Here is a 1,104,575-nt window from a genome sequence, read left to right as displayed (position 1 = left end):
TCCTTACTTTTTCTCATGTTCCACATCTAATCCACCAGAAAATCCTGTTGGTTCTATGAAATATACCCAGAATCTGGTTCTGACCCCTCATATCCAGCACTACTCCCCCAGCCAGACCACTACCTCCCTGAGGTAGCCTCCACAAGAGGCTCCTATCTGGTCTCCCTGCTTTTCCTCTCGTCTCTTTATTCAACACCATGGCAGCTAGAGTGATCTTTTTAAGACCTAAGTCAGATCGTATCACTGTTCTGCTCAAAATCTTCAGTGGCTCCCCACCTCCTTCACTATAAGGTCCTAAGGTCCTACCTAGTCTTGCCCCCAGTCAACCATCTGGCCCCACTGCCCACCACTCTTCCCTGGCTCACTTGGTGCCAGCTACATTGGCTCTTGCTGTACTTAGACCCACTTCCAAATCAACCTTTCCAAGGCTATTCCTTTGGGTTGGAATGGATCTTCCTCCACATCCCCATACAACCTGCTACATCACTTGATTTGGGTCCCTGCTCAAATGCACCCATCTGAGAAAGACAGTCTCTGGCTAACCTATCTAAAATAGCACCACCCACCCATCCCTTCCACCTGCTTTAGTTTTCTTCCTAGCATTTGTCATCACCTGAGAGCCTGTCTCTATCCACTCAGCTATAGGTTTAAGGATAGTAGAAACTTTGTTTCCTGCTGTATCCCCCAGCTTCTAGAACAGTGTCTAGCATATAATCAACATTCAGGAAATAACCATGAAAAATGTTTTAAAATTTTTAAAAATTAAAAAAAAAAAAAAAAGAATCATGAATTCAGAGTCTGGTTAGACTACCAAAAAGTTACCCCTGAACCAGGTCCCTGTCCACTGCATTAGTCCCAATCCGCGTTAGTCCCAATGAATCCCTCCAGAATTTAGCTGTCCTACAGCAGGGCATCAGGACCCCAGTGCCCAATTTACACTAGGGGCTTCTAGTACCTCTACCATACAGGGTTCTAGATCCCCACTGCTTCTCATCCACTTACACTAGGGACTTTAGTACATCTACGATACAGGGTTCTTTTTTTTTACTATTTTTTATTTATTTTTTTTAAGATTTTATTTATTTATTTGATGGAGATTACAAGTAGACAGAGAGGCAGGCAGAGAGGCAGGCAGAGAGAGAGGAGGAAGCAGGCTTCCGTCTGAGCAGAGAGCCCGATGCGGGGCTAGATCCCAGGACCCTGGGATCATGACCCGAGCCAAAGGCAGAGGCTTAACCCACTGAGCCACCCAGGCGCCCCTACGATACAGGGTTCTGAGCACAGCTTGCCTATCACAACCTCAGACCAGGCTATGGGTTCAAATGAAAAGGATAATACTACTAATTCTGCATTTGTAACATACTTTATGCTTTTCTTTTAAATGAGAAAAAGCATAATATATCCCAGTGGGTAAAAACAGGCCCAGCACCTATTTTTAAAATTTTCATTCAAAAAGGCACAAGCTCAGAAACTCCAAAGAGAAAGTAGCTTTTGCGTGTGCCTGAGGCAAGTAGTGTCTTCTCTCTGATCTACTCATCAGTAAGGCTTTCCTGGAGAAGGCGGGCTTTGCATTTCATTAAAGAGAAAGGACTGATAGGTTGCAAGCAGGTTGTTCAAAACTTAAGGGCATCCCAGGAGGAGTTTGCTCAGATTTGCATAGCCACACTTTCTCTGCGAACACGTCCTCACACGTGTGAAGATAGCCCTGCAGATACACCCGCAGCATAAACACCCAGATCCGTGCCTACTTCCCCCCAGCTCTAAAACTCTGTGAATATGAGCAAGAGTACATAATCAGAAGGGGGGAAAATGAGCTAGCTAGCCTTGGGAACAAGGACCATAAAGCCCTATGACTCTGGGTATGAAAGAATGTGTAAGCCCAGGCCAGCTCTCTGTGCACATCTGGTTTTTCCTTTCATGCTTCTGTGATTTCTATGACACAGGAAATCCATTCTGGAACAACCCTGTCTGCTTTCTAGTGAGTGCATTAAAAATGGGGATTAAAAGTATGTTTATCTCACTGTTCAGAGCAGGAAGATAAAATCCAGAACAGCACCATTTCGAGGGTGGACCAACTCCAGCTTCGTCCTCCGCTGTGTCCCTGGGGAAGTGCTAGCAACTGAGACCAGAGGCAGGCAAGTCCAAGGATAAAAGTTTCTGAACAGGCTAAGACTATCTAGACATGGCTCTCACTGTGAAGCATACCAGGTACAGGAAAATACCACCCGGTGAAAACACCCATTCCGTTCAACTCAACGAATACTATTAAACACTAAATCCTGACAGAGTCCTTCTCTGCCAGGCTTCCGCACTATAACCTCTGTAATAATAGCCTTTTCAGAGAAAGTCCTTAAAATGGGCTGAAGCAGCCAGCTTTTCCCACCCATAGGAGAGATAACAGAGGTATTTAAGAGATAAACAACATTAGATAAGGTGGGAAAGGATGGAGACCTTAGACTTTGAAAGTCAAGAGGACCAGGTTATACCTTGGGGTTGAGGGAGACTGAAGTCACCTCGACCCCTAGATTACAAATGTTACTAGAAAAACAGATTGGGGACAGTCGAAAGAGAAAGAGGACAGATCAACCAAAGGCAAGACCACCGGTCAGAAACCAAGAACTACAGGAAAGGTATACACTGTGAAGGCCCATCTATGCCATCCTCTATTTCATTTTCTTGGGTTCCAATCAACAACAATAATTACTTTCCTGCCCCAGGAAAGTAATTGTCATGTAACTTTGCCCTTAAGGCTTCTATTCTTAGCTATCCTGTCATGGCAGTAGAAGGGGCTGCTGGCCTTTTCTCTAGCGAACTTACCAGAGTTTTCATTTTAGTCAAGCTGTTAAAACTTCATCCCCTCAAATATATTCCATTTTGTTCACTAGCCTCACATAAGGATTCTGCCATTCTTCCTTATTTTTCTATAGGACCAAACTCCCACCCAAGGCAGATGTGCCTGCCACAATCCAAACCAGCCAGATCATCAAGAATGGCTCAGAGCCTGTTTAAACTCCCACATGAAGGAGTGATCATGCATGAGTACCATAGTGCTTTTTTTTTTTTTTAAAGATTTTATTTATTTATTGGACAGAGAGAGACACAGCAAGAGAGGGAACACAAGCAGAGAGAGAGAGGGAAGCAGGCTCCCCGCCAAGCAGGGAGCCCCATGCAGGGCTTGATCCCAGGACCCTGAGAGCATGACCTGAGCTGAAGGCAGACACTTAACCACCCAGCACCCCCAGGCGCCCCAGGCATACCATAGTTCTTGACAAGTGAAACACATTGGGTGCAGGATGATTTGCACCCACTCTATATACCATGGAACGGTAGCACCATAAACCTTGGGAAATACTAACAATTTCCACAAGGCCAAACCATTGATGAGCTAACTAACCACTTCCCAGGATCTGGGGTTATCAACTGAAGGACTTTCTTTTTAAAAAGATTTTATTTATTTATTTGATAGTGTGAGAGAGCACAAGCAGGGGGAACATCAGAGGGAGAGGGAGAAGCAGACTCCGCACTGAGCAGAGAGCCCAATGAGAGGCTCAATCCCAGGACCCTGAGATCGTGATCTGAACCAAAGGCAGATGCTTCACTGACAGAGCCACCCAGGTAACCCCCTAAATGACTTTTTGATAAAACAAACAAACAAACATTTTTTAAAAACTCCATAAACCCAGGGCACCTGGGTGGCTCAGTGGGTTAAAGCCTCTGACTTCAGCTTGGGTCATGGTCCCAGGGTCTTGGGATCAAGCCCGCATTGGCCTCCCTGCTCGGCGGGGAGCCTGCTTCCTCCTCTCTCTCCCTCTCTCTCTCTCTCTCTCTCTGCCTGCCTCTGTGCCTACTTATGATCTCTGTTTGTCAAATAAATAAATAAATAAAATCTAAGGAAAAAAAAAAACAACTCCATAAACCCATAAGCCAATCAGACAAAAGCCCCAAAAGCATGTTTCTAAAGGCATTTTAAATGCTGCCGATTACAATTAAGTTATGACAATTTCTGGCTCTTGCGAATTGAACATCAGGCACTCTTCTCTGTTTGTACCAAACACCTCCTTGTATTTGCAGTCATCACAATTTCTTAGATTTTTCATAGGTTGGCCTCCATCAACATCCAGTGGGAAATTCAATTTCATAAAACCAGTTTGTAAGACACTAGAAGCAAAGAGGGATTGATACCCATCATTGGAGTCCCTCTCATGTTTCAGTATAGATAGCAAGGTCTAAAACTTAGTCTCCTTCAACTTTAATTTTTCCAAGTTCAGATCATTTACTGACGAAATTTTCTCTTTCCATAGACCAGCCTAAATTAATTTAGATGAAAAGAATGGGGCTTCCTGATCTTTGGTTTTCTGGAGAAAATCAACGAAACCCTTGCTCATAATCTTACTTTTTTTTTTTTTTAAAGATTTTATTTATTTGTCAGAGAGAGAGGAGAGCGAGCGAGCACAGGTAGACAGAATGGCAGGCAGAGGCAGAGGGAGAAGCAGGCTCCCCGCCAAGCAAGGAGCCCGATGTGGGACTCGATCCCAGGATGCTGGGATCATGACCTGAGCCGAAGGCAGCTGCTCAACCAACTGAGCCACCCAGGGGTCCCTCATAATCTTACTTTGATCATACACCCAGTTCCACCCAGATTTTCTTAAACTACCATTCAGCTAGCTTTAGGCCACATCCTGCGTTAATAATCTGTATTAATACATTGGAGTAGAAATCATGTGGATTAATAAAACCCTGTTCAATTACCTTTTTGCATTATCCACCTGGTAACATGCCAGTTTTCTCATCCTTGTTTTATTCTCTTTAAAATAATTCACTTATTGGGGCGCCTGAGTGGCTCAGTGGGTTAAAGCCTCTGCCTTCGGCTTAGGTCATAGTCCCAGGGTCCTGAGATCTAGCCCCGCATAGGGCTCTCCGCTCAGTGGGGAGCCTGCTTCCCTTCCTCTCTCTCTCTGCCTGCCTCTGCCTACTTGTGATCTCTGTCTGTCAAATAAAAAAAAAATAATAATAATAATTCACTTATTTATTTATTTGAGAGATAGCGTGGGGGAGGGGCAGAGGGAGAGGGAATCTCAAGCAGACTCTGCACTGAGCACGGAGCCTGGTACAGGGCTCAATCCCATCATCCAGAGATCACAGCCTGAGCTGAAACCATGAGTGGGACACTCAACTGACCAAGCCACCCAGGCTTTTAGATGGGACTAGTCTCATAATCCTCTCATAAACTGTTGAATCACCAAATCTCTAACTTCTCCTTCTGACAGTATAACTGATTGCATCTCTGATGACCTCAGCAATCTTACAATGATTCCTGAGGGCAAGAGGGTTTTCAGTCACTTACCAACTGGGTTTTCAGTCATTTGGCACTCAAACATGCAGGTAAAATCTGCCATATGTAAAAACCAGATTTCTATCCACGCCCAGACTGTTCTGGGTTGTTATTTCGAGGATATTTCTACCCCTCCTTTATGGCTTATCTCCCGATCTACACTAATCAAGATAATCTCTGAAATAACACTAGCCAGTAATTTGCCAGGCTTCTCTGACATGACTACTGAGAACCCAAAAATGGCTGGAACTCATTACAATCATGCTCTTTAGCAACCACTGGCACCACTGCCAGGACACTAACCCATGGCCTGATAAATGGAAGTTACTACTGTCACTCTGTTTTCTTCTGTGTCTCAGGAGAAGGTGCAGGAGGTGAGATGCTCTAGCACCTTCAGGTGGCTGGAGGAGTCATAAAATGCTGATGGCAGACCTGTGAAATGGGGTGACAGTCCCAGGAGAAAAACAAATTCAATTCAAAAATGCCTTGAAAATAATGCAAGTCTGCCTTGAGCTTCTCTTGAGGCAGAATCCAAGGAAGAATGTCATCTCACCTCACATAACAAAGCTTCGAGAAATCCTCTTCTCGAATTTCTGTCCCCTGCCTCCCACCAACAGCTATTTCTCTCCCCTTCTCTTCCTCTCTTCCACTCTTCTCACTTTGTTCTCTTTGCTACCACTTCTACTCTCTCTCTCCTCCCTCCTCAAGTGGTGAAATCAGCCTGCTCCTGACTTCTGTGTCTTAACTTTGTCAAAGACCTAGCAGCTGACTGAGCCAGCCAAGAGCCCTTCCCCTGGAAGTCAAGGAATGGCAAGTGATCAGTATAGTACACGTTTAAATTTTAATTTTTTTTCTTTTTCTTTTTTTTTCCTCTGACAGCAGTATTGGACCAGATCCAGTCTCCCTGCTGAGTTCCCAAGGAACACACACAGGGCCTCTACAGTTTTATCCCAGACCATTAGAATAGTTGACAAAGGATGGAAGGACCATTCCTTCCGGTGTCTCCTTGGACTGACTGACTAGCTTTTGCTTGGTGACCTAGCTAGCTATCCAACACCAGAAATGTTCCAGAGGAAGAAGAACCATCTGTCAGGGACTCCTTCTGTCTCCAAGATTCTGTGATTCTAAATGCCCCGGTTCCTTGCCGTTCAATGTCCTGTCCTCATTACCTCTTTAAAACTGACTGCTCACCTACCTATCCTTCACTTTAACCAACAGAGGACAGTTGACACTTGAACAACACAGGTTGGAATTGCACGGGTCTACTCCTGAGCAGATTTTCCCCCACAAATATATGCATTTTCCCTTCCTTATGATTTTCTTAATAACATTTTCTCTTCTCCGGCTTGATTGTCAGAATATACTCTATAATACATATAACATACAAAATATGTGTTAATCAACTGTTTATGTTATCGGTAAGGCTTCCTAGGCCTTTAGTTTTCAGGAATTCAAAAGTTATACACGGATTTTTTATTTTGAGGGGTACCAGGTGGGGGTGGGGAGGGAGGCCGCCACCCTTTACCCTCATGTTATTCCGAGTCAACTGTAGTTGTTATTGGTCCCTTTTTATTTACCATTTCACTAAAAGCCTTGTAATAATCTCATCTCAAAAATCTGTCTTATCCTCTCCATGACCCAGATCGTCACAGTATCCGAAAGTTAAATGTTATCTGTCCAACATCTAATTTGCGTTGAATTGTGTTCTGTTTATCATACAATAATATTGAGGAAGAATTCTATTTTCTTCTGTCTACCCACATCCATGGGACTCACACTTGGTATGACTCATGGGAACTAGAATACTTAAGAAGTGATAGTTGTGGCAAGCACCCAACCTCCATTATTTTCTGAGGAATAAATAAATAATACTGTGCCAAACTTATTAGACAGGCCTCTCTTTGGAGACAAGTGACAGGAACTCAATTCATGCTAGCTTAAGCAAAAAAATGAATTTGTTGGCTCACTTAACTGGGAAATCCAGGAGTTTATACTGGCCACAGTCACAGCTAGGCCCCAAATTGAAACGACATTGTTAGGGTTTGCGCTCTAAACCTCTCATTTGTGCTTGCCCCTTCTTATTAGTCCCAGTCTTTCTTATTTCAAAAGAGCTCCCCACAGCATCCACTCTCCCCCCAAAAAGAGCTTCTTTCATAGGCTTGGGAAGATGGTTGCCGGCAGCTACCAACTATGACATCCTAAATTAGCAACACCAGCAAAGGCAAAATTTCTCCCTTGGTATTCACATACTAGTTCCAGGGAAAGACTGATTCTTAGTTAAAATGCCCATCCTTTGGACCCTGTTGCCAGAGGAATAGGATACTACGGTTTTGAGCCTAAATAAAACCACAGGAAATAGAGGACTTATGTCCCAAAGGAATGAATGCTGGACAGAGAAAAAAGACATCTGTCCACTACGGGAATGGAGAGGGAAGGACACCATCCGGGAGTCAAAGGATTTGTGTTCTAGTGCTCTTTTTTACTAGTTGTGTGATTGCTGACAAGCCACTTCATCTTTTTAAGCCTCAATTCCTCACGTATAAAATGGCTCCATGGCACTTACCCGTACAATATTAAATTACATGTTACAGTGTCTGATACCGGTACCAACTGCATTTCCAGATAATGAAAAACTGAGTGAGTGGAAAAAGGCATTGCAAGAGGGGCCCCCTCTCTATTTTTATGCGACTACATTTATGGAGCGCTTTACATTTTACGAAAAGCTCTTTCATCTACCACACAAATTGGTAGGAGCCCAAGAAGCTGGAATGCTTAAAATACGGACTAAAATTAATTTATTTGTGTAACTCTAGCCACACGCAGACACGCAAAATGTATGACGCTACTGCAACTGAATCATTTCCTGGATTAAGAAAAGTATCCGAGACTCAGGGACAAGGCGCGCGCAGGCATGCACCTCATGAGGCTGGGCTCCCTGCGAGCACGTAGGCACAGCCCTCTCCTCTGGGCAGCCCACTCTAGGGTTAAGGCATTGCAGAGCCAAAGGACTGCAGGCGAGCTCTCTTTCCAACTTGTGTGTGCGAGAGAGACAGAGACAGACAGAGAAGGGTGGAGGCGGAAGGTGGGAAGAGGAGGGAGCACTGATCAGGCTAGGAAATTTCAAAAACACACCAAAAACAGGCAAAAACCGTCCAGCGCCTCTGCTGCTGGACCCTTCCAGGAACGCAGCGGCCTCAGCACCTTCTCGGCGGTTCCCTCCTTCCGCCCACTCCTACTCCAGCCGCTCGAAGATCCGGCTCCGGGTTTTCCCTCTCTCCCTCCCGCCCTTTGGGTTAAAGCTCCCCCGCCAGGAGTAAACAAGCAGCCCAAACAGGCAGCCGGTAGGACCGGCCCCTTCTCCCCGTTTCCTGCGCCAGACCCAGCAACAGGCCCCGCCCTTCACGACAGGCCCCGCCCCCGAGCCTCCCGCTTTCCCCTTCGCCGGGGCCGCTGGCCCCGGCCGTGTCCCGGCTCTATGCCGACTCTTGGGCCGGGTGCCCAGTCCCCGGGCCCGCCCCCGGAGCTTCCTCCCTCGGGACCCCGCGGGCCTGCATGCCCGCCCGCGCGCCCCCTGCCCGCGCCGAGGGAGGGTGCGTGGCGCACACGTGATTTGTGTTGTGGGCGGAGCCTGCGCGGGCTGAGCCGCCGGCTGCCGCCCGGGAGAGGGCAGGCGCGGGCCTCGGCTCGCTCCCTCCCCGGAGCCCGCGCAGGCTCTGGGCCCGCCAGCCCCGTCCCTCCTCCGGCCCGGTTGGGGCCCACGCCTGGCCCCTCGCCCGGCGAGCGCTGCACTAGGCCTCCGTCGGTTTTGCCGCTGTTGCGGCTCCTCCTCACGCACCCGCCACGCGCGGCCCGACTTCAGGGCTTGCTCTCAACTCCTCTCCCCCACGTCCCCTGCCGGCGGAGCCTCTGTGCTTAACTTTCAAGCCTGGGTCCGCAGACCCTGCATATTCATACCCACCCCCCCACACACACACAGCCTCCCGGCTGCATAAACACATCCCCTTCCTGCCTCCTCCCACAGAGGCGTCCTTCTGCACACACAGACCTCTGTTGTACGCTCTTCCCACCCCTCTCCATTCCACTCCCCAACCCGAACGGCGCGGGGACCGAGAGCTCACCTGGCGCCACTCTTTTAAAATTGGGAAACGTGAGAGTTCAGAAAGGTCGAAATGTTGTCTCCATCAGAACCAAGACCAGAACTCTTACCTCCTTTTGCCGGGGCCTTCTCTGTAGCCTGATCCTTTCCTGCAATTCGGGGGCCGACCGACGACCCTGAAACCGGTAACCCCAGTCTTGGTTGTTCAGTTTACACCTTCCAGATCTCCCACCACACACCAGGGAAAATGCACCTGCCTGTTACCTTCCGTCCGACTCAGGGTAGCTCCAGGAAATAACCACAGCTGACAGAAAAGAAAACCTTTCCCGAGGACTGTTAGGAGAGGCGAGGTTGGGAGAGCAGCGGGCTAGGTGAGCCAGGCAGCCTCTATTTCAGCCCTAGCTTCTCCCCCTACTAGCTATCTGGGCAGTTTACTTGCCTTCCCTCTGCCTTGGGTTCCTCATCTGTAAATCGAAGATAATGATAGTAACTACCTTACAGAAATGTTGTGAGGATTGAATGAGTTAATATAGGTAAAGTGTTGAGGACAGCGCTTGGCATGTTAACAATATCATCCAACAAATCACTCCAGGCTGCCCAGCGTGCTAGGTTTCTTAAATGTTCTTCCTGATGCCCGATGTGCTTCCTCGTCCCTGCAGCCTCCCACTCTGTATTGCAGCCAGATTAATCAGGTCAGGCCCAGCTTTAGAGGACTGCCTTCCGATTCCAGCAGATAGTTCTGGAAGGGCAGAGGGCAGGTTAGCCATGTTGACTGGGAGCATCCCCAAGTGGAAAGCAGCACAGCGGACTTGGAAGCCAAGAGGAGCAGGATGGGTGGCATAGTGAGGACAGAAGTAGGGTGCTTCTGAGCTCTGCTTCTGTAAGGTGAGCATGGTGGGGTGCTGAATGGGAAGAAACATGGGATTCAGAGAATGAGATCAGCCAGGGAGGCAAACAGTGGAGAGGACAGACAGAGGCAACTACCAGGCATAGTGTCAGACAGACGATCAACCAGTTCCTGACCTTTTAGCTCCTGACCCTCACTCAGTAAATTCCTCAAGTGACTATGTGCATCTAGTCCTCCCTTGTAAGTTCCTTGAGAGCTAACCCTTTATTGTTCACTTCCTATTCATCCTTTAGCCAGTGCTTTGGGAATAAGTGATCAACAAATGTTCGAGTGTTTTTTTGAATGAAATTATATATTCATGTCACTGAGCTGGGCCCTGTGGAGAGGGTCCTAATTTTAGAAAAGGAATCTTAGAGTTTCCCTATCCAACCCCCTTACTTCTGAGTTAGAGGAAGCTGTTTGCCTGGGGTTGTACAGTGAGTTAGAAACAGAAGCCAAGTCTCTGTTTCAATCTGATGTTATTTCCATGACACTGCATTGAACTTACAATGTAATTGGAAGGAAAAACAAATTCCCTAAAAGCTGTAGAACAAAATCAGGCAGTGTGCAGTTAAGATCTGAATACACAGCACAAATGGGAGGAGCAGTAAGAGTTGTTGGGTCTGGAATCCCCAAGGGCTGGGACCTGTCAGAAATTACTGCAAGAGACAGAATTGGTCCTGAAAGATGGGTAGGATTCAGGACTGTGGAAGGGAGAGAATTCCTGGTAGGGGAAGTGGCTTGCTGCTGAGGCCATGGTGGATCTTGAAGGGTCGCTGGGGAAGCCAGTTGGGTTAGAAGAGGGGTTTGGGTTGGATCACGGTGGGAGAAAATGTTAGGTAAAGTTGAGGCCAGACTTTGGAAATTTTCAGACACCAGAATAAGGAGATTTGACCTTAGTCTGTGGATAACAGGGAACCCCTGAAAGTAGACACTGAGCTAGGCACTGAACCAGGACAAGACACCAGGCAAGTATCTGCCAACTTGGTCTGATTTGCATCTTTTGTAGACAGTTACTTGCCATATATGTGCATTTACTTAATTTACCCACACATGAAGGAAATTCTGCCATTTAGCTTATGTGTATTTATTTTGTCTCCAAATACATATGATATCTGTGTGGGAGCAGAGGAAGGAGTGGGAGATTAACAGAGTTTGTGTGCCTGCTGTAGCCACTTTCATTTGCGATAGCTCATTTAATCCTCACAATCTGGTCGGGTGTGGGTACTGCTGCTCCAGTAACACCCAGAGATGGTAAGTAACCTTCCCAGATCACAGAGCTTGGAAGCCATAGGGCCAGAGTTCAAACTCAGCTTTGACACCAAAGCCCTTCCAATCCCCTGTCACAACTGTCCAATGAGAGGATACAGGAATTGTGTTCCCACTCTCAGCTTCCTTCTTGGGAAGAAGGGGCTGTCAAGTGTGGAGATTAACCCAGCTAAGCTTACATTTCTAGGAGTATTTTCACATCCCTGGTTTTCTATTCTTATCTTGAGGGAAAGAAAATTCCTATTTTGTGTCTTTAGAGGCAGATAAAGTGGAGTTTGAATTCCATTTCCACCACTTCCCAGCTGGCGGCCGAGTGGGCTGGCTGTGAAGCCAACAAACCTTAAGCTTTAGGACCCTTCACTTGCATAGTTCCCCGGCAAGCTCTCTACCCAAATTTGAAATAAATTGTGCATGATTGTTCTTAAAGAGGACAAGTGTAAAGCTTCAACAATTGTATAAATCTCAGGCCCATAAAGCCTGGATCTGGGGGCTTCTGGCTGGCTCAGTTGGTGAACGGGCTTACTCCTGATTTTGGCTTGGGTGGCTTGGATGGCTTCGGTTATGGTGTCAGAGTCCTGAGATCAAGCTCTGAAGCAGTGCAGGGAACTCTGCGAGCTGTGCAGGGTGTCTACTTGAGATTCTTCCCCTGTCCCTTTGCCCCTCCCCCTGCTCATGCACTGGCTTTCTTTCTCTCTCAAATAAATAAATCTTCAAACAAACAGACAAAAACACTGGATCTGCCCTACCTGATGTTCTTCATCAATTTACTTTCTGAGACTTAGTTACCTCATCTGAGTAAAATCATCCTAAACTCTGGGTCTACCAGCTGACCATCCAGTTGGCACACAGTACTAAAGAAGTTAACTTAAAGAAGCTGATCTCACCCAGCCTTACGCCTAAGGCAAAGGTCCACTGAGACTCTAGGCCAATGGAAATACCTACCAAATGGATCTGTTTATCCAGTAGTTGGTCCAAACAATTTAGTGGTTGTTTGCAAAAATTATACACCTAAATGGAAAGAAGTAGATATTTTTATTTTATTCTTAAATAACTACAATTACTGGGGCACCTGCGTGGCTCAGTGGGTTAAGCCTCTGCCTTCGGCTCAGGTCATGATCTCAGGTTCCTGGGATCAAGTCCCCCATTGGGCTCTCTGCTCAGCGGGGAGCCTGCTTTCCCCTCTGCCCCTGCCTGCCTCTCTGCCTCCTTGAGATCCCTCTCTCTGTATGTCAAATAAATAAATAAAATCTTTTTTTTTAAGATTTTATTTATTTATTTGACAGACAGAGATCACAAGTAGGCCGAGAGGCAGGCAGAGAGAGAGGAAGGTAAGCAGGCCTCCAGCTGAGCAGAGAGCCTGATGTGGGGCTTGATCCCAGGACCCTGGGATCATGACCTGAGCCGAAGGCAGAGGCTTTAACCCACTGAGCCACCCAGGCGCCCCAATAAATAAAATCTTTAAAAAAAAATATCTACAATTACTTTCTAAGGAAATTCATGCATCTGCGGAGCACTGTACCACTTCTCAAACCCTGGAATCGGCTTGCACACAACTGTCCCCATTTCTTTTTCCCCCACAATTTTCTTTTTAACACAGCATCCACCAAAACAAAAACAAAAACCAAAAACCTCCATAAAGGTAGGATGTCGTGCAAAAAATGTATGCAGTCTAATGTTGAAACTGTGGGTTTCCTCTAAGTAATAGTTTATGCAGTTTGTGACAGATGTCAGGTATCACCCTGTTTCCTTCAGAAATGTAAAATATACCGAGGCACCCCTGTGAATTTTCTGAGTCACCGATGCCTAGGCTCACAATTTGAGTGGTGTGGGATTCAGGACCCCGTTAGCCACCAGGGGGCAGCAGAGTCCTCTCTGGCAAAATGAAAGAGGGGGACCCATGCTGTGGGCCACAGTGTTATTACTCAGTTCTCCATAGGAAATCTTCCCAGAGTATCTCTTCTGGGTACCTCTCTACTCTCAGTGGTGGCTATTTACATAATATTAACAAGGCAAGAAAAGATGTGGGGAGGCCTCAACTCCAGTTCCTGATTTTTCCCTTGAGAGGCCTTGACCAGAAACCCTTTCCAAAGACTCTTGAAGCTTTAACTATGTATGAATCTACGAATCCACCCTCAAGTTTTCTCCTACAAGGCCATAGTTCTTTTTTTTTAAGATTTTATTTATTTACTTGATAGAAATCACAAGTAGGCAGAGAGGCAGGCGGGGGGCGGTGGGGGAGCAGGCTCACTGCTGAGCAGAGAGCCCGATGCAGGGCTAGATCCCACGACCCTGAGATCATGACCTGAGCTGAAGGCAGAGGCCTAACCCACTGAGCCACCCAGGCTCCCCAATGCCAGAGTTCTTAATGAACTTGACTTTAAGTTGGCCTCCTAAGAGTAGGAAGGAAAGAAATATTTCTTCTTTTGTACACATTCTCCAGGCTAGGAAGCTGGGAAACGTGCCATCTTTAAATCAAATAAAAATCAATTTGCACATCAGGCAAATTTCTGAAAGAAGAGAAAGAACAATGAAAACTCTGTACAGGAGGGCTTCTGGGATGACAGGAATGTTGTTTTTTGATCTGAATGCAAGTAACAGTGTGCTCAGTTTGGGAAAATTTGTTACTTTTGATATCTGCCTTTCTCTGTATGCGTTTAAAGAGGGAGGAAAGCAAATTACAGAATTGAAACAATGTATCGATTACATAAAAGTACAACACCAACAGTACTATTTTTAAAATCTGACAATGAATTGTAAAGGTGTACATATACTGCATGTTTGTGGTAATGTTTTCAAATAAACTTTAAATCATTTGAAAAACAAAATAAAGCTCTGTCTTGCTTTAAGGAAGCTTTAAGAGTTGGGCCAGGAGGAGGGAACAATATCTGTAGGATATAGCAGGATTTTTGAAAGGTTTTCCTTTATACCTGCTCTTCTGCCTGTTACACTACTGAGGGTCAGAAGCTTAGCTGAGGCAGACCCATAAAAAACAGTTTATCCGGATGTTTTGCAGAGTTAACATTGGCAAAATCCACATTGCTCAATAGCTCAGGATTGGCTAAGCAACCAGGCTGAGTAGCCAAGAGATAGAGGTCTCTTTTCTATCTAAGGGCACTGGTGGGTTGCCTGCTCTTATCTGTGATGCTGGAAACAGCCAGTGACCCGAGACTGCAGGAAAGAGCACTGGACACCTGTGATCTGAGCACCTCCTCTGTAAAATGATAACTAGACAATGGAGAAAGTCCCTTCTAGATGGAAAATTCAACCATTTTGCAATTTAGTGATACTAGGAGAATGGTTAATAGTCTTCAGGAAAGCTGAAAGTAGAAGTAAACAACACGCCCACCCTGGAAAGAAGCCTTAAAGCCATCTTCAAGAATATCACAAGGCCAGCGGCCCAGATGGGACATGCCAGACAAACACATGAACAGTACTGACTTCAAAGATAAGGGTAAAACAGGAGGCTCTGGGTGCAGCCCCTGAGCAAGCTGAATTTATGGGGCTGGGGAAGCAGGCCAGCTTAATGGATAGATATGGTAAAACCATGTGATGATAAATTTGCAGCCAAATAGAAGTAAACATGAAAAGTGGTTGCTGCTGCTATGTTTTGATCCCATCAGGGCTGTGCTATGATTGTGTGGGCATACTACACAAGGGTTTAAAATATAAGCGTAGGTCTTACTCAGGTTATGTTCTCTCTCTGCAGGTGCAAAGGCGGCGGGGTGGGGTGGTGAGTGCAGGGGGGGGGCAAGAAACAACATGTGTTATAACATGTGTTATTAGTTACAGGGTATCAAGGAATCAGACAAACCACTCTGAGCTGCTGTTTCCTCATCTATAAAATGAGCCACCGTCCCTCACTGGGTGGCCATGACCTGTTAGAACACTCAGCGTAAGCTAGGGCTCAACAGAGTGGTTATTATTATTCATTCTTCTAATGCAATACCAAAGCTCCAGAAAGCTTCACAGTCCCTTTGGCCAACTGATTTGGGGAATAAATCTTCCTGGATCATGACTTGCCAAAGCACCCTGAGCAAGAAGGCAGTCAGGTTTCCAAGGGATTCTTCCCCCTTCCCCCTTAGCATTTTGCATTTACCTTTATTACAGCACTTGCCCATTTAAATTTTATTTTTTTGTGGGATAAGGCTGAATGAGGTCATTTGTATGCAGAATATTTCTTCTTTATTCTCCAGTTTATTTTATTCTCTAAGGTCCAAGCTATATGGGACTTTTTTTGTATTGAAATATATTTGACATATAATGTTGTTTAAGTTTAAAGTGTACATGTTGATTTGATACATCTGTATATTATAATATGATAACTATTGTAGAATTTTCTAGCCCCTCTATCATGCCACCAAATGATCATTTCTTTTTTGTGGTAGGAATCATTAAGATCTAGTTTCTCAGCAAGTTTGAGGTCTATAATATAGTATTATTATCTATAATCACTATGTTGAGCATTAGATCTCTGGGACTTATGTATCTACTAGTTTGAACTCCTTTTTTTTTAAGATTTATTTATTTATTTGAGAGAGACTGCAAGTGTGTGGGTTGGGTGTGGAGTGACTTAGAGGGAGAAAGAAAGAGAGTCCCAAGCCGACTTCACACTGAGCCTGAAACCTGACGCAGGGCTCAATCCCATGACCCAGACATCACAACCTGAGCAGAGACCAAGAGTCTCTCAACCACTGCACCACCCAGGCACCCCTCTACTAGTTTGTACTCCTAAACAACATCTCTCCTTACTCCTCTAGCCCCATCCCAGCCCTTGGCAAATGCCATTTCACTCCCTGCCCCCCTCTTTTTATGAGTTTGGCTTTTATTAGATTCACATGTAAGTGATACATACAATATTTGTCTTTCTCTGTCTGACTTAACCTCATTTAGTTTAATGTCCTCAAGGTCCATCCATTGTTTCAAATAGCAGGATTTCCTTCTTTCTCATGGCCAAATAATATTCCGTGTGTGTGTGTGTGTGTGTGTGTGTGTGTGTGTGTGTGTATACACATATACCACATCTACTTTCCCCATTTATCCTTGATGGAGTTAGATTGTTTCTCCAGGGAATTCTTATCTTTTTTCTTTTCTTTCTTTCTTTTTTTTTTTTTTTTTCAGAGAGAAAAAGAGAGAGAGAGGGAGAGGGAGAGAGAATCTTAAGCAGGCTCCATGCCCTGCACAGAGCCTGATTCAGAACTCCATTTAATTACCCTGAGATTATGACCTGAGCTGAAATCAAGAGTCAGAAGCTTAACTGATGAGCCACCCAGGGACCCCTCCAGGGGATTCTTAATAGAAATAATTATTTAACACCTAAGCTTTGGCTTATTGACCTGACCCCATGGGAACCACTACATCTATTAGCCGGTTGAAAATCCTGAGGAAACACAGAAGGAAGGAGCCTCACCTGGATGCGGGGGTGGGGGCTGGGGTACTGGGGTTCTAGAAGAGATAATTCTGATTCCTCTTCCATTGCTAAGACACTGAGTGCATGGTATTATTCATAAGCTTTAGGGGAATAGAAAATGATGGGGAAACTGAAAAACAAGAACTGGCCAAAGTCTGCAGTAGTTTGCATGTCTGAATCCCAAAGGCTCTGAATTCGTCTTTTATCTTTTTTAACGGAAGGAAGAAGATAGAGCAGAGATTTCATGCCCAGAAGGAGAGATGGGATATCTATCTATTCAAGGCCTGGTGTCTTTCTGATTGGTATTCATGGGTATAGTAAGACTGGCCATTCCTTCGGTGAGATGGGAAACATAAATTAGTACAGACATTGTGGAGGAAAATTTAATATGAAGAATCAAGAATTTTAAAAAGTATTTGTGTCCTTTGGACCTTTAAAAACAGAAAATGGGGGGTGCCTGGCTGCTTCAGTGGGTTAAAGCCTCTGCCTTCGGCTCAGGTCATGATCCCAGAGTCCTGGGATTGAGCCCCCCATCAGGCTCTCTGCTCAGCGGGGTGCCTGCTTCCTCCTCTTTCTCTGCCTACTTGTGATCTCTGTCAAGTAAATAAATAAGTAAATCTTAAATTAAAAAAAAAAACAGAAAATGGTTACATTTCGGTACAGCTATACAATGTTAGCATAGAAGCATTAAAAAAAAAAAAACGATTTGCTCAAGCAAGAAATGTTTGTACTAAACATGAAGATACCAAGTAACTTGCACAGAATTAGCAGTCATGTAACAATATATCTACACAGCAACATGTGAAGAACTATTCCAATTAGTACAGTGTTTGCTTGTGGGCGGTGGAATTGTGGGTGTTTTGGGTTTTGGGGTTGTTTTTTTTTTTTTTTTGTCTAATTATTTACACTTTTCTGTATTTGCCACAGTTTGGACAGTAAGCACATACTACTTCGACTCTACCGTGGCAGACGTGGCAGTCGGTTTCAACCGACCTCAAATCTCCTCAGTTTCTTTCCCAATTCTTTCAATCAGGTTGATTTCCTCCAACCCCCTCTTAAAAGTTCTGAAGGCTACGCAGGGCCTCGGGAGGAGCGGAGGAGCGCGGGGCTGCCTGCAGGAAGATTCGAGAGGCCGAGGCCGAAGGGGCTGGGGAGGGTCTCGTCTGGCTCGGGCGGGTTTCCGCAAGCCCCCACGCCCACCGCGAGTGCAGACAGGCTGCTCCGACCCCTCCACCCGCCCAGGAGCCGAGCACCGGACACCTCCCGGCCGCACCCGGCGCTTCGTGGAGAGGCTGCCTGGGGGCTCCGCGCCCTCCACCCCGCGCGCGCTCCGCCCGGCCCCGCCCGGGAGCTGAGGCCACGCGCGCCCCCAGCGCCGTCCTCTCCTCGGGGCCCAGCGCCTCACCCTGGCTGCGGCCTGCGGAAGCCGGGGAGCGAGAGCAAGGCCCCTCCCCGCCAACTCAGCCTGCTGGGGCGCGAGGCCCGGAGGGCGGTGTCGCGGACGTGCCCGGGCCCACGGAGGCCTCCCGGCGCCAGCCCCCGGCGCGCGGCCTGCGGGCGGGGAGGGCGGCCGGCCCACTTATGCCGGCCCCAGCCCAGGGCTGGGGGAGGAGCAGCAGGAGGAGGAGGCCGGGCCCGGCCCGCCGCCCTGATGCACGGCCTTGGCTGCTCGTCCAGCGGCTTTGTGGCGGAGTGGTGTTGGGTCCGCGTTTGCGAATCGCGTCCCGAGCCGCACGCGCGCATTAGCGCTGGTGCGGGCTGGCCCGGGAGGCTGCCCCGCGGCGCCCCTCGGCTCCCCGCGCGCCTTGCTGTCGAGCGGTGCAGGCTCGCCAGCAGTACAGGCCGAGGTTCCGCGTTGGCGCCTGGCTTGTGCTCAGCTTACTGGCGCACCTTCCTCGCCTGGGCCGTCGTTCTACCACTTAGTTTCCCTCCAGTTCCGCTGCCTTTCCAAGGCTGGTCTGTCGCACCAAGGGCTTGGAACCTGTCTTTCTCCTCTTCTGTAAATCCACCTTCCCTCACCGGCTGGGTCGTCTTACTACCATCCACTACCCTCTCCATCCTCTGCCCTCTGGCAACACGCATGCCCAAGGCTAAATGAAATTTTTAGCTCTGCTCTGCCTTGGAGGGACAAGATACTGCCCTCTCACTGTCATCAGCAAATATTCCCAAAGGAAAAAGTAGTTTACGCTTGCTGCCTCACCCAGGACCAGCTCTGAGATTTGCAGAGGCTGGGGCAAAATGAGAATGCAGGACTTCTTGCTCCAATATTAAGAGCTTCAAGAGCATTAAACCAAGCCTGGCACTATTCTTGATGCCTGATAGTACACCCAGGAAGCCGGCCTTGCCACCACCATTTCTATCCTCAAGCCTATGCCCTAACCTAGAGCCGCCAATGTCCGTCATGAAAAGGACAAATGAATAATCTCTTCATCGTGGCAAGGTACTAGAACTGGGGATCTTTTCTCTTGGTCAGTCATCTCCTTTAACTTCTTCACAGCACTGACATGGCTGACTACTTTTTTCCTTATAAACCGCCCCCCCCCCCCTTGCCTTTGGTTTCTGTAACTCGGCACTATGCGTTTTCCTCACTCTCCAGTCCATTCCTCCAAGTCCTTTGCTGGCTTTCCTTTCTCTGAGTCTGCCTCTGTGTGTGTTCCCAAACACACATTTTCGTTCTGATGCCCTTGGAGAGATTGTCCTCTCCGTGGTAGTCACCCCCTTTGTGTTCGTAAAGCTCCAGGCATTATCTCCCACCCAGATTTCCCTCCCAAGCCCCAGTCTGGCTTTTCAGGGGTCCAGGCAACTCCAATGGAACAAGTCAAAATTTGAAAGTATGCTTGTTTGCTCTTTCCTTCCTTCCTTCCTTCTCTTTGGGAACTGAGCAAAAAAATAACCCAAGCCTGGGACCCTTCTAAGTGCAGGACCTAGTACAACAATGCAGGTGGTACCCCATGAAGCCATCCTGGTCACCACCTCACAAAATATCTTAGCAATCAGATAGGGATGTGGCAAGTAACTTTACCACAGAGAAAATTGTCAGGTACCATCTTAATCAAGTCATGGAAGTTAACACCACAAGTCTTGAGGTAAATCGGTAGGGCGTGATGATGCAACGAGCCCTTGGTCACTTCTGTGGTATTTCCAGTTGAAGATGCACAATCTGGTCTAATTATGAGGAAACACTGGACAAACCCAAACTGAGGGACAGCCTACAAAATGGGCTGTAATATTCAAAAGTATCAAGCCATGAAAGGAAAGGGAAGTCAAGGAACTTCTCTAAAATGAAGGAGGTTTGAAAGGACGATTCTGTGTTGGATCCTTCTGCTATAAAGGATGTTATTGAGATGACAGACAAAAGCTGAATGAGTCTCTGAGCAAAAGGAATATAATACTTATTTTGTACTATTCCTTTAGTATAACTTTTCTCAAAGTTTGAAATTATTTTGGGGCACCTGGCTGGCTCAGTCGGAAGAGCGTGCGACTCTAGATCTCGGGGACGGGGGCTCAAATTCCATGTTGGATATAGAGATTAGTTACATAATTACATTTTTTTAAAGTCTGAAATTATTTCAAAAGAAAAAGGAAAAACTCCCCTCCCCTCCAAATTAGCTTTTCCTCTAGGCTTCTGTTAATAACATTCTCCCCACTTGTCCAAGCTCAAAAACTTTGGGATCATCTTTGATTCCTGTCACCCCCCACCCCCCAACTCCTTTCCCGTCACTCTACCACTCACTAAGTCCTGCCAATCATTATTTAAAGATCTCTCCCATAGACACCTTTTAAATGAAACTTCCAGGTTGTTTTATTTTTGTTTTGTTTTGTTTTGTTTTTAAATGATACTTCCTACCTCACCTAATCATTTTAAGGAGTGTTTGTGAAAAGAATTTGTATAACAAAATACCATGGAAACTTAAAGTCCTATCACTCCATCTCAAGCCTGGATTACTGCTGCTTGATGCTAGAATTTTCTTTCTTTCTTTTTTTTTTTTTTTTTTTTTATGCTAGAATTTTCTAACCGGTCTTCCTGTATTTGGTTGTTCCCTGCAACAACCCATCCCATATACAGTTACCAGAGTAATCTGCCTAAAAGCACACATTCATCCTTTCCGGGGCCTTGCTTCCCATGGTGCACAGTGGGGCCTAATCCATACTTCCTGGGAAGATTGATGTTGTGAGCTGCACCAAGGTGGTCTGACCTCATATCAAATAACCATGACTTTTGCCCAATTCAGAGAGAAAAGGAAATTTAATGGCTAGAATGTCTTCAACTTGTGAGGTTTTTTTTACCCCTATATATTTTTTTCCATAGGTGTAAGGATCCCAATCTCTCCTTCTAACTCACTATGTTACATGGAAAATGCATGGGAAAGAACACAATGATGTGTGGCAGTGTTCTTCAAACACCGAAGGCATTAGAAACACCTGGCAATGTTTTTAAAATGCAGAGGTTTTGGTGTGTTCCCATGAGAACATTTTAAGTTCCATTCTCTTAGCAAATTTGTTTTATACAATACAGCGTTCTCAACTATAATCCAATGGTTTATATTAGATTCTCAGAACTTTTTCATCTTACAGCGGAAAGTTTGCATCTTTTTACCAACCTGCCCTTATTTTCCCTACCCCGCAGCCCCTGGCAACCACTTTTCTACTCTCTGTTTCTAGGAGTTGGGAAAAGGGAGGGGCAGAGGGAGAAGCCAACTCCCCACTGAGCTGGGAGTTGTTTGTTAGACCTTGGTTGTTTTTTTTGTTTGTTGGTTTGTTTTTAAGAGCCCACATTTAGGGCGCCTGGGTGGCTCAGTGGGTTAAGCCGCTGCCTTCGGCGCAGGTCATGATCTCAGGGTCCTGGGATCGAGTCCCACATTGGGCTCTCTGCTCGGCAGGGAGCCTGCTTCCCTCTTTCTCTCTCTGCCTGCCTCTCTGTCTACTTGTGATCTCTCTCTGTCAAATAAATAAGTAAATAAAATCTTTAAAAAAAAAAAAGAGCCCACATATAAAGTGATACCATGCAGCATTTGTCTTTGTTTTCCTTATTTCACTTAGCATAATGCCTTCAAGTTCCATCCATGTACTCGTACTCACAAATGTCAGGATTTCCTTCTTTCTTTCTTTCTTTCCTTTTTTTCCAAAAGATTTTATTTATTTATTTGACAGAGAGAGAGATCACAAGTAGGCAGAGAGGCAGGCAGAGAGAGAGGAGGATGCAGGCTCCCCGCTGAGCAGAGAGCCTGATGCGGGCCTCCATCCCAGGACCCTGGGATCATGACCTGAGCTGAAGGCAGAGGCTTTAACCCACTGAGCCACCCAGGCGCCCCTTGATAATATCTTCTTTATCTGTTCTAATATCTGTTGATGGACACTTAGTTTGTATCCAACATGTTGGCTATTGGGAATAATGCTGCAACTAACATGGGAGTGCAGATGTCTCTTATGTATCCTGTTTCATTTTCTTTCAATGTGGGATTCCTGGATTATAGGGTAGTTTTATTTTTAATTTTCTGAGGAAGCTCCATACTGTTTTCCACAGTGGCTGCACCAGTGTGCATTCCCACCAACAGTGCACAAGGGCGCCCTTTTCTCCACATATTGCCAGCACTTGTTACTGCTTGTCTTTTTGAGGATAGCTGGGTGTAAGGTGGTATCTCATTGTGGTTTTGATTTGCATTTCCCTGATGATCATGATGTTGAGTACCTTTTCATGGACCTATTGGCCATGGAGGAAGAATGGAAGAATGTCTCTTCAGTTCTTCTGCCCAATTTAAATTCAGGCTGGTTTTTTTTGCTTTTGAGTTGTAGGAGTTCTTTGTCTAGTTTGGATTTTAACCCTTTATCAGACAGATGATTTGTAAATATTTTCTCTATTCTGGAAGTTGCTTTCTCATTTTGTTGATGGTTTTCTTTGCTGAGCAGAAGCTTTTTAGCTTGGCATAGTCCCAGTTTGTTTATTTTTGCTTTTGTTACCTTTGTTTTTGGTGTCAAATCTAAAACATCATTCTCAAGACCCAAGGCCAAGGGACCCCTACATTTTCTTTTAGGGGTTTTATGGCTCCAGGTCTTACATTCAAGCTTTTAATCCATTTTGAGGTGGTTTTTGTGCATGGTAGAACACAAAGGTCCAGTTTTGTTTGCTTGCATCTGGCTGTCCGGTTTTCCCAACACCATTTATTGAAGAGACTATCCTTTTTCCATTTTTTATATATTTTTAGCTCCTCTGTCATAAATTAATTTACCACATACGCATGGGTTTATGTTTGGATTCTATTCTACTTCATGAATATCTTTGTTTTATGCCAATACCATACTGTTTTCATTACTATAGCTTTATAATATATAATATAATTGAAATCAGAAAGCATAATGTCCCCATCTTTGTTCTTTCTCAGGATTGCTTCAGCTATTTGGGGTCTTGTGTTGTTCTATGGAAATTTTAGGATTGGGGTCCCTGGGTGGCTCAGTCAGCTAAGCATCTGCCTTCAACTCAGGTCATGATCCCAGGGTGCTGAGGTCGAGCCCTGCATTAGGCTCTCTGCTCACTGGGGAGTTGGCTTCTCCCTCTGCCTCTCCCACCAACTTCTGCACGCATGCATGCACTCTTTCTCTCTCTCTCACTGTTTGATATACATAAATAAAATCTTTAAAATAAATAAAATCTTTTTTTAAAAAGAAACTTTAGGTTTGTTCTTTCTCTGTGAAAAGTGCTGTTGGAATTTTGATAGGGATTGCACTGAATCTGTAAATTGCTTTGGGTATTATGGACATTTCAGCAATATTAATTCTTACTACCCATGAACACAGAGTACCTTCCCATTTGTTTGTGTCTCCTTTAATTTCTTTCATTAGTGTCCTGTAGTTTTCAGTGTACAGATCTTTCGCCTCCTTATTCCTAAGTATTTTATTCTTTTTGACGTGATTGTTAATGGGGTTTTCTTTACTTTCTCTTCCTGATGGTTTATGAGTATATAGAAACACAACAGATTTTTGTAGGTTGGTTTTTTTATCCTCAAAATTACTGATTTCATTTATTATTTCTAATGATTTTTTTGGTGGAGTTTTTAAGGTTTTCTATATGTAATATCATGTCATCTGCAAATAGAGATGGCTTTACTTCTTCCTTTCTGATTTGGATGCCTTTTATTTCCTTTTCGTGTCCACTTGCGCTGGCCAGGACCTCCGATACTGTATTGAGTGAAAGTGGCAAGAGTAGGTCATCCTTCTCTTCCTTCTGGTCTTGGCGAAGTTTTCAACTTTTCACCACCGAATGTGATGTTATCTGAGGGCTCAGCATATATTATTATGACAAGGTACATCCCCTCTGTACCTAGTTCATTGAGTTTTTATCATGAATGAATTTTGTTAAAAATTATCATGAATGAATTGAATTTTGTTAAATGGCTTTTCTTCACCTACTGACACGATCATATGATTTTTCATTTTGTTAATGCGGTGTATCACATTGATCGATCTTTGGATACTGAGAAAGTCCTATCATTTTAATCTGCCCATTTCTTTTTATTATTATTTTTAAAAAATTTTATTTATTTGACAGAGAGAGAGATCACAAGCAGGCAGAGAGAGGGGGGAAGCAGGACCCTCTGCTCAGCAGAGAGCCCAATGTGGGGCTCAATCCCAGGACCCCAAGATCATGACCTGAGCTGAAGGCAGAGGCTTAACCCACTGAGCCACCCAGGAACTCTATCCATTTCTTTTAATCCTTAGGGCCACTCTCCTTACTCCCGACCATCATCATCTCACATCTGAATTTTTGCTGTGGGGGGGTCAACTCACCTACCTATTGTCTTTTACCTCTCAAATCTATCTTCTTTCTCACCAATCTTCCGCAAATGCTTTCATCATATTATTTCTCTATGTAACAACCCACAAAATTCCTTACTACCTCCTGCTTAGATGTTGCCTGCCCTTAGCCTTGCCCTCTCCACCTGCCCTTCTTGCTCATCCCTCACAGGACACAGGACAAGACTTGACTTCTCCCTTAGCAGCAAACTCTTCCCTACACTGTCTTCTCCCTCCTCCTGTTACCTCCCTGTCTCGTCTCTGTCTCGCCAAGCCTCACCCTTCCTCCAGGGCTTGGGTCACCTTCGCAACTGCTTTTCCAATCACCCTCGCCCCCACCAACTTTGTTCTTTGCGCTGTAACTATGCTCAACATCTTTAGAATGCAACTGTTTCTTGTCTGTAAGACACACCTTCCTGCAGTTTCCTTGATTGCCTGGATTGTATCTCGGCTGCAGAATTTTGTAAGGGGCCTGGAAAAGAAACAACTTTTTCTTTGGAGTACAAAGGATGGTATCTTTGTTAAATAAGCTGATTACCAAGTGGATGCGGGCTGAGTTACTTAGTTTTAACGATATTAACGAGGGGATTTTTACTGACACAAGAAGTATTTACTGATTCGGGCTTTTTTGTAAGATTGCCTCGTTACAGAGCTGTGATTCTCAGTTTAGCTCTCTTGAGTATGTACTCCCTCAGCATCACCACCGCAGAGAGCTACTAGTATTAATTACTAATTACTAATAGGAGAGTCCTTTCCCTCAGGTGTACTAGGGTTGAGAGCCCACCAAGAGAGAAAACTGAAACTGTTTTGGTGGTATTTATTAAACTAAGATTATTTCAGGGCACCTGGCTGGCTCAGTAAAGCATGTGACTCATGATCTCAGGGTCGTGAGTTGGAGACCCACATTGGGCATGGAGCCTCCTTAAAGTAAAAATTTCTTTCACCTTCCTATCACAGTGGGTCAGAATTGGACCTTTCTTAGAGCATTTATCAGTTCTTAGTTCTTTGAGCATTAATGAGTACTCTTACTCATTATTTACTTATTACTTTATTAACTTACATTACTCATTACATTAAAACTTATTACCCCACTTGGGCAAGCAAGTCTGCTTGACCAGGTGGGGTAGGATATGCCATGTGCAAGAATTACATGCATTTCTGCTGGGGGGGGGGGGGCCAGACTGAGAACTCATCTACCTGCCGGAACCTCCCGAGGATTACCTTTAGTTCCACTTGTTGGGGATGGTACGCCGTGAGGAGGCAGCAGTCACAACATGGGGACAGACTTCTCAAAAGAAAAGAATACCCATCTAGATCAATGCTACATAGGTCCCGGAGGACAAAGGGAGAAATGGCCATCTGATTTGACAATTAGAAGGGTCCTGGAAACCTGTGTGCTGTGGTATGAATGTTTGTGTCCCCCGAAAATTCATATGTTGAAATCCTAACCCCCCAGGTGATGGTATTAGGAAGCGGGGCCCTTAGGAGATTAGGTCACAAGGATGGAGGCCCCATTAATGGGATTAGCGTCCTTATAACAGAGACCCCCGGAGCACTCCTTTACTACTTCTGTTATGTGAAGACATGGGGAGAGTGATGTGGCCTATAAACCAGAGAGCAGGGCCCTTGCCAGACACCAAATGTATCAGCAATTTGATCTTGGACTTCCCAGTCTCCAGAACTGTGAGAAATAAATTTCTGTTGTTTATAAGCCACCAGATCTATGATATTTTGTTTTAGCAGTGCAAACAGACTAAGACATTGTGAGAAGGCAATTGCTATGAGGTTAAGGCTGAGACCAGATTTCCTGATACAAGGAGAGTAGATACTGAACCGAGGAAAATATATGTGTAACTTGCTGAAGAGTGTTCAATGAAATGTAGGAGAGCAACAAGGCTGGGTCAAATCATGACTTTTTTTAAATAAAGGATTTTATTTATTAGAATGCAAGCAGGGGCCAGGGGTGGAGGAGGAGAAGCAGACTCCCCACTGAGCAGGGACCCCCATGATCTTGACCTCAGCTGAAGGCAGGCACCCCAAGGTGATTTATTTCTGATACAAGTAGAAAGCAGGAAGAAGTTGGGATATTTATCAGCTGGGATGCTAAGAGTGGTGAGGGTGTGAGATGTGAGGAGGACGTGCAGAAATGCAACACGAGGAGAGAGAATGAAGCCTACTGATTGGAAAGCCATAGGAAGAGCAGCCAAGGTCAGGGTGGGGCTGCTGATAGTAGTTGACCCCAATGTGGATGCAGATAACAGGGGAGGCCACATGGTATTTAGAACCAATGACAGGGAAAGGAAGTACAAATCTAGTTCCTGACTGGCTCTGTATTAACTCGAACACCTTGGCCAGGACCGTTACCATTGGTGAATGTTGGGATCTTCATCTTTATACTGGTGATAGTAGTGTCTTCCATGTTTGTCTCAGGAGATTGTTTAAAGGGTCAACTGTGTTAATAGTGTAGGAGAAAGGGCACTGTAATCTATCACGTACTATTAAAAAAAAAATCTGGATTCTGATAAAACCAGGGCAGGGGATAGAGAACCTAAATCATGGGAAATAAACAAAATACAGAAAAAAAGAATAAGTTGCTTTTTTTTTTTTTTTTAAAGATTTTATTTATTTGACAGAGAGGCAGCAAGAGAGGGAACACAGGCAGGGAGAGCGGGAGAAGGAGAAGCAGGCTCTCAGCTAAGCAGGGAGCCCGACGTGGGACTTGATCCCAGGACCCCAGGATCATGACCTGAGCCAGAGGCCATGCCTAACAACTGAGCCACCCTGGCACCCCAAAAAGAATGAGCTTGGGGAGAAAGGGTGTAGGAGAGACAATTGTAGCCTAAAAACTTAGGGCATCAAGAAGAGCCTAAGAACTTAACCTTGCTTTATCCACTATACCTTTAAGACCCAAATCACTGTTACTTACCCCTGATGATAATTTTTCCCAGCCTGTCTCCCATGTAGCAGTGGCTCCATCTTCATATTTGCCTCTATGATAACTATACATTTTGGGTTTTTCCCCCTTTATTCGTTTTGGTATGGTAAAATATACATAAGATTTACTATTTTAACCACTTTTTTTTTCAATTTTGACCACTTTAGTTTTTTTAAGATTTTATTTATTTGGCAGAGAGAGAGATCACAAGTATGCAGAGAGGGAGGCAGAGAGAGAGGGAAGCAGGCTCCCTGCTGAGAAGAGAGTCCATTGTGGGGCTCAATCCCAGGACCTGGAGATCATGACCTGAGGCGAAGGCAGAAGCTTAACCTACTGAGGCACCCAGGTGCCCCTAGTTTTAACCATTTTTAAAAATATTTTTATTTTCTTTGTCAGAGAGGGGGAACATAAGCAGGGGGAGCAGCAGGCAGGGAGAGAAGCAAACTCCCTGCTGACGACATGGGGCTCAATCCCAGGACCCTGAAATCATGACCTGAGCCGAAGGCAGGCTCTTAACTGAGCTACCCAGGCATCTCCAATTTTAACCACCTGTAAGTGTAAAATTCAGCGGCATTAAGTACATTCACACTGTTATGCAAACATCACCATCACCCATCTTCCTAAATGGAAAGGAAACTGCATACCCACTAAGTACTAACTCCACATTTCCCCCCCTTCCACAGCCTCTGTAAACCTTTATTCTATCTCTTTGAATTTGACTACTTGAGGTACCTCATATAAGTGGAATCATGCAGTATTTATCCTTTGAGACTGGCCTCTTTTTTTTTTTTTTTTAAGATTTTATTTATTTATTTTTTTAAAGTAATCTCCACACCCAACCTGGGGTTCAAACTCACAACCCCAAGATCAAGAGATCCATGCTCTGCTGACTGAGCCAGCCAGGCTGGCTTCTTTCCTTTAGCATCATGTCCTCAAGGTTCATCCATGTTGTAGCCTGTGTCAGAATTTCCTTCCTTTCTAAGGCGGAAGAATATTCCAGTAGATATAAACCACACTTTGTTTATCCATTCATCTGTCCAAGGAGACTTGTGTTGCTTCTACCTTTTGGCTATTATAAATAATACTGCTGTGAACATGCATAGACCAATATCTCGTGGAGGCCCTGTTCTTCTGTTTACACCTGAATTGCTGGGTCATAAGGTTGCCAACACTTGTTATCCATGCTTTGACAATAGCCATCCTAATGGGTGTAAAGTAGTAGGTTACTTTTTATTTTTTTTAGGTTACTTTTTATTTTTTTTTAAAGATTTTATTTATTCACTTGACAGAGAGAGATCACAAGGCAGCGAGAGGCAGGCAGAGAGAGGAGGAAGCAGGCTCCCCGCTGAGCAGAGAGCCTGATGTGGGGCTCGATCCCAGGACCCCGGGATCATGACCCAAGCCGAAGGCAGAGGCTTTAACCCACTGAGCCACCCAGGTGCCCCTAGGTTACTTTTTAAAACACATGTTTCTTCCTTAGACTTTAAGTTCTTCAAAAACTGACATTGTGGGTATCTGTTTGATTCAAATGAAATCAAAGACCTGAGCTGAATACATATTTCCTTAAGGGTGTCTGTGTAAATGTTCAGAATTGCCCCAAACCTCTCCCCAATAGTAGTAAAAATATGTTTTCATTGATGTCAGTCCTGTCTGAATTTTATTCAAGGGACTGAAACGGGCAGAAAAGGAGCAGCTCCCTGGACTGCGCTAGAGGGGAAGGAGCGCCCTCTTGTGTCCACTCTCTGTCAGTGTCAGTGGATAAAGAAGCTGGCTGAGAAATGAACATTTCAGACCTTTTTTTTTCTTTTTTTTTTCATTTCAGACCTTCTGATGACATGCCAGTGACAGCAAACTCCAGTTATGCCCCTCCTGCATAAAAGAAAATGTGGAAGTACAGAGTGAGTGAAACTGGGATCCTCTGAAGAATTCCCAGTCTAGAAGGTGGGTGGGGGTGGGAGTTGGGGAGAGTAAAGTATGTTCAGAAATAACAATAGAAGACTAGAAGCAAAATGGATAGATTATTACGTGAATACAGAAAGGTTAAAATCTCGCAGGAGATAAGCCAAGATTCATATCAGAATGTATGCATCGCTGGCTAAGAAGGAGCTGAGGTTGGCACTGGAGTTTCTCTTAAGGCTCCAGGTACGGGGTGTCCCTGGACTGGGAGGACAGACCCCATGTAGGGGCCATAGGGTTCCGGCTGTTAGGTCTGCAGAGGCCCTGTGAGGTTTAGACAAACTCACCTATCTTTTGGAGGGAGGCCCTGGAAAGTCATCACGGGTTCCTTTCTTCCTTTTTGTGTCTTTCCCCTAGTTCCCTACCTCTTGACTTCCATCTCTGGACACTTCCTTTTTCCCTAAATTGGCTGTTGACTGGGACACTGTCTTCATAGCTCCCCCTGGCCCTGATGCTCACAAAGATAATTACCGTAGGTCCTCTGGCTCTAGGGTTTTTGCATGTATAACAAGTTCGGGGACCAGTTATGAAGGATTAAGAAGCTCTCTCGCCATCCTTGCTCCTGGAAGCAACCTTCAGCTGGCTTCTTAGAGTGGAGAGGTTCCTTCTCCTGGTCTTCATCCTTCAACGCTGAATGGGGATGGAATCAAGGCAGGGCAAAAGATGTGCGAAATATCCAATCAGGTAGAAACTCGTGTTCATTAGGGAAATTAGCGTGGCATAAAAAAGAACAGTTCTTTATGCTCAAACACATCTGGGTTTAAAGCCCACCTTTGCCCGCTTGTAGCTGTGGCCCCTGGTGCCACCTTGGTGCCTGGTGCCTACTTTGCCCCCAATTCTGCATCTGTGAAATGAGGATAACAACCTGCCCACCTTGAAGGATTCTTGCAAAAATTGAATACGGTAGAGGACATAAATCGCTTAGAAATATCAAGTGTAATTAATGCCCATATTCTTCCTTCTCTCACCCCTAGCCTCCTTCTGTTCCTGTAAGTCTAGTGGCTATGGCTGAGACTTCTGGGTCAGTGGAACAATAACTCAGAATTTCTAGGTCAACAGGAGATGTATGGGAGGCAGAAGAGCTGCTTTGTGGTATTCTTGTGTAGGGTGGCGTGGGGAAGGCTTTCCAAACCATCCGAATTCCTTGCCAATACTTTTTGCAGCTGCCCAAGCCAGATACCGGGGAGTCATTCTTGAATTCTGGTCTCTCAGCCCCCCTTGTCTATATTTCCAGGTTCTGTTACTTCTTAACCTAGTCCAAATCCTAGGGTTCTCTCCATCTCCCCTCATTATTTTATTTTATTTTATTTTATTTTATTTTATTTTATTTTATTGTTTTTAAAGATTTTATCTATATATTTGACAGAGATCACAAGTAGGCAGAGAGGCAGGCAGAGAGAGGAAGGGAAGCAGGCTCCCTGCTGAGCAGAAAGCCCGATGCGGATGCAGGGCTTGATCCCAGGATGCTGAGATCATGACCTGAGCTGAAGGCAGATGCTTTAACCCACTGAGCCACCTAGGCGCCCCTCCCCGCATTATTTTAAATCACCACAGTCTCGTCCCTGGAAGTCCGCCAGGGCTTCTTGACAGGACTGCAGAACTGTTCCTCTTCTTAATTATCCAGCAGATAGAGCTCTTTTTACATCTAAGTCTTAGCCAGCCACTCCTATGGGTAAGATCACTTACTGATTGCTCAGCTTCTCGCAAGATAAAGTCTAAATTCCTTAGTGTATCTTGGTTCTTGTTTGGAATCCTGCCTACGTTTTCAGCTTTCTTTCTCACCAGCCCTGCTGCCCGCCCCCCCCACCCCCCCAGGTATGCTGGCTGCATTGAACTCTCTCCGTGGATAAAGTGAAGTGACTGAACGGTTCTTGATGTGGGACTTTAGTGCTAAGAGCGGGCCAGCCCTGGGCAAACCAGGATGGCGGTCACCCTAGTTTTGCCTTGGGTCTCCACATGGTCTATTGCTTTCTCCTGAATGCTTCCCCTCACCTGTCCTGCCTCGTATTTACTCCTCAGTACCACGCATCCTCTGTTTCTGCTTGGACATCCCCAGTGCAGCTCCGAATGAAGAGCTTTATTCATCCCCTCCCAAAGCTGCCACATGTCACAGCCTGTGCTCCTTGCAGCTCCTGCCCCATTTTAATGGCCGCTTTGTCTCCCCCATGGTTATAGACCCATTAAGGGCAGGAAGTTTATTTTTCTCCTACCTGTATTCCCAGAGCCTAGCAGAGAGTCTGGCACTAGGTTGGAGTTCGATAAATTAAAGTTTTCTTGAATTAAGGAATATCAATATAAATTTATATTTCTCAGTTGTCATCTAATTCATATCATTGTGGGGGATGTTACAGATCGAATGCTGGTGTCCCCACGCAAATTCATATGTTGAACCCCTAGAGAACCTGTATATGGAGATGAGGCCACTAAGGAAGGAAGAAATATAGGAAAGAAGGAAGGTAGATTGGTTAAATTAGGCCATAAGGGTGGTCTCCTGATCAGATAGGATCTGTCCAGGGAAACCTCATTCTCTCTCTCTCTCTCTCTCTCTGCACAGATACCAAGGAAAGGCCATGTGAACACACAGAGAAAGGGCAACCCCAAAAGAGAGATCTCACCAGATGCCAACCCTGCCAACACCTTGATCTTGGACTTCCAGCCTCCAGAGCTGTGAGAAAATAAATGTCTGCTGTTTAAGCCCCCCAGCCTGTGGTGTTTGTTACAGCAGGCTGAGCAGGCTAAGACAGAGGCTCAGCCTAGTTCATGTAACTACACTGTGACCAGTGATGGGTAAGGGTCACCTAGGGAACCATCCTGAGGCAGACAGTCTATTCCCAAATGGGCCCAATTATATTTCCCATCCCACGCGTTCTTCCAGAACCTCGCAGCTCTCCCACGTCTGTGCCTGCTCTGCTTAAAACTGGATAAGCCTCTGTGGTCACCAGGGGATAATGGAGTGACACTGTAAGACTTGCAAGGCGAGGACAAAAGAGGTGATTCAGAGTCCATCTGTCTCTCTCGGGATGCTCATCCTTCGAACCCAGTCCCCATGCTACAAGAACCGCAGCCCCAAAGAAGAGGAACAGGGGGCCCTGTCCTCAGCCCTGGCTGAACACCCAGTGAAAGGCTCACATGCACTTCCCAGCCATGTCCCTACACCATCTTGGAACTGGATCTCCCAGCCCTCTGTCGGGAGGACCCAGAGGATGTTGTGTGGATCAGAGACAAGCTCTTCCCCAGGCCCCTCCCAAAATGCACATTTATGAGGGGAATAACAGACTGTTGTTGTAAGTAGCCAAGTTTTGGGGTGGTTTGTTTTATAGGAATAGATAACCCAAATACAGCTTAAGATAAGAGAGAGCCATCTGTACTAGACAAGCCCTTCTTTCTCTTGATAGGTCCTTACCCCAAAAGATTCTGGTTTATTTCAGAAGAGATGGGGACATACTCCAGGCTGGCCCATTCCAACAGAGGCCCATGATGTGACTGGCTCCTGACATCACCCAGGGGGTTCACTGGGACAAAGCAGCGCAGAATCCTAGAGCTGTAGGCCACCCCAGCGGCACAGCTGCCCCTGGCTCTGAGGGCTGAGCATGAGGCCTCCGCCTTCTGGAAGAAGAAATCTTAACTGAGAGTCATCTGCTCTGACCATGGGAAGAACACCAGGTCTCATCTGGGTGTGGGCTTTTTTTTCTTCTCTGCTTCAGAGTCATGTGTTAGTATCACTTTGGGTGGTACAAACTAATCAATTATAAGTTGGTTGTGTTTTGTCCTATACCAATCATTTGGGCATCCAAATCTCTGTATCCTGCGCCATCTTTCCAGGCCACCATTTTGAACCACTCAAAAACAAGAGTGTGTGTGTGTGATGTATATAATATATATGTAACATCTACATATATATTACATGTTACAGTATGGAACACAAGAACATGAATGTTCAACATTATGTGATAGACAAACATTTGGTGTTCTATCATTCTGCTTTACTTAGGTAAATAAGTATCCTAGAATGGTAACTTCTGAACCTTGAAATGGTTACATGAATAGGTGGTTTAGTTTAGAAGATCTGACTAATATTTTTGCAGCCAAGTAACATTTTCTGCTTTCCAATGACTCTTTGAGGCCCATTTACATTGCTTGAACATTAATTCTAATTCCTTCTTTGGAAATTTTTACATTGCCCCCATTGTGCTGCTTATTCCTCACAGTCTCACTCATGTAATACACCTCCCACCCACTCCTGGCCACACTTCTTCCCAGGCTCCTTTGTTCTTGGACTTCTGGATGGGTTTGACCAAAGCCAAGTGCTATTAGGAGTATAGAGGGGTGGGGAGAGAGAGGGCTTGGGTCTTCGCCCTCTTCCTTCCCTGCTAGGCCTCATTATCCACAGTGACTGTGTTCCTCCACCACAGAGCATACAGCCTGTTGGGCGGCCCCTCACCTGTGGCTACAGCTCTCACTGGGTTCTGGGAACAACAGGCCCTTTCCTCTCTGCCTCTTCAGGCCACAGGCTGACAAAGGCTTCCACTGTCACCAGTTCCTAGGTGGTTCACCATCTCATCTTGATTCTCTTAACTTGATTCTCAGTGTTGTTTGTAGGCTGAATTGTGTCCCACTCCCCCCAACCTCCCACCCAAATTCCTATATTGAAGTCTTAACCCCCAGGACCTCGGAACCAGACTGTCTTTGGAGCTAGGGTCTTCAAAGAGGTAATTAAGGTTAAATGAGGTCATATGGGCAGGCCCTAATCTGATCTGACATGTATCCTTGTAGTAAGAGGAGATGAGGACACAGACCACCCAGAACAAAGACCATATGAAGACAGAAGGAGAGGGTGGCCACCCACAAGCCAAGGAGAGAGGCCTCAGAAGTAACCAACCCTGCCAACATCTTGATCTTAAAGTTCCTGGCCTCCAGAGCTGTGAGAAAATAAATGTCTGTTGTTTGTAATCCACCCATCTACGGTATTTTCGTTATAGCAGCTGGACCAGATGAAGGCAGGGGTACTGGGTGATGGCAGCTCCAGCCAATGAGACACCATGGTAAACAGCCCCCCCATTAAACAGCTCAACTAGCCTTGGGAGTCGGCTGTCTGCACTTTTCTGGGACCCGGCCCCGTACACCCAATATTACCACTGTTGCTATCCTGGTCCCTTTATCAACCCCATGGTACCTATCCTCACATTTGTATCTAAGTTTGTAACCATGTCAGCACTTCTGCCATGAACACCTTTTACTGAAATACTGTAGGACTCCCTTTCCCAAGCAGGTACCTAAGCTGAAAGTTTCTACTAGAGGACCCAAGTAACATCTCTCCAATGTGTAGAGCACCTTGTCATGTCTACCACAATCCTTTCACGTTTTTAAATTGACTTCAGCTCTGGAGCCCGGCTGGGTAATGCCTGAAGCCCAGGGTGCCTCTGAAGAGGTTGCATGAGGACCTTTGTGTCCGCTTCGTTGGCCTGGAGCCCTGCCCACCGGTGAGGAGACCAGGCAAGATGAGCAGGAACTCGGAGAGTGGTGCTGGGTTCTGCACTTAGGGATATCTAGGGAGGAAAAAGAGATCATTCCAGCGACAGCCCCAAAAACAGCAGACAGGAAGCTATATAACTAAACTTATTTTAATGATGCAAGACAGCTTTCTCAAATCATAGGGCTGGATGGGATTTACTGAGACCTCCCAACGTCACCAACCCCTAACCCCCATGCAATCTTCACCTTGAGCTAAGAATCAGTCTGTTAGCCTCCAAAGTGCTCTCACAACCGTAATTTCATGTGAGCCTCAAGGAAATTCCACCAGGCAAGTAGGGAAGTATTAGCATCTCTGTTTTACAAATCAACGAAACTGGAGAGCAGGCCAGGCCAGTTTACTTGCCAGCCTGAGTTCACAGAGCAGAAAGGCGTCAGAGCCATGCCTGGAGACACAGGCTCTCTCAGACCAGGCGAGCTCTGGGAGAGCTCCTGTGTTTTACACTCACTACTAATCTGTGCATGCACACATTTGCTCTAAAAAGGCAAATGTCACAGGTTGACATTCCAACCAAAACTCACAGTGAGAAAGGATTTCTCCGGGACATCTGGCGTGAGCAGGCAAGGGAAGAGGGGGAGGAGGGGAGAACAAGAGAAAGCAAGAACACGAGCTGAGCCTGCTGGGAGCACGAGCGACGGACCCTCACGAGGTCCCTCTTATGTTGGCCCCTACTGTGCAGAGAGTCAGAAGGAGACAGGGCACATGTACAGAACTTGTCACCCGCCCTGAACACAATCCCCGCACCACGACTCCACATCCAGCCGGCTTGTCCTGGCCGTCAGAACACTTGTCACATCTCTCTCATGCTCTGCTGGGTACATTTGCCACACACAGGGTTTCTGTTAATCTGGGAAATCCTACCTGAGACATTCACTGAATCAGAAACTGCTTCAGCCAATGACTGCTGTCTCCTGTCCTCTCGGCCAGGGAACAGGGTCCCTCGTTAGTCCACAACGGTGCCCCACAATCTTGCCTCACATACTCTATTCCTTCTCTAAATCTAACCTGTCCTTCGAGATCTTCCTTCTCCAAGAAGCTGGAGTGTCTTGGGGCGCCTGGGTGACTCAGTGGTTAAGCCGCTGCCTTCGGCTCAGGTCATGATCTCAGGGTCCTGGGATGGAGCCCCGCATCGGGCTCTCTGCTCTGTGGGGAGCCTGCTTCCTCCCCTCTCTCTGCCTGTTTGTGATCTCTCTCTCTCTGTCAAATAAATAAATAAAATCTTAAAAAAAAAAAAAAGAAGCTGGAGTGTCTTGACCATCAGGGATTTCTTTCTTTTTTTCTTCCTTTTTTTATTTTTAAAAGAATTTATTTATTTATTTATTTATTTATTTATTTATTTATTTGAGAGAGAGATTGCAAGCCGGGGAAGAGGCAGAGAGACAGAGGGAGAAGCAGACTCCCCGCTGAGCAGGGAGCCCCTGTGAGACTCAGTCGCAGGACTCTGGGATCAGGACCTGAGCCAAAGGCAGACACTTCACTGACTGAGCCACCCAGGTGCCGAACCCTCCGGGATTTCTGCCTCAGCTGGATTCTTGCAGCCATTATTAGCGAGACCTCTGACTTCCCATTCCCATGTTCTTGGACATTTGTATTCACTCCTGGCCATAATTATCTGTCCCCGAACAAGACTGCAAACTCCCTGTAAGCAAAGCTGGCCTCTGACACTTCAGTGAATCTACGGGTGTCTGCCTATACATGCTCGCTGATGATTTTTCTGGGGAAAAGGTAGACAAAGCTGGGATTAAATGTAGCAAGTTGTTAGAACTGGAGAGGAAAAAGGGCAGGAAATGGGAGCAAATAATCTTCCCTCCTTTGAAGCTTCCAGTGTAAGTTTTAAGACTAACTAGGGTAAGCATTTTCGGTGTTGTTCTAAGATCAACATAAGGTAAGAGAACAAATAGAGGTGTTCCTTTGTGCTATTTTAGTAACAATGAAAACAGAATAATACCTGCTGCATGAAGAAAAGGCCTAGCTCTCTGGGATACAAGAATGGGCTAGTCACACCTCACCCGTAACAGTTTTGAATTTAATCCTATTACTCTGCAAAGCTGATTTATCACTGCATTTGAGGAACCCCTTTCTCCTAGTCCCCCTGGGTGGTGGGGGGAAGTTCACATGCTGAGGCAGGCTCCTCTCAAGCTCTCCTTTTTTTAGCCAAGGCAGGTTGCAGGGATTGGCCCCCAAGCCCCAGCACCCCCCCACCTGCTTCCACCCTCCCCACCCCTCCTCCCACCCCCGGTAACTGTCACCACCTATTGAGACTGTTGGGTTTTTCTTCCCTCCAAGATCGGCTCTGGGAACATGGTCTCCTTACAACCACCCTTTCTTTCTGTCTCTGAAAACAAGTGCACAGATCCTCTTTATTTTAAGACTTTAATGTCCATCATCACAAGACAAAAAATAAGATTTAAGGGGAAAATATGCGGAAGTTACCTAAAGGATATAAATCTGACAGTCTTGGATCTTGATCTAAAGTATCTGATGATCTGGTTGAAATAACTGGGAATTTCTTTTATACCAACACTGAGTATGAGATAATAGAAAAGCATATATTGGTCTCGGTCCCATGTTCCTGGCACAGAGCTCAAACCCTTGTAATTTCCTGAGTGATAAGAGCACTTAGGAGCATCTCTTGTCCTGTTGAGGTGACTATGGACGGGCTCCTAGATGGCGGCTGGTTACCAGAAAGACCAAGTCCTGATTAGAAGGTTAGAATTTTCAGCCCCACTCACTGTCCTCCGGAGGGGGTAGGAGGGGCTAGAAATGGATTTAATAATTGATCATGCCTCCATGAGGGAGCCTCTGCATACAGCCCCATAGGATGGAGTCGCTCTTACAGTGTTGTTATAAATTATCTCTATTTCTGTGCAGGTCCACCTGCTATAGCTTTTCCTCACCCTGTTCCCATGAAGAGAGATGGAATCAGCTACAGATCTTTCTCAACTTATGAGGGGGTTATGTCCAGATGAAGACATCATGAGTGGAAAATACTGTAAGTCAAAAAAAGCATTAAAACACCTATTCTGCTGACCGTTCTGGCGCAGCCTGGCCTACCTTAGACACGCTCAGAACACTCGCACTGGCATCGAACCCAAAGCCTGTTTTGTTTGTCTGTTTTTAATAAAGATTTTATTTATTTATTTGACAGAAATCACAAGTAGGCAGAGAGGCAGGCGGGGTGGGGGGTGGAGAGCAGACTCCCCAATGAGCAGAGAGCCCGATTTGGGGCTTGATCCCAGAACCCTGGGATCATGACCTGAGCTGAAGGCACAGGCTTAACCCACTGAGCCACCCAGGCGCCCCCTCAAAGCCCGTTTTATGATAAGTGTGGCATAGCTCCTGTAATGTACTGAATACTGCACTGAAAGTGAGATGGTTGCTAAGTGTTTCAGTTGCTTATCCTGGTAACTGCGGGGCTGACTGCCGGCCCTGACCTGCACCACAAGAGTGTCACACTGCATGTCGCTAGCCTGGGAGAAGCTCAAAGTCCAAAACTCATTGTATGGTTGCTAACGAATGTATATTGCTTTTGCTCCACCACAAAGCTGAAAAAATCATAAGTCAAACCGTTGGAAGCCAGGGACCATCTATAATTTCAATATATTTTTCTCAGGGTGCCTGGGTGGCTCAGTCGGTTAAGCATCTGACTGGATTTCAGCTCAGGTCATGATCTCAGGGTTGTGGGATGGAGCCCTGTGTTGGGCTCCACGGTCAGCACAGAGTCTATTTGAGAGTCTTTCTCTGCTCCCCCACCCCCCGCCGCCCCTCACCCTGCTCATGTGCTCTCTAAACAAAATAAATAAAATCTTAAAAATAAATATATTTTTCTCACTGATTGAACTTACTGTTTTTTTTTTCTTTTAAAGATTTTATTTTTAAGTAATCTTTACACCCAACGTGGGGCTTGAACCTACAACCCCGAGGTCAAGAGTCGCCGTGTGCTCTACCAACTGAGCCAGCCAGGGGCCCTCTTACTGTTCTTTTTCTAGATATTTACCCAATAATATCTCCAAGTCTTATCAGCATGTCTTTAAATGGAAGGACGTAGAAGAGAAATAGAAGGCCATCCTTTATACAACAGAATTCTTCAGGGTTCAGTTCTTGGCCCACCTCCTAGGCAATCAGTGCCCACGTCTTCAGTTGCTGGATTCTATCTCTCACCCCACTGTCCCTCCTGAGCTCTTGGCTCATAAACTTAGCTCTCTTCCGAATGCATCTACTTGTGGTTCACAGGTACCTCACACTTAGCATGTCCTGCCTCATTTCCAGTCTCAGTGGTGGGTGGTGTGAGTGTGAACACGATTGTCCAACCCAGATACCCAGGAGTTACCGTTCCTTGACTGGAAGCTGCCCCCCTCCAGCCTGTAAGCACGCGGGAGGCAGGGACTGTATCTTGTTATGGTTGTATCCCTAGCATCCACTCTTGCACCGTAAAATACTTGTGGGCTAGATGAATAAACATGCCAGTAATTCCTCCTCTTTCATTTTAGGGCAGCGGCTGAAACCACTTTGCAAGTGGATATTGAATCGGGGATAGAAAACTCCTATCTTCAGGCTGGATGGTCATTTTATCGGGCACAGAGGAGTGAGAATGGGGAGAGGCTATTGAGGCTGAGTGTCCCAAGAAAGAGTAGGACCCTGCAGGAGGCGAAGGAAGACCCCAAGAAGGGCTGTCACCCAGGAACAACATATGGATACCAGCTTGAATATATCCCTGTGTCTGTCACTCCCCAACTGAATTTTATTTTTTGGTTCTCCATGCACATTACTTGCAAAAATTTGCAAGCGATCACTGACACAAACAACACCATTGGATAAACCCAGGGATCACAAAAGAGAATCAATTAGGTAAAGGAATATGTGGATATGGAAAGCAGAGAAATATAGTAACAATAATGATAGCCCCTATAGGGGCACCTGGGTGGCTCAGTGGGTTGGGCCACTGCCTTCAGCTCTGGTCATGATATCAGAGTCCTGGGATTGAGTCCTGTGTCTGGCTCTCTGCCCAGTGGGGAGCCTGCTTCCCCCTCTCTCTTTGCCTGCCTCTCTGCCTACTTGTTATCTCTTTCTCTGTCAAATAAATAAATAAAAATATTTTTAAAATATATAAAAAAAAATGATAGCCCCTGTAGTGTGCCAATCACTCTTCTAGAAATATCACCCCCACCACCACTTGCAAATACCTGGCTACTGGGCATTGTGCTAAGTGTCATACATTTATTATTTCTTAAAAACATTTTAAATTAATTAATTCATTTTTATTTATAGGCTCCATGTCCAGTGTGGAGCCCAACGCAGGGCTTGAACTTATGACCAAGATCAAGACCTGAACGGAGATCGAGTCGGATGCTTAGCCAATTGAGCCACTCGGGTGATATTTATTATTTCATGTAATTGTCTCGAGCCTGTGATATGGTAAAGAATAGTAAAGAAGGTGATAATCTGGGACACCTGTGTGGCTCAGTTGGTTTGGCGGCTGCCTTCGGCTCAGGTCATGATCCCAGCGTCCTGGGATCGAGTCCCATATCGGGCTCCTTGCTCGGCAGGGAACCTGCTTCTCCCTCTGCCTCTGCCTGCCTCTCGGCCTACTTGTGATCTCTCTCTCATTCTCTCTCTCTCTGACAAACAAATAAATAAAATCTTTAAAAAAAAAAAAGAAGAAGAAGAAGGTGATAATCTTTACTCTGTAGGAGATCTTACCCACCTCCCCCCTTTTAAAAATTCACCCTCAACACTTCATGACACTCAGTTCAAGAATAACATGGTAATACTATGTATAAATATGGAATACTGTGTTTGAAAATCGTAAGATCAGAAGTGTTTGTTTGGGCGCCTGGGTGGCTCAGTTGGTTAACTGTCTGCCTTCAGCTCAGGTCATGATCCCAGAGTCCTGGATTGAGCCCCATATCGGGCTCCCTGCTCAGCGGGGAGCCTGTTTCTCCCTCTCCCTCTGCGGGTCCCCCTGCTTGTTCTCTCTGTCAAAAAAAAAAAAGAAGATGTGTTTGTTTTAGTCATATAAACACAACTTCAACTCATTCCTATAAATTGCCTCAGCCTAGGATGGGGACTGAGCCATAAGTAAGGGTCATTGGTGGAGATGAAGGCTCAGAGGATAGAAAAGGTGGCTGAGGAGTGCCCACCTAGAGGGGTTTCCTTCTGGGAAGAAAATCTGCAAGGGATGACTGCTCATCCTGGCTTCCACTCAGTGTTTGCTTAACCTCTAGGATGGAGATGCTGCCTGGATTTTTCCATCTAGGATTCTGTGAGGAGGATCCCTGCTGTCCTCTTGTCTGCTTGGGATTCCAGATTGCTGCACACACCCATGGGGTCCACACTGCTTTGGTCAACACTGTGGAGGGGGTGTTCCCCTGCTCACTCCCTGCTCACTCTGCTTCCATGAGACACAGAGGGAAGCTGTTAGGGAGAAATCATCAACAGAATTTTAAAGAAGACACAGGCCTGTCTTTGCGGTTGGTTTATCTTTTAAGTTACCTCGGGGTCAAGCTGTGAGCTGTGGAGGAAGGCTAAGCAACCCCAGGCAGGGTTTGGAAATTTCAATCCAAGACTGTATGACGGCACCCTTCGGCCTCCCAAGTGAAGTAAAATGTACACAGGCCATAGAGTTCCAATGGTTATTTGTCAGCAATGATGGTGAACTTGAATTGCAAAACAGCCATGTCTTAGAGAACTGGCTTCTACTGTAGTTTGTGGTGAAAAACTATATTGTTAAATGTTATATACACACCCATTTACTTATTTATATGTATTTATTTAGCAAGCCCTAGGCCCAAAGCAGGGCTTGAACTCACAACCCTGAGATCAAGAATCCCATGCTCTACATACTGAGCCAGCTAGGCAGCCCACATACATATATTTTTAAAACCCCAGTAGTAGCAGTGATTAAATCTCTGTCATAACTAATATGTAGATAACTAATAATACTCCAGAACTCACAAACACGGTTCCTCTCTTCTGGCTGATCCCAAAGAGAAGCCAATTTGTGTCAGATATTTTGTATGTAACTCTTAAGAGCAGGTAGGCATTATGTTGCCATCTAAACATTCAGCGAAAGAGAAGCAGGTCGAGTCACTCCTGTTGGAAATGCCAGGGTAATTTATTACACATAGCATCATATAACAAGAGATAACAAGACAGAACAAGAAAACTATGCTCTCTTAGAGGTAAAGGATAAATGCAATGACTCTAAATAGTGGTCCTGCCTGAGAGTTCACTCTGCCCCCAGGATTCTCAGCCGGCAGGCCCTTTCTTCTCTTAGGTATCAAAAAGTAACAGCAACCAATATTGTAATTAGCAAGCGATGGAGTACTGGAGGCAAGGAATTGGCAGCATGGAGTTCAACACACACTCGCTGTCCAGGCAAGCATGGGATTGTAAAACCTAACAAGGATGAGGAGTGAATGCATGAACTATGGGCAGGCGTAAGAGTGTACTGAGACCAAGCAGGAAAAAAAAATATGTGGCTCACACTTCAATATACAGCTATGGATGTAACCATTTTTCATACCATGGAAAGCACGAAAGAAAGAAAAGACAGAGAAAGATAAAGAAAACTGAGGGGAAGCAAGAGTAAAAGCAAGAAAGAGAAGCTTAGGGGTGCCTGGGTGGCTCAGTGGGTTAAGCCGCTGCCTTCGGCTCAGGTCATGATCTCAGGGTCCTGGGATGGAGCCCAGCATCGGGCTCTCTGCTCAGCAGGGAGCCTGCTTCCTCCTCTCTCTCTCTGCCTGCCTCCCTGCCTACTTGTGATCTCTGTCTGTCAAATAAATAAATAAAATCTTTTTTTTTAAGATTTTATTTATTTATTTGACAGAGAGAAATCACAAGTAAGCAGAGAGGCAGGCAGAGAGAGAGGAGGAAGCAGGCTCCCTGCTGAGCAGAAAGCCCGATGTGGGGCTCGAACCCAGGACCTGGGATCATGACCTGAGCCGAAGGCAGCGGCTTAACCCACTGAGCCACCCAGGCACCCCTAAATAAATAAAATCTTAAAAAAAAAAGAAAGAGAAAGAAAGAAAGGAAGAAAGAAACAAAGAAACAAAGAAAAGCTTATTCCATAGGCTGGAGCCTCCTGCCAAGCCTCCCCACCCCACCCCCGCCCCCCACCAACCCCTACCCTGGCTGCCTGCAGCTTCTTACCTCCTCTCTCTCCTGTTGCCTCAGGTGCTGATCTCGTGGGATTTTGATCTAGCCTAATTGGGATTTTGATCTAGCCCAATGTTATTACCCCCCATACTAGCTATGATTTACTGAATGCTTCTTTGAGCCTGGCACTAACCTAAATGCTTTACAGCCCTCCTCCCAACCCTGTGAGGTTAGTATCATTCCTAACTCCCTTTTATAGATGAGGAGACAGAACCTCCCAGGGGTTAATAAATGGCCCAAATCACAATCCTGCAAGGGAGTTATCATTAGTCCCATTTCACAGATGAAGAAATGGAGGCTCTAAAAGGTTTAGTAACTTATCCCAAGTCACACCATTTAGTTAAAAGAGGGCAAGTCTGTCCGATGGCAAAGCCCACGTTCTTTCTTACTCTGCATTCCAGATGGAATTCTTGGGAATTTCACTGCCTGAGCTAAATGATGAAAAATCTCTCCTATAGACATTTCTAGTTCTGCACATCCAAACCAAATAGATGTTATAAAACAAATACCTGGGGAAGTCATCAGAATTTGAAAGAAATCTACTAAAGATTGCCCACAGGAAACCAAGCGTACATTTGTTTCATAAATAATCTTGTTAGAATGGACTGTATTTTCTAAAGCTCCAAGAAAAAGATAGACAGAAACCAGTTTTGATTGATTGATCATCAGAACTCATAAGTATGATGGATTCTTTCTGGCATTCTATGTAAAGTCACATTAACCACAGCTGTGTCCCTCGGGTATCAGAAGAGATCAGGGAGAGGACGGGTAAGGGACTGTGGGGTCCCACAAATCCAAACTGTAGCCTGAAATGGACTTTTAAGATATTGTAATCCCAACTCTCATTTCTTTCTTCTTCGTCTTCTTCTTCTTCTTTTTTAAAGAGAGAGACACAGAGAGAGAGAGAGAACACAAGCAGGGAGAGTGGGAGAAGGAGAAGCAGGCTTCCCCTTTGAGCAGGAAGCCCAATGTGTGGGGCTTGATCCCAGGAACCTGGGATCATGACCTGAGCCAAAGGCAGTCACTTAACCAACTGCACCACCCAGGTGCCCCGCAACTCTCACTTCATAAATGGGAAAATGAAGAATTATAGGTGGATTGACTGCTAGTTAATTGTAGAGCAGAGGCCAGAACTCTGGGTTGCCCGATTCTCAAACCAAGTTCTTCCCATGACAAAAATCAGGTATCACTTTGGGGCACATTCTTTTTTCCTCCTCTTCTGACTCAGAGAGGGGAAAAAAGAAAAAGGTGAGAAAGCTTGCAGAAGCAATTAAAAAACCAGCGCACTAAGAATCAAGTTACCTTGGAAGGTGTTGAAGAAGGTTAAGTGCAGAGGCTGGAATTCACAGAGCACAGAAAAAGGTAAGGTCTTATCAAAAGAAGTTAGAGCAGGGGCACCTGGGTGGCTCAGTGGGTTAAGCCTCTGCCTTTGGCTCAGGTCATGATCTCAGGGTCCTGGGAGGGAGCGCCTCTCTGCCTACTCATTCATGATCTCTGTCTATCAAATAAATAAAATCTTAAAAATAAAAAAAAGCAGTTAGAGTAAACAGGCAATCTGAGACTTTTGTTACTTGTATTTAGGTAGATGCTGTGAAAAGGCAAGTTTTTTGACATCCGAGGCCAAATCAGAACCTAGAAAGTGACGACTTCTCCTCTCCAAGTAACAACTGAATGTGAGATAAAGGGATTTCAGGTTGGGGTGCTTGGGTGGCTCAGTGGGTTAAAGCCTCTGCCTTCAGCTCAGGTCATGATCCCAGGGTCCTGGGATCAAGCCCCGCATCGGGCTTTCTGCTAGGTGGGGAGTCTGCTTCCTCCTCTCTCTCTCTCTGCCTGCCTCTCTGCCTACTTGTGATCTCTGTCAAATAAATAAATAAAATCTTAAAAAAAAAAAGGGATTTCAGGTTTTATACTTAATTTGGTAGGAAGAAGAAAAAGGGAAAAATTATATCGGGCTTTTCTGCTCGGTGGGGAGCCTGCTTCCTCCTCTCTCTCTCTCTCTGCCTGCCTCTCTGCCTACTTGTGATCTCTGTCAAATAGATAAATAAACTCTTTTTAAAAAAAAGGGATTTCAGGTTTTATACTTAACTTGGTAGAAAGAAGAGAAAAGGAAAAATTATAGGAAACAAGATGTCGGCTAGGGTCCTTGTTATGTACCTTCACGGCCCAGGAAGTCCAAAGCCCACCCGTGGGTTTTTATGAATGGTCCTGGGGAGTTTTGTTTTTCTGGACTTCAAGACTTTTGAGATCTTGCTTTCATGTGGAAATTGAGAATTTACTGTAGAGATGGAAGGCAGGGTTGACACCCCAGCAACAGCAAATAAATTCAATCGGAATGGATCCTGGCCCTGCTCCCCTACCTCCCTGAGCTTCTCTCCTGGCTGGCTCTCTCTCTGCAGTGCCCCCCACCCCCTTCCCTTGCGGGAGCAGAAACAACAAACTTCTCTAATCTCCTGCAGAGCAGGTTTTCACGCCCCTCTGAAGTCCAGGTGTCTGTAGCATCCAAGCCCTCAAGGTGGCATCCCTCCCCACAAGCTCATCAAGGAGGCTTTTCCCCCAAGGAGACAGCTCAATCCTTCCCCTTCCCAAACAGGCACTGCGGGTCTGGCTGTTAAGATTAAAAAAAAAAAAAACAAAAAACAAAACAAAAAAACCCCCCATGTCTTTATACATGACAGGAAAATTTCTTAAGTTTAATTACGATAGCAGTACTCACTATACTGTGGTAGTGTTGCTATTTTTTGTTTTGTTCGGTATGGAATTTTATTATCATAACTAATTGTAATGGACATTTCTTTTTTTTTTTTTAAGATTTTATTTATTTGACAGAGAGATCACAAGCAGGCAGAGAGGCAGGCAGAGAGAGAGGAGGAAGCAGGCTCCCTGCTGAGCAGAGAGCCCGATGTGGGGCTCGATCCCAGGACTCTGAGATCATGACCTGAGCCGAAGGCAGCGGCTTAACCCACTGAGCCACCCAGGCGCCCCTGGACATTTCTTAATATTTATCTAATTTTTAATAATCAGTCTTCAAAATCAGAAAGCATTAGTAATCAGATCTAGGCTTTCTTTGCATCTTCTATCAGTGATTCCCATAAAAGGTGGGTAAATGAAGCAGCTGTAAAGAGGCAGCTTTAGAATTGAAGGCCTTGGGGCACCTGGGTGGCTCAGTGGGTTAAAGCGTCTGCCTTTGGCTCGGGTCATGGTCCCAGGGTCCTGGGATCAAGCCCCACATTGGGCTCTATGTTCGGTGGGGAGCCTGCTTCCTCCTCTCTCTCTGTCTACTTGTGATCTCTCTCTCTGTCAAATAAATAAATTAAGAAAAAAAAAAAAAGAATTGAAAGCCTTAAGAGGAAACCAGGTGCCCTTTGGGTCTTGAAAACTCAAGGCCATTAAATAATAGAAAACATCACAAGCTCGCTGTTTGGGTTCAAAATTGTTTCCCTAAGCAGGTTTTTCTTTTCGGAGGCGTCACTCATATTTGAAAGCTGTAAGTCATGGTAGGCAAAAAGTGAATTAGGTGGGTCTCACTAGCCTGATAGCCACAGTCCTGGAGAGATGGCTCAAGGGATAGTCTCTGTACTCTTAACTCTCCTGTGCTTTTTTTCTGTTCCAATCCTTCCACTTTATGAAGCTCTACCTTCTCCAAGCTCCCAAATATTTTCTCCTTACAGGGGCAAGGAATACTCAGTGTTCAGGCCTCAGGGACCTTCGGGGCAGCTTTGTCTGTCTGTCCTTTTTATCCTTACCTCAATCATGTGTTCGCCTGAGTGCTGCCTGCTCACCGGTTTCCCTAGTTCCTCCTGAAACCTTCAGGCACATGCATTTCTAAATGATGTGAGAACTTTCCATCAAACGAACACAGGGTTCTCTCTGTTGCAACTGTACGGGCTGTGTCCACCACCCTCTCTCTCTACAGTGGCAATTCTCAAGAGTTTTACTCCCTTCTCTCCTTCTGTCCCCTAACTGCCTTTCCTCAAAGCCCATTTCTTCCTCTCTCAGGTCCCCACATCCAGCATTCCCGAATTTTCACCACCACCTTGTATCACTGAGGAGGTTGCTTATTTCCTCTGAGTTGGGTGGCCCACAGTGAGGGCAAACTGCCACCACGTGAAGCCTGGGCCTGAGCCACTCGTGGCCCAACACGGTCAGGCTTGTCACAAGGCAGCATTACCAACAGAAGGATCCTAGCACACTTCTGGAGGCTTCAATTATGCTATATGCTCCTGATCCAAACCGCTAAGCATAAATAGTGATGATAATTAGTATATTTACATAAACAACCCCAGTAGATCAATCCAAGTGCACACTTCATTTTATTAATGGGTTCATTGTTCTCCATCATTGTTTAATTTGCCCCAGTTTCCCTTCCAGCCTTACTGAGCACAACTTTTAAAGTTTAGAAATATAAAGAATTTTTTTTCACTTAAGCAAGCCCTTCTAAGTGTGTGACAGATGGTTAATGTCAAAAGCCCCTGGGGAAGGCTTCTGTTTAGCCTTTGATTTTGTTTTGTGTTCTCAGCCAGAGAAATGTTTGACTATGCTGATAATTTGTAAGCATACATCAACCATCAACTTTTATCGTCCTTTAAATTCCCAGCTCTCCCCCGGATTTCTCTGCTACTCCTGGCCTAGTAGGGGCCAGGAAATCAGGCAGAAGCATGCCTAAATGGCGCGTGTGATAAGCCTCATAAAGTTATTCTGCTCAATTAATGGTTTTCACTGACAATTTTACTGCTCTGTTTTAAGCGGCTCCATTCCCTTGGGCATCTGTACATATGTCTATGATAAGCCTCATCCAGTCCAACAAAATTGGCCCCTCAGAATACAGACTGCTCTATTTTTAAAAAAGCTCATTTTTAAAAAAGCTCTCTTTTTTTTGAAACATAACACTTGAAAATACATTTAAACAGAAAGTAATAGAGCTTTAAAGCTGAGCTATAAAAGTGATTTATTCATGAGTACATACTTCTTCCTCTCCCAACTGACATCTATTTTATATTAATTTTCCTTGAGTGTGTATCCTCAGCTTCTTTCTAGATCTTCACTGAGGAAATTACCTCTTTATTCCACCCTGATTCCCGTCTACTTTGCTCCAAAGACTCCCCTATGGGCTGAGAGGGAGCCCCCTGCAGGTACAGAATCACAATCCGGAAAACTCCGCCATGAAATAATAATGCTCCCTAGTCACCGACTTTATTAGGTAGTCAGTAAGCTTTTTTTTTTTTTTAAATTAGGGTAAATAAAACAAGTTTCTGCAGTGACTTGAAATGCGCTTTTACAGTCATGCTCCACTGGTAGCAGGACAGAGAAGGAAGGTACACCTTTTCTCAGGTAAGTGGAACCTGCACTCTAGAGGTAAGTTTTGTTTTTTTTTTTAAGATTTTATTTATTTTTTTGAGAGAGAGAGAGAATGAGTGAGAGAGAGAGCATGAGCAGGGGGAGGGAGAGGGAGAAGCAGACTCCCCGCTGAGCAGGGAGCCCAATACAGGGATGCAGGACTCTATCTGAGGACCCCAGGAACGTGACCTGAGCTGAAGACAGGCACTTAACCCACTGAGACACCCAGGTGTCCCTATAGGTAAGTAATTTATATAAAGAAATTTCTTTTTTTTTTTTTTTTTATTTGACAGAGAGAGATCACAAGTAGATGGAGAGGCAGGCAGAGAGAGAGAGAGAGAGAGGGAAGCAGGCTTCTCGCTGAGCAGAGAGCCCGATGCGGGACTCGATCCCAGGACCCTGAGATCATGACCTGAGCCGAAAGCAGCGGCTTAACCCACTGAGCCACCCAGGCACCCTATAAAGAAATTTCTATAGCGCATCCTTCCCCCCAACCCCTAAAGACTCTTAGCAGAAGAAAAAACCAATGATAACAATGTTCCCATTATATTGTCTACTTTTCAGAGCAGATTCATACACTTCAGTTCATCCAGTTTTTGTTTTTGTTTTTTTAACAGATAAGAGAAATAGAGGCTTAGAGTCTCATGGGAATAAAAGGGAGCGCATAAGGAATATAGTCACTGATATTATGATAGTGTTGTGTGGTGACAGATGGTAGCTACACCTGAGACCAATGTAACACTGTGTGTCAACTATACTGAAATAAAAAATTTTTAAAAAATAGAGGCTTAGAGGGGTGCCTGGGTGGCTCAGTGGGTAAAGCCTCTGCCTTCTGCTTGGGTCATGATCTCAGGATCCTGGGATCGAGCCCTGCATCGGGCTCTCTGCTCAGCAGGGAGCCTGCTTCCCTTCCTCTCTCTCTGCCTGCCTCTCTGCCTACTTGTGATCTCTCTCTCCCTCTGTCAAATAAATACATAAAATCTTTTAAAAAAATTAAAAATAGAGACTTAGAGAAATTAAGTAAAGGATGCCTTCAAGGTCACACAGCTTGTCAGTCAAAGACCAGAATTTAAAACCACCACTTGATGATTCTGGTTTAAAAAAAAACAACAACAAATTTTATTTCAAAACTAGGATTAGCAATCCAGCAATTTTCATAAACGTTACGGTTTATGAAACCGTACTTTTACATCAGTTACGGTGTGGAAGCTTTTATAAGCAATACTTACCAGTGACTGTGCTTTTCTTAGCTTAGATCTGTCCTGCAATTTATTTTTCTTATCATGTGATTGTCGGCTGAAATCTGGATTCATTTCATGTCTTTTCCTCCTGTAAATCAGAAATCATTGGAACATTAGAATCATTTTAAATTTGCACAGCTATTTGTCTGTTGGACTTTGTTGTTCCTGTGATTTAAATGATTGTTTTCACTCAACTGGAAATGAGCCAAATGTAGAGCACTAAAGAACTGGCTGAATCAACTCTCACCCATCCACACAATGGAGAACTTTGAGCTATAAAAAGGAAAGCTGGGTATTTCTATATCCAACCATGGGGTGATATATGGTTATATCCAGGATATATTGTTGTATATGACATATATATATAATAATAACATATCCAGGATATATTGTTATATGAAAAAAAGGTGAATAAAATGGTATATGTTTTGTACCACCATTTATTCTAGAAACATATGTGTTTATTTGCTTAAAATTTTGTTAAATAGAAGGACTATACCATAATATCTTAAAAAATGGTTACCTATAAGTAGGCTTCCCATGTGATCCAATCAAGAACAAAGAACAATATGGAGGGGTAGGAACAGAAGCTAGACTCTCCAAATATACTTTGTTTTATATATTTGACTTTAGAACATTCTTAATGTTTCTCAAAATCATAAAATAAGACAAAGGAAGGAAATCCCTAAAATCTAAGAACAAAATGAAAGAAATAATCTTGTTTCTGGAGTTGGTAGCATTACTACACATGGAGGAATTACTTCATGAGACTTGAAACAGAGTATTTGTCTGAATAGTCTTAGTAGAATATGTCCTAAGGTCAAAAACACAGGCAAAGAAATCTTAAACTGTTTTTAGTAATCCTATTGTTTGAATTAATATTAATATTGGTTTTCTAAAACTATCATATATATTTGGATAAGGTAGGAATCAGCAGACTAGAACCCAGAGGCCAACTTGGCCCAATGCCTGTTTTTGTAAATAAAGCTAAATTGGAACATCATCATGCTTATTGTTTGCATATTGTTTTGGCTATTTTCAGGCTACAATCGCAGAGTTGAGCAGTTGTGACAGAGACATGTCCCATAAAGCCTAACGTATTTTTGTCTGGCGCTCTCTAAAAAAGTTTGCCTGTAGTAATGGATCTAGGCCATGGTCTTCAATAGCCACTAACATCACAAAAAAGGGAGACAACCAGAAATAATGTGCCTTATGATGGAAGTACGTGATCTTATATACTCAAGCCTCTAGATCTGACCATGCGTATGGCCAAGTACAGGAGACAGAGAACATGTTAGGCTGCATGTTGGGAGTACAGTCAGCAAAATTCAGAATGTGAAAAGCTCTATAGGATACATGACCTGATTTCTGTAATAAACAAATTGCAAGGGGGAAAAAAAAAAGAGGTAGGCCTACAGATCCAAAAAAGTTTTTTTTTTTTTTTTAAGATTTTATTTATTTATTTGATAGAGAGCACAAGCAGGAGGGAAAGGGAGAAGCAGATTCCCCACTGAGCAGGGAGCCTGGTGTGGGACTACATCCTAGGACCCTGAGATCAGGACCTGAGCTGAATGCAGATGAGTAACTGACTGAGCTACCCAGATGACCCAGCAGATTTGTTTTAATAATGAAATGAGTTAGCAGTTTTGAAATTATTTTCAGAATTTGTAAGTAAATATATAGTGTTTGTGTATATGTGTATACTTTATAATATATGTATATATTATGTATATTATGTATATACATATTACATATACAAATGTATATTATACATATACATATATATATAATTCATATGCAAGTTATATATGTACATATCTATTTTGATTATATATTATATGTACATATATAATTTGTATAAATAAACATGAGAGCCAAGGTTCTCCTTGACAGAGAAGGGAGGTGAAAATATGAAAAAAGACCAGAATGAACTCTATGGGGCTAGACTGAAATCTGAAGTACTAACTATTAAAAGGAGCTGTAATATTAAATCATTATAGCTAAAAATGCAAACAGATCCTGATGAACAGGGTAAGTTTATCAATAATGGTTCCTTTACCTTCCAATGATGTTTTGCTTCTATGTATTGCTTTTATGTATTTCACAGGAAATTCTATTTTCCTCTTTTCATATACCTAAGTACCAGCAAGTTGTTTCCAATGGCAAGTAAATAGAGAAAAGCACAGAGCTTCTCACCCTTGCCAGATTTGCTCACTGGGGTCACAGTTGTCCAGGTAATTGAAGCGAATGATATCAGTTGGATGCTTGTCAGATGATCTCCAGGGTGGGAGCTCTTTCTCCCTTGGGTGGGTTTTCTTTCTCAAAGAGGAAGACGACCTGAAAGCTGACGCAGGGGACTGCTTTTCCTCTGCAGGACTGCTTGTAACTGACTGAACGTCGGCAACGGCAACCCATCTTTTGGAGGTGTCTAGAAGAAGAAAATCAATTATTTCTGTTCTTAAAACAACGTAATAATTATAATAAAAAAATCATCATATCATCATCATTATATCTTCATCATCATCTTCGCTGCGACTGCAATGATAATGGTGACAATAATTACAGCAGCCACCAACCCAGGAGTCCTTGTCAGTGCCAGGTACTATCTCAGGAAGTCGTCATACATTATTTTATTGAACCTTCATTATAACTGTAAAAGGGAATACTTACTACTCCCATTTTACAGAAGAGGAAACTGAAGACGGGAAAAGCCAATGAACTCACCTACTACTACATTAAATGGTAAGACAGAGGGTCAGAATGTGAATCTAGGACTGTCTTACTTCAAGTCCTAGCTCTAACCCTCTCTATCCTGGACTGCCACCTTGTCTACCGCATCATTGTATAAGTTTTCCACAATTGCAGTCAATTAACTCAATAAAACATACACATTCCAAAAAATAGTACTCCATGCTTAATTATCTGTAGAACGTAGGGACAACTTTGACTTATACACAGGTAGACTGTAGATTTTATCAGTTATCAAAATCTTAACTGCTCTCAAAGAATACTTTGGCTTTAATTTCCCAAATGGAAAGTCTATTTTCGTGTGTGAAATTCATAAGGTTTTTATGTGGTTGTAACCTAAGGGAAGCGGTAATGGTATGTAGAGAAGCCATTAAAGGCTTAATTTTTGTTCTTTAAGAGATTAGGGAAGCTTTGCGTGGTAAATTGGTTTGCTTGAATTGTTTGTGACAATTAAGAAATTCCCCAAACCCTTCAAGCAGAATCAGTTTCTTATCCTTGTTTCAACTGTTCTTTGTATATATTTCTGTTACAGAATAGCACTTAGTACTCAGTGCTGTAATTATGTATTTGTCTATGTCTAAGGCCACTAGACTCCGCTTCTTGAAAGCAGGGTTAGGATCATTATACTCAGTACCTAGCACATAACCATATTTAATAAATATTTACTAATTTAATGGATGATTGTAGTTTAGTAACTAATTAAGACATTTTCTTTATATAATTGATAGCTCATTATTGGTTTGGTATTCAAAATTTTGTTCAGGTCTCATTTAGAATGGACATTCATTCCAATTCTGAGCTTAGATTGAACAAAGACTTTGCTGAAGAAGGTCTAGTTTAATACTACTGGGAATAAATAGTACATGATAATAAAAAATTTCAGGGGGAAAATTTTAGGTATACATGCTAGTAATTACATATAAATAAACATTATTTAGTCTGAAAAGTAACAAAATGTTTGACACTTTAACAAAACAGGATATAATGAAAACTGATGACTTTTCTGTATTAAACAAAATTTTTTTTCACTTCGCCCAAAGTCTTTGAGAATTTTTAGAATTGTGAATGATGTCGAACTTTTGTTAAATGCTTTTTTCTGCATATTCTGAAATTATCATACATCTTTTCTTTTTTATTCTGTGAATTACACTGGTTAATTTTTTAATATTATGCCAACCTTACTCTCCATGGATACTTCCCACTTGGTCATCATGTATTATTCTTTCTTTGTATAGAACTTGATTTAATATGCTAATATTTTTAAAAGAGTTTTATGTCTGTGTTCATGAGGGATATTAATCTGGGGTTTTGTTTTGTTTTCTTATAAAGGGTCTATCTGGTTTTGGTATAAAGGTAATGAGTTGGGAAGTGTTCCCTCATCTTCCATATTATGAAAGAGTTTATGTATAATTGATATTTCTTCCTTACGTGTGTGACAGAATTCGCTAATGAAGCTATTTGGGGGTGCCTGGGTGGCTCAGTGGGTTAAAGCCTCTGCCTTCGGCTCAGGTCACGATCCCAGGGTCCTGGCATCAAGCCCCACATCGGGCTCTCTGCTCAGCAGGGAGCCTGCTTCCTCCTCTCTCTCTCTCTCTCTCTCCCTGCCTCTCTGCTTGCTTGTGATCTCTGTCAAATAAATAAATAAAATATTTTTTAAAAAATGAAGCTATCTGGGTCTGGAGTTTTGTGGAAAATTATGAATTTGATTTTTATTTTATTTCTTTAAGATTTTATTTATTTATTTGAGAGAGAGAGAATGAGAGAGGAGAAGGTCAGGGGCAGAAACAGACTCCCCATGGAGCTGGGAGCCCGATGTGGGACTCGATCCTGGGACTCCGGGATCATGACCCTAGCCGAAGGCAGTTGCTTAAAGAACTGAGCCACCCAGGCAGCCGTGAATTTGATTTTTTTTTTTGAAAGATTTTTATTTATTTGACAGACCACAAGCAGGCAGAGAGGCAGGCAGAGAGAGAGGGAGGAGGAGGCAGGCTCCCTGCTGAGCAGAGAGCCCGATGTGAGGCTCGATTCCAGGACCCTGAGATCATGACCCGAGCCAAAGGCAGAGGCTTTAACCACTGAGCCACCCAGGCGCCCATGATTTTTAAATTGATAAAGATTTATTCATGTTTTCTATTTTCTAGTGAAACTGTTTTCCTAATCTGCATTTTTCGAGAATTGTCCATTTCATCTAGGTATTTGAATTTAGTGACATAGACTTGTTCATAATACTCTCTCATTATTCTTCTTATGTTTACAGGATCTGCAGTGATGCCCCCTCTTTCATTCCTGTCACTAGTAATTAATGTTTTCTCTCTTTTTTCCTTCATCCCCCTATCTAGCAACTTAGGAATTTTATTTAAGTTTTCAAAGAAGGAGCTTTGGTTTCACTGATTCTCTCTATTATTTGTCTGTTCAAATTTCATTGACTTTAGCTCTTTATTATTCTTTCTATCTACTTTGGGTTCAACTTCCTCTTCTTTCTGTAGATGAAGTCTTTTTGAAATTATGCTGTTTGGAGTAGATATAGTATAGCCTGATAGATAGTTATAAAGATCATTCTTGTCCAGTCCTCTCATTTTAAGGTTGGGGAAACTAATATTAACCACAACCATTTGCTCATAAAATGCTTTCAAAAGCTCTGCTGGAGCATATGCCAGCTACAGGGTATTGAGGGAAAGGTTGCTAGAGAAGGTGCTTGAGTAAAGGTAAATTATGCTTTAATCCAGGGGCTGCCTACGTTCACCATCACTGGAGCAATCTCACAGGGAATTACCCAAATTACTCAAGTATGTATAGTGCTGACAGTTGACTTTTTAACCTTAGTCACCTGACTTTTATTAACCTTAGTCACATGACTCTTTAGTCTTTCTGACTTAGGTCTATTTTTTTTTATTTTTAAAGATTTTATTTATTTCTTTGACACAGAGAGAGACAGTGAGAGAGGGAACACAAGCCAGGGGAAAGGGAGAAGGAGAAGCAGGCTTGCCGCTGAGCAGGGAGCCCAATGCGGGGCTTGATCCCAGGACTCTGGGGTGATGACCTGAGCTGAAGGCAGACGCCCAATGACCGAGCCACCTAGGCACCCCAGGTCCTTTTTTAAAATAGAAAAACTAACATTTAATATAACACAGTGTTCTCTAAAGAAATTTAATACTAAGCAAAGAGATGGCAATTTTCTTGGATCAGAACGATTCATTTTTAAATATAGTTATGCACATTTTATAGAAAAGAAGTACAGCTGAAGACAAAGCTTTCAAGTCAGTTTTATAAATACTCAAACCTCTTTTTCTTCTACAAGTTAGTTAATTACTTTTCTCTTCTCTGCCCCAGAATGGCCCAAGCTTCAGCTCTGAATGCCATTCCCTGCCCCAACTGAAAATGAGAGTCAAGAAAAGCCTTATCAAATTTTGCAAAGAAATCATAGCCATGGTAATTTTTAAAATAACTTTTTCCATCACTGCAGTTTATGTTTTTCTTTTTAAAAGAAATCCTGTGGAGCACACCAATTACTGAAATCGGAAAGGCTAGTTTTACCATTGCAATTGTAACATTAATTATGCATAGTTTACTACTGTACTAAATGTAGATGGGTTCTACTTTAAAACAATAAAACTCAACCCAAATGAAGAAGCTAGGAGTTGACTATTCATCTTTCAAAAAGATTCTTCAATTTTAAAAGGATTCACTGCCATTTTTTTCATAGAAAATGATACCCCTGTGGTTTTAAAAATCATTAAAAAAATTTAATTTACACATAATTTTTCAGGAATTCATCTATCATACAAAACGATGCACAGCTCTGCATGTGTATAGATCACACCATAAAGAAAAGGCTCATAAAAATTTCCCATGAGTTATCTAATTAACTGTGACTATAAGAAGGAACATAAACATTGGTTATAATGCAGAGAAAACAACTAGAAAAATTATTCTTGCATTATTTACTTTTTATCATTATATGTAAATGCTTTACATTGCTTAGTTTCTAGATTAAAAAGGACTTTAGTATACTCATTATTCCCTTCCAAAATTACAGATTTATTGGAAAACTTTTCTTTATAAATGATATAAAAATAACCTTTAACTCACCTGGTAGAATCAGAAAATTCGAATTAATAAAGTAGAATTGGATGACCCATTGATAGCAAATACTACACAATACCCATGGAGTCCCAAGTCAGAACCGCCTGGCGTGGGAGTCAGAGATACGGAAATCCAGGAATCTGAACAGAGTGAGGAGCTCCATAGTCCTAACCTCCTGGGGAACTGCTGGTTTAGGAGAGTCTGATGAGGGTTCTTGACTAACATGGATGTCTCGGAAAGGGCTATCGATTTCTCAGAAAAGGAGAATTTTGAAGTAATAGTGTATTTCCTTTGCTTACATTGCTTAGTTTCTAGATTAAAAAGAACTTTAGTACACTCATTATTCCACTCCCCAACTTTTAAGTTTTTTAGTCTTAGTTCTAGAATTTCTTTTTTTTTAAGTTTTTATTTAAACTCCAGTTAGCATACAGTATGATATTGATTTCAGGCGTACAATTTAGTGATTCAACACTTCCATAGAAACCTGGTGCTCATCACAAGTGCTCTCCTTAATCCCCTATCTCCTGTTTAACCCATTCTCGGCATGGGGGGGGCACCCCCGCCCTCGTACTCCTAAATAGCTGATACAAGTATGTTTGTTCCTTTTTGCCCCAAATTTACCTTTGGCCTGGTAACATGAAGTTCTTTTACCATCTGAATGTAGTGCTTCTTCCATATACCCTGCTCAAAGGGAGTTGGAGAGAAATTGATGTACCAGTTAAATCGTAAACATTTGAGCATCCAGAGCTGATCCAGCTCAGTTAAGTTCTTCCAGTGCCAGCTCACCTGGAAAAACAACAATTGGAAAGAAAAGAGAAACCCTACTCAGTCTTCGTGCCCATTTTCTCTAGGTCTTCAGCTGTCACCCTGGACCTGAGATAACTTTTTTGTTCTTTTCCTCCAAATCAAAGCTTAAAAAGTTACCTATCTGAAGTGTTCCCTACCCAGGCAGAAGGATTTTCTTTAAATGTGAAATCACAGGGGCACCTGGGTGGCTCAGTGGGTTAAGCCGCTGCCTTCGGCTCAGGTCATGATCCCAGGTCCTGGGTTCGAGCCCCGCGTCGGGCTTTCTGCTCAGCAGGGAGCCTGCTTCCTCCTCTCTCTCTGCCTGCCTCTCTGCTTACTTGTGATTTCTCTCTGTCAAATAAATAAATAAAATCTTTAAAAAAAAAAAAAAAAAAAAAAAAAAAAAAAAAAAATAAATGTGAAATCACAGTTAGATTCAGAGTCAACTAATATTTACTGAGTACCTATTAACTAACCATCCCCCCTAAGGAGACAGGTGTTATTATTACTCTCATGTTGCAAATGAGAGGATTGTGGCTCAGAGAGACTTTGGAATTTCCTAGATGCTCATATGAGAGTTATATGAAGGTCACAGAAACTCAGATCTGCATATTCTTTACTCGTTTTTTGGTATGTTTCCATTTTCCCTCCATTCTTACAATTTAACTAAATAGAAATTTTATAAATAGAAAGTCAAGTACTGGTATCATATGGTGTGTCCTCTATAGCCTTTAAGATTCCATAGAGCATAGATTATTTGCTCTGTACATTCCTTTCCCACAGTATTATGGTCATTCTCACAATCCAGATGGAGGTGACCCTATTATGTGCAGCAGTGTTTACAATAACTTACTCCAGATTTTGAACAAGTCTTGCCGAAAACTAGGGTCAAGTTCATATACAAAGTTCAGATGAGGGGTTCTGTGTCTTGGCTCTAAGAATTGCAAAGATGACATCCAACTTTCCAATGCAAATTTCATCCTTGGAAAACTGGTTTCTTTTCAACATTAAGTAGATCATTAGTAATTTTTGAGCATAAAAAAAATGAAAGAAAGAGGGGCACCTGGGTGGCTCAGTGGGTTAAGCCTCTGCCTTCGGCTCAGGTCGTGGTCTCGGGGTCCTGGGATCAAGCCCTGCATCGGGCTCTCTGCTCGGTGAGGAGCCTGCTTTCCCCTCTCTCTCTGCCTGCCTCTCTGCCTACTTGTGATCTCTCTCTCTCTGTCAAATAAATAAATAAAATCTTTAAAAAAAAAGAAAAAAATGCAAGAAAGAAAGAAGGAAGGGCAGAAACTGTGATATACATCCATTTACCTGGCCCTCCCATTCTCCCTCCTTCCAGCTACCAAGTACAGAGTTCCATTATGTTTAGCCTTGTTTTCTGTGCTGAGGAGGAGACATACAGGAGAGGGGAGGGCACAATTACAAGAAATAACAGGTTCAGGAACTGGAAGGACGAAAAAGGGTAGAGAATCTGACAGAGCCCCGCAGGCAGGAAGAGAAATCACATCTACTTTGTTTAGCGCAGAAATGCAACAACATTGACCTTAATCCCCATATGGTTAATTAACTTAGAATTCAGTGGAGAGGCAAGGTTTCACAGGGAGGGGATGAGGAGAAATTTCTCCATTTTCACTCTTTTTCTCATTTTCCTTACATCTTGTTGTGACATGGCTATTAAATTGTTTTGATTTCCCCCGGAGTAGTAGGTTTTTGTATGTTATGTTTTTGCTTTTTGGTGTTTTTTGTTTGTTTTAAGTAGATAGGAATGAGGAGGGTTGGAGGGTAGGTAGGAGCTTTCAAAATTATCAGCCTCCCCCCATATTTTTAAACTGTTCAAAGCTCATTTTAGTGCAATGATATGTTTAAATCTAGCTAAAGAACAATCGCCTGTGTCTTCCTCACAGGCAGGACTGGGAACAAATGTAATGCTGACATCTTGCAAGACTGACATATGATACACATATATGATAGGATTAGTGATTTCAAATAACATTTCCCTCCAGTGATAACATTCTCATTGTGCGAAACTTGGAAAATTCCAAGAAGTTTCAAGAAAAACAATACCCATACCCGCACCAATAAGATATGACTTTTATTAACCACCTGACATGGTACTTTTCTGTCTTTTTTCTAAGCATGTATGAAAGCAAATTGGGAAATTCTATATATCCAATTTTAGATAGTGCTTTCTTCATTTCACATATTATAAGCATCTTTGGTCTTAGAAAACATGTTTTCTAATGGCCACACAATAATTCATCATATGGTTATATGATAGTCTTTTACTGTTGGACATTTAGAATGCTATGTTCTTTTAAGGAATGTTTCATTTTTGGAATAAGTAATACATGTACATTAATACTAAATTTAAAGATCCAAAGGGACATGCAGTAGAAGAAAGTCTCTCTCTTATCCCCATCCTCTGGTCACTTCTTCCCCTCACTGGATGTTACCTTTGCTACAGCTTCTGTGTGTCATTCCAGGAACATTCCAGGCCTATATTAATAAATATGTATATATTCTTTTTTTCTTTCAAAAGTGGTAGAACAGTTCTACACCTTTGCTCTTTTCACTGGTGATAGATCTTAAAGATTATTGCAATTTATTTAACCAGTCCCCTAATGGTGGACCTTTCCATTGTTCCCAAACTTTAGCTATTACAAATAACGCTGCAATATTCTTATATAGATACTTTTTGCATATTGAGGCACTCTAAGAAGTAGAGCTGTTGGATCAAAGGGAATCTTCCTTTTTCCCTTTTTAAAAAAAGATTTTATTTATTTATTTGCGAGAAAGAGAGAGAGCACAAGTAGGGGGACAGGAAGAGGGAGAAGCAGACTCCCTGCTGAGCAGGGAGCAAGACCGGTGACTTGATCCCAGGACCCTGGGATCATGACCTGGGCTGAAGGCAGGCGCTTAACCAACTAAGCCACCCAGTTGGCCCTAAATTGTATTTTCTTTTAAGTCTTCAGGGTGTTAAAGAATACTCACAAAGGCCTCCTTCCCTATGTTTTCTTTGAGTACTTTATTGGTTTCCTTTGATTTCATACCAATCTTTTCTCCTACTAGAATTTTTTTCAGACAGCTGTCCAATTGTTCTAACACCATTTATTGAGTAACTCCTCTTTCCTACTGCATTCATTTTCTTAATTTTAATTAAGACTAAAATTATGTTACACATCTGTGCAAGGCTGACATGTGATACATATGATCTGTGTAACGGGTAACAAGTAATTTCCAGTGTTACCAGACTCTAGGAAAATTCTCAAAAAAATGGCTACCCATTTTATCTTAAAAGCAATTAAAGTACACTTTAACAGACTGTGGCCTTAACTTGTAGGAAAACAATATAGTCAGCCCCTTTTCCAAGGCCAATGGAAGTGAGTCTACTTACTCTGAACTCTTTTAGTCTTTTTTTTTTTAAAGATTTTATTTATTTATTTATTTATTTATTTGAGAGATGGAGTGAGTGAGAGAGCGAGCGAGCATACAAACAGGGGTAGAGGGAGAAGGAGAGGGAGGCTAGACTGCAGGGCTTGATCCCAGGACTCTGGGACCATGACCTGAGCCAAAGACAGACACTTAACCAACTGTGCCCTTGTACTCTTTGTACCTTATTTTGAGTTTTTCTGTTTATGAATAGCCTGCACTATACAATTTGCAATAGTTTTCTAGTTATATGCTTTATAATATAAGACTATTCTGCTCATGAACCATTTCATATGTATGTTTGTCTCTTCAACCAGCAAATACTATTCTGTGGACACTAATGATGTCTTACATCATTTAACATCTACTTTTGAGCAGTAAATACAGAGGCACAAATAAGACAGGGGTTAATTCAAACTATATAGACTACACATACTGACAATCTCATCTATTTCTTGGTTTTGCATGTGTGCTTCCCCCGCCCCATTTTAGAATTTTCTAGGCTATCACTACAAAACATGTATACAGATTCTTTGCCTTTTTACCTGTGCACAACGACAAAGGCTTCGTGGGTCCAGGAAAGAAAAGATGTATAGAGATAACACCCTTGGAAGCTTGGTAGTAAAATCCAGAGCTTCAGCTGGAATTTTTTCTTGAAGTTTTCGACAGCAGAACTTTTGCTGTGACAGGGAGCAACGTTCTAACAGGCCTGTCAAGATTCTTCTCCGTTGAGAGTCTGTCCATTTGTCAAACTGGAAAAAAGAAAGATTAAAAAAAACCTGCAGGTTCAGTTTGATACCAGAGATTCATTAGAGGAATGGATAAGAATGGTATAGGATTGAGTTTAATTATTTTATTCCTAATGAATAGCATGTATCTCTTCCCCTAATTAACAAATGTGATGTTTTGTTACTTACCTATTCTTCCTCACATATATACATGTGAGCATGTGCAAAAGTGTGTGCACTTGACCTCAGAACTTGTAGTTACATAAGGAAAGTAAGTTGGGAGCTGGCCATATTCAAAAACTGAGAAAATATATACTTAAAAATATAATTTCAGGGACACCTGGGTGGCTCAGTCAGTTGGGCATCTGCCTTCTGCTCAGGTCATGATCCCAGGGTCCTAGGATTGAGCCTCACAGGGGAGCTTCCCTCTCCCCCTCCTTTGCAGCTCCCCCTGCTTGTGCTCTCATGCTCTCTCTGTCAAATACATAAATATAACTTTCAAAAATGTATATATATATTTATATATACAAAATTTCAAGAGAAGACACCTGGGCAGCTCCTCTCTGGCCAGACTTTCTGTACTGGCTCATAAGTGCCAAACTCCAGGACCAGAAACAAAGCTTTGCATTCACCATTGGAGATAAGGTATACTATCTAAATATCCCTGAGAAGGGTTAAAGTCCCACTAATGTGTTAATGATTGATTGGAGAGAAAATGTCAATAGGAAGACATGGTGGGTAGGGATGGGGAGTGTCAGAGACAGGCAGGAGATGCCAGAGTAATCTGAGGGAGGGCAAACAAGAGCTTTGGTTACTTCACTATTTTCCCTACAGATAACCCTAAACAGTCCCAACATCAATGACTGATCGAAGATAAGAATCTGAGAGCTGGCCAAAACCAAAAGAAAGACTTTTCTGGGAACACCTACCAACTGAACAAGCCACTTTACTGGAGGTCTAAACCTCTCTTTTTTTTTTAGCCCATTTTAGAGACGAGAGATAGGAAAGTTTGGGGCGGCCTATATTTTGTATACTATTGCATTTCACATATAGATATTTTCTATGGTTGCCTCAAGCTAGTGAGAATTTTATAAGAAATTTTAGTTGTAATCATAAAATACACTACCTAAAAAGGCATATAAAGCATGACAAGTCAACTTCATTATAGTCTTATGAAGTATTTTTTTTTAAAGATTTTATTTATTTACTTAGAGAGGGCAAGAGGGAGAGAGAGAAAGTGCGTGAGCCAGGGGAGGGGCAGAGAAGCAGACTCCCCGATGAGTAGGGAGCCCGACACTGGACTCGATCCCAGGACTTGGGGATCATGACCTGAGCCAAAGGTAGACGCTTAACCGCTGAGCCACCCAGGCACCCATGATGTATTTTTTTAATTGGCAAGAATACTTCTTGATAAAAACTATTCACTATTATATATATCTATTTCATGACCCAAGAATCTCAGTTTGCAAACTATAATTCAAGCGGGAAGAAGGATGTAGAGAGCAAGATGGAGTCACTCATGTCAAGCAGTGATATAACTAGCCAAGGATGTTGTACCTGAGACCAGATATCACCAAAAACAACAGAGACTGGCAGTACTAAGGACTGATAATCATCAAGGCCCCAGGAACCTGAAGGAACCAAGAGCTGATAATCACTAGAAGGCCTGCAAAGGCTCAAGACTGATTAAACTCCTTTAAACAGAAGATTTCTGCAGCGAACTGTCAAAATCTGCAGACACTGACCCTTCCACTTCTGACCTTACAGACCGACGGCCTTACCTGATTGATCTCAAACATCATAGGGATTCTCCACTGCTTGAACATCACAGCAGTATGATCTGAGAGCTGACCTAGACTGGACCGAGACCTCACCTCAACTGCGTGCTCAGGGACTGACCTCGCATTTGGTTCATTGCCCCTTGTATAGCTTCTCTGTTCTGTGACTTTGTATGGTACTTTGTTTTGTGTGACGTGTATGAAGCCACGTTAAATACGCAATGATAGGTCATTGTTTGGAATCCTGACATTGTGGAAAGATACAACTCGTGTAGAGGCCTTGACAATGGGCTTGCAGCAGGGGAGAAAAAACCCAAAACCTCAACTTACAAATAAATGAATAAAATCTATTCATGTGTGAGTGTTCCCTGATTTCTCCTCTCCCTATTTCTGCACAACTCATATTTCCAGCTCTCCCAATGGGGGATTTCTTTCCTTTTGGGATGGACTATTAGAATAAAGAGAGAAGGCAGACCAGAATGACTGGGGCCAGGGGAAGAACTGTGCCAGAGAAACCACACTGATCTACAAAATAGCCAAGGGGAAAGTGTGAAAAGAGAGAAAAGCAGTTAGGTTTTTGGCTTGTTGGGAGTTTAGGGGTTCAGAATCTCATTGCCTCGACAGCAATTAGAGACTGTGAGAGAAATGAGGAATGAAGGAAGTATTAAAAAGAAAACCACAGTACAAAATGGAGTCACTTATGTTAAGGGTCCCATGTCAGCAAAGCAAGATTTAATACTAACCTAATTGTAATATTATATATCCCCCAGGAATATAATCTTTAACTAATCAACCTGGAATTTCCTGGTCAGCACTAGGAAATTTACCAACAGATCCCTTCCATTCCCCTTAGGAAAGCAATGTTACCTAAAACAATGTGTTCTTTGCTAATAATTTCCGTTGTTAGGCTCCCTCTCTACCTTTCAAAACCTTTCCTTTTCTGTAGCTCAATGCTACCTAATTCACAAATTGCTCAATATAGTCAATTTGATCTTTTAAATTACTCAAGTTGAATTTCTGTTGTTTAATAAAGGAAGACCTGAGAAGTACTGTCGAGTTTTAAACTGGTTCTGCTGTGATTTTTTTTTCTTTGAAACACGAAGTGAAAATTAGAATTCATTTTAAAATTGCTTTTAGGCAGCATTCTGTGGTTCTGTAGAAACTGAGCTACATGGGACCCAGGATGATTATGTTTACAAAAAAAATTTATATTATAATATTATAATATTTATATTATATTATAATCACTGCAGCAAAGCAGAATAACCAAAAATGCCTAACCATAGGGGATCAGCTATGTAAACTGTAATATCTCAACATGATAAGAGGAAGTATGGCATTACAGATTGATGGTGGGTTTGGGAATGAAGCCATGGGAAATCTCACTTACAGTATTCTATTATTTTTAATACTTTTTAGAAATAAATCACTAAATCCCAGCTCTACCACTACCAACCTCTCAATTTCCTCTTTTATACATTAAGAATAATTATATCTAAATTGTAGGGTTGTTGTGAGGATTAAAAAATAATATATGTATAAAATTCTTAATAAGGCAACACGCCTCATTATAGACATGGTAGCTATCATTATAAAATATCAAAGTGATGTTAAGAATAATAAGTATGTGGGTTAAATCAGTGTGAAAAGAATATATATGCAAACAATTAAATTAAAAAGCATAAGATTATCATATCTGCAAATTGGCAAGGCTGGGAAGTACATTTAGAATGACTGAGGTTAGCTCATCTACTTTCACTGCTGCCCACAAAAAGAGAATGAGCTCAGGTTGAAGAACAGTGATTTAAAAGCAATATAAAAGAACCCTAGGATTATAAAATGCTGAAGAAATCTATAAAAGAAAACATTAAAACATTTCCCTCTAGAGATTAAAAAGATAATTACATTGGTTTCTCATTTATTTCCCTGATTACCATGGTCAAAAGGTAATTTATATCTGGTTTTGATAGGTGTTCTTTGCCTCGAGGGATTTTTCCATTCTAATTGTGTTTGTTTAGGCTAATAGAAAATGAATTTGCATTCCTTGAACTCCTTCCAAATGAAGGTGGGTTGATGACTCAGAAGAATGCTTCATAGTTGGGGAAAATCCCTTTGGAATTTAAAAGGTGCTAGGAATAATCCAAAGAGTAAATAATCCGTGGAAGAGTTAACTGTCCAGGAATTTGATAATCTCCTACATCCCTCCCATCACCTTTCAAGTAAAGATACCCATAACATAGTAGAAATCCAAGATGTGAGATTTCCGGAGTAGCTAGGAACATTCTTCCATCCTGGTATCACCTACAGTACCTCGCTTTACAGTTAGTTCCCTTTTTAAAATATTATTTATATCAATTGTATTATGCTATGTTATATTGTATCACAATTACGATATGCTTATATTTTATAATTATTTTAATGCCTTTTTATAGAATTGTAAAAATCCTGTGTTTGGAGTAGTTGCTCCAAGGATTTTACTGCAGTTGCAGGAAGTGAGGGCAGTTGCTAGAGCCTTCGGGTTCCACTCCTCTCACACCGAATGGCAAGGAAAAGTTCACAGTGCGTAAGGCACAAGATAAAGAGGAAGGCCTGTTATTGTTTGCTTATTGGTTATTTATCTCAATCTGGTGGACTTTTTTTTTTTAATGTTTTATTTATTTATTTGAGAGAGAGAGAGAGCAAGAAAGAGAGAGAAAGAAAGATTGAGAGAACCAGTTGGGGAGGGGCAGAGGGAGAAACAGGCTCCCTGCTGAGTAGCCCTACGCAGAGGGATGCCCCGGTGGCTCAGTTGGTTAAGTGTCTGCCTTTGGCTTAGGTCATGATCCCAAAACCCTGGGATCATGACCTAAGCCAAAGGCAGACACTTAACCAACTGAGCCACCGGGGCATCCCTCTGGTTGAATTTCTGAGTCCTATTATCAAAAACTGACTTTCACATTAAAGCAAGAACACATTATTATTTAAAAGTTTCAAAAAGGTACATATACAATTAAACATGAAAATCCTCTGTAACTGCTCTTCGTCATCCAATCTCATTCTATCTTCCTAGATGGACACTATGCACAATTTGAAGTTATCCATTTCTATGCATTAGCATACACATACAGCCATCAATAAGGAAACAATTAAATAAATTAGAGTATAACCACCCTGTAGGATACTGTGCAGCAGTTTAAAAACACAAGAAAATATAGCCAGAAATGACCTGACATGTAGTAAACCCAGAGCCTATTGTTCTCTCATTCTTTCATGGCATATTCATTTTCTCATTCATTCCTTCATCATGGCTATACCACAATCTATTTACTCAATTTATTACTGACACCATTTACAGTACAAAAAAAAAAAAAAGAAAGAAAAAGAAAAAAAAACCCAACTTCAATATTCTGAAACATGCCTTTTCATGTCCTGTGTGAGTATTTCTCTAGTGCGGATAAACAGAAGTGGAATTACAGGTTCAAAGGACATTTGCACTTAAAACTTCAATCAATCCCATCAAATTGTCTTTTAAGTCTTTACCACTTTACAGTCCCTCCAACTGTGTTTATGCATATCCTCCTACTCTCCAATAAATCCTTACTTACATTGGATATTATCTAGCTCCTCAATTTTTGTCATATAGGCAAAAGGAGAGGTTGGGAATCTCACCACCCAGGTGCCCTGTCCAGATTATTTAATACTAGATTTACTTCTAATACTAGATTGAGCTTTAAACTGATACTTGATCCCTACAATGAATAGCCCAAGTAATGCTAAGTGAAAAAAGAAAAAGAAAAAAAAAGTTGTATACTTATTTTTCCCTTCTTTTCTTGGAAATGTATTTCTTATGTTATCAACCTCTTATGGTATTCCTGAAAATAAACAAAAAAACTAAAATGTGGGGGTTCCTGGGTGGTTCAGTCAGCTGAGCATCTGCCTTAGCTTGGGTCATGATCCTGGGGTCCTGGGATCCAGCCCCTTCTCCCTCTGCTCAGCAGGGAGACTGCTTCTTCCTCTCCCTCTGCCAGCCACTTCCCCCCCCACCCCTGCTTGTGCTTGTGCTCTGTCAAATGAATCAATAAAATCATAAAAAAATTAAAAAATAATAAAAACTAAAATGGAGAGAGAAAATTAAATAAGGCAAATTGTAAATATGCCCCTCAAACAATTTACGTGGCATTTGTGCAGGTATATGGACTACCACACGATATAGTGACTTTAAAGTATAAATTTGTTGTGGGACAAAAGAGAAAACCCAGTAAGTATCACTTATTCATTTAGAAAGCATTTATTAAATGCCTGGTAGTGTCAAGGAATATGTAAAGGACAAGATATAAAACCATGTCTTCCCCCTGTAAATGAGTCTGTTGGAGAAGAGAGATCTTTGCAAATGTATTTCTATTTGCTATGATAAAAGAAAAGAAAAGCAAGATCTTTTAAAAAATATAAAGACCTTGAATTTTTTACAGAATGGTATCAAAAATATTTAACAACTGGTAATGCCACCAACTAATGAAAAGCTGGTCACATCAAATACTGGCTGAACACTGGCCTTGGTTACATTAATTAGGGGTTTCCACTGATAGTATGTGGAATGACAGTATAAAAAAACACTTATTCTAAATAAGTCTCTTTTTAAGTTGTTGGTAACAGACATAAAGCTAGTTTAGAAATATAAATAGGATATCAGAAAAACTTAGCTAGATTTTAAATTTTTGATATTTTTAATTTCTTAATTTTTATCATATTTACAAGATATTGTTATTATTTTGAATAGGTAATACAGTCACATAATTTAAAAAAATCAAAAGGTCCAAAATGTTCTTCAGCTAAAGGAGTCCCTTCCACCCTGTTCCAGATTTACAGTTCTCCCTGTGGGAAACAAATGTTGTTGCCTTTTTTCTTGCGTATCCTTCCAGATATACTATGCAAATAATTTTTAAAAATTTACTTAAGTTGGGGCGCCTGGGTGGCTCAGTGGGTTAAGCCGCTGCCTTCGGCTCAGGTCATGATCTCAGGGTCCTGGGATCGAGCCCCGCGTCGGGCTCTCTGCTCAGCAGGGAGCCTGCTTCCTCCTCTCTCTCTGCCTGCCTCTCTGCCTGCTTGTGATCTCTCTCCGTCAAATAAATAAATAAAATCTTTAAAAAAAAAAATTTACTTAAGTTAACAAATATCCTAGACTGAAGTTTGTAGATCAACACAAAAAAGAACCAGTGACCAACTAAGACAATCAAGAACATTAAGAAACAGTATTTTTTGTTAATCTAGTGCAATGGACTAAATGTTTGTATTCCCCCCCCCACTCCCAACATACACACAAATTCATACATTGAAACCTAACCCACAAGGTGGTGGTACTAGAAGGGGGTTGCTTTGGGAGGGAATTAGGTCACAAGGGTGAAGCCCTTATGAATGAGATTAGTATCCTTATAAGAGACCCCAGAGAGCTCCCTCCCTCCTCCTGCCATGTGAGGTTAGAGTGAAACAATGACCATCTATGAACCAGAAAGTGGTGTCCCCAGACACCAAATCTGCCCATGCCTTGATCTTGGACTTCCCAGCCTCTACAACTATGAAAAATAAATTTCTGTGGCTTATAAGCTACCCACTTACCTATCTACTTCGGTTTCTTAATTCTTGTTACGTGTAATCAACTTGAAACATCCCACCTTTAAAGCATACAGTCAATGCTTTTTCTTTAAGGGAACATCTCTGACCTGGATTATAACAGTGGACAAGATGCCCTCTCCAATGAGTTTCAGTAACGAAGTGTCTAGAGAAGTTTGGGATGCTATAACAAAATACATAGACTGGTTAGCTAGCTGTCGTCTCAGATCCAACTCACCTTTATAAACCCTACTCTGTGAGTATAGAACCCTAACTGATATGTACAGAGAGTACCAGTCGAATTTCTCAGTCAATGAGTGATCACTTATTACCTTATGTTCAAACTGAATTCTTTGTGCTCTATGATAATGTGACATAACATAATAGAGAAGTAACTATATTTTAAATGGTTACCCATTTTCCAAGCAGAGCTCTTCTTTCTTCAAATATCTACAATAAATAAAAAGAATGGCATGATTTTGTATTTCATGGTTCAAAATACCCATTATAAGAAAGATTATCAATAAATCATTTCAATAAATCATTTCAATAAAATTGAAAGAGTATCAATAAATAAAAACTGACAGTCTTTTCATTATACCAATGAATATAAAAAGACAGACTTCACTCCTGAGAGGGTACTTTCCTTATTTTTAACTTGGAGACAGTATAGTTTTTCTCAATTTCTCCATGTGGAATAACTCATCTTAAAGAAAAAGCAATGCTTTTTTTGTTAAGGGAAAGACATAAGAATGGAACTGTAAGGTGAAATCAGTTTTAGAATTTGAAAGGATATGAAAAAATGGACAAAAGAAAGAGAAAAATGGAGATCCTCTCTCAAATATCAATCATATGAGAACACGTGAAATTTATGAGTGAGCAGCTCTGCTTTTTATATTTTGTCATGTACACATATCGTGGGTATACATGCACTGATATGTTTCCAGGATTAGAAATTTGTGTATGTGTACCTCTGGGCTCACAACTCGGTGTTCACCTGGATAGGCTTGTTATGATATACTCGTTAGCACAGACACCATGCCATTTTTACATCTCTACTGTAGAGTACATAGCATATTATAGGTACTCCTGTTTGCTGGATTGAATGAATTGGTTGTGGTAAGTAATGTTCTTATGGATGTAGCAGTACAATGTGGGTGGATTTATATATTAGTGTGGAGGTGTTTTCCTGAGCACCAGTCATATGTGTATTTGAATGAATGAGGAAAGGAGAATGGCAGAGGAGGGAGTTATGGAGAGAGGAAGCAAGGGAGAGTCACGAACAGATGTGAATGTCTCTCCCCCACACTCAGGCCCTCTGTCAGCTTTCAAAATTGGGATTGATGTTTTCCTCTTACTTTTAGCACTGCCTAAATTCTCTAGTGCTGTAAGAATGTTCCCACTTGGAGACTAACTAAGGCCCATTTCTTTCCTTTTTGTGGAGGAGGATGATGATCTGGTTTTATGCTTCTAACAGATAATGCTTTCCTTCCTTTTTTAGATTCTCAAACTCTAGTTTGAAAGGGCACACAAAAGGGGGGTTAAAATAATTGGTTCAAAACAACCTCAAGGTCAGTGAAATGTCAGTTTTGCTCCTGGCCAGAGAATCTCCTTCATTACAGGTAGACATTTTTCTCATATTAGAGAAGAAGAAAAAGAAGGCCCTTCTCCCCTGCCCCTTATTAACCCTCACCTGGGCTATTAGGACCCTCAAATAATGGCAACAGATAAACATGGGATTTCTGGATGAAAATAGAAGAGAACCCATAGAATACAGAAGATTTTAAAATGTGGCTTCAGATATTTCCTGAACTCTTCATTTTATCTAACCAAAGTCTACCAGTCATCTGTTGTTGGATCCAAGTCACCAGCTCCAGTACTTCTCAGAGGCCCAAGGGATCGAACTCCTCCCAACTAATTTCCAGTTATAACCCATGCTCCACGTGGACTTTATAGAGTTTGCTATGGCTCTCATTGTCTCTGGTCATTTTATCTTCCCATGTGGATTACAACCACTTTCTCTATAATCTGTCAAAGTTGCAAGGCAGGCCCTCAAACACCTGCTGATTGAACAACAACAAAAATGTTTCAAAAGTCATAGCATTTTATTTTGTTTTATTTTTTAAAGATTTTTATTTATTTATTTATTTATTTGACAGAGAGAGAGATCACAAGTAGGCAGAGAGGCAGGCAGAGGGAGAGGGAGAAGCAGGCTCCCTGCTGAGCAGAGAGCCCGATGCGGGGCTCGATCCCAGGACCCCGAGATCATGACCTGAGCTGAAGGCAGAGGCTTTAACCCACTGAGCCACCCAGGTGCCCCCAAAGTCATAGCATTTTAGAGCTAAAAGGAACCCCTAAGATCTTTTGAATTTCCTTATTTTAGAGAGGACAAGCAGAGGCCCAAAGGCTTACATTTATAAATTTTTACAAATCACTGGTTCTAAGCTGTCTGTTCAGCTCAACTCTGTACTGGTTCCTCACTAGAACTGTGGTCTTCCTCATCCTGACATCCAGCCCTACATTTGCAATAACTGTTGGGGGAAGGAGAAAATATTAAGTTTTAAGATCATAACCTCTTTTCGAAAGGAGGATGAGGTGACCATCATGGTGCCCAGTGACAATATGGGGCATTGGAAACGAAGGGGCATTGACTTGGAGGGGGAAGGATAGTTAGTGAGAAGGTAGCAGGAAAGGAATGGAGGGGGAAGTGGGAGTGTACTCAGGCTAAAACAGTGAGTTTTGTTGTGTTGTTGTTGTTGTTGTTGTTGTTTTAGAGGGTGGGGAGGGATAGAAGCAGAGGGAGAGAGAGAATCTGAACCAGGCTCCACACCCAGTGCAGAGCCCAACTCAGGTCTCGATCTCACAGACCTGAGACCATGACTGAGCCGAAATCAAGAGTCGAATGCTTAACTGTCCCTAAAGCAATAGTCTTTGGAGGGTCAATGACCAAGTCTAAGGAGGTCCATGCAAATCCAGTTCTTACAAAGGCATCTAGACCCAGGTAGAGACCAATGGGAGAAAGGAAAACCACTAGACAAGCTCAGATCTGGGTCTGACTCTACTCTTGCAAGAAAGAGAATTTGGGACACATTATTTGTCAGGCCTCGGGTTTGGAGCAAGTCTTCATTTCAAAGACTTGCAATCAAGTTTGGCATCTTAAAGAGCTAGAAAACAAAGTATTGATTCAAAACAGAAATATTAAAATGGATCTGCTCTCCTCGCAGAGCACTGCAGTTTGTTTATATCACAGTTTACTTGGAGCCTGCTGTTAAGTCAAAATCCTACGGTTGTTATTTTAGTCTGTTGACAGCGCAGTTACATATTTCTCCATGTGACGTCATTACAGTGTAGGAGTGAGACATTTAGGGGCTCCAAAATTATGATTGGTTAATGGCAACAAGGTACTTTTTCTCAGAACACCTTTTAACATGTACTGTACTACATCTCGAAAAAGAAATGTTGGTTACTTTCAATTAAAGCACCGGATGGCAGGGGCGCCTGCTTCTCCCTCTGCCTCTGTCTGCTCCTCCCCCAGCTTATGCCCATTCTCTCTCTCTGACAAATAAATAAAATCTTAAAAAAAAAATTAAAACATTAGATGGCTAGGTGGCAAAGAAATGCCCACTTTTAAAACACTCTTCCTCTCAAAATTCGTAGTGCTCAAGTTATTTTGAAATCTGTTACATTTGCTCCTGCTGATCATGCTGTCTTTGAAGGCATCTGAATTTGAATTCAATCTCTCTGCTTTTTTTTTTTTTTTTAAGATTTTATTTATTTATTTGACAGAGATCACAAGCAGGCAGAGAAGCAGGTGGGGGCAGCGGGGGGAAGCAGGCTCCCTGCTGAGCAGAGAGCCCGATGCAGGGCTCGATCCCAGGACCCCGAGACCATGACCTGAGCTGAAGGCAGAGGCTTTAACCCACTGAGCCACCCAGGTGCCCCTCAATCTCTCTGCATTAAGTCTGCTGTGAAGTTCAATTCCTGTACCCCGATGAGCATTGAGTGTTGTATGGAGGTGTTGAATCACGACATTGTACACCTGAAACTAATATGACACTGTATGTTAACTAACTGGAATTTAAGTAAAAAAATTTTAAATCCTGTGACCCTTTTTAAGGCTGAAATAGTTACACATTTTACATCTTACTACAGAATCAAAGACAGACAAAAATAAAACAAAAATAAAAACAACAAGGACCTCAAAATTACATTGATCATTGGTGACACATGCCCTATTTAGAAGTATAGAAAAATCCTTACAATTATTGTATGGACACCTTCTGCCAAGCTGTGTCTGTGGTGTCTATTTTTAATACCCTTTATATAGTCAGAATGTTAGATCTGGAAACAACCTCTGAGGTAATCTCATCCAACTCACTTATTTTATAAGGAGGATGGTAAAGCCCAGAGAAAGTAGGTTACTTACTCAAGTCAGACAGGAAAGTATCAGTGATCTGGAACCAGAATTTTCAATTCCCAGAGTTATTGTTTTCTCTTTACTTTTATTTACATCATTTTGAGATTATTTTCAAATTTGGAATTTTAGAAATTTTGTTATACTATGTAAAGTAAAAAATGAAAGCTTTCTTCCTACAGGACCACCTCCCCTGGAAACCACTATTAATAGTTTGGGATTGCGGCGGCCAGCTGGCTCAGTCACTGGAACAAGTGATTCTTGATCTTGGGGTTGTAAGTTCAAGCCTCACACTGGGTATAGAGATTACTTTAAAAAAATAGTTTGGTATACCTGGATACAAATTTAATATGGGTCTATATATATTTCTACATATACATATGTGTATATATACATGCACAGATTTTAAAAAATAATTTTAGTACAAACTGGAACTTAACCACAAAATAACTCCTTGATAAAAAAATAAGAGCTAGGAACACCTGGGTGGCTTAGTTGGTTAAACGTCCAACTCCTGACCTCAGCTCAGGTCATGATCTTGGGGTTGTGGAATCATGCCCTGGGTGGGGCTCCTTGCTCAACAGGGACTCTGCTTAAAATTCCTTCTCTCCCTCTCTCTCTGCATCCCCCTCAAACAAATAAATCTTTTTTTTAAAAAATGAGAGGTCTAGGGGCACCTGGGTGGCTCAGTGGGTTAAGGCTCTGCTCAGCAGGGAGCCTGTTTCCCACCTTTCTCTCTGCCTTCTGCTCTGCCTACTTCTTATCTCTCTCTCTCTCTGTCAAATAAATAAATAAAATCTTTAAAAGTAAAAGAGAGGTCTATGGGATGCTTGGGTAGCTCAGTTGGTTGAGCATCTGCCTTTGGCTCAGGTCATGATCCCAGAGTCCTGGGATTGAGCCCTGCCTGCATCAGGCTCCCTGCTCGACGGGAAGCCTGCTTCTCCCTCTTCCTCTGCTGCTCCCCCTGCTTGTGCTCTCTGTCAAATAAATAAATAAAATCTTAAAAAAAAAATTAAAAATTAAAAAATAAAAATGAGAGGTCTAAAGAACAAAATAAATATTATCTCTAGAAATTATCATTTTGAGACAAAAGCTATTAAAAATTCAAGATAAGATGAGGGCTGTGATTCACTGCCTGGGGTTTATTCACCCACCTATCGGAAGTGCTGTTGGCTCTCAGCCATGAACTTGAGAGCTCTGCTTTATTCAAAGTCAGGCCCTTCCAGGGGCAGGTAGCCCCTACTAGATGGTCAGTGTAGAAGTATATTTTTTATTATTTATTTATTTATTTATTTAGGCAAACTCTACACCCAATGTGGGTCTCAAATGAACCCTGATATTGAGAGTTGGATGCTCTACCAACTATGCCAGCCAGGTGCCCCACTGTGGAACTATAAAGGCTGGTGGCTACAGGGCCAGGCTTCAAACATGTGGCCTTTGTCCCTTCCCCTCTACATCTCCCCTCACCCACCTCCCCTCCTTTCCCCTCCCTTCCCTGGTGCTGATCCAGAGAGCCCTCCACAGTCGAAGCCCTACATGCCAATCTCAGAGTCTACTTCTCTAGTAAACCAACCTGCAACAGGCAGTCAGGCAATTAAGGCTTTTTTTCAATGGGGCGCCTGTGTGGCTCAGTTGGTTAAGCAGCTGTCTTTGGCCTAGGTCCTGATCCCAGGGTCCTGGGATGAAGCCCCCCCCCTTGCTCAGCAAGAGCCTGCTTTTCCCTCTCCCTCTGCGTCCCCTCTCCCCCTGCTTGTTCTCTCTCTGTCACATAAAAGAATAACATATGAAAAGAAAAAGATACTTTCTCCCTGGCTGCTAAATTGATCGACTCCTAATTTTTCAAAGAAAATCTCTGAAATCAAGGCATCCAACAAATACATATTTCAATTCAAGTCACTTTTCCATGTATGTGTAAAGCCTTCACTATTCTGGGAGAAAACAGATTTCAAAACTAAACACCGAAGTTTTTTAGGGGATAGCAGAGAAGCCGTTATATAAACTGTTGGAGCGCCAAGAATGTTTACACACAGGTGCTCAGTAAGCAGTTGCTGAGCTGAATATAAAGGGCTTTCCATAGACTTGCTTGTGTTCAGGGCCAGATAAAGGCCGGATTTCGGTCTCTCATTCTCTGTCTTTCCTTTTGTTTCTCCTGGTCCCTCCTCTTATTCTATGTCTCATTCTTCTTTCCTCACTTCTTTTATCTTTTTCCTTTTCAATCTCTCTCCCTTTTATTTCTCACTACTCCCATCACTACACTGGCTGCTCTCTCTCTCGCCAGATTGCTCGCGTTTCACATCAGAGGAGTAGAACAGGAAAGTACTGAACAGGAGGGGTCAGACTGATGCTCGTGTTTTCCCAGGGTAGTTAGCATATCTGTTCAGTGTAGAGGCAAAGGGTCAAATCCAGACTAAGGAAGGAGGGATTTAGGGACAGGAAGGGGAGCATCCGTGAAGGAGGTCCCGGGGAAGATGGCTGAACTTTGACTCCATCTTTTGTGCCTCAGGAACTATGTCAGGCACTGGAAATACAGAGAGAAAAGACACAATCTCAACTCTTAACACATTACAGCTGACTGGGAAAGTGGGCAAACAGTGATGAGAGCAAAGAGAAGCAAATAGGAGGAGGCCTTCCGGAGAAAATGACATTCAAGTTGCTCGTAGGGGAGGCAACAAGGAGAGCGAAGGAGTGGAGGTGTGAGAGGGCCTGGCTCATCTAGAGGCTACTTTGTTGGTCTGGGCCTAGGATGGGAGGAGGCAGTGGCAGGGCTTGGAACTGACAGGTTGGCTGAGGTCGACCTAAGAAAAGTCCCCACTGCTAGGCATAGGGGTTTGGAATTTACTCTTTGGAGCAGGGCCTGTTACCAGTTTCACACAAAATGATGACCTTGGTATTTTATTTTAGCTTTTAATTCTATTTTTTTTTCTTGTTTTAGTTTGATATTTTAGGAAATACCAAATTTTGGGTATTTAGGAAATACCAAATACCACTCTGGGACCAGAGTAGAAGATGGATTGGTCGGGAGAGAGGCGATGAAACCCGTTAGGGGTTACAGCGGTGCATCGGGCAAAGGGTGAGGGTGATGAGGGTGTGAATTGACAATGGGAAGTTGGAGGCAAATGGATGAATGAAGGAGAGGGACCCAGATGAAGAGGAAGACTTCTAGAACTTGAAAATGAATTGCGTGTGGAAGTGAGGGGGTGCTGGTAGACATATCTCCCTGGGCCTCCATATCACTCTCCTAAATGTCTTTGAATACCAAGAGGGCCAGGTCTCCATTGCTCTTTCCTTGGGCCATTTTTCCAAGGTACATTTGGAGCAAGGCAACCTTGAGTAATGAGGTACTATCTCCCTCGGGGACCAAGGGCAGACTGTTATTGCTTACTATAAAAGCAAAGGACTCCCTGGGCTCACTGTTCCTCAGTTGTCAGGCAAACCCATGGTGTGTGTAGTATTTTTCCATGCCTTCTGGAGCACTCCTGTTGGACAAGGTGGGTGAAGAGAACCAATGCCACATGTTGCTCCTGCCACTTGCTTCACGGTGAGTAAAAAAGATTTTTGTCTCTGATCCAAGAATCTTGTGTTTTCCTATGAAATGGTAGTGTCTTCTATGCCATAAGTAATGGGCTAAGTTATTAGTTTGTAGATTGGGAGAAACCAACCCAGAGCTGGCAGGGAGGAGGATGATTTCTGGCTTGAGTGACTTGGTGTAAAGTGATGCCTTTTACCAGGAGGAGGAACTGGGGTGTAGAAGCAAGATAATGAGGTCAGTCTTATTGATGTTGATTGTATTTTACTGACAATTAGGTGTGGTCCTTATAACAGGGATTGATAATAGGAGTTCACTGATCTATTGGTAAATTCTGCCTCCAACTGAAGCAGGAATGGAAATCCCCAGAGGCTGGCCAGTGACACCCCAGCATGATACTCGGTTTCCCACCTCTGCAATCCTCTGGTGTATTATTCTGAGTGCTTCCCCAGAAAGCAGGTAGGAAATAAACTTCTTAGGAGAAGCTGAGTAAGGTGAGTCATCAGTTGAGACTTACTCATTTTATTTGGTTAAATGTGCAGCATTATTCAGTAACTGCAATTCTAGCAAGAAAATCTTTTTCTGGGAACTCCTCACAGACTACCCTCACAGATATAAAATAGCTCTGGGCACTTACCCGGTCATTCAAAAGCTGATGGTTTAGAGGTGTCCAGGTACTCATCTTTGTCTGCATTTTGGGGGCATCTGTGCTTTTTGGAGGTGCAAATGCCATCATGAAATAACAGAATATTCTTCCATAAGAAAAACCATACCTATCAGAAGAAATGAAACATAGGATCTTCAGAATACTAAAAATACTAAGACCATACCATCTTTTAGTACACTGAGAGAGAGAACTGGGGAGGGAGAAGAACATGTACTGGGAACATTTTATAGGTCAGGCACTTTATTTGCATGCTTAATTAAAGCTCATAACAATCTGAGGAGGTGGTGGGTTTTAGCTCATTTTATAGATGAAGAAAATGAGGCTCACTGACATCACACACCCTGCCTAAGTTTATACAGACAGACAGTAGATTGTGGAACTAGAAATCAGATCAGGTCTGCTTAAATTACTTCTAGTTAAGAACATACCCACCTGGCCAGAAAGAAGTATTTAATTTATAAAATCATAGTGCAATATAAATCACTCCATCCTGATCCCTTGTCTTCTTCCTCCCCTCTCTGTGATACCTAAGTAACAAGGGTTCTAGCTTGATACCATATTTAAGAAGTAGAATGGTGTAGTGGACAAATCTGAGCCTTTAGAGATGGATATATTTGGATTTACTGGGGGAAATGTGCTGTTTTTAGGCACCCAGTCTAGGTCTTTGTTCATTTGATTAAAACACTTTAATTTCCATGAAGAATTACTTGCCCCTTATTGTTTAGAATCTGCTGGGTTGGTTAATCAAGGTCGCCTCTCCTTTCCCAGCCAAGACCTGGTCATGAGACCAACCTACACCAGTGGGACTGACGCTGGCTCCTCCTAACTTGACAGCTGAGGTGGTTGTTAACAATAGCATCAGTGCCCTGTTAAGTTGCTCCTGCTGCCTTACCCCTCAGAAGCCCCTTGTCCTTTCTTGCCCATTTTTTGTAAGCTATCTGATTATCCTTGCAATGAATTTCTTCTTTCTGCTTATTTACTTACATTGTAAATATTATATTTGCTTACATTAAAAAAATACAAAACTTTTTATTTTATACAGGTTTGATCCTGGCTCTAAAACTTACTAGCTGTATAACATTTTGCAACTTATTCAGTCTATCTGAGCTTTTAATCTATCTGCATCTACCTTCAACCACTGTTTCAAAGATTGTAGAAAATGGGTCCAACAGAGTGCCTGACAGATGGGCAGTCTCAGTAACTAGTAACTTTCCTGCAACCTTTCTTAGAATTTGACAGAGTGCCTCAAACCCCGTCAGAGGGGGGTGACTGGGTGGCTCAGTCAGTTGAGCAACTGCCTTAGGCTCAGGTCATGATCTCAGGGTCCTGGGATCAAGGCCTACATCAGGCTCCCTGCTCCGTGGGGAGTCTGCTTCTCCTTCTCCCTCTACCCCTCTCTCCACTCATGCTCTCTGTCTGTCTCTCTCTCTCAAATAAATAAATAAAATCCTAAAAACAAAAACAAAAACAAAACAAAACTATTGGAGGGCCATAGCAAACAAAAATTTTTTTTAAAGATTTTATTTATTTATTTTACAGAGAGAGATAGTGAGAGAGGAAACACAAGCAGGGGCAGTAGGAGAGGGAGAAGTAGGCTTCCCGTAGAGCAGGGAGCCCGACTCAGGGCTCGAACCCAGGACCCTGGGATCATGACCAGAGCTGGAGGCAAATGCCTAATGACTGAGCTACCTGGGCACCCTGATAGTTTCAATATTATATCCTCAGAGTTTCTACTTGCTACTGCCTTCCTTCCTCTCTGAAGGTGGGTTTCATATTAAAGCCAAAGCTTGCCTCCCTGATCTATGGGCTCCAAAAATTACTATACAGCAGCAAAGATTGGGCAATTTAAAAAGAAAACATTACTTTTTGGCTGATATGGGATTCCCCCAAAAGCTAGATCTGAAATCTCTGAGGCTCTCCCTTGACAGGTAATATTCTCTCTCAGGTTTGAGTTCTAGCTGAAGATAAAGCCAATGTTTGAAAACTACAAGGGCATCATTACCCAATTGCTTCTTCACAGTTGCCTACTGCCACCAAACCACTGGTATAAAGAGGACTCACATCAGCACTCACATTCTTCCCAACCTCTAACACCTAATTACCTGAGTCACACATGGTTAGCCAAATTGCAAAATGTATAAGAAATTATTTCATTACAGTATTATTAATTGGCAGCTATAAAAGTATGTGTGAGCGGGCAAATTATAGATACAAAGTGTGGTCTCTGAGCCTAGATCTATCTGCTCAGTTAAAAATCACATATATTGGGGCGCCTGGGTGGCTCAGTGGGTTGAGCCGCTGCCTTTGGCTCAGGTCATGATCCCAGGTCCTGGGTTCGAGCCCCGCATCGGGCTTTCTGCTCAGCGGGGAGCCTGCTTCCTCCTCTCTCTCTCTGCCTGCCTCTCTGCCTACTTGTGATCTCTCTCTGTCAAATAAATAAATAAAAATCTTTAAAAAAAAATCACATATATTTTTTTTGGTTTGTTTTGTATCGTTATTTATGTTTGATTTTTCTTCTCTTTAAACCAGTGTTGTTTTTAATCCCTTTTTTTTTTAAGGGCCATAAAACTCTTCAAAAACATGATGAAAGCTATGAATCCCTTCCCTAGAAAAATGCTCATGAACATAAAATTTTGCTCACCCCAGGTGAAAAACTCCTCCTGTAAGCTGAGAACTTTCCAGTTTGTGGAAGAAACAAGCTAGGCACAATTTCTGAATTAAGACAAAGTAGCTTCTCTTGGGCTTCCCTAAGGCCCAGCACTGGCTGTTTTCTTTTTCCCTGGTACCTAACAGTTAGAAATTATTTGAACTAGCCTTTTTTCAATCATCATGGTTTTTAGGACATACAGCCTCTTGGTAATACAGTTCTGCTGAAGCATTCAAATGGGGTTGTCCTGCTCTTGCTTTGTCATTATCCTTTTGTGTTTTCTTCCACTCCAGAAGATGAGTAGTGTACATTCCTGCATGCACACACATGTTCACGGCATTAACACTCAGGACTATTACAAAGACAGACATTTTTATATAACATACAGAAGAAGTAACTGTCCCCACTCTGTCAGCAAGACAAAGCAAGTTGTCTTCCTCTCCTCCCACATTTAAGCTTGCTGTTGTTTTTTGTGTGACTCTTTCCACCTTAATGGCTGTCTTTGAATGTTGGTCCTTAACGTTTCCTTGAATGAATAGGAAGAAAGGGGCGCCTGGGTGGCTCAGTGGGTTAAGCCTCTGCCTTCAGCTCAGGTCATGATCTCAGGGATTGATCCCAGGATCGAGTCCTGCGCCGGGCTGTCTGTTCAGCAGGGAGCCTGCTTCTCCCTCTGTCTACCTGCCTCTCTGCCTACTTGTGATCTCTGTCTGTCAAATAAATAAATAAAACCTTAAGAAAAATAAAAAAGACCAGTCGACGGGCACCTGGGTGGCTCAGTAGGTTAAGCCTCTGCCTTTGGCTGATCCTAGGATCCTGGATCCTGGGATGGATCCCCATGTTGGACTCTCTGTTCAGTGGGGAGCCTGCTGCTTCTTCTCCCTCTGCCTGCCATTCCCCATGCCTGCTCTCTTTGTCTCTGTCAAATAAATAAATAAAATCTTAAAAAAAAAAAAAAAGACCAGTTGATTATATCACTTTTCAGTTCAAAAACCTTCAGAGACTCTCTGATGGCTACAGCATAACCAGACTCCTTATCATGGAAGTCTATGTCCACTATGAGTTTACCTTTTCAACCTCATTCCCACCCCCCTCCCCATGCACTATCTACCCAGACACACTGAACTTTGGTACAAAACAACTAGTACAGAACTCTGATGCCTTTTTCCTCATGTGGTTTTCTTACATTGCTCACGTGAATCCTAATCCCAGTGCTACATGATTGGTGCTCAAATATTTGTCAAATCAACTGAGTGCATGAATACAATAGTGGAGAAGAAGCAGTTTAAAGATTAAAACTAATAGAAATGTAGGATAAAACTCAGAACATTATGACTTGAGCACTGGAATTAAACTCAGGATTATTGGGTTTTTACTTGGAATTTACAGAGCAGAATAGGATTGAATTTCTCTGCCAACACACATTGTGCATTGCAGTATCATTAGAGAAGAAAATTATATTATCAGGAAATTATCAGGAAATAAGGTACGATTAGATTTAAATACGAATTGATCTTATATCCAACTAGTTAGACACAAAGCAAAAACTACACTAAAGATAAAGGGCTAGTGTTTGATAGGCACAGAAATAATGAACTGTTGTTAATTTCCTAAGCATGAAGCACCTGGCATTTTAACTGCAGTTGAAACGAAGCAAAATATTATCCCCAGGAACACTAACAAGGTTTGTGAGAGGCCCATGAGGATCTCAGAGTGGAGATCTGAAAAGAGTCTCCATCCTTTTCATGCACAGCCCACGGCTCTCACCTCTTTCAGCTCACCTCCCTCTTCAAGCCTCAAGCGCTGGTGTTTCCATGGCAGCCTTTTCTTTGACTCCGTCCAGCCCCCGCCCTTCCTTCCAGGAATCCAATCACCTCCTATAAATCCTTTTGCTGGCATCCGGGGTCTCTTAGGCAACAATGAGTGGTCTCTTGATTGGTCAAGAGATTCGGGAAGGCTGGCTCCAAAATTGGGCACACGGATAAAATTTAAAAATACCGAGCGCCAAGAGGGTGGGAGGAGCTGCAATCTCCCCATATAAAGCTGGGAGACTGATGTGTCCAATCCCGACACAAGCAGCATCGACAAGCACTCAAGACATATTAGTGTTCCAACTGAAGGCAACCTACTGAGCATGCCCAGTTATATTTCTCTGGTCATTCCAGGGCTTCGAAATGGAAACTCCACTTTTCCGGGTTTTAAGAGTGGCCAACAGGTAAAAGAGGGTAGGAGGAAAAAGAACTCGCTGCTGGTTCCGTAAAAGAAAAGCACCTGCCACAGGAAGTGGAAGGACGTGGGAAAATTGCCCAACACACAAACTCACAAATGCTTCAGCATGAATTTCAACAGAAATTCAGGCTGACTGACAGATACACCAGGGAACCAGCAGATGGCATGGCTTAATAAGAATAACCCAAAGTTGGAAAATTTTACGGTCCGGTCTAATTTAATTAAATTTCCTGAGCACCCACCATGTAACACAAGAACTAAAACACAAGAACACACGAATGAAAAAGATCTTATGAGAAAGATTGGAAAATGCAACGTGTAAATAACCAATATAAAGCCCACATTGATAACTTTTGTGATAGAACTATAAACACGTGCTGGAGAACAACCAAAAATTCAAAATTCCAGACGGAGCTGCTTTGGTAAATATAAAGCAGTTTCTATGGATAGCAGGTAACAACAACAAAAAGACAAAACAAAAAAACCTACCAAACTCCCACCATCTATGCTTCCTAAAATAGATAAAATATGCTCTCCTCCAACTTAAACAAATGTAAACCTATGCTTATATTGTTTTGTAGTTTTGAAGTAGGCAGAGTTTGTGTATCTCCAACTTGAAAGAGAAGAGTGAAGCTCATAGAGATTGTTGCTTTCCTTGAGTTAACAAATAATCTGTAAGTGGCCAAACTGAAATTAGAACCTAGGTTGTCTGAATTCCAGCCTAGTGGTTTTTCCACATGATCAGGTTGTATGTAAATGAATAAACAAAGCCTTTGGTGGGGGGGAGGGTCTGGGGAAGGTAGTCGATGCAATACTAAATTACCATGTACAGTATTACCAGTTAACATTTACGGTTTCAAAACGGGTTCATCCAGAAAAAGACCAGTTTTAACAACATGCTATGTCTCTCTGTGAAGTTCCCACTCATTACAGACTTTCTACTGGTGGTTACAACATGGAATGAAAGAGAGATGGGATAAAAGAAACCACCTCACTTTAACCCTGTTGAAAATAAGCTTCCTGTCGATTGTCCTCTCAACCAGCACCCTCCCGGCGTCCGCTTGTGTAGCATCTCATCCGTCCAACTGCTGATGCTCCTTTCCCCTCTGACCTGAATGACACCAGTCAGGCTGTGTTCATAGTGAGCACATCAGGTCACTGAAGTTGGAAATACGTCAACATTCCCTCAAACATAAAGACAAATTTAAAGACTACATAAGAAACACCCTAGTATCCCCACCAAAATTTTTAAAAACATTAACATTTTTGCTTCATGTGTGTGATTAACAGTCGAAGCCCCTTTTGTGTACTTTACAGATCTCATTCCTCTCTCTGCCTGTGTAGAGGTAATCACTATCTATGCAACTGGTGTGTAGCCTACTTGTCCATTTTTTCTGTTTTTTATATATAAGCATTCACAATATGGCTAAGTGTTTTTAAAAAGACACCATAATTTACATATCTTGTAGTTCACTTTTTTCAGTGTTTTATTTCTGAGATTTAATCATGTCGATACATGCAGTGATAATTTATCAATCACTCCCACCTTCTCATGTGAGCTATGATATGTCCTATACCTGACAGTTTTCATGGGATGGTGTGCAAATTTCATAAAAATACACTAGCTGCACACCTCCAGAGGTTCTGTGGGTAGGGTACAAGAAATCTGGAAATACATAAAGCAAGCACACACAAATTTTCATATACACTATTTGCCTCCTCACTCACCCTCAGAAAAGACAGTGTTGGCTCAACAGGACACACTGACTTGCTTAGAATCAGCTGAAGGATCAGTATTACTTAAAACAAACAAACTGTTACTGCTCAAGTGTTTATTAAGAAAATTGAAATGTCTGGGGCGCCTGGGTGGCTCAGTGGGTTAAGCCTCTGCCTTCAGCTCAGGTCATGATCTCAAGGTCCTGGGATTGAGTCCCACATCGGGCTCTCTGCTTGGCAGGGAGCCTGCTTCCTCCTCTCTCTCTGCCTGCCTCTCTGCCTACTTGTGATCTCGCTCTGTCAAATAAATAAATAAAATCTTAGAAAAAGAAAAAAAGAAAATTGAAATGTCACTTCAGATCTCATTTATTATGCTTTTTCCCACAGCTCACCATCTGATGTTAAACTGTATTTGTGACTGTCTAAGCTCAATACTCATTATTTATTTAACACTTATTGAGCACCTTTTAAAAATTGTGGTAAAATACACTTAACATAAAATTTACCAATTTAACCATTGTTTAAGTGTACAGTTGAGTAGTGGCAAGTATATTCACGTTGTTGGGCAACAGGATCAGTATTACTTGAGACCATGGGCTATCAACAGAACAAAATGATGCCTATGATGTCTAGCTTGCAAAGGGAGGAAAAGGAAGAGAAAGAAAGGTAGGTACAATGTAGTAAAAGAACAGCGTTGGCTTTGAATGAATCCAGACTCCCCTTAAAAAGCTGTGTGACTGTGGAAAAGTCACTCAACCTTTCTGAGCGTTCTTTTTCCTCAACTGAAAAATGAGATTGGGTTTCGATGATCTTTAAGAATTCTTTCTGAAATGGTTTATGTAGAAGAAAGGGGAAACATTTTCTACGGAGAAAAAGATGGGGGAATGCTAGCAACAACCACAAAGTCCACCTGTGCACTTAAGGTGTTGGCCACGCGGGTATAAACCGTTCCCAGGAAGGTCTCCAGTCTGCTCTGTTGTTTAAGCGTGAAGTTCTGCAACAGGCCAGATACCCAGTCCCATCTACACCCAGTGCCACCCTCAACATCTGTAACCCTACTCCTGACACCTCCAATCCCCGAGTTCCTAGGTCAGCACACTCGTTCTCAGAACAGGTTTTGGTCGTCTTGCGATGATAGAAAGCATCCCGGGCTCGAGTGATGAGAGTCGCCGCGCTTTCTCAGCAGGGCAGGGAGGGTTTTGCAAAGAGGACTGAGCGCATTTAAGAGAAACCATTCCAGAGTTCGAAAGACCGCCGCCAGAGCATGACAGCGCAAGGCGTCACCCGACGGCGCAGAGAACAAACCGGTGCAGGGTTGTTCAGCGGGACCTCTCAGCGGGGCCCAAAATGGGAGCGTTCAGCCGAGGGTGCGCAGCGCGCCTGCGTCGTGCGTGCGCGCGCGCGCGCGCTCGCTCACACCCCCGGCCGCGCGCCCTGGCGCTCCCGAAAGCTCGCGTTCGCTCTGAGGCGGCGCGCGCTGTTGGTCCTCGCTGGCTCCGTTTACCTTAGGGACCCGCGGCCGCCCTGGGCCGGCGCTGCAGCCCCCTTGGAGCCCGACCCCGAGGTGTGAGGTGAGCGACGAGGCGTGCGGCTGCCCGGCCGGCTGGCTGGGAAAGGGCGCGGGCAGTGTGGGGAATGAGGAGGTGCCGCCGCGGCTGCCCGCTCCTCTGCCTAACCCTGTGCTGAGGAGCCACCAGCAGCTCCTGCTCCTCCTCCTTAGGGATCGTTATTCTCGTCGCGGCCAAAACAAAAGCCTTCGGCGCCAGGCTGTGGCGGGGGTCGGAGGGGCTCCTCGGGACCCACGGCGCGCCGAAGGGGTGCGGAGGAGCCGACTTTGGGGTGCGGGCTGAGATGGGCAGATGCCCGGGAGATTATTAACCCTCTGCATCCTAAGCCAGCGCTGGGCAACCTGTGCGAGTGTGGACCGCGGCTCCCCTCGGCCACCCTCCGCCCAAATCCTGGGCGGAGGAGGGTGTCTGGGCTGGGCGCCCACTCCCTGGGTCGGCGCCGCGGGGGCGCGTGGCGCTCGCGGGAGAGTGGGTGGAGGACGCGGCGGCCGAGGGGGGTGGGGGGAGGAGGACAATACATCTAGGGCTCGGGCGCCCCGGGTGCTTGGGGCCGGCCCGAGACCCACGTTAGAATTGCCCCTTGCCTGGATGTTGTTTCACCATTTGGCCGATCTCCTATTTCCAGTGCCTGAAAGTTGTCCCCTCCATCCCATCAGTTTCCAAAGTCTGCACTGCCTCTCAGATGCCTCCCCCGCTGCCCTCTTTTATGCTAATGTGTATTTGCCGTGAGGGTACTGCTGGGTAATTAATAGACGGCCTCTCAAATGAAGGTGCTGTAAAAGCATTTCAGGACATTTTAACATCTTCCCAGAAGCTCGTTAAATCTCAGGAGTCTTGGAGTTAGGTGCTCCTCTGTAGGAGAAAGAGGGCTTCCCCCTCCCCCTTTTCTCTCTCTCTCTTTCTTTCTTTCTTTCTTTTTTTTTTTTATTAAAGAACAAAAGCGCGTGCCATTAATTTAGGCGTGGGATAGATGTGAAGTTGAAAAGTACCAATAAAAGAGGTCCAATTTTTTGCCCAGAATTAAAATGACATTTTGCATTTTGGTTTTCTTCTGAATTTGGGCAGATGCAGCAGCAGACCAGACCCAACACCTATAAAAATGACTGCTATATAAAAGTATCCAAACAAAATCTTATTTTATAAAAGTGGTTTTGATAGACTGTAATGTTTATTTACAGGAATTGGGTTACTTTGCAAAGCCAATACTGCAAGAGCAAGGAAACAAAGACCTGACTGACATGAGGGATGTTACCTCCCTCTTCAGCCTTTTAGTCTTCAGTGGTGTGCTGACAGTGTGAGGAATAGATAAATTCTTAGTTCTGTTATTAAGAAGCAAGATACTGCTTCACATCCATACTTTTAAGCAAATCGATACTATCTTCTTGGGGGGGGGGGACGAGGTCATTTACATGAACTACCAAGCCACAGCTAAGGGTAAAAAGATTCAGAGTTAGGGAAAGTAGGAAAGAGGCGTGAAAGCTTAATGAGTGGGCTTGAAGGGATGGAGTTGAAGATAAAATATAATTTCCTCTCTAGCTGTCTCTCTCTGTCAATTAAATAAAATCTTAAAAAAAAAAGATGCACCCGTTCTCTTACCCTCTTGCCTTTTATTTAGTAAAATAACGTGTTCCTCCTCTACCCACCAAATGTTTTGAAACTATCAAGAGAATAAAACCTACCATCCTACCTTCTCTGTCTTAATATATTTTTTTAATCTCATCCACTTACTAATATTCTCTACCTTTTCACCTCTCCTAAAATCTATAACAGCGTCCCATTAACAGTAGAATGAATGACTGTTGGGCTCTTTCATTCTTTTCCTCATCTTAGCTACGATATTCTTTTGAGCTTTATTTTGTGCTTTGAATATTTAGGTAGATTTTTCTTGGGAGTTCCATGATTGAGATATTTGAAGTAGGGAAGGTTGAGAGGAATTTAATAAAGTGCACATTCTTCCTTTGTATAGTACAGTGTGGAAGGCTTTGTCATTGGGAAAGGAAAAATAGTAAGTCATAGTAAGTCCTCTGTTTCCCATTTCTGGAAAAACTCTACCTGTCTTAAATTTCATATTAGTTTGTTAGTAAAACTATAAGATTGTATACGCAAAAGTAATTCTGAGCATATTAGTTTGTTGATTTTAGGCTTCTCTTACTCTATTTTCTTTAGGAAACGTGGTAGGAAACAGTTCTTACGTCTTTACCTTTCACAGAAGAGCGTGATGGTTGGCCTCATGGTTGTTTTGTTTTTTTTTTTAACTCCTAAAACTCTACAACTATGGCTGCTTAAAGCTGTAGCTTCCCATGGAAAGACCAATAATGCAAATAAAAAGAGTGATTTGGTAAATGTCTGTTGAAATTATTCAATGAAGATTTGAGGAAAGAGTAAGAACTCTTCACTGGCTAGGGAGGAGTTTTAACTGATGATTGCATCAAAGTGCTTTTCACTTCATTTTGCTAAGAACTATTGACACTTTTGGTGGATCCAAGGCATGAAGTCTATAACTAGGCTAGTGAGCCCAAAACAACAACAGCAGCAAAATCCTGATTTCCAGATTTTATCTCTCTGAAATAATTTTACAGTCAAAGCGTACAAACCAAACAAACCTTGCTAAGGGAAAAAGTCAGCCTTGATGTTAGGGGATTTTCTGATGAGTAGATCTTAATTGGAAAGGGAAAACTGGGCTGGAATTTCAATCCAATTTTTTTTTTTTTTTTTAAGTTCAGAATCTGGCCATCCTTGAACTTTCCATTTTGGTGTTTTGAAGATTTTGTTTTTTAAAGTAATCCCTACACCCAGTGTGGGGCTCAAACTCACAACACCCAGCACAAATTAAGAGTCACGTGCTCCACCCACTGAGCCACTCAGTTAACCAATTAACTTTCCATTTTTGTTTTCAGGTTAGTTTTAAAAGATCTTCTGGTTTCTTTAGTCTTAAAAGTAATTTTTAATTTGTAAAATGAGATGGATTTTGATGCCTATCATTCATTTTAATTTGACCCTAGATGTTTGTTTTTCCTTTTTTTTTTTTTTTATAAGCCTTATTATCACTCAGCACATTGGATGATTAGGTTATTTGTGGTAATAGGTAGATGCTGAGATGGACTTTAAAATTTAGACAGATGACATAGAGCAGAAAGAGATCCTCATTCAGAGATTAATAGGAATCTAGGCCCTATGAATTAAATATGAAGCTATATAAACTTAGCAACCAGGAAACAAAATTTTTTTTTTTAAAGATTATATTTATTTATTTGACAGAGAGAGATCACAAGCAGGCAGAGAGGCAGGCAGAGAGAGAGGAGGAAGCAGGCTCCCCGCTGAGCAGAGAGCCCGATGCGGGGCTCGATCCCAGGACCCCGAGATCATGACCTGAGCCGAAGGCAGCGGCTTAACCCACTGAGCCACCCAGGTGCCCCAGGAAACAAAATTTTGAGAATAAATTCATTTTTATGTAATAAGATGTGGAAAACAAAAGGCCAGAGAACACGTGGATTTTAGGAAAAGGAAAGTAACACTTAGAACAGTGACTATGCTCTGAGTGTATATTTTGTTTCTCTTACAATACAGTATTTTCCCTTAGAGGAGAAACTTCATTATTTAGAGGTAGTCATTGCTAGTCCTTGCGGTGCATTCTTGGAAATCTGAAAGAAGACAATATCGCCCCTGTTCCAACTGTAGCCATTGTGTGTGAAGCAGCCTTCGGATTGTATTTCTGAATTTGAAATGCAAAATGTTGTTTATAAGGTGTCGAGAAAATTAAATCTAAACCAAGAATGATGAAATGGATCATTTTGTGTACAAAAAGTATGAATTGGAATAGAATTACTGAACCTAATCTTTTGCAGGACCCTCTTGACAGCCCCAGGACCTACTTTGTCAGTCTTTCTTCAGGATTCAGCCTGCTTTCCTCTTCACAGTTGCCATCTCTTGCTTTTCCCACCTAAGTGCTTTGGGTCTGGTTTTGCATCTAGCCTGGAAAAACAGTCTTCCGAGAATGAATCTCCTACCCCTTTATTGCTGTATTTCGGGACAAATACTCAGCTTATTTTATTTTAAGGGCTTTTACAATTTAACTGGTAATTAGGGAGTATCAGATTCCTAATATTATACATTTATAAAAATTAGATGTATCTAGTCCTTTTGTTTTCTGATGGAATGATAATCAGGCAACTTAGTTTTCCATGTATCTTACATTGCTGTATGGAGAAGTGAGTGTGCCTCTCCTCCCACGAGTAGGGCATGAATAGCTGTTGCCATGTCACTCACTTTTTGATGGCCCCTGGCCCCTGAAGCTGTTTGCTCCAGTTGTGTTCACTCAGCAGGTCCCTTTATTTATCTGAGATGCTGCAGATTCTACTGGTAAACAGTATAATATCAGTAAGAATGCCAAAATTACTGTTAATCTTTGTTTAATGAGTTGGTATATTTTGGCAGGACCTCATTGGGTCCAGGATTTTCTCTATTTCCTGCAGATCTGGAACTTCAACTTACAGCTTTTCCATAGATGACTCTACCTTAGGAAAAATGACTTTTTGCTACCCACACAGTCCTGTTTAGAAGCAGTATCTCATTGTTATTGAAGAGTGATTTGGAATGCATATCAAAAGTTCTTTTAAAATGTGCATACTGTTTGATTCAGCTGATCAGTGATCTGATTTTTTTCAGTACTGAAAACCAGTTTTTACTCAAACTAAATTGATCATCACTTTTTTGCTTTCCTTACTACCTGCAGTAGGGCATTAGAGTGTCCCTTTGCTTGTTCCTTAATTAGCAGTCAATAAATCAGTGATTCAACTAGTATTTATTCTTGTTAGCTAGTCAGCACACATTGGGAGGTTTAGCCGAGTTAATTATTCCATATACAGAATAATGTTCCATAGTTTCTTTTATTAAACCTCAGAGCATTTATAATATATTTAAGCAGTTGAAATGGTTTTATTCTGTGTATATATTTTTTGACTGAAATAGGACATGTATGCTGTTTAGAAAATTGTTTTAATTTTATTTTTTACTTAGTGTATTGTTACTGACTATATAATATTCCACCATGTGGTTATACCATAGTGTGTGCTTTTTTTTTAAATTATTTTTATTAACATATAATGTATTATTAGCCCCAGGGGTACAGGTCTGTGAATCATCAGGCTTACACATTTCACAGCACTCACCATAGCACATCCCCTTCCCAGTGTCCATAACCCAACCACCCTCTCCCTAGCCTCCCACCCCCCAGCAACCCTCAGTTTGTTTTGCGAGATTAAGAATCTCTTATAGTTTGTCTCCCTCCCAATTCTATCTTGTTTCATTATTTCCTTCCCTACTTTTTTTTTTTTTTTAATGAATCCCTTATTGGTAGACTTAGGTTATTTCTAGTTTTTTATTCTATAAAGTGTTACTCTCATTTTGATTATGCATCATGTGTCCTTGTGTGTTTATGTAGAATAAATTATAGATTTGTTGCATCAAATTGTGCACATTTTAAGGGCTTTTGAGATAAGTAGCCATTTTTAAAATACCAGCTGTAAACCAGTTATTGGAATGTTGAAAATGTTCTCTTTTCTGCATCCTCTCCCATACTGTGTTCTTTCATTTGTTATTTCTGCCTGTCTGATTGGCAAAAGTGTTCTCTCATATTTGCATTTTTTTCATTATTAGTAAAGTCGAATATTTTTGTGTGTTTGTTGGTTATTTGTCATTCATTTGTAAATTTATGTCCTTTTCCCATTTTTCTATTAAAGTGTTATTCTTTATCTGCTTTTATTTTTTAAATTTGTTTTAGGTATTACTTTTGCTAAGCATATAATATTTAAATATACCTATTCTCTTTAAATTACTTGGTTTAAGGGTAGAATTTCTCAAAACGTGACTTACAGACCATTTGTTACAGTACCTGAGGTGACTGTTAGAATGTAGTCCGTTCTCCAGAGATTGAAATTTCTTAGACTTCTAAGGGGATCCATGAATCTACCACTACACATTAAAATTAGAGAGCCTCTCATTTGGAGGAAACATATTGTTTTAAGATTTTTACTGCCTTATTTTCTTTTTGTCTTACTGAATTCACTTTTTTTTTAAAGATTTTATTTATTTATTTGACAGACAGAAATCACAAGTAGGCGGAGAGGCAGGCAGAGAGAGAGAGAGGAGGAAGCAGGCTCCCCCTGAGCAGAGAGCCCGGTGTGGGGCTCGATCCCAGGACCCTGGGACCATGACCTGAGCTGAAGGCAGAGGCTTTAACCCACTGAGCCACCCAGGCGCCCCCCTGAATTCACTTTTTATTTCAATAATCATAAACTACAGTCTTAAAGTACTAAGATTTTCATCCTACACCAGCCAAAAATAGATTTTCCAGAAGTGTTTTGATATATGGTAATTTGGGTGTTGTAGTACATAAAGGAAACTTTTTTAAGACAGTGGGAATCTTCATTTGTATAGGAGGAAAAGGACTAATTTAAAGTAAAGTAGGGAGAAGTATAAGGGGGTGTCATCTAGTTTTAAAAACCCAATGAGATATTTCTCATTCCTTCTTTTATATGGTAGTCTTCTTTGAACCATAAATTTGAAACACCTGTTTGAAAAATTAGTCTAATGGCACCTGAGTAGCTCAGTCAGTTAAGCAAGCATGTGCCTTCGGCTCAGGACATGATCTCAGGGTCCTGGGATCAAGCCCCGCATTGGGCTCCCTGTTCAGCAGGGAGCCTGCTTCTCCCTCTCCCACGCCCCCTGCTTGTGCACTCTCTCTGTCAAATAGATAAATCAAATCTTAAAAAAAAAAAAAAAATTAGTCTAAATGAAATTTGAAAGATTGTTGGTATTATTATGTATATATTAAAAAAAGGAGCAATGTTCTCTTTAGTTTTTTTTTTTTTAAGTTGCAGGCAGATGAACATGCTGCCTAAGCAATAAACTACAAAGACTGAACTTACATGGATTTTTTGATACTGTAACCAAGTAAAGCTTTCAGTAGTTATTTGACACATATTTAATGATATGCATAATTGTTACTGTGTTGCACATAATTAAGCTTAAATATAAACGACTGTGTTTACTACCAGTTTTCTGTAACCAGACCTCACATTTCTGGGGCCAGCTTGAAGGAGGAAAAAAATATGGCAGGCCAAAAAGCTGTCGCAAAGATCTCTGACTTAGAGATTTTGCATAGAGAATATTCATTTGGGGCAGGGATTGCTCATAACTTTAGTGTTTCTAATTCTATTTTTTAGTATTCCCAATTCCTAGACTTTCCTTTTCCCTTCCACCACTCAATACCATATACTAGAGGAAGAAATTGGAAAGATTCAGCAACTGCTTTATTTTCTCCAAATAGTTTTTTCTGCTTAGTAACTAAAGTTTGGGATGCAGCAGTCCCAAGCATTGATAGTGAACAAAGAACAGTTTCTTTCCCTGCTTCACTCAAAGGAGTCCAGGTCTCAAAGTCTAAGCTGTCATGGGCTTTAGTATTTAAGTTGTCATATTAACTTGGGTCTCTGAGAGTTTGTGAATCTGAACTCATGTGTTTTGAGCATAGGCTCTTCACAACAAACACAGAAATAACCAATGTATATAAAACAAAATGAAATTTAATCATTTTAATGATTTAATAATTAAATCATTATTAAGCCAAATGAAAGTATCATAACTTAGTAAATGCTTTTTCCTACCAGACCTACCTTTCATTCTGCCCACACCTTCTCAGCCCCAAATAAGATAGGTATTCTTGCCCCTGGAAAATTAGGGGCAAGTCAGAAGAATCTAAAGCTTAGTGAAAACTGTAACTGAGAATCATTCCTATTCTTGCTGTGATTTTTTCGGGGTGGCGGGGGGGAATGTTTTTTATTCTCTGCAGCCTAGCTATACAATGAAACATTTGTTAGTCAAATATTTCTACATCTATGATACTGCTTTTGCACTATCTAAAAAGGTGATATAATGTTGGAAAAGTTCTTGAAAGTACTTTTAGAACCTTCTGTTTGCCAGTTCAATATTGGTTGATGGAGATCGCCCTTGTGTAAGTGTAATTTAGTAATAAAATTACCTAATGTTTGGTGCTACTTTACCATTTTATAAAGTATTTTTACATATATTATCTCATAATTCACTCACATATCATCCTTATCAGAGAGAGAGTTTTTTCAGGAAGAAAAATTCTGAGTTCAGAGAAGTTAAATGATATGTTTATACTTACACAGCTAGTAAGGGACTTGAATTCATATCTTTCAATTTATGTATATTTCACTGTTTTCGCAGATACCTTCTGCTGCATCAGTTAATGTAAAAATGCACTATTAATGATTAAAACAGATATAATTTTTAAATTCAGTAATTTTGGTTATAAATATGGCAGATATTTAAATATTTTATTTATTTGTCTAAGTATGGCAGATATTTAAATTTATGACAACAGCATAAACTTTTCAAAATGGATCAATTATAGCTTGTGACAAAGGAAAAACTGCCATTCTAGATAAGAAATCAAACTATAGGGACGCCTGGGTGGCTCAGTTGGTTGGACGACTGCCTGCGGCTCAGGTCATGATCCTGGAGTCCTGGGATCGAGTCCCACATCGGGCTCCCAGCTCCATGGGGAGTCTGCTTCTCCCTCTGACCTTCTCCTTGCTCATGCTCTCTCTCACTGTCTCTCTCTCAAATAAATAAATAAAAATCTTTAAAAAAAAAAAAGAAATCAAACTATATGTTATATTAACAATTGAAGGAAGAAATTTTGCCTTTAAATTCTGGTTAAGGATTGTTTTAGTATATCTATAGCATAAATGATAAAGTAGAAAAACTATACCATGTCTCTGAAATACCCATGTATTTTATCTGTGAGCTCAGTGTGATTGATATCTCTCATCAAAGATTGTTTTCTTTATTTCTCTCTCTCATAGTTCCTTGTTGGTGTACGGAAACACAACTGACTTTTGTGTATTGATTTTGTATCCTGCAACTTTACTGAACTCATCGAAGACTTTAATATCAAGTCTACAATATTTTGAGAGGAAATTACTAATATCTCTCATTTAAAAAAATACTTCTCAGATATTTCAATCAAAGGAAGAAATAGCTCTTCTCCTAAGATGGAATCTGTTGTTTGGGAATGTGGTTGATCAACTTGATATGTTGGCCAAATGTGCCCTATGTAATAAAATGAAAAGAAGAGACAAGATGATGTCATTTTCCCGTATTGTGAAACCAAAAACAAATGCCTTTTGTGAGACCAAGCTAACAAACCTCTGACGGTGCAAAGAGTATTTAACTGTTTGAAGAACTTAACATAACATATAGAAGAAATACTTTCAAGCTGAGACCTGCAGGTATATAAAGATCTAAAATCCTTATTGAGTAGGCCTGATCAACCAAATCTCATTCAGATCCAGGAAGGATGGCTATGAGTCGGATCGTCTTCTACTTTTGGCCCTTGACTATGTTTGTGGGACATATAGGTGGGCACAGTTTGTTTTCTTGTGAACCCATTACCTTGAGGATGTGCCAAGATTTGCCTTATAATACTACCTTCATGCCTAATCTTCTGAATCACTATGACCAACAGACAGCAGCTTTAGCAATGGAGGTAAGACTTGATCTATTATTTGACATATCTTAGTGATTCTTATATAGTCTTATTAACTAATGAATGTGTCTGACAAAAAAACCCAGAAGAATGTTATTTTAAACTATATCTTCTACATTAAGAAGTTACATATTTAGATTCAACTCTAATAGATTGAGGAATTCATGTTTGGGGAATGTTACTCTTGACCTATTTTTTGATATGCTTTTATAAAGAAATATGAAACCCTGGAACATGGGAGATAATAGCCATTCAGAAGTTTAAAACTGTCCAGTTATGATATGATTACATTTTTTCTGTTTGGCTGATAATAAAACCTCAGATAAAGAGTAGAATATAATAATAGTCACAGTTCAGCCCTTACTTATTGATGGTAATGTGATCTTGTAAAGTAAGTTCTTTGTTCAGCCTTTAGGCTGGGGGTTTATGGTATTTGAATACTCTTAAAATTAAAAAAAATTTTTTTGGCTTTACCATCACATCAATTTAAGAATTATAACTCCTGGTGAACAAAAAAGGTTTGGTGGTATAAATTTCTGCCCTTGACCTCTCCCAACTTTGCAAAAATGTGTTGCCTTGCCTGAATTTTTCTAATGGTAATTTTTCAGGTAACTTTTTAATTATTTTACTTTAGAAACTATGACAAATTAATGGCTATAGTGAACAATAGGTTTAAGTAAGTATGCATGCATTTCTATAGAGGTTTTAGAATTGTGAACAAGGATAATATGTTTACCAGATAGGAGCTAGGAGGCAGCAGGTGGTAGCAATAGGAAGCATAGGCTTTGGAGTTACACAAACACAAAATGGGTTTGAATTCTATCTTTACCACTTTCTAGCTTTATTACTTTAGGCAAGTTATGTGAACTTTCTTACCATAGTTTCTTTGCTTGTAAAGTGGAGCTAATAATTATACAGATAATGTTTTGTAGTTTAGTCTGTAATCTATTGTTACAGTGCTTTCAGCACATTGAAGCCTACATGTTTTAGAATGCTTCATTTATGGCAAAACCCAAAGATTCATTACTTCCAAGTAAACTAACATAAATGTGTCTGGGAAAATTTGTAGAAAGATGATTATTTATAGATTTTGAAATGTGAAAGGTATCTTATATATTCCAGACCACTATAGCGGTTGAACAAAACATTTTCTGCTCTTCTAACTATATAAGGTCTAACTGGTAAAGAGAGATTTGGTATAGATTATCAGATTAGGATACAGAAATGGGTATTGGTTTAATACATTAATTTGGTTCTGGACATAGTAGTCCTTACTGTGTATTAAACCCATCAATTCTCTTACAAAGCAATTGAAGTAGGAATACCTTTGTTTTTAGTATCATTATGTCAGTATAACTCCTTTAGAAAGCAAATAGGGTACTAAGAAGCAAGTTACCAAGATATTTGAACTGATTTGGGTTCTTTTATCTCTGCTTTGTAGTAGCTTTGAACTTTGAGCAAGTCACTTAACAAGTTCCTTAGCCTTGGTTTCATTTGTGAAAAGGCAGTAAATAACAAAAAACCTCTAAGGCCTGTTAGGATTAAACTTATAAAGTAACTAGCAAAGTGTATGGCACACAGTAGGTTAACTTCAGATGATTCTATTCCAAATACCATTTCTAAATGATCCTAAAGAGAAAGTACTAGAAAGATAATGTATTTGTTGCAAGTGAACTTGCATTCCTAGGTGTATGCTCTTGGGACATTCAAAATAATGGCATAGTAAGCTATCACTACCCTCCTCTCAGAGTTGCATGTGTAGTCTAGATCTTTTATTGGCAATAAGGTTGCTTCTGTTTAAATTCCAAACATTAGGAGAGAGCACCTAGGTGGGCAATATTTTCTGAGAGAAAGCTCTAGTTCTTTGAAGCAAACAATGCTGCAGATAGTTGTTTGTTGCATGGTTGTCATATCAAGACACTGATGCCACTGACAGAATTGTCAGACAGTTTGAGTATAAAGTTTCTGTAATAGCAAGGGCATGGAAACTTAGTAGTTTCCATCCTTCCAGATAGAAGTAAGGAACAAGGACATGGAAACTCAGCAGTTTCCATCCTTCCAGATGGAAGTGAGGATTCTTGGGTCCTTACAAGGACTTGAATCTGCTGATGACACCTCTGTCTCTGATCTTAGAGTGTATCTGTCAGCTTTTACCAGGAGCAAGTAGTTGGAGCAAACAATTGAAGAACACTTTTGAGTGTTCACTGTGGGACAGGGTGAGTTGAAAGATAGTTTCTTAGGGCTAGCATCGTTCTGCTTTCCCATGTTTCAAGTCTGCTTTGGGTTCATTCCTGTACTGATCTGGTGAATCATAATGAGTGCCCGGAAGAGAATAGTACATGATAGTGAGCTAGGATACCACAGATGAGAGAAAATACAAAATCTGGGTTATTTCAAATATGATTATTCACAGTCAGTCAATTGGCTGTTCTTTCATTGTAGGTGTAAGATTCTTTGTACTTTCATTGAAATTGGGACATGTTTAAATAAATGGGGTAAGTTTCAAGTCATTAAGTTGGAAAAGAAAAGATCTTTTCTAATATGTTTATTATTTCTCTATTTCTCCCTTCGAAAACATACTCATCTATACACAAACATACACACTAAATTTTTATGAGTTCTTAACTTAGTATCTTTTCCCCTGCCAATGGTTTTTGATAGGGAAAAAAACAAAACAAAACAAAACAAAACTTCTCATTCCTGAGTTTCCTAAACCATTTTGAGCTATCCAAATTTCTAAGTAAATTTTTGGGAGCTGTCCACATGGACAACAAATTGTCAACAAATTATTAGTAACTATCTTTACCAACCACACATTATCAGGTATTTATGACTGCAGTGGTAATGAAAGAGATCTGAACTGTCTTTCCCCGTATACTGGATAATTAAATACAGTTGAATAGGAAGGACACTTTCACAGTTTAGTGAAAAAAGCATTGAAATGGGGATAGGAAATTTTGTATTTTGCTGCTAACTAGTTTTGTAACTTCTTTATTTTGGTTTCCTCTAGGAAGTGAATGTCTTTTCCTGTCCATTTTATAAGGTTGTTAAGATCAAATGATGTGGGATGCCTGGGTGGCTCAGTTGATTAAGTATCTGCCTTTGGCTCAGGTCATGATCCCAGGGTCTTGGGATTGAGTCCCATATCGGGCTCCTTGTTCAACGGGGAGCCGCCTTCTCCCTCTGCTTCTCCCTCCCTCTTCTCCTTCTGCCTACCATTCCCCCTGCTTGTGCTCTCTCTCTCTGTCTCTGATAAATAAATAAATAAAATATTTTTTTAAAAAGGTCAAATAATGTAAGTGGTATGTATACGTAAAAACTGAAAAGTTAAAGTGCTGTATGAATGCAAAGCAGTAGTCCTTATTGCCTGTCACCCTGTTTAACTTCAGTTAGTGTGTGGAACAAGCATTCATCTCTTTACAGTGTTGATCACTTGTCTACTCTTTTTTTTTTTTTTTAAGAATGAGAGAGAGGGAACCCACACACTCAAGTCAGATGTGGGGGTGGGCAAAGGGAGAGAGAGAGAATCTTAAGCAGACTCCATGCCCAGTGTAGTCCCTGATTCGGAGCTTGATCCCATTACCCTGAGATCATGACCTGAGCTGAAATCAAGAGTAAGACACTTAGGGAATGCAAGCTGGTTTAACCACTCTGGAAAACAGTGTGGAGGTTCCTCAAAAAACTGAAAATAGAGCTACCCTATGACCCAGAGATTGCACTACTGGGTATATATCCTAAAGATACAAATGTGGTGCTCTGAAGGGGCACGTGCACCCAAATGTTTATAGCAGCAATGTCCGCAATAGCCAAACTATGGAAAGAACCTAGATGTCCATCAACAAATGAATGGATAAAGAAGACGTGGTATTGGGGCGCCTGGGTGGCTCAGTGGGTTAAGCCGCTGCCTTCGGCTCAGGTCATGATCTCAGGGTCCTGGGATCGAGCCCCGCATCGGGCTCTCTGCTCAGCGGGGAGCCTGCTTCCTCCTCTCTCTCTGCCTGCCTCTGTCTGCTTGTGATCTCTCTCTGTCAAATAAATAAATAAAATCTTAAAAAAAAAAACAAAAAAGAAGATGTGGTATGTATATACAATGGAATACTATGCAGCCATCAAAAGAAATGAAATCTTGCCATTTGTGACAACATGGATGGAACTGGAGGGTATTATGCTTAGCAAAATAAGTCAGTCAGAGAAAGACAACTATCATATGATCTCCCTAATATGAGGAAGTGGAGATGCAATGTGGGGGGTTTGGGGGGTAGGAAAAGAAAAAAATGAAAGAAGATGGGATCAGGAGGGAGATAAACCATAAGACTCGATCTCAAAAAACAGACTGAGGGTTGCTGGCGGGGAGGGGGGATGGGAGAGGGTGGTGGGGATATGGACATTGGGGAGGGTATGTGCTATGATGAGTGCTGTGAAATGTGTAAACCTGGCAATTCACAGACCTGTACTCCTGGGGATAAAAATACATTATATGTTTGTTAAAAATTTTTTTAATTAAAAAAAAAAAAAAAGAGTAAGACACTTAACTGACTGAGCCACTCAGGCTTCCCTACTCTTTTTTTTTTTTTTTTTAAACCAGACCGCTAAAGAATAATCAAGAAAAAACTCTTGGGATTGTTTGTGTTTGCCTCCATTTCTTGATTCCTTTTGTCATCCTCATTAAAGATTTTCTGTTGTATGGAAAGCTGGCAGTGAGATACATCCTACAAGGAACACAGAACCTAAAAGCTCAAAATCCTGGTATCTTTTATGATTCATTAAGAACAAAGCATGTTTGAACCAGTCTTCATGTTATCCAAACTCAAACTATGACTTAAAAAAAAAAACTTTTATTATAGATAATTTCAGTTTTATAGAAATATAGATAAGATAGTATAATGGATACCATATACCAATTACCCATCATCCAGCTTCAAAAATTATCAATTCACAGCTAGTTTTGTTTCATTTATGACTGCACATCCAACTGGGTTACTTTGAAGCAAATCTCAAACACCATAATTTCATCTATAAATATTTCTGTATATATCTCTAAAAAGTAAAAACTCTTTCAAAATATATAAGCACCATATCTTTATCACTTCCTCCATATCATCAACTCTCTAGTAAATTCAAATTACTCTGATTATTTCACAGTTTTTTAATAGTGGCTTTTCAAATCAGGATTCATATATTGCATTCAACTGATATGTCTCTAAGTTTCTTTTATTATATAATTTCTTCTTCCCTTTCCTCTCTCCTTTTTCTCTTACAATATGTTTGCCCTATAGAGTTTCCCATAATCTTTATTTTGCTGATTGCATCCCTGTGGTTTTGTTTACCAAGTTCCTCTGTCTCCTTTTTTGATTTTTTTTTTTAAGATTTTATTTATTTATTTGACAGTCAGAGATCACAAGCAGGCAGAGAGGCAGGCAGAGAGAGGAAGGGAAGCAGGCTCCCTGCTGAGCAGAGAGCCCGATGCGGGGCTCAATCCCAGGACCCTGAGACCATGACCTGAGCCGAAGGCAGAGGCTTAACCCACTGAGCCACCCAGGCGCCCTCCTTTTTTGATTTTTTTAAAGAAAACTTCTTAGGCACATAATATCTGGTTGTCACTCTTTATAATTTTGGCAGCCGTTTATGATCCTCTCCTAGATTGTTAATTTCATTAAAATTTTGCAAAATGGTGATACTCTAATTCTGTCATTCTTCACTTCTCAGCTGGGCTGGAATGCTTTATAAACAGAAACTTCTTCTTATTGACTATTAGGCTACAAAGTTACTCTCATGTACAGTTTATATAAGAAAGGAAAAATACTTGATCATTCTCCAGTATTTATTAGTTTTTAAGATAATGAGTTGATTCCCAGGCATGCTTCAAAGGTGACCAATGAAGTCTTTTTTTTTTCATAGTATCATTATAAACTCATGGATTTAACATATTTGATGTGTTTCAATCCATTGCAGTTACTGTTCTTCCTACTGGCGCTCCAACAGCATTGTCTTTGGTAGTGGGAGCCTCTTCAAGGTAGCTCCTGGTTTTTGACACTACCCTAGTAGTCTGTCCTGGCTTCTTTGCTTTCTGGTATTATCCAAAGAAACTCTTTTCTTAAAATTCAGTCTTAAAGTTTGAATCAGAGATTTCTTTAGAGTGCACTGGTTCCTTTTAGTTGGAAATGATATGTAGAGACCACTATCTGGGTTCTAAGCCTATTGATACTAGGTTAGTCATTTTTAGGCCTATTTGTGGACAAAGCTAGGAAAAACTTTTTTTTTTTTTAAGAAAGTACATCATGAGTTTCTACTGATACTTTCAATTCAAATAATAGTGCAAAGTTTTTTATTTAACATTTAAAAATCTTGTTTCTCTTTTTTCTTATACAAAAGCTTTATGTACATACACATTATAGAATTTAAGAATATTAGCATTATTACTAACAATATGATTACTGAAAGGAGTTTCATTTTTTTTATACTTCTTTTGGTCCTTAGGGGTGTAACTCACCACAGACATATAGTAAAATTACTGTATTTTATTTTATTTTATTTTTAAGATTTTATTTATTTATTTGAGAGAGAGACAGAGAGAGAGCATGAGCGAGGAGAAGGTCAGAGGGAGAAGCAGACTCCCCATGGAGCTGGGAGCCCGATGTGGGACTCAATCCCGGGACCCCGAGATCATGACCTGAGCTGAAGGCAGTCGTCCAACCAACTGAGCCACCCAGGCGTCCCTAAAATTACTGTATTTTATTTTATTTATTTTTTTTAAAGATTTTATTTATTTATTTCACAGAGAGAGATCACAAGTAGGCAGAGAGGCAGGCCGAGAGAGAGAGAGAGAGAGAGAGAGAGAGAGAGAGAGGAGGAAGCAGGTTCTCCACTGAGCAGAGAGCCCGATGCGGGACTCGATCCCAGGACCCTGAGATCATGACCTGAGCCGAAGGCAGCGGCTTAACCCACTGAGCCACCCAGGCGCCCAAATTACTGTATTTTAAAGTTAAATACTTCTCTGTGTGGTTAAACTCAATACATATTTAGATTCATATGTTTCATTTTTTGATAAATGACTTTAAAAAATTTTTTTGATTAAAAAAATTTTTTTTGGTTTAAGTTTCTTTCTAATTTATTGTTTTGAAACTTTATACATAGAACAAGATACGTTCAGAGAAGTCTAGTTTCTGGCCCTTTCCCTTCTACCTTTTTCTTTCCTTCCTCTTAAACATAGTCATATAAAGGTTTTTGTTTATTCTTCCATTAAAAAGTTGTAAATGCAATATAATATTTATATAAAATGTTTATGTAATATCTGTCCATGTATATTTTTTCAACTTTCATTGGTATAGTGTCATAGTATTTGTTTTTTCTGTGTTCCTTTAACATTTTATCATGGATATTCCATAGTATTTATAGATATTGCTCATTAAAAAAATTTTTTAGAAATGGCAAAATACATATAAACTTCACCATTCCAACCCTTTTAGGTTCAATGGCATTAAGTATATTTATCTCGTTATGCAATCATCACCACTATTCATCTCTAGCACTTTTTTTTTTTTTTTTAAAGATTTTATTTATTTATTTGACAGAGAGAAATCACAAGTAGGCAGAGAGGCAGGCAGAGAGAGAGAAGTAAGCAGGCTTCCTGCTGAGCAGAAAGCCCGATGTGGGGCTCGAACCCAGGACCTGGGATCATGACCTGAGCCGAAGGCAGCGGCTTAACCCACTGAGCCACCCAGGCGCCCCAATCTCTAGCACTTTTTAATCTAACAAAATTAAAACTCTACCAAGTAAACAGTAACTCCCCATACTACCTTCCTTCAAGCCCCTGGCAACCACATTCTTCCTTCTCTCTGAATTTAACTATTCTTGGTACCTAATATAAAAGGTATCATGATATTTGTCCTTTTGTGATTAGCTTATTTCACTTAATATCTTGTCTTCAAGGGGCGCCTGGGTGGCTCAGTCGTTAAGCGCCTTCCGCTCAGGTCATGATCCCAGGGTTTTGGGATTGAGTCCCACATGCGGCTCCCTGCTTAGCAGGAAGCCTGTTTCTCCTTCTACCACTCCCCCTGCTTGTGTTCCTGCTCTGGCTCTCTCTCTCTGTCAAATAAATAAATAAAATCTTAAAAAAAACCACAAAAAACATAATGTTTTCAGGGTTTATCCTTGTAGCATATGCCAGAATTTCCTTCCTGTTTAAATCCAAATAATATTCCATTCTATGTGTATACCACACTTTGTTTATCCACTCATCCATCAAATACTTGTGTTGCTCCTACCTTTTGGCTATTATGAATAATGCTGCTATGAACATGGGTGTTTGAGTTCCTGCTTTCAATTTTGGGGGATATATATACCCAGAAGTGGAATTGCTGGGACATAACGATAATTCTGTGTTTAATTTTTTGAGGAACCGCCTTACTGTTTGCCATAGCAACTGCTCCATTTTATATTCCCATCTGCAGTGCCACAAATGTTCCAATTTCTCCACATCCTCGTCAACACTTGTTATTTTCTGGGTTTGTTTTTCTTTTCTTTTTTTTTTTTTAATAGTCATCCTAGTGGGTGTTAAATTGCCCTTACTTTTTTTTTTTTTTTTTTTTTACTCAATTCCTATTGATGGACTTTTGGGTTGTTTTCAGTCTTCCTTTTTTTTTTTTTTTTTTAAAGATTTTATTTATTTATTTGACAGAGAGAGATCACAAGTAGACGGAGAGGCAGGCAGAGAGAGAGAGAGAGGGGAGCAGGCTCCCTGCTGAGCAGAGAGCCCGATGCGGGCCTCAATCCCAGGACCCTGAGATCATGACCTGAGCCGAAGGCAGCGGCTTAACCCACTGAGCCACCCAGGCGCCCTCAGTCTTCCTTTTGAAATCAAGGCTTGTCCTTATTCATTTTTGTATGCCCAAAATCCAACAAGTGCCTCACACATAGGAACTGCTAAATAAACTGCTAGAAAATAAAAATGTTTGTATTAATTAACAAACTTAAGTCCCTTAAGAGGTTAGAGTAGTCTTGGTCATGTTTATATTATACCTAAGCACTTAATTTCTTTCGGTTGTAAATAGAAGTGTGCTTGATGGGGATGGTAATCCCAATTCCAAGGGTACCATATAACTCTGAACACTGGTATTTTACTTTGCCTTTTGAGGGTTGGGGAGTAAATCAAAGTGACTCAGAGCTTTAGGCAGGCATCATGTGTTTGTACTTTTAAATGTTGTAATTAAGCAAAAGAACAGAGCAACCTGTCTTTCCCATCTCTAGGGCTCTAATGTTCCTTCTGCATTAAATAGTCTCTTCTTGATCTTTGTCAAAATTCTAACGGCTATACTTGATACATTATTAAATAGGGGAAAAAAGGAGTGGATAACTTTATATACGGTATCACCCTGTTTTTGTTAAAAAATATATGTGTGTGTGTTTATGCGGAATAAGGGATCTGGAAGGATTTTCACCAAGGCCAACAGTGGTTTGGTTTTCCTGAATTAGCACAATTTATGTTTCCTGTGTCTTATTTAATATTTTTAAATTTTTCTATAAGAAACACATGCAGTTAAATGGTTAGTGCAGAAACTTGATTTTTAATAATCCCAACCATTCTTTTTGTTTAGTTCTCAGTTACAGTACCCAAGAGTTAGTATTTATTAAATATATTTTGGTTCAATGACTGAAACACAAGGAAGAACTTGGTAAATGCCACAAGAAGGGATTCAAAAGAGAGAAGGATCTTCTGCGAAAGGGATCAATTGTAGACAGTATTTGAATGGGCCTTGAAAGTTTTTTGTTGTTGTTGTCTTTTGTAAGAGAATAGTGTAATATACTCCTATGTAGTAATAATTATTAACATTTTCTTGGTAGGCTTTTTAGAAAATGAAATTTGATTGCAATTTATGGTTTGTATCATCAGGATACATGCCTTATCAGATTTACTTCTCTTATTGTCTTTTGTTTGGGTTTACTATTAATGTGGTTTTATCAAAGCAATCAACAATCTAGTGAAGTAGCTTGAGAAGTCTATTGTGTGACAGGGAAACCAGTCCGGAATTAAGAATCTTCTAAATTGAAAAATGTACATACAAGCAGTGGGGCATTAATAGCATTTAGTTATTTCTGACTTGAAAAAAAAAACTTTTACATTTTTTCTTTCATTTTCTTATGTGACAAATCACTTTAAAGGAATACCTTTAAAGTACTTATTTTCAATTAAATTATGAAGTGTGGTAGAATTTTGTTTGTAAGGTTTTATCTTTTGAGAGAGATCATAGTTCAGAACTGTTGATGATATTTGAAAAATATTAAAACTTCCTTAAAAGTCAAGTTTTATCGCTTCTCTGGGAATTCCCCTTTGACTTAAGAAGATAAACATGTTCATCTCATAATGGCAAATTTCTGTAAACCAACTTACTGAAATATTGTTGGAAAGTGTTTAGTACCCTATCTCAAGACATTTTTTAAAATTAAGATTTGTAGAAGAAAAATCTGTAGGATTAAAGGTGTTTTTCAAACATAGAATTTTTAAATACAAAATAATTCTTAAAGTTTTAGAAGTTACTGAGAATTTATTTTTACAGAAAAGGAGTTTTTTAAGGATCTTATTTTAAATCACTTGGAATTATTCTAAAAAGTTGTTTTTGAATAACTTCTTATTCTGTTTTGGATCTGAAATATAATGAATACCATTTTTTGAATTTCCAAGGCCATTCTACATTTGGTTTCACGTTTAGTGAATTTAGTCATAATATTCCCAAACGCAGTAGGATACAGTTTCTATGGTTACCAGACCCTTTGTAGAGTGACAAAGATTGGAATTCTGATTCTCATGAGTCAAATTTTGGCCTTTGACTCTGTCCCCTTTTCATACCCCTTGCTAAGCTTGGGCTGTTGCTATGCTTGAAGGCTTGTCAGCTAGCAGGTTCCTATGGTAACAGGAATGGAAATTTGAAAGAAGAAAGAGAATGGGAGCACAAAGGCTTGGTTGATTTGAATTTGAACAAAGAATGGAAGGTTCCATGTAGTGCACCTTTGTTGTAGAAACCAGAAATTTAATTTTAGAAAGTTACTTTTCAGTTTGTAAACTTCCTATACCCTGGTCCTGATTTAGTGAACAAAAAGCATTACTGCTTTAGGAGGTACGCAGTAGGAATCTTCAAAAAATGTATCAGTTAAATTATTTTTCTATTTGATAGAGCTTTAATAGTATTATCCAATATATTCTCAACTTTACAGTATTCAGGCTACTTCTTTTTTTTTTTTTTTTTTTTAAAGATTTTATTTATTTGTCAGAGAGAGAGGAGAGCAAGCGAGCACAGGCGGACAGAATGGCAGGCAGAGGCAGAGGGAGAAGCAGGCTCCCCGCCAAGCAAGGAGCCGGATGTGGGACTCGATCCCAGGACGCTGGGATCATGACCTGAGCCGAAGGCAGCTGCTTAACCAACTGAGCCACCCAGGCGTCCCTCAGGCTACTTCTTTTAATTTTGATTTTGCTGAGGTTAACTCCAATGAGTTAAAACCAAGGTGATTTGCTCATTTGAAAAATATTAATATTAATATTTCTGTTTTTATATAACTGATTTATTGAGGTAATTAGTGTGCAAACTTGGACCCATTTAAAATGTTTGGTGTTTTGATACATGTGTATGCTGTGAAACCATCAACACAAAATATAGAACATTTCCATTACCTCAAAAGCTTTCTTGTGTGCCTTTGTAGTCTACCCCCCTCTTCACGCCCTGCTCCAAGCAACTACTGATCTGTTTTCTGTCACTGTGGATTAGTTTTCATTTTCTAGAGTTTTATATAAATGTAATCATACAATATCTACTTTTTTATGTCTGGTTTCCTTCACCCAGCATAATGTGCATCCATGCTTTCCTTTGCTTTTTAATAACATCATTCCAGTTGACTTTCAGTTGTTGAGAACAGGGCATTCAAATTCAGCAGGGTTCTTTAGGCCCACCATATAGGATTGCTATAGCTCTGTTAACTTGCAACTCTTCCCTGATCGCCTTTTAAGCTTTTACTGGGTCCTGTATGCTAACTATTTCATATACTATTATTTATATGTTATTAAGACCATTTTACAGAGGAGAGAACTGAAGTTTAGAGAGGTTATGTGGAATAAATTGGTTAAGTTCAAGGGCTCTAGATAGGAATGCCAGGGTCTTGACTCTTGGATCTGTCTTTGTATCTCTGTGATCTTGGGCAAGTTACTTAATTTTAATGTCTCATTTTCTTCATATGTATTATAAAATGTGATTAATAATTACAGGAGGATTAAATGAGATAATGTGTATAAGGCACTTAGCTGCCTATCCCTTTAGTGCCAGTGAATGCTAGCTGAGATACACAGTACAGGGTACTTACAGCTAATAATAGTGGCAGGAGCATAAACTTGTAGCTTTAGGCTCATTGATGACTGCACAAAATAATCACTCAAATCAATTTTATAATTCATCTATAATTCACAGATGAAGGTTTTACTAACATAGTAACATAACAATATCATATTGGTTGATATTTTATGTGTTCCTAAGTACCAAGCAAGTTTTGAGACTTAAGGCATACATGAAAATAAAGACATACATATGCACATAGGTATGATGCATGTTCACGTCATCAATATGTGAATGTAATAACGTTTTTAACTTTTAATTTTAAAGTAATGATAGACTCATGGGAAATTGGAAAAAGAGTACAAAGAAATTCTGTGTACCCTACCTAGTCCCTGCACCCTCCCAACCCCAGTCTTTGTACATTATATAACTGTCATACAGCATAAAAACTAGAATTTAACCTTGGTGCTATCTATAGACCTTATGACATTTCACCAGCTTTTATTTTTTTTATTTTTTTATTTTTTTAAAACATTTTATTTATTTATTATTTGAGAGAGAGAGAGACAGTGAGAGAGAGCATGAGCGAGGAGAAGGTCAGAGGGAGAAGCAGACTCCCCGTGGAGCTGGGAGCCTGATGCGGGACTCGATCCCGGGACTCCAGGATCATGACCTGAGCCGAAGGCAGTCGCTTAACCAACTGAGCCACCCAGGCGCCCATTTCACCAGCTTTTAAATGTACTCATTTTTGTGTGTGTATATGCATGTGACCATGTATGTAGTCTTTGCAGTTTTTTGTTTTTGTTTTTAAATAAGCTCTATGCCCAATGTAGGGCTTCAGCTCACAACACCTAGATCAAGAGGCGCATGCTCTGTGGTCTGAGCCAACCATGTGCTCCTAGTCTTTGCAATTTTACCACATATGTAGATGTGTGTAGTCACTGCTACAGTTAAAGAACTGTTTTCAGGGGCGCCTGGGTGGCTCAGTGGGTTAAGCCTCTGCCTTCAGCTCAGGTCATGATCTCAGGGTCCTGGGATCGAGCCCCACATCGGGCTCTCTGCTCAGCGGTGAGCCTGCTTCCCCCTCTCTCTGCCTGCCTCTCTGCCTACTTGTGATCTCTCTCTCTCTGTCAAATAAATAAATAAAATCTTAAAAAAAAAAAAAGAACTGTTTTCAAAGGAAACACGAAGGAACCACTAAGGAACTCCCTTATGTTTCCTTTCTCCCTCCACCCTTTTCCAAATCCTGAGCAGCCACTACTTTGTTCTCTTATCTGTAATTTTATCATTTCCCAGAATGTTATATAAATGGAATCATACAGTGTGTAATCTTTGGAGATTTTTTCATTTAGCATAATAATCATTTGAGATCCATACAAGTTCTGTGTGTCAATAGTTATTATTTTTAATTTTTGAATATTTTGTTATCCAGCTATACCACAATTTGTTTAATCAACCACCCATTGAAGAACATTTGGGTTGTTTCAGATCTTTGCTATTATAAATAAAGCTGTTATGACCATTCGTGTACAGGTTTTTGTGCAGACATAAATTTTTATTTTGGGGGAATAAATGCCCAGGAGTATGATTGCTGGATCATATGAGAAGCATATGTTTGGAATTTTAAGAAACTGCTGAACTATTTTCCATGGTGGTTGCACCATTTTATATTCTCACCAGCAACACATGAGAGATTTACTTTTCCTATATTCTCACTACCATTTGGTATTGTCATAATTTTTTATTTCAATTTTTCTAAAATGTGTATAGTGGTACTTCATGCAGTTTTTTTTTTTTTTTTTTAAGATTTTATTTATCCGGGCGCCTGGGTGGCTCAGTGGGTTAAGCCACTGCCTTCGGCTCAGGTCATGATCTCGGGGTCCTGGGATCGAGTCCCGCATCGGGTTCTCTGCTCGGCAGGGAGCCTGCTTCCCTCTCTCTCTCTCTGCCTGCCTCTCTGCCTGCTTGTGATCTCTCTCTGTCAAATAAATAAATAAAATCTTTAAAAAAAAAAAAAGATTTTATTTATCCATTTGACAGAGAGAGATCACAAGTAGATGGAGCGGCAGGCAGAGAGAGAGAGAGGGAAGCAGGCTCCCTGCCGAGCAGAGAACCCGATGCGGGACTCGATCCCAGGACCCCGAGATCATGACCTGAGCCGAAGGCAGCGGCCCAACCCACCGAGCCACCCAGGCGCCCCATGCTGTTTTAATTTACATTTCCCTCATGGTTAATGATAATGAATGTCTTTTCATGTACTCAATTTGCCATTCATATATCCTTTTTGGTAAAATTTCTGTTTATGTCTTTTGTTTATATTGCATGCATTCTTATTTTTGAGTTTTGAGACTTCTACATATATTCTAGATATAAATCTGTTGTTAGATATATGGTTTACAAATAGTTTATCCTAGTCTGTAGTATGTTTTTACATCCTTTTAATAAGGTCTTTAAGAGAAGAGAAGTTTTAAATTTTAATTAAGTCCAGTTTACTTTTTTTTTTTTTTTTTTAATCTTTTATGGATTGTCCTTTTGGTGTAAGAATTCTTCACCTAACTCTTGGTCTGGAAGATTTTTTTTCTTTTTTCTTTTTTTTTTTTTTTTAAGATTTTATTTATTTATTTGACAGAGAGATTACAAGCAGGCAGAGAGGCAGGCAGAGAGAGAGGAGGAAGCAGGCTCCCTGCTGAGCAGAGAGCCTGATGTGGGGCTCGATCCCAGGACTCTGAGATCATGACCTGAGCCGAAGGCAGCGGCTTAACCCACTGAGCCACCCAGGCGCCCCTGGAAGATTTTTTTCTTTGTTTTAAGTTTTATAGCTTTTATGTTTTGCATTTAAATCCATGCATCCCTTTTGAGTTAATCTGTATAAGGTATGGTTCATTTTCTTGTCTATAAATATCTACTATCTCCAGCACCATTTGTTGAAAAAACTGTCCTTTCACCATTGAATTGCTTTTGCTCCTTTCTCAAAAATTAATTGTCCATCCTTGTGTGGGTTTAATTCTGGGTTCTCTCTTATGTTCTTTTTTTTTTTTCTCTTTTAAAGATTTAATTTATTTATTTGACAGAGATAGACCAAGCAGGGGGTGAGGGGGAGAAGCAGCTCCCCACTGAGCAGGGAGCCCAATGTGGGGCTCAATCCCAGGACTCTGGGATCATGACCTGAGCTGAAGACAGATGCTTAACCAAATGAAGGCAGATGCTTAACCAAACCAAGGGCCGCCCAGGTGCCCCTTCTTTATTATGTTCTGTTATTTTTTGTATCTGTCTCTCCACTGATACCACACTGTCTTGATTACTGTTAGCTATATCGTAAGTCTTAAAATTGGCTGGCATGATTCTTCCCAATTTTTTTTCGAAATCTATTTTGTTTTTAAATATAATTTAGAATAAACTCATCTTTATCTACTAAAAGTCATGCTGCATTTTGTTGTGTTTTATGTTATGTTAGTCACGATATAGTACATCATTAGTTTTTTTTTTTTTTAAGATTTTATTTATTTGTTTGACAGAGAGAGATCACAAATAGGCAGAGAGGCAGGCAGAGAGAGAGGGAGAAACAGGCTCCCTGCTGAGCGGAGATCCTGATGTGGGGCTCCATCCCAGGACCCTGAGATCATGACCTGAGCCGAAGGCAGAGGCTTAACCCACTGAGCCACCCAGGCACCCTACATCATTAGTTTTTGATGTAGTGTTCCGTGATTCATTGTTTGCATATAACACCCAGCGTTCCATGCAGTACCTGCCCTCCTCAGTACTCATCACGGGGCTAATGCATTCCCCCACCACTCTCCCCTCTAAAACCCTTGGTTTGTTTCTCAGAGTCCATAGCCTCTCATGGTTCGTCTCCCCCTCCCCTACCCCCCTCATTTCCCCCTTCGTTCTCCTAATGTCCTCCATGCTATTTCTTATGTTTCACAAGTAAGTGAAACCATACGATAATGGACTTTCTCTGCTTGACTTATTTCACTCAGCATAATCTCCTCCAGTCCCATCCATGTTGATGCAAAAGTTGGGTATTCAACCTTTCTGAAGGCTGGTAATATTCCATTATATATATGAACCACATCTTCTTCATCCATTCATCTGTCAAAGGCCATCTTGGCTCTTTCCACAGTTTGGCTATTGTGGACATTGCTGCTATGAACATTGGGGTGCGTATGGCCCTTCTTTTCGCTACACCTATATCTTTGTGGGTAAATACCCAGTAGTGCAATTGCTGGGTCATAGAGTAGTTTTATTTTTAATTTTTTGAGAAACGTCCACAGTGTTTTCCAAAGTGGCTATACCAACTTGCACTCCTACCAACAGTAAAAGGGTTCTCCTTTCCCCACAACCTCTCCAACATTTGTTGTTTCTTGCCTTGTCAATATTTGCTGTTCTAAGTGGTGTTAGGTGGTATCTCAGTGGTTTGAATTTCCCTGATGGCTAATGATGATGAACAGTTTTTCATTATCTGTTAGCTATTTGTATCCATTCTTTGGAGAAGTGTCTGTTCATGTCTTCTGCCCATTTTTTTACTTGATAATTTGTTTTTTGAGTGTTGAGTTTGAGAAGTGCTTTATAGATCTTGGATATCAGCGCTTTGTAGTGTCACCTGCAAATATCTTCTTCCATTCTGTGTGTTGCCTCTTTGTTTTGTTGACTGTTCCCTTTGCTGTGCAGAAGCTTTTTATCTTGAGGAAGTCCCAAAAGTTCATTTTTGCTTTTGTTTCCCATTTTGCTTTTGTTTTGTTTTATCTTGATGAAGTCCCAAAACTTCATTTTTGCTTTTGTGTCTTGCAAGAAGTCGAAGATGTTACTGCCTATGTTCTCCTCTAAGGTTTTGATGGATTCCTGTCTCACATTGAGGTCTTTTTATCCATTTTGAGTTTGTCTTTGTGTATGGTGTGAGAGAGTGGTCGAGTTTCATTCTTCTGGTTCCATACACATTTTAGACTTGTTTGTTCTAGCAGTTTGAAAAATGCCATTGGTATTTTGATGGGAATGGTGTTGAAAGTGTGGATTGCTCTGGGCAGCATAGACATTTTAACAATGTTTATTCTTAACAATCCATAAGCATGGCATGTTTTTCCATCTTTTTATGTCTTCTTCAATTTCTTTCATGAGTGTTCTGTAGTACCTAGAGTAAAGATCTTTTACCTCTTTGGTTAGGTTTATTCCAAGGTATCTTACAACTTTTGGTGCTATTGTAAATGGAATCGATTCTCTTAATTTCTCTTTCTACAGTTACATTGTTAGTGTAAAAGAAAGCAACTGATTTCTGTTATCTTGCCACATTACTGAATTGCTATATGAGTTCTAGTAATTTGAGGTTGGAGTCTTTTGGGTTTTTCACATAAATTATCATGTCATCTGTGAAGAGGGAGAGTTTGACTTCTTTGCCAGTTTGAATATCTTTTATTTCTTTTTTGTTGTCTGATTGCTAGTACTGTGTTGCTAGTACTATGTTGAACAATAATGGCGAGAGTAGGCATCTGTATCGTGTTCCCGATCTTAAGGGAAAGGCTCTCAGCTTTTCCTCATTAAGAATGATATTTGCTGTGGGTTTTTCATAGATTGATTTTATGAAATTGAGGAATGTTCCTTCTATCCCTATACTCTGAAGAGTTTTAATCAGAGAAGGATGCTGTATTTTGTCTAATGCTTTTTCTGCATCAGTTGAGAGGACCATGTGGTTCTTGCCTTTCTCGTATTTACGTGTTCTGTCACATTGATTGATTTGCAAAAGTCGAACCCCCCTTTCATCCCAGGGAGAAATCCCACCTGGCTGTGGTGGATATGCTGCTTTTTGTTAGAAATTTCATTAAATCTGGAAATCATCTGGGGAAGAATTGGCATCTTTCATGTTGAATCTTCAACCCATTCAGTAAATTTGGTTGCCTTGAATTGAGTCCTCCTAAAATGTCTGTGTTGGAGTTCTAACACCCAGTACCTCAAAATGTGACCTTATTTGGAAATAAGATCATTTCAAATGTAATTAGTTAAGATAAGGTTATACTGAAGTAGGGAGGGGCCCTAATGACTGAATTCCCTTAGAAAAGGGAAATTTAGACACAGACAGATACACAGTAGAAGGAAGATGTGAACAGGTATAGAGAGGATGCAGTGAAGATCAGATTTATGCTGTCACAATCCAAGGAACTACCAGAAGCTAGGAGAGAGAGCAGGAGCAGATCCTTCTCTTGCACCTTCTGAGAAACATGGTTCTGCCAACATCTTGATCTCAGATTTCTAGCTTCCAGAAATGTGAGGCAGGGAATTTCTGTTGGTTAAGCCACTCAGTTTATGGTACTTTGTTATAGCAACCCTAGCAAACTAAAACAGTCTGTATCTGTTAATTTATTTATATTCCTTGATTTATTCTGTCATCATTTATAGTTTTCTGCATTTGAGTCCTATACATGTTTTGTTGAATTTACACCCAGGTATTTCTTTTTTCTTTCTATTTTTCAGTGGTTCTAAGGATATTGTTCTAGTTTTCATGTGCTCTTTATAAATAGAACACAGTTTTATATAGTAGAGTTAGGCTGTAGCACCTGGATGGCTCAGTTATTTGAACATCTGACTTCAGCTCAGACTGTGATTTCAGGGTCCTGAGATTGAGCCCTGCATGGAGCTCTGTGCTCAGTGGGGAGTCTGCTTCTCCCCTTCCTTCTGACCCTCCTCCTGCTCTCTCTGTTTCTTTCACAATAAATAAATAAATAGATTGATTAATTAATTAATATATTTTGGGGGGGAAGAAATAGAGTTGGGGTGCCTGTGTGCCTCAGTTAAACATCTGGCTCTTGATTTTTGCTCGAGTGATGATCTCTGGGTTATGGGATTGAGTTCTGCAACTGACGCTGCACTCAGCAGGAAGTCTGCTTGGGATTCTTTCCCTCTGTGCCTCCCCCTATCTTATGCATGCTTTTTTCCCCCTCTTTCTTTCAAAATGGACAAATCTTTTTATTTATTTTTCAAAGAAATAGAGTTGGGGTTTTTTGGTATGTTTTTCTTATATCCTGCCGTTTTCTGAACTCACTAATTCAAGGAGGTGTTCTTTGTAGATGTTTTGGGATTTTCTATGTAGACAGTAGTGTTAACTGCAGATAGGAACAGTTTTATTTCTTTTTTTTTAAGATTCTATTAGTTTATTTGACAGAGATCACAAGTAGGCAGAGAGGCAGGCAGAGAGAGAGAGAAGGAAGCAGGCTCCCTGCTGAGCGGAGAGCCCAATGGGAGGCTTGATCCCAGGACCCTGGGATCATGACCTGAGCCAAAGGCAGAGGCTTTAATCCACTGAGCCACCCAGGCACCGCAGGAATAGTTTTATTTCTTTTTCCAGTGTACACCTTTTATTTATTTTCTTGCTTTATTGTGTTGGCAGGATTTCCAGTACCATGTTGAATAAGAGTGGTAAAAGCAGACACCCTTCCCTTATTTCCAATCTTAGGGGTAAGCATCCATGTTTCACCATTAATTATGATGGCTGTAGGGTATTTGTAGATGCTCTTTATCAAATTGAGGAAGTTACCCTCTATTTCTAGTTCATCGAAAACATAAAATCATAAGTGCTTTCTCTGCATCATTTGGTATGATAATGTGATTTTTCTGTTAGCCTGGTAATACGGGATTACATTAATTCACTTTTGAATATTGAACCAGCCTGGAATTTCTGAAGCAAACCCTAATAGGTTGTGGTATATAATGCTTTTAATATATATTTGGATTTGCTTTGTTACTATTTTGTTAAAGACTTTACATTTATGTTCATGAGGAATATTGGTCTGTAGTTTTCTTCTTCTGTATTATTTTTGTTTGGTTTTAATACTTCATAGAATTAGTTGGGATGTGTTCCTTTCTTTGCTATTTTCTTGAAAAGATTGTTTAGAATGGATGTTAATTATTCTTTAAATGTTAGATTTTATCTATGAAACCATCTGACCTGGACATTTCTTTTTCTGGAGATTTTTAAACCCAAATTCAAATTCTTTAGTAGTTACAGGACTATTCAGATTATCAGTTTCATCTTGGGCAAGTTTAGGTAGTCTGCCTTTGAGGAATTGGTCTACTTTATCTAAGATGGCTAGTTTATGTGCATAGAGTTGTTTGTAATATTTGTTTATTGTCTTTTTAATGCCTACAGTACCTCAGTGACCTCTTCTATTCTTGATATTGGTAATTTGTGTTTTTCCTTTTTCTTTAATAGTCTTGGCCAGAAACTTACAATTTTATTGGTAGTTTCAAAGAACCAGCCCTTATATGAGAATTTTTCTCTATTTCTTTTCTGTTTTAATTTCATTGATTTTTTCTTCTTTTATTTCCTTCCTTTGCTTTATTTTACTCTGTGGGCTATTATGAACAATGCTATCTTGCTGTGAAAATTTATATACAAGTTTTGCCTTGAACATCATTCTTGATTCTTTTGGCACATACCTAGGAGTAGAACTGCTAATCATATGATAATCTATGTTTAACATCTTAAGGAATTGCAAATTGTTTTCTGTCATGGTTGCATCATTTTACATTCCCACAGCAACACATGAGGGTTCTGATTTCTCTGCATCCTTGTCAACACTTATTGTTTTCTGTTTTTTAGATTAGCTATATTAGTGGGTATAATGTAGTATCCCATTGTGGTTTTGATTTGCATTTCCTTAATGACTGATGACATTGAACATCTTTTCATGTGTTTATTGGCCATTGCTTAACTTCTTTGGAGAAATGTCTATTTATGTTTTTTGCCCACTCAATAAACTTGATTGTCTTTTTGTTGAGTTGTGGGGGTTCTTTTTATATTCTATATACCAGACCCTTACCACCCTTACCAGATATGCTTTATAAATATTTTTTTCCATTTTGTGGGTTGTCTGGTTCCTCTCCTGATAATGTCCTTAGGTATGTGAAAGCATTCTATTTTGACAAAGTCTAATATATCTATTTTTTTTCCTTGTGCTTGTGCTGTTGTTGTCCAATCTAAGAAAACATTGCCACACCCAAGGTTATGAACATTTACCTCTGTTTTCTTCTATAAGTTGTATAGATTTAGCTCTTATGTGTAGGCCTTTGATCCATTTGTAAGTAAATTTTGTATGTAGTATAATGCAAGGGTCTCCAGCTTTATTCTTTTGCCTGTTTAGATTTACACTAATACCACATGTTTTGATTACTGTAGCTTTGTATTAAGTTTTGAAATTGGAAACTATGAGTACTCTGACTTTGTTCCTCCCCCCACCCAAGGTTGTTCTGATCTGTTCAGACTCTCTTGCAATTCTATATGAGTTTTGGGATCAACTTTCCCATTTTTGCAAAAAAAGGCCATTGGGATTTTTAGATTGAATTTATAGATCACGTTAGTGAATATCACCATCTTAATAACATTGTTATTTAATCCATGAATATGAATGTCTATTTATTAGGTCTTCTTCAATTTCTTTCAGTAATACTCTATAGTTTTCAGTCTTGCACCACACTGGTAACTTTATTCCTAAGTATAGGATGCTATGCTTTCTTTTGATGCTCTTAAAAATGGAATTTTTTCTTAGTTTCCTTTTCTATTGGTGATATTTTAAAATTTCATTTTAATATATTCCTGGAATGTAGAAATACAGATAACTTTTATCTTAATTGATTTTTTATCCAGTGTTAGTAAATTCATTTATTTTAATGGTTTATAGATTATCTTGGATTTTCTTTGTAACAGATTTTATTAGCCTGGTTCTATCAGAAGACAGAAGCACTCAATGATTTAAACAAGGAAAGTGTAATATAAAGAATTAATAAGCTAGTATAAGAGAGTATTTACAAGATGGCTCAACAGGGTTCTCTAGGGCAGAGGGACAATCTTGGAAGGGACAACCACACATAAAGGCTCAGACCTTAATTATAGATGTAGTTGCAGCTCAATGGATGGCAGAGAAATTCACCAGGTTGGCTGGGCCAGAGTTGGTCGATAGTTGCTGGGCAAGAAGTAAGCAAGTCTTCAAGGCTTGGGCAGGTCTTAGCTGGTGACTAAGCAAAAGGAGGGAGTCAGGGCACTGTTGCAGGTGGGAGGCCTCGACCATGCATTATCCATATCGGAAGGGCTGCGAGAAGGGGGTCACCAAGCTATGCTGTGATTATGAGGCTACTAAGAGACCTTTCTGCACATGGTGGGATAGAGAATCATAGATTTCTTAACATTTGCACTGCTGCATCACTGTGCAGCAACCACAACCAACAAAGAAGCCCTTTTGTCCTGCAGTGTTTCTCCAACACTCTTTATTGATAAAGTTTAAATTTATGCTTACTGTAAAGGAGAAATGATTATCATAGAGCAGGTATTGAGGGGTGAGTTTGGAACTGAGGGATAAAGTTTGACAACTGGAACACAAGTCATCTATGAATAATGATGCTATCTTTCTTTCTGACCCATGTACCCCTAATTCTTATATTTCTTTCCTTCTAATTCTTTCACCTTTTATTTCTTTTTCTTTTCTTACTGCCCTGCTGAGGACTTTCAATACAGTGTTAAATAAGATGGTAATGACAGGTACTTTTGCCTCATCCTCGATTTTGGGAAGCTTTCTCCAATTTACCACCAAGTATGAGGTTTGCTGTGGTTTGATGTATCTACTTCCCAGAAGATTTGAGGAGATTTCTTCTTACTCTGCAAGTAGTTTTCATAATAAATGTGTGTTGAATTTCATTTAATACTTTTACTACATCTCTATTATTAGTGGATCATGTGATTTTTTTCCCCCTTTTTCTATTAATGCTATTAATTACATTAACTGGTTTTTCAGATGTTAATCAGTGTTCTGTCCTTAGGAAAAAAGTTCATGTGGTATATTACTCCTTTTGTACATATTCTGGATTAATTTACTGATATAATTTTTATATCTATGATCATGAGGACTAATTTTCCTTCTTAGATAGTTCCTGTTGGGTTGTATTATAAAAATTAGGCTGATTTCATTAGACGAATTGGGTAAAGTTCCTTTTTCCCCCCTTTTAGGAAGAGTTTTTGTGTGATTATTGCAACTTCTTCATTTGATGTTTGACATATTTTTCTAGTAAAGCCATCTTAGTCTAGAGTTCTCTTTGGGGGGAATAATTTCTAATAATGGATTAAATTTCTTTGTAGATAGAAGATAAACTTTTATGAGTTTTGGTAAATTGTGATTTTTTTTTCCCAAGGCATTTGTTCATTTCATCATGTCAATATTATTACTTTTGGTATCTACATTATAAATCTAGTAATATAAATCTAGTAAATTTATTATTTATGGTATCTACGTTATTTTTCTACATTCATTTTCTTCATTCCTGATAGTGATAATTGAAATTGCTTATTTTCTTGTTACTGCTTTCCTTATACATTCCTTAAGTTTAGCCATTCTTTTTCTAGCTTTTTTTTTTTTTTAAGATTTTATTTATTTATTTGACAGAGAGAGATCACAGGTAGGCAGAGAGGCAGACAGAGAGAGAAAGGGAGAAGCAGGCTCCCCGCCGAGCAGAGAGCCCGATGCGGGGCTCAATCCCAGGACCCTGAGATCATCACCTGAGCCGAAGGCAGAGGCTTAACCCACTGAGCCACCCAGGCGCCCCCTTTTTCTAGCTTCTTGAGATGGAGCTTAGGTCATTGATTGTTTTCAGGCTTTCTTATTATCTGTTATGTGTATATCAGATTGTAGATTTTCTCTGAGTACAGCTTTTGCTGATATTGTCTTTATTTACTTTTATATATAGATTATATAATCTATATAATTATGTATACAACTTACATCTCTGTTATGATTCCCTTTGTTGATTATGGGTTATTTAGAAGTTTGTTGTCTAATTTCCAGATTTTCAAGCAGTTGGGTTTGGGCATTTTCTGTAATTGGTTTATACCTTAATTACATTTTAGTCTTAAAACCTTCTATGAATGATTTTAATTCTCTGAAGGTTGCTGTGGCATGCTTTAGGATCTAGAATATGGCTAATTTTAATAAAGATTTCGTGTTCCTGTTAAATAGGATCCAGTTATTATTGGATATCATGAGTATAAATGTTATTTATTTATTTATTTTTTAAAAATTTTATTTATTTATTTGACAGAGAGAGCGAGAGACACAAGCAGGCAGAGCAGCAGAAGGAGAGTGAGAGACAGGCTCCTCACTGAGCAGGGAGCCCAATGTGGGGCTCAATTCCCGGACCCTGGGATCATGACCTGAGCCAAAAGCAGTCACTTAACCAAGTCACCCAAGTGCCCCATAAATATGTTACTTAGATGAAATTTATAATTGGCTTGTTTAGATTTTCTGTATTCTTACAGAATTTTTGTCCTCTTCTGTCACTTATTGAGATACACACACACACACACCCGGTATTTTGTATGTATTTTAAGACATTATTACTTTTTATTGGTACAGGGAGTATTCATTTATATTTTCCCACATTTTCACCCCTTTTGTTGATTTTAAGTACTTTTGAGTTTTCATCTTTGATCATCTTTCTTCCGTCTGAAAAGCTCTTGAGTATTCCTTATAGTGCAGGTTTGCTGGTGACTGATTTTCTCTCATTTTTTTGTCTGTCTGAAAATGTCTTTACTTTGCCTTCATTTATGAAGGATATTTTTGCTGGCTGTAGACTTAGAAGTTTGCAGTTATTTTTCCTTAGCTCTTTAAAAGTCATTCTGTTGTTTTATGGTTTTCCAAAGTCAGCTCTGAGGGTTAACTGTTGCTCTGTTAAAGGTAAGTTGTCTTTTCCTCCTTCCACTTCCATTGGCTCCTTTTCAGATATTTTTCTTCAGTTTTCAACAATTTAACATTTGCCTCACTGTGATTTTCTTATTTTTATCCTTTGTGGGGTTTATAGAAGATTTTGAATCTGTAGATTGTTGTCTTCAATTAGTTTTAGAAAATTCTCAGGCATCATCTTTTTATATAATGCCTCTGCCCATTTTCTTTCTCCCCACATTTTAAGATTCTAGTTATGCATATCTTAGGCTTTTCCATGTTTTACATGTCTCTTATTTTTTTAATGTATTTTTCAGTATTTTTTGGTCTGTGTGCTTCTGTGTGCTTCTGTTTGGATATTTTGTATTGTCTTGTTTTCTTTTTTGCCATTTCTGTCTTTTGATAAATCTAATGAGTTCTTAATTTCAGATTGTATATCTCAGTTATAAAATTTCCACTTGATTCCTTTCATAATAGATTTCAGTTTCTGGTGAGATTCTTCATTTTTATTTTCTTGAACATATTTGACATAATTATATACAGTCTTATATATTAAGTTCAATAGCTTGACCACCAAAATGTAATTTTTTTCTTGGTTTTAATCATATGGTTCTGTCTCCTCTCTCTCTCTTTTTTAAAAAATATTTTATTTACTTATTTGATAGAGGGGGGAGAGAGAGACTGCACATGAACAGGGTGGGCAGGGGCAGAGGAGAGGGACAAAGAGACTCCCTGCTGAGCAGAGGGCCTGATGGGGGGCTGGATCCCAGGACTCTGAGATCATCACCTGAGCCAAAGGCTTAACCAGCTGAGCCACCCAGACACCCCATATAGTCCTGTCTCTTGAAACACCTAGTAATTTTTTTTGAGTGTTAGACATTACAAAATGTTGGTGAGGTTCCAGATAATGTTCTGTTACTCCAGAGAAGGCTCACCCTTTCTTCTAATTAGCAGATAAATGGTGGATCACCTTAATTCCATTAGGGACTGAGCTGAGTTGAGGCTGGTAGGTCTCTGCCTTCCTTTGTTGTCACTGCAACAAGAATGTAGCTATTCAGAGGCTTCCACCTGGGAGAGTTTGGTATGTTCAGTTCCTCTGTCAGAACTTGAACTCTAATCCATGTTTCCTTAGTACAATAAAACTCCAAAATCTCCACTCTGCTTTTCAAAGAGGCTTTCTGCTTAGCTTCTTAGCTCCTTCCTCCTGCAGCTTCAGAATTTTCTGATTTCTTGAAGGGAAAATTGGCTCTATGTCAGACTCAGCCCTTGGCACTTCCCCTTCTCGAAACCTATGTCTTATTCCTTTCATTTTGAATTTTATCTATAGCCTTGTAAGACCACCAAAACTGCACTGGTTTCTAGCACCAGCCTAGTCAAAGCTTGATTCTCAGCCTCTCACCTTATGACTTAACAAACTGCCTTCAACTTCAAGATTCAACAAATGCCTTCTTAGAAAAGCAGCTCTGCATATCAGGCCACATATCCATGTTTCCTGTTCTCTGTATTCTTGGTCCCTCTAGTTTTTTTTGCTTCAGCAGTTCTTCAGTAGCTTTAAATAGATGTTTTAAAACTGTTTTTCTGTATTTTAAAATTGTTCTTGATGGAAACATTGGTTTAATACAGCCTATTCCTTCATCCTTGGGAATGATGGTCACACAGAATTTATTGTTATATGTTGGGTACCATGTCCATTATACAGTTAACTCTTGAGTTTCTTTAAGTGACTCTTGGTTTTCTGACTGCATCTTGTATAGGAGGCCTTTGGAAAATATTATGTGTCAATGTAAAAGCTGATTGATTCTTTTTTTTTTTAAGATTTTATTTATTTATTTGACAGACAGAGATCACAGTAGGCAGAGAAGCAAGCAGAGAGAGAGGAAGGGAAGCAGGCTCCCTGCTGAGCAGAGAGCCCCATGCAGGGTTTGATCCCAGCACCCTGGGATCATGACCTGAGCCGAAGGCAGAGGCTTTAACCCACTGAGCCACCCAGGCGCCCCAAAAGCTGATTGATTCTTAATAGAAAGGCTTAGTGGTGAGAATATCTGTTACCAGATCAAAATCAGCAATGACTCTGAAACCATTATATGAATAAGTGAAAAGAATATTTGATAATGAAAAACTTAGATGAATATTTATTGGGATGTTTGATCTATTCCTGTGGTTTTAATGATTATTTAAGCATGGTTTTACATCTAGAGCCTCTATTTTTCCTTTTGTTTCCTTAATATCAGCTTACAGTGTTAGTTCTGTTTACATCATATGATACCCATTTAAAAAATTTTTTTTAATGTAAAAGAACAAGAAAATATGAGACAAATGTGAGAGATCTTTCCCTCTCCCACACTCCCAAAATAACTACTGCTATGTATAACTGCTTCTCTTCCTCCACTCCCACTCCCTTTCCTCTTTTAGCATTTGTCTGCTCTTTCTTGTTGATACTTGTTAGTTGAATAAAATTGAAATTCATAAAAAGAAGAAAATTAAAATCTCTTAGATTCCTGTCACCAAGCAGTAATCACTTTTTTGAACATTTGGCATATATCTTTTATTGTTTTTTTTTCTATGTAATGTGTATCATATTGTGATTCTCAGCCCTGCCTCTTCATTAATATCACCTCTAACAATTAAAATATACATATAAATTCTGAAACACATCTCAGTCTCAACCAATTCAGAATCCTTAGGGATATAGCAAAGAGGATTTTATTTCAAAAACCAAAACTTTCCTTCAGAAATTTTAGTAGCCTTCAGAAATTTTTAAAATGAAAAAAAAAAAAAAAACAAAAAAACAAAGAATATTGTAATATTCTAAATAGGAAGTTTTAAGTTGTATACAATTCTTTCTCTAATTGTTCAATTTTAACTTTTTCCTAGCCATTCCACCCAATGGTGAATCTGGATTGTTCTCGGGATTTTCGGCCATTTCTTTGTGCACTCTATGCTCCTATTTGTATGGAATATGGACGTGTCACTCTTCCGTGTCGTAGGCTGTGTCAGCGGGCTTACAGTGAGTGTTCGGAGCTCATGGAGATGTTTGGTGTTCCGTGGCCTGAAGATATGGAATGCAGTAGGTGCGAAAACCATAGATTTTCATGGATCATTACTTAATGCTATAGTATGTTCAAAATTACTTGTCTTCTAGTTCATCAGTTTTAAAAAACTTTCTTGAAGTACATATTAATCTTAATTTTAACAGCCGTTTCATGGCCTCAGAATTGTTCATTTCCTTAAGAATTTCAAGTCACTGGATGAAAAGGTAGAAAAGGAAAAAAACATTTCAATGAAGAGATTTTTAAGAGAATTAAGAAAAACAGTCAAGATGTAAAGTTGATTTTTCTTCCTTCACAAAATTTCTGGCTATACAAGTAATGCTACTAGTAAGTAATGCAATTAGAAAATATAGAGAAGAAAATAATCATTCATTACCTCACCATTAAATGTCTTTAATGATGACATAGTGGAAATTAAATATTTGTATGATTTTAAATGTGTTAATGACTAAAGTAGTTCTGTCAACCCTTTTTTGTCATTAATTAACAAACCAGAATTAGGAAATGTCAGATACTTTTCAGATTACTTCCAAAATATAGATTATAAGCATTTCCTAAAGCTTTGACAACGTTCACGAGACGGTCTTGTAGATTTATATGAGAGAATGTTATTGTTAGTAATAATGTATAGAGTATTTCTTATATAATTTGTGCCTTTTTGTATTGTGAAATATTTCAGAAATAAGGAATAATAAGATAAATGCATATGTACTATTGTTGTCTAACTTTATCCAGTCTTAACAGTTTGTGATTCTTGGTTTAGTCACTTTTTTTTTTTTTTAAAGAAATAATACAAGTAGAGTTGAAAGTTCCTTCCTTGGTACACATCTTGATTTCATTCCCTTCTTTCCTCCCCAGAGATGAAGTAATAATTATGTTGATGTGTTGTTAATCATTTCTATATTTGCTTTTATACTCTTATTACATATATACACATCTATAAACAACATTAAAATTTTTTAAATGTATCTGTATATCTCTAGGTTTGGTTCATTCCTTTCAATTGCTACATAATGGACTACTATGTTAATATTCCATAGTTATTTAGCCACTTTCTGTTGCTAGTCATTTATTTCTGGGTGTTTGCTGTTATCAGTAGTGCTGCAGTGAACATTCTTTTCTCCTTTATGTTAAAATTATTTCTGTCATCTAAAAGTAGTCCGTGGAGGTGGGTAAAAAGCAGGTGTTGTTACCCTCATTTGGCATTTGGAAAAACTTCAGAAATAAAACATACCAGTTTCTTATGGTCAGTTCACTGACATTTTGCTTTCTCATATTTGTCTACTCTGTTTCCCACCTGTTTAACCTGTTTTCTTATCTAGTCCCATGTAACCATTCATCCACTTTCTCCCCAAACATGTGGTAGCGTTTACAGTCCCTCTTTTAGAAGTCTTTTACTTTCTTGTTATTTATAACAACAGTTATGATTTGCTTGGGCAACACTCTGTTTTACGTTTCTTGTAGCTAACTCCCATTATTTAGTGGTCTTTTTATATTAATAGTTTATATACTAGTATAGAAATCTCATTATCATCCTTATTTTGATGGGATTAGATCTGTTTTATGTCCTCACTATTGCATGGCATTGACTAACTGTGAAACCTCAAATTCTGGCAAACTCATCTTTCATAACAACCTTTCATTCTTCCACATCTCTCCTATTCTTGTTCCTACTGCTCTTGAACTTCTTGGACACTCCCAGACTTTGTTTTTTTTTTTTTTCCCCCTCTCCTAGTATCCCTCTTCCTAATCTCATTTATTTCCTTACTTAATCTTCGTGGTCTATCACTTGAAATGATACCTTGCTAGCAATTTCAACATTGAAGCAATCTTGAAGCAATTCCTTCTACTGAACTTGTTTGTCAGATTTCCAACTGGATTGAGTCAACCCATTTCTATATGCTGTATGTTTAATGATGCCAACCATAGCAGTTCTGTTTGCTGTCTGTCTTTGGCAAATTTCCAGTTTGGTCAACAGAATAATTTCTGTTTTTTCCTCTCAGCACCTCTGTCAAATCTGTATCACTCACTTCAAACCTGTATTTCAGCTTTATTCTGTATTTCATCCTAATTCCCCTCAACCTCAGCTTGCCCTCTTTTCATGAAAATCATTTACGCCATTACATGTGAACTATTCTGGTCTGCTATTTCTCAGACCAATTATTCTTAATTTCTTTTTTTGGATCCTCTTCCTCATTTTGCCCCTTGAGTATTGGTGCTTTCCAGAGTTCTGTTCCTGTTCTTTTTGATTCTACGTGCTTTCCAGGATGATCTCATCTCACTCACTTTAACTCTTCCTCATCTGCTGCTGACTCCTACACCTAAATCTATAGCTTTGACATCTTGCTGAGTTCCAAATCTGCATATCTAGCAGCTATTGGAAATCCTAGCCTGCATTTGTCTCAAATACCTCAATTTCAACATGTCTAAAATTGATTTTCCTTTGCTCATTTTTTAATTCTCTATAAGTCATCTTCTGTTCCTCCTTCATTTGCCTTAGCTCCCATATCTAATCAATTATAAACTGTATTGCTTTTATCTAACTAATTTCATATATGTCTCATTCCCACTGCCTTATCTGTTTTATTTTATTTCTTTTTAGGATTTAAAAATAATTTTTAAGTAATCTCTATGCCCAACATGGGGCTTGAACTTAGAACCTGGAGATCAAGAGTCACATGTTCTACCAGCTCAGCCAACCAGGTGCCCCTGACTTTACCTGGTTTTAGTCCTGATGTTATTTGAATCAACTAATATCTCTGCCTCCATTTTTGCCCAAGTCTATCTTCCACACTGTTCCTAGTCATCTTTCTAATTACCTGGGTTAGGTCTATATGAATATGTTTATTCAGTAATCATTAACAAATATTAGTTGGGTGTGTCCTGTGTGCTAGCCACTAGTCTAGATGCTGAAGATAAGTAGTGAACAAAATACAGTCTTGGTTCTTATGGAACTAAAATTCTAATAGTGATGGCAGTGGTGGGAGATAACAAATAAATAGATAATATCAGATGGTAATGAATGCTAATACGAAAAAGAATAGGGTTGGGTGGTAATAATAAAATATGGGGAAGCAGAAGGACTCTCTTCTACAGACGTATTGGAGAATGCCTTTTTGATAAAGAGGCATTAGAATAAGGACCCAAACGATAGGAGAGAACAAATAACCTAGATGTCTAGGGAAGAAAAACCTAGGCATAGGAAACAGCAGTTAGTGTACCTGCTCTGAAATGGAAGCATGCTTGGATTAGCCAAAGAACAAGGGAACCAGAGAATCTGGAGTCAAGTAATTTAGGAAGAATGGAAGGATATCAGATTAGAAAAATACTGGTCGTAGGGTCTTTGTAGCTCTGATATGGACTTTGGATTTGACTCTTAGTGAGGTGGGAGAGCACTAGAGGACTTTGAGCAGAAGAGACATGATCATGAGCACAGGAGTGGCATGTCTATAAAGGACACTGACTGCTGTGTGGAAATGGAGATCAATTGGAAGATACTCCAGAAGTCCGGGGAAGAGGTATTAATGGCTTAAACTGCACAGAGCCAGTGGAGGAAATGAGAAGATACATCATAAGGTACGGTGATAGAAATTGGTGGCAGATTGTGAGATATGTATTAGAGGAAAGGATTTCAAAGATGACCCCAAGGTTTTTGGGCTGAGTAACTAGAAGAATGTGATTACCACTTATGGAAACGGGGGAAACTTAAGGAGTAGAAATCAAGAGTTTGGTTTTTGGAAAGATTATAGAGTGAAGTGTATATATATTGAATGGCAGATAAGTAAACAAAGATAGCCATAAAAACATAAAGTTTCAAACCTTATATCACTGTTCTCTCTCTTCTGCAACATGCTTATCTCTCCAACCTGATCTCCTGTCACAAGTCATGCACACTTCATGCTCCAGCAATATTAAACTATCCTGTTCAAATCTCTTTGCCTTTGCTTGCATTTCTTGCTAGAATATTGATTGGCATACTACCAGAACTGTCAAATACTGAGTCAAAATCCTGTACTGAGGGTCTTATTTTATGAAGTCTTTCATAATCTTGCCCCTGGGAAGAATTAATCTTTTGTATTATTTTTATACATTATATAGAGTTTGTTTGCTTCATATATCCCACTGCTGAATTTTGTATTTACAATTTGTACCTCCTTTTCGACTGCAGGATAGAAAGTCTGGTTTTTTTGTCTTTTCATGTTTAATCCCTGACATATTGCAGGATATAAGCAAATGCTTAGATGCCAAAAGTTTCTCTCATTTGGATTTACAATTCCAAGTCCAGAGAAGAAAATGGATTGTATTAGAAAATAAAAGATTAATCAGCTACAGCATAAGGTTATACATGTTTTTGTCAAACTTAATATCAACCACAGCTTCTTGGAAACTATTTGATGTATATAAACTATTAAACATCTAGTTATTAGGAGTCTGAAGGCTTAGAGACTGATACAGGCAAGAAAATTGAAGATGCAGAAGTTCATGAGAATGGTACCCTTACTCACGTCTGCACCACAAACCTGTTTTATTTCTCAAGTCTGCAGATCTCGTACCTTTGGAAACTTGCTAAAATGCAAATTTCTGGGCCCTAACACAGGTATATTGTAATATGATTTGTGGTGGTGGGAACCAAGAATTTTCTTATTTATTTATTTATTTTAAAGATTTTATTTCTTTATTAGACCAAGAGAGAGAGCACAAGCAAGGGCAGAGGAAGAGGGAGAAGCAGGTTCCCTGCTGAGTGGTACCCTAGGATCGTGACCTGAGCCTAATGTAGATGCTTAACTGACTGAGCCCCCCAGGTGCCCCAAGAAGTTTTATTTTTAGAAAGATTTTATTCATTTATTTGAATGAGGGAGGGAGAGGGAGAGCACAAGTCGGGGGAGGAGCAGAGGGAGAGGGAGAAGCAGACTCCCTGTTGAGCAGGGAGCCCAGCTTGGGGCTTGATCCCAGGACTGCTGATTGTGACCTGAGCTGAAGGCAGGCATTTAACTGACTGAGCCACCCAGGTGGCACTGAACTTTTATTTTTAAAACAATATTTTTTCTTACGTACACCAAAGTTTGAGAATAACTGAGTTAGAGAATGTAATGGATTGGATAGAAATTAGGGATGATAAGAAAGAAGTAGTTGATATTAGAGACTTTAGAAGGACTGTAATTAACCAATATGCTAAGCAGGGGACAAATATAAAATGGGAACGAAAGGTCTAAAAACTACGCCACTTATAATGATTTTTAATGCTAATATAATTCAGAACACCTTGGACTGTGCATTTGGGAAAAATCTTTTAACATTTCTGCTTAAGGAAGTTCCATTGAATCTGGTGTAACTGTAGTTAAAGATTGGGGAAAAGCTACTATTTTGTTAGAGATATGTATTTATTTCTTTTATAATAATGTATAGTTTGAAATCTTATTTTAAAGTGTGTGTCTTAAATAAATGCTCCCTATATACAGTGTTACTTATTGATGGCTAAGTTAGGCTATTTTAATTAAAAGAAGACTCTTTGGGTTGCCTGGCTGCCTCAGTCAGAAGAGTATGCAACTCTTGTTCTCAGGAGTTGTGAGTTCAGGCCCTATGTTGGGGGTAGAAATTATTGGAAAAAAAAAAACAAAACTTAAAAAAAGTACTGTTTTTGAAACCAAAACAAAATTAAGTATAAAGCCAGGGCGCCTGAGTGGCTCAGTCAGTTGAGCGTCTGCCTTCGGCTCAGGTCATGATTCTGGTGTGCTGGAATCAGGCCCCAAATTGGGCTCCCTCTTGACAGGGGGCCTGCTTCTCCCTCTCCCACTCCCCCTGCTTGTGTTCCCTCTGTAACTGTGTCTTTCTCCGTCAAATAAATAAAATCTTTAAAAAAAAATCAGATATAAAACCATATTACTTTTTGATCAACAATGGACAGTCTGATTGTATGGCCCATGAACAAGAATCAATATTTACTTTATTCCTACTTAATATAATTGTACGCCAAGGATATTAGAATGAAGAAGGTCATGAGTGCTAAATTTGGAAACCCAAATTGTTAGGTATCAATAGATTTCCCAATAAGTGAAAATGGTTCTTATCTTGTATTTTTTTAGGTTCCCAGATTGTGATGAGCCATATCCTCGACTTGTGGATCTGAATTTAGCTGGTGATCCTACTGAAGGAGCTCCAGTGGCAGTGCAGAGGGACTATGGTTTTTGGTGTCCTCGAGAGTTGAAAATTGATCCTGATCTTGGTTATTCTTTTTTACACGTGCGTGATTGTTCACCTCCTTGTCCAAATATGTACTTTAGGAGAGAAGAACTTTCATTTGCTCGATACTTCATAGGATTAATTTCAATCATTTGCCTCTCTGCCACGTTGTTTACTTTTTTAACTTTTTTGATTGATGTCACAAGATTCCGTTATCCTGAAAGACCTATCATATTTTATGCAGTCTGCTACATGATGGTATCACTAATTTTCTTCATTGGGTTTTTGCTTGAGGACCGAGTAGCCTGCAATGCATCTAGCCCTGCACAGTATAAGGCTTCCACAGTGACACAAGGATCTCATAATAAAGCTTGTACCATGCTTTTTATGGTACTCTATTTTTTTACTATGGCTGGCAGTGTCTGGTGGGTAATTCTTACCATCACATGGTTCTTGGCAGCTGTGCCAAAGTGGGGTAGTGAAGCTATTGAGAAGAAAGCATTGCTATTTCACGCCAGTGCATGGGGCATCCCTGGAACTCTAACTATCATCCTTTTAGCGATGAATAAAATTGAAGGTGACAATATCAGTGGCGTGTGTTTTGTTGGCCTCTACGATGTTGATGCATTGAGATATTTTGTTCTTGCTCCCCTCTGCCTATATGTGGTAGTTGGAGTTTCTCTCCTCTTAGCTGGCATTATATCCCTAAACAGAGTTCGAATTGAAATTCCATTAGAAAAGGAGAACCAAGATAAGTTGGTGAAGTTTATGATCCGGATCGGTGTTTTCAGCATTCTTTATCTCGTACCACTCTTGGTTGTAATTGGATGCTACTTCTATGAGCAAGCTTACCGTGGCATCTGGGAAACAACATGGATACAAGAACGCTGCAGAGAATATCACATTCCATGTCCTTATCAGGTAAGGGAAACCTTGTTCTAAATTTCAGAATGTGTAATAGTGAAAAGAAGGCATATTACTCTAAAGATCTAATCTTAGCTAGTTTAAAAAAAAACTGTTTATGAACCTGTACATTAAAATTTTAAAGATAATGAGCAAATATTTTATAGAAAGAATGTAATATATGTGTTTCTATAAACCTCTTCCATTTAAAAGATGACTTTTACAAGTCTAAGCTATGGGCTTTTAAGCAGTTTACTTCTGTTGTCACAAAACAGTTTGCTTGGTGATTGTTTAGAAGTGTACAGGTTTGAGGGTGAGAAGCACTTTACCAGCTGATAAAAAGGCACTGTCTTTTGTGAAAATTTTACTGATGGTTAAAAGAGGAATTGTTTTAACAGTTTTGCAAAAGTAATAGAATGCAGTTGTACAACTAGTTCATCTCTTAATTGGTCTTGGTTTTTCTTTTTTGCATACTGAATATTTTATGATTTACCTTTGAATTTAAAGAGCTCAGATAATCAGCCACAGAATCATAGAATTTTAGGTCTAGAAAGAACTTTAGAGGTCTTTTATTTTAGTTTCCTCATAATTTAGAGTTCTTAAACATCTATCTCATTTGAGGCTTAGAAATGTTAAGTGACTTAGTTATATTCAAACTGGGATTTAGTGTTAGGAGAGGAATGTAGCAAGGAAACTACTCCAGAATAATTGATGCTAAGTATTTCTCTTATCTTAAAACCTTCTCTAGAACCTATGACCCTAGCTATCATTCTCTCTTCCTTTTAAGACAAGTTTTCTTGAAAGAGCAGTCTCCATTGCTGTCTCCTGTTCACATTCCAGGTTAGCTGTTAGAAGTGCACCAAGCCACCCTTTCATCTCCCTTCACCCTTAAGGTTTAATTACGTTTTTTAAAGTACTAACATATTATAGATAATTTTTGTCTCTTTCCCCTGCTAGACAGTGAATTCTTTGAAAGCAAGAACTTCTTTTTCATATTTTTATATTTTTTGAATACATATTCTGTAGGTTAGTAGATGATAACATCAACAATGTGGCTGTATATATGGAGAAAAGACATTTTTAAGAAATGGGGGGTGTGTGTGCCTGGTGGCTCAGCTTTGGCTTGGGTCATGAACTCAGGATTGACACTGAACTCCCTGTGGGCTCTGCACTCAGCAGGGAGTCTATTTGAGATTCTCTCCCTTTCCATCCTACTCCTGCCCCTGCCCCATACCTCTCCCCCACCCTTCACTCTCTCTCTATCTCTCCCTAAAAATATATAAATAAATAAATCATTTAAAAAAAAAAAAAAAAAGGAAGACAGAAATGCTGACAGTGGTACCAGGAGCAAGGAGTGTATGATTAGCACATAATCAATGCTGATAAATATTTAATGACTGAGAATGTCAATTTATTATTGTATAAATATTAGCTATGGGCTTTTTAAAAACAACTTATATTGAGAAACCAGAAAAAAGGAATGATTGAAATTGAATTTCTTGGCAGAATGACTTATTAAAAACTCTTAATATGAGTTTTCAGACCTGAAGCTAAGTTATGGAATTTTGCCTCAAATGAGAGAGAAAGAGATGGTTCAGTTACATCATTGGCTTCTTTATATAAGCTATCTAAGTTTCCAGATATATAGTATGTTAGACTATTGAAAAAATAATGTTTGATTATAAAATAATGACCTAAAAAATACCAAATCTGAAATATATAAATTGATAAATTAGTTGGGATGCCACTATTTTCAGGACATTCCTAGAATTCTTTGAGCATTTGAGCATTTGAGCATTTTATTTATTTATTTTTTAATTGAGCATTTGAGCATCTTTAGAACTAGTGTGAGCTGCACAGAAATCTGTGTGGTCATAGATTAAAATGTTTTTTTCATTTCCAATATAGCAAAATAACATTGGAAATGAATTATTGACAATATAGTGAAAGGAATAGAGAATGACATTATAACAATAACATGGTTATTAAGGTGTAAACTCTGGAGCACAAATCCTGGCTTCGTATCTTATTTTCAGTATTTGCTAGCTTTATAATCTTAGGCCAACTTCACCTCTCTCTGCTTTAGTTACTCATCTGTAAAATGAGTAATAGAATCAAATTGTAATAAATTAATAATAGTATTAGAAACAAGCAGAATCTACTTCCTCAGGTTGTTCTTAGGAGTATACATGCACGCGTTCAGAAGAGTGCCTACTACATAATAAGTGCTCAGATATTAGCTTTCATTCATTTTCTTCATTTGTTATTGTTTCTGCTGTTATTTACATACATATATATAAATACGGGATTTTAAAAACCATCCAGTACCAAGCTTTACCAGATGCCATATTTGCTTCAGATTTTCTTTTATTTTAAAATTTTAAGTAAGCTCTACACCCATCGTGGGGCTTGAACTCACTACCCTGAGATCAAGAGTCTCACACTCTAATGACTGAGCCAGCCAGGTGCCCCTTGCTTCAGGCTTTTAAAAGAAATCTTTACGGATTTGGCTGAAGCTTCCTATGTTCCCTTCCCCAATCCTGTTCCTCTTAGTCCCTGTCTAGAGACAACCATCATCCTGAATTTGGAGTATACCATTCCCATTAAAGTCTGTACAACTATATGTATACATATATACAATATGTATATAGCTGTGGAACAGCTGTTTTACAGAAATATGTTATACAGTGATACTATACTATACATATTTCTGTAACTTGATTTTTTTAACTTAACATTTAGTTTTTGAGATGTATTTATATTAATGCTGTGGCTTTAGTTCATTTTTATTTATTTTTAAGATTTTATTTGAGAGACACAGAGAGAGCCAAGCAGTCTTGGGGGGCAGAGGGAGGAATAGACTTCATGCTGATCAGGGAGCTCCATGCAGGCATGACCTGAGCCAAAGGCAGACAGTTAACTGACTGAGCCACCTAGGTGCCCCTCTAGTTCAGTTTTTAAAATGTGTTTCCTTTTAAGGAAGTTTATATTACAAAATGTTTCAAATATGTGGGAGTATAGTAAATAACGTAGCAAACACGTGTGTACTCATATCCAAACTGCCTTGAAATCTTAACATTATATTATATTATATCTATCTGGCTGGCTGGCTGGTTAGCTATCATTGAAGACACAGTTGATGCCTGCCTGTGTTCCCTTAGGTGTTCCCATTCTTTTTCCTGTCCCTCCCCACAGGGAACCCTTCTCGTAAAGGTGGTGCTTATCATTCTTCCCAATATTTTTATATTGTGGCTGAGTATTTGCAGATCTATAAAACTTGCGGTTTGTAAGTTTTAAAAATCCATTAAGTGAAATCATTCTATAGCTTGCTTTTTTTCATTTGGTTTTATGTATGTACTACTAATCTGTTCATTTTAACTGTCTTAATCTAATATATATATACTGCAATCTATTCACTCATTCTTTTTTTTTTAAGATTTTATTTATTTATTTGACAGAGATCACAAGTAGGCAAAGAGGCAGGCAGAGAGAGAGGAAGGGAAGCAGGCTCCCTGCTGAGCAGAAAGCCGGATGTGGGGCTCGATCCCAGGACCCTGGGATCATGACCTGGGCCCAAGGCAGGGGCTTTAACCCACTGAGCCACCCAGGTGCCCCTATTCACTCATTCTTTTAAGGACATGTAGTTTCCAATTTTTTTGCTGTTATAAGCCATTTTTGCAATGAACGTTCTTTTAATACCTCTCTTCCTTGCACATGTCCCAGGAATTTCTAGGATGTATATACCAGAAAGTGAAATTGTTGCATTGTAAGATACATCATCAAACGAAATGGTTATTTTAATTTACACTCACAGTTAAGTATGAATTTCCCATTTTCCCCATCATGGTGTTCTCAGGCTTTTTAGTTTTTGCCAACCTTTAAAACAGTATCTCAATCCTATAGTAATTTTTATTCCCCTTGTAAGGTTGAACATGTTTTCATAGGTTTATTGGCCATTTGGGGTTTCTCTTCTGTGATTTTGCTCATTTCCTGCTTTGTCCATTGCTCTGTTAGGTTATTTGCTTTATTTTATTTTATTTTACTTTAAAATTTCCTTTTATTTGAGAGAGTGCATGGCCATGAGCAGGGGGAGGGGCAGAGGGAGATAGAGAATCTGAAGCAGATTCTGTGCTGAGTGAGGAGCCCAATGTGGGGCTCCATTCCAAGATGCTGAGGTCATAACCCAAGCCAGAATCAAGAGTGAGACGCTTAACCAACTGGCCATCCAGGTGCCCACGGCAATTTTTAAAATTTGATTTTTTGACTCCTATCTCTAATCTCTTGAAATGTATTTTTTCTACATTACGAAGAAGATAATTTTATTTTTCATACAAGTAAGCACTATGCCTTTTGCACCATTTATCAAATAGCCCATCTAAATTGTAATGCAACCTCTGTCACACTCAAATTTCATTTTTAGGTTCTCTCTTTTGTTCCATTGGTCTATTTCTATAGCTTTGCATTAATCCCATGTTTCCCCTACCTTGCTCTTCAGAATTATGTTAACCGTTCTTGCCACTTCTGTATATGAATTTTAGAATCAGTTTATCCCTGAAAAACATTTGGCATTTTGATTGAAATTATTTTTTATTTTAAGTGAACTTGGGGGAAATTGCCATCATTGTAATACTAAGTTTTAATATTTTTTTGTTTATTTATGTTTTCATTTATTTGTTCCCGGTACCTTATATTTTTCTTGCAATTGTGAATGGGATCTTTTCTCTATTACGTTTTCAAATTGATTATTGCTGGTATACAAGAATGCCATTAATTGAATTTGTGTATTGATCTTATATTGAGCATCCCTGCTAAAGTTTTTTATTAATTCTAATTATGTAAATTACTTTAGATATTCTTTGTAGAAGTACTGTTGTCTGCAGATAAGGACAGATTTGTCTCTTCATTGCTTTCCAGTTCTTATGTTTTAAGATTTTTGCTTCTATATGCATATGTAAAATGGATTGTGATAAGTTTTTCTTTTCTTGTATTGTCCTTGTCCAGTTTGGGTATCAAGGTTATAACAGCTTCATAAAGTGAGGTTTTTTTTAATTCTCAGTTTTTACAGTGAGTAGAGAGGCTGTTTGCTCTTTGAAAGAGTTGATATAGCCTCTTAAAAACTCTGTCCTGGGATCTTTTTTTTTTTTTAAGATTTTACTTATTTATTTGACAGAGACAAATAGCGGGAAGGGAACACAAGCAGGGGGAGTGGGAGAGGGAGAAGCAGGCTTCCCGCTGAGCAGGCAACCCAGTATGGGGCTCAGTCCCAGGACCCTGGGATCATGACCTGAGCCAAAGGCAGATACTCAATGACTGAGCCACCCAGGCGCCTCTGTCCTGGGATCTTTAAAGTAGGGAGGGAGAAGTTGTGAAAGACACTAGGTTTTTTAAACTATTATTTGAATTTCTTAAATAGTAATTGTTTTATTCAGGTGTTTTATTTCTCATAAAGGCATTCATTTTATTTTTTTAAAGATTATTTTATCTAATTTTTCAAATATATTAGTATCAAGTTATTCATGTATTTTTTGTTTTGTAAATTTTTACCATTTTTTTTGTAGTGTATGTTCTCTTTATTCCACTTTGATCAGTCTTGCTAGATGATTATCTTTTCAATTCAGTTATTTCTGTTCTTATTTTCTTACTAATGCCTCTCTTAAAATTACTTTGTTTTTCTAAATTCTTAAAAGGTTAACTCATGCATTTTCAGTATTTCTAAATTTTTAAAGTGTGTTTAATAGTCATTTTAGCTTTAACCAAAAACTATTCTTGACCATGTTGGTTGTTCATTCATTTTGTTTCCCATACTTGTCTTCAAGTATCTCTGTGATTTATTTATTTTTTTTTGAGAACCCTTTATTCAAATTAGGGAATCTCTTGACTTTTTTATTCTCATTAAAGTTTTCCTAAACCTGATGAAAGAACTGTTTTTCACACTAACACTTCATGAATTAATAATACTCATATACAGGGGTGCCTGGGTGGCTCAGTGGGTTAAAGCCTCCGGCTTCGGCTCAGGTCATGATCCTGGGATTGAGTCCCGCATCGGGCTCTCTGCTCAGCGGGGAGCCTGCTTTCCCTCTCTCTCTGCCTGCTTCTCTGCCTATTTGTGATCTCTCTCGCTCTGTCAAATAAATAAAGAAAATCTTTTTTAAAAAAATACTCATATACAGACATTTTTTAAAAATTTCCTGCAGTATGTATTTTTCCCCCCTGAATTAATATTAGCCTTTTTCTTCAGCACAGTAGTTCAGAGACTGTTCTGGGAGATAGTGCAGGTATGATTAAAGCTTTATTGTGTGTGTGATCCCATTAATTCCCTTGTGACTCCTAGTTTCAGTCTTGCTTAAGTAATAGATGTTGAATTAAACCTGGCTGTTTAAGAGTCACCTGGATAGCTCAGTTGGTTAACTGTCTCCCTTTGGCTCAGGTCATGGTCCCAGATGGAGCCCCATGTTGGGCTCCCTGCTCGGTGAAAAGCCTATTTCTCAACCTCCCTCTGCCCCTCTCCCACTCTCATGCTTTCTCTCACTTGCTTTCTCACTCTTTCTCAATTAAATACAAATAAAATCTTTAAATCTGGCTTGTTCAAAAAAAAAAGAAAATGCTGTAGGGGCACCTGGGTGGTGGCTTAGTCAGTTGAGTGTCCTCTGACCCTTGATTTCAGCTCAGGTCATGATCTCTGGGTCGTAGGATGGAGCCCTGCACCAGACTCCACACTAGGTATAGAGTCTGCTTAAGATTCTCTTTCTCTCTCTCCCTCTACCCCTCCCCCACCTTAAAAAAAAAGGAAGAAGAAAGTGCTATAAACATCAACTCTTAATTATATAGACTTCATTGTGGCTAAAATCTATTACTTGATATCTGCAGCATTTTATGAAATAGATAGTATGCCTTCATTTCTGCCACTTTCATGAGAGGAAGTTTACGCAGTAAGAGATCATATGGCTACACAGAGTCACGTTAACAAAGTGTATCAGTGGTCAGCAATCTATAGCCCACTGACAAACAATAGGGCCAGCCACCTAGGTTGGGTTTTTTCTTTTTTAATTATGGTAAAGTATTCCCATTAAATGATAACATAAGATTCACCATTTTAACCATTTTTAAGTGTATTGTTCTGTGTCATTAAGTACATTAACATTGTTGTGCAGCCATCTCCATCTCCAGGAACTTTTTTATCTTCTTAAACTAAAACTCTGTACCCATCAATCAGTAATTCCCATTCTTCTCTGCCTCCCAGCCTCTGGCAGCCATCATTCTACTTTATGTCTATGAATTTGGCTAGTCTAGGTACTTCATAGAAGTGAATCATTATAATATTTGTCCTACTTTATGATTTTTTAATATTCAAATATTAGAATTTTTGTATTTTAATTCAGAATTTTACTTTAGAGAAATCTTCTACAGACTTGTGAATTGAGCACCAGAGATACTATCTTCCTATTTGAAGTCATGTGCACACATAATTGAACAAGATTAGCTAACAAGAGAATACCTAAAAGAATACCTAGCGGGCTCTGAATAATTCCTAATGAGAAGTTTTTTAAGTATATTAAGCAATGATGTTATCCTTGGAGTAGCCTCCTCAGGTGACTTAAAGAGCATAATATTTTTATATGTTTGCTTTAAAATTGGTAAGGTTACTTAATAGTCAGTTTGCATAATACTGAAGATTTCAAATATTTAAAAAATGGGTTTGTGAAGTAGTAGATCACATTGTTTCGGAGTACTAATTGGATTTAATGCAAATTGCATGTTTTTAATTAATTTGAAGAAAAATGGCTGATATAGTCTTCTAAAATATTTAAAATACTTCATACCAACTATTTATTTAGCAAGAACGCTTTTTAAAAATGTATTAAGTAATACTTGAGAAAGTAATATTTAATGCCTGAATCCAGAATTAATTATAAAATATGGCCTGAGTTGTCAGAATAATGCATATTTTACAGCTTATAATCAGTAGGGTTTATTTCTAGAATATGTTTCCATCTTATGTATTATTTAAAGATCACAGTAGTTTTCCAGATACTTGGGGAGTTTTTTTGTTTTTCTTTTTTTCCTTTAAAAATAATTCCCAGGACCCCTGGGTGGCTCAGTGGCTTAAGCCTCTACCTTCGGCTCAGGTCATGATCTCAGTGCCCTGGGATCGATCCCCGCATTGGGCTTTCTGCTCAGCGGGGAGCCTGCTTCCCCCTTTCTGTGCCTGCTGCTTTGCCTACTTGTGATCTCTCTCTCTGTGTCAAATAAATAAATAAAATCTTAAAAATAAAAATTCCCTATATTTATTTAGTGCCTCTTAAGAAACTTAAAGCATTTTATAGGAGAGTTTAAGTCTCAGATTGTTAGTATTTCTAGAAAACTATTTGACTATAGCATATTGGTTTTAAAATGGGCTTTGATGTCATAGACTGGGTTTACGTCCTGCCTCTAATAATCTGAGCCTCAATTCCTTACATGAAACACAAGAAATAATAGGTTAAATACAGTATATCTACCTCATGGGTGGCTGTGAAGATTAAATGCGATACTTGTACTAGAGTGCCTTGCACAAAGACAATTCTCAATATGCTATTGTTGGAAATACATAACTACTGAGGTTCGAAGGAGGATTATTCCTATCCTTCACTTTTTTCTTCTAAACATTGATTTTCAAAAGAAAACGTTTCCTTTTCTAAAGTGCGTCTTCATTTTTTTCATCTCTTCCATCCATCTAATTCAGTGCTCTATATCCCAAGGATTTGATTCTAGAACCTGTGTTTTGGTAATAGAAATATGTTACCATAATACAAGCAGCTTAGCTGAGACTGTCACATTCACATTAGAGCCATTTGTAGAATTCTGAGAAAAAACATTTTTATAGAAAACAAACAAAAAATATTATTTGTATTCTTTCAGTCACACAAGGGAACCCATCTGTTATTTATCTAGTCTTGATCCAGAAAAATTCAAAAATAGCAGAATAATGTCAAATCTAACTTGATATGATTTTAGCTTCATTTTCTGGTAAGAGTGCTTCCCTTTACCAGGCAGTCCAAAAGGGATCAGTAATGTGTATGAAAAGGACCATGAGAGAAATGGGTATGTTTTACACTTCCCACATTAGCAACAGTGAGTAGTTCTGTGTAAATATATAGTACTACTAATCTTTTTTATTTTTGGCTCCTAATTTTTAAGGTGGTAAATATGTTGCCTGTGACTTCCTAGCACCAAATTGATTTTTCCCCAAATTTGTTCAGTGTCAATAATACAAGAGTGAGAATTCCCTGAAAAAAAAAAAAATTCTAAATCAGGGGCGCCTTGATGGCACAGTAAGTTAAGCATCCGACTCTTACTTTGAGCTCAGGTCATGACCTCAGGGTTGCGAGATCAAGCCCTGCATCAGGCTCCGTGCTCATTGTGGAGTCTGATTAAGACTCTCTCTTCCAAAAAAAAAAAAAAAAAAAAGACTCTCTCTTCCTCTCCCTCTGCCCCTCCCTGCCAAAGTAAATAAATAAATCTTTAAAATATATGTGTGTGTGTGTTTGTGTGTGTGTGTATTCTAAATCTCTTTTAAGAAGGTATAAAATATATAAATAGAACATTAACGAGTATTAATGATAAAATATTAATACTATTATGTACAGGTTGTAAAATGCTGTCATATGGCACTTTTGGATAAATATATTAAAACCTACAAGTTGCCATTATTCTGGCTTCTTGTTACACAGAATAACTTAAGCCATGAGTTCAGTGTGTTATTTGTAGATATATCTGGTGTCCAAATTGTTAACACCTTTTTAGGGAAAATTTAATACACTTGCCACAGTCTACAGCAGGGCATAGCAAACTTTCTATAAAAGGTCAAATAGTAAGTATTTTAGGCTTTGCTAGATATATAGATATCTATATATCTATATATCTATCTATATATCTATATATATATATATAACTTTTTTTTTAAAATTACACAACTCTGCTGATGTAATACAAAAGCAGCCATGGACAGTATATAAACAAAGTTCTAGTAAAGCTTTATTTACAAAAACAGAATTGTGGCAAATTTGGTCTGCAAGCTGTAGTTTGCCAACCCCTGACCTATAGCAAGCATTATTCTTTATCACCTTTGATAACTTTTATAACAGCAAATGGTAGCCTGTGGTGTTTTTCTGTCCCATGTAAATTGTCTCGGTTTCATTCTCATTACTGCTTTTGAGAATAATTATTTTACTGAACTGCAAAATAGCATTAAAAATATTCAATACAGGGGCACTTGGCTGGCTCAGTTGGTAAAGCATGTGACTTTTTTTTTTTTAAGATTTTATTTATTTATTTGACAGAGAGAGGAAGATTATAAGCAGGGGGAGAGGCAGGCAGAGAGAGAGGGAAAAGCAGGGAGCTTAGCAGGGAGCCCGACTCGGGGCTCGATCCCAGGACCCTGAGGTCATGATCTCAGTGAGCCAAAGTTAGACACTCAACCAGCTGAGCCACCCAGACGCTCTGAGCACGTGACCTTGATCTCAGGGTTGTGTGTTTGTGCCCCATGCTGTGTGTAGTTTACTTAAAAAAAATTCAATGTAATCTAGTTCTATTTTGTCACTGTAATAGATACAAATAAATTCTAGTATGCCACTATAATGAAGACATGCCAATAAATCTTATTTCCAGTAGTCTTTAAAGGCATCACCATACCAATTTAAGGAAATAATTTCAGTAGTTTATGGGAATAGTAAAATAAAAGCAATATAATGTAATAATCATAGAAGTTTCTAGTTTATTAAGTATACTGTGCACCAGGTCCTGTATTCAGCAATTTTTTTTTAAAGATTCTATCTATTTACTTGATAGATCACAAGTAGGCAGAGTGGGGGTGGGGTGGGGGGGCAGGGAGCAGACTCCCCACTGAGCAGAGAGCCTGACGCGGGGCTCGATCCCAGGACCCTGAGATCATGACCTGAACCTAAGGCAGAAGCCTTAAACCCACTGAACCACCCAGGCACCCCTTCAGCAAATTTATACACATATCTCATTTAATCTTCAGAATAGCCCAGTAAGTTAGATTGTAGTCAATTTTACAAATGCGGAAATTGAGTCTCATGTAGTTACACAATTTACCCAAATTCATAAAGTGATAGAGCTGGGATGTGAATCGTCTTTCTAATTCCAAAGCCCACAGTTTTACATCACTTGACACCTCTTCTTATTAAAAATCAAAAACAAAAATATAAAACCACTTATATGAATGAGCATTTGGGAGACATTCTAGTTCTGGCTGTATCTCTGATTAACTTTGTGTCTTTAGACCACTCAGTTTATAATTTCTCATCTCAAAAGTTAGGAGATCAGATTGAATAATCTTTAATGTTCTTACCAATCTAGTATTAAATGAATCTAGAAACTTTTCTCCTACAAGCCACAGTTTCTTTTTTCCCTTCCTATATAAAACTCATTAATGCAACAACCATTTATTACATATATCTAACATTCGGGCATATTGATAGTTGCTGAGGAAGCAACAGTGCAAAAATACAGCTTTTACCCCAAAGAAATTCATTAGCCCAGTAGGAGAAAATCAATATGGAAATCAGATAATTCTGTAACTAAGAGTTCTTACTCTTTTGTTCCTTTAAAAAATATGGAGAACTCTAGCGAAAACATCTTAAATATGATATGGATTATTTTATAGCTAAAAATACAAGTTGTTTATTAAGTATACAAAGGTTAATTTAGAAGAGTACATTTATTTTTCCAGCATGTCCAATGGAAATATTTCATAGCCAAGTTATTATGTCTCTTTATGAGTTGAGTAGGGAAATGCTTCCTGAGGTCCTAAAGTTTAAAAGTGACAAGATAATCACTTTAACAGTTTCTTAGATAAATGTTTTATCATCTTAACCCTCAAATAAAATATAGCACTTCAATCTCAAAGGGTAACTGTGGAAAAAATTAAGATAAGTGATGTCTTAACTTTACCACCAAATACAAGCACTATGCATGCAAATACATGTTCTTATCTCAACATTGCGGTATATTTTGCATAGCTGATAGAGAATGTTGGCTATAATTCGAAAGGCCAAATTTTTGACTAGCTGCTTACAGTGATGTTTTTTGCAAAGGAATGTGTGTGTGTGTCCATTTATCTATCTAGAGGATTTCCTCTTGCCCTTTTTAACAAAAGAAAGGCCAAAAGAACTGCCTTATAAATTTTGCCCAAAGTTGACTTCTGGTCTTCCGAGGTTTACCACTTGTACCATAATTGGAGAAAGTGAGCAAAGATCTGAAAATGATAACTCTTCTACTTAACGCCTAAAGCTGAGCCTTCATAAACTACCTTCTCTATGTTTATTTTCTTCCAGATCCCTTCCTAATTCTAATAGCCCTTCCAATGGAAGGGACGCATCAGCAAGGGAAAAAAGAGAAAGAGGATTATTAGAATTTTCACCCAAACCTTTTCAGTTATTTTCCTTCTCCTACAAAATGTTCATCTGTTGGTACAGTGACATATTTGTCCTCTCTGAGGATTCCATTTTGTTCTTGGCCCATATCAAACACCTTTCTGTAGAAGCAGAACCAGGAAGTGAGACTTGAGCTCCCTCAAAGATTAAAAACTGCCATGTACAGATACCAGTTGTGCCAAAAATAACTGACTTCAGATTAGCTGGCTTGCTAGGTTAGAGGTTATTTTCCAACCCTGCTATAAGATAAACTGATGACCTGTGCATGTTGGATGCATCTCCTGGAAGACTATTTTTTGGAATACCTGCAAACTTCTCTTCCTTACCAGTAGTTATGTGTTAATGGTGTTTATTTTCCCTATTCTAAATTCCTTATGTTTATCTAGAACCTGTTTATGTTAAGTAGTATGTGTTACTTCAGTATGGAATTGAATTAAATATTAGGTAAAACAGTGAAGAATGGATTGGAAAAGAAAGCATTTTCTTTTTTCTTTTTTTTTTTTTTTTTAGGATTATTTTATAGAGAGAGATATAGGGTGATTGGGGGAGGGAGAGGAAGAGAGAATCCTTAAGCAGATACCCTACTGGATGGGAAACCCAATGCAGGACTCCATCCCAGGACCCTGCATGACCTGAGCTGAAATCAGCAGTAGGACACTTAACCAACTGAGCCACCCAGGCACCCCAAGAAAGCATTATTTTCATGAAAATAAGTTGATTGCTTTAGAAAGAATTGATGGGTGGTTCAGTGGGTTAAGCCTCTGCCTTCCGCTTAGGTCATGATCTCACAGTCCTTGGATAGAGCCCCGCATCGGGCTCTCTGTTGAGCAGGGAGCTTGCTTCCCACTCTCTCGGCCTACTTGTGATCTCTCTCTGTGTGTCAAATAAATAAAATTTAAAAAAAAATATTGATGAAGTCAAGTTGTTTTTTAAAAAGATTATTATTGAAGTTAATATAGGCAAGATGAACTGTTAAAGATCTTTGAGGAGATTGTAAAAATCTAGGATTTGTACATAGATTGCTTTATGAGTATTTGAATGCTCTGTTCACTTTGAAGAAATAGGAAGTAGAAATCATGGATGGTGATAAGCTTGTAGCATGTAAGAAAAATCTGAAATATTAGTAGATGAGCAATTAAAAAGCCTCAACCTTACATCAGATGTTTATTTTAAGTTCAAATAAATACTTTGTGTGTGAAAATAAAGAGGATAATTAGAGTCCTCCTTGATCTGTGGATCCACATGTTAGCAGTTTTGGAAAAATTTGCAGCCATTATCTCCCTAAATATTATCTCTTCTTCATTATCTCGTCTAGGAACTCACTCCTAGGACTCTAATCATCCTCTTTTTAGGACCTTTCATTCTGTCCTCCATTTCTCTTAACATCACTTTCATATTTCCCTTGTCTCTCTTGCTGCATTCTGGATAACTTTATTTTCATCTACATATAATAGTTCATTAAATTTCTCTTCAAATAGCAGTCTAAACTGTAGTTTTGCATTTCAGAAATCTAAATGTTTCTATTTCAAAACTTAGGTTTCTAGACATCTAATTTTTAGAAAAACTTATTTATTCCAAGTAGTTTCATGTAGATAGGTAATCTTTGTGACTGTATCTGTTATTTCCATAAATATTACATACTTATCCAGTATCTCACAGTTTCATCCAGGCCTTCTTAGCCCCTCCAACTATTCCTAGTTTCAGGCTGTCCCAGGAAGAGCATGAAGTTAGATAAGGCAACTCTCTGCAGCTGAAGGGTGTCTGCTAACCCACTTCCTGCAACTAAACAGCAAGTCTTTCTTTGAAGGGGATCTGGCAGTGCATCTCCATGTTTACAAGTTTCACAAAGTACAAAATTCTGGTTGAAATTATTTTCTCTCCACACTTTAAAGATAATATTATACTGTATTTTAACTTTCATAGTTGTTGAGTTGGTTTCATTGTTCTGTTGGTTGCTAGCCCGAGCAGGATAAATAAAAAGAAATCAACACTTCTGTGAAATTTTGGGAGAGAAACAGAGACAAAAATCCTGAAAATAGAAAATATCATCAAAAACAGCAACAATAACAAAAAAGACCTTTTGAAGGCCATTGTTTGCTCCAGGGCTCCCTACCAGTTTGTGGAGACTTGTCTGAGAATTAATGGCAGGAATGTCAGTTCTTCCTTTGCCCAGTCTTGCTTCCACTACTTTCCTTCACAGATCTCTTCCTTATAAACATCTTGTACCCCAAAATTCATCTCTGCATCTTCCGGAGAATTCAACATGTTCTCAAGAACAAAGATGAAATGAAGCTATTTCCATATAAACAAAAACTAAGAATCTAAGACTTGTACTAATGGCAATTCTAAAGGTTTCAAGATTCTTCTTGAAAATGATCTCTGGAAGATATTAGGAGGTGAAAGAAAGAATGATGAAATAAAATTGTATGTATATAAAACCAAACAAATACTGTTACTGTAAAATATTAACAATGCATAATTTGGGGCTTTAAAAGATATACCTAAGGGGCACCTTACTGACACAGTTCGTTAAACAACTGCCTTCGGCTCTGATGATGATCCTGGGGTCCTGGGGTCGAGTCCTGCATCGGGCTCCCTGCTCAGCGGGGAGTCTGCTTCTCCCTTTGACCCCCCACCATGTTCTCTCTCTCTAAAATTAATAAATAACATATTTTAAAATAAAATAAAATATTACCTAAAATCCAGTAGAAAAAAGGACAAATGTATACTATATATAGACCAGAATTGGATTAATGCTTCAATCAATGAATTGCATCAGAAATCAATTAACGGAGGCACCTAAGTGGCTCAGTCCTTTAAGCAGCCTACTCTTGATTTTGGCTCAGGCCATGATCTCAGGGTCATGAGATAAAGCCCACAATGTGCTCTGTGCTGGGTATGGAGCCTGCTTACGATTCTCTCTTTCTCTCTCCCTTTACCCCTCCCCAACCCCCCCTGCATGGTCCCTCTCTTTAAAAAAAAAAAAAAAATCAATGGTGATCTAGAATCCCTGCTAAAATGCCCTCCTCCCTCCACCCATTTTTTACTTTCTCCCCATCAGAGGCCTCTTGTTCTTCAGGGTTTGTTTTTTTTCCTGATTATGTTTTTTAATTTAATTTTTTGAATAGATGATGTCTAAGCATGATTTATCATGTTAAAAATATATAGTGAAAAGCATTATTTCTACTTACATTCCTCATATTCTCAATTTTTACCCCCTTTGTATAGTTTCTTATATATATTTCCAGAATTTCTTTTTTCATGAGACTGTTTTGAGAAATAAAAATCCTCAGATACTTAAAAGCTCAGCACACAATAAGAAGTCAACTAAATTTAATTCCCTTCTTTCCTTAACCATTTTATGACCTTAAGAACCAGAAAGCATAATTAACCGTGTATTTTGCTGCTAGATGTCATAACTTGCTTTATACCTGTAAATGTAAATGATAACAATAAAACTGTATTACATGCATGTCATAGTCTTAATGGAAACTTCAAAGAGCTTTTCTAGCTTTGGCCTAAAACTAATTGAAATGGAGAAAATATTTTTTAAAGTGAATATGTTTACTAGAAACTCATATGCTTTCTGGAAAGTTATTCTGGAGTTTCAGAATATATTCATGAAATTAAAATTTGGTCGTGCATATTTTTCCCAAAAGGAATTACTTTATTGTATTATTGTATTATTTTAAGTATTATACAAATGTGAAATCAGGACACCTCAGTTAGTGGAGTCCACAACTCTTGATCCTGGGTTTGTGGGTTCGAGCCCCACAATGGATGTAGAGATTACTTTAAAAAAAAACCCTTAAAAATATGCGAGATTTTATTTAAAAATTTTCAATTTTTTTTAATTGAGGTATAATTGACATACTAGTTTCAGGTGTATAGCATAATGATACAGTGTTTGTATGCATTGTGAAAGGATCACAGTAAGTCTAGTTAACATTTATCATCATACATAATTATAAAAAATGTTTTTTGTGAGGAGAATTAAGATTTCCTCTCTTAGCTTCCAAATACGTGATGCCATATTATTAACTATACTTACCATTGCTATATATTACATCCCCATGACATTTTTATTTTGTAACTGGAAGTTTGTACCTTTTGAACCTCTTCACTTGTTTCCTAACTACCAGTCTTGTTTTTTGTATCTGTGAGCTTGGTTTTGTTGTTGTTTGGATTCCACATATAAGTGAGATCATATATTATGTGTCTTCCTCTGTTTGACTTTTTTTATTTAACATAATGCTATCAAGGTTCATCCATACTCTAACAAATGGCAGGATTTTGTCCTTTTTAATGGCTGACTAATATTTGTGTGTGTGTACACACACCACAGTTTTCTTTATCCATTCATCCATCAGTGAACACAGATTGTTTCTATATCTTGATATTATAAATAATGCTGCAGTGAACATGGGGGTGCATGTATTTTTTCAGTTAGTGTTTTCATATTCTTTTGAGAAATACTCAGAAGTGGAATTGCTGGATCATAGGGTAGTTCTAATTTAAGTTTTTGAGGAACTTCCATACTGTTGTCCCTTGTGCCTACATCACTTTACATTCCTACAAGCAGTGAACAGGGTTTCCATTTCTCCCATCCTTGCAGATACATTCTTACCTTTTTGATAATAATCCAACAGGTGTGAGGTGGTATTGTTATTTTGATTTTTATTTCCCTGATAGCAGTGATGTTGAGCATCTTTTCATGTACCTGTTGGCCATTTGTAGGTCTTCTTTAGGAAACTGTCTATTCAGATCTATTTTTTTTTTTGTTTTATCAGATCTATTTTTAAATTAGACTGATTGTTTTGCTTTTAAGTCATATGAGTTATTTATGTATTTTAAATGTTAATACCTTATCAGCTCTATGATTTGCAAATATTTTCTGCCATTCAGTAGGTTGCTTTTTCCTTTTTTGGATGGTTTTCTTTACATTACAGAAGCTTTTTAGTTTGACGTACAACTTAATTTTCTTTTGTTAACTTTTGGTTTTGATGTCCAATCCCCAAATTCATCGCCAAGATCAATGTTAGGGAGTTTACTGCCTGTATTTTCTCCTAGGAGTTAAATGCTGTCAGATCTTACGTTTGAGTCTTTAATCCATTTTGAGCTAGTTTAGTGTATGGTTTAAGATAGTAGTCTAGTTTCATTCTTAGGCATGTGATTGTCTAATTTTCCTGACACTATTTATTGAAGAGACTGTCCTTTCCCTATTGTGTATTCTTAACTCCTTTGTTGTAAGTTAATTGGCGATGTATGCATGGGTTTATTTCTAGTGTCTCTTCTTTGTTCCCTTGATCTGTCTGATTTTATGTCGAAACCATACTGTTTGGATTGCTATGGCTTTGTAACATGGTTTGAAATAGTGAACATGATGCCTCCAGCTTTGTTCTCCTTTCTCAAGATTGCTTTGGCTATTCAGGGTATTTTGTGGTTCCAAACAAATTTTAGGATTATTTGTTCTATTTCTGTGAAAAATGCCATTGGAATTTTGATAGGGATTGAAAGTCTATAGATTTCTTTGGACAATATGGACATTTTGACAATATTAATTTTCTAGTACATGAGCACAAAATACCCTAGGTATTTATTTATGTCTTGTATTTCATTCATTGATGTCTTATTTTCTTAATCTGTAAATTATGAGATGGCACAACAATTTTGACAAGTTTCAAAGAACTCATTTCTGAATATGGCCTATCTCTTAAACAGTTTTTTAAGGCTGAGGAAGTCGATTTGCTGTGGTAATGCTTGGCAAAGCCTAAACTGTGTTTTCTGTTTCATTATTTTATACTTAATAACAAACTAATTTATTTTCTTCAGTTCATATTTGAAAGAGAGAATGAAACTTTTCAGAATGATTTAAAACCCTTTATTTTTTTGGGGGGGGGAAGACTAGTTTATTTTTTTTTTTTAATCTAAAAAAGAATTATGCTTTTCACAAGATGAATGAGCATCATTTATATTGTAAATGAAGGGGCGCCTGAGTGGCTCAGTGGATTAAAGCCTCTGCCTTCGGCTCAGGTCATGATCCCAGGGTCCTGGGATCGAGCCCCACATCAGGCTCTCTGCTCAGCAGGGAGCCTGCTTCCTCCTCTCGCTCTCTCTGCCTGCCTCTCTGCCTACTTGTGATCTCTATCTATCAAATAAATAAATAAAATCTCCAAAAAAAATACTTTATATTGTAAATGAAGATTAGAATTCTTTATCTGCATCAAGATTAAGTAGAAGTTCTACAAAATTTTTAAATATTTGTTTCCCAGTTATTATTGCAAACATATTGTAAAGTATATGTATATGTATAAAAGTATATGTACTTTTCCATTTTCTAGTTATTTCTAATTTGTAAGACTAAAGTAACATCAGAGTGGTAATTTTTTTTTTCCCCTCAATTATAATTTGGGTGAAAGTCAAGGTGGTTACATCCCTTGTAATCAAATATAACTTCTAAAGCAGTGAAATTTTCTATTTCATAATGCCATCAAAACAAAGAATTAATAGAATATAATGAGATAACTATTTTTTTAAAAAGATTTTATTTATCGGGCGCCTGGGTGGCTCAGTGGGTTGAGCCTCTGCCTTCGGCTCAGGTCATGATCTCAGGGTCCTGGGATCGAGCTTCGCATTGGCCTCTCTGCTCAGCAAGGAGCCTGCTTCTCCCTCCCTCTCTCTCTGCCTGCCTCTCTGCCTACCTGTGATCTCTCTCTCCCTGTCAAATAAATAAAATCTTTTTTAAAAAAAGATTAAAATATTAAAATTTTAAAATATTTTATTTATTTATTTGACACACAGAGAGAGAGATCACAGGTAGGCAGAGAGGCAGGCAGAGAGAGAGGGAAGCAGGCTCCCCATTGAGCAGAGAGCCTGATGCGGGACTCCATCCCAGGACACCGAGATCATGACTTGAGCTGAAAGGAGAGGCTTAAGCCACTGAGCCACCCAGGTGCCCCAAGATAACTATTATTTTTGTTTTCATTTTAAGTTCTTGAATAAATTTTGGCTTTAAGCCTTTTCTTCATTTGTGTGGGTCTATAGAGTTAAATAATGGCTGTAATAAATCCAGATGTCATGATTTTTGAGATAAAAATATTCTGTGGTTACTTTTCCAAGTACTTACCAGTTAATTCCTTCCTTATCAGCTCACTGTATTTATTTTTCACAGGATTAGAAATAAATTGATAGGCCTAGAATGTGAGAAGATAAAGTTGGAAAGTGGAAGGAAGATATATAGATACAAATCTAGTGAAAAAGTGAATTACTAACTAAGTCTCTATTTATCCTACGTAGTATAATTTTAAAACTATTTTCTCCCTGAGAGGAACAAAGTATCATAATTATAGGATCCTTAACTTCCTTTTTTTGTCTTTTCTTTTTAAAAGATATTACAGGGGTGCCTGGGTGGCTCAGTGGGTTAAAGCCTCTGCCTTTGGCTCAGGTCATGATCTCAGGGTCTTGGGATAGAGCCCCACATCCGGCTCTCTGCTCAGCAGAGAGCCTGCTTCCTCCTCTCTCTGAGCCTACCTCTCTGCCTACTTGTGATCTCTGTCTGTCAAATAAATAAATCTGTTTAAAAATAAATAAATAAATAAAAGATATTACAAATGTGTCTGACATACAAATATGTATAAAGAATAATACATCAAATATTGGTAGATTTGCCAACCACTTAATAAATAAAACACTAACAAAACCCTTAGGTCTCCCTGATTGACCTAAACTATCATTATTTAGAACTTGGTGTTTTTGTGTTTTTACTTATATATTTACTCACATGTATTTTTTCCTAAATTATATATAGTATTAGTTTGTTTTAAAACTTTATAGTGTCGAAACTGTAAGCATTTTTTGCAGCTTTTGTCGTATATGTGTGTGAGAAATGGTAATATGTGTTTATTTGCTTTCTCTGCTGTTCAATATTTTATTGTATAAATACATCACATTAGTTTATTTTACTCAGTGAGTATTTAGATTATATCTTGTTTTTCCTCTATTGTAAATAATGCTGCCATGAATATTCTTGTTCATCCATTTGAGTTTCTCTAGAATATATACCTAAAAATGGAATTGTTGGGTCATAAGACGTGATTCTTCAGCTTTACTACGATGTTGCCAAATTGCTTTCCATAATGGTTGTACCAATTTAGAACTCCACATGAAAGTACAGAGAGTTCCCATTGCTCTACATCCTTACCATCACTTGGTGTCATCACACTTTTTAATTTTTGCCAGTCTTATTGGCAATCATTATTGCTATTTTAGTTTGTATTTCCCTGATGTGGGAGTTTCCCAAATTCCCTAATTTGTATTGCTAGTGAGATTGAACTTCTTTAAGTTTATTAGCTAATGATATTTCCTCTTCTGTGAATTGCATTTTTTACAGACATATACAAATATGCACACATATATTCTGGATTATACTTTTTTATGTCAGTGTATGCATTACAAATATCTAACTTGGCTTTTTACTTTTTTAATAGTGTCTTTTGTTGAGCTGAAGTTTAAAAATTTAATGTTTATATTACTCATTTTTTTCTTGTTTTTTAATGTATTTTAAGAAATCTCTATTGGGGCACCTGGGTGGCTCAGTGGGTTAAGCCTCTGCCTTCGGCTCAGGTCGTGATCTCGGGGTCCTGGGATTGAGCCCTACATTGGGATCTCTGCTAAGCAGGGAGCCTGCTTCCCCCTCTCTCTCTGCCTGCCTCTCTGCCTACTTGTGATCACTCTCTCTCTCTGTCGAATAAATAAGTAAAACCTTTAAAAAAAAAAAAAAAGAAATCTCTATTGAGGGGCGCCTGAGTGGCTCAGTGGGTTAAAGCCTCTGCCTTCTGCTCAGGGCATGATCCCAGGGTCCTAGGATCAAGTCCTGCATGGGGCTCTCTGCTCAGCAGGAAGCCTGCTTCCCTCACTCTCTCTGCCTGCCTTTCTGCCTACTTGTGATCTCTCTCTCTCTCTCTCTGTCAAATAAATAAATAAAATCTTTTAAAAAAATCTATTGAAAGTCATAAAAAATATTCATCTGTGTTTTCGTCCAGCAGTTTAAAGTTCTGCTTTCCAGATTTGGATTTTTAAACTATAGCACTTATTTTTATATCTGGTGTGCTGGGGAAATACCATTTTTAAATATATAGGTATCTGATTAGTGCTATTTCTTTTTTTTTTTTTTTAAGATTTTATTTATTTATTTGACAGAGAGAGATCACAAGTAGAGAGGCAGGCAGAGAGAAAGGGGGAAGCAGGCTCCCTCCTGAGCAGAGAGAACCCGATGTGGGGCTCGATCCCAGGACCCTGAGACCATGCCCTGAGCCGAAGGCTTTAACCCACTGAGCCACCCAGGTGCCCCAGTGCTATTTCTTGACTAGTCTTTTATCTATTGATCTGTAATGCTGCCTCTGCTGTATGTCAAGTTCCCATGTGTGAAACTTATTTCACTATTCTGTGGTTTTCTATACTTTTCTTAATTTTCTGTTATCTTAATTACCATAGCATTACCATAAGTCTTTATATCTGATGGGGCAAGTAGGTGACTTTTCAAGGCAGACTAAAAGGCAGATAAAGCAGTGTAGTGTAATAAGTGCGCAAAATTTGGAATCAGACCTCCATTCTAAAACTGTTGTCACTTAACAACATGAGATTCTGCATGAGCCTGATCAACAGTTCATTTTTACATGGGTTTTAGGGGACCACAGGCTTTAGAATAAACCAACATTGGTAATGAATCTTTTTTTTTTTTTTTTTTTTTTGACAGACAGATCACAAGTAGGCAGAGAGGCAGGCAGAGAGAGACAGGAGGAGGAGGCAGGCTCCCTGCTGAGCAGAGAGCCCGATGCGGGACTCGATCCTAGGACCCTGAGATCATGACCTGAGCCGAAGGCAGAGGCTTTAACCACTGAGCCACCCAGGCGCCCCGGTAATGAATCTTTTTTAAAATGAAAGCAAACCAGAGAGAAAATAACGTAAAAGAAGGTTATATAAGATGACATTAAGTAAGTAATAAATAAAATGAAAGCAAACCTAATGTGTATCCATTAGTATAGATTCCTTTTGATAGGGAAAGTGGCCAAGGACTCTGAAACCTGATTCAGAGCCAAACTCTCAGAAACAATAATTGAATTTAGGTTACTACAACAGCCAAAAGTACACCCTTGGTTTTTTTGGTTTTTTTTTTCTTTGCAAGGCTTTTTTCTCCCTTAGCCTGAATATTTTTTTCTTTATAATTAAAAAGAATTTAAGCCCCAGGGTGGATTTTGGATCTAATTTTGAAAAAACAAAATATGGAAAAAATCTTCCATATTATGGTTGAATAAACTCATATTGCAAAGTTCTGTAGATTAAAATTAGAGTGGCATTAGAGGAGATTAGTTATTCAGAAGTGAATGTAGGCTTTTAACAAAAATTACAGTAATCAAGATATAGGGCTTAGAGAAGATGTTGATTGTTTCCCTTCTCCTCCTGGGCTTCCCCTTTAGTTCACAGTAAATAGACCAAAGAAATATATCAGGTGAGTGTTTTTTTGCATTTTAAGGTGATTTATTTAGCATCAATAGGAATATAGAATTTTAAAAGACAAATATAAATGAGAGAATGAAGTTTCTCCTTTGTTCCTTTTAACTATAGAACGAACTGAGATATATGGTGGGTTTTTTCCTCAAAAGAAAAAAAAATCCATAAGCATTCAGCTCATTATAGGGCTATTTTTATTTATTTTTTAAAGATTATTTATTTTAGAGGGAGAGCATGAGCAGGGAGGGGCAAAGGGAGAGGGAGATAATCTCAAGTCAACCCCATGCTGAGCAGAGAGCCCAACATGGGCCTGGATCTCACAATCCTGAGATCATGACCTGAGCCAAAATCAAGAGTCAGACACTTAACAGTTTGACCCACCAAGGCATTATAGGGCTATTTTTAAATAAAAACTGAACATTGTATTTCTTTTCCTTTATTTAAATATTTTTCTTTAATGAGCTTTGCCCTTCTAGCTATCACAGATCCTGTTTTAAATGCTAACTGCCTATTTTTTTTGTGATTTACAGCTTGATAATAATGCATTTTCCTTCCCCTTTCTTTTTCCTTATTTATAAGGGAAAAATGCTTTCCTTACAGCAATAGCTTGGCCATTCTTTCCTAGTGTCTTAGCCTTCTGGCGCCAACACCCTTTGCATATGACACGTTCACAAAGCAGGTGTTACCTGAGTTGCTTTCTCACTGTATCCTTACCATGGACAGGTGCTGATTTGTCTTCCCTGGAATTTTGGTTTTAACCAGAACCTTATAATACAAAATATTCTGTGTTACATCTCTCTGTCCTCCAGTTCTCCTCTGTATTATCATGCCTAATTGAAGATTTTGGTTGTTGCTATTTTTACTAATTTGTTGTTGCTGTTGTCATTACTGATTTTTGTTTTTAACACTCTTTCCCTTTAATTAAAGCATTTCTGTTATGTGGACAATATATCTAATTTATGAAAGACAATACAGTGCAGTTTAAAACACTAAAGAAGGTGTAAGATATGGTTTCTCACTTAGAAAAGGGGAGGGGGACTTTTCTAGATAGTCTTTTTGTAGATAAACCTTTTATCTAGGTAGTCTTGCCCTTTTCTAGATAGTCTTTTCTAGATAGTCTTGCCTTTTTCTAGATAGTCTTGCCCAGTCCCATGTTTTAGGCTGTATAGCCCAACTTCATTTCTGAGCTCCAGACACACACACACACACACACACACACACACACACACACACACACACACACACACACATATGACATTTCCATTTAGAAGTCTGCAAGGCATTTCTGACTTAACATGTCTAAAATAGAACTTAGTTTTTCTTCTTCTTCCTACATCCCATCCCCAGTTCTTCCCCATTTAGTAAATGGTGTCATCATCCACAGGTTGCTCTTTCCCAAATTAAGAGCCATTTTGAGCCCTCTTTTTCTCACATACCTCATCATACCAGATGAATCAACTGCTTACCACCTTCACTTCTACCTTAGTCCAAGCTTTTTGATGGCCACAGTGGTCTTTCAATTCATCTTCTATTCTTGTTCCTTACAGTTTATTTCAGTTTATTACAGTTTATTACAGTTTATAGTAGCCAGGGTAAACTTTTGAAAACATAAGTGAGATCATGGTGTGCCTTCAAACAAAACCACCAATGACTTCCTATTACCCTTAGAATAAAATTTATCATTTTTACCATTTCCTACAGGGCCTTATATAATGTGGTTTCAGCCTATTTCTTTGACTTACTACCTACCATTCTCCTTGCTTGCTCAGCTCTAGCCACACTGGTCTCCTTGTTATTGTTCTTGAGAGACAACAGATTTGTTCTCAGCATTATTGTCATTGCTGTCCCTTCTGTTTGAAATACTTTTACTGCAGAGTAAACTCCAAATCCCTGTTTGAATGTGTTTTAGGATATGCCTTTCCTCACAATTTTGATGTAAACTATGTGGCGCACGTACTCTACCACCTCACAAACCTTGTTCCCTACTCTGCTTTAGTTCTGAGTTAATAACTACCTGATAATGTAAGATTTTTTTATTTCCTTCTTGACAGCACTCCACCCTCACCCTGCCACCACCTCTCTCTAGAATTTAAGCTCAGTGGGGCAGAGAATTTTCTGACTCATTTACTGTTTTATCTCTTGTACCAGGATACAATAGGCAATCAGTATTTAAGCGACTGAATTAATTAGATACATGACCTTGAGCAAATCAGCTCAATTCCCTAGGCTTTGATTCCACATATATATGAAAAAAGGGATTAGACTATATAAGATCTCTGAAGAAGAGTATTTTAGATTGCAGATGACCAGTCATCTGGAATTGAAGGCAACTTCAAAGTCATTGAGTTCAAGCCTGCCATTTTTTTTAAAATTTTATTTATTTATTTATTTATTTATTTATTTGACAGAGCGAGATATCACAAGTAGGCGGAGAGGCAGGCAGAGAGAGAGAGAGAGGAAGAAGCAGGCTCCCCGCTGAGCAGAGAGCCCGATGTGGGGCTCGATCCCAGGACCCTGGGATCATGACCTGAGCTGAAGGCAGAGGCTTTAACCCACTGAGCCACCCAGGCGCCCCAAGCCTGCCATTTTTTAAATGATTTGACCAAGGTCATATTGCTCAGGCCAGTGCTCTTTTCATATTACATAATACCTCTGATTCTCTGCTCAACTCTGATTAGATCTCATTCCAGACTTCTTTAATTATGGTTTGACTAGTTTTAATTTTTAGGTTCTTGGCCGCCTTCCTTACATTTACAAATAATTGTTTTTCTTCAGTCAGTCATTGTTTTCTCACTATTCACTGAATATAAGCCGACATGATTTGAAGCATTCTTCTCAGTGCTCTCATTCTTCCCCTTATCTCCCTCCACTTCTATAGGAACTTACTTTCTCCTTTTTGTGAGTCAGAAGTGTATATAATTACAGTTAAAATGTGTGTGTTAACTAGTACGATTTTTAAGTAATGGAAAATAACTTTGGGGGCAAAATTAAGCATAATAAAAAATAGAGACTGGTTTCTAGTTCACTTTGAAAAATTTTCAAGATTAATAGGGTTATAGGTTATTAGGAAAAACTTAGAATTTACCTATTCTAACCTGTCAGTTTTCAGGTGGGGAAATTTAAGTATATATAATAGCATTAGAAACACTGGAATAAATGAAGATAAACAATTGCTTACTTCAGGACTTCTCAAAGCCTTTAATATCTGAATGTGCATGTGACTCTCCAAGGAGAGATTTTAATATCCAAATTTTATTTTACCACAGAATATCTTATGGACCTTTTTAATATCTTCTGAGACAATGGTGCCCCATGTACCACATGTTTGAACATTTATTAGGTGTCAGGTACAGTTCTAAGTACTTTACATGTTTCTACTCATTTTATATACTACCTATATTAATTTGTTCTTATTACTATGTGAAAACCTGTGTTTAAGAAATAACGTGTCATGGTGGAGAATGCAAGGAAGTCACAAGAAGGGGTGTGTGTGTGTGTGTGTGTAAATACAGAATAGAAATCCTGGGCATTGATTCATTTACAATTCATCATGTTTTCTATCTAGTTGATCATTGGTCTGTTTATATATCTTACTCTAGATATTTATGATATTCACTATATACTTTATTTAATATGAATATAATTTTTCATATTTTCTTAGAGCAATTCATTTGTAGAACATTACTGATATATACCATAATCCAGATTTACATTGTATCACATGAGCTTTTTGCATTCCATTAATATAATGAAAGTTTTCCTGGTTAATATGTTAGTTATGTTAATATATAAATGTTGATTATATACATATGGTTTTTCCTCTTTAAAAAATTTCAGAATATCAGGAAAAAATTATTATAAAACATGCTTAGAAGAAAAGCATACCTCCCCATCAGTATGACCAGTATTTACATTTTTCTGTATATTTTTCTAATATTTTGATAGCTACTCTAGAGATAAACACTCTGTTGCCTCCAGCCAGTGAATCATACTTTTTGCTCTTATGTAGTTCTTTTCCTTGAATTGGGCTGGCTTTGTGACTTGCTTTTGATTAGTAGAATGCAGCAGAAGTGATTCTGCATGCCCCTGAGGCTAAGTCATAAGAAGCCTTGCCATTATTTTCAAGTTTTCTTAAAATGCTTGCTGTGGGAGGAACCAGCCTCTAATAAGAAGTCAGCCTGCTCGGGGTGCCTGGGTGGCTCAGTGGGTTAAGCCTCTGCCTTCGGCTTAGGTCATGATCCCAGGGTCCTGGGATCGAGCCCTGCATCGGGCTCTCTGCTCCGAGGAGAGCCTGCTTCCTCCTCTCTCTCTGCCTGCCTCTCTGCCTACTTGTGCTCTGTCAAATAAATAAATAAAATTTTAAAAAAAAAAGTCAGCCTGCTCTGAAACCACAAAATGTGTGGAATTCCAAACTGGTCATAAACTGTATGGTAAGGCTGTATGAACAGAGGAAGGCAAGGAGATTGGGAGAGAGATCCCAGCCAGCTCCCAACTTTTCCAGAAATCCTAGCTGAGATTCTAGGTATTTGAGTGAAGAAGTCATCTTATATATATGTCCATCTCAATACTACACTCAGATGATCCAGTCCCATCTGTCATCCAACTGCAACAAAGTGAGAACCCAGGTGAGAGTCACCCAACTGACCCAACTGACTTCTGTGAGCTGACCTATCATTAATATTATAAATATGAATATATATAAAATTTTAAAATATAAATGTGGTCATATTTGACATATTCATCTATACCCAGTAGAGTACGAGAGCTGGCTCACACAGACTGACAAGAGTCAGTATTTGAATCTCTTCATGATTGCACAGTGAGTGATATCACACTGGTAACTTGAAAGTGGCATGGTTGAAGTATTTACACTACAAAATTTGTAGATACTACAAAACAGAGCTCACCTCCATCAAGAAAGCCAGTTAAACATTTCAAGCACATCACTGTATCTTCCTTTTTTCACTTTATGTTACCATTATTGAATAGCTACTTATTTTGTTATTTGGATGTACCTTAATTTATTTGAACAATCTCCTATTGACATACTCTTTCTTTAGAATTTATTTCTTAAAACAGAATTTGTGGCTCAAATGTTGTACACATCTCGGTTTTTATTAAGTATTATGAGAGTGTCCATCAGAAATATTATAGCAATTTATTTTATTTTATTTTATTTATTTATTTTTAAGATTTTATTTATTTATTTGACAGACAGAGATCACAAGTAGGCAGAGAGGAAGGCAGAGAGAGAGGAGGAAGCAGGCTCCCTGCCGAGCAGAGAGCCCGATGCAGGGCTTGATCCCAGGACCGTGGGATCATGACCTGAGCCGAAGGCAGAGGCCCTAACCCACTGAGCCACCCAGGCGCCCCTTATTTTATTTTTTTAAAGATTTTATTTATTTATCTGACAGAGATCACAAGTAGGCAGAGAGGCAGGCAGAGAGAAAAGGGGAGGCAGGCTCCCTGCTGAGCAGAGAGCCCGATGCGGGGCTCGATCCCAGGACCCTGAGATCATGACCCGAGCCGAAGGCAGCGGCTTAACCCACTGAGCCACCCAGGCGCCCCATATTATAGCAATTTAGATACTGCCCCCCAATGGGGATATTTCCTCATAGACCACCCAACTCTTATTTTTATATTTGGAATGCTCAGACTTAGAAAAATGAAGCTCTATTTTTTATTCTTAATAGTGTTACATAGATACTGTATTCACATGGTTCAAAACCTTGAAGTTAGAAGAGTATATGGGAAAAGGTCTCCCATTTGTGCTTGTTGTCTCCCATCTTCCTAGTGCCCTTCCCAAGGTGACTTGAATGTTACCAGGAATTTGTATATACTTTAAGAGATGTTTACGGATGTACAACCAAGTATATTCCTTTTTCTTTTTTACTTGAATGGTAGCTACTATACATACTTCATCTTGCTTTTGTCATTTAACAGTATATCTTGGAGACTAATACCTAAAGTGAAAAGGCTCCCTCAGTATTTTTTCTGACCGCATAATATACCATGCACATTGTCTGTAATATTTTACTATTGCAAACAGTTTTGTATATCATTTCACATACGTGAATAGATCAGTAGCATAAATTTTTAAAAGAATTGCTTGATCAGAGGTCATGGCATATTCTTTAAATATGAGCATGAGAGGGGAGAGGTCAGAGGGAGAAGCAGACCCTGCGGAGCTGGGAGCCCAACGCGAGACTTGATCATGGGACTCCAGAATCATGACCTGAGCCAAAGGCAGTCGCTTAACCAACTGAACTACCCAGGCGCCCTATAATCAGTTTTGTTTCTATTTTACTATCATTTGCTTCTATCAGTTTCCAAGTTTATTTGAATAGGATTGAGCAAAGTAATTTCTTAAAGCCATTTTAGTTTTGTTCTCTTTATAGCTGTGTGTATGCTTCTATGTGTGCATATTTGCTGTTTTCTTCCCTTTGTTTCTTCCATTTTTAATTCAGTTTCTGCTCCTTAATTTGCTTTATTAATAGATAATATAGTTAATATTTCTAGTTAGTCATTAGTGTATTGATTTGAATTATAGTTTCTTGTTCTGCAGAAGTTTTGAGCTTTTGTTAGTCAAAACTGTCAGTCTTTTCCTTTTATGGCTTTTTTGTTTCATGTTACTTTTTTTTAAAAAGGCCTATGCATTTCCACTATAAAAATATTCTTCATTCTTTTCATACTTTTATGATTTATTGTTATCTGTCTAGAATTTATTTTTCTTTCATTGTGTGGGGTGGCATCTAAATTACTTTGTTTCCAAGTGGGTTGCCAACCCTCCCAACATCACTTATTTTTTTTTTTAAAGATTTTATTTATTTATTTGACAGAGAGAGATCACAAGTAGGCAGAGAGGCAGGCAGAGAGAGAGGAAGGGAAGCAGGCTTCCTGCTGAGCAGCGAGCCCGATGCGGGACTCGATCCCAGGACTCTGGGATCATGACCTGAGCCGAAGGCAGCAGCTTAACCCACTGAGCCACCCAGGCGCCCCCAACATCACTTATTAAACAATCTATGATCTTTTCCCCATTTATTTGAAATACTTTTATCATATACTTAACTTTTAACATTCTGTGAAAAATCCTTTTGCTCTTTTTGGATTGTACCAAGTTTACAGGATTAATTTGGGGAATAACTGATTTGATATCTTTAAAACATTGAGTCTTTGCATGTAGAAACATGGACTTGTTTATGTATTTCAATTTTTTTCTGTGTCCTTTGATAGTGTTTTATCATTTTCTTTGTATTTCTTGCTAGTTGCTAGGTTTATTCCTAGATATTTTTTGGTTTTGTTGTTGTTATAAATGAAATTGTTTTCATTATGTTTCTTCTCTGGTTATTGACAGCATATAAGAAAACGTTTGATTTTTTTTATATTAATCTTCCCCAACTTGCTAACTCTTTGATTGTTTCTGTTTGTCCATTGATTCTCTTGGATTTTCTGGTTAGTCTTTTTGTCTCTTTGTTCCCAATACTTACACCATTTTTTAAAGTTTTCCTTCTCGCAGGGTATCTTATTGACTTGACTAGGACTTTTGGAATGGTAGCCTTACTCTTGACAGCACCAGAGGACAAAACTAGGACAAGTGGGCAGAATAGCTAGAGCTGTTCTGGCTATTTGAATGTGGAAGAGGCAAACTTGTATTTTATCAATACCACCATACTAATTTATATTCACAGAACAACTAGATTGAAAGCAAATTAATTTGCTAGGTAAAGAATATGACTAGATGACTTCTAAGTTTAAATGTTTAGTTGAGAGTATAAAGAGAGAATTGAGGAATGACTTTAAGAACTCTTTTATTTTATTTTTTCAGTGTTCCAAGATTCATTGTTTATGCACCACACCCAATGCTCCATGCACTACATGCCCTTCTTAATATCCACCACCAGGCTCACCCATCCCCCCAACTCCTCTCCTCTCTAAAACCTTCAGTTTGTTTCTCAGAGTCCATATCTCTCATGGTTCGTCTCCACCTCTGATTTCCCCCAATTCACTTTTCCTAATGTCTTCCATGTTATTCCTCATGCTCCACATGAGGAATAATCCATATGGAATAATCTGTATGATTATTGACTCTCTATGCTTGACTTATTTCACTCAGCATAATCTCCTCCAGTCTTATCCATGTTGTTATAAAAGTTGGGTATTCATCATTTCTGATGGAGGCATAATATTCCATTGTATATATGGACCATATATTCTTTATCCATTCTTCTGTTGAAGGGCATCTGGGCTCTCCTACAGTTTGGCGATCGTGGACATTGCTGCTCTGAACATTGGGGTGCATATGGCCCTTCTTTTCACTATATCTGTATCTTTGGGGTAAATACCCAGTAGTGCAATTTCACGGTCATAGGGTAGCTATATGAAGTAGCTCCACACTGACTTTAAGAACTCTTATATAGGGGCACCTGCGTGGCTCAGTTGTTAAGTGACTGCCTTCGGACTCAGGTCATGATCCCAGAGTCCTGGGATCAAGCCCCACATCAGGCTCTCTGCTCAACAGGAAGCCTGCTTCTCCCTCTCCCACTCCCCCTGCTTGTATTCTTTCTCTCCCTATGTCTCTCTCTGTCAAATAATAAATAAAATCTTTTTTTGACAGACAGAGATCACAAGTAGTCAGAGAGGTAGGTGGGGGGGGGCAGGGGAGCAGGCTCCCTGCTGAGCAGAGAGCCCGATGGGGGGCTTGATCCCAGGACCCCAGGATCATGACCTGAGCCGAAAGCAGAGGCTTTAACCCACTGAGCCACCCAGGCGCCCCAAATAAAATCTTTAACACACACACACACACAAAAGAACTCTTATATAGGGGCACCTGGGTGGTTCAGTCAGTCAAGCACTGTCTTCCGCTTAGGTCATGATCCTGGAGTCCTGGATTGAGCCCAGCATCAGGCTTCCAGCTCAGTGGGGCAGTCTGCTTCTTCCTCTGCCCCTCAACTTGCTTGTTCTCTCTCTCTCTTTCTCTCTCTTGCTCTTTCTCTCAAGTAAATAAAATCTTTAAAAAAAAAAAAAAAAGAACTCTTGTATAGAGGGTAGTGGGGGAGCAAATGGTAAAAGAGCAGGAGTAGGAAGTCAAGAAGAAAGTAATGAAAGTAAGAAAGTAATGTCTCATTAGGAGAATAATCATGACTATGCAGTATTATAGAAGTCAAGGGAGATAAAGGTTTTGTAAAGTATGAGATAATCATCAATAAGTGATGCTATATAGGAATATTTTTAAAAAATGAAACCGGCTGGCTCAGTTGGTAGAGCATGTGACTCTTGATTTTGGGGTTGTGAGTTTGAGCCCCATGTTGGGTATAGAGATTACCTAAAGATAAAATCTTAAAAAAAAAAAGAAATGGAACAACAGGAAGCCATTGTATTTTTTAATGATAAGGTTATTTGTGATCTGCTTTTGTGTCTCTTCATCTGCTTCTTTTAATTATAGTTCTTAACTATTCAATGGTTTCTTTAATTTGTATTTTCATTTAGATTATCATCTTGGGAACATTAATCATACCTTACATCTGTTTTATAAGCCTCATGGGGCTTTAAACAGAATTATTTAGAGTAGTGGATGATCTATAAATATTTGCTTTTTGATTTTTTGATTTTTAAATTCTAAAGGAATTACACCTTAATTCTAGGTTATGATTGTAATTTAAGTTCCATGTTTTGAGCTTACCAGGCTAACTGTAATCATGTGTCATTATAGATGAAACATAAACATAAAATCAGTTATAGATAAAACATAATAAAAATGTTTGAATGTGATCAGTCTAAAAGACAAAATAAACTTATTTATATAACAGATATGCACATTGATAACTAGTGATAAAAAACATGGGGCCTGCTGAACTCCAGGTATGATGTAGCTAGAGGTGAGTGGGTATCCAGTTTCTGGGGTGTATTGGAAGCGTAAGTGTCACATGGAAGTCAGAGGACCAGAACTAGTCTCACTGGTTAAAAGCAGGAATTGGAAATGAGGCTCCCCTGCTCTTGAAAGGAAGTCCATGTAAAAGGTAATACCAACTGTTCCCTGAGGCCATAGTTAATATAAAAATACTTATCTAGAAATGTGGGAAGACACCAGCACAGCCTTAAGACCAATATTTAAGCCAAACTGCCAGGACTTAGTACCCGAATCTCCAGTAATCAGTAACATCTATAGTTCACAATCACCAGTATAAAACCTGGTTTTTGACAAGATCCCTTTGGGCACTGGTGAGGACAAAAAGTCATGAGACAGGGTGAGATAAATGGAGGGAGGGAAAAAGGGAGAGAGAGGGGAAGAGAAAGGGAAAGTTCTAACTCAAGACATGCAAATTAAAATTCCAAAACACGATTCAAAAAAGGAAAAAGCCAAACCTAGAAAGCATCCAACAAAATCAACAATCTAAAGATAGATTTGCTCCCAGATGAAATGAAAGTAGTAAACCAAGTTTATAAAGAGTTATTTTTTAAAAAGTATGTTTAGGATTCCCTAAAAGATAAACAATAAAAACCACTTTAAAAGAATAAAAGATTGTAAATTAGTAGAAATGAAATAAGAATAGGCAAATATAAGAACTAATTAGACATCTTAGAATTGAAGTTATGGAAATAAAATCAGTAGATAACATGAACCCTAACATAGACATGGTTGAAGAGGGAATTAGTGAAGTAAAAAAATTGTTCTAAAGAGTTCACCCAGAATACAGAATATAGAGAGCCATACAATACTAAAAACTACTATGTAGTTAAAAGACATAAAAAATAAGGATTGAGGAACTGCAGTACACATCTAATGGGAGTTGTAGAATAAGAAGCCATAAGAATGACTAAAAAGCAATAACCAAAAACCTAATGTTTGAGAATTTTCCAGAACTGAAAACATAGGTCCTTAGATTAAAAGTACACTCTGCACACTAAGCAGGAAAAATAAAAATCAATCACCATGAGAAACATTCAATGCAACTATAAAGGGAAAAGGATATAGAAAAATTTAAAAGCTACCAGAGAGAGGAAGTAAATCTCCAAAAGATTATCAATTAGACTTCTTAACAAGTAAATAAATAAAATATTTTAAAAAGTTAATACAGGTAAAATTGAGAATATAAAAAATTTGAATGACAAAGCTAATAAAGTAGATCTAATACATATAGAAGATTTTGTACCCAACAGAGAGTATGGGCTATTTTAAAGTTCACAAGGAATATTTACATAAATTGACAGCGTCCTAAATCAAAAGGAATTCTCCAAAATTTAAGGTAACCAGAATAATATAGACAAATTCTCTGACCACAATAATTAAACTTGAAACTAAATATAAAAAGCAATTTTTAAAAACTCATCTGACCAGAAACTAGGAAATGTACCTAGAAATAACTCATAGGTTAAAGAGGAAGCTTGAAAACAGCCAGCAGAGTAAGATGAAGTAGGTAGAAGGATGATCTATAAAAGATAAGCACAGAAATTAATGAAATGGGGGGAAAGACTAATACTTTCCTAATTTTATATTGTAATGACCAATGATAGGACTAACAGAATTGGCCAAGAAGAATATAGGTATTATTTATTTGAGCCTCTATTCCTATTCATGGCTTATTTTCTACATTAATAATCTTCTTCCTTAGAAGATACCATTATGAGCTAATAAGAAAAATATAGGACTCAAAATATAAAATAGAAACTTACTGTCAAATTATCAGGAGTGTATATCTTTTTTGTATAACAAGAAATTTAACTATAGAACTGTAAAAGTGAAAATACCAAGTTTATAGAATTACTTAACTATTGTTTATTTTAAAGATTTATAATGGCCTTTGATAGAAGGTTTTATCTTTTTATATATTTAAGGTATTTTTCTTTCCCTTCTTGTAGGTTACTCAAATGAGTCGTCCAGACCTGATTCTCTTTCTGATGAAATACCTGATGGCTCTCATTGTTGGTATTCCCTCCATCTTTTGGGTTGGAAGCAAAAAGACATGCTTTGAATGGGCCAGTTTTTTTCATGGTCGTAGGAAAAAAGAGTAAGTTGAAATTATCACAATGTTCACAAACCTCACATTCACATAAAATTTTTGTATTGCTTATGTTAAAACACTTTGGATTTGGTGGATATGTTTCAATGTGATTGTAATCTTAGCTACAACCAATTGTGATTAGCACAGTAGCATGTATTAATTAGAAGCTAAAACTTGATTCTGAGAAGATAGCCAAGTAGAACCAGGCGGGCTTAAGGTCTATACCTTACTAATTGAGAGTATTTGAGGGAAAGCTGATCTTACTTTCAGAAATTTAAATTATAATTTTCTTAAAAATAAGAACAAATTAATGCTTTTATATATCTATGTTATTACTTGATCTTCTTGATATTCCTGTGGGGGCTGGTATGTTTTATTTCTGTGTTATAGATGAGAAAACTGAGCACAGAGAGATTAAATGCTTTGGCCAAAATCACACAGGTATTAGCCTTCCCTTTCCAATTGTCCATTGTTCATCTAAGTGTACCAGAAATTATATAGATAAAGTGTTATTCCATTATGATAAAGTACACATTAAAGCCAAAATAGAAAAATGATATTAAATATATTATATAATGATAATGAAATGCATTAAAGAAATAAGCCAGGACTGTGCCCTGGGCTAGAGTGGCAGCCCCTTATTCTGGAGCTCAAGAACGAGAGCATCCCATAGCTATATCTAGCATTTATGTGCTTTAGCCTTTGAAAAACAACTATAAAGTAATTGTAGTAACAGTTGCCAATTAATTGAGCACATTTAATACTCCAAGCACAGTTCTGAGCATTTTATATATTATTAAAACTTTTAATCCTTCAAACAGCCTTGTAAGAGAGATCATCATTTTACGGTAAGGAATCAAGGTTTCATAGTCATTGCTAGAATTGAGATTCAGACCCAAGCGGTCTGATTCTAGACTCTTGTTTTTGCTTATATACTGTGCTACAAAGAGACTAGTTTCTAAAATTGTGCTAATCAAATTAGTGTTTTGCCCCTGAGTGAAGCCACATTTAACATTGTGCTTATACTAGTAATTCTGACACTGATTGAAATATTTTTAGAAATCTTCTTTTGGAATTATATAAATCATATCACTTAATTTCTCTGTTTTCTTATCTGTAAAGTGAGGGGACAAATGTTTACCATTTGAAGATGGATTAAATTTTTGGCATGACCAGAAGTCAGTTTGAATCAAGTTTTAAAAATAAGTTTAGAAAATAAAGTCAGCAAGTAAGGCTGATTTGCGATATATGAATATATGATTAGGGCCATTGATGACAGAGAAACAGATATTGTTTGTTTCTTTGTTTGTTTTAACTGTTTTTGACTTGTTCATTCTTCTGTCCAGTTTTTGATACTTTGATCTGAGGAAATGTATGTGTGTGTGTGTGTGTCTATGTACACACATGTTATATATACATATATGTATATATAATATTTTATCGTTACAAATATTTTATCATTATTTTGGCTTTTAAGCCATTTGTTAAGAGTGAACACGAGAGTGTGGGGGAGGGGCAGAGGAATGGAAGACAGAATCTCAGCCAGGCTCCACACCCAGCATAGAGCCCAGTGTGGGGCTGGAATTCACAGCCCTGAGATCATGACCTGAGTCGAAATCAAGATCTGAACCCTGAACTGACTGAGCCACCTACGCTTCCCTAAGCCATTTAAACTTAAGTTTGATCCCTGACTGTTGGTTTTGGTGTATGACTTTGAAAAGTTCTTTAATCCTTTAAACCTCAGTTTTTTCATCTACGAAATGGAGATCACAGTATTTATTCTTGATAGATATCTATTCACAATAGATACATAATATCCTCTTAACAGATACCCTCTTAGGACATTGATCTCCATAATAAAAACATTATTAAGAAGGATCAAAGGAGAGTGAATGTGAAATACCTGGCATAATGTGGGTACTCAACAAGTATTAGCCTGCCTTTAGCCCTCCTACCTCACCACTAAAAACAATAGTAGTAAGGAGGATCCTTTTGTAATCTGAAAAGTTAGAATATATACACTGTCTCATTGTATGGTCCAATCCATATATGCTGGAGCTTTATTTTTTCACGAAATTATTTATCTTATTTTAACTTTAACCTCTGATTCTCCTAGTCATTTATATAAACTGAGACTCTGATCTTTGTGACTATTTAACTGGCTCTTTGATCAATTTAATTGCTGCTTTGTTCATTATAGTAAACATCTGCTTTTAACCATTCTCTAGCAGTTAAAAACTTTTGTTCTTGACAATAATTCTTCTTAAGTTTTTTTCCTTAAGCCATTTTTTTTTAAGATTTTATTTATTTATTTGAGAGCGAGACAGTGAGAGAGAGCATGAGGGAGGGGAAGGTCAAAGGGAGAAGCAGACTCCCCATGGAGCTGGGAGCCCGATGTGGGACTCGGTACCGGGACCCCGGGATCATGACCTGAGCCGAAGGCAGTCGTCCAACCAACTGAGCCACCCAGGAGTCCCTCCTTAAGCCTTTAAGATGTCTAGTAATTAATTTTATCTTAGCTTAAATTAATTTTTCATTAATTTTGTTCTAATTTTGACCACTCATGCTTATTCTAGCACTGAACAGCTGTTTCACCATAAGACCAACTTGTAGCCTTAAAACAACTGTTCTTCATATCAGAGAGATCATATAATTGTCTTTCTCTGATTGACTTATTTCACTCAGCATAAGGAATTTGAGAGGCAGGGTGAGGGTTTGGGAGGTAGGGAAGGAAAAAATGAAACAAGATGGGATCAGGAGGGAGACAAACCATGAGAGACTCTTACTAATCTCACAAAACAAACTGAGGGTTGCTGGGGGCGGGGGTGTAGGTAGAGGGTGGTTGGGTTATGGACATTAGGGAGGGTACATGCTACAGTGAGTGCTGTGAAATGTGTAAGCCTGATGATTCACAGACCTGTGTGCTTGGGGCAAATAATACATTATATGTTAGTAAAAATAATTTAAAAGAAAACTGTTCTTACAGGTTGAAAAATATACCTATTGGGGCACCTGGGTAGCTCAGTCATTTGGGCATCCAACTCTTGATTTCAGCTCGGGTCATGATCTCAGGTCATCTCAGGTCCCCACACTCAGTGGGGAGTCTGCTTGAGATTCTCTCTCTCTCTCTCTCTGCCTCCCCCTGCATGTGTGTGTGTGCTCCCTCTCTCTGTCTCTAAAATAAATAAATTAATTTAAAAAAAAAATATATATATATATGTATTTATCTGTGCTACAGTGAGGCCTCCAATACATCCATAAGCCATGCAAGAAAAAAATTTCTCTATTGTAATATCTTTGTAATATTTTAGTGTACTTGAGAATCATAAATTTCTTTAATTGAAAGGGACTTTTAGAAATGATGAAATCATATAGCTTCATCTTATAGATGAGGAAAATGAAGAAAAGGGGATAATGACTTGCTTACGGTCATGTATTTATTGAACTAAAATCCAGATTTCCTTATTCTTTCCATCATATCACCTTAAAGTACAGATTGACATAATCTTTGTTAAATTCTTTCCTCTGTCAACAATGTTACCTTATATCTCTCCTAAAGACATTATTGAGAGAGCAATTAATTTCAAGAATAATGTCAGCGTGTCACATTTACTGGTCTATGGGGATGTTAGTCTGTATCTTAAATTTAGTATTTTGTTTTCTAGGATAGTGAATGAGAGCCGACAGGTGCTACAGGAACCTGATTTTGCTCAGTCTCTTTTGAGGGATCCAAATACTCCTATTATAAGAAAATCAAGAGGAACTTCCACTCAAGGAACATCCACACATGCTTCTTCAACTCAGCTTGCTATGGTGGATGATCAGAGAAGCAAGGCAGGGAGCGTCCACAGCAAAGTAAGCAGCTACCACGGCAGTCTCCACAGATCCCGTGATGGCAGGTGAGTTTTGTTGGTAGCTTAGTTTATTTCACATTTTGAATTAGAGTCACACAGCTATGAAGGAAGGGTAGCCAGTTCTGAAATAGAAGTTGGACATTATTTGTATCTAAAACAATGTTTTTAATTGAAGTATAATTAACATACAGTGTCACATTACTTTCAGGTGTTATCATTATTCAACAATTCTGTACATTACTCAGTGCTCATCATAATTATACTCTTAATCTCCTTTTTGTTTCACCCATCCCTCTATCCACCTCCCCTCTGGCAACCACCAGTTTGTTCGTCATTTTTTGTTGTTGGTCTCTCTTTTTTCTTTGTTCATTTATTTTGCTTCTTAAATTCCACATGTGAGTGAAATCATACGGCATTTGTCTTTTTTCATCTGACTTATTTCATTTAGCATTTTGCCTTCTAGGTTTATCCATATTTTCGCCAATGGCAAGATCTCATTCTTTTTATGGCTGAGTAATTTCTCATTTTTTAATGTATACCCCATCTTCTTTATCCATTCATGTATGGATGGACACTTTGATCACTTCCATAGATAATGCCACTGTAAACATAGGAATGTATATGTCTTTTCAAACTAGTATTTTTGTTTTCTTTGGGTAAATACCCAGTAGCAGAATTACCAGACCATGTGGTAATTCTGTTTTTAATTTTTTGAAGACCCTCCATACTGTTTTCCACAGAGGCTGTACCTGTTTGCATTCCTACCAATAATGCACTAGGATTCCTTTTTCTCCATATCTTCACCAACATTTGTTATTTCTTGTCTATTTTATTTTACCCACTCTGACAGGTATATGGTGCTATCTCATTGTGATTTTGATTTGTATTTCCCTGATTAGTGATGTCGAGCATCTTTCCATGTGTCTATTGGCCATCTGTATATCTCCTTTGGAAAAATGTCTGATCAGGTGCTCTGCTCATCTTTTAATGGGATTCTTTGTTTTTCTAAGGTTGAGTTGTGTAAGTTCTTTATATATTTTTGGATATTAACTCCTTATTGGATATATCATTTGCAATTATCTTCTCCCATTCAGCAGGTTCCCTTGTTGTTTATTAACAGTTTCCTTCACTGTGCAAAACCCTTTTATTTTGGTGTAATCCCAGTAGTTTAATTTTTGTTTCCCTTGCCTGAGGAGAAAAATGTTTCTATGGCCAATGTCAGAGAGATTACTGCCTATGTTCAAAGGCATCCAAATTGGTACTGAAGAAGTAAAACTTTCACTATTTGCAGATGGCATGATACTATATATAGAAAACTCTAATGACTCCACCAGAAAAGCATTAGTGCTGATAAATGAATTCAGTAAAGTCACAGGATACAAAATTAATATACAGAAATCTGTTGCATTTCTGTACACTAGTAATGAAGCAGCAGAAAAAGAAATTCAGGAAACAATCTCATTTACAACTGCACTAAAAATAATAAAATACCTGGGGCGCCTGGTGGCTCAGTCATTAAGCATCTGCCTTGGGCTCAGGTCATGGTCCCAGGGTCCTGGGATCAAGCCTCACGTCGGGTTGCTTGCTTGGCAGGAAGCCTGCTTCTCCCTCTCCCACTTCCCCTGCTTGTGTCCCTTCTCTCTCTCTCTCCATCTCTTTCTCTCTCTGTTAATTGATTAATTAAAGTCTTTAAAAAATAGTAATAATAATAATAAATTCCTAAGAATAAACTTAACCAAAAAGGCAAAAGACCTATACTCCAAAAACTATAAATCACTGTTGAAATAAATTGAAGATGACACAACAAATGGAAAGATAGTCCATGCTTAAGGATTAGAAGAACCGATATTGTTTAAAATATCTGTACCGCCCAAAACAATCTACAGATTTAATGTAATCTCTGTCAAAATACCAACAATAGTTTTCACAGAACTAGAACAAATAATCCTAAAATTTGTATGGAACTACAAAAGACCCTGAATAGACAAAGCAATCTTGAGAAAGAAGAACAAAGTTGGAGGTATCATAATCCCAGATTTCAAGGTATACTACAAACATGTACTAATCAAAACAGGATGGTATTAGTACAAAAATAGACACATAAATCAGTGGAACATAATAGAGAGTCCAAAAATAAACCCACACGTAATATGGACAAAGGAGGTAAGAATATACAATGGGTAAAAGACAGTCTCTTCAACAAATGGTGTTTGGAAAACTGGACAGTAACATGCAGAAGAATGAAACCAGACCACTTTCCTGTACCATACACAAAAATAAATTCAAAATGGGTTAAAGACCTAAATGTGAGACCCAAAACCATAAAACTTCTAGAAAAAGTTGGACATAATTAAGCTTTTTGAACTTTGCTAGGTACAGTTTCCCTGGATTATGGCCAGACTTAAAGCCAGTTAGAGTTTAGAGGTTTAGACCCGATGCAGTCAGCAAATATGGAGGCATCGAAAGGTATTAAGGCAAAGAGAAGGCCAGGGTGAAAGTGAATATGTTAGTTGGATTAATTTAGCAAATAATTATGGAAAGCACACTATGTCAAGCACTATGCTAGGCTCTGGGAATAAGATGATTTAGGCATGATCTGTGTTCTTAACAAACTCAAGAAAGAGAATATAGTCAGTATTAGTGTTGCAGTAAAAAACATGGGACCTTAGGGCGCCTGGGTGGCTCAGTGGGTTAAAGCCTCTCCCTTCGGCTCAGGTCATGATCCCAGAGTCCTGGGATCGAGCCCCACATTGGGCTCTCTGCTCAGCAGGAAGCCTGCTTCCTCCTCTCTCTCTGCCTGCCTCTCTGCCTACTTGTGATCTCTGTCTGTCAAATAAATAAATAAAATCTTAAAAAAACAAAAACACATAAAACATGGGGCCTGGAATGGAAATCCTCAGTTCTTCATCTGTAAAAGGGAAATAGGAATACCTGCCTCTTTAGGAATGTTGTAAAGGGGCACCTGGGCAGCTCAGTCGGTTAAGCATCTGCTTTTGGTTCAGGTCATGATTTCCAGGTCCTGGGATTGAGCTCCATGTTAGGCTTCCTGCTCAGCGGGAAGTCTGCTTCCCTTCCTCTGTCCTTCCCCTGCTCCTGGTCACTCTTATATACTCTCTGTCTCAAATAAACAGATAAAATCTTTTTAAAAAAGGAATGTTGTAAAGAGTAAATGAGATAATATGTGTAATTGCTTGGAACAATGCTTATCTCAGTAAGAACCTGATGTCAACTTGTAGTGTCTCCATTGTCAAATTTAAAGAAAACACACCCAGGCTTCTCAAACATTCTCCATGAAGCTTTCTCTGACCCTGTCCTGACCAGATTCACTCCCTCCTCCACACTACTACTGCTCCTACAAAACAAGGGCTGGCAAACTCTGGCTCACTGGCCAACTCTAGCCCCTTCCTCTTTTTTTTTTTTAATTTTTTTTTTTTTTATTTGACAGAGAGAGATCACAAGCAGGCAGAGAGGCAGGCAGAGAGAGAGGAGGAAGCAGGCTCCCTGCTGAGCAGAGAGCCCGATGCGGGGCTCGATCCCAGGACCCTGAGATCATGACCTGAGCCGAAGGCAGCGGCCCAATCCACTGAGCCACCCAGCCGCCCCAACCCCTCTTTTTATAAATAAAGTTAAATTGGAAAAGCCATTCCCATTCTGATCGTACATATTTATGGCTGTTTTCATACTACAACGGCAGAAATGAATCGTTAAAACAGAGACCATATGATCCACAAAGCCTAAAATATTTACTATATGGCTTTTCATAGAAAAAGTTTGCCAACTTCTAGACTCTACAATGTGATACTTACATTTTACTTTATTTGTTTACTTAGAATAATAATAGAAGTTATTATTAACTTATTATTATTATTAGAAACTTCTTAGGAGCTTTGCAGTAATTCATTGAATTGATGAAGGCTTATTACGTAGGAGAGTAGTGGCAGGAAGAGAGAACTGATTTGAAAGATATGTACAAAGAAGAAATGATAGTTGGTTATAGATTAATAACAGCTGGGTAGAAGGAATGTGCCAAAGTTTTTTTGTTTGGTTGGTTTTTTTTTGTTTGTTTGTTTGTTTTTTTTAAGATTTCTAGTTTGGGAAACTAAAAGAATGAAAATTTTAATGCCTGAAATGGAAAGAGTTCCATGCCCACTTTAAAACATCTGTTTCAACAACTGCCCTATATTCTTCCAGTCTCTTTCCAGCCTCTCTCTCTGTCTTCTCTATCCTCTGAATGTAGGATACAATTTCTACACTTACTCTTTAAGCCTTCTGGTTTTTTCTCTCAAAGTGCTTTCTTTTGCCTTCTAACTTGGTCAGCTATCTGTGTTTTTTAAAAAATTAGCAGTCTTTCTTTGTGATATTTTTTCTGTCTTTTATTCATTTCTTTTTTGCAGATTTTTGAAATGAGTATGTTGAATATTTTCTTTCTACCTATAACATCCTTCATATATATCCCTTTTTTGTTTTCTTACCCACCTAAACTGTACTTTCTAATATTACCAATGACCTGGTTTTTATTTATTTTTTATTTTTTTATTTTTTTAAAGATTTTATTTATTTTTTAGCAGAAAGACACACAGCGAGAGACGGGACATAAGCAAGAGGAGTGGGAGAGGGAGGAGCAGGCCTCCGGCCAAGCAGGGAGCCCATTGCAGGGGCTTGATCCCAGAACCCCAGGATCACAACCTGAGCCAAAGGCAGACGTTCAACCAACTGAGCCACCCAGGCGCCCCGACCTGTTTTTTAACCACATTCAAAGATACTTTCATTTTTTTTGCCATTGTCCTTCCATTAAACACTCCTATATGAGAAGCACTCTTCTAAGTGTTAGGGACACAGAGATGGAAGACAAAGAGTACAGTTGTAATACACTCTAATGGGTATAATAAAATCATATACAAAATGCTTTGAGATCCCAGAGAAGAGAGCCATTTAAGTTATTATTGAAAGTCATAGAAAGCTCCACAGGCAGGATTTTCACTTTGAATAGGATGCAGTGGAGGCAGTTGAAATTAAAAACAAAGAAACAGCATATGCGGAAGCAAGGAGGACAAACAGGCAGTTAGGTACCAGAGGAGAGCTAGAGCACAGTATATATGCTTGGGCAGATGAAACATCCTGAGGAGTTTGGATTTTTTTCCTGACAGTAATAAGCAACTATTAAAGGACTTGAAGCCTTGGGGTAATAAAATCAGATTTGTGTTTTGTAAAGATCACTTTGGCAACAGCATAGAAGAAAAGATTGTAAGTAATCCCAGTTGGGAAGTTTCTGCAGTAATAAGTAAATTGAGATACTTATAAGGAGGGAGGGATTTGAGAGTCTTAGCATATGTTTTGTCAATACCACCCTCTGTGAACTCAGCATTATTGGGCATTTGACGTTGTTAGCCTCATCCTTTTCAATAGGGAATGAACAATTATTTATAATACACCTCCTGTGCATATGGCATTCTGTGTATAGTTATATAGAAGAAAGCTTAGGTATAATTTCTACATTGTAGGAGCATAGTCTTTTTTTTTTTTTTAAGATTTTACCAATTTATATGACAAAGAGAGAGAGCACAAGCAGAGGCAGCAACAGGGGGAAAGGGAGAAGTAGGCTCCCTGTTGAGCAGGGAACCTGACATGGGACTCGTTCCCAGGACCCCAGGACCGCGGGATCATGACCTCAGCCAAAGACAGATGCTCAACTGACTGAGCCACCGAGGCACCCCTAGGAGCATAATCTTATAGGAACGATAAGGCATAGTTACCTAAGAGCCAATTACACAATAGTGCAAGTCATGTATAATTAAAACAGTGAGTGTTAGAGATGATTGATGTTATAGAACTTTATAAGGGAAAGATCAAATTGGCCCATGAAAATATCTGAGGAAATACATAGGGTGAGTGAATAGTAATAGAGATAAATCCATATTGAGTAGAAAATTTCTGAAGGCGATGAAATATAGAGTATTTCAGCCTCTGTAATCTGAATGGAACTGGAGCTTAGATAAGAAAGTTTTTAATCACTAATATAAGGTAATTGATAATTAAAATTATGAGATGGAATTACTTGAAACATAATAAAAAAAGAACAGACCAGGGGCGCCTGGGTGGCTCAGTGGTTAAGCCTCTGCCTTCGGCTCAGGTCATGGTCTCAGGGTCCTGGGATTGAGCCCCGGGGCTCTCTGCTCAGCAGGGAGCCTTCTTCCCTTCCTCCCTCTGCCTGGCTCTCTGCCTACTTGTGATCTCTGTCTGTCAAATAAATAAATAAAATCTTAAAAAAAAAAAAAAAAAAAGAACAGACCAAGAATAAGACCTTGGTTTGAATACCTACAGTTAAAATAAATAAATAAACAAATAAATAAATACTTGCAGTAATAATAACACAGGAAGAATAGCCAGATGTGATTCAAAGAAAGTATTTATTGATATATGAAGGAATCTATAAAAGTATAGTACTATGAAAACCAGAGGGTAGATTATGACTTCCTATAATGGCCTTTCCTACCTCTCTGTTTAATCAAAATCATACCCATCTTTTAAGGCCTGCTTAATTCCCATATCCATGGCAGTTAATTGCTTTTTAATTATTTTGGGGGGGTATGACCTATTTTTCATACAGCTGTCTTTTCTCAGCTAAGTTTGTAACTTCTGGAGAATTGAAAACTAGGTGACAGACATCTCTGTATTTCCCCACAATATCTAGCACAGTGTTAGGCATATATCTCTATCTGTGTATCTGTCTGTATTGTCTGTGTGTCTATCTATTGAGAGATAAATCTGTCCAATAACTAATGACTTTAGAAATAATGTGGACATTTAGGGGTGCCTGGCTGGCTCAGTCAGTAGAGCATGCAACTCTTGATCTTGGGTTTATGAGTTTGAGCCCCACGTTGGGTGTAGAGATTATAAAAGAAAGAAAGAGAGAGAGAGAGAGAAAGAAAAAGGGAGAGAGAAAGAGAGAGAGAGGGGAAGGAAAGGAGGAAGGAAGGGAGGATGAGAAAGAAGGAAGAATAGATGTGGGCATTTCCCAGGAATTCAGGGCCCAGAACTAAAATGACAGTCTACTAAGGGTGTTATGTCTGGTACACGAATATGCATACTGTACGGTCCTCTGCCTTAGCCGGAACATAAGAGCAGATCTGAAAGAGTCTGAGACCATGTTGAACCTAAAAGTCTAAATAGGGGTTTTCATAATTCCAGAAACCATCTCATGGAGATTTCTTTCTTTTCTGTCAGTTTTTGAGTTTACATGTTAGCACTGTCTTTTGGCCGTTGTTTTCTCATCATCTCATGGTATCTGATTATGAAATCACACACATGCACACATGCACGCACCTGCTTCTCAATACTCACTTTAGTCCAGACTCTTTGATGGGTAATTATTCATCTCAGTGCTCCATGAAATAAAACAGACAAAGGCAAATACACCTACACATGTATGTCAACTTCAAAGAATAAGTAATTATTAGATAGACTTGGGGATGGGTAGAAAGGGAAGTGGATGAGTAGGTAGGTGGAGGTTTGGAAATGAGTGATTAGGTGATAAGTAGGTGACATGACAAGGGAAAACTAGGGAATGAATATAATGAGATACTGGTTAAACCAAAATGAATTCAAATATTTATATTAATGGCAGCAACTAATATAGAGAATCAAAAAGGTTAAATCATCTTAAGTTTCTTTCATTTTGACTTTGGAATACACCATATTATCTTTTCAGCATCGTAACCATTCCTATCATTTTGCCTAAGCTTATATTAAATTTAATGTACATTTTTATATTGTATATTAGAGTAGATATGTAGTAGTGTAGATGGTAGAGTAGGTGTTAAATATTTATTTATTAATTTTGAGAGAGAAAGAGTGGGGTGGGGGCAGACGGAGGAAGAGGGCAAGAGAGTCTTAAGCAGAGACCATGCTGATTGTGGAGGCCAATGTGGGGCTCGACCTCACAGCTCTTGAAATTATGACCTGAGCCAAAACCAATAGTTGGATGTATGTTTTGAAGTTTATTGGTTAAAATAAAAGATTTAGGTTTTATTTTAGAAAATACCCAATTCATATTTTTAAATAATGATTTGTTTTTATTTTTTAATTACTATGATATCATTCATTAAACTGTATCATACTTTGCTTTTTTCATTTGTCGTATTTATTCGAAATAAATGCTGATGAAGTCATTGAGAGGTGAAAGATCTCCAATTACCTGGCAAATTATAATTGGAAAAATCTTTCACTCAATTTAGGACAATAATCATGATATAAAATAATAATTATTAACTAGAACAATAAACTCATTCTGAAATATTTTCATTTGCAAGCTATAATTATTTTACCAAAATATACAAATCAAATTTAAAGCTATTTGTCCTGAATATGAAATATCTTTTAATAGAAAAGAATTAAATGCCCTTTTACCTATTAACATAAATTTTTTAAATACTTAAAATGGATTCTTTCATTCTTAAATTATTTTTTGCTTTATTCGGACTGGAAACAAAAGACATGCTTTCTTCTTATCATTTTTTTAAAAAGATTTTATTTATTTATTTGACAGAGACACAGCAAGAGAAGGAATACAAGCAGGAACAGTGGGAGAGGGAGAAGCAGGCTCTCACTGAGCAGGGACCCCAATGTGGGGCTCGATGTGGGGTTTAATCCCATGACCCTGAGATCATGACCTGAGCTGAAGGCAGACACTTAATGACCAAGCCACCCAGGTGCCCCTCTTTTTATCATTTTAAAAGGACTTCTGGGGCACCCTGCTATCTCAGTTGGTGGAGCACACAACTCTTGTTCTCAGGGTTTGTGAGTTCAGGGTAAAGATTATTTAAAACTAAAATCTTTTTAATAAAAAGGGGCATCTGGGTGGCTCCATCGGTTGGGCATCCAACTCTTGGTTTTGGCTCAGGTCATGATCTTCGGTTCATGGGATCAAGCCATGTGGGAACTCCACACTCAGCAGGGAGTCTGCTTCTCTCCCTTTGCCTCTTCCCCCACTTGTGTGCTCTCTCACTCTTTCTCTCTAAAATAAATGGATACATCTTTTAATAAAAATAATAAAAATAGAAGGACTTCCCAATTTAAATTATTTATTTATTTATTTATTTATTTATTTGGCAGAGAAAGAGAGATCATGAGCTGGGAGGAACGGCAGAGGGAGAAGGAGAAGCAGGCTCCCCACTGAGCAGGGAGCCTGTAGCTGGGCCAGATTCCAGAACCCTGGGATCATGACCTGAGCTGAAGGCAGACACTTAATGCAATGAGCCACCCAGGTGCCCCAGGGCTTCTCAATTTTTAGATTCTGTGATCTGATGAAAACATTTGACAAGCACTTTTATAAAACTAGATCACCTAAGTAGTGTATGAATCAGTCTTTAAAATCTTTAAATTTTATAAATGATTCATATTGAGTCATGAAATTTATAATTATTATGAAAAAATGATGAATGATTTTGACAACCAATAGGTCTTTAGCTGCTTATGATTCATTCTTTTGATGACCATTTTTAAAAATTTATTTTTTTTTTAGAAAGAGAATAAGTGCACATGTGAGCAGGGGATAGGCAGAGGGAGAGAGAGAGAATCTTAAGCAGAAGCCCCACACAGGGCTGATCTCACGACCCTGAGATCACAATCTGAGCTGAAACCAAGAGTCAGACGCTCAACCAGCTGAGCCGCACAGGCATCCCTGATGACTATTTAAAAAGGAATGGCCTGCTATATCCTTTTTAATTTTAGCAACACTAAAGTAAAATTTAGTATATATCAATTAAAGTTATAAATTATATTCAGTTTCATTTTCTTTGAGCTTTGTTGTCCTAAATTACTTTTTTACAAAAGAGGTGTAAGTGTATGTTTTCTTAACTCTGACGCTCCCACTCTTGTCTTTCAAGATAAGCACAGTCATGGGGAGAAGACTGCCTGCCTGCAATACGCAGTGTAGCCCAGTTCACAAAAGCTGGGTCTTGGCTAGGGGTAAGGAGAGAATTTGCTTTATCTGGAATATAGGTTACAAATGTTATGAGGATGTTACTAGAATATTTAAGTAGATGTAGCTTTTATGAAATAGCATCTTCACAGCCTCAAGCCCTAATCGAAAATAAGACATTTACAGGTAGTTGTTCAGCTGTTAACTGGGGCTATCTAGAAAGAAGCTGTCGGCACATGGTGTCATCATTGCTAGACAATTCGTTCACTTTTTTTTTTTGGTTAAATTAATTTCTCCTCTAATTTCACGTGCTCCCTCTTTCAACCCTCGTCTTTCAGTAAATTTGAGTTTGTTGTACTACTAATTATAACCAGCCAGCCTTCTAGACTCCCTGAGACAATGCCGTATTTCTTCTGTTATTGTTCCTCCTCTGCCAGAACCCATCTCGTAACCGAAAATTCACTGGAATGAGGAAAGTGTCCATACTTAGCATATCAGCTCTATTTAACCTTAGCTTCTGTCCCTTTGCAAGGAATAAGACCTTCATTCTGAATTTAATGGGATGGCCATCCCCCTTTCTGGTCAACGATGTGAATACCTCTACTCTTTGAAATTACTATAGACCATCAAAAGTTGGTTATTACTTTTTCACTTACAGGTTTCCTAACCATTTTACATAATGAGGCATTTTCATGACAATTCTTAGTTTTCTAGTGCGTTCTGTTACCTACTTCAAAATAAACTCTTGTATGTTAGGTACACTCCGTGCAGTTATAGAGGAATGGAAGAGAGACTACCTCATGGCAGCATGTCACGACTGACGGATCACTCCAGGCACAGTAGTTCTCATCGGCTCAACGAACAGTCAAGACATAGCAGTATCAGAGACCTCAGTAATAATCCTATGACTCACATCACACATGGTACCAGCATGAATCGGGTCATTGAAGAAGATGGAACCAGTGCTTAAATTGTCCGAAGGTGGAAAACTTGTGCTATCTAAAAAGCAGATTTTATTCTTTGCCTTTGCATGACTGATTGCTGTAACTCACTGTTATCATGCTTTCAGTCAGAAGCAGATTGTGTCCATTGGAAAGTAAATTTCGCCTTTTATATTGCATCAAACTTGGAACATCAAGGCATCAAAAATGCTAATAATTATATCATCACATAAATAATTCTTATTTCTAGGTTATTGAAGAGATAATTATTTGTCTGGTAAGCATTTTTATAAACCCACTTATTTTATATTTAGAAAACCCTAAATGTGTGGTGACTGCTTTGTAGTGAACTTTCATATGATATCAACTAGTTGTGAGATAACATTCTGGTAGTTGTATTAATAAAACAAAAATTTCAGAATTAAGAAAATTTTCTATGCAAGGTTTATTTCTCAGAAGAACAGTTGGACTTTGTAGTTTTCTTTCCACTAAGTGAAAAAGAACTATGTTTTTAAACGGTAGGAGAATTTGATAAATCAGCAAGGGTATTTTAGCTAATAGGATATAAGGTCAGAAGAGGAATCTGAATAGTCTACTGAAGGCTCTTTAAAAATTCTATTGAAATAATCTTCATCCAGAAACATACAGGATTAAGATTAACAATGAATAAAAGGCAGAGATGGACATTTTTTCTCTATAATTGTGCTGTCTTTATTACTTTTGTAAATATTACTTTTACTGGCTGTGTTTTTATAACTTAACCATATGCATGGTGAGAGAAGTTTAATTTGTAGCCGCCTTTACCCATATAGTAGTATTGATTCACATAGAACTTCATGTTCAGATCTGTTCCATGGAGGCATGTAACAAGCATCACACATTATAAACTCTTTTGTGGGAACCACAGTTACAAAATGGCAAAACATTTTCTCTATATTCATTGTTGTATTTTTCTACAGTGAGATGTGATCTTGCCAAAGCCACCAGATCTTGGTACCCAGGCCCGTCCTATCAGTGACCTGATTGTCTGTATTTGCATTGTATGGTAGCCACTAGGCTACAGCTTTTGCCCCACATTCCTGTTTCGAGATTCTGGATCATTTTTTTTTTTTGAAATATATAACCTAAGTCCAAAGTGGTGATTGAGGTATTTGAAAATCATTGTAACTAAATGAAGCATGAGTAGTCTTGCTGTGAAGTATAATCTTTTAGTCTTACCAATATCAATTCAAAAATGTTTGACATTTTGTCGTGTACTGTTTAAATAATTTACAATAAAAACTGCAAACTTTATTAGGCATGAAATTGATCAGAAGGGAAAGAAAAATTGTGGAAAATGCTGGATGTGTTTTATAGTAAAGCGTATTTAAGCAAGTAGTCCTCAGCCCTGACTATAGATAAGAATCACTTGTGGAACCTCTGATGCTCAACACCCTCCTCTCATTCAGAGGAGAATTTATATATATATATAAATATATATACATTTTTTTTAAGCTTTCTAGGTGATTCTAATCTGCAGACTGTTTTGATCTAACTTGCCCCCTGAAAATGAGCTGATGGCATCATATTATATCACATAAATACCTAGCTGGACTCAATGTTGTACTTTTCTATACATTTGTTCTTCACTTTATTGTTCGTTATAAATGTGGAATTTGGGGCACTCCTAAAGATTCTTTCTTACTAACTAAGTCAAAGGTGGTAGGGCTTTTAAAGTCTGTATTTCTGAAAATACTACAGGTGATTCTTAATGCAGATAATCCAAGAATCACACTTCGGAAAATATTCCAAGACTCTAGAGAGGTCTGGCTTTGCTATATGCCAATTTTGTCATCTTTAACAAGTAAACTTCTCTGAGCCTCAGTTCCTTTGTTTATAAATGAAGATAGAAGATAAGTACCTACCTCACAAAGTTGTCAAATGGGGATCACGTGAAAAATCATATGAAAACTCTTTGAAAACTGTAAAACATTGTGGAATATAAGGGATTAAGATTATTAAGGATTTAGGAGATTTATTTGAGGGCTACTGTAGTATATTCCTTGACATGTGTTTAAGGCTTTCATCAAGTACAGAAATCGGTTTACTGACAATAATTTGTACATCATGTTTTTTCAAAGTACATATATTTTATTATTTATGATTAACTCTTTATAGAACATATTTGAACAGTTAGCCCCAAAGCATTTTTCTTTTTCCTCTATCTTCATTGTCTTTCTCCTTGGAACTGGAGTTAGTGCTGGATAGGCAGAATCTGAATTCCCTCATAACTGACAATTAGTAAGCCTTTCCTCTGAAGGCCAGACTTACAACAACTCATTTATACAATAACTCAGTAATTCATAAGGCTTTTTTCCTGAGAATCTCTCCTGAGAACAGCATGAGAGGACCAAAACAAACATTGAGAAACAAAAATAAGAAGTTAAAATAGAAGGTACCAGTTTGAGCTCAAAGATGTTGTCATCCACCGCCATCTGCATTATATTATCAATTGCCAAAATGTTAACTGATTTTCTTGTACAAGTAGGCCAAGTGTAGACGGTTAAGTGCACATCCCTGTGAAAATCTTAACTTTGTGCTCCTTTGTTTTTTATATATTCATTTTATCTTCTTTGTTAAACTCACTGTTGGCATATATGTAAATGCTATGTTGACCTTTCAATTACTTTCAGTATCTTAATTTTGTTCCACAGAATTTACCTAATATCATCAATGCATTGTTTTAGATAACTATATTTAGTTTGGGTCATGTTGTTTATCAAACTGGTGCTTTAAATTAAGAATTCTTTTTTAAGAAACTGTTAAAGAACTATGGCAAACCAGCAATTTCAAAGTCTCAGTTCCCTTAATCCAAATTGAACAAGTTGAGACAGCTTTCTTACCATATGTTTAACTTTAATTTGTGTTTTGATTGGCATGTGATAATGTTTAGCATTTTATTTGGATAGCTGACAACTGAGAAAATAGTTCTCTTGAAAATGTTAATATATAATCAAGAGACTTTCAAAAAGTACTTCGATTTCACCAATACTGTTTAATTTATTCAGTAATTAAAGCAAAAGATAATATTAAGCTCAAAACAGTAATTGGTTTCAAAGAATAACTGATTAATAACAACTAGCAAAGGGCTTAGTACATAGTAGGTTTTTCAATTAATATTTATGAATGAACAACTCATGTCATAAAACTCACTTTAAGCCTTAGTAGTGAGAATCTCACCTCAAAGGAATTTGGAGGATCTAAACTTAAATTGAGTGAAATTAAGTTTCTGCTTTACAAAAATAACATGTGGCAAATAAATAAATAATAAATAAATAAATAAATAAATAAATAAACCGTTAACATAACTTGCACAAGAAATATATACACAAACTTGTACCAATACTTTATTAATTTTAAAAGGTGAATAGCAATTCTTAGAAGTATTTAAGCTCTTGTTGGTTTTATGTGAAGTTAGATCTTTGTATACTAGTTGGTAAATGAATATTCAAGCAAACCTTTATTAGTAATGATTTTCTGCTTAGAGCAGATATATGAAAATTCTAAGAATCTCTTTAAATTAGAAAAATTTACTACATTTTAGCCTACCTCATTAGTTTCTTTGTGATAAGAGCTGGATATAACAAGTTGTAACTATCTTGGTTGAGGCTCTATCCCTGTGATTTAAAAGGAACTACTTAAAAAATTTTATTAGTGGATCATTGGCCAGAGCTTAGAAAACAATAACATGCCAAAATTTCATTATAATGATATTTATACTGCTTTTGACATGCCAAAGGTATATTTGCATATTATCACTTGGATGACTTACATAGCCTTGTGCAGTGAAAATTCTATTAGGCTTAGAATTCGAAGACCCATAATTATGATGTGAGCAGGATAGGTCATTTAGTCTCCCGTTTCTTCAGTATAAAATGAGGATAAGGTAACTTTTGGTCCCAAAACCTACCTCACTGGACTTTGGTTGTAAGGATCAAATGAGATGACATGAATTATCGTGCTCTGTAACCTATAAATTGCTCTACGGATATTATCTGTTTTGTTAGAACTTAGGGTTATAGAAAACAAGGATATGGTCTTCAGTAGTATTTAGCAGCAAAAACAAAAAGGCAATTAGACCAGTATTCATTTGGTATAATCTTTGAATCAGCAATCCAATTAACCTTTTAAAAATGAGGTTCTTTTTCAAGAGTAGCTATACCCTTAAACTGTGTTAGCTTTTTAATATATGCATACCAGGGTACACTCTCGGATTTATAGAGTTAAATTTGTAGGTCACTCTCAACAGGAATTTGGGGATCTCCATTATATTTTTCTTTTGATATGGAATTATATAAACTGACTGAAAGTTGTAAGAAAAATATTAAGAGGAGTATAGGCCCTTTAACTTTTTTTTCTTTGAGGACTTTCATGTCCTAATTCTTTCTGATTAAGGACAAATTTTAAAAAGTTAATAACCATAACTTGATATCCATCTTGTCAAAACTTTAAATTTTAAGTTGTAACATTATCCTAATTGTTTGTATGTTTGTATATATAATTTTTAAAACCTACATAAAGTAAGGATTTCTCCATTCTTTTCCACACATCAATACACAGAAGAGAATTTTATGGAGCCTAGATTTACAAAGGAACTCATGATTCTTCTAAAATTCTTTTATACCTTTTCTGATTAAAATAAGAAAAAGTGTTTGCATTCAATTCATTTGTTTCCCAGTAGCTGCATTTTTACATTCTTCTTCTATTTTTTTTTTAAGATTTTATTTATTTATTTGACAGAGAGACAGTGAGAGAGGGAACACAAGCAAGGGGAGTAGGAGAGGGAGAAGCAGGCCTCCCAGTGAGCAGGGAGCCCAAAACGGGGTTCATTCCCAGGACCCTGAGATTATGACCTGAGCCAAAGGCAGACTCTTAACTGACTGAGCCACCCAGGTGCCCCTTTATACATTATTCTTATGTCATTTCTATTTTATATGAGAAAAAATACATTGACATCTCTTTAAAATTTGGGGTTTTTTTGTTGTTGTTCCAGTGATATGAGGGGGTAAAGAATAAGAGGACTAAGCAGCCCTTACCCTGCATCTAACTGGACGCAGTCTCCTGGGATGTTTTTCTGGTTTAATTTTAATCCTATACTTCTTTAATAATCAAAACGATACAGGATTATAATTGTCTTCCAAGATCCAAAATCTTCTAGAAAAGAAAATGTTATGGTCTACCTAAAAGCATCCATTTCTTGGACATTCCTATTTGGTTGATTTGCAGAGATTTAATATAATAAGTTAATAAACATAGCTCCTATTCTGTGATCTCTTGTTAGAAAGTAAAATTTTGTTGCCATAAAGATGAAAGAAAGTAAAGTGTCACTTATATGTTAGTCAAATCCCACACCAGTACATTACTTCTTACAAAAGAGAATAGTTCAGTCATTTTAAATGCGTTACAGTTCCCTTCAGATTTTTTTTTTTTAATGATCATTTATCTCAGGAAAATATTGTGTCCTTTCTTGGACATTTTCATTGGTATGCTAGCATTGATCTTAATTTATTCTCATTTTATTGGCTACTGTCACCAGTTTTCCCTGATAAATAAGTTTTTTACTTTGTAATAATTCAGAATTTGAAGAGTCACTGTTCCATTATTGTAGTAATTACCATTTACTAATAACTTTGGTATTTATAAGACAGTGATATTTTTAAGTTTGTTATTTTATCATGTTTCCTGAAGTAGGTTGAACTACTTTATTATTGTTGTTGTAGCAGCCCTGAAGTTTTTGTTAATATAAAAACTTGTTTATCTTACTAACTTGCAAATATTTCTTTAATTGTGTTGTGCTTATTGACTTAAAAGAAAAACTTTAGAGCTTCATAATTTCTTTTTTCTGAATTGGATTTCTTTCCCTAATGCTTAGTAAAAATGCATTATATTATTTTTTTTAATACCACAGAATTTAGAATCAGGAGACCTGATTTCTAGTATTACCTGTTTTCAATGAGCTTTGTAACTTTGAAATTTTACTTCTTAGGACCTCAGGTTTTTTCGTCTGTAAATGAAAGAAACAAGGGAATTAGATTAGATAGTGTTTCAAATTCTACCTGCCTGTAATTTGATTGTCCCTTGACCATTTCGTAATCATTATTCTGGCTTACTTTTATTCTTGTTATTCTTCCAGTGAACTATATTTACTAGGTCAGCCTGTTCTGTTAATGCAATCTGTACTTAAATTGTTGGGATTCGGATACATTATTAAGTTTGTTTTCCAGTTATGATTTTGAGTAATTTTAAGGAGAAACTTATATTACATATAATAAAAGTTTAAAGAAATAAAAGGGAAAGAAACATTACAAATAATTGACATGACTTTTTTTTTTTTCCCATAGGAAAAGTCTCCTAAAACACCAGTATTAGCACCTTAGTACTGATATACAAGGGAAAAATGGCATAAAACTTTGTGGTCTTTGTTCTCTTAAATTTGAATATAGCTAGTTAGCCTAAACTTTAAACAAAATGTATTCATGATGGAATTAGTGAACAAAGCAGTGATAGTGCTGGCCCATATAGCTAATTAAAAAGCTCTCAGGTTTCAACCAACATTAAAATTATTATAAAATGTAAAAGTAATTTCAAAGGAGTGGATTGAAATTTTCTTGTTCAATAATTATTCTTAAAATGTTCTTAGATTCATTGAATAAGTATCATTTCCAGATTGCCATGAGAAATGTCCTGCTCTAAAATATTAGAGATAAATGTGGTTATTTTAAATTTTTTTTCTAACTATGCAGAAGATGTTTTCCTAAAGCCTCCTTAACTATCTAATAAAATGTAGAGATTCCATTAGTACAATCTCTCAGCAGAGTTCTCTTGTAGATTTAATTGTGTTCTCTGAGAACCAGGCCAAGGAGGTTCCTGTTACTTTTAAAGATCGTCTTTCTCTAATTGTCTGCATTAGCTCATATCAATCTGTTGAACACATTGGTCTATAGATTTATAATCTAGGTATTGGATTTGGTGTCTGATGGGTAGGGAAGAATAATGGAAAGTTTTTGATGTAGGAAAATGTACTGATTTCTGGTGTGTTTTTTGTCTATACTTGATTCCTTGTCTTTGGTCAGTTCATTGTATTAGACAACCTTCCTTTCTTCTAGAATTTAAATGAGATGACCAGCTTCTCTCATTCAGACATAGCTATAGTACAATATTATTTTGTTTGCCTGTAAAGAAAAAAAAAAAACAACTTTTATTTTCAGTTCTCTGGCTCTGCATGTTTTGTTACTACATTTGTTAAACTTGAATCTGAGGTCCGAACATTTCATTGAAGATTTTCTAGGTTTTGATAATGGGATATTCTGTAAGATGAAGCAGATAATCTTAGCGTGATTTAAGTTACATTTATCCATCCACCATTTTTCTATTTCTCTAACTACTTCTCCCCTCCCCAGTTCTGAAAAGAACATTTATTATTGTCTTCCTTTACTCCCTTAGCCCTGCCTCAGATGATTTTTCCCTGAACTACTCCTGTCAGCAGAAACATTTAATAGGAAATAATTCTATGTTTCTGGGATAAGATCAACACAGAAGTTCTTTACATTGAACTGAGATGAATATGTACTTGAAAATACTGTATTTTCTTTATATGTGAACTTAAAATTATTTTTTTAATCATAAAAAGGAGTTTCTCACTTGAAAATATTAGTCTAGAAGTTATTTTGTCATCAGGTGCTATTTCAGACTTTACTGTGAGTTATCAGAATAAATCTGAATTCTTTATCATTTTTTAAAAAATTTTACTTCTCTAGAATTATTCCATTTCACATATCTTTAACACCAACTTCAACTTTTCTGCTTTTGTTTTCAAATACAAATTTTATTTTTGAGAGTTTTATTTTTTCATTGAAGTTTCAAAGTATTGCATATTGTGAAGGAATGACTGCAGTTTAGACATTTACTTTGGTATAATGCAGATATTACCACCACCATTGTTCTTCCCCAACCCCAAAAAGAAAAGTTCATTTGACACTCAAAAGCTATTAATTTGTCTTATTTTTGTTATTTGAAAGAGCTTTGGAAACTGTTTCTTCTAATTTAAAATTGTTTAATTTAGAAAATACTTTGCTGTATTTTAATCTGATAGTGAATTTAAGGGATTATTTATATAAATATTTGTACCTATAATTAACAATAGCTATTAGTGATTTCACTTTCTATAATATGTGATATCTGAAGCTCACATTTATTTAATGTGAGCTTTTATGTGTGTGTGTGTGAGCCTTTGTTTTGTCTTGTTTTCTTGGTGTATATTAGATTATCATGGTCATCTCTGCAGAAAACCCTTTGTAGATGGCCTGATTCTCAGAAAAAAACAGTTTAAGAAGATTTATACTGTGTCATCATAGTTGAATAGTATTATTCTGAACTCTGTAAAATTGCTGGTTTTGTCAGAAGGGATCAAATGTTTGCAATTTCATAATACATATTCAAGAGAGAAGTAAAAAACGTCTTTTAGAACAGGTATATTGACTTCCCATTCCAACTTCTCTTATCAATCTATCAGTGACTTTATGAAGGAGATTCAAACCATAGATAACCACAGGCCTATCAGGAACATTCTGCTTTGTTTTGTAGTGAAATTGCTTAGTTTTAAAGATATTTTTTAAAAATGATCATAGTAATTGAAGCAAATACCCTTTGGGAATACGTAAGTTACATAAAAACTTTCAGAACCCAAGATATTATCATATATCAATTGATTAGTCTGTAAATATCATTTAGAAGCAAAATAAGTACCCATTCCACACACGTTGTGTACAATGAACTCAAATTTTGCTAGCCATAGAATTTTACCTTCTTGGTAGGCATTCTAAAATAATGAATACTATTGAATATACTAAAAGTATATGAGTTTAAAAATGCATGTAAAATATATGAAGCTCCTACACAGGAAATCCAGAATTTTAGAAGAGCTATTATCTAAGAGGTAGATTGGATTGTTCTAAGTTCACACTATATTCTTCATATAAATATTATTATTATGAATAGTAAGGGCATATTAGCCAACAAGAGCTGATCTAGTGTACTCCATATTAATCTAGATGTCTCAGTCTTAGATATACTTAAAAGTGAAGAAAGTTGACTCGGATCTCTCAGTAACTGCTTGGTACACTTCTTTCTAGTGATACCCTGAGCAGCCCAGGTACATACTCTCCATCTGGCCTATTCCTCAAATGCTACATTCCTTAAGACCTTCCTATCTGCCTTCTTGCCCTAGTCTTCCTTATCAGTACTTGGAAGTATAATCTATTTTCAGGTGTTAAGAAGAAGGAAATTTGCTTTAATTCCTCTTCACGTGACTATAGCCCTTTTATTTGTCTTAAAGATAAATCTGCAGTAAAGACAAACTCATTGCTATTAGCACAAATTACTATCAGTTAGAATATTGAGCTTTTGAGGCAAGGAATACCATTAAGTGACCTAACTTGGGAATCTTTTTCTCTTTCCCGGAACCTATGTGATGTCTGAAACTGCTGTGTGTTTTCAGTGACCTTGAGGAGGGGAGCTAGTCCCTTGGATCTTTGGGTCATTGAAGTCAGGGCCTTGCTGATCCTCTGTTTTTCGGCTCACGAGCTACATCAGGAGCATTTTAGATATCCATCACCCATACTCTTAAGACTTTGTATTTCAGTCTCAGTTTTTTCTACTGTCCAGCTAGGCCTATCTCTCTTCCATCTCTGCTCATTCAGTGTAGGAAAATATCTTTTCTCACTGTACTGTTATAGATGTGACTACCACCTTCTCCTCTTTTCAAGAGATACAAAGGTAGAAACAATATTCCTTTCTCATTATTTAAAAAAAAAAAAAACTACTATTTTTAAACACCTGGCACTTGGCAATTTAGTTTTCAAATGGTACTGTGAATTAAATTGACAAGGTGATTCTAAAATCGATTCTAAAATCTTAATCTTGCTTTTCTCATGTAAGCATCTAGTTAGAAAGTGTTTATGCTGAAAACTTGTATTTTGTGGCATTAGCTCTTCATGTTTCTTTTTTATGTACTTAAAATTGTTCATTCATTTCCGAGTGAGTGGGAAAGTTACTGTTGTTGAGGTACGTGTAGGGCAAGTGCACTTGATTAGAGCATGAACTGTATTTTCACATTAGCTGGATGTGCTTTGCACTCTGCTCTTGTAGATCTATTTTGTTTACAGTAGACTGATGTCAGTTTTTGTAAATGTTTTTACTTAGCACTTTAACTGTGAGTGTACAAACTGATTTTAAATGTAGTGGTTGTATATTTTGGTTATAAATTGGAAATTTTTAATAAAATTAAATAATTTGTTCTCTATTTTGTCATGAGTACCTGATTGCCTTTAATTTCCTTACGTCATCTTCTAAACTATTTAACATATTACACTGCTGTTTTTTAATTAGGTTTCATATTTTATATTCTAATATTACTAACATTTTTCATTTATAATAACAGAATTCATATTATTCTTTAATACAGAAATATATAAACAAAAACTATCCAGTGTCCTATCTCTTTCTTTCATACTTATTTTGTCAAAACAGATAAGACCCATCTCTATTTATTGTTCTATCCTCCTTATGTAACACTACTGGGCACATAATAGGGATTCGATAAATATCTGTTGATAAAAATGTGAAGTATCCATATTGATTTTCCAGTAGGAAAGCCTACCCACATAAACAAATCAGTTCATTTTTTTCATGCATAAGAAAGCAGACCAAGATTTAAAATATTAGAGTTTCTTGCCTGGATCATACAGCCTTTAGTTGGAAGGGACCTTAGAAATCATAAGGTCCAACTTCCAACCCAGTAAAATATCCTTCAAAACCATCTTTTGTAAGCCTCTGCTTCAGTGATTTCAGTAACAGGAAGCTCACTACTCTGTAGGGCTTTCCATTCCATTTTGAGGCCACTCGAATTGTTATAAAAGGCTTTGCATCTATTAAGTGGAAAATGCATTTCTTTGTTACCTTCATATATCGGTACTGCTCTACAGATATACAATAATTCTTTCACAGGACTATTTTCTAGACATCTGAGAAAAGGTATGTTTTCTCCAAATCTTGTTTGTAAGCAAAATATGTCTAATTCTCAGGACACCTGGATGGCTCAGTCAGTTAAGTGTCTGACTTGGGCTCAGGGTCCTGGGATCGAACCGCACTTCAGGCTCCCCACTCAGCAGGGAGTCTGCTTTTCTCTCTCTCCCTCTGCCCCTCCCCCCCACTCATGCTCTCTTTCTCTCTCAAAGTCTTCAAAAAAAAAAAAATGTCCAATTCTCCAATTTGTGTCCTATTTTCCAGTTTTTCCATGACTTCCTGTCAGACCCTAGTTGTTCCCTTCCAAAAGACTTCAGCTATGAATATCCCTCTTAAAATTGCCATAGTGCTGAACATGTAATAGTGTAAAACCACTGAAGAATCCAATGTGCACTATATTCAGTACACTATTACTTCTATTAAGGTTTTCACAGAAGAATGGGGTAGCTCTTACTAATCTCCTGATAGTTTATTTCTAAGGTGAACCAAACATTTAATAAAGATGGGAAAAATTTTTTTTTAAAGATGGGAAAATATCCTAAATTATGGTTTTATGGCTGCTAAATTAGGGGGAAGTTTTTTTGAGTGTTTTATGTTGGTCGTTAGCTAACGACACAAATTTTGATCATGAGCAGTTTGAGTACTAATCATAGTGTATGTGGCAGGGTATCTTGATGCACATGCATATACTCTCTTCATCTGTAAAATGAACCTGTTGGACCAAGTCCCTGGTTTTTAGCCTTGGGATCCTTTTGTCAAACAGTACATGTAGTCTCAGTACATAGAACAGATGAAAGCAGACTTTGGTTTAAAGAGAAAGTGCCTGAAATCTTAATTATTTGACCTAGCCCTTTTATCTCTCTCTTCAGCGCAGCATCCTTGAATCACCTAGATGCAACTCTTAAGAGCTCAAAGAACCCACGTTGTAAATTGCAAAACCATTCTTTATCTTGACTATTGTTGTGGTCACACAAATTTACAAATGTGATAAAATTGCATAGAACTATACACACACACAAGTGAGTGCTTCTAAAACTGGTGAAATCCATATATATGTCAATTTCTTGATTTTGATATGTACTGTATTTACAAAGAATGCTACCATTGGGGAAAACTGGGTGTGGATATAATTTCTTAAAACTGCACATAAAGGGACACCTGGGTGGCTCAGTGGGTTAAAGCCTCTGCCCTCAGCTCAGGTCATGGTCCCAGGGTCCTGGGATCAAGTCCCGCACTGGGCTCATCGCTCAGCCGGGAGCCTACTTCCTCATCCTCTGCCTACTTGTGATCGCTGTCTGTCAATAAATAAATAAATCTATTTAAAAAAAACACCTGCACATAAATCCATAATTATCTCAAAAAGTTGTTTAAAATTTGTTTAAAATTAGTGAATTAAGTGATCTGTAGGTACCTTCTAAAATTCTACCATTAATGCTCCCATTCATTTCCTAGCTGTCTTTTTCCTTCTGTTAATTCTAAAGAACATGTTAGAATCCATTTTGAGGAGACTCTTGGTGAATGAATGTGACTTACCCAGGAATCCTTCAGTTTTTGTTTGGCTCTCCTAATTTAATGTTCTCACATGAAAACAAAACATACATTTTTCCTGTTCCCATTCCCCTTCTTCCTCTAAGGTTCCCAGGAGCAACAATCAGAAATCAAACTGATCAGCACCCCATACTTTTGAGTGTGGTGAGCAGAATAATGGCCCCCCAAAATTTCTACTCCCTAATTCCCGGAAACTGTGAATATGTTATTTTCATGATAAAAGAGATTCGGCACATGTGTTTAAGGTTATAGATCTTGAGATGGAGAGATTATCCTGGATTATCCATGTGGGCCCAATCTAATCACGAGTCCTTAGAAGCAGAGAATTCTCCAGCTGTGATTAGGGAAGTAAAAAGGGATGAAGAGTAAGAGCGATGCAACACAAGAAGGACTTAACCCAACATTGCTGGCTTTAAAAATGGGGGACGGAAGCCATGAGTGAGGAAATGTGGGTGGCCTCTCGTTGTTGGGAATGGCTTTCAGCTGACAGCCAACAAGAAAACATAGATCTCAGTGCCACAATAGCAGGGGACTAAATTCTGCCAACAAATAGAATGAGCAAGGAAATTAATATTCCTCTGATGTCTCTAGAAACTACTGACATCTTCATTTTAGCAGCATGAGACCCATGTCAGACTTCTGACCTACAGAGATCATAAATTTGTGTTGCTTAAGCCCCCAAATTTAGGGTAATTTGTTAAAGCGGGATTCAAAAACTAATAAACTGAGCCTCATACCCCCACATCTGCAGCGTGTAGGCAGTGAACAATTGAGTAATGGAAAATGGCCCAAGGAGTCCATTAGGAATAAGAAGCATTTCAGGGAGCTGGCAGGTTGCCTGAAACAGATTGTTGTGGGTGGAGACAGGTTGGAGGTATTGAGTAATAAGAGAAATCAGTCCCTGGTGCCTCTCTTCCTATTTTATCTCTTTTCTTCATTTTTGTCACCATTAATTTTTCAGTTTTCATTTATTCCCATTCCTGCTCTTATCCTCTCTTCCATCTGTTCCTCTTTACAACTCTGCTCTTAACTTTTCTCTGTTAATCAAATATATATTATTATCAACTCCACATTCCCACCCATTTGTCAGAAGGAGATAAGAAGAATATGCCTTGGGAAAACTGCAAGATTTTCAAGTGTGCCAAGTAGTCAAAAAGTTAAGAAACATAGCTTTATTACCTGGTTTCTGGGTACCCTAGAGCAACACACATATACCAAAAAGGATTATATACAAGTTAATTTATTCTAAACAAAACAAAAGACTAAGCAGGTACTCACAAATAATTGAAAACAACAAAAGCTTTTTGCTAGGGTACTCTCTTCTATTCTGCAGCTGAAGAATGATGCTGAGTGCTTTTCATTTCTCTCTGTAGATAGCTCAATACTAAGGACCGTAAGGGGCTTATAGAAAGTTCAGCAACTTCAAGCAATATTAGATGAGCTAACGAACAATAATTAATACAATAGAAGCATTTAAACTAACATCACATAAGGTGAATCAACGAAGCATGTATATTTTTAAGAATTTTTTGGCACCAGATTTGTTAGAAAGTGTTGCTGAAGGGGTCTCTGGGTGGCTCAGTTGGTTAAGCGTCAAACTCTTGACTTTAGCTCAGGTCGTGACCTCAGGGTCGTGAGATCAAGCCCTGCCTTGAGCCCCATATGGGGTCCCACATCAAGGTCTATGCCCAGCAGGGAGTCTGCTGGAGATTCTCTCTCTCTGTCTCTCTCTCTCTGCCCTTCCCCTCCTTGCTCTCTCAAATAAATCTTAAAATGATGTTTCACATTTCTGGGAGGATTCAATAGTATGCACTAATTGATTCATTTATTCAGTAAATACTCATTTGTTTACTACTCCTTACCAGGTAGTGAGTAAGACCCAGGAATTCAAAGATGAAAGTTACACTGTTTATACGCTTGCAAAGTTCACACTCTAGTGAGAAGATGTACTTTTAAACACCTGAGTATTGATGTGTCCAAAGTGCTATTATGCAAGCACAAATGCGGAGCATGTTTCTTCTGCCATGAAGACTGGGCATAAAGGAAACTTGATGGAATATGAAGGATTTAATTGATAGGTATTTATTGGTCACATAAAATTGCTAAGGTTATGGTAGGAAACAAACAGGCAGTTGTTCTGTTGCAGTTCTGTAATCAGAATGTTGAGTATAAAAGGAGGTGGACAATAAATAAGAAATTAACAGATTAAGATAATAGGTGCTATAACTACCCTATAGGGAGGGGCTTAAAGGTCTTGGTAAAGATTATGGATTTTGTTCAAAATGCAAAACAGTGCATTGAAGTATTTTAATTAAGGGATTAACATCACATAATTTTCTCTTAAAAATTATTCTGGCAGATATATGAAAATGGATTATGAGGATTGAGAATGCACACAGGGAAACCAATAAAAAACCAGCTGAGTTAGTATAGGTTAGAGATAAATAGTGACTTGCATGCAGATGGTATAGTAGAGATGGACAAAAAAGGGAAGCTTCAGGATGTCTTTTGAAGATAGAGTCATTAAGACCAAGATACTGGGGGCACCTGGGTGGCTCAGTCAGTTAAGTGGCAGACTCCTGATTTTGGCTCAGGTCATGATCTCAGGGTCCTGAGATCGAACCTGGCACTGGGCTCGCGCTGGGCATGGAGCCTGTTTAAGATTCTCCCTGAGGGTGGTGGGGATATGGACATTGGGGAGGGTATGTGCTATGATGAGTGCTGTGAAATGTGTAAACCTGGCGATTCACAGACCTGTACCCCTGGGGATAAAAATACATTATATGTTTATTTTAAAAAATAAATAAATTTAAAAAAAAAGATTCTTTCTCCCTCTGCCCATCCTCTCCTCATTCTCTTAAAAAACAAAAGCAAAACAAAACAAAAAGATATACTGGATGTTTAGGTGAAGAAAAGGGGATGAATTAAAGATAATTCTTAGTTTTTTAGTCAAAGCAGCTAGGTGGATATTATGGTGTCACTGATATGGAAAAGACCAGAGGAATAATAAACATTAGAGGAATAAATTGAGAGCTCTGTTTTGGACAGATTGAGTTTAAGTCACTCTCAGTGATCCAAGTGGAGATGCCAGGTGAGCAGCTAGATATGAGTCTGGATTTCCAGTGGAGATTTTGGCCTGCGATAGAAATTTAAGACTCATCAAGATGGAGAATCAGGCTATATGAGATCACCTTGGAGAAAAGTGGGTAGAGAAGAGAAGTTGTGTAGAGGACAGAAAGTCAAGAAAGGAGACCAAGAAGGAGAGGCCAGTGAGATAAGAAAATCAAGGGATATGTTAGGGAAGCCAGGAGAGAAAAGTGTGCTAAAAAGAGAGTATAGCTCAACTGGTTGAGTGATGGGTAAAGATCAAATAAGATGATGACTGAGAGAGGCCATGTGATTTTACAACATAGAGGTTATTGAAAGGTGGGAGAGAAGCCAGTGTGGAGTGGATTGGAGAGTAAATAGTGAAGTTGCATTCCCAGCAGCTGGAAGGCTTTGTACATATTTTGAATGACCCTCCCAATGAAAGCAGTCAAAATGCTGGATTGTATAAAAACCATACTAAAGGAAGTCCACTAGGCAGAAAGGAAATGACACCAGCTAGTAACTCAAATATACAGAAAGAAATGGATAAATGGTAAATGTGTGGGTTAATATGTTTTTTAAGATTCCCAAATCCATTTCCAACAGGGTTGGGGAGTAGGGGTGAAGTGGGGATGCTATTTCCCACATACACCACCAAGTAACAATTCAACTCATTTCTGACACTGTCTACCCAGAGATAGCATCAGATTCCATAGGTTAAGGGTTCAGTCCTATAGAACTGGCCCCACCCCATCACACTTCAGATGCCAGTGACAAGCCCCAGGCAGTTACCTGTGCTTCTGACATACCAGTTACACATTGGAGACTCCAAGGACCTCCATCTTAGGTTTGATAAATTTGGTAGTGCAGCTCACAGAACTCTGGGAACCACTTTCTTAGGTTTACCAGTTTACTGAAAGATATGATAAAGAATACAAAACAGCGTCTTCTAGATGAAGAGATGCATAGGCCAAGATCTCAAACAAGGGGGCTTCTGTCCTCAGAAGGGGCTCAGCTCGGTGGCACATGGAAGTGTTCTGGTTCCACAAGCATAGAAGCTCTCTGAAAAGAGCCAAAAAAGCTGTCCTTTTGGGTTTTTAATGGAGGCTTTATTACAGTCATGACTGACTAAGTCATTGGACATTGGCTGATTCAACCTCCAGTCCCTCTTCCTTCCCCAGAGGTTAGAAGGGTGGGACTGAATGTTCCAACCCTCTATTCACATGATTGATCCTCCTGACAACCAGCCCCCCCCTTGGGTGTGGTCCAAAAGTCACCTTCATTACAAGACACCCATTTCACCCTATGGCTCTGAAGCAATTCAGGAACTATGGATGAAGACGAATTATATCTGAGAAATATATTTTTGATCATCTGAATACCAAATATATATTTCTTACAAATAATCATATTGCATCATGAAAGATCACACAGATATTTTTTCTCTTATTTAAAAGAGTAAAAATATATTTATATTATATAAAACAATAATAAAAACTTACTATTGAATTTATAATGTATATATTATAGATATATATATATGTGACACTATGACAGCATATATGACAAATACAAAGGAGGGGGAAGGGAATGGAGCTATGTTGGACCAAATATTCTATATTAGTATTAAATTAGTATTAATTTGAGGTAGTTTTCATAATCATAGTATAATCCCTAAAGTAAGAAAATCCATATAGTAAGAGGGTAATGGTAAAAACATAGAGCAAAAAGGTTAAAATAGACATTAGCATGTTCTACTAAAATTTTTTTTTATTTAACACGAAGGAAGTAAAGGAGGAATAGTAGAACAAGAAGGACAAGAGACATACAAGTAGCAAAGTAGCAAATGTAACTCTAACCATATCAATACTTACATTTAGCATGATAATACCCCCTCAAAAGCTAGCAATCAACAACCTAAATAAAAAACCAATGTCATAGTATATACTATTCAAGAGGTACACCTTAGATTCAAAGACAAAATGGGTTGAAAGTACAAAGATGAAAAAAGATATGCCATGCAAGCATTAACCATAAGGGAGCTGTAGAGGCTATGCTAATATTAATATAAATGTTAATCAGAGAGGATCATTTATATGTCAATACATCCAGAAAATGTAACAATTATATACATACCTGAGAACAGATCCTCAAAACACAGGGAATCAAACCTTACGGAAACAAAAGGGGAAATAGACAATTCAACAGTAATAGTTTGGGTTTCTCTTTAGTAATTGGTAGAACAGCTAGACACAAACTCAGTGAGGATATAGAAAACAATCAACCACTCAGCCTAACTGACCTACATGGAATATGTGATCTAAATATTGCAGTACACATTCTTTTCAAGGGCACCTGGAACATTCTATTGAATAGACCATATGCTGTGGGCAAGGATTGGCAAACATTTCCTATAAAGGACCAGAGAATAGTTTTGTTTTGTTTTTTTCTTTGTGGACCAGAGAGTCTCTGCTGCAGCTGTGCAACTTTATTCTTGTAGCAGTAGAACAGTGAGAGATAATGCATAAATAAGTAGGCATGGCTGTGTTCCAATAAAATTTTATTTATTAAGCAGGTGGCAGGCCAGATTTGACTTGCGTGCAGATCATGGTTTGCCAACCTCTGTGCTATGACATAAAACAAGTCTCAATTAGTGTAAAAGGATTGAAATAATACAATGTATTTTCTTCGAACAAAGCAGAATTAAATGAGAAATCAATAACAAAGAAATCTTGAATAACTCCAAATATTTATATATTGAGCACACTTCTATATAACTCATGAGTCAAAAAGAAATGACCAGGGAAATCAGAAAATATTTTGTAATGGGACACCTGGGTAAGCTAATCGCAACTGCCTTCAGCTCAGGCCGTGATCTCAGGTTCATCAAGCGCTGAGTCAGGCTCCAAGCTCAGCAAGGAATCTGCTTCTCCCTCTCCCTCCGCCCCTCTCCCTGCTCATGTTCTCTCTCTCTTTCTCAAATAAATAAAATCTTTTAAAAAATAAAATATTGGGGCACCTGGGTGGCTCAGTGGGTTAAAGCCTCTGCCTTTGGATCAGGTCATGATCCCAGGGTCCTGGGATCGAGCCCCGCATTGGGCTCTCTGCTCAGTGGGGAGCCTGCTTCCTCCTCTCTCTCTGCCTGCCTCTCTGCCTATTTGTGATCTCTGTCTGTCAAATAAATAAAATATTAAAAAATAAAATAAAATAAAATAAAATAAAATATTAATAAACCTACCAACGTAGTGTGAAACTTGTACCCCGAACACTACAAAACATTGCTAAAAGACGCTAAAGAAGATCTTAAAAAGATGAAGAGCTAAATCCATCTTCATGGTTTGGAAGACTCAATATTATTAAAATTCTTTTCAAACTGATCTATAAATTTAATGTAATCCTTGCCAAAATTTCAGCAGGGGTTTTATAAAACTTGACAAGCTGCTCCTAAAATTTATATGGAAATATAATGGATCTAGCTAGAATAAGCAAAAACAATTTAGAAAAGAATGAAGTTGGAGGTCTTGCACTACTGAATTTCAAAAGTTATAAAGCCACAAGAAACAAGACCATGTGGTATTGGTACAAAATAGGTAAATAGCAATGGAACAGAATTGAGAGTCTTTTAAAAAAATCTTTAATTTATGGTTGATAAATTCTCAACAATGATTCTAAGAAAATTTAAGAGAAGAGGGGCACCTGTGTGGCTCAGTGAATTAAAGCCTCTGCCTTCAGCTCAGGTCATGATCTCAGGGTCCCGGGATCGAGCCCTGCATTGGGCTCTCTGCTCAATGGGGAGCCTGCTTCCCCCTCACCCCCGCCTGCTTCTCTGCCTACTTGTGATCTCTGTCTATCAAATAAATAAAATATTTCTTTTAAAAAATCCTATTAAGAGAAGAAAAGGTAGTTTTTTTCAATAAATTATGTTGGAACAAGTAGATATCCATATGCAATAAATAAATAAATAAATAAACTTAGACCCTAAACTCATACTATACACAAATGTTCAGCTAAAATACAGTGCTAACCAACATGTAAGAACAAAACTAAAAAGCTTCTAGAAGAAAACATAGGTATAAATCTTCATGACCTTAGGTTGGGCAAAAAGTTCTTAGACCTAAACCTCAATCTATAGAATAAAAATTGATAAATTGGGCTTGCTGCAATTAAAAACTTTGGTGTTTCAAAAGACACTACTAACAACATTAGAAGAAAAGCCACGGAGTGGGAGAAAATATTTGAAAATCAGATAAAGATCTTGTATCAAGAACATATAAAAAGCTCTCACAATTCAGTAATGAGAAACAAACCAATTTTTTAAAGGGCAAAAGATTTAAGTAGACATTTCCCCAAAGAAGATATATACATGGCTAATAAGCACATAAAAATATGCCTAATCTCATTAGTTACTAGAAAAATTCCAGTTAAACTACAAATTAAACCCTACCCTAGCAAAATGGCTATTCTCAAAAAGACAGATAATATCAAGTGTTGATGAAGCTGTGGAGAAACAGGAAATGTCATATGTTGCTGGTGAGAACATAAAATGATATATATACCTTGGAGAAGATCTGGGATGTTCCTTAAAAAGTTAAACAAAGGGGCGCCTGGGTGGCTCAGTGGGTTAAGCCACTGCCTTCGGCTCAGGTCATGATCTCAGGGTCCTGGGATGGAGCCCCGCATCGGGCTCTCTGCTCAGCAGGGAGCCTGCTTCCTCCCCTCTCTCTGCCTGCCTCTCTGCCTGCTTGTGATCTCTCTCTGTCAAATAAATAAATAAAATCTTTAAAAAAAAAAAAGAAAGCACCTGAGCTTTTAAAAAAAAAAAAAAGTTAAACAAAAATTTACCATACAACCCAGCAATTCCACTCCTAAGTGTTTGCCCATGAAAAATTAAAACATATGTCCACACAAAGACTTACCTGCAAATGTTCATGGCAGCATTATTCATAATAGCCCCCAAAATGGAAACCATCTAAACGCTCATTAACTGGTGAATAGGTCAACAAAATGTGGCAAATCCATACAATGAGATTCTATTCAGCAATGAAAAGGAAGGAACTACTGCTATATATTGCAATGTAAATGAACCTCAGACATTATGTTAAGTGAAAGAAGCAAAATGCAAGGGGTTACATTTTGTATGATTCCACTTATATGAAATGTCCAGAAATGACAAATCTATAGAGATAGAAAATAGATTAATGGAAATGGGCATGAGAGATTTTAGCTATGATGCGAATGCTCTCTAAGATTTTATTGTGATGGTTGTACAACTTTGTATAACTTTAAATCATTGAATTACAATATTAAACAGGTGACTTTCTGAGGTAAATGTTACTTCAATAAAGCTAAGGGAAAAAAAAACCAGATTGAGTTTAATTATGGAGCCAATACCTACAAAGTCATTACTGAAAACGTGATTCATTACTCATTAAAAATAAACTGATGGAAATTCTGGGATATAATGGACAGAATGGTGACTATTGTTAAGAGAGTAAATCTTGAAAGTTCTCATCACAAGAAAAACATTTCTAACTACATGAGGTGATGGATGTTGACTAAATTTATTGTGGTAAAAAAATAAAAAAATAAATTTATTGTGGTAATCATTTCACTATATAAAGTCTTTTGTTCCTGATCACCAATTCCACATGACACCTGCTAGGTGTCAACTCAATTCCGACACTATGTAACCGAAGATAGCAGGGAGAGGTTCACCAGAACACTGAGACCTTCGGAAGGTGGGAAGATAAGAGGAAACCAGCAAGAGGGATCAAGGAGTGGTAAACAACGTGTCATCCTGGAAAGCAAGAGAAGGAAGTTTTTCCAGGGGGGCTGTATGCTCAGCTCTCCTGTTGAAAAGTGCTGCTAAGTCAAAGAAGAGGATTGAGAAATGGCCATTGATTTTGCAACTGGAAGTCAGTTTCAAACGAATGTTTTTGGTGAAGAAATGAGGCGGAAAGCCTATTTGGGGTGGGACAAAGAATGGAGGTAAGACATGTAGGTGTGTCTATGAGAGTAAGTTGCCAAGGGGGAGCCCTGGAGATGGTTATTGGGCATGAGGTAACTGAGGCTTATTAATAAGTTGGAGTCTAACAATTAGATAACACAGAGATGCAGTTAAAATGTCCTTTTTCTCCTTGAGAGTGGGCTTCTTCGTTCATTAGCTCATCAGCATGGCTTCACTGGATTCATTTATAGATGGACACTTTATTTCTGATGAGATGTGCTGCAGATAAGAAATTCTATAAGGTAGAAGGAAATATAGTCATTTGGCCTGGGAATATAAGCCCTGTGTTGAGAAAATGCTTTCAATGAGGACCGGCCAAAGGCCATAGGCACCCAAACCAGCTTCATCTATCTCACGGTTTTAGAATTTGACAGTTTAAAACTAGGGAACAAACAAACGGAGGCAGGAACCCCTGCCTTCTCCGGAATCGCCCTTTTGTTTGTCTTTTCTTTGATACTGATCACCTAGTTTTCAGTCTCCAAGATTGTCTTCTTCTTTCACCTTTTCCCTCACTTTCCCCCAGCATGCCTAAAATAAAAGAAATTATTGATACAGGAACAATATAAATATGTCCGTGGAGGAGGCGAATAACTCTCTTTTAAAGACTGTCAGGGTCAGAAAAGGCCTTTGAAATCATCTAACTTAAGGAGAGGCAGACTTTGGAAAGGGCCAGACAGTAGGTATTTTAGGATCTCAAACTGCGATCACCCACATCACAACCACTCAGCTCTGCTGTTGTGGTACAAAAGCGGCCAGAGACAACACGCAAACAGGTTCCAATAAAACTTTATTTATAAAACCAGGCAGAGGGCCAGATTTGGACCAAGGGTCCACGTTTGCTGACTCCTGATCCAACTCAAGAGGTGATAAAACCGAGACCTGGAGAGCATGAAGGAAAGCCAGGACTAGGAATCTGCTTTTCCTGAGTCTCAGAGAAGAGCTCATCTTCTTAGAACAGATTCTCAAATTTTTCTTTGCTCAAAAGTCACTTGGGGAGAGAAGGATGAAATTACGAAAAAGCAGATTCTCAGGCATACTCCTCAGGGGTTTAGATTCAGCTGGTCTGAGGTACAACCTGGGTATCTGAATTTATCTTCTTAAAAAAAAAAAAAGATTAGTGAGAGAGAGAGAGAGAGAGAGAGCGTGCGCGAGCAAGCACATGCGCACAAGAGCACAAGCCGTCAGTGTGGCGAGGGCGCGGAGGGGGAGGGAGAATCCCAAGCCCACTCTGGGATGAACGTGAAGCCCCTCGCGGGCTGGATCCCACCACCATGAGCCAAAATCAAGAGTTCACCACTGAACGGATTGAGCCCTCCCAGGCGCGCCCCCCCCCCCACCCCGCCAATCTGAATTTAAAGGCACACAGGATCCTGATGCCTATGGCCCCTGAGTCACACCTTGAAAGAAAAAAAAAAACCCTCTTCTTACTCTTGAATCCCCTAGGCAACGAGTCAGTCTTCCCAATCACAGATGGACAAATAAGCCGGGGGATGAGGAGTGGTTTTGAATACTTCTTTAGAAGATTTACCCCCCTTCCCCTTCACTCCAGAATCCCTTGGTCTGCAGCAGCTTGCCAGGGCCGTGGGGCGGGCCTGCGGGAGGTATGTCCACACCTGCCAGCTGGTGGGTGAAGTACAGCGGGAGCGAGGTGACAGGGCGGTTTCGAGCCAGCTTTCCTAATGAGCATCCCTGTTGACTGACTAGAGGGGAGGAACTAGTTACTCACTTTTGGCCTGGAGCCCTCTCTTGTAGGATTGCAAATGAAAGGATGCCATAGGACTTCCTTGTTCACCTCAGTGGGAAAAAGTGGAAAAATCATCAAAGCAACAATTTAGTTCACACTTCTCATTGAAAAGGGTCAGATGGGCTGGAAGGAAGCTTGTGGAGGTTGTTTGGCACAGAATTTTCACACTTGATCTGTTCCTTTCTTCCTCAATCCATTACCCCTGCCCAGTCCACCTTGATCTCTTGAATGGGGATATTGTCTGCTCCAAATCATCCAAAACAAAGCCTCTGTTCTTTTGAGTAATTCCTGCCCCCCAAGCCCGCAGATGCTTAGGAAATATAACCCCTAAGAAAACAACACAAGGTTAAGAATATTATGTCAGGAGTCCCTATTCCTGTAAAGAGGCTGGCCTAATCCAGAAACTTCATTTCCTATATTATCCCTACTTCCAATCCCCTACAGCAACTTTGCCTCATAGCTCTTGGTAAGAAGTCTAGAGCCAGGCGTATAAAATGGAATTAAAAGATAAGTTGTAAGATAAGATGGAATTTACGGAGTTCAATTTCAAATTCTTTCCTGGGCCATCCCCAGCCAACTCTCCAAGGAAAAGGAAGAGGCCTAGGGCAAAGGTCAGATTTAGATCCTTTAGGCTGATGCTTTCAATATACGTCACCACTTTCTTTAACCCTAAGACCATACTGTACAGAAGTGCGTAAAGGGAGGTTCCTCCCTCCCACCAAAAGGGTGTTCTCCTTCATTCCTGTCTCCGTTTCTGTAGCCCACAGGTGCTGGAAGGCAGAGAAGCCTTAGCTCATCTCTCTGGCAGCCTTTGCACCTGCTGTCTCTCCACGACACCTAAGACTCCTACTGACCCACCCCGGGACAGCTTCTGAGCTGACACAGTGATGATTTTAAGATGTCCATTTTCATCTCCGTGAATCCCTTCATTGTGCCCATAAGAGAGGGAAAGGACTGGCAGAGATAACTCTGAGTTATCTCAGAGTTGGCAGAGTGTGGCCTCCTTTGTGATGTGAAATTCTAGAAGAACTCGTGTTAGTAAGTTCTAAGACCATAGTGGTCCCTTGTAATAAGGGAAGAATGTCTGCAGGGGAGAGAAAGGATGGAGAGATCCAACAGCACTGAGGAAGGCCCAGCTTCAAAGGTAATCTCAGCGCCTGTCCAGGTGTGAGAGAGGAGGCAGAAACTAGGGCCCACCCTTTTCCATGAGGCTCTTCCTATTGCCTCTCTGTCTTTCTGCCTCTACTTGTTTCTCTTGGCTCTGCCTTCTCCGGAGCCCTGTTTAGATCAGGAGTTCTTAACCCGTGGCTCGTGGTGCTCTGGAATAGATAAACATATGTGTATTTTATGGGAAAGGCCTATTGTTTCTTATAACCTCAGAGTGGACTACAATGAGAAAAAGTTAAGAACCATTATCCTAGACTTTCCCTCCCTTTCCTCCTCTCTGGGCTCCCTCTGCCTCATTAGGATTCTGACGGTTGTACTCTTTTCACCCCCTTCCCTCAGCTCCTGTCTCCCTGTCCCTTTTCTTTCTTTTCTTTTTTTTCTTTTTTTATGATTTTATTTATTTATTTGTCAGAGAGAGAGAGAGAGCACAGGCAGACAGAGTGGCAGGCAGAGGCAGAGGGAGAAGCAGGCTCCCCACAGAACAAGGAGCCCGATGCGGGACTCGATCCCAGGATGCTGGGATCATGACCTGAGCCGAAGGCAGCTGCTTAACCAACTGAGCCACCCAGGCGTCCCTCCCTGTCCCTTTTCTCTCATGATTTCTCTCTTTCTCCTTCTATCTTTGGCTTCCTGCCCCATGCTGTCTCTCTTGTTCCTTCTGAAATCTGCCCATAATACAAACCTGAACACTAATAATTGTCATGTGTTGAAATGTTCAGTAACTAAATGTGTAAGGCCCCTAATTATGTTCCTAATTTTAAAAGTGACTGAGACGGACATTCTCTATTTTTCTGCCAAAAAAAAGAAGGAAGAGGAGGAGGAGGGGGGGGGAGGAGGAGAAGGTGGGGGGAGAAGAATTATTTTATGAAGGGTGGTGGTTGGTTACTTTTTAGCTTATCTGTGACAGTTCATTTTGCCCCTGTGAACCCACACCTGTGAAAGAGAGCACAGCTTCCTGACCTTGGCCTAGTTAGACAACTAGAGCACGGTTGCTCCCCCTACTGTCACATTTTTAGGCTGCGTATTACATGGAGGAGGAGGAGAGGGAAGCCAAAGGGCAAGAAACCTAATGGGATTTTAGTCCATGAGCGGGAATTGTTTCCAGAAGCTTGCTGGGCTGTCGGGACAGGGGACTGCAGAGAAACAGAGGGAAAAGGCAGAGGAATCGAGGAAGGGTCTGACATCTGAGCAATATGAGATTCTCCTCGATTTACCTCAACAGTTAGAGCAGCTCTTTGACATTCAAGTATATTGATGCAATCTTACTTTTCGGTGTTTCAGTGATGTGATATATTAATATTCCAGTATCTTTGTTTGCATGATGCTGCCATCATGGTATTTTTAAAATTGGATGGGGTGTCTGGGTGGTTCAGTCAGTTGAGCGTCTGACTAGTGATTTCTGGTCAGGTCATGAGCTCATGGATGAGGGATCCAGCACTGCAATGGGCTCTGCTCTCCGTGGGGAGACTGCGTGAGGATTCTCTGCCTCCCTCTCTTCTGCCCCTCCCCCTGCTCGAGTGTGCCCACACTCTCTCTCTCTCAAATCAGTATTTGAAAGAAATAAAAACTAAAATTGGAAACATGTATATCCTGAGATGTAGTCAGAAAATTAGACACTACATTAATTTTTAAATGGAGTAAACGTGTACTCCTCTGGGAAGAATGCCTCTGTGCCTCTATAGTGTTCCAGAAAAGGAAGAAAAATAATTGACAAAAAGTTTTTGGCAAGAATGAGTCTTTGTTTTCAAAGACTTTTAAACAAGCAGAACATGAACATGACAGTATGGAAATTGATACAGATGACTCTGTGTTAGATTCTTATGTGACAAGAGCAAAAAAGGTTAAAGAAATCCAGACAGAAACTTAAACAATAAAATAACTGCTGTCCCTGGGTAGGGAGAAAAGCGTGAAGTGGTACTAAAAAGCTTTTTTCAAAGTTATAAAGCATAACACAAAGTATATATCCTTTGAAAATGGATTCAGAGGAAAATATTTGGAAATAGCTTGTAACTATTATTTTCTAACTCCCTTCCCCCCGCCCCCGGGGTTTGAGTTAAAAAATACTTTCTCAGCTATGGGGAAAATTTGCACAAAATATAATCATAAGCAAACAATGATACTCTTGGAGCATTTTGGGTTTTTTTAATTTTTAACTTTCTTTAAAAAGATATTTATTTATTTATTTATGTAAGGGGGACAGAGGGAGAGAGAGAATCTTTCTTTTTTAAAACATACAATGTATTATTTGCTTCAGGGGTACAGGTCTGTGAATCATCAGGCTTACACATTTCACAGCACTCACCATAGCACGTACTCTCCCCAGTGTCCATCACCCAGCCACCCTATCCCTACCCCCCACCCCCAGCAACCCTCAGTTTGTTTCCTGAGATTAAGAGTCTCTTATGGTTTGTCTCCCTCCCAATCCCATCTTGTTTCTTTTTTCCCCTCCCTACCCCCCATGACCCCCTCCCTGCCTCTCAAATTCCTCCTGTCAGAGAGATCATATGATAATTGTATTTCCCTGATTGGCTTATTTCGCTCAGCATAATACCCTCTAGTTCCATCCACATTATTCCAAATGGCAAGATTTCAGGTTTTTTGATGGTATTCCATTGTGTATATATACCATAGTATATAGTATTCCATTATGTATATATATTATAGTGTCATAGTATAATTATATTATCTTAATACATACATATTAATGATTATAAATATATTTAATTTTATAATTATATATTGATATATATATGATATTGATATATATATTGATATATATGATATATATTATATAATATGTATAATATAGTAATATATAATATATAATAATCATAGTATTCCATTGTGTATATATACCACATCTTCTTTATCCATTCATCTGTTGATGGACATCTAGGTTCTTTCCACAGTTTGGCTATTGTGGACATTGCTGCTATAAACATTCAGGTGCACGTGCCCCTTCAGATCACTACATTTGTATCTTTGGGGTAAATACTGAGTAGTGAGATTGCTGGGTCGTAGGGTAGCTCCATTTTCAACTCTTTGAGGAAACTCCATGCTGTTTTCCAGAGTGGCTGCATGCTTGCACTCCCACTAACAGTGTAGGAGGGCTCCCCTTGGGAGAGAGAGAATCTTAAGCAGACTCCATGCCCAGTATGTGAGCCCCATGCAAGGCTCCATCTCATAACCTTGAGATCATGACCTGAGCTGAAACCAAGAGTCGGATGCTTAACCAACTGAGCTACCCAGGTGCTCCTCATTTTTCACTTTTTTTAAGAGCTAAAATTGTATTTCATGTTCAATATTTCATGATTATTTTCATTTTTATCATTTTAATATAATCAGATACCATTTATAAATATACATATCCTACTTGGTGATTTTATGTGTTTATAATTTTTTAAACCTGAAACGTATTCGTTTTGTTCCACTGATATTTAATATAATAAATTATAAACTTAAAAAAAAAACAAAATGTGCAACCTGCACTGAGCACTGTTCTACAAGCCTTGCATGTATTGACTCATTTAATACTCAACAATTCTATTATTGTCTCCATTTCACAGAAGGCGAAAGTAGAGGAAGATTAAGTCAATTTCCCAAGGTTGCACAGCCAGTATTAGTGGGGCTAGGATTTGAACTATGCAATCTGGCTCCAAAAGCTATGTTCTGAAACACTACGTCATACCGCCTCTCCAAAAACGGAAGCATTAGTATTTCGGTATTACATGAAATAAATATCTGTATTTTGCTCTGGTACCAGGATGATAATTGGCAATTCAAGAGACATATATTCCAAAAGCTTCACAAATTTATTTGAGGTGTGGTTTACAGATCATCAGTTCAACATTTAAGAGATTTGCTTCCACATTTTGCAGACAAGTAAAAAGGGACGCACAGAGTAACAGCAATTTAGTACTCCTCACAGCTACCCTTTGATGAAAGGATTATCACCCCGTCAAAAATGATCACTCACAGAGTCAACGGTGTTATGTCTGAGAAAGGCACTTGGGTAATGTCGATGTGAACCTGATAATCGCCTGCACAACCAACACCTGTGTCTCGCCTTATCACTGTGTTCTGCAGCTCCTGGAGAAGGAGCAGCTGCGCCTGCGCGTAGGGCATGGTCTCCAGTAAAACATTTCCCCCAGCTTACGGTTAGCCACTAGCAAAATGGTACTTGATATTCAGCAATTGGGAGGTACCCCAAGCTGTCTGCCTCTTTTTTTGTCTAAGGACAACTTTTCTGGCATAGATAGGTTTTCAAAGTATACCAAGTTTCCCTGCAATTCTCTGCCCCAAAACGCTCTCCCTTTTCACCCACCCTAAGTCACATGCCTCCTTCCTTACTTTCTCTTCACCTCCATGTCTTCCCTGTCTCTCTCCCACACGCTCTAGTCCATATACTCTTCACCCCTCCTCCATTTTCATCCAGTCGCAGCTTCAACGCCTCACTCTGTTTCCCAGGTAAGAGCCCCTGCGTCTCTTGACCATTCCACTTTCCTTCACCTCTCACGGCCTCTCACGGCAGGGCCCTCCTCACTTGCCTTTTTCCTCTGCCATTCCCACACATCTTCTCTGACAGAGATTCTGTCTGAGGTACGAAACTGCTCTTGAGAACTTGGGATTTGGGGTGTGCAGTCTAAAAATCCTGCATAACCCTGCCATTAAGATCCAAGAAAGACTGGCTCGATTGCCCTCACAGAGGTGTCCAGAACTTTGTCCTCATTTCTGTTATTCCCTGATGCTGGACCCTGCCTTCCCACTAGTGTAGCATGTGGGTCTCATGCTCACCCAGTAAGAACACTGTAGCCACCCGGCAAGGAGATTCAGACTCTCATCTGTTTCTACCCCAAACCTACTTCCAGGAGGCATTTGTGTGAGGAACGGGCCTAACTGAATGTTCAAGAAGAGGGGGCCGCAATGCTTCAAGGCGAACAGCTTCAAAATGGGTGTCAGAAATGTCTGTCGTTGAGAGAGGCTGATGGTTGCCAGGGGCTGGGGACAAGGGAAGAAGATGGCTGAGGTCGTCAAAGGGTACCAGCTTCCACTGATAAGATGAATAATGGACAGCTCAGTGACTACAGCTAAGAGTAGTGTATTGGGTCTTTGAAAGTTGCTAAGAGAGTGGATCTTAAAAATTCTAACCACAAACACACACAAAAGATAACCATTTGAGGTAAAGGGTCTGTTAACAAACCTTATTGTGGTCGTCATTTCACAACATGTACGTATATTAGATCATCACAATGGATACCCTAATTATATCAATAAGTCTGGAGAGGGGGAAAAAAAAGAAATTTCTATTTTTAAAGGTCCATCAGCCAGGTTGTTGGCTCTTTGTCATCTTAACCCCCTTATCACTCTGTCTTAACCTCATCTTCTAGCTCTTCTCTTTCTTCATTTTCCTGTCCCTCTTCCTCACATGATTCTTCCCAGTTATCCTTGGGAACTACCGATTTATTTTTCTCTATTTTACAGGGTAATTCAGCATCCTCACCCACTGTTTTTCAATCTGTGTCGTAATCCATTAGTGCATAGTAGAATCAATTTAGAGAGTCACAGAGATTTTCTTTTAAATAAAATAGAAAGGAGGAGTGTGTGCATAGTCAGAATAAGTATTGTTTTGTGAAATGTGTTTTGATCATACTGTATGAATAATAAGAGCTATGGTTTAAAAAAAAAAAAAACAGTCTGTAAGACACTTTCTGGCTCTAATGGGTGATCTTAACTCCAGGCCCTCCTTCACTTAGCCATAACTATCAAAGAGCTCAGCAGAATAGAAAGACCTGCCTCTGAGCATGACCCATTTTTCTTGAAGGCAGTTTGTAAGATAATTTTAAAATGCACCCTAACACAAGTCCCATTTTTCTGAAGCGGTTCACCACTTTGCCAGCTTCTGAATGTGAATGCAATAAAACAGAACACTTTGGTCCCTACCTATTTTTGACCTGTTGTTGCTGTTGGACTTAGGGACTTGGTCGCATCCGTCAACAGTGTCCAGCTGTAAAATTGTTGTTTGTTTGTCTGTTTGTTTTCTTACTAAGTAATGTGCTGGGCTGACAGCCAGCTGGGTACTGGGAGATGGAGGTCGTCAATGCGAGTCTCAGGGAACAAAGGAGGATAACTGCTTCTCACATTATGGGTGATGTTTCTTTAGGTAGAAAAACAATGATGGCATTTTAGGCCATATTAAAATGCTCCTGCGTCAGAACAGCTGCAGAAAGCTGTCACAAACCTAATAGAGTAGGAGAGGCTGCGATGCCAGAAAGAAGCTGGTTCTGTCTACATGGGGGCAATATGTCTTGATTGCAGGCCAAGCAGTGTGGGGGAAATAAACTTACCAACTCATATTTTTAAGGGACAGGGGATGGAATGGAGTGGGATGGGAGTGGGAAGGAACCTTTATTGAGCACCTGGCCCTGTATCTCATTTAGCTCTCAAGACACCCCTAGGGGTAAGTGTTACTATTCCTAGTTTGGAACATTTGGGAACTGAGAATCAGGTTAAATGGTAGGGTTCTTCCCTATCCTACTGTGGACATTCTAAAAGGTCCCACAATAGCTCTCTGCAGAGCTGAATCAAAGATGGGGCGAACTGTAGTGGCCTAGACATCATCCTCTAAAGAGTGCTGACACCTACTGGCCATGTGGAGAAGTGCAGAATGCTTTATTTCCAGTACTGCTTTTGGGGGAAGCTGAGGAAACAGCTGTAACAAATAGTTGGTGGGCTGCTGGCGGTAAGGTGCAGTTAATCCCTGGCTGCCAGAGGACCTTCTGGAGTGTCGGGGAGGGTCTGACTAAAGCACATTCTGGTTTGCTGGGTTGCTGTGCTGGGTTAAATGTAGAGCTCGCTTCTTCGGGACAGTAGAGGAAAATCTGAGCAGCTGCCGCCAGAGGTCGCCCGTCCCTCTCCCCTCCTCCGGACCCCTCCGCACCTGGCCGCCCTTCGCCCTCCTTCCCGGTATTGAACGGAAAAACACCGCGGGTTTGAAGGCCAGGTAAATCGTTGGCCTCCTGAGGCAACTGCAGTCCATCCTTGGCTCCATCTGTGTCTCACCTGCCTAGTCTCCACGCAGTCTCTGCAGTCTGGCCCTCCCCCCAGGGAAGCCTCTCTCCTCCCCTCCACATCCCCTCCCACTCCTCTCCCTGTGGGTCATAAAGTAGAAACGAAACAAATCTCCCATAACTGCTTTTCTACCACTAGGCATTTTGTAAGTTAATGTGTATATAAATTGAGGTCATTTAGAAATTTTATGTGACTTTCACTCTGAGTAAATCTTTTTAGTACTTAATAACAGTGTTGCTGGAAATTGTTTTCCTAAGGAGAAAACAGCAAGCCCACCATACCACAACTCCAAGAGGCTTTATTTTTCTAACTCCAGAGTGACAGCTATGCGGTTTAAAAATCAAGTGTCCACGTAATAATGTAGATCAGTCTAAATGAACAGGAAGGGCGTTTTATAAAACAAAGTCTAGATTTTCCCAAATTCCTTCTTTTAACCTAATTCATTCAGAATGCTGTAGAAAATTGTTACATCTTCCATACTGTAGAGGAAAGAAAGGAATGAGAAGATTGGGGACAGAAAAAGCAGTAGGAAGATAAAGAGGGATATAGTGGGAGAAGTTGTGAGCAAGAGGCTGAGAGATGAAGGGGAAGGAGGAGGAAGAGAGGCATGCTGGGTCCTGCACCACATGCCATGGTGGGTTAAATGGTGGAAAGTAGAACATGGGTGTTGGCGCTTTGAGAGAGAGTTTTTCTTGGGGAGCCTGGGTGTCTCAGCTGGTTAAGCATCCAGCTCTTGGTTTTGGCTCAGGTCATGATCTCGGGGTGTGAGACTGGGTTCCCCATGGAACCCACAGAAGCTCAGCGGGGAGTCTGCTGGAGATTCTTCCTCCCTCTGCTCCTCCCCAGCTCGTGCAGTCTCTCTCTCTTTCTCTCTCTCTCAAATAAATAAATAAATAAATAAATAAATAAATAAATAAAAAGAGAGTTTTCCTTGACTATGGGGTAGAGTGTGAGGGTGAAATCAGAGGAAAAGTAAGGGGGGCAGTAATTATAGAGAAAGTCCCTATTCCAGCATCTTCCTCAGGGAATATGCTCCTCTTCTATACCCACAGCTGAAGAAATTGCAAAAGGAAGGTCCAGATCCATTCCTCTCACAAGGTGAGCATGCCTCCATCTGCCACGATGTCTGCTTGCTTTGCGCATTTTCCCCACGTCATATGCTAACAGCACCCATCTTTTGCTAACCTGGCACAAATACAAAAGAAGGACATGAAATTAGAATGTGGGGGAGAGGGATAGAGCACAGCTTGTTTTCTGTTTTAGAAGTTGTGGTAATCCATGGGTTACTTTATTTTTCAAAATCTGAATGTATTTTCGGGGCCCCTGGGTGGCTTAGTCAGTTAAGCATCTGCCTTCGGCTCAGGTCATGATCCCAGGGTCCTGGGATGGAGTCCTGCATCAGGCTCCTTGCTCAGTGGGAAATCTGCTTCTCCTTCTGCCCCTCCCGCCGCTTGAGCACTTTCTCTTTCTCTCAAATAAATAATTAAAATCTTTTTTTTTTTAAGAGGGAAAATTTCATAGGTTGCCATACCTCCTCACTTTCCCTCTTTACTTTTTTAAAATTTTTAAAGAAGATTTTATTTATTTATTTGACACAGAGAGAGAGAGATCACAAGCAGGCAGAGCGGCAGGCAGAGAGAGAGGGGGAAGCAGGCCTCCCGCCAAGCAGAAAGCCCGACCCGGGACTCGATCCCAGGACTCTGAGATCATGACCCGAGCCGAAGGCAGAGCTCAACCCACTGAGCCACCCAGGCGCCCCTAAAATCTTTTTTAAAAATTTTAATGTAAAAAAAAAATAATAAAAAAAATAAATAAAAATTTTAATGTATTTTCTTTTTAACTGATGTGTAACTTATGTAAAGTACCCTAATCATGATAGCTTTTTACATGTGTATTAGTACCCTGTAACCACCACAAACTAGATTAAGATACATGATGTTTCTGGACTCTTGATAGGATCCCTTAGGCCCCCTCCCAGTCAGGATCTCCCCAGAGGTCACCTCATTTGCCAGTCTCTTTCCCTACAAATTGGCTTTGCCTGTTAGATTTATGCATATGTGGGGAGTGGTGAAGAGATTTGGGTATTTGGGCTTCTTTTTCTTATCATTGTCTTCGAGATTCATCCATGTATGGTGTTGTATATGGTGGTAATTCATTCTTTTTCTTTGGTGTGTAGCATTCCATTGTGTGAATTTATTCATACTTTATCCATCCTGTTGTTGATGGACATTTGGTTGTTTCTGGCTTTGAGTTATTGTGAACAAAGCTGCTGTGAACATTCTTGTACTTGTGTTTGGTGGACATAGACACTCATTTCTCTACCATATATACCCAGGAGTAGAATTACTGAGTCAGAAGGCATAGGCATGTTTAGCTTTAGGAGGTAATGAACCCCTGGTTACTTTAATCTGAAGTACCTCGGAGAGAGAAGAATTCTCCCTAGAGATTCTTATCTGTGCTTTTGTAGAAGACTCAGTAAATTATCAGAGGATGGGAAATAGTGAGGGACAGAAGGAGTAAACCAAATGGGAGACTGTAAAAGAAAAGAAACAGAGAAAGAAAGGAAGCAGAAGAAGGAGACTGGGCTCTGGCACATGGATTGAGGATTCGGCTGTAGGATGTTGAGGTCAAGGCAAGGGAAGGTGGTAGAGAGGACATTGGCTGTTTTTGCATGACTCTGAAGAGTATTGAATATTCTCTTGCTGATCACAAAAGGAAAAAAAAGAGAGAGAAGACAAGCCTTTTGTAAGAGGAGAAAATCATTCAGAACTATGTCATTTGCCTTTTTAAATGACTAAATTCATTTCCCTGAAGACAAAAACAAAAATAATGACCCCTGGAAATCCTGTTATATGGCCATCCTGGGGTGCTGATGGTGAGGCCTTATTGTAGATCAAAATTTAATGTCCCCAACGTGAATTTTGCAGTCTCATTTACCTAAAAATATGTTTATTAAAACAGTTTAACTTAATTATTTTAGAGACCACATCCTAGGACAACTTTGTAAGGAAGTACTAAAGTAAAGTTAGACATGTTCTTCATTAAAATTTTCACGTATAGATAGACAGATCCTATCTTACCATTTAATCTTTCAGCTTTCAGGATGACTGGACATCATGTGCCTTTGACACCTGTTAGGGGAAGTCTGTTCCTCTTGTCTGGGTTAACTGAGAAAATCACAACAAGGCTTCGGTTCATCTTTTCAGACTCCCAGTGCTAAGAGGAAAGAAGGTAACATGAGTGTGTGTAAATGCTGTCAGGAGTTTAAGATCCCCGCTCTTTCTCTTGTTCTCAGTCCTAAATTGGTGGTTAGCCACCCACCTTAGTAGGAATAACACTTTTTTCTCTAATTCCTTTGTTTAGTTTACTAACACTCACTGAACATCTCCTCTGTATAAATAACTATGATAGTTGCTAGGAGGAGATAAAAAAAGAATGACATGATTCTTCCCTCAAGGAACTTATAATCTTAGAGATAATGCTAGGTATATAAAAGTAATTATAATATAAGGCAAATAAAAGAAGTAATATAACGGATTTATATACAAAAGGGTAATGGAATATGGGAAAGCCCTGACTTTTCAAAGAGTTTCTCAGAAGCTGTAGCATTATGAAGAAATAGGAATTTCAGTAGGTGGAGAATGGAGGTGGGGCGAGAAAGAGCCTAAATACAGGCAAAGGTATGAAAGTATGTGGCATGTAGTGACAGTAGGAAAAGTTCAGATTTGCTTTAGATAACTGATCTTTCTTAACACCTGCTGAACTCTGGCTCGAGAGAGACCATTGCATTTGGAATTACCTCATTCAAGAGAGACCAGAGCATTTATATAACAGAGCATTTGGAATACAATTTAACTGTCTTTTGGGGGCGGGTCGCAAAGGAGAGAGGAAAAAGAGAAAATCTTAAGCAGGCTCCACACCCAGGATGGAGCCTGACTGGGGCGGGGGGGGGGGCTCAGTCTCCCATCCCGAGATCATGACCTGAGCTAAAGTCAAGAGTCAGATGCTTAACCAACTGAGCCACCCAGGCGCCCCCAATTTAACTGTCTTTAAACAGTTATTTGATTTGGTCCCATTACAGAAACATACAGAGAACTACATTTCCAGGGGTCTCCTGGTAGATATGCCTCTGGATGTCCCGCCGATTGAGATCCTTTAGAAGATGATTCTACTTCTGCACTTGCTACTCTCTTCTCATTCCTGTCCTGCTGCCTGGTTGACCTGGTGAGTTTCTGAATGTTGGCAGCTTTTTGTGAGATAGTCTTGGGGTTCAGTTAAAATGAACATTCCTTGGAAACAAGGCTCTTTAGTTCCCTTTTGGTGGTTTGGAGTTCATTCCTTTGATTTGATTCAATCAACAAGTATTTGCTGAGTGCTTATCATGTGCCAGCACAGGGTCTGAACACTAAGGTATAGTAAATAAGGTAGATTGTCATCTAGAGCTTCCCTTCTAGTACAGCGAGATAGACAGTAACTAAATAAATAAAATTATCAACAACCGATAAGAGCACACAGAGCATGAAAATAAAGTGACGTAATAATGAATGGGTGGCTTCTTCTATGGGTCATCAGAGATGGTGACATTAAACTGAGTTCTGAAGAAGCCCTCCATGCCAAGATATGAGGGAAATGCATTCAAGGCAGAGCCCCAGCTAGGGCAGATGCCCTAAGGCAAGGCCAAGATTGGCGTATTAGAGGAACAGACACAAGGCGAATTTGTCTAGAGCACAGTGAGCAAACTGGGAGTGGGTATGAGATCTTAGAAAGACAGCCTGGGGCCAGGTCACTGAGGACTTTGTGACTCAGGGGAAGGAATTTGGAATTTTTCCTAAGTGCAGCGTGCAATCATTGGAAAGCTTGAAGCAGAGGGATCATTGGATCTGGTGTACGTTTTTAAAAGGTCACTTTGGCGGGTTTGTGAAGAGGGGACAAGACTGGAATCAGGGAGGCCAGCTGGATTGATACCATAGTGGGAAAATGAAAACTAATGGTGGCCTGGGCTTGGGTGGCAAATGGAGTTGTACTGGTAGAGATGGAGAGAAGAGAAAGGACTGCGTGCCTTGTGGACATAGATCCTACAAGCAATAAAGAAGACGAAAGAAAGAGACCAAGGAAAATTTCTAGATCTTGGGCATAAGCAACTGAGTGGATCATGGTCCCTTTTTCTGACACAGGGCTGCCTGGAAGAGGAGGAGATTTGGATGGGGAGAGGATAGACACAAGAGATCTCTCTGGGTAGAGGTCAAGGCTGAAAATACAGATCTGAGCAGCCATAAGACAATAGGGTGAATATTGCCCTATCTTCCTCTGCCAATGCGCTCTTCTTATCAAACCCCTAAACCCCCCTCTCTCAAGCTCAGGAATCCATCTTCTCTCTACAAATACGAGGACCCAAGCGGACCAAAGTCCTTACTGACCCTAATCATTTTTTCCATTTTGAGTAGGACCACCTCCCCATCCATTCCCAATACCCACTTCCCCATCCCAGTCTGAGAAACCTCTGTGCACGCACATACAAACATACACGCTCCTCATTCTTGCAGCAAATGTAGACATAAATATAGATTAAGGAAAGTTCACTGAACTTAACAGCTGGGAATGCTTCCAAATGCCAGATAATATAAATTTTTAATGATCTTTGTAATGTTTCTCAGATGGAAACATTGAACTGTAGGTGGTTCTAGGTTCTCATGCATAGCTTACCGGTGGCAGAGACAGATGCTAAATCGGGCTGAGCGTCTCATGTGGAAGACAGCCAAACCATAGAACCACTGTAGCCTCCTCCATTGCCAGCTGGACCTAATACCTGCATGTGGATGGGAGGGAGGAAAGAACTGTGTATCCAGAGCCCAGGTACCAAGTACTGGCTCTGACCCTGGAAACCTAAAGAAAGGGAAATAGTGATTGAGGACTTTGATGTAGCAAGAACTATGCTAGGTGCTTTGCGGGTTTCCCATCTTAGTTTTATACCCACCCTGTGCAATGACTTCACAGATGAAGAAGCAGGGACTTGGACTTGTGAAACGATTCTTCAAGTTTGGGAATCAAACCAAGATCTGTTTGCTTGTATCATCTTCTCTTGCCTCTCCTTGTCGTGTGTCCTCCAGCCAAGCCAGTCTTTTAACCTCTCTGGGCTGGGATTTTCTTGTTTATTAAGTGAGACGTGGGGGGACAAAATCCATTTTTATGGCTTCGTCTAGCTCAATAGTCTAGATTCCAAATGCCTTTAAGTGTGTTTAATTTGTCAGTTTTCTGAGTGAGAGTTTTGAACCATACTGTGACAAATGCTTTAACCCAGAGCACGGTTTCCACCCCTTTGTGGCAGAAGAGGATAATGACCTTGAATTTGGAGCATCTGGCACAAGGGGTTTGTTATTCTGATCCCCAGAAGTAAAAAGCTACTGAGAAATACAAAGGATACTGTCATAGCTTCTTTGTGCCCCTTGTTTATAGCTCTTGAGTTCTTTTCTTTCTTTATCATTGGAAAAATCCTTCTCATTTTCTAAATCCTTCTGTTTCGAAGACCCAGTTGGCCAGGGGAATGTCAAAGGAGGCACAGGGTTAAATACAGAAGTGATTTTGTTCACTTCTAGCCGCAGAAGCTTGCCACCGTCACCCCCAGACTTCGTCGGTCCTCTTGCCTTCATCATGAGGACGCAGGCTTGACGTTCCGGGGTCATCATTCCCTTTAGATTCTGCCATCACCAAAGGGCAAATAGCTCTTTCTTAATTGATATTTGCCTGCCTGGGGCCAGATGGCAGAAAGGAAGAGCAAGACGTTTTGGTCACAACCTGTCTTCAGGGCCAAAGTTATCTTAGGGTTTGAATAAGTGGTTGTCCATTTATAACATGTTTAAAAACTCTAGAAAGGCAAATCTTTTCTCTCTGAGTAGTCTTTATTCAGGTTAAATTTATTATCTATTTATTAATTTTTGTGAATAGACTTTATTTATCCATTTGACAGAGATCACAAGTAGGCAGAGAGGCAGGTGGGGGTGGGGGAGCAGGCTCCCTGTTGAGCAGAGACCCTGATGCAGGGCTCTATCCCAGGACCCTGGGATCATGACCTGACCTGAAGGCGGAGGCTTTAACCCACTGAGCCACCCAGATGCCCCTATTTGTTAATTTTTTTTTAAAGATTTTATTTATTTATTTAACCCAAATTTTTAATATTTATTTAAATATTATTTATTTATTTAACCCACTGAGCCACCCAGGCGCCCCCTGGTTTGGTATTAGGATAATGCCCCCTTCAGAATGAATTAGGAAGCATGCCGTTTGCCTCTGTTTTCTGGAAGAGGTGGTAGATAATTGATATGATTTCTTCCTTTAATGTTTGTTGGCAGTCATCAGAGAAACCATCTGGGCCTAGTGCTTTCAGGTTTGAAAAGTTGTTAATTATTGATTCCATTTCTTTCTTAGATAAAGGCTTCTTCAGATTGTATAATTCTCCTCGTGTAAATTTTGGTAGCAATTATTTTGGTAGAAACACTTGTGTCTTTTAAGGAATTGGCCCATTTCATCTAAGTTATCAAATTTGTGAGCATAGAATTATTTATAATATTCCTTTATCACCCTTTTAATATCCATAGGGTCAGTATTTATGGTTTTTTTTCTTTTTTAAATGTTTTATTTCTCTATTTGACAGAGAGAGAGAGAGAGAGAGAGAGAGAGAGACCGTGAGAGAGGGAACACAAGTTCTGAGGCAGTAAAGAGGTTGGTGTAGTTAAGGAACTACTTTTGAGTGAAGTAGTTTGTAGATATCAGTGTAGCTAAATGTGAGGAAGGAAGTGGACCAGTGATAGCAAATGAGATTAGGTGGTGATCAGGATCTAGTTATGAAGAGCCGGGCAGTACAGTGGGAACCCACTGAAAAAAATTTTTTCTTGGGGTGCCTGGGTGGCTCAGTGGGTTAAAGCCTCTGCTTTCGGCTCAGGTCATGATCCCAGGGTCCTGGGATCGAGCCCCGCATCGGGCTCCCTGCTCAGCGGGGAGCCTGCTTCCTCCTCTCTCTCTGCCTGCCTCTCTGCCTACTTGTGATCTCTGTCTGTCAAATAAATAAAAAATCTTAAAAAAAATTTTTTTTTCTTTAAATTTTTATTATTTATTTATTTATTTGACACAGAGAGAGAGAGACAGTGAGAGAGGGAACACAAGCAGAGGGAGTGGGAGAAGCAGGCTTCCCACCGAGCAGGGAGACCAATGTGGGGCTTGATCCCAGGACCCTGGGATCATGACCTGAGCTGAAGGCAGATGCTTAATGACTGAGCCACCCAGACACCCCAGTATTTATGGTTTTTAATTATGTATTTACATAATTATTTATTAATGTACACTAATTAATGTTCGTTTCTGGTATTAGTAATTTGTATCTTCTCTCTGTTTTGCTTGGTTAGTCTGGCCACAGGTTTATCCATTTTATTGATCTTTTAGAAGAATCCACTTTTAGTTTTGTTCAATTTCTTTATGGATTTCTGTTTTCAACTTCATTGATTTCTACTCTAATTTTTTTAGTTCTTTTCTTGTGCTTACTTTGGATTTAATTTGATCTTTAGGGTCTTCATTTTTTTTTTTTTTTAAGTAGGCTCCATGCTGGGCATGGAGCCCAACACAGGGTTTAAACTCATGACCCTGAGATAAAGAGTCAGATTTTTGTTTTGTATTGTTTTGTTTTGAAAGATTTTATTTATTTATTTGACACAGAGAGAGAGAGAGAGATCAGAAGTAGGCAGAGAGGCAGACAGAGAGAGGGAGGAGGAAGCAGGCTCCCTGCTGAGCAGAGAGCCCAAATGCAGGGCTCCATCCTAGGACCCTGAGACCATGACTTGAGCCAAACGCAGAGGCTTAACCCTCTGAGCCACCCAGGCGCCCCTCAAGAGTCAGATGTTTAACGGGCTGAGCCACCCAGGAGCCCCAATTTGCTCTTTTCTTTGAGTTCCCTAAGGTGGAAGCTTAGATGATTGGTTTTAGGTCTTCCTTATTTTCTAATATATGCACTCAGTGCTCTAAGTGTCCCTTTATGCACTGCTTTCACTACATCCTACAATTTTGATAAGTTGTATTTTCATTTAGTTCAAAATATTATAAAATTTCTCTGGAGACTTCTTGGACCCATGTGTTAATTAGATATGTGTTGTTCAGGGCGCCCAGGTGGCTCAGGTCATGGTCTCAGGGTCCTGGGATCAAGCACTGCATCGGGTATTCTGCTCAACTTCCCCCTACCCACCCCGCACCGCCTGCCTCTTTGCCTACTTGTGATCTCTGTCTGTCAAATAAATAAATAAATAATCTTTTTAAAAAATGTGTTGTTTATTCTTTAAATATTTTAGAATATCTTTATGCTATTGATTTCCAGTTTAACTCGGTTATGCTTTGAGAGCATACTTTGAGTAGTTGCTATTTTTTTCATTTATTAAGATGTATTTATAGCCCAGAATGTGGTCTGTCTTGGTGAATATTCCTTGTGACCTTGAGAGGAATATGTTTTCTGTTTTGTTTTTGTTTTTTTTAAAGATTTTTATTTATTTATTTGACACAGAGAGATCACAAGTAGACAGAGAGGCAGGCAGAGAGAGAGAGAGAGGGAAGCAGGCTCCCTGCTGAGCAGAGAGCCCGATGCGGGACTCGATCCCAGGACCCTGAGATCATGACCTGAGCCGAAGGCAGCAGCTTTAACCCACTGAGCCACCCAGGCGCCCGTGTTTTCTGTTGTTTTTGAGTGAAGTAGTTTGTAGATGTCAATTATGTCCAGTTGATTGGTGATACTGAGTTCGACTTTGTCCTTACTGATTTTCTGCTCTGGACCTGTCTGTTTCTGACAGACAGCCGTTGAAGTGTCCAACTAGAATAGTGGGTTCATCTATTTCTCCTTGCAGTTCTATCCATTTTAGTCTCACGTATTTTGACACTGTTGCTAGGCACATACACGCTAAGGATAATTATGTCTTCTTGAAAAACTTACTACTTTAGCATTATGTAATACCCCTCTTTATCCCTGATAATTTTCCTTGCTCTGAGGTCTGCTTTGTGTGACAGTGGTATAACTACTCTAGCTTCCTTTTCATTAGTGTTAGCATGATATATCTTTTTCCATCTCTTGGATTTTTAAAAAAATATTACATGAAATCTATCACTGGTAAAATTATTACTTTGGGAAATATAACAACTCTTGCAGTATACTAAGCTATTTTCAGTCATTCGTACTTTAGCATGAATAAGTATCAAAGATCCTTTTAAAGGTAAATATAATTTTACATGGAAGGAAATGGGGAAATTGTAAGATATTAAGAGTCTGTAACTGAGATAGGAAAATGGGAGCTCCATAGAGAGAAAGGAGAGTAGTTCGAGAGATAGATAGATGTAAAAGTCAAATCTTGAGCTCTTTGAGATTTATGCCCAAGACTGATATAGCCTGAATGCTTTAGAGCTTTCCTTTCCAAGCGACTTTGTTAGCAGTTCTGCACTGAGTGTAGACTTGGGTCTAGAGAGTCTACACTCTCCAGGAATGCACAAGGGCTCCAAGGAATGACCTGGTGACACCTAGTGGCTCCTCATAGGTCTATCTTAGAATTTGCTGTGGTTTCTCTCCCTAAGCTTGGGAAATTGAGGGAAAGACAAAATTGATTCCCAGGCTTACTCCCAAGGTTTCCTTTTGCTTCCTTCTTTTAGCCACATCCTCTTTTACCATCCTAAACCCTTTTGACTCAGACCGCTTCAAGATAGTATCAGTAGGTCTAGCTATGCTCAACTCCAAGAAGCAGGACATTCTTTCAAAGCCCACTTCCTGTCAGTGTCTCAGGCTTGAGAGGATCTGTCCAGGCAGGACTGGCCTTTCAGCCAGGCTGAGGGTGAGTTGTATCTTGATTGTGTCATCTGAGGAGTGCCAGCAAGGTTGCCACATCTCCAAAATTTATTTTCTACTCATGCCTAAGATTCCACCCTTAATGATTCAGACCTGTTAACACCTGGTGCCTGGAAGAAAAGACACAGAAAGAAGATCCTGGCTGTTTACTTTCAGTTTTACTTCACGAATACCCATGACTAGTGTTCTAAAGGGACTTTTTTTTTCAAGGTTTTATATTTAGGTAATCTCTCTACCCTGTGTGGGGCTCAGACTCACAATCTCAGGATTAAGAGTCACATGCTCTACCAACTGAGCCAGTCAGGTACCCCTAAAAAGACCTCGGAGTACACAGATTGGAATGTCCTACCACTTCGCGGTAAATGCCAGCAATATTCAATACAAGGCCTCAATCAAGGCTTCGGGGTAGGAGAGAGAGAATCAAAGAGGCTTTCAGTGATGGCTTTTCAGGGGGAAGTGTAACAGCAATGAGCTGAGTTTGAGCAAATTCAGACTAGATCATGCCACTTAATATACGGTCAATTAACTCTCCTTGTTTGTATTTAGTATGCTCTATTACTTATATGCATGTAAAAGCAGATGAAATAAAGTTGCATGCTGGCATCCCACTACCTACTTTGTCTTTATTGGACCATATTTATTGTTACCCTATGATCTGGCAGCTTGATTAAAGTTCCACTGAGTATTCCCATGACCGCTTACTCTAATCTCTCTTCTTCCCATCTGTTTCCCATTTTTTTCCTACTCTTCTCCTGTCTAGCAGTTCATGTAGAGATATCCCCACAGTGATCCACACATATCATCTCCTATGAAAATGGCTGCCTGTGGATGTTTGTGAGGATCAAATGCTGACCATTTTTGCCACCCTTGGCCCAGGCTCTAAATCCTATGTCTGGAGCCTCCTAACCAGCCCTCTTGGGATCTGCTGCCTGCAATCCTCCCTCATGCATTTTGATAACCCATCTAGGGAAGCCTGTCGTTCAGCGGAGCAAAGTGGAAATACCCCTGGTCACAGTCAGGGGGATTGGGTTTGGCCTGCTGTTCCACAATTTTCTATGCATAAAGGATTCTCTGACATAAATAGAAATTAACCAGGTCTACAAGGGAAAGAAGATCTTACCACGTAGAGGGAAAAACATGGGAAGAATATGCCAGCGTTCAAAGCAGCATTATTCACAACAGACCAAAGTTGGAAGCAACCCAAGTGTCTATCAACATTTGAATGGATAAACAAAATGTAGTACATTTATACAATGGAATATTATTCAACCATGGAAAAGAGATGGAATTCTGACATATGCTGCAACACGAATGAACCTTGAAAATATTATGCTAAGTGAACCAGACACAATAGGGACAAAATATTGTATGATTCCGTTTATATTGAGTATCTAGAATAGGCAAATTCACAGAGATAGAAAGTAGATTAGATGTTAGCAGAGTTTCGATGAATGGGATGTGGAGAATTATTGTTTAAGAGGCACAGAGAGTCCCTATTTAGGGTGATGAAAAATTATGGAAATAGTGGTGATGGTTGCACAATATTGTGAATGATGTAATTAATGGCACTAAACTTCTCACTTAAAAATGGTCATTCAAGGGGCGCCTGGGTGGCTCAGTGGGTTAAGCCGCTGCCTTCAGCTCAGGTCGTGATCTCGGGGTCCTGGGATCGAGCCCCGCATCGGGCTCTCTGCTCAGCAGAGAGCCTGCTTCCTCCTCTCTCTCTGCCTGCCTCTCTGCCTGCTTGATCTCTCTCTGTCAAATAAATAAATAAATAAATCTTTTTTAAAAAAATGGTCATTCAAAAAAAAAAGATTTATTTATTTTAGAGAGAGATGGGGCGGGGGAGGGGAGATGCAGAAACTCTTAAGCAGATTCTGTGCTGAATGTGGAGCCTGAGGTGGGCTCGATCCCCCAACCCCGAGATCATGACCTGAAACCAAGAGTTAGACTCTTAACTGGCTGTGCCACCCAGGCATCCCTAAAAATGATAAGTTTTATGTTATGTACATTTTTGCCACAATAAAAAGCTAGTAAAAAAAAAACCAAACTCCTAGGAATTTAATAATAAAACTAGAGATGTGACTTAAGATGCATGACATGGGCATAGACTGACAGAGCTGGGAAAAGAGTAAAAACTTAGCAGAAACACAAACATGAAGGCCTGGAATCAAGAAAACATTGCTTGTTTGGGAATGGCAACCTAGATAAATGGAAGTTATCAGGAGCAGAGCAGCAGGTAAAGCTGGATGGGGGAGAAGATGTCAGGTCAGGAAAAGCCTGTGTGCTGAGTGAGAGTGAACTTGACCCAGGAGAGGGTTCTTAAGTAGGAGGAACGTGTGTCTGATCAGGTTTGCCCATGAAACAGAGCACTCCAGCAAGTATGGGGCACAGAGTGTACAAGAATAATATTGAAAGCAGAGTGATGAGCATGAACACTGCTGGGTTAGGCTAGGGAAGAAATAATAAGTTTGGCCCAGGTGTGCCATTCATCTGCACCATATACAAGGCCCCCGAGGTCCAGTTTAAGTATTAGGAGAACCAGCAGCTTGTCTTGGTTTTCTGACCTCCTTCACACAAGCTTTGCTCTCTGTTCTAGCAGGGAGGAAGTCCATCTGGGATTTAGCTCCGTTGACAAGAATGATCTGTGTGAGCCCTGGAAGCTCTAAGCTAAATGTCTCTCTTCCTGGCAAGGTTCTACCAGGAAAAGGCCCTAATAAGGGACATAAAGGAGGGGTGTTTCCCTCCAGTCTGAGAAAATTCTGATTGCCTCACCCATGCCCTGAAGCTGCCTGTCCTCCTACCCAGACTGGGTGAGCCTCAGCTCTGAAAGAATGCACTTCCTCTCTTCTGCCTGCTGTGTTTGGTCTTCCTGCCGATTTCCCATGCCCACTGCCCTGGAGGCTGTGTGTGGACCCCCTTCTTATGGAGCCACCCTAGTGCCCATGGCTTGCCACTCACTGGCCCTACTGCCCTGTTGGAGCCTCTGCTCTTAACCCACAAGGGCTGCCCCTTCCATCTGCCTTTCACTGGGGTGCTTCCAGCTAGGCTCTGTGCCAGCAGGCTCCCAGCCTCGAGACTCTGTTAAACCAATTCCCTGGGGCCTGGGAATGTGCTGGAGCTCCAACTCTGTGTTCCGTGACCTTGTGTTGTAGTCTGAGATCAGCCCCGGTGGGAGTGTTTACACCACAGAAATCCCTAAACATCACACATCAGAGCTTTTCTTCCTGGAGGTCCTTTTAATCGGTACCCCACTGAACTGGCTTCTGGTGCTTTCAGAATTTAAACCAACAAACAAATTGATCCAGACATGTTAGACAGGACTTTATTTATCTCAGAGATCTTCTGGGTCCTCATCACCTCAGAAGACAGGAGGCAGGGCACAGTGAAAATTTGCTGCTTCTCATCCCACCCATGTGGTAAGGGCGATTGGAAGAGACTGGCTCCATTCAGAGAGACCACGATCCACCCTTGGGGGATATCATCCCCAAGCTGCAAGGGCTCTCCTCAGCCTCTTGCACTAAAGCTGACTTCTTCAGCAGGATGGTATTTGTGTGTGCCCTCCACGGACGATGGTCCTGATTCCTGGAATTCTCAACCCATATTCTTTCTGCCCATGTTCCTGAGGTTCAAATGCAAGGGGTGTTGCCCTCCTCCCAGGCGTTTGGACCACATATTCAAGCCCTTCCCACAGGAGGCTAAGCACATCAGATATACTATTTATGAAGCCTCTAGGCTATTTTATCTCATTAACATCCTTGGTTTCAATTAAAAAGGGCTGGTGGTGTCAAAGGATGGAAGAAAGCTGTCATCAATTTGGCTTGACTGGGTTTAAGTTGTTTGGGTTTTGATACATGTGAGATGGGATACATTATATGATTGCTTTTGCCATTGGGTGGGTGCCATTTTCACAAGATTACACTTGAATCCTGTGACGGTTGAATTGTGTCCTCTCTCTGCTCCCCTAAATTAAATTAATGGATTAAAGTCCTCATCATCAGTACCTCAGATTATGACCTTACTTGGAAATATGGTTGTTGTGGATGTAGTTAGAGAAGATGGAGTCATACTGGAGTAAGATGGGCCCCTAATCCGATATGACTGCTGTCCTTATGAAAGGGGACCATTTGGACATAGGCACACATATAGGGAGAATGAATGGGAATGTGAAGATGGCCATCTACAAACTAAGGGAGTGGCCTGGAACAGATTTTTTTTTTTTCCTCAGAGCTTTCAGAAAGAATCAACCCTGCTGACACTATGATCTCTGCCTTCCAGCTTCTAGAACTGTGAGAAAATCCATTTCTGTTTAAGCCACACGGTTCTGCGGTACTTGGTTAAGGCAGTCCTAGCAGAGTGATACACAACCCACCCTACCTTCTTTCCCTCGCAGTAAATTTATTTCCTTTCCAGGGTTTGCAGACAAGTAAAATTATCATGGTTCACGACAGCCTGAGAATTTCTTCTTTTTAGACAACTTTTTTTTTTTAATTACTTAGAGTGAGCTGAAACTATTGCAATGCCGTCCAAAATTAGAACTAGTCCCAACAATTTAGCACAATTTAGCAATGTTTAAAAAGTTAGTTAATGAAAATAAAGGAATCTTAAGACATATTAAACTCTACACACTATTTACATTACTCCAAAGTTTCTTTATATTTGTGAACACATACATTCTCACATGGTTGGAATCATTGGCCAAGTGTTTCCTTTTTTCTTCTTCCTTTTAAGTAGGGTCCAACACAGCACAGAGGCCAAAGCCGGGCCTGAATTCGGTACCTAAGGAGCTGACCAAGAGTCAAGTGCTTAATCCAATGAGCCCCTCAGGGGCCTCAATCTTGTGGTTTGTTGTGTTCTATGTTTTTTTGGTTAATGTTATTTTATTGCTCACAATGATACCATGCATAGTCTTTTTTTTTTTTTTTTTTTTTACGATTCTATTTATTTATTTACAGAGAGAGAGAGAGAGGTCACAAGTAGGCAGAGAGGCAGGCAGGAGGGGTGGAGGGAAGCAGGCTCCCTGCTGAGCAGAGAGGCCAATGCCGGGGCTTGATCCCAGGGCCGGGATATCATGACCTGAACTGAAGGCAGAGCCTAAGGCAGAGGCTTAATCCGCTGAGCCACCCAAACTCCCCATAGTCTTATTTAAAGAGCTGCATATTGTTTTTGTGCCTTTCACGTATTATTATTATTTTTTAAGATTTTATTTATTTATTTGTTAGAGAGAGAGAGAGAGCATGAGCACAGGCAGACAGAGTGGTAGGCAGAGGCAGAGGGAGAAGCAGGCTCCCCGCCGAGCAAGGAGCCCGATGTGGGACTCGGTCCCTGGACGCTGGGATCATGACCTGAGCCGAAGGCAGCCGCTTAACCAACTGAGCCTCCCAGGCGTCCCCCTTTCACGTATTATTAATCATTAGTTATTTTCTAATTTTTAGTATGAATACTTTTGTGTAAGTTCCTTTTTTTTTTTTTTTAAACTCCTTTGAACTATTTCCTTGAGGTGTACGCTCAGAAGAGAAAGCCCTGGATTCCAGTTTCCTAGTTCCTGTAACATTTTTTCCCCAAATTCTGTAGACAGTTGAGCCCATCTGTTGGTTTTACCAGAAATAAAAATTAAGTGCAGATTTCTCCATGATCTTGATGTCATTTAGTCTTACAATTAAAAAGTATTTTCCCTAGTTTAGAAAGGTTTCCTTAGTCTCCAAGTTCCTTTAGTTTTGACTTCTGTCACTACTAGGGAGGCGTGGGGGGGGCTGTCCTCGGGGACTTTTAAAGCATCTGGGTTTATTCTGATATTTTACTGAGATAAGAGCGATATGCAACGGACACCAGCTCGCGTGGGTGGCCCTGGGTGGTCGGCCTTCCCTCCAGGCTGCAACTTCCCCCCCGCAGCTGCGAGCGCGCCCAACCCGAGCCCCGGGGCTCCTTTGGAACGGCGCCCACCAGGGGTCAGCGTCCGCCCAGCTTTGGGCTCTAGCTTCCCACAATGCACCGGGCTCTGTAGTGCGCGCTCCGGGAGGTGACCGAGCTGCGGCCGCAGCTGCGGAGCGGGGAGGGTTTGCGGGGCGCGGGCCGGGCGTCCGGGGGGCGGGGCGTCCGGGGGGCGGGGCGGGGCGGGGCCAGAGGCCGCCGTCTCCGCGGTTGGCAGCAGCTGGGTGGCTGTTGCTGGCAGCCGCCGGGGCTTAGGTCGCACCATTCTCAGCCTCGGAGACCTGTCCACCCGGAGCTGTGACAAGGTAGGGGGGCTCCTCAGAACCATCGTTTTTTTTGGGGGGAGCGGTGGGTGTAGAGTCTTGTCTTATTCAAACTGGAGAAGACTTACGCGGCCAACGTTTCGCCAGGGAGCAATCAGGTCGGCTCGCAGAGGTCTGTTTTAAAAACTCTTTTGTCTGGGTCCCTTTCTCGGTTCCCTCCACCCTGCGGGGCTGTGGGAAGCCTGATTTGGGGAGTCTGTGCCTGGGTAATTTCAAGCTCTCGGTTCACCGTTTTGCCTTGTGTGTGGATGCAAACTCCCGGGTGGGGTTAGACTGTGGGAGAACTTGTGTGGGTGTGGGCTGGTTTCTTCGGATGCGTGCATGTGTGAGAACTCAGGAAAATTTAGATGTCGGTTGGGGTCTGTTTCACGGTGTGGGTGGGGACCCTGAGCCCCCGCGGTTTCAGGTACTTGGGGAGCGGTGTCTGTCACGTGTGCCGCCTGCGCCACCCTATCCGGAGGTGGCTGTCCTGTGATCTAAAGCCAGTGGGTGTCCTCAAGTTCTAACAGACCCAGACACATTGTACCCCAGGACGGCTGCCTAGGACACCACTTCCCGGCAGTCCCTGCTGCCACAGCCAGAGCCCCCTCACATCACAGCTCACCCTAGTTTGGAGAGCCTACAATTTGAGCTTTCCAAAAAATAAAGTTTGGCAGACGGCATGCCCTGGGATAGGGGGGCACCTGTGATAGCTTAAAGCTTGTTGGTGTCCGTCCTCCTCAGCCTGTTTCTGGGTCAACACCGCAAGGCTCCATTCATTCAGTCTCACTTCCTGGTAATAATGCCAACCCAAAATAATCCCAACCTGGAAAACGCCAGGCTGCGATTCTAAAATGAAGTCCTTCTGTCCACATCTAAAGGCTCAGAAAAGCTCTTTAGTCGTCTGATCCTTATCCCCAGTTTTAAGTAAATTATATTTTTAAAGGTATATATATTTAAAAAACCCTCACCCTGTGTTACAGCCATTCCAGTAATTATCAATTGATTGATTTTACTTGTGAAATCCAAGCAGTTTCATTTATTATTTTGTAATAAAGATTTTAAAAACTTAAAGATAGGGCTGCCTGGGTGGCTCAGTGGGTTAGGCCTCTGCCTTCGGCTCAGGTCATGATCTCAGGGTCATAGGATTGAGTCCCGCATCGGGCTCTCTGCTAGGCAGGGAGCCTGCCTCCTCCTCTCTCTCTCTTTCTCTCTCTCTCTACTTGTGATCTCTCTCTGTCAAATAAATAAAATCTTAAAAAAAAAAACAAAACAAAAAACTTAAAGATACATTCTTCAGATGAACATGATCCTAAGTAGCAACTTAGCTCATCATAAAAGGCAGAAGATGGGAAGTCCAACAAGCTTGATTCTAGAACATTTCTGCCTCTAAGAAGAGAACATTGGATGATTAAATTTTCTTTATTCCTTCCAAATGCAAAATGCTACAAATGAACACAGATTCCTTTTTTGCTAAATACAGCTCCTGACTGGAGATAACAAAAAAAGGGAAAGTCTTTCAAACCGTTATCACCTTTTTATTTTTATTTTTATTTTATTTTTAAAAATGATTTTATTTATTTATTTGACAGAGAGGGAGAGATCACAAGTAGGCAGAGAGGCAGGCAGAGAGAAAGGGGGAAGCAGGCTCCCTGCTGAGTAGAGAGCCCAATGCGGGCTCCATCCCAGGACCCTGAGATCATGACCTGAGCCGAAGGCAGAGGCTTAACCCACTGAGCCACCCAGGTGCCCCTGTTATCACCTTTTAAAAAATATTTATTTATTTTAGAGAGAGAGAGAGAGAGAAACTGCGTGAGCATGTCCAAGAGGGTGGGGCAGAGGGAGAAGGAGAGAGAGAGAATCTGAAGCAGATTCTGCCCTGAGCTCAGAGCCACCAAGGGTCTCGATCTGGCTACCCTGAGATCAGGGTCTGAGCCAAAAATCAAGAGTCAGACTCTCTCTCTCTCTTTTTTTTTTTAAGATTTATTTATTTATTTGACAGAGAGAGAGATCACAAGTAGGCAGAGAGGCAGGTAGAGGAGAAGGAGGAAGCAGGCTTCCTACTGAGCAGAGAGCCCGATGTGGGGCTCGATCCCAGCACCCTGAGATCATGACCAGAGCTGAAGGCAGAGGCTTAACCACTGAGTCACTCAGGCACCCAAGAGTCAGACTCTTAACTGACTGCACTGTTCAGGCGCCCCTCCAACTGTTATCACCTTATCTATGTCCAAGGAAAGAGGGTAAGTCTAGAAATTGTTAGGATTCTAAATTTTTGTTAAGCAGAAATTCTTTTTTTTTTTTTTAATTTATTTATTTGACAGAGATCACAAGTAAGCAGAGAGGCAGGCAGAGGGAGAGAGAGGAGAAAGCAGGCTCCCTGCTGAGCAGAGAGCCCGATGCGGGACTCGATCCCAGGACCCTGAGATCATGACCTGAGCCGAAGGCAGCGGCTTAACCCACTGAGCCACCCAGGCGCCCCTAAGCAGAAATTCTTAATGGTCCTTAATTGTCCTGTCTCTGGGTACTTTGGTCCAGAGTGTTAGTTCTCTATCACAATGTGAAATTATGAATTGCTCATTATGTATAAAATTCTTTTTGGAAAAGATTTGTATTCCCCACATTTAACATTAATAATTAAAAAAAAATTTTAATTAATAATTTTTAAAGATTTTACTTAGTTTGAGGAAGAGAGACAGTAAGCAAGAGAGAGAGAGAGAGAGGAGCAGGGGGAATGGCAGAGGGAGAGGGAGAAGCACACTCCCCATTGAGCAGGGATCTTGAGGCGGGGCTTGATCCTGAGACTCTGGGATTGTGAGACTCTGGGATCATGACCTGAGCTGAAGGCAGACGCTTAACTGACTGAGCCACCTAGACACCCCAACATTAATATTTATTTTAAAGCTCTGCATATGGATGAGTAAAAAGATACAAATCTTTAAAAGACTAAAAACAAGAAAAAAATTGTGTTAGTATACATTAGTGCTTCCCATCACAAGATCCTTAGTTAGTGGCAATAAACCCAAAACATAAAACCAAAATCTAGTTAAGTCATTAACAGTCACCAACACCCATAAGAGTTAGAGGACACTGTTTGAGGCTTAAAAGGAACAGTTTAAGGAGATGTTAAAGATAACTCTGTGCAGTAGGTTATAAGCATCGGTGAGTCCATAGCCTCAAGAGAGTCCTATGGAAAGACACTGACACCCACGGAAAGAAACTTAAATACAAATTCATGGGCTCACTAAAAATAAGCAGATCAAATGTTTCCCACACCAACCGTACATCTGTGCAATTTAGGTTAACTTAAACAGTTAGCCCATTACTTTTACAATCTTTCAATGTCCTTATTGCTTCAAAAACAACACAGCTGACACAGTTCCTACTTCTGAAGGAGGTGAATTTAAAAATTGACCCTTAGCCACAGGCTGGAGTTTACAGGACCTAGCACAAATTGTGAGCAACTCATGATTTACTCTTTTCTTGAGCAGACATCTATCAAGTATCTACTAGATGCAAGACTGGACTCCCTGCTTTAGTCACTCCTAGTGAAAAATGGCTGTAGGGGGATCTCTTATTGGGGGCTGTGTCTTCAGGACCATATAATTAGGGGCCAGGCTATTTCTCGATCACTAAGGAAGCAAAAGCATTTTTTAGAAGAACTGTGAAGACCAGAGGACCTCAATTTAAAAACACACCATTTATTTTGGAAGGAGAAAGGGATAGAGATAGTACCTTTAAATAGTTCCCCTTTGGCTTCTATTCCTTGTGGTACCCATTAACAACAACAACAACAAACAAACAAACAAGAAACCCTTTTCATTATATAGTGTGATACTAGAATTATTCTAATAGTAGAGTCATGTAATAGGACTTTGTAATAATCCCAACATTGTAATAATAAAAACACCACCCTATTTATTCATATCCATATATTTAACATCCTAACAATGTGCTAACACTGGAAATGCAGAGAATAATCTAACTGCTGACTTTAAGAAGCTGATCTAGGGGGCGCCTGGGTGGCTCAGTTGGTTAAGTGTCTGCCTTCAGCTCAGGTCCTGATCCTAGGTTTCTCTGCTCAGCAGGGAGCCTGCTTCTCCCTCTCTCCGTCTGCCTGCCTCTCTGCCTACTTGTGATCTCTGTCAAATAAATAAATAAAATCTTTTTTAAAAAATGCTGATTTAGTTGAGGAAATCACCCTACAGATAATTATAAGACAGTGTGTGCTTGATATGGTAATATCTGCTCCCACTGCTGTGGGCTCCTCTCCTGGTCTGGTGGGGTCAGAAAAGGCCTTCTGGAAAAGTCAGTGCCTGAAATTCATATTAAAGGATGACTTTTAGCCAGGAATGGCAGAGGGGTTTTCCAGGGAGAGGGGACAAGTATGAACAAAATCATGGGGGTAAAGTGGCAAGATAGGAGGCCTGGAAAAATTAGAAATAAGGCTGAAGAGAGAGGTAGGGGTCAGATGAGAGGAGGCTTGGTAAGGGTGAGGGGAGCCACTGGAATCTTTAGTGGGAGAACAATGGGATCTTATGTGCTTTAGACAGTCCCTCCAAAGCCTGAGTGAAGGTTAGACCTAGGAGGCCAGGAGGCAGATGGATGGAATAGTGATTAGAAAAGCACTGATGAGGGGCACCTGGGTGGCTCAGTCAGTAAAGCATCTGCCTTTGGCTCAGGTCATGAGCCCCGGGTCCTGGGATCAAGCCCCACTTCGGGCTCCCTGCTCAGCAGAGAGCCTGCTTCTGCCTCTGCCTCTTTCCTCTGCTCATGCTCTCTCTCTCTCTCTCAAATAAATAAATAAATCTTTTTTTTTAAAGATTTTATTTATTTATTTGACAGAGAGAGATCACAAGTAGACAGAGAGGCAGGCAGAGAGAGAGAGAGAGAGAGAGGGAAGCAGGCTCCCTGCTGAGCAGAGAGCCCGATGAGGGACTCGATCCCAGGACCCTGAGATCATGACCTGAGACGAAGGCAGCGGCTTAACCCACTGAGCCACCCAGGCGCCCTCAAATAAATAAATAAATCTTAAAAAAAAATAGAAAAGCAATGATGAGGGCTTAGCATCTGTAGAATGAATTATATGTTATTTCATTTGGGTTTTAGAACCACTCTTTGCAATCAGTAGGATAAGATTCATATCTTCATTTTGTAAGTGCTTACCTCAGTGCTTTGTGCAACATCATCCTCGACCCTTATGAAAACTCAGCAAATTCTGTATTATTAGGTCACTTTACAGAAGCTGATACTGAGACCCGGTCGAGTGTCTAGTGTGGGATTCATTCTGAACAGCAAGTGGATACTGCTTCTATCAAGAATGAGGGAAGACGACCCTTCTCAGCAAATCTGTACCCTAGAAACACCTCTCAGGGGTCAGCATGGTCATGAGCCTTCAATGCCCAGCTTCTTAAGCAGTTCTGTCTTTGCATTTCCAAGTCCCATTGAACAAAGCAGTGTGGCAGTTCCTCAGAATAGCAAACAGAATTACCATATGACCCAGCAATTCCAGTTCCCGGTGTTCGCCCAAAAGAAGTGAAAGCGGGGTCTCCAATAGATATTCTAAGGCCTGTGTTGATAGCAGCATTCTTCACAATAGTCAAAAGGTGGAACGACTCAGGTGTCCACCAGTGGATGAATGGATAAACACAATGTGGTCCATCCGCGCAATGAAATATTATTCAGCCTTAAGAAGGAAGGAAATTGGGGGGCGCCTAGGTGGCTCAGCGGGTTAAACCTCTGCCTTTGACTCAGGTCATGATCTCAGTCCTGGGATTGAGCCCCACATCGGGCTCTCTGCTCAGCGGGGAACCTGCTTCCCCCTCTCTCTCTGCCTGTCTCTCTGCCTACTTGTGATCTCTCTCTGTCAAATAAGTAAATAAAATCTTAAAACAAAAAAAAAAGAAGGAAGGAAATTCTCACATGTGTTTCAACATGGCTGAGCCTTGGGGACATCATCTGAGTGAAGCAAGCCAGTCATGAACAAACACATGATTCCATGTGTGATAGAGATGGAAAGGAGGCTGATGATTGCCAGGCACGGGGGAGGAGGTGGGTGGGAAACTGCCGTTTAATGGGTAGAGTTTCAGTTTTAAGCTGAAAAGAGTTCTGTAGATGAGCAGTGGTAATAGCGGTCCAGCAGTGTGAATGTGCTTAATGACACTGACCTAGACACTGAAAAATGGCTGAAGTGATCAATTGTACTTTACCGCATACACACACACACGCATACACACACAGGTCCTACTGAGCATCACATTATGGTCAAATGACCAAAGTCCAGAAACTTAATAAATTTGTGGTAAGAAGACTAGGAAGTGCGAGTCAAAAATTAAAGCAGACATCTCGAAAAACCCAGCCCAAGAAAAGAATGCTGGCTGGATTCCCAGAGGACAGATCACGGAAGTATAAAGTTAGAAGGTTCCAGAAGCACCCACTGTTTAGTTCAACCTCCACTTTTCACAGTCAGAGCACAGTGAGGCCCAGAGTCATTGAGTGACTTCTCCAGGGTCACAGAGCAAGTTCAGGCAAAGGGAGAATTCAAAGCCAAAACCTGGCCTCTGCCAGGCAGTTGTGCCTGCTACTGACAAGGAATCTCTTTGAGCTGACAGAGGTTTGCTCTGGCCTGCTTGCTTGCTTGCTTGCTTTCTGTTTTTGTTTTGTTTTGTTTTAAGATTTACTTATTTATTTGAGAGGTGGGAGGGGAGAGGGCCAGAGGGAAAGGGACAGAGAGAATGTCAGTCAGACTCCCCGTGGAACCCCACATGGGGCTCCATTTCACAACCCTGAGATCATGACCTGAGCTAAAATGAAGAATTGGTCTCTTAACCAACTGAGCCACCCAGGTGCCCCCCCACCCCTGTTTTTTAAAATCTGGCTTTCTTTTTAAGTAGAGAGAGAAACCAAGCTTTCCATTTTGATCAGTCTTACTGTAGTCAATTCATAGGATTATAATTACTGAAGAAATCTGTGTGCTTAGAATTGGTGTTTGGTTGCTCGCTTTGTCTGGGTAGCAAGGTGGAAAAGTGGCGATGAGTTAGAGTTCCTGCATTCATTCATTCATTCATTCATTATCAAATATTTGAGGGCCTATGTCATGCCAGATATCTTCTCCAGTTTCCAATTTTTTCATCAGTAACAGCTGTCTGCTAGGTTTATTCTGGATGCTGCCCTGAGAGTTGCCCTTGGACATATACTCTAAGTTAGATTAACCTTCACTGACTTATAGAAAGGTCAGTAGGGGAGCAGATGTAATTGGAGAGCAAGTGACATGAGGGGAAGTAGGAGGATGGCAGATGCCCAAGAGAGTTGTGATTCCAGCAAGGAAGCCACAACAAGCTAAAGGAGTCTCAGTGGGATATGTGTCTGGGGGCTGTGGATGTAGCAGGATAAGAGTCGGGCTCATGTAACTCGCCCCTGGCTCAGACTGGACTGCCTAAAGTTCTTAGTGCCTACATGGAGGATCAGTGATGCCCACAGTGGGAACTCCAGAAGATAAACAAAATGAGTGGTACATGGAGACAAGTAGAGGTAGAAAGAGAGAGGTGTGGCAGACAGTGCAACCCAGAAAAGCCCTTATGGTCATAGTATGACACTCCTTTCAGGTGGCCTGTAAAGATAAAGCCAGGTTGGCTCTTCACAACTATATCCATAAAGGCAAACGGAGCCTTGTTTCTTTTAAATCCAATATTTGGACCTGCCTGCTTTCAAGAGATCTTAGATATAGGATATGAAGTAAAACAGAACTTTAAAAATAAGGCACAAGGGATGCCTGGGTGGCTTAGTTGCTCAAGTGTCTGCCTTTGGCTCAGGTCATGATCTGGGGTCCTGGGGTCAGGCCCTGAGTTAGGCTCCCTGCTTCTCCCTCACCTCCCTGCTCGTGCTGTCTCTTGCTATCTCTGTCACACTCTCTCTCTCTCTCTCTGTCTCTCAAATAAATAAATAAAATCTTTAAAAAATTAAGGCCCTAGGGTAGTTTAGTAAAATAAGCACAAGATTTGAAACCACCTAAGAAGGAAAGGCACATTAGGAAAGTCACAGTGCCTGGCATAGAGGAGACACAGGGTATATGCTAACTAGATTTAAAATTGTAAAACATTAAAGTGGCCATAGCAGTGAAGCAGAAATAGATTCTACTAGGCACCTGGGATGAGACACTTTGGCATGGAATTTGGCTTTATGTTTCTTAGAAGCCATGATATAAAAGGAAACAGGTTGGGTTACATCATATTCTTATTCTGGCAAGATAAAATATACAGATTCAACTATAGAGAAGACTTTTTTTTCCCCTGGCACTAAATTAAAGGAAGGATTTATCACATGAGCTCCCTTGAATATAATTTTGAAGCTGTGGACAGTATCTTCAATACCATTTTATGGTCAACTCTGAAAACGTCATGCAGATGGATGGTTTTTATGCAACAACACTTTTAGCTTTGTGTAGACACTATCTGGAGTTATCCCTGGAAGTGTAAAGTATTTTTCTGTTAGAATGCTGTCACTAGGGGCGCCTGGGTGGCTCAGTGGGTTAAGCCGCTGCCTTCGGCTCAGGTCATGATCTCAGGGTCCTGGGATCGAGTCCCGCATCGGGCTCTCGGCTCAGCAGGGAGCCTGCTTCCCTCTCTCTCTCTCTCTCTGCCTGCCTCTTGTCTACTTGTGATCTCTCTCTGTCAAATAAATAAATAAAATCTTTAAAAAAAAAAAAAAGAAAATTCTAAAAAAAAAAAAAAAAGAATGCTGTCACTATAGGATCCGATCCCTAGGGAGACAGTTTTAGGAAGTTACCTAAGGATGAGTCATCAGAAGAACCTAGGAAAGTGGGCAGAATCAGGCACATGGCCAGGAAAAGACTTAGCTGTCCATTGAGCTTAGTTATCTTTACCTGTTAGAAAGAAGAGTATCCCTTGAAAGAAGACAAGAGCTAAGAGGTCCAATAGGCATTTAAGCTTTGAAGTAAGAATAGAGTAAGCACTGTGCTACTCTTGACGCAAGATGGCAGGCTTCAGGGATGATAATGGCTGCTGCTCTTGGATAGACCAGCAATTAACAAGCAACCAATGAATTTACTTCATGGACACTAAACAGGAGGTTTTGAGGTCCTGGAAAGGCCACGGACTTTGGAGTCAGATAAATCAGGTTCAAATCCTAGCTCTGCTACTTACTATGTGATTTCACAAATTACTTGATTTTTCTTATCCCCCATTGGATTTTAGTATCATCCTTTTATGAGTCATTTTGGTGATCAGAGATAAGATGTATAAACCAAAATAATAATAGTAGCTAACAATTATTGATGCTTACCTCAGATGAACCATGATGTTAAAAGCCTTTTGTCCATTATTTTGTTTATTCTTCAAAGCAGTTCTCTGTGGTACATACTACCTGGCACCTAGGTGCTCAACACATGGCATGTATTAGTATTATTAGTATGAGTTATAATAATAGACTGGTTAGATAACAGTGAAAGAGGCCATCTTTATCCCGGGAATTAGTGCCTGGAATAGGGCTCGGCAACTTTCGTCCACAGGCCAAATCAAACCCATATTGGTTTTTGTACAGCTAGTGAGCTAAGAATGGTTTTTATATATTTAAATGGTTTAAAAAAAAAAAGAGAAGATTTTATGACACAAGAAAATTATATAAAATACAAATTTCAGTGCCCATAAATAAAGTTTTATCGAAACACAGCCATGTCCTTTTGTTTACATATATCTATTCATGGTACAACAGCAGAGTTAAGTAGTTGTGACAGAAATACCTATGGCCCACTGTGCGTACAATATTTACTAACGAGCCTTTTACAGAAAGTGTTTGCTGATCCGAGATCTAAAATAAGACCTCTAGGTGCCAAGGAAGCTACAGGTTAGAAACTCAAGTCAATCTCAGTGTAAACAGGACTGCCAAGAGTGAATACTAAGAGATTGGCTCTAGAAGGAGCAAAACTTCTATTGGCCTCATGTTTGGGGTAGTGGACAAGAGGCGCAGTAGGCTATTCCAGTGCCAACTTAGATGGGTTGAGGAGAGAAAGGTTGGGGTGGACCATCTGTCTATGAGAAATATGAGCAAAGCTGATCTGTGACTGCAGTCTGGGACCTGTGAGCTGTTCATTTTTATGCTTTTGTACGTTTGCTTTGTGTTTTTATATTTGTTTGCTTTTCCCTTTGTGTTTCAGCAAAACCTCTCTTTTAAAAATTCAAATCTTATCCAATGTAAGCCAATGGAAAAAAATACCGATTCACACCTGGGCTAGGATAAAGTCCAAACTCTTAACTACTCTTAAGCCCTGTAGTGTCTGGTCTGGTCCCTTCTCACCTGTTAAACTTGTTTTCTGTCTTCTCCCTACACTCTGTGCTCCATTCATGCTTTGCAACTTACAGGTCCCGAAGTAAGCCTGTTCCGCATGCCATGTTTTTTTTATTCTCTGCTGTTCTGCTTTCCATGCTTCCTCCTCACCTTCCCTTCCTGGAGAAATTCTCATCCTTTAAGACTCTGCTAAAATGTCACTTCCTCTGTGAAGACTTCCTGACTCTTTCTGTCCATACTGGAAGAGGTGATCACTCTCACCTTTTTGCCCCTCTACCTACTTTCACAGTACCTGTCTAGCTATATTTACTTAGTTTACGAATCTGTAATCACTTGCTTCTGGGACTTGGTAACCTCAGTGTGTGAAGCCTGAGAAGGAGAGTCAGAGTACTCTAAAGGAGGAATGAACTTTCCAGCTCAAGAACCTGGAAAGATAGATAAGAAATGAGGCAGATAGGGCGCCTGGGTGGCTCAGTGGGTTAAGCCGCTGCCTTCGGCTCAGGTCATGATCTCAGGGTCCTGGGATCGAGTCCCGAGTCGGGCTCTCTGCTCATCAGGGAGCCTGCTTCCCTTCCTCTCTCTCTGCCTGCCTCTCTGCCTACTTGTGATCTCTGTCTGTCAAATAAATAAATAAAATCTTTAAAAAAAAAAAAAAAAAGAAATGAGGCAGATAAATGAAAATCCAGGCAAGGAGGGCCTAGGATGGCAAAGTTCCTGGCAGGGTTTCTGTGGTTTTTTGGGTTTTTTTTTGTTTTTGTTTTTGTTTTTTTTTAAGATTTTATTTATTTGACAGACAGAGATCACAAGCAGGGAGGGAGGCAGGCAGAGAGAGGGGGGGAAGCAGGCTCCCTGCTGAGCAGAGAGCCCAATTCGGGGCTCAATCCCAGGACCCTGGGATCATGACCTGAGCTGAAGGCAGAGGCTTTAACCCACTGAGCCTCCCAGGCGCCCCTGGGTTTCTGTTTTTGTTGTTGTTGTTGTTGTTTGTTTTGTCCTTTGTGAAGAACATTGAATAATTCTATTTAGGAGATACCCTCAATCCTAAAAGCAAAAAACGCTATTCAGAATATTGGTATCATAGCTTCCTGAAGATAGATACCACAAGATGACATTGTAATTCAGAGAAGACATTTCAGGAAGGGCTGAGATAATATGGTTCCCACACCACATGATGAGAATACAGTGGGTTAAATGGGTAGAACTTGAACACATAGACAGCTAATTGGCTGGGAGAGGCCATCTTTTGATGTAGATGTCTCATGTGAGCTCTTATCACTCTCAACTGGAACTTAAAGAGTCTTGACACTGCAAAAGGACCTTATATATAGATTCTTGGTATTTGGCATTTGGTCAACCCAAGGGTTGTGTCTGCTCTTAAGAGAACTGTTGCTGGTAACTTGGATCCCTTCACTGGGCTGTCACAAAGATCTCAAAACCTTTATTTTATAAGCACAGTTTGAGTTTGATTTGTTTTGTAAACCCAGATTCCTTGTCCTGTTCCAGCTTGCTGAATCTTAGCAGCCACTTTGGGCCCGGTCACACCATTTTGTGAGATCTTCCTGTGGTTTATCTCCAACATGTTGGCAGTTACCGATGAAGAAAGGCTGATTGTCATATCAGCAAACTTAACAGTTCCTCTTTTAGATTAGTAATGAAAAATATTCCAGTACTAACTTTTTTTTTAAAATTTATAAGAGACTCTTTTATAAAGGTCTTTTCATAAATCAACTGTCTCATTGTAAGCAGACATTTACTTTCATATTCCATTCTTTCTTTGACTACCAGATTTGGGTAAAACCAGGGAATGGTCTCTCTCAACAAGTGGGCCCTTGTAGCTTTCAGTCAGCTCTTTTTTTTTTTTTTTTTTTTTTTTACCCTAGTCTCTCTCCTGTTTCCCACAGCAAGTTTCCAAACAGATTCATTCTCCTTAAACCTCCCACGCTCCATTTTTCTGCAAAGGACCATGCCCGCTACTTTGGGAGAAGATGGAGGCTATCCAGCAGTAACTCCTTGGGTTCCTGCTGCCATGTGAACTCATCTGGTTAATTCCATGTGCGTCCTCTGCTCTGTCTATAAAATCCCCACTCAAGAGGTGTCCTTCCCCTTGAGTAGGGCCAACCTTTAAGTCTGTGCCTCAGCCAGTGCTCTGAACCCTCTCCCTCCTCCTTCTCAGGGATCTCTCTCAGTGTTTGCTGAGTCCTTCTCATTAGCCTTTATTTATGGTCCCATCACATCCATCTGAAAACCTCTCCCTAAGGCAGCCCTCCTCTTCACAACTTAGCGTCTTAATTTAGAATTGTTTCAATTCTACTTCCTCATCCCAGCATCTCAGCTCCTTTCAGTCTGGCTTGTATTTCCATCAATCCTCTGAAACTGTCCTCATAAAGGCCACCAACTACTGCCTTGTTCCTAACCCCAGTGCATTTGTCTTGTCTCTCAAAAGCATTGGACTTTGCTGACCATGTGCTTTTTTTTGAATAATTATCTTAATCTGGCGCTCTATTTTCCTGGGTTCCTTTTTCCTCTTGCTTTCTTCTTGGGCTCATCTTCCAGTGTTATCTCTTCAATGACAATTCTACGCTGGGCTATGTGCTCCCACTGTCCCCACTTTTCCCAAGGCTTTTTTGATTCCAAGTAGTAAGACCCCAACTCAAATTTAACTAAACCATCTATCAACCAAACCACCATCACCACCAAAAACCACAACCAAGGAAATACATTGATTCATGTGCCTGCAAAGTCCAGCAGTAAAGCTGGGATGGTGGGTCCAGAGACATAAAATAAGGACATCACAAAGAATCTCACTCTCTCTGTCTCTTAACTTTGTTTTCTTCTCCGTTGGCTCCATGTTCTTTCCAAATGATGGCAAACTGCCTGTCAGCAACTCCCGGCTTATATCCAATTTTCTTAACAAACAATGGAAAAACTTCTACCCGATTTCTTAATCTGGAATTCTAGGAATCATTTTTGGAACCCTCTTCCCCCATTGCTCAATCACCGAGTCCCATCCCAACTTCTAAATCTCTCTCCCTCCCTGCTGCCAGTATTTTAGTTCAGCTCACCATTTTTTGTCTAGATTCTTGCAACAGCCTCGCAGTGATTTTTCTCGATCTTTTCTTTCACATCACCCAGGGTCATCTTTTTTTTTTAAGGTTTTTATTTATTTATTTGAGAGTGATGAGTGAGAGAGAGAGAACATAGACAGGAGGATCGGCAGGCAGAGGGAGAAGCAGACTCCCAGCTGAGCAAGGAGCGCTAAGTGCGTCTCCATCCCAGGAACCTGGGACTGTGACCTGAGCTGAAGGTAGCTATTTAACCGACTGAGCCACCCAGGCACCCCCAGGGTAATCTTTTGAAAATGTTAATCTGATCCTATCACTTGCCCGGACAAACTTTGATGACCCCCTGCATTGGCAGGAAGTTAAAGGGGAAACTCCTTATTATATTCTGTAAGTACTTGAGTGCTAGCGTTACTGCTTACTGTACTTTTTAAAAAAAATTATTTATTTATTTATTATTTTTTAAAGGTTTTTTTTTTTAATTGATTTGACAGAGAGAGATCACAAGTAGGCAGAGAGGCAGGCAGAGAGAGAGAGAGAGAGAGAGAGAGAGAGAGAGAGAGGAGGAAGCAGGCTCCCCGCCTAGCAGAGAGCCGGATGCGGGACTCGATCTCAGGACTCTGGGATCATGACCTGAGCTGAAGGCAGAGGCTTAACCCACTGAGCCACCCAGGTGCCCCTACTTATTTTTTTTATAAATATATAATGTATGCCCCAGGGGTACAGGTCTGTGAAGCGCCAGGTTTACACACTTCACAGCACTCACCATCGCACATACCCTCCCCAACGTCCATAACCTCACCACCCTCTCTCTACCTCCCCTCCCCCCAGCCACCCTCAGTTTGTTTTGTGAGATTAAGAGTCTCTTAGGTTTGTCTCCCTCCCGATCCCATCTTGTTTCATTTATTCTTTTCCTACCCTCCAAACCCCCCACATTGCATCACCACTTCCTCATATCAGGGAGATCATATGATAGTGGTCTTTCTCCGATTGACTTATTTCGCTAAGAATAATACCCTCTAGTTCCATCCACGTCGTTGCAAATGGCAAGATTTCATTTCTTTTGATGGCTGCATAGTATTCCATTGTATATATATACCACATCTTCTTTATCCATTCATCTGTTGATGGACATCTAGGTTCTTTCCAGAGTTTGGCTATTGTAGACGTTGCTGCTATAAACATTCCAGGTGCACGTGCCCCTTCGGATCACTACGTTTGTATCTTTAGGGTAAATACCCAGTAGTGTGATTGCTGGGTCGTAGGGTAGCTCTATTTTCAACTTTTTGAGGAACCTCCATGCTGTTTTCCAGAGTGGTTGCATCAGCTGGCATTCCCACCAACAGTGTAGGAGGTTCCCCTTTGTCCACATCCTCCCCAGCATCTGTCATTTCCTGACTCGTTAATTTTAGCCATTCTGACTGGTGTGGGGTGGTATCTCATTGTGCTTTTGATTTGTATTTCCCTGATGCCGAGTGATGTGGAGCACTTTTTCATGTGTCTGTTGGCCATCTGGATGTCTTCTTTGCAGAAATGTCTGTTCATGTCCTCTGCCCATTTCTTGATTGGATTATTTGTTCTTTGGGTGTTGTTACTGCACTTTTTACTTCATCGTTTGTTCCAGACAGTTTGGCCATAGATGCCAGATTAGCCATCTGTCTCCAGCTATAATCCTCTTTACATACTGCTCCCTCCATCTGGACCATTTCCCTCTTGAGTGCCCTCCTTGTGCACCTCTATTTATCCTTTCAGGTCTCCCATTAGGTATGACTGTACTGAGAAGAGCCGTCCAAACTGTATGATGTACATATTTCTTCCTGTTAGAACATTCTAGTTTTCCCATCTTAGCAGTGATCATACTCTACTGTAAATGTTAAGTCATCTGTATCCCTCAGCAGACCGTGAAGTCCATGAAGGCAGATATTTCCCTTATTTGGTGAAATAATCCCCAGCATCAGAGTGAGACACCCAATAAATATTTGATTGAATTGTGAGAGAAAATGAGGTATTAATTATTGTATGAGGCGATTTTCCAATTTCCTTCTAGGTTTTAGAATCTGGAGTGATTCAGTAAACTACTGGAAAATCTAGAATACAATGTCTACTGCCTTTTTTTTTTTTTAAGATTTTATTTATTTGAGAGGGAGAGAGAGAGAACATGTGAGCACAGAGGGAGAGTGAGAAGGAGAAGCAGACTCTCCCACAAACAGAGAGCCAGAGGTGGGACTCAATCCCAGGACCCTGAGATCAAGAAGGCTTAACAGACTGAGTCACCCAGGTGCCCTTGTCTACTGCCTTTTTTTTTTTTAAGATTTTATTTATTTATTTGACAGAGAGAGAGAGAGAGAGAGAGAGATCGATCACAAGTAGGCAGAGAGGCAGGCAGAAACTGAGAGGGAAGCAGGCTCTCCACTGAGCAGAGAGCCTGAAGCAGGGCTCCCTCCCAGGACCCTGAGATCATGACCTGAGCCAAAGGCAGAGGCTTAACCCACTAAGCCACCCTGGTGCCCCTGTCTACTGCCTTTTTAAAAATGTGCTTATTGTTCCTCCATAAAGAATAGTAGAGTTTAAAACTGAAGAGAACCCTAGTCATCATCTAGCACTAGTTCACTTTGGTAGTTGAGGAAGAGGGAGCTCAGAGGGCCTGTAACTTGTACAAGCCACACCTAATTGGACTTGAACTCAGAGCTCATAATTTTCAGTCCAGGGTGGCTTCTTTTTCCATAATATCATGATATGAGCACTTTTAACAGACTAGTGTGGTATGATTTTTATACTAATTGAAAGAACTAATTATTGCCTCTAGCCTCACATGTTCTACTTTTTATTTATTTATTTATTTAAAGATTTTATTTATTTATTTGACAGAGATCTCAAGTAGGCAGAGAGGCAGACGGCGGGCGGGCGGGAAGAAGGCTCCCTGCTGAGCAGAGAGCCCGAAGTGGGGCTAGATCCCAGGACCCTGGGATCATGACCTGAGCCGAAGGGAGGCTTTAACCCACTGAGCCACCCAGGCACCCCACATGGTCCACTTTTAAAAATGTACTTGCTGGTTCTGTATGTCTTAATAGATTCCAACTGTTTCTCAGGATGAAAAAAACACTCCCTGGTCTGTAGAGGCCCAAGTGTCTTCTGGAGCCCCACCTCCCAGGTAGGGTTGGTAGCGTATCCCATTGGCTCTCTGACGCACTGCCCACAAAACACTGGAAGTTACACTTCAGATTTGGTGGCTTTCCTGTTTGTCTCAGAAGGGTAATTACTGAGTAGATACCATCTGGATTTGATCTGAGGAACACGCATATGTGTAAAGGAAGTAACAGACTTCTGTTTAGCTTGTGTGAACTCTGTTCTCCATTGCCTCTCTGAGGCTCACTGACTGATGTCCATTATGAAATAGGAGTTGGAAAGGGAATTGCTTCTATAAAAACCAAGCTGAGGTGTGGAAAGGACTGGATAAGAGTAACTTACTAAGGATAATTATAGTAGAACTCGATATAGATGAGAAAACAAATATGAGGGAGAATTGTTAGTGAATTAAAAATTTTTTTATTTAAAAATTTAATTTACTAACAACTTTTTAAAAAATTGAGGGAAACCAAAAGTAGAACCACTTTACTAAAGCGTTATGATGCTCTAGTTAATGGACTTATTCCAAAAGAAATTCCTTGATGATTCATTCGGAGATTGTGCATAAATGTTTTTCAAGCATTAATTTGGAATAAAATGTACAACATATCTTTTCATTATGATGCCCTGCTTCTCAAGGGGTAGAACCTGCCCTATATATTTCATTTCTTCTAAATTTTACTGTGCCTAATACAACATCCTGCATATGCTTCTAATGATGGAATTTGATTTCCCTAGGTATTAGTGGGGCCTGCTCCTTTCTTCCTTCCTTCCTCCCTTCCTTCCTTCCTTCCTCCCTCCTTCCTTTCCTACTTTCTTTCTTTGATTGGCCATGCCCTTTTCTTTCTTTTTTTTTTTTTTTAAAGATTTTATTTATTTATTTGACACAAAGAGAGAGAGAGGTCACAAGTAGGCAGAGAGGCAGGCAGAGATGCAGGGGAGGGGGGAAGCAGGCTCCCCGCTGAGCAGAGAGCCCAGTGGGGGGCTCGATCCAGAACCCTCAGAAGTGACCTGAGCGGAAGGCAGAGGCTTAATCCACTGAGCCATCCAGGCACCCCTATTGTTTTGTTTTCATCTTTATTTCCTTCTTTTTAACTTGCAGACGGTTTTTTCCAAAAAGAAGAGAGAGAAATGGAATAAGGAGATGTTCAGTCAACCAGTCTCTATCGGGGCCTTCACCTGTATTTGTATTTCTTGATTCTAAAAAAGAAACTAAAAATGAAGTGAAAGACAAGTTAAGATATATTTGAAACAGATGTTCGTGCTTGAATTAAAAAATTCCAAATGCAGCCCTTTGACCCAGCAAGTCTACTTCTGGAAATCTATCCTAGAGAAATAATTAAACACATGTAAAAAGATTTAGCTCTAATATGTTCAGCTCAGGCTTGTTTATAATGGAGGAAAATTAGAAACAATTTGAATTTTGAGCCATGGGGAGTTAATATATAAATACAAGGAGATTCCTCAGTTAAAAATAATGTATTTACTGACATATAAGGATAGTTATACTTTATTAATTGAAAAATGAAAGCTATAAAGTGGGTAGAGTTTCATCCCATTTTTGTAGAAGAAAAATTTGCAAAAATGACTAGGAAGATAAACCAAGATTATATGGTGGTAATGAAATTAATTTTTATCTGTGTTTTAAACTTTTCTACAATAAACTTCCATAAAGTTATTTTATATGACCTTTTTCTTGAGAAGTAATTGGTTATAGATAAATATGGAAATATTTGAGGTCTTATGAAAAGGAAAGGGTTTATTTTACTTTCTTGCCTTGATACCGTTTTTTCCTAGACGCAGTGGATTCCAGCCTAGATTTAAATCCTGGCTCTTCCCTTTAACTCTGCGAGCTTGGGGAATCAAGTTAATTTCTCTGAGCCTCAGCTTCCTCATTTATAAAACAAATAATACATTGTCATTGTAGAGATTAAAGGAGATACAAAATATGTAATGCCAGACACAGAATAAGCTCTCAATAAATAGTAACTATTAAGTGCCTAATATGTGCCAAATCCTGAGATTCACATTCATTCATTCAACAAACATTCATTATTTAGTATGGGCCAGAGTTCTAGGTGATTGTGTCACATCAGTGAGCAAAAGAGACAAAACAGACTTTCCTATTATTGTGGAGTTTACATTCTAGCAAATGCAAAGATTAAATACAATGTAGTCCAACCCGTGGTTATTGATAATAAGAATTTTTGTTATTAATATGTCATGTTCCAGCCATTGTGTAAGTGGTTTTGTTTAAGATTTATTTATTTATTTATTTGACAGAGCATAATCAGGCAGAGCGGCAGGTAGAGGGAGAGGAAGAAGCAGACTCCCCACTGAGCAGAGAGCCCAACTTGGGGCTCCATCCCAGGACCCTGGGATCATGACCTGAGCCGAAGGCAGATGCTTACCCGACTGAGCCACCCAGACACCTCGTGTAAGTGGTTTTTATATATAATCTTATTTTCTCATTAACCATGTGAGGTAGGAATTATTGTTGTTATTTGATGGTGTAGAAACTGAGCTTCAGAGATATAATCAATTAAGTCAGCAAATAAGTAGAGGAATTGGTATGCAAACCCACTTGACCACCACACCTTCCTACCTCCACTTGTTGAGTCTTTCATTGGTCGTTGTTATTTTTGCTTATGGTTCTTTTCTTTACATTCTTGCCAACACTTTTTGCATTGCAGTAGGAGCTGCAAGGGAACAACGTTTGAGTTTCCCTTATTTTGTATTAAAATACTTAATTATCTCTGCAGGAAATGCTGAGAATGAATAAATGACTCTCCTCTATGTGTAGAAAAGGGCTTATAATTAGTGTGAGAGAGAAGTTCGAGATAAAGCCTTGAGAGAGACGTGTGGATAGGATCTGGGGGAGTTCTCAGGAGAATTCCCTTGATGCTGATCATTGTACCAGGAGGAAAACAGAGTTTATGTCTCCAGTTTGTATCTCATGGTGTTGCTTCATCTACATTTCCTGGATCCTCCAGCTCTAAATATCTCTCCTCCTCTGCTATTGCCCAACTATCTGGAATGTCCATGTCGTCAAAGTCATGCTGGATAACTACTGCTAGAATTTCAAAAATTATTATTATGAAATATTTCAAGGATCTAGAGAAGTGTAGAGAACATCATGTACCCAAAATTGTTTGGTCAAATCTTAACATTTTGCCTTTTTGTTCGAGTTCTGTTTTTTAGATTAAAGATATGAATGGGGGCGCCTGGGTGGCTCAGTGGGTTAAAGCCTCTGCCTTCGGCTCAGGTCATGATCCCAGCATCCTGGGATCGAGCCCCACATCGGGCTCTCTGCTCCGCAGGGAGCCCGCTTCCTCTTCTCTCTCTCTCTCTGCCTGCCTCTCTGCCTACTTGTGATCTCTGTCAAATAAATAAATAAAATCTTTAAAAAAAAAAAAGAGAGAGATGAATGTATTTGAAACCCCCTGTGTACCTTTCTCCAATTCTCTCTCCCCCTCCCTCCCTTTCAGAGGCCACCACTGTTCAGAATTACCATTACGGTGTGTGCTTTTGTCCTGTCACTTGCTACGTATAAATGCATGGATAAACATACTTATATCTGATGCTCTGAGACACAGTTTTGTAGCTGTGTCCTTACCCATGTGGGTGGGAGTTTCTCTAGCATGTTTGGCTGGAGCTGCAATGCTGGGTTCTAGTGAATGCACACGGATATGGCCAAATTTCCCTCCACAATGGTTGTACCAGTTGATGGCGTGTGTGACAGCTTCTGAGCTGCCTTAGTTGTGCTTACTCTTGTCTAATTTTAAAAATATTTTTGCCAGTTGGATGCATGTGAAATGATCTCTCATGATGGTTTGTATTTTCCTTATACTGAGGCTGACCAATTTTTCATGTGGTTCTTGGCCACTCATGTCTCCTCTTGGTTGAATTATTTGTTCATATTCTTGGCTTTTTTGTCTGTCCTGTAGTTCTTTTTTTTTTTTTCTTTAAGATTTTATTTTATTTATTTGACAGAGAGAAATCACAAGTAGGCAGAGAGGCAGGCAGAGAGAGAGGAGGAAGCAGGCTCCCTGCTGAGCAGAAAGCCCGATGTGGGGCTTGAACCCAGGACCTGGGATCATGACCTGAGCCGAAGGCAGCGGCTTAACCCACTGAGCCACCCAGGCGCCCCTGTCCTGTAGTTCTTTTTCTTGTTGGTGGAAGTAGTTCACTGTATATTCTGGTTACTAATCTTTTTCCAGTCATATCTTGTGCAGGGATCTCGTCTCTTGCTTGTCTTTTGCTTTGTTTATAGGGTATTTCGGTATACAGTCAAGTTTAATTTGAAGGTAGTCGATGATTTCACTGTCTTTATTGGGTTTTCAAGTATTATCTAAAAAGTTTTATTCCCACTCCAAAATCATATGTGTATTTTTTTCCAAAATTTTTTTTCAAGTTTTGATGTTCGCATTAATCATGTAATCCAAATAGCATTTATTTTATGGTTGGCATCAGCTGGGGATCCATTTTTCTTTTTGTTCCATATAGATCATCAGTTGGTCCAGCACCTTTACTTATAGTCTGTTTTTTTCCCACTGATCTGTTATGTCTACCTGAACCAAGTTTCCATGCAGTTGGGTTCATCCGGGGGTGGGGGAGTCTTTGCTTGATTGATCTAGTTGTCTATTCCCGGGCTAATATCACACTGCCTACATACTGTAACGTCTTTTACATCTTGATATCTCAGAGGGAGAGGGGGCCTACATTGTTTTCACTTTGTTCAAAAATTTTTTTTGTTATTCTTAGTTCTTCATTCTTCTATTGGATTTTAGGATCAGCTTATCTAGTACCAGAAAGGTACATGTGTTACAGTCAGTGAACTTGTATCAGTGCCTCATTACCATCCAACGTTTAGAGTTTACATCAGAGGTCATGAGCTTTGATCAATGTATAATGACACATATCCACCATTATAGTAGTGTCTAGAATAATTTCATTGCCCCGAAATCCTCTGTGTCCCACCTATTTATCCCTCTCACTTCTACCCGTCCCTTTGCCCATTTTAAAACTGGGTTGTTTGTTTTGTCTTGTTGAATTTTAGGAGTTCTTTATTCTGAATATTAAACTTGTGTTGGATGTATGATTTGCAAATAGTCTCTCCTATTCTGTGGGTTTTCTTTTCACTCTCTTGATAGTGTCTTTTGATGCCTAGAAGTTTTAAATTTTCGTGAAGTCCAGTTTATCTATTTTTTTCTTGTGTTTGTGCTCTTGGTATCATATTTAAGAAACCATTGCCTAATCCAAGTCATACAAATTTGCCACTATGTTTTCTTCTAAAAGTTTTTATAGTATTAGCTCTTAAATTTAGGTCTTTGATTCATTTTGACTTAATTTTTGTAAATATGTATTAAGTAAGGGCCAACTTCGTTCTTTTGCCTGTGGAATCTGGTTTTCCCAGCATCATTAAAAAAAATTTATTTATTTATTTATTTATTTGACACAGAGAGAGACAGAGAGAGAAGGAACACAAGCAGGGGGAGTGGGAGAGGGAGAAGCAGAATCCCTGCTGAGCAGGGAGCCTGATGTGGGGCTCAATCCCAGGATCATGATCTGAGTTGAAGGCAGGTGCTTAACTACTAAGCCACCCAGGCGCCCTCCCCAACATCTTTTTTCTTTAATTTTTAATTTTTTATTAACATATAAAGTATTATTAACCCTAGGGTTACACGTCTGTGAATTGCCAGGTTTTACACTTCACATACTTCACAGCACTCACCATAGCACATACCTTCCCCAATGTCCATAACCCAACCACCCTCTCCCTACCCGCCTCCCCCAGGCAACCCTCTGTTTGTTTTGTGAAATTAAGAGTCTTATGGTTTGTCTCCCTCCCGATCCCATCTTGTTTCATTTATTCTTTTCCTACCCCCCCAACCCCCACTTTGCCTCTCAACTTCCTCATATCAGGGAGATCATATGATTATTGTCTTTCTCTGATTGATTTATTTCGCTCAGCATAATACCTTCTATTATTGGGTTGTTCTTTTGATGGATGCATAGTATTCATTACATTGTATATATACACCACCTCTTCTTTATCCATTCATCTGTTGATGGACATCTAGGTTTTTTCCATAGTTTGGCTATTGTGGACATGGCTCCAGCATTGTTTTTTGAAGAGACTGTTCTTTCTCTTTTGAGAGGTCTTGGCATCCTTATCAGCATAAACTGACCATCCATCTGGAGGTTTATTGCTAGGCTCTATATTTTATTCCATTGGTCTATATGTCTATTCTTATTCCAACACTATAGTTTTGATTACTGTGGTTTTATAAATTTTGAAATCAAGTGGCATGAATCTTCCAAAGTTGTTGTTCTTTTTCAAGTTATATTGACTATTCTGGGTCCCTTGAAGCTCTATACGAGTTTTTAGGATGGGTTTTTCCATTTTAAATCAAAGATCCTTGGGATTTTGATAAACACCACATTGAATTTATGTGTTGCTTTGTGTAGTGTTATCCTCTTAACAACATTAAATCTTCTAATCCATGAACATGGGGTGTTTTTCTATTTATGAAGATCTTTACATTCTTTCTAGAGTGTTTTACATTTTCTTTTCACAGATTACTTATGTTGGTTGTTTGCTGATACTTGCTAGGAAGATAGTAACAAATCTCTGTAATACAACAGAAAAGGATTTTCCTGAGATGTAAAGTCTTATAAATGTTACCTAACATGGGAGAAAGCGACATAGTATTACTTTTAGCACCAGAATCGGTTTCCCTAGTGATGATCTTTTAGGATTCTTGAATAAGGAGAAAGAGATAAAAATTTCTCTGGCTTACAGATTCTCGGGAGATTTTGTTGACCTCCTTATCCTCAGTAGGTCACAAGAGATTAGTTTCCTCTATGTTGAATTTGATTAAAACAACAAAAAATTATTTTCAGGAAGATTTGTTGAATCCATGTTCAGTACTGCAGAATCCTCGCTAATTCCATCTTCTGTCATCATATTCCCATAGCAATCTCTATCATATAATAGTATAGGACAAAATACTCCAGGTGTTTGTTCCGGAGCCCTATTTTCTGTCTCATACTCCAAGTTAGTCGTAATCCTTCAAACATTTAAATTTACTGGCACATGCCACACACCCCTCCTACCCTATCATTAAGTTCACAATATGCTGTGAAAATTACTCAAGTTACTCAAACTTTACTAAAGCATTCAGGGAATTAGTTTTCCCAAACTTTTCTGTCTCCTTAAATGCAGAGTCTGGCTATATGCAATCTGAAGAGTGACTCCAAACGTTTTTCCTTGATAACTGTGCTGCATCAAAGCAGTGTTAAACAAGGAAAACCAAGAGCTAGTATTTAGTCAGACCCTTGAGGCTTAGAGGGAAAAAATGGCTGTTCTTTGTTTGTGAGCCACAGCAAGATGGGAGGAGGGGAACAGATTTAGTTTCTGGCCCCCTGTATTCTCTTTGGTTTTGCTTATTGACCTTTGTAAGGTCTTCTACTGTCAGAAGCAAGTACGAAATTTTCCCTTAATATTTGGGGCAATTTGAAATCTGTCACCTATTTTAATTTTTACAGTAAGTCTGCAAGGCAAATATTATTATGCCAATTTTATAAGAAAATCAGCCTCCAAGGGATTGAATAACTGGCAATGGTCATGCAGAGAGTAAATGACAGGGCTGGGTTCAGAACAGAGCTATCTCGTTCCAACACCCATGCTTTTGTCATTTTCCTAGTCTTGGCTTCATTATTCTTAAACTTTGGCACTAAAAGTCATTTATTCTTCAATAGGTATTTGGCTAACAAGAGTCCAGGCACCCTATTTTTCTTTCTACTATTTATAGAATGATTCAACCTGGTTATAATGTCCTGAAGCAGGACAGTGGAAGAACAAGGGGAAGGGACTAAAGGGAGGGTTGCTATTGACGTAGAAACAATAGGAATTAGTTGGTGATCGAGTGGGCGGGAAGGAGCAGGTGGTGTCAAGATGAGTCAGAATATACAGGCTCATTGAGAACCATTCTTCCTTTTTATATAATCTATTCATTTCAGAGAAGCACCTGCCATTAAAAATGCTTTTTTTTTTTTCTCTGAGGCATTCTAGACCCTTGTTATTTATAATTTACCACCTGTGAACAATCAGAAGTCCATGGCACAAAGTGGTTTGCATTGAGCTAAGGTGGACTGATCTTGAATTGTGTGTGCTGTGAGGCTGGTATACGGGAGGGAGGCTCTTTGCTTCTGAGAGTACCCAGACAAAGGCCTAGCCTCTTTATCTCACTGCAGCTTTGCTGCATAAAAAATAAAAAAGGACTCCCATAAAGATTGAAATGTCATTTACATTTTTGAGTTTTGGAATATTATTCTATACTGCAGTGTAGTAGCCCTCTGGTTTTGTTGTTTGTTGGTTTTGGTCTGTCTAGCACCTTCTGAGTACTGAGATCAGGTGTTCTTCCCTTCAACCACATGAGTCTAGAAGGAGCTGCCATGCTTTTATAGCTCATTGGTCCATGGTGGACACCTGACCATTGCAGGTCAATCAAAGACTCTTCTCATGATATTTGAACTTAAAACCAGAAAAAATTTGAGCAATTCCTTGCCAGTGGTGATACTTAAGCAGCCTTTCAATGGCCATATTTCCTACCATGTGGAGCAGGTGGTGAAGAAGGCTTGCGCGGAGAAGCATAAGTGGGAGATGGACAGAGTCTTGCTGGTGTATGTTTCCCTGGGCCCTGTTCTTGCGGTCACCTACTGCACCCCTGTCTTTTAGATTTTGTTGTCTAGCCGTTCCTTGAAATCTGTCCCCCAAGGGCACTCTCATTTTGGTCATTTGTGTGCCTATCATTTATAAGAAAAAAACTAATAAAGGGGGAAGTTCTGTGCGATAGTTCAGTTCTCATATTTGGGATTTAGGAAGGTTTTAGGATAGACCCCTTCACCAAGGTCCAGTCTATTTTTTTTTTTCCCAAGTATTGAGGGTCTTGACGTTCCATCTAATTCCACTGACTTTTCTTTAAATAGAACTGTTTTTTAAATGGTGAGAAACTTTGTTAGCCTCAACTATGCCCAAACCTACCCAAGTAATTTGAATATTAGCTTATGTTTCCCACGATTACTAAGGAGGTGAGAGAAAAACTGGCCAATTTTCAAAATGTGTTTGTTAAGGTTCTGAGATGAATAGGACCATCACCATCATTTGGGTTCACAGTGCTAGATACTGAGTTTCGAACCCAGTGAGAGGAAGACAAAGGGGTCCCTGGCTATGGCCTGGAGAGCTAGGACTGATGCAGCCACCTATTAAATGATTGCCCTTTCCTGCCCTGGAACCATGGACAGTTCCACTCTGCTCAGCCTGACCAGGCAGGTCGCACCTACATCCAGTCAGGTAACATCTTCAGCATTATAGGAAGATTTTTAAAAATATGGTATTTTTTTTTAAATTATTATTATGTTACATTAGTCACCATACAGTACATCATTAGTTTTTGATGCAGTGTTCCGTGATTCATTGTTTGAGTTTAACACCCAGTGCTCCGTGCAATACGTGCCCTCCATAATACCCATCACTGGGCTCACCCATCCCTCCACTCCTCTCCTCTCTGAAACCCTTAGTTTGTTTCCCAGAATCCATAGTCTCTCATGTTTTTCTCCCCCTCAGATTTCCCCCTCTTTATTTTCCCCTTCCTTCTCCTAATGTCCTCTATGCTATCCCTTTCATGTTCCACAAAATATGGGATTCTTATTTTTATTGTTTCCAGCTGTAAAATTCTTTTTTAAATTGTATTTTATTTTATTATTCTTTTTTTTTAAAGATTTTATTTATTTATTTGACAGACAGAGATCACAAGTAGGCAGAGAGGCAGGCAGAGAGAGAGGTGGAGGCAGGCTCCCTGCGGAGCAGAGAGCCCGATGCGGGGCTCGATCCCAGGACCCTGGGACCATGACCCGAGCCGAAGGCAGTGGCCTAACTCACTGAGCCACCCAGGCGCCCTTATTATTCATTTTTTTAAAGTAAGTTCTGTGCCCAACATGGGGCTTGAACTCATGAACCCAAGATTAAGAGTCATATTCTCTACGGACTGAGTCAGCCAGGTGCCCCTACAGCTTTGAAATTCTTTTTTTTTTTTTTTTTTTTTTTTTTTTTTCTTAAAGATTTTATTTATTTATTTGACAGAGAGAAATCACAAGTAGGCAGAGAGGCAGGCAGAGAGAGAGGAGGAAGCAGGCTCCCTGCTGAGCAGAAAGCCCGATGTGGGGCTTGAACCCAGGACCTGGGATCATGACCTGAGCCGAAGGCAGCGGCTTAACCCACTGAGCCATCCAGGCGCCCCCAGCTTTGAAATTCTTATGCTGCCCATGTGAGTGCCTTTCTTTATCTCCCAAAGTTTCTAAACTATGTAATAACAGTGGTTTGGTTTTTTAATGTATACATCTTTCACGTTGTGTGCAATTTTTTTTATTTATTTATTTATTTGACAGACAGATCACAAGTAGGCAGAGAGGCAGGCAGAGAGAGACAGGAGGAGGAGGCAGGCTCCCCGCCGAGCAGAGAGCCCGACGTGGGACTCAATCCCAGGACCCCGGGATCACGACCTGAGCCGAAGGCAGAGGCCCTAACCACTGAGCCACCCAGGCGCCCCTATTTTTTGTTTTTTTTTAAGTGTAATCTGTGCTCCATTTGAAAATAAAACTGGAGGGGCACCTGGTTGGCTCAGTTGGTTAAGCATCTGCCTTTGCTCAGATCATGATCCTGGAGTCTCAGGATTGAGCCCTGCATCAGGCTCTCTGCTCAGCAGGGAGTCTGCTTCTCCCTCTGCTCCTCCCCCTTCTAGTGCTCTCTCCCTCTCTCTCTCGATCTCCTTCTCTCAAATAAATAAAGAAAATATTTAAACAATTAAAATAAAAATAAAATTGGAAAGCACATCACCCATGATTACACGACTTGAAGCCAGCAGCATTCACGTTTGGGCAGATTTCTCTGGTATCTTTAGGGAGTATTTTCTAAGCTTGGCTTGGCAGCCAGCCAGGCATCTGTCCCAGACTCTTTGACCTCCTGCACTTTACTCTTCCCTTAATAGAAATTTACTTAATCGACCCTGCCCTCCCCCTCCTACTCTCCCATAGTAAAGATTAAAGCCAGCTGCTTGAGGATTCTGGTAACTGGTGTGGATGGCTGGGCACGAGCATCTTGGCAACAAGGAGGGCAGGGAGGAATGGGATCCAGGCTCTGGTGAGGGGGAGACACCAGCAGGGGAAGGATTTCAGCTGCGCAGTGGCTCAGAGGCCTTCAGACATGATGGCACCGGTAGAAACAGCCCCGTGCTGCTGTGCAGAAACTCTGTGCTCTTGCTCCCTTTCTTTCCCTTCTGTTCACAGAGCTGCCCAATGCTCAAGTCCAAGCCCTACACAGGGCGAGGAGGAGTCCCACGAAAACCATATTCATCCTCATTCTGCTGGGCTTCCTTGAGGCTGTCTTTACATTATTCTCTTCTTAGTTGTTTTGAATGGGAAGACCCTCACGTGATTCAAAATAGATCTATGCCCTTTATGCAGCAAAAGTCTCCCTCCTTCCCTTCCCCATCACTCTCTTTTCACCCTCCCTCAACTCACTGCTGGTCTCAGTTTTTCATTTTTGTGTGTATTCATCTAGAGTTTACATATGAATATTAAAGCAAATACAAATATATTCTGCATTCTTGTTTTCCCCTCGTAAACAAAAGGATGCCTCGTATATACATTTTCTGCAACCTGCTGGGCTTGTATTTTTTTTCTCCCACCTAATAGACTTTGGAGACTTTAAAAAAATATCTGTGCATTGAAAGCTTCCTCGTGCATGTTTATCCCTTCAAAATATTCCATTGTGCAGATGTAGCATAATTTATTTAACCAGTCCTCTATTCAAGGGTATTTGAGTCCTTTATAGCTTTTTGTTATTTTGAATAATGCTACAATGAGAAACTTTGTATATATGTTATTTCTTAAGTATGACCGAAAGGATACATTCCTAGAGGTTAAATTACTGCGTCAAAGGGGACACTTAGTTGTAATTTTGATCTATGTGCCCAAATTCCTTCCACAGGGGATTTTACCAAATCATACTGCCACTGGGAAAGTATGAGAGTAGTGGTTTCTCCTGTGGGATTATTACATCTTCTTATATATGGCTTTGAATTGTTCTTCAGTTGTTTTAACTTGGTTGTTGTCCTCCTGGTTAGATGCAAGTTTACTGAGAGCACGGGCCCAGTGTTTACCGCTTTTGAATCATCTGCATTTATAAAATACTATTTATATGGCACCCTAGGAGCACAATAAATTTGTTTGCAGTGCGATTTGGAAAAAGAATTTAGTTATATCTTAATGATAAAGATTTCTCTTTTTTTAAGATTTTATTTATTTATTTGACAGAGAGAGAGAGAGAGATCACAAGTAGACAGAGAGACAGGCAGAGAGAGAGGGGAAGCAGGCTCCCTGCTGAGCAGAAAGCCCCACGCGGGACTCAATCCCAGAACCCTGAGATCATGACCGGAGCTGAAGGCAGAGGCGTAACCCACTGAGCCACCCAGGCGCCCCATGATAAACATTTCTGAACTTGATAGGAGTTCAGCAGAGCTGACCTCTCTCCCCGCACCCCGAAGTAATTATTAGGCTTGTTTCATGCGGTTATGGATTGAGTCCTGAGATGAGGTTCTGTGACCTGGGCTTACGGTGGGACCATGCGTGTGTGTGGGCTTCTATCCTGGAACCCAGGGTCATTCTACCAGATTTGGTCTGGTGGTGTCTCAGCATCAGCAAGTCTAATTGCTTGCCAGTCCAGTCATCTCTTTTCCTTCATATGTGCTGGTGCCTGCCCCACAGTAAGCAGAACAAAGAGCTCCTTTTAAAATTTTGCGTCTACTGCATATGTAAACATTATGTCATTGTAATCAAGCTTTCCTGTATCCTAGTAGCAAAAATGTGACTGTTTCTTTGTTCTCTCGTGTCTACCGTGTTGGTTTCAACCATATGTATTGTCCCGTCTTGGTACCCAGGAGTCTTTAGATTTTTTGGCTTACACATCCTCCAGAGGGATTCTGGAAAATTACATGCCTCCTCACACCTTTATAGTCTGTATCTAAAATTTTAGGTTTAAATAGTTGTGAAGGATATATTTTATAGTTTATTGTCAATATTGACTTTAAAAAATTACTAAATATACATGTACCTGCATATGTGTGTGCTAAGCCATTTTATACACACTCACACGAGATACTTATTTACCAGTCATACCAAGGAAATATCCTCTTTCTATTTTTTGCTATTTTTTCTATTCGCATCTTAATGGGGAGGCTTTGCTTCTCTTTGTTTTGTTTACATACAATCTGGCAACTTTAAGTGTACAGTTTGATAAATTTTGGTAATTGCATGTAATTACATATTTTGCCACAAAGAATATTCATGTTGAGGCTTTCGTGTCTGTGTGTGTGTGTGTGCGCGCGTGCATAATACATTTCTGTATTTATAGTGTGAAGCCTTAGCATAAATATAAATGTGTATATATGTATGCATGCGTATGTGTGTGTTTATTAAAATAGACACACCTAAATGTAAAGTCTTAACATGAATAGATGCAGATAGAGCTATGTATATAGTATGTTGGATAAATGTAGACACACATATATGTATGGTATATTTGTTATAGTGCATATATAGGAATGTGTGTGTATATATGTATATATACACACACACATTTATATATCCCCATTGAAGATATAAATTATATAAAAATATATTTATATTTTGTGTACATATATAAATAATATATATAATACAATATAAAATATAAATATACTTATATAAACTACAGATGATAAAATATAGAGCATTAACACAAATATATAGATAGGTCGATTGATCCAGATGTATGTGTATATATATGTGTGTGTGTATGACTCACACACCCACTCAAAACTGTGACATTATTCTTTTATATGTATGCGGAGGAATCTAATAGTGATTGATACCCACCATCATCCATTAGAACACTATAGGAACAAGCTCTCCTTTAAACCTCAGAAATTTTACATCATCCTTTTTTTCCCCTGAGTTTGAATTTCCATTCCACTTCCTATATGGACTTTTCTCATGTATATTTTTATGCTTGAAAATCTTTCCATGGTCACCCTATTGTACTGCAATAAATACATATAAAATAGATTTTAATATTTTTATTTCCTGTGACTGTATCTCCTATGACCATTGAGTACTGTCTTCTGTTGGAGTTATCATTATAATTATCAGCAATATACGTGGTCAGAACAACAATGTATACTTCAAATTAGTAAGTAATTACTAAATGTAAAGTTATATCCTAGTGGAAATATATCCTTTAATGAGAGAGATGGGATTTTTATCACAGTGAGGTTGTGTATCTGGGTTTGGTTATTTTCACTGCTAGAGTGGGTCAAGGTTCAGTAACAATTGTGTTTCTCAGTGGAAATGTTGAGGAATCTCGTTCATATGAAAAGAAGATAGGAATGGAAAGAATTGTGTTGTAGCACCCTCAGTTAATTCTTTGAGCTCATTCTGAGCCCCAAATCCTCTGTTGACCTATTGTCAAAAGTCATTTTGAATGCTAAGTCTGCGACTCTCTTAGGCCTCCTTTAGCTTTGTTGAACCCAAAGCGTCGGAAACTCCCCCGCTTTGTACGTGCTACTCAGTCTTGTTACTTCCACACCAACACTAGTGTTCCCGTTTCTCTTTCTGTTTGGTGCCCAAGGGGGTGCACCATGGTAAGACTGGCACAGGTGAGAGGTGTTCTCATCCTTTGTAGAGTGGAACGAAGACTGTTGGGGAAAGGAAGAATCTGCTTGTGCCACACAGGCAAGAGCTCAGGCAGGGAAATTGTTGAATTTATGTTGCATATCTGGATACTGATTCCCTAAGCTGCTGGTGTCTCATCCTGTATAGAAGGTGTTCACAGCCCCCTACTTGAAGACCACCATTTGTCGGAACCCCTGGTTTCTTCCACTTCACAAGGTCTCCTTTAAGCCTCCCAGCAGTGGGACATGCTTCAGATAGAGGCTATGGTTATCTCTTTTTTTCCCGCAAAACTGCTTGTCCAGGCTGGTCACAGAACTGCCGACACTTGATCTCTTGATTCTCTCTAAGCTTAAAAAGGCAGACGTCGGAATTTGGCTGCTCCAGCAGACAGGAATTATGAAGAGACTCTTGGGAAAAGAAGAAAATAAATTAGAAAATATCACTGTCTCCTTATCCCTTCAAAGTACAAGTGGGGCCTGACCTGGGGTTAGCTCAGTCTTCTATCTTAGCACTGTCAACAGAGTGAATGTGCTCACTTGTCCATTTAAATGGATTTTCAAGGCTGAAATGCAATGAAAAGTAAAATTACATTTTCATTTCTAGCATTTGTATACTTGTTTAGCCATGGATATTTTCAGAAGAGTGAGTTTGATATTTAAAATCATGATAGAGGACACCTGGGTGGCTCAGTTGGTTAAACGTCTGCCTTGGGCTCAGGTCATGATCCCAGGGTTCTGGGATTGAGCCCCTGGTATTGGGCTCCCTGCTCAGTGGCAGGTCTGCTTCTCCCTCAGCTGCTCCCCCTGCTTTTTCAAATAACAAATAAAAAAATAAAATCATGATAGATATACACCTAAAACTAATATAATTTTAATGTCAATTATATCTCAATTAAGATAATAAAATAAAATTATGATAGATGTTCTGTTGAGTGATGGAAAAACAGTTACCTCACCACAAAGCTAAAAAACAGTTTGGTGAAATTGAGAAGAAATAGAGTTGCTGGAGGAGGGGAAGGAAGAAAAAGTTAATCCCATAACTCTTTTATGAATTTATGAATATGGGCTCTTTTAGGAATGCTTGCAAAAGAGGTGGAAGCACAGTAAGTAAGCTAATACTAAAATATGAATGTTTATTTTGTAGAAAGCTATTCACTTCAGATAGTCAACATCATCTTTATCTGTGACAGATAAAAATGCACTTGACAAACAACTCATTCGAGATGAGCAGAGAGAAATGAAACAAATGGGATTTGGCTGAGTGTCTGAGTCTGGGCTTCTGTAAGAGAACATGATAGACTGGGTGGCTTAGGAAGAGCAAGCATTTATTCCTCAGTTCTGGAGGCTGGAAAGTCCAAGATTGAGGCAATGGTAGATTCACTGTCTGGTAAGAGTCTGCTTCCTCATGGATGCTGTAACCTCACAGCAGAAGGGGGGTCAGGGATCTTTCTCAGATCTTTTTATAAGGGCCCTAACCCACCGCTCATGGAGGGCTTCACCCATCAAAAGTTTCCACCTCCTCATACCATCCCACTGGGGATGAGGTTTCAATGCGTGAATCCGGAGGAACACAAATATTCGGGCAGTAGTGGTCTGCTTAGGTGGCTTCAACAACAGAAAATCTATTTTTTCGTAATTCTGGAGGCTGGAAGTCCGAGATCAAGGTGCCAGCATGGTTCGGTTCCAGTAAGAGCTGTCCTCCAGGCTTGCAGGCGCCCCCTTCACCTTGTGGGTTTATCTGGCCGTTCCTCAGTGTGTGTGTATGTGGAGAGAGAGATTGAGATCTTTTTTCCTCTTCCTGTAAGGCCACCGGTCCTATCTGATAAGGATCCCACTTTTTTTTTTTAAGATTTTATTTCTTAAAAAAAAAAAAATGATTTCTTTATTTCCTTACTTGAGAGAGAGAGAGGTAGTGGGAGAGGGAGAATCTCAAGCATATTCCATGCTGAGCACAGAGCAGGTCACGGGGCTCAATCCCAAAACCCATGAGATTGTAACCTGAGCTGAAACCAAGAGTCGGATGTTCAACCAGCTGAGCCACCCAGGCACCCTGAGGAGTCCACTTTTATGACTTCGTTTAACCTAAATGACCTCCTAGAAGCCCTATGTCCAACTATAGTCACTTTGGGGGTTAGAGTTTCAACAGGTACATTTGGTGGTGTGTGGGGGCTGGTGGTGGTGGCAAACTTCAATCCATAACACCAGGAGTCAGAAGAGGAGGGTTCTCACCCAGAATCTGCCATTAAGTGGCTATGGGCCTGGCGGGCATGTCACTTGATTGTTTTTCTGGGTTTTAGGGCAAACGTTTTGATTCTGGGGAATGGTGACCTGTTCAATTTGTAATATATGATCCTGAATTGAGGAACAAGTAGCGTTTTGTTCACTGTGTGTTTACTTTGGCAAACGAGAGGACAGATACATTCAAAACTATTTTTAAAATTTACTCACACTGAAAGAGAACCAGAATTTTTAAGGCATTAGCAAGAAAAGTTCAATTTTCCAGAGAGTCCTCTGATAATTAGGATTTTATAGTATGCCAGCACCAAAAGTATGACAAAAAGAGGGGAGAATCTGTATAGGGTTGAACTGATTAAAGAGTAAGGCCAAAGTCCAAGTTTGAGTTTGGCAACTAATCTCTCAGCGAGCACCAGGGTGGAAAGAAAAAACAAATGACCCACAGAAGAATACGGCTAAAATCGCCTGCTGTGATTTCATTCTGAAACCCATGTCACCCTCTCTCTCAGATTTGTTTCGTTTTGTGTGAGTAAGCACCTGAAGTAATTTTTTCAGATACGATGAGTGTTGTAAACTGTCTGAGTGTTTACAGATCTGAATGTATTTTGAATGATTTTTTAACCACAGAATTCAGAGCTCCAAGTAGTCTTTCTCTCAGGAGTTTGAAGATATTCTTCCATTATCTTCTGGCAACTCATATTGTTGATGAAGTTTGCTAGTTGAATTCTCTTTCCTCTTCGTGTACGTTTTTCCCCCTCATTGGAAAATTTTGAAATTTCTTTTTTTTAAATATTTTTTTATTTACTTGAGAGAGAGAACACAATTTTTTAATATTTTTTTTATTTATTTGAGAGAGAGAACACAAGCAGGGGGAATGGGAGAGGGAGAAGCAGACTTCCTGCTGAGCAGGGAGCCTGACACGGACTTGACCCTAGGACCTTGGGATCATGACCTGAGCTGAAGGCAGACGCTCAACTGACCAAGCCACCCAGGCGTCCCTTAAAATTTCTTGAAGTTTGAACTTTCCTAGCAAGGTCACTAAGTTGAGTATTTGTTCATTCACTTTGCACAGTGCTCATTGGGCTTTTAATCTGAAGACTTGGGTCTGTCTTCAGCTCAGAGATATTTTCTCTAATATCTTTGATGACCTCCTTCCCTTTCCTTATTTCTTTTTCTCCATTTGGAATTCCTATTGAAGGAATATTGGGCTACCTGAATCTGTCATCCATGAGCCTTATCTTTGGTCTCTTATTTCCACAATTTGGTTTATTTGCTCTTTAATCTGAAAGTTCTCTCTTACATCCAGTTCACAGATTGAGTCCTTGCCTGTGTGCATTCTAATAAATTCATTCCTTCTATTGGATTTCCTACCCCCTGTAATTATACTTTAATTACCAAGCGCTCTTTTTTTTGTTTTTTTCTTGATCTGTTTTCCATGTGTAGCTGGAAGGCAAAAGCTAAATTTGTTTAGGTGGAGAACACCGGAATTCCCAGCTTCCCCAGTGGCTCCGAATGCTGCTTGCTAACAAATTATCCTAATGATTGTCTGTGGGGCACTTCTGTACTTTGGGTTGCCACCCAGTTTAAAGCTTCTGTGGAACTTCTTCTCAAGACCTGTGGTCCCCTGAGGTGTTTCACCTGTCTTTGTTAACCCCATTCTGATGCTCTCTATGCCCTATATGTTCTCTATGCTTCTATGTTCTCAGGCTTTCTGGTCCTCTGATGGCTTCCTTTCTTATTTTTGTACTTCTGTTATTCATTCTTTCTCAAAAAATCTTTCTGGCAAAACATCTTTCAGTGGGATTTTGGATGGGAGAGGAGAGGGTTCCTGTACCCAGTTCTTGGTTTAGACTGGAAGTCTCATTTCTTCCTTAAGCCTGGTACTCTCCTCCCTTTCTTCCCACTTTTTGGCTTATCTTCTTAGCTTGCAGGAAGGTTCTCACAGCCAAGAATTCTGGACGATTCTCTAGGCAGGCTGGACTTGGGAGGTTTGTCGAATATTCTGTGTTTGCAAGGATGAGGGAATATGATTGTACTCACAGCTCCTCCTTTGCCCTGTCAAAGGAAAATTGTATCAGACAAATTTAAATCAGCAAGAAAGACTTAATTCAGTACTAATGCATTAGTGGTCAAGACTTAGGATAGGGGTGAGAGATGGATTCAACTCTGAATACACAGGAGTAGTGTGGGTTGGGGGGTGTTATAGCCAACAGGAAGGATGAGAGGCATCAATGGATGGAAAATTCCTAAGAGGAACTTGGGCAGATACTAAGGGTTGGGGGATTCTTGCTAAACTGGCTTAGCAGGATTGTGTGGAACTGGTTATAAGCAGGCTGAGGACTGGGACACAGCCTGGTCAAGATGAGAGCTCAGAAGAGCCTGACCAAAGTGTGGTCAAAAAAAGGGATCCTCGTCAGCCCCTTCCTCATTCTGTGTATAGGTACTGAGAATATTTCTATTTAGTACTGGGATTCTTGGCCTCCTGACCAAGTGGCTATCACCCTAAGTAGATAAATAGCCTAGATGTAATGTGATACCTCATTCTCATTTATTTATGTATATTTGATTGGTGACATTTCCTTAAAGATTAGTCATTCCTCTGGAAGGCAGAAATGAATCATGGTTAAGCGAACATGCTTTGAGGGGGGACCTGGGTGGCTTAGTCTTTTAACTGGCTGCCTTCAGCTTAGGTCATGATCCCAGGGTCCTGGGTTCAAGCCCCATGTCTGGCTCCCTGCTCAGCAGGGAGTCTGCCTCTCCTTACCCCTACCTCCTACCCCCACTCTTGTTCTCTCTCTCTCTCAAATAAATAAATAAAATCGTTTTAAAAAAAGGAACACACTTTGGAATTAGAAGCACTTAGGGTCAGATCTTTGCTACTTATTAGCTGTATGAATTTGAGCAGGTCACTTAAAAATACCTTCTTAGAGTTAACCATTAATGTAATTATCACTGTTCATTAAGTGGAAACTACCATTAATTTTTTTTTTAGTTTTTATTTTTTTTAAAGATTTTATTTATTTATTTGACACAGAGAGACAGAGATCACAAGTAGGCAGAGAGGCAAGCAGAGAGACAGAGGGGAAGCAGGCTCCCTGCTGAGCAGAGAGCCCGATGTGGGGCTCCATCCCAGGACCCTGAGATCACGACTTGAGCTGAAGTCAGAGGCTCAACCCATTGAGCCACCCAGGTGCCCCATGTTTGTTTGTTTGTTTGTTTTAAAGATTTATTTATTTGACAGAGAGAGATCACAAATAGGCAGAATGGCAGGCAGAGAGAGAGGAGGAAGCAGGCTCCCCGCGGAGCAGAGAGCCCCACATGGGGCTCGATCCCAGGACCCTGGGATCATGACCCGAGCTGAAGGCAGAGGCTTAACCCACTGAGCCACCCAGGCGCCCCTGTTTGTTTTTTTAAGAGAGGGACAGGAAGAGGGACAGAAAGAAAGGAAGAGAGAGAATCTTAGGCAGGCTTCACATCCAGCATGGAGCCCGATGAGGGGCTCGATCTCACGACCAGACACCCAGGTACCCCAATATTAGTATTATTTGACCCAAAATAATACTACTCACATCATCTGGATATCCTCAAGCAGCCCCAACAATATTCCCTATATCATGACTAATATACAAATTTTCCTAGGCCTGGCAGATTGGTGAATATCTACTAGATACCAGTAACCTATAGAGTAGCCCTGTTTGCTCTGAAATGCTGAATGGAACCACTTTTTTAAAAAAAGATTTTATTTATTTATTTGACAGAACAAGAGAGCACAAGTAGAAGTAGAGGGAAAAGCGGGCTCCCTGCCAAGCAGGGAGCCTGATGTAGGCTTGATCCAAGGTCCGTGGGGACCATGACCTGAGCCGAAGGCAGACACTTAACCATCTGAGCCACTTAGGTGCCCCTCAGTGGAAGCAGTCTTAATCTGAGTGGTATTCTAGGGTTCCTTCAGCTTGCACGGTGGTAGCCGTAAGGAAAGCATCCTAACTTTATTCCAACAGTATTGCACACCAAGGCCATTGGAACATTCTTGTTTATGGCATAATTACTATGTCAGTACCTAGAGTGGAGTGTTAATGTAGCTTATCTGCTCTTTCATGCCTATCCAATGCTTCTCTTCAAGTTGCCATCTCCAGCAAAATGCTGGTACTCTTTTTAATGAATTGATTTGTCCTCCATGGCTTCTTTACTTTGAAAAGTACAAGTAAAAGCTTTCAGAAGTTTGAAAAGGAGAGTGTGTGTGTGTGTGTGTGTGCGTGTGCGTGCGTGTGTGCACATGCACGTGCATCCACAGAAATGGAACAGGATCCTTGCAAATGATTGCGACTGAAAATATTATTTCTGCCTTTGACATCGCTTCTCTAATTTCTCTACTCTCTGATAGTAACAAAGGAAACTACACTAGCCAGGTTCTTCCAGTGGGTATCTTAAATGAGCCCATGTTCCCCTTTCAGTAGGTCCCAACCTTGATGTCACTTCCAGGGCTGACAGCACAACAGGGCTGAGATCACCAGTGAGTCACTGAAGCAGAATCACCTCTATGGAAATGTCAAGTTGCAGACATCCTTTATAAAGGGACTTTGGTAGAGGTTGCTGGGAATGGCGCTGATTTTTAGTGAACTAGAAATTAAAGCGGAAAACAGGTGATTTAGAAAGACATTTTTGTCCAGTGCTGTATTAGTCAGGGTTCTTTGGAGAAAAAAAAACTCAACAGGAAGTGTGTGTTTGTGTGTGTGTGATATATTTATATATATATATATAGAGAGAGAGAGAGAGAAAGAGAGAGAGAGAGAGAGAGATTTATTGTAAGGCGTGGGCTCATGCAGTAATGGGGGCTGACAAGTCCTAAGATCTTCAGGCAGCAAGCCAAAGACCCAGGAGACCTGATGGTGTTAAGTTCTAGTCCAGAAGCCATCAGGCTTGAGACCCAAAAGAGCCAATGTTTCAGTTTGAGTCTGAGGGCAGGAAAAAGACCCAGGTCCCAGCTCAAGGCAGTCAGGAAGGAAGAGGTCTTTCTTAACTCACCCTTTTTGTTCTGTTCAGGCCTTCAGCTGAGGCTCACCCACATTGGGGAGGGCAGGCTGTTTGACTCAGTCTACTGACTCAAATGTTAATTTCCTCCAAAAAGACCATCAGAGAGACACCCGGAATCATGTTCAGACATCTGGACCCTACCCCTTACCCCCCGCCAACTTCCCCCCCAACCCCGGCCCAGTCAAAGTGACACATAAAATTAACCATCACAAATGCCTCCTCCTCTTTATTACATTGGCATTTTGGATAGTCCCTTCAACTTTTGGAAACATAAAGGAGTGAATAGTGTGACAGCAAATCCTTAATTCTTTTCCTGAGAGCACCATGGCACCTGTTTTTTAATTTTTATTTTTTATTTTATTTTATTTATTTGACAGAGAGAGAGATCACAAGTAGGCAGAGAGGCAGGCAGAGAGAGGAGGAAGCAGGCTCACTGCTGAGCAGAGAGCCCGATGCGGGGCTCGATCCCAGAACCCTGAGATCATGACCTGAGCCGAAGGCAGAGGCTTAACCCACTGAGCCACCCAGGTGCCCCAGCACCTGTTTTAAATGTTAGTTGGACCCTTTGCTTAAACTCACCTGATGTTAACACATCAGTCACTAAATGAGGATAAAAGGAGTAGTTACCAAAATTCTTCTTTCCACTAGCACCACTCCATGAGAAGAAGGAAACCTCAGGAGAATGGGAGCCTCTGGGAGTGATTTCTTTATTATACGGGTATTCTGCCTTTGCTGTCATTGTTTTTTGGAAGAGAATAGAATTGGGAGTGTTGGAACCTCTGTTCCTCTTGCCTTTCCAACACTTAGCTTTGCCAATACCAGATGATGTTTTCCTCCCTTAGGTAGCATGGAGGAGGCAGAGGCTGTTAAAATGTCTAATCGTAGGGACACCTGGGTAGCTCAGTCGGTTAAGTGTCTGCCTTCGGGTCAGGCCATGATCCCAGGGTCATGAGATCAAGTCCCTTGTTGGGCTCCCTGCTCAGCAGGGATCTTCTCCCTCTGCACCCCTCCTCATGTTGCACTTTCTCCCTCTGAAGTAAATAAATAAAATCATTAAAAAATGTATAATTGTAGTGATTATTTGCTTTTCTTACAGTACGGTTTTCTTGAGGCATATCAGATTCATCTGTCTTAGTGGTGGTAAAGATTGTCGGGTATAGCTGACAGTTATACCCTTGACTTTACTGGTTCTTGAAGTGTAGTCCCAGGGTCCGCAGCAGCAGGAGCATCACCTGGGAGTTTTTGGGAACTAGAAAATCTTTGGTCCCACCCCCTGAGTCAGAAGCTCTAGGGATGGGACCCAAAAGTTTGCATTTTAATAAGCCTCCTGGGTGATTCTGATGCATGCTCAGATTTGAGAACTGCTGATCTAGAATGTTGGCAATTAATGCTTGGTGGTGATGTGTATATCTTGAATTTGAGCAAAAAGTTAGAAAGGCAACCATAACCATTAGCCAGTTATGTAAACCATCACTCTAAAGAATTCCATAACTATACAGAAAACATTTTTCTCATTAAAAAAAAAGATTTTATTTATTTATTTGACAGAGAGAGACAGCGAGAGCAGGAAGACAAGCAGGGGGAGTGGAAGAGGGAGAAACAGGCTTCCCCCACTGAGCTGGGAGCCTGATGCAGGGCTTGATCTCAGGACCCTGGAGTCATGACCTGAACCGAAGGCAGACGCTTAACTAACTGAGCCACCCAGCCTCCCACGAAGCAGATATTGTCATGACTATATGGTGAATATAAGCCTTGCTCAGTTTATTTATATGTTCTTTCATATGTTTTTATTGGCTGTCAGTTTGAAGAAGGCAGGATCACCCACAAATAGAATTTGTTATAGCTTGATGTCCTTTAGTCACGAAACACAGGTTACACTTCCTGTGGCTCAAATGGTGGGAAATGGATGAGGGAGAAGAGACATACGCAGGCGGATTTGTTGTTGACATTATGCCTTTTTAGCATCGTCTTACCTCTCTGCCGGCTGACAGAGCTTCTGAAGGTTAGGTTCAAGAAGCTCATGAAACCGTGAGGGCTGGGGGGTGGATAGTAATGGGACACACAGTGCCAGTCAACCACCAGAGGTCTTCCTGCTTCCTCAGTCCTATTTGAAAGAAAAGCTGTTGAGGGGTTCTCGTTCACCTGCATGGCAGCCGCCAAGGAGAAAATCATGTGGAGAGTTATTTTCACATCTTCCCTCTTCAGACTTAAGCAGAAGGAGGGAGATCTACTCAAGAAGGACAAATATGTCTGTTATTGGCAGGAACATTAACAATTTGATATTGTGATATTCTTTTAAAAATATATATGATCATTTTTCCTTGCAGATCTGAAGACTGCCTGTATTACCAAGGGCACAATAAGATTACCTCAAGACTAATTTAGGTGTCATCCCACATAACTCCCTAAGCTTATCCCTCATGTGTAGCACTGAGTACACTGTTAAAATTATTGGCTTACTTGTTAGCTTCCTTACTGGATGATAAATTCTTAGAGGGCCTAGAGTTTTTGTCTTGCCCATTGTATCTATGGTGCTCCTTGAATGATATATGTTCAGTGGATTTTTGTTGGGTGAATGAATCAACCTAAGGGAGAAAAAAAATGTTTTTTAAAACACTCTCGATATTAGAGCATGAGCTTGGTGCTATTTATACAAAGGCAAATAAGACAGGCTTCCAGCCATCAAGGTGATCTAGTCTTATTGAGGGGACACACATTAGTAAGTACTCTATATATAGAGTAAGGAAGACTTCACAGAGGATTTGACCTTGGAGTGGGGTTTTAGGGGTTGAATAGGAGTTTGCCAGGAAGATCAGGTGAGGTGGAAAGACATACAGAAGGAAGGGCATATCAGAATCAGGTACCAGTAGGTGCCAAGACACAAGCTTGTGAAGCAGCACAGGCCATTCCAAAAGCAAGGGGTCATTTGCTATTACTGAAATACTTGTGTGTCGATGAAGGGGAGAATGGATGGGATGTATGTTTGGAGATGAGGCCAGGTTAAGTGGCTTAGAAGTTATCAGGTAAACAGTCGGGATTCATGAAAGGGATTTAAGTGAGGAGGTGATGGGTTGGCGGCATGAAGGACGGACTGATTCGTGAAGATGGGCATTGACAGGGTGCACACTGGGGAAGTGGTGGGTGTGGAACTGTGCTTGGAGACTGGCCAGGGGTGGGTGAAAGGAAGCAGGCTGCCGAGGAGTTCAAGGGGACTACGTGGGTGGTAGTGCTACCCTACAACCCAGTGTGTTAAAACAGATGCAGAGTGGGTGTAGGAGGAGATACTGGGTTTGTTTTAGACAGACCAAGTTTAGAAAACTGTGCTGCATTTTGGTAGAAAGGTCCAGAAGACAGCTGCACATGCTGGAGGCTCAGAGACGAGGCCAGGGATGGAGTAATTCTCAAATTTATGCACACCTGTGTTCAAATAACTAAATCAGTCTTCAGGTGGCTGAGATCACTTAGAGAAAGGACATAATTCAAGAAAAGAAGAGGCCAGGACAGAACCTTGGAGAAAAACTTTGAAGGGACAGAAGAAGGCGTCCCCAAATGGCGAGGAAGCAGAGCCATGGCAGACTGGCAGCAAGCACTTCGCAAACTCAGGTGTGCCTCAGAATCACCTGGAGAGCCTCAACGTAAGGCACAAAATCTTGCACCCGCACCTGTGGGGATTCTGAGTCACTGGGTCTGGGGTGGGCCTGAGGATCGCACCTCGAATGTCCTCCCATGCATTGTTGATGCTGCTGGCCACAAGCCACGCTTTGTGGGGGGCACTAGAATGCACAATGAGGAGGCAAGAGAGTGGTTGTTGGAGGGTATTGAAGCTTCTGGGGATATAAGAACCTTGGGCACATTTACAAGTTGAGGCGAAGGAGATGGGAGAAGTTGGACATCCTGGAGAGAAAAGCAGTGATTCGTGGCTGAGATCAGGGCAGTGGACCCAAAAGAAGATGGAGGTACCAGAGATGGTCCCAGTAAGCATATTAAAGGACTGTGGTGTCCACTTTAAAAACCAAAGCCCCCTTCAAGTAAGACGACTTTCTTGTGGCTTCTCCTTCCTCTGTTGTGTTTCCATCACCTGCCTCCTCGAGCTGCTGTTTACTTTTACCTTTCTGGCTCCCCCACCGTGCCTAGGAGCCTTTATCTTTCTGTCAAAATCCTCCCCGCACTGTCACTTCCATGCACGGATACATAAAGAGATGAGTTGCTACAGATGAATGATCAGTAATGAATAGACTTTCAGCAACACAAGGCGTTTCAAGGATAAAGGAAAATTTCAAAACCTGTTTGATCATTATTGCTAAAATTGGGTTTCTACCACCTTCTTGCTAGAATTGCCATCAAGAGCTGCTTGACAGCTCCCCTGGGCTATCACGGCCCGGTACTGCAATCACAGTGAAGCAGAGAGACGCAGCTGTCTCTCTTCTACTGACGAAGGCCTGCTTCCTTATAGCCTCCGAGCCCTCAAACTGGAAAAGCTTCAAAAACCACTTTGTACGATGAAAAAACATAACCTCCACCACAAGGATAGCTGTGAGCAGTCATATGCCTGCGTGAGTGTCACATTGTCTGAGTTCTAGACAACAACGATTTATTGAGGGCTTCTCATAAAACAAGCCACCACTGAGATCCAAAGATTAGTAAAATACTGTGGGGATTTGGAGAGGACCCTCATGCCCCTTTCTTTTCTAAGTGCTATATCGACCAAAACGATACAGTTAGAAGAAACAGACTTGGACTGAAATACCATCTTTCATGTTGGATAAAGCTGGTCTGGACAATGTGGCTTGCACCCGAGGCCAACACTGGCTTCTTGTTTCTTCCTCCAGGAACTGAACTGTCCCCCTGGACATAGGCAAGGTCACTGGAACCGGCTTTACCTGCCACTGCATGAGGAGAGAAGAACACATGGCCCTTGAGTAGTGCGTGCATTATGACCCTGTACACAGTCTCATCATATCATAGAAATAATTTGTGTCTTTTCTTGAGCAAGTAAGGGAAGTGGGCAGAGAGAAGGATAGAAGCTTTCCTCTTAGTACTATGGAGAAAGAAAGTTTCCTATATTCTTGATCAAAGCAAGCACTGGGGAGATGGGAGGAGCATGGTTTCCCCTCTCCAATAGTTTGATCCTCTGATGCATGGGTTTTAAAATTAGCCCCATGGCCAGGCAAGGATGGGGCTGCTCTCTTGTCACACACGTGTTGGAAGTGGTAAGACAGATATATGGGCGGGCGTGTTGCAGGTATCAGGGGCAATTTGGCTCCACTTTCATGGGACTCTCCCTCAAGCATAGAGCACCCTTGTGTATCTGCCTGGGACCAGAGGCTGCCCAGCTCAGCCAGCAGAAGTCTCCATAAAGGGACTTATGTTGTAGATGAACTCCAGCACTTTCCTATGCTCTGTTCTGGTTCTCCACTCAGGAATGTCCAGCCGTGTTTGGCCCTGAGCCCTAAATGTAGTGTCAGAGTACTCTACTAATACCATGCCAGCAAATAAAATGGCCCTGAATTAGAATACTTCTGCCATTATTAATTTCCAAAAGGCAATTTTAGTTCCTGCCCCAAGAAGCTCTCAATCTAATGGAATAAGCCAAATGCTTATATAAATAATTACAACCAATCTGAGCATTTTCTAGTCAAAATTAAAACATTTATAGCAGCTTAGAGGAGGCAGCATCAATTCTATCTGGGAGAGGGGGAAAAGATTTTAAATAAGCGATAGCTTTTTAAAAAACTGTTTATTTTGAAAAAAAATTCAAACATGGAAAAGTTGCAAGAAAGTGAACATTAACTCAAATTCACCAGTTGTTAACATTTTGCTATACTCTTTCAATACATGCATTTTAGTTGTTACTATGAATTTTGCTGAAACAAAATAAAGTTGCAGACATTACCATAAGTTGTCCCTAAATCCCTCAGGATATATCTCTTAAGAACAAGAACATTCTCTTACATACTCATACAGTGCTATTCTATAATAAACAGTCCATTTTCAAGTTTCACACCTGTTTCTATAATGTGTTTTTTAGCAACTTTTTTCCAATTTAACATCCAACCCGGGGTTACACATTGCATTTAGTTGTCATGTTTCTTTAGCCTCCTTTGATCTCTGGCATTTCCTCAGCCCAGCCCCCACCTCCCTCCTTCCCTCTTGGCGTCCTCTCTTTTTTCATGACATTGACATTTTTAGAATCTAGGCCAGTTGTTTGGTAAAATGTTCCTCAACTTGGGTTTGTTTGATTGTTACCGCCTGGTTAGATTGCTTCATGATTTCTTCTTTTTCTCTTTTGAAATAATTTCAAACTTACATAAAAGCCAGAATTATATAGAGTTTTGCAACTTTTTTGTAAGTTCCAAATGATTCTTTTTTTTTTTTTTCCTAAGATTTTATTTATTTATTTGACAGAGAGAGACACAGCGAGAGAGGGAACACAAGCAGGGGGAGTGGAAGAGGGAGAAGCAGGCTTCCAGCTGAGCAGGGAACCTGGTGTGGGGCTTGATCCCAGGACTGTGGGATCATGACCTGAGCCAAAGGCAGATGCCCAACTACTGAGCCATCCAGGCACCCTGTTCCAAATAATTCTTACCCAGATTCACCAATTTTTGATATGTGCTACATCCACATTATCATTCTTTCTTCCTCTCTCCTTCTCCCTTTTTGTGTGTTTGGTGTGTGTGTGTGTGTTGTGTGTACAGAATAGTTTTGTTTTTTTTTTAAAGTAAGCTCTACACCCAATATGGGGCTAACTCACAATCCCAAGATCAAGAGTCACATGCTCCACCAACTGAGCCAGCCACCCACCCCCTAGAATAGTTGTGTTTGTTGTTGTTTTTTTTTTTTAAATTCTGAACCAATAAAGAAAAAGTGTCACCCTTTTAATGACCGTTTAGATTAAAAAACTTACACATTTAAGGTATATAACATGATCTTGTATGTATATTCATAGTGAAAGGATTATTGCAGTCAGGCTAATTAACAAATCCACTTCTTCACCTGAAAAGAGTTACCATTTTTTTCTTTTTTGTGGTGACCGCGCCTCAAATCTAACCTGTTAGCAAAGTTCCAGTATTCACATCCAGTATTACTGACTATAGTCATTATGCTGTACATTACATCTGTACACTTATTCCCCTTGTATAACTGCAACTTTGTAGCCTTTGACCAACATCTCTCCACTTCCCCTACCCCTAGCACCCCTGGCAGCCACCATTCTACTCACTGCTTCTATGTATTTGACTTGTTTAGATTCTACATATAAGTAAGGTCATGCAGTGTTTTTCTTTCTGCATCTGGCTTATTTCACTCAGTTTAATGTCCTTCAGGTTCATCCGGGTTGTCACAAATGGCAGGATTTCTTTCCTTTTTTTTTTTTTTTTTTTGGATTTCTTTCTTTTTTAAGGCTGAATAATATTTTATTGTTTGTGCGTGTCTGTGTGTGTGTGTGCACATAGACACAGATATAATACAACTGTGGCATATATGTACATCTCTACTTTTTAATGCATTTGTTCATGGATGGATAATTAAGGTTTTTCCCCTATCTTGGCTATTGTGAATAATGCTGCTGTGAGCATGGGAGTGCAGATACCTCTTCTAGGTACCTGCACTTCAGTTCTTTTGGATATATACCCAGACTAGGCATTGCTGGATCCTGCGGTAGTTCTGATTTTTTTAATTTAATTTGATTTTTTGATTCAATTTAACTGAATAATTTCTTTAAAGTAGGCTCCACACCCAGCATGGAGCCCAACACAGGGCTTAAACTCACAACCTTGAGATCAAGACCTGAGCTGAGATCAAGAGTTGGACACTTAACCGACTGAGCCACCCAGGCTTCCCGGTAGTTTTGTTTCTAAGGAATAGTTCTTTTGAGTGGGGAATGGCGACCTCCATACTGCTTTCCAAAATGTCTGTACCAAAATTATATTCCCACCAACAGTGTACAAAGGTTCCCTTTTCTCTACACCTTGCCAACACTTGTTATCTCTTATCTTTTTGATAATAGTCATCCTAACAAGTATGAGGTGATATCTCATTACGGTTTTCATAAGCATTTTCCTGATGATTAGTGATGCTGAGCACCTTTTTTGTACTTGTTGACCATTTGTATATCATCTTTGGAAAAATGTCTGTTCAGGATTTTTCTCAGTTTTTAATTGGGTTGTTTTGTTTTGTTTTGCTTTTCCCCCACTGAGTTGCAGGCGTTCTTTATATATTTTAGATATTAACACTTATCAGTTATATGGTTTGCAAATATTTTCTCCTAACCTGTAGATTGCCTTTTCATTTTATTGATTGTTTTCCTTGCTGTGTAGAAACTTCTGTCTTTGGTGACTGAGCTTTTGTTGTCATATAATTGACAGCTTTTCGGGGAGGTCTTGAGGGGGGTGAAGAAGCTTGCCTGTTGGACAGAAGAACTTGGGCATGGGAAGGGAATTATAGCCAGAGGGCTCCGAATGTGCAGAGATGTAAACCAGTATGTACATGAAATACTTGGTGACTAGCCAATATTTTAGAGTAACTGGTCTGGAGAAGGGACAAGAAAGCCAGTTGGAACTTAACCATGTTAAGGAATTTGGACTTTGTTCCATAAGAAAAAAGAAAATGTTGAAGATTTTTAAGCAAAGAGATAGTAGTATCACATTTATTTTCTTTAGGAAGATTAACTCTAGGGCACTGTGGAGGAGGAAGGGGCAAGAGAAACCAAATAGGTGGGTAATGCACTGAAGTAGCTGGTGAAGAGACCCGAAGGAAGGGGTGGAAGGGAATGTTTGCTGAATTCCTACTATGCGCTGGCCATTTTGCATGTGATATCTCATTTCACTATCACAAAAACCAGAGGTCAGAGAGGTTAAGTAATTTGGCCCAGAACTATTGTAGTTAATACTTGGACCCAGGCCCATGTGACTCTAAGGCTCACTTGGAACTACAGTGAGATCATGAGGAATGGAGACAAGAAGGATCCCAGCTGGTGTTAGTCATGAAAATGACTACTAGGGAAGGGAAAAAACTGGGGAGGTCAGAGAAAATGGTGATTGTGTTAACAGTAGCTATAAACGTGGTTTGGGTGGCTGGGTATATGAAATACTTAGGGAAGATACTTAGTGGGCAGTTTGGCTCAAGAGCTTGGAAGGATCTTGATTAGGGTAGAAATGTGGCTGCTTAAGTCATGAATGCATATAGCCAGGAGAGTGCTGAATGCAAACAGAAGATGGTGAAGGGCAGAATTCTTGGTACACCTTCATTTAAAGGTGGTGGGGAAAGAAGAATCAGTGGGAGAAAAGAGAAAGTGTGGTGAGAGAGTGATGTGATGAGAAGCCAGGATTGGACCATTTTAAGAAGCTGGGTGATGAGAACTACCAAGTACTGAAGAGGAATTGTAAAGGGAGGCCTAAAAAGATTCATTGGTATTTACTCAATGAGGAAGTATTTGGTTACCATAATGAGAGCAATTTTAGTAGTTTGGTGGAAGCCAGCCTTCTAGATGTTACAGAGTGAGTGGTAGGAGAGGAGTGGGCATAGAGCAGAGATGACTCTTGAGAATTCTGGTGAATGATGATGATGACAGCAGTTAAGTAAGAGTGCTTACTATTGGCCAGGCACTGGGCTGATAATTTACGCTCATTAACCAAGTTAACCCATAACCTCTATGAGGTATATGCTATTATTATTTTGTCATTTTGTCACGAGGAAATTGTAGCCAAGAGAATTTATAGAGGTTAAGTAATAAGCCCAAGGTTTATACTACTAACAGTAGATCAAGGATTCAAAATCTAAATCTTTCAGAGTTCAAATCTGGGGTTGCAAGATGGTGGTAGTTGAGGCCGGAGCTTGTGTATAAGCAGTGGGGGAAATCCTGGGAACGAGGAGAATATTGACTATATGTATAAAGGGAATGATTGATGGAGCAAGGTCACAGAAAGGAGGACTATCAGATCATGTTAAAAAACAGAGTGCCCACTTTTGGACATCTCTTTTTTGTCAAAGGCCAGAACAGATGAGAGAAGAATCCATGAATATGGACCGGATGTCAGCTAAGGTAGATTTTTTTTTGAGATTTGAGTAAAAATTGGCTTACTTAAAAAAGTTCCCATTCCACTTTGGGACTTCATTCGAAAGGTCAGTGTCTTCTCCAAGATTTTTGTTAATTTCTGGAAGTTCATCATGTGGTTTCTTTGGCTTTTGAGATTCTGCTTCCACTAAATTCTTCATCTCACTTGTAATTCAGTTTCCTTGTTTCTATTCCTTGGTTCCAGGCTGACCCAGCTGTAGAACTCAGACCTGTCCCCTCTGCATCTTCTTTCCTTGATTTCCCCCAAATCACTCACAAAAGGCATTTGTGCATGTGTCAGATATTACTGAAGGCTTCAGGGATTTTATATCCTTAGCAACACAAAACAATGTGAAGTCCAGTAATAGAAGATTCTATTTTAAACATGATTTCCACTCCCCCTTCCCTGGAACTCTCTCCCCAAGCTTCAAGCTCCCACGCCATTATTTAAGCACCAGCTCTCCTTTCACTCCTCCCATTTCCTCTCCCCTTTGCCCTGTTCCAGACTTCATAGTCTTCCTCTTTTTTAAAATGCAGATCTGTTTAGCAATCTCTTTGTTTCACAGTTTTATTACAAGCCAAGCTTTCTTCTTCCATACTCCAAGTGTAATATTGAGGTAGTTTCCTCTATAAGGCATTGTCTATCCCTGAGAGGAACTTTGCATCAGCTGCTAAAACAATAATCTTTTCACTCAGTACTTACAGATGGTTTAAATGTGGGAGAAGAGAACTTAAAAGGCTATATCTGTTGCTTCTATTTTCTCAGTGAATATGAGATGTACTTTTCTGTTGAGGTAGGAATGGGTCTAGGAGAGATCTGACAGCTAAGGTGAGGGATTCTGACAAAGAAATTTACCAGGTTTCTAAACTATGATAAAATACCATATTTACATAGAATGATTCCTTAACCTAAGACTACAAACGAGTAGAATTGATTCTCTGGCTGGAGATGAATTATTCAGTTTACTGAGTGCTCTGGTCAATATGAGAAAAGTAGAAAAAGCAACAGAGAAGGGAAAAGTCAGTGTAAGTAAACTAAAGTCAGGATAATGGAGATCACAGTCCTTGCTAATCCTTTTTATCCCCCCAGCACAGGCATGAATACATACATGCTCAGCAGTTTCAGCATTGCTCTGGGCCTAGATAGCTGTTCATCTTGCAGCTGAAAAAGGACAAAGGAATCGCATTAGTTGTTTGTTGTCCCCTAACAAATGACCTCAAATGTAGTAATTTAAAACACAACTAGTGGGGTGCCTGGGTGGCTCAGTTGGTTGGGTGGCTGCCTTTGGCTTGGATTGTGATTCCAGGGGCCTGGGATGGAGCCCCACATAGGGCTCCCTGGTCAGCAGAGAGCCTGCTTCTCTCTCTCCCTCTGCTTGCCTCTCTGCTTACTTGTGCTTTCTTTCTCTCTCTCTCTGTCAAACAATAAATAAAATCTTAAACACACACACACAACTAGTTATTATCTCTCAGTTTCTGTAGGTCAAGAATTCGGGAGCAACTCAGCTGGCTGGTTCTGGCTCAGGATCTTTCATGGGCTGCATCATTTGAAGGCCAGACTGGGGCTGGAGGATCTGCTCCCAATCCCATTCACATGGTTGCTGGCAGGAACTTTCAGTTCCTTACCACATGGGTCTCTCTACAGTGTTGCTCGTGACATGGTCTCTAGCTTCTTTCAGAGCGAGTGATCGAAGAAATAAACCCACCACAGTGAAAGTTGAAGTACCTTATATAACTTAATCTCAGGAGTGACATACCATCATTTCTGCAGTGTTCTGTTTGTCAGAGATCATCTGTGGTACAGTGTGGACAGGGACTACATGAGGCTGTGAATACTAGGGCTAGAGATCGCTGGGGATGTTTTGGAGGCTGGTTACCACAGAAGTCTTTCCAAAAACGTTTAGTGTGTGTGTGTGTGTGTGTGTATCTCTGTGTGGGCTGACACCTTAAAATGCCAGGAAGAGGGTATAGTTAGATAGTTAGCCGACTTCTGGATTTAATATTAGAACTGGTAAAATAACAAATAATTAGTGGCAGGGGGGCACCAAAATAAGTATGTCTCAGGATTTTGTCATGTAGGGAATATTTTTTAAAAGCTGCCATTTACCATCACTTTTATTTTCTAAAAAGGAATTTTAACATAAGAAAGGGGAAGATTTCATTTCTTTTGATGGCTGCATAGTATTCCATTGTGTATATATACCACATCTTCTTTATCCATTCGTCTGTAGATGGACATCTAGGTTCTTTCCATAGTTTGGCTATTGTAGACATTGCTGCTATAAACATTCGGGTGCATGTGCCCCTTCGGATCACTATGTTTGTATCTTTAGGGTAAATACCCAGCAGTGCAATTGCAGGGTCATAGGGTAGTTCTATTTTCAACATTTTGAGGAACCTCCATGCTGTTTTCCAGAGTGGTTGCACCAGCTTGCATTCCCACCAACAGTGTAGGAGGGTTCCCCTTTCTCCGCATCCTCGCCAGCATCTGTCATTTCCTGACTTGTTATTAATTTTAGCCATTCTGACTGGTGTGAGGAAGATGTGGTATATATACACAATGGAATACTATGCAGCCATCAAAAGAAATGAAATCTTGCCATTTGCGACGACGTGGATGGAACTAGAGGGTATCATGCTTAGCGAAATAAGTCAATCGGAGAAAGACAACTATCATATGATCTCCCTGATATGAGGGAGAGGAGATGCAACATGGGGGGTCGAGGGGGTAGGAGAAGAGTAAATGAAACAAGATGGGATTGGGAGGGAGACAAACCATAAGTGACTCTTAATCTCACAAAACAAACTGAGGGTTGATGGGGGGAGGGGGTTGGGAGATGGGGTGGGGTTATGGATATCGGGGAGGGTATGTGCTATGGTGAGTGTTGTGAAGTGTGTAAACCTGGCGATTCGCAGACCTGTACCCCTGGGGATAAAAATATATGTTTATAAAGCTGAAAAAAAAAAAAAAAAAAAAGAAAGAAAGGATGAATCCCCAAGTTTTGTAGCAACATGGACGGGACTGGAAGAGATTATGCTGAGTGAAATAAGTCAAGCAGAGAGAGTCAATTATCATATGGTTTCACTTATTTGTGGAGCATAACAAATAGCATGGAGGACAAAGGGAGATGGAGAGGAGAAGGGAGTTGAGGGAAATTGGAAGGGGAGGTGAACCATGAGAGACTATGGACTCTGAAAAACGATCTGAGAATTTTGAAGGGGTGGGGGGTGGGAGGTTGGGGGCACCAGGTGGTGGGTATTGTAGAGGGCACGGATTGCATGGAGCACTGGGTGTGGTGCAAAAATAATGAATACTGTTATGCTGAAAAAAATAAAAAATTTAATAAAATTCTTAAAAAAAAAAAAAAAAGAAAGGGGAAGAGACATAATCTCAAAATAAAGGACAATCTTTAAATTGAGTAAATTTGTTTACTAAAAGTAAAAAATTTATTAAAATTTATTAAAAGCTCAATAACTTGTCTTTGCTTTTCTCATTGAACTGTGGACTGACAAAAATTTTATCTAATCTTGGTCCACAGACTGTCATTCAGGGACCACTGAGAACAGACATGGAATGTTCTAGTACCTTTAGAGATGAGAATGAACACAACAAAGCAAAAACAAGTTGTTGAAATGGCTGATACATAAAGATAGAAATTTTATAAAATTATGCTCGTAGGCTGGAAGCCACAGAACTGACAAATATTTATCAGTTTCTATGTTTTTTGCTATTAATTTGTATTCCTACCGATATTTAGATGTTTATTATTTAAGCTAATTAAAGAGGAAATATATAAAAAGTGAACATCATTGCAGCATATTTAAATGTACATAAAAGTAACAGAAATGCATGGTGCTGTTTGAACTTTTATTTTCATATTTAGTATATTTTACATATAATTAATGTATTTTTGGATTACTTGCATCGTTTATCTCATTTACCCTTTTTTCTAAATAACCACCTCTTCATTTTATAGGTGTATATTTCTTTATAATATTATAATCATAACAGTTATAACAAAGTTATTATATGTGTCCCTTATTACAGAAGATGAACTATCCGGGGGTGCTGAGTGGCTCAGTTGGCACAGCACATGACTCTTGATCTGGAGGTTGTAGGTTCAAGCCCATGTTGGGTGTAGAGATTACTTAAAAGAGATGACATATCTGACACTATCCATTAGAGGTGAGCTTTGGATTGTTAATTGTGGCCCCCAGAATTGATAGATTTGTAGAAATGTCACATTTTCATTTGGTTTAATTTTTTTTTAAGATTTCATTTATTTATTTGACAGAGAGAGAGAGATCACAAGTAGGCAGACAGGGAGGGGGAGGCAGGCTCCCCGCTGAGCAGAGAGCCTGATGCAGGACTCCATCCCAGGACCCTGAGATCATGACCTGAGCTGAAGGCAGAGGCTTAACCCACTAAGCCACCCAGGCACCCCTCAATTTTGATTTTATAATCAAATTGGTTAACTAAGAAATTAATTGATGTTCTATAAGTACTTCTTTGACATTTTGCCAATTTTCAATTGGAATGCTTTGTTTACTTGAGGTATTTTTAAATGAAAGCATAGCAAGCGTTTGATTTTTTTGAATCTATGGGTAGCTTTTTTGGTGTAAGGACATTCCTGAAGTAATAGAGCTGCATATAGTGTGACATTGGAACCCAGCTGTCAATGCTCTCCCTAATTTTTCTTCTTTTTTTCTGGTTACAGCTCTCATTGTGTGAAATTCTGCAAACACTCAGACATGCTATGTTGAGGCATGCTGTGTCTAGCTGAGCACATTTTTGCACTCACTAGCATAATTTAGAGTAAATGTTAGGAACCTGTATTTTTGCGGTGGGGGATATATGTATTATTACTTGGAACTTCCAGGAACAAGCTTAGGAAATTCTGATGGCATTTTAATACCTACTGATCATCAAACATGACTGCCCCTGCAAAGCTATGCTGACATGGTAGGGAGAGAATAAGAAGTCACAGAAGAGACAGCACTTGAAGGAAGAAGGGACCTTACAGGCAGATACATTATATTTTTAGGGATGACAGCTAATTTTTTAAATGTTAACTGGTCATTACAGATTACACTTCTTATGTAGATAACCGGTTTGAACCAGGCTAAGCATCCTAATGAATGCGAAACTAGTATAAAATTTCTTTTTCACAGCCACATACAAGGTAGTGAGTACTATGACATGAGGCAAGGAGTTAACAAATCCTTTTTTTTTTTTTAAAGATTTTATTTATTTGAAAGAGAGAGAGAGAGCATGAATGGGGGGGGGGGTGGAGAGGGAGAATCAGGTTCCCTGTGGAGCAGGGAAGCAGGGAGCCACACCTGGGGCTCAATCCCAGGACCCCAGGATCATGCCTGGAGCCAAAGGCAGACACTTAACTGACTGAGCCACCCAAGTGCCCCAACAAATCCTCTTTTGACAGTAATGTGTGCTCTGTTTTAGAGATGATGTTAACTCAGTATTCTTACTACAAATTATTTGCAAACCGTCCAAACTATTCAGGTTTTGCCAGATAAAAAAGAGCCCCTTTTAAAAGATAACATCAAAGCCAGAACTTTCAGAGTGAGCCACTTAGCAGGCTAGTGAGTGCCATCCATGGAGCCTCAGAAGATGACCTTTCGTCTTTTTGGCATTGATGGACCAAAGAAAAGAGTAACCTTGGAACTTTAATCTAGGAATTGTCATGCATTGTTCTAATTATAAGCCACAAAACTGCTCAATCATTTATATATAGAAAGGATCTTGAATAGTGGCTGTCAGCACTTTCCTTTAAAATCAAAGCACTACAGATAGAACGAGTTCTTATCTGACTTAAACTCACCGATAATTCCTGAATCATACCTTTTGAAGGTTGCTGGGGGTCACCAGTGGCTTGCTGGTGATTGATCTGGAAGCCTTGCTGAGTGTATTGTGGGTCTGGCAGCCATCATCATGGAAAGTGACCACCGGTGCCTCTCTCCCTCTACGACTTGAAGTTAACTTTTATCGATTTCTCCTTCTATAGGAGTAAAGCCCCTTTCTCCTGGATGTTAACATTTTGGGAAAAACAGGTCATCAGTGAGGATCTTCGAAGGGAGTTCTTTCCTGAAATCTATAAAATAAATTTCCTGATGTAACAACACAGTCTCATTAGTATAATCTGTCACACTCCATGCATTTTCTATTTCTCTAACATCTATGACTCAAAGTATAATTCCCTTGTGAAAGAAATAAATACCAAATTCTTAAGCAGCCAATCTTTCAATCTTTTGTACCATTTGAACTCATTTAACAGAATCGGATGCCTCCGTTTGTTCAATCCATTAATGCAACATACAATTCACATTGCCATCTCCAGCATTTCTCTTGCAATGCGGTGTAATATGGTTGTTAAGATTTCAGCCTCTGGAGTCAAGAGTACTTGGGTCCAGATCCTGGAACCACCACTGACCAGCTGTGTGATTTGGGCGAGTTACATAACCTCTCTGGGCTTCAGTTTTCTCAGTTGTGAAATGGGAAATGTGACGGTACTTACTATGTAGTGTTGTTAGGACTAAATGAGATAATACATTCCACAAACAGAAACGCTAGCTTAAATAAGTAAGGCTTTTCTGCCTTCCTTCCTTCCTTTCTTTCTGTTTCTCAATAGCAAGGCTACATGAGCAATCCCAAGGATACCCAGTGACACCTGGGATATATGCGACCAGAGCTGGAAGAGTGCGCAACCTCTGAGGCTTCTCCATCTCCCACAGGCCTGTTTGCTTCCCTCTGTGTGTTGGCTCTATTTTCTGCAGACCAGCGTTCTTGGCTTATCACTGTGCCCATGTCCAGAAATCCTTTCCTCCAAATCCATACAATTTATTAGATGAGGCACTCTTATCACCTGACTCCTGCTCCCAAGTTTCCAGATGAGAAGTCCGATCAGCTGGGGCTAGAAAGGATAAAGCCTTGAGATAAGAATGGTGGCTATTTCCAAAGGATTTCTAAGGAGGCGGTGTGATGGTGGGGGTGGGGTGGCAGTATTGGCAACGCTGGGATATTCATAGTGACAAAGTTCCAAGGTGCTTAAAGGCTTCGTGTTGTGGGCTGAATGACTCACTTGAAAAATCTTTTTATTACTTGAAAAATCTATACATATAGAAAAGGACACTAACATAAGTGTACAACTTGATGAATTTTGACAAACTGATAACAGGTGTAAGCAGCGTGCAGCTTAAGAAACAGAGCGTGGCCAGCACACACGTAGCTCCTTTCACTCTCTTCTGGTCACTGCTCCTTGGGGTAGATTAGTTTTGCCTGTGTTGATACTCTGCATAAATGGAATCACAGCCCAGGTACTTACCTCCTGTCTGGCTTCTTTTGCTTAATGTTGTTTGCGAGCTTCCCCAGTATCATATATATTTGCAGGGCATTCTCATTGCTGTAAAGTATTCATTTGGGTGAGTACACTACACTTTGTTGATCTAGTCTATCCCTGATGGACACGAGGTTGTTTTCTGTGTCTGTCTATTCCTTGTGGTGCTGTTGTGAATTTATTTTGTTGACTGTGCACACATTACTCCTGATTACTTTTACCACCACAGGCTCATGCAGGGTGTGCTGAATTATTTTCCATCATATATAATTGAATTGAGGGTCTCTTACGGGTGAATATTGTTGTGCTTTTTATCTGGTGATTTCTTATCTTTTTATGTTATGAGTTTCATGGTGTGAGGGAAGGGTTATGTTTTAAACATTTTGCATACGTGCATAAAACCCTGCATATATTTGGAGAGAATGCTCAACTATTTGTTGATGGAATGAATGAATAAACAAACAGTGGTGTATGCCTTTTCCTTTTCTGGGAACATGCCGTATTTATAGGAGAGGCTCTCATTGCTGTATTTAGACAAGGCTGACCTGCTGCTTAGCCAAAGCTGATTGATGAAGGGGTCAGCACAGGACCCAAGACAGGACAATCATGTCTCTTTTCCAGGAATTTAAAATCTGGAACAAAAAGAGTCAGACTGGGCACTGTAGAGTCCCTATGACTGTGCTCTAGAGAGAAGACCCACAGGCTCCTGCTTTGGTACCAAAGGCACACTGGGTTCCTTGAAGCGTATAAAGATCTGCATATATGACAGTTAAATAACAAAGCAAAACTATTTGATTGAGTTCCAAAATGCAAAGTAGAGACAATAAATGTTGTAAAAGGTCACAATATGGAGAGATCAGTAAACTAGTTTCATTGCATATCCTACTGTCTTGGCTTTCTTTCTTGAGGACAGTTACTGTGAATGTGATTGTATTTTCCAAGCCAGAAACTGCAGAGTTAAGGCAACAGCCCAAGAGAGGAATAATGGGACTGCAGAGAAGAGGTGGTAGAGATCCTATACATGAAATTGTTAGGTCTTAGAAATTGATTTAATGTGAGGGTGAAGAGAAAAATGAAGATGGTGCCAGGTTTTGAGTTTCTATGTTAGGAAAGATAATGGTAACACCATTATAAACAGGGACATTTGAGGAGAGCAAAGGGGGAGGAGGTAAAGATAAGTTCAGAGCTGGATATAGTAAGTTTAAAGTCCTGGCAAGACAGTCATATTGTTCTGGTCAAGAATACTGTCTTTGGAGTTCAGGGGACTTGGAGTTCCTGTTGTACTTTGCACCCCACTCTGTGATCTTGGGCACTGTACTTATTTGGCTTCTTCAAGTCTCTGTTCCCCACTGATAGCTCCCTCTAAGGGTAAAAATGACACAATGACTACAAAGGGTTTAGCTTATTGCTTGGCAATTAAGTATTCATAAAACATGTATTGATAGGATGATGATGATGGTGTGCTTATGTCTGGAGTGCAGCTCCAAGACAGGGACTCAAAGACAGGAATCTGCTTAGAGGAGCATGCATGCGATGCAAGGGAGCTGTTGACATTGGCAACGAAGAGGCTGTGGAGAGGAATCAGAAAGTGACCCGTCATTACTTTTCAGGGAACAACGTCTCTTAGGAGACAGGAGAAGGAACAGGAGCCAGAGGGAGAGACTGAATATGGAACTGTTTGAGAGGAAGAAGAAAAAGCGAGAGAGAGAGGACTGGCTCAAAAGATCCAAAGGAAGAGGATGGTTAGCACCCAGAGCTCTACTGAAGTTGAGACACCAAATTTCTGTTGGGTGCCCTTTTTCTTCTTAAAGTTTATCTTCAGCATCAAGGAAATCAACCATAGGGACAACCATGTGGTAAGTCACTTGGATGTGCAAGGAGACATTTAGGCTGAGTCCTCTAGGTAGCAGCTATCTGCAGGCCCTCTCTTGTCAGTGTGGAGATGAACCAATACCTGGTAATACTTACCATGGCTTCTGGGCTTCTGTGTGTCTCCTCCCACACTGCCAGACTTCTGCCTGCTGCCACAGAGCTCTGGAGGAGAGCCAAGAAGATGAGCTGTTTAAAAAAAAAAGAGAGGAAAAAAAGACAACCTTAGATTATTCAGGGTTATTTGGGCAAGTCTTCCTCATTTTCATTTCCTGGAGTGCTTCTGATTTTTAAAAATTTGCTCCCCCCCTTTCCTGAACACACTGGTTAAAAGTTAGAAAGGTTGTTGTACATACATGATAGTGGTAGGACTTTGAATATTTGTTCATAGTGATAAACTATTAGCATAGAGTAATAAAGGTGAGGAAAATGGTGAGGTAGGAGGAGAAAGGGAAATAGGGGTGAGTAAGGAGGTGTCAGGAAAGAAGAAAAAGGAGGATCAGAAGGAGGAATGAAGGGTGTGTTCTGGAAAACAGTTTGCTGGGTTTCTTAAAGTTTTTTTGGAGGGGGGTGGAATCCTCAGCTTAAACTGTCCCCTGTGGGAAACTAATCAATCTTCAGTGTTTTCTCGGCCTCCTAACTAGAGCGTGGGCCTGGGCTCCACCAGGAAGGGTGTATGGGTGGGATATGGCAGCTGTGGAGCTGTCTCTGGGGGTGCAGCTCGGCTAGAGTGCCAGACCACCCACGCACAGGGATAGGAGCCTGCCGCTGGCCCTCCCCAGCTATTCTCGGTTCTGGTGTGTTCTGGGTTCCCTGCTCAGGAAACCTTGGAGCAGAAGCCCTGCCCATTTGGGGGATTAAAAACATGTTAAGAAAATATTGAATCCATTTGTAGATTTTAAATAATGTTTAAACTCCTTCTTGAGTTAACAATAATGATCAGGTGTGTCTTTTCGGACTGGTAGAGTTGCTTCGCCCACCCTCATTGTTTCAGTTCGCCGAAAAGTCTTGTGCTGACTTTGCAGGTGTGAGGGTCTCTTAGGACTGTAGGATAGGGGCCCTTGCAGGTTCACAGGGCTTGGCTCTTCAGTATTCCAAACGGTATTGCTTTTTCCTCCTAGTTTTGGTTGATCTTGCTACAGGATTGGATTAAGCTATTGTTTTTGTAAAGCCCCAGGGGTTTTTGTTGTTTGTTTTGTTAAGCATCCAAGCTGCCGCGCCTTTTCTTTGTTGTTACATTCAAAGTGTTTCGAAACTCCAGACCATTGCTGGGGACGGTCCGTTTTTTTAGGAAGGCCTTTTCTACCGGTTTGGGTTTATTTTTGGACTTGGATTTCGCCGAGCCTGCTCGAAGCGGCTGAGCTTCTCGGAGTCGGAACCCGTTCCAGAGCTGTCGGAGGCATTCTCTCCGCACTCCCTAGGTAGGTTCTTCTAAGGGGCGAGGGGCATCTGTAGGACGCCGGTCTGAGGGCCCAGCGGAGCCCGCCGCGTCCTTCCTTCGCGCTCCTCCGGCTGGCCGCCCTCGCCCTCGCTTTCGCCGCGCGTTTCCCACAATCCCCGGCGCGGCCACCGCCGCTGCTCCCGGACTCAGGCGAGCCCGGCGGCGGAGCCCGAGGCCTCAGCGGCACTTCGGACGCAGTCCGGAAAGTGGCGACCGCCCCCCGCCTCCCGGGCTCCCGAGCGCCCAGGTTCGGCCATTTCCGGCCCCGCGCACTTTGGCAAGTTCCGCAGTCGCTTGTCGGAAATGGCTGCCCGCCGGCAGGGGGAGCGGAGGATCCGGCGCGGCCTGGAAGGCGGACAGCAGGCAGCGAGAGCGGCTTTGGGGTACCCGAGTTTCGCTCAGGCGGCGGCGGCTCGTCCCTGAACTGGAAGCCGGTCGGACTCCTGGCGGCGGCGGCGGCGGCTGGACCTCCGAGCAGCCGGGGGCGGCGGCCCGGAAGCGCTCGTGGTAGGGATGGGGGGGGGCGGGCTGGCCCCGAGCGCTGGGCACCGGGCGGGCCGGCGGGCGGGCGGGAGGGACCGAGTCCGGCAGTGCCGGGGCCGCGGGAGCCGCGGGGAGGCTGCCGCCCTGCGCGGCGGGGGCGTGCAGCCTCGGAGTAGGCCTTCCCAGCCTTTTCGAGGGTCTGGGGAGGGAGGACCTCCAGGGCCTTAGCAACCAGCGAGGAGGGGTAACCGGGCTCCGGGGGCTCTCAACACGACCCTCCCACCTCTCCGGCGTCCCTTGTAGCCCGTTGGGGTTGCCGCGTATCCACCTCTACCCCTTTTTCTGGAAGCTCGTCTTCAGCTGTGCAGCGTCTTCTGCATAAGCCCTCCTCCCTTCCTTTGCCCCCTGTGTTTGTCCAGCTGCTTGGGTAAGAGCATCTTCTGTGGACGAAGGGGCAGCCCGGGTCTGCCCCCCCTTCCTTGTTCCCTGTGCACACACTCCCACCATCAGCTTTGCGCCGCGTTCACACACAGTCGCCTGCAGCTGCTCCTGCTTTGGTTCTTTTCAGGGGTTCACCTCCTTTGATCATAAACCCGCAGTCGGAATAGCCACTTCCTGCCCGAGGGTCCAGGGGCCGCTGTTCTCTGCATCTGGGACTTGCGCCCAGGCCCAGCTCTGTAGCGATGGGCCTAGTGCTGCCTGGGCAGGAGAGGGACTGCGGAGTGCATGTCCACACTACTGAAATCTTAGCCGGTGACCCGACCCGCGCGCTGCAGGGGACAGGACAAATCCTGAGCGCTTTGAAGATCAGGCGGGGCTGCCAGACGGCAGATAGTGTGTATATCTTTTCTCCACTTTGAGCCAGTGGTTCAGTTCCTCTTTGTTATCTGTAGCTCTCAAAAGACTTGAATTTGTTGGCCTGGACTTCTTTTCTTTCCTTTTAAAAAATTCTTAAAGGGCTTCTACGAGTCCTCTTAGTTCGACTCCAGTGGAGGAGGAGGAGGAAATCAGAACAGCGTATGACCTTTTTTTCCCCCATTATGTGATTTACTTAAGAGGTGTCTTTAGCGGTTCTTCCCCTCGCTTTGTCCTGTTTCGCTCTAATTTAGGTAGCTTCAGTTTTGAAGGCTGGGCTCTTCATGTTTCCTTGTTTTTAAAAGATCTTTGTGTGTTGCCATCATCGAGACTATCAGCATTTTACCCTGTTTTGCTCAAGATTAGTTTTGCGCTCTATCCAGTTATTATAGGGCATATCTGGAGTGCCTGGGATAGTAACCTGTGGGGTCTTGATAGTCTTTAGTAAAGCTAAACATTCTCAACAACTTATTTAACAGGGGGACTTAAATATTTCCTCATCTAAAACTGTTATTTGGTGAGTTAAAAGTACCTTATCCTGTGGGAATTTCCTGATCTTCCACCTCTGCAGGGGCTGAGGAATTGTAAGTACTCATAAGTATGTGGGAAACTCGCTTAAATGCTTTCTGGAGGAGAATTAGAATTGGGGATCATTGGAATCTTGAAATATTTATTTAATACCTGAAGATGTGGTCTGTGGTCTCAGGGGGCATGCCTGTTAACCAAATGATTGTCAAGAGTGTGTCTTCATTCCTTCATATTTCTCTTCATTTTCTAGGGGAAAAAAAACTGGCATTAAATGTTTGGCATATAGTTGGAACCTCTTAATGATTAGGTCTCCGAGTTTTAACCTACGAGTAAAAAGACTTTAAATGAGCAGGTTAGAGAGAAATAAGGCATGGAGTAAGCCTGAGTAGTGGACTTACATAGTGGAAGGTTCAAAGGATGGTTGGAAGCTGTAAGAAGAATGTGGGGATTCGATAAGGACTTGCCCTTTCCCTCTGGGCACTAGGCTATCTGTTGAGTGAAAAGTCTCGGTGCAGGAGAGAATGGTGGAAGGGCTGTGTGTGTGTGTGTGTGTGTGTTCCCTATCTGAGGTGAGACTGGCAAGTAATGCCCTGGAGGAGGGCTGGAAATATTGCCGGAAATAGAGGTAGAGTCAGGTATTAGGAAAATGAAGATCTGTTTCAATCTACCGTTGGTAGAGATTTGAGCGACTTTGCATGTGATAAGTTCAGAATGAGCCAAAGAATATGAATCTTCCATGAAGTCCCAAAACTGCACTTATTTCTGCTGGATATTAAGCTTATATCAGAAAACTTCTGTTAGCGTATTTATTTCCATTTTATTTTTATTCCCTCTTAATTTTTGGTAACTCCTTTGAAAACCTGTAATGATAGGATAACCAAAAGAAGATTTTTCATGCATTTGTATGTTCCATGCAAATAGTGGAGCTCAGACATATGGGAGTTTGAGAACTTAAGAGGGATGGAGGTAGGTTTACCTGTAAGCATGATCTTTTCCTGCCTGAATCAGTCCCACACTCCTTGTACACTGGGAATTTTTCACATCTTTTTGGTGATGTTACTAGGTGGAAGAGAGATAGTATTAAAAATTTTGTAATCGTGAGTGTGTAGAGGAATATGGAGTCTCCATTTAGCGCACATTTACCTCCCCTATACTCAGGCTGTAATGTTTAGTTTGGGATTTTGCTCACATGCATCGAAACGACCCAGTAAAATCCTAGGAATGGAGCCACAGGAAGATGAGCTATCTCATCATTCAGCCACCTGTGTGGTTTGCAACCTAAGAGTACTTTTATAGAAAAGTAGGTAAATTTTTCTGTAAAGGACCAAATAATAACTATTTTAGGTTTTGCAGCTCTTCAGCTCTGCTGCTGTAGAGCGAAAGCAGCATATACATAATACGTATATATAATAAATACATACAGTAGTACAAACATGTAATCCATAACTGAATGAGCAAGTCTGTGTTCCAGTGTAACTTTATTTACAAAAGAGGCAGCTGGCTGTAGTTTACCACTGTCTGCCCTAGTGCATCAGCCCCTCATACATACGTCCTTACTTTTGTGTGTTCCTTACTTTTGTGTGTTCCTTCGGTTATGTGCAGTTCCTTTTAGACTAGTCAGTGATGTTAATGATTAACATCCTGGATGTTTGCTTTGGTGACTGTTTTCTCTGTTATCCTATCTTCTTATATTGTTATCATTTTAACCTTGTTCTCTCAACATTTAGCATTTTTAAAACATTTTAAACATTTTTTCAACAAATGTTTGATATTCTGTGGCAGGAAATGAATTAGATTGGGAGTATACCCTTAGCTTGTATAATAAAAGAAATAGATAAATACCTTACGATGGCAGGTTATGATAATGTCATAATTACTATTTTTCTTTGCCATCATACAGTACTTTCATGTATTTCTTTTTTTGTTACATGGGTTTTGATTTTTACAGTAACTCTGAGAGATAGACGGCTGAATGTTAATACTGTTTCTTCTTTTGAGGGGAAGGGAAGGTAAGAAAGAAAACTGAAATGTGGGGAGGTTTAGTTATTTGACCAAGGCCAGTGGTAATAAGTGCAGAATTCTTGACCCAACCAATACTACTTATTGACCTGTCTCCATTTGAATATGTCCCATTGGTATTTGTAGACTAGTTTTCTTTTCCCTTGTTGACATGCAGTTGGCCTCTCTGTAATTGTCACCTTTTAGGGCAGTGTAAAACATGTCTCTGCCTCTTCTTTGTGACAGTTTTTCAGATGTTGGAAGGTAGCCATCATGTTTTCCCAGGACACAAATTGCAAACTGGTGTGCCTTGTCAAAAGAGGCCTGCATACATATCATTTGGCTGCCCAGATTATGCAAAAACTTAAATTAGGAGTGGACTTTTAGAAATGGGGAGATTTCAGATAAAAATTTCTGGCTTTTCTTGAGGAAAGAAAATTAGAGGATTCATTGATACAGAGCTTGCATTTCTAACTGTGGTAATCTCCCTTTCATGGTAATATACTGTTCATTTTGCTAAAGTCTCTACCTACTGACTTCATTCTTTTGCCTCACTTTGAGGGCTTCTGTAGTTACTGCTCCTTTTCCTAGCTCTTCTATTGCACAGGCTAAATATTCCCATTTCCTCCAGATGTTTCTTATTTGACAGTTTCAAATCCCTTCATCAGCTTCTTAGTCCTCTGCCCTCCATTTACTTTGTTAATGTCCCTTTTAAAGTGGACTCAGCACAGCTTACAGTAGTCAACATACAGTGTTACCTTACAGAGCAGAGAGTAACCATTACTGCTTTCCATTTTGACACTAGGTTTAAAAAAAAAGAAAAAGGCAGAAAAACAAGATGGTAAGGTCTGTCTTTCCCTAAGCAGTCCTATATTCTTGACTTCCTGAAATTTTCGTCAACTGAAATCACAGCTCTGTGTTTATGTCTATGCTACTGTTAAACCATGTCATTTCCATGTAGTTTTAAGATACAGTGCTGAACTTTGCCTTTATCTCTATTAAATTTCATCTGTTTGGATAGTCCAGACATAAAATCTTTTTGTATCCTGAAGTTTTTCCCAGCCTTGACTTACTTTTCAAGGTGAGGTCTTTAACTCTGAAGTGGAGCTGTAAAATATAGAAGCACTATGGCTTAGAAAGTAATTGATGGGCACCCTGTTATTAATGGGATCAGTGGGAAATTAAGGGGGGCCTTCAAAGAAAGCATTATGCTTAAAATCTTGGAGGTGAAACAAAAGGAGGTCTTGGGAAGAGCCTTGCTGCCCTAAGTTGACATGTGAGTAATATTTTACTCCACAGTAAAATAGGTATGTATGTGCTTTTTGTGTGCCAGTTGGTTGTAAATCAGTGGGGTCCAAGAATCTAAAAGGGCCTTTGAGGTCATTTAGTTCAGTCCTTTAATTTATGAATTAAAAAAGGATAAGGAGTATATGAGTCCAGAAGGACAAGAAATTGTGAAGTTAGGGGGACCCAGTGAACCAGGGGGTAATGAGAGAGGGGCAGGAAAATTGTGGAGTCTCAATTTGAATTCACCCATGAAGGTTGCAGTTGGATGCCTGAGTCATAAAGCTGATTTATGTATGACTTCGCACACTTTTACTTCAGTTCTCTGTCTCATTCATAGTGTAAAATAAAAATCATGTTTTCTTGAGACATAAAAACCTTGGAGAAATTAGTTTATACTCCAGGCACTTGTATGTCAAAGTGAATGCTCCAGGAAGACACTTTATTATTTATTTATTTATTTAAGATTTTAGTTATTTGTTTGACAGAGAGAGATCACAAGTAGGCAGAGAGGCAGGCAGAGAGAGAAGGGGAAGCAGGCTCCCCACTGAGCGGAGAGGCCGATGTGGGGCTCGATCCCAGGGATCTGAGATCATGACCTGAGCTGAAGGCAGAGGCTTAACCCACTGAGCCACCCAGGCGCCCCTGAAGATCTTAATTTTGAAAACTTGTTTTTCTTCCCCCTCTCTTCAGTATAGTGGAATCTGTATTTTTCCACTTTTCATTGTATTGTGAACATTTTGCAATTTTATATAAAATGATTGAAAAGCTTATTGACAGCTTGATAATCATTTTAATGACATGGATTTTATCATACTTAATACTTAACCATGCTTCTCATTTTGAACATTTAATTTAAACTTTCCTTTTTCTGTATGCTGTTAAAAAGAAAGCTGTGTTCACATGGAATATATTCCTAGAAAGTGAAATTGCTGAGCACTTTAAAGACTTCTGTTACAAGTGGCAAATTACTTTTCTGTTTACCTTCCTACTAATACAAGCAAGAGTTCCTGCCACAGTGTGTAGCTGCCAGTGTAGTGCAGGGATGTACAGTACTGTTAAGTGGTATACTTTCTAATGTTGTAGTGTGAATATTCTTGAAGTTAAATCCTTTGTCTCATTTGTGATTCTTACCTAGTAATAATTTCTGGAAGTGGAATTGTGGGGTTAGAGTGGAGGCACAGTTTCAGGGCATTTATCACTTCCTGCCAAATTGTGTTCTGGAAGGACTGCCAATTTTCACTCCCAGCAGCAGAGTGTGGAGATGTTATCCTTGATCCTGGTTAGCACCATATATTCTAATTTTACAACCCTCTGTTTATTTGTATGTGGAAAATGTCATTGTATCTTGTTTATCTGAACATTTCTATGATTGCCAGGATAATTAATCATTTAAAACTATTTATTATTTGGGCCCCTTCTTTTTGTATGCCGGCACACCTCAGAGACATTGCAGGTTTGGCTCTAGATCACTGCAATAAAATGAATACCACAATAAAGCAAGTCAGATGAAATTTTTTTTTTGTTTTCCTGTGCATATAAAGGTTATGTTTACACTGCAGCATAGTCTGTTAAAATAGTGTATGATGGCATTATGTCTAAAAAGTGTACAAGCCTTAATTAAAAAATACTTTATTGCTAAAATATGCTGTCATCTGAGTTTTCAGCAGGTCAGTCTTTTTGCTAGTGAAGGGTCTTGCCTCAGTGCTGACAGATGCTGATGGATCAGAGTGGTGGTCCTACAGGCTGGGGTGGTTGTGGCAGTTTCTTAAAATAAGACAGCAGTGAAGTTTGCCACATCAGTTGATTCTTCTTTCACAAACAATTTCTCTGTAGCATGTGATGCTGTCTGTTTGCAGTTTATGCACAGTAGAACTTCTTTCAAATCTGGAGTCAGTCCTCTCAGACCCTACTACTATGTTATCATCTAAGTTTCTGTAATATTCTGACCCATTTGTTGTCATTTCTATAGTCTTCACAGGGTCTTCACCAAGAGTAGTTTCTATCTCAGGAAACTACTTTCTTTGCTCATCTCTAAGAAGCAATTCCTCGTCCATTGATGTTTCATCATAAGATTGCTGCAGTTCACTCCCATCTTCAGGCTCCACATCTAATTATAGTTCTCTGTTTCCGCCACATCTGCAGTTATTCCAGCACTGAAGTCTTGAAACCCCTCTCCCCAGAGTCCTCCATGAAGATTGCAATTAGATTCTTCCAGACTTGCTCTTGTTGATATTTTGACCTCTGCCCATGAATCAACAAGTGTGCTTCATGGCACCTAGAATGGTGAATCCTTTCCTGAAGGTTTTCAGTTTACTTTGCCCGGAATCTGTCAGAGAAATCACTATCTCTGGTAGCTATTTAATGTACTATTTAAGAATAATCTGGCTTGAGAATTGAAATGACTTCTTGATCTGTGGGCTGCAGAATGGATGTTGTGTTAGCAGGCATGAAAACGACATGAATCTTACCGTCTCCATCAGGGCTCTTGGTCATGAGTGACCAGGTAACGTGGTCAGTGAGCAGTAATATTTTGAAAGGAGTCTTTTGTTCAGAGCAGTAGGTCTCAACAGTGTGCTTAGAATAATCGGTAAACTGTTTTGGAAAAGGTGTGCTGTCATCCAGGCCTTTTTCCCATTATAGAGCACAGGCAGAGTAAATCTAGCACAATTCTTAAGGGCCCTACGATTTTCACAACGATCATTGAGCATTGGCTTCAGCCTAGCTGCATTGGCTTCTGACAAGAGAGTCTGTCCTTTGAGGCTTTGAAGGCAGGCATTGACTTCTCTAGTTATGGAAGGCCTAGGTGACATACTTCAATAGGCTGCTATTTCATCTACGTTAATAATCTATTGTTTAGCTTAGCCGTCTTCATTAATTATCTGAGCTAGATCTTCTGGATAACTTGCTGCAGCTTCTACAGCAGCACTTGCTGTTTTACCTTGCACTTTGATGTTATAGGGATGGCTTATTTCTCTAAACCTCCTGAACCAGCCTCTGCTAGTTTCAGACTTTTCTTCTGCAGCTTCCTTGCCTCTCTCAGCCTTCACAGAATTGTAGACTGTTAGGGCCTTGCTCTGGATTAGGCTTTGGTTTAACAGAATGTTACATGGCTGGTTTGATCTTCCATCCACACCACTTGCTCCATCTGTATCAGCAATAAGGCTATTTTGCTTTCTTATTATTTGTGTGAAGATTTTTAATTTCCTTTAAGAATTCTTCCTTTGCATTTACAGCTTGGTCGTTTGGCACAGGGGACCTTGCTTTTGACCTGTCTCAACTTTCAGCATGTCTTCCTTGGCTTTCAGTATGCCTTCCTTACTAAGCTAATCATTCCTGGGTTTTGATTTAAAGTGAAAGATGTGTGACTCTCCCTATCACTTGAACACTTATGGGCCACCGTAGGGTTATTAACTGGCGTATTTTCAGTATTGTTGTATCTCGGAATAGGGAGGCCTGAGGAGAGGGAAAGACAAGGGAACACATAGGTGGAGCATAGGTGGAGGAGTCAGAACACACACACATTTGTCTATTAATTTTGCCGTTCTGGCTGGACACAGTTTGTTGGTGCCCCAGAGTAATTACAGTAGTAACATCAACTGATCACAGATCACCTTAACAACTAAAATAATGATGAAAATGTTCGAAATAATTTTGAGAATTACCAAATGTGACATAGACACATGAAGTGAGCAAATGTTGGAAAAATGACAGATAGACTTGTTCAACTCAGGTTGCAGCAAACCTTCCCCTTGTAAAAACATAGTACATGTGAAATGCAATTAAATGAAGCAAAATAAAATGAAGTATGTGTGGTAATTTCCTGTTTATTTCCTTTGATCACTGTTGTATTGCTTTTACTTCTCTTAAAGTGAAGTCATGTTGCAGATGCTTCTCCCAGTCTTTTTAGTGAATCTAAACCTTTTTAAAAAATACATAGAAGCCTTTGATTTGTATGTAGTCACATCTGTGGAACTTCTACAGATTGTTTTTCTTTGATTTCTTATAGAAGTGGCTGTACTTAACTTTGAGATGATACTACACGTTTTCTTTTTGTTCTTTTTATGGTTTCACTTACTACAGTTACCTCTAGAATCCATTGGGATTTATTTTTGGATTTGGTTTGTCATGCGGGAATCTGACTTTATTTTTTCCAAAAAGCTGATTGTCACATTATTTATTGAAAAATCTAGTGTGGTGTACTTTGAAGCGACTGCAGTGAGATAATATTTTTCTTTATAAAACTAGTACATGCTTGTTTTTAAATGAATGAAGGCAAAATGAATGTTGAGTAAACAAAGAGTAAACATGTAAGTAGTAGTAGGCTATAGGTCAGATAGACCTGGGTTTGTACCTGGGCTCCTCAACTTGCATTCTATATGGCCTTGAACAAGTTGCCTAACTTCAATGGTTCCCACTTCTTTATCTGTAAAGGATAAATAACAATCTCCAACCCCAGATGGTTGATGTGAGGATGAAATGAGATAATATGTGTAAAGTATGTTATCTAGAGTATGCTGTAAATATAAATAAATATAATTTATAACAAATGAAAGTCTCCCATACTGTCTATGTCTTCCAAAGGTGTATGATGTAGTCTGTAGAATTCTTACATGAATAAGGTGTGGTGTTGTTTGTCTTCCTTAGTTATCTATAATTACATTGAGTCAGATGTCATTTATCAGGATGGAGGTTGTCATTAATTCTTTGTTAGTCCAGTGTTTTGAGTTAGAGTTGAGTACCCTGTTTTAAAATCACTTGGGAGTTCTGTCAAAGTATAGGAGCCTGGGCCCCATGCTTTGAAGTTCTGATTCAGTTAATGTAGGCTGAGTCTGGGTCTGTCATTTGAAAGAAATTCTTGAGTGAGTCGTGAATCTGGTTTGTAACCTTAGTTAAAAACTGACTGGTGAGACCATATGCTTTTGGTTTGTGGGATGTTATCAAACTGGTAGTAAGGGAAATAGATAATAGGAAATGGGATAATTTTCAAATTGAAGACTTACCAAGGTATTGAGACTTCAGGTTTCAGGTTTATCACAGACTAAACAGGTGACCTGGGTTAATCAAGAATCTTTGTTTACTTGTTAATACCTTGATTTGTCTGTGAGTGGTATTTGTGGAACATCTTTGGCCTTAGAAATCTGCTCTTGAGCCCAAAGAATACCTGTTTTTCTCTTTCTAAAAGCTCTGTAATAAGGGTGGCTTACTGATGGTGTTCTCTGGATCTTTACCTTAACTCTCAACTCAGTAGATCAGAGTACAATCAGTTTTTCTTACCTCATTTTGGTTTTTAATTGGTGACAACTTTCTGTTTCCCTTCTTTTATATCCAAATTGAGTTTGTCCAGTAAATAAGCTATTGTGGTTGTTGTATTGTGAAAAACACACATCCCCAAAACCTGCTAGAACTGATAATGCATTCAGTAAAGTCGCAGGATACAAGATCAATGTACAGAAATGTGTTTCATTTCTATACATCAATAATGAAGTAGCACAAAGAGAAATTAAGGAATCAGTCCCATATACAGTTGCATCAAAACCAATAAGATACCCAGGAATAAACCTAACCAAAGAGGTGAAAGACCTATACTTGGGAAACTATAAAACACTGATAAAAGAAATTGAAGACGACACAAAGAAATGGGAAAATATTCCATGCTTATGGATTAGAAAAATATTGCTAAATGTCTATTCTACCCAAAGCAATCTGCACATTTAATGCAATCCCTATCAGAATACCATCAGCATTTTTCACAGAGCTAGAACAAATAATCCTAAAATTTGAATGGAACCACAAAAGACCCTGAATAGCCAAAGGAACCTTGAAAAAGAAAAGCAAAGCTGGAGGCATCATAATTCTGGACTTCAATATATATTATAAAGCTGTAGTGAAGAAAACACTATGATACTGGCACAAACTAGACACAGATCAATGGAACAGAACAGAATAGAAATAGAGCAGAATAGAAAACTCAGAAATGAATCCACAACTATATAGTGAATTAATCTTCAACAGAGCAAAAAAGAATATTCAGTGGGAAAAAAATAGTCTCTTTGAACAAATGGTGTTGGGAAAACTGGAGAGCTACATGCAAAAGAGTGAAACTGGACCACTGGCTTACACCAAACACAAAAAACCCTCGAAGTGGATTAAAGACCTAAATGTGAGACCTGAAATCATAAAAAATCCTAGAGGAGAACACAGGCTATAACCTCTTTGACAGCTGTAGCAACATTTTTCTAGATCTGTCTCCTGAGGCAAGGGAAACAAAAGCAAAGATAAGCTGTTGAGACTACATCAAAATAAAAAGCTTCTGCACAGCAAAAGAAACAATCAACAAAACTAAAAGGCAACCTGTGGAACGGGAGAAGATATTTGACATATCTAATACAGGGTTAGTATCCAAAATCTGTAAAGAACTTAACCAAACTCAACACCTAAAAATCAATCCAGTTAAGAAATGGGCAGAAAACATGAATTCACATTTTTCCAAAGAAGACATACAGTTGGCTAACACACATGAAAAGATGCCCAACATCACTCATCATCAGGGAAATACAAATCAAGACTACAATAAGATAATCACCTCACACCTGTCAGAATGGCTAAAATTAACACTGGAAACAACAGATGTTGGCGGGGATGTAGAAAGAGGAACCCTCTTGTAGTGTTGGTGGGAATGCAAGCTGGTACAGTCACTCTGGAAAACAGTATGGAGGTTCCTGAAAAAAATTAAAAGTAGAACTGCCCTACAGTCCAGCAATTGCACTACTAGGTATTTACCCAAAAAATACAAAAACACTAATTCAAAGGGATACATGCATGCCAGTGTTTATAGGTAGCAGCATTATCTGTAATAGCCAAATTATAAACCCAAGTGTCAGCCAAGTGTCCATCGACTGATGAATAGATAAAAAAGACGTGGTGTGTGTGTGTATGTGTACACACACAATGGAATATTGCTTAGCAATAAAAGAATGAAATCTTGCCATTTTGTAGTGACATGAATGGAGCAAGAGAGTATTAACGCTAAGTGAACTAAGAGAAAAAGAAATACGATGCATATGATTTCACTCACATATGAAATTTAAGAAACAAAACAAGTAAAGGGGAAAAAAAAGAGAGGCAAACTGAGAAACAGATTCTTTTTTTTTTTTTTTTAAATTTTATTTTATTTATTTATTTGACAGAGAGAGATCATAAGTAGGCAGAGAGGCAGGCAGAGAGAGAGGGAAGCAGGCTCCCTGTTGAGCAGAGAGCCCGATGCGGGGCTCCATCCCAGGACCCTGGGATCATGACCTGAGCTGAAGGCAGAGGATGAACCCACCGAGCCACCCAGGTGCCCCGAGAAACAGATTCTTAAGTGTAGAGAACAAACTGATGGTTCCCAGAGGGGAGGTGGGTGGGGGGATGGGTGAAATAGGTGATGGGGATTAAGGAGTGCACTTGGTGTGATGAGTACTGGGTGTTGTATGCAAGTGTTGAAACACGATGTTGTATACATGAAACTAATGTTACACTATATGTTAACTGGAATTTAAATAAAAGCTTAAAAAATAATCCTGGAAGAAAAAAAAACAACAACACATGGCCACTATCTCCTTTCCCTTGTGAAGTGCCTACATGCAGTTCTTACCAGTCATGCTTTATCTATAGTTAGCTTCTCTGAAAAGTGCCTTTTGTTATTTTGAACAATAAAAGAGAGTAGTCAGGGGACGCCTGGGTGGCTCAGTGGGTTAAGCTGCTGCCTTCGGCTCAGGTCATGATCCCAGGGTCCTGGGATCGAGTCCCGCATCGGGCTCCTCGCTCAGCAGGGAGCCTGCCTCTCTCTCCGCCTCTGCCTGCCTCTCTGCCTGCTTGTGTGCTTTCTCTCTCTCTCTTTCTGACAAATAAATGAATAAAAATCTTAAAAAAAAAAAATTTAAAAAAAAAAAAAAAAAAAAGAGAGTAGTCAGACTCTTAACAGTAGTGCTAGTATTTGACAATTGTTTTAATAATTATTAACATACTTCCTGATTTTTGAACTAGGTGCTACCTTGCTGTAACAGGCTATTTGTCATGCCTGTGTTTGGTAGGAAATCAGGAAATGATGTTCTTTTGGGTTGTTAGTATTTAAAAACAAAGCCTCTGAAATATTGCTTTCAGCAACCTTGCTAAAGTGATTTCCTGTACAGAACTATGTTTACCTAATTTGAAGGGCTTGTGGCAGTAACAGCAACAACGTACAAACAAATCTGTAGAACCTGCACCTGGGTTGTAACGAAATTCTGCTTTGTTGATGGGCCAGTTTGTCTTAGATGAAAAAAAAAATAGTACTACATGCACCAGATACACAGGTAAATCATAGGTACACTGGCAAAGATATTTTCTTCTGAGTATTTATTGTCTCTCTCTGTTTTTTTAAAGCAGATATATACTTTTTTCCTTTTTTAAAAAATTTTCATTTAAATTCAATTTAGTTATACAGTGTATTATTAGTTTCTGGGATAGAGCAGTTAAATATTTTAAATATGAATGTAGTGTTAGCTCTAAGTTCTGAAGTAATATTACTGTGTTGTAATTATAATTATTATCCACGATTACAGTGAAGCAATAGTAATATGGATAATTTAAAAATAATTTATGCATGATATGCATGTTCCTTATGTGTGTTCCTTGAGTTAATATCACAGGCAGTTCACCGTAATGGTTAAGGGATTAAGAGTGTGGGCAACTCTAAAATCAACCCTCACATCAAAGCAGGTCTAAGAGTTTGATTTGAAGCCAAGTTTTATTTAGTATGGGTGATCTTAGGCAAATTACCTAACCTCTGTGCTTTGGTTTCCTCATGTGAGAAAATCTGGAAAGTGTTGAGTTTTTTCTGTTTCTTGCCCCATTCTCTCTTCATACCTTTCAGATATGATCTATGATGCCAGCCCAAATGGAACCTGCCATTCCCTTCTTTCCTCCCTTCTGCTTTTTTTTTTTTTAATCTTCCATTGAGTGTTTTAGTTTATTTTTGCTGATTTTTTTCTGGCATGAAGAAAATTATACAAGTTTATTGAAAGTCATAAAAGAAGACCTGAATAAGCGGAGATATCCCAGGTCCATGACAGGGAGTTTCAATATCAGAGTGTTCTGGTTTTAAAAGAAGAAAAGTCCAGTCAGTAGTTGGTAGGATGGTTTTGTGTCATCAAACTCTTGAAAGCCGAGTCCTGATCACAGGTAATGTTCCAGCTGATAGTTTGGCAGTTGTGATAAGGAGTGTTAGAAGGCCACTGCAAAGAAAAAGCAGTAATAGAGGGCATTGGTATATTGAGTTATAGTCGTGAGAAGATGAGAGGGGAATACAAATGCATGCAGAATTCTAAATTAGAACTGAACCCCAACTTCTCAGCTTACCTTTTGGACTTTGATTTCTTTTGTTGTTGTTGTTGTTTTGTTTTTTAAAGATATTTATTTTAGAGAGAGAGAGAGAGCATGAGCAGGGGGAGGGCCAGAGAGAGAGACTCTTCAAGCAGACTCCCTGCTGAGTGTGGAGCCTGATTCCCAGAACCCTGAGATCATGACCTGAGCTGTGATTAAGAGATGGATGCTTAACTGACTGAGCCACCCAGGCGCCCTACCTCTTGGGACTTTTGAATTGAGTTATTTACCACTTCTGCTTTCCAGGAACATAGTTTGTTTCAAGCCTTGGAGTGAGTGGCTAACAGATGAAGAATTCTACTTTGCAGTTACCAGCAGAATTTTTTGAGGAGGGAAATAGTAGAAAGTAGGGCATCAGCCATGATCTGCATGGTAAATCTCTATGTACAAGTAGTTAGAATTTTTTTTTCTCTCTCTTTGCTGGGAGAAGAAACTTGGTACTGTAACCTCCTTGTAATCATAGATGTACTCTTACTGCCATTGGAACATTAAGGTATGGATGTCTCTGTTGCTGACCACGTGAAAGAGATATCAGGAGGAGGTCAAGTTTAGAGAGGTAAATTTGAGTCATCCAGTTATCCAGTTAGGAGAGCTAATTGAAGCTAATTGGCTAGGTCTAGTAAGTGAAGACTGAAAGAAGAGGACAAAGGAGGAACTGGTGAAGAACCACTGTCTTTAAAAGTGGTGAAGGAGGGGCGCCTGGGTGGCTCAGTGGGTTAAGCCGCTGCCTTTGGCTCAGGTCATGATCTCAGGGTCCTGGGATCGAGCCCCACATCCGGCTCTCTGCTCAGCAGGGAGCCTGCTTCCTCCTCTCTCTCTACCTGCCTCTCTGCCTGCTTGTGATCTCTCTCTGTCAAATAAATAGGTAAAATCTTTAAAAAAAAAAAAAAAAAGTGGTGAAGGAGGTGCACCTGGGTGACTCAGTCGGTTAAGCAGCTGCCTTCGGCTCGGGTCATGATCCCAGGGTCCTGGGATTGAGCCCTGCATTGGGCTTCCAGCTCAGCAGAGAGCCCGCTTCTCCCTCTCCCTCTGCTTGCTGCTCTACTTGGGCTCTCTCTGTATCTCTCTGCCAAATAAATAAATAAAATTAAAAAAAAAAAGTTGTGAAGGAGTCAGAGAAAAAGCTATTGGGGTGAAGAACCAAGAGAACAGATGATTTAAAAACATAAAATAAAAATTAACTAGAATGAGGTAGTGTGTGTGTGTGTGAATGACAGAACATTTTGATAGGAGAAATCAAGGAAGGTGTGAATAAATGGAGAGGATTTTCATTATTCTGGGTAAGATTAGCTATATGAAAATAATACTTCCTACTTAAATGCAACACAATTTAGTTTTTTTTAATATATTATGAATTTTGTTCACTAATGTTTTATTAAGTAGTTTTGTGCCTATATTCATGAGAACTATTTGTAGCTTTCTTTTTTTGGTGCTGTTTTTGTCTGGTTTTGGTATTAGGGAAATGCTAGGTTTATAAAATGAACTAGAAAGTGTTCCCTGTGGTAGAGATTGTGTTATCTGGGGCTAGAGATTGCTCTTTGGGGAGTTTTAGAATTATAAAGTTAATTTATTTAATAATTATAAAATTAATTATTTAATATTGGGTAAGTTGTGGTAGTTTGTGTTTTTTAAGGAATTGTTCCATTTCATCTAAGTCAAATTTATGTGTGTAGAATTTTTTCATTCTTCCCTTATTACATTTTTGATGTCTACAGGCACTGTAGTGATATTCCCTATTTCGTTCTTGACATTGGTAATTTGTGTCTTTTTCTTCTTAGTCTTTTTTTTTTTTTTAAGATTTTATTTATTTGAGAGTGAGAGAGAGAGAGCAGGAGCAGAGGGGAGGAGCAGAGGGAAAAGCAGACTCCCTACTGAGCAGGGAGCCCAATGTGGCACTTGATAACAGGACCCTGGGATCATGACCTGAGCTGAAGGCAGATGCTTAACCAACTGAGCCATCCAAGTGCCCCCTTTTTTTTCCTGTCAGTCTTGAAAGTTTGTCAAAACTCTTGACAAACCTCTTTGTTCTATTGATATTTCATTTTTGGTTTTTATTGATTTTTGCTCTTTATTTCTTTCCTTCTGCTTTGTGTTTATCTTGTTCTTTTTCTAGGTTTTTTTTTTTTTTTAAAGATTTTATTTATTTATTTGACAGAGAGAAATCACAAGTAAGCAGAGAGGCAGGCAGAGAGAGAGGAGGAAGCAGGCTCCCTGCTGAGCAGAAAGCCCGATGTGGGGCTCGAACCCAGGACCTGGGATCATGACCTGAGCCGAAGGCAGCGGCTTAACCCACTGAGCCACCCAGGCGCCCCTTTTTCTAGGTTCTTGAAGTAGGAGCCTAGGTTATTGATTTGAGACTTTCCCTCTTTTCTAATGTAGGCTCTCCATGCATAAATATTCTTTTCACCACTGTTTTAGCTGTGTCCCACAAATATTTTTCATGTATGTTATTGAATCCTCTGGAGGTAGGTAGGGATTTTCAGCATCACTTTAAGGAGGAAATTATGTAACAGTCCTAAATTATGGAAGTGTGTGGATTCCTGAGCAAGTCCAGGTGGCCTTCAAGCCTCCTGCTGGCTGTGAAATTCCCTTATTTTACAATATTTTATTTTCCTTGAACCAAGACTATCTAGACTGTAAATCTTAAACTTGAAGGAGAGTGAATATGTAAATTACGACTTAGAGCTAGTATCATCCATTTATTGAGCAGTGATCAGGTACCTGAACTTTGTAGTGTTTAGTAGAGGGGATTTCAAAAGTGGTGAGAAAAATAGTTTCTTTCTTTTTTTTTTTTTTAAAGATTTTATTTATTTATTTGACAGAGAGAGATCACAAGTAGACGGAGAGGCAGGCAGAGAGAGAGAGAGAGAGGGAAGCAGGCTCCCTGCTGAGCAGAGAGCCCGATGTGGGCCTCGATCCCAGGACCCTGAGATCATGACCTGAGACGAAGGCAGCGGCTTAACCCACTGAGCCACCCAGGCGCCCACATAGTTTCTTTCTATAAGGAGATTTAATCCAGCTGGTGAGAAATAAATTACTTAAATAAAACTAATGAACAGTTGATTAAGTTCTGAATTCTCTGATACTGAATACAGTGTGTGTTTAGAGAGTTGAGTAATCTAGTGTAGTTGGAGAAACCTTTATGAAAGAGGTAAGTCTTTAAAAATGGCCCCCAGGGTGCCTGGGTGGCTCATTTGGTTAAGTAACTGCCTTCAGCTCAGGTCATGATCCCAGAGTCCTGGGATCGAGTCCCACATCAGGCTCCCTTCTCCTTGGAGAGTCTGCTTCTCCCTCTGACTTTCTCCCCTCTCATGCTCTCTCTCACTGTCTCTCTCTCAAATAAATAAATAAAAAATCTTAAAAAAAAAAAAAACCATGACTTTAAAAAAAAAAATAAAAATAAAAATGGCCCCCAAAAATTAGTGCGTAGGGGCACCTGTGTGGCTCATTGGGTTGAAGCCTCTGCCTTTGGCTTGGGTAATGATCCGCAGGGTTCTGGGATCAAGCCCCGAATCAGGCTCTCTGCCTCTCCCTCTCTCTGCTTGCCTCTTTGCCTACTTGTGATCTCTGTCTGTCAAATAAACAAATAAAATCTTAAAAAAAAATTAGTGCATAAATGGAAAAGACAAAGAATACCAATCCAAGTGTCTTTTGGCATGGTTGTTGGGGAGGAGAGATGAAGATTGGAAAAGAGCACAGCTTGAGCCAGCTCATTCTTTGTATTGGGACAGCGCTTAAAAGAGTCACGATTTGAAACATTTTGTATGTTTTTGTAAGCATGTCTATTCATGCATAGAGAAAAGACTGGAAGAGGTTTCTGGTTTTGGCAAAATAGCAGGCTAGATAAGTAGAAATCCCCGCTGCTACCAAATGCATATTTTGCTCTCAAGGAAAAAAAAAAAAAGTAAAAGTATGGTGGGAGCAGGGAGGGTTGGGATTGAAAAAGCATATGGTGTGCAGTTTGATTTTATAGCCCCCTTAGAGTGTTTGTTTGCTAATCTTGGTAACTTGCATTTTAGTTTTCATAGAGATAAGAGAAAAACCCTTAGGCCTGTGAGTGTTAGAATTGAGACACCACATAAGACTATAGATATTCAAAGGGCTGAACATTCACTGAAGGAGTAGGTAGATTAAGTTGAGGGACATTGGAAGGGGAGATGAACCATGAGACTATGGACTCTGAAAAACAATCTGAGGGTTTTGAAGGGGCGGGGGGTGGGAGGTTGGGGGAGCCAGGTGGTAGGTATTATAGAGGGCATGGAGCACTGGGTGTGGTGCATAAACGATGAATTCTGTTACGCTGAAAAGAAAAACAAAAACAAAAAAAATTATATATCTGCCTGTGAGCACAGAGATGTTTCTGTTAGCCTGAATCCTGGATTCATTGGGGAAGGGAATATCTGCAGAGAGCTCGAGACCATGACTTTCCTTCATATGGTTATTATGTTCAAATTTGCAATACCTGTGGGATCTGGTAGAATCTCCCATTGAAAATTGATATTAAAAAAGTGGTTTAAGGGCGCCTGGGTGGCTCAGTGGTTAAGGCCTCTGCCTTCGGCTCAGGTCGTGATCTCAGGGTCCTGGGATCGAGTCCCGCATCGGGCTCTCTGCTCAGCAGGGAGCCTGCCTCCTCCTCCTGTCTCTCTCTCTGCCTGCCTCTCTGCCTACTTGTGATCTGTCAAAAAAAAAAAAAAGTGGTTTAAGCCTGTTAATACGACAGAGGTTCTGGAAAACAGAACTCGTTCTAGAGGCACATATCCTCAACCCAGAACATGTGTGTTTCCTAGAATAAAGCACTACCAAAAATGAACTCAATATAGAATTATACAGCATGTGAGTAAACAATCCATTATTTGTCTTTAAGCAAGAATTAGCAGATAGAACAAACTAAACACATGAAGGAAAGGTACAGGAAACGTGAGAAAGAATAGGTGCTATCGTAAACAGCAGCATATTAGAAAACAAAGGAGCCAGTAGAACTTCTGGAAACATAAAATAGTCATTGAAATTAAAACCCAGGGGGTAGGAAAAAAACAAAATCCAGTGGGTAGGATAAACAGCTGCTTAGATACAGAAGAGAGAATTAATGAACTAGATCTGGATTTAACGAACTATGGCTCATTGGGTGAATCTGGGTTTTGGCTTGTTTCTGTAAAGCCTGCATGGTAAGAATGGTGTTTTCATTCTTAGAGGATTGTTTTTTTAAAAAAAGGAGACAAAAGAAAATATTCTTTTTTAAATTTTTTTAAGATTTTGTCAGAGAGAGAGAGCACATGAGCGCACAACCAGGGAGAGCTGTAGGTGGAGGGAGAAGCAGGCTCCTTCTAAGCAAGAACTCAAATCCAGGACTTAAGAGTCATGACTTGAGCCAAAGGCAGACGCTTAACTGACTGAGCCATCCAGGCATCCTAACAAAAGAAAATATTCTCTCTACATAGACTGTATGTGGCTCCCAAAGTCTAATATACTTAGTTTGTGGCTCTTTACCAAAAAAATTTCCCGACTCCTAAACGGGATAGATCTGAGGAAGTTTCCAGAAGGTAGCACAAAGGACAAAGAAAATTTTTTTTAATTTTATTTTTTTTTATAAACATATAATATATTTTTATCGCCAGGGGTACAGGTCTGTGAATCGCCAGGTTTACACACTTCACAGCACTCACCATAGCACATACCCTCCCCAATATCCATAACCCCACCCCCCTCTCCCAGCCCCCCTCCCCCCATCAACCCTCAGTTTGTTTTGTGAGATTAAGAGTCACTTATGGTTTGTCTCCCTCCCAATCCCGTCTTGTTTCATTTACTCTTCTCCTATCCCCTTAACCCCCCATGTTGCATCTCCTCTCCCTCATATCAGGGAGATCATATGATAGTTGTCTTTCTCCGATTGACTTATTTCGCTAAGCATGATACCCTCTAGTTCCATCCACGTTGTCGCAAATGGCAAGATTTCATTTCTTTTGATGACTGCATAGTATTCCATTGTGTGTATATACCACATCTTCTTTATCCATTCATCTGTTGATGGACATCTAGGTTCTTTCCATAGTTTGGCTATTGTGGACATTGCTGCTATAAACATTCGGGTGCACGTGCCCCTTCGGATCACTACGTTTGTATCTTTAGGGTGAATACCCAGTAGTGCAATTGCTGGGTCATAGGGTAGTTCTATTTTCAACATTTTGAGGAACCTCCATGCTGTTTTCCAGAGTGGTTGCACCAGCTTGCATTCCCACCAACAGTGTAGGAGGGTTCCCCTTTCTCCGCATCCTTGCCAGCATCTGTCATTTCCTGACTTGTTAATTTTAGCCATTCTGACTGGTGTGAGGTGATATCTCATTGTGGTTTTGATTTGTATTTCCCTGATGCCGAGTGATATGGAGCACTTTTTCATGTGCCTGTTGGCTATCTGGATGTCTTCTTTGTAGAAATGTCTGTTCATGTCTTCTGCCCATTTCTTGATTGGATTATTTGTTCTTTGGGTGTTGAGTTTGCTAAGTTCTTTATAGATTTTGGACACTAGCCCTTTATCTGATATGTCATTTGCAAATATCTTCTCCCATTCTGTCAGTTGTCTTTTGGTTTTGTTCACTGTTTCCTTTGCTGTGCAAAAGCTTTTGATCTTGATAAAATCCCAATAGTTCATTTTTGCCCTTGCTTCCCTTGCCTTTGGCAATGTTCCTAGGAAGATGTTGCTGTGGCTGAGGTCGAAGAGGTTGCTGCCTATGTTCCCCTCAAGGATTTTGATGGATTCCTTTCTCAGATTGAGGTCCTTCATCCACTTTGAGTCCATTTTCATGTGTGGTGTAAGGAAATGATCCAATTTCATTTTTCTGCATGTGGCTGTCCAATTTTCCCAACACCATTTATTGAAGAGGCTGTCTTTTTTCCATTGGACATTCTTTCCTGCTTTGTCAAAGATTAGTTGACCATACAGTTGAGGGTCTATTTCTGGGCTCTCTATTCTGTTCCATTGATCTATGTGTCTGTTTTTATGCCAGTACCATGCTGTCTTGATGATGACAGCTTTGTAATAGAGCTTGAAGTCCGGAATTGTGATGCCACCGACTTTGGCTTTCTTTTTCAATATTCCTTTGGCTATTCGAGGTCTTTCCTGGTTCCATATAAATTTTAGGATTATTTGTTCCATTTCTTTGAAAAAAATGGATGGTATTTTGATAGGAATTGCATTAAATGTGTAGATTGCTTTAGGTAGCATAGACATTTTCACAATATTTGTTCTTCTAATCCAGGAGCATGGAACATTTTTCCATTTCTTTGTGTCTTCCTCAGTTTCTTTCATGAGTACTTTATAGTTTTCTGCGTATAGATTCTTAGCCTCTTTGGTTAGGTTTATTCCTAGGTATCTTATAGTTTTGGGTGCAATTGTAAATGGGATTGACTCCTTAATTTCTCTTTCTTCTGTCTTGTTGTTGGTGTAGAGAAATGCAACTGATTTCTGTGCATTGGTTTTATATCCTGACACTTTACTGAATTCCTGTACAAGTTCTAGCAGTTTTGGAGGGAGTCTTTTGGGTTTTCCACATATAGTATCCTATCATCTGTGAAGAGTGATAGTTTGACTTCTTCTTTGCTGATTTGGATGCCTTTAATTTCCTTTTGTTGTCTGATTGCTGAGGCTAGGACTTCTAGTACTATGTTGAATAGCAGTGGAGATAATGGACATCCCTGCCGTGTTCCTGACCTTAGCGGAAAAGCTTTCAGTTTTTCTCCATTGAGAATGATATTTGCGGTGGGTTTTTCATAGATGGCTTTGATAATATTGAGGTATGTGCCCTCTATCTCTACACTTTGAAGAGTTTTGATCAGGAAGGGATGCTGATGCATCTATTGAGAGTATCATATGGTTCTTGTTATTTCTTTTATTAATGTATTGTATCACATTGATTGATTTGTGGATGTTGAACCAACCTTGCAGCCCTGGAATAAATTCCACTTGGTCGTGGTGAATAATCCTTTTAATGTACTGTTGAATCCTATTGGCTAGTATTTTGGTGAGAATTTTTGCATCTGTGTTCATCAAGGATATTGGTCTGTAGTTCTCTTTTTTGATGGGATCCTTGTCTGGTTTTGGGATCAAGGTGATGCTGGCCTCATAAAATGAGTTTGGAAGTTTTCCTTCCATTTCTGTTTTTTGGAACAGTTTCAGGAGAATAGGAATTAGTTCTTCTTTAAACATTTGGTAGAATTCCCCCGGGAAGCCGTGTGGGGCTCGATCCCAGGACCCTGAGATCAGGACCTGAGCTGAAGGCAGCGGCTTAACCCACTGAGCCACCCAGGCACCCTTCATTCATGATTTTATTTATTTGGGTCCTTTCTCTTTTCTTTTTGAGAAGTCTGGCCAGGGGTTTATCAATCTTATTAATTCTTTCAAAGAACCAGCTCCTAGTTTTGTTGATTTGTTCTATTTTTTTTTTTTTTTTTTTTTTTTTGGTTTCTATTTCATTGATTTCTGCTCTGATCTTTATGATTTCTCTTCTCCTGCTGGGTTTAGGGTTTCTTTCTTGTTCTTTCTCCAGCTCCTTTAGGTGTAGGGTTAGGTTGTGTACCTGAGACCTTTCTTGTTTCTTGAGAAAGACTTGTACCGCTATATATTTTCCTCTCAGGACTGCCTTTGTTGTGTCCCACAGATTTTGAACTGTTGTGTTTTCATTATCGTTTGTTTCCATGAATTTTTCCAATTCTTCTTTAATTTCCTGGTTGACCCATTCATTCTTTAGAAGGATGCTGTTTAGTCTCCATGTATTTGGGTTCTTTCCAAATTTCCTCTTGTGATTGAGTTCTAGCTTCAGAGCATTGTGGTCTGAAAATATGCAGGGAATGATCCCAATCTTTTGATACCTGTTGAGACCTGATTTAGGACCGAGGATGTGATTTATTCTGGAGAATGTTCCATGTGCACTAGAGAAGAATGTGTATTCTGTTGCTTTGGGATGAAATGTTCTGAATATATCTGTGATGTCCCATCTGGTCCAGTGTGTCATTTAAGGCCTTTATTTCCTTGTTGATCTTTTGCTTGGATGATCTGTCCATTTCAGTGAGGGGAGTGTTAAAGTCCCCTACTATTATTGTGTGATTGTTGATGTGTTTCTTTGATTTTGTCATTAATTGGTTTATATAGTTGGCTGCTCCCACATTAGGGGCATAGATATTTAAAATTGTTAGATCTTCTTGTTGGACAGATCCTTTGAGTATGATATAGTGTCCTTCCTCATCTCTTATTATAGTCTGTGGCTTAAAATCTAATTGATCTGATATAAGGATTGCCACTCCTGCTTTCTTCTGATGTCCATTAGCATGGTAAATTCTTTTCCACCCCCTCACTTTAAATCTGGAGGTGTCTTCGGGTTTAAAATGAGTTTCTTGTAGGCAACATATAGATGGGTTTTGTTTTTTTATCCATTCTGATACCCTGTGTCTTTTGATTGGGGCGTTTAGCCCATTAACATTCAGGGTAACTATTGAGAGATATGAATTTAGTGCCATTGTATTGCCTGTAAGGTGACTGTTATTGTATATTGTCTCTGTTTCTTTCTGATCTACTACTTTTAGGGTCTCTCTTTGCTTAGAGGACCCCTTTCAATATTTCCTGTAGAGCTGGTTTGGTGTTTGCAAATTCTTTCAGTTTTTGTTTGTCCTGGAAGCTTTTAATCTCTCCTTCTATTTTCAATGATAGTCTAGCTGGATATAGTATTCTTGGCTGCATGTTTTTCTCGTTTAGTGCTCTGAATATATCATGCCAGCTCTTTCTGGCCTGCCAGGTCTCTGTGGATAAGTCTGCTGCCAATCTAATATTTTTACCATTGTATGTTACAGACTTCTTTTCCCGGGCTGCTTTCTGGATTTTCTCTTTGTCACTAAGACTTGTAAATTTTACTATTAGGTGACGGGGTGTGGACCTATTCTTATTGATTTTGAGTGGGTGGGTTCTCTGAACTTCCTGGATTTTGATGCTTGTTCCCTTTGCCATATTGGGGAAATTCTCTCCAATAATTCTCTCCAATATACCTTCTGCTCCCCTCTCTCTTTCTTCTTCTTCTGGAATCCCAGTTATTCTAGTGTTGTTTCGTCTTATGGTGTCCCTTATCTCTCGAATTCTCCCCTCGTGGTCCAGTAGCTGTTTGTCCCTCTTTTGCTCAGCTTCTTTATTCTCTGTAATTTGGTCCTTTAAATCGCTAATTCTTTCTTCTGCCTCATTTATCCTAGCAGTGAGAGCCTCCATTTTTGATTGCACCTCATTAATAGGTTTTTTGATTTCAACTTGGTTAGATTTTAGTTCTTTTATTTCTCCAGAAAGGGCTTTTATATCTCCCGAGAGGGTTTCTCTAATATCTTCCATGCCTTTTTCGAGCCCGGCTAGAACCTTGAGAATCGTCATTCTGAACTCTAGATCTGACATATTACCAATGTCTGTATTGATTAGGTCCCTAGCCTTTGGTACTGCCTCTTGTTCTTTTTTTTGTGGTGAATTTTTCCGCCTTGTCATTTTGTCCAGATAAGAGTATATGAAGGAGCAAGTAAAATACTAAAAGGGTGGCAACAACCCCAGGAAAATACGCTTTAACCAAATCAGAAGAGGTCCCAAATCGTGAGGGGGGAGAAAGGGGATAAAAAGAGGTTCAGAAAGAAAAAAAAAAAAAGGAAACAATTAAAAATAAAGAAAATAAATAAAAAATATAAAAAAGAAAAAAATATATATATTAGATAAACTAGTTAAAAAACGTTAAAAAAGAAAAGGGTAAAAGTTAAAAAAATTTGGCAGAAGAAGAGAGAAAAAAAATATTCAAAAAGAAAAAAAAAATTAACTGCAAGGCTAAAGAATCATGGGGAGAAAGCCATGAGTTCCGTGCTTTGCTTTCTCCTCCTCTGGAATTCCACTGCTCTCCTTGGTATTGAAACTTTACTCCTTGGTAAGTGAACTTGGTCCTGGCTGGATTTCTTGTTGATCTTCTGGGGGAGGGGCCTGTTGTAGTGAGTCTCAAGTGTCTTTGCCCCAGGCACCGCCCTTACCAGGGGCCGGTAATCCGCTCGGGTTTGCTTTCGGGAGCTTTTGTTCCCTGAACGCTTTCCATAGAGTTCCGGAGGATGGGAATGAAGATGGCGGCCTCCCAGTCTCCGGCCCGGAGGAGCCGAGAGCCTGGGGCCCCACTCCTCAGTGTGCCCTCAGAGAACAGCGCCCAATTATTCCTGTCACCCTGGCCTCTAGCTGCGCTCTGAGCTGACAGCCTGCGACCGGTTCAAGGTAACCCCGAGCTTAGAGCTCACTCCTCGGTTCTGTCTCTGTAGCCTGCTTCCCCGTTCTAATACCTGTAAGCTCTGCGGCACTCAGACACCCCTGATCCTTCTCTGACCCTGCGGTACCTGAGGCCACGCTGACCCTGCGTGGGCTTCATCCCGGTTAAACCTCTGGAGCGATGTCCCTCAGCGGAACAGACTTTTAAAAGTCCTGATTTTGTGCTCCATTGCTCTGCCGCTTCCCGGGAGCCGGCCCCTCCCCCCATGGTCTATCTTCCCGTCGCTTTGGATTCACTTCTCTTTGGATTCACTTCTCCGCCAGTCCTACCTTTCAGAAAGTGGTTGATTTTCTGTTTCTAGAATTGCTGTTCTTCTTCTCTTTGATCTCCCGTTGGATTTGTAGGTGTTTGCAATCTTTAGATAAGCTGTCTAGCTGATCTCCCGCTACCTGAAGTAGTCTCAGCCTGCTACTTCTCCACCATCTTGACTCCTCCCCCCGACAAAGAAAATTTTTTAAAGAGAGACTTAAGGATATGGAGAATGAATGAAAAAGTCTAAGTTGTATCTAGTCATTTAATGGGAGTTCAAGAAGGAGAGAATGAGGGAATATCCAAAATTCAAAGAGATGATGGCGGAGAATTTTCTAGATTAATGAAAGACATAAATCTTAAGAATTAATGTTTAATGAATGCTGATTGTCCCTCCCCCTATTGCCCCCATTGTATATGTAGATATATACAGAACTCCATAGGTGAAAGGATCTTAAATACAACCAGAATGAAAAGTCAGATTTTAAGGTACATCCATTAGATTGACATTTCACTTCTCACAACAGTGACGAAATCCAGAGGATTCTTCACTTTTGGTGGGAAAGAATTGTGAGCCAAGAATTGTATATCCAGCTAGATCGTTGTCATGATTTAGGTAAAATAAAGTGTTTTCACATAAAACAGTTTACCACCAACAGTCTGTCACTGAGAAGAACTACCTAAGGAAAAAGAAAACCAGAGGGAAGGAATGATGCAAAAAGGAATGGAATTTTGAGTAAGGAAACCAGTAAATATATGAGTGAATCTAAACATGTGTGAATTCTAGTAATAATAAAGGCAAAAAACAATAAAATGTTAGCAAGTGATGATGAAAAAATCAGGAGGTAGGGGCGCCTGGGTGGCTCAGTGGGTTAAGCCGCTGCCTTCGGCTCGGGTCATGATCTCAGGGTCCTGGGATCGAGCCCCGCATTGGGCTCTCTGCTCAGCAGGGAGCCTGCTTCCTCCTCTCTCTCTGCCTGCCTCTCTGCCTGCTTGTGATCTCTCTCTGTCAAATAAGTAAATAAAATCTTAAAAAAAAAATCAGGAGGTAGATCAGCATAGGTGAAGACGATCTTTAATTGAGAAGAGGGAGGAAACATTAGAGATATGGTAAGCTTTTGACTTAAGTCAGGGATGCATGTTACATTTTAAGGGTAACCTCTAAAGAAGATAAATTTGAAAGTATAACTTAGAGATTGGTGGAGGGGTTTAAAAAGAAGAAAAAACCTTGATAACTAACAAGACAGGATAGCAGTGAGGAGCATTGACAAACATAACACAGATTAAGATTGTTATAAGTAAATCTTAATGTATCACAATAAGCAAAAGTGGACCAAACACTAGTTTAGAGACAAAGATTGTTATATTGGAATATTATTTAAAAAGTGAAATCTCATTCTCAAATATTTGTAAGAGGTACCTAAAACACATGGATATAGAATGTTTGCTAGAAAAAGAATGGAAAAAGTTAAACTAGGCCAGTATTAACTAATACCTCAGTATCTGAAAAGATGGAAACAACCTAAGTGTCCATCAACAGATGAATGGATGAACAAAATGGATGTATATACATACAGTGGAATATTGTTCAGCCATAAAAAGGAATGAAGTTCTGAGACATGCTATTATGTAGACGAACCTTGAAACATTATGCTAAGTAACATAAGCTAGGCACATAAGGACAGATATTGTATGATTCTACTTAGATGAATATTTAGAATAGGCAAGTTGATGGAGACAGTAAATTAGAGGTTACCAGGGACTGGGAGGAGAGGGAAAGAGAGAGTTACTGCTTGATAGTTACAAGAATTTCTGTTCAGGGTCATGAAAAAGATTTGGAAATACATAGTGGTGATGGTTGTACAACATTGTGAATGTAATTAATGCTGCTGAGTGGCACACTTAAAAATGATTTAGGGACGTCTGGGTGGCTCAGTTGGTTGAGCCGCTGCCTTCGGCTCGGGTCATGATCCCCGCGTCCTGGGATCGAGTCCCACATCGGGCTCCTTGTTCTGTGGGGAGCCTGCTTCTCCCTCTGCCTCTGCCTGCCACTCTGTCTGCCTGTGCTCGCTCTCTCTCTCTGACAAATAAATAAATAAAATCTTAAAAAAAATGATTTAATTGGCACACTTTATGTGCCATATATTTTACCACATAATAAGAAATTCTAAGATTGCAAAGAAACAAATAAATACGGCCCTTGATTAAGAGAGGAAAAATAGTCAATTAGAATGAAATCTGTAGGGGTTCCTGGGTGGCTCAGTCAGCTAAGCATCTGCCTTCAGCTCAGGTTATGATCCTGGGGTGCTGAAATTGAGCCTTGTGTTGGGCTCCCTGCTCATTGGGGAGTCTGCTTCTCTGTCTTCCTCTGCCCCTCACCCCACTGGTGCTCACTCTCTCTCAAATAAATAAAATCTTTTAAAAAAGACTTTACTGAATGAAATGAATGATAGATTATACATAACAGAAGAATGGTTTGGTGAATTCAAAGGTCAATTGAAATTATTCAAGCTGAAGCACTATCAGATGAAATAAAAAATATTCAGTTAGAGTGATGTAGTGTGGTTTCTTATGGTCCTTGAGATTCTCTCTCCCTCTGCCCCTCCCACTAGTGCTCTCTCTCTTATTTTTTTCTCTCTCTCAAATCTTTAAAAAAAATAAAAATAATTCTAAGACTTGTGGCTGGTAAATAGCCTACTATATGTCAGATACTGTGCAGGTTAATTTTTATTTACTATTTCTAATTTTCACAACAATCCTGAGCATCACTGTTACCATTTTAGTGATGAAAAACTGTGGCTCAGAATGGTTAAGTGATGATCTAATAGCTTATAAAGCTGGGATTTGATCCAGGTCTGGTGAGCCCTGAGGTCTATACTCCTACCTATATATCACACTGTTTCTAGTTGGTAAGACTGGAAGAATGTGGTATTATGGGCAGAACTGCAGGTTTCTGTAGAGATGAGATATTGGGAGTCATGACTGTGATATATATCCTAGGAGAGGTATCCTTTAGGGCGTTGGAAATGTTGGTCTACTAGTGTAGAGCAGAAAGGGTGGGGTTGGAGTAATAGGTCTGGGGGTTGACGCCATTTAAGTGGATGGATTCATTATCAGGTATGTTGAAAACCTTTGGGGATCATTTTTCTTATGAGGTAGGAGGAATAGTGGGTGCCAACAAAGCAGAAAGAAAGAACAAGTCAGGGAAATAGGTAGAATACCAGGAAGTATGGTTTCCTGGGAAATCAAGTAGAATGAGAAGATGATGGGTGATATAGTTCATTTATTTAACAGGTATTTATAGAGCACTTATAGTGTGCCAGACACTCTGCTGGGTACTGGTGATACAGCAGTGAGCCAAGCAAATGAGATTCCTGTCCTCAAGAATTAAATGAATTAAATGAAAGATGTTACAAAAGAAATCAGTAGATCAATGCCAGAAAGTGTCAGGGGGTAAGAAACTGCTTTAAACAGAAATAGCAAGAAAATTAAAAACTGAAGGATGAGAGTTGGCCAGAGAAACCCTGGGGAAGAGCCTTTGAGACTAAAAGAGTGATAGGTGTAAAAGTTCTGAGAGGCAGTAAAGAGCTTGGTGTAGTTAAGGAACTGAAGGGAGGCCAGTGTAGCTAAAGTTGAGGAAGGAAGTGGAACAGTGATAGCAAATGAGATTAGGTCGGTGATCAGTGATCAGGATCTAGTTATGAATAGCCTGGTAGTACAGTGGGAAGCCACTGAAAAAAAAAAGTTTTTTTTTTTTTTTTTAAATTTTTATTATTTATTTATTTATTTGACAGAAAGAGAGCGAGAGAGGGAACACAAGCAGAGGGAGTGGACGAAGCAGGCTTCCCACTGAACGGGGAGACCAATATGGGGCTAAATCCCAGGACCCTGGGATTATGACCTGAGCTGAAGGCAGATGCTTAATGATTGAGCCACCCAGGTGCCCTGCCCCTGAAAATTTTTAAGGAGGGGAGAGACATCGTCTAATTCATATTTATTTGTTTAATTGATATGTAAATGACATAATATCCTATTAGTTTTGGGAGTACATCACAGTGATTTGATATTTTTATACATTGTGGAATGATTCCTGAAATGAATCAGATGACAATACATCTGATTATATCTGTCATATTACCAAGTTATTACAATATTATTGATTATATTCCCTAAATTGTACTTTATAACCCCATGACTTATTTATTTTGTAGCTGGAAATTTATACATCTTAACCCCCTTTACCTATTTTGCCCACCCCTATCCCACCAAGGCCTCCTCTTACAATTAACAGTTTGTTTCTTGTATTTGAGTCCATTTCTCTTTTGTTTATTTTGCTTTTTAGATTACATACATATGAAATCATACAGTATTTGTTTTTCTGTGTCTGACTTATATCACTTAGCATTATATCCTAGGTTTTTTATGTTGTCTCAGGTGGTAACATTTCATTCTTTCTTATGGCTGAGTGATACTCCATTGTATATATATATATACACCACATCTTTATCCATTTATCTGTTGATGAGCACTTTGATTGCTTCCATATTCTTGGCTATTGTGAAAATGTTACAGTGAACATGGAGGTGTATATATCTCTTCAAACTTCTGTTTATGTTTTCTTTGCATAAATACAAAAAAGTGGAATTGCCGGACGGTATGTTCTAGTTTAAATTTTTTGAGGAACTTCCATACCGTCGTCCATTGTAGCTATACCAGTTTACCTTCTCATGATGTACTTTTTTTCACATCCTCACCAACACTTGTAATTTTTGTCTTTTTTGATAATACCCAGTCTGATTGGTATGAAGTGATATATCATTGTGGTTTTGATTTGCATTTCCCTGATGATTAATGGTGTTGAGCATCTTTTCATGTCCCTTTTGGGCATTTGTATGTCTTCTCTGGAAAAATGGCTATTCAAGTCCTCTGCCCATTTTTTAATCAGGTTGTTTGGTTCTTTGATATTAAATTTTATAAGTTCTTGATGTATTTTTGGAATTAACTCCTTATTAGATGTATGATTTGCAAATATCTTCTCCCATTCTCTAGTTGCCTTTTCATTTTGTTGATGGTTTCCTTTGCTGTGCAAAAGCTTTTTGGTTGGATATAATCTCATTTGTGTATTTTCATTTTTCTTGCCCCTGCCAAGGAGACTGGTCCAAAAAATATTGCTGGAACTGATGTGAGATAGCTTACTACCTATATTTCCTTCTAGGAGTTTTATGGTCTCAGATCTTGCATTCAAGTCTTCAGTCCATTTTGAATTTATTTTTCTGTATGGTGTAAGATAAGGACCTAGTTCATTTCATTCTTTTGTATGTGGCTGCCCAGTTTTTCCAGCACCATTTATTGAAGAGAATATCCTTTCCCCATTGTATATTTTTGGTGCTTCCATTGTAAATTGACCATATATGCATGGGTTTACTTCTGGGCTCTCTATTCCATTGATTTTATTGTGTTTTTGTGGCTGTATCATACTGTTTTGATTACTCTATCTTTGTGGTGTAGTTTGAAATCAGGGAGCATAATACCTCCAGCTTTTTCTTTCTCAAGATTGCTTTAGGGGCTCTTGGGAGGCTCAGTCGATAAGCATCTGCCTTCAGCCCAGGTCATAATCGCAGGGTCCTGGGATTGAGTTCTGCATGGGGATCCCTGCTCAATGGGAAGCCTGCTTCTCCCTCTCCCGCTCCCCCTGATTGTGTTCCCTCTCTTGCTCTCTCTCAATCTCTGTGTCAAATAAATAAATAAATAAAATCTTAAAAAAAAAAAAAGATTGCTTTAGCTATTTGAAGGTGGGTTTTTTTTTAATTTTAGAATTGTTCATTCTTTTTGTGAAAAATGCCATTGGTATTTTGATGAGGACTGCATCAAATCTGCAGATTGCTTCAGGTAGTATGGAGATTTTAACAACACTTACTCTTCCAGTCCATGAGCAAGACCATCTTTCTGTTTGTTTATGTTGTCTTCAGTTTCTTTTATCAGTATCCTGTAGTTTACAGAGTACACATCTTTTACCTCCTTGGTGAAATTTATTTCTAAGTATTTTATTCTTTCTTTTTTTCCAAGAAGCTTACTGAAATATTTTTTCAGTAGTCCCACTGTTTTAAATGTATATTTATGGACTGTCCAAAAGCAATAGTTTTAGTACCACTCAGACTTCTGGAAGTTTTAAATGATCCAAGAAGCTCTTGTGAAGATCAAGTTTTCAAATTTTTTACCAGGGACATCCTCCGGTCACCTTTCGTGTGCCCAGAAAGCATTCATTTAGCAGGAGTCTGTGTTTCAAGCATGCATCTTTCACCTGCATAATTGATGATATTCATTTGATTTTTGCAGAGTTTTATAACTTGAAGCAGTTATCAAGATCTAAAACCTTAAATGCACTTTACTTGAATGTTGACTTGATTTCACGCTGTGATAGGGCAGGCATACATGCAGTTATACAGTGAGGCCTCTCTTTCACACGGAAGAAAGCTCTGCTTATATTAAAAACTCCGTGGCATACAGTTGATGACCAGTAATCTAAAATGCATTCAAATCAATCTCCTCCTATCCTGGCATGGGATCTCAGACCAGGGGCCTGTTGGGGACCTCTTAGTGTTCCATTAACAATGTGGCCTAGGCCAGGCTGCTGCCCTCCACACATTCAGGTCAAGGGATCCTCAGACCCATCCCAGCTACAGCCATGCACCCCTGCCTTGGTGCCCTGCCTGGTGCTCAAGAGGCTGTGTATCCTGAACCACTTAACCATTCTGGAACCCCAGCATAGCACATCAGCAGAGAGCAGAGGCAAGGATAAAAGTGACATTTTATTCTTTTTTTTTTTTTTTTTTTTTAAGATTTTATTATTTGACAGAGACACAGCGAGTGAGGGAACACAAGCAGGGGGAGTGGGAGAGGGAGAAGCAGGCTTCCCAATGAGCAGGGAGCTCGATATGGGGCTCGATCCCAGGACCCTGGAATCATGACCTGAGTGGAAGACAGAGGCTTAACGACTGAGCCCCAGGTGCCCTGACATTTTATTCTTTTTGTTGCAGTTGTAAATGTGGTTTTCTTTATGTCTCTTTCTAATCACTCGTTATTAGTGTATAGAAATGCTACTGATTTTTGTATGTTAATTTTGTATCCTGCCACTTCACCCAGTGGTCATTATATCATGTGCCCTCCTTAATACCCCTCACCTAGATACCCATCCTCCCAACTCTCTCCCCTTCAGCAACCCTCAGTCTGTTTCCTATAGTTGAGTCTCTTATTGTTTGTCTCCCTCTCTGATTTTGTCTTATTTTTTTTTTTAAAGATTTTATTTATTTGTTTGACAGAGATCACATGTAGGCAGAGAGGCAGGCAGAGTGAGGGGGAAGCAGGCTCCCTGCTGAGCAGAGAGCTCGACTTGGGCTCAATCCCAGGACCCTGGGATCATGACCTGAACCGAAGGCAGAGGCTTTAACCCACTGAGCCACCCAGGCACCCCACTGATTTTGTCTTATTTTATATTTCCCTCCCTTCCCCCATGATCGTCTTTTGTTTCTTAAATTCCACATATGAGTGAAACGATATGGTAATTGTCTTTCTCTGATTGATTTATTTCTTAGCATAAAATATTCTCTAGTTTCATCTGTGTTGTTGCAAACAGTAAGATTGCATTTTTTGATGGCTAATTAATATTCTACTGTATATATATATTAGCACATCTTCTTTACTCATCTATTGATAGACATCTGGGCTCTTTCCGTAGTTTGGCTGTTGTGGACATTGCTGCTATAAACATTCAGGTGCACATGCCCCTTTCGGATCACTACATTTGTATTCTTTGGGTAAATACCTAGTGGTGCAATTGCCAGGTCATACGATAGCTGTTTAAAACTTTTTGAGGAACCTCCATACTACTTTCCAGAACGGCTGTACCAGCTTACATTCCCACCAGCAGTGTAAGAGGGTTCCCCTTTCTCTGCATCCTTGCCAACATTTGTTGTTTCCTTACTTGTTAATTTTAGCCTTTCTGACTGAATGAGGTGGTACCTCATTGTGGTTTTGCATTTCCCTGATGCCAGGTGATGCTGAGTATTTTCATGTATCTGTTGACCATTTGTATGTCTTTGGAGAAATGTCTATTCATGTCTTCTGCCCATTTCTTGTCTGGATTATTTCTTTTTGGGTATTGAGTTTGGTAAATTATTTATAGATTTTGGATACAAGCCCTTTATCTGATAAAACATTTGCAGATATCTTCTCCCATTCTGTAGGTTGTCTTTTGGTTTTGTTGACTGTTTCCTTTGTTGTGCAAAAGCTTTTTATCTTGATGAAGTCCCAGTAGTTCATTTTTGCTTTTTTCCCCTTGCCTTTGGAGACATGTCTAGTAAAAAGTTGCTGTGGCTGAGATTGAAGAAGTTGCTGCCTGTGGTGTTCTCCTTCAGAGTTTTGATGAATTCCTGTCTCACATTGAGGTCTTTCATCCATTTTGAGTCTGTTTTTGTGTGTGGTGTAAGAAAATGGTCCAGTTTCATTTTTGCATGTGGCTGTCCAATTTTCCCAACACCATTTGTTGAAGAGACTGTCTTTTTTCCATTGGATATTCTTTCCTGCTTTGTTGAAGGTTAGTTGACCATCGAGCTGAAGGTCCATTTCTGGGTTCTCTGTTCTGTTCCATTGATCTTTGTGTCTGTTTTGCGTCAGTACCATACTGTCTTGATGATTACAGCTTTGTAATAGAGCTTGAAATCTGGAATTGTGATGCCATCGGCTTTGGTTTTCTTTTTCAGCATTCCTTTGGCTATTTGGGGGTCTTTTCTGGTACTGTACAAATTTTAGGATTATTTGTTCCAGCTCTGTAAAAATGTTATGGTATTCTGATAGGGATTGCATTGAATGTGTAGTTTGTTCTAAGTCGCATAGACATTTTAACAATATTTGTTCCTCCAGTCCATGAGCATGGAATGTTTTTCCATTTCTTTGTGTCTTCCTCCATTTCTTTCATGAGTGTTTATAGTTCTCAAAGAATGGATTCTTTGCCTCTTTGGTTGGATTTATTCCTAGGTATCTTAGAGTTTTTGGTACAATTGTAAATGGGACTGATTTCTTAATTTCTCTTTCTTCTGTCTCATTGTTAGTGTAGAAGAATGCAACTGATTTCTGTGCATTGCTTTTATATCCTGGCACTTTGCTGAATTCCTGTATGACTTCTAGCAATTTTGGAATGGAGTCTTTCAGGTTTTCCACATAGAGTTTTATGTCATCTGTGAAGAGTGAGGGTATGATTTCTTCTTCACCCATCTGGATGCCTTTTATTTCTTTTTGTTGTCTGATTGCTGAGGCTAGGACTTCTAGTGCTATGTTGAATAACAACAGTGATAGTGGACACCTCTGCTGTGTTCCCGACCTTAGGGTGAAGCTCTCAGTTTTTTCCAATTGAGAATGACATTTGCTGGGAGCTTTTCATATATGGCTTTTATGATATTTAGGTATGTTCCCTCTGTTCCTACACTGTAGAGAGTTTTCATTAAGAAAGGATGCTATGTCAAATGCTTTTTCTGTATCTGTATCTGTATCTGTTGAGAGGATCATATGGTTCTTGTTATTTCTTTTATTAATATGCTGTATCACACTGATTGATTTGCAGATGTTGAACTACCCTTGCAGCCCAGGAATAAATCCCACTTGGTTGTGCGAATAATCCTTTTAATGTACTGTTGGATCCCATTGGCTAGTATCTTGATGAGAATTTTTGCATCTGTGTTCATCAGGGATAGTGATCTGTAATTCTCCTTTTTGGTGGGGTCCTTGTTTGATTTTGGGATCAAGGTAATGCTGATCTCATAAAATGAGTTTGGAAGTTTTCCTTCCATTTGTATTTTTTGGAAACAGCTTCTGAAGAATAGGTATTAATTCTTCTTTAAATGTTTGGTGAAGTCCCCCGGGAAACCCATCTGGCCCTGGACTCTTGTTTGTTGGAGATTTTTGATTACTGCTTCAATTTGCTTGCTAATTATGGGTATGTTCAGGTTTTCTATTTCTTCCTGTTTCGGTTTTGGTAGTTAATGTTTCTTGGTATGCATCCATTTCTTCTAGATTGCCTAATTTGTTGGCATATTGTTGATCATAATATGATCATATAATTGTATTTCTTCAGTGTTGATTGTGATCTCTCCTCTTTCATTCATGATTTTATTTATTTGGGTCCTTTCTCTATTTGATAAGTCTAGCCAGGTGTTTATCAATTTTACTAATACTTTGAAAGAACCAGCTCCTAGTTTTGTTAATCGTTCTACTGTTCTTTTTGTTTCTATTTCATTGATTTTTGCTCTACTCTTTATTATTTCTCTTCTCCTGCTGGGTTTAGGCTTTATTTGCTATTCTTTCTCCAGCTCCTTTAGGTGTAAGTTCAGGTTGTGTATTTGAGACCTTTCTTATTTCTTGAGAAAGGTTGTATCGCTATATACTTCCCTCTTAGGACCATCTTTGTTGCATTCCAAAGATTTTGAACAATTGTGTTTTCGTTTTCTTTTGTTTCCGTGAATTTTTTGAACTCTTTAATTTCCTGGTTGATCCATTCATTTTTCAGTAGAATGCTCTTTATCCTCCATGTGTTTGTGTTCCTTCCAAATTTTCTCTTGTAATTGAGTTCGGTTTTGTTTTGTTTTGTTTTGTTTTTTAAATTAGAGAAAGCACAAAGCGGCGTGGTGGAGGGTGAGAGAGGAAGGGGAGAAGCAGACTTCCCACCAAGCAGGGAACCCAGTGAGGGGCTCAGTCCCAGGACTCCGGGATCATGACCTGAGGCAAAGGCAGCCACTTATCCAACTGAACCTCCCAGGTGCCCCTGAGCTCAATTTTTAAAGCATTGTTGTCTGAAAATATGCAGGGAATAATCCCAGTCATTTAGTACTGGTTGAGACCTGATTTGTGACCCAGTATGTGATCTATTCTGGAGAATGTTCCACGTGCACTTGAGAAGAATGTGTATTCTGTTGCTTTAAGATGAAATGCTCTGAATATACCTGTGATGTCCGTCTGGTCCAGTGTGTCATTCAAAGCCCTTGTTTCCTTGTTGATCTTCTGCTAAGATGATTTGTCCATTGCAGTGAGTGGGGTATTAAAGTCCCCTACTATTATTGTATTATTATCAATGTGTTTTTTTTATTGATTAGTTTATGTAACTGGCTGCTCCTAAGTTAGGGGCTTAAATATTTACAATTGTTAGATCTTGTTGGATAGACCCTTTAATTATAATACAGTATACTTCTTCATCTCCTATTATAGTTTTTGGTAATAAATTAATAAATCTACTTTGTCTGATAGAAGAATTGCTACCTCAGCTTTCTTTTGATTGTTCATTAGTATGATAAATGGTTCTCCACCCCCTTACTTTCAATCTGGGGTGTCTGGTTCTAAAATGAGTCTCTTGCAGACAGTGCATCAATGGGTCTTGTTTTTTCAATCCATTCTGATATCCTGTGTCTTTTGATTGGAGCATTTATCCCATTTACATTCAGGTAACTAGTGAAAGATAGGAATTTAGTGCCATTGTATTACCTGTGAAGTCACTCTTTCTGGGCTTTTGTCTTTTTTTTTTTTTTTTTTTTTTTTTCCTGGCCTGTGTTACTTTTGGATTCTTTCTTCACTTAAAGGATCCCCTTTAGTATTTCTTGCAGGGTTGGTTTAGTGATCAGAAATTCTTTTAGTTTCTGTTTGTCCTGGAAGTTCTTTCTCTTCTGTTCTGAATGTCACCTTGCTGGATAAAGTATTCTTGGCTGCATGTTTTTCTCATTTAGCACCCTGAATACGTCATGCCTGGCCTGCTGGGTCTTTGTGGATAGGTCTGCTGCCAGCCTTATGTTTTACCCTTGTAGGTAATGGGCCTCTTGTCCCCGAGCTGCTTTTAGAATTTTCTCTTTGTTTTTGAGATTTGCAAATTTCACTATTATATGTCAAGGTGTTGACCTATTTTTATTGATTTTGAGGGGGGTTCTCTGTGTCTCCTGGACTTGAATGCTTGTTTCCTTCCTCAGATTAGGGAAGTTCTCAGGTATAATTTGCTCAAATAAACCTTCTAACCCCACCCCTTCCTCTTCCTCTGGGATCCCAATTATTCTAATATTGTCTCACTTTATACTATCACTGATCTCTCGAATTCTCCCCTCATGATCTAGTTGTTGTTTATCTTCTTTTCTCAGCTTGTTTATTCTCCATCATTTTGTCTTCTATAGCACTGACTCTTCTGCTTCGTTTATCTTAGAAGTTAGGACCTCCATTTTTTATTGCATCTCAGCAATAGCCTTTTTGATACCAACCTGTTTAGATTTTAGTTTTTTTTCCTCCAGTAAGGGATTCTCTAGTGTCTTCTGTGTTTTTTTCCAAGCCCCGCTAGTATCTTTATAATTATTGTTTTGAATTCTTAGTTCTGACGTCTTACTTATATCCATATTGATTAAATCCCTGTCAGTGAGTACTGCCTCTTGTTCTCTTTATTTTGACAGTGAGTTCTTCCATCTTGTCATTATGTCCAGAGAAGAATAGGTGAGAGAGAAAAAAAAAATAAAAAAATAGCAACAGTGACACCAGAAAAATATATACTAAACAAATCTGAAGAGATGAGAAAGCAAAAAAGAAAGAATAGAGAATAAAATCAAACAGAGGTGAACAGAACAGAATATTAAAGTAGGTCCTGGGCGTATTTTGGTTTGAATATTCAAAACTAGGAACTAGATCCCAAAATTGTAAAATAAAAGCTTATATACCTATACAAAAATAAAATTGAATGCAATGAAAGGAAGCTAAAAATGAAATATATATATATGTATATGTATATATATATATATAAAGCATAAATGTAAAAATGGAAATTAAAAAAGTTGACAAAATAGGGAATTGGCTGAAAAGGAAAAAACTTAAAACTGAAAGGCTAAAGAATTATGAGAAAAAAAACCCACAAATTCTGATTTCCCCCGGAGTTTTGCAGTTCAGTAAACTTGGTATTATCTGGAAGTTCCTGCTGGTTTTCTGGGGAAGGGGCCTGTTGGGCTGCTTCTTGGGTGTCTTTGCCTGAGTGGAATTGTATCCCCCTTACCAGGGGCCAAGCTCAGTGTAAGCAACCCCAGATTGCTCTGTGTGGCTTTTGTTCTCTAAAATCTAAATTGGTTGATTTCAGCACCAATTTGGGGTATGAAAACTGCAGCTTCCCAATATCCAGCCCTGGAGCTGAAAGTTTGCACCCCTGACTCTTCAGTGTGCCCTCAGAGAAAAGCAGTCACTCTTGTCTCCCTGGTTTCTGTCTGCATTCAGTGTTCAAGCAGCCTATGATCAAGCATTTTGTTTTGTTTTGTTTTGTTTTTTAAGATTTTATTTATTTTTTTGTCAGAGAGCACAAGTAGGCAGAGTGGCAGGCAAAGGCAGAGAGAGAAGCAGGCTTCCTGCTGAGCAAGGAGCCGGATGTAGGACTCAATCCCAGGACCCCAGGATCATGACCCAAGCTGAAGGCAGCCGATTAACCGACTGAGCCACCGAGGCGTCCCATGATCAAGTGTTTTTATCTCAGGCATGTGACCCCGTTTTAAGTCTCCAAACTTTATGGACTCCAGTGGTGCAAGCCAGTCCTGGTTCTCCTGGGGGAGGGAGTGGGGTCTTGCCATGGTCTTGCTCTTGCTGGGCTCCTGCTTGCAGAGTAGTCACACGACTGGGCCTCGTTTTGCAGTTTATGCCAACATTGAGCACAAAGTTCAAACCTGTGCTTACTACTTGCACCTGGCTTCCCTGCTCTGATACTTGGAAACTCTGCCAAACTCAGGTACCCCCGTTTTTTTGTGACCCCAGGTATCCTGAGATCACACTGTCGCACCTGGGATTCTGCTCCACTTTGCCACCTGAGCGCCCTTCAGGCAGGGGCATCCCCTAATGGAGCAGACTTCTAAAAGTTCTGCTTTTGTTCTCCACTGCTTATATCACTTTTTGAGGCTTATAGAGGCTTCCTCCCCCTACAGTTTATCTTCTGATGATATATTGCCTCAGATTCACTTTTTCATACCTCCTACCTTGCAAAAAGTGATTGCTTTTCTATTTGTAGAATTGCAGCAATTCTTTTCTCAGATTGCTGGTTGAGTTCACAGGTGTTCAGAATGATTTGATAGCAATCTAGCTGAATTCCAGGAACCAGATAAAATGAGTCTCCCCTACTCCTTCACCATCTTACCTCTCTCCCCAGTTTGCTAATATCTTGTTGAATTTTTTTGCATCTGTATTCATCAAGGATATTGACCTGTAACTTACTCCTTTTTTTTTTTTGTGGTGGTGGTTCAGGCCAGTGTTTACTTACGGATTTTCTGTTTGGATGATCTATGCATTGATATAATTGGGAGTATAATTTTCCCTACGTTATTGTATTATTGTCCATTTCTCTCTTTATATCCATTAATATTTGTTTTTAATATTAAAACAACTCCTATGTTAGGTATATAAATATGCATGTTATATCCTCTTATCAGATTGACTCCTTTATCATTATGTAATGCCCTTCTGTGTGTGTGTGCGTGTGTGTGTTTAAGATTTTATTTATTTGTCAGAGAGAGAGAGCACACATAAGTGGGGGAGTGGCAGGCAGAGGGAAAGGGAGAAGTAGGCTTCTTGCTGAGCAGGGAACCTGATGACTTGGGGCTCGATCCTAAGACCTTGGCATCATGAGCTGAACTGGAGGCAGACGCCTAATTGACTGAGGCACCTAGGCGCCCTCCTTCTTTGTGTTTTGTTACAGTTTTTGTTTTATAGTCTGTTTTGTCTGATACAAGTATTGCTACTTCAGCTTTCTTTTCATTTACATTTGTGTGGAGTATCTTTTTCTATCCCTTTACTCTCAGCCTTTGTGTGTCTTGAGATCTGGAGTCTTTTATAGGCAGCATATAGATGGATCTTTTTTTTTTTTTTAATTTGTTCACCCTATATCTTTTTTTTTTTTTTAAGATTTTATTTATTTATTTGACAGAGATTACAAGTAGGCAGAGGCAGGCATAGAGAGGGGGAAGCAGGCTTCCTGCTGAGCAGAGAGCCTGATGTGGGGCTCGATCCCAGGACTGTGGGATCATGACCTGAGCTGAAGGCAGAGACTTTAACCCACTGAGCCACCCAGGCACCCCCACCCTTATATCTTTTGACTGGAGCATTTAGTCTCTTTACGTTAAATTAATTATTGATAGATACGTGCTTATTGACATTTTGTTAATTGTTTTCTGGTTGTTTTTGTAGCTCTTTTTGTCCCTTTCTTCTCTTTGTCCCTTTTCTTGTGGTTTGATGGTTTTCTTTAGTGTTATGTTTGGGTTCCTTTGTCATTATTTTTTGTGTATCTTCTGTAGGTTTTGGTTTGTGGTTACTGTGAGGTTTATATATATTGATCTTTATATGTAGCTGATAGTCACTTAAGTTCAGACACATTATAAATCCTAAAAACGCTATGTTTTTACCCTTTACCCTGTTTTATGTCTTTGACTTCATACTTTATATGTTCATTTTTTTATCCCTTAACTATTTATTGTAGTTATGGTTGATTTTCTTATTTCTAGTTATGGCCTTTTCTTTTCCACTTAAAGACTCCTTAACATTTCTTGTAAGGCCAGCTGGAGTGGGCATAGGCCAAGTGAGCCTGTAGCATGTTGCACAGGAGCTGCCCTGGTGGGACACATGGAGCTGGGGTGGGTTGGGGTCTGGAGTGTGCTGGGAGGCCTTAGCACACCAGCTAGAACATGTATACCTTGCTCCTGTTCATGCTATCAAGGTGGAGAGGCTTGCTAATGCCTCTGACCCCACAGAATTTGAGCAATTTTCCTCCTGTTTCGTGTATGCCCAAGAGTTAGTAAATGAATTTCTTTCACTTGTGGTGTAGTTGCCCTTGAAATCACTGTTTTCTCGATGTGCCCTGGGATACATGAATCAGTCACAGTCCCCTCAGTAATATAGCTCCCCACTGCAGGATGGTGTTTTGGGATGGGATTCCTGTTACAGTGTTTCTGTCTCCTTCCTTTTTCTAAGTGTGTTCCCTCTTTTTTTTTGGTGCAGAAACTCTTCAGTGAGCCCTCAGTTCTTCTTCAGGAGGAATTGCTTTATATGTAGGTATAAATTCAGTGTGACCTTGGTAGGAGGTGAGTTCAGTGTCTTCTTACACTGCGCTCTTGAACCACCAAAATTCTAATTCATGTTTTAAGATGATGATTCTGGTTGCTATGTATAGAATGCTTTGTAGGGGCAGGCTGACAAGCTAGGTGTTCACTGCTGGGCAGATGACAGAGAATAAGGCAGGTTATATTGTATTTGGAGTAAAGAAAATCTCTGGAGATTTTTCCTTATCAGTGTTTCAGTGACATTTATTTCTATATCCTAAGAACTTCATTGTCATTTTACAGAGAATGAAAGAAGAGATTCATTTTTTTTTTCTTTTTACAGAAGAGATTCTGAGGGTTTTCTTTTTTTTTTGTGCTTGAAATTTAATTGTCTGTTTAGGAGAGAAAGTTCATGCTCTTGGACACTGATAGTAGTTTTGCTTTATTCTAATAAAAGGGATGGAACTTGGGCGCCTGGGTGGCTCAGTGGGTTAAGCCGCTGCCTTCGGCTCAGGTCATGATCTCAGGGTCCTGGGATCGAGTCCCACATCGGGCTCTCTACTCAGCAGGGAGCCTGCTTCCCTCTCTCTCTCTGCCTGCCTCTCTGTCTACTTGTGATCTCTGTCTGTCAAATAAATAAATAAAATCTTTAAAAAAAAAAAAAGGGATGGAACTTGATGGGAAAATTCTTTTGAATTATTGATTCCCATTTGTTTCTGTTTCCACCTGTGTTCATGTAAGTTGGTAGCACTAACAATATCAGATTTAGTATAGTCAGTCAGCAAATGACTTTAAAAATATCTTTGTTTAGACTCTGTTTAATACATTTTAGAGTTTTAAATATGAAAAATTTCAAACATATGTAAATATAGACTACAGTATAATAAACTTCCATATATCCTCATCATGCAGTGTCAACAATAGTTAGCTCATGGTTAATCTTGTTTCATCTGTACCTCCAAACACACTTTACCACCCTCACTCATCCTGTTTATTTTTAAGCAAATTCTGGATAAATTGTTTTCTCTGTAAAAATCTTCCGTATAGTGGCGCCTGGGGTGGCTCTGTTGTTAAGCATCTGCCTTCTGCTCAGGTCATGATCCTAGGGTCCTGGGGTAGAGCCTTGTGTCGGGCACCCTGCTCGGTGGGTAGCCTGCTTCTCCCTCTCCTTCAGCTGCTCCCCCTGCTTATGTTTCCTCTGTTGGTGTGTCTGTCAGATAAATAAATAAAATCTTAAAAAAAAATAAAAATCTCAGTATATACTTCTAATAGGTAGGGATTTTTTTAAAAAAATAATTCAGTGTTTTAGTTTATTCCCTCTTTGAGCACATAAACAGGTAACTGTATATGTGGATGGTTTGTCTTCAAATGTCAATTTATATGCTTCTTGTTCCAGTATAATTATCAAATATCACCCCTTTTCACTTAAGAGTGTCTCTGTTTGAATATTAAATTCTGTGGTCACCTAATATATATAAGGGAAGGCTTTTCATAGTTGTCAGTAAATACATTAATTTTATTTTTTATTTTATCTCATTTTATTTTAATTCCAGTATAGTTGCATAAAGTGTTATATTAGTTTTTGGTATATAATAGCGTTTCGCCAATTCCATACATGACCCAGTGTTCATCACAAAGAATGTACTCCTTAATCCCCATCACTTATTTCACCTACCCCCACCAGCCACTGATAACCATCAGTTTGTTCTCAATAGTTAAGGGTCTGTTTCTTGGCTTATCTCTTTCTTTTTTCTTTGTTTTGTTTCTTAAATTCCACATCTGAGTGAAATCTTTATGGTATATGGTATTTGTCTTTCTCTGACTGGCTTATTTCACCTAGTATTATGCTCTTTAGCTCCATCCATGTCATTGCAAGTGGCAAGATTTCATTCTTTTTTATGGCCAAATAATATTCCATTATATAGATATACATACACACCACATCATCTTTATCCATTCATCTATTGATGGGCACTTGGGCTGCTTCCATAATTTGGCTGTTGTAAATAATGCTGCTATAAACATATGGCTTCATGTATCCCTTTGAATCAGAATTTTTGTATTTTTTTTGGTTAATACCTGATATCATAATTAATGGATTGTAAGATAGTTCTATTTTTAACTTTCTGAGGAACCTCAATACTGTTTTCTACACTGGTTGGACCAGTTTGTATTCCCACCAGCCGTGCAGGACGTTCCTTTTTCTCTACATCCTAGTCAACATTTGTTGTTTCTTGTGTTTTTGATTGTTACCATTGTGACTGGTGTAAGGTGATATTATAGTTTCAATTTGCATTTCCTTGATGATGAGTGATGTTGAGCATCTTTTCATGTTGTTAGCTATCTGTATGTCTTCTTTGGAAAAATGTCTGTTCATTTCTTCTGCCCATTTTTAATTGGATTATCTGTTTTGGGGTGTTGATTTGTATAAGTTTTTTATATATTTTGGATACTAACCCTGTATCATATATGTCATTTGCAGATAACCTCTCCTATTCCATAGGTTGCCTTTTAGTTTTGTGGATTGTTTCACTTGGCTGTGCAGAAGCGTTTTATTTTTATAAAGTCCCAATAGTTTATTTTTGCTTTTGTTTCCCTTGTCTCAGGATATATATCTAGAAAAATGTTGCAACAGTTGACGGTCAGAGACCTTACTGCCTGTACTCTCTTCTAAGATTTTTATGGTTCCAGGGTCTCACATTTGGATTAGGTCTTTAATCAATTTTGAGTTTATTTTTGTGGATGGTGTAAATAAGTGGTCCAGTTTCATTCTTTTGCGTGTTGCTGTCCAGTTTTCCCAACAACATTTGTTCAAGAGTTTGTCTTCTTCCCATTGGATATTCTTTCCTGCTTTGTTGAAGATTAATTGACCATACAGTTGTGGGTTCATTTCTGGGTTTTTATGTTCTGTTCCATTGATCTGTGTGTCTTGTTTTTGTGCCAGTTCCATACTGTTTTTAATGTTACAGCTTTGTAATATAACTTGAAGTCCGAAATTGTGATACTTCCAGCTTTGTTTCTTTTTTTTTTTTTTTCCCTCAAAATTGCTTTGGCAATTCAGGGTCTTTTATGGTTCCACATAAATTTTAGGATTTTATTTTTTGGTCTAGTTCGTGAAAAATACTGTTGGTATTTTGGTAGAGATTGCATTAAATGTGTAGATTGTGTTAGGGTAGCATAAACATTTTAATAATATTTGTTCTTCCATTCCATGACCATGGAATATCTTTCCATTGCTTTATGTCATTTACATTTCTTTCATCAGTGTTTTATAGTTTTCAGAGTACAGGTCTTTCACCTCTTTGATTAGCTTTATTCCTAGGTATCTTATTATTTTTGATGCAGTGATAAATGAAATTGTTTCTTAATTTGTCTTTCTGCTGCTTCATTATTGGTGTATAGAAATGCAACAGATTTCTCTACATTTGTTTTGTATCTTGCAACTTTACTGAATTCATTTATCTGTTCTTGTAGTTTTTTGGTATAGTCTATAGGTTTTCTGTGTAGAATAACATGTCATCTGCAAATAGTGAAAGTTCTACTTCTTCCTTACCAATTTGGGTACCTTTTGTTTTTTGTCTGATTGCTGAGGCTAGAACTTCCAGTACTCTGTTGATAAGAGTGGACATCCTTGTCTTATTCCTGACCTTAGAGGAAAAGCTCTTGGTTTTTTGCCATTGACTATGATGTGCACTGTGAGTTTTTCATATATGCCTTTATTATGTGAGGTATGTTCCCTCTAAACCTACTTTGTTGAGGACTTTTATCATAAATAGATGCTGTACTTTGTCAGATTTTTTTCTGCGTCTTTTGAGTTGATCATGTGGTTTTTGTGTTTTCTCTTATTGTTGTGATGTATGATATTGATTGATTTGTGGATATTGAACCACCATTGCATACCAGGATTAAATCCTACTTGATTGTGGTGAATGATTTTTTTAATGTATTGTTGGATTCTGTTTATTAATATTTTGTGAGGATTTTTGCATTGATGTTCATCAAAGATATGGCCTGTAGTTCTCTCTCTCTCTTTCCCTCTCTCTCCCTCCTTTTTTTTTTTTTTTTTTTTTTTTTTTGCTATCTTTATCTGGTTTTGGTATCAGGGTAATGCTGGCCTCATACAATGAATTTGGAGGTTTTCTTTCCTCTTCTACTTTTTGGAATAGTTTGAGAAGAATCAGTATTAAATCTTCTTCTTCTTTTTTTTTTTTTTAAAGATTTTATTTATTTATTTGACAGACAAAGATCACAAGTAGGCAGAGAGGCAGGCAGAGTGAGAGGAGGAAGCAGGCTCCCTGCCAAGCACAGAGCCCAATGTGGGGCTCGATCCCAGGACCCTGGGACCATGACCTGAGCTGAAGGCAGAGGCTTTAACCCATTGAGCCACCCAGGCAACACTTAACTCTTCTTTAAATGTTTGGTAGAATTTGCCTGTGAAGCTGTCTGGTCATGGACTTTCATTCTTTGGGAGTTAATTTATTTATTTTTGATAACTGATTCAATCTCCTTGCTGGTAATTGATCTATTCAAATTTTCTGTTTCTTCCTATTGAGTTTTGGTAGGCTATATATTCTAGGAATATATCCATTTCCTCTAGACTGTCCAATTCGTTGGTAGTAGTATTTCATAATATTCTTTTAAAATTGTTTGCATTTCTTTGATGTTGGTTTTTTTCTCCTCTTTCATTTGTAATTTTATTTGAATCATTTCTTTCTTTTTTTTTTTTCTTTTTCTTTTTAGTAATTTATTTTAGAGAGAGAGTAAGGGGAGGGGCAAAGGGAGAGGGAGAGAGAGAATTTTGGAGCAGATTCTACATTGAGCACAGAGCCTGATGCGGGGCTTGAGCTCACAACACTGAGATCATGATCTGAGTTGAAATCAAGAACCAGATGCTTAACCAGATGAGCTATACAGGCAACCCCCTCTTTGTTTTTTGAAGAGTCTGGGTAGAGGTTTATGAATTTTGTTGATCCTTTCAAAGAACCAGTTGCTGGTTTATGTATCTATTCTACTGGGGGGGGGGGTTGTTTGTTTCTGTATCATTTATTTCTACTCTGATCTTAATTATTTCCTTCCATCTGCTGGGTTTGGGTTTTGTTTATTCTTTTTCTAGCTCCTTTAGATGTAAGTTTAGGTTGTTCATTTGAGATTTTTCTTCATGAGGTAGGTCTGTATTGTTGTAAACTGCCTGCCTTTTTGCTTTTGCTGCATTCCAAAGGTTTTGGACCCCATGTTTTTTCATTTTCATTTGTTCCCTTGTACTTTTTGATTTCTCCTTTGTGTTCTTGGTTGACCCTTTCATTGTTTAGTAACATGTTATTTAACCTCCATGTATTTGTGGTCTTTCCATATTTTTGTTGTGGTTGATTTCTAGTTGTGTAGTGTTGTGGTCAGAAAAGATGCATGGTATGATTTCAGTCCTTTTCAGTTTGTTGAGACTTGTTTTTTGGCCTCATATATGGTCTCTTCTGGAGAATGTTCCATGTACACTTGAAAAGAATGTGTATTCTATGTTTTAGGGTGTAATGTTCTAAATATATCTGTTAAATCCCCTTGATCTGGTGTCATTCAAAGCCATTTTTCCTTGTTGATTTTCTGATTGGATGATCTGTCAGTTGATGTAAGTGAGGTGTTAAAGTCCTCTACTATTATTGGGGCACTGGCTGGCTCAGTTGGTAGAACATGTGACTCTTGATCTCAGTGTTGTGTGTTCAAGCCCCATGTTGGGTGTAGAGCTTGCCGAAAAATAAATAAGTAAATAAATAAGCAAGTAAGTAAATTTCCCTGCTATTATTACATTAGTATTGATTAAGTTTTTTGTTTGTTATTAACTGTTTATACATTTGGGTACTCTCATATTGGGTAGATAAATATTTACAATTGTTGTATCTTCTTGCATTGTCCCCTTTATTATTATATAGTGCCCCCCCTTTTGGGATGAAAGTAACTTTTTTTTTTTTAATTTCTTTTCAGTGTAACAGAATTCATTGTTTATGCTCCACACCCAGTGCTCTCTATGCAATACGTGCCCTCTATAATACCCACCACCTGGCTCCCCCGACCTCCCACCCCCCGCCCCTTCAAAGCCCTCAGATTGTTTTTCATAGTCCATAGTCTCTCATGGTTCATCTCCCCTTCCAGTTTCCTCAACTTCCTTCTCCTCTCCATCTCCCCATGTCCTCCTTGTTATTTGTTATGCTCCACAAATAAATGAAACCATATGATAATTGACTCTCTCTGCTTGACTTATTTCACTCAGCATAATCTCTTCCAGTCCTGTCCATGTTGCTACAAAAGTTGGGTATTCATCCTTTCTGATGGAGGCATAATACTCCATAGTGTATATGGACCACATCTTCCTTATCCATTTGTCCGTTGAAGGACGTCTTGGTTCTTTCCACAGTTTGGCAACTGTGGTATAGTGCCCTTTTTTGTCTGTTATTATAGTCTTTGTTTTAAAATCTGTTTTGTCTGATGTGGGTATTGCTACTCCAGCTTTCTTTTGATATCATTTCCATGATAAATGCTTCTCCATTCCTTCACTTTCAGTCTGCGGGTGTTTTTAGGTCTTAAATGAGTCTCCTGTAAGCAGCATATAGGTGGGTCTTATTTTTTTACTCACTCTGTCACTGTATGTCTTTTGATTGGAGCAGTTAGTTAACTTACAGTCAAAGTAATTATTGATAGGGACACCTGGGGGCTCAGTTGGCTACGTGTCCAACTCTTGATTTCCCGCTCAGGTCATGATGTCAACCCCATGTTGGGCTCAGTGCACAGTGAGGAGCTGGCTTAAGGATTTTTCTCATCCCCCTCTGCCCCTACCCCAGCACCCTTGTGTCTACACTTGCGCACTCTCTCCCCCTCTCTCTAAAATAAATCTTTTTTTTTTAAAGTAATTATTGACAGATGTGCATTTATTACTGTTTTAGTCCTTGTTTTGTGATTGTTTCTGAAGTTTTTCTCTGAGCTTTTTCTTTCTCTTTCATGGCTCACTAGTTTACCTTAGTGTTATATTTAGATTCCTTTCTCTATTCTTTGCATATCTGTTAGTAGTTTTTGATTTGTGGTTACCATTAGGTTTATTTATTTATACTTAAAAAAAGATTTTTATTTATTGATAGAGCACAAGCAGGGGGAGCGGCAGGCAGAGGGAGAAGCAGGCTCTCTGCTGAGCAGGGAGCCCAATGTGGGACTTGATCTCAGGACACTGGGATCATGACCTGAGCTGAAGGCAGACACTTAACCAACTGAGCCACCCCGGCATCCTTACCATTAGGTTTATCGATAACATCTTTTGCATATGTCAGTCTGTATTAAGTTGATCATTTAAATTGGAACCATTCTTTACTCCTCTCCTCCCCACATTTTAGGTATATGGTGTATACTCTGAATCCTTTTATTTTGTGAGTTCCTTAACTGAATTTTTACAGAAATACTCATTTTTGTACCGCTTTTATGTTTCTTACAATCATACTGTCATTTTTGGTCTTTCCTTTCTTCTCAAGGAATCCTCTTTAATATTTCTAGCAGGGCTGGTTTAGTGGTCATGAACTCATTTACTTTTTGTTTCTCTGAGAAGCTCTTTATCTCCCCTTGTATTCTGGATGATAGCCTTGCTGTTTAGAGGATTCATGGCTGGATAGAGTATTCTTGGCTGGAGGTTTTTCCCATTTAGTACTTAGAATATATCATGCCACTCCATCTGGCTTTCAAAGTTCTGAAAAATCCAATGACAGCTTTATGGGGTTTCCCTTCTGTTTCTGTTTTCTTTTGTCTTGCTGCTTTAAAATTTTTTTCTTTATCACTGCATTTTGCCATTTTAATTATAGTATCTCTTGGTGTGGATTCTCTTGACTTTGTTGGGGGTTCTCTGTACTTAGTGGATCTGGATATCTTTGCTTCTCCAGATGAGGAAAGTTTTCAGCTCTTATTTATTCAAATAAATTTTTTGTCCCCTTTTCTGTCTCTTCTTTTGGGACCCCTGTGATACAAGTGTGATTTTGTTTGATGGAGTCACTAAGTTCCCTAAATCTGTTTGCATTTTCATAGTTATTTTTTCTCTCTTTTGTTCAGCTTGATTACTTTCCATTATTCTGCCTTCTGTGTCATTCATTTGTTCCTTTGCTTCTTACAGCCTGCTGTTCATTCCATCAAGGGTGTTTCTTGTTTCTTTTATTGAGCCCCTTACCTCTACTATGGTATTCCTTATCTCTGTGTTAATCCTCCTGGTGATGCTTTCCACTCTTCTCAAGTTCAGTGACTATTTTTATGATCATTACTTTAAATTCTCTATCAGGCATCTTACTTATATCTGTTTCACTTATATCTCATATCTGGCTATGGCCTTGTCCTGTTCTTTCCTCTAGGACACATACCTCTGTCATCTTATTTTTTCTAGATTCCTGTGCCTATTTCTCTGTGTTAGGAAGATAGTTTTAAGTCTTCTGTTCTTGACAGTAATGGCCTTATGAAGAAATTGGTCTAGTACTGCCCTACAGTGCAGTGTCCCCTGTTCCCCAGGGTCTGGCACTTCAGGGACTGTCTCCATTGTGTGCTGCCTGCTCTCTCCTGTTGTGTTCTGGTTACTTTATCCTTTAGGCCAGTCATTTGCAGAGGCTGTCTTTGCCTGTTGTGAGCAATGTTTGGTCCCTGGCCTGAATGTGATGAGTTTTTACTAAATGTGCTCTCATCTGCTTGTGAAATAAGACCTGTTGCCACTGTTGCCTGAACTGCGGCCCTACAAAACTCCTGGGTTGGGGGATGTGGTGTGGGCAGGAGGTTGTGCCAGTCTTTAGGGGCAGGGAGCCCACTGTGCTGGGATTGAGGCAAGCCTGAAGGGAGCGCCAGTCTACTAGCTCAGTGGGTGCAGTGGGGCTTGCTATAAGCGAGTCAAGCAGTGAGGGGTGCGCTGGTTCCGCAGGTGACCTGGTGCTCATGCTGAGTGGGCAGGGGCCGGGGGTGGTGGTGCAGGCCAGTTCCTTCATTCATGGAGAGGTCTCTCTGCAAACACTGCCATTTAGATGAGCACATAATCTCCCCACTGTGTGCCCCAGGTGCTCTTCAGATTGTTGTTTCCACGGGCTCTTCACCCTGCCTTCTCTCCAAGAACAGTCCCAGTGCCCACTAGGCTCTCCTTGAGCCAAGCCTGCAGACTTTTAGAACTCCAGGCTTTAAGCTCCACTGTTAGCAAGAACTTAGGAAATTTGACCTCTCTTGGTTTCCAAGCCATTGCTATGGGAATTTGTGTTCCACATGTGGGTGCCAGTCTGTCTCTTACCCTCCTTTGCCACAGTGGCTCACTGCTCACTGCAGGGGCCAGGATCCACTTCTCTCCCAAACCGTGTCTCTGCACTTCATACCTTCTTTGTATGGGTTCTTCTCTACTTTTAGTTGTGGAGTTTGTTCTGCCAGTCTTCAGGTCAATTTCTGATTTCTGGGGTATTGGGATGAATTGGTAGTTATCTAGTTGTGTTCATGGGACCATGAGGCAAGCCTAGGGTTTTTCTACTCCCACAGCATCTTCCCCCTTTAGTAAATACACTGTGTAATAGCACCTTTAGTTTATGAGTATTTTTCTTTCTTTCTTTCGTTCTTTGATTTTATTTACTTATTTGACAGAGAAGGCACAACTAGGCAGAGCGGCCACCAAAGGGAGAGGGAGAAGGAGGCTCTCGGCTGAGCAGAAAGCCCAACACGGGGCTTAATCACAGGACCCTGGGATCATGACTTGTGCCAAAGGCATAAGCTTAACTGTCTGAGCCACCCAGGCTGCCCAGTATTGAGTGTTTTTCTAATGGCATGTCACTTTTCTATTTTCTGTCAGGAGAGCAAGCCCTGGGACCTGGAGTTCACTATTTCAAGAAACTGTATACTGAAGTAAAATGCTGCATGAGTTAGAAAAAGAAAGGATCCAGAAACAAATGGTAAGGAGGGAATGAATCAACTGAATTTTCTTGATTATGCATTCCTTTATTTCCTCCACTTCTACTTTCTTTGTTACAATCCGATTTTAAGGTGCAGAAAGTATTCTTTTGGGAACAGATTTTTTAACATTTGAATTAGAAAGATAGTGCTTTAGAAATACTGATTTAACATTCTCTGGGATATTTGCTTAGTTGTTAATTATCCAGGGTTTGATCCACCAAATTTAATCACAAATTTTTTGTGATCAATAGTTTGGTTTTCTGTTGTCTGTATCTCTTGTTCTACTTATGCAAGCCTTTTATTAATATTGGCAACTTTTTTTATTTAAAGGAGAGAAAACTGTATCCAGACTTTAATAATTTTGTACCAAACATGGAAGCTAGAGAGAGGATTGTGAAATGAGACCTGTTGGTGGGTTATGTACATTATCCTACCTTGTAGTAATACCCTTGCTGTTCGTTTACATCTTGTATTTCAGGTTAAAGGAGGTTCCCTCGGGGCGCCTGGGTGGCTCAGTGGGTTAAAGCCTCTGCCTTTGGCTCAGGTCATGATCTCAGGGTCCTGAGATCGAGCCCCGCATCAGGCCCTCTGCTCAGCGGAGAGCCTGCTTCCCTCTCTCTCTCTCTCTGCCTGCCTCTCTGCCTACTTGTGATCTCTGTCTGTCAAATAAATAAATAAAATCTTAATAAATAAATAAATAAATAAATAAATAAATAAATAAATAAATAAATAAATAAATAAAGGAGGTTCCCTCAAAGATTATTTTGCATTCTACCTTCTCCCAGCTATACTGAACATGTCTCAGACATGTCAAAAGTATGATAAATACTTTTTGGAGGAAATGAATGGAAGACATTGGGATTTTTCTTTGGCACAGAATATTAGGAGTTCAGTTCTACATAGGTTAAGTTTGAGATGAAAGAAGTGAAAAGCTTTTGTAGCTGTAAAGTTGGTAAATGAACAGGAGTGGGAAGGTTGTTTCAAGATTTATTAGCTGAAAATATCCTAACATCCTCTGTCCTTTCTTGTGATAGCAACACAATATATTGTTTCTGTCTCAGTACACTTCTCTCCATTTTGGGAGATTAGGAAACTGAGGTATAAAGTTTGATAGCAAATCTGTCTCCAAAGGAGAAGAAATAACGACCCTCATTTCTAAGTATAGTAGTCTTTCTAAAAGACCAAGTTACTATTTATATTTTAAGAAGGAGCACATGATGTCTCCTAGCAGAAGATAAATGAGAAGGAACCTGGGAAATACATTTTGTCTCTGGATTAATGCACCTACTACTGGGTAAAGATCAAAAGAATTCTCTTCAACTCGTTTCAACTCTGAATATAAAACACTGAGCTTCTCAGAGTCTTTTTTTTTTTCTAAGTAATTCAAAAAGAGACTCATCTTAGGAGTAGAACTGGCTTTCAAGGCTGGATAGGGTGGTGTTTCTCCATCTAAAGATGCTGCTTCAGTCTTGAATAAAAATTGTTGCAGACATCTTTGCACTCTGTTGAATGTGGTTGATCTTCATTTTATAGAGCTCTAATTCTGCGCTATATCCAGTTAAATAGGAGGAAGGGGTATGTATATCTGTGTGTATAAAATCTGAGGCTGTTTTTGGACACTTCTCCTTACCCATTTCTTATTAACCACAAAGAAAATATCCATACCGAAGGCAACCTAAACTGAACTTAAAATGTCCTATGAGACACATGCCCAATGTTCCAGCTGTTCCTTTATCTTTTAAGATAGAAGCATTTTCTAGAAACATGAGGGAAGGTGGGGTTGTTGGACATAATCTTTTCAAGACTGACATGGTTCTCTTTCTTTTGCAGGCCTGATTGTTGGCAATGACATCGATAAGAGGCTGGCATTTCTTTCTGTTCTAACCAGCTACTTTATAACTGTGAATAGTAACTATGTGTATTTGTTGGTCAGCAAAATCGAGGAACAAGAGCTATGGCAGTTGAAAAAGCCTGTCTGATTCCAGGTTATTTTTCCTGGGTTTCATCATCAGGGACCTTCTCCTTTTCATCTCATCAACAATGTGGTACCTTTTACCATTCGATAAAGAGTAAGGACATGTCCACTGGTCAGCAATCAGAACTTAAAATCTGCTGGAATAAGGTCAGAGACTATTTCAATTACAGCTGAGGAAAATGAAATTTCCATTTTATTCCGTGCCTTGTACAGGGAGCACACTAACTCTTAACAGAAAGGTGTGAGTGAAAAGAGATTGAGTTTGTTTACTAGAAACTCATGGTTATGGCGAGTGATCCAACGTGACTAGAGGGGGCAAAAGCCACACAGGAACTCATGACGGGCTATACCATGTTGCGGAATGGGGGAGTGGGGAATGGAGGTCAAACCTGTATGTTACGGTGGTCCAACCGGATCCGACTCACATGGCTCAGTTTTACGCTCTTCATTATTCTGGTTTTCTTCCCCCTCATTGCTCACTATTATCTCACCACTCTGGATGAGGCTGATGAGGCCGGCAAGCGGATTTTTGGCCCAAGGGCTGGTAACGAACTCTGCGAGGTAAAGCATGTGCTGGATCTTTGCCGGATTCGTGAGTCTGTGAGTGAGGAGCTCTTGCAGCTGGAAGCCAAGCGGCAAGAGCTGAACAGTGAAATTGCCAAGCTGAATCTGAAGATTGAAGCCTGTAAGAAGAGTATTGAGAATGCCAAGCAGGACCTGCTTCAGCTCAAGAATGTCATTAGCCAGACTGAGCACTCTTACAAAGAGCTGATGGCTCAGAATCAGCCCAAACTTTCTCTGCCTATCCGGCTGCTTCCAGAGAAGGACGATGCTGGTCTTCCTCCCCCAAAGGTCATACGGGGATGCCGGCTTCACAATTGTTTTGATTATTCTCGTTGTCCTCTCACCTCCGGTTTTCCAGTCTATGTATATGACAGTGACCAGTTTGCCTTTGGCAGCTACCTGGATCCCTTAGTCAAGCAGGCTTTTCAAGCTACAGCACGAGCCAATGTATATGTTACAGAAAATGCAGACATTGCCTGCCTTTATGTGATATTAGTGGGAGAAATACAGGAGCCAGTAGTGCTTCGGCCTGCTGAACTTGAGAAGCAGCTCTATTCCCTACCACATTGGCGGACAGATGGACACAACCATGTCATCATCAATCTGTCGCGGAAGTCGGATACACAGAACTTACTATATAATGTTAGTACAGGCCGTGCCATGCTGGCTCAGTCTACTTTCTATGCTTCCCAATACAGACCTGGCTTTGATTTGGTAGTGTCGCCACTAGTCCATGCCATGTCGGAGCCCAACTTCATGGAAATCCCACCACAGGTGCCAGTTAAACGGAAATATCTTTTCACCTTCCAGGGTGAGAAGATTGAATCACTGAGATCCAGCCTTCAGGAGGCCCGCTCCTTTGAAGAAGAAATGGAAGGTGACCCCCCAGCTGACTATGATGATCGAATCATTGCCACCTTAAAGGCTGTACAGGACAGCAGGCTAGATCAGGTCCTGGTAGAATTTACTTGCAAAAACCAGCCGAAGCCCAGTCTGCCTACTGAGTGGGCACTGTGTGGTGAGCGTGAGGACCGCTTGGAATTGCTGAAGCTTTCTACCTTCGCCCTCATTATCACTCCTGGGGACCCTCACTTGGTTATTTCGTCTGGGTGTGCAACACGGCTCTTTGAAGCCCTGGAAGTCGGTGCTGTCCCAGTTGTGCTGGGGGAGCAGGTACAGCTTCCTTACCAGGACATGCTGCAGTGGAATGAGGCCGCCCTGGTGGTACCCAAGCCACGCGTTACTGAGGTTCATTTTCTGTTACGAAGCCTCTCGGATAGTGATCTGCTGGCTATGCGGCGGCAAGGCCGCTTTCTCTGGGAGACTTACTTCTCAACCGCTGACAGTATTTTTAATACCGTGCTGGCTATGATTAGGACTCGCATACAGATCCCAGCTGCTCCCATCCGGGAAGAGGCAGCCGCTGAGATCCCCCATCGGTCAGGCAAGGCGGCTGGAACTGACCCTAACATGGCCGACAATGGGGACCTGGACCTGGGGCCAGTGGAGACGGAGCCGCCTTATGCCTCACCCAAATACCTCCGAAACTTTACATTGACTGTCACTGATTTTTACCGCAGCTGGAACTCTGCTCCAGGGCCTTTCCATCTGTTCCCCCACACACCCTTTGACCCCGTGTTGCCCTCAGAAGCCAAATTCTTGGGCTCAGGGACTGGATTTCGGCCTATTGGTGGTGGAGCTGGGGGTTCTGGCAAGGAGTTTCAGGCAGCACTTGGAGGCAATGTTCCACGAGAGCAGTTCACAGTGGTGATGTTGACCTATGAGCGGGAGGAAGTGCTTATGAACTCTCTAGAGAGACTGAATGGCCTCCCTTACCTGAACAAGGTAGTGGTGGTATGGAATTCGCCCAAGCTACCGTCAGAGGACCTTCTGTGGCCTGACATTGGCGTCCCTATCATGGTAATAAAAAAATGCACAGTTTGTTTTACTGCATGAGATAGTGTTTCACTTATAATCCCTTTTCCAAATATATATAATGTAAGTCTTTGTAGATACAATTTTTTTTTAAACTATACAGATTTCCTTTCCCTGTGGAATTTGTGCTTGCTTCTTTTTCAGTCCTTTCAGGCCTTGCCAGTTCCATCTCTGCTACTCACTTCCTAAATCTCCTAAGACTCTCCAAAACTGAAATCAATATTGGCCCCATGAAGATTTACAAAAGCCCTTCGGTTGACCTGTTGATGTCTTCCATGTCATAACAAAGATGTTCATGCAGATGATGATGACACAGCTAATGCTTAGGAAGTGCGCGTGACCCAGGCAGTGTAGTTTAGGATTTACAAACTTACATTGTTATTATGGTTTCTTCTCTTTATATCTATGGAAGCTGAGGCTTCAAGAGGTTAACTCTTTTGCCCAAGGTCATAATCATGACAAGTAATGGACAAACTGAGCTTCAATGTTGTCCGATTCCAGAAGCTGCAGCTTTAATCACCTTCCAGACTTAGCAAGAAGACTATTTATCAGAATATTGTAGAGGTTTTTTGGAAGATTGGAGTTGGGGTTTGAAATATTTGGGAGTTGGAGGTCCTGGTCTCTCACAGGTTCTTTCTATTCTTTATCTGTCATGATTTGGATGCCATATTTTACAGGAAAGATAATAGCAGGTTAGGGCTTTAGTTCTGAGGACTTTGTTGTTTATCTACCTTTTGGCATAAATTTAGCAATCTAGAAGATTACCTATTTATCTTAAATGTGAGGTCTTAGAGCAAGTCATAAGCAAACAAACTGCCCCTATTTATCCTGTGGCACTTTTCAGAAAAAGGTAGCAAGGACAGCAAAAGTTCCCATGGGCCCTGCAATACTAGAAGGTTGCTAAAGAAAATTAGTGTAGTTTTTAGGAAGAATCCGTTTAGAAGGGGAATATTTGTGCTAGACTGGTTTTTAAAATTGTATCAGCAAGAAACTGATTCATGTGAAATATTTCCTGAGCAGCAGCATGGTATAATAGGGCAGTATGAGTTTTGGAGTAATAGAGACCTGGGATTAAGTAGTCAGTTTTGTGATCTTTGATGAGTTAACTTATTTGACTTAAGGCTTAGAGAGGAAAATAAAATAATACAAGTAAGGAATCTAGAAAGGTACCCAGTAACTGTTTGACTCCTACTTATCCCTTTATGTCCAAGAAGATGGAAGGCAGTATGAATATGCTGCCTGTGTTATGGACAACTTTAATTCACTTCACTGGTAAAGGCCTTGTCTGTCCTCTGCATAATTTCCCTTTGTGTTGTAGCTGTTACCATTTACCTTCTCCTGTACAAATCTTTGTTTTAAATTTTCTACCACTGCTAGTCTTTTTTAAAATTTTAATTGAATTTATAATCTGAGGCTCTTCAAACTATGTGGGGTTCTAAAAACTTTTGATCCCAGAATTTATCTTGTATATTAAGAAAAGTGTTGTGAATGGGAAAATTTCTTTATAGATTTCTTTCTGAATAAATTTCACTTTTTTCTTTCTCCGTTACAACTTTTTAAGTGTCACTGAAATTTGAAAAAAGAAAGCATTTGTTCCTTGAAAGGTGGATGCTGCTCAAACACAATAATAAAGCAGCTTTTGTTTGCCATTTTTCCTGAGTTTTCTTTGAATTTGGTATGGATGTAGAGAAGCCGACACCACCTTGTTAACAGTGACTGAAATTTGTTAGAGAACTTACCAGAACTAATCCTTTCTTTTAACTCTGGTGGGAAATAAGTAGTCCTCTTTGATTACTCGGTAGCTCATTGCAATAATACAATGCCTAGTTGGAAAATGCCAGAAATTTTCTAAATAGGAGGCCATTCTGAATGGCTTACTCATATTAGCGGTACCGGTGTTTTTTAGTTCTTCTGAAAAAGAGGAAACAGTTTCAAGCTGGAGAAAACACTGTATTCTCTAAATATTTTGACTCCCATTTTCTATTTAAGAGAGGCAGGTTTTTTGCGGGGGGGTGGTGGCAGTGGTTGAATTGCTGGCCTCTTGGGCATGGAGCCAACATTACCAGGTATCGAGACTAGGAGGGACTGGCAGCTCTCTCCCCTCTGGAGAAATGGCACTATAATGAGATGTTGTGGAGAAATGGCACTATAATGAGATGTTGTGGAGTTTTGCTATCTGGGATGCAGATGTACCTTATCCATTATGTTATAATTAACAGGTACTTATAAAGTTAGCAGTAGGGTGATTCCCAGGCAATCTCTCAGATTCCAGTCCTTCAGAGAAAATGATTTGAAATCATTTTTTAATCAACCCAGGAACCCCACATACCATTTCGGAAAACGATGGACAATTTGTGCTTCTCTTGTGCTCAGGTTCTTATCTAAGCATTAGGCATAAATGCTAAATATCTGTGGGCTATGAAATCTATTGAGCCCTAGGTTTTTGGTAGAGAGGGATTGTCTTAGGGGTGCCTGCTGGTATTTGTATATTAAAATTCCTCATTCTTGTGTATTATTTAGATAACAAGGGAAACTGAATTAGATATGGCTTAGAGTATATGTGACCTTTACTGCTACCATCCTTGGATACTCTTGCCCCAGTTGCTTTAATTCTCATCAGTTCAAATAGGATAGGGCCTGGGCAAGCTGATTGGACTCCACCCAGAGAGATGGGAGAAGTGCCATTAGTTGAAGTAGCTGTCAGAATGGTGTGGGGCTGCTGAACAGATGTGGTGATGGTAGGTGACCGCTTTGTCTCTTGCCTATTTTGTAAACAGTTGAATCAGGTTCCTTAGCTCTGGGAGCATAACAACAAAGACTATCTAATGGAAGTCAAATAGAGAGAAGTAGTATGCCAAGGGATTTGAAAGCTGGTCCTTCCAAAAACTCCTTACTGGGTCGGGTACGACCACTTTCATTGCATCTTAAGGCTGTTTCACTGTTTTCAGGTCTCCCTTGTTTCTGATGGTATGTCAGTGGTTTCCAAATTTTTGTTTCCCCATATGGAATATACTCTTTTCTCTGGGTGCTTTCAAGACTTTTTTTTTTACATTTTTTTTTTCAGTAGTTTGAGTATGATATGTCTTGGCATGGTTTTCTTTGATTTGTGTTCTGACTGGGATTCACTAAGCTGCTTAAATCTGTCAAATTTTTTTTTTTCAGCATATACTGGGAAATTTTTACTTCATTATTTATTCTGATGTTTTTTTCTGTTCCATTCTTTCCTCACCTTTGGGGGCTCCATTATATGTATATTAGACATTTTGATTGTATCCCACAGTTCTCAGTGTCTGTTCATTTTTGTTAAATTTTTTTTTCCTATTCTGCAGTTTTGATCATTTCTCTTGATTGATAAGTTCACAGACTTTTGCGTCATCTCTACAATTAAGCTCGTCCAATTTTAAATTGCAAATATTATATTTTTCAATTCCAGGCTATCCATGTTTTTAAAATAATAGTTTGGGTTTCTCTGCTGAGATCTCCTCTTTTTTCCATTCTGAGTATGCTTTTTACTTCATTGAACATAATTATAATAACTACTTCAACATCTTTGTCTCCCGATTCCAACATATAGGTCACTTGGTGGATTTAGCTGAAATGCTTTTTTCTTGAGAGTCATGTTTTTCTGGTTCTTGGTATATCACATAGTTTTGTACAGTGTGAATATTATACTGTGAAGACTGTGGGTTTTGTTTTATTTCTCTGAAAAGTATTGATGTTTTAGTTTTTGCAAGCAATTTCTTCAGTTGAACTAGACTGCAAGTTCTTTCTCTTGAGCGGCAACTCAAATGTGAGTTTGATCCTTTTATCTTTTGTTGGTCTGCTTACAGATAGCACCAGGCATGCACATGTGGCTTAGAGGGGGCCAGAGACTGGGTAGTTTATACATAGAACTTGGAGTTCCCTCTACCTGGCTCTCTCTTTTCTGGAATCTCCTTTCTTTCTGAGGGCTGTTTTTGACTCCCACTCTTCCCTCTTGTTCTTCAGGCCAGAAAAGACTTGGATGTTGTGTATGAGTTTAGCTGTTCTATATGCTGCTGACTCTGGCCTACTGTCAGGATAAAAGCAATGGTGATTCTACTCATGTTGGTAATTCCTTCCTAAATTTCAGCTCCTCTCTGGAATTTGCCACCTTCTGTTCACTGTCCAGTACCTTCAGGTAATTGCTTTCTTGGTATTTTTGTCCAGAGTTTACAGTTACCATCTGCAGGAGGTTTGGGTCTGTTAGGAGCTTCTTCAGCCATCCTGAAAACAGAAACCTCCAAGTAATCCTTTTGATACATAGCCCACGCCAAATTTTGGTTTGAGTTATTACTTCATTCTGATTAGTTAACACATCTTCCTCACTCTGCTTTGTATTCTGGATAATAGTAATAAATAGGGTGGCCTTGTTTGGAGCTTTCTGTGGAAATAAGAACATCAAAATCTGTCCTTTTTGAGTTTGAAAACTTGGGTTGTTATGAAGGAGGACATGTTTCAGTAATTAATGGTGTGGTCTTGCTCGCTCAAAACCCCACTCATCTTCACACTGCATACTTACTCATTTCTCAGACAGTCTTGTGGGCAGCCAGTTCCCCAATTCTTAGTTTTTAATTCTCTTCTCCATTGAAGTGTACAGTCAGTTTACATAATGTGCCTGGGAAGGCCTCCTTGAAGAGGTGACATGTGAGCAGAAGCCTGAGTGAAGTGAGGGAATGGGCTATGTAAATTCTGGAGGAATATATAGAGAATAGCAAATGCGAGGAGCTTGTCATGTTCGAGACATGGCAAGATTGCCCTGTGTTAATCTGAGGTGGAGTGAGCAAGGGGAGCATTTGAAAGCAGGTTGGAGAGAGTAGAAGTCAGCACATGTAGGACCATGTAGGTCATGGTAGGGATTGGAGATTTTTTTTTTTTTAAAGATTTTATTTATTTGACAGAGAGAGATCACAAGTAGAGAGAGAGAGAGAGAGAGGAGGAAGCAGGCTCCCTGCCTAGCAGAGAGCCTGATGTGGGACTCGATCCCAGGACCCTGAGATCATGACCTGAGCTGAAGGCAGAGGCTTAACCCACTGAGCCACCCAGGCAGCCTGGGATTGGAGATTTTATTCTAGGTATGTTAGGATGCCATTGGAGGGTTTTGAGTGAGGAGTAATATGATGTGTGTTGGACTACGGAGAAAAGAGCAGAATAAACAGTTCAAAGGCTATTTATTATTGCAGGAGCCTAGGTGAGGGGTATGGGCAGCTTGGACCAGGGCAGTGGTGGTGGAGAGGGTGACTTAAGCATATAACACCTCCCTTGTAGACTTCAAGGTCTCTGTGGAAGTGGTAAGGCCAAAATGCGCTCATTGTTCCAAATGGCAGCTATATATAGAGATAGGAGAGTATTTTTCGCTGCCTTTCCCCCTCCTTCTCAGCCCTTGATATTAGAATTGGAAAAGGAGAATTCTGTTTTGGGAACCTGATGTCATGCCAAGGTGGTTATTGTCCTGTCAGTCATCATGCCAGTAGTCAACTAAGGGAAGAAGAAGGAAGACTAGAAGAGTCATTAATATTCAGGCCTGGGTCTCTGCCAGTCAGGCTGTTAAAGGCTTTGCTTCTGGCTAGACCTCAGGCAACAGTACAGGTAATTCCAAGGGCTACTCCTTAGAAAGTTGATACACTTTATTTTTATCTGTGCCCACTCACCTTTTAAAAATATTACTTGAGTATATCAGATGATAATTTCCTAAAATTGTGATTTTGAAGCACAACCAATAGGAAGAACCCTGCCCAGCTTTTCTAGGTCCAAGATTATACAAAGTCTGGTAGACTTCATTAGGTGTTGGTGTATCTGGTTTTTTTTTGGGGGGGGGGTAGACATCATTTTACTTAACTTGGTAAATATAGCTGTGGCTCTTCTTTTTTTTTCTGTTTGAGGAGGGGGCTGCATGGCTGCGAAGGAGAATTGTGTAAGACAAAGCTACCAGAAATCAGAAATTGATAGCAAGAATCATAAATGTATAACATAAAGGAATTGCAGAAAAGTCATGTTGCATAAATGATTTCCTAATTTCTACAAATCAGTTCTTTAGGTAGAATCTTCCCCTCTTAGTCTATATGTACTCTTTTTATTAATTCAAAGTAAGGAATCTAAGACTGAGAATTTTATTTAGATCACTCAGCTAATTAATATTGAAATTAGAACTTAGGACTTCTGAACCATGGTCAGTGCATATTTTTACCAAATTTGAATTTTTTGAAAAGGCACAGTATGTGTATGTATGTATATGTGTGTGTGTGTGTGTGTGTGTGTGTGTGTGTGTGTGTGTGTGTGTGTGTGTATAAAATGTTCACAAAATAAAACAGGAAGAGATTGTGTTAATCTTGTGTAATAATAAGTGCTAAAAAGTTTTGAGCATTTTCTGGGTGCTGGTTCAGCACTGTGTTGTGAAGACCACTGTGTTGTGGTTTTGCTATGCATTCTCTGATTTGATAGCAGACCTCCAACCTATGCTGCCCACAGTTCTTTACCTACAGTTTCATAGGGAGCATGTGTAACTTCTCTTATGTGAGTTAAAACAGACTTATAACCTAAAACATAAAATTTTTTAATACTGCAATTGACCCCAATTTAAAGTAAGTTGTAAATAGAAAACCAGTTCAGTGTGTTACCTTCTTATTCTTTTTTCTTCCTTCTGTGCACTTCCTAACTTTTTGTCCCCACCACTTGGTGTTTATTGAATGAATTCCTTGAAAAACTAATGTATCTTAATGCTCCTTGGCCTTTATCTGTTGATCACCATCCCCTCAAGCTGTTTCACGTGAGTCCTCACAGGTAGGTAAACGTGACCATGTGCTTCCTTTTGGACCTCATTTTCTTGATTCCTGAGCTCTGTGATGGGTTACTTTTTTAAGTTGGAGGAAAGGGAAGGATGGAGGACAAAAGTTAGATGATGTTTACTTAACTGTCTGTACGATGCCTTGACACATAAGGTTCATTTTCAGAAATGTATTCATTACAGAAGTGCATTAAACATGTGTATGTATTGAGGCTGAAAATTGCTAGCTTTGGCTGAACAAAATTTGATCTTAAAGAGAAAAAGGGGCACCCCAGTGACTCAATTGCTTGTGTCCCAACTCTTGATTTCTGCTCAGGTCATGATCTCAGGGTTGTGAGATGGAGCCGCACCACTGGCCTCTGCGCTGGGCATGCAGCTTCCTTAGGAGTCTCTCTCTCCCTCTCTATAAAAAAAAAAGAAAAGGAGAGAAAGGATAATGTTATAAGGGTATTTAAATTGCTGAGTTTAGTAGTTGGCATTATGTATTTGCATGATCACTTTATATTTTCCACCTACATTTTCTTTTCTGTTTCTTTGCAAGATTTATTTATTTGAGAGTGGGTGAGCGCACATGCATGTATATGTACGTGTGAGCCAGGGGAGGGGTATAGGGAGAGGGAGAGAGTGAGTCTCAAGCAGACTCCCTGCTCAACATGGAGCCTGACACAGGACTCCCATCTCGTGACCTTGAGATTATCACCTGCATTGAGATCAAGAGCGACCACCTAACCAACTGAGCTACCCAGGAGCCCCTCCACATACGTTTTCTAATTTTGTTACTTCTTAGGTATGTCTTACCTTTTTGTGCTCTCTGTTCTTGGTCTGCTTTATGACTTGTGTTAATTCACATAATCTCTTCAAGCCCTATTTTTCTAGCTTACCAACGTCAAAGACCTACCTCTGGCCGGTCATGAGCTGCTTTTATAAAAGATTCCATATTTAAGTATTTATTCTATTTGAATCCAAATTTATCCTGCTACATTTAAGCAACTATCAATAATTGTTGACATGTGCTGTTGTTCCTTGTTAACAGCAGTAACTACTTATATTTCCACCCCTTACATATTAAGAGATATTTGCTAACTATTAATTGGACATCACATTTATTATAACTAATTAAGTATTTATGATATAAATTGATACTTTCCTACTTCATGTGGGTTTGCTGATTCTGTCTGGATTTAGAAGCCAAATGCCTAGTTAGCATACTAGAAGAAAGGATCCTATTAGAATAGTAGCTCTTTATCATTCATAAATTCCCGAATTCCTCAAGAACCAATTTGAATGTTACCTGAGGTTACTAAAATTGTTTTTTGATCATACATACACTTGCATACATTTGCATATGGTAGGGCTCCAGGCTATGATTGCTGTACTGTTCCATTGTGACAGAGTTGCAGTGAGAGAAAGTCAAGGCTTTTATGAATGATGGTAAACAGGAGAACTAGTGAAGCATCCCCAGGAAGCACTGTATGTGAAGCAAGAAAAATGAATGTTACTGAGCATTGCTCCTGACTTGATAGTTGTAGGTTGATGGATTGTTTTGCTGTGGAAAACTAGGTTAAATACAAGGAGGTTTCAGTATATAGAATGTTAAAGTTTTGATATATAAATTTATCGTCTTTATTCCGTATTCTGAAAATGGAATGGACAGGCTAAATTAGGTCTTATTTCCGAGTCAATTGTTCATTCATTCATTTATAAAATGTTTGTTGAACACTTATTGGATTCCAGGGACCATAGTCTATACATTCTGGTCAGTGTTGTAACCAGTAATTCACTCAGTAACGTGAAGGTCAGTATTCATGTTCACAGGTTACTAACGTATAATCATAAGGCATGAAAAAAATAGCCAATTGGGGAAGGAGTTTTTTAATTTGAAAAACAAAACAAAGAATGTCACAAAAATGAGAATATTTTGTAAACACGACTTACTACTCTGGATGACTCATTTCTTTCATGTATGATCTGTCATTTCTCAGACTCTTAGAGGCCAAGCTCATCTGCAGGTCTGCATTACAAATATTTAATAAGTTTTTTTGTCCTTATGATTTTGGTGCCAGAAGGGATAACGGTTGGTTTGCTGATTACAGACATTAAGCGCTGTAGCTTGGAGGCAGAACTGTTAGAAGAAAGCTTTTACTCTTTTCCCCTCCTTAATTTTAGTTAGTATGTGCAGTGTTTATAAGTGCAGAAATCTTTTTGGTTAGGAAGAAAAGTTGATTGTTTTTAAATAACAAACTACATTTATTCTTTGCAGTTTGGTGTACTGTCTTCTGATCGTTGACTCTAAATCAGGGTGTTTCAGCAGTAGCCCTAATGGTATTAGGGTCGGATGAGTCTTTGTTGTGGGGCTTGTCCGGTGCTTTGTACGATTTACCAACACCCCTGGCCTCTGCTCGCTAGACACGAGTAGCTTACCCCTTTCCCCCGCCAGTTGTGACAACCACAAATGTCCAAAGACATTGTTTTAAATGTTTCATGGTGGGCAAAATCACTCAGAATTGAGAATCCCTGCTATAAATTCTGAAAGCAGACTTACTGACCACAGTCATTTGTGAGCTAACCAGAAATAAGCTGCTGCAACTCATGATGTTGTGTTTCTATGAATCCTTAAATTTTTTCTTTTATTCTGATGACTATTGCATCAGTTCCCTATTCCTGAAAATCTTGCTGCCATTCAGCCCATTGGAGTTGTGCCAGGATGAGCAGAAGTAGTATGTGTACTCTATTTCTGGAATCCATAGTAGTAGTTTTTTTTTTTTTTTAAGATTTTATTTATTTGAGAGAGAGCACTCATCAGTGGAGGCAGAGGGAGAAGGGGAAGCAGAAGCAGGCTCCCCGCTGTTTAGGGAGCCCGATGTGGGGCTTGATCCCAGGACCCAAGGATCATGACCTGAGCCGAAGGCAGATGCTTAACAGACTGAGCCACCCAGGCGCCCCCATAGTAATTGTTCTTAATGGACTTGCCTCTTAATGGACTTTAATAAACTTGATAAAACCGTGGATGTGAAATCTAGGCTAAAACACATTTGGTATTAGATCTTCAATTCCAAGTCTTCCAGTGAACAAGTAGGTCCTCTTGATTTGATTTACTTTATAAATTGGATAAAAATTTTGGATATGATCTAGGCATCAGATCATGACTATTTTAGTTTTTGTTGTTGCTTTCTGTTTTTAGAGTGAATTAGGTTGTTTTTAAGATTGTCAAGTTTGGCTGATAAGCAAGTTCCATTTCTGCATACAACATGGTGCTGTATCCATTTAGCAGAGAGGCTGCTTCCTTACCTTCACACAACAAGTAAGTAGTGGAGTTGGAATTTGAACTCCGGCTTTTCTGATTGACTCCAAAGCCGCCTTTTTCCTCTACGGGCCCTCTCAAAATAGGAATCACCTGGGGATTTTGCAGGTTCTGACTTGGTAGGTTTGGGGTAGGCCTGCATTTCTAAGAGAGTCCTCAGGAGGACAGCGAGGCCCCTGTTGCTGATCTTTGGGTCCACTCTGAGTACTAAAGCTCTGTGCTATGTTCCTGGATTACTAATTTTGCTATAGATAATACTCCTGGTGTCTGACCTGCAAAACTGATAATCTACAGTTGAATAGTCAAGAAATGGATTTTTCAATTATTTCTTCTTCATTTTAAACTATGTGCATTGTTGCTGGAGTTGAGGGGGCAGCTTTGTTCCCCTGAACTGGCAGAATTGCGGTTCTATATTAACTGAATGCTATGCATGCTCAGAAAGTAAAATGAAGGACCAGGGGTAGTTTGTTGGATGTGATTGAGCAGACAGATGCCATAGCCCATTGATTGTAAGGTGGACATTATTAACATTTAACATCTCTGAAATTGGGTGCATTGTAGGATAGATGGCATTTTATGGTTGCTAAGGTTGGGGTTTGGCTTCTACTACTTCTGGCCACTTTCCTGCTCCTTGGGGATGGAGCCTGGCAGCTTCTATGGTGAGTACTTGATTATCTCCCCCTCCTTGATATCCGCCCCCCCCCCCCCCCCCCCCCCCCCCCCCCCCGACCCAGAGCCCAGGGCTTTGTTCTCTAACTGCTGAATCTGAGCTTGGGAGACGAGGGATTTTTACACTGGTCAAACATGCTTCAGGGCAGAATCTGTGTCTATTGCTTGGCTCTGACCTCTGTTTTCTGTAGTAGCAAATCTGTTACATATCCTCTCTTGTCTTGACTTGGGAGGAGCTCCTCTGGGGGTGAGGCAGTCTTAAAAAGCTCTTTAATAGAGTAAACATCCTAAGTGATAAAACTATTTCACATGCTTTCTTATTTGGCAGCATTTTTCTTCCTCAGTGGTACACAGTTAATAATGCATTTTCCATAGGGCTTTGATTTGATGAGAGTTCTTAATTTAATAGGAGTTTAGCAGAAAAAGACTGCTTTGGAGTTAGAAGGCACAAGTTAGCGTCTGGCTCTGCTATTTGTCGTTTGTATACAGGATGAGAATTGGACCATATGATCTCCAAGGCCCTTTGAGCTCTGAACTAATTGTATTCTGGGTGTCTTAGAATGACTTAATTGAAGTATGCGGACTGTGCTCTAAGAACATAGAAGTGATTAATTTTGAAAAGGGAGGAAGTGACAGGAGGTGTGAGAGCTCAGTCTCTAGGGAGAGAATAATTTCGGTCGAAGAATAGGAGTAAAAGTATTTTAAACTGAAGAGACCATATTTGTGAGGTCATAGGAGGACCTTTGAAACCATTCATAGACTTCTAGACCCTGCATATAATTCCATTGATCAAGCTAGGTAGAGCTTATTCTCAGTTTAAGCTTCTGTTGTAAGTAAGGCGACTCAGGACACCTGGGTGGCTCTGTCGTTAGGCGTCTGCCTTGGGCTCAGGTCGTGCATGGTCCCAGGGTCCTGGGAATGAGGCCTACATCAGGCTCCCTGCTTGGCAGGAAGTCTGCTTCTCCCTCTCCCACTCCCCCTGCTTGTGTTCCCTCTCTAGCTGAGTCACTCTCTGTCAAATAAATAAATAAAATCTTAACAACAACAACAAAAAAAGGTGACTCTTCCAGTCTTTCTAAAAAGATGATTCCTCAGGAAGTTCTTGGTTTCTGTCTTTTTGAAATAAAATAATAGTTCCTCATCAGTTGGATTAATTAGATATAGATACCATAAAAATAAAATGAGCTATTAAAGTGCTGAGTATGGTCATCCTCATTTGAGTATTGGGCAAGGTGATTAGTAAAACTACTGCCTGCATTGTAATAAATATGCTCATCTAAGGTAACGTCTAAGTTAAAAATAGTTTTTTTTTTAATAATGTAGTTCTGTTTGGGCACTAATTTTTGTTTTATGAAGAAAATACTGCTTTGCATATATGGGTCACTTTGGGTAGAGATTCTCTGAATAGGGATTTGCTGCGGACACAGCTGTTAACTTTTCTGAATTAGGTACCCCCTGAAAGAAAGTTTTTTATGTGTAATCAGTGCCACAGGTGGAAATTGCAAGTTGCAAAGGGTTAGGTAATTAACCTCTACTGGGTGGGCTCTCCTTTTTTTTTTTTCCTAAAATACCAGATAAAAGACCTTAAAATTAGGCATCAGAAATGACACAGACTGAGGTGATTTCTGAATTGGGTTTTAAAATTCATGAGCAGGCCTGGGGATTTCAGAGCTGGGAATTATAATCTCAGTTCTACTCTGCCACCTTGTGTTCTCTTGGGAAAGTTATTTTTTATTTCCCTAGACTGTGTTTATTGCTTATGTAAAATAATCCTCAGCTTTAACTGCTTTCACAAGAAAACTAGTTAGCAAATGAATAAAGCTACAATGTGAAATCCTTACACATTTGCTGAGTTATAAGGCAGTTTCTATTCCTGAAAGGCATATGCTAGGGTTTACAAGCAGTAGGCAACCAGGCAAGATTATTTAGTAAATTTACCTTTGACCTAAAGGCAGTTTGGGTTTCGTATTCTGTAATGCAGCACTGACCATTAGTGTTTTTACTTCCTCCTTACAGGTGGTCCGTACTGAGAAGAACAGTTTGAACAATCGATTCTTGCCCTGGAATGAAATTGAGACAGAGGCCATCCTCTCTATTGATGATGATGCTCACCTCCGCCATGATGAAATCATGTTTGGGTTTCGGTGAGCAGCTGATTTTCAATCAGGAGACACTTGTTTGCAAGTGACAGAAAAGCAACTCAAACTTGGATTAGGCAGCAAAATGAATTTCTTGGCTGTCAGTAACAGAAATCCTCAGAGGTAGTAATGGCTGACTTAGGACATAGCTGGATTTTAGGTCATAGGTGATGTTGGAGAACTCCATTTCTCTTCATCTCGAGGTTCTGCTTTCCTCTTTGTTGCCTTTGATTTCGCAAAGGCTCTTCCTCTGAGGCCAGGGAGATGGCTTCTGTGATTGGCTAGACCAGGCTTATCTGCCTGGCCCTGGAGCTGCACGTACATCATCTTCCAACCACAAACCACATGGACTGAGTGGAAGCAAAGGGTAGTTTCCTGAAAGAAATGGGAGCTTTTTGTGTTTACAGGAATGGGGAATAGCTCCCAGTCAGGCAGAAGCAACATGTTGCTGTGTGTTAGGGCAATGCAACAGTGCCAGAGTCCTGGGGCTTAAAAGACATAGGGAAGGATGGGGTTAGATGTAAAGATCCAGAGGAAAAGAGGGGGAGGAGATGGTGGAGGTGGTTCTGATAATGACAGTGCCTGATACTGGTGAGCCCAGGCTGTGTGCCAGAGACTGGCTGAGCACTCTACGATTTATCTCATTAACACCCCCAAAACTTGGTGATACAAGTTGTACTCATCTCCATTTAAATAGGAGTCAATTGAGATCCAGGAGAACCAAACCATGACTCTAGACAGTAAGTGGCAGAGCTGAAATTCAAGTGTAAGTTTGTCTGACTCCGGAACTTGTAGTACCCACTGACTTAACTATTTTGTTTTCTTGACTCTTAGTAGTTCTTACTGGGGCTTATATATCCCAGTTGAGGGAGCATTACAGGTTAGAGAACGGAGTAGATCAGGACTGTTCAAAGTGTATCATGGACTAGAATGCAGGCCATGGACAGTTTATCATCTGTCCACAGTGAGGTAAGTACAAAAATTGAGGGTAGGCCTTAGAGACTTAATTTTAAAGCAGTTTGACATTTACTGTGACATCCAGGTTTGGGATCATTTCCTCACAATTTCGTTTTGGGTAACATTTATTAAATATAATTCATATGTCATACAATTCACTCATTTATGTCTCATTCAGTGGTTTTTAGTGTACTTACAGCATTATGCAACTGTCACCTTGATCTTTTTAGAAATCTTCATTACGGCCAAAAGAAATCCTGTGTACCGATAACTCATCACTTCCCACTTCCCTCCAACTGCTGTAAGCCCTAGGCAACCATTAATCTACCTGTGCCTCCATAAATTGCTTTTTGTGGACACTTTGACTGTTAACGGTACCATATAATGTGTGCTGATGTGTAACCTGTGCCTTTTACTTAACCTAGTGTTTAAAAGGTTCATTCATCTCATAGCACATGTTGATACTTATTTTGTATAGATACACACATTTTGCTGGTCGATTTATCTGTTGATGAATATTTGGGTTATTTCTACTTCTTGGTTATTGAATAATGCTGTTATGAAAATTCATGTGCGAGTGTTTGTGTTCATGTTTCTTTTCTCTCGGATATATATGTTGGGTGGGATCACTCTTTGACATTTTGAGGAACTACTGTATTGGTTTCCACAGAGGCTGCACCATTGTATTGCCATCATCAGTGTATAAGGGTTCCAATTTTTCCATGTCCTTGACAGTATTTGCTATTTTTTGTTTTTTGTTTATAGCCATCCTACTGTGTGTGAAGTGGTATTTCAGTATAGTTTTGATTTGCATTTCTCTAATGACTAATGATGTGGAATAGCTTTTCATGTGCGGTAACCATTTGTGTATCTTCTTTGAAGAAGTGTCTTTTCCGATCCTTTGCCCATTGTTATTTGGATTATTTGTCTTTTTATTATTGAGTTGTAAGAATTTCTTACCAATCATTGGAAATTTGTGGTTTAGCCTCCGGTATGGAACTGGAGAATTATTTCTGATGGTACCACCCAATCTTTCATCACCTTGACTCATTTATTTGCACATCCTTTGATCTAAAAGCTTTTTCTTTCTCTCTTTTTAAAGATTTTATTTATTTATTTGACAGAGAGAGAGACAAGAGAGGGAACACAAGCAGGGGGAGCGTGAGAGGGAGAAGCAGTCTTCCCTCTGAGCAGAGAGCCTGATGTGGGGCTGTATCCCAGAACCCTGGGACCACCCAATCGCCCCTAAAAGCTTTTTCTTTTCTTTCCAGTTTGCTTATTTCATCTGAATGGGAGTGGAACAGACCTAGGTTCAAAAGGGAAGAAGCAGGTATAACAAAAACTACCTCCTCAGGCAAAGGATAATAGGGGTTTGGCTAATTTCAACTTACATAGCAAAGAAAAAGGCAGATAGGTTCTTAATGGACAGGTAAAACAACGGGGATCCAAGAGAATTGAAAACGTATGCCCATACAGAAGCAGTACATGAATGTTCATAGTAGTATTATTTATAATAGTGAACAAGTATAAGCAACACAGAAGGGTAAAGATCATACGATTCTATTTATATGTCAGATCCACAGTGACAGTCGAAAGGTGGTTGCCAGGGTGCTAGAGGAAGGCAGGAATGCGGAGTTAAGTGTTTAATAGTTTAAGAGTTTCAGGTTGAGAAGATGAAAAACTTCTGGAGATGGATGGAGGTGATGGTTGTACAGTGTGAATGTATTTAATGCCATTGAACTGTGCTCATAAACATGATTAAAATGGTAAATGTATGTTGCATGTATTTTGCCACATACACAAAAATTAGTTGTTAAAAAAAAATAAAAGAAGTGTAAACAACCCAGACATCCATCAGCGAATGAATGGATTAAAAAAAAAAGTGATATATCCATACAGCGGAATACTATTTAGCAATAGAAAGGAGTGAAGTACTGATAGGAGCTACCATATGAATCTTGAAACCAGGCTAAGTGACAGAAGCCAGGTATGAAAGGCCACCTGCTCTCTGACTTAGTTTATGTGAAATGTCCACAGTAGGCCAGTCAGTGGAGTCAGATAGTAGATGAGTGGTTGCCACGGCTGGGGACAGAGGGAGATGGGGAGCGACTGCTTATGGGTATGGGGTTTGTTTTTGGAGTGATGAAAACAATCTCAAATTAGATAGTGGTGATGGTTGCACAGCTTTGTGAATATACTAAAACCCAAAGTCAAACACTTTTACATGAGTAAATTTTATGGTATATGATTTATACCTCAGTAAACTTTATTGGGAAAAAGAAAGAAAGAAAAGACTACACAAGCTTAAGAGAAGGTATGGGATTCTGGAGGTAGGTTTCTCCTCCTAGGCCCCGGTGTCTCTTGTTTTGGAGCAGGACGTTGATCTTTTTCTCTGTATTTCATGGCTCTGCTTTATGGGTTTTCTTTTCCAAAGGGAACTAACCAAAACCTTTTCCTTTGCCATGATTTGCCTCAGTATTTTGTTTTGGAGAGGAGGAAAAGGCTTATATACTATCATAATATAAGAAACAATGGGATTTGGAAAAGAAATTCTTGTTTCTTAAGTAGGAAGCAAAATCTCACCTTACTTTTTTTTTAACACGTTTTTGGATTATTAGTTAATTTTACAATTTATTTTCTTACGGCATTTCAAATTGATTCTTAATGAACAAAAAGGAAAAACATGGAAGTGTAACCAACAAGATTAAGAATGTGTCTTTGTATAATAAAGTCCATATTAGTTTAATATGGACTTTAAGGTACTAAATATACATTAAATGTAGTACTTTACCTTTATGTACCTTATTATTACATTTACATTAAATGTAAATATACTTTAATATACTGTAATAAATATTTACTGATCTTTATTCAAAACTGTTATGCCTAAGTTTCAAAGATCATAAAATCAGCTTTCATTTAAAAATTAACAGTAATGGGGCACATGGGTGGCTCAGTCAGTTAAGCATCCAACTCTTTTTTTTTTTTTTAAAGAATTTATTTATTTATTTGACAGAGATCACAAGTAGGCAGAGAAGCAGGCAGAGAGAGAGGAGGAAGCAGGCTCCCCGCAGAGTAGAGAGCCCGACGTGGGGCTCGATCCCAGGACCCTGAGATCATGACCTGAGCTGAAGGCAGAGGCTTTAACCCACTGAGCCACCCAGGCGCCCCTAAGCATCCAACTCTTGATTTTGGCTTAGGTCATGATCTCAGGGTGGTGGGATAGAGACCTGCATCAGGCAGGCTCTGTGCTCAGCTGGGAGTCTGTTTGTCCCTCTCCTTCTGTTCCTCCCCATCTCCGTTCCCATGCTCACTTGCTCTCTCAAATTAATCTTTTAAAAAAATTAATTGCAAGGGGTCCCTGGGTGGATCAGTCAGTCAGTTAAGCGTCTGCCTTCAGTTCAGATTATGATCCCGGAGTCCTGGGATCAAGCCCCACATCGGGCTTCCTGCTCACTGGGGAATCTGCTGCTCCATCTGCCCCTCACCCTGCTTGTGCTTTCTCTCTCAACGAAATAAATAAAATCTTAAAAAAAAAAAAAATTATCAGTAGGGATGCGTGGGTGACTCATTCAGTTAAGCATCTGCCTTCGGCTCTGGTCATGATCCCAGGGTCCTGGGATCAAGTTCCGCATCAGGCTCCTTGCTTAGCGGGTAGCCTGCTTCTCTCTCTGCCTCTGCCTGCTTGTGTGCTCTCTCTCTCTCTCTTTCTCTGGCAAATAGATAAATAAAATCTTAAAAAGTTAACAGTAACATCTTCTGCTTCATTCAGGTAACTCATTAAAAATTATTTAGATTTTGCATACTTGCTTAAAAATATGTCTTTATTTAAAATATGTAGTGTTTAGGGGCACCTGGGTGGCTCAGTGGGTTAAGCCTCTGCCTTCGGCTCAGGTCATGATCTCAGGGTCCTGGGATCGGGCCCCGCATCGGGCTCTCTGCTCGGCAGTGAGCCTGCTTCCTCCTCTCTCTGCCTGCCTCTCTGCCTACTTGTGATCTCTCTCTCTCTCGCTCTGTCAAATAAATAAATTTAAAAAAAATATGTAGTGTTTTAACTGTTAACAGTTTTTTGTTTTTATTGAACTGACTGTACTAATTTGGAAATGATGTGTGGTAAATGATGTGTCAAACTTCATACCACAAAAAGGTTGAATTGGTGCACTTATTTCCAAGATGATAGTATTTAAGTTTGAAATGTAAATAGAAGACTATTACTCATGATTCAGATTCTTCAGTGGAATTCTGTCTTGATTTCATTATTTCTAAGATTTTCCTTAGTTTTTTTTTTGAGTTTTCATTTATCTAGCGAATTTTTTATTTTGAAGTTTGAGCTATAAATTACCTTTGAAACTTTTTTCACGTTATAGTATGTTGCGGGGGGCCCTGGGTGGTGCAGTTGGTTGAGCGCTGGACTCTTGATTTCCCCTCCGGTCATGATCTCAGGGTCCTGGGATTGAGCCATAGGTTAGTTGTGAGCCAGGAGTCTGCTGGAGTTTTTTCTCTCCCTGTCCCTCTGCCTCTCCCTGTACTCTCTCTCTAAAGCGAATAAATAAATATTTAACAAAAGTATATAGTGTCTTGGTAACTAGAACATTAACACATTTAAAGAACAATTCATTAAAGGTAAAGTATACCAAAGCCTGATCTATAATATAGCACATACGTTAAAAATATTTGTTGCAGTGCAAGTTTGAGTATAATGTTAAGGAACTGATTATGTGCAACAATTTTGTGTAAATTGGTAGCATTGTTTATTTTTGATATTTTTTTTTTTTAAAGATTTATTTATTTTGAAACCCAGGCACGCGAGTGGGGGAGGAGCAGAGGGAGAGAAAGAGAGGCAAACTCCTGCTTAGTGTGAAGCTGGATTCATTTAGATCTTACAACCCTGGTGAGATGATGGCCTGAGCCAAAATCAAGAGTCAGATGCTTAACCATCTGAGCCACTCAGATGTCCCTAATTGTCAATCTTTTAAAATGCCTAACTTTCAGGGGCGCCTGGGTGGCTCAGTGGGTTAAAGCCGCTGCCTTCGGCTCAGGTCATGATCCCAGGGTCCTGGGATCGAGCCTCACATCCGGCTCTCTGCTCAGCGGGGAGCCTGCTTCCCTTCCTTTCTCTCTGCCTGCCTCTCTGCCTACTTGTGATCTGTCAAATAAATAAATAAAATCTTAAAAAAAAAAAATGCCTAACTTTCAAATATCCACTGAGACCATACTATCTAAAACTACTGATGTGTTGTCCCAGGAATTTAATTAAGCTGTTCCCTGTGTTTATCTTCTACAATTCCTTCCATATTGGTTTTCCCCCTTATTATTTAATAAATAATTAACACCCAGTTGACTGTATCATGGTTGACAGCCCTTAACAAATTAGATGGTATCTTTTGATATCATGTGTGTAGCCCAATAGATTCTGCTTTATTAAGAATTTATTACATTATATTTATTTAAATCAACCAAGTCAGATGACTGAAATATTCAGTTTCCTATTCTGCTAGCCTAGTAGTACTAGTAAGAGCAATAAGCATTTGAAGACATCAGTATTTTTAGGAATATTGATGATAACATTTAGATATCTCAGTGGTATTTATTGGCAGTTCTTACATTCAAATATATAATGAAAACATCTTAAAGCTTTTTAGGTTAGTAATTTGGAGTTGTTCTTAGGAAATAAATTAGGACTGAGGTAGGACTTGGGTAGGAGATGGCAGAAGGCCCATCTAGAAGACTGTTAAATTGTGATAGAAGTCGTGGTTTCTCATCTATCCTACTAGATTAATTGCTTTCAAACCTAATAGGAGGGGAACTCTTTGGAATAAACGCTTTCGTTTTTTAGGAATTGAAGTTCCATGTAAGTGATGAGAGAGTTTTTCAAGCAGTTTATATTTTGTTTGGGAGTGAGGTGGAGTGGGAATGTAGTGGTTCATTGTTTATAGGACTCCTGAAGCCCTTCTACAGGGCTGTAGGGTTTTGTAGTGCATAAGTACTTACAGCTTTCTGATTTTAGCCTGTGAAATTGGGGAACTAGTTTTATTTGTTCTACCTTATCAATAAATTTGGGGATTAATATAAAAGTTTATCCTGGAAATATACTGAATCTTCAGTTTATTATTTTTTAAAGATTTTATTTATTTATTTGAGACAGAGTGCATGCATGCACGAGCTGGAGGAGGGGCAGAAGGAGAGGGACAAGCAGTCTTGCCTTTGAGCAGGGATCCCAAAATGGGTGGGGCTTGAACCCAGGACCCTGAGATCATGACCTGAGCCGAAGGCAGATGCTTAACTGATTGAGTCACCCAGGCACCCCTCAGTTTATTATTTCTTGCATTTATGAGTCTTTCAATTGTATGGTCCTATAGATCACTTCTTTTGATGATGTACATACCCCATTTTGGAGACTCTGAACTTCAGTTACCTCCTTAGCATGTTATTCCAGCTTGTTCTTTCTGTAAAGGGTAGAGAAGTCCTGGCTGCAGAAGTTAGAAGAGCAATAAGTGGGTGCTTATTAAAGAAGCTACATGTAGCACTGTTTGCTTGTTCTTATCCTGTTTAGCCTGTGATTAATTTTGTTTAAAAAATTTTTTAAAAGATTTTGTTTATTCATTTGACGGACAGAGATCACAGGTAGGCAGAGAGGCAGGCAGAGAGAGAGGGGGAAGCAGGCACCCCGCTGAGCAGAGAGCCTAATGTGGGGCTTGATCCCAGGACCCTGGGATCATGACCTGAGCCGAAGGCAGAGGCTTTAACCCAATGAGCCACCCAGGCGCCCCCGTTTAAAAATTTTTAAGAGGAAAAAAGAATAGCCCAAGGGCCAGAGTCTGCAAGATAGAGCAATAATTTTAAATGTTTCTGATAATCTTAGAGCTTTGTACTGAGGTATGTGCATATACTTGTGTTTTCTGAGGGTGTGGAGAGAAGCACGGGATCGCATTGTGGGTTTCCCTGGCCGTTACCATGCATGGGACATTCCTCATCAGTCCTGGCTCTATAACTCCAACTACTCCTGTGAGCTGTCCATGGTGCTGACAGGTGCTGCCTTCTTTCATAAGGTAAGAAAAAGCTTGGTAAGATTGGTGTGAGGTTGGTTAAGAGTTGAGCCTTTGTGTGGTAATGAAATGCTGACCTAAAGTTAGGCCTTCTTATGTTTCTTATATGTCCCTTGCATGCTAGATGTAAGTTATTTCTGTTTTTATTTTTTTTATTTTTTTATTTTTATTTTTATTTTTTAAAGATTTTATTTATTTATTTGACAGAGAGATCACAAGCAGGCAGAGAGGCAGGCAGAGAGGCAGGCAGAGAGAGAGGAGGAAGCAGGCTCCCCGCCAAGCAGAGAGCCTGATGCGGGGCTCGATCCCAGGACCCTGAGATCATGACCTGAGCTGAAGGCAGCGGCCCAACCCACTGAGCCACCCAGGCGCCCCAGTTATTTCTGTTTTTAAAGACTGTGTTCAAGATGCTTAGAACAACTCCGGAATAAAAAGTCAGGGTGAGAAGGCTCCCTACACAATTGTATGTAGGCTATTAGGAAAATTAGTTTGTTCTTTCTGGGCATAGGCTCTCCTTCTGTAAAATTGAGAGCTTTGAGCTAAAATACTGTTGTTTTGCCATTGCCATCCCAGACATGGCCTGCCCAGCAGAAGGCTGGTTCTCTTCTCACTCGGGTTAACCCACTACTATCTCAGGCTTCACCACGAGCCTCTGTTACAGTTATGCAAGTTTTGTTTATTCCTTAGAGCTTTCACCATGGCACACATCCCAATTTTTATTGGATATCTAAATGCAAACCCCTCTAGTCATTACTTCTCTCCTGTATTGTTATTGCTAAGTTCTTTTGGCTCCTGACTTATCTTTCATCTGTACCTTTTCTGTCCTGTAAAGTAGCCGCTGGCCACACATGGCTATTGAGCACTTGAAATCCAGCTGGCCAGTATTGAGATGAGCTGTAAGTTTAAAGTGCACACCAGATTTTGATGTGTTAAAATGCAATTATTTTGGTTACACTGGGTTAAATAAAATGTATTCTAATTAATTTTATTGTTTCTCTTTTTAAGAATGTGGCCTCTAGGGATGCCTGGGTGGCTCAGTCAGTTAAGCGTCTAACTTTGGCTCAGGTCATGATTTCAGGGTCCTGGGATCAAGCCCTGTGTCAGGCTCTGTGCTCTGTGGGAGGTCTGCTTATCCCTCTCCCTTGCTTGTGCTCTCTGTGTCTGTTTCACAAATGAATTAAGAAAATCTTTTTTTTTAATGTGGCCACTAGAGAAGTGGCAGATGCAACTCACATATCTTAGATAGTGTTGCTGTATACCTTCTCTCCCAAGTACTACTTCTGGGCTCCGAAGAATCCCTCTTCTGAGGTCAAGGTGCCTGCACACCCCACTTCACAGGTTGTCTCCTCTATCTCTTGACCTGATTAAAACCTGACTTTTCTCTGAGGACAGCGCTTCCCCTTTACCTTGTTCCTGTATTTCTTCCAGGGACAGTGATTGAGTGTACTCATTTCACCAGATATGTACTTTGGAGCAGGGAAGATATAAAGAACCATTATTGCTTACTGATGACACTTCCAGACGATTCTCAGCTATCATATAAAATTTCATTTGAGGCTCACAGTGTCTGTCTTGTTGCTGCCATCTAGCACCTCCTAGCCATTTCTTCCTGGTCATTGAAAACATGGCACATGGCCCATTCTCTTGATCTGCAATGCCCTCTCTCATTCTGGGCAAGTTCATTGCCCTCATGGAAGACCCATCTACCATACTGTTTTCCCCATAAATGTTGAAGTATCTTAGTCTTCTAGCTTCTATATCTAGTGGTCTTCTTACTTTGGTCTTCCCTAGACATTCTCTCATATCTCAAGGTCTTGGGGCTGAATACTGACAGGCTGGTCATTTTCTGTGCCTGTATTCCAACCTTGGCTGTTCCCTGAAGCCTATACTCATATACCTAATTGTTTTCAGGGCACCACTCCCCTGTATGTCCCTCTGGTACTTCAAACTGACATCCCAACACTCCCCAGGCTTTGTCCCTCATATATTTCATATTTCAGATGGTGGGATCTTGTGACCCACCTCAAACAGAATCTTGAAAGTCATCTTGCTAGGGACATTTTGAACCAGCCTAAGAAATCATTACATTGTTAGCTTTTTTTTTTTCTTTTTTACAACTTAATGTGTGAAGCTGATATGCTTTTCCCATTCTTGAACCTTACCCTTGTGCTTATTTTCCAAACACAGGTGGGTTTTGGTTGGGATGGGGATGCCAGTAGGATTAGGAAGTTTCTGACTGAGAAACCATACCAAACTAGGAGTCCTTTATTTTCACACTGGTCATCTGAGAAAGAGCCACTAATTTCAGCATTGTCTCTTCATACCTTGAGAATTTACTTGTCTTCTGAGAAATCTGCCTCTTCTCAAATTCTGATTGCTCTTTAAAAGTTACAGAGCAAGATCCCTTTATTTTCAAGTAATGAATCATTTACTTAATATGCCTTATAGTTTTTATTTTCTATTTGAAATCTAGAGCAAGGGTTATAAAGTAGTAGCCCTCAAGCCTGTGGTTTACAGAAATGTTTTTTTAGTCCCCCAGTACTATCCCATATGCTGCCAGGCTTTTTCAGTACCAGAGAATTTTACAGAAAGATCTGGACCTCAGTAACCATGAAGATCAGGTGACATTGGGCATTGTTCTTGTTAGGCACGAATTGGCTGGAGCTACATAGCTACTGTTCCCTGTAGATGGACATGTATGTGTTTATTTGCCCCATGATTCTTTGTTTTTCTTTCATCAGTTTCTTTAAAATGGCACTTACTGGGGCACCTGGGTGGCTTAGTTGGTTGAGCATTTGACTCTTGGTCTTGGTTCAGGGTCATGGGGTTGAGCCCTGTTGCGCGCTCTGCGCTTGGCAGGGAGTCTGCTTGGGATTCTTTCCCTTTCCTTTCCCATCCCCTCTACTTCTCCCCCACTGTTCACGCTTGCTCGCTCTCAAATGAATGAATAAGATCTTAAAAAAAAAAAGTCATTTATTTACCTTACTTGTTTGGTCCTTGAAAACAGTGAAGTTGGTCATCCCTAATTCTGAAAGATGAAGTTTTTAAATTATAAATACTGATCAATTAAAAATTTTAAACCTGTACCACACAGATGTGTATATTTATTTATACATTAAATTTATATATGTACTGCTGTACTTACAGAAATTTTTATAATGTTGAGATAAAATGAAATAAAGTTTCAAAATAATATTCTCAGTGAATTCTTAAATTTTAGTGAGAGCAATATGATTGAATGTGCTTCATTTATTTTAAGGTTGTTTTTTTTTTTAAGATTTACTTATTTATTAGAGAGAGTGTGTGTGTGTGCAGCAGGGAGGAACAGAGGGTGGGGGAGAGAGAGAATCCCAGCAGGCTGTCACCCAGCATGGATCCTGACATGGGGCTCAATCTTTCAACCCTGAAGTCATGACCTGAGCCAAAACCAAGAGTTGGATGCTTAACCAACTGTGCCACTACTCTTTGTTTTAATTCCAATTAGTTATATTAGATTATTCCAGTGTTATATTAGATTCAGTGTATTATTTTTTAAAATCTTGATTTGACACTGTGTTATGGCAAATCAGAGCTCTATTTCTAAATTAAACATGTTTTTGATACTATGTTTTAGTTATTGTCCCTGTAAGAAATATCATATTGTTGTGCTTATTAAGTCACGATACTCATCCACTAAATTGTGTTCAAATTGGTCTAGAATTTTCATCTTCTGTAATGCCATTTGATTTATTTTTTTTATTTTTTATTTTTTAGTAAACTAATGAGAAAGTGTTACTTTTTCTTACAGTAGGTTCTAAAGCCATTGAAACTTCATTTAAAATATTTTTAAACAGGGGTGCCTGAGTAGCTCAGTTGTTAAGTGTCTGCCTTTGGCTCGGGTCATGATCTCACCATCCTGGAATCAAGCCCCATGTCAGTCTTCCTGCTGAAAGGGGAGCCTGCTTTTCCCTCTCCAGCTCCTGTGTGCTTGTGTTCCCTTTCTTGCTATCTCTCTCTGTCATAAATAAAGAAAATCTTTAAAAAAATCAATAAAAATAAAAGTTAAAAAGATAAAATATTTTTAAATAGGTTACAAAGTTTTTATATATTTTAAAATATACAGATATCAAAGTATTTATTGATTTATGGCATTAGTCACAATCTCATAATGGTGGAAATACTTCTAAACATTTGTTTTCATAATGCTTTCTCTATTTTTCTAGAAAGGCAGTTCTTGTTGAGGATATAAATTGTGTTCAGTAAATATATTCTCATTAGCATACTCATGACAGCCACTGGACATTTAAAGTGTCAACAAATTTCAATCATCTGTCTTTTTATAAAAGAAATATGTGTAATTCACCTTATTTATTTATTTATTTATTTGACAGAGCTCACAAGTAGGCAGAGAGGCAGGCAGAGAGAGAGAGCGGAGTAAAGCAGGATCCCCACTGAGAAGAGAGCCCGATGTGGGACTTGATCCCAGGACCATGGGATCATGACCCGAGCTGAAGGCAGAGGCTTTAACTCACTGAGCCACCCAGGCATCCCTGTAATTCACCTTTTAAGTTCACCATTTTTTAAGTACTTTGCCACAAGATAATCAGCAAACCAGTGGGTAGTACAAAAATTTTATGATCATTATTTCATTACATAGATTCTAACTATTTAAATCAGTTTTAATTCTAACATATAAATCAGTTTTATTGGGCATCTCACCTATTCATTCAGCAGCCGCAACATTGCAACATATCATAGTTAATATGTGCTGTGTTTATGGCATTTGTCCATTTCTGTGGTATAAATATTTTTAGCATGGCTCATTTCAAGTTATGGACATGAGTCACTGAATTTGGAGATGGGAAGGGATGGGCACAGTTCTATAATATTTTCACCATATAGATATGATAGACATAAATTAAGACAATAGTAAAATGTAATAAACAATAGTGAAATGAAGCTAATTAAGAAGTGATGTGCTTTAGGTTTTTATTGGTTTTTAATATAGCTTATTTAATTTTAAGTTTATGTAATTATATTTTTGAATAATGGCTATTTTTCATAATAATCTCACAAAATTCTAAATGGCCTCACAAAATTCCTGAAAATTTTGCAATTGACATTCATTAGCAGGTGTGAGCCAGCTTTAGCACACCATTTTGTGGGCCTTTAGGACATTTTAAGAACATAGGCCTTTACTCTAAGCGAGATGAAAAGCCATTGAGGGGTTTGGAGTGACATGTTCAGTTGAGCTTACATTTGAACATGATCACTCTGGTGTGCATAGAATGGATTGGAGGAAAGAAAATATGGGAGCAGAGAAACTGTTTAGGAGACTGTATGAATAATCCAGGCAAGAGATGTTTATAACTTGGAGTAGGGAGTAGCCAGGGGCAAGAGTTCAGAAGTGATCGATTCTAGAATCCTTAAGTGGAGGAACTGAGGGATTGGATGTCTTATGGCTCTATCGCCAGGTTTTCCCCTCACTTACCCCTTATTGCCATTGTCACACATAGGGTGCTGATCATCTAAACCACCGTCTGACCTACTTTGATGAATCTTCATATTGTTATAAAGTCACCGAGGAACCAAGGACTTAAAAAGGGGGGTGATAATGGCAGTTTGGATGGGATCATTCTTTATTACAGATATCTGCCTTGTAGGATGTTTAGCATCCCTGGCCCCAACTCCCTACATGGAGTGGTGATTCCATGACTGATCATCACATCCAACCTTCTCCCCACCCTACACTTCCCAACAGCCCCTGGATCCATGTATATTTTGGCTGAGAGCCAGAGAACTGTGGACTCTTAACAGATTATGTGATTCTTTTTCTAACCCTGACAGTATTATGCCTACCTGTATTCTTACGTGATGCCCCAGGCCATCCGAGATATGGTGGATGAATACATCAACTGTGAGGACATTGCCATGAACTTCCTTGTCTCCCACATCACTCGGAAACCCCCCATCAAGGTGAGGGTCCCAGTACTTAAGGGACTGGGGGTGCATGCTTACTTAATTCACTTATTTTGTGGTAGTGCAGTATGAAACTCACCGTACCTCAGAGTCCTCATCTGTAATTGTCTTTGGGTTAAATGAATTGAAAATAAAGGGACTCTTAACTACTAAGGTTAAATGGACAGAAGTCAGAGCGTTTGGAACTTGGATGGGAAAAATGTAACATCTTTAATTTTTGCTAATCTGTAACTGGGATTTAGCATTTTCATCAGTTAGGAAACACGTGACCATTCTAAGAGTATTTGCAGCAACTGTGATTGTCACCAATAGAACTCACAGGTATTTTCATATCACGTTACTTTTGTTGTTACATCTTGAAGTATTATTTATGTCCATCAAGACTTTAAAATTATTACGTTTTCCATAGACCCTTGGCACAAGAAATTTAAGGTTTCTGCGTTAATATATGTAAAGTTCTAAAAATAGTACCAGGCATATAAGTAATACTATGAAAGACAATTTATTCAAAAACAAAACCACAAGTACCCTCAGAATTCTAGAAATTTGAGTTCTTTGTCTTCGAGTTAGTGAATATATTTGACCAGAATATAATAATTTCATATTCAATGCACAGAAGGGCCAGTTACATCACCTTCTGTGTCATCATTGCAGGTGCAGACAAGTGAAAGCTCTTCTGGTAGGGATTAGCGTAGGCCTGGTAAGGACCTTGCAGCAGTTAATACTTGAGAATCTGTCAGTTCAAAGTAATAGTATCTATGACCATGGTCTATCAGTATTTATGTGATGGATTCATACCTGATCTCCTCAGGATTAATAAGCTGAGTCAGATCTTAATGTCATTATTATTAAAAAGACATATTATTTAATTTTACAAAATAACAAGTTCACCTCCATGTATATCATTATACATGGAGGTAAATGTATACCTCCATATACATTGGAGTATGTATATAAGGAGTATGAATATAAGAAGAATAAAATACACTTTCATGTGTATCTATCGGTATTTCATTCTTTTTCTATTTTGAAGGTAAGTTATAGATTAAGTAATCATCAACCTATGCTAATGATATCTTTAGTGGTGGTAGAGTAGTAAACAAAGGACATTGGGTTCATAAAAAAAAAAAGCATTAAAAGAGAGAAAAACAGTTGCGGGCCTTATGTATTCATTTATACCTAATCATACCTTTTCCCAAGTATAGCTCAGCATTAGAACTTAATTCCTGATTACCCCATAGTTTTTTTCTATTCCTGGGCTGTCTGCTAAAATCTCACAAAAGAAAAACAATTAGCAAAATAATATTTCAATTTTTAAAAAATGGAATAATTGTTATAATTATTTTAATAAAAGTGTAGTGTGTTTCTCAGGTGCAGTGATAGATATTGAAATAAATAAATATTAAATGAAAATATTTCTTTTCATTCTGTGTGATGTTAAATGAAAAGACACACTTCCTTATAAACTTTAAGATAGGGAAATAGGGGTCTTAGAAAGAAATTAATGATCGGTGAAATGTTCTTTTCTTTCTTTATCCTTTCTTATGTGGCCAGGGACTAAACTTCATCCAAGATGTATGCTTCTATTTATACTTTGCTAGTAGATCAGAAGACATTATCCATGAAAATTTAAAGTATCTGAGTGATTAGGTGCCTAATAATAGCATCAGTCACCTGAAGCACTCACAGACATGATGAAATTTTTGTCCTTATTAAAGCGTGTTTGTCTACTATATTATTAGGCCAGTGTTTCATTAGCCAAAACCATCTCTTCAGTGTAGAGAATGACACAGAAATAATTTGCACATGGTATACATGATCCTTACCAAGTGAAATCTTGAAAAATGAGTATTCTTTGAGAATTTTCTCAATCTTATGGGAATATAATAAGAGTTCAACTGAAGATTAGGATGACTTTTTAAAAATCAAAATCTCAGTAGGGGCCCCTGGGTGGCTCAGTTGGTGAAGCATCCAACTCTTGATCTCGGCTCAGGTCTTGATCTCAGGGTCGTGAGTTCAAGCCCTGTGTTAGGCTCCATGCTGGGTGTGGAGTCTACTTGAAAAAAACTAAAATTTAAAAGACCTTAAAATATTACAAATAGAGTAGATGTCTTATATCACCCTCCCTCCATCCATTCCTCTCCTGTGAGGTCATGGGGTACGTGTACCTTTAATTATACTTGATAGTACCAAACTTTCTTGGAAATAGATGTACCAGTGTATATTCTTACCAGCATTGTATAATAGTTGCAGTTTCTCCACATCCTTACTAACATTCAGTACTGCCACACCTCCATTATTGCCTATCTGATGGGTATAAACTGTATCCTGCTATTTTCATTCATGTTTGCCTGGTTATTATGGAGGCTGAGTGTCTTCCCTGCAGGCCAGGGAGCTCGGCTGGCGGAATGACAGCCAGTCAAGGTCTTTTTTTTCTCTTGCAGGATCGGTTTTGCCTCTTTTTGAACTTTATCTAAATGGAATCCTACAATATCTCCTCTCCATGTCTCTCAATCATTCTTTCCTTTTTTTTAAAGCTTTTAGTCAATATTTTCTATTCTGGGTAGTTATTTTAGTATACTTTTCCTCACTAATTTTCTTTTCACACCCATCCATTGTCTGATTTAATTCGGTATGCTTTTCATTCTTGTTCTCTTTGGTTCTTTTTCATATCTATTAGGACTTTTTTGAGAGTCCCGGCTTGCTTTCTCAGACCTTAAGTAGTCTTTCAAAATTTCAGGGCACGTATACATTTCTCATCACCATCTGAGAATCCTGGATACTGCAGGGTTTGGGGGTCTGATTCTGTTGTTGGTTTCTGCAGATTCTCCCTCATGTGGTTCATTACCTTTTTTGTGAATTTGATTGTGAAATTGTATTCTTTAGGATTTCACTTATGGCATTTCTGGGAGGCCTGACTTTATACCCGAGAGGGTTTGCACTTGATTCTTCTGCGTACCCTGGGTCAAGACCTAGTTGAGACCTATTTAAGCTAAATTAGCATCTTGGGGCTTTTCAGAACACAGGTGACATAAATCCCAGCCCCAAGTGGGTGAGGGCCAGTGTGTGGCTTTCCATTCTCACAGGTGATAGTTCCTCTTCCACTTAGAGCAGAGGCTGGGAAGACAGCTTTCTGTGGAGCTGCCTCCAACCCATGCAGCCTTCCGTTGGGTCCGGGTATTCTGAAAAATCTCCAGTAGTTTTGTGGCTCTTGCCTCCCCAGCCTGTTTAAAACCAAAGCTCTGGCTAGTTCATTGAATTCAGGCTTTTTCATTATTTTGGCCTCTGATGATTTAATTTCTTTCCTTTTATTTCCATTCCTTTGATTACAGGTTTTCTTTCATTACTATCTCTAAAGAGTTTGTTTATATAGTTCGTCCTGCATTTTCAGGTATTCTCTGCTAAGGGAGTTTTAGGTTACTTGGTCTGCCACATTGCTGGAAGTGAAGCTGTAATACTATTCTTTATTCTGTTCTAACTGCTTGAAATTTCCTCAGCATCATCCTAACTACTGCTACGATCATATAACAACTTTCCCATGTCTTCAGATAGAGTTTTCCTAAATACCTTTTCTAGTGGATGGGTAGTATTTAATAATTATCTAACTGGTCCCCGTTTGATGGGTACTTTTCCAGTTTTTGCTACTAAAAATGTTGATGGAATGAACACCTTTATAGCTACGTCTTGCCGTGTGACCCAGATAAGTACTAGAGGTTGAGTTATTGAGACAAGTAATACTAAACCTTGTAAGGCTTTTGATATCTACAGTTTAGGTCATTTGGAAAGAGCACTCTTTCCAGCGATACAGCTACGTATGTGGCAAGGAGTCAAGGCTCTGGCTCCTGACGCCCTCTGTGGGTGAACATGGCCACCTGCGGTCAGTGTCTTCCCTGGGAAAATGGAAGTGTCAGATTGGTTAGGCGGCAGGATTTCTGTCCGTCCTGGTCCCTCCGATTCTCACTGTGCTCTTTCTTCCCGATTCCCAGGTGACCTCTCGGTGGACCTTCCGATGCCCAGGATGCCCTCAGGCCCTGTCACACGACGATTCCCACTTCCATGAGCGGCACAAATGTATCAACTTCTTTGTCAAGGTGTATGGCTATATGCCCCTACTTTACACTCAGTTCAGGGTGGACTCTGTGCTCTTCAAGACCCGCCTGCCCCACGACAAGACCAAGTGCTTCAAGTTCATCTAGGGACACTGCAAGTGCTGGGAAGAGGATGAGCAGAGTTGGGGAGATGGCTTCTACGGTTCCTGATGTTGAAGGACCCCAGGGACATCCGCTGGGTGGGTGACCCAAACCCTCTACTGGGAAAGGAGGCGGGAAGAGTGGAAAGGAAGTAGCCTTCTTACTCTTAAAGTCGGCCACACTGGGCCTGGAACCCTGGTCAGAGGACTCGGGGGTTCCCTACACAGGGCACTGACTGATAGCTTACACTGAGGACAATGGGGACTCCGGGGAGTCGCTCACGCAGTTCATAAGTCCAGGACAGCTGGTTTGTGGTTTTTAAATTCAGTAACAACTATTATTATTATTTAAAAGGAGAAAGTTTGAGATTTGCCATTCGAGGCTTATTTATATATAAGTGTGTATATATATATATGTATGTATATATGCACACATACTCTCTCACATACATATCCATATATAGAGAGAGATATAGATAGATTTGGGGGAAGTTTGAGAGTTCTGCCTGTTTCACAAAGTGAGGGACCCACTAAGTTTTCTGATGTTCTGGACATTAGTGGAGATGGATCCTGGCCTTATGGTATCTGGCTCATCCTTAAAGATCATCTCCGTATTCCCCAGAGCATCTGTGTGCAGAAACAAAAAAGGGCCAGGCTTGGCTCTCCTAGGGAGCTCTTGGACGAGATAAGCCCTCTTGGTTTGTTCTTTCCTCCATCTGTGCCAACTGGTAATCTGGAGCTTAAGTCCTCCTGTTGCTTGAGTATGTTGGGAGGACCTGCACATTTGGGAACAGCAAGGCTTCCCTGTGCTGGGTTCAGTGCTATTTGAGGATTCATTGCTAGGTTGAGCTGTCCCAGCTCCCATTCTCTCCTGTCTGAAACAGAAGAATGAGGAAGGAGTGAGACCTGAAGATGGTGCTCCCAGATGACTCTTCTCGTTAGGCCCTCCTTTTGAAACGCACATTGTGCTTTGGCTTCAGGCTTTCCTGAAAGTTCTCTCTTGTTAAGAGAACAGAGAATTGGCAGGCCGCACCTCCAGCTGTGATCTGAAGTGGTCTGCAGGTTGGCCTGCTCTCTCTGGTGTAGAATGAGCGAGCATCCTTTGCGGACCCCCACCCGGCTGGCCGGGAAGTCTTATAGCAAGGCACCTGCCTTGGGATAAATACCTTGGTGAAATTCACCTTCCTTCAACCTTTGTCTGGACCTATACCCTATGTTACCTGTAGTTTTTAGATCCCTCATGCCAGGTTGTTCCAGAACCCCTTGAGATTTGTTATGTGCCAGAACGATAAGAAGACATCATTTATTATGTTAGGCTCCAGTCCGGCCTGAGATTTCGTAGGCATTCATACCCATGTTACCACTTTCCACTCTGGGTTTACATTTCTGTTCCCTGGCTGAAATGGAAATAAGCTAATTTTCTTTTTTTTTTTTGTTTTTTTGTTTTTGTTTTTGTTTTGGTGGTGTGGTGGTGGCAGTAGGGGACCCGAAGAGGCTGTTAGTGGCATCTGGCAGGGATTTAACCCATGACTTCTACCATTTTCCTGGACCCCACTTTCTTGCAGTGGAGTTGAATACAGGTGGTTTCCCACAGCTGGACAAAAGCTCAGGTCTGTCCTGGTCATGTACATGCCTTAAGCCAGTTCTGTCTTCCCCAGACCTTGACACCCTGTGTTTCTCTTTCCTGGGGGCACATTCTCCTCTGACCTGTCTCAGTGGGTCTCTTCAAGTATCATTCTGAAGCCAGATTCTATCTTGTAGATCCCACCCAGGTAGAGGGCTAGCTGAATTAAAGGACCTCTCCTTATTGGCAGGCAAGACCAGGGCTGCTCCCAGGACTTGTGGCCTCCAGAGATTCCCACTGGCATCTTCTTGTTGCTCTCCTATAGAGGCAGCTACCCAGGAAATTCAGCCCTGCTTCTCAGCAGCCCAACAGAGGGGTCCAGACTCCCAGCACCCTAACTTTCTAACTCCCCTTTCCTGACTCCTAAGTAGTGGTAGCCTTCTTCCCTCCAGGGAGCCAAAGAGTGTGGTGTTTTGAGCTCTATACGTGGCTGCTATTTTTATCTTGTTTATTTTCATGTAAGGAACTCATAAACTGGCTTTCAGGGGGACCCCGCGAGAAAAGAGCAGTCTGTTAGGACCTCCTGTCGCGGAGCCAGGCTGGTGGGTCCCCGAATGCTGTTGGGAGATCCAGGAGTAGCCGAGTGGTCTGAGATTCTGGATGACATTGAAGTCTACTGCAGGAAGGCTTATGCTGTCAGAGCCTCAAGGCGAGCACTACTTGGACCTAACAGGACACTAACCGGAGGGACTCCAAACAGCACGCTCTGGTGGGCACTGGCCATGTTCCTAAGTGATGCTCCTCAGGAGCAAGAGGCTGCGCAGTCAGACCTTTTACGTTACTCTGTTAGGTGCTCCTGGAGAATGGATGCTGCTTTTTGCAAGGTGGTTGGGGGAGGCCCAGCTCCATGCTTCAAATGCCCTTGATGCTGATCTGTCCCATTGGGAAACACAGATGTCATCTAAACCACGTGACTGGGACTCACTTAGAACAGGAAAACAGCTCTGCGGCTTACATGGATTTCCCCCGCCCTCCACAGGTCACACCTTTTCGCCTGGTCTTTGCTGCCAGGGCTCAGGATGTGTTTGTCCGTGGCTAGCCAGTTTGCTCTTAACCCTGAGGGGCATTCACCAATGTGAGAGCCTCCCGAAGGTGCTCATCAGGCCGCTCTGAGCTTTTGTGCCCCTGGCAGTGGTTTTCCGTGTGTTGTGGACTGCTCCTCAAGCCCAGGCCTGCGCACCGTCGGGGAGGCCCTGTCTGGGTGGGTGGGGGTCGTCTCTTCAGTCGCTGCCTGTGTGTGTGCTCAGGGAGCTCCTGGTTTGAAATGATGATATTTTGCAGGGGGAAGCTCTTTGATGTCCATGCTATGTCCATCCACCTCGTCCCCCTTTTCCAGTCATGAGCACAATAGTCTTATGTTGGATTTTTGTAAGAATAAAATAAATGGAGACTTTAACTCAAGCAGTGTGGAGGTCCTGTGTGCTTTTCCTCCACAGGGCCAGAAGAGTGACCTGAGAGAAGGGGCCTGCCTGATTGCAGGGAGCCGCCAGCTGGGCCCTCTCCCTGCACAAGCCTGTGGGCTGCATGATTGGTCTTGGAGCAGCCCTCGCACTTGAACCTGTGTGATGCTGTCAGCATGCGTGGACGTGGGCCGCCTTGCTGGGGCTTGTTCCTGAGATCCGTGGTTCAGTGGCACAGGGAGGAATTCAGGTGTCCTGTAACTGATGGCTGTGGGATCTAGGATGGCAAGTGCCAGCTTCTTTCTCCCTTCTTCCTTTTTTCATGGTCATTTAAAAAATGTGTGTGTGGTGTGGTGCTGGGGAGCTGGCAGTGTGTTTAGATCTCAGAGGTGGAAGTTAACATAATTTGAGGCATCCGCCATTTGGCCCACAGTAGAAATGCTGCTCACTGGGGTGACGTACTGAGAATTTCTCAGCGGCTCGCTCTGCATTCCACGTGTCTTAACGCTGGCTTGTTGGGGGAGATTCTGGACGCCCTGGAAGCCACCGCTTGCCCTATCTCCTGTCCCATTGGATGAATGAATGACTTGACAAAATACCCAAAGAGGGTCACACAGGAATCCCAGCGGGCAACAAGCTGAATTGGTAGCCAGACCTGTAGTGCTGATGTGTTACCAGAGAGTTAAAGGATCCTGCCGCACTCTGGCGGAGAAGTCTTATTTTTATTTTTTAAATCTTCATTGACAAAGGAAGACAAGAAAGCATGCCAAGGAGAATGAAAGACACAGATTGGATCCCAGAAGACACCATCAAAGTAGGGCAGGAAGCCCAATCATAGGGCTGAGTCTGTCTGTCATTAAATTTCCCATTTCTTGGTTTGTTGGTTGGTTTACTTTTCAAGTTTTAATTTAAATTCCAGTTGGTAAACTCTTGACTTGTTTTAATTCAGCAAATGGTTTTCTCTTTCTCAATTTGTCTTCGTATTTGGGAAAGTACAAATTCTGGTCATATCGCAGGGTTGTCATGTTAGGGCTTAAACTATTTAGATTCTATTTAAACTATTGGTCCCAATATTTCACCATGAAAAATTAAGTATATTATTTATAGTATAAACCCGTATACTTACCAACCATTTTACTGTATACTTGGTTTATCGCTGTCTGTGTATCCATCCCCCTATCCATCTGTTCGTCTTCTTCATCCTTTTATCCATCCTATTTTTGGGCACATTTCTAAGTGAATTAGTGACATTAATATACTTCCTTCCAAATACATAAGCACACATACCATTAGCTGGAGGTCAGTATTAGTTTCTATGTGTTTAATATAAAATTTAAATATAAAATTTATACCCTGCGGTGCACAAATCTTAAGTGTACACTCTTGAGTTTTGACAAATGCATCTACCTGTGTAATCCTACCCCTGTCAAGACAGAGAACATTACAGGGTGGCCTGGGTGGCTAAGTCAGCTAAGCATCTATGCCTTGGGCTCAGGTTGTGATCCCAGGGTCCTGGAGTCGAGCATGTTGTGCTCCCTGCTCAATGGGGAGTCTGCTTTTCTCTCTCCTTCTGCCTCTCCCCACTGCTTGTGTGCGCTCTCTCTGGCTCTCTCTCTCTCAAATAAATAAAATCTTAAAAAAAAAAAAAAAGAAAACATTACTTTATGTTAAACCCAGAAATTTCCCTTATGTTCATTCCTGGTCATTCTCTGCCTCCACCCCCTCAAGAAGACCAATGATTTGATTTTGTTTCTTTTTCACATTGGATTTGTTTTCCGTTTTCTAGAATTTCATATAAATGGTGTCATGCAATTTTTACTCTTTTGTGCCAGGCTTCTAGAAACTCAGCATATTTTTGAGATCTACCCAATGTTGTGTTTATTAGTGATTTGTTCCTTTTATTGCTGAGTAGTATGGCCTCACATGGTAACATTCATCCATTCTGTTGCTAGCACTTGGGCTATTTCCATTTTGGGTTATCAGTAATAAAACTGCTATGACCATTCATGCGCAAGTCTTCTTGTGGATTTATCATTTTCTCTCAGGAGTGAAATTGTGTGACAGATAAGGTAGGTATAATACACATTTAGTTTTATTAAAAAAAAAAAAAAAACAACTGCTGGACCTTTCCCCTAAGTGTTTGTACCCATTCTCTACAATAACCAAAAATGTTCAGAGTTCCAGTTACTTACATCCTCACAAGGCTATGCTGTTGTCAGTCTCTTTAGCCATTCTGGTGGGTTAGTAATGGTATCTCCTACTTTTCCATGTGTATTTCCCTGAAGTCTAATGACATTAAGCACCTTTCTGCATGCTTACACCATTTATATGTATTTTCTTTGTAAAATATCTGGACAATGCCTATTTTAAAAATTGGTCTTTTTTTGTATTGCTTAAAAAATACATTTTTAACAGATTTTTTTTTTTTTTTTTTGGTTACTGAAAAATTGAGTAGTAGAGTAATTTCTGCTCTGTCTTGCCCTCAGTATTATCTTGCATTAGTGGGGCACATGTGTTACAATTGATAAGCCAGTGTTGAAATATTAACTAAAGTCCTAGCTTATGTTAGGGTTCATTCTTTGTGTGGTATATTTATTGGGTTTTGACAGAAGTATGATGACCTGTACCCACTATTATAATATTCTACGGAAGTTTCGCTGTCCTCAGAATCCTCTTTGCTCTACCAGCTCTTTCCTTCTGACACCTGGCAGCCACTGATCTTTTTACTGTCTCCATAGTTTTGCCTTTTCCAGAATGTCCTAGGATTGAAATTGTATAGTATGGAGCCTTCACATATGGGCCTCTCATTCAGGTATGTGAATGCTTGTTTCCTCCATCTTTTTCGTGGTTTGATAGCCCATTTCTTTTCATTGCTGGATAGTATTCCATTGTATGGGTATGTTGTCTTTTTATTGTTGATACTCCCCCAATTTGTGGCTTGCCTATCCATTTTCTTGATCTCTTCAGATGAGCAGAAGCTTGTAATTTTGATATGGTTTAACTATCTCTTAGTTATTGCTTTCTGTGACTCAAGAAAGCCATGCCACAAGGTCTTTTTTTTCTTTTTTTTAAGATTTTATTTATTTGACAGAGATCACGAGTAGGCAGAGAGGGAGGGGGAAGCAGGCCCCCCGCTGAGCAGAGAGCCCGAGGTGGGGCTTAATCCCGGGACCCTGAGATCATGACCTGAGCAGAAGGCAGAGGCTTAACCTACTGAGCCACCCAGGTGCCCCCATGCCACAAGTTCTAAAGATATTCTTTTACGTTTTCCACTAAGAGCTTTATGGTGTAGCTTTTACATTTCAGTCAAGGATTTATTTTTTTTAATGTTTCCTGAACTTTTTTATTCATGGGACTCTTTTTTCTTAGGGAACATCTGATGGCACTGTTCTGTTCCCTGGATCCCACTTCTCTCCTAGATGATAAACTCCTAGAAGGCAAGGGACTGTGGTTAGTATGTCTTCATTGTCTCAAGTAATCGGTTTGTTGACTGATTTTAAGGTGATCTTAGAGCAGGAGTAGGACATTTAATGTGAGTGTTAGTTCTTCTATGTCAGCGTTTTATAAAAGATAGGTTTTGTGGGTGTTTATAAACACAGAAACCAGCATTTTTTTCTGTTGTTGTTTTTTAAAAAAAGAACAGGTTAAAATAAATTCTATGTAAGATCTTGGAACATTAATTTGGCATCTGTACCAGGACTGAATGGAAAGTGCCTTCTTCAACAGATCATTTTTGGAGGAATAGAAAGTCACCTTTATTTAGCAGATTTTATATGCTGGATCTAAACATCTGTCCAAAAAACAAAACTCCCATTGGAATGTTATCAGCCAGATTTTCAAATGTTACTCTACTTTATTCACTGACTTAAAAAAAAAAAAAACAATTAAAATGGGACACCTGGGTGGCGCAGTTGGTTGAGTGTCCAACTCTTGGTTTCAGCTCAGGTCGTGATCTCAGGGTCATGAGATCGAGCCCCACATCAGGCTCCATGCCTCAGTATGGAGTCTGCTTAGACCCTCTCTCCCTGTCTCTCTACCCCTTCCCAACTCCTAAAAAAAAATCTTCAAAAGAATCAGGTTAGCATTCAGGATATAATTGTCCTTTTTTTCTTTCTTAAGATTTTATTATTTGACAGAGAGAGGGAGCACAAACAGGGGAAGCGGCAGGCAAAGGGAGAAGGAGAAACAGACTCCCCAGTAAGCAAGGAGCGCAATGCGGGACCAGGTCCCAGGATCCCGGGATCATGACCCAAGCCAAAGGCAGACGCTGAATGGACTGAGCCACCCAGGTGCCCCTAGAATTATCTTTCTTACATAATCAAGGGAAAAAGTGCACCTCCCTTTTGGTGAGGTGGTTGTTTCTCCTGGGGGAGTTAGCCAGGAAGGCCACTGTAGGAATGTGTATTGGGGCAGACTTAAAGTGATAGTACTGTACCTCTCATTTGCTTCTTACACTCAGTAATAAGAAGAGGAGCTCCTGGGTGGCTCTGTCGGTTGAGTGTCTGAATCTTGATCTCAGCCCAGGTCTCAGGGTCATGAGTTCAGGCTGTGCACTGGGCTTCATGCTGGCCATGGAGCCTACTTAAAAAGGAGAAGAAGAAGAAACACTATCCCTTTTCGTCTTTGCAAAAGCCATGATGCACAGGTATGTCTGAAAGGTCATAGACAGCCTTACCCCGATTTTACTGTAATGATATGCTGGCATTTAATGCTGCAAAATAAACATTCTTGCCTTGAAAAATCTGTAGTTTCTTATTTAAATAACCAAAGGGACGACTCTTTGACATGAAATAATTTTGCCAGTCAAGGCCCAGCGACACAACAAAAAACACACTAGTTATTTTAACAAAGAGAATATAATTAGAGATTTAGAAGAAAACAAAGTATTTTGTCCCAGATCAAGACATGTGGAAAGAAGTTCCATGATCTGAACAACTGAAGTTCAGCACAAAGACGTGGTTTATTCTCAGAGCAAAAGAGTAGCAATTTATCTAGTTGTAACCTGGGACAAAGTTGAGTGAGTAAGGTTTTTCACTGTCAGCACTGTTGATATTTGGACTGGATGATTCATTACTGTGGGGAGTAGGGGTGCGGGGGACCTGTGCAGTATTGGTGGCCTTGACCCACTAGATTCCTCTAGGGCCCCTTCCATCCCACGCCAGTCATCTCCAGACACTGTCAAATGTCCCATGGGGAGCAAAATTACCCCTGGTTGAGAACAACTGGTTTAGGTCATATGACCTTTAAATTTACAATAAAAGGAAAGGAACCAAGTTCACAACCAGCTTTACGGATCACTACGCATAAAAATATATTCTAGCGCAAGCAACTCTGCTCACACAAAACACAACCACAAATCCTATTTTAGATAAAATTACTACAGGGCACCTACAATGGTATTGACATGTGCAGTTAGTATGATCGTCACAAGCCTGGTATCAGTATTGAGCTCAGTATTGAGCACTTGAAACATGGCCAGTATGAACTGAGATGTGCTGTTTAAGTGTAAAATTCACTCTGGGGTACAAAGATGAAGTCCCAAGAATGTAATACTCTTTTGCATTGATTATATGCTAAAATAATATAACTTTGAATATAACGAGTTGCTTAAAATATATTGGTAAAATTATACTTATTTCTTTTTGCTTTTTTTGTAATTTTATGTATATAAAATTACACACATGGCTTGCATTTGTAGCTTGCACTGTGTCTCTACTGGACAGTGCTGGGCCTAGAATCATGGGTACCACTATTCATCCTTACTACAACTGCTGAGAAACTGTACATCACATTCAACAGGTGTGTATCTTCTTGGAAGACAAGTTACCACCACTGCCAACTCAGGCGTACATGAAGTTCATGACTGTTAACAACGTGTCTGTTCAAGGTAGATTTTTTTTTTTTTTAAGGTTTTATTCATTTAGGGGCACCTGGGTGGCTCCATGGGTTAAGCCTCTGACTTTGGCTCAGGTCATGACCTTAGGCTGACTTTGGCTCAGGTCATGACCTTAGGGTCCTGGGATAAAACCTTGCATCAGGCTCCCTGCTCAACAGGGAGCCTGCTTCCCCCTCTCTCTCTGCCTGCCTCTCTGCCTACTTGTGACCTCTGTCTGTCAAATAAATAAAACATATAAAAAAAGATTTTATGTATTTATTTGACAGTGAGTGAATGAGCACAAGCAGGCAGAGCGGGAGGCAGAGGGAGAAGCAGGCTCCCTGCCGAGCAGACAGCCTGATATGGGACTCGACCCCAGGACCCTAAAATCATGACCTGAGCCGAAGGCAGACGCTTAACAACTGAGCCACCCTGGCGCCCCTAGAATTAAAATATTTTCGTTCTGGTAGAATTTACATAACTTAAAAATGACCTTTTAACCTATTTTTAAGTGCACAGTTCTGTGGCATTAAGCACACTCACGGTGTATGACCGTCACCACCAGCAATTCCCAGGCTTTCTCATCTTCCCCACAGGAAATCTGTGCCCATTAAACAGCAGCTCCCTATTCCTCACTCCCGTCAGCCCCTGACAACCTCAGTGTTGTCTCCATGAATTTGTCTTTTTTGGACATTCATATAAACAAACTCATACAATAGCGAGTCTTTTCTGTCTGGTTTATTTTACTCAGCATGTTTTTAATGTTCATCATGCTGTAGTATGTGTCAGAACTTCCTTTTTTCTTTAATTTTTAAGTAGGCTCCACGCCCAGCATGGAGCCCAATGCAGGGCCTGAACTTACAACCCTGAGATCAAGACCTGAGCTGAGATCAAGAGTCAGATGCTTCACCACCTGAGCCACTCCAGGGCCCCCAGAACTTCCTGTTTATGGCTGGTAATATTCCATATTACACACACACACACACACACACACACACACACGGTCCTGGAAATTTGTTCCTCTGTACTTCATGAGAAATTTAGGAGAAACTCCAGTTTTTATCTGTTATTCTTGCAAGCTAAAATCAAAGGAGCACAATGCACAGATTATAACAGGTGCCTAAAAAATGTTCATTGATGATTGGAAGGGCCTACTGATGACTGGAAAAAACTTTATAACATCAAAATTCACTATTTTCAAAATACCGTGAGTATTATAACTAGTTACTAGATGAAACATTTATATTAGCTCATCTCAAAAATGTCAGCAAACTTTTAGTTGATCAAGTTTTTAGTAATCCAAAATTTGTATATTCAAGTTAAAGTTACTTTTTATTTGTGATTGATTTCCTAGCTGGATGTCAGGAAGACTCATAAATGGGTTAGGAATTATTACCATGGCTTGTCGTAGAGAGGGGTAAAAGATAAACCCTGCTAGCACAAGAATTATTGTGCACAGGGTGCCCTCCGTTTTTTACTGTGGTCTCACATAACAATATAAGAAAACAAGAAGTAGCCTGTATGTCTAATGACAAGTTGTGGGCAAAATGCTCTTGACAACCTGTGGTACCATGACTCAAAAAGTGCTTAAGTTTAATACATGTAAAATAATGTTTCACCAGCTTTATTGCTATTATTGACATACATACCATGCCAGTTTAAGGTGCTGATTTGGTACACGTACATGCTGAGAAATGATTACCATGCTAAAATTAGCTAACAGCTCCATCTCCTCACATAATGATCATTTTTGTGGTGATATCTTTTAAGATCCATTCTTCTAACTTTCAAGTACATTTTTTTATAGTATTGTTAATTGGTCACCATGCTATACATCTATCAGGGCCCCAGAACTTACTCATCTTATAGCTGAAGTTTGTACCCTTAGACCAACATCTCCCAATGCCCTCACCTCCCAGCTCTGGCAAGCACTATTCTACTATTTGAGTTTGCATTTTTTAGATTCCACATAGAGTGAGAACAGACGGGAATACCTTGGAGATACTGCGGGTTCAGTTCCAGGCCACTGCAGTAAGGAGAATATTGCAACAGCGAGTCAAATCAGGTGTTTGGTTTCCTAGGGCATATCAAAGTTATGCCTATAGTGTCATCTATTAAGTGCACAAGAAAATACATACCTTAATTTAAAAATACCTCCCTGATAAAAAGTGCTGACCATCATCTGAGCTTTTAGCTAGGTGTAATCGTTTAGCTGCTGGAGGGTCTTGTCTTGATGCCGGTGGCTGCTGATGATCAGGATGCGGGTGTCGAAAGCTGGGTTGGCCGCAGCAATTTCTCAAAGTAAGACAACAGTGAGGTTCGCCACATTGGCTGACTCTTCCTCTCATGACTTCTCTGCAGCTCGTGATGCGGTTTGATAGCATTTTACCCACAGAACTTTTCAAAACTGGAATCACTCCTCTCACACCCTCCTGCTGCTTTATCAACCAAGTGTCTGTAATATGCTCAATTCCTTGCTGTCATTTCAACAGTTTTCCCTGCATCCTCACCAGTAGGTTCCATCTTAAGAAACCACTTAGCTCATGTGTGAGAAGCAACTCCTCACCTGTTCAAGTTTGATCATGAGCTTGCGGCAGCCCAGTCCCATCTTCAGGCTCCACTTCTAAGTCTAGTTCTCTTGCTGTTGCCACCATGTCTGCAGTCACTTCCTCCACTCAAGTCTGGAAACTTCAGCTTGTCCAAACAGCAGTATCTGCGAAGCGCAACATGAGGTGTGGCTGGACAGTGTTTGTCTTTCTTGGACTTATTTCACATACAGCCCTCAGGGTCCATCCATGTTGTTGTAAAAGGCAGAATTTCTGTGTGTGTGTGTGTGTGTGTTTAATGGCTGAATAATATCCCGTATTGTGTGTGTGTGTCCATTTTCTTTATCCATTCATCCATCAGTGGGCACTCAGGCTGCCCGTATCTGAATGACTTCATTTCCTTGGTCTCTATGTCTAGAAGTGGAATGCCGGATCACACTGTATTTTCAGTTTTTTGAGGTACTTCATACTGTTTTTCCACAGTGGTGGCACCAGTTTACATTTGTGCCAGCAGTGCATGAGGGTTCCCCTTTCTCCACATCCTCGCCGATACTTATTTCTTGTCTTTCTGAGGATAGCTGTTCTGACAGGTGTGAGGTGGTGTCTCATTGTAGTTTTGAACGTTTACATTTTCCTGACAATGAGTGATGTTGAGCACCCTGTCATGCACCTGATGGCCATTTCTATGTCTCCTCTGGAAAAATGTCTATTCAAGTCCTTTGCCCATTTTTAAATCAAATTGGTTTTGTTTGTTTTGCTGTTGAGTTGTACGAGTCCTTTATATATTTTGGGTATTAATTACTTATCATATAGATGGTTTGCAAGTATTTTCTTCCATTCAGTAGGCTGCCTTTACTTTTGTTGAGTCTCCTTTGCTGTGCAGAACTCTTTTCAGTTTGATGTAGTTCTACTTGATGTTTGCTTTTGTTGCTTGTGCTTGATGTCCTATCCGAAAAATTATTGCCAAGGCCAGTGTCAAGCAGCTTACTTCCTACGTTTTCTTCTAGTAATTTCGGGCCTCAAATTTAAAGCTTTAATACTTTTCAAGTTAATTATTGAGTGGTGTAAGATAGCAGCTCAATTTCATTCTTCTGTATGTGGTTATAGTTTCCCATTTATTAAAAAGACTACTCTTTTCCCAAGGAGTATTCTTGGCTCCCTTATCAAATATTAGTTGACTGTTTAAGTGTGGGTTTATTTCTGGGCTCTCTGTACCATTGGTTTATGTGTCTGTTTTTATGCCAGGACCATACTGTCTTGATTACAATAGCTTTGTAATAAAGCTTGACATCAGGAACTATGATGCCTCCAGCTTTGTTCTTTTTTGAGATTACTTTGGCTGAATATTCAGGGTCTTTTGTGGTTCCACACAAATTTTAGGTGTTTGTTTTTTTTTTTTTCTATTTCTGTGAAAAATGTCATTGGAATTTTGCTAAGGATTTCATTGCATCTATAGATGGGAAAATACTGTTTTTATGATGCAACTAAAACCTATAAGGCACTGCCAAGCAGCAGCAGAGACTGTGGTATTTAATCTTTAGTAAATACACTCATGATTGATGTTGGCTCTAGCCTCTGGTGAGATTAGACATTTTCGGCCAAGTTCTACAGGGCCCGTCTCTAGGTTTTATTTGCCACTTCCTCTGGAGTTGTAGTTGGTTATTTCTAACATCATTCTGGGTTTAAAGAAGAGGATTATTGTTTACCCATAGTTCCACTGCAGTGAATTTGAGAACATCATATGCTTCCTACCTACCCACAATGTGGCATGAAATGAGACAATATTCAACTCTCCTTATGGCCGCAGCGGAAAACTGGACTCGGGGCCAGAGAGAAGTGTCACCTTTTCGTATCCACCTGTTTGCTTGCTCACAGGAATGTTCTCATCAGACAGCTTTGGAGGCTTCTTCACTCTTGTTTCTGTTACTACTTCACGGTAGTTTGGAAGAGCCAACTCCTGCCTGTGTAGGACTGCTGTGAAGTCCACAAGCTTTCAAGCTCCCAAGGGATTAGAAGAGCAGTAGCTGTTACCTTTACTTGAAAAGAAGTGGACTAACAGGGATGCCCCTTCTTCCAGGCCTGCTCCTGCTCCTGATACCAACATGTGACATTATGGTAAGGCAGATACCACCTATTGGCTAGGTTCCGGGGAAAGCTGCTTAATCTCTGTACCTCAGTTTCCCCATCCAACATCTTATTTGTAGCCCTGTGGAGAGACAACCCTGAGGGAGGAGCGTCCAGCCAGGCCACACCAGATTCCTGACCCACAGAAATGGTGAGATGAATGTTGCTTTAAGCCACTGAGTTTTGGAGTAATTTGTTACACAATAATAAACACACCACTTCTTAGATTTAAAGAAATAATAAAAATAGGTTCCTTTTCACTAGTAATGGTTTTTCAATGACTATTTCATCATTAGGATTTTGTTGGGCTTGAGTAGAAATTGTTCTACATGTCCAACTCTTCACCAGGTCATTGTCAATAGTCAGTGCACTATTTCCAATAGAGCCCCCGTCAGTATAATCATGGCGTGGGAAGGCAGGTTCTGTTGTTCCTTGTGGATCTTCTACTAACCAACCTAGTTTAATATCCAAATCTCTGCACTCTAAGCAGTTATTCGCAACTGCTCCAGCTCTAGATTTTCTCTCCGCTCTAACAAATGATTCTTTGCTTCTTCCTGCCTCTCTGGCTTCTGCCACTCAGTAGGTGGTGGCGACTTGATTACAGTTTTCAGAATTTTTTTTTTTTTTTTTTTTTTTTTTTTTTTTTGTCAGAGAGAGAGGGAGAGAGAGCAAGCACAGGCGGACAGAATGGCAGGCAGAGGCAGAGAGAGAAGCAGGCTCCCCGCCAAGCAAGGAGCCCGATGTGGGACTCGATCCCAGAATGCTGGGATCATGACCTGAGCCGAAGGCAGCTGCTTAACCAACTGAGCCACCCAGGCGTCCCCAGTTTTCAGAATTTCTAAGTTATTACTGGCTTGTCAGTTTACAGACTGATTTGCACTTATATACTGTTTGTTATCACCTCTCAAGGGATCAATGCCTTGGGCTCTCTGAGCAAGCCCTTTAATAGAAATCAAACTTGAACAAATCCAAGTAAAATAAGCATTTTCATTTTCTTGAGTTTATACTGCTTTCACATTTTAAAAAGATCCTTGAAATTTGATTTCTCACAAAAGTTTTGTCAGGAGGTCTTCTACATGTGCTGCATATTTACAGTCTCCTCCTACAAACATAGGTAAGCTTTCATAGCAACCAATCTCCTGTAATGTCAGTCCCCATCCAAGGCTATAGGTCCCCCTAAGATGCATCTTAGGCCCCTGATTGGTTGGAATGACCCGTACCATAGACAACAGAGGCCTGTCAAAGCTGAGCATTCCTGTGCCCGTGCCTATCAAGGGAAGCTGCTTATTTTCCTCCTCATGAAGGATTCCTCCATTGGCAGGGTCACTCCAGAGAAAGAACGGATAGTCTGTCAACTCTCTCTAAAACCTGAGCCAGTAACAGAACTGTACGTGGTTCTTGGCTCACTAAATCCCTTAGTGATGCACAGCTGCTGGACAAGTTGGAGGACTGATTACTGAGTAAATTTCAACCAGTCTAGAGAGATCGTAGGAGCAGGTTAAACTGGGCCTACTTCTACAGTTGACCAATTCTAAGACCTGTGCTCTTTATCCCCCTTCTTCCAATGATAATACTTGCAAAATCGGCACATGCGTTACAACTGATGCTATCCTAGATGAGGTAAACATCTGTGTTAAGCAGTTAAGCAGCAGCATTATTGTAAATGTAGTAGCTTACTATTATTATAAGGGTCTATGGGTATCTGAGTTTAATGCCCTGCTTAATGCAGAGAATCCTGATCCTCTGTGGCAAGGGCTGCGGTGAGCATGGATTAACTAATGGAGCCTGGGCTGTGTGTTCTGGATCTTTCCCCCAAAGGTTAAGGCTGCTGTGACCAATCTGTGCTGGTGGTTTTTTTTTTTTTTTTTTAAACATTTTATGTATATGTTTATTTGAGAGCGCACAAGCAGGGATGGGGTGGGGGAAGGGAGAGGGACACACAGACTCTGTGCTGAGCATGGAACCCCGACAAAGGGCTACATCTCAGGGTGCTGAGATCATGACCTGAGCCAAAATCAAGCACTGGATGCCTAAGAGACTGAGCCACCCAAGTGCCCCTGTGTTGTTTTTTAATACAGACACAGCTCAGATAAAGTTAGGCAACTTGTCATACAATTTAAGAAACATATATCTGAGTTTTCTAAATCATGGGTTATATGCTTGCACACACCAAACTAAAATTTGCTATGGTATTTTTTTTATTTATTTGACAGAGACACATCGAGAGAGGGAACATAAGCAGGGGGCCCGATGTGGGGCTTGATCCCAGGACCCTGGGACCATGACCTGAGCCAAAGGCAGACGCTTAACCATTGAGCCATCCAGGTGCCCCATGCTATGTTATTTTTTTAAGTAGATTCCACGCCCAGCATGGAGCCCTACATGGGGCTTGAACTCACGACCATGAGATCAAGAGTCAGACGCTTAACCAACTGAGCCACCCAGATGCTCTATTATGGTCATTTTCTCAATTTATGCTGTTCTGTATAGTTATTTTTTCGGATACTAAATCAATGTGTACATTCTAGTTTCAACAGAGCACATGTACTTCTATAAAAAATAAGTTTTATTAACAAAATGGGCTCACAGTATAAAATACATATAGATGGTTCATTATACCAAAAATTTTTTAAATCATCTTTCTTCAAAGGTGTAGCACTGTAGACAAATAAAACACAAGCAAAGATTTGTTCCTTCTGCCCAAGGCCTATGAAACCATGAAAAATGAAGACTGCTAAGTCAGTCATTTTTTACCTCCCCTTCCACCATTAACCTCTTGGAAACTGCATCTGTTCCACTTACGTTATTTTTTAGCTTGCTGCCTTACCATCCTGGCCACCCAAGAAAGGCAAAATTGGGAAGAGAATGAGTTCAAGTTTAAAGCAAAAGTTCTTGCCCAAAACAGAGTGGAAATCCAGCACAGGAGCTTCTAGCTGTAACTGCTGACAATCAGGTCCCTCAAGGTCTACTTCTTTATTCCTTAAGCCAGAGAACACCACCAAGTCACGGCCAACCTTTCATGCTCTTCCTCAGTTTGTGCCGGCAGCCCCGGCAGAGGACTGCAGGGTTTCGGTGAAGTAGAAATGGCTTAGATGTTCCTCTTAGAACTTCTGTAGGAATTTGAGAACGAGGTCCCGTAGTCGTACCCTGAGCATCTCATCATTATCACAAATGATATGAGTCGAATCTTCCTCAATCTGGATGAGTGTCTCGGCTTCCTGGAGCAGGACAATATGGCCCTTTGCTGTGTCTTCCACCTTAATATCGCTGAAGCCATGCTGCTCCAAAAGAAGAAGAGAAAGCAGATGATGGATACTCTGAAAGCAAGAGGCTGACTGAAAGACAGAGGATATTGCAGCAACTGGTGGTTTTAAGAAAGGATACTTCCTAGGCTTGGCCAAACTGAACATTCTAGAAACTGTCATTTCTGATGCTCCCCAATACAATTCTTCAGACTTGTCACAACAGAATTAAAAAACAGCTTCGTACACTTTAAATGAAGCCTTCAAACATGCCAATTCTCATGCAAAACACAACAAAATTTCTGTAACCTGCTTAAGCTTTTGAGTTATCTGAGGAGCACATCCAAGCGCCTGGGTTCAGGAGTCTGGGTGCTGGGCTATCCATCACCAGCCAAAGGTTCCTGATTAAAAAAAAGCTTCACCCCATCCCAGAAAAATACCATTCCTAAAAGCAAGATATCAATGGCCTTGTGATCTGGCAAATCCTTCTCAAGGGAGAATGAGACAAGGCAGGACAGCAAATCCTTCTTTAACTACCTTAATGTGAGTTATACAATTTTCTTACATATCACACAAAGTTGAGAAGAGGAAAAGGAGAAATAACACTGATTCGCCTGAAAGGGACACAGGATAGGTAAAGAATATGGGCTAGGGAGAATCTCTCCCCTTAGTTCCAGAAAGCTCATGTGCAGGTTGGGGCAGATCCTAAGGGTCAAGTTCTACACGAGCCAGGCAGAACTAAGTGAAGGTGCTTCTGGGAAAGGAAGCTGTTTCAAGCTTTTAAAAAAACAGGTCAAGCGGAGTCCTACTAATAGGGGCCGGAGGAGCACAAGGTCGGGAGGAAGCAGTTACTGCTGTGTTCACTGCATCATACAGGGACACTCCCAGGCTCATTTCCACGCAGTGCCCCCACCCCTCAGGGGCTAGCAGGGCTGCACAACTTGGCCACGGTCTTCCCTTCAGGGAAAAAATTAAACCACTGATGGCTGGCTGCTGATTCGGGGAAGGGCCAGGGTCCTCCCGAGGACCGCTGACTTCTTCCCTCTCTTCCCGCCCATTTGGGAGTTGCTGGCCCTGCTTCTCCCTCTCCCGGGGACCTGGACACATGGGTGCCTCTGCCCTCACTGCCCCCCAGTATGAGCCTCTCGTCTCTTGTGACACGGCCAGCATCCATGCTGGCGCTCTGATCAGCAAGGGGCTTCTTGAAAAGTAAGTCTCTAAGGAGCAGACTTACAAAGTTTCCTTTATCTGGCCTTCCCCACCTCACCCATCCGTCGCATCTAAGTTTCTGAAGGGCTCCCTTGGTCTAGTTCCCACAAGAAACGGAGTGTGGTGAGGTAGTCTTCTTGTGGCCTGAGTCTGACAGGAAGGGGCTGGCAGAGAAGAAATGGGGGGACCTACAGGGAAGAAGAGCATGGTCTTCTCCCAACTCTCTGGCACCCTCCCCCGGTTCTGTTTTCTGCCCTGACCCTGACTCAAGCAGATGCTACAGGGACAGCTGCTCAGAATGTGTAGCTGGAGAAAAAAGAAGCGAAGAGCGGGGAGGCCGCAGTGCTGCGGCCGGGGCGGCGCTCACCTTCTCCAGCGTCTGCACAAACTGCTCCACGGGGATTGAGCCGCTCAGCAGGGGCTTCAGCACTTTGCAGTCCGGGATGTCCTCACTCACCCGCTTTCTCTTCTTACCGCCGCTGGGCTGGGCCGGCCTGGGCGGGGGCTAGAGCGGGACGCGGGGCGGGTCTCGTCAAGCACCAGTGTGGGGCCACAGCACGAGCCTGTCCGTCCCACCCAGGGCTCCGCGCCAGCCCGGGCTCTCCCAACAGAAGCTAACGCCAAGTATCCACACAGCACTGGGACTTTTTTGGCAGAGATCTTCCTTTGATCAAGACTCATTTTTAAGTTTTAAAGGATTCACTTCAGTATTTTTCAAGTAAATTCTTCAAATGAGAAGCTGTGCTGGCAGCTGATGGGGTAGCAGTAGCGCGGTGGCCCGGGCCACCCGCCATGGGGTATTAACCCAGACTGATGGGGTAAAAGGTCAGAGAAACTGCCTACAGAGTGGCGGTAACTGAGTCTGGCGAGGATGATGTGGGAAGGTGAGAAATGCTCACGGCAAGGAGCTCGCATGTTTTATGTGGCAGCACGGTCCAAGTCTGAAAGGAGTCTTTCTCGAGAAGGGGGGTGAGGACAAGGGCTCACAGAGCCATGCCGTGAGGCAGTAAACATACGGTGAACTGGGGCACGAGGTGCCGGGGACAAGGCGCTGCGGCCCGTGGCTCACAGGTGCCCAGCCGCTGCCCGCTTCTGCAGGTGTGTTCTGGGGCACGAGGTGCCGGGGACAAGGCGCTGCGGCCCGTGGCTCACAGGTGCCCAGCCGCTGCCCGCTTCTGCAGGTGTGTTCTGGGGCACGAGGTGACGGGGACAAGGCGCTGCGGCCCGTGGCTCACAGGTGCCCAGCCGCTGCCCGCTTCTGCAGGTGTGTTCTGGGGCACGAGGTGACGGGGACAAGGCGCTGCGGCCCGTGGCTCACAGGTGCCCAGCCGCTGCCCGCTTCTGCAGGTGTGTTCTGTAGGGAGGCCTCCCCTGGGGGTGGGTTTCCCTGCTGCTCTGGGGGCTCCCCCCGCCCGCACTCCACACTGCAGGTCTAGCAAAGGCGCCCGCAGGCGCGCTGAGGGACGCCAGTCCTTGGGAGCCGGGAAAGGCACTTAGGATGCGGTGCGGCCCCAGCTCCATGAATAATAGCTGCTCTTCCCGCTTCTCTCTCTGAGGCATGTGGCCAGAGAGATAAGTAGGGAAGAATTTATATCAATGTCCTCTCTGTTTCAATCCAATCCATTAAGAGTCTGGTCTCTGACTTGTGCTGGTGGGAGTGCTAGGACCACTGATGGGGGCGGCCTGGGGGGTTCCTCATCTTCACAGGCCCCAGTGGTAACTCGGGGGTGCAAGCCCAGCCCACCTGCCCCCATACCTGAAGGACGTGCTTGTTATCTTTCGTGTGCAGCACAGCCGAGACGGTCGCCAAGGAAATGCCAGGTTTAATCTCCATGGGCACCAGCGCATCTGCGAGCTGGAAGCAAACGGGTGTCAGCTGGGCTCCCCTACATGTGAGGGACGAGGTGCTGCAGCTGCGCCATCCCAAGTCAGGACCAGGAGGCCACACTGAGCTCACGGATGGCCGGTGACGGTCACGGCCAGCTTTCCACAGCCACCAGCTCGCTCGCAGCGCCGCACCCCTGCCGGCCTGGAGGGAAAGGTGCGGCGTATGGCGCAGGGAAGCTGAGTCTTTGTGACCGCCATTCCTCACTTTTTTTTCCCCCTCACTTTATCTTTTGTTTATATCATTGCAGTCTAAAATAACACATAATTTTAAGGAAGTAAGGTAAAAAAACTTAAAAATACCTTCAATCAAAAATATATCACATATACAAATATATACATCGATCACAAGAAAGAATGGAGATAAGAGAAACAGAGAGAAGGGGGTGGCGGTGGCGGGTAAACTGGGCTGAGAAGAGGAGGAGAATGAGCCCGAGCCTGTCTGGGGCGCTCTTCCTGGCGGTGGCCCACAACTCTCAGCAGGTACCTCGTGTAAGCCTGTGCCGTCACACACTGGGACCCTAGGGTGCTGACCCTTCTGCTTTGCCCTTTTGTTAGTCAACCCCCAAATTATGCACCGCCAACATCCTGCCACGGGCTCATCACCTGAACCGCCACAACCCGCCTTTTAAGTGGCTTCCAGACCACTCCTGACACTTGTGTAGGATCTCTTGGAAACTGCTAAGGGCTTCTTCTTACTCAGAATACCTAACAGGTGCTGACTTTCCACGCTGGCCTCTGCCTCTGTCCTCATAACCACTAGGTGACTAGTCAGGCAGGAAGGACAGGGACAGCAGCATTTGGACTGAGTGAGCTAATTCCTGGAAATCTGACTTCTCCCAAAGTGGAACACCCAGCCTTTACCTCGGGGGCCATCTCTTTCCCTACCATCTGAGTCTGACGCTCTGGAGCTCCCCGACTCCACTACCGGCAGTGGTGTGTGATCCTGTGAGAAGCCCTCGCTCCCGGGTTTAGTTGACTATTGCTCTGACACATGTAGACCCTGGGCTGTCCAAGTCTCCTTTGTGTAAAAACAAAAGTGAATAAATATGCAAAATGCCATTTACGTAAATATGAAGATCAATATCCCATGGACAAAGGAAGTCACTTAGGATATTTAAAAGGAATGAGAACTGCTTCATGAAATAAGGAAACACACACGGCACGAGTGTGAAATGCTCCCCCTGGGGAGACCCATGTCTTCTCAGGGTTCCTGACAATGCCCGTCCGTACACAGCCTTTTCCTTCCTACACCGCACTTACTCCCCCAAAAGGTCAGGCTGCCTGGTGGCACTTGTCTGGGAGGTTTGGGGATGGCATCGTGGGAACTGTGGCAGCCCCGTGAGCAAAATCTAAGACTCTGTTGTGCCATGAGGGAAGTCTACCCGGAGCCCACAACAACCACCACTCAGTTCACACATGTCTGCGAGCTGGAGACGTGTCATTTGCCGCCAAAGACCAGAGTTTTCCCACCAGAATGCATCCACCAGGGCTGGCACATCAGGTCTCCCATCCTGCACTTACAGGGACGAAGGAGGAGGATTAGGAGGAAGCTGCAGAGGACACACTCTCATTTGGGGTGGAAATAAGCATCCTTTAGTAGTAGCGGAACCTGAAGAATGGTGACAGACTTTTAACCCCTGCATCTCATGCAGGCCTCTCCCGGCGAAACTCAATGATGCTTTTAGCTCTCTATATTCCACACATGGACAAAGATTTCTGTAAACGGATGGTTCTGATTTATACTACATGCCTGTACTGCGTGTACTATAGCATGATTTATACTACAGAAAGGGCAGAAATCACAAGTGCCTATCCCTGAAGGCACAGTTATGATGCACTTGTGATGTAAATAGCAGTTACTTCACTACCCAAAAAATGAGAAGGCTCTGAAGATCCCAGAGATCCCTGGGAAGGCTCCGTTCCCAGGTTCTCACTTAAGGATCTGCATTCTTTGGCCAGAAAACAGCCACTTCTGGGACAGTCCTCTTTCTGAGACTCACGTGAAAAGCTTGGGTTTGACCGTGAGAGAGAGAATAGCTCACCTCTGGCATGATTTCGATCTTCTCGTAGCGACGCTTGAAAGGCAAGGCGAGGACCTCGGCCCGCCGGTACGACATGGGGGGCGGCTGGCAGTCGATCATCAGGTCCATCCGGTGGGACTGCGCGGGTGGTGGCTGCGTGTACTGCTCGGGGCACACCACGTGGAGCGGCTGGAACCCAGGGGACGGGGTGGGGTGAGGCCTCGAGCACGCACGCTCAGCCTCACCACTTTTGGGCCATCTGACCTCTCTCTCCTCCTCTCAAACCCGAGTAATGAGAAGCAGGAGAGGTGAGTGCAGTGTGGGGAAAGAATAAAAATTTCAAGGCAAAGCCCTCAACTGCTAGCCAAGTGGACTAGTGGGGATCCACTGCCTCTATCTGCATTTGTTTTTGATTCTTTTTAAGTCACTTCGACAGTGACTTCCAGGAGTCTGCTCTCAGCTGGTCCTTAAGCCCTGGAGGGCATAGTCTTCTCATCACACCTACCATCACTGACTGGTGAGGACAGCTGGAGGCCAGTGGGCAGGAACTCCTGACTGTCGTGCTAGTCTGGTGTTCTGGGGTTGGGCTTTTTTCCAGTATCGGCAGGTCTGCTCGTTTTTGGCAGTGGGCACTGCTCAGGTCACATTCTCAATTGTGTAGGACAGACTGACTCAGAGCTTGTTTATAAAATGTCCCTCTTTGTTATTTTGAGAGACAGAAGTAGTAAACCAGCGTCTACTTGGGACAAACACCACACAACTGAAAACTGATCCCAGGGGCCCTGAGTTATTGTACTGCCACTGCTTTTACTGAAGAGCCTGGAGCTCACCGCTCACCTCCAGTTCCTGGAGGGAGGCCTTCCAGCAAGCCCACCAGATGCATTCAAACGAGCGCTTGTTCTGTTGGGCTCAGACTTGTCCTCTTCCTGACCTGGGTGGTATCCTGTAACTCCTCTCAGAGTCACCTGACTGCGAGGTCCCAGCCTGAGGCCTCTAGCTGGCTTTCCCCCTCCCATAGGGGAGATCACGTGGCCTCCTGTCCCCACTGTCCTGTGCTGCCAGGACTCCATGAGCACAGAGCACAGCACTGCTGTAGGGAAGAGTTAGTGATGAAAACAACAGACTCTTAACCATGTCTGCCCATATGCCGATACGTAGAAGGTGGGGGAGCGAATCGCCCAACCCACCCCAGCTCATCTACTGCTGAAATCATGTCTAGAGAAAGCCCATCTTCCCTCCTGTGGGGCCAGCAAGTGAGCCATCACCGTCAGCCATGTTCTCTGCATTCCTGAGGCGCCTGAGTTTCCCATTCCTCACTAGTGTTCCTCAGAGTTCTGTGTTACTGCCTCCCATCCCGAGGTCAAAAACTTTCGGAGGAGAAAAACACACTTCTGACCTGAGATGTGCCAGGGCCCCATGGTGCTCATTTGAGCTCCCAAAGCAATGGGGAATGAAAACTCTTTCTCTGGCCTCGCTCCCAGGCTATTCCCAAGCAGCCTCCCCCTGCCCACTGTCAGACGTGCTGCCCAGTGGGGTGACTTCTATGCCCCACTCTCCCTCTCCATTCTCCCGCTGTGCAGATGGCCTTCCTTTCACCCACCCCTTTACCCAACTACTTCTGGCTTTCTCCTATGGCAGAAAGTGCAAAAGGAAAAAAACAAATGCAACAAAAACCAAACCAAAAGAAACCTCTCATTAAAAAAGCAGAATAACTGTGTGTGTGCTGCTCATCCACATGTGCCCCAGGGCCCAGCCCAGGTTTCAGCCAAACTGTCTTTTGGCTCAATGAGTAGGTTTCCAGAATAACTTTTCTGGTGGGAGAGGGGACAATTTGCTTTTAACCATTAACAATTAACTTTTAACTATCATCAAAAATAATAGACTGTTTATGCTTTCATTTCCTTCCACTTTTGATTTCTTTAGAACGGAAAGGACTTACCAGGTGTAAAGCTCAGTACTGTGAAGGGTAACTAAGGCGCATGCGTCAGCATGCTGTGGACACATGGGAAGTGAGCGAGGCGGAAAATGCAGCCCGCCCTCTGCCCGCAGCCCGCGAACTCCCCAGCGGTGACAGGGCTGCGGAGACACTGCTCTTCCCTTCCTTACCTGGACTTTTTTTTTTTTTTTTAATTTATTTATTTATTTGACAGAGACCACAAGTATGCAGAGAGGCAGGCAGAGAGAGAGAGGAGGAAGCAGGCTCCCTGCTGAGCAGAGAGCCCGATGCGGGGCTCGATCCCAGGACCCTGAGATCACGACCTGAGCTGAAGGCAGAGGCTTAACCCACTGAGCCACCCAGGCGCCCCTTTACCTGGACTTCTTTAAGCAGCTTGGACACCTGGATGAAGTTCAGCCGTGTATCAATGGGGCAGTAAATGCATTTCATGGCCAAGGGCTGGTAGGGAGCCAGTGCTTCCAGGTAGGAGAAATCGGGTTCTAATGAGAGCACAAGAACCAAAATTTGAGATGCATGCAACGGAGCTGCTGCTGTGAGCAGCATGTGAGGAGGTGGCTGGTGTGGTCAAGGGTGGGCGGATGGCTGCACCGGTGGGAGGGTGAGGCAGTGTATGTGTCGGAGGCTGGGGGGACCAGACTCCTTATCACTGGGGAGGAGGAATCTACAAATAAGGGCAAGGAGAGGCCGGAGTGAATAGTACAGAGTAGATGTGGAATTGGAGGTATGGGTGTGAGCTCAAGGCTTTCAACACGGAGAGAGACTGAGGAGATAAACAAGGGTTAAATAAGTAAATGGGGGAGGAAGAAAACCTCTTTACGACAGAATGCCAAATAAATGTAACGGAAATAGTGAAGGTAAAAAAAAAATCATCATTTGGCAACCATCACAGCAATAATTTTTTTCTGACTAGGATCATCAATAGATGCTAAAAAAATTAGAGAAAAGTTTGGGGAAGTCCCTCCCCCAGCTCCCCAAGATAATTATTACATATAAAACAGTAACCTCACAGTGGGGAAATCTGGTGCAGGCCACTCGAATCGAGTGCTCAGAGTTAACACGCAGGTATGAGAAAAACCACACCACACCTACTTGAGAGGATGCCGCAAGAGGAAAAGAAAAGGACCCTGGCTCCACGTCACCAGATGCTTCTGCTGCCGCTGCTGTGCTCCCATCAGCAAAGCTAGTGACAGCATGACTGGGAACCACATCTGCCCTAATGGCCCATCTGTTCCCTCCAGCAGCATTCCCTGCAGGCTGCTTGGAAGGACGGTCTACCCACTCAAGGAGGCCGACCACCCTGAGCCAGAAGAACTGGCACATTTCTGGTGTGAAAAATAATACTTAGATTCCCAACAGCCTGTGGCTCCACGAGGACATCCCTTCTTAGAGCCTTCAGGCTTTCACTCACCTGTCCCACTAACTTATACAGTGCATTTGGGAAAACTGATGGAACTTCCAGATTTTTAAATTACTCCCCCTCCAGTGGCTCCTTTTTCCCCAAGAAGAATACCCCCAAAGGAGGCAAGCATCTGGGATGACAGACTCCTTTTTGACGTGGACTAAGTAAGCTTCAACTGTGCCATAGCTGTAATATGACCCGAAATAGTGGTCTGAGATGCTTCTCTGACACTACCTAACCTCACAAATGACCTAACTGACGTTCTGAAAGCCCCTCAAAACCTGCTGGGATTTAAATTCATTATCCAGGATGGTTATGGACATCACACAGACCCTGATTTCTTCCCAACTGGCTAAAGGAAAACATCTACCATAGACATTGTAGATGTCTACCAAACATCTACAATCCTCTAACTGCGCCTATGTAAACATTGTACCAACTACTGCATCAGGGTCAACAACTCTTCAAAAAGAATCGGAGACATCACCTTTGGTCCTACCACAGACAATGCTCTCCAGATCACCTCCTGCTTAGCAAAACTTGGCAACAGTGAGGTTCTGGGTACCGTGAATCAAGTCTTGTGGCCTTACTTCCTCTTGGCCAAAGGGGGCCTGGGAAAGAGAGAAGCAGCCCCAGCTCTCTGGGCACTTTCTACTAGGCCTGGGTGTTAGCCAGAGCCAGCCTGTCACTCATGGGTAGGCCACGGTGCTCTCCTGTTGGACACACACAATTTCACAGAACACTAACACCAGACATGGCCACTCGGTGAGCACAATGGATCAAGACAAAAACAAGAACCCCTCTGTAATCATGCCTGAACACAAAACCACAACACTATTCAAACCACAAAATGAGCAAACATTATCCTCTCCTAGCTCCATTCTTCTTGCCTTCTAGATAAGAATTATTAAGATACTCAGTAATATAACCACTCCTGTTTCCTGACAACAGCTAATCCAGTGCAATGCCCCACAGCCGTGAACCCACCTCAAAATCACCCAACATAAGCCCAAATGCATTAAGTTCAACATACTCTGAGATGCCTTGCACTTCCCCATGGTTTGCATCCCTACCACTTGCAATCGAGTCATTAAGCCAACTCTGTCTGACTAGTGATGTGGTGGAGGCCTCTGACACTCTCACCAACAGGCTGAACACAGGGAAGAGCCTGGAGTCCTTGATCCTGAGGCCTTGGGGATGGAGTAGATTCTCTTCCATCATTCAAGTCTTAAAAGCAATGAGAAAGAAGTCAACTGATAACTTTCTCAAAAGCTTTTATGTGCCAGGTACTGTATGAAGTGTCTTTTTTAACATTATACTAAATGCACAGAGATACTCAAGGAAGGAGCCAGCAATAATCCCATTTGACAACGAAGAAGAATGAGGCTCAGAGACATGGGGGTAACTTGGCTTAAGTTACAGTCCTTCGGACCAGATTTGGATCAAGGTTTTTTACTTCACTGCCCATAAGATTTCTGACTGAAGACCTAAAATCGATAAGATAACGTAGTGATTAAGGTAAAACCCCGGCCTGCCCTCATGAAAAGATCTGCTCTACTCTGAGGGGTTTGTCTCCAGAAGGAAAACTGTAAGCCAGAGAAAACTATAGAGGTGAAAGACCCAATTCAGGGAATAATTCCTAAAGGGTAAAAAAAAGAGTGGTTCCTAGAATTCTTGCCATTCTTGAAACAGCACACAAAATCACTGCAAAAGCAGTTCATGAGGAATCTGCCTCCGGGCAAAAATCTCTCAAAACTGCTATGAAAGCTTTGCCTGGTAGTTTCCTCACAGTCCATCTTGCTCTATTCTTACTCTTTCCCCGTGGTTTCTTCACCCTTTGGTATTTACAACAGATGCGTTGTTCATATTTCGGTCTGACTGTAAAATTCGTCCCTTGGTCTCTACCTGGTTGGTGCGTTGAGTGACGGTCTCAGTGGAAAGGGCAAGGTTTTGTTTACCTGTAAATATGACAGTGTTGAGACTAGATTTCCCCCAGAGCTCCATGAAGTGGACTACGTCCCCAAACCGGAGGGAGGGGTGCCCAGTGAACACCACGCACGGCTGGCGGAAATCACTGCTGAAGTCTCCGTGGAGGCTGGGGTAGTGCTTCAACTTGTTGGTCTGAATGAGCTGCAAGATGCACAGAGAAGCACACGAAGAGACATTAGCCTGTGCAGCCGGAGGGAAGAACCACACAGCATGCGAGAGGGAGAAGGAAATTTAAAATACACATGAATCTGGTTAATATTTGCCGAAAACGGAGATTTTCTATCTACAAGGTGACTTTCTGGACAGATGAAACTTTCTAGTTCATATTACCATACTCAGGGGATACTTTTGTTCAGGCTGTTAAGGCCTGATGTAGTCTAAGTCTTCCTTTAGAGCTTCCTGACACCCCGAGCCCTGGCCCCAGAAGTTCCCAATATGAGTTATTTGAAGTACAAATAACTTTCCCAAAACATGTGGATCGCCAAGTTCTGTCAACAATAAACATCTCATACAAGAAAAATTATTTACCCACCAAGGACCACCTCTTGAGAAGTTACAGCTGTAAAGTAACTACAGCAACTTAATAAAGACAAAGGCCAAATTGGCTTTCAGAAATTTAGGAGATATGACATGCTCACGACACAGAGAGCTGTGGTAAGTGGGCCATGCGCAGCCTCAAACTTGTCTTAAAAGTGTCTGTTTTGAACCAAAAAAATCTCCCTTCCAGCACAATACCTGGCACTATTCTCCCAAAGTCATGCCCAACCCAAGGCAACACCACAGACCGTTACAGCCACAGATGGCATCTTGTGACATGGCTCAGAAGCTCTTCCTGCTGCCCCAGCCCTGCCCCCACGCCCCCCATTCTGGCAATGAAAGGCCAGATGGCAAACATTCAGACTTCAGAGGCCCTAAATACCACCTAGGGCGAAGGGAGTATTGCTCTGAGATATTGTCTGATGGATAATGAAATGGTCTGTAACACAACTTAATCCTGAAGTAAGCCACAAAGAGGGGAGCCCAGTCAAGAACCCCAACTCCATCTGAAGTCATCCCAATACTGACGGGTGGCCGCAATGGGACAATCCCCAAACGGAAGCCAAACTCTCTTCACGTTAAAGATTTAACCTTTAATTCAGAGAGACTGCTTTTACTAGTGGCACTGCAACACTACCCCAGAGATCCTAATCAGGCATCCAAGGTTGGATAGGTTATACATAGCAAAGATGGAGCAAATGCTGAATTCCCACCTTCCTTCCAAGTTGTATGTGAGTAAACTGACATTCTTTTTATAACCGATTTGTAGCCAAAATTATTCCCTGTCCCAGTTAAATAAGGGTAAGCGCTGTCTAAAAGACTAAGCCTACTGTATCCATGGCTGTCAAGGAGATGAATGGGATTCTAAGAATAGCAGTGGGTCTTGGCACATAACTTAAATCATTTTGTAGTCATTACCTACAGTTCCTGAAGTTCTTTCTTCTGATCAATGCATAGGAACTAAGATAAATTCATCTCTCTCTCTCTCTCTCTTTTTTTTCTTTTTTGCCAACTGGATCTACCTTTCCAGCTGACCTGCTACATTTGACCATCCAGAACTACCTCTGCACTTCTTTAATGTCTAAACCATACAGGCGACGAAGCCGCAGGGGAGGAATTCTGTAATTTTTTTTTCATCAGTACTAAGGGCGGCACTGCACGGGGGCATGGGCATTGGTCACAGTACCCAGAGTCAACTCCATCACGCCCTAATGTTGGCAAGTGCACTTCAGGAACCCTGTTCACGCCACTATGGTCTTTTCATTTTCATAACTGTAAATGGGACAAAGATCATCTGTGACATATGTGGGTATGAATGTATAGCAACACTCTTAGAAAACAAAGAAAGGCTAATTGTTGACAGGAGGGGAGAAAAACAGACTTTCAGTGGGAAAGTCTGCCACAAAATATGTCTTGCCACACTTAATTTTCTGACATTACATCTTTCTAGCCTGAATTTCACTGTGGTAAGGGCAGAGCCTGCAGATACCTTGGCTCCTATAACAGAGTGTGTGGACTGAGAAAAGAATTTTTCAGAATTTTCCATGTAAGATTCTGGTTCGTTAAAGTCCTCTGGAGTGGGAATAAGTAAGAATAGTACAAGTTGTTAAGTTTAAAATAGCTAGCAGGATATTCATTGCAATTTTTTCAGAAATCCTCCTTTGTCCTTTTCCAATTACTACCTACCTCCAGGGTAACCACTGTGCTGGCTTCTGATACCACAGATGAGTTTTGTGTGTTTTTGAACTTAAATATAAAGAAAATCACATGGTGTCTACTCTCTTATGTCTGACTTACTTCACTCCATGTCTGTGAACTTTGTATACATGACTGTGTGTAATGGGAGTTTGTTCATTCTTATTGGGATAAGACAGTAGACTGTGGGAACATGCCACAAAATCCACCAGACTGCTGAGGGCACTTGGGTCTATTTCTGAACTACTCCTAAGAGAGCTCTCAAGACCTCTGTGCATCTTCTAGCGACACACCTACGTATTTCTGTTTGGTTTATACATTAGGAATGAAACTGCTGAGGCAGAGAGTACATTATGTGTTCAGCTTTAGCAGATAACTGCCAGTTTCCTAAAGTGGTTATACCAATTTAAACAACCTTTTAAAAAACAGAACAAAAAACTGGGCGTAACTCTTCTGTCAGACGGTTAGAGAATGGTTAAGTGTATGACAGAATGCCCAGATGATGCGCTCTGGGATACGAGGCAGCAATAATTATGACGTGAGGCACACAGAAAATGTCCATGATAGACTATTTGGTGAATGAAAACATAATGAAAACAAAACTGGGTATAAACTTATATAAAAACACTCATCTGTTCTGTGAGAAAGGTATAATTTTTCCATTTTTAAGAAACTGAGGTATAACCGACATATAATGTTGTATTAGTTTCAGCTGTACAGCATTTGCTCTATCGTGAAAAAATCACCACAGTAAGCCTAGTTAAAGTCCATCACCATGTGTGGTTACAAACTTCTTTTCCTGTGATGAGACCTTCGAATATCTGCTCCCTTAGCAACATTTAGACACGACCGCAGTACTGCTCGCTGCAGTCACACTATATGCTACATCCTGTGGCTTATAAGTGGAAATTTGTTCCTTCTGACCCTTTATTTTCCAAAAACTTAAAATATTATTTTCATCATTAAAGCATCACATCTACGATCAACATAACTAACTGGAAAGAAGACTGACAATATATAAATCTGTCATTATGCAAAAAGGTTAACAGTAGATGTTAGATCAAATCCCTCACCCGGACCAAAGAACAGAGGTAAGTTATGAACTGCAGACGCATACTGGTGCTATAATGTGTTAACGAGAAGAGAAAGTAGCGAATCTTGAGTTAGAGTACTTCTCTGTCGTCTTAAATGGGAAACAAAGGGCTAGAAGAGTTTCTGTTAAGGATTTTTAAATTTTTTATTTTGAGATATATATAAAAAGAGGGAGACAGAGGGGAAGAGAGAGAGGGAGAGAGAGAATCTTAAGCACGCTTCATGCCCAGCATGGAACCCAAAGAGAGGTCTCATGACCCTGAGATCATGACCTGAACTGAAATTAAGAGTCAGACAATTAATTGACTGAGCCACCCAGGTGCCCCAGAATTTTTTAAAACCTCTTAACCTCCTATCTCCATCTCGAACTATTTATCTACAATTTTTCTTGCTCTGACCCAATAATGCCATTTCTTACCTCTGCATGAGGAAAAGGTGGTTCCGGGAGATACACCTTAGTCTGTTTGTTGTGACAAAGCCTTTTAAAGAGGAAAAGCAAAAGAGCCTGTTAGGTAGGGCGCCCAGGGCATCTGTTGCCACCTAGTGGTAGCAGTGCAAACACTAAATACTAAAGGTTATTTAAAATCTTCCTGCTTGCCAGTCTCACTGTGACTAAAAGTCAGCATTTACAGAGTATTCAGAACATAAATGTCTTGTGTGCATTTTTAAAATTTTTAAAAAGATTTTATTTATTTATTTAACAGACTCAGATCACAAGTAGGCAGAGAGGCAGGCAGAGAGAGAGAGGAGGAAGCAGGGTCCCTGCTGAGCAGAGAGCCCGATGCAGGGCTCGATCGTAGGACCCTGGGATCATGACCTGAGCTGAAGGCAGAGGCTTTAACCTACTGAGCCACTCAGGTGCCCCTTGTGTGCATTTTTTAACTGTTAAAATTCCTTAACACATTTTTGCCTTAAAAAGTAAGCTTGTCATTTTGGAATAGTTTTAGATTTACACAGAAAAGTTGCAAAGACAGTCCAGACTTCCCTTGTGCCCTATACATAGTGTTCCCTTCATGTTAACATCTTACATAACCAAGTGGGGAATGAAGAAATTAATATTAGTGTATTACAACCAACTACATTCCAATTTCGTCTGGATTTTACCAGTTTTCCCACTAATGTCCTTTTCCCGTTCCAGGATCCAATTCAAAGATTCCTATTGCATTTGTTGTGATCGCTTTTGAGGACAAAGTGACAGACTTTTTTTCAGACATACAACTTGCCGTTTTGCACACCCACTAAGCAGCACTGGTAACTCAAACTGGAGAGCAATGCAGTATCCTAGCTCTGAAGACACTGTGAATGTTTTAGGTACTATGCTCTTTCTCGGCCAGATCTGACATTTAAAATATGGAAATGCCTGAAAAAAGCAACTGTGGCAAAAATTAACAACTGATAACTTAAGAGCCATGGGTGTTTTGGCATTTTTAAATGTTCCAAAAAAATATATGTAGTGATGTATGTTTGTTAGTGCCCATTTGTGAGAATTCTACTAAAATAGTAGTATTAAAACATTTCAACAGTTCTAACAGATACGACTTTTAGGGAGTAGTTTAGGACTTCAAGGTTTGGGTTTTATATTAACTTCATTAGTACAATTTATTATTTAATTTTTCCTACACTTCCCTTTCTTTAATGTCGATTAAAAAAATCACTTTATATCTTTTTTGGAGGAAGATACTTGTGGAGGGTTACTTTATATTATATAGTTCTAAGCAGGAAGATAAAACTCTTAAACTCAGGAAGAGAGACAATTATAAGATCTTCATTTAAGGTTTCGTAGATTGTTGCAATGGATATTATGCTGCATTAGTTAGCATCAATATAGAAAACCAAAGTATTTCTGTCAAAAACAAAAAAGAAATGAATCAAAAACAGATACCTTGTGGTATTCTGGACTAGATCCTGGGACAGAAAACAGACATTAGTGGAAAAACTGGTACAATCTGAATAAAGACTAGAGTTCACCTAATAATAATATGCTAATGTCCACTTCTTAGGTTTTTTTTTTTTTTAAGATTTTATTTATTTATTTGACAGACAGAGATCACAAGTAGGCAGAGAGGCAGGCAGAGAGAGAGGAGGAAGCAGGCTCCTCGCCAGGCAGAGAGCCTGATGTGGGGCTCGATCCCAGGACCCTGGGATCATGACCTGAGTCGAAGGCAGAGGCTTTAACTCACTGAGCCACCCAGGTGCCCCCACTTCTTAGTGTTGGCATGTGTAATGGCTCCGTAAGATGTTAACATTAGCAGAAGCTAAATAGAAGGTATACAGGAGTTCTCTGCATTCTCTCTGCAACTTTTCTGTAACCCCAAAATATTTCAAAGTCATAACTTTATTATTTAAAAAACAAAGACCTTAAAATCCAAAGTGCCAAGATGGGGAAAAAAATATCTGCAGAAATATAACAAAAGAGTAGAGTTTAGATAAACTGGTAAGAGAAGTATAACACCTCTAAATATGTAAAAAAAGGGACAATTTACAGAAGCCAAAAAACTTTCTGGAAAGCAATTTAGATCTGTATAACGAACATTAAAACATATTTATAATCATTGTTCCAGTAATTTCACATTTGGTAACTGACTTAAGCAGAAGATGCAGTCATTTATACATAAAAATGATATTAATTGAAGATTTATTCCTAAAAGGAAAAAACTGGGCAAAGCCTGTCTGTCCAACAGTAAGACAACAGTTAAGAAAATTATACAATATACAAATAAGGTACAAATGATATAATAATTCAGTCATGTAAAAACTATGTTTTTGAACATTTTATTTATTTTTTATTTTTTATTTTATTTATTTTTAAGCTTTTAATTTTTTTATTTGACAGAGATCACAAGGAGGTGGAGAGGCAGGCAGAGAGAGAGAGAGAGGAGGAAGCAGGCTCCCCGCTGAGCAAAGAGCCCGATGTGGGGCTTGATTCCAGGACCCTGGGATCATGACCTGAGCTGAAGGCAGAGGCTTAACCCACTGAGCCCCCCAGGTGCCCCTCGAACATTTTATAATGCTCAAATATCATATTGAAATTTTTAAAAGCAGGATCCAAAATTAAATAATCAGCACGATGCCCGTACAGAAAGAAAAAAAATCCATCCAACTGCCAACAGTAATATTACTTCTGGAGTGGGCTTATGGGTTCAGTTTTTTTCCTCTGTAACCCATATTGTTTTCTTTTTTTTTTTTTTTAAGATTTTTTTTTTTTAAAGATTTTATTTATTTATTTGACAGAGAGAGAGATCACAAGCAGGCAGAGAGGCAGGCAGAGAGAGGAGGAAGCAGGCTCCCCGCCGAGCAGAGAGCCCGATGCGGGGCTCGATCCCAGGACCCTGAGATCATGACCTGAGCCGAAGGCAGCAGCCCAACCCACTGAGCCACCCAGGCGCCCCACCCATATTGTTTTCTATAGTAAATGTGTTTACACATGTATTAGAAATGAACAAATAAAAAGACCCAGAAACACAAAATGACCTATATTCTCATGGTCCTGCCTTCTCTCCCATTAGATATTCTGACAAGAACAGCACGCAGTGGGGGAGGGGAAGCCTAGGGGAGCACACCAGCCCCTGGGCCTCGCAGGGCTGGCCCTGGAGTTTTTTATTAAAGATCTGGATGAGGAAATTCAGTATATGCTGACTAACTGCACAAGTGATACTTAGGGTGGACTGCTAATTATTCAAGATTAACTTCCTATGTTGGGGGAGAAAAGGATAAAATTCCATAGGTACCAATAAAAATGACAGTCCTAAGGACAAACATGAATAACACACACAGGGAATAGAGAAGCTTGTCCTAATCGAGTGAAAGAAAAAAGGACCCTGACTACAATTAAAAGGGGAGGGGAAAAAAATGCCCTTTTAAAAGGTGGAGGGGGGGGAGGCAGTACATGGAACAAGTTATGACAGAATGACATACAAATTCCTTTTTCATGAGGAACTCAGTAGAATACTGTGTCTATTAGGCTCCCACACAACAATGGATTAAATACACCGGAGTATGTGTCATACTCCCATCTAGAAACTCCACTCTAAGGTACTGTTCGGTAGACTGTAAAAGTTAATGTATTTTCCCCATCCCTCCTTTTTTTTGGCCAGGCGAGTTAGATTCAGACGTGCATCTAAATAATTCAAATAGGGTTCACTGATTTCATCCTGTACAATCATTTACCCACATTAGGACTAAATCAAATAATTTCCTACTGTAATAAAATTTAATTTTGTCAAATATCATGCTATTGAAATGAAAAAAAAAAAAAATCCAGCCTTTCTTATAAGATTTGGTGTTGTAAATTCCAGACAACATGAGCTTGGGCTTTTTTTGAGCTTCTAGAATGTGTCACTTAACTTTGTAAAAGGCAGAGGGTAGCGTGTGAGAAGATAAATGCATAATATTTTTGTCACTGATTTTGAAAGAGCTGGCTGAGTTTAATCTTTGTCTTTCATCCTTCTCTCCTTGATAACTATTCTTCTACATCCTAGCAATATAACAGACTTGGCTTTCATTAATACAATTTTCACATCTCAGACATAGAAAGATAACAAAACGGAAGTCTCATAATAATGTGAGGAAAAAAAACTATTTCTATTCTTTTTCTAATTAAAAAAACTTTTTACATTTTCATTCTTATTATTCTTGTACTGAGTCATGGAGAAGAACACAGACATACCATTCAGCAAAAATCTGAGAAAACTCAAGTGAACTGTTGGCCACAGGGGAGATGAAGTAGAAAGGGATATTGGAGAGGCCGGCTGAGTCAATGTACTGATACAGACATTCCAGGAGGTCATAGATCACGCCAGAAGGGTAGCAGGGCACCAGCACGTTTCCTCCATTCCGGACTGTCAGTGCTAGAAAAGTTGAAGCCAGAGAGGAAACAAAGGCATTAGAAGAATAGTTTTATAAAGGTAGAAGGAAACTTTAAAAATGTTATTTGGATTTCTTTCATTTTCCTACTTCTGTTCATATAATTCATTTCCCATGGATAATGATCTGCTTCTTTTGAGAAACAGCAAGCGGGTGGGAGAATACAGAGGCTAACCATCAGCTGGGTTTTTACTGGATATCTCAGTCCCTGGGAACAGGATGTGCAGTGAAGGGTTTGGGTTTTAAAGGTTACCAATGGCAGCCAAGCTTCAGGAGAGACCCTCCAAGCTCCTTCTCTTTTTAGCTCCTGCTCAAAACTTTGCTGGATTTGTCTCTGTTCAGTCTGACCACTGCTGAATGACCTATAAGGAAATAGGCCAAGTTTTTCCATTTGACTCATTTTAGTGGCATTTTCTTTCATTAATGTGTTATCTGTAAGAAAATCCTTCATACTTTAAATACTTAAAACAAGTTATCCAATAGGGGAATTGCAACTTATGGGAATAATCATATTAGAAGTTATACCTGGCTAAAAAAGAAAAAAAATCAAAGTTCTAAGTTTGTTTTTTGTTTGGTTTCCAAAACAAACTGGTATATTGGATCCTCCTCCGTTCCCATGTTTGACACACACACTCTCCCAAACACTGTAGCCTGAGCACTGGTTGACTTGCCATTACAAGAGTATGGTAGCGTGGAGAGAGAAAGTGGTCAGGGCTCCAGAGGCCTGGCTCTACTCCCGCCTTTGTTATAAGCTATAGCATCTCACGTAAGCCACTGACACCTGGTTGGGCCTGTTTCCTGATTGGTTATGAGAGGACTGAACTAGACCAGAGGTCTTTAAGCTTTAGTGTACATGAATACTGCCAGGGAACATGTTGAAAATGCAGCTTTTCTTCTGAGTCTTTCCTCTCCCCAGAGAATCTGATCTAGAATCTAGAATTACTACATCTGTGGCAGGGCCTCCAAATGGCATCTTTAATTAGTGGCCTCACTGATCTTGAGGCAAGTAGTTAGTGTGGGCTTTGAAAAACAGTAGATTAGCTTAAGGTTCCTTTCAGATCTAAAGTTCTTTGAGTCTAGGATTCCAGATTATAAACAAACAAACATACAGATCAAAGATGCTATTGGAGACAAGTCCAATAATTTTTTCAAGGAATAATAAACTGTGTCTGGTTTACTATCAGCAAACAACAACAAACTATGATGATTGGCATGGGCAAGTGAAATGTCAAAGGATACTGCCTTTCACGTAAATGTAAGATGATGACCATTTCTTTTCCCCAGAGCAGAGGTGACAGCACTTACAGTTGCTAGGGGTGGTCGGTCTGAGCTCAGTAACCCCTCTTTGGTAACTGTCATGGACTGAAGGTCTGTGTCCCCCTAAAATTCATATAGTGAAGCCATAACTCCCAATGTGATGGTACTGGGGGGTGGGTGCTTTGAGAGGTAACTGGGTTTAGATGAGGCCATGAGGGGACAGCTTCTAAAGATGGGACTGGTTCCCTTACAAGAACAGGAAGCGACACGAGAGTTGCTTTCCTCTGCCAACCGAGTTCTTGTAGGCATCCACAAGCCAGGAGGATGGCCCTCACCAGAGCCTGAACATGCTGGCAACCTGATCTCAGACTTCTGGCCTCCAGAACTATGAGAAATAAATGTTGTTCAAGGCACCCAGCCTATGGTGTTTTGTTACAGCAGCCCAAGCTAAGACAGTAAGCAACCTATACTTTTCTATAAAGAAAGGCAGGATTTTTAGATTTTACTAACAATTATATCCAAAGAAGCAAGTATTTCTTCTAGGTAGCAAATACCCCACAGGTCTCTCCCCCAAATTCAGTCTTCTGTCAAAGAAAAAAATAAGACCAACCAAATATTGGTGGAAAAAAATGATCTTTTCAGTGTCTCGCTGTTATGAATGCAAAGCATTTACGGTCTTTTCTGTGCTATTATTTGCAAAGCAAAGATGCAATTCTTCCCTTTTTTGACATCTGCTACCTTGTATGAATGCCAGTCCCGCCCCCAAATCCCACCACAAAGCAAGAAGAATAAGAATTTTCAACGTAAGTCAAGTGGGAGAACGTTGAGTATCCGTTGCATAAAGCACTTGAACTGACTCTTAGGACAGTCATTCTGACATTCTTCAGATTTATGTTGCTTAAGAATTGCTTCTGCTGACAACAGCAAGCTTTGAAGGACAGGCAAGACGGGTGAAGCAGATGGGGAGCAAAGCTTTGAATGGGGTTGGGGGGGCATCGGTGGGTGGGACTGTGAAGGGAAGGACCACATACTACTGAAGCAAGGTATCAAAAAAGTAAACCTAGAACACCTCATCCCATTCACGGTGCGAGCCGGCCACGTACCCAGATTGCTGCAGAACTCTCCCACCATGCCATCCGGGTTCGCGGTGGGGATCTGGGTCAGGCCTGTCAGAATGAGAACGTCGCTGTTTTTGAGAGAAGCTTGATCCATGGGCTGAAAAAACAGAGAGAACTCTGCTTAGTAATTCAAAAAGAAATGGCAAGTATAAGTAGTAAAGGGAAAAGAGAATATAGTCATTGCTCTGTGATCAAATCATTGTCATGTCCTCTTACTTCCTCTAATGAAGTCTGTTCAGTGAACAGTAGTTGCCCAGTGGGGATGAGAACAGACCACGGAGGGACGAGGGAACTTTACAGAAGGATAAAAGAGTTCCATGTCTCGACTGGTGTGATGATCACATAATGTGAAAATTCACAGAACTGTATGTTTAAGATCTTTGGGTTTCACCACATATAAATTTTACCTCAACTAACTTAAAAAAACAAAACAAAACAAAAAACAAAAAACAACTGGGTAGCTCAGTTGGTTAAACGTCTGCCTTCAGCTCAGGTCATGATTCCAGAGTCCCAGGATAGAGCCCTCCTCAGTGGGAAGTCTGCTTCTACCTCTGCCCCTCACCCTGCTCTCATGCTCTCTCTCACTCTCTCTTCAATAAATTAAATCTTAAAAAAGGGGGCGCCTGGGTGGCTCAGTGGGTTAAGCCGCTGCCTTCGGCTCAGGTCATGATCTCAGGGTCCTGGGATCGAGCCCTGCATCAGGCTCTCTGCTCAGCAAGGAGCCTGCTTCCTCCTCTCTCTCTGCCCGCCTCTCTGCCTGCTTGTGATCTCTGTCTGTCAAATAAATAAATAAAATCTTTAAAAAAAAAAAAAAAAGGGAAAAAAAAAGGAAAAAAAAAAGAGCTTCTCATCTCAAATTTCTAGAATGCTTTGTTCTTTTCAAACTGCTATCTCACACATTATCAGTGGTGGGTCTCCAACTTGACTGTGTGCTAGAATCACCTGGAGGGTCTGCCGAAACATGGATTGCTGGGTGTCAAACCCAGAGTTTCTGACTCAGGTTTGAGGTGGGCCTATGAATTTGCATTTCTAATGAGCTCCCAAGAGATGCTCCTGGTGCTAGTCTAGGTATTGTGCTTTGAGAACCACTGCACCGTATAATCTGATTCTCAACACAACTCTGCAAAATGAAAACAAGTGTAAAAACTTGAAATAAACACACGAAATAAGTTTACATTATGACAATGCAAGCTGGGACTCAGAGAGCCAAGGCGATTTTCCCAAGTCTCCATGGCAGAGGAGCCAGGAAGAATGCTGAATTAGGAACTAGAAATATAAAGGCTCACTCCCATCCCCTAGTAAAGCTATGGGACCTCAGCTACGGCTCTGAGCTGGGCATATAGATCACACATGGGCATATTTGTTGACCCATCTTCCTTCCCTGATTTCTAATAGTCTCAAGAACTAATATACACAGTCTTCTTGTAAACTGTGAAGTCCCACGGGGCACTATTATGGGATACTTAGGATGTCATATTTTTATTTTTACTTGGCACAATTTGAATTTAATTTTGATTGTCTCCAAAGCACTTAAAAAAAAAAAAAAACCATTAACTATCTTTTCCAAGGAAATCAGGATTCAAACTGAAACTAAAATGCAGACCCATGGATTGAGATGCTAGAGCTATTTTGTAACCCATCTTCTCCTCATTGTTATTTCACATACTCACTGGAATGTAAGAAGAAAAAAGCCAGAAACCCAGTTTAGTAAGAAGCCTCATACCTCCTTTCTCTGTTCCACCCAGATTTTCAAATAAAGAAAACTCCAAACGGTAGCACAGCAAAGACCCATCACCTGCAATGTTACCTGAACATACGTGCCTTTTGATGTACGTTCTTTTAGCACTCTATATAAACCCGGATATAGGGGCTCATTATTTTTAAATAACAGGATTATAGTTATATAAGTTGCTTTATAACCTGAGAAACATTTCTTTAATAGGAAGGCTGAAAAGTATGGTTGTGACAGCTATACGGAATAGATTCTAATTCCTACTTGCATGGATGTACTACACTAATGCATACAAGAGCTTTTCCACTGCTTGGGCAGAACTGATCTACCTGCAGTTCTCTCAAAAACACATATACATTCACTGTTTCCAGAGAAGGAAGAAGTACAGGACGGTGGTTTATAGTAGATGTGCAGTGAGCCTGGAGAAGTGTGCATATGTCAAACAGAAGGAACCGGAAAAGTGACAAAAGGGATCAAACTTTGTTAGACGGCCTATTTAGAAAAGACAATCATTTTGTAAGAACCTTATTAGAACAAGCCAACAATGATCCACAGGGCTGATAGTGAATTCAGAGGGTCTAGGAACCCCCTAAATAGTATATACAATCTTTGTGTGCCTATGGACACTTTCTCACACATTTGATTGGGTTGTCATATGGGGCTGAAATGAAAACATATAATGGAGAACAAATGTGCCCCTGAAAACATTACCTCTGAACCTCAGCCATCAATGCTGCCTTCCTTTGAAAATTAAATGCCCATAGTAAAAGTCAAAAGCAGTACTACAATATGAATACTATGGAGTTGGAAATTATGAGAACTAGTTCATGATCAGGTCAGACTATGTGTTTGTTATTTTAGCCCTATACTTGGGACACCCTTGTTGTTGATTCCCAAGGCTACTATAAAGAATCAGCTTTAAAAGCTTTTTAGAGACACTCTCAAAACCAAGCTGACACCGCCAACATCTCCACTTCACTACCAAAGGGCAAATGTACATACTATTGGTGTCAATGGCAACTCACTGAGCGCTTCGAGTGGGAACATTTTGTTCCAACACACACAACAGAAAATTCCACTGTGTCCAAGATTCAAATAAAAATACCCTACAAAATTGACAGTCACAACCAAGCTTACAGAATAAAATTTTGAAAAACCCTAGGCCCAAGAAGGCTGTGGTCACTGTGTCCTCTGCTGGTGAATTTACATTGGACACTTTGCACAGAGTATGAGAGAAAGGAGACTCAGGCTCTAGGTCCTTGAAAGAAGTTTATAATCCAGTTGAAGAAAAAAAAAATGTACCGTCAAAAAAGGGGATTTTGGGGGCGCCTAGGTGGTGCAGTTGGTTGAGCGTCTGACTCTTGGCTTTGGCTCAGGTCCAACCTTAGGGTCGTGTGATTGAACCCTATGTCAAGCTCCACACTCAGCATGGCGTCTGCTTGGTTCTCTCTCTTCCCTCTGAACCCCCTCGCCAGTTCTTTCGCTCTCTCAAATGAATAAATCTTTTTTTTTTTTTTAAGGAGGATTATTCAAAAAGCCATAGAAAACCTAATGTGAATTTTAAGAATTTACACTGCATCCATGAAGGCCAAGAGGAATGCAGAGTAGAGGGCCCCACCAGGCCAGGTGGGACCACTTATACAAGGCTTTCTGGCACATAAAGTTTTGCTTCCGGTTTTCTTTCTTTTTTTGGCTAAGGAACTTAAGTCTCCATTTAAGACAGCCTTTGGAATGCCTGCATGACACCCCTTCTTTCCCACAGCAAGATGTCCCTTCTACATATGCCCCTGTGGCCTCTAAGACTTTCTCTACCAGCACTAATCAAACAGCATCGTGACTGCCTATTTACTTGTCTGTGTCCCCAACAGGCCTATGGAGCTCTCTGAGGGCAAGGATTTGGCATCCCTAATTCCTAGCAAAATGCCTGGCACACAAAAAATAGTAAACAAATATTTGCTGAATAAGTGAATGCACAAAAAACATGGTCTGGTAGGAAATGTGAGAGCATTCTATAATGGGAAATAGTTCACTAGAAGTCAGCAAAGATGAGAATCAGCAAGTCGACTTGGGCAGGAGGGCTGGAGACGGGCTGGGCAGAAGGCAGAGAAAGATAACCTGTAGGTGTCAAGTGAATTTATTTGGCTGGAATGGAAAGTTTACTTTAGGGCTGAGAAAGAGATTAGTAAAAATGAGGGAAAGTGTAACTAGTAAAGAACCAAAAAGGTCAGAATCATGAAAACTGACAGAGTGGGTAGGAATAAATCAACAGTCTGAAGCAGAAGAGTGACCTTTTGGCAACAATAATTATAGGTGACAGCTGAGGAGGGGGTAAGACAAAAAAGAGGGACAATACTCAGAAGTCCTCTATAGCAGCCTGGACATAAAGGGGGAAAAACTATAACTTTATAGAACTTGAGGAAACAGAAGGGGCAGATCCAGCAACATCACAGAAAACCGTTAATAGACAGGTGGGAATGGACCAGATATACTGGACAATGAACAAAGTGAGACCTTGTCAGAAATGCAGACAAAGGGAAATCTGGACACAACGATTTAAAAGAATAAGGAGGCAATAATAAGTCTAGTGTTGGACTGCTGCAAATATTTGGGGGATAACAAAATGGATTATGAAAATAAAAGATAAAACAAAGGTACATGATAGATATGGAGATTTGCTAGGTACCTTTATCAAAGTATTTAACAAAAATGCCAGTTTGCTGGAGTGAGGAAAGTAGAGTGTGTCTAGGACCATGGCTGTGGGACCCCTTAAGGTAAATGGGGATGGAAGCAAGTAAATAACAAGCACACAATGCAGTGCAGAGCTTCTCTGCCTGTAAAAATTGGCGGTTCGGGAAAGACAGCTTTTTGGTGCTTACACCCTAGAATATGACAAAAGATCAAGCAGAGTAAGAAAATAGCAAGACTGCCTCAGAAGCCTAGATGAAAAAGAATTTTAGCAAGCGAATGATGAACACTGTCAAATGCAGCTGTGAGATGCTGGGGAAAACGGAAAAGAGTAAATTTGGCTGGAGGCTGATAGCTGTTGGGCCATAGAAGTGAAACAGATCTAGGAGGTAAAAGAGGGAGAAAGCCAGGTGCACAAGACTGAGCTGAGCAAGACGACAGGAGAAATCTCATCATGGGTAAGAAAGAATCCGGTGGTGAAGCAAGGAGAGAGTCCACTGAAAGCCTTTTTCCATATTAAAACTCTACAAGTTTACTTAAAGGCAGAAAAGGAGGAATGAGTGAATGATCCAACGACCTACACTTCTTTGATGACAGAAAGGAAGACATAAACTTGAGATCATGAAGGACATCATCTCCAGCTTTCTAAGACCAAATCAAAGCCCGCTCTCCTATGACATCTCACCAATCCCCCCAGGAAGGGGGAGAATCCCATGGCTCTTCCCAGTGGATTCCTAATCTGACAGGACTAACCACCTGCACCCTGAAGAAAAAAAGTCTTGCAGGTCCCCATCTTATTCCCCTAGTGTAACATCTATAAATGTAAAACCTACCCATCTTTGTTCCCCTTCCAGCCTAGTATATTCTACTGCCCAAAGTACAGTTTTAAGACATGCCATGGACTAAGTGATCACTAAGTAGTGATTGAACAAATAAGTCAGTAGCATACGTTATTTCTGAGAGAAGGAAACAGAGTTGGCCGTTGAACAACATGGGGTGGGGAAACCCGCCTGTTAACTTCTGACCATCGGTGCAAGGAAAGCTTCAACCAGCTGTGTTAAAGTCAGGGTTCTGTGGAAGCAGGAAAATGTCTTTCTTTTGACACTACATCCCCAGCTCTGCCTTGTGCTTAAGGCTGACCATGTGGCTTTAATTCCACAGTTCCATATCGGAGAAAGACAAACACTCCCAGAAACTTCGCAAGGACTAAACCTGATTGTGAGAGCCCTGTAAGGCCAGGCCTAGAGGGAGAAGCAGCGGCCTACAGATATCTCCCAGGGATATCTAGAAGGAAATTAATTTTACATCAGAAGACAAAGGAATGGCTGAAAATGCTGAACATGTACATCCACATGAAGATTTGGAACAAGTCACATATTTATTACAACAAAATAAAATACATTAAAAAATCCAAAACCAAACTGTAGAGCATCCAGATCAAAGCTCTGCATAAATAACAACAAAACACTTGGGGAATTCAGAGGGAAGAGAGAGAATATGAAAAACAAAACAGCGCAAAACAAACAAGCCTACCCAAGAAACTGCCTTAGTTCTAGAAACCTGATTCAAGGAGTCCAAATTTAAGATAATTTCTTTAGATAAAGAGAATATACATTTATTACTGCCAAAGTCTTTAAGACCTCGGGAAAACAAATCAACAGCTCATCCTGAACTCCCAAGGGAGAAGGATGAGGAAGGAGAGGCAGAGTGAATGCTAGAAGTGTGTGCCTCAAAGGAGACTATGATTTCATAGGCCAGCTACCAACCTTTTCCAGCGCTGACAACAAGAAGGAATTCCCATTGTGAACATCATAGGCTTCAGGGAATTGACTGAGTAGAAATTACCAATTAATTTTTTTAAAGATTTGATTTACTTATTTGAGAGAGAGTACAAGGTAGGGAGGCAGAAGGAGAAGGAGAAACAGACTCCCCTCTGAGCAGGGAGCCCAACATGGGGCTCAGTTCCATGACCTGAGCTGAAGGCAGATGCTTAACTGAATAACCCAGCCGCCCCACCAGTTAATAAATTAATTAATTTTTAAAAAGGATTTTATTTATTTATTTGACAGAGAGCGAAAGAGGGAACACAAGCAGGGGGACAGGGAAAAGCAGGCTTCCCGCTGAGCAGGGAGCCTGATGTGGGGCTTAATTCCAGGACCCAGAGGTCATGATCTGAGCTGAAGGCAGACACTTAACCCACTGAGCCACCCATGCCCCATCCCCACCAGTTAATTTTTTAATTTTATTTCTTAAAAAAAATTATTTCCAAGTTCTAACTCAAAAGAGATTCTCAGTCTGATACATAACAACCTGATACATAACAATGGGCTTCTGAGGGCTCTATAAATGTACAGTTGCCAAAGAAATGCAAAACATTGTGCAGGTGTGCGCATATATATATAGTCATTCTTTTTTCTTTTTTTAAAATTTTATTTAGTTTAGAGAGAAAGCATGTGAGCAGGGGGAGAAGCAAAGGGAGAATGAATCTTAAGCAGACTCAGCACTGAGTGTGGAGCCTGACGTAGGACCCAATTTCATGACCCTGGGGATCATGACCTAAGCTGAAACCAAGGGTCAAAGGCTTAACTAACAGCCACCCCAGGTGACCCTATTTTAATCATTCTTGCCAGATTTTCACCATCAGGCTTTTGGGTCCCTGGCCCACAAAATGTTAAGAACCACTGCCCTAAGGCATAAGTTCCCATCCACAGCCCTTACTTTCCCAAGCCATCTCTCTTCTCATTGTCCCTCACAGCTACCACCCACCTTGCAAAGGAGAGAACTACTTGTCTTGGCCTCAAGGCCAAAGGTCAAATGGGAAGGAAACAGCGTGGTGACTGGAAGACCTTGGTCTCCTAAGTTTGTTGCCAGTCCCAAGAGTGTGGGGGAGTCCTCAAGGCCAGGAGCGCTGAAGCAGTGGGACAGAAAACTTTCTGGGTCTCTTTTAACAGTCAGAAGAAGGATGGGAAAAAAAGAAAAACAATAAAAAAACCAAACTCAAACCTATTATCAATAGTAACAACAACAGCAACAAAATGTCTACCACACAATATAATTTCTAGTATTTCAAATCTCAGCCTTAAATAGAAATCCAAGTCCTGTTCTAGATTAGTTTCTAAAACTAACCCAAAATCCTGTAGCTCCCCATGTCCAGGTATATGTAGTTTTGTTCTATTATGCCGGTGATTTTCACATCTAAACTCAATCCTACTCCTGAAGTGAGGCAGCATAGCTAGGAAGCTATTGAAATAATGTGTACCACGTTGCTTTTTCAAACCATCATAATAGAAAAGTTGGTGTGCAAATGTAAGTTCACAATCCACAAGCAAATCCATTAATTTGACTCCTAAGGCCAAGAAGGCTTGGGCTCTAATATTAACCAAAAGCGTGCACTAGTTACTGCTAACACATTTATGGGATCTACCCACAGCCACCATCTGTTTTGTTCTATTAGTTACCATCTTTAAACTGTGTCTTGTGCCTTCTTTTTGGGCAGAATGCACATCTATTTGGAGTAGGTATTTTTCAGGAAAAAAAAATTTTTTTAACTTAAAATAACTTAAATGTCTAACTGTGAGAAAACAGATACCTTCTTGCATATCCGTATGATGGAATACGATGCAGATATCAAACATGTATGGAATACTAATGAACTGAGGAGTGCTCATTACATAGTTAATGGAAAAAAGCAGAAAACCAGGCTGCAAAGAGTTCTCTCTTGATGGTAGGATTATCACAATTTTTATTGCTTTCTCTGAGATTTTTGTACTTTCCATAACTACTACAATAAATACAAATTAATCTTCTAATCAGAAATATAAGGAATAATATTTTAAAACAAAACAACAATTCCACTAGAGTTCCCAACAAGACAGAGTCAACACAAGCTGCTGGCTCTCTTCTAGAATCTAAGCTGAGAGAAAGCAAAGAAATAAGGGCATCTGACAATTTTGAGAAACTAAACCACCATCATGAATTCCTGAGGAAACCATGGGTGCTGGAATGGGGACGAAATGGCAAGCAAGAGCCAAACAGGGCTGGGCACTGCAGGAAAAATACAGGCTGGCAAGGAACTCTTTGTTCTTTTCTCTCTCCTCCATACTACCATTGGCAGACTGTGGCGGGTTCCAACCCACTGTGAGGCAGAAAATACCAGAACAGTGGGGTAAGTGTTTAAAAAAGGGATAGGTAGCCCTACCAGCCCTTCCTTGCTCCCTCATACTATGAGGCTAAGTGATACAAGACTCAGTGGTAACAAGCAAAGAAGACAAATTTTGGGGAAAAAAGCAGTGCCTAGAGCAGAGGTACAAAAGATTTCCCTGAAGTCGAGGTAGTAAGAGCTGACAGGGAAATAAAACAAGACCACTAAGGAAAGCAACACCTACTAAATACAATAAGCTAAAAACTGACCCCACATGGAGAATTAATAAACCAGATGGGACAGTAGAATATGCATTAAAAAAGTCCACATACAAATAAAAATTAGTAAAATAAAAATGATTAAGTATAAAGAAAAACATTCGAAAATACTGCCTAAAAGTACAATCATTGACATAAAGAATTCAACACATAGGTTAAAGAACAGTATGTATAGAGCCAAAGAATGAATTCATGAGCTGGAAGATCAAGTTGAGGAGTCCTTTCAGGAGGCTTTAAGAAGGAGATGGCAGGGGGAAAAGAGAGCAAGGTGGAAAACACAGTGTCAATACCTCTATACTAGAGGTTTCATAAAGAGGGAAAAGAAATTAACCAGAAGGAATAAATAGCGGCACCTGGTGGCTCAGTAGGTTAAGCCTCTGCTTTCGGCTCAGGTCATGATCTCAGGTCCTGGGATCGAGCCCCACACTGCTTCCTCCTCTCTCTGCCTGCCTCTCTGCCTACTTGTGATCTCTCTCTTTATATTAAATAAATACATAAAATCTTAAAAAAAAAGGAATAAATAATTTTAACAATGATTAAGATTCTTTCTGTGTTAAAGGAAACTGCAAGATTTCTCAAAGTATTATACTGATAGAAAAAAAGTACACATTTAAGATACATCATAGTAAAAATTAAGAATACTGAAGACAAAGTGAAAATTCTAAAAGCAGATCGCATAAAGGAACACACATCTAAAGGTCTTCGCAGGTTTTTTTTTTGTTGTTGTTTTTTAAGATTTACATTATTTTTTGAGAGAGAGGGAGCAAGCAGGGGGAGGGGCAGAGGGAGAGAGAGAATCCTCAGACTCCGTGCTGAGCTCAGAGCTCAACCCAGGGCTCAATCCCCAGCCCCTGAGATGGCAGAAGCCAGAATCAAGAGTTGGTTGCTTAAATGAGAGAGCCACCCAGGTGCCCCAGGGCTTTGCAGTTCTTAACTGCAACAAGGGTACAAGTGGAAAATGAAGAAATACCTTCAAAACTTTATAGTTCCAAAGTTCTTTTCCTTGAATTTTATATCTATCCAAGCTATCATTTACATGTGAGGAAATACTAAAGATGTTCTCATACTTTAAGACCTCATAAGGGTTACCATTTTAGGACTCTCTTGGTGAACATTCCTCAAGTATTCCTGGAAGAAGGAAAGTAAATCTAGAAGGACTATGAGACGTACGGGACGTAAGGTTGGGAAAAAAACCCCAAAACTCAGTAAGGTTCACTGTTGTCTATAATAATATATTCAGTACTCTACGTGCATTCTAAATAACCCAGAATTAAAATTCCAGACAGTATGAACAAGGTGGGAGGGTGGTGGGGTGGGGAGGAAGAAGAAAAAGATGGCAGAGACAAGAGGAAGACGTGGCTCTGGAGGGAAAGGAAAAGATTGATAAGCTCAGGATACTCAAAGGAAAAATAAATTAAGGAAAAACCCAGAAGAATAATAATCAAATACATGTGTTCAAACTTACAGAAAGAAATTTGGCCATCTAAAAGAAGGGAAGAAAGGATAGGGCAAAGAATAAACTAAAAATACCAGGAAATAAGATTGCAAAAATAAGCCCTCGATACAACAGTAAGTAATTACAGGAAATATAAATCGTTTCATTGGGGCACCTGGGGGGCTCAGTTGGCAGAGCGTCTGCCTTTGGCTCAGGTCATCATCCCAGGGTCCTGGGATGGAGCCCTGCATTGGGCTCCCTGCTTCCACGGGAGTCTGTTTCTCCCTCTCCCTCTGCCCCTCCCCCTGCTCATGCTTATGCTCTCTTTCTCTAAAATAAATAAATAAAATCTTAAAAACAAACAAATAGTTTTAATAATCAAAAGACCCTCGTGGTTAAAAAAGAAAAAAGAATCAAGGCACCTGGGTGGCTCAGGTGGTTGAACGTCTGACTCTTGGTTTTGGCTCAGGTCATGATCTTGGGAGCCCTGGGACTGAGTCCTGCCTTAGGCTCCGCACTCAGTGGGGAGTCTGCTGGAGGATTCTTTCTTCTCCCACTTGGATGAGGGTTCTCTCTAAAATAAATAAATCTATCTAAAAAAAAAAAAGAAAAGAAAAGAAAAGAAAAAAAATCCCTTACTATACTGTCTACAAGGGATTCACTAGAAAAGGATACAGAAGGAATGAAAAGAAAGGGATGGAGAAGAATACCAGGCAAATATGCAGTGGGGAGAAAGTCTTTCGGCTTTTAATTCAATTTTGAAAGAAAAAAAATAAGCAACCTGATAAAACATAATGATCATGAACATATATACCTCTGACTACACAGCTTAAAAATAGAAGAAATAAAAACTGGTGAAAGTACACGGAGAAACTAATCAACAAACAACACATCCTTTCAGAAACTGGAAGCTAAACAAAGATATGAAAGACCAGAATAACACAATAAACTCAAATGAGTAAATACATATAGAAAAATTTTCATTCAACAGTGAATATAGTCTTTTCCAACATACGCAGGACACTTAAAAAACAGTGTTTCAATGTAACTTCAATGAATTAGTAAACTCTTATCCAAATGCAGGCAAGAAGGAAGGAAGGAGGGAAGGGAGAGGGAATTAAGAAAAGGAAAGGAAAGGGAGAAAGAAATTCAGAAACATTTAAGTATGACTTGAAAAATGTCTCTCATCTAACCCTAAGTCTAATCATATTTGATAGACTAGAAACAAAGAGACAAGCACTATAAAACAAACTTTGGCTACTTAAATTGTGAACATTATGAAGGAAATTATGATATACTTAGAGATGAATGACAGAGCACCATGTATCAACAATTTAACAGAGTTAAATGATACTAAGAGAGAAACTGATAGCTTTAAGTACACTTACTGAAAAGCACAGAAGGATGGAAACAAATAAGGTAAGTATTAAAAGAAAAGCAACAGAGTAAACCCAAAGATGGGAGGAAGGAAATAATAAAGGAGAGAAGAGAGAATAAAAATACAACGATTAAAAGCAAAAACTTATTCTTTGAAGAAAATCACTAATGCAGACATACTTACCAATTTATTCCAGGAGTGTTTTAAAAAGAATACATTGAGATCAAATACGGCTTATCCCAAGACTACAACGACAGTTAAATATAAGAGAAGCTAATATTGTAATTCACTACATTACCAGTCTAAAGGAAAAATATCACATGATCATCTTACAGACTCAAAAAAAGCATTTGGTAAAGTACAACATCTACATTTGATCTTTAAAAATCAGAAAACTGGGAATAGAGGAGAAACTCCTTACCTTGCTAGCTAAAACAAGGAGTAAGCCAGCTATCTAATGAAGAAGCTACAAAAGCATTCCCTTTAAAATCTAGTACAGACAAGGCTGTCACAATCAACACTTCTACTTGGGACTACAGTCTGTAGTTGGTAAGACAGGAACAAAGAAAGAAAAGAAAATAGGATTGGAAGAAAAGTGACAAAACTGTTACTTCTTTGCAGATAATATCATCATCAATAGATAAATATTAGAATATAAGAATTCAGTATGTTGTTGAATATCAGATAAATCAGAAAAATTAATACTGAGATGTTCTGCTCAGTAAAAGCTACCTCTCTCCTTCCATTTGGGATACTATATTTTTGTGGGCGTCAATTCTCTAACTCTTCATTCCTTTTCTTTTTTTTTTTTTTAAGATTTTATTTATTTGACAGGGAGAGACAATGAGAGAGGGAACACAAGCAGGGGAGTGACGGGGGGAGAAGCAGGTCTCCTACTGAGCAGGGAGCCTGATGTGGGGCTCAATCCCAGAACCCTGGGATCATGACCCCAGCCGAAGGCAGCTGCTTAAGTACTGAGCCACCCAGGCACTCTCTAACTCTCCATTCTTATTCAAGATAATTTTTTTGGGGGGGCCCGGGTGGCTCAGTGGGTTAAGCCTCCACAGATCGAGCCCCGCATTGGGCTCTCTGCTCAGCAGGGAGCCTGCTTCCTCCTCTCTCTGCCTGCCTCTCTGCCTACTTGTGATCTCTGTCAAATAAATAAATCAAATCTTTAAAAAAAAAAAAAAGATCATTTTTCTTACTTCCACTTTCTATGGGTAATGTTCCTGCAACTCAGTCTTTCCCCTTCAGCTCTTTACAGACTTTAAAAAATCTGATGCTCCTCTAATTTGTCTCCAGGTTTGCCATCACATCCAAGTTCCAGTTCTCTATTACCATCTGTCGCCAGTGTCCACTCAAATTCCTATTCATCATACCCACTACCCGCTCCTGAAATCAGAACCCCCGCTGCCAACTCCACATCGACTGGATTAGTGTCATCATCACCATTCTCAGTATCATCTAAGCATGAAATCTCTGGCCTGTATTTTTCCTTCCATGAAGACAGAAAGCATTCAATAAGCATTTGTTGAATTAAAGACCTGCCGATGTCTTCTCTGTCACTCCATTCTTCCCATGTCATGCTTAATCCAAAGCGCCACTCGCCTCTACTTATTAGCTTATGAGATCACAACAGCAGCCTATTCTTCCCAGCTGGGGAGATTCCACTCAAGTAGGTCAGCGGCTGGCCTTTCCTGTAAAGTTTAACTCTAAAGCACAATTTTGCTATTACACTGTGCAAGCGGCCATACCCAATCCATTACTAAATGCATGTGGTTCTACTGCAATAAGACATTATTTACAGATACAGGTGGCAAGCCAAACTTGGCCCACAGGCCATAGTCTGCTGACCTACAAAGCGGACTATTAAGTTTTTCCAAACCTAAACTTTTCTTATCCCTGCTAATTCAATATAGAATCCAATTATCTGGGTAAAAGAAAATCTAATTCATTATTTTTTTTACATACAACCCTGGTTACCAGCTAGAAATTAAAATTAATTACTTAGGTATGTTGCTCACTTTCAAGACCTTATTTTTCCTTTAAATTTACGAACCTTGGAAGAATAATTTACTGGAAATTACATCAGTAGTACTGTAAAGGCTTTGATCTAAGCAGGACAAATCGGAAGAGTTGGCAGCCAAGTAATCTTTCTGTCTTTTATGGAAGAATATATCAAGAATGATAGAAGCTGCCAATAAAGTATTTTGATTCAATGAAGCGGATTAAGATGACATTGATGGGCTTCTGATTTCAATAAGCGGGAAAGGCCTAGAATTCTGCTAGCTATAGGAAAAAATAGCAACTTGTCTCCTCTAGACCTTGAGACGAAACTTGATTTTTAAAAGAAGGTATGAAAAAAGCCAATACAAAGTGGTAGCTCAGATGTATCCTTTGTGCTAGACCTACAGCAGTCATTTTTCCCCTTCATATTAAAATAGGATGTGGAAAAAGAAAAGTATTTTAGCCTTTGCTATGTTGGAGGTAGATTCAAACAAATTGTGTGCTTTCTGTTTGTCACAATAAATCTGTGTGAAGGCCAAAAAAAAAAAAAAAAAAAGGATATGGACTTTCCCAAGTTATCTACGTATGTACCCATCCATCAGCTGACATCTAATCTCTGCCCCTCCTTTACAAACATGGAAAGAATCAGGATTTATGAAATGAACAATAATACCTGAAAAGGAATAAAGAATACATTTGTAACAATGGTTATGTACTTAGCTACTTGCCAAATAAGACTGTTAACGAACAACCAACTTAAAATCTTCTAATAGCTTCCCTCTACATGTTAAAATAAAACCCAGGGGCACTTGGGTGGTGCAGTCAGTTGGACAGCTGACTCTTGGTTTCAGCTCAGGTCATGATATCCGGGTTGTGAGATCAAGCTCTGTGCTTAGTATGGAGTCTGCTTGAGATTCTTTCTCCTTCTCCCTCTGCCCTCACACTCATGCTCTCTAAAATAAATAAATAAATCTTTAAAAATAAAATAAAGTTCAAATTTCTCATAATGTTCGACAAAGTTCCACATGATCTGGCTTTGCGAATCTCATGGACATCCCTACTGACTGAACATGGCACGGTGCAGTCACAACGGCCTCTCAGCTCTTCTGAACATGGATTCATGAACTGGGACTGCGGCTGTGGGTCAGATGAGTGCTTGATACAGAGGAGACCCTCATAAAGAAAAAATTAATATTTGCTCAGTAAACGAGTGACCATTTCTGTTCTGTATCAGGCTATGGTAACTGCAAGTTGTGGAAAATCTCAGAATCCTGGAGATGAACCTAAAGACAGCAGGGTCTTACAGAGGAACTTGCAATCCTAAATACTAGAATGTGAAAAGTCTAACTTTCATGAAGAGGGTCTACAGAATACAAAGCTTCAGTTAAGCAAGACAAGCTCTAGAGATCTGCTATTTAAAACTGTACCTAGAGTCAATATAGTATAGTACAAAAATTATCAAAAGGATGGATCTCATGTTTAGCATTCTTACCCTAACAACAACAACAACAACAACAACAACAACAAAGGATACATGTAGAAACCAAAGTTAGTAAGATTTAAAAACAACTGATGAAGAAACACAATTATCATATGATCTCCCTGATGTGAGGAAGTTGAGAGGCAAAGTGGGGGATTCGGGGGGTAGGGAAGGAAAAAATGAAACAAGATGGGATCAGGAGGGAGACAAACCATAAGAGACTCTTAATCTCACAAAACAAACAGGGTTGCCGGGGGAAGGGGGTAGGGGGGGTAGGGTAGGGCTGGGTTATGGACACTGGGGAAGGTATGTGCTATGACGAGTGCTGTGAAGTGTGTAAACCTGGCGATTCACAGACCTGTATCCCTGGGGCTAATAATACATTATATGTTAATAAAAAATTGAAAAAAAAAAAAAACCCCAACTGATGATACTCTGGATACATTATAAGAATTTGGGTTAAATAACCAAAACTTGAGTGTTAAAAGAGAATTAGAATTACCTGGGGATGTGTGGTAAGCAAGGAGGATCCGGAAACATACGATACTTTCTCATAATGGGACTGGATAATCCAGTTGGAGCTTCCAAGGGCATAGCCTGAGCTTAGCGGAGTCACCTGGACTGCACCAAAAAGCTCCTAGAAAAGAGCCACGGTAAGAATGTGTGATGAGCTTTTAGCAGTGCAGTCACACCAGGTAACTCTTTGCAGGGAAAAAAACCCAGAAATATCCTTGTTCACTTAGATAAAGAAAATTTAAAGTAAAACAGAAAATATAAAGTAAAGTAAAAAACAAAACAAAACAATGCCATATAGGTAGACCCAGAAAGCAATCCTACAATCTTGACTTGCCTCCTCTCTGAGTTTCAGCCTAGCCACATACACCAGGCACCCAGTCTTTACTCATCAAAAGAGAGAGACAACAGATTAGCAGAAAGACCAAAGAGAGAAATACTTGGGTTTTCTTTCTTTTTTTTTTTTTTTTAGGCTAGGCATTAATCTCTTGGTCATTCTATACTGAGTGGCTCTGGGCACAAGTTAACAAAAATGGGAATCCTTAACTATCCGGTCAGAGTTCAAAAGTTTTACTTGCCAAACTGCTTCTTGATCTGTCTTATACTCTCTATTTCCTATTTCACTTGTCCAAAACCTATAAAGTTGCGGGACACCTGGGTGGCTCAGCCAGTTACGTGTCTGCCTTCTGCTCAGGTCATGATCCCAGGGTTCTGGGATCAAGTCCCACATCGGGCTCTCTGCTCAGCAGGGAGACTGCTTCCTCCTCTCTCTCTACTGCCTCTCGGCCTACTTGGGATCTCTGTCTGTCAAATAAATAAATAATATATTTAAAAAAACCCAAAAACCTATAAAGTTGCACCCACTGTTCTGAAGCGAATAGGGTGAGATGTCGTCCTCCCAAAGGGTAACAATACAAATTGAAAGCATTCATGTATCACTTAAAATCATTTAACACTCACAATTTTCTGAGAATATCCCACCAGCTGGATTTTGCTAAGGGCAGAGTTCACCTCTTGCATTGTATAGCATCTTCTCCAGGTTGATACTTCCACTGCGTCCTTGAGTGGAGAAGGCAACAGCCTGTAAATGCATCACAATGCCAACTTTTTATGTTATTGCGGATTCCTTTCAAGTAATCTGTCCATCTCATCTAAACTGTCCAACTTACTGGCATAGAATTGTGTATAGGATTCTTCTGTAATCATTTTTATTTCTGTAAGGTTGGTAGTACCGTCCCCCTCTCATTTCTGATTCTAGCAGTTTGAGTATTCTCTTTTTTTCTTTGTCAATCTAGCTAGAGGTTTGCTAGTTTTGTTGATCTTAAAAAAAAAAAAACAAAAAACAACTTTTCTCTATTCTTTTTATATTTTTTATTCTGTTTATCCAGCATATAGCTAGATATTGTGTGTGTTTTATTTTTTAATCTAGACTGGTCATCTCTGCCATTTGGACTATTTAATCTACTCACATTTCTTATTGATACAGCTGGATTATGTTTACCAATTTTTGTTTTCTCTATGTCTCACGTCTTTTTTGTTCCTTTGTTCCTCCTTTTCTACTTACCCTTTGATACTAAGTAAGTATTTTCTGATGCAGCCTTTTAATTTCCTTCATGGTTTTTCACTATATTTCTCTGAGTTATTTCCTTAGTGGTTGTTCTAGGGCTTATCATTTATGTCTTAACACAGAACATTTCTACATGACATTTCAAATTCTATTTTCTGTTCATGAATGATAAATGAAATACACTTCATTCATGGGCCTGCAAAGCTATAGAAAAGGACTGAGTTAAACATAGTTGAGGCCTGGCATAAAGGAGGAGAATAAAACACAATTTATGACTTTTCAGATCAGCAGCAGGAATATCCCTTAAAACAAGCAAACAAAACTTTGTCATTAGAAAAACACTGCGTCATTTGTTCTAACAGAATTGGGAACAGACCTGGATAAGAGAGATTCTCTGTTTAAATAGATCAAGGAACTTCTGGTCAACTGAAAAGTGTGCATTAGCTTTGCTCTCTCTCCTGAAATACCACTGAACATAGTAAAGAGCTTTACACACACACACACACACACACACACACACACACACACACACACACACACCCCTTCAAGACAAAGAGAATAAGAGGCAACAGCAAAAGCATTTTAGAAAGTGGAAAGTAAAAAGACAACTAACTTAGCAGATACAGGAAAATTTAATTCATATTAATTTATACTGCAGAACCCACAAAAAGCTCAGCAATCTGAAACAGTAGGCACGTGTGGAAGTGAGGTTGAAGGTGAGCCTAAAAACAAGAGGATCTGTTGAAAAAAAAAATACTGATAAGAAATAGCACCTTCCAGTTCTCTTCACCTAGTGCAGATAGCTCAGCGACTGCCTCTTCCCTTCCCACACATGTTGCTAGAAGTTGTTCTCTGGAGAAATTAAAAATGAAAGTCTAGACTAGGGGAAACCATCAATATCTAGAGGCAGCTTTGTTAATAGGCAAAAGTTTATATACCAAGAGTAACAATTTTCTTCTCATAAGGCTCTCAGAACACTATTAGTCAGGCTTATATCCTCCAGGGTAGCTGACCAGAAGAAACTTCTCTGAAGAATTTGATCGGCAGCAAAGAAAAAAATCAACTAAAAAATACTGACACTGGAGGTTTCATGATAAAATGGCCCAACCCGCTTACAGTATGGTAAAGTCTAGAGTTCAACAAGTCCTAACTCATGGCACAGACTTTCTAATCAGTTTTTTACAGTCCAACTCCTAAACATGGCCAATAACCAAGGATCACCATATGCTTGAAGAAAGTCTCCAAAATGATAAAGGCCAAAACAAATGAAGGGAGGAAAAGAGGAAGTAAATTAGGCTAGTAGCATAAAACTTTATTTATTTTTTAAAAAAAGATTTGTTTATTTATTTATTTGAGAGAGAGAGAGAGAGAGAGAGAGATCACAAGTAGGCAGAGAGGCAGGCAGAGAGAGAGGAGAAAGCAGGCTCCCCGCTGAGCAGAGAGCCTGATGCGGGGCTCGATCCCAGGACCCTGGGATCATGACCTGAGCTGAAGGCAGAGGCTTTAACCCACTGAGCCACCTAAGTGCCCATCATAAAACTTTAAAAGATACTATCATTACTATCCTTAGAGAGATGAATAAGATAGACTAAGAAATGAGAAGTGACTTCTATTAAAAAAAAAAAGAGGAGCTTTAAGAGAATAAAAAAGCTCTTGGACATAAACATATGACAGTATACAGACAATGAAAGCATACCAACAAAACCTACCAAAATTTCAAATAAGAAGAAAAAAAATACACAAGACACAAAAGAGCCGCATAAAAGAAAAATCAGAAAAGCTTCAAAACAAGGTGACAGAACTTAATAAAGAGTTAGAAATTTAAAAAATTTTTTCAACAATGAAGACTAAATTAATAGAAATATAAGAGCAGATAAACACACAACAGGTAAGAAGAACACAGGAAGAAAAGATTAAATGCTAAAAAGAAATGAAGTGATAAAAAGACTTTGAAAGGAAGTAGCAAATAATGAAGACAGACAAGGAAGAAGCAAAATACAGAGAAAAGGAGTCCCTAACAGAAATCCAAACAAGGGAACAGAACAAATACTAAAAGCTCTAATTGCTAAAATAAAAAGAAGCTTGGAGTTAAATACTGAAGGGACACACTGCATACCTGAGAATACTGACCCAGAAGAAGTAACACCAGATATATTCTGGGAAAATATTTACACTTTAAATAAACTTTAGGACAGCTAGGCAAAAAGAGTGAATGCCTTACAAGGGAAAAATACAATACTAGAGTTTCAACAGCAGTGCTATTTTACTCAAAGAAAAAACAGTAAAATATAGAAGACATTCAAAGAAAAAAAATGCAAGCCAAAGATTATACATTAACAAAACGGACTCTCAAGTTTACAGAGCACAGATAAACAATTATTAACCTGCAAGAACTCAGGGAATATTGTTTTCATGATCCCATCCTGCGGTATCTTGTGAAGAATGAGTTTCAGACAACCTAAATGACTATAGAAACATCGATACATAAGCTGGTACTGAGTATTAAATATATAGTCATGTAGAAGTAAGACCAAATAAAGATTAAAAGAGCGAGAAGATAGTATGTAATGGCTGTAATATATCTGATAATGTAATATGAGCATGGAAAAAAAAAAGGGAAGGAAAATACACATACTCTTTCCTCCAAATGATGACTTAGAAACAACAACAAATGCAGGAGTAATAACCATTGTTAGCAACCAGATCAGGAGCTGACAATTCCATTTCCCACTAAAAGAATACAGAGTTTTTTAGAGAAATGGGTGACTCCAGATGTAGGGCAAGGAATGTACAAGAGGAGTCCTAAACATCTTGCTAAAGTACATAGCAAGGAAACAATCAAAGGGTACAAAGGTCACAATAAAAGGACACAGTGGACAGCACAGAGAGGCTCACGGTCCAAAGCTGGGATAATCTGAGCTGCAAAAAAGACAGTGTTGCAATGGGTTGAAATCCATGATATATGTGTCAGAGTGGGCTGTAAGTAGATTGGGGCACAGAGAGGGGCTTCTGAGTTAGTGGAAATACTTACTTTAGACCTGGGTAGCATTTATAAGGATGGCTGCTTTATAAAAATTTATTAACTATGTATTGTTTTTGGTTTTTTTTTGTTTATAATAAAAAGGTTAATTTAAAAAATAAAATTATGCCAAAGTAAGAAATTATGATAGCAGAAGTGAAAAATTCATGGTTCAGTTGGGAGGTAAACAAAATTTTTCAGGCAAAAGAGCAAACATAAACAAAGAGAGGGAAGAGAGGGCAGAAAAACAGATCTGAGTTCCAGTCCAGGTGGTTCAAAATCTAAGTAGTGAGAGTTCTGGAAAGAGGGAAACACAAAACATGACAGAGAAAATTTTAAAAACAAACAAAATTTTGGGGTTTTTTGGCCAAAACTGAAGTTCTTGTTTTTTTAGACTGGCGGCGACAGGGGTGGGGGGGGGGGTGTCAGCAAACTTGTTTTGTAAAAAGCCACAGATATTTTAAGCTCTGTAGACCACAGTCTGTCACATCATTCAACTTAGCTGTGTAATGCCCCAGACAGTAGGTATATGCCTGAGTGTGGCTCTGTGCCAATCAAACTTTACCTGTAACAACTGTGGCAGGCCAGATTTGGCCCATTAAACAGGGGCTTGGCCACAGCTGGAACCTCTGTTCTGGATGGTAAGGGCCCACTAAGTACTCAGCACATGAGTGAAAACTGTCCTTCATTAAGACACATCATCACAAATTTAAGGAACAAGAAAATTCTTAAAGTTTCCACAAAGGAGTAAGTGGGATACATACCAAAGATATAGACTCAGAATAGTACTGGACTTTTCAGTGGCATTTCCGGAAGCTAAAGAAAATTGTTACCACATCTAGATTTCTACCCACTGGAAGGTAAGGGTAGAACTAAGGCATTTTAGACAGGCAGGGGCTCAGAAAATTGACCTTCTGTGCGTTCTTTCTCAGGATGTCCCCAGCAAAATGAAGGCATGAAGAAAGACCCAGGAAATAGAGCTTCCAACAGAAGAAAGAGCTGAAGATATCTTCAGGATAATGGTGAAGGAAATCCTAAACTGGGAGCCATGCAGCAAGTCCAAGAGCAGCTGGGATCAGACTGGGGAAAGACAGAAGGCTCTGGGAGAGGATTTCCAAGAAGATAAAATTGTTACAACACCCAGCGAGTTTGAACATCCTAAGGAGAGACCTATACAAATGGCAGAGAGGTTGGAGATATATCAGTAAGAAGTATGTAGGAAACTAAGCAAATAAGCAAACAAGAGCCCTATTAACTCAAGGAAAAACAAAAAGTCGTGCAAGAAAGAAAAAATAATCCTAACAATGTTATGTGGCCGGTGAGTTTAGCTAACCCAGCATATAGATCACATTGTTCCAATACTCTTCACCTTTGTTTCTCCAGCAACAAAATACTAATAATTCTTCCCTTTACCTTCTGCATAAACAGACACAAGATTTTATTTCATTTATCTATCCTATGTACACCGGATTGCTTTAGGTTTTATAATATTTATTCAATAAATATTTAGCCCTGACTACGGCCATAGCATTGAAGTACTATAAGAGATATTAACAGGAACAACAGAAAGGCCTCTGGCTCATAAGGAGCTTAAGTCCAGAAAATTTCTACAATGGTACAAGGCAATAAAGAGATGTCAAAAGCCATGAGTCATCCCTGCCTGCAGACTTGCCTTTCCTCACCAAAGGGTCTAAATGATACATTAAAAATGCAAATCTACACACACACACACACACACACACACACACACACACACACACGCACAGACCCACCCCTCCTCTCCTTCACTTTAATGGCTTTCCATTAAATTCAGGATAAAATCCAAGGCTCTTAGCATGACTTTATAAGGCCCTTCTTTATCTGGGTCCTGCCTCAGCCTTTGTTCTATAAACTGAGCTATAAACAGCTCTCTCAGTGCCAGGCTCCCTCAAGCCTGTAACCCACCACACTGTCGTCTTCTGATTTCGCGTGGACAACACTTACTCCTTTAAAATCTAGACCATTTGTCACTTTTTCTCAGGTGTTGTGACAGAGGTCAAGGCCAGGTGCACATCTCACCTGCTCTTTGGGAACATGGCCTGACTCTGTATCAGAGACAGGGAAGTGGCACAGAAGGCCCCTCTGGACGGCTCCCGGTGGGGGCTGCTGCCACCGCTTCTCTTCTCCTTCCACATTCCTGCTGACTCTCTGCCAACCCCTCAGAGGAAGGAGAGGTTTCTCTCCCAGGCACAGGATGGAAAAAAACAGGATTTACAGACTTGTCTGCGTATAAATTCCAGTGTTACCTCTGAGCCTCTGTTTACTCATTTGTGAAATAGGGAGAGCAGCACCTTTCTTTCAGAGTTGTTCTGTGAGGGTTAAATGACATAATGTATGGGAGTCTCTGATACAGAACAGATGCTGAACACAGATGGTCTCTAATTGCCCCCTACCCCCAGATGCAGCCACCACAGCTCAGGAGTATATGCGGTTTCCCACAATACCATGGTAAATAAACTTCAGCCTGGGGTGAATTAGTTCAATGAGCAGCAATGACTCTGAACTTGAGTGGCCTAAGCACTGCTCTACATGGTCTCAAGGAAAAATCTAAGTTACTCTCCTGCTTTAGCTCCTCCTTTAAATTCCTCAGGATCAGGGAGCACCAGGGCTTGGGCCCCCTAGAGCTGACCTTCATTAAAAATAAAGACTTATTTTGGGTTGGGTAGGAGCAGAAAGGTTTCTTAACTTTATGCCAGAGCAGGAAGGCTATTATGGGAGTGGCCTGAGAGGGTGGGGCGGATGATAAATAACGTCTGCAGCCCAACGGCATCTTTCCACCTAGGTGAATTTGCTTTACACTGCTCTGAGCTTTGCCAGGCTGCTGCAACTGAGTCACCTCCATTTAGAGGGTGGGCAAAAAGTCATACACAAGACTAGATTAGACCCTTTCTTCCTTCCTTCTTTCTTTCTTCCTACTTTCCTCCCTCCCCTTCTTAAGTTCTTTATTTAAATTCAATTTAGTTAACATATATTGTATTGTTAGTTTCAGGGGTAGAATTTAGTGATTCATCGGTTGCATATAACACCCAGTTTCATTATATCAAGTGCCCTCCTTAATGTCCATCACCCGATTACCCCTTCCCCCAACCCACCTCCCCTCCAGCAACCCTGTTTCTTAGAGTTCAGCATCTCTTATGGTTTGCTTCTTTCCCTAGTTTCATCTTATTTTATTTTTCCTTCCCTTCCCCTATGTTCAACCGTTTTGTTTCTTAAATTCCATATACGAGTGAAATCACAAGGTATTTGTCATTCTCTGACTTATTTCACTTAGCATAATACTCTCTGGTTCCATCCATGTTGTTGAAAAGGGCAAGATTTTATTCTTTTTGATGGCCGAGTATTATTCCATTCTATATATTAGACCCTCTTTCTTTACTATGCATCTCCTTTTCCCATCCCTTGACAATCAGCACTGCCATTCTGCAAACAACATCTGGGCTTTACTTTCTTCCCTGGATGTCCCTTCCCAGCATACTCTCCCCCCTTCCCACCTAGGATAAGGTCCTACAAAAATTAAGCAGATTAAAATCTGGAGTAGTCTTTCTCCAAATGAGGCATTTGGCTAGTGTTTCCACTCTCTGTTAGAGATTAAACAGTCATATATTCAAACTCCAGATTAAGCCAGCAAATGCTCTGAACCCTCGGTAAGGGAAAAAGGGAAGACTTAAGATGTGAAACATTTACTACTTCTGTCTTTAACAGTTCAGAACCTACTTCTAGAGAAATTACTGGAGTGTTTCAGGTAGGGAAACGATTTCCTTAAGCCAAACAAAGGACGTGTGAAAAATTCAGATATATTTCAACTCGGATCTTTTCTCATCTTCTCTTCAGAGTAGATGGCATAGCAATAATAAATTTATGTTCCAAAGAACTAAAGAAATCATCTGTTTATAGAGAAACCTTCATGATGATTTTTATCAACCAGTTTACTACAGCATTGTTGGAGAGAACAGCCTTGTTACATACAACAACAAAAACAGCATATGTTTTTATTCCATCATATCATATTACTCACATAGTAGTGTCTTTTTGCATTTTCATATCCTCAGCACTGAGTGGTACCCAACACAAAAGACAAAACACCTGTTCATTTGTTGCCCCAGGAAAGGTAGGAACCAGTGAGCCAATTATTAACAAGTTCTGTCTGCAGTGTACCAGTAAATTTGGCAAGAGGTTGAGCACTATGACAGTTTGTGAAATATCCAGAGGTTTCCTTTTTCATATATGTTTGGTGACAAAATTTTCATAATTTGGTGAATTTCCTATCAGCTAGAGAAAAGACTTAAACTAGGAATTAGTCAAATATACTGCTGACTTTTTCAAAAGACCAAAGCTTCAATATTCTTTTATATAATGTTAATTTCCAATTCTTTTCTCTCCTTCCTGGTGTGCACTGGCTGATTTTAACTAATTCAGCCACTTCGCCATCATCATGCCATGTTGCCATGTTTTTGCCCATACCTTTCCCTTATTTTAGAATCTTCTCTTCCCTCTTTGAAACACTACTTAACCTGCCAAGCCCAGGCTAAGTCTTGCCACTTAGTACATAATCTTTGCTTGATAAGCTCCTTGGGTACAGGGACTATGTCTTGAACTTTTTTGGGCACTTTCCTGCAAACTTACCATGATGCCAGGCACTTGGCAGTTAATCAACAAATAATTCATCTGAATTCCGTATTTACACACACAAATTCTTTTGGTTAACAGCCTTTTCTTACTCCTTTGAGATATTTAGTCACCTTTTCACTATTTCCTTCTATCCCCTAACATTCTAACCCAGCTTTCCCTAAAATTCTGCTTATGCTTTCTTGAGGCCATAATTACAGAGTGGCATTTTTAGAGCCATTTGAAGCCATTAAGATTATTAGCTGATTCAGGATAAGCTGCATAAGGAAATCCAGTGGGAACTAGTTCTAATTTTTATGGCTTCCTAACTTATCAAAGTCAAGTTCTCAAAGTCTAAATGTTTAATAAGTACTTTCTAAAAGAGTTCATTGTTTTGTTTTTTCTTATCATATTGAGTGCTTAATAAACTTTCCCCAGTGCTCTAACATCATGCCAGAGCTCTGCTGTCTCTTCTTCATCTTACCAGAATCCAACAAGCAGCAAAGACCAGGTGTTTGTGTTAAAGATTAAGACTTTAAAGTCCACAAGGACCACTTAAAAGCTTGTAGATAAAACACTGGTTGGGTGTTTTCTAAGTGTGTGATGAATGAAGGACTCTGCAAAATGAATATTAAGAGCAGAACACAAAGAATATAAGAAGCAGAAGTCTTCTTCCTCTCATACAGCAAAGTGTGCTTAAAACACACATGGATGGGGTGGAGTGGAAATGTGTTAGCAGAGTGGTGATTTTTGTTTACTGAAGTGAAGCCTGATAATCAAGCATTTCTCAATACTAATCTGAAACTATATAGAGCCTGATTTTTGTTTTAGACCAACTTATCTCTAAAAAGGACAAAGGCAATCGCTTAGGCTACGAAAGCACTATAGAAACAATTCTCCAAAATACCTAAACTACCTCTGCTTTGATTCTATTCTTATCAAAAAAACCCTCCTCTTATCTAAACTTAATCTCTTAAGTGAACCTGCTGACCAGACCAGAGTGTCCTAAACTTTTTAGTTCTGGAGTCAGGCAGATGTCTCAGCATAAAGTAATTAAATGGGATTTTTGTTTGTCAATCAATATCCTGGCAGTTTAGTTAGTCCGAATCAGTCCCTCAGAGGCTAATCAAATTTGAGTGAAATGAAATGATTAAGTTTCTGGAACTGCAAAGCTCAAGGACAAGTGCTGATGACATCATCGAAGTACTTGCCACTCAATGAACGCCGGCTGAAGGAGCCTCTCTCCCTTGGACATCTTTAAAAACTATAACCTAAGTGAACTCAGAGATACTTGAATTCAGTTTCCTTGTTTTACAAAAAAGGAGAATGAGTCCCAGTATCTGGATGACAGGGCTAACAGGAGGCAAGAGTGGGATTAGAAAAAACGGTTTCCTTCTTATACTACCTTGCTTTCATCAGGAAAGGTGGCGTCTCAAGATAAATAAGCCCGTGGAAGGCAAAGGTGTGCTGATTACTCAAAGGGTGTTATGTCAGCCAAGTGTATCATTAAAGGGGAAAAGGATGCTGGTGTTTACAGAGCACCTACTATGTGCCTGGCACTGTTTTAAGGACTCTCATGCTGATCTGGTCCTCCCAGCAGCCCTGCAAAGTTGCTAATATTATTCTTATTTTATAAAATTTTTATAAATGAGGAAACAGAGCCTAGAAAAAATAAACTGCTACAGCTACTAAGAAGCAGATATGAAATTTAAACACTGGTCTATTTGATCTCCAAGCCCATAGCTTTAATTTTTTCCCTACCATATAGTTAGACCCGATAAATTCCTCTATAAATGCCCAGGGAGCATCAGAGCAGAGGAACTTCAACTGTGTTTTCTTTCATGTCTTTGGTAAGGTATGAACCCACATTTTAAGCTATGACTACTGAAAACGGCCATAACATTTTAGCAAGGAATATATCGGTGCACAATTCCTTAATGCTTGCAAGAGGGTTATGACAATATCCTGTAATGATTTCTCCTTAATTATAACTAGATTTCTAGCTGGTTTAGTTTCTTAAGTGGAATATTCCACTTTAAATTTTCCTATTGCAAACCCTAAACTTCTAGTGTGGGTATGAGAAAGTCAGAGACTCAAAAATTACACTGTAAGGGAGTCTCCATTTCCTACCCTTCAAAATCTCTTTTTCAAGAAGAGTAAACTGCAGCATCAAAATGAGGAAGAAAGATGGCTAACTTCTAAATAAATCTCAGGAGGAGTGTCAACCAAGGCAGGGAGTCACATAGCTGCCCAAAAGCAAGAGTAATAGCTTCTTTTGATGGACATACTAATACTAAATCAAAAGCTAACTCAAACTAACTTCAAATGATTTAAGAGAGTTTGTCAGGTCCCTTTGACCAATGAGTCTGAAAGATTTTAATTTATTAGTTTCTTTAGTTCACAGTCTTATTAAATAACTTAAGCTACTAAAATGCATCAATTCCAGGCACTTAACCAAGAGACAGCCTGTGTAAAGTTTAAGTCAAAAACCGGGGGCTTGAGTCTCCAATCCAACTCAGAGGTGTTTTGCTTGGATCATACAGGATTTTATTTTAACGTGTGAGCCAACATCTTAAAAAGATGAAAAAAACCTCACATTTAAAACATCCAGATTTTGAGTTTAACTTAAGAAAAGAAAAAAAAGGGGGGGGGGGATTTGGCAGCAATGGGCTCACGTTTCCATCTGGCCATAATCTGCTGAAGCTGTGTTTTAGCTGCCCCTTTAGACGGGTGTGGCCACTGGTCCACCTTACTCCTGTATCTACCTTCCCCATCCCTGGAGACAGCAGAGTCTGTGATCCCTACCTGAGGCCTCTCTTGACAAGATGAGTACAGGAATTAAAAAGGCGGGGGGAGGGAATGAAAAAATAAGACACAGCTCATAGCGCTTGGGAAAAATATCTACTGTAATGGACAGCAAAAAACCAGTGTTTCTCAATTTAGTTTCGCCACAGTACTTTGGGACACTGGACAGAAACTGGTACGTGACAGAGAGAAATTATAAAGTGATGTAAATCCTTTGGCATAAACGTTATTCAAATGAAACACTTTTAGTATTCTGGCCCAAGGTTAAATTCTAGGTGAATATTTCAAAAGAACTCTTTGTCTGATGTTAATTAAAAAACAGCTCTTCAAACTCCTCTTACTACTTGTAATATTTATGGTGATTTTATTCAGGGGAAAAAGAGGACACAGTTTGCTTGGTTTGGTTCTCTAACACTGTAGGATATTCTTTCCAATAATCAGACTCTTCCCTTTCTCTGTCAGTAACTGTGGCTCATCTCGTGCTCAAAAGCCAAAGCAAAATACTTGCCCAGAATCAGAAATATGGTTATGATATATGAAATAAAGAAATACAGTCTTCTCCAATAGTGCAAGTTATTCTCCTTGCTTCTCTACCAAGTTAGTGTTCAACAATTTCAGACTTTTGCCCACCAGGTGGCGAGATAGCAAGTTCAGGTTTTATCTCAAGGAGCATCCTTTTTTAAAAGGGAACCCCACCCTCCTCACCCTCTGCTCCTTCTAGTTCAACCCCTTCTCCCTAATAAATGATGGCATTTTTTTGCAAGCCATTTATCTTGCTGTATTTCACAAAGAAAGGGAGGCAAAGGAAAAATGCCAAGGACTCTGCTCAAGGTCACAGTAGAAAAGGCAAATTAAGGACGTGGGACTTCCTAAGACTTGGCCCAGGGTTCGGGAGCCAGGAAACAGTGACCTTTGAACATCACCTCTGGTGTGCCAAAATTATTTATGGCAGAATATTATAAAGGGTACAAATTTAAAAGGAGGAAGTAAGGGAAGCCAAGGCATACATGTTCCACAGGGAAAGAAAACAAAGTCCTAAAATTTCTAAGGAGGGAAATGTAGACAACTAGGTCTGATGTGGCCCAGCGGGTACACAGGAGAGACAAAGAAAGGGGAAGGAGGGACAGCAATGGTCAGAAGGAAAGGCAGCTGAGAATAAGAATGCAAAATGAGAAGGGGAAGGGACCTTGTCATAAGTAGGTGTGTGGTTAGATCAAGGAAGTCACTCACATACACACAGAAGACTCAGACGTGTATGTGTCTAGAAAACATTTTCTACCACGAAGACATACAGACATGATATCCATAATCAAGTTAATAGAGATACAAAGAAGATCCATCAAACAGAAGAGAAAACGTGCATAGTTACACATACTTCCCCTCACATGAAGGGGCTCACATGCACTTGAGAAGAGACACGTGTGCCCAAGAGGCAGCCCAGCATAATGGTTAAAGCACAAACTCTGGAACTAGATTAGACTTCCTGCCTGGGTTTGAATTAAAATCCTACTGCTCACTAGTTGGCTGACCTTGAGCAAGTTACTTAACCTGTCTGTGGCTGTTTTCTCTTCTGGAGGATGATGTTAAAGAATTACATGAATTAAGTAAAACACTGAGAATAATGTCTGGCACACAGCAAGTGCTATTTAAGTTAAATAAAACAAATAACACATACACAAAGGAATGCACAGAGAACACACAGATGCTCAGACTCTGAAACAGTTACAGTATAAAAACAAAGCATATTTTCTTAGCTACACATACATGTTCTTTTTTTAAAAACAAGATTTATTAGAGAGTAAGAGAGAGCGAGTGAGAGAGAGCACAGGAGGGCAAGGGAGAAGGAGAAGGAGACTTCCCGCAGGGCCCTGAGATCATGACATGAGCCAAAGTCAAGAGTAGGAAGCTTGATTGGTTGAGCCACCCAGGTGCCCCTATACATACATATTCTCTTAGAAACAACATTCACAAAAATTAAGACATTCCAAAGTTCAGATAACTAGAGAGCTAACAAGTTACTGACCTAGAGGAAAAGAGAAGTCAGTGGCAAGGTGGCTGGAAAACAGTGGACCTAGGTAGGCACATATGGGATACCCACTACCTAAAAAGTCAATGACAGGTTTTTACTCCAGACCCTGGATGTGAGGCCTGGAAGGCGGGACCACTGTGGGGCCAGGAGGTAGGGCAGCAGCTGGGAGGCTCAGAGAAACTGCAGTAAGCTAAAGACTGGCTGTTGTCCAATGAAATATGAGAACCTGGAAGTAGAATCAAGTTGCCTCCTTCCCTCCGCCATTGTATTTCTACTTCTGTCACCTCTTAAAATCTGGTTTGGTTTCCTACTCAAATAAAATGAATCTCTCTAGGATTTCCTAACCAAGGGTCTCATCTTCATTTTACAGGATATTTCTGCAGCATCTAATACCACTGACAAGCCCAGGTTTGGGGAAACTTCTTTTCTCCCTTGGCTTCCACTCAGCTCTCCTCTTATCTTCCTAAGGCTGACTTTATAGCCTCTTTTACAGTTCTTACCAATTGATTTCAATTGTGTCTTAGAAATGTCTTTTAAGTCAGACTCTTCATGCTCACTGCTACTGCCTCAGTTCAGGTTTTTATTCTTGCCTGGGTTTCTGACAGTCCGACCCCTGGTCTTCTGCTCCTGTCTCTGCACCCCCATCCATCCCCCACGCTGCTTCCAGAGTTACTTTCCCCCAAACAAATATGTGATCACATCACTCTCCTTATAAGCCACAGAAGGACTCCCCACTCTCCATCTTATAAAACTCAAACTTTACATATCAGATTCTTCATTATCTTGTTCCAATGTACCTCTCTAGTTTCAACTCTCACCTCTTCTCTCGGCCTTCCCACTCTAATCTATGCTGTACTTCTCCCTGGTCCCCCAATACACTATATACCATCATGCTGTGTCTGAACGCACTTCCCCATCTTTTCTATCCTGAAGAGTCCTCTTCTTCCTCCAAGACCCACTTTCACTGTCATCTCCTAAGGAATGTCCTCCTCAGCTTCCATACACAGAAAGTTCTTCATTTTCTGATGGTCTACAGCACCATGAAAAGCACCTCTTACAATATATGCCACCGAAGACTGCAATTTAACTGTTAATGATCTGATTTCCCATCAACCCCTGAGCACCTCAAAGACAGTGCCAATTGTTTTACTAATTTTTAAAAACTCAGACACAGCACAGTACCTTGGACAAGGCATGGTTGCCTCCCACTGTGTGCTGGTTGAATCAAACACAGCCCTTCCCTAAAATAAGGAAAAGAGAATCTCTAGTTCTAACAGTATAAATGTTAAAGCGTAACATAAGAAAACAAAAGAGACTGTTTTGCAAAACCTAGGGTCTACTGTCCAGAGGAACATACAGGTCTATTGCTCACCGCTGAATATCCTTGTTCTTCCACAAGGAGGCAGACTGAGCCTTGGGCACTCTCTCAATGAAATTCACCAGCTCTTCCATGAGAAGCCTGAATTAAAGAGAAAAGTGGTGAACGTCATAAAAGGAGAAGAAAAACACTATACTCTTAATATTGCAGTCAAGACAAATGGGCTGGCATGCCTTCCCTCCACCCCAATCATCTTTCTCTCTGTTGCATATAAACTTGGAAACTCTTCTACATAAACCTGAACCAAACCCCAACCATCTCATTGAACTTCCATGTTAAACATTTCGAACATAAATGATTTAATTCACCTTTAAAACAAGCCTCACATGCATCTTATCTTTGAACACTGAAATATACAAGCCTGTGGTTTAACTGTCTCTCTTAAGATCTCTGCCTTTATATAACTAAAAATATAAAAGGGGAAAAAGTCAAATGACTGTGAAGTACCTGATTGTGGTGGTAGCAGGGTGGGGCAGGATTTTTTTTTTTTGATGACAATATTAATTGGACATTTTAAACTGGAAAAGTACGTTTTCTTGACATGTATTTTGGGGACTTACAAAATTCCATGTGGAAAAGTACTCTAAGGATTACTCCTAAAAGGCTAACTCAAGCACCTGCAAAGGGAGAGGTTGTGTGTGCAGACCACAAGGTGGATTACAATGGAATCACAACTGAGGGAACTGAAGAAATGCCTCACTCGAGAGGATCCATGATACATGTGCTCTGAGGACGACATGGCACAGAGACAGTTAGACTCCTGCAAGGCTACAGAATGATCGAAAAGCGAGAAACAGATTTTTAATCTCTTGAATCCCCTTTCAGAATCCAGTACAGATGATCCATATTAGCTTAAATCCTCTCCCAATGAACACAGAGACATGAAAAGCCATCAATTTACTAGCATTTGAATATTGAACAACTTCCATTTCATTTTCATCAGATTTATTTATTCCTAATCCCATCTCCTCCTTTCATCTTGAAGGAGCAGCCCTAGTTCCAGCATTCAAAGATCTGGGATCTAGGCGCATTATTGTTCTGGCTGTAGCTCTCTGGAGTCTGGTGTGTCCTTCCTCATGCTGTAACTTTTTCAGACTGGAATCTCATGTTTTCAGCTTATCCTTTCCCTGCAACTGATCTGTCGTCTCTGTTTTACTTCCTTGTACTGTCTCTTCCTCGGATTCCCTGATGTTTCTCTGTACACATTACATGCTCTTTAATGGGAGCTGACATAAAAACCAAGGCATATTTGGTTTCATCTCTGGTTAATTTCACCTTCTTGCACTTTTGCAAGACACTGGTACCCAAAGCTAAGAGTCCGTATCAACACCTTGATCCTCCCTTTTGAGTCTTGATATCTTTACCTTTCACCATACTTGTTAGTTGCTTCAATGCTTTTTTCTGGGGTAGGTAATTTTCTTTTTAAAAGGATTTTATTAATTTATTTGACAGAGAGAAAGAGTGCACAAGTAGGGGGAGCAGGAAAGGGGGAAGCAGACTTCCTACTGAGCAGGGAGCCCAATGCGGGGCTCAATCCCAGGATCCTGGGATCGTGACCTGAGCTGAAGGCAATTGCATAACCAACTAAGCCACCCAGATGTATTGGTGATTTTCTTCACATAACGTTTCTCTCATTGAATGATGCTAGGGCTACTTGAAGCAACCACCTGTGTCATGAAGGCTTGGGAGGGGAAGAGGGACGGATGGCAGAGTGTTCTCAGAGTCAAAGGAAGGCTCCTTTTGCTCCTTAGAGTTCTGAGTTGCACTCTGTCAAAAGCAGTCAACTCAACCATCTAATTACTTACCCTGTTTTCTGCAAGCTGTCTCCATTTATAGTCTGCGCTAAATCATAAAGGAGGGAAATTCTCAAAGAAAAGTAATAAAATTTCTTCTTTTTTAAAATGTGTTATGCTGCTTTCTCCTGAAGCTCTTCGCCTTGCAACTCTGTGGTGTCTTACTCAACATTACCTCTCCTAATTAGTATCACTTGCACAGAGGAGCTGTCTCCGCCAACACCTTCCTCCCCAACACCTTCCTCCAGTCTTTGTTTCAAAAACAACAACAACAAAAAAGACCAAGAGTACTCGCTGCATTAACCTCAAGGCGATTCCGGTGAGCACTTGTTTTATTTAGAGAGTCATCTATTCATGCTAATTCTTTGGGTTAGCTACTCAGGAGGAAACAGCAATCACTCGTGGCACGACACTATTACACGCTCCCCAGGGAAGGAAGGAGTGCTTCAGCCACTTTCTCCTGGGGTAAGAATAACGGCTCTCACCTGCCGATCTGAACGGTGGGCTCTGTGGCGTACACCGTGCCTGTGAAACCAGTGTGTTCGGTGATGTAGGGCAGCGCCATCATGCAGTGGTAGTTAGAGATGAGGATCACATCTACCGTAGACAGATCTATTAGCTCAGTCTGCAAAGGAAGGGGAGGGAATGATACATTTCTGTTCAGGGCACACAGATCAGCAAGATGTGACTGAAAAATGATGCTGTCAGAATGCAGAGAAGTTGTTTTTGTACTACAGAATAATGACGCCTTTCCCGCAACACTTCTGTTCTCTTATTTTAGGGTATTTCCTAATATTGACATTAAGTAGCAGGGCAGGATGGCTAACGAGAAGGCAGGAGTGCTCTGGCAGCACTCTGATTTTACTAAAATAGAGCTCTGAGTTTGACATACGAGGGTAAACGTCAATAGGACACTCTAGCAGCTGCTGCCTAGCAAGTGCAACCAGTTACCATGAAGCAGAGAGTGCACAACAGAAGCTGTGAGGGGAACGAGAACATAAGGCACGACCACCATGGATTTACTGGTATCAGAGGGAGAAGCAGGCCGAAACCAGCTCTTCACGAGTCAAAGGCGGAAACTTTTTTTCCTTTTTTGAGATAACCTTTGACCACTGGTGCTGGACACAGAACAATAACAACAAAAATTTTGTGGCAGAATTACAAAAGATAACTATACTCTCATATTCTGCCCTAGCCTTCAATACAAATTTACCTTTTACTCCCTTATTAAGGTCCCATGAAAAGGGAAAATGCCAGTCATGGTTAGTAAATTTTATAAAAACTCTTTGCATAGAAGAGATTGTTTTCCCATATAGTTAAGTCCTTTCTGTCTTTTAAGGCTCAATTCTCTTTTTCCATTAAGCCTTCCTGATTTGCCAAGGTGAGGAAAAAAAAACCAAACAAAAAAACCCAACATCTCTTCCTCGGAACTGCTAATGCACTTTATGGACGTCCCTCTCACAACAGTTTCCTTTCTACACAACAGCTCCTCAAAGTACTGCTCTGTCCCTCCAGCACTAAATGTCTCTAAGGTTAAGGATCCTGTGTGACTCATCTCTGTCCCCTCCCAGCTGTGGAAGCCAGTGCAAAGCAAGGCTTGGTGCCCTGTCACTGGAGCGATACAGCATTTTAACTGCACCTTCTGTGGGAAAACGTGTCACTCTGGCTCACAGACATCATCTTGATCACTGAAGTTCCCTCTGAGAAACTGCATGGTGCACTAAGGACAGCATGGGGTAAGCCACGGAAGTGTTTTAGCTCGGAGAGTGGGTTACTGAGCTAATATGTCTCCCACAGAGAGGTAGTAACAAAGATATCTGTGCCGTCTTTGCAAATAATAGAGATGGTGTGCCATTCGGGCTGTGGGTATTTTCTAGTTCAATGGCTTCACATATGAAATAAGTTAATTTAATAAAGCCACCAAGACAAAATAAGCTCTTGAGGACAGCATGTAGATCAGAGGTCAGAAGCTACTCATTGCTAGGGCAATGGCAATCTGTGTGAATAAAATGCCTAATGACAGTAATAGCCAATTTACACCCTTAAGTCCATGGTACACGGCACTTCCAAGACAGTACCCTCATAATGAAGGGTCATGTAACATTCCACTAGTTCTGTTCCCTACGACCTCTCTAGAACCATTTTTAGACAAATAAGAAAATTAAGATATAATCACAGGGTGACAGATCCAGAAGAAAACAAGGGAACAACAGCTGAAGCAACAAGAAAGCTCAAAAGCTCTCCACTTTCCTTCTTCTGTATAGAAACTGGGTGAGTTTGAAATTTCTTTATAATATGTAAGAATCAGTCCATAGAGTCTAGAATCATGAGAAATCTGGTGAGGACAGCTGGAAGGGGGGGGGATATCTATATCTATATCTATATCTATATCTATCAAGAGTGCCTACACAAACATTTTTCCTCTGAGAAATAAATTTAATATCCAATCCATGTTTATATACCCACATTTATATATTTGCTTACATTCTTTCACTTGATGAAATCCAATGAGGATTATTTTAATTTTCAACTTGTATACACTTGGGTTCTACAGACCATGAACTGGGTCAAAGGCTCATAATTTACTGGCTGCTTACTATACTGCCCTAGACCTCATACTCAGTCTACAGTGTGGACTTTGGGGGATACAAAAATATTTCAGGTAGTTGCACTAGATTATAAATTCAGTGAAGACTGGGAGTAGGTCTGCCTGGCTCACCTACAAGGCTGCGAAGACTGGACTGGAGTAAGTACCTCTCTCCTGATCCTGTGACTCTATTTTTTCTCCCAGTCATAAATACCCTACCTCTACCTTAAAATAGTGACTATTATTAATTTGATACCAACTACAAGACAATACAAGTTGAAAAACCTTACGCAACAGCTCTAGAAGCCTAAATATATTGATAATCCTTTAGCACAATGAAAGATGAACTGTGAAATGGTTATTGTTTAATTCCAATTTCTGATTATTTAGTGCTCTATGGAGCAGGTCAGAAAGTCTTTAGAGAACAATTCATAAATTCTATGCTGTTGTCCATAAACTGAAGGTTGCACCAGTCAGTGCCATATGTAGAAAACTGAAAATAAATGTAGCACTTGGGATTAGGAATCTTTGAACAGATGGGGACCTGCCCCACCAATTCCTAAATGACAAATGAATGTGACAAAAGATTTGAATAGCAGTTAGAAGAGCTCAGGACTCTTGGTAACGCTTTACCTTCACCCTTACTCTTACGACTTTATCTCAAACTTGTTCCCTTAACTGCCACCTTCAATTACTGTATCTTTCTTCTCTTTCATTCCACTATCCCAAAAGGGCACATAAACATACTTTGAAGAAAAAAAGTTTATCTACAGAGAGTGTTGAAATGGAAAGAGAGGCAGGAAGAGAGTACAAAAATAGGGGAAAAAGTACTCCAAATTTTCTTTTGGCATTGAACTGTGAAAGCATCTCCTACAAGCACTGTAATCCACTGGGTGCATGGAAAAAACAGGATGGTAGCTTCTCTCGTGGATTTCCTCAGGAACCTGGCCTCCCTAGACGTTATCTGTCTGTTGAGAATGCCATCTACGCTGCTCTAGAGATGAGGACTGTTAGCTGGGATTAAATGCCTTTAACATGAATGGAAACTGATCTTCATTTCCTCTAAAATGATAAAACTGGCCCCAGACTCTTATAACAAGTCTCACTGTGATAATAATATGTAAGCAATAGGTAGCCATGGCTCAATTCAGAATCTGTGAATTTTAAGCAATATTTGATATGATATTTCAAGTCAGCAAGCATTTTTACAGTTTACTATATTGGCTGAATAACAGCAATTCCCAATTACCCACTGTAAGTAAGACTACAAAAAGTACGGCTAATCTAAGGCACAGGCATATAATTATAAAACTGAAAGACTTGAATTATTTCTGTAACTTGCTCAAAACTATGCCCTGGTACAAAGTGTCAGTGGGGTTGTAGAAGGAGCAAGGAATACAAAAAGGAGAGTTAAATTTCTTACAGATAATATAAAAAGCTCCTAAATGATTACATTTTAGCTACATAATACTGTGCCAGAATAACAGATTCATTTCAATTTGAAAATAGAAAGCTAATAAGCCCCTTAAAATTATTTCTCGATTTCATTTTGAGAGAGATGCTTTGTTTCTCTTTTTTTTTTTTTTTTTAAGATTTTATTTATTTATTTATTTGACAGACAGAGATCACAAGCAGAGAGACAGGCAGAAAGAGAGGAGGAAGGAGGAAGCAGGCTTCCTGCTGAGCAGAGAGCCCGATGTGGGGCTCGATCCCAGGACCCTGAGATCATGACCTGAGCCGAAGGCAGCGGCTTAACCCACTGAGCCACCCAGGCGCCCCGAGATGCTTTGTTTCTACAATAAGAATCACTTTCATCTTACCTCTGGCAGGCAGAATTCAGGCACGGAATCCACAAATACATGACCTGAGCATTCTTTTAGTTCCTAAAAGGTACAAAAAGGAAAAACTTTTAGGAAGAGATATCCAACAGACACAGCACCAAAGAAACTTCATTCCCAAATCAAACTTTCCATGAAGAATCACAGACTTCCAGAGAGTTGGAGGGCAGCCGGAAGGTTACTCAGATCAACTGTTTTCCTGTTTAGGCTCAGGGAGGCTAAGTGCCTTAAAACGCTGGTTGGTGGCTAACTCAGAATTTGAATGTACATTCTCTAAATGTACATGCCTCTTTAAGGCATGTATGGACATATGCTGCTTTCTAACTCATGATGCAGTGCTGGAAAGCACTGCATCATGAGTTTCCAGCACAGTTATGCAGTTCATACTAGCAATACCAGAATAATCTGGGAACTCGGATGGAAATAAACATTCCTGGGTCCCATCTGAGACCCAAGGGAACAGAAATCTGGGGATGAGGCCAAGTACCTCTAAGTGACGTTGTTATGTAATCACCTCGGAGTCTTGGCCCCAGACAAATGACTTACAGCCTTTTCCTCCTCCTACCAAGGTTTGAGGGGCAAGGGGCAAACAAGGAGGGAGATTAAGAGTAGAGGGTAGGGATTAAACAACCATGATCACCATCACCTCTGTGAATATAATCTTTGTCCTTGCAGAGCATATAATTTATTTGGGATTGTAAACCAAATGTATTCATTCAAAAGAAAAAAGTATACTTATATAGAAAGAGATATACTACAATTCCCACTCTGCTCATGACCTATGACATTTAATATGCCTTAGTTTGGATTCCCTCACTAACAGATCTCAAGAAAAGGGTGAGTATAAGCTAACAGGGAAGTGCTGAGAAAGAGCTGGAGGACAGGCAAGTGATAAGGGGAAAGGAAGAGGGGTGACAATGGTATGTTACTGAGCTACATACCACTGCACACAGCTGGGACTTATTCCCATTGGGAACTCGAAGAAATGGTATAAAACATACATCTTGGAGTCACCATTCTCAGAGGCAAGTGATAAGGGATATTTACATGGCAGCTCCTACATTTCATGCGGCTTCAGGGGGAAAATCTCTCTGGCAGACTCATACAGGTATTGGCATCTGAAATTATGACAGAGCAATGCAGAGAACAGGCATGAGAGGGCCACCAACAGGGGCTGCTACAGTGCTTCCCGAAGGCCACTAGAGTTGTTGTCTTCCCTCACTCATACTTTACACTGAAATCTGTGGAGGATTTTTTTGGATCATTAAGGTTAAAGTTTTCTAAGACATTATAAGGAAACCAGTAAAAGTCAGTGTTTGGTTGACAGTTTGCTCTTTCCAGAAAATGAAAAATACTGTTAGAATTTTGTTCCATCGTGTTTTCATTAATCAATGAACATGTATGTCTATATATGTGTCTTTATATTTTTAGAGTCTGTATGGTTCTACTCTCAATCTTTATCTGAAATTAGGGTATTAACTATGTGTGATTTTCCTTTTGAATTTTACAAGTCTTTTATCAGAACCCTGACAGAAGACTTCCTCCTCTTGCCTTCCACTATAATAAACAGATTCCTCTTATAGGACTACCATTTAAACAGTGAAAGACTGAGCCAAAAACGGACTGAAAACAGTTCTTAATTACAATGTACCTGCTAGCAAAAAACAAAAGAGCAATTATGTTTAATGGGAAAAGACTCCCAACTCCCTCAGGATGAGGCTAAATATGATTAAAGACAAATCATGGAAATTTCAAAGTCCTGCCTGGTCTTAAATTGCCCATGTAATCTTCTTCCCCATAATGCTACACATCAGGGCATGTCCACCTCACGTGACAAGCCTCCTCTGAGGCGCTCATCCTTCCTGGCCTGGAGAAGCATATTTGCCATTCCACGCACTTACGGTGTCTTTGTATTTTATTCACCACTCCCTTCTAATGAAATGCTCCCACATACACATGCAAGTCATTTTCGCTCACAATGCACCGGTAATGGGATGCTTCTGAGTCTTTCTCAGCGAACAATGATTTATAGCCAGCAGGAGAGTTAGGCTGAAATCAGGTGCACAGGTTCTTGAATGTCACATAATTTTACAGTTAGCTAGGAGGGAAATCTGGCTTCAAATTATGCATTTGCCCTACACTGGAGGTTGGGGTGCGGTTACAGAAATTAATTCTGTAAGAAGAGCAACTCTTTATTTAACAATACCTGTTGTTAGAAGGAAATGCCTTACATGGATGATTCTTTTTAAGGATCTTTAAATTTCTTCGGTCTTTCAATTGTGAAATTTGAGACAAAAAGAATGATTTAGAGGACGAAGAACGGCATGGATGAGCTTTACAGTTTTTAACCTTCTTTTACCTCTGATCTTTTTAGTAGAAAATACAACTAGATGATCGTTTTAACATTTTTTTATACCTCTGGTCTCTCTTTTTAAATTAACTGCCTAAAAACTGATCTGAAGAAGGAATTACTATGAAGACAATCTAATATCAAAAATTTAACAGCCTCGAAGAAAAAAGTTATTTAAGTCATTTACTGTAGGCCTAGTCAGTGACTCATCACAATAAAATCCCAAATCCTAGATTCCTAGAACTATGCTCTTTTTTCATGACCTATATAAGGCTGTCCATTCTAGGCTACTGGGAAAGGTTGGAACGAGAAGATGATAGCTCATAGTTTAGAAGGCCCTCTACCTAAATTTACCCAAGAACATGTTTCCCTTCCTACTCTCCCAAGAACACATTGCCTGGAAAGTTAACACAGGCTTTGCAGTCTGTTCTCCAATGGCAGCCAGAGTGATCTGATCAGATGATGACACTGCCCTCCTTCCATGGCCTCTCTTCACCCAGAGTGAGAACCAAACTTTTCTCAAAGCCCTACCTTACCTAACTGCTGACGGAAGCAGTTTAAAACTCACATTCTTGAGGATTTTAAAGTTGTTTTTTAAAAAAAGTTTTACTCCTTCCTGTCATGGAGTCAGTAACAGTCTGAAAATAGAACGAACTGGATGGAAGTCTCTATAGGCATTACCTTTGAAACTCTCATCGCAATTCTAAAAATAATAGTTTTCTTTCTGTGGTGATAAAATGTATTTGCAGCAGAAGTTCTTAGATTTTTACACACGAGCAAATTGGACCTGAATCTGAACACTGAGATTCCCTAAAAGGCTCTTAAAAATAATCACCAAGTACTGAAGACCCTACATGGATCTTGGGAATTTTCAGAGAATACAAAGGAAAAAAAAAATGAGCCCATCCATTACATTACTATTGGGTGGCTCTGGTATGACAAGATGGCTTCCACTGGGTGTAGATATGCCTCAGTTAATATTACCTTGTCCAAGAAAGCATTTCCATCCTTTAGGGACCAGCCAGGAAGATTAGACAGCCTGGGACTGCAAAACAAAAGATTAAATTATCCTAAATAGATTATAGTCCTCAGTGATTTCATGGTGACTGTATCATCTCCATAAAGTTAAAAAGAGTTTGAATTGCTGGCAGCAATGTCCACCCAAAATACTAATTGAAAAGATGAAAAATAACCATGTTGTAACAAGCTTAAGAATTATGCAGCAATGGAACATTAAAATGACAAGTAGTTTAGCACTAAATTGGGAAAATTAAAAGACTCCTATGCAGAATAATAAAGAGAAAAAAGAAAGATGAGACACTAGAACATTTTATCATTTCCCAGTGACTGCCCCTGACTGCACCTTGCTTGCGCTTGACAACAAGCCTGAGGGGAGGGCTGAACGGGATCATCATATTGTGGATGAGAAAACAGATGCTGCCAGGATCAGGTGCTCTGACAAGAATACTTCGCTGCTTATCAGCCTGAATTCAAGGCAAATAAAAATACCTGAATTTCAGTCAAGTCCACATTCTGGATTAACTGCTTATAAAAGATATTAGTTACTTCTCACCTGTGGCTTGGGTTTCTAATTCCAGAAAATAAACCTAGTTCTCCAAGTATTACAAAATGACAGCATACGTTGGTAGAATAATTTCTAGAAGATGAGGCTAATTTCACATATACGTTACATTAAAAAAGTCCAGATTCAGAAATCATTCATTTCTGGCAATCTCAGGATTTGAGTGTATGCTATTAGTTGACTAGAATTATGCTAAAGGCTGAAAATGCAAATAACTTAGGGGAAAAAATGCTGATAAAAAGAAAAACTTAATGACCAAGGTGTTATGTGAAGAAAGGCACATCAGAAGTACAAGCTGGATGGCAAGAGGATGTTAGCACTTCATCCCAAAATTAGTTTGTAAAGTGAAAATAAGGGCAAAGTAATGGCGTGAGACTAAAAGACTCCATATCAGAAATTAAGTTAGTATACAGTCCCTCATCCTCTTGCCAAAATAGTTTTTTTTTTTTTTTTAATCAAGTTTTGACTTTGTAGTTAGGTGAAAGGGTACGAAAGTCAAATAGAAATATAAATATTGGGGTGCCTGGGTGGCTCAGTCGGTTAAGTGCCTGCCTTGGGCTCAGGCCAAGCTCCATGTTGGGCTCCCTGCTTAGTGGGGAGTCTGTTTCTCCTCTCCCTCTCTGCCTGCTACTCTGCCTGCTTGTGCTCGCTCGCTCGCTCGCTCTCTCAAATAAATAAATGAAATCTTAAAAAAAAACATAAATATTATGACTATTTTCCAATCTTCAAGGAAGGTTAAAAACTTGCATAAAATACATATTCATCTAATTTTAGGAAAAAAAATAGGAATTCGGGGGATAACTTTTAAGTTTGACATAACTCCAAACTTACAGAAAAGTACGAATTTAAGGATAATGAAGTCCCACAGGTCTCTTGCATCTATTCTCTATTTACATTTTGCTTTTTATTTATCAAAAAGTGAGAATTTTGGATTTCATACTTGGGAATGAAAACTACCAGTAGCAGAATAAATTTGGTTTGTATAAGTTGTCCCCGATAAATTTGTTTTTTAAACTCTGGGAGCTTTCTGCTCTAGCCTCTCAGAAAAATATTCTATCATCAGCTGTTTAATTCCCATCTCATTTCATAGTTACATGTATGTCTTCACTTCCAGACTTGTTGAAAAATATATTTACTGTCAGATCAAATAAAAAAACCAAGCACTCAAATGAAAGTATAATGACAAAACAATGTGAATACTGTTCTCATTTCATGCACACTAATTCTCTAAAGGAAGGCTGTAAATATCCACTTCCCTTTATAAAGAGAACTGGATCACAGGACATGTATTCTGTCTGTTCCCTATCATACACTCACAAATCAGCCTTCAAATTACAGATGACTGATTCAGTTAGCTGTCTACCAACAAATGATTAGAATGCTACACTGCTCATCAGACAATAAGTTTTTAAAAAGCAAAATTTTCAGATGCTGTAGGTTTGTTTTGTTTTTAAAGATTTTATTTTTAAGTAATCTCTACAGCCAACGTGGGGCTGTTAACTTACAACCCTAAGGTGAGAGTCACATGCTCCTCCAACTGAACCAGCCAGGAGCCCCTCAGATACTGTAGTTTTAGTTCTTGTTAAGCGCTTTTTAAAATAACATCAAAGCCTTCTACAAAACACCTGTAGTTATTCTGGATTTGAGAGACTGCCAGTTGATGGGACTGATTGCTCAAAGAAGAGCAATGACCATGTTGTAACAATAGTGCCACAAATGAAGTGCCACAGAAACATGTCATCAATGACAAAGGGATGCTAACAACAGAGATAAAAATATTTGGTGACTGAGTTCTATTCAGTTAATGACTACATCATAGCGTCTGTATACTTTAAGCTACCAAAGGGGAAGGGATTTATTACATTGCTCTTAGTATTACAGAATGTGACTGTGTACTTTTTTTTTTAAGAGAGCGAGTGTGCAAGCATGCATGTGCACATGGGGGCTGAAGGGGGCAAAAGGAGGGGGAGAGAATCTTAAGCAGCCTCCACACCCAGTGTGGAGCTGATATGGGGATTGATCTCATGACTCTGAAATCATGATGTGAGCTGAAACCAAGAGTTGGATGCTTAGCTTATGGCACCACCCAGGGGCCTTCAACTATGTGAATTTTTTAAAATTAGGAGACAGAAGTCTCCACAGAAATCTACTTAAATAAAAAATGGGAGGTGAAGATATTAGAAAAATTATGATTATAGATGATTCATCTTTCCATCTCCTAGTGGACTCCGAGAAATGGGCTGAGGGTATTAGAGGGGAAGGGAATGAGGGGATGGGTGAGCCCGCTGATAGGTATTAAGGAGGGCACGTGCTGCATGGAGCACTGGGTGTTATATGCAAACAATGAATCTTGGAACACTGCATCAAAAACTAGTGATGTACTATATGGTGACTAACATAACACAATAAAAAAAATAAAATAAAATTTGGAAGGTGAATATATTAGAAAAATTATGATTATGGATAAAACATCTTTCCATCTCTTATTAACAATAATTTCTTAGGGAAAAGTGCCATTAAAAATGTTATAGTCAAAAACCCATGTATACAAGATCTGCTATTTATACTATTAAAGTACAGTTGACATACAGCAATAGTTTTAGGTATACAACATAGTGATTCAACAATTCTATACATTACTAAATGCTCACTACGATAACTGTAGTCACTGGATATCACCATACATTATTACAATATTAATGACCATATTCCTTATGCAGTACTATTCATCTCCATGACTTATATCTATACTACTAAATCCCCTTTCCCACTTACTTATTTATTTTTTAAATTTTATTTATTTATTTGACAGAAAGAGATCACAAGTAGGCAGAGAGGCAGGCAGAGAGAGTGAGAGGGAAGCAGGCTCCCTGCTGAGCAGAGAGCCCGATGCAGGACTCGATCCCAGGACCCTGAGATCATGACCCGAGCCGAAGGCAGCGGCTTAACCCACTGAGCCACCCAGGCGCCCCCCCTCCACTTATTTTTTTAAAAAATAGATAAAATATTCCCATAAGTAAATAAATAACCTAAGGCATTTAAAAGTAATCTATAGCCTAAAAAAAATAATGGAAGGTAGAACAAACATGATACGCAACTCATTTTCTCTTTTAACTTTTCATTTTTCCAGCTTCTTACTTTGAAATGCATTACTTTTATAATCAGAAAAGAATGTAAGAGGCATGACTACATTTATTCATTCAAAAAATATTTGTAAAAGCTTACTCTGAACAATGTATACAAAGTGCAAGGATATGACAGTACGTAAAATAATCCTTGAGTTTCAGGAGTGTGCACTTTAGTACAGGGAGATGGTAAAAAGCAATCACAACAGAATAAAATAAAAGCTATGACGGGGTAAGCAGAAATGTTATGGGTTCATACAGAAAGGGCACCTTTGATGGCATGGGGTGCTGTGGGAAAACTGGGAATAGGAATTAGGAGGTGAGGGTGGAGGAGGTTTTCCATAAAGAAGGAACAGGGAGGCAATAGCCTCAACATGTGGTAGTAATAGTACTGCAGGAGAATGAGGTGTTCACTTTCACTCATTCAATAATGAATCTTTCTTTATGTGTCAGGCATGTAGGTACTGGTGATGTGACCATGAACACAACATACCTGTCCTCCTGAGTAATCACACAAAAAGAACACCAGATGTTAAAAATGATGATGCAGTCTAGTCCAAAGTTCCCTAAAGAGGGACTGGTCAAGGCAGCATCAAAAGACTTCTCTGGGTCTATGATGATTGAGATCTGGACTGTTCTAGATTAAAGGGGAAACTAAGTCAAAGGGCAGGGTTTGGCGGGAAGAGAGAAAGACAGCTACAAGGCCCATACTTTCCTCCAAGTCATTCTGACCAACCTTTGTCCTGGACATCTTACATAAAAGGTTATTCAAATGAAGTTTCAAGAAGAGGCCCATTTACGGTGCCTGGGTGGCTCAGTCCTTAAATATCTCCCTTCCGGGGCACCTGCGTGGCTCAGTGGGTTAAGCCGCTGCCTTCAGCTCAGGTCATGATCTCAGAGTCCTGGGATCGAGTCCTACATCGGGCTCTCTGCTCAGCAGGAAGCCTGCTTCTCTCTCTCTCTCTCTCTCTCTCTCTGCCTGCCTCTCCATCTACTTGTAATCTCTGTCAAATAAAATCTTAAAAAAAAAAAAAAATCTCCCTTCCACTCAGGTCATGATCTCAGAGCCTGCTTCTTCCTTTCCCACTCCCCCTGCTTGTGTTCCTTCTCTCACTGTCTCTCTGCCAAATTAAAAAGTAAAATCTTTGAAAAAAAAAAAAAAAAAGAAGAGGCCTATTTACCCTCTCTCACCACATCCGACCAGACGCTATCTCTAGATCCTTCCTATATAGAAACTGGAGGCATAAAGACTCTTGCTAAGTAGTCTAAGTTAAGGGAAGGGGGGTTGCAGGAGGGGGAAAAGAGCCTTTATGGCTGAAGGAAAAATTTGCGTGACTGCTCCCGAGCAGGAGATAGGATTTCTCTGAAACTGAAAGGAAATAAAAAGTGAGATACTACAGGGGTAAGCATAAACCACAATATGCCAAGATGAACTTGGTATTTATCCCGAGAGCAATGAAAACCACTGAAAGGTTTTAAACAGGTGAGAGACAAGATTAGATTTCTATTTCTAAAAATTGATTCTGAAGAAAATGGACATCATGTACAATCTGATAATATATATGAGTATTTGTGCAGTATTCTTATCAAAATAACCCCAACCTAAACATGAGGAGACATCAGACAAACCCAAACTGAAAGACATTATATAAAATAATTAACCCATACTCCTAAAAATGACAAGGTTATAAAGAGACTGCGAAACTCTTCCAGATTAATGGAGACTAAAGACAGGACAACTAAATGCAATCTGTGACCTGGACTGGATCCTGGACCAGTACTGCTATTCTTTTTTTGCTATAAAAGGCATTATAGTGAGGGGCGCCTGGTGGCTCAGTGGGTTAAAGCCTCTGCCTTTGGCTCAGGTCATGATCTCAGGGTCCTGGGATCGAGCCCCACATGGGGCTCTCTGCTCTGTGGAGAGCCTGCTTCCTCCTCTCTCTCTCTGCCTGCCTCTCTGCCTACTTGTAATCTCTGTCTGTCAAATACATAAATAAAAAATCTTTAAAAAAAAAAGGCATTATAGTGAAATAAGAACTGGTCTAACTTGGGAAATATGAAAAAGGTATACAGCTTAGATACTAGCACAGTGTCAGTGCAAGTTATTTTGATTCACTGATTTTGATTAGTGTACTGTGGTAATGTAAAATAATTTCCTTTTTCTTAGCAAATAGGCCCTCAAGTATTTAGGCAGTAAAGGTAAATCTTTCAAATGAGTCAGAAAAATTGTATGCATGCATACATATCAAGAGAAAGTGATAAAGTACATGTGATAAAATATTAACCTGGGTAATTGGGAGTTGTTTGTACTATTCTTGCAACTTCTCTGTAAATCTGAAATGATTTCAAATAAAAAAGTTACACAAAAATGGCTCTGGATTCAGACAAGGGCAGGTTCAGAATTTAAGAAACTGACTAGGAGGCCTTGACAGTAATGCCTATAAAGATGGTCATGCCTACAGCAGGACTAAAGAGAAATGACTGGATTCCAGGGTCTTTGAGAAGGTAAAAATAACAAGAGTTCATATAGGATTGGATATGGACAACGAGAAAGAGTGGCATATCCAAGTTACCTCCCAGTTTTCTCGCTTTCATATCAGCATGCCAGTCACTAAGATAGGGTACACTGTGGAGGAAACCTAGGTCTGGGAGGGTTTTCTCTCCTCTTCTGAATGAAGTCTACTCATGGGCTCAGTTTGGGGTATGCTGAGTTTTGAAGAACCTTCAAAGCCACATCCAAGGAGAGAAAGAAACTCAGCAGGCATTTTGGATACATGAATCTGGAACTCAGAAGAGCATTATTAACTAAAGATACACATTTGTAGGTTATTGTTTAGATGATTATCAAAGCCCTAAGCACTTAGGAAATTCCCTTGATGGAGAATCTGATGCCCAAGCACTGGATATGGAAGAATTCTGATATGTGACTATTGTAAGAGAAAGGTCAATCTCCAAAGCAGATAGAAAAGAAGAGTCAGAAAAGAGGAAAAGCAGAAATGCATGACGATGGAGGACAGTTCTGCCAAAGGGCCAAGTGGGATGAGAATTGTGTCACTGCATCTAGTGACATAGAAGTCACTGCTGACTCTAGAGAGCAGTGTTCTGATAGGTGATATGGGCAAACCACAGACTGGAGAGGAGTTAGTAATGCTGAAGGGGAAAGTGGAGTCAAGAGAAGGTTAAAATTTTTTTTTAAAATACTGTTAGAGGGGCGCCTGTGTGGCTCAGTGGGTTAAAGCCTCTGCCTTTGGCTCAGGTCATGATCCCAGAGTCCTGGGATCGAGCCCCACATCGGGCTCTCTGCTCAGAAGGGAGCCTGCTTCCTCCTCTCTCTCTCTGCCTGCCTCTCTGCCTACTTGTGATCTCTGTCTAATAAATAAATAAAATCTTAAAAAAAAAATACTAGGTTAGAAATAACCGAGCATAATTAAATGGGAAGAACTGAATCAAGATGAAAAGGTTCAAGATAAAGAAAAGATTACAATTAAGAGTGAAACTGCTATCAAGAAGGGTTGGAATCTGGAGAAGATAAAAGGATTCATTCATATGACATATCTTAACTGAGTAGCTACTACATGCCAAGAACTATTTTAGGCACTGGGGATTCAGTGAAGGGAACAGAAAAAATCCCTGCCCTTAGGGATTTTTAAAATCTTCTAGTGGAGAAAATAAAGAATATATAAAGTAAATGCATATATATAATGTAATGGTAAGTACTAGGAAGAAAAATAAAGCAGGACAAGGGGTTAGGGAGGGACTGGGGGTACTATTTTAGCTAAGAGTATCTCCAAAGTTTCTGGCCTCAACAACAGAAAATACTTTTTGTAAGGAACATATATATGGGCTGCCAATCATCCCACTAGCGTAACTTCCCTCTGACAGAAGAACAATGATAAGGGGAAGCGAGTGGAAGTGCATTCCAATGCTGAGTCAGTGAGAATAAAGAATTAGGTAAAGACAAGAATGAACAGGAAAGGGAAAATATGCAGCTAGAACTGTCTGCCCAGTTCAGGACTGGAGCAGCAAGATAACTCATGACCTTGCAGAGTGTGCAGGCCCCCTTTTGGAAACTCTCGTAATACCTTATTTAAAATTTTTTTTTAGTAATTATCACAAGCATGTGAAACAAGTGTAATGAAGTCTTTGGCTGTGGAATACTTCCTTCCCAACAGAATAAAAGCTCCATGAGGAAAGGAAAGTTGTCTTATTCACGTCTGTATCCTCTGGTCCAGCACAGTGCAGATTCTTAATAAACACAAAATAAATTAAAACTGTAATCTCTGGGGGGAACCAGACAATAATATCAGACTATTTCAGTAAGAAATAACCTGTCAGTCATTTTTTACAGAAATATGATACCTATAGTTTCTGAAGCAACTGTAATTATATATATATAGACAGATAATATCTGTGGATAATAAATGTATTTCTAAGTGTTGTGTGATAACTGAATTTTATCAGCTTTGCATAAAATGTAATCTGGAATTATCTCTGAATTCTTTCTGTCCCCTTCACCTTATTGTGTCCCTTATCTCAGAAAAAAAATCAAAGGTTGAGTTTTAATTATACTTTCTCTAGAAGATTATCATTATGAATAATCATTGCACACAGTGATGTCTTCAGAAATGAATGAGATATATTAGATGGTTTGCCCAGGTTGCTATGCTTTTAAGCTCTTAAATCTGCTTTATTTTTTTATTTTATTTTATTTTTTTAAAGATTTTATTTATTTATTTGACAGAGAGAAATCACAAGTAGGCAGAGAGAGAGGAGGAAGCAGGCTCCCCGCTGAGCAGAAAGCCCGATGTGGGGCTCGAACCCAGGACCTGGGATCATGACCTGAGCCGAAGGCAGCAGCTTAACCCACTGAGCCACCCAGGCGCCCCTTAAATCTGCTTTAGATAGGGGCGCCTGGGTGGCTCAGTGGGTTGGGCCGCTGCCTTCGGCTCAGGTCATGATCCCCGGTCCTGGGTTCGAGTCCCGCATCGGGCTTTCTGCTCAGCAGGGAGCCTGCTTCCTCCTCTCTCTGTGCCTGCCTCTCTGCTTACTTGTGATTTCTCTCTGTCAAATAAATAAATAAAATCTTTAAAAAAAAAAAAAAAAAATCTGCTTTAGATAGCTTTTCTGTCTCTCCTATGTGAAAATACTTTTTGTTACTGGGAATATATTTGCTTCTGTAAGTTACCCACCTCTCTTACAAATTGCTGTTTTCAATTAGCAGCAAGCTGGGAAAACAAGTCTTTAGACAAAGTCATAGTAAGAGTAAACAGTGGTGACTATAGGTTTTGGGTAATCTGTTTTAAGACAAGGACTTTGGCTTCATATGTGATTCCATGATATCTATAGCTATTATGAAAATAACACATAGATACTTATCAAAAAGAAATGTCAGGCTCTATGATGTCAAGTCCCTGCAAAGGCAGTTAAATGATTCTAAAATTCAATTCTTGGGCTCATCAGTTGACCATTTATCAGCTCCTACATGAATTAGCAAGAAAGATGAAATATACATGACCTCACTTGCACAGAGCAGTTGCAGGAACATTTTACAGATGCTCAGAAGAAGTTATAATAAAGAAGTCAATCAATAAATCAATACAACACTTTCCATCAACCCAGCCAAAGAAATAATTCTGATGAAGAACATTTTTAAGTGAACAAAGTAAACTAAGGACAACACACAAGGTACTGGTAATCTTTATGCTAAGCAGCACCATTTTTCAACAAACTAAAGCTCATTTTGTCCCAGATGCAGCAGCACATACCTCTGAACAAGCGGCAAAGGAAGGAAATTGAGAGTGGAAGTCATGTCCAGTCCACAGTCCAACATAATGGTAGTTGATTTGAATTTGAGCACATTGCACGGTAAGGTCGGGTGCCCCGACAGGCAATACTGAAAAAAATTAAATCATTTTTAACAATAACCAATTACAGAAAAAGTCTAAAGAGTCCAGTGAATTAAGTAAAACTGATCACGTCTCTTATAAGAACAGTGTATAAATTCAGCTAACTTTCTTTGCAGCTTCTGGCTACTACTTCCCTCAGCAGTTCAAAAGGCTCATGTCATAATTTTCCATAGGGCACCGAGTTCTATCTCAGGCAAGCACACTTTTGGAGGGACCAAAATTATTCTAAGTAGAAAGTTCACAGGGTTTAGTTATCTGCCCCTGCCCCAACCCCTCACAGGACACTTCCAAATCCCCACTGTCCCAATGTACCTAAGTACTGCCTTAAGCTATAGAGGTCCATTAAGTTCCAAGCTGGATCCTCAAACAGTGCTATAGGTTAGTTTTTCTCCTGTGAAGAGGTCAAGTGATTTTCCTCAAAGAGGAAGTGACTGGAAAGGGTTAATAAGCCAAGTCTCAGTAAGGAGTTATGGCCCATCTTTGTCAGAAGAAATGACTCAAAAGGACAAGTGACTTCTCTGATGTGCAGATACTTAAATAGAAATGAGGGACACCTACTCCCAACCAATCAAGAGTCTCTTGCCTGGGGCAGCAGACCTCAGAAGTCAAAGGGGCACAAGCCACAGTGGCATATTCAAAGGAGAGTGATGAGGCGAGACAATACACTGACCTCGAACATTTCTCATGTCCTCCTCGATGTAGTGGGAATGAAAGATATGCCCCACTGAAAATTATTTATATGGGATGTACCCTGTCACCTTTCATAATTCTATTGCTGCTCTGAAGAAAAGAAAGGGGGAAAAGACCTTTTCCCCTACTCTTAAAGTCATCCTATAGAAGCCTCCCTTGACAGCAAAGTCCAGAAAACGGAGGGATCAAAGCTCTCAATTCCTCAACAAGTACATTCTCCCTTTCTGATTTAAGTACAAGTCCAACACAAGTCAGGGTAATGTGACATCAATGCCTGGCCCCACATGGCCATAGTAGCTCAGGCTGTCTTTCTAGGTATTTGCTGCTCTGTTGGTTCTGTCACTGGATACATTTCCTCCTTTTTTCCAGAGGATATTACAGGGACTGATAATTTTTTAAAATTGCATGTTCTAAAAATGATAAGGACAAGAGCCAAGAAATTGTGGTTATTCTGTAAGCTTTTTCTTTATTCCAAGTTTATGTATGATGACTATATTTTCCAAACCAAAATTCACAGCTCATGGTCTGAAAAGGTACAGGATAACTTGTGAAGAAAACATCACAAGCTATTTAAAATTGTAACTGTCCTAAAAAAAAAAAAAAAAAAGTCCAGGAAGCATGGTTTGGGTAGTTAGACTTTACCTAAGTTCATTCTTTGACAGGTATCAGAAATACAGAAAAAAAAAAACAAAAAAAAAACTGTCCTACTAATTAAGACAGAACTATCCCGGGCACCTGGGTGGCTCAGTGGGTTAAAGCCTCCGGTTTCGGCTCAGGTCATGATCCCAGGGTCCTGGGATCGAGAGCTCTGCATCGGATTCTCTGCTCAGCAGGGAGCCTGCTTTCCTTCCTCTCTCTGCCTGCCTCTCTGCCTACTTGTGATCTCTGTCTGTCAAATAAATTAAAAAAAAAAAAAAAAAAAAAAAAGAACTATCCCTACCTACATCCTCCATCTGTTTCCTTATTGCTAGCTTGGTCTTTATCCCTATATAAGAGTAACTTACTGAAGGTAAACTATCTCAAAACAAACACAAACATCATATTAAACTTGCCCCAAACATAACAAATGTTCTAATAAGAGCTTTCCTTTATTTCTCTTTTAAAAAAATCCGATATTCAGAAAAAATTAAGAAGAAATAAAATGAAATGTATAATGGTTACTTCTAGGTGGAAAGATTATGGTATAATTTTCTTCTTCCAGCTTTCTGTATTTTCCAAATGTTTGACAATGACCATTTACCTACACTTGTACAGTTGGAAGAAAAAAAGACTAAAACAAAACTGAAAACTTTTTGGGCCACGCTGAATGACAAAGCTTTTTGTCCTTCATCCTTAACTCTAAATTATAGATAACAAGTTATGCCAGAATGGACATGTAAAAGCTGCTGCTCAAAAGGAGTTAGCTAAAGACTTTGTATTTGCTCTTGTCATGTAAGGATAAAGAAAGGTGAGGAACATTTTGTAAGAGCTGTGACTGAATGGAAGGAACATTTTCAGAGCCTCTACTAAGGGAGTGCCAGACCTTGATCTCACTAGCTCCATTTTTATGGATGAGGAAATTGAGCTTAACAAAGTTTGAGCCACTTGTCTAAGAGCCAAAGACATACAGCAAGGTCTCCTCACTCCAAAGATTCCACTCATGTCTTGCAAATTGCACTGCTCACTTCATGGGTCAAATGAGTCAGCTGAGACTGACTGACGGGGCCGAGGTTCACGCAACCAGCAAATGAGGCACCTGCAAGGTGTTTGAAGTTAGCCTGTGTCCAGTGATGCTCTTTTTAAACACACAGCTCATAATCTAGTGAAGATTAGGAGATGAATACACAAAAACATTAATCATGTGACTTAAATCTTAAAACTAGGAATAAATCTGTATTACCAAAAGCCTGAAAAATAGCAGAAAGAAAAATAATCACCCACAACCATTGTTCTATGCCATCTTCTTTTTTAAAGATTTCATTTATTTATTTTAGTGACAGTGTGCGTGAGAGAGAACGTGAGCGGGGTAAGGGGCAGAAGGAAAAGCAGTCTCCCCACTGAACAGGGAGCCGGATACAGGGCTTGATTCCTGGACCCCAAGATCATGACCTGAGCCTACAGCAGAAGCTTACCTGACCAAGCCAGGCTCCCCTCCATCTTTTTTCTTATTTGTAAAAGCTGTAATTTTAGTGAACATACAGCTGTATGCTGCTTTGAAAGCTCAAGATGACTGTGTTTTCTTTGTCTATGTTGCATCACACTTCATTTTTATTGGCTGCCTAAGTAAATATACCATGGTGTGTTTAATCATTCCTTTACTGATGAACATTTAGGGTTGCCTCCAGTTGCTCTATTACAAACATGGCTGTGGTGATCACTTTAGTGCTTATGGCTTTTTCCATATTAGACTATTTCTTTAGAGGATTCCCAGAAGTGGCATTAACTAGGTCAAAAAATATGAGCATTTTATGGCTCCTGAAATATGCTGCCAAAATGCTTTCCAAAAAAGGTTGTACCTATTTACAATGTCATCAGTTATATATCAGAAGATCTGTTTCACTGCTTATTCCCATCAGCATTATGGTCAAAACCATCTAGAATCTATACTAAAATGAAGCTGTAATATTAGTAGTAGCAATCCTGAAGCAATTAAATGGCCCTGCACAGGAAAGTCAACTACTTGATACATGGCTTTCATTTTGAGAAGGAGTTTGGAGAAATGATTCAAAAAGCAGGGGGTTTGAAGTAAGACTGCCTGGGCTCAAATCCTGAATGAGCTCATTATTAATGCGTGAGGTGGGGAAAATCACTTCACTCTGCAAAGACTGAGTTCCCCCATCTCTAAGATGCAGTAATAGAAGCTACCCTCCTCAAGCTGGGAGGACTGAAAGCATGGAAACTGCCTGACCTGTAGTATGTGTTCATTGCTAGTTTACAGAACAATTAAAGGGCTGAAAAGGCCACCTATATTTGGGAGGGTCACCTAAATTTACAGCATTTTAGAGAAGAAATTCTATTCTATAGTAGCATTCACTAATGTCTCAGACACTTGTGTATCCCACAGACTAGGTAAAAGTGAGTGAATAATTTTATAAATACGGTCTATTGCTAGTTTTCCCTCTAGGAAGATACAGTCACTACCGAGTACAGAAATGAGTAATCTAGCTAATATAAGGTTTTATAATCTTTTTCTAGCTTAATAAACACAGAGCAATGCTTTCCTGTTAGTTTTATTCCTAACTAGTAACAAAGCTGCAGGTTTTTCTGTGTAAAGATTTACTATCAACATTTACTTGTCTCCCTGTTGATCTCCTTTTAATACTGAATAAATGGAATGTGGTTATGGAATATATATATATGTATATATATATATACATATATATATATATATGCATTTATTTTTTGATGATTTTTTTCAGTTAAACATACTACATATTTTTCCCATTCTTTTTTTTTTTTTTAAAGATTTTATTTATTTATTTGTCATAGAGAGAGAAGCGAGAGTGAGCACAGGCAGAGGCAGAGGGAGAAGCAGGCTCCTTGCCAAGCAAGGAGCCCGATGTGGGACTCGATCCCAGGACGCTGGGATCATGACCTGAGCCAAAGGCAGCTGCTTAACCAACTGAGCCACCCAGGCGTCCCTATTTTTCCCATTCTTTACTTTCATTAAAAAAATTGCAGGACGTTTCAAACATACAAGTAAGCAAAATTAGTATAACAAATGCTCATGACTCAACATGGATGAGTTTAACAACTATCTGTATTCTTTCTTTGCTGCTTTTCTTTTGATATTAACACATTTCAGAATAGCTATTATGGTGACAAACAACTGATCTCTGAAAATACTGTTTTCATAAATAGTCTTAAATTAATCTCTTATCCATAACTGGGACAAAAAAACCCAAGTCCATTTTCCTCAATGCCTTAGCAAAATTCATGAAAGGTGACTCCTTTCACCTTTAAGTTATTCTTGGTTTGTAACTTACACCTCCAAGTCCTATAGCCGTTTATATTTTTGAAGCCTCTGTTTTGTCCATGGGGCTTGTTTTTTATTTTTACTTCTAATGCTGTAATGTTTATACTTTGCAATATTTTCAAGTACATTAGAATGACTAGACTTCAGTCTAAAGACACATTTTCCCAAGGATGTCAATGGAGGCTACATTCAATCTATATGTTAATTTAGGGAATATCGCCATTTTTAAAAAATATATTTTTAAAAATATTTTTTATTTATTCATTTGAGAGAGAGAGAGACCGCATGGTGAGTGCACAAGCTGGGGGAGGGGCAGCAGGAAAGGGAGAAGAAGTTGACTCCCTGCTGAGCAGGGAGCCCCATGTGGGGCTCAATCCGAGGACCCTGGGATCATGACCTGAGGTGAAGACAGATGCTTAACTGACTGAGCCACCAGGTGCCCCTCCCATTTTTTTTTTTTAAGATTTTATTTATTTATTTGACAGAGAGAGAAAGAGAGATCACAAGTAGGCAGATTGGGGGGGGGCGCGGTGGGGAGCAGGCTCCCTGCTGAGCAGAGAGCCGGATGAGGGGCTCAATCCCAGGACCCTGAGATCGTGACCTGAGCGGAAGGCAGAGCCTTAACCCACTGAGCCACCTGGCTGCCCCACCCCTGCCATTTTTAATATGTAACAACATTTCTCTGAGCCAGGAGCAATGCAGTATTTTCTCTACTAATTTTTTTCTTCCTTTACAATTTAAAATATTTTCTTCCTTAGTTCATAAGCAACCATCCAGTTATCAATAAGTGTATTTTTGCTTTCTAATTTCTATTTAATTTTTGCTCTATTTTATTTATTTATTATTTTTTTAAAGATTTTATTTATTTATTTGACAGACAGAGATCACAAGTAGACTGAGAGGCAGGCAGAAAGAGAAAGGAGGAAGCAGGCTCCCTGCTGAGCAGAAAGCACGATGTGGGGCTTGATCCCAGGACCCTGGGATCATGACCTGAGCCAAAGGCAGAGGCTTTAACCCACTGAGCCACCCAGGCGGCCCTTGTTCTGTTTTGTTAAACTGCTACATTTAAAAATTTCTGCAGTTGGATGTGTAGCTGACTAAAATACGCATTCAGGCTACAAATAGGCCTGTAAGTGATGCTCTGGATGTGTTTTACAAGTTTATATTGTGTTTTCAATGTATGCATTTCTAAATACTATGTAATTTCCATTATGATTTATTTTTTGAGTCACAAACTGCTTACAAGTGTGTTTGGTTTAATCTCAAAATATACAGGCGGTAATGATTATCTTTTGGTTACTGACTTCTAATTTTATTATGGTCAGAGAATGGAATTTGTATATTACTTCTTGGATCTTTATTTAAATTTGCTTTATGATTCTGTGCACTCTAAATAGTTGATTTTTTACAATGACCCAATTATAAATGAAAATTGAAAAGACATAATCTAATTGTGTATACAGAATAGATTAACTTTATTACCTTACTTAAATCTCCCATACTCTTACTTGCTTGAGTCTTAGGAGAGAAAAACTTGTCAATTTATAATTTTGTCAAATGTTGTTTTATATATATATATATATTTTTTTTTTAAGATTTTATTTTTATTTATTTGAAACAGAGAGAGAGAGATCACAAGTATGCAGAGAGGCAGGCATAGAGAAAGAGAGGAGAAAGCAGGCTCCCCGCTGAGCAGAGAGCCCGATGCGGGCCTCGATCCCAGGACCCTGAGATCATGACCTGAGCCAAAGGCAGAGTCTTAACCCACTGAGCCACCCAGGCACCCTGTTTTATATATTTTGAAGTTTCACTACTAGGTAAATAAGAGTCAGTATTATTACTAGTATTTTCCTTTGGTGAATCATTGTCTCACGTGGTATTTTAAGTGAAGTTTCACACATACATAGTTAACAGTGAATCAAACAGTCTTATAAGCTATAAAAAATCTCATAGTCCCATTCTGAAAGCTAACTACTTTTGACTCTTCCAGCTATTTCTTCTAGTTACATCTGTATTTCTCAGTAATATGGTTATACTGTTGTTTTTTGGTTTATTGAATTTTAGTTATTTATTGACTTTTTTCTATTATGGAAGCTACCCACAAGTTAATGAAGCTTTGCTAACTAAGATATGTACAAAAGGATTCCCTATCACAGTCAAAGAAATTCACGTGAAGGCAACTGCCATATTCCTTTGACTAGATAAAAGAAATTTCAAAGGAAAGGGAATTTAGTTTAACAGATTAATCAGTGCCATGATTAAAGCATTGTGTCATGGTTTAATTCTCATTGCTTTGTTCTTACCTGATGCTATGTAAATGAAGGAAAGATATGTCTTAATAGTACTGTTGAGTCAATGATTTTACACTATTTTTCACAGTTAATGATCATTTGCCAACATTTTAACTGATCTTTGCTCACCAATCCTTTTTTTATACCCATTTCTTCCTTTTGGATTCAACTCCCTTCTTCCTGAAATACATCCCTTAGTATATCGCCTTCGGTGATGGTGTTCAGAAGGTAAACTCTTAGTCATTACTGGTCTGGAAATTTCTTAATTTTAACTTTACTTCTCAACAGTGATGGAAGCAGAATTATAGGGTAGCAAATTACTTCAGAACACTAAGGACATAAATATCCAACTTGTCTTCTGGCATCTATTTGCTAATGGGAAACCTACTGCCAGTCTAACTAGTATTCCATTACAGGTTGCAATTAAATTCTTTTCTTTGCCATGAATGTTCTGATCTTTCATTAAAATTTACATAGGTATAACTTTCTTTTTGATTTATGCTTCTAACGTACAAGGACTTGTCATTCACAACTGTAAAAAAATTGCCAGCTATTAGAATTTTGAATATTGTCTCTCCCATTCTTTCTAGTTTCTACTAGTGAAATGCCTATTAAGTGTACGTTGTAATGTTTCATTTTACTCTCCATCTCTGTGACTAAATTATCCTTTCGTATTTTGCTTTTTGAGCTCTGTGAATTCTGGATACTTTCCTCAGCTCTACCTTATGGTTTGCTAGCTAGTTCTTTCTTCAGTAGTGTCAAATCTGCTATTTAAACCCTCTACTGAAATTTTCTTTTCAGTGTCTGTTTTTCATTTCTAGAAGTTCTCTTTTTAACATTTTTTTTTTTTTTGGAAAGAGAGAGAGAGTGAGTGGGGATAGGGAAGGACAAAGGGAGAGGGAGAGAATCTTAAGTAGACTCTACGATGAGCGTAGAGCCTGACATGGGGCTTAATCTCACAACCCTGAGATCATGACCTGAGCTGAAACCAAGAGTTAGATGCTTAAGTGACTGAGCCGCCTTGGCATTCTTAGAGGTTCTCTTTGGGGAAAAAAAAAAATCTTGTGGGCATCTGGCTGGTAGTGCATGCAACTCTAGTCTCGGGGTTGTGAGTTGAGTCTCACATTGAGCAGAGAAATTACTTAAAAATAAGTTTAATAAATATTTCTTTAAAAGTTAGCATTTTCTTCTTTTCATAGGTTTGATATCTCCATATATGTCTTTAATCATTTTAACATATTAATTTTAGACTCTCCAGCAGGTTATACAATTTTCTGAAGTTCTTAGGAGTCTTGCTATACCTGCTGAGTCTTACAGTGGATTTCATTTGCTGTTGTTTTAAAATTTTGGAAGACCACCTTCAGTGGATCTATATCTATGTCTAGATCTATGTAAATTCTATGCAGAAAGGGTTGGGCCAGGTCCCAAGAGCTATCACCATCTTTAGATCAATTTTTATGTTGATTTCTCAGCTTGAATATCTATAACTATATAAAGCTTATAAATCAGACTTTTAACACTCTCAAAGCATTGGCTCAAGCTCCTTGCAGAGACAATCTTCCTTACTGACCTCTTGAGCAAGTAAATGGTACTTTTCTAGCACTCCTTTCACTGAGGTACATAGCCTTTGAGGGTCCTGGATTACTGATTTTAAAATATGTTTCTGGATATTAAATCTATTACTAAAAAGACTCATATCATGACCTCAGGGGTCAGCAATTCTAATATTTTTAAAAGCTGCTATGAATGGGGCGCCTGGGTGGCTCCGTGGGTTAAAGCCTCTGCCTTTGGCTCAGGTCATGATCTCAGGGTCCTGGGATCAAGCCCCGCATTGGGCTCTCTGCTCAGCTGGGAGCCTGCCTACCCCCCGCCCGCCTCTCTGCCTACTTGTGATCTCTGTCTGTCAAATAAATAAATAAAATCTTAAAAAAAAAAATAAAAGCTGCTATGAAGACAAATTAATGACCAACCAATTTAACCTCACAGAAATCTTCAAAAGCAGTATGAATTGTTCATAAAACAATGAAAACGTCATAAAACAAAACAAAAGATTTAGCAAATTAGTACATTTGCTACACTTGGCAATATGGTCATGGAAAACTGAATTTTTTATAGTGAATTGGCTCTGAGGAATAAAGCCATGGTCTTTTGCAGAAAGAACCATGGACCGAAATATCATATATATTCTCCTATTGCCTGGTTCTGTTTAAAAATAATTATAACATACACAGTTATTAAGATATGGTGTTTATGCAGTGTCAGGCACTCTGCAAGAACTTTACATTTAATTCCTTTAATCTTCCTAAGAATGTTATGAGGTAGGAAATGTATTCCTATCTTACAAATGAAGAAAATGAGACAGAGAGATTATGAAATTTGCACATGGTTCTAAAGCTTTAAGAGCTATCCTAGGGTTGAATCCAGGACAGTGAGATCCAGAAAGAATACTCTTAACCACCATGGCATTCCATGCTACACAGAGAAAAAGGGATCATCAGAGAGGATAAAAAAAAAATTTTTTTTTTGATGTGCTCTAAAAGGCCCTACTTAGAATTGATAAGAATGTAGTTTGAATTTATAATCTGGTAGTAAACAAAGAAAATTAGTTAGCTAGCTAACGTAAGATAAAGCAAAAGTCCCAAGTAAATTTAATTATTAAACTGGTCTATAACCCATCGTAGCAATAATTTTCTTTTGTTGCATTTTCTCTTGCATTAAAAAAAAAAGTGATAGGATTTACTCACTGTAAAGTAGTTTTGTTGCTGAACTACCTTTAATTATCTTTAATGTAACCTATAACCTCTAGGTTGAGTTAATGCCAAAAGCTCTTTAATATTGTTTGGGAGAATTGCACAGCAGCATAAAGGAACTGCTTTTTATAGGCAACAGTATTAAAGAAATAAGTTACAAATGATATCACCAATTTTTTCCTTCTTCTCCTTTGTCTATTTAACTAACTCATGAAGATCTATGAGCAAAGAGAAAACAAGTTCAGTTTGCGTTTCTCCCTGCTAGTGGAATAAGGAAGTGACTTAGATTGTTTCTGATTCAAATACAACATTAAAAAAAAAAACTTTTAGCCAATTGATTTTTGTGTAATGGTTTTGCTTCCTGGTACAACATCAGAAAACCTATTAGTATAATTCACACATAAATGAATATAGGAAAAAGCAAATCTCAAAAGATTAAGAAAATGTATTTGAAAAACACAACATTGATTCTAGGCAAAAATTCTTACCAAACTATAAATGGAAAGTACTTCTTTAATTTGATAAAAGGTTCCTAACCAAATCCTACATCACAGCTAACAATGAAGTATGTGAAACTATTTCCTTAAAGTCAAGAACAAAACAAGGATATTCATTATGACTGCTTAAACCTCATAGTATACCTGGAAATGCTATAGAATGCAATAAGGCAAGAAAATTAAAAGATAATTAGAAATGGAGAAATAAAAAGTGATTGTTCACAACTGATATAATTAGAAGACATTCTAAAAACAAACTATTACAGCTAATAAGGGCGTTCCTCAAGGTTGCTAGATACAAAAATCAATGTACCAAAATCAACTGAGCTCTTATATGCCAGAAACAAACAATTAGTAAGAGTAATGAGTTAAAAACTAGAATACCATTTATATGGCAAAAAATTAAATGCACCATCAAAGTAAAAAAAAAATGTAAAATGTTTACGAAAAAAATTAAAAATTCTAGTTAAAGATAATATTAACTGGAAAGGAAAATAAAATGTTGCAAAAAATAGCAATTTTCACTAACTTACTTTTTATAAAATTTAAGAACCATATGGAAGAGTCAAGGGCTAAGATTACCTAGGAAAATATTAAAGAGAAATGACTGAGAAGAATTAAATTTTCTGACATTATAACTTACTGTAATGTAATCAACAATGGATATTATACTGTGATAGCTAATGGACCAGTGAAATAGGAATAAACAGTCCAGAAAAGAGACACACACATACCTCGGGGCTTGACATATGATAAAAGTGGTATTTCCAATTTATGGTGCTGGGGAAGTTGGCAACCCATTAAAAAAAAAAAAAAGGCTGCATCATACACAAAAATTAATTTCAAATGACTTAAGTACTGAAGATATGAAGGCAAAACTTTAAAACTTTTATGGAATAACAAAAAAAAGATAAATACTTTATTACCCTGGGGTAGTGGAGAATTTCTTAAGAGACAAAAATGTACAAACCATAACAGAAAGATTAAGAAACTTGACTATAGTAGTTTAAAATGAAAATCGTCAAAGGATACCATTAAAGAGTGCAAACATAAGCCAGAGATTGGGAGAAATTATTTCCAATACGTGTTACTAAAAAAGCACTAGTATCATATTCGGTATTAAAAACCCATACCAGGGGCGCCTGGGTGGCTCAGTGGGTTGAGCCTCTGCCTTCAACTCGGGTCCTGATCTCGGGGTCCTGGGATCGAGCCCGACATCAGGCTCTTTGCTCAGCGGGGAGCCTGCTTCTTCCTCTCCCTCTGCCTGTTGCTCTGCCTACTTGTGATCTCTCTGTCAAATAAATAAAATCTTAAAAAAAAAACCAAAAACTCATGCCAATCAACAAGAAGAAAGATTTTAAAACTCAAAAGAAATGAGGAAACAAGAGTGGGCAATAAATGTAGATATAAAAAGCTCAAAATTAATAGAATCAGGGAAATGCAAAATAAGACAATAATGAGCAAACAGACTAATGATACTAAGTATTGCAGAGAATACAGTAAAAATGGAGTATAAATTGGTGTGACTGGAGAATAATTTGGCAATACCTAATAATATTGAATACATACTATAATATATGCTAAACTAACAGAAGCATGTTCAGGTATGATACACATCAACTTGAAGAAAGCAGTAACCTAGGAAGAAGGAGGAAAAGTGAAGGTTGGGTGATCCTTAGATTTAGATATCTTATGTCTTTAAAAAGGGGATGGGCGGAGAGGAGATATGATCACAAAAAAAGGCAAATTACTAACATCTATTTAATATTAGTAACAAATAGTAAGGTGGTTTTTTTTTGTATTGTTATCAGACATTTCCTCAGACATTGGAATTATGTAACTATACCTTTCCTACTATTGTCGAAATCTGTAGTGCTATTTTCCTTATAAAAAAAGTCTCATGGTACAAAAATAAAATTCAAGAGATCATAATGGATAAATATTTTAGTATTAGTAAACTGTTTGCTAGATATATTTACTAAGTCTTAAGGAACTGTCCTGAATAGTGATAATGGTCCGCAATTTTCATTTTGATATACATGTCCTGATGTAAAAGTAAACAAGACTTAAATACTGCTGACATGGCAATGGAAGTGGAATAAATGAGAATGCTACCTTGTGAGAAGGATGATTCAACAAGATATGGCCTTCGGCAGGGATAGGAAAGAAACAAGGATAACTTACACATTTTTAGTCTTAAAATCTGAGATTACATTAGTACTGTCAGTGAACTCCTTGATGCTTTCCTAGTCTTACGAAATTTGGCAAAACACTTCTCTAAAAAGATTCAGCAACGCTTTATAATTTTACAAGAAATTTTTCAAATGATGTTGATCATTATCTAATTACCAGGAATGTTATATTAACATGATAGCTATATTTATACAATATACATATTCATAAAAATGCACATTAATGCTGACACTTGAAAAGGAATTTTAAAAATAAAATTAGACCCTAGTTTAGGAAGAAACAGCAACTGGAAATTTCACTGTATGAATTACCTTCACTAACAATACGAATTACTGACAAATATTTTCTATCCAGTATTTAATTAGTTCTTCCCCAACAACTAAATAAAGTTAGTAGTACTGATACCAACTCAATTGTTAAGGCCCAAGATCACACAGTTAATAAAAGACTGAATTTGCACTCAAACCAGCACAAGTTCTTAATGCCTTCTCTTCAATCATCCACCGATATACTAGAAGGAAGCCTATGATTTATGATCAGAGCACAAGGTTTAATATAGATAGGATAGTTGGATAGGGAAAAAAAAAAACAAAACTAAGGCTCTCAGCAGTAAGAGTAACTGTAGTTTTTTGTAGTCATCTTTTCTAATTCTCTATCAATACTGTTTTCCTCCTGTACCACTAACCCCTGCTAGATTACTTCTAAAGCAGAGAGCTTGGGATAGACAAAGAAGGCAAAACATTTAACTAGTTGATTAAGCTACTGACACTGTCATTTCTATATCCCTGAGAAGTTGTACCCTGGTATATTTTAACATATTTAAAATGTGGCATTTCCTAATGACAAAATCTACAAGTTTTTTAAAAATTTAATTCTTTTTCTCAGCTTTCTGTTCATCACACTCTTAACTTCCATAAAAATCATAACATGGGTTAAAGTGGCCTTTGAGCTTGAAATGGGTTATAGAACTAAATGCAAGAGCTAAAACAATAAAAACTCTGAAAGTACATGCAATAGAAATACAATGCATGCCACATACATAATTTTTAATTTTCTAGGAACTAAATCAAAATAGTAAAAGGAACAGGTGAAATTAATTTTAGTAATATATTTCATTAACCCAAATATCTCTGAATTTTCATTTTACTATAAATTGACATAAAAATATTAATGAGATTTTTCCATTATAACATGGTACTAAGTCTTCAAAACCTAGTATGGATGCTATACTTGCAGAATATTTCAATTCAGATGTTAAATTTTCATCTGAAATACATCATATGCATTTAGATTGCATAACACTTAGTTAAAAAAGTAGATCCACATGCCCAAGTTCTTCCAAACACATTAAAAATTTTCTCAATAACTGAATCAAGTATCAACTTTTAAAGTTTAATTAAAATAAAATACCATTTGGGGCACCTGGGTGGCTCGGTCAGTTACGTGTCCAACTCTGATTCCAGCTCAGGTCATGGTCTCAGGGTCCTGAGATGGAGCCCTGCTACGGGCTCCGTGCTCAGCAGAGAGCCTGCTTGAGATTCTCTCTCATCCTTTCTCTGCCCCTTCCCTGGCTCGTGTGCCTGCATGCTCTCTCAATAAAAATCAGAATCTTCAAAATAAAATAAAATGGGATTTAAGATTTAAAATTCAGTTCTTGGGGCACCTGGGTGGCTCAGTTGGTTAAGCATCTGCCTTGGGCTCAGGTCACGATCCCAGGGTCCTGGGATCGAGCCCTGCATTGGGCTCCCTGTTCAGCGGGGACTCTGCTTCTCCCTCTGTCCCTTTTCCGTTCTCTCTCTCTCTCAAATAAATAAATAAAATCTTGAAAAAAAATTAAATTCACTTCCTTAGTCACACTAGTAACACTGTGTTCAAAAGCCATATGCACAAAAATACATACATACATAGATACATAACAAAAAGCCATATGTAGCTGGTGGATACTGTTCCAGATAGGGCAAATCTTGAAAAACAGAGGAAAATCTCTGTGCTTTAAGTTAGGCAAAAATTTCTTAGATTAGGGACACCTGGGTGGCTCCGTTGTTAAGCAGATGCCTTTGGCTCAGGTCATGATCCCAGGTCGTGGAATCGAGCCCCACATCGGGCTCCCTGTTCGGTGGGAAGCCTGCTTCTCCCTCTCCCATTCCCCCTGCTTGTGCTCCCTCTCTCGCTATGTCTCTCTCTGTCAAATAAACAAATTAAAAAAATCTTAAAAAAAAAAATTTCTTAGATTAGACAAACCGTTCTTCAAAAGATATTCTTCAGAAAATGGAAGAAAATCAGCCTGGTAGAATATATTTGCAAAACACCTATCTCATAAAGAATTAGAAGGTAGAATTCATACAACTTCAAATATATTCAAGTGAAAAGATGCTAAACATTAGTCCTTAGAGAAATACAAATTAAAACCACAATAGGATACCACTATACTCTTAGTAGAAGGGTCAAAATTCAAGACTGACAAGTGCTGGCAAGGATGCGGAGATATTAGAAATCTCATATATTATGAGCATAATGTTTCTGAGAGTCATCCTTTTTGTTGCTACCAATAGTTCATTCCTTTCATTGCTAAGAAGTATTCCAATGCACAGAGGTACCAGAATTTGCTTATCCATTCACAAACTGACAGACATTTGGGTTGTTGTTCCAGTTTTTGCTGAATATGAAAAAGCAGTTATAGACATTCAATATAGGCTTTTGTAGGAGGTATGATTTCAATTCTCTTCAGTAAATACTTAGGAGTGACATTACTGGGCTACATATGTTTAATTTTACAAGAAATGACCAAACTGTTTTCCAAAGTAGAAATTTATTTTTAGCTTAAAAAAAAAAATCAGAGTTAGATTTTACTGCTGTGCTGTGTACCACAGTATACAATATAAAGCATTAGTTCTAGGCATAAAGTATTAGTTCTAACTGCCTCTAATTTGTTATTAGTCCAAACAAATCCCTAAATTCTTTGGGTCTCAAATTTCTTTACCTGGCAAATGAGGAAACTGAACTAGATTATTTCTAACCTCTCTCTCTTTTTAAAGATTTTATTTACTTATTTGATAGAGACAGAAAATACAAGTAGGCAGAGCAGGAGACAGAGGGAGAGGGAGAAGCAGGGAGCCCGATGCGGGGTTCCATCCCAGGACCCTGAGATCATGACCCAAGCTGAAGGCAGCTGCTTAACTGACTGAGCCACCTAGGTGCTCCTCTAACTTCTTAACACAAAAATGTTGCTTCTCATTATTCCATCATTTCACTGGGTTGACCAAAACTCCTTGGTCTTTTGTATAACCTTTCATTGAGATGTGTTTATGCCACTGTGGTCTTATAACTGACTTTCTGAAAATGTAAGACATTATATGATTTATAAGCTGGAAGGAATTCTAAGATCATCTAGTCCAAATATCTCTTTTAAAAATAAAAAACTTAGCCCTTACAGGGCTTGTGAACTTTTCTCTGTACCAACACCTCTGAGTATACATACATGCATTTGTTGCCATCTATACCATAGCTCACCCGGAGATATTCCATGCCCCAATAGAATGTATAAGATTCTTAGTGTGGCAGGGAAAGAGGAAAGCATACTCTATTGAGAAACTCTGCCTTAAACCACACCATCCTGAGTTAAACTGGCTTCCACTGAGCCACATTTGCCTAATTTGGAACTATCACCCCTGCTAAGAATTTTGGGCCAGGCCCTCCAACACTCAGAGACTTCTATAAATACATCTCAATTCTATGTGGTAATCTTTCACTTTCTCTCACTTTATATCTTGATTTTATCTTGCAGGAGAGCTGTTAAACGTGCCAATCATACTCACTGTCAAGCTGACTACACAGCTGGATGGAGGGATAATTTTCCATTTGAGCAAAGTATCTGCAGCATGCATGGTGAACACAGTGAAGCCACTGTCTGGCTGGACAGTGGCTAAAAAAAAAACCACTCAGTTGGGTAACTGACACTTACGGCTGCTCCTTCATGCTTATTCTCTTCCCTGACTTGGCTCCCCATGCAAATGAGTAAAGAAGCAAAGAGTGGTCATAAAAACGCAAATAGCCCAACATAAGTTCAGAAAGGGTGGGAATATTGGCAGTAAATATTAAAGATGGGAGACGGAAAATAGGTAGGGGTTGGCTTGGGAACAAACATCACCAGCTGTCTGGAACCAGAACTTTTTAAATATGTTAAAAAGTAATTAGAGCTGATGGAAAAAAAATTCACAGAGCTATGTATATGACCTCATTTATGTAGATCTATATACATGTAAATTAAAAAAAAAAGACTGAAAGCACATAACATGCTGGTAAAAGTGGTTACTGAAGGGGAGAGGGTGGTTGACCACACTGCAACTTTCACTTTTGACTTTAGATACTCTTGTTTTTGTTTTTTTTTTAAAGATTTTATTTACTTATTTGACAGAGAGTGGGAGAAAGAGACAGAGAGAGAACATAAGCAGGAGGAGCAGCAGAGGTAGAGGGAGAAGCAGGGTCCCCGCTGAGCAGGGAACCCAAGGTAGGGCTTGATCCCAGGACCCCAGAATCATGACCTGAGCCAAAGGTAGATGCTCAACCAACTAAGCCACCTAGGCACCCCTCTTGAGTTCTTTTTTTTTTAAAGATTTTATTTATTATTTATTTTGACAGAGAGAGATCACAAGTAGACAGAGAGGCAGGCAGGCGGGGAGAGAGAGAGAGAGAGAGAGAAAGAAGCAGGCTTCCTGTCGAGCAGAGAGCCCGATGCGGGACTCGATCCCAGGACCCTGAGATCATGACCTGAGCCGAAGGCAGCGGCTTAACCCACTGAGCCACCCAGGCGCCCCTTGAGTTCTTTTTAAAACCAGAGTTTGACCAGTTTTGTTTTTTTTTTTGATCAGAATTTTTTTTTCTTTTGGAATACAGAGTAATTACCATAGAAGTTTCTATTTGCAACAAAGTTTTTTGTTTAATTAACATACAGTATAGGGGCGCCGGGGCAGCTCAGTGGGTTAAGCCTCTGCCTTCCGCTCAGGTCATGGTCTCAGGGTCCTGGGATCGAGCCCCGCATCAGGCTCTCTGCTCAGCAGGGAGCCTGCTTTCCCTTCTCTTTCTGCCTGCCTCTCTGCCTACTTGTGATCTCTCTCTCTCTCTCTCTCTCTGTCAAATAAATAAATAAATAAATAATCTTGAAAAAATTAACATAGAGTGTATTATTAGTTTCAGAGGTAGAGTTCAGAGATTCATCAGTTGCATGTAACACTCAGTGCTCATTACATCACTTGCCCTCCTTAATGCAACAGAGTTTTAGAAGAGGTTGAGAGCGAAGGGATGACAGCATTTGGAGGAAAGGAAATAAGGAATATAGGAGGCAAAGATAAGGACAGAAATAGCTAAGGATAATAATAAATTAAAATAAGTACTACTCTAACCTAATCTTTCAAAGATTCATTTATTTAATTAGAAGGGTGGGGGAGGGAGGGAGAGGAAGAGAAAATCTCAAGTAGACTCCCTGTTTAGCCCCATGCGGGAGCTCAATCCCAGGACCTGAGCCAAAACCAAGAGTTGGAACTCAGCCAACTGAGCCACCCAAGCGCCTCTCTAACCTAATCTTTCATGAAAACCAACTATGTACATATCGACACTTCAGAGTAAAAGCTGTGCTCCACCACCACCAAAAATATATTGCATTAAAGATCATATATGACAGGCCTATGAGCTGGTTTCGTTCTATAGTGTTTGTTTTGTGACTGGTTTTCAGGTGTTTAATGAACACTATTAATCCAGTATGTCCTCTAAGAACAAAAGCAGCAAGAGTGATAAAAGTGCTAGTAAAAAGCAATATATGATTATGATGGATGAAGGTAAAGATATCTCTAAAAGGAGAAAGAGATATGGTAATGGTATTATTTACAGGATGAATTATGTAAAAGTAGAGGCAATTTAAGGGCAATGGAATTTATACCAATTGTTGAAAATCTGCAGCAATGACAATGAGCAAGAAAAAAGAAAAATGGTTATCAAAATGGTAAACTAGTAAGTGGCTAAGATCAGCATCAACAAGGAGACTTATTAGTTTAACATTAATTCAAGAGTAAGTTAGAGGAGTTTATTCTAGTCATATTAAAAAAGCTGTGCACTTTTTCTCCCCCTCAAATCACACATAATGAACTGGTTCAAGGTTCAAAGCCCAGACAAATGTGGATGTCAGAGTCAACTATTAAGGAGAGAGAACAGATACCAAGGCCACAAGGGAGTTTCCTGGGCATTTGTGTAGATAACTGGGAAGAGGTGTTACTTAACGGAGTAGACTTTCTTTTCTTTTTCTTTTCCTCTTTCTTTCTTTCTTTTTTTTTTTTTTTTTAATCAGAGAGAGAATGGGGAGAGAGGGGGAGAGAGGGGGAGAGAATCTTCACACAGACTCCCTGCTGAGCATGGAGCCCCATGCAGGGCTCCATCTCACAACCCTGATATCATGACCTGAACTGAAACAAAGAGTCGAACTTCTAACTGAATGAGCCATCCAAGCACCCCTTGAACAGACTTTCAGTGTCAACAAAACTGTTCTACTTAGGCAGAAGGTGCCAAAAATAATGCATATCAGCACAGAGAAGAATATTCCTAACTCAACCTTTACATGAGTATGTTTCTGGGTGGATTGGGGAAAAGTCCCTTTCAATCACTTCAGATTTTCAAGGAAATGGATTTACAAACTGCTTTTTATTAAGTGAAGAAGTTTCTAAAAATAGCTACCATTTATTGAGCACTTCATGCTGGGTTCTTTATGAGCATTTATATGTGGACAAAAACCAGGCTATCGGCAATTAGTTTTGGGGTCTAGAAAAGGCTTTTCAACCAAAAAATTTCCTACTAGTCACACAGTTAACATGTCAGGAGTCAGGGTAAAGGAAAGAGTTTTCTCTTGCCCGTACCACCTGGGTCCCTGGGAAAGAACAGAAGAGGCAGCTCTTTTATTAATTAATACTGATACTACAAAAATGGCATCAGGGAGACCCATATTTATCAGAGGAAGTAATCTGATTTTGATTTTCAATTTGTTGTGGTTGATAAAACATGTCTTTAAAAACTTTGTATGGAATCCTAGCAGAGAAATTCTAAAACTTTAGGGAAATATTTGATATAATCCTGGTGTAGAAAGGGACTTTTAAGTTCCATCTTAAAGCCATGATCTGAAAAGAAAATCACGATAGATTTGTTTATTTATACTAAAAACTTTGGGGCGGTATGGCTGAACTACTCTAAAACAAGGCAAAAAAAGATACACTGGCAAAAACCATTTATAAAACCAAGGTGAAGAACTGATATCCTTAATATATAAAGAACTCTAATAACTGAGTAAGAAAAAGACAAAGATGCCAACAGAAAAACAGGGGAAAACCACAAACAGGTACTTTGTAAAAAGGGCCCCTGAAAAATACCCAAATGACAAAACACCAAAAAACAAAAGCAACCTTCTACAAGAAATAGAAATAATAGAAGTGCAGATTAAAACTACACTGTGAGGAAATGGAAAACACTCACCTGAAGAAACTAATCATCAGGATGTGGGGAAAGGGAAACTCTGTTGTTACTCCTGGTAGATGAAAATGAAAGAACTTCTGAAAAGCAATCTTGAGTCAAAATTTAAAATGCGCATGTACAGTCCTTGACCTCACAATTCTACCTAAGGAATTTACTTACACCAAGCAAAAAACCAGATGGGTTCAAAAAAAGTAAATAAAACTATGTTCTCTTCAGCATTATGCAGGACAGTTAGCGGATGGAAACCAAAATGTTCAAGAAGCAGAATAAAACCACAATAACGTAATACTATAAAAATACCCCAGAAGAACAATACAAATATTCAAAATGGAAAGGCTTGTGACAGAGACAGTTGTCTCATTATCTGTATCCCCCTCTGTCCTTTTATAGAATTCCAAATGTCAGCTGGAATTATAGTCACCTGGAATATAGACTATTTCCCAGTAGCTCTTGCAACTAGATGTAGCAATTTAGGTCCTGGCCAAAAAGATAGCTCAAAGGAGTGTATGCAAATCTGAGAAACTAACAAAGGGAAGGGGCATCCTTTCTTTGCTCCTTCCCCCTTCTGCCTGGCTGGAAAAAGGACCTGATGGCCTTAGCTGGTAAAGTCATACTGGATCACGAAGAGTTAGCCACATATTGAAGGTGGTGAGGCGATAAGCCAGTAGGGAGAATTTGGGTCTCTAAGGGTCATGGAACTGCCTGCCCTATCAGCCCTAGACTATTTAACCTCAAACTTCATTTACATAAGAGAGAAACACCAACTCTACTTAGGCTTCCTATCACTCAGTGGAATCTACTCCTAACAGATTTTTAACTTGAGTTACTGACATACAAGATCATTGCACACATCCAGCAGAGCAGATTACATACCAAAATGTTAAACAGTAATTATTCTAGGTAGTGAGATGACAGGTGATTTTTCTTTCCTTCTTTATAGCTTTCAATTATATTCTGAAAAAATTTTTGTATTATTGATTCTATAATATTTTTGAGAAAAGCATTTCAAAAATTCGAGTGAATTAAAGGAACAAGATTTAGTCCCTTTACAGAACTCTGATAGTTCAGTCAGATTGATTTCTTTTTTAAAAGAAACCATGTTGTGTTTGCCCGACAGTCTCCCACTGAACGGCAGCAGCTTGCCAAGCCCAGAAATAGGTTTTACCAGGCTGAATTTCTCAGGGTCCCTTCTAGAACCCTACAAAGAGATGATAATCTCACAGGCAATCTGCCAGTCCTCTAGGAAGTTGCTCTTCATACACGGGTGACATAGGTTAGCCAACACTTAAGTCAACAGTTGACATCCTTCAAAACTTTCAGGTTAACAACTTGTTGAATTAAAGCCAGACACAAACAAGAACATCATGGAAGTGTAATAGATAAAAATTGATCGAGCTATATGCACACTTGAAATTTATGCTACTTTAACTGTATGAAAATTACATAAAAAAAAAATCTAAGGATGGTATCACACTTTCTAGTGATCTATCTATATGCAAGTTGTCGATGTAACCAAGAATATTCTATGCATTTATCAGTTCTGCAGGAAAGGGACCGTCGCCCAGATTTTTCTAAATAAAGGTGAATGTCAAAGAATTCACTGTCTGTCTCTGTTCTTTCCTTTCTTCCTGTCTGGGTATTGTTCTTATACGGTACCTGTCAACTGGTCCCACAAATTCTCTGGACCCCTTCCATGTTCTGATCTATCTATGAGTTTGGTTATGGCTTATAAGATCCTCTATAAAGTGCTTAGAAAAATCTTATCCTAAGTAGGGTAAATTCTGACTTTGTATTTGCTTTGATGCATTTGCTAAACTCCCTAATGCTTCTTTTTCTGATTATATTTCAGTTTTCAAAATATTTTCTGTAACTGCAGTGAATCATACTTTTTGATTTCACATTCCAAAGTTCTTTTTAAGTGTGTTAAATACAGTTCCTCCAACTCCTTTGTTCTAGATTTCCCAAGGGATAAATTTAAAGGCTCCAGGTGTTTAAACATTCTTACTTTAAAGTTTTTGTTTTTTTTTTAAGATTTTATTTATTTATTTGACAGAGAGAGATCACAAGTAGATGGAGAGGCAGGCAGAGAGAGAGAGGGAAGCAGGATCTCTGCCGAGCAGAGAACCCGATGCAGGACTCGATCCCAGGACCCTGAGATCATGACCTGAGCTGAAGGCAGTGGCTTAACCCACTGAGCCACCCAGGCGCCCCTAAAGTAAAGTTTTAAGGATGCCTGGGTGGCTCAGCCAGTTGAGTGCCTGCCTTCGGCTCAGTTTGTTAGACCAGGGTCCTGGAATCAAGTCCTACAACCAGCTCCTTGCTCATTGGGGATCCTGCTTCTCCCTCTGCCTGCTGCTCCCCCGTGCTTGTGAGCTCGTGTGCTCTCTCTCTCTGACAAATAAGTAAATAAAGTCATTAAAAAAAAAATCTTAAAAAAGAAAAGTCAATCTTTAAATCTCCCAAACTCCCTTGAAATATATGTTTTTCAAATATCCTTATTTGCTACTGTCCAAACCACTGAGTCTCATATTCAGTCACCACTGTGGCTTCAATCTACCTTTCTGTCATTCCTGACAACCCCCAGCAATTCCACCCTTGACCCCAATGGCAGTGACACAAAACTCTGCCTCTGACATATTTGTCAGCCAACATACTTTTCAAAGCCAACTCAAATTTTACTTCTGCAGGCAACTCTGACTTTCTGGTTGGAAAACCTCTTTCATAATCCTAAACTTACACACCCCACTACTGCCCTTATCAGTCTATTGCTAAAACTGCATATAGTCAGTCACATATACATACAGAGCTTGTTAAATAGTCAGTTACTGATAATAGGCTCTGTCTTATTTATCTTTAGTATGTCTTATGGCATCAAGGAGGTTTTGTATGACATAGGCATTTAATAACATTTGTTGGATCATACAGCCAAATAAAGGATTTTTGTTATTGCTTCTCTTATCTGTTAATTTTAACTATCTCATAGCTGTTCATCAACATTTTCTTCCTATTGGATCTACATAGTTTGAATCAAATACAGCTTAAAATAAATAAACACTTGCCTAGGGCTCTGAACCCTTTTTGTGTTTTTACTTTTTTTTTTTTTTTTTTGGTGTGGTAATTATGTTTATTTTAACAGACCAATTTGTTTACATTTCTAGCCTTTATCAGGCCTGTCTCTTAAGTACAGAGAGACAAACTATTTCTGGCTGTTCTGTTTTCCAAGGAAACCCTGCAATTTTCTCTTAAGGTCATAGAAGTCTTTTACTTCTGTGAATCTGCTATACACCACTCAAGACTTTAAGTTATAAAAACCATTGTTTTCTCAAAAGTCTGGAAATGGACTGCAAGATATAATTAACTGCCTAGGACAAACAACACAGTACAATACAAATAGATCTTCCCCTTAAAAAATAACTTACTATTGGTTGATATGAAAGAATTTCACTTTATTAGTGACTAGAAAATTCTGGAGCAAGAAAACAGGAAGCTATAGAATGTAAATTAAAATACACAAAAATTTCAAACTAAAAGTTGATATAACAGTGACATATTGAGTTAAAGCAGCATGTCCGTTTATGTCAGAAATAGAACAGAACTGTCTACCACCACCACTCCTACTCCAAACTATCTTGCAAATATAAGCCAATGTAATTGTACTACAAAAAAAAACGAGATTTAAAAGACTATCTGCAAAGTTATACGCCAGGAAAACCCACGAGAATTAACTAGAAAAAAATACTAAAAAGTAAAATGAAGAATTCAACAAGGGGCCATAGAGAGAATATAAAAAAAGAAATACCCTTTTTATATGTAAACTACATAGGAAAACATTTCAATTACAGTAACAATAAAAAAGAATGTTTATAAAAGGATTTAAGCGTAAAGACATTTGTTCTTTAGACTGAATGATATGTTAAAGAAATAAGACAATTCTCTCCTTACATTTCATAAATTTAACCTGATTCCAATAAAAATATGAGAAAGATTTTACTAGGAACTAATAATTCTCAATTTTATAGAACACCTAACATTCTGAATTTTATATGAAAAAAATAAATGTTTGAGAGCAGTCTGGGAAATTCTAAAGTAGAGAGCAATGAGTGGGAACAAGTACTACAAGATATTAAAATACACTCTTGGGCACTTGAGAGTCTCAGTTGGTTAAGCATCTGCCTTGGGCTCAGGTCATGATACCGAGGTCCTGTGATAGAGTCCCACATTGGGTTCCCTGCTCAGTGGGGAGCCTGCTTCTCCCTCAGCCCTTCACCCTGCTTGTACTTGGTCTTGCTTGCTCTCTCTCTCAAATAAATAAATAAAATCTTAAAAGATATTAAAATACACTATAAACTACAAAAAAATGTATTACTGTAAAATATATCAAGTGGGATAAAAGAGTTGAAAAGAAAATAGAAATACAGATGTTTTTGTAGACACATGAAAAAGATGTCCTACATCTTATCGCACAGGAGAAAAACATTTTAAAAAGTATAATGACAGACCATTTCTTCACTTGTCAGTGAGAAAAAAATAGGACTATTTGATGGTAACATTGTAGTGGTACACTGGAATATGCTGCTAGAAACAGTGTAATCAGATAAGTTTCTACGGAGGTATTTTGGCAATAAAATGAAATAAAATATGCACACACCCTTTGAACCATCCATTTCACCTAGAAATGTTTCCTACAAATATAATTCCAGAGGTGCACACAAAGGAGATTATCATGTAACATGATTTCTAACTGTAAGAGACTGAAAACAATGTAATGCTTATCAATGAAGGTATGGCCAGATAAATTATGGCATATCTAAACAACAAAACACTGTGCAACTCATTTATTTTCTAGCAATGGTATGAACATATTTTTGAGATATGTTGACGCTAATTTCATATGTTTTATATTAGTAAAAAAACCATGCCCTAAACTCTAATAATGAATGATTTTCAAAATCGTCCTGAGGGGTGTAGGTGGGGGCAGCAGAACTTTATCTTCCAGCCTAACAACTGTATTTCTAAACAATGAAAATACAAAGTGTCTGTTAGAAATATTTTAAAAACTATCTGAAAGGAGCATTGAAAATATTTCATTGTCTACAAAGAAAGAACTGTGAAAACAAAGGATCCAAGATCTTATTAAATGCAGACTCTGATTCATTAGGAGTATGTAGTGTTTTATAAAATGAGCCAGTTCTAGATATTGATATAAAATGATAGGTAAGATACATTTCTAACTTAAAAAAGAAAAAGGAATTCACAAAACCAGTGTGGGTAGGATCTCGCCATATATGTAAAAAATAAAAAAGGGATGGAAATTACATAAATATCTATCCATAGAGTATCTCTGAAGGGTACACAAGAAACTGATAACTGAGATTGCTCTTGGGGAGGAAAATAAAGAGAGAAGCAGATCTCTTCACTTTTTTTCCCCTTAAATTTGTACAGTTTCTTTTTTTTAAACTATTAAACAATGTACATGTATTACCTAACTAAAAAATTAAAAAAGAGGTGCTCAACATCACTAAGCATTAGGGAAATGTAATGAAAATCACAGTGAGATACTAGTTCACACCCATTAGGATGGCTATTAGCAAAACAAACAGAAAATGAAAAATATTGGCAAGTGGTGAAGATGTGGAGAAATCAGAACCGTTGTGTACTGCTACTGGGAATATAAAATGGTGCAGGTGCACGTACTGTGAAAAACAGAATGTTCGTTCCTCAAAAAGTTAAATGAAGAACTACCATGTCATCCAGCGATTCTATTCCTGGATAAATATCCCAAAGAATTCGAAGCAGAGATCTGAACAGGTATTTGTACACCCATGTTCAAAGCAGCTTTATTCATAATAGCCAAAAGGCAGAAATGATGCAAGGGTCCATAGACATATGAATGGATTAACAAAATGTGGTATACACATTTGATGGAATATTATTCAGCCTTTAAAAAGAAGCAAATTTTGACACATGCTACAACATGGATAAACTCTGAAGATATTATGCTAAGTGATGTCTGCACATGGATGGTGATGGTGACTCAACCATGTGGATGTACTTAATGCCACTGAACTCTACTTAAAAATGGTTAAAAGAGTTAATCTTATGTTGTGTATATTTTACTTCAATTTCTAAAAAATGTAATGCACAAACAGAAAATCGAAAAGACCCATAGCAAGTAAAGAAAGTGAATTAGTCAATTAAAAATCTGCCCACAAAGAAAAGCCCAGGCCCAAATGGCTTCATTGGTGAATTCTATCACACATTTAAAGAAATGATATCAATTCTTTGAGCACCATTCCGGAATACAGAGGAGGTGCGAATATTTCTCAACTCATTCTATGAGTACAATATTACTCTGATACCAAAGCCAGAGACATTACAAGAAAACTACAGAACAGTATCACTTGTGAATATATATGCAGCATGTGAATATATATGCAGCTAATATATATATTAGCATATATATATGCTAATACTTCAACAAAGTATTAGCAAACCAATTCTGGCAATATGTATACAGGACTATACATCATGATCAAGTGAGAATTATACTTGGAATGTAAGATTGACTTAACATTCAACATTCGGGGTGCCTTGGTGGCTCAGTGGGTTAAGCCTCTGCCTTCGGCTCAGGTCATGATCCCAGAGTTCTGGGATTGAGCCCCGCATCAGGCTCTCTGCTCAGCAGGAAGCCTGCTTCCTCCCCACCCCCCGCACTCCCCACCCCACGCCTGCCTCCCTGTCTACTTGTGATCTCTGTCAAATAAATAAATAAAAAAATCTTTAAAAAAATTTCAACATTCAACCATATTAATATGATATAGGACAAAAACTATATGATCATCTTGATACCCCACTGAAAAGCATTTGATAAAATCCAAGACCCATTAAAAATGCTCAACACACTAAGATTAGAAGAGACCATCCTCAACTTCGTTAAGGGTATCTACAAAAAAACCTACGGCTCACATCATATTCGCTACTGAAAGACTAAATGCTTTTCCCATTCAGACTGGGAACTGGGAAAAAAGACTGACAAGGATGTCTGCTCACACCACTTCAAGTCAGCATTGTACTAGAGGTTCTAGCTAGTGCAATCATGCAAGAAAAAGAAATGTAACCATGTAGATAGTAGAAATGGAAACCTTACACACAATGCTAGCCCCAAAGTGAAAACAATCCAAATGTCTACCAAATGGTACTAGATAAACAAAATGTGGTATACTCATATAGTGGAATTTTATTAAGCAGTATATGCTACAACATGAGGGAACCTCAAAAACATTATACTAAGAGCAAGAAGTCCAACATAAGAGACTGCATATTGTAGTAGTTAATTTATATGAAATGACAAGAAAGGACAAATCTACAAGACAGAAATAGATAAGCAGTTGCCTGAGCCTGGAGGTCGTAATGGGGGTTGACTGCTAATGGGCACAAGGGATCTTTTCAGAGTGATGGAAATATTCTAAAACCGGATTGCGGTGATTGTTGCACAACTGTGTAAATTTACTAAAAGTCATGGCATAGTACCCTTTAAATGTCTGAATTTGGTAGCATGTAAATTACACCTCAATAAAGCTACTTTTAAAATGTAAAGAAAGAAAAGGTAATGGTTACAATAATAATATCCTCTACATTATTAATACTACTGCTTGTTTACTGATATTCCCACATGCTGGAAAAACATATGGGAAGGAAGACTTATTAAATTAGAACATCTAATTATGCCTCCCTCTATTTTACTGAAATAGAAAAATGTAGAAATATTGTGTTTAGAAAAAGACAATCTCTGCTTAGGCCATAAATATCTGAGGAACGGATTATGCAAGACCTTTTACTATTTATCTCCCCCTCTTCATAAACATGAGTGATGAAAAATAAACTGTACCTTAAGGGCAAAAAGAGTTTTCATTTTGCAATTCCTATTAAAAAATCACTTTCTTGAACATCATCTATCTGATTATATATCCTTGAGAGAGCTAAAGTTCATTCAGTTGTGCTTTCAATAAATTTTAAATGTTTTAGACCTTCAAGGCATTTCCTTCAGATATATAGTCAATCGGGGACAACTGAAACTTCCTGTTTTTCTCATAGTAAAGTTCCTACCACACAGTTCTTAGACTTGATCACTGAGTGCCTTGGGGTTTTCAAACTGACTTGTTTCTCCTTACAGTCTTTCTTATTCCCCTTCATCCTTTTAGTTTGCAGTCTTGCCTTTTTTCATGATCTCTGCAAATTCTGGCATCTACCTTTTCCTCAGCCCTTCCTGATATATCAAGTTCTAGCTTCACCTCACAGATCATCCTCTTTCTGGGGATGATGGGGGATCTCCTCTGTCATTTATGCACACGTGGCCTGGCTGCCTCTCCAATCCCTTTGATCCCACAATACTGCCATCTTAATTACTACACCCATGCATCAGCATTTTCAAAGCAACACCAGACTATTTAAAAAATCCCTTTTTAAAGATTCTTATGACACAATATTTTTTTTATAAAATGAAGAAATGTGTTCCCCTTTCTGGTACATTTTCCCACATCCATATATCACTACTGTAAGGATTTTACTAAATATGCCTGAAGTTTAAGAGACAAGAGGGTGTGAGGATTGATGAGAGAAGAAAGTTGCATTAGTAAGACACATAGTAAGAGTAAAGAAACAGATGGCATTGTTGGCAAGGGGGAGGAAATGCATTCTCATACACTACTGGTACAATGGTAAACTAGTGGGCAAGTCGGCCATAACTGCTAAAATTTTAAGAAGGCATATTCTTGGATACAATTAAATGCATTGTTTGACCATTACATTTAAAAAATAGGTGAGCCAGTGCCCGATGATACCTTTACATTAGAAGTTCATTGTAGTATTGTTTGAATTGCACAGTAAGCCCACTAGACATTACTTTCCATAAAGGCAGGGAGTAAATCTGTTTTGTTCCCTGCAATACACCCAGTACCCTGAGCAAGGACAGAGGAGATGGGTGGTCAGGAAGAGCTGCTGAATGAATAAATGAATAATGATGGAGATTTAAGGGGCGTGTATGCCTGGACCTCTTTTGGTATTTAGTGAGCCAGGAGCAAGTTTTCCATTTGGAATGTTGGGTTTTACTGATTTCCATGCCATGCTACACTCTTGGCCCTGGTATGTCAAGTACACTTTGCTAATCATCAGAGCCAGTAACAATGGCATTTGAGTGCTCAAAGCAAACCAGGCACAAAGTAGATGTGCTACTGCAGTTACATGCAATACTAATGCTGTCATGCTTATGTTGTGAGTCATATATATTTTTTTCAATTCAACTATTATTGCTGAAAAAAATCTATTATTGGTATACTTTTTTTTTCACCTTAAGTATAAAAGAGTTAATCTTCAGAGGAACAACAATTATGACTTTGAAAGGCCCCAAAGTAAATTTATCCATTTTTATCTCAGAGCACAGCTGAATGAAGTATGTGACTTGGTCTTGTGTTACACATTGCTTTTAAGTTTGAGGAAAGAAAGGAAAAAACCTATCATACTGGGGTTGTGATAAAACATGACCTTTCGGAAGCTTGATATGATATTACATCGTAAAGACACACGAGGGCACTCTAATCAACCAGCAAAGAGAAACAGAAAAGATCGTGAAATCAGGTTGACGTTTTAACAACTGCACCATAACAGGTGAATTAATAAGCACTGGTAAAATTGTGAATGTTTGCAATTTATAGCAAGAGATTTTCTATTCTTGATCCAAGTTCTAAGAAGCCAAAAGCATTCTGCAATTCTGTAAATGACAGAAATAATCTATCACTCTCAGATCCCAGGTGAGGAAAAAACATACCCCTTTCTAATGATTTGTTAAATTGACCTTGGGGCAGAATTTTTCCCTTGCAAACAAAGATCTTCTAGATCACCTACAATTCCACTTCGTGTTTTATTTGTCCTCCACTGGGAATAGTGGAGGACAAATTCTTTGCTCCATCTGTTTTCCTGGAGAAATGGTGTGTTAAAAGTTTAAGCCTTCCCCAAAAAGCCAGTAGTAACAAAACAGCTCTTTGTATAAAGGGGCAGAGATCACCAAAGAACATCTCCTGGCCTTCCTGAGTTTTAAATTTTGTAAATACAACTACAGCATACAATTTCCTCCATCAAATTCAAAAAGTATAGCAGAACAAGCATTTAAATGACCTTTCTTTCAGAACTGTAACAAAAGAGCAACAATAACTACAGAGAGCCATGGATTCTGAGGCAATCAGGTTCATTCACTAAGGATTATCACTAATTTTTTTTTTTTCGAAGTTTCGAGAGAGACAGAGCATGATCGGGTGGGGTGGGGGAGGTAGAGAAGGAGAAGAAAACTCCCTGCTGAGCAGGGAGCATGACTCCTGGCTTGATCCAGGGACCCCAGGATCATGACCTGAGCTGAAGACAGACACTTACCTGACTGAGCCACCCAGGTGCCCAGATTATCACTAATCTTAAAGTCATATTCAAATTTGTGTCTCAGCAAAATCATAATTTCCTGTCATCAATCTTTGGGGTCAAATATAAGAATTAAAATGGAAAGTATTAAAACTTTGAATGCCAAGGGTGTACTGTGGTTGCATAATAAATCTTTATTGACTTAATAAACTAGAAAATTCTATCTCTGGATCCATAGAAAGTGTGACACATGCTACATTCTTGAACTGTTTCTTACTATCTTATTCACTTTATATCTATTTGAATGACTAAATTCATGTTTCAAACTCAATTTGTCAACGTATTCAGTTTGTTTGTTTTTTTCGCCCCATAATGTTTTGCTAAGGACCCTGATGAATTCTAGTTTCTATCCTTTCCTGAAGTGGCCACCAGGGTATACCCAGGTAGGCTTAATTTATACTAATAACAGAACAGGCTCTAAAATATGGTAATTTTCTTCTAATCTTCTAATTTTCCTGTTCTTTAAAAATGATTCTGGTTAACTGAAGGTGCCAATATACTTTCTACAGTTAAAAAAACTGCTGAATACTGCGTAATATTAGAGAGTATTTAAACTCGTTTGAGTTGGTATTTTTCTTTTTTCTTTTTTTTTTTTAGGCAGAGAGGCAGGCAGAGAGAGAGGAAGGGAAGCAGGCTCCTCACTGAACAGAGAGCCTGATGTGGCTTGATCCCAGGACCTGAGATCATGACCTGAGTCGAAGGTAGAGGCTTTAACCCACTGAGCCACCCAGGCGCCCCTTGAGTTGGTATTTTTCCATGGAGATATCCAAGGAATATTTTATAAATACAGCCGTGGTCTTTCCTTGGGTGTATGGAAAGCCACCAAGAGAATCATATGTAAAGTTAGAGAACTATAAATGGGATTACAGAGGTTAAATTGGGTAGTATAAAAACTAACCTGGGCACTCAGTTGGTATGGTCTGATATGGAGCCCTTCATAATATCAAGGAAGTTTCCAAACTTTAATTTTTTACCAATAATCTTTTTTAAAGATCTTAACTTAATCAAGCTCACATTTAAAGCTAATTTTAAAAACAACCTGGAATAAACCCTCCCAGTATGCACTCTCTAGCTTCCTTTCATTAAGAGATAACATATGCCAGGTACTTGGCAAGGTGCTGGAATCCCGGCCCTCATTAAGCAAAAGAGTCTTAAGGAAGGAATCTTGGATTCAAATCTTGGTTCTACTACTTTTCATCCGTGTAACTGTGAGCCACTTCGCTTTCCTGAGGCTCAGACTTTTTATCTGTAAAATGGGAATACTATCACCTAGAGCAAGGAGTAAGTGTGACACACTGCACTGTACCTAGTACAGCACATGGCACACAATAATGGCTCCACAAAAGGTAGTAATTATTATTATTATTTTTACTCTAAGGGATATTGCTTATTGTCATGATTTAAATAAACTCCTTAATATTTTCTTATCATTAGTCACAGGATTTGATAATCCTTCAGAGATTATTTATTCAACAACTATTCAGTGGCATCATACTATGTGTCAGGCCCTGGGAATATATGAAGGAGGACAGACATAAAACCAATAATTAATTACCAGTGCTACAAAAAGAAAATGTGCCATGGAAGCAGATAATGGGGGCAACCAATTCAAGGAAACCCTGAAGAAGTATTAAACAGAGACCTGAGATACATGAAGAAATAAGGCAGGCAACAAAGCATTGTAGGCAAAGCAACACACTTAAAGTCCCAGAGGCAAAAGCATGGTGAGCTGAAGGAACTAGAAGATGTGCAATATAATTGGAACCAGGGGAGCAAGGGAGGTGAGGGCTAAGTATGAGCCTGGAGAGGAAGGCACGCCATATTCTGCAAGCCAACTTAAGAATTATAGGGCTTTATCCTAAGGGCAAAGGAAGGTACTGAGGGGTTTTATGGAACTCTGCAATTTAAAACAACTTCTCAGATGTAGAGTAAATAGACTGGATGGGGTTAAGATTGAACACAGAGAGATCATTCAGAAAGTATTTTTGAATTCCAAGTATCCCATGAAAAAAGCCAGTACAAAAGCAGTATTAGTGGGACTGGAGAGAAAGAGACTTGTTCAAGAACAGAGGAAGAATCAAGCAAAAAGATGTGGTCCTACACTGAGCGTGGGGAAGGTATTCTGGGAAGTTATAATCTCAAAACAAGAATGTGCTCAATAAAATGTATTTCTGTGTTTCATGAAATAAATGTAAAGCATGGTTTATTTCTACATATTCCTGACGCAGTACACAAAATTAAAAATTTCAGGCTATGGGACAATTTATTTCAACTTTATCAGGCTTGCCACACACAAGACATCTAAGTGAGCATCAATATTTTTCAAAGCACTTTGCTATGTTGATGGTAACTCTGCAGAGATCCTACAAGATCATCTAACTACCGAATTAGTTTTAATATGTAACACATGGATTGAAAGTAAAGAGGGAGGGACTACAGATAGAACACTTCCTCTTCCTAGGAGGCATATTTTGGTTCTTAAATGAAAAAATCAAGTTTTTACTTTTTCCTTCCATGTTTTCACATCTGTAAATATATCAAGCAGAAGGATATTATGAGGAAACCAAAGTATATATAAAGTAAATCTTGGCTCTTTGAGATTCTCAACCAAATGCATTATTATGGAAAAAACTGCTTCACACTTGCAAACTCTTTTCCACCTGTAATGTGAACCCTCTTCATGGAAGGCCCTGGCCTACTCCTTTCTTATCAGTTTAGAGTGCTTTCCAGGAAGCTGTCTTCCACCTCTTCCCCATCCATTATCCTCTCAATTCCCCAAATGCTGAACACGTTTTTATTTTACCATAAATTGCAATGAATTATTATTTTGGCTTTCTTTTCTATCTTCATTAAATTGCATGCTTCTATAGGGCAAGGCAGTGACTTTCAATTCTGCATTCTTAAATGTTTCACACTCAGGCCCAGGAACAAATTGCAGTCAGAGTTTACTGATCTGTGTGCCCTTCTCCCTACCTAAGGGCAGCCTTAAATGACAGCAGTGTTGGAGTTTAATCTACTTTAATACTTTCTCTGACTTCTTTAAAAAAAAAAACCGCTAACACTATGCAGAGAGACAGAGAGAGAGAATGTAAGCAGAAAAGTATGTTCAAATAAGAAAACAAACCTTTTGTTTTTGTATAAAAATCACAGAAAGTAAAGCTTGACATACTTGGCTGCAGGAACATTAATTTTAAAAGGCTGAGAAAGAGTATCTCACACCTCCTAATTAATGCTATTATTAATTCTATACAGGTAAAATAAACTAGTTAGACCTATGCACAAGCAAAACGGCCCAAAATAAAGGTCTGAGAAACTTTTCTACAAGCAAAGTGTTTGGGTTTTGTGATGAAAGACTTCTCCAGATACTGTTCCCTCTAACCTTGGCTCACGCAGTCCCTAGGGTGGAATGCCTTAACACTTCCCTCTCAGCCCACTGTATGTAGTGTTTAAGACTCAAATCCTCCCAAGTCATACCCTGACTTCGTCCTTCTCTGAAGTCCTAGGGCAGTTAGGATTCTATAGTACAAAATTTAATAAGTGATTACCCTCTGCCCAATATTTTCTACTCTCAGCTCAGATCTAACAAAAGCCGCCTCAACAACGGTAGGGAGAAACGCTGACCAAGTGCCAATAGCACGGAAAAGAAGTTAACCTGTTTCAACACTCACGTGGCAGCTGAGAAGTCAATCCTAGCTCATTAAGGCCCAACCTTAGTTGGGAGAAGAAATGCGACAGAGTCAACGTTTTATCTAACCAAAGGGACCCGTCAATGGATCGATAAGATCTCCAGGCAGCTGGGGATGGGGGCTAAGATTCAAACCTCCCAACAACAGCAGCTTTCCTTGGCCCACCCACTTTCTACTTCCCTTCCCAAGGTGCAAACGAAGAAGTCCAAAAGGATATGGCATCACCTTTGCTCTGTGACCTAGGTGCAGAGACTCACCAGTTTCATACTGGACTTTTGGTTGTTCAGTACCAGACACTCCACTCCTCAAACGCAAAAACCGTCTTCCGGTTCAGTCACCGCCACCGGCCCGCCGAGAGCATCGCGGGACATGCAGTCCTTCTGCTCTACGCCCCCTTCCCGGGGCATCATGGGAAATGTAGTCGTTTCTCCATGAATCATGGGAACTGTGGTCCTCTTTCTTTTCCGTCCCTTTCCTCTCCAACGCCTCCTTCGGCCAGCTCAAATTCATCCCCGCCGCCAATTCATCCTCCCTCTGCACCCCAGCATGATATCATGTCCCGTTGCTGGGTCTGGGACCCATGGTATTCTGGGATGTGTAGTCCCCATGGCTCTGGAGACACTTACCCCTCCTCCCTGTGGGAAGGCGGATGGGCGCGGGACTTGCCGGGAGCTGTAGTTCCCAGGGGTCTCCGGATGCCGAGTACCGAGCTTTTACTCAAGGGAGGCAAGAACTACAACTCCCAGGGCCGCCCGGCGGCAGCAGGTGGGAACGGGGCTGTTGATATCAATATGGCGGTTGTCAGCCAGACAAAGACAGTCAGTCTGATGTGATTGAGACAAGGGTGGTTTTCAGGGGGAGACTGGGAGATAGGGGCCTCCCCTCCCCCTTCTCCTCTTCCTGCGCCGGCCTCAACCCCTCCCCAGTCCCCTCCCGACTGGCGCCCCACGCGGAAGACACCCCTCCCCCTCCCGCTTTCCCCTCCTCCCTGCCTCAGCCCTTCGTACTGGGACGTTGGGGAGGGGGCTGTGCCGGGCGGAGAGAACTCAGCAAGGATTCTGAGGTGAGTCGAGCGGTTTTGAAGCCGGACTACCTCAAGTCTCTTTCCTCACTTCTTTCTCTTCACTTTTTTTTTTTTTTTTGAGGGGTTTTGGGGAGTAAGTGAGTGGGCTGGGGATGGGTCTCTTAAGCGGCCCGATTGAGAGGAGGGAGGAAGCAGGGGGCTTCCGAGTGGGTAACCCGGACGCAGGGTGTGGGGTGGGGCAGTTTGTGGGGGGCGGTAATTGAAAGGCGTCGGCTGCTCCCCAACTCTTTTCTCCTGCTTTCCTCCACTGTGGGCGGAAGGTTTGAATCCTGGAGGTGGGGTCTTCTGTTTGGAGTTTGGGAAACTGCGAGGTGAATTTGAGGTGTGAGGGTTTGTTTGGGGCTTATAACTGTGTTTTAAACTGTGTGACGTGTACTTGTGTGATATGTTAGCCTTGAATAAATGTCTATAGATAGGGAGTTAGATAGCTGGAGTCATAGCTTTTATCTGGGCCTGGGCGGAGAAGCGTGCGTGAGGTCCGGGTCCTGGACCTTTGGGCTGGCGACGTGGTCCGGGGTAGCTGGGGTTAGCAACTCGTTTGTGTCCCATTGCCCGCTCACACTTCTCTTCTCCGCCTCCGCCCTCTCCCCTGGACAAATCTCCACCCCAAACTCCGGGTTGAAGAATTTTAGAGATGAGGTGGTGTGGAAATGGATTTTTGCATCCTTAAGTCTATAGATAGGTGGGAAAGGAAAAGTGTTCTTAATATTTTATTCCGGAACCGTGTTTTGGTTACACTATTGGGGCTACTTTGAAAGGAGTCCTCCACCCACCTTCACCCCGAAACAGTAGGTAGATGTATCTCGTCGTCTTCGTGTTAAATGCATTAAACATTACTTAAGATTCGGGGGCGTGTGGTGGGGGTCTGGAGTGCTGACATGGGTATGCGTCTCTGTGTGTGTACTAAAGACACAGGATGACTGTTGTGTATCTTGAGATAGGGAGACTTATTTTCGTACTAGGAAAAACTGTTGGAAATTATTTGGTGGCGGGGGGAGTAGCTGATAGGCGCAGCTTGTATTTTTCTTCTACCCCACCCTGTTCTGTCTCGGATTTGTCTGGAAGCTGGTGTGGAAGAGTGAGGAAGCATTGGGTGAGTGAAGGGTGGAAGGCAGTTGACATTAAAGATACTATACGAAGTTGAATAGTGTAAAGTGATTGCTGTCTGTTTTTTTACCCTGAAGCTTTAAAAACCCTTATGTATCTAATAGGGTAGAGTGATGTGACTAGTTCATTTCTCTGGGATCCTGCAGGTATAGAAACCTCTCTTCCCTCCCTCCCTCCCTTCCTTCTTCTCTTCCTTCCCTCTTTCCTCCTTCAGTCCTTTCTTTCTTGGCATGCTGCATTTCTTTTCCCAGATGGACATGATGCCTCCTGTACCTGTTTATTTACTTTGTCCTAATATAGTTGTGCTTTTTGTGATTTTACTATAAAATGCATCATTAGATGAAAAGGACTTGCATTTGTTTCTACTTTGTATTTATGCCACAGGTAATTGTCACATTAGGATTGAAGTGCTTTGCATTAAACTAATTTTAAAATTGCACAACTAAGTCGTTGTTTGATCTAGTTGAATTATGTTTATAAGTTTGGAAAATTTGAATTCTGATTTTTTTTCTCAAGTTTCAAGTAGAGTTATAAAGGCAAGAGAATTGCAACATCTCTTTTTTCTCACAGGTGTAACATTACACCAGGATAATAAGACCATATATTTTGTAGTTTCTTCAGCCTGAAATAGAAGGTTTTCAATAGCACTTCTTTGACAGTTTTTTTTTTGTGTAATACGGACCTTTACATAACTAAAGGAATTGGCATAATTGCTCTTTTGACTGTTGAGATATTTACATGCATGGCTCCACACTTAGCAATTCTCAAACCTATCAGTAAAGGATCTTAGATTCCCTCAAAGTCACATAGATACAGTATGCAGTTTTATGATATGTTTTATAACCTTTGATTTGAAATTTCTGCAGTTGATCATTCACACAGATGAGCTGACTAAAAATGTGAGGTAGTTTGTATATTTAGATTGACCTGAATAGAAAAAAAAAATTGATGTATGTGTCTTCTAAATCTCAAATTTAGAACATAAAATATGTTGATACAAAGCTGAACCTTTGGTTTGTTTTGGACTAGGATATCCAGAATTTTTTTTGTTTTAACCTTCCATCTTAACCTGAAATACTACTTTGCCAAAACTGGAGGAAAATCCTATGTAACTACATAATAGAGTATATTTTTGCTGAAAGATATTCTGTGAGATGTAGAGTTTTTAAGTATTAGATACTTATTTTAGAAATTAAAAACTAAAATGTTTAAGGGTTGGAAAAATAAAACAGTATTTTCTCTTCCACCTACCCTTACCTCCAGTCTTCTTTTCTTTTGTGGAAGGGCAAAGTTAGTTACTGGGAAAAGCTTTCATTAAACTTTTTCTGACTAGTAGTCTGGTTGAAATTACTACAAGTAAACCATATTCCTTGCATTTGGTGGGGGTGAATCTGTTGCATTTTAAGCACCGAGCATTAAAATGATGTAAAGCCTTTACTGCAGGTTAAAGCATAAAACATTGTCAGCATGTGGAAGTCATATGGTTTATGAAAAAAGTAGAAAATCAGGGCATTGGTGCCTGTCCAGCTTAAAATTTCATCCCGTAACTGTGAAAGACACATTTATTTTAATATGATTGCTTCTAAAAATGTTGCCTGTATTATGGGAAGTTGAGAATCCAAACTGTTTTTAACCAATCTGTTGCTAGTTTAGTGTACTGCATATCTTGAATACTGTGGTTGCAAATGTGCATCAAAGAGCCTTTAGGGGTCAGCTTTATGTTGAATGTCTGTAGTGAGGCTTCATTTTCAATGCTGTATGAACAGATTTCACTCTTCTTAGTACAAATCCTTAGTTGAAGCATCACTAATAGAAATATAGTAGTTCAGTAATGGTAAGTTATAAAATATATTACAACAAATCTCTCATTGTTTCATCATTTTTAAAAAAATAGAAGTAACCAGTTTGTGGCAGTTTTTGCGGCAAGTATGTATTGGAATGGGATTGCTTGTTTCAATAGATGTTGAACACATTGGGGATATTTATGCAATTCATTTGGGGTCTTGTGTATGTTATATTCTGTCCATTCCACTTCTAAATGTTGCACACAGCTTCCATATTTCCTGTAATACCTCATTTGCTTTTTGGGTTCTTTTCTTTGCAGCTCTTGCTTCTATTATTTTGTATGCAGATCTTTAAATTTGAGTTATTTTTCTTGGAAATTAGAAATTTATCCCAGGATGTCATTTTTCATAAATGAAAGTTGGTGTACCACTCAGATTTTTAAAACTGTGAATGTTTATAGGTAAACTAGAAAGTGCTCAGTGAAAATATGTTGGGTTTGTTTTGAAAACCTGCTTTATTTAGGGTTTTTTTTTGGCTTCCAGAATTAATTTTGTAGCTCCCTTTTGTTTTTTGGCCAGATTTTTCTCTTAATTATTGGTTTTTGCTTCTCAATTCAGTAGAACTTTAAAATTTTTTTTATAAAAAAATTGTTAGTGGGAATCACAGCTTGTCTAGAGTGTCATATAGCTACATTTACATATGCACTCACATAAAGCATCTTTATGTTTGTTTATATATGAAATTGGTATATTTCTATTAGACATGCAACCTGTAAAAAAGGAATCTGAACCACAAATAACAGGACACTAAACAGTGGCTCAAACTAGAAACCAGAGTAACTATCACCATTAGGCTGTCCACATTATAGAAGTTATGGAGATTTTCAGTGTGATTATAAACCATTATTTTAACAGATTCTGCCAAAATCTGTTTCTCTCAAAATGGAACCTATTGGTATTGAAATTTTTCTGAAAATAGTATAAATTAATATGTGACTTAGATTCCTAGGTACAGCTGTCTCCCCACCTGACCCATACTGGTTGTAGGGCCCAGCATAAGTATGGAGGAAAGGTTTTTCTGATGAATTATTTGAGGTATAACTTTTAGTTATAGTCTATTTAAACATAATCCAGTGCTTTAGTTAACTTGTTTTTCTTGATCCCAGATGAAACAAGTTGGAAATTTACTATAACATTGTTTTGGACACTTTCCAAGAGCATTTAGTTACTGGAAGTCTCTGGCTTTGGCATAGTTTTACCCTTACAATGGTAATAAGTTTGAAGTTACAGTAAGTTTTTCCAATGGTTATTATAATTCTAATGCAATACTTTACAGATCCTTGACTTGGGGAATAAGGATACTGTTTTTTGTTTTTGTTTTTTCATTTACAAACAAAAGGAGAAAAACAATAGATTTAGTTTCAAGTTATGAGTTATTATACTTTTTTGGGATCTTGAAACAGGTATTCATAGATCCCTTCTTAAAAATGATAAAGTGATTCTAATTCATTCAAAGGGCATTTAGGTTTTTTTAAAAACCCTAAATGGGTTTAGAGTGCTGATTATGATAATGTTTACTAAGTTGCATATATTCTCTGTAGCTTGTCTCTAATGCTTAGTGACGGTCTGCATGTGGTTTATCAAAAACATTTAATAGTGCTCTTTACTGTATGCATATTAAACAATTAGTGTGGAGTCGCGGAGAGGCAGTAATTTTAATGTTTATAGTTACAGTTTTCAAAGAAGGGAAAGTCAAATGCTGTGGCTGTTGCTGAAATGAGGATGACCTGAGACTAAATTTATCTGCTTAAAATTTTGTTAAAGTAGTGGCATGGTTATAATGAAACTGTTGGGTTGGGCCAACTCAGTCTAACCTTGAGTCACTCTGACTCTCCACATCCAGTTATAGAATCAAGTTGATTATACTTCCTTTGTATCTGTATCAGTTGACTTCTTTTCATTATATGCTATTCCCTTAACTTGGGCCTTCATCATTTCTGTCTTGCCACATCAGTGTCTTAACTAATTTTCCTGCTTTCAGTATTTTTTTCTTAAGTTACTTTTCACTCCTACCTGAGAGATCTTGCTAAAACAAAGTGTGGATTTGATTGTTAGCCATACTTTGCCTGTAATCCTTCAGTGGCTCTCCAGCCTTTCAAATAAATCCAAACTGTTATTCCACGCATGTCCAAATCCTGGCTTTGCCAGTTACTTGCTATGTGACTTTGGGCAAGTGTTTTAATCTGTCTGTTCCTCAGTTTCCTCATCTGTAGAATGGGGATACATAGTCCTTACTTCATAGGATTTTCATGAGCCCTTAGAATACTGTTAAGTACCTAGAATGCTTCAGGAATATCATAAATGTTAACTTTATTATCATCATATTATACCACATATTTTGTGTTCTAGTTTCTTCTGTTTATTTCATCATTATCAGCTCTAGACCCTGTGCCTTAGCCATGTCAAACTACTGGAAGGCCAAACAAGCACTCTAGCATAGATAAGGAGGGTGAAGTATTATTAGTCTGTGAGGGTTACAGTTGTTGGTAATGTCTTCAGAAGTAAAGAATTAATTGTGAACTTTAAAACATATTGCTATATAAAGAATAGTAGTATATTCTGTTGCTCTGACTTCTGTGTTTTTCCTCAAAGTAAAAGGCAATGTTAGTTAGATTATTGCCTAATTCAGACAACAACTTAAAATTCACTTTCCTTGCCCTTGTTAATGCATTTTCATGTTTCAAACTTAGATTCCCACTGCTAATCCAACTTTTTTATCTTCTCGCCTAATTTCATGAAGGATCTATTAATTTTGTATATAATTTCTTTCACTTTTTCCCCACAAATCCAAATTCTTATTCCATTTTGGGTAATTTTTTTTTTTTTAACATTGCTATTGAGACAGTTGGATAGTTGCATTATATATGATCTGGGAACGGACATATGTTTTACTTACATACTAATGTTTATACTTAAGGTTGAGTGCCTAGTTTATTTCCCACTGCTTTAGTTGGTTTTCCAAAGTGGTAGATGATACACATACGGTGATTCATATCTGTGTCTCATTCCTCCCTCATGGAGGAGAAAGAATGTCCTGGTTTTTGTTGTTGTTGTTGTTGTTGTTTTTTAACCAAACTGAGTCAAGGATAAATGTTACCCAAAACTATGTATAGAGGTAGCAAGATGATAGCTAAGATATCAGTCCAGACTTTAGAATGTAATTTTTGTAGGAGGCTCTATTATGACTATAGTTTTGCAACCACTAATCTAGCCAGCATTTACCTTTGTGGAACATAATTGTTCATTGTGGAGAACTTGAAAGTAGCTGTTCTGAATATTATCTTTATTTGGTTGAAAATCCATTTTGTGGATTCATATATAGCCTATGTGTATTTAGTTTTACATAGTAACTGTTTAAAACCACTCAGGACAAGTGTAGCTGCTATAGTCTGAGGAAGACCTCTCTGAAAAGCTGGCATGATCTTATTTATTTGAAATTCTGTATCATCTTTTCAAGAAACTGTCAATTTCCTCCAAAAGGTGGTAGTCCAAGGTTAAATAAAAATATCTTTGATTATTTTTCCTCTCAAAAAGGAACTTTTCTTTAAAGTATGATAATTAAAAAATACATATATTGCTGGGTGCCTGGGTGGGTCACTTGGTTAAGCAACTGCCTTTGGCTCAAGTCGTGATCCCGGAGTCCTGGGATCGAGTCCCGCATTGGGCTCCCAGCTCCATGGGGAGTCTGCTTTTCTCTCTGACCTCCCCTCTCATGTTCTCTCTCACTGTCTCTCAAATAAATAAATAAAATCTTAAAAAATATATATATATATATTGCTTTGATTTCAGTTTAACACAGGCATCAACTAACCTGGTCTTCTTCCCTAAAACAAGGAATTATTTAATGAGCACAAGTTATTGGTTACTTCAATTTTAAGTTCCAGTTTCTGAAATAGATGTCTTAGTTGACAGCATGTCAATTAAATGACTTTGTTATTGACAGTGTAAGCTTGTATTGTATAAATGATTATGTTTCTATTTCCTAGTCAGCTAAACAGGGTATTTAGATTAATTAAAAAATATAAATGATATTTTTTTATTAAAGTAATAAATTGTTTGCTTATTTATTTTTAATTTTGAATAATTATAGATTCACAGGAAGTTACGGAAATAGTGGAGAAAGCCTGTATCTTTCACCCAGTTTCCCCTAATGGTTACATCTTATGTAGCTTCTAGTATCGTATTAAAATCAGGAAATTGACATTGGTACAATATGTGTGTGTATAGTTCTATGCCATTTTATCACATGTGGATTCTTTTTTTTTTTAATTTTTAAAGATTTTATTTATATTTTTATTTGACAGAGGGAGAGAAGAAAGGGCACACATGCACAAGCAGGGGGAGTGGCAGGCAGAGGGAGAGGGAGAATCAGGTTCCCTGAGGAGCAGGGAACCAGATGTAGGACTTGATCCTCGGACCCTGGGATCATGACCTGAGCCGAAGGCAGACACTTAACCAGGCGATCTGCCCTTGCTCATGTGTGGTGGATTCTATAACCACCACTACAATCAAATACTATCGAAGAACTATTCTTTTGTTACAGAGATTGAATAATACCCCTCTTAGTCAGAAATTTTGTTTTGTCAAATATAACTAAGGAGAAGAACACCAATTTTTGGATCAGTCATTTCACTCTTTTGCCTTTTATAGTAGTTCAGAAATTCTTTTGGCACCTCTTGAAACTTTTTTTTGAAAAGTCCAATTAAACTTTCTTGTGAGAATTTAAAAATTGTCAAGCTTTACTTAATTGAGGATTTACAATACTAATAGCCATTAAACTTTTTAGTAAAAGTTAGTAACATGGAAAATGTCTATAAATAAGCATGTAACATTTAAATGAATTTAAGGCTTAAGTGATATATTTCTTGCCAGACAGGAAGTATGCTAAAATCCGTATTAGATAAGCAAAATAAAAATTATTCAGATGTTAGTTTGGCTTTTAACAGTGTTAAAGAAAACTTGTCAGATGAATTGATAGTGAGTAATTTTATCTTGGATTTGTAGGGGAACTCTCTTCAGAGAAAGTCAGTTCAGAGACTGTTTCTAGAGAAAGGATCTTTAGAGGGGGAAAAAATGGGATTCTAGATACTATTGTTAGTCTACGTACAAGAACGGACCATCAGGTTAGAGGCTAGTTACAGGACTGGCCTTTGCCTTCCCATTATCAACTCTCTAAGTTATGAAGCCTATCTTAAAGATGAGGCTATAAATGTAATATACTACTGATGATTACAGACATCAGACAACAAAGATCTGCTTTAAATAGGCTGACAGAGTATTTTGAAATATGTTACCAGAAAAGATATATCACATGGCCTTTTTCTCCTCTAAGTTTGAGACAATTTTTTTATGCACACTGATAATTTGCTTTGAAAATATCAACTAAATTCTAATTTGTTTCAGTGACAAGTATATGGTAAGTATGGAAAAGAAAACTTTTTGACCTGAGATTTCATTTTCTTCCTGGTGCAATTTTTTTTTCCCTCTTTGGATTTATCTGTTGCCAGCTTTTTATTTATCTTGGTGTACATTCTAAGAAAAAAATAATGCTTTAATCAGGAATTGTTTGGCTTCAAAGAAGTTTGTTGTAGGGATCCAGCTCTTTGAGGTTGTGTGAAAGAGAGATCTATAAGGAATCTGAGAAGCTAGTCTCTGATTCTCATTCTGGGTATATATGGTTTCTTGTCTTGCCTTCTCTTTTTATGTCTGCTTCATCAAGCTTTGTTACTTCTTCCTTCCACTTCTGTTTGCCTTACTGTAGTTTTACATAGTTTTTGCTTCTCCATAACTTTGACTTGCAGATGGGTTTTGTTCACCAGCGGTGCTGACTTGAACTGTTTTGTCCTTTCAACTAAAGCTTACTTACCCTCTTAGTGGCGACGGTGTGCTTCTTTTAGTTCAGGTGGCAAGAGGGAAACCTGAATGCATGACCATGAGATAGATGTCAGTTGTATTCCATGACCTTAAGGGTAGGACACAGGAGGAAGTCACCTTTTATATAAGGCTAATGCTTTTGGGTGCTCTGCATGAGGAGGATTCTCTTGTAGGGATTGAACAGGGCACTCAGTTAAACATGTCAAGTATAGCAGTGCATGTTTAGGTACTCTGTGGGATATAAAGATTAATTGGATTTAATCCTTTTCTTCAAGGATCAAATAATTTGTAGGAAATGGCAAAAGTCTCCCAGTGTAATTTAGTGTTAGCTTTTAATGTTAGTTACTTCAGGCAAACCAGAAAGATGACAAAGTAGGGCTATAGAACTAGACAGGATTATGGAAAGAGCCAAAAGTAACACTAGAGACATGGCTGTACTGTCTCAACAATTTGAATCACAGATCTGTTAAAGCATGAAAGTAGTTTGAAGCTATTCTTTCACGATCCTAGTTGCTGCTATCAGAGAGCATCCCTTGTTGACTAAAGAGGCTCTTTTTCTAGTTCTGCCTCTCATCAAGCGCACGGCCTTTTGGCTACCATTTGCCCTATCACTGAGGTCAAGAGACGTCTTAAAAGAACTCACTATTTCAGAAACAGGAGCATTCTCATTGATACAGTCTATATGGTGACAACTGTCTTCTTAAAAAATGTCTTTCGGGGCACCTGGGTGGCTCGTCTTTAAGCGGCTGCCTTCAGCTCAGGTCATGATCCCAGTGTCCTGGGATTGAGCACCTTTCTCCCCAAATCAGGCTCCTTGCTCAGCAGGAGGCCTGCTTCTCTCTCTCCCACTTCCCCTGCTTGTGTTCCCTCTCTTGCTGTGTCTCTCTCTGTCAAATAAATAAAATCTTTATTAAAAAATGTCTTTCATCCCTGACCAAGCTCTGGTGGTAAATTAGGACACAGACAGGATATTTGTGCCCTCTTACTCAGGCAATGAACAGAAATTCATATGGTAAGTCTATAGTAGTGAGCATTTTCTTTAGTACAGATCTGGCAACATAAGAATTAACTTACTGGCTCAACCCAGTTTCTAGTCAACACCATATGTTATATTTAACAGAAGATCAGTGAACTAGGGAAAGGAACTAGAACTTTTTCTCTCCCTATGTCAGTGTTGGAGTTGATATGGATCTCAGGGCTATAAACTCCAAGGCAAGTCTTGATTAAGTTAACCAAACCAAGACTGAAATTTTAGAAATAAGCAAAAGTCAAGCATAGGCAGTGAAAGAAATTAGATGATCACTTTCAGATTATAAAGCCATAGAAGACAAACAGTGAGGAGTCATAGAGTTCAAATACTTAGGCAACACAGGAAGGCGCTGCATCTCAAGTTTTGTGCAAAAGAATTTCTTGGAAAATGTATTAGAATTTTTGTTTTATGAACTCCACTCCCAAATTTTTAAAATCTCAGATAGGCCCAAGAATGTGTCTTTCGTAATAAGCGTGCCAGGCAATTGTAATAAGGTGGTCTTCAGGACATTTGGAAAATGCACAGACATACTAAGAACTTACTATGTGCTTGGTTTTATGGTAAAATACTTAGTAATCTTAAATGCCTATATAACTTGGAATGTTTCCTCCCTGACATATGCCTGCCTTATTTTAAATATTCCATATCCATCCTCTGTAACTGCTTATGATACTAGATTGTGCCATAGGATATGTTTTGGTTAACCATGGCTGTTTTTCTAGATGTAATATTTAATGGTTAGTGTTATACCCCAAACCATCTAGTCTTTTGTGGTTATGTCATATGTTCATTTTCTTAAACTTCTGTAATTTTACATACCAACTCTTAAGGCAGTCCTTTACCTTGCCCCTACTCCCACCCTTGGTTTAGTCAATAATTCTCCCTTATTCTAGTTTTCTAGATTAAGCAGGATTTTCTTTTTCAACATATGTACTTTGGTATATCAACCATCTCATGAACCTTTACCTTCACAAATTAATTTCTCACCTTTTTAAAATGTGTATTGTCATTCTTCTCAGAGCCTTAATTTATCTTAGAATATTGAGCTGGTTGAGAACATGGATATGGGAGCCAGACTACCTGGGAGTAAATCTGACCTCCACAACTTACTCTGTAACTGCATAAACCTCTGTAACTCCATCTGTAAATTGGAGATAAATAGTAGTGCCCATATCACAGGATTGTGTGAGCATATAAGGCAATATTTGTAAAGTACTCTGCTTAGTAGTATATGTGCTTAGAAGTGTGGTTGCACGGATTAAGACATACCTTATCATTGTATTATTAGTTGGCCTTTGCTACTGTTTCTAAGGTTTTTACTCTCCTTCTGAATCAGTAGAGTTCTCATATGTTGCATGTAATGTCTTCCTAAACAACTTACTTTTGTTCCCTGATTTGTTTTCCTTCTCAGTTATCCTTTCATAGGCCTTATTTGCATTTGATGCAAATGCCTGTTTTCTTTTAGTTAAAATTCTTTCTGTCCAGGTATTCTTCTTTCCATCATCCTTTTTAAAATTTACTTCTGGTCTTGGAGTTCCTAGATTTAAAACCTTAAAAACACCCTTTTAGTACTTTCTTTTCATACTTCTCTCCCTCCTCTCCCATCTAATTCATCAGCAGTGTTCTGCTGATTCTTTCACTATCACATCTCTTAGATCATTCTCTCCCTTTTTACATCTATAGTTGCCATCCCCATCACTTCTTGCTGAGATGATTACAGCAGTAAAACTGGCCTTTCTGCCTCTTTCCTACTCTATTCCATGGTGCATAGTACTGTTAGAATAATTTTCATCAAACACTTTTCATCAAGTCATTCAAGAAGTTGCTGTACCTTCATTTGAATTGTGTTATATTCCAATTTTAATCCCAGCGCCTTTTTTTTTTTTTTTTTTAGGTTCTTTCCTCCCTTACTGGCATCCTATTTTCTGATTCTTAAACTCTTTTTCTCAGTTACATTCAAGTAAATTACCTTTCTTCCTGCTATATGTTTTCAGCCTTCATTTCTTGGTATTTGCTAATTTCCCTACTTAATGTCTTCGTATATCCTTATCTTGCCAGTTAAATCTTCTTAATAAAACCCATTTAAAGCCTTCCCTCTCTGAGGAGATACTTTCCAGTGAACCCTGTCACACTTGGACCAGTTATTTACTCAAGAACACAGACTTTTGAATACTTATGCACTCAATTAATAGTGTCTATAATTTGTTTGTATTTGCTTGCATTGTATATCACATTGTAAATATTCTAGTTTTCATTTTATGTATATGAATTGGATTCTAGTTGAAGTGTAAGGTCCTTGAGTCTCCTATTGACTTATCCCTCCCTGCATTCTTTTCCCTTCTCCTATAATTTTCATAGTCCATTTATTACTTCTCATTCATCTAAAACATTTTTAATTTTTAATTGATTAATTAATTTTTTTAGAGAGGGAAAGAGTGAGTATGTGAGCAGAGGTAGGAGGAGGGAGTGGAGAGGGAGAAAGAGAATCCCAAGCAGGCCTTGCACTCATTGTGGGCTGACGTGGGAGCTCAGTCTCATGACTCTGAGATCATGAGCTGATCCGAAATCAAGAAGCTTAACCCACTGAGCTACCCAGGTGTCTCATCTAACTAATATTGATTACATACTATATAAGACATAGGCCTATACTTTAGGTACTTCACAGTTTGGATTTGATAAGATCTGAACCTAGAGGTACAGATTTCCATACTATACCTTAGTTATTCTTGGTTCAGTAATTTCTCTGATCTACTCTCAAAAATAACAATTACCACTACATAGATTGCTGAGTTTAGCTTCCTGAGAAATACTTTTGGCTGTAGAATGTTGGTACCAATGATAGTGGTTAAGAACATACAGGGTAGATGATATGTACGAATTTTAAATTCACTCTTCTCTGAGGATAAGCTCAGTTTTTTCCTCTTTTTACCAGAACAGCAGGAGATCTGTGGACTTAAAATTACAATTATAAAGTTATTACATAGAAAAGAATCCAAACAATGCAGAAGAGTGTATAAAATAACAATTGTAACTGGCCCTTCCTCTTCTTAACATATTCTACCCCAGTGTTTTTCTACCCCAGTGTTCTATTACTCATAAGAAACTAAACTCATAAGAAACCAAAACTTTTTTTTTTTTAAAGATTTTATTTATTTATTTGACAGAGAGAGATCACAAGCAGGCAGAGAGACAGGAGGAAGCAGGCTCCCCGCTGAGCAGAGAGCCCGATGCGGGACTCGATCCCAGGACTCCGAGATCATGACCCGAGCTGAAGGCAGCTGCTTAACCCACTGAGCCACCCAGGCGCCCCAAGAAACCAAAACTTAATGGCGTAAAACAACAAAATCATTTTATTATTCTCTTGCAGGGTTCTGGGGGTTGGTTCAGTTTAGTGGTTCTCACTTGGGATCTCTTATCTGGAGTCATCTGAAGGCTGGCTCACTCTTGTGTCTGATGCCCAGGTTGGGAGAACTAAAAACAACTGAAGACTGGTGGTCCTTCCAGTATGGTGGATTCAGGATAGTTGGACTTTCTACATGGTACCTCAGGGTTCCAAAGGCAAGTGTCCCAGAGAGAAGGGAAGTCAGGCATATCACTTTTTATGACTTAGCCTTGGAAACCACACAGTATTCATCTGTATCCTGTTTATTGAGGCAGTCCTGTTGCCCTGCCTGGATTCAAGAACAAGGAACACAGAATCCTTGAAGGAGGAGTGGCAAGGTTCTAGAAGAGCATGTATGAAGGAAATATTGTAATGCCAGTTATGAAGAATGCAACACACCAGAGATAAATGCTATTTGTAATTTGGTCTGTTGTTGGATCTTTTTCTTTGAATGTAAAAATCATATTTCTAAATGCCTACTTAAATAATTGTATCATATTCCAACTTACATTTATTTAATGATATGTGATAGTGTCAGTACATAAAGACCTTAATTTTTTTGGACATCAAAAATGAGTGAATCATAATTTGCTATAATAGCAGGCATTTAAGCTTTCTGGAGTTTATGCATATGAAACTCTCTTGACCAGTGTTGGATGGGCCTGCAGTAACAGTGAATAGGACTGTGTGGTCAAGACGTAATAAGCTTTTCTCCTTATGCTACTCTTCCAGCCATCTAGAAATTGCTTTTTAAGTTTCTTTTGTTTCTTTTGCTGCTGCTTCCTTCTCTACTTGTTCTGACCTATTCAGGAATTTTGTGCTTCTCTTTTGATCTCAGAAAAGATGTGTTAGAAATGGGAATACTATCATATATAAAGTGAAGCTATTTTATTTGGCACTTCACGAGTTCAAGGATTTTCTTTCTGTTACGTCTAGAAAAGCCTTCTTAATTGACTTAATTTGAATTAGTAGTTGATCAATTAATCAAAAAAGTTGGTTATAGTAAAAATCATTAAAAATTGATTACTTAAACATTTTACTTTTTTTTTTTTTAAGATTTTATTTATTTATTTGACAGACAGAGATCACAAGTAGGCAGAGAGGCAGGCAGACAGAGAAGAGGAAGCAGGCTCTCTGCTGAGCAGAGAGCCCGATGCAGGGCTCAATCCCAGAGTCCTGGGATCATGTCCTGAGCCGAAGGCAGAGGCTTTAACCCACTGAGCCACCCAGGCACCCCCTAAATATTTTACTTTAATGAAAATACGTAAGTATACATATATTTCTCAATTGTTTGATACAGGGCAGGGGTACTTGTTTGGGATAATTTTACTCCCTGGGGTATTTGGTAATGTTTGGGGACATTTTTGATAGTCACAGCTGGGTGAGGATGCTGCTGTTGCCATCTAGTGGGTAGAAGTAAAGAAGCCAGGGAGGGATATGCTGCTAAACATCTTTCAATTCACAGGGCAGTATTGCTCCCCCTCCCTCCCTCACAATCTCCAAACCAAGAATTTTCCAGTACAAAATGTCCATAGTGCCAGGGTCAGGGAACCCTAGTCTAAAGTTAAGGCCTTTTCTTGGTATGTGAATCCATGGATTGGCACTCTGCATTAGATTTTCATGCATGAACCATACCCATGTATATTATTTATGATTTTAAGTTTTAATTTATTTTTATTTTTTTTAAAGATTTTATTTATTTATTTGACAGAGAGAGAATGAGAGAGAATGCACAAGCTGGGGAAGTAGCAGACAGAGGGAGGGGGAGAAGCAGGCTCCCCGCAGAGCAGGGGGAGCCCAGTGTGGGACTCAGTCACAGGACCCCAGGATCGTGACCTGAGCCAAAGTCAGTCTCTTAACCAGCTGAGCCACCCAGGTGCTCATTCCTCAAGTTTTTTACAGTAGACTAACCTACACCCAGTTCAGTAGCATTTTCTTTTTTTTAAAGATTTTGTTTATTTATTTGTCAGAGAGAGAGAGAGCAAGCACAGGCAGACAGAGTGGCAGGCAGAGGCAGAGGGAGAAGCAGGCTCCCTGCCGAGCAAGGAGCCTGATGCAGGACTTGATCCCAGGATGCTGGGATCATGACCTGAGCCAAAGGCAGCTGCTTAACCAACTGAGCCGCCCAGGCGTCCCAGCATTTTCTTTTTTAAAGTAAATCATCTATTATACCAAACTATTCCATCTATTTTTTCTGTTTAATTTTCATAGAAGCAATTCTTCATACTCACATTTTGTGGTTTAGATAATATATAATTCCACAACTGCATGAACAACTGATATAAACAATTAGGGAACAAACTAACCCACTCTTGGTTGGCACAGAAGGCACTGGTTGGTTGTGTTGGGTGGCCAAATGGAGGTTGGCTGAGAGCTTCTAGGTGAACAATAAGGAACTTAAGAATTTTTTTATTCTTAAGAATTGTTCTCAGAGGGGCACCTGGGTGGCTCAGTTGGTTAAAGCGTCTGCCTTCGGCTCAGGTCATGATCCCAGGGTGCTGGGATCAAGTCCTGCATCAGGCTCCCTGCTCAATGAGGAGCCTGCTTCTCCCTCTCCCGCTCCCCCTTCTTGTACTCTCTCTCTCTCCCTCTCTCTGTCAAATAAATAACAAATAAAAATCTTAAAAAAGAAAAAAAGAATTTTTCTCAAAGTTCACTGAAAACCATTTCTTACTTAAATGAACACCCGAAACCATATACACATAGAAAGCAAACAGTAAAAAAAAAAAAAACCTGTCTTGCCCCAAACTGGTAGAATTTGTTAGGATATCATGGAGGTAAAGGACAGAGGCAATACAAGTGGTAGCGTTAGGAAGAGAATAATGATCTTCACTCTTGACTTACATGCTTGGTAATAGGATTTTACCAGTCTTAGGTATTTGGGATTATCAGGAAGCGTTTTCTGTCTAAAAATTAATACTGTTTTGCTGGGTTCCAGTCCCTTTCATGAAATATATTTAATCATATTTTTTTGTGTGCTCCAGAGACTATTCCCCTATTTAACAACTCTATTTTAAGCAGGTTAATTTACTTGATTGTCATCTGTATTTCTGGATTACCTTAATCTGGACCTTTATATGTTAAACCCCATCAGCCCATCTCCTGCTTTTTACCAAAACATTTCTTATACTTCTTTAAAATACTTACTTAGCATCTCAGTTTTCACTAATTAAATACTTGATTCAAACACTTTCAATCTTTATATTGCTAGCACTTTTTTTTAGCTTTGATTATATGAATTTTCAGAATATATGCATAATTTAGGCTACATGAACTTGTTCAAGCTGACTTATTGCCTAATAAAATGGTATTATTTAGAATTTCATCAGAGATTAATCAGAGAAATCCAGAAACTGGCATTTTAGATACCCTAATGAATTATCTAGTAAGCAATATCTGTTGGGAAATAGAACCTGAATAAATGGTTAATCTTTTCAGATCTAGAAGATTAAGATGAATTAGAATAGGATTGCTAAAGTTGTTAATTACTATTTCTGTAGTTAGGAGGAAAATATTAGCTCTTTTTCCCTGTGCTTTCTGTTAATGATGGTGTTTTGTTTTGTTTTTGTTTTAATCTAGAGAAACCGTAAGAGAAGGATAAGAGATTACTTAGAGCAGCATGACTGGGTTAACTCTTAATTAATGAGATTTTTAAAAATAATCATTTCTTGCCTTCAAGCTTACATAAAAACAAAATTTACTGTGTAGGAAATTATTTATGTGTTTATACAGTTGTCTTGTAGCATTTATAAAATACTACATTTATAAAAGATACTCATTATGTGAACATTTTCTTACTTGGCCTATCCATTTCCTATCCCCTTTCAAGCATAATAGTTTAAGTAGAGATTCTTAGGAAGAATTTTTGGAAATGACAGTTTTGAACAAATTATCAAACTAATAATTCCTGACTTATCAAGATAATAAATTTTAGGTCAAACATATTTTACATGTTGTCAGAATTATTTGGAAAATGATGGGAATTTTGGGAGGAAAAATTAATTTATTTTAAATGTACAATTATTTGCAAAATGAACCACATATGTAGGATTCAGTTTAGAAGAGGCACAGTAAATATTTTAAGGCTATTGATTGAATGTATATGGTAACAGTGTTTTTCATTGTTGGTGTTTGTATCAACAAGCTGTAAGATAGAATTCTTGAAAGGGAGGGACCAAAAATAATATGGTTTATTACTTGTGTCCAATAAGAAAATGAAGGGAGAAGGATGTTCTTGTGTAAAGTCATTATTGCCAGGGTTGAACTCAGGTCACTTACCTCTTCATTTCACATTCTCTCTATTGTACTACTTGTTACCAAAGGCAACTGAAACTTTATCTAATTCATTGTGCTCAAATTCTGCAAATTTGTGGACATTTAGGGGATTTGATTAACGCTTTTTATAGATAGGTTTAGATTTTTAACAGTGATTTAGTTTATCTCTCTTTTGCTTTCATTATTATTTTATTGTATAGTATACGTTATCTAAATAATCTTATACAAGTGGTATAAAAGTGATATGTGCGGTCATTGATTTCTTATATGTCTCTGTACCTGACTGTGTCACAGGAGGCCTGCAGACTGCTCAGCATCTCTCAGGGATCTTAGGCAGCTTCTCTTCTATTTTAGTTTTGAGTTGTCTAGCCATATATTGACCTTTACATAATGATGCTCCTCTCCCAGAGATCTCTTAAGTAATATATGTATGCTTGGTCATTATATTGCCTGATTTAATTTATTGATACAGTTTGGAACATCATGTTGCATAATGTCTAGATAATAGTTTATACTGATTTAAATATCATTTTTTATATTAATTTCCAAAGGAACATAGAAACATGTTGTTTAGTTTGGCTTATACTTTTATTTTTAAATGAAAATATAATCAACTGGCCTTGTTTTGATTTAGAGGACCTCCGTAGGACTGTAATTTATCTGAATTTAAAGACTAGGTTTTTTCTTCCAATTTAAACCTACTTCTTTGTTGAGGAAAAGGGAAGAAAATTGACATTAATTTTTAAAAATATATAGTTTGAATTTTTATCTTTTAATTATAAACTTGAATATATATTATAAAAACAAAAATAGATGAACATCTATTAAAATCTGGATTATGCAGACTTTAGAATTTGGCACTGATAAATATACTACCAGATAGTTTGAGCATTTCAAAACATGTTTTTGTGGGTTTTTTTAGTATCGTATAATGTATTTCAGGGGTACAGTTCTGTGATTCATCAGTTTTACACAATTCACAACACTCACTGTAGCACATACCCTCCCCAGTGTCCCTCACCCAGCCACGCCATCCCTCCCACCCACCCTCCAATCCAGCAACCCTCAGTTTGTTTCCTGAGATTAAGAGTCTCTTACGGTTTGTCTCCCTTTCTGGTTTTATCTTGGGAAACATGTTTTTAAAGAAAAATTAGTTTGACTTATGGTGATAGGTACAATAGCCAATTGTTAGGATAATAGGAAAGCCCTATAAATAGTTCCTGTGGCACACATTGTTTTTTAAGTTTCCAATCAATGGCTGACTGATTCTTATGTAAATATAATAAGAATGAATGGCTAGAAAAATAAAATGGAAAAAGTAACCAAAGAAATACAAGTCCAAATATTTTATTATCAGATTCAGCAGATGCAGTAATATTACTTTGTCAAATTGTTATCAAGGTTTCTAAATACATATTCTCAACTTCTGTAATTACCTAGTGACGGGCCAGTTTCATACAGTAACAGTGCTCATAGATAGGCATTTGTCTGTAGACTACGCTCTGAGAGGCACTGTTCAAGAATATATACAAATGTTACAAATAACTAGGCTACAAAGCTCTCTTTTTACAGTCAATACTGTTCCTGCAAACATTATACAGGTGCCTGACCTACTGAAGTGCTGAATGGCCTCCTGAGACCAAAAATGTGGCATGGGAACTTAGAAAAAGGAAAAACATGATTTTATTGAGATGAAATTTAGAACCACTAATCTCCTTTTTGTGACAATAAATTTGCCTTTTCTGGACATTTCATGTTATCAAATCATATAATATATGATCTTTTGGGTCTGGTCTTCTTGACTTGCATAATATTTTTTAATCTTATCCATGTTGTAGCATATGTTGGTATTTCATTCCTTTTTTATTGCTCAATAATATTCCATTGTATGGAAATAACACATTTTGTTCATTCACCAGCTGATGCATATTTAGTTTCCAAGCTGGGTGATATTATGAATAAAGTTATGTAAAAATTTGCATGCAACTTTTTGTGTGAAAATATTTTCATGTCTCTTGGATAGATACCTAGGAGTGGAGTTGTTGGCTTGGATGGTAAACTTAACATTTAACTTTTTAAGAAACTGCAAAATTATTTTACATTCCCACTAGCAGTGTATTATTAGGGTTGAAGTTTCTTCACATCCTTCTCAATACTTGTTATTTTCTTTCTGATTGTAGTCATTCATATAGAAGTGAGGTAATATCTCATTGTGGTATTAATTTGCATTTCACTAATCACATTGAATGTCCTTTCATGTGCTTATTGGTCATTCATATATCTTCTTTTGTGAAATATTCATTTGGGTATTTTGCCATTGGGTTGTCTCATTGAATTACAAGATTTCTTTATCTTTTATCAGATATATGATTTTCAGATGTTTTAACATCTGAAATTATTATTAACATCTCAAATTAATGTTTGGCTTTTTTCTTTTACTATGTGTTTTAAAGTGGTAATTTTCTGACTTGGTAAAATTGTTCCTTATTCCATTTTACTTTTTTTTTTTAAGATTTCATTTATGAGAGAGAAGGAGAGAGATAGGCAGAAGGGGAGGGAGAAGCAGGCTACTCACTGAGCAGAGAGCCCAATGTGGGGCTCAATCCCAGGACCCTGGGATCATGATCTGAGCTGAAGGTAGATTCTTTTTTTTTTTTTTTTTTAAAGATTTTATTTATTTATTTGACAGAGAGAAATCACAAGTAGGCAGAGAGGCAGGCAGAGAGAGAGGAGGAAGCAGGCTCCCTGCTAAGCAGAAAGCCCGATGCGGGGCTCGAACCCAGGACCTGGGATCATGACCTGAGCCGAAGGCAGCGGCTTAACCCACTGAGCCACCCAGGCGCCCTTGAAGGTAGATTCTTAATCAACTGAGCCACCCAGGCTCCCCTAAATTGTTCCTCATTTTAAAAGAATCATAAGGACTAGTGAAATGAGAGACCTGTGGCTGGGTACCTTACTTTGTTTTCAGCTCTATTCCAGGAAGGATTTACATAATCCTAGAATTAGCTTGCTGAGTGATGTTAAGTAACTGAGTCAGTATTTTAAACCAGATATCCTGATATGTTGCTACCCTATCATTGACCGATCAGCTTTTGTTTTAATTCCTTAAGCAGTCAGTTTTCCTAGTTGAGCAACAAAAACTGACTGGCTATATATGCTAAAAGTAAATTTATCAAATGGATGTTCAGAAGCTCTCACCATTTCTGGGAAGACCAGAGAACTAGATTTGTACAATGGGAAGAACTGTTAGGGGCTGTCCCCTGGCAGAAACCCCAGCCAGGACCCATGCTGCTGGCATTGGACCAGTGATGCTGCTTGACTTTTGTTGCTGCCCTGAAACTTAATCTTGCTGCAATGATCCTTTCTACTTAAAAAGGTTCTTTCTGGTTGTTCGTGACACAAATTCCCAATTCAAAGTCTAAGTTAAGTACATCTGCTAATGCTGTTTCTAAAGGAAATTGGGAAATGAGTATTTGGCATTTTCAAGCTTGTTAATGAGACAAATCCTGTCTCTTAATGGTGTTTAAAAATGCTCAAGTATTTTGTATCTTAAAAAGAAAAAGAAACAAAAGCTCTCTCAACCTCATTTTCCTATCCAGATTTTGTCATATATCTCTTCTATACAGACCATATTGACTGCCCTCACCTCCATTTCCTGACCTTTCTTAGACTCCTCAATTCACTACTCTCACTAATCCCCAAAACTGTTTTCTATAACTAAAATCCATGGACAAATATAAGTTTTCTAGTTTGGTATCTCAGCAGTTTTTGTCAACAGTCGTGCCTCTTTTTTGAAACCCTTCCTTGACTTCTTTGACACCCCCATCTTTTGGCTTTTCTTCTTAGTCTCTTGGAGGCTTCATCTTTCTGCATTCCAAATTCTTCAGGTTCCTCAAGGATCTGTTCCAGGCCCTATTATCATTGCACACTGAATAGGCGAGCTCTTCTATTCCCATAGCCTGTTACCACTTACTAGCCTAGACCTCTCTGTTGAACTTCAAAGAGAACTCTATATCTGGTAGCCATTTCTTGTGTGTCCTAAAGCCATCCCCAAATCACCATTTCTAGAAACCATACTTGGGTTTTCTCTTCTAAGTATTGTTTGAAATTACACCACCAATCAAACATCTGTTTAAGCTAGAATTCCTAGAGATTATCCCTGACTTTTCTTTCTCCTTCACACCACATCTTCTAGAAAAATTAACTTTGCAAATTCACCAGTTCTCTCTTTTTCCAGCAGTCACTATGGTCCAAGCCATAGTTAATGATGGCCTCAAATGGTTACTGTAGAACTTTATAATAACACTCCCTGATGTTGGTCTTGTCCTCTTTCCCACAGGCTAGTCAGATAGAGAATGTTACTCCTTAAATCTTTTAATGGTAATTCCTTGCCCTTAGGATAAAGTCCAAACTATTTAATGTATCTTATAAGGCTCTCTAGGATACCTGCACCCACTTATCTGTGGAATTCTGTATTTCTTCTTTTCTTGTAATTGGTATTCCAGTTATACTGAACTCCGTTTCTTAGTTGGGCGGTCTTCTTCCTGCCTCTCTTATCTCATCTGCTATTTAAGCAGGACACTTTTCCCTCCCACTTCTACTTTCCATAAATTTTAACCCTAAATTGTCAAAATGGATATTAGAAAATTATTGGAACTTACATAGTAAAATCTATGTTTAGGAACTTAAGAAGAAATTGTAATTCTGAGATCAAATATATAACGTATCCATTAAAGAATGGTCAGTGGGGGGGCGCCTGGGTGGCTCAGTGGGTTAAAGCCTCTGCCTTCGGCTCAGGTCATGATCTCAGGGTCCTGGGATCGAGCCCTACATCGGGTTCTCTGCTAATCAGGGAGCCTGCTTCCCCTACTCTCTCTGCCTGCTTCTCTGCCTACTTGTAATCTCTGTCAAATAAATAAATAAATAAAGTCCTTAAAAAAAAAGAATGGTCAATGGGAAATTTAACTTATTAATTAAAAGTTCATGAAATTTAATCCTATCAAAATAATCTTTTCCTGCTTTTAATTCCAAAGAGTCACTGTTGTACAGCAGAGGCAAATATCTGAAGTATGTCTTCACTTTTCTCTTTTTTCCTGATTAACATCTCTTTCAGCTTCAGCCTAGTATCCTTTGAACCATAGCACTAGAGGCAGCCATGACAGATGATGTGGCAGTGAAACTATTTAATACCCCTAGCCTGAGGAGGGGCTCAGCAATTTTGAATAAATGAATACGTGGTTTTCATTTCAGTGAGCACTTCTTTTTCTCTATTCTTATTTCAGTGAGAACCTACTTATTTGCTTAGAATTTATTCCACTTTATTTTAAAACAGTGTTAGCTTCTAATAACTATAATGGAAATGAAGTGCTTTATAAAAGTGCTTTATTTAAAAATGCATTATCAACATATGCAAATGGAATGAAGGAATTACAAAGAAAATTTCTACAGATCCCCCAAATATTGCCGTTTCAACATATAACCAGCATAAACATTATTAATGTTTTACATTCCTTTTCTTTTTCATGCCATGTCTTCAAAATCATTATATATCCTACATTTAACAACACTTCTTAATTGGGATCAATCACATTTCAAGGGCTCGATGACCACATCCAGCTGGTAGCTACTTTGGTAGGCAAAACAGTTATAAAGTTTCTGCTTTATCTGAATGCTGCTTCTTCCCATTTCCTCAAGTTGAATCATCTATTCAGCAAAACCATCCAGGCCTAGAGTTTTCTTTGTTGGGGATTTTAAAACTATGAACTCAGCTTCTTTAATAGCTGTGGGACTATTCAGGTTGTTTCTTTTGGTAATTTATGTATGTCAAGGAGTTGGTCCATTTTATCTTAGTTGCTGAATTTATGGACATAGACTTGTTTGTTTTATTCTTACGATCTCCGTAGGGTCTCTAGTGATGTCCTCTCTTTCATTATCAAAAACCCCTAACTGATGAGATGTTTGAGCTTCCTTTTAGTGTATAAACATCATTTTGCCACCTGGGTACCAAGTTTGAATGCTCCCAGCCTTTCACTTAGCGTAAGTGTCTGAAATTAGTAGAACTGAGGTCATCCAAAAACGTAGTCATTTTTCTCTTTACTATGGAGAACAAACTGATGGTTACCGGAGGGGAGATGGGTAGGGGGTAAGGGTGAAATAGATGATGGGGATTGAGTGCACTTGTGATGAGTGCCAGGTGTTGTATGAAAGTATTGAGTCAAGGCACCTTGGTGGCTCCGTGGTTAAGCGGTTAAGCGTATGCTTTCAGCTCAGGTTGTGATCCCAGGGTCTTGGGATCCAGCCCTGAATTGGGCTCCCTGCGCACAGGGGAGCCTGCTTCTCCCTCCCGCACACCCCCTGCTTGTGTTCCCTCTCTCGCTATCTCTGTCAAATAAATGAATAAAATCTTTAAAAAAAAAAAAAGTGTTGAGTCACTGTATTATGCACCTGAAACTAGTATTACATTGTGTGTTAACTAATTGGAATTTAAACAAAAAAGAAAGAACAAGCATAGTCATTTTCTGGGAAATGAGTGAACAAATAATTTTAAAGGGTCTGCCAATGGTGTTTATGATATGTTAGTAAAGTAATTTAAGCACGTGAATTCAGTGAAGAGTACTAAAGTTATAATCCAGTTTTAAACAGCAGGAACTTCTTCTGAAGACATTATCCAAATATTATATCAGTTTTTACAGCATTTCGTTATCCTGTCAATTCTAAATTGAAAATTAGGGAATTAAAAAAGCATGGAAGTTTTTTTTCTTGGCCAAAGTACCAAGAGGAAAGTGACAGAATAGAATATTGGTTGCTCAGTGTTCCTGTCAACAGAGCCAACTTTCCTTTTACAGTGAAGGAGTAACAGTTATATGCAGAAGTAAGATGTATGATATCCACAGCCTGAATGACTTATGATTCTGGATATCAAAATAATACACTATTCAACTTTCTTTCAGCAAAAAACATATCCTTGAAAGATAGTAAATAGTTTTGAGTTGTTCTATACCAAATTTTGTTGAAAATGCCCTAAGGGAGAATAGGTAAAGCTAAAAAAAAAAAAAATCCCTGTTTTAAATATTTTTTATAAAATCAGCACTCACAGATCTTTGTTAGAAAAATTTAGTCTTTGTTTATCCTTTTTAAAGTTCAAAGGTAACTGTAAATATGGAGTTTAAGTGAGTTATCACTACCTTAACTTAAAAATAAAAGCCTTAGTCAAAAAGATCTTTTAAATGTTAGATATTATAAAGAACAAGCAGAGTTTTTTTTTTTAAACTAGGCTCAGAGATGTACTGCATACAAAATTGGCTTATGAATAAACAATTATGTTTATTGTGACAAATATAGCATTTTAAAAATATTTCTTCCAAGATTTAACATTAGCCAGGTAAACTTGATAACAGCTGTAGTTTCAAATCTGCATGTTAACCTCTTATTTATATTGTTTATTCAGGTCACTAAATTTCTAAATTACTACTGTGAACAAGGCATTGTGGTGAGGCTGGACTACAGTTGTGACTAAGACAGATTTGGTCACATTAAACCAATAAACTGTACTTGTAAAATAAAACCCTAGGCAGTTTTTGCTTAAAGTGTGAATATATTATCAGTTATATTATTATGAAGATTTTTTGTGTTAAGTTCAAATTCAGCAATAACTCCTATGATAGCCAAACATGTTTATTTATACTCACACATGTTTATACGCACCCATATATATATATATATATAGACACACATGTATTGCCATATTTGGAACATAATTAGACCATAGTCATTGACAGCATAGACTCTGTGGAGTTACGCAACCTGGGTTTGAATTCTGGATATGCTATTTATAAGCTGTGATCTTAAACAAGCTAATATTGTTACCTGTCTCATAAATCCAGGGTTGGATTTAATGAGTTGCTTGGTATGAAGCCCATAGATTTAGTGCCTGTTATATACTTAGGGCTCTGTTAATGTTATCAATTAGTATGTCAACTAATACCTGTGTTTTGCCAGAAAATAAGGGATTTTATTAATTTGCAAAAATTAGAATAAAACCTGTGAAGTCTCCCTTAGCTGCAAATGAGCTTTTTCCTGTGTTAACTGTCCTAGTTATGTTTGTTTGGAGTTTTTTTCTTCAATTCTGATCTAACAGACTTTCTACTTCAGTCTTACAGGCCAAAACTATATTATATTTGCACCTTTGCTCTTTTCTTTTTTAAGATTTTATTTATTTATTTATTTATTTATTTATTTGAGAGAGTGAGAGTGCAGGAGCAAGGGCAGGGTAGAGGGGGAGGGAGATGAAGAGGGAAAGGATCTCAGGCAGCCTCAGCCCTGAGCTCAGAGCCTGACTTGGGGCTTGATCCCAGAACCCTGAGATCTGCAGTGGAAACAAGGAGTTAGATGCTTAACTGACTGAGCCACCCAGGTGCCTGTGGACACCTTTACTCTTAAGAGTGTCTGGTGACTCCCATTGCCACCACAAACAAAATCAGAGTTTTGTTAGTAAGGAATAAAAGAAAAAGATTTTTTTTTTTTTTTTTAAGATTTTATTCATTTGACAGAGAGAAAGCAACAGAGGGAACACAAGCAGGGGGAGTGGGAGAGGGAGAATCAGGCTTCCCGCCGAGCAGGGAGCCTTACTCAGGGCTCTATCCCAGGGTCCTGGGATCGTGACCTGAGCCAAAGGCAGACGCTTAATGACTGCTCAGGGGCCCCCAAAATAGATTTTTAACAACCAATTAGCAATGTCTGACATAATTATTTTCTGTAGAGCAATATTTCTTTCTCTTGTTTTCGTATCTCATATCAGGAGTTTCCTTTCTAAGCAAAACAGTAAAGAATTGGTACAAAATAAAAGTGTTGGAAATAATTTGATATTTTTATAAATGGATTGTGTCCCATACACCATCTTTATGTACTCTTTAAATGACATGGTGCTGTTATAAACAAAGATTTATAGCCACTTGGTTCTAAATATTAGGTGATCTTGACTCCAGTGAAATTTTAACTTAGCCTCTCTTTTCTGAAGAGGAGGATAGTTCAAGTACATCCTATCCTCTGTACTTGAAATATAAGTAAGGGTTGAAGTTATTTTGGCACTGGTCGAAATTTATCCCGTGACTATTTTGTGCTGACATGATAGAAAAGACACAGGTGTTAAGATATTGTGTGGTTGGTTATATTACGAACTTAATCTTATTTAATGCTTCTATATGAACATATATTCCTCATACCCAAATATTTCTTCCCCCCCAAATTAATGGACAAACATCAATTGAGCATATAGTAGAGATTGTGCTTAGGTTTTAGAAAAACATAATATGAAACACAGTACTCTAACCTTATAAGGATTACTGTCTAATGAAGGAGAAAGGAGTATAAATGAAGCAAGCAGTATGATTATTGCCATAGTAGAGATACTACCAAGGTGGTATAGAAGCAAAAAGAGGGAAAGTGCTTAATTCTGGTTTGATTTTTTGAGAGGAGAGTCTCAGAAAGGGCTTCATCTATCTTTCAAGAGACTAGAGTTGTACAAAATAATGAAGGGATGAAATAATAATAGAGGAGAACCTAGGATAAATGAAATTGCTAACTTAAGTGGAGATTTATTTTACTTCCTATTTTGAGTTTCTATTCTGACTTACTCTTGGGTAAACTAAACTAAACACAGAAGAAAACTATAGATTCTAGTGTAATTTATAGTGATTAAGTGGTTCTGAATGCCTGTAACTTTGTGATGACAAAAAAGTGAACATTTAGGGGCACCTGGGTGGCTCAGTGGGTTAAAGCCTCTGCCTTTGGCTCAGGTCATGATCCCAGGGTTCTGGGATCAAGCCCCACATCAGGCTCTCTGCTCAGCAGGGAGCCTGCTTCCTCCTATCTCTCTGCCTGCCTCTCTTCCTACTTGTGATCTCTGTCTGTCAAATAAATAAAATCTTTAAAAAAAAATGAACATTTCTTCAACAATTTGATCACATTTAAGCCAAACGTATTTCTATAGTTCCTTTGTCATCATTTGATGTCAAAATGGTGGCTAATGACCTTTCATTCTTAGTTTGTCACACAGTGAGTAGTGTGGAGTAAAGGAAGCCTATAAAGGTTCTGGAAAGATTTTAGTTTATTTCTCCCCCTACAGATAAAGTAAGCATTCAAGGAAAATACTAATAGTGCAGTGAAGCATTAGTAAATATGATTGACCAAATGAGACACCATGGTTAGGAGTTACTTTAATAATGACTTTGGTAACTGCAGGTGTTTAATTTTATTTAGTGCTAAAACTGTAAAATTACTCCAAGATATATATCTCATTTAAAATACAGAACATGAACTATAATAAATGCTTGTAGTTAATTTTAAAAGACATATATGGAGCATGTGAAAATAATTATCTTTTATATTCTTGGATCGCTAAATAAGTGAAAAACAAACCTCTCTCATTGGGTAGCTTACCATTTATGGAAGTAGAGAAGACCTCCACAGAAGTTTTAGTGATCTAGGTAACACATATCGAAGTCTTGAATTATACTAAATTAACAAATGAGAGTTATATAAGAAACTATCACAAAGGTAATATTTAGAAGAGGAGTAATAGAAAAGAGAAATAATTATGAACTGAAGTCTTCAGGAAAAGCTTCAGGGAAGAGCTGGACCTAAACTTAACCTTGAAATAATAAAGCCTTACTTTGGTAGGCTTTTATTTCTGAGTTCTACTTTTTTTTAAGCACTTTATATTTGCAAAAACAAATCTGTACTTTGAGAAATCAAACAAATCATTCTTTTGTTTAATGGAATCTTTGTGGCTTATCAGTAGTTGTCAACCTGGGTATCACTGGAATCTAAAAATTAAGAATTCTGGGGCACCTGAGTGGCTCAGTCATTAAGCAGCTGCCTTTGGCTCAGGTCATGATCCCAGGGTCCTGGGCTCGAGGCCCATATTGGGCTCCCTGCTCCCTCTCCCTCTCCAACTCCCCTGCTGTGTTCCCTCTCTTGCTGTGTCTCTCTCTGTCAAATAAATAAATAAAAATAAAAATTATGAATTCTGTACTCATAGTAATAGAAACCCAGATGCGTGTGCATATGTGCTCCACACACAATTTTCATATAATTTCAAGCAGTTCTCTGGTTAAGAACTCACCAGGCATTAATCCCATAGTTGTTTTCTTAAATTATTCTTATTTTGTAATGGATACTTTGAACCCATAAAGTTGTGTTTGAAGAAGAGTGACAGTAGGGGTGCTTGGGTAGCCCAGTTGTTTAAGTATCTGCCTTTGGCTTAGGTTGTGATCCCAGGGTCCTGGGCTTCCTGCTCAGTGGGGAGCTTGTTTCTCCCTCTCCCTCTCCCTCTTACCCTCTCCCCTGCTGTGCTCTCTCTTGGGCTCTCTCTCTTTCAATAAATAAATAAAGTCTTTTATTAAAAAAAGAGTGACAGTATATTAATACAAATATATTCTATCAGCTTTTGTGAATATATATTACTATTTTATGTACTATAGAATGTATTCCATATTCTCCTGCAAATTCTCATTTATCCAGAGTGTGTCTTGTTAGGAATCCAATCTCATTTTATACATGTAGTAATAATGTATAAAGGCCTGTAGGTAAGCAAACATTTTCTCCTTCTTGTTCTTGTTCCTTTTTTTAAGACTTTTTTTTTACTGTGGTAAATCCCCACAACATTTGATCATTTTAACAACTTTAATGCATACAGTTCAGTAACATGAAGTACATTCACAGTGTTGTGCAATCATCACCCCTATATAATTCCAGAACTTTTCATCACTACAGAAGGAAACCCTATATTAAGCAATCAGTCCCAATTATCTCCTCCCTCTGTCCCCTGGCAAGGACTGATAAACTTTCAATCTTTATGGATTTGCCTATATTGGACATTTCATGTGAATGGAATCATACACTGTATAGCCTTTTGTGTCTGGCTTATTTTACTTAGCATAATGTTTTTAAGGTTCAACCATGTTGTAACATGAGTCAGTACTTCATTCCTTTTTATATCTTAATATTCTGTTACATGGGTATGCCACATTTTGTTTTTCCATTCATCAGTTGATAGACATTTGTTTGTTTCTATTTTTGTCTATTATGAATAGTGCTGCTATAAAAATTTATCTACAAATATTTGTTTGAAAACCTATTTTCAGTTCTTTTGGGTTTATACCTAGAAAGGGAATTACTAGAATTATCATATGGTAATTCTATGTTTAATTTCTTGAGGAACTACCAAACTGTTTCCACAGTGACTGTGCCATTTTATATTCCCATCAACAAGAGTCCCAATTTTTCCACATCTTCATTCATACTTGCTATTTAATATTTTTAAAAAAAATTCTAGCCACTGTAGTGGGTATCAAGTGGTATATTATAGTTTTTATTTGCACTTCCCTGATGAGCAGTGTTGAGCATCTTTTCATGTGCTTGTTGGTCATTTGTATATCTTTGGAGAAATGTCTATTCAAGTCCTTTGTCCATTTTCCTATTTGATTGTTCTTTTTGTCATTGAGTTTTAGGAGTTCTTTATATATTTTGAATATTAATCCCTTCAGATAGCTGACTTGCAAGTATATTTTCCCATTCTCTGGCTTGTTTTTCCAGTCTTGTGATAGTGTCCTTTGATGCACAGAAGTTTTATTTTGATGAAGTTCAATGTACCTGTTTTTCTTTAATTTTATTGCTCAAGCTTTTAGTGTCATAGCCAAGAAATCCTTGCCACATCCAGTGTAATAAAGATTTCCCTCCCTATCGTTTCTTCTAAGAGTTTTATAGTTTTAGCACTTTTATATTTAGATATTTGATCCATTTTTAGGTAATTTTTGTATGGTTTTTTTTTTTTTTTTTTTTTGGATTGTTGAAGAAAGTGAAATTATGGATCACATATAAATAAGAGAATGGATCACATGTCATATTAGTGACTTTTCTTCTAGACTATGGGTTGATCAAAAAACTACCAGAGGTGAAATCTGGCTGATTACCTATTTTTGTACAGCCCAGAAGCTAAGAATAATTTAAAATTTAAAATTTTTAATATTTGTAAAAAATCAACAATATTTTATAACATATAAAAATTTCATTGTCCACAAATACGGTTTTAATGGAATGCAGCCATGCTTATTTATGTATTATTTGATGGTGGAGAGTGTATCAGGTGTTTTGCATTAATGATTAAGTGCTGAACCCCTGAGGAATACCTTGAAGAGAGACTAAGCCAAGATTTATATCTGATCGGATTGGTTTGCAAAGACGTTTTTTCCCCCCAGGTGTTTTTCTTAATCCTAGTTTTATTCTTTTTAAACTAAAGCCCTATAGTTACTGTTTAATACTTGCTTTTGTTTCTTTATTGGCAAGCGATACATTTCTTGTTGGTTACTTTCAGCTATGTGGTGGTGATGGGAAAAAATATTTTGTAAGCACTGTCCGTGCATGTCGAGTTCTATAGGTGAAAATTAAATGTGTTTCTAAGTAAAATACTACAGGTAGAGCACCGCAACCCAGTCAGAAATATAGACTTAGTCATGGAGGTTTGATTCAAAGCACCTGTAACCCTGAAAATCATTTGTGAAGATATCTCATTATTTTATAGGCATCTATCTCTACTGTTTCTTCCTCATTGTGTTGCTTTTTTTTTTTTTTTTGTCTTTTTAGGAGAGGCATCTTCTATTTCAAAGAAATGTTTTTATTTAATCCTCATGAAGTCAATTTGTCTATATTTTTAAAACAAATAAAATTCTGAAAATAAGCTACATGTGGCCAAAAGCTGTTCTCTTAGCTATCGTCTTTGGTGATCTTGAGTCTACTACTTGTAAACACTTATGGTAGGTGAAAGGTTGTATGCAAAGTCTGGTGTGCAGATAGCGAAAATGGTGTTTATTTATTCAAATGATGCACAAACATATCAACTTTAATTTTTTTGGTATTGATTTATTTGATTATACTAAAATGAATCTGAATTTGTTGATGGCCTTCTAAAAAGTTCGGTGAAACACTTAAAGAACTTGTATTTAAATATGAAAGAATTTTGTGACTTTCTTGGTGATTATACACATATACCCCACCCTACCCCATACATTTATGTACCCATTTCTTTAAAAGGTTGATGATGGATTAAGGGCACCTGGGTGGCTCAGTTGGTTAAGCATCCAACTGTTGATTTTGGCTCAGGTCCTGATCTCAGGGTAATGGGATTGAGGCCTGTGTCAGGCTTCACACTCACTCATTGGGGAGTCTGCTTGAGAGATTCTCTCCCTCTGCTTTTACCCCTTACCCTTACTTGCCTATGTGCATGCATGTGTATATACACATGCTCTCTCACTCTAAAATAAAGAAATCTTTAAAAAAAAAAGTGGATGGATTAAATATATTAAATTTATAATGTTTGAATTTTTACCTCTGATTTTGAGAAATTACCTCTGTCGTAAAATTACAATGCTTCTATCAGGGAAATACAGATTAAAACCACAATGAGATACTACCTCACACCAGTCAGAATGGCTAAAATTAATAAGTCAGGAAACAACAGATGTTGGAGAGGATGCCAAGAAAGGGGAATCCTCTTACACTGTTGGCGGGAATGCGAACTCATGCAGCCACTCTGGAAAAGAGTAGGGACATTCCTCAAAATTTGAAAATAGAGGTACCCTATGACCCAGTAATTGCACTACTAGGATTTATCCCAAAGGATACAAACATAGTGATTTGAAGGGGCACATGCACCCCAATGTTTATAGCAGCACTGTCCACAATAACCAAACTATGGAAAGAGCTCAGATGATGATTCACAGATGAATGGATAAAGAAGAGGTTACATATTTATATATACATATATGTATATATATATGAATATTACTTAGCCACCAAAAATAATAAAATCTTATGATTTGCAGTGACGTGGATGGAACTAGAGGGTATTAAGCTAAGTGAAATAAGTTCGTCAGAGGAAGACAAATACCATACGATTTCACTCATATGTAGGATTTAAGAAACAAAACAGATGAACATAGAGGAAAGGAAGGAAAAATAAAATAAGACAAAAACAGAGAGAAAGGCAAACCATAAGCTCTTAATTATAGGGAACAAACTGAGGGTTGCTGGAGGGGAGGTGGAGGGATGGGGTAATTGGGTGATAGGCATTAAGGAGGGTACTTGAAGTAATGAGTACTGGGTGTTGTATGCAACTGATGAATCACTGAATTCTACCTTGAAACTAATAATACAGTCAGTATATATTACTTAAATTGGATTTAAATTAAAGATTTTTGAAAATTGCAGTGCTGGGGCACCTGGGTGGCTCATTGGGTTAAACCTGTGCCTTCGGCTCAGGTCATGATGTCAGGGTCCTGTGATTAAACTGGGCATTGGCTTCAGCCTGCTTCCCCCCTCTCTCTGCCTGCCTACTTGTGATCTCCCTCTCTGTCAAATAAACAAATAAATAAAATCTTTAAAAAAAATAAAAATTGCAGTGCTTCTAGCACTGTCCTTACTTATTCCAGATTAGTTTAAGAGTCATTCAATTTAATCCTTAATTTATTAGAGTAGACATTTCTAATATAAGGCTTTAATATTATGAGTTCAGCAGTTTGTTTTAATTTTTTTCAGTAGCAGTTTTTACAAGGCAGAGACAGTCTTTAATCAGATAACCCATACAAAAAATATGAAATTGTCACTGTAACAACTATTATAAAGAGCTACTACTACCATAAACAACTACTATAAAGAAGACTTGCATGGTGCTATGCATGCCAGTTGGGCCTAGTCTGGGAAGTTAGTAAAGACTTTTCTTGAGCTGAGATCTGAAGGATGAGTAGAGGTTAATCGATCTATGGGAGGAGAGAAAATCATTTGAAGCAGAAACTCCGTGGTAACTTGGAGTTTGGACAAGAATAAGGATCAGCCAGTATGATTAGGGGTGGAAGTTCTGACAGGTGTGATACAAAATAAGGCAAGGAGAATAGGATGGGGTCAAATTATCCATGGCCTTTTGTAATATGTCTTAAGGAAATTGTTCTTTATCCTAAGAGTAAGTCATTTAAGCAAGAGTGTTTTAATGTTTTGAAAAATGTTAGTCTGGTTGCTCTGTAAAGAATGCTTGTGGGAAGGGAAGTAAGGAAGCAGTGGGAATATGAACTTACCAAATAGAGGTGATGGTAGCCTGCACTTGGATGGTAGTGGTGGTGATGATTGTGGTGGTTGATGGAAGTCAGTGGCAGATTCCAGAAATATTTGGTAGGTTAAGTTGGCAAGACTTTGAATGGGCAAGTGAAAAAGTGTAGGATATCAAGGATAACTTAAAGGTCTGGCTTTTACAGTCTTCTTGGAGGTTACCATTTAGTGAAATAAGACAATGGTTTTGGATCCTTTGTTAAGGATATGAAGATTGGGAGGTGGGAAACATTCACACATTCTCTTTGGACCTGTTTGAGTTTCATGAATTGGATTATTTATGTCTGGAGCTCAGAGGACAGATCTGAGATGGAGAAATAAATTTGTGAGGTCCACTCTGACACCCATTTTACAGTGAAATAGTGCTGACCCCTGCCCCACACATTCTTGGTTCTTCTGTGCTTTTTTTTCTCCCCCACAGCACTTATTTTCTAACATGTCATTTGTCATGTCATATGAAATAAGCATATGTCCCATATTGCCTATGCTTATTGTTTATCATTTATATTCTCCCCCAAGTCCCAGCAGGTCAGCTCCAGGAGGGCTGGAATTTTTGTCTCACTGTGTCTCCCATGTGGGAAATCAGTGCCTGGCACTTAGTAGGCCTTCACTAAATAGTTATTGAATGTTAAAGAATGAATGAAGGGAATGAGACAGAGAGTATAGGACTAACCTGAAATAAAGGGGATATTTCACTTTTGTTGAGAATTAGACAGGGAGAATAGGGTGGATGCAGTTGAAGGTACGTTTTTTTGCGTTTCATATTGGAAGGATGTCAGAGTTCTTGCTTAATGGTTATTTTATCTAAAGTTGGAGGAAAGGTCATTATTCACAGCAAGAGAGGGGAGTGTCAATCAGAGGATCCCCCCCCCCCCGCAAAATGGGGAAGATTTGCAATAGCCATGGTGGCATGTGGAAGAATGCATTAACTGGAGAAAAGTAGGATTGTTCCCTTGCATGGAAGTCTCCTTTGAGATCAGTAATGATAAGTTAATAATAGAATCAACTCACCCTTTGGAGAACTCTCCCTAGTAATTGCTTGGCTGCTCAGATGCAGTCATGCATGGAGAAAGTAGATAATAATAGGATATCTGAGTTATTAATTTTGGTGGAAGAGCATTTTGAGTGATGATCGGTGTCCAGAGTTTTACGTCGGGAGTGGATGGTTAAAGTGGCATGAAGGAAGAATATCACTGGAGATGACCCAAAAGTGTACTTTTGGGAAAGTAGTTCTCTTGGATCTGAAAGTATCTAAAATGATGACAAAGCTTAGGGGAAGGAGGCTGTAAGCTGGATGCCAGAGACTTACACAAATGAGAAGACAATGACCAGAAAGTTAGAAAATGACAGCAGTGATGGGGGAGAAATGGTAATATAGCTGAGAGGGCCTGGGCATCAAAGAAATGAGTTGTTTGTTTTTTAATATGATGATAAAAGAGTAATTTTTGGAGATTATGGTGGGACCAGGGAAACTCATTTTTCCCTTCAGGCCCTGAGATAACTACCATGTGAAGAAAAAAATAAAACACACACACACACCATTGGATGAGCTGCAAGTAAGTATTGTACATAGAGGAGAGCCAACTTTATTTTAAAGTAAGGAGAAACAATAAGAAAAGAGTTTTAAGACAAAATTTCCAGGTTATTGCTAAAGACAGTGCCAGAGGCACACTGAAACAGCTTGGAAGGTAGAGAGGCATAGGTAGAATGAATTGTCAGGACCGCACAGGGCATTCTGGGTATAGACCTTTAACAACATGATGAAAGACATTGTGGTCTTTTTTCAGCTGCCTTTTTTTTTTTTTAATTGAAATGAAATTCATATAATGTAAATTAACCATTTTAAAGTGTACAGATCAATGGCATTTAGTGTGTTCACAGTATTGTACAGCCATCACCCCCTGTCTAGTTCCAGAACATCTCTAAAGGAGACCCCATACCCATTAAGCAGTCACTCCAGTTCCTCCCTCCCATATCAGTTGCCATTTTGAGGATATTAGGCCCTGGGCCTAATGGTAGAGGAACATGTCTCACTTGGCTAGGTGATGGTGGACATAGAACACACTCTTGGAATGTGTGATAGAGGCTCTAGAAACTGGATGTGCCATTGTTTTACTTCAAACATATTTCTGAAACCAGACTCTATTACTAAAAACAGCTCCTCTCCATCTGGACTTCCATATCATCCTCCTAGTAACTGAGTCTAAGTGCTGGCAGACTTTTACCTTCTCCCACAGTTATCACCATATTCTGATAAATTTCTTCCTTCCTTTCTATTCTCACCGCTATCACTTTAACCTTCTTGTTACCTTATGCCTGATCTTTCTTTCTTTTTTTTAAAAAATATTTTATTTATTTATTTGACAGAGATCACAAGTAGACAGAGAGGCAGGCAGAGAGAGAGAGGAGGAAGCAGGCTCCCTGCTGAGCAGAGAGCCCGACTCAGGGCTTGATCCCAGGACCCTGGGATCATGACCTGAGCCGAAGGCAGAGGCTTAACCCACTGAGCCACCCAGGTGCCCTGCCTGATCTTTCATAACAAGTCTCCTTGCCTCCAGTTTCTTCCTTATCAAATGTAGGGACTGGTCCAACTTAGATGCTGCTGCTGGACATAGTGTGATTCTCCTGGCTGTCTGTAATCCACCCTTTCTCAAGTGTTTGTTTTGATGATCAAATGAGATAATATAAGTGAGATATTGCACAAATATCTACTTTTTTTTTTTTTTTTTTTTTTTTTTTTTTTAAAGATTTTATTTATTTATTTGACAGAGAGAAATCACAAGTAGGCAGAGAGGCACGCAGAGAGAGAGAGAGAGGAAAGCAGGCTCCCCACTGAGCAGAGAGCCCGACGTGGGACTCGATCCCAGGACCCTGAGATCATGACCTGAGCCGAAGGCAGCGGCTTAATCCACTGAGCCACCCAGGCGCCCCTACAAATATCTACTTTTACTCATCATTTTCTCTGTTAACTTTACCAGCCTCTTGTTTCAGTTAAACTGGTATAGTCCGTTTCCTTAAGCATACTTTGTTCTTTTTTTTTCTTTCTCCCTTAGCATCTTTGCTATAGCAGTCCACTTAACCTGGAATAGTCTTCTTTTCTTTCCACTTACCTAATGCCTGCATCTTATATGAACTCTTAATTTATTTGCATTTTGTGAGCATTCAGTTCAGTCAGTTGGAACATATATTATTTGTACCACTCATTTGGCATAGGCCTTTCTGCCTTAAATCATTGTTTGTTTGTTTTTAACTGTATTTGAATTTTCTTGACAATTATGTTATGAGTGTAGGGAACATGTCCCTCAGTACCTAGCTGGGTATTCTGAGTATAAATTTTAGACAAATGATTTAGGCTTATGATATAATATGGTATTGAGAGCATCACCAGAAATTCTTTTAGGAACTGAGGCTGTCCTTTCTCTTCAACCCCCTTTTTTGTTTGTTTGTTGTTACCACAGTGATTTTCAGCATATTTTAACTACAAGTAATTTTTTTCCATTAAACTTAATAGTTATGCATAATCTCATTTCAGGAGGGGAGATTTAAAATTAGATCATTTTTCAATACCAAATATATTCCATATGATTAAAAATTAACAAATGTAAGAAGTTATATATTGACAATTGGAAAGTCTCTTTACCCACCACATTCCTTCTGACATTCTTTCTTTTGTAATACTGTTTTTAGATTGTTGTATATCCTTCCAGAATTTCTTTATGCAAATACATATTCTTATTTTCACTTTCTTTTTCTTTTTTTTTTTTTTTTTAAAGATTTTATTTATTTATTTGACAGACAGAGATCACAAGCAGGCAGAGAGGCAGGCAGAGAGAGAGGAAGGGAAGCAGGCTCCCTGCTGAGCAGAGAGCCCGATGCGGGACTCGATCCCAGGACCCTGAGATCATGACCTGAGCCGAAGGCAGCGGCTCAACCCACTGAGCCACCCAGGCGCCCTCACTTTCTTTTTCATAAAGGTAGCACATTTTATGTTTTTCTTCATTTTATTTGACATTTATATAATGACAATTTTTTTCATATCAATGCATGGAGAACTTCATTCTTTCTTATATTTGCAAAGCGTTGCATTGGGTGGATATATTACACTTTAAGTAGCTCCATATTGCTCATTCCATTAAGTGTTGGCTAGGATGAAGATTAGCACCACGTTCTTCTATAATTGTGCTTTTAATTACTTACAAGAGCCATAACCCAGGTGATACCAAGAGAGGAAAAAAAGCAGTGACCATTAAATTTGTGTTTTTTATACACTTTGACATAGCAGATTTAAATTAATTCAAGAAAAATTGTATGTGTTGAATGCTTTCCAAACACTATAGAATTGTTTATTCTCAGAAGTTATAATAACTTTTTAGAAAAGAAAATCTTTGACCTGACATATGTATCTAAAATATGAATTTCTCTTTTCTCTAATGAAGAGTAACATACAAGTTTTGTTGATCATATTAATTGGAGACTGCTTCATTGAATTGCTTCAGGAAATTGTTTTGAGTTCAGCCATGAGAAACTCTAATACAGAAAGAATAGCTTTTTTTGTTTTGTTTTGGTCTTTTTTAAAAGAGGGAAAGTGGGAGAGAGGGAGAGTGAGGCAGAAGGAGAGGGAGATAGGGTTTTCTAAACAGGCTCCACACCCAGTGTAGAGCCTGATGCGAGGCTCCATCTCACAAACCTGAGATCATGACCTGATCTGAAATCAGGAGTCAGACGCTTAGCTGATTGAGTCACCCAGGCATCCCCAAACAGTATAGTTAATCACCAGCTGGGTCTCAAGTTAATTTAAAGCTCCCAATAAGCAGTATTGTTTTGAATGGTAGGATCATACTAGACAAGTCATGGAGAAGAGCAGAAGTTTTTGTTTTTGTTCTTTTAAGATTGATTTATTTATTTTAGAGAGAGATTGAGAGCACGTGCTGTGGAGAGGGTCAGAAGGAGAGGGAGAGAAAGTCTCAGGCAGACTCTGCACTGAGTACAGAGCCGGACACAGGGCTTGATCTTATGACCCTGATCAGGACCTGAGCTGAAACCAAGAGTTGGATGCTTAATCAACTGCGCTACCCAGGCACCCTAAGAGCAGACATTGTTATTGTATGTTAGGTGCTCTAACTGAAAAGGTGTAGAATTTAAGGTAGTTCTCTGTTACTGGTGTGCAAATCAAGTTCCTGCAAATGCAAAAAGAGAGGAAAATCAGTGGCAAGAAAAGAAGGAATGATGCAACAGAGAGGGAGGACTAAAATGCTAAGTGCTGGGGCGCCTGGGTGGCTCAGTGGGTTAGGCCGCTGCCTTCGGCTCAGGTCATGATCCCAGGTCCTGGGTTCGAGCCCCACATCGGGCTCTCTGCTCAGCGGGGAGCCTGCTTCCTCCTCTCTCTCTGCCTGCCTCTCTGCCTACTTGTGATTTCTCTCTGTCAAATAAATAAATAAAATATTTAAAAAGAAAAAAAAATAAAAAATAAAATGCTAAGTGCTGAGGCGACAAAAAGAAATTTTGTTGGCTGAGCAAAAAGCAGCAAACAGAGAGGAAAATTCAGATAAACTAGGAATCGTTGGGAAAGTGGAAGAAAACAGAGACAAGGATTTTCAGGGACTATTCAGGAGTTGTACAGATTTTGCCTGTTTCAGAAAATACAATAGCAAGTATCTAAATATTCAGAGCATCTAAATTATAATATAAGCATACTTCATTTTATTGTGCTTTACAGATAATTGCATGTTTTTTCTGTTGGTTTTTTTTTTTGTGGGGTGTGTGTGTGTGTGTGTTTTAATTGAGTGTTTGTGGCAACCCAAACACTGTGTAGATCAAGAATATCAGAACTATTTTTTTTAAAGACTTTATTTATTTGTCAGAGAGAGAGATCACAAGTATGAAGACAGTCAGGCAGAGAGAGAGGGGGAAGCAGGCTCCCTGCGCATAGAGCCCTATGCGATGCGGGGCTCGATCCCAGGACCCTGAGATCATGACCTGAGCCGAAGCTTCTGCCTTCAACCCACTGAACCACCCAGGTGCCCCTATGCTTATATTCTTTTTTTTTTTAAGATTTTATTTATTTATTTGAAAGACAGAGATCACAAGTAGGCAGAGAGGCAGGCAGAGAGGGAGGAAGGGAAGCAGGCTCCCTGCTAAGCAGAGAGCCCGATGTGGAGCTCGATCCTAGGACCCTAGGATCATGACCTGAGCTGAAGGCAGAGGCTTTAACCCACTGAGCCAACCAGGCGCCCCCCTCCCGCCTATATTCTTAATGAAACAGTACAGTAGACTCTTGAACAGCATGGGTTTGAACTATGTGGGCCCATTTGTATACTGGAAATATATTTTATGATTTTCTTAACATTTTCTTTTCTCTGGTTTACTTTATTATAAGAATAGAGAATATAGTACATATACAACATATGTGTTAATCTTCTGTTTATGGTGGCACCTGAGTGGCTCAGTCAGTTAAGTATCTGCCTTTAGCTTGGGTCATGATCTCAGGGTCCTGGGATTGATCCCCACATCAGGCTCTCTGCTCAGTGGGGAGTCTGCTTCTCCCTCTCTTTCTGCTACTCCCCCTGCTCATGCTCTTTCTCTAGCTCTCTCTCAAATAAATAAATAAAATCTTTAAAAAAAATCTGTTAAAAAATCTGTTTATGTTATTGGTAAAGCTTCCAGTCAACAATGGACTATTACTAATAAGCTTTTGAGAACTCAAAAGGTATATGCAGATTTTCAACTATATGGCAGGGTGCCTCTAACTCTGTTGTTCAGAGGTCAATGGTATATCAGCATACTTTAGAGGGATTGTCAGTAATCAACTACTGGAATATTGTTGCCTTTTTTTTTTTTTAAGATTTAATTTATTTATTTGACAGAGAGAGACAGCGAGAGAGGGAACACAAGCAGGGGGAGTGGGAGAGGGAGAAGCAGGCTTCCTGCAGAGCAGGGAGCCTGCTATGGGGCTCAATCCCATGACCCTAGGATCATGACCGGAGCTGAAGACAGATGCCTAACTGACTGAGCCATCCAGGTACCCCTGGAATATTGTTGCTTTAAAATTAATTCTCACATGGGGCACCTGGGTGGCTCAGCAGGTTAAGAGTCCAGCTCTTGGTTTTGGCTCAGGTCATTGGTCTCTGGATTGACTCTTGCATTGGGCTCCATGATCAGCAGCAAATCTGCTTGAGAATCTCTTCCTCTGCCCTTCCTCCTAACTGTGCACTTGTGCACTTTCTCTCTCTCTCTCTCTCAAATAGAATAGAATAGAATAAGTAAACCTTTGAAAAGAAACTTAATTCTCGGGGCGCCTGGGTGGCTCAGTGGGTTAAGCCGCTGCCTTCGGCTCAGGTCATGATCTCGGGGTCCTGGGATCGAGTCCCACATCGGGCTCTCTGCTCAGCAGGAAGCCTGCTTCCCTCTCTCTCTCTCTCTGCCTGCCTCTTCGTCTACTTGGATCTACTTGTGATCTCTCTCTGTCAAATAAATAAATAAAATCTTTAAAAAAAATTAAAAAAAAAATAAATAAAAAAAAAAGAAACTTAATTCTCACATGACCAGAGTATTTAGAAAGGACCCATCCCAATCATTGCAGTTAAAATTTTTTTTAAATTTATTTATTAGTGAGAGAGAGCACGTAAGTGCACAAGTGGGTGGAGAGGGACAGAAGGAGAAGCAGACTGTCCACTGAGCAGGGAACCCCATGTGGGGTTTGGTCCCAGGACCCTGAGATCATGACCTGAGCCAAAGGCAGACACTTAACCAACTGAGGCACCCAGGTGCCCCTTTGATCATTCCAGTTAAATAAAAGTTATTGTAAATATTGTAGATGAAGTCCCATGAAAGTCTTGAAATAATAACTTTAATACTGAGTTTTACTGAGAGTAGAATTCTGGGTAATTGTGTTTGGCATAGCTACTCATAGTCTCTCTTTTTACTTTTTTCACTTAAGTAATTTTACATATAAGTGAGGATCACATTTTTGCATCCAGAGTAGTAAATTTCATTTATTGAATGCCTGTGAACCTGGATTTCATTTTGCATTCAGCTGCTAACCTTTCTGCCAAAAACTATGTAATTATGTAAAGTTTATGCATGTATTTATTTGGCCTTTAGGTAATATTCAATTCCACTATGTGATTAGTACTATAATAAGATATAGAAAAGAAATTCAGCTGCTGTGCTGCCTGTGAACTTTTACATAGAGATCCTAAGTCCAAGATGTCACATTCCAGACAACTCTTAAATAGTCTTAAAAATTATTTCAGGCTACAGCATAAAATTTCGCCACATCTGGGAATGTCTTTATATACAGTACATAGTGTTATAAAAGTTACCCCATAAAATTTTTCAGATATGCCATTATTAATAGCAGAGTTGTTCAGTTTCTGTCTCTACATTGTTGTCACACTCAGTATATCCTCATGAGGATGGATCATCTCTTATTACAGAATCCATCTGCCCTTCCTTCCAAAATACAGGTAAAGATGTTCATGGTGTTTTCAGTGGCACAGATCGAAATACTTTGGAGTAAACAAAATTGCTTAGGCCCCATGACCCAGGAAATGGAGGGGATCCTCTTCTTTCCCAGTAGTACTGGAGAGCTCCCACAGAATTAACCCTAATTCCTGATGCTGGCTTTCTTTGGAGAAAGTGCACTTTGATTATACCACCTACCTCTTAATAAATAAACAGTTCTTTTTTTTTTTTTTTTTTAAGATTTTATTTTATTTGACAGAGGGAGATCACAAATAGGCAGAGAAGCAGGCACAGAGAGGGGAGGAAGCAGGCTCCTTGCTGAGCAAAGAGCCCGACGCAGGGCTCGATTCCAGGACCCTGGGATCATGACCTGAGCTGAAGGCAGAGGCTTTAACCCACTGAGCCACCCAGGTGCCTTTTTTTTTTTTTTTTTTTTTAATCACATGGATTTCTGGAGATCCTGTGACTTGATCTCTTCTTAGAAGCTGTCTTCTAAGATGACCTAAAAAAGTTGAAGTAGTTGCTTTGCTTTTGAGACCCAGTGACTGGAAGTTTAGACTCTGGTTTTTTTGTTTTGTTTTGTTTTTTAAAGATTTTATTTATTTTTTTGACAGAGAGGAAGAGATTACAAGTAGGCAGAGAGGCGGGCAGAGGGAGAGGAGGAAGCAGGCTCTGATATAGTAGTATTTCTACTACATCAAAATAAAAAACTTTTGCAAAGTGAAGGAAACCATCAACAAAAGAAAAAGGCAGCCTATTGAATGGAAGAAGATATATACCAATGATATATGCAGGAAGGGGTTAATATCCAAAATACATAGAGAATTTATTCAACTTAACACCAAAAGAAATCCAGTTCAATTAAAAAATGGGCAAAGGATCTGAATAGACATTTTACTAAAGAGGACGTACAGATGGCTAACAGACACATGAGAAGATGTTTAACATCATTAATCATCAGGGAAATCCAAATTAAAACCACAATGAGATATCATTTTATACCTATCAGAATGGCTAAAATAAAAAACACATGAAAAAGTATCGGTGATGTGGAGAAAAACCAAACAAACTCTGGTTCACTGTTGGTGGGAATGCACACTGGTGCAGCTACTGTGGAAAATGTTATGGAGCTTCCTCAAAAAATTAAAAATAGAATTACCATGTGATCTAGTAATTCCAGTACTGGTTATTTACCCAAAGAAAATGAAATGAAAACACTAAATTGAAAAGATAAAACACCCCTGTGTTTATTGCAGCATTATTTAAAATAGCCAGGATATGGAAGCAACCCAAGTGTCCATTCACTGATGAATGGATAAAGAAGAGGTGGTATACTGGAATATTACTCAGCCATAAAAAAGAATGAAGTCGTGTCATTTATAACAACATGGATAGACCTAGAAGGTATAATACTAAATAAAGTCAGTTTAAGATAAATATCATATGATTTCACTCATATGTAGAATTTAAGAAATGAACAAAGAAGACAAAAAAATTGGATATGTTGAGTCATTCAGAATTTAATCATTTTTTAAAAAAATAAACCTATCAGCAATGTTGTTTTCATGTGAAATGAGTTTACATATTTTTGCAAGGACTTTTCAGATTTATAAAATTTATGCCCATGCACAGATTAGTTTAAGAATAATGTTTAGGTTCGGGGCACCTGGGTGGCTCAGTGGGTTAACCCACTGCCTTCGGCTCAGGTCATGATCTCAGGGTCAGCAGGAAGCCTGCTTCTCTCTCTCTCTCTCTCTCTCTCTCTCTGCCTGCCTCTCTGTCTATTTGTGATCTCCCTCTGTCAAATAAATAAATAAAATCTTTAAAAAACAAAAAGAATAATGTTTAGGTTCATTTCCTAAAAGTCATACAACATTACAGCAGCAGTTTGTAAATGTAACAAAATTAACTTTTTTTTTTAAAAGATTTTATTTATTTATTTATTTGACAGAGAGAAATCACAAGTAAGCAGAGAGGCAGGCAGAGAGAGAGGAGGAAGCAGGCTCCCTGCTGAGCAGAAAGCCCTATGTGGGGCTCGAACCCAGGACCTGGGATCATGACCTGAGCCGAAGGCAGCGGCTTAACCCACTGAGCCACCCAGGCGCCCCCAAAATTAACTTTTTTACTTTGAAAATTTAGCACTTTGACCCATAGCTAATCTGGTTTTTATCTTTTATTTATTATTCCTTTGTTCCTCTTCAATAGTCCCAAAGCACTTGGGCTTTATAGTGACAGTTGGAGTTGAAAGACTGCCCCAAAATGTAGGAAGTATCAGTGAAGACCAAACCAGAAAGTCACAATAGCCCTCTGACTTTTCCACATCCTGATGCTTATTAATTGACGAACAGAAACAGTGTGTCTACCTTTATCTGACCTTGATTTGCAGATGCCTCTTCTGTGTCAAGACAAGTTAGTACTTTATTTTTTTTCCTTAAAGATTTTATATATTTATTTGAGAGAGAGAGAGATCTGGAGAGAGAATAAGAAGGGGGAGGGGAGAAGCAAGCTCCCCACTGAGCAAGGAATCAATCCAATGTGGGGCTCGATCCCAGGGCCATGGGATCATGGCTTGAGCCGAAGGCAGATGCTTAACTGTCTGAGCCACTCAGGTGCCCTGACAAGTTAGTACTTTAAAATACTGACCCTTTTACTTGGTGTGGCATATTCTGTTACTTAGTTCAAATGGTCCAGGAAGAAAGGTGCTTCATAGAGTTTGTGTGGTCTCCTTTTCACTTAATATTCTATCATGAGCGTTTTCTGTCATTAGGTATTGATTTCCAAAATTTTTCCTTAAGAGTGTATATTAATGAGTTCTATCACTCTGTTAGAATATATATAACAATCATCTGTTGTTCGATATGTGAGTTGTTTCCAGTACTTCATTATTCTGAGTATCCTTGTAGTTTAAAATTATATACATCTATGTAGATATATACCAAATTTGAAATTCTCTTACATGTAGGTATATAGTCTTATTTTAATATTTGTTCTGCTGGTGTCTTCACACATATCAAATAAACCTGCTTTGTATACCTTGTATATTCCTTCCATATAGATTTTAATAAAGATGATAATCTTATAGCAGAAGAATGATTTAAAATGCTAGATAATTATATAAGTCATTTATGTAATGTCACAGAAGACTTGAGTACCCAAAGACTTCTTGAAATATCAGTATTTGCAATTGGACCTTTGCGTAAGTACTGTCAGTTACCTAGTCAGTGGGTCTTTCTTTTTCCCACCTTGCAGAGCTCTGATTTTTATATAGGTTGGTCTTCCTCCATGTAGCCCTATCTATAGCTTAAAAAGCACTTAAGCTATTTTTTTCTCAATGGGAATGGGAGGGGAAGGGAAAAGGTTCTTTGATAAAGATCATTGGTCTTCTTAAGTTACTCTGAAGCTGCCTTGTCTTCCTGACTTCTTGTATGAAATAGTAAATGCCCGTGTAATTTAAGCCATTTTGAATGGTGCTGTTTATTACTTGCTTCTGAAAGCATATGGTGAAACTCTGAAAGATGGACTTGCTTTTGAATACATGAAAAATCCTGAATATAAATATTTCTGGTGGGAGAAATCATGTAAGCAAAGGTGAGAGTGTGTTCCAGGATTCATCAGACTGATTAACATACATAAGATTTTCCTGCCTTCCACCAAAAAAGGGAGAGTTACCATGTCAGACTATTTTCAACAAAAGTGATGAAGAATTCTTTGGACTTTTAGGGATATCCGAGGGTATCTTACCTCATTTTCTTTTCTTTTTTTTTTTTTAAAGATTTTATTTATTTATTTGACAGAGAGAGATCACAAGCAGGCAGAGAGGCAGGCAGAGAGAGAGGAGGAAGCAGGCTCCCTGCTGAGCAGAGAGCCCGATGCGGGGCTCGATCCCAGGACCCTGAGATCATGACCCGAGCCGAAGGCAGCGGCTTAACCCACTGAGCCACCCAGGCGCCCCAAGATTCTTACCTCATTTTCTCCAGCATGCTTGGTACTTGGCTTTTGGGTTAAATTGTGTTTCCAGTTCTCCTGTTAAAGTTATAGTCAAAATTCTGTCATAGCTGATTAGGATACTCTAGATTAGTGTCAAGTGTTCACATACAGCCCTGGTTTGTAGCATAAAGTGTGGGAGTTGTGCTAGCACAGACCCTTTATAGTTAAGGGTGACAACTTATGAAATAGTCAAATACTTTTCTTGTACCTTTCTTTTTTTTTTTTTTAAGAGTTTATTTATTTATTTGACAGAGAGATCACAAGTAAGCAGAAAGTCAGGCAGAGAGAGGGGGAAGCAGGCTCCCTACTGAGCAGAGAGCCTGAGTGGGGCTTGATCCTAGGACCCCAAGATCATGACCTGAGCCGAAGGCAGAGGCTTAACCCACTGAGCAACCCAGGTGCCCCTTTTCTTGTACCTTTCAACATATTTATTAATGGGGAACTTGAGCATTCTTATCTTTTTCCGCATGGGAGTGGGGTGGGAGTCCCAAATTAATATATTATATTTACATAATTCACTCATTAAGAAAACAAGTATTTCAGCCCTTCCTATGTGACAGACACTATTTACAGTCTTAGGCATATAGTTTATTATTTATAGGCATATGTGGGGATATAATGGTTAACTAACCTGAAATAATCCTTACTTTCTTAGAGCTGGGAGGACAGATAAACAAATAAACAAGTAATTTTAGAATAGTAAGTTCTAGAAGAATGTAAGTCAAAGTTGTAATAATATATAATATTTTAAATTGGGCAGTCAAGAAAGGTCTCTCTGAGGTAACATTTGAATTAGCATCTGAATAAGAAACCAGCTGTGAAAAGAATATTTTAGGCAGAGTGCAGTTTAAAAACTCTAAAATAGGAGTGAGCTTGGGGTATTCAAGGATGAAAAAGAAGGCAACTGTGGCTAGAGTATAGGGAGTGAAGGGCAGAGGCCAAATCTTGTAAGACAGTGTAGATCATGACAAAGAATTTAAATGTTATTTTCTGTGCACTGGGGAGCCACTGCAGAGTTTTAAGTAGGGCCATCACATGATTGGAATTACAGTTTTAAAAGATCACTCTGGCTACTATTGAGAATGGGTTGTAAGATCTGTTTTCTGAAGAGAACAGGCACTGATAGACAATGTAAAGCAAACGTATAAATTATGGGAAGCCCTTATTTAAGTTCTTCTACCTCATACCCCTTCTTTTTTTATTTTTTTACTTTTGTAGTTTTTAGTGCAAATGTTTAGCAGTATCTCAATTGTTTTAAATGTTATGTTTTTCCCTTATCAACTCCTTAAATAGAAAATTTTTTTCATCTGTTTTTCTATCCGTACTCAGTTTCAGTTAATTATAGATTAACCAGCCACTTCAAAACTTAGTGACTAAACAACAAAGATTTATTATTTCTCATGATTTTTTTTTAAAGATTTTATTTATTTATTTGACAGAGAGAGATCACAAGCAGGCAGAGAGGCAGGTAGAGAGAGAGGAGGAAGCAGGCTCCCTGCCGAGCAGAGAGCCCGATGCGGGGCTCGATCCCAGGACCCTGAGATCATGACCTGAGCCGAAGGCAGTGGCTTAACCCACTGAGCCACCCAGGCGCCCCTGTCATGATTTTGATAACTGGCTAGGCTGATCCTCTATTGGTTTGGCCTGACTTACTCATGGGGGTCCATTTAGGTGGAAGCTGAAGGTCCAAGATAGCATTACCTACATGTCTGACTGGCAGCTGGCATGTGTTGGTTCTCTTCTGTGTGGTCTCTCAACTTGTGGTAAACTAGATCATCTTTGCATGGTAATCTCAGGACAGCTCTCCAAGAAAGTGAAAAGTATAATTTACCAGAGGCTCAGAGTTTGGCTTTGGAAGTTGTGTAACCTCTCTTCCCTCACATCCTGTTAGTAAAAACAAGTCCAAGTCCAGTCAGATTCGTGTGCTCTTTCTTAGGAGGAAGAAGGACAAAGTCACATAGCAAAGGAGTAATTATTATGACCATCTCTGAAAATAATCTATCACAGTTGACTTTCTGGGCACTACATTTTGTATTTCTCCTACATGCAAGTTTTCTCCCCCAAGTTTCCCAAAGTCATATCTGATTGTAGTTGTTCTGTCCCAAGTCTATCTGCATCAGGTACATATGTGAATAAGTCTCCTCAAATTCAGTTCTGCTGGTGCAGAAACTCTTTTGATTTGGACGCTTGTGAACTAAGTGGAGTACCAAATCAGTGATCTAAGTTTCTAGCTTATGAAACTAGATTAAGATGAGCAAATTTATTTCCCAGAGTAAGCAAGGGAAAGAAATGATCAAGAATGATAATCAATGAAATAGAAAACAAGCAAGAAAATAAATAAAACCAGTAGCTGGTTCTTTGAAAAGATCCATAAAATTGACAGATCTGAAGACAGATCAAGAAAAAAAGAAAAGACACAAACAATATCTGGAATAACAACAACAAAAAAAGATATCGCTATAGACCTAAAAACATCTAAAGAATAATAAGAGAGTATTATGAACCAATGTATGCCAGTAATTTTGACAACTTAGATAAATGATCAAATTCGTTGATGAACACAAACTATCAAAGCTCACGGAAGAAATAGATTAACCTGAAAATCCCTGTGTCCATTTCATAAATTAGATTTTGTAGTTAAAGGGGCCCCTGGGTGGCATGGTGGGTTAAGCCTCTGCCTTCGGCTCAGGTCATGATCTCAGGGTCCTGGGATTGAGCCCTGCATCACATGGGGCTCTCTGCTCAGCAGGGAGCCTGCTTCCCCCTCTCTCTCTGCCTGCCTCTCTGCCTACTTGTCATCTGTCTCTCTCTCTCTCTGTCAAATAAATAAATAAAATCTTAAAAAAAAAAATAAAAGATTTGTAGTTAAAAACTTTCCCACGTAGAAAACTCCAGGGCTTCACAGTGAATTCTCTCAAACATGTAAAGAGGAAATAATGCCAATTCCACATAAACTCTTCCAGAAAATAGGAAAGGAACACTTCTCAACTCATTTTATGATGGCTATATTACACTGATACCAAGACAAAGGCATGACAGAAAAAGAAATCTATAAACCAGTATCCTTCAGGAACATATGCAGAAATTCTTACTAAAATATTAGGAAAGGATAAACAAAATAACAAATGGAATCCAACAATATAATAAAAATTTAATACATCATGACTAGTGTAATACAAAATATGTAAGGTTAATTTAACATTCTAAATCAGTGTGATTCACCATATTAACAGCCTGAGGTAGAAAAACTATAATCATTTCATTGCAGAAGATGCAGAAATTGGAGAAAGATGCAGAAGATACAGAAAAACACCAGTCGTGATTTAAAAACAAAAAATCAAAACTCAGCAATCTAGGAATAAAAAAGAACTTCCTTAAACTGATAAAGGGTATCTACCCAAAACCTAAAACTAACATCATACTTAATGGTGAAGGACCACTGCTTTTCTTTTATGGTTGAAAACACAACAGGAATTTCTGCCCTTACCTCTTATATTCAGCAGTGTACTGGAGTTCCTAGCCACTGCAGTAAGTTAAGAAAATAAGTAAAAGACATATAAACTGGAAAAAAAAATGAACAAAATTGTCTTTATTCATAGACAACCTACTTGTGTTTATAAAAAATCCTAAGGAATCTATTTTTTAAAAGTCCTTAGAACTATTAAATTAGTCTCGCAAAATCACAGGATCTGTGATCAATATACAGAAATCATTTCTAGTTTTATAAACCCTTATCTGGTACTGTCAGTGAACAACTGGAAAGCAGATGTTCAATAACAGTGCCATTTGTAATATATCAAAAAATGAAATATTTAAGAATAAATAATGGGTGTGTATAAGACCTGATGCTGAAAGCCATAAAATACTGCTAATATAAATTAAAGAAGACCTAAATAAATGGAGATGTATACCATGTTCATGGATCGGAAGACTCAATAATTTTAAAATTTCATTTCTCTGAAAATAGATTCAACACAATCTCAATCAAAACCCCAGGAGACTTTTTGGTAGAACTTGATAAGTTGATAAATTTTAAATGTTTTGTATTTATTTTTCAATGTTATTTATTTATTTCAAAGAGGGAGAGACAGTGAGAGAGGGAACACAGGCCAGGGGAGGCAGGCTTCCCACAGAGCAGGGAGCCCAATGCAGGGCTTGTAAACTTAAGAACTGAAAATTTCTATAAAACTTACAGAAGAGAATGTGACTTTGAAAGGCAGTGTTTCTGAGAGAAGACCCAAAAAGCATGAATGATAAGAGAATGAATATTGATAAATTTCATTTCATGAAAATTAAAAACTTTCTTTCTTTGAAAGACATGTAAGGAGCAACAAGGTCACATTACAGACAGACATCCTGAGATGGTATAATATGTAGCCTTATTATGCAGTCCATCACTCCAGTATAGTGAAGAAGAAAGAGTGTTGAGGTTGAGACTCAGGAACTTCTCATACATAATCCTAACGCTGGCACTTGTCAAAGATACAGTTTATGAAATTTAGTGGGTTTTTTTGTTTTGTTTTGTTTTGTTTTTTTTTACAGTCTCTGAGCCTTGGTTCATTCTTTCTTCTTTGTAAATTGTAATATTAATGTCTGTCTTGTAGGATTATAATGATGGTCAAATTAAAAAAAAGATATAAAATATTAGAATGCTATTGGATATTTTTAATATATCATTGTCATCATTATTGTTGTCATACATAAATGAACCTTAATTCCTCCCCTTGAAAAATGGTTAGTATGAAAGGACCTTTTTCATTTAACTAAGTATAATTATCTCTTAAGGAGAGTCTAACATTTTTAAGTACCTTTTTTTTTCCCCCAAGTAATCTCTACACACAACATGGGGCTTAAACCCTCAACCTTGAGATCAGGAGTTGTATATTCCACTGACTAAGCCAGCCAGATGCCCCTAAAATTTTAAATATTTTAATAGCTGTAAAAATAGCTGTAAAATCCCTAAACTCCAGTTTATCTTTCTGATCTTTGTTGACTGTAGAAATCAAAAGTGGATATAGTCTTTTTATTTTTTTCCCCGTTTCTCTTAAGGGACAACTTGCTCACAGTACTTTTGTGAATACCCTGTAGTTTTATACCAAGCCAGTCCTTTTTACCAGCATTACTTTTATGAGCAATTGAAGAAACATTCTCTAGAAAGGTAGAGATAATAAGTAATAATCATGTCATTTATTATTATATGAATAAATATAACATTATAAATGTATATGATGTGTTATATATTTAAGCTATAATAATAGTAATAGAATTGGTCATTAGTGTACTTTTTTAGTGTAGTGAGATTCAACTGTACATGTAATTATCCACTGTAAGAAATAAAAGATAGTTAAGTGGTTTCCAAGAACATATTAGACACTTTGAGCTAAAAAAGAGAATGATTTCATGTCAAATGAGATGAACTCTTGTTGCCTCACAAATCCACTTGTCTTTGACACAGAGAAAATGAGTTTTTTAATATCTAAAAAAGTTAGATTGTAGAGACTCACCCATGAGTCATCCATTATAAATTTAAATTTTCCGTATCAGAGAGGTTAAGAACCTGTGTTATCAGGGACCATTGAATGACAGGGTTGAAAAATAATAGCAACCAAGGCCACTTTGAAGAAAACCAAATTAAGGGATTTGGGGGCAAGAAAACTAGAAAACTTCATCATTCTACTTTTAAAGTACAGTATTGTTTTTCATTTTATATTAAATAGATAGGATACGAGACAGTAGAATTGAAGAGATCAAAAGAAAGAAAAAACACTTGTCTTCTTTGTGTCTTCCTTTTTTCCATTGTTGGTTCACCATCTTTTCAGTCACCCAGGTCACTGGGACAGGTTGAGAAAGATTGTTACGAGGAAAAAGGTAAGATTGGTAATGAGGATGGTAGCTGAGGTTGAAAAAGAGATTTATAAACTGGTTCTTGAGAATTTAAAGTGGGTATCAGTATTTCTATACAGAGACCTCAGACCTTTGGATTGTGGAAATAAGTTATTACAGTTTGTTATCTATAGTCATTGAAACTGCCTTTTTCTTATTAGTAGTTTGACTGTTATTCCATCTCTGTTCCTTCCTATTTTATGCTCTATGCTTTAAGGAAAATTATTCTTATATTTACAATATTATCACTTTATAAAGTACTTGTTATAGGCCAGATAGATTCATAAGCCAAGGCACCCATTTCCTTGGGTCAGTCTTCATGGGATATGGATTTTCTTATTGAGAGTTTTGAAATTTTCTATTCTATAGAAAGCGTTTCTGTTTATGAGAATAAAGTCCAGCAGATTTTCTTGAATATAGTCTAATGATTGGACCTACTGATGTTGCCAAAGTAAATAAACCTTTGAGACTGGAGACTTTGTTTTTGTATCTTCCATAATATCTTACACAAAGTAGAGGCTTAATGTTTATTAATAAAAGTAAGACCTGTTATTTGCATCATTCAGAATCCTCGTGTGTTAGAAAAGGAAAAGAGGAAAAAGTGTTTGATGGCTAAGAATAGCATCGATTTTCAAAGTGTTATTATCATCAAGAGTTTTCTTGAAGGTAACTTCTGGAAGAAAACTGGAAAAATCATTTTAAAACATTAGAAAGTGCTGTTTAAGATTCCGCTTATCTGTTCTTTTTGTCCCTCAGTATATCACACTTTGTTTTGTTGTGGCCTGCCCCCCCAGCCTCTTACCTTCTTTTTTTTTTTTTTAGTACGTCAGTTATTAGGGCTTATAAGGGATGCCTCATTTGAATCTCTGTCTCTGTTATTTTCTCTTTCTCTCTCACTGTCTAAGACCACATGCCTACTATTACTTTCATTTAATTAAAAACAAATAACTGGCTTTTCCTCAAATTATCATAGTAGAGTTCTTATGTATCTTAGTATGCCAGGGCTAGTCAGTTCTCTGTATTTCAGATAACAGATATTGATATCTGTTCCACATTCTGATGATCAGAAATCTATAATGTTAAAAGGAAAGAGCAGTGTTGAAATGTAACCTTGCACAAGTCAACCTCATTTAGCTGGCTTTCTTTATTTGCAAATTAGAGAGAATTACTGTTTGTCCTTGAACCTAATAGAATCTGTTGTGTGTATAAAATTAAACAAAGCTTTGTAAGTTGCACAAGATCTCTGCAACTTTAAGATATTACAGGGATGGTATGTCTAAAGTACCACTTAGAAAAGGCTACATTAAAATAAAACATTCACACTCCTATGAAGCAACAAGGGGCCTCTTCTTAGTTTCTGCATTTCTTTATCTGTGCTAGCCTCTCAGTCCTCTATGGAAATTCAGTCCACCTCTAAAAACCTAGGTCAAATGTCACCACCTCCATAAATTCTCTCTTTATGTCCTAAATTAAAAGTGATTTTACCTCTTAGAATTCAGATGATTTGGCAACCTTTTAATGGTTGTAGCAGTTGCCTTATATTTTCATTCTTTTCAGTCTACCCACTGCTCTTGAGTGAAGCATCTAGATATTGTAAAACTATATTAGACTAGGGCAGTAGTCACTCAAACCTTAAATGTGTCTAAGGTCACATGGGGAATCTTGATCTCCTTCTTGTAAATTGGGGGTCAGGCCTTCTACTTCAAACACAGTGTACTTGTGTTTCACATGGTCTCTTGTGTTTTACACAACCCCTCCGACAGTAGGTCTTTTGCACCTGATGTTGCCTTAGTCTAGAATCAGTGTTTCCTTTCTCGCTTTGTCTGTATGGTATCTGTCTGCTTCAGATCTGAGCTTTATCATTAATTCCTAAGAGAATCCTAGCCTATTATGGATTCCTAGTGAATCCTTTCCTAGGTCAACTCTCCCAAATTATGTATTCTCAGACCACCAAGTACTGCATCATAGCACTCCTCACAAGTGAAGCTTTGCCATTTATTTGTAAAATTATTTAAACAGTGACTTTCACTTAGCTGGAAGCTCCAAGAGAGTAGAAATTATGTGTGTTCTTGTTCTCTGTCATATTGCTGTTGCCTCTATCTGTGCCTATTGCCTGTAGTTCCTGAAACACAGTCTTAACTAGGTAAATCATGAACACGGAAGAATAATGGTCCACAAACATCATTTTGACAAACATCGGACCAGAAGTTCTGGATCCTTATATTCTGTCCCTGGCTTACAACTGACCTGTCAGTTCTCTCTTAACCTTTCTGTTTTGGTATCTAAAACTTAATGATACCTGCTCTGCCTACAGGGCAGATGGTCACAGGGTACTGTGAATATTAAATGAGAAATGTGAAGATACTTTGAAAAGTCTAAAATGCTATTCAAATATAAAATTACATGAAATAGTGATATAAGTGGAAGACACTGTCATGGATAGTAATACATGGGCCATGTTACTGTTATTTATTCTTTAAGCCATAGGAATTGCATTTCAAAGTGGAGTTTATTTTCTGCTTCTTGTACATTTGATTTTTTGCTTATTTTACAAATTATAGCTTTCACTATACATTGTTTAAGGTTAGTGAATATCATTTCTACTGTGAAAAGCATGAGTCAAAATTGCCTAAGACTGGCCTTCAGATTCCTTTTTATGGTACAGCAAGCCCTATGGTATTAATACAGACCTCATCTTTCATAAATGGCTTATCTGTGTGTTTGTAATTACTTAATACTACATGCTGTGAGGCATAAAGGGATTGTATATGTTACGCTAACAGAATAAGATGGAATAGGAAAACAGTTAAATTGAATGGATACTTTGTTGTATTTTTGGAACAGGGCAAGATACCTTCAACTTTTAAAACAAACTTTCTGTGTTTGGTCATTCCATAATTTTCTTCTACTAGCCCTATTAAAATATATTTATGTTGCTTCCCCCCCCTCTGTTTTCTGTTCCTAGTTCTTCCTACCATCACCCTTTTTTATTCCTTTAATTTTTCTTCTTTTTAACTTCAACAATTTGGGTTGCACGGAAAAAAAAAAAAACCTGGCACTTAATCAAGAACATGATCTCATTGCTTTCAATGGCTTAGAAAAGAAACATTTTAAAGCAGTTGAAAGATTTCACTTTGGAAAGTAGGTACTGCATAACTAAGTGTGTTGGTTCCCAGCAGAGCCTTGAGTAACCTCTTTCCAGCCATCCTCATGTTTTTTCTCTTCTACTTCCTGTCCAGTGACCAATAGCCTAGGTTTAAAAAAACAAAAAACAAAAAAACAGTAAGACTTTTCCTTTTGGCTCTCTTGCCAGTGTATTGTTTTCTGTTCTTTCATCCTGTGCATAATACTTTTATATTTTTGTAGCACAATTATTTCTACGTTTCTTCATCTGTATGGACATGAAATAAAACTTTTAGTTCCCTTCTGTTCACACAAACCCTCCAGCCCTTTTCAGAGTTCCCTTAGGTATTTCTGGGAGTCTATGAGTGGAATGTAATGTGTTTAGGAACATGAAGTGAATATTCTTTTCTTACAGCCTGCTTGGGAAGTCCATCCTCCTTGAGCCACCCTAATATGGTACCTTTCATTGCCACTGGTGCTGGGTCTCCTGTGAGGGACAGTAGCCAGGAATTCTGTCTTTAGTGTTTTCAGAGCTGCCAGTCTTCAGAGTGCCCAGGTGGTACACGGCTGAATTAGAGAGTTCCCCCTACCTCTCATCTCTGTGCCACACTTTGTACCCAAATTCCAAAGTAGCAGAATTGGTGCTCACAGTTTCAGCCTCTCTTGAAAAGGTTTCTTATCTTTTCCATCTATCCTTTTATTTCTGGGCTCAAAACCAGTTCAGAGAGCCAGATGGAAAAAGACACCATGCCTTCTTCCATTGTCCTTATTTCATCTCACCCTCCTCCTGCTCACCCTCTCAACTGCCTTTAGACTCCTGCTGAAATTTGCATCATTCATGGTGGTTGCTGAATTCTTAATCATTCTTGGAATTAGCTCAGATAACCTGTTATATCTTTAAAAGCTGGTTTTTGAATAAGTACCTTTGCTACAAAATTCAAAAGATATAAAAAATATGTCCAGTGAAAAGTCTAGCACCTCCATCCCTGAGGTTTCAAGTTCCCCACCATGGGGGAATCGGTATTATCAGTTTCTTCTGTATCCTTCTAGAAGTGCTTTATGCATGTATAAACAAATCTATGTAGTTAACATATATATTCTTCCCCACTCTCTCCCTACTCCTTTGCAAATGACTTACATGCTTTGCTTGTTCTGTTCTTTTCACTTGGAGACTGTTTTGTATTAGTACATTAGGAATTTCCTTATTTTTTTATGGCTGCATTGTATGGTTATATCATAACTTATTTATATTGTCCCCTAATGGCGGGCATTTAGGTTGCTTCTAATCTTTCCCTATTACAAATAATGCCACAGAGAATAACTTCTATCATAAGTTATTTTGCCTGTCTATATCTGTGGGGTAAGTCCCCAGAACTGGAATCGCTAGGTTGAAGGTTCTGTAATTTGGAACCTGCTACATTTACAGTTAATAAATTTTTAGAAGTTAGTTTGTTTTTGATTTCTAGCTTATATTCTAGACTCCTCCTTTTAATAAATGAGCAGTTTTACCACCTCATTTTATTTGGTGATTGCTTAGGCAGTGCCCAAGGAACATAAATAAATGGACCAGGTGTAAGGAAAAAAATAGATTTAGTTTTTGTTTTCTTACGTTTCTTAGAGATAAAAATATAAAGAATTATTTCTCTATCCTGGAACAAACCTCAGTAAGCTCAGTGGTAAATGGCGGCAGATAGTTAGTGTCTAGAGATGGTAGGGACTGTGGTGAACTGGAGGGTGTTTGCCTTACATAAAGGGAGGCAGTGCCATTCAACTCCAGCCAATTTTTGGCACACAACATATTACAAACTCGGTGGTGACTCAGTGATGTCAGATGCTGTATTTTTTTTTTCTTTAAAAACAGAAGTCTTCATATTTATATTCAGTGTCCTAACTTTAAAATTCCATGTAGACTAAACAAGATACATCCATGGGATTGATCCAGCTTGGCTAAGCCTTCAGTTTATGCCCTCTGCTGTTGTACATACAGAGGTGGGTTTTTGGTCTATTTCACTAGCTCTGACTCCCACTTATTCTGGTTCTTCATTGTCTGCTATCAACTAGATACTGCCTCTAGATGTTCCATTGATTGTTAAATATTTAGTTCTGTATATCATCGTCTTCTTAAATTTGTCTTCCTTAAAGTAAAGGACATTTGGAATTTCCTTCACCCTTGATGACAGTGTACAGAATTAGGAGATTCTAATATCTCATTTCTATTCATTTGGTGACCATATCCTGTGACTCCAACAGGCATTTTTCTATTTTATCTTATTTTATTATTTTTTTTAAGATTTCATTTGTTTGTCTGAGAGAGAGAGAGGGAGAGTGAGTGCATAAGCAGGGGGAGCAGCAGGCAGAGGTAGAAGCAGGCTCCCTGCTGAGCAAGGGGCCCAATGCAGGACTCGATCCCAGGACCCTGGGGTCATGAGCCGACCCAAAGGCAGACACTTTTTTTTTTTTTAATTTTATTTTATTTGACAGAGATCACAAGTAGGCAGAGAGGTAGACAGAGAGAGAGAGGAGGAAGCAGGCTTCCTGCCAAGCAGAGAGCCCGATGCGGGGCTCGATCCCAGGACCCTGGGATCATGACCTGAGCTGAAGGCAGAGGCTTTAACCCACTGAGCCACCCAGGCGCCCCCCAAAGGCAGACACTTAACCAATTGAACCACCCAGGTGTCCCAGCATTTTCTATTTTAGATGTGTAGATTGTTAGAACTTTAGCAGGCAGGATCAGAAAATACTGCTATTCATTATGTTCTCTCCATGATCTCTGCCAGAATTCTTTCTAGATTTTGATCATTATTTGAAGGAGCTGGGAGGATATGATCATAGATGTTAATAAGTATTAAAATCTTAGCAAGAAAGGTTTTTCTGTCTGTAGTCATTCATGGCATCCTTTGAGTATGCTTTGTTCTGTGAGGTATTTGAAGAGGAATTAATACTTGGAGCCAAAGTCTCCAAACATTGAATTATGATTACTGTTGGATCAAAAACTCTTACCTATCTACTTCATGTTTTTTTTAATCCCACGTTTCAGAATTTCCTACTAGAGAGGGTTATACGATTGTCTGTATTACCTCTTCCCTCCCTCTTGTCAGAGACTTCCGTTGCGCCCACCCCAGTTTATCAAAGATGATTACACAGCTTTGAGGAAATAAAAAGTAATTTCTTTCAGATGGTTGGAAACTACTGCCACTGATGCTTTTTCTCAAATGGCCAAGGTAATATACTCATAATTAGAGTAATTAGAAAATTAGTTAGAGGCACTATAAAAAAATTGAGTTTGGGGGCGGGGGGAACTTGGGACAATGAGTCCTTGCAGTTACTGGGGAAAAGCAAGCCATGTCCAAACAGTTCTTGGCTGAGAGCTGTGTAGCTCTCAATTTCTGCATACTCGTGAAACTATTTTCTCATAGTTTGGTTTTCCAAATAACTTCCCTACTAGAAAGCCAGTATTCTCAATACAAACCATTACATTGTTTTTCTGATAGCCTTCTTAAGTTAGTTTCCCTTAGGTTACAGTAACCTTTTTGAAAGATTGATGGTTCATATCTACAAAGGAGCAAGAGAACTAACATTTCTGGGTGCCTACTTCAGGAGCCTTTTTAGTGGTATTTTAGTCCTCATAGTGACCCCTTCAGGTAGAAATCACTGCTCACAATTCACAAAGGAGGAAACCAGTGCTTAGTGAGATTAAGACATTTGTACAAGATCAAACTGCTAACAAGTGGTAGAAGCTGAGATTTCAAACATCTTCCTCCAGGCCTCTTATTCTGTATTATTCTGTTATACTCCCAGTTTTAAATTTTAGAAAGACTATTTTGTTAATGGTGTGTCACATGGAAAAGAATGGAGGTAAGGAGGACAGTTGGAAACCATGGCATCAATATAGCAGAAGAGAAGGTTTCAAGTAAGACAGAGAAAGGTACAGATAAAAGAACCTGCTAAAAGGGATAATTAAATCATTGGTTTAGCATATACTTGTGTTTTGTTTCAGTTCACTGTATAAAGAGTAGATTTTTCAAGCTATAAATTTCAGTTTAAAATGACAACCTATCAAATATATGTTGAAGTTATTAATGCTTAATATTTGGGGATATGGGGACGCCTGGGTGGCTCAGTTGGTTAAGCAGCTGCCTTCGGCTCAGGTCATGATCCCAGAGTCCTGGGATCGAGTCCCACATCGGGCTCCTTGCTCGGCAGGGAGCCTGCTTCTCCCTCTGCCTGCCACTCTGTATGCCTGTGCTCGCTCTCTCTTCCTCTCTCTCTCTGATAAATAAATAAAATCTTTAAAAAAAAATATTTGGGGATATGGCATAAAGTGTAAATCAGAATTTTAAGACTGAATCATTCTCTGCCCTTTGTTGAGATTGTCTTTAATATGAATGTGCTTGATAGATATTTTTAAACCTTCCCTTTTATGTGTTAACTCATATAAAAAAAAGTAGTAAAGATCATGGGATACAGATTTAGCACATTTTAAAATGCTGGTCAGACATAATACGAAAGAATTTAAAACTGATTTGAGTCTAGAAATTATTCCAAAGATTGAACATTTCTTGCTACTTATTATTAGATATAAATCCATAGTACAGAGAGTGCTTTTTGAGAGCTAGTAGTATTTGGTAGATATAGTAAACAATTTTAAAATATTAATACTGTATATTTGTATGGAGCATTACACTTCATAATTGTCGTTATAGTTTGAGAACTCATGAGTTCGTCAGTAGATATCTGAGGAAAATAACTCAGAATAAGGGATCTGAAATATATAGAGATTATATTACAGCAAATAATATTGAGATAAGCCATTATGGTTTTGGAGTAGAATTTGTGATCTTGCTGGGAATGGTCAGGTCAGGGGGAACATAAAGGAACAAAAGAAAGAGAAAATGTGATGATATCTGCACCCCCAGGATTTTAAAGATGAGTACGAGAAAAGCCATGGGCTCCCTAACTTGGGTAGAGAGCCTTTTCTCATGACTTGAGATGCTTTTTTATGTCTTTGCAGTCAGGCAGTACAAAATGTGAGGCTTGAAAATAGCTGTAGTAGATCGTGAGGAATGCAGGGAATAAAAGAAAGATGTCTACGGTGTTATAAGTTTGGGGATAAAGTGTAAGTTGGCTCCTTGGAATTCATTTGATTTCAGCTTCAGTGGTAAAACATTATCTGATTGGCCATCTCCTTATTTTGAATTATGTATTAGCATATTCTCCTGAGATGTGGAAGGTAAAACATTCTCTGCTTCTCTTGCAAGGGAGAGGATATGAATTCCCTCATCCTCTACCTTTGTATCCTCCTTTTAGCACTCACCTCCTAGTAAATGGACAAGAGGATGCTTCAGAGTTAGTCATATGAGTAGTTGATGTTGCTCTCTGAAGTCAATTTAATGGATGCTGGGAATGCCCCCAAAATAACATTTCTATTAACCTGTTGTTGATATTATCAGAAATTCTACCATTACCAATTCATGATAAATTTCCTATTAAATTGGGTCATCCCTAGTAAAGCTATTGATTTATTTTCTACCTAGCCAAGATAATATTTAGTATTTTTTTTTTTTTGTCAGTTTGAAAGTCACAGTTTATCTTTCTATAATTAGATTAGGAGGAAAAACCACGAAGAACCCATTGGTAGCAGGAAGAAGCAAGAGTCTTCTAGGGTCTGGCATTTGATGAGATATTCAGTTACTGTGCATTTCCATTGTTTTTCCATGGCAGAACATATGGCAGAGACTTGGGAACACGCATGCCTGAAGCCAGGTTACTCTTATGTTCCACAACTATGTTGCTTGCAGGGCTGTTGTTGCCACAGTAGTTGGCTGTGCCCCAGACAAATGGGGTGCTGGTCTGTTCCCACAGATCTTTATCCCAGTCTTCATCGCAAGGAGGGCACTGCCATGTGTTCTCAGCCAGAGTCTCTTGTCCAAGGTTCCTGGTTTGGTTGACAACATCCTGCTCAATACAACTTTTATCATCACAGCTTGAGATATGATGACTGATTTCGGCCCGAGGAACCTGGTGACGAGCACTGAAGGGACAAGTAGCCAATTTGTTTGCGACATCAGGATGATTCTTTCTGCACTTGATAAGATGATAAGGAAACCTGCAGGCCCTGATCTGGTGGTTTTTATCATAGGGGCATTGTAATAGCTTTTCAGGGTCCAGGGAATCGACTTGGTCGAGACACGTTCTCTCCACAGCCGCTTTCTCCCCGCCATATTTAGTATTTTTAATAGAAGTTTTCAACCATAGGTTCCTGTTTGACCTGGCCTTCCTAGTAGCTCCCACTTCTCTGATTTCATGTTCTGTTGTTCATGCAACTCTAGCTACAGTGGCTAGAGTCCTCAGTGGTATTCTTTAAACATGGTAGACAGTTTCTGCCGCAAGATCTTGATCTTGAATGCTTTCTCCCCTTTATCTACATGGCTTGCTTCCTAATGTCTTTCAAATCTTTACTCTGATTTAGCTTTATCATTGAGGCTTTCTCTGAGCACCCTACTTAAAGTTTTAATGCCTCCACCCACAATCCCTAAATGCTTTCTCAACTTTATTCTTTTCTGTTTTACCTACCATGATCTAAATACTGTATATTTCACCTTTAAAAAAAAATCTATCTACCTATCTATTTATTTATTTATTGCCTGTCTTTCACCACAAGAATGTAAGCTGTATGTGAACAGGGACTTTGTTTACTTCATTGCTGTATTTCACAGTATAATTTCTCACATGTAATAGATGCTCAGTAAATATTTGTTGAAAACATAAATGAGTGAATACAAGGTACTGTATGACTTGAGATGCTTTTTATGCATAAAATGATTGATGTATAACAGGAAGTGCCTGTAGGGAAAAGTGGGTACCAAACAATTATCTCATATCTTTTGTTATGTTGTTTCTCAAAATATGCTAAATTGTATTAATCCCTCTCTAATAAATACTTGCCCAGAGCCAACTATGAACAGCTTCTGTTAGCATATTTATAACAATTCTGAACTCAACAAAACCTTCAAATTTCAAACATTTATAAAGACCCTGCATTTCTGGATGACTAACTGGAATTTTTGCTTTTACTTATTGGTAAACTAGTGTGAGCAGTAACTTGAGAGTCAATGTTTCTGGCTCCTATTTTCAGATTTTTTTTTTTAATCTGTAAACAGAGGTGATTAGAATACACTGTTAACATCTATCCTAGCTTAATCTAAGATTTTATGATTTATCTTAATATAGTTTAATGAAATCTCTTATCCAATTGTATAATTATTTCATTTATTAAGCATTGGGAAACTGCTAGGATAGGGAAATGCAAAACAGGAAGAAAATATTGGATCTTTCAGAAATGCAGAATCACAAGTTTTTGTTCTAGAAGTTATTTATCAGTATATTATATACTCTGCCTGCAGAAGAAAATAGAGGCTTCAAAGCTGTATGAATGCTTGAGCCATGGATCAAGGCATGTGGATTGGTTCTGTGAGTAAATTGTTATATTTTAACATCAAAATATTCTAAATATATGTCAGTGGAATTTATTTGTGTATGTTAATCCAGGGGATAGTTCTGGTTTTTTTTTGTTTTGTTTTTTAGATTTATTTATTTATTTATTTATTTAACAGACAGAGATTACAAGTAGGCAGAGAGGCAGGCAGAGAGAGAGGAGGAAGCAGGCTCCCCGCTGAGCAGAGAGCCCGATGTGGGGCTCGATCCCAGGACTCTGAGATCGTGACCCGAGCCGAAGGCAGAGGCTTTAACCCACTGAGCCACCCAGGCGCCCCGATAGTTCTGTTTTTGAATGATAGTAACACAGACTTTAAAAATTTTTTGTAATGATGATAGCCTCTACCTTCAAATTAAATTTTCCTATTGCTGTGAAGCAGAATTCTGTCAATGTTACCTTCAATTAATTTAAGTTTGTTTTTTTTTTTTTTTGAGATTTTATTTATTTATTTGACAGACAGAGATCACAAGCAGGCCGAGAGGCAGGTGGCGGGGGCGGCAGGCTCCCTGCTGAGCAGAGAGCCTGATGTGGGGCTCAATCCCACGACCCTGGGATCATGACCTGAGTGGAAGGCAGGGGCTTTAACCCACTGAGCCACCCAGGCACCCCAATTTGTTTTATTTTTAACATTTAAGTTTAAGTATTCAGCTTAGAGTATTGATTGATATGGGCAATGATAGGAAACATTTTGGGTAACATTATTCTCAAAATTGTCTTCATACCTAGACATTACATTTCATACACCAGCTGTGGCATTGCCATATTAGTAGAGTTCTTTCTTATTCTCTAAACCAGTAGTTTCCAAGTAGCATTACCTCAGGAGCTGTTTAAAAGTTTTCATGGAATGATGCCTGGGTGGCTCAGTCTGTTAAACATCTGATTCAGTTTGGGGTCAAGTCAGGATTTCAAGGTTGTGGGACTGATCCATGCGCCAGGCTCCGCACTCAGCGTGGAGTCTGCTTGAGACTCTCTCTCTCTCTCTCTCCCCCTCTGCCCCTCCCCTCCGCTTGCCCACACTCTGTCCCTCTTTGTCTCCTAAATAAATAAATAAATGAAATCTTTAAGGAAGAAAAGTGTTCATGGATTCCTACACCCAATTATTTGGATTCAGTAGGTCCAGAGTTGGCTAAGGATTCTGTGTTTAATTCTGATGCATAGCACAGTTTGGGAACAACTGTTCTGAACTGATGTGGAGAGGAAATGCTGTCTGCTACAATGTATTGGTACTGCAATTCAATAAGAATGAAGTAGGGTCATGGTGTAACTTAACTGTAAGAACCCCGTGAGAGTCAAGCACCCTGAGACTTCCATAGTAGGGAATGCAAAATAGGATGATATAAACAGTAGCCACTTCATATATTTTGAACTTAAATAAATTTTAAAAATCTGAAACTACAATTCTTTCAGAAATAAAAGCCACAAGAAAGTGGTGTCTAAACCAACACAGGTATAAAGATGGTCATGATTGGAGTCAGGTACATTTGAGGCTACATATAAAGGCAGAGATGTTGTCTCAGCCTCTTACCTAAGGATAAGTATTTCCTAACATTTCACAGTATAGTTCTATAGAGTTTACTAGTGACCTTCTGTTAATAATAGAGAAATGTCTATTTTTATTTTCAGGTTATACCGTTATTTTAGAATGGGAAAAGAGTAGGGAATACTTTGAAGGTAATGTCAAAAACCACCACATATCTTAAAGTAATCAAAACCTATAATTCCTTTATTTGACCCCCATAGTAAATTCTGGAGGATATGTGGCAGTCATATGGTTCCTCTGATTAATTGTGTTTATTGATAAAGCTTCAAGATCATTCAACGATGAAGTATAGTAGCCTAGAGACTCCTTTCTAGAGGCCATAAGAAACAGGAATGTCCCACTCTCTCCTATCTATTCATGAATTAGTTCAACAAATATTGTAGTGCCTATTACGTTCCAGATACTAGGGCAGGTATAGATAATGGACAATAGTGACATAGATAATAAACTATAAGTACATGATACACTGAAGATTAATATTTGCTTAGAAGAAAAAGAAAGGAAAAGTGAAATTGTTTTTGCTTTTTAAAAAAAGCCAACTTTAGGGAAGGGATGTCTGGGATAAAAAGAGGCCTGGTTCAGTTACCATCATAGATCTTTAATCACTGCCTCTTGAATGAATGTGCAAAAAAACTGGTCTGCAAATTTAGTACATATAAAATTGACTTGGTAGTGGGAGAAAGTAATATAATTTTAGGTCTAGGACAAGAAAACTAATAGTTCCCTGTATTCTGCTCTGATTAGGTTCTTTGCAGAAGTATTGTGTTGAATTTGGGGAGCCACTTTTTAAGAGAAGAAATTAGGGATCATGACAAATGAAGAAACCGTGTCAAATTGGAATCAGGACTGGGAATATTTAGCATGGAGACTCTTTGCAAGATTATGCAGATAATTTTAAAAGCTGCCTTGTGAAAGAGAAAAGAAGAAATTTAGTCTGTATTGATTCAGCCAGACGAGTGGGTTGAAGTTATAAGAAACCATTTAGAGTCTATAAAAGAAAGATCTTTATCAGCAAAACTCTTCCATTAAATTTCCATGTTACTGGAGATGTAGGAGAAGCTACATGAGTCTATAGGTCTTTAAAATTTTGACAAGTAGTAAATGTAATAATTCTTTTGGAATAAAAATCTCCATAATATGAGATATCCTTTAATCATGAATCATAATGAGTAAAACTTGATGTAAATATTAGATTTTTTAGTGGTGTATCTTTTGCTCAACTTGTTGCATAGTACCTATCACAATTAAACATTGCCCCAGAAAAATTGTAAACTGTATTCCTAAAATTATATTTGCAGAAAGATGAAGCCTGACGTAAGTACATATATAGTTATAATTCTAATAAGAAAAGGAAAGGTCCATTAGCTGATTGATAGTGGGCAAGTAGTATCTTGTCTTAATTCCCTACCTCAGGGATTGTGAGATTAAATGAGTTTGTATGTATAAAGCACTTATCCAGTGAGTGTCTGGCCCATGGAAGTATACATTAAATAGTGGTAATAGTTGTTATTTACAATTTTTAACTACTTGGAGGCATTATTTGAGAAATTAATATTCTCATCTAGATGAGTTTTTAAAAATTTGTAATATCCGTGGTTCTGTTTTCCTTACATCACCAAGCATTTTACACTGCAGAACTCTGCATGTGCCTCTCAAATCATAGCTAAATGTAGTAAGGCCTCATTTATCTAGCATTGTCCAGGGGAAAATGTTTGACATAAATGAAACACTTTCTGATTACTTCCTAAAATGTAAACTTTTAACCATTTCAATTTTTAAAAATGAGTGTATCAGGGCACCTGGATGGCTCAGTGGTTTAAGCCTCTGCTTTCGGCTCAGGTCATGATCTCAGGGTCCTGGGATCGAGCCCCACGTCAGGCTCTCTGCTCATCAGGGAGCCTGCTTACCCCTCTCTCTCTGCCTGCCTCTCTGCCTGCTTGTTATCTCTGTCTGTCAAATAAATAAATAAAATCTTAAAAAAAAAATTAAAAACGAGTGTATCACATACTTACCTGCCTTTAGTGTTTAAACAAAACAAAGGCCCCTAAACATGATTTTAACTTTTTGAAAAGCTAGTGTTAGATGTATGATGTATAATTAAATAGTTGTTTTCATGTATTTCATTTTGTTCTTTTCAGGGAGCTATCATTTTTTCTGTGGTAAAGCTTTTTATACACTCCCAACCACTTTCTAAATTTCTATATCTAATCTACTCCTGAATGTAGAAACCAGATATACAGGCTTGCTAAGAATTACATGTTAAAATGATTAAGATGTCTGGAATTTGCTTTAAAATAATTAACAGCTCCCCTCCCTTCTTAATTATTCAAGCTGGGTGATAGGCACTTAAGCATTTATTACTGTGTTCTAACTGCCCTTGTACATATTTGCAAATTTTCATAATAAAAAGTTTTTTAAAACCACCATTAGGGAAAGGAATTGTATGGTAGCTATATGGAGGTCTATGTATATTTATTTCTTAATTTTTATCTTTATACGGATTCATAGGAAACTTAATAGTATTTATCTTTGGACAAAAGGACTGAGAGCTAAGGGGAAGGGATATTCACTTTATTTTTTCTAGTGGAGTTTTTTAAGAGCCTTTTTACCTTCATGTATTCTGTTTATTGATCTCTCTCTTTAAAAAAAAAAAAAGATTTATTTATTTATTTATTTGAGAGAGAGAGAGAGAGAACATGAGTGAGAGGGGCAGGAGGAGAGGGAAAGAGAATCTCAAGCAGACTCCATGCTGAGGATGGAGCCTGACACCGGACTCCACTCCATGACCCTGAGATCATGACCTGAGCTGAACCAAGAGCTGGATGCTTAACTGACTGCACCAACCAGGCAGCCCATACATTTAATTATGTATTTGTGTATGTGTATATGTCTTGATGTGTATCTAGTCAGGAAGAGGGTTCACTTCTGTAAATTCTGTGAATTCACAGTCTGTAATTTGAAAATACTAATAGCATCTAACTTACAGGATCATGAAGCTGTGTACCTCTTATTTTAACACATTTTTACTTTATTTTAAGTAGTTTAAATGGTAACACTGGGTTCTGTGTGAGGAGCTGAACAAGCAGTAAGAGGAGCTCTGTAATGGTTGTTTTAAATTTCTGAGAATTCTTTTTTAGTATCCAAATATGGACATAAGGGGTTACTAATTGACGTTTGTACTGTCCACTGTTCCTTCTTTTGATGGCTTGCTTACTGCTTGTACAATAGCTAACTCTTCACCTTCTCTTATGCTTTTCGTAAAACCTTATACTCCTTGTTTATGTCTTTCTTCCTTGATATAAATATTCTGTCCTTCCTGTGTTTACTCTTATTGAATGAAACAGATAGATGCTGAACTGCACAGCATAAATTCAATTGTATATCACCAGTGATATACTGGATTCACAATTAAGCACCTCCTGAAGGTGAAAGTATAAATTATTTCCTCTTTGGGAGGCAATTTGACAAATGTATCATAACTTAAAATGTATATACTTTTTGTCATAACAGTTTTTCTGCTGGGAATTTATCATGAAATTATATTCACCCTCGTACAAAGATGTATGAAGAAACTGAGTGGTGTTTGGGTGGAAGAGAAAAAGGAGTTTGGGGTGGGAGGCAGACTATAGTAATTCTTTTGAAATTCATCTTTTCTTTAGAAAAAAAGACAAAAAAATTAATCTTTTCCTTTACTACTTTTTATGTAAAAAAGTAGGGTTAAAAAAAAAAACTTTCTTACTACCTGTGGGTTATACAGCATCTACAGCATCTACATTATTCCTAATGGATTTTCTGGATTATATTTTTCTTCAGTAGTCAACAATGCTGGCAGTAGTCTTCTTCATTGTTCAGGCTTTGTGTAGGATTTTGACAACCCTAAGTTAATCATTTGATAATTGAGTCCATTTCTGATAGTAGGAATTTTTATAATTTTATTGCATAAATGTGTGTGTATGTATATCTATTGTATAGATCATTTATCCTTCCTGACCATGTTCCAAATACATGTTTCTGTCCTTAACCCCAACTCCGTGACCTGATGACTACCTGTTTTTCTCTCTGTGCTCAGGTACTTACGTATGTGTTATATGTATGCATATAGCTCTACTGCTGACATAAGACATACACATCCAAAGGGGGGTTTTCTTATTGTATTTTTTGAAAAACCTGGTCATATTATACTCATTTGATTGCATTTTGTTTTTTTTTTTTTACTCAACAAATGAAATGTGCAAATCCACCACCAAGGTACCTAATAAAACTAATTTATTCTTTTTAATGATTGCATTGTGTTAATTGATCAGAGTAAATTGTAATGTATTCAGCCATTCCTGTATTGATTGAAACATCTCTGTTTATAAAGACTAAGAATTTGGAAAATAAGTGACAGTAAGCATCTTTGTACATATTAGGTATGATTATTTACATTTCTATATGCTAGATTACCAGGAATTGGACTACTAGGTTAAAGGTATATGTACTTTAAATTTTACACGTTGTGCTAGATTCCTTTGAAAAGGATGGAATAATTCACTTAGATAACGAAATAAAGCAGTACCCTTTTGAGAAGTTATTAATCAGTCTTTTACATTTTTGCTAAAGTGATATCTCATTCTTAAACCACATAATTGTTATTTTGCTTTTAGTAAGTTTGAGTATTTTTTATAAACTTGACAACTTGAGTCTACTCTCTACATGTCAAATATTTTTTCTGGTTTAATTTCTGAGTTTGTTTATGCTTTTTTTTCACTTATTATGTCTAGGAAACTAAACTTTTATGTCTATCTTTTCAAGTTTCTCCTCTTTGTTAAGATTGTTTAGAATACTTGTCATCTTATAAATTATGTTGTAGAATGTATTGCTATGGTTTATTTCTTTTGTTTGTCCTTCTTTAAACTGCCTTGAGTTTATTTTTTTAATAAAGAATATAAGAGGGGCGCCTGGGTGGCTCAGTGGGTTAAAGCCTCTGCCTTTGCCTCGGGTCATGATCCCAGGGTCCTCCCATCAGGCTTTCTGCTCTGCACGGAGCCTGCTTCCTCCTCTCTCTCTCTCTCTGCCTGCCTTTCTGCCTACTTGTGATCTCTGTCTGTCAAATAAATAAATAAAATCTTAAAGAAAATAAAAGAATGTAAGATAAAGATCTGGGTTTTTTTTTGTTAGATGACAGCCAGTTTTGTGGTGATAATTAAAAATAAAAATAATAATAATAATTTATCCTTTCCTGCAGAAATAGAATTTAACTTCTGACTTGTACATTTTTCGTATGTGCCAGAATCTGTATTTAAGTTCTTCATTCTGTTCCTCTCATCTGTTTCTATTCCTAAGCCAATGCCATGTTGATTTTATTAGTGTCTTTTTTTTTTTCTTTTTAAGATTTTTACTTATTAATTTGACAGAGAGAGAGAAAGCACACAAGCAGGGAGAGCTTCAGGCAGAGGGTGAGGGAAAAGCAGGCTTCCCGCTGAGCAGGAAGCCTGATGTGGGGCTTGATCCCAGGATCCCGGGATCATGACCTGAGCTGAAGGCAGATGCTTAACCAAGCCACCCAGGCGCCCCTTGATTAGTGTCTTTGGACTGTATTCTGAAACATGGTCAGTGAAGTCCACTTTTGGTTTTCTCTTTTGTCTGGGTAGTTCTTGGACTTTCTGCTTTATAACTTTAAGGTCCTATAAAAATTAAAGAACAAAAAAAAAAAATTAAAGAACAAATCTTTTGGGGTTATTTCTCTATACGGTCATTGGGGCAAAGTTCTATGAATGAAATATTTTTCCCATTATTTTTGTAGGAGTTTCTCTCTAAACTAGAGAAAATTTTTTATTATTTATTTTAACTGTATTGTATTCTTGTGCTCGCTTCGGCAGCACATATACTAACTGTATTGTATTTTTGATAATTTATTTTTATTAATTTCAACTTTCTTTTACTGGAATTGTCTGCATTTTCTAGGTATTCCATCAGGTCATTAGCAAAAAGATATTTTTCTCTTTCATTCTGATATTTATGTGAGCTAATTCATTTTTGTATCTTAATTAGTTGCTATAATCTTCAAGTCAGTGTTTATTTTAAAGGGATTAGTGGACTTCCTGTTCTTTTTTTTTTTTTTTTAAGATTTTATTTATTTGAGAATGAGAGAGAGAGTGAGCGAGTATGGGCAGAGTAGTGGGCAGAGGGAAAAGCAGGCTCTCCACTGAGCAGAGAGCTCTCTGTGGGGCTTGATTCCGGAACTCTGGGATCTTGCCCTGAGCCGAAGGCAGACACTTCAGTGAGTTGGCCACCCAGGCACACCTGGGCTTCCTGTTCTAACCCCTCATTTTATTAATTTGATTTATTGAATGAGTAATAACATTCATATGATTAAAATAATAAAAAAAAGTTTCCTGTGAACACTCTCCTTCCTACCCTTTCTCTAATCTTTTCTGTTTCTACCCTGTACTCAAAATAACCACTGTCGGTTCTCTTCCTCAGTTCATCAAATTTCCATACAGAAGCAAGTTCTTAATATAGGTATATACATAAACACACGCATATGTACACTGTATGTACATATTTATTGTGTTCATGCAACCTTAGTTTTATTTGAAATGGTTATAGTGTTTTGCTACATATGGTACTTGCTGCTGTTCTTTTTTCAAAAATGCTTATTTTTTTTCTACTTTTTCCCATAGAGCTTTTGTTAAAAATGGTTGCTGAATTTTATCAAATGCCTTTTCAGCATCCATTGATACAATGATATGATGTTTTTTCTCCTGAATTTGTTGATGTCTTGGATTATAAAGGGACCACTGTCATATTTCTGCAATAATTATAGTAGGATATTATTTTTCACATGTGGCTGGACTCTGTTGTCTACATTTTTTTTTTAAATTCAGAATTATACTTTTAAGAGAAATCGGTTTATGGGTATATTTTATGTGCTAGTACCTTTTTAGATTTGGCTTTGTGTTGTTTTGACCTAAAAATGGCTTGGAACATTTTTTGTATTTTTCTATGGTTTGATATTAGTAGAATAATTTTTTTTAAAGATTTTATTTATTTATTTGACATAGAGAGATCACAAGTAGGCAGAGAGGCAGGCAGAGAGAGAGAGAGAGGGAAGCAGGCTCCCTGCTGAGCAGAGAGCCCGATGTGGGGCTCCATCCCAGGACCCTGGGATCACGACCTGAGCCAAAGGCAGAGGCTTTAACCCACTGAGCCACCCAGGCGCCCCATAATTTTTTTTTTTAGAGATTAAGAATCTACAGAGAACCCAGCTTGTCTTGGTATTTTTTTCTATATTAGGTTTTTAATTATCTTTAACTTATGGTGTTTGGTTCTACTCAAGAATTCATTTCTCTTGGGTTAATTTTGATATTTTCTATTTTACTGGGAAATCATCTTCTCTTTTAGGTTTTCAAATTCTGCCACGCAATTGCATTTGTGTGTGTTATTGTTTTTTTTTTTAGTTTTGTCTTGTTTTCTTAGTTATCTCCTATGCTTATGGTTTTCTCTTTTATTCTGAATCTTGTCTCTTTCCGCACCTTGTTTAACCCACTCACTAGACTGAGTGATTATTTCATCATCATTCAAAGGGGTGCCTTTTAGATTTATTTATATCCTCTATACTTTTTTTAATTAGGTTAATTTTAAATATCTCTTAGTTTCTTCTTCCTAGTTTTTTTTTAATTTTTAAAAAGATTTTATTTATTTATTTGATAGAGAGAAAGACATAGGGAAAGAGGGAATACAAGCAGAGGAGTGGGAGAGGAAGAAGCAGGCTTCCTGCCAAGCAGGGAACCCAGTGCGGGGCTCCATCCTAGGACCTTGGGATCATGACCTGAGCTGAAGGCAGCTGCTTAACTGACTGAATCACCCAGGTTCTCCCTTCCTAGTTTATTTTGATATATTTTATTTCTTCTCTTATTTCTTTTTTACAGAGTATTTTTCTCTCTTGCCTTTTAAAAAGAAATTAAAATTCTTAGAGCCATAAATTTACTTGTAAATATAAATTTTATTGGATCACATGGGTTTGAATTATTTTTATTATATTTTTTTGTCATAGCTTACACATAAAGCATAATTTCCCTTTTGATTTCCTATTTGATCCAAATATTATCAAGTGTCATCTCACAGTTTTTACAGAAAGAAATTGTTGTAATTTTTTTTCTTAATTTTTGAGGTATATATCTCTGAAATAACTTAAAACTTTCATTATGACCACGTTTAGGATCAGTCATGGTGATAAACTTAGGAAAAAACACCTCTTTTTTGTTAGAGGATTACAAGGTATCTTTTAAAAATCATATTTATTAATAATATAATTAAATTTGTTATTTTCGGGGCACCTGGGTGGCTCAGTGGGTTAAAGCCTCTGCCTTCGGCTCAGGTCATGATCCCAGGGTCCTGGTATCGAGCCCCGCATCGGGCTCTCTGTTCAGCGGGAAGCCTGCTTCTCCCTCTCTCTCTCTGCCTGCCTCTCTGCCTACTTGTGATTTCTGTCTGTCAAATAAATAAATAAAATCTTTAAAAAAAATTTGTTATTTTCTTCTTTCCAACTATATTTATCCATTCTAGAAGGTATGCTGAAATTACTCAGTATATTTGTATTGTTAAAAATAAATTTATTAAAGTTCTAATAAGTTTTACTTTATTGCCTGCTATGTTGTTTGGTATATACAGCTTTTTAACTCTTACGATTTAATCATAAACTGTGTATTTTATAATTGTATAAAATTTTTCTTTATCCTGGTAAGTACTTTTGACCTTAAAATTAAACCTTGACTGATACATGTTTCTTTGCAGTAATCTGAAAACAAAATATTCTTTTCCCCCCAAAGATGCTAATTGCTTTCTCTGTTGGCTTCTTGACCTTGAAGAGATGAGACCTTTAGAATACTTTTATTTTCTGCCTCTCTTCCTTTTCCCCCTTATCCTCTTCTTCCTCATGAGATCTTGGAAGTATTTTTACTTCTGCCTACCTTCAACTCACCTGTCTGCAACTCTTTTACTTTGAATAGTTTAGAAATGTATTGAAATGTTTTTATGATAGTCTTTTTTTTTCAAGAGTCTTTATCATATAAGTTATCTGTTCCTAGACATTTGGTTATTATTTAACTGTGTATTATATAATATAAACTGAAAGTTTCATTGATTACAATGTTACTCCTCTTTTTCATCTTCCCTGTTACCACATCTCTTTTTCTGGTTTGTGTTTTCTTAGTTAGAGCCCTTTCTCGGTTATGTTTCTTAACTGGGGTGCCTGAGAAAATATACTCTGAATTTTTGCATATTTGCAGTTTTTTTCATGTATCAAAATGTAAGCTTGGTTGGCACAGGATTCTCTTGTCTCTGTTGTCTGTAAATGTTCTTTAACTCTATTTTTTAAATTATTTTTTTTTAAGATTTATTTATTTTAGAGAGAAAGAGCATGCATGCCAGGGGAGACAGCAGTAGTGGGTAAGGGAGAAAATCTCCAGCAGACTCCCCACAAGCACAGAGCCTGAGAGGTGGGGGGGCTTGATGTCATGACCTTGAGATCACAACCTGAGCCTAAATCAAGAGTCAGACACTTACCAGACTGCACTACCCAGGCACCCTTCTCTTTAAAGTACAAAAAATGAAGAGGCCAATGAGGAGCTGATTCTTTAACCTTTATAGGTTACTTGCTTTTTAGAGCTGGGTGCTTGCTTTTTTTTTTTTTTTTTTTAAGTTCAGATTTCTTTTATTTTTTTAGGTTTTTGTTTTTTTTTTTAAATATAGTTGACACACAATATTCATTAGTTTTAGTTGTACAACGTAGTGATTCAGCATCTCTAAATGTTACGCTGCGCTCACCACAAGTGAGAATTCATAGCACCACCTTACTTGCTTGCTCTTCTGTCCTTAGAATATTTTAGTTCTGTTGAATATTTAAGTCTGTTTATATCCATAATGTAAATAACATAAACTCAGTGACTTGCAGTTACACCAGTCTGTATCAGTGACTTAATCTCAATTTCCTCACCTGTGAAATGAAGGTTTTGGTAATTTACTTCCTAGATTGTCTGATTTCAGTTGTACCATAGTCGTCACATTTGCAGAATAAAGGTCAGGATTACTATGAAGCATTTATCAGTCTTCCACATATTGTAGAAGTCTTCCCTTTCTAGCCCATGTATTTCTCATGCATATATGTAAAAGGCTGGCCACATAGGTCTACTTAATCCCTAAACATACCTCATCGTCTCCTTTAACTGTTCCTTCTCCCTGGAATCTTCTTCCACTGATTCTCACCTTCCTTCACACCTTGGTTTGGTGGAAGTCTTATTTCTGATCTTCAGATAACAGCTGAGATCTCACTTTAACAAGTCTTCCCAGTTCTCTCTAGCCTAAATTAATCTCTAAATTGTTACTCTCATAAACCTTGTATTTTCAGCCTTATCACATTATGCATTTTATTATAGAGGTATGTGTGTATAATTTTTATTTGACCTTCTTCTATAGTTTAATATGCTCCTACACTACTGGGACCATATCTTACTGTTATTATGAGTTTGTGCCTATATCAGGGCAAGGAGATATTTATATGTTTTAACTGAATTTGAGCAAGAATGAGAAATTTATGTTGGCCAGTAATCAGTTTTGTGGTTTAGTTTTGATATTTTGGGAATCAGCAACACTTTCAGTAGATTTTCCTTGTACTTTATATCTACCTTTTTTTTAATTAATTTTTTATTTTTTCAGCATAACAGTATTCATTATTTTTGCACCACACCCAGTGCTCCATGCAATCCGTGCCCTCTACAATACCCACCACCTGGTGCCCCCAACCTCCCACCCTATATCTACCTTTTTTAAGGACAGGTATTTCTTAAGTCAGCAAGAAAATTAACTACAACAGGAACTTCATTAAAGCTACAATTTAGGATATGCAAATGTGAAAGGTTTCTAACTTTACCCTGTACATTTCGCATATATCATTAGTCACTGTTAGATACTTTGGTCTTGCTTAATATAATTCAGTGCTGAATGTGTATTTTAATGTGAGAGTTTTGACATCAACATTTTTAATTTTTGTGTAATTTATAATCTTAACTTTGAATTAATGGAAATTGTTGCTTCTATAGATTATGGTTTGAAACTGCTAATAAGTTCAGTAAGTAATACATGATCTTCAGCTCCTAAGCTGTGAGTAGTAGATTTCATTTTTTTGTTAAAATCTATATCTGAATTGAAAGGGGTCATAGGGTCTGAATGGTGAATAAAGCAGTAGAATACTAATCAGAAGACAGAAGTACTGGACTCACTCTATTATTAACTTACACTGTGCTCAGTAATCTAAAGTAACATGGACACTAATCTCCCTTTTAAATTGGTAATAATAGTCCCTGCTTCTTGATAGCCTGTGAAGTGCTTTCATCACCATTAAAAAAAAAAAGTTTTAACTTCTTGTAGCTCTTTGAAGTAGTTATTGATCATCCCTATTTTATAGATGCAGAAATTAGGACTTAGAGAAATTAAGTTACTCAAGATATTAAGTACTATTATACTTGGAACTAGACCCCAGCATTTACCCCACAATTAAGACTTTTAGCTGTAATCATTTTGTGATGGGTTTTTTTGCTTATAGGGTGCTGCATAAGTGCACTGTTAACTATTATCAAACAGTTTTCTCAAATGTCTCAGTAATATATATATTCCATCACACATTTATATCTTTTTCCCTGGGTGATGTCTGATAACATTAAATACCAGGAGTGTGATTTTATTACTTTTTCCAAGTGAATAATTGTGAAAGCTATCAATTTTTTTTAATCAGCAGTGTGATTTTATTACTTTTTCCAAGTGAATAATTGTGAAAGCTATCAATATTTTTTTATTTTTTAAATTTTGCTTCAAGCCAAGATTTCATCTTAAAAGTACAAGGTAATTTTAAAAACATGGTTAGCTGATGTTGACTGTTAATATCTTTTAGTTATATAGTTAAAATTTTTAATCAACATTTGATTAATGAGTATTTCTGAATTTTTCTGTCTTTATTCTACAGAATGGTTAATAACGCTGATCATCTCTAGGAAGGATATTGATTCACCTCATGTAAAGTATGCTCAGTTCCTTTCCAGTGGTGTAAGTATCTCGTCCATTTCTTAATTTTTATCTTCCCAATTGTTTTTAATACAGTGAAGAAATCATTATGATTACAATCCAAAAAATGACAGCAGGGATTCGTAGAGTTGAAAGAATTTTTTCATAATCATAGTGGAAAGGAATAAATTTTCAAATCTATGAACTTTCTCTTTTACCATTTATTTTCAACTTTGATGTCTGACATTCAGTTCTAACATAAAACTACTAATTATGTCAAACTTATTAATAGGTTAGAAACTTACAACATAGGGGCACCTGGGTGGCTCCGATGGTTAAGCATCTGCTTTCAGCTGAGGTCATGATCCCAGGATCCTGGGATGAGCCCAATTGAGCCCGAGTCAGGCTCTCCGCTCAGTGGGGAGTCTGCTTCTCCCTCTGCTTGCCCATCCTCCTATCTCTGCTCATGCTCACTCTCTTTCTTTCTCATATGGAATAAATAAAATCTTTTTTTTTTAAATTTTTTATTTTTTCAGCATAACAGTATTCATTATTTTTGCACCACACCCAGTGCTCCATGCAATCCATGCCCTCTACAATACCCACCACCTGGTGCCCCCAACCTCCCACCCCCCACCCCTTCAAAATTCTCAGATCGTTTTTCAGAGTCCATAGTCTCTCATGGTTCACCTCCCCTTCCAATTTCCCTCAACTCCTTTCTCCTCTCCATCTCCCCTTGTCCTCCATGCTATTTGTTATGCTCCACAAATAAGTGAAACCATATGATAATTGACTCTCTCTGCTTGACTTATTTCACTCAGCATAGTTTATAAAGCTGTAAAAAAAAAAAAAAAAAAAAAAAAAAAGAAAGGATGAATACTCAAGTTTTGTAGCAACATGGACGGGACTGGAAGAGATTATGCTGAGTGAAATAAAATCTTTAAAAAAAAAAGAAGCTTCTAAAAAAAAAAAAAGAAAGAAAGAAAAAAAAAGAAAAAAAAAAGAAAAAAGAAGCTTATAGAATAGATGGCTAGCTACTGTTAGATTCCTTGTGACAGGCAGAATATTAGAAGCATGTTACCCTAACCCTGCCTTTGTGTGCAAACTCCTAAGCACCTTGGCCATTTTCCTTTACCTCCTGGATATAATAATGTAGTTAAGCCTATTAGCTAATGTCATTGGTAGCCTTTCTTTGGAGTCAGGCAAAAAATACAAATGGAGATGGTGGTATTATGTTGAGAGTTTTTTGTGCTAGGATATGAACTGTAACCACTATTTCGTATTAAATAGGCCCCTGAATAAAAGTATTCCAGGAATTTCAGATATTAGAGAAGATAAAGTATCTATTAGCTCATTAAGTGCATCTTTAGAGTCTAATGCAGAGTGCCTTTAGCATAAGTATTTTCTAAAATTTGGTGCTATGTTTCGATTAAATTTCTTCCATTTTGTTTGACAGTTCTATAATCCAGTAAGTAGACATTAACATAGATTTTCTTTATTATCTGGGTTTTTCATTAAAGTCTTTTTCTCTTTCAAAAAAAAAATTTTTTTTTTTTCCTCTCTCACTGACTATCATATATCAGAAAGTCTCTGAAATTAGCCCCAGGTAATGTGAACTGTAGCCGGAGTTTCTACTAAATAGCTATATCCTTGGGAAATGGCAAGGCACTGCATGCTTTGGGCCTAAATAGCTATATCCTTGGGAAATGGCAAGGCACTGCATGCTTTGGGCCTTAGTTTCCCTTTTTTTTTTTTTTTTTTTTTTAATGATGCACTTGCTAGTGGCTGTTTTTAATAGCCATTAGAAAATAAGCGTCATGAGGCCAGGAGTTTTTGTCTGGCCTTGTTACACCCTTTTTTTCCAAGTACATGGTCTGACACATAGGGTATATTCAGTAAATGTTAGTTGAATGAATGACTTTTTCTCAAAATGGTGTCCAGTTTTCTGATTGCACACCTACTTTATATTTCCCTGTATAAACTTGCATATTTTGACTTGGATTTTTTTTTCCTTGAACATGTGTAAGGTGGCTACAAGAAGAAAATTTCAGTCTTCATCAGTGTTAATTTAAAAATAACTGTTATAAAGTGTGATTGGCACATTGGAATATAATCTCATTTTTCTCAAAGTCTTTTTATTATGAAAAGAACATCTTATATTGTCGTTTGTAGTCATAACCTCTATTCTTTTGTTTTAGTCAGTTCTCCTATTGGTTTGAATTACAGAATCATCTTAATCATACTGTTGAGCTCAGTCCCCAGTAAATCTTCATTTCTTACTTATTCTCACTTCTTATCATTTTTAAGCTTTAAGACTCCCACTCCTTTGTTGGTAATAATAATTGTGAAAGAGGTTAATGTGCCATAAATAGTAAGAAGAGCCCGAGTACATCTTTAGTTGATGAATATTATGATTAACTCTAGAATGCGTTAAATCATTATGCAGTAAATACCAAGTATGTGAAACAAAACTAACTTATGAGTAGGTCGTATTTTGCCTAGTCATTCTAGATAAAAAGATAGCAAAGAGAATCAAGCTGAAGAAAATGCTAAACACAGTTATTTTAATAAGATCTTTGTAACTATTAATGTTTTACAAGTAAGGTAGTAATGTCATTTTTGCACAGGTAATTTAAAGATTAATTATATGTAAATGCTTTAACCTTCTTTGCTCTATATGTTTGTAAAATTTAGTTTAAGTAAGTGTTCTGGACCAGATGCCGATCTAAGAAGGGTTTAGGTACAAATCCAAGTAGGGATAAAATTGATTATAAAATAGGTTTACTATTATGGTCTGATAGTATGGTCTTTTGGAATATCAGTTTATGAACTGAGCCATAATTCCTGAATTTAATTGTTCTTTTATGCTTTAAACATTGGCTGTGTTATTGCAGTGTCAAAATTCTTCTCACATCATTTTCAATTATTGTTGGCCTGAGTCTGCATTCAGATTAGTGATTTAAAGTGAAAGATGTTCTTTATCCTGTGAACAGTTCTTGTGCTATATAAGAAAATTAATTCAGTTTTTACATGTTATCTTTTTCTGTTATAAAAGAATTGCTGGTATCATGGACTTAGATGACCTTTGTATGTCATTTACTGCCATAATTTCAGGATTACATGCTTAAACTAGGTAAGTTATGAAAAACAAAGTGTAGAAATGAGAGGTTGTACCTTTGTTTATGTTAATGCACATAGAGATACTATTCTTGATATCCAAGAAAACTTCTAATCTTGATATTTTCTCAGTGAAATATAGTACATTCAACATCATATGCATGATTTGATCCTGGTCATTATGCCATTATCATTCTACTCTGTAGTGATCATACATTCCAACTTAGCAATTGTAGATCTTTTTACATTAGATATATCTTTGTACTAGGGACCTCTCTTGGTGCAAGGCACAAACATCCAGTTTAAACAAGTGTAGCATAAGGGGAAATTTATGCTCTTACATAGCAAGAAGGACAGAGATGTGGCACGGACTCAGGAATTATTAGAACAGAGTATGAACACTGCAGAGCTTTCTCCTTTGTTTGATTGTTTTTGCTTTCTCCTTTGTTCTGCATTTCCTACCATGTCTGCTTTATTCTCCTAAAAAGTCACTTCTTTCACATGGTGAGGAACCTGTCAGACTAATAACTTTCTGCAACTGAGCACGGTTATAGTGACTATCCATTTTCCTCCTGATCTAACCTAAATATTTTAAGGAGGGCAAGGCTTAGCTTCCTTGTCTACCCATCCTTTTGGCCAGGAGGTGGGGTATTACTAGTGGCAATACCAAGAACATAGAGTTGGAAACAGTGAGACACTCTAGGCAGAAAAAATCATACATATGTTCTGTTATCTCCTTTTAGGACTTTTGAAATAAAAGTGTTTCCCAAGGTGAATCTGAAATGACATAAAATACTAACTTGTTCCAGATACTGTGGAATCATTAGTTTTGATAGTTATAATACAAGCTTAGGATGGTACTTTTCAATATCAGGTTAAATTCATATAAAGTTTATTTTAGTTTTATGCTATCAGAGTGCTGCTCCATACGGAAAAAGGCTTAAGGAATTATATACAGGTACTACCTGCTCTGATATAATTGGAGAGGGAAATAAATAAGAAAAAAATCAGCTTTGATTTTTTTTTGTCCATATGATAAAAACAGTTTATGAAGTCTCATTTAAACTAAGGTCAGTTTATGAAGTATTTTGAAAGCATTAAGACTGAAGTTAGCAAAGGACAGATCTACTTTATTCACAAGGGCAAAGAATAATGTTTAGAAACCTCAACTTAATAAGTCAGTAAATTCAGGGGTAAATTATTTCAATTACTAAAGGGATTGGGCAGTTACATTTATTTATTTTTTAATTTTTTTAAAAGATTTTAAAAATTTATTTGAGAGAGTGTGTGTGTCACAAGCAGGGGGAGGGGCAGAGGGAGAGAGGGGAAGGGGACAAGCAGACTAACCCCTGAGCAGGGAGCCCAGTGTGGGGCTTGATCCCGGAACCCTGGGATCATGACGTGAGGCAAAGCTAGACACTTAAGTGACTGAGCCACCCAGGTACCCCTGTTTTTTAATTTCTAATATCAATTCCAGTATAGTTAACATACAGTGTTGTATTAGTTTCATATATATAATATAGTGATTCACCAATTCTATATGCTACTTAGTGTTCATCATGCTGTGTGCTCTTAATCCCCTTCACCTATTTCACCCATCCCTCACCCACCTCCCCTCTGGCAGTTTATTCTCTATAGTTGAGTCTGTTTTTCTGTTTGTCTCTTTTGTTCTTTGTGCATTTGTTTTGTTCCTTAAATTCCACATGAGTGAAATTATGGTATTTTTCTTTCTCTGACTTTTTTCACTTAGCGTTATACTCTAGTTCTGTCGATGTGGTTGCAAATGGCAAGATTTCTTTTTTTTTTTTTTTAAGATTTTTATTTATTTATTTGACAGACAGAGATCACAAGTTGGCAGAGAGGCAGGCAGAGAGAGAGAGGAAGGGAAACAGGCTCCCCGCTGAGCAGAGAGCCTGACGCGGGGCTCGATCCCAGGACCCCAGGATCACGACCCGAGCCGAAGGCAGCGGTCTTAACCCACTGAGCCACCCAGGCGCCCTGAGATTTCATTATTTTTATCACTAATATTCCTCTTTCTCTCTCTCTCTCTCTCTCTCTATATATATATATATATACACACACACACATACCACATCTTCTCTATCTACTCATCTAACAGTGGACGCTTGGGCTGCTTCCATAATTTGACTATTGTAAATAATGCTGCAGTAAACATAGGGCTACATCTATCTTTTGGAATTAGTGTTTTCATTTTCTTTGGGTAAATACCCAGTAGTGGAATTACTGAATTATAGGGTAGTTTTATTTTTAATTTTTTGAGGAGCCTCCATACTATTTTCCACTGTGGCTGCACCAGTTTGCATTCTCACCAGTGGTGCACACAGATTCCTTTTTCTCCACATCCTCACCAATACTTCTTGTTTCTTGTATTTTTGATGTTAGCCATTCTTATAGGTGTGAAGTGACATCTCATTATAGTTTTGATTTGCATTTCCATGGTGATGAGTGATGTGGAACATCTTTTCATGTGTCTGTTGGCCATCTGTATGTCTTCTTTAGAAAAATGTATGTTCAAGTCCTCTGCCCATGTTTAAATTGGATTATTTGGGGGTTTTGTTATTAAGTTGTGTAAATTATTTATATATTTTGGATACTGACCCTTTATGGGGTATATCATTTGCAAATCTCTTCTCCTATTTAGTAAGTTATCTTTTAGTTTTGTTTCTTTTGCTGTGCAGAAGCTTTTTATTTTGATGTTGTCCCAATTGTTTATTTTTGCTTTTGTTTCCTCTAACTTAGGAGATACATCCAGAAAGATGTTGTTATGGCCAATGTCAGAGACACTACTGTCTGTGCTCTCTTCCACGACTTTTATGGTTTCAGGTCTCACATTTAGGTCCTTAATCCATTTTGAGTTTACTTTTGTGTATGGTATAAGAAAGTGGTCCAGTTTCACTCTTTTGCATGTAAAGTTGTTCATTTTTCCCAACACCCTTTGTTGAAGTGATTTTTTTTCCTATTGCATATTCTTGTCTTCTTTGTCAAAGATTAATTAACCACGTAATCATGGGTTTATTTCTGGGCTTTCTATTCTGCTCTATTGATCTCTGTATTTATTTCTGTGCCAGGACTGTACTGTTTTGATTACTGGTGATTTGTAGTGTATCTTGAAGTCTGGGGTTATAATACTTCCAGTTTCATCGCTTCTCGGCCTTTTGGCTAAGATCAAGTATAATACTTCCAGTTTGGTTCTTGTTTTTCAAGATTGTTTTGGCTATTTGAGTCTTTTGTGGTTCCACACAAATTTTAGGATTATTTGCTCTAGTTTTGTGAAAAATGCTGTTAGTGTTTTATTAGTTATTGCATTAAATCTGTAGATTGCTTTGGGCAGTAAGGACATTTTAACAGTGTTGGTTCTCACAATCCATGAGCATGTAATATGTTTCCATTTGTTTTTGTCATTTAGCATCTGCTTTTAAAGAGAAGTTCCTAGGATTTGGATTTAGTATATTACTAAGCACTGACAGAGCAGACAAATGGCTCAAGATTGTAACAGAAACTAAAATATTAAGTGTCTCTTATAAGCCCCTTGGAAAATGTTCACATAGCTTTTACAACAAACTTTATTTAAGCCTAAGATACCTCCTAAAAAACGCACAAATCAGTAGTCAGTGCTTGGTGGATGTTCACAATGAATATACCAGTGTAATATAACTAACATAGAACATGGAACATTACCAGCACTGCATAGCATTTTAATAATAGATCATTTATGTTAAGCCAGGTGTATTGTTCTTTTGAAATGGGTCAGGAGAAAAAAATAAATGAGTTACTCTGGTTGCAGTTTTCTCTTCTCCCCCAACTAGATGACATATTAGGGAGGGAGATATATTAAGCTAACAAGTAGTAAAGTATAATTATAATAGGCAAAGAATTTAAAGATTTATTTATTAGTTTGAGTTAGAGTACGAGTTCATGTGCTGAGAGAGGGGCAGAGGGAGAGAATCTTCAAGCAGATTCCTCGTTGAACTGGGAGACTGACATGGGACTTAACCCCACAACCCATGAGATCATGACCTGAGCCAAAACCAAGAGTTGGATGTTTAACTGACTGAGCCATCCTCGTGCCCCATAGTCAAAACATTTAGAATAGCTAATGACTGGAAACAGTCCATGTGTCTAAAATAGGAGGAATAAACAAACATGTAGTATATTCCTATAATGAAGTAGTAATAAAATGGAACAAACTACAGATACACACTACATCGGACGTGAATCTCAAAAACTTTATCCTGAGTGAAAAGAGTACATAGAAATTCCCTTTATATAAATTTTTAGAACAGGGAAAACTAATCTGCGGTGGGAAAAATCTGAGCAGGGTTCCTTGTGAGAGAAGGGGCCAAGGATTAAATGGGAACAGGACACTTCTTGGGATGGTAGTAATATTCTGTATCTTCATAGGCATTTTCACAAGTTATATATTTCTTTTTTACAGCATGTACTTCTCAAAACTCATAGAATGGTAAACATAAGATTTGTGTATTTTCTTTTATGTAAATTTCACCTCAAAAGAAAAAACCTACAAATACTGAGTTCTAGTTAATAAAATGCATGTGGAAGTGTTTAGGAGGGAGTATACAGATGTCTGCACCTGATTTTAAAATGCATAAAAATAAGATGAATATAGGTATGGATACATAAGGGAAGGGGTAGTTAACGTTATAAAGCAAGTAAAATGTTAACAGTAAAATATAGTATGTGACTGTTGACTGCAAATTTCTTTTAGTTTTTGTGTATGTTTAATGTTTTTCATTATAAAATGTTGGAGGAAAAAAACCCAGGCAATCAAGAAAGAATGTAAAAATCATGAAAATAGGACTTGTATCATGGATAGCCTGTCACAGTGAGTATTGGAAGAAAGGAGAAGATGTGACCTATGACCACAAATGGCTTGCAACATGTTATTTGTGGCCCGCAAAATGTGTTTGTTTTTATTTTTAATTAGCCTGTCTCTACAAGTGGAGATTTCACATAAAAATTCTAAATTTTTGCCTGCTCATTTTTAGAAGGATTTGAAAGGCAACACAATCAGTGGAGTAGAATAGACAATCCAAAGGTAGATAGAGATTTGTGTGAAAATTCTGTATATGAAAAAGGTTGTATTTCAGATTAGAGGAGAAGAGATGTATTACTCAGTAAAGCCACCTATGCAATTTTTGGAAAAATTTAAAGCCCGAATCCTTTCACACTCATTAAGTAAATATAAATTCCAGATGGAGCAAAGATTTAAATTTAAAAAACCTATTTCTAGGACCTCAAGTCCATCAGTAGAGTGATTTTATCCAAGTGGTTTTAACTGGAGACTTAAAAGAGTTCAATAGCCTATATCCCAAATCATAGATTCCAGTAAGTCCTGCTATATGTTGGAAAACAGAATAATATATGCTTTTGTAGTCAGTAAGATCTAGGTTTAAATCTTTTTTCTACTCTAAATCAGATTTTTTGCAAGGTACAGAACCACTCAGACTTCGTTTCCTCAATGATCAGTCAACTAATATGTGTTTTAAAAGTCTGCCATAAGGAGTTGTGAGGATCAGATAAAATTACATTCTATGAAACTCTTGCCTAATGCCTGCCTAGAAGTGAATGGTCAGTAAATTTTTAGTATAGAGGGTTGAAGAAACAGACTTTGAACAGCTGTGGGGAACTGACCCAGAACTGATGTTTACATGTAAAGGATGAGAAAATTCCTTCCATTAGGAAACATTTATTAAGAACTTACTGTATGCCATGCATCCTTTTGGCACTTGAACTATAAAAATAAAAATCTTTTAAAAAAATCTTAAATTAGGAAAGTCAGGTTTTATAAGAAAGGAATTCAAATAGTGAGAATTTTTAAATTTGATAATTTACTTAAAATTGTTATAACGCTGACATTTTCTGGCATGCTAGTTTCTTGTGTTAAAGGAAACATGATATAGAAGGAATTTCCCAAGAAAAATGAATAGTTTGGCTACAACCATGAAAGATCCATTTCTCAGGATAGCTATTAAGAGAGAATGCATTACAGAGATGAGATACTAAATGAAATTGCTAAGTGGTGGATGAAATGGTACTTAGTAAGTTTTTTTATGTACCTTCTTTTCCATTTAAATATTTTTGCTGGTTATTAGTATTTGCCTGGGCTTACCTTACGAAGTCATTTGTTTATAGTAAATGAAGATAACAGACTTCTTAGGTTAGTTTTGCTGATATTTAGTAAAACAAGATAATATAAACTGCTTTTGCAACAATTTTTCATTAATGGTACTCTACTGTAATGAATTTGAGATGGAAAAGCCACCTATGATAATCATAATTAGGCTAGGATTAAAAGTGTATGTATCTAATCTGCTGTTTTGGGATTATTGCCATAGCTGAAATTTTGGTTCAGATATTTACCAAATTGAGGAAAGTATAAATTTTATGCCATATGCAATTGGGTTTTGGGGCATCTGGGTGGCTCAGTGGGTTAAGCCTCTGCCTTTGGCTCAGGTCATGATCTCAGGGTCGTGGGATCGAGCCCCGCGTCAGGCTCTGTGCTCAGCAGGGAGCCTGCTTCCACCTCTCTGCCTGCCTCTCTGCCCACTTGTGATCACGCACTCTCTCTCTCGTCAAATAAATAAATAAAATATAAAAAAAAAAAAGAAATTGGGTTTTATGTTACACCTAATGTCCGTCTGCTAATAAACTCAGTAACTATATCAGTTTGCCATGACAAAAACATTTTAGCATGGAGTGATAATAACTGTTATTATAATTACTAATTAATTAATAACGTGTTAATCATTTTCAGTAAAGAAATTGATGTAGAAATATTTTGCATCTTCTCCTGAGCATTCTCTATAATTCTCTCTTTGATACATGCTGTAAATAAAAGGTTTTGTTTTGTTTTGTTTTTTTAGTTTGCTGGAAACCATGTCTCACTATACAGATGAACCCAGATTTACCATAGAGCAGATAGATCTGCTTCAACGCCTTCGGCGTACTGGAATGACTAAGCATGAAATTCTCCATGCCTTGGAAACTTTGGACCGTCTTGATCAAGAGCATAGTGACAAGTTTGGAAGAAGGTCCAGCTATGGAGGAAGTTCTTATGGGAATAGTACCAACAATGTTCCAGCATCTTCCTCCACAGCTACAGCTTCCACACAGACCCAGCATTCTGGAATGTCCCCATCTCCTAGCAACAGTTATGATACCTCCCCACAGCCTTGCACTACCAATCAAAATGGGAGGGAGAATAACGAGCGGTTATCCACATCCAATGGGAAGATGTCACCCACTCGATACCATGCAAACAGCATGGGTCAGAGGTCATACAGTTTTGAAGCCTCAGAAGAGGACCTAGATGTAGATGATAAAGTGGAGGAATTAATGAGGTTAGTTCTTTTGCTTACTTAGAGTCCCCAAAATGTGTGTGTTCTTAGATTGGTTTTGAGTAATATACTGTATTTCAGCTACTTACCCGTAAGAACTATGATTTCCTCTTCCTCCTGCTGGAGGTGAAAGAAAATATTTTCAAGTTTTATGATTTTAATTCAAATTTTGTCTTCTCTACCATAGCCCTTTCTCTTTGCTGCCTGATAAGCCTTCTCCATTCTGTTTATCAAAGCAGAAGTTAACCTTCTCTTTATAGTACTAATTGCTAACATCTGAATTTCCTGAATTGCTAACACATTCCAGTCCTTAGAGTTTTGAGAGAAAAGATGATTTTACCATGATACAGAATGTGTACAGTTTTTCACTCTAACATACCACAATAAAGTAATTATGAACACCTATTATATAAGAAGTTGTGTTCTTTGGAAGAAAAATAAACATGGTTTCTATCCCTAAGAAGCTAAAGTTCTAATTTAATAGATACCATATATATATACATATATATACACATACACAGAGTTCTAATTCAATATATGCCATACACACACACAAACACACACACACACACATATGTATGTATATATATTATGTATTACAAGGTAATGTAAGCCTTTGTTATTTTAAACACTGAGGAAAGAAGTCCACTTTCAAAAGAGGTAATTAGGAGAGGCTTCACACTGGACCTGGAACACTGTGAGGCCAGTAAGCTTGTGTTTTATTTGAATGTTGTGTTTCCAGGATCTAGAATTGTCCTTGGCACATGGTAAGGGTTTAATATGTTAAGTGAATGGATGAATTTGAGCTAAATCTAAAAGGATAGCTTTCGTTTTGAAATATAGGAACTTTATTTAAAGTTAAAGGAATAGTAAACGGTAGAGAAGGCAAGGCATGTTCAGTTTTATAAAGGTTGCATGAGCTCTAGACTATGGTAATAAGAATATTATTTTAGGATGCAGTACAGGTTTGGGAAGATTTGTGTTCCACACAAGTAGCTTATGTTTAATTTGTTTGGAATTAAGGATTTTTTACAGGTCTGTAGGAATAGACATCATAAAACTATTGTTTTCAATAGACTATCACTACTGTAGTAGGAGGAAAGCCTGCAGATAGATTAGTAACGGTAGCTAAAGAAGTTGTAACACAAATTTGTTAAAATAAAGTTAAAACCTGTATTGTTGAGTTATAGTTCTTCCTAAGGCTTTTAAGACTGAAGGCGGTATAATGGTGACTTAATATTGCGTATGGAAGATCTATTCTCTAGTTCCACAGTGGTAAACTCTTTTAAGTAAACTGTCCCGAATTTATTTTTAGGGTAGCACTGCCTTGTATGGAATTGTGAACTAAATGGACTCTTCCATCTAGATTCCAATGTAATTCCTGTAATGAATGGTTTCATAGAGCAGCCATAGAACCCTGTTATTTAAACATTTAAAACTTAAAATGTAAGAGATTAATTTGGTTTTGAATTCATTTTCACTTGTTAAGACAGCTGGCCAAAGTTAACATGAATTTAACATGTGTATCATTGTCATGATTGAGAGGGAGAACCATTGCGTCAAGTAGAAGTTACTTAAGTCATTGAAATATAACAAGGTTAGCTTTTAATTATCCTGAGTAGAGAGGATATCAATAATAAAATTTATATTGTTGCTGTCATTGGTCAGTTTTAATAAGCTTTTAATATAACAATTAATTCCCAAATGTGTATTAGACTACCACAAAATTTGGGGAAACTTTTTTGTTAACAAAAGGCTCTGAATATTGGCCAAGGTCTAAAACTTGACTACAAGGGTCTAAAAACTTAACTGTTCGCTCTTACATTGGCTTACTGTTATAATACAACTGTGTTCTCAAAATAGAAAACCTATTTAGCAGTGACTAGGATTTGTAGTTAAATCCCACTATTAACACACATTCAAGTTTTATCATTAAAAATATGTATGTTTTTGCATTGAATTTACTGCCACTTATTGCATAGTTGCAATACTTTTATCTTTACCCTATTCTTTGCTTCTTTCTATGAACTGCTACTTTGGTTCTGTAATCATCTAAGGGTCTCATTGAACCTTCTGGCTCTCTGTAGTTCTCTGCCATTGTGTCCTCACCCACACCTGCACTCCTCCTTTATGCCCACCTCTTATTTTTCTCAAGTTTGCAAGTAATAATGATCCTTAGGTCAAAGGGAGAGGTTTATTGCATGGTTGTTCTCACTTTAATCATTATAGCCATGCTGTGTATGAGGTACAGTGGAGAAATTGAGATTCATTAAATTTGAATAAGTAGCCCAAGAAAATTTAAAGTGGTAGAGCCTGAATTCTAACCCATGTCTTTATTACCATGTCTGTGGTATCTGTTGCCTCTGTAAATAAGTTTTTCATGTCTGTAGATTTCAGTAAGATTTTAAGAACAGTGGATGATGTAACACAAGTGGAAGTTGTGAATGACTTAATGGGATGCTCCTCCCTCCCTCTACCCACCCCCATGATATTTGCCACTTCAGATCAGTTACTAACCAGATGAATTTTTATTTGGTAGAATGTTAGAGCAATTTTTGAGCAGTGAATCTTTCTGAGTATCCTGTGCCACATAGGGCTGTACTGCCCTTGCTAATCACTCAACACTATGAAATTGTAGTGGATTAGATTTGGTGGGCTCTTAAGTGGCGAGAATGGGTATCTAAATGCCTTCCTGCCTCCTTTTCTAGATAATCATATATAATTCACATCTTGCATGCTTACATTTCCCAACCTCTGTAACACTCAGTCATAAGTGTTTTTCAAATCACATAACCCATTGAGTTCATAAACTTAACACCTAAAAATTTCAAGGTACACAAAGGAAATTTTTTGTAGAAATTAACTTTTAACTGTATACCTGATAAACTTGGTAAGAAAGAATCAGAAAGAAAGAAACTGCTACTTTTCCCACTTTTTAATTGATTGGGGTAAAAAAAAAAACAACCTAGAGTTCTCAACAATTTATTGACTATATAACATTTTAGGAAGGACTGTAAAGTGAAAAGCTAGAATGAAAAACCCATGTACATACTAGTATTTTTAAATTGCATCTATTAACATATATATTTATATGTCAGTATATATATGTATACATTTGTTAATATAGTGTAGATCTGTTCTTTCATATATATATTATAAAATAACAATTGAAATGAGACTTATCAAGAATTCATAAACAATGCCATATATTAAGTTGTTATTCTTAACTACCCATGTACTGAATTTTATGACTGTGTTTGTATTTTATATATAAGATGCAGGACTTTATTCCAAGTGCTCAACTGTATCCCTAACAATAGGCGATTTAGGATATTTATTTCCTAAATTCAGTTACTATGTTGTGTATACATTAGAGTAGCTTTCCTTTTAAAGTTATCTTTAAAAAATTTTAATTATGCTTTATCTCCCTGTAGAAATCAAAGGGAGGAGATTCTTATTCAAAAGTTAAAGAATTTGTATGTAATTGTATTTTCCCATCTGTGATATAGTCTGTCCTTGTAGGTATTGCTCCATCTCTGGAAGTCATTGAGATAGATGGCTACTTTAAGGAGTCCTAAAGAATGTGTAGTATATATCAACTGAGAGAATATGGAAGATCTTAAAGCATACAACTTTTAAACATGTAGTCTTTAATAGTCTTTGTTACAGAAATGGAAGGATTGCCATTTTGAGCTAGCACAAATAACTTTCCATTCTGATTTGGGAAGCTTAAACATATTTGAGATTAAGAATTTAGAGCTATTTTATAAATTATCTAGATCAGGTTTGCCATTTTACAACCTTTTATCTTCAATTTCAAATTTGTTCATTCATTGAACAAATTAAGCTCTATTATATGCAAACCTCCTGATGAATAAGACACAGTCTTTGTGCTGAAAGACTTCACAGGCTAGTAGGAGCGATAAGACCAGATCAGGAATAACTATAATATAGAATAGCATGTAACATATTAGCATGTGCGTAGTATAATTGAAATGATAAAGTTAGCTGTTGGAAGAAAGAGATCTTTTTTAGCTGTGAGGATCAGGGAGAACTTCTCTGACTAGATGACAGTTATATTGTATCTTAAAGGGTGATTTCTACAAAGAGGCATTACTGATTAATTCATTTGGATGTTAAGAAAGGTCTGTAGATAACAATGGAAAGTTTAGCAAGTTATAAAATTAATGGTAGTGGAGGGTGGAAAGGAAGAATTTATTCTCATGTGGAAAGCACCCAGATAGAAGAATTCAGTGTGACTGTGATTTGGAAAAGGTGGTAGGAGGAGATGACATAGATTTGAAGTGGTTTGATGCGAGTAGACTGGTAGCACATCTTGGAAGTAAGCTTTGGAGTCAAAGAAAAATCAACTTGTGTTTCACTCTAATTTCTTAAGACTTGAGGAATACAAATGAGGAATGTGAATTTTTTTTTTTTTTTTAGGAATGTGAAATTTTATAAGTGAATTGTGATGAGTGCTGGGTGATTAAAATAAAAACTTGAAAAAATCAGTTCTCAAAAAAAGAAGTGAAAAAAAGGGATTCGTTTTTTAAAGAGGATGAAAATTTTCAAACAAAGGGAGAAAGCAAGCAGTAGGAGAGTATATGAAAATTAAATATGGAGTAAACGAATGAGTTTTCACACCAAGAAACTGGTCATTTCACAGAGTTGCTATGTGGACAGTAGGAGAGGCAGCTTGTTAAGACTAAATAAGGGGGGATATTTGAGAGTTTAAAGAACAACTTAACCTATAGATTGGAGATCTTTGAAATACACAAGAGAATTGGACACAAGTGAAAGTTGAATACTATTACTATTTTGAAAATGCAGTTTCCCCCCACTATCTGAAAGCTTGAGTTATGCCACTTCACTTTTAGGAAAGAGCTCCATTAGTACCTGTTTTCACTAACTGAAAGGAATGAAGGGGATTTTTACTTTTACAAAAAAAAAAAAAAAAATGCTGTTACCATACTAATGTAGGTCTTTTATAAAAGCAGAGAGTGGCATAATGCAAACTTTTAGAAAACAGGGGATACCTGTACCTAGTGAAAATAACTAGACCAGGGCACCTAGGTGGTTCAGTGGGTTAAGCTGCTGCCTTCAGCTCAGGTCACGATCTCAGGGTTCTAAGATCAAGCCCCACATCTGGCTCTCTGCTCAGCAGGGAGGCTGCTCCCCCCTCTCTCTCTCTGCCTGCCTCTCTGCCTACTTGTGATCTCTCTCTGTGTCAAATAAATAAATAAAATCTTTTTTTAAAAAAAAGAAAATAACTAGATGACACATTACTGCTTGTGTCTAAATTGACTTCATGGAAATCTTTCCATGGTGCCTTAAAGTACCTCATGCAGATATTTACTTCAGTCATAGGTAGTTACAGCAGATCATTTGTTTCTTCTTTACCTGAGATTCTTTCTGGTGTTTTATAAAATAATAATCATTGTTTATTGAATGCTTTTACAGTTTCAAAAATTTTTACATTGAAGAATTTTTTATTTCATATATTATACACATATACATATACACACATTTAATACTATATTTCATTTAAATTTAATTTCAGTGTGTGGAGAAAAATTTCAAGAGTCTTGTGATGAGGGTTTCAGTATTCTCATTTTACTAGATGATGAAACCAGGGTCCAGCTATATTAAATGACTTGCCCAAGCATAACCTTATTTTTTAAGTCTTGAGTTTTTCTTAGATTTGAAAAAGCTTCTCTCTGGTGAAACAGTTGACAAAAGAGGTTTTGTTACTATTTTTTTTTTAACTCATTGTGGGTACTTACAAACTTGCCAAGTAAATCTAAAAATATAGTCTATGAGAGGGTAAGTGAATTGCTGCTGTTTTGCAGACTTTTTGAAGTTCCTTCTGTCTTACTGCAGTCCTTGATAATATCGTACTGCAAGGCTGTGACTAATTCACGAACTGGATATTTCCTATTGGAATAATTGAGTGTTATCTTCTCTTTATGATTTAGTGTCTACTCTAGGTGAATTCAATTTAAAATAAATTGATTTAAATTCTAATTTAAATCAGTAGTCAAGAAAATATCATTTAATCATTTTCCCCACAAAAAGCACATTTTTAATTTAACCTAATAAATATTCTCTTTTGTGTATGTGTGTATATGTTAGTCACCATATAGTACGTCATTAGTTTTTGATGTCAGTGTTCCATGATTCACTATTTACGTATGACGCCCAGTGCTCCATGCAATCCATGCCCTCCTTAATACCCATCACTGGGCACACCCATCCCCCCTTCTAAAACCTTCTGTTTGTTTCCCCAAGTCCATAGTCTCCATAGTCTCCCACTCTGATTTCTCTTCCTTCATTTTTCCCTTCTCCTAATATCCTCCATGCTATTCTCTCTTAAACTCACTTTTCACTTTCCTAGATGGATATTCTATATATTTCAATGCAGTACTTTATTTAAAATTTTTCAGATTAATTTTGAAATTATATCAGAAACTAAATGATTTGGTTGTTTTATTTATATAAGGCAAATGAATGTCCTACCACTGCAGTTATCTCTTGCTCAGCTGCTTATTGGTGGGTATTTGCGAGCCATTTGGCCTATACTACCTACCTGTATTTTACTGAGCAGTTTATTTTATTTGACTTTAAAGTGTATTTATTTGTGCCTTTTTCTTTCCGATACACAATTTTTAAATAAAATGAAAATCATATTTTTCAAAGAAATAACTTCAAATATAAACAAATGAAAGTTTTGGAAAGAATCTAGCTAGTATCTAGATCAGAATCTAGATGAGTATGAGAAATTTTAAATATTGGATTAGGCCCCAGACTATTTTCTTTCCCTAGGAGTCTTTTTGACTAGGATTTCCAACCAGTAGATCAGGAATGCACTATAAGAGCTTCAGACTGAAAGTTGTCCCTACTGTTGGTTCTCTTCCCTTTTTCAGAATTCCTGAAAGGGAACTTGGAATCCACCAACAGAATGTATGGCCCCTTTCTCACCAAGGGGCTAAAATACCTGCTTTAAGTCAAATCACAGCTGGTTCTTTTTGAACAGGATCTTTTCTTTCATTGCTTCAAATAATCTTTAAAGAGACTTGAGCTTCTAATAGAAGTTTGTGGTTCATTTACAAAATGATTTGTAAAGATTTCATGATCCCTTTATCTCAGATCAAAGGTCAGCAAACTTTTTCTGGAAAAGACTAGATGGTAAGCATTTTATACTTTGTGGCCAAGAGGCAAAATTGAGGATATAATGCACATACTTACAGCTAAGAGAAAACAAAAAGATCACAAATTTTTGTTGACAAAATTCAATATAGAATATTAGTAATTAGAAATAGTTTTTCAAATACAGGTCTACCAATGAGAAGAATGGAATTTTTGGTGGGGAGGACATGATACTTTGCTTAATTCATGTTCAAAGTTAGTGTTCTCTGTCACCAAGTAATGATTGTAAGTGTTCATCTATGAAAACCATTCTTAGCTCATAGGTTGTGTAAAAACAGATGGGAGACCAGATTTAGCCATAGTTTGCTGACCCTATATGAGATTATAAATTACTGCTCTTCTATGTTGCTTTTGAGCTTGATGAAAAATCAGTGCTTTACTTATGTAATCCTTTTGGACATAAAGCATTCAAAGAGAAATTGGTTGGCTTTAAGGGTTTCAGTATAAGTTTTACTTTATTATTCTGATGGGGAAATAGAAGTATTGCCTCTCATTGTTATTCTAGTGAATGTCTAGTCTTTTGAGAATTTGTTGTTTTCTGGTGGAGGAAAAGTTAGGTCCATAATATGTAATCTCTAGGACATAGTATAACATAATTTTAAGTGTTCTAGATATTACATATAATAGGAAATGGATAAATAGCTTTTTTATATTTAAAAAATTCTATATTCACCTCATCCCACTTAATTTTTTTTTTTGGCTTAACAGGAAAAAGAAGGCAAATTAAATTTCCTAAAATGGCTAATATTTTAGCAGTTGTAAGAATGATGATGATTTCTGTTCCTTTAACAAAGGTTTTAAAATGACTGAACATGATATTTATGCAGTTGTGTAGTTAACACGCAAGCTCACAAGCTACTCACAACTGATTTTTGTTGTTGTTGTTGTTGTTTTATTTTTCTAGGGCTTCTGTCTGTGTAAGGTATATTCATTCCTCAGTAATGAAACTTAGTATATACCATATGGCAGCCTTGTTCCTAATGTGAATTATACACAGCATGCGATTAACCATCCTCTGGTATGAGACTTATATCTCCTGTGGCATTCACTAATGCGTCTGTCTGATGGTGTGATGTTTTAGGACTTGAATATTTGGTGTTTCTTGGTTTGTTTTAATTTCGTATTTTCACACAAGCTTGGTCTGTTTACCTTTATTTTTGTGTCCTTTCTTTCTATGTTCTCCCCACCTCTCTGCTTCACCTTTCTTAGCAAAGATGAGGATTTCTACCTTCAACATACATTGTTGGTCTTGTCTTCTGTTTTTGTTAGGAGGGACAGCAGTGTGATAAAAGAGGAAATCAAAGCCTTTCTTGCCAATCGGAGGATTTCCCAAGCAGTTGTTGCACAGGTTACAGGTAAGAGCTGAAGAGCCCTTTATTCTGGAATCATGTCTAGTCTCTGCCTTCTGGTGCAGATGTTGGAATATTGCTTGCATTTCTGCATTGCAGTGCAGACCTGTCAACTTAGGCATAATAATGTATGCCTGTGATTTAAAACCCATTGTCTCTGGTATCATGGAACTTCTCCAGTGATTTTTTTTTTTTTTACTTGTGCTAGTAAATTTTATAGCATTTGTGATAAGCACAAAATTCCCCATTTTATGGCTAAAAAAGGGTTCTGTGGTTTTCTTGTAATTGTGACAAAGCTCATGACACGCGCACATCCAACTGCTATCTACATTTCATATTTTTAAAAGCTTTACGGTCCTCCTAATTCCTGATTTTACCAGTTAAAAAATGATTCATGAGAGTAAAGGAAGTTGTTTTTTTTTTAAACCACCTTTCTCTATGTGAAAGCTTTCCTCAAACCATTACTGAGAAGATAAGAGTTATCATGGTTTCTCTTTGTTCTTTATATCTCATCCCATTACCCATCCCACCACAGACCCATCTTCAGTATGTGGTGTATATGTGTCATTCTCTATTCAGATTGCGTTTTTTTATGGAGTTCTTAAATTCTGGGGTAGCATGTCTTCTTTGTTGGTATGTAGTCTTCCCTTCTTGGATATCAGTGGTTTATTTAATAAAATCAACTATGCCCTAGTCATGAGAGGAACCAGAAACTCTTTTAACTACGTTTTGTAGTTGATATTGTTGTATGTTGTCCATTAATAGATAGGAAAATTATATTTTTCCTCCTCCCACCCTTTTTTAACATGCCATTAGCAGCTATGTGACTTTGGGCTTTTTAGCCTCTGCATCTCAGTTTCTTACTTCTACAATGAAATAGTTGGATCTGATCATACAGTACCTTCCAGTTTTAAGATATCATTTCTGTTCTCTAGACATCGATATATATTGAAGCTAATTTACCTAAAAGGTTGTTATTGACCATAAATATGGTTAAAGATGAAACTGGAGACCTCAGGAGTCTTAAATTTCATCCCAAGAATCTAAGGTCAACCAATCTTAATACATGTATGTGTGTATAATATTTAACACTAGTAATATATTTTTATAAATGATGCCTCTGTTCATGGTAAAAGATTTTAATAAAAGGCATATCCTTCCATTTAGAAATCTTAAACGGGGGATGGTGTGTGAATTTAATTTTTGTAATTTTCAATAGAATATTTAAAATAAATTCTTACCTTTATCTCCAAGGATTAAGGAAGATGCTAATGGGACTATAAGGGCAAGTTAAGTGAGTTTTACCAAAATCCACTGATGGGCACTATGAAAGGTGGAGTGTTGTCTTTAGGACTTTTACTTTGCCTCCAAGATTAGAAGCAATAGTATCTTCTAGTTTGCCAGCCTACAGAAAAGACCAAAATTGTAGTGTTAGAGAACAGTATTATAGAGTTGATTTTTTTTTTTCCCCCAGGTGGAAATATTTCTCAGCATCTTGAATACTCTGAATCTTGAATCATCTTGGACTTTTAAAATAGTAGCTTTTGAAACCCACCTGACTTTGATGTAAATTATAATAAAGTACCTTTAAATGGAATTTCTTAGGAGTTAAAAGGATTAGCTATACAATAGTGGATTAAACATAGTAGCCTTGCCTTTTTGGAAAGGGAGAATGAAAGATGTTTCAGCATCTTGCTATTCAAAGTGTAGTCCATGGAAGAGCTAATTTGGAGCTTGTTAGAAATGTAAAGATACAGAGTACCACTCTACATGTACTGAATCAGAATTTACATTTTAATCAGATCCCCAGGTAATTTGGGTTTGAGAAGTACTATTCTAGGAGATTGGTAAGCTTTCCTGACATTAACTTCAATGGACTGGCATAGTTTTAACATTGTCCCACTCAGTAAGAGTTATCATGATGCCATCTCCTGTTTTTGAAAATATCTGTTTATCACATGGACCTTTCTTTTGCTGCTGTAACCATAGGATTTGATGCTGTTAAAAACTTCTTTTCCCATTTCAACCTCAGTCCAACTCATTCTTCCTCCTCTTCATTCCTGCTCGAAAGGCTTGGGTGCATTTTCCCTTGGTCATATATCTTTGATAGTTCTCCATTGTCTGAAAAATGAAACTCCTTATAGTCTGGCATCAGCCTCCTTTTTATTGTCATCTTCTATTCACTATTCTCCTTAGCTAAATTTAGGTCCTTGCCATTTTCAGAATTCTCCTCGCTTGGATCCTTACAAATTGTTTGTGCCTTTCCCCTTCTCACCTTAGCCTTATAAAATTGTGTTTATGAAGATTAGCTGTTATTATCCTCATTCTGACTTCTCTGATCACTTTGGCTCTTGTAGACTTCTCTTTTTTTCTAAAATCAGTTACACTAAGTTCACCATGCTTAGATACTAAACCTCATTTCAGTTATGCATTTAGAGTTCTTTAAATGCCGTGATCTTTCCTTTTTTTTTTTTTTTTTAGATTTATTTATTTATTTGACAGACAGAAATCACAAGGAGTCAGAGAGGCAGGCAGAGAGAGAGGAGGAAGCAGGCTCCCCGCTGAGCAGAGAGCCCGATGTGGGGCTCAATCCCAGGACCCTGGGATCATGACCTGAGCCGAAGGCAGAGGCTTTAACCCACTGAGCCACCCAGGCGCCCCTGCCGTGATCTTTCTTATATATCCTAAGAGTCTAGCATTATACGTGCTCTCTGAAGATTTCGTATTTACCTATCTACCTTGTAGTGCTGTCTTGTAGGGTAAAGGGAATTTTAGTGAAGCTAACACAAGCTATGCATATGAAAATTTATCCAGTGACTTTGTCCAGTGACGTTCCCTCTCCAAAAATAATTATTTATTTGCTCCAAAAGTGCAGCATGAGTTTCTGCCCTTAAGGAATCCCATTTTTTTCTCTTATCTGCTTTAATTGAATTATTTACGTAAGGCAGGGGAGTGGGGATGATTTACAACCTCATTGCTTCATTGTCCCATTGATCAACTTGGTGAATTCATGTATTTCTCATGTATTATTGTGTTATGCTTTCACCCGGCCCATCCAGCCGTCAAACTAGACTCAGGGACTCAGGGACAGGGCTTTTCATTCTAGAAAAGAGATCCAGTTACAGAATAGTGAGTTGGTGAGAACCAGTATAAAGCCTGGCTCTCATGACTGGCATACCTGGCATAGGTAGCCTATGTAAGGAAGCCTTTTAGCATTTAGGACTAACTCGTATGGGTACCTGATCTCAGTATATAGGCACTTTTTTATCTTTAAACAAATTAGTCCAGTGTATCTTAGAGGAATGTCTACCTGATGAAATCTACCCCAAAATAAAGTTTAAGATGTGGCGTTCCAGAATCTTTGTCCTATAATGGAGTCTTAAAAAGTTAAGTACAGAGGCACCTGGGTGACTCAGTGGGTTAAATAAAGCCTCTGCCTTTGGCTCAGGTCATGATCTCAGGGTCCTGGGATCGAGCCCCGCACTGGGCTCTCTGCTCAGCGGAGAGCCTACTTACCCCCCCTCTCTCTGCCTGCCTCTCTGTCTACTTGTGATCTCTGTCAAACAAACAAACAAACAAATAAATAAATAAAAGTTAAGTTCAACTCTAATATGTGAAATAATGAAATAAATCAACCTTGAGATAAAAATGAGAACAAGCATAACAAAAGAAAATGCTAAATAAAAAAAATGTAGTGAGGTGCAAAATTATAGCACATGTGCTTGTTCCAGAAATAAATACAGAGGCTTCTTTTTATAGATTTGGAGGATTTCTATAATAAGATAAACAAGAAGTTCATGGGTGGGGTCTGTATAAATAATATCCTACTGATAGGAAAAATGACAGTATAAACAGGATATAATAACAGTGCCTGCTGAATTTCCCAGCATGTTATTTGTAGCTTCTTTCACAGAGTCACAGCTGCTCCCACCAAGGGTAGATTTTTACCTCTGTTAGAGGTCGAGCAGGATTCTAAATTCTGACTAACAATGGTGGGATGGGGAGCATAGCCCTTGCTTTAGTAATAACCCACACGTGGGTTTTATATTCACTTTCATGGTAAAACATTTTCTTTGGCTCTTAGAATTACTAAAATATGGTTTTCTTTTTAAATGACCTCTGGGAAAAATCAAGGAGGCAGAATAAATGAGTAAGTGGGCAGAGCATGAGTGAGTGCTTATCAGCCAAAAAATACACTGATTGGATTCGTATCCTCTTAAAATGGATGAAGAAGAAAAAATTTACATCTCTGAACTTTAAGAAATACAACACAATTTTGTTTTCTTGAGTGATAGTAGTGTAATGAAAAACAACCACAAAACTTTAGAATACCAAAGTTCTAGTCCTTCTGTCTTAAATAGCCTTGGGGTCCTGGGAAGAATTATGTGGCTTCTCTGAGCCTCATTTTCCTTATTTATAAGATGAGAGGCTTTGACCAAGTATTTCCAGGAATCTTTTTGAGTTATCAAATTCTATCCTGTTTTTTGTTTTTTAAAGATTTATTTATTTGTTTGAAAGAGAGAGAGAGCATATGAGTGGGAAAAGGGGCAGAGAGAGAGAATATCCAAGCAGACTCCCTCTGAGCTTGGAACCCATCACAGGACTGGATCCCATGACCCATGAGATCAGGACCTGAGGCAAAACCAGGAGTTGGACACTCAACCAACTGAGCCACACAGGCGCCCCAAATTCTATTCTGTTTTTAAACAAAGTTCATTTAACCAGTGTGCGTCTTACCGTCTCATTCCCAAAATGTAAGAATTTGTATAGAGAAAGCTCTGAACCAGTTTTAGAAATGTTCCAACTGTACTTAGATCACTTCCCTTTTTAAAATTTATGTTTAAAATGAAGTTTGAAAACACTGCATATTCAATCTAATTATAATAATTTCTTTACAGAGATAGGTATATATTGATCCTGTCCCTAAATGGAGAACTTCAGACCAGATACTAAAAACCAACTAAAGTGTCAGTATACCTTTTTTAAAAATAGACTTCACTTTTTAGAGCAGTTTTAGATTCACAGCAAAAGTGAGTGGAAACTACAGAGTTCCTGTTTACTCCCTACCCCCTACACATGCACAGACTCCCTACTAAGGGCACCTCCCACTGGAGTGCTACTTTTGTTATAATGTGTAAAGCTACACTGACACCATTATTATCACCAAAAGTCCATAGTTTACATTATATGTAAATGGTTTTGTACATTCTGTAGGGTTTTAAAAAAAAGTATGACAAGTATCTGCTATTATAGTATAATATGACGCTACGGTTTCACTTCCTAAAAATCCTCTGTGTTCTGCCTGTTCATCCCTTCTTTTCTCCCTGCTAACCCCTTGGCGCACCCACTGTCTTTTTACTGTCTCTACAGTTTTGCCTTTTCCAGAATGTTATCCTAGAATATGTAGCTTTTTCATGTTGGCATCTTCCTCTTATGGTTTTAAGATTCCTTAAATGTCTTTTCATGACTTGATAGCTCATTTCCTTTTGGTGCTAAATAATATTCCATTGTCTGAACTTAACACAGTTTATTCAGCCATTCATTACTGAAGGACATCTTGATTGCCTCCCAAGTTTTGGCAGTTATGAATAAAGTTACTATGATGTTGGTACGGCACATATCACAGACTGTAGTATTGTCCTAATGTCATACAACGAAATATAACTAATTGTCAAGCTCATTTAACAAGATTTTATCAATTCCTGCATAATGAATTTCACTAGTTTTAGGTAGATCTCCGATATGAAGGCAGTTACCTGTCTACAAAAGGCAAATTTCTATATTTGAGATTTAACTTCTGTCTCCAAATTGAAAAAGTTTAGAGTTTTTGTTAGGAGAAAACTTCTTTTCAGATCTTTGAATGGACTGCAGTTACCAACAATATAAATATTTTTGCAGAGTGCAGTTAGGATTTTCTCTTGTTTTGGAGCCTCTAGAGAATAAGAACAGATGTCCTGTGGTTCAAAAAATTCTTGCTTTTTTATCTCATTTTCTTCTATCTTCTGCAATTTGCTGGCAAACTATTTTCTCATAAACATAACACATAAGATTATGTTTTCCTTTTCCTAGAGAAAAAGTCCAGCCTCTATATCTGAATACCCACATTTTCTCACTTTGGTGATAGCTGAGTAAGAAATTGGGGTGAAAATAACTTCAGAGGATACTTTTATTGTTAGAAAATCAGTTTGCTACAATTCTTGAAGTTCTTGAAATTCATTGTCCTACCAAGGCTTTCATCATCTCAAATACAGTGTATAGGACTGCACATTTTTAGTGTCAAAGTTAGGAAGATTGGTTTGCAAGTAAGAACAAGATTTTTCCTCCACCTATATTTAAAGTAGAAACTATATTTAAAAAAATTTTATTCCACCATAAGCTTCGACAAAAGTGACTTTAAAAGGTTAGACATAGATGTGGCTTTTTCCCCAGTTAGTCATTTTCATTTTTGCTTCTCACTAATTCTTTTTTCCTAAGATTGTGGAGAAAAGTCTTTACCTGTAGTATAATATTACTTTAGCAGTTTTAGGAACTATTTCTTACTTAACGTAAGTTAATTTTCCTTATATTAAAAAAAAAAAAACAACAGGAATAAATAACAGAATACCCTAGTAAATAAGTCAGAAGGTTTCTGTGATAAAATAGCAAAATCTAGAGTTCAGCTGTAGTTCATGTGAGTCATCAGGCAATATTATAAATAACTTCCTGCAGAAAAAAGCTTTGAAGGGATAAATACCATTTTTTGTAAACTATAGTATGGTCTTTTATGCGTTAAGGAATTACTCTGTTAACTCTTGACGTTTACTCAACGATAGATCTTAAATCGAAGGATTTGACCTCAGTTGCTACACATAATTTGTTCTGTCAGGAAGACATACTAGATTTAGTAGTGTGTAGTTACTAACTTTAGTAACTTCTAACTTTAGTAAATTCTAACTTTAGTAACTTCCTTAGGTAAGGAACTGAAGCTTGAACTAACCAGACTAACCAATTTTGAGGGTGGTGGTATCTGAGAGGTCTGTAAAATTGTTAAACAATCATTCAGATTCTTATGGCCTTTAAGAAAGCTTTTAATATCACCATGTGTCAACTTTAGCTAAATTTAACTGTATCTTTTGATCTTACAAAACTTGAGATAGGCAGGGGAAGTATGCTTTTTTCCTTTATTTTTAATCACTTCTTTTTAAATAAAATTTGTATAAGAGTATTGGTCTCTGAATTGTACCACATTTATACAGTAGTATAACCAAAATTAGGAGATAAAACATTTTTAGTATTTCATCAGGTTCCTTCCTGCCTGTTTGCAGTTATATACCTCACCCCACTGCAAGTCCCTGCCAGCCACAGATCTGCATTCTGTCAGTATAGTTTTGTATTTTCTAGAATGTCATTGACTAGAATCATACAATATGTACCTTTTTTTATGTCTCACTCCTTTCTTTTTGTGACTTCTTTCACTTATGATACTTTTGAGATTCGTTAAGAACTATGTATCCGTAGTTCTTAAGTTTTAAATGCTGAATACTAGTTAATGGAATGGCTATAACAAAATTCATTTATCCATTAATCAGTTGATAGCCATTTGGGCAATTATGAATTAAACTGCTGTGAACATTTGTCTGCATGGCTTTACATGGATATATGTTTTTCCTACCGAGGAGTGGGATTGTGGTGTTATTGGTAAGTATATGTTTAACTTTTCAAGAAACTGTCAAACTGTGGTCCAAAATGGCTATACCATTTTGCACTCCCACCAGCAGTATATGAGATTTCCAGTTGCTTTGCATTCTCTTCAACACTTGGTATTTAGTATTTGTGTTTCTCTTTAGGTTTAGCCATTCTAGTGCATATGTAATAGCATCTCACTCTAGTTTTATTTTGCATTTTTCTAATGATTAATTATGTTGCGCATCTTTTCAGATGCTCATTTGCTATTCATGTATCTTCTTAGGTGAAATGTCTGTCAAATCTTTTACCCATTGTTTTTTAATCAGATTGTTTCCCTTACTATTGATTACAAGAGTTCTGTGTATATTCTGGGTACAAGTCCTTGAAAAAGTGGATATAACAGTTATCCTATTCTGAGGCTTGCATTTTCATTTTCCTAGTGTTATATTTCAAAGAGCAAATGTTTTAATTTTAAGTTATATTTATCTTTTTTTTTCCCTTTATGGTTCATGCTTTTTGTGTCCTAAGAAAATATTCCTAAATTAAGTCTGAAAGATTTTCGTATGCTTTCTCCTGGAAGCTTTATAGTTTCAGCTTGTACATTTAGGTCTATGAACCATTTCAAGTTAATTTTTGTGTATGCATAAAGTAAAGGTTAAGACCTACTTTTTTTCCCTATGGATATCCCATTGTTGGAGCACCATTTGTTGAAAATGGTCAGCAGTGGTCAGGTGACTAGTTTTTCCCTACTCAGTTACATTGGCACCTTTGTCAGAAATCCACTGAGTATTAATGCCTGGGTCTATTTCTGGACTGACTGTTGTATTCCATTGGCCTTTACGTTTATCCTTATAACAATACAAAACTGTAGATTTTTGTAGTAAGTCTTGAAGTTTTTCTTTCTTAAGATCACTGTTATTCTAGGTCTTTGGCATTTCCATATACATTTTAAAATTACCTTGTCATTTTCTACAAAAAAGATATTTGTAATGAGATTGGGATTGGGATTCTGTTGAATATAGGTCAGTCTGTATTAGAAGTTGACATCTTAATACTGAGTATTTTAATCCATGAACATGGTATGCCTTCATTTCTTTAGGTCTTTATTTCTCTCAACCATGTTAGTTTTCAGTGTATAGGTCTTACACATATTTTCTTGAGTTATCTCTGTTTTGCATTTTTGATACTATTACATTGGTACTATCTGTAAAGTTGATTTCTAGTTGTTTCTTGAGTCACAGAATAATTGATTTGGGTATATTGATATTCTGTTTTCTGATCTTGCTAAATTCATTTATTCTTGTAGCTTTTTAAAAAATTCTTAGGATTTTCTCTGTGGACAATCATGTTACCTGTGAGTAGACTTAATTCTCCTTCTTCCTTTTCTTTCTTTTTTTTTTTTTAAGATTTTATTTATTTATTTGACAGAGAGAGAGATCTCAATTAGGCAGAGAGGCAGGCAGAGAGAGGGGGGGAAGCAGGCTCCCCACTGAGCAGAGAGCCCATATGGGGCTCGATCCCAGGGCCTGAGATTATGACCTGAGCCAAAGGCAAAGGCTTAACCCACTGAGTCACCCAGGTATCCCCAGAACTATTGTTCTAACAGACTTTGCTCACTCTGTGTCTTCATTAATTCTTGCAATATTTCAAACTTTTTCATTATATTTGTTACAGTGATTGTGATCAGTTATCTTTGTGTTACTATTGTAATTGATTTGGAGCATCATGAACTGCTTCCATCTAAGACAGCCCCTCCTTCTTCCTTTTCAATGATTGTGCCTTTTATTTCTATTTCTTGCCTCAATCCACTGATTAGGACCACTGGTTAAAAACTGAACATAGTAATGAGAGCAAATATCTTTGCCTTTTCTCCAAGCCTAGGGAGCAGGCATTCACTCTTTCACCATTAAGTGTGTTCTTAGTGTTAGGTTTTTCATAGCTGCCCTTCATCAAGATCCCCTTCAAGGGAGTTTCCTCTGTTACTGGTTTCTGAGAATTTTTGTCATGAGTGGATGTTGCATATTTGTCAAATGCTTTTTCTGCATCTACTGAGATTACCCCATGATTTTTCTTTTTTAGTCTTGTTAATATGGTGAATTACATTGATTAATTTTCACACGTTAAACCAACCTTGCACTTTGGGAAAAATTCCACTGAATCATGATGTATTATCCTTTGTATATGTTTTGATTCAATTTGCTGATACTCTAGTATTATAGAGTATTGCAGTATTGTAGTATCTGTGCTCATTAGGGGTATTGTTCAGGGATTGTTTTGCTTTTTCCATTTCCTGTAATGTCCTTGGTCTAGTTTATTATTATGATAATGTGGCCTCATAAGATGAGTTGGGAAGTGTTTCTTTCCCTTGTGTTTTTAGAAGAATTGATGTAGAGTTGGTGTTATTTCTTCCTTAAATATCTTTGAAACTGTGCTTTTTTTTTTTTTTTCAATAGTGATTATCTTACACTTGGCTGTTACTTAACTAAAGGATTTTATCCTTTAGGATTTCTATCTTGTACTGAAGGCTGCAGATAGCATATAGAATAGTGGAGATTATCAGGTCCTTAATACCTCAAAGGTTGCCAGCACTTTTCTACATGATTTTATCCTTGGCAGAAATACTTTTCTTTTGCCTGTTGCCTAAAATAGCAAAATTACAAACCACAAACCAAATTGAATTTGCTTTAGATACAGCAATAACCCTTCCCCTGTGCCCTGCTATGCTTGAGTATAGGACATAGTTTTTACTCACTTAAGCTATGAGATTTTGCTTCCTGTAGTAGTTTTAAAAATATTGAATGGCCTGTCTCTAAATCTGTTCCCAAGCAGATCCGTGGACAATTTCTTGGTTTTGAACACATTGATTTTAATGTACATATCCAATATAACATTACCCCAGGCTTGCTGTCATTGTTCTTGATGAGAACATAGGGAAGAGTTTTTAGAAACTTTTTTTTTTAAAGATTTATTTATTTATTTGACAGAGAGAGATCACAAGTAGAGAGGCAGGCAGAGAGAGAGAGGGAGAGAGAGAGGGAGGGAAGCAGGCTCCCTGCTTAGCAGAGAGCCTGATGCGGGACTCGATCCCAGGACTCTGAGATCATGACCTGAGCCGAAGGCAGTGGCTTAACCCACTGAGCCACCCAGGCGCCCCTTTAGAAACATTCTTAATGTGATCTTTATTTAATGTTTTGAGACATTTTAAAGACTAGAATATGCTGTTTTCATAAAAGTGCATTTTTTTCTCCTTTGACTACTGTGAATATAAAGATTGACCATGGTACCCAAGCCCTTTTGTTGCTAAATATTTTTTGGAAGACATATTACCAGTTTGTCTTGATTTTTCTAGACATAAAGAATGTCTTTGAAATGTTTGAGTGCTATATGTTAAAATAATTTTCATGTGTAATAATATTTAGTAAGAACAATACCTCTTGAACCATTGTTGCCTATGCTTTTATTTGTATATTTGTATATAAATGTATGTAATTTATATATTTGTATAGATACATGTATATAAATGTATATAAAGCTCAGCTTTATCATTGTGCTAGGCAACCTACCAGAAGAGCACATAGCCCTCTTAAGTGATTTGTGGATAAGCAGTGGCTCTGCATTTTATTGCTCTGCACCTTGTTAGCTAAACTTCTCTTTTTGGAGGGTTTTTATTTTTAGCTGTAATTTATTTCAACACTTACCAAGTGCTAGATGCTCTGCTAACTGTTTTATGTATTTGAGAGGCAGGTGTTAACTTCTTCAGTTACAGGCAAGAAAACTGAGGCTAAAGGAGAGTCAGTTATTTCCCCATAGTCACACAGCTCATTGCCATTTGTCTTGCTGCAAAGCCAGTGTTCATTACATAGCATTACAGTATATAGATGCAGTATAGTGCAGTGTTCTAGAGCATGACTTTGAAGGTTAAAATATGTTTTCTGGGGGCACTTGGGTGGCTCAGTGGGTTGGGCCTCTTCCTTCAGCTCAGGTCATGGTCTCAGGGTCCTGGGATCAAGCCTCACATCGGGCTCTCTGCTCAGAAGAGAGCCTGCTTCCCCCTCTCTCTGCCTGCCCCTCTGCCTACTTGTGATCTCTATCTCTGTCAAATAAATAAATAAATAAATAAATAATCTTTTAAAAAAATATATATGTTTTCTGTCACTTACTAGTTACATATCTTTGTGCACATTATTGAATATCTTAATCCTCAATTTCTTCTTTTGGAAAATGAGAATAATAATAATACCTACCTAACAGGGGTTTTGAGATTAAATTAGTTGGTATGTAAAGTTTCTGGTACATAGTAAATGCCCTAGAAGTCTTATTATTATCATTATATGATATATGATATATCATATCCTTATATGATATATCATATATGATAATATTATCATTATTATACTCCTTAGTCCCTCTCCAGATTGATTTTTCTTAAGCTAAACTTCCTGAGACTAAATATATTAACCATAATGTTTCTAGCCTTTGGCCACTTAATAATGAACTTTAAAAAATATATAGCACCCCCCTGTTCATTTCAGCATATTTATAAGCTAGGATGTGAAAATAACCTATACAGTAGAATATTATTCAGCCATGAAAAAAGAAGAAAATCCTGCCATTTGTGACAACATAGATAGACCTTCAGGGTATTTGTGACAACGTGGACCCTATTACTAAATGAAATAAGTCAGACAGAGAGAGATAAATATAGGATATCATTTATATGTAGAATCTTAAAAAAACCCAGATTTATAGATACAGAAAACAGACTGGTGTTTGCCAGTGTTGGGGAGTTAGGGGGTGGGCAAAATGGGTGAAGGTGGTCAAAAAGTACAAACTTCCACTTACAAATAAATCCTCAGGATATAATGTAACAGCATGGGCACCATAGTTAACAGTGCTCTATTGTACATTTGAAAGCTGCTAAGAGAGTAAGTCTTAGAAGTTCTTATCCTAAACACACACAAGAATTTTAACTATGTATCATGATAGATTTTAACCAGACTTATTGTGGTAATCATTTCTTAAGAAATTTATCAAGTCATTATTTTGACACCTAAAACTAACATAAAAAATTTCGTGATAGATCAGGGATTTTAATGTAAGAGTATGAAAAAGCATGTTAGTGAGTTGATTTCAGATTCAACATTGCAGCTAACCTTTAAGAATATATCATTTATCAAGTTTAGTGTAATATCAGAGAATATCCACAGGGGAAAAAAAACTAATACTCCTTCCTTTTCCATCTGAAAAAAATACTGTGTAAGTTCATTTGATATTAGTATGGAAAACTTTCTTCACCATTACTATTCCATTTTGATGTACACAAATTTGCCTTAAAAATATTATTTACAGGGGCGCCTGGGTGGCTCAGTGCTTAAGCCTCTGCCTTCAGCTCAGGTCACGATCTCAGGGTCCTGGGATCGAGTCCCGCATCGGGCTCTCTGCTCTGCAGGGAGCCTGCTTCCTCCTCTCTCTCTGCCTCTGCCTGCCTCTCTGCCCATTTGTGATCTCTCTCTGTCAAATAAATAAAATCTTTAAAAAATTATATTATTTATATAATTACAGCTAATACTGAGAGTTAGAAAATAGGAAGGAAAGTTCAGCTCCCCTTATAGCAAGATCTTCTTTTTCTCTGCCCCATAATTTTCAACCTGTTGACCTTGCCAGAATTCTGTCTAGTATCCTCATTTTATTATTCAAAAGGTGGGGAAATCAGTTGTGGTGATGGTTGTACAATGCTTTGAATATACTAAAAACCATTGAATTTTACACTTTAAATGGGTGAATTGTATGGTATGTGAATTATATTTAATAAATCTGTTTTAAAAGATAGAAGGGAAAGTGAAAATCTTTCAAAATTATCTTTTGAACAGAGTTAGGTCACTAAAATGAAATTTAAGATTTTTCTATGTATTCTTATTATGGAAATAAAAACCTAAAAACTAAAAGTGAAAAATTAAAAAACATAAATTTACTTAATACATTAGAAAATGTATTCACGTGGTTTACACTTCAGATGTAGATAGGGTATACAGGGCTAAATCTTTCTTTTATCTCTGTCCCTTAGTTATAATCCCCTTTTCAGAAGATAGGAACTTCACCAGTGTCTGGACAGATACTTTATGCATTTACAAGCAAATAAGTAGGGTCCTGGGTGGCTTAGTCGGTTAAGTGTGTGCCTTTGGCTCAGGTCATGATTCCAGAGTCCTGGGATTGAGCTGGGTGTTGAGCTCTCTGCTCAGTGGGGGGAGCCTTTTTTTCCCTCTCTTCCTGTTCCTGCTGTCTTGCTATCTCTGTTGCTATCTCTCTCTTTCTCTCTCTCTAATAAATTAATAAAATTAAAAAAAAAAACAAGTATAGGGTGCCTAGTGGCACAGTTGGTTAAGCATCCAGCTCTTGGTTTTTGTGCAGATTGTGATCTCAGGGTCATGGGCTTGAGCCCAGAATCAAACCCCACGTCTGGCTTCTCACTCAGCATGCAGTCTCCTTGGGATTCTCATCCTCTCCCTCTTCTCCTCCCATTCATTCTCTCTCTCTCTCTCTCAAATAAATAAGTCCTAAAAAAAAAAAAAGTAAGCAAGTATATCCATAGTCCTTTCTCCTTTTTTGCCAGAGGGGCTGTATGCTATTTACATTATTCTACACTGAGCTTTTGTAACTTGGAAGTTATCCCATATCAGTATGTAAAGAATATTATCACTGGGTTTGGGTTTTTTGGTTTTTTTTTTTTTGTGTGTGTGATTTTGTTCTTTTATTGGTACATAAAATAATGATCATTTTTATAGTCATTGTTGTCATAGATTTGATGAAATGTGGTATAAGTGTTGATGAACATCCTGCTTGGTTTGATCTGCAAATCAGTTTTAACTATCTATACTTTAACCATTACTGTGTATCTTTGCAAACAATTGGTACATTATTAGATGTTGTCAAGTTTTCTAACATGATAAAAGTGAAATGGTATTTCACTGCAGTTTTTTTTATTTTGCTTTTTATTGAAGTGTAATAATAAATAACATATTAGTTTCGTGTGTATGACACAGTGATTCAAAATTTGTATATATTGTGAAATGATCACCACAATAAGTCTAGTTAACATTTGTCACCCCACGTAGTTATAAAATAATTTTATTTCTTATGGTAAAGACTTGTGAGGTTTACTCTCAACAGATTTCATCACTGCAATTATAAATGTATTTTTCTGATTATAATTTAGGCTAAAAATCACTTAATATTTATTGACCATTTATACTTTCTGTGAATTGCCTGTTTAAATCTGTTGCCAGTTTTTTTGTTTTGTTTTTGTTTTAAGATTTTATGTATTTATTTGACAGAGAGAGAGAGAGAGAGCAGGAACACATCCAGGGGGAGTAGGAGAGAGAAAGCAGGTCTCCTATCGAGCAGGGAGCCTGATGTGGGGCTCGATCCCAGAACCCTGGGATCATGACCTGAGCCGAAGGTAGACACTTAACAACTGAGCCACCCAGGTGCCCCTGTCGCTAATTTTTAAAGGTTGTCTTTTTCTGTTTTGTTTTAATTTAAAATTTTTTGACAAAATTTTATATATTTAAGATGTAAATGTGATTTTTGGTATGTGTATATATTGTTATCATTGTCCAAAAAAATGCATAGTATCCCATCTTCTAAATACTATAATTTTTAATCAACTATTAACATTTAGTAATTTAGTAGCTACTTTAAACTGGTTTCTTTTGCCTTTATCCCCCACGCAGGCACTAACTAAATATTTGTTTAATAAATTAAGTAAATAAAATTTAGATAAAGGTTTAGATAAGATTTAGCTTGATGATTGTTATAATCATATTCTCTTAAATTCACATATATTTTTTTTTTTTTCAGCATAACAGTATTCATTATTTTTGCACCACACCCAGTGCTCCATGCAATCCGTGCCCTCTACAATACCCACCACCTGGTGCCCCCAACCTCCCACCCCCCACCCCTTCAAAATTCTCAGATCGTTTTTCAGAGTCCATAGTCTCTCATGGTTCACCTCCCCTTCCAATTTCCCTCAACTCCCTTCTCCTCTCCATCTCCCCTTGTCCTCCATGCTATTTGTTATGCTCCACAAATAAGTGAAACCATATGATAATTGACTCTCTCTGCTTGACTTATTTCACTCAGCATAATCTCTTCCAGTCCCGTCCATGTTGCTACAAAACTTGGGGATTCATCCTTTCTTTCTTTTTTTTTTTTTTACAGCTTTATAAACATATATTTTTATCCCCAGGGGTACAGGTCTGCGAATCGCCAGGTTTACACACTTCACAACACTCACCATAGCACATACCCTCTCCGATATCCATAACCCCACCCTCTCTCCCAACCCCCTCCCCCCATCAACCCTCAGTTTGTTTTGTGAGATTAAGAGTCACTTATGGTTTGTCTCCCTCCCAATCCCATCTTGTTTCATTTACTCTTCTCCTACCCCCTCGACCCCCCATGTTGCATCTCCTCTCCCTCATATCAGGGAGATCATATGATAGTTGTCTTTCTCCGATTGACTTATTTCGCTAAGCATGATACCCTCTAGTTCCATCCACGTCGTCGCAAATGGCAAGATTTCATTTCTTTTGATGGCTGCATAGTATTCCATTGTGTATATATACCACATCTTCCTCACACCAGTCAGAATGGCTAAAATTAACAAGTCAGGAAATGACAGATGCTGGCGAGGATGCGGAGAAAGGGGAACCCTCCTACACTGTTGGTGGGAATGCAAGCTGGTGCAACCACTCTGGAAAACAGCATGGAGGTTCCTCAAAATGTTGAAAATAGAACTACCCTATGACCCTGCAATTGCACTGCTGGGTATTTACCCTAAAGATACAAACATAGTGATCCGAATGGGCACATGCACCCGAATGTTTATAGCAGCAATGTCTACAATAGCCAAACTATGGAAAGAACCTAGATGTCCATCTACAGACGAATGGATAAATTCACATATACTTTTGTATGTGTAACTTATTTTTTTTTAAATATATATACACACTCCCTTTGACCATGTAATTTATCTCATAGGAATTTATCCAATAAAATAGTTGCTTATGTCTACAGTTATAAACGTGCAGGAATATTTATTGCCGCATATTATATTTTAGCAAAAGATTCTAAGTAACCTGAGTGTCCATCGGTAGGGGACTAGTTAGGTAAGTTATGATATATCATATTATGGAGCACTATTTATTTATAAAAAAATAAGGCAGCTCTATATATCTCTAGTAGAATGGGGAAGAGAACGTGTTGTAAGGTGGTAGGAGAGAGGTGAGTGATTTTATTTTTAAGCACCAATTTTTTAAAAATTTTTATGATTATTATTTTTTTTTCAATTTCTTTTTTTTATTATGTTAGTCACCATACAGTACATCATTAGTTTTTGATGTAGTGTTCCATGATTCATTGTTTACATATAACACCCAGTGCTCCATGAAATCTGTAAACATAAGTTTTTGAAACATATACCATGTCACAAGCTCATTAGTAATAATGTACACTGGCTAGATTCAACTCAAGTATTACCAGTTTGTTCTGTGTGCTCTCTGACACCAGTTAGAATCACAATAGTTTTTAGTATAACTCTAAAATTCAGCTCTAAGAGGAGCACCGGATGGCTCAGTTGGGTAAGTGTCTGACTCTTGGTTTCAGTTCAGGTCATGATCCCAGAGTCATGAGTTTGAGTTTGAGTCCCGCATTGAATGGACTCCCATGTCAGCAGGGAGTCTCCTGGACGTTCTCTCCCTCTGCTCACTCTTGCGTACGTGCGCATTCTCTTTCTTTCAAGTAAATAAATCAAATATTTTTAAAAATAAAAATAAAATAAAATTCAGCTTTAAGAAAAATGCAGAAGCATAAGTAAAACATTCTTTAAGAAGAACAGAGGAATGAGTTTGAACAAATTTGCCCTACTAGATATTAAAGTGTACCATATGGTTAACAAAGTAAGTAAACAAGATTGTACTGCCAGATTGTACAGAACAGAATTCATTAATATATCCTTGTGTATAAGAAAATTTAGCTTAGGGGTGCCTGGGTGGCTCAGTGGGTTAAAGCCTCTGCCTTCGGCTCAGGTCGTGATCCCAGGGTCCTGGGATCGAGCCCCACATCAGGCTCTCTGCTCAGCGGGGAGCCTGCTTACCCCTCTCTCTCTCTGCCTGCCTCTCTACCTACTTGTGATCTCTCTCTGTCAAATAAATAAAATAAAAATCCTTTAAAAAAAAAAAGAAAATTTAGCTTAAATAAAGAAAGTTTTCAAATCTGTAAGGAAATGGTGTTTTTCTATTGGTTGTTTAAAATAAGTGTCAACATCACACCAGAACCAAACATGAGTTTCTATATGGAATAAAGAGGCAGGTATATATACTTAAGGAAAAAAAGATAGATTTATTTATTTGTTTGTTTTAGAGAAAGTGTGACTGGGGAGCAGGGGAAGGGGAGCAGAGGGAGAGGAAGAGAGAGAATCTCAAGCAGAATCCCCACTGAGTGGGGCTGGACATGGAGCTTGATCTTATGACCCTGAGATTATGACCTGGGCTGAAATCAAGCATTGCTGTGCAACGAACTGAGCCATCCAGGCCCTCCTAGATATATTTGCTTTTTATTTTATTTATTTATTTTTTTTTAAGATTTTATTTATTTGAGAGAGAGAGAGGGAGAAGCAGACACCTGGATGAGCAGGGAGCCAAAGTGGGACTCCATCGTAGGAACCTGGGATCATGACTGGAGCCAAAGGCAGATGTTTAACCAACTGAGCCACTTAGGCGTCCCAAGATATATATACTTTTTAATGCCGGATAAAGGGTACTGTTATATTACTGTTAGAAGAAAATACTGAATACTTTTGTTATTTTAAGGTAGGAAAACTTTTTTTAAAAATTAACATATAATGTATTATTTGCCCCAGGGGTACAGGTCTGTGAATCATCAGGCTTACACATTTCACAGCACTCACCATAGCACGTACTCTCCCCAATGTCCATAACCCAGCCACCCTATTCCTGCCCCTGTCCAACCCCCAGCAACCCTCAGTTTGTTTTGTGAGATTAAGAGTCTCTTAGGGTTTGTCTCCCTCCCGATCCCATCTTGTTTCATTTTTTCCTTCCCTACCCCCCAAACCCCCCACCCTGCCTTCCAAATTCCTCATATCAGAGAGATCATATGATGAATGTCTTTAGGAAAGCTTTTCTTATGTAATACATAAAATCTAGAAGATAAAGTTAGGTGGATTTAACTGTGAAAAATTTTTTAAATATGTCCAATAAAAGACACTGTAACAAGATTCACACAGAAAGATATTTGCAATATAGAGAGCAAAGGATTAGTATCAATGATACTAATCAAAAGAATGATTACATGTTATTATGAAAACAACAAATAATCAATAGAACAATTTACAAAGGCTATCAGTATATAATTTACAGATTTAATATAAATGACCCGTAAACATACAAAAAAATTTGCAGCCTCTTGGAAAATAAAATAAGAATAATCAACTGCAAAGTTAACAGCGTTTTTGTTTTGTTTTGTTTGCCTGTTAGATCAGCAGACTTTAGTAGGTTGAGGGATACTGCTGGTTTAAAATAGCAGAATAAAATTTTCTTCACTTCTGTCTGTCTAACCAAGCAGAAACAATAAAAATAAAAGAAAAACTGTCTTTGATGAAGCAGTAACTAGAACCTTAAAACACAGACAAAATCAAATAAGAATTCTGAGTCAAACAAGAAAATGATGGGCACTGAGATGTGCCTCCTCCATTCTGGAGAAGGTGATAAGTTTGTCTGAAAGTACTCAAGATATGAATGGTTGATCCATTGTTTTTGGTTTAAGAATAATAGCTCTAGTGGTGCCTGGGTGGCTCAGTTAAGTGTCCAACTTTTGGTTTTGGCTGAGGTCATGAACTTGAGGTTGTGAGCTCGAGGCCCGGGTCAGACTCAGCTGGGAGTCTGCTTGAAATACTCTCCCTTTCCCTGTGCTCCTCTGCGCCTCCCCCCACCCCCCGCAACTTGCACTCACTCTCTCTCTCAAACAAATAAGTCTTAGAAGAAGAACAACAACAACAACAGTTGTAAAAAGATGAGGCAACAAGAATAATGGGAATATTCCTGTTTAGATAAAATTCATTATAGAAACTCCATACCTATAAGCAGTCATTCTCTAGTTCTTCATTCCCCCAGGTCCTGGCAAGCACTGACTTATTTTCTGTCTCTGTGGAGTTACCTAGAGACAGATTTCTGGTCATTTCATAAAATAGGTTCATACATTCTGTGAACTTTCATGTCTGCCTTCCTTTTACTTAGCATAATGTTTTCAAGATTGTGAAAAGGTTACCTATATTGTGACATGTATTAGTACTTCATTTCTCTTAATAAATGATTTTCCACTGTCTAGATAATACTGCACTTTATTCATCAGTTGGTGAACATTTGGATTATTTCCACCTTTTTGGCTATTATGTATGATGCTGCTGTGAACATGCATGTACAAGTTTTTTGTGTGGACAGATTCTCTTGGAATATACCTAGGTCTGGAATTGTGGATTACATGGTAATTCTGTGTTTAACATTTTGAAGAACAGCCAAACTGTTTTCCATTTTACAAACCCACAAATGTAGAAGGGATTGATCCAATTGCTTCACATTATCACCAGTGCTTGTTGTTATTCATCTGTTTAATTACAGCCATCCTAGTGATTGTAAAGTGGTATCTCAGTTTTAATTTGTATTTTTTTTTAAAGATTTTATTTATTTATTTGACAGAGAGAGATCACAAGTAGATGGAGAGGCAGGCAGAGAGAGGGAGGGAGAGAGGGAAGCAGGCTCCCTGCTGAGCAGAGAGCCCGACGCGGGACTCGATCCCAGGGACCTGAGATCATGATCTGAGCCGAAGGCAGCGGCTTAACCCACTGAGCCACCCAGGCGCCCCTAATTTGTATTTTCTTAATGACCAATGATGTTGACCATCTTTTCATGTGCTTTTTGGACATTTGTATATTTTTTTGGAGTAACGTCTAGTCCTTTGTGCATTTTTAAATTGAGTTTTTATTTTTTAATATTGAATTGTGTAAGAGTTCTTTATGTATTCTAGATAAAAGTGCCTTGTCAGATGTAGGGTTTGCATTGATTTTCATATTCTTATTGGTGCCCTTTGAAGCACACAAGATTTTAATTTTGTTAAAATCCATTTTGTGTTTTCTTTGCTTTTGGTGTCATAGCTAAGAAATCATTGCCCAACTCAAAGTCACACATATTTATGTCTATGTTTTCTTCTGAGAGGCTTATAATTTCTTATATTTAGGTCTCTGATCCATTTTGAGTTAATTTTTGTATATGATGTAAGGGAGGAGTCCAATATCCTTTTGGGGCGGGGGGCACTTGGATATCTAGTTGTTCTAGCACTGTTTGTTGAAAAGACTATTCTTTCCCTACTAAATTTTCTTGTCAACATGGTCAAAAATCAGTTGGCATAAATGAATGTATGGGTTTATTTCTTGACTCTCAGTTCTATTCCATTGATCTGTATGTCTATCTTAATGCCAGTACCACATAGTCTTGATTTTATAATTTGACAGTGAGTTTCGAAATTCGGAACTGTGAATCCTTCAACTTTGTTCTTTTTTGTTGTTGTTAAGAATGTTTTGGCTCTTCTGGGTCCCCTACATTTCCATTGGAATTTTAGAATCAGTTTATTAATTTCTGCAAAAAGGCCAGCTGGAATTTTAGTAAGAATTACATCGAATCTGTAGATCAGTTTGGGGAGTGTTGTCATTTTAATGATATTAAGTCATCCCATCATGAATATGAGATGTCTTTCCATTTATTTAGGTATTCTTAAATTTTTTCAACAGTTTTTTGTAGTATTTGTTTTACAGGCTTTGCATTTCCTAAATATTTTATTCTTTATGATGCTATTGTAAATGGAATTACTTTTTTGAAAATTTTTTTTATTCATTGCTAGTGGATAAAAATAAAATTTGATTTTGAATGTTGATTTTGTATTCTGCAACCTTAGTTCTAATGTATGTGTTTGTGTGTGTGTGAGCATGAACGCTCACATGGATTCCTTCAAATTTTTTAATAGACAAGATCATGTCATTTGCAAACAGGTTGTTTTAGTTCTTCCTCTTTAATCTGAATGCTTTTTTTTAAATAGTTTTTTTTTAATTTTTTAACTAACATGTATTATTAGCCCCATGGGTACAGGTCTGTGAATCATCAGGCTTACACACTTCACAGCACTCACCATAGCATATACCCTCCCCAATGTAATCTGAATGCTTTTTAAATAGTGAGAGCAACATCTCCAATGTTGTTCCTGATCTTAGTGGCAAAGCTACTCAGTCTTTAACCATTAAATATGATATCAATTGTGGATTTTTCATAGATGTCCCCTATCAGGGTATGAAAGTTTGCTTCTATTACTAGTTTGTTTAGTGTTCTGTATCACAATAGGATATTGGATTTTGTGAAATTCTTTTTCTGTGTCTTAAAATAATCCCATGGATTTTGTGATTTACTAGTATGGTATATTACATTGATTAGATTTTCATGTATTCAATAAACCTAGCTTTCCTGAGATAAATCCCACTTGGTCTTGGTATAAAGTCCTTTTTATATGTTGTTGGAATCAGTTTGCTAGTATTTTATTGGATATTTACATCTGTACTCGTAAGGGGTATTGATCTATAGTTTTCTTGCAGTATCTTAGTTTGGTTTTGTTCTTATGGAATGAATTGAGAAGTGTTTTCTCCTTCTCTACTTAAGTTTGTGAGGGGTCAGAGTGTGTGTGTGTGTGTGTGTGTGTGTGTGTGAATTCTTTTTGAAATACTTGATAGAATTTACCAGTGTAGCCATCTGACTTTGTGGGGGAAGTTTTGACCAATTCAATATCTTTATTTGCTGGAAGTCTATTCAGATTTTCTGTTTCTTCTTGAATTGGGTTCCACAGGTTATTTTAGGAATTTGTCCATTTCATCTTGATTATGTATTATTTGTTGGTATATAGTTGTTCATAGAATTCCCTTTTTATTTCTTTTTTTTTTTTTTTAAGATTTTATGACAGACAGAGATCACAAGTAGGCAGAGAAGCAGGCAGAGAGAGAGGAGGAAGCAGGCTCCCTGCTGAGCAGAGAGCCTGATACGGGGCTTGATCCCAGGACCCTGGGATCATGACCTGAGCCGAAAGCAGAGGCTTTAACCCACTGAGCCACCCAGGTGCCCCTCCCTTTTTATTTCTTAAAGGTCAGTAGGAATGTCCTCTCTTTCATTCCTAATTTTAGTTTTGAGTCTTCTCTCATTTTGCTTGTCAATATTCCTAAAAGTTTCTCAATTTTGTTGACCTATTTCAAACAATTTATTATTTTGTTGATTTTCTCTATTATGTTTCTTTTTTGTGCTTCATTTATATCTCCTCTATATGATTTCGATTCCTTTCTTCTGCTTGCCTTGAATTTAGTTACTCTTTTTCCAGTTTTTTTTAAGGTACAAGTCCAGAGTATTGATTTGAGGTACTTTTTCTTTTTTTTAGTAGGGACATTTACAACAATAAATTTTTTTTTAAGATTTTATTTATTTATTTGGCAGGCAGAGATCACAAGTAGATGGAGAGGCAGACAGAGAGAAAGAGAGAGAGAAGGAAGCAGGCTCCCCACTGATCAGCGAGCCCTATGCAGGGCTTGATCCCAGGACCCTGGGATCATGACCTGAGCCAAAGGCAGAGGCTTTAACCCACTGAGCCACCCCACATCCCAACAATAAATTTCTCTCTGAACACTTCTTTAACTTCATCTCATATGTTTTGGTAGGTTGTGTGTGTGTGTGTGTGTTTTAATCATCTCAAAGTGTTTTCTGATATCCCTTATGATTTTGTCTCTGACTGATTGGTTAGAACTGTTAATTTCCACATGTTTGTGAGTTTTTAGTTTTTTTTTCTTTTGAATTATAATTCATTCTATTACGTTTGGAGAGCACACTTTGTATGATTTAAAAATTATTGAGACTTGTTTTGTGGCTACACATATATCTGTCCTAGAAAATGTTCCATGTACACTTGAGAAGAATGTGTATTCTACTATTGTTGAGTGCAATGTCTTTTTAGGTCTAGTTGGTTTATGATGTTCAGATCTTCTGTTTGCTTATTGATCTTCTGTCTGGTTGTTTTACCTGTTATTGAAAGTGGAATATTGAAGTCTCCAGCTGTTATTATTGAATTGTCTATTTCTCTTTTCAATTCTGTCAATTTTGCCTCATATATTTTGGGGCTCTGTTGTTTATATTTATGTGTTTAGTTTATCTTTCTCATGAATGAGCCTTTTTATTGTTGTAAAAATAGCCTTTTGTCTCTCATTACAAATTTTGTTTTTAATTCTATTTTGTCTGATGTTAGTATAACCACTCAGGCTTTCATTTGGCTATGTTTACATGGTATATATCCTTGGCCATACCTCTACTTTCAACCTATTCATGTCTTTGAATTTAAAATGTGCAGTTCTTATAGACAATGTACAGTTCTTATTGGAGTGTTTAATCCACTTAAATTTAGTATAATTATGATGAGACAGGATTTATGTCTTCCATTTTGTCATTTGCATTTTATGACGTGTCTGTTTTGTTCCCCTTATTGCTTGATTACTTCCTTCTTTGGTGTTAAATATTTTCTAGTGTTCCAGTTTAAGTCTTTTGCCATTTCCTTTACTATATGTTTTTTAGTTACTATCTTAGTGGTTGCCCTGGGAATTACCATTAACTTATATAACTAGAATGATTTAATTTTTAACAATCTATAATAGATTAATAGCAACTTAATTTCAATAATATAGAAAAACTTAACTCCTTTATGGCTTCATTCCCTTTCCCCCTGCTTTGTGCCATTATTGTCATACAAATTACATGCTATACATTGTGTACCCATCAACTTAGATTTATAATTACTGCATTATCCACTTTTAAAAAGGATAAAAGGAGTTATAAACAAAAAATGCATTTATACTGTTTTTTTTAATGTTTAATTATATCATTGCTTTTACTGGCACTCTTTATCCTTCATGTGTATTTGAATTACTATTTAGTGTTCTTTCATTTCAGGTGAAGGAATTCTCTTAGCAGAAGTTTTTCTTGTAGGACAGGTCTGCTGACATCAGATTCTGTCCAGTTTGTTCACCTGGCAATATCTTAAGGTCTCTTTCATTTTGGAAGGATAGTTTTGCTAGATATAGAGTTTTTGTTTGAGATTCTTTTTCCTTCCCCCAGCACTTTGAATATTTCATCTTACTGCTTTCTGACTTCTGACAATTTCTAATAAGAAATCAGCTATTAATCTTATTGAGTATTCCTTGTATATAATGAGTCACTTTTTTCTTGCGGCTTTCAAATTTTATCTTAGTCTTTGATTTTCAACAATTTATGTTTTTAGGTATAGGTCTCTCTGAGTTTACCCTACTTAAATACTACTGAGCTTCTTGGACTTGTAGATTAATGTTTTCTTATCAAATTCGGGAACTATTTGGCCATTATTTTTTCAAATATTCTTTCCTCACTTTTCTGTTTCTTGTAATAGATCATCTCAGTCAACCTGTCTTTAGGTTTCCTGATATTTCTTCTGTCAGTTCACATCTGGTGTTGAACCTCTTTAGTGAATTTTTTTTTTTTTTAAGATTTTATTTATTTGCAGAGAGAGATCACAAGTAGGAAGAGAGGCAGGCAGAGAGAGGAGGAAGCAGGCTCACTGCTGAGCAGAGAGCCCAATGCGGGGCTCGATCCCAGGACCCTGAGATCATGACCTGAGCCGAAGGCAGAGAGAGGCTTAACCCACTGAGCCAGCCAGGCGTCCCTCTTTAGTGAATTTTTAATTTCAAGTTTTATACTTTTCAACTCCAGAATTTCTATTTGATTCTTTCTTATGACTCCTCTCTTTTTATTGATATTCTATTTGATGAGGGATTTTTCTCACAGTTTCCTATAGTTCTCCAGACATTTCTTTTTTAAAGATTTTATTTATTTATTTGACAGAGATCACAAGTAGGCAAAGAGGCAGGCAGAGAGGAAGCAGGCTCCCTGCTGAGCTGAGAGCCCATGTGGGGCTCCATCCCAGGACGCTGGGTTCATGACCTGAGTTGAAGGCAGAGGCTTTAACCCACTGAGCCACCCAGGCAATGCCAGACATGTTTTGTTTTTTTTTTTCTTTAATTCTTTGAATATCTTTAAAATAGCTAATTTAAATTTTTGTCTGTTAAGTCCAACATCTGGATTTCTTCAAAGACACTTATTGATAGCTTCTTTTACTATGTGTTATTCTTTCTTTTTATAAATTTTGTTTTGTTTTTCAAACTGGGCACTTTTTAAGTAATATAATGTGGAAATCTGGAAATCAGATTCCTCCCCACCCGTGGCTTTGTTGTGGTCTCTGATACTGTTGCTCTTTCTTTGTTTAGTGACTTTCCTGAACTAATCCTATAGTCAGAATTCTTTGTGGTGTATGGTGATTTCTTGTTAGCTTAGTTGTCAGCTAATTGTTGTTCAGAGATTTTCTTAAATGCCTGAAGCCCATAAGTTTCCCAGCTCTTAAATGCCTGAAGCCCATAAGTTTCCCAGCTTTGCTGAGGGGCTCTGCATGCCTTTAATGCTCAGATAGACACTTCATAATTCCGCCTTTGCCTTCACATTTTCTTTATACTGTGCCTCCCGGTTAGCCATAGGTGAGACCTTAGTGCTTTCATAGCTCTTTCCTGTGTGTACATATTACTGTGATTATGTACATAGAAACAGTACTACACATATGCCTAATCTTTTAGATTGCCCAAAAATATACCAAAGTTTTTCTTTCTTTCTTCTTTTTTTTTTTCAAGATATTATTTATTTATGACAGAGTCAGAGAGAGGGAGCACAAGCACGGGGGAGCTGGCGAGGGAGAAGCAGGCTCCACACTGAACAGGGAGCACAATATGGGGCTTGATCCCAGGACGCTGGAATAACGACCTGAGCTGAAGGCAGATGCTTAACGACTGAGCCACCCAGGTGCCCCTGTCAAAGGTTTTCAAAGATACTCATAGACATCTCATTCCTCAGCTTTTAAAATATTTTGGTCAGCTCATTGTTTGCCACAGCTGTCATCATTACCTCAGTTAATATTAATGCAATGTTAAATGATTGTCACTGATTGTTTTCAATAAACCACCTCCCTTTGTACTTCCCTCCTAGAGAAAAGTCTGTTTACACCCAGTGAGCTGTGAATCGGGTCAAATAAGGGCAAGCCTTTACAAATGGGAGTTTCCAGGGAATTGCCAGATAGGTCCAATAATGATAGTTCTCTTTGAATGATATTTTGGGGAACTCCAAACCTGTTTTACTCCATCCAGTGGCTACTAAGCCATTCCTGTTTTCACTGTGATTGAAAGAATATTGGTTTCAGTAGTGATAATGGGAATGGATGTAGGTCTGGTTAAAATGTCATACAAGTGATCTCATTAAAATTAAGTATTTTTTCTTAAATAAGCACTCCTTGGATTGTTGCAAACTTTTGGTTAAGTTGGATTCTGACAATTTTTGCCAGTATTTTTATGGCAGAACATCTTTTGCTCTTACTATTTTTTTTAGAGGACTTGTTTCTCAGAGGTCCTAGTCTGCCATTCTCATAGACCTCACTCCATTTTAACAGATTTTGGAGGAAAGACTAATCCCTCCTAAATTATTTCCCTTGTAGAGTTGTCCTCAAAAAATAAACGTGGAATGGGGGTGGGAGGTTGGGGGCACCAGGTGGTGGGTATTGTAGAGGGCACGGATTGCATGGAGCACTGTGTGTGGTGCAAAAATAATGAATACTGTTATGCTGAAAAAAATAAAAAAATTATAAAGGTTAAAAAAAAAAAATAAACGTGGAAGACAAACATAAGAAAACAAGGACTGGGGGATACAACACCAATAAACCTGTAATGATAAAAACTTCTTGATGAAGAAATCTTACCAACCAAAAATTAAATTGAAAATATAGAATTTGGGTCTTAACTGGAAAGGGACAGAAGGACCTTTTAGGGAACATGAAAATAATCTATATACTAATTTGAGCAATGGTCATATGTATATACATATGTCAAAAGCCATTGAAATATATATTTAAGAGTAGTGTACTTTATTGTAGATAAAATATGCCTCAGCTAAAAAAAAAATAAACTATGTGGTAAATCTTGAATCCATTTGAATCTAGACCTGTAAGTAAACAACTATGGAAATTATGAATCCAGAACAGAATATAAACATTGACTCTGCATTTATCTTCTAAATATCAGGAGTTAGGTATATAGGCCAGGGAGAAAGATGGGGAAAGTATAGTATATATATGTGTATTAGTTATCTATTGCTGCATAAGAAATAACATCAGATCTTAACAACTTGAAACCTAAACCTTTATTATCTCAGTTTCTGTGGGTCAGGAATGTAAGAGCAACTTAGGACATTCTGGTTTAGGGTGTCTCAGGAGGTTACAGTCATTGGGAGGTTTACCTAAGACTAGAGGTCTAGATGGTTCACTTGGGTAGCTGTAGGTAGAATGCCTCAATTATTTGCCATGTGAGTTCCTCTATAGGTCAGGTTGAATGGTCTCACAGCATGACAACTAGTTTTCCTTAGAATCAGCTATCAGAGAGAGAGCAAGGCAGAAGCTGTTAACGTTGTTTATGACCTAATGTCAGAAGTCACAGACTGTCATTTCTGCCAAATTCTGTTGGTTGCACAGACCAGCTCTCAAGCAGGGTTGGAGGGGATTACACAAAAGAAGGAAGACAGAGAATAATTAGGGGTCATTTTAGAGCCTGGCCACCACAGCCTGCTAATTTCCTCAACGTTTTTAGCCAGGAGCCATTACATACTGCCCACAAGTTAGAAGGCAGTGCTTCCAACCTAATGTTTTTGTATAACCTTTTACCTTGCTTTAATGCATTCTTTTATGTACCTTGCTTGCCTTATAGAAGCATTTACTAAAATTGAGTAATAGTTTATTTTCACTCTATTACAAATTTTTTCTTGCATTCAAATCAAACTGATTTTTATGTTTTTATATTTCAAAATTCTGTCTATAGTATGTCTGTATAGTATACAGTATGCATATGTTCACTTTTAGTAATTATTTCTGCCTACCCTATGTCTACATATGCTTGGAATGATCTTATCATAAGTGTAGTTATTTCTAAACAGTAAGAATTTGGATGTGTGTGTTTTTTAAATTAGCTGTTTTCTTAATTTTTCTTTCTGCTAAATTGCTTATAATTCTTTTTTAATAATGAGCATGTATTACAAAAAGAAAGACTTTCAAAATAAGTTTTATAGTATTCAGTAATCATGAGAATGTAGGGAGATAATCTCATCACTATTGGTCAGAGTATAAAATTTGGTACAACCTTCTTAAGGGGGCACTCTGGTATTTGTCATAAACTTAAGTGCTCATATGCTGTGAATCAAAAATTCCATTCTCAGAAATCCTAAAACATCTGTACATATGCATGAAGATATGCATGGAGTATTTATTGTATCATCATTTATAATGGTAAACCATTAGCAACAACTGAAATGTTTAATAATAGGTAAATATGTAAGTAGATTTTGGTGTGGAATACCATGTAACCATTAGAATGATGAAGATTCATTAAATTACTACATGAGAAAATTCCATTTATGTGAGAAATATTACTTACAGATCAAATAACTACAAATGCGTGCTTAAAAAAACTTAAATGTAAATATGTGTACATGTTTATGTCTTAAGTGCACAGGAAAGAATCTAGAAGGATTCACATCCAAATAAATCTCTAGGATAAGAAATAGAAAAGTTGGGATGGAGGATGGATTTTTATCCCCACGTTTATGAATACTTTTTATGGAGAATCTGTTTTAAATTTGGAGATATAACTCTGGTTGCCCTGAGATGACTGCAGTTCTCAAGCAGAAAGTGACTGAAGAATCACATTTCATGTTTTCAACTGTGAAATGACCTTGTAGTTAAGAAGGATCTGATCTTGAGGTTTTTGTCTTTGTGGATCTTAGATGGCTTATTCTTTTATCAGTTATTTCAATTGTCCAGGCAAACGAGGCTGAGATTCTGAACCGCAAGAATGAAGATTGGAGAAAACATAAAGAGAATCTTAAGAAGTGATTAGATATGGTAATCATTTGAGAATTTGAGGAGAGAGTAGAGTGGAAGGTAGAATTGAGATGGGGGACACAGGAAGAAGAGCAGATTTAAAGGAAGAAGATATGAGTTAAGTTAACGATACTGAAGACTTGTGGGAAAATCTCATGAAGCTATCTAGCAGATGGTTTGAAAGAACAGTCTGGTGCTCTGGAAGTCATTGGCATTTAGAATTTTAAAATCGTGATTGATAGTTGTGATGACCAAAGGAAGAGTGTATAGGAGAGAAGATTCTTAGAGGTGGAACCCTGAGGACACTAGCATGTAAGGAGCTAGCAAACAGTCCATGAAGCTGACTAAAAAGTTGCATTGGATAGTTGTATCTAACATTTTTCAAGGATGAAGATGATGTGATTGGTCATTTGCATTGCCCAGGAAGGGGAAGAAGAGGAAACATTGGAATTTGTTGCATCAGAGATTTTGACCAGAATGGGTTGTGGTAGAGAGCCCTCTAGTGGGAGGGAGCATGGCATTTGAGGAACTGGAAGGAGCATGATGAAGCTAAGCTCAGAAAAGAATGTGAATGAGACTGGCATTTTTCATCCTTTGAAATCAATGTGACCAATCAGTTTCTTAGTGGAAAGAAATTAATGGGGTGTTAGTTTTAGTATCTCAGTGTAAGAGAGTTATGAAAATTATATGTGAATTTTTCTTTTCTTCTGCCCTGTGAAAGGTGGAGAAGAGGTTTTGAGGAGCTAAAACATGTGGGGAATGACATTTTTTTTTTCAGCAGTGGGAGGGAGGAAAGGGAATTTGTCTTCCAAGGAGAAGTACCAAAGCAGACAGTAAAGAAAAGCAGCAGGGCCTTTTTACACCTAGATCAACTAAAGTTCCAAAGGCTTGGACCAGGCACAGAAGGATGAGTGTTAAAGAAAACTTACTTATCAGCAAGCTGCTAATTAAGAAAAATCACTGCAAACTGTATTTTTTTTTCAAAATGTATTGTTGTACATATTTAGTTTTTATAGTGCCTCTTCTGGAAAAAAGTTATTACTTCATTTTCTGTATTTATTATATGAAAACTTATTAAATATACAGGGAAGACTTCCTTATTTCCTCTTCACACAAAAGATTGGATGGGGAAGAATTCTTTATTACTTTCTTTTGTTTTATTAAATTAATAATTATGCATGGAGAAAATTGTGGAACAACACATGTTAACAGTTAACATTGCTTACCTCGGGAGAATTAACGAAAGAAGAAATTAACTTCTTTTTGCACATGTCTGTTGTTTAACTTCATTACAGTGTTTTTAAAACAACCAATAAAACATGTAGTGATTATAGGAAAAGGTTAAAAATAAATACATATTTGTAGGAAGATTAAGAAAATAATATAAAGGCATGCAATATAGGAAGAGTCAGCCACTCTAAATTCCTATTGTGTGTCTTTGGCTATGTATAAGCTTTTGTTACTTACTATACAAAACAGGATAGATTATGTGAAAATATATTCATAAAACTATATACTTTTTCATTGATATCATGGCCATCTTTCCATATTGACACATACCAATTTATTTTTTACACACTGCGTAGAATTTTGAAAGCTTTGGCGGGAAACTTTTTTTAAAAATTGAAATATATACAGGGTGCCTGGGTGGCTCAGTGGGTTAAGCTGCTGCCTTCGGCTCAGATCATGATCTCAGGGTCCTGGGATCGAGTCCCGCATCAGGCTCTCTGCTCAGCAGGGAGCCTGCTTCCCTCTCTCTCTCTGCCTGCCTCTCTACTTGTCATCTCTCTCTGTCAAATAAATAAAATCTTTAAAAAAAATTGAAATATATACAGAGAAAAGTGTCCCAAGTTTAATGACTTTTACAAAGTGAAGACACATGTATAACTCTCATCTAGATCAAGATCAGTAATGATGCCAGGGCGTCTGGGTGGCTCAGTAGGATGGGCATCTGCCTTTGGCTCAGGTCATGATCCTGGGGTCCTGGAATGGAGTCCCACATCCTTCAGGATTCCCTGCTCAGCGGAGAGTCTGCTTTTCCCTCTCCCTCTGTTCCTCCCCCTGCTCATGCACTCACGTGTGCTCCCTCTCTCTCAAATAAATATAATCTTAAAAAAAAAATCAGAAATCATGCTAATCACTGCATTTCTTCAACTGCCTCCCAGTTAATTAACCTTCCTCCTATCCATAGGTAACTACTCATATAGATAAGCTGTGTCTGTTTTTTTAACTGTATATAAATTGAATCATATAATCGTGTATGGCTTTTTTATGTATGTGTCTTTTTGGGGGGCCTATATTATTCTTGTGAGATTTATTAATGTGGTTCCATATATCAGTGGTATGGTAGTCTTTAGTAGAATGCATAAATCATGATTTTTATGTATTCTGTTGATTTGTGTTTGACTTGTTTCAGATTGGGGATTATGAATAATGCTTCTGTAGGTCTGTATGTGTACAAGTTGTACATGCCTTTTGCCCCATATTTCTTTTGAGTATGTACAGATTTCTGTGCTGTATATCAAGGAAAGAAATTGCTAGACCATACGGTATCCATATGTTCCCTTTAGTAGATACTGCTCAGTTGTTTCTCATAGTGGCTTTGACATCTTACCCTTCTCTCAGAAGTGTGAGTTCCATACACTCTATGCCCTTGCCAACACTTGATATTGATGGCTTTTTGTTTGGTTGGTTTGTTTTTGTGTTAGTTTTGGGTTTTGGGCTGTTTAAGAACATTTTAAAAGTCTGCCCTGTATTTTATTATGTGAGTAGTCCATAATTTAATCTCCTTTTGATGGGCTTTTTCCTCTTCCTCCACTACAGCACAGCCAGAACCTGGACAGCTCCAATATCTAATGGGCTCTGTGATCTCTGTGCAGAAGATTCAATACTGAAAGTTTCAGAATATCTGTGTATCCTTTTTTTTTTTTCTTAACAGATTTTTCTTGAATTTCCTCTTTATGAATAGTGTAGTACCAATATGAAGAATCCATATAAAATAGTTTCATTTTATGACATGAAAACCAGTTTTGATTTTATGGTGGTAAATGGTTGGGTTGGTTTTTTTTTTTTTTTTTTTCCACTCTTGTTTAAAGGTAATATAAAAAGTAGTATAATGTCTGAAACTAGACTTTTGGTGAAAGCATTGCTAAACAGCCAATTTAATTATCCAGAATAATTTGTATTCTCTTAGAACAAGCATACAGTGCTAGCTGCCAGCACCTGCATCACATAGATCCTCAGTCCACTGGAAAACTACCGTGTGAATTACTTGAGAATGTAATCACTTAGGTTTTGGAAAACTGTTTGACTTTTACCCTTTCAAAGTGAAAGGCATTTCCAATCAGAGAAACATGATTCAAACCCCAACCTCTCTTTTAACAAATCTCTCCCCAGTTTCCTCCCATTTTCTTGTAACATAGGTTTTCAAAGTATGAAACTCTGGGGACTTGCTTCTAATGAGTTAAATGTGATCACCAGACCTCCTGCTTCTTCTCATGTTAGGAGGTGTGTTTCTTCCTGATAACCATTCTTCCTGTTGTGCATTATAGCTTTAAACAGATGTTGGCACACATGGCATTCAGTACCATCCAGTTACTATAAGTAATTCCTTGGGAGAATTTAGATACTGTTAACCCTCTGTGATAGCTGAATAGTCTTTTGGAAAGTGACTTATGGGCATATAAAACAGTTTCATCTTTCCTATTATTCTTTGCTTTTGCCAGTTGCATGTTGAATTATTCATTTTTGAAATCGCTATAATGACCAGAAGCAGCATGTGATTCTCATACTAGTAAGTTTTAGTCATGCTTTCTTACTTTCACATGTGGAGGTTTTTCCACATTTCTAATTAATTGCTGTCAAGAACTTCTTAGAGGTAACTGAAAACCACTGCTTTATATTCTGTTCAGTTTTTTGTTTTTTTTTAATAAGTCTGTGTCTTAGAAAGATGTCTTTACTTCTTGAGGTTTCTTAAGAGGTCATACTGCAACATAACCTAAAATTCTTCCAATTCTTTGTTATATGTAGTAATAGTAACGAGTCTGGAAATGCCTATATGAATTAACAAATAATCCGGAAACCTTATTAAAGAGACTGTTTTCAATAATCTCTCCTTTCTTAGGCCCTAAATCTTTTTTTTCAGTGTTGATAATGAATAGCAAAACTTGCTGGCTTGATTTTTTTTTCTTCCTTCTCAGTATCTGGTAAAAGTTCTAATATTCTAACATTCTCAACCAGGATTGGGCTGCAGCGGGGGGTCGTGGTCAGAGTACAAATGTAGTCAACTTCCGACCTACAACTATTAATTAGGAATCTCTTCATTTATCTCACATGAACCTGGCTTATGGATTCGTTTTAGAGACCACTTTCACGTCTTGGTTAATAAAATGCTTTGACCTCTGGTGGATCATTTCTGAGTATATTCCAGCCAGTGCAGTCAGCCTTTATAAAGAAATCTAATATTAGAGAGTTTGTTCAAGTTGCTTCATTACAGATTAACACAGAGAATAAAGGACCCAGTAACCTAGGACCAACAGAACTCGCAGCTTCCCTGGACTTTAAGTACCTGCAATAGCTGTTTCTCTTTCTCCACAGGTATCAGTCAGAGCCGGATCTCTCACTGGCTGTTGCAGCAGGGGTCAGACCTGAGTGAACAGAAGAAAAGAGCATTTTACCGATGGTACCAACTTGAGAAGACAAACCCTGGTAAATATCATTTCCTTATTTTATTGCATCTGAAACAAGACAGATGTAATTAATTACTTTATTAAATCTGTGTGCTGACTGATCTTCACTAAGGTGATTTTATACTTTATTGTTGTTCTTTTTTTGCAAAGAGTACCCTTGTCTATGGCCATACCACCTTGAATGTGCCCAATCTCACCCAAAGAGCATTAACTGTAAAACCTAAGCCCTGATTATACCATTTTTTAGTTTCGTGTCTAATACTATCTAGTCATTTTCCCCCTTCCTCCAAAGCACCTCTTTTTTTGCAGGTTATATGCTCTTTCTAACGATAGTTTGAAAGACAGGTCGTGATTATCAGTGGCTGTTTTCTTTTATTCAACTGTGTGTACACACATAAGATTCCACATCTGGGTGGGATTTTTTGGTTTTGTTTTTGTTTTGTTTTTTGTAAATGTTATTTTAGTTAGTAAAATAAATTCAATACTTTTATTTAGTTACTGCTATACTGTGTCCAGTGACCTCTGCTAATGATTTTCTATTTCTTTTTTTTTTTTAAGATTATTTATTTATTTATTTGACAGACAGAGATCATAAGTAGGCAGAGAGGCAGGCAGAGAAGGGGGGAAGCAGGCTCCCTGCTGAGCAGAGAGCCTGATGAGGGGCTCCATCCCAGGACCCTGAGATCACAACCTGAGCCGAAGGCAGAGGCTTAACCCACTGAGCTACCCAGGTGCCCTTGATTTTCTATTTCTAATTACCTGGGTGATGAGCATGTCTTTGGACATTAGGGTGAAGCTGCTCTGATAACTTAGGAAGCAGCAATAAGTTGGAACGTAGAATGAAATCTCAAGGAAATCTGAAGGAAATGAAATCATAAAACCTTTATGTCTGAAGTTGCCAGATAGGTAAGATCTATTGTAGGATACTTTTAACAAGTGGTATGTAAAGTCTAAAGGTGTGTGGCAGCCTGTCCTTAATCTATACATTGCACAGACTGGTGGCGATGAGCCTGATCTCAAGTTTAGCCTTATGATTGGAGAACTGTCTTCTGTAACACTATAGCATTAAAGCCTTTGCTTATTTTAGATTAAATCAGCAGTTGGACTATTGCATATAGCATTGACTCTGAGGTGAAAATAATTTTAGAGAAACGTGTGTGTGTTGGGGGGGGTAAGATTTTTTTTTTTTAAAGATCACATTCCTAATCTGAAAGGCCCAGGCAGAACAAAACAGAAAAGACCATATCAGCCTCTCTACAACGAATTGTTTGTTTTTTTTTTAATCTGTCCTGCCCCCCAGTTTCTGTTTTGAAGTGTTTCAGATGTATAGAAGGGTTGAAAGACCAGCACAGTGAACATGTTTATTCTCTTCTTAGATACAATAATTGTTAACATTTTGCTATATTTGCCTTATCTCTAGAAAATAAATAAATGAATAAATTTAAAATCTATGTATATATGTATATGCATGTAAACATTCATCTCCTGAAAAAAAGGGTCATCACCTGCATAACCACAGATCATGGCCACATCTAAGAAAACTAATACTAATTCCATAATATCATCTAACATCTAGTTTATATTCATATTTCTTTAATTGTTACAAGATTTTTTTTTATTAAATAGTATCTGATTTAGGTGGACAGATTGGAATTTGTTGTTATATGTCTTTTTAAACTCTTAAATCTAGTCACTCAAACTTTTTTTTTAATGACATACACTTTTTAAATCATCTAATGTTACAGATGTCCCATATTCTGGATTTTTCTGTTTCCTCTTAGTGTCAGTTAACTTTCTCCTCTATAGCCCCTGTGTTTCCTGTAACCTAGAAGTTAGGTTTAGAGTAGATTCAAGTTAACCATTTTTGGCAAGAACACTTCATAGATTATTTAGAGAGGGCATGTAATGAGGTCTCCAATGTACTTTGAAATGCATCAAAATAAAATGGATAAGGAGATGGATAAATAATGTGATAAAGTAAGTGAGTAAAATATTGCATGATTTGAGTATAGATTTTCATCACAAAATTCTTTAATTGTTGCTGTATATGTGTTTGAAAATTTTCACAGTAAAACACTGGGGCAACATGCGTTGTCGGTAACATTTACCTCATATATCAAAAGAGGCATGGAATGTCAGGTTATAGCACTATCATATGCTAAGTTTGATCATTTGTTAAAGTAATGACCACCAGGTCTTGTCTTTGCAGTTTGTAATAATCTGTAGGGCATCATTTTGCCCCTGGATGGATATCCTCTTCTACAGCAACCTTTTGTCAGTGGTCTTAGCACCCATTGATGATGCTTACCTAAATGAGTTATTCCATTGGGGATTGCAAAATGATGATGATCTTATTTAGCATTCCTTTAGCATTTATTAGCTAGCAGTTTTTCTGCAAATAACTTCCATTTTTAGGTATTCTTCTAATGATAGCTAGATATGTAAGCACATCTCTCAAAATAATGACTCTTTTGTTGCTACCATTAGCTAAATGTTCTAAAGCAGCACAATTCAGTGGAAGTATAATGCAAATGACACATAATTTAAAAATTATCTAATAGCCACATTTAAAAAATTAAGAGAGAGCTAAAATTAATTTTAATATATTTTATTTAGCAAATCTGTATTAACGCTTCAACATTTAATCAGTACTTTGAAAAATTATTGAGACCTCTTTCTTTCTCTTTTTTTTAAAGTAGGCTCCACACCTAGCATAGAGCCCAATGTGGGGCTTGAACTCAACCCTAAGATCAAGACCTGAGCTGAGGTCAAGAGTTGGACACTTAACCGACTGAGCCCCCAGGGACCCCCTGTTCTCCACTCTCTATCTTTCCCTCCCTCCCTTCCTTCCTTCCTCTTTTATTTTCTACTGATTTTTTAAATCTAGTATGTATTTTATACTTGAAGCACATACCATTTCCGATCAACCAAATTTCAGCTCCTCAATGGCCACATGTGGTTAGTGGCTACCATTATTTGACAATCTTAAGATAAATCATACTTGAAGCAACACTTTAAACTTAGCTCTAAGCAGTCTTTCCAAAGACATCACTTCTCCCATGACTCACACACAGCAAAGCAAATCAGATGGTGAGTAACAAAAACTTGGTCTGCTTAATAGAGCAGCTGATAGCAAAGGGTTGGCTAGGTAAATAAGGAACTGTACCTAGGGCTTTCATAAACCTGGTCACTTTGCAGCAGTTGATTGCCGTGGCGGGGAGCACCAAAGGGATTGCCAAGATGTTCAAAATGTATAGGGCAGAACAGTGAAGAATTTGAAGGACAAAAACTAGCCAACAGTGTCAGGCAATCACCCTCCATAAGAGAAGGGATTTTTTTTTTTTTTTTTTTTGTCTCTCAGATTTAGCACTTAAAATAGTGCCTTGACATATAATCTAATCAGGTTGGTGAGGCAAATTCCCATTCCCCTGGGATTTCAAGGCTGGGCTCCAGTCCCAGGCAGGGACTAGGATACCAGGAAAATGAATTCACCAGAAAGCAGAAGGGGACTAAGGTGTAGCTCTTATGCCCCTGCAGCTGATCGGATAGCACTGCCAACTGCAGAATACTGCTATCAGAATCCAGTTTTTAGCTCTGGGTGATATAATGTTCTTCTGAAGCTGTTTCATTAAAAAATTATTAAATATTTATTAAAAATTATTTGTTTTTGATCTTATTTTTTATTTCAGTTTGTCTTGGAACCAGAGTTAGGCTAAACCATCATCAGGAAACTGATGGAAGGTGGAACTAAGGCATTGAAACAGGAAAATGGGAAAGGACTAACAGCATTCATCCAGCTGTTGATGAGGAGTTGCTTTCTTTAAGGAGATAGTACTTCCTTTTAAGAATAAGTTCCCCCTAGGAATACCTGGCCTGGCTCAGCTGGTGGAGCATGTGACTCTTGATCTGGGGTTGTGAGTTCAAGCCCCATGTTGGGTGTACAGTTTACTTAAAAATAAATAAAAGAGAATAAGTCCCTAACTATATGCATTTGGTTTTCAGTGAAGTTGTTTTGCTGATTATCTTTTTTTAAAGGACTTTCTGTTTTTTATTTGAAAACCAAGTCCATAGGGGTTCTATAGGACAGAATTTAAAGTTAGCTGAAGAGAAGAGGATAATTTGTAATTGTCAGTTGGTAGTTTTCATAGCATCAACAGTAATCAGATAATAGCAACTAAAATTTAATGTTTAGAAGTTTTTCTTTGCATTTTTACCTTTATTGTAAGACCTAATTTGATAGAATTTTTTCTAAGTGAGGCTTTGTTGACTTTAAAATAACCTTTGAGGGGTGCCTGGGTGGCTCAGTTGGTTGAGCCTCTGCCTTCGGCTCAAGTCATGATCCCAAGGTCCTGGGATCGAGCCCCATGTCAGGCTCTTGCTTGGCAGGGAGTCTGCCTCTCCCTCTCCCTCTGTCTTCCACCTGCTTGTGTTCTCTCTCCCTCTCTCGCTCTCTGTCAAATAAATAAATAAAATTTTTAAAAATAAAATAACCTTTGATTTTAGCTAAAGAATTGTATTGTTTCTTCTCCATGGACACTTTGAAACTATTCTTCTGTTTGGATCATCTTGATGAACTAAAATTATGTTAGCACCTAAAAATAGCTTATACAGTATCTGATCATTAGGTGCTTATAGTACATGAGAATCTTCCTTGCAGGTCAGTGCAGAAGTGATTGGAATCTGCCTAATGTCCCTCAGTCACAAACCAGTTAAATAAATGATACATCTGTACAATGGAACAGTATGGAGGCTATATAGTTATTTTTTTAAAGCAGGGTTTTATATGAATTGAATTTATATGTAGTAATATCAAATTCATAAGGGAATAAAGTAAGGTGCAAAACAATAGATACAGTATACTGTCATTTACATAGAAGGAACACATACATGTATATGCTCATGTAAACAAAGAACATCTCTAGCAGACTTTATTTGGAGCTACGGAAGGCTCTGTAGCGGCTTTGAGAGACTGGGAATACAGGATGTATTGTTAACTGTACAACCTTTTGTGTCTATGAATTTTGTACTTCCACTGTGTATTCAAAAGGTACATATAAAGTTTCATGAAAAGGAGAGAGGGAGGAAAAAGGGAAAGAAGGAAGGGAAGGAATGAGAGAGAGAGAGGCAGAAATGAAATTAATCTGCTTTGTTAACAGCTTTCAAGATATAAAAAAACTGAAGAACCTAGGTTCATGTGGTCCAGACCTCCTTATTGATAGGAAGTGATTTTATTTCACAAATTTTACTTGCTCATCGGAATAAATGTAAATGGTACCGTCCCATTGCTGTATTCTGGGGGGAAAATGCAAAATTAAGGAAAATCACAAAACGAAAAAGTACTTTTTCTTTTTCTCTAAATGTAAGCATTTAGAAAACAAATAAAAAAATGTTTCTACATTCTCTATCTCTATTCTTGGGCTCAGTGCATTTCTGTCTGTACATAGTCATTGAAGTTCTTCTGTTTCTCAACCTCTTCACTCTGGATCCATTTGGATGCAGGATTTTTTTTTTTTTTTTTTTTTTTTTTTTTTTTTTTTTTGGTCTCTCTTTAAGTGAACTCAGCAAGAAAAATAATAGAGTGGTATTTAGGTTATTTTTACTGATAATCCAATAGATACATTGTAGTTCTCTGATAAACAGACCCATCATTAGAATTTCCCAGCATACCCCAAAGCCTGCCAAGGAGTATGAATAAAATAGACTGATGGAAACTGATTAAATACATTTTATCTTGTTTCTTATGAAAACATTTACAAGAAAATGCCCATTTTTTAAAAGAAATGGGTACTAAATTCAGCATGGTTGACATCAGAAACCCCTTTATTTAATCAAATTAAGCTCAGCAATCTTTTCCCTTGTCTAATTTAAACATTACTATAGCAGACAGGGTTTGCTGAGTTCCTCTTGGCTCATGGCACTGATTCTGCCCATTTCTAAATTAAACAAATAAAGTTTGCCAGGAGGCTCATACAGCAAACACATGAAGTAAATTTGGAGATCAGAAGTAATGCCTTCTCCCTTCACTATTGACGAGTGTCAGAACCTCAGGGAAATCATGTGTGTGACATAGGGGATGATGAAAAATTACTTTTGGAGAAGCTAATTTCTGTGAACGGGATAGTAATGACATGCTTGTAGTCATATTCTATTAGTTGACTGGCAAAGGCTCACTCAGAAGTAAACCTGATAAGAAGATTATCATATATGCAAAGAGAACATTTATCAAAATTAGAAATCTATCAGCAAATTAGGAAAAGACTTTTTTCCTCTTGGGTTTAGAGGTGCTGGATTAATGTGCAAAATTTTGTTCTTAATGAGAACCCAGATACAAGATTGGGAAAAAAATGTTTCTGGAAGGAAAATTCCTGTAAGGAGAAACAAAAAGTGGGTTCTTCATAGCCAATCCAGAAATCCCGTATTTTATTTCAGAGGGGTTTAAAGTTACATTGTTTCTGTATTCTAGTATCTTTGTATTTTTCTGTCAGAGTCTATAATTTTGAACCAATTCTTGGATTATTCATTGCTCTCCATCGCTTTGACTAGAGCAAGATTAACTAAGGTTTCTAGAACATATCTGTGTTTATTAGAGTGTTTCCAGAATGCTGCTTGTGCTATTTTTAAATACTGCTACATTGAAAAAGAAAAAGGAGCAAGGGAAAAAAAAAACCTCAAAAGTAATGTGATAATATTATGTTTCAAATTCAGTACGTTTACGAGTTTGAAATTACTGAGTTTCCACCCATCTGTGCATAAGTTTCCTTGATTTCTTTTAAAGTATTTTAAAGTAATTTATTTCACCTAAATTTCCTTTGTATAGAAAAATTGTATAATACAGAATATTATAAAGAAGAATAGTTACATGACCAATAAACCCCACTACCATGATTAAGATTCTTTGTATTCTTTTATTTATACCTATTTATCCCTTAACTAAGAAAAGATGCCATAGTTGCAGTGTAATTTACTCACCTATTCCCTATCCTTCACCCACTGAAGCCCTAAAAATATCCTTTTACCAGAAGCCAGGCTTTGAATGAGGGAACCTACTGCCTTACCCAGTCTGTTTTTACCTCTGTCTTGTTCAGCAGTGATATCTGCTTGGCTCTGCTTTGGACCTCTTATCATCACTAAGGAGCAAAATTTATATAATGTAACTTAGGTAGATTCCAGAGCCCTTATTATGCTGAAATTCCTGCTTGCATTTAGAAAAGCACCAAAACAAAGACTTTGAAATCCTCCAACCCTCTATTTTCTCCTTATGCCTAAACTTTGTTAACTTTGATGCAAATGTAATGTATATGTAAAACTTTGATATAAATTCAACATGTAAATGAGTGAGTATGGCTATGTTCCAGTAAAACTTTATTTAAACTATGGCAGCTGGCCATAGCCTGCCATCCATTTAAGCCATGAATCTCTAAAGCATTGTGTGATGACATACTTGTCCATTTGAGGAAGAAGTTAATAATTAAGAAGTTAAATATTTACTTTACATCATATACAATAGGAAATCATGTATCTATTAAGGATTTAAATTGTAAGAAAACTATAAAAATATTCTGAATGATACAAAGCATATTGACCACAAAACAAGATGGTGACAAATGTGCCTACATAAAATTTAAGATCAGAAAGCACACTATAAATAAAAAGACAAACTGGAAAAAAAGTTGCAATCTGTGTGACTAGCAATTGGTATTGTTTCAACACACCAGTAAGATAAATAACTCAAAAGAAAAGACAAAAGATACAAATTCACAAGAAAAGATATATAAAGTTCAGTAAACAAAAGATGCTATTTTACCAATAGTGAAGTCTCTATATTAAAAGAAAATTTTTTGCCTGCCAAATTTATAAATGTGAATAGTAATACTCATAGTTACTCAGTATGTTGGGGAATGTGGGGAAATAAACAACTGGAGATGGTTATATCATCTCGTATTTGTTTTATATGATTGTGCAACACATTACCCTTCAACTGAGCAGCTAAAAATAGCAAACATTTATTATCTCACAATTTCTGTGGGTGGCGGATCTAGGAGTGGCTTAGCCAAGATGGTTCTGCTCAGAGTTCTCATAAGGTTGTAGTCGAGCTGTGAGCCCCTGGACAATCTGCCACTGACCGCTACCATTGAGTGTTGGCAGGCCCCAGTTTCCTTCCTGCCTGTTGCCAGGGATTTCAAGTTCTCTCACATGGACTCCCTGAGTGTCCTTACAACTTGCCAGCTGTTTTTCCCCTGAGCAAGTGATCTAAGAGATAGAGGATCTAGAACAGACACCATGGTGTAGTCTGTAATCTAATGGCAAAAGTGACATATCATCACTTCTTCCATATGTTATTGGTCACACACACACTAATCCTGGTATATCGTATGGGAAGAAACTACACAACAGGGTGAATACCAGGGGGCAGGGATCCTTTGGAACCATCTTGGGGGCTAACTACCACATGGCTGTATTGGTAGTGTATGCCTAGGGCCTTATTTCTCCATCTGCTGGGTTATACAGTTTTCTACATGGTCTCTGCTGTGACTGGCTTTTTTCCCCTCAACTTTGGCACCTGGGGGTTGGCTGGGCATCTTTCACCCCATGTGGCTAACATGGGCTTCCTTACAGTATTGTAGTCTCAGGTTAGTCATACTTCTTATATGGCAACTGGTTTCCCCCAGAACCAGCATTACAGAAGATCTAGTTAGAAGCTGCAAAGGGTCTTGTGACCTAGCCTCAAACTGTTTCCATTTTCTGCTGTCAAAACATGTCATAGGACCAGGTTAGAATTCAAGAGCATGTTTACCAGGAGGTGTGACTTATTATGAAGGGCCATGTTTGGAACCTTTCCGGGAAGTTAAGCTTTACAGAGTTGATGCTGGCTTATTCTAAAGCTAAGTGAAGCAATACAAACAGACCTGATTCTGGATATACTTTGAAGATAAAATTAACAGGGTTTGCTATGGTCTAGATATATGTTATGTAGGAGAAATAGAGAGGTCAAAGATAAATCTGAGAATTTTGAGTCAAGCAATTTGAAGAATAGAGATGCCATTTACTCAGATGGAAAGGGCTGCAAGACAACAGGTTTGGAGAGGAAGATCAGGATTTATTAAAATATTGGGCCTCTATATAACCGATTATAAATATGTAGCTATTAGGGAGGATCTACAAAGAGATCTATATGTAGTAAGGTAGAAATACTACCCAAGGTGTTAATTACAAGGTACAATAAATAAGGTATGATTCTTGTTATGAAGAAATAAATACATATTTATTAATATGTGCATTATTCCACATAATTCTAACAATTTCTAACCTGTCTTTCTAGGTCAATGTTAAGAGTTTGTATTTTATTCCATAGGCTGTGGGAACTTTTTCAAGGCTTTTGGTCAGTGGAATGCTATGATCATAATTATGCTTTGGGAAGATGAATTTAACAATATACAGAATGAAGGAACAGTGGGAAACCCAGGGACTGAAGTCTGTGAACACATACCAAGTTATATTTAAATACTTTGAAATAAGTCTACAGAGGTCAGAGACAATGTTGGGTTTTTTGTTTGTTTTTTGGGTTTTTCCCCCCTAGCTTCTAACCTAGAGCAAGCCAAAAAAAAAGGGGGGGGGGCGTGTTGATAAATGGTGAACTAATGAATACATGTATCGTCAGCAGTTCATTGTTTGAGAAAAGGCTAGTCTAAATTAATAAAAATTCCTAATTACATTTCCCCCCATTGCTTTTATTACATTCAGGAGGTAACAGAAAACAGTATAGCTTTAACACATAGTAGACCTATGGAGATCTGACTTTAGTTAACTAGTAGACTAAAATAATGTCAAATACTACTTACTGTCTTTGATGCTACGTTTGACTTTTTTTCTTTGAGAGTTTACAACAATTAGGGTTATTTTAAATTCATCTCTTACCTGCATATATTCTTTAAGGGCTCCATTTTCTTAATAAGAAGAGTCCTTTGAATGGTAATGAAAAGTTCTGATCATATAGTATATATTGTTCAAAAGAGTTAAAACTGTCAGATAGAAATTTCAAGAAAGATTTTTCAGAAGATACTCTGATTAAGTTGTCATTGGTCCAAAGTCCATACTTCCCTTTTTCCCTGAAGAGATAGATTTTGGGCTGTTTCAAAAGATGACATAAACAGGATAAAAGACAAGTGACTCCCCCCCCCCAAAAAAAGACATTTTAAAGCAATTAATGTTAAACTTTTTAAGGAAAAGTTTTTGTCCCTTTGGGTTTTTGTTTGGGTCAAATTATTTTTCCCCCAAACTGCAAACTGCTTCAGTACCCATAGCCTGTGGCATAGAGAGTAGGCAATGGTTTCAAGGCAACAGTTTGCATTGGCATGGGGCAGGCACTGTGAGAGGCCCAGGGAACTTTTTTTTTTTTAATGTGAATATAAAATGTATTTGGCTTGCAATTTCCAATGGAAGGACAAAAATTTATTGTTGTCGAGTTCATGATTATATTTGTCATTGATTTTAGTAAATTGCAAGATATTTGCTAAAAATGTCTTGTTTATTTCAGGGGCTACACTAAGTATGAGACCAGCCCCCATTCCAATAGAGGACCCAGAGTGGAGACAAACACCTCCCCCAGTCTCTGCCACATCTGGCACGTTCCGACTACGACGAGGGAGTCGATTTACCTGGAGAAAGGAGTGCCTGGCTGTAATGGAAAGGTACATGTGTCCTTTCCCATGAGCAATCTCCCAACCTTAGGAAAGAGAGAAACCGTAGATAGATTTGGGACAGTTTTCATTCCAGACAAGTAATTTGGGATCTAAGTTCTATCTCTAAATGTATTTTGGAATATATTATAAATGTATATTATTGAAATAAGATGATCTTACCATTGAGAAGTCATAAAACTGGACTTAGCATCTGTGAATATAACTTAATAGTGTTCTCAGTAATTTCAGAAACTTTAGAAGAATTTTTTAATTTAAATCTTTATATTGTATTTTAGAAACACTCTTCAGAGTCTTATTTTCATCAAAAATATTGAATACTTACACAAGAGTCTACTGAGATTTTACTTCTTTCAATCAGGAGTGTGACTTAAATAAGCTTAGTCCCAAAGGTTCGAAATACATGTTTTTACTTTGATTTGGTAATTTATCTTTTGACTCTAGTACCAGTATCTGATCCATAGTAAGTACTCAGTATGTTTTAGACCGGAATTAGACCTTAGCTTCAGTTTTCCTATCTGAAATGGTATAAATTAATTAAATATGATTATTAAATGCTCAGTATATTTAGGGTGATCCTGTAGTAGAATTACCCTTTTAGTCTCCTACCTTTAAGTAATGTGTATGGAATTTTGTTTCGATGAAGAGTTTTATATTCAATAAGGTAATGTTTTCTGTTAGAAAAGTATTTACTTCCAAAGATAAAATATAGAGAAAAAGAATATATTAGGCGAGGGTAAAAACAATTGGATTTTCATATTGAGATTTCTCAATAATTTAAATAATGGAAAAGAATGGAATTGAATGTTTAAAACTGGGTTTAACTTCTAAGGTAACATAGAATACATATTTACATTGAAACAGTTTCACTTTTTTCCCCAGTTATCTAATCTGACTTGTCAAATGGCAAACTGGAAAGAGCATTTGACTCAGAGTCAAAGACCTGAAACCCTGATTTGGCTTTGGCATTTAACCAGCTATGCAACTTTGTCCAGGTCACAAACTCTGAGCAGTAACTTCTTCATCTATAAAATGAAGTTTTTCAGTAGCCACTGGTGAACCATATGTCATCCGGGACTTTTGCCATCTCTCTTTCTGCCTCTTTTCTGATTATCTCCCAGCTCATTAGACATCACTACCTGATGTAGACAGAGATTGAAAATGTGAAAGTTGAGGCCTGGGTTTTTGTTCTTGTGATTCGGTTAAAATTAAAAAGTTTGCTTAAAGAGACTGTAGATTATTCATTGATGTTATATGTTGCCTTCCTTAGTCTCTTTACTGTAAATTCTAGTAGAGGCCATTCACTGAATAACGAATCCTTATATGCTTGAGCAGTTAAAGTAGAAGAGTGAGACTTTTTCGTCCCAGAGCCCTGACATGTAAAATCTACTTTATTTTTCTCTTCTAGAAACTATGATTGTTTCAGAAAACTTCTTCAGAACTTACTATATAACAGAAATGAATTTAAATAATATCAATCTTAAATTATTTGCAGCATTATCTATTTTCCACCTGGGTACAAAACGAGCTTTGGTTATAAGTTCTGATTTTGCTACTGATTCCGCCATTTAATTTTTTCATGAAGATACCGATATACATTTATCACATAATGTCAGTATGAGAACAGATTAATGTTAAAATTGATAATATTAACAATGAAAGGTGATATTCCTAATGCATTTTCAAAATTGAACCTTGTTTCCAAAGCAACCAAACTACCCACAGAATCACACTGATCAAATTTCAGTTACAAAGATATTAAGGCTGCTGGTGACTCTTGATCTTGGCTCCAGTCTTGATCTCAGGGTTTTGAGTTCAAGCCCAGCCCCACATTGGGCTCCATGCTAGCCATGGAGCCCACTTTAAAAAGAAAAAAGATATGAGCACTTACCCTGTGTAAAATTCTCATTTAATCTTAATTTTCACCTTTTAACCTTCATTTTAATTAATAAATGCCTTTAATTCAGGAATTGGTTATCTTTGGTTTAATTTTATCTTACGTGGCTCAACCAGTAAGAAAGTATGTAGTTTATTCCAGTAGTTGCAAAAATGCAAAAGCCTCTCAGAGTATTTAATAGCAGTAGATCATGGTATGATTTCATTCTCTGAAAGTGGAACTTTTTATTTTCTAACATGGAATATAAAATTCTCTGGCAATGCATGATGTTTTCCAGTACACTGAATTGGTGAATAAATACACATGCAGAGACTATAAAGCCAGCAAACTCGTAGGCTTACTCAAATATATTCGTATAAGTCAAAAATTATTCATTCTTCATACCATACACCAAACAAATTTCGAATGAATCAAAAAAAGTGAATCCGTATAAAATAATAGAAAAAAATACAGGTCCCCTGGAAATGGTAAAATTTTTCCTAACTAGAACTCAAAATCCAAAATATGGGAAAGGATCGATAAATTTGATTATTTACATTAAAAGAAAAACTTTGGGGAGAAAAATATATGCAAACAAGGTAAAAATAAAAAAGAAAAAGAAAAATTGGAAAAAGTATTTGCTACATATCATTATCCCTGATGTATAAACAACTTTTAAAAGAGAAGGAAGACCACCAACTCTGTAGAAACTAGATACCTGCAGAAAAACAAACGCAGATGCCTCTTAAACATATAAAAGAATGTTCAGTTTAACTCATAGTAAGAGAAACTCATATTAAAATTATACTGAGATACTATTCTTCTCTTATCACATTGGCAAAAATCCAAAGGTTCCATAACATTTTTTTATTGATTGAGCTATAGGGAAATGGGCACTCTCATACACAGCTTGTGGGAATGCAAAGTGTAACAACTTCCATGGACAGGAATTTAATAGTATTGGGGACAGTTACCCATGGATTTGCCCTTTGACTCAGCATTCTCACTTCTAGAAAATTATCCCAGAGATAAACTGACAGAAGCGTAAATACAGCATCCGTGTTTGCAATAATATCAAAATATTGAGTACAACTGTGTGTCTATCAGTAGTGGACTGGGTGAATAAATTACAGTGAATTATACGTTGAATGCCCAGGCTCAAATAATAGAGTGCTACACAGCAGCAAAGGGAATGAGTTTTCCTTTCTACAGAATGAAAATCATACTGTGTCCTTCTGTACTATCACTATGAAATATTTTGTAAGGCTTTTTCACATTTTTATATCCATCAGAATGAATACTTTTCTATATACAGTGATCTTCAGATATAATGTTTAAAAAAGCAGTGTCAGTTGTATATAGTAGGCTATCATTTGTGTGTTTGCTTATAATTTGTTTTAAGATAAAGGAGTACACCATAAAATAAATAAAATGGTTACCAATAGAAGAGAAAAAAACACAGATTGTAGGGGACAAGAATAGAAGCTCACCTCATCTAAATATACCATGTTTTCACATTGTAACCATATAGATATTTTATGTAATTATAGAACAAAATTACTTTGAAATGGGGGGGAAGGTGACCCCTAAAAAAAACTAAAAGGAAACAAAAGTGTGACCTAAATATTCATGAACTGTGTTGAATAGCTTTATAACACAGTATTTTGACTATGCGTCTTGGTGGGATACAGCTTAGGAATAAAAAGAACTACAAAAAAATCTTACCTTGCTTTTACTAATGTTGGTAATATTAATAATGTTATTCAGGTACTATTTTTATTTGTGTAGATACAGATATAGGTAAGACAATCATAGTGTTATTAGGAATCAAGTTTTTTCAGTGTAGAGCATATAAACATAAAATAATTAAGTAAATCACTATAATCTTTTGTGTATGTGTGTGCATATAGAAATTTATCTTGTTTGTATTTTTTAATAACAGCCTTATTGAGATACAGTTCACCTAATTAAAATGTACTACTCAGTGCTTTTTAGTGTACTTACAATTATGCAACTGTCAGCGCAATCACTTTTAGAATCTTCTCTTCACCCCCCAAAAAACTCTTGTACCCAGTAGCAGTCCCTCCTTTCTCCCCCATCCTCCCCAACCCTACATAACCATTAATCTGCTTTCCCTGTATATAGATTTGGCCAGTTCTGGATATTTCATATGAATGGAATCAAACAAACCTGGCTGTTTGTGACTCACTTCTTTCACTTAGTATCATGTTATCAGGGTTCATCCATGTTGTAGGTCATTTCAGTATTATATTTCTTTTTGTTGCCAAAGAATAGTCCATTCTATAGATATGCCATATTTTATTCATTCATTTCATTTATTTATTTGTTTCATTATTTATTTATTATTATTTCATTCATTTATTCACTCATAATTTATTCAATCATCAATTGTTGGACATGTGGGGTTGTTTCCACTTTTTATCTATTATTGGTAATGCTGCCTTCAGTGAAATTTGTGTACTAAGTGGAATTGCTGGGTCATATGGTGACTGTGTTCAACCTTTTCAGAAACTGCCAGACAGTTTCCAAAGCATATATACCATTTTACATTCCATCGAGCACCGTATGATGGTTCCAGTTTCTCACCAGCATTTGTTCTGCTGTCTTACTGTTTCTAATCTTCCTAGTATGTGAACAAGTAGAATTTCATTGTGGTTGTTATTTGCATTTCCCTAACCAGTGATGATCAATATCTTTTCATATGCTTATTGGCTATTTCTGTTTCATCTTTGGAGAAATGTCTATTCAGATCATTTGCTCATTTTTTAAATTGGGTTGTCTTTATATTCAGTTGTAAGTTTTCTTTATATGTTCTAGATAGGGGTTCCTTATAAGATACATGGTTTCAAATACTTTTTTTTTGTTCCTTGACATTTTATTTATTTATTGAATTTTTTAAATTTAAATTCAGGGGCACCTGGGGGCTCAGTGGGTAAAGCCTCTGCCTTCGGCTCAGGTCATGATCTCAGGGTCCTGGGATCGAGCCCCACATCGGGTTCTCTGCTCAGCAGGGAGCCTGTTTCCCCCGCTCTCTCTGCCTGCCTCTCTGCCTACTTGTGATCTCTCTCTCTCTCTCTCTCTCTGTTAAATAAATAAATAAAATCTTTTAAAAAATTAAATTCAGTTATTAATATGTAATGCATTACTACTTTTGGAGGTAGAGGGCAGTGATTCATCAGTCTTACATAACACCCAGTGCTCATCATATCACGTGCCCTCCTTAATATCTATTACCCAGTTACGCCATCCTCCTACCCCTCCTCCCCTCCAGCAGCCCTCAGTTTGTTTCCTGTGATTCGGAGTCTCTTAGGCTTTGTCTTCCTCTCTGATTTCATCTTGTTTTATTTTTTTCCTTTCTTTTCCTATGATCCTCTATTTTGTTTCTTAAATTCCACATATAAATGAGATCATATGATAATTGTCTTCCTCTGATTGACTTATTTTGTTTAGCATAATACCCTCTAGTTCCATCCACATCATTGCAAATGGGAAGAATTCATTTTTTGATGGCTGACTAATATTCCATTATTTATATAGACCACGTCTTCTTTATCCGTTCATCTATGATGGACATCTGGGCTATTGTGGACATTGCTGCTATAAATGTTGGGGTACAAGTGCCCCTTCAGATCACTACATTTTTATCTTTGGGGTAAATACCTACCAGTGCCATTGCTGGGTCTTAGGGTAGCTCTATTTTCAACTTTTTGAGGAACTGCCATATTGTTTTCCAAGGAACTGTACCACCTTGCCTTCCAACCAACAGTGTAAAAGGGTTCCCCTTTCTCTGTATCCTCACCAGTATCTGTCATCTCCTGACCTGTTAATTTTAGTCATTCTGACCGTTGTGATGAAGTGACAGCTCATTGTGGTTTTGATTTGTATTTCCTTGATGCCATGTGATGTAGAGCATAATTTCATGTGCCTGTTGGCCATTTGAATGTCTTCTGTGGAGAAAAGCCTGTTCATATCTTCTGCCCATTTCTTGATTGGATTATTTGTTTTTTGGGTGTTGAATTTGATAAATTCTTTATAGATTTTTGGTACTACCCCTCTATCTGATATGTCATTTGCAAATATCTTCTCCCATTCTGTCTGTTGTCTTTTGGTTTTGTTGACTGTTTTCTTTGCTCTGCAAAAACTTCTTACCTTGATGAAATCCCAATAGTTCAGTTTTGCCTTTGTTTCCCTTGCCTTTGGAGATGTGTCTAGCAAGAAGTTGCTGCAGTTGAGGTCACAGAGGTTGGTACCTGTGTTCTCCTCTAGGATTTAGTTACTAGGTATTAGCTCTTCTTTTAGTATTTGGTGGAATTTCCCTTGGGAAGCCACCCAGTCCTGGACTCTTTATTTTTTGGGAGGTTTTTGATTACTACTTCAACTTCCTTGCTGGTTATGGGTCTGTTCAGGTTTTCTGTTTCTTCCTGTTTCAGTTTTGGTAGTTTTTATGCCTCTAGAAATGCATCCATTTCTTCCAGATTGTCCAATTTGTTGGCATTGAGTTGCTCATGATGTGTTCTTATAATTATTTGTATTTCTTCGTTTTTGGTTTTGATCTTTCCTCTTTCATTCATGATTTTATTTATTTGAGCCCTTTTCTTTTTGATAATTCTGGCCAGGGATTTATCAATTTTATTAATCCTTTCAAAGAACCAGCTCCTAGTTTTGTTGATCCCTTGTACTGTTCTTTTGATTTCGATTTCATTGATTTCTGTTCTAATCATTATTAATTCTCTACTCCTGCTGGGTTTAGCTTTATTTGCCGTTTTTCTCCAGCCCCTTTAGGTATAAGGTTAGTTAGGTTGTATATTTGAGACCCTTTCTGTTTCTTAAGAAAGGCTTGTATTGCTGTATACTTCCCACATCCCAAAGGTTTTGAACAGTTGTGTTTTCATTTTCATTCGTTTCCATAAATGGATTTATTTATATATTTATTTGACAGAAAGAGAGAAAGCAAGCACAAGCAGGGAGAGTGGCAGACAAAGGAAGAGGGAGAAGCAGGCTCCTCACTGAGCAGGGAACCCAATGCAGGGTTCGATCCCAGGACCCTGAGATCACGACCTGAGCTGAAGGTAGATGCTTAAGCTACTGAGCCACCCAGGTGCCCCCGTTTCCATGAATTTTTTAAAATTTTCTTTGATTTCCTGGTTGACCCATTCATTCTTTAGTAGGATATTCTTTAGCTGCCATGTATTTGAGTTCTTTCCAAATTCCAAACTCAATCCTGTGATTGAGTTCAAGTTTCAAAGCATTGTGGTCTAAAAATATGCAGGAAATGATTCCAGTCTTTTGGTTCCATTTGAGACCTGATTTGTGACCCAGTATGTAATCTATTCTGAAGAATTTTCTAAGTGCACTTGAGAAGAATGTGTATTCTGTTACTTTAGGAAGAAATGCTCTGAATATACCTGTGAAGTCCATCTGGTCTAGTGTGTCATTTGAAGCCCTTGTTTCCTTGTTGCTCTTCTGTGTAGATGATCTGTCCATTGTAGTGAATGGGGTGTTAAAGTCCCATACTATTACTGTATTATTATCGATGTGTTTATTTAATTTTGTTATTAATTGGTTTATATAATTGTCTGCTCCCATGTTAGGGGCATAAATATTTATAATTATTAGATCTTCTTGTTAAATAGACCATTAATTGTGATATAATGTCTTTCTCTTATTGTAGTCTTTCTCTTATTGTAGTCTTTAAAAGTTGGATTGCCTCCCCAACTTTCTTTTGATGTCCATTAGCATGATAAATGGTTTTCCATCCCCTCACTTTCAATCTGGAGGTATCTTTTTGTCTAAAATGAGTCTCTTGCAGACAACATAGTCTGAAACACATGGTTTCCAAATATTTTCTCCCATTCTGTGGGTAGTCTTTTCATATTCTCAGTGATGACCTTTGGAGCATGCAAGCTTTTAATTTTCATGAAGTGCAGTTTATTTTCTCATCTGCTTCTTGTATTTTTATTATCTTATTTAAGAAAGTTGTGCCTAAAAGCACAGGATTTACTTTTGTATTTTTTTCCCAAGCATTTTATACTTTTAACTCTTACATTTAGGTCTTTGATCCATTAGAGATAATTTTTGCATATTATGTGAGGTAGGGACCCTGCATCATTCTTTTGCATGTGGATATCCAGTTGTCCCAGTACTGTTGAAAGAACTATTCTTTTCCCAGTGATTACTCTTGGAACCCTTGTCAAAAATCAATTGACTGTAAATTTGAGGGGACTCTTCAGTTCTCTTCTGTTCCATTGATCTATATACCACACTGTTATAATTACTGTTTTACTATAGTAAATTTTGAAATCTGGATATAAGAATTTTCCACTTTCTTCTTTTTGAGGATTATTTCAGGTATTCTGGATCCTTTGTATTTTCATATGAATTTTAGGATCAGCTTGTCAACTTCTGCTGAGAAGCCAGCCATAATTTTGGTGGGAAATCCTAAAATTTTGAATGTGAATTAGAAATAATAATATGAATTTGTTGTAGTTTCTCCTGGAAAAAGAAAAAAAAAGGAGTGTACTTTCCATCTTTACTTACTCAAAAAGCCCAGAGACAACGATCAGCCTAAATGAGGAGGCCTGGGGCCAGACTGTGGTCATAGGTACCATTAACACTCCTTGGATTGATTCTAGACTTGAGACAAGAAATGTACATGATAAGACCAAGAACTTGTTAAAGCAAGAAGGCCATTATAGATAGGTGAGTGATATCAGAAGGACTCAGGAGCTAACTTGAAGAGGTCCCCTTATCCAAAGATGGAAATAATTTGAATATTAGTAGTAATACCAGTGGTAATATATTGAAGCCCAGCAAACATATTAAAAATCCATATGTGATAAAGATACTAAAAAAATTTATTGGTCACACCTAAAGAATGTTAGAGAACCAACTAAATTTCAAAGTGGTAAAAGGAAAGAACTGAGCCTTTAACTTGTGTTTTGCATATCAACTTTATCACCGATGAACAAAAAAGGCTTTCTTTAATGAAGGATGCCCAACTAATAAATGAAAAAGGAATAATATAATTACAGTGTCATCATTTTGTAAACTCCTAATGAAATAATAGATCTGACAGTGATCATGAATAGCTGTTAACAAAGACAGACAACCAGGCATTATGTACCTCTTGGAGGATGTAAATACCACCACCCACATAGAGTGTTTTTCTAACAAAATTGAAGCTGAATCAAATCAAGCCTCTAGGTCCAGCTCCAGGTGTGTAGGAGATATGGAACAAAATTCTGTTAAATGATACTATGGGTAATTCAGATCAACAAAGTTCATGATGTGAGAGACCCTAAGAACATAATAACTAAGTTTCTTCAAGTTTTTTTAATACATTAGCCAGTTGAGGAAATTTGAACACTGTATAAATGGTGATTCTTGTTTCAGTTATGATAATGGTTGCTTATATGTAAGTGGTGGTACATTTATAAAAATTTAGAGTTCTTGTCTTTTAGAAAAATATAATATGAAATGATATGTTATCTTGCATTTACTTCAATGTAACACAAAGTGGAAAGGCAGAGGCAAGGGTGTGGATAAAACAAAGAATGTATCTATAAGTTGATGGTTTCTATAGCCTGGTAATGTTTATTTGGGAGTTCATGGTACAGTTTTCTCTACTTTTATATATATATAAAATGCATATATATATATATATATATAATGTGTGCATATATATATATATTGCATATATATATATATTATGCATATATATATATTATGTGTGTTAAGGATCTAAATCTTGGATCAAACTTCATGGAATTACGAGAAATGAAAAGTCTTCATTATCACAAAAACTCAACTACACAGTGAATAATAGCATTTTCTTTAGTAAATGAGTGTCACTCTACAATGCGATCGTGAACGTAAATAGTTCCTGCAGTCTTGAGTTTACAATCAGGTTGGAGACACAGACATTAATCAAATAATCACACAAATCAAGGTAAAACTGCAACAATAATATATGTATGAAAGGAAAGGTTCACCATGGTGTGACATCTTATAATATGTCATGTCTCATAATATGTCAATATAATATGGATGTGGTAAGAGTCACTTAGGTATAAGGAAAGAGCAAATTTGCAGGTAGAGAGAAGAGTTGTAATCAAATAGAACTGCACTGTCTGATATGGTGGCGATGAGTATCTATTTAAATTTAAATTACTTAAAATGAAATAAAATTTAAAATTCAGTTCCTCAGTCACACTAGCCACATTTTAAGTGTCCAGTAGTCATATATGGCTGCTGACTATAGTTTTAGACAGTATTTCTATCACAGAAAATTTTATATGGAATATTTCTCATTGTAGAACATTTTTTTAGACAGCTCTGATACAGAACAACTGTATCTCATCCCCAGTCGAAAAAATAATGGTTATGTTTGCCCCATAATGATTTGCTCTTGTTTTTCTTTTTACTCAAAGTCATAAGGCAAAGAGAAATATAAATTAAAAACCAAACATTAAGTCCACTGAAATATTTTAGAAAGTTTCCTATATGACAGTGATAGAAGCAGGTAAATATTTCACTAGTTCCCATATAATTATTTTACTTCGGCATCCTTTCCCACATCTCACCCTGCTTTTCAGAGTATATGATTTAACAATTTATTATTTATAATGATTGGATTTTTTCTTTAATTAGCATTCATTTACTCATTCATTCATTCTTTCATTCACGTGTTTATCAAATGTATTTTTACACACTGCATTTGTTGGCTGTGTCTTTTGAGTCTCTTAGTTTGTAACGGTTCCTCACACACATGCACACATTTTGTTCATGCTGTTTATTTAACCCACTGAGCCACCCAGACGCCCCCATGCTGTTTATTTGTTAAAGACACTAAGGCAGGGCCCTGGGTGGCTCAATTGGTTAAGCGACTGCCTTCAGCTCAGGTCATGATCCTGGAGTCCTGGGATCGAGTCCCACCACATCAGGGTCCCTGCTCAGCAGGGACTCTGCTTCTCCCTCTGACCGTCTCCCCTTTCATGCTTTCTCTCTCTCTTTCATTCTCTCTCTCACATAAATAAAATCTTAAAAAAAAATGCTAAAGCATTTGTCATATTGAATTTCCCACAGTTTAGATTTGGCCAGTTACTTCCTCATATGTGTCTCTTAACATGACCTCATATTTTCTGTAGATTGGTAGTTAGATCTAGAGTCCTCATTAGATTCTAATATAGCTCTTTTGGCACATAACTGCTACTTTGTTCTTCACAGTACATCATATAAGGATGCACATTATGTCTGCTTGTCCCATTTTTAGTAACTATAAGATTAATCATGGGATTCAGTGCTGTCATCTTGATCCACTTATTAGAAAGTTCCCCATTTACTGAATAGTTTGAGGGCAGTGATTCTTAACTTTAGCTGCATATTAGGATCACCTGGGAGCTTTTAAAAATATCACTGAGACATTACCCTTGACCAACTGGGACATATAGATAGATAAAGGTATATTTGAAAAGTTCCCAAGTGATTTTAAAGTACAGCCAGGATTGAAAACCATTGTTTTGTCATCCACTGATGATTTTTTTCCTAGTCACCTTTTGGTTTTGTAACAGTTGTATTCCAATTTTTTTCATTTCTTCTGCATTAATTAGCTGAATTCCTCCCTAAAGAAGAACTTTCCCTCATCAACTCTTAAGTTACCCTGAAATAGAGTCCCTCACAAACTTGGGGGCAGCACTCTTGTATAAGCAATTATAGAACTGAGGAATAAATGCTGTTATAAGGATGAGTACTTGAGTGTATGGGTCCATGAGATGCAAACAACAGAAGAAGGAGTAAGACTTTAACAAAATGATGACAATCTGGCTGCATTTTGATGGATGATAGAAGTTCACTAATTAGAGAATCAGAGAAAGAGTATTCTAGATTATCATGAAGTTCTTCATGGCAGAACATAGGGTTTTTCATTAAGAGCATCTCTACTTGATTATACAAGACCTAGTCATACTGTGCATGCTATAATTAAGTAAGTACTGTGCTTAATTATCCCACAGCTTTGGTGTTCAGGCTTTTTCATAAAGGAGATTGTACCTGATCAGATTAGTCCATTAGGTAATATTAGTGGGAATATGGAAGATAGGCAAGAAATCAACCAATCAAATATATATTTGAACACATATTCCAGATGCCTAGAGCTAAGGGAAAATAAATTTGAAATAATTATAAACTGTAGTATCTGCCCTCATATATATATATTTTTTTAATTTTATTTATTTATTTGACAGACAGAGATCACAAGTAGGCAGAGAGGCAGGCAGAGAGAGAGGAAGGGAAGTAGGTTCCCCGCTGAGCAGAGAGCCCGATGCGGGGCTTGATCCCAGGACCCTGGGATCATGACCCGAGCCGAAGGCAGAGGCTTTAACCCACTGAGCCACCCGGTGCCCCTGCCCTCATACATCTTAAGGCAATAATAACTTACATTTGAGTAGGATTTTATAGTTTGTATATAATTATTGATCTTATCGATAATTATTCTGTATGACAATTGACCTTCAAAATTTTGTACTGTATATATTTTTATTATTTACAGTTTATAGACAAGAGCCTCAGAGAAAGGAAGTGGCCATGATTAGCCCACATGTAAATGGATTGGAAGAGGGATAAGTGGAGGTCAGCCAGGAGGCCGTTAGAGTTTCTATGCATGGATGATGAGCGCCCCAGCTGTAATTTCAAGGCAAAGGGGAAACAAAATGGATAGAAAGTAATAGGTATCAGAAAAAATACAAAGAAAAGAATAGCCTAACCTAGTTACAGATGGAACATAGAGATGACAAAGCAGAAAGTGTAAAAGAGAGCTTAATACTGATGATGTTCGTAGAACATTCCTCTGGGAGACAGAATCTATACCATTAGAAAATAGTTTGACTTTGGACAAATCATTCAACATCTCTTTTTTTTTTTTTTTAAAGATTTTATTTATTTATTTGACACAGAGAGAGAGAGAGATCACAAGTAGGCAGAGTGAAAGGGGGAAGCAGGTTCCCTGCTGAGTAGAGAGCCCGATGCGGGGCTCCATCCCAGGACCCTGAGATCATGACCTGAGCCAAAGGCAAAGGCTTAACCCACTGAGCCACCCAGGCGTCCCTCATTCAACATCTCTTAACCCCAACTGCAATATTTTAAAAAGAAGAGTTAAGTATTATGATATAGTAAGAAGTGGATGGGCTTCAGAGTCATATAGACTTACCATTTAGTCCCAGCTTCATCTTAATGTTAAGAATTTCAGTTTTCTATAAAATGGAGATGCTATTATGAGAAGAGTTTTATGAGATCGCTATATTGTAAGGCACACAGTAGAACGCCTTCCTCATAACCAGTGGTGACCCAGTATTCTTTTTCCATTAAAGTTCTTTCTACTTTGAGCTTTGACTGTGAACTCACTTCAAGATGTTAGGAGAGCTCAGTGCCTTTAGAAATGGAGACTTAGGAGGCACCTTTACATCAGGGGCAGTTAAAGCCATGGGTATGGATGAATCCTGGCCAAATCTATCTTGCATTTTTGCTTATACTGTTTTTGCATTTTTGCAGCTAACTATGGCTGGAGAATAATTTAAAACCCTGCAGACTGATCTCATTTTAAATTCATGACCATGAACCTCAAGTGGCTCTTTAATTCTGCCAGACAATCATAGTATACTGAACCCACCTGGTTCAGTCTTTCCCAATCTTCTAAAGAATTATTTCACACTTTGTTCTCTCTGCAAACTCGCATCCTCATTCCCATGATGATGTGCTTCCTGTTTAAATGAGGAGAGGGAAGCGCTCAAAGGAGTCCACAAACAAGTATAGATTTGAAATTTTCCATAATCGGAAAGATTGTTGTTACAGTTGTTTAAGGAAGACCTGACTAGATTTAAATGGTTAAAATAGAATTAGATAATTGACTAATATTTATTCATTCAGTCATTTATTTATATAGCGTCTGCTCTGTGCTGACCCTGAGGGAGGCTTACCTCCAGTAGTTTACCTATTCCAAGGGCAGAAAATATCTATATCATAATGTCAGAAATAGTTGCATGTACAAATGTAATGTCAGACCCAAATGTGGTTTTTATTCAGCAAACCTAGTCATCCTTTGGTTCATTTCATTCAACAAAGTACTCACTAGGTATGAGGTAAAGCACTGGGGACAGAGAAGGAGATACTTCCGGATGATAGGAGTTAGAGGGATGATGAACCTAGTTTACTTGAAACGTCTTTCGAGTTTATGGTCAGAAGTGTTGGAGGCTTTGTGGCCTAGGAGCAAGACTTCTAATGTACTCTTTTCTTTTTTCCTTTCCTTTACCCTTTCTGCAGTTTGGGCAGGGTATTCTTTTAGCTGTGGAAACAGATGTGGCTCTGGAGTGTTAGGATATGACCAGGACACAAAGGAATGCGACCTGTGCATCTATTCTGGTTTCAAGGAAGATATATAAAAGAACACTTCAAATCTTCTTATACAGGTTTTTCAGCCCAATTAAGTACAATAGAAAGAGAAGCAACAATTTGGAGAAGACTTTAGATATAAGAATAAATGTAAGAGCACCTAGCTGTGACAGGTAGAAGCAATAGTGTACATTGGTTAAGAGTAATAGTTTTGGAGCCATATTTGTGTATATAGAGTACTTACTGCTTTTAATTTTCATCAGTGTAGCTGAATGATGAATCTGTGTCTAGATTCCAGGCACAGGAAAGTAGAGGCAAAATGAATACCTCTGTGTTTATGATTAAAACTATTGTATGTTTTATTTTTTTCATGGAAACAGTATTCCTATACTATGTTTTTTGCTCCTCTTAATTCTTTCCACCTTCATCCTCAGTGAGATATAAATAAATAAATATAAATTAAAAATATAGATATCAATAAAAAATATGTAAAACAAAATCATTACTAAAGCCCAGAGCCCTCTGAAATTACGAGGAAAACATTTTTTTGGTTGTTGTTTAACTTTTGTCTCCAAAATTAACTTTTAAAAATAAACCCAAAATATTCTCCCAACAAAGAATCAGTATTAAAAATTTTAGCTTAAGAGTATCTCTTCCCTCAAAATTTAAGCATCTAAAAATAGCTTCTTAGGATAAAAGTACCTCTTCATGAGCAAAAATAGCATCACAACCACAATACTTTAACAAACCAAAATTAAATCATAGCTCCAGATTTGGTGTAACTGCTGTTAACCTGACATGTTATACAGCCTGGATATATAATCGGAATTAGAGACATGGATCTAGTACACAAATACATTTTATATAAGTATGTTATACATCTTGGGAGAATCAGCATGGAAGAGACAAATCAGTTTGTAAGGTGTGTTTCTAGAACGTTGCTTGAGGCTTCTGTAATTTAATTCTCTTGTATTTACTGCATTTTGGAACTCTTCCCAGGACAGTTTATTAGTATTTGGACTTTGGTTTCAGTCTCTTTCCTTTCTCCTTTTTACTTTTAATTTTTTCAGTGAATACTTGGACTGTGAAGGTTAAAAAGACCAATAGTTCCAGAAACTAAATTCTATATTTAACTGCAGACTGGGTGTGGCTCAGACAACTGCAGTGCAAGCGTGCTAGTGTTTTGCCAGTCATCAAAACCCTGACCTGCAGGGAACATTCCTTTTCCTAGTCTTCTGACTTTGAATTATGCTGAATTATGATGATATGATGATACATAGTATGTACTTTGTGTGTGTGTGTGTGTGTGTGTGTGTGTGTAATTAAAATAAAGACAGAAGAGTCCTATAGGTTCATACTTGAAGTGGCTCTGGAAGATCTGTTTCTTCTGTGTTCTTTTATAGTAATCTCCAAATGATATTAACCCACCCTGATTTCATGGTGCCGCATCCCATCATTCTTTTATTACTTTTAATTATCACTGTGTGATTTAAAAATTTTTTGCACAGGAAGTCTTCTCCACTTCAGCTCCCATTCCATGAAGCCATATTTTCTTTTAATGTTCTTTTCTTCTTGTTTTGCATTACATAGTATAGTTGTTCATATAGTATAGTGTGAGACCTTATTTACCATAAAAGAATGGGGAAATAACTGCTTGTTCTCCTAGTAATGTTTTTTTCCCCTCTAAAAAACAAAACATAAACAAAAAACTCTGTCTCTTGAACAGAATCCTGTTACTTTGTAAAATGGAAAAATAATCACTCTTGTCTTTCTTGGAAGTATCCTTCTGTATTACTTTATTCCAGTGTCTCAGTATTATTTGGTATCATTAATACTAAACAGAAATCTATGGAGTAAGAGACACTGCTCATTTCAGTAAGATACATCTAGCCAGAAAAAAAATTGGGGCAGAAATGCTTATAATACTTTCCTAACACTGCTCCTCTGAAAGATTGAGACCTATCTAGAAGTTTTTTTGAATGACTGCTTGTACCATATGAACAATAAAGGGACTAATGTGCCTTAGTTGTACAAAAATATATAAATTTTATCTGCTGACCACTGATTTAGGTTAAGCAGCATTTAAGCTAAGAACCTTCCTTTGATTTTATTTACCTATATTTGGTTACTATTTCAGGAGAGAATAAGGAAGAGACCCTAAAAATCATCCAGTTCAATTAGTTTATTTTTTAGACCAAAAACCTGTAGTTAATTAACTAAGAGGTTAATGAACTTAGCTAAACTCACAGAAGAAGTGAGATTAAGTTGCTCATTTTGAATCCATAGCCATGTGAACGATATAATGGTTTCTAAGAAGTATATTCATTGAACTTCTCAGCCCTTTCTTTTTTCTTTTTTTTAAAGTTTATTTATTTACTTAAGTAATCTCTACCCCAATGTGGGGCTCAAACTCATGACCCCGAGATCAAGAACTGCATGCTCTTCCGACTGAGCCAGCCAGGTGCCCTCAGCCCTTTCTTTCTATCCTCTTTGATAAATATTTATTGAATGTCTACTCTATGCTAAGCTGCATGCCAAGAATTAGAATGCAAAAATTAGTAAGACAAAAGTCCTCTTACTGCTTTTCACTGAATTTCTTCTTGTCTGTGCTGCTTTATTCATTTCTTATTTCCCTCATGCCCTGTAAGTCTTCCTTTTTCCCCTCCTTTACACTTTTCTTTTAAGCACACCTTCTACCATCAAGCCTTTGTTCTTAGTTGCTTCTTAGTTGATTATAATGTGAACTGATATATATGCTTTAGTATTTCCTACACTTACTTTAAAAAGTATACTCCTATTTAATTTCATTTAAAAAACAAATTGGTCGGGGCATGTAGGTGGCTCAGTCAGTTAAACATCTGACTCTTGATTTCACCTCAGGTCATGATCTCAGGGTCATGGGATTGAGCCCCACATCAGGCTCCATGCTCAGTGCAGAGTCTGCCTGTCCCTCTTCCTCTGCTTCTCCCTCCATGCTGGCTCTCTCTTTCTAAAATATAAATAAAATCTAAAAAAAAATAAGAAGAAAAATAAAAAGCAAATTGGTAATCATATTTTTCAGAAAGTTAATCTTCTGTAATTTTCAAGAATCTTTCAAGTTCTCAAATTGTATTGCTCTGTGATTCTAATTTCTTGTTTTGTGTGGAGACTTCGTTCTCTCTTAGACCCAGTGGCTTTTAACAGGAAAATACTCCCATCTTAGAATAAAATCTTTGGAAAATAATTGGTGCTCAGTGTAACAACTTGAATAGACTAACTTCAAAGAACTAAATCACTTCCATGGTAACTCAGTTCTGTCAGAAGATCAGTTATCTCCATATTATATATCTCCACATAATATATCTCAGTATCTTGTGGCACCTGGGTGGCTCAGTCAGTTGGATATCAGACTCCTGTTTTCGGCTTAGGTCATGATCTCGGGCATTGAGCCCAGCGTGGGGCTCTATGCTCAGAGGGAGTCTGCTTGAAATCCTCTCTCTCCCTCTTCCCCTCCCCTGGCTCGTGCATACACTCTTTCTTTCTCTCTCTCAAATAAATAAATAAATCTTTAAAAAAAAAAAATCTTTCTCAGTACCTTGTTTGGCAACTAATTGGTATTCTGATCTCTCAATTTCTGTGTTCATATATTAAAGTAATGAAATACCTTAAGAGTATTGCAACCTCTAAATGTGAAGAGATCACTGTTCACCTACCTTTTATGAGTTTAGATAGTGAGAATTACTTCCTTCTTCCTTATAAAATAAGGAAACAAAAAATGTTCTCACTCTTGGAAGAAATTTCCTTCTCCTGTTTTCTGTTTTATCTCTAAGAGTAAAACTTCCTTCAAGTACTTTACAATTGCAAAGAAACTTACATCCCATTTTCTTCTTTGTTATGTTGCTTCTGAATTAAGTGGACTAACTGAAGAGAATATCTTCTTCACATCTAGGACCAAAGAAGGCATGTGTCTGACCAAGATAGTGATTTTGTTTGGATAGGAAATTCAGAAAACTTTTTCTTTACCTGCATGCATGAAAGCTTTTTAGGAAGTGGCTGAGTCAGTGATGATCAGTCTGTTAAGTGGAGTATCATGATAGAATGACAGATGTGGCCTATGTAAATTCAAACAAAAATGTGAATAAAATAATGTCGAGCAATGAAAGAAAAATTGCATTATAACAATAATGTAAAAAAGTCATATTTACAAAGATAAAAATTGGGAGAGGTTATAAAACCTATCAATAAATGATTTCCCCCAAATGTTGAATAGTTGTATATTTTTATGATACTTTTTGTCTTTTTGTTTGTTTTTGATAAATACAGTGGTTAAGAACACAGATTTGAGTTAGAAAGACTGGGGTTCCAGTCCTGGCTGTCTTACTCACTAGCGATATATATCCTCAGGCAATTCCTTGTTATAAAATTACTATAATAATCACACCTATCTTATAGGAGTGCTATGATTTAACACTAAATGACAGTGCATGTAAAGTACAAAGCATGGTACAGGGACACATGTAGGAGTTTAATATATGCCTCCTACTCCTAAATACTCACTCAGCACAGAAATATTAAACAAGTAGGAACTTTCAAAAAGAATTTTGGGTATCTTCAAATGAAATTTTCTGAAGTTATTCTTTGTATTCCTAAGCCTCAGCCAATAAAAGGCTATTTGGCATTTCTTTACTTAAAAGAAAGTTACTCATTATCTGTGTGACAAGCACTATAACCAGTGAGTGCTGAAGCATATTTAAACATATTAGCCCAATAGGCCTCAGTCTACTGGGGGGGAGGGGGAAGGAATCAGGCCCCCCAAAAACAAAACAAAACAAAAAATAAACTCATGGAAGAGGTAGGTACCAAGTCCAGTAGGACAGAGGAGAGTGGCAACACTGAGGTAACAGTCAAGCGGGGTCCTATAAAAAGAAGTGTGATTTGGATGGCTTAGGAAGAGGAAGAAAAGCATCCTTGGCAAAGGCACAGAGGCATGAAAAATTAGCTAACTGGAATGTATGATCACTCAGGCAGGAAATGAGGCTGGAAGCAGGTTGGGTTCAGATTGTGGAAAGGACTTGAATTGCCACAGTTGCAACAATTTGTCTCTCAAAGCAGTTGTATTTGCACCCATGCCGAAGTATGATGGTTCTAATAATTGGGGGGAAGAAATCTCTTAATCCATTTTCCTCCCACATAGAAAGCATCAGTAGAACTTTTCTGTCAGGGACTCAAATTATTTTCAGGGTGACTCTAGTTCCTTGTGTGTGTTTGTGAAACATTGTAAGAATTTTAAAAAATTGAAACTATTTTGAAATGTCTTCTTAGCCTTCCTTTTTGAAAATAAGAGCCTAGGGCGCCTGGGTGGCTCAGTGGGTTAAGCCTCTGCCTTTGGCTCAGGTCATGATCTCAGGGTCCTGGGATCAGCCCTGCATCGGGCTCTCTGCTCAGCAGGGAGCCTGCTTCCTCCTCCCTCTCTCTCTGCATGCGTCTCTGCCTACTTGTGATCTCTCTCTGTCAAATAAATAAATTTTAAAAAAAAGAGAGCCTAAATCATACTCCCTTTTCTGTGTGTTCAAGGAAATATGTTGAAATTCCAGCCATTCAGTTTTTTTTTTTTTTAAAGAAATTCCAGCCATTTAAAGAAATGGCTTTTTTTTTTTAAAGAAATCTTTTGACCCATTTTTCCCCTGCTGACTTGTATTATAAAAGTGGATTATCATAAAATTATAAAATCCAGTTTTTCTACTGACTTCTGTTAAAGAAGAAAATTTGGGCCATATCTTTACCAGAATGAATAATTTCACTGTCCAATAAGTAAATTTCACCTGGTACTTCAGTGATGAATTTTATGTGCTCCCACAAGCTAGGGTTTGGTTATATTTAGCTGGCTCCTAGGCTAGCTCAGTGCTATGCATGAAAATTTAACATCAATAAATGTTGCTTGAACTGGATTGGACTGAATATTTAAGGAGACTATACAACTTTAACCTAATTAGAAAATGCTATCCCCCTGTATCCCTTGTGAGACATATTGGGCTCAAAGTAGGGAATAGTATGATACAATATTTCCTACTTTTGTTAAAGTTGTGAGGCATTCAGTTCAATTCAGTGATGAATAATAATTTGATGATTTAAAGTGATCCAATCAAAATGACTCAAAAACAGCAGAAAAATGACTTCCCAGTGACTTGATAATGTTTTTCCTTAGCCTGATCATTGTCACTCCCCCAACCCCAACAAAAAACACTTTGTGGGACTAAAGATGAGTCCTGTGAAACTGAATATTTGTTCTGGTCTATAAGGAGTGAGGACCTAATATATATGTACTCTGTCCTCCCTTAGGTTGTCTTGCCATCACTGCAACTCCTGGCAAGCTGGTTTTCCTTTCCCTCTTTCTGATGTCATTGCTGTTCTAGGATGGAAAATGCTGCAAGAATACACTATAAATTCTGGAATTAATGGATGCTGGGAGTTGAATTTAAAAAGAGTTCAACCTCTTTCATACTTCTTATGGAATGACTCGGGTAGAACATAATGAACTACACCTCCTGTATCTCTGCAAATAAAAGGAAGTTCTTAACATTTATATAAGACAGCAGGAGCCTGGACATGACCTCATTTCAATCCATTAGACTATTTGAGGAAAAAAAACAACAAAACTTTCCCACTTATTGACAGGTAAAGTTATCCCAATCCATTTCTCATAGCCAGTAAGAAGATGAACTGTCCTTAAATGCATTTTAAAATTGGCAAATTATGCTTCCTGGTTCCTTTCTGGTCAAACAGAAATAGCCAGAAGAAATTATCACAATGTTTTTGAAGCAGATTAAAAATTCTCCCCATCCCCATGTAGACTTGCCCGTAGTTTCATTTTGTACACAGCAGACCCTCATTTCTCTAGTTCCTTGACCAATTAAACAGGACAAAGACCTCATGTTCTTCTAATTCTGTTCTGTGGCCACAGTTTACAAAGAAATGAAGTATGGTTTGGGAAATACTGGTGTTGTATGTAATGAATCACCAATGAAGATGTGACTCATTCCAGGAGCAGAATTATAAGCATCACATTATAAACACTAATATTGACATAATTTATGGACTAATAGAAAAATCTTCAGAAAACTAGTGAGCATTTTGTTTTTTAAACTCAACAAATAGTTATTGAGGTTCTACTTATTGTAATAGACACTGACAGATACAGTAATTAATAAAACAGATGTGGTCCTGGCCCTTATAATAGTGCATTAGGAAATCATTATGGCTAGACTAAACATTCACAGCATGTATCAACATTTACATATGTGTTTGATGTTTGAAGATCTTGGAATAGTAGAATATGAACTTGGTGGATAAATACACTGTTTCTGTTTTAGTTGCCTTTTGGTTAAGGAAGTCTGAATGGACTGTGTAATTTCAGGAATAGAAAGTATTTAAAAATCGTCTTTATACTTTAAAAACCTGTATACCATAGAAATCCCAATCATAATAGTGCCTCACCCAAATATTATATTTTATTGGTTCCTACTTTGACATGTCATTCACCGAAAGGTCAAAAGATCAGACTAATGTATAGTCCTAACCATTTTGAGACCATCCTATAGTTATCTTCTTTATAGGAATAGAAACTCTAATTTGTCACCAAAACATCTTCCTTGGAAGATGACTATACCCCACCCAGATTTGCTCTGTAGTATTACTATGAAAGAATTTAACTTGTACACAATTGGTATGATAACCTTTCAGCTCTGACATTAATGTACAAGTTCTTTGTCAAGTGTTACCAAAATTAACTTGGCTTTTTAATAGGCAATTAGAATCATTTATCCTGAGTAGTTTGATTGACTCCCAATAAAAACAGCAGCAAACCTATGACACAGGAAGTAAATATTAAGTTTTAGAGGAAGAAGTAAGTACCCCTAAATACAAGGTATTGTGTTTCTCCCTCTTCAGGGAGGTAGGAGGATAATCCTTAACTATTGTTACCTCTGATTCTCTATAAAGAATCTATGCTGTTGTCTGTGGTTAGTTTGCTATTTGTTCAGACTTCCCCCTGGGAGAGAATAAGTTCTCATTTTAGATACAGACTATACCTTTTAGCAAGAAGTAATTATTTTGCAGGACAGTATTGATCATAAGCAAAACCATGCAGGAGATAATGAATGGATTGATTTTATCAATCCTGTTCTGTTGATCTTCACTTTATAGTAAATTGTTGATCGGGGTGCCCAGCTGGCTCAGTCAGAAGAGAGCCACTCTTGGTCTCAGGGTCATGAGTTTGAGCCCCATGTTGGGTGAATAAATTACTTTAAAAAAATAAGTGTATTCTTGATCAATAGTGTCAAATTTTTTTTAAAGATTTTATTTGTTTATTTCACAGACAGAGATCACAAGTAGGCAGAGAGGCAGGCAAAAAGAGAGAGGAAGGAAAAGCAGGCTCCCTGCTGAGCAGAGAGCCCGATGTAGGGCTCTATCCCAGTAAGCCACCCAGGCGCCCCGGTAGTGTCAAATTCTTAAGTAATCACTTTATAATCAGTGCTTTATATTTAAAGGCTTTCTGCCTTAGGACAACTTGTACACCAGGTGTAAGAAACTTCATCAGATCGCCTTACAAGTCTCTTTCGTAAACGTACTTCCGACCAGCAGAGGCTGACAAAACAGGGAAAGGAGGCTAGAGCTGTTACCCTTCCAGAAGTGAAGTCCATGCAGCAAGGGGCACACCAGCTTCAATGCCTTGACTTCCCTGCCTTCCGTGCCTTTGAGTGTGTGATCTGGCAGAAGCAGGTCACTCTCCCAAGTACCACAGTTTCTACTGGTATGAACTTCATATAATTTTCACTCATATTTGGTAGTTTGATTTAGAAACTAGGAAAACTAGGAAACTAGGTTTGAACCAGCAAAACCAAACACTGCCTTCAAGTGCATGTCCTTTTTCTTCCTTATTAAAATAAAATGGAGGGTTGAACAAACATTTAATGAATTCAGTAGTATGCAGTGAAGAGACAGGTTTCAAGAGAAACGCCATTTCTAGGTTGTTTTTAAGGTAGTTAGATTTTTTTTTTTTTTTTTTTTTTTGGCCCACACGCAGATGCAGTCAGCCTGCTGGTTTATTTGACTTTGTCGGGTGGGGCCGGGGTAGTTAGAATTTTTTAATTTTACTGTTTTTGTCTGCCAACTCCAGAAATTTGTCTCCATTCTTTTCATGGTCTTCATAGCAAGACTTATGACTAAAAGGTAATCCATAGTAGAAAGAAAACTAGCTCTACAATTGTCGTGTAGTAATAAAACTCACATTAAATTTCTACCGTGGTAGGACTTCATGTAGGGCTGCCTGTTACTGGACAAGTAATGGACCTATGTTGTCTCTAAGACTACTGTTGGATAGAGTATGCTAAAAAACTTAGCCCCTAAATTCAGTATTACCCTTGTATCTGTTTATCATTAAATTGCAGGTTACATGGTACAAGTAAGTAAAACATTTGGGAGATAAAAATTTTGTTTGGGCACATTTCATACATGGTATCCGTAATTCTCTCATATATGGATGTTTCTTTTTTAAGCAAATAAAGAAAGGAATCTTACCATCTTGATAAGGCCTTGGAAAGCTTTTGTGTGTATGCTAGTGTCTGAGGAGGTACTACCAGCTCTTCTGTGTTAGATTAACCTACACTACATACATAGAATTTAATGTGTACTGATGTTGTGTTTTGAGAGACAAGTCCCACAATTTATTTAATTTTCCTCTGCCCAGATGAAAAAAGGTAGGTCAGCCTTGTGGTTGTCTCCAGAGCAATTGCCGGAAGGAAAGAGCCCCTAGGTGAGAGATAGCTGTGGTCCTGGGACTATCCTGGGTTTCTTACTGATGCTATCACATCTTTGCTTCTAGGAGCACTTGTGAAGTTTACAAGAGTTTGTTTTACATGATTCATTGCTACAGAAATTTGCATCTTAAAGGAAGTCTGAAACAATACCAAGTCTTAACCGAATGATGACCATTCCTCTGAGGACTTTGAGCCAATGAACTGAGTCAGGAAACCTGAGATCTAGGTCATGTGACCTTGAACAAGTCAAGTCTCTTCTCTGGCTCCTCATCCAAAAGTTCATGTCCTCATCTGCAAAATAAAGAGGGTGACTTGGTAATACTTCCTTCCAGTTTAAAGTACTTTGATTCTTTGTCAGGATCTCTTCTGTCAAATATATAAATCCATGGGTAAGGAGTTATGTTATGGGATTCCATTGCATTTATGAATTAGGAGTCCAAAATTCAACTTACTGTATCTGAATTCTTTAATTTGTTCATAGGTTAATACTAATTTTTCTGCTTTAAAGGCTTCTCTTTTCACAGGCTTTTCTATTCTGAAAATTTAACAAGCTACAAAGCCATGAACACTTATAGCTTCTTCTATAATAGAACTCATTTATAAATATTTTAGCTTTTCCTTATAGTCAAAGGAAACGTCCACAGGGCTGATTTGGAGAGAGCTGTTACTTATTTTAAGTCTGTAGAATTCAAAATGAACTCTTATTTATAAAATATACTTCAGTATGGAACATCTTTTGTTTGTTGTACTATAGTGTATTTGCAAAACAAACATTCGAAATATAAATTTGTTTGTTTCTGAAAGGCATTAAGATAAACCAAGAAAATTATTTGAAAATAATTTTACGCAACTTTGCGTAAGTTTGCTTTGAGACAGCAAACTTTATTTTCAAATAATTTTTTTTATTGAAAAATTAGCAAATGCTTATATAAAATATGGAGAAATGTAAGGAAATATAAAGAAGAATACTAAGATACCACTTACCACCATTTAGAGATAATCATTAATGTTTTGTTGCTGTATTTCTTTTTGGTCATTTTTCTGTTATGTATGCATCTTTTCAAAGACGGTTATACCAGATATGTAGTTTTGTATTTAATATACATATGCTCTTTGCAAACATGATTTTTAATGATTAAATCCATAAAAATATATATATATGTATATATGATTTATTACCTAGTCCCCTGCAGCCGGAAATTTAGGTTAGCAACTGTATCTAATTCAGGTCCTGACTTAATAACTAGCTATATTGCCAGTTTGTAGATAGATGCATGATTGGTGAAAGAGAGAAAGTATTTTGAAAAGTAGCTATAAAATTAATGACAAGTTTTTTGTAATATCATGTAACATTTTCAGGAACATTTCTATTAGAAAATTAATAGTTAAACATTGTAAACTATTTAGAAAACACAGTTTATAAAAAAAGTATTTCCATTCATAAGTTTAACACTGGAAATACATGAATATATTTACTTACAGTGTTCCTATCTATGTATCTAGATATAATTTTTTAACATGATTACAATAAAGCATATATGGTTTTGTAACCTGCTTTTCCCCCCATTTCCTGTCATTAAGTACTCTTTGAAAATCTGATTTTTAATGGCTCCTTTCTTCTTCAGATAATTTATTTAACTATTATTACTTGGTTAGACCTTTAAATCTTCCCACTTCTGCTCTCCTAAATAGTACTGACATGAACCACCTTTTTAAAAAAAATTTTTTTTCAGTATTCCAAAATTCATTGTTTATGCACTGCACCCAGTGCTCCATGCACTACCTCCTTCTAAAAAGCTGAATTTGTCCACATCACTCACAGTGGTCTTGAGCATATACTGCTCTTATCACCAGAGCCTGTCTTCCATGCATATTGTAATCATCTTTGTTTTGCCTATCTTAAAAGGTGAAAAGCAATGTTTTATTTTGTCTACGTTTAAACTTCTCTGATTACTAGTGAGGCTAAACATTTTTACGTGTTTATTCATACTTGGTGTTTATTTTTTCCTTTTGCCATTTTTCTGTTGTGTATTCATGTTTTCTTATTGACTTGTGTATTAACTCTTTATAGAATGAGATCATTAACATTTTCTGCTATATGTTTATATTTATTTGTAATTTATTTTATTTTTCATTTAAATATAGGTAAATCCATTGCTTTATTCTTGTGTAGCTACCTCCCATCGTTTATGTTTCCTTGTTTGGATGTTTTCTTATAGTTTTTTGGTTTTTGTTTTTTTTAATGATTTCACGTTCACATTTCACCCTAATATATTGGGTCTATATAAGTTGAGGATCTAATTTGACCTTATTTTCCAAATAGTCAGTTTTTCCTTTCTCCTTTAAGATTCTTTCTTGCTATAAAGTTATTATATTTGTTGGTTCTATTTGTCTCATCATCAGTTCTTGAACCACAGTTTTGATTATTATAACTTTATAACTTCACAATACTTGACAAGATAGGGCCCATCATTACTATTTATTATCAAAATCTTCTTAAGCCATTTACAATCTTTTTTTCCAGGTGAACTTTAAAATCATATTGTTGACTCCATACCACTCCACGGAGAAAAAAAGAGAGAAGAAAAAAAATGTGTGTGTTTTAATTTGATTAAAGTGCATTAAACTTAAAAGATTCATTTTGGAAGAAATGACATTGTCATATTATTCATTCTTATCTAGCAATGTGTTATACGCCTCTCCACTTATTATATCTTTTTAGTACCTCTCAGCAAAGTGAGTGAAATTTTTTAGTTTTTTTATGTGGCTTCTATATTTTTCTCATCAGTTATTTTTATTTTTCTCAGTTTTCTTGCTTTCTTAAATAGATGCCTTTTTTCTGTTAGATCACATCAAAGCAGTTATTAATGATACATGGGAAAGTTTCAGTATTTTTTTCCTACTTAGTACCCAACCATCTAATTATTTTTGAGGCATTTTCAATTTTTCCCTTGGCTTTCTTGATGTAGTATAATATGCCAATGATAATTTTGCGGCCCTTCTTCCCAATTTGTTTCTTAATTTTGTTTTATGTCTTATTGTACAGACTAGGACTTTCAGATAAACATTAAATTGTAGCCAGTGAAAAAATTATATTGAGGCTGTGGGCTCTGTTGCCTTGTCTCTGATTTATTGAGGTTGCTGCTTGCATTTTATCATTTTATTATTAATGTTATGACTGTTTTCCTAATATTTTATTGTGAAAATTTTCAGATGTACAGCAGAGTTGAAAGAATTTTATAATTACCACCTAGATTCTACCATTAACATTTTACTAAAAATACTTGTTTTATTACACATCTCTTAGCAGATTTTTAAATTATCAATACTCTTGGTTGTGTTAAAGAAGTAGTTATCTATATTAAGTGTTCCAAGATTTTTAAATGTTAACACTGCACTAACTGCTGAAGATACAGGTGAATAAGGCAGTCTCTTAGCCCTGTTATCAAGAAGTGGCCAATCTAAAAACTTTCAATAAAGCTTTGAAATGGGACCTTATTATGAAAACTGTTCCACTGAAGGTTAGTGTTAAGCGTCAGAAGCAGGATAGCTGTCTAACTTGGACTACAGAGGAAAAAGAATTGAAGTTAGAACTTTTTAGTATTTGGGGTGCCTGGGTGGGTCAATGGGTTAAAGCCTCTGCCTTTGGCTCAGGTCATGGTCCCGGGGTCCTGGGATCGAGCCCCACATCGAACTCTCTGCTCAGCAGGGAGCCTGCTTCCACCTCTCTCTCTGTCTGCCTCTCTGCCTACTTGTGGTCTCTCTGTCAAATAAATAAATAAATAAATTTTTTTTAAAAAGAATTTTTTAGTATTTGACCAGACTTTCTAGAGAAGAGAAAACCTTTGTTCAGCTTACAAAAACAGCTGCTATTCCAGTCTACTTGCCAGGTATATTTCTGTAGTGAAATACCATCTGTCAAACTATGATAGTTGAGTCACATTAGCCCTTAAGACCATCCCATTCTTTTTGTACTGACTCTGTTTCCACGGCATTCATCTCCTAGGTCTGACATAACAAATTTCTACAAACTGGGTGGTTTAAACCAACAGAAGTGTACTCTCTCACAGTTCTGGAGGCCAGAATCTGAAATCAAGGTGCCAGCAGGGTTGTTTTCTCCTAAAGGCTCAGAGGAAAACACTTCCATGCCTTTCTCCTCCTTCCTGGCAGTTACTGGCAATCCTTGGCATTCCTTGACTTGCATTGTCCCCAAAATCTGTGTCCATTTCCACACTCATCTTCTCTGTGTCTGTGTTCTTCTCTCTTTCATAAGGACACTCACACTGGTTTTAGGGCCCAGTATGACCTCATCTTGATTCTTATGATTACATCTGCAAAGACCCTGTTTCCAAATATCACTTTCTGAGGTTCTGGGCCAACATGAATTTTTGGGTAATACAATTCAACTCACTACACCCAGCAATTTCCTTAGCAAGCAGTAGTAGAAAGAGAATCAACTCAGAAATCCAAAAGCTTGGCTCTGATCCTAGCTAGATCTGTTAACTTTGGGGAAGCTTGTCATCTATAGGCTTGTCACTGTCTCCATTTCTTAGATGAGGATGTTGATCAGTGAATAATCTTTCAGGGTCCCTCATTATCCTAAAATCTACATTAAATAGTGAAGAATCATATGTATAGCTAATATCTAGCTCTACTCCTCTTGTTTTTCTCTGGTCCCTGATTGTTTCTCAGGGGTATTTAAGGTCTGATTAGTGTCAGAAGGACTTTGACATCTTTGGATAAAATACAGAATATCACTATACTGGTTTGTATGTGAATGTGAACTAAAGGGGTTCCTTATTCCTTAGGCCTTCGTGGATTAACAAGATAGTTGTTGCACTTGGAGGTTTTCCCATTTCTTTCATCTCAGCTTTCACTCTGTTGTTTAAAAACAAAAATAAGAAAATTTAAATTTTTTTGGTTGCCAAAAATCATTTAACGCATACGTGATCTCAAATAGGAGACAGGACAGTTGGGCTCCCAACTGTGCTCCAGTTTCCTGTTATTCTCTTTCCTGTGTACTGCCCCATAATTTTACTTAGTGATAAAGAAATGCACACTAGATTATAGATAGTGGGCAATGTCTGACAGTCCTGAAACCTTATTTTGAATTACTAAAATGGTGAGGCTTAAATATCTCTTCAGGAGATGTGCACATAAAGGCACAGAAGGAAAAAAAAATTCATTTACATGCCATTATCTCTTGCTTAAAGAGTTAGTCCTCATCTTTTCTATATGCTCACCAAGACACAAAGAGAGGCATTTTCTGGCTGCAATTTTTATAGACTTCAGTGTTATTGAAATGAAAGTGCTTCAAGGACATTTCCATTTTGTTACTAGCTTATGGTTTCTCATCTCATGTAAATTATTTTGCCACTTTTCATTTTAATTCTTTGCTGTCATTGTCTGGCAAAACGATCATTTGATTTCTCTCTGTGAAGATATTCACTGATTACTCAACTGACAATGTCCTTTGTCTATAAAAGTGTAGTGCCCTTAGGATTTATTTTATTACTTTTTTATTACTACCTGTAGATTTCTGTTTACATTTCTTTCCCTTTTTTGTCTTGGAAAATGTCTAGGGCTATAAAATATTCTTATATGGAACAGAACTATGTTTTGAACTCCAGAGTTCCAGTTTAGAAACAGATCTCTTTTTGTCTTAGAGCCAAGTTCTCCTATAATTTGTCCACCTGGTAACAATAGAAGTATCTATTTCTTTGACATAATCTAAAAGTTAAAATGCTTAAAGGTGAATAATAAATAGTGTGTACTATTCCTAAGGCTTTTTCTTTTTCTTTTCTTTTTTTTTTTTTTTTTTGATATGGGGATAGAGTGGCACCTAAACCCAGGAGGTGAAGCTGTCTTGAATTATTACCATTCTGAAATGTCTCTTGAATTTTATCTTTCCTCTCTGTTTCTGTGCCTCAGCCTACTACAGACCCCTCCTCAGCTATTGCCACACTGCCTAACTGGCTTCTGCCTCTAGTAACACCAGAGATACTTTCCTACGTAAATAAGTCTGATCATATAATACCCCTACTTAAAAATCTTCATTCCCAGTTGCATAAAAAGTTAACTGCAAATTCTGTCATACCCTTTAAAATCTGGACCCTGTGGGTACAATATATTCCAGCCACACTGAACTCCTCCCATTCTCAAGAACATTCCAAGCTCTTTCATAACTCCCTTTCTTTGTATATGTTGCTTCCTCTACTTGGTATTAATTCCCTCTACCCACCCTCTCTGCTCTCTCTTCAAGATCCTGCACAAATGTTAGTTCCTCTCTGCTCCCATATACTATATTCATACCACTAATACAGTCCATTCTGTGATATTTTATAATATGTTTCATTGCATACATACATCCCCCAGTGACACTGGGAAGCTTTGTCTGATTCATCTTTGTCACCATTTAGCCAATTGCCTGGTATAAATTAGAACTTAATCAACATTTTTTCATTGGCTAAATGATTATTTCCAAAATCAAAGTCATTAGACCTATTTCCCAACTTCATTGATAGTCTATTGGTTATAAATAGCTCAGAAATAAACAGTATGCTAATGTAATTGTATTCAGCTGTATCTTAGTCTAAAGCCTCCAAGTGTGCCTGGAGAAGATAGTGTACAATGTGGTGAGATCTCAGCTGGCTTTCTCCTGAAAGATACCCATGGTTTCACTAAAAGCCTTAACTGCAACCACTGTTTTCTGTGTTTTCACTTCTCTTTCCTTCTTCCATCATTTATTCCCTCATGTATTTATTGATTTGTTGATTCAACCATCTATTGATCAAACAGTTGCTTATTGAATGTCTATTATATGCCAAGCAGATTCTTTGGGCTCAGATAGGTCCGCTTGTGAGTAACTAGGTAGAAATTGTAGTTAACCACCTTCTTTGATGCTTCCTTTTTTTCTGAGCATGCTCTCTTTCACAGAGCACTTATGAAAAGGGATTTTGACACTAATTCAGATTAGTCAGTAATATGTGGTTGCAGGGTGACTATATAGTTTATTATCTAAAGTGGGATATTTTGGGGAAGTGAATTTGTTAATAACCCGAAATAACAGCACTCTCTCAGGCAAACCAGGATCACCCTATATATAACACCCCTGATAGTCTAATCAGATTGCATTACTAGTTGCCTTGTTTTTCAAGCACATCTTAGGTTTTTATGCCTTTGTGTCATTATCTTTACTGTTAACTTTGCCCTTTCCTCTCCAGTACTGGAGTCTGTGCATCCCTCAGAATCCTGCCCAATTCAGTGAGCTTTCCCAGATCAGCCTCATCTATGGAAATATCTCTCTTCTGAATTTATTTAGCTTATCATTTATATCCTTAATTAGCAGCTTGGTATATTCTGGTTTGTCTGTTATGTTACCGTTTTGACTGTTGTTTTGACTCCTTCTACAGCTTAACTTTTTTTATATATTCCTCCTCAGCTGAACCACATGTTCTTAAGATCAGGGCTTATATTTGAACTTATATCTACTCCACAAGTATACTCATGTAACATTTTTGCTGAATATTTTATTTCCTGGCCTACTTTTGTCTTTCCTAAAAACTCCTCCTCTTTATGTTGGTATTGTGTATCTGTTCCCACTTGGGCTAGGGAGGCTTTAAGAGCTTTGTAATGAATATTTTTAATTATTACATCTTAAACTTAAATGTTTACCATGGGGTATCTTAAAGTATATTATCTTTTCAGTTTAGATTATACAGTCTCCCTTGAATTTGTGTTTTTCAAACATTGAATCACTACAGAAACACAAAAAGATGAAAGTGGACTCAGTAGTCCAGCATACATACCTCCAGTTGTAGTAGTGCATTTTACTGAAATTTTACGCTTTGAATAGTCCTACATTTCTTAATTATGAAAATAATAGGTCCTAACAGAGAAGAAAGGATTAATTGTCAGGCTTAGAGATATAGAAGTGTAGTGAATTCTTATATTCCTTGATTTGGAAGGAGATACTGATTTATTTTTATGCTGATCATCTGTATTTTATATAACTGTATCCTAGAAATATACAGTAAAAATGATTTTTAAGACTTTTTAACTCATTAAGTTATACGTACAGCGAATAACTGCAAATTCTAACTTAACTTCCCAAAATATTGTGACTTTATCCTACTAATCATTAGAATAGCAGTCACAATCCTAGTATTTTCTAGCTGATCCAAATACACTTTACAAACATATATTGTTTATGGAGTATTAATCATTAAACTAGTGTTTAATTGTTTCAGTGTTTCCCCAAAGTTTTTATTAAAAATTTATAAAAATAGCCTATATTCATTTCAGAAACTCAACAGAGAAACACATAAAACAGACTGTAAAAACCGATCTCAGTTATCACCAGTACTTCCCTGTCTTCTATCCAGCCCCAGTATTCTTGCTCTCAAGAGACAGGCATTTCTTTAGTGTGTATCTTTTGAGACCCTCTTAAAGTAACTCTATATCCCTGACTTTCAGCAGTCCATGTACAGTGTTATTTATTATTTCTTTTGGAGACCCCTCGCTGGGTTGGTGGACACTTTGTTCATCATTATTGACTTGTCAGCACTGCCATCAGTGGGGGTGCATATAAGGAAGCATGAATCAGACTTGTACCTGAGGTGGCTTTCAGCATAGTAGGGGAGAGATGTACACAGTGATAACTATAATACAAGGTGAAAAAAAATGTGAGAGAGGAACAGATTGAGTGCTGTGAGATTCATGGGATTGATATTTACCTTTGGCCAAGAGCTGATACTGAACCTATATCCTGAAAGACAAAATTTAGGTTGGAGGGAGGCAAGAAGCAGATGCACTGGCCCGAGAAAGGCACAGAGATACCAGGCGTTTACAAGGCTATTCCATTTTCCTAGACTGAAGCATGCATATATGGTAGTAGCCACAGAAAAAGAAGCAAAGGTAGTTTAGAGGAGAACTCTGAACACCTCTATAATAAACTTTTAAATATTTTTAACAGGATAGTGCCCATGACTAGAGATGTACACTAGGGTTATTAAGCAGACATTAGAAGGGGTGGATGGGGTGTCGGTTACTGGCTTTGCAGTAATTTGGAAGAAGAGTTGCTATAATGAGGTACAGTGGCCCTAGAGCTGCTGCTGACATAGGACTGTAGGTCTTAACAACAGCCATGTTCTATCAGATCTGAAAAGGCCTTGATTATAAGACACACCTTGATTTTATGTACCAGTGATGGGAGACCAAAAAAAAAAAACAAAAAAAAACCACTGCCAGTTAATTTTCAGACACCACCAATTATAAGATACATCTTGATTTTAGGGATTATAATAATAAATGTACATCACAAAATCTGTGAAATAGCATCATTGCATAGGTACAGGGAAAAGATGGGACATGCAAGAAAGACAGGAGAGAGCTGAGAAAACAAAGGAGGGTGGATGAGATCAGAGATACAAGTGGAGTAGTAGACCTTGGAGAGGAGAGTGTATCTTCCTCCACCAGGAGATGAAAAAGTGAACAATGACTCAGAAGTTGAGAGGTCGAGAAGCTAAAAACATCACGCAAACTTACATCAAATAACCTCCCTCTTGGTAAAAGAGGAGGCAAGGTCATTTGTAAAAAGAATGACTGGTGGGTTTGAGCACTTGGGACCTAAGAGTGAAAAGCCTTCAGGTAAGTGGAACATGAAAGATGGAGTATTAAAAACAGAAAAAAGTTCCCATCCGAAATGAGGGCCTGGTTAAGGCTGAAAACCACAGACTTATAAAGAAACCAATTGGCCCTATTTTATGACTTTGTCCAGGAACACTTGGAGAGAAGGATGGAAGAGAACATGTGGAAGGTGCTTTCTGCAGGGTAGGAGATTGGCTGGACAGGCATGGTGGAAGGACAGAGAAGCTAAATAAGTTTCTCCTAAGGAATATTGTTGATTTGGCTTGCCGTGAAGTTCAGGCTAAGAAATAAAAGGTGAGGCCGGAAAAATAGATAAACAGATGTTTTTTAAGTTGGAGGGGGAGCGTTTTAAAAGGATTCGAGATTATAAAGAAGGTAAAGGAAAAATTATTCTGAAGAGGAGGAGTAGTAAGGAGAAAGTTGAGTGGGGGCATTTCAGAATTAAGATAATGGAGGTAGAAGTTAGAAGGTTGAGTCTTGAAGATGTGTAATCTTTCTAAAACACAGATGGGTGTACACCTATCTCGATGGGGCTTGAAAACCTCTGTTTCACCATGATGTCTTTACTACTGACAAGAACAGGCAAGCTCTTCACAAGCCGGCCCCATCCTGCTTTTCCAGGCTAGTATCTCATTTCTTCCTGTGAACACCATATTCCAACCACTCTTCTCTGTGGTCAGAATCCTCAAGGCTTCTGCCTACCGTTGGCTTTTGCACATGCTATTCCCTTGCATGAAATGCTCTTCCTCCTCTTCTTTGCCTTGCAAACTCCTGCCTGTCTTCAAGGACTAACTCAAGAGGGCACTTCCTCTGTCACATCCTTCTGGGACCCTGCAAACAGCACTGAGCACACTTTCATCTGTGCTCCAGCAGTCCTGTCTTCAAACGTCTTAACAAATTTTACCACGAGAATGTTGATTTGTATGCGTCTCTCCAGTAGATTGTAAACTCCTTGAAGTCAGAAACTATCTAATCCTCTTTACCCACAGTGCAAATGTATAATGTTAGGTACTTAATATCTGCTTTTGTTGTCTTTGTGGAACTTTAAATAAATGTGGTAATCCAGTCCTTCTCCAATATTAATGTGCATTCACATCACCTGGAAATCTTGTAAAATTCAGATTCTGATTCAGTCTTGAGGTGGGATCTGTGGTTCTACCTTTCTAACAAGCCGCCAGTTGATGCCGGCATTGCAGGCTGGTGAAACTAATCAGGAGTCGGGGTTTGGGGTTTCACAGGAAGGCTTTTCAGCCTCTAGTTGTTTATTCCTGACACAATGGCATTTCCACCATTGCAGACCAGAGGGTTAGGGAAAGGAAAAGCTGCATGCTAAGGGAAAGGAAGCCCCTGAAGACAAAACAGGAGGGTATAGGACCTAACAAGGGATCATTTCCTGATCATAACATGTAGATCCTTTTTCTTAAAAATCATAGTTGACAGAAAAAGTAGCCCTAATAAATGTTCTGTTCCCACATAGAGTCTCATAGGTCTGATAATGCTAAGGAGGAATTCTGTAAACCTAATTTCTTGTAAGTACTATTATTGCATAGAATATGTGCTTTTTTTAACATGTGGAAAAAAGCAAAAATATTTACATCTCCTCCCACTAATCCCCTTCCCCAACATTGAAGTAATTGATATTTACAACCTGTTGTTTACTCTTCCAGCTTTTGCCCATGCAAATTTATGTGCACATAGGAATTTTTCAAATTCCATAATGGCATTTTCCATGCACATTATTCTGCAGACTGTTTTTCTGACTTAGGAATGCTGTAAACATCCCTCCAGGTCAATGGACAGAGCTCTAACTTCTTTTTTTCCTAGTCATTTTTAAATAGCCATGTATAAATATAGATGTCCCATAGTTTGTTCTACGATTCTCCCATTGATGCACAATTTGGTCATTTAGAATTTTTGCCACTACAAAATATGACACACACAAAAAAGTCCTGTTGTTACCAGTGTCTCAGTAATAGAACTCCATGATTTCAGCCAACCATATGTGTATCACAAGCAACTTTTGTATCAAGGACATCTTTCAGTGAAGCAAAGCAGTAACTAGGACTGCACTAATATAGTAGCCACTGGTCACATTTAGCGATTTAAATTTAAATTTGCTAAAATTAAATCACAAATTCACTTCCTCAGTCACATCAGCGTCATTTCAGCTGTTCGGCAGCCGCCTGTGAGCAGTGGCTCCCCTCTCGGAGAGTAAAGGCCAGACCATTTCCATCCTCACAGAGAATTCCACTGGACACCCCAGACCAGACGCTAATGTTACATCATAAAGAAGAGTATATGTTTCAGTGGGCTAGTGTTCTGAGAGCACATTTTTTAAAATACAAACTTTGTGTCTTAATTGGTTGCCCCTGCAGTTACTTCAATGAGAATCAATATCCAGATGAAGCTAAGAGAGAAGAAATTGCCAACGCTTGCAACGCCGTCATACAGAAGCCAGGTAAGGCGGCAGGCTGCCGCTTTCCTCCGCTTCAGATCGTCATCTGTAACGGGAAATCTTCTTTTACTCATTCCAGCTGGGTGCCATTAGCTCCGTCCTCACTACCTTCCTGTCCAGTCACTGCCATGTCTTGTTCAAGCAGCACTTCTTAGGGATGCAATTACAGTACTCCAGATCAAACATTCATAGGGAAAGTTTCCAGGGAGTATCCCTCCTTAAGATATGAGACCTTGAAATTATATTTTTAAAGACTGTATAGATTTCTTCCTCCAAAAATATAGCATAACTATGTCGATTCCAAAATAATTTTCAAGTTTGGAATATTTAAGCAAGGCTTGTAAATGAAAAGATTTAGATTTTTTTTTTAAACAAGTTTTGTAATTCTGTATTCCTGTTTAAAGAAAGAATTCTTATTAGAGTTGGCTTCTTTCTCCTTCCCACATTGGGATGACTTCTGCACACACCTGGGAAAAACTTAGGCTAGTTCCATTCTGAAGTCCTAATGTTCTTAATGCAAGTCTGCCGAGCCACTTAAACACACATATGACTTTTCTTCCACATGTTAAAATATTATTCCACACTTCACGGTTTTCATTACCAGAAATCATTCTCAGTTAAGATGATCAATTGATCTTCATTTGGACAGTTAATTTGATTGGCTTAAAGCATCTGTATACAAAAAGTATCAATGTGTTATCATAATTAAACTGTGGTTTATTCCCCCTTACCCAGAAGCCAGACTTCTAGCAATCTAGACCCTCCAGACACACCTCCAATGGCACCTATACCCTTACCTCTTACTTTACAGCAGCCAAAGTCCCACACGTGAGGCTGTGCAAGAACTCAGAAGCCTCCTGGAAAACACTTCGCCCTGTATCATCAACACTTCAACCTGTTTTCTGGCTTCTCCACCCACTGTGGATTAAAAGCTAAAACAGAAAAGGCCGGTGGAGGAAGGAAAGGAGCAGATGGGCCCTTGTTGGCCAGCATGGTGCTAATCTGTAAGAAGTCACATTTGACAGCAAGGAAGATAATGAATCTAAAATGTAATCTGAATTGGACTATGCGTTCTAGCAGTTACAATAATGGATGTCGGAGTGACCTTTAGTCCTCAAGAAAACATGGGTGACAGTTGTTTCCTGCTGTCTGTAGACAGCAGGAAACAATTTATATAAGGCCTTAAGGACGTTAAGTAACAACAGGAAACTTTATATAAGGCCTTAAAGATGTAAGTAAACCTGAGCTACCTGAAAACTTGATGAAGCCTAACATACTCATCTATAATGATGCTGATTAAATGAAGCCTCCGCGGCCTATCCTATGACCTTTGAACCCTGGCAGCCTGACTTTGTGGAATTCATTAATTTTGCATATAGTCTGGAATTCTTTAGTGTTATGTGGCTTTCTGAAATATTTTATGTTCCTGCTATTTTTGTATTTCTTTAGTTTTTATTCATTCAGTAATAGTTTAAGTGTGTACACAATACTGAACAACAACAAGAAAGCCTATATCTGTATTGGCAATAAATGCAATCAAAAGAACTTTTCAAAAAGAAAAGTATTCTTCCTTAAACTGGCCTCAGCCGCAGACTCTCTGAATGTTATTGCATGTATTCACAGGCAAAAAACTGTCTGATCTGGAACGAGTTACCTCCCTGAAAGTATATAATTGGTTTGCTAACAGACGGAAGGAGATCAAGAGGAGAGCCAATATTGGTAATGTATCAGAGAGGCTGCTTTCCCTTTCGAAGCAGTCATGGACATTGTATTTGCTTTGAGAGCGCCTTCAGTTAGGACTGCAGGTCTTAATGATGCTAACTTTGAAGCCTCACAAGAATTGTTCTTGTGTTTTTCTTTGTGTTTTCAAGAACTAATATTAATTAGCACTGTTTGTATTATACTAATAATATCATTGTTCTTAATAGGTCTAGAATCTAGAATTAGACATGGCCCCTGACTATAATATGACTCCTGTGCCACATATTAAAGCTACTGGCTAAGGTATTGAGCCAGGAATGAGACCCTGAGCTTCTTTGTTGTTACTGGGCCGTGACTTAGGTATTAAGAAACATGTGCTTAATAAAATTGGAATGAAAGAGTCTTAAGAGGGAACAGGGCAAAACACAGATTTTTTTTTTTTAAAGATTTTACTTATTTGAGAGAGAGAGAGTGAGAGAGAGAAAGCACCAGAGAGGAGAGGGTCAGAGGGAGGAGCAAGCTCCCCGCGGATCAGGGAGCCCAATATGTGGGACTCAATCCCAGAACTCCAGGATCATGACCTGACCTGAAGGCAGGCGTTTAACCAATCGAGCCACCCAGGTGCCCCAAAACAAGGATTTTTAAAAAGAGCATTTAAGATATATGAATTGACGAGATTAGTGTGGGGAATTGGTTTTGAGCTTCTAAAATTGTATTTCATTTCTAAATTTAACTTCCTCTCCATCAATATAATTCTCAAACACTTTACAGAACCCTGAGACAGGAGGGCTGTTGAATTAGTTGGTAAGTATTTAGGAAGCACCTAACAGTCAACCACTCACATGTGGCTCTCATAGCAGGGGGGGCTCCAGAATGACAGACGTGTTCCTCCCCTGGCCTGGATGCAGTTGAATTCTGTCCATCTGCAATTTAAGAAAACATACAGGAATCTAGGTTCTTGTTTAATGACATCCTTATTTCCTCAGCACAAAGATTAATTCAGTGTTCAAGCTGTTCCAATAATGTAACAGATAATTTAGGGATCTATTTGCTTTTTTCGAAGAAGCAGCAATCCTGGAGAGTCATGGGATAGATGTACAGAGTCCAGGAGGCCATTCCAACAGTGATGATGTTGATGGGAATGACTACTCAGAGCAGGTGAGCAGCAGAGAGCAGAGCTTCTTGGTTATAGAGCGGGTGGGACAGTATGACAAATCAATTCTGTGGGTGCGTTTTGTACGGGGTGGGGAAGAGGAGACAATCCAGTGTCCCTCCACTCTGCTCATGTGTGTAGTTAGATTTTCATGTAATTTGAAAGGAATGTGGTAAGATTCAGTTGTCCTGTTAAATTTGTGAGAAACTGTTATTCACCCACATGGATTTATTGTCATACAACAGGATACTTGGCAAGTACGCAATGGGGAGGAGGAGGAGGGAAGAAGTTCAGAGGGAGGCAGAGAAGCAGAGAAGGTAGAAGAAGAGAGGAGGATCTGATCCAAACAAGCAAGTTACACCATCCACCACACACACACTTAATGTTTGAGAAATACTAGGGGCTACTGGGTAGCTGTAATCCATGCCTAAACATGTCCCGACGCAGCACACAGTGGAAGGTCCCACCCACCACGGCCCCATTGCAGCGAGAACCCTCATGCCCAGATGAGTGGTTCTTCCAGAGTCTCTGGCACATTGACACACACATCCTGTCATAAATGCATGTCTTCTCACCTCACCCTGATTTAGTCTTCATTGCTTGGGGGGGAAAATATATTTAATTGTAGCCACTGGATGGAATAATTCAGTCACCACGAATGTGGGAATTTCCCCCCACATATCTCTTGACAGATTTCATTAAAATTGCCATAGGATTTAAAACTAATTTCTGTTTGGAATATGAAAAGGATGTATGATCTCTTCTGGACCCCAGCAGGGAAACTCTTGTTCTTTCCTATGGTATATAAACATCTCTTCCTGGCCCCTCAGCCAGCTCTTAAATGTAGTCTGCCATGTTCTTCCCTCTGCCAGCCATTTTATAGCCTCTCCTTACCAGCTTGAGCGCCGACGCTGCAGGAGTGCACGCAACCCCCTTTTAAACTCTAAAGCCCCGTCTGTGAAAATGGGAATGAAACAACGATGCCCATAATTCACAGGAGTTACCTTTTCTCTTTTTTAGGACTCTAAATCATAGCTCCACATTTTACTCAAGAAAATGTTCTGTCTTTCTAACCGGGAACATTCCTGTTATTTTTTCAATCTACCCATGTAATGTAGGTGGATCATTTCCCCTGTTTTTTTTTCCACATGCCCTAAGGGCAGCATATCCCATGATTTTTTTTTTTTTTCAAAAGGGGCTTACCCTTTCCAAAGCTCTTTGATGCAGAGTTCCCCTGAAGATGTGACAGGTGAGAAACTTATCTCTTATTTGTAACACCATCTTCAGGGCCTGACAAACATCCTGCAATGCCAGTTTCCTTCACAGTTTTTTTGTGTAACACATTGAGCTGTGCGCCAAAGGAGAGCTTCGCACTCCCTTGCCACTGGCTCGGCACAGCAGCCTTACAGCAGGAGAGCACCACACATTGTCTCCCATAGCCATTTCCGGCTGGTATACTTTTAGCCTGCTGTAATTGAGAGGTTTTTGGTTTTTCATTCTTTTATAAAATGAGTTTTTACCCATTAGATGTTGGTGTCTGTAGTTTAGTCTAGTTTTCTCAGTTCAGTAGAGAAGTACGATGAGGTCTGAATCTGTTTGTAAGAGTACCAGTCCAGAATTGAGTAGCTCAGTAGTTTGGCCTTCAATGACTAGTGCTATGTCTGTTGCAAACTAGACTGTTCAGATTTGATTAGCATCACCAGCAGTCTTTCTGATAGAGGGAATCAAGCTCTCAGCAAGAAAAAAACATTTTGGTGCTTTTTATTTGTTGAATTCTAAAAATGGCAATTGAAGGCCTGACCTATTTCCATTCAGTGTCTACTTAAATACATTTCACCTCTACTGTGTCATGAGCCCCTCCCCCACTGTTTCCTCTCACGAATGTTCTGCCTCCCCTTGCCCACAGCATGCCTTTCTGTGAGTTGGAGCATTTTGCCAATCCACTAGTAACATTTCTTTCTTATTTCTGCACGTCTAGGATGACAGCACTAGCCATAGTGACCACCAAGACCCCATCTCATTAGCTGTGGAAATGGCAGCAGTCAACCACACTATCTTGGCATTGGCCCGACAAGGAGCCAACGAAATCAAGACAGAGGCCCTGGATGACGACTGATCAGGGAGGGTTGAACAGGAGAAGTTAACTTAGTTTAGACGTAGCACCTTAGCAGACTTTCCTCGGTCCTTAACATGTGTTCTTACAGTATAACTTGCAGTTTCTTGTATGTCAGTTAGCCGTTAGGGTCTTGTTCTGTGAAGATGGCATGGTGCCCTCAGCCTTTGCATATACTCTCTCAGTATTAATTCCCAGTAAATTATAACCAACCAACCAACCAAACTTCCCTCTCCCAGCCCCTGAGGCTAGAAAACCTTGCTGCTCTGTCTTAGCATTCCAAGAAAGTGCTTCCAGGTATTTAGATAGCCCTCGGTTCTCCACTATTAGGCTACGTGTAAGACCTTGGGTACCTTTAGATTCCTGTAACACTAGTCTGTACCCTTTTCCTTCCCCAAGACTGATAGGATGCAAGCTGAGGTTGTGTGGCCCAGGATTGACAGACACCATTTGGGGAGTATCCACAGAGTAAAAGGAACACTAGAATTCCCACTCAGCGTGGGAATCACTGATTTCCAGCTGCAATAAGCCGTGCCTCATAATAGTCACACTGTGGCTAGATTATACTTCTTTGGGTGCTGTGCTAAGAATGTCCATGGAAAAACTTGATCTCAAATTTTGGTTGGTGTTAACATGCCTGACACAGACATCCTTTCCTCTCACAAGCTGTGTGACTTAGTAGTTAAAATACTGCCTTCTGCCTTTGGGACCATGATTCAGACAAAAAGATAAAAAACAAAAGTCATTAAAAAAAAAAAAAAACCCAGCTTGAGAGCATTGGAAAAAAACATGAGCTGAATGTCTAATGGATGTTAAGTCCAGTTCTCAGAACCACTGTACGTTGCGTGGCACAGGTGTGTGCCTGCCTGGAAGAGTGCTGGAGGCCATCATGGACGCTGCTCTGCCTCCTGTCTGTGTCCCCTTTCCCTGCTACCAAAAAAAGTCTTTCAAGGATGGAGCTAAGGTCACAAATGAGTGAATGAACTTCCAGTCTTTGTATCCATTAACTGAAGCCCCCTCAATACGAGAGGTTGATAGAGGACTTTAGAGCGGTTTTATGCTGGCTATCACAAATGCAAATACTTTCCTAAATAGGAGCAGAAAAAAAGCAGGGGACAGTTGCCACTTACGCGGTGGGTCTTCGAGATACAACGTGATGTGACTGCTTTGGTGTTCTCTTTACTCTGTCCTTGTAGAGGTGTGAAAAGCTATATTGCTACAGGCAATTTATTTAATAATTGGAAGCCATATTGATAATGGATGTGGTAATATTTGTAAAGTTTAATCTACTTTAAGCGGCAGTAACTAATGGAATTTTTTTCCTTGATCACATATGTAGCACTTTTGTTACTTTTTAAAGATATTTATATTTGATAAATCTTTTTTTCATTTTGAGAACTCAAAATACCAAACAGTGAACTTGCGTTATAAAGTCACCCTGTGATCACCTTGTCATCTAGTAGCAAAATGATGAACTATTCATGCATCAAAGAAAATTACATCTGCTGACCTTGTATGAAAATGATCTCTTGGCATCCCGATTAAATGACACACTGTCACTGTGGGGAAGAGGAGACCGCCTTTGATGTAGCGGCTTAGGGTGCGTCTGAAGGAGGCATGCCTGCTGTATATTTTCTGCCTCATTCCATCTCCTTTCTGCACACGGTAAAGCCTTGTTTAAAGGGGGATGTGGGGCTGGCTGTTAACCAGGATTTCTGTCTTGTCGTCCATTACCTGAGAACAATTTCTAAGGTGGAAGAAAGGTGCCATTTCCTTACCTCTTCACCTCTCCTCCCCTATCGGCCTAAAACCATTGAGAGAGAGACTGACTGACCTTCTTTGTTTTTCCCTTCCTCATTAGTGAAATAGCAAATATCCACCAGTTTTTAGCTGGTCTGTCTCCATTTAAGGCACATGCTGAACAAGGTCTTCTCCGTATCCGTTCATTCTGCTTGGGCCGGTGTGCGGAAGCCTTCGAGAGGGCATGAAGATGCCACCTTATATGGGTCTGTGACTTTAAGGAGCTTTGGGCAGGGACCGGGCCTGCTCTTGGTTGTGGATTTCAGGCAGAAAATGTATATGCTTCTTCCAAGAACTGAAGTAAAATGGGGTAGTCTTTTCTGTTTTACCGTATTACTTGAACCAACAAATTGAAGAGTAGCATTTGTTATTCTCAGGAATGATCCCTCTGCTCATTTTCTTTCTTGGTGTGTTTGACATTTTATTTCAATTAGGAGATTATGTTATCTTTCTTTCCTTTTCTATTACGTAGAAGAAATATAACATATTGTATCTTTCCATTTCGGTGGAATTTTGTCTGCTTATTCTCGGTTGACTCAGAAAGAAAAGAAGAAAGAAGACTATACTGTCTGACAAGCCACATCCATGATTTATTGTAAGGAGATTATTATAATTGATAGCTTCTTTATGATGGGATTGCTGGTATCATTTGTTCTTGCTGGTCTTTTTAAAGAAACAGACTCAAACTGTTAAGACAGCTGCAGTTTCTAAAGAAATACAGTGATTGCCAGAGAAGAGCTAAAAGGTTTCATTGTTTTAAGGCCTTAAGAAAGGAAAAAAAGCTTCAGTGAATCAAGGAGAGTCAGTATCTATGAAAGCAGCACTGAGCCCTATCTGGCGACCTGGAAAAAGTGGAAGAACATGTCTACCAATCCAGGATAGCCTCATCCTGGGTTCAGTAGGAACAGGAGGAAGGAAGCTTTCATCCAGAATTCGTCTTTCAATTGAAGAAGACGGCTGGCCTGCTCTGAAGACCCGCTGCCTTACATATAAGTTTTGCTTTTTCACCAAGAGCGAAAATGTAGGTCTTTGAGGCCTAGGTTTAAATCTACCATGGTTGATTTGTTTTTGTTTTGGGATCTGTTTTGTTTTGTTTTGTTTTTTGACACCAGGTTGAATTCTGTCTTGTCCAGGCTCCCTTAGTTCTTACAAGGGCATATGGAGTTGCCACTGTCTGATTTGTAATATCTTTGGCTAGTGAATTTATTTTCTTAAGCTTTTTCAGGTTTGGTGATATTTAAATAGAAACCCTAAACTGCGCTCTTACTGAAGGGGAAAGAGCCAGGCTCTTAAAAAAATCGTGTTCTGTGCTTTTTGGTTGTTGTGTCCTTCTCTTACTCCACACTGTACTTCCCTCGGGCCCCAGAGGACTGTTTCAGGACTGCTTTTTCCTCGTGAGGAAGACTGAAGGGGTGAGGAGGATGGGGAACCTTGTCAGCAGTTCCTGTAACTTGTCTGTTACTATTTTTAAAATACACTTTTGTTGAATTACTGTAGTCACATGGGTAAGCTTCCTACTCCTCTTACAACACAGCCTTACAAAGGGACCTTCGAAAGATGGACTATCCTAGTGAGACTTCTGCCTTGCTGTTGATAAACCTAATGCAAGATGAAGGCCAGGGAGGGCAGTACAGTACACTCTTAGCTGATACCTTCTGGTGGCGTCAGTACCAAATAGACATTTTGGTTTATTTCAGGTTTATTTCAGCAAAGCTCATAATTAATTGTTGAGTACGCCTTACGGCAGTTTTCTTCAGTCTCAATCCTTTAAAGTGGTTGATAGTGTGGTCACCTTCCCACTTATCTAGGGAATCTGTCCAGTTCCCGCACCCTGTCCTTGGGTGGGACAGCCCCGCCCCCCATTCTCCTGTTATTCCTTCACAGGAAGAAAGTTCCTGAACAGGAAGACCCCTTTAAGGTACCTTTCACTCTGGCTTAGTAGAGGTTACCCCCTAAAGAGATGTGAGTGAGGAAGCAGCTCATCACCACTGAAGTGTGCAAATCCAGTATCCCAGTTCCTGGTAGATTAGGATGGCAGGCAGTCCGGTGACCAGCAGTACCACTGTTGGGGCCAGATATCCACCATATATTTTTTACCTCAAAGGGGACAACTCATGAAGAGCTCATTCATACACTTGTTTCAGTTCTCCCTGTTTGGCCTTTGTCTTCACAAACTTCGCTCCTGGATTCCAAACAGAGGCACCAGGTGTAAATAGACTCATTTCTTCAGGAATCTCCAGTGGCTTTGTCTCCTCCTGTGAACAGTTCCTCCTCCATTTGCCTCTTGGTTTCCAATACTAAGGCCTCATCTTGAGCTGACATCTGTGCTGGGATTTTATGTTCCACAGTAGGCAGAGTAGGTGGGTGTGGTCCTTTCTTCACACAAACACTCCGTCCTGTCTTGCAGGCCATCCTTCTGACCAGCTACGTATTCCACTGACCAGCTGCACTATCTCTGCCCATAACAGTGGAAATAATCCCTTCTTCATATACGATCCTCCCACCCCTGTCCTAAAAATGTGAACTTCAAGTCCTTACTCTCTTGGTCTTAAGAAGGGTTTGGGTAGAAGCAGTCTTCCCATTTAAGTCATGGCTCTGCCTTTTAAAATTGCTTTTTGTCTTTTCTTGTTCAAAGAACAACCGGAGTACTTTCTCCCCGATGAGTCTCAACAGATTCTTAGGCAATAATTTTTCTTGTTATTGATGATCTTGTGCTCAGTAGCACTCTACACTGAATAGTCCTGACCTTTCACGTTGTGCGTTGGTTTTCTGTGTTAATCTCCGTCCGTGATTTAAATCTTAGGTCAGAGTGGTGATAGATTTTGTCATTTTGTTGTTGTGATTATTAGTAATGTTTTACTACTGTATTCATTGGGGCTGCATTGAGACCAGCCAAATCCATTTATAGCTTTACTGAGCCGGATTTGTTTGTCAGGATTTCCCAAGCGAAAGTTGGGCGCACTGGCCAGCTCTGCTGGTGGCGTCTGTGTGGGGGATAGGGGCGAAGTGGGGGGATGCACTGGGGCAGGGGTGGGAATTACACATTTAAAACATTCCTTTTTGTGTGCTCTCTAAATAGCAAGGATGTTTACTCAGGATTCAGGGATCAGTTGTCAGCCATATTGCATTTGGCTAACTGAGCTGCATGCCCTGGAAACCCTCTTCCTGTTTCTTAATTTCCGGATTGTCTACTTTACATTACTTCATGACACCCAAGTTTTCCAGTTTGAAGATATTGCACCATAATGAGAACACGAGGTTTTCCCAGGGAGGCAACTCTGAGCGGCCAGGTTATCCCATGAAGATTTCCCTGACCGTAGCCTATTGTCAGAGGCCCTTTCTTTTCCGGCACCACCGTCTCCTTCATTATATGCTCTTCTTTTCAAAAGATGACTGTCACTTAAGAGGAAAGATTTCTTTACCACTCTCAGGAGAACTACCCTACTGGGGTGGTGGGAAAGGCTTTTTAACTACATCGGACCTACAGGTCCCTTTCTGATTACAGAAACTCCTCTCACAAACCGGGTTATGTTCAGAAAAACTGTTCTTAATTCTCTTTACTTACAAGCTAAAAGTGATAAGCTCCTGCTTTTGCCATCTTAGAGGACCCATCAGTGGTTGACTTGCTTACTCTGAAGTGCAACTTTGTTCCTATTGATGGATGTTCAAAAGCTGGAAGTTCATAAACGGTGAGGTGTCCACATCAGTTTCATTATTCTTTCTTGGCAGAGATGAGAAGCGGCAGCAAAGAGAAAGCTAACGATCTGAGAAGTCCGGTTTCCTATAACATTAGTTTTCCTTTGTAATTAAGAGGGAAGTAGATATGGTGGAGAAGAGAAGGAAACTCTGGCCACACCAAAAGATCTTACATCCTGTTCTTACCGTCACCGAGGACCTTGAGGATATAGTAGACGCCATGTGTAACAAATGTGCAGATCACTGGACTTTTTTCTTTATACCATACTTCACGTGACACCTGGGGCCAAGCAGTGAGTAGAACTAAATCGATTCCATTCACGTGAAGTCCGACTTGCATTGTACACCACTGACCACTAACTGCCACATTCCATGCCCGTTAGCTCCTTAGCCAGCGCAGCGCCCTAACAGCAAACAAGGAGGCATCTGCAGGAGGCTTTGCCTTGCTTTCCTGACGTCCTTTTTACTTGGCAAGTTTGGGGATTGAGTTGGACAGCAGTACTGTGCCCTCCTGTGGGTGTCTGAGCCCCACAGTGTGGTGGCGGGGGGCAGCTGTGGAGTGTGACTGGTCGCCGAGGCTGACCTGAAGAGGGCGTATGCTCATAGCTTGGCTCCCAGTTCGGACATCTCGGGGTGTCGCTCCCCTAACTCCATTTGCATTTTCTCTTTTTAATGAACGTGGCTCTGTACATCCATAATTAACTCTCAAATTCACATTGGTGTGCTGTGATCAAATGAAGGTTTGCCTGAATCCTTTCAAATTGTAACCATGGTAATTGAGGGGGGTGGCACAGAATGAATATATAAAAATATAATGACAATTGTTCTGAATGACTGAGTGTCCTCCTGACATGTAATTAGCTGTTTTAGCAAGATGTAGATTGGCATGGTCATAATTAAAAGGATTTCTGTCCTTTATGTGATTGGAAATGGCAGATCTCCCATTCCCTGTTCCCTTTTAGCACTAATGCTCCCAAGAACATTTGGAACAGCAACTCAGTAAACTAAAATAATGACATGGTGTTCGTGTCCTCTCCTTAGTGAAAGAGAAGGATTTGGAGTTATTTCAGTTTCAAAATGGAAGCCTTTGCTGTTGTTCCCCATTTGACTTCTACATGATTTAAACCTCTTTGTCTCACGGCCAGTTTCAAACTGCTTCACCTTTGGCAGAAACTACGGTCAGAATCCCAGACTGAGTGGGCCCCTGACAAGGCCTCCGCGACTCTGTCTGACTTGCTAGCCCACTGGCGCGCTGTGCGACCTAACTTGCGGATATTCACCACTTAACAAGCTCCCTAGGGTTTTAATTCTTTCCCTGGCTACTTGGTGTTTCCTTTGTCACCATCAGAAAGTATCAAATGGAAATTTACACATTTTCCTCATTGGATCCTGGGATGTCTGGCCAGCACGACACAAACACATGTGAACACATATGTGGCGTAATTGGAGTACTGATTAGCAGTGTCCTGAGGTTACTGGGTATACATGTGTTTCCCCACACCGCTCTCACACGGCAGCCACCAACTTCCTTGTACTGGCACCTTTTCTTAGCCAGGGTTTTCTCCATTATTCTGCCAAGTCGGTGGGATTGTCTCCCTAGCCCTTCCAAGTCCATGTTCTTTTTCTCTCCCTTCTACTTCTCTTCCTTTCTCTTCATCCACCTCGTCCCACCCACTGAGCATTGGGTGGCCTGGACGCCTTAGGCAGTCTCCTGCCCCAGATGTCTGCTCTTCACCCCGCCAAGACCTCCCACTGGACTGGAGCTGCTGTGTCTTTATCTAGCCTTTCCCTAGAATGTGCTTTTGACTCTTTTTCCATCACTTGCAGAAGTCTTCATTCAGTTATATCAAGAGTCAGTCTACGCAAAACCAGCACCCAGCATCGTACCAAGTGGCCCCTCCAGGTGCTTCATTCCCACGTGGCTCCCGGCTGTGCTCACGAGCCTGGCCCACTGAACCGTCCAGCGTTGGTTAGTAACCACTGAGAAAATGTGGCTCTTGCTTTTGTTCGTATTTTGCTGCTTAGCCTCATACAAACCTTTTCCCCTGTCCACAGCTCAGAAGGGATCCTAACCAAACGCTAAAGTTTAGTTTGATGAAAATGCTGAGGTAGGCTGCTTCTCTATAACTGTTCTCTCCCCCTGTCCACAATCTGTCTGTCTCTCTCTCACTCTCTCTCTCTCTCTCACACACACACACACACACACACACACACACAATTTGGGAAAAGACTGCCTTGGGGTCTTTTATTCGTGTTCCCCTCAAAAATACCTCCAAATATGTAGTAGTTGGGCTAAATCAGGAAAAATGCCATTAAAAGTTCTTAGTGCTTCTCTTCCTGGATGATCTTAAAGGGACTTTCAGCCCCACCCCAACATGCCTGCTTTCAAGACACATGTGCTATCTTTGAGACTTTTCTGTGGGATCCTGTCAGTCTTCTGACAGTTGGAATGATCGTGGATTTATGACCCCAAAGAGCAGAGTATCTCATCCCTTATTTTCCCAGCTGCTGAAAGATAACTATCTCCATTACAATTGAGAATCTGTCTTAAGATTTGCAATTCTGAGAACCGACTAGATGAGTATAATTCTGTGATTTGTGAGACCTGCATTAAAACAGCCAGCAGAACATTCTGATTACCTGCTTAGAGTCAAAGAAAATAGAATTATCACTGCAGTTAAAATCTTCTAACACAATCTACTATTTGAGGGATCAAAGTATTAGATGCGCTGCTTAAGGAATGGCGCTACTAAGAAAGAACCGGAGTTGGCAAGACATCTCCCTCCCCAGGTGTTTCCAGAGGCCACTTGAGTGATTCAAAACACCTTCCACCATAAATGCCGGTACCACCAGCAGCCCCCACTAAGAAGAAAAACAAAACCAAAAAAGAAAGCCAACTCACCAAAATCCGTGAAAACGGAGGTAGGACTTACCCTTGAAATACGTATTTTGGGGAAGAAAACACCCGAAGTTGCTCTTACAAGAAAACAGGGTAAAGACATTGTTCTAAATCATGATGCGACAAGAGACAAACATTCAGACCTCCTGAAGTATTCAGAGCTCATGATAATAGCAGCTGACAGTTACTGAGCATGTACTGTGTGCCCAGCGCTGTGCTGAGTGGTCTGTCTCGTTTATTCTTGAAGATTCACAGACCCACACTGAGCAGTAGCACCTTAATGGAGAAGAGTGAAGTCTCCAGTTGCTTCTTTCAACTTCATAGGATGTTCATTGGAGAATGGACCAGAGAGTCTGCCTGGCATTGCCCTGAGTGAAATCACTGCATTTAATCTGTTTTGTTTTCTCACACGACCACACTGGATAATTCTCACCAGCCCCCTCTCCCAATGCTATCATCTCTCCCTGCCCTTCATTCCCTCTGACCCTGAACTAGTGCTACTGTGATGATCTAGACACGAGAGCACCCCTTTCTCTTGGCCTTTCTCCTTGTTTAGTGATGGTGATGGAAATACAGTGATCTCGGGGAGGCTCTGCAGCTATGATGTGAAACCTCTTGTTTCAGGCATCCTGTCTCCAGAAGGCAAATGTGAGGTCCTGCCTTTTTGTTGGGAAGAAACAGGACGGCTCTCTCATCTGTGTCTTGTGGAGAAATAGAACTTACTAGCACTCCTTGGGTGTAGTTCCAGTTAGTTGAGGCAGAGGATGTTAAAAATCTCACACACTTCCTGTTTTCTCTCTGTTTAGCTCTTCGAGCATCTTCATAATGCCTGTTACCTTTAGGCATCCTGCTTCTGCACAGAAGTGTTTAGCTCAGCCATTCCAACTCATTCTGCTGTCATGTCCATCACAGTCATGAGAGGCAGTGGGGCTGAGCCAGTAGGACGTTCTGGGACTCTGGTATTCGCGTCTGCCCTGCATGGAGACAGGTGCAGATTTGGGCTCAGCATAAGAACTTTCTCATAACCACAGCCTGGCACAGGGCCGAGCTACCTCGGAGTTCAGGTGGCAGCTCAGTGACTACTGTCAGGGGCATGGGCTCCAAGCTGACCTAAGGATGGGACTGAAATTCCATGTTTCTCTCCCCATCGCTTCTCTGACACTTTTCCTCTTGCAAATAAGCGGTTCTCAGGAACTGGCTGTCCCTCTCTCTTCTCATCCACTCTCTCGTGTCCTAGACATTCTTGAAGCCCAAGAGAGTGGAGTCCGCCCTGGAGGAAAGCCCCCATTGGCATGGCCCCATGAGTGGATCCACCAAGTTGACACCTTAGGATTGGGGGCCCTGGTAATAGGTACTTTGTTTCATTAGCTGGCCCATGGGGTTTTTTGGTTATCTATTCCCCCACCAAAAAACAAACAAACAAAAAGCAAAAAAAAAAAAAAAAAACAAACCCCACCCTGATGTGAAGAACAAGGTATGCGTGCCTTCCATGTAGCTTTTGATCCAGGCGTGGCATCTCTGGTGGCAGTTGGGTGCCACTGAAATTTTGGAATGGAGACATTAACTCCGTCCTGGGAAAGAGCACTTGACTCTTAACCAACCAGTATACGTGGGAGAGATGAGTCACAAGATTTGTGTTGCCTTGTCCAGTTTCCCATCACTTCCAGGTCAAGCCGAAATTTCAGCCTTGTTTTCTGGCTTCCTTTAAGCCCAGAAACCGCTCCCCTTTTGTTGTTTTACTGGAACTAAGAGCCCAGCATAAACTTACGAGGGTCGTTTTTCCACTTCATCATTCATTGAAGCTATTAAACTGGAAAGAAAACAACATTAGTGCTGTATTAGTGTAAACAGCAGCCACTCTAGTGATATTACATTGAACTCTTTTGTTTTTATGCCAGATTCTTAGGCGGGGTAGGCAGTGCGGACATTAGTGGAGTGGATTGAACGAAGGTGAGAGCTCTGCCACGGGCTCCTTGCAAGAGCATTATTATTATTAGTGATTTGCCTTGAAAACTACATTTCTGTATGTTAGAGTCAGTGAGCCCCTTAATCCTGCATCTCTGAAAATGGGCACCACGAAACCAAAACCAAAGTTCTTGGGGGCAGGGGTGGGGGCTAGGGAGCTTCTACCTTCAAGCATCAGCATCTCTGGCAAGGCTTTTCTTTACTGCTCACTGGTTTTGCCGGAACACTCTTTTCAGAAAGGGCATCTTCTTTTCCTAGTAGTTTTCCTCACACAGATAATAGAAAGCAGGCCCATGCAGTCCTGTGGCCATGAATCTAGAGCAGGCCGTCCCGACTTCCCACACACCTGCTCTCCCCCATCCATTCGCCCTGGTCTGCAGAAACAAAAGAGCAGAGCCCCTGCCAGCCCTGCCCTGGTTCTTCAGACTCACCCAGGCTGCAAGGTGGGGCGCTCCCCTGCCAGAAGATAGCGAGAACATCCTAGTTGCCTCCCCTGAAAGAGCCCACAGCCTTCTCTGATTCCCCTTGGGCTCCCCTCCCTCCCTTCCACGGCCATAGTCACCGTTGGGTATGCGGTACCTTCCAAGGATACATTTCTAGTTATGTTTTTTAAGTGCCTAAGCAAGTTACGGACCTCTGGAACCTGCCAGAGAGTCAGCCTGTGCCCTGCCCCCACCCCTTCCCCACCCTGCATTTAGCCCCCAGGGACGGGCGCAGAGAGCTGCCCCTCTCCAGGGTCCCCAGCGTTCTGCAGGCAGAACAACTGCGAGGGCAAGCTGGTGGGCAGGGCGACATCATCAGTGCCCCGGCAGGCTGGCTTGTCACTCTTTCCTGTGCTGCTTTTTAGGGATGTCTCTGTTGATGGGCTTCCAGTCTTGGCTCATCGAGAATGTTCAGGAGCCTGCTTCTCGAGGTCTACAGCTCCTGAGTGGGGAAGATAGGGGAGAGCAACACAGCCACAGAGCAGAATTCAGTCTGTCTTTGTCCTCAGCTGGAAAATGCACCCAGATCCAAGAGGGCAAAGAGTCAGATAATCAGTTAAAAACACCATGATTCAATTGCCATCATTAATCACTGGAACCCTGGCTGCCTCCCCCTGTCCTCTCTTCCTAGATTTGAGGGATCAGGGTGTCTGCTCTCAAGGGCTCAGAAGGGCCATCATTGCTGGGGGTGAAGCAAGATCAGAAGTACGTCTTTGAAAATGAGTGTGAGTTATTTGTTTGCTTCTTTTTTAAAGTAATTGAAGTCTGACCTAAATTCGGGGCCTTTATTATGTGGTGGGTATAGGACGGATTATTTTGTGACTGCACTCTGTTCACATCACGGCACTAAGCAGCGCTCAGATGATTTGTTGGTGCATTAGAAAGTTTTTGCAAAATGGACAAATCCATACCCAGGCACTTTATTTTCATTAATAATCCAGCGTTTTTGTTCGGACAATGTAATAACCCAAACGGTGGGCATTCACATTCAACAGGTATGGGCAGATTTGCCAGAGGAATTCTTTGGATTTGAATAGAGAAGGGAGGCAGGTCGATGAAAGTGATCCCAGTGGGAGACCACTGCCGTGGTGGTGACGAGAGGGAGCTGCTGCTGAGGGCGGCAGCCAGCCCGGGATGGGGCGGCGACCTGTTGCTCCGTCCCGCAAACGCTGTTTTGGGCAGCGCCCCCAAGCGCTGGTCAGTTGCCCCAGACGCGTGTGCGGGGGTGGGGGGCGGGGGCGCGGGGAGGCGGCCGTGCCCTGCATCGCCCGGCGGAAGAGGCCCTCTTGCTTCTCCATTAACTGGACCCGAACGCTCCGGCACCCGCGGAGTGCTGGGGGCTCATCCCGGTTGCGGAACCACGTGCAGCTCTGTCTGCCTGTTCGTGGCGGGGGTGGGAGCGAGCTGGCACAGCAGGTTATAAAACGGAAAGTGGGTTTGACAGTCGTAATCTGATCAGATACCATGGACCAGATGCCTTGGGACCGCGAGAAAGTCTTTAGCGTCCACCAAATACTCGAGTATCTGCGACGGGCTGTGTGGGGTCCCTACCAGATGGGTGTGGGGGCAGAGCGCCCCCTTCCCTGCCTTGGCCGTCGTGTGTCTTAGTCTTTGTGTTTCCCTTTGGCGTCTCCTGGTCTCTGTCCCCCATCTTGTGCACCATGTGTCCCTGAGGGGAGTCGCACCTGTGTCTGAGTCTGCTGTAAGGTGTTCAGTCTACCTCAAGGGGTCATCATGGTCAATTCTGTCCCATAGCAATCCTCTGACATCGCCACACACACTGGAATGTATATCTGCCCCTGGCCCTGCCTTCCCTGTCGGTAACCTCCTGACCCCATCTTTCCTGTAATCACCACAAACTCCTAGTGCAAATTGGATGCTGCTTTAAATGTGAAAACAATTGTTCAAAAGCTATAAAACCTGAATGAAAGCTAAAGCTGAATTTATAAGCCTTGTTGCATATGAGCCAAAAGTGCAAAAAGCTCTATATAATGAACTAACCTGCCACTCGTATAAATATAAATATATATAAATATATTAAAATCAGACTGTTCTACAAAATTGTGTATTTGTATTTTTGTGTACGTACAATTTTCTGCTAAGCAGAAGGAGGATGTAGTATAGGATGCTGTGAGAAGAGATTTGGTTTAATCCTATTTCTTTGTTACTTATTTTTGTTAACATCAGATGCCTGTCTTTGTCTTCTATGTGTATGACACTGTTTGGAAAGCTGCAGTATCTCTCTTCCTTAGGTCCAGAGTCCCAACAGAGAATGAAATCTGGGGTTTAGAGAGTTGTCCAGGCCACCAAACATGGAGAAGTGGACAGAGCTTGGCCCTCTCCTGCCCAGGAGCTGCTTGCGGTCCTGAGGCAGCAGTGAGGCAGGGCACGGCCTCTGGGAAGCTGAATCTCACTTCTAGAAAGCAACTTCCAAAACAAAAGACTGTCAGATCTCTCTAACATAAGACTCCACCGGGTCCTTCAGGGGGAGGTGCAGGACCTCTCAGTTCTGGGCCAGAAGTCTGCCCAGAAAGGAGCAGGGGGCTCTGCCCAGCTGACTGGCTGTCCCTGGGCTCTGTGTCCCTCTTCCGAGTAGTTGCTGCCTTTTTCAGACCAGGTTACCAAAATGCCTCCCCTCTGCCGAGCTGCTGACACTTCATCTCCCAGACCTCCAGCCCCAGTTCCCTGGAGCATCTCAGAGCCCACTTTCCCGGTGCTAACACACAAGAGGGGGGTAAAGTGGCTGCCAGTAATGGCCAGAAACCAACCATCTGAGAGGCCAGGCTGGAAGACAAGCTCTGTGCACCAGGGCGGTTGCCTTTCCCCCGGGGGAGGCATCGGGCACCCCGGGCCTGGGCCTCACCCCCGCTGCCGACCCACCTCTCAACCCCAAGGCAGTCCCTCTTGGCGTGAACCTTGTCTAGGGAGAGTGATACTGCACCTTCACCTGTGGGACTCATATTTATAACAATGTGTAATGACTGTAGCAAAAAGCCCTTGTTTCTAGATGTAAATGGTCAAAGAAACAAGTGCTCTATTGTATTGATTAAAAATAGTTCCAATGAGTCCTGTATCATTGTATCTCCTATTCTGGATTAGTGCCTTTTGGACAGTAGACTGTTCTGTAATTAAAATGTAGTATACTGCTTTTTTGTACAGTTTTGTTTTAATAAAACTTTTTTTTAATTTGTGTTTATTTTAGTATTGTACCTATTAGAGAATAAAACGTATAACTGAACAAAGACTGGCCAGATTTCTTTGGGTAAGGAGGGTCGCCTGGGAAGCGCCTCGACACTAAGAGAGGGAAGGCCGCGTTCTGTTTCAGACTTCGGTGCCTTTGCTTTAAAAAGCGATTGGTGCGCCCGGAGACCTGAGGATGCCTGGCAGAGGTCAAACACTGCCTGGTGAGAGGGAATGCCACCTGCTCACAAAAGGCCCTGAGTCTGTCCACCTCTCCCGGAACCGCCTTCTCTGCTTGGGTGTGTCCACCCCGGGAGTGGCTGCGCCTCTCCACAGCTGTCCTGCCTGTGGTGCCCTCATGCAGGCCCCAGCCTCCCTCCCTCTCCTCCCTTCCCACCCGCTTCCCCCATCCCAGAACCACTGCGGTCCTAGCGGCTTCTCCACCGCTGGGACCGCAGCCTTCTCCTTTCTTGTGCTGAGTGGTGAAGTCCCACACACCTTACCTCTCCCACGCCGGGCCACATCCCAAGCACCTAGTTTTCTTAAAGGAGCCATCTTTCCTGGGGCTTCTTGACCTTTAGCAGTGAAAAATGAAATCAAAGAAAGCTGAAGCTTCGTTGTGTTTCTTTAAAGACTTATCCAGGACTCAAGGACAACGTGTCCGAGCCCCCTCTCACCCAACAGACTCAGGTTGATTTGCTTTTTACTCCTCCTCAGAGGAAGCCTAAGAAATAAATGGCTTTCTTCCCATACATGCATCATTAGAAAAGGCTCTGCTGAATTTTAAGTTGCCCCCCTAATCCTAAGTCACAAGTGGAGGTGGGCAGGAGATGGGGGCGGAATGCCGAGAACCATCTTCCCCTCATGCTCCTCTGTTTGGGCCCAAACTGCTTTCTGCTTCCTTCACACCCGCCTGCCCAGTGATACCCCCTCCAACTTCTCTCCTCTGAGACCTGCAAACACACCACACTGGAGGGAACCCCCTCAGCCCCTACAGCCCCTGGGGCCCCTCCTGCCGACCCCGTGCCCTCTAGACCCGGCTGTGGAGCTCGTCTCATTAGGATCACTTGTCTGCACTGCTTGCTGTATGAGGCCTGGCGCAGGACAAGGACACAAGCGTTCACTGACTCAGAGAGTGACTGACTGAACGAACTAAATGGGACGTGTCCACTGGCACCCCTTTTCGGGTCTGCACAACTGAAACAAGCCCACCGCCTCAGGCAGACCAAGAAGGTCTCATCTCAAGAAAACGAGTAGCAACTCGAAAAATGGTGAGGATTTATCCCAGGAGCTAGATCTGTTCTACATTCAGACTCCTGCCTCAGAGCAGGCAGCTCCTGGCTGCCAAATTTCTGTCATAATTTGGCAGTACTTTCTCTGAGAACAACTCTTTGGCACTTATGAATATAAACAAGTCCTGCAAACATGTGCCCTGACTGGTGGCCACCACCAATCGGGCCTCTCCATCTGCAAGGGCATTTACATCAGCGGAGGGCCACGCAAGCGGCTGGTGCAGGGCAGCCCAGGAGTCGGCTCCCTGTGGAAACAGCACCCTGGGCTTGCCTCGTCCCTGTCCGGTGCCGGGCTATGCTCAGGGACCTCGAGTTGGTCCCCGCAGGCCATCCAAGAGGAGACCTACTCCCCCCTGCCCAGGTCAGAGGGGCCAGACCCGCCACCCCGAGTGCCACTGTGAACCATGCTGGGTGATGGCTGGGAGCCACGTCCTGATGGGGACAAGCAGGAGCCTACAGAGAACGCTGGGTTCCACAGCCCGTGGGGATGCGGCCCGTGGGGATGCGGCCCAGCCCTGCCAGGGTCCACAACTATCACCTCCTTCCCAGAACCGCCTGTGCAGCCATGGAACACGTCCCCAGCTCCCTAGCTGGGGGTCTGATGTGAGGTCGATCTTGTAGATCAAGGCAGTGGGGCCCTGGCCTGAACACTGGGACATCCTGCTCTAGAGAAGCGGCCTGTCCCAGCCCCCCCACCAACCCCCTCCAAGCCAGCTGCCTCCCAGTTGGCCCAGAAGCTCCCATTACCCGGGGTCAAAGGCCACCCCAAAGTTTCCGCTGGTTCTTGGCACCCGTGAGAGATCTCAACTAAGGGGATAAGACTGGTCACAGAACCCACTGGACCTCCCTGGTTCTTCAGTCCAAACCACAAAGAGCAGAGAGGCCGGAGGCATGCGCTCAGGGACCTGTTGCCTCCCTGAACCTCCCTCTTCTAGCCTCAATCTTGAAAAGCCCTGGACCCAGGCCACCCCTTGCCCTGTGGGACAGTCTACAATGAGCGCAAACACCACCACGTCTGGGTTCACGGAGGGAAAGGCAACAAGACCAACCTCAGACATAGGCACGAAATCGGGTTTTATTTAGAGGCTGCTGGTCATATGACAGAAAGGCATATATGGTACAAAATTACAGAGGTTTAGTTCATTTTATAATACAAATCATTCAGTCTTTACAATTCATTAGAGAGTCTTTGGATTTTTTTAAACTCCCATTTCATGTGCAGCAAATCAATACAGTCCCCCAATCAGAACCACTTCGTTATACGTGAACCCATCCTATTTACAGAACTGTTCCAAGACCCTCCCCACAAAATTAGTGTCAGCAGCCCGGCTAAAGGCACGATGGACTTCTCTGAGAGAAAGAGACCTGTGGAGATCATCGAGCCGGGGTCTTTGGGCACAGAAGACAGGCTGCACTCGCCGTCCCCAGGGTAAGGCACGACAGACAGATGGCCGCCTCCTTGGGCACTCCCTGTCCAAGATGCAGGCCTCAAGCGACCTCAGGCAAGTAGGGCTAATCTTAGCCAGGAAAATAAATACCCTTGAACTTCTTGTGGGTCTCACAACGAACATTAAGCCAAGAGGAGAAGAGGAAGGGGAGTAATGGGGGATGGAAACACCTAAAGCCTTTCAAATCTGCAAGGGTCCCATTCACAGCTCAATGGATGCTCCAAGCTCTCAGCAAACACACGAGGCCCTTCATGGCTGGCCCCGGTTACACGCGCTGACTGTGCTTCCTTCTGCTCCCTCGCCCTCTGGCCAGGCTGGGATTCTGGACAGCTGTCCCCACTGCAGCCCCTATCTGGCCTCTGACAAGTCCTCATTCTGCACCTGTGGCCAGGCAGCCCATCCCCTCTTGCTGTCACCCCCAATTCCAGAGTCTGGGACCTGCCGGAACCACGTCCGGAATCCTAGCGTTGACACATCATTTAACATAACACCCGTAAGGAGAGAACAGAAGACAGGAAATGGGGCCCTTCCCTCTCTCTCCCATGATCACACGACCCAAAAGACGGCTCCTCTGGCCCAATAAATGCTGGGTTGTGGGGACTGCCTGGGCTATGGCTTTAGTGACCATGTCTACTTCATGTCACTGCTTTCCAGTAACGAGTTACCGTTGAGTCTGCACCAAGAAGCCAGAGCGAACGCCACAGACCAAGCAGGACGGAGGCCTCCATCTGACTTGTATCACTCTCCCGGGGAAGGAGCGGGGCTACCCCGGGCTGCCCAGGAAGACAGCAGACTGCAACGGAGTGACACCAGCACCCCGCGTTATCCACCGACACGTGGGCTGGAAGGGAAGTTCCGGCAGCGGAGCACGAAGAGAGGAGGCTCAGGGCCGCAAACCCTGTCCCTGCAAGGATCCGGCCCAGCCCTCATGGCTGCCAGGGTGCCCGCGGGGCCACAGCTGGGGCACAAGAGCCACACCCGCTTCTCCAGGCACTGGTGACCGCCCAGCCCTGGTGACAGCCCAAGAACACCTACAGGAGACGTTCCGCTCCTCTCTCACATGCTGCGGGACAGATCCCAAAGCTCACTCCGCTCGCAGGAAACCCCTGGCAAGAAGCCGCTGTAGCACCTTCCCCCCAGGAGGACCGACAACCTTCCCACCCAGGAAGGCGACAGAGCTGCCCCGCCCGGCGCTCGGTTAGGTGCTCAAAGGCCCAGCATGGCCCGAAGCTGGCCCCAGGCAAAGGGGAGGTGGGGAGCATGGCAGAGAGAGGTGGTCTGGAAAGTCTTCCCATGCCAGGGCTGCTCTGAACTGTCTGTCCAGGCTCTTCCACTGTCCCTGCAAGCTCTGGCCCCCTAAAACCCTGATCCAGCCCAGAATTCCATCACGGTCTGCTGCATCTGAACTAACCCTAGTGACAGAGCGAGAACCACAGCCCTCGCCTCCCAACTGACCTCCCCCAGACGGTTCCACAGAGCGTGGTCGGTGCCACGTTACCGGCAGTTGGGCTCCAGCAAGTACTTTGCCCAGTGAGGATCAGGAAGGGCCAAGCCACCTTCCATTGGTTCTCCCCAGGGAGCCTGGTGGGTGATGTGGGCCCACAGGCAGGTAACCCGAGGCTGCGGGAGCAAGAGCTGCTCCCCTCAGAGAAATGGGCAGTGGCGGGACCTACGTCCATGAACCACACGGATGCTGGTGTCCACAGAGACCGGTTGTTAGAAGACTTCTGCGCCGGGAAGGACGTTAAGCAGAAGAGCAGAGCCCAGGACCCAAAGCATGCAAGACCGCGGGGGCGTAGCTGCCGCCCGGGCGGGATCCCCTCACACCAGGGGCGCCCAGTAGGGGCCCAGGCCGGCCCTCCCGGGGGCACACCACCAGCCCCAATACGCTCGTGGCCGCCACGACCGGAGGAACTGAGACACCGACCTGCAGGGCCAACGGCCCCCTGCGGGCGAGGACGGGACTGCGAAGGCTTGGTCCCGGGGGAGCTAGGCGCTCAGAGCGCCGGGGCCCCAGGCGGTGGGAGGGCAGCCAGGATGCTGTGAGGAGGGGCCGGTGCTTCTGGGGAACAGCTGAGAGCGCCGCGCTGGGAGTCCGATGCTGGCGCTTCTACAAGCTGGAAAGCAGCGCTGAACTCTCCTCGGTTTCAGCCTGTTCCCCTTGAGAAGTTCCCTTCCAGCTCGGCAACCACGAACATCTGCGGAGCTGAAGCTACGCCCGGGGGTGTAGCTCCGGCCCCATCCTCGGGGGGCAGCTCGCGCTTTGGGTCTGCGAGGCCGAGGTCCTGGGAAGGCGCCGAGCGTGGACCTCCCGGGCAGAGGTCCAATCGCGGGCCGGGGAGGTGGGGCGGGGCGGGAGCGGCAGCGCTCCACCTGGCGCAAGCTGGGCCCAGCGGTGGGCGGGCACCGCCACGTGTAATTAATGGGAGTTAATTAATCTCGGGCTCCTCCCTGGGGGATCAAGCCTGCAGCAGCCGCACACCTGGGGGGGCCCATGGGTCTCTGCTTCCCCAGCAGGCCGTGGGCCCCAAACAGCCTCACTCAGGGGCAGGGAACCTGGAATTACTGTTCAGGAGGGGCTTCCAATCCCTAGAGAATGAGACCTTTCAGAAAAGCCTTTCTGGGCATCGTTTTTTAAGAGTCTAAACGTGAGAACTAAAAACAGGCCTTCCAGGAGTGCTGTGTACGAATCCTGACCCAGGGCTGTGGGCCTGAGCAGCCATGTGTCCACCAGGCTCCTGCTGACAGCTGGGGTCCATCAGGCCCTGGTGAGGACGCCCAGGGCAGGTGGCCACTGGACTAGGGCTGCAGAAAGTAGGAGAAGCAGTGGCTCTGCCATGGAAGGGCCCCATCGGCCCTAGTACCCTGCGGCTCCGCTGCCCAGCCAGCACGTCCCCCTCAGGGCCACGCACCACCCAGGCCTGCAAGGCTCCGGCTTTCTGCCCGCCTCCACAGACGCCTTCCCCAGTGCGCCTGGCAGGAAAGGGCTCCAGGGCAGGAGGGGGGGCAATGCTGTTGAAGGGCTCGTATTGTCCGGGCCACGTCTGTGGTTCGGCAAAGGCCAGCCGCAGGGATGTAGGGAGCCCTTCGAGGCCACAGTCCTCCAGGCTCGGGTCAGGGAGTCAGGGTAGAGAACTGCCAAAAAGTGAAACTAGTCTAAGGTCCTTCTAAGAAACCAGAATTGCACCAAATAAGGTCGTGATGCCTCTGACTTCGTTACTGCAGAAGCACAATAAAGTAATTCTCCAAGTTGTCACTGTTACCTTAGAGGAAGGCCACTGGTGTATCTGCGTCAGTCATGACATAAGGAGGGGCATCACCCTCTCGCCCCTCTGGGAACCTGCACCCTCTGAGTGACGTCACAGGCTGCCGAGGTGCAAGGCAAGTCCTGGGCACTCTTGCCTGGGCAGGCGATTGTGGCTCGCGAGTGATTTTGGATTTTGAAAAAATAAATATAAATAAATATATTCCAAGCACTCTGTTAGGGAATAAATGGAAAAGAGAAAACACTTTGCAGGTATTAAGACACTAACACACCCACAAAGAAAGCCCTAAGAAACCCTGTGGAAAGGAAGAGAGGAGGATGGGAGGGGCCAGGCCCAGAGCCCCTTGCTAGGGCACCCAGGACCCTGTGCCAGGAGCCCCAGGAGGCCAGCCAGAGGCACTTATGGGAGCTTGTTACTTGGTGTAGGGACTCCGGGGGTCAGAGGGATACAGTGAGCCTAGGGAGCAAGCCAGAACCAGCGTGGGTCTGCTGGGTGCTGGTTCTGGAGGCACAGGGAGGAGGCCCCACCTCTGCAGGGAGAGAAAGGCACTGGGATGGTTAAGATGTTAATGGGGTCATCGGAACAGAAAAAAAGAATAACAATCCCAGGGGAAAACCCAAGGCATGGGCCTCACTGACACTGACAATCCAGGACTGCTCTGGGCTCCTAGAACCATCAACCCCTCTACATTGCTGAGGTGCCTCCCCATTTTCTGGGCAGAGGAAGACCTGAAGCTTCCAGAGTCCTGGGAGGAGCAGGGAGAGGTCAGCAGCCCTTCGTGGTGCAGAAAGGACACCTCGCCATGCTCCCCACGGAAGGGGCTTTGAGGTGTCCCTGCCCACTCAGATCCCAACTCCACCCCAGGGCTGTCACTGGCAAGGCTCCGAAAAGGCACCCCCCCGCCTGTCAGCCTCTGCCTGGGAAGCAGAAGGAAGCAGACTGGCAGCCTGGGAAGAGGCAACCCGGGGTTGAGGGGGGGCGGTGTGTGGTGCCCAGCACTGGTTTAGCTGGCCCAGGATTTTCGGTTCTCGGGGTTCTTATGGCTCCTGTCGGCCCTCAGCGCCATAGTGCCCTCTGCCTTGGCCAGAGCCGCCGTCAGAGAGGCCAGGTTGGTGGTGGAGCCGGAGAGAGTGCTGCTCCTGCGGGGTTCAGGGGCACCCTGCAGCCGGAGCCCCGCGCTGCGCCGCCGGCCCGCGCCCACTGCTCTGCGCACCCGGCCTGGCCTCACCAGCAGCCCGTAGCCGGGGTTGCACTTGAAGTACTGCTTCCCGCCGATGGAGCCGTCATTCTTACCTGAGGGGAAGACAGAAGAGCACACGGAGGTGACTTCCCAGGACCCTCATTCCCTGTCCCTGTGTGCCTGATGGCTCCCCGGGGGGCACAGGCACTCTCTGTTGAGCAAAGGGGGCCGGGGTGACTGTCTCGGGGCAGCACATGGTGGTCCCCAAGGACGGGTAGCCTCAGATCCTGCCATTTCAATGCCCGGGTGCAAGCAAGTCACCAATCCCACTCCACTCTGGGGCACGGACCTTCTTCAACCTGGCTGGTCCACACGTAAACCTAGGATGGAGTTGTGGGTAGAACGATTATTTTTCCTGAATCTATCAGATGGAAACTGGCAAATTACGCCAATGTAGCTAGTTAGATGTCACACTTGGTCTTATTGAGATGGTGTGAGGAAGTTTCCTTTGTAAAAGCAAAAGAAATGCATTAAGGTGAAGAATGAGAACCCAGTGCTCAAGATAGCAGAGGGAGAGGGGCCCTCGTGACCCCTAAATGCCAGCGTGCCATGGGGATGGATTGGTGGGGAAACTGATCTCTGCAGCAAAAACAGTCATGAATTTTCTATGCTCACTGTCTGCACATCTGACCTGCCCTCCCCCCAACCTCTGCTGTCTATCAACAAAGGTCCCCTCAGTGCACCTCTCAAAGCACTTAACAGACCATCACCCTCCAGGTCGGGCCACTGCTATCGCACAGCTCCCAGGACACACACACCAACCCCCAGCACTGGGTCCCTGCTTCTGGGCTCCCCATCATCCTGCCCACTCAATCCATTTCATTTTCTTCATAATACTTATTACTATCAAATTTTAATTATTTATTTGTCTACTTGGCAATTCTCTCCCTCTTAAAATGAAAGTCCAGTGAAACCACAGACTCTGTTTTGCTCCCCAAGGTATCCTTGGGATCCAAGACGGTGTCTGCAACATGGCAGGTGCTTAATATGAACTGCTGGATGAACTCATCTATTTGTTAATCCCTCTTTAATTCTTGAGTCAACTGCAGATACAAACTTCTCTCCCAATTCCTCTGCACATAGTAGCAGACTCTCCTTTAAAAACTATTCCAGCTACATGCCTCTTCTGGAACCACTTACAACTTACAGCATCATTCACAATCGCCAAGAAGTAGAAACCACCCACATGTCCAGCCAGTGACGAATGGACGAACACAAGGTGGGCACAACGGACTAGTGTTGGGCCATAAAAAGGAATGAAACGCTGACAGAAGATATAACCGGATCTACCTTGGAAAATCATGCTAAGTGAAAGAAGCCAGTCCCAAAAGCCCACCTTCTGCCTGATCCTCTTTATGTGGAAGTCTAGACTGGGGACATTTCACACACATTTAGAGGGGCAAAAAATAGACTATTGGTTACCTGGAGTTTAGAGAGGAGGATACCTTACAAATGGAAATGTGGCTTTTTGGGGGGGGATTGATGAACCTATTCTAAAATTAGACTGCAGTAATGATTGTACCACTGTGTAAATATATCAGAACCATTAAACTGTATACTTTTAACAGAAAGACTTTACAGTATGTGACTTGGTATCACGACAAACCTGTTTAAAAAAAAAAACCTGGGGACGCCTGGGTGCCTCAGCTGACTGACTTCTGCTCAAGTCATAATCTCAGGGTCCCAAGGATGGTGCCCCATGTGGGGCTCCCTGCTCAGCAAGGAGTCTGCTTCTCCCTCTGCCTCTACCCCTCCCCCTGCTCGGGTTCTCTCTCATAAATAAATAAATAAATCTGAAGGACCAAGTAATTCCTTAAGTTGTGGCCCTGGTTTTTCGGAAAACAGTAATGCAGTCGGTGGCAGAATGTCCCATTCTGTAATGAGACTGAAGAGACGGGTGAGTCTGTAATGCACCTTAGATCACCCACCTTCTGTTCTCCAGCCCAGGCACCCAGCACCCCCACAGGCACCCGTGTTTGCAACCGGAGCAGACACAGCACACAGAGTTACTGTCAGACTGTCACAATTCAAAAGCAGATGCCTCTGTGACTTAAAAAAAAAGTACTTAGATTCATTACCAAATTAAAAGTAGCTTTCAATTAATGTCTTAAGTTTCTGAAAAATGTCTGGAGGTTAAGCAAAGAGAACACTTAGGAAACTCTTATTCCTGATTTGAAAAGTAGTGACCTGGAAGCTTAGGGAGGTCAGGGGCCCAGAGCAGGTTCCGGGCAGTGCCGGGGGAGGGCCAGCACTCCTCTGCCCCCCCCACCCTTAGCTGAGTCGCTGCAGGCAGGGAACCAGAGGCCCAAGCAGCACCACTCACCTGAAGGTAAGTCCAGCTCCACTCCGACCCACGTCCCCTCCTGAAAGTCGGTGGGGCCGATGTATCTCACGATGCCCATTTTGTTGGTGCCCACAGTGACATATTCTCCCTCTTTGAGCCACTCTGGGACTTCGCTGGCTTCTTCAGAATCAGAGGAAACTTCCAGCTTTCCCAGGGCTGGTGCCCGTGCCCCACTGTCGCCCAGCGCCCCTGAGGCCAGTAGGTCCTCCTCCGCCGTGGAGGAGCAGCTAGGGTCTCCGCCCAGCATGCGTGTGAAGGACTTCAGCTCGGAGGTCCGCACCTTCTGGATTCTGAACGGGGACGAGGGAGCAGGGGATGGAGACAGGAGGTCGGGAGGCACCTGTGGTTTGGAGACGTCCAGCTCTGAGCCGGCAGCCGGCTTCGCGCGGTCCTCTGGCCTTCCCAGCCGCTCCTCGCCCCCGCTCTGCCGGCTGCATGATTCCTTCTGGGGGGCGCAAGTTGGGAGAGATGTCGGGGGTGCACCTGCATCTTCCTTCTCCGAGGACACCGGCTCCTTGGTGTCGCAGGAGCCATTGCTGTCACCCCACGCATCCTGCTTTGCCGGGACCGGCAGTGACAGAAGGCAGCTCCGGCTGAGCGGGCGGGCAGGAAGGTCACTGTCAGCCACAGCGGCCGCGGGTGGAAGTGGGAGCTCCGTCTCAGGGGTGGCCTGGCAGAGGGTGGGCGGCGGCGAGCCGGGGGTCTGCCCGCCCGCGGCGGCCGCACCATCCAGGCCAAGGGTGAACGCATCGGACAGCGTGGCGGAGGAGACGCTGTGGGAAAAGTAGCCGCTGGAGGCCTCGCTCAGGGGACTGGGCGGCCCCTCTTGCACCTCCGTAGCCTGCGGCGCGGGCACTTTAGTCGGTCTGTCGTGGAGCTTCACGGGGGCCGGGGGCACAGTCACCGCGGGGGCCACACTGGGAGCCTGGAGCAGGGAAGGGTGCAAGGATAACTGGTTAAAATGCCAAGCCTGCGGCTCATTTCCAAAAGAACCACGACAGATTCTGCCAGCGAAAACACGGTGGCCTGGAGGATGGAAAGCCGTGGCCATGCACTGGGGCAGCCCTAGGGCCATACCTGTGCCCCTGCTTGGTCCGGGCTCTTGCGCACCCAACACCGAGAGCCCACCATGGCCCAGGTGGCTACTGCACTCCCCACGGCACCCAGAGCTCAGCGGGTGGCCACCAGCCTGCCCCTTCCCCCTCCTTGCCTTCTGTACACACTCAGGAGTCTAACCACGGTCTGCAATAGCGTCACTCATCCTAAGAAACATATATCCGCCCTTCATCCTGTTTCTGGAACAGAGCTCCTGAAACCCTTGGGTTTCCTCAATGTTAGCAGCAAGAAAGGTGTCTTGATATTCCTAACAAGCCCCCTGCAACCACACCTGAGTTCACCTTAAAACGGGCACTCTGGGACTGCACCTCAGGATGGCAGGCCAGTTGCCAGGGGAACCACCCTTGTGATAAGAGCTTAGCCACACGGCCTCAGGACGCAGAGAGGGGCTGCAGGGGACTTAATCATAATTGGCCAAAGATGTACTCAATCGTGCCTGTGTAATAAGGCCTCCAAAACAATCCAGAAGGACAGGCTTCTGGGAGCTGCCAGGCTGATGAACACATAGACCTGTGGGGAGAGCGGGGCACCCAGGGAGGCTGAACGTCCATGGGGTTTCCCCACACTTTGCACCATGCCTCTCTTCTATCTGGCTGTCCTGAGTCCTACCCCTTGGAGTAAACTGGTGATCTAGTGAGTAAAATGGTTCTCCTGAGTTCTGTGAAGCATTCCAACAAATCAATCCAACTTAGGTGGGGCTCATGGAAACATCTTATCTACAGCCGGTTGTTCAAAAGTACAGGTCACAACTGGGGCGTGCAAATGGCATCCAAAGTGGGGGCAGTCTGGTGGGCCTGAAGCCTTAACCCGTGGGTGCTGGCACCATCTCTGGGTAGACAGTGTCAGAACTGAGTTCAATAGCAGAACACTCAGCTGGTGTGGGACAGTGCTTACTTGGTGGTAGGCAAGAAGGCATACTCAATGGCCAGGCAGGGTCTGTGAGGCCTGACAAGGCAGGAAAAGGCCCTCACCACAGGTGCAGCAACCAGTAGGTACACACTAAATCTCCAGTCCCTCCTTACCCACCAGCACCCCTGGCCTGGCTGCACTCAGACTCAGAACTCTGTTCCCACAGAAGACTTCACGCCTTTCTCCTATAGAGCTAGAACAAGGATCTGCTTGGGGGAGGAACAAGGGACTTAGCATAGCTTCACCAGCACAGCCAGGAATGACACTCAGGCCTGGTGGCTGACTTGCAGATCCCGGTAGGGAGTCAGGTGGAAGAGGAGACCGGCAGGCCAGTCCCATGTCATGGGTTGGGGGCCCCCTGATCAGGGAGAGACAAGCTGAGCAGCCACGTCCCCCACTGTGAAGAGGGGGTGAGCGCGGTCAAAGCCGCAGAGGCTGGCCTCCCCCTCTGGGATCACCAGTCTGAGTCACACTGGCAGAGAGGCACACAGGGCCCCATTGCCTGGTGAATGACAACAGCCTCAGCTCGTCCACATTCTACCATCTCTGAGGTGCTGCTAAGAAAGGTGTTCCCTTGTTGATAACTGGAGCCATTTGAACAAGGGAGCAGATTCCCTTCCTATTCCCGATTCACAATGACAGGGGCAAGAGAGAAGGCAGGAATGGGGAATGTGGTTGGAGCACTGGAGAAGGGTGCTGGTCAGAAAAAGAAATATGTTTTCCAATATTTACGGAAAGATTATTTATATTACAGGAATGGCCATTTTCCATTTGAAATACAGGATTTATTTGAACTGGGAAACAGCTGAGATCTATAAGTCTCTTACAGTTACTTGGCTTAACTCAGCAGTTTGATAAATCATGCATTTTCACGTGAATTGTCATTTATATTCCTGTCTCCAGAGACCCTTCTTTCCTCACAAGGCACACTTTCAGGGTACGAAATTAACGGCACCTCTTGAGATTAACAGCCCATTTTTGTGACGGATCTCTAGGCTGCAAAATTTACTAAATCCAATAGATCAATAACTGTCACCAGCATAAATACTCTAAAAGATTAGGCAATCCTTCAATCATTTTTCTTTTGCAACTTGTACATGTTTTATATATTCTTTTCTGTTTTGTTTTTAATATCACTGACCAGGCAGGGAAGAATACACAAACAAAATGACAAGAGCCTGGAATCTGAACAGGAACTTTGGTTCTGGACTCGTGGGTGCTCCATTTTCCCCTGGTGGGTAATACCTCATCACTGCCACACAGACAGTTGTCTAAGGGTCAGCTATATCCCGTCCTGAGGAGGTAACAGTCCAGTGACAGTGCCTTAGATTTCCCTGGTCATTATCCCATTTGCTTCCACATGAATCCGTTGATGTAGGCCAGAAAGTCTGACCATATGCATTTTATAATACGGCCCAGCGAGGTTCAAGGATTTATCCAAAGCCTCCAGTAAGTGACAACCAGGTATCAGAGGTCAGATTTGCAGCAACAACAGAGACCCACAGTGGCAGAAGGTGAGCCCTGATTGCACGGCTCTTTCCTGCTGAGCCCAAGCGCAGCCTGATTCCTTCTGTGAAAACACTGCAGGAAGCCGCTCCCACTTGACTGGAGTTGACAGGTGAGTGGAAACCTACTCCCAGCCTTGGGTTATTCTTTTACCACTGACACTTCGAGAGACTGCTGGGAAAGCCCAACCTTGCAAAAAGCACCAGGACGAACAGGAGAGTGGCTTGGGCTGCAGAAGCTGTGGGAGATCTGGAGCCCTCACCAGTAAGATTCGGTCTCCCTCTGTCCCACTGGCCTTGGGGCCCCAGGCCTGCCTCAGCAAAATAATGAACACCACTCACAGGGGATGGAGGCGGGGGAGGGGCACGTGAACACCAAAGTGTCCTGAATTAGATAGAAAGGGCCCTTCAGAAAGGACTGAATCCGTGGAGGGCTGAATTCCCTTCCAAATTATTTGCCCTTTTTTCTGTTGTTTTAATAAATAAAACTTTCCGATGAAGATACAGCATTTCCTAAGAGAATGAACACACAGTGGGAGAAAATAGATTTGCTATTCATAAGATGAGAAGTGCTGTTCATCTGTGGGAGATCATAAGAGACTATTTTCTCCCCAGCTTAGCATTAGTCTTTTCACGCTGATATCATGAATCAGAATGAAATGTAAAACTGAGAATTAAGCAAATACTTGGAATAAGGAGATTGTTCTGTTTATAGAAATCGCCTTTGCCTAGCAGTGGGCTATTAAAGCAACAGACTACATTAGCAGTCAAGCACCTAAAAGTTTAGCAATCATATGATTAACAAGTTGAAAATAGAAAAGTGGAACAAGGAAAATATAGAGGGAGAAGACGGTGACCTATATTACAGCTAATTATCAAAACAGGAACGTTAAAATGAGAAACCCATGGGTGTGCACTCAACAGTTACAGCATTGGGGCCACCCCCTACATGTGGGGCTGCCACCAGTAAGGTGTCCCTCCGCCCCTGGCCCACCCCCGTCTGACTCACCTCCAGAGCTCCGGTGGCCCCGGCGTCCGCAAGGGCACACTGCACCATGACTCGGGGCACGGGCTGGGGAGACAAGTGAACAGGCAGGCGTGAGGGATCGAGAGAAGCAGAACAGAGATAACCAGAGGTTTTCACTGAACAGACTGGAAAGCCCGTCAGGAGGACTCAGTTGAAATAAACTTTCACAACTTTTGGGAATTCTGGTAAGTCGCTGCCAAGTAGGCATGCCGAGGGCTAGTGGCGCTGCACTACACAGGGACATGTAAGCAGTAAGGACACAGCAAGCAGCTGGCAACACCAGAAATGTGCCGGAAACAGTTAACATACAGGGCATGTTTACACACTCACAGGCTCTCTCTCCTCTCACATACGGCACGTGTTCATCAAGGGCTGTTCTGCACACACAAATGTTACTGGAGGCTAGAGACAGGAAAGATCAGGACCAAGGCTTCAGGCAGGAGGCAGAACACAAACCAAGGCTTGATGGGCAGGGAGAACTGGTGCCCTAGCAGGACCGGCAAGTGTCGTCACAGGAAGTGAGGAAGCCAGTCTGGCTAGAGCCCACCTCTGGGGCATAGCACAAAGAAGGACAGATATATGGAGGGAGGATTTGATATCACAATCAGGTAGGGATGAGGACCACCAGAGATGCCTGAGTGAAGAAAGCAGGAGTTTGAGAAGATGGATTTGGTAGTAGAAGGCAAAGGGACTGGAGAAATACTTCTTAAGGCTAAGGTAGGCAGATCACTGATGAGACTCCAGCAACCGAGCAGATGAGAGGGGATAAGAGCCTGAATTAATGGCTGTGTGAGCAATAGCACAAGAAAGGACATCATTACTTATGGACAAGCAGTTCAAGGAATGTTAAAAAGTAAATGTTAAAAAAAAAATGTTAAGGGCGCCTGGGTGGCTCAGTGGGTTAAGCCGCTGCCTTTGGCTCAGGTCATGATCTCAGGGTCCTAGGATCGAGTCCCACATCGGGCTCTCTGCTCAGCAAGAAGCCTGCTTCCCTCTCTCTCTCTCTCTCTGCCTTCCTCTCCGTCTACTTGTGATCTCTCTCTGTCAAATAAATAAATAAAATCTTAAAAAAAATAAATAAATAAATAAATGTTAAAAAAGAATGTTTAAAAAAAAAAAAAAAGCACCAGGATAAGAAAGAGAGAGGTCAGAAGAAGAAGCTGGTAAGTGCAAAAGAGAAGAAATCAGACATCCTTTTAGCAGCTGCTGGGTTTACAATGGCGTTGGGATACAGAAACCAACAGGATTTTCTTAAAGAAACCACAAATCTACCACTTCTGCCTTTATTCCATCAACCAGCCTCTGGCCCCTTCTCTGGTCTCCCTATTCCAGGACCAGAGTCTGAACCTTGCCTCAGAATGCCCAGCTCCCAGAGGATCCTGGCAGCACAGCCTCACAGGAGGAGGCAAAATTTGGCGTCGTGGTTCATTTCCATGCAGTAGGAGTGTCTTTTCTCTTGTTGGATCCAAAAGGAAAAGTAGCTGACCGCTCATCTCTTACCTAATCTAAATTGTGTAGAAAGGCAGATTTCTTATCTTTCCCTTTCCTTTCTTCTGACCCTAGGTACTTCAGGGCCTCCCAGTTCCCACGATGGTTTCTATGCCATCAGGATGCTCTAGACAGTCTGCAGGCACTCAGGCTGGACAGCCGAAGTCCGGCTTCCTACTGAGCAGCCCAAACTCTTACTGAAGGGACAAAAGCCTATGTGGAATAAGACTGTGCACTTAGAAGGTTAGCCTGAGTTCACAGCACCAAATAACTGCGTTTTGGCAAAGGGCACCACTATAACCAATTACACCTTGCAACTGCCTTTGGGAGAAAAGAGCAAGAAGCGATTAACTCTGCTGAATTAGGGAGCGGCAGTGGGATTTGAGAAAAGACACAGAGGCCAGGCGATTAAGTAGGACATGGTAGGAGATACGGGTAAACAGATGGGAAGATAACTAGGGATAAACTAAAGGAATGTTACTTTTTACCCTGCAAACACTGGGGAGTCACTGGGGGCTTAGGGCCAGGGACAGCCACAATGAGTGGCAGGTTTAAGGAAGACAATGTGAGAGGCCAACGGAAGAGAATGAGGGAGGACACCTGGGGGGCTGGGGCAAGGCCACTAGATGAGATGAGGTCCTGAACCACAGGCCTTCCAGCCTCTCCTGGGATGCCTGGAACAGGAAAGTAGGTCCCCTCAACTCGCATGACACATCGCTTCTCCACTCTCTCACAGCACCTGTGGGAATCTCCATTCCTCCACTCTGCTGGCAGCTCAGTAGACAGTGACAGTAGAGTTATTTTCTAGCAAGTATCTCACTCTACCATACAGTCCTTGAATACAGGGGCTGCCGTCTTTTTTTTTTTTTTTAAATATATGATTTTATTTTGACATCTTAATTTTATTTTTTCATGTTCTAAGATTCATTGTTTATGCACCACACCCAGTGCTCCATGCAATACGTGCCCTCCTTAATACCCACCACCAGGCTCACGCATCCCCCCACACCCTTCCCCTCCAAAACCCTCAGCTTGTTTCTCAGAGTCCACAGCCTCTCATCATCTTTCTTTTTGTATTTACTTTCTCCCATAGTATCTAAAGTCCCCCACAAACGGAAAGGTGTTCACAGCATACTCCTTCGTAAAGGCAGAAAAAAAGGTCTCTTAAGCTCAAACTCCAAAATACTTACATTCTTCAGTTAGATTGTCTCTAAAACAGACCAGATTGGGGTGAAACATTCCACTTTAAAGCATAAACACGTAAAATCCCACCAAGAGTGGAACGTAACCACCTACAAAGGAGCCTCTTCTAAGATGAGAGGACTCTTGCCCTCCTGAACAGAGCACGGAAACATAACCTAACACTTTCCCCCAGGACTCAGGGGAATTAGAAAACTCCAGTCAATGCTTAAAAAAAATATCTGCTGCCATGAGTGAAGGGATGGGCCTGTGACACTGTGGCATCAGTGAACCCATGGGCTTCCAGGCCCCCAGAACCCCACATCATGGTTCTGGGCCATCACACTAAGACCTCAGGTCTCCCTCACAGGTTTTGCCACACAATGACCACTTCTTCATGCAGCGACACACCTGCCTCATTAACAGGCCCATCCCGAGCCCACCACTCAGAGGAAGGGGGAAGCAGGACACTGACTGATGACATATACCTGAAATGGCTAAACCCAGTTGTTGCAAAGAAGAGGGGACTGGGTCTGAATGGGTCCTGAGCAAAGTCAAGTACTCACAGCACACCTCCTTCTCTGGCTCCCATGCTAGTAGCTCTGGACGGCTCCCTCCGTGGGAACAAGTGGTGGCAGCTGCCAAAGGCCAGCTCTGGCCAAGTGAGCCTCAGGTGGATACTTCTCCAATCAAGGACTCTGAAAGGTGCAGGCTAAAGGGGGCAGGGTACTGGCATACAAGACCAGCTCTGTATTGATTTTTACTGAAGCTAGGTGACAAGCACACAGGGATTCACTGTTGTCATCTCTCTACTTTGATGTATTTCAAATTTTTCCATAACGCTGTCCTACATGAAGGAAATTACCAGGACTCTGACTCACTGTACAAATTCAGTTCAACAAAGACTTAGGTCTCCCAGCGTACAAGGCACCACAACAGGTTCTGGGAAGAATGCAAGGATCACAACGTCACAGACTTCGCTCTCAGCAGACTGGCAAGGACATGTATGCAAATAACCAAAACATCAAGGAAAACGAAAGATACTAGAATGAAAGCTTCAAACGCAAAGAAGATTCAGAAGAAGGGATGATAAATGAAACAGGCCTAGAATATCCTCCCAGGGGTGATCTGACTTTGAGACACGGCTTGAAGACTGAGCAGCCTTTCCCAGGGCAGAGGGACACTTCCAACATGAAGAATGACATGGCAAAGGCATGGTGCTCTTTGCGCCTGATGTGTTCCCTCTACAGCCACCTCTGGCCCCAGAACAGCTACTCAATCTGCCAGGACGTCTTGGGGAAGAGAGAATGATCTAGAGTGGCCTGCACGGGGCAGAGGGAAGCAGGTTAGGGTCACGTGCAGGAGGTCTTGTGAGCTTATGGTTGATTTTCACCCGTAGTCCAGCTATGAAAGGTAAATGAATGATTGTTGGTAAGAGCCATGCTTGGAGATTAACCCCTAAATAGGGTAGATACGAAACTTGGAGAGACCAATGAAGGAGTTGCATCATGGGTTTGCTGGAGAGCTACTGAGAGCCTAAACTTGGATGGAAAGAGGAATCAGAAGTGAAAAGTTAGAGCTATGAAGGGAGACTATGGAACACTTGGAAACAACTGGCTGGGGGGGAGCTGTGGAAACAGTCAAAAATGATGCCCAGGAAGGATGGATGACAGGGAGAAGGGTCATGGTGGTGGTAGCAGAACCCATGTCTATGCACGTGTGCACCTGTGTGTGGGCCCATGTGCAAGGGCACGGGGACCCAGCCTTGTATGTTGGGCAATGGCCTGTGATGAATTTAGGAGCTTCATTAAGGATATCAAAAATACCTACAAAGTGTACTGAAATCTCAAGTGTGCCATTTGTCCTTCACACCTAAGAGCTCAAATTTCCAAATGTGTATTGTTTGCATTTTAATGCTCTTTTACACATCCCTTGTGCAGGCAGTTGCCTCCTATTCCAGGAGCTCAAAACATTTCAGATCATAAGTTCATTAATCCTTACGACACATCTGGCAACTATTAATAAAAAAGACTGCGAAGTCTTTTGCAGCTATAAATATTAAGGAGAAGTCCCAGGAGGCAAGTGGATAGAAGTATAATTATCTACATCTCGCACTACAGACACCAAGGCTCACAGACATTCACCCAGTGGTGACATGCATTCAGGCTGCCCGGTGAGCCAGTCATAGAGACGGAAAAGGACCGACCCCCAAGCACCAGCTGAACGTGCAGTCGCGCTGTCCGCTGAGTACCACTGAAGCTTAGCAAATGAGTGGGTTCCAAGCAAGAGAGCTGCTCCGAAGTATTTCAGGGAAAAGATGAGGGTCACATCTTGTATCACAGCCCACCATTTTTTAACTCTGGTTTTCACATGCCACATGAATGAAGAAATCAGGGCAGATCAGCTCAGAATTTCAACCAGGCATCTGAGTTACTGGGAGACCCCTCTGCCTCAAAGCATAGAGTTTTAACACCTTGGCAAGATGTAAAGACCCTCAGCTCCCTTTAAGGCTGCATTCGTGCCTCGATTGTGGTGCTAACCCCACTCTGAACTGACCACACTGCTTGGCTGGAGACTTCCTCGAGCCCTTCCTTTTCCCTAGGGAATCAGGGGCTACCTGGTGAGCACCCATGCGCATCGGTCCCAGCTGGGGCACGATCTCCTCGTGAAAATGCCTTCACCACGCCAGTCCCAGACATACACATATTATGGCCTCTGTAATATCACCCTATTTAGCTCTCTGAAGGGTAGGGATTATGGCTCATTCATCTCTGTATTCCCATACAGAAAAGAATAACTTCATGTTTGTTCATGTTGAATAAATGCATACGTAAATGAACAAGCTAATTACTTAAGTGACATGACAAAGGCCAAATTTTACATTTACAGAGAATTCAGAAAAAGAATAGACATTCTTGGGACACCTGGGTGTCTCAGTTGGTGAAGTGTCTGCCTTCAGCTCAGGTCATGATCCTGGGATCCTGGGATCCAGTCTGGCATCAGGCTCCTTGTTCAGCAGGGAGGCTGCTCCTCCCTCTGCCTGCCATGCCCCCTGCTTGTGCTCTCCCTCTCTCCCCCATTCTCTCTCTCTCTCTCTCTGGCAAATAAATAAATGAAATCTTAAAATAAAAAATAAAAGAATAGACATTCTGAAATTTGGGCACTGGGGTGAGTAGAAGGGAGAAGAAATATTTTAAAGCAAAAAATAATCACTGCATTCCAAAACACTGAATTTCTGATGCATTCTTTCTTGTTTGAAAAATGAATCTTTCCTAATAATCATCCCTTACACTGAGTTTGATAAACCCTCAAATGTCATCTTCCAATAGTTCCTAAGCAAGTATGATCCTCAAGATTTTTTTTTTAAGATTTTATTTTTTTAAGTAATCTATACACCCAATGTGGGGCTCAAACTTACAACCCCGAGATCAAGAGTCACACATTCTATCAACTGAGACAGCTAGGCAGCTCCCCCTTTCTTAAAAATTCTAACCAAGCAAAAGAATATGAGATGTATGATTTACCTTTGCTATAAATAACCAATAGACAACCTTTGGTTTTCATGCCGCTGAAGTGAGAAAAATATAATAAACAAAACCAATCTGAGGGAGCGCATATAAACAAAATACTTCCTAATCTCCAAATATGTACTGATAAAAGTAATAAACAACGGACAGGGCCACCTGGGTGGCTCAGTCAGTTCAGCGGCTGCCTCCGGCTCAGGTCATGATCCCAGGGTCCTGGGATTGAGCCCCACATCAGGCTCTCTGCTTGGCAGGAAGCCTGATTTTCCCTCCCCAGCCCTCTACTTGTGTTCCCTCTCTCACTGTCTCTCTCTCTGTTAAATAAATAAATCTTAAAAAAAAAAAGTAATAAACAATGGACGAAAACAGACATGTACAATTACCTAAAGATCAAGACTCAGCAATAACTTAACATAAACGTACTTTCTAAAGGTTATGTTAATCAGAGGCAGGGTGGTTGGGCTGCAAGAAGGGGCACTGTGATGTCACAGGAGGAAAGCTGAGGGAAGCACCCGTGCTGGTCCAGAGACAGACACGTCAGCTGCCTCCGGGATCTGGTTCCCGCAGGTGGTCCCCACTCACGGAGCAGGCTCAGGATTTACACTCTGGCTTTCCAGGGTGATCTGGTGAAGAGTGTGTGAGCTGTGACAACACCAGCACTTTTGTCCACCTGCCTGGCAATTATATGTCTTATTTTAAATGAGTAACTCAGCATTCTACCTGACACATCAGTCATTCGTTTGTGTAGCCCTGATCACCTCAGGGGCTGCATATCTGGAAGGTGGTAATCCAGCCCACGTGCATTCGCTAAGCAAAGCCACCCAGAGAGGATGACAGGTGGCCACCAGCTGGTCCCTGCCAGACACACTTTTACCCTACCTGGCACATGCCCCTTTTGATCGGTGACATCAAAGTATCAATGCAGGCATGGGAAGGTGACAATTTTTCTGCCCAATATTACAATGCCTCATGAGGTTTTTATATACACTTGAATAGATTCTTTTGGTTTTATCCTCTTTGAATCTACCCTCCAAAATGCAGTCACAAGAGCTTTCTAAAATACAAAAAAAAGCAGTCAATGATTCTCCATTGCCCATAGATAATTTTTCTTAAAATATTTTATTTATTTGAGAGAGAGAGAGAGATCAAGCAGGCTGAGGGGCAGAGGAAGAGTACAGTGCGATGGGAAGCAGACTTCCCACCAAGCAAGAGCCCAACCTGGGCTGAGTCCCAGGACCCCAAGATTGTGACCCACCTGGAAGTCAGATGCTCAACCCAGTGAGCCACCCAGGTACCCCCACAGATAATTATTTTTAGAAAGGAATGGGCAAGAAATAAAATACATATAGGTCCTACTCAGTGTATTTCCATGTCTTGACAAGTCCCTCCTTCAAATACTTTAGATTCATTCATTCTATATATATAACCACTGGTAATATTTTTTTAAAGATTTTTTTTTTAAAGATTTTTTATTTATTTATCAGAGAGAGAGGGAGAGAGAGCAAGCACAGGCAGACAGAATGGCAGGCAGAGGCAGAGGGAGAAGCAGGCTCCCCGCCGAGCAAGGAGCCCGATGTGGGACTCGATCCCAGGACGCTGGGATCATGACCTGAGCCGAAGGCAGCTGCTTAACCAACTGAGCCACCCAGGCGTCCCTTTTTAAAGATTTTATTTATTTATTTGACAGACAGAGATCACAAGTAGGCAGAGAGGCAGGCAGAGAGAGAGGAGGAGGCAGACTCCCTGCTGAGCAGAGAGCCCGATGCGGGGCTTGATCCCAGGACCCTGGGAACATGACCTGAGCTGAAGGCAGAGGCTTTAACCCACTGAGCCACCCAGGTGCCCCCACTGGTAATATTTTTAATCAGATCCAGTGAAATCTCTTAATATCACAACTGTGCATTCAAATTTACTTCTTGAATGTTCATCTCAGTATGCCATTCAGTAGGCTCTGTAACCTTAGATGAGGTGCTTTATCTACCAGAATCTCATTTTCCTCAAAGTCAGAGTATCTAGAGTCACTAGATACTCTGTGCTGTCCAATGTGGTGGCCACCAGCCCCATCTAGCTACTTAGCACTCGAAATGAAGCTAGTGTGACTGAGGAAGTAAACTTTTAATTTTACTTAATTTTAATGAATAATATGTAAATTTAAAAATTAAAGTGCCTGTAAGTATGTTTGGAACACTTGGGCACAGGGATCTATTTTTTTTCAAATGCCAAAGGCAGATCAAGGATTTCTGAAAAAAATTTAGCATCCTAACTGGGATGTGCTAGAAATATAAACTACACACCTGATTTCAAGAACTTCAAGGGGGCTCAGTGGGTTAAGCCTCTGCCTTCAGCTCAGGTCATGATCTCAGGGTCCTGGGATCAAGCCCTGTATCGGGCTCTCTGCTCAGTGGGGAGCCTGCTTCCCCCTTTCTCTCTCTGCCTCTCTGCCTACCTGTGATCTCTGTCAAATAAATAAATAAAATCTTTAAAAAAAAAAAAAAAGAATTTCACAGGAAAAAAACAAGAAGGAAATAACTCAGTAATTTTTTGATTGATTACAGACTGAAATGACAACATTATGACTATACTAAGTAAATTGTATTACTAAAATCAATTTGACCTATTTCACTTTTTTTAAATGTGCCTACCAGAAAATTTAAGACATCACGTATGACTCACAAATTTCTATTGGACAGCACTGATCTAACTCAGCACCACTGTTGAGCTAATGCATATAAAATGCCTGGCACACAGTAAGCACTCAGCACATTTGTAAAATAGCATGCTCTTCCCCATCACTGGGGCCGTTGGTGTCTTCCAAGATATTTCTAGCTTGGTTTACTATAAAAGCCCAACTTAAATAATCAACAATTATATCTGATATAAAATATACATTGAAAGATTCTCCTTGTGTTTATCAGCCCCAAAGCCATTCAAGGATATGGCTTTTCTTTGGCCATTTTCTATGGTCATTTTCTTTCAAATGAAGAACCTTAGACATTAATTTACTCATCCACAAACATGTATCAGGTGCCTGCTATATTCCAAAGACTATACCAGGAACTGGGAATACAGTGAGAGCAAAACCACACATAGGGTTCCTGTGTGCCTCAGAAATAGGCACTCGGGGTCTAATATCTGATATTCCTATTTAACCTAATTATTAAAAAAAACTGAAAGGCCTATTTCTTCAATCAACAAGTAAACTATCTTATCGGGGGTAAAAGTGAATAAGACAATCAAAACAGACTTATTTCACTATATTATTTATATATACATTAATTCAACTTATTTGAGGTAGTATATATAGAAAATTTCAAATTCTAATGTTTCTGGAGTTCTCAGAAAAGATAGTTTATTTTTATAGAATCTAGTTTACTTTTTAAACTTCCACAGGATAATTGTTAACAGTTACTTAAATATTTATGTGAAAAAAATTTATGGGGTGCCTGGGTGGCTCAGTTGGTTAAGTGTCTGCCTTCAGCTCAGGTCACGATCCCGGGGTCCTGGGATGGAGCCCTACATCAGGCTCCCTGCTTGGTGGGGAGTCTGCTTCTTCCTCTTTCTCTGACCCTCCCTCATGCCCTCTCTCCCCCTTGCTTGCTCTTCCCCAAGTAAATTAATAAAATCTTTAAAAAAAAACCTTATTTATTTTTATGTTTTTTAATTTTTAATATTTTATTTACTTATTTGAAAGTGGAGGGAGAGAAAAGCAGACTCCCCACGGAGCAGGGAGCCCAACTCTGGGCTTGATCCCAGGACCTTGAGATCATGACCTAAGCCAAAGGGAGATGCTTAACAGACTGAGCCAACCAGCTGCCCCCAAAAAACTTATATATTTTTTAAAGGCTATAATTTCACTTCATTCAAAATAATAGTTAGTAGTTTTTCAAATATCTATGAAAGACAAAGGATGTTTACTTAAAAGCCAGAATATTTGCTAATCTTAAAAATTTTAGGGGCACCTGAGTGACTCAATCCAACCCTTGGTTTTGGCTTGGGTCATAATCTCAGGGTCCGGAGATTGAGCCCCATGTTGGGCTCCGTGCTGAGCATGAGGTCTGCTTGGGAGTCTCTCTCTCCCTCTCGCCGCCTGCCCCCAACGTGTGTATTCTCTCTTAAAAAGACATTTTTTTTTTTTTTTTTTAAATAGGGCCTGGGGCGCCTGGTGGCTCAGTTGGTTAAGCGTCTGCCTTTGGTTCAGGTCATGATCCCAGGGTCCTGGGACTGAGCCCTGCATCAGGCTCCCTGCTCGGCGGGAAGGCTGCTTTCTCCCTCTCCCTCTGTCTGCTGCTCCCCCTGCTTGTGCTCTCTCTTTCTGTCATATAGATGGATAAAATCTTTAAAAATAAATAAAATAGGGCGCCTGGGTGGCTCAGTGGTTAAAGCCTCTGCCTTCGGCTCGGGTCATGATCTCAGGGTCCTGGGATCGAGCCTCACGTCGGGCTCTCTGCTCAGCAGGGAGCCTGCCTCCTCCTCCTCTCTTTCTCTGCCTGCCTCTCTGCCTACTTGTGATCTGTCTGTCAAAATAAATAAAAACAAATAAATAAATAAATGAATTGAATAAAATAGGGCCTAGATCTAGACTGTTACCTGTTTGGTATACCAGGTAAGCTAAGAATGGTTTTTACATTTTCAAAATACTAAAAGAATACCTTGTGACATGAAAAAATTCTATGAAATTCAAATTTGGGGGTTATAAATGTAAAATTCTTTTAAAACATGTCTGTACTCATTTACTGTTAAGTATTGTCTATGGCTAGTTTTGACAGGCCTGCAAAGCCTAAAATAATACTATATGGCACTTAACAAAAACAGTTTGGCCAATGTCTCTTCTAGAGCCTCATACAAAAGCATACAATGACAATTTCTGAAAAAAACGACTAGCAGACTAAGGTCTCTTCAATCAACTTCTGCACTGCCTCAGAAACTCTCATTTTTGTTATTTTTCAGATCAAGACCATACCTTATTGTGAAGAGAACCTTGTCAATCAATATCTGTCAACACAGTATCCATACATTTCTGGGACAAAGAGAGATGGCAAAACATGATTTTGGAAAACTAACAGTAGTAAAAGTACCTAAGAATTCATCCTAAAGCAAATGAATGGAAATCATCTGCCTTGAATTGAAAAAAATTTTTTTTAAAGTCTGTACTCCAGAAAGCCTGTGCAAATTTGCCTTTGTTAACTCAGGAACAAGTGAATGTAGCATAACATATCCAAATATATTTATTACGTGTGCTCCTTACTAAATTACAGGGGGGAAATGCTCATATCCATACTCTTTAAGGAACCCAAACATTAACACTGAAGGCCGGAAGACAAGACATAGACCCTTTTTTCTTATTTTGTTAGTTATGGTGACGAACCCTTGGTGATGATGACACAAGGATAAGCATTTATATGCTTCGTTTTATCAAGGGAGTCCAAGTCTGAACAGCCCTACAATAGAATCTTGTGCACAAGGGAAGAACTAGTAGTTGGTGTGTTTTTTCTCCATTTTATAATATGGAAGGATCACTCGCATGAAAGATGGAATCACCGACTACACAGGCATCTTTTCAATCAGCATTTGAGATGTGCAAGGTGCTGCTCTTTCCCCTCAAGGCTTTGTCCTTCCTCCACGGTAGAAGCAGTATTGAAAATGGAGAAAAATATCCCTGTGGTTGACAAGACAATCCCAAGCAAAGTGCAGGACACTGGAGAGGGACAGCCGTACAACGAAGATAGGCCAGAAATATGACTGTGCTTTTGATGGTGGAAATTAAATCTGAGTATTAACTCTTTAATTCTCCAGATAACCAAAGACACCATCTGGAGCCCCAAAGTTTGAAGTACATAAATAGCTTCATCTGAACACAAACTTCTAGATACATGAAAAAAGCTATTATGCCAAATTAATTCAATCTAACTAATTAGTGAGCAGGAAGTTCTTTCAATTATTTTATGTGCTGTCTGAGAAACACACTTGAATATGAGTATAGATTTCATTAATTGCAGTTTGTTATTTTCCAGATTAGTTACTAAACTTGCATCAGAAGGTCAAAGACAGCAATTTTGTCAGCTGCCACCTCTTTCACTGCAGTATCTTTGCATTTCTGGAATTCAGAAGTTGATTACAAACAAAAAACAAATCTCCATAAAAATGAGAAACAGAAATCTTTATGAATATGTTCAAACCAAAACATTCTGTAAAATATAAGAATCTTTGTTTTTAAATCTTAAGAATAAACTAACTTCTACCCTACAAGGAAAGATCCACAGAGATCTTTCCAAATATTGAAATAGAAAGCCAAAAAATAACAGCAGCTTGATCTGAAAACCTGCTGACTCCAAAGAACAAGTTAATAAACGTTTCATCTCTTCGTTAGAGTCTCACTATGGTTATATGTTTGTATCTCTCCATGAGGGAGGGTATCGAACACTCTTGTTTGAAAATGTCAAGGACACACTGATTAGAAGTACTTTTTTGAGAATAATCCTTCCTTCATTACACAACTTCTGCCTCTCTTCTATCTAAGAGTGAAAACATAGCAATGAGTGCTAGGAACAGGACCTATCCCAGGACTATTTTTACATTCTCAAAATCTTATTTTTTATAAAAACAGAAGTGACAGAAATACCAGTGTTTTGTTTTGTTTTGTTTTTTAAGAGAGCACCCTGCTATCTCTAAATCATCCTACTTATTCACAGCTGCTACCATTCTCTTTGTTAATTTCATCTCTGTCATTCTACACGCCTTCCACCCCCTGCCGTAGCCAGCCGCCCTTACACGGTTCTCCCCGCCTTGGTGCTGCCATCCCTTGAATGCTTATACAGTCAGCTCTCTTAGTCATTGTTTGGTCAGACTATAAATAACTCCTCTAATCCTTCCTCATAAATCATTTCTGACGTTATCCCCTGAAATAAATCCAATGGGTCAATGGATTTCCCGTAGAAACATATCCAGAACCAAGTGCAGTAATCTAAGTGTGGTCTAGTGACGGCAAGGGTGGTGTTCAGAGAGTCCATGGGGGTTTCTTTGTTATTGTGACTATTTCACAGAAGGACTTTAGGCCTCCAGGCCTCCAAACTGAACTGGGACAGAAATATAAAAGAGGAAGAAGTTTTAATATCATTCATCATAGTTTGGTGGGAAATGGAGAGAAAGAGCTTTACAAATGATAAAAAGATTAAGTTGGGGGCAGGGTAGAAAGAAAAGAACGTGCTATCATTCATGGTCTCTTTGGTTATCATGTACTGTATCTGTTGATTTTCAAACCATTTTGGGGTTCTTGTTTTTGTTTTCTGTCAATCATACTTCAGCAAGGTTACTATCTATTTGTTATCTCTAAGTTTTATGCATTATTAATATCATATTTATTCTTTCCCTTACTGTAGAATGATCCAGATTCCTTTTAGGCATTGCACTGATTTCTATTTTTTCTAGGTTCTGTCTTTGATGTTACTCTATAACACAGTTTTTTAATCTGGTATTGGTTATTTAATAAATGAAATGAGTGCACTAACAAAGCACTAGCAGCAAATGAAACACAATAAAAAAGAGAGAGCAAGCTTCATAGCACCTGCATATCTCTGTAGGCTACTGGTTAAGTCACACCATTAGACACCTCACACGGAGCTACAGCAAAGCCAGGCAGAAAACGGAGGAGTCTAGGAATGCTGGTCAGCAGGAATGTGTTTTAGGCTTCCTAGACTGGTGACACAAAGGCCACGGGTAGGGTGTCCCTTTATTTCCATAATGTATCTAACAATGTCTCCCATGATCTCTTTGATAGAAAGAGGAAGAAATGTGGGCTGGGGGTAGCAGTTACTGAATGTGCAGAGCTGAAACACTGATCTGTCACCCTGGGCCTTGAGCAGTGATCTTGAATTGCCTACGTCAGGGTCCTCTCTCAGGCCCTCTAATGTTCAACATTTTGTTTATGACTCAAGTGCAGACAGACTATGCCCTTGAAAAGTTTGCAGATGATAGCTAGAACACATGTATTTTTTTAAATAATTACTCAAGAAATATCTTGACATTCTAGGAGCACTAAAACAAAACTAAGATGAAAAATTTTAGAAATCAATCTAAAGTTCCTTATTTAAGTATTTTTACAGAAAACATAATAATAAATGAACTGCATTGCTAAGAATGTAAACAAACAAGGAAATAAAAAGGGCATACTAACTGACCAGAGGCCCAAAAAGCTAATAATGGCCTTTACAAAAAAGTACAATCATGTGCTACTTTGGTAGAAGTATGTTATTTAGAAGAGGAAGATGATAATTGTACCATTTTCAAGCATGGGCTTGGAAATACTTCTGGGCTCCCCACTTGAAGCAAGACCTGGACAAGACAACTAAAGAATGATGAGGTATTTAGTATCTGAGATACAGTGGGCAAAGCTATAGCTGTTAAGTCTAGAAAACCTCCTCCTTAAACGTTGGGTCAAAATGGGGCGGAAAAACAAGAGAAGAAAATCTCTTCTTCCACTCCCTCTAACTCCTGGGTAACAGCAGGAGAAACTCTGAGGCAAAGACTGGTTGGAAATAAACTGATCTTTTTCCTGGAGGACTTGGCAGTTCCACAGAGAGAGGCAGGGCAGATTGTCAAAAAAAATAAGACCCTCAACTTTAGGTATCAAATCTGATTTCCAAGTGAATGGGATGGCATTACAGTAAAGACAACTACTTTAAAAAGCTGGGGGTACTAAAAAAAAGTCTAACTAATACAGCACTGTTCTTATGCTGTTATTTTGAAATCCCGCTGGCATTACAGTGCTTTTTTTCCAAGGATGAAACACCATTCAGATGGCAACAACTTAAAGCACAAAGTGGCCCATAGTAAAGGAACCTCTATTTGACAATGTCATTTAAAATTACAATTTACTGTTCTTAGAACTTTAGCAGAGATAGTCAACAAAACTGAGATGAACATAAGCATCTTTGATCAACTAAATCCTACTGATAAACTTAAGTTTTCCCCCTATTTAGGAATAGTTCTTTAGTGGAACTTCCATCAATCTAGGAAAGAAAGTTCATAATTATGTCTTGATATCACAAGTCTCCACTCAGGTCTGATTCTTTCCCCTGTAAACTGTGAACATAGTTCTTTATACCACTGGATGACACTGATACAGACAAACTACCTAATATTATAATCTGAGTATATGTCGATGATCAACCAATACACATTTCATATCAACCATGTCCCTGCCTTCAAGGATTATCTTCTTGGTTTTATTATAGAGGAGCTAATCAATAAATATATAAATATAACAATAACATCCAACTGAAAAGATTAAATATGGGAATAATGTACTGATGTAGAAGCAGTTGTTTTAGGTTAACTGGTAGAGGCCACTCTAAATGCAAACGTACTTCCTTAGAGTGGCCGATCTTAACCATTCTAATAGCAGACCACCCTACTAGAGACCTGGTAGCCGTGCAAAGACATTGGGAAACAGTATTCCAAGTAGAAGGAAAGGCAAATGCAAAACATTCTTCAGACCAAAATGAATTTCATGTGTTCATGAGGTAAGAAAGAAAGAGGGGCACCTGGGTGGCTCAGTCGGTTGATCAGCTGCTTTCAGCTCAGGTCATAATCCCAGGGTGCTGAGATTGAGTCCCACATCAGGCTCTCTGCTCAGTGGGGAGCCTGCTTCTCCTCCTCCCTCTGTCCCTCCCTGTCCCCTACTCATATGCTTACGTACTCTCTCTCTCTCAAATAAGGAAGGAAGGAAGGAAGGAAGGAAGGAAGGAAGGAAAAGGCCAACATGGCTTAGTGTTGTGAACAAAGAGGAAATAAAAGGCATAAAAATTAAAGGTCAGAGGACCGGATCATATAGAACACTGTAAGGCACAGTAAGGAATTTAGATTTTATTCAGTGAGAAGCAGTTGAAGATTTCAAGCCATGAACCGAAGTAAGACTTTGGAAGGGCACTTTGGCTACTTCATGATTAAAAGACATTATAAGGCAAAAAGTGTCAGACCTGTATGAAGGTTGCTGTAATCATCTGGGCAATAGACCAGAGTGGGACAAATGACTAAGGAGAAATGGGAGATAACCGGGAGTCACTGGATTGGAAGTGGTACCTGTGAATCTTACCGGTGGACTCCATGAGGTATGAGCAACTGGGCAGATAGCTGTGCTACAAACTAAGATGGGCATGTATGTTTTTTCCAAAGATTTTATTTATTTATTTGAGAGAGAGCACAAGCAAGGGGAGGGGCAAAAGGAGAGGGAGAAGCAGAATCCCTGCTGAGCAGGGAGCCTGATAAGGGACTGGATCCAAGGACTCTGAGATCATGATCTGAGCCAAAGGCAGAGGCCTAACTGACTGGGCCACCCATATATTTTTAAGCATTTTGTGTGCTGGGGGTAAAGAGACTGATGAGCTGAAACCAACAGTAATGTTTGGCATGGGTAAAATGTGAATGCCTAATTGATTTGCAAGTGGAAAAGCTTAATGGGGATTTAGCTGCATGAGACCAGAGCTCAGGGGCAGAGTCTGGACTGGAGATAGAAATATGAACACTATCAATGCAGAAATAGTTAAAGCCATGGAACCAAATGGGATGACCCATGGAGAGAGGGCCCAGGATGGAGCTCTGGGGCACCCGAATGTTAGCAGCCTGATGGAATAAATGGTCTCAGAAAAGGCAAGTGAGAAGGATTTGAGCGGTAAGCAGGAGGAGACCAGGCAAATGTCGCCACACTGATGCCTAGAGATGAAAGTATTTCAAGTACGATGTCAAGTCAGAGGAGGAAACTGGAATGGTGAAGGCAAGATGCAGGTCCCTGGTGACCTTCAGGGAAGGCCCCTCAGTGGAGTGCGGGTTTCACAAACCAAATGGACCATTTAGTTCCACCACTGGGTGTCTTCATTAAAACCAGTTTTGTATTTATATTTTCATTTATTTTTAAAATATAAAATATCTAGGGCCACTTTTTCCAGTATCTTTGGTCATATATGCTCAAAAAAAGTAAACCAAATGGACAAAATATTACACAAGAGATCTTCAAACTATCTCAAGATTGCCCTTCCTAAACTGAACATTACAAAATGCAGTTATCTGCCATCACTATATTTCTTTCTAACACATGATTGTTCCTCCTCTATATCCAGGAGAACCAATCATTTACTGGCAAAACAGTAAAAACAATTTATTGTAGCAGGTGATCTGACCTGCCATATCAAAAACTCAAAGTAGTTTTTAAAAACTAACTGTAACTATAGCAGTCTGATTCAATAACTTCTGATGCCACACCAATTTCCTTTAACTTCTAGAACACTGTCTTCAGCAAACAGCAACTGAAAAAGGGTGGTTATCCAACTTTACATTTTGCTCGAGTCCCCTTGGGTACTTATAAATACAGGTTATAAAGGTACCCCAGACGGGGTCTGGGTGTTACTGTTGTTTTTAAAGTCACCTTCTTAAAAAATCTACCATGGAAATTCTGACAGAGTCTCCATGCATCATACATTACAAAACAATGACATGGAAGTTTAAGACAGAGTAATATACGCAACAGCAAATCCTTGGAAAAACCATTTTTGCCTAAACCCCAACCAAGTATTAGACTTGCTATTTCTTGTAGGTCTCGTGGTCATAGATTCTTTGGTAACTGTTAAGCACTCCTTATGTGCTTAGTTAAATTTATTTCAAACATCCAAAATGGTGATGTTTATTTGTTTCATACAGTATGTGTACATGTCTGCTTAAGTACATTTTTTAGATAATGCTAGATTTTAAAAAATCATGTTATCTGTAGAGCAGCCTTACAAAACTAATACCACTACCCCTGAATATGCATTTACAAACTCAGATAATTCCTTTAAATAGTTAACGTCTCGGACAAGGACTTACCTGCATTTCTGCAATTATGAATGCTTTACGTGAATGTGGATAAGCTGATGTCAAAAGACCTATTTCAACAACAGCACTTGCACTGTATGTGTTTTTTAAGGAATATAAATAAATCCTCATTTATCATTTTCTGCTGAATTCACACCTATATAAGACTGGAAATTACATTTCCAACAGGCTTCCCATTCACCATTGCATAAGAGCAGTTTCCTGATTATGTGGAAAACCCTTTAAAATTTTTCTCTAAAACTTATCTAAAGGCTGGGTAGAGAGTTTTAAGAAAAGGGGGAAATAAAGACAAGTGATGACTTTTAATATTTTAAATGAAGGAACGGGTAAACCACAGCAGAGGAAAAAGAAGTGGAGAGGGAAGGACAGTGATGATATAAAATTGTTTGAAATAAGAAATGAAATCAAGAATTAAAAATAGAATTACATTTTCTGTTTGGCAATACACAAACAACACTAAGTGCACTTCATAAATTTTACTATTGTTGCTCTAAGTAATATTACCATAAATCACATTAGCAGTGTACTCGGCATTTTTTAAAAGCAAAAAGGATTGAGACTGTCAATAAGTTTCAACAGCTCTGTTACCTCAGAAGAGAGTAGAGGAGAAACAATCACAAGCTTTTACTAGGCCTAAAAGCCCAGTTTTAAGGCCTCCCATCCCTGCTACCCCTCTCCCCCCAGCGTCAGTGCAACACAGAGCATCATTCCACCAGGAATTAGAAATGTTCACTGTTGCTTTCCTGATGCTTTTACCTGATGTGCAAGGGGAGAAGGCTGTTTGCCCCTTTTCTCATCGCGGACAGGGAAGAGAGACTTCAAGAGCTTTGGCATCTGTGGCACAAAGGATTTTACTGGATTCAAGTAGGAGGCCGCTAGGCTACTAAGTCCTGTCAACAATATTGATAGGAAAAAAGATCAAATGTAAATAACAATGTAGACATTTTCTCTCCTATAAATTTGCCAAATTTTACTTGTACTGAATCTAATAATATAAATTCTTAAAAGGTATCCTTAAAAAATGTTAGAAAAATGCAGTAGTATTATAGCTACCCTCAAGCACAATGTTGTTTCCTTTTTCCAATTAAAGAACAGCAATTAGGGTAGTTCTAAAACATTCTAATATCCAGTGTTTCTGTTAGTATCTGAAAGGTAATCCAACCCCAGTCTTTGTCACTAACTGGTTCACATACTAACTTCTGCCCCAGAGTAAGATGGGGTTTTTCATTTTTAAATCACACAGCTTGGGGTGCCTGGGTGGCTCAGTGGGTTAAAGCCTCTGCCTTCGACTCAGGTCATGATCTCAGGGTCCTGGGATCAAGTCCCACATCGGGCCCTCTGCTCAGCAGGGAGCCTGCTTCCTCCTCTCTCTCTCTCCACCTGCCTCTCTGCCTATTTGTGATCTCTGTCTGTCAAATAAATAAATAAAATCTTTAAAAAAAAATAAATTGCACAGCTAATAACACACATGTATAGCTCTCTATCTAGACTTTAAAGTCTTTGAAGTCAGGGACTATGTCTTCTACAATTTTAGTTTTTCATATCTACTTACTGAATAAAGATAATGAAATGGACCTTTTAGAAAGAGGGTGATGTTTCCGTTGTTTTCACAAGACAGGGATTGATGCCCTAAACAAACCTGCTCTAAATTACCAAAGGCTGGGATCAGACATGCAGATGATGCCTATGATATAAGATTTCTTTTCCCTTAGTGAATAAAACTAAAATTTCTAGGAAAATGTAGTCTAACTCATAAATGATAAAACACTGTATCCACATAACCCTTGACAAAGAACAAGGAAGTCAACCTGAGGAATTTGTGTGTGATACCGCCTGAAGAGAACACACAACTACTCATGTACCTCTACCCCTAAAGTAACCCCTGAAAGGTCTCCCAAGTTCATTGGTAATACAGTTGGTACCTGGACCCATACAGTTCCAAGGTTTGTACTTTTTACATAAAGTATTGTAATATTAAATCTAAGTAAACTGTGAAAAGGTAAGGATATTTTATAATCATGAGAGCAATCATTAAAAACAGAAAGCGAAGAGATAGCTATAAATGCTAAGAGGTATGTTAAAACTGAGTTCAAAAAAGTCAATTAATTTACAAGAAGGCAAAAATAGGAAAGAGAAAAACAAAACAAAGAAAACAAACAGAAAATAAGTTTGAGATGAATAAAGAGCCAGAAGAATATAATCATCTAAATGCTGAAGAAAAAATAAGGAAAATCTAAAGTTCTATATACAAGAAATTAACATTCTAAAGATGACCCCTAATTAAAGATCTAGCCAATAATCTATCAAAGGCTGCATATATCACAAAGCGAGACAATCAGACATGATGTGTCTCCTTTGGCAAATACACAAAACTACCTCCCATACCTCCTTCAAACTGGCCTGAATCTGTTCAAGATTATAGAGCTAACCACCAATTCACAGGAAATATGGTAGACAGAGAACCATGTTTAAAAAACCTCATGGGGATATAACCAGCAAAGTAAGAACATACAAAGTCTACTGTACAAAGACAGTCTCTTCACCACATACAATGAATGGGGGGAGGAGAGAGGAACATATACATTAAACTTTAACTCAAGACACATACCAACTCATCAGAGTATATATGAACCTTACACTTGGATTTTCATTCAAAATAACTAAAAAGTATTTTTGTTCCAACTGGAGAAATACAAACACTGATTAGTGTTCGAAGATATTGGGGACTTATTTTTAAATTTTCTTAAGAGTGAAATGTTATTGGGGGTGTTGCTTTAGAGATACATGTACAAATATTTAAAGATAAAAGGATATCTGAGATTTGCTTCAAATTAATCGTGAAAGGGTGCAGAGAAGCAGCAGGAGAGATAAGTCAGAGTGGTGATGAACTGATCATTCTTGAAGAGAGAGGATACCTAAGGGCACATCTTATTACTCTTTCTACTTTTTTTTTTTTAAAGATTTTATTTATTTATTTGAGAGGGAGAGAATGAGAGAGAGAGACCCCCAAGAGGGGGAAAGTCAGAGGGAGAAGCAGACTCCCTGCAAGCAGGGGGTCCGATGCGGGACTCGATCCCGGGATCCCATGACCTGAGCCAAAGGCAGTCGCTTAACCAACTGAGCCACTCAGGTGCCCCTACTCTTTCTACTCTTGTATGTTTGAAATATACCACAAATTCCATAGTAAAAGGATTCTTCAAACTTAGAACAAAATAAAAAACATAAAAGGGGAGCACCTGGGTGGCTCAGTGGGTTAAAGCCTCTGCCTTCGGCTCAGGTCATGATCTCAGGGTCCTGGGATCGAGCCCCTCATCGGGCTCTCTGCTCCACAGGGAGCCTGCTTCCTCCTCTGCCTGCCTACTTGTGATCTCTCTGTCAAATAAATAAATAAAATCTTTAAAAAAAAAAAACCAAAAACATAAAAGGGCCTGTCACTAACAGATGATTGTTAAATGTACTGATGTTTTACAGAAAAAGATATAATTCACAAAAAAGAAATTAAATTCAGAAGAACAAAGTGAGACGCAAGAAGCAATGATGAGCAAAGCAAAGTAGTAAATATGTAAACCAAGTAAGCATTAATTGCACATTATTTAATTTTATTATTTTTTTTTCAGTAGCCCAGTGTGTAGCCCAACATGGGACCTGAACTCACAACCCTGAGATCAAGACCTAAGCTGAGATCAAGAGTCAGATGCTAAACTGAATGAGCCACCCAGATGCCCCTATTATGAATTTTTTTTTGAAGATTTTATTTATTTATTTATTTGAGAAAGAAAGAAAGACGAAAATTAAGAGGGAGAGAGAATCTGAAGCAGACTTCAAGCTAAGCATAGAGCCCTTTGCGGGCTCAATCCGTGACCACAAGATCACGACCTGAGCCAAAACCAAGATTCAGATTCTTAACTGACTGGGCCACCAAGGAACCCCACAATGTTTTTTTAAAACAACAAATTTGGGGAACCTGGGTGACTTAGTCAGTTAAGCCTCCGACTTATGATCTTGGCTCAGGTCATAATCTCAGGGTTGGGAGATGGAGCCCTATGTTGAGCTCCATGCTCAGCTTAAGACTCTCTCTCTCTCTCCCTCTGACCCTCCCCCTGCAACTGGCATGCACACATGCATGCTCTCTCTCAAAAAAAATAAATAAATAAATAAATAATAAATGAAATAAAAAATAAAAAAATTTTTTTTACAGAACTTTAAAACAAGGTCATACTCTATGAGCCAGTAATTTCACTCCTAGGTATTAACTCAAGAGAAATGTTCACAAAATGACTTATGCAAGAACAAACTTTATTAACAGTAGCCAAAAACTGAAAACAAACCAAATGTCCACAGACAGAAGAACTAATTAAAAATTATGATAAATCCAACCATAAAAGTGAAGTATTTCTCAAGAATAAAAAATAAATTACTGGGCTGCCTGGGTGGCTCAGTGGGTTAAGCCTCTGCCTTCAGCTCAGGTCATGATCTCAGGGTCCTGGGATCGAGTCCCACATCAGGCTCTCTGCTAGGCAGGGAGCCTGCTTCCTCCCTCCCTCTCTCTCTCTCTCTCTACACTTGTGATCTCTCTCTGTCAAATAAATAAAATCTTTAAAAAAATAAAATAAATTACTGAAGGATGCTGTGGTATGGAGATGTAAACAGAAATGATGAATAAAAGAAGCCAAACACAGAAAGAGTATATACTGTATGATTCCATTTGTATGAAATTATAGAACAGGCAAAACTAATCTGAAAGGATAGAAATCAGAACATTGGCTGATTGTGGAGAGAAACTGGAGTCATATAAATCTTGTATATCTTGACTGGGGTATACAATGGGCAAAACTCATTAAATATGACCCATGTCAAGAAAAAAGCAGTCAAAAGAAATAGATCATGAGATGGCCCAGATGCTGGATTCAGCAGATAAAGACTTTTTTTTTTTTTTTTAAAGATTTTATTTATTTATTTGACAGAGAGAAATCACAAGTAGGCAGAGAGGCAGGCAGAGAGAGAGGAGGAAGCAGGCTCCCTGCTGAGCAGAAAGCCCGATGCAGGGCTTGAACCCAGGACCTGGGATCATGACCTGAGCCGAAGGCAGCGGCTTAACCCACTGAGCCACCCAGGCGCCCCAGCAGATAAAGACTTTAAAGCAGCTTTTATACACAGGTCCAAGGAAGAAAAGAAGAATCTGATCTTAACAAATGTACAGGTAGAGAATATCAACAGAGAAATTAAAACTTTAAAAGAAGAAGCAAGTGGAAATTCTAGAACTGAAAAGAATAGTAACTGAAATAAAATATTCTCTGGATGTGCTTAACAGAAGGTTGGAAATGGCAGGAGAAATTATGCAACCAGAAGAAACAAGAATAAGATAAAAAATGAAAGTTAAAAAAATCAGATCTTCTGTGATCCGTAGGGTAATAGTAAGCAATCTAACGTGTGTAATTTGATTCTCAGAAGAGGAGAAAGAGAGAAATGGTCAGGGGAATAATTTAATGAAATAATAGCTGAACATTTCCTAAATTTATAGAAAACTTCAACTTACAGAAAGAACCAAGAACATCAATGAAATGCAAGCAAGGTAAGAGCAAATAAAACTATACCTAAGTATATCATAATCCAACAAAAAGAGAGAAAACTATGAAAGCAAACGAAGTAACAGTGTAAACAGACACATAATACATGTAAGGAAAAGAGACACAAATGATGACTGATTCTCAGCAGAAAAGAAATCTGAAAGATAATCTAAGATTTCTAAGTGCTGCTAGTGGAAAAATCCTACCAAAAAAAGTGAAATAAAGATAATCCCAAAAAGGGGAGAGCACTCTTTCCTAAGACAACTGCACAATAAGAAATACTGCAGCATATTCTTTGGGCTAAAGAGAAATGATATCAGATAAATATGAGACTTCAGGAAGGACTAGCTAGTGCCAGAAATAATAAATATGAAGAAAATATAAAAGATTATCTATAGTCTCTTTAATTTACTTAGAAGACAGTGGCTATTTTTTTAATTTTTTAATAAACATATAATGTATTTTTAGCCCCAGGGGACAGTAGCTATTTTAAAGCAAGAAGAGTAACATTGTAAAATGGGTTCATAATAACTGTAAAAGATACAACAATAAGAAAACAAAATAAGGGGGGGGTTGGGAACAGGCCAATGGATTTATACCCTTACAAGGTTCTAATATTTGTGCAGTGGGAAGTGATATATTATTAATTCTAAGTAGACTATGAGAAGTTAAGAATCCATACTACAGTCCTTGAGCAAAGACTTTAACAAAGAAATACAAAAATACCAAAAACCCAGCAATGGAAATAAAATTAAATACTAAAAAATAGTTTTCATTTAACCCAAAAGAAAGCAAAAAAGAAGTTACAGTGGGGGAACAAAATAGAAAGGCCAAAGAGAAACCAGCAGCGATGAGGCAAACCTAACAATAATAATATTAGATGTAAAAGAACTAAACATGCCAATTAAAAGGCAGAATTTGTTCAGGCTAGATAAAAAGAAAAAAGTTAGACCTAACCATATGCTGGCTACAAGACAATCATTTTTAATTTAAAGAACAAATACAGGCCAAAATTTAAAAGACTGAGAAAAAGATACATCATTCACACAATAAGCAAAGGACAGTTGATGTGGCTATATTAATATCAGGTAAGAAAGATTTCAAAATAAGAGAATTCCAAAGATACAAAGGGACAGTCATAATGATAGAAACATTGGGGAGAAAAAAAATCAATCCTAAATATGTATATACCTAACAGATTATCAAGGGAAAAATAGGTAATTTTCATGATCAGATTTGGAGAGTTAATGTCCTCTGTCTCAGTGACTGATAGAGTAAATAGAAAAAAAAATCAGTAGAACAGAATATTTAAAGAACAGATGTGAACAAGGTTATCAACCATCTTGACCTAATTGATATATACAGAACACTATGCCCCCCAACAGAATAGTTTCTTTTCAAGCACGCATAGAATGTTTACCAAGATAGAACACAGTCCCAAAAACAACCCAAAAGACTAAAATATTAAAGAGTCTTTCAGATCGTGATGAAATTAAATAAGTAATCAATTAATAGAAAGAAGTTCCCCCCAGACATATGAAAATGAATTAACATGTTACTCCAATAACCTATGGGTCAAATAATAAATCAAAAGGAAATTAGAAAATATTTTGAATAGAATGAAAATGACAGCCCCACATTTCAAAATTTGTGAAATGCAGAAAGAAATAGAAATCAATGAAACAGAAAATAAACCATAAAGAAAGTAAATCAGATTTGGTTCTGGGAGAAGACTGAAAAAACTAAAACTAGTCTCAAAAGTAGTCAAGAAGGGGCGCCTGGGTGGCTCAGTGGGTTAAAGCCTCTGCTTCCCTTCCTCTCTCTCTGCCTGCCTCTCTGTCTACTTGTAATCTCTGTCAAATAAATAAAATCTTAAAAAAAAAAAAAGTAGTCAAGAAAACCAGAAAGAAAAATTGTCAAAAATAAAAAGAAGGGGAGCCTGGGTTGCTCAGTCAGTAAGCATCTGCTTACTGTCCTGGGATGGAGTCCTGCATCGGGCTCCCTGCTCGGCAGGGAGTCTACGGCTCCCTCTCCCCCTGCCTCTCTCCCCAGCTTGTGTTTTCTCTCTCTCTCAAAAAAAATAAATAAAATCTTAAAAAAGAAAAAAGAAAATTCTTAAAAACAAATAAATAAAAAAATAAAAAGAAGGAACACCATAACAGATCCTACAAACATTAAAAGGGCAATAGGAAACATTGTAACATCTACTGAAATAAACATTAAAATTTAAATGAAACAGAAAATTCCCTGAAAACATAACTTATGAAAACTGACTCACAGGGAAACACAAGAAGTTAAATAACCCTGTATTAAAGAAATTAGTCATAATTTAAAAGTTTCCCAAAGAGAAAATTCTAGGCCCAGACAGTGTCACTGGTGAGTCCTGTCAAACATTTAAGGAAGAAGCAATACTAAGTACATAAAATCTTCCATAAAAAAAGATGATAAGGAAATATTTCCCAAGTCATTTCATGAGGCCAACATAATCATGATACCAAAACCTAACAAAAAATGATGATAATAGAGAAGCAGATATTCACCATAGAACACATACACAAAAATCCTTTACGAGGGGCACCTGGGTGGCTCAGTGGTTTAAGCCTCTGCCTTCAGCTCAGGTCATGATCTCAGGGTCCTGGGATGGAGCCCCCCATGGGGCTCTCTGCTCAGCGGGGGGCCTGCTTCCCACCTCCCCTCTCTGCCTGCCTCTCTGCCTACTTGTGATCTCTGTCAAATAAATAGATAACATCTTTAAAAAAAAATCCTTTACGAAATATTAGCAAATAGAATCAAGCATATATAAGAGATCATCATGTTCAAGTGGTATTTATCAGAAAGATAATATAATGCAATATAAACTCAACATTCAAATCAATGTAACTCAACAGGATAAGGCAAAAAAGGGAAATATCAGATGACATTAACTAGGAGGTCAGTAGTTATGTGGTAGGAAATCCTGATTGAAACTATTTCTGAAAGATGCTCAAATTTCCTGACAGTGACTGACAAATGAAAATATAACTTACCTGGGTCAGGAGGATGGTTATTTGGGGGACAGTCAGGAAGGGATGGGGCAACTGGAGCTATTCCTCTGGAGACTGCAGTTTGTGATACATCCTGTTGACTCTCCCATCGGCCCTGTTAAGGACAAAAGCAGTAGTTTTTATTCAAATGAATCAGTTAACAGAAAGACCTAAAGATATTTAAAAAAGACTGTATACATTACTAAAGTTTTATTCCCTTTGCAAGACATGGGAGATTTGACTGTTTAAGTACCTTTCTTCTTACACTTTTCATCTTCCAGGTGTTAATTTCCCAAATACTAATAAGACCTCACATTTGGATATTCCTTCCAGTTCACGATTTGAAGTCTCCTCAGTTCTGTCCTAACATTCTTTTCTATACATCATGTTGCTTTCCATGAAATATGGATATGTGAAGACATTCCTTTTGAAATCCTTCCTTACGTTCTGCCTTGTAGGCTGTTTCTGCTCCTCTGCCTCAAGACACTCTCTCGCTTCAGATTCTCAAATCAAACTGAGGAACAACCCTAATACTGTGGACTGTCTCTTCTCCCTTCTCCAGGGACCACCCTTCTATCCATTCCAATACCATTCATGAAAGTAAAAATTCTAGAACAATACATTATCAAGGCTCTTATTTTCCACAGATATTAAAGAGAAATTCCAGTTAAGCGCAAATCAAGTAATCACAAGTTCCAAATAATGGAAGTCTCTGGATTAACAAGTTTTATTGTACTCTCAACTTATTCTATAAATTCCCATCAAAGAGATTTCACTGCATTATACAAGAACAATGCCAGTTGGGTGATTAATTAACCAATCCAGAATGGAGTGGCGAACCACAAAAATGGGGATAATCATCAAAGCACTCTTAACATCAGTACCATCTGGCAAAGAAATAAACCCCAACCAAATGTTACAAGTACAAAACCCAGTAATGGAGATGAGATGCAGGTCCTCTAAAAGCTTTAAGTTCCCCTTTGATCCTTTGATAATCACTCTGCTTCTTTTTCATCAGAGTTAAATAATAGTATTTTATATTAGTTTAAGCTGGTATTCCACAGATGAGTGACCCTAACAATGTTTGAGTTTTCCTTAGTAATCGCCTACAAAGCGAGTTCTTCCCTGCTCCTGAAGATGGATGGAGTGGAAAGCCCTCTACGGTTTCAGATATGTATTGGAAAACCTATCTGCTTTTAGCAGCAACCTAAGTACTGATCATAAAATCAATAAACCTTAAGTGATCTGGATCCTGTTTACCTCTGAGAACACCACTTTTCCCTAGGAACTCTCTCAGCACTTGATATTTAAAAAAAAAAAAAAGATGGCATGATGTCTTAGCATTAGGAAGCCAAGAAACAAAACAGCCATGAAGAGATGATTAGGGAAACCATGAACTCTGAAATACTTCACTGCAGGAGCATTTGTGTTACTATGAATCACACACTGATTTACATACTTTAATGTTTCTTAATGTCTTTTGCATTTAAATTTAATTGTCTGTCTGGGAAAGCCACAGTTTTGTGTACTCTGGGACATCACAATCAAGAAGCTGAACACTAAGGTCAATACTCTTTGGAGCTTCTCAGAGGAGGAAAAGCCTCATGCTTTGTTCACAGTGTTAAGCTCAAGCAAGGTTGTTTTGAAGACAACTTACTTAATTTGAAAATAAATTTATTTTTGTATTTTCGATTTTTCTTTCTTGTTTGGCAGCTCACACAGTGGCACTCTGTCCCTTAGGGAAAGTAAGTAGCTGATTCGGAGTCAGCACCTCAGCCATTTGGTGTATAATGGTCCAATGACAAATAATGTAGGTGTCATCTCTTCCCCAAGGCACACTCGGGGCTCCACTAGCTTCCCGGGTAATATTTCCCAGCTGGCACTCCCACACACAATGTTACTAACAAATCAGAATGGAAGCAATAACTTTTATTGTCTTGTATATTCAAGTATCTCAAGTGAGAACATCTGAAAGGGTGCACACAGTACACACATAACGCCTTAGCCAGACCGCTAGCCTCAGCAGAGGATGAAAAATGGAAACACATTTCACTTCATCCATCCTACCTTAACCGTCATCTTAACCTTGAGGAATTTCACACACTAGCTGTACCCAGGTCTCGCCAATCAAAGACAGAGACACAGAATGTCTCAAATTGATCTGGGGAAGAACAGACTCTGCTTCAGAGGGAACAACAAATTTGGATGATAAACTGGGTACAACGCTCCCTCCTCTTCCTTCTGATACCCACAGATCTCTGGGGAGACATTTCACTGAAATCATTCACTTATTCTCTCTTATAGTGCATGTCCATTCTCTTGCCAAAAAAGAAACCCGTGGTTCAGTGTCTAACTACAGACACTGCCCCTCGGGGACAAGGCAATTAGTATCTTTCAATAAATTTTACTGGCTGTTCCAGAGTTATTTTCCCTTTACCGAAATGTTGGAGAGGGGGAAAAAAAAAGGAAGCATCCCGTTAAAAGTACTTCAGAGGGAGATGAACTCAGGACAACGAATAAAAAAAGGTATGGCTGAACACTGGGCCTTTCTGCTGTCTTATGAGCTCAGTCCTCAAAGTGGAAAGAGTATGGTATATAAACTATATGCCTGGAATCTGAAAAGATAGATCTGTGACTTGTTTCTAACATTCTGCATGTCGACCAACTTCAGAATCAGCCAAGATGAGGAGATACAAGAGAGAAAACTCTGGCTTTGTTTTAGAGCCTTAAACTAGCTTCATACTTATTAGGGATTATTTGTGCTAACAGGCTGAATTCCAAGAAATAAAACCCTATTCGAGATAGCAATTATTTGTAGCTGGCATTGTACGTAAAGACAAAATGGAACAGGGAAAACACGGGAGGCTCACAGCTGCCTTGAGAACATGCTTTGGTCTTCCTTACGCACCTAGAGTTCTCCTATACTGCTCTTCCCAGACACAAATCCTTTGGGTTTTCCAAATTAAAAAAATAAATAAATAAATAAATAAAAAGAAAAAAAGAAGTTTGCTTTTGATCACGGAAGTGACAAAGAGGTAAAGAAAGAGAAATGCCAGTAACATTCCAGGTCCAAAGGTGGCTTCTAATGCAAATAATGAAGTGACTCATATGTGGCTTCAGCCTTCACCTGTGACACACTAAATAATTGCAGTTTTCAGGAAGGCATTACAGCCAAAACACACGAAAATCATTTTTGTTAACTGAATATTCACTTAAGCTTTTGGATACTTTTAACTGCATCAAGACCTCCAATCGGAAGATGATAAACATAGTACCTTACTTATTAAAAAGTGTAATTCCATCTAAAATGGCTTTTAAGTTGACAGTGTCCCTTGCATTGCAAGAGGTCTCAATGCACAACCAATTTTTAGATAGATAAACAATATGCTGAAATTAATTCGGCAGCTAAGTCCATCTTGGTAGACTGGTCATAAAAAGCTTGTTAAGTTTTCACTGTATATATTAAAAAACTGCCTTGGGGTACCTGGGTGGCTCAGTGGGTTGAAGCCTCTGCCTTCAGCTCAGGTCGTTATCCCAGGGTCCTGGGATCGAGCCCTGCATCAGGCTCTCTGCTCAGTGGGGAGCCTGCTTCCCTCTCTTGCTCTCTCTGCCTGCTTCTCTGCCTACTTGTGATCTCTGTCTGTCAAATAAATAAATAAAATCTTTAAAAAAATAATTTTTTAAAAAAACTGCCTTATAATAATGAAATATCCAATAACAGTAAATAGCAACATCACTGTAATTATATATATATGTGTGTAATATGTGTGTGTGTGTATATATATATATATACATATATATATATATTTCTCCCCCCGCCATTTCTCAGGGCTCATCAAGATAAGAATACTCTTAAACCTTTTTATCTGTTTTACCCATCCCCCACCCACCTCCCCTCTGACAACCTCCAGTTTGTTTCTGTATTTAAGAGTCTGGGTTTTTGGGCGCCTGGGTGGCTCAGTGGTTGAATCCTCTGCCTTCGGCTCAGGTCATGATCTCAGGGTCCTGGGATCAAGTCCCGCATAGGGCTCTCTGCTCAGCAGGGAGCCTGCCTCCTCCTCCTCTCTCTCTCTGCCTGCCTCTCTGCCTACTTGTGATCTGTCTGTCAAATAAATGAAAAAAAAAAAAAGAGTCTGGGTTTTTTGGTCTCTTCTTCTTTGTTTCTTAAATTACATGTATGAGGGGTGCCTGGGTGGCTCAGTGGTTTAAGCCTCTGCCTTCGGCTAGGTCATGATTCCAGGGTCCTGGAACCCAGCCCCGCATTGAGCTCTCTGCTCAGCGGGGAGCCTGCTTCCCCCTCTCTCTCTGCCTGCCTCTCTGCCTACTTGTGATCTCTGTCAAATAAATAAGTAAAAATCTTTATTAAAAAAAATTCCACATATGAGAAAAATCATATGGTATCTTTTTCTGACTTAATTCACTTAGCATTTCTAACTTCTAGGTCCATCCATGTTGTCACAATGGCAAGATTTCATTTTTTTTAATAGCTGAGTAATATTCCATTGTATGTATGTCATTGTGTGTATGTGCTATACCAATGTCCCACTTCTTCTTTTATCCATTCATTTACAGACACCACTTGGGTTGCTTCCATTTCTAGGCTATTGTAAATAATGCAATAAACATAGGTGCGTGTATATATATCTTTTTGAATTAAAGTTTTTGTTTTCTCTGGGTAAATACCCAGTAGTGGAATTATTGAATCATATGGTAATTCTGTTTTTAGGTTTCTGAGGAACCTCTATTTCGTTTTCCACAGTGGCTACATAATTTCCATTCCCACAACAGTGCATGAGCGTTCCTTTTTCTTCCCATCCTCAGCACCACTTGTTATTTCTTGTCTTTTTTATTTTAGTCATTCTGACAGGTATAAAGTACTATCTCATTGTGGTTTTAATGTGCATTTCCCTGATGATTAGTGATATTGGGCATCTTTTCATGTGTGAATTGGCCATCTGTCTATCTTTTCTGGAAAAAAAGATTCTCTGCCTGTTTTTAATCAGATGATTTCAGGTATTTTGGTGTTGAGTTGTGTAAGTTCAGATTTTGCGTATTCACCCCTTAATGGATATTTGATTTGCAAATATCTTTTCCCACTTGGGGGCAACTGGGTGGCTCAGTTGGTTAAGTGCCCAACTCTTGATTTCAGCTCATGATGTCAGGGTCATGAGATCGAGCCCCAAAACGGACTTCATGCTCAGCATGGAGTCTGCTAAAGATTCTCTCTCTCTTTCCCTCTGTCCCTCCCCTCCTGCTTGCATTTTTCTATCACTAAAAGAAATAAAATCTTAAAAAGAGTATCTTCTCCCATTTGGTAGGCTGCCTTTTTGTTTTTCTGATGGTTTACTTCACTGTGCAAAAGCTTTTTATTTTGGTGTAGTTCCAGTAGTTTATTAGGGACATATTTTTAATTAAAAAGGCTATCAAGAATGACTTTAATACTGATTCTAAGGGATACATGTACCCCAACATTTATAGCAGCATTATCAACAATAGCCAAATTATGGAAAGAGCCCACATGTCCATCAACTGATGAATGGATAAAGAAGATACAGTATATATGTGTGTGTGTGTGTGTGTGTGTGTGTGCGCGCGCACACACACAGACACACACAGACACAGACACACAGAGGAATATTACTCGGCCATCATAAAGAATGAAATCTTGCCAGGTGCAACAACACAGATGGAGCTAGAGAGTATTATGCTAAGCAAAATAAATCAGAGAAAGACAAGCACCATATGATTTCACTCATATATAGAATTTAAGAGACAAAACAGATGAACATGGAGGAAAAAAAAAGAGAGAAGGAATTGTAAAACAATTATAACTACAGAAAACAAACTGAGGGTTGCTGGAGGGTAGGTGGCAAGGGGATGGGCTAAAAGGGTGATGGGATGAAGGAGGACATTTGTGATGAGGACTGGGTGTTGTGTGTAAGTGATGAATCACTATATGGCACACTTGAAACTAATATTATATTGTAAGTTAACTAACTGGAATTTAAATAAAAGCTTGAGGGGAAAAAAAAAGAATGATTTCTTTTAGGCCCTAAGGTGAATTTAAGTTGGGAGTAGTTCATCAAATTCAATTTATCTTTTTAAGATTAACGGGTCTATCAATTCAATCTTGGTGGAGCTCAGTAAAGCAATTCCAATTCTAATATGCAGTAAGCATCAATAATAAGGGTGTGTAAAATATGGCTGGGCAAATTCCAAGTGTCATAAGCCAAATGAGGAGACTGTTTTTAGTAGTTCACTGCTTCCTCCCACCTCCTAAAGAGCACTAATCCTATCAAACTCTCCATCCCTGCCTCCCTCCCATAACTTTTAGTATCACTTTGTCCTAAATGACTAATCTTTGCTGTGGTATCAACTAAAAATTAGGAGAGAAAGGGAGTCATGAACCTCTTCTTGTGTCCTCTCCTGGCTTCTGAACATTGTTTCAATGAACTGAACGTTCCCATCTTACACAGGGGAAGACAGCACATCAAATTCTGTGGCCTATATTTCTGTTTTCATAATCAAGATCAGAGGCTAGACACATTAACGGATACAGAACCTGGAAATAGGCCCACACAAGTTTACAAGGTAGATATAAGTAATATTCAATTATTTCAAAGTACATTTTTCTAGCATTTTAAGCATAATCAACTCCTATTTCTCTCTTGTGCATCAAATACTTTAAGGCAAAGAAACCAAAATGGCACTGCTGAGAAAAGTTCTGTGATGTCAAAGGAATGCCCAAAGCAGTTTTGTCATTTTATTCCCCTTTCCCTGTCCACACTTGAGAAAAGCACATCTTACAAGTTCCCAAATATTTGTATTATCTGCTTAATATGAATTAACTCCAACTCCTCACATTCGAGAACCCTCTAAATTTACTAAGATGCCTTAGTTCCTGGGCTCCTTTGACAGCTACTTTTACAGTCTTAGAAAAAGCAGCATGTGAAAGGAATCCTATATATTGACTACCAAAGTTATTTTTACAAAAGAGTAAGAGCCAAAAAATTAGCACAGTGCCAAATTTAGTCATCTTATAAAAACTACATTTAAAAATTCATTCTTGGGTGCCTGGGTGGCTCAGTGGGTTAAGCCGCTGCCTTCGGCTCACATCATGATCTTGGAGTCCTGGGATTGAGTCCCGCATTGGGCTCTCTGCTCAGCAGGGAGCCTGCTTCCTCCTGTCTCTCTGCCTGCCTCTCTGCCTGCTTGTGATCTCTCTCTGTCAAATAAATAAATAAAATCTTAAAAAAAAAAATAAAATAAAATAAAAATTCATTCTTATTTTCAAGGTAAAAGCAAGCATGATACAAAGTTTTAGGTAGTAGGATAGTACTTATATCCCACTCATTAGGAAAACCTAATGGATTAATTACCTGTCCCTGGATCTCTGAAAACTGAAGAATGCAGGAAGTCCCCCAAAGAAAAGAAAAGAAAAAAAAAAAAGTCTGAGATTTTCCAAAACAATTTCCTTTAGGACTCTGTGTACAAATTATTATAAATAAAGCTACTGGAGATCTTCTCAAACCACTACACATAAAAAAACAAAAACTTCTAGCTACTTAAAAGAGCAAGGAATATAATTTTTCAATGCTAATATATGTTTTTGAAAAGGTGTTGAATTTTGACACATTTTTTTTGCTCCTACTGAGATTTTCATACATACATGTTTTTAATTCTAATCTAAAAAAAAAATAGGTAATTGGTTCCTATGATCCCCAAACCAAATAATATAAAAAGGCATAGTGAGAAATCTACCTCTATCCCAACCTGTTCAGTTCCCCACATATTTCCACCCTCTCCCCAGGCAGATAAGTAATGGTATTAGCTTCTTATATATCCTTCTAGGGTTTCTTATGTATGTGTAAGCAAATCTATAAACAGTCACACACACTTCTCTCCTGTCCCCCTCCTTTTGTAATATAAATGGCAGCATACTATTTTGTACTTCACTTTTATTTATTTATTTTTTAAAGTAGGCTCAACGTCCCATTTGGAACCCAACACAGGGCTTGTACTCACAACCCCAAGATCAAGACCTGAGCTGAGAACAAGAGTCAGACACTTAATGGGCTGAGCCCACCCAGGTGCCCCTCTGCTCTTCATTTTTTTTTTTTTTAAAGATTTATTTACTATTATGAGAGGGGCAGAGGAGAGGCAGAGGGAGAAAATCTTCAGGGAGACTCCCTGCTGAGCCGGGAGCCCGATTCAGGTCTCAATCCTGTGACCCATGAGATCATGACCTGAGCTGAAACCAAGTGCTGGATGCTCAACTGACCGAGCCACATGGGCACCCCTCTGCACTTCATTTTTAAACATTAAGTAGATCCTGGTAATTTTTCCATATGGGTATCTAGAAGGGTTCCTAGTCATTTTTACAGCTGCATAGTATCCCATTCATTTATTTGTATGTATCAGGGGGTGGTATATGACATCTGCCCAGATTAAGTGTATTTAACCAGACCAAACCAATGGACAGTCTGTTTGTTTCCAGTCTCCTGCCATTATAAACAATATTTGAATGGACACTTGTACATGAATCATTTCACATGTGTATAAGCACAGCTGTTCTGCAGAGGGCTTTAACAGGATTTTGATAATTTGTAGGTCAATTCGTTTATGCACAACTCAGTCTTGAGGAATTCTTTTATGGGTAGTATTAAAAACACATACTGAATACAAGGCAATGCTATATTTGAAAGTGATTTTCTTTGTTTTATTTAAAGGCCACAGGGAGCAGGGGAATGACTTTTCCTCCCTAGTAAGAAAATATAATTTTAAGAATATTTATTTTTCCTAAAACTCTTTTAAGATGCTCTGTTTTAGATGATAAAACTATTGAGGGAATCCTTCCTCTGAATATGGGGGAGCTACTCTGTACTCCCTTCTGAAGTCTGGAATCAAATCCTCTTCCCTTTGTAATCTTTTCACTTCGTTTCCTAGCATCACAATTACAATCCTATACTCCTTACTCATTGAACAGGCCCATTGCATAAAAATCTTATAACAGGTTTCCTCTATCTTTCTCCTACTGAATAGCCAAAGGTCTCTAATTATGATAGGCGGACATTCATTCAACCTAGCGAGAAGTCAAAAGATGCCCATAGTGACGAGATGCTGACTAATGCCCAGCCACACCTCGTAACCTTTCAGGGCCCATGGATGCCAGGAGTTCAAAAGGAGATAAAAATAATAGCTTCACAGCTGAATTGGGAGCAAAGTTAGTAATGCCAAGTTGGCACGTTCTGTTTTCCCTGACAATACACTTCCAGAGGGTTGGGGACTAATATGGTCAGGGAGGGGCAAGCAAGCCAAATTTTGAGGAAGACTGAACTGCAGAAATAGGGGGAAAAAGGTATTTAACTTGTTTGAAGTGTATGACAACTCAAAATATACCCTGAAATAGAGTGGAGGGATACATATCCTTGTTGCTGTGATGGTACCATGATATCAGTAAAACCTGAGAGGGTGAAAATCAAACTTTCCTCCTCTTCACTAGGGTACGCCAAGAAATCAAGATGACTAAAAAAGGGAAGGTCCTGGTAGAGTAGCAAAAATATGTAACATTACATTTACTCATTTACTATGACATGTCCTGCTGAGTTGTCCCCAACCTGCCACAAAAACTGCCCTGGGAAAGGACTCCCAGGAACTCTTTACTGTCATATCTGAAGCCGTCTTTGGTCCTCATCTTACAGTCTCTGAGGAACCTGAGAGGAGTCCTTCTTAAAAGCTAAAAAGCCAGGCACCTGGGTGGCTCAGTTGGTTGAGTGTCCAACTCTTGATGTCAGCTTCAGGTTGTGATCTCAGGATTGAGGGATCAAGCCCCATGTCAGGCTCCCTGCTCAGTGGAGAGTCTGCTTGGGATTCTCTCTCTCTCCCTCTGTCCCTCCCCCAGCTCATGTATGCATGCTTGCTAAAATAAGTAAATAAGTAAAACATTTGGGAAAAAACCAAACAACTTAAAATTCCTTTCTGCCCCGGTTTCCAAGCTACTCTCTGCTGGGTCTTCTGGCCAGCTTCTCTTCCAGCACGTGCCCAAGAGTATGCTCATGCCAACCAGCTCCAACTTTAGATCTAATCCCTCACTCAGTTATAAATATGCCCTCAGCTCCCCAATCTGTCTTCAGCCCAGGTTTCCAGACCCTTCAACTGGCACAGACACCTTCTATCAAAAATGGAACTAAATCATTTTCTTCCCCAAACCTGCCCCTCTAACAGTTCATCTCTCTATTCTGTCATCCAGAAGCGCACGTCACCCTCGTCTCCTTCCTCGCCCAACCTTTCTGTCCACGGAGTTCCAGAGCGTCTACCTCCTTAATAATACCTAAGTTGCTCTCCCTCACGCTCCCACTGCTGAATCTCCTCCCACACCTGATGTATCCATCCTCAAATTAAATGTTTTTCCACTTTTTGCACTGATAACTGTATATATTTGTACTGTATACAATATTCTAATGTGATTTTATGGGCCACAGCCAGGAACCCAAGTGGGGTTTAGGTGGACTGTTAAAAAACACCTCCCAATTCAACTGTAACCATGTTACTGCCATTACTCCTTCAGGGGCTCCCTACCTCTTCCATTACTCCTTGGTACATGATGTTAGATCTGCGACAATCAGGCCCCTTGTCTCTGGGTTCTACCCCTCGGACACCCTCTCCTTTAGTCACACTGCATGCAGTGTCATGAACATAGCAAGCTTGTTCCTCCCTCCATGCTCTGTTCACACTGTTGCTTTCACTCCTTCCCTGCCTCGGGGGGCAGGTGGGGGGACCTCATCACCTTTCAACTTAGGGGGATTATTGTCTCTGCAGCCTCTCCTGATCCGTGAATAATGCCTTTAAAAGTGAACACCCCCACCTTTGGTCTCCTACTCTACCATACTTCCAGTATAGCATCTATGTTCCTTTATTCCATTTACTTGGTGTAGATGAAGCACTGTAACTTTCTTTCAAGCGATACTGTTACTTTCTCTATTTAAACAGAAGGAGACTGGGGGTAGACAGAAAATTTTGGCCACTTCTTTCAAGGAACTGAAAATATAACTGGGAATTTGGATTAGATGTAATTCCAAAAAACACAAAAAGTTGTGCTTTTTTTCTTATACATATATTTTCCTTAAAATATTTCGCTTATTTACATTTAAAAATAATGACACAAATAATTTCCCAGGAACTCAGCTTTGTTCCGGTAATCACAAGCTGTGCTGTGCTCACTAAGAACTGATCAAACCTATCACTAGATCAGTATAAAGGAGTACTACTTAGCACACTTTCAGAGACATGGTAGGTGAACAGTAAATTAATGAGTTGGAGAGCTATTTATATGTCTATAAACATTGATATATATACATATGGCTCATTTTTAAGATCTAGGTTACTAGGAGTTTGCCTGAAATAATGGGATACACACATACACACACACACACATATACACACACACATTTTTATGTATTTCAGGTAAACTCCTACTAACCTAGATCTTAAGAATAAGTCTTATTATTCATCAACTAATTGTTCTAAGGTTTTTTAAGGAAAATTTCAAATGTACAAAAACAGAGTATAAAATAACAACAGTAGAAAGGGTAGTATAACAAATCCCATGCAGCTATAAGCACCACCATTAAATAGACCATCTTCTCTTATCTATGCCCTCACTGTCCTCCGAGATTATTTTGAAACAAATCCCTGATTATCAGGCCATTGTATAAGACACTGTTCACTTTTACCCTCCTCAAGGGTTAAGAGAGCAATACAGAGCATGTTGCCCACAGTTAACAGTACCAACATCTAACCAGAGCCCTCAAAAAATATCGGGCACAAAACTGTGATATAGGACATCCAGTTACAATTCTGAGTATGATCCTTTTAAGTAAATGATAAAGAATTCTATATGCGTGGGGCGCCTGGGTGGCTCAATGGGTTAAGCCGCTGCCTTCGGCTCTGGTCATGATCCCAGGGTCCTGGGACTGAGCCCCACATCGGGCTCTCTGCTCAGCAGGGAGCCTGCTTCCCACCCCCCACCTGCCTCTCTGCCTACTTGTGATCTCTGCTGTCAAATAAACAAATAAAATCTTAAAAAAAAAAAAAAAAAGAATTCTCTATGCTTGAACCTCTACTAAATTGGGGAACACTACATTAACAATAAATCCCAGCTAACAGAAGTTCTGTTCCCTTATTTTTAATTTCTTCTAGCAAATAATACTAACTTTCAGATAAGATCTTCCTATTCCTCACACATTTGCAATCATTTTATCAATATTTTACTATTAAAAATTTGATTTAAATTTCCATTTTTGACTCAAACAGGAAGAACAGTTTATATAAAAATACGAACTCAAGCAACAAAACTGGTTTTTAACCCTTAAAAAGTAGAGTAGTAAGGTCTAATAAACCTTAATTTAACTGGTAAAAAGAAATGAACTGTAAACACTTTCTAATAAATTTCACATAGCACAGAAGAGCAGGAGAAATTTTGGCATGCAAAACAAGCATGTGATATTTGAGAAGAGGAAAACTGAATGGGAAATCGGTCTAAGACTGACAGAAAAATAGTTATAAATACTTACCTTATTGCTGCCTAGACTATAGGATGGAATAAGATCTTGTCGGCTGCCAGACAACTGAAAAAGAAAAAAAGAGAGGATTAGTCCTTTATTTTTTTTTTTTTGTAAAAGATTTTATTTATTTATTTGACAGAGTGAGTAAGAGAGAGAGAGAGAGCAAGCACAAGCAGGGGGAACGGCAGACAGGGGAGAAACAGGCTCCCAGCTGAGCAGGGAGCCCAGGACCCTGGGATCATGACCTGAGCCGAAAGCAGCCGCTTAATCGACTGAGCTACCCAGGCTTCCCTGGGATTAGTCCTTTAGGTGTGAAAGTACAGGAATCTACGGTCCTGGAAATATAAGAATTTGAAAACCAAATCAACAGTCAGATGGTAGCAGAGATGCTGTCAAGACATTTGTAAATTAGGCTAGTGTATAATTTGAGACATTATTATGCACAACTTTTTTTAAAGATGTATTTCTTTATTTTGAAAAAGAGAAAGCATGTGTGCAAGCCAGGAGGAGGGGCAGAGGGAAAGAGACAGAATCCTCAAGCAGACTCCCCACTGAGCACAGAGCACCAAGAAGGGCTCAATCCCAGGACCCTGAGATCATGACCTGAGCCGAAGTCAGGAGTCGGCCACTTAAACAACTGAGCCACCCAGGTGCCCCTCACAATTTTTTTTTAAACTGAATTAAACTTTAAGGTGGGAGGTTTATATAAGATCAGACACCCAGTTTACCCTGAGGCAACAACCAGCAGGGCATGGGTAAGGGATATTTCATCTGTTTATCCCCTTCCATTTAAAGGATACCAGCTTAATTATTTTACCATGTCCTGATCTTACAACTTCCTTCTCTGGGTATTTGTAGCAGATATATAGACACAAACTATTTCTTTTAAACCACAGGATTCTAAATACCAACCTCTGCAAGTATCTGCATTTGAATGTATCATTTTTTGAAGAAATGAGATTTCAAGTTGAAATAAAGTGATATATTCCTTAATGTTCCCAATCTTTCATCCTGAGATCATTAGTGATGTCATTCAGTCACTCAGGGGCCACGCGTGCCCTCCCGTTTGATACTCTCCCTACTTTCACTATCGTCTCTCAAACACCAAGGGGAAGGGTCAGCTGCTCTTCATTACGATGCTTGTACTGTGGTTTTTCTTAGTGTAAAGTTAGCAAAGGTAATATTTCTAATATCCGTATCTTTATCAAAAGTAAGGAAAGGAGAGATAAATCACACGGCCACAATCATATTTCTTTGTGAAGAATTATTTGTATGCTTAATATGCACATAAATTATACCTCTGTTTTTAAAAACAACAAAAAACTTAAGACACTGTTATGAAATACACCTAAGTTATTTTATTCATTTATACTATCCTGGATGGCCTTTAAGCAACTGAGTTTGTAAACCGAGTGCAGACTTCTCAATTTAAAAATAATTAACTTAGGCCCAGGAAATTCAAATGGCTTGCCAAAGGCACTGGGCTAGTTTTGCTTTAGCTCAACACTCACTGAACACCCAGCCACTGTGCTAGGCACTGCTCATACAAAAGCTGTGAGAAACAGGAGAGACGAACTTAAATGGACACTGTCCCTGCCATACTGGTGAAGACAGTGACAGAGGTGTGCACAGATGCTACAGGGTAGAGAACAGGGGCATCCTAAATCAGTCTGGAGAAGGAAATGACATCTGAGATGAGAGTTAAAGGATACAAAAAAGAGTTATCCAAGGAAAGAGGGGCAGGGCAGGAGAGCCCAAGCAGAGCACAGAATAGGGAGTCCATGTACTCACTCTGTTCACGTTGGGAGAGCTAATACTCCTCCTACTCAGCTTCCCCTTTCCTGTCAACTGTTCCTTCACTGTAACTTCCTGTCAGTCAGAAAACATACAGAGGAAAAACACAGATCAGAGACCCACCTCCAAATCAGTACCATGCACAGCAGTGTTTGAGCTACCATCTCTACACACACATTCCGGGTTCTTTAAATCATAGCTGTTTCTTTATGCCTTGGAAAGACCTAGTTCCAAACACTGTGGAGTATTCCAAGTTAACTGTACAGTGGATAGGTTACCTAGATTCTACATTCTTTTCTGTATCTATTGACGGCTGCCTTGAAGCTGACCAAACAAAACTTAGTCCCAGGAGAAAATCGCCAAAATTAGCTCATTCACTTTTGTTTTTCATAAGGATTTTTGGTTAAAACCAAAAAAGCCTCCATATTACTATGTAAAATGAGGTTTAGGGTTCCACTAAGGATTAGGTATACTGCTGGCATCTCTATTATCCCTTTGAGAGATCTACCCTAAAGCTGTGGCAGGCATGACCAGCTAAACAAGAAAGGGCCCATTCTGCCACCTTCCTACATATTTCTTCAGCAACGTTATTGTCCACTATCAAAGAATTTATAAAGTAATTCTTCAGCCAGCAAGAGTTAAGTATTTTCTCCCATTACCTCAAAGCAACTTGATACCATTTAGCACCTTGGTAAAAGTACACTTCCAAGTGGAGCTTTTGTATGTTCAGACTTAAATGACAAATTTAATCTAAATTAATATGCTGCACTTAAACAGATACTTCCAAAGTTTAGATGTAAACAACACTGTGAACTGCAGAGAGGCAAAGAGAATCAGGCCAGGTTCGCACCGCTACTACCAGCTCTGTTGGCTAACCTGGCGGAGACGATCTAAAGTGAGAAGGTTCTCCACAGCCAGCACACTTCTGAGGTATTTTTCAATATAAGCCTCTGAGTCAGCAGAAGCTGTGTTTTCAACATTAGCTGCCATTCTTGCTAATGTTTCTCGTTCCTCTACTCCCTGGGCATCCTGGAGAACAGAAAGTTGTGTATTAAATTTAAGTACTCTATAGAAGAAAACATAAAAGCTTCTTAATCTATACAAACATACACACAGAGAGTACTGAGCTAACAAATGGGATGTATTCCAAAATTCCATTTTAATGCCAACTTTTGGAACTCAAAATGCATTTTCCCAGAGAAATCGTGGTATAAATGGTGATCAGATTAACTTGCAAGGTTAAACCCAATGCCACTGAAACACAGCACATTCTTAATAAAACTGTCCTCTGCTTTTTTCCTACTGCAAACAAAAACGTTATTGGTTAGAAAGGATTTGGTGGAAATAGCTGGAAATACAACCAACCACCACAATACTTCAGAAATACATCACTGAGGCAAGAGACAGGAATGAGAAGCTGGGGTCCAAACAGTGCTAGTAGGAGGCAGACACAAGAGAGTAAGAGTGAAAGTAGGGCGGCTTTCAACCCTTTCACTCAGCAGCCGACCATGGACTACATGTTCAACATGTGGCAGCTTCTAAAATTGGTTTCAATCCTCAATCCTCAACACAGGCTACAGGAGGTGTAGCACCCACCAAGAAGAAAAGTATCTCGGTAAATTCTCACTTACCATGCTTTCCCCCAGAGCCCAGCTCTGCTCCTCTCATGTGGGTGCCCCATGCATATCAATGGGACGCTCACAAATCAGGAAGGGCTGTTGTTAGTGCATTTAATCATGTCAGGCTAGCTTGGCTCATAACAAATTACTCTTCTCAGAGAAAATCTGATACTTTATTTACTTGTGAATTTGTTATAATAATGTCACAAACTACAAAATATATAGCCATATGCCACTGCATCTTAAGATGCCATCAACTTTAAGGAAAAAAAATATTTTATATACCACTAAGGAGAAAAAAAAACTCTGCCAATTAACTTTAAGATATCAATTATAAGACACATTCTAACATCAAAATTATTTTTAAAAATTTAAGCGAGCTTTATTACAGATAAAATATGGAAGAATCTGGAAGGTGGCTTAAGTTCACAAAACTTCTACCTCCTATAGTGATTCATTTGGGCCTTTTAATAACCCTGAAAAGAAGCAATCATCCTCATTTTACAGATGAGAAAAAAGGAAAGCCACATAACTGGCAAAAAAGGCAAGATCAGGAGTCAAGAGACTAAGTCCTAATCTTGCATATTTTGCCAAAGTACAATCTGCATCTCCACACTCACTCCTTGATTTCAGACACTGAGTGTCACAGAAGGAACTGCTCTACTCTTTTCCACGGTCCTTTTCTTAGAAGCCTCCCTTCCCCTACCCCGTTACCAGCTGTGCCACAGACCAGATGAAGAAATCTGGGATTAAATATTAGGAAGCACATATATAAACTACATCATGCATCAAGCTTCCGTGGGGGGGTTATTATAAACTCCATATGCTTGATTCCTATGACTTTCTCAGTTTAGAAAGAGAAATAACAAGAAGAAAATAATAGAAACTATAATAATGGCAATTACAATCAACTGCTCAGTGTGTGCACAACAACTTATATATATCATCTCATTTAATCCTTAAAAACAACCCTGTACAGAAGCTATCACTAACCCAATCTAATAAATGAAAAAAATTGAGGCTCCAAGTAACTTACCAGGTTTACCTCACTAATAGGTGACAAAAATAAGATTTCTGTGTGATTCCAAAACACAAGCCTGAATCTCTGTTTTCAGGGACGTGCTATGTTGCGTCCCTTTGAGGGGGACAATATTGTTATCTTATGTCTACTAAGAGTAAAAAGGAGCACTGTCTTCTAGGAGTGTTGATTTGCTTTTTAAAAGGAACTCCTTTGGGGCGTCTGGGTGGCTCAGTGGGTTAAAGCCTCTGCCATCGGCTCAGGTCATGATCCCAGGGTCCTGGGATCGAGCCCCACATCGGGCTCTCTGCTTAGCAGGGAGCCTGCTTCCTCCTCTCTCTCTGTCTGCCTCTCTGCCTACTTGTGATCTCTGTCAAATAAATAAATAAAATCTTTAAAAAAAAAAAAGGAACTCCTTTAACAAAATACTAAAACCAGAACCTTTAAGCCACAAATATATTTTACAATGAATCACATTAAGATTAGGAAATTTCTTCTACAAATCTATAGTGTTTACCCAAATACACAATTTCATTGACTATATATTTCTTAGGTAGGTGACTTTCAAGGAGTTAGTTAGCTCTTTTTACATGTTTATTTTTTGTAAACTCAAACTTCATATGATCCTTCACCTCTGGAATATTGGAGACAATTTCAAAAGTCACTCCACAGCCAGGAATAGAACTTCGATGTGACATCTTTTTTAGGAGACTCTGAGCAAAACCCTAGAGAAAAACAAAAAAGAAAGATACGGTTTCCTACCTCAAAAACTGAGTTTTCATTAACAAAGAGCTCAAAGGATACTGCATTCACCCTAACCAAAAAGAAACAGAGCATATTTCCGATATAAGCAAGCTGAAACCCAAATCACTAGATACAGGCTCTTCAACTTTGTCTCAGCACACAAAATCAATTTACTAGGCCCCTGCCCTTTGACAGATCCTACACCCAATATATGAAGAATATAAACCCAAAACTCTGGAAACTGACACTAGGCATCTGGTTCAGGTCTACTTAAAGGCTACGGAAATAAGACTGTTGACTTCGATAAAATAAAATGACCTTCTAAGATGTGAGTGAGGACTGGTGACTCTTACACTTTTTTTTCACCAGTACGATGGACATCTTGCAGCATGAATATTGACAAGTTCAGGCATTAAATTCTTGACCAAAGCAGGATCGTTATGAAGAATGATTTAAGAGTGCACGGTCATTGTTTATGCTGACTGTGCTCTTCGCACAGTTAAGAATTGAACCGTTGAATTAATGCATAGATGACTCATTTGAAGATGCTGCTAAGACTGAACATCCTGTAGAGGTTGAAGAGAGCAGGGATGAGGGCAGAATACAATTGGTGAATAAAGATAAGAAGAAGAGAGAATTTTAAACCAACACCCAACCTTTTCCCTCATGCAAAAGGGAAGTAGGAAATATGTGAAAACTCCCAAAGAATATAGAAAAATTAAGCCACTTGGTCTTAGAAGTACATAATTTCACAAACCTATTTAATACTAATTTCTTTCCTATTCAGTGCTCTTTAGTTACTTTTTTAAAAGACCGTAGCTCTTAGAATGCAAAGAGACCACTGATTTTAGCCCTTCGTGAGCCTTGCAATGCAGAGCCACAGCCCATTACACCAGTCAGGGAACAGCTAAGGTTTTTTTTTTTTTTTCCATGGTTCGGGTAGGGAGGGGCGTGCTGTTGTTAATTTACCTTTTGTTTTCTTTCTGTATGGACCTATTGAAGCTGATTTGCATATATGAGCATCATAAGGAATATTAGTGTCATAGGGAAGTCCCCATTCTTGTTATAAAGAAGCAATTTTTAGGACTGAAATATCTGAAACTGGGAGGAAACCCAAGTCACTTTCTTAGGTTTCCTCTTAGGAGGAAAACTGGCATGTCCTAAAGTACTATCATGTCATTCAGTATCAATCTGATAATATCACGTCATTTCATCCGGGGGAAAAACGGAGGTAAATTCTTGCCACTATAAGAAAAAATTAAAAACAAATTAAAAACAAACAAAAAAGACACCACCACCAGAGGAAGCTTGGTGACTCCACGATGCATCCTTTCTGTTAAGGATTTGGTGGGGCTGGTGCCGTACCAGGTCAGTCTCGTTGCCTGGCAAGCAGAATCTCTAGCTCAGGAATGGCAAATCACTCCAAAATGCTCCTCAAGAGCAACGCATCTTTTTCTATCCTTTAAAGACTTCCGAGAAGAGAGAGTTGGAGAAAAGAGCGAACAGGAGACATACCATATACGTCTATAGCTCACCCGATGACCCGGATTTTATTGATGCTGGATTGCCAAGCTAAAGACCTGCAATTTTCACAGCATTACCACCAGTCTTCATTTCAAAGATGGATATCAGTGTGACATTTAGAACTAAAGATTAATTTTTAGGGGTGGAGATTACATCTAGGACTCTGTCAACCGTGACTGTGCTCTTTTAAATGAAAAGATTTCTTTTCATCTGTCCTGGTTTTAGTCAGTGTGTTGAGAAGGCCTCAAAAAAAGTGAGCACAGACAGTTCAAAGAATCCCTAGAATGAGCCTCCCAAATCCTGTATTTGCAAAGCCAATGGCAGGAATAGATTATGTTCTTCCCTTGAAGCTGTCTACTAAACCCAGTCATACGGCACGAGGTCCCTCATAATCCAGCTCCAACTATGGACAGCCAGGGCCCCACCTCTGCGGCACGCCCCGTCACAATGCCTGTCACACTCCGCAGCTCGAGGTCCCAGTCAGCCCTGCCCTGTCCTTCCTCACCCCCTGCACTGAACAGCGTTTATGTCCTCCTCTGGCACGGTGTCTGTAAAGGAATGGCCAGCATGCTACCACCCTGGCTCTGATGGCTTCTCGGACGTGCTCTCCATGGCTTCGCCCGCAGTCTTCCCGCACTAACCCAATAGAGGCGCCGTCTGTTTATTCAGCTACACACGCCGATGGACACTGGCGGTTTCAAGATGCAGACTAATTCTTACTCATCTTGCTACCCAAAAGCTCGACAGAGTACACTATCCAAATATTTGAGTCCACACATTAGCAGAGATGACTGAGAGGGAAGAAAGAAGCACAAAGCAGAGGGTGAGTCCAAGCAACAGCTAATCTGCAGAGAACTGTCACGTCTTGTGCGACCCAAAGGTAAAGCCAAAAACCTAGAACTGCGCTTTGACGGGGCATTGGGGCACCCATCTGTGACTCTGTAATAAGAAGGACTCACTGTAATAACTGAACACTATCTAGGAGGAAGTCAGAACAGCAGGGGCCGGGAATGAAGCAGACCCAATTACACGACAGCTAGGGCTGAGTTGAAGAGAAAAGTGAAACAGTTCATAGAGGCTGTGTGGACAAGAGGCCAGAGCAATCATTCCTGGCCCTGCCCCTAATTGGACCTGTGATTAAAATCAGTTCTTCAACTGGGATTAATGACTCACCTGCCGGCCATGAACATGGACACAAATTCGTTTCCGTAATACCAGCTGCATGTCGGCCGGATGGCTGAGCTGGACTGTCACCCGCACGATCAGATACACGCGCTCATCTGCTGGGGTGCCTTTACTGAGCTGAGGACAGCTGTGCACGGCAGAGTCCCAAGAGGCTTCTGCTCTCACCTGCGGGGACCAAAAGAACATACTTTGTTTGCCCTCTCCTCCTGAACACAAAACACTTCACAAGGAAACATACTGGCTTGGCTGAAGTTGGACATACTGGTCCCCACTGAAGATCTACTAGAAGTTGCCTGAAAGACTCCGGGATGTGAGGATGTGGCCTCCATCACTCTAGTCTGGGAAGTATAGGGGATAATGTTCTTGGCTGGTGGGATTCTAAAATGTTTTTATTTTGCAAAATGCTCAAACATAAAGGAAAGATATAAATTCAGGACAATGAACTCCTGTGTTATCTTCCATCTAGAATCATCAGCTATTAATATTTTGCCACTTCTCCTTTCTCTTTCTTACAACTCATACACATGCAGGATTATTTTTTGCTGAACCACTTTTGAGTCAGTTACAGACCTGTTACTCTACCTGCCTAAAAAGATTAACAAGTATCTTCTAACAGTGAGAACATCCTCTGACTTAGCTATAGGACAATTATATTCAGGAAATTTAACATCAACACAATACTATGATATAATACAGTCCATATTCAAATCTTTCAACTGTTCCAATCCAGGATCACTAACTGCACTTAGCTGTCATGTCCCTTTAGTCTACTTTCATCTGGAATGGTTCCCCAGCCCTTCTTTGTCACCCATGACATGGACAGGACCACTGTTGTATAGAAGGCACCACAGTTGGGTGTGCTAGCTTTGCCCCCTACTATTGAAGTTTTGCATCTTTTAGGAATACCACTAAGGGATGATGTGCCCTCCAGAGCACCCCATCAGCTTTCCTCGCTTTAACTACTTTTTCACTTTTCCAGTATACTCAAAACTAGAAAGTAAGCCCTCACTGTACACACATCACCCAGATTCAAACATTATCAAGATTTTGCCACACTGCCTTTATCTACTCTTTTTGCCCTCTTCTTAAAATGTCTTTACTGAAGAATTAAAGGAGATCCCAAACACTGTGTCATTTTACCTATATGCACTTCAGTAGCATTTCCCCAGAGAGGGGACCACTGCTGGCCTGAACTATGAATACTAACAGAGATCCTTTACTAGAAGGGGAACTAATTTGACCGTCCACTCCTTCTGGAAGGGGTTCCACTCTTTCTGGAAGTCACAATGAAAGGTTTTCATTTATATTTCTTGAGAAATGTAAGCATTAAAATGATTACATTGCTGACCATTTCAAAAGACATATGGAAAGGTTAAAGAAACTAGTTTTCATATGATTTTCCCTACTTATGCTTTGTTTACCTCTCCATCATGCTGTTTTACAATCTGCAGTTCAAAGAACTCATCCTCTTCTTCCCCGGTTAGGGTAGCATCCCATCCACCAGCTTCTGGGTCATCAAGATTATCTTGGGAACTGAAATCATCAGCTAAAAGCAAGTTCCATTAAATCAGAGATCATTTCAAAGGATAACCCCTACCAGCTAAATTTCAATGTGCTTAGTATTAAAATTCTACTGCCTCAAATTTCATTTGCTTTTGGCTCTAAAATCTCACATGACATGGAAGAGAACCATTAAACAGTTCACAGTTCTTAGAGATGGATAGACTCTCAAGAAATTATCTTAACCAATCTCCTACCTTTATGCCTTATTGTACATGGAAGGCAAATGAAGCCAAGATACCCAAGAGATTACTCAAGGTCAGCCCATAAATGTTAATGATAGGATTATAACCCAAATTCCCCATCTTTTAGTGCACTGAAGAAATGAGAAGCGAGAGTGATTCCAATTATCTGACTGTTAAGTTCAACAAAAGAATCAATTGGCTACATGAGCCAGAAACTTGGAGGGTTGCCCCTTGGCCCTTTAGTTATTTAGTTCTAAGTCTGGCCCTCCCAACCCCCTATCCATCTTAAGCTTGTGAGCAGCCATCAAAGTATCTTTCTAGTATGTGGGCTTATGGGGATCAGGAATGGGCATCAGGCTGCACAAGTTTTTGATCATGTCTTGGGATTTCCATACAAACAGGTCTTCTATAAGCTTATTCTTTTCCGCTCTTACCTTCCTACACACGTGCACAAGCACATGCACACACGAGCCCCTCAACTATCTAGGAACCTAGCGTAAGGACAGTAGGCCCCAGAGTAAGCTTCAGCCTCCAAGGCGCCAGAGAACAACAAGGTAGGCTAGAGAGCTGTGGCAAAACACTGAAACCCTCTCAGGTGGACAGACAGTAGAAGTGACTTAAGCATTATTTGCTAACTCTGTGTGCACACAAAATTTTCCATATGTCTAAATAAACCAAGTAGTACAAGATGCTAAATACCTTAGTTATTATAACTCACTTTCAGCTGGGTGGAAACAAACCACTGAGGACATCCAAGCTTGCCTATCTAGGACAGTTCATTATAATACACAGTTTCTCTGCAGATGTTTTAGGAATTTAACTGCTGACTTTTACCTTATCATTAGCTCTTTAATCTACCTTTTCATTTTTATTTTCCTTCCTTGGACAGAATAAATGTAAAATGTAGCCACATCTAAAATATTTTATATGAAGGAGAAAAAAGAAAAATTGGACAGTTTCTCACAAATAAGCAATGCAGAAATGAGGGCATAAGAACTCAGAGGGGCGCCTGGGTGGCTCAGTGGGTTAAGCCTCTGCCTTCGGCTCAGGTCATGATCCCAGGGCCCTGGGACCGAGCCCCGCATTGGGCTCTCTGCTCAGTAGGGAGTCTGCTTACCCCTCTCTCTGCCTACTTGTGATCTCTCTCTCTCTCTGTCAAATACATAGATAAGTAATCTTTTAAAAAAAAAAAAAAGAACTCACAGAAAAAATGAGAAATTTATTAGCTAAGGTTAAGAAAACACCAGATAAAAGAAAGCATCCTACATAAGCATCACTAGTTATTAGACCTTTCCAGAGAGAAGTCTTTTCCTAAGAATAAAGAAGACAACACTGAAGTGCAGGGAAACACCTGCTACTGCTACTTCACATGAAGAGAAGAACAAAGCACACACGCAGCCATTAACGGATTACCCAGTGAAATGTGCAAACGCCCTGGGATGAAACATACCTACCTCCGCTACAGAAATACTACTCTTACAGAAAATTCATTCTTAGTCAAGTGTCAGTGTCCCTCCACATACATAAAATAGACCCTAACCATACTCTTACAGAATTGCCTAACTGCAGACTTCGTTAGAATCTAAGTGTTACTCGGACACTAATTTGTCTGAGGTAAGCCTTTAGAAAGCATCTCCTAACTTACCATTTAAGTCGAGGAATATAACAGGAATGTGTGTTTCCATCCCAGGAACTGGGGTCCTAAAACATAATAAACAAATAGCACCTCAAATAAAGCCGACTTTCTCAGCAGAATGTACTTTGAGACACAGCGTTAACCCACACTGAGAAGTATTACAGGTCAAGCCAATAACAACTGTGGGTATTGTGTTTTTGTCATAATTTCACATCAGAGATGCCCCAAAGACTTACCTGTAAATGCTGCTTCTTTTCACTGGTGCTCTTGTGTATAATTATCATATGTTCTGATCCTAGAATTCAGTCTTATAAGATACAGCTACCTGTTTGTAATTGAAGCTTCCTTGTTTAAAGTTACTTTCTTAAAAAATTATATACCTAAGGGCCCCATATGGCTTAATTTACTATTTTTAATTTCTATAAAGTGGCACAGAACATTTGCTGACAGTACAGTTTAAGCCAGCACAAAACCAAAAACTCCTGGAGATGCAATTTTATTATGACCGAATGGTCCTTTAAGGGAATGACCCAAGTAATTAACATATTAACTTTTCTTTTTTAATGCTAAGTGCAGTGGTATTAAATATTGATTTAGATTCTCAGAATTCTTAATTACTTGGGCCAATAACAATATTATTTAATAAAACAGTTTTAAGCCATAGTTACTCCAACTCATGAAAATAATTTAACACTTCCTCTAACTCAAACTTTTCCCCCTATGCTATGATGAGTCTTCCATTAGTTGAAACAGAGGCAAAACTGATATGGAGAGTGTGCAGCTCAGTAAGCATCTGAAAAGTCTGAAGATATGTGGCAGCGTTCATACCATTCTGCTGGGGCCCCTGGAATGCCACTGCCAGCAGAGGGGACCATGACTGCGTTTCGCTCCTCAGTCAGAGTCAGCCTCATCTCTAGAAGTTGCGCTTCACGGTCAGCATCATCCTCTGTTTTATCTAGAACATCAAGAATGAAGATCAAATATAGACTTCTCACTTGATTTACACTTTCACCTGCATATCAATAGGATTTGACTGTATTCGGGTACTGGTTGATGAGGGTTCACTGAAAACTTATTACTTCCCTAATTAGTAATAAAAAAAATCACAGTAAGAACTGAACTATAAGCTAAAGAGCTGGTGTACTCTTACAGAAAGGCCATCTCTGGCTCACGGAAGGACGCCATGGGCCAGCACATGAATAATTTCTTCCAGAATTAGAGGATTCAGGTGCTTTTGGATAAGAAATCAAGAACGTTAGCATCCCCCTTAATTTATTTTTGAAGGACAATGTTTACATACTGTATTTTCTCTCTTTGTTGGGGATGGGGGGGAACTTACAGAAAGACATCATTACAGTTAAATAAATGTTATTCTGAAAGGATATGACATTAATAAGTAACATTCCTATACGCATTATTGATGTGTCCATCTACTTCTAATTTATATGGCTCCAAATGAAATTAATTATGCACAGATTTGGTGGGGGGGAGGAAATATTCAACTTGCTTTTCTTACCATGTTTACTGACAAGCTTCTGCAGTTGTTGATCTAAGTATTCCTGACGTTTTGTTAACGCATTTAGCCATTTTCGACGCAGTCTCTCTAAATCCCGATCCTGGAAGAAAGCACGGGAAATTATGGCAAATATAATGTCAAGACAAGATATTTGAAACCAATGCTCCATCTACCTTACTCTAAGGCTTCAAAAATGTGAAGTATTATATATCAATCTGTTTATTACCACTACTAGTTGACTCCAATCATTATTCAGAACAGGAAATTCCAGAAATCAAAGCACTGCTGTTACTGGAAAAAGACAGCTTCTGAAAGGGCATTCTCTGATATCTAGAACCAGTTTTATTTCTATTGGTTCGAGAGTTAGAACTCCAAGTAACTAAGATCTACAATGTCCCTCTGCTGGATAAAAATCACAAAAACTTGGGCACCTGGCTGGCTATCAGGAGAGCATATGACTCTTGATCTCCGGGTCGTGAGTTTGAGCCCTGCACAGAAGGTAGATACTACCAAAAAAAAAAAAAAAAAAAAAAAAAAAAAAGGGGTAAACCTAAAAAAAAAAAAAAATCACGAATACTACCCAAAAATATTCAATTCTATATCCGTGGGAACCATCATAAGAATTCCTCAAACTTCTTACCTGTTTCAGCCTTCAACATGTTTCACTGGTCTCTACAAACAGCATGTAAATGCTTCTCTCCCTTATTTCTTGTGGGGGGGGTTTTTGGAGAGGAGAGGGGGCGTTATCACCAGACTAAGAACTCTACCAGTCAACACCCGACTGTATACCAATTTTGCCTCATTTCCTTTCATAATAAAGTTAACAAGACCGGGTAGATCAGTGGAATGCTGAGGATACAGTGTGTATCTGGATTTCACTAAAGCACTTAACCAAATAGCTCATGACGTTCTTGTAGACAAGATGGAGAAATGTGCAATGAATCTACTTGAATGAAATCATAAATGACTGAAATATCACATCCAAAGAACAATGATTAATGGAATAATGTCAGCTTAAAAGAAGTCTCTATTGTTGTGCCATACGACTCTCTATTTAACCCTATCTGATCCAATATTTTTATCAGTCACTTATAGGAAGGCAGACATTTTTATCAAATTATAATGATGCAAAACCAGGAGAGTGACTACACTGGATGACATAATCAGGATCCAAAGAGCTCTGACAGTCCTAAACAATGACTAGCAAGACTAACAAGATAGAACTTGACAGACATAAACAAAATCTTGCAGGAGATTAGGAAGAGGGGTGGCGGGCAAAACCAAACCTGTGTGACTCTTGGAAGTGGGAAAGGGTGACCTAGTTTAGAAAATGGAAAATACCTAACCAGTGTTGTTTGACTGAAGCTCATTATGAGATAGCTCTTACAGGGAAAAGTGTGGGCGACTCCACTCAAGGAGAGAAAGAGTGCAAGAATAAGGATCTGGAGAAATGGATCTGTAGGGAACTTAGATGCAGAGCTCCAGGTTTGGAAAAGGGTAACAGTCACAAATGATTTCCTACACTGAAGTCTACGAAACTTGTTTTAATTTGAGAAAAAGCAGTATTTGATTCAAAATTAACTGTGTAGTTATTAAGTAACAATATGACAAGACTCAGGAATGCGTGATTCAGCACTGGAATCCAAGCACATTTGATGAGGCCAACAGGTACTTCCTTACCTGGTAGCTGTCCATATCCTCCTCTTCCTCCTAAAAGAAAAAATGGAAACTAAAACAATCATTTTTCCAGGAGTCAGACTATGCTCAACAACCAGAATCTTTTCCCATACTTCATATTTTCTAATTTAGTGAATATACTATTTTATTTCTCACCTATGCTCACCCTACTCTTGGTTTTTTATAGTTTTCAGGAAGTTGGAGTCAAACCTTAAGCTTCTCATAGGAAAGTGAAGAACACTCATTTGACCTTTTCGGGAACCAGTACAATACTTTCCCTGCTGGGTTTATAGTCCCGCTCCCCAGGAGAAATCAAACACCTGCTGGCAAACAGTCTTTACAAGCCAGCAGGGGGTTTCTGCAGAGGGGGTGGGTAATAGGGGAAGTTAATCACTAGTAGACAACCAAGGAACTTCTAGAGACTTCAATGTCTTAACCCTCAGTCTGCCATTTACCAGGGCAAAACCAACAGTCTGGTGCAAGTACAGCAATTCCATGCAAATGCAATATAGTAAAAAAAAAAAAAAAAGAAAGAAAGAAAGAAGGAAAGAAGAAATCAAAGAAAAACGAAAGAAAAAACTGAAAGAATTGTTCAGAGAAGGCAGTTTTTTGGCAGGTTCCGAAAGACACTCTTATCTTGTTAGGTCTTTCAGCAAGAACATTAACTGGCACAGAAACTTACATGAAAGGTCTCATGAGTCTTCAGGGATCTCAGTGTTCTAACTTTTACACATCCAATGCCAACAGACAATATACATTCTTCCATCAATGGTAAAGTCCCAGATTCCTGCACAGACTTCACTTCAACTTGGACTCGCCGGGACTGTCCCTGTATCACAGGTATTTTGCTTAAAAATCAGTTTAATTTCTAAAAATTTGGTTTAGAGAGACCCCTACAGGCTGATGTTGAGAAAGCGTTTAACTCTGGAGACATTGTTTCACCATATATTAAAAATTAAGCAGTAAACTACCAATTGAAAAACTAATCAGGAAAAATAATTTAACTTTTCAGCAAATGGAAAGACATGGAATATTTATGGCTTGCATACTTTTTCAATAAAAAGAAACATTAAGAGAAAACATTCTAACAAAGGAAATGCAAAAAAAAAAGGCAATAAAAACTGTTAAACTCACTTATAAAAAATACAAATTAAAATAAGCACGATACATCTTTATTTTCACTTACTAAACTAGCAATTATCTTTTAAAAAGGCAATTTCTGATAGTGCCCATAGTTTATAAATCAGGTGATTACATACATTGTTGCTGGGAATATAAACTGGTAAAGCTTTCTGCAAGACAATCTGCCTTAAAAATATAAGGATCCCTTGACCAGCAATTCAACTTTCTAGGAATCGGTTCTCAGTAAATAATCATATGTTGTATAAGGAATCTTAAAGCAATATATGTTAAGAATAACAAAAAAAAACAGACACAATTAAATATATAAAATTAAAACTGTTCAAACTGTGCGTATATAATAATATATAAAAATATTAGTCATTAAAATATTGCTGGAAGAAAACATATGTGATATATTAAGTTAAAAAGTATGGTTGGGGCATCTGGGTGGCTCAGATGGTTAAGCGTCCAATTCTTGATCTCATGATCTCTGGGTCATGAGATCAAGTCCTGCATGGAGCTCAATACTGGGTGTGGAGCCTGCTTTAAGATTCTCTCTTTTCCTCTCCCTCTAGCCCTCCCCCACCACCATCTCGCCCTCTCAACCTCTCAAAAAAAAAAAAAAAAAGCATATGGTAAACAATGTTAACCAGACCTTAAAAAAAAAGAGAGATTACCAAACCCAATAATATAGTATGATCTACTTTTAAAAATAAGCAGTCAGAAATAAGAATGATGACCACTACCCTGGATTCACCGCTCTAATCCCAAATAATTTAAAACCGGGCTGCAAAATGAAAAATTGAGCAGAGAGAAGCTGTTCCGTCTTACATAAACTTTCATAATAAACACAATGTGACCCTCTATGTTTATAATGAAGTAGTATTTTATAAGAAGATCCTCCATATTCCCAAATTACTGACCTCAAAGTCAGTTTGTGAATTTCAGGGATGTAAAACAGAATTTGAACAATGGAATCTGCATGTGTAACTTTAAGTCAGTTCCTCTTCCCCTCTTCCATCAGATTTTAATTCCCAAGAGCTTCGTGTTATCAGGGAAATCAATTTAGGCAATGATTAATCAGAAGACTAGATTTGAAGAGATGGGTTACAGCTGTTTTTGATTTAGTATTTTCCAAGGATTATGTGTCAGATATCTTGTGGAAAGAGTACCTCAGAAAACATTTTAATTTGAAATAGTTCAGTCATTTCAATTAGCCACAGTTTTGTTTACTTTGTTTGAAACAAAAAGTAACCTACTCTGTGTGTGGGCCCACACTGGGAGGGTGAGTCCAAGGCACTGTAGGGGGAGGGTTCAAGGTTGGCACAGAAAGAAAAAGGAGGGAAAGATCCAGAACAGCTACTGTCCCACAGAAAAGCTTTTAAACAGTATACTTAAATTCACAGGTTGAACTTCCTGTAACTGCTAATATTTGAGCATTTTTAAACTACAAAACAGGCAATTTCATATGTTCTCCTCTGCCGTTTTACTGTTCAAGAACAGTAGGTTCTAGTTTTGAAATATTTTAATTCAAATGAGCCTACCATCCAAGTCCTTCTATCAACGAGCCACACATACTTCTATAACCTCCTCTTTTACTGCTTTCCAGGTCTTCCTACATGTTACTTTCTCCCCAAATTTACCTAATTCCAACCATTGTTGGAATTTATTGTTGTCTTTATTCTTGTTGTTTATGTATGAAAAACTGATACTTTGCACTACTTTGCACTACTGATTCAGCATCCACGTCAAGACCAACACCCTTCAAAAAAAAGAACCTTTCCTGATGAACTCAAGTCATCTTTGAACACTTTTAGTAAAGGCTGTCAGAAATATGACAAATACTTATATATTCTATTTATACTAAACCATAGAGAATTATCTGGTCTTGCCTTCCAGGGAACGAATTTCTGAGGCATCCAAAAAAGATATATATATAGCTTTAACAGATGTTCAGAAAAAGATGTTCTTCACACCCTTAAGAATCCTATTTTATGTATATATCTGACGCTATAGTTTAAACTAATTTCCTTTTCCTTTCAGTTCTTTGCCCATACATGAATGAATTTGCTAAAATCCACTTGCTGGGGTCAGAGAACAAATGCTGATCAGCTTTCCCCTTCTGAAACATTCAGAAACTTAAACATTTAAGCAAACTTTCTTTTTCCTTTAACCTTTTCTCATATTCTGCTTTGAATGATTTCAACATTTATTTTCAAGAGCTATTCTAATATCTTCCCATTGTTCTAAAGCATAGAAATTATCATGGTATATAATATTCTACTAAATTTTGAACTGATGTAATGTAGAGTAAAAAAGAGTATTTCCAAATCTCCCATGTAAATTCTACATTTACATATAGAAAATAAAGATACATATAGATACATATGTATCATAGAAAATAAAGATACATATAGAAAATAAAGATATTTTCTCTTTAGCTGGCAGCAGAAACGCTTTACAGATTATAATCCACCTGGGGTTAAGTGACAATTCCTACCTATTTCTCTGCTACACTGATTTCTGGCAGGCATTCATATCTACTTAGCTGCATTTATTTAATACCTCCTGCCGTATCCCAGAAAGATATTTGGTCTTTGTCCTCATGTCCTGGCAGAGAGCTCCTGAAACTCTCAGAACTTCCTGAGTGATAATGATTATAAGTGTATCTTTTAATGATGCAACTTTAAATCTGACAGTTCTTGGTAGGCCCCCAGGTAGCTTTAGGAAGGGGGCTGGTAGCAAAAAACAAACAAACAAAAAAACAAGGCTTCACTGGAAGTTTGTAACTGTCAGCCCCACCCCAAAACCTCTGTACAGAGCAGAGAAGGGATGGAGATCAAGTTAATCACCCATGGCCAAGCTTTATGCCTGCATAATGAACATCCATAAAAGCCTACAAACAATGAGGTTCAGTGAGCTTCCTGGCTGGGAACAAATCAAGATGGTGGGAGGGTGGCACACCCTGAGAGGACATGAACGCTCCTTATACCTCTTCCCAGACTTTGTCCCAAGCATCTCTTCCATTGGGCTGTTCCTGAGTTGTATCCTTTATTTAAAAAGACTAGAAACAAGTAAAGGGGAGGAGAGCTGGGCACTGCTGACTTTGCAGCCATGTTGAATAGAACTGAGGACCAGATACTTGCAACTGGCATCTGCAGTGAGGGCAATGTTGTGCTTAAGTCTGAGCCCTTAAACCTGTGGCGTCTAACACAAAACCGAACTGCATTGTGGGACACCACATTGATGCCTGCAGAGAATCAGAGAAATGGCTGGTGTCAGGAGGAAAAGAACCCTTTCACCTTCCAAGTACCAAGTACTGTGCTTCACATACAGTATCTCTAAACCTCATACTAGTCCTACAAAGTCGGTATTATCATCACACTTCCAATTTATACCTAAGGGAAGGTTCTGAGAGGTTACGGAACTTGCTCACAGATTTAGGGCTACGCTGTGGGAGACCAGAACTGAACCCTAGCACGTTACTAGCCTGTGAAGTGCTCATTCTTTCTGCCATGTCACACTGCTATTCCTTGTCTTTAGAAATATTCTAATGTAACACTGCGTCATATGTTTCTATGGTCTCCTGCAATTCAATTCTAAGTCATTCTTTAAAGTTTATCTTTTTGCTTACTCAAACTTGAGAAGCTGGTTTTAAAATATTATAATTAACAATATATTTTTTTAAAGATTTTATTTATTTATTTGACAGAGATCACAAGTAGGCAGAGAGGCAGGCAGAGAGAGAGTGGGGGAAGCAGGCTCTCCGCTGAGCAGAGAGCCCGATGCGGGCTTGATCCCAAGACCTGAGATCATGACCTGAGCCGAAGGCAGAGGCTCAACCCACTGAGCCAGCCACCCAGGTGCCCCTATAATTAGCATATTTTTTTTTAAATGAAAGGAAATAGATATGTAGTAGGAGACAATTTTAATAAAAGGATGGACTTGGAGAGTCTAGATTTCATTATCACTGATCTGATATTTCTGCTAACAGGAATCCAGTATCAAGCTTTACAGTGCCAAAGAATTTAATATTAGCATTCAGAATGATAACTTCCACAATTCTGTTACCTGCCGGAGTTGAAAGATTCCTCCTGTTGGCACATCCTTTGCAGAAATTACTTCTACAGGGCAGTATTCGCCATTCTCATTCTGTTCCAAGATTTGGACCCAGAACTCCACTTTTCTGGTAACTTCACTCCATCTAGGAAATAGTTGAAGTTCTTGGAAAATCATACATTTCTATTTCAATACAGGCAGCTTAGGATCCTTCACATGGAAACTAACAATGATAATGACCTCCAAACAGAATAATTCAGTAGAATGACCTGTAGTTCAATGAGTAATATACTAGCAAATATAATTAAACCAAAATTAAATTTAACATCAGAACTAGAAATGGTTCCTTCAGTTTGTTCAAAAAGGTATGATAATTACAAATCTATTTCAAAGTGGTTACTCAAAAATCTAAATATGGTAATCAGAGGTCCAGAAGAAAGTACAATGATTATCTTCACATAGATAAAGGTAGTGATATATATGCTCGATTTAGTAACTTGAAAAAAATCTTTGCTCAGATTAATAACAGAATTAAGAAAAAAACCTCAATTCTAGTTAAGGATTTGCTGAAACATTCTAAACCCAAAACAAGAAAAAAAGAAAATCTGGATCTCTTCTACGATAAGATGGAAAGCACGAATACCCCCTTTCAGCCATTCCATTTTAACAGTCTTTTTAAAATCCTGGTACAAATACCTGCCTCCTTCCATGACTGATGGCATTTCAAAAGAACATTGCACTCAAGACAACGTAAGTAAAACCTGAATTCTAGAGAATATCTTGATCCATTCTCCCTGCAGTTGATTAACTAGAAGTAATTCAGAATAAGCAACTATTCTCCAAAAATTCATTCACTCTTTATTCTTAACTAACTCCACATTTAATATCTCTTCCGTTACTCTTCAAAGTTCACTCCTGTAAGGAAGTTTAAATGTGCTATAAATACCCTGGAAACAATAGCATCTATCCCTGGAATACTGGTAATGCTCAGGAAAGGGCTATCTTTATAAATGGCAGTATTAATCTCTAGCAAGTCTTCAAAATTATAAATGAAATCAGAAGGATATCCAAAATTCACCTGTCTCGAAGACTACGTGTTTTTGCTTGGATAATCCCCAAATCCCACAGGGCTGGGTTTTTCCGAGGATCATTCATCTTATGGCCATATACTTCAATTGCCAATGCCCCTTCTGAAAGATGTTCAATGAAGTCTTCAGTAATGTTAACAGAAAACTCCTGAAAGAAAATAATTACAGAGGAGGAAGTACTTTATGGTAACCTTATGATCACTTATATCCACTGCCATACACCCACTTCATGGAGAAGAGAAATGAAAAAAAATGTTTTAGTTATAGAACAGAACTGACATCTAATGTGCATAATGAATGCTCAGATGGTCTGACATTCTTGACTTCAAACATAATTATAAATCTGATTTTTAAAAATATTTTTCACCTTGAAAATCTACTGTGAAAGACCAGCATTATATTCTATTTTCTTAGCAAAATTTAGGAAGCTATTTTTAAAGTACTAATAATTATATTAAGAATTTCAACAATGATTTACAATGTCTTGATATAAAAGTTATTAGATGCAGTATGTTAGCAATGCGTTAGGGTAACAATTTTTCCTAGCTTTTAGGAAGTTAATTTTATCTCTAATAACAGGAGAGTAAGGAAATAAATAATGATCATCAGTGCAAATAAAATCACCTAATTTTTAAAAATTCTCCCAATCTGTCCATCTTTACAAGATATATATGGTAGTATTTTACAGTAATTACTAAGTTCTAAAACAGTTTATTGTAAAAAGTCATAGAACCTATACTTCTCTTTCGCTATCACTCTCTCTTTCAATCTTTAACACACTAAAGGGTATTTCTATGTTTTAAATAGATTAGAAAGAGACCACTCCCTTGAAAACAATGAGATGGATTAATTGTGGTACAGTTAAGAAAAAAAAAATCAAGAGTCTGACTAGCCATGGGTTAACTGATTCCTCTGTACCAGCTGCTTCTGCTGAAACAAAAAAATACCATTATCAAATATAACCGTGATAAAGATCAAATGAAAGAATATCATAAAGTGCTTAGCAGAGCATTAGGTATTCGATAAAGTTCATTCTTGTCTCTTTTCTATCTTCACTTTCTCTAAATACCAGTTTCTTAAACTTTTTAGATGACAATTTCTACAGTAATCTAATACAAAACATGGGTTCCTTTGAGAAGGGTATATAGAGTTGACCCTTAAACAATGTTGGAATAACAGGCACCAAACCCCTGTGCAGTCAAAAATCCACACATTACTTATGACTCCCCCAAAATGTAACTACTAATAGCCTACTGTTGACCAGAAAGCCTTCCCAATAACATAAACAGTTGATTAACACATATTTTGTATGTTATGTATATTATATACCGCATTCTTACAATAAAGTAAGCTAGGGAAAAGAATATGTTATTAAGAAAACTACAAGCGGGGGGTGCCTGGGTGGCTCAGTAAGTTAAGCATCCAACCCTTTATTTTGGCTCAGGTCATGATCTCAGGGTCGTGAGTCTGAGCCCCACATAAGGCTCCACACTCTTGTGGACCCTGCTTGATTCTCTCTCTCTTCCTCTGCCCCTCCCCACCCCAAAATTAATTAATTAAAAGTAAGTAAAACATTAAAAATTAAAAAAAGAAAACCAAAAGGAAGAGGAAACACATTTACAACCTGTGTTGGGCAAGGGTCAGCTGTATCCATATTCACACAAAAGTAAATTTTGACTGTGGAGGAAGAGTTAAAAGCACTGACACTTTAGCGTCTGTCACCCAGCTTTACCGAGATATAACTGACATAGAACACTGTGTTAATTTAAGGTATATAATGTATTGATGACATTTTGGTTTCTGACTCCAACCACATTCTAAGAAACTCTGATACAAGATATATATTGATATCAAATTAGTAACAAAATAATGCTCACTTTACAGTTTTGTTTTTACCTAAGTAATCAAATGCTGGCCCAGTCTGGAAAACAAACTTACATTGCAATGATCAAAGACAACCATGCACTGAGGCTCCTTGCTGACAGGAGAGGAGGAGGAGGTATCAACTTCAGGTGCAACAATTACTGGCTCCTGTTGATCCCAAAAGTTGTACTTGCAGAACACAAAGTGGGACAGATGCTGTGGCAACCCAGTGGCTTGGAGTATTTTAACCTGAAGGAAAGGGAAGGCTCTGTTTTTGACTCAGAAAAGGTACAAGTATCTTGAGTCAGATAACGGGTCCCAGTCTCGACTGTGTCACTACCGGTTTTTGTGGACCAAATCCCCTTCACTCTGGGGCTGCATTTCTTCATCTGGGAAATGGTGACAACAACTGTCATATTTAGTAAGAAGTTGACAGAGGGTAAAATGACCTTGACTATAAACTTGGATGTTTTCAAACATTTACAGGCCAATTCTAGTTTCTTATAACATCATCATCATCATATTATAATAATCAACTCAGAAAAGGGAAGTTCTCAACCATCAATACCAATCAATGATATGAATTTGGCTAACCATGGATATATCCCAAAAACATAAGACTGCTAAGAATGATGAATGAAGAATGAAATCAGCATGTGTGCCAATAGGGAATATTCAGTAAAGAGCAAAAAACATTTATTTGATATTCTGAAGGCTAAAAAAGAACAAGATTCTAAGTAGAAAGTTATATGCTACTAGAGGATTTTTTGTTAAATTTTAAAGGCATCAGGATATACTTTGAAGTTCTGGAGGGATAAAGGGAAGGGGATTAAAGATGGTGAATGCTGACCATCTCTGTACCAATTCTTACGGAGGGCCTTCTCCATGCAGATTTAGGGGAGATGAATCAAAGGAAATGTGCCCTGGACTGTGGGAGTGTAAGGTTTTGTGATAACAACATACAATTAGAAATACATGTCTAATCAGACCCAAATGTGCCAGGAATAAATGCCCATAATGGATTTTAAAGCAGTCAAAAATTCTAAATATTTCTTTTGGCAGGCAGTGTCAGCTTGATTTTTAAGCTCCAATTTTTGTGGTAAGTTGTGACATTCCAAAACTCCCAACTATGAAGGAAACTAAATTCTAAAATTAATGAACCAAAACTAAATTCTGACTTTATATTTGATTATGGGCTGACTTTCATATGACTGGGCATTGATCTTTCTTATGTTCTTCACTTGATCACTTCCTGCACATTGCATAATATACTGTGCTTCCAGTACATAAATTTATCAAAAAATATAATAGAATACGTGACCAACATTGATAACAGTTCAGCAAATACAATCACAAATACAATTGTCTTAACATTTCAGGAAGCATTAATAATAACACAGAATATCAGGCAAACCAGATGACTATTTTCTTCTATACCAGGTACATAATGGATAAGCAATGGTTGAGAACTCCTATTTTTACTCATTTTTCCCAACAATGGCAACAACAGTTTGAAACATTTAGACAGCAATTCCGTAACAGGCTACAAAAAACCAGACTGACTAATGCATTTTATTCGTCTAAACCCAACAGAGAATTCAGTGTTCGGCAATTAATTTTTTGTTCATTCTAAAAACCATCACTTTTTCATTAAGCGTTTAAAATTTTTTATTATATTCTTCAAGGTGAGACAACATGATATTTGATAAGACTACAAGATTTCAGGGCGCCTGGGTGGCTCAGTGGGGCGCCTGGGTGGCTCAGTGCGTTAAGCCTCTGCCTTCAGATTGGGTCATGATCTCAGGATCGTGGTGGGATTGAGCCCCGCATCAGGCTCTCTGCTCAGGGGAGCCTGCTTCCCTTCCTCTCTCTCTGCCTGCCTCTCTGCCTACGTGTGATCTCTATCAAATAAATGAATAAAATCTTTAAAAAAAATTACAAGATTTCTGTAGAACATAGATCTAAATAAAACTCTGCCATATATTAGTTTCTGTTTTTGAGCAGATTAAATTCTTAGTTTTCTTAGGCTGAGACTTCTCCTATGTGAAACAGGATAGCTACCTAATGATACTGGAGTGAGAACTGACCATACCAATGGAATAAAATGAATGAAAACACATCAAAGCATTGAGTGGACAGATGTTGGAAACATACTTCTTTATGATTAAATTCCATCTGAAAGCCAGTATTTTTTCTAAGAAATCAATCTCAATTTTAAGGTTGAAATAAATTATAAGATTTCATATGCTGATCTATATCCTAAAGGCAACTTATCAGGAAAAAGATTGCCAGGAATGAAGAATATCAGGAATGAGAATATCCTGATATCCAGAACATAGTTTTTGTTTGTTTTTTTAAGTTTCTGCATACACAAATCAGTATCACCACAAGGTGTCAGAATACCACAGACTTTGACTTGCTACTGCTCACTATAAAGCTCAGGAATGTCACAAGACATGCTGCTTAGGGTTTTAAAACATACTCATTTAATTTAATGTAATTTAAAATATCAACATGTTAATATGTGATACTTATTTTCATCATAGAAAAATAGAACCAGACTGCTTTTATAAGCTGGTGGTACTTATCACTTATTATTGTTACGTGTCCCAGACTGATTTTATTTTTTCCACTTATGTTTTGTTTATTGTCATACAGTCTGTCTTCCTTCTTCAACAAAAAAAGACTATTACATGCTTAGAATATGGTCTCTAAAAACCACTTCCCACTGAAAGGAACCAGGTTCCTGAGAGAGATGGCTGATTCCAGGCTGGGATAGGAAACGTCTAGGATGGGACTAGAATATTCCTCATACCAGAAAGCAAGAAAGCTAGCCTATACAGGCTATGACAGTTAGGATTGTGTCAAAAGGACTCCAGAGGGGAGCCCACAGGTCAAAGATGGGATCATGTGAGCTTTGAGATAGGTAATAAATATACGGATCGAATCACATCAAATACGCTTACACCAAAGAGTTTATAACGATATTTGGACTAAAAACAAAATAAAATCTCACTAGTCACTTTTGTATATTAGTAGGAGACAATTATTTTGAAAATCATGTTTTTTTTTTAAAAGGAGAAAAGAATGGAGCATTTACCCTGCCCTTCCTCTATAAAATTGTATCTCTGAGGTGCAAATAGTTGCTGAAATAGGATGACTCTTTCTAGAAAAGAATTCTAGTTAATGAATGAGGAGTGACAGGGTTATAGTATCATTCTTTTCTAACTTCTCATGAAATATCTAGGTATAATCATCAATGACTGCTAACATCCCTCAAAGGACACCAGACATGATGTGTCTTCTGATGGCAGAACACACCACTACCTATAAAATGTCCTTGCTACCCATTCCCCTTACAACACCTTCGTATCTAACCACCAATTTACAGCAAACACATCTTAACACATTAAATAATACCAATCAGCCAAATCCAGATTATGAGAAAATACAAGACAACAACCCAGTATCTACAATAAATAAACCGTAGGGTAGGAGAGAAAGAGAGAGAATAAGAGAGAAGAAACAAGCAAGCGCAAGTGTCAGCACCTAAAGATTAGGATAGATGCCAAGGACACAGCAAACAAGACAATCAAGGAACTTGACTTGCGTATCTCATATTAAGGAAGTATTCATTTTTAGTTATGATATAATGGTTTTTTTAAAGTACTCTTCTTTTAGAGATACATACTTAACTACTATAGATGAAACACCATGTCTGGAATAGCTTCAAAATCACCCAGGGCAAGGGGACAGCACACAGAGGCTTAGGCAGATGAATGAAGTAAGACGGATGGTGAGTTGATGCTGAGGGAGGTTGGGTGGGGGTCAGTAACACTTTTCTCACTACATTTGCACATGTTTGCTATCTTCCACTAAAACAGTGTCAAGATATTTTAACTTTGTTTTTTCTTAAAAAAAAAAAAAAAAAAAAGCTTATGTTACCCAGAATATTCTACTTTTTTCCAGTGGTTACTTTCCCAAGTGAGACAGTATCCTTGTACTGATGTTAACTTTTACACAGCTGCATTTACTAATCTGTCACCTTTGAAATGGGCCATTATGGAGTCATCAAGCCTATGTCTCAACCTTTGGTAACCTTATAATTTCAGAAAAAATGTTCTAAAAACAAGAATAACACCATCAAAGATTAACCTTTTAGTGAACTAAGAATTCTCCCCCGCTCATTCTGAAGCATCTTAAACATCTGAGGCCTTCTTAATACATGCAAAGACCCACGGAAAGAAGGCCATCTCTAACAGCTAAGGCTTCCCCATAGCTTTCAGCGAATGCCTCACTTTCTCCTTTCAGTATTAACTCCAATTCTAGAAATACTTACTGAGATACAGGACTGGACCGAGGATGGATTATGAAATTAGAATTAAGTTTAGGCTTCTTTCACTGCATCTTTGAATGGTCTTCTTCTCACTTGTACACTATTCCTATAACCCTTGAGGATTTCTCTTCCTCAAAAATCTTTTAACTGGTTCCTCCAGTGATTCTTAACCGACGGCATGCTGGCCCAGCTAGGGTGTATTTGGAAATGTATGAGGGGATATTTTTCATTGTCATAACGAGTGACACAGGCAGCACTATCTACACCAATTGGGTAAGAGTTCAGGAATATAATTACCTACTTAATATCTACCTACCAATTATCCATGAGAAAAGCACAGCACCCTATGGAGAAAGAGTTTTACATAACATGCTCTCCTTCAAGTTCACTCTGAGTCATGTTTCCAGAAATTTTCCACAGACTTTACTCTCTTAATTAATTACCTCTCCTCTCTGTCCCCAAACATGTCTTGTCTACCTCTCTCAGAGCACCTGGGTCACACAATATTGGAGTCTTCTGTTCATTTGTGTGTCCCTCTACACACTCACAAAAAATACACAGGTTGCTCCTTAAGAGAAGAAATCCTGTATCATTCATCTTTATATTTCCAGTACGACGTCTGACAGATAACATGCAACAAATGGCATATCTGGGAAGGATGGAAAGAGCAGGGTTTGAGACTGGCACATGCTCGAATAGCATACACAAAGGCAAATGGATGAAGAGGAACAAAACACGTAAGGAAAAACAGTGTGAAGAATGATTACAATAGGAGCTTAGGAACAGGATCAGGGCTAGGATAAATCTTGAGCAACAGCAGCAGTCAAGAGGTCCAACAGGAGGAGGAAACGTACATGAAAAAAGTGTGCTTCTCTAGAGAGAAGTTCAGATAAACAGAAACCCATGTAACTTTGGAGCAGAATGGTCCAGAAGAGGTGACTTATCCAAGGCTTCACAGAGGAAGTGGAAGTACCTAGACAGTGGAAGTACCTAGCTAACTGGTAAATCAATATATATGATGAAATATGGTTTCTGGAATACCAATACGAAAGGTTTATTTAGAGACAGATATTTCAAAGTTCGAAAAAGAACACAGTATTTGTCTAAATAGCCACAATCCTCAAAATCAGCTGCACTGACACTACTTCTAAATGAAACTGGGACTTACCATGCACACAAGTCTATTCTCCTGGGTTTCCTTATCACAGGAGAGGTCTGAGGTGTCATCACCTCCAGCAATTCTTTCCCCAATGTCACCACTGATTCGCATCACCTCGACATGCAGCCGACCTGCCACCTGGAACAACAGAGTAGCAGGTAATGTTTCCAGATTTTGTTTTTTCTTCTGTTTAGAGTCAAATGGTTGAGAACTTAAAAGCCTAGGTTCTAACAGTTACTTTCCCTCAAAGTTTTTGGAATAATCACCATCAAGCAGATGGAAACACAAGTATTAATAATACACATAAACAGCTCTTGTCATTATTAATGAAAAAGAGTCACAACAATATACTGTCACCACCCCGCTGTTTCTTAAATTTTTCTCTGAGGGACACAAGGCATGAAGAGAAAACGTACCTCTCCTTTCTGGTTGACAATTGGAACAGCATACTGTAACTTCACGTCATAGAAGAGGGACTCGAGGAAAACATTCGCCACCCCAATGAGACTGTGATTTTCCTGCTCATCATAGAATGGATCAGCACGCTTGAAGTAAGACCGTATGACCTTTAAAGAGATTTGGAACATCACAATTTCAGAACGTACTTAAAATGAATCAATTCAACCTACTACCACTACTACTACTTATGATGGCCTCTCATAAAGTCATTAAATTTAGCTTAAGCACAACACTGGATTACACACACTTTCTCTTCCTCACTCCCATTAGAACAGTGGTCAGCCTCTTTCACCCATGACAGCCATCTTAATAATATATCATGACGTTTCTCTTCTCCTTTATGTGGAAATCTTGCCATGAAAATAGGGAAAACCAACTGACTAGAAAAAGGAGTCTAGTGCACAAAAGTACTCTTTAGTTTTCATTCATGTTTATTGCACTCGTTCCTGCCAAATGATAAGATGCAGGGCTACTAATGAGAGCTGACCCCCTTCCACGAGAGTGGTTTGCTTTTTTGTAATTTGGTGATGTTTTATTTCTGGGCTGAAATACAAGAGGAGTACAGAAGAAAGAAGGAAAAAAACTTAAGAAAAAATGTCATCTAACTACAAAAAGTCAATCTTATTGATGATAATCTGGAACAAATAAATTTTTTTAAAAAACAAGAGGCTAAAAAATAAAAATAAAAAATAAGAGGCTAAGTAAACAACTCTATATGGAAGCAACACCAGCAGATTTAAAAAACTGTAAAAATATACATAACATGTATTTCTGTTTTAAAATATGCACAAGTACATGGCTGACCTAAACGGAAAACCTGCAACTTGAGGGTAAAGTTCCAGAGTACAGCTCTATAGCACCCACTGTAGGATCAAAACTCCTTTCATATGTGCTCTTAGTAGTATAAATATTAAGATACCACTGATGTTCTATTAAAAAAAGAGATACTGCAGATTTCTATTTGTGAGGTTAAATGTGTAGGGAAATGGGAAGAGAGATAATAAGGCCTGGTTTTTGTCCTAAGTAAATTCACAGTTCAGTATAGAAGCAGACACATGTGACACCAACAGAGGTCAGAATGGAATGTAGAAGAGTCTACTAGAAATCCAGAGAACACAAAAGAGAAGAAGAAAGAAGATGCCAGAAAAATAGGTTATTAAGATTCCTGATTAGCCAAACAATTTAGAGGATTAAAATTATTCTAGAAATAGGATTACTATTTTAGCAGAATGAACAATTCTTCCCTAAAAATAGGTAAGCTCCTTTCTGCTTGGTTTCTTCTATGATGACCAGTTTGGTCATTTTTCTCAGATAACTTACCGGGGTATCTTCTTCGCACTCCTTCCACTCCTGATAAAGGTCTCTCATATCCAGCAACCTATTGTCCAGTTTTTCTAAAGACCAAATCTGTTTTCCTTTTCCTTTTCTTCTCACCTGGATTGCAGGTTCACTAAGAAGAGAGCCTCGCTATAAAACAGTAAGGAGTGACCATGTGAAACACAAAGATATCCACCATGGAAGCCGACTCTGAACATTCTATACCCACCAGTCAAATGCCACCAACCAAAACGGAATTGCTATCCTTCTCTATTCAGTTCACCGCAAAACTTCTCAGGAACCTTTTAAGCTTAATATAATGCCATTATATTCAGCTGTGATCAAAATTTGAATTTAAGTATATAAATTAGATGTGATTTAAAAAGTAAATTTATATAGTAAATTATTCATATAGGTTATTCCTATAGTAAATGGGATATAAATTTAAATTTAAAACCCAAAAGATTAAATCATGTTTAATGGGAAATCAAAAAGGTTTTATTCAAGCCATCATCTGACCAGAGAGTATCTATGGGTAGAAAAAGAGTCATAAGCACTGAATGACAGGGGAAAAGTCTGCTGGGATGGACAGCTAGGAAATGATCTTTTACCCTTCAATAGTTTGAATTTAAAAAATTTTTTGAATGGGTAGTATCTTAATGTGGTCCAAAACAGAAAATGTTTAAAAGAGCAAACTGTAAATGGTAAATGGAGGCAACAAATTATATCAATCTGTAAACACACATAGTTTAGATACAAAATTAAAAAAACAGTATGGGTTGCCTGGGCGTCTCAGTTGGTTAAGCAGCTGCTTCGGCTCAGGTCATTATCCCAGAGTCCTGGGATTGAGTCCTGCATCGGGCTCCCTGCTCAGCAGGTAGCCTGCTTCTCACTGTTCCTGTCCATCTCACTATCTCTGTCTTGCTCTCTCCAATAAATAAAAACAGTATGAACTAAAGATGCTGGTCACACAACACTGTGAATGGACAAAATGCCACTGAATGGTTCACTTTATCTTTTTCTTTTTTTTTTTTAAAGACAGAAGGAGGGAGGGGCAGACAGAGAGAGAGAGAGAATCTTAAGCAGGCTCCATGCTCAGTGCCCAGCACAGAGTGGGGCTCAATCTCACAACCCTGAAATCTTGACCAAAATCAAGAGTTGGACTCTTAACCAACTGAGCCACCCAGGTACCCCTGAACTATTCACTTTAAAATGGTTAATTTTATGTTATGTGAATTTCCCCAGAAAAAAACCTAGAATTTAATGAAGTTTTTCCAGCTTGTAAAAGCAAGGTGCGTTTTTTGGGGGGTTTTTTGGGTTTTTTAAAGATTTTATTTATTTTAGAGAGAGAGAGAACACAAGTGGGAGGGTCAGAGGAAGAGGGGCAGAAAAAAATCTCAAGCAGACTCTACACTGAGCTCAGGGCCTTACATGAGGCTTGAACTCAGGACCCTGAGATCATGACCTGAGCTGAAACCAAGAGTTGGATGCCCAACCGACTGTGCCATCCAGGTACCCCAAAGCAATGTGTTTTTATTTATTTTTTTTTAATTTATTTTTTTTTAAAGATTTTATTTATTTATTTGACAGATAGAGATCACAAGTAGGCAGAGAGGCAGGCAGAGAGAGAGAGGAGGAGGCAGGTTCCCTGCTGAGCAGAGAGCCTGATGTGGGGCTCGATCCCAGGATACTGGGACCATGACCTGAGCCGAAGGCAGAGGCTTTAACCCACTGAGCCACCCAGGCGCCCCAAAGCAATGTGTTTTTAATATGAAAACAGTTTTTAAACTTTTTAAAACCAAAGAAGAAAATAAAAATACCCCATGTGTAGAGACATATCTATCAGTTATCTAATCAGTTTAGATTTATTGGATAATTATCAACTATTTGGATCGATCTACTCAGAATTTCAAGGAACTGTGAAATATACCAACGCTGCTTTACCATCTTGCCTATAATCATTTTCAAAGAAAGAAAATGCACATAATGAAACAAAGATTCTGAAATCTGAAGCTCAAAAATTGCCATTCTCTCTACTCTAAAGGCCCTTCTACCTTCTACACAGCCTACTAGGGAATAAATACAAAAAGCTCATCAGGGATCCACACGGAGTGGTCCTGCAGGTGGAGAATACTAGAACAGGGAGGAAACGGCAGCCAGCGATATCCTGCAGCATCAAGACTTGGCCCTCCAGCAACTACAACAAGAACTGGAAAAAAGTAAAAAAAGAAATTTCTGTCTCTTACCAAAATCACGAGAGAGAGAGAGAGAGAGAAAGTGAGAGAGAGAAAAAGGTGTACAAAGCCAGGAGTTAGACCAGAACAAACAACAGAGTTCACAGCAGGGGCAAGACATGAATTGAAATGAACCTTTCCGGTCTAAAAACAAAAGGTTGTCTTGGATAAATGAGGAAAGATCCAGCCTGAGTTAAAAAAGACTCTCTCCTTAAGAAATACTTCCTTGTCCAGCTCCTCTCTCTGGGTGAAATCGGAAAATACTAATCTATTAAATCAATAATAGCGTAGATTAGTAGCCGTTAACACGTTAACAATGGCTGCCTTGATTCCAGCGATAGGCATCATCTCTAACAGCCATGCAAACAGTCCCGTGAACACACTGTCAGGTGTCTAGGAGAGACAGAGAAGCCCAAAATGACTTGTGTCACTTCTAGGTAACTGACTTGGCTGCCCAGAAGCGAGCAAGGTTGCACTTTCCAACAAAGCCTGAGCCAGGATACGCAGAAAAGGGCTAGACAGTCATGCTTCAAGGGGATAAAATGGTTATGTTTCTGTTTTTCCAACTCAGACACTACAGAATGGAAGAGACCTTGCTCTGCTCAGTCTTCTAGAAAACTAAGCCATATACCTTCTGCCTATGACTGGCTTTCCTCTACCGCTTTTTGTCTGATTCCCACTGTATCCATGGTGTGCCCTACAAACACCAATAAGCAACATAAAGTTCTAAGTTCAAATCACACACAGAACATGTGTCAAAAGGCAAGTTTCCATAAAGCAATGAGTGCATCACATTTACGGTAACTGTATTACTCAAAACATTAAGCAACCTATTTGCCAAATATCTACTCCATGAAAACACTGACCTTGAGGCTGTGATGCCACAAGAAAAAGATAGTGGTCCTTGCTACCAAGTCAGAATAGAAAACCCAAACATTCATTAAAGCTTTTCTGTATCAAATACTGTGGGAGAAACAAAATATTTATCTGAATATAAAATTTATTTGCTCAAAATATTTTTATTTATCCCTCAAAATATTTATCTGAATATAAAATTCTATATGCCATCAAAATTATGTATGAATATGATTGAGAGTTAGAAAAGGGCCTAAGTAACAAAAACAACTGGATGGGAAGGATAGAAAATTTTGATGGGGCTTTCCCCCTACATTTTATTAAGGTGATTACATTATACCAAGAGAAAAAAAAAAAAAGATTTGTGATCATGAATACACACAAGAAACAACTACTAAACAGTTTTGCAGAACAATCTATTAGCAACTGAAAATGACATGTAAATATCAACTAAACATGGAACTTAAAGGAGAAGGGTTGTAGGATGACACAGGAATGAAGGGGAAACCCCACTTTCTGAAGACTCATCAGGAAAGACTTCCCAGAAATCACAGAAACAGAGTGATGAAAGGGAGCTGAATGGAATAAATTGGTGGGGTGTGGTGGGAGGAGGTAGAGAGGATATTCTAATGGACAAAGGACACATACGCACAAAGGCAAAGAATTAAAAGCAAATGAATTCTACTTGAGAGAGGAGAACAATACAAAAGGATGCAGACTGCAGAAAGGGTAGGTGGGGATGAGGACACACCCACTGGTATTTAACACTGGTGAAACAGACAGCAGTTTTCTCCAGTGGTTGTGTCTGTCTCTTCCATTACCGGCAACCTCACCTTCCTGTTGGCATCCAGGCTGGAGGCTGGAATCTGCAGGGTCACTTTATACTCTGTTCTTTTATCCAGCTCCTCTGCAATGTAACTAGCTTCTCTCACCAACAGATTGGCTTTCACAATTTGTTCCCTCAGCCTCATCAGGCTGTTATTCAGCGTTGCTTCTCTTTAAAAAAAAAAAAAAAAAGGGTGGGGGAGGGAGAAGATAACCATCAAGCAGCACATGGGAATATCATGTAGTACACAATATGTTAATGCCAAACTGCGACCCAAGCTTTACAAGTGCCTTGTGCACACAGGGAATATATGACTGACACCGACCCATGCACGCACTTGTATCTGGACTACGCTGTAAGTACCAGCACACGCTCATGTAACAAGCTGGCCCCTGATTAGGACAGTGCTTCGAAACTTGACTGTGTATACAAATCACCCAAGGATCTTGAAAACCGAAACAGCTTGACTCAGTAGGTCTGGGGTGGGGCCTGACAGGGCACACTTCCATCAGTCTCCACCTGACAGGGATGCTGCCTGTCTGCAGACCAAACTTTGAATAGCAAGAGGTTAGTTAAGTACAGTCTGTAACCATGGATGAGAAATTTTAGTGCAACGCTAATTAGCCCATATAGAGTTCAAGCTTGCAATCTGCATCTCATTAGCACCATGCTTTACCCACCTGAGCTAATCAGTCCAGATAACCACCTTTTTTTTTCCTTTTTTTAAAAAAGCATCTACCCAAGCTTCACAACCTAAAGTATGATACAATGATAAAGTATAACTTCTAAGTACAAATACTTATTTTTTCAAATCCAAAAGCCATACAAACTAAAATGGGGCAGCACCTAACATGGACAACTTTAAATAAATCAATATAAATGGATGATTCCTGTTTTTTCTCTCAAAAATGAAAAAAAAAAAAAGATCATACAAATGGTTCTGAAGGTGTTAACAGTCTCTCATAATATAATTCTGTAATTCTTTATCAAATAATGTCTAGATTTCTCCACACCATCTTATGTAGGTGAGTTAAAGGGTTGAGCCTATGCTATGCACGCGTACGAAAGGCCCCAGGAGCCTACCTCTCTTCAGCCCACTGTCTCAATCGCTGCTGAGCACTGGGTGAGTGGAAAGAAAACCGGTCCCCACTACGACAGTTCTGTTTCTCAGGAGACAGCCTTCGTCGTAGCTGCTCCAATTCATGTTCATACATAAGCCTCTGGCGCTCCAACGCGGATCGTTTTTCTTCTTCATGCTGTTGTTCTAGGCTGTTCAATATGGACTGCATTGGATCTAAACAAGGTTTTTTTTTTTAAAAGGTAAATAATCAAAGAAAGGTCACAGTACAACAGAATAGATTTCCCATGTGGCTCTATATTGCTATGCTGTTTGTCATCCTAACTAGTAAATGAAGATTCTTTTTTTTTTTTAAGATTTTATTTATTTATTTGACAGACAGAGATCACAAGTAGGCAGAGAGGCAGGCAGAGAGAGGGAGGAAGAAGCAGGCCCCCTGCTGAGCAGAGAGCCCAATGTGGGGCTCAATCCCAGGACCCTGAGATCATGACCTGGGCTGAAGGCAGAGGCTTAACCCACTGAGCCACCCAGGCACCCCTAAATGAAGATTCTTGAAGATAGTTTGGACTAAACTTGGTTGTCCTTAGTTCCCACTACTCATATCATCTCTTCTGTCAGATACATGCCGAACTGTCTTCCACACAGGAAAAGCAGGTTTACTGTATGTTCTACATGTAAGCTGAGAGTGACAGTGGCAGTCAAATTTCAAACCTGAGAAATTTTATCAATGAGAACAAAGTGTGCAGCAATTTGTACTCAAGGCTGAAAGAATGAAAGGTTTTTATAAATGTAATAAATTAAAAGATAGAGAATAACATAAAGATTTCCTTTTTTGTTAACATTTAAAAGGCCTCAGTCACAAACATTTTTAACTTTTCATCGACTTTAGAAAGATTCTAAAACGCACAGCAGATCTGCTCACCATTATTCCCCAGAGCCTTCATGGTAACCTCCATTTGCGCATATTCATAATTGAAGTTGATTTCACTGGACACCTCACTGGAGGAGTCTCCATCTATATCCAGCTGCTCAGAACTGATATCATTCTTCATGGACATGTCGTGTTCCTCATCCTCTCGATCTGCTTTCTTTTTCTTTTTAGGCAAATTCAGTCTTGTGGGTGGGGGGAGAGAATATTATTTTAAAAATAAAGATACGCACTTATTCCATCCATTAAACACTGGCATTTGCTAGATGCCAAGGGGTACCATCTAAGTATAAGGCAATTACTATACTCAGGAATTTTATCTTCTGGTAGTAGAAATAAACACACACTCATGCACAAATAGTTACAACAGACCATATGACTTGGGGCCACATGACTGTGACAGGCTAGGTATTGAAGAAAAGCTGAGGACCACTAGAATAACAACAGAAAAGATGACACAGTAGGAAGTCATTTGAGCCAAGCTTTAAAAGTAGGAACAGCATGAGAAGAGATGTGGAAATGGAAACTCTCACAGTCTCTGGAGAAATTATGGATGAAAAAACACAGAGGCACACAAAATTTGCATAGCAGAAGTTATGGGAGTTAATGCTGGAAAGATCAACGTATCTCAAACTTGGAAGGCTTTGAAAACCAATCCAAGTAGTTTACACCTGATTTAGTTTGGGAAGGAGAAAAATGAAAAATATTTTCCAGATACTCTGTGGAAAATTCTTTTTCCAGTAATCAAAATATCGACTGGCCTACAAGCAAAGGATCTCCATTAACTATAAGAAAAGTCAGTCTGATGTCCCAAGCATGGTGACCAGTGACAGGAAGAGGAACAAACCAGGTCTGTAGTTCTGTACAACCTCAGCCTGCCCTTCCCTAGCAACCCAACACCAGTTTTCTAGGGAAAACAATGTGTGCAGTCCCCAGCACAGCCACTTTCTCAGCCTCCCTTGTAGTTAAGGGGCAAATTCTACCAAACAAGACAAAAATGGAAGGTTGCTGGGGGCTCTGGGAAGACTTCTTTTTCTGATCAAGCAGATAGGGCTTAAGTACCACCACCCTTCTCCCTCATTTTCTTCAAATGTGCCTGGATGCTGCTTTGATATCTAGAGTGGTGTAGCCGTCTTTAGACCACAGGGACATGCTAAGACAAAGAGACAGTGACAAGCCTTCTGCTGTGACAGTTTTGAGAGGCTTAGCCAATGCCAACAACCATCCACCTTTGGATTTCTTATTTGGTCAGTGAAACAAACTGTTTAAGCCATTGTAGTCAAGTCTGCCATTACCTGCAGCCGAAAACATTCCTAAATGAAATACAAACTTTATTTTATGACTACGGGAACTACAACTACTCTTTTCCAATAAAACATAAACAAATAAAAAGATAAGCATGTCAGAAAAAAAAAAAAATGATGAATTCTTACACCAGATGGCAAAACAATCATCTTGCACTGGGAAATAAAATGGGAAAAAAAAAAAAAAGTAAACTCCTCATTTTTTCTGAGGGTATTTTTTTTTTAAAGATTTTTATTTATTTATTTGTCAGAGAGAGAGAGAGATTGAGCGAGCGAGCACAAGCGCACAAGCAGGCAGAGGCAGAGAGAAGCAGGCTCCCTGCCAAGCAAGGAGCCCAATGCGGGACTTGATCCCAGAACCCTGGGACCATGACCTGAGCCGAAGGCAGTGGCTCAACAGACTGAGCCACCCAGGCGTCCCTCTGAGGGTACTGTTTATATGTCTCTCAGGTTCAAAGCATATAGTAAACAAACCATTAACAGTCAGTAAATATATATGTACAAAACAACTTATACTTTTTATGGAGTTAAGTTTACCTTAACATTCTTACCATACATTCTTCTGTTTCAGAGAATTAAGATTATCTTATTAAGATTATCTTAATAATCTCTCTTTAAGAGCCATGAATAATGTCATACCTGAAGAAGTGGTTGTTTCCCCAGAGAATCCTGTCCCCATGATGGAGTTGTATAGGACTAGATACAGAAGAGCCATTTACAAATGTTCTGAGGGGAGAAGAGGTTAAACAAGCAAACAATGATTATCTTATTTTCTCCTTTAGTTACCCAATACTATAGAGATCTAGTTACTAGGGAAAAAGAAATAATCAATTCCCCAAAATAATCAATTTTCCTGCCCTCAGTGAATTTTACTATTTGTATTTACTTCTCTGCTGAGAAATGCTTACAGTACTAAGTATAATAAATTACTATCCTCTATTTTTCACAATTCTGAATTTGTTATATAGCATATTAAGGAGTAGATATGGAGCCATTATAGTCAACAGGAAAAAGCTGGGAGCAGTGTACATTACAACTCAAATGAGTATGTCCAATCTACATGAATAATAAGAGCCAAGCAACCAACTAGACTCTAGAAATAGAAAAAATGAGACCCGTGCTAAATTCTTCTGTAACTTCCTAGAGCACAGAAAAAATTCATATCCTATCAATATATAAAAGATTTATAGGGTCCACTTGACTGCTTATCTTTTTTTTTAAGATTTTATTTATTTGACAGAGAGAGAGATCACAAGTAGGCAGAGAGGCAGACAGAAAAAGAGGAGGAAGCAGGTTCCCCGCTGAGCAGAGACCCTGATGTGGGGCTCGATCCCAGGACCCTGAGATCAATGACCTGAGCTAAAGGGAGAGACTTAACCCACGGAGCCACTCAAGCACCCCATTGACTACTTACCTTGACAATGGAGTTCAACAGAGGGGTGGATAGAAGGATATAAAGGGCAAAATTTGCAGGTGCAGGAAAAAAACAAAACTTACGCATACCATTTTAAGACTGCTGTTCCTGGAATACCAGTTTCATCAAGCCTCTCTCCTCCTGAAGGACTCATTTGCTTAGATATGGGATAGAGGTCAAGTTCTTTATCTTGACCCTTAAGGCCCTACAAAAGGAAGCCCTGTTTATCTCTCTCTTTCTCTTTCCCCTCTAGCAAATTCTCAACTTAAGCCAAAAAAAAAAAAAAAAAAAGTTTAGGTGCTGTCCACTAAACATGATTAATTTAATTGACTCCTCTTTCAAAACCAGGTTTACCAGTCCTGCAACCTAGAACAGCATTCCCATTCCTCCCCATCCCCCTACCAAGTTCTACTCAGCTTTCAAAGCCCAGCTGGTTTCCGCTTCCTCTGTAAAAGCTGCTCATCACTCCAGCCTATAGTGTTAGTTTCTGTACTGTCCTAAAGCACTTAACTGGCTTTATATTGCTAGTTACTTTTTATATATATGCATATACACAAAATCCTACTCTGGCTATCTGGATTTCACTTACCATGTAGGTTTTTAAACATTATAAGTAATTGGTCCTCCTATAGTCTGATTATTCAAAGCATGAACTCAAAAACTGTAACAAAAGGGAACCTACTAAAATTAGCAGATTTCAGCTTTTATGACACAAATTCCTTAAATATAATGAGGATTTCAATTAAAGGGAAACATATAGAGGCTAATTTTTAAAAGCTACAGCCATTAAGCCATAATTAATAAATAAAAGCATGGTTATAATAAGGGTTTTCAAAGTGTGGTCTCTGTGGGGTCCTCAAGATCAAAGCTATTTTTATAATAATGCTAACCTGCCCTTTTCACCGTGTTGACATTTATACCAGCAATGAGTAAAACTGCTGTTTTAGCACAAACCAAGGCAATGGCACCAAACATGACTAGTAGTCACTGAACCACTCATGCCATGCACTCAGAATTGTTGAAAAAGCTTTCCTTTGAGGATGTCCTTGATGAAGCAATAAAAATTATTACTTTTTAAAAACCCTGACCCTTCACAACTTTTTAAACATTTCAGGTTGACAAAACGAGAAGTACATAAAAAAGCACTGACACCAGAGTATGACTACTGTCCTGAGCAAAAGACATATATAAAGTGGTATCTAGGGCAGCCATTTTCCTGCAAATGGACAAAGCGAGGAAATGCCAGCTGTGAATTTCAAGTGAGAATTGGGAGTTTGGAAACTTGTGTCAATGTCCTCCACTCAAAGACCACTAGGAGCATTCCCATAGCTGAACAAGCTGGGCTGATTATTCATGCACAGGAGAAGACACAGTCGCAGGAAGCATGGGATGTCTCAGTACCAGTGTGCTCAGAAGGACTGTTGCAGGATTTGGGCTTTAGCCAGACGAGTTGGCAAAGGGTCTGAGAGAGGGGGGCTCTGTACATGTTGGATGTGTTCAGAAGGCAAGAGTACTTTTAGGATTGGGCATTCTAAAAAAATCTGATTTATAGAGGGTAGACTAGAATGAAGATTATAATAAAGTTGTGACCAGTAAAAAAGTAATCACTCACCTCAGCCAAGAGAAAGTACTTGGTATTTGGTGTGTGATAGAGTGACCTTGGTTTTTGTCTGTGCTGAAACAAAATTATTATGTGGCCTGCTTTGTCATATTTTATCACAGCTTCAGAGTAACCTTGCCTGAGGTTGTTATTCTGTAAGACTACTTAATAAGAGAATAGCATGCCCAGGCTGGGAGTACCGGGCCTAGCTTCTGCTGTTCTTTCCTCTTCCTCATTTGTCTCCTTCACCGTGAGCTGGATAGCTTCCCAATATTTAAAGACTTTTTGGATAAGTTAGTAATAATATTTTTTGAAGATTTATTTATTTTAAAAAATTTTATTTATTTGAAAGAGAGAAAGAGAGCAAGTGTACTCAGTGGGGGAAGGGAGAGAGAATCTGAAGCAGATGCCATGCAGAGCCCGATACAGGGCTCCCACGACTGTGAGCTTATGACCAGAGCCGAAACCAACAGCTGGACCTTAACCGACTGAACGACCCAGGCGCCCCATGACTTATTTATTTTTAGAAAGAGAAATAGAGAAAGAGCACACGTAGAGGAGTAGGGGGAAGGGCAGAGGGAAAGGAAAAGAAAGAATCTCCAGCACACTGCCCACTGAGTGTCGGGCCCAACTTGGGGCTCAGTCTCACAACCCTGAGATCATGACCTGAGACCATGACCTGAGTTGAAACGAAGAGTCGGATGCTCAACCAACTGTACCACTCAGGCACCCCAAGATTAGTAATGATGTTAATGATTATTCAGTATCATATAATGAAATGAATCAACATTTGAAGAATCACTCTAAGTCAATTAACAGTTGTAGACCATTATATAACAGGGCAATAACAGCTTCACAGCTTAAGGAAGCAAAGTGAGAAACATTTAATTTACATAATATTATATCTCTTCATTCATTCATTACTTATTGAGTGCTTATATACTATATTATAATATATATATTATAATATATACTTATATTCTATTACATACTAAGGAGAGAGAACCAAAAAAGAAAGGCCCCTGTCCTCAATGAGCTCACAGTCTACTGGGATAATAAAGGTTAACAGCCCACAAGAACACAGTGTGATGGCTAAGTTGGCTAAGTATCTGACTCTTGATTCCAGCTCAGGTCTTGATCTCAGGGTCATGAAGTTAAGGGTCATGAAGTTAAGCCCAACATTAGGGTCCACACTGGACATGGAGACTACTTAAAAGATAAAGTTTTTTAGAAGAAGAATACAATATTAAGTCTTAACATAAGAGGAAGCATAAGGTGTACAGGGAATATATACTAGGGGCCCTTCATGTAGACCAAACAGGGAATTCCTCCAAAGTTGACAATGGCAGAGCTTAGTCCTGAAGGTCAAATACAAGTCAGTTGACCAAAAGAACAACAGACACAGAGGAATAGGAGACAAATAGGAGGGATGTAAGGAATTTTATATAAAAAATAGTAGAAAGCCTGGGGTGGCTCAGTTGGTTAAGTGTCTGCCTTTGGCTTGGGTCATGATCCTGGGGTCATGAGATCAAGCCCCACATCAGGCTCCCTGCTTAGTGAGGAGCCTGCTTCTCCCTCGCTCACCTTCCTGCTGCTCCCCTTACTTGTTCTCTCTCTGTGTCAAATAAATAAGTAAAATCTTCAAAAAAAATTAGTCAAAAGCCATCTGGCTGTATGGTAAGTGACCCAGGAAAAAGATTAGAGTGTTGGCATAGTTCCAATCAAGATTTGATGAGGGTCTTATTTAAACAAGGCCACAGTAGGGCCACAGTAGTGAGTATAGAGAGGAGAGATGGGTTTAAGGGCTATTAAAAAGTTCAATGTAAAGGTCTTGGTAACTAACTGGATAGCTTCATTAAGTGAACTTAAAAGCAAAGGCCAAACATGCTTATAACACCCACAACTAGTGTACTTTTTTCCTCTTAAAAATTATTGTGACATTGACACTAATTAAAGTACATTACCTGGTATTCTTCTGAGGAGTCAGCATGACCTGGCCTTCTGCTGTGATGTCTATAATACAATGTTCAGGAAGAATTCCCATGCCACATAGCTGGATATCTTGGGAATTTGCTGAGCCTATCAATGTGTGTTCCTAGAAAAGAACCAAACTCACTGATTAATACTGTATTCTTACATGTATAAAAACTGAAATCATCTCTGAGCCCTCTTACGTTGATCCATTACATTAGCAAAAAGGTTCTTTGAAGCAAATGGAATGGGGTAGGGGGAATTTCTGGCTTTCTCTGAAATATATTCTATAAGGTATATTTCCTTATAAGGAATAATGCACTAAGTTGAGTTATACCTTTCAAAACTAAAACTATAGTTTCATATTAATGTCTATATTACATTATTTTCCATTGCGATCTTGATCTCAAATTTATACTACTCTCAGAGCATGAGGCATGAGTCAATAATGCACCAAAAATACTGGTCTGAAAACCACAGTTACTTAAGTTGTACATCACTAAGCTGGCCTCAATCAAGATGATCAACTACAAAGATAAAAAGCTATTCAAATCTGGGGCGCCTGGGTGGCTCAGTGGGTTAAAGCCTCTGCCTTCGGCCCAGGTCATGATCTCAGGGTCCTGGGATCGAGCCCCACATCAGGCTCTCTGCTCAGCAGGGAGCCTGCTTCCTCCTCTCTCTCTCTCTGCCTGCCTCTCTGCCTGCTTGTGATCTCTATCTATCAAATAAATAAATAAAATCTTTAAAAAAAAAAAAAAAGCTATTCAAATCTAAGGAGTTTGAAAAGATTAAAATTACTTTATGAATCCCATGGTCTCCCTAATCCTCAAAGAAGATATGATGGCTGTGTTGTTCCTACTGTAGAGCCACAATTACTCAATTCTTGAAGCCCCAGTCACCAGCCTTGCTGTTTTGGCTGGCAACTGAGAAACCGATATAAAAATCAAGCTCCCTCTTACGCACTTCAACACTTAAGGACTGTACGTACTTAAACACTGATAACACTGGGATGTGTCCCTAAGCCACCTTCTCCTTTTCATACACCTAGATCTACAGTCAGACACAAAATATGCTAGGCTTTGCAAGCCATATGCAACCACTCAACTCTGTCTAGTAGTGTGAAGATGGTCAGACAACACACAAATAACAAGTACGGCTACTTTCCAGTAAAACTTTATTTATGAACACTGAAATCTGAACTGCATATGATTTTCACGTGTCTGAAATACTATGATTCTTGTAATTTTTTTTTAACCATTTAAAAAATGTAAAAACCATTCTTAGCTCCCAGGCCACAGAGAAGCAGGCAGGGAACTAGATCTGGTCGTTGGAAGGCTGACCTCTGATCATGATGACTTTATCCAGTTGCATGGGTATTAAATACTGTTGAAACAGGGAAACTAAAAGGACCCCAATGAAAAACTGCTATTTTTGCTCCTTTCCGGCCTCTACTCTTGCAAGGGCCTACAACCCCCCGCCCACATACATACTTATAGAACAAATAATGTTCTCCTTGTAAAGGTCAAGGAGTTAATGATTTCTTTGGAGTTTTCCAGCACAATAAATACCATCTAAGGAGCGACCAAGACCAATGACTCAGCAAGATCTCTGGCTCCAGGGCAGAAGTGGCTTACTACGGAAGACACCTAAACACTCCTTTCTGTTACTGGATGCCTGATAAGACACAATCCTCAATAAAAACCCCAGGCCCCAAGCAAAGAGGACGTTCTCCTTTGCGTTCTGAGTTTCGCAGGTGCTTTGTCCGTATCTTGCACTCTCTCTAGGTCTTCGGTAAACTCCGCTCTCTTCCTCTTGGCTTCCATTTGATTTCTGTCCTGCGTGAAGGCAAGGACCTTCTTGGCTGGTCCTGCACGACCCCCTCTGGGTCCTCAGACCCCTCTTGAAGGCTACAGTCTTTAAATAAATTAAATCACCAGCCAGAAGCTAGACTTCACTTCCATTATTTTCCTGCCTCTATTATCACTATTCTCAGTCTCACTAACCATTATTTCTTGCCTACTTGGATGCTTAAAGACATTTTTTTAAGGTTTTATTTTTATTTATGTGTATGTATGTATGTATGCATGTATTAACTTACTTATCTATGTATGTATGTAAGCCAGTGCACGCACTCCCAAGCTGAGGAAGGAGTAGACGGGGGCAGAGGGGAAAAGAATTTCAGGCAGATTCTCCCCTGAGCCCGGAGCCTGAGGAGCCTGATGACGGGCTCCATCTCAGGACTCAGATCACGACCTGAGCCAAAACCAAGGGTCAGAAACCAAGGGTTAGACTCTTAATCGACTGAGTCACCCAGCTGCCCTGCTTAAAGCCATTTCAAAGCATCTAAATGTCATTCTAAATGACATCTGAGTGTCTAGAGACATTTCAAAGTGAAAAGCCCGAAGCGGAACTTTTGCTCCCCCAACCCCACCCAATGAATCTAGTCCCTTCCCCGACAGTGGTTACTGCCACCACCCAGTTAGTCCGCTAAAAAGCTTAGATGCTACAGAGTCCTTTCCTTCCCTTACCAGCCTGCCCCTGGGCCCAAGTCAATCTGAACATCCCTATAGACTGTCCCTCCAAAACATATCCGGAATCAGCTTATTTCCCCCATCTACCCTGCTCTACTGCAGGGTACACCTCCTGCTATTTCCTCCACTTCTAATCCTAAACCCCCCCAACCCCATCCACTACCAGCACACAGGCAGATCATGTGATCTCCCTATTTAAAGCCCTCTAATGGTTTCCATGAAGGCCAAATTCTTATCCAGGCTTACAAAAAACACTCAGAGGTACTCCTGGGTGGTTCTGTTGGTTGGGCGACTATCTTCAGCTCAGGTCCTGGTCCCAGAGACCCCGGATCGAGTCCTGTATCAGGCTCCTATCTCCATGGGGAGTCTGCTTCTCCCTCTGACCTTCTCCCCTCTCATGCTCTCTCTCTCTCTCTCTCAAATAAAATCTTGAAGGAAAGAAAAAAGAAAACACCCAGAGATGTGGCCCTGCCTATCTCTCCTATTCTAGCTCCTGCCACTCCCCCTTCTTTTGGAGCAAGATAAGGCCACCGTAGCCTTTTATCAGTCCTTTGAGCACACAGGCAGTTTCCTTGGTCTGAAATGTTTCCCCCTGACCTTGATATTGGTAGTTTCTTATCGCTTCTATCTCACCTTTAAAGGGCACATTCTCAGAGAGATATATCCCGAACTGATAATCAGAAATAACCACCCCATTACTCTCCTATTTCAATTCCTTACTTAGCACTGACTGTTGGGGCTCAGTACCTACCTACGCTGCTAGCTTGGAAAAAAGCAGAGAACAGTTTGACCCACTCCCCTCTGTAATCCAATCACTTAACACAGGTGTGGCACAATTAGGCATTAGATAAATTCAAAAGAAAAATAAATGAACAATCACTTCCTTCAGACTCAAAGGAAGACGATTCTCTCTCTCCTTTGCTGGTAACTCTTCTAATTATGTTGTGGGTGCCAGTGCTTCCCATCTCTTCTGGGACCTCAATCTCATAAAAAGGGCCCCTCCCCACTAGTATTTTCATTTCCCCTCTTCTGGGGGTTTCTTCACTCAACTATACTGCAGTGGTGTTTCTAAGGCAACATGGAGCTGGGATCGAGCTGTCCCATGGTATCCTATCCAATCCCCAAGGAGTATACATAATACAGAGGACATGCCACATAAACCTTTACTCCCCACTACTGGGTGAGGCTTCCCAGCCAATCCCCAGACTTTTCTAATCTGGAGAACAAGACTTACTGTGTAGAAACTATAAGTAATGCTTTATGATGTTCAGTAGCAGGCCTGAGGAATCTATCTCATGCCTGTCTCCATTCCCCACTTCGGTTCTTCCCACCCTGTCTTTACAAAACCAATCCCATGGTGAGAGAAGTTCCAAAAGGAGGGAAAAAGTACCTGGCTGGCTCGCTGGAGGAGCACGTGACTCTGTATCTAAGGGTTTTGAGTTCAAGCCCACACTGGGTGTAGAGACTACTTAAAAATAATAAAATCTTAAAACAAAGTCTACAGAGAAAAAGGGCCCAAGACCACCTTAAAAAGAAGGAAAAATCCCCCAAAACACTTGGCTTAGGCCATTTCCACATATAATCTCTTTTCTCCTCCTGTAAGAAATTCTAGAAAGAGTCCTAATAGTGACTTTGGTAGAAGTGGAGGTAAGCCCTGAGCTATATATTCCAGGTTGGAGTTTGAGCGTAGAACCAACTCCGACTACCATCTCCAACTGTACACAGGTTCAGGCCCCCATCTGTGCCCTTGCTCTTGTTCTCTTTGCCTGAAATGCTTCCTCTTCCCTTCATCTAAATGAGAGTGTCTTAAATACCCAGGTCTAGCTTCATCTTCTACTTCAAAGTTTCACCATTAAGTGACACCTACTTCTCCCTTCTCTGAACCCTGATTATATTCAGAGTGCGTACCACATTTTACTACCTGTGGCACAAATGTTTTTTTCCCTTTATTTAGACAACAACCTTTACAGGAGTCCTGCATCTTTGCCAACAAAGAGCACAGCATATGATACATGGCAGACGCTAAGTATCTGGTCATAGACTGAATTAAAAATTACTGGAGATAAGATATGAACACAAGCATATAAAGGTCTAATCCAAATTCTAGAAGGAAAACTTCACTTTTTCGACAAATATTACACTGAACCTGTATTAAAAGATGGGCACTGAATGGCTAGAGATAAAAGAAAGACAAAGTCCCAATTCTGGTGCTTACAATCTCAGAGACAACTTAAATCTCTCATTTGAGGTTATAATCTATTCTGATTTGGATGATGATTGGCTGGAATCTAAAACATGGAGCCCTAAAAGCTCAATCTGCCAAAGCCTTACTGTTTGATGTTTTAACAAGTTGGACAATAAGCTTTTTGGTAAATTCCTCCTATTTTGCTCTAAGCAATGCAATAAAAATACTCATGAGGAAAAAATAAACTTATCATAGGTTGGTGCAGAGGTTTATCTAATAAGTAAGTGCTATGAAAGTACAAGGTAATCAAAATAAGATAAAGTTAATCAGTGGTAGCTTTTCCATCTCGATGTGATACATGCCTTTTTTTTTTTTTTTAAAGACTGTTTATTTTAGAGAAAGAGAGTGCATGCACCGGGGGAGAGGGGCAGAGGGAGAGAAAAGGTCTCAAGCAGACTCTGCCTCAAGCATGGAGCCCGACACAGGCCACAGGGCTTGAGCCCATGTCCCCAAGATCATGACCTGAGCTGAAACCAATAGTTGGATGCCCAACCAACCGCGCTGCCCAGGCACCCCTGAATATAATGATTCTTTTTTTTTTTTTTTTTAAAGATTTTATTTATTTATTTGACAGAGAGAGATCACAAGCAGGCAGAGAGGCAGGCAGAGAGAGAGGAGGAAGCAGGTTCCCTGCTGAGCAGAGAGCCTGATGCGGGGCTCGATGCGGGGCTCGATCCCAGGACACTGAGATCATGACCTGAGCCGAAGGCAGCGGCTTAACCCACTGAGCCACCCAGGCGCCCCATATAATGATTCTTAAAGTATACTAGTTTTCAGGAAAAATTTAACAAATATAAAATACTAGATTTTTAAAACTCAGAAACAGCCAAAGGCTAGAAATGGCCTTTTAATCTTTCTCCATCCATTTAAATTTAATTTCACTGGAGATGATTAGTTAACTATTCTATGAATTACAGTACCTTGCTTCCTTTATAAATCAACTATTTATGTAGCTTTTTTAAGAATCTCCCTTTCGGGGCGCCTGGGTGGCTCAGTGGGTTAAGCCGCTGCCTTCGGCTCAGGTCATGATCTCGGAGTCCTGGGATCGAGTCCCGCTTCAGGCTCTCTGCTCAGTGGGGAGCCTGCTTCCTCCTGTCTCTCTGCCTGCCTCTCTGCCTGCTTGTGATCTCTCTCTGTCAAATAAATAAATAAAATCTTTAAAAAAAAAAAAAGAATCTCCCTTTCATCCACTAAATCCTAAAGGAGAAAGAGAAAGAGAGGAAGAAGGGGACGTGAAAATGAGGGAGGAGAGAAAGGAAGATGAAGAGAGACAGGAATTGTCCACTAGTGACGTATTTCACAGGGCAAGCTTTTCCAAGCCTACAAGAAGGAAAAGCAGCATATTAGTAAAGCCTATCAGGTTCCTCAGACTTATCAGCATCCTCAGATAATTTCTGAAGGAAAAGGTAAGCAAGTATCAGGGGCACTAAGGAGAAAAATACTTGTTACTCCTCACACATCTAAATAATCAAAATTCCTTAATAAGTCATGCTGGCTTAACAGAACCAAGACTCCGAAGACAGCTGTTCTGGAATTGAGGTGAAAAAGGCAGGAAGGTACCTGCCCATCTTTTATGAATTCAAGCCCTAAACCACAGGGGTCTGACTGCTGCCCACCCAAGAACTCCTAATGTGCCCTACCTATCTTACTCATCTTGGGCTCCTTGAAACCTAACCTGCAGCTCCAGAAACACTGTCTGGCTGGTGCCTCGGCCATTCTGAACCCCTCAGTCAGTGACTGAATACTGGGCAAGATACCAACAGATGGTTTACTTTCAATGATATGAGCAACATGTCTTTTCAAGCTGCTGCTGAATCACTTATCAAGGTATGAATCCTTACTGAGTGTGTCTATGTAAAATTTGCCCCCAAATCCTTCAGAATCAACCTTGTTTCCCAGGCCATTAATAGCTGACTTGTGAAGAGCAGATGCAGAACTGCATCAGCAAAATAGCCCTCCTGAAAGATTCGGTGGATAATTCCAAGGCATGCTGAGAATCAATCATACTATGATACCATTTCTGTAATGTAAAAATATGTATCACTCTAAGTCCAAAGACATACATATAGGAATAGATCTAGAGAATAGTGATAAAACTATTAAATACTAATTGAGGTCATCTCTACATGTTGGGATTTGGGCACGGATTCCCCCCTCTTTTTCTAATAAGTGTTTATAAAACTCTTCAGAAAACAAAGCGTATAACTAGCGTCATGTTTTTAAGGTGGGGGAAGCAGTTCTTCCCTCTAGAGGCTTCCCCCTAGAAGCTTGGCTGTTACTGGGTAGAAGTCTCCAAGACCATCTCAGAATCACAAGCAATCCTTGCTTTACCTGAGAACACAGAGTTGTAAAAATAACTTTTTGCAAGGAGATCTTAATAATCAATGGGGAAAACCACAATTATATGACTTTTTTTAAAAAAAAGATTTTATTTATTTATTGACACAGAGAGAGAGAGAGATCACAAGTAGGCAGAGAGGCAGGTAGAGGGAGAGGTAGAAGCAGACTCCCTACTTAGCAGAGAACCTGATGCAGGTTCCCAGGACACTGAGATCATGACCTGAGCCAAAGGCAGAGGCTTAATCAACTGAGCCACCCAGGTGCCCTATTCTGTGACTTTCTTAAATGTCTGTAAAAACATTAAGAATTCTCTTACTGCTACAATATATAAGGAAATGAAAAAACAATAAAACTATTTAGTTTACTATAATTTAGAATATTAGACACATTGAAATATAAAATATTTTCTTTGTGAAAAACTTATCAAGAGTAGTTTGAACACTGCTTGCCTTCTTCTTCTCTGTATAGGTATATAACTTACAATATGGAGTGAGCATGTTTTCTGTTCCTTGGCAAACTGTGATACTCCTTTCTAAGCATCTACCATTTTAACCTCTGTGTCCAGATGCTACAAAATACCTCCACGGCCTCCTTCAATGGGAAGTTTTCTCTGGTGTCACTCCCTTTGGGACATCTTCATCCTTCTCGTCACACTTTCATAACTTACATCAGTAAGTTCACCCTCACTAAGTTTCTCTGGCTGCATATGTAGAATCTCACGAACAGCAGTGGCATCAACATTATTTACTAAATTGTGGTAACTGGAATTTGTGCGTGTTGAAGCCATGCAAGGCAGAGACTGCCCATGCATGCAAATTAGATGCGAAATCATCTCAGGAGTTATGTTCCATCTATGGTTTGGCCACCATACCCTACCCCTGCCAGTTCCAGACCAAACAAATAAATGGAGGATTCTGTTCTGGAAGAGACTCAGACCACTTGGAACTAGAAAAAAAATTAGAGATCATTTAATCTAGTGCCCTCATTTTATAGATGCGGTGCTGAAAATCACCCAGAGATGTGAAGTCATATGCCCAGCACCTAAATTGATTTCAGAATTCAAAGGAAAGAAGAAAGTAAAGCAAAACAAAACAAAACGCTCAGCCTCCAAATTCCTCCTTCCCACATCATGGTATCACTTTACTGAAGCAAAAAACTGTTCTTGGACTGAGCTCATCCTTCTGAATGTGCTTGGTCATGAATATGCTTTTGTCATGGGGTGAGCTTGGGCAGTCAAGAAATCAACACTGCCTCAAACTCTGCCAAAACAGGGTTGACCACACAATCTGAAACAGAATCCTGACACCTCCACACGAGATGACCAGAAATATTTTGACTACTCTCCAAAAGTCTTTAAATAGTTTCTTTGTTTAATTTTATAGTTAAGGAACAGATATGAATCAGGTTTTTTTCTTGTTGGGCGTATGTGTTTGTGTGTTCCAATTTGAACTTCATCACATCAGAAAGAAAAAGAATTCAGAGTTGGGAGAAATAAAAAGGGCAGAATATTTGAGTCCTATTCTATGCTGCATCTCTCTTGAGGCATATGACTGTCTATGGCTGAAACCCTAATGCAAAATGCAGCCACCATCATTAAGAAACATAGTATAAGATGTGATCATTTAAACTTCTTTTTTCAACAGATAAGGATAATATACATAAGATACCACACAGAGCATCAAATAAATGCGCAATATTTGATATTTGTATGTAGTGCTTCTGTTCACACAGTGTTTGTATATATCAATTCTCATTTAATCCTCACAGGAACCCTGTGAGGTAGCCAGACAAAGTGCCCATTTGTAGAGGAGTCTGTAGACCAGAGGGGGCAATGGACTTGAGACCACACATCCAGACAAAAACGCAGGTCATCTCCCTGCTACTCTCATGTTGCTCCCACCCGAGTGCAACACCTGAGAGCACACACAAGCTATATGTATCAAAAACGTGATTTAAAAAAAAAAAAAAACAAAAAAAAACACGTGATTTAATTCATAGCATAATAAAACATGGCATCAGATACTCATTAATAAGGGGCGTTATCAAAATAACACAAACCAATTATGCCAGGATATCTCTGATCAAAACTGGGAAACTAGCTAATGTGTCATGAATTCTTTAGTCTTCCTAGACACGAAGCCACATGTTTGTTTGTTTGTTTGTTTTTTTAAAGATTTTATTTATTTATTTGACAGAGAGAGATCACAAGCAGGCAGAGAGGCAGGCAGAGAGACAGGAGGAAGCAGGCTCTCCGCTGAGCAGAGAGCCCGATGCGGGACTCGATCCCAGGACTCCGAGATCATGACCTGAGCCGAAGGCAGCGGCTCAACCCACTGAGCCACCCAGGCGCCCATGTTTGTTTTAATTTTACAACAGTAAACACTTTACCAGCTCATCTTTAACTTCCTAGTCATCTTAGTTAAACCTACTATATAAGTGCCTATATTATAAGGGGGGGGAGGATTTCCTCCTAGTATTTATACCACATGTCAGAATCGTATAGTCCATTACCTAATTCATTTATGCTCTGGGCATGACAAGGCGATTGTGAGCTCCTCATAATTTATGTAGTGGCTCAGGATTCCGGCTCATTCTAAAGTTGTCTCTTGCCTCCCTGATATGTCCCACAATTTCAGGTTTCAATGTACATCACTATTTGGGTTTTTTTCTGTTCCATACTCTGACCCTCTCGGTCTCTAAGTGACCTATTCTTTTTTTTTATAAGTTGATAATCCAAATTCTTAAATTTCCCTAAAGTACTGGAACACAAAATTCATAGTAGGTGGCCCTACACCATAACTTCCATTCACATTTCCTTTAAAAAAATTAATAAATAAAAATTTCCTTTTATAATCTAACCACTCACAAAAAAGGTGTGCTTCATATAAATCACGAAAGCTTCAGTCTACTAATAAATCATTTAGTTTTAAAAGTCCTTCTTTAAGCTTTAAGTTATCTACTTAACTCTGTGGTATAAATCATAGTCAATAATAGTAGCTAAAGTTACTTAATTTCTTGAAAGTAACATCAGAATATTATTTTTTATATTACTAGGTTAAATTACATCACTCAAAGACTAAAAAGAGCCACTAATTCCAGGGGCACCTGGATGGCTCAGTCCGTTGAGAATCCAGCTCTTGGTTCTGGCTCAGGTGGTGTGATCTCAGGGCTGTGGGATGGAGACCCACATCAGGCTCTGTGCTCAACAGGGAGTCTGCTAGAGATTCTCTCTCTCCCTCTCCTCTGCCCTTCCCCACACCCACTCTATTTCTCTCTCTAAAATAATAAATAAATCTTAAAAATAAATCAAATAAAAAGGGAAATTAGTCTCAGAAACTCAAGATTTTCTACACTTCAATTTAAACAATTTGCTAATTCTCATTATTTTGGAATAAGCATGGCTCTCCAAGTCTAAAAAAATACTATGAAACACTGTTCTATATTGTTGCAGGAAATGGTAGCAAAGCCTGTTACCTCACCTTTAAATAATAAACCAGAAGTTCATTCAGAGCAGGATCAGCATTCAGATTAACAAGGAAGCATTTATCATCCCCAACTTTAATCCCAGAAGACTGAAGAGATATTCCAAGACTCTCAAGCTGTTTCTGTCGCTCCTGTAAATGTATTAGAGAACTATTAATTCCATAACTATTGATACAGCAAGATATAAAAGGTCGTACATTGGAATAATTATTAAATAACTGTATAATTAAAGTATGTTATCTTAGGACCTGGTATTATAGATCACTGCATTTTTTCTCTTTCCAAACTATATGTTATTTTACCTTGTTAACTGCAACTTTATTTTGAGAAATAAAGGCATTACCAATAGCAACCAAATATTCTACTGAGTTCTCAATTTTCACTCTTGAAAATACCTAACATCTTAAATTTGTCTCTCTCATTTAATTCTGTACATCTGAGCAAAGCTGTTTTACCAAACGTAATCTTTCCATAAGGCCAAATTTTTAATACACTCTCTTGCCCGACAGCCACGGTGAATCCCCAGCCAGGATAAAAGCCAACTCCCTCAACAAAGTCCATAGGCCCTCAATCTGGCCCGTTTCCTCTCCATCTTCATGTCTTACCATTCCTACTCTCAAAGGCTTATATACTCTCAAAGAGTTATGTGGAACTCTTCCAGATTCCTGAAAGGATCAAGAATGCGCTCCCTAGCTAAACAGATTTTACACCTGTCTCTTCTATCTGAAGCATACTTGTTCTCATACTTGGTAACTCATACTTGTTTACTTGACTATTTCTCTATGAAGGCAGGGATCCCATACATCCACCGTGAATTCCTAGCACCTAGCACAGTGCGTCATACACAGTGATGGCTCAAAACGTTAATCTTATGAATGTATCAAAATAAAAATTGCATATGCATTCAAGTATTATTTTCCTAAGAATATGAACCTTTCTTCTTTGTGCCTACCTGTCTCTGAATCCAAACGATATACAAAGGTATACACAGAGGGGGATATAGACTCCTGCAACCAGTAATCTAAGATTAAGTTATATGAATAGGGGCAGAGCAGGGGGTCTTTGACTACACATAAATAGCAAGTGATAATGAGTCACAGCCACCAAAAGCCTTTGATTCTGAGGAAAGACAAGAAAAGCTAAGTCATTTTACTAAGGCCACATAGTAAGTTTGCAGTACAATTGAATTACAGCCTGAGGATTCTGCTATTTTTAGGGATACCGTCCCAAAGTTATCTGACCATGGACCATTTTTCTTCCCAGAAGACTTATTAACAACTGGTGGCTATACCGCCAGAAATGCATTTTGGGAAATGTTAGTCTCTTCTGCAAAAAGGTCAGTGACCAACAGACCAGGTCTTTTTCCATGAAAGAGGAGAAGCAAGCTCAGCAGTAGAAAGCCTGGAGGCTTACAAAGATAAGGTGTTAAATGAAGTGTTGGATAAAATCAGGCACCCTCCTCAAAAGGGACATCCGATGGAGGAAGAGAACAGTTAAGTAAGGAAAGATGCTAATGATAACAATTTACCAGCATTAGCAACGCAATTTCACTTAGACCTACCCTGCCTTCCATCAGCAAAGCAATGCAAATACAATACCATTTCAAAGTCAATGTTTACTTTTGGAGTAGCTCAAAAAGGCTCACACAAATTAGTTTTAAGTTGGGTAATTATTAGACTGACTTATAATTTATGAAAAACAAAAAGTGAGTATAAAATGAGAAATAAAGTTCATACACTGGACTATTCTCTTCTCTGTAATTTGAAGGATATGCATTAAAATAACTCAGTGTTACAGATAAGACCAGATGGTCATATGTTGATCTCAGTGAAACTGGATGATGCCACAAGTGGATCCATTATACTCTTCTCCTGTTTTTATCTATTTTGGAAATGATGATAATAAAAAACATGTAAAAATTAGTCTGCACTAATATAACATCCACTTTATGTTACATAATAGTAGTACCATCCTACAATATCTGATGTACACATTGATTCTGGGCAGCACATTTAAAGATGGAACCTGCTGGGTGACAAAAGTAGCAAGTTCTGTGTATTTACTAATATGAGGAAGAGCTGAAAACACTAGAGAGTTTTAACTTTAGAAAAGGAGGGGAAGAAGGCAGAGGTTACCTTAAATATCTGGGTAATGACTGTCCCTGTCTTGTAGGACTGTTGGGGGGCTTAAATAAAATACTCTATTTAAAAGTACTTAGCATAGGGCCCAACACAGTGTACGTAATACATATTTGCTATTATTACTCTCACTTACTGTATGTATGTGGGAAACTAAGGACCATGAATGGAAATGAAAGAATAAAAGATTCTGATTAAATAGCTACTATTGGAGTCATCAGAGCTGTCCAATCATGAAAAGATTGCTCAACAGGGGACTGGCCTCCACATTACCATGTATATTCCTAAAACAGAGACTGAATACCTACCTAAAAGGAATGCCATGGAGCAAGTCTTTTACTAAGTAGACAACTGGACATTTAGGATTCTTTCCAAATGCTAAGGTTCCCACCATAAAATTGCACAACTCTACCTCTATTAAGTATTTTAAACACAATAGATAGCTCAGATTTAGGTATTTCATATTATTTTTATTAAGTTGTCATAATAAAGCCAGAGGCTTATAACCGAGTATCTGCCACTAATAATTTTGTAATATAGTTCAGTTCCTTAGGACTGCAAAGCACTTAATAGAATTGGGGGTTTAGAGTCAGAGACTACAAAGTAGCTACTTCATTTAAAAAATGTTTATGTCTCTAAGTATATTTCTTACATAATGAACTACTAATTATAATTATGTCTTCTTTAGCCTTTAAATTAACTTTGTGAAATAGACTCTTGGATCTAATTTCTTATTACTGGTGCTAGATTTGCCATCTTCAAAGCTAAAAATCAAAAAAGGAACCAGAAACGCCGTAAGTTGCATTGCACAAACTGCCACGAGCTTTCTCTTGCTTTAATTAGGAAGCACGAACCTGTGCAATCTCCTCGGTTTTCCTCAGTTTCTCCTCCCAGGTCACAGTCATTTCCTGGATTAGCTTCTCTGATTCTTCTAGTCGGTCTTTTAGTTCTGGAGATTTCATTGCCTATAAGAAAATGTTTATTTCATGAAATGTCTGTACCATGCCCTGAAGAAAGCATTAACTAAATCCAAAAGGATAATAGTAACAATCTGGCTGCTCTCAGCTCTATAATTCACAGAGCTCTCTGATCTACCTAAGCCAGAACGATGAATGTGACTGACACACAGCAACCAGACTCTATGCATCCCACAAGCTCACTCAGTTACCCAAGATGGGCTTGAAAGGAAGACTCACCTGTGTTCTTCCAACCTACTGTCACTGTGAAGATCTAGTTACATTTATTCTTTTTAAGATTTATTTATTTATTTATTTATTTATTTATTTATTTGACAGCAAGAGGGGACACAAGCAGGGGGAGTGCGGGAGGGAGAAGCAGGCTTCCCAATGAACAGGGAGCCTGATGCAGGGCTCCATCCCAGGACCCTGGAATCATGACCTGAGCTGAAATGAGATGCTTAATGACTGAGCCACCCAGGCACCCCAAGATCTAATTATATTTAGGGAGACAGAACATTTAAGCTCTCAATGGCTTATTTTTAAATCCCAATAGGTCCGTATATTTAGACTCATACATGGGATTCATTCTAGTCTCTACTCATGACTTCAGCTATTGATTCAAGTATATACAGATGAAATCTGCACATGTTGTAAACTGAACAGTGGTATTAATACCAGGAAGATGGAAAGAAAATTTCAAAGAATCCTGATGAACTGTAAAATTATCCCTGTAAAAAAAAGTTAAATTTCAAAGGGCAAAAATATGACCAAGACAATTGTTTTGACCATGTATTTTACCAACTTACTACCAGCAAACAGGTTATAAAAAAGAAAAGGGCTATGGTCCCAATCCCAGGAAAGAGTCCCACAGGGCTGATCGTGGGAATAGAATACTAATTAAGCTAGAGATCCTGAATCTAGTATTTTATTTCACCTTTGAAAAAGAGGATGAGCATCTGGTTGTAGGTTAGAACTGTACAGGTTTCAAATTCAGTAAAGGAACATAAACACCATACATCACAGAATATACAAAGGGTAGTAGAAATAGAGCACCTCTAAACTGATGGGTATTTCTTTTTTTTTTTTCCAGATTTATTTATTTGAGAGAGAGAGCATGAGTGGGAGGGGCAGAGGGAGAGGGAGAGAGAATCTTTTTTTTTTTTTTTAAATTTTTATCCATTTATTTGACAGACAGAGATCACAAGTAGGCAGAGAGACAGGCAGAGAGAGAGAGGCAGAGAAAGAGGAAGGGAAGCAGGCTCCCGGCCAAGCAGAGAGCCCGATGCGGGGCTCAATCCCAGGACCCTAGGATCATGACCCGAGCTGAAGGCAGAGGCTTTAACCCACTGAGCCACCCAGGCGCCCCAAGGGAGAGAGAATCTTAAGCAGACTCCCCACTGAATGCAGAGCCCAACATGGAGCTCGATCCCATGACCCTGAGCCAAAGCCAAGAGTCCAACACTTAACTGGCTGTGCCACCCAGGCATCCCTAAATAGATGGGTATTTCTGCTATAAAATATTTTTTCTACAAACATAATTAAACCACAACATGGAAAAACTCGATTATTAAGATGTGGAAAAACTCCTTAAGATTTCCATTCTGCCTTCAACCAGTAAACAAATGATACAAGAAGTATCTGCTTGAGTCCTCTTCCAGTCAGTCTTTTCTGCACTAAAATTGCATACTTTGTGTTTCAAGCATCTCTTTCCCTCTCTCCCTTATTCTTAGTTACACCTCTCCCTTCTTGTCTCCTGCCTATACTGTAGAAAGAAACATTTTCTCAATTCCCTTTATTCTCTCTTCCTATTCAATCTTTTCACACCTGTATAAACTCTATAAATTTCAACTATGACTATCTGTCTTTACTTATTACTCATCTCAAGTTTCCTCTTCCTAGAGGAAACTCAAAAATTCTAAGTGGAGTACTTATCACTTACAGCTAAGGGGAAGAAAATTCAAATTCTAGATTTTCCTAGACCCACAATGTGTGGCTTGGCTGTGCCTTATACCTCTGCTTTGGTTAGCTGCTCTCGGAGCTTTTCTACTTCTTCCCGGAGATCCCGGATAATTCGTGCATTAGGATCCTCATTCACCACAGCATGGTTCACGATGTTCTTGGCTCGATCTGCATACCGCAGAGTTGAAAGGGTTTCATCATAGTTATCAGCTGCTGGACTGACAGTGGCCACCATGGCTGTCTTGCTGTTACCCCCAAGACTGTCCTAGATGAAACGAGAAATTGAGTAGGATTTTTAAGTTGGAAGAAAACATCATAGAGGAAGTTGAAGTCCGACAGGGTGAGAGAACATACCAAGGTCAAACATATATTAAAGGGCAAAGCTAGGACTAAAACAGATATACTGACTCATGTCCCATGCTTGCTCTTCTCTGCCAAGCTACTTTTCCACAGAAGGGAGATCTGGTTTTTAAGAAAAGACAGGGAAATACAAGGAAGCCTACATTTATTTCAGTTTAATAACAATTGGTTCTAAGCAGGATACTCAAAAAACAATGATTTTTTTTTTTTTTAAGATTTTATTTATTTGTCAGAGAGAGAGAGAGAGAGAGAGCACAGGCAGACAGAGTGGCAGGCAGAGGCAGAGGGAGAAGCAGGCTCCCCATAGAACAAGGAGCCCGATGTGGGACGATCCCAGGACGCCGGGTCATGACCTGAGCCGAAGGCAGCGGCTCAACCAACTGAGCCACCCAGGCGTCCCAAAAAACAATGATTTCTTAAATGCCTAAAAATCTTCCTTAGAGAAACTAAGAAATCATGATATTTGTTATCTGATCAAAAAGTGATTACCTACAATCTACTCCATAATGCCATGTACTTCCTTAGAGAAACTGAACAATCGTGATATTATTTCTTATCTGATCAAAAAGTGATTACCTACAATCTACTTCATAATGCCATGTACTTGGAATCTCTGTGAAGGTTAAATAATGGCAGAGAAAGTGTTGCTGTTACAAGCTATCAAGTACCTTGCAAACTTTTTCAAACATAAGATGTAATTATAGTCTTATAAAATAAAAGATATGTTGAAGGTACCTGATTTTATTCCCTCTGACAGCACTTCAAAAACTAAAAAAAAACAAAAAAAAAAACTAAAAAAACAGGCTTATCTTCTACACAACCATTTCTACAGTTCAGGCAAGGGGGCTAAAGAAAAGACACTCATTTTCATTATGCTAACACTGATCGGTCTGGTGAAACAGGCTTTAGAATGGGCGCCAACAAATTCAAAAAACTACTTCCACTTGAGAACATTAAAAAATAACTAAATATAACTCAGAATTACAAAACTAGAAATCAAGTCCACCCTGACTCTGCTTCACCACCCAAAGGCTATATGTAATCCACCTGCCACAGGCAGCCTCTCAGACAGCCCCCAATGAGCCCTAACCCCTGGTATTCCTACCTCAACCCTTAGCCCCTTCCCTTCAGTGTAGGCAGGACATCTGATTTACCTCTAATGAACAGAACAGAGCAGAAGTGATAGCATGTCACTTCTGAGATGAGATTCTAAAAAGATCATGGCTTCAGTTACAGGTGTTTTCTCTCACTCTTGGGAAACACTGTCAGGAGGTGAGGTGACCCTATGAAGAGAACTCAGGAGTGAATTTGGAAACAGATCTGAAACCTGCCAACAACCACGTAGGTGAGCAGATGCAACCCCAGCCAAACCTTGTACTGACTACCCCGGTAACATTTTGATTGCAGCCACATGAGAGACCCCTGCAGGAACCACTTGGTTAGACCACACCCAGAATCCTGACCCATGGAAACTATGAGATAATAAATGGGCTGTTGTTTCTAGCTGTTAAGTTTTAGAGATTATCTGTTCCACAGCAATAGATAACTAATAATACACTAACATACCATCCCAAGATGAAAAGAATTAACCAAAAAAAGAGACTCGATACCCTCTCTCAGCAAGAGAATATCACTGAATTATAGATTCTCAAGATAGAGAAAAGACTCAAACAAGGCAATATTGGGAACCACAGGTTGTAAGAAAGCCAACTCTACTTTGGGCAGCATTAACAGATATAAAATTCTTACTTCTGAAGATACAAAGTTTTTCCAATATCAACATATCTAAAATTTGTCTGTGCAATCTGTGATTTACACCATTTCGGGACAGATTTTTCCTAGTCTCTCAGCCTTTTGTGAACTGGATTATTTTTCTGATTAAAAAAAACCAGAGGTTTGTTCTAAACAAAAAAGGTCAAATATTCTGCCTAAAAATCCAGACCTTAGTAAACTGAACAATACTCTCATCCAGTGGTATTCCGCTTTCAAGTCCAATATGACTTCTACTCTCCCACAGCTACCCACAATTACACAGTAACCAAGTAACACTTGGCAACATAGAGAGCTCAGACCTGGGGAACAAGTAAAGTGGCCAGACAGCTTTCCAAGTTATTCTGTCCTACTGCCAGAGACAAAATAATTCCCTAGGTAATGCTAACAATTCAATACAATCACAGACAATGTGTGTGTGTGATTGACAATGTGACAATCCACTAAAGAAAATTCAGTTTTCCATAGAAAACACAGCTTAATTATACTTCCAAAGGAAATATACTCTAACGCATGAAAAGGAAGGAAGCATAAGTAATCTGGGCTCTAGAAGGCAGAAGTGACTCCCGCCAAGTCTGCATGATGGCTTGCTTTCTTCTTTGCTTCCAGACACTGATCTCACACCGTTAGTGCCCAGCTTTGGCAACTTCCAAAAGAATGTCAAGATGCACATGAATGAAATTCCAACGTTATATATAAAGATCACAGGAATGACATCTCCAATTACAGTTCAGTCACTTGCAACACCACGGGGAGTGCTGCCTTTCAGGATCTACTGCATTCTGTTAGCCCACGTGAACAGCAAATACTACTGGGTAAAAGGGGATTTCAGACAGTAGCGAACAAGGGGAAAAGGCATGGATACTGTGCCTCAACTTGTGCTGAGAAAAGGAAACCTGGCAAAGGACAAATACTTGATACTTTAAAAGCCCTTGTGCATGAGTAACAATATGCTTATATTCAAAAATGGCCCCATGCCATCAGCAAGAAGGAAACAGCAACAAAAGAACTGGCACTCATTCAAGGAGAAAGTATAAAGCTTCTTGTTACTCTTTAATTGTTTAATTAGGCAAATCAGATGAGCTTTGTTGCAAATGCAGCAACTACAAATTAAATGGACACAGGAAAGAAACTGAATTTTGGAAGGCAGGATTTTTTAAAGCTGAAAGAACACTTTGAAGTCATCTAACGAAATTACTGCACTTTACAGATGAGAAATTAAGACCCAGGAAGACTGGCAGACTTAACAGAAGGTCATAAATGCTAGTTCAGAGCAGAGCTGAAAGTACTCCTTCATTCAGCTCTTCACAGAGTTTACCACCTAAAGGGTAACATTGGTGAGCAAATACTATATGGTAAGAACTAGAGTAGGGATAAACACAGCATGGTCGTAGAAAACACAACGAGCAGAAAGCCTAACCTTGAAATGTTAGAGACGGCTTTCAGGGAAAGTGACATCTGAGACCTAAAGATATTGAATAAGCATCATCCAGATAAAGGCTCGAGGGGAGGGAAGTAAGAGGAGAGATTGAAAAGAGGAGGAAGAATGTTCCAAACAGAATGAGAGTAAATTCCTAGAAGTTAGAGCACTCAACACTTACCTAGAACTGATCATAGCAAGAACAAGATGAACCATTTTCTAATGCCTAAGAGGGAGGGGTCAAATTACTGAAGGCCTAGTAAATTACAAGTCATTAAAGAATTTGGACTTTATCATAATGGCCTATAAGAGAGTTATTGAAGAGACTGAAGTTTAAAAAGAGTATTAACTTTAAGATATGATAACTTACTATAAAAAAATGGAATGGAAAGCTTGAGGGAGATGTTTCAGTCATCCAGGCAAGAGATGGAAGTCACCTTCATTAGATAAGTGGCCGTAATAATGGAAAAAGGTGGATTAAGTCAAAAGATACTCATTATTTGAGCATTTATTACCAGAAATTATTTGACGTTAAGAGGTTCATATTTAGAAGGTTACATTGAGAAGCAGAAAACCTCTTAATAAGAAATGGTTCTCCACTGACCACTTACCAAACGAGTAACCACTCCACCCACCAGGAGAAGAGCTAGAGAGAGTGAGAAGAGCACTCACATCCATCCCCCACCAAATCACCAAGGGCAGTCATTTTCTCTGACTCCCAGATGTTGTAAATATCAAGAGCATAACACAATTATAATGCAAATACAATGCAAAAACACTTTTAAAAGAAACTGCAAACCTTATAAAGGATGAGCAATTTTATGAGTTCAGTGATAGGCTGGAGTACACTAGAATCATACAAAATTGAACAAGGATCAGGGAGAGTTTGACTAATTTAGAATTAAAGAAGGAGAGAGCAAAAGGAACATAAAAGCCACTTTAAAGGAGAATGATTTGTGTATCAATGGATTCCAAGAGATCTTTGGGAAAGTTGTGCAGACATCAGAATAAGTTTTGTAAAAATGCCCCACTTGTGAAGGTGAAATGTTTTTTAAGTAAAAAGTATGACAAAAATCAAGAAAACGTCATTTTTTTAAGCCTAACAATTAACACACAGAGGTTACAATTATACCTTAATTTTACTAAACAGAAGTTAAAGTGAGTTTTTAAAATGTTCAGTTTTTTTCCTCAGTTCAAGTATTTTCACAAGTTTCTATTAAAATTTGGTTAAGAGTAAAGTGCTTCTCCTTCTAATGAAAAATGACCTTTTGCAAGATGTACAATATATAGCCTAGGCAAGAGAAGATGGGGAGTGAGGTCAGCCCTGATTCCAATCTTGTTCCTGCGACCACTGTCATTTCTGTAAAATGGGAACACTACCATTTGCCTTCAGAGAAGTCAATGAGATCATGCACATGAAGCGCTTTGCATGGTACTTGATTCTCCTGCCTCCAGCCTATGGAATGGGTCCTCAAGAATTACCCAGGCAACTTTAAGTCTGTGAATTAATCTGATAAAAGATATTTCCTAGTGTTTGTTTAAATGGACTGAGGTAGTAACACTGGAACAACAGAACGGTAAATATTACATCTTTTCAATCAGGCACATGCAGGGAATAATCATGAATGATCGGGAAATGTTTCTGTGGGAAGTCTAAGGAAGAAGTAAGTATCTTATCGAAATTCCTCTGGAAATTAAACAAATGAGATTTCAAAGTTAGTTACTGATATGTGAAGACCAGCACAATTATTTTCTTGGTAGTGAAATGTTTTGTAATACCCCTTAAATCTAAGAGTTATCTACAAGTGGTTTTTAATTATCAAACTTTGCTAATTTATCTTTTGTTTTAAATTTCTAAATTTTTTTTTTGCATTTTGGCCAAAGGAAGTACTCTACTGGATTTTCCACTGCGGCCAGTTTCACTTAATAAAGCATGCCCAGGGGCGCCTGGGTGGCTCAGTGGGTTAAAGCCTCTGCCTTCGGCTCAGGTCATGATCCCAGGGTCCTGGGATGGAGCCCCGCATCAGGCTCTCTGCTCAGCAGGGAGCCTGCTTCCCTTCCTCTCTCTCTGCCTGCCTCTATGCCTACTTGTGATCTCTGTCTGTCAAATAAATAAAATCTTTAAAAATAAATAAATAAATAAATAAAGCATGCCTAAATGGCATGCAGAGTTTTAGAAGTAAAGTTGAACACCAGTAACCCTTTGAGAGAGTAGAAGCTAGGAGAAAACCCAACTTCCTTTACAAACATGTCATGGGCCAAGTCAAAGTTGTGTCACCTTGGAAACAAACTGAGGACTTTGGAGGGGGGATGAGAGGTGGGGTGTGCCTGGTGGTGGGTATTATGAAGGGCACATATTGCATGGAGCAATGGGTGTGGTGCATAAACAATGAATTTTGGAACACTGAAAAAAAAATAAAATAAATTTTAAAGTAAAAAAAAAAGTGTCACCTTGGAAGTATAAGTATTGTTATAATGTCTATTTCAGCCAAAGAAATCTACACATTTAATGCAATTCCTATCAAAGTATCAATAGCAGTTTTCACAGAGCTAGAAAATACAATCTGAAAATTTGTATGGAACCATAAAGGACCCCAAATAACCAAAGTAATTCTGAAAAACAAAAGCTGAAGGTATCACAATTTTGGATTTCAAGTTATATTACAAAGCTGTACTAATCATAACAGAATGGTACTGGCACAAAAACAGACATATAGATCAACAGAACAGATTAGAAAGCCCAGAAATAAACCCATAATTATATGGCCAATTAATCTCTGACAAAGCAGAAAAGAATATGCATTGGGAAGAAGAAAGTCTCTTCAAAAAGTAGTGTTGGGAAAACTGGACAGTTACATGCTAAAGAATGAAACTGGACCACTTTCTTACACCATCCACAAAAATAAATTCAAAATGGATTAAAGACCTAAATGTGTGACCTGAAATCACGAAAAATTCTAGAAGAGAGTATAGGCAGAAAGGTCTGTGACATCAGCTCTAACGGCATTTTTCTAGACAGGTCTCCTGAGGCAAGGGAAATAGCAGCAAAAATAAACTATCAGGACTACCTCAGAATAAAAAGCTTCTGCACAGTGAGGGAAATAATCAATAAAGCTTAAAGGCAACCTACTCAATAGGAGAAGATGTTTGCAAATGACTTATCTGATAAAGGGTTAGTATCCAAAATATATAAAGAACTTACACAAATCCACACCAAAAACAAAACAAAACAAAAATCCAATATTAAAAAATAGGCAGACAACAGGAATAGGCATTTCTCCAAAGACATAGAGATGGCCAACAGATACACGAAAAGATGTTCAATATCACTCATCATCACGGAAATACAAATCAAAACTACAATGAGGTATCAGCTCACACCTGTTAGAATAGCTAAAATCAAAACCACAAGAAACAAGTGTTGGTAAGCATGTAGAGAAAAAGGAACACTCTTGCACTGTGGATGGGAATGCAAACTGCTGCACTCTGGAAAACAATATGGAGGTTCCTCAAAAAGTTAAAAATAGAACTACCCAGGGGCTCCTGGGTGGCTCAGTGGGTTAAAGCCTCTGCCTTCGGCTCGGGTCATGAACCCAGGGTCCTGGAATCGAGCCCCACATCAAGCTCTCTGCTCAGCAGGGAGCCTGCTTCCCTTCCTCTCTCTCTGCCTGCCTCTATGCCTACTTGTGATCTCTGTCTGTCAAATAGATAAATAAAATCTTAAAAAAAAAAAAAAACAAAAAAAAAAACTACCCTACAATCCAGAAATCCCATTGCTGGTATTTACCCCAAAATACAAAAACACTAATTCAAAGGGATATATGCACCCCTATGTATATAACAGCATTATTTATAATAGACAAATTACAAAAGCAGCCCAAGTATCCATCAACAGATGAATGGATGAAGAAGATGCGGTATATATACACAATGGAGTATTATTTGGTCATAAAAAGGAATGAAATCTTGCCATTTGCAAAGATGTGGACGGAGCTAGAGAGTACAATGCTAAGCAAAATTAGAGAAAGACAAACACCATATGATCTCATTCATATGTGGAATTTAAGAAACAAAACAAACAAGCAAAGGGGACCAAAAAAAGGGAAAGAGGGAGATAAATCAAGAAGCCAACTCTTAATTACAGAGAACAAACTCTGATGGTTCCTGGTTGGGGGGGGTGATGGGTGAAATAAGTGATGGGGATTAAGGAGTGCACTTGTGATGAGCACTGGGTGATATATGAAGTGCTGAATCACTGTATTGCATACCTGAAATTAAATGTAACACTATATGTTAACTATACTGGAATTAAAATAAAATTTAGGAATAGCCAACCAAAAAAAGCTGTGTCTTCTACTAAGCGAACCTGTGCTTAACTCATCTTTATATTCCATATATATGTGGTAGTATATTCACTACCACAGTTGAGTAACAGGTGTTCAGTAAATTCTTGACTGATGAGAGAATAACTCATCACAATACAACACAGGGCTCATAAAATTATTTCTTCATTTAAAAAAAATAGAAAAGAGAAAGAAGTATTGAGTAAAATATTTTGTTGCAGGTTGGCAACCCTATACAGAGTTAAACTGTCACTGGATTTTCTATCCTCTAGCTCCCAGTCCAATATCCAATTCACCACACCACTTCCATAAACTAAAGGGAAATTTGAAAACAAAGAGAGCTGAAAATAGCCTCTCTCTTCACCAAACTCGTATTACATGTCCTTACCATCTCTCTCATGGAATCACTGACTCTTGTTATAACATTTTGTGTACACATCTTATCTGCCCTACCAGACCCTGAGCAATTAGAGGGCAAGGAGGGTCCCACATTTCTTTACATTCTTGTCATAGCACTTTACAGCTTTTGTTCTTTCTCACTTCCATTTCTCCCAAACATACTAAATCAATTAACAAATGAATGACTGTGTGCTCTATTCTGTATCCTTAAACAACATGAAGAAACTAAAAGTAAATTAAAGTGATCATGAGTACTCTTGATGTTAATCAGAAAAACAAGGTCTAAAATGTCAGTCAAACAAAAGGAGTCTATGAGAAAGACAGAGAAGTCCAGCTGAGTCTATAAGACAGTGGAAATCCTTTCCTATGACTCAATCACTATCAGATTAGCACGAGGTTCCTCTTTTACATCCCAAAATCTCAAAGGCAACTGTGTTGTTCAGTGTGCCCCAAATCCCTTTGCTTCCAGGTTCTAGTGAATCAGGTACTTAATCTATTAAATCTATGATTATCCTGTGAGAGACTAATGATTTTAAATTTGAACATTGGTAAAAGAAATGATACAGGAGGATTTACAGTCTACTCTTCCTTTCTACCAATCACCAAGAGTAGGCCAGAAAGGGTGGAGGTGGGGAGCTTACTTTGAGCAGCCAAGTGAGAACTGAGTCACGATATGGAACAAATTTATTCTTGTTTTTGCCAGCACTCTGATCTGCTAGAGCTGAGATAACCAGACCGAGGGTTGTGAGGGACCTGCATGGTACAACAAACCAGAATAATCATAAAAAACTAATAATATCAAATGTCACATTTTAGCACAAAAACTGAACATCAAGATGCCTTGTACCTGTATGAGAATAGCACTGTTGTCAGCATTTTGCTGCTCAGTTTAAAACACATAAATTTTAAAAGCTGATATCCTTCTAACACTACTGCAAGCAATAAAATGGCTTAGCTCAATTATTTTTTTCATTTCTGTAAGTAGCAACATGAGCTGTCAACTTCTAGGTTAAGATAAAGACACAAACACCACATATCTTTAAGAGAAGCCACAAATACAATACAATACATTAAAACTTAGTATAAGGCAAAAACCTTTGCATATATATATGTGTGTATATGAGGTATCTATGTATAACATTATATATCTACACACATATCATACATAATATCATTTATACATCTGTGTATCACCATTCAATAATATAATAATAGCATAGCATTTGGATGACGATCTTCTATGATCTCCAGTTGGTTACTCTCATTATCCATCTTTCTGGATTCCCACCCACAAGGAGCTAGTAATTCAGCTTGAGGTAGAAAATAAAACCATATGCAGGAGTCCGTATACAAAATATTATTTTCTAAAACCCTAGCTTCTTGGTGTAAATGACAGCAGTCATACAAGGGAAAGCCCAATGTGGCTAGGACACAATTTGATGTTGGTTCAGACAGTGACACCCAGGTTGAGATCAACATCTGGGCTGTGACAGACCATTACCTTGGTCCTCTTCTATAGGTCAAACCAGTGGTTCTCAGTTGGAGGGCCACTGTGCCGCCACAGGGATTTGTTGGCAAGGTCCACAGGCCTGTTTGGGATGTCACAACTGGGGATGGGGGAAGAGAGGTGGCAGGTACTACCACCATCCATCTAGAGGGTAAGGGCAGGGATCCCACTAAACATCCTACTAATACACAAGAATAGTCCCTGGAACAAAGAATTAACTCAGCCCCAGAAGACAATACAGCTGCTCTTGAGAAACCTCTGATTTGACTGTGCTCCTCAGCCCCACCACACATCTCAACAAAACATAAAATAGGCTCAGGCCCATAAAAAAAAAATTATATATATATATATTATATACATATAATATATATATATATATATAAAAATCTAGATTATATATTTATAAATAAATCTTTATAAATAATTTATAAATCTAGATTATATATTTATAAATACATATTTCATATATATAATATATCATATATATAATATGTCAAAAAAATTCTCCATTATTTATTCATTATAGCTTCAATCATTCCAGCATCTTATTCTTTTAATAACCATAGAAGTTCCACCATTTGGTTCTTAAATCAGTAAAATAATAAAAGTAAGCTTCTGGAAAACTTACTTGTTGATGTTGCTCCCCTCCTTCAACCTGTCCCCTGCAGCCCCGGTTTTCGTTGCTCGCTCACTGCCAGCTAAATCAACCAAGCTCAGCTTGCCCACTTTCTCTCCAGATGTCTAGAAGACAAATCAACAAATACTAATAAACAGTTAAACAACACAGGAAGTCCTGCATCTTTACCAAATGAGTGTATTCTCTAAATCCTTTATTAAAACACTATTTACTGTTATGTCAAAATTAGCTTGTGCTGCTATAAAACAGTGTAAGAAAGGGCGCCTGGGTGGCTCAGTTGGTTAAGCATCTGACTCTTGGTTTCAGCTCAGATCATGATCTGGGGGTCCTGGGATCAATCCCTAAGTCTGGCTTGCACTCGGTGGGAAGTCAGCTTGATTCCCTCTCCTTCTCTGGCCCTCTCACTGCTCGCCCACACACAGGCATGTACTCTCTCTCTCCCTCTCTCTCTAAAGTAAATAAATAAATCTTTTTTAAAAAACAGTATAAGAAAACTGTATAGTCTAGTAGCGGATATATATAAAATTATACCCAATTCAACTAATCCAGATAAGAGTGAAAGTTATCTCAGAATATAGCGCCCCCCAAAATGGTATTCTTTGAAGGGAACCCAATAAAATTTTCTTTTTTTTAAGATTTTATTCATTTATTTGATAGAGAGAAAGGAGGAACACAGAGAGAGAAGACTCCCTGCTGAGCAGAGAGCCTGACGTGGGGCTCAGTCCCTGGACCCCGAGATCATGACCTGAGCTGAAGGCAGATGCTTAACTGACTGAGCCACCTAGGTACCCCCCCATAAAGTTTTCATAGAGAATTATATAAAATAACTTATAAAATATAAAATTTAATATGATATGGAACTGCTTAAAGTATCAAAATATTTACCAATAACCGTGAGAGAAAAATATTTCCGCAATTCTTATTGGTCTTAAAACAGTATTTTACATAATAGGATCTCTCAAAAACTCAACACTTTCTCACATTTTTCATATTATTTATATATAGTAACTCCTTTATTTCATAGTTTCAGGTATTAAATTTACATATTTCTCTAGTTATTATATATATATACACATATATATATACTGACATTTTCCTTTATCAAAAATATTCCATAACATAACCATACACATGACAGATATTTTATACTTCAGCAACAATACAAGAAATGTGGGAAAGCAATGCCTAAATGGACAGGCTGGTTCATTTCTTAAAACTTTTCTTTAATATACATATTTATATTTACTTCCATAAATAAACATGTTGCTAATAAAAGGATATTCAGCTTCCCAAATCAAAAGTATTTTTGGTTAAAAAAAAAAAAGCCTTCAGTATTTTTTTTTGTTTTATGCTGAAAAGGAAATAGAAAACAAAGAACTTTTTGTTGTTACACTAATCTTGCTGTGATGGTAAAAAAGAAAAATATGCTTTCAGCAAATGAAAATCTTGCCAAAATATAGCATTTTGCCAGCATGATTATTTTAGCTTCTGGTATTTGAAACTGATTTGCTGAGGGGTAGGCATCATAATAAAATATGCAAATATTCACATAAAAATTAAGAGGAAAAATGAGAAGGTTTCAGTGCAGTAGAAGCATATACATCTCTGGCTCTGTTTACTCTTCATAAGCTTCAAAACCAAACACTCCAAAAGTCAGTCTACAAATCTACTGATTTTATGGTACAATTCCCTAGTATAGTTTATTCCTTCTAATACTCAGCTGTTCAGTAAAAGGTAACATTTCCAAACAATATCTACTAAATCAGGGGAGTTAACATTAGCTTATACAGCTAGCCATCCAGTTTAAAGCTCAAAAAATGCTATGGTTGAGGCTATGAGGTGTGAGGCATGGTGAGCATGTCCCACCTTCCTTTAGTTGGACAGGGTGGAACCGAAAACTACATTTCTCTGACTTGCTTGCAGCTAGGGTTCAGGATGTGACTTGGGTTCTGCCAAGCAGATAGACTTGCTTCAGATTAGGAAAGCATTAGCAAAGTAGAGGTCATCCCCCTGGCCTGTTTTGGCTTTTTTCTGCTGGCAAGCAAGATCAGCTTCCCCTCACTATGAGGCAGCTGCACTAACTCCTGTGTCGCAGACCACAGCTATCACGCAGGCCTGGAGCTCACAGCTCTAGTGGTGGCCTCAGAAACAGTATCATCCTTGGTGAATGAAATGTACATTATTATTCCTAGACATTCAGTCTAGAATCCACTCTTCCTCAAGTGTTCTAACAACTCTGTAATCACCCAATCCTTCCAATAAGTCCCTTTCTGTTTACCTACAGTGGCTTCTGTGTCTTGCTGAGTCCTAACTAATACTCATGTCTGGCTAGGACTTTACATCACCAAACACCTAAAGGGAATGGAATAGGATAAATCATGATCCACTTTAGAAATATTTAAAAAAAAAAAAAAGGTCAAGCATGTGAATACCTACCCCAGACTTCACATCATATAAAGTATGTGTAAGGGTGATTTTGAAGACTGCATGGGATCGACTGCTCTCCTCATTCATGTTGGTAGCCGCAACGGTACGGGATTTGTTACCCTCAGACATCAAAGATTCAATATCCTAAGTAGAAACAAGTCATAGACACATACTTCATTACCCGTCAAACAAACATCAAAACTCTGCTATCCTATGAAATGAATTACAAGTTTCACTACTCAAGTCAACCACATTTGGAGTTTACAGGTTTACACTTTATTTCTCAATGAACATTAAGCTCCACTGAATATAATATCCAATACTGTCTCTGAAAACTCAAACAAAACACTTACTTTCTGTAGGTGCTGAATAAAGTAGCAGTTTTGACTGAGAATTAGAAAAGTTTAGAAGCCACATGTGGAAACCCATAAGATGGCCAAATATATCATACCAAACTTCAGCTAATCTAGAAATTTTGAAAAATTTAGTTTCTTTAATAACAGAAGCAATAGAAGACAAGTATTAAATCAGATTATATGAATAAAAAATAAACAAAAATAACTGCAACCCCTTCATGTAAGCATAACACTGCGTCGACACATTAGTGTATATTATACCAGATAAACAGAATATCAAGGAACTAAATTCCTGCACAGATTCACTACTTCATTGCCATTCTGCTAAAAAGGAGATAGGATAGCATACCTTATGACCCATCAATTGCCCTACTGGGTATTTACCCCAAAGATACAAATGTAGTCGTCCAAAGGGGCAGGTGCACCCCAGTGTTTATAGCATCAATGTCCACAATAGCCAAACTATGGAAAGGACCTAGATGTCCATCAACAGATGAATGGATAAAGAAGATGTGATTAATACACACACACACACACACACACACACACACACACACACACACACAGGAATATTATGCAGCCATCAAAAATGAAATCTTGCCATTTGCAATAATGTGGATGGAACTAGAGGGTATTATACTAAGTGAAAGAAGTCAATCAGAGAAAGACAATTATTATATGATCTCATCGATATGAGGAATTTGAGAAACAAGACAGAGAATCATAGGAGAAGGGAGGGAAAAATGAAACAAGAAGAAACCAGAGAGGAAAACAAACCATAAAAGACTCTTAATCTCAGGAAAGAAACTGAGGATTGCTGGAGTAGAGTAGGGGGAGGTATGGGGTGGCTGAGTGATGGACACTGGGGAGGGTATGTGCTATGGTGAACACTGTGAATTGTGTAAGACTGATGATTCACAGACGTGTACTCCTGAAACAAATAATATGTTAGTTTTAAAAGAAAAAGAAAAAAAAAAGAGATAGCATGATGCACTTGAAAGATCATGGGATGGGATCTCCATTTTTTTTAATGTTATAAGTTCTAAAAATGGTTACTTAACCAAACTGAATTCTAGTTTCATAAGTAATAATACAGAGCTATAATATAATCTACCTTACAAGGATTTTAATGAGGAACAAGAAAGATGGTATGTACTGAAGAGCTGACTACTTGTCTCCTCTTACCCTGTCTCATTTTCTTTCTAGTAAAGGAACACAAAGCTGAGCACCTTACCTTGCAGTGGAACTGAGACTACATTTCCCAGATGCTGTAGGTCAATCTGGCCATAGGATTCAGTTTTAGCAAATGAAACACAAAATCATTTGGGAATTCTTCTTAAAGGGAGTAGGCATGCTCTCACATCTTGGTTCTAAGAGCTAAGATCTTGAACTATGAGAATAAGGGCATTACCACAGAGCCCTATGTGAAGAGCTGGAAGGAATCTAGGTCCCCAAAAGCATCTTTGGAGCCACTGTATCAGCCCTCTGCCCATTCATTCTTTCATTCACTTATTTGTTCACTTAAATATATATGAAAGTCACCTACTACATGACAGGTACATTTTGAATTCTGAGAGTGAATAAGGAACAAAACAGATGACAATTCAAAGAACTTAAATTCTATTATATTTTCCTGTTATTTGCAGCCAACACAAACCTAACTGACACACATATATGAAAAACTTTGAAAATCATAATTTTCTATTTTGCTGTATCAATGAAAAATAATAATGTTTATGAAAAAATTCAATATGATAAATAAAAAGCCTCAAAGTAGAAACATTAACTACATGGGGCACCTCGGTGGCTCAGTGGGTTAAAGCCTCTGCCTTCGGCTCAGGTCATGATCCCGGGGTCCTGGGATCGAGCCCCGCATCGGGCTCTCTGCTCAGCGGGGAGCCTGCTTCCCCCTCTCTCTCTGCCTGCCTCTCTGCCTACTTGTGATCTCTGTCTGTAAAATAAATAAATAAAATCTTTTAAAAAAAAATTAACTACAAAAAGAAGTTTAAGCAGGCACCAAAATAGAAAAACCAACACAAAAAGTAAAATCTATAATTTTTTAGATCCATTCCAAATTCATTTTAGATCTATTAAATCTGACAATCCTGAGACTTAATATAAAAGCTTCACCTTATTTAGCCTACACTTACTTACTGGCTCCCAATCTGTTGTCTCATGCATAAGCTGTATCGAGCCTTTTAATTTTTTAAACAAGCAGAATGTCTCTTTACACTTTCCAATCTCCTCTGAGCCTTCAAAAACATCTGATCTCTCTCCAATGTTGTATAAATAAGTTCTCAAATGATCATTATCAAAATAACAATACCTACTAATATTTATATCAAACCCTAGCATTCTCAAAGACTTTTCACATTATCTCATTCGATCTCCACCAGAAAATCTTCCTAGACACCACCCTCCCCAGACATCCTCACATCCATTTAAGTTAGGTACCCCCTCCTCAAAACTATCATGAATCCTAATCATGCATTTCTCACTGCTCTTAAAATCATGTTGTTTTAGAACACCTTTATAATAACATCTATAAGCATCTTGAGGAAATGGACCATCTCATTCACTTTTTATATCTTCAGCACGTGGCACAAAGTCTGGCATACATGACAAGTGTTCAATATGTGATTATCAAATGAAGTACCTAAAATTCACTAAGTGAAGTATCATGGACCAAATGGTAGAAAGGACTAATGAACAAAAAAACACAAATGGACCTACCTCACAAGATAGTCAAGAAAATAAAACTAATTTCCATTTTAAAAATGAGGACAAAGAGGATTAGTGAGGTAGGTGATCTGAGTCATACAAGAGTCACATACAAGAGGATTAAGTGTCACCAGATCAACATTCTCTGACTCTTAAGTCAATGTACATTACATCACAGCATCTCACTCCACCCCTATTTTCCTATCTCGCAAAGGCTGACAGATCCACACAAAGAAGAACTAAGTTTGAAAATGAAGAGAATAAAAGGCCAATGAGTGATCCTCTCAAATCAGAAACAGACTTTGAATTCCAAATACCCAATTCATGTTTTATTTAATGAAATCAGAGGCAACTTCATTATCTTATGCACTACTAGGGAAGAAAAATGCTGCTGTATATTATTTTAAGACGCAATTATAAGGATTATCACAATTTTAGAGTTCATAAAATATGAAAGTAAAGGTGTATTTCACAATAGATGAATAGGGATGCTTTGCAAATGTGTACACCCTCTCTCAAAATTAAACTGTCCTGGGACACCTGGGTGGCTCAGTTGGTTAAGCCGCTGCCTTCGGCTCAGGTCATGATCCCAGGGTCCTGGGATCGAGTCCCACATCAGGCTCCTAGTTCTGTGGGGAGCCTGCTTCTCCCTCTGCCTCTGCCTGCCACTCTGTCTGCCTGTGCTCGCTCGCTCTCTCTCTCTCTCTGACAAATAAATAAAATCTTAAAAAAAAAAAAAAAAATTAAACTGTCCTAATAGCCATATATGGCTTTTTAAGAAAGATCTTTGCAAAAAGTAGCTTAATAAGTAATGCTACTGTTAACTTTTTTTATTTCAAGAAAAATAATCATCAGAAATTAAACAAGAAATAATCTGCTACAGTGAATTTTGGCAGTGTATAGAAAGGAGGTCATTACCTTGTAGCTTGTGACAGCCAGTTTGGAAAGTCCATCGACATAGGGTCCCAAAACATTGTGCTCTCTGACTTTTAACGTTTGACGACTTCTGCCATTAAAAAAGAAAAAAAGAATTTTAAAATAATAACCTGCTTTTAAAATGATTCAATTGTGCTCCATAAAAATATACACTGAATTCAACAAAGATCCCAGGTAAAGAGAACCAACTTACTTAATCTAAGAAGAATATAAACCAAACTTTAAAATCTTGACTGGTAAGAAAAACTTCATAATGTGGTAAAATATCACATCACTCAAAAGGGTACACTGTGGGATATCTATTTACTACCACAAAGAATGCGGACTCTAGATACAAACATCCACTTGTCATTTCACAGAATGTGGTACAAAGAACAGAAACTCAATAAATGTTAACTGTGCAAGAAAGAAAACTCAAGACCAATCTGAATCATGAATAAAGACAAACAACAGACTGAATTTAATAATGACTTAAAAATATAACATTAGGCTGATCCCAGGGCTACCGGGTTGTTTTAATATGGGATAAAGATTCATGCCCTTTACCAGGCTAGACTAATAGATTAAGTAGATGGGGTAAAAAAAAAACACATTATCATTTCAATAAGTGCAGTGAAAAGAATTCAACAAATTTACTTATTCATGATTAAAAAACAGATACCACTTACAAAGAAGGAACTAATAAACTCAGTGAGGGGCACCTGCCAAAAACCTAAGGCATACAGCATACTTAATTACATCAACCAAAAACCATTAAGAATATTCCTTGTTAATTATATGGTAAATGAATTCTATCTCAAAAAAGCTCTGTAAAAAATATAAACATTACAATAAAAAAAGAATATTTGTTGACAGTGAGATCGCAAGTGATTCCTATTTATGAACTTATTTTCTAATGATTTGAAATCCTCTACTACCCTAGGATCAGCTACCAAAAACTTTACCTATTACTATAAAACTGTACATGAAATAAATATAGAACAAATATTTGACATAAGTCTGATCTCAGGACATACTATATCATAGCTTTTTCCTTTCATTTTTCCTATTCTCTTAAAAAGATACTGAATTCATAAAATCAGTACTTGATATAAAAAAACTAAGTTCTCTTGGGGCACCTGGGTGGCTCAGTCGGTTAAGCATCCGACTCTTGATTTCGGCTCAGGTCATGATCTCAAGGTTGTGAGATTGAGCCCCATGTTGGGGCTCCAATTTATTAAATAAATTAATAAATAAGTCTTAAAAAAAAAAAACAAACAAACAACAACTAAGTTTTCTCCGATAGTCTCCCTAAGAAGGGATTGCCCTTAGAGCTTTTAATCCATTCACTTTGACTCTTCAGAAACAATGCAAAAGTCCTCAACAAACTTTCATGGTGGAGGCAGCAGTAGCAGCTAGCCCCCACAGTGCACTTACTAAGTAAATGTCCTAAGACCTCAGGCATATCCCAGCCAATCTCCACAGCAGCCCTTTGTGATATTATATAACGGTATTGTCCCCTCAGTACAAATGAGGCCTAGAAAACATAAGAAACTTGCTCAACAGGTACCAATTAGAGGACCTGGATGCAGAGCTACATGAAGCCCAAGCTCATGCTGTTAATCACTAACAATACACAAGACAAACATAAGAAAGTACTGAAGACTCCAACCACATTGTAGATAAAGTTCAAGTGATTCCACACAAGCATCGTGGAATACAAAACAGGGGGATGAAGTCCACTAAGCATTTCTAGCTGGGATCTCAAGAAAAATGATGCTCTTCATAGAGAGGAAGGTACAAGGGTGAGAATTCAGGGCAGAGTTGGGAAAAATACAAGGACACAATATTCAGCAAGATGTGGGTACCTAGGCTATAACCTTCCTACCTCTGGCCTCCTTTTGTTTCCTGCTTTGACTTTCATGCTTGGGGCCCTCCAGCCACACTGGACAGCGGGGTCACTCTCCAAGCAAGTAATTTCTTATACCTCTGTGCTCTAGCATAGGCTGTCCCCTATGCCTGCATGGTTCTCACCAAACTTCTCAGTGGACAAACTCCTACTTGGAACAGAAATCATCAAGCACCTTCTGTGGAATCTTCTCTTCTCCTCATTCCCTTTGCTTTCTATTTTGTGTAAGCCCCTTACACAATTTAAAAACATTATTGCATTGTTTATAATTATTTGTTTCCAAAACTCTCATTCTGTCCACACTGGGAAATCTTCCTTTCCATCTTGCATAGTGCTCTGCATGTAATAATGATCATTCAACAAATGTTAAGTTTTACAGAGAAACACTTAAGTGCCAATTGAATGTCACTGGGAAAGGCCCAAAGATCATCATCTTTGTCAAAGAAAACAGATGCCAGTGAGAGGCTGACATGTTTTCTTGACTGAGCATTACTACAATGCACTGCTTCTAAGAGCACCTTTCTTTGATCAACTTCTTCATCCAAACATAACTAAATGTCCCCTGGTAACTCCGCATTCTCTTTAACAACCTCAGCTCACTTGACCTCTGACCTTACAGACACTATTCTTACATCTATTAAGCCACAGGCTGTGGTTATTATGGGTTTCTTTCTCATCATGGTTGCACTTCCTTAAAATCTGATTCAGAAACTCTGTGCAATGGACAGATTTCCTCAGCTATGTCCTTCCTTATTAGGTTCAGTTATGACGGAAGAGTGAGAACAGCATTTTCTTAGGCTTTCTAATACTTTTGAACCACTTCGCTTTCAAAGTCTATGCCATCAAAGGGGACACTCTTTTTCTCTGGGAATTTTTAAAATTAACTATCCTAAAGTTCAGGTTTTAAATCTCTGATTATGCTTCTCCCTAACTTCATAGCCTACAAAGAAAAAACAGTTAAATTCTGCCTGAAATTTCTTGGCCTGGTTAGTACTTGGATGGGAGGTCTTGTTTTTTAAAAAGAAAGAAAAAAAAAAAAAAACCCTACTTGATTAAGGATACCAGTCTGATATTAAATAACTTAATTTTCCTTGCATATTTTTTGTTTGTGGTTTTGGATATATCTGAGAAAGGCAGTATGAGCCAGATATAGGTGCATTCGACAATACTTCCCTGCCCCAACTCAGCCTTAAATGCAAAAGCCAGAACTGGCTTCAGGAAGCGGCTAGGTGTGACTAAAAACAAAGTCACAAGGACAAGAACTAGATAAACAGATAAAAGCACAAAGACAATCACTAGATAAATAACTTTCTACCGGAGTTCAATATAAAAAATTTCACTTGAGTCAATTTCTAAGTGTGTATTAGTCCACAATGCTGTAACATTAGAGTTTCCAAAGTCCTTTACCCTTTGGGATCAAGAAGGTCTCTAACTTTTTCATTATAAATTTCCATATAGGACACTTCTACTTTAAAACTCTGCTCTTCATTTTCCTCTTTCTGAGTTCGTTCAAAGAGTCCACTACAAAGTCTTGGAATTAATCCAGGTTGGTCAGCTGTGCCCATCATGGTATAAGATTTTCCAGATCCTAAAAAGTGGAAATCATAGTTATTACTGTGTCTGAGAAGTTTAAATACATAACCCTCTTTCCATTGCTCATAAGCACTTAGCAAAATGCCCAAAAGAAAATAAAAAATATACCCAAATAAAATGACGAGACTACTAAATACAGAAGCTTTCCTATTACACATGTAAAATCTAAAGTAAACATCTTTTAGGAAGAGAATAAAAACATTCTTTAACCATCTTCACACTTAAAAAAAAAAAGTACCTAAAACAACCAAAAAAACAGTGAGGTCTGAGCAGCTTTCTAAAATTAACTGGGAAGATCCATATGATGAATACTATTGTGACTGTTCCCAACCACTAATCATAGCACAAAAAATACACATTATCCCTATAGGCCCCAGAGCAAAGTCACTTACTACCCTCTGGCTACAGGGTAGAAACCAAAGAGTAATCTTCTTTTTCTACTATAAAATTATTTTCTCCATTGTACCAAAAATATGTATTCATTAAAGAAAAGTCAGAACACACAGGAAAATAGAAAGGAAAACATTAAATCATGTATACTCCAACTTAAGAACTCTCTTTCCTTCTTTAGGAGCAATGCTTTTATAAAGATATTTTTAATCATACAAATTGCTGCTTTTATCACTTGACACTTTATGAATGCCTAATAACTAAAACCAAAACACCACTTCTCAAGGACTAGGACTTTTCTATGAGTTTTTTATGTTAACTCATTGTGACAACCCTATAGGGAAGGCCTATACTCACCAACGTTTTCTAGGTAAGGAAACTGACATGTAAGTTTCACAGGAGCTGGGCTGGAGACAGCCTACCCTGGCTCAGGATCCATGCTCTTTTAACCACATCACATATTGCCTCTTAAAAAATATCAGAAGCATTCTTCCATAAAGAATAGTTTTCAACTGGAGAAGCTATACGATAGTTTTCAATTGGAGAAGCTATAGGATATACCCTTATAAAAGTGACTCCTCTACTTTAAATAGATTTTCTTCCCTGGGAACCGCAGAGGTACAGAAGTCAAATGCTCCTTATCAACTGTAACTGATCAGGTGCTAACAATATGTATTCCCTTTGTTACTTTCTCTGTTATATTCTTTAAAACTTAAATATATATATTTAATATTATATATATTTAATAAAAAATATATTATTATTTAACATTACCAGTCTGTCCATAGGCAAAGATACATGCATTGTAACCATCAAAAGCATTCTGAAGGATATTCTCCCCAAGGCACTTGAAAACATCATCTTGACCTAAAAGAGACAGAGAGAAAAAGAATGAGAAAGGGTATTTTTCTGATGTGTATTAAGGAGGGCACTTGTGGTGATGAGCACTACGTGTTACATGCAGCTAATGAATCATTGAACACTACATCAAAAAATAATGATGTACTATACACTGGCTAATGGAACATAATAAAAAAAATAAATAAAATTTTTAAATAAATGAAATAAATGAATAAAAATTCAATTAATTAATTAATTAAGAAAAAAAGAAAGGGTATTTTAAGCCAAAACTACATATGTAAAATTTTTTGGAAAACTAAAAACAACCCCCTTAAAGATGCACTTTTTCAAACTATCTCCAAACAAGATTTTTAGACTTGATGAATACTTGCAAAAGCTAATGGCTTTCAGTATTTCTAGTTAGCACATGATAGGAAATGAGTAAAAAGTTCCTGATAATATGAATTTGAATTAATAAACACTGGACAAAAATTCTCTGCAAAGCAAAAAGCTAATGAACTGCTAATTTTATAAACAATGACTATAAATACCCAAAATTTATACAAAGGGACCTCCATGCACCTGAATTCAACTATATACCACCAGCTAATATTTTATTCAGTGGGTACTAGAATTCAAAACAACCATACATATCAATTTCCTCTCCTTTTCCTCAATGGTAATTTTTAATTATAGAGCCTACAATACACACCAGCTAGAGGAGGGAAGAATATCTTGAAAATGTCTTCTGGCTTTCAATCATGAACAAAAATAATAGGTTGAAATTCTCCTCCACAGGCTGAATTAAATATGTTAATAACTGAAGTCATTCAACCTCTCTTTGAGTCTTGAATGAAACACGAAAGAACTGGATGTTGTTATGTTTGTTATACTTTGAATGCTATAAATAACATTCCATTATGCCCCACTTCCTAGTTAATTTTCCATTTCATCATCCAGTTCATCATCGTACTTCCGATATAGAAGGAATCCGTAAGCAATACATCGGGCCAGCTAGAGCAAATTAACCTTAACTTTCTGAACCAGCTGTAGTACTACTCTGTCTCATGACAAAAGCCAATACAATATGACCCTCAACATTTAAAAGGTATTGCTTAGAAACAGGTGTCATACGCAGTTAGGAATAAAGCAAATTAAAAGGCTGTCCCTATAGTCCTAAATTTGTGGTGTAAAGAAGCTTGAGACAGTGTTGCTAAGGAGGGTAAGAGAATAACAGAATTCCAAGCAGGCAGAAGCAGAGCCTAGACTAAACTGTAAGTTTCCTTTTCCCCTTGCTCAACTTTCCTATACCAAGCTGCCTCTGTAGACCACATCACAGACATCTAAGGGAGTCAAAGTGGCTAGTGTGTGCTCCATGTCCTATGTAAGGTCTGGGAATGTGTTCGATAACCTGTGTACCCTATTAATTTACCTTTACTGTCTTATAACAAGAAGCACACACTGTCAATCTCCAATTTCCCCAACAATGTAAAAACAGCAGAGGCAGGAGGAAATTCTCAATACAGGTCTTATCGTTACACAAATAATGTTGTAATACTTTGTGGGAAAAAATTAAAACACCTTTTCTATAGTAGCTAATAGGATGCTATACTTACCTGCATATTTTTCTCTGACTGATTCATCCATAGACCAGAAACAGTGATCATATGCAAACACCTGTTGAAAAATAAAATATGGTATATACTAAGAACAAAACCTCAACATACTTATAATAAACAGTGCTATAACACTGATAACACTGTTCACAGTAGTGAGATAAAAATACCTTACTGTCTTAACAATGGAGGTTAGTTGAATTATTTATGGTACAGTTTTACAATGAACAACTAAGCATCCTATAAATGATACCAACCTTTATTTCACGTGGAAAACTCTTCACAATGTTAGGTGAAAAAAGGGGAGGTTACAAAACAGTATTTATAATATGATGGCTATCGTATACACATATACATGCAAACACATACATAGTTACACATAGAAAGTTTCTTTCTGCATGATAAGATTAGTGATCTTTGTCTTCTTTGTTTCTATGGATTCTTTACATTTTTACTTTTCTCAGGGAAAATGAAGATTTTTTTAAAAGAATAAAATGTAAAGATGATTACTATGGCATGGTAAAAGTAGTTATAAAATAGCAGATTCAAAAAATCACAACACACCCACATGCAAAATTGCATAGTTTCAAGACTGCAGAACACTGGTAAGAAAATGTTCCATATTAATGGAAAAGATATGAAAGTCTGGACCATGATCCCATGTTTGTACCAAAATCTAAACTACAGATAAAAAGTAGTTAAGAATACACATTGGAAAATGGTTAGTGGTTAATACCACCTGGTGGGACATCACAGATGATCTCTGTTTGGATCTTTTACATTTACTACTTTCCAAAATATGCATGGTTGGTTGTGGTTTTTTTGGGGGGGGCACTCTTTTAAGTTTTTTTCATTGAATTTTCTTTTTTTGGATTTCATATTTACAATTAAGTCTCAAAGGACTGTAAGTGTAATTGTGTGGTTTTTTTTTTAGGGGCACCTGGGTAGCTCAGTGGGTTAAGTCTCTGCCTTTAGCTCAGGTCATGATCTCAGGGTCCTGGGATCGAGCTCCGCAGGGAGCCTGCTTCCCCCTCTCTCTCTGCCTGCCTCTCTGCCTACTTGTGATCTCTGTCTGTCAAATAAATAAATAAAATCTTCAAAAAAAAAAAGTAAAGGCTTTTTTTTTTTTTTTTTTAATTTGAGAGAGAGAGAGCTTGCACAAGTGGGGACCAGGGGCAGAGGAAGAGGGACGGGGACAAGCAGACTCCCTGCTGTCTGCAGAGCCCAAGGCAGTGCTCGATCCCAGGACCCTGAGATCATGACCTGAGGCAAAGGCAGACGCTTAACTGACTGAGCCACCCCGGCACCCTAAGTGTAAGTTTTTTTTTTTTTAAGATTTTATTTATTTATTTGACAGAGAGAGATCACAAGTAGACGGAGAGGCAGGCAGAGAGAGAGAGAGAGGGAAGCAGGCTCCCTGCTGAGCAGAGAGCCCGACGCGGGACTCGATCCCAGGACCCCGAGATCATGACCCGAGCAGAAGGCAGCGGCTTAACCCACTGAGCCACCCAGGCGCCCCAATGTGTAAGTGTTTTTAAAATCATTTAAGCTTGTAGTTCAAACTCTCCAATTTTTGGAGTCTGTTGCCTCTCTTCCTGTTGACAGTTTTCCTCTTGGGCCCTTGTATGTTAGTTTGCAAGCGCATCTGAATTGGGAGTTTGTGTTTTGTGGTTTACGTGGTTGCTTGTTTTTTTTCCTCTCCCTCTGGCCACCTTTACACTGCCACTCCTAGCTGCCAAAGCCCAGATTTTGGTCCTCCCAAAGTCCAACGTCTCCAAGCCCTCTGATTTACACAGCTAGCTCAGCGTTGGTGGCCAGAACCCTTTCCTTAAGCCTTCATTCATGTTGGAGCCTCACTCAAATCAGTTTTCACACGGTGAGTTCTCCAGTCCTCACCCATACATCAGGCCCCCTCTAATCTGCAAGAGAAGAACTTCTATCACATCCAAGAACCTGCCTCTGATCCCAAGACCCAGTAAATACTTGGCTTCAGCCCCAGCTTGCTGCTAGTGCCTGAAGTTACATTATGTTGTTTTTTAATATGATGACATGATTTTAGTATTTTAAAAATATTTTCTCTGGGGCGCCTGGGTGGCTCAGTGGGTTAAGCTGCTGCCTTCGGCTCAGGTCATGATCTCAGGGTCCTAGGACTGAGCCCCACATCAGGCTCTTTGCTCAGCAGGGAGCCTGCTTCTCTCTCTCTCTCTCTCTCTGCCTACTTGTGATTTTTCTCTGTCAAATAAATAAATAAAATCTTTAAAAAAATATTTTCTCTGTCTCTGTTGAGTTTGGAGTTGGCAGGAGATTGCATCCGACTGAACTCACAAGGCCACCTGGACCAACGATCTAAAAGTTAATTTTTTAAAGAAAGGAGATTAGATTAAGGTGGTATATTAAGTGTGCATGCCTATATCCCGCTGCTACCTGAAATTAGCTCAAAATGATGCAGGGAGAGATGAAGGGAAAGGGCCAAAAGGAGGAAGAAGAGGGGAAAAGACAATTAAGTTTTTGAAAGCTAGACTGCTTGCTTTACCTACAGAGAAATTGAGACTTCCTAAAAAATAGTTGCAGTGAGACCGATGAGGTTTAGGACAGGGTGGAGTGGGGGCCACATGGAGACCACAGGCCAAAACACTACAGAAGAAGATGCCTCCAAAGGCAAGACCAGTTCTGGAATAGCGTCAGGAGAACAACTAAATGAGGAACGGGAGGACTCTGGGGGCAACCACCAGGACAACTGGTTAAAAGGTCCTTTAAAGCAGGAAATGATCAGAACACTCTTATCTTTGTGGAAAACAACAGGCAGGGGAGGCATTTGTTCCCTGGAAGGGGGCAGTAATGGGAAAGCTAGGCCCAAAAGGCCAGGCGAAGCCTAGTGGCTGACAAGACCCAGGAAGAGGCAAGAGCCCTGGGGCCCAGAAGCTATCCATTGGCTGAAGCACTGCATTGTACATTACTAATGCTCCACAAGCTTCCAAAGCTAAACATGTTATTTGTCAAGAGTTGCGGCTCACTGTGTTAGCAACACTCCCAACAGGGAGAGGAAGAAAAGGAAAAGGAAGATGGCAGGTGGTCTCAAAGGACCGTGTATCACAATTTCAGGCAGGGGCTGCTTTTCAAGCTATACTCGTCAGCTGTAGTGAGGATCATTACAGCATGGTGAGAATAAATAAAGTGTGAAGTCCAAATTAGGTTTCTTCTGTTCTTTCAACTCTTGTCTCTTATAATTTTATTTAATTCTGTTCTTAACAAGGTTACATAGAAATTATCCTGCTTCTTTTTTTGTAAGCTTAGCTCTCACTTCAAAGATGCCATCAACTGTATGTGTGTACTTATCAAAGAGCAGGCTCTACATGGCACTCCTCTCTCGATTATTACGGGTTTTCTTTCTTCCTTTTTTTAATTTAGGGATTTCCTTAACAACTGTATTTCTGAATCTCAGTTCCAGTAGAGAAGCTACCATTAAAGTAACCATTACAAGAGTCGATACAGGTGCTACGCCCTGTTCATGGGCCGCTGAGGTACAAAGAATGAAGAACCTGATGGCTGGCAGGTGGGGAAGCTGGGAGTGGAAACCGGCCTTTCCGCCAGGGGGCTGTTTATCACTAGGCTGGCTTGGCTCCATTCCCCAAATTATATGAAAGCACTGCAGCCTGGTACAAAGTTAGGAACTAATGAACACTTAGTTCTTACCTACAATACTGAATAGTCCTCTTTAAGTTCTAGCAGTTTTGCAATTATAGGAATCTTTAAGTTGTTATAGGAATCATCATCCAAGAATTTCCTAAAGCAGACAAACCCTTTTTTTTCTAAATATTATTCCTTTAAAATTTAAAAAAAAAAACCTTTTTTCAACAACAGTAAAGGAAAACACAGTGCGCAAAGTCAAACACAAAAACATAAAAGTAAAAAATAAAAGTCTCCCCATTCACCAAGCATACCTCTCCCTAGACATAACCACTATGTTAGTAATGTGGTGTTGATCCTTCCATACTTTTTATGTCAAGTCAACAATCTCTCTCAACATTAAGACACAACTGAATTAAATAACACATGAACAGTTTTTAAATGTTGTATAACATTTCCTCACATCTTTACTGCAATCTCCAGTCTCCAGCTCCATCAAAAAAAATCAGAAAACAGAAATAATCCAAAACCTTTTCAGAAAAAAGATGAAAAATCAGAAAACAGAAATAATCCAGAACCTTTTCAGAAAAAAGATTAAAAGATAAAAAATAAATATGATTTTTTACATATATAAAGAAATCCAGTGCTATATTAAACTATTAAAAAACATTACTCAAGTCCCCAAGAACCGTCTCTATACATATTTTAGCAACAATAGAAAATGGAATTACAATTCAACTTCAGACTCAAAAACAAAATCCCAAGAATGTAGATATTTCCTGACGAGTTCCAAGTAATGGCAGCAAATGGTCAATTCAAAAATATAGTCCTTGTGTCCACTTTCACAAACCTATAAACTCCTTAAAAGATACAAGAACTGACGCACTCCCCTGAAGTTTCTTTAGAATCTGGGCTCAAATCTAAAATGAAAGCACATTTGCCTGAAGAAACTGTGGGCCAGGGCAGCTTTCTGTTGGCCTGAGAATGTGTCCCCAGCTGTCTGGGGAACAACATAGATGAGTCTGCCTAGCACGGTACTGACCACAGTCTGGAACGACCAGTTTCGAGCCAATCCATGGTGAACAGTGGAGCACAAAAGGAATCTGTGTTGTAGTTGCCAGGAAACTGGCCAGAATTGGTCAAAGTACAAATACAGCTTTTCCATAAACCTCCAGGCCCTCCCATGCCAATAAATGATTTCGGGTTTATGAACAGGCTGACAGCTTGCATTACTTTTACAAAAATGACAAGAGAGAATTCTTTTCTGAGAAGAAAATTATCAACCCTTCAAAAATATGCACATAAGCTGTGAAGTGTGTAAACCTGGCGATTCACAGACCTGTACCCCTGGGGATAAAAATATATGTTTATAAAAAATAAAATTAAAAAAAAATGCACGTAAGATCTTTACAAGCATTTTTTGCATAATAATAAAGCAAATCTCTTACCTTTGGCTGGCTTCTGCATTTCCAAAAGAGATGCCATTGTGGACATGAAGGAAGAAGGAGAGAGTTCAAAAAAAAATTTCTTTTGGTTAGAAGACAATTTTGACAGGTAAAATGATAATAAATACCATGTAAATTTTTAGCAAGAATACAAAATATTAACTTTGAAATCAAATAGCAATTTAAAATAAAGGAGAAATGAATACCTATGAACTAGTAGGGTAGAGTCCTTAATTATAGAAAACTAACTTGCATCTCTCAAGAAGAAAAAACATTATCTGAGCCCTGGATAATTTTTAAAGTCCTAATATTTCTGCCTTATGCATTCTGCTTATCCTTATAGCAGTCTTGTAAATATATAATTTAAGGAGTCTTTACTTTTTATCATCTGACTTTGCTTCCAAGTAGTTTTCTCTGCTTTGATACAGCAGCAGCTCACTATATAGGCCCCTCTATAAAAAAACAAATTCTGGGGTCACCTGGGTGGCTCAGTGCATTAAAGCCTCTGCTTTCGGCTCAGGTCATGATCTCAGGGTCCTGGGATCAAGCCCCACATTGGACTCTCTGCTCAGCGGGGAGCCTGCTTCCCCCCTCCCCCTCTGCCTACTTGTGATCTCTGTCTGTCAAATAAATAAATAAATAAATAAATAAATAAATAAATAAATAAATAAATAAATATTCTTAAAAAAAAATCTGCTCTGGCTAAGAAAAAATGGTTTTATTAAAGAAACAACTAATTTTTTGCCAGTGAATTACTACTTACTCACTTATTCCCTATTGATCTATCTTACCCAGGTGCTTCTAACCTCCCTCACCCCAAAACTGTGACTCATAACTCCTCAGGGAACAGAGATAAAACTAAACCCAGTATACTCTGGAGATAGTTTTAAACTTAGAGAAAAGCTGCAAGAAAAGCACAAAGAACTCCCTTCACCCAAATTCACCAAGTGTTAACATTACCACAGCTACTATATCATTCCCCCCTCCGCCTCCCCTCCTCCATACACAGATAGATAATATACACACACATACATAATATACATATTAGTTCCCTCCTAATCATCTGAGAGTAAGCTGCAGACATGTCTCTTTATGTGAAACACTTCATTATCTAATTCCTTAATACAATGATGTTCACTTTCATAACCATGGTACAATGTCAAAATCAAAAAACTAAGGAATAAAGGAAAGAACTTTAGAAACCAGACAAAAACAATAACTGGAGCTTCAGGAATAACTGTTCTCTCTCCAAGGACCAAATGTCAACTCAAACCTAAAACCTGAAAGGAAACTGAACACAGAAGTATTTCCTTCTAATTGTCAATATAACTTTTGTCCCTCTGTCTCATAAAAAATTTTCTTCTAAAAAAAACTTAATACTAATTTGCATCAAATGATTTCAGGTAAGAACATGAAAACACCAAGGAAAGTCTACCAAAGAGTGACACTTGTCCAACAGATTCTTGGGTGACAGCTGATGTGGCTGACATATAAAAGAAAGTACTGGGGCGCCTGGGTGGCTCAGTGGGTTAAGCCGCTGCCTTTGGCTCAGGTCATGATCTCAGGGTCCTGGGATCAAGTCCCACATCGGGCTCTCTGCTCAGCAGGAAGCCTGCTTCCCTCTCTCTCTCTCTCTCTGCCTTCCTCTCAGTCTACTTGTGATCTCTCTCTGTCAAATAAATAAATAAATAATCTTAAAAAAAAAAAAAAAAAAGAAAGTACTTTCTCTGGAATATGAGATATGGAAAAACTTCCTGACAAAAAGACCTGTGAGATAACAGTAGAGGTCACTGATGCATGCTATCATCTTTGTTCCTTCCTTTTTTGTTTCTCAGGGCTTTGTTGTTGCTGTTGTTGTTGACTATATTCAATGCTATTACGTTAATTTCAGGTGGTCAACTAGTGACTGCACAAGTTTCTACACTATACTGTGCTCACCCCAAGTGTGGCTACCATTTGTCACCACACAATGCTGTTACAGTATCACTGACTGTACCCCTGTGCTGCGCCTTTCATCCCCATGACTTACTCATTTCGTAACAAGAAGCCTGTATCTCCCACACCCCTTCACCCATTTTGCCCATCCATGCCCCCTTTCCCTCTGGCAACCATCAATTTGTTCTCTATATTTATAGCTCTGATTCTGCTTTTTGTTTACTTACTCATTTAATTTTAGTTTTTTTAGATTCCACATATGAGTAAAATCATATGGTTATTTGTCTTTTTCAGTTTTACAGTTGAGAAACTTAAGGCTCAGAAAAGTTAAATGAACCTATCCAAGACACAATAATAAGCAGCAATGGGATGTCAAACTAAGTCTTCTGATTCCCAAAGTCCACATTCTTCCCCTCTTCCACACGGATGGAAACAGCCTCGTCAAGTTTCTTCTAGACTTAATCTATGAGTCATACATTAACAACTGTTCTTGCTAACAGAAACCTTTCTCAATGTATTAATTTCCTTCATTCTAATTATTACCAATAAAAGGTTACCACCTAGTGCTTATGCCAGTGTAAGTTTACTTAAACTCCAGACTGTCTTTTCTGAGGGAAAAATAAGATATTTAATATGATATTTCAAGTTTAAATATTCTATGTAAAAATCAGCTCTTCCTAAGAGACAATCAACAAATACAAAATTCAATAATACAGGACACATCACAGAAGAATCCATGAGACTAACCTGAATTCAGGACCTAATAATAAAAACAGAAACAAACCAGTAGATTAATTACAGAGCTAAGTTTCCAGCTAGGGATTCTGGTGACTACATCAGTCAAGCTCAAATAACCTACAGAGCCACTGGAAACCCAAAGATGTAATTACAGCTCCACACAAAAATAAATAAGTAAATTAATTAATGAAACAAAACCTTTCAAGGTATAGTTGCAATCCAATATGGTAATGGCTAACTTCTCCCCAAATCCCTTATTTAGAAACCTTAGCTATCCAGCTTACGGCAGAGATTCAGGAAGCAAAGAAAACCAGTTCTGACCAATCAAAAGAGCCATCACAAAGTAAAAACATGAAAGTCTTAGTTTCTATCAGCTGAGTTGAATTACTTGTTTTTGTTGTTGTTATTGCTTAACTTCATTTTAAAACCTTCAGACTCACAAAACATTCCAAAAAATAGTACAAAGAATAGTACATACAAGAAAATAGTACAAAGTACAAATATGGGTGTATCCTTCACCCAGCTTCCCCAAATGTGGATGTTTTATATAACCACAGTCATTATGATCAAAACCAGGGAATTAACTATCAACACAAACCTTATTAAACAATCTAGAACGAACCTTAAACAAACGTTTTGCCAACTGTATCCCACTGATGTCCCTTTTCTGGTCCAGGGATCACACCTTGCACGCGGCTATCTATTTCCTCCTATCTGGGACAGTCTGTCTCTCATGACCCTAACACTTGACGAGTACTGGCCAAATTATTTTGTAGAATGTCCTTCAATGTGGGTTTCTCTTATGCTTCCTCATAACTAAATTTGGGTTATGCGTTTTGGCTGGCACAACACTACAGGTAATGTGCCCTTTTCAGTGCCTCACACCAGAAAGTACACGATGATGGCCATCCATGTCTCCTAACTGAGGATGGTAACTCTATGATCATTTGCTTATGGCTGCATCTACTAGGTTTCTCCATATAACAGTACTAGTTTTCCCTTTGTACATTTTTCTTATTGGGAAAGACTTTGGGACTATATAAATATCATCCCTCATCATACTTTCACCCAAGAATTTGAGCATCATTGATGAATCTTGCCTTCAACAATTACTGTTTCCCAAATGGTGACTGTGTAGTTACTGGAGATGTTAACAGCCCAGGTAGATCCACATGGACAGATGTCCTTTTTAGGAAGAGGTAAACTTGGGAAACAAATGATTTAGTAGCACAGTTTGAGTAGAACAGTTATTTAGGGAGAAGCTACTCATCTCCTTCTTTTTACTGACCTGGTTTATCGGTATAGCTCATTTCTCATTTAAATAATACATTACATCATAAAATTAAGTCCAATTACACTTGTAATTTTTTAAATGTCACAATATGAAGAATAAATTTAATGACTATTTTATATAAATTGTGATCTTTGGAAATGTTTACTGATACTTTTGACCATAATAATATACACTACCACTGAAAGAATAGCTCAAAGAACTAGAAATAACATAGCTGGATGCAGGGAAGACTCAAGGAAGACATGATGTCATCTTCAGATTTGAGGAGGCTCACACATTTGACCATAATAAAAATAAAATCTATATTGGATCCAAAATAAACCACACAACATCCAGTACATGTAAAACATAGAGCAGTATCAGCAGAATTATAAGTTACAAATCAATTATGCTGTCCAACTACCAAAAGTGAACATAATATCCAAATATCAACACCTCTTTTAATTTTAAAGATTTACGTTTCTGAAACCTTCACAATTAGAAATATTTGGAATCTCTGTTTTAACAGGATCTCTCTCCAACTCACTCCATAACGGATGTATACATCACAAAGAGCTTATTCTGATACAGCCGTACTACGTAATGATATTGTTGCTTTTTTCAGACTTAGCTGGCAGTACCAGCAACCAAACAACAATCTGTGTGATGATCGTTATTTTTCTCTTGGTCATCCCTCCCCTGATGTGCTTTCTGCACAAGGAATAAAGCTGGATATGACTAAAATTTTCAACACTGACTAGACTCACCAAAGAGTCAATCTTTGCTTATCTCGCCAGCTTTAGTAAGTACAAACATCACTAAAAGGCCTGTTTAGTGCTTCATTGACATTTGGAGTACTCACTTCAGTTTTGAAGAATAAATTTTAAAAGCATTATTGATAAAGTAGAATATCTAGGAGAACAGGATATATAGGAAGGTTTGAAAACATTACCACTGAAAGAATAGATGAAAGGACTAGAAATAATGTAGCCGGGCGCAGGGAAGGCTCAAGGAAGACATGATGCCACCTTCAGATTTGAGGAGGCTCACACATTTGGAGGTAGGAGGAGAAGCAGACTTGTTCTAGGTCAGCTTAGAGGCTGAATTTGGTAGGATCCACTGGAGAAAGCTAAAAGAAGAGAGATATCTCTCCAATACAAGAATAATTAACACTGTGTTAAATGGCCAGCTCCCATGTGTGGAACTATATGACAAGAGAAAAGTAGCTGATGAGGATGTTGTGGAAGGAAGGAGAAATTATACACTGGATCACTTGTAGAGCTCTCTTTATCTAGAATAAGAACACCAACACCAAGCATTCAACAAGTTCTACTTCTAGTTATTTCTAGCACAGATACTTGCAGATACCTGGTACATCAGAGGCAAACCAAGTTACTGGTCAAGAATCGTCTCCCACATTACAGCTCTAGAGGATTCCTCCTCTCCAGCAAGCTAGTGGACGTCCTATCCCTAATACTTCTGTATTCCACAGACCTACACTCATAATGCCACTCCCTCAGACATCTCTGTTTGTTCAAGCCCTACCCCATGAGAAAACCCAGATCAAACTTTAGCTCCCTTAAGAAACCTTCCACAAGAACCCCAGCCGAAAGTGAGTTTTCCTCCCCTAATTCCTCCCATAGTCAAAACTATCCATAGTGCTCACATCCTACCTATTATTTGGTCACATGATATAAGCTTTTTAATACATGGGTCACCTCCTTAGCCAGACTATAAGCTCTAAAGACAGAGTATACCTCTCCTCATTTATCAGTATAGAGCCAACACAAGGCTCTTTGTTATTCAGCAAGCTCTCCCTATGGCCTGGCCTCTGCTTCTGTCTTAGCCGCAATCCAGTGCTGTCTGCCTTTCGCCCACCCTGACCACCTCCAACTGGCCCTGGGTGCCCAGTTTTCTAGCCTCGGGACTTTCATTCATGATTTTCTTTCTGCCTTGAAATCTTGAGGCTAACTCCTATCCATACGTTGTTTCTCAGCTTAATTATTATTTCCCTACCTTTATCTCTCTTAAGCATCCAATCTAAATTAGGTTCCTTATGTTACACTCAAACGCATTTATTCCCAATAGAATAAAACCATTTCCACCACCATTTCTGCTCTCTAAAATCATCCCCCAAACAATAAAACAAACAAAGAACAAATACAAACCTCATCTTCAAAGAAACTAGAAGATAACTATAATGAAACACATTACATGAAGACAGAAATGCATCCAGGGAATGCAAGGAAAGATCAGAAATGCGTGGTGCGGAATATCCCAGAAGTTGAGTGGGGAGAGGGCCTTAAAAAAAGGAAGAACATTTGGGTCACTATCTCTGATATGCAGTTCTTGCTTTAGATCAAGAGAAAAAGACAGTTTGATAATCCTCTTCTACAAGAATCTTTCCCCCACACAAACTATAACTGGTTGAGAACAGAGGAACATCCAAAAAATATGGCCACTGAACCACAAAGGGCATATTTTACAATCACAAAACTTTAGAAACATGAAAACTCCTGTTTATAAATTCCACAATTTCAATCACCAACACTGGGGTAGCGTAATTCAAAGAAGACACTCACTATTAACTCTGTCATTTGCAAATCACCTGCTTCTTCCCATCTGTCAAACACACAAACAGAGTAAATTTTAATCTACTGTCCACTTGTGCTCTAAGAATGTTTAAATCTGGTCAAAGATTTAAAACAATATTGGTGAACTTGGTGGGGGGGTTGAAATATATTTCATATCTATGTTAACAGAATAGTACATATTCATTTTAATAATTACATGTTAAAATAACTCCAAGGTATGTACAGATTAGGCTAGATTACTGAAAGACTAATTTTAGACTCCAAAAAAGAAATAATTACTTCTCTCAGTATTTCTGGGTATCTCTGATTTCTAATTTTATGAACCCATATTTCTCCAGTTTTATTGTGTTGGATTTCTCCTTGATTGGACAGGATTTAACAGAAAAAAGTTTTTACTGAGCATGAAATTAACTCTCTTGTCCCCTTACTCTTTCTATCCAGATGCAAACCTCAGTCTCCAAACCAGGAGTCACACATTTAAGGTCCACAGGCCCAAATACAGCCCATAGCTATCTTTTCTTTAGTCCTCACAGTATTGACCAAGAGTCAAAAATCAGAAGATCCCACATCAAGAATTCCCTTAAAAATTGAGAGGATCTGGAAACACGAAGCCTAAATTCCCACACATCACGACTGTCTTCCATGTGGATCTATCTGCCAGGTGGCAGCTGGAGTTTTAAATTCTTGCTATTAAAGAAAGTAGAACGGGGTTTTTATACATGCTCAAAACAGAGGCTTAGAAATTCATAAAAGTGGGCGCCTGGGTGGCTCAGTGGGTTAAGCCGCTGCCTTCGGCTCAGGTCATGATCTCGGAGTCCTGGGATCGAGTCCCGCATCGGGCTCTCTGCTCAGCAGGGAGCCTGCTTCCTCCTGTCTCTCTGCCTGCCTCTCTGCCTGCTTGTGATCTCTCTCTGTCAAATAAATAAATAAAATCTTTAAAAAAAAAAAAAAAAGAAATTCATAAAAGTAAAGAGAATGTTTCTAAATCCAATCCCAAGAACCTACGTAGAGTGCCTTCACAACTCTATCAGGACTACACCACTGACTCTGCCCACTGAACTAAATAAGACAATCCTGATATCTCCACACACAATCCTGGCTATCAAATCCTAAACATGGAATCCCAAACTCAAATGTCATATGCAGTAATAATGTCATTACAGTTAGTAGCTATGAAATAGAATTAAAGCTAAAGCTGATCTTCACTATAAGCAATAATAGGCCTAGAATTCACACTTGAAGTGGAAATGCTGTGGGCTTTAAGGAAAAGAGTATATATCTGATGCCTGGTGCACGTACATTTATGCATGCTCAATTCTGATTCATGAAGCAATGTTAACTTGGGGTTTATGTCAGCGAGCAGGTTGAGAAAAACTGTAATTTCTAGCTCATTACTATAATTACTGTCCAAATCCAATGCTTAGCAAAGATCTCTTTAGCTTCCTTAAGTGGAAACTCAATTTACAAGCATTCCCCAACTAAATACTTCACTATTTACAAGGGTAAGAACTGCTTAGCTAACTAACTGAAGATTGCTGTGTTTATCCTTCTCCTGAGATATGACTTTGATCTTTGAAACGTCTTTCAAACCCATCCCTTCTTCCCTTCCCACATTCACTCTTTCCTTCAATAATATTTACTATCTATGATAAGCCAGGTCCTAATCTCAGTACCTTGCAAAACTGCACTGAACAAATCACAAAAAAATCCCAGCTCTCAGCGCTTAAATTCTACTACAACTGAATGAATGAGTGAATATGTAACATAATAGTGCTATGGGGGAAAAAATAAAGCAGGAAAGACAAGGAGGGAGTGAAGCTGGGGTTGACTTTTTTTTTTTAAGATTTTTTTTTAAGATTTTATTTATTTATGTGACACAGAGAGAGATCACAAGTAGGCAGAGAGGCAGGCAGAGAGAGAGATGGGGAAGCAGGCTCCCCCCTGAGCAGACAGCCCGATGTGGGGCTTGATGTGGGGCTCGATCCTAGGATCCTGAGATCATGACCTGAGCCAAAGACAGAGGCTTAACCCACTGAGCCACCCAGGTGCCCCTGGGGTGGACATTTTAAACAGGGTGGTCAGGAAAGGCTTCGTAGAGTGGCATTTGCACAGAGGCCTAGGGAAGGCAGAAAGCTTATGGAGAGGCAGGAGACACAGCGACAGCCTATTTCTTCATCTGCTCTAGGTCTACCCACCACAGAGCTTCCTACCGGTGCCCCCACTGCCTCCTCCTCTCTCGTCTCCACAACTCTGCACTCAGCCACTACATATCTAAACCACATGTTTCAGCAGGTCATAATTCTCCCTAAAACCAGACAGGAATCTCCCAACTATCTTGATGTTAATGGCTTGCTAAAAGACAGCATTGGTCTCCGGGCACCTTGTAGGCCCTCTTTAGCATATGAAAACTCTGTTGAAACCTCCCTTTCCCTCCCCTTCCCCCAACCGCAGGGTACATAACCTACCATCCCTCACATCCCGGAGCAGCAGCTCTTCCTGCCCACAGGTCCTGTCCCCGTGCTTTAATAAACCACCATTTTGCACCAAAACAAAACAAAACAAAACAAAACCCTTCATTGGCTCCCTAGCCCCTAGAAGATAAAATCCACTCCTCAAGCAGGGAAGGCTCTAATGCACATTTGTGCACTCTCCATAAATGTTAGATATCATCATTACTGTGATTTCAGTCACGATGCAACATTAACTTGGGGTTTAACCTCTTCCCACCTCCCAAGCCTCACTCTCCTAGTGCTCCTCCCCCAGTGCCTTGTGCTTTACACATATTTGGACATGTCACGTCCTTCAGGCTTGGTTACTTTTGTACTTTTGGTGACCTGTGTACTTCCTCCCACTTTTCGGCCTGGTGATGGCCTTCTTGTCCAAAAAAACCAAAAAGGTACTGTCTCCATCCATTTTTAGGAACTTATAAGTTCCCCAGGTCTTCTTTCCCAACAAAGTGTTGTAGCTGTTATTTCCTCCCCTTGATTACAAGCTCCTTGAGAACACAGGGCATGTTTCATTCTTCTTTGTTTACCCAGTCCTGGCATAGGTAGGCACTCCATGATGCTTGTTGGAATTTGCCATGAGATGATGAGCTTATCTAAATTGTTCAGTTGTTAAATTAACTCCTGATTTACACTATCCCCAAGGTCTCTATAATTCTTCTAGTGTCCTGATCCTCATCCAAAAAATATTTGTTATGAGATACATACAGTTATATATCTTTTTAGCCAGATTAGAATACCATTTACCAACTATTCAGAATATATTTGAATCAAAAGCAAAAAATGCTTCCAGAAACAGAAAAAAAAGGACACCATGCTTTTCTCTACAGAAGAGAAAATCTTCTCTCAGCTCAAATCAATCTCAGTTGATCTCAGCTCAGGTCATGATCTCAGGGTCATGAGTTCAAGCCCTGTGCTGGGCTCCATTTTGGGCATGGAGCCCACTTTAAAAAAAAAAAAAAAAAAGGAAAGAAATTAAATAAGGTACAAGTCCTTTCTGTCAAGAAGCTCTTCATGTTCATCATGAAAAAGATTCTAAAGCCATATATCTTCCATTGTTATTCCCCGCCCCCACCCCTGGTCAGGGAAATCAGGTGTGTTTCAGAAAGTTTTTCATAAAACAACACTGAAATGATAAAAAGTTCAACCTTTTTGCTAGAGAATGAGCTTATTCCTCAGTATCACAGAATGGTGACTTACCTAGCAAATCACCTCCTGTGATACTGCATAAAAATGGTGCTGTTTAAACACCTTTACATATGTATTTGTTAACAGTGACTCCTACAATATAGGGAAACATGTAATAGTCCAAAATTCACATGAACAAAATACTGAATTATAGTAACACCATGAGGAAATTGTTAAATATGCATGAAAATAAGTGAGATTTTTGGTCCATGGATGGCCCTCAGTGGGTCTGTGAACTCCCGAATTTTTTTTTCTGGGCAGAGGAGCTATAACTTTCAGATTCTCTAAAGAGTCTAAAACTCAAAAAAGGTTAAGAAAGAGTGCTATAGAGACATTCTCCTAAGAGCTGTGGAGCTTCATGTCCTCACCCATGTTTGGCTTAAAAGACTGAATTGACAATGAATGGCCAGACCGTATAGACACTGAAACCTACAACTTCTGTGGCAACTGACCCAGAACAGTCAGGAATTGGTCAGTGACTGCCAGCTTTCCTATTTTTTGCCCCTGCTTGCAACTCAAGACCAGCCAGAAAAAAAGCCAAATATACTCCCAAACCAACCACAAATAACATCTGCTTCTAGTTAACCGGTCTCCAGCTTCCTCACGCCAACAACCTTCATCAGAAGCACACCTGAAACCCTCCTTTTTTTTCTTTTCCTTTTTTTTTTTAAACTATAAAGCTTTTGTGCTCCCCTGCCTGCCTCTGAGTCTTTGCCTAACTCAACTGACAGTAGCAGACTCCCTTGCTATAGTAAACATTGAACAAAGAGCCTCTATTTGTTCGCATTTGCATGCTCTTAGTTTAATATCCACAGGCTGATTAGCTAACATTTTAGATAACTAAGAAAGGCACTGAGGACCAAATATAAATGAAAGGCATCAAGACAATAAGAAAATAACACTATCTCGCAAATTTATATTTCTGTTATAAGGTACTCTGAAAAGAAACCAAAAAGAAATGATCAAAGGAGGAAAACCAGGTTGAGAGTGGCATCACACGAGTTTCAAGAAGGAAGGAGCATAAGCAGTATCAATTACTACTAAGAGATCAAGCAAATTAAAGGGGGAGGAGTGGAGTGGGTGTAGGAAGCTCTTTTTGGTCTGTCTCCCAATTTTGATGGGGGCCCAGCCACACTTCATTTACTCTCTGTGGCTTACAGTGGACCAACCTGCCCAAGCCTCAGAAATTTAAGAAAAAAGCTCTTTCTACCTTATGGTGCATCCCAGACCAGCATTAGTCAAATGTCACAAAAGCCAATGCAAGGGGAGGCTGACACAGTGGTCTCCAAAAGTCCAATTTAAAGAGCAATTCAAAGACCTGCTTTAATTACACTCCTAGAGCTCATTTCCCCTGTGATTCTGTGAGACAACTCTTCACTCAGGCTCTCCTCCACAGGCAGGATACAACTTGCAAGATACCCTATTGTTGCTTCTGTTCTCATAGCTCATCATCCGGATCCGACACAAGCTTTGGGCAGGTACCTAGATGGTGAGCCTCCTGTTCATTCCAGCTGCTAGGGCTGAAAAGAATCTAGGGTTAGCTCTTAAAGGATCACTAATCTGCCCTGAGAGCCACAAAGCGGTACAATTGGTAAAGACTACAGTGGATCCAGGAATGAATGAGAAGTAATTAAACAGAGCGTACTGTATTATCTGAAAGCTCGCTAGATCTTGAAAGTTCTCATAACAAGAAAAACATTTTGAACTATGTACAGTGATGGAGTTAACTAGACTTACTGTGATCATTTAGTAATACAAATATGAAATCATGTTGTACACATAAAACTATAAGGTCAATTATATCTCAAAAAATAAAAGAGGGTCATGGGCTCAAGAGGATAGAATCTAAATGTAAAAGTTCATAGGAACATTATTCATTATACTTTTTTTTGATTGCCAAAAAAACATGAATTCCAGGTACCTTTCCAGAGCACAAAGCCAGTCCTGTAAGCCATCACCCCTTACACAGAAAGGGCTGTGTGGTTAAAAGTTTTCTGTAGGGAACAGCAGCACAGGAATTTGTTCTGCTCCTTTCCAGGTGAAGCCACACCCAAACCCACCCAATACCACTTCCAGCCTCACTGCCCAAAATAATGACCCCCCCCCCCCCCCAGGGAACACCACATTTCCCCAAACTTATAGTACTCCATTTTGTTTAGTTTGACAGAAACAAAATGTGTGTGGCTGATAACATCTGTTGCAAACAAACTAATGAGAACCCAAAGGAAATATCTCATCTTAAGACTACTAAAATGAGTTCTGAGACATTTTCCTACCATGGTGATTCAAAATAATGTGAAGCACCTTATTCCTTGTCCTTTTCCTTTAACTTCTTACCAAATGTATTTGACCCCTCTTTTGAATGGGGAATATAAAAAAAAAAAATAAGTTTCCAGCAAGTCTTCATCAACATATGAGGTACAACTGGAGTACAAATGTTCCAGAATAACAGTATTAATTTTCATTTGCTCGAGCAATTTACCTACTATGTGCAGCTGGAGGAAGAGCTGCACCATGTTAAGCTAATCTACTGAACAGGACACACAGTTGTATGTCTGTGCACTTCACAAAGGCACCTGGCCCAGAGGTTCGGCAGGAATTCAAGCACATCCCCCGCTACAAGGACCAAGCAGTAAAAGGGTCATAGCAAAGCAAGGAGCTCAAAGACAAAGGCACCATTTGCTTTTCCCAAGGCTGGGACAGCTCAGGAGGGAGGCTATTTCTAATTGGCCTGGCCAGAGGGGCCACCTTTTTCTTCATTTGCACAAAAGCACCATTTGTTATGAAAGCTCTGTAGAGGACTCTGACTTCCAATAATTGTCTGCCATAGGAGCTACAGGAAATGTCTCTCCTCGATATTCAACAAGGTAGCCAATGTAAATCTGAAACTCTAGCTAAGACACAATAACTGGTTCTAGCTCTCCTACCACAAACAAGAAAACTGCACAAAGGATATGACACAAATGTTGTCAAAAAACAGGGACCAGGCAGTGAGGGATTATGATCTTGGGGAGAAGGCAAATGAGTGAGAGGGACCCTACAACTGCCCAGGCATTCTACCTAGAGACATTCTGTACAGGAAGAGGGAACCAAGCCAGAACAGGATGGCCTGGGCTGAGGTGGTTAATACTGGGCATCTGAGGCAGCTGGACGTTGCTGGCCAGAGAGAAGGAACAGCCCAGATGAACTCCAGGAAGGTGCAGTGGCCCCCTACTGTCTCTGACTGAATACTGAATTGTACATGCAAAAGGGGAGACACCCACAGGACATAAAACTATCTGGGAAAGAACTACTGTGGAAAAGTAGATGTACACTGAACAATTTGCAGAGCTCACACAGGGCTCAGAGGCATGAGTTACAACCAGCCACAGTGGACAGATGTCCTTGAACACTAAGGGACATTTGGTAGAGCCCAAAAAGGCCACAAATCAGGTGTACAGCTAAACTTGCCCTAGAATAAAGGCTACTCTGGCCCCAACCTAACAAAGCTTAAAAAACAGGCCACGATCCAGGTGACACACAAGTAAATTACCCACGCTGTGAGAACATTCCCATCACTCCAGAAAGTTCCCTCATGACTGACTGCAGTCAATCCCAGGACCTAATCGCAGGCCCAGGCAACCACTCATCTGCTTTCTGCCCTTCATCTTTTCTAGACATTCCATAGAAATGGAAGCCTACAATGTGTGGTCTTTTGCATCCGATGTCCTTTACTTAGCATGTTTTTGAGGTTCATCCATGTTGTAGCATGTTATCAATTCTTAGTTCCTTATTACTGCTGAATAGTATTTAGTTTATCTGTTCACCAGTTGAGAAGAATCTGGATTGTTTCTGGCTCGGCGCTATTATGAATAGTGCTGCTGTGAACATTCAAAAACAAATCTTGGGCACTTATTTTTACTTCTCTTGAAGAGATGTCTTCTTGAAGGAATGTCAGGTCATAGGGTAGTGTACATCTACCTTTCCAGAGACAATCAAGCTGTTTTCCCAAGTATATGCACTGCTTCCCATTCCCAGGTGCAGGTGAGAGCTACAGTTGCTCCCCATCTGCACCATCACTGAATATTGTCTGTCTTGTATACAGCCATTCAAGTGGGTGTGGAGTGGCCTCTCACTGAGATTTTAATTTACATTTCATAATGACCAATGGGATTGAGTCTTTTAAGAGGTGCTTATGTTTCACTGCAAAGAATAGAAAGATTCTCTGTAATCAAGTTTCTATGCTTACTTTTAGGACTATAAGGATTGACAAACTCCTGGTCAAATCCATACTTTTTCTTTATTCTCATTCATAGTTATTCCTCTGTGCCATTTCTAACTATTATTTCATTCACTTCTTCTACCTCTTTAATCACTTTTTAAAAATTTTTATTTTATTTTATTTCTTTTCAGTTTCCAGAATTCATTGTTTATGCACCACACCCAGTGCTCCATGCAATACGTGCCCTCCATAATACCCACCACCAGGCTCACCCATTCCCCCATCCCTTCCCTTCCATAACCCTCAGTTTGTTTCCCAGAGTCCACAGCCTCTCGTGGTTTGTCTCCCCCTCCAATTTCCCCCAACTTACTTCTCCTCTCCATCTCCTAATGTCCTCCATGTTATTCCTTATGGTCCACCAATAAGTAAAACCATATGATAATTGACTTTCTCTGCTTGACTTATTTCTCTCGCATAATCTCCTCCAGTCCCGTCCATGTTGATACAAAAGCTGGGTATTCAACCTTTCTCATGGAGGCGTAATACTCCATTGTATATATGGACCACATCTTCTTTATCTTTAACCACTTCTGAGCCACTTCACAGTTCTTTCTGTAGACATTCATTTTTATTTCCCTTGGATAGCTAAGAGTAAAACTGCTAGGTCCCATGTTCAGCATATATTTAACTTCACATTTAATACATTTTATGGTTCTTATGTGCAAAACCACCCATTCGAAATTTAGACCAACCTTTTTTGGACCAAGCTCAACATGTATAAGTTAATTTTAGTAAAATGTATTTAATTACTTATGTCCACACTAGATGACTCAACACATACACTCAAATGATTAGGCTAAAACAGTCTTCATTACTTTGTCTCCAGTTTCTATTTAGCATCTATAATCAGATGGCACCATGCACTTAAGTCCTCAAGCAGCTTGCAAGACAGGGGACAAAATAAAACATTAGACATCAAAGACACTGTCTTCATGTCATGTTGCTGGAGGAAATGTACTTTACCCCAGCAGTTAGATAGAAACCCTTCTTCAGTTTGGTTCTGCCTTTCACTAGCTTTGTGATCCTAGTGGTCACTTAACCTCACCAAGCCTCTCTGCTACTTCAGGAATCTGGTGGAATTACTACTCCCTACACAACCTACTTCACACTACTGTACAGTGTCCTGTGTGTGGCAGAAAGAACACTGCTTGGAAACTAAGCAGACTTGGGTTCAAATCTAGGTCCAATAAAGGTCTGTGATCTTCCTGGGTCCAAGCATTATTGTAAGTTTATTCCATGTATTATTTTCTTTAATCCTCACCACAACCCTGAAGTAGATAGATCCTATTACTGCCCCCATTCTAGAAGTGAGGAAGCCAAGGTTCAGAAAGACTGAGTAACTTGCTCAAGGTCAACAATTAAATACTAGACTGGGAATTCTAATCAAGACAGAAGCAGTACTCAGCTGGAGGGACAAAATGAAAACCATACAGGTCTTGTGAGATCATCAACATCACATTTCTTTCCAGGACGAGGTTGCTAAAGCAAATTTTGTGTTGTGGCTCTTCCTTCTGTGTGTTAGTCTTTCATGGTTTTGTTTTGGTCCTCCTTCCTTCCAACATGAAGTCTGGTTTCCTGAATAGGGAAACAAACCCTGTGAAAATGATTCCAGTCCCTAAATAGACTAAATGGTAGGTGGGGAACAGGGGAGGGGAGTTATAGGTACAAAAGATTTGTCAGGCCTGTCTAACAAGAAGCAAAATACATCAATTTTTGTGCAACACAGCAGTGGGAGCTGGGAGTGGGGGCCAACGAGGAAATGTCCTAGAAAAGAAAAAAAGCACCTACATCCTTTGTTTATTTCACATCCTAAGATACAAGCAACAAACTCTTAAACAGTTTATAGCATTCTTCAACTGAGTTAAAATGTTTTGAAGAAAGGAGCAGCAGTCTTTGAATGCATTAGCTTGAAAGACAAAGGCAAAACACTGGAAGCTTCTGAATCCAAATTTAGACTCTTAGAAATAAAAAAATAAATGAGGATATGAATTCTTAAATGTAAAGCTCGATTTGAATACAACATAGAGATAACCAGTACTACCCAGAGGAGGCTTACTGGCAAATTGGTTTTGTGCACTCACCTTCAAAACACGAGTGTGCCTACAGATAACCAGACAAAATACCCAAATATCAATCAGTATTCCTGTTTCCCAGCAGTGTTGAAAGGAGGCCTGCCTAAGAAACCTGCTTGTGTAAAACAGGTAAAATTATTCTTTAAGCATTCAACTAGTTCAAGTCTGTATTTTTCATATTTTTATTAACACTAAAAACTACTTTTTGTTACTGTGTGGCAAATACCTGGCATATTTCAGCTCTAATCTTCACACCAATCCTACATGATAGGTCTTGGGTTCTCTATTTTATAGGATAATAAGAATACCACAAAGATTAAATAATTTGTTCAGTGGCAAAATTGGGATTCAAACCTAAGTTTCTCATTCTAAAACTATGCTCTTTCTATTTAAGCATTTGCCTCTCTCTATGGCACATGATGTGGGAGAAAAAGTTAAAAACAACTTTGCTTGTTTCAGGAAACTTAGGGAAGGATGTTTGTTTAAAATGACCTGATTTGAAGTTTATTAGTTTTTTGTTATTTGTTTTTTCTCTTGCCTTCAAATGGAAGTGGGCCTCATAGCAAAGCAGACTACAAACTGGGGAAAGATATATGGTTAAGTATGTACAGTGGCACAAAACTCAAGCTATATGAGCTTCAGGTGCTTAGTTTAAATCTTCTTGGGGGCAGAAGGCTGCCCTTTCTCCAGCTCTTACCCACCTATGCTAACTCCCCAAAGAAGATTTGGCTTTTAATGAACGAAGGGTGCTAGGGAGAGGATATTTAATTCCTCAATCCTCATGTTTCCATGTGGAAGAATTCGAAATAACACCCTTGATGCCTCTAAGCCCCTTCATTCTGTCCTCTGGGGGAAAGGAAGGGTGAGGTATCAAATCAGTGGTGTTCAAGAGAAGGAACAGCATTCATGAAATCTGTTCCTCCACACAAGAGAAGCCTACAGGTGTCAAGTCTGCCTGTGCCTGGTAAAGTATGTAACTCAGGGGTAAGGCATCAGGAAACCCTCTTGCCCAACAGTCCAAAAGCCATTTTCTCCATCAGCTCTATCAGTAACTAAAGTGACATGAGATTCAGAAAAAGAGTGTTAAAGAGATCAGGCTCCGGAACCAAATTGCCTGATTTTGAATCCCAGCTCCACTGCTTACTATGTGACCTTGGGCAGATCACCTAAACTTTCCATGATCTAGTTTCCCTAATCTGTAAAATGTAGATAATAAGAGAACCTATATCATAGGATTGCCATGAAGATTAGAACAGTGCCTGGCACATAACAAGCACCACATGCAGTGTTTTTATTTTTGGTTTGTCTATTTCCTCTATCTTACTAATCCCCATGACTACCTCAGCTCAGAGTTGGAGTGGAGAAAAATCCCAGAGAGAAAGAATCTCTTTCAAAAGTAAGACAGAATGGGTGCCTGGCTGGCTCGTCAGTACAGCATGCGACTCTTGATCTCAGGGTTGTAAGTTCACGGCCCACATTGGGCACGGAGCCTACTGAAAAAAAAAAAAAGTTAAGAGGGGAGGAATGCCTTTTAGCTACAATGATAAAATGATGCAAATCTTATTTTACTCTCTGGTGAACTAATTTGGAGAAAACTCTAGAATAAGAGCTGGTCCAGAGGAGGCAAGGCACTAAAGCACCTAGTTTAAAATCTCCCCAGCCATATTCCACTGCCTGGAAATGAATTTGCAATAGTATAGCTTTTCTCCAGGGCAGAGAGCTGTCAGAGCACACCACTCAAGATGGTTCATTATACTTTGCTGTGTTAACAGGATCATTCACTATTAATAAATACTAAAGTAAGGTGGCTTTTCCTAATACCACCTCCCCCCTTCCCTCTCTTTTTTGGGTATCAATGGATTCCCCGCTAAACTTAAGTCTTTTTTTTTTCCTTAAGTTTGTTTGTTTAAGACAGAGAGCACACGCATGCAGAGGAAGAGCAGAGGGCGAGGAAAAGAGAATCCCAAGCGAACTCTGTGAAGTGATCTCACAACCCCGAGATCACTACCTGAGCTGAAACCAAGAGTCTGATGCCTAACTGACTTTACCACCTCGGCACCTCTTAAACCTGTTTCTTATCTGAAACACCCATTGTATCTTAGGATATTATAAGCATAATTACATCATGCTTACTGGATGAGATAAAAGAATTACAGCAGTAAAGGATTAAAATACTATAAAGCTCCCAGAATTCCTTGCATATGTTTCCTTATAACACGATTACTTTATATCAACTGCTTATAGGTGCTTCTGCTTCCACACCAGCTCCTTCATCTTGATATCTCAGCACCTAAATTTAGCTCAGTCCCTGCCAAATTGTAGGCATCAGTGAATGTTTATTGAAATGAGAGACTGAGAGGTTAACCATGACTACACCCTGTCTAAAAAAAAAAAAATCTTTCTTTATAAGACTCTCCTGAGATATTCAGCCACCACTTTTCCTATGTATATCCTTTGTTAACATCTTGTCCTTCCTGAATTGTTACACATTAGACTCCAAACTACCAGTTTTCTTAAGAAACTATGATCTAAAAATTAAAAAGGGACACAAAATGTTAATTATTCCAGATAAGGAATTATACAGGGCAGGTCTAGAGAGCAATCAAAGACAGAAAAAGCTCTAAGACAGAAATTTCCAAAGGGAGGAAATTAGAATAGTACAGCTAAGAATTTGGAAGGGAAAATTTAAGGTTATACAAAAGACAATAAATTTTTATAGCTGCAAGAAAAATAAAAAGCTATTCAAGTAAGTCATGGTTCAAATACAAAGCAAACAAAAGTGTGGCACAATCTAATACAACGGACAGAATTTAGGAAGAGAGAATTTATTTATACTTTATGCTAAAACAATCTCCATCAAATAACCTATGGGTTGTGATACTGAACCCAGAGAAAGACAAGCAATCCTAACACACTATCTGGTCTAGCACTAAGAGATAAATAGACGGATGGGTGGATGGACTGATGGAAAGGTAGGCAGGCAAGCTGGTAGGTGGGTAGGTAGATGGATGGATACATACACATATCATATAAAGTAATGCCAATTTACAAATAAAGTAGGTTGTAAAAAGGTATAGACAGGAAGAGGGCAGAGTCCTTAGCTTGAAGAGACAGGGGTGCCTGGGTGGTGCAGTCGGTTGAGCATCGGACTCCTGGTTTTGGCTCACGTCATGATTTCAGGGTCATGGGATCGAGCCCTGCCTTGGGCTCCGTGCTCCCTGTGGAGTCTCTCTCACTCTTCCTCTGTCCCCAACACCTGCACTCTACCCCCAACACCTGCACTCTCTAAAAAAACACAAATAAATCTTTAAAATGAAGTAGTTAAGAAATAACGTTTAAAGATGATCTAATCAGGGACGCCTGGGTGGCTCAGTTGGTTGGACGACTGCCTTCGGCTCAGGTCATGATCCTGGAATCCCGGGATCGAGTCCCGCATCGGGCTCCCAGCTCCGCGGGGAGTCTGCTTCTCTCTCTGACCTTCTCCTAGCTCATGCTCTCTCTCACTGTCTCTCTCTCAAATAAATAATAAATAAAATCTTTAAAAAAAAATAAATAAATAAAGATGATCTAATCAGAAATACAGGTTTCACCTGGCGATTCACAGACCTATATTCCTGAGGCTAATAATACATTATATGTTAATATAAAAGAAAAAATTCAAAAAAATACAGGTTTCAATATGTATATAAAAACATCACAGAAATGACCAACAGAAGGAATAAAAATAATATAAAAATCAAACAGTGGGAAAAGAGGTAAAAAGCTATACATAGAAATTAAATCTCCTTCAGTGAATCCATGAATTATGCCTAAGATTAATAAATCAAAGCATATGCACATTACCTACAGTAATCCTCAAGTTTTTTCACTCATGTACCCCTAAATGCCTTGTAACTTTTTAGAGATTTCTAAGTTGACATAAAAAATTTTTCAAAAATGAATTTAGTTACAAAAGATGCAATTTCTGAAATACTATATTTTAAAATAAAATTCCTTTAAATACATCCTCAGTAACCATGAACCATACATTTTTGTAAATTTGGGTACTTTTATGATTTCTTATTATTGATACTATCAACTATTCTTTAAATGAAAAGACTCTTCTTTAAAAGTAATTTTATACCTTTACTTTTTTCCCATGAACTCATGCTTTGATTCCAGTTTCCACAAAGTACCTTATCCTAAAATCTTTTGTTAATCACTCTACCATTCTTTTTTACAAAAAAAAAAAAAAAAAAAATCTATGTAAATTAGAAGTATAATTTCTCTGGTTACTCTTCCTCGGCACTAAGCTGTCAATACAATTATTAGAAGCACATGACTGATCAGAACAAAACAAGTACAGGTTGTGATAGATATAAAAAGTAAAAACTGTATTGGAAAGTATCTTTTAATGAAATTAATCCATGGGGACGACTATGGCTTACTACTAAAATGAGACATCACTGAGCATTAAACCTCTTTTTTTTAAGCTTTTATTTACACTCCAGTTAACATACAGTATAATATTAGTTGCCAGTGTACAATATAGTGATTCAACACCTCCATACCACATTCTGTGCTCATGACAAGTGCGCTCCTTGATCTCCCCATCACCTATTCAACTCATCCTCCCATCTAGCTCCGCCCCCGACCATCAGTTTGTTCTCTATAGTGAAGACTCTGTTTCTCAGTTTGTCTCTCTCTTTTTCCCCTTTGCTCATTTGTTTTGTTTCTTAAATTCCATATGAGTGAAATCATATGGTACTTGCCTTTCTCAGACTCACTTATTTTGCTTAGCACAATATTCCACCATATATATATACATATATGTATGTATATATATATATATATATGTATAAATACACACACACACACACACATACCACCTCTTCTTTATCCATTCATCAGTTGATGGATATTTGGGCTCTTTCCATAATTTGGCTATTGTAGATAATGCTGCTATAAACATCAGGGTGCTTGTATCCCTTCTCATCAGTATTTTTGTATTCTTTGAGTAAATACCTAGTAGTGCAATTACTCATTTGCAGGCCAGTTCTGTTTTTAATTTTTTGAGGAACCTCCATACTGTCTTCCACAGTGGCTACACCAGTTTACATTCCCACCAAGAGGGCAAGAGAGTTCCCCTTTTTTGCATCCTTGCCAACATCTGTTTTTTCTTGCACTGTTGATGTGAGCTACTCTGACAGGTGTGAGGTGGTATCTCCTTGTGGTTTTGATTTGCATTTCCCTGATGATGAGTGATGTTGAGCATCTTTTCATGTGTCTGTTGGCCGTCTGTATGTCTTCTTTGGAAAATGCCTTCTGCTCATTTTTTAAACGGGATTATTCATTTTGGGAGTGTTGAGTCTTATAAGTTCTTTATATATTTTGGATGCTAACCCTTTCCCAGATATGTCATTTGCAAATATCTTCCCCCATGCCAAAGGTTGTCTTTTAGTTGTGTTGACTGTTTCCTTCACTGGGCAGAAGCCTTTATTTTGATGAAGTCCCAATAATTTATTTTTATTTCCCTTGCTTCAAAAGACATATCTAGAAAGAAATTGCTACAGCTGATGTCAAAGAGGTTACTGCCTGTGTTCTTTAGGATTTTTATGGTTTCAGCTCTTACATGTAGGTCTTTAATCCATTTTTCATTTACTTTTTGTGTATGGTATAAGAAAGTGGTCCAGTTTTCCCAACACCATTTATTCAAGAGACTGTCTTTTTCCCACTGGGTATTCTTTCCTGCTTTGTCTGAAATTAACTGACCATATAGTTGTGGGTCCATTTCTGGGTTTTCTATTCGGTTCCATTGATATATATGCCTGTTGTTGTGCCAGTACCATAGTGCTTTTGTCACTACAGTTTTATAATATAACTTGAAGCCTGAAATTGTGATGACTCCCGCTTACCTTTTCTTTGTCAAGGTTTCTTTGGCTATTTGGTGCCTTTTCTGGTTCCATACAAATTTTTGGACTGTTTTTTCTACCTCTGTGGAAACGCTGGTGGTATTTTGATAGGGATTGCATGAAATGTGTAGATGGCTCTGGGTGGTATGGACATTTTAACAGTATTTGTACTTATAATCCATGAGCATGGATTTTCCATTTTTTTTGTGTCTCAATTTCTTTCATCAGTGTTTTATAGTTTTCAAAGTATACATCTTTTACCTGTTTGGTTAGATTTACTCCTAGGCATCTTACTGTTTTTGGTGTAACTCTAAATGGGATCAATTCCTCGATTTCCCTTTCTGCAGCTTCATTATTGGTGTGTAGAAATGCAACAGATTTCTGTACCTTGATTTTGTATCCTCCAACTTCACTGAGTTTGTGTATCAGTTCTAGCAATTTTCTGGTAGAGTCTTTAAGGTTTTCTATATAGAGGATCGTGTCATCTGCAAATAGTGAAAGTTTTACTTCTTGCCAGTTGGATCCCTGTATTTTTTTTGTTGTTGTCTGACTGCTATGGCTAGGACTTATAGTATTACGTTAAATAACAGTGATGCTCCTGATTGTAAAGGAAACGTTCTCAGTTTTTCCCTATTGAGGATATTAGCTGTGGGTTTTTCATATATGGTCTTTATTATGTTGAGGTATGTTCCCTCTAAACCCACTTTGCTGAGGGTTTTTATCATGAATGAATATTGTACTTTGTCAAATGTTTTTTCCGCATCTATTGAAATGATCATATAGTTCCTATCCTCTCTTTTATTAATGTGGTCTATCATGTTATTGATTTGAAAATACTGAAACACCCTTACAACCCAGGAATAAATCCCACTTGATTGTGTCAATTATTTTTTTTTAATGTATTGCTGGATTTGGTTTGCTCGAATTTTATTAAGAATTTCTGCATCCATGTTCATCAGAGATATTGGCCTGTAGTTCTCTTTTCTAGGTATCAGGGTAACGTTGTCCTCATAGAATGAGTTTGGCAGTTTTCTTTTCTTTTCTATTTTTTGGAAAAGTTTGAGAAGAATAGGTATTAACTCTTTAAATGTTTGGTAGAATTTGCCTGTGAAGCCAATTGGTCCTGAACTTTTGTTTGTGGGGAGTTTATTGATTACTGATTCAGTTTCTTTGCTCACTCAGCATTAATTCTACTCCTGAATAGAATTTTGTACTGAAGCAAAGCACTGAAAACCTTGCTCAAATATATAATGGTATGAGATGAGAAGTTCTGTTATAGCAACAATCACACAAATCCTTGCACAACTTCCACGGTACATGTAAAAAAAAAAAAATCACAAAGTGATTTAACATCAAATGTTATTTTTAATGATCTATAAGCTACTGAATCAATTAGGCTCCTGAAAGAATTGGAAACTACCGGACTTCCAAGAGGAGTTGTACCCACGTCACAGAGTACTCATTTTCTCAATTTCCATATATGCTAAAGACTTCATCATAACAAGTTATTCACACTTGCTACTATTTTACTTAGTGGAACTTTGCTCAACTTCTCTAACTCAGAAAAAAGAAATCAAACTTTAACTTCATTACACCTTTGACAAAATACTACTCCTTGACAAGATGTCATCTTATGACATGCTTTGAATATATTTTCCTCAAAACACTAAGCTGCATTTTTAGTTGATTCAATTTATGGGAAAGTTTGTCCTATAATCTGCCTGAATATGTCTTTATTATCAAATCTTTATCCTAAATATCTTATCAAATCTTGATTATCTTATTATCAAACTAACCAGATAAATAAAACATGTTTTCTGTACAAAATAACCTGACCTATCTTTTTAAAACTCAAATAAAAGTTGTAACACTCATTTTAAGAACTATATTATGGAATATATTTTGTAAGATGGATTACTAAAAACAAGCAGATAAGGATCTAAATTATATACATTCAGTAATTTAAAATGGATAAAAGACAAGAGAGATTAATATGCTGTTTCTCATTAACTGATTCATAATAATAAAATTTAATGTATAACTAAAACTAGGAGCTATTTACAGAACAAGGAGTATGATAAAGATATGGTATTCCTTGGGTTAACATGTATATCAAACTCTAGTAACTAAATTCTTAAAAATAACTAAATAGGAATAAGGAAGAAGTCCATTAACTTTTTTAAAACGACAACATTAGACTTTTCCTCCATATTTAATGAAAGAGTATACAGAATATAAACCACTCTAGCAGTTGGCATAAACTGTTTTTTTGTTAACAGGTGACAGAAAATATTAAATATTTTATAGCTTGAAATGAGATGAGGATTGACTGTAATTAAAATAGATACTTCATGATGTGATCTAATGAAAGTACATTTCAACGGTCTTATTAAATCCTTATTAAATAAGGTACATCAAAAACCTGAAATAAAGGCATAAAAATGTTATCTGTACATTTAGCCAATTCCAGTCTTCCTGCTTTGGCTTAAGATATTTTGCCTTCCAATTAACAGCTTGTCCCAGGGATGCATATTAAGAATAGACAAGAAGTGCTTCTATTTTCCAGCCTGGGAATGTACAATTTGCTAACTGTAATTAATAACTAGATCTAAAAAGAAGCAATTTATTAAGAAATCATGACTTGTATCAGACCATCGGTCTGTCAGCACAGAAGTGAAAAAAAATATGGAATTAAAAATGGGAATGCAGCAGGCACATATATGGGTGACTATTAGGGTGAAAATTTTAGCATTTAGTCTTGACTGACCTGAAAATCTTCATTGCTTTATGGTGGATTAAAAACAAAACCAACATACTTCTACACAGAGATATCAGGGATTCTGAGGTAAAAGGAGGAGCAAGAAGGTCTGTGTGGGTAAGCGTGCTGGGAAAGGACATCCGCAGGTCCTCCTGCCCACCCACCACAGGCTCCTAAGAAATGTCCATCCAGTCAGTGAGGCCTGGAGCTCAATCTGGACGCTTTGTGACCAGGAACCAATTTACTTAATTCCCATAAATGCAGAATGTGGATTAGATGTGTTCTATGAACTCCCAGTTAGCGCCGATCATCTATAACGTGGAGAAATATGGACCCTGGTTATTTATCTGCCAGGCAGTCGTGCCAGTCCACATTTTGAGCCCTCCTGAATTTGTCTATTAGGGAACTCACTACACCACTGAGAATTTGTCCTGGTCCTAGGGAATTGGGACTTACTGAGGTGTCCGCTGCATTTTACATCAAGTATGGATCAATCCTGCTCCAGATCCAGAATGTACTGTTAGTCTGCCCTTGACCTAAAACTTTCCCTCCAACTTCTCTGGAGTTTTCTCAAAACGAATGCTAGTAAGTGAGCCAGATTTTCATCATCCCTTTTGCTATAACAAGGCCTAAGTATGTGTATTTTACAACTATGAGCTTAGTCACCATACAATATAACACTTGGAAAGCTTTCCACTGGTGCTCCTATCTAGACAAGTGGCTAAGGGGATGCTTCCTATAAACATTAACTGGTGATTACACTAAAACCCTGCCCACCATGATCATTCTTCAGTCAGTAAGAAATACTTATAACACAGGAATTGATCCAGCCAAGTACGTATTTACAAATGGGGTGGTAAAAATCTCTACTCAGAACGCTGAACTTTCATTTCCTATTCTGCGGATGTTCTCTAACTTGAAAACGTAAATGTGTCAATTTCCAAGCTGGAAAATTCTTTTCACCTGTTCTCCCTGCTGGGTGTTCAGGCCTCATGTACCATGTTTGCCACTATCACCTTTTAACAGTCTCTGACCTGATTTTCCTATCTCCAGCTGCACTCCTGCCTACCCGATCCTCTACACCGTCATCAGTGTGACCTTGTATTAAGTGGTTTTGAGCCCAGTGGATCCAGATAGGCCTACTTTTTGTGTCTGGGCAGGATACTTAATCTCTCCATGCCTGTTTCTCCACCTATAACATGCAAATAATAATACGACTGCTGTGAGGATTAAATAACTTAACACGTGCAAAGTGCTTATAACTGTGCCTAGATAATTATGTCATTCACATGCAAAAGAACCTTCTGTGCCCTCTCCTCCTTCATGTGTGGCTCCATTCTGCCTTTCCAGCTTCTACCCTACTGTCATTCTGTTCTCTGTATCTGAAGTATTTTTACTTCTGAACCAGACAGAACAAAGCCTGTTAATCATGTATTTTTCTGTGATGTCTTTTTTAACCTCAAAGAAAGAATTTAAGTAATTATAACTTTCATTCTTTCTCCTCACTTTTCCAACACCCAGAGCATACATCACTATATTCATGTTTACCTAGATCATCTTATCATATTGCCTCTATTTTAGACAAGATCCTCGTCTTTATTTAAAAATACTCAGCCTGATCCCATAACACTTCATGGTTCTCTCCTATGGAGCTCCTTAGACTGTATTATTTGTACAGTGTCATCATCCCTACTAAAATTATACCCCAAAAAAGGAAAATGGTGATAAATGCAAGTGTTAGTTTTAATCCACACGTAGGAATAACTAGCACTGAATATCCTAATCATGAATATACACTCCAGGGATAATGAGGTAGCATATGAGCGATTCTAATCAAGAATGCACACACTAGAGTAGGGAATCTTAAACTGGATAGAATGAATCAGCATCTAAGAAGGCAGATGAGCTTCTAACTGAAGTTTAGTGATTACCCTCAATTACTAATGTAGGTAGTAAATTACAGTATTAGCAGTGACTTTGTCACCTATAAAATCACACCTATTTTCATGTCACATTTCTCTTTTAAAAAAATTTATTTCTATTTAAGTAAACTCCACACCCAACCTGGGGCTCCAACTCACAACCCCAAAGTCAACAGTTGCATGCTTCACTGACTGAGCCAGCCAGGCAGCCCTCAAGTAACATTTCAACTGTTGCAAGTATCTTGCATTTACATTTGTCATAACTATGTAATTAAAGCAGCAATTATTCCCAACACTGGATCTCGTTTATTAATATAGTAATAAATGAGCACATATTACTGTATCACATGTCTTTAAAAATATTTTCTAATAACTGTATTTCACCACATTTGGTTTCCTTTGTAATCCTTTGCATTTTATGCTTTTGAAAGATTATTCTAAGAAGGGCACAGACTTTATCAGACTGCCAAAGGAGTTCATGGCAAAAGGGGTTAAGAATTTCTGCTCTAGACGCAGATTTAACATGGCTTCAGCTACCTTTTCTGTGATCAGTACTAGAGGGTTTATTAATCAAGACAAGGAATGTCACAAATAACTTTTCACTGATAAAATGCATTGTGTTAAAACTATGGAGACTGACTAGAAATATTATATAGGTACCTCCATTCTTAGGAGAGCAAGTATAGGACTCTCACAAATCTAGTGTCCTGTGCCGGGGAAACAGTGGGAACAAGAACAGTGTTCTTGGCCTAGGGCTCTAGCCTGACCTGAATTCAGATTCGATCACATAATTCTAACTATGAGGTACCAAATCCTACTATATTTGTCTCAAGGGAAATTTTCTTGCAAGATGCTTTTTCAGATAACAAGATGCTTAACTGAAAGCTGTGACTTCACTGAGCTTAGAGGAACAGGTTGTCTGACTAATGTTGTGCCTGCCTATTAATAAATATGTAGCAGAATTCAGTCAGAATTTCATGGTAACATTCCCCCTGGTGGGGGCAGGGTGGGCAGAAAATGCTTATAAGCAATCACCTAGCTCTAATCCTAGGTGATTATATCTAATCTGATTATAAACAACCAAAATGGTAGTTCATAATACTCCTGCCAGACTAAAAAGCTGCATGAACCTGGAACCAAATTTCCTTTTGCTCATCATTGTTTCCCTAGGTTCACTATCATCCTGACACAGAGGTCACTCAAAAAACAGGTACTAAATGAAGTAATGAATGTGAATGGATTTCCCTAACTTCAAAATGTGAGTTTCTTTAAAGAAGAAAAAAGTCAGAGAAAGACATGATTTTACTTATATCTGGAATCTAAAAAGCAAATGAGCAAACAAACAAAAAGCAGAAACAGACCCATAAATACAGAGAACACACATTGCCAGGTGGGAAGGGGTGGGGGAGTGAGCAAAATGGGTAAAGGGGAGTGCGACATATAGGCTTCCAGCAGTTCTGGAATGAATAAGTAACAGGAGTAAAAGGCACAGCACAGGGAATAGAGTCAATGGTGTTGTAACAGCTTTGTAAGGTGACAGATGGTAGCTACACTTATGGTGAGCACAGCATAATGTATAAACTTGTCAAATCACTATGTTGCATATGTGAAACTAAAGTAACATTGTGTGTCAACTATATTTTTAAAAAATAATAAAGTAACATGTTGAAGAAATAAAAATAAAAGGGCTGTTTAGAGTACAAAGGAATAATCAAATAAAAGACTAAGAATATTCAGTCTGATAAGAGAAAAGTAAAGCCAGATAAAGAGTAAAACATTTTTCAACAAATCCCAGATGACTTAAGCTTTGAAATTAAAAGTTCTGGAGGGAAGGAAGGAAGGAAGGGAGGGAGGGATGGAGGGAGGAAAGAAGGAAAGGAAAGAAAGGAAGGAAGGAGGGAGGAGAAGGAGGGAGAAAGGAAGAAAGGAAGAAAAGGAGGAAGAAAGAGAGAGAGAGAGAGGGAGAAATGTATGTATGTTCTCGTTGTATCTTGGACAAGTCTTTCTTTCGCACCTTGCTATTCCAATCCTTAGTCCCCAAATGAATTCATTCCTTGAAAATGTAAATTTCATGAGACCAGGATACTTTCTTTTATTCACTGCTGTATCCCTAGCACCTATAACAATGCTTGGCACATAGTAGGCATTCAATAAATATCTGCTGAATAAATGAAAAAAATAAACAATAAAAGAAACTGGGTGAGGGGTATACAGAGGAACTCTCTGTAGTAGCTTGGTAATTTTTCTTTAAGTTTAAAACTATTCCAAAATTAAGTTTATTTAAAAAAAATTTTTTTAAAGAGAGCATGTAGGGGGGCACCTGGGTGGCTCAATGGGTTAAGCCGCTGCCTTCAGCTCGGGTCATGATCTCAGGGTCCTGGGATCGAGTCCCACATCGGGCTCTCTGCTCAGCAAGAAGCCTGCTTCCCTCTCTCTCTCTCTCTCTCTCTGCCTTCCTCTCTGTCTACTTGTGATCTCTGTCAAATAAATAAATAAAATCTTTAAAAAAAAAAAAAAAAAGAGAGCATGTAGGGTCTCCTTAGTGACTCAGTTGACCTCAAGGTTGTGAGCTCAAGTTTCATGGGCTCCATGCTAGATGCGGAGCCTACTTAAAGAATAATTAATTAATTAATCAATTAATAAGAGCATGTCCTATTTACCTTTCCCTTATCAGGTACCTTGCCAGGGTTGCATATATTAACTATCAATCAATAACTGTTGAATGTCTATAGTTTTGCTCTAATCTGAATTAACCAATTATAATTTTTCAAATGTTTACAAATCCAGAAGAAACTTCTGTAAGATCTTAGAAGGCAATCAGAAGCAGTGAGCTCGTCTGGCTTTGAAAGAATGAGCTCAGCAGACCTCAGTTCAGATTCCAGCTCTGCCACTTACTAATTGTGTGATCCTGGGAAGTCCTACTGCCTCATTCACCTCCTGAAAATTATGAGAAAAGATGGTGCCTGTATATTTTGTTGTAGGTACTTTTGTTGTACTTACAAGTAAAAACCTTGCAAAAGATCTAACACACTATAAGCAATAATACTGCCTATAAATAAGTGCTATTTATCATCAATCAGAAGATGCAAAGACTAAATTTTATTCACTCTTTGTATTTCCAAGAACTCTGTACTAGCTGTCTCTATCTTTCTCACACCTTCTAAGTGTTCAAAGACCTTGACCACTGAGTTCCTGTTACCATAAAAGCGCTCTGACCAGAACAAGAAAGCCAACTCTGAGAAATAGTATGCAAATCATTTACACTTCAGAGGAAACCCACAATCCCTGAAATAAACGTCTTATAGTTGCTATCTGAAGAGTTAAAAAACTAAAAAGTACAGCTTAAATCATCTAAGATTATTACCATTTAAAAGCAAAAGGGCATTATTTGTTATTAGGAACATGATATGATAATTTACTACATGCCTAACCCAGCCAATAAATATTTACTAAGTTATCTAGCATGTGCTAGTGGTGCTTGAAAAAAAATTACTTAAAATATGACATATATCGGGCGTCTGGGTGGCTCAGCTGGTTAAGCAACTGCCTTCGGCTCAGGTCATGATCCCGGAGTCTTGGGATGGAGTCCCACATCAAGCTCCCAGCTCCATGGGAGTCTGTTTCTCCCTCTGACCTCCCCTCTCATACTCTCTCTCTGTCTCAAATAAATAAATAAAATATTTTTTAAAATATATGACATATTTCGGGGCGCCTGGGTGGCTCAGTGGGTTAAGCCGCTGCCTTCGGCTCAGGTCATGATCTCAGGGTCCTGGGATCGAGTCCCGCATCGGGCTCTCTGCTCAGCGGGAGGCCTGCTTCCCTCTCTCTCTCTGCCTGCCTCTCTGTCTACTTGTGATCTCTCTCTGTCAAATAAATAAATAAAATCTTTAAATATATATATATATGACATATTTCAATAAATAAAATTTTATAAAGTTGATCAAAATAAATAAATCAAGGAATAGCAACAGCAGCTACCATTTACTAACATACTATGTGCCGGGCATTTTATTTTACTTTATTTTATTTTTAAGATTTTACTTAATTGTTTGACAGAAAGAGTCAGAAAGAGTGAGAGAGCACAAGTGGAGGGGAAGGGCAGAGGAAGAAACAGGCTCCTCACTGAGCAGGGAGCCCGATGCAGGGCTCTATTTCCAGGACCCCAGGATCATGACCTGAGCCAAAGGCAGACGCTTAACTGACAGAGCCACCCAGGTACCCCTGTGCAGGCCTTCTTATATAAATAACTCATTTATGACCCTAAGAATCGTAAAAGTTCCATGTTATACCCACCTCCATTTTACAGAAAAGGAAACTTAAGCTCAGGGAGGTGAAGGAAACTTTCAAAGTCCCATAGCTGGTAAATGTGGACCCAGAACTCAAAGTGTAGTCTGAGTCATCCTCCTCAGATGCTCTTCAACCAAGTCTCACCTTTTCCTATCCTTATAAGCAATGATAATGGTTAAACTCTACTGGCAGCACCTCAATCCTAGACCATTGCTAATTCTTATGAGGTTGATAAATCAAAAATTAATCCACTCTATGAAGAACAAACTTATCCTCTTCCTAATTTTTAAGTTCAGGTCTTTATTATTAGTGCCAGGTCAGGCCAAAGTACATCAGACCAACCAACAGCCACCTTAATATATAATCAAGAGAACCCATTAGTACATAGAGCAAGGGCATACAAAATGGATGTTCTTGGTGTGGATTCCTCAGAAAGCAAAATCTAAGGCTTATCATAGAGCACAGTCCCAGGGAAGGGGGGGAGGGTAGGGAGGCAATGAAGTGTCAGATTATAGCCTGAAGTTGGTCAGGATCCAGCTTGAGCTGGCAATGACCAGGGCTACAACATTATCAAAGGCCCTGGGAGAGTGAGGCCAGGAAGATCAGAGGTGGCACATCAGAGATGCCTGATACAGAGGACTAAGGCGAAAGTGGAGTCAGAAAACCTCTGAAGCTTATGGAAATGACAAGGCCTTAGTTCAGTGTCAAGATATTACTTAATCTTGAACCAGCCTCTGTCCCAAAATGCTACTTTTAAACATCCTTCCGGATGTAAGTGGATAAAGACAAGCATATAGGTTCAGTTCTAATAAATCAAACTTTCAGGGAAAGGATTTTCACGCAATAGGGGTTTCCTGTACTACTTACATAACTTAATTAGAAGGACTAATGTGAAATAGTACCAAATGAGTAGACAGGGTCTGGTTCCTTCCATTATATTGCAATTTCCAATCCCCCAAAGAGGAGAGCAGACTACAAGGGTAGCCATGACTGACTGAGTGACTAAGTGGGAGTAATAACTAAACAGGCAAAGATTCTGCCTACACATGGGGTTTCTGTTGTGGTAATACCTGATGAGACTAAAGTTAAGCAAGGAAGTCTGTGACGTATGACACAGACAACAAGCCACCCAATTTTCTACACTGAAGAATATGTAAGTAAAACAAAATAATAAAGTACAATATAAAGTGTAGCTACTCTGCAGATTCTTATGATGGTTTTCATTTCATAGAGTAAAATTTATTTTGTAAAACACTTAGTAATTTTTTTAAAATTTGTAACATCTGGGCACCTGGGTGGCTCAGTTGGTTAAGCAACTGCCTTCGGCTCAGGTCATGATCCTGGAGTCCCAGGATCGAGTCCCGCATCAGGCTCCCAGCTCCACGGGGAGTCTGCTTCTCCCTCTGACCTTCTCCTCGCTCATGCTCTCTCTCACTGTCTCTCTCTCTCTCAAATAAATAAATAAAATGTTTAAAAAAAAAAAACACGCAGAGATTTAAAAAAAATAAAAATAAAAATAAAAATAAAATTTGTAACATCTAAAAAATAAAAAGGAAAAGGTTTGCCTTAATGGAGATTTAGATATACAGGTATAATTGCATAAAATTGCTATAAAAGTCCAAGGCTGCAAAACAAAGAACTCCAATCCAAACAGCTTATACATGACAAATTCAACTTCCAAAAAATCTGCCAGGTTCCACTTAAGTATCAGTTAAGTATCTGACTCCCGATCTTGGCTCAGGTCATGATCTCAGGGTTGTGAGATCGAGGCCTGCCTTGAATAAAACATTCTCTCTCTCTCTCCCCTGCCCCCACCTCCCTCTGCCCCACCACCCCCCTCTCTCTCCCTCTCTAAAAACAAAACACACACACACACACACACACACACACATACATACAAAAGACCCAACCAATATCATATCCTGAAACTTGAATTACTGTTATTTCTGACTGAAAATAAAAATCCTTTTCACCTCATAGTGACTACATTCTGCTGACATCTGAAATCTTTACAGTTATCAATCTTTCTATTTAGGAATATTTTTAAGTTTTTTTTGTCTAATTGTTATAAATTTTTTTTAAGATTTTATTTATTTATTGTACAGATAGAGATCACAAGTAGGCAGAGAGGCAGGCAGAGAGAGAGAGGAGGAAGCAGGCTCCCTGCTGAGCAGAGAGCCTGATGTGGGGCTCGATCCCAGGATCCTGGGACCATGACCCGAGCCAAAGGCAGAGGCTTTAACCCACTGAGCCACCCAGGCGCCCCTAATTGTTACAAATTTTTAAACATGCAAGTTTATAAATCAAATAAATCCATCTTGTTGATAGTAAGGAGAATTTTTTTTTTGTCAAAGGTTTCTTGCTTTCTTCACATCACTTTTAATATATACTCCTTTCTTGCCTTCTCTGTCTTCTTTAACATCCTAGTAGACACAGAATTTCACATAACCCACTGTGAAGAAGAGAACTATCCTGAGAATCTCACTCCCAGAGGAGCTCCTTCTTGAAAGGTACAGCAGACACCAAGAAAGCCAGCAGAACTAGCCCTCCTTAGGCCCTGGGAACTGCAGGCTGAAGTCCCTCAATAATAAGCACTACAGTTAAAACACATCTAAGCTTGTCTTTTCCACACATATTCTTTTTTTCTTTTAAAGATTTTATTTATTTATTTGACAGACATAAATCACAAGTAGTCAGAGAGGCAGGCAGAGAGAGGAAGCAGGCTCCCCGCGGAGCAGAGTCTCCGATGTGGGGCTTGATCCCAAGACCCTGGGATCATGACTCCAACCGAAGGCAGAGGCTTTAACCCACTGAGCCACCCAGACGTCCCTACATACACTCTTTTTTTTTTTTTAAGATTTTATTTATTTATTTGTCATAGAGAGAGCACAAGTAGGCAGAGTGGCAGGCAGAGGCAGAGAGAGAAGCAGGCTCCCCGCTGGACAAGGAGTACGATGCGGAACTTGATCCCAGGACCCCGGGATCATGACCGGAGCCAAAGGCAGCGGCCTAACCGACTAAGCCACCCAGGTGTCCCCCTACATATACTCTTGTAAGACTTTTAGAGCCTGTCTCAATCCCACCCCATGAAGAAGCCTGTATGAGGTTAGGATGAAGACTTTCCACTTTCCTCTTAGGGTAAGAGGACAATATACATAATTTTTTTTCAATCTAAAAGTATTGCTTGGGCCTTTGTATGCCCAGCTCTATGCTAGATACTAACACCTACAAATACTCTATACCTAGAAATCCTTTGAACTGTAAAGTAATTGGATAAGTTTCAATCCCTAACCTAAAGGGATCTAAAAAACGTTGGAAGGACAAGATATGTGTTTGCAACTAGAGAATAAAAACATACGTGTGTCAGGAGTGCACGTACTGTCCTACTTGGACAGCTGCCCAACTGAACTGGTCTGGGAATTCCCCTGCCCTCTAACAGCTGCTGGGAATGTTTCTCTGTACAGCCTACCTTCCTGTCTATCTCACTACAGCAAGAGCAAAGGAGTTCCTCTTCTCCACCCCTATCTTGCTGTCGCTGTTGTACTAATCCAGTAATATAAGGTGAGGACTCTGTAATGATGGAAGAGAGTACACCAAAGTGGACAGAGGAGGGAAAAAGATTCCCTCCTGGATCCTCTGCTGGGGACAAGTAATGGGTGACTGATAGATGGAAAGCAGAGGGAGAAGGAGAAACTTCAGGAAGTTGTGGAATCCCACCTTCTTTTCCAGGCTGTCCACTCCTCAAAGGGAAAGAAGTAGGATTATTTCAAATCCCTCCAGTCTTTAAGAAATCCCAATTTTCGGGACGCCTGGGTGGCTCAGTTGGTTAAGCAGCTGCCTTCGGCTCAGGTCATGATCCCAGCGTCCTGGGATCGAGTCCCGCATCGGGCTCCTTGCTCGTCAGGGAGCCTGCTTCTCCCTCTGCCTCTGCCTGCCATTCTGTCTGCCTGTGCTCGCTCTCTCTCCCTCTCTCTCTCTGACAAATAAATAAATAAATAATCTTAAAAAAAAAAAAGAAATCCCAATTTTCTTCTCCACAACTGCCCATTCTTTTTTTTTTTTTTTAAGACTTTATTTGAGAGAGAAAGAGCATGAGTAGGGGTAGTGGGAGAGGGAGAAGCAGGCCCCCCACTCACCAAGCAGGGAGCCCGACCCTGGGCTCAATCCCAGGAGTCTGGGATCATGACCTGAAGTGAAGGGAGACGCTTAACTGGCACCCCCAAAACTGCCCATTCTCTTATCCCTCCAGCATCTGAATCTCATTTGAAAGGTCTCCAAAAAAATCACAAATCACAAAAAATTACATCTTAGTTTTTCAAATGCTCTTCCCACTGTTTACCCAGCAAACCCTATCAAGAACAAGAGAACAATCAGAAGAGCTTAGAACGAACCCCTTAACCCAAAAGAGAGGGTTAGATTTTTTGGGATTGCTAACCTGGAACTCTTGAATAAAAGAATTATTTGCTTAGAATGTCTTAGTTAAATAGTGCTATACACTTCAGAAATACCACAGGTTAAATAAGCTTTTGCAGGGACCTAGAGATAATTTACCCATTTATAGGATACTGCTTAGAAGGGGAAAAATAATTATGTTCTAAAATTTTGGGAAGTATATCAGACAATTTTAATTTACCTGACAATTAAATTAATTTACCTGACAATTTGGTAAGTACCAGACAATTTTAATTTACATTATATTTTAGGATCAGAGATTCTCAAACGTTTTGGTATCAAGACTCCTTTACATTCTTAAATATTACAAGGACCCTAAAGAGCATTTTATTATATGGATTACAGCCCATGGAAAATTTTTTGAATGAAAAACTAAAGTTGAGAAATTTTTAAAATATTTTAATAATTCATTTAAAAATAGCAAAATTACATGTTAGCATAATTAATATTTTTAAGAAAAATAACTGTCCTCCAAAACAAAAATATATAAATGTAACTATGTATTTAGTGAAAGTAGTACTGTTTCATATTTTTATAAATTAATGTTAACATATTAAGTTGAACATGTAATAATTTATAAAGTCATGTCAACAATTATGGAATTCATATGGCTAAACTTAATGAACTAAAGAAAAACTGAGAACATGACATATTCAGAATGCAACAACTGAGATTCTCCAAAAGTAATGTGAGCCCCAAAACCCTGGGCAAAGGTCAGGAAAGAATGTGTTTTGTGACTGAACCCAATAAAAATCTACACCAAGGGTTATAAATGGAAAGGTCCACAGGGGCCAGGTAAATAACGTAAATGAGGGAGCTGACCAGCTGGGGACCTGAGAGCTCATGACCTTGTCAAAGGAGGAAATAAGCCCAGTGTTGCCAGATTTTCAGGCTGTTTAAGAAAAACTACAAATCTGAATTTTCATATGAAACTTCCTGATTTTTAAACACTGAAACTGCAAGCCAAACAAAACATACCCCTATAACATACCCCTAAACATACCCCCAGTTTGCAAAACCTATTTATTAGAAACAGAGTTACTTAATCTTTAGGAAATTCTTCCCAAAGGAAACTCATCCTTCAGTATGATCCTAATATTAGATCACTAGGAAACAGTACACAACTATAATGAAACAGCACTGAAACAAAAGGTTGTTGTCAAAATGACGAAAATAAAACAAAAGCCATGGTGCTAGGGGAGTAAACAAGTGACTGTATCTAGTGGGCAAGGATGCTTAAAAACAGCCTCCATATGGCAGAGCAGATCCAGACGGCTCATCAGGCTCTACCATTGTCTTGAGAAATACTCTTTGTAAAATCTTCGTAAAATCTAATTCCCAGGCTCATAAATCACTCTTCCAACTACTAACCGGGGAAAATATCAGAATGGGGGACTTTTGAGAACAAGCACTAATACAACAGCTATAATCAATCAAGAGCCATTCTCTGAGCACCTTTGCATGGAAAGCACTGTAAGTGACACAAAGAAAAAAAGTGGTCTCAGCTTTCAAGCAGCCAGTCTAAAAGGGGAGGAGGCCTCAAAACACACAAGAAAGGGGTGCCTGGGTGGCTCAGTGGGTTAAAGCCTTTGCCTTCGGCTCAGGTCATGATCACAGGGTCCTTGGGATCAAGCCCTGCATCAGGCTCTCTGCTCAGCAGGGAGCCTGCTTCCCCCTCTCTCTCTCTGCCTGCGTCTCCGCCTGTGTCTCTGCCTACTTGTGATCTCTCTCTGTCAAATAAATAAATAAAAATCTTAAACACACACACACACACACACACACACACACAAGAAAACACTAAATAATACAGGCACTGGAAAACAGGGCAGGACAAACATAAAAGATGTCACCTAGGCAGTGACAGTGCTTAAGTACTAGAAATAATAAATGCTCTCAATTCAAATATTCTAGATTACAGGACAGAGAAGCAGTCTTGAAGGAAGATCAGACTGGTATTAGTGGGTTCCAGAAATCAGTTAAAAGCTATGTTGTAATCTAAACAGAAGGCAATTATGGTCCTTAACTAGGGTAATGTCAGAGAGAGGAAAGGAATCTTGGGATAAAAATACTCACCAGAAAAATCAGCGTGATTTGGCATCTGACTAAGAATAACCCATCCTCTGTAATAAATTCACCTACTAATCTATCTACAGAACAAGTGACTGAATTTCTTCAACTGAGGGAGCAACAAATCAAAAGATAAATAATCCAATCACAATGTAGAGACCGTATTTATATGCTATTCAAAACGAACTATACGGGGAAAAAATTTTATCGGATAATTAGACATGTAAACACTGAAAATTTGATGCTTCACATAACTATTGTTAATTTTCTAGGTGCATTAATGGTGTTGAAGCAATTGTTAAAAAATTGTAAAATATACATTAAAATATCTGTGGTTAAAATTGGATTTACTTCAAACTAATATAGGAAAGAAGAAAGAGTTGAACATGTGGTTACGACCCTATTACCCATGGGTTAATAGTTTCGGAAGCTGAGTGACAGGCACATAGGGGTTCGTTATACTATATCCTGTCTACTTTGGTGTATGTTTTAAAATCTCTATAATAGGGATGCCTGGGTGGCTAAGGCAGTTACGCGTTTGCCTTCGGCTCAGGTCATGATCCCAGAGACCTGGGATCGAGTCCCTACATCTGGCTCCTTGCTCGGCAGGGAACCTACTTCTCCCTCTGTCTGCCACTCCTCCCCCTGCCATGCTCTCTCCCTCTTTCTCCCTGACAAATAAAGAAAATATTTTTTTAAAAAATTAAAAATAAAATCTCCATAACAAAAAGGTTTTTTTTTTTAATTTTATTTATTTGAAAGAAAGAGAGAGAATGTGTGTGCACATAAGTTGGGGAGAGGGGAGGCAGACAGAGAAGCAGACTCCCCACTAAGCAGGGAGCCTGATGGGGCTCGATCCCAGGACCCTGAGACCATGACCTGAGTTGAAGGCAGACACCTAACTGATTGAGCCATCCAGGCACCCCAATAACACAGTTTTTAAAAATTAAATGGCAAATGCAATTTTTACTTACTCAATGATCTTTATGTAAATTCTATTTCTGTTTTCCTAAATGTAAAACAAAGGATAATTGACTTGTTTCATATATAGGCCAAAACAGGAAGATAAAAATTCATCATTGCTCTTAATTAGGACCCAATCCATTGAAATTTTTATTTAATTATAAATACATATAAATGAGATTTGATCAAAGTAAAGCAAAAGTAAAATTCACCATGATATAAGACACTCTTTTAACAAACTTAGGAAGAAGGAAAAAGGGCTCCAGAACCCTAAGCTACAAAAAAAAAAAGAACCCTAAGCTACTAATTTGCAAAAGAAATCATTTTTCATGTTAGCTAAATATCACTCTCATTAAAAAAATGCACAATGCTCAAAAGTACACAATAGAATTATTTCAAATCTGACTCTGCAAAAATCTAACCTTACAAAGTCCACAAGAGACTAATTCAACTTCTCTACTCTTCAGTTTTCTGTTTTGCTTTGTTTTTTGTTCTACTAGTATGTTTACAGACATTCTGTGCTAAAAATAATTTGACCACAATGTAATGGAACTAAGGATTAATAAAGATTATCCTAATTCTTAGCTTGATACCTGGCAAAGAGCTTATGTTCAACTGTTGAACGGATCATAAAGATTCCTAAGGTACTGTGATACAGCAATTTTTTGGGGTTAGAGTGGTCTCTCATGTGACACTTCCTCAGGGAGCACTGCTACCTTCTCTTTAAAAGAGAAGTCTAGATTCTTACACAATATCTAGTTTGTATTAGCAACAACTCCTACACTAGATATTGAGACAAAGAACCCTTAAAAAAAAAAAAGCACTGCCAAACAAAAAAACAATTTTAAACACCTCAATAGGTACAACTTGATAGTTTTACCTAAACTTTATTTGAAGTTAGATACCTAATATACCATATATTATCTCATAATTTTATGCTGAATCCAGAATTCTGGGTAAATTCAAAACATTCAATTCCTATTACTGTAAGTTTTTTAAAAAGGTTTTATTTATCTGAGAGACCGAGAGGTGAGAGGGTGAGAGAGGGAAAAAGGAAGAGAGAGGGGGAGCATGAGCAAGAGTAGGGGAGCCACATATGGGAAAGGAAATAGCAGACCGAGCAAGGTGTCCAACACAGAGATCAATCCCAGGACCCTGGGATCATGACCTGAGCCAAAGGGAGATGCTTAACCAGCCAAACTACCCAGGCGCCCCTCCTATTAACCTTAACTTAATCTAGGGGCACCTGGGTGGCTCAGTGGGTTAAGCCTCTGCCCTCGGCTCAGGTCATGATCCCAGGGTCTGGGATCGAGCCCCGAATTAGGCTCTCTGCCCAACAGGGAGCCTGCTTCCCCCTCACCCTCTGCCAGCCTCTCTGCCTACTTGTGATCTCTCTCTCTCTCTCTGTCAAATAAATAGATAAAATCTTTAAAAAAATAATAAATAACTTAATCTAGTAACTAATCATGCCCAGTAACACTGAGTCCTCATTGTATCAAATGCCAGTAAATAAGTAGTATTTCGGGCTCAGTGACAGAGACTCTCTATTCTGGTATTTAAAGAAAAAAGTTTATTTCTTCATATTGCTATACTAATAAAAGAATGAGATAATATTGATATAGCCAATGACAACGCTAAAATATCACCAACTCTACTACGATAATCTAATTTTCGTTCAGACAGGTTTACTAACAATCACACAGTTCATTTTGGCACTCTACTAGCCTTTCCTGGTAAACATGGAAAAACACACATTTATTGTTATTTGATTATTTACTACCGTTAACCATACAAAGACATGAATATAATCTTTTATTATCTTTTTAGCTTTTAAGAGTTTCTGTGATTCATTTTCACAACTATATTCAAAAGTAGTACAAGATTTATACACTCAATGGTCATTGTATTTTTTAAGGGGGGAAAATCATCTAAAATTTCTGAGTACACTGAACAATGCTTCCCCCTCTTTACTCTGACATACTCAGGGTAGACAGGCTCCCCCAAGGAAGAGCCTCTTTATGAAATTAAAACATACCACATACTGTTCTCCAGAAGAGTAAATTTTATTTGGGCAGAATTATTAGCCTCACTCAAGTCATTTCACAGCAGAGAGAACAAACAGGTCTATTGTACATACCATAATTACATTTTGCATGACTTCCTTCAATTAAAATCTTTACTTAAATTAGTATCCATATAGCAGTAGAGAAATTTTAAAAGTCATTATCTAATATGACCTAATGATGCCTTCCACTAACAAGGAATTACTCTGAAAATGACTTCTGATATTTCAAAGCAGTTAGCGGCATTAGGCCCTCCCCTAGGCAGCATTACTCAGTACATTTGCAAGAGAAATGTATGTGCATGTGTCAGCCTCACTAAACTCTGCATATTTGAATATATCTGCATATATTCATTCTTTTACCAGGATCAGAGTACTACGAACCTCCAAAGAAGGGCCTGAGCATGCTTTGCTCATGTTAATTATTAATGACTTGACGAACCTGATGTCTAGTATAAAATAAGAAGGAATAAAAAGAACTTTAATGACCTTACCAGTACTGGTTGAGATCAACATCTCAGATATTATTATCACTACACTGGCAGTTATCATCTTCATATGTATCAATTAAACTTTAGGTTAAACATGATCATATGGGAAAAAGAGGGAAGCACCACAGCTTTACTATAAAACAGAAAAACTCTGCATATCTGGTGCCATTTATGGCTAGTTCCATCCATGTTGAAGAGACTTTCCTACATGTACTAAAGAACAGGTCACCTCACATAATACCAAAGAAATCAGTGTTCAGATTCATTAAGGTCTTGAAGTCCAACTCTCAAATGTTTTCTCCTGCAGAAAACTCTCACCTTCAAATCTTACAGTTGGTGGGGCAGGGTGAAAAAGAATTATAAGAGAGACTCCCAAGTCAATGTATTAACTCTTATCCTGTTACACACACACTCACAAATAACAGAAAACACAGAACTAAAGACGAAAGTGGATTAATGGACCTAGGGACAGAACAATGCAATTTTTCCTGAGAATTTCCTTCCCTTTTAGGTTTCAGTTCTGGTGTTTAAAGCAGCACCTCTCGGTGCACACAACTCAGTGATCCATAGTCTCCTCAAAGAGTTGGAAGGACACTAAAACAATTTCACTGCTTCTCTTGCTGGGAAGTCACTACAAACAACAGATGAGGAAAGAAAAGCTTTTGTTCTGGGTTGGTTTTTTCAGAAGGAAGAAAGGAGGAACAGGATATTTGGTAAAATACCAACATTTAGCTTTCCTCCCCAAGATGAACTCGGGATTTTTTTTTTTAAGTGCCTATTAACACTTTTCTTCTTTAGCTTTTAAGAATCAGGCATTAGGCAGCTTTTCCTGCTCACAGGTCCTGTCCCCATGCTTTAAATAAATTAATAAATATCAGGCATTAATCTAAGTAGTCGATCTTTAAGTAACATAATTGACCTTTTACTTGAAAAAATTCACTTGCTTACACATAGTGGTATGCAAACAATTTACAAATAAATATATATATTTATATACCAAAATATATTGAAAATATAAAGAAATACAAGGGAAAGATAAAAAAACCAACTTCAGAAAAGTGGTTAACTGGCAGAGAGGAAAGGGATTAAAGCTGGAAGTTCACAGAAGGCTTAAATTGTGCTGGTAAAGGTTTATTAACCCGATCAGCTAACATAAAAGTGTTTAGGTTAAAACATAAAGTGTTTTATTCTTTAAACCCCTTTGCATACTATTATTTTTTAAAATATGCTCGATTTTTAAAAACCTGTCAAGAAGTATGGCTCAGTAGAAAAGTATACTAGAACCTGGGGTTCCAAATCAGCAGCCAAGGGCTGAACCTGGCCAAGACCTGTTTTGTTTGGACAGCACAATGTTTTGTTTTGCTTTTTAGCTGTAATTTGAATGCCTTCGGGCAGGGTATGCACTCTCCAATTAGCCAGAGTCACCACCATTTCTTCCTTTTCAGTAAATGAAGAGTTCCTTAAAAGCTTAAGAAATTGGAATCTGCATACACTGCTGGTGGGAATGTAAAATGGTGCAGCTGCCTTGGGAAAGTCTGGCAGTTCCTCAAAATGTTAAGCATGGAGTTACTATATGACCCAACAATTCCACTTCAAGATATCTACCTAAGAGAAATGAAAACATATGTCCACACAAAGACCAACACAAACGTTCACAGCGGCATTACTCATAATATCCAAAATGTGGAAAAAAAACCCAAATATCCATCAGATGATGAATGGATAAACCAAAGAGAATACAACGAAATATTATTCCACCATAAAAAGAATGTAGTACTGATAAATGGGACTTGGATAAACCTCAAACACATTATGCTAAGTAAAAGAAACCAATCACAGAAGACCATGTGCTGTATTATTTCATTTATATGAAATGTCAAAATTGGCAAATCACAAATCTATAGAGACAGAAAGTTGAGTAACAGAATGATTAAAATGTCATAAAATTGGATCATGATGCTGGCTGTACAACTCTAAATATAATAAAAACCACTGAACTGTTCACTTCAAAGGGGGTGAATTATATAGCATATTTTTTACATTTCAATAAAGTAATTTAAAAATAAATAAACCAAAGACATCAATCCAGTTTTTAGAGTCTGAATTAATGCCTAAATCTGATTCTTAAATTGTTGTGTGGTAAGACAACACGGTTCTTGAGGTAACAACTACTTTCAGAATAATACTGATATTTGCCTTTTTCACTATGCTGATACTAGCCCTCATGGTGCAAAAACAATGGCGGCTAAAAGAACTGGCACTTTTGGCACAGTGACACCAAAGTCTACTGGTTACTAGTAGTCATTACATTCTTAACCCACTGAGCCACCCAGGCGCCCCATAGTCATTACATTCTTCACTGCCAACACACCCAGAGCCAAAAAAGGAAAAAGACTTTTCTCACTTCAGGATGTCCTTGATAAGGAGGAAAAATTATGAATTTTATTCAATCGCTACTCTAGAGTACACATCTTTTTAAAAATTACATGTGAGAGGGGTGCCTGAGTGGCTCAGGCAGTTAAGCATCCAACTCTTGGTTTCAGCTCAGGCCATTGTCTCAGGGTCCTGAGATTGGCCCCACAACCAATGGGCTCCATGCTCAGGAAGGAGTCTGCCTGGGATTCTCTCCCTCTCCCTTTGCCCTTCCCTTGGCTCACTGGCTCCCTCTCTCGCTCTCCCTAAAAAAATAAACAAATAAAATCTTTTATAAATAAATATAATCACATGTGACAAAATGGGAAGTGGCCATGAAGCACCCCTGCTGCATACTAAAATATAAAAGGTGTGATTCCATGAGTTGTGGGCCAAACTAGTCAATTTTTTAATAGAACACCATTTTTACTAGAAATAACTATCAGTTCCTATGGGAAAATGCATTCCCATTTCCAAATTCACCTACATATAACTTTTATAACACAACTGCTTCATAAAATGGGAGCCGCCACTCTCCACCAGAAATCACACCTTACTTCCTTTTAAAACAATATTAGTATTAAAAAAAAAACCCCAATATTAGGATTTCAATTAACTTGAGCCAGAGTTAGCAGGAAAGGCCTGTTTTGTGGGCAGAGGAGGGAGGGAATAAGGCAAAAGGCAGAAGATAAACGTTAGCCTAAGAAACTATTTTGCCTTATGATGGTGACAGGCTAACTAACATTAACATTTATTACAGGATAAAAGTTTAACAAGTTTTAAGAGTTTGTTTTAATTCAAACAAAATAAGGCTTAAATATTTACTCAGCTATTTAAAAGGGGACTGTTCTAGGGACACCTGGCTGACTCAGTTCCAAGAGTGTGCGACTCTTGATCTTGGGGTTGTGAGTTCAAGCTCCATGCTGGGTGCGGAGATTACTTATATAAATAAACTTTAAAGGGGGGGGGCTGTTCTATACCATGGTATTACTTATAACTAGTTACAAAAGGGACTTAAAGTGCTCCTAAATGCAAAGATTCCAATGTTGAGAATTACACTTGCAAAAATCTACTAAAAATAGAATGAATGAATGAATTGGTCATTTCTTAGCCCTAAAAGATAATTTGTAAACATGTCACTGATGAAGATCTGAAAAATCCCAAGGACCAATCTGGAAAACTAAACTGATGCAGGGCAAAAAAGTAATTTCAAAAAGACATAAAATTGTACTAGTAGTCTAAGCGGTGTGTTACAACAGAAGGAAATATACAGTAAACCTAGGAGTGTGTAGCTAGTACTCCACACGTAAGAAAAAGATGGATCTGGTGGATGCAAGTCTATCAGTCTGAAGCATTTGACCAGAGTTTCTTAAAATAGACTTTGTCCTTAATCTTTTCCCTATTTGATAAAATGTCCCTTTGTTCTCACCCTATGCTAAATCAATGTTTTGACCTGGTTTCCCAAGTCAGGTGATATTTTATTCACTGTAAACATCAAATTAGGGGTCATAGCTCTCTAACATATGGCATGTTATTCCTTAAGAGCCCCCATCAACTTGGGGCAAACATAAAATTAAGTTTTTAACTTTGTAAAGCTGAAATTTTTACAGAACTAATTTTTCTTATTTTTAAATTTTTTTTATTTTTGAGAGAGGACATGTGGGGTGGGGGGTTGGGAAGGAGGGGCTGAGGGAGAGGGAGAGAATCTTAAGCAGGTTCTGAACTCATGGCAGAGCCCAACAGTGGGCTCAATCTCATGACCCTGAAACCAGCACCAGTTATGAAGAAATCAATAGTCGGACATCCAAACAACTGAGCCATCCAGGCACTCCTAGAACCAGATAATTTTTTGATAAGTATGCACACTCTAGTATTGAACTGAATGTATTTTGGTTTAAAAATTTTTACTTCCTTTATGAAAGTATATTACAGCTTACCAAACATCACAAATACAACCCATTTCTAATAGTAATATTTAAAGTAATAACTAACATTTATATAAGGTTTATTGTATACCAGGCACTGCCATTTTACATATTTTAACTTGTTTTAATTGTCATAACAACCTACAGAAAGGTACTATTATCATCTCCTCTTTACCAATGAATAAACTGAGGCAGAGGACAATTAAGTAACCTGCTCCATAGCATACATGGTTAAGTGGTGAAAGTGATATTCAATCCAAGATTTTTGGCTCCAAAGTCAGGATTCTTAATCTCTTAGCCTTGTGTTACCAGTTTTCTGATTTTTAAGCATCTTATTTTTCAGAACAGTTTTGGAATTCCATATATAGCAGAGCAAGAAATGTTTCCCAAATCCTCATGATTAAGCTATTAAACTAGAAATGGTTTACCCACTCATTTAACCATGGCTCCTATTAGTTTTAATAAGCACAAACATCAAATCATGAAACTGTCAGAAATTAATACAAAATTAATCAGAAAAATATATAAACCATTATTTTAAATGTACATATGTCCACTTTCAAAGTATACTAACTTGAGTTGTAAGTACACATATAAAATTAGTCATGGTTTTAGATTAATTGGATACTATTCTAGAAGCATGGATTTTATAGCTTTTAAAGAAAAAATCTTAATTTTAGCTTTTCTGACTACTAATTTTTTTTTTAAAGATTTTATTTATTTATTAGTCAGAGAGAGAGAGAGAGCTCGAGCACAGGCAGACAGAGTGGCAGGCAGAGGTAGAGGGCGAAGCAGGCTCCCTGCTGAGCAAGGAGCCCGATGTGGGACTTGATCCCAGGTCGCCGGGATCATGACCTGAGCCAAAGGCAGCCGCTTAACCAACTAAGCCACCCAGGAGTCCCGAGACTACTAATTTAAAATGACTCAAATCACTTACATGTTAACTCTAAATTCTTAACTCTCTCGTTATATAGCTCCTATAAAACATAACTTGTTTTATGGATTAGTCATCCTACAAACTAGACTGTAATTAACCTCATATCATATAAAATAGTTTTAATTTGTGTTTTCTTCCAATTTTTCTTCACATTTAATGAAGCCAACCTGTACCACTGGACTGCTACATTCCAAAATTTCTATTTTCTCTTTTCACCTTGATAGCATATTAAAAGGAAAAGCACTTCTCAAAAGGCAATCTTTTATTATACTAACAATGTTCTTTTTTTTTTTTTAAGTCTATTTATATTTTTTAGTAACGTCTACACCCAATGTGGGGCTTGAACTCACAACCCAGAGATCAAGAGTTACATGTTTTTCCAAATGAGCCAGGCAAGGACCCCAGCAATGTTCTTGGTTTTTTTATCTGGGTGCCACTTACAGGAGTTATGTTCAACTTATGAAAATTCATCAAGCTAAATACACTTCACTCTATAAAAGCTGTTTTTTAAAAATCTGTGCTTAACTTTACTTCATCAAAACCCACAACATACCAACCTTATTGGAAGTTGTAATTTTTTAAAGTTTTTTATTGAACCCTGTACAGCACTGAATGATATTCTATTTGTATCTGCAGCATATGGAAAAAAGAGCTATCCAAGATACTCTATAGAACCAAGAACAGCTATTTAATTCTTTCACATACCCCTGAGATTTAAAGACCTCAAAAGGAAAGAAAATATATTTTTCAGCTTTCACGTTGTCATTTTATTCTCACAACAACTTTATCAGGTAGATACTATCACACACTTGTGGCAGATTGTATTTTCCAAGGGCAGCCATAATAACACATATCCCACCCCAAAGGCTTTTCTTATGTGACACTGATGCTCCTCCATTACAGATGAACCTATATTTTCTCTTCTGGAAATTGTTTAGAGCTTTAGATCAGCCTTGAGTAAGAAAAGATGACAAGAAGATACTGGGTGACTCCCAAGGTTAGGACATAAAAGGCAATGCTACTTTCACCCGGCTTTCTTGCTCTCTCAAGACACCTGCCCTTGGAACCTGCCAGATGGTGAGCAGGTATTCTGCCTACTGCCTCAGCTACACCTCCAGCCAACAAGCAGCATCAACCACCAGATCTGGGTGACCCACCCTTCTCCAGATGATTCCAATCCCCATCTTCAAGTCTTCTAGCTATGCCCCAGACAGCATGAGGCAGAGACAAGCCATCCCTGTCTGAATTCCAGGCCCACAGAGACCATGAGATAATAAATGATCACTATTGCCTTAAGCCAATAAGCTTCTAAAGATAACTTGTTATGCAGCAATATAAAACTTAGAAAACTGAAACACTTTATAAATAAGGAACACAGGTAGGTAACCACACTACCAAGTGGCAAAGCCAGAATTTGAATCCAAGTCAGTCAACAGGTAAAGCCTACAATCGTCCTACGGAAGGATATTGCCTCCAAGTTTTCCAGAGGTAACCCATCTCCAAATAAAGCAACAATCTCCAGAATTAAAATTCCAAGAGCAATAAACAGCCTCCAATATTAGTAATTTCAGTTAATACTCAGAACAATAGATCATTCAATCAGCAAGCTCAAAATCCTAGCATTACTTTTGACACATCTACACCCTTTACACTCTAATAACTTCATATCTGATAGTACCCATAACCTAGTGATATTTATGAAATAGCTCTACATCAAAGACGGTAAGTCCAAACAATTACAGAGCACTTTACAAAACATTTTAACAATAATTTCATCTTCAGAAAACACTTCTTTGAGATTGGTAAGGCATATACCATACAGATAAGACTCAAAAAGTTAAAAATAACCAGCTACTAGTTTAGAAGCTACTACTTAAAAACAACATAGATAAGTAGGGGTTTGATTTAAGATTTTCTGACTCCAAGTCTAACACCCTTTCAACTCAATGATTCAACCTGAAACAACATTTATGGAGTGCCTTCTATATGTATTTCCATACACAACATTGTCTCTACAAGTTTAAGTATCTACTTCATACAAAGCACCATGGAAGGTACTGTCTCTCTAATTTGTGTAATTTACTTCCAGGGTCAGTAGAAAAACATCTCTGAAATCAAGCTGGTCTCTTTAAAAAGCCAGTCTTTCCCCAGTTGTAACCATTCTCTCTACACGGCCAACTGACTTTTCCTAATCCACTCCCTTAACCATGTTAAAAAACTTGTCAAAGATGACATCTTACCATAAAAATATAGGTCAAATTCCCTTATCGGCTTTCAAGGTCTTCTGTAATCTGAACCTAGCCTGTTTGATTAAATTAACTCCCCTGCGCTTGCTGAGGAAAAACAAAAGAATCTCTGGTTTCTTCCCCAAATTCGCTTTCTTCACACTTTCTGGCCCTTCCTTTTGTTCATACTATCATCCAAATCCAGAAGTGATTCATCTTCAACCCCTGACAGAGAGGCTCTTCCCTCCAAGACCTTAAAATCCACTTTAGAGCCATAAGCAGCAATCCAATACAATGCATATTAATTCAGTTAGGTAATACAGACCACAGTTTACAGGGGATTTAGAGGAAGGGAATCCTGAAAATGGAGGAATGCCCCGAGGAGGAAGGAGCACCTGAAATGGGCTCTAAAAGGATTCGAAGCAGCAGAAGTAAAAACAACCAAAACTGAGAAACAACCTAAAGGTCTTCTCTTCTACCCTACTTTTTCCCATCTACATCTTACTAATAATCTTCTAGCTGGTACTGTCTTCTTCAAGAAGGCTTCCTCAGTTACTCCACCTTCTAACCTAAAGCTCTCTCCTCTGAGCTTCTGATACAATTGCTATCTACAACACTTGTTCTGGCACTTAGTCATTCCATATTACAGACCTCACCTCTTTGACTCGACAGTTCTATCTCTACACAGTAATGAAAGCATTTGTTATCTCCTAAGCTGAACTCAGCTTAGTAGCCATTGTGGTTTTCAGTCATTTAGAAATCCATTGAACATAATACTGTTTCTTAACTTACCGGGCATCTCCTTTGGAAAGATTAGTATTTACAGGACTAAGTATAACCTTGTTTGCATCTACATCCACCACACATTTGGTATGCAAGTCAATTTCTGTAGAGAAAAAAGAAACAGAGAAAATGGTTATTTTTAAAGTTATTTACTTCAGAAAAATCATTTGAGAAAAACACAATACTCCTTCACGATAAAAACACTCAACAAACTAGGAATAAAAGGGAACTTCTCAACCTGATAAAGGACAGATACAAAAACCTGCAGCCAATGTCATGCTTAGTGGTTTACCTTAGAGGCTTACCCTGGAACATTAGGAATAAGACAAGGAAGCTCTATGGCTACAGTTTCTATTCAACATTGTTCTAGAAGTTCTGGTCAGGGCAGTTAGGCAAGATAAACAAATAAAAAGGACCCAGATTGAAAAGAATGAAGTAAAACTATCTCCATTTACAATATCATCTTGTACATAGAAAATCCTAAGGAATCCATTTAAAAACTACTAGAATAAACAAATCTTGCAAAGTTGTAGGATATAAGACCAGCATACACTAATCAGTTCTACTTCTATACACCAGCAATAAAAAACCCAGAAATGGAGTTAAGAAAACAATTTATAATAGCATTAAAAAGACTTAGCTACTTCGAAATAAATTTAAAAGAAGTACAAGATTTGTACAATAAAAATTCCAAAACACTATTGAAAGAAATTCAACATTTAAATAAATGGAAAGTTATTTTACATTCATGAACTGAAAGACTTAATACTATTAAGATGGAAATACATCCAAATTGGTCTACAAGATTCAAGGTAATCCCTATCAAAATCCCATGGTAACCTTTTCTTTTTTTTTTTTTTTTTAAAGATTTTATTTATTTATTTGACAGAGAGAAATCACAAGTAGGCAGAGAGGCAGGCAGAGAGAGAGGAGGAAGCAGGCTCCCCGCTGAGGAGAAAGCCCGATGTGGGGCTTGAACCCAGGACCTGGGATCATGACCTGAGCCGAAGGCAGCGGCTTAACCCACTGAGCCACCCAGGCGCCCCTCTTTTTTTTTTTTTTTTAACCAAACTGATCCTAAATCTGTATGGAAATGCATGAGACCCAGAACAACCAAATGTTCTTTAAAAAGAACAAAGTAGAAAGACCACACTCACCAATGTCAAACTTAACCACAAAGCTACATAGTCAAGACGGTGCTATACTACTGTAAGGACAGAAGGACAGGCATATAGGACACAGACAGTCCTGAAAGCTACTGTCACATTTATGGCCAAAAATTTTGACAAGACTATCCAGTGGGAAAATTACAGTCTTCTCAGAAAATGGCGGTGGGACAAGTGGATATCCACATGCAAAGAGAATGTGGATATACATAAAAATTAATTCCAAAAGATCACAGACATAAATGTGTAAGAGCTAAAACCATAAAACTCTTAGAAGAAAATATAGGGGTAAACTCACATGATGTTGGCTTAGGTAATGATTTCTCAGACACTAAAAGCTCAAGCAACAATAAAAAAAAAAAATAGGGGCACCTGGGTGGCTCAGTGGGTTAAGCCTCTGCCTTTGACTCAGGTCATGATCTCAGGGTCCTGGGATCGAGCCCCACATCGGGCTCTTTGCTCAGCAGAGAGTCTGCTTCCCCCTCTCTCTCTTCCTCTCTGCCTACTTGTGATCTCTCTCTCTCTCTCTGTGTCAAATAAATAAATAAAAACCTTTAAAAAAACAATAAAAAATAGATAAATTGGACAGCATCAAAACGAAAAACTTTTGTACTTCAAAGGACGCTGTCAAGAGAGTAAAATGACAACCCACAGAATCGAACAAATCTGTAAATAATTTGTAAATTATGTATCTAATAAGGGACTTGTATCGGGAAACATCAAGAATTCTTACAAGTCAATAATAAAAAGACAATCCAATTTTTAAATGGGCAATGGATCTGAGTAGAACTCTCTCCAAAAAAAGATACAAAAATGGCCAATAAGCAAAGAGATGCTCAAAATCATTACACATTGGGAAATGTAAATTAGAAATACAGTAAGATACCACTTCACACCCACAGGCATAACTACTGTCAAAAAGACAGATAATACCAAGTGTTAGGGAGGATATGGAGAGATTGGAACCTTCATACGTTATTGATGGGAATGTAAATGGTGTAGTTGCTTTGCAAAACAGTCTAGCAGTTCCTCAAAAGGTTAAACAGAGAGCTGGCATATGACCTGTCAATTCCACTCCTAGGTATATATTATCTAAGAGATATATTGTATTATATTATATTATATTATATATTTTATTAGAAGTAATAAACTAGATCCACATAAAAGTTTGTACATAAATGTTCATAATGCTAGTATTGGGCTATTCATAACAGCCAAAAAATGGAACAATCCAAATCTCTATCAATTAATAAATGGATAAATGTCTATCAACTAATGAATGGATAAATTTAGTACATCCATAAAATGGAACATTATTTCGCAATTTAAAGGAATAAAGTACTGATATATACTACAACATGAACAAAGCTTGTGTGAAGTCAAAGAAGCCAGTTACAAAATACCACATTATATGATTCTATTCATTTGAAATGTCCAGAATATGCAAACAGAGACAGAAAATCGACTAGTTACTGCCTATGGCTGGGGAGTGACTGCTAATGGGTATGGTGTTTTGTTTATTTTTAATTGAGGTATAACTGACATACAACATTATCAGTTTCAGGTGTACAACATGATTCCCTATTTGTATATATTGCAAAATGCTCACCACATAAGGCTAATTAACATCTGTCACCATATATAATTACAAAAAATTTTTTCCATTATGAGAACTTTAAAGATCTACTCTCTTAGCAACCTTCAAATATGCAATACAGTATCACTAACTATAGTCGCCATGTGGTTACATGGGTATAGTTTTCTTTTGGGGTATGAAGATGTACTAAAATTGATTGCTGATAACTGCACAATTATGTGAGCATGATAAAAACCACTGAAATGGGTGAATTGTATGATATGTGAATTGTATCTCAATAAAGCTGTTTTTTTTTCATTTTCAATAAAGTTATTTTTTTTTAAAGTATAGGCTGTGACATATTTATGTTTTCATATTTTTATATTCTTTTTTTTTAAGATTTATTAGGGAGAGAGAGAGTGTGAGCAGAGGTGGGGGGAGGGCAGAGGGAGAGGGAAAAAGACAATCTCAAGCAGACTCCACGATGAGAACAGAGCCCCATGTTAGGCTTGATCTCATGACCCTGACATCATGACCTGAGCCAAAAGCAAGAGTAGAGGATGCTCAACTAATTGAGCCACTCAGGCACCCCTCATATTTTTATACTCTTACATTCTTCTGACCCGAAGTATGAAACTGTTTGCCTTATCTCCGTTACCAAAAGATAAGCTCTAAGGAAAGGAGCTGCACTATACTGGAGCTATTTTGTATTTCCCAAAGAGCCTTGGCCAAATGTCAATGTCATATTCATTATAACTCAAGAGTATTTCCACTGCCAGGAAAGGTAATTTCTTTTTTTCATCTCAACTTACATAACTGAGACAAATACCAAAAAGCAAAATTAAAAATTTCCCTCCCTGTACCTGCCACAACTTTTCTTATGTTGGTTTTTCTACAATTGTTCTCAAAGATACACTCTAGAAGTACAAAAAACTTGGTGGTCTTTCTTTTAGCCAATACATTTTTCAGGGAAAAAAAAAACTGAAAGAAAAACTACTGAGCTATGTTTTACCTAGGTGTAGAAGACTAATCCCAAAGCAGCACATGTTCTACTCTGATCAACTAGCACTAAAGTCTATATGCCCACAGCTCAAGAAAGTTTGCAATCATCATACTCTGTTAATACTATTCCTTAATGGTTTCTGACCATATTGTATTGGCTAGCCCCTTACAGTCAAATCTGTATTATACACAGAAGTATTATCGACTCTCCAGAAATTGCGCTGTGTGACTCAGAATCTACCATCTCACCACCCACCACAAAGTTAGTTATTAGTGTCTTGCAAGAATGTTTGGTTTAAGCAAAGGAGTTGCATATACAGTTCTGTATGCAGAAGTATACATTAGAATGCCTGCCTGAAAAACTGTAAATCAAATATTTTCTCACTAAGTGATCAGTCTTCATTTCAAATGATCTTGAATTGAGAAGGGATCCAAACATTTTCCTTCAATATTTCTATGCTTTTTCCCTATCCTCTTCACAACTCCTCCCTTCTCTGTCTCATAACCTCATTAGATAGAACTAATAATTTGGAAACATTAAAAGGCATGATAAAGGAACCAATCCTGGGAATATCCTATATAATACACAGAATCACCTAATAACTAATATATTCAACCAAAGTTAATTTTGTCCTAAATATTAAAGGCCACCCATGAAAGGTGGCCTTTAAAATATAAACACTATCTTCATTTCAGTAGCTCCATTTGATCAAACAAAATTCCCATTCTGATTTTGTTGACTGATGGACAGATATTAAAACAAGGTTGTTTAGAATATGGGCAGTACATCTAGGACACACACACCCAAGCAAATAAATGCAGTGAGATTTGAAGAAAGTTTAAGGGTCAGACATATAAGAAACATTTAATATAAATGCTATAGCTAGAGTACCATTAAATATTAGTTGGTTGAATTCAAGTATATTGCAAAAGGGGCGCCTGGCTCATTCAGTCAGTAGAGCACGCAACTCTTAAATCTCAGGACTGTGAGTTCGAGCCCCACGCTCAGTGTACAGATTACTTAAAAATAAATTCTTTAAAAAACAAAAACTACAGGGGCGCCTGGGTGGCTCAGTCATTAAGCATCTGCCTTCAGCTCACGTCATGATCCCAGGGTCCTGGGATTGGCCCGACATCAGGCTTCCTGCTTGGAGGGAAGCCTGCTTCTCCCTTTTCCATTTACCCTGCTTGTGTTCCCTCTCTCACTGTCTCTCTCTCTCTCTGTCAAATAAATAAATAAAATCTTTAAAAATTAATTAATTAAAAAATTACATTGCAACAAGATTCTGATTATGACACTTTCTCCATTTAAAACTTCTTGCTCTACACTGCTTAGAAAGCAAGCAGTAATTAAATAATAGCAATAAATGTAGGCCTTAAATTTAATCTAAATTTTAAAAACTAAAAAAAGTTTGTTTTTTTTTTTAAACATTTTATTTATTTATTTGACAGAGAGAGATCACAAGTAGGCAGAACAGCAGGCAGAGAGAGAGAGGGAAGCAGGCTCCCTGTCGAGCAGAGAGCCCGATGTGGGGCTCGATCCCAGGACCCTGAGATCATGACCTGAGCCGAAGGCAGAGGCTTAACCCACTGAGCCACCCAGGCGTCCCTAAAAAAAGTTTTTTTAGATTATATTTATTTATTTGTCAGAGAGAGAGAGCAAGCACGAGCAGGGGGAATGGCAGACAGAGGGAGAAGCAGGCTCCCCACCGAGCAAGAAGCCCAACACAGGACTTGATCCCAGGACCCTGGGACCATGACCTGAGCCGAAGGCAGATGCTTAACCAATTGAGCCACCCAGGCATCCCAAAAAACTAAAAAAAAAATTTTAAAACACCTACCAAAAATCCAAAAGATAAACAGCTTCCTCTTAGTTTAGAACAATACTTAGATTAAAAAGATAAGGACCTAGCTGCTATGAGCTGCATTTGCAAAGTCAACATTAAAGTATATCCAAGTTCATAGCAGTATTCACAACAGCCAGAAAGTGGCCACAATCCAAGTGTCCATCGAAGATGAATGAATGGAAAAACAAAATGTGGTATACTTCAATGGAATATTATTCAACCTTAAAAAGGAATGAAATTTTGCTAAAATGTGGATGAGCCTTGACATTTTGCCAAGTGAGACAGCTAGACAAATACTATATGATTCCACTTATATGAGGTACCTAGAGTAGTCATATTCATTGAGATAGAAAGTAAGATGGTAGATGCCAGGGGCTGGGCTTACGGGGCAATGGGGGAGTTTCATGGTTACAGAGTTTCAGTTTTATAAGATTAAAACATTCTAGACTTGGAGAGTGGTGCTAGTTCCATAACAAGTTAATGCCACTAAACTGTACACTTAAAAGTGGTTTAAGATGATGGGAGCCTGGGTGGCTCAGTGGGTTAAGCCGCTGCCTTCGGCTCGGGTCGTGATCTCGGGGTCCTGGGATCGAGTCCCGCGTCGGGCTCTCTGCTCGGCAGGGAGCCTGCTTCCCTCTCTCACTCTCTCTCTCTGCCTGCCTCTCTGTCTACTTGTGATCTCTCTCTGTCAAATAAATAAATAAATAAAAATCTTTTAAAAAAAAAGTGGTTTAAGATGATAAATTTTATATTATATATACTTTGCCACAATAAAAAAATAGCACTAAATGCTCACCATTATTATAATAAATAACACATGGACAACAGTTTATTCCTAGGGAAGTCTATAATAATGAGATTGGGATTTAACTAGTACTATGTCTGAAAACCAATAAAAAACCAGAGTGATCTTAAAGTTAAGTAATCCTATAAGTTTAATATCATGACTAATAAACCTCTATCGTGCTTAGAACCATGAATACTTTGATGTATCCTTGAGTCCTTAGAAAAAAGAAAGAAATTTACTCCACTAACATTAAAGATCCCATATTATTTCCCAAACACGATCCTTTTCTAGGTCAAGCTCTTCAAGATGAATATTAAAATATTAACAGCTGACAATTCAGCTTACTCAGCCAGCAAATTAGTCACCCTGTAAAAGTGAACAATAATTTGAAACAAGTCTTCCTTCAACACACAAATCAGCTATGGCTCGTTCCTCAATGACATCATAGTGAAAGATGGGCAGGGTTTGGGACACTCCCTTTACATAACTCATGTTCCATCTGAGGAAATCCATCATTCTCAGTGTGAACAAAGTAAGTTGAGTTGCCCATTTAATAACTATTTTCTAATTTTCCAGAACATTACTAGTAATTTTCAAACCAAATATACTACTCAGAAATATAAATGTACCTCCCTTTACCTCCCAATCACATTCCTAAAAAGCTAACTGTAATCACTCAAAATCAATAGTCAATTGATTTTTGACAAGAGTGCCAAGACAATCCAATGGGGAAAAAGTATAGTCATTTCAACAAATGGTGCTGGGACCACTGGATATTCACATGTAACAGAATGAAATTGAACTCTACCTCACATCACATTCAAAACTTAACTCCAAATGGCTTGAAGACTTAAATACAAAGTCTAAAACTATAAAACTTTTAGAAGAAAATATAGGCATAAATCCATATAACCTTGAGTTAGGTCATGATTCCTTATATATGACTTCAAATGCACAAGCAATAAAAGATAAACTGGACCATATCAAAATGAAAAACTTGTGCTGCAAGGGCATCTGGATGGCTCAGTTGGTGGGACATGTAACTTCTGATCTCGGGGTTGTGAGTCTGACACCCACATTGAGTGTAGAGGTTACTTAAAAATAAAATCTTAAAAACAAACAAAAAAAATTTTGTCCTTTAAAAGATACCAAGAACCAAAAAAAAAAAAAAAAAAAAAAAAAGATACCAAGAACAGAATGAAAAGGCAACTCACAATAATCAAGAAAATATTTCTCTGGTATTCAAAATATATATATATTTTATATAAAATAAAATAAAATATATATATATAAAATAAAAATATATATATAATAAATATGTACATATTTATTATATATATAAAATAAATATATAAAAATATATATATATAATAAAATAATATATATATATAAAATAAAATAAATAAAATAAAAATAAAATAAAATAAAATAAAATATATCTCTTGGTATTCAAAAAACATAAATAATTCTACCAGTTCAATAATAAAAAGACAACCCAAATTTTAAAATGATAGTTTGAGAGGCACCTGGGTGATTGAGTCAGTTGAGCGTCCAACTTTGATCTCAGCTCAGGTCTTTTTTTTTTTTTTTTCCTTTTTAAAATATTTATTTACTTGAGAGAGAGAGAGAGATGGCAAGCAGGGGGAGGGGCACAGGGAGAGAGAAAGAGAAAGATCCTCAAGTAGACTCCCGGCTGAGCTGAGCACCCGGCCCAATGGGGGCTCAATCCCAGGACCCTGAGATCATGACATGAACTGAAAGAACAGTCAGCCGCTTCACCAACTGAGCCACCCAGGTGCCCCTCAGCTCAGTTCTGGACCTCAGGGTCATGCACTGGGCTTGACACTGAACCTGGAGCCTACTGAAAAAAATTAAAATAGGGACACCTGGGTGGCTCAGTCAGTTAAGCATCTGCCTTTGGCTCAGGTCATGACCTTGGGGTCCTGGGATCAAATCCTGCATTGGGCTCCCTGCTCAGCAGGAACCCTGCTTCTCCATCGGCTTGCGCACTTGCTCTCTCTCTCTGTCTCTCTCTGACAAATAATAAAATATTTTTAAAATAAGTAAATAATAAAATAAAATGATAGTTTGAATAGAAATCTCTCCAAAGATCTACAAATAGCCAATGAACACATGAAAAGATGTTCAACATCATTAGATACTGGAGAAATGAAAATCAAAACTACTGTGAGATACTACTTCACACACACTAGGATAGCAATATTCAAAAAGACAAAGCTCGTATTGGCAAGGACATGGAGAAATTGGAACTTTCATACATTGTTGGTGAGAACATAAAATGATTCAGTCACGTTGGAGAACAATTTAGCAGTTCCTCAAAATTTAGAGTTACTTATATGACCCAGAAATTCCACTTCTATTTATATATACACCCAAAAGAAATAAAAATATACATCCACACAAAAGGTTATACACAAATGTTCACAGCAGTATTATTCATAACAGCCAAAAAGTGGAAACAAGCCAAATGCCCATCAACTAATGAACGAGTAAACAAATGCAGCATATCCATATCATGTAATATTACTCAACTTTAAAAAGGAATGAGTACTGATTCACGCTACAACATGCCAAAAACCTGAATACATTATACTAAGTGAAGAAAGTCAGACACAAAAGTCCACATATCGCTTGATTCCATTTATATGAAATGCCCAGATAGGCAAATCCATAGAGTCAAGAAGTAGAGCAGTGGTTGCCAGGGTCAGAAAAGAGGGATGGGTGTGTGTTGGGGAAGGGAGGTAGACAGAATGCTAGTGGGGACAGAATCTCTCTATGGGATGACGAAAATGTTCTGCAAATGGATAATGGTGATGGTTGCACAACTCTGCAAATACACTAAAACCACTGAATTGTACACTTTGGATGAATTATTATCCCAAAAAAATTAGAAAGAATGATCCCACTACCCTCAATAGATACAAAATATGGTTAGAGTTCTTCAATTACATTTCCAAACAATCACTACTTCGAAGATCCCAGCAAACCAATCCTTCTCACTCTCAAATAACAACCTCAGAATCTACCTCATCAAGAAAATTATGCACTCCAGGCCTTTGCCATTATATAATTATCCTCTTCTTCCCATATTTCAAAAATTTCCTTCTCTATTGCTTTGGTCTATAATGAGGCTCAAACATCTCATTAAAAAGGTCTGTTCCTAGGTACAACTCCAGATACCACTCTCTACCCTTCCCTTCTAAATGGATTTTCTTGAAAGAAACTTGTATATTCACTACCACCATACTGGCAACCCACTTATTTCTCAGCCCACTATTAACATACCAACACTAATTCATTCATTCAGTCAAAATTATTCTGAAAATTACCACTGACTGCCATGATGCCTAATCCACTAAACAGTTATTATATGTCATTCTTGTGATATCTGACTACCAACTATTCATTCTTTGACACATTTTCTCTTTGGGCTTCCATATTACCTTTTTTTTTTCTTTAGTATTTATTTATTTATCTGAGAGAGAGAGAACAAGTGGGAGAGGCAGAGGGAGAAAGAGAATCTCAAGCAGACTCTGCGCCCACCCCAGGTGAAGCTTGATCTCACAACCCTGAGATCACAACCTGAGTTGAAACCAAGAATCAGCCTCTTAACTGACTGTGCCACCCAGATGTCCCCTGGGCTTCCGTATTACTTTTATCTGCTTCCCTTAATCTCTCTTCTTGACCTCTGCGACCTCCTTCTTCACACACACTTTAACTTGGTATTCTATCTACTACCTACAGTAATGACTCCCAAATGTGTGACTCTACACACATCTCTAGTTCCTTAGATTTTAACTCATATGCAACAGCATTCTGGATCCATCCACTTAACTACACTTCAGACATCAAAAATTCAACAAATATGTTGAGTTTTTTCCAGGAATACATATTGTATTCATATTTGTAGGTGCAGTACACAGCATGTGATAAGGGCTGACTAAATACTTGAATGTCTAAGAATAAAACTCATCATTTCCTACACTTCCACCTTAAAACGTGCTTCTCCTATATTTCTTTTTGAAGCTTTGCAGTCTTCCTGTATTTCCTAAATTTCAGTTGCTTCCCCGCTGCCTTTACACGTTCTTGCTGGGTATACAGCAATATATGGCCTAGAATGCTAGGCAATGGATGCTTTTTACCCAGCCCCTCTCTCAGGACTGTGTTTGTAGCCAGCAACCTTGTGGGACAAGGTCTTCCTCTAGGACAAAGAGCAGGTTTGCTTATTACCACTTAAAACTGTGGATTCCCCAAGCTGAGTGTTTCTCAGAAGTAACACAAACCTACTACTTAAACAGCAGCCATCTGGACTCTCCACACCCTTGTGGATTGGCAAGCAAGGGGAGCTACTCTCACTATTTGCCATGCCATGAGTAAGTCCTGTGACCCAGAAGTCCCACGTTTTCTACCAGCACCCACGAACCAGTAACTACCTAACTTATTAGCTTATGAGCAGGGTAAAAACACACAGATTAATTCCAACGACTTGTGTTTTATACCCCACCTGACATGTCTCCCTCCCTGCCCATTGTCTCCAGCATAGTCCTTACCATTCTCAGTCTCACTCCCATTTCTTTAATTCATACTGCACTGGCATCACTGTGTACATATATTCTTGTAAATTGACTGTGCATCTCTTGTTACTAACAAGACAGTGAGCTCCTTTGGTCAAAGATCATGACTTCTGCCTCTCATGTATCCCGTACACCTTTGAAAATTAAGTAAACTCAAGAATACAAGGTCCCTTTAAAAATCATCATGTCCGGGGCGCCTGGGTGGCTCAGTGGGTTGGGCCACTGCCTTCAGCTCAGGTCATGATCTCGGAGTCCTGGGATCGAGTCCCGCATCGGGCTCTCTGCTCAGCAGGGAGCCTGCTTCCTCCTGTCTCTCTGCCTGCCTCTCTGCCTGCCTCTCTGCCTGCTTGTGATCTCTCTCTGTCAAATAAATAAATAAAATCTTAAAATAAAATAAAATAAAATAAAATAAAATAAAAATCATCATGTCCAAATCAGCAGTAAAAGCACAGGCTTTAATGGCACAGCAGGTCTTGTAATTCTGGAGAAGTTTACTTAACCCCCTCTGAGATTCTGTTAAGTGATAATTCCATAAACTACCTTCTAAATTTTGTTTGAGGGGTGCCTGGGTGACTCAGAGGGTTAAAGCCTCTGCCTTTGGCTCGGGTCATGATCCCAGGGTTCTGGGATCGAGCCCCACATCAGGCTCTCTGCTTGGCGGGGAGCCTGCTTCCTCCTCTCTTTCTGCCTGTCTCTCTGCCTACTTGTGATCTCTGTCTGTCAAATAAATAAATAAAATCTTTAAAAAGAAAAAAAATAATAATAATAATAAAAAAATAAATTTTGTTTGAGGAAGAAAAAGTACTCAACTCTGTAGATCACAAACAGAAAGCTCTCAGAAAGAAGTAGCTATTGTTCTTTTCTTCAATCAACACATATTGAATAGGCTAACAGCATCTTTTAAAGACATCTACAGCACCTGAAAGCTCAAGCCCAGTACCAATTAAGTCATGGATTTGTGCCCCACAGATCAGTTAGTGTCACACAATTCCCCATAAATTACACTGCTCATCTTTGCCAAGTTTTTTTTTTTTAACGTGCTCTATTGAACACAAGGGGAACCTGATTAGCAAGCTGAGAGATCGATAATAATCCATTTCCACTCAATAAACATCTCCATTCATCAGCTTAATGAATAGTTTTGTCACTGGCTTTCTCCATCTTCGGACCTTAAGGACTGGAAAAGTTAGACATCAGTCATTGCTTTATGGAGGTGAGGGGGTAAAAGTAAAAGCCAACTCAGACAAATTTTTGTTTTATCATATAAATGTGTACTCTCTTCTTCAAAAGCCTCTGCCCCTATATGGATAAATCTCAATTTCAGTCATTGAGTGCACAGTAGAAACAAAACAATGTTGTAATAGATGTGTGTCTCATTCTCTGTGAGCATATCAAGCAGATGCTAGAAAACAAGGATCTTCTGTTTTAGAAAGTATGTCAGAAATTTCCAACCACAGCCATCCTCGACTCCAATATCAGTTATCTCTCTGACACCACTAATGACCTCAGGGCCCAAACCACCTTCTTGTTTTCGAATCTCCTTGCCACCTAGCCCCTTCATTTCCTAAGGATGACCTGTGTCTTCACAGACCACCAGCGTATTATCTCAGCTTCCTACTTCCTCAGTTTCACCCTGCCTTCTGGGTCCCAACTGCTTATCTAAGTTCGATCAGCCTAATTCTTCCTATACACATGGCTTCATTTTCACCACCCTTAAATGTAACCCAACTATGCCCTGGATCAGGCATCTACCCAGGCTTCTGAACGTGCTCTAAGACCAGGCAATCTTCCTCCTTCTGCCTGTATCTGAGATCCATGCGAAGTTCTACAGAGCTAAACAGAGCACATGGACCATCCACCCTAACCCAGACTTCTGGGCCTCGCTAGCACTCAGGGCTCCCTTAAATTCCACCCTACCTTTCTAATCTCATCCTTTTCTAGTCAAGCTCACAGAACCCTCCTTTCTGGCAGGTTTATCCTGTCTCTGCCGCCTAAACTTGCCTGGTTCATTCCTGTCTCTGTGCCTTTGCTCTCAAACCATACTTCCTCCCCAACGACCCAACACTCTCCCCTCGCCTGCTACCATGCACCCGTTCTGATCATAAGCTTCCTCCCTCCACATCGACCCAGGTTCTCCCTCCCCAGAGAAGCCTTCCCTGATCACCAGGCTTCCAGGGATCTTTCACTCCTCTGAATTTCTATGTTTCCCGATCACTCACCTGACAATCTGTGATAGGTTTTTGTTTACCTTTTAATCTTATCTTTTCATAGGAGAGCCATTTCCTCATGAGCATGAACCATAAAGCACACTTTAAAAAGCTGAACACTACAATAGCAGTCAACACTAAGAGAGAATTTTCAGGACATAAGAGTCTCCCAACAGGAACAAGCAATCCCATTTTTTCATGTTTCTTTCTAGCCCTTGCCCATTCCTGTTGACATTTTACACAGTAAGAATCATAATAGCAGATTCAACCACACAGTCGCACATACTGTTTTCCATTCTGCTTTTTCCGCTAACAGAGAAAACTGTCTTCCTTGGTAAAAGATGCTGATTTTCATCATTTTTAATATCTACATAACAATCTTCCCACTGAGATTCTAGACCATGATTTACTTAAGCACTGACTTCTATCAGACGGTACTTTCTTCTTTCTGTCTTTGTGCCTTTCACTGCATCAAGTACTATAAAATGCAAAGTAATCCCTTGAGAAATACCTGTTGAAATATATTTATTATCCATGTTCCCTGACAACTGAAATAAACCATTTCACTATTTTTCTCTCCAGCTAAATACCTAATGTAATTCTTGGTTTCACTACCTTAGGCTAGGTAGATAGGAAAGGTATTTTCCAAACACTTTTGATGTAAATGTATTTATTTTGGTAGTTGATCTTACACATATTTAACCATGGGAAGTTCCTTGCAGAAAGGCAACAAGATCCTGTAATATCTAACATAAGCTAGACATCTGGTAGGCACTCAGTAAATAGTAAATATTTTTAAAACCATCTGAAGTTATAAAACATCAAATTCCTAAACAGGAGAGTGTCACTGATCTAGTTAATACCATCGATAATGCTTGTAAACCTTTCAGTTCATTTAATAATTAAACTGGTTAATAATGTATGAATGGGTATTCCTTACAGCATATAGAAAAACACAACCGGAGTTATCTGGTGAGTTGTCCAAGTCTGAAAAATAACATGAAAAACCAAACAATATCTGCAACAAGAACTTCAAGATCTCCTGACAAATCAAGTTTACAGCTTTCCTTCAGCTTGTTTAAGGATATATTAAAGATGAAGAACAGCAAAAACAGAAGTTGTAATATTAAAAGTAGGTAAAATTACATATGCATGTGAACACAAACTAGAATGAAAATAAGAAAATGAGACTGAATTGTTAAAATGGAAAGATGTTAAAGACTTTTTCCCTTTTATGTTTTATTTTGCTAGTGCAATGTTAAAATATGTAACAAGAAAAATATTACTGACAAAAGCGTATTCATTAGCCATTATAATTCTTGCTATTATCCAACTAGGGCATAATGCTTAATGTTGAAGTAACAATGTTTCCCAAACCCACACATAATTTAGCAAAAAAGATTGAAACTCTTACTTCCATGATAAATGTTAAATAATAAACCAACGAACTCCCTTAACACCTTAGCACAGATATTGAATCACATGAAGAACTTAATGGTATGCTAGAAGCTTCTTGCAAATTTCAGTTTTCCTCAAAAAGAAGGCAATATGATTCCAAATATCAGAATCTATACAGCAAAACTTCATCAGCCTGGTAACCCATTCTCTTCTCATTCTTATTTGTGAAGAGTGATTTCTGAGGTTGCATCCTGAACTGATATGCTAAAAGAGAAATAATTATGACTAAAAGTTTACTATTTGTCATAATTAGACACTACTACTTACTTAATACACTAAATTTTCCCAGAAGTAATTATTAGTCAAAGTAATAGGATTTTTTTCAAAATTACTGGAAAGGAAATATCTTTCCGTTTTTGTCTTTTTAAACAAATGCCAGGTAGCAGTTTAAAAATCACTGGCTTTAGGGGAGCCTGGCTCAGTCAGCGGAGCATGCGACTCTTGATCTTGGAGTTGTAAGTTCAAACCCCATGCTGGATATGGAGATTCCTTAAAAATGAAATCTTAAAAAAAAAAAAGAAAAAAATCACTAGCTTTAGAATCCCACTACAGTGTATTCCATTCTGTCTAGATTTATGTAAATGACAACTTCATGATGAAATAGAAATAGAAACAATAACCTTACTTGTCATGGTAATCACAGCAAAAAGAAGTCCATATGCATTCAGGAAATACAACGCTAGGTGAGAGATGGCACTAAATGAAGGGGGAAACAGTTTACCACAATAAGGCACTTCTATTAATAGAGTAATGGATCCATGTACAAACCTTAATTTTGAAATGAGTTCACCCAAAGGAACAGCTAACATCCATTCCACAGTTAAAATTTTTATTATTCTGTGTGTCCCTGGAAACTCTGATCCTGCCAATTATTACAATCTAACTAAATGACAATTTATAACAATAGTACTTCCCCCCCAAAACTGAAATTCATAGGGGGAGGGGAACAGGGAAGGATTCTAATTATCTGAGATAGGTCTTTTGTGATGGCTGGTTAGCTGCATCTTTTTAGCAATGACATTTCCAAGTTTTCTGTGAAAAAGGCAATTTTAAGAATGTGCTGATACCATGCTTTCAGAATCAAATCCCAGATAACAACGTTATGTGGCTTACTTTTTCCTGATTTTTAATCATTGCGATGGTAATAAACTTGAATAAAGATGCCTGAGCACTTAAGAACAGAAGCTTCTGAAAACTTTCAGAGTTGATTTTTGTCAAAGGAAAGACTGAAGACCCCAAACATGTACTAGTTTAAGTTCATTTAGGGAGAAGGAGGGAGGAACTCATATTCTATGTCACACAACAGACTTAAACTGACCTAGCAGGGACAGGAGGAATCACCAACTCCAACAGAAGAGATGAGTCGGAAGAGAAATAAACCAACTTCCAAAAGGACAACCCAACAAAACATACTGCCAACTGGTTGATCTGTGTATCTCAATATATACAAAAGACAGCAAAGAAAAGGAAAAGCAGAAAACAACTTAAAATTTCTACACAGATTAAACACTTGATTATGAACATATAAGTTGCAAAAACGTCTTAGAAGTGATTCTGATACAAGATTTTGATTAGTTAAGTCTTATCAATTGAAAAGTCATCCGCTGGGATAAGTGATCTCAATAACATAGCCTCAGATAGAAAGTGTTTTCAAATATATTACCTCATTTAAAGTTACTTGCCCAGTCACGCTGCTACTTAAGCATTAAAGTCAAGGCCCAGCCCACCTCCTCTTGGTACTTCGAGTTGGGGGTTCTCTTCACTCCATTTGACTAACTAAAGTTGATTTAAAATGTAGTCGGTTTATCTGCTTTCTCTACCCTCCCTGCAGAATTGAGAGAATGTCTGAAAGATACAATTTCACAAGAATCTTGGCACTTAAACTATTTATTGTTGAGATGACGAATAGCAAAAACAAAATTATCTCAACAGTCAAAAAAAAAAAGCGGGGGGATGGAAGGGCATCTCTTTCACCCAACTTCAATCAAAGTCTTCACAATTCTTTATGACCGTCCTGCCTAAACGTACATAAAGTGAAAACCGCAGACGAGGAATTTTTGCACTTGAGTGCTTTCTCAGGAGTAAACCAAATTCCCTGCCATTTTTTCCTGCCACGGACCACAAAAGTGCAGGGTTGGGGTGACTGGGCCAGAGACGTGGGGCCTCGGGGTCCCTGGCTGTCCCGGCCAGGCTGGTGGGGTGAGGACCCGAGGGGCGGGGGCCACTCTGACAGCTGGCAAGGAGAAAGCGGGGGACGCAGCGGGGCACGAGCAAGGGGCAGCGGTGGGGGGAAGGAGGAAGCGGGCCGGGGGCGAGGGACCAGAGCGCTCTCCCGCAAGGGCAGGGGAGGCGAGAGGGCGAGAGGGCGAAAGGGCGACGGGGCGGGGCGGGCGCGCCGGCGGAAGGGGCAGCGGACCGGGACGTGGGGCCCGCAGCGCCCGGGACGCGGTGCGGGCGAGGGGAGGGGCGTCCCCGAGCAGGACTGGAGGGCGAGGGGGACGAGGTTTCGGGGCGCGCCGGCCGCTCTCTCGCCTAGACTCTGACTGCAGGGGCGGGGTCCGACGGACCCCACACAGCGGCCGCGGCTGAGGGAAGGGCGCGCCAGGCACCTGCCGCCTCCACCGTCGCGGCCCCGGGCGGGCTCGGCTCTCACCTCTCCGGTTCATGGGCCGGATCCGCACGGCCACTTTCACTTTGGAGTCCCCCATCCTGCTGCCGCCGAGGCTCTCCCTCGGCTTCCGTCTGCCGCGGCCACCGGGCAACTCTTCGGGGCTGGCCGGGCGGGAGGGGGCCGCGGGAGGGAGGGGCGGGGCGGGGCGGGGGCGGGGCTTGGGCGGGGAGGGGCAGGTCGCCGGGCTCCCGGCGCGTTCTCGCTGCATGACGGGACTTGTAGTCCTTGAAGGTGGTCGAGGGCAGGACAGTGGCGGAGGGGCTCGGGCGGGAGAAATCAGGAGGGCTTCGCTGTTTGGAACGGGTGAATACCCCTCTGTTTCTACACCATCCTGCTCTCAGAGCTAGTACTGAAACCTAAGGCGTCGATAAGCTAATATCGCACCTGAAAACAGAGTTGAATAGATGGCATTGGAGACCCTGAGAGCGACCTCTTCAGACTCATTTCCTGCCAGCCTTTAAAGTACGATCCCTGGCTCAGTTTCCTCTGCCTGGGTTGCACTCCAGGACTTGTTTGCCGAAATCATCCTTCGAGACCAGGGAAAAGTTAATCTCTTCTGGAAGTCTTCATATACGACCCCGCCGTCTGAGCCACTACCCAGTCAAGACCCTGGGCTCCCGAACCAATTCAAATCCCACGTCAGAACTTTCCAGCGGTGTGACTAGGGACAAGTGATTTGACCGCTTAAGACTTACTTGTCTTTTCATAATTAAAATGGAAACACTTTACGCCTATTTCGTAGGATTGTTTCAAGACTTAAATGAGTTAATACATGTGAGGTTCTTAAAAACTCCCTGGCAGATAGAAAGTGCTCAATAAATGGAAGTCCTAATTATCTTCGCTTTGTTATAGCATTTATGCTGTCATTATTTGCCATCCTATCATGTATTTTTTAAGCCATATCTGGTATGTGGAGCCTAGCCTGCAGTAGAGACCCAGTAAATATTTATTGCGTGAATGAATGAATGAATGCACGCATGAAGCTGCCCTAAACTTAGCTCGTTATTCGCCCAAACAGAGACTGCGAACTAGAGGCCTGTGGGCCAGATCTGGCTGGCAAATATGGTCCCTTTGGTGCAACAGTACTGGCCATGAAAATTGGGAGACTTGTCCATTCAATTCTGGGTCTACATTACCTGTTAGGAATAATGGGTTGGAACTGGGTCGCAGTGGCCCCCTTCATAGGAGGCACGGTTTTCCCTTTTGCCATTGCCCTCCTCCACTCTGCTTTACCACTCATGTGCCTGGATCCCATAGGTTTGTGACGCCTACTTGGATATGTTTAAATGATAATACAAAACTCAGGACTATTTTACAGATGAGTCAATACAGAAAGCCAGCAAGACTTGCCCCTTTACCAACCATCCAGTTAGTTGAAAGAGCTTAGAAACAAGTAGAATTGTCAAAAAGGTTAAAAGGGGGGTGCCCAGGGGCGCCTGGGTGGCTCAGTGGGTTAAAGCCTCTGCCTTCGGCTCCGGTCATGATCCCAGGGTCCTGGGATCAAGCCCCGCATCGGGCTCTCTGCTCAGCAGGGAGCCTGCTTCCTCCTCTCTCTTTCTCTGCCTGCGTCTCTGCCTACTTGTGATCTCTGTCTGTCAAATAAATAAATAAAATCTTAAAAAAAATAAAAATTAAAAAAAAAAGGGGGGGGTGCCTGGGTGGCTCTGTGGGTTGGGCCTCTGTCTTCGGCTAGGGTTGTGATCTCCCTCCCGGTGGTGGGATGGAGCACCGCACTGGGCTCTCTGCTGGGCGTGGAGCCTGCTTCCCCCTCTCTCTCTACGCCTTCCTCCCTTCCTACTTGTGATCTCTGTCTGTCAAATAAATAAAATCTTTAAAAAAAAAAAAAAAGGTTAAAAGCACCTTTAGGAGGAATGTCATTCTGATACCACACATAGATGAACATTGAAGATGTTGTGCTCATTGAAATAAGCCAAACACCACACACAAAAACACTGTACGGGTTCACGTAGGTGAGATACGTCGAATAATGAAATTCATAGGGACAGAAAGTTGTCAGGGATGAGAGAAAGAAAATGGGGAGTTTGTGTTTAATGGGTAGGGAGTTCCTGTTCGGGAAGATAAAAGAGTTCTAGAGATGGATAGTGGTGATGGTTGCACAATGTGAATGTACTTAATGCCACTGTACCCTTAAAAGTGGTTTAAATGGTAAATTTATGTTATGTATATTTTGCCACAATTTTTTAAAAAGGTTAAAAATAGAAAAAGCTATGCCAGAATGCCTTCATTAAAGGAAGGGAATTGGGGCACATGGGTGGTTCAGTCAGTTAAGCAACTGACTCCTGAATTCAACTCAGGTCATGATCTCAGGGTCATGAGATCGAATCCCACCTTTTGCTCCATGCTCAGTGTGGAGCTGCTTCAGATTCTCTCTCCCTCCTCCTCTCCTTCACCACCCCCCGCTTGTGCTTGCTCTTTCTCTCTCAAATAATTTTTTTTTAATTTTAATAAATATAAATAAAAGAAGGGAATTTATTTCATGGGGCACTTTCTCTGAGGTTTCAGAGGACTTTCCAGCTGCTGAAGCAGTGGATATCAATACAGTAAGTCTTTTAATTTTCACAGCCAAATAAAGAGAACCCATTTAAGATTGCCAGCTTTTTAATTTTACCAAGTAAATTTCTTAAAAACTAATGCAAATAATTGCTATCTACAGTCCCTATCATTCTTTTAAGAGAAGAAAAAGGTCACAAAGTATATATTTTTATATGGAAATTGTTTGACGAAGAACCCCACTACTGTCCTTTTGTTTTTGTTTAGCATTGAAAAAATTTTTATCATGTCCCCTTTACCAGAGTTGGGTACTCTAGTCTTTAACATACTTCTAATAACGATCTTACCACTTTCAGAATATAACAAATAAAGGTTTGCAATGTACCTAAGTTCTTGGACAGCCATTCTTCCCTTGATATCTCTTTTATGACCTGACAAATGTTGGTTTTAAAAGGCATGGTGTGATGATAGTTTGACTGTAGCTTTTTAAACAGATACCAGACAGGCAGAAAAAGAGAAGGCTGTGGAAACATTGTGTTTAAATTTAAGCTCAAATTTCAGAGAGAAGAAAGCCCCTAAGGAGTTGAAGTGGGGGTAGAGGGAGAGAATAATAGGGAAGAGGTGAGGACTTTCTCTGAAGTTCCAAAATCATACAAATTGTCCTGGAAACATTCAACTGGAAGCAAATGATCATAGCTTCCCTAGAGACTGTAGAGAAAACCCCTCACGGGCCATTCTCCCTTCTGACTTCTATTCACACTAACTTCTCTCTTTCGACTTCTGCAATAAAGAAGAGGAGGGAGGATTCTTAGAACAGAGAGCCTGAGACCAGAAATGTCTTTATCTTCCCATGGAAAGTGTTCCTGAGCTAGGCCTGAGAGAAAGGACTGAGACGCAAGTTACAACCTGCCACCCAGGAGCTTGGGGGCTTTCACACCAGGTGAAACTGGAGCTGTCACCACACAGGGAGTGTGGGCTCAAGCTCCAACAGGAGACAGGGAAAGTCACCGTTTCTCTCTTTCCAACTCTTCAGAGGAAGGAGAGGAAGAGAATTTAGTAAAGAAAGCACTTCCATGGACCTTTGTTTTGTAAAGCAAGTACTTAATGAATTAACAAATATTTAGGGTGCAGATACCACATTTCAAGGCGTTTTAATGGGTCTGTTTAACTTTGAATTTTAGCTGAGTCAGTAAGTTTCTCAATTTTCAAGCCCTGACATTTTGCAAGTCTACTCATTCTAAACCTGATTTCTAGTTGACTGTTTTATTGCTTTGATCCACTCATTCAACAGTTTCTGGTGGTCTGTACCTTGGCCGAAGAATTTTGCCTTGTCTTTGTAAGATCATCACTTACAAAATTATAATAGCTAACATACTTTGAATGCTCACAATGTGCCAGACACTGTCCTAAAAACTTTACACGAATTAATTCTCTTGACACTCATACAACTCTATGAAGTACTTACTGTTATTATCCCTATGTTAGCATAGGGATATGCTAAGGACCCAAGAAATTTACTACAGGTGCCGCTGGGCTGCTCCTGTGTTCTGATCTCCCACTCCACAGTCTTTCATAATGGGAAGCACCATGGGAATTCACTCAGCCCATGGGAATTTGAAAAGATCCAATTTTCAGCATTCTGCTTTCCAGAATTGTTTCTAAAACTCCACTACTGTAAAAATGTGGGAACTGTGTACTAAGTTCTGTTGTTGCCTTTAAAAAGGAGGGAATGAAGGACGCCTGGGTGGCTCAGTTGGTTAAGAGGCTGCCTTCGGCTCAGGTCATGATCCCAGTGTCCTGGGATCCAGTCCCACATGGGGATCCTTGCTTGGCAGGGAGGCTGCTTCTCCCTCTGTGTCTGCCTGCGTTCTCTTTCTCTCTCTCTAACAAATAAATAAATGAAATCTTTTAAAAAGAGGGAATGAACTAATGGCTACCTCGGGGCAGGAGATTTCTTTCCAGCATAAATCAGAATTGACCTGGACTCAGGTGAGGACTTACAGTCTCAGACTTAGCTTGGTGGGAACTTAGTTTTCCCAATTAGAACTATCCCTTCTGTCTCTCCAGCTATACTGTGAGCACAAGGATATCATCTTTTGCAAGTCTCTTTATCTCCAAGACCTAAGCCAATGCCTGGACCATAGTAGGCAAGCATCTAATACATTTGGGGGAATGAAGATAGTAGCATCACAATTCACCTCAGACAGATTAGATGACTTGCCTCAAGTCACTCTAGTAAGTGACAGGGTTGGAATGCAAACACAAATTTGTCTGATTCCAAAAATCTAGGTTGCTGTCACAAAGAAGCCATGCCCATGTGTCCTTTCCTGTATTGTTCATGTTAGTGTTACCTTTTCTACCACGTGAATCCTTAGTGCGGAGCCTCTGTCTCAATGACAGCAGTCATCTTGCCATACTTGTTATTTCTGAAGGGCTTCTGTGCCTGGCATTGTGCTCAGGACTCCCCCTGTGTGATCTCATTTACCTTTCACAACAGCCCTGTGCGGTTGAAGTCGGTGCTGTGATGCTAGCCCTTGACAGATGGGCAACTGAGACTTAATAAGGCAAATTAACTTGCACAGGGGCCCGAGCAAGAAGTGCCTGAATGTGAATCCTGGGTGTCCCCAACCACCGTGTGCCATTGCCTAGACTGCCACACCATGACCCCTCCCCTGCCCTGTCTCTCCGCTAGCTATCTGGTGCTCTGCTGGGTCTGTCAGCGTTACCGACACTCCTCATCAACCACCCACTAACAAGACCACACCTGGATCTTGCCATGATCTAAGATGGCTCCGCCTATGAAATCCCATACCTCCCATCCATAACCTCAACCTCATCCAACCTGATTCATTCTCTTAATCCTAAGGACCAAGTACACTGTTCTTGAGCCTCCAGTTCCTCAACTTATCCTTTTTCTCACACTCAAACTCTTTCAGGGGGTCACTTTCTCACAACCTTAGCCTAAACCTCCCTCTTGACTGTATCATCAACACCACTCATGACCTGTGAATCCCTAAACCTACAAAATCAATTTCCCCTATCTCATGCGCCCAGGAACCCAGCTGGGAAGTCACACATCCATACACAGTGGTGCCCTCACAAATCTGTGGTCTTTGATCTCAGTGTGGCCCTTAGCAGCACGTGAAACCCTTTCTCCTGCTCAGCCCCCTCACCTGTTTCTCCCGAGGCCTTTGCCATCTTCATCACTCTCTTCAAGCCCCCAACCCAACATGGCCACGCCCTAGGAGGGCCACTTTTGCCACAAAAAATCAAGGCTTTCAGGGGAAAATTCCCTAAATTTCCTATGCCCACAACGTCATCCATGACTGTATTAGCACCAAGTTTTCTCTTCCAGTTGCAGAGGTAGGTGTGTGCCTTCAGCTCAAGGCTAAGGCCTCTGTCCCATGATCTTGCATCCCACCTCCATGGCAAAGTTGTTCTGTTCGTGAATCCCTGTCTAACCAGATCAACTTTCCTTCTCCATGACCACTTCCCCTTAGCTGAGACTCTCCCATGTGAAAAACAAAACAAAAAAGTTAGGGAAAAGAAGCAAGGACAGCCTTCTATCAATCCTTCGTCTACCTGTAGTCACCAGTCTTTCTGCCTCCCAGCCAAGCTCCCCACAAATAATAATCTACACTCGGTGTTTTTCCTTCCTCACCTGTCATTAGTCAACCAACTATTAATTAATCATGCTTTCACCCACACTCACCCCTCTAATAAAACTGTCATGGCAAAGTGTACTATCAACTTCCCGATTGCAAATCCAGTAGGCTGCCTTCAGTCCTCATTTGACTTGATTTCTCTGTGATATTTCATGTTATTCACCATCCTTCTTCTTGAAGCTTTTGATTCCCTCACTTTCTATGAAATCACTGTGTTCTCCTTGTTTTAGTTAAGTTGTTATCCTGGTCAACAAACTTCCAACCATGTGCTTGGCACTACTGTGTTAGGTGCCTGACATGCAAAGATAAGAAAGACATAGCACCTGTTCTTAAAAACCAAAAGTTTCGCTTAGATTTCTGGAAAATTTGTAACTTCTTCAAGTTCTTTTATTGCCTCTTTGCTTGTTTCTTAGTGCTGTGTGGGAATCCCCTTTAAAGACAATGTCCTCTAGGGTGCCTGGGTGGCTCAGTGGGTTAAGCCTCTGCCTTCGGCTCGGGTCGTGATCTCAGGGTCCTGAGAAAAAAGACAATGTCCTTTAAAGGGAGCAGGTTCAGTATGCTGGGCCTGGGAGATCACTCAGAAGGCAAGGCTAAGGATACTCCAGGCAGTTCTAGGGGTTGGGAGAAGGGATGTGTCAGGAAGAGCCGGGAGATGGAACAGGCAGCTCAGAGGTGGAGAAAATGAGCACAAAAGAAAGAAGGTAAATGAAAGACACTCAGGTCTGCATCAAAGAGTACCGCAAAGACATAACTTGCAAAAAGTTTATATGGGGGGCGCCTGGGTGGCTCAGCAGGTTAAGCATCTGTCTTCAGCTTAGGTCATGATCCCAGGGTCCTTGGATTGAGCCCCACATTGGGCTCCCTGTTCAACCGCTCCCTCCTTCTTTCTCTGTCTGCTGCTCACCCTGCTTTGCGTGCTCTCTCTCTCTCTGATAAATAAATAAATAAATAAATAATAAATAAGACATCCTCTGAAACGTAGTAGGTAGGGTGGCCCCAGGTAAAGCCCTCTTTCCCTGAGATCTCATTTGAAATGAGAGAGGGTCTAGGATCCCAGAGAGCAAGGCACGTTGTAAACTTAATTATTTGTGTATTGGTTTCCTTTCTTTTCTTTATTTGCATTTAGTAAACCTTTCTTAAACTTCTGTGTATCTGACCTATGCTAAGGGGAAGCAAAAGAAGGGGCTTTTTGAAAGACCTTTAAAAGGGAAGAAGTCTACTTCTGAGGCCAATGTGGTAAGTGTGATGGGGATTGGGAAAAGACCACAAGAGTCAAATCAGAAGTATACAGATTTGAGATCATGGGGTCTGCTCTAGGAGAGTCCTATCTTCAGGCCCCCTCACAGCCGTGGGGTTTACTTTTTTATGGAAGGTGGTATTCCTCACCGGCCCCCTCACCGCTTACTGCTCTCTCCCCAGTTGGTACAGTCACTATTATCCTGCATGCTTGCTTTGGTTTCTCTCACTTAATGATGCTCTCCCCCTGCCAGGTGACAGCTAACCTATTTTCTCCTCCAAGTCATCTTTCACTAAATCCTACACACATTACTATTTCCCTTCTGGAAACTTTCTAGCACTATACTATATTAGCATTGGGTTACAAGCCAACGTCAATAATGGATAGAGGTCCTGTCTTCTCCAACAAGACTGAGAACTCAGGAGCAGGAACCATGTCTTCTCCTGGATATTGCTCAGAGCAAGGAGCATATAGCCAATGTGACAGATACCAGGCGACTGATTTGTTCCAGTGGAAAGACACAGAGGTGGAAGAGCCACAAGATAAGAGAAGGGCTTTAAGTTAATTATTTTCACTTCTATTCTAGAGCGACAAGAAATTCCAGGAACAAATGAACCTGGGGACGGAAGATCCTTAGAACATCCCTTGGCCCTTTTTATTGAAGAAATTGCAATTCCTCCCCATCTCTGAAGATCCAGAAGTGAACACCTTTCCAAAACACACAATTTTCACACTAACCGCCCCCCCCAAAGTGTTTGCGAGGTATACAAACATAAACTTCCTTCCCCTTTTGTTGAAAAGCATCTCTTAATGACATCAATAATATATCTCCGACAAGCCTAGTCCATAAATCATTTAGGGACAGAGGTCAGAAGAGGGTATTCCTTTGATATTATTCAAGGCAGATTGTACAGATCAGGCCCCGTAAGTGAGCACAAAAGGACATCTATAAAATATTCATAGGCTGCAGTACAAACGCAAGGACTGCTTGGGGACCCACTGTACCGCCTAAGGGATTAGATTAGTCAGATCTAGGGTTGCAGTGGTCCGCTCCCTTAAACTCAGAGGTTTCCATAGCTCATCAACAAATTCCATTTAGAATTTTAAGGGGTTTTTTGAAACCACAGAAGAAAGCTTAGGGCAAGCTGGAGGTAAACTATTTGGTCCAGGGCTCCTTGCCTAAGGGAAGCAACTGACTTTTTTTCACAAAGGGGGTTATCTAGAGAAGGAACAAAAACCTCCTCTGGGAAATCCTGGATAGAGCTGGAAGAAAATTCATCTCCTAGCAATATATCCTTGGAAGAATCTTTGCCATCAAAGACTCTCTCCTCCCTTTGTTCATTATTGATTTTTTTAATCAAATATAATTCAATCTCACCCATATTTGATTGCATGTGTAATCAAGTACTCGCCTGATAAGGATGCAAAAAATGAGTATGATGGGCTCTACGTTTCCAGAAGCCTATAATTTATTTGAAGATAAATATGCTGTTACAATGGAAGGAATTATCCATAGGTTTCCACCTTTGATACTGGCCAGGTTATTAAGATCCTGTTTTCCCAGGGAGGTTGTCACATAGTGCAGCTGCAAGTGGGTGGGGTGGAGACCAAAGTGTCACTGGGGAGAGAGGACCATTCTGAGTCACCCCAGATTCAGATCTTGAAGGTGTTGCCTCGGCAGGAAGCACGAGGGTGGGGCACCCAAATCCTGATACTGGAGGGAAGACAAGAGCAGGGAAAATGACCCAGGCTGGGATGGAAGCCATGAGTGGTTTTAATCTTCCACATACCGAGCTCGAAGTGGTTAAAGAGAAACCCAAGACAGCTGTAGCCTGGGGGCTCTGTATTAGGAAGTATCACAGAGTTCATTTTTCTTTGTCACCCAGGGAGACTTCTTTCAGCTGGGACCCAATCTGGAAGCTATTCTACCCACTAGAAAGCCAGAAACTCTAAAACCCGCCCAATGCCACAGTGTGACTCAGGGCCAGCTGAGCAAGCCCCAGATCGGAGCAGGGACAGCTGCAGAATTCTCTCGCTGCCACATCCTCTATGAGAGGAACGCAAAACCTCCCTCAAAACGTAGAACGATGTAGCCCTCAGTCACCAAGATAAATTCCAGACAGATCAAAGGCTTACAAGTAAAAACACGAAAAACTAGAGAAAAGTGAAAGTAAATAGTTAGCTGATCTCAAAGAAGGAAGTCCTCGGTAACAGCACAGGCGTCGAGAAACTTGTTCCAGGTCTTTCTAGGTGTAGGGAGGACTCAGACGTGGGTCAGTGCCGTGCCAGAGCCCTAACCCTTCACCCTCCAAGGAGCTGCTTCTTTAAGGGAAAAATAAAAGCCAATAGTTCGAGAAACAAAGATTTCTAAAGAATGCCCCAACATGTCACCAGGAAATGGAAAGAGCCAAACTATAAACTGGGAAGTGTGGCAATTCTGATAGATGTAGAATTACAGTTCTAAAGAAGGCTTATAAGTCAAAAAGAAAAAGAAAGAGGCCAATAGAAAGTTTTTTAAAAAATGTTAAGACCAATAGAAATTTTGACAAAAGTAAAACAGGCTATTTCCAAAGGAAAAAAGGTAGATAATGAACATGTGAAAAATGTTCAGTCTCCTTCATATTAAAGAAATGCACATTTGACAAAGACACGACATTTTTCTTTCTAACAAACTGGCAAACTTCTAACAAAAAGTTAATGCCTGGTTTTTGGTGACGTAAGGTTGGTAAAGTGACCATCTTTTTAGAGAGCCAACCCATGACACAATCATACTGGACAAAAAATTAATAATAGTAGAATGTATAATAAATAACTAGACATATGTGTTGTTATTTTAACATAAAAATATGTAAAATGGGTGTTAATCTAAAGCTATATATTATTTTGTATTGTTTACTTATCTGTTACATAAAATGCTATTTAAACAAAACCACAATGAGACTAGTGAGCAAGGGCAACTTGTATAATTAATAACAAGACAAAATTAAAAGTGATGTGCAAGAAAAATATGATGTTCTTAAGATTTTTTAAAAAGACTTATTTATTTATTTTAAAAAGAGTGGGAGCGTGTCATTTGCATGAGTGGGGGGAGGGGCACAAGGAGAGGGAGTGAGAAGGAGAAACTCAGACTCCTTGCTGAGCATGGGGCAGGACGCAAAGACGCTGAGATCACAACCTGAGCCGAAATCAAGAGTCAGGCACTCCAATGACAGAGCCCCCAAGGTGCCCCTAAAGATTTTTCTTTTTTAAGTAAGCTTTATACCCAACGTGGGGCTTGAACCCATAACCCCGTTACCAAGAATAGCATGCTCAAACGACTGAACCAGACGGTTGCCCCCAAAATATGGTATTTTTATCATGTTTATTTCAATTTTCCGATACAGCAGCTTTAACTTTTTTTTAACTCTTGATTGGCTATTTACGTTTCGTAGTCCGTATTATTGTGCATGTTTAAGATACACAGATGTAGTACTTTCCAAAAGGGGAGTGTAAATACAATAGGACTAATTGAACAAATCTTAACTTATATTTAATAAAAAAGAACAAAGATGTTTCCTTCTCTCTCATAATGCTGTTGGATTTTTTTACCCTTTGTTTCCTTAGGGAATAACTTAGAGGCTCCTTTTCTTTTGTGTAGTGATAGAATGAATATACTCAAATGTGAAAACCAGGTTGATTTTCAGAGCTGCTCTTACCAAGCCCACATTACACTAATTCCTGGGTCAGTCCACTGTGATGGAGACAAGCTACTATCCTCTCAACAAAGCATTTCAGCACAGAATACTTGGGATTTTACTTACTAGTTTTAGCATGGTTTTAGACATGTAGGAATTTGTATCCAGCTCTCTAAAAATGTTCGTCCTCTTTGAATCTACAGGCTTATTTTGGCAGAATAACTGTTTGCCAATAATGTCCTTTGTGGCTGCACATTCATCTTATGGACCATTCATGTCTAAAATGGTCAACCACTTATGGTGTGCCTGGGTGGCTCAGTTGGTTAAGTGTCTGCCTTTGGCTCAGGTCAGGATCTCGGGGTCCTTGGATGGAGTCCTGCTTCAGACTCTCTGCTCAGCAGGGAGTCTGCTTCTCCCTCTGCCTCTTCCCTGCTTGTGCTCTGGCTCAGGTTCTCTCAAGCGAATACATAAAATCTAAAAAAATAATAAATTGCTTATCATTTGTGAACACTCCAAAGCAAGCCATTCTACAAGCCTGTCTCAGAAGGCTAACTCCTTCCCTTTTTATAAAGTCCTATATCTCATGAACTTACTCTATAATTTTCAGGAGACTGAAAAATGACCTAAGCTTTTCTAATGAAAATCTCAATACCATGGGTGAGCAAATCACCTTCCTCTTTAGCAATGTGGTGCACCAAGTATGCAAAACATTTAGCAGGAAAGATCTTTTCTCATTGTCTTTGGTAAGAAATGTGCAGACTGAATGGAATTTGCCAAAAATTTATGTTTTGGACTGTCTGCCAAATACGCAGATACATAAGCATGGTCTAGTTTGTAGTCGGATAATATATTCACAGTCTTCTGTTTTATGTTTTCTGCAGTTTCATTAAAGTCTTCATAGAAATTGAGAAGATGACTTGGAATTCCGTTTTTTCCTATCAAAGTACCTAAGAAGTGGAACATATTTGTTCAGGGAGGAAAAAGTTTTCTTATATCCTCTTAGTTCAGTAGCTGGGGCCTGTGAATTAAACTGACAAGAGACCAATGAACAGGAGAAAAGGTACAATTTTTATTTAATATTTATATGCATAGGAATTCACAGAAAAGAACTGAAACTCAAAGAAGCAGTTAGACTTGGGGGCTTCTATACCAGTTTAACAAAGGAAAGGAGGTTTGGGTTTCAAGGGATGATGAAACACAGGGAAGTAGCTAGGAAATATATGGGGGAACTTATGGAAGATAATGGTTATTTTAGTAAGGTCTGTTTATGCAAACCTTTCTCAGTGTCAGCTCCCTATTTCTGAGGCTACAAGTGCTCTTCTCATCCTGACGCAAGCTATGGAGTGGGGGTGGGGGTCACCTTTCTCCAGGGAAAATTTATACAGTGCTCTGGGGCAGATGGGAGAGGGCAGAGAGCATTTCTTGCCTCTACTGTTTCTTAAGTGACTCCAGCTCGAAATGATACGCCAACATGGCATATATTGAGGGAGCATATTCTGATCCCTTTTATTATCACTATTGTTGCCATGATTAAACTCATCATTTGATACACCGTAGAAAGCATAATAGTTGGTAAGCTCTGCCATAAATGGATATTTTAGGTAAAAATGGGATCATACCGTAAACTGCTTATAAAAATTATTGTTAGAATATATCTTTCCGGGGCACCTAGGTGGCTCAGTGGTTAAGCCTCTGCCTTCAGCTCGGGTCGTGATCTCGGGATCCTGGGATCAAGTCCCACATTGGGCTCTCTGCTCTGCGGGGAGCCTGCTTCCTCCTCTCTCTCTCTCTGCTTGCCTGTCTGCCCACTTGTGATCTCTCTCTGTCAGATAAATAAAATATTAAAAAAAAAAAGAATATATCTTTCCTTGCCATGAAATATTCTCAAAAAATGTGAATTTTAGTGATTACATATAATGACTGCATCCCGTTGTAAAAAAACATATCACAGTTTATCTATTTCCTTATTGTTGAAAGCTTAAACTATTTTCAGTTTTTTAATATTATGGATAAAACCCAACAGATTATCCATAATCATAAACGTTTATTTATGACCTCTTCTAATTACTTCCTTAAGATAAACTTCCTAGAAGTAGGAGGTATAAACATGCTTAAGGCTCTTAAAATTCACGTGTAAGTTGCTCTTCAGAGAAGTTGCACCAATGTATACTTCCCACCAGAAATGTCCGAAAGTGCTGTTTTCACAGGAACTGTCTCCCGCACCGCACCCCCTGCCCCCCGCCCCAGAATTGGTAAGCTCTGCCATAATCAGCTGTACACAGCAAGATACATCTATTATCAAAATTTCCTCTTTTATTCTCCTGTTCTCCCACAGGACACTTTATTTTTAAAATTCATTCATTCTTCATTCATTCATTCCACGTGATCTCTGCACCCAATATGGGGCTCGAACTCACAACCACAAGATCAAGGGACCCACGCTCCACCAACTGAGCCAGCCAGGTGCACCAGGATGCTCTGGTTTTATTTTAACCCCGGAATCAGAAAATGTGACTTCCCTGAGACAAAGAGCAATCAAAGGAATGTTGTGAAAATGTGTGCTCCTTAGTGGGGTATGGTCACACCTTTCCACTCCTTTCCACTAAGCATCGGTGCCTTTTGGAGAAACAAACAAGCAAACAAACAAACAAGCAAACTTTTGATTGATTTAGAAGAACAAGCCCATCTCACTCCAGGCTTTTGAGATTCATACATTCACATCGTCTCCCCCATGCCTGACTGCAGACTGTTTATTGCCCAGGCATAGTATGCTCTGTTTTGGTTACCTCCCTTCCCAGTCACATCCTTGAGTCCTTTTGTCTGTCAGTAAAATGACACAGTTGTTTAGCCTTCATTTTCAGTGATGTCTGGGTCATGCTGGTGTTGGTATTATCTGAATTCTTAGAAAACATGATCACAACATTGACAGTGTTAAAAATTAAACTAGCACTCAGTACAAATTCTCAATACAGGGGCGCCTGGGTGGCTCAGTGGGTTGAGCCGCTGCCTTCGGCTCAGGTCATGATCCCAGGTCCTGGGTTCGAGCCCCGCATCGGGCTCTCTGCTCAGGGGGGAGCCTGCTTCCTCCTCTCTCTCTGACTGCCTCTCTGCATGCTTGTGATTTCTCTCTGTCAAATAAATAAATAAAAATCTTTAAAAAAAAATAAAAAAAAATTCTCAATACAAAGCACAACAGTGAATCCACAGAGACAAAGACACACTGTTAAACCTCATGGTTACAAGGCGCTCCGAGTTACACACTTAAATTGAATCAGGCTGGTGATCACCAGGAACGAAAAGTCATGGCAGCCAGTTTCCTCAGTTGGTGACCGTGGAGGATGGCTAATCTACGCCGTATCCAACTGACACTAAAAGCAGTGTTTTCAGCCCGTCTGTGTTAGCGACAGTAGGTGTTTTGTAACTTTCCCCCAGCCTTCCACACCCATTTGAAAACCGGGACCTCTAGAGGGGTTTCCTGGACTGTGGAACTTTCAGTGGTAAATTTCAGTGCCAAAGCCATGGGGATGTGGGGTGGGGATGGGGGTGGGGAGGGGGAGGTGCGGGAGACAGTTCCTGTGAAAACAGCACTTTCGGACATTTCTGGGGGGCGAGTATACATTGGTGCCACTTCTCTGAAGAGCATCTTACATGTAAATTTTAAGAGCCTTAAGCATGTTTATACCTCCTACTTCTAGGAAGTTTATCTTAAGGAAGTAATTAGAAGAGGTCATAAATAAACGTTTATGATTATGGATAATCTGTTGGGTTTTATCCATAATATTAAAAAACTGAAAATAGTTTAAGCTTTCAACAATAAGGAAATAGATAAACTGTGATTTTTTTTTTACAAAGGGATGCAGTCATTATATGTAATCACTAAAATTCACATTTTTGAGAATATTTAATGGCAAGGAAAGATATATTCTAACAATAATTTTTATAAGCAGTTTATGGTATGATCCCATTTTTACCTAAAATATGCATTTATACCCACATACATATCTATACATTAAATGAAAAAGAAAAACAAGAAATACCCCAGAATGTTAGTTTTTAGTTGAGGAGATTATGGCTAACATTAATTATTTACTATGCTTTTCACATTTTTCCAATATTCTGTAATCAAAAATAATTTTTTTCTGACTTTTTTGCTTCTGTAACATTTAAGTATTTCGTATTTTTGAATTACATATTTTAATAACCAAAAAAATGCTATAAAAATAAAACAGGGGCATCTCTGTGGTTCAATCAGTTAAGCATCCGACTCTTGATTTCAGCTCAGGTCATGATCTCAGGGTTGTGGGATTAAGCCCTGAGTTGGGTTCCACACTGCACACAGAGCCTGCTTGGGATTCTCCCTCTCCCTCTTCCTCTCTCTCTGCCCACCCCCATGCTCTCTCTGTCTTTCTCTCTCTCTCTCTCAAAGAAAAAAAAAATGAGAAAGCGAATTTATCTGTACTATAATGAAATTGGAGCGGTTTTAAGGCATGACCAGACTTCTTGATTAGCCACTGTCAAGATGGAAAGGTTAAAACAGAATTTTGATAGCTTTCATCCAAGGTACAATCGAATGATACCAAGGGGGTCCCTACCCATCAGGTCACTTCATTCAGCTGCTTGGGATACATTTTTCATAAAATTCAAGCTGATTTTCATTCACAAGCTCCTCTCCTCAGACTTGAAGCCATTGTTTCTTTCATAGAAGAGGCAGACAATTGATGCGATTATCCTTCAGACCCTCTCTGGAACATTTGCATGATGATGTAAAAAAATAATCAGATAAAATGTTTTAATACTGCCTGAAGGCTGAGCAATTGCCAATCATGAATGTGAATTTTCTGGAATTAGTCATAAGGGCCGTAATGGAAGGAAAGTACTTTTTTCATTACAGGCTGGTATGGGATGCCGATAATGAAGTAAACCATAAAAAAATAGGAGACAGCAAAGAAATTTGAACTTTAACCAAGATGTAGAGAAGGAATTAATATCAAAACACTACTCCTTATTATTTATAGTTATAATCTAAATAGTTATAGTTAAGCTAACTATAATCAAATCATACACAGTTCTCATTCCATAGTGTGGATTCCTTTATTCTTAATAAGTCTTTCAGTTGCTGTTAAGTTTTAAGTTAAAGAACCCCTTGAGACGTCATCCCAGGTAGATATGTGAGATAAGTTGCCCTCAGCTGACAACTGCAGAAGGAATATAGGTGCCAGAAGTGAGCTGATGTGAGTCACAACACCCCTTCTCCTAAAATGGGACTTGTGGCTTAGGCCTGTGTGATCCAAGTGTACTTCGGGGGCTTTAATTAAAGAGCAGGGCCCTTCTAAATTAACAATGCAGACACTCCTTAGAGGACCTGTACAAATGTTAGATCCTGGTCACCTGTCACTTTCTTTGCCACTCTGCAGTGGGTTGATTGGATTCTGAAATCTCATTCTGCTCCCCATGGTAACAGAAATTTGGATTTCCTACTTGTGCCCCATGTGCTTTGTGTGCTAAAAGCTGGAGGAGGAAGTATATAAGGAGTGGAAAGCATGCTATTTAAATGGAAAGGATTGTGACTTTTTGTTTTGTTTGGTTTTGTCTTTGTTTTTTCAAAGATTTTGCTTATTTATTTGAGAGAGAGTAAACGAGAGAGAAAGAGAGAGAGCACAAGCCGGGAGGAGAGGCAGAGGGAGAAACAGACTCCCCACTGTGCAGGGAGCCCGATGCAGGGTTCTATCCCAAGACCCTGAGATCCTGACCTGAGTCAAAGGCAGACGCTTAACCCACTGAGCCATGTAGGTGCCTCAAGAATTGTGATTTTTGCACAGTCCATTGGAATACCCTGTGTGTTACCGTCAGGATCCTAACACATGCTCAAATATAAATTGTGCTGGCCAACTCCAAAATTGCCCTCCTCCCTTTCTCTGGATTAACTACTTCCAGGCCTCTCTCTTCCTGGTTGTTCAAGGTACAGCTCAACACCCAGTTCTCTAACAGAAAAGTAAGTGAAATCTGGTCGCCGCAAATGCACTGATGGCTGAGACTGGGACTGGGGCTGGGGCCTGGGATGGGTTTAGAACAAGCAAAATGAGAGCTAAGACTGTAAAAGCTCAGAAGGCTAGGGGCTATCGAGGTGAAAATCAGGAGGCCAAATCCTACGAGCCATAGAAGTAATCAATTCCTGCTAGTTTGAGACCAGGGAGGAGCCCAGAGAACATGAGATTCCAGCCCAGCCAAGGGGAGAGTAGGTCACTGTAGGTCAGAAACTGGTTCTCCAGCCAGGATGTTATCAGGAAAGGGTAAACTAGATCAAGAGTCCAGGAAGTTATGAGGGTGAGTCAAGACTGTTTGTGGCCTGATTTGAAGACAAGGCTCGTTTGCCTCAGAAGGCCCTTCTTGACGAATCCTTCAGGATTCAGGCAGGAACTGGTGAGCCTGAGGCCTCTACCAGGCAAACTGGGAACAGGAAGAGCCGGCTGAAAAGCAAGAGCCGCAGAACTGTGGGGTTGCAGGTGAGTTGGCACGAAGGTTCTCCCAGGTATGACAAAGCACTCGTGACAAGGGTGCCATTGCACAGTGGCTGCCTATTAGACCCAGTTGGGAGCTTGAAAGAAAATCCCAGTCTCCGGCCACACCCCAGACCAATTAGACTGGAATTTCTGGAGGTTGGATATGCTTCGGTATGCTTTAAAAACTCCCCGGGGCAATTTTAACATGCACCCGGGGGTGAGAACCACAGAGTTACAGGTATGTTCTCAGAATGCCTCCCTGAAAGGTGAATTCCCAGAGAGTGATTTTCCTGTGATCAACTCCTACTTATGAAACAAGCTTTACAAAAACAGTGCTTAAACAACAACAACAACAACAACAACAAAAACCATTTTAAACAGGGATGCCTGGGTGGCTCAGTCGATTAAGCTTCTGCCTTCGGCTCAGGTCATGATTCTGGGATCCTGGGATTGAACCCCGCTTCGGGGCTTTCTTCCTCTGCCTCTCCCCCAGCTCCTGTTCTCTCTCTCAAATAATAAATTCTCTTAAAAAACACTTAATAATAAACATGTTTATTTAAATCAATAAATAATACCTCCTATATCAATAATCAATACCTCCTAAAGCTAAGGAGTTGGGGGCTTCATCCAAACTGAGCAAGCCCCAGGAGGATTTTGATCAGGGGAGTGATCTGATGAAAGTGACAATGTCGAGAGGGTAACTGGACACTGATGTACAGGGTAGACCCAGTTTAGTTCAGCAAGAATTTGTTAATATTGGTAGCTAGCATTTATTGAGGCAAACCCTGCGATAGTCCTCCTCAATCCTGCCAACGGTCCCACGAGGCAGGGACTTTAGTTGCCTTGTTTTTTGTTGAAGAATGAAAGGATTAGGAAGGTGAGGTGACTTGCCCAAAGTCACAGCTGAGTAAAGAGCAGAGTTGGGATTTGAATCCAGGCCTCTGAAACTCCCTTCATAACCCCCCTGCTGCTAACTTCCTGTTTCACGAATAACTGTGACTGCATATTCTTTGGGGACACAAAGATGGATATCACCAGTCTTCCCTTCAAGAGAGGGGCAGATGTGTCATAAATAACCACAATGCAGGGTGATAAGTGCCTAATGGTGTTTTGGGAACACAAATGAAGCACAGTTAAGTCTGCCTAGGGGGATGATGCCGGAAGAAATCAACAGGGGACGTCTCTTTGATCTTAAGGAAGAAAAAGAGTGGAAACAAGAAAGTCATTACAATATTCAGGTCAGGAGCTGGGATTATGGCTTTAGGATTAGAAAGCAGGAGTCAACAGAGTGGTTGTCCTAGTCCTTTCAGGCTGCTATAATAAAAATACCATAGACTGGGCAATAGATAAACAACAAACATTTATTTCTCACAGTTCTGGAGGCTGGAAATCCAAGATCAAGGTGGCGGCAGATTGGGTGTCTCATGAGAGAAGACTTCCTGGTTCATAGCTGGCCATCTTCTTGTTGTGTCCTCACATGGCAGATGGGAAGCCCATTCACAAGGGCTTCATCCCCTTCATGATCTAGGTCCTAAAGAACAAGGATTAGTTAGAGGAAGTCCAGCTTTTCCAGGGTTGGCCTGACCTTTATTCTCTAAATCTTTTCTGCATTTGACTGAGGGGAGAGTCACCACTCTCCAGGTATATTTGGGCTAAAATAGGGGTTGGGGCGAAGATTGGTCCATGACACTGATGGACTAGGTGGGGGTGGGAAGATCCCAGCTCACCGTCGCAGCTCCTGTGTCTATGAGTCAGCCACTCTCTGGGCCAGTGGAGAAGCGAATGTAAGCCATGACTTGCACTAATAACAGGGTCTATAACACACCCGTGGATCTGTAGTATTCATTGGTGGGTTTGCCCCCATTCTCAACGTTGCATACAACTAGTCCTTAATTACTGGTCAATGATTATATTTCTTGTGATATTTGTTTGTTTGTTTGTTTGTTTTTGTTTTTTAAAGATTATTTATTTATTTATTTGACAGACAGAGATCACAAGTAGGCAGAGAGGCAGGCAGAGAGAGAGAGAGGAGGAAGCAGGCTCCCTGCGGAGCAGAGAGCCTGACGTGGGGCTCGATCCCAGGACCGTGGGATCATCACCTGAGCTGAAGGCAGAGGCTTTAACCCACTGAGCCACCCAGGTGCCCCGTTTGTTTGTTTATTTATCATTTTTTAGGGAAATAGAGCATGGGGGCGGGGGGTAGGCAGGTCAAAGGGAGAAAGAGAGAGAATCTCAAGCAGGCTCCACTCTCCATGGGGAGCCCAATGTGAGGCTCAATCTCGTGACCCTGAGATGGTGACTTGAGCTGAAACCAAGAATCTTAACCAGAAGAGCCTCTTGGGTGCCCTTCTTCTAATTTTTAAAGAATAACATTCCTACCATTTACTTCTCTTTCTTTAATGAAATTAGCCACTCACTCTGATATTTTCCAATCATTCTTCAAGATGCTGTTTTGGAAAATGGTCTCTTCCTGATTTTTCTGAAAATTTTATTTCTACCTAGATTGGAATTTTAGAAGAATGCCCTATGTCTGTTTTCTTTTGTTTTATTGTGACCAGAATAGAATGCTGAGTTATAAAATAGTTCCTCTTTATCATTTCTATCCACTTCCAGTGGCAATGTCATGGCTGTTTTAGGCTATGCCAGCCTGGAGTCTACTGCTAAAATCAAATGGGATGATTTATATGAAAGCATTTTGACGAGCATGAAGACACCACTCAGAATGTTTCTTGTTGGTGCTGTTGTGCCAAATGGACTTGAAAAAGTTGTGTCTTTTTGTTTTCAGAACCTCATATATTATTGCTTGAAATTATACATAACCTACCATGCTTTTCTAATGATGATGCCTATATTTGTCATGGAATAATTTATTATTTTATTTTTTATTTATTTTGCTGCTTTTTAAAATGTTTTTATTTTATTTTTTTAAAAGATTTTATCTATTTATTTGTCAGAGAGAGAGAGAGAGAGAACAACATCAGGGAGAGCAGCCTGCAGAAGGAGAAGCAGACTCCTGGCTGACCAGGGAGTCCGATGAGGGACCTGATCTCAGGACCCTGGGATCATGACCTGAGCCGAAGGCAGAGGCTTAACTGACTGAGCCAGCCAGGTGTCCCTGCTGTTTTTTTTAAAAACAACAACTTCTTCTTCTTCTTCTTCTTCTTCTTCTTCTTCTTCTTCTTCTTCTTCTTCTTCTTCTTCTTCTTCTTTTTTTGTAGAGTACTTTTAAGTTTGCCACAAAATTGAGAGGAAGGGACAGAGATTTCCCATCTACTCTCTGCCCCCACATATAAACAGCTTTGCCCACTATCAACATCCCCCACCGGAATGGTACCTTTTTTACTAAGGATGAACCTACATTAACACATCTTAATCACTCAAAGTCCATAATTTAACTTAAGGTTCACTTTTGATGTTGGATATCCTATGGGTTTGGACAAATAGAATGACTTGTATCCATTTTCATAATATCATACAGAGTATTTTTTCACTGCCCTGAAAATCCTCTGGGCTCTGCTGATTCATTCCTTCCTCTCCCTAGCCCTGGTAACCACTGATCTCTTTACTGGCTCCCTAGTTCGCCTGTTGCAGAACGTTCTATAGTTGGAATCATACAGTATGCAGTCTTTCAGATTAGGTTCTTTCACTTAGTAATATGCACTCAAGTTTCCTCCATGGCTTGTTGTCCTTGATAGCTCATTCTTTTTTACTGCTGAGTAATATTTCGTCATACTGCAGTTGACTTATGCTTTCATCTCTGAAGGACATCTTGGGAGCTTCCAAGTTTGGGCAATGATGAATAAAGCTGCTATAAACATCTATGTAGGTTTTTGAACAGACATAAGCTTTTAACTCTTAAGATAGATACCAGGGGATAGGATTGCTGCATCTTACAGTATGTTTAGTTTTGTAAGAAACTGCCAAACTGTCTTCCAAACTGATGTAACTGTTTTGTATTCCCACCAGCAATAGATGAGAGTTTCTCTTTCTCCAGATCTTTGTCAGCATTTGGTGTTGTCAGTGCTTGGATTTTGGCCATTCCAACAGGTGTGTGGTAGTATCTCATTATAGTTTTCATTTATAATCCCCTGATGACATGATGCAGAGTGTTTCAACTTTTAAAAAATCCCATTTCCCTTTAAAACACGCAACTATAACATATATTAATCATAGTGTGAGATTGTGAGCAATAGGTAGGTATAGGTTGCATTTCTTTGTCCATTGACTGATGAATGGATAAAGAAGATGTGGTGTGTACACACACACACAACACACACACACACACACACACACACACACACACACACACACACACAGGAGTACTACTTAGCCATCGAAAAGAAAGAAATCTTGCCATTTGCAACAAGAGAGCTCGAGATTATTATGCTAAGTCACATAAGTCCATCAGAGAAAGACAAACACCATATGATTTCACTCATATGTGTAATTTAAGAAATAAGAACACATGGGATGGGGGAAGGAGAGAGAGGGAAACAAACCATAAGAGACTCTTACGTATAGAGAACAAACTAAGGGTTACTGGAGGGAGGTGGATAGGGGATGGGCTAGACGGGTGATGGGATTAAGGTGGCACCTGCGTGCTGGGATGAGCCCTGGGTGTTGTAAGTGATGAACCGCTGACGTCTACTCCTGAAACCAGTATTGCACTGTATGTTAACTAACCAGAAATTAAATTAAATCTGGAGGAAAAAGAAGATTACATTTGTTTTCTTCTTGACGCTCTTTTTCTAAAATGAGTCTTAATCTTTGATGAATGGTGTCTAGTTGTTTGCATGTGTGAATCCAATGCCTCAGACTCCTTTTAATTTTAATGTTTTCTTCATGCTCCATAAATGAGGGTACATCATTCAGGGGTCTTAATTATAAGAAGTAGACACTGACTTGCGCTGATTCAGCAGAAGAGGAGTTTATTGCAAACAAATTGGGCAGCTTCGGGGGAGTGGTTCTGGAGGACCCAGCTGGGGCTCAGCTTCCAGAAGCAATGTCCAGCGATACTACAGAACTGGTCTGAAGAGGAAACCCCTGATGCTGCGGCCAACGTGATTAGGCTACTGTTGTCCCGCTGCCATTCCTAGGCCTCAAACACTCTGTCATATCTACTGCCCCACCCTCAAGACAAAGCAAGTCCCCTTCCCTCTCTTCTCGGTTCCGTACCACCTGAGCCCCTGTCTGGTACATGTCAGGTACATGTCTGTGCCCTAGTAGCAGGGACAATGGGGGAAGGGAAGCATTTCACAACATGAGAAGCTCCCAGATATCGGAAAGGTGTTAAAAAGATGCTGGGCGGCCGCAGATGTGACAAACATCCAGTAGGGTAGGGATCCCGATCACATTTACATATGTGATGTCCTTGCAGACTTTATCAATTTATCTGGCATCCTATTTCTCATTTGTCATTTACATAGCCTAAATCGTTCCCCTTTTTTTTTTCTCCTAAGATTTTATTTATTTATTTGACACAGAGAGAGAGAGCACAAGTAGACAGAGCAGGAGGCAGAAGCAGACTCCCCGTTGAGCAGAGAGCCCGATATGGGGCTCGATCCTAGGACCCTGGGATCATGACTTGAGCCAAAGGCAGACGCTTAACCCACTAAGCCACCCAGGTACTCCCTGGATTCGTTTCTTGATAAAAGAGTTTTTGTTGCTATCTCCCCGCCCCACCGCACTCCTTTTGCTGTTACGAGAGTTCATGGACCTCCTAAAACAATGGTCAAAATCTTTTGAGGGGGCAGAGACCCTTAAAGAATCGAACAAAAGCTATGGATCTTCTCTTCAGAAACATACACATGCAAGTAGTTTGGGGAGCTTCATGGGTCCCCAGAAGACACTTCTGCCCTCAAAGAGGTCTATGGCTCAGAATAAGGCTAAGAACGAGAAACGCAAGGTGCTCTACCATTTGCTTTCCATTTGTCAGAGTTGAACTGTCCTTTGGGATTGGTCAGTCCTGGGTTTGAGTCCTACCTGCTCCACTGGCCAGCTGCATGGCGCTGGGCAAGTTACACAAGCTGAACAATGGTTTCCTCATCTGCCAAGTGAAAATAGTAATACCAAACTATCAGGTGGGTCGGAGGCTTCAGGAAGATGTACCTGCAAGGTGTCTGGCCCACAATAAAAGTTCAAGAAAGAGACTCTTGCTCCCCACCCCTTGAAAGCATTTCCAAGGTCATCTGTTGCGGCTTATCTCCTCTTCTCAGTCTCTCTTTTTCTCCTCAAGCGCTGTCCTTCTGCCCCGCCCTTGCTGTAAGCACTGCTGCCTGAGCAGTCCCCTGAGTCTTTTTTTTTTTTTTAAAGATTTTTTATTTATTTATTTGACAGAGAGAGATCACAAGCATGCAGAGAGGCAGTCAGAGAGAGAGGAGGAAGCAGGCTCCCCGCTGAGCAGAGAGCCCGATGCGGGGCTCGATCCCAGGACCCTGAGATCATGACCTGAGCCGAAGGCAGCGGCTTAACCCACTGAGCCACCCAGGCGCCCCCAGTCCCCTGAGTCTTTGCGGAGCTCAGGGGAACCAGCCTCTTGGGTGTTTGTTGTTCCCTGGCTGTTCTTTACATTTTCAGCTGTGATGTTGGCTTCCTAAGCACCCTTCCTTCCCTCTGATCAAAGCTTCACACTGGCCTCTCCCTTAGCCTCAGTCTGCACATCCCCACCAGTTCCAGAAACACCTCCTTAGGGAGCTCCTTTGTCAGCAGTCACTTAGCTGTCAATTCTAGGTAAATCGGGTCATTTTTACCCTTTAAAAGTCACTCATCCACAACTCCAACTCCCTTTCTATGATGAAATATTAAGTTGAAATTGTCTTCAACACTCCTCAAAGGAAGCAAGCTATTTTCTCTCCAGAACCTCTTACCTCTTACGGCCTTTTAAAGCTGAAAGGGCAGATGATCTCATTTTGTAGGGGATGAGAATGAGGGGAAACCCTAGCTCCATGATCCTAGGCCTTGTGGTAACTGGAACTTTGTAAATAGGAATTTGGGGAGAAAAAGTAGGATGTCATTTGAGAGTGCTAGAGAGGCTATGGGTCTCCTTAAAAAACTGTGATTTTTTTCTCTTTGAAGGAAATTTCTGTGAGGCCTTGACCAGAGCCACTGTCCATTCTCCTCTTGATTTAGGCCCAGAATGTGCCTCACTTGGACTCACAGTGGCCTTTGTCAGACAGTCTCCAGCTGCCTTCTGTGGCTTACACAAATGTGGTATAGGCTACTCATTTCAAGCCAAGACCTCATAGCTAGAAAATCAGGAAATCTGTCTCATCTACTCATTCAAATAGCCATCATCTGTTGAATGTGCCTATTATGTAACAGGCTCTATTTAAATGCTGATTGTAGCAGTATGTTCTCTCCTGGAGTTGGACAAGAACATAGGGCCATGGACAAGTCAACTTACAATATAATATCTGCATGAAGATAAATAAAGCAAGGTACAGGGTCCCTGACAGCCACGATTCTACTTTCCATCTCTATGAAGATGACTACCCTGGATACCTGTGTATCTAGGAGTCGTACAGGATTTGTCCTTCTGGGACTAGCTTATTTCACTTAGCATCGTATCTTCATGGTCTACCCCGTGTCCTAGCTCTGGGTTTTGGGCGCGACAATTTGAGGTACCTTTCAACTCGGTTGGTGTGTCTGCCCCCTGGAGGCCAGACACTGTTATGTCATCCCTGTATTTCTGAGCGCCAGGTACTTGATAGGTGCTCCATAAAATGATTGAAGCGTAGTCATTCATGATATTTTAAGCTTTATAATTGAGCAGACAAAGATGATCCGGCCTGTGTGGATCTAAAAAGTAGGAATGAAAATTGAATTATGAACTTTTAACAAGAATAGAGAAGAGACATAAGAATAGACAAGAGAGGGGCACCTGGGTGGCTCGGTTGGGTGACTGCCTTCGGCTCGGGTCGTGATCCTGGAGTTCTGGGATCGAGTCCCACATCGGGCTCCTGGCTCCGCGGGGAGTCTGCTTCTCCCTCTGACCTTCTCCTCGCTCATGCTCTCTCTCACTGTCTCTCTCTCTCAAATAAATAAATTAAAAAAAAAAAAAAAGAATAAACAAGAGAAAGTGGGAAGCCTGGGTGGCTCAGTGGTTAAGCGTCTGCCTTCCGCTCTGGTCATGATACCAGAATCCTGGGATCAAGCCCTGCACTGGGCTCCCTGCTCAGCGGAGAGCCTGCTTCTCCCTCTCCCACTCCCCACGCTTGTGATCCCTCTCTGGTGGTGTCTCCCTCTGCCTTAATAAATAAACAAAATCTTAAAAAAAAAAAGAATTTAGAGAAAGTTATGAAGAATAAAAAAAAAGTTATGAAGAATCATGAACAACAAGCACAGTATCTTTAATACATTCACCTGCAGTGGCCATTTCAAAAACAGACTCAGAGAGGCACTTCACACAAATAAATGCCTGGGAACTTGGACTGTAAATTTTCTATAGAATTTTCTTCTATAAGTGTTTCCATTCCCACTGCAAGAGAACATGCATGTCTGCAAAGTTACTTTGTGAAAAGATGGGGTGCCACAATGAAGGCCTTATTGGAATGTTTGTTACTTCTTGCAAGGGACCTTCAAAGGACAAAAAAGTGAAAGCATGGATGGTGATTTTCTTCCAACTACACCGCCAATGCAGATGTGATTAGAATGGTCCAAAATGCTTTCTTCTCTCATTTACAGTCAGGAGAGAGTGGGAACCATGGCAAGTGGGCCCTTTCAGCACATTAAACAAGTAGTTTCTCTTCTCATCCTGTGTAATGGATGAGAGATGTGGTATTTCTGATATTGCTGTGAGGTTGACTGTGTTAATGAGAAAGCTAAAACCACTGGCGATCTTAATCTTTGCCCTTTCAGCTCCAACTACAGGTGCTGACGTTTTTAATTGCTCAGAGGATGTTTTGGAAAAAATTGGATTAAAAAAAAGTTTAGTGGATTCCTATGAAAATTATTTGTAGGGATGGACCTCTCTGTCCTTCCTGCCATTAATTTTTTGTGGTCTTTGCTGACAATTTTCTTTCCTCTTTTGGGTTTAAAACAAAATAAAACAAAAACAGGGTGTAGAGTAATATTTCTATATAAATATAAAAAAATAATACAAGTACATAAACTGGCATGCATAAATGCTGTTTTCTAGAAAGGTATGCCAGAACGAGGTTGGCAGAGAAAAAAAAGTATTTCATACTTTTTTGGGTAGATTTTTTTTTTTTAAAGATTTTATTTATTTATTTGACAGAGAGAAATCACAAGTAAGCAGAGAGGCAGGCAGAGAGAGAGGAGGAAGCAGGCTCCCTGCTGAGCAGAAAGCCCGATGCGGGGCTCGAACCCAGGACCTGGGATCATGACCTGAGCCGAAGGCAGCGGCTTAACCCACTGAGCCACCCAGGCGCCCCTTGGGTAGATTTTTTTAAAAAGATTTTATTTATTTATTTGAGAAAGAGTGAGCATGAGGGGGAAGGGGCGGAGGGAGAGAATCTCAAGCAGACTCACACTAACGGTGGAGACTGAGGCTGGGTTCCATCTCAGGACCCTAAGGTCATGACCTTAGCCAAAACCAAGAGTCCAGTGCTTAACTGACTGAACCACCCGGCTATCCTTGTAGGTTTTTGTTTTGTTTTGTTTTTCTTTTTTAACTACATACATATATTTTATTTTACTTTTGGCTAATATTTTTGGGTGATGGGATTGTGAGCCTTTTAAAATGCTTTTGTGTATTCTCCAGTTTATTTACACCCTCCCCCCGTGTTGGGACGAGGCTCGAGGCTTACCTGTGCTCTCTCTCCTTCTTTGCTTCCTTCTCGTTTGTTCCTCCTCTTGCGGGAAGTGATCACGAGAGTCTTTGACTCCACACACATCAGGCTCAGAGGTGCCCAGCGTGCCCACTCTGAGACTGTCTTTCCTTCGCTGTAGTAACCATCCAGATGAGTGTTTCATTTGTCACCCCTTGTTTTTCACTATGGGTTCTGCTCTTTCCTCTGTAGGCACATCAGTTTTGTCTACTGATGGGAAGAGCACTCTTAATTTTTTCTCTTTGTTCTAGAGCTCAGAAATTGATGTTTCAAGATACTCTGATGTTTTTGGTTTGGGTTTCGGGTTTTTTTTTTTTTTTTTTTTTTTTTTTTTGGCAGGGGGGTTAGGGAAGGTCTGTTAATGGGCACGTGATCTCTATGTATCTCCCCTCCCCACACAGGTCACACCAGGGCTTCGCTGATACATGCATCAAGCAGTCCTTCCAGTGGTCTCCGCAGCTGAGGCTCACTTCCCTGTTAACCTCTCACCTTTCCCTGCTGATCCCTTGGGCTGTACTGACTCTAGTTTTTTTTGGTTGTTGTCCCTACCAGTTGTGGCACTAAGTGAAAATTGCTAAAAATGGCTTCGTGAATGGTCTGCTTTCTGTGATTCCGTTTTTTGTTTTTGTTTTTTTAAATATTTTATTTATTTATTTGACAGACAGAGATCACAAGTAGGCGGTGGGGGGTGGGGAGGCAGACTCCCCACCAAGCAGAGAGCCCGATGTGGGGCTCGACCCTGAGATCATGACCCGAGCTGAAGGCAGGGGCTTTAACCCACTAAGCCACGGAGCGCCCCTGTGATTCTCCTTTTTTAACGTATTCTTACCTGTCCACACCCCACAAAGGCCAGAAAAAGCCACGATAATGAGTAGCAGCAGAGGGGCTCTCAGATGAAACCCCTGCCTGGCAGGCTCCCTCAGTCCTCTGAGAACCATAGACCAGGTCCCTCGTAAAATGAAACATAAAATTACCCCACAATCCCGCAATTCCACTTCTGGGCACGTACCCGAAGGAAGTGAAAACAGGGTCTCAAACTGATTGCGTCCATACCATGTTCATAGCAGCGTAATTCACAATAGCCGAAAGGAAGAAACGACCTGTGTCCACGGTGAGATGACTGGGTAAACAAAATGCTGTCCACATTCCCTGGAATAGTATTCGGTCTCAGGAAGGACATTCAGTCACAGGCTACAACGTGGATGAACCTCGAGGGCCATCATGCTACGTGGAATAAGCCAGTCTCAAAAGGACAAATACTGAAAGATTCTGCTTGCAGCAGTCAGACTGGCAGAGACAGAAAGTAGAATGGTTGCAGGGGACCAGGGTGGGGGACCAGGGGAATGTGGAATTGTTGTTTAATGGGTACAGAGTTTCGGGGTGACTGGCTGTCTCAGTCAGTAGAAAGGGATTCTTTTTTTTTTTTTTTTAGATTTATTTATTTATTTGAGAGAGAGAGAGAGGGCAGAGGGAAGGGCAGTGGGAGAGGGAGAGAAGCAGACTCTTTGCTGAGTCCTACCTGAGGCTCGACCTCACTATCCTGAGATTGTGATCTGAGCCAAAATCAAGAACTGGATGCATGGGATGCCTGGGTGACTCTGTCGTTAAGCCTCTGCCTTCAGCTCAGGTCATGATCTCAGGGTCCTGGGATCCATTTCTGCATGGGGCTCCTTGCTCAGCGGGGAGCCTGCTTCTCCCTCTGCCCCTCCCCCCTGCCCATGATCTCACTCTCAAATAAATACACAAATAGTCTTAAAAAATAAATAAATAAAAGTTGGATGCTTAACTGACTGAACCACCCAGGTGCCGGAGTGTGTGACTCTTGATCTCAGGGCTGTGAATTTGAGCCCCACACTGGGTGTGGAGTCTCCTTAGGAAAAAATAGGTACAGTTTCCATTTGGAGAGGTGAAAAATTTCTGTGGTGCTGATGGTTGCCCAACAACGTGAATGTGCTTAATGCTACTGAGCTGTATGCTTAAAAATGGTTGAAAGAGTAAATTTTGTGTTATCTTTTACCACAGTTTTAAAAAGTGACAGAGACAGGCAAGTTACAAACAAGATCAGACGTGTGATCCAGGCCTTCTGTGGGTGGGGGGTGGGGGAGTGGCAAGGGAAAAAGCAGGTAATTCTGCCTAAGGCTGCCAGGGAAGGCTTTTCAAAGTTTTGTTTTGTTTTTTAAGATTTTATTTATTTATTTATTCATGAGCGAGAGAGAGAGAGAGAGAGAGAGAGCGAGCGAGCATAAGCAGGGGGAATGGCAGGCAGAGGGAGAAGCAGAGAGCTTCTGAGCTCTCTGAGCAGAGCAGAGAGCTGAGCAGAGAGCCCGCTGCGGGTCTTGATCCCAGGACCCCCAAAAGGGATCATGACCTGAGCTGAAGGCAGATGCTTCACTGACTGAGCCACCCAGAGTCCCTTTATGTTTTATTTCATCTTTTCTAAAAAGGAAAAGCTTTCCAAGAGTTCATTCTTCGCGAGGTGGTAAATCTTTCCCCCATCTACCCTCTTCTCACACATTCAGTCTTACAGGGCTGTGCACTGCTTAAAAGTCCTCGTATGTGCATCCTTCCCACTTTCCCACCACCTCTTCCGTGGGTGGGTGATCAGCTGTGCCACGGCGTTGCTGGGGAGCTGTAAAGGCCCCCACTGTCCGAGTCTCATCCCAGAGATTCAGATTTAATTGGGCCCAGGCTGCGCTCCAGGCAGGAGGGGAGCGTTGAAATCTCTCTGGTGACTACAACACCAGGCCCCAGCTGAGGAAGACCAATAGTGTGGGAAAATCCCGGGAGCTTGCTTGAAACATGAAAGCTGGGCCCTCCTCAGCCCTGCATTTTAAGGCCATCCCCAGATGGTTTGTTTGCAAATTAAAGTTTGAGAAGCTCCATTGTTAGACATCGCTCTTCTTGAACAGTGTGAAATCCATACTCAGGAGCTTGGGTCTCCGGTCCCCCTAAGGGTGTCTGTTTGCTTCCAGCTTTGGGTCTTGCTGTTTCCCCACACGTGCCTGCTGTTTAGCGTGCCCACCTGCTCCCGAGTCCCCTCTGGTTTAAATTCTCTTTCCTGTTGACCTGGGAACTCCGTGAAATGTCCCCTCCTTTGGGAAGCCTTCCCTGACAACTTTGGGCAGAATTAAGTGCTTTCCCTTTCCCGCACCTTTGAAGGGCCTCTCCGGGGTCTGTGGCACACCAACACATTGTTCTCCTTGTTTGTAAATCCCTCTCTCTCCTGCTGGGAGACCCTGCATGGCAGCAGCCGTGGCTTCATCCTTGAATGGCTAGCTGGAGCCTGGCACGCAGTGGACGCTCAAGGTATGCACTATCCCACTGATGGAATTGAACAATCTTCATTAAAGCTGCATCAAAGCCTTAGGCCCACTGGTTTATAGGAGAGAGCAGTTTTGATTTGTCCAGAGAAATCAAAACTGTTCTCTCCTATAAGCCAGTGGGCCAGAGAGACCAAGTTTTTCTAAATAGAGATTTTATTTATTTATTTGAGAGAAAGTGCGTGAGCAAGAGAGCATGAAGGGGGTGAGGGGCAGAGAGAAAGCAGACTCCCCACTGAGCAGGCAGCACTGTGGGATCATGACCTGAGCTGAAGGCAGATGCTTAACCAATTGAACCACCCAGGTGCCCGCAGAGACCAAATTTAAAAAAAAAAATGTTTGGCTGATTTAAAGCTTCCTCAGACTTCCATTTTTTGCTTAGGAATTTGATTACTGTGATCCATCTAATTACAACAATAATAAACAGGGGCACCGGGGCAGGCCCGGGTCAGAGGTGTTTTCTTTAACCACTGAGCTGTGCTGCCTTAGCGTCCCAATAACCTAGAGTAAAAAATCCAACCGTGAGTCTGTTATCGTGGAGCTCCTTCACTGATCCGCACAAAGAGACCCCTTCCAGGGAAGGGCCCTTCGGCCCCACCTCCTTTGGTGAAATCGGTGGGAGAGGCTGCACAGGCAAGAGCAGAGAGAGTGTTCTGAGAGGATGTTTTCCAGTTCTGGAACTACCACGGGCTGTGTGCCTTTAGCCGGAATAGTTAACCTCAGTTTTCCTTCCATAAATATGGGGCTAATCATAGCTTCTTTGAGGCTGTCGTGAGGATTAAACAAAGGATGGCCCAAAGTAGATAGAAATGAATTTGGTGTGAGAGGCGCCTGGGTGGCTCAGTGGGTTAAAGCCTCTGCCTTCAGCTCAGGTCATGATCTCAGGGTCCTAGGATCGAGCCCCACATCAGGCTCTCTGATCAGCAGGGGCCTGCTCCCCGCCCCCGCACCTCCGCCTCTCTGCCTACTTGTGATCTCTGTCTGTCAAATAAATAAATAAATAAAATCTTTAAAAAAAAAAAGTGAATTTGGTGTGGGAAGGTGGGAGCATTTAGCTAAATTGGGCGATTCGTTTATTTGCTTCCAGATTTGAGACTTCACATTTATCGCAGGTTCAACTTCACCTGATTGGATCTGGCTAACTGTTACTGCCTATGTTGGTTGTTCTGAATGGTGATCAAAAGTATTTGGGGGCTCCTGGGTGCCTCAGTCGGTTAAGCGTCTGCCTTGGGCTCAGGTCATGATCCTGAGGTCCTGGGATCAAGCCCCTGAATCGGGCCCCCTGCTCTTCAGGGAGTCTGCTTCTCCCTCTGCCTCTATCCCTCCCCCTGCTTGTGCTTTCTTTCTCTCTCTCTCTCTCTCTCAAATAAATAAATAAATGAATAATATCTTAAAAAAAATCTAATAACTTTCCCTCTTTGATGTTATTGAAAACAGGATCAGGTTCAGGTGAAAGATAAACCCTTTTTGGGGCACCTGGGTGGCGCAGTGGGTTAAGCCTCTGCCTTTGGCTCAGGTTATGATCTTGGGGTCCTGGGATCGAGCCCCACATCGGGCTCTCTGTCCAGTAGGGAGACTGCTTCCCCCTCTCTTTCTCTGCTTGCCTCTCTGCCAAATAAATAAATAAAATATTAAAAAAAAAAAGACCCTTTTTAACTCACCTCTGGAAACCTCCCTTCCTCCCCCTATACACACGATTCAACCCTCATTTCTTTCTTCCACAAGGAATAAAACTTTGGCCATGTCTTACTGAATGACTCCCTAGAATAGAGACAGAGAGAGAATGGAGCCCAGGCCTAGAATACTTGGCCTCCTAGCTGAATAATCCTGTCACAAATAGGAAATGAGTGTCTATAAAACATGTTTCCCTCTTTTCCTCCTCCAATAAAGTCAAGTTGAGTCTCCGATGGAACCAAGGGTGAAAAGTCTGGCTGTGATTATATCATTTCCCCCCACCTTTCCAGATTTAGTAATTAAAACTAAAGTGGGGGTCATTTAGCCTGATCCATTAAAGCACTGAGGTTCCAGCTAAAGCAAGGGCTGAGGCAATGGTTGACGCTAAGGCAACAGCGCCACCTTGTGGCCAACATTTTTTACTGCAGCCAACGTGTCCCAGCAGTGGACCTTCATTTGCACGTGAGGAATATACACAGTATTCCTTTTCAAATCCTTTGAGTTTTGTCGACGGTAGAAGTCTTAACTTGAGCACTAAACATAGGTCATATATCTAAACCATGGGTGTATCGTATATTACCCATTTCCACACGTACCTTGAGTTGTAGACTCTGGAGAATTGATACTCTTTATTCATTAGGTGGCTTATTAGCACATCTTGGTATTAAAACATTACCATCAACCAATTTATACCTTATGCTAAGCTCTGTAGTGACATTGGAGAAAACACGAGTCTCTGACAAACATATTACAATCCGGTCAAGGTGATTAAATTCATCTTGCCTCAAACTGGGCTGATGTCTCTCTGAGACTCGTGGCACTGAAATGTGGATAGACACTGAAATTCAGGGGATGCCAAGTACTACCACTCAACTCCCAAACATACGTCATTGGCCAAGAACATGTGATCAGGAGCTTGTTTGAGCTTGAAGCTTTCCTCAATGCGTATTTAGTTCTTCCCTAGCACTAGGGAGTCCTATCCAAGGACACATGTCTGTCCTACATTGAAAAGGAAAATATAACTATCCTACCCTGAGGAGTTAGTGGGACTTCTCTGGCTAAAACTGGTGTTTCCCAAAACTGGGGCCTCTGAATCCCAAGGGAATTGGGAAATCCCGAGTCTTAGATTTCCTCTCTCCCTTCTTCCCTTCCTTCTTCTCTTCTTCCTCCTCCTCCTCCTTCTCCTCCTCCTTCTTCTTTTTCTTTTTAAAATTTTAAGCATTTCAAAACTCCACTGGATATTGTATGTTTATTTCCCCATGAGAAAGTTAACTAAAAAATATTTTTTGGAGGTTGTGGAATTTTATAACATCAGTTATCTCAGAGTGATCTGAAATGTATAATGGCTATTATTTTAATCTTTGATAAATAAAAACTCAAAACCCAAGTCGATTATTTCTTTATAAACTCGGTTTAGCAGACAAAATATCTCAGGGTGGTCAGTGTTTAGAAGAGTGAGGTAGAAATTCTGCTTTAGAGAGGAATAAATGCTGACCTCTAGTGGACCTATTTAACATTGCAACCTATGAAGGAGGCTCGGGGGCGGAGGGAAGTTGCTTGACAAGTGGCTATTGAATACATTTTGCAAAGAGTCCTCTGTTTTCTTCTTTTGAGGATTCCTTGGGACCCTGAAAAATACTTCTTTATCTTCTGAACCATCTTCCACATCCCAGGAGCCACAAAATATCTGCAGTTCTCTGGCTGATAAGCTGCCCAATCATCTAGTTCTTAGGACTAGTAACTTTTTTCTTGCCTATGTGTGGCTTGATCAGAATTTCTTATTCATAAAGCATCCAGATAACCCATTATCCAGGGCTCCTCCAAATTCCATTCATTGTCCATTTCTTTTTCTTTTTTAATTCTTTTTTAAAATTTAATTTAGTTAACATATACTGTATTATTAGTTACCCAGGTAGAATTTAGAGATTCATCAGTTACATATAGCACTCAGTGCTCATTCCATCAAATGTCCTCCTTAATGCCCTCACCCAATCTCCCTTACCCCCATCTGCCTCCCCTCCAGCAACCCAGTTTGTTTTCTAGAGTTCAGCATCTCTTATGGTTTACTTCCTTCTCTATTTTCATCTTATTTAATTTTTCCTTCTTTTTGCCTGTGTTCATCTGCTTTGTTTCTTAAATTCCACATATGAGTGAAATCATATAGCAATTGTTTTTTCCGACTGATTTATTTCACTTAGCATAATACCTTCAAGTTCCATCCTTGTCATGGCAAATCGCAAAATTTCATTTTTGGTGGCTGAGTAATATATATATATATATATATATATATATATATATATATATACCACATCTTCTTTATCCATTCATCTGTCAATGGACATCTGGGCTCTTCCCATATTTTAGCTATTGTGGACATTGCTGTAAACATTGAAGTGCACATGCCCTTCAAATCACCGTGCTTGTATCCATTGGATAAATACCTCACAGTGTGATTGCTGGGTCATGCAATAGCTCTATTTTCAACTTTTGGGGGAACCTCCATACTGTTTTCCAGAATGCTGTACCACCTTGCATTCCCACCAATAGTGTAAAAGGGTTCCCCTTTCTCCACATCCTCACCAGCATCTCTTGTTTCCTGAGTTGTTCATTTTAGTCATTCCAACTGGTGCGAGGTGGTATCTCATCGTGGTTTTGATTTGTATTTCCCTGATGCTAAATGATGTTGAGCATTTTTTCATGTGTCTGTTTGCCATTTGTATCTTTGGGGAAATGTCTGTTCATGTCTTCTGCCCATTTCTTGACTGGATTATCTGTTTTTAGGTGTTGAGTTTGATAAGTTCTTTATGGATACTAGCCCTTTATTTGATAAGACATTTGCAATTATCTTTCCCCATTCTCTAGTTGCCTTTAGTTTTGTTGATTGTTTCCTTTGCCACACAGATTTTTATCTTGGGGTACCTGGGTGGCTCAGTCATTAAGCGTCTGCCTTTGGCTCAGGTCATGATCCCAGGGTCCTGGGATCGAGCCACACATTGGGCTCCCTGCTCAGTGGGGAGCCTGCTTCTCCCTCTACCACTCCTCCTGCTTGTGTTCCCTCTCTCTCTGTGTTTCTCTCTGTCAAATAAATAAATAAAATATTTAAAACAAAACAAAACAAAACAAAACAAAAAACCCATAGTCTGACTTCAGATTAAAAAAAGATTTTTATCTTTATGAAGTCATAATAGTTCATTTTTGCTTTTGTTTCTCTTGTCTTTAGAGATGTGTCTAGCAAGAAGTGTGTGGCTGAGGTCAAAGAGGTTGGTGCTTGTGTTCTCCTTAAGGATTTTACTGGATTCCTGTCTCACGTTTAGGTCTTTCATCCATTTCGAGCTTATTTTTGTGTATGGTGTAAGAAAGTGGTCCAGTTTCACTCCTCTGCATGTGGCTGTCCAATTTTCCCAATACCATTTGTTGAAGAATCAGTGTCTGTTTCTTGCTGCTGGGGCAAATGGTGGAAAACAAAGGGAATAACAGGACATCAAGCAATTTTTCTTCATTGTAACCATCCAATTGCTGTTGGTCTTCATAATATATACACACAATTTGTACAAAACATATTAGTGAGCAAAATCCAAGAAGGCATTTTTCCTACTTAAATAGCAATGGAAGTGAGGATGAAATAGTGTAAAGTCTTTGGATGGGGAAATGAACTAGGTTCTAGCCATAAGGCATGGGGAAAGTCCCAGTTCCTCAGTTTCCTCAATTGTGAAACGAAAGCATTGCAATCAGTGAGCTTTAAGATGGAGTTTAGTTCTACTTTTGTAGTTTTAGCTGTACTTTTGTCTGGAATCCTCTTGAAATTTCTCTTCAAAGGTAATTCCTCTGAAGATTTAATGATCTGTTGGTGCATTAACATGCCCAGGAAGACAGTGTGGTCTCAGATAGACCTATCAAATATCAGACTACCTCATATTAGCAGTATGTATTTGTTGTCTACTGTGTAACACATTACTCCAAAGCTTAGTGGCTCCAAACAACAACGCTTATTATCTTGCAGTTTCCATGGGTCAGGAATCTGGCCATGATATAACTGGGCTTTGTGGCTCAGGGTCTCTCATGATGCTGCAATCAAGGTGACAGCTGGGGCTGAGGTCTCATCTGAGGGCTTGGGGAGAGGACCTGCTCTCATGCTCATGTGCGTGATTGTCGGCAGACCTCCATTTCTTCTGGGCTGTTGCACTGCGGCTGTTCCCTTACCTGGGCCTCTCTGTAGGATAGCTCATGACATGGTAGCTTGCTTCATCAGAATGAAAAGTGAAAAGAGCCAAAGGGAAATACAAACAGTGAGATGAAAGTTTTTTAGAATCTAATCTCAGAAGGGACATCCCACCACTTTTGCTTTATTCTGTTGATTAAAGTGAGGCACTAGTTTTAGCCTACTTTCAAGGGGGAGGAGATAATACACAGTGTGGTGGGGATATTAGGAGGCAGGGATCTTTGGGAGCCATTTTAGAAGTTGCCTATCATACAATGTGACTTCAGAAATGTAAATGTCTTTCTACCTCAGTTTCTTCAGTTGTGAAATGGGGATAATAGTACCTATCTCATAAGTTTGAGGTAAGAAATTAATGGAGAGTACTGGGCACCTAGTAATTAAGAACTCAATGCCCATTAGTTCCTATGTATTCCCATAGAAGACCTTCCATACAAATAACTATAGAATTGAATTATGCAGGGTGTGCCTGGCTGGCTCAGTTGGAAGAGCATCTAACTCTTGGTCTTAGGGTCATGAGTTCAGGCTCCACATTGTGTGTAGAGATTACTGAAATAAGTAAAACTTAAAAAAAAAAAAGAATTGAATTACCCAGTTTGTTTCATGTTTTCTCCCCAAATGGGCTTTGAGCTCTCTGAGGAATAGTAGCAAATAGAAAATAATAGAAACACAGGGATTTATTTTACCTTAAAGTTATCAATCAAAATAATAAAATAATCTTTAAGCTGCCAGTAATAGCCAGAAAAGAAATTAGTCATTAGAAGGCTGGTTTCTGTATTTCTCATGATTGTATTCCTAGTACCATAACATCTGATTTGTGGAAGACACTTAATAAATATCTCTTAAATTATATGCTCTTTTGTTTTATAAACTGTTTCCAAGGAAACTGATGTAACATGTTGCTTTGAATTCAAGAGACAAGCTTCTTTTTTTCTCCTTTTTAAAAGATTTTTAAAAAATTTATTTGAGAGAGTGAGAATGAGTGGGGGGAGGGGCAGAGGAAGAGTGGGAAGCAGACTCCTTGCTGAGCTTAGACCCCCCCCGGCCCCCCCCACCCCCTGATGTGGGCTCCATCCCAGGACTCTGAGACCATGACCTGAGCCGAAGTCACTTAACTGACTGAGCCACCCAGGCGTGACCCAGGGATAAGCCTCTTAATATCACAGGGAATATTATTAAAAAGAAAGAACTCTGACATTACTGTCTTATCCTTATTTATTTATTTAAAAAAAGATTTTATTTATTCATGAGAGACAGAGAGAGAGAGAGGTATAGGCAGAGCGAGAAGAAGGCTCCCTGCTGAACAGGGAGCCCAATGCAGGACTTGATCCCAGGACCCTAGGATCATGACCTGAGCCAAAGACAGATGCTTAACCATCTGAGCCACCGAGACCCACTGTCTTATCTTTGTTTAAAGCTAGACATTTCTTCACATGGAACACTGAAATTTCTGGTACTTTAAGAAGAAAAGTTCCTAGGGAAAATATTTTGAATGATGATCATAATCTGAAACTCAAAGAGCCATATCTTTAGGGTAAGGGTGACCCTCAAAGGGATTTGTCCTTCAAGTTTATGCCACCTGGATGGGTTAGGAAACTTCAGGCAGTGTTGGGACTAGTGGTGTCTTTACACCTGGGAGGAGAAAATGCAAATCCTCTCTTGGAAAGAAAGCTTCCTCCTTGGCCTCAAATACTTCCTATAAGAAATTCTTTCTAGTACAGTAGCAGCACACATAGATAACAAATGCAAAAGGAGAACAAAACTGTGACTGAGAACCAGAAGAAACAACAGGGCAAAGCTCACAAAGGCATGATATTGCAAATGTCAAGCACAATTATACAACTGTACTTATTATATTTAAATAGATAAAAGATACAGGGAAATGGAAATAAATAGCAATGACAAAGTTATTTTAATAGAAAAAGAACAAAATAGAACATCTAGAAGTAAAACATACAATAACTGAAACTAAAAGCTCAGTGGATGGGTTCACCACCAGATTAGACATAGCTGTCTTTGGAGAATAAATGTCTCTGAAGAATAAATAAGAAATAAATAATCTTGAAGAAAGGTCTGAAAGTTTTTCCAGAAGGTAGCACAGAAAAGCAAAAAGATAAAAAACACAGAAAAAACGGTTAAAAGACTGAGAACATCTAACATATATTTAATCAAATATATAATATATATTATATATGTATAATATATATATAATATCTTCCATAAGAAGAGAAGAGAAAGGAGGGAAATAGCAATATTTGATGAGAGAAAGCCTAAGAATTTTCTAGAAATTTCTAGAAAGGATTAGAGACAACAACCCAGAGATGTAAAAATTTAAAAATCACAACCTGGTTCAATTTTTTTTTTTAAGTCCATATTTAGGGGTCCCTGGGTGGCTCAGGTGGTTAAGTGGCTAACTCCCAGTTTCAGTTCAGGTCATGGTCTTAGGATAGTGGGGTCGGGCTTCTCATTGGGCTTTGCACATGGGAGGGGAGTCTCTCTCTTCTTCTCCCTCTCCCTCTAAACCTCACCACACTCACACATGTGCACATACTCTCTCTCTCTAAAATAAATAAATAAATCTTTTTTAAAAAAAAGTCCATATTGATATTAGAAGACCAAAAATAAAGAAAGGTCTGAAAAGCAGCCAGAGAAAAAAGATCTTTAAAGGACTGACAACAAAACTAACAGCTGACTTCTCAGTAGCAATGATGGAATCCAGAAGACAATTTCTAATTCATAAAAAAGAAATAACTGCCACTTTGTGTACAGTAAAGATATATTTACAGAATGAGGGTGAAATAGAGATTTTTGTAGAAAGAAACACAAAGAGAGAGACTGACGTATCAGAAGCTCAATAAAGCAAATTCCAAAGGATATATTTGCAACAGAATTAATGTAATACCAAATTAAGAAATAAATAAAGAGAAAAAGTGGTAACTATCTAGGTAAAATCTTAATGAATGTAAACTAGATAAAACAATAATAATATCTTATGAGGTTTAAAATAAAATTAAAATACATGACAATAATAGCAAATACGTTGAACAAGGATAAAGTGAGTTATAGTGTTCTAAAGGTTTTTAATTATCCAGAAAAAGAATACATATTGACTAATTTTAACATTTGGTAAGTTAGTTATGTATGTTTTAATTTTTAGGTATCCATTAAAATAATAGAATCAGAATATATAATAAATCCACAGGGGGAGAAATAGAATGATGAAACATAAGCAAGTGAAAAGAGGCAAGGAAAGGGAACACAAAATGGATGGGAAAAAAAGAGAAAGAAACAGAGAATAGGTGGTATAATTAGAAAGCATAACATAAGGTACTAGGTTTAAACCCAAACATATATAAGCAATTACATTAAGTGCAAGTAGACTCTATGCTCCCATTACAAAACCAAGATGATCAAACTAAGAAAAATAAGAGCGAAATTAAATTGTATGCTGTTTGCAAGACTTTTTAAGCATAAAATAATGAAAGTATGAGTAAAAGGACAGTGTATTATTTTTCTATTTCTGGTGCACCACATTACCACAAACTTACTGGTTTAAATAATACGATGTCTCACTCTGCTAAACTCAAGGTGTTGTTGGAACTGTGTTCCTTCTGGAGGCTCTGGGCGATAATCCATTTGTTTGCCTTTTCTGGTTTCTAAAGTCTGCCTGTGTTCTTTGTCTCATGGCCCCTTTTCTCTGTCTTCAAAATCAACAATACTGGGCTGTCTTCCTTACATTGCTCCACTCTGACTTATTCTCCTTCTCTGCCTTTTTCTGCCTCCTTTTTTCTAATTTTTTTTTATTATGTTCAGTTAGCCAGCATATAGTACATCATTAGTTTTTGATGTAGTGTTCAACGATTCATTAGTTGCATATAACACCCAGTGCTCATCACTACACATGCCCTCCTTAATGCCCATCACCTCTCTGCTACTTTTAACAACCCTCCTGATTACATCAGGCCCATCCAGATAATCCAGGATAAATTCTCTATTTTAAGTACAGCCAATTAGCCTGGTCAGTCTTACTTCCGTTTACAACCTTAATTCCCTTTGCTATGTAACCTATCATATGCACAGGTTCTGGGGATTAAGATGTGGACATATCTGAGGGGCCACAGGTAGGAAAAGATACACCATGCAAATGTCAACCAAAAGGAAACCTGCTATAGTTATATTACTCTCAGGCAAAATAAAACTTTAAGAAGATATCAAAGAAAGTCTAAATAAATGGAGATATATGTTTTGTTCATCAGTTGGAGGACTTAAATTCGTTAAGATGCCAAATTCCCCCAGTTTGATTTGTACATTCAATGCAATCCCAATCAAAATCCTAGCTGGAAGTTTTGTAGATAGACAAATTGAATCTAAAATTTACATAGAAAAGCATGGGAAATAGAATAACCAAAACAATTCTGAAAAATAAGAAAAAGAGGATTTGTATTACCTGACTTCAAAAATTACTATAAAGCTATAGAAATGAAGACAATATGGTGTACATAAAGGAATAGACTATTTATCTATACAGGTGTGAAATAGACTCACACAATTGCAGTTGATTGATTTTTAATGAAGTATAAAGGCAGTTCAAGGGAGAAAGACTAGTCTTTTCAACAAATGATACTGGAACAATTGGACAGTTATATGCAACCTCTGTCCCCAAACAAACAACCCCCCCCAAACCCCTTGACCCATATCTTCGACACTATATAAACATTGACTCAAAATATACTATAGACTTAAATGTAAGATGTAAAAACTTCTCAATCTTCTCAAAGAAAACAGATGATAAAAAAATTTTTGTCCTTGAGTTTGAGAAAGTTTTTGGACATGGCCCCAAAAGCATAATCTATAAAAGAAAAAAAAAAGAGATATCAATAAAACAAAAAACTATTGATCTGTGAAAGACATTTTTTTTAAAGATTTTATTTATTTATTGGACAGACAGAGATCACAAGTAGGCAGAGAGGAAGGCAGAGGGAGAGGAAGGGAAGCAGGCTCCCTGCTGAGCAGAGAGCCCGATGTGGGGCTAGATCCCAGGATCCTGAGATCATGACCTGAGCAGAAGGCAGAGGCTTTAACCCACTGAGCCACCCAGGCGCCCCTGTGAAAGACATTTTTAAAGGAATGAAAAGCTAAGCCACAAACTGAAAGAAAATATTTACAAGTAACCTTATCTGACAAAGGACTTGTACATGGAACTCCCAAACCCTAACAAAAAAAAACTAACCAAAATTTTTGGATGAGCAAAGGTTTGAACAGACACTTTCACCAAAGATATAATAGATACACATGCAGAGTTGTTCAGCATCATTAATCAGTAGAGAAATGCGAATTAAAAGCCCAGTGAGATACTACTACATATCTAATAAAACAGCTAAAATAAAACAAAACCAACCAAACAAAAGCCTGATAATACCAAGAGTTGGCAACGATACAGGGAAATCAGAATTCTAATCTATCACTGGTTGGATTACAAAATAGTGCAGACACTGTGGAAAATAGTTTGACAGTTTCTAATGAAGTTCAATGTATATGTACCATATCAGTTAGAAGAAAAAGATTTGTTTTCATGAAAACCTATTTGTGAATGTTTATAGCTGCTTTGTTTCTTTCTTTTTTTTTTTTAAAGATTTTATTTATTTATTTGAGAGAGAGACAGTGAGAGAGATCATGAGCGAGGAGAAGGTCAGAGAGAGAAGCAGACTCCCCATGGAGCTGGGAGCCCGATGCGGGCCTCGATCCCGGGACTCCCAGGATCGTGACCTGAGCCGAAGGCAGTCGTCCAACCAACTGAGCCACCCAGGCGTCCCTAGCTGCTTTGTTTCTAACCACCAAAAAAAGTGTAACAAACCCAGGTGTCCATCAAGTGGTGAATGGATAAGCAAACTTCACTACAATCATACAACAGAATACCACTTAGCAACAAAACAAGCAAATTATTGATATATGCAATAATATGGATGAAACCTGAATGCATTACACTATTTGAAAGAAGCCAGAGTCAAAAGGCTTTATACTTGATGGCTCTCTTTATGTGATGTTTGGAAAAGGCAAAACTATTGTGATAGAAAAGAGATCAGACTACCAGGGATCGGTGCTGGAGGTGTATACAAAGGAGCAGCACACAATCATTTTGGGGGTTGAAGGGATTGTTCCATATCTTGATTGCGGTGATGGTTACACAGCTCCATGCATTTGTCAAAACTCATTAGAACTACATCAAAAAGAACTAATTTCAGTATTTGTAACATAAAAACGAGTTATAAAAGGACTTTAAGGCAAAAAAAGCAATATTAGACGTAAAGATGGTCACATCAAAATGATAAAATTTCAGGGCGCCTGGGTGGCTCAGCGGGTTAAGCCGCTGCCTTCGGCTCAGGTCATGATCTCGGAGTCCTGGGATCGAGTCCCGAATCAGGCTCTCTGCTCAGCAAGGAGCCTGCTTCCTCCTGTCTCTCTGCCTGCCTCTCTGCCTGCTTGTGATCTCTCTCTGTCAAATAAATAAATAAAATCTTTAAAATGATAAAATTTCAATTTATCAGAAAGGTTGACTAATTTCTAAATTCGTATTTACTTAATACCCATTCACAAAACATAATAAAAGAGCATTTGACAGAATCATAGGAGAAATAACCAATCTACAATTATCCTGAAAGATTAAAAAAAAAACCTATCTTTCAATAATTTAGAGGAAGTAGCAAAAGAATTGCTAATGATGAAGAAGATTAGAACATCATGAGTAATGAAAAAGAACTAATGTAAATATTTAGAACACTGTTTCTGATAACTTTAGAATGAAAAAATTTTTTTGAGTGCACATACTATATTTTTAAAGTTGACAATGTTCTGGGCCACAAGTGAAAAAATTTTGAAGTATTGAATCATGCAATGCTTATTTTTAAAAAAATTTTTTTAAAGATTTTATTTATTTATTTGAGAGAGAATGAGTGAGAGAGAGCATGAGAGAGGAGAAGGTCAGAGGGAGAAGCACACTCCCCAAGGAGCTGGGAGCCCGATGCGGGACTCGATCCTGGAAGTCCGGGATCATGACCTGAGCCAGAGGCAGTCTCTCAACCAACTGAGCCACGCAGGCACCCACAATGTTTATTTTTTTAAATAAAATACCAGTAGGCTAGAAATCAATTATAAAAATATATAACAAAATAATCTCCATAAACTTGGAAATTAAGAAATGTACCACTAAATTACCATGAATCCCAAAAGAAATAATAATAGAAATTTTGAAATATTTTGAATTAGACAATAAGAAAAATATTACATTTCAAAACTCATTGTTACAGCTAAAATAGTACTTAGTGGGACATTCACAATTCTTTTTTTTTTTTAAGATTTTATTTTTAAGTAATCTCTACGCCCACCATGGGGCTTGAACTCACAACCTTGAGATCAAGAGTCACATGCTCCACCAACTGAGCCAGCCAGGCGCCCCTACAATACTTAATAGTTACACTATAAAAGAAAAAAGCCTGGAAATAAATGAGCTAAGCATTCATCTTAACTATTAGAAAAGAATAATAAAATGAACTTTAAAAAATGAAAAAGAAGGATTAGTTATGATGAAAGAAGATTACTGGAATGAAAAATGAACCCACAGTAGAGAGGTTTGATATGGCCAGAAATTGTTTCCCCCCAAAAGATTAATAAATTTGACAAACCTTTGGTGAGACTGATTGAGGAATAAAAATGGTACAAAAATACAGAAGTAGAAGGGAGACATAACTTAGGTAGCATAAAAATTAACAATATAATAATAAGTTGTTATGAACAATGTTATGCCAAATACTTAGGTGACATGGACAAATTCTTAGGAAAAAAACAACTTATCCAAACTAAGTCTGGGTTCTAAAACAGAATTGTGGTTATAGTTGCACAACTCTGCAAATGTATTAAAGTATTAAATTATACACTTAAGGGGCTTGAATTTGATGCCACATAAACTATACCTCAATAATATTTAAGATGAAAACTGGGGGCGCCTGGGTGGCTCAGTGGGTTAAGCCTCTGCCTTCGGCTCAGGTCATGATTCCAGAGTCCTGGGATCGAGCCCTGCATCGGGATCTCTGCTCAGCAGGGAGCCTGCTTCTCCCTCTCTCTCTCTCTGCCTGATGCTCTACCTACTTGTGATCTCTCTCTCTCTCTCAAATAAATAAATAAAATCTTAAAAAAAAAAGATGAAAACTGGCTCTGGAAGAGAAAGCAAACATGAACATTTGTATAAAGGATTGGAACAATTGAATTAGTAGTTAAAATTTTTCCTATGAACAAAATCCCAGGCCCAGAGAGCTTCACTGAAAAATTCAATTCAATATTCAAGGAAGAAATAATTGTAGTCTTGCACAAACTTTTTAGAAAATAGAGTTTCCTTCTAATTCATTTCTGAAGCTTTCATAATCTGGATATCAAAATCTGATAAGTATGCAAATAGAAAATCATAGGCCAATCTCACACAGGTACAAAAATTCTAAACAAAATATTAACAAATAGAATCTAGCAGTGTATAAAAAGGATAATATGTTAGCACCAAGTTGGTTTATTCTGAGAAACTAGGGTTGGATAAATACTAGAGAAAAATTTATGTAAATCACCATAGTAACAGATTAAAGGAGAAACATTTGTGATCATTTCAAAAGATGGAGAAAAGGCATTTTATTAAATTTAGTGTCCATTCATGACAAAATTCATAACCAAATAGGAATAGAAGGATATATATATTTTTAATTTTATAAAAGCTATCTACAAAACAAAACACAATGGAACAAAACCAACAAATAAAAAAGTAGATAATTATCATATGGGTTCACTCATATGTGAAACATAAGGAATAGCATGGAGGACCACAGGGGAAGGAGAGAGAACGGAATGGGAAGAAATCAGAGAGGGAGACAAACCATGAGAGTCTCTGGACTCCGGGAAACAAACAGGGTTACAGAAGGGCAGGGACTTGGAAGGATGGGGTAACTGAGTGTGGATATTAAGTAGGGTGCACATTGAGGTAAGCACTAGTTGTTATACATAACTAATGAATCAGTGAACATTACAGCAAGAACTTATGATGTACTATGTGCTGGCTAACTGAACATAATAAAAAATTTTTTAAAAATGAAGATGATACACACACACACACACACACATACAAACACACAATGGAATATTACTCAGCCATTAGAAAGGATGAATACTTAACCATTTACATTGATGTGGATGGAACTGGTGGGTATTATGCTGAGTGAAATAAGTCAAATAGAGAAAGACAATTATTATATGGTTTCACTCATTTATGAAGTATAAGAAACAGCACAGAGGATCACAGGGGAAGGGAGGGGACACTGAATGGGAGGTCATCAGAGAGGGAGACAAACCATGAGAGACTCTTAACTATGGGAAACAAACTGAGGGTTGCTGGAGGGGAAGTTGGTGGGGAGATGGGGTAATTGGTTGATGGACATTAAGTAGGACACATGATGTGATGAACGCTGGGTGTTATACACAACTGATAAATTATTGAACACTAAATCTGAAACTAATGAATTACAATATGTTGGCTAATTGAATTTAAATAAAAAATTAAAAAAAAAATAAAAAGGAAATCCTCAGCAAGCTAAACACTTTCTTTCTGAGATGGGGAACAATATAAGGATCCACTATCACTGCTCTGTTCAACATTATACTAGAAGTCTTTTTTTTTTTTTTATACTAGAAGTCTTAATCAGCACATTAGTGTAAGAAAACAAAATAAAAAGGAGAAAAAAAGTTCCATCATTTTACACGTTACACAATGTAACACATGTAAATGTGTATGCACAATTACATGTGTAAATTACACATGACTGTTGTATACCTAAAAATTCCATAGGAAATCACAGACTTGTACCCTGAAACAAATAATACATTATATGTTAATTTAAAAAATTCTGTAGGAATTTACAGTTCAAAGATTAGCATCAATGAATGTTTAGGCAATTGACTGGATACAAACATCAGTTACATTTTTATATTACTAGTCACACAGAAAATGAAAAATATTTAAGTATAATTTTATAATATCAAAAAAATGAAGTACATAAAAATACCTGCACAATGCTTTTTCCAAAATAGAGATCTTTAGCATGAGATATTAAGGCATACCTAAATAAGTGGAGAAATACACCATACTTGTAGTTTGTAAGACTCAGTATTATAAAGTATCATTTCTGCTCAAGTTTATGCGTAGACTCAATGCAATCTAAACAAAATTTTGGTGGAAGCCTATTCCACAATGTGTATGGAAACACAAGAGCCAAGAAGAGTCAAGGTGCTCAGAAAGAGAAACATGGTTGAAACAGTTATTTTATGAGTTATCAAGAATAATTGTAAAGCTGTAATAATTAAAACAGTGTAGTATTGGAATACAAATAGGCAGATCATTGGAAATGAATAGATATCAAGAAACATTCAGGGAGGGGCGCCTGGGTGGCTCAGTGGGTTAAGCCACTGCCTTCGGCTCAGGTCATGATCTCGGGGTCCTGGTATCGAGTCCCGCATCGGGCTCTCTGCTCAGCAGGGAGCCTGCTTCTCTCTCTCTCTCTCTCTCTCTCTCTCTCTCTGCCTGCCTCTCCATCTACTTGTGATCTCTCTCTGTCAAATAAATAAATAAAAAATCTTAAAAAAAAAAAAAGAAACATTCAGGGATACTTTGTATGTTCTAGAGTTGGCTCTGCACAGTAGGAGAGAAAGAGTGGTATTTTCAGTGTTAGGACGAGTAGATACCCATTTGGGGGAAAAAAATGAAGATGGATTCCTATCTAATGGCATTTACAATAAAACATTCCAGGTGGAAAAAAAATTTTTTTTAAAGATTTTATTTATTTATTTGACAGACAGAGACACAAGTAGGCAGAGAGGCAGGCAAAGAGACAAAAGGAAGCAGGCTCTCTGCTGAGCAGAGAGCCAGATAGGGCTCCATCCCAGGACCCTTGGATCATGACCTGAGCTGAAGGCAGAGGCTTTAACCCACTGAGCCACCCAGGCGCCCCAGGTGGAAAAAATTTTTAAAAATGAAAGGAAAATGGGCATCAGGGAGGCTCGGTTGGTTGGGCATCTGCCTTTGGCTCAGGTCAGTCCTGATCCCAGAGTCCTGGGGGATCGAGTCCTGAGTCAGGGTCCCTGCTCAGAGGGGGGAGTCTGCTTCTCCCTCACCCTTTGCCCCTCCCCACTCCTCAGCTTGTGATCTCTCACTCTCTCTCTCTCTTGCTCTCACTCTATTTTAAATAAATAAATAAATAAAATCTTTTAAAAAAATGAAAGGAAAGTAGTTAGGAGATAATAGATAATATAGGAGAATATTTTAATAATCTCGTAGTGGGAAAGGATTTTTTTTTACATAGGACGCACAAATTTCCAGACCTTATGGGGAGGAAAAGACCATATATTTGACTACATAAACATTAAGCATTTCTATTTATCAGGACTTCGTAAAGTTTCTTTTTAAAAAGACACAGAAAAGAAGATATTTGTTGCAACCATGCAATTTACAAAGGATAGGTATCCAGAACATAAAAAGAAGCTTTGTAAATCAGTAAGAAAAAAAAAAAAACAGCCTTCTCCAAATGGTTAAATCCTTGAATAAAGGGAAATTCAAAAGCTCAATGACTATATAAAAAATATTCAACTTTTGGTATTCAGAGAAATGGAAATTTAAACAACTGTGAGATACTAAAATACACTCACCAGTTGGGAGAAATTAAAAAAAAAAAAGCTGACAACTATCAACCATTGAAAGAAAGTTAATACCAATTCTTCACAAACTCTTTCAGAAAGAAAACAGAAGAGAAGGGACAACTTCATTTTATGAGGCCAGTATTATCCTGATATCAAATCAGCAAAGATGTGACAAGAGAGGGGCGCCTGGGTGGCTCAGTGGGTTAAAGCCTCTGCTTTTGGCTCAGGTCATGATTCCTGGATCCTGGGATCAAGCCCTGCATTGGGCTCTCTGCTCAATGGGGAGCCTGATTCCCCCCCACCGGCCCCCACCTGCCTCTCTGCCTACTTGTGATCTTTGTCTGTCAAATAAATAAATAAAATCTTAAAAAAAAAAAGATGTGACAAGAGAAGAAAACTGCAGACCAATATGTTTTATAAATATACAGTTGACCCTTGAATAACATGGGTTTGAGTTGCAGGGTTGCCTACATGCGGATTTTTTGCAGTACAGTATTACAAATGTTATTTTCTTTATGATTTTCCTAGTAATGTTTTATTATTTCACTTTATTGTAAGACTGCAGTATATAATACATGTACAAAATGTGTTAATTGACTATATTATTGGTAATACTTCCATGCACTGCCTGTGGGGTCAGTGTCCCCATGTTATTCAAGGGTCAACTGTAGACACAAAAATCCTCAACCAAAATTAGGCAATTGTGGGGCACCTGGGTGGCACAGTTGGTTGAGTGACCAACTCTTGGTATGGGCTCAGGTCGGGATCTTGGGTCATGAGATCTAGCTATGCACTGGGCTCTGTGCTTTGCATGGAGTCTGCCTGAGATTCCCTCTCCCTCTCCCTCTGCCTCTCCTGCTCATGCTCTCTCTCTCTCTAAAATAAGTAAATCCAGGGACGCCTGGGTGGCTCAGTTGGTTGGGCGGCTGCCTTCGGCTCAGGTCATGATCCCAGCGTCCTGGGATCGAGTCCCACATCGGGCTCCTTGCTCAGCGGGGAGCCTGCTTCTCCCTCTGCCTGTGCCTGCCACTCTGTCTGCCTGTGCTCATGCTCGTCCCTCTCTCTCTCTTTCTAAAATAAATAAATAAATAAATAAATAAATAAATAAATAAAATAAAATAAGTAAATCTATAAAAAGGTTAGGAAATTGAATCCAGCAATATATGAAAAGATTTTACATTGTGACCAAGTGGGATTTATCCCTGGAATGCAAGGTTGGCTTAACATTCAGAAATCAGTACAACATTCAAAAAATTAGTGCAATACACAACACCAAATGAATATAGGACATTAACCATACCATCATGTGAATACATGCAGAAGAAATGTTTGAAAAGATCCAGCACTCCATCATGATAAAAACACTCAGCAAACCAGGAAAAGAAAGGAACTTCCTCAGTATGATAAAGGCGATCTATAAAAAACCCGCAGCTAACATTATACTTAATGTGAAAGATTTTCCTCCAAGATCAGGAACAAAACAAGGATGTCTGCTCTCACCACTTCATTCAACATTGTATGGGAGGTTCTGACCAGAGGGATTAGGCAAGGAAATGAAGTAAAAGTCATCTGGATTGGAAAGGGAGAAGTGGGGCACCTGGGTGGCTCAGTAGGTTGGGAGTTTGCCTTCAACTCAGGTCATGATCCTGGAGTACCAGGATCAAGCCCTGCATCAGGGTCCCCACTCTTTCAGATGTCTACTTCTCTCTCTGACCCTCCCTCCACTATGATCTCTCTCTCTCAAATAAATAGATAAAATCTTTAAAGAAAGGGAAGAAGTAAAACTATCACTATTTGCAGATGACATGATCTTATATATAGAAAATCCTACAGAATCTGCTAATCCACTAATAAATGAGTTCTGTGATGTTGCAGGATATAAGATCAATGCACAATGGTTATTTATATTTCTATACAGTAGCAATAAACCAAAAATGAAATTAAGAAAACAATTCTAGGGGCACCTGGGTGGCTAAGTCATTAAGTGTCTGCCTTCAGCTCAGGTCATGATCCTGGAGTACTGGGATCTAGCCCTGCATCGGGCTCCCTGCTTGGTGGGAAGCCTGCTTCTCCCTCTCCCACTCCCTGTGTTTGTGACCCCCTCTAGTTGTGTGTGTCTCTCTCAAATAAATAAAATCTTTTAAAAAAAAGTAAAAGAAAGAAAACCATTCTATTTGTAAAGGCACCAAAAAGAATAAATACTTAAGAGTAAATTAACAAATACAGTGTAAGATGTATAAACTAAAAATTACAGAATATTGCTGAAAGAAATTAAAGACCCAAATAAATAAGAAGACTTTCTATGTTTATGATTGGAAAGACTTACTATTGTTAAGGTGAAAATATTCCCTAAATTGATACATATATTCAGTGTAATCACTGTCAAAATTCCAGTTGGCTTTGTAGAGATTGGCAAGCTGATCCTAAAGTTCATATGAAAATGCAAGGGATCTGGGGCGCCTGGGTGGCTCAGTGGGTTAAAGCCTCTGCCTTCTGCTCAGGTCATAATCCCAGGGTCCTGGGATCAATCCCCGCATCGGGCTCTCTGCACAGCGGGGAGCCTGCTTCCTCCTCTCTCTCTCTGCTTGCCTCTCTGCCTACTTGTAATCTCTGCCTGTCAAATAAATAAATAAAATCTTAAAAAATAAAGAAAAGAAAAAAAATGCAAGGGATCCATGATATCCAAAGCAATTTTGAAAAAGAAGGACAAAGCTGGGGTACTCATACATCCTAGTTCAAAATTTACTACAAAGCTGCAGTTATTAAGACAGTGTGATATTGATAAAAGGATATACATGCAGATTAATGGAATAAATTAAGAGCAGTCTACAAATAAGCTCTCACAGTTTCAGTTAATTGATTTTTAACAAAAGTGTCAAGACAATTCAATGGGAAAAGAATTGTCATTTCAACCAGTGGTATTAGGACAACTGGATATCTACATGCAAATAGATAGTCACATGGAATAAAATTGTATTCATATCTCACACCATATATAAAAATTAATTCAAAATAGATAAAAGTACCAAAAATAGTACCGAAATAATAAAAAGTACCGAAATAATAAAAATTTTCGAAAATATAGATGTACATTTTTCTGGCCTTGGATAACGGTTTCTTAAATACAATACAAAAAACTATAAGCAATAAAAGAAAACATAGGTAAACTTGACACTAAATTTAAAACATTTGGGGCGCCTGGGTGACTCAGTTGGGTAAGCATCCGCCTTCTGCTTAGGTCATGATCCTAGGGATTGAGGTCATGTTGGGCTCCCTGCTAAGCAGGGGGTTGAGCCTGCTTCTCTCTCTCCCTCTGCCTGCTGTTCCCCCTGCATGTGCTCTTTCTTTTTCTCTGTCAGATAAATAAACAAAAATCTTAAAAAGAAACAAAAGCAAAAACAAACCAAATATTTGTAGGCACTGGGGTGGCTCAGTCGGTTAAGTGTCTGTCTTTAGCTCAGGTCATGATCCCAGGGTCTTGGGATCAAGTCCTGCACTGGGCTCCTTGCTCAGTGGGGAGCCTGCTTCTCTCTCTGCCTGCCACTCCCCCTGCTTATGCACACACTCTCTCTCTGATTGATAAATAAATAAATAAAATCTTAAAAAAAAAAAAGTGAAAAGACAACCATAGTATGGGAGAAAATTTTTGCAAATTGTGTATCTGGTAAGGGAGATATATCTCTCTTAAGATTTAGGAATAAAAAGACAAATAGCCCAATTAAAAAATGGTCAATGGAACTGAAAAAACACTTCTCTAAAGATATACAAATGACCAATAAGCACATGAAAGATCAACCTCTTCAGCCATCAGGGAAATGGAAATCAAAACTATAAGGAGATCCCAAATCACATCCACCTGAATGGTTATTATTTAAAAAAATAAGACGGAGGGGCCCCTGGTGGCTCAGTTGTTAAGTGTCTGCCTTGGACTCAGGTCATGATCCCAACGTCCTGGCATGATCACGCTCCATGTCTGACTCCCAGCTCAGTGGGGAGGCTGCTTCTCCCTCTCCATCTGCCTCTCTCCTTGCTCATGCTCTCTCTCTCTCAAATAAATAAGGTCTTTAAAAAAAAAAAAAGATTAGTAATAATGTGTTGGAGAGGATGCGGAGGAACTGGAACCATCATGCATTGGTGGTGAGAATGTAACATGGTGCAGTCACTTTAGAAAACAGACTGACATTTTCTCAAATGGTTAAACATAGAGCTACCATGTGATCAGGATCTCCACTCCCAGGTGTATAATCAAGGGAAATGAAAACACATGGTCACACAAAATCTTGTACATGAATGTTCCATAGTAGCATGTTCATAATAGCCCCAAAGAGAAAGAACCCCAATGTCCATCAACTGATTAATAGCTAAATAACTTATGGTATTTTCATATAATGGGATATTATTTGGAATAAAAATGAGATACTAATGCATGCTACAATATGGATGAACTTTGAGAAATTATGCCAAATGCCACAAAGGTCCACATATTGTATGATTCCACTTACATGAAATGTCTGGAGCAGGTGAATCTCTAGAGACTGAAAGTAGACTGATGGGCTAGGGCAGGAAGATTGAGCAATGATGTCTAAGGGGTGCAGGGTTTTTATTTTTGTGGTAACTAAAAGGTCCTAGAAAACCTTAAAAGATTGATTCTTCATTTTTCAGCTTATTGAGGTATAATTGATGAATAAAATTATAAGATATTTTAAGTGTACATTTTAATGACTTGATATATGTATTTTTAAAATGTTCCAAAAATTGATTGTGATAATGGAAGCACAACTCTGTGAATGTACTAAAACCCATCAAATTGTACACTTTTAAAGTGTGAATTGTGTGGTATGTGAATTACATCTCAACAAAGCTGTTTTAAAAAGACTCTGACAATACAAAGTATTAAGGAGCATATAGAGAAATTGTAACTCTTAGGCGCTGTTGCTGGGGGTGAAAATTAGTATAACCTCTTTGGAAAGTATGTTTGGGTATAACTAGTAGTTGAAGATGTGCATCCTTATGACTCAGCAATTTTACTGCTCAGTATACCCCAGGGAAACTTGCACATGTACCAGGATGCATTTATAAGAATACCAGGAATGCTTGTAATTAACAACCCAAATGCCCATCATCAGTAGAATGTGTAATTACGGTATAGTCATATAATGGAAGACTATCAAGAAAGAGAAGAAATGATCTAAAACTGTTCTCGTTTTAAAAAGAAAATAAAAGTAAAATGGTTCTTAGCAAACATAGATAAATCCTAAAAATCCTAATGTTGAGGGAAAGAATCAAAACACAATAAAACACAGAAACACAGACAGTCCACTTACATAAAGTCCATTTGCCTAAAGTTCAAAACCAGCCCAAACTAAAGTTTAGTATTTAGGAGTATATCCATAGACGGTAGAACTTAAAGAAATGGGAGAAAGCGATCATCTCAAAAGTCCGGAGAGTGTTTACTCTCCCTTTATGGGGAAGGGACAGAAGGGGCTTCGGGGACCCTGGAAGCGTTCTCCCTTGACCTGGTGTGAGTACATAGCAATGCTCTTTACCACTGTTCATTAAACTGTGTATTTATATTTTTTGTTTTTTTCTGTATGTAACAATACACAATAAAAAAGGACCAAGGAAAAGTTTGAAGCAAGTTCAGGAATGAATACAGGGAACACTGTGTTAATATTTTAAACCTATTTTTATTTATTATTTATAGGTATTTGGAGTGAGGTGGGAGAATTATATGCGTCTACCTATAATACTGCCCTCCTGACCCAGAACTTGATATATGGCATTATAAACAAAAGAACTCATTGCCTGGATTGCCTGGAGCAGGTCTATACTCTGAGGTTCAGGAGGGGTTTAGATGAATTGATGGAAGAGAGATCTCAAATGGTGATACATAGGATAAATTCCTAACCTTTTGAAGCGGATGTCAAAGAGGGTAATTGGATTCCCTTCAACACGTTTCTTGTTGCTGCTGTCAGATAGAAAGCTAGACCGGATCGATGAAGGGGCTGACCCGGGAAGGCAAATCTCATCTTCTTCTGTAACTACAGAAGATACAATTCTTCCCCAGAGGATCACAGCCATCTCAGCTGCCCAGAAGGAAGGTTGCAGCTGATCAACAAGAATTTGCCATATAATCTGGGACTAGAGGAAATTCTTGGTCCTTGTTTTCAAAGAATTTACAATCTGGGGAGACAAAACTGACACCTGAATAGAAACTTTAAATTTTCAATTATGTAGTTTTGATTATAAATGTATTGAGGGAAAATATCTGCAGATACAATACCAGAAAAATTTATGAATCATTAAGAAAAATACAACAACCCAATAGAAAAATATGCAAAGGACCGGAGTAGGCAGTTCACAGAAAAAGAAATTCAAACAGCAATAAGCATATGAAAACCTGCTCACCTTCCCTCATAATTAAAGAACTGTGCACCGAAGCTTTTCCTTACCATCTATCAGATTGGCCAATATTTACTGGTTTGAAAATAGCTGGTGTGGGCGCCTGGGTGGCTCAGAGGGTTAAAGCCTCTGCCTTTGGCTCGGGTCATGATCCCAGAATCCTGGGATGGAGACCCACATCGGGCTCTTCTGCTCAGCGGGGAGCCTGCTTCCTCCTCTCTCTCTCTCTCTACCTGCTTCTCTGCCTACTTGTGATCTGTATCTGTCAAATAAATAAAATCTTAAAAAAAAAAAAAAGAAAATAGCTGGTGCTGGTGAGGATGTAGGGAAATAAATCATGTTTGCTGCTGGCAGAAATGTAAATTAGTATTTATTGAGTAAATACTAAATAATTATATAAATACAAAATAAATAAATAAGATAAAATATGCACATATACAAATATAAATACTAAAATAAAAATACTAAATAATGAGTATTTTTGGCATTTTATTTATGTTTATTTATTTATTTTAAAGATTTTATATATTTATTTGACAGACAGAGGTCACAAGCAGGCAGAGAGAGAGGAGGAAGCAGGCTCCCCGCTGAGCAGAGAGCCCGATGTGGGGCTCGATCCCAGGACCCTGGGAGCATGACCTGAGCCGAAGGCAGAGGCTTTGACCCACAGGCGCCCCTTTATTTATGTTTATTATATCTCAATAGAAGTATGTAAAAGTCAATAGTTATTGCACCGGCTATAACCAATATAATATTTTAAAATTTAAATTCAGTTAATTAACATACAATATATTACTTGTTTCAGGGGCATAGGTCTGTGATTCATCAGTCTTATATAATACCCAGTGCTCTTTACAATACATACCCTCCCCAATGTTCATCACCAGTTACCCCATTTCTCTACCCCCCCCCCACCACAGCAGCCCTCAGCTTGTTTCCCTCAGCTTGATTAAGAGTCTCTTATGGTTTGTCTCCCTCTCTGATTTTGTCTTGTTTCATTTTTTCCTCTCTTCCTCTACAGTCTTCTTCCTTGTTTCTTAAATTCCACATATCAGTGAAATCATATATGATAATTGTCTTTCTCTGATTGACTTATTTCACTTAGCATAATACCCTCTAGTTCTAACCACATCTTTGCAAATGGTAAGATTTCATTTTTTGCTGTCTGCATAATATTCCATTGCATACATATACCACATCTTCTTTATTCACTCATCTGTTGATGGACATCTAGGCTCTTTCCATAGTATGGCTATTGTGGACATTGCTTCTATGAACATTGGGGGCACATGCCCCTTCAGTTGACTACATATGTATCTTTGGGGTAAATACCCAGTATTGCTTGGTTGTAGGGTAGTTCTATTTTCAACTTTTTGAGGAACCTCCATACTGTTTTCCAGAGTGACTGCAACAGCTTGCATTCCCACCGACAGTGTAGGAGGGTTCCCCTTTCTCCACATCCTCACCAACATCTTGTCATTTCCTGACTTGTTGATTTTAGCCATTCTGACTGGTGTGAGGTTGTATCTCATCGTGGTTTTGATTTGTATTTCCCTGATGCCAAGTGATGTTGAGCACTTTTTCATGCGTCTTTTGGGCATTTGTATGTCTCCTTTGGAGAAATGTCTGTTCATGTCTTCTGCCCATTTCTTGATTGAATTATTTGTCCCTTGGTTATTGAGTTTGATAAGTTCTTTATAGATTTTGGATATTAGCTCTTTATCTGATATGTCATTTCCAAATATCTTCTCCCATTCTGTCGGTTGTCTTTTGGTTTTGTTAACTGTCTCCTTTGCTGTGCAAAAGTTTTTTATGTTGATGAAGTCCCAATAGTTCATTTTTGCTTCTGTTTCCCTTGCCTTTGGAGACGTATCTAGCAAGAAGTTGCTGTGGCTGAGGTAAAAGAGATTGCTGCCTGTGTTCTCCTCTAGGATTTTGATGCATTCCTGTCTCACATTTAGGTCTTTCATCCATTTTGAATCTATTTTGGGGTATGCTATAAGGAAATGGTCCGGTTTCATTCTTCTGCATGTGGTTGTCCAATTTTCCCAACACCATTTGTTGAAGAGACTGTCTTTTCTCTATGGGATATTCTTTCTTGCTTTATTGAAGATTAGTTGACCACAGACTTGAGGGTCCATTCCTGGGTTCTCTATTCTGTTTCATTGATCTATGTGTCTGTTTTTGTGCCAGTACCATACTGTCTTGATGATTGCTGCTTTGTAATATAGCTTGAAATCTGGAATTGTGATGTCACCAGTTTTGGTTTTCTTTTTCAACATTCCTTTGGCTATTTGGGGTCTTTTCTGGTTCCATACAAATTTAAGATTATTTCTTCCAGATCTGTGAAAAAAGTTGATGGTATTTTGATAGGGATTGCATTGAATGTGTGGACTGCTATAGGTAGCATAGACATTTTCACAATATTTGTTCTTCCAATCTATGAGCATGGATTTATGTCTTCCTCAACTTCTTTCATGAGTATTCTGTAGTTTTCTGAGTATAGACCCTTTGTCTCTTTAGTTAGGTTTATTCCTAGATATCTTATAGTTTTGGGGAGTCCTAATTAGTATTACTAACTATTGAATCAATATTTACTCATCACTAATATTTATAAATTATATCAGTACAAACTTTTTGAAAATAAGTTGGCAGTATCAGCTAAAAACCTAACAAGACCACATACTTTTTAACGCAATAACTTGAGTACTTGGCATTTAGCTCTTGGATATTCTCTTAAATGTATGGCAATGTAGACATAGCTAAGCAAGTAGAGACATTAACTGCTTCTAGGGAGGGAGAACTGGGGGGCTGGAGGTTGTGCGAAGTGTGGAATGGGATTATAGGAAAGAAGAGGAGACTTTTTACCCTATACCCTCTTGTACATTTGGACTTTGAACCATGTGAATGTGTTACTCTGTTTTAAAAAAATAAGACTTAAAAGGAGGACCTTGAGACAAATTCAGTGGAATATTAGTTTAACAAAGAACTGAAAATTACCCAAATGTCCACCAGCAAGGGACTGGTTAACTAAATATACATTTGGTGGAGTACTACAGAGTGGTTTGAAATAGTGAGACAAATTTTATAGAAAATATCTCCCAGATACATGCAACAAAAGCTGCTGAATATATGCATACATAAGGATAATTCCATTGTCTGTATGTGTGTCTCCCCAAAATCATTGGGGAGAACTTGGGTTGGGGAGGGAAATTTGTCTTTATTTTGTAATTTCTATATTGTGTGAAAATTTTACATTTGCTTTTTTAAAGTATGATTTTTAGTTCAAGACATTTTAATAAAATCCTTCAGGAGATCATGGATCCAGCAATCACTTACTGACATTCGTTGTGTTCCAGACTCTGTGCTAGGCAGAAGAGATGAGACCTGAAAAGACACAGCACCTTTGCTGGAAGAGCTCAGTCTAATTGGAGACCACAAAAGTATGTATAGGTAATTATAATACAGTGGAACAAGCCCTGCTGGGAAAGAGTGACTACCACTGTCTAGAGAGTCAAGGTAGAGCTGGATGTTAACAATCTCTAAGAGTGTCCCAGCTGCAAAGGGAATGTTGCCCTAAGCCAGGCAAGTGATGATCAGGGTCCAGCCCGGGGCAGTATTAATGAGGATGGGGAAGAGATGAGGGATCAGACAACTGTTTCAGTAGTGGAATTGACCCAGCTTAGGTGATTCATGGGATGTGGGTGGGGTTCTTTCCATGTGATTGGGTTAGAGATATCAACTGAATTTCGTACTAATTTCAGAGCAGCAGAAGCTGTTATGCATAGACTATGTTAAGTGTTGGAATGCAAGAAATGTACAATAGTGTTCCTACCCCTAAAGAGTGTTACAATCTTGTTGATAAGAAAAATAATACTGGCTTCTATTGACTGTTGGTTTAATACCCTTTTACTGACAACCACTCAATCTCTGCCATGCAACATTTGTTAATGAACACCATCAAAACACCTTCATCATGCAGCATTGCCACTGTGGGGTCACACTGTCTGACTTTCCCACTTTGGTTGTGTGATCTTGAGTAAGTGATCCAACTGCTCTATAGCTCATTTTCTTTATTTGTGAAATGAGCATGATAGTAACACCCATGAATCAGACTTTTATAACAATTAAATGATCAGAGATGTGCAGAGAGCTTAGCACAGTGTTTGATACATATTTATGCTCATTACATGTTATCCCTTACTGTTATTATGCTATATATATAAACATATATATTTATATATATTATATTATTTATATTATAAAAATTATGGGAGTAGGAATTTAGATCCTCATTAGCAAAATTCCTCCTAGGTATTTTAAATTGTGAATAGGCAGCAATGTTATCTGAGCTATGAAGATTAAATACATACATGCAGAATTTGAGAATAAAATCCACAATAAAATTGGTTTGACCCTCTTAAGAAACTGTATGTTTGTTACTGTGAAACATGGCAATTAGATATATACAGCAAGCTATTTGCATAAAAAATAATTATTGTAAAAGTAAATAAATTTCATTACTTTTATAGACTGACTAATATTCCATTATATGTATGTACTACATTTTGTTTATCCATTCACCTGCTGATGGATGTTTTTGTTGCTTCTACCCCTTGGCTGTTGTGAACAGTGCTGCTGTGAACATGGGTATGAAAATATCTCTTTGAGATCTTGTTTGCAAATTCTTTTGGACATATAACCAGAGGTGGAATTGCTGGACCATATGGTAAATCTATTTTTAAATTTTGAGGTAGTACCATACTATTTTCCATAGTGGTTGCACCATTTTATAATTCTACCAGTGATGCGCAAAGGTTCCAATCTCTCCAGATTCTTGCCGATCTTGTTATTTCCTTTTTCTTTTCTTTTTCTTTTTCTTTTTTTCTTTCTTTCTTTCTTTCTTTCTTTCTTTCTTTCTTTCTTTCTTTCTTTGTGGTGGGAGGTTTAAAAGTAGACTCCTTGCCCAGTGAGGAGCTGGAACTCAGAATCCTGAGATCAAGAACGCCATGTTCTATTGACTGAACCAGCCAGATGCCCCTCTTTTTTTTTTTTTTTAATAGTTATCCTAATGAGTGTAAGGTGATATCTCATTGTAGTTTGGTTTACATTTCTATGTTCATGAGAGACATTGAGCCTCTTTTCATGTGCTTGTTGGCTATTTGTGTAATTATCTTTGGAGAAATGTCTATTTAAGTCTTCTGCCTTATATTTAATTGCTTATTTGAATTTTTTGTTGTTAGTTGTAGGAGTTCTTTGTATATTCTGGATATTTATCCCTTATCAGATATATGATTTGCAAATATTTTCTCTCATTCTATAGGTTGCTTTTTCACTCTATTGATGGTGTCCTTTGATGCACAAAAGTTGTAAAGTTTGATACAGTCTTTTTTGTCTATTTTTGGTTTGCTGCTTGTCCTTTTGATGCTATATCCAAGAAATTACCACCAAATCTAATATCACAAGTAGTTTCCCCTATGCTTCTTCTAGAAGTTTTATAGTTTGGGGACTTATGTTTATGCAACACATTGATTTTTTTAAACTTCCATGAGTCTATACTAATAATTAGAATAAAGATAAAAATAAAATTAATGATAGAAGAAATGATAGATAGCCATTGTTTTTAACCTCCAATGTAATAATAAATTTGGTAAAGATTATGAATGGATGAATACAATTGTCAAAGAATAACATATTCCCATGCTCTCAAAAGTATCGCCCCTCAGAATCTTACTAATTTCCAAGGGCAACATGTACCTTCAGAGTGGAGAGAACTATGGGTTATCACCTGAGCTCGGAGACTAAATTTAACATCACTAATAATGGGACTCCCTGACATTCTGTGCCTCCCAATGTGTGCAACCAGAGGTATGCAACATCATATAGAATGTACACTTGCCAAATATGTCTAACTTGAAACCAAGTTATGAGGAAGCAATAAGGCAAATCCAAAATATGAGGAAGCAATAAGACAAATCCAAATTCTATAAGACTACTGGATAACTCGTCCAGACCTGCCAAAAAATCAATATACCATACTATACTATAATGGCAATAAGACCGTTTTAACTTAAAAGAGAGTAGAAAGTCACTATAACAAATGCAATGCATGACATTTGGTTGATTCTTAGATCAGAATAAAATAACAATAGCACAAGCATAAGAAATATCCTTGAACAACTGGAGAAATTTGAATATGGACTGTATATTGGATGATATAAAATTATGGCTAATTTTTTAAAATGTGATAATGCCATTGTGGTTATATAGGAGATGATCTTTTCTTTCTTTTTTTTTTTTAAAGATTTTATTTATTAATTTGAGAGAGAGACAGTGAGAGAGAGCATGAGCAAGGAGAAGGTCAAAGGGAGAAGCAGACTCCCCATGGAGCTGGGAGCCCAAGGCGGGACTCGATCCCGGGACTCCGGGATCATGACCTGAGCTGAAGGCAGTCGTCCAACCAACTGAGCCACCCAGGCGTCCCGAGATGATCTTTTCTTCAGCAATGCATTATTGAAATATTTAGGGAAGAAATATCACAATATGGAAGGAGAATGAGCAAAATGGCAAATATCAACTGGTAAAGGGTTTGTGAAGTTTCTTGTAGTGGTCTACCAGTTTTTTGAATGTTTCAAAATTTCAAAATAATAAGTTGGGAGAGAAATGAAATGTTATGTGTCAGACATGGAGCAGGTGATCAAAATTCACTATTATGATTATTGCATTTTCATCAGGTTATACAAATGTTCTTGCTTATGTGGCTCTTAAGCATTTTAAAAAAAAAACTATATCTTCTCTGATACATTTTAAAGTTGACATTAAAAATGTTTTATTAGGGGGCACCTGGGTTGGCTCAGTTCGTTGAGCATCTGACTCTTGATCTCAGCTCAAGTCTTGATCTCAGGGTTGTGAGTTTAAGCCCCATATTGGGCTCCATGCTTGGTGTGGAGCTTACTTTAAAAAAAAAAAGTTTCACTATAAGTTTAAATATTTGCAAGGGCCATGAAATCCAGCATGTTGTAAATACTGAAAATTTAAAACAAATTGTTATCTAATTTCTTAAGTGTATCCTTTGGAATATGGCTGTTATGGTGATTTGATACCCATCATTATCCACTTTAAAACTAAAACATTTCTTTAATTTTAATTTAATTTTACGTAATTTCATTTCTCCTTGGAACTTATAATTGTCCTATACTCCCTGCACAGAATTTTGTCGTAATGTGACTTTATGTTTGCTGATCATCTCAACCTACTTCACCACTCTAAAAATATGTGTATAATGCAAAATGTTAAATTTGAAATCATAAGGCTCTAGTAGTTCAACAAATTTTTTCAGTGTTGAGTTAGTATTATCATTAATATGCAGTCAAAAAAACCCAAGTATTTTAGACATAATTATTCTCTCCACATTACTGTTCCAGGCTGAGAAGTTAGGCTGCAGACTCACTATTTAACCAGAAAGATGGTCAGAGTTTCACCTGGGCTTTTCCTGAGCCACAACCAGTTTGATTCTTTCTTGGAGAAATGTATGGGGTTGTGGAAAAGTGTGATTGAAACAGGGATTTCCCGGGATGCAGGACTTTGAGGGATAACACTGTGACAGTCCCAGCAAACCAGGGCAGTTGGCCACCCTATGTCTGGTAACAAAGTCTTGATTTGGACACTGGCTTGGCTACTATATAAGTCAAGGACTAACATAAACAAATTATACCCTCAAATTAAGATAATTCAGAAAAGTAAGAGGCATTTGGCCCCCTCAGTCGGTAGAGCATGTGACTCTTGATCTTGGGGTTGTGAATTTGAGCCCCATGTCAGATGTAGAGATTACTTAGATTAAAAAAAAAGTCTTAAAGGAAAGATCATTTGAATAATTCGGATAATTTAAAAGTGAAGGAATAGCATAAGAGATACCCATAAACCCATCACCAGTTAACATTTGCCATGTTTGGATATGCTTCACTCTCTCTTTCTCTCTATCAAAGTAATACAATTTGAGAGGGCTTTATTTGCAGAGGAACTCATTTAAAAAGTTGCATGAAAAGGAGCCACAAGAATGTTGCAGGAACATGGGACTGGCAGCATTGGAGGTGTTACCACTCCTAAGCTTGAGGGGAAGGAGTTACCAGAACTGTGAAGGTAAGTTATATAGAACAGGTTGCTCTGAAAAGAGCAATGACCTTTGGTCCAGATTCATAGCCCTCTTAGGTAACTTCTTAAGGAGAGAAACCAGGGGAATAAATATCCTGACCTCAATCCCTTCCCTTCTGATCCCTTGCTAAGCTCTCCATGGGCCCAAATCAACCAAAGTCACAGGAAACAGGACCCTGCTGGTCACATCAAAGTTGGCTGTGACATTGACAGGCTGGGACGAATGGATGCAGAGGGGCAAACAGCAGATGTCTGGCACTTCGAGGTATGGGTTCTGTGGTCCTGAGCCACTTTACAGAGTTGTCATAAGAAGTAACTGGGGCAATGCCTGTGAAAACATTGGCTAAGCCATAAATAGTTATTACATCAATTCTATTTAATAAAAACCCTATCTGCTCCAATTTAAACTCATTACTTCTTATCTTATGCAATTCCTAGTGGGGTCCCTGGCACACAGTAGGAATCTGGTAAATATTTGTTGAATGTATGATTGATGCTGGTAATAAGTGGAGATGGGTTGAGTGGATGGAGGATCCGATCATAGCTAAATACCAAGATACCCTGTCTTCATGTTATTACTCTTATAATTTAAAAAATACGATGCAATAAAAAGAAAATGCATTGCTAATAAACAGAGATTAATGAGGGGAATTTTCGGTAGAGGAAACTTAGTTGGGGTGAAGAGCTAAGGAAGAAGCCCCAGAGATTCCATGCTAAGGACATGGGGCTGAAGTCCAAAGAACAAAATGTGAAAGGAAAAGAGGCGTTTCTGCAAGAGGGAGGAGTCCTAAGGCACCACGCATGTGTGGGACAAGGTGTTTGAGGGAAATCTCTGTACCTTCCCCTCAATTTTGCCATGGACCTAAAACTGCTTTAAAAAATAAAGTCTATAAAAAATGAGTGAGAAGGGAAGGAGAGGGGCAGGGAGTGACCTTTTCTGCTGCCTAAAATGTCTCTTCAAAGGGAAAAGCATCTATCGATGAGCTGTAATTCATTCCTTCACTTGACATTTGGAGATGCTTTGAGAAATCCTGCCCTGATATATCTGAGAGCTGCCTGCTGAAGCCTGTCTAATCCCAGATGGCTGGATGGGGGTGGGTTTCTTTCCTCTTGTCTTCTGTGCCAAAGATGCCTTTTGAATGATGATTCCTTGGCCTTAGGAGAACATAAAAGGGAAAATGGGCTTCCTTGGGTGGGAAAAGTCAACACAGGGGGAGTAGAGGATTGGGCCCCACTTGTAGGTCTCTTTTGGTGGTCTGTGCCTCCATCACTAGGCCATATCTTCAGAGTCTTGTTGACATGTGTCCATGCAAATACATTAACATGTCCGTCTCAGCAGATGTCTATTCAGCAACACCAAGTTCATGTGCCAAGGTGTAGGCTGGCCCACAGGATCCTTCCACTAAAGAGTTGAAAGCAGGCCATTGTGGGTAACCAAGCCCTGAGAAGCAAAATGCCTCTCTTTCTCTTGTTTCTCCCAAGGATGCCCATTGACCTACGGGTGGTCAATGTTACACGCATGTGTAGAGAGAGGCGGCAGAAGAAGAGGAGGGGAACACAGACACAGTTTACAATTTATTGAGAGTGATAGTGGCCATGCTTTGTTTTAAAAATATTTCTATATTATTGGCCCCTTTTAGCAATTTGCAATGTCACTTTTTTTTTTTTTTAAGATTTTCTTTTTTAGTAACCACTACATCCAATGTGGGGATCTAACTTATAACCCTTAGTCCCATGCTCTACTAACTGAGCCAGGCAGGAGCCCCCAAATGTCACTTTTTATATTAGGATCTACAGTCACAATGCCTGAGACCTATGAGATTTTAAAGAGCCTACAAAAGGGGCGTCTGTGTAGCTCAGTCGGTTAAGCATCGACCTTCAGCTCAGGTCATAATCCCAGAATCCTGGGATTCAGCCCCCATGGGGATCCCTGCTCAGCCAGCTTCTCCCTTTGTCCCTCCCCTTCTCCTGGCTTGCATTTTCTCTCTCTCTCTCAAATAAATAAATAAAAATCTTTTTAAAAAGAAGAAAAAAATAAAGAGCCTACAAAAAAGTGTTTGAGACATAGAAAAAAAATGTGTGGCTCCAAATTTTTAAAAAAAGAAAAAATGAAATAAACAGATGTTGAACTAAGTATTCACAAAATATAATTTTATATAAAGTTAATGGGTTATTAAATTTATTGTTCATAAAATTCATTATATTTAAAAACCATCTGTAGGTTCAATTTTTCTCAGTTTATAAGAATTCTGGTATATGCTAAAGGACTGCTGAGAATTCATAGCTAAATTAAACATGTTCTTCAGAGCTAAATTATTTAAAAAGTAACTTATAAACATCCTTTAAACTTTTTACTGCAAAAACAGTGACATTTGATGTGAGCTGGAGGGACATTTTACAATGTCTGATATGATGTGGGATGGGGTTATAAGAATAGATAGGGCCCATGGAAGCTTAAAATGGCAACATATGCAAATACCTACCTGCAAGGATGTTCATCATAGTGTGATTTACCTACAAGGTTCTTCATCACAGTGGTTTGAAACAACCTAAATGCCAACAAATGGAGACCGTTTCAACAAATGATAGTACCGCACAACGGATACCAGATGACCATTGATAATGAAGTCATGGGAGAGCATTTAATGATCTAGAAAAATGGTCACAAGATATCAGAATATAAAAAGGTCGCACAATATGATTTCTCTTATTTGTAAAAGAAAAAAGATACTCTTAGATAAAAGACTGGCAGAATATATACCAACATGGTAGTGATTAGTGGTTATGTCAGAATGGTAGAATTAGAAGTGAGTTAAGTTTTCTTTTCTTTTCTTTCAATTCTTTATATTTTCTGCCATGAACATTTATTGTTTCTGGAAAGCAGACAGATAAAATTTATAAAGATGGAAAACCCTTTTGATCTGATGGCTTTTTCTCTGACAGCTGATAAATTCTAACTCAAAAAGCTTGTGTATGGATTGTGTGGAAGCTGTTCCCATTTGCATCTCTCATGTCTGAGGTTGAACACCATGGAAACATCATTTCGATGTGTTTTTTTTACTGAATAATGGCCATAAACAAACAAATAATGGCTTATTTTAATGCACCCAGTAGTCAGAATAAGCCATTTAAAAAATAAATTGAATTTTGCAGTCTCTTAATGTCTTCTTAGGATAAGATCAGAAAACTTTATCACAACCACCCCCTTCTCTGCACCTCTGTCTCTATCCCCAGGGTCGTCTTCAGTGGCTCACATGCTCCAGGGTGAGAATGTGTTGTCATGAAAAGATGCCCCTTTTCTGCACTGGGGAGGGACAAAGCAGATCGCAGAACAGCGTGGATGACTTACTCCCATTTATGGAAAATTGAATACCTATATTTTAGTCTGCATATAGAAAGGATCTTTCTGGAAGGGTATATTAAAGATGTTAACAGTGATTCCCCTTGGGTGATGTCATTTTGCGTGACTTAAAAAATATGTGGTTTGAAATTCTTACAGGGATAAAATATCGTTTTCACAAAAATGATCTGTGACTCTTAGATTGTTTGACTCACTGTTGTTTATTTTAGTTGCTCTGACGGAAAAGAACAAATTAAATAAGGTCTCAAAAGTTAATTTTTAAAGAGGGAAATGGATGGAAATCGTTCTGAGGGAGTGAGATGAAGTAGGGTTGCTGAAATGTTTGGTTTCCTTCTGTGGGTAGGTGTGTCTGGTCTTGAGACTGAAGTAACCACGGAGCGTGTTAGGAGGGGGTGGGGCACAGGTATTTTTTTATTTTTCTCACCACTAAAGGCTCAAGATACCAACACTTCTGAGGCTACTCTTCTCCCATAGAGGGGCAAAGGGTCATTGCTTTCTAAGCAAGAGCCATTAATGTACCCAAGGGTCTTACCATTTGGAGAAGGATACCAATTTGCAGACAAAGCACATAAAAGAAAAAACCACCTTCTGAGAACTGAAAATTAAACACTGGATTTAAAGGGTTGTGGGAGGTGCTATAGAAAGATGGTTAATTAGAAGGATCTGGGGTCAGAGGGGCTTCTGTTCCAAGTCTGCCTCTACAACTCACTAGCTGTGTACCTTCTTTAAAAAAAAAAAAAAAAACTTTTAAAAAATATTTTATTTATTTGAGAGAGAGAGAGAGAGAGAGAAAGAGTGCACAAGCAGGAGGGGCAGAGGGAGAAGAAAAAGCAGGATCCCAGCCAAGCAGGGAGCTTGATGTGAGGATTGATCCCTGGACTTCATCCCTGAAGTCATGACCTCAGCCGAAGGCAGATGTTTAACTGACTGAGCCCACCTAGGCACCCTAGCTGTGGACCTTCTGAACATTCCAGAGTCAGTGATGTTCCACTCATATCCTGTGTCATGAAGGACTTCCTGACCCCGCTGCAGGAAATGTGGTGAGCAGAATTTTTCCATATGTCAGCCTCTTTGGGGTCTGCCTCTCTGCAGAGCCACCTTGCCCAAAGTCCACCCTGCAGAAAGATCCATGTCCAATGACTGATTGAGAGGGAGTATAAAGACCTGGCTGTCTCAGCCCAATTGGAGACAACACCAGAGGGCAATTCTAGCTCCAGAGCTTCCCATGGATTGGCTGAGGCTGTTAATGGGCATCACAGGTCAACTTCTCCTTCTGCCCCTTCCCTTTCCTATCCCCTCTGCTCCACAGGTGTTGATCTCAAAGGCACTCCCTAACAAACACCCTGCACGATAGCTCCAGAGTCTGCTTCCTGGGGAGCCCAGTCTGGGACAATTAAGTTACTTAATCACTCTGAGCCTCCACTTCTTCATCTATAAAAATCAGGATGATAATAATAGTGTCATATATAGTTGAGAATTATATGAGATTGTGTATGTAAAATGCTTGTCATATATAACATATATTCATATATGTTCTGTATATGACATATAACCATTATTCAACACATGCTAACCATTATTATTGTAATTGGGAAAGAAAGAGCCTATCCTTGACCACCCACCACCATCATCAACGGTTTATCAGAGAGTTTGCCTCAAAGAGAAGGGTCTTAAAGATGTAGATATAGGGTAAATATATGTTGGTGGAGCACAAAAGGTTGGGAGCAAAGGGTGTTACCAAAGGAGGACAGACTAAAGGACCTGCATCCTTCCAGTGAGAGAGTCAGTCAGTAGACATCTGGTTTACTTGAGTTTCTTACAAGTTTGGTCAGCACAAGGCAGTCCTGCAGGGTCTGGACACTTTCGAGCAAACTGATGAAGTTGAAGTGCTGGCCTGCAAGGCTGGGAAGAGGAACCAGAGCTTCAGTGTCTTCTGGAAGATTGAAGCCTCCTAGATAGTTCATCTTCTACACACATCATATCAGACAACAGTGGCCCACAGTATAGGGCTGTGCATGTAGTGGGGCCATGGATATGTGTGAAGTCAGACCCTCAATGTTAACAAGGAGTGGACAACAAGTGGACCGTGTTGTTAGAGGAGCATATGCCCTCTCACTGGTACTGCTGTGTTCTACTGATCTCTACTCTCCCTGCACATTCTCAGGGCTTTGGTCTCTAGCTTGTGGCCCTCCCCTCGGCCCCCTCCATGTACATGTGGTGCTTGATTCTGAGCAGCAGTGGGATTGATGACTTTATAGTGACTGGGACTTTTTGTTCCCTGGGTTGTTTTTGTATCTGCCTTGGCTGCATTTTCCTCTAGAAATCTGTGTCCTGGGTCTAGATTTGGCTTTGAGAGAACTGTCCATCTGGATTTGTTTGATTATAAAGTGCTGTCTTATATTTAAAGCTATGGTTGTTCATGATGAAGAGCAGACCTGTGGATATGGTTTCCTAGTCCAGAGATTGCACAGAGACTCTGGGGCTTAGATGAATAGGGGAGGCTTGTGGTCTGTAAAGTCATCTGGCGTTCCAAGACACCTGACTTGTCCCTGAGCTCTGGCAAGTAATGCTCAGAGCTGCCTTTGGCTGCCGATCTCCTTACACAGCACCTATAATTTTAGGGATCTTACTTGGAGGATATCGTTTAGCCAGCACATAATTTTTCTGATGGTTTATTGACACTCAAAAATAACGTTTGCAATATTCCAAGTTTGGACTAGTGTGCATGGATGATCTACCATCTGGCATCATTGGGAAATAAGGTAATCCTCTCTCTTGAAAAAAAAGATAACCTATTAAACATAAAAGTTACTTTCAAGTTAAGTCTTTCTCAAATATAATACGTACTTCTCCACCTTTTAAAAAAATTATTTATTTATTTGAGTGTGAGAGAGAGATAGACAGAGGGAGGAGGAGAGGGAGAGAGAGTCCCAAGCAGATTTCACACTGAGTGTGGAGCCCCAAGCGGAGCTTGATCTTACCACCCTGAGATCATGACAGGAGCCAAAACCAAGCATCAGATACTTAAATGACTGCCACCCAGATGCCCCTGCACCTTCTTTCAAAAATTCCTTGCATTATTGGATACTCATTCTCTGCCAGCCCTATACCTATGTTACTGTATTCAGGGCTTAACAACCTGCAAAGTAGGGATTATTATCACCCTTTATCCAGTAAGAAAAACGGAGACTCAAAGAATTTATGCAACATGGCTAAAATCACATGTTGGCTGAGGGCCAGAATGGGGATTTGAATCCAATTTTGTCCAACTCCAAAGCCAATGTTATTACTACCACACTGTGATAACACTCCTAAGTTTTTAAAAACAAATTAGAGATTATCAAGTATATTTTAACCTTTTCTTGAAGAATTAGAGACAAAATTATAAATGTCAGTGATAACACAGTGCTGAAGTACTGATTTAGGTGAGACCCTTGGTTGAAGTAACACAAATCCAATGATGCTCATGTAAGCAAAGGAAGAACAATTTATGAGAAGACCAGGTAACATTGCAAAGTGTGAGAGGAGGTACAACAGGGTCTCAGAAATGAACTGAGATTTGAGACTCAGGCCCATCAGAGCTTCCCCGTTCCTCATCCCTGCTCTACTTCTGCACCTTTTTTCTATTTTCTTATTTGTCTGCTTGTTATCTGGTCTGATGGTAGGCAGTCTGGGGTTTAGGGCCACAGTTCTAGATCATCCAAGACCTAGATATCTCATAGCTGCCCACCGTGCCTTTCTTGTGCTTTTGTGCCATTATCAGAAGATGGCTTTCATATCTCCAGACATCAAGTTCTTATTTCAGGCTAGAAGACAGGATAGAAAGTGGGCAAGAGGAAATTTGCCTTTTTATTCAAAGGATGTTCCAGTGAACAGAACAACTTCCTCAGACTTTTTTTGTGGTTGCATAGTATTCCAATATATGGATTTACTACAACTTATGTGACTCTTGAGGACTTTTAAAAGAGCTCTGGGTTTTCCCCAGATTTAATACCTGGATATGATGTACAGACAGATGTGAGAACCACTGGCGTACCTTATTGGTGTCTTTCTTCTCCAGTCTATGATGGGAATGTGGCTGGTTTCCTAGAATTCAGAAAGCTGACTCAGGCCTCTGGAAAGTCAAATGAATCCCTTCCTTCTGATGAACAGAAAGTAGTCATAAATAAGACTCTCATTAGCAAGAGACACAATCATAGGAAATTGAGAAAACCTGGCTTGAAGCCCTGGACCAGTACACAAGAGAAGGGTGGGACTTGTTGGTGCAGTCTCCAAGCATACAGACTGCACAAGTCTTACTGGGTAGTGAAAACGCAAACTGAGGGTCGTAAAATGGAGGAAACTCTTGCCAGACTCTCTGAGCTACAAAAAAATAGCAAACGAGTTTCAGCATGGCTAAATAAAAGATGGGGTATTCAGAAAAATAATAATCTAAACTATATTTATAGCTTCTTGGGATAAACATGTCTCTGGACAATATTAGACTGTTCTCTGAGCTTATCAGCTTCAAGTAGCCAAAAAAGTTAGCCAAGTGTAGGGCCCAGTCAAGGAAGGTATTAAAAACATGGGAAAATATTATCATTGTACTATCATCTTAAAGTCTTGTGTTCTTGAGTGCAATTTCTTTTTTTTTAAGATTTTATTAATTTATTTGACAGAGAGAGATCACAAGTAGGCAGAGAGGCTGGCAGAGAGAGAGGGGGGAAGCAGGCTCCCTGCTGAGCAGGGAGCCCGATGTGGGGCTCGATCCCAGGACCATGACCTGAGGCTTAACCCACTGAGCCACCCAGGTGCCCCTTGAGTGTGATTTCTATGTGGAATTTTGATCAATAAAGTTCAGAAAAATATGCTAGGACTTGAGAAGCATGCTCTATTATATTTCTTTTTTAAAATTTTTATTTAAATTCAATTAGCCAACATACAGTACATCATTAGTTTCAGATGTAGAGTTCGTTAATTCTTCAGTTGCATATAACACCCAGTGCTCATCACACTACATGCCCTCCTAAATGCCCCTCATCCTGTTACCCCATCCCCCCACAAACCTCCCTCCAACAACCCTTAGTTCATTTCCTATAATTAAGAGTCTCTCATGGTTTGTCTCCCTCTCTGATGACCTCCCATTCAGTTTTCCCTCCTTTCCCCTATGATCCTCTATGCTGTTTCTTATATTCCACATATGAGTTAAACCATATGATAATTGCGAGAAGGGTATTTAAAAAGAGAAAGGAGCAGGCAAAGATGGAGATAAGAAAAGAAACAGAGTATTTATGCTTTGGAATATGATAAAACTGATGGCTGGGCGCATGGGTGGCTCAGTGGGTTAAGGCCTCTGCCTTTGGCTCGGGTCATGGTCTCAGGGTCCTGGGATCAGGCCCCGCATCAGGCTCTCTGCTCAGCGGAGAGCCTGCTTCCTCCTCTCTCTCTACCTGCCTCTCTGACTACTTGTGATCTCTGTCTATCAAAAAAATAAATAAAATCTTTAAAAAAAAAAAAAAGACCTGATGGCTGAAGACCTTATTTAAAAAAAAAAAAAGTGTTGTAAAATCAAATAGATTTCCAAACTGGAAACAGCCCAGATGTCCTTCAGCAAGTGAATGGTTGAACTGTGTTACATCCAGACTATGGAATAGTACTTGGCCATAAAAAAGCTACTGATACATGAAGCTACTTGCATGGATCTCAGATCTCAAAAGGTTACATCATGTGTGGTTTCCTTTATGTAACATCCTATAAATAAAATTATAGAGCTAGAGAATAGATTATTAGTTGCCAGGGGTTAGGGAGCAAAGGGAGGAGGGAGGTGGCTCTGGTGGCAGGAGGGATCTTTGTGGCAATGGAAGTATACTGAAGCTTGTTTGTGGTAGTGAATACACAGATTCTACACATAGAACTAAACACACACACGTGCGCGCACGTATGTGTAAAACTAGAGTCTAAATAAGGTCATTAGGTTGTAGCAATGCCAATTTCCTAGTTGCCATATTGTATTAGAGTTATGCAAAATACTTCCATTGGTAGGAGACTGGGAGAAGGGCACATGGGATTGCTGCATGCGAATCTACAATTAGCTCAAAATCTAATTTAAAAACTTAAATAAGCCTAGAATGTTTGCACTAGAGAAAATTATAAGTGGATACAACAACACTGACATTGATTTTTTTATCCAGTTCAAAAGGGGGCAGCTCTAGAGGTGGTTTTAAAAGCAACGGGACTATGTGTCTTTTCACATATTGAGTAATGAACTCATGAAATATATTCACCTAAGGGATGTGAGGTAAGTACACTTTTAGAAAGCAATCATGGTTCTCTAAGACACATTAAGATGTTTTGGGAGCTTTTGAATCTTGGAGCTTGACATCACAAAGAACAACAAACTTTCACAGCAGGGTCACAACGTGAGAGGTAAGAATTTTAAAATTAATGCCGCGAAACTTTGTGAGCTCCTATTTTATGTCAGGCACTGTCCCAGGTGCTCTGTGTCAGAAAGGCAAAAGACACAGCCCTGTCCTCCAGAAGCTCATTACCTGGAGTTCTTCTGTAACTCTGTAAATGTTCCACTGTTCAGGAATTCAATGCTGGTGACATTATTTATGGAACAGAAATGAATGTCATCCTGACAGATATTATTTTTAATGATATCCTGATTAATAGTCACACTTGAGTCTATTTTAAAAATGGAAGCAGTCACCATGAAGTGTGATAGGGGTTACCCCAAAATAGACCATTTTATCCTCTGTGAATAATTTAGACCCCGGCACGCCAAATGCAGTTAAGAGCATGAGGCTGGTGGAAGAGCTGATTGGGAGCTTTCAAAAAGTAGGGCCTGCATCTCATCTCTGTGTTCCCGGACTTAACAGTCCTGCTACTTGGTATGCAGCAGGAGGTCAATAGATGCTGAGTTGAAAGTATAGAGGATCTTGTATACGCTAATTTTATATGAGTTGAGGCCAGTAGGAGCTTACGGACTTGTCTTTCATGGATGGAAATGGATTTGACTAGTGTCAGAAGGATCTAGAATGGGATATAAAAAAAACTGAGTAGAGATGTAAAACAACAACAACAAAATCATTGGCACAGGACTGACTTGTAACTGCACCAGTGGGATGGTTTTGGCGACTGGACACACTCAGTCCTGCCCCAGCTCTTCCCTGCATGGTGACCCTCTGCTACTACGGACTTGAGTTTCTCCCTTCCGGGTAAAGGAGCAGGATCCCAGCTGCCCATTCCTTTCCTTTCAGAGGTAGCATGGGGACGTGCCTTGACTGTTCATTTAACTTTCAGGCACAGAGATTAGCCTGGTATTGTGAACATTATACAAATAATACCATGGCAATGGCAAATCATTGTGACTGCTTCTGGATGGTGAGCTTCTCAGAAGGCAATTATCAAAGAGATTATATGGGGCAAAATGTGAAGATGGCCTTTAGCACCCTTGCCTTCATTGACTGCCATCAATGGTAGTTTTTGATCTGGGGGAGAAAATAACAAACACTTACCAATATGGTGGAGATGATGCAGTGATAGGAAGATCGTCTCTGTGATGAACTGGCACAAGTGGGTATTTAGATAGACACTCAAGCATTGAAAAAACTATGTGTTTATTCTTCTGTTGAATATAACAATTTTTTCTCTTCCTGCAGAGTTGGAATCAGAGAAGGCCTGGAGCACTGTGGACTAGTGACTGCACCTGGCAGACCTCTAACTCTGGGGACCATAAGTGACCAAGAGTCCTGGCTCTTTGCTCTGAAATCTGCAGCAGTATTTGTGCGGGGTCCAGGCTTCCATCAGGTGCTCCCAGTCAATGACTAAATGTGCAATGGTACGGACAGTTGACCTTGGCTCCAATACTTCTTGGTGGCCTTGCTGAAACTTTCTTAGACTTTGTGGCAATCCAGGATGCTTCCATCTAGCCTCCCTTCCTCCCTTTTTCCTTCACGTGGGGTCAGACCTGCTTCATGATCTGACATGGCTCTCCAGCCCCTGGAACTTCCTTCCATTTGCTCTCCCACAGGTATTTCCCTTTGTAGGCTGATTCCTTTCTTGGCATTTGCTTCCCTGAGGACCTGGACTAACACAAGTAGTATTGAGAGTGGTGTGAGAAAACAAGGGGCAAGATGGAGATGTGGGACTGGATCAGTCACCACCCAAAATAGGAAGAGGAAGCCATCTTGATTAGGAAGTGGGTCTCAGATACTCACCACAATGGAGTGGCTCATTTGCTAAAGATTTCACTGGTGGTAACTTGGGAAAATGTCATGGTGGAAGGGAATGTTGAGGCAGGGAATGCTGTGGCAGGTGTGATGATGCAGGAATTTGAAGAAAATGGAGAGACAGTGCCTACAAAGACAATGGAGCTGACTGATTACTGCAAAGTTGTACTGACGCCCTTCAAAAAGGATAATGAGAGACTGAAGGCTATTAACAAGCAGATAATGCCTAAATGCAAAAGCTAGAATGCTGTGGTGGTAGTTGACAAAGAGGCTTTTTCTACTCAGAGTAGAAAGGCAGACACACTTGAGCAGCAGGTTGAAGACCTCATTGCAAATCACAGAGCTCCAAATATGTTTGAATGCTCAGCAAAGACAGGTCTGTTATGCAAAGGACAGGGTCTTGGGAAAATCTGTGCCATGAGCTGAACTGTGTTCCCCTCAAACTCATATGTTGAAGCTATAATCCCCAATGTGACTGTATTTGGAGATAAAGCTTTTAGAAGGGAATTAAGGTTAAATGAGATAATAAGGGTGAGACTCTAATCTGATAGGACTGTGGCCTTCCAAGAAGAGGAACAGAGATCTCTCTGCCATGTGAGGACACAGCAAGAACACAGCCAGTCTGCAAGCCAGGAAGAGCTCTTGCCAGAAATCAAATTGGCCAGCACCTTGATCTTAGTTTCCCAGCCTCTAGAACTGTGATATAGTGACTTTCTATTGTTTAATCTGTGTAGTCTGTGGAATTTTGTTATGGCAGCCTGAGCAGACTAAGATGATCTGGGACCCTAAAACATGGGACAAGAGGCATCTGGATGGATGTTGAGGATGTTAACTCTACAATCACAATGGGGCCTTATGGGCTTGCAGAGGTAGCAAACCCTTCCCTAGTAAGGTCCAGAACTTCTGTTGTACTGGAAGATTCTGCAGAAATCACTCCCCTATAGGGTATCAGGAGTTCTCCCTAAGGAGTTGATCTTATCTCTTCTCCTGACTGCCAGGCTGAGAATGAGTTAATTCTCAGCATAGATTTTAATCTGGCTGGGGGTGTGCTCAGCCACAGAAGGAGAACAGAGACTCTGCACCTAAAGAATTATACAAACTAGATGACATGTCCTGGCAGGAGCCAGGGGGCTATGTCTGGGATTGGATTTTAGGGGTATATGATCAAAGGGACTGGAATGTGAGGTTAGATAGGCAAGAATGTATTGACTTGGGGGCACTTTAAAAGAGCATGAAATTTTTTTTTTTTAAAGATTTTATTTATTTATTTGACAGAGAGAGATCACAAGCAGGCAGAGAGGCAGGCAGAGAGACAGGAGGAAGCAGGCTCCCTGCTGAGCAGAGAGCCCGATGCGGGACTCGATCCCAGGACTCCGAGATCATGACCTGAGCCGAAGGCAGCGGCTTAACCCACTGAGCCACCCAGGTGCCCCATGAAATTTAACACTCTTATTGATAACCCCACTGGGTTGGAAAAAACTCTGCTGCTTGCTGGGGTGGCTTTTAGAAGCCTGGAAAAAACAATGGATGCAGAGTGGAAAATGCCTGAGTTACTCTGGAAGATGCTAGTAGAAGGCAGAAAGAGGAAGTGGGTATACTAGAATGGATATATAATATAAGGCCAGAAGAAGACCCAGCAGAGGATTATGTTCCATGGGAAGGCCCAGAGGATACATCATTTTACCAAAGGTATTAGGAAGGAATGTTCAGGGAGTTCAGTGGTGGATCTCATCCGTAGGCAAAGAGGAATAGAAGAAGTGGTCACAGAGCTACTGGAATGAAGGTTTCCAAGTAATAAAGGCCAGGTGATAACAGGTAACTCCCGGATGCCAGGAGGCCACAACTGCTATAAAAACCACTGTGGTTGGAGAGACAGTCAAGTGGGCTTGACCCTCAGGGAACTGTGAAACTGGTTCTCTAGAGGAAGAATAGACAGGTGTCAAAAAGGATGCTATTTAATATCCATAATAAAAAATAAGGCAAGAATGGAGGTTAGTAACCTAAGGATAGCCATTCCAATAAAAAGTCAAGATCCTTTGTTCAGTTCCCAGACTTGAACAAACTTTAAGATTGGAAACCCACTGACTGAAGAGATGGTCTCTAGAAGGAGGGAACCTACAATATCATGGCAGTATACAATGTAATGATCCCCCAAGTGCTTCCCCAGGGGTCCTAATTTATTTGGGTAATTGTACACTGGGGAGAGGGGAATAACCAGACATTTTTGAAGAGCATTAGAGCCAGGATCTGAGATGACAATGCTACCTGGAGATCCAAGGTGTCCTTATATTTCCTGGCCTGTAAGGGCCAGGTAATAAATGAGGTCCTGGCTAATGTATGCCTAATAATGGGTCTACTAGATCTTTAGATCCACTTGATGGCAATTTCCCCAGGTTTGAAGTGTACATTTGGAATAAATATACTTGGCAATTGGAATAACCTTCATACCAGGTCCTGGGGTATGTTGTACAAAGCTACCATAATGGGGAAGGCCAAAAGGAACCTCTGAAAACTGACCCTCTCACAGCCAGAGAAGTAAGTAAAAAAACAATATCATGTTATAGTGGGGGCTGGAAGGAGGAGATGATTAAAGGATGTAGCAGTAATGGTCCATTTAATTTGCCTGTCTGGGTCCTGAAAAGCCTGGTTGGATCCCAGGCAATGATCCCAGTAGACTACCACAGACTTATATCAATGAGGAGCCTTGATTGTGGCTACTGTATTGAATATGGTTTCACCATTAGAGAAGGTTAATCAAGCTACAGGTACATGCTATGTGGCCTGTGATTTGGTGAATGTATTTTTTTTTTTTAATATTTTATTTATTTATTCGACAGAGAGAGATCACAAGTAGGCAGAGAGGCAGGCAGAGACAGAGAGAGGGGAGCAGGCTCCCCGCTGAGCAGAGAGCCCGATGCGGGACTCGATCCCAGGACCCCGAGATCATGACCTGAGCCGAAGGCAGCGGCCTAACCCACTCAGCCACCCAGGCGCCCCTGGTGAATGTATTCTTTTCCAATTCAATCAAAAAAGAAGATGGGAAACAGTTTGCATTCTTGTGCAGTGGCCAACAATGTTTATTTATGGTTTTGCCCCAATCTATATTAACTCTTCTGCTCTCTGTCATAATGTAGTCCAGAGAGATCTGGATTTCACCATTTGATTGATGACATCCTGCTCTTAGGATGAGCACGAGGTAGCCAGTATGCTGGAGGCTTGGGTAAAACACACGTACTCCAGTAGGTGGTAAGAAAGCCCTATGGAGATTCAGGGATTGGCCACCTCAGTGAAGTTTTTAGGAATCCAGTGGTCAAGGCCCTCCACAATAAAAAGCAAATTGCATATCTTGCATCCTGTACAACATAGAAGAAAGCCCAATACCGGTGAGTCTATTCGAGTTCTGAAAGAACACATAAAAATGGAAGAAAAATAAAAATATTGTTCTGGGGCACCTGGGTGGCTCAGCTTGTTAAGCAACTGCCTTCGGCTCAGGTCATGATCCGCTCCATGGGATTGAGTCCCACATCGGGCTCCTGGCTCCATGGGGAGTCTGCTTCTCCCTCTGACCTTCTCCCCTCTCATGCTCTTTCTCACTCTCTCTCTCTCAAATAAAGAAATAAAATCTTTTAAAAAATATATTGTTCTGGCTCCTGTACTGTGACATTGAAGAACCCAGCTTTGAGGATGACCCAGAGCAGGAAAGCGTGATTCAGAGAGTTCAGTTGTGGTGTAATTGCCATGGCACCTGGGTCACACAATCTGGTAGATCCTGGGGGGCTGGAAGTGTCAATAAAGGAAAAACACACACTATAGAGTTTATGGCAAGCACCCGTGGGAGAATCACAATGCAGGTCCTGGGATTTGGGAGCAGGGTCACGTCATCCTACTGAGAGATTGAAATGTCCTTTGAGAATCAGCTTTCAGCATATTATTGGGCCCTAGAGGAAATGGAACACTTGACCTTGGGGTACCCAGTGACCTGTGTTCAGAACTGCTTATTATGGACTGAGTCTTGTCAAATCTACAAATTCATAAATTAAATTGCTGCATTCCATTGTGAAATAGAAATGGTACAACTTGGATTGAGTTTGAGCTGGACTAGAAGGTGTGAGTAAACTGGGAGAGCAGGTAGTCCAGACCCTCACGCCACCACCAATCTCACTCGTCCCAGGGGCTCTCCTCCATGGTTGAACCTAAGGCTGTATACAGGATCTTGCATGACCAGCTAAAAGAGGGAGAAAATCCCAGTTGTGGTTTACAAATGGGTTGGCTTGATATGCAGAAACAAACTAAAAGTGGTCACATTCAGGGGTGGCCTGAAAACTCAGTGTAGAGAGAAAGTCTTCCCAGTGGACAGAGCTATGAGCCTTGCACTGGGCCAACCATTTTGCCTGGAAGGATGAGAATATATGCTGATCCTGGGCAGTGGCTGAGGAGGTCAGAGGTAGAGACATGCACAGTACAAAGAGTGGGTACAACATGTGAAGAATTCTGTAGCATGCTTTAATGTCCACCCACAAGCATCTGCCATGGGAGAGGCTTGGAACAATCAATTAGACAAAATGACTTGGCTGATGATGTCAGCTGCCATTGTCCACCCCAGAACTGGCACAAGGATGGTCCACCCCAGGTGGCAGAGATGGAGGCAATGTATGGGTCCAGCAGCATGGACTCCCACTTTCCAAGGCCAAGCTAGCTACTGCTGCCTCTGACTGTCAGCCACAGAGCTGCCCTGGATAGAGTCCTGGATAGAGCACTGTTGCTCAAGGACACCAGCCTGAAAAGGCCACTGGCTCATCCTCATGTGGGTAGGAACTTATTCTGGGCATGGATTTGCCTTTCTTGCTTACAGTGCTTCCACCAGCCCCACTATCTGGGGGCTTATATAACACCTGATCCACAGGCATGGGTTCCCATATGGCATAGCATCCAACTAAGGGACACAGCCCAAGCTAAAGAGGTTCAGAAGTGGGCCTGTGATCATGGGACTCTCTAAGGGTATCACACACCATAGCACCCTGAGACCGCTGGCCTCACCATTCTCAGTGAGCCCCTGGGCAGATTTTTGTGTCTCCTGTTTCTGAAACTCTGTGCTCTGCAAGTTCGGAGGTCCTGGTCCCCAAAGAGGGCACACCCTTGCCAGGACACACAGCAAGGATCATATTGAGCTCAAGTTAAGGTTACCACCAGGACACTTTGGAGTCTTTGTGCACAGAGATCCACAGATGAGAAGAGGAGTCCCCATATGGACAAGAATCATTGACCTTCATTGGCAGGAGGAGGTAGGAGTGCTTTCACACAATGGGGGCAAGGAAGAACCCGGGGGACCTACTGCGGTGCCTCTTGCTACTCCCTTGTTCCACTGCAACTGAGAATGGACATGTGCAGCCACTCCAAAGTGAGAAGCGTGTGATGATCAGGATTTAGACTCTCAAGATTGAGGCTCAGACCCTCAGGTAAGCCGCCAACACCTGGTGAGTTGAGAGCTAAATGGGAAGGGGGTTTAAAATGAAGAGTAGAGAGAGATGAGGGTGCCAATTGCAGCCTCAAGGTCAACAGCAGTGATGGGGGCTGTGGCTCATCCCTTAGGAAGCAAGGCCCATGGGGAAGCTCGGAGGAGCTGCTTCTTGACTCTCCTGTGTGCTGAAAGCGGTAGACTGTGGTGACAGTGAGAACATGCCACATGGACCACGGCCAGCAGGGACCACAAATGACTCAGGGTCCTGGTTACTGAGCTCAGAAAACTATTGCCTCATTTGCGCCGAGGCCACATTTTCCATGGGCTGCTCTGTATAAAAGATCAAGTGCCACAGGGTTACTGAGACAGGCTGTTTCCTGGGACACCTCCACCCATGGCCCATTTTGGCTCAAGGATTCCCCAACAACCTAGCAGAACCTTTCTTCAACAAAATGTCTATGTAATTCAGGATGCTTCCACCAACCTCCTTTTCCCTCTTTCTCTGGCTTGGGGTCAGACTTGCCTTGCTATCTGACACCACTCTCGCAGCCTTTCTCATTTTTTCTCACACAGGTGCTTTCCCTAATAAAATCCTTCCCTGTTTAATCCCATCTTGGCATCTGCTCAGTGGTGTGTGGTAAACTAAACCTCCGAAAAACAAAAGCATTGCTTTCGGTCACTGTATGACTTCCATGGTCTAAATGCTTCCATCGTGGCAGGCCCCCACCAAAGGGTCTTGCAAAATTCCTAAATAGCTCTCACGAGCTGGTATAAGCCCCTTCAAGGCGCTACTTCATCTTCCTCTGGGGGCTGAGGGGATTCCGACCAACACAGGAGGGCTGGACCTAGAGGAGACTGTGTTTTGCTTCTGGGTAGGATAAGTCAGCATTTGGGTTTGGGGGCATTTGCTGATTGTCAGCATTTGACTTCAGTAAGAAGGTATGTTTTCAGTGCTTGAAGAGTCTCTGGTGTTTCGGGCACTTTTTCAAAGCGGGCTTAACCTATGAACTTCCAGATGCCTGACACATGCCCCTTCCTCAACAGCGGATCATCCACCATTCTAGTCATTTGTCTCGACTCCCTTCCTTCCATTCACCTGCCTGGTGTCTGGGGTGCTTCCCTAAAGCCATCTCTGACCATGACCTTTGCTCAAACATCTCCAACAGCTGCCTTGTCCTGGAGAAGGTGTTTCTCAATGTATGGAACTCACTTTAGGAGGATGTTAGGTGTTGTGAGACTCCAGGGGCAGCATGAGCAAAGCACTTGGGCAACAGTAAGTTAAACAAAATGTTAGCAGCATCACTGATAAGCTCTTGTAAATCGCCCATAGGGCTACAAAGCATTTCCCCAAATGTATTCAGTAGGGCTCCATCCTCCCCTTTACCCACAGCATCGGACAGAACTAGTATTCTATAGAACCCACTATGGAAACTCTCCATCTGCTGGCATACAGGATAAAATCCTGGATTTCAAGGTCTGGTTTTCAAGGCTTCAACAGCCGTTTGAACTTATTTTTTTCCCTGAGCCCTTGTTCCAGGAAACAAACCACTCACTGTGCCTATTTATGAATATGTCATTGCCTTTGGACATTTCACATTCTTCCCTCTGTTTCTATAGTCTATTCTCCTCTTTACATATTGAAATTCACCTGCCCTTCCAGGCATAGCTGAATGCTCGCTCTTCCAGGAAGTCTTATCTGAAATAACATGATATTGTTAAAAATTGTGGCAAAATACACATTTCTAAAACTTACCATCTTGGCCATTTTTAAGTGCACAGCTCAACACTGTTAAGTGCAGTCATATTTTTGCACAATCATCACCACCATCCGTCCACAGAACTCTTCGTCTTGCAAAATCAAAACATTGTGCCTGTTAAACAACAACTCCCCACCCTCCTTCACCCCTGGCCTTGGCACCACCAGTCTTCTTTCTGTCTCTGTGAATTTGACTGCACTAGGTGCCTCCTATACCTGGATTCATACAGGATTTGTCCTTTCAAGGCTGGCTCATTTCAGGTAGCATCACATCCTCAAGGTTCATCCCTGTTGTAGCCTATGTCAGGATTTTATTCCTTTTTAAGGCTAACTAATGTTCCATTGTATGGATAGACCGCATTTTTAAATGCATTCATCTGTTGATGGGCGCTTGAACTGCTCCCCCATTTTTGGCTATTGCAAATAACGTGGTTATGAGCGTGAGTGTGCAAATATATGCCTGAGTCTTTGCTTTCAGTTCTTTTGGATTTATAGCTAGAAGTGGGGTCGCTAGATTCTATGGTAATTCCATTTGTAATTTTTGGAGGAACTGTTAGACTATTTTCCATGGTGGCCACACCATTTTATATTCTTAAAGTGACATGACTTTTTTTTTTTTAAGATTTTATTTATTTATTTGACAGACAGGGATCACAAGTAGGCAGAGAGGCAGGCAGAGAGAGAGGAAGGGAAGCAGGCTCCCTGCCGAGCAGAGAGCCAGATGCGGGACTCGATTCCAGGACCCTGGAATCATGACCTGAGCTGAAGGCAGAGGCTTTACCCCACTGAGCCACCCAGGTGCCCCTCGACATGACTTTTTATTTTATTTTTTTTAATTAATTTTTTATTTTTTCAGCATAACAGTATTCATTATTTTTGCACCACACCCAGTGCTCCATGCAATCCGTGCCCTCTACAATACCCACCACCTGGTGCCCCCAACCTCCCACCCCCCACCCCTTCAAAATTCTCAGATCGTTTTTCAGAGTCCATAGTCTCTCATGGTTCACCTCCCCTTCCAATTTCCCTCAACTCCCTTCTCCTCTCCATCTCCCCTTGTCCTCCATGCTATTTATTATCGACATGACTTTTTAAAAGCAGTCTATGTTAGTTATGTTTTTTAGCCCTAACTGTAAGTCTTCTCTTCCTCTTATTGTAAGTTTCTCAAAGTTAAGACCCACGTCCAATTTTTCTTTGCTTCTTCCCAGATGTCTGGATTAGTGCCTTAATGGAGTGCCCACTGTTCTTCTGCCCATTACTCTTGGGCCTCTCTGGTTGCTGGACTGAGTTTCTGTCTACACTGACATCTGACTAATGGTATTCACGAATAGTCACACATACACACTCCCATCAGAACCTTTCTACTCTTCATCGTGGTAAATGAAGCCTCTGGCAAAGGATAGCAAGAAAAATCAGGATATTTATTTGCACCCAAATATGGTCCTGATGCACCAACGTACTGTAAAATGTCGTGAGAGGGGATGGAGCCACACCCCACCCCTGCTTATGCCCCAGCATCCTTATGTTGAAACTCTAATCCCAGTGTGATGATATTTGGAGGTGGGGCCTTTGGGAGGTAATTGGGTTTGAATGAGGTCCTGGGTTGGAGCTCCCTTGATGAGAGTATAAGGGGATGGAGAGATCAGAGCTCTTTCTCTGCCACATGAAGACACAGGGAAAAGGCATAGATCTGCGCACCAAGAAGAGAGTCCGCTAGGGATTGAACTGGCTGGCCCTTTGATCCTGGACTTTCCAGCCTCCGTAACGGTGAGAAATAAGAGTCTGTTGTTTATGCCACCCAGTCTATGACATTTGTTTTAGTCACTCTAACAGACTAAGATAGGATACAAAACTGGAAGACTGGGGGCTCTGGGTGGCTCAGGTCATGATCTCAGGGTCCTGAGATCAAGTCCCGTATAGGACTTCCACTCAGTGGAAAGTCTGCTTCTCCCTCACCCTCTGCTGCTCCCCCTGCTTGTGCTCTCTCTCGTGTGCACTCTCTCTCTCTCTCAAACAAATAAATAAAATCTTAAACAAACAAACAAACAAAGAACTGGAAGGCCTCCAGGTAGCTCCCAACCTCCCCTTCAAGGTCAGGTGTAGGAGATGCCTCCCTGCTTCCCTTGCCATCCTGGAGCACAGCTTTTTGGTTGAATGAAGATGGTGAAAAATCTCCGTCTTTCCTACTGGAGAAGGGATGTGAATGAGGGTGAATGGGGAGCATTTCCTCACCATTCTTGATTCCTCCTACTTTGGGCGGAAGACATCCACGCAGCAGGCCTTTCTGTTTTCTTCTTCACCTTCTTCTCCCACAGCTACTGTCCTTTCCTCAGGTTAACATTGAACTTGGGGGAAAAAAAATCAGCTACTTAGAATTTTGAGCAAATGTTAATCACCAACAGCAGTCTTAGTAATCTGCTTTTAACATTTCTCCTGAGGTGGGCAAGGCTAATTTAGCTCGTCAGTGGAGGTTCTGTCTGCTATTAACCTCTTCACCCCTTTGTCTTTCCCGAGTCTAGTTGCTTTTGCAGGGTTTAATTGGATTAGGGTTAGGGTCTCAGATACTTTTGGATCTGGAACCTTTATTAGATGAGACAATGGAAAACAGGAGGTATGGGGGTTGGGGGACAGTAATTCAATGCCAGGCTCACAGGAGAGAATAAAATCCAGAATTAGTGAGGCCTGGGGGCAAGGCCTTTCCATGGGGATTTCCTTCAGGTCCCAAATTCCTCTCTGTCCAGGAACCCCTGGGAGATGAGAGCATAGGCATTTCTGGTGCTTTTCCCCCCTTTTCTTTTTTTTAGGGAGTAGACAAGACATACTGATGGCTTGCTAGGGAGAGAGACAGTACAGTAAGATAGAAGTGGTGTAGTGTTGTGAAAAGCACCAAATGTTATACAGTTAGTTTAAAAAAAAAAGTAACAATGTGTGGTTCCCAACTAGCTTCCATCATAAACTAAACTTGACCCTGAAGTATGCTGGGAGCTTGGCACCAGGGTCAGGAGACGGGGTCAGCATTTCAAACCACAGGACTCCGAGGATGTGACAGGCTTTGGCGTTGAGGCCTTCTGAGGAAGGCAGGTGAGGAAGGGTGATGCTGGTCTGTTGGATTTGAGTCCAGAAATACGATATTCTCCCAGGACCTCTGTGCAAATCCAGGGGCACCATTTACAGGCCACTGGTGGTCCCAGGACATTGTGGTATTACTCAGCCAGTACCTTTCTCTAGGTGGCTGCCCCTCCCTTACATCCACAGTTACCATGGGAGCTCCATGCCTACACCTAATTCACACTTGACCAATGGGGGTTTTCCATCTCTTTGGTCAAGTTGATTGGCCCAGGGGTGGCCCCCTGATCTAAGCGGGCTATAAAATGTAAAACCTGGGGAACCCCAATAGCCATGGGTCTTGCTGTGTAGACCTGGGAAGCAGAGGCCAGTCTGCAGAAGGAGAAGAATTACCTGCATGCAGAAAGGCACAGAGATGAAGACTTAAAGATGTTTGAGTCCATGTTTCCAGCTGTCCTTTCATTACAACTAGGTTCTTGGACAGGGTTGCATGAATCGCTAAATTCCCCTGCATGTTTAAGCTGGTTCAGATTGGGTCTCTGTCATTTGAAATCATCGGAGTTCTGAATAATATGCCAGAGGTCAGGGTCAGGGATGTAAACATACTATTGTCTGAAGCCCTTCATTGGATTTGGAATAGGAGTCCTCCAGAGGTCAAGCCTCACCCTCAGGAACTGGAGGGAGGGAAGAAGGGTTTCAGAGACCCAACCAAGGAGGAAGATTTGGGGATTTAGGCACAAACTGTGAGAGACCCAGGATGATCAGCGGGCATGCAGGTGATCAGGGCTACTACCTGCTACTAGACTCAGGATGGGAAGATTTCATTCAGCAGTCAAGGGACCGCTGACTCTGTTCCACTTGTCAGAATTGCCTCAGATTTGCCAAAGTAATGATTGTCACAACAGTGACAAAAACCAAACAACCCAATTAAAAAATGGGCAAAGGACTTGAGCAGACATGTCTCCAAAAAAGATATATACATGGCCAATGAAAGAAAAATGGCCAATAAGCACAAGAAAAGATGCCCTAACATCACTAGCCTTTAGAGAAGCGCAAATCAGACCACAACAAGATACCACCTCACATTCACTAGGATGACAGCTATTCAAAAACCAACAGAAAATAACAAAGGCTGGCAACATTGTGGAGAAATTGGAACCCTCATGCATTGTTGGTAGGAGTGTAAAATGGTGCAGCTACTATGGAAAACAGTATGGTGCTTCCTCAAAAAATTAAAAAATAGGATTTCTACGTGTTATGAACTGAATTATGTCCCCTCACCCACCCACCCCAACTTCATATTTTGTAGCCCTAACCCCCACATGATGGTATTTGGAGACAGCATTTGCCAAATAATATTTGGGAGGTGATTAGATTTCCAAGAGGGTCAGAACATCATGCTCACCCTTACAGGAAAAGACCCAAGTTCTCTCTTTCTTCCTCTTTGTCACATGAGGACACTGCAAGAAGGCAGCCATCTGCAAGCTGGGAAGAGAGTTCTCACCAGAACCCGACCATGCTGGCACTCTGATCTTGAACTTCCAGCCTCCAGATCTGTGAGAAAATAAATTTCTGCTGTTTAAGCCAGCCAGTCTGTGGTATTTTGTTATGGCAGCCCAAGCTGACTAAGACATTATATGATCCAGCAATTCCCACATGCAATCTGGCCCCAAACTTTCCTTCTGATATATTGTCATCATACCCAGGCTTAGTCCTGCAGACTCTCCTCGTCCCTGGGCTGGCACTCAAGCTAATCTTACCATTTAGGATGCCACTCAGCATCCCCCTACCTCAATATTCCACCTGCTTCTTGAAGTTTTCCTAACCCTCTCATTGGAAAAGGCATCTCTTTCGTTTGAACTCCCCTAGCATTAGGACTCTCTCTTTCGTATGACACCAATCACATTGGGCTTTGTCATAATTATTTTTGTTTTTGTCCTAGTTTTTCCAGTGGTCTGTAGGACTACTGAGGACAGAGAGGGAGTGAGTCTTACAAATCTACAAATTCCTCCTAGCTGACATCAGTGTTTGACACACTGCAAGATTTTAATAAAAATTGCTTGAAAAATGAAGATGGGGAAGCTAGAAAAGATCCGTAATTAACAGTATGAGAAATTAGCACAGAATTAAATTTAGGAGCATGTCCCATACCCGTGTCTATTTTCTCTCATGTACAATTTGGTCTGTGAATAGGAACAAATGTCAGTCACCAGTGTGACCACGTTAGTCCAGTCATTTCTGCTGCACAGATGTATCAAGTTATTGTCACCAAGAATAACCCTTCACAAAAACCTTGCTAACCCCACTCCTGACATAAGCACATGGCAAAACAATCCTGGAGATTCCAGAAGGCCTCATGAAATCACAATGGGGAAAGTCAAGAAGGGCTCACCTCAGAGCCCAGGGGTGGAACAAAGGACAAGCCCGCTCCAATTTAGAGTCTGAGGTAAGAAAAGGAGTTGTTCCCTGTGTCTGGGGAGGGATCAGCCCTGAGAGTAATGGCTAGTGAGCAATCATGGTACTCTATGCCAAGTATTATGCTGAGATCTGCACTGTCTGGTGTGGGAGCCACTAGCCATGGGTGGCTATTGAGCACTTGAACTATGACCAAACTGAAGAATGGGATCTTTAATTTAAACTTAAAAACAGATACTCTGGTTATGAGAAAATATTTAAGAATGGTCAGAGCTAACTGGGGCATGCAAATTTACCTCTTCAAAAAGAATTTTGCGAACTCTAAAAACAAAGCAAGTATCTCTGATGAAAATTTAGCATCTGAATTGGTGGGCATGGTAAGTGTAAGATATACATCAAAGTTTGAAGATTTACTATGAGTAAAACAATGTTAAAGATCTTCGTGATAATTTTTGTATTGATTGAGTGAATTACAATATTTGGGGTTATATCTATTGGGTTAAATAAAACATAGGATTAAAACTCATGTCACATGTTTCTTCTGACTTAAAATATGGTTACTAGAGAACTTAAAATTCCATCTACGCTTCCATATAATTCTGTTGAACAGTGCTTTGTGTTATGCTAAACGTTTTAACGTGCAAGGTCGAATTTAATCCTGACAGCAACTCTAAGAAATATGGCTAGCATTATTATCATCATTTTTATTTTTTATTTATTTATTTTTTTACAGAAGATGCTCAGAGAGGTTTAACAACTTACCCTAAGTCACATGGCATAGTGATGGAACCAAGAATCAAACAGAGGTAGTCTTATGCCAAAGCTGGCAGTCCTCTATGCTATTCTATGCTCTCTCTCTGGGGGCTAAGGGGTAGGCCTGAGCATGCAGGACTTTCTGCTTGGGTGCCAGAATCACAGAGGGTCTCAGAGGCAGAACTTTTGGTACTATTTTGGGACGATGCTATACATACTGCATAGGTCATTTCAAATTCTTAACTATAAGTATAAAAAGTACACTACAAGTTTGGTGACCCTGCTTTTGGCATTTCTTAATTTTGTAATACCCTGGAAGTCTCAAAAGAAAAAAGAAAAAGGAAGAAACCAAATCCCTCTAGACTTCTGAGAGTCCCTGGTATTACATTAAATGATGTTCGTAGATGTCTCAAATGCTGTTTTGGATAGTTTTTAGTCAGTAATATGATGAGTGATTCAGGAATTGAGCAAGACAGGTCTAATGCAACAAGGAGGCAGTGTGGCTTGGCAGCAAGATTCTGCTCAGAACTTCTCATGCTGCGCTGATATTATTGGTTAATTGTCCACACGAAGGTGGCAAGATGCTGAGGTAGAAGGGGAACAGTGGAAAGATGGGAGAAACGTTTGACATTTTCCAAGTCCAAGTTTTCTAAGAGGTTGGCAGAAAGCTGGGAAGGCCATTACTGTGTGAGCCTGAACAAAAGTCATAATCCTTCCTGCCTCTTGCCCTACAAGGACCTACTCTGGGACCTGGCTTTGCCATTGTTGGAAACACAGATGCACTGTGGGGACAGGACACAGTCAGGGTGTCAAGGGGAAGAAGGAGCTCCTTTAGACAAGGGAAAGGCCAGCTAGGGAGGAGAGTACACAAAACCAAGGCTGGACTGGGGCAAAGTCAAGCTCTGCCCAATTCCAGTTTTGCCTGAAACTCCTTTGGGTTTGCTTTGGACTTCTGGAGGGAAGTCTCACCCTATCCCATAGTCCAGGATTTGATGGAAAAATTAATTGTCGTTCATGGAATAGTGAAATCAGAATCCACAATTATGCAAAGTGACCTGAAAGGGCTGACTTTAAATGTGGTGGTGGCCTTAACCTGAACTGGTTTATTATGCAAAAATCATAGGTATTGTGGGTACCTGGGTGGCTCAGTGGGTTAAGCCTCTGCCTTCGGCTCAGGTCATGATCTCAGGGTCCTGGGATCAAGGCCCACATTGGGCTCTCTGTTCAGCAGGGAGTCTGCTTCCCCCTCCCTGCCTGCCTCTCTGCCTACTTGTGATTTCTCTCTCTGTCAAATAAATAAATAAAATCTTAAAAAAAAAAAATCACAGGCTATTTCAGGGCTCAGTGCTCCTCCCTGTCTTCTCTTGGGATTAGTTGAACATCAGAGCTTAAAGAGGGAACCAACAAGGATTCATTTGGGGTTCCTGAAATGTGTTCTTTTCTTTTCTTTTTTAAGATTTTATTTTTGGGGGGCACGTGGGTGGCTCAGTTGGTTAAGCATCTTTGACTCTTGGTTTTGACTCAGGTCACGATCTCAGGGTTGTAAGATTGAGCCCCACAACGGACTCCGTGCTGGTGAAGCCTTCTTAGGATTGTCTCCCTCTCCTCCTTCTCCCTGCCCACTCACATGCTCTCTCTCTCTCTAAAAAAAAAAGCCCAAAACAACAACAAAAACACCCCAATTTTATTTTTTAAGTAACCTCTACACCCAATATGGGACCTGAACTTTCAAAACCCTGAGATGGAGTCACATGCTCCATTCACTGAGCCAGACAGTTGCCCCGAGATGTTTTTTTCTTATGAACTATGTCATATCTATGTGTTTGGAGCACTGGTCTGTCTGGAATGAAGGGGCGATGATACTTTCCTCACATGAAAAGTGGGAAAGTTGATGCTCTTCCGCTTTCCCACTCTTGGATGCCTTTATAAGAAACTCCTACAACTGAATCCCACTTGTTACTTTAAGGGTTTCTTCTAAAATAGAAATATCTCTGGGAAACTTAAGAGACTGAACAACTCACAAATTACTGTGAGATGGCTTAATTTCCTAACACCTGTTGACCATTGAGACTATAGATGTTTCCAAGGGGCTGGGAGGACTACAGTTGAAGGAAATAGAAATCGATATTTATTTATGTACCTATGCCCCCCCAACCCCTGCTGTGGGCATGTATGTGGTCTTACTAAAACTCATGCACTGTTTTAAAATCAAACTCCAGACACCTGCATGAGTCAAGCAGGGCTGAGGCTAGGGGATGAACCAGAAACATTTTTAGGTCCCTTCGTTCTCTGTGAGGTCACTCTGTCTGTCCTCTGCCCCAAATCCCTTAAAGCATAATTGAAGCTTTTCTGCAAGAAAAGGACAGCTGCTGCTAATTTAATTACATCCAATTTGGTGGTGTTTACTGAGCCTTATGTGTAAGGCACCTTCTTAACAGTGTCCCAGACCTACACAACATTCACCCCCACTTCCTCCCTCTTAATAACCTGACCCTTGCGCTCTCTGGCCATGCTGAGTCTTCAGCCTCCTCCGAAGGGGATGGACCTCCATGTGGCAAAGGAAGGCCTCAGCTAAAGCCAGCTGCTCTGACATTCCGTTTTATTTCCATCGATTCTGATGTGGACACAATGCAGGTTGCTATAGAACTGCTAGAGATAACTATAAGAGCACATTAGAGCATGTAAAGCGTTATTTCAAAATGAGGGAAGAAAGGAAGACAGACAAAGAAGGATCTTCCTGCTGTCAGTTATGATTTTTACTTTTATTTTCCTGTTTGTAGAGCACCAGTAACGGGAAGTGTTTGCTTCTGCATGTCGGTGAACATGGGGCACACAAATAAAAAGAGGCAAAAAAAAAAAAAAAAAGCCCAAAACAAAACCACTTTTTTAAAAGGCTCTTGCCCCCAGTGGCGTCAGCTCCACCTTGTAAGGAACTAAAGCAGGAGCGGTTTCTAGAGACAAAAGCAGCTCCCTTCTCATCTCTGAAAATGGTGCCTTTCCCAAATTACTTTTTCATGTTTCCCTCCTTGAAATGTGAAATGACCTGGTCCCAGCACTCTACTGTTAGAGCCCATGGTGTTATACACACGGGGTAGCTGTAGCTTTTGGCAGGGCCCTGGGGGAGATAACAGGAGTTCCAGGAGGGAGAGGAAACTCTAGGGCTGAAGCACTGTGCTCGCCTCTGGCTAAAACAGGCTACTTCAAAAATGGCTCCAGAAAAAGAAAGCCCAGAGGTGGCGAAGAGGGAGCAAAAAAACTTGCATTTTCTTTTTTAAAAAGTGGGAATTGTTTACTTCACCTGCAAAGAAGAAGTCTCCCTCAAAAGGAGGAAAAAAAGCACGAAAATACCACCCCCCCATCCCCAACGGTGCTAAGTATTGGGACCAACCAAATGACTGATGTGTCCTGTAAATCTTCTTGGAGTGGGGGAAGGGTCTGAAGAGAGGCAAAGGCAAGAAGCAGAAGCCAGGCATAGCGTTAGCTGATTCCAGCAGAGGCGGTAAGCAGCAAGGGGCCTGGGCTATGGGATCCATAATTGGCTAACGAATAATAAAGCCAAAATTGGATATTAACAGCAATTAGTTTCTGTAGAGGCACTGGGGAAAAGAGCTGCAGAAAACCCCATTGGGCCTTAAACCGAGGCAATCTGAAATTAAACCAGTGTCTCAATTAAATGGGAATAAATATTGCCACATCAATCTGGGTAAGTGTGAGAGGGGGCTGAAGGGAAGCCCCCTGTGAAGGCCAGGTGCACTCTCCTGTGTATCAGAGGCTTTCGGTGGTATGACCTTTGCCAGAATCCTCCTGAAGGGACCAGTAGCCTCTTGAGGCCAATTGGCCTCCTTTCTTTGGGCACATGACCTTGAGACAAGGCTCTGAAGGTTATTTCAGGGCACTGGCCTGTTAATCCAAAGGAGCCTCACAGCACTGACTCTGCACCCTGGTGGGCCTAGCAGGTGAAGAAAAGGGGGGTTTAAGTTCTTTTTACAAGAGGTGCTGGTCCAGCAGACCAGTTGAAGGGAGGCTGAGTGTCTCCTCTGCCTGGGGCCAGGCCTGGGGTTTGGGGGCTCACGAAGACAGAGTGTCTGCTCCTATGTTTCCCGCCCACTTCTCAGGGGCTCCATCTCCTCTGGTGCTGAGACTAGCGCTAAGGCTGAAGGAGAAAAGTGTCGTTTTTCTTCTGGGTTGAGGATTCCATGGTGGTTGTTTTGCCTTCTTAGAGTGTGGTGGTGGTCGGGGAGGAAGGTATTTGGGAATGGCGAGGACCTGTCGCTGGGGGTGGTGGGTTGCTGGGTCCTGGGGGACCGTGCCAGCCAGTGACCTGGCCTCATTGCCAGGGCTCGGTGGGTAGGGGGATAGGGGAGGCTGGGCGGTGTAAAGGGCAGTCACCGAGGACGTACTGGGGCCAGAAACACCGCTCCCTTTCCAAAAATCACCCCTAAAGAGCTTTCACCCGGGCCCTGGGCTGGTGGGAAGCCCGGGAGGGGTTAAACCGAGACTTTTCGTCGGGATCTATCCCAACCTCCTCCCTGGGCTATGCCCCTCCCTCTTTCTCGCGCATCCCGCGGCTTTCCCGGGTGTTTCCCGGGTGCTGGGTGAGGTCGTAGAGACCGAAGGTCCTGGAGCTGACAGGAAGGAGGCCTGGAGAAGGATGAGGGGAGAGGGACCGTCCTGGGGGCCCGGGTCCTCTGCGCGCCAAGGCCGGCCCGGTGCGCAGCGGGAAGGCGCAGGATCTAGGCCTCGGCCTGCGTGCTCGGGAAAGCGCCCGGGTGCTGGGAACGGGGGAGGCAGCCCATTCCGCCCGCGGCCTTTGGTTTGCCGTGTCCCATTCTTCCAAGCTGAAGATGTACCCCGCCTCAATTCATCCACCATTCCCACCGACTCCGTAATTATCTCTAACTTGACCTTCGTTTGTCCTTCTGGCGCTGGAGCGAAATTTGGGGGGCTCCGCGCCCAGGACACCCTGCTGTCTGCGCGACCACCCGCACCTTGGATCAGTCCGAAGCTTTGGAAATGCGGGATACCCAGGGCTTCGGGGACCCGTTTCTTGATTCAGGCAAGAGAAACAAAAAACAAAGCAAAACAAAAATCAAAGCTGGGAAAACAGGGGCAAGGAAGGAAAGAAAAAGGAAACCAGCGCCTGTTCATCTTCGCCTTGCTCCATTTAGAGGTCTCAGGGGCATTAGGAGAAAAAGCGAAAGCCTTGTGCACGTCGGAATTCAGGTCACTGCGAAGCTCCAGGCATGGGGCTGCGGGCCGGGTGGATGGCCAGGCCTAGCCGGCACCCCTGCACCCAGGCTGGGCAGGGCGCTCCCTCCTCTCCAGCAACAACGGCCTTGAAGAGGTCACCTCAAGTAGCAAGTGGAACTTCCAACGACAATACTGCCTCCTAGGTTCTAGGTCTCACTATTTGTACATGTCTAAGAAATAAATAATTTCAAATAAACCTGCCTCCCCACAGTAATTCTGAGAAAGCCCCGGGTCATCCTGGAGGTTTATTCTAGGGGGCGTCGACAGCCATGACCCAGGCAAATATTTCTATCTTAAGACAAAAGGGAGAGGGGTAAGAAAATGAAAAGGTGAACCTTTTGAGAGCTGCTGACTCTTCATTTCTGACCTGGAACATTTTCTGCTCTCAGGCCTGCATTTTTTCCAGGCCATCTAAATTTGGTGCAGATCTCTCCAGGCCGCCGGCATCCGGTTGGGGTGGCACAGAACAGCACACATGGACTGGACCGAATCCCATTTGAAGTCCTTTTTCTTGTTTTAGGTCTACATTGGAGATGCAATTAACTATTAAATGTTTTTTGGGGGTTTGGGTTTTTTTTTTTGTTTTTTTTTTTTTTTTTGTTTTTTTGGGTGGTTGTTGTCGTTGTTTTCCACTGGAATCAAATGGGGAAGGACTTGGCAAAAACACCCAAATGAAAGAATTATAGATGGGATTTGGAAGAAAAAAAATCTTTATTAGGTATCATAATTCTCATAATTGTTGTTATTGACATACTCATCCCCGTGAATCAAACACACATACCACCAGCACAGCCTTTGGTCCCAGTTGACTCATGGAACTCTGAAACCACCCACAGAGTAGATGAGGAAGGGAGGCTCCATCTGTCCTAGGGAGAGTGCTTTGCAGCTGCCCCCAGAGGACTCCATTCTAAGGCTGGAACAAGGGGTGGGGGTATTATGTAAGTTGAGGGAAAGAGAAAATTGTCTTCCTGTGCAGAGAGTATAGATGTGTGTGTGTATGTGTTTAAATGCTTTCCTATAAATGTAAGCAATGTATATGATTATGAGAGAAAATGTACATATATATGTGTATGGGCATATGCCTACTGGAAAGTCTGCCTCTACCTTGTTATTCGCTTCTCTGGCTAAGCCACAAAACCTGTCCCTGCTCCCCACCCCTCTGGTGACAGAAAGGATAAGAGAAATTTACCTTAGATTTTGTTAAAAGATCAGTTTCTTTTCTGCTTAAACAGAGATCTGGGCCTGGGCCGTCTCTGGCAGGAGAAAGAATAATATTACCGATTTTTCCTTTGATAACATTTCTAAATCCATCTTAATATATCTGGTACAGTCACCTTGAGCAACAAAGGAGCTCCCACAGTCATGAGCCCCATAATGATGGTGATGGGTAGGGACTCCTGGAGGCCGCCTTGGCATATTCAGTCAGCGAACTGCCTTAATACGTCCTGTGTTTTAAAAATCGTATGTTTTTCCCTTCGTTTAAGGCAAGGATGTAACTAAAGGGGCTCAACTAGACAAGCGAGCAGATGATGCTGAGAGTTAAAGAAATGCCTTGGAAGGGCATAAATCTCAGTTTTCTTACGTAAGTATCAGCAGGTATAAATAGGCCCTGAATATAACAGAAGGCAAGAAGCTAAGACTGACTTCGCTCGGATGCCTCTATTTGGTGAACACAAAAGGGGCCTTGAAATTACACCAGGGGCAAAGTGGTGCATTCATCTTGGCCATTTTCGGCTATTAAAACCCCACGTAAAAATACATTTCATAACGAGACCTGGTGAACACAGGAAAACCCTCACACCCAGGCACACAGACCCGGCAAACCTAGAACACTCCCACACCCATTAATGCTTTCTGGAACAAGAGTTTACATAAGTCATAAAAAATATGCCCCTCCCTGCCTAGTTTATCAGCCTCAGGAACCTGGCGGGGGCCATGTCCATGGTGCCTGTGGTTTAAGCTCTCAGGGAGAAGCGTGTTAGGTTTCCACCTAAAAGGGCCATTACTTGGGGAGGCATCTGGAGATTGTACTGACGGGCAGGCGCATCAGTGAAAGGGCACGGCCATGTCTGATGGACTTATGGGGAAGCAATTACAGAGACAAATCCCACTATCGCCCACAACCGTGGGGCAAAGTGTTGGTCATCAGAGGCTTAAACCGTGCCTACCCCGCCCCCACCCCAGCCCAACATCAGAGCAGCCTCCTTAGGTAAGAGGGACGGGAGAGGAAAGGGAATTTACACCCCAAGGAAGCACCATTTGGAGGCTGGTCTGTTTTGAAGGCAGTGGCGGCCACTGACTATTAGGACAACGAGGGCTAAGGCTCAGAGGCCAGATAAAGTGCTCTTTTCTGTCCTTTGGCCAAACTTGACTTCTGGGACTTGAGAGATAGCACCATGCCCGCAGTTTGCATGATGAGAACTGCGGTCTTCCCTCTGCAGGAGTGAGCGGGTTGTGGCACATTTCCACAAAGAAGGTTCTGGAAGTATCTAGAGGGGGCACTTAACCTAACCGACTCCAGACACTCCCTTAGGAGGGCAAAGGAAGAACCTAAGATATAATAATTATACAATGATTGGCACATAGGAGGTACTCCATAAGTATTTTGGAGGAAATGAGGCTAGGGCTCCATGGCATCTCTGAATACTAATTTGCTTAAGTGGGTTAGCCAGGCGCTTTGCTGAACAAAATAAGCAAGCTTCACCTGAGACTCCTTTAGGCCTCTATTAATGGCCTAGGAATCAAACTAAAATCCCAAGCATCCCTTATGGCCTTGGCCTTGCAAAGACAGGCCTCTGCCAAGGGTGGGGAAAGGGACGTAGCAGCCTTCCTGGTGGGAAGATCCAGCTCTTGGCCTCCTTTCTCTGCGGGGAACTGCGCCTCTACCATTTTCTCCACCTGCAAATTTATGAGTTTAGGTCTTGCCACCATCCTCCACAGGTAGGGGTTCTCCCTAGGACCAGCTGCTGCTCTCCATCTAGGGCTGGGGAGGAAGGCCTGATTTGGGAAGCAGGTTCTTCAGGATGAGGGAGGGCTAGCCCTTTCCATTCCCTGACAGCCTCTTTCAAAACAGTCTTTCCTCAGCAACACTTGCGCACAATCTGTTTTTCCTTCGGTTCCCATTTAAGAAGGAATTCATTCCCTCCCCCACTTTGGTACATGTAGATTATGGCGCCTCTCCCTTCCTCTGCATCTCCTGGATCTCTGCCTGAAACTACAATTACAGCAGCAAGGAGGAAGTGAGATGCTCCTAAGAGCCCTGGCCAGGCTTTCAGCCCCCATCAAGCTGGTGAACCTTCCAGGAGTTTGTTCCTTCTTCCTCATATATCCCATGACTTCCTTAAGCTTGTCAGGTGCCTCCATCTCTACAGCAAAGAATGACAAACACCTCCCTCCTCCCTTCCAACTGGCTACCCCCCCTTCCTACCCCCCACCCCCCATCTCAAGGAGAACACAATATATCTGCAAGCCCTGGCACAGACCACCAGTCTCCGGATGCCAGATTATTTTTTTTAAGGGCAAACCAAAAGCTAAGCCCAGAACAAAAACACAGCCACGGAAGGTGTCGACCCACATACAATGCGTCCCCAGCCCAGAGAAAAATATGCATACAGAAGCACTCCGTCATGCGCTCACAGGCAACCCCCCCCCCCCCGCCCCCATCGCATCTGTGCTTGCACAGATCTGTGTTTCTGTCACAGAATCAGCTTCTCTCCCTGTCGGTCTGTGTTTCTAAGCCCCCTGTCTGTCACAAACTGCACACTTCCCCACCCCAAGGGCTCGGTTTCGGGGCAGCCCGGCCGGCGGAAGACCGAGACCCCTCCCGCCCAAAGACGCGGCGCTGAGCTCTGCGGAGGGCGCCTCGGTTCCGTGGCTCCTTCCCGGCGGGCCCTCGCGGACCGACGGTGCTCAGCCAGCCCCATTCTTGGCATTCACCGCGTGCCTTAATTGTATGGACATTTAAATCAAGGTCCGCTGTGAACACGGAGAGAGAGGCCTTTCTCCTGAGGAAGGAAAGGAGGAAGGAAGGACAGGTGGATGAAAGGGGGGGGGGGGGTTGGGGAGAAGATGGAATGAGAAAACAAGGAAAAATAAGTAAAAAAAAGCGCGCGTGCGTGCGCACTGACAGCGGGGAGAGGGATGGGGGTGGGGAGGCAGGCAGAACAGGACCACAGCATCCTCCCTACCGCAGCTCCCCCAATCACACAGACAATGAGATAACAGCGACGTCTTCCAAAGGCTCTTTGTTCTCCCCCATCCTTTCGGATCCAGGCTTTTTCCTGCAAAGCGGAGGGGGTGGAGGGTTGGGGGTGTGGGTGGAAGTGGGAGACGGAGGGGTGCCTCCCCCGTGTTAATTACCCCGACTCCCTTAGCCCCTTCCTCGCGCCTCGCCTCCCCTGCAGCTCCAGACAATGAAAAACAACAACAACAACAACAAAAAAAACAATCCCAAAAAACAACAAACAACCCAACACCAAACCCCACCTCGCCCCAGCACAGCAAACCCTACCCACCCACCTCTCACCCTCAGTTTAGCCCAGTAAACTGAGGGGGACCAGGTGGAGGAGGAAGTCCAGGGCACAGGACGCGGAGGGCAGCGGGGGCTTGGCAGCAGCTACCAGGGCAGGGCGCGCCGCCGCCGCCTTTACCTCTTTGGCTGAGTGCGGGCGCAGGCTGGCCGGGCGTGCCGCAGGGGCGAGCTGCCGCGCTCCGGGCCGGGATCTGGGAGGCAGCCTTTCGAAACTCGCCTGCTGCAGTCCTCTTGCTCAGGTCCCAAGTGGTGGAGGGGAAAAAGGAAAAGAGGGGGAAAAAAAGGAAAAAAAAAAAAAAAAACCATAAGAGCGAGGCCCATCTGGCCCCTCATCAGCTTTGTCAAGTCTTGCATACGCTAAAATGCTAATGACCTAGATAGCTCATGCAAAATGCAGCAGGGAGGGAGGGAGTGAGGGAGGTGGGAGGGAGGAAGAGAAAGAGTGATGGGGGGAGAGCGAGGGAGGAGGAGACAGAGGGGAGGGGAGGAGACGGGAGGAGGGAAAAGGGAGGAGAGAGGGGAGGAGGGGAGAGAAGGGAGAGGGAGAGAGAGAATATATATATGTCTTCAAAACACCCCTACCACTCTCCTCACCCCACCCCACCCCACCCCAAACTGTCAACGGGCTTTACCAGGTAAAGGGTGGGTGTAGATTTAAAAGGTCATTCGTGTCTAATGCAGCTGGATCCCTGGGTCAAAAAAGAGGGAGGGACAGAGGATGAGAGTCCCCAAAGCCAAAGGGATAATAAGACATTATTTTAAGCCCCCTCCCTCCATGCCTTCCTCCACCTCTCTGCTCTGTTTACACACAAATCCAGACGCCTCCTTATGTGTGTACATGGACATATCAATTTTTCATCAATTTCTCAGAGCTTCTATGGACAGACAACCATATTCTCCTCCCCAGCAAAACTCATCTTGTGAACCCAAAGGGGGGTTTTTAAAGAGACCTCCTATTTTCGAAATCCTCCTCCAGCTGGCCGATCTCCACTCACCTACCCCTCACCTCAACCTTCCCTTAGCTCGCTGACAACATCTCCGGTGTCTACTCTTTTCTAAGCCTTCTGCTTCCTAGTCTCTCTTCTCCAACACCCGGATCTCGAGAAGGCCAGGCAGGGGAGCAGGAAAGCCAACTTAAGTCTATCTGATCTCCCACCATTCAGCTCGCTTTCCCAGAAAAACTAAACAAAATCAAACCCTAGCCCTCTCCAACAGTGTCACTGTTCAAGCATGCCAAGAGGATAAATAAAATTCAATCCGAATACCCTCAGAGGTCCGCACGCTGGGTGGGCGCTCCTTGGCACCGGAGATCACTCTCGTTCGGAGTCAGCGCTCCCGCGCGTCCCTTCTTGCCGAGCCCAAAGTGCTTTGTCCTGGGGTCCACTCAAGGTCTTCCTCTTTTTGTTCTTCTTTTTAAGAGACTGGTGGCAGTCCTCAGCGTTTCGGCCAGCCCATGGAAAGGCAATAGATCTACTGGAATAAAGGAATCAAGATATATACATGCAGATGAAAGAGGGAGGGATGCGGAGAGGCAAAGGAAACCCGCATCTAGGGAGCGGCCACCGCGGCCGGGCCGGAATTGCTTCCTTCGCTGGGGAAGGGGCGGGTGGCGAGAAGGCGCTGGTGGTCGCTCCACCTGGCAGGAGGAAATGATAACCATGATAAGGAACATCATGATGATGATCATGAGCACGATAAAAAAATTCAGAATCTCCCCTCGGTGAACCAGAGCATGCGTGCAGGAGGGACTGCACTGTTGGCGGCAGCGGCCGGGGGGAAGGAGAGGAGCGCAGGAGGCAAAGGTTGTGGCGGCAGCACCCTCAGATGAATAATAATAACGCGCAGCGCAAGTTGCGGTTCAGCCTGAAAATCCAGCCCTCCGCGTGAACTCGCGTCGAGTGCGGATTGCAGGGGATGAGGAAGAAGGGGGGGAGGGGTGGGTGGTGAAGGGAGGGGGAGGTGGGTAGAGAGGAAGGCAGAGAGGGACAGACAGAATTTGGAGCCTTTTAATTTATCCTTACCCAGCCCTAATCTCGTTCGCCATCCTCTTTGGGTGAGGTCGATCTCCTTTTTAAAAATTATTATTCCTTTAACGGATTATTCAGCTAAAAGAAGCCACATCTGCTGACTGTACCGAAAACAAGAGGATTAGGAGCCGGTCCACAGAGCGGGGCCCGCAGCCCCCCACCCGCTCTCTGCACCAGCACACGTCATTCTCACTGCCCCCGGGTACCTCCCTCTCCTTCTTGCTCCGGGAGAGCTGTGCCAAGGAAAATGCGGATTTGGGGAAAGTGAGAAGTGGGAGCGCTCGGAAGAGCGGGAAAGCCAAGGCTGGAGGTGGCAATTCGCACCCCCACACTCACACGCGCTTCCGTTTATCCGTTTCTATCCTGGGCGAAGGGGGCGCTTTCGCCGTGCCCACAAGCGCGGCACCTGCAGTGATGCGTGCCCTCCGCCCCCTAAACGTAACCCCGGCTGCACCAGTCCCGGGCAGACTCCCTTCAGCAGTCCTGGGCGTCAAACCTACACCCAGGTCCATCGTCCCCCACCCCTTCCTCCGCCCTAGTAGCTGCGGCACCACGGTTCGTCCACTCCCTGTTTCTCCCGCTTTTGCAAAAGTAGTGGGGGGCTCAGGACACCGGCACGCCCCCTGCTTCTCTTCCCCCGGCTGGAGGCGCCAGACGGGGGTTTCCGCGGACTACAGCGCGGGCGAGGCCCGAGGTGGGGGTGGATGGGGGGGGTGTGCTGCGGCGGATGAGGTTGACATCACTGCGGAGAGCACGCGGCTGTCCGGCCGCTGCGGCGACCCGAGCGCCTTTGCACCTCCCCACCATCTCTCCCTCCCAGCCCCTAGCAGAGTCTGGGCAGGACAGCGGCGGAGATGGGGTGGATTAGGGAGAAGGGCTGGTGGTGATGGGGGAAGGTAGTCCCATCCTCCGCCCCCCTGCAGTCAAGGTGAATGTGAAGGAGAGCGGGCGCGCGTGCCTGCGCCTCTGGGTACGTGCGCGCGCCCATCCCGGCTCCCCTCCTCTCGGCCCTTCCCCACAGTGCCCCCCCCCCCCCCCGCCCCGCCGCCCAGCGCCCGCCGGGGCCAGATGGACTCCCGAGATTAGAGAGGCACAAAAGTGCGTCTCCACGTCCGGCCGCCACCCGTCCCGCGTACATTTAGACTCACTTCGGGGAGGTGCCTTTTGTTGTGATGGTTGTGGCCGTGTTTTGTGTTTTTCCGGGAGCCCGGGGTTAGCTTGGTCGTAAGGAAGGACTCAGAATGAATCTGCCCATAAACACAAAACCCAAAGACAGCCCCCGCCTAAACCCCCGACAAAAACCCAGCTCCAGCAATGAGAGATCTTCCGTCTTCCCCCAGGAGTGCGTTCGGCAGCGGCGGGAGGTAATCGCCAGCCCCGGCGATTTCCGCACACGCAGGGCCCATCTGCTTCTTCTACTCCGGCTTTTCTTCTTTGAGTACTTCAAACAACAACAACAGAAACAACAGAACCAAAACTGTTTCTTGGGCAGCGCTGGTTTCAGAGCACCGAGAGATGGATAGGTGTAGCACCAGCCCCCGACAGCTGAAAGCAGCTCTTCAAATCAGATGGCCGGTGCGGGGCGGTGGAGAGCGGTCCTGCGGGGGTCGCTGCAGATGAGCGCCCGCGGAGCCCGAAGGGTCCAGATCAATGGTGACCCTGGGCGCTGTCCCGCCAGCTTCAAGGCCGTTTGGGTTGTTGTCAATTACAGAGTGTTTGTCCCCATAAAAGAATAGCAGTCTCAAAACCCCGTAGCACTGGCTTTCTGCCTCCAACAGCGTACCACGAGAAAGCTTAAAAATAAGCAGTTTTTGTAAATTCTAAGAAAAGGAAAGCCTTGGTTTAAATTGAGAGCGAGAGCGAGACGGAGAGACAGGGAGAAACAGAGAGGAGAAGGAAAATATATAAAATCTTCCTGCAATAGATTGTTAATTCTGAAGACTGTGTAGTTAGTTGGAAAGGGCCATGGTGTGGGATAGCTTTCTGGGGGAAAACTTACCATTCTGCTAACGGTTCCCCTCCAACTAAAATACTTTTCGGGTGGAAAAAACTGTATTGGCGGTAGTTTGGTTCAGGACTTCCACCATTTTGATGAGGGTTTTAAATTCAGGACTGTCTTCTAGTCCTTATGAATGCCTTAGGCAGTTTCCGAACCCCTTCTACGTGGAGGGACGGGGCTGCGACTTGAAGTGCGTTTTGCCCGAGAGGCAGCAGGACACACCGCTGCTGCCCTTCTCTAGGTTTTTCTCAAAGGCCTGGTTTTGTTTAGCTTGAGGACGGTTTCAATGCGGTCCTCCAGCGCGGTTGCTGCAATGCAGGATATTTGCTCTCTCATCTTGCGGCATGGGGGGAGGGGAGCAGAGAGATGGTTTTGTAACATGCTCTGCAGGCCTGAGTGGGAACGCCTTAAATGATGAGCCCCGGGTTAAAAAAGAAAAGAAAAGAAAAAAAAAAAAAGGCAGCTGATGCCGAATTAATAGTTACAGCATACCCCTGGGGCTCTCTCCAACGAGGGGGTCAGGAGTCCTTTCCCCTCCCCCAGTCACAGATTTCTTATCTGTTTTTAACCAGTCTGATCAGATGCTGGGACATTTGTGATGGCTTCTTAAAACCTAAACCCTTGGGCTTAAGAGCTGTCTCTACCCCTGATCAAACTCACCCCAAATACTAGCACGTTAAGAAATTACATTGTAAAACCTCCCCAAATCCGATTGACTGGGCTGTTTGGGGCCCATATGGCTGGACAGCTGTGCTGCTCCACGTGAAAAGACACCATTGCCCCTCGGATGGTATAAAGCGGGGTTCCCCAGAGAGCTCAGACATGACCTAAGTATTAGCTTAGCCTGGGGTGAAGACTGAGTTAAATTTCTCTCTTCTTGGAGGTTAAAATAAAGACAACAACAAAAATCAAAAGAGGTGCACTTCTGAATTCATTGTAAATCGCACGCCTCCCGCTGGTTCCACCAAAGGAAGGAAAGAAGACCCGAGAAATAAACTCTCTTCAGCTTACCACAAGCATGACACTAGGCAAACTGAAGACACACAGGAGATTGGAAAGAAATATATTATTTGCCAAGTGTACCATGTGTCTGTGACATTTTGGTTCCCTGTTCAGAGAGGCAGGGTTCTGACCTCGGCCGATGCCTCAGTGTTAACAATAAAGAACAGCCATCAGAACGCAATTTCCATGGTGAAAAGATGAAACCATGCTTTAAAAAGGAAAGCCCATTATGAAATGCAGCCGGATTTAATTTTTAATATGATGGTGGATCGTCTAACGCATTCTTTGCTGGTGTTTGCATTCAGGAGGAGTGATTCATTCAGTGGCAGAAATCAAAATAACACTGCAGTACTTTTAAATGGGCTCCTCCGTCCTAAAAGTGTCCTGAAATAGAATATTCTATAACCTTCAAGTTGTGGTGGCCAAAGAAATGGAATACAGAGCTCTTTTCCTACCGAAGTGTTCAGGCTAGACAAGAACCAGGCTTGTTCTGACTTATTTATGTGTGCCTACACGTACTGCGTACCCCATATTCCTAGTTCTTTTCAGGCCTTAACAAATATTTTAAAAGAAGGAAGAGGAAAAAGAAAAAAGCCCTCACAAGTCAATCTGGAAAGTGAAGTGGGGAAAAAAATACTGGTTAGAGGGTTAGATTAATAAGCTCTTAGTCTCAAGTCAGTCACCATTATTTTGGAGAATGATTTCAATAGTGAAACTACCTCCTTTGGAAGCTTTACATGAATTTAGCAGACACTAATGTGTCAGTTCACATCTTGGAAACAGCTACAGAGAGTTCTACAGTGACTGTGGCTTGCAAAAAATAAGTCAGTTTTGGAGATATCCTTGGAATGGCATAACCCTAATGCTGGAAGCCTAGAGATCATTTGGTTTTCTTCTGCTTCGTACAAAAGAGGAAAAGCAAGAGGAAAGCGAGGCCTAGACAGAAGGCGACATTGCTTCCGGATATCATGTGGATGGTTTGTAGCAAATCTAGCATTAAAGACAAAATTGATTCTCTTCCTTTCTTGCCTATTTTCCTCGTATGCCATTTGACCTTTAAGTTTTCTTATGATTTTGGCAAATAAAAGAAATAGCCCACCAACCCTAGCAACTACATTTAGTGCGTAGCTTGGATTTAATTTTGGAATTCAAGTCTTTCTATTTAAACGTCTCTAGTTTTAGTGATATTTCAGAACGTATTTTGAAACGCACACACTGCCCGCCTCTTGTGGCCCCAGAGGGGTAGGGCAGGAGTCACACAAAGGTCTCAAAGCCTTTGGCCAAGTGGATTGAGTACCAACAGCCCAGGGCTGGAGATTTTCAGGAAGGACCTCCAAGACAGTGGTCCGCCAAGCAGCAGCCTTTCATAATCATTTTGGGGGAAGGCTGAGGCCCCTGGCAAGAATACTTGACACCAATTTAGTTTATCGGGTGGCAGTTGCCAAGTCAGTTTGTTTTGTTTCTGCCTTATTTAATAAATTATTCCTATTGCACAAAACGGAATCTTTAAGAAATAAAAGAAAATTAAACAGTTGTGTGCAGATGACTCATATGCCCTTGGGCAAGTAGGTCCCTCTTTTCTTGTTTCATATCCTCTTATTCAGGACGAGATGCCTGGAGGAGATGACTTGGGAAGTCCTTTTCGACCAAAATAGTGTACAATTGCATTGTTTAAAAGACAACCCACAGGTTCCTGAGTCGGAAAGATACTCTCTCCCTTCTAACATCTATCTGGCAGACACTCTTCAGGGCCTGCAAAGTTGAACACAGAATGCTTAGAGAAAAGTTGTGTGTGTGTGTGTGTGTGTGTGTGTGTTTAAATGGCATTCATCTGAAAGTACAACCCTCTTTGTTCTTGATTACTCTCTGGGTCAGGAAAAGGTCCCTCTCTCAGGTGAAAGCATTTTTGTATTCCCTTTAGAATGCCTCACCACAACATAAGTGTCTGCCTCTGTGCCTTCACAGAAGCAGATCCAACCTGAGCCCTGTAGCCCATTTAAAAGCCCTTCCCTTTGGCTCCATCCTGACCTAGATTGCAGGATGACGACTAATGATTCATTTGCAATGCTTATGATGGGCCTCTACCACAGGGCTCTCCCTCCCCCCTTGCCCAGAAAGAAACCCTGCTCCCCTTATCATCTGATATTACTGCAAGTAAATATTTTTGTTCAATTGCTACATAGGGCATGAGGCTATTTCCTTATGAATTATCTGCCCCAGGGAGAAGATCTATAACTCACCAGTGCTTCAGGCAATTTTTAGCATGTGTCAGATTGTGTTTGCATTGGAGAACTTGGACTGTGTTTTTTTTTTTTTTTTCTTTTCGGTGCAGACAAACTGTTTTTCTTTTTTGTTCTTATGCAGAGATATACAATTCAACATACCTTTACAAAGAGAAAAACCTTGTTTGGGTTTAAGAGTCTGACGGGAGCATGCAAACAGTGTTCGTATGCATAAAGGATGAGAGCCTAGAGAGGATATTATGGGTGTATTCACATGCCAGATACTGTTTTCATGCAAACTGGACAAGGCTTTCTTCGAGTTTCGTTTAGCGGCAGCTACCTTGTACTGCAAATTATGAAGTCAGTGCATTGCACGAGAAAAAAATGGTCCTGACTAAAAATGAGGTGCCGACTGGTGTGTTCATTAGATATACAGATTTGAAGCAGAATTAGTAGAAATTACTGAAATGGAAATCTTGTCAATCATAAATGAGACAGCTGACAAGTCGGGGCGAGGGGGGTGGTAGAAAAACCCTGAACGTGATTCATATCTTGTAGGATTGTGTCTGAGGATGATTTAAATAAATTTGGACATTAGGTGGTGACAGGATGAAAATGAAAAATAACATCCAATTGGGCAAGAGACTGTAATAGGCCTGGGGGGAGTGTAAAAAAAAAAAAGTAAATGGGAGAAAGGAAGAACGAGGGGGTCGTTTGGAGGATAGCTTGTTTGTAATGAATGAATGGATAAATGAAATCTACAATATTTATTTCCCAGTAGCCGACACTCGGGAGACAGTCAACTATTGTTCTAAAATAAAATCAGCGTCCCTTCTGTGTTGAACAGCATCAAACAGATTATCTGCATATATAACTCTGCTGGAAGGCCAAAGAATCGTTAGCCAGAAGTGTGGTGCAGGGAATGTCAGCTTACTTCCCAGCTTTAATTTCAGCATGCGGTCAAGGGGCATTTAAAAACACTGTATGTGGAACAAAGGGGGCTGCTGCGTTTCAGGCCCGGTGCTGTCTAGGTGTTTCCCATACATTATCTGCAATCTCACTGCCTTGCTAACTCCATTTTACGGAAGAGGTGGCTGGTGGCTGCTTCCCTGAGCAGTTAAATGACTTTCTCAAGTGCAAAAGCTGGAATTGGAATTCAGTTACGACCGGCCCCCAAGACTCTGCTTTTTCCATGACAACTCCGTGCTGCAGGCTTCCCAGAAGGGACAAGAATAACATTCTATAATGTAAAGCTGATATAAAAAAAAAAAAGTGTAAGCGTTTGTCCTGCCTCATGTACCAAGTCGAAGCAAGCAGTGTGAGACTGACAGAGCAGATGAGAAACACCACTTAAGATAATTTTTCCTGCTAAACTCTGTTGTACACTATGCAAATATGATTGCAAAAGTGGAACATTATCAACACTTTAATGCTAGTTATCTTTCAAAGATGATACTTAGAGTAATCAACATAAACTTAGTATACTGTATCCTAAATAATAAAAATGTTGGCTTGCATCATTCTGACATCTAGGACGACCTAGAAAACTGATCTGGATGATATATGGTGATAATAACATTCTGCATTTAATTTTTTTTTTAAAGATTTTATTTATCTATTTGACAGATCACAAGTAGGCAGAGACGGGGAAGCAGGCTCCCCACCAAGCAGAGAGCTCAATGTGGGGTTCGATCCCCGGACCTTGAGATCATGACCTGAGCTGAAGGGAGAGGCTTAACTCACTGAGCCACCCAGGCGCCCCCTACATTCTGCATTTAAGCAGCATTTTAACTGGTCTCAGTGTTTCATCACCTGGGATGGGGTGAGGGGAGGGGAGTTGGAAAATAGAAACAGATTTAGGGGCTCTTTTGAGGGCAGAGTTTCCCAGGGGAAATTCTTGGGATGGGGGACCGTAAACCAAGGTGAATACACTTCCGTTTTGTTCTGGGTGATCTCCTGCTTCCTGTCTCCCCCAAGGCAGGGGTGATAAGCAGGACTCCTGCTTGGCAAAGATGTTCCCAGGATAGGAAAAGATCTGAGACTCAGAGCTGATACACTACAAAGGGAAATAGTGGACGGAAGCAAGTGATGGACAAGGTAGGAGAGAATGAAAGAAACAATGGGAATTTAGTTTTAATGGGAATTGTTTCTCTGTTTAATACATGTTTAAATTATCTGGCTACCCTAGGACAGGAAAAGATGGCATTTCATTCCATGTTCCTTATTCGTTGTATGTCAACAGCCACAATGTTACCAAGAGAGTTCCCTGCCTAATCAAGGAGGCTGCAAGGCAAGCCCAAAGACACTGGGTGTTGTAGGCTACTGGTCTGGGAGTCCGGAGAAGAACCAGAAGAACTGGTTCTGGTGCTTCCTTTGCTGCAGTGATCTTGGACATGTCATTTTCCCTTGCTGAGCCTAATTCCTCTCTTACTGGGAAGTGGAGGGTGTAGGGGTTCTTCCTACTCACCCAGAGCTCCAAGCTTTTTTTGTTTTGTTCTCTTCTTCCTTCTCGAGTGGCTCCCTCCCAGTGCTTGCGGAACAAGATCCCAACTCAGTAACCTGCATCTACCCACATTTCTTCTCTGAGGGGAATTTTTAAAAGGCCATAACATCAATTAATAGCATTTTGGGAACCCGTAAGCCAGTGAATGATGGCTATTTGGGGAAAACAGGATGCTTTTCTGGCACTTCTGAAATTGTGCTGGTTTTGCATAGGTCTTTGGCTTCTCCCAGAGAGGGTGGATTCTCTAGAACAGGTGTGGGTTTTAGAGCCGAGACAGACATGAGACCACGTACTCGCTCTACTACACAGCTCTGCCTCCCCAGGTTGACTGGCAGTCTTGGTCCCATGGTGTGTGAAGTGGTCAGATGGGAGACTCTTAGAGCTAAAAGATAAGGAAGTGGAGGTCCAGAGGAGAGAAGCAACTTGCCCAAGGCTACACAGTTACTTGGTGCCTGGAAGGGCTTGTGCATCTGTGTAGTAAACCAGAGTTGGGGATAGATGAGAAGAGGTAGAATTCTTCATTGGGAAACTGTGGAGCCTGTTGACTTGCTTTCTCACTGGGCGTGAGCACAGCTCTGACAAACCCCACGCTTTGGAGGTTCCCTCTTACAGATATCTACCTCAGAGAGCTATTGTCAGGATAAAATGACATAATGCAAACAAAACAAAACAAAAAAACCACCATAGTGCCTTGTTGTAGTAAATGCTCAACAAATATTAAAGACATTGATTTTTACCTTTAAAAAAGGGTATCTTTGTTGCTATTGGCAAAGAAAGACTATTAGTATAATTTGTTCTTGATGAAAGCCAGAGAAGTTCCCCAATGCCTTGTGGTAATGGCATTATCATTAATTGCAGAGAAGGCCAATTGTAACCACATTTTCCAAGGGTCTAAGTAACTCCATTTCTTTTGAAGAACTGAGCCTTGCTATTAAGGTCTGTTTTCAAGGAAGTGCCAATCTATAATATCTTCATCATCATTTCACTTCTGGTACAATCTATTAGCAGGAATAAAGAGGAGACACTGAAGACTCCAGCTGTAGAAGCAAAATTCTTTGGGGGATGTCTGGGAAGAAGAAGATAAAATGTAGGACTGGTGTGGTGTGATGGAACAGTACAGACTGAGTGAAAGGGCCAATTTTTAACACCCCAAAGGGAGAAAGGGGAAGACGCATCCTTAGAAATCTTAAGTAACAGGGTCCTAGAACCTTCGTTTCTGGCAATAAGAAACCTGAAAACCTCCCAGAAGTTAGTATCTACAATTTTCAGGTAAGATATAGGAATATTCTTTGAATGGCATACTAAAGCTTGAGGGAAATAAATATAGTTGGACAAGAAATAAAAAGCTAGCTATGGGCTGTTTGCAAGAGATGCATAAAAAAAATGTTAACAAGAAGGCTGAAAGGAATAGGATAGGAAAAGAAATAACAAGTAAATACCTGTCAAAAGAAAACCGGTGTATTTTACTAATGTCAGATAAAATACACTCGAAGACAAAAGACATCACAGTGGTTATGTTCTCCAAGTAAAAACCAGTGTAAGAAGAACAATTAAGTAGAAGAACAATTCTAAACTTGTATGCCCTAGAAACATAGCTTCAAAATATAACAGGAAAAAAATGATGTAATCTTGGGAAGAAAAAGACAAATTAGATATGATAGGAAGAAATTTCTAGGTACCTCTCTTAATAATTGATAAAAACAGTTGGAAAGGATATAGAACATTTGAACACCACACTATCAAGCTTGCTGTAGTGGGCAACCTCAGAAATCCCTGATCAGGAATTAGAAAAATTACATTTTTTAAGCTACATGGGACATTTACAAAACTTGATCCTGTAGTAGCCCACAAATGAAGTCTCAAAAATACTACGATATAATGTCATACAGATTGTATTTTTTTTTAAAGATTTTATTTATTTATTTGACAGACAGAGATCACAAGTAGGCAGAGAGGCAGGCAGAGAGAGAGGAGGAAGCAGGCTCCCGGCTGAGCAGAGAGACTTATGCGGGGGCCAGGACCCTGGGATCATGACCTGAGCCGAAGGCAGAGGCTTTAACCCACTGAGCCACCCAGATTGTATTATTTGACTACAGTATAATTTAGTGAGAAATCATTAGAAAAAAAATCCACTTTCTTCTCCCCATGCTTTTGGGAATAAAAGACATTTCTGAATGGTTCCCTGGTCTAAGAAGAAATCATATTGTAAAATATTAATTAATTAAAATACTACACATCAAGACTTTGTGTCTTGTAGTCATTAGAAACGCTTAAAGGAGAACTTAGTCTTAAAGTGCTTATATTAGTACAGGAAAAGACCAAAGATTACTGATCTAAGTGTCTAATTGAAAACATTAGAAAAAAGAAAAACAGAGTGAACCTGAAGAAAGGAGGATAAAAAAACAATGAGAGGAGGAAAAAAAAGGAGAGACAGGTGGTGAGATTTAAACTCTAATACCATCTAGAATAGGTCCATGGCTATTTTATGGATGAGCAGAAAAATCCACCATGCAAATACCTTTCTCTCTCCACAGAATATCATCTCTTCCCTCTGAAGGCCCTTCTCATTGACTCTCTGTCATCTTTGCAGCAGACCAAAACTGTTGTGTTCATGTCTATAGTCTTCACATCTAGCACAGGTACTCAGAAATTCTATTCAATGACTTTGCTTCTTCATATTTCTGTATTTGCCCCTTTTGCTAGATTGCAAACTCTTGGAGGCAGAAATGATATCTTTTTCATCCCGGCTCCCCCACAACATGTAAACCAGGACGTGGTACAAAGGAGCTACCTGGTATTTAAATGTGTTTGAAGTTGGATTGAGCTTATAGACAGAGCTTTATCTTATAGGCTGGGAGAAGAATGGGAGAAGCAACATGGAAGTGGTTTCTGAGTCTTCCAGACTTAAGAATCTGATTATAATTCAGAATAGGCTACTGTTGACCTTCAACACAGAAAGGAACTTTCCCAATGTGTGGACATTATTTTTGTGGCTTCCTAAGAAACTAAAAAACAAAAACAAAAACAAAAAACAAAACCAAACAAACAAAAGGAAAAAGTCTAAGCCTCTGTTAGAGAGGGCACACCCTCCTTTCTGAGTCTTGTCTTGTGGTGAGGATGAATGAGGAATGTTTTTGAGGTTGAAGGTTTTGGGGTTGAAGGTTTGAAGGTTTGAAGGTTTTGGAGTCAATGCTACCGAGATTAAATTTCTCCACTGCTATACTTATTATCATGGTAAAATACACACAATGTAAAACTTACCATTTTAACCATTTTATCTTATTTTATTTTTAAGTAGGCTCCATGCCCAGCATGGAGCCCAACATGGGGCTCGAACTCACAACCCTGAGATCAAAACCTGGGCTGAGATGGAGAGTCAGACACTTAACTGGCTGAGCCATCCAGGCACCTCCTAACCATTTTAAATCATACAATTCAGTGATATTAAGTACACTCATAATGTGGGACAACCACTACCACTAGTATCCATGCCTGAATCTTTCTCATTAACCCAAACAGAAACTCTGTCCCCACTACTTTCTACCTGCAATTTTGGTCAAGTTGCCAGTTTCTTCATCTGTGAATTGAGGCTAATCATATGATCTATTGAATAGGATTACTGTCTGGATTCAATGACGTAATGCATAAAAATGATCCAGCATAGTGCCTGGCACTGTGTCTTACTAAGTACTCAATAAATGTTATTATACAAAAGAGCAGGCAGAAAGGAAATTCCCATCATTTTGAACTGGGAGGGGACTTGAGGGAGGGCGTACTTAGTTCACAGAAAGCATGCTGGACAGCGTCTTCATGAAGCTTCACCAGAACTCACCTGTGCAAACAATTCCTGCAGGCTTGAAAGGTGTGGGGCTGGAGGCGGTTCTCCCTAAAATTCCTTCCTACGTCTGGCGCGTCATGGGAACTCAGGAAACACTTGAGTAAGTGAATGAATGAACTCCTGCACAAGCATTCCCATGCTCAAAGGAAGGCTAGAGATAATTTAGTCTTCGTTGTCAGTTTATCAATGAGAAGCCTCAGAGAAGTAAACTAACTTTGGTCAAGATCCCATAATTAGGAGTAGAGCTGTATTAAAAAGCCAGGGTTCCTAAACGTGTCGTGCAATCTTCACTGGAACCAGAACCCAGAAAGATAGGAAAAAAACCTGAGAAAACCCCAAAGGCCCATACAATGCCTAATTTAGAGTCCAAGCCTGCAAATGTTCAATGTCGTTCTCCCCGATCTGACTACACATTGATCCAGAATGTTGCAGATAACGGCTTTTCGTTAAGGAGAGAACATTTCCTTCCATTTCAGGGGCAGTGGTCATTCTCATAAGGAGGATCACAGAAAATAACTGTTTCGAAAACCATAATTCTTGGAAGAACTAGGAACTTTTCAAAGACCCAAAATAGCTTGCCTATGCGAACCTCCCTCACCCTCCCTGTTACTGTCAAGATAGGTAATGATCCCTCACGGGCGCCGCAATGAGAATGGACTGAGATAAAGAATATGATGGTGCCTGGTGTATGGGTGGCACTCAGCAAATACTTGTTCCAAGCAAAGGGGGATATTATTGATGAAGCACACTCTCCAGCCCTATCAACAGCCCACTTGACCCTGCTGGGAAGATTTGCTGGTGCTGTATACACTTTGTTTGCCGTGTGACCGGAAGAATAACCTCGGGGGAGGAGGTGGCCATTAGGACTGGAGCAATTTATGACAAACACGTGCTGCTGTTTTGCTGCTGTGCCCCAGCTTGCAGTGAGTTAGAAATGGCTTCCCATGTTTACTGGAAACATCGAGAAGGGTCTCGGTGACACTGATGCTGCGGCTGCAGGTTTCAGCCTATTCCCAGGATACAGGTCACCTGGCATAGAAGCAGTCATCTTATACCCACGTAGAGCAATGGGAAGAATCCTGCACTGGGCATCAGGACATGAGAAGCTAGACCTGGCCACTGGTTAACTCTGTAATCTCCGGCAAAAGGCTTCACTTCTCTGAACCTCAAGATCCTCTTCTGTGAAATAAGGGGCTTGGAAAGCACGATTTCTATGACCCCTTCCAGTTCGACAACACTACATTCTATTTATTTATTCCCCTTACAGCTTTCCAAGTATTGCTGCTCAGTGACAATATGAGTGCCCATACATGTGTACAATTACACACGCATGTGTGCGTGCGTGCGCGCGCGCGCGCGCATACACACACACACACACACACACACACACACACACACACACACATCTGCTTACACCCAGAATCTTCACTCAGGAAAATGGCACAAAAATCTAATGCCCCAGTGAATAGCCATTTTACTCACCACCTTTAGAGTGACATAGCCCAACTGCTTCTGGACTAGAACCTCATCTTCCTTGTGACTCGGTGCTTCTGCTGCCAAATGAGGTAGAAATGGTGCGAGCTGATTTCCACCCCCTTGAGCAATCGCTGCTGCGGCTGCTGCAGCCGCCCGCCTTTTGGACCATGGATGCTGCATCAGCACAGAAATGCTGAGCACAGCACATTTCTGAGCTTTGGGGAAGCTGACTGGATTGCTGCAGAGGGAAATGGGTTTCCATTCTTCCGAGGGCGATTTCCACCCAGCGAGTTTTAGTGGTGGGAGCAAATTTTCTTTTAAACATTGCAACCCCCAAAGGGATGACTTCGAGAAACCTTGGCTTTTGCCAAGGTCAGTCTCCCCCCTCCCCCCAACCTCTTGTGAAGTCAGCTTCAGTCACCTGGGACTGTGGTCTCACTTCCTGCTCCAGGCATATACTTAAGGCAACATTTGCGTTTGTAGGTGGGGATGGTGACAGCATCTTTAAAGCATCCTAGGACAAATGCCTGGATTTTTTTTCTTAAAGGATGATGTTTCTGCAGGCTTCCAGGATTCAGGGTGACATCGTTCAGACTGATAGAATGAGATATTCTTTGTGGAGCCAGCTTTCCTGGTATAATCTTTTAGGAATAGAACAGGGCAGAGCCTGGAACTCAGTAGTTAGAGGGGTGGGGTTTGCTTTTTAATTCTCACAGATGTTTGCCTGAATCTCTCAGTCAGCTTTTGGGGTGCCAGTTTCATTGGTGGCTGGTCTTCACTTTCACATAAGTTTTATAGCTCATGATCTCTGGGTTTCTATTTTCTTAGTTGCAAAATAATACCACTCACAGGGTGACCATGAAGAATTGTTGAAATGATTTATGGCAATGGTCTCCCAAACTTTCTGAGAATGTTTCCTGTCGCTAAAAATGTATTGTGTGTGTAACCCCAATATATGTATATTTATATATTTGTAAATCCCATCACTTATATCATTAGCTAATATCTCAAGTTATAATATACATTAAGGATAAGGTTCATTATTAATTGTAGTGGATGCTAAATGGTATTTCAAACAGTTATGATAATTACAAAAATTTTTGGCCAACTTCTTAGATATGAGTAAGTCATATCTAAGTAAGTAAGATCATTATTTTGATCTTATAATATGGTTGTTATACAGTTGCGTTCTTACTAGGAGTGGAAGGGTCAGTCCTGCCTTTTTTCGTTGCTTGTGTTATAAGTACTCACTTCCCTTTGGGATTTCTTTCTGAGCCAATTGTCCACTTTGTTCGGGAGAGGAGGCTTTGTTTAATTAAAACTAGATCAGATAATCTGCAACCCAACTTGAGCCTTCCATGTTGTGGAGCTCTCGCTCTTCCCTCAGGTAACATGTTTCCTATAAGTTACATCTGGGCTTTCGGCACAGGGACAAAATGTCATCAATATCAATCCATGTATTAGATGTTAATAAAGATCCATTTCTGCTATTTAATAAAACACACGGGCTCTGATATTTTCTTTCTGCACTTCAGTGGATGGTTCTGCATATCCCCTGGCATAGGTACATGCTTGCACCCTTTTTTGGAAATACCTAAGTCAATGGATGTAAACGTGCTTTGTAAGCTGCAAAGCACCGACTACAGAAAGCAATGGTGAGGATGTGTATTTAGAGAGGAATGTCTTCTTGGGCAGAGCTATTCCTAATGAAAGCTCTACGAATCTCTGAACATTTTTTAAAGAAGAATTGGTGCTCCTAGTAAGAACAGGCCTGGTCATTCCTCCTCGGTGATTAGAGTCCCTGGCAAGTTGGGGGGGGCACACCTTGACATTTTTGACTCTAGCTATGCTCCCTGCATGACCCTTAGAAGTAGAAGCACCTGAGTATCTATCCCAGTTCCTCCTTCACTGGATTGGAAGTCCAAGAGAATGCTCTATAGAAAGACGGCTTCTGTGGGTTTAAAGTGACTATAGAATCAAAAATGGAAAGAAGGAAAAAAAATGCTTTTGCATTGAAACTTTGGAAGGCTTTGTTGGGTTTCAGAGAATTGGAATTATTAGTTCAGTTCTAGGATTTTGGACAGAATACTCAGAAACACTTCCCAGATCCTGACAAATCTAGTTCTTGTTTCAAAAGCAGTTAAGTTACATGGTTCTGATATAAAATATGTGAGGTCAGGCTGTGTTGGGCATTGAGCCAGAAGAGATACTGCTATGACCAGCTAGACTTTGGGAGAGAGAGACGGAATATTAACAAATGATGACATAAACGAAACTTCCACCTGGCAAGTCTCTGTAGCTCAACGTGCATCACATACATAAGGAGGGGCAAAACTATAAGCCATTGTGCCTCCAGATTTTACTGGGCATGGAGAAACCCTCGAATCTAGGTTTTCTCTAGAACAGAGTGACAGCTTCTGAAAATCTCTTTGATAATTTTCTGGTCACTTCAACGGCAGGTGAGAAAGACCTCTATCTAGAGAGCATTCTGGCTTGACCACTCCCTTGGAGAGAGTGATTCTGGAGTAAATTGGCCCCAGGAAGAATAATAGGAGACAAAAGAGTCTCAAGGAACATGTGTTATCCAGCCCCAAAGGGAGGAATAAAACAACAGATAATTTAAACATATATTACATCAAAAAAATAAATACCCTTGTATATGCTCTCTCACAGATAGTGGATGCAGCTGGGTTCATGTTTCACGGCAAGTCTACTCTTCTCAGCTGCACTTGAGATTAGGTATGACCATGCCATTGAGTTCTTGTCAACAGAATCTCAGCCACTGCTCGTTCTGTTACTTAAGATATTGGTGTGTCTCCACCACGCTCTCTGTCTCCTTCCCAAGACATGAACCCAGACAATATGGTGACCCAGCTTTGGAAATCGATATCTCCCCCCTTAGGCCTGGAACACTCCTTCCTCCAGATTCTGGGGTCATTGGCTGTGGAGGATTCACATTTGGATTTTTCAGACATTGTTCTTGGCCGGAAAAAGCTGCTCCACCTTCTGTTCCACTCCCTCCTTCAGGCTCAGCCCACATCCAGTGATTGTCAATGTATGGTCAACAGGCCTGGCTCCCATGCCTCAATTTTGGACAACGGTAAAGGACATCCGAGTTCTAGAGCTTCCTATGGTATTGGCTGAAGCTTCTGTTGCAATTGCAACAACCCTCTGCCGGTTGCTGTTCTGGAAAGTACTCCGTAAGTAATGCTCTGGCATGCAAGTTTCCTCATCAGTTCATTTCCTGGGAAATCCAACCCTGTAGACCGCTCACATTCTGACTGTTATGTGAATGGAGAAAAATCCTTATTCATTCTTCAAGTCTCTGCAGTGTTGGGTTTATTTGTTACAACACTTCAAACTTCACCTTAATTCAATTATTGAGTAGTGAGAAACAAATTGACCTGGGAATTAGAAGACCTGAATCCTAGTCTGTTTTCTCAGGACCTCATGTTTTGACTTTGACTTTCACCTCTCTTAACCCTCATCTTATCTGTAAAATGAAAGTGTTAGATTAGATCAATTTAAAGGTCTCTTCCAACTTTCATAATCTGTGGTTATCCTCTTTCTAAAGAGTGTCTCTTCATGAGGCTATAGCAATATCCAATGGCAGTTATATTAGTTGAAAATTTCCACCCAAGCAAAGGAGTTAGAATGTAACCCTATATCATGACCTCTCTTTTGCTTCTCCTCATCCCATCTCCTTTCCCTTCTGCTTGCACCACCTGTCCTCTATTCCTTTCTGATTCATCTCATCTACCAGCCAGAGAGTAGGTCCAGAAAACCTCAGTTATTTCTTTGAGCTCAGCTGCTGCTGTATGCCTCCAGCTGAAATTCCATCTGGAGCTACTGTTTTAGGCCAACTCCTCCTGTGAGAGCCGTCTTTTTTCCATTGCACCTCTCAGCTCTGCACCCCAGGGATGGCTTGGGCAGCACGGGCCACTAAGGACAAACATTGGCCTTTTTCTTTCCCCAAGTCAGAGCTCTTTTGGAATCAGACTGTTCTTGATATCTCTCTCTGGGGACATGAAGTTTTGTTGGGTACTGTAACCAGTGAGAACCCAGCCCTGCCTTCATCACACTTACACACAAGCTTACACTGTCACTCAAACAGTCCGAACATGGTTAGCCTTTTGTTTAATAGCGCTTTGCAGTTTAGGAAGTATGTTTTCATATTATCTCAGATCATCCCTGAAATAACTCATTGAGTCCAGTATTATTATTTTTCTTTGCATACAGAGAAAGAGAAGCTAGATGAGTTCCCTAAGATCACACTCTAATTGGCAGAATTAGGACTGGAGCCCACATATTCTAACCACAAAATCTGTACTTCTTTTTTCCTTTTCCCTTTTGTTAACCTAATACACTTCTTTTCTAGATCATTGCCTAGATCCTCCAGGCAGGTCTCTGGGCTTCTGTGAAACTTGGCTCCTGTCTTGGTAGAAAAATTATTAGTTTGCAAGATGTCACCCATTCCCTCAACTGGATTGGGAAAGCTTTGAAGATAGAGCCTGTGTCTTGATCATCCTTATATTGAATGACTAAATAATTTGGGTTTATAATAAGTTTAATATGTTTTTTCCCTATAGTGCTAAAACTTTTCACATTGTGTAATATAATAGTAATGAGGACTGTTTATATGTAGAAACAACAGGAGGCTGTTTATGGGTTTAGTAACATTAAAAGCATGGAGAATCTCTTCCTTCCTTATTGCCTCCCAAATACCTTTCTTAAATGGTCAATTACCTCTGTGAAAGGTCACCCTGGGCACAGTTTTGATTCTTCAACAACCATGAAGATTAGAACAGGTCACTTAACTCCCTTGAGTCTGTTTCCTCAACTGTATAGAGTGATGACAGCAAATACCTATCTTATGTAACAATTAATGGGATCATTTATGTCAAATTGCTTCATTAACTGCAGAGTGTTGCCTAATAATTAATAACAGTCCCTACAAAACTTTGATGGGGAGATATTGCCATTTCTGGTTTCCTAATCTTTATGGGCTATGCAAGTGTCAACCTTTCGTTTCATGTCATATAAGTTGTCAAATGACTTTAAGTCACTCTGGTTTAGGACAGATTTCTCCCAGACTCTCCTCCAAGAAGAAGAGAAGCAGGTTGTGCAATAGGTGTACTTACAGCAGAGGAAGAAGGAACCACAAATAGAGAAAAGGGGACACAAAAAGTGGGTTCCTGGGAGATTAGTGGCAAATGATCTGAACTGCCAGTTTGTCTGGTACATGTCTCAGAGTTTCAAAAATCCTTTTTTTGTTTCTTCCAGAAGCTGGTGAGAGCGGTGGGAGGAAAGGCAAAACTGAATATTTGAGGCAGTTTGTCCCAGTTCTGCAACAAGCAGTGCCAGGGTGGAGGGCAGCCCGACTCAAGCTGAATCAGAAGTGGAGTATGTGCAGCTTGAAATCACCTTGCTGCCTCTGCATCTTTGGGCACCAGGCTGTACTACTTCAGCACCCAAGACAGCGCCACGAGAGCCCTTCAGAATCCCAGCTAGGGCTCTGTGGGTCTTTACACTGGGGAACTCTGTATGTTTGACTCAGTGTCCTTGGCAAGCTGTGCTGAATATTGGAACCTGGAGTCTTAAGGAAGGCTCAGGATCTGGGAGTCTAACTCAGATTTCTTTGGGTTTTACTCTACGCTAGTAATCATTTCCCTTTTTAGTCTATTCTTTGGGCTTTAAGGTTCACCACTGTCCCCACCCCAACCCATCGGCGCCTGCCCTTTTCCCCAGCTGCTTGAGGCATTTATCTAATCCCTTCTGTGCCATTCTATCAGAAAGAAGATGGAATCCCATGGCATATCCCCCACCCATCCCCCGCACCGCCTGTAACTAATCTTATCCCTTTCAGTTTAAGTATGCGCTCTCTGGCTCTCTGTTTTACCACGTAAGATTTGGCTACACAGACCTGGATTTCAGGGAAGCATGGATGGACACTGAAGAATAATTGATGGAGAATTGGATGCCCATTTCTTTTCAATTATCCAAGGCAGTACATGAACGCTATGGTAGGGATCTTTAGCAGACAGGGCATCTTAGCTCAATGAACATGTTCCCACTAGTGGGAGCTTCAGGCTCAGTTTCAGGACAAGATGGAAGAAAGTCTAAGAATCACCAGGGCCTCAGAGATGCCACAAAGTATGCAAGAAAAGGCACATTGCTATTCTGCCTCTATGAAAGTTTACCCTGGGTATAGTTTTGATTCTTCAACAACCATGAAGATTAGAACAGGTCACTTAACTCCCTTGAGTCTCAGTTTCCTCAAATGTAAAGAGTGATGACAACAAATACCTATCTTCTGTAACAATTAATGGGATCATTTACACAAAGTTCTTTTGTTAACTGTAGAGTGTTGCCCCAAAGTTAATAACAGTCCCTACAAAAACTTTGATGGGGAGATATTGGCATTTCTGGTTTCCTAATCTTTATGGGCTATGCCAGTGTCAAACCATGCCCATCAGATATGTGCAGATAGTGCCAGGACAATTCAAAGAGAAATTTGTTATCCTGCTTTGAGTTGGCCATTGCCTGTGAACTTGGCTTTGGTCTCTTCTGTACCTGAATTTTTTTTTTTACCACTAACTTAATAAGCCAGCGATCCTCATCCTGACACCATTGATTTATCAGATAGTCACAGGGCTGCTGGAAACAGCTGGTGACACATCCCCTCCTCCACCCTCATTTCCTACCGGCAGTTAGACATCTCAGAACCTTGCAGAAGCCTGTGGGTTTTATTAGTCATTGCCCACATGTTCTCATCCTTCCCCCAGCTACCTTCATGTCACTTCCATTCATGGCTGCATATTTTTTGGGATGATTTGACCTTCCTTTGGAGTTCCTAAGAACGACCGCCTTGTATTGTCTCTAAGGAAGGATAAGCCCTATCATCTCAAATCTGTGGAGAAAGCACTTTCTGTGAATATGCTCATTTAGGTGTTTAATCCCCACCAGTCATCCCATATGTCCTTGGATGGTTTGTGTAATGGTCATGCTTGGTTGTCTACATAGCCTCCATTTCCCTTTCTTTCCCCACAGAACTCCAGTTGTATTCATATACCCTCCATTCTTCATGTGGCCATATGTCAACTTTACCCCCAGCTCCAGAGTAGGGCTGAGTGGGGGAGGGGTATTCCTCTTCCCTGTACCAGTGACTAGCGCTGCGAGGTCTCTGCAAAAAGGTTTCTTACTCTTAAGGAATGGTGGAATGTCTGGATGAGATGCTGAGAATTGTTGTTGCCAAGTTGCTACCAGCCTAATATTAAAGCCAACACTACACGTGGCAGGGTAGAGAGATGAAAAGAACTTGAGTCCTTGGTGACCTTGCCAAGCCCCTATTTCAATCAATTCTGAAACCTGCTTTTCTGTTGGCCTTCCTGTTATGTGAGCAAGTCAAGTTCTTTATTGATTGAGCAGGGGTTTCTGTTCCTTGCAGCTAAAAGCATTCTGATACACTGAGTGGCTAGTCAGGAGATGAATCTAGGTCATTTGTTAAAGATACAGTACACACTTCATCTGTTGTTGTGTACTCCAAATCAGTCAACAGAGTTCCTTCAACCAACAAGCACTTTCACTCATTCCTGCCATGTTTAGCCCCATGTGCCCAATTGATGTAAGGTAGTGGCAGTAGTTAGAAGATGCATTTTTAAAAAAAGATTTTATTTTATTTATTTGAGAGAGGGAGAGAGCACAAGCAGGATTGGGGGGTGAGGGGCAGAGGCAAAGGGAGAGAGAGAAGCAGACTTCCTGCTGGGTAGGCAGCCCAAAGTGGGGTTTGATCCCAGGACTCTGGGATCATGACTGGAACCGAAGGTGGACGCTTAATGAACTGAGTCACTAGCTACCCTTAGGAGACATAGTATTCTGCCAGTTTGTGTATTCTATTTTGTTGGGCAATTCAGATTCATTCTTAATCATAACTGGTTCTATTTCCTCGAGGTGCCAAGCCTCATTTGCTACCTTAATGACTTGATCTGTATAGTTTTCTTTGTTTTGGTAAGAAAGAGTTCCTTCAGCTGCAAAGGACAATGAGCTAACCAGGAAAGGAGATATTTGTCTAGTAAGAAGACCCCTTCACTCTCTGGAAGCCTGTTTTGGGGCACAAGATTAGGTACGTAAAAGATTTCTTGGGGCCCCACTTATTAAACTTCCTCAAAGGAACATGTTGTGAGGGTATCATATCCACCCTTCTGTGCAATACTCTCTAACTGATGATCTGTCAGCTGGAACAATAATTTCTTCTCAGCTCTGGTGTACTGTTAGATTCACAAGGGTAGTAGAAAGTGGAGGAAGCCATTTTTAAAGACTGATGCTTCACATTCAATGATAGATGATTGATAGGCTACTAGATGGAAATTACAAAAGAAAGGACAGGTGAGGGAACTGAGGGACAAAAGAGGCTGTGAGGAGATTAATTTCATATTCCCAACAGATCCAATAGTAAAATCCAGTCGAGAAATCATCTCAAGTGCCTTCAAGAGCAACTTGTGTTGAGAGGGGCACTGAGACACTTTCTCTTTCTTTGGGGTTTCATAGTCTAGTTGAAAGATGGTACAAACAAACAGAAAGTTACTTTTTACTGTAAAACTAGCTGAGTAGAAGATAGGATTCATTGTTCTGGATAGCCTTGAAAGAGCTACCACAAAGAGATAGGTCACTAATTTTCCAAATTTTCAAATGAGCTGTAGAGATAATAATCTAGAGGAAAAAATAAGGGGGTACAATGGGCTAAGCAAGTGTGGAGGCTATGAGAATGATTTCACTACCACTGTTGTCTTAATTACTATTACTTCTGCTACTCTGACAATAACATTCTCCTAATTGAGCATCTACTATAATCCAGCAATAGGCACTTTGCTATAGTCATTCAGCTTTCACAACAGCTTTGTCAGCTCTTATCTCCACTTCATACTAAGGAAATAGAATTACAGGCCAAGGAATTTTTAAAAACAGTTCTATTTATATCCAATTCACATACCATATAATTCACCCATTTAAAGTGTACAATTCATTGCTTTTTAGTATATTCACAGTCATGCAACCATCACCACAATCCATTTTCAAACATTTTCATCACCCTGAAAAGAAACCCTAAAATCCATTAGCCTCATTTTCCCCCAAATCCCCAAACCTCTGCCTACAGATTTTAACTCAGGCCTGCTGGGCACTGAAGGATTTGTGAAAGATTACAACTCCTGAATTACTGGAATATTACTTAGCTCCCCAAGCCCTACTGACTTTGATACTGATTCTGACAAGTAGATGAATTGCTTGGTAGATCTTGCCACATAGTGTCGATAGCACTCAGTTTTCAAATTTCTGACTGGGATAGGAAGTTCTATGACTGTAGGCCATTCCTCTCTTTTCTGCTTACATGGTGCCCAAGGCTGGGACTATTGCAAATTTCAAATAAAATTTCTTTTGCAGGTTGGGCTGAGAACAGAGAGCAGAGAGCAGAGAGCACTGATTCACAGAAGACTAAATAAATAATGTTTAACATCCTTGGCTTCACCTTCAAACTGGACGATTGGTTACTAAACGGCATGCTTTATCTAAGCAAAAGCTCTATCTCTTTTCCCTTCATCAGTCAGTGGGTTAGCTAAGTTGGAAATTGATATGTGTCCCTGTTACAGAACTCTCAACAGATCCCTCTGTATTGAGAACCAGTCAGCAAGACTTAAACCCAAGTGTGTAAATATAAAAACTTGGTGGATTGGAGATGTGGAATCCAAAACTGAATGCTAAAAGCATTCAAAATGCAAGCACTGGGATACCAAAGTGTGGAGCAAGGACTTGAATCTTCTGATACCTTATTTAAGTAAACAAGGACAGGAAATCAGAGAGTGGGTGGGTCTGCCCAGGCTGTCCTCAGCCCCGAATTGAGAGAATTTTAAGTAACTTGTCTAAAATCATTCAGCTATTAGGTTGAGGAAGAGCTGAGCTTTAAATCCCAGTCTCCCTGATTCCAAAGGGCATTTTCTTTCCATGATACCAAGTGCTAAGAGCAAGCAGAGTCAAGGAGAAAAACCAAAGAGCCAAGAGAGTGAGTGTTAAACAACACAAACTCTGAGCATCCTAGTAAGGGTGGAAATTGCTTCTCACTGCCAGTAGGAAAGGTGGTCTCCATCCCTAGAGGCTGTCTTGAAGCAGGGTAGCAGGCACCCCTTCCCTTTGGTTTGTTCATTCTTTTGGGGCTTCTGTTTCTTCCTCTGGGAGACAACGTGACTGCTGGCTGGGGGTTACAGGGCTTGAAGCAGTAAAAGCCTTCTCATCTCTAATGGGCTACCTACCAACCTTGCAGCATATTTACTTCTTGATATTTTAAACCTGATGGAGTAAACCATGGCCCTCCCGTAAATTTCCATTTACATGTAACAGTGCCGGGATGTGACATTTTTATCTTTCATGCCAGGCAGTAGAGGAGCGAAGAGGAACAAGTTCAGACACATGGACGGGGGCCATGAACCTCCCTGTAGGTACGGCCGACAGAGAATTGTCCCCGTCTCTACTCCTGGCTTTTGCTAAGAGCCTGTGGAGGAGAATGTGATCATGTCTGAAAAGTGAGCTGGACTTGAAGCAAGAAGCTAAATAACTCCAAGACCTACAAGTGCCATTATCTATCTCCCATTTCTAATCCTGATTCAAGGACCAGATTGAGTTTATCTTTTAAAAGAACTGGTCAGCTCTCGAATCAAAGAGCCGAGTCCTCTTATTTTCCTCTTCTGGGTTTTTGAATAGTGACGAGAGCCCCCAGTGCCATGGCAACGGAGCTGTGGAAAACCTAACCCAGAAACGTGAGATGGAAAGGACCCCGTTGGGATGGCAGCCTCTGAGGGACAAGAGGGTCATCGTCCTGAAGGCAGACAGGAAGCTGGTCCTTTGCTCCATTCTGTTGTTGCCCATGGCGGCTAGGATTGCCTAGAGGGGGCCTGACAGGGAGCCCAAGAACACAGTGCTCAGTCTGAGTGCCAGCTGTGAGACTTACCAGCTGTGTGACATTTGGCAGGCTGATTAACCTCTCTGAGCCTACGTCATGGAACTGATGTGTGGATTATATCAGAGGATGAGTGATTATAAGCTCTTGGCATGTATTAGATGCTGAACAAATAGAAGTCATTATGGCTTATTTTAAGCACTGGGTTTCTTATCTCTAGCTCCAAGTCCTCTCTGATGAAGTCGTTTTGTCTATTTGAAAGAGGTATGGGGGTGCCTGGCTGACGCAGTTGGTTAAGCATCTGACTCTTTGTTTTGGCTCAGGTTGTGATCCCAGGGTTGTGAGATTGAGTCCTGCCTCTTCCTCTGAGCTCACCAGGGAGTCTGCTTGGGATTCTCTCTTTCCCTCCCCTTCTACTCCTCCCATTTGCACACCCTCGCACTCTCTCTCTCTCTTTCTCTAAAATAAATCTTAAAAAAATGAAAGAGGTATGGGTGAGAAGAAACTTCCATATCACAGGCTTACTTAGATCTTGGAGGATCCAGGGAAAACCTGCGACCCTTTTTCTTATATATGCAGCTCTTCCTGCTCAAGCCCTAATGATAATGGAGGGAAGAGAAAATCTGCAGGCAGGGAGCCAGAAATGGAAAAACCTGGATTTCTATAGCCTGACTCACAGACAGACCATGAGCCAGTCATTTCCTCTCACTGGCTTTGGGCTTCTGCTGCTATCTCGTGGGTTCCAAAAGGGTGCAAGCTCCTTTGAAAAACCACATGTTGGGGTTTGGACAAGGTTGCCCTCCTCTGCGAAATACCTTTCTACTCAGCTCCCCGAGGACTGAAACCCTACTGCCAGAGCCTCCTCCCCTGCACTAATCCAAATAAGGGTTTTATCTGCTGGGCCAAATGCGATCACTGAATGAATCACTGAGTACATCACAGCTCCGGGGAGGTTGGGAGAGGACAGACCTGTGCAGGGGGGAGGAGAGGCAATAACAGAAAGCCAAAGCTGCAAGGCCCAAATGTGTCTTCTACCTTCAGCATTTTCCCAGAGCTGGCCCACTGGCCACCTACCAACAAAGCCCCCACGTATGTATCAGTCCAGACCGCAGAGGGACTCAGGAGCTCACTGTCACTCCACCTCACTGGGTCCCACACTCCACTTCTATAAAATGAGAGGGTTGGACGGTTTCAAGTCTAGAATTCTGATTTCGTGCTCGTGTGGGAGGATGCTGCCCTAAGTCCAGAGTGCCAGGGGTTAGCAGCCAGGAGCTCTGTGATCTCCTCTCAGTCCCAGCCCTTCTGCTGCTCACAGCCTGCTCAGAGGGAAAGGCTGAGCTCACTGCTGAACTTTCGTGCAAGCCTGGGTGAGAGGAAGGGCTGGCTGGAGAGAGGAATTGTGCAGGAAGTGGGTGGTGGTGCATGAAAGGAAGACTCTCTGCCTTTTCTGTCTAGTATTATTTTTTTTTCAATAACTACTTATTGAGCACCTATCATATATTAGGTAATCAGTATACATCAGTATACAAAATACACAAAAATCCATGTCTTTGTAGAGCATACAGTCTAACTGCAGGGAGATAGATGGTAAAAATGAGTATAGGAAACACTAATTTATGGTATCTTATTGGTGATAAGAATCTTATTGGTGATAAGAACTATGCTTGACAGAATTAGGGTGGTTATGGTGGGGTTTTGATGGGGTGTGGTTGTAATGAAAATAAGTGACCTTCCAGCAAAGATCGGAAGGACCTTGGCTGGCCAAGGGAAGAACGTTTAGAATACAGCTACATATTAATATTCACAAAATGCCCTTTAATGATGCTATTCATTAGTGCTACTTGTTTGTTAATAATTAATAAATGAGCCATCATCTGTTCATTTTCTTTCTTTTTTTCCCCCCCTTCATAGATGCTTATGCACTCTTTTGTGTTTCCTCAGAGGTCCAACTTTTCTCTTTGTCTCCCGCTTCTTAGGGATGCTCCTGTTTCTTCCCTCATTTCTTCCTCCTCACCTGGGATTTTTCCATCCCGATTCTTGCCGCACCCCTCCCCCCTTCCACACCCCCTCCCTCCCTCGACCCCGCTCTGCTCCAGCTCCCCCGCCAGCCTGTCAGTTTCAGTCGGCTGCTGCCCGCAAACAGAGTGGAACAGCCGGCCCGAGAGAGAGAGAGAGAGAGAGAGAGAGAGAGAGAGAGAGAGAGAGAGAGAGATAGATACTGGAGGCAGGAAAACCCTGGAGCCTCCAGAGCGCATTGCGGGTGCACCCTCCCCCCTGCCCCAGCACGGGGGCGCTTCCGCTCAGCTGTCCTTCCCCAAGTGATGGGGGCGCTGGGGACAGCCCAGGACGGGGAAGGAGCGGGTGGAGGCTTGCGTCCCCTTTCTGTTGCAGCGGACCGCCTGGAGGAAAGGCACCCAACTGCAAGCCTCTGCTTCCTCACATTGAGAGTCAGGATAATGATAAGATTAATCATCATCCTAGCTCAGGGTTCTTGTGAAAGTGGAATTAAAAAAGTATGCGACAGTGGTTTGGTAAATGCCACATTAAAACTCAAGATATTATTCCGGGTGAAGAGTGGCGGGTGCTGTGCTGCGTTCTGAGGGAGGCTTGCAATGGACAGACCCGCCCATGGCCCTCAGGGGTCCGTGGTTCCCTCTGGGGGAGAGAGAGAGGTGTGCCACTGGCTGTGACAGAACGCAGACTGTGATAAAGCCCGTCACAAGCTCTCTCCTGGCCTGAGGATGAGTAACCAGCCCTTCTTTGTACTGAGCTGGAATGATCTAAATGTAACTGTGATTGGAACATGGTAAGGTTCCGATGATGACTGAGGAGGGGCAATGCAAGGACAAGTGTCCAGATGGAATGGGGCTTCTGTTTCCCATAAGGAACTTGGTGACCTGACGTGGCAAGTAGTGCAGCCCAGCACGATGAAAGTGAAAGGGCTGAAGATGTGGTGAAGACGCTCCTAAAAAAACCCTCTCCCTTCCCATGAGACAGCTGCTTCCTGACCTTCAGTCCAAACACCAATGGTCGGTCCTTCAGGCCCCTTGGTGAAGAGGGTGTATTTTCACATTGTGTTGAGGCAGAAGGATTTTATGCACACATGCGTGTCATTGTATTTGTTTCTGAATTGACTACTTGTGCTCTGTACCCCTTTTCCATTGCTTCATTTATATTGTATTATTATTATTATTTTTTGCTTTAGTTGTATTTTTTAGTTTGTTGGGGGCACTTAATATGAGCAATACTCCTTTTCTGGCTTGCTGCCAGTAGTTTTTCCAGTTTGTTATAATTTGTTTGTGGTATTTTTGACCCCTCTTGGGTGTATAATAAATAATGGTGTATAATAAATGCACATATTTAAAGTGTTCAGTTTTACAAGTTTGGAGCCATGTACATCAGTGAAACCATCATCACAATCAGTAACTTGCATTTTTATCACTCTCCCAAGAGTCCTTGAGGCCCTTGGTAATCCCTCCTCTTTCTGCCCTCATCCCCAGGCAAACACTCCAGCTCCTTTCTGCCACCATAAATTAGTTTACATTTCTAGAATGTTACATAAATCCATTATACATTTCGTACTCTTTTTTGATCTGGCTTCTTATACTTAGCATAAAGATTGTAAGATTCATCCTTGTTGTTACCTGTATCAATACCGTGTTCTTTGTTGTTGAGTAGAAGTCACGTGTATGGATATCACAGTTTGTGCATCCATTTACCTGTTGATGGACATCTGGGTTGTTGCCAGTTTGTGGCTATTTAAATTATAGCTGTTGTGAATATGTGTAGAAGTCTTTGCATGTCAAGTACTATTTTGACAGCAAGAGATGCAAACAGAGGAAGTACACAGCCACAGAGAAGTAAAGACAGGACATGGACAGGGAAGAGTGTTGTAGCCATCTGCGGTAGGTGAAATACAAGATATTCGCTCAGAGGGCAAGGAGAGAAGAGAGCAGGTTGGAGTTGGATCTCAGAGGGCTTTGGAGTTTCTGGTTTGGGCTTATTTTATTCTACACACAATGGGGAGCTATGGAAAATTTTTTTTTAAGGCAGGAAAGACCAATTAGAATTTCAAGTCTGTTCAGATGAACATCCCCTCAATCCATATTTTGCTGAATAGTGAAGCTAAATGGTCAGTTTGCTTTTAACGTTAGCATTGGGAAGAAGCAATTACTTAAGCAGAAGCTTGGAGCTAGCCAGTGGCAGAGCCCCAGGGTCTTGGGGGAAAGGAATGTCCTCTCTCTCTTATATTCCCCACTTGTGTAAGAAAAAAATTATAATGAACTATCCCTTGTCCAGGTGTGCCTTCCTGTAGTAGAATGTATGTATTCCAAAATGGTTCATAAGAAGTAAAAATGGATTTCTGGTAAATAAATTATAATTCCTCATTTATTTCCACTGAAAAATTGGATATGTGTTATTGTAGAACAATGTCACCTTACAAAAATCATCCTTATGACATGAATTAGTCAGGGTCCCAACAGGAAAAAGGCAGCATCTCAAAATGAGATGTCAGAGGGACATTTTTTTTTTTTTAAAAGAACTCTTTACAAAGGCATGGAGCTATAATGGGCCACAAGAGATAAGTGTGTGTGATAGTCAGAAGGGACAAGTGGAAAGAGTATTTGTCATTTGGACCTGGATGGAGACTCTAGTAGTCAGCTTCCCATTGTTGAGATGGAGATAATGAAATAAATAAACAAATAAACATTATGCTCACACTCTCATCTTTGCGAATGGCTAAACCCAACCAGAAGCCAGCGATCATGGGATGTGGCCCTTTGATGTGGTCCATACAAGTAGAAAGTAGGCTGGAGAAGGGTAAGAATACATTTGGGAGGTGTGTGAAATCACCTTCTATCACATTTGTCTCAAGCAGCCCCTCCCAGTCCCGATCCACTCTCCATCCTTCACTCTGCCCTGAGCCTCAGGGTCACACTTATCCTCTGGCTTCTGGTTAGATTTGGCCAACAGGAGGCACCCCCTGCCACCTGAGAGAGTGGTAGGGTGTTTGTTTCCCTGGCTCCCTCCTTGCTGTATTGCTGGGGATGGCTGTGCCCTGTACCAAATACCACCGGTGCTAATGGGGACCATCTCCTTCCATAGCTACTTCCTCCCGGGATCTGGCAACTGGTACTTCCTCTTGGCCCTGTGGGTTCAGGAAAGGTAATGGGTCCCTGATATTTTAGCTCTGGGGTATGACATCATCCCTGGTTACTTTTATCTAATCCTGCTAACTTCTTTGTAAATAGTTTCTTACCATCTCTCCTCTTTTACCTGACTTGGGCTGCTATTGAATTCCTGCCAGGACTCTGATGGATAAAAAGTCAAATACAAGTAAAATTTCACTTGGCTTTCCTGAGATGCCAGCTGATTTTCTGCATTGAGGTGGACTAACCCAGCGCCTGGCACAGGTGACCCATTCCATGACATCTCCTGGTTACTGGAGGCCTTGAGTTTCCCTACAGATTGTACTGGAACCTCAGGGATACTCTTCTACTTCTGCCTCCTACATGTCACCACTCCATCTCACCTGATCACTTTTGGGGAGACTTCACTTCAGGCCTGCTGCTCCCACACCCACCCCTGTACAAGGAAACACGGGCATGGGAAACCTTAGTTTCCCCGGCTTCGTGCTCATAGCCTCCTGCAGCCCATTCCAATTAGTGTTGTGCAGAGCTGAGAGCTTTCCTTGCAAGACAAAGGAAGCGAGGCCATATTTTTTTTTTCTTTTTTGGCATCTTCATTGTTAATATAATTAAAATGGGGACTAAGGTATAACTGTTAATTTTTTTCCCCAAAACTCTTGTGTTAAGTGGATACCTCTACTTGAAATCATTCATTTTCTCTTTCTTTCCTCCTTCCTTCCTTCCTTCCTTCCTTCCTTCCTTCCTTCCTTCCTTTCTTTTTTTCTTTCTTTCTTCTTTCTTTCTCTCAAGATTCTTATTTATTTATTTGACAGAGAGAGAACAAGAAGGGGGAGCAGCAGAGGGAGAGGGAGAAGCAGGCTCTCTGCTGAGCAGGGAACCCCCTGTGGGGCTTAATCCCACAACTCTGAGATCATGACCTCAGCAGAAGGGAACCACTTAACCAACTGAGCCAGGCATCCCTCTTGTTTTTTTTTCTTTCCTGTTTTTGGTTTCAGAGGTATAATTTAATGATTCATCAGTTGCATATAATAGCCAGTGCTCATTATACCAAATGCCCTCCTTAATGTCCATCACCCAGTTGCCCCATCCTCCCACCCATCTCCCCTCCAGCAGCCCTCAGTTTGTTTCCTAGCTCTTATGGTTTGTCTCCCTCTCTGATTTCATCTTATTTTCCCTTCCTTACCCCCATGTTCATCTGTTTAGTTTCTTAAATTCCACATATGAGTGAAATCATATGATACTTGTCTTTCTCTGACTCAGACCATACTTTTGAGGAAGACTTGTTATTACTGTTTCTCCTATCAGTGAGCAGCTCATAGGAACATAAACTGCATTATGGTTACGCTGACTAAAGATCTTAGAATAGGAATAGCAGGTCAGTAGTTTCATACCTGTTCTAATTTATCTTTTGACACGTGGCTCTGTCTCTAATTCCCTGTCCCTTTTTCTTAATTAGACTGCTGGCATCTTCCTTGCTGTAGAATTTTTGTTCTCCTCTGAGCCCATCAGCTTGCTCCCCACTCCACACTGTCCAGGGTCTTCTTGTCATTTCCTGCCTGTGTAGTATTTTCTCAGGCTTCTGGTAGAGTTGCACAAAGAAAATTTTCTCTTGTGACTCCTTGTTTTCTCCCATTGTTGGAGGGGTTAGTAAAGGCCAGGTGTCACTTCAGTATTCAGTTTTCAGTATCCCAAGCTCATAGTCCTTATGAGACCAGGCACTCGGGTTACACACAAAACACAAACAATAATAACAAAATGTTAAGGATATTTGAACATGAAAATAAATGGAAACCAGAAGTAAGTTTCTTTATTTCACAAATATCTACTGAAGATATACTATGTGCCAGGCATTATTCTAGTTACCAAGGAATGGATTGGGTCTGTGGACTATGTCCAGTCTTAGGGTAGTATTGATAAGTACAATTAGGTATTAGTAGGACTATTTAGCACATACAGTGCTATTATGGATTTATTGGGTTTGGTAAGATTAACTCAGAGGAATGTTGGTCTACTGACGCAGTTTATTTAGAACCTTGTCACACATCACACCTGTAGATAGCATGTTAGGCAATGTGTATTGTGTATAATGTAGGTGTTTGACTAGTGACTACTGAAAAATGTGAGCGGTTGCTCACTCTGACCCAATGCTTACTGCGTGTTAAGGTGGCAGAGTTCTGACCCTTGAGGTAAGAACAACGCTGTGAAGTGACAACTACTATTATTCCAGCTTTACAGTTGAGAGAACGAAGGTATAGAGGATGTTAGATGATAGATAGTGAGAAGCAGGGTAAGGATTTGAGTGCACAGGTTTATTTGATGGGGCCTTGAATGGAGGCAATAACCACAGGGACATAGGGATGGATAGAGACGGCTGCACAGGACCTCCCAGTCTGCACGCTGGGGAGTGGTACAGCTTCCTTATGTCTCTGTCTGGTTCCTTATGTGTCCTTATTTGGTTCCAACACATCTTCCATGTCTGGCAACTGCATTTGAAGAAGTTGCTACTGACAACCTAGAGTAGATTTGCTTTTGCTTTTTCCTCCAGTTGGGCAGATTTACCCAGACTCTCATAGTCTCTCTTATGCCTTTGAAAAAATTCAAGGCTTAGATTCTGCTGTGGGACCAAGTGAGCCAAACTAACCGAATATGTGCTCATGATTTGTTAAGTTCTCGTCAACTCCTGCTCTAATCCTGGCAGGCCTGCCAACTCAGGAGACAGTGGTCTAGGACTCAGGCGGGAACTCAGATATATGGCCTTTGCTGCGACTCTGTTTTTCATCAGCCAAGGGTCAGACCCAAGGAGTTCAACCTCTCTGAGCTCCATTCCCTAGTTGTAGAATGAAAGGCTTTTTCCCAGCTTGATGTTTCCGGTTGCATGTAATTTCTGCCCTATCTGGCTGACTCTATCCTTCCAAACATTGATTTGAGGGCTGCCCATGTGCTAAGCCCAGCTAAGTAAGAGTGAGAGATGATTTTTGCCCTTAAGGAACTTGTGACCTGGGAGTCCTGGAGAATGGATGCGTCACAAAGGGGATAATCGGACATCAGAACCAGCTGAGGTGTCAGTTAAGAATGCAGATTCCTGGGTTCCACCTCCAACATATTGAATCGGACTCTCTGATTCTCATGCCTGATAAGGTGGAGGACTCTCACTGTGCTGTATTTGGATGCTGGTGATGATAGAGCGAGCACAGATGGAATGCTCAGCAAGGGGTAACGGCCCCACAGAGGATGGCATTCATCCCTGGACCACCTTCATGTTCTTTGCCATAACTCTGTGAGTCTGCTCTATCATTTACTTCATAGTTTTCTTTAAATTCATTTATCTAATTATGTGAATTATACCTATTTAAAATGAAAAATTTATGCCACAAGTGTAAGATGGTAAACAGATACTACTTGTTACAATAGAAGGCAACTGTAAAGGCAGCACAGTGGGAAACAAGGTTATGCAACACCAGCTAGATACTGCCTCAAGTCCACATTTTCCCACTTAAAGTGGGAAATTAGCAAGTGTTAGAGAGATGGGAGCTTGTGCTCAGAGAGAGGAAGCGTAGGTACGGAGCGGAGGTCAATTTGGTGTCGGTGATACAAAACACTTAAATGTTGATCAGGAAGAGAGCTTTTCAAATGCATTTTCTTGACCTCTCTTCTGAAAATATTTTGTAGGAAGATCAGGGTGTAAAACATATTAAAAGAAACAATAACAAGACAAAACCCATAATAACTGCTCTGGAAATAGCCAGGATAGGGGACCCATTTCCTACTGTGTCAGACTCCAAAGTGTTCAGACTGCACTTTGAGAAGCACTGACTTTGGGCACCTGGGGGATTCTGGGCACCTGGTAAACCAGAGTTTGAACACTTGGCTACAATGACAGGACTCTGCAGTCTCAGTACCGTTGGGGACAGTAGAAGGGGAAGGCAAGGGAGAATGATCAGAAGAAATTAGCCAGACTTGGGATAGGAGGAGGAGTATGAGATTTCTGGCCTCAGATTATGGCTATTATATGTATTTTATTTTACTGCTTTCTTTAGATCAACAGAGACAATAGGGCAACATCCTCTTGGTCTACAGCCAATGGCTGGGTTTGCCCTTTGGTTCAGGAGGGACAAGGAAATCTAGGCACAGTGATTAAGAAAGCTGAATTTGTATTTCAGATTATTTGTTAAGGAAAAGGTTCCTGGACTTTGGGATCACTTGAGGCCTGGCTCCCGTCCCTGTCATCTGGTGAATCAGGAAATCATTGGAGCCCAGAAAGAAACATCACGTGATCACCGTAAACACTGCAAACACTGTAAAATCTTTTATCACACCTCGTTGAAAACCTTTTTGACTCTGGGGGAAAAGTTTAGGGTGAATCATTATGTTCAGTTTTGGAGGAAAATCAGAATTAGATTTAGTTGCAATTTTTAACATGAGAAGTTTAGTCAAGATGGTAGCCAACTGTAGTGAACATAGTAGGGGTTCAAAAGAAGTTACCCCAAGATGTATCACTTTGGCACAAAGATTATTTTGAGCTGAAAACTTAATCGAGGCCCAAAAGACTCAGCAATTTTCACCTTCCCTCTAACTGTCTAAAAGATAGAAGACCTTGAGGAAGTGAGCTGGCACCATAAATAACTACATTATAATATGAATTATGTTATGTTATGTTATGTTATGTTATGTTATGTTATGTTAGACAGGAGGGGACCTAGCAAGGCCTGTTTGATCAAAGTCCTCTCTATGTCCCACTGTTTCTGGATGGCCCAATAAGCACTTGTTTACCAAACATTTACTTTTTCCATTCTTCCTGTGAATTGCCTTCCTTCCCTTTGAAGCCCTGACCCCTACCCCTCTTCTCCTTAATTCAGGATGACAAATGGACCTCATGTTGCCCAACTGTCATTGGAATCCCATGCTTATGTGGATTCCCCATATGTATGAAATTAAAGTTGATTTTCTCCTGTTAATTTGCCTCATATCAGCTTGATTCTTAGATCAGTCAGAAGAACCTTGAAGGGTATAGATACCTTTTTCTTACCCAAGAATATTGTGGTCTTCCACCGAGATCCCTGTTACAGGGCCCATGTGTCCATCTCTGGTCACTGGGAAGGGCATCGAGGGGCTCAGAGTTGCATCTCTTGCTGAGATTTGCTCTTGGCAGCAGGAACCTGTCTCATCCAAGTTTCCATCCCCCTCAGGACGCAGCCTGCCTGATGACTGGCTGATGCAGGAATACAAAGGCTGGTTCCTTGGCTTCACTTAGGACAACGCTGAAGGGCCATCCTCACACCAGAGCCCTCTAGAGGGTCGACTCGGGTCTCAGCTGCAATCTCATCCTGGGTCAGCTCCCATCTTCCTGTATTCTTGGTGACATCATGATATGAAACCAGACAATGGAATTAAATAATATTAAGTTTCCAGGAAAGTGAAATTCTCCTGAGGAATAAGGATGCCTCCAGGCAACAAAACTGCTCCGAGCTGCAGAACCTGTCTTCCAAGCCTCCTGTAGGGGGTGGCTCATCCCTGTGTTCAGGGGACAAGTAATAAAGTCTGAGTGAATACAGATAACACCTGAAAATAGATACACAGTTCCAATATAAAAACAGCATCCGCGTTCATCTGTGTATAGTCTGTTCCAGATCCTGTTTATACTCTGCCCTGATTTGCTCAGTCTCAACTGCCCTCAAGTTCTTGGCTGTCTGATCAGTGAAGAACCCCAGCTGCTTCCTCTGTCACCTCACCTCCTGACACTGCCATCTGTCTCAGCCTCCTCCGAGTGAGGGCCAGACTTTGGCAAGGTCTCTGTAACGTCTGCTCTAGTGGTAGCCACAACAGCTCCACCGCGGGGGTGGGGAGGGTGGTACCGAGTCACCCACAGAGGCTTAGGCACCCTCATGTCTGGTTTCAGGGGAAGCACCAGGTCATGGGCATGGGACTTGGTTTCCCCAGTGGCTGCCCTGAGGATGTGGACCGCACAACCTGGAAGCATAGAGGGCTTTCATGTCCATTGGATGAAGTTTGACCACGGAGAGACGGGAGACAGGAAGGAACCAACAAACAAATGACTCCCTTTTTCTCCGTCTCATGGACTGTTCCAGGTGCCATGACTCCATGTTGTCTTTCTGGAGACTTCTGGTATGACTAAGCAACGGGCTGTGCTATTTTGTGAAGCTGTAGCCAGCTCGGTATTTGTTCCCACCTCCCTTCCCAGTTCCCCCTCACCCTGGTGGCCCTGGGATTATATCACTGGTAATATGTTGGCACATACAATTTGCTTCAGACTGCTTTCTTGGGAACCTGGGGTAAGGCAGCATCTGAGAGCTTTAATGTACACTTAAAATGAATATTTTATGTTTAAGTACTGCATTTAGCATTCAAATATGAATAAAACACCAACATGTGAATAACAACCGAACTGAACGTGTGTGTAACAATTGAGTGAGTATGTTAACATCTGAACAAATGTGGGAAAGAGCTAAAATAGGTATGCGGAACTTGTGGGGGGCCGTACATGCTAAAACTGGTGCATTAGTTCTCTATTGCTATGTTACAAATCACCCCAAAAAGATTGCAGCTGAAAACAGCAAACATTTATTATCTGACAGTTTCTAAGTGGGTCAGGAATCTAGAAGTAGCTGAGCCAGCAATTCTAACTCAAGGTCCCTCAAGAGGCTGCCATCAAGTTGTCAGCTCAAGGTTCAACTGGGGGGAGCATCTGCGTTTCTGCTCACTCGTGTAGCAATGGCAGGCCTCAGGTCTTCACCATGGGGGCCTCTCTGCAGGGCTGCCTTGCAATGTGGCAGCTGGCTTGTAGAGAGAGCAAAGGGGAGTCCCAAAATGAAACCATGGTCTTTTTATAACAGCATCTTGGAAGTGACTTACCACCATTTTTGCCATATTCTATTCCTTAGCCATTGGTAAATCCAGCCCACACTCAAGGGAAGGGATTATGCAGAAGTGTAAACAGCAGAGGGTGGGGATGACTGGGGGATATTTTAGAGGCGACCTACCACAGTGGGCATACTATTCCAGTGTAGCTTATACCAACCGTCTCTGCTTAATCTTGGAGAAATCTCCTCATGTCTTTTACCAGGATCCCCTTGGATTTGTTCTGGAGATTATTCTGATAGAGGTGAATAATTCTGCTGTTTTAGTTTCCAGTTTTGTGGGATCTGGAAATCCCAGTTCTTCTGTGTTGGTGATGGTATTTTGTTCAAGGTTGGGAGAAGAATGGCATTTACATGGGAGCAAAGGTGTACAGGCTCCCTTGGAACGCCATGGGGACAAGTCACCCTTGGGCATCCTGGGAATGAAAGTACAGGCCTGAGAAATGAGTACTGATCTTTCTCGGTGGCATGGCCAATCTTGCCTTTGTGTTTAGGAGACAGTTTCGTGAAGCACCTCTCGCTGAGACCTGCTATCTTAGTATTGTTCTAGGTATCGTGAGGAATGCACAGATGAATTATGACAGAATCCCTGTCCTCATGAAATTTACTTATATGAGTCTAGAGCTGAGAGAGGGAGGTCAAGGCTACAAGGATACATTTGGTAAAAACATCAAGCTATAGGAATATTATAGGGGAGTGAGTGTAGAGAGAGCCCAAAGGGGCTGAAGGCAGAGCCCTGGGTACTCTAATATTTAGTGACTGGAAGGACCTAGAAGGGAAGGGAAGTCAGGGAAGTCTCATCTTATTTGTCCTTAAGCAACCTTTGACCCAGCTCGGTCAGCAATTGGCCTGCTTATTTCCTGGTTATGAGACTGCCTCTGGGTCCTCCTGCAGCCAGCTATAGGTCCTCAGATCCTCAGTTTAGAATAACCCCAGCCTCAGGGGACTCTTAGCAGATATATATAAAATTTGCACTTATAAAGTGCCCTATGAATTATAATTGTAACTAAAGAAGTGTCATTGATGAGGAGACACTTCCCATAGATTTGGTTAACAGAAACCTAGGGTACTCGATCTAATTTATTCAAGCTAAATTGGGTAAGCAGAGCCCTGGGTTTAAAAAACTCACATTCTTTGGGTGCCTGGGTGGCTCAGTGGGTTAAAGCCTCTGCCTTCAGCTTGGGTCATGATCCCAGGGTCCTGGGATCGAGCCCTACATCGGGCTCTCTGCTCAGTGGGTAGGCTGCTTCCTCCTCTCTCTCTGTCTAATTGTGATCTCTGTCTGTCAAATAAGTAAATAAAATCTTAAAAAACAAAACAAAACTCACATTCTTTCCTCATTCATCCCTCCCTTCAGGCTCTGTGCTGTAACTAGATATGGACCCACGGCCATGCCAGAATGAAGGGAGAACATTTGTTCAATTTGATCAATCCAATAAAAGCATATTTTCAAACTGGTCCAAAGATTTGGAGCTCAGATCTCTGGTAAATGACTGGCAGAATTTTCTGATTCAACCGATAAAATGTTTTGGGGTTGTGTAGACACTACTTAAGAGATCAAGGGTCAAGCAGCAAATGGAGAGTCTAATTGGGCTTAAAACTTAGAGTCCTTGTGTTCAGGCAGGCTGAGCTCACCATCCAGTTCTTGGGAGGGGCCTCTGAGTCTATAGGATGGAAGTTGGGGAGTCAGAGAGATGAGCCCTGGGAGGAACTCAATCAGTTTCATTTTCCTGGGCATGAGTGAGGGAGCTCCTTTCTGTCATCCTTGTCTAATTCTTCCCAGCTCCATTTTAAGTGTCATAAGTGATGGATCACTTCCGAAGGGATGCCCCTTCTTTAATGCACCTGGTCTCTGGTGAGTTGCTCCTTCCTGTGCTTCTCCCTGGACGCTTCCATTTGAGTCAAGGCCACCCTGGGGGCTCTCAGCTTATCGAGACCAACCATTTCTTTTTCCCAGAATCACTTTATGGACGAGATCAAAGACAGGCTCAGAGGTCCCACATGGCAGGAAGAAAACTCAGGAAATAGAAGCCATAATGATTAGGGTAGAACTATGAAAAGGAAGGGAAAAAGCAAGAGACCTCCCCATAGCACAGTCTCAATGAGATGATACATCAGAATGCTAGAACAGGGCCTGGCTCTCCACTCCTAACACTCCAAAGATGTTAGGCATTATGATTATTATTATCTTCATTATCATCTAAGTTTCTCATGGAAGTTTATTCCTTTTCACTTTGTAAGAGTGACCTCTGAAATTTTGTGAGATAATAGATGCACAACTCCTAGCCTTGGGCTTGAAAGTTGGTGGTCAGTGCAAGTTTTCTTCTGTGTACATGTTTTCTTCTAGCCCTCTCTGTATCTCCCACAGTGCCTAGCATAAAGCTGATGCTGGATTCAATCTCCTGACTTAATAGAGAAGCTTCATTCTATTTGACACATCAGCAAGCAGGCTGTTCCAAAATGATTCTCAGTTAAGAGCAAGTTTTTCCTAGGAAGGGAACCATGGCCGCTCATCTCACTGCACAGATGGGTAGCATGGGTCCAGATGTCTGCAAAGACAAGGACCGCCATTTTCTCCTCCCTGGGTAAGCCCAGGAAGTAATACACTCTTCCTGGATTTCTCATTGAGTGTTGGTAGCTGCTCCCTCTCCTCCCTCCACTATATCTCCATCTACCTACCTCCACCCCTAACTGCTCTCAAAATATTGTCCCTGAATTTCACTTACTTTACCCTTGTGGCTAAACTTCACTTTACTTAGCCAGCCATGTGGCTAAGTAAAATCTTGACCCCTCTCTCAGAAAGCTGCCTTTTCAAACCTGCTTCCTGCTTTTCTGGGGCCTGAGTTGTAAGAGACTCTGAAGCTCGTACAGTTGAAAAGAATCACCCAGTCAACCAATCAATGAAGAAGCAATCAGAACCCAGGGCTTCAGACTCTTTGTCCAGTGCTCTTTCCATTTTATCCAATCAACCTCCCGCTTCCTTTCAAAATATGTAACCTATGTGAGGTTCATTTTCCTTTTGTTCTTAGTTGGCTATTTAAAAGGGAATGAATTAAACTCATTTCTAATAAACTCAGCATGAATAACACCTCCAGAGATGTGGCCACTTTTCAAGGCTGCCCTAATGTGGTATCTCAGGTTGGATGGGAAGTGTCTCTTAAAAAGGATTCTTCTTGAGGGGGTGAGAAGTACCTGTGGGATGGCCAGGAAGTTGGCCAGGAATTGGTGGTGGGTGGATGAGTTCCAGAATTGAGTACCTGGCTCCTTTGTCAGCAGGTTGCAGGACAAGAGTATGTCACGGTTATTGCTTCATCATCATAGTTTATGCTGAATATCCCTCTCCCCTCAGCTGATCTGCAAGGGTTTAATTTATTTATTGAAAGTACATTTCACAGAACAGACCTGCTTGAATGTTCTTTTTGATCATTCCCTGGGTCCCATCTCTGGATGGCAGAAGGGTCAAGTACATACATTAGGGTAGAACAGACAGAGCTTTGGAATCAGACAGCACTGGCTTCCTTTATTGCCTCTCTAAGTTAGATTAGCTTAGTAGAAATAATAAACCTATGGGTTGTTGTGAGATTAAATATATGTACATACTAGGTGTTTCATAAATAGTGGTTATTATTGTTATGAACACTCTTAACTATGTACTCTTGGGCAAATTACTTAACCTCTTTGAGCCCCAGCTTCTCTTCTGTAGATTAGGAATAATTTTATTTTTAATGTAATTAAACATATTAACCTTTTTTAGAAAAAATGGTTTTGGCCTCTGAGGTCATGAAGATTCAAGCTTCCTATGACTTTTATATTGATGTGTACCTTACTTGACTCAAAAAAGTTCTTTATGGACATTAACATCACTCTGTAACCCAGATTTTTGCTGGCATAGCTCCTGGGACTATAGAATATCCAGTGCTTGAACTGGGACCTGAAGTGCTTGTGTGTCCATGTCCTATGGGAACCATGCCATGTGACTTTCTATAATCTCTATGCTAGAATGATTCCACTTTACAGATGAAGAAGTAGCCTCACAGTGGTATGTAACCTGACAGTGGTTATATTTTTTGCTTATGGCAGACATGTTAGCTGCCTTCGCTCTCCTGCCTTGACCCTTTGACTACCAAGGGTAGGAAAGCTAAATTCTCATTTCCTCAGCCTCTTTTGCAGCTAGATGTGGTCATCTGACAGTACTGGCCAAAGAGACCTAAGTGGGACTCTCTGGATGCTTCAGGAAAACCTTTGTTTTCTTAATAAAATAAACAGATTTACTGGAATGACATCCCTTCGTTCTTCTGTCTTTCTTGAATGAAGATGTGATACCTGGCGCAGGGGCAGCTGTCCTGAGACCATTAGTGACAAAAAGCCAATAAGCTAAGGCTGGCAGAGTAGAAGATAGAAAGATTCAGACTTCCTGGTGGCATTACTGGGGTCTAAACAAATAACAACCTTCCTTCAGTTAACTCTCTAAAGTGAAAAGCTAGATGGACATCCTTTGGGGAGGTGTGAGCTCTCCTTATGCCAAGAGAGGGTCACAAAACTTCTTGGCTCTGTCTCAGGGCAGAGTGAAAGGGGTGGCCAAGTGCACAACTAGGAACTTTCCTTTACCACGTTTTGAAGAAATTCCTAGGACACACTCCGCAGACGGCCCTGCTATGAGCTGTCCACTGTGGTGGTGCTGATATGCACATTAAACGGCCTCGCTAGTGAGGAAGCTGGGAGCTGTCCCTGCCATCGCCACAGCATGGCAGCAGCAAAGAGATAACAGGGCGGGGGATGGAGGGGTGGGGATGGTTTGTGATTCTACCATTCCAGTGAGAGTCATCCCTCATAGCTGGGATAGCTCACTGCCCATGACATTTCCAAATATTCTTCACAAGGAAGAGAGAATCTTATGGGGATGGGGGGGTAGAGTTCTTGTAGGGGCCCACCATCAACTGTAAGAGAGCCTGCTTTATTTCCCAGCCCCTTTGTTCCAATATGGGATAGAACAAGGGGGTCTATGAAGACAGATTGCCTGGGGGATTGGTTCTGATTTTCAGGTAGGGGAAGAATAAAATCCTGAAATATCCCAAGGACATGTCCCACAGTGGCCTTCTGGGACACACTGTCCTGAGTACATGTCTAGATCCTAAGAACAGTCATTAGGTTTTGATTTTTCTTTTGAGAACCCCAAGGATTGGATCTTTTGCTCATCATTTTTGCTGCCCTATATTGTCACAACCTTGCCAAACAGGACATAGCACATATTTTTTCCCCTTGCCTCCCATCCCTCAGTGAATGCACAATCTTAAGCATTTTTGCTGAGTGACTCCAGAGATACTGACATGGATAAAAACAAAACAAAAACTAAACATAGGTCAGTTGCTAAGTTACATGAAGTCATAAAAGCTTTTGAGAAATAGCTGGTACTGATCTTGGTTGAAATCTAAATGGAACTTCATTTAACCCCTTTCTGACCCTTTCACTGGCCTATCTCTCGAATTTTTTTTCATCCCTTGAATTCTGTTTTGATTCATTGCACTGATGCTTTTGTATCTCTCAACCTCCTTCTCATTCAGCCTTTGGCTGTAGAAAGGCAGCATTCTACTTTGTGGAAAGCACGAGGAGGCCGTGACAATCCTAGGTTGCTATTGAGAAATGAAATGTGTTTGGTTCTTATCTTCACCCTGGGCTCTTTCTTGCAGTCCCGTTCTATGCTTACAGTTGGATATATTTATTTATTTATTTCAGAGTCCATGGTTTGTGCTTGGTAATTTAAAGAGAGAGTCTTAAATAACTATACCTCTGGATTTAATTCTGATGACCTCTTCCTACTTTCCTTTCCAAATTACAAACTTTTCCCATCTTTCAACTTTCCATTCAAGATCTTTTTATTTATTTCATTTCTTTGACAGAGAGAGAGAGAGAGAGTGAGTGCATGCACAAGTGGGGGAGGGGCAGAAGGGGAGAGAGAATCTCAAGCAGACTCTGAGCTGAGCATGGAGCCCAATGTGGGACTTGATCTCCCGACCTTAAGATCATGACCTGAGCCAAACCCAAGAGTCAGTCGCTTAACCAACTAAGCCATCCAGGTGTCCCAAGCTCCATTTTTTCTATGAAGGTATTCAAAGAAGTCCAGCACAGAGGGATGTCTCCTTTTGGCACTGAGAGTCAAGATATGCAAGATCACTTGATTAACACTAAATTACTTGTGTATTGCATTGCAATACAGAATGTCTTTCTAGATAGTTAAGAACTCACAGATGCTTATCAGGTAATTAAATTGATAGTATTTTGAAACATCCTGGATACCAACACTAGAAATCCAGAGATGAGTAAAGGAAGACTTAATCACGATTTAAGAACCATCTCCATATTCTCTGTGGTCAGTCGCCCTTTCTTCTGTCTGCCTGTGATGTGCAATCTGCTCTCTCTTTACTAGTCTCCCACCTATTTAACTTGATCCCTGGATCTTGGATTAAAATGCCTGGATCTTCTAGTTATTAAGTTATGTACTCTTTCATCTATCTACATACCCATTTTTCACCAAGGCAGGACTCCTTTGAGTATAGGTTCCCTAACCACTACACTCTTTACAGAGCTCAGTTCTCTGGCATACAGACAAATTGTACTCTGCCAGATATCTGTGGGGTGATCTTCCAATCATAGTCTGTTTGGGAACTTCAGCTTTGTAGAACTCTATATTTAACAAAAGCTTCATTAGTGGGTGATTATCCATTTTACAAAGGATTCCTTTAAATAGCAAATTCCCAGAATGGGCTTAAAATAGGTTTAATTTAACCCCAGTCCAATTGTACACCCTGTTCAATAACATGCTGATTGTTAAAGATGAGGTACATTTATGCTTATTTATAGACTAATTGCTTGTTTGTCCTTTTAGCCCCCTTACTTCTTACCTACCAGATCACAATCCCTCTTTCAAATTCTTCATGATGTGCTCTTTGGGAAGGCTATTTTCTGGTGAAAAGAATGCTTTCAGGTAGCTTCAGCTTTTTCCCATGATCACTTATTGTCTGTGATAAAGGAGAAGAAATCATCTTCATCAAAGGCCACCCTTAGACACATAGCTTCTCCCATCTCTCTTTTCAGATCACTATTTTTGTGTCTTCTTGGTCTCTATCTCTCTCAGCACACCCAACCAACAACTGTAAAGTTCATAATTGACTTTGGTCTAGGTCTCTGGGTCCCCACTACCAAGATAGTGTTTTCTCCACACATGGTTTTTGAGATAACAGAGAGAGAAAGATTATAGGCTCATTGCTTGTACTCATCATCAAAGCTAGATGAAGGGACCTCTCCTCTCTTCTGCTGAAATTGCACTGGAAATTCCACAATAGATATCACTGCATATTCCAGTGCACGTGGCCTGTAGATCTCATGCTATGGTTAGATTTACAGGATTCTTAGTAAGCTGGTGGAAAATGAAGGTAACTTGAGGAGAAAACTCAGCTTATCTTGACAAGTATTTCTTGAATGTTTCAGTTATCAACTGAATGTTTTAGAAGAGGGTCTATAGGTGGGTATGTGCATAAGCAGTTGTTAAAAAGCCATTTAAAAGGATGGATTAACAAATTGTTGCCATAGCCTTCTGACTGGTCTTCCTAAAAATCTCACCTCTTTTTCATGAAAATTTCTCCTCTTTAACTGTGCACCTAAAACTTTAATGCATGTGGATCATCTGGAGAGCTTGTTAAAATGCAGAGTCTGATTTAGTATATTTGGGATGGGAGCTGAGATTTTTTTTTTTCTGATTTTTAACAAGCTCCCATGTGATGCTGATGATGCTAGTCTGTGGACTGCACTTTGAGTATCAAGGCTCTATAAACTGCTAGTATGATCATTCTAAATGTGAACTTGATCATATCATTTTTCTACCTGAATTCCATCAATAACCCCCTCACTTCCAAGGCTAAATCCAAAACCCTTAGAGAGCATACAGGGGCCTCCATAATCAGCTCCTTGCCTACCTTTCCAGTTTCATTTATCACTTGGGTTGTTCTCAGAACTGGTCATGCTCTTCCTCACTTTGGCACAGGTTGTAGACCTCATTGACCTAGCAGAGTTCCACTCGTCCTTCTAGATTTAGCTCATAGTTACCTTCTCCAGGAATCCTCATCTGTCTTCATGACAGATCCTCTATCTTATCCTCATCTTCTATACTTCCTCCTTGTTCTCCCCAAGTACCTGCTATGTATCTAGATTACATATTGCATGGGTGGAAAGTTTTATCTATATTTCTTTCTCCCTATTAGACTGTCAGTTCCTGTGGGGGCATCGGTCATATTCTCTTAATCTCAGACTCTCCAGCCCCTAGCACTGTGACTGGTGTACTTAATAAATACTTGAGTTAATGTAGAATTGAGCTGGTAGTTCTGTCTTGCTCCCTCCATGGCACTTGCTCAGCTGAGGTCAGGCTATCCCTGACTGTTGTCTGCCAAGCTCTCATTCTCAGAAATGCATGTTCTACCTTCTATCTGGGGGCATGAGTCTGATGCCTAAAAATCATGTCTAATTCCATGGCCTCAACATTAGCAGCAGTTAATTCGTTATTGTTGTTTGGAAAATGTTAATTAATCAACATGATTTGTTGGGTGCCCAAGGGAAAAAGTCAAACTATTTTAAAAGCAGCGTTTACCTCTTTAGGTAACTAAATCCTGTTAACTAAGACAGTAGGTTTTAACCCAAGCTGTCCATTAGAAGCACTTGGGGATCTTTTAAAAAATACTGATGCCTGATCCCAACTCCCAGGAACTCCAATCTGATTGTTCTGGGGTTAGGGTCTGGCATCAATATTTTAAAGAACCACTACTGCAAATCACTGTACTGAGTTAAGTGTCATAACTAGCAATCGTATCTCCTTCCTAATAGGGTTGCCACTTATCTGATGATAGATTATCCAACCATTGTTCCTCCCTGGAAACTCTTGATTTAAATTTCTTCTTGACATAATTAGCAAAAATGATAAAGTTCTTATTTCAACTTATTCAGTAGCTCTCATTTACAGTTATGCTTCTTTGCAGTCTATAATTTTACTAAGAGGCCTTTTGAATCAAAACCCTTGCTTATCAACTCCAATCGGGTTTGAATTGGAGAGAAGGAAAATCAGCGTCAGGTTCCTTTACATCAACCCCAAAAGTGTTCACTGCTTACCTCTAGAATGTGCACAGGTATGAGGAAAAGTTCAGGTGAGGGTAGGGGTACAAATTTTGGGCTTTCTCTGGTTCAGTTTGGATGGAGTGGTCTTTTTGTAGCATCGTGCAGTCTTAGAGTTCCCAGATACAATTCTGAATTCATTATAATTTTGAAGTAAAGCTGCCAGTGATATCCCTCTTTTGGCACAGAGAATTGATGGTAGAACTTAGAAAATGTTACCATAGGACCATGCAGAATCAGAGGCACTTTCATACATAGGGGGTCTGCTTTCCCTTCCGAGGGGATGAGTTTTGTTAGGGCCTGGTTTGGGAAGGTGCTTCTCACCCTCTATTCTCTCTTCACTTTGCAGACATAGGTCAACAGGGCCCTGGGAGCCACCATCCCCTAAAGGGAGATTTGAAGGGGACCCATAAACACTGGCCAAAAGCACCATCACACATTTCTTAAGGCTGTCATGATCTCTGGCATTAAACACATTGGTACAAGGGCCCACTGTGAGGGATGGGACACAGGCCGGTAAACTTTTTGTCAACAATTGGTAGTTTGAAGTCACTCATATTGCCTGGTCTGGTTCAAAGGAAGATTAGCTTTTTGGATCCAATGTTCCCAGATTTCCCACCTCCAATTTCTAAAGCTGTCTCCGGAATATGATCAAAGGTTATAAAGTGCTTTTGACTTGGGCTAGTAATGTCTTGATAATCCTAGAAAAAAGGTGGGCATTGCTTTTTCTTGGTAAGTTTATAGGAAAGCTTCAAAAGCAAGCCCACTAGATATAATTTCCTTGAAAATAGGAGGCTATCTATCTATTTCATTCACTCTTGTATTGTTCCCTCCACGCCTTCCCTACACTGCCTTGCATATCATGGAGAGTCATAAATGATAATGAATAAATACAACTAGCATTTTTGAGCACTTACTGTATACCAAGTACTTTATCTGCAACCTCTAATTATATTTTATCAGTAATTCAGAAAGATCAGGGATAGTATCAGCCAGTTTTAATAGATGGCACTATTGAGGCTCAAGTGAAATAAAATAACTTTCTTGGAAAGCCATACAACTGGTAAGTGGCAGAAAGGAAATTCAGCCTAGTGTGATTTTAAAACATTTGTTCTTGATTTGCCTTGTGCATCTGAAATGGTCCTAGGAATATTTCAGTCAGAATCATGGGGTGGGGGAAGTAATTTGTAGCAAAGCAGATTTCTGATTCAGTTGGTTTGATTCTGATTCGGTTGGTCTGATGTGCGACCCAGGGGTCTGCTGCCTCTCAGTTTCGTGCTTGTTGGATTGCCTGGCACATCGACCCTGCTTTCTTGGCGAGTAAGCATCTTTGTCTTCATCTCACGTGGCTGCTGTCAGGACACCCAAAAATGGTTCAAAATTTTCAAGCGCTGACTTTCCTCAGCAACATTAGCCCTCCACGCATCAAGAAGAGTTCTTGTGTAGCACAAACACACATTTCACCTCAGTCTCTTATGAGGCAAGTAGCTTCACCTGTTTGCTGAAGTGGGCCCCATATTACCTACATCAGTATTAATGTATGAATCATATACAGTGAAAGCTCTTGGAATACATCAAGGAGTTCCTCAATACCCTCTTTCACGATAATTGTGCTCTTGTACGTTTTCTCAAGTGTGGCATTTCCGCCAGGCTTAAATGTTAATTCTGCATCCATTTATAAAGCTGTTGGTTCAGATTCTCAGGTAATGAGGGTTTCTTCCTTCCTGTGAGTTCTAGAATGTGGGAAGGAAACTTTGAGGTCCTTTTCGGACTTCACAGCTGCTCTCTGTCTGGAGAGGAGAATGGCTGTACCTGTCTGTTCCATTAGGGGGTGCTCACCCTCTCTAGAGACTGTGGATGTGATTGGTTGACAGCTCCTTAAAAAAAATTTTTTTAACCTGTAGAATGTATCCTATATATAAAAGAGTGTATAAAATGCATTGCGTATAGCTTAAGAATTATAGTGAATGAAACTCCATGTATATTCCTCACTGGGTTTCAGCATAAAACATGATTAGATCCTGGGAGCTTGGCATGTGTACCGTCTCCAGTCACATTCCCTGCATTGCTTCCTCCCGGAAGTATCTTCCTTCTGGAGTTTGGGGGTTCATCATTTCTCGATTTTCTTTCTATGTTATCACTGACATAAGAATCAAGTTGTTTCCTATTTTATCGTACAGTCTCATGACAGAGTTTACCAGTGTGGACCCAAGATCCACACATTGTGGGTACTCATCTCACCTGTCACACACCAGGGGTGCAATACTGGGAAAGCACCTTATCTTCCTTGTCTGTGAAATCAGAGGAATGGTAATAGTTCCTGCCTTACAGGGGTGTTGTGAGAAGTAAACGAGCTTATGTTGCAAGTATTTATAATAGGACCTGCTACACAATATTATGACAGTGTTCCTGTTCTTTACATGAAGTGGATGTCTACCTTCCTGTGGGTCAGTGCTTCTCAGATATCTCTGTGGTGGAAGACTTTAAAAAAATTTTTTTCCAATCCAGTGTGGACTGATAATTTTGTAAAATATAATCACATCGAATAACTAGAAAGATGAAATAAACAAAACGGACATATAAAATTCTAACTCCAATTTTTTATTGTTAGAGTCAACAGAAATAAAATTACTATGCCAAATGGCTCTAAGTGTCCTTAGAAAATTACTTTCAATTTCTGCACTTACTTATCAGGAGCTGGTAGCAAACATTTGTGGATGGTCACCAGCTCACAGACACCCACCAAGTTGTCCTGTTCTAGACTTCTACACCCTGATTTTTGCCCAGTTCTGTAAGAGGCCCATTCCTTGGTTTGGCAGTCTTTTGTTGGGTGGCCCTCAGGAAATCGTTTTTCTTATAACTGCTTTTCATCTGTTAGGAATAGAAATGATTTTAAAATAAACACATATAATTAGTAAGTGCTTGGATATCACTAGAGACCACAGGTCGGTCTTTCTTTCTTTCATTTTCTTTCTTCTTTCATTTCTGATGTTAAGGAATCTTCGCCATAAAGACAAGGAGAAATGTAGATCTACATTCTGATTTTTCCACTCAGGAATAAGACAAGAACAAACTTCTAATTTTCTGAGTCTTGAATCAGATTGCGAGCTCTTGGAGCCTTTTGTGTCCCCTCCCTCCCCTCTTTCCAGTAGCATCTTGAGTCCAGTGGACATAGTGGGTATTCACAAGACAGCTGTTGAGAAACCCATTAATGTTATAAGGCTGAACCACATGAGCTTGCCAATGCCTTTCCATTTTTGATGATGAAAAAAGCAATTTCATATGGTCCAATCTACTATTTAGGTTTCCGGGTTTGACTCATTTCATCTGGGGGTCTCTCCCCCGAGTTCTGTTGAGTCATCCTTACCTGGGAGTGGAATGCTTCCATTTCTAGATGCTCACAGAAGTCTCAAGTCCTGAGTGGGGAAGCATGGCCTGTTGGCTTCATCTGTCCTCTGTATCCTAGCATTTCACAGTGATCCTTCCAACCTCAGATATCTGTCAAGGAAGAATCCATTTTGCCATTAGAGATGGACAAAATCTAGCTGGCATGTGACACTTTTTATTTTATTTTATATTTTATTTTATTTTATTTTTTATTTCTTTTCAGAGTAACAGAATTCATTGTTTATGCACCACACCCAGTGCTCCGTGCAATACATGCCCTCCATAATACCCACCACCTGACTTCCCCAATCTCCCACCCCCCGACCCTTCAAAACCCTCAGATTGTTTTTCAGAGTCCATAGTCTCTCATGGTTCATCTCCCCTTCCAATTTCCCTCAACTACCTTCTTTCCATCTCCCTATGTCCTCCATGTTATTTGTTATGCTCCACAAATAAGTGAAACCATATGATAATTAACTCTCTCTGCTTGACTTATTTCACTCAGCATGATCTCTTCCAGTCCCTTCCATGTTGATACAAAAGTTGGGTATTCATCCTTTCTGATGGAGGCATAATACTCCATAGTGTATATGGACTACATCTTCCTTATCCATTCATCTGTTGAAGGGCATCTTGGTTCTTTCCACAGTTTGGCGACCGTGGCCATTGCTGCTATAAACATTGAGGTATAGATGGCCCTTCGTTTCACTACATCTGGATCTTTGGGGTAAATACCCAGTAGTGCAATTGCAGGGTCGTAGGGAAGCTCTATTTTTAGTTTCTTAAGGAATCTCCACACTGTTCTCCAAAGTGGCTGCACCAACTTGCATTCCCACCAACAGTGTAAGAGGGGTCCCCGTTCTCCACATCCTCTCCAACACTGACATGTGACACTTTTGACGCTTGTTAGAGATAGTAAGGCTCAGTTGAAGGGCAGCCTCTATAATGGGGTTCTGTGATGGGAGAGAGAGATAGGGCTCAACTCTGAATACAACAAGGGAAAGTGGGGATTTGTAGGTGAGGAGCAGAGAGGGGATCCGTGGATGGAACATTACTAAGACAACACAGCATGAATGGGGGAGGGTTCTTTCTAAACTGACTTAACAGGATACTTGTTGAAGGCTGGCCATGTTATGGGGTAGGGGGATAGGGACAGATGAGGAAATTTGATCAGATATTGAGGGTGATCAGATCTTGAGGATGGGGATTCTAGACTGACTTAGCAGGACTCTTGCTAGAACTGGAGTTTAGAAGAACAGAGGTAGAAGCCCAAGATGGTGCCTAGTCGAGCAGAGGGCTCAGAGGAGCCTAAGTTTGGTCTAGGAGACAGTCTTTGTCAGAACATAACTTTCAATCAAAGTCAGCATGCCTGAGTTCTTCCCTAAGCTCTACTGTGAATTTGCAGCCTGGGTCCTTCTGTCCCCTACACAGGACATTTCTGTAGCAACCCAAATACATATACATGTGACTGAAATCAGGATTTAAATCAGGCAGTAGTTCAGACCTTCTTCTCAGCTAGGAAATATATTTATTTTTCAACTAGTAATGTTCACACAAGAGTAGGGGGTCAGAGGCTCTGTCCATCTGATGTGAAAATAACTGTCGCCAATTCTAACAACTGATCAATTCTGTGTGTGTGTGTGTGTGTTGGTGGGGGGTCACAAAAGCTGGTTGAATTTTAGTCAAAAACAGTCAAGCTACTGACCCTGGATGAACATGTGTGTTTTCTGAAAGCCCCAAGAGATGAGTTTTCATTGTCATCCTTTCTGAAAGAAGGAGCATGTCAGTTTCTGTCATCCAAAACTCATACCTGCCACTGGCCCTCAGACTGAGAGACAGGCTGCCAGACACTGTCACAGGTTACTGATCCTGTATTCAGAGGTGTGTGCTTGAGAGAGCAGGAGCATGGCCACCCTGTGGTAACCTCAGCCTCTCCATTCCGTGTGCCTTCTGCAGACACACATGCTGAGGTGTGCACACAGTCACGTTCATCAAATGCACCCTTGTAGGCACAGGCACATAGAATACCCACAAACCCACACAGACCCACACTCATTCCGTATGCACTGCCCCACACCCCACTGCTGGCTGGTAGGGAGCATAGGCAGAAAGGGTTGAACTCAATCCCAGCTTAACTGTAGGCAATAATCTCATGGGGGTAAAGGATGAGGAAGATAAGCATGAAGAATAGTCCAATTCATTGCGGGTGCTTCGGTGTGGGCAGGAGAAGGTCTGAGGGTCCAGGAGCTATGCAACTTTGGGGCAGTCACTTTACCTCTCTGGGTATCAGTTTTTCTACCTGTAAACAGTGAGTGGGGGAGTGTGGGAATAGCATGGTAGTTCCCATACCTTAGCTTTGGTCAGAATCACCTAGAAGGCTTATTAAAACAGATTGCCTGGATTCCAGCTCTAGAGTTTTTGATTCAGTTCACTGGGAGTGTGGCTTTATAATTTGCAATTCTAACAAGTTCCTAGGTGATTCTGCTGCTGGTGGTCTGGGGAGCACACTTTGAGAAGGAGAGGAATAGGGAACTCTCTGGTCTTTATTAGATCTGGCATCCCGCAACCATGGGCACACATGAGAACTAAAGAGAACTCTGATTTGTTGTGGTTCTCAGTCCCAGTGATTTTTTTTCTGGGACCCTTTGGCCCTGTCTGGAGACATGTTTGATTGTCTTCAATCAGGGCGTGTGCTATTGGCATCTAGTAAGTAGAGGCCAGAGATGGTGTTAAACATCCTACAAGGCACAGGACAGGCATCTCCCCACCCCCCAGAGAATTATGTGGTTTAAACTATCAGTAGTGCCGAGGTTGAGAAACCCTGTTCTAAGTGATCTAGTTCGGCTAGGTTTCAGTCTGGATAAGAATGGTAGGTGTTGGAATATGCTGGGTGGTAAGATTGATGTTGAGTTTTCATCTCCCAGGAAAGAGAGGTTCACAAAAACTACCAAAGATTCTGAAAGCTGGATTCTGCTCCTTGTTCTAGGACCTCACTCAAGGCTGAGCCAGGGCCCCATGACTCTTGGGAAGCTTGCAGATCTCAGATCCCAGCAAGGCTTCCCCACAAAGCACCAAGGCTGGCTCCCAGCAGAGCGCATTCCGGAAGCAACACACACATAGGGGCCTGCACTGGATTAGGACAGCACTAGGTGTTGATTGCACTGTGTTTCCTTTCTCTGCTTCCAACTCACTGGCTAGCGAATGAGGGCAGCCCATGCAAGTTCTTATTATAAGCTTCACATATCAAGTCCCTAAATTTGCAGAATGTTGTAAGCCAGAAAGACTGTGTGTGTGTGTGTGTGTGTGTGTGTGTGTGTGTGTGTGTGTGGTGTGGTGAGAACCACATATTCAAACCATTCCCTATTTCTGCACCTCATCCTGCCAATTACAATCTGCTTGGTGGTGTGAAACTGACAGCCGGCAGCAGTGATGGAGACAGGAGAACGATGAACAGGGCTTTGTGCATTCTCAGCTTTAGAGAGAATGTTCAGTGGGGCGGACAGGCATGTAACTGGCAGGTTTAGGAATCAGTAAAAACCAAGAACTGGAAGTCCTAATTTATTGTCTGTTTCAATACAAGGCTAGACACAGGCTATTTAATATAATGCATTGTTTACAAGTGGAGGAGAGTGGAAGTTATTGATGCATTACAAATGCAGGCAAATGCATCTCATAAGCCAAGGGGTAGGTAATAACAATTGCAGAAGACTAAATTTGACTTTAATCCCCTGAAGAATGGCACGCATACAGCTTAAAATGATAAACGCTGGAGGGGGTTGGGAGACAGGGAAGGAGAAGGAAGGGAGACGAAGGAGACAGAAAGAGATGGAGAAAGGAGAGCTGATTTTCTCCTGGGATTATGTATTTCTCAATTAGGAAATAGAGTGGAAATTGTAAGAAAAGATTTTTTTTTTTAACCCTGTTTTGATAAACAGCATCGTGCTTGGCGGGGTGTTTTGGGTAGCAGGCTTGGCGGCGTGGTCAAGCAGCTTGGAGTGATTTAAAGACCTGCCAATCCCTTAGATAATCCCGAAGACAGAAATAGAAAACAAGCCCTTTTGTGATTAGCGCATGTAGCCTGTTCCGAGTCCTCCGTTTCTGGGGTTGCTGGAGCCATGGCCACAGTGGCTGGGTGGAAACAAGCTTTTGTGGTTAAAATTCCCCACTGCTGACACTCGGTGCGCGATGCTTTGGAAAGAGCCGGTGTCCCCTTATTCACTCCCCTGAGTGAACATGGGAGATGCTGCCGCCCATGAAGAAACGCTGTAGCCGGACTCCCTGTTTTGGAATCTTAGTGAAGTGGCTCGAGAGTGAGCGGAACTGAGTCCGCTCCCTACCCGCAGCCCTAAATCCCCTCTGCAGTATTACTGGCAAGAGTGTCCAAATGCCAGGTGAAAAATCGTGTGATGGGGCCCCCTTGCCCCCGAGGCAGCCCAGTCCTTCGCGCATGGGATTTGATAACTGTCGACACGTATTGGGCGCTTGGTCTGTGGCAGTGCCGGTGCTAAAATCCCCACGTGTTTATCTTTATGCTTAGATTCAACTTAGGAGATATTAAGCATTGTTTCCTTTCCATGGTGTGGACTTTGAGGAGCAGAGAGTTTTCTGTAGGTCCCACTCAGAACAGTTGAGGGTATTCTTTGTGTTTACCTGAAGTTTGCCTCCCATTCCGCCCAGTGGACCCACTTGCAGGCATCAGTCCCAAGGGCTGGTGTGCCCGAAGTTGGATTTCTATTATCAACATGATTCACATTTGCCTGGTTTATGGCTGTGTTTGCAGTGCGCCATCTGCCTTCTCTGATGATCCAGTGGCAAACAGAGGGAAAAAGCAGATTGGCACTGGGAGATCTTTCTATGATAGCGTTCTAATGGTGACAGCCAAGTGCATCCAGCCCGGGTCATGGAGCACGATGTCCCTGGTCCTAACTGCAGGAAGCCACTGTTTGTAGATCCCTCGAAGACAAACAAATGAACTTCCTCTGGAGAACGAGCAGTGGTCTCAGTGACCCCATCTGTGGGCTTAAGCTCGTGGAATCCTAAGGGGAGCCAGCATTTCCCCTCTCTAGGCTAACCCCAATATAGCAGGCCCTCAGTAAACATTTGTCAATATCTGATCTGACAGCATTTCTGCTGATGGTAATGCTGCCAGTCCGTGTCCTCAGAAAAGCTGAGCCTAGAGAGAGGAAACAGTTTTTTATTTGGAAAATGATCTTGACCATTTGTATGTGACTTCGGGATAAGTAGACCTCACAACTTGGGGGCCTGTTGCCTTGCAACTAGCTTATCTTTTTGTGCCTTGTGTTATGGGTGTTTGCCCTTTAGGCACAATGGGGGGGGGTCTCTGCTTGCTCCTGGTTTCCTATGGAAAGCTGTGGACAAGTCACTCCCTCTCTCTGGGTTAAGAAAGTCCCCTCTGGATGCTTCAAATGGAGAAGCTAAACAACTTCAAACACAATATATGGCACACTTCCAAACCATTGTGATTATTTCCTTCTCTTTCTGCGGACTGTTTCTTATCTAATGGAACCATAATTTTTGCAGTCAAACAAGCTTGAAAAATCAGAGGTGTTTTTGTTGTCTCTCCTGACTCTTCCATCTAATCAACCACCCATCCTAGTGACTTCACTTGGGAAGTGTCTCCTAGGCCAGTTTGGGTCTTCATTATCTCTCAGTTGAGCAGTTGTGGGAAACTTCTAACTGGCTTTCTTGCCCCCAAATCAACTTTGCTCCTGCACACAGGCGCAGAGAGCTTCCTAATGTGGTGATTTTTAAACTGTGCTTCAGAAGCTCTAGGGTTTCCCAGAAATGTTTTAAAGTTTTTTCAAAAGTGAGAGGCTGGGGCTTCAGTCTGGAGAGGTCTCTGGGGATCCTCAATGCAATTCAACTAGTCCTAATTTGAAAATCTTTTGAGATTTGAGAAATAGAAAGACCTAAGAAGCCAAGGAAGATCAACTCTACTTTTTATCTGTTGTGGGACTTTTGTGTGAAATTTCACTTAGAGAAATCTATAACTAAGTGTTTTGAAAACCTTGGTCTAAAACAAACCTGTGTTGAAGAAACTGTAAGATGGAGCCTTAGTCTAGTTTTGAAAGATTTCCATGTAGGAGAACCATTTTCTCAGCTTTTCCCTTTGGTTCCCAAAGGCTAATGGGGCCTGGGGGCATTTGCGTTTCTTACAAAGGAAGGTGGGAGATAGTGGGAGGGCAGAGAGTTCAAAGAAATGTTGGTTGAGTTGATTCATTTGTATAAGCCTTGTTATCTAATCCCTGGAAAGACAAGACTGGAAATGGTTGGAACTGAAGCTGAAATTGAACAGGGGACCCACTTAGATACTCCTGCCACAAACCAGTGAAAGGCATTTCCTTCTTCTCCTGGTGTTGGTAGGGTGAGGTACTTTGAATATGTAGAGAGGGAGAAGATGTCTAGTGAGTTCTTGTCTCATTCTTGTTTTACAAGCAGAACCAAAAATAACAACAGCTCAGTTCAAAGTAGAACATAAGAAATGAAGCATTTGTTCTCTAATGTTTTTTCTAGTCTCTGTATAGAGCATGTGAGGTTTCCCAAAGCTGGGTTCAGGTGTGCACTGCCCTGGAAAAGCTGTGAACTTTGTTCAGGAATGTTTTGCAGGTTCTGGTTGTCCTGTGTGTAACCACACTTGCCTAGGATGGATAGTTGAAATAAATGAGTCAGTGAATGTGAAGGGAAATCTAATATTTATCAGGTGCATCCTTTATGCCAAGATTCAAAGCAGGTCAGTCAGATGGTCATGCCTGTGTTCTTACTGCCACTAGCATGCCATTGAGCTAATTTAGAAAGTCTAATTGCTGTATGAGTGTGATGTATTATTATTGTTATTATTCTTTTAGCGTTCTCAAAGAGGAATGTGGTTGTATTTTTAAATCATTTTATTATGCACTCTCCAAAAAAGATTTGAATTAGTTCAAAATAAGAGACATAGAGCTAATAAGACTTAAACCATGAAAACAACAGTATAAAAACAAGAATCGAGTAATAGAAGAGAGTCAGGAAGTACTTATAAATCAGAAAATGTAGGCTAGAGGGCCATTTGTCCTGACTTCTAAGAGCCAATTGTGAATATCTCCTTTAAACTCTCAACAATATCTCACTGGAAGTAGCAATGGTGGGAGTTTTCACACCACAGATCAGGGATTTCCCTCCCTGCCCTGAAAGAGCTGGTTGTTAACTATTTACCAGCACATCGTGGGGCTATGGACACTGCTACACAAACATGGTATGCTTCTGGCATTTGGACCTGCTCTCCAGGAAGTGTTGGCTCTCAGCTCCCTACAATCAGTGGGAGGTGCTTTCCATTGTGACCGCTGGTGGCAGTGCTGGTGATATCACCCAGCTGGGTGAGTGGTTGGAATGAGAAGCAGTAGCTCAGAGACCCTTTGTTTTTAGTGGACAAAACCCACAAAAACTGGCTTAAGCAAAAGGAGAAGATCATCAGAAGGATACAGGTGTCTCTTGAAGATCCCAAGGACAGAGTACACACTTGGGTCTTGCAAAGGGCTGGAACCAGCGACTGGAAAGTCTTCAGGAGGAAATCTTTCTCTGTGTCTTCCTTTCTCTCTCTCCCCCTGTCCCTCTTTCTCTCTGCCCCTCCCTCTTTTCTTTCTCCTTCCTCCTCCCTCCAGTGCATTTTCTCATTCTACTTCTCTCCAGGCATCTGCTCTATTTTTTCTCTCTCCAGACCACATTTCTCATTTCTACTTCCATATGGACACAATATAGTCTACTTTGTCTTGACCTTATTCCAGTTTAAGTACTCAAAGGCAGCTAGCTAGAATTTCTGAAACAACTATTGTGTCTTGGAAGAGAGAATCTGGTTGGCACAGTTTCGATCAGGTGGTCGTTCTTGGTCCAGCTGGCTGTGGTTGAGGGGATGAGGTCACTTGCTAGTGCTTACTCAGCAGGAACACTAGGAGAAGGCAAGGAAAGAAGACCAGTGGACTGAGGTGTGTGCTCTAAGTAGGCATCAATGTCCCCTGATGTTTGCGCCAATCCTGAGGGATGCGGAGGCCTGATGGGATGATGTGACATTCCCTATGGGGTTGATTCCCTTTGAATGTACATCGTCATCCCCTATGACAAAGGATGAATTGTATTTAAGGAAAGCTTAACTCTGTTTTTCGTCTTTTAATGTTCATTATTTCATGAATTCATGTTCATGAATTTCAGGTAGTTCATTCTCCATAAAAGGAAAGAGAAAGATGGTGGGCAAGGGGTAGGACAAGGAGAAACAGAGCAGGGATGAACGATGGCAGTGAGGAAAAATATCAAACAGTCTTCCGGCCTGGGCCCTGTCTCTTCGTAATGAGCATATCATTTTCCCCAAGCAAATAATATGTCATAGTTACCTCTTTGAGTATTAAAGCCTGATGCAACATTTATTGGTAAAGGTATATACCTTTTTTATATGTGTGAGTTCCCTACTTTTCCACACTGATAATATGGGAAATAGTGTCTGGAGAAAGAACTTGGGTAAGCTTCTTTTTTTAAAAAAATTTATTTATTTATTTGAGAAAGAGTGAGTGAGAGAGAGAAGATGGGGGTGGGTGCGTGGTGGGGAGGAACAGAGGGAGAAGCAGAAGGAGAAGCAGAAGGAGAAGCTGATTCCGCACTGAGCAGGGAGCCTTATGCGGGGCTCGATCAAGGGACTCGGGGATAATGACCTGAGCTGAAGGCAGTTGCTTAACTGACTGAGCCACCCAGACACCCCAGCTTGGGTAAGCTTCTGTGGGCTCTGAGCTGAACTTGGTTCCTGGGGAGTGGTGAAGGAGGTACAGTGCAGCTGGGTAGCAGAAAGTGATATCTGCCACAGCGTTGGGATGTAGACACCATGAGCAATGGCTGTAATTTATTGAGCACCTACTGTATGCCAAGCGTTGCTCAAATGCTGTTCATACATAATTTCAAGTTCTTGCCACAGCTTTGCAGTATAGACGCCTGTATAGATTACCATCCTTATTTTGCAGATCAGCAGCTGGGGTTCTATAGCGAGCTAGAGCTACATAGCTGGTACTTGGCAGAGCCAGGAATTGGATCCATCTCTCTGGCTTTAAAGCCCACCCCTCTGTTCCCTGTCCTTTTTTGCCACATCACCCTCCTTCCAGAAACAGCCAGAGATGGAAAAAGGAATCGAAGCCAGAGTCCTCTGCAAGTTACTGATTAAAAAAAAAAAAAAAAAAAAAAGGTGGTTGTGGGGGGTTGGATAAGGACTTAGTTTGTTAGGATTTCATTTAGGCTTTATTTTATTTCAGCTTCCATATGGTTGAGGATATATGCCTTATTTGAAGTTGCTAGCATTGAAGGTTATCATAAGACAGGTAATGTGGGGCCTTTAAAGGTTTCTAAAAATGAAAACATATATAGGTGTATATTTTATCTCTTTGTGTAATTGGCCCCTGATGTAAACCACTTGCAGAGTATAATCAGACTGAAGAGCAGTGGACGGGGCAAGGGGCCCACGAGGGCGGAGGGCTGGGAGGCAGGATGGTGAGCAGCACTGCTTCTGGGTACATAAGCTTCAAACCTGAGAGCAGCGTTCCTGGGTGAATTGTCATAGAGATCTGTTTGCCATGCATTTGTCTTTTTAGCCATGTCTGCTCCCATTGAGAGGAAAACAAGACATACCTGTTTTAATTCTGAAGAACTGAAAAGGCCTTTAAGAGGATTGTCCAGAAAGCCAAGAAGCAGCATCGGTGATTTATTGCTCTGAACTTTGAAATCTTTGTAAGTGGATAACACAACTTTCCTCTATTCCTGATGCCTGGAGAGTCTGTATGTATTGCTGAGATTGTGTGGCAACTAAATCAAGTCATGGGGAAATCGTTTCAACCACAGAGCTCGATAGTCTGGGGAATATGCAAAGTGTTCGCCTGAAAATGAATTTTTATATAATATTTTCAAAAGTTGTGGTGAATTACACATAACACAAAACCCATCATTTTAACCATTTTAAAAAAGAGATTTTATTTACTTATTTGAGAGAGAGAGAGAGAGAGAGAGAATGAGGGGGGGAAGGGAGAAGGAGAATCAGACTCCCCTGCCACGGGGATTCGGGGATCATCACCTGAGCTGAAGGAAGATGCTTAACTGACCGAGCCACCCAGAGGCCCCCGTTTAAGCCATTTTTAAGTGTCTGGTACAGTGGCACTAAATACATTAACGACGTTGTGTAGCCATCAGCAGCATCCATCTCCAGAACTTTTTTGTCTTCCCAAATTGAAAGTCTGTCCCCTTTGAACACTAACTCTCCATTTCTCCTTCCCCCAGTGCCTGGCAGTCCCCATTCTCTTTTCTGTCTCTATGTCTAGGTCCCTCATGTATGCGGACTCATATAGTGTCTATCCTTTTGTGCTTGGCTTACTTAGCATCGTGTCCTCAAGGGTCCTCCAAGTAATGGCATGTGTCAGAATTTTGTTCCTTTATAAAACCAAATAATATTTGTTGTATGTATTGATCACATTTTATTTATCCATTCATTCCCCAACAGGCACTGGGTTGCTTCCACCTGGAAGTGAATTTTAAAACCATGTTTTATCTGAGAACAAATACTGATGACTCACAGAGACAAATGTCTTAAGCTTGCTTTATAGGGCCATCAGAAATATTGTGATAAAAATTGCTGTTTTATAGATTCAGGGTCCAAACATTTTCTGTAGGATGGTAGTCAGGTTGCTCATATCTGGATCGAAACCAAAACAGGGGCTAAATATTCTGGTGGCATAGATTCTGTCATTTAAAGACATTTGATGCCAAGTCTAGATTTGGCCCACGGTAGTCTACCCTGCGCCAATCCCTAGAAAGTAAAAGATGCATCAAGGCAACAAAAATCTGATTCATTTTCTAGGGTCGTGCATCCTTGAAACTTGGCTGATCTTAATTTAATTTTTGATGCAATTACACTGTATTACCAGAGTCAGAATGCAAGGAGAGCCCACTATGGCCCGGGGCAAATCTGGCAAGTTTGTTCTAACACAACAGAGGATGTGAAGTGGTTAAAACATCAAACCTAGGGTTGCTGTAGGGAGGGAGGGAATGCCCAGGATCCAGGGAGGGAAAGCAAGACCTATTTGAATTTGCAAATTACTATTCCCTGTCAGGAGGCTCAAGCTTATAAGTTCCCTGTCTTCGACTAGGATTTTGGGGAGAGGGGCACAGAGGTTTCAGGCAGACTACTCAGGGAGAGACCAAAAGGCACAGTCCCATCAGAGGAAAAACCAGTCTCGAGGTGACAAAGGACTGGCAAATAGGCATTCAGCGGAGAGTCCTGAAGGGAAAGCAAGCACTCTTCTCTAGCCACAATAGATGAAGACTCTTAAAAATCAGAGGCCAGGAGACAGGTATTTTCTGAAATTAGCAATAATGACACTGATCTCAGGAAGAAACCATTCCAGCACAGAATGGCATGGAACAAGAACAGCTTGGCACGCAGAGGACCAGCAGAACCTTAAATAGTGTGAGAAGAAAATAAATCCCAACACGACCAGACCAAATCAGTCCCCCACCACATCTGACTGAGGCTTTTCACCGGTTTCTCAACTGGGGGTGGGGGTTGGGGAATGGAAATTAACATGCACGCTGGAATATATCTCTTCCTGTTGTCTGTATCCTTCTGTTTAAGTTAGCTATATATGATACCCTAGGTAGTTCTCTGTCCATGGTGCAGATCCATTGCCTCTTCAGGTATTCTCGTAGACTGGTATTTGATTTTTATTTATTTATTTGACAGAGAGAGAGAGATCACAAGTAGGCAGAGAGGCAGGCAGAGAGAGAGAGAGAGAGAGTGAGGGAGAAGCAGGCTTCCCGCTGAGCAGAGAGCCCGATGCGGGGCTTGATCCCAGGACCCTGGATCATGACCTGAGTCGAACCCACTGAGCCACTCAGGTTCCCCAGATGGTTCAGGAACCATCTTCCTTCTGCAGGCAAAACTCCAGCCCTGAGCATCTTCCTTTTGGAAGATAGCTTTCACCTGGAGGATTCCTGTCTGCATGGGCTGCGCAGTACACAGCTAGTGTTACAGAAATGAAAATCTAGCTTCAGTTTACTGCCTTCCTAGAGTTCTGTGTTCTACCACCTTTTTTGTTTTTTCCAGTTCTTTCTAGATGCTTCTAAAGACCTCAGCAGATGCAACACAGGAGTGGGGAGACATATACTGTACCAAGAACTGAGTTCCCCGGATGGCTTCACTCTCGATAGAAAGCAAAGGAGAGAAAAGGCTAGCTAGCTGGGCTGGGAATCACCAGACTGAGCTTGGAACCGGGTAGAGGCAATTTGTGGTAATAATGCAGCAGCCCGAACCCCAGTCAGGGAGCAGCTATGGGTGGGTGGTGGCAGGTCAGCGTGTGAGGGACAACACTTAAAGCTTAATAAAGCAATTAGACTTTGGGGTTGCCTCAATCTTCCCTCCACACCGTGGCGCAGAGCACTTGCTCAACTAAGGTAACACGTCCATTTAGCAGGGTTGCTCTGTGCCCACATGCGTTCTCTGTGCTCACTGCCCTCGGAAGCTGGCGTGTCTACCTGCCCTCAATGTATAGAGACACAGAAAATTAGTTCCCCCCCGACCAATTCTATTTTGTGTGTGTGTGTGTGTGTGGGAAAAGGGAAAATGGATAAGGGTAGGCTTATTTTCCATGGAGTGGGAACTAACCACCTTTTATTTTACTTGATTCCTTGGGGTCCTGGCTTCTGGGATGTACTTTGATTTCTGTTCATCAATTCTGAGTCACAGTTGATTTTCTGGATCACCTCAGATAGGATCTTTCCCTTCAACCCTGTTTTGACATCTGTGAATTGGAAAATTCCCGGTCATTTTTCTGTATACTTCACGGGCATGTGTAATAGAACACAAAGCTGTGTTCTATTACAGTAAAATAAGTTATCTTGGGGAAAAGAGTCTAGCCTCAATTTCCTGAGACGTTTTCATGGACACGAAAGGCAAGTTGAGAATATTTGCACTTCGGGACCCTCTCTCACGTATGACAGAACTGTAGTCCAGAGAAGGTATGTGACTTGACAAAAGTCACAGAGTGGCTTCATGGAGGAGCTAAGTCTAGGACTCAAAGTCTTGGACTCTCAAATGATGTCTCTCTCTAACCCCCGTTGTGCTTTGCTCTTTTCCCATTGTCTTTGTTTAATGTAGCTTGTCAATTCTGAAACCCTAGACCTTTAGGTTCCTGTGTATACCACTCAAAAATGATTCTGTGTAGAAATGAATGTAATTAAACTAGCTTTTCCTTAACAATGGGGTAAGATTGACATTTTAGCAGCTTAAGTCCCTTTTTTTCCTCCCCCTGGCAGATTATTTTCTTTACTCAGATAAAGCCTGTGTTCTATTTTGAATGCTGGGGGAATGTAGATTTTTTTCTTTCATTTAGAGTTGAGGCAATTAGAGCCACAAATTAATTTCTTACATTAAGAGGAATGTTTTGTCTTCTGATCAGCACCTGCTCAACCCCATTTCCAGTGATTTGTAGGTTGTAATACTGAAGAGGGAGAGGAAATACTTAAGCAGGGTCAGAGGGAATTACTAATGGCTGATCAATAACTATGGAGTATTTCAAAACTCTAAGGAGACATGGCGTAGTGTTGTGGAAGACAGGGGACCACTTAGTTGTGGTTTCACTTCTGTGGGGGTTTCCGGAAGGATCCAGAATTGACCACCAAGCATAAAACAACTCCACTTATGTGTCTTTTTAGTCACTTTAAACTCAACAACAAATTCATGTATCTCCCTCACCTTTCTGCTCTACTCCTCTGGCATTTCCAGTTTTTTTAAGGGGTGTCAATGTCCACAGCCATCAGAGTCAGGAATCTTGGTGCTGTCCTTGGTGCCTTGTTCCTCCCCCTCCATCATGGACAGGTTTGGCTTCTTCCCCAGCATCTTTTCCTTCCCTTTCCTATTGTTCGCAGCCCCTCGGTTTCCTTTTGGGGACTCGCTTCTCCTACCCTGTATTTATTGTGTGGTTTGGGTAGAATTTACCCTGCCCCTAGCCCTGATGGTGGGCCCTGATTCATTAGAGTCAGTCAACATAGTTCCATCTCTCTTGCCACAGAGATTGGCTCAGAGGCCCAAGCCATTTAGTGTATGGCCCTCCCCTGGCCTGGAGGTTGGTCCAGTCTGGTCTGAAATAAAGTTGATGGCTGCAGGAAGAAACCTCCCTTTTTGTTTTGAATGGGGTGATATGCAAATATGAGATCTGGAGAAGCTGAATGCATTTTGTTCCATGAAGAAGGGCCCCCTACGAGGGACAGTCCATTCATTCCCCAATAGCAGAGCCAAGAGAATCATGAAGCAGAGCCAGAGCCCAGAGTCTCTCTCACAGAGGCAATCTGGAGCCCATTCTATAGGTGGATTCTTTCAATCATGCGACTGAACTGGTTTCCTTTATTGTTTATGCCAGTTTGTGTTGACATTCGGCAGTCAAGGTATCCTTAGCTAACATTGTCTCCTCCAATCATTCCCTACATCCTGTTCATTTTGCTTTCTTCATGTATCTCAAATCCAGCCTCCTTTTGCTCTCCATATTCTCACTGGGTAATACACTAGGCAGTCACTATCTTATTGAGACCCAACTTAATATTTTAAAGATTATTTATTTATTTGTCAGAGAGAGAGAGGTAGAACACAAGCAGGGGGAGCAGCAGGCAGAGGGAGAAGCAGTCTCCCCACTGAGCATGGAGCCTGATGTGGGGCTCCATCCCAGGACCCTGAGATCATGACCTGAGCTGAAGGCAGATGATTAACCAACTGAGCCACCCAGGTGTCTCCAACTTAATATTTGAAATTACATGTTTATGATTGAGAAAGTTTCTAGTAATGTATAAGCCCAAATAAGTCAGAGATTAGAAAGCTGATGATGATCCCCAAAGCTACCAAAGATGTGGAGTGTTTTATGTTCCACAGAAAGGCTGTGTGTAAACAAGGCCTTTCATGGGTTTGTTCACGTTTCCTGGCCTCACCTTCCAAACCACTTGTCTACATGCCTCATGTTACAACCACCCCATGTTTCTTTTTTTTCTTACAGATTTTATTAATAGATTTGTCAGAGAGAATGAGAGAGAGCACAAGCAGGGGGAGCAGCAGGCAGAGAGAGAAGCGGGCTCCCCACTGAGCCCGATGCGGGGATCCATCTCAGGACTCTAGGATCATGACATGAGCCAAAGGCAGAGGCTTAACCAACTGAGCCCCCAGGAACCCCCCCACCCCATGTTTCTTGAATTCCACACTCTTAATGGCTCTGTGTTTTCTACTTTTTTTTTTTTAAGATTTATTTTCTTATTGCATTAAAAGAACACGTAACACAAATTAGTATCCTAGCCATTTTAAGCATACAGTTCAGTAGTATTATTGTGCTATTCACGTTGTTGTGAAATAGATTTCCAGAACTTTTTTATCCTACAAATAGGAAACTCCATACCCATTGAATAACTCCCTTTCACTCTCTTCCCTCATTCCTTTGTAACCACCACTCTACTTTCTTTTTCTGTGAATTTACCTACTTTATATACCTCATATGGGTGGGATTGTACAGCATCTTTTGTGACTAGATTTTTCACTTAGAATCACGTCTTCAAGATGTATCATGTTATAGCATGTGATAGAATTTCCTTCCTTTTTAAGACTGAACAACATTCCATGTGTGCATACACCACATTTTATTTATCCATTTGTCTGTTGATAGACATCTACAATTGCTTTCACCTCTTGGCTATTGTGAGTAATGCTGCTATGAACATGGGTGTGCATATATCCCTTCAAGACACTGGTTTCAATATTTTGAATAATACCCAGGAATAGAATTGCTGGATCATATGATAATTCTATTTTTAATACTTTGAGGAACCTCTATACTGTTTTCCATACACTTGTACCATTTTACAAGCCCACCAACAGTGGCTTGTAAAATCCACTCCTTTTCTATCCGGAGGCTGCCACTCATCCTGTAGAGACTGAAGATGTATTAGTCTGCCATATTGGGACAGATGTAGAAACACATGGGTCTGACAAGGACCAGGGATGAAAATAAATTGACCCCAGACTCTTGGGTCAGGTGGTCCAGAGACAGGTGATGGAAGCATAAACAGGGCTCAGGTGAATATAATAGGGCCAGACAGACCAGAAGTCAGGACCAGAGGATCCAGCAGAGTTAGAAGGGTCATGCAACAGTGACCCAGTTAATGGTATTGTTGAGCAGGAGTTGAAGAAGAGAAGGTAGACCCAGAGTTTTGGCTGTGTGTGGATAGCCCTTTGCCTAATATGTTAATATTAACCAGAAGAAAGTCAGAAGATAGGAAGACAATCATACCTTTGATTTAGGAACTGAAAGAGAGATGCTGAAATTAATTTCAATGTCATTGTAACTAGGATATGAATGACAGGAAGGGAAGGCTAAGGAATGGTTCAGAAATCACAACTGCATGGGCAAAGACTGCCTACAATTTTTGGTTTTCTTTTCTTTTTTAATTGTGTTATGTTAGTCACCATACAATACATCATTAGTTTGGATGCCAAGATCATTGTTTCCCTATCCTGTGCTCCATGCAATATGTACCTTCCTTAATACCCACCACCAGGTCATCCATCTCCCCACCTCCCTCAAAAACCCTCAGTTTGTTTCTCGGAGTCCACAGTCTCTTGTGGTTCGTCTCCCGCTCCATTGTTTTCAAAAAGAATTTGTGAGACCAATGAGAAGAAGGTATCCTCCCCCTCAGGAATATTAGGATCTGGGGATGGGGGAGATAGTGTTACATGTATTTCAAAAAAACTCACCCTCTCCTCCTGTACTTTGTACACCAGGATTGCCCTGACGGGGGGGATCCTGCATCTCTTCTATATTTGATTCTTCGGCCCTCACTTCCTCTCTATATTGTATCTGACTATACCAGTCTCTGCCTTTGCTAGTGTTTTCCAGAATGTTCTTTTTCTATATTGCCTTCTGTCACACCTCAGCTCATTCTATTCATATGCATCATCCTCAAGCATTCTATTTTTAATCCTGTTCCCAAACTTCTCTCCCCCTCCACTCGGGGTTAAACTTCACACTCCCTTTGCCATCACAGCAACCTGACATCCTACTTAGGATTTGTGCTTTGTATTGGTATTATTCACCTGCCTTTCTGTTCTACCAGAGGCAAACTCTTTGAGGGCCAGGACTGTATAGAAGCCTCAATCACTAGGTGACTGACTTGATGGGCATGGACCCATCAAATGGAATAAAGGCTGTGAGGGCACTTTGTAAAGTACAAAGTGTCGCCCAAATGGAAAGTATTATCACCACTGGTTAATAACACTGAAAAAAATCTCAGAAGTCTTCAAATTTCACATTCCCCTGAAATGTCCCCCAAAGACAGAATCAATTGACTACTTTCTTAGAATTCTCTCAGTATGCTGCAGTAGGCATTTTTTCCAGGATGCTTTATGCAAAATACCAGTTTATGTACCTATCTCCCTCTGGTAGCTAGAAAAGTCCTTAGAGAGAGCCATGATGGCTTTGTCCTGGGATCCTTCCTGGAACCCACCTCAGTGCTTGAACATTATATTAGTGGACTTCCTGCCCTCCTCCCTCCCCAGGGCAAATATCTTGATCTGCTCTCACCTTCTTTCCTTCCCTGCTCTCAAAAAGCAGCCAACATTTACTCTCCTGTGCCCTTGGGTGTTGAAGATGGGTTTGGATCTAGAGTTTCTTTTAAGCGCTGACAGCTAATATGTTGGCATGATGGATAAAGAGAAGAGGCCTCTTTGGCTCCCTAAAGAGAGGCCTTTATGCTCAGGGAGAATCAGGACAGAGAAGGGACATGAGGCCATGTGAAAGAGGGAGGACTTCGGACAGTGAGGGTTTCCAGAGCCACTGGCGGAGCCCGGTGAGGGTCTGCTAGTGTCTGTGCAGAGCCAGAAGCCTCCCTGATGGGGACTGGGCCTGGAATTGGCTGGATATAATAGGGTTGCACAACGTCTTGCAGGGGCGGCCTCTGAACTGACCTTTGTATCTAGCCTGGGATTTGGTGCTTGCGTGAGCTTAACATAAATAGTGTTACCTTGTTTATTGATCTTGTCTGTCTGTGGTGAGGCAGCTGCTGTTTTCTTCCAATGGAGGCCAGTGTGAGTGCTATGAACTGATGACCAGCCTGGGGAGGAGGCTGGGGAAGCGGAAGGACCGTGGTCACAAACAAAGCCTGGAGCCTCAGAGATGGCAGTTGGAGCTAGCTGTCATGACATTGAGTCATGGGATTCTGGGGCAGGAGGGATAGGGATCATATAGTGCATCATTTAATGGAGAATTACCTTACAAATGAGGCCCAGGGAGGTTAAGTGACTTGCCCAAAGTCATCGAGACAGGCAGAGCCTCAGTGAGAACCAGCCTTAGAGCTAACAGTCTAGAGCTCTGCTCATGGTACCACCTAATCAGGCATTCTTGTAGACAAAGGGCTTCATGGAGGTCAACAATAAACAGTTCTCACTCTCAAGGGCTGAGAGTCCATATGGGTCAGGAGAGAAGCTGGCTTGGACCAAGAAGATAGTGGGATGGGGCAGAGAGTGGGGTGGTACATGTTGGTGGTCCCTGGATGGTCCAGTGATGGGTCTTACCTATCTTATCCTGAAGCTTATTAGCTCAGTTCTGTTACTGTGTGCTACTTGTCTATTCATGAGGAGTAAGGCTGATTTCCTCCTTCTCTGTCTTTCCTTCTCTTTCTTCTCCTTCTCCTCCCTCTCCTCCCTTCCTCTATTTCTCTCCTCCATTCCTTCCTGTGTTTTCCCTCCTCCCCTGCCTCTCTCCTTCCTGGCCTCTTTCTTTCCTGAGCATGACCCTTATGCCAGACCATTGATCCAGAGATGTAAAAGCTCAGAAAACAAGGTATGGGGGTGGGGGGCAGAAACGGGCAGTGGGTCCTGTTGGGGATTTAATCTTTGACTTGAGGACTTCTGTACATGGAAGTAATAAAATAGAACTTCCAAGATAACTCAAGAAGTAAAACAAGATGCTCTTAAAGGCAACCCTCATAATTCAATGTGAGAATCATCCACATATGATTCCTACACACATATATTTCCCCCCCTCCCTGATACCTCTTTGAATGTATTCATTTATATTTGACCTTCAGCAAACTTTCATCTACATTCATGCATTTTGTATAAACAACAAGGAGGCGGAAAGACCATGCACATAGCTACACATTTATGGAGTGACAGCCCAACAAATACACATCCCTCCACGAACATTCATGAGTATAAATGTGTACAAATGTCAGTTTATGTGGGGATGCATATATACAGATATAAGCAGAACTACCTAAATACGCACATATTCACATACAGGCACACAGTTGTACTAGTATTTGCATAACAGTGTTTGGGTTGGGAAAGGACAGTCCAGGCCTTTGTCAGAACAACACCAATGAAAATGAGAACAACGGCAACACAACGTACTTGAAGAATCATGGCCAAGTTTGAAGTGATTTACAACTTTGAATGCCTCGACTCTCACAGGGAGCTACGTCAGAGAAAATACTTCAAAAAAAAAAAAAAAAAAAAGCTAGGATTCCATCAGAAGATGCAGTAGAAATCTGGTTCATTCTCTCAGGGGAAAGAAATCCAGAATGTACATGTTTCTTCTGGCTCCCTCAGGACTTTTGTGTAAGGAACGCCTTTCCTCTGTTGTCATCACTGGCTTATCTGTTTCTGCCACTAGACCATAAGTTTCTTAAGGTACCCATTGTTGTAGGCATTGTGGTATTCCCCAGCTCTGAGCACAGTGCCTGACTTTTTTTTTTCTTCAAGATTTTATTTTTAACTAATCTCTCTGCCCAATTTGGGACTCAGACTTATAACCTTGAGATCAAAAGTCATACACTCTACTGACTGAGCCAGCCAGGTGCCCCATAGTGCCTGATTCATAGTAGGGGCTCAATAAATATTTACTGACTAGTCAACATGAATGATCAAAAGCAAATGTCACACACACACACACACACACACACACACACACACACACACACACAGGAATACTAGTCGGCCATAAAAACGAAGGAAATCCTGCCTCATGACAACATGGATGGGCCTTGAAGGTATTAAGCTAAGTGAAAAAAGTCAGGAAGAGAAAGACAAATACTGTATGATCTCACTTATATGTGGAAACTTAAAAAAATAAATAAAACAATGAACGCCTAACCAACAAACTTAGAAATGAGATTTGTGGCTAACAAAAGTGGGAGTGGAGGTATTGGGTGAAGGTGGTCAGAAGAAACAAAATTCTATTCCAAGATAAATATGTTTCAGGGATGTAATGTACAATATGATGACTATAGTTAATACCTATACAGTTATGACTATAGTTAATGCCCATGTAGCTAATGAGCATAGTTAATAACCTAATACTGTTTTGCATATCTGAACATTGCTAATCTTAAACGTTTTCATCACAAGGTAAAAAATGTGTAACTGTGAGGTGATGGACATTAACTAAACTTATTGCGGTGAGTGTTTGGCAGTATACAAAGCTGACTCCCTTAATTTTGTGCATTTCCCTTCCTCACAGCATAGAAGATAGTGTAGTCGGGATCCCTCCGCCTCTATTTCAACCTCCTTCTCTCTAGAATCCTACTATTACAGAGTATGGAAAGCCAAAAGTGACACTCCCCAGACTCTTTTGCAGCTACATTTCTGGATGGGATTTAGATGGTGCCAATCAGCTGCACTTGTGGGAGACGCGCCGTTGATGCTGAGAGGGGCAGGAGACTGCATTGTCGCAGACATGGTGTGGTTTAGGAATTTGCTGATGCAGTGATAACTCTCTGCTTCATCCAGGAATTTCCTGATTGAGGCAGGGAACTCAGTGGTCCCGTTCTGCAGGGGGACATTTGCAGCTGGTTTTTGGAAGGTCAGTGTAGAGTCTGTCTCTGATACCATGAGCTGTGTCTGTTGTAAATCCCTTTCTGTTCAAATCAGGGAGAGTGGGTTGTGTTCTTTGCAACTTATCCCGATCAATCCACTATTGCGGGGACAAGTGTCATCTGTGCCTACATTTAGGGAAGACAGGAGCAGAGTTCACATTGAACAGATTAACCTTCTCATTACTGTATCCATGTGAAATAGTCACAAGATACAAGACTGCCCGTCTTCTAAAAAAATATAATCTGGGATGTTCTTTGAGATACTGAGATGAAAAAGACCAGTTAGCTTGCAGTCTAGAACTGGAGGAAAAAACAAAACAGAACAAAACAAAACAAAACAAAACAAAACAAGAAAGCCACTAGTGGTGCTTGGGCTGCAAATCCAGTCAGAATGCAACAGAAAGTGGGAGTCAGCTGACGCACCAGGACCCGCAATGATCAGGCACTGTAGAAGGATACTAGGAACTGAAGGTTTGTGTTTCCTCAGGATTCATAGGTTGAGGCCCTTATTCCCAATGTGGTGGTATTTGGAGATAAGGCCTTTGGTAAGTAATATGGTTTGGGTAAGATTCCGAGTGGAGCCCGCATGGTGGGATTGGTGCCCTAATAAGGAGTTGAAGAGACTAGAACTCTCTGCCGTGTGAGGACTCAGGGAGAAGACAGCCATCCACACACCAGGAAGAAGGCTCTTACCAGACACAAGGTCTGCTGGCATTTCCATCCTGGATGTCCCTGCCTCCAGAGGGTTGACAAAGAAATGTTCCTTGTGTAAGCCACTCAGTTGATGGTGTTTTTGTTACAGCAGCCCAGCTAAGACAGAAGCATAGCTGACACAGCCATGAGTAAAACAAAGTTCTTGCCCTCATGGGGGGGGGGTCACCTTCTGATAGGGAAATATAGATAGAAAACAAAAGAAAATTAAATATATAATATGTCAGGTCAATTCACTGACAGTTTATGTCCGTTTGCCTCAAATTTTCAGGGAGTTTTAAGAACCTCGTAGGCAACCATTTTGTGACCCCATATAATGCTTAGCTCTAGACTCAAGGTAAGAGATAAGGGCTTGTTTATGTATTACTTGAGGTTAGCTGGATTTGCATGGCAAGACAGAATTACATGATTCCAAATGCTATGGACAATTTGCCTGTCACTGGGTTGGAAGTAATATCTCTTGCTTTAAGATCTATGAAAATTTCTTTTCTCTGTAACCACCATGATTGTTTTAAAATCAAATGGTACAAATATAGGCTGAACATATATTACATTTATTTTATCACGAGTTGGTTAAGGAACAATATAAAAAGGAAAGAGAAGGGATTTTATTAAAATCTTTATAAGCACTATCCCCAAAGTGCTGCTCTAATATGTGTTATTATCCTATACGCTCCCCTTTAAAATGGATTTTTTTCCTACAAACCTGCATAAATTTTGCTTTATAGCCATTTGCCTTCTATATCTATATATCATTAAAACTTTATTGCTTTAATACAAAATTGTATGCTCCTTCTGATTACAACCAAGCAAAATGATGTGTGCACATGGACAAAAGCCAGAGGAGAATAAGAAGAAAGGAAGGCAATTATTGGGTGAGGCTAGTGAGACCAGGGTGGTTCGTTCTTCTCTTTCAGATGTTCCTTTAATGGTCTTAGCTCATATTTATACAAGACTGTATTTACTACTAATTAGGTTTGAAAAAGGAATTTGTCTAACTGAAAAGCGTTTATTATTTATTTATTTATTTTAAAGATTGCATTTATTTACTTGAGAGAGAGAGAGAGAGTACAAGCAGGGGAGTGGCAGGCAGAGGGAGAAGCAGACTCCCCACAGAGCAAGGAGCCTGATGCGGGACTCAATCCCAGGAACCTGGGAACGCTGACACCTAACCAGCTGAGCCACCCAGGCACCCCTGACTGAAAAGAATTTAAAACCCAGCAGAACCCAGAGAGCACTGGCCTGTGCCCAAATGCTGCTGGCCTCCATGAAGCAGGTTGAGCTGGGTCCTTGCGTGTTCTCTGCACACCTGGAAGTTACAGAAAAGATCTGCCCTCCCCTCTCAGATGTTCCAGCGTCCCAGATCCAGGATGTCAGCCTCAGAGGGCCTCAGAACTCTCTGGAATTGGCTTCAGTCAAGGAAATCACTGGGCTAGGAGGTCTCTGGGGAAGACAAGGAAGGTCTCAAGGCCCCTTTGTATCCCTTATTTGACTCTGCAGTCTTGATGCTATCTATCATTTTGCTGTTCTCACCCTGATTCTTCTGCCCAGCCCCATCCCAAAGGTGTAACACAAAGAGAAGGGAACTAGGAGCCTGGAGAAACTCAGACACTAGCCCTGGTTCTGCCACTAATTCTTAGCATACCCTCTTAACAAATTACTTTAATCTTTCGGAGCCCCATTTTCTCACACACAAAAATGAGGATGTTAGGTGATTGTTTCTGATATTCCATGGCTCTACAATTCTAAGAATTAAAAAAAAAAGAGACAGTCATGCATTTTGTTCATTAGGCAGAGCTTTAAGGCGCAGTCCAAGAATACTACTGCTGTGGCTACGAGAGAGGCCCCAAACTCAGACACTCAATTTAGGTACCCAATCCAGTCTCTTCAAATCAACAGTACCTCCTTATTTACTTATTTATTTATTTATTATTTTTTTAAGTAGGCTCCACGCCAAGTGTGGAGCCCAGCTTGGGCCTTGATCTCACGACACTGAGATCACGACCTAAGCCGAAATCAAGAGTCAGACACTCAGCCAAGTGAACCTCCGAGATGCCCCCAGTACCTCCTTATTTTTAAATACAGCACTACTAAATAAGCTTGGACTTAATAATTAAAAAATAATTTTTAAAAGATTTTATTTATTTATTTGACACAGAGAGTGAGAGAGCCAAAGAAGGAACAGAAGCAGGGCGAATGTGTGAGGGAGAATTAGGCTTCTTGCTGAGCAGGGAGCCCTAAATGGGGCTCCATCCCAGGACCCTGGGATCATGATCTGAGCTGAAGGCAGGTACTTAACAACAGAGCCACCTAGGCACACACCAAAATAATTCTTGTATTAATTAATGTTCAAGCTAGGAACTTCTAACTTCCAATTTATCCTAACACACAACACAAGGCATCCAACAATGCAGGTTTATGAATACAGGAAGACAAGTGTCATGGCTGGAAGTAGGGAGGGGGTAGAGTGAGAGGAACAGCTTGTATATATTGGGTATTTTAAATTTTTAAATTAATTTTTTAAAAATTTATTTATTTCAGAGAGAGATGGAGAGAAAGAGAGAGAAAGAAGAGGAGAGGAGGGACAGAGAGAGAGGGAGAGGAAAAGAGAGAATTCCAGGTGTGTTCCATGCTCAGAGCCGAGCCTGACTCAGGGATCAATCTCACGACCCTGAGAACACGACCTGAGCCGAAATTGAGTCAGACATTTAACCAATTTTGCCACCCAGGCACCCCTATACTGGGTATTTTTAAAGGTAAGTTCTAGAAACCCAACTCCAAAGTGGACTTTATTGGGTTATGCTATGAATGTGTCCCCACAAAATTCAAATGTTGAAATCTTAACCCCAAAGTGATGGTATTAGGAGGTCAGACCTTTGGGAGGTGATTAGGTCATGAGGGTGGTGTCCCCAGGAATGGGATTCTTGCTCTTTTATAAGAATTCCCAGAGAGATCCCTTGCCCCTTCCACCACGTGAGGTTAGACTGAGAAGACGGGGAAGCTGTTCCTTACCATACACTGAATCTGCTGGAACCTTGATCTTGGACTTCCCAGCCTCCAGAATGGTGAGAAATAAATGTCTGTTGTCTACAAGTCACGCGGTTGATGGGATTTTGTTAGAGCAGCCCTAAGAATGCACCAAAATAACTTTCAAAATTAAAAACCCAGTTTTGCATTAAGCTTGACAGAGGAGGTCTAACAATATCCTCAGATCTAGATTGTTCTTTTCCTCTCTGTCTCCTGATCCTGGTTCCTCCATGTTGCCTTCATGCTCAGGCAGGCCCTCCTTTCCAGGCAGCCTCAGTAACTCCGAGCACAGGTCATGCTCACTCCCAGTCTCACACTCCCTAGGGCAACCACTTTTTCAACTATTCTTGTTTTGGGTTCTTTTGGTTCATCACTTTTAGAGTCTCTAAAATAAATGCTAATATAACAATATAAACAGGCTTAAGTAACTGCTTCTTAGTTATCAAAATCAATTTCTTTTCATGATCAAGAAAGATCAAGTCGTTTTTACCTTTTCTGGCCCAACTGAGTTCTATCACTATGCTTGGTTTCTCCTTCCCTGGAGACTTCTGCAGCCATAAAAAATATGTTTACTCTTCATTCTTATTCCACTCATTGTGTTTTTACTCTTTATTTTATAAGATGAGGAATCCTCTGCTCTCCTCCTTCCTTCCATCCCTCCCCACTTCCTTCTACTTCAAAGCTGGTAACAGCTACATTGTATTCCAAAACTATGGTGGAAGGGGAACCCTCCTACACTGTTGGTGAGAATGCAAGCTGATGCAACCACTTTGGAAAACAGCATGGAGGTTCCTCAAAAAGTTGAAAATAGAGTTACCTTACAACCCAGCAATTGCACTACTGGGTACTTACCCTAAAGATACAAACGTAGTGATCCAAAGGGGGACGTGCACCCGAATGTTTATAGCAGCAATGTCCACAATAGCCAAACTATGGAAAGAACCTAGATGCCCATCAACAGATGAATGGATAAAGAAGATGTGGTATACACACACACACACACACACACACACACACACACACACACACACACAATGGAATACTATGTAGCTATCAAAAGAAATGAAATCTTGCCATTTGTGACGACATGGATGGAACTAGAGGGTATTATGCTTAGCGAAATAAGTCAATCGGAGAAAGACAACTATCATATGATCTCCCTGATATGAGGAAGTGGAGATGCAACGTGTGGGGTTTGAGGGGTAGGAAAAGAATAAATGGAACAAGATGGGATTGGGAGGGAGACAAACCATAAGAGACTCTTAATGTCCCAAAACTACAGTGGGATTTTCCAAGATTTCTCTATGTGTTGATTCTATAAGCTTAAAACCAGGAAGTGTTTATTTTGTATATTATTATGATCATGTAAATATTGTTCACTGATGTATAAAGCACCACACTTGGGATCATTCTCTGTAGGTGTAATACCATCATTACTTTGTCATTTGATGGAGACTGTGCCCAATATTTAGTTCAAATAGATACTTTTTTTACACTCCACTACCTGCTTTTATCATATCCTCAACTTTTTCAAACTTCGAATCACAGTTCTATTGTTGTTGTGGTGGTGGTTATAATTTATATTAGTATATGTATTTTCTTTCTTTTTTTCTGATGACTTCTACAATCTCTTTATTAAGTGTATTTATCCTATTTATCCTTTATCCTTGGTATTCTGAAATTTCAACATGCCATGTCCAGGTAGGGATCTTTCTTTGAGCCTTTACTCAGAGGCTCTCTTTTTAATCTAACGACTTGTGTCTTTCTTTAGCTCTGGTATGTTGTCTTACACTATTTCTTTGATAATTTCTCTCCTCTTCTTTTCCTTGTTTCTCTTTCCAGAACACTTGTTAATGTAATGTTGACCTCCTGATTTGATCTCTCTTGAAATTTCTCTCATATTTTTCAAACTTTCCTTCTTTCTATGCTTTGGGGAAGAGTCTCGAATTTATCTTTCCATCCTATCATGTACTTTTTAAATCTCAACAAACGTACAGCCAGATTTTTGAATTCTAAGAGCTCTTCCTTATTCTCTCTTGGCTCATTCATAGAATATAATTCTTGGTTTTACAGATTTCGCTTTGCTTGTGTTTTTAGTTTTCTTCTGTTCCCTGAATTTTGGGGTGTGTGTGTGTGTGTCATTTTTTTTCCTGCTTGATTTTTTTCATTTACAATGCAAATATTTGTTTACACTTAATACCAAAGCAATAGAGACTAAAATGGGAGTTAGGTGTATAGAACTAGTGTCATTGACTATCAGGCTTTTGGACAGGGCAGACGGGGAACAGACTGTTGGGGGGGCCCTACATGGAATTAAATGGAGGACTCGACTTTGTGGGAATGTTGCTTAGGGGCTGCCCTAATTTCCCCCCACATTGCATCTAAAGTTGAGGACAACTTCTCTTAAAAAATTAAGAACTCAATTCCTGGCTAGGGAGACATGCCTGACTGTGGCCATTCTGCTCACTGTGCTGGTGAGGAGTTGCCGAGAGAGGTCATATATCCAACACGTAGGCCTTCATTTGATCCTGGTGTTAGCATGGCTTCCTGCACATGTGCCCGAGTCACCTGCTATCTTAGAATCCAGAGTTCTTAAGGTCCTGAAGATTCCTTCATTTGTACCCTAGGCTGATGCATCCTTGTATTCCTTTCCTTAGTCACCATTCTTCCATCTGCTTTATGTCTTCCAGCAATTTATTAATACTCTTCAATGCTGACTCTTGTCTTGGTTCTTTTGGAGTTGTAGCTTTTAAATGATTTTACCATCTTTTTCATGAGATCTTAGAGGAGCACAGATACCCATGTGTGCTTGGCACCCCACCCTGAGCCCCTCAATATTACGTTGATGTTAACTTTGTGTCGAGATGACTCTCTGGATTTTCAATTGATTATGAATGTAAGGAGACTTTGAATTTACTTCAGAATCCTCTAGTTTAGGTCTGGAAGGAACTTTGTACTTTAATAAATAAATCCCACCACCCATCTCCTAATTTCTTTATCAGTCATAGTTCAATCAGAGAAGTAAAACCAAGAGATATTCATTTATTTATGATAGGAATTTGATCCCACGCAGTTGTGAAAGCTGATTAAAAGTCTCTCTATGACTGTTGTGTCATTTTGTGTCTGACCCTGGCATTTGAATTCTGCAGGAGAGATCAATGTAAAGCAAGGGAGAGTCGGAACAAGGCAGAACCCAGAAGCACGAGGTAGAGCCCACGAGGATGGATTAAAACAAACCCATGTCCGTTCTTGTTGCCTTTGACCTTGATGGTGTGGATGTCCTGCTGAAGAAGATGGTGCCTTTCATCACAGAGGCAAACACACATCTATTCCAGGATACGGAGAAGCTGCATGAGGATCTGAGGGAAGGCAGAGAAGCTGCCCACACCAGCAAGCTGAGCCAGAAGGGAAGGGACAATGTGCATGAACCACCTGGTTCCCTGCACCAGCCTGCTGAGCATAAGAACAAGATGGCTCCTGCTTTACTGCTACCTTCCAGTTTGGAGACCTGTGCCAGCTGGGAACTTAGAGGGAAGGGAGTTTTAGGATCCAGCTCAGTTTCATCAACTTGACACATTGTTGAGCCACCATTTTCAGACTTGAAAAATTAGGCTCAGAGATATGATGCGAACGTTCTTAAACTCTATAATTTTTTTAGTGGCAGAACTTGGACTAGAAATAGGTCTCTTGATCATCAATTCAAATACCTTCTAAAAAGTTTCCCCTCCCTCATTATAGACATGACATTCTTATTCAAAAAAACTAAAAAATTAAAAGATCGACCAGAGTTCCATCATTTAAATTCAATCACTGTTACATTTTAGTGTATTTCCTTTTGTTCTTTTTCTTATGCATATCTGCCAATACTTTCATTATTACCCTATATATAGATATATTTGAATAGTTTCTCATGCATTAAAATCCTTATGAGTGTCATAAATTATAATTTATTTATTTGTCTAAAAATAGACATTAAGGATATTTCTAATTTTCTTGCTACTACAAATAATGCTGAGCAATACAAACAATGATGAGTATCCTTTGTATACATTTTTATTCCCTTTATACTTCTGGTAGAATGTTGCAATTGGAGCAAATACTCTGAAATTGCTTTCAACAAAGATCATACCAATTAGAAGTGTGAAAATATTTGTCTTCGTAAACCTTTGATGGCATTGGATATCATCTTTTAGATATCCCTTTTACCAATTTTTTAAAAGATTTTATTTATTTAGTATTATTTGAGAGAGAGAGAGAGAGGACAAGGACAACTCTGGTTGCTGTTTTATTTTGAGGATGCTGGGATGAAGCCCGTCTGAGTCACTAGGTTTAACAGGTGACCCCTGTGTAGATTAGCAAAGTTGGGAGGGGAGCAGAGAGAGGACAGAGGCTGATGAAGGGCGCCTGCCCTGGGGCACCCCCAGAATCAGGAAAAGTGCTGACAAAGTGGATGTGATGGGAACAGTTGGAGAATGTGACTCTGACAACTTAAGAGTTACAGGCAAGCACTGTCCTCAGACTTTGGGGGAAGCGTATTTGAAAAGTTCAGATGACAGATGGAGGCAATATACCCTTCCCGAGAATGAAGTAAGCTGCTCAAAACCAAAATTATGACAAATGCATGTAAGAGGATCCTAAAAACTTAAACTTGGAGGAAGCAGCCAAAATGTTTTGCTTTTCAGTGTAGGGAGAGCAATGGGAAGTATGTTTGGATACAGATTTTAGTCTCTGGTGACCAGCGAATTTTCTGCATACTGAATGGGAATTGATATTCTCATCTAGACAGCTGGTGTATATCACATATCTCACATATATTGAAAACAGAAGTGAGGACATAAAACATAAATTATTAAGGCAGGGGGTGCTTCCTACCCTGATCTGAAGTAGGCTTTGTCTATTTTGGAGGGGCTGTCAAGGAGAGAGGTACTGACCAGAGTTGGAGTGTGAGAGAAGTAGATAGGATAAGAAAGGGGATTTTGCTACATGTCGCTGTAGGCTATATAAATTCCCTTTACCATTCCAAGAGACCTAGTAAATAAGCAGTGGTATCCTCTCTTGTTTTGTATAGTCTATTGAACTGTACCTTTTGGTAAGGAGTGAACTACCAGTGTCTCATGAAAGTTGTGTCTTCCTTAAGACACTTTTTGGACTTACTATTTTTTTTTCTTTAAAAAGAAAATTCCGAAAGTTTTCATTATATATGTTAAATAGGATTAGAAAGGAAAACCATTCCGTTTTATCTTGAAATAAAAAGCCTGGATATTAATCTGAATTTTGCCTTTAGCTTTGGTGTATAAAAAAGTAAGATATGGAAGTGTATAGCTTTGTACTCTCTAAGGCTTTTGTGTTCATTTATTTGTACCCCACTTCCTTCTAGGGTCTGAGTTTTCTTGTCTTTGCCCTGCCATTTCCTTTGCTAAGAATAAGTCCCTTCCTTCTCTTCTCCATCTAGTGAACTCCTACACCTACTCCAGGAGCCCACTCCCTTATCATCTGCTCTGTGAAAACTTCCCCTGCTCATGCAGGCATCATAAACTGCACTTTTCTTAATAGACAGCTAGCACATTGGATTATTAATAGTTTCTATGAGGTTCTAAACTCCCCGAGGTCTCACTGCTCTCTATATCCTCATCATCTTGCCCAGAGCCTGCCAAGTATACCTAAGTGACTGAAGCTTGAAGCACAGATAGTCCTTTATGGTGAATGGACTTTGGTTCTTTTTGGTTTTCTATGTGGAAGGACTGAGAGTAACACTTCCAGGCTCCCTTCGCTCTGCTCCTACACTCAAGTCTCCTCAGGAGAGGAGGAAGGAGCCTCTGATTAGCATGGGCTCCTTGGTCAGCCTTCCTGCCTTGACTGAGGGGTAAGTTTGATTCTGGAAGGAAGTCGGAGGAAGTCCACTGCTGCCCTGAGCTTGAACCAGCTGTATCAGTAATAAGCCTGACAAGCTCGGTCTGGCTGACTCCCTGTCTCTCTGTCTCTCTCAATTGGTTCCCGACTCAGGACTGGAAGAAAGGCATCATCTATTGCTCCCCTGCTAAACCTCCAATGCCTGACATTTGTACAGTGCTTTTTGGTTTACAAAGCACTTCCACATCCGTTATTTCAAAGGTTGTAAATAAGGTAACAAAGAGCTGTGGGAGTTTCGGGAGCAAGTGATTAATTCCAGTTGGGGAAAGCACAGATCACACAGAGCGGCAGGTCTGTAGGCCGTATTCAGCACAGATGTCGGGCTGGAAGGTCTCTGAATTCTGCTCCTTCCAAACCTTTATAGTGTCCGGCAGAGGACATTAGCCCATTTCTGGAATTTGCCTTACCTACTGCCTAGTTTGCTTTTCTGATCCACTGTACATTTCACGCAAGTTCCCCCGGTTTCTGACGTCTATTAGTTATGCACTGGCATGGCTTTGTCAGTCCCTTTGGGCATGCTACTGTGACATGACATGGAATCCTTATGGGTCAGGACCTGTTAATCCCTCTCTAGGATCGTGCTCAGTGACTACTGCTCCTTTCTCCAATCTTACCGCCAAAAAAATGAGCTGGCACAGCCAGTGTCGAGCTCTAATATTCTATCATCATTGGCCTTGATAGTTTAGAAGCAACTGGATCTCTTTGCTCAGTCGCAGCAAAGGCCTCATGACATCAGCAGCATTGTCACACTGAGGCACATACCAGGTGACTTTGTAGATGCCAGCTGTCTTCCTAGGATGTGGGTCCTTCAATAGACACTGCACTGATGCAAGTGTGTTAAAAGGCATTTTGGAACAAACAGCTTCCACAAAAGTGCCAAATTCTAATTGACATTGTTTTTCAAAGTGTTAGAAGAGAAATTGAATTTCAAGGCAAAGGGAAAAAATTAGAATTGGGAGTAAAGAAAGTGAATCTGCAAGCAGAAATGAAATGAGTCAATCTAATTTCAGAGCCTGTCCTGAACCAAGGGTACAATAACAAACAGTGTTTGTGGAAAAAGAGAATCTAATATTTATAAGGGGTTCAACATCTAAGGGATGATAAATTGCACTTGAGAGGAAATGCTGCATTAGATAAATTTTATCTTGACACTGAGCCCTTTAACATGCCTGTAGAGCTTGTCTCGTACATCTGCTGTAGCCCACATACCAGCCTGTCTCTGCTAGTCACCGAAGGGTTATTTTGCTGAGAAAAATCTGTTTGACTTAGAAGCTGGAAGAAGGGAGAGGGAAGCTCAGAGATTGGAATCTAAATGAGTAACAGAAAAATTTCAAATGCCACCATGGCAGGGAAAATATGAACAAGTCTATGATAATTGACATCTCTTCTTACAACTAATTCCATTCTACATGATCTCCAAACACATTCTTGGCCTGGTTTAACATCATTTATGACTGTTTGGCATCACAATAGGGAATGTGACAAAGGAAATTGAATCAGTGGAGTGCATTGTTGGGTGAAATTACCTGTGGAGATACAGACCCATGGCGATGGGACATGAGGTGGTCCTGTTTCACTGTGGGCCCTTAGTAGTAGTCCTTCTCTGATAACTAAGCATTGATGGGGCAGGAAGGAAAAGGAGGAGAAGATAGAGTCCCAGGTTGGGACTAAATAGGTCTGGGTGGGTGGGGAGTGAGGGGCTAAATGATATCACATGTATGGGCATGCGGCTGTGCACATGTGCATGCATGCGTACTTAATAGAGAGTGTAGAATGAAAACCCGGATCTAACAGGTAGGGTGCTCAGTTGCAGTCAAGTGAGGTTATGGTGGTATTTTCTGCTACCGCATCTTTTCTCTTTGCTTCACGATTCAGCTTCTTTAGCTGGTGATTGACCTCCACAAGGGACATGTAAGACAATGCACTCAAGGCAAATAATCCAAATTGTGCTTTTAAGATAATCCAAGTAAAGGTTGGACATTAACCAGTGTTTGTTTAATTTCAAATGTAATAGTTTAATATGAATGCATTTTAATTTTACATATAAATAAAGAGATGATTGTGATATTTTCATGCCTTATAGGTATTTACTTTAATTTGACACTACAGATATTAAATAGATCTGGATTTGAATCCAATTTCCACCTTATCTTGGGAGCTTTGAGTTCTTTGAGCCCTCAGTCTTATCACTTAAAAAATGGGGATAAAATCTACCTTGAATACTGTTGTGAAGATTGCATGAAAAAAAATTGTAAAGGACCTAGAGCACATTAGGTGCTCATTAAATTCCATTTTCTCTTTCTACTGTCTGGATAAATTAAATTTGATCTTTTTAAAAGAGGAAAGTATTATGCTAAATTTTTGTTTCAAAAAGTCACTTTTGGTTAATCTTAAATATTTGATCAATGCACTTAGTCCCAAATCTTCAAAATAAAAGTGATCAAAAATATAATTCTTTTGGAAATAATAGAAAATTTGAAGAAAAGTTTCAAGGATAGGAATAGCACAAAGAATAATACAAAGAACTAGTACAAAGAAAACCTGATTGTATTTTATTTTATATGGATTTACCTATAGTTAACATTTTACCTTACTGGCTCTCTCATCTCTCTCTTTCTCCATATGTGTGTGTGTGTGTGTGTGTGTGTGTGTATTTTTTTTTTCTGAACCATTTGAGAGTGAGTGGCATACATCTCAGAACTTACCCTTCAATATTTCAATGTGTATTTCCTCTTATCTTACCATAATACAGTTATCAAGTTCAGCAGAGTCAACATTGATAGAATATTTTTACCTAACCTACCATCCTAATTCCGATTTTGTCCGTCAACCCCAAAATGTCTTTTTTTTTAATTTTAAGATTTTATTTATTTATTTGACACAGAAAGAGAGAGATAGAGAGCACAAGCAGGGTGAGGAGAGGGAGAAGCAGACTTTCTGCTCAGCAGGGAGCCTGATGTGGGGCTTTATTTCAGGACCCCGGGATCATGACCTGAGCCGAAGGGAGACACTTACCTGACTGAGCCACCCAGGCACCTCTCAATAATGTCTTTCATAACACATTTCGTTTCTTTTTTTTCTGCTAGTATGGGTGTGTGTGTGTGTGTGTGTGTGTGTATATATATATATATATATATATACACATATAGTGTGTGTGTGTATATATATAGGGTGTGTGTGCATATATATATATATAGTATACTATCTATAGACATATATAGTATATGTCTCCTTTAATCTGATTTAATCTGATTAACAAAAATTGTATCTTATCATTTATTTAATCATTGATAAATTATATACATGGATGGCTAGTTTAGCTATAATTTAATTACAGGGCAATAGAATCATTAACATAGAAACAACTTTAAACTCATCTACCCAGCTTTCCTGCCCTCTGTAATCTGCCCTCACTTTAATTTCCTATATGCTGCTCCCCTATGAAGGTAGCAACTTACAGCTGGAAAAAACACAAGCTTGGGGCAGGAGCTCTGGGTGTGAATTCTAGCTCTACTGCTTGTTGACTGCATGGTCTGTAACAAGGTTCTTAACTTCTAGCTTCTTCCAAAAAAATTGTAGCCACTCAGTTAATAACTGAGGAGCCAATAAACAAATCTAGTTAATAGGTTTGTTAGGAAAATTAAATGCAATTATTTGCCTAAATGAGCCCGCAAAGATTCTTGGCACATAGCAGTTTCTCTGAAAATGTTTATTCCTTTGTCTTCCTCCTGTCAGTGTCAGGTTGTTGCTACATTCATTGCAGCCTCCTTAGCTTTGTTCATGCAGACTCCAACCTCTGCTTTGTCTTCCCCTCTCTTTGAAGCCTACCCAAAGCCAGAGTATTTGCTAAAATTCAGCTCTACTTTTAACATTTTATTTATTTATTTGACAGAGAGAGAGAGAGAGAAAGAGAGAGAGAGAACAGAAGGGGGAGAAGCAGGCAGAGGGAGAGGGAGAGGGAGAAGCAGGCTCCCTGCTAAGCAGGGAGCTGGATGTGGGGTTCAATCTCAGGACCCTGGGATCATGACCTGAGCTGAAAGCAAAAGCTTAACCGACTGAGCCACCCAGGTACCGCTGAGCTCTACTTCTTTAAAGCCTTCATGAAGCCATCATTAATCTCAGTACTCCCTCTATCTTTAAAACCCTTATGATTTTTTATTGAAATATCTTCCTTTGTAGTTCTTAACTTGATGAGCACTCTACTGCCCCACTGTTGATGTCATCTATGATGTCACGAGGGTGGTGGCCATCAAAATTGTAATCCATAGTCTGGGTAGCCTCCAGGATCTCTTCAATGATTCCAGAGAGTTCTCTGGCTATCAATGCTCCACTGGGGTGCCTGGCTGGCTCAGTTGGTAGAGCATGCAGCTCTTGATCTTGGGGTTGTAAATTGAAACCCCACTGTGGGCATGGAGCCTACTTAAAAATAAATACGTAAAAAAAAAAAAATAGGGGTGCCTGGGTGGCTCAGTTGGTTAAGCATCTCTCTTCGGCTCAGGTCATGATTCCAGGGCCCTGGGGTCCAGTACCACATCGTGCTCCCTGCTCAGTGGCGAGTCTGCTTCTCCCTCTCCCTCTGCCCCTGTTTTCTCTCGTGTACTCTCTCTCTCTAATAAAGAAATAAAATTTTAAAAAATAAACAGATAAATAACAAAATTAATAAAAAGTATTGGTGTCACATCTGTTGGGCAATATTGACAATCTCATCATAAGTGATTTTCCACGGTGCTTAATGTATTTCTGCTTCTTTCTATCTCTTGGTGGTTCCTTGAAGGCTTTGGTAATCAAAACCAAGTCAGAAGGCACCATTTCAGTCTGGGCTTGTCTGTTCTGAATGGTCAGTTTCATTGTAATCTTCAGACCCTTCCCATCACCCCTTGCCTTGGCAATATCATCACCAAACTTTCTTGGAGACAGACCCAGGGGGCCGATCTTCAGGGCCAGGGCGGAAGTGGTGACTTCCCCACCAGTGCACCTCAGGTATATGACTTTGATATCCCTGAGGTTGAACTCAGGCGGCATGGTGGAGGCAGCAGGTGTCGGTTGAACCCAGATTCGGGACGACAGAGGAGAGTTGCACCTAGGTGTCCTCCCAGCCAAAAGCTGAAAGTGAATGAATGAAAGCTTAAAACACTAACATTGAGGGTCCCAATAAGGCCACAAACACAGACGCTCTCACATAAAGAAGCAAACACATTACAGTTACTGAGAAATGTTCTATGCCTGGTGCTTTCCCTGCACAGTGATGTGAATCCTCGCAGCAGGGGAGGTCACCATAGTCCCATAGTCCCATGCGGAGGTCGCCATAGTCCCATTTTGCAGATGAGGAACCTTTGGTGCAAGGTCACAGAGCTAGAGAATGGCAGAGCCAGATTTTGGACCTGTGGTTGGTTCCATACTTCCTTTTATATTGGATAGTCACCTATGTTGAAATTTATGTTAAAAAAATACAGATTTTTGACCCATGTGTGACAAATTCACATCAAGTTTTAGAGAAACAAAAACGGTAGCAGAGTTGGGTGGGTCTAACCTCTTGTTCAACATAAACTCGTTTTTGTCCCCATGAGTCAAGGTAGCCTGTGGTTGACTCAGTGTGACTCAAAATGACAGTTTTATGTGCTGCTAAGGGAGAACTGGTTGACTAATAGGTAGTTCAGAAACCTTTTACACACAAAGAGCTCAATAATTTCCCACTTTAAAAGTGTCACTCGCAGTTATCAGGTAACGACCGGCAACGGCTGCTCAACAAATAGGCATTTATGATGAGGGCTTCAGTGCGAGGAGCTGGACAGAATGACCCCTTGGGGTCCTCCCCATGGATGTAATCAATCTCACCAAAGCTCAGGCGGAGCCCAGAGTGGAGTACTTCTCTCCTGTCTCACGCTGTTGTGCTGCTGTTTCCGAAGAACACACCTTCTCTCTCCAGCTGGGAAGTCCTGTGAGGGCAGAGATTTGACTTTTCCTTTCATTTCCCCAAGCAACGGTTGCAGAGCTGAGCACATAATAGGTACTCAGTAAACACTAATGCTTGTACACATGCTTGTACTACAGGGACACTTAAAGCCAGGTCAGAGCAACAGAGGACTCTAAATAATGACCCTTCAAAGCCATTATAAAAGGGATGGGCGAGGCGTATGTCTCAGCAGAACTCCGCAGATGACATTTACTGCTTTAGAGCTCTAGAAGCCACCTGTGTTATTGTCATTGTTAAACATAGACCCGAGTAAACGAAGAGGTCTCTTTTCTCAACTCTGTTCCTATTTTGGTCTCAACCTTGACAATGTGTGATACGGAAATGAGTCTGTGTTTGTCCCTAATAAAGGACGTTTCTGGAGTTAGAAACACTAATCAGTTTCAACAGGTTTTAGAGTTGTATGACCCAGCACCAACGTTTTTGTAACGAAGAATCGGGACCACATCTTTGTAAAGAAGGCACAAGCTAAATCACAGGATATTCCTCCTACAGGATTTGATGGAATGAATAACCACATTAAAAAGTCAAAACAAAATAAAACACACAAAGAAGTTTGAAAAAATGATGAGCAGCATTTAAACAAGAAGTGTATCATTTAATTTATTTATATTTGATCCTAGTTTTATAAAAGCCTTTTTTCTATCCAGTTTAAATATGCACAGAGGACTGCTGGGTTGATGTGTACTTTGGTAAAAGGTGAAAGATTTATGCGATCTGAAGAGAAACCAGAGTATCGTGGACTTTAATATTAATAATGATTTATTTCATATGGAGGTGTTTGGGCTAAAACTTTACTTGGGTATATCCTGTGTTACTTGAATTCTTTGCTGTGTATATGCATTATTAAAAAGTCAATATATATTTCGAATGCAGCGTTAGCAACTTTGCAGGATATAGCACATTGAGACAATGTCCTCCTGCTCATGTACTCAGGTATTTATGGTCTTAACAATCAGCTTCCTTTCTCTTATTCTGGAGACTAGTCAGTGTTTGCACAGATAATCCTAACTATAGGATTTCCTATCCCCAGACTCCTTCCCTGTGGCATTGCTCTAGACTGAATGTTTGTGATGCCCTCGCCACACCCCCAAATCCTATGTTGAAATACTGATTCCCAAAGTGATGATATTTGGAACTGAGGCTATTGAGATGTGATTAGGTCAAGAAGATAGAGTCCTCTTGAATGGAATTAGTGCCCTTATAGAAGAGACCCCAGAGAGACCCCTTACTCTTCTACCATGTGACAACACCGTGTGAAGGTGGCCAGCTATGTACTGGGAAGCGGGCTTTCACCAGGCACAGAATCTGCTAGCCCCTTGATCTTGGATTCTCCAGCCTCTAGAACTGTGAGAAATAAATTTCTATTGTTTACAAGCCACCCAGTCTATGCTATTTTGTTAGAGCAACCTCAGTGGATTGACACAGGTGTCCAGTTTGCCTTTAGGCGGCCTTCTGCCCACCATCTTTTTTTCTTTTCCTGAAAATTTATTTATTTGAGACAGAGAGAGGAGAGAAAGAGTGCACACATGCGCAAACGTGTACAAGTAGAGGAGGGGCAGAGGGAGAGAGAATCTCAAGCAGACTCACAGATGCACACAAAGGCCTAAGTGAGGCTCAATCTCACGACCTTGAGACCATTACCTGAGCAAGATCAAGAGTCTGATGCTTAACCGAGTGAGATACCCAGGTGTTCATCTGGCCACCATTTTCTTAATGTTGGAGTTTTACTTCTGCTAAGCATCACAATTTTAACCTCTCATCACTGTTTTTCTACATAAATCTTTGTTCATAACTCTGACTACTTTTTAGGATAAAATCATAGAAGTAGGGTCAAGGCATACGACTTTTTTTTAATGGTCATGATCTTAAGCCAAATTGATTTTCAAAAAAGCTATACTAATTGATGCTTTCACTAGAGGTATGTGTAAAAAATGCCTCTTCCATAACTCTCTTACCAGCACTAATCATTTTTTTTTGTTTTATATTTGTGCCCATTTGATAAGCGAAAATGGTATTTAATTGCTGCTTTAATTAACATTTCTATTATTAGTGAGTTTTTTTTAATACGAGGATTGAATTTTTAAAATTTCAGTGGAATTCTCTAAGTGGGCAGACAACCGATCATATTTATTTTTTAGGACTATGATTCGGGTGTGGGCATTGCAAGTGGCTGGCAGTAAGAGCCCCGATGTCAGGCATACCAGGGAGGAGACCTCAGTGCCTGCTGGGCTGGTAGGTGATGATGTTCTGAACGAAATAGGGGGACCAGAGATTTAACAGCATTTCAGCTCCACCCCTGACTTCCTTTTAGGCTTCCTGATTCCCTGTTATGTGTTTCACTTTGAAAAATTAGCATAGCTATAACTCTTTGACCCAAATAATTTAATGATGTTTTTAATCTCCTTAAATTTGGGGGAAGTTTTATAGTTCTCCCAAGAGATCCATTTCTATGCTTCGCATCCAGAAAATCAATAATTCAGAAAAGAATTTGGCTGTAAGGGGACGTATTTGTTTCCTATGACACCTATGTGGAGAAAAGTGGAAACGGATTCATATGATGAAGAAATACACTGATCTCCTATTGGCTTTTGCTAATACTGGTAAGTCTCTTGGGTTTTACCTTAAAGTCCTTGTATGTTACATTTTTAGACTAGAGAAATGAAACATGCATAGTCGGGTTTTAGCCAAAGCAAATCCTGATGAAAAAACTACAGGCCCTCTGTCATTCTGAGCTGAATTGTAATTCTTTGTTCTCTGTAGACTTCAGATAAAAGGATTCATGTGGGATGGTAGATAGGGCGGTTTTAATTTGGATCAACTGGACTTACTGCTGGATTTTACACTAGCCATGCTGTGAGGCAGGTTCTTTGTTTTCAGCAATTATCAAACTAAGCCTAATTAAACTTGCTTTGCTTTGATGTACTGTAATGTTTTCCATAATTTTATATCCCGAACCATTTTCATAAGTCCTTGTTTGAAATCAAGGATAAACTCAGGATTCATTTTCTATCTGTCATGTCATGATTTAGTAAGTATCTAATCAGGTTTTAAGATACTTAATTTTGGTCCATATAATTCAACATTCTTCTTGTGTTTTTGCAATTGGGACCCATGGAATTGTTTTTAAATACAATATGCTAATATATTAAATACAATAGATGTATGTAGGAAGAAAGTGCTAACTTTCAATTCTACGAATTAAGTATAGATCTTAAACTATACAACATACTCTTGTAGCTTGAAAAATTCCATTGATTTCCCTTTTTCTTGTGTTATTCCTCAAGCGGACTTTAAAAGAAAAAAAAACACACACAAAACCAGCTCATTTGGCCCAGTTGACTCTGTGTATATTTCTTTTGTGTAGATGTGTCGAAAGGGGTACTTTGTAGTCTTTTTTCTATTCACAAGTTGTTCATTTCCCACTTAGCGGAGCGTCCATTAGATTTCTGGTGCTTTATGGGTACTAGTATAGATGTGAATGTTTTTCAAAGAGGCTTTTTCTTCACCATGAAAAAGAAATATTTTAAAAACACATTTACTTCATTCATCTAGTGTCATGCTTGGAGTTCTTGTTGCCACAATGCCCTTTGTTGTCTTTCAAAATGGACTTAACTGTTTTTGTTAGTTTAGCGTAATTTCCTGTGGCTTTTGGCTTATCAGCTAAAATGGACAAAAGACACAAAACTTGATCAATCATGTTGCCCAGATCCCTCTTTCAGCTCAGATGTGCATGGGACTTTGCTATGAAGATTTTTTTAAAAGGTTTTATTTATTTATTTGTCAGAGAAAGAAAGAGAGAGAGAGAGAGAACATCAGAAGAGGGAGCAGCAGGCAGAGGAAGAAGCAAACTCCCCATGGAGCAAGCAGCCCAACGTGGGACCTGATCCGAGGTCCCCGGGATCAGAACCCAAGCCGAAGGCAGATGCTTAACCAAGAGAGCCACCCAGGTGTCCCTATGAAGATCCTTCTAAACATTTTTGAACGAAGTTATGCCTCTTTCTTCAAGATTTGTCATGAAGAAATATTATTCTTATCCATTTCTATGAAAATCAAGAAAACTTAGAGCTGAATGATTATCAATATTAGAAAAATTATGTATTGCTGGGCACAATTTGATATTTGAAAAAACTTTGTGTTGCAGGAGGAACATAGAGGAACATAGAGGAACGTGGGTGCACATTCAGTAAATTTTCACAACCTGAAGATACCTGTTTAATCGGTACTCAGAGGGAGAGATCACCAGGATCCCAGAACATCCCCCTCATGGTTCTAACCAGTCACTGCCTCCCACAACTCACCCCCAGAATAACCACTTTCCTAACTTCTAACAGCATGGCTTAGTTCTGTCTGCTTTTGTGCATTATATACCTGAATTATACAGCACAGTATGCACCCTTCCATGGCTGGCTTCTTTCCTTTAACATTACGTATGTGAGGGTCATCCATTTTGTTGAATAAAGTTGTAGATGTTCATTTGCATTGCTTTGAAGTTACCCATTATATGACTATACCACAATTTACGTATCCATTTTACTGTTGAGGGGCAGCTGTATGTGGTGCTGGGGGGTGGTGAGAAGGCACTGGAAGAGGGGTCAAATGACTTTACATTTAATTCCTGCTCCTGTATTAGCAGGAATTGTACACAAGTTAAACAGGTTTTGCTCTAACCTCTAAGTGCTTGTTCATTCTTGATGGTAAATACCAGGAGGACAGGGACTAGCTTGGTTCATCTTCCTCCTCCCACGAACTCAGTGCCTCCTACAAAGGCACTCAAATGGAGGTTGATAGGATTCAAAATAGCTTGCCCCAGCGGAGAAGCAATAAAATGCAATTACGAGGACGTAAAACATGAGACATGAGGAAAATAGTGTAGGAACTTCCAACAGAAGAGATGGCTAAACGATAGAGAAAGGGGAAAAAGATATAACATAAAACAACGTAGGACAATACTTACTTATTTTGCTATCATGTAAATGAACCTAATTAAACAGAGTTTGTAGGGCATTAGTGAAATATCTAATAACAGGTATGCATAAAGCAGTATTGGGTGCCTGGGTGGCTCAGTTGGTTATGTGTCTGTCTTCGGCTGGGGTAATGATCCCGGGATCGTGGGATCGAGTCCTGTGTGGGGCTCCCTGCCCAACCGGGAGACTGCTTCGCTCTCTGCCCCTCCCCCCAGCTTGTTTTCTCTCTCTCTCTCTCAAGTAAATAAATAAATAAAAATACTAAAAGAAAACAAAAACAGTATTTTGTTGGGTATTCTCTTGTTCATTGAACAGTAATCTCCCTTGGCCTCCCATCTGATTATTTTAAATGTATTTTGTTCAGGCGCACCTTGGTGGCACAGTTGGTTAAACCTCCTACTCTTGTTTTTGGCTCAGATGGTGATCTCAGGGTTCTGGGATTGAGTCCTGTGTTGGGTTCTGCACTGAGTCTCCTTGAAATTCTCTCACTCCCTCTCCCTCTGCCCCTCCCACTCATGTTCTCTCTCTCTCTCTGTAAATTAAATAAATAAAATCTTAAAAACAAAAAGCAAGTGTATTTTGTTCAATTCATATGATTTTTTTGAGCCCCAAAACACCAATTGCACTGAATAAACCCGTAATTATATAAAGTTGACATTCCTCACAGCCATGTAAATGTTTGGTATTTCAGCCACTTTTGTTTTTCTAGTTTGTTTTTGTATCAGGCTTCACTGTGGATTCTACAAATTTTAGGTTTTTTTAAAATTTTTTTTAAGAGCACATCATAACTTCTATTATTTTTTCATTTCTTTTATCGACTTGGTTGAAGTTGCTCTATTATCTCAATAATCAGTACACTAATATATGAATAATTGTTGCTATGTCCCAGTAAGGGGTAATAAGATAATTGTAGAGCTAATACCAGTGCAATAAATAAATAATTCATTAAAACATACATTGCCTATTTGGATATATTGTTGCATTCTACTAGCAAAAGCATCTACTACTTTATTGGAGACTCTCATTTTGATTAAAAAATTAAGATGGTTCATTCATTTTGGTAGATTCAGACAGTTAATAATTTGGCTGCTCTAGGAATTGAGCTCAAGGGAATGTGAACAAAAGACCGACGTGAAAGGAAGGCAGGGTGGAATTTGATTTGGTTGACCTCTGATCTATCTTTGTGCATTAGTTTGCTAGAGCTGCCAAACAAAATACAACAGGCAGTGGCTTACACAATAGACAATTGTTTTCTTGCAGTTCTGGAGGGTGGAAGACCAAAATTGAGGTGTCAGCAGAGCTGGTTTCTTCTGAGACTTCTCTCCTTGGGTTGTAGACAGCCATATTCTCCCTGCCTCTTCACATGGCCTTCCCTCTGTGTGTGTCTCTGTCTTTATGTCTTCTTCTCAGAAGCACAGCCATCAGATTGGATCACAGTCTCCCTAGTGACCTTTAGACCCTATCTCCAAATATAGTCACATTCTGAGGACCTTCTGGGGGCCAGGACTTCAACATATGAGTTTTGGTGGGGAGACACTTCAGCCTATAATACTCTGTTGAAGACAATACTTGAAACTGGTATGAAATACTCAGATCAGGCACATCTCATACTCCTTCTATGGCTCTCTCTCAATGCCATCACCACCTGGGTCTTTAGCTGCTTGTTCTGCCTCAGCTGCTGCTCTGGCCTCTTCCCTCTGGGGTGGCATGGCTCCATCACCTGGAGGTTATGAGTTCCTGGGACCTGCTGCATAGCCAGACTGACCAGTCACCACCCTGAGTTTCTGTCCTCTTGCCCTCCTATGGGACACGGATGAGATGCTGCGTGTTGGGGGCATAAAATCTCATTTCTGGAGCATCAGTCAAAGGGGCTAGAAGATGCAACCTAGAAATTCAGAGGAGTTAAGTCCCTATTGGGGCAAACATTGATTAATGGAAGGAAATAAGAAATGGGAAGGAGCTGAGTGGATGAATTACTGCTCCTTGTTGCTTCCCATGGCCAGTCCCAAGCCATAGTTTCTCTAGATTAACCTGTCTAGAGTCTCTGGCCCAATGGGTACATCTACAAAGTAGTCAGTTTTTATACCTTCACAACTTGTAAAGAGGTGGCTAATGCTGTAACATAGATAGGGATGTACTTCTCTTTCTAGTGGAGTCCATGATGCTATCCATGAGATCATGTTATAATGGAGGAACTCCATGAATAAAATTTCCTGAACTATTAAAAAAAAAAAATCACCAGAGGAACACCTGTGTGGTTAAGTTGGTTAAACATTTGACTCTTGATCTCAGCTCAGGTCTTGATCTCAGGGTCATGAGTTTGAGCCCCACATTGGGCTCCATGCCGGATGTGGAGCCTACATGAAAATAAATAAATTTAAAAAATTAAATTAAATTTTTCAAAAATGCTCGTCAGAAAATTTTACCTTCTTCAAAATCTCAAACATTGAAATATAATGTCTGACTATTTTGTAAAATTACTAAGTGACACTAATATTTGGCCATTTGAAGGAATTTCCCATAAATTCTAGTTTTTAGAAAGTAATTTTTGAATTCCTCAGATATCTAGTATATAGTAAAACCAAGGTCTGTCTGCTTATATACCCATATGCAAATAAAGTTCACTTGAACAAATGGGTTAGACTCCCGTGCAAACTTTCTGATGAACTGAGTGGCTTTAATAAATGGGCAGGAAAAACTGTATATCTGATAAGGGGTTAATATCTAAAATATATAAGGGAGACATACAACTCAATAGCATAAAACAAACAGCCCAATTTAAAAAATGGGCAAAGGAACTGAATAGATTTTTTTTTCACAGAAGGCATACAAATGGCCAACAAGTACATGAAAAGGTGTTCAATGTCATTAATCATCAGGGAACTATAAGTGTAAACTACAATGAGATATCACCTCGCACCTGTTAGAATGGCTGTCATCACAAAGAGAAGAGCTAGAAAGTGTTGGTAAGGATGTGGAGAAAAGGGAACCCTTGTGCACAGCTGGTGAGAATGTGAATTGGTACAGCTATTATGGAAAACAGCATGGAGGTTCCTCTAAAACTAAAAATAGAACTACTGTACAATCCAGCAATCTCATTTCTGGGTATATACTTAAAGGAAATGAAGTCATCACCTTAAGGAGATACCTGTGCTCTCATGTTCATTGCAGCATTATTTGCAATAGCCAAGTTATGGAAGCATCCTAAGCATATGCTGATGGATGAATGGATAAAGAGACTAGGGTACACATAGAATATTTTTCAGCCTTTTAAAATAAATGAGATCATATCCTTTAGGACAACATGAATGAAACTGGAGGATGTTATGCTCAGTGAAATAAGCCAGACACAGAAAGGAAGAAATTATATGATTTCACTGATATGTGGAATCTAAAAAAGTCAAATGAATATAAAGCAGAGAGTAGAATGGTGGTGACTAGGGTCAATGAGATGTTGGTCAAAGGATATAAAGTCATAGTTATACATGATGAATAAGTCTAGAGATCTAATGTACAGCACGGTGACTATAGCTAATACTGTATTGAATACTGCAAATTTGCTAAGAGAATAGATTTCGGGCATTCTTACTACAAACAACAATATGGCAACTATGTAAGAAGATATGTTCATTAGCTTGACTGTACTAATCATTTCACCATATAGATGTATGTCAAACCGTCATGTTTCACACCTTAAATGCATACATTTTTAACTCAAAAAATGGACAGAAAATAGAATTTCTGAATTCATGATAGATGTGAATATTCAGAATTCAAGAATGAGAAGTTAGAATCACTGGGAATTTCCAGTATTTCCCAAAGTCATTCGTTCCATTGTAATTTTTAGTACTTTATTTTTGAGTTTAAAACTGAATGACCATAGGGGCACCTGGGTGGCTCAGTGGGTTAAGCCACTGCCTTCGGCTCAGGTCATGATCTCAGGGTCCTGGGATCGAGTCCCGCATCGGGCTCTCTGCTCAGCAGGGAGCCTGCTTCCCTCTCTCTCTCTCTGCCTGCCTCTGTCTACTGTGATCTCTCTCTCTGTCAAATAAATAAATAAAATCTTAAAAAAACAAACAAACAAACAAACAAACAAACAAACAAACAAAAAAACTGAATGACCATAATAACAAATAGTGAATTTTTGTGATAGTGATATACACAGGTTTTTCTATATAGAAAAATTTACTTCATGTATTAAATACTTGGTTTAGGAGCACCTGGGTGGCTCAGTTGGTTAAGCATCTGCTCTTGACTCAGGCTGTGATCTCAGCTTCCTGGGATTGAGTCCCGCATCTGGCTCCCACCTCAGCAGGAAGTCTGCTTCTCCCTCTCCTGCCTGCTGTGCTCCCTGCTTGTGTTTTCTCTCTCTCTTAAATAAATAAATCTTTTTAAAAAAATGCCTGGTTTATATGAAGTGATATATTATGAAAAGATTATACATTTCAACAACATGCAAAACAATATTTTCTTGCTATAAACATCTGATAATTAAAAAAAAACTCTGAAAGAAGGGACCATTAGCATCAAATAAAGGCCAAATGAAAATCCTTTAAAATTTGAAAAATAACACAAATATTTCATATTTAAAAGTTGTCATTCTTGGTGCCCCTGGGTGGCTCAGTGGGTTAAAGCCTCTGCCTTAGGCTCAGGTCATGATCCCAGAGTCCTGGGATGGAGCCCCGAATTGGGCTGTCTGCTCAGCAGGGAGCCTGCTTCCTCCTCTCTCTCTGCCTGCCTCTCTGCCTACTTGTGATCTCTGTCTGTCAAATAAATAAATAAAATCTTAAAAAAAAAAGTTGTCATTCTAAAAGTAAAATTTCAAGGCACAATAAACATTAATTTTCCTTTCCAGTATTTTTGATCTCTGTTTTGTGACCAATATTTCAGATGTAGAGAAATTTCTTTCATTTTACATCAATACTGGTAGAATTGTTAAGGGTGCATCCCAAAGCATCTCCAAGTTGGATAACAGAGTTTGTGTTGTTTCATTTAAACTCATTTCCTTTTTTAATGTTAAAAATAGTTTGTTGTTCCCTGTTTTGGTTTTGCTATAGAAATCAATATTGTTTGGGGTGCTTGGTAGCTCAGTCAGTTAAGCAAACAATTCTTGATTTCAGCTCAGGTCATGATCTCAAGGTTGTTAAACTGAGCCCTGCATCAGGCTCTGTGTTCAGTACAAAGTCTATTTGAGATTCTTTCTCTCTCTCCTTCTGCCCACTCCCACCCCCGCCACCGCCAGCCTGTGCTCTCTATAAACAAGCAAACAAGCAAGCAAACAAACAAACAAACAAACAAATAAATACATAGGGGTGTCTGGGTGGCTCAGTTGGTTAAGAGTCTGCCTTTGGCTCAGGTCATGATCCTGGTGTCCTGGGATTGAGCTCCACATTGGGCTCCCTGCTCAGCAGGGATCCTGCTTCTTCCTTTCCTCCTGCTTGTGCTTTCTTTCTCAAATAAATAAATAAATAAATAAATAAAATCTTAACAAAAAAGAAATTAACATTGCTTTTGCCAATTCAGATTTGAGATCAATTTCTAATTTCATATGGAAGCATTCTATGACAAGCTTTCACATCTTATTCTTCTTGCACTTTTTTTCTGGTAAAATATTTATTAAAAGCTATAGTCCATAGATAATTGGAAAACACTGATAAATATTATTGGGTAGTGTTTGAATAGCATAACATTTGAGTGTCCTAGTAAATTTAATAGCACTACCCAGAATCACATGTTGACATTGCCAATGTAAGGACTTATTTGGCTTCCAAAACTTATTTCTCAGAATGTCACGCATAGGATTTTTATAAGTGTTCAAACTTAGTAATATCAATTTTATTTGTGAGAATGATTTATCTATTACCGTTAAGAGAAGACTGGCCCCATAAACCCACACTTCCAACAAGGCAACCACGAGCAAGACTGTTTGGTGGTGTGATCGCTTTCCTACTCCATGTCCTCTTCCTGGTGCTCAGAAATGTCAATCTTATCATGGACTCCACTTACCAGCATATCTTTCTTTTGCTTTTAACTCCATGCCAGCAGGTTCTTTTGAACCCAGACGGTCTGTCTGATAATTGCTAAGCATCGATTCTCACAGGAGAATTCCGATTTTTCTTGATTTTTTGACTGATTTTTCTTGGAATTCAGGAAAATGTAAATTCCCAAGTAATTCCAGGAAGGAATTCCTGTGTGAAAACACTAACAAGAGATGACAGGCCTTCAATAAAATAGTTCTTTATTGCTACAGTGGTGGCTAGTCCCACTGTGTTTCTAAGAGCTGTTGGAGGTCCAACTTGAGTCTACTTTGGGAAGCAGACACACCTAGGTATATCCAGAGGCCTGGTGGGATGGGCCTGCCAAAGCCAATATTTTTTTTGGCTCATCTTGTTGTACATATTTTATTTGTTATTGTGTTTAAATATGCAATAATATAAGGTTTACCATTTAAACAATTTTTAAGTGTGTGGCTCAGTGGCATTAAGTACACTCACATTACTGTGTAACCATCCATCTCCAGAACATTTCCATCACCCCAAACTGAGACTCTGTACCCATTAAACACTAACTCCGCATTGTCCTCCACCCCTAGTCCCTGGCTACCCCCATTCTACTTTCTGTCTCTATGGATTGACTGTTTTAGATGTCTCATGTAAGTGGAGTCATACAATATTTTTCCTTTGGTATCTGGCTTATCTCATTTAGCATAATGTTTTCAAAGTTCAAATTTCATCTATGTTACAGGATGTGTCAACAGGGGTCAATTTTTAAAAGGCTCTGAAATATTTTCAGGACAGAACTCTTCCCAAAGGAAGGCAAGCACACTGGCTGGGCCTTAGAACAATACCTTAGTGTTCAGAGTGCTAGGATGCTCCTGAGCACAGTTGGAAACTGCTCTTGAGAGTGGTCCACTAACTCAGCTTCTTTGGATGCTGAGTCCCATGGAGAGAAGAGGCTGAAGTAAGAACACAGGGGAATGCCTTCACTATAAACTATGTGGCGCAGAAGTTCTAAAACATTGTAGGACCAGTGGTAGGAGGTGGGGCTGGCATTTCATGAGCATCAATAGATAGTACATGTGGTATTGACATTCATACTGTCTTAGTGGGACCCATGGGTAGAGGCAGTAGAGAGATACTAGCTTCATAGGGGCTTGCAAGTGTGAGGGCTGGGTAGCAGATATCCCTACTGGATAAGAAAAACATGAAAATGGTAGATATTCCATTGATATTGGGAGAACTTACCCATTAGCATATATGAGACATCTTCTGGAAATTCCTAGAACTAACTGAGGAGGTTTTGAGGGCACTGGAGGGTGAAAGCAAGAGGTAAATACAATATTGCTGTGAATGTGATCATTGATCACCCTGAGGCTGATTTAGTTTAAGAAAATTGGTGTCATGGGGCACCTGGGTGGCTCAGTGGGTTAAGCCTCTGCTTTTGGCTCAGATGATGATCTCAGGGTCCTGGGATTGAGCCCCACATTGGGATCTCTGCTCAGCAGGGAACCTGATCCCCCCACCGCCTGCCTCTCTGCCTACTTGTGATCTCTCTGTCAAATAAATAAATAAAATCTTAAAAAGAAAAAAGAAAAGAAAATCAGTGTCACCATAGCAATGTATGACTCAAGAAACTGAAAAGAACAAAACCATGCATAATGAATGACTATGATACTTGGGATAAAGGGCTCTCCTCTCCCTTTACCGACAGAACAAAAGATTTTAATTAGCAAGTGGCTGACCATCTCCATGCTGTCACAAGTGCTGGGTATAGAAATGCTAGAAGAGTCCACTCTTACTTCTTTTCATGACTGAAAGAGATCTACTACTTCTTTCAAGGTTTTGAAATGGGACTAGTAGGACTTAGTCATTACAAGAAGTCTCTGATAATCTTGAAAGACTTCCCAGATGAGACTATGAAATAACTTGGGAAATTTGGCCAAGATTTTGGTGTGACTTCTCAAAAAGAGTTGATGCCTATCAAGGATTATGCTGAACTGTCTACCACATTTTACCCTCAGGTATAGTCTTCTGTCTGTAAGAATCTGTTTGAAAGCACATGGCATAGTCTCTATCTTCTGACCTTGTTCGAACTATTACCAGCACTATCTATTGCTTAGTGTGAGCAAGGTTAATAAGGAACTGTTTTTAGGTATGATAGTGTGATTGCCTCATACGAGGTGATATATAGGTAGTCATGTTGGAGTCTTGTGTATGGATCTATCTTCTTAATCAGTTCCTCATAAGGCATTCATCAATATACCATTCCTTCCCATTAATCCTTCAGGCTTGATCAACACAGAAAACAAAATGACCTATGGAGGTGACACATTATAAGCTGGGGTCTTCAATGGTAGATGATTCAAGCCATTCACATTCATAATACTGTAGACAGGCATATAGATCTAAGTATAAAGCAAATATTCTATTGCTGCATGTGTAACCCACACATGTAAGAAGACATGAAAAAGTGAAGTAGTTAAACCCCATGGGGCAGCAGGTGGCTGCTTTTAACTCTAGAGGCAGTGAGGTCAGGAGGTGGGACGGTGAGTGAGGGAAGTTTCATGGTGGAAGACAGGGCATAATCATAGAACAACTGGCTGCTGTGTGATGGGGGAGTCTTTCAGGCTGCACTTGGAATTAAGGGCCATTACACCATCCGAGGATGTGCGGAGGCTGGGCAGAGTGAGGGCCGGTAATAGAGTTCTTCGGCATTGGAGGGGAATTACCTCCAGTGCATTTCCTGCACTTCTGGGTTTTTTGAAAGGCAAACAGAGAAATCACTAGAGCAATAAAAATGCTCTTCCTATTTTGAGGCACAAGCAGGGAGGGTGATTTTTGAGTGGCTGCAGACAGCCACTGGGTGCACTTCAAAACCCAAAAAGCAAATGGATTCTTGTGGGACCCACGGGGAAAGCAGGTGGCTGGGCAACATTGTCCACCCAGCTGCCCCAGCCAGACCTGCTTGATCCCTTCCATTTCCTCCTCTTGCCTTCAAGTGGATTGTTTCTAGTATTTTTCTCTTAAGAACTGTGTTGCTATGGACATTTTATACATATTTCCTGGTGCATCTGTGCAAGAATTTCTATAAGCTAATGTTGAATCTTTTTTGAAAGTGATTGAACCAACATAAAAATGAAACACAATGCATGAATCTTGGACTGGGGGAAAATGTAAAAGATAGATTTGGGACAATTGGGGAAATGTGAACGTGGACTGAATATTGGGTGATACTGTGGAGTTATTGTTATTTTTTAAAATGTGAATGATATTGGCATTACATAAGAAAAAGTTCTTTCCTTAGTCTTTCTTTTACTTTTAAAAATTTAATTAATTAATTAATTAATTGTAAGTAGGCTCCACCCCCAGTGTGGAGCCCAACATGGGAGCTCAAACCCATAACAGTGAGATTGAGACCTGAGCTGAGATCAAGAGTCAGAGGCTTAACTGACTGAACCACCCAGGTGCCCCCCACTTGGTCTTTCGTAGGAGTATTTAAGAGTAAAGTGCAAAGATGTTTATGGTTCATTTTCAAATGGCTCAGTGAAGCAGAGTATATGGAGAGATAGAGAAAGAGAAGAGAAAGATAGAGGAAGAGAAAAAGGGAGAGAGGAAGCAAATGTGACAAAACTGTGGATGGACCATTTATGTGTGTTTGAAATTTTTCAAAATAACAAGTTGTGAGAAGAAAAGGTGGTTGAAACTGAGTCTAGTTGGGAAAACAGAAACCACTCTAGGTATTTCAAAGACAGAGACTTGAATACAAGCAAGTGGTTCCAAAGGCAATGGGAGAGGTAGAAGAGCAAAAGGAAGGATGTGGGGCTAGCAGACCAAAAAGGATGAATCTGTGACACCCAGAAATCAGAATGTGCTGGAGCCCTGGGCCTCAGCACACAAGCCTGTGCTGGCTGTGGTAAGACACTATTCCAGTTGATTCTGGATCCACTGGAGAGACACCACCTCAAAAAGGGCTGTTGAAGGAGGAGCTGCCTCTGCCCAGGCTGCTGGCATTTGGATCACTGCCCTTCCAATGTCGCTTTAGCTTCATGGGAAAGTGTCACCAGGGTCAGAGCTGGAGACAAAAAGCTTCCCTCTTCCTCCTCCATTCTCATCTCCACCAGTGTCTTGCACTGGCAAAGCTTCATGGGAAGCCAGCAGGCAAGGGATCCTGGGAAATGTATTTTGCAGAGTCTGAACCCTAGTGGTCTAGAGCACAGCCTAGAAAGAGAGGATGTTACATTCAGAGGCATTAGGTATTTTTATTTTTTAAAAAGATTTTATTTATTTATTTGACACAGAGAGAGAGAGAGAGAGAGAGCAAGCTCATAAGCACAGGGAGCAGCAGGCAGAGTGAGAGGGAGAAGCAGATTCCCCGCTGAGCAGGGAGCCCGATGTGGGGCTCTTTCCCAGGACCCTGGGATCATGACCTGAGCTCAAGGCAGACACTTAACCAACTGAGCCACACCAGTGCCCCCAGAGGCATTAGGTAGAAATGGATACACAGTCCCACCAATGGTACACAAGAGTTCCCTCTGCATCACATCTTTGCTACCACTTGGTATTGTCTGACTCTGAAACTTTTTAATCTGGTAGGAATTTTAATACACTTTTCCACTCATCCTTCATGGCAAACTTAATGTTTCTTCCTTGGAGAAGCTATCCCTGACCCTAATCAGCTTCTCCTGCCATCCTCTCTGCATTCTGGACTTCCTCTGCATTGCACTCCTCACAACTAATAATTACATGTTCTTTTGTGAGATTATTTGATTAATATCAGTATACTCCGCCATTGTGTAAATTCTACCAGGTGAGATGCAGCTCTTATTTTCTGCTGTATTTTTAGGACCCAGCACATTGCCAGACACATAGTAGGCACTCAGTTTACATAATGAATGGATTGATGAAGAAGGATCGGATTTGACACCAATCCTGTATGATATAAGAGGACCTGGACTGGACTGAGGAGAGAAACACCCACCAGTCACACCTGGGTGAGGGCTCACCAGTCACTTAGGGACTGATGGTTAATGCCAGAACCTCAAGGAGTTGTGTCATTTTTTAAAAAATCATTTGTTCTGAATATTTTATAATTTCTTATAAATATTAACTGTTAACAATTGTACGTGATTCCGATGTTGTGATTCATTCACAATCAATGAGTTTTGAAATTCAGGGTAAAAAGAAGTCCTCTAGTTAGAGTTTAATAGAAACCGTAGCAAAACTAATTGGAGCCACAGTGGTGACCAACAATCCTGAAGAGTTTCTGGAGACTTGGGAATTTCAGTGTTAAAACCATGAAACTCCTGGGCAAACCCAGGGTTGGATCGGTCAGCTTAGCCAAATACCACTTGCAGTTACCACCCTGGGCCCCACTGGGAAGCACTGAGAGCACCAGCCTTTAAAGGAGAGGATCTAACCTTGTAGGAATGCATTAACTCTTATACCAGGTTTACGACGGGGTCAGAGAGGTTATTTAATTTTAAGGGGCCTGTATTCACAGGCCCAGGTTTGTGCATGTGTGCATTTTGGAGGGATTTTTTCTTATTGTTTGTATCTTCTAATATTTATGCATGATGTGACTGGACCAATCAATAATTTCCAGTGGATAATGTTGGACATGTTAAGGGAAAAATAAGAACTCCTCTAAAGAAAGAAAGAAGGCCAATGATAAAGTTATAGCCTTGGGGGGAGGTGAAGCTTTTGGTCAACTTGGGCATGGGTGACCCTTTAGTTGTGCAGTGAGCTATAGGGCAGCAGACAGCTCTGTCATTTAGAGGCCACACCCATCTGTCACACCAGAAAAGGGAGCATTGCTTATGAGACACAACACCTGTGTGCATCAACGTAGACTGTCATGGACCAAGAAGTCAGGGACTGGGTTTCCAGAAAGCATCTTCAGGCTCCAGAGTCAGTTTCGTGAACGCCAACTCCATTGGATGACGAAGTGGCTTGGTAATGGCTGCATTTTGTTGGGGGTAAATTCGAGGGCTTTGTAAAACAATTTTGTGAAGCTGCATTTATGGACTGTATAGAACATCCAGTTGATTCCATGGATGGCCATTTACTGGTGTGGTGGCAAATATTGCAGTGTTGAGAAGCCTCTCCCTTCTTCATGAGGTTCTTTTCTCCCGCCCTTCCTCCCTTCTTACTTTCCTTATCATATATATACTTTTTATTGTGGTAAAAAACACATAACATGAGATCTACACTCTTGATAAAATAATGTCAGACAGCAGATCTCTAGAACTTTTGTCTTGCATGGCTGATATTCTATACCCATTGAACACAGTTCCCCATTTCCCCTCCCCCCCAAGCTCTTAGCAACCACCATTCTACTTTGTTTTCTGACTACTCTTTCCTGTCCTTTGGGCTCCTTTTTATCCCAAGGGACCTATCCTTGTCATCAGGGCCATTGTGTCCCTGCTTGTTCTCGTCTCACGGAACACAGTCTTCCCAGGGTGACCTCATCCTAGTGTCATTTCTAATAGCAAGAACATGATTTTGAAACAACTCCATGGCTCAACAGCACAGAATTGGATAGATATGGGTTATTATTTAAGTGGAATACTATGCACCATTTGATGAAAATTGCATTGTACAAGTACATTTATTGACACAGAGAGATGGTCATGGTATTGCTTAGTTAATAAACCATGTTATAACATTGCATGTATAATGTGATCCCATTTGTGTAAAAATAGGTAAATATACAGTGACACTTGAATGAATGTTCACCAAAAATATTAACAGTATTTATCTCTGGGTGGCAGGATTATGTGTGATTTAAGCATTATTTCTGCTTGTCAGCAACTTCTACTTTTTCTACAAGGAACATATATTTCTAGTGTAATGAAAAAGAAATATATGTTGTATGAAAAAAATTATCTTAGGATCTGAATCCTGGTCAGCCAGTTGACTGCATAAATCTCTGCAAAAAATATTTGACTAATCATTTCAGGTGCAGAGTCAGCTCTGCTCAGGGAAGGAGGCCATGCTCAGTTACTTACCAGTCATTCTTGAAGAAACAAATTTTTCTTGTTTTAATAGAAGTCCACTTCTTTTTTTCTGTTTTTCCTGGAAACTCACTGTGCTATGGAGCAGTAACCAACAGATAAGGAATAATCAGTCCCGGAATGTGGTGTTATTTTATTGTTGCAACTAATTGTTAAGAGCCAACCTCAATGCAAAGTGTGGAAATGTACTCAACCTATGGGAACACAAAAGACACCAAAGCATTCACTTTGAGCTGCTTGTCTTGCCCCTGGACATATGTAATAGGTACACAGCTTGAACGTTGAGGTGAGTATGCTTTCTTTTTTTTTTTTTTAAGATTTATTCATTTATTTTAGAGAGAGAGAGAGAGAGTGAGTGAGCGTGAGTGAGGGAGGGACAGAGGGAGAGGGAGAGAATCTCAAGCAGACTTCCTCCTGAGCACAGAGACTGACATGGGGCTCAATCCCAAGACACTGAGATAATGACCAGAGCCAAAATCAAGATTCCGACTCTTGAATGACTGAGCCACTCAGGCGTCCCTAGATGAATGTTCTTGAAGCTAGCTACATCTTCAATTATGTTGTTATTTAAAACCTTTTGGAAGTCCTTTTTAATCAACAGTAATGGCTATCTTTTGGTAAGCACTGGCTGTATGGGACTGTTCTCATGCATTATCTAATTTAAACCACCTTATAAAATAGGTGGCATTCTGATTTTGTAGAGAAGACTGGCATGGAGAGGTCAAGCCACTTGC

At 39.8% G+C, this 1,104,575-nt stretch overlaps 7 protein-coding genes, 4 long non-coding RNA genes and 1 pseudogene across 31 annotated transcripts; 6 read left to right on the top strand and 6 right to left on the bottom strand.

The window, feature by feature from the left end:
• Nucleotides 1–33,594: 33,594 nt before the first annotated feature.
• FBXO16 (F-box protein 16) lies at nt 33,595–82,170 on the bottom strand. Its single transcript, XM_047717492.1, is given in 9 exon segments — nt 33,595–35,215; nt 49,920–50,021; nt 52,127–52,341; nt 52,344–52,359; nt 57,384–57,548; nt 61,523–61,729; nt 69,484–69,519; nt 77,647–77,782; nt 82,088–82,170. Coding segments are annotated over 8 exon segments (1,023 nt in total). The 5' UTR covers nt 77,746–77,782; nt 82,088–82,170; the 3' UTR covers nt 33,595–35,032.
• Nucleotides 82,171–85,694: 3,524 nt separating this feature from the next.
• On the top strand, nt 85,695–185,027 carry FZD3 (frizzled class receptor 3). The gene is made up of 7 exons (XM_047717491.1): nt 85,695–85,836; nt 94,722–95,404; nt 123,279–123,475; nt 129,538–130,555; nt 165,337–165,485; nt 169,145–169,378; nt 180,009–185,027. Exons 2-7 carry the CDS (start codon nt 95,216–95,218, stop codon nt 180,220–180,222), a joined length of 2,001 nt encoding a protein of 666 aa, XP_047573447.1. The 5' UTR covers nt 85,695–85,836; nt 94,722–95,215; the 3' UTR covers nt 180,223–185,027.
• A 43,758-nt stretch (nt 185,028–228,785) lies between these two features.
• On the top strand, nt 228,786–247,784 carry LOC125092956 (uncharacterized). Its single transcript, XR_007125119.1, has 4 exons — nt 228,786–228,972; nt 245,399–245,478; nt 246,352–246,355; nt 247,737–247,784. It is a non-coding gene; the product is annotated as an uncharacterized LOC125092956 (long non-coding RNA).
• Nucleotides 247,785–288,518: 40,734 nt separating this feature from the next.
• EXTL3 (exostosin like glycosyltransferase 3) lies at nt 288,519–378,876 on the top strand. Its single transcript, XM_047717490.1, has 7 exons — nt 288,519–288,710; nt 340,217–340,316; nt 342,148–344,776; nt 357,580–357,707; nt 365,563–365,707; nt 371,531–371,659; nt 375,649–378,876. Exons 3-7 carry the CDS (start codon nt 342,629–342,631, stop codon nt 375,856–375,858), a joined length of 2,760 nt encoding a protein of 919 aa, XP_047573446.1. The 5' UTR covers nt 288,519–288,710; nt 340,217–340,316; nt 342,148–342,628; the 3' UTR covers nt 375,859–378,876.
• A 13,092-nt stretch (nt 378,877–391,968) lies between these two features.
• On the bottom strand, nt 391,969–498,490 carry INTS9 (integrator complex subunit 9). 4 transcript variants are annotated; one of them, XM_047717471.1, is made up of 17 exons: nt 498,251–498,490; nt 463,818–463,945; nt 454,330–454,390; nt 450,978–451,040; nt 447,056–447,195; nt 444,772–444,858; nt 430,296–430,416; nt 429,325–429,459; nt 413,672–413,783; nt 411,115–411,295; nt 406,867–406,927; nt 403,094–403,265; nt 400,091–400,215; nt 397,801–397,968; nt 395,628–395,726; nt 394,239–394,376; nt 391,969–392,698 (listed from the first exon to the last, which is right to left on the bottom strand). In XM_047717471.1, exons 1-17 carry the CDS (start codon nt 498,257–498,259, stop codon nt 392,522–392,524), a joined length of 1,977 nt encoding a protein of 658 aa, XP_047573427.1. In that variant the 5' UTR covers nt 498,260–498,490; the 3' UTR covers nt 391,969–392,521. The 4 variants fall into 4 exon arrangements, with proteins under 4 accessions (XP_047573427.1, XP_047573428.1, XP_047573429.1 ...); XM_047717472.1 differs by lacking the exon at nt 498,251–498,490 and adding an exon at nt 498,219–498,237; XM_047717473.1 differs by lacking the exon at nt 463,818–463,945 and having other exon boundaries at nt 498,251–498,489.
• A 263-nt stretch (nt 498,491–498,753) lies between these two features.
• Nucleotides 498,754–694,735, top strand: HMBOX1 (homeobox containing 1). Of its 14 annotated transcripts, none has more exons than XM_047717477.1 (11): nt 498,754–499,056; nt 575,237–575,316; nt 585,297–585,773; nt 594,246–594,331; nt 628,727–628,837; nt 639,353–639,506; nt 675,611–675,693; nt 677,314–677,409; nt 678,461–678,549; nt 678,790–678,861; nt 680,523–689,016. In XM_047717477.1, the coding sequence occupies exons 2-11, from the start codon at nt 575,294–575,296 to the stop codon at nt 680,658–680,660; spliced, it is 1,329 nt and encodes a 442-aa protein (XP_047573433.1). In that variant the 5' UTR covers nt 498,754–499,056; nt 575,237–575,293; the 3' UTR covers nt 680,661–689,016. The 14 variants fall into 14 exon arrangements, with proteins under 14 accessions (XP_047573433.1, XP_047573432.1, XP_047573431.1 ...); XM_047717476.1 differs by having other exon boundaries at nt 678,458–678,549; XM_047717475.1 differs by having other exon boundaries at nt 678,455–678,549.
• On the bottom strand, nt 559,771–560,678 carry LOC125094064 (gametocyte-specific factor 1-like). Its single transcript, XM_047719815.1, has 2 exons — nt 560,660–560,678; nt 559,771–560,508 (listed from the first exon to the last, which is right to left on the bottom strand). Exons 1-2 carry the CDS (start codon nt 560,676–560,678, stop codon nt 559,889–559,891), a joined length of 639 nt encoding a protein of 212 aa, XP_047575771.1. The 3' UTR covers nt 559,771–559,888.
• A 2,293-nt stretch (nt 694,736–697,028) lies between the features above and the next one.
• KIF13B (kinesin family member 13B) lies at nt 697,029–901,215 on the bottom strand. Of its 2 annotated transcripts, XM_047717469.1 has the most exons (41): nt 901,065–901,215; nt 883,783–883,876; nt 834,037–834,049; nt 828,962–829,022; nt 827,280–827,372; nt 825,930–826,110; nt 822,617–822,704; nt 818,631–818,765; nt 816,186–816,298; nt 814,692–814,803; nt 805,811–806,023; nt 803,695–803,805; nt 800,699–800,833; nt 790,097–790,227; nt 785,758–785,844; nt 783,809–783,999; nt 782,892–783,102; nt 781,816–781,978; nt 777,897–778,043; nt 776,534–776,683; nt 776,127–776,255; nt 770,698–770,871; nt 768,750–768,907; nt 767,684–767,816; nt 763,173–763,319; nt 762,494–762,523; nt 760,814–760,913; nt 760,126–760,252; nt 759,307–759,362; nt 757,338–757,462; nt 755,905–756,081; nt 753,096–753,188; nt 750,703–750,855; nt 749,824–749,901; nt 748,042–748,095; nt 742,849–742,869; nt 735,473–735,584; nt 727,636–727,769; nt 708,809–708,871; nt 704,249–705,194; nt 697,029–701,978 (listed from the first exon to the last, which is right to left on the bottom strand). In XM_047717469.1, the coding sequence occupies exons 1-41, from the start codon at nt 901,117–901,119 to the stop codon at nt 701,689–701,691; spliced, it is 5,784 nt and encodes a 1,927-aa protein (XP_047573425.1). In that variant the 5' UTR covers nt 901,120–901,215; the 3' UTR covers nt 697,029–701,688. The 2 variants fall into 2 exon arrangements, with proteins under 2 accessions (XP_047573425.1, XP_047573426.1); XM_047717470.1 differs by lacking the exon at nt 742,849–742,869.
• Nucleotides 901,216–988,179: 86,964 nt separating this feature from the next.
• On the top strand, nt 988,180–991,796 carry LOC125093302 (uncharacterized). The gene is made up of 3 exons (XR_007125198.1): nt 988,180–988,241; nt 988,944–989,016; nt 991,744–991,796. It is a non-coding gene; the product is annotated as an uncharacterized LOC125093302 (long non-coding RNA).
• A 3,112-nt stretch (nt 991,797–994,908) lies between these two features.
• LOC125092948 (uncharacterized) lies at nt 994,909–1,000,974 on the bottom strand. Of its 4 annotated transcripts, XR_007125114.1 has the most exons (6): nt 1,000,766–1,000,974; nt 1,000,010–1,000,217; nt 999,377–999,433; nt 998,863–998,978; nt 998,401–998,493; nt 994,909–998,217 (listed from the first exon to the last, which is right to left on the bottom strand). It is a non-coding gene; the product is annotated as an uncharacterized LOC125092948 (long non-coding RNA). The 4 variants fall into 4 exon arrangements; XR_007125115.1 differs by lacking the exon at nt 1,000,766–1,000,974 and having other exon boundaries at nt 998,863–998,974; nt 1,000,010–1,000,703; XR_007125113.1 differs by lacking the exon at nt 1,000,766–1,000,974 and having other exon boundaries at nt 1,000,010–1,000,701.
• An 83,099-nt stretch (nt 1,000,975–1,084,073) lies between these two features.
• On the bottom strand, nt 1,084,074–1,084,928 carry LOC125094214 (60S ribosomal protein L12-like; annotated as a pseudogene).
• A 3,470-nt stretch (nt 1,084,929–1,088,398) lies between these two features.
• LOC125093963 (uncharacterized) lies at nt 1,088,399–1,104,055 on the top strand. Its single transcript, XR_007125398.1, has 3 exons — nt 1,088,399–1,088,465; nt 1,101,672–1,101,819; nt 1,103,930–1,104,055. It is a non-coding gene; the product is annotated as an uncharacterized LOC125093963 (long non-coding RNA).
• The last annotated feature ends 520 nt before the right edge of the window (nt 1,104,056–1,104,575 follow it).

The sequence above is a fragment of the Lutra lutra genome, chromosome 2 (genome assembly GCF_902655055.1).
Source record: "Lutra lutra chromosome 2, mLutLut1.2, whole genome shotgun sequence".
Taxonomy (NCBI): Eukaryota; Metazoa; Chordata; class Mammalia; order Carnivora; family Mustelidae; genus Lutra; species Lutra lutra.
This window is presented reverse-complemented; position numbering and strand designations above follow the sequence as displayed.

Bases quoted from the DNA above. Each gene is read 5' to 3' on its own strand.
- HMBOX1 (XM_047717475.1), top strand. From the start codon at position 575,294: ATGCTCAGTTCCTTTCCAGTGGT. The intron at 585,774-594,245 runs GTTAGTTCTTTT...TGTTTTTGTTAG, and splicing joins AAAGTGGAGGAATTAATGAG to GAGGGACAGCAGTGTGATAA. The intron at 639,507-675,610 runs GTACATGTGTCC...TTGCCCCTGCAG, and splicing joins TGCCTGGCTGTAATGGAAAG to TTACTTCAATGAGAATCAAT.
- FZD3 (XM_047717491.1), top strand. From the start codon at position 95,216: ATGGCTATGAGTCGGATCGTCTTCTACTTTTGGCCCTTGACTATGTTT. The intron at 123,476-129,537 runs GTGCGAAAACCA...GTATTTTTTTAG, and splicing joins GAAGATATGGAATGCAGTAG to GTTCCCAGATTGTGATGAGC. The intron at 130,556-165,336 runs GTAAGGGAAACC...CCCTTCTTGTAG, and splicing joins ACATTCCATGTCCTTATCAG to GTTACTCAAATGAGTCGTCC.
- KIF13B (XM_047717469.1), bottom strand. From the start codon at position 901,119: ATGGGGGACTCCAAAGTGAAAGTGGCCGTGCGGATCCGGCCCATGAAC. The intron at 770,872-776,126 runs GTAAGTCCCAGT...CCTTTCCTTCAG, and splicing joins AGAATAGACTTGTGTGCATG to GTTAAAATACTCCAAGCCAC. The intron at 742,870-748,041 runs GTAAGTATTTAT...TGCATTCTTCAG, and splicing joins ATAGTCTAGGCAGCAATAAG to TTTTCAGAGATCCAGGGACA.
- EXTL3 (XM_047717490.1), top strand. From the start codon at position 342,629: ATGACGGGCTATACCATGTTGCGGAATGGGGGAGTGGGGAATGGAGGT. The intron at 344,777-357,579 runs GTAATAAAAAAA...TCCTCCTTACAG, and splicing joins ACATTGGCGTCCCTATCATG to GTGGTCCGTACTGAGAAGAA. The intron at 357,708-365,562 runs GTGAGCAGCTGA...GTGTTTTCTGAG, and splicing joins GAAATCATGTTTGGGTTTCG to GGTGTGGAGAGAAGCACGGG.
- INTS9 (XM_047717471.1), bottom strand. The intron at 454,391-463,817 runs GTATGTGCTGCT...TTTGTTTTGCAG, and splicing joins CCTTTGCCGCTTGTTCAGAG to TCCCAGGCTGTCTAATCTTC. The intron at 429,460-430,295 runs GTGAGTGTTAAA...GCTCTTTTCTAG, and splicing joins TGGGATATTCTCAGAAAATT to GAGCTTTTTGGTGCAGTCCA.